This window comes from Tympanuchus pallidicinctus, unplaced genomic scaffold, assembly GCF_026119805.1.
Source record: "Tympanuchus pallidicinctus isolate F22 unplaced genomic scaffold, pur_lepc_1.0 scaffold18, whole genome shotgun sequence".
NCBI classification, from domain to species: domain Eukaryota; kingdom Metazoa; phylum Chordata; class Aves; order Galliformes; family Phasianidae; genus Tympanuchus; species Tympanuchus pallidicinctus.
The window spans coordinates 14,121,739-15,193,976 of record NW_026294699.1 but is presented as its reverse complement, the minus strand read 5'-3'; the positions used below and the strand labels follow the sequence as shown (position 1 = coordinate 15,193,976).

At 40.8% G+C, this 1,072,238-nt stretch overlaps 28 protein-coding genes, 16 long non-coding RNA genes and 1 other non-coding gene across 104 annotated transcripts; 17 read left to right on the top strand and 28 right to left on the bottom strand.

Annotated features, from left to right (window-relative positions):
• Positions 1-2,798: 2,798 nt before the first annotated feature.
• Positions 2,799-8,561, bottom strand: LOC128079318 (rho GTPase-activating protein 32-like). The gene is made up of 10 exons (XM_052680359.1): positions 8,476-8,561; positions 7,816-7,893; positions 6,726-6,807; positions 5,877-6,020; positions 5,496-5,598; positions 5,100-5,232; positions 4,496-4,578; positions 4,014-4,121; positions 3,502-3,647; positions 2,799-3,007 (listed from the first exon to the last, which is right to left on the bottom strand). The coding sequence occupies exons 2-10, from the start codon at positions 7,864-7,866 to the stop codon at positions 2,799-2,801; spliced, it is 1,059 nt and encodes a 352-aa protein (XP_052536319.1). The 5' UTR covers positions 7,867-7,893; positions 8,476-8,561.
• Positions 8,562-10,895: 2,334 nt separating this feature from the next.
• LOC128079165 (uncharacterized) lies at positions 10,896-12,631 on the bottom strand. The gene is made up of 3 exons (XR_008205997.1): positions 12,141-12,631; positions 11,965-12,049; positions 10,896-11,577 (listed from the first exon to the last, which is right to left on the bottom strand). It is a non-coding gene; the product is annotated as an uncharacterized LOC128079165 (long non-coding RNA).
• Positions 12,632-13,451: 820 nt separating this feature from the next.
• Positions 13,452-17,746, bottom strand: LOC128079162 (uncharacterized). The gene is made up of 9 exons (XR_008205993.1): positions 17,702-17,746; positions 16,693-16,815; positions 16,518-16,607; positions 16,257-16,396; positions 15,983-16,077; positions 15,096-15,247; positions 14,767-15,019; positions 14,449-14,612; positions 13,452-13,609 (listed from the first exon to the last, which is right to left on the bottom strand). It is a non-coding gene; the product is annotated as an uncharacterized LOC128079162 (long non-coding RNA).
• Positions 17,747-17,828: 82 nt separating this feature from the next.
• Positions 17,829-20,979, bottom strand: LOC128079163 (uncharacterized). The gene is made up of 5 exons (XR_008205994.1): positions 20,871-20,979; positions 19,139-19,281; positions 18,632-18,802; positions 18,027-18,110; positions 17,829-17,914 (listed from the first exon to the last, which is right to left on the bottom strand). It is a non-coding gene; the product is annotated as an uncharacterized LOC128079163 (long non-coding RNA).
• A 6,198-nt stretch (positions 20,980-27,177) lies between these two features.
• Positions 27,178-79,196, bottom strand: LOC128079161 (rho GTPase-activating protein 32-like). Its single transcript, XM_052680131.1, has 16 exons — positions 79,175-79,196; positions 77,688-77,773; positions 76,948-77,025; positions 76,126-76,248; positions 75,469-75,546; positions 74,596-74,677; positions 73,745-73,888; positions 73,364-73,466; positions 72,967-73,099; positions 72,343-72,425; positions 71,874-71,981; positions 71,360-71,505; positions 70,661-70,865; positions 69,999-70,144; positions 69,493-69,809; positions 27,178-27,387 (listed from the first exon to the last, which is right to left on the bottom strand). Exons 3-16 carry the CDS (start codon positions 76,999-77,001, stop codon positions 27,277-27,279), a joined length of 1,833 nt encoding a protein of 610 aa, XP_052536091.1. The 5' UTR covers positions 77,002-77,025; positions 77,688-77,773; positions 79,175-79,196; the 3' UTR covers positions 27,178-27,276.
• An 815-nt stretch (positions 79,197-80,011) lies between these two features.
• On the bottom strand, positions 80,012-82,094 carry LOC128079164 (uncharacterized). Its single transcript, XR_008205996.1, has 4 exons — positions 81,931-82,094; positions 81,623-81,836; positions 81,222-81,405; positions 80,012-80,336 (listed from the first exon to the last, which is right to left on the bottom strand). It is a non-coding gene; the product is annotated as an uncharacterized LOC128079164 (long non-coding RNA).
• Positions 82,095-90,583: 8,489 nt separating this feature from the next.
• On the top strand, positions 90,584-120,558 carry PDXDC1 (pyridoxal dependent decarboxylase domain containing 1). Of its 8 annotated transcripts, none has more exons than XM_052679499.1 (23): positions 90,584-90,721; positions 98,212-98,285; positions 98,932-98,994; positions 99,623-99,706; positions 100,589-100,735; positions 102,518-102,707; positions 105,170-105,238; positions 105,689-105,767; positions 106,507-106,591; positions 107,431-107,479; positions 107,584-107,685; positions 107,813-107,938; positions 109,483-109,533; positions 111,072-111,135; positions 112,322-112,410; positions 113,072-113,177; positions 114,282-114,453; positions 115,078-115,196; positions 115,717-115,838; positions 116,530-116,622; positions 116,701-116,797; positions 117,677-117,781; positions 118,684-120,558. In XM_052679499.1, exons 2-23 carry the CDS (start codon positions 98,212-98,214, stop codon positions 118,941-118,943), a joined length of 2,346 nt encoding a protein of 781 aa, XP_052535459.1. In that variant the 5' UTR covers positions 90,584-90,721; the 3' UTR covers positions 118,944-120,558. The 8 variants fall into 8 exon arrangements, with proteins under 8 accessions (XP_052535459.1, XP_052535457.1, XP_052535458.1 ...); XM_052679497.1 differs by lacking the exon at positions 90,584-90,721 and adding an exon at positions 90,728-90,859; XM_052679498.1 differs by lacking the exon at positions 90,584-90,721 and adding an exon at positions 90,728-90,859 and having other exon boundaries at positions 98,209-98,285; positions 115,084-115,196.
• Positions 120,559-120,816: 258 nt separating this feature from the next.
• Positions 120,817-128,229, bottom strand: NTAN1 (N-terminal asparagine amidase). Of its 2 annotated transcripts, XM_052679511.1 has the most exons (10): positions 128,026-128,229; positions 126,613-126,715; positions 126,466-126,531; positions 125,734-125,842; positions 124,512-124,585; positions 123,188-123,241; positions 122,367-122,420; positions 121,980-122,077; positions 121,285-121,398; positions 120,817-121,127 (listed from the first exon to the last, which is right to left on the bottom strand). In XM_052679511.1, the coding sequence occupies exons 1-10, from the start codon at positions 128,104-128,106 to the stop codon at positions 120,948-120,950; spliced, it is 933 nt and encodes a 310-aa protein (XP_052535471.1). In that variant the 5' UTR covers positions 128,107-128,229; the 3' UTR covers positions 120,817-120,947. The 2 variants fall into 2 exon arrangements, with proteins under 2 accessions (XP_052535471.1, XP_052535470.1); XM_052679510.1 differs by lacking the exon at positions 126,613-126,715 and having other exon boundaries at positions 128,026-128,149.
• A 33-nt stretch (positions 128,230-128,262) lies between these two features.
• On the bottom strand, positions 128,263-144,018 carry RRN3 (RRN3 homolog, RNA polymerase I transcription factor). 2 transcript variants are annotated; one of them, XM_052679507.1, is made up of 18 exons: positions 143,752-144,018; positions 143,292-143,348; positions 142,162-142,251; positions 141,947-142,076; positions 141,416-141,475; positions 140,030-140,093; positions 139,500-139,569; positions 138,730-138,828; positions 138,227-138,322; positions 137,658-137,793; positions 136,590-136,720; positions 135,480-135,610; positions 134,717-134,901; positions 134,062-134,170; positions 133,480-133,632; positions 132,963-133,050; positions 128,930-129,066; positions 128,263-128,361 (listed from the first exon to the last, which is right to left on the bottom strand). In XM_052679507.1, the coding sequence occupies exons 1-17, from the start codon at positions 143,842-143,844 to the stop codon at positions 128,953-128,955; spliced, it is 1,806 nt and encodes a 601-aa protein (XP_052535467.1). In that variant the 5' UTR covers positions 143,845-144,018; the 3' UTR covers positions 128,263-128,361; positions 128,930-128,952. The 2 variants fall into 2 exon arrangements, with proteins under 2 accessions (XP_052535467.1, XP_052535466.1); XM_052679506.1 differs by lacking the exons at positions 128,263-128,361; positions 128,930-129,066 and adding an exon at positions 129,324-131,696 and having other exon boundaries at positions 143,752-144,017.
• A 3,216-nt stretch (positions 144,019-147,234) lies between these two features.
• Positions 147,235-151,405, bottom strand: LOC128078882 (transmembrane protein 238-like). The gene is made up of 3 exons (XM_052679512.1): positions 151,334-151,405; positions 149,641-150,611; positions 147,235-147,350 (listed from the first exon to the last, which is right to left on the bottom strand). The coding sequence occupies exons 2-3, from the start codon at positions 150,036-150,038 to the stop codon at positions 147,341-147,343; spliced, it is 408 nt and encodes a 135-aa protein (XP_052535472.1). The 5' UTR covers positions 150,039-150,611; positions 151,334-151,405; the 3' UTR covers positions 147,235-147,340.
• On the bottom strand, positions 151,129-158,552 carry RSL1D1 (ribosomal L1 domain containing 1). 2 transcript variants are annotated; one of them, XM_052679508.1, is made up of 9 exons: positions 158,448-158,552; positions 158,241-158,380; positions 157,887-158,025; positions 157,183-157,331; positions 156,942-157,043; positions 156,270-156,363; positions 156,053-156,181; positions 155,100-155,303; positions 151,129-153,393 (listed from the first exon to the last, which is right to left on the bottom strand). In XM_052679508.1, exons 1-9 carry the CDS (start codon positions 158,481-158,483, stop codon positions 153,073-153,075), a joined length of 1,314 nt encoding a protein of 437 aa, XP_052535468.1. In that variant the 5' UTR covers positions 158,484-158,552; the 3' UTR covers positions 151,129-153,072. The 2 variants fall into 2 exon arrangements, with proteins under 2 accessions (XP_052535468.1, XP_052535469.1); XM_052679509.1 differs by having other exon boundaries at positions 155,100-155,300.
• Positions 158,553-164,788: 6,236 nt separating this feature from the next.
• Positions 164,789-188,868, bottom strand: GSPT1 (G1 to S phase transition 1). The gene is made up of 15 exons (XM_052679505.1): positions 188,435-188,868; positions 177,539-177,586; positions 177,148-177,189; positions 176,189-176,416; positions 175,130-175,163; positions 173,569-173,646; positions 171,265-171,445; positions 170,765-170,919; positions 169,759-169,899; positions 168,912-169,005; positions 168,519-168,599; positions 166,787-166,960; positions 166,282-166,371; positions 165,901-166,069; positions 164,789-165,271 (listed from the first exon to the last, which is right to left on the bottom strand). Exons 1-15 carry the CDS (start codon positions 188,727-188,729, stop codon positions 165,219-165,221), a joined length of 1,863 nt encoding a protein of 620 aa, XP_052535465.1. The 5' UTR covers positions 188,730-188,868; the 3' UTR covers positions 164,789-165,218.
• Positions 188,869-197,674: 8,806 nt separating this feature from the next.
• On the top strand, positions 197,675-271,113 carry SNX29 (sorting nexin 29). Of its 5 annotated transcripts, XR_008205895.1 has the most exons (22): positions 197,675-197,795; positions 203,877-203,941; positions 204,697-204,749; positions 205,833-205,957; positions 210,465-210,645; positions 212,483-212,553; positions 213,394-213,642; positions 214,928-215,297; positions 216,130-216,242; positions 218,466-218,547; positions 218,962-219,044; positions 222,040-222,103; positions 223,222-223,350; positions 224,837-224,919; positions 233,233-233,339; positions 236,027-236,143; positions 237,549-237,604; positions 238,902-238,983; positions 245,989-246,129; positions 254,040-254,179; positions 262,280-262,448; positions 265,637-265,753. XR_008205895.1 is itself a non-coding variant. In XM_052679493.1 (21 exons), exons 1-21 carry the CDS (start codon positions 197,789-197,791, stop codon positions 265,764-265,766), a joined length of 2,448 nt encoding a protein of 815 aa, XP_052535453.1. In that variant the 5' UTR covers positions 197,675-197,788; the 3' UTR covers positions 265,767-271,113. The 5 variants fall into 5 exon arrangements, 3 of the variants coding, with proteins under 3 accessions (XP_052535453.1, XP_052535455.1, XP_052535454.1); XM_052679493.1 differs by lacking the exon at positions 262,280-262,448 and having other exon boundaries at positions 265,637-271,113; XR_008205896.1 differs by lacking the exons at positions 254,040-254,179; positions 262,280-262,448; positions 265,637-265,753 and adding an exon at positions 243,209-243,363 and having other exon boundaries at positions 245,989-246,055.
• A 9,661-nt stretch (positions 271,114-280,774) lies between these two features.
• LOC128078871 (uncharacterized) lies at positions 280,775-340,346 on the top strand. 2 transcript variants are annotated; one of them, XR_008205893.1, is made up of 3 exons: positions 280,775-280,842; positions 336,482-336,576; positions 337,327-340,346. It is a non-coding gene; the product is annotated as an uncharacterized LOC128078871 (long non-coding RNA). The 2 variants fall into 2 exon arrangements; XR_008205892.1 differs by lacking the exon at positions 280,775-280,842 and adding an exon at positions 334,262-334,820.
• LOC128078862 (uncharacterized) lies at positions 297,408-427,138 on the bottom strand. Its single transcript, XR_008205882.1, has 2 exons — positions 427,106-427,138; positions 297,408-299,969 (listed from the first exon to the last, which is right to left on the bottom strand). It is a non-coding gene; the product is annotated as an uncharacterized LOC128078862 (long non-coding RNA).
• CPPED1 (calcineurin like phosphoesterase domain containing 1) lies at positions 300,253-333,720 on the bottom strand. 2 transcript variants are annotated; one of them, XM_052679481.1, is made up of 4 exons: positions 333,590-333,720; positions 326,107-326,325; positions 312,444-312,866; positions 300,253-301,979 (listed from the first exon to the last, which is right to left on the bottom strand). In XM_052679481.1, the coding sequence occupies exons 1-4, from the start codon at positions 333,651-333,653 to the stop codon at positions 301,747-301,749; spliced, it is 939 nt and encodes a 312-aa protein (XP_052535441.1). In that variant the 5' UTR covers positions 333,654-333,720; the 3' UTR covers positions 300,253-301,746. The 2 variants fall into 2 exon arrangements, with proteins under 2 accessions (XP_052535441.1, XP_052535442.1); XM_052679482.1 differs by lacking the exon at positions 312,444-312,866.
• Positions 351,131-505,583, top strand: SHISA9 (shisa family member 9). The gene is made up of 4 exons (XM_052679480.1): positions 351,131-351,982; positions 359,336-359,463; positions 488,947-489,102; positions 505,146-505,583. Exons 1-4 carry the CDS (start codon positions 351,381-351,383, stop codon positions 505,514-505,516), a joined length of 1,257 nt encoding a protein of 418 aa, XP_052535440.1. The 5' UTR covers positions 351,131-351,380; the 3' UTR covers positions 505,517-505,583.
• Positions 395,213-396,413, bottom strand: LOC128078870 (uncharacterized). The gene is made up of 2 exons (XR_008205891.1): positions 396,257-396,413; positions 395,213-395,456 (listed from the first exon to the last, which is right to left on the bottom strand). It is a non-coding gene; the product is annotated as an uncharacterized LOC128078870 (long non-coding RNA).
• Positions 396,436-418,688, bottom strand: LOC128078867 (uncharacterized). Its single transcript, XR_008205888.1, has 4 exons — positions 418,601-418,688; positions 402,631-402,721; positions 398,315-398,370; positions 396,436-397,603 (listed from the first exon to the last, which is right to left on the bottom strand). It is a non-coding gene; the product is annotated as an uncharacterized LOC128078867 (long non-coding RNA).
• MRTFB (myocardin related transcription factor B) lies at positions 476,887-786,058 on the top strand. 10 transcript variants are annotated; one of them, XM_052679453.1, is made up of 18 exons: positions 712,950-713,278; positions 714,008-714,060; positions 730,071-730,236; positions 749,309-749,374; positions 753,711-753,766; positions 754,333-754,408; positions 755,375-755,536; positions 755,926-756,110; positions 760,606-760,743; positions 762,183-762,430; positions 763,969-764,122; positions 766,233-767,255; positions 768,723-768,878; positions 771,497-771,655; positions 771,908-772,045; positions 773,956-774,016; positions 774,952-775,167; positions 785,674-786,058. In XM_052679453.1, exons 3-18 carry the CDS (start codon positions 730,083-730,085, stop codon positions 786,018-786,020), a joined length of 3,339 nt encoding a protein of 1,112 aa, XP_052535413.1. In that variant the 5' UTR covers positions 712,950-713,278; positions 714,008-714,060; positions 730,071-730,082; the 3' UTR covers positions 786,021-786,058. The 10 variants fall into 10 exon arrangements, with proteins under 10 accessions (XP_052535407.1, XP_052535409.1, XP_052535403.1 ...); XM_052679447.1 differs by lacking the exons at positions 712,950-713,278; positions 785,674-786,058 and adding an exon at positions 476,887-477,006 and having other exon boundaries at positions 774,952-780,257; XM_052679449.1 differs by lacking the exons at positions 712,950-713,278; positions 785,674-786,058 and adding an exon at positions 712,374-712,486 and having other exon boundaries at positions 755,929-756,110; positions 774,952-780,257.
• Positions 559,871-567,810, bottom strand: LOC128078869 (uncharacterized). Its single transcript, XR_008205890.1, has 3 exons — positions 567,706-567,810; positions 565,456-565,601; positions 559,871-559,967 (listed from the first exon to the last, which is right to left on the bottom strand). It is a non-coding gene; the product is annotated as an uncharacterized LOC128078869 (long non-coding RNA).
• LOC128078866 (uncharacterized) lies at positions 681,972-693,446 on the bottom strand. Its single transcript, XR_008205887.1, has 3 exons — positions 693,188-693,446; positions 689,957-690,063; positions 681,972-682,760 (listed from the first exon to the last, which is right to left on the bottom strand). It is a non-coding gene; the product is annotated as an uncharacterized LOC128078866 (long non-coding RNA).
• On the top strand, positions 693,738-706,730 carry ERCC4 (ERCC excision repair 4, endonuclease catalytic subunit). The gene is made up of 11 exons (XM_052679490.1): positions 693,738-693,947; positions 694,430-694,610; positions 697,077-697,275; positions 698,602-698,809; positions 699,750-699,930; positions 700,255-700,383; positions 700,945-701,055; positions 702,028-702,619; positions 702,836-702,928; positions 703,434-703,546; positions 703,940-706,730. Exons 1-11 carry the CDS (start codon positions 693,774-693,776, stop codon positions 704,671-704,673), a joined length of 2,715 nt encoding a protein of 904 aa, XP_052535450.1. The 5' UTR covers positions 693,738-693,773; the 3' UTR covers positions 704,674-706,730.
• Positions 739,866-785,042, bottom strand: LOC128078861 (uncharacterized). Its single transcript, XR_008205881.1, has 3 exons — positions 784,923-785,042; positions 782,260-782,362; positions 739,866-746,796 (listed from the first exon to the last, which is right to left on the bottom strand). It is a non-coding gene; the product is annotated as an uncharacterized LOC128078861 (long non-coding RNA).
• On the top strand, positions 785,243-785,314 carry TRNAT-CGU (transfer RNA threonine (anticodon CGU)). The gene has a single exon. It is a non-coding gene; the product is annotated as a tRNA-Thr (tRNA).
• A 1,227-nt stretch (positions 786,059-787,285) lies between the features above and the next one.
• LOC128078865 (uncharacterized) lies at positions 787,286-789,297 on the top strand. 2 transcript variants are annotated; one of them, XR_008205885.1, is made up of 2 exons: positions 787,286-787,490; positions 789,056-789,297. It is a non-coding gene; the product is annotated as an uncharacterized LOC128078865 (long non-coding RNA). The 2 variants fall into 2 exon arrangements; XR_008205886.1 differs by lacking the exon at positions 787,286-787,490 and adding an exon at positions 788,119-788,248.
• Positions 789,298-795,900: 6,603 nt separating this feature from the next.
• Positions 795,901-800,035, top strand: LOC128078872 (uncharacterized). The gene is made up of 2 exons (XR_008205894.1): positions 795,901-796,027; positions 796,168-800,035. It is a non-coding gene; the product is annotated as an uncharacterized LOC128078872 (long non-coding RNA).
• On the bottom strand, positions 796,429-811,140 carry LOC128078868 (uncharacterized). The gene is made up of 2 exons (XR_008205889.1): positions 810,724-811,140; positions 796,429-797,484 (listed from the first exon to the last, which is right to left on the bottom strand). It is a non-coding gene; the product is annotated as an uncharacterized LOC128078868 (long non-coding RNA).
• Positions 811,141-812,295: 1,155 nt separating this feature from the next.
• On the bottom strand, positions 812,296-846,442 carry PARN (poly(A)-specific ribonuclease). Of its 4 annotated transcripts, XM_052679472.1 has the most exons (25): positions 846,036-846,095; positions 845,723-845,800; positions 844,862-844,941; positions 844,629-844,703; positions 843,425-843,492; positions 843,249-843,330; positions 841,541-841,601; positions 840,648-840,813; positions 839,993-840,058; positions 839,244-839,282; positions 838,517-838,559; positions 837,779-837,859; positions 836,446-836,502; positions 835,348-835,425; positions 834,250-834,293; positions 833,746-833,788; positions 833,145-833,220; positions 832,189-832,299; positions 832,040-832,109; positions 831,403-831,458; positions 829,087-829,173; positions 825,265-825,339; positions 819,429-819,618; positions 815,053-815,246; positions 812,296-813,240 (listed from the first exon to the last, which is right to left on the bottom strand). In XM_052679472.1, exons 5-25 carry the CDS (start codon positions 843,484-843,486, stop codon positions 813,188-813,190), a joined length of 1,734 nt encoding a protein of 577 aa, XP_052535432.1. In that variant the 5' UTR covers positions 843,487-843,492; positions 844,629-844,703; positions 844,862-844,941; positions 845,723-845,800; positions 846,036-846,095; the 3' UTR covers positions 812,296-813,187. The 4 variants fall into 4 exon arrangements, with proteins under 4 accessions (XP_052535432.1, XP_052535431.1, XP_052535429.1 ...); XM_052679471.1 differs by lacking the exons at positions 844,629-844,703; positions 846,036-846,095 and adding an exon at positions 846,351-846,442; XM_052679469.1 differs by lacking the exon at positions 844,629-844,703 and having other exon boundaries at positions 846,036-846,120.
• A 223-nt stretch (positions 846,443-846,665) lies between these two features.
• On the top strand, positions 846,666-855,414 carry BFAR (bifunctional apoptosis regulator). 6 transcript variants are annotated; one of them, XM_052679477.1, is made up of 8 exons: positions 846,666-846,770; positions 849,840-850,156; positions 850,873-851,074; positions 851,419-851,588; positions 852,234-852,378; positions 852,620-852,790; positions 853,345-853,547; positions 854,296-855,414. In XM_052679477.1, exons 2-8 carry the CDS (start codon positions 849,891-849,893, stop codon positions 854,486-854,488), a joined length of 1,350 nt encoding a protein of 449 aa, XP_052535437.1. In that variant the 5' UTR covers positions 846,666-846,770; positions 849,840-849,890; the 3' UTR covers positions 854,489-855,414. The 6 variants fall into 6 exon arrangements, with proteins under 6 accessions (XP_052535437.1, XP_052535435.1, XP_052535433.1 ...); XM_052679475.1 differs by having other exon boundaries at positions 846,735-846,858; XM_052679473.1 differs by lacking the exon at positions 846,666-846,770 and adding an exon at positions 847,413-848,794.
• A 597-nt stretch (positions 855,415-856,011) lies between these two features.
• On the bottom strand, positions 856,012-874,474 carry PLA2G10 (phospholipase A2 group X). The gene is made up of 5 exons (XM_052679491.1): positions 866,941-874,474; positions 863,684-865,620; positions 859,541-859,706; positions 857,158-857,264; positions 856,012-856,194 (listed from the first exon to the last, which is right to left on the bottom strand). The coding sequence occupies exons 2-5, from the start codon at positions 864,108-864,110 to the stop codon at positions 856,049-856,051; spliced, it is 846 nt and encodes a 281-aa protein (XP_052535451.1). The 5' UTR covers positions 864,111-865,620; positions 866,941-874,474; the 3' UTR covers positions 856,012-856,048.
• Positions 857,247-862,897, top strand: LOC128078863 (uncharacterized). The gene is made up of 3 exons (XR_008205883.1): positions 857,247-858,933; positions 859,232-859,343; positions 859,780-862,897. It is a non-coding gene; the product is annotated as an uncharacterized LOC128078863 (long non-coding RNA).
• A 2,808-nt stretch (positions 874,475-877,282) lies between the features above and the next one.
• ZC3H7A (zinc finger CCCH-type containing 7A) lies at positions 877,283-902,462 on the top strand. Of its 10 annotated transcripts, XM_052679457.1 has the most exons (24): positions 877,301-877,392; positions 881,183-881,306; positions 881,607-881,710; positions 882,758-882,797; positions 883,597-883,794; positions 884,383-884,541; positions 885,647-885,727; positions 885,833-885,871; positions 886,652-886,682; positions 887,170-887,450; positions 889,089-889,296; positions 890,268-890,332; positions 890,614-890,806; positions 892,488-892,649; positions 893,638-893,834; positions 894,062-894,159; positions 895,200-895,381; positions 897,255-897,331; positions 897,870-898,003; positions 898,402-898,507; positions 898,995-899,103; positions 899,668-899,801; positions 900,132-900,295; positions 901,546-902,462. In XM_052679457.1, exons 2-24 carry the CDS (start codon positions 881,211-881,213, stop codon positions 901,733-901,735), a joined length of 3,048 nt encoding a protein of 1,015 aa, XP_052535417.1. In that variant the 5' UTR covers positions 877,301-877,392; positions 881,183-881,210; the 3' UTR covers positions 901,736-902,462. The 10 variants fall into 10 exon arrangements, 9 of the variants coding, with proteins under 9 accessions (XP_052535420.1, XP_052535419.1, XP_052535417.1 ...); XM_052679460.1 differs by lacking the exon at positions 881,183-881,306 and having other exon boundaries at positions 877,283-877,392; positions 881,610-881,710; XM_052679459.1 differs by lacking the exon at positions 881,183-881,306 and having other exon boundaries at positions 877,285-877,392.
• A 590-nt stretch (positions 902,463-903,052) lies between these two features.
• On the top strand, positions 903,053-922,976 carry TXNDC11 (thioredoxin domain containing 11). Of its 4 annotated transcripts, XM_052679465.1 has the most exons (13): positions 903,053-903,238; positions 904,966-905,182; positions 905,767-905,864; positions 908,498-908,627; positions 911,970-912,063; positions 912,512-912,624; positions 914,147-914,347; positions 914,703-915,492; positions 917,100-917,245; positions 918,365-918,474; positions 919,425-919,505; positions 920,668-921,323; positions 922,828-922,976. In XM_052679465.1, exons 1-12 carry the CDS (start codon positions 903,087-903,089, stop codon positions 921,290-921,292), a joined length of 2,757 nt encoding a protein of 918 aa, XP_052535425.1. In that variant the 5' UTR covers positions 903,053-903,086; the 3' UTR covers positions 921,293-921,323; positions 922,828-922,976. The 4 variants fall into 4 exon arrangements, with proteins under 4 accessions (XP_052535425.1, XP_052535424.1, XP_052535427.1 ...); XM_052679464.1 differs by lacking the exon at positions 922,828-922,976 and having other exon boundaries at positions 920,668-921,874; XM_052679467.1 differs by lacking the exons at positions 903,053-903,238; positions 922,828-922,976 and adding an exon at positions 904,022-904,134 and having other exon boundaries at positions 920,668-921,874.
• SNN (stannin) lies at positions 922,123-927,847 on the bottom strand. Its single transcript, XM_052679488.1, has 2 exons — positions 927,706-927,847; positions 922,123-924,028 (listed from the first exon to the last, which is right to left on the bottom strand). Exon 2 carries the CDS (start codon positions 923,949-923,951, stop codon positions 923,688-923,690), a length of 264 nt encoding a protein of 87 aa, XP_052535448.1. The 5' UTR covers positions 923,952-924,028; positions 927,706-927,847; the 3' UTR covers positions 922,123-923,687.
• Positions 927,848-929,018: 1,171 nt separating this feature from the next.
• LITAF (lipopolysaccharide induced TNF factor) lies at positions 929,019-946,721 on the top strand. Of its 5 annotated transcripts, none has more exons than XM_052679483.1 (5): positions 929,030-929,204; positions 943,009-943,141; positions 944,400-944,582; positions 944,961-945,120; positions 945,612-946,721. In XM_052679483.1, the coding sequence occupies exons 3-5, from the start codon at positions 944,402-944,404 to the stop codon at positions 945,718-945,720; spliced, it is 450 nt and encodes a 149-aa protein (XP_052535443.1). In that variant the 5' UTR covers positions 929,030-929,204; positions 943,009-943,141; positions 944,400-944,401; the 3' UTR covers positions 945,721-946,721. The 5 variants fall into 5 exon arrangements, with proteins under 5 accessions (XP_052535447.1, XP_052535443.1, XP_052535444.1 ...); XM_052679484.1 differs by lacking the exon at positions 929,030-929,204 and adding an exon at positions 940,501-940,608; XM_052679486.1 differs by lacking the exon at positions 929,030-929,204 and adding an exon at positions 940,901-941,023.
• Positions 937,150-940,384, bottom strand: LOC128078864 (uncharacterized). The gene is made up of 2 exons (XR_008205884.1): positions 938,096-940,384; positions 937,150-937,902 (listed from the first exon to the last, which is right to left on the bottom strand). It is a non-coding gene; the product is annotated as an uncharacterized LOC128078864 (long non-coding RNA).
• A 10,799-nt stretch (positions 946,722-957,520) lies between the features above and the next one.
• On the bottom strand, positions 957,521-974,284 carry USP42 (ubiquitin specific peptidase 42). Of its 2 annotated transcripts, none has more exons than XM_052680517.1 (17): positions 974,173-974,284; positions 971,490-971,703; positions 970,752-970,955; positions 969,483-969,593; positions 969,225-969,327; positions 969,013-969,080; positions 968,774-968,844; positions 968,172-968,254; positions 966,064-966,175; positions 965,598-965,738; positions 965,310-965,410; positions 964,720-964,858; positions 963,476-964,207; positions 963,012-963,097; positions 960,851-962,335; positions 960,079-960,368; positions 957,521-957,633 (listed from the first exon to the last, which is right to left on the bottom strand). In XM_052680517.1, the coding sequence occupies exons 2-16, from the start codon at positions 971,692-971,694 to the stop codon at positions 960,110-960,112; spliced, it is 3,900 nt and encodes a 1,299-aa protein (XP_052536477.1). In that variant the 5' UTR covers positions 971,695-971,703; positions 974,173-974,284; the 3' UTR covers positions 957,521-957,633; positions 960,079-960,109. The 2 variants fall into 2 exon arrangements, with proteins under 2 accessions (XP_052536477.1, XP_052536476.1); XM_052680516.1 differs by lacking the exon at positions 974,173-974,284 and adding an exon at positions 973,164-974,131.
• An 855-nt stretch (positions 974,285-975,139) lies between these two features.
• Positions 975,140-992,263, top strand: EIF2AK1 (eukaryotic translation initiation factor 2 alpha kinase 1). Of its 4 annotated transcripts, none has more exons than XM_052680523.1 (15): positions 975,140-975,523; positions 975,910-976,068; positions 978,876-979,012; positions 979,703-979,734; positions 980,193-980,292; positions 980,841-980,921; positions 981,368-981,467; positions 982,953-983,004; positions 983,704-984,076; positions 985,066-985,147; positions 985,873-985,979; positions 990,590-990,710; positions 990,797-990,876; positions 991,440-991,673; positions 992,066-992,263. In XM_052680523.1, exons 1-15 carry the CDS (start codon positions 975,427-975,429, stop codon positions 992,186-992,188), a joined length of 1,878 nt encoding a protein of 625 aa, XP_052536483.1. In that variant the 5' UTR covers positions 975,140-975,426; the 3' UTR covers positions 992,189-992,263. The 4 variants fall into 4 exon arrangements, with proteins under 4 accessions (XP_052536483.1, XP_052536482.1, XP_052536484.1 ...); XM_052680522.1 differs by having other exon boundaries at positions 975,141-975,523; positions 985,036-985,147; XM_052680524.1 differs by having other exon boundaries at positions 975,142-975,523; positions 983,992-984,076; positions 985,036-985,147.
• Positions 992,264-992,433: 170 nt separating this feature from the next.
• AIMP2 (aminoacyl tRNA synthetase complex interacting multifunctional protein 2) lies at positions 992,434-994,814 on the bottom strand. Of its 2 annotated transcripts, none has more exons than XM_052680529.1 (4): positions 994,644-994,814; positions 993,940-994,146; positions 993,424-993,655; positions 992,434-992,953 (listed from the first exon to the last, which is right to left on the bottom strand). In XM_052680529.1, exons 1-4 carry the CDS (start codon positions 994,755-994,757, stop codon positions 992,568-992,570), a joined length of 939 nt encoding a protein of 312 aa, XP_052536489.1. In that variant the 5' UTR covers positions 994,758-994,814; the 3' UTR covers positions 992,434-992,567. The 2 variants fall into 2 exon arrangements, with proteins under 2 accessions (XP_052536489.1, XP_052536490.1); XM_052680530.1 differs by having other exon boundaries at positions 993,940-994,142; positions 994,644-994,813.
• Positions 994,815-994,922: 108 nt separating this feature from the next.
• On the top strand, positions 994,923-1,006,168 carry PMS2 (PMS1 homolog 2, mismatch repair system component). Its single transcript, XM_052680518.1, has 15 exons — positions 994,923-995,032; positions 995,198-995,337; positions 995,631-995,717; positions 996,688-996,790; positions 997,427-997,610; positions 998,095-998,262; positions 998,730-998,827; positions 999,552-999,651; positions 999,932-1,000,016; positions 1,000,482-1,000,634; positions 1,001,933-1,002,821; positions 1,003,653-1,003,820; positions 1,004,306-1,004,406; positions 1,005,226-1,005,395; positions 1,005,770-1,006,168. Exons 1-15 carry the CDS (start codon positions 995,013-995,015, stop codon positions 1,005,911-1,005,913), a joined length of 2,610 nt encoding a protein of 869 aa, XP_052536478.1. The 5' UTR covers positions 994,923-995,012; the 3' UTR covers positions 1,005,914-1,006,168.
• Positions 1,006,169-1,006,273: 105 nt separating this feature from the next.
• Positions 1,006,274-1,020,960, top strand: RSPH10B (radial spoke head 10 homolog B). 3 transcript variants are annotated; one of them, XM_052680520.1, is made up of 18 exons: positions 1,006,274-1,007,512; positions 1,008,199-1,008,274; positions 1,008,538-1,008,606; positions 1,008,841-1,009,014; positions 1,009,452-1,009,537; positions 1,010,162-1,010,282; positions 1,011,549-1,011,725; positions 1,012,501-1,012,561; positions 1,013,031-1,013,152; positions 1,013,587-1,013,776; positions 1,014,449-1,014,560; positions 1,015,174-1,015,253; positions 1,015,343-1,015,491; positions 1,016,250-1,016,357; positions 1,017,171-1,017,338; positions 1,018,053-1,018,104; positions 1,019,659-1,019,851; positions 1,020,181-1,020,960. In XM_052680520.1, exons 1-18 carry the CDS (start codon positions 1,007,262-1,007,264, stop codon positions 1,020,386-1,020,388), a joined length of 2,397 nt encoding a protein of 798 aa, XP_052536480.1. In that variant the 5' UTR covers positions 1,006,274-1,007,261; the 3' UTR covers positions 1,020,389-1,020,960. The 3 variants fall into 3 exon arrangements, with proteins under 3 accessions (XP_052536480.1, XP_052536479.1, XP_052536481.1); XM_052680519.1 differs by having other exon boundaries at positions 1,012,420-1,012,561; XM_052680521.1 differs by lacking the exon at positions 1,019,659-1,019,851 and adding an exon at positions 1,019,506-1,019,604 and having other exon boundaries at positions 1,012,420-1,012,561; positions 1,020,181-1,020,391.
• A 42-nt stretch (positions 1,020,961-1,021,002) lies between these two features.
• Positions 1,021,003-1,034,547, bottom strand: CCZ1 (CCZ1 homolog, vacuolar protein trafficking and biogenesis associated). Of its 3 annotated transcripts, XM_052680527.1 has the most exons (15): positions 1,034,300-1,034,504; positions 1,032,661-1,032,758; positions 1,032,439-1,032,532; positions 1,032,265-1,032,339; positions 1,031,850-1,031,897; positions 1,031,258-1,031,341; positions 1,029,150-1,029,325; positions 1,028,667-1,028,748; positions 1,027,553-1,027,614; positions 1,026,744-1,026,855; positions 1,025,796-1,025,829; positions 1,025,327-1,025,444; positions 1,023,654-1,023,812; positions 1,022,490-1,022,617; positions 1,021,003-1,021,354 (listed from the first exon to the last, which is right to left on the bottom strand). In XM_052680527.1, exons 1-15 carry the CDS (start codon positions 1,034,396-1,034,398, stop codon positions 1,021,299-1,021,301), a joined length of 1,425 nt encoding a protein of 474 aa, XP_052536487.1. In that variant the 5' UTR covers positions 1,034,399-1,034,504; the 3' UTR covers positions 1,021,003-1,021,298. The 3 variants fall into 3 exon arrangements, with proteins under 3 accessions (XP_052536487.1, XP_052536486.1, XP_052536488.1); XM_052680526.1 differs by lacking the exon at positions 1,032,661-1,032,758 and having other exon boundaries at positions 1,034,300-1,034,547; XM_052680528.1 differs by lacking the exons at positions 1,031,850-1,031,897; positions 1,032,661-1,032,758 and having other exon boundaries at positions 1,034,300-1,034,547.
• A 3,312-nt stretch (positions 1,034,548-1,037,859) lies between these two features.
• On the bottom strand, positions 1,037,860-1,041,467 carry LOC128079134 (parvalbumin, thymic CPV3). Its single transcript, XM_052680085.1, has 5 exons — positions 1,041,350-1,041,467; positions 1,040,686-1,040,753; positions 1,040,181-1,040,313; positions 1,039,634-1,039,743; positions 1,037,860-1,038,309 (listed from the first exon to the last, which is right to left on the bottom strand). The coding sequence occupies exons 2-5, from the start codon at positions 1,040,744-1,040,746 to the stop codon at positions 1,038,284-1,038,286; spliced, it is 330 nt and encodes a 109-aa protein (XP_052536045.1). The 5' UTR covers positions 1,040,747-1,040,753; positions 1,041,350-1,041,467; the 3' UTR covers positions 1,037,860-1,038,283.
• A 12,128-nt stretch (positions 1,041,468-1,053,595) lies between these two features.
• On the bottom strand, positions 1,053,596-1,056,281 carry LOC128079188 (parvalbumin, thymic). Its single transcript, XM_052680160.1, has 4 exons — positions 1,056,221-1,056,281; positions 1,055,308-1,055,440; positions 1,054,932-1,055,041; positions 1,053,596-1,053,664 (listed from the first exon to the last, which is right to left on the bottom strand). The coding sequence occupies exons 1-4, from the start codon at positions 1,056,279-1,056,281 to the stop codon at positions 1,053,639-1,053,641; spliced, it is 330 nt and encodes a 109-aa protein (XP_052536120.1). The 3' UTR covers positions 1,053,596-1,053,638.
• Positions 1,056,282-1,072,238: the final 15,957 nt, after the last annotated feature.

The window sequence follows — 1,072,238 nt, the reverse complement described above, 5'->3', positions numbered from 1 at the left end:
GGGCAGAGTAGAGGGGAAAGAGCACCTCTCCACCTCCTATCCGTACTCTTTCCCATACACCCCACGATGCCCTCTTGGCCACGAGAGCACAGTGCTGGCTCATGCTCCTCCTACCGCCCACCAGGATCCCCCGATCCCTTTCTCCTACACTGCTCTCCAACAGCTCAGCCCCCAACCTATACTGGTACTCAGGTTGCTCTTGCCCAGATGCAAGACTCCACACCTGCCCTTGTTCTTTCTCATTCCGTTTCTCCCCACCCAACTCTCCAGGTCTCGCTGGAAGGCAGCACAGCCTTTTGCTGTGTCAGCCACTCTGACCAGTTTTGTGTCAGCCGGGAGAAATGAGGGCTTCAACTTGGATCAGCTCCTTCTTTCCATCACTGTTGTTATGCGGCAGGCTGTCAGCTGAACCACAGCCATTTGTGCTTCCTAACAGCTCTCCGTTGGTGGAAGCACACAGCCCAGCATCACTACATGCTCTGGCTCTGCTCGGTTGACAAGAGCACGAATCACCTATAAAAGAATGAACAGGGGTTGGTGTCAAACTCTCCCAGGCTGAATTACAAAAGTGGTTCTTGATCAGGGGAGAACTGAAGGTGTCAGGTATGGGCTGGAAGGCTAGAAGGGCAATCAAGCCCAGTGACAGCATGCATTCTATGTTGCTGGAAAGCAGAGCTTTGGAAGCAGGATTTGCACTCTTACCTGCCAGCACTACGACTTGCATTTCTGCAGGCTCCCTGGCATTGCACTGCAGTTGGTGTTTGCCCACAGAAGATGGTTTTCCCAGGCTGAAACAGGAACACCAACAGCCAGCTGCTGATTCCTTCAAGGAATGGACGCGGCCGGAGGAGAGAGGTGCTAGGGAGCAGCCAAGGCATCACAGTGCATCCAAAAGCCCTGAAAGGCATCACAAAGCCACCGCCAGGAAGCTTGGGGTCACCACGAGCAGAATCCAGGATGCTAGAGATTCTTTGCTACCGTACCAACTGGGACCTGCAGACATCCCAAAGCCAGACAGAATGGGAAATAACCCAGGGCTCTGCTTCGTGCACCCTGCAGCCTCAGCGTTGCCAGCTGAGGTGCCTTGCTGTGTGCAGCATTCATCCCAGTCCTCGTGAATGAAGACTCCACAGGCACTCAAGGCGTTGAGTGAGTATAAGTGCGCTTTTATTATTAAAGGAAAACACAGGAGGGCGTGAGAGGTCCAGGTAAAGATGGAAATCGTCCTCTCTTGGATGGAAAGATCACGTAGAGAGTGGCTCAGAGCTCTCAGAGATGCTGCACGGTGCCTGGGACTGGAGGCCTGATTGTACGCCCCCCTCCAAGAGGCTCTGCTGCTCCTCGCTGATGCTGACCTGCTCCTGCACAGAGGTGTTGCTGTCCGGGCACTCGGACTGTACTTGGGCTGGGCTGCACTGCAAAGGTGCCGGGTCACAGTCCAGGCTGGTGACTGCGGTGCCTGGTGGGCACAGGTCAGCATCTTCAGCACAGCCAGGAGAAATGAGGGCTTCAACTTGGATGAGCACCCTCTCTCCATCACTGTTGTTACGTGCAAGGCTGTCACGTGATCCGCAGCCATTTGTGCTTCCCAAGAGCTCTCCATTGGTGGAAGCACACAGCCCAGCTTCGCTACTTGCTCCAGCTCTTCTGGGTGGACAAGGGCTCAGTTCATCTAGGAAGGATACACAGGGGTTAGCGCCAAACTTTCACAAGCTGAATTACAAAAGGGGTTCTTGATCAGGGGAGAACTAAAGGTGTTAGGTATGGGTTGGAACGCTGGAAGTAGATACAAGCCCACTGACAGCAAGAATTCTATGTTGCTGAAAAGCAAGGCGTTGAAAGCTGGATTTGCACCCTTACCTGCCAGCACTACGATTTCTATTTCTGAGGGCTCCCTGGGATGGTGCTGTGGCTGGCGTTTGGCCCCAGACGATGGTTTCCCCAGGCTGAAGCAGGAACACCAACAGCCAGCTGGTGATTCCTTTATCTTGCTGGGTGGACTGGGTCTGGAGAGAGAAAACAGGGAATGGCGTGAGTCGTGCGTGGCGCAGGGTGAGGGAAGAGCTGCACTGAGCTCGTGCCAACAGTTGCTTGTTCCTAGCACCGCCTGGTTCCTGCTGAAACACAGCTTAGAAACTCGCTCCATTTCAAGCAGTTGAGGATGGTTCCATTCCTATAGCTCAGCCCTGAAGTCTTGCTGGCTAAATTCCCCTCAACTGTGTCAAGCAAGATGCAGAGCATGTGAGGTCCACAGGCTCCACACCTGTACAGGACAGCATCAAAGGGTGGCTTTGATTGAGTAGGCAGGCATAACTGCTGGCTGAGGAATTGCACAGCCATAAAGGAACTTCAAAAGCATCTCTGACTCTGACACTGACAGCTCATCGGCCCATTTCACTGCCATGTCTAGTTTCTAGTGTCAGCAGGTCTGACCAACGGCTCTGCGTAGAGGAGATCCGGAACTGGATTCAGGCACGAGGCTCTGAAATCTGGAAAACCCCAACGTTTCCAGGTAGAGCCAGCACAGGCCAGGGTAGACGTCAGCGTGGCTTTGTGCATCTCGTCACTGCCTGCCCAGCAAGGAAGGAACGGCACCGTTGTGAGGCTAAACTGAGCCCGGCGGGCAACTCAATGTTAGTTGAATCTCACAGTCCAAAGGGAGGGGAGATTCACTGCAACACTTCAGGCACCATTCATTAAATCTAATTTCCACAAGTTTAGGCACTAGAAATAATGGAGACAGAACAAACACAACCCACCCAAACAGTGATGATAGCTGCTGGAAAACAAAGTCCTCTTTACCTTTCAGGTGGAAAGTCGATGACTGTGTGGAATTTCCCCCGTACAGCTGTGGGGCCTTCTTCCACCTCTATGTCACTGCTCTCTGTCACAACGACAGGAGAGCTGCTGTGGCCTCGCCTCCGTGCCTGCGCCTCCTCCAGGCTGAGCAGCTCTGTGGCAGCAGAAGACGCCCGCACAGACTGGGGCCCTGAGAGAGAGCTGTGCCCTGGAAGGGAAAACCACAGGTGAGAGCCAGGATCAAAAAGCGGCAGCACAGCCATCGCAGGTCCGGGGGAGCTGCTGTGTTTTCCTCAGACTTGCTTAACCGAGCCACTGGAAGAAGAGCAGCTCAAAACAACCATGTGCTCAGAGGTGTGTCTATGGCAAAGGACGCAGTCATAATTAAGAGCAGCTCCCTGTATCGAAACAGGCAAACAAAAACCCTAGAAAATGGGGGCAGGGAACTGAGAAAGCTTCGCTGCCACACGTTAATCAAGCTTCACCTGCTTGCAAAACATCATAATGATGGTGACAGTTTTCTCCTTGGCACGTTTGGGCTTGCACATTCTCAGCATCCAGCAACTGGACGCCAGATTCCAATCTAAGCCCAGAAGTCTGCTGTTCCCTCGACAGGAAAAGTGTATTTCAAAGGACTTGGAAAAGGCCTGCGTTTGATCCAGGTGTCTGACCAAGATAAAGCTAATGGAGGAAGACACTCACCTGCTCCATCTGCAATGTCCGATCCGGATGTGGAGCAGAAGAGGACGTCTGTGTGGTTGATGATGAATTCCACCACAGCCGACTGCGTCTGCAGTTCCGTGCAGGCAGCTCTCCCGCTGGCGCAGGCAGACTCGCTCTGCTGTGATCTGTAGAAAAGGCAGGTTTTAGAAGTCATTCAGCCAAGATCGCTTCCCGGGTCTGAATTACTGCAGCCCAAAGCTGTCAAACTGGGCTCCGGAGACTTCCGCAGTGGGCAATCAGTGATGCCACTGAAGAAGTTCTCCTGGCTGATCAAGGACACACCAGTCCCATCTAAACAAGAGAGCAGCAATGCTCAGCTAGAAATTGTGCCCGTGGGGGTTGGAGAACAGTCCAGGCTCCTGCTCTGCTGTCAGCCACTCACTGCACATTTTACAGGAGAAGAGCACATGTGGTGCAGAAGAAGGGAGGACTGCTTTATTCTACTGGAGAACAGATGTAAGCGTTCTGTTGAAACGGAAAAAGAAGTTTACCTTAGGAGGTTTGGAGCCCACACAATGGCTAAGTTCTTAGCGTGCATGTTGGTGACAGAGTTCTTTGCAGCAAGACAGGCCAAGTGTCTCATCAGGAACACCAGGGTCCTGGGAAACAAGAGAGGCAAATGTTCAGCACCAGCCAGCATGCCGTGCTGCCACTCACAAAGCAAACCTCAATTCACACTAGTTGTTATTACTGCTACTGATGCTGAAGATGAAGTAGACCCAACTTGACCAAGTGCCACGCTGCAGCACCCAGCACCAGCACAGCACAGCCACAGCCATCAGCTGCACCAAGCGTGCCCCCGTGCCCAGGACCTGACCCAATAAATTAACCCTGTAAATTAAACCCGTGTAGCCTTCAACCGCTTCAACATACCCAGGCATCGTGTTGCTCACGTGAGACAAAGCCTGGAATCGCACCATTGCCCTCTGAAGTGCAGCAGGGCTGAGCTCAGCAGGCTGAGGGCAGCACTGACCTGTAGTGAGGAGCGGGCAGCTGCTGGATGACGTCCCGCATTCTGACCAGCCGCTCCTCCTCTGTAGTGGCACCAACAGCATCCTGGAAAAGGGCAGAAAGGGATTGAGACACAAATCAGGAGAGATACCTGCCGCAGGGTCGGGAACCATGGGCACAGCGCGCTGCTGGTCAGCACTGAGAAAGATTTTAGGCCTCCCCAGAGGCATCTGGCAAACATAGCGGCACGCAGCTGGTGCCACCAAGGCCAAGGAGTCCAAGCACCGGGCCGGTTTACAGCCTGGTTGGGCAGCTCAGCTCCTCGCAGGGGGCATTCATCTCCAAGTACACTTGGCTATTAATCCCATTCCTGTTCCAGAAATAGCTGGGGAATAGCAAAAAACAAACAAACAAACAACACAGGAATTCTCGCAAGCACTGTGAATATGGAAATAACCACCTCCTGGGGCCACCAGAAGTGGCATCAGCACGATGCAGGATGTGGCAAAGACATGCGAGTAAACCCCATGGGGCTAACAGAAGGGCCTCAGAGCTGGGGCTCTGCTGCAGCCATCTCCCAAGAGGCCCAGCGAAGAGGGAAAGGAAAGGCGTTGCCTCGTGCTTACCGAGAACTTGTCGTACAGCTGGTCGGTCAGCAGGGGGGTCGGGAGCTCCCTGAAGTACATTTTGCAGAGGGAGCTCGCGCTGTGAACGTCGCGGACGGTTAGCTCAGGAACCTGCTCAGACTCAAATTCCTGGCTGCAGAGAAGGACACGAAAGCGGTTGAGAAAGAGGAAAGCAAGTCAAAAGCCACACCCAATGCAATCAAGAATCAGAAGGGCTTCCTGATGTACAGGAGAACACAAACACTCGGCCACCAGCACCACGTCAGCCATGCTGGATGGGATGTTCCCAAAGGAGACCTTTCCTTGTGCTAAGGCATTGCCCGCAGGCCTCTGAACGCCCGCAACAGGGCACGTGCCCCTGCTGGCAGCTGTGTCTGTCAGTCGCAGCACTCTTACCGCAGTCTCTGGACGTTGGACGCCACGCCGGACAGGCGGTATATCCCCTGCACCACGCCATGCTGCTCGATGAACTCGGCGCAGCTCTGGAGGACCTGGGGGACTAAAGAACACGTGCCCGCGGTTACTGGAGCTCCTTAGTCAAGTCCTGCCTCAGGCTGCGCTCCCGTCACATCCCATCCACTAAGCCCAGCCGGGCTTGGCTGAAGCAAATACAAACGTGCTTGTCTCTTGGGAGCATTAGCCTCACTTCATCTTTCAGCCATCAACTCCCATTCCCCGTTTCTCCGCTGCTATCAATCTGCCCCTTGCTAGAAACCATCTCCCTTTCATCTCTAGGTTCTCAAACAGGGAAGCTCTCAGGAATGGGCTGTCCCTTACCATCACGACCAGAGTGGAGAAGATGCTCTCCCAGGTCACGGCCAAACACCCTCTCCTTCTCCACCTCCTGCTCTTTCCGTTGCTTTGGGCGGGCCTTCACCACAGAATGAAGGAAGGTGAGGAGCTTGCCGCGCTTCATTGGCACTGGACAACAAAAGGAAGAAACCAGTTCATCTCAGGTTTGGCTCCGTTGGACGAGGCCGAGCACAACACAATCTACAGAGCACCTCAAAACGGGAAGAACGTGATGAGCAAGTGCGTACCAAAATGGATTTTTCCCATCCCTGGAGGAGTCCAAGGCCAGACTGGATGGGGCCCTGGGCAGCCTGGTCCAGTCCCACATTAAACGTGGAGCTTGGTTGGCAGCCCAGCTTGAGGCAAGGGGGCTTGGAGCTTGATGATCCTCGAGCTGCCTTCCATGCCAAGCCATTCTACAAGGATTCTAGGATTTCCCCAACTCCAGTCATAAAACACAGGAGGACTGGGCCAAATCTCTGCACGTTCTGATGGAGTTGAATGCACTCCTCTTGCTTAGCTTGCTCAACCTGGGCATTAAGGACCCTCTTGAAAAGCCACGTTCTGATCAAGCGTGTCACTAGCACAACCAGACCTCTATCTGTCCACCAGGGACGCTGGCTGTTCTCAGCCTCGTACTGACTTGCCGGAGAACTGCCTTTGCCTTCCCTCATTCTCACTGCCTACAAAACACCAGCCATACGCCCCGTGCTATGCAGGAAGGATTATCAGCACAGAGGATAAGGGGGGAAGGATAAGGGAGGTATTAAACACGGAACACACCCAAAAAAGACTCCATTTTGCTTCCCTGCACCATCAAATGTCTCATCGTACCTGGCTTTGGCACTGAATTGATGAGAGACTCCGGGATTTTTCCGTTAATGAGCTCCACACACTCACCAGGGAAAGATCCAACCTGTAACAAGAGGAAGAAGAGACGTGCAATACTGAAGGCAGCGTTTCTCAGGCCTGAACTGTTCAAACATCACCTTTTCCTCATCACGTGCCTGCCAGATGCTCCGTAAGACAATCCAACCAAAAAATGGCCTGCTTAAAACTAATAATTATTCAAAATTGGCAGGCAAATATGCATAAAACTGTGTATGCAGCGGGGAAAGAACAAGTATGCTATGCACCCCTAAATCTCAAGCGTGCTCGAAGGGAAAGACTTCATACAGAAGCTATATATTATGATAGATTGATGCAGCTAGATCTGAGTTAGCACAGCCTATGAACTTTCTGCTTGCTGACTGAGATCACAGAATCACAGAATTGTAGGCGTTGGAAGGGACCTCCAGAGATCACCGAGTCCAACCCCCCTGCCAAAGCAGGTTCCCTATAGCAGGTCGCACAGGTAGGCATCCAGGCAGGTCTTGAACATCTCCAGAGAAAGAGACTCCACCACCTCCCTGGGCAGCCTGTTCCAGTGCTCCGTCACCCTCACTGTAAAGAAGTTCTTGCGCATATTTGTGCGGAACTTCCTGTGCTGCAGCTGCCATCCCCAGCTCTGAGCTACCCAGCCTTCTGCAGCCAGCAGCAGCAGCAAGCGTGCAGAGGCTCTGTTACCCTGCCTCATCTCAGCTGACAGGCAGCGACTTCCTAAAAGACGCTGACTTCACCTACTGCATGGGTGCAAGCACAAGTGCTCAGAGACACTGAAACACGTGTCCTAGCTGCTGCATTTCCAAAGGTGCGGTTCAGTGGCCGTGACCTGATGCATGTTGTGAGGGCTCTTCTTTCTAAGTTTCCTACAAAGACCAACTTTCAGCTCGGGCCCAAGCCCACAGCAAAAGGGAAAGTCCTCTGACACCAGCACAGGGAAACCATTTTCCATGTGGAGCCATGCTGTGCAGGCAGGGCAGCTCTAAGCTGAGATTCCTGCCTCGACCGAAGTTGCGCTCTCACGTCTGAAGCTTGGGCCTACCTGAAAGCCGTGCTTGCCTCTCCAGCGGGGGCTCAGCTCCTGAGGCGGCATCTCGATGACGCACACGAGGTCTCCCACCTGCAAGAGATTGCAACGTCAATCCCAGCTACAGCACAGCTGGGAGGAAAGCGCAGCTCAAATGACTGCATTCTTCTGCACTGCCCAATATCGTCAAGCTAGAGAGCGATTGCACCAGTGCAGCTCTTAAGGCATTTGCAGTCGTACAACTGAACGTGGAGGTAGAAGAGTCACTCCAATACTACACAACATACAGAATTCAGCTGTTCAGTACCAAATGGTTCTCAAAAGCAGCAGGCTCTTTGCCAAAGGGAGAGCTCCAATTAAACCGCAGGCCTAAGTCAGCCAAACAGAGCCTGAACAGATCTGCACACTCCATACACTGCTCTGCCATTGCTCAGAGACCAGGCTACCACGCTGGGCAGTAGCTCTTGGATCAGAAGATCCAAATGCAAAATAGAGCCATAGTTTAGAGATGGCTGAACTCCTCCCTGCATCCAACCCAGTGCAAGTCTAACCTGGAACCGCATCTGCTGGGCTTCACCACACCAAACACTCTGAAGGTGTCTGAGAATATTCCTGATAGCTTCACATGTTATACTCTTCTGTACAGGACAACAAGGAACGCCCTTAACTGCTTACCTCCAAGGAGAGTTCACCCGGTGCCTGGGCAACGTATCTCTTAATAACGTGGGCAGCAGCAATAGCTGGGATATTAAGAGATGACTCCTCACGGACCAGCCGGGGCTTCCTGTTGTTCTCAGCCTGAAACAGAGAGCACAGGCCATGGTGAGGAGCTGAGGGCAAACGAGGAGGATTTCAGGCTGAGGAGCATGTCAGCAGAGAAAGCTGCAGGAAGTGCACTCCGTCCTTATCATGGGCACACAAGAAGGAACGGCAAGGCTAAGAACATGCCCGCAGCAAGGAAAGAAAGCCTTGAAGGCAGCTTTTCAGTGACACCGATAGAGCCGCAAGGATTCGCTCTCTCTTGAAAAGCAGGAGAACACATCTGCGGCTCACTCTGCTGGCTCAAATCAGGGAACAAAGACCAATCAGAGCTCCACACTCTACCTCCATCCGTGTCATGCCAGGCTCACAGCTGATCTCGCTGCACGCGATGCCCATCACAGCAGGCACGACAAGCTGGAATGAAAAGAAACACGCTCATATTTTCTCTCTTCACACACCACAGTATTGAGAGACTACGGGAGAACTACCCTTGGCTATCCTCTGGCACAGGCGGGTGCTCTAGAAGCAACCACTCTGTTCACTCCGTTCAAATGGGACAGCCCATTAGGCAGCATTTGACCAAGCGGCTGTCCCTCTGCTAGCAGATGGGGACTGGCACAAAGCAGCAGATGCATTCGCCCAGGGCGCTCTGACAGCGCAGCAGCAGGGCAGTGAGAGGAATCATTGCTGCAGGTGCATCTGCTCCCCGGCCACGGCTCCCAGCAGCCCCACCACCGGCACCTGCTGCAGCCCCGCACATCAAGGATTTCCTCTGCTTGCATCTCTGCTGTGCACCCTACAGCTGCCGCGCACACTCCACTGCCCAGGCATGCATGCTTGTGACCTTGGGTCACACTGTGCAGCTCGGCACAAACTGGGCCTAGGACCCTTTGCCTAAGGGATTGCTTTCCTTCAGACCAGCTGGTCACAGCACCACACACAGCATCCTCCACAGGACCGAGCTGCAGGGGAAGGGAAAAAACCCACACGGGACCAGTGTCCCATCAAAGCTGGGTGAGGCTGTGTTACCAAACATGGTGCGACACAGTGCTGGTCAACCACGTGGGGGGACAAAACGTGGCACGTACCTGGCAGGAGATCAGAACAAGGTAGACAATTCCTTGAACTCGCAGCTGATTCTTGTCACTTTGCTCAGGTCTTCCACGAGCGAAAGCTGCACCAAGGGAGCGGGTAGAGGAGAGAGAAGGAACAGGTCTGTGAGCTTCCACAATGCAGCAAAGATAACAAAGGACAAGCCATGGGACAAATGCCATCTTTGTGGATCGCTTGGGAATGCAGGTACTGGCTGAAAGTTACGTCTGACGGACAAGAGTAAGCAGTGTGAGCTGCTAGGAGCTCCACCAGACAGCAGTTTTCAACTGCTCTCTGCCCACCCGTCCATTCCACACCCTGTCTCAGCTTACCTACAAGATGCTGCACAAGACACAAGGGGTGAAAATGAAGGCACTCAGTCGCTGCACAAGGGCAACAAGCGAGCTACTCACGCAGAGCTCAAGCGCTCCAATGAAGGGACGCAGCACGCACTGCTCCTCCCCTCATTCCAGCCTCTTGTGACATCACTAAGGGCCACCAGGCTGCTCCGCCATGACGACAGGGTGGGGAGGCAAGACCATGTCACAGGACCAGAAGATTCCAACACCGCACCCAACATTCTAGAATCAGCGGGCGGTTGGAATTCTACCTCAGCCCAATCCTGCAGAAGCTGCCATGCGGTTGTCATGACCACAGCGCAGGACCCAGCGCTTGCTCCTGTGCAGCCTCGTACGGCTGGCCTCAGGCCGTCCCTCTGCAGGGCCTTCCTGCCCTCGGGCAGATGGACATTGCTTCCCAACAGCGTACCTCGCAGCGCAGGGCCTACGTACAATCCACACTGCAGTCCTATCGATCTGTATCAAGCTATCTATACCCAGACACACAGTCACCACTACCATCTTCTTTCTGAGTCTTGAGGTACACCATTCAGCGGTTTCATTGCCATCAAACAACCCCACTGACGGCACACTGCTGACACAACGTCCTTGCAAACACAGCGGCAACTCCTGGCACCGACAGCTCTGGGTACAACAAGCACAGGGCTCTGCGTTGCTTTGGATGCAGTTGCAGCATGGATCTGAGGGCTTTGTGGAAGGGGATATATTGCAAATGGCACCGACGTTTTCAGACCATTTCTCTTTCGGCATGGTCCCAGCACCTGGCATGCTGATCATCATCCTGAATATACATTTTGTCAAAGTTCTACAACCAATGAAATAGTTCCTTACCAAACGCAATCTGATCACTCTTCTGGCCATATTTAGTTCCAGCTACCGCTTCCTGCGGGTGGCACCAATAGCGCTGCATCACCTATAGCTCTCTGCTCTTACAGTTCTCATGCTGTCTGGGCAGTCCTCGTGGCCTCACAACTCTCTCATGCCACACGTGCCACATTCTGAGGCACAGAAGATATATCGCGCTACTTCAAAACGCCTTTTTTTTTTTTTAATATAATGATACTAGGGATAATCATCTGGAGCTCGAGCATTATAAAAAAATTCCCTTTAGTTCAACCATAAGTCTGTCCCATGGACTCCAGAAGAGCTCTAAGAATACGCAGGGTGGACATGGATGGCAGCTACCATAAGAGTAAGCAATGAAAAATGAGGTTGGGAGCCACGCTGTGTCATTGCATCTGCGGGCAGGGATTTCTCCTTGGACTGAGCAGAGTGCAGATGTCACCTGAGAAAAGAACTTAGGATCATTCAGGAAAAGCAAATGAGTTGAGTAATTAACTGAAGAAACTCACGTTCTAAAGGTACTTAGAAGGAGAGAGTATTTCCCAACAGAATGGGTTTAACTGTCTATTCCCTGTTTTGCTAGACAGGTCTACTCTATGGATGCTTAGACTGACCTGAGAGGGCATGCTTCAGCACACCCCACAATTTCCAGTTTCCACATCGTCCAGGCAGCGCAAGTGCGGTGTACGTCTCCCTTGGCACAGACATCAAGCTTTTCTTCCTGTGCAATCAACTAATTATGACGGGGGAAGGGGACAGTACAGGCCTCACAAGAGAAGAGCCTGGGGGAACGATTTTAGAGCTGGGAGTCAGGCAAATGACTTGGCTCAAGAGCACCTATACCAATGCACGCAGCATGAGCAACAAGCAGGAGGAACTGGAAGCCATTGTGCACCAGGCTAACTACGATCTAGCTGCTGTTACTGAAACATGGTGGGACTGCTCCCATGACTGGCGCGTTGAGATTGATGGCTATAAGCTCTGCAGAAGGGAGAGACAAGGAAGGAAGCCAAAATACTCATCAATACTGAACTTATACTGCAATTCAGGAACCTCACAAGCAACCTGAAAAAAGCGTCTTTATTCACAGAGCTGCTCAGCTCCTTACCTTCAGAAGCTCATCCTCGCCAGCATCAGGAAACTTGTCATGCCGGGAGTCTTTCAGTACCTTGGCGATGAAACGCATCCCGTAACTTCGAAGGAAATAAAAGGCAAGTGAGAATTCCTCACGGATGAACCCACCATTAACTGCTGCAGGATAACGCGGTGACACACCAGACTTACGGGATTTGGTCAGCTGAACAACGATGGCAGACAGGAACTTGTCTGTCACTGCCTTCACATCTCGGATTGAGGCATCCAGGTGCGTCCTCACCTCACCGTGATTAAGAGCTTGTTCAGGTGCAACATCGTACGGCAACTTGCTATTTGGAAAAGTCAGATGTGAAGGTGAGCACTCCTCAGCCTAATATACTTTTGTCAGTGCCAGGCAGAATTTTTGGCTTGACATACAAACAGATCCACGCTCACCTGGCTGCAAAGAGCTGCACGTTCACTTTCGTTAGAATTCTAGCACTGAAAGAGCAAAGGACTTCTCACGTCCTCTGCTGTCCCTGCAGCAGTCGCTGTGAGAACAGGCCCAGCTAACTCTGAACTGTATCTTTCTGTACCACATGCAGACACGCTCTCTACAGTCAAGAAGGTCACCTGCGATACGCAGTAGTACCTCAGGTCGCAAATAAATCAGTGAAAACACAAGCTGCACATTGCAGTGTTAAGATAGTAACTCACGCAGAGTGCTGCGCTGGGACAGTTGTCTTTTACTTCATAGCATTGCTTTTCCACCACTTCCCTTGAAGTGCCTTAAAAACAAAACAAATACAACCAACAACAGAACCCTCAAAATCTGGTGAACATCAAGCACTGGAAGAAACACAGAACTCTGACTGGGGACGGATGGGAGCCCATCAAGACTTTATAGACACAGATTAAAGGGAGGACAGGGACAGATGACGTAGCGGGGGATCTACAGGCCAACCAACCAGGATGACCAGGTGGATGAAACCTTCTCATGGGCAGACAGGAACAGCTGCATGCTGTGATTCTATCAACACGGCCTGTGTTGACAAGGACCACAATGCTCATCTCGTTCCAACCCCCCGCTGCGTGCAGGTTCACCAACCGCCAGCCCAGGCTGCCCAGAGCCACATCCAGCCAGGCCTTGAACGCCTCCAGGGATGGGGCATCCACAGCCTCCTTGGGCAGCCTGCCCGAGTTGTGGGCAGAGATTGGCTTGGTAGAGTAAGAGCTATGGTATCTGTATCTATGAGTTAACACAGAAGAAATGCTTTGGGGCTTTTCTTGGCCTATCTCTTCATGAGATTCACTTCTAATAGGCTCAACACCCCTGTCACAAGATGATCTTTATACCTTTCAGAAGAAAGCCATCTCGAGCTGATGGAAAAAAGCCGGTATCCATTGGACAGATGCATGCAATGAATCCAGGGATGGTTTGGAACGATTAATAGAGCAATGCAAAGCAGCTGAGCAACTTTCAGAAAAAACCGGTAGCAACAGCTTCCATACCCGGCCTCACCATTCTGAGATCCCATCTGGTTCACCCAGCACTTGTAAACATCCACTGGATCCGTTCTGACGTTGAGCGATTCGTCCTCAATTATTTCCTTCACAACTGGGGCCAAGATCTGCCTCAGTGCGTTCTGACCACGGGCACCACGGTTGAAAGAGCGCATCTCAAAAATACAGAGGAAACAAAGGGAGTTCTACACAGGCACAACTATTTTCTTTCAGTATTTCAACAAGTAAGCAATCAGCAACAAAAGCCATTCACAGCATGCCGCTATGGGAAATCCAGCAGCAGAGAATAAAGCATAGACATGCACTTTCCTGAACTACTACTCCAAGAAAAGATAATAATAATTAAACAAACCTTTTAGGCGTTACCTGTTGGAGGGCACATACCATCCTCATACTTAAAAGCATCAAAAAAGGCATGACTGCCTCCAACATTATATGTATTTGCTATTCCTAGCAAGTTGTGAAGCTCCGTATCAGCCAGAAGTCATAAACACCAAACTCCTAAGTGCCAATCAACTCCATTATGCCGACAGACAGCCAGAATCCTTAAGCCTGACAGCCAGTAAAAAACCCAAACCAGACAGCATCTGATTTTCAGCCTCCTCATCAGTTTTGGAAAACAGTGACCTTCGCGTCAGCTTCACTCTGGCCTGTAAAGCCCAAGCTCGCAGTCTGCTCCAAGTCCTTCTTACTAGACAGCAGAGAACTTAGATGGGAATGAATCTTAGGAAAGCACTGCAGCAGATCAAAAATAGTGCCTCCCTGAGCAAGAAAGCATTGGCTAAAGAAAAATGGCTTTAATCCTAAAGAACAAAGGTAATTCCTCCTCCTTCCAGGTTACAGAAAGGACTGACGTGAAACAGCATGAGCAGAAGGCAGGGACAGTTCAGCATTATCAGCTAATGAGCACGGGACATCACACAACAACAGCTGCAATTTTAGCAGCGGCCCAAACTCAGGCAACAGCAAGGCTGTGTCCTATGCTACAACGTACTTGATCTCTTCCTGCAATGCTGTTTGTAACGGCCGCAACAGCAGAGATTCCTCTCTCTGACTGGATGCGTAGTTATGCAGCGTGAAGATGGCTGAATCCATGAACTCCGTGGGTTTGTTTTGAGGCATCTGCAAAAGCAGCTTGGCCAAGTACGTTGGAGTAGTCTAAAACAAGAAGAAAAAGTACTTAGTGCACGTGTATAATCAATGACTATTAAGATGTTGTCATTATGAAATAAACAAGAGAGTTTGACAAAGCAGACTAAGCTAACAAAAGGAGAATAAATAGAAGGCTTACCCCTATCCTGGGCTCACTTACAAAACTCCAGCAGAGCAGATCTCCAGACGAGATCCTTCCCCACTGGTAGCCAGCTCTTAAACAGGTCTAGGAGGGCTGTAGCCTGGCTGCACCCCTTCCAGCAGCACAGCTGCATTGCCTTCACCTGTGCTCCTCTGCCTGACTCACTGCTCGCCTCAGGTGATCAATCAGAGGTTCAGGCCATGACTCAGCAGTTCCCATACAGCACGTGTCCACAAAAGCCAACACCACAAAGACAGACAGCGCCTCAACACTGCAGAGCATAAGCACAGACTGTTCCAATACACGTAAGCATCTACGACAAGAGCAGTGAATGAAAAGCTGCATACCTCAAGTAGAAAAGATGCTGATAGGCTTCCAGCTTTTCCCTCTCCTCTTTGCTCAAAGCTTTCAAACCTCCCTTTTGCTCGTTCAGTATCATCACGTCAGAGAGCTGTTCCTTGTTCTCCTTGCTAAGATTTTTGCTATGAGAAACAACATCCTGCAAAGAACACAGAGGGACAGATTCCACATTTAAATAACACGCAATATGGGAAAAAGCTGCACGATAGCACTTCCTTATGTGTGGATAAGGCAGTCAAGGTACATCAGGAGATCATGAAGTGAAACATTATCTGTTGTAGCAGCGATTTCTGTCTTGTCTCCACGTTCCAGAATTGGTTGAGAACCTACAAGGACTAATTGCTTTGAGCAGGGACTACTGTCAGAGCTGGTAGCGTTCTGAAGATGCTTGAAAATGCCTTTCTTTCTCAACTGTGCTTGAAGCCCCAAGCCCTGCTTCCATTTTGCTGACTCCCTGCCTCCACCGCTCTGATAACGATGATACTTTTTGCTGCCAGCATCAGCCCAAGAGCTGGAGCCTCCTTTGGAACTGAACTTCACTGCTGCCATGGTTCAGATTTTACACAAGGTCAAGCCTAGCGCCACGCTATTCAGGACCAAAGGAAAAGGTGACTGTAACTTCAGCTTGAGTTAAAAAAAGGCACCGCTGTATCAGCAACGTTGTTCTTGTGTGCAATCAATCGTCAGCAAAGTGACAGAGGGGGCTTCCATCAGCCAACCAACACCAAGCAGCCTGAGCACATTTCCTGCTCCAAAATCACCTCCCCCTTCTGATACAGCACACAAAACGTGAGAAGAAATTGAGGTGTGCAAGTCCATGACTCACGTAACCACAAGTGAAGAGACAAACACTTCTCAGAGCCTTCAAGCATACCATCTATTGCTTTCCCTTGGTCCCGAGTGGGTTTTTTTCTGGTGCTTTGTTTTTAAAACACTTGAAGCCTTGATGTTTCTTCTGCAGTTCTCTTTCTAGGGATACATAGTAATAAGTGGAACAGTTAGGAACTTACTGGGAGGAAAACCTGTAACTCTGGGGGAAATACTTCCCACTGAATCTGAGTAAGTGAGATCCAGGCTCAGAAGGTCCTCATGCTAACTGCCATTGGCCTCAATTCACTCTCCTAGTCTCCCAGCACTGCATTTCCTACCTGCAGTGTCATTCTGTTCTTCACTAGCAGTCCAATCTTGAGGTCCATGAGATTGAGGTCATTTTCAAGCTGTTGATTAGATCGGACCAAGGTCACAGCTTCCTCACACAGTTTCATTAGCTCCAGCTCCTCCTGAAAATCTGGGTCCGATCGAGCAAGTGAACCAATTTCCCAACCACAGCCGTGGGTGGGTTTTCAGCATTAACTAAAAACAAGAGACAAAACATCAGAGGACAGGAAACAAATTAATGCATGCGTTACCTCTGTGCAGACAGCATGTCAAGCAGCAGCCAGTCCAGGATCAAATTAACACCAATGGGCTTGAATAACTCCTGACAGCATCCGGAACTTCTGGCATGGAATAAATCAGGACAGAAGTCAACGCTACAGGATGAAGTCAGTATCAGCTTAGGGGAGTCCACCTTGCTGAACTTACCCCAAAGATCAGCGCTCCTATTTCCCAGCAGCAAAAGTACTACCGTGAACCAAGTTTGCACAGAATCACAGAATGTCAGGAATTGGAAGGGACCTCCAAAGAGCACCTCGTCCAATCCCCCTGCTGGGGCAGGATCACCTAGATTAGGGCACACAGGAACATGTCCAGGTAGCTGCTGAATGTCTCCACAGGAGATCCCACAACCTCTTTGGGCAGCCCATCCCAGTGTTCTGTTACCCTTGCCGTGAAGAAGTTTTTCCTCTTATTTATGTGGGACCTCCTATGCTCCAGCTTGCACACACTGCCCCTTGTCCTATCACTGGATGTCACTGAGAAGAGCTTGCCTTCGTCCTCCTCACACTCACTATTCACACATTTATAAACATCAACGAGGTCACTCCTCAGTCTCCTCCAAGCTAAAGAGACCCAGCTTTCTCAGCCTTTCCTCACAGGGAGATGCTCCACTCATCAGGGCAGAGTAGAGGGGAAAGAGCACCTCTCCACCTCCTATCCGTACTCTTCCTCATACACCCCACGATGCCCTCTTGGCCACGAGAGCACAGTGCTGGCTCATGCTCCTCCTACCGCCCACCAGGATCCCCCGATCCCTTTCTCCTACGCTGCTCTCCAACAGCTCAGCCCCCAACCTATACTGGTACTCAGGTTGCTCTTGCCCAGATGCAAGACTCCACACCTGCCCTTGTTCTTTCTCATTCCGTTTCTCCCCACCCAACTCTCCAGGTCTCGCTGGAAGGCAGCACAGCCTTTTACTGTGTCAGCCACTCTGCCCAGTTTTGTGTCATCAGCAAACTTGCTGACAGCGCATTCCACTCCCTCAGCCAGAGGGAATTTTTCCTTCAGCCACCTACCTGCCTACCTATCTACTCTTTGCACCACTTCACCCCAACTGATTTTCATAGCTCTCTTCCTGTTGCAGATCTCACTAACAGTATTTTTCTGCAAATAGAGATTCAAAGCATATTAGCTTTATTCTTTTGGCCACACTTACTGAGGGTTTTGTAGTCTTCTCCTGCTTTGTTTCCTCGGATAAAAGCTTGTACTTGTAGAACGTCAGCCACTTAAACTTGTTAATGGCAGAGTAAAAAAAAAAAAAAGTGTCAGATACTGAATTCATTTCACAATCTCTTATGTGGTCTCTGAAAGATTGCAGGTGATCTCTGTAACGCCTTCTGCCTTGATACATCCTGGCCAGTGACTGAATCTACAGGAAAGAATCCCAAAGCAGGTCAGATAAAAGTCTTCTCCACAAATATTGCCACCAAAAATGTTAACAAAACAAACAAACAAACAAAAGCAAACATAGCATTTGCTACCTTCACTTCTTGGTCCTTGTGTGCTCATCAGTAATCCAAACGGATTTGATATGCCTTCCTCTGTTTATAGCCACGCCACTGGGACTGAAAACACACACAAGAAAAAAGGCGACTTTTCAAAGTGAAGAGCAGTAATTTACTATTTGATGCTTCTTTCTGCTGCTCAGTTTCCACTTCCCTTTGGCTGAATAAAATGTAACACAGACATGCTCATCTTACAAGACATGCCGTAAGAGATATGCAGTGCAGCCTTAACTATTTCTTCCACCACCAGCTGTCGTTGTGAGGGACTTAGCAGCACCCCCCACCAAGGGCAAAACACAGCTAGAGAACAAATGACTAAAACTAAACAACCAAAAGCACCATCCATTGCACAATTCTCAAGGCCATCTTCAAGTCTCCAAACCCACGGACTCATGGGAAGAGGGAGAGAAGTAATTTATACATAGTGATTCCCAGGGAGAAGGAAACGCCTTCCAATACTTTGCAAAACGAAGATAATTGTGCGTGGCAACTGCTTGACTTGAACAAAACCAGTCAGTAAGCGTGCGTGTGGAGAGCGACTGACAAGTACAAGCTTCAGACAGAATCAGGGGATTTCATACCTGCATGCAAGCGATGGCTGGAACTTGCTTCTTCAAAAACCTCATTCTGGAGTTGAATTCCTGACAGACAAGACAGCCTCGACCACAAGCCTGAAGCTTCACCATCAGGTTCTCTTTGGCCAGCCACAACTGCTCTCGCTCGTATGCTGCCGTGACTCCAGATACAGTGCTCTAGATTAGCGTTATGGTAGGAAGAAGAGCCAGGAAGAGAAAAGGGAGATGCAAAAATGACATGTTACACAGCGGCTTCTGTATTCTGCTCAAGAGAAACTTACAAGTTGCTTTTCGGTGAGCAGCAACACCACCGTCTTGTTCTGGTGATCAAGGTGTGCACATTCTCCACAATAGGACAAAGAGGTGCTGACGTGCAAAGTAGACAACGAACAGGGAAATAAGATACAAAGCTTGCTAACATCACTACCGTGGGGAAACATTACTTCTGAAAGTTGCAATAAGGCCTGAAATAGGGGCAACTTCAACTTCAGAGGAAAAGAGCACGTACTTTACCTGCATCTCCTCCCGTGACAGCTGTGTGTCATTCTGCACAAATTCCGTCACTTCATCCCATCCTCCCTCTCTGGTCCTCACGTTATGATAATGATGACAGCCTCCTCTCACCCAGTGTTTCACCTGTTCACTGCCACTGCCTCCTGAAAGCAGAAATGCTGCTATGTTGAAAGCAAACACGTGTCTATCTTCCTCACATACAAATACTACAGGAAGGAAATGCATCGAGAGGGCCCTTCCTCCAAGCAATAGAAGGAATGCCTCAGATTCCAATGAACCACCGCAAGAACTACCTAAGCACAATATATTCTACAAGTGGGGAATATTTCACTGCTACCTTTTTCATTTCCTTCCTACCTTTTTTTTCTTTCCGTTAACAAAGACTTCAGTTTACAAGGCAGCCTCAATTTCCTATAACATGAGATTCTAACAAGATACCCAGAACGCAAGACTGCTCCTCACATTGCTCCCCCTCTGCTTTCCATTCTACAGGCAATCATCTTGAATTTACTGCACTAGCAGGTAGCTATTTGGGGTTCACCTGTGGCCACTTTTCTCCTTTCGACTTCTGCCAACTCTCGCTGGTATGTCTCTGCACACTCTGCAGCGACTCCGTACAGCCCCACATCTGGTGAGCACAAGGCACTCAGGGTAGGGCTGGTATCTCCGTGACCGACTGCTGCATTCACGGCCAGAATGCCTAAGGAAACTTCAACAACAGGAGGAGGCAGGTTACCTGCACAGTCAGGAGCTCAGTGGCTCACAACAGACTTAAGAGAGCAAGGCACTGTGCCAGTGTATACAAATACCTTCCTGTACTTATGCAAAAAAAACTGATTAAAAAAAGACAACTTGGTGTACAACAATATTTTCAGTACAGTGTGCATCTGTGTATGGCACAGTGTCTGACAGCACTTTTCTTTGTGCTCTTAGTCCTACCATGGTGCTGATTTATCGACGGTATTTCTGTACAACCTTTTCTCCATTCACTCAGCTGTACTCTGACAACAGCTGTAGTCCAGGCAGCTTCTTCTTGCAGAGCCCTGCTACAGCAGACAACTGACTCAGAAAGCACCTTTCCAGTGACTGCACCGTTCCTAGCAAGAATAGCAACCTGAACACAGAACAGGTTATCAACAAGAACAAGATGAGGAAAGAGCTAACCCAGGGCTACTCCAGAACTCTGTTGCAAACACAGTACAAAATCAACCACAGGTATCTCACCGAAGCAGTAAACACGAGATACAGTCATTTTCAGCACTGAGCAAATGTCTGTTCACACACACAGAGGTAGAAGGGTATCTGAAGATCTTATTCAGGCTCAAAGAAACAGACTTTAATCCTGCTTTTGACCAAATGTTCTTTGGCACAGTCCACCTGCCAACTGCACTGATTTGTGTTGTTATCTGCACTTAGTGCAAAAAAAAAAATAAAAAGTACTTTGAGAAATACTTCATAGAATTCAGGCAACAGTACAACACAAACGAAAGCTAAGATGCACCACAACTGTGCACATGAACATCCTCTATTGGGCTGACTACCCAACCACAGACAGACACAATGATCTGCTAATGTCAAACACTTGGACAGAGATTCAATAGGTATCTCTGCCTAGGATGTAACCCAGTCACAACACAACTGAAACAACGACATATCCTTCCAAAAAGATTGAAAGAATTGAAGTTTAAAGGCTGTGACATTCATTGCTGAAAGTAACAACTTCTACACCTACCTGAAGCAAACACTTGTATTTTAATTTCCTTTGCATGTGTACATTTCTTGCTCGCATTCTTTCATTTGGTGACAAATATTTGGTTGACAATGGCATTGAACCACGGTATTTGCTACAATGCTTACATCTCTGTGACTCTTCAGTGTCCCTGTTAGCCTTCTGAATCCCATCCTGAGTTTCATCGAGCCAAAGCACAGCTGTTTCATCCTGAGTGTCCTGAAGAGAATATGATGAGGAAAGCATTCGCAGCATGAGGAAAAGAGTGTCACTGGTTGTGCAAAACAAAACCACCACCTCTGAGCAATTGCAGCTTCAAGGGATACAGGAAGCACTGCAGTATCTTTCTAATCAATTTCAACACAAGGCCATAATGGACGTTTGTTACCAGCAGAAGCAACTACAGCATTACCAGGCCAAAACTCTTCTCAGGACAAGGAACTCCCACCAAGAGTTCCAGCAGTGGTATCACTCCAACAGACATCAAGACATCCCAACGCCAAGCAATCTGCACTGCTCAGTCCTAAAGCTGTATCTGCCAATAGGACGTGCCTTTCCAAGGAGCCCAAAAAAGAAAATCACGGAACAATTTAAGATGGAAAGGGACCTCTGAGCTCAGCTGGTACAAACCCCTTGCTCCAGCAGGGACACCGAGAGCACATTATCCAGGACAGACCAGATCCAGATGGCTTCTGAACAACTGCAAAGAAAAGACTCCAGTCCCTCTCTGGTCCACCTCTGCTACTGCTCACTTACCTCCACTGCAAAGTGCTGCCTGACGTTTAGATGGAACCACGAACCCCAGTTTGTACTCAATGCCTCTCGTCCTCAACTGCATCCTCACTTCCAGCTTTCGCATTCACTGAAGAGATTCCCTCCAAGCCCTCTCATCTCTAGACTAAAGAGTCTCCTCACCCTCAGCTTTCCTCTCTGGAGAGGTGCTCCAGTCCCTCAGGCACCTCAGTGGCCCTACGCTGGCCTATCTCCAGTACACTCATGTCTGCTGTCTGGGGGGGCAGGGCAGAACTGGACACAGTACATGAGCAGCCTCACCAGTGCCAAGTGCAAGGATCACCTCTCTACTGAAGCCTTCCAGGCAGCACGAGCACACTGCCCACTCACAGCCACCTGGCTGTCTGCCTACCAGCACTCCTAGCACTTTTCCTGAAAAGCTTTGTTCCGCCGAGGTGGACACAAACAGAGACTAACAGGAGTCCTTTCCCAGTATCAGGCTGCAAGGAGTTGTTCAGGGAAACTTCATGAAGTGGAAATGCACATACAGGAGCAGCAACCAAAAACTGAGGGGGAACTAACACAACAGCAGGCTGCTCTTGTCCCGTCCACAAAGCTTTGCAGATTTCTGTACCAGCAAATCAAAAAGCACTGCATGTACTGCGGGTAAATACAAATGTACAACAGTAAAAGCATCTCTCAAGTCTCTCTTTTAACAGACCATTTGCTGTGGAGTACTGACCATACCGTATCTTACGTTTTGGCTGAAGAAACTCATTAAATAATGTTACACGCAGAAATTGTCCAAGAGACAAGCGTTTAGCAAACCCCAAAATACACATAATGAACAATAGTCCAGCAGCTGCCAAGCACAGCTCCTCCACCCCCACTGTTGCTTCCTGGGGGTTACTATGGAAGGAGATCTGAAGAAGCAATTGCCATCCCTCCAATAATCCCTGATGTGCAAACAGAACACAGGAAACACTGACTTCTGACATGGATTAATAATCACCCTGCACAAAGAGCCACTATATTCCAGCATGAAGAGTTCTGTGGCAAGACTGAAAATTAACATTTCCTTACATACCCTCCACGTTACCACTGCTTTGGATTGAAACCTACATCCCTTTAACAAGTTTTATCTGAATGTCCAAGGAGTCCCATGACCGCTTCAGCAATGTAGAAATTCCTGTTGGGGAAGGGTGGCAGACTTAGAAGAACAAACTCTTGCACTGCCATCTCTACCAGCACAGTCATCAATCCCAGGACTGTCAAAGCCGTCTGATCTTTCCCGTGCATTTACTGTCACAGTCCCCCAGCAGGGACACGCGCTGTCACACACTGCAGGGTTAACACTTCTCTCACTGCTCATCACGTGAGAAATCGCATCGTACGCCAGATCCCCTGCCTTGTGCTGAACTGCAATCCCTCTCAGTCCCAAGCTACACAAGTCACCAGCTAGTAAGCACGTTGACTCAGGACACAACTGTTCTACCCACAGTGCTGGTCTGTACCACGATCTCACCATCTCTGAAATTGCTCATGTTGCAGGGAGGAGCCCTACATTGAGCATATGCCTCAATGAGGTAATTTCACATCAACTGAAGTCACCAATCCAGCCTGGCAGAAGCTTACGTGCACACCAAGAACAACTCCTTATTTCATTCTCACTCAGTAGGAGGAAATGCTTCAGCACAAAATGGGTTCCTGAGGAACATGAACCCTTTCAGGGCCACTGAGGAAGCTGCTCAGTGATCTGCATCACCAGGGCAGTTTTCGGACACTGCCATCGTGAAGGTTTACACTTAGTCAAAAAAAACAAAGCAAACAAACGTACAAAAAAACACCAATGTTGAACACAGTATCATCTCAGTCTCTATGCTAAAATCCCTGCTGGAATTAGAACAATGAGCTCCACAACTGAAAAGATAGTACAAAAAGAAATTAAACACACTTAGGCAACTGAAAGGAAGCATATCTGCTGCTTCTGTGTAAGCATAAGGAAATAAAATAGCATCCCACTCATCTGTTAAAAAGAAAAATCAGTAGCATGTACACCAAAGAATCACAGGGTTGGAAGGGACCTCAAGGATCACGAATCTCCAACCCTCTGCCCGAGGCATTGCATTCCAATCAGTTATTTACCCAACTAGTCCTGCATTACTGTAAACAACCAGACTACACAAGGCCCTCTTTAAAGTAAGACTCATCTTTAAACAAGTTTACCTGTTGTCTGATTATCAGAGGACTGTCTCAACAACTTCTGCCAAGAAGAAGCCTCAAAACTGTCCATGTTTTCCATCGGTAGTTCATCACAACTTTTCCTTCCAGTATCTATGACTGGTCGGGGCAGTACCAGGCATTCTACAGTGTTCTCTACACCCTACAGTGCTTGCACTTGAACACAGCACCAATGGGTAAATAAACATCAAGCAGCACGGAGAACCAGGAAGGCACTTGGAAGGCAACCTCCTAGTTCCTACACCTGCACCATCTCCCTCTTGTCATTTCAACCACCTGTAACCAGATCCCTATCAGCTTTCTTTTCATGTGTTCTAAATTGAACTAATTGCTATTGTACAGCCAGAATTAAACACTGAAAGCTTCTGGAACTTTCTCCACAAGAGAGTTTTGCATGGTGTCAGAAGCACCTGAGTAAAAAAAATCCAGCCACTGTGAGCTACGTTTTATTTGCTATCTGATACCTAGAAACAGCCATTACAAAACAAGCTGAAAGTTCCATAGCTCAAATCAAGTAAGCCTTATGTCAGTAGTCAACAGGTCAGCTAGTTATAACACCTCACGGAGCAACCCAGATTTCTGTCACAGTCCATGGAACAAAATTTAACACAAACTGCCTAGGAAAAGCATTATTGAAGGCAGACACAAGTCCCATGCTGCTCCGCATTTCATCTCATCTGCTGTTATCTCAAGCAGTATTTTTAAGAGCTCGATAGAAGACAGAGCCAGCTGTCAGGATTCTTTTCCATGTTCCAGTAGCCTCAAACTACTTAAAGAACATCCACGATAGTCTGACATAGCCCTGCTATAACCTCATGTCAACACAAACACTGTGCTTTCCCATCCTGCTGATCACACCCCACAGCAACAACAACATCAGCTCGTTCGGTGCAAATAGCTCAGCAAAGGGAATCAACAAACAGAAGAAAACAGCCTTTCCTTCAGGCACTTCAATTAGTCACAGTAATGCAATCAAGTCACAGCATGTTACACCCATTACGGACAGGTGCATCCACCACAGTGCCCAAGACCTGGTTTGCTGAAACTGGACACATTTTTCGAGGGTCTGAAGGCACACGATCCCTTACATCTCTGCTTGGGTGCACCCTTTCAGAAAATAATGCACTGCAGACATACAGTACAAGTAACAACTTCACAATTTCACTTGCAGTCTCCTTTACTTTAGACTCCTCTTTTCCATAACTCAGCAAATCATCTACATACTGAAACAGCTTCACCTCCTCTTCAACCTGAAACTTCTCCAAAACTTTCTCCAGCACTTAATTAGTTAAAACAAAAATAAAATATAAAATATATAACGTATATAAAATAACACATAATAACACAATAGATAATATCTATCATAATATAAACACATAAAATATAATAAATTAGGCGATTCTATGAACCCTTGGGGTAAAGCAATCCACTTCTCTTGCTATTTTTGTCGCAGTTTTGGATCCTCTCGTACAACGGCAAAAAGATCTCGACTCTCTGAGTCTAAAACGCAGGTCTCAAAAGCATCTTTGAGGTCTGTTACACTGAACCATTTGTGTCTGTGTGGGATTTGACTCATTACATTACAGGGCTTAGGAAGCAGGGGGTGTCATTTGAGAACCATTTCATTAATTTCCCTTGGATCTTGTACCAGTCGATAGGTGCCACCTGCTTTCTGTAAAGGCTGTTTTCAATTAAGTTGAAATCATTCTCCCTGTTTCCCTTTTCCAGAAGCACGGATCCACGGATCCCTCCACCCCGTTAGTCACAGAACAGGGCCGAACCAGCCTGTAAATCACTGACGCCTGGGCAACCTATTGTGTTAAAAACTTCCTCCTAATATCAACCTAAACCTCTCCTGTCTCAGTTTAAAACCATTCCCCCTTGTCCTATCACCATCCACCCTCGTAAACAGCCGTTCCCATTCCTGTTTATACACTCCCCTCAAGTACTGGAAGGCTGCAATGAAGTCTCCCGCAGCCTACTCTTCTCCAGGCTGAACAAGCCCACTGCCCTCAACCTCTCCTCACACAGAGCTGCTCCAGCCCTCTGACATCTCAGTGCCTCCTCAGCACCCGCTCCCACAGCTCCACGTCCCTCCTGTGCTGTGGGCCCCAGGCCTGGATGCAGCGCTGCACATGAGGCCTCAAAGGAGCTGAACTGATGGGGACAATCACCTCCCTCTCCCTGCTGGTCACCCCTTTTGCAATGCAGCCCAGAACAGGGGCTTCATTTTTTATAGAAATCTACATATCCACGCCTACAGTCCCCCCACAATGCACTACAGCTTCATATTCCTTCCTCCCTACAGCTCCCAACAGCCCCCAAAAGTCCCCTATGACCCTATGGCCCACCACAGCCCCCTGTCTCCCTATACACCACCCTTAGAGCCCCGTATCTGCCTCTCCCCCCCAACAGCTCCCCATAACCCCTACATCCCCTCACAGGCGCCTACAGCCTCACATCTCGCTGTATCCCTCCCCCGTCGCCTCCCCGCAGCTTCCTAGAGCCCCCACAGCCCCTCTCCCCGCCCCGGCACCGCTCTCCCGCACACCTCCGGCACAGCTGTCCTCAGCACTCGCTTCCGAGCTGCCGCGGCTTCCCTCTCAGTGCCGCCCGGACAGCTCCGGCTGCCGCCGCGGTCTCCTACGGGGCGGCACAGGCGGCTGCAGCGGCGCTCTGCGAGGAGAGCCGCGCCTCCAACAGCCGGCCCCCAACGTTCGCTCCTGTGCACGGCGCCTCAGCCAATAGCAGCCGGCAGCGCTGCCGCGGACCGACGAGAGCCCGGGGGCGGAGCGGCGCTGCTGCGGACCAATGAGAGCCCGGGGGGCGGGGCGGGTGCTGGTCAGGGTGAGCTCCTCGTGCCTCAGCGCGGTGGTGACAGACGTGGAGATGATCTGCATGGCCAGCTTGTAAGTGGGAGCCAGGAGCAACGCAGCTGCAGGAGCAAGGTGCTAGGGAGCAGCCAAGGTGTCAAAATGCATCCAAAAGCCCTGGAAAGCATCACAAAGCCACAGCCAGGAAGCTTGCGAGATATGGTTTAGTGCTAGTGGTGGCAATGGTGATGAGGAGACGGTTGGACTGTATGATCTTATAGGTCGTTTCCAACCTCGTGTGATTCTTGATTCTTGGGATTATAATTAGCCATATCCAGAATGCTAGAGATTGTCAGCTGCCATACCAAATCGTAGGCAGAGCTCTCGCTGCAGACAAAGCAGGAACAAACGAGAAGCTCTGCTGCACGCACTCCACAGCCATCACGTTGCAAGCTGAGGTGCCTTACTGTGTGTTGCATTCATCCCAGTCCTCGTGAATGAAGACTCCACAGGCAGTCAAGGCGTTGAGTGAGTATAAGTGTGCTTTTATTAGTAAAGGAAAAGACAGGAGGGCGTGAGAGGTCCAGGTAAAGATGGGAATCGTCCTCTCTTGGGTGGAAAGCTCATGGACAGAGTGGCTCAGCGCTGTCAGTGTTGATGTCCGGTGCCTGGGACTGGAGGCCTGATTCTAAGCCCCCCTCCAAAAGGCTCTGCTGCTCCTCGCTGATGCTGACCTTCTCCTCAAAGGCGGTGCTGCTGTCGGAGCACTCGGGCTCTGCTTGGGCTGGGCTGCACTGCAGAGGCACCGGGTCACAGTCCAGGCTGGTGCCTGTGGTGTCTGGCAGGCTCAGGTCAGCATCTTCAGCACAGCCGGGAGAAATGAGGGCTTCAACTTGGATGAGCTCCTCGTGTCCATCACTGTTGTTATGCGGCAGGCTGTCAGCTGAACCGCAGCCATTTGTGCTTCCTAACAGCTCTCCATTGGTGGAAGCACACAGCCCAGCATTGCTACTTGCTCTGGCACATCTGGGTTGACAAGAGCTCAAATCACCTATAAAAGAATGAACAGGGGTTGGTGTCCAACTCTCACAAGCTGAATTACAAACGTGGTTCTTGATCAGGGGAGATCTGAAGGTGCTAGGTATGGGCTGGATAGCTAGAAGGAGATACAAGCCCACTGACAGCAAGAATTCGACGTTGCTGAGAAGCAGGGTGTTGAAAGCTGGATTTGCACCCTTACCTGCCAGCACTACAATGTCTGTCTCTGAGGGCTCCCTGGGATGGTGCTGCCGTTGGTCTTTGGCCACAGAGGATGGTTTCCCCAGGCTGAAGCAGGAACAGCAACAGCCAGCTGGTGATTCCTTCATCCTGCCCAATGGACTTGGTCTGGAGAGAGGAAACAGGGAATGGTGTGAGTTGTGCGTGGAACTCCAAAAGCATCTCTGACTCTGACAGCTCATCGGCCCCATCTCACTGCCATGTCTGGTTTCTCGTGCCAGCAGGTCTGACCAACAGCTCTGCTTCCAGGAGAACTGGGATTGGATTCAGGCACGTGGCCCTGAAGTCCGGAAAACCCCAACGTTTCCAGGTACAGCCAGCACAGTCCAGGACAGATGTCAGCGTGGCTTCATGCAGCTCGTGACTGCCTGCCCAGCAAGGAGGGAATGCCAGCCTTGTGTGGCTAAACTCAGCCCGGCGGGCAAGTGAATGTGAGTTCTGTCTCACAGTGCAAAGGGAGTGGAGATTCACTGCAACACTTCAGGCACCATCAGTTTAACTGAGTTTCAGCAAGCTTTTGCTCTAGAAATAATGGGGGGGGAAAACAACACAAAAAGAAACCACAAAAACCCACCCAAACAATGATGAGAAGGTACTGGAAAAGGAAGTCCTCTTTACCTTTCAGACGGAAAGTCGATGATGGTGTGGAATTTGCCCCGTACAGCTTTGGGGCCTTCTTCCACCTCTATGTCCCTGCTCACTATCACAGCAACAGGAGAGCTGCTGTGGCCTCGCCTCCGTGCCTGCGCCTCCTCCAGGCTGAGCAGCTCTGTGGCAGGAGAAGACGCCCGCACAGACTGGGGCCCTGAGAGAGAACTGTGCCCTGGAAGGGAAAACCATAGGTGAGAGCCAGGATCAGAAAGCGGCAGCACAGCCATCGCAGGTCCGGGAGCTGCTGTGTTTCTCTCAGATTTGCTTATCCGAGCCACTGGAAGAAGAGCAGCTCAAAACAACCATGTGCTCAGAGGTGTGTCTATGGCAAAGGATGCAGTCATAATTAGGAGCAGCTCCCTGTATCGAAACAGGCAAACACAATCCCTAGAAAATGGGGGCAGGGAACTGAGAAAGCTTCGCTGCCACACTTTCACCAAGCTTCACCAGATTTCTCCTTGTCACGTTTGGGCTTGCACATTCTCAGCATCCAGCAACTGGACGCCAGATTCCAATCTAAGCCCAGAAGTCTGCTGTCCCCTCGATAGTAAAAGAGGATTTCAAAGGACTTGGAGAAGGCCTGCATTTGATCCAGGTGTCTGAACAAGATGAAGCTAATGGAGGAAGACACTCACCTGCTCCATCTGCGATGTCAGGTCCAGGTGTGGAGCAGAAGAGGACATCTGTGTGGTCGATGATGAATTCCACCACGGCCAACTGCGTCTGCAGTTCCGTGCAGGCAGCTCTCCCGCTGGCGCAGGCAGACTCGCTCTGCTGTGATCTGCAGAAAAGGCAGGTTTTAGAAGTCATTTATCCAAGATCGCTTCCCCGGGTCTGAACTGTTGCAGCCCAAAGCTGTCAAACTGGGCTCCGGAGACTTCCGCAGTAGGCAATCAGTGATGCCACTGAAAAAGTTCTCCTGGCTGATCAAGGACACACCAGTCCCATCTAAACAAGAGAGCAGCAATGCTCAGCTAAAAATTGTGCCCACGTGGGGTGGGAGAACAGTCCAGGCTCCTGCTCTGCTGTCAGCCACTCACTGCACATTTTATAGGAGAAAAGCACATGTGGTGCAGAAGAAGGGAGGATTGCTTTATTCTACTGGAGAACAGATGTAAGCATTCTGTTGAAATGGAAAAAGAAGTTTACCTTAGGAGGTTTGGAGCCCACACAATGGCTAAGTTCTTAGCGTGCATGTTGGTGACAGAGCTGTTCGCAGACAGGCAGGCCAAGTGTCTCATCAGATACGCCAGGGTCCTGGGAAACAAGAGAGGCAAATGTTCAGCACCAGCCAGCATGCCGTGCTGCAACTCACAAAGCAAACCTCAATTCATACTAGTTGTTATTACTGCTACTGATGCTGAAGATGAAGTAGACCCAAACTTGACCAAGTGCCACGCTGCAGCACCCAGCACCAGCACAGCACAGCCACAGCCATCAGCTGCACAAAGCGTGCCCCCGTGCCCAGGACCTGACCCAATAAATTAACCCTGTAAATTAAACCCGTGTAGCCTTCAACCGCTTCAACATACCCAGGCATCGTGTTGCTCACGTGAGACAAAGCCTGGAATCGCACCATTGCCCTCTGAAGTGCAGCAGGGCTGAGCTCAGCAGGCTGAGGGCAGCACTGACCTGTAGTGAGGAGCGGGCAGCTGCTGGATGGTGTCCCGCATTCTGACCAGCCGCTCCTCCTCCGTAGAGGCACCAACAGCATCCTGGAAAAGGGCAGAAAGGGATTGAGACACAAATCAGGAGAGATACCTGCCGCAGGGTCGGGAACCATGGGCACAGCGCGCTGCTGGTCAGCACTGAGAAAGATTTTAGGCCTCCCCAGAGGCATCTGGCAAACATAGCGGCACGCAGCTGGTGCCACCACGGCCAAGGAGTCCAAGCACCGGGCCGGTTTACAGCCTGGTTGGGCAGCTCAGCTCCTCGCAGGGGGCATTCATCTCCAAGTACACTTGGCTATTAATCCCATTCCTGTTCCAGAAAGAATTGGGGAATAGCAAAAAACAAACAACACATGAATTCTCGCAAAGCATTGTGAATATGGAAATAACCACCTCCTGGGGCCAACAGACGTGGCATCAGCATGATGCAGGATGTGGCAAAGACATGCGAGTAAACCCCATGGGCCTAACAGAAGAAGGGCCTCAGAGCTGGGGCACTGCTGCAGCCATCTCCCAAGAGGCCCAGGGAAGAGGGAAAGGAAAGGCGTTGCCTCGTGCTTACCGAGAACTTGTCGTACAGCTGGTCGGTCAGCAGGGGGGTCGGGAGCTCCCTGAAGTACGTTTTGCAGAGGGAGCTCGCGCTGTGAACGTCGCGGACGGTTAGCTCAGGAACCTGCTCAGACTCAAATTCCTGGCTGCAGAGAAGGACACGAAAGCGGTTGAGAAAGAGGAAAGCAAGTCAAAAGCCACACCCAATGCAATCAAGAATCAGAAGGGCTTCCTGATGTACAGGAGAACACAAACACTCGGCCACCAGCACCACGTCAGCCATGCTGGATGGGATGTTCCCAAAGGAGACCTTTCCTTTGTGCTAAGGCATTGCCCGCAGGCCTCTGAACGCCCGCAACAGGGCACGTGCCCCTGCTGGCAGCTGTGTCTGTCAGTCGCAGCACTCTTACCGCAGTCTCTGGACGTTGGATGCCACGCCGGACAGGCGGTATATCCCCTGCACCACGCCATGCTGCTTGATGAACTCGGCGCAGCTCTGGAGGACCTGGGGGACTAAAGAACACGTGCTGGCGGTTACTGGAGCTCCTTAGTCAAGTCCTGCCTCAGGCTGTGCTCCCGTCACATCCCATCCACTAAGCCCAGCCGGGCTTGGCTGAAGCAAATACAAACGTGCTTGTCTCTTGGGAGCATTAGCCTCACTTCATCTTTCAGCCGTCAACTCCCATTCCCCGTTTCTCCACTGGTATCAACCTGCCCCTTGCTACATACCATCTCCCTTTCATCATTAGGTTCTCAAACAGGGAAGCTCTCAGGAATGGGCTGTCCCTTACCATCACGACCAGAGTGGAGAAGATGCTCTCCCAGGTCACGGCCAAACACCCTCTCCTTCTCCACCTCCCGCTCTTTCCGTTGCTTTGGGCGGGCCTTCACCACGGAACGAAGGAAGGTGAGGAGCTTGCCGCGCTTCTTTGGCACTGCACAACAAAAGGAAGAAACCAGTTCATCTCAGGTTTGGCTCCGTTGGACGAGGCCGAGCGCAACACATTCTACAGAGCACCTCAAAACGGGAAGAACGTGATGAGCAAGTGCGTACCAAAATGGATTTTTCCCATCCCTGGAGGAGTCCAAGGCCAGACTGGATGGGGCCCTGGGCAGCCTGGTCCAGTCCCACATTAAACGTGGAGCTTGGTTGGCAGCCCAGCTTGAGGCAAGGGGGCTTGGAGCTTGATGATCCTCGAGCTGCCTTCCATGCCAAGCCATTCTACAAGGATTCTAGGATTTCCCCAACTCCAGTCATAAAACACAGGAGGACTGGGCCAAATCTCTGCACGTTCTGATGGAGTTGAATGCACACCTCTTGCTTAGCTTGCTCAACCTGGGCATTAAGGACCCTCTTGAAAAGCCACGTTCTGATCAAGCGTGTCACTAGCACAACCAGACCTCTATCTGTCCATCAGGTATGCCGGCTGCTCTCAGCCTCGTACTGACTTGCAGGAGAACTGCCTTTGCCTTCCCTCATTCTCACTGCCTACAAAACACCAGCCATACGCCCCGTGCTATGCAGGAAGGATTATCAGCACAGAGGATAAGGGGGGAAGGATAAGGGAGGTATTAAACACGGAACACACCCAAAAAAGACTCCATTTTGCTTCCCTGCACCATCAAATGTCTCATCGTACCTGGCTTTGGCACTGAATTGATGAGAGACTCCGGGATTTTTCCGTTAATGAGCTCCACACACTCACCAGGGAAAGATCCAACCTGCAACAAGAGGAAGAAGAGACGTGCAATACTGAAGGCAGCGTTTCTCCGGCCTGAACTGTTCAAACATCACCTTTTCCTCATCACGTGCCTGCCAGATGCTCCGTAAGACAATCCAACCAAAAAATGGCCTGCTTAAAATTAATAATTATTCCAAATTGGCAGGCAAATATCCATAAAACTGTGTATGGAGCGGGGAAAGGACAAGTATGCTATGCACCCCTAAATCTCAAGCGTGCCCAAAGGGAAAGACTTCATACAGAAGCTATATATTATGATAGATTGATGCAGCTAGATCTGAGTTAGCACAGCCTATGCACTTTCTGCTTGCTGACTGAGATGCATCTGCCATCCCCAGCTCTGAGCTACCCAGCCTTCTGCAGCCAGCAGCAGCAGCAAGCGCGCAGAGGCTCTGTTACCCTGCCTCATCTCAGCTGACAGGCAGCGACTTCCTAAAAGACACTGACTTCACCTTCTGCATGGGTGCAAGCACAAGTGCTCAGAGACACTGAAACACGTGTCCTAGCTGCTGCATTTCCAAAGGTGCGGTTCAGTGGCCGTGACCTGATGCATGTTCTGAGGGCTCTTCTTTCTAAGTTAACTGAGGAGGCAGTTTCCTACAAAGACCAACTTTCAGCTCTGGCCTAAGCCCACAGCAAAAGGGAAAGTCCTCTGACACCAGCACAAGGAAACCATTTTCCATGTGGAGCCACGCTGTGCAGGCAGGGCAGCTCTAAGCTGAGATTCCTGCCTCGACCGAAGTTGCGCTCTCACGTCTGAAGCTTGGGCCTACCTGAAAGCCGTGCTTGCCTCTCCAGCGGGGGCTCAGCTCCTGAGGCGGCATCTCGATGACGCACACGAGGTCTCCCACCTGCAAGAGATTGCAACGTCAATCCCAGCTTCGGCACGGCTGGGAGGAAAGCGCAGCTCAAATGACTGCATTCTTCTGCGCTGCCCAATATCGTCAAGCTTGAGAGCCATTGCACCAGTGCAGCTCTTCAGGCATTTGCAGTCGTACAACTGAACGTGGAAGTAGAAGAGTCACTCCAATACACAACATACAGAATTCAGCTGTTCAGTATGAAATGGTTCTCAGAAGCAGCAGGCTCTTTGCCAAAGGGAGAGCTCCAATTAAACCGCAGGCCTAAGTCAGCCAAACAGAGCCTGAACAGATCTGCACAATCCATACACTGGTCTGCCATTGCTCAGAGACCAGGCTACCACGCTGGGCAGTAGCTCTTGGATCAGAAGATTCCAATGCCAAATAGAGCCATAGTTTAGAGATGGCTGAACTCCTCCCTGCATTCAACCCAGTGCAAGTCTAATCTGGAGCCACATCTTCTGAGCATCACCTCACCAAACATTCGGAAGGTGTCTGAGAATATTCCTGATAGCTTCACATGTTATACTCTTCTGTACAGGACAACAAGGAACGCCCTTAACTGCTTACCTCCAAGGAGAGTTCACCCGGTGCCTGGGCAACGTATCTCTTAATAACGTGGGCAGCAGCAATAGCTGGGATATTAAGAGATGACTCCTCACGGACCAGCCGGGGCTTCCCGTTGTTCTCAGCCTGAAACAGAGAGCACAGGCCATGGTGAGGAGCTGAGGGCAAACGAGGAGGATTTCAGGCTGAGGAGCATGTCAGCAGAGAAAGCTGCAGGAAGTGCACTCCGTCCTTATCATGGGCACACAAGAAGGAACGGCAAGGCTAAGAACATGCCCGCAGCAAGGAAAGAAAGCCTTGAAGGCAGCTTTTCAGTGACACCGATAGAGCCGCAAGGATTCGCTCTCTTGAAAAGCAGGAGAGCACATCTGCAGCTCACTCTGCTGGCTCAAATCAGGGAACAAAGACCAATCAGAGCTCCACACTCTACCTCCATCCGTGTCATGTCAGGCTCACAGCTGATCTCGCTGCACGCGATGCCCATCACAGCAGGCACGACAAGCTGGAATGAAAAGAAACACGCTCATATTTTCTCTCTTCACACACCACACTATTGAGAGACTACCGGAGAACTACCCTGGGCTATCCTCTGGCACAGGCAGGTGCTCTAGAAGCAACCACTCTGTTCACTCCGTTCAAATGGGACAGCCCATTAGGCAGCATTTGACCAAGCGGCTGTCCCTCTGCTAGCAGATGGGGACTGGCACAAAGCAGCAGATGCATTCGCCCAGGGCGCTCTGACAGCGCAGCAGCAGGGCAGTGAGAGGAATCATTGCTGCAGGTGCATTTGCTCCCCGGCCACAGCTCCCACCAGCCTCACCACCGGCACCTGCTGCAGCCCCGCACATCAAGGATTTCCTCTGCTTGCATCTCTGCTGTGCACCCTACAGCTGCCGCGCACACTCACACAGCCCAAGCGTGCGTGCTTGTGACCTTGGGTCACGCTGTGCAGCTCGGCACAAACTGGGCCTAGGATCCTTTGCCTAAGGGATTGCTTTCCTTCAGACCAGCTGGTCACAGCACCACACACAGCATCCTCCACAGGACCGAGCTGCAGGGGAAGGGAAAAAACCCACACGGGACCAGTGTCCCATCAAAGCTGGGTGAGGCTGTGTTACCAAACATGGTGCGACACAGTGCTGGTCAACCACGTGGGGGGACAAAGCATGGCACGTACCTGGCAGGAGATCAGAACAAGGTAGACAATTCCTTGAAATCGCAGCTGTTTCTTGTCACTTTGCTCTGTGCTTCCACGAGAGAAAACTGCACCAAGGGAGCGGGTAGAGGAGGGAGAAGGAACAGGTCTGTGAGCTTCCACAATGTAGCAAAGACAACAAGGGAAAAGCCATGGGACAAATGCCATCTTTGTGGATCGCTTGGGAATGCAGGTACTGGCTGAAAGTTACGTCTGATGGACAAGAGTAAGCAGTACGAGCTGCTAGGAGCTCCACCAGACAGCAGTTTTCAACAGCTCACTGCCCACCCGTCCATCCCACGCTGTCTTAGCTTACCTACAAGATGCTGCACAAGACACAAGGGGTGAAAATGAAGGCACTCAGTCGCTGCACAAGGGCAACAAGCGAGCTACTCACGCAGAGCTCAAGCGCTCCAATGAAGGGACGCAGCACGCACTGCTCCTCCCCTCATTCCAGCCTCTTGTGACATCACTAAGGGCCACCAGGCTGCTCCGCCATGACGACAGGGTGGGGAGGCAAGACCATGTCACAGGACCAGAAGATTCCAACACCCAACACCCAACATTCTAGAATCAGCGGGCCGTTGGAATTCTACCTCAGCCCAATCCTGCACAAGCTGTCATGCGGTTGTCATGACCACAGCGCAGGACCCAGCGCTTGCTGCTGTGCAGCCTCGTACGACTGGCCTCAGGCCGTCCCTCTGCAGGGCCTTCCTGCCCTCGGGCAGATGGACATTGCTTCCCAACAGCGTACCTTGCAGCGCAGGGCCTATGTACAATCCACACTGCAGTCCTATAGATCTGTATCAAGCTATCTATACCCAGACACACAGTCACCACTACCATCTTCTTTCTGAGTCTTGAGGTACACCATTCAGCGGTTTCATTGCCATCAAACAACCCCACTGATGACACACTGCTGACACAACGTCCTTGCAAACACAGCAGCAACTCCTGGCACCGATAGCTCCGGGTACAACAAGCACAGGGCTCTGCGTTGCTTTGGATGCATTGGAGCATGGATCTGAGGGCTTTGTGGAAGGGGGTATATTTAAAATTTCACCGACGTTTTCAAACCATTTCTCTTTCAGCATGGTCCCAGCACCTGGCATGCTGATCATCATCCTGAATATACATTTTGTCAAAGTTCTACAACTAAGGAAATAGTTCCTTACCAAACGCAATCTGATCACTCTTCTGGCCATATTTTGTTCCAGCTACCGCTTCCTGCGGGTGGCACCAATAGCGCTGCATCACCTATAGCTCTCTGCTCTTACAGTTCTCATGCTGTCTGGGCAGTCCTCGTGGCCTCACAACTCTCTCATGCCACACGTGCCACATTCTGAGGCACAGAAGATATATCGCACTACTTCAAAACGCCTTTTTTTTTTTTTTAATATAATGATACTAGGGATAATCATCTGGAGCTAGAGCAATATGAAAAAATTCCCTTTAGTTCAACCATAACTCTTCCCCATGGACTCCAGAAGAGCTCTAAGAATACGCAGGGTGGACATGGATGGCAGCTACCATAAGAGTAAGCAATGAAAAATGAGGTTGGGAGCCATGCTGTGTCATTGCATCTGTGGGCAGGGATTCTCCTTGGATTGAGCAGAGTGCAGATGTCGCCTGAGAAAAGAACTTAGGATCATTCAGGAAAAGCAAATGAGTTGAGTAATTAATTGAAGAAACTCACGTTCTAAAGGTACTTAGAAGGAGAGAGTATTTCCCAACAGAATGGGTTTAACTGTCTATTCCCTGTTTTGCTAGACAGGTCTACTCTATGGATGCTTAGACTGACCTGAGAGGGCATGCTTCAGCACACCCCACAATTTCCAGTTTCCACATCGTCCAGGCAGCGCAAGTGCGGTGTACATCTCCCTTGGCACAGACATCAAGCTTTTCTTCCTGTGCAATCAACTAATTATGACGGGGGAAGGGGACAGTACAGGCCTCACAAGAGAAGAGCCTGCCGGAACATTTTAGAGCTGGGAGTCAGGCAAATGACTCGGTTCAAGTGCACCTATACCAATGCACGCAGCATGAGCAACAAGCAGGAGGAACTGGAAGCCATTGTGCACCAGGCTAACTACGATCTAGCTGCTGTTACTGAAACATGGTGGGACTGCTCCCATGACTGGAGCGTTGAGATTGATGGCTATAAGCTCTGCAGAAGGGATAGACAAGGAAGGAAGCCAGAATATTCATCAACACTGAATTGATCCTGCAATTCAGGAACCTCACAAGCAACCTGAAATAAGCATCTAAAAAAAAAAAAAAAAAAAAAAAAAAAAAAGAAATAAAAGGAAAAAAAAAAAAGGAGAATAAGGTAATCAGTATACCAGCAGCTGTTCTTCTTCAAACCATGGTTCCCAAGCATACTGCAATTGGACAAGCTATAGCTTATCACATCAAAAGCCATCTAGAAGATTCAGTTACTGGTACAGGCCATGTCGGCATTCGCTCACTGTAAGCATCTGCAGGACAAGTCCATGGACCGAATGACCTTGTGCACCCATCCTTCTGTCTCAGCTGCAAGAATAATCCTCACTCCCAGCCATTTCCAGTTTTCTTTCTTACAAAAGATGAAAGATATAAAGAAGCTCTTCATTCAAAAGTTACTTGATTATACAAACAACTAAATTCCAGCCTGCTTTAATCCAAAGTGCCATCTAGTTTGCATACAGAGAAGTAGGGTGCATATAGGAAAGAACGCATGCACACTCTAGTTTTCAATGGCCAGAATATCATAATAAACACATAGAAAAACAGCCTTTACTCTGGAGGCTTGTATGGCAAAGCCAATTGTTTGGACCAGCTCATTAATATACTATAACTAGTTTGTCAATTCCAGCTACGTATTTTATATGCCATTATGATCAATGATTGTGGAAGCCCAAAGGGCAATCTCTCATTTTCAACAGACCTCCTTTTTGACAGAGATGGAATTTATTACATTTAAAATTCATCACTCCTCTTTGTTTGCAACACTGTCCTCTGACAAACTCCTCAACACAATCAGCTCAAGTCTTCTACCTGAATTTCTGGGATGACTGTGACAAGTATTCCTTCACGATGCTCAGATGTGCACTGTCTCCCATGAGCATCTTGCTGGACGCAGCATGCTGCAGCATCTTTGCAACAGAGCCAAGATTTCTTCATTGATCTGCAGTCAGCTGCCCTCCAGCTGAAAGATCCATTAGGTCAAATGCATCCGGTGCAACCATGGCCGGATTCACGTAGCGGTGATAGAGTAAGTTGCCAACAATCTAGGACAAGTTGAGGAGAGAAAAAAACACATGGAAAACCAATGGCACAGACCTCCACTGAGTTTTACTGACACTACTCCGAGTGAGTTCTGACCAATTAATTTCCTGTGAGCTGTGGGCCCCGTTCCAGATGCAGGGTCTACTGCGCTGCCATTAATAAGCACATGCTGTCCCAAAGAATCTTAGTTTCACACTGTCACATAGATACATACACTAAATAAATGCACAACTGTGCATTTAATCCAGAAGTAAGAAACTCAGAAGTACCAAAGATGAACGGTATTTGACATTTCAAAAGAAGTCCAATTCACCAGCTAAGTGAGCAGCAATGAACGCCGAGGCCCCAAAGATAAAGACAGCCCGTTATCCACATGCTCATCCATCTACTTCTAACCCATATTGGACATTTGCCTGCAGTAATTCCCACAACAAAAAGGCATTGGCCCAGCACGCTGACATGCAGCAAAAGTTCCCACGCCACATGCTTCAGTATTTCCTGGTCTTTCACATCAATCTGCGCAGAGCCAAGTCACAGAATCTGGGCTTCTCCTGCTTTACGTGCGATTTGAATGCACAGAAGAGATCCGAGGTGTGAAGAAATGGCAAAAACAGAAAGAAGAAGCTTCGCCATTGCTAAGCTGACCCAGAAATTCACTGCTTTCAGAGAGGCCATGGTTTTGACAGCTGTTTCAGCTCTTGCTCTACTATCCCAGGTGACGGCACACAGTCACAGCAGACAAAACTGTTCACTACCAGTCATAAGAAACACATTTGTGAGAGAAATCATATTGATAATAGTAAAACATGTAGTAGGAAGACAAGAACAGTACACTGTAGGAGTAGTTTTAGGCCCTAATGCATCTACAGGCAGTCACCGCACACAGCTGCAGTTCAGAGTGCGGCATGGGCTGTGACATTGTTTCCACAAGGATTAATAAACACTGCAGCTTTCCACCTACATTTACAGATGGAAAAAATGAATTCACCTGCACAGAAAGAATCAATGCCTCAGAACGGGAAAGCACGGAACCAGAAGAGAGAAGAAAACGGCATTCAGATTGGGAATTACTTCGTAATGAAGCAGAGACAGAAAAGCTTAAAGAGACTGTGGCAAGTAATGTCAAAGCCACTCTTTGTTTTATTAAGAAGAAGAGCACTCACAGACAGAAAGACCTTCAAAATAACAAACGCCAGGACAATCCCAATGAAAGCCACAATGCTGTGCTTATTTGGAAGCATTTACTACTAACATCCTTTTCGTTCTCCAAAGTACGGAAATGTACAACACAAAACTGCCCACACCTCATGAAAAATGACACCATATACTTTGTTGCAGCTACTGTAATGCCCTAGAATATTGTAAGGGAAGTGAGAATAGTAGAATTCTGCACACAGACCTTTTCAACTTGGCACTGTCTCTTTAAAAAAGAGCAACTGACTCAGATAACACCAGCAAAACCAAGGTGCACCATGCAGCAGCAAGAGCATCCCAAAGCCAAGAAACCTAGGGGGCACAATGCCCAAGACATTAAAAGCAAAAGGAAAAGCAATAGGGTGACTTCTTCTGAATGCTGTATTATGTCTCCTTTGACAAACATGTATCCAGCAATCCAAAGCACAGGGCAAAGTACTTTATACCCATAACAACAAATAGCCTGTCTACTTAAACTGCAGCTTTGAATCTTCTCTGCACACGTACACCCAACAAACAACACTGAGATGCATCTGCTGCAGTCAGCGTGGCAGACAATGATTCACAGAGCTGCTCAGCTCCTTACCTTCAGAAGCTCATCCTCGCCAGCATCAGGAAACTTGTCATGCCGGGAGTCTTTCAGTACCTTGGCAATGAAACACATCCCGTAACTTCGAAGGAAATAAAAGGCAAGTGAGAATTCCTCACGGATGAGCCCACTATTAACTGCTGCAGGATAACGCAGTGACACACCAGACTTACGGGATTTGGTCAGCTGAACAACGATGGCAGACAGGAACTTGTCTGTCACTGCCTTCACATCTCGGATTGAGGCATCCAGGTGCATCCTCACCTCACCATGATTAAGAGCTTGTTCAGGTGTAACATCGTACGGCAACTTGCTATTTGGAAAAGTCAGATGTGAAGGTGAGCACTCCTCAGCCTAATATACTTTTGTCAGTGCCAGGCAGAATTTTTGGCTTGACACACAAACAGATCCACGCTCACCTGGCTGCAAAGAGCTGCACGTTCACTTTCGTTAGAATTCTAGCACTGAAAGAGCAAAGGACTTCTCACGTCCTCTGCTGTCCCTGCAGCAGTCGCTGTGAGAACAGGCCCAGCTAACTCTGAACTGTATCTTTCTGTACCACATGCAGACATGCTCTCTACAGTCAAGAAGGTCACCTGCGATACGCAGTAGTACCTCAGGTCACAAATAAATCCGTGAAAACACAAGCTGCACATTGCAGTGTTAAGATAGTAACTCACGCAGAGTGCTGCGCTGGGACAGTTGTCTTTTACTTCATAGCATTGCTTTTCCACCACTTCCCTTGAAGTGCCTTAAAAACAAAACAAATAAAACCAACAACTGAATCCTCAAAATCTGGTCAACATCAAGCACTGGAAGAAACACAGAACTCTGACTGGGGACGGATGGGAGCCCATCAAGACTTTATAGACACAGATTAAAGGGAGGACAGGGACAGATGACGTAGCGGGGGATCTACAGGCCAACCAACCAGGATGACCAGGTGGATGAAACCTTCTCATGGGCAGACAGGAACAGCTGCATGCTGTGATTCTATCAACACGGCCTGTGTTGACAAGGACCACAATGCTCATCTCGTTCCAACCCCCCGCTGCGTGCAGGTTCACCAACCGCCAGCCCAGGCTGCCCAGAGCCACATCCAGCCAGGCCTTGAACGCCTCCAGGGATGGGGCATCCACAGCCTCCTTGGGCAGCCTGCCCGAGTTGTGGGCAGAGATTGGCTTGGTAGAGTAAGAGCTACGGTATCTGTATCTATGAGTTAACACAGAAGAAATGCTTTGGGGCTTTTCTTGGCCTATCTCTTCATGAGATTCACTTCTAATAGGCTCAACACCCCTGTCACAAGATGATCTACTGCGCCCAGTTCTGGGCTCCCCAGTACAAAAAAGACAGGGATCTCTTGGAAAGAGTCCAGCGGAGGGCCACGAAGATGGTGAAGGGCCTGGAGCATCTCTGCTATGAGGAAAGGCTGAGTGAACTGGGTCTGTTCAGCCTTGCGAAAAGAAGACTGAGAGGGGACCTGATCCAGGTCTATAAATATCTAAGGTGTGGGGGGCAGAATGGTGAGGCCAGACTGTTTTCAGTGGTGAGTGGAGACAGGACAAGAGGAAACGGCTGGAAACTGCAGCATAGGAAGTTCTGCACCAATGTGCGAAGGAACTTCTCTACAGTGAGGGTGACGGAGCACTGGAACAGGCTGCCCAGGGAGGTGGTGGAGTCTCCTTCTCTGCAGATGTTCAAGACCTGCCTGGATGCCAACCTGTGCGACCTGGTGTAGGGAACCTGCTTTGGAAGGGGGGTTGGACTCGGTGATCTCTGGAGGTCCCTTCCAACCCCTACGATTCTGTGATCTTTATACCTTTCAGAAGAAAGCCATCTCGAGCTGATGGAAAAAAGCTGGTATCCATTGGACAGATGCATGCAATGAATCCAGGGATGGTTTGGAACGATTAATAGAGCAATGCAAAGCAGCTGAGCAACTTGTAGAAAAAAACAGTAGCAACAGCTTCCATACCCGGCCTCACCATTCTGAGATCCCATCTGGTTAACCCAGCACTTGTAAATATCCACTGGATCCGTTCTGACGTTGAGCGATTCGTCCTCAATTATTTCCTTCACAACTGGGGCCAAGATCTGCCTCAGTGCGTTCTGACCACGGGCACCACGGTTGAAAGAGCGCATCTCAAAAATACAGAGGAAACAAAGGGAGTTCTACACAGGTACAACTATTTTCTTTCAGTATTTCAACAAGTAAGCAATCAGCAACAAAAGCCATCCACAGCATGCCGCTATGGGAAATCCAGCAGCAGAGAATAAAGCATAGACATGCACTTTCCTGAACTACTACTCCAAGAAAAGATAATAATAATTAAACAAACCTTTTAGGCGTTACCTGTTGGAGGGCACATACCATCCTCATACTTAAAAACATCAAAAAAGGCATGACTGCCTCCAACATTATATGTATTTGCTATTCCTAGCAAGTTGTGAAGCTCCGTATCAGCCAGAAGTCATAAACACCAAACTCCTAAGTGACAATCAACTCCATTATGCCGACAGACAGCCAGAATCCTTAAGCCTGACAGCCAGTAAAAAACCCAAACCAGACAGCATCTGATTTTCAGCCTCCTCATCAGTTTTGGAAAACAGTGACCTTCGCGTCAGCTTCACTCTGACCTGTAAAGCCCAAGCTCGCAGTCTGCTCCAAGTCCTTCTTACTAGACAGCAGAGAACTTAGATGGGAATGAATCTTAGGAAAGCACTGCAGCAGATCAAAAACAGTGCCTCCCTGAGCAAGAAAGCATTGGCTAAAGAAAAATGGCTTTAATCCTAAAGAACAAAGGTAATTCCTCCTCCTTCCAGGTTACAGAAAGGACTGACATGAAACAGCATGAGCAGAAAGCAGGGACAGTTCAGCATTATCAGCAAATGAGCATGGGACATCACACAACAACAGCTGCAATTTTAGCAGCGGCCCAAACTCAGGCAACAGCAAGGCTGTGTCCTATGCTACAACGTACTTGATCTCTTCCTGCAATGCTGTTTGCAACAGCGGCAACAGCAGAGATTCCTCTCTCTGACTGGATGCGTAGTTATGCAGCGTGAAGATGGCTGAATCCATGAACTCTGTGGGTTTGTTTTGAGGCATCTGCAAAAGCAGCTTGGCCAAGTACGTTGGAGTAGTCTAAAACAAGAAGAAAAAGTACTTAGTGCACGTGTATAATCAATGACTATTAAGATGTTGTCATTATGAAATAAACAAGAGAGTTTGACAAAGCAGACTAAGCTAACAAAAGGAGAATAAATAGAAGGCTTACCCCTATCCTGGGCTCACTTACAAAACTCCAGCAGAGCAGATCTCCAGACGAGATCCTTCCCCACTGGTAGCCAGCTCTTAAACAGGTCTAGGAGGGCTGTAGCCTGGCTGCACCCCTTCCTGCAGCACAGCTGCATTGCCTTCACCTGTGCTCCTCTGCCTGACTCACTGCTCGCCTCAGGTGATCAATCAGAGGTTCAGGCCATGACTCAGCAGTTCCCATACAGCACGTGTCCACAAAAGCCAACACCACAAAGACAGACAGCGCCTCAACACTGCAGAGCATAAGCACAGACTGTTCCAATACACGTAAGCATCTATGACAAGAGCAGTGAATGAAAAGCTGCATACCTCAAGTAGAAAAGATGCTGATAGGCTTCCAGCTTTTCCCTCTCCTCTTTGCTCAAAGCTTTCAAACCTGCCTTTTGCTCGTTCAGCGTCATCACGTCACAGAGCTGTTCCTTGTTCTCCTTGCTAAGATTTTTGCTATGAGAAACAACATCCTGCAAAGAACACAGAGGGACAGATTCCACATTTAAATAACACGCAATATGGGAAAAAGCTGCACGATAGCACTTCCTTATGTGTGGATAAGGCAGTCAAGGTACATCAGGAGATCATGAAGTGAAACATCATCTGTTATAGCAGCAATTTCTGTCCTGTCCCCACATTCCAGAATTGGTTGAGAACCTACAAGGATTAATTGCTTTGAGCAGGGACTACTGTCAGAGCTGGTAGCGTTCTGAAGATGCTTGAAAATGCCTTTCTTTCTCAACTGTGCTTGAAGCCCCAAGCCCTGCTTCCATTTTGCTGACTCCCTGCCTCCACTGCTCTGATAACGATGATACTTTTTGCTGCCAGCATCAGCCCAAGAGCTGGAGCCTCCTTTGGAACTGAACTTCACTGCTGCCATGGTTCAGATTTTACACAAGGTCAAGCCTAGCGCCACGCTATTCAGGACCAAAGGAAAAGGTGACTGTAACTTCAGCTTGAGTTAAAAAAAGGCACCGCTGTATCAGCAACGTTGTTCTTGTGTGCAATCAATCGTCAGCAAAGTGACAGAGGGGGCTTCCATCAGCCAACCAACACCAAGCAGCCTGAGCACATTTCCTGCTCCAAAATCACCTCCCCCTTCTGATACAGCACACAAAACGTGAGAAGAAATTGAGGTGTGCAAGTCCATGACTCACGTAACCACAAGTGAACAGACAAACAGTTCTCAGAGCCTTCAAGCATACCATCTATTGCTTTCCCCTTGGACCGGAGTGGGTTCTTTTCTGGTGTTTTGTTTTTACAATGCTTCAAGTCTTGATGTTTCTTCTGCAGTTCTCTTTCTAGGGATACATAGTAATAAGTGGAACAGTTAGGAACTTACTGGGAGGAAAACCTGTAACTCGGGGGGAAATACTTCCCACTGCATCTGAGTAAGTGAGATCCAGGCTCCGAAGGTCCTCATGCTAACTGCCATTGGCCTCAATTCACTCTGCTCGTCTCCCAGCACTGCATTTCCTACCTGCAGTGTCATTCTGTTCTTCACTAGCAGTCCAATCTTGAGGTCCATGAGACTGAGGTCATTTTCAAGCTGTTGATTAGATCGGACCAAGGTCACAGCTTCCTCACACAGTTTCATTAGCTCCAGCTCCTCCTGAAAATCTGGGTCCAATCGAGCAAGTGAACCAATTTCCCAACCACAGCCGTAGGTGGGTTTTCAGCATTGAGATTGAGGTCATTTTCAAGCTTTTTTCATAGCTCTCTTTGTGTTGCAGATCTCACTAACAGTATTTTTCTGCAAATAGAGATTCAAAGCATATTAGCTTTATTCTTTTGGCCACACTTACTGAGGGTTTTGTAGTCTTCTCCTGCTTTGTTTCCTCGGATAAAAGCTTGAGCTTTTCTAACGTCATTTATCTAGAATGGGAAAAAAAAAAACAGCCACTTACACTTGTTAAGGGCAGAGTAAAAAAAAAAAGTGTCAGACACTGAATTCATTTCACAACCTCTTATGTGGTCTCTGAAATATTGCAGGTGATCTCTGTAACGCCTTCTGCCTTGATACATCCTGGTCAGTGACGGAATCTACAGGAAAGAATCCCAAAGCAGGTCAGATAAAAGTCTTCTCCACAAATATTGCTACCAAAAATGTTAACAAAAAAAAAATAATAATAATAACATAGCAGTGAACAGTGAAATAATATACAAAGCTTGCTAACATCACTACTGTGGGGAAACATTACTTCTGAAAGTTGCAATAAGGCCTGAAATAGGGGCAACTTCAACTTCAGAGGAAAAGAGCACGTACTTTACCTGCATCTCCTCCCGTGACAGCTGTGTGTCATTCTGCACAAATTCCGTCACTTCATCCCATCCTCCCTCTCTGGTCCTCACGTTATGATAATGATGACAGCCTCCTCTCACCCAGTGTTTCACCTGTTCACTGCCACTGCCTCCTGAAAGCAGAAATGCTGCTATGTTGAAAGCAAACACGTGTCTATCTTCCTCACATACAAATACTACAAGAAGGAAATGCATGGAGAGGGCCCTTCCTCCAAGCAATAGAAGGAATGCCTCAGATTCCAATGAACCACCGCAAGAACTACCTAAGCACAATATATTCTACAAGTGGGGAATATTTCACTGCTACCTTTTTCATTTCCTTCCTACTTTTTTTTCTTTCTGTTAACAAAGACTTCAGTTTACAAGGCAGCCTCAATTTCCTATAACATGAGATTCTAACAAGATACCCAGAACGCAAGACTGCTCCTCACATTGCTCCCCCTCTGCTTTCCATTCTACAGGCAATCATCTTGAATTTACTGCACTAGCAGGTAGCTATTTGGGGTTCACCTGTGGCCATTTTTCTCCTTTCGACTTCTGCCAACTCTCGCTGGTATGTCTCTGCACACTCTGCAGCGACTCCGTACAGCCCCACATCTGGTGAGCACAAGGCACTCAGGGTAGGGCTGGTATCTCCGTGACCGACTGCTTCATTCACGGCCAGAATGCCTAAGGAAACTTCAACAACAGGAGGAGGCAGGTTACCTGCACAGTCAGGAGCTCAGTGGCTCACAACAGACTTAAGAGAGCAAGGCACTGTGCCAGTGTACACAAATACTTTCTTGTATTTATGCACAAAAATACTGTTGTTTTTTTTTTTAATCAACAACTTGGTGTACAACAATCTTTTCAGTACAGTGTGCATCTGTGTATGGCACAGTGGCTGACAACGCTTTTTTTTGTGCTCTTAGTCCTACTATGGGTGCTGATTTATCGACAGTATTTCTCTACAACCTTTTCTCCATTCACTCAGCTGTACTCTGACAACAGCTGTAGTCCAGGCAGCTTCTTCTTGCAGAGCCCTGCTACAGCAGACAACTGACTCAGAAAGCACCTTTCCAGTGACTGCACCGTTCCTAGCAAGAATAGCAACCTGAACACAGAACAGGTTATCAACAAGAACAAGATGAGGAAAGAGCTAACCCAGGGCTACTCCAGAACTCTGTTGCAAACACAGTACAAAATCAACCACAGGTATCTCACCGAAGCAGTAAACATGAGATACAGTCATTTTCAGCACTGAGCAAATGTCTGTTCACACACACAGAGGTAGAAGGGTATCTGAAGATCTTATTCAGGCTCAAAGAAACATACTTTAATCCTGCTTTTGACCAAATGTTCTTTGGCACAGTCCACCTGCCAACTGCACTGATTTGTGTTGTTATCTGCACTTAGTGCAAAAAAAAAAATAAAAAGTACTTTGAGAAATACTTCATAGAATTCAGGCAACAGTACAACACAAATGAAAGCTAAGATGCACCACAGCTGTGCACATGAACATCCTCATGCTTGACTACCCAACCACAGACAGACACAGTGATCTGCTAATGACAAACACTTGGACAGAGATTCAATAGGTATCTCTGCCTAGGATGTAACCCAGTCACAACACAACTGAAACAACGACATATCCTTGCAAAAAGATTTGAAGAATTGAAATTTAAAGGCTGTGACATTCATTGTTGAAAGAAAAAACTTCTACACCTACCTGAAGCAAACATTTGTATTTTAATTTCCTTTGCATGTGTACATTTCTTGCTCGAGCCAAAGCACAGCTGTTTCATCCTGAGTGTCCTGAAGAGAATACGATGAGGAAAGCATTCACAGCATGAGGAAAAGAGCGTCACTGGTTGTGCAAAACAAAACCACCACCTCTGAGCAATTGCAGCTTCAAGGGATACAGGAAGCACTGCAGTATCTTTCTAATCAATTTCAACACAAGGCCATAATGGACATTTGTTACCAGCAGAAGCAACTACAGCATTACCAGGCCAAAACTCTTCTCAGGACAAGGAACTCCCACCAAGAGTTCCAGCAGTGGTATCACTCCAACAGACATCAAGACATCCCAGCGCCAAGCAATCTGCACTGCTCAGTCCTAAAGCTGTATTTGCCAATAGGACGTGCCTTTCCAAGGAGCCCAAAAAAGAAAATCACAGAACAATTTAAGATGGAAAGGGACCTCTGAGCTCAGCTGGTACAAACCCCTTGCTCCAGCAGGGACACCGAGAGCACATTATCCAGGACAGACCAGATCCAGATGGCTTCTGAACAACTGCAAAGAAAAGACTCCAGTCCCTCTCTGGTCAACCTCCGCTACTGCTCACTTACCTCCACTGCAAAGTGCTGCCTGACGTTTAGATGGAACCTCTCGAACTCCAGTTAGTACTCAATGCCTCTCGTCCTCAACTGCATCCTCACTTCCAGCTTTCACATTCACTGAAGAGATTCCCTCCAAGCCCTCTCATCTCTAGACTAAAGAGTCTCCTCACCCTCAGCTTTCCTCTCTGGAGAGGTGCTCCAGTCCCTCAGGCACCTCAGTGGCCCTACGCTGGCCTATCTCCAGTACACTCATGTCTGCTGTCTGGGGGGGCAGGGCAGAACTGGACACAGTACACGAGCAGCCTCACCAGTGCCAAGTGCAAGGATCACCTCTCTGCTGAAGCCTTCCAGGCAGCACGAGCACACTGCCCACTCACAGCCACCTGGCTGTCTGCCTACCAGCACTCCTAGCACTTTTCCTGAAAAGCTTTGTTCCGCTGAGGTGGACACAAACAGAGACTAACAGGAGTCCTTTCCCAGTACCAGGCTGCAAGGAGTTGTTCAGGGAAACTTCATGAAGTGGAAATGCACATACAGGAGCAGCAACCAAAAACTGAGGGGGAACTAACACAACAGCAGGCTGCTCTTGTCCCGTCCACAAAGCTTTGCAGATTTCTGTACCAGCAAATCAAAAAGCACTGCATGTACTGCGGGTAAATACAAATGTACAACAGTAAAAGCATCTCTCAAGTCTCTCTTTTAACAGACCATTTGCTGTGGAGTACTGATCACACAGTATCTTATGTTTTGGCTGAAGAAACTCATTAAATAATGTTACACGCAGAAATTGTCCAAGAGACAAGCGTTTAGCAAACCCCAAAATACACATAATGAACAATAGTCCAGCAGCTGCCAAGCACAGCTCCTCCACCCCCACTGTTGCTTCCTGGGGGTTACTATGGAAGGAGATCTGAAGAAGCAATGGCCATCCCTCCAACAACCCCTGATGTGCAAACAGGACACAGGAAACATTGACTTCTGACACGGATTAATAATCACCCTGCACAAAGAGCCACTATATTCCAGCATGAAGAGTTCTGTGGCAGGACTGACAATTGACATTTCCTTACATACCCTCCACATTACCACTGCTTTGGATTGAAACCTACATCCCTTTAACAAGTTTTATCTGAATGTCCAAGGAGTCCCATGACTGCTTCAGCAATGTAGAAATTCCTGTTGGGAACGGTGGCAGACTTAGAAGAACAAACTCTTGCACTGCCATCTCTACCAGCACAGTCATCAATCCCAGGACTGTCAAAGCTGTCTGATCTTTCCCGTGCATTTACTGTCACAGTCCCCCAGCAGGGACACGCGCTGTCACACACTGCAGGGTTAACACTTCTCTCACTGCTCATCACGTGAGAAATCGCATCGTACGCCAGATCCCCTGCCTTGTGCTGAACTGCAATCCCTCTCAGTCCCAAGCTACACAAGTCACCAGCTAGTAAGCACGTTGACTCAGGACACAACAGTTCTACCCACAGTGCTGGTCTGTACCACGATCTCACCATCGCTGAAATTGCTGCCATGTTGCAGGGAGGAGCCCCACATTGAACATATGCCTCAGTGAGGTAATTTCACGTCAACTGAAGTCACCAATCCAGCCTGGCAGAAGCTTACGTGCACACCAAGAACAACTCCTTATTTCATTCTCACTCAGAAGAAGGAAATGCTTCAGCACAAAATGGGTTCCTGAGGAACAAGAACCCTTTCAGGGCCACTGAGGAAGCTGCTCAGTGATCTTCATCACCAGTGCAGTTTTCGGGCACTGCCATCGTGAAGGTTTACACTTAGTCAAAAAAAACAAAGCAAACAAATGTACAAAAAAACACCAATGTTGAACACAGTATCATCTCAGTCTCTATGCTAAAAACTCTGGACGTACGATTAGCTAGAGCAATCCATCTCCAGCAGTTCATATCTTGAAGCCCATCTCTGTAGTTCACCAAGATTCACGTGTTATGCCTGCATCTCTCTTTCCTTCATACAGACAGATCCAAACTGGCCAGGTAACATCAGCTGATAGCATGCAGCGTTCACCCTTTCATTTCCAGATCTGTTTCCCAGCTTTTCTCCCAACGTCAGGAATGCCCTCAGTACACAGATGCAAAGGCTTCTTGAGAGGTACTTTTAACTACACCCACCTGTGCTTTCTCTCTCTTAGCCCGAAGCAGTGTGCCCTGATAATGCTGACCTACCTGTGGGGTTACACCCTCCAGGTTTGCTGCAGGAACCTGTAAGGCTTGCAGAGTTTTTCTGGTGTCTCCTTCATCCAGCGCCTCGCTGATAAGCCCAACAGCCAAAACTCCTACAGAGAAAGGGATAGAAGAAGAAATACAAGATCCAATCCTTATCCAATCCTTTACCATCATCACGAAACTGTGCTTTGGAAGAAAAGTGCTGTTAGTGCTAAACCAAATACCCGCTGAGAATAGCAACATCTTAATAGCAATCATTTTCTACTAGCAAAGAAAGCAAGACCACTTCTCCACCTTCAAGAAGCCACACATTTTTGGACACAGTAACAAATAAAGGAAAAAGGAGAAAAAAGATCCCTCGGGGAGACCACATGAATGGACACATGAATGAGTTCTTCAACACATAGCTCAAATCCACTAGAAGGGAATTATCAAAACCTCAATGGCCAGGGCTAGTAAGTTACAAGCTTGCAAGAATCCTTCAGAATCAAGCTCTTCACACCAAGCTACAGCTTTGCACAGAACGCCATTCAAAAATACACTGCCTTCACTTCTGAAATACCAGCATTTATTGGATGCATGTACTAGGAGCTGTATTACAACAGATAACAGTGGGTGCTGCCAGGGACAGCGAGGACTACAGCTCAACTAACTGAAAACAGACATAAATAGATAGCTTACAGTTAGCTGAATGTGAACAAAGCCTGAGTCACACATGCCAAACCTACAGCAAATCACAAAGTCATTTGGCTTGGAATGGACACCCAGAGATCGTGTGATGCAACGTATATTGAATATTCAATTATTGCTTGCTGAAAGAAGCAACAGTTCAAATCACAGTTGGAGAGTTTACAACAAAGATCTTTCAGAAGAAAGCGAGGAGCTCAGAGTGGATACAACTTGGGTTAAAACACCCAAAGACTGCAGCTTTTTCTTCTGCACGCAGTAGGAGAATCACAGTGTGGAACGTTTTATAGCAGGCACTGCATTTGGACAGAGCAAAGATTAAGGACAAATACACGCTAGGGACACCACAGGAACCAGGATTGCTAAGAAGACCATACGACTGCTGTAAAAAAGCACCATGTCAAGGACCATTTAACTAACTATGCTTTCTTTAATGACAAGGTCACCTCTGTATTTCACCTAGAAAAGCCCGTTGAGGGCTTTTTGGATTTCAGTCAACTTTTCAGCACCGTTTCTCACAGAATCCTGGACAAAACATCCAACATACAACTAGACAACAATACAATGCAGTGGGTGAATGAGTGGCTGATGGGTCAGGCCCAAAAAGCCACAGTAAACGAGGTCACATCGCTCTGGCAGTCAGTCACTCCAGGGGTTCCCCAGGGCTCTATTTTAGGGCCAGCTTTCTTTAATGTTTTCATAAAGACTTGGATGTAGGACTAGAAGGTGTTACGAGCAAGCTGACTGACAACACTAAACTGGGAGCAACTGCTGAATCTGTGGAGGGTGAAGAGGCCTTGCATAGAGATCCTGAGAAATTAGAGAGCTGAGCAATCACCAACTGCAAGAAATTGAGTACGAGCAAGTGACAGATTCTGCACCTGGGAAAGGGCAACCCTGGCTATACACACAGACTAAGGGGGGAGATGCTGGAGAGCAGCCACGATGAAAGAGATTGGAGGGTCTTGGTTGACAGTAAGTTGAATACGAGTCAACAGTGCTCCCACGTAGCCAGGAGGGCCAACAGTATTCTGGAGTGCATCAAGCACAGCACTACTAGCAGGTCAAGAGAAGGGGACTGTCCCACCCTACTCTGCATTGTTGTGGCCTCATCCTGAGTACGGTGTACAGTTTGGGTGACCCCAGTAGGAAAAGGACATAAAACTATTGGAAAGTGTCCAAAGGATGGCTACAAAGATGGCGTAGGGTCTAGAGGGGAACACATACGAAGAGCAGCTGAAGTCCTCAGTCCAGAGAAGAGACTGAGCGGAAACTTCGTGGTGCTCTACAGCTTCCCGACTAGGGGCAGCAGAGGGGCAGGCACTGATCGCTCCCTGGCGAACAACAACAGAAGCCAAGGGAACAGCCTGGAGATGTGACAGGGGAGATCTGAGTTGGATTTCTGTTTCCAGTGGTCCCGCACTGGAACTGCCTCCCCCAGGGCAGTGGTCACAGCAATGAGCTTGCCAGAGCTCAAGAAGCATTTGGACAATGCTCTCAGACAGACGGTCTGATTTTTAGGCGGTCCAGAGCCGAGCCAGGACTTGGACTCCATGATCCTCGTGAGTCCCTCCCAACTTGGGATGTCCCGTGATTCCACAAAACTTGTTACCTACACCAGTGCACAGAGGCATACTTCAAGAACAGTATGAAGATCTACAGAAAGCCTTCCTTTCACACATTATTCAAAGTTACAGCTGGTAGTGGACCAAGACTACCATTAGAATTCTTTCTGTCCTGCACTCTGTTTTTTAAACGTACACCATTTCACTTCTTCTGTGAAGCGGGGCCATTGAATTGTTTTCTAACCATGGCTTTCAAGAACGTGGTGAAACGTATTCATATCATTCTGAATTGTCCTTATTCTTCCACATCAATTGTCATCACCTCTACATGATGTCTAGCAAAAATCAGCTCTGTGTACATTTTACATATTCACATACCTACTTCTGTTCTCAGTCGTATGCAATCAAACGAGCTTCCAATATACACTTCCATTTATCTCTCACGCTAAGAGAGATTGCAGGCAGGACTCCAATGTTTTTACACAGAAGCATACAGTAAGAAAGCAAACAACAACTCAGTATTGTCCAATTTATGCTTTTTCTCTATTTCTTTCTTGACAGAAAACTTGAAATTCAAAATTTGAAATGTGTCCAAGTAGTAGCAATGAGCTGCAGAGAACACTTAACAAAATCCACTCCAAATGTCAGGACATTCTTCCTCTGCCTCTTCCCTCATTTGGTAGTGCTAGATTTTTTTGTTCTTACTGTTCTCTACTCTACTGTACTAGTGATTTCACAGCCTAACACACACAAATACCTAATGGTAGGCCTTCTATTAAAACATCTAACATTAACTATTACTTGCTTCCATGACTGCTAGCGCGCCAGATCTTTCATCTGAAGTTTCCACATCACCAATAACTAGATGAAATGTGTTTCAGTTGAACTGTTGGGCAGTTCATGTAGAGAATCACAGATCCACCAAAATCACAGGGGTTGGAAGGCACCTCTGGAGATCATGTAGACCAAACCCCTCACTATAAGCAGGCTCACTAACGTAGGTTGCACAGGAAAGCACCCAGGTGTGTTCAGAGTGTCTTTGCACAGTGATGTCTAGGCCATAACAGCATGTTTTGTCTCAGTATCACTTGCATTTCCCTCTCAGTATTATCTTAGCCCAGAGAATGCCTTCCTTTTTTCTGTCCTTCATCTGACAACTCCCCGTCACCCGGGCAGACTACGGTACAGACTGCTTGCTTCCTCCTACAGTGTGCACATACACAGTATGCACACCTTTAGGCATGCTGCTCTCCCCATGAGAGCGGGGGGAAAGTAGGAAAAGAAAGACCTTTCTTACAAAAACACGCACACTACGGTTGACACTACTCCATCTCATGAAGAACAAAGGAAAACACACATAGCAACTTTTGACTCAGGAAAGGGCACAGAGGACAAGCAGTCATTATCCTTGATTAATTAGCCAACAGGGGCAGAAAAAGACTACTCTGTGAAACAACAATATGTTACAGCTCCTCATTAGAAAGCATTCTTGACTTTGAAACCAAGTTTCAGGACAGTAGAAGGGTACATGTCGCTATGGCTTCAGGACTTCCTCAGACACTACATAAGAAGTATCCATGCACAGGGGCACACAAGAAACTGAACACATTTGCACTGGAACAGGTTGCCCAAGGAGGCTGTGGATGCCCCATCCCTGGAGGCACTCGAGGCCATGCTGGATGTGGCTCTGGGCAGCTTGGTCCGGTGGCTGGCGACCTGCACACAGCAGGGGGGCTGAAACTAGACGATCACTACGGTCCTGTTCAACCCAGGCCATTCTATGATTCTATGAAACACTAACAGGTGAAAGAATTCAAAAGGTTCCTACCAAAACTATGCCATACGACGTCAACTCATGTCATTATAAAATTCTCTGTCTTTTACGGTTGATGGTTTGGGTTCTCTGTTGTCTCTATTGTTTCAGGGGTTATAGGAGTGTTACAAGAAACGAGGAGCTGGACTACATGAACTTCCAGGCTTCTGCTGTGATGCCTCACAAATACAAGGCTGCAAAACTAGTGCTTTGGTGCACGCATGCACATGGCGTGCACTTGTTTGGGTCACGTGATCAGAGGAACTGAAGCCACACAGGAAGCCCGTGTCTATGTGGAGATCCAGGAAGCAAGGCAGTCAAGATTCCAGGCTCTGACATCACGTTTAAGCCTCTCTAGGTGATAGCCTTTTCAGGGCAACTCAGCTACACAAGAAGCAGTGGCAAAAGGCAACTATCTCAGGCTATATGAATCAAGCAACAAGATTGTTCATTGGCATGCACCTACTTTTAGTACACCTTATGATCTAGGATCAGTCTAGCACTAATCAAGCAAAACTTACTTTCATGTTCTTCATGCACAGCTAAGTGCACACCATCCACACGGGACTGGATATCATTCCACGTGATAAACTCATTTTCTTCTGCACGCATCTGAGCTTTCAGCTTCATCACATCATCCACACATCTGTCAAAGAACAAAAATCAAAACCAGCAAGTATCACGTCATGAAAAACTGGCCAGGGAACACACAAGACAGCAATGAGAACTAAACACAAAATGGAAGAAGTAACACAAGGGTTAAAACTGACATATACGAAAGAAAGAAGGAATAGGAAAAAGACAAAAGACCGTGAGCAAGGTAGTCAGCTCCAGTGCAAAGCAATCAAGAAAAGCACTGAAACACCACATGACACTTTCAGACAAAAAACACAGGGCAGGAGCTGGCCTGGTGCAATTGAGAACCTCGTAGGGCCACAACATAGCTTTGTTGTGAAACCTTGATAAAGGTCTGAGAGACGGCACTCAGAGCAGATTAGTAAGAAACGGGGAAGGCAAAGACAAGATGCAAGAACTGAGAGAGAATAAATTAATATTGGAGTAAGCAGTGAAAGAACCTGAAGTGTAAGGGGAAGAAAAGAAAACCGAACCTCTTGGGAATGTAAGCAATATCAAAGACGGACAGGAACCTTCAAAACACTCACCTCCGACAGTTCTCATCCTCAGTGTTTGTCAGCCCTGGGACAGCATTGCTCAGTTGTCTCCATACTGCACTCACATCCCCTGAACCCAAAGCCCTGATCATCACAGCCACAGAAGAGAGCATCTCCACAGAAACAGATAATTCTGCATGGCTGAGGTTACCCTGCATACAAAGGGGAATACAGATCAATTACACTTGCTCTGCAAAACTACAGCTAGGGCACCAAGAGATTAAAACAGAATCTCACAGTGCCGAGTAGCTCAAGACTTCAAGATGAAGCATCCCGTCAGAACAGACTAAGCATCAAGGCAGTTCTACCAACACTCAAGACAGGCACGTTTAGTGAAACAGACAAGGCAGATTTGGTGATCCATATCAATTCACAGACATCAGAAGGCATTACTGACACCATGGCTTTGTGGCCATGCTCCTTGTGATAAAGATTGGCAGCAAATGCATAAACCTCTGCTAGCTGGGCCTCTGGCTTCATCATTTCTGCCACAGACTTCTCTGCATCACCCATTCTAATTGCAGTATTAGTTCTGCTCGCTGCTGCCAGCCCTAGCAGTTTGAAGAGGCAGCACATCAAAGAGGCAGCATGACAACAACGGCGGCAGACAGTTGGGCTCCCAGTCATGCAAGCACTTGTACTGCATTCAATAGTAAGAACCTAACCTAAAAAAAACAACCTCATTCCCTTATAGGTTTTCCAATCAGTTATTTACCCAACTAGTCCTGCATTACTGTAAACAACCAGACTACACAAGGCCCTCTTTAAAGTAAGACTCATTTTTAAACCAGTTTACCTGTTGTCTGATTATCAGAGGACTGTCTCAACAACTTCTGCCAAGAAGAAGCCTCAAAACTGTCCATGTTTTCCATCGGTAGTTCATCACAACTTTTCCTTCCAGTATCTATGACTGGTCGGGGCAGTACCAGGCATTCTACAGTGTTCTCTACACCCTACAGTGCTTGCACTTGAACACAGCACCAATGGGTAAATAAACACCAAGCAGCACGGAGAACCAGGAAGGCACTTTGAAGGCAACCTCCTAGTTCCTACACCTGCACCATCTCCCTCTTGTCATTTCAACCACCTGTAACCAGATCCCTATCAGCTTTCTTTTCATGTGTTCTAAATTGAACTAATGGCTATTGTACAGCCAGAATTAAACACTGAAAGCTTCTGGGCAGCAGCCAGCCCACTTCTCAGCACAGCTTTACCAACCACAGAAATCCAGTTGATGCCCGCCGTGCTTTTCTCTCTTCTGAAACACTGCATCGCTGCAAGAAGCAAAGATTAAAATTACAGAACCACAGAACTGGGGTTGCAGGGGACCCCCAGTGATCATTGAGTCCAAGCTCCCTGCAAAATAGACTCCCTACAGCAGGCTGCGCAGGTGAGCGTCCAGGAGGGTCTGGAATATCTCCAGACAAGGAGAAGCCACAGCCTCCCTGGGCAGCCTGTTCCAGTGCTCCATCACCCTTGCTGTGAAGAAGATCCTTTGCATTTTGGTGCAGAACTTCCTGTGCTCCAGTTTGTGGCCATTTCCCCTTCTCCTGTCCCCACAGATCGCTGACAAGAGGTTGGCCGTGTCCTTTGGACTCCCACACTTAACAAATACATAAGCATTAATCAGATCTGCTCTCAGTCTTCTTTCCTCAAGGCTGAACAGACCCAGGTCCCCCAGCCTTTCCATACTGAGGAGATGCTCCAGGCCCTTTATCATCTTCCTGGCCTTCTGTTGGACTCTCTCCAAGAAATCCTTGTCATTTCTGTACCAGGAAGGGAACCCAGAACTGGATGCAGTACTGCAGGTGAGGCCTGACCAGGGCAGAGCAGAGTGGGAAAATCACCTCCCTTGCTCAGCTGGCAGCGCTCCTTTTAAAGCGCCCCAGGATGCCATTGGTCTTCTTGGCCAGCAGGGCACACTGCTGGCTCATGGCCTACCTGTTGTCCACCAGGACCCACAGGTCCTTCTCTGCAGAGCTCCTCTCCAGCCGGTCATGCCCCAGCCTGTACTGATACTTGCGGCCATTCCTTCCCAGGTGCAAGGCTCAACACTTGCTTTTGTTCCACCGCATCTGGTTTGTTTCTGCCCAGCTCCCCAGCCTGAATGGCAGCTCAGGCTTTTGGTGTGCCAACCAAGAGTGAGCACGTTTGTTCTGCCCTGTGCTGGGCTCTCTCTCTCCACCCTGCACATTTGCCTTATTTTGTGCCTGGCTCAATTCAGAACAACCCAAATCTTTATCTTTTCACTCTGCTCTGCAACTTTCTTAGTAGAAGGCAAACAGCTCTTCCACAAGAGGGCTGTAAGTTCAGTAAAGCCAGTACTACATACAGAAAATACTAAAAGCTTCTACTGCAAAAACACAATCTACCTTTCACAACCAGACTCAGCACAAACCCCCGGGAGCACCGCCGCTCACAGCTCTCCAGCCGCACTCTGCGCCGCCGATCACCACCACTGAGCTCAGCCAGTAAACCTGTTCTCAGCCCACCTCATCATCCACTCCTCTATCCCACGCTTTCTCAGCTTCATTACCAGGATGTTGTGGGAGACTGTAACAAAACATTGCTGAAGTCAAGGTAGGCGACATCCACTGCAGTACCTGAAATAGTCCCTCCCACTCAGGCTGAAGCCTTGATCTCTGCCAGGCGCGTATTAGGACCAGTCTCCAACACGGGATGAGTGCACTGGAAATTCCAGAGGTGGAGTTTGAGCCAACGGTCCACATCCCTTAAGGAATAACAGAGCAGCAGACAACCCGAGTACACAGTTCTGAAGAAACTTACCCTTGGTTTCAAGAGCGGGCATCTCACCATTCCCAAGTACAGCAACTCAAAGAGCACTTCGTGTGGTGATACTCCTAAGCCTTTTCTGTGAGTGGTTCATGTTCTGACAAGGGCTACAGGCAAACACTTTGTCCATGGTAATTTGGTCTCTGAAACCAATTTTGACAAGTGCTTCTTCAGCATCTGATTGATTCATTCTACTTTCCCTGAAGAAGGAGGATGCCACAGAGTATGGAGCTCCCACTCTATTTCTAAAGTTCTCATCAGCTTCTGTAGGACTTGTGAAGTAAAGAGGCTTCCCTTACCTGAGTCCATATTCTGCACAATCCCACATCTAGAGATTGTGTCGGAATGTAGAGTCCTCAGTGCAAAAGAGACATGGACCTGTTGGATCACATCAGAGGATGGCCACAAAAAAAAAAAACAGAACCAAGGGATCAAACAGCTCTCCTCCAAAGACAGGCTGAGAGAGCTAGGGCTGTTCAGCCCGGAGAAGCGAAGGCTCTGAGGTGACCTGGTAACAGCCTTTCAGTACCTAAAGGGAGCTAAAGGAAAGAAGAAGGGAAAACTTAGTTTAGATGTAAGGAAAATGTCTTTTTACAGCAAGGGACAAAGGGAAATGGTTTTAAATTGATGGAGGGGAGATTGAGGTTGGATGTCAGGGGGAAGTTCTGTGCTGTGAGAGCGGTGAGGTGCTGGAACAGCTGCCCAGAGAGGCTGTGATGCCCCGTCCATCCCTGGAGGTGTTCAAGGCCAGGTTGGATGGGGCCCTGGGCAGCCTGGGCTGGTGTGAAACAGGGAGGTTGATGGCCCTGCGTGTGGCGGGGGGCTGGAGACTCGTGGGCCTCGAGGTCCCTTCCAACCCGGGACATTCCGTGATTCTGGGAAGTGGAACAGGCTGCCCAGAGAGGCGGTGGATGCCCTGTCCCTTCCAAGGTGAGGCGGGATCAGGCCCTGGGCAGCCCGATCGAGCTGTGGATGTCCCTGTTCCTTGTGGGAAGTCAGACTAGATCATCACAAACAGTCCCTTCTGACTCTAAGGAGTCTATGGCATGATACCTGAAGCAGTGAGGCACGATGGCACAAAGGACATCGATGGCCTGGTGAGCAATCAGGGCAGGCGGGGAAGCCTGCGTGCTCAACAGCACCAGGGAAACTCACCAAGCAGTCCAACCAGGAAGATTCATGTCGGCCACAGAGCCTCTCAGTGCCGGCCCCAGCATTCAGCACACCAGAGGTATTGCTGCATCGCACTGCTGGGTGCCACGGCTGCAGGGGGGCAGGGATGGAAGGAAGAGGGCTGGGGAGGTTGGGTGGCATCCAGACTGGGAAACTGACAGCATCCCCTGAAGGCTGGAATGGAGATATCTGCGGTGATCCAGACACAGCGCTCCAGCAGAGGACGGCCCTTTGTTTCCTATCAATACAAAGCCACATCTGCCAGCACGACTGAAAGAGCCCTGAGAGCCTGGGGGGGTCGGCCACAAGGTGCTCGCAGAGCCGAGCCCTGACACCTGTTGCTTCCAACCAATTCCTAAGGGAGATCTGGGAGTGAACCAGGCCAACCAGGAACTGAATCCTTGTGCTCAGTATTCTCGAGCAGCGCAGAGCGGACGGCGCTGGGTGAGGATGAAGCAAACAACCGCTGGGGCCCGGGGGTTTCCTGGAGCTCAGCTCCCAGCCGCAACCACGCACCTCGCTCTATCGCCAGCCACGGAGCTCATGGGGCTGCAAGGACAAAAGGCAGGGAGCAGGGCGAGCCCTGGGGACCAACCCCCATTGCATCTCCAAGGGAGCTGCCCACAGCCGGCCCAAAACCCACCCGCATACAAGCAATGTGTAAACAAGGGGTTCCTGCCACTCCAGCATCCACCCCACAGATTGCACAGTGCTGCAACCACTAACCAGAGGAGCCCCAGAAACCCTTCGACCCCACTGAGCCGCAAAACAGAAGGAGATCCAACGAGATGCGGAACGGAATTGAAATGCGTGCCCTCAAACAACACTCAGCATGGGTGGAATGAATGTGTGGCACAGGAGGCGCAGAGGGGACACGGGCAGAGGACGCAGGGAGGACGCGAGGACACAGAGGGAACGTGTCATAAAATGGGCTGCGGCAACGTGGGAGCAGACGGAGTGAGTTTGGAGGCCCATGTTGGAGATCCCACAATGAGAATCACGAAAGAGGGAACAGAGACGTCACAAGAAGGTGTTGAGCTTAAAAACAGTTGCAGAGGAACTCTGCAGAACACAGAATCCCTTTACAGAACAGTGCATCAGCTCCAGGCATTTCTGGAGTCGCAACACTCAGTCACCCAACCAGCGTCACCTTGGGGCTGACTGAAGCATTCCCGAAACAGATGAGAGCAAAAGAAAGGAACGTCCATCAGTCCCTCCGTTACCAGTTCAGAGAAAGGCAGAGAACCCCTTGACTGCCCTCAGAGAACAAGTGGAAGGCATCAGAAGCAGAGGCAGAGCTGACAGAGCTACCGTAAACCAGCTGACAATCCCCACAGAAAGGCAGAGACCAAAACCCCAACAGCCATCAAGAAAGAATCGCTGACCTCTTCCCACGAACCAGAGCTCACCCAGCAATCCACAGGAGGCATCTCCAGGAAGAAACCCTGCCTGTGGGGCTGCCAGCCCTTCAATGATATGAGGGAGGGGTGGAGCCAGGCTCAGCCCCATCTGCCCCACGGCTGCATTGCTTCCACCTGTGCAGGCAGGGCTGCACCCCTCACCAGGTGCTCCATCACTGCTTCAGGCTGTGATCTCAAAGTTCCCCTAAAAGCAGGAAGGAAAAAAATCAAGTAAAAAAAAAAAAGTCATGACCGGCGGCCAATTGGGTCTGCCTGTGTGGCAAGGGGAGGTTTATCCACGGACGAGCGAGGACGGTCCACGTACTTTGCTTCCAGTCTGTCCTCCATGGCAATTGGTGACATTTGTAATAAATAGGAGAGCACAGATTTCAGTGCTGATACAGCGAGGTGCTGAGAAGCTGCACGTGCAGCACAAGGGCTGAGATGAGCGGCATCAATGGAGCGAGTGCTGGCTGCCCAGCTGCCAGGCTCAGCTTACGGCTCCCCAGGGAGAAACACACATCATCTCCTCACACAGCAATTAAAGGCCGCTGTGGCATCATTGGAGGGTTTGGTGTCCTCAGGGGGTGACCCTGGCACCTGCCTGTATGGCAGCGTGTGGCCTTTGGGCTCCAACAGCAATCCAAACCCCACAGAAACAGAGAGGGACCCAGAAAGCCCCTCAGTGACCTGGGAGCCACAAGGGCCCCACAGGTGGCACCGCAGGGACCCACAAATGGCACCACGGGTACCCACAAATGCCCCACACGTGGCACTGCAGGGACCCACAAATGACCCACAGCAGCCTGTGACCCACAAGTGACCCACAGGGACCCACAAGTGCCTCGCAAGGGACAAACAACTGAACCACAAGTGCCCCATAAGTCCCCCATAATTGACCCATCAGCGTCCCATAAGTGCCCCACGAGCGTCCTGTCACCAACAAGTGCCCTCCCAGTGCCCCACAAGTGACTCACAAGTGGCACAGCATGGACCCACAAGTGAGACACACGGCCCCAGAAGTGCCCCACAGCAGCCTGGGACTGTCAACTGGCAAAGGGACCAGGAATTGACCCATAAGTACCCCCACAAGTGGGGTAGCAGGGACCCACAAATGACTGATAGCAGCCTGGGCCCCAAAAGTGACACATCAGCACCCCATAAGCGCCGCATAAGCGACCCACAGGTCCCACATCTGCTCCCACGGCTGCCTTGCTTCCATCTGTGCTCACAGGGCTGCACCCTTCACAAGCTGCTCCAGCACTGCTTCACATGCACTCCCCATACAACTCGCCCACCACCCCATTTTGGGGGCACCGACCCCCACCCCGCTGTCACAGCCGTGCGCCGAGGACACCATCACCCCACCGCGCACGGCCATCAGCTCCTCCCAGCACTCCACGCGCCCCACGGGCAGCCCCCAATGCGCCGAACTGCCGCCGCCTACCGCCGAATCCCGGCATCGATCCGGCAGGAAAGTTCTTGCCGTGGTCTCTGCTGCCACCGCGTGGCCAACGCGCGGAACTGCCGCTGCCTGCCGCCGAGTCCCGCCAGTGGCAAAACACATGCGCCCAGAAATGCGGAAGTTCCGATCTAACCGCTCTGCGCAGCTCATCCGCCGCTCTCTATGGTGATCAGTCCTCCGGCTAACAGCGAATATACGCCCGTCACCTTCAAAACAGCAGCTGTCTCGAAAAACCACTACGGCTACGGGCAAGCAGCCGATTCCGGACCGCCGGCTCAGCGATATATTCTCCCCCGCTAGTCTGGGGTGCCCCTCGTCTATTTCCGCCGTTTGATGCCCGAGCCCACCCGGCAATGGAAACGGACCGGTTCGGCTCACAGCTGCCCCTCAGCGCCTCGTGGCATCCAACTCGCTCGCCTCCCGGTGAACCAGCAAACGTCCCCTTCCAACCCTAGCCCTGCACCGTCCCCCAGCCGTTTAAAAGCTCCCGCAGCAGCAGTGCACTGCTGCTCGGAGCGACTCGGAGGGGCTCGGAGCTGCTCGGAAGGACTCGGAGCGGCTTGGAGCTGCTCGGAAGGACTCGGAGCGAGCGGCTCGGAGCTGCTCGGAAAGACTCGGAGCGGCTCGGAACGGCACAAAAGGGGCTCAGAGCGGCACGGAAGCGGCTCGGAGCGACCGGCTCGGAGCTGCTCGGAAGGGCTCGGAACGACTTGGAGGGGCTCGAAGCTGCTTGGAAGGACTCGGAGCGGCACGAAAGCAGCGCGGAGCTTCTCCGAGGTTCTCGGAACGACTCGCAGCGACTCGGAGGGACTCGGAGCGGCGCGAAAGCGGCTCGGAGCGGCTCGGAGCTTTTCCGAGGGGCTCGGAACGACTCGCAGCAGCTCGGAGCTACTCGGAAGGACTCGGAGCAGCTCGGAAGGACTCGGAGCAGCTCGGAGCGGCGCGAAAGCTGCTTGGAGCTTCTCCGAGAGGCTCGGAGCTCCTAGGAGAGGCTCGCAGCGGCTCGGACGGGCTCGGAGCGGCTCGGAGCGGCTCGGAGCTGCTTGGAGCAATTCGCAGCGGCTCGGAGCTGCTCGGAAGGGCTCGGAGAGACTCGCAGAGGCTCGGAGATTCTCGATCGCGTTACCGGTGTGCAGCAGCACCGACACGAGCATGTCTCGGGAAAGCAATACATTTGAGCAAATCCGGGCTCTGTAACGCGCTATATATACGCGCCGGTTTCTGCCACGCGAGGCGCATACACCAGCCGCGGCACGGTAGTACGCATGCGCCAGCTCAGCACCGAACAGCGTATGCGGCTTCTTGGCACAGCACTGCGCATGCGTCGGTTACTGCGTGCAGCCCGCATGCGCCGACTTCATGCAGGCAGAACCCATGGGTCTTCCTGGACATCGCACTGCACATGCGTCAGTTTCCTCACCGCAGAGCGCATGCGCAATTCTCGCTGCAGCGCGCATGAGGCAAGTCCAGACAGGACTCTTTCGTGCAAAATTCACATCTGCTTTTCCATGCGTGTTGTTGGGCACGGATTGGTTACGCGGGGACATAAGAGACCGCGGAAAAAAGTTGGACGCAGTTCCGCATACTGGCCACACGAGGGCAGCGCAGAGAGCGGAAAACACTTCTTTGCAGTTCCGCATATCGGCCACATGAGGGCAGCACAGTAACGGCGGAAAAAACTTCGTTGCAGTTCCTCATATGGGCCACACGAGGGCAGCCCAGAGAGCGGAGAATACTTCGTCACGCTGCACTGCGCATGTGCCAACCTGGTCACTGCACTGCGCGTGCGCCTCCCTTCATGCAGTACGGCGCATGCGCCGCTCTCGCAGCGGCACTGCGCATGCGCTCGTCCAGACGCACGCGCAGTCGATTCGCAGCGCACTGCGCACGCGCCAATCCCGTTGCAGTTCCGCATATCCGCCACATGGGGGCAGCCCAGAGACCGGAAAAAACTTCGTTGCAGTTCCGCATATCGACCACACGGCGGCGGCAGAGACGGCGGAAAACACTTCGCTGCAGTTCCAATTATCGGCCACACGAGGGCAGCCCAGAGAGCGGAAAAACTTCGTTGCAGTTCTGCATGTCGGCCGCACGGGGGCAGAGCAGAGACAGCGGAAAAAACTTCGTTGCAGTTCCTAACACTGGCCACACGAGGGCAGCCCAGAGAGCGGAAAAAAATCGTTGCAGTTCCACATATCGGCCACACGAGGGCGTCAAAGAGCGCGGAAAACACTTCGTTGCAGTTCCGCATATCAGCCACACGAGGGCAGCCCAGAGAGCGGAAAAAACTTCGTTGCAGTTCCCCATACTGGCCACAAGAGGGCAGCCCAGAGAGTGGAAAAAACTTCGTTGCAGTTCCGCATGTCGGCCGCACGGGGGCAGCCCAGAGACCGCGGAAAAATCTTCGTTGCAGTTCCTCATACTGTCCACACGAGGGCAGCCCAGAGAGCGGAGAACACTTCGTTGCTGTTACGCATATCGGCCACACGAGGGCATCCCAGAGCGCGGAAAACATTTCTTTGCAGTTTATCATATCGGCCACACGGGGGCAGTGCAGAGACAGCGAAAAAAACTTCTTTGCAGTTCCACATATCGACCACACGAGAGCAGCGCAGACAGCGGAAAAAATTTCGTTGCAGTTCCGCATATCGGCCACACGAGGGCAGCACTGAGACGGCGGAAAAATCTTCGTTGCAGTTCCGCATATCGGCCACAGGAGGGCAGCCCAGAGAGGGGAAAGCACTTCGTTGCAGTTCCGCATATCGGCCACACGGGGGCAGCGCAGAGAGCAGAAAAAAACTTGGTTGCAGTTCCGCATATCGGCCACACGGCGGCAGCAGAGACCGCGGAGAACACTTCTTTGCAGTTCCGCATATCGGCCACACAGGGGCAGTGCAGACACAGCGGAAAAAACTTCGTTGCAGTTCCGCATACTGGCCACACGGGGGCAGCGCAGAGAGCGGAGAACACTTCGTTGCAGTTCCGCTTATTGGCCACACGAGGGCAGCACGGACCTCGAAATGAAATTCCAATGCGTGAAAACACAGAAAAGAAATTGGGGAGAAGGGAGACGACGAAGAAAACGAGGAAAACTTGGACAAAGCCAGCAAACTTGCGCTCAGTGCTTATGAATATCTGTCTGTAAATAATAATAAATAATAAATAATCCCTGGAAAATTGATGTTGTCATGCTTTTTATTCTATTTTTTTTTTTCATCCAGCATCATCAGAGGTGATGAAAAACCCGGTGTCAATCTGAGAGATGCGTGCAGCAAAGCCAAGCATTTGCTTTTGGCACCGAATCCCAAACCCCACAGAAACAGGGAGGTTGCAGCAAGCGTCCTTCCTGCAGCCACTGCCCTCCTCGAGTCAGAGATCGCTGACGTATTGCAGTCCCCCATTTCTGCTGCGGCACGACGCGGGATTGCTGAAATCGCTGCAGATGGAGAGAAAAGACAGATCATCTCCAGAAAGCACTCCCTGAACAACTTGCCAACGGGCCTGGGGCACCAGCCCCATTCTGGGGGCTCCAGGGGCACCATCACCCCACTGCGCACGGCCATCAACTCCTCCCAGCACTCCACACGCCCCATGGGCAGCCACCAATGAGCGGAACTGCCGCCGCCTGCCGCCGAGTCCTGCCAGTCGCACAATTGCCTCATGCGCCCAGAAATGCGGAAGTGCCGATCTAACCGCTCTGCGCAGCTCATCCGCCGCTCTCTATGGTGATCAGTCCTCCGGCTAACAGCGAATATACGCCCGTCACCTTCAAAATAGCAGCTGTCTCGAAAAACCACTACGGCTACGGGCAAGCAGCCGATTCCGGACCGCCGGCTCAGCGATATATTCTCCCCCGCTAGTCCGGGGTGCCCCTCGTCTATTTCCGCCGTTTGATGCCCGAGCCCACCCGGCAACGGAAACGGACCGGTTTGGCTCACAGCTGCCCCTCAGCGCCTTGTGGCATCCAACTCGCTCGCCTCCCGGTGAACCAGCAAACGTCCCCTTCCAACCCTAGCCCTGCACCGTCCCCCAGCCGTTTAAAAGCCCCCGCAGCAGCAGTGCAACGCTGCTCGGAGCGACTCGGTGGGGCTTGGAGCTGCTCGGAAAGACTCCGAGCGGCTCGGAACTTCTCCGAGGGGCTCGGAGCTGCTCGGGGGGGCTCGGAGCTCCTCGGAGCAGCTTGCAGCTCCTCGGAGGGGCTCGGAGCGGCTCGGTGGGGCTCGGAGCTGTTCGGAAGGACTCGGAGGGGTTCGGAGCGGCACGAAAGCGGCTCGGAGCGAGCGGCTCGGAGCTGCTCGGAAGGGCTCGGAGCTGCTTGGAAGGACTCGGAGCGGCTCGGCACGGCACGAAAGCGGCGCGGAGCTTCTCTGAGGGGCTCGCAGCGGCTCGGAGGGTCTCAGAGTGGCTCGGAGCGGCTTGCAGCTCCTCGGAGGGGCTCGGAACGACTCAGAAGGGCTCGGAGCGACTCGCTGCGGCTCAGAGCGGCTCGCAGCGGCTCGGAACTTCTCCTAGGGGCTTGGAGCTCCTCAGAGGGGCTTGGAACGACTTGGAGGAGCTCGAACCTGCTTGGAAGGACTCGGAGCGGCACAGAAGCATCTCGGAGCTGCTCGGAAGGGCTCAGAGCTGCTTGGTGGGGCTCGGAGCTGCTTGGAAGGACTCGGAGCGGCTCGGCGCAGCACGAAAGCGGCGCGGAGCTTCTCCGAGGGGCTCGGAGCGGCTCGGTGGGGCTCGGAGTTCTTCGGAAGGGCTAGGAACGACTCGCAGCGGCTCAGAGCTGCTCGGAAGGACTCGGAGCGGCGCAAAAGCGGCTCGGAGCTGCTCGGTTAGGCTCAGAGCTCCTCGGAGGGGCTCGGAACGACTCGCAGCGGCTCGGAGCTGCCCGGAAGGACTCGGAGCAGCTCGCAGCAGCGCGAAAGCTGCTCGGAGCGGCTCGGAGCTCCTCGGAGGGGCTCGGAACCACACAGAAAGGCTCGGAGCTGCTCGGAAGGACTGGAGTGGCTCGGAGCGGCAGAAAAGCGGCTCGGAGCTGCATGGAAGGACTCGGAGCCGCACGAAAGCGGCGCGGAGCTTCTCCGAGGGGCTCGGAGCGGCTCGGTGGGGCTCGGAGCTCCTCGGAAGGGCTAGGAACGACTCGCAGCGGCTCGGAGCTACTCGGAAGGACTCGGAGCAGCTCGGAGCGGCGCGAAAGCTGCTCAGAGCGGCTCGGAGCTCCTCGGAGGGGCTCGCAGCGGCTCGGACGGGCTCGGAGCTGCTCGGAGGGGCTCGGAGCGGCTTGCAACTCCTCGGAGGGGCTCGGAACGACTCGGAAAGGCTCGGAGAAGCTCGGAAGGGCTCGGAGCGACTCGCAGCGGCTCACTGCAGCTCGGAGATTCTCGATCGCGTTACCGGTGTGCAGCAGCACCGACACGAGCATGTCTCGGGAAAGCAATACATTTGAGCAAATCCGGGCTCTGTAACGCGCTATATATACGCGCCGGTTTCTGCCACGCAAGGCGCATACACCAGTCGCGGCACGGTAATACGCATGCGCCAGCTCAGCACCGAACAGCGTATGCGGCTTCTTGGCACAGCACTGCGCATGCGTCGGTTACTGCGTGCAGCCCGCATGCGCCGACTTCATGCAGGCAGAACCCATGGGTCTTCCTGGACATCGCACTGCACATGCGTCAGTTTCCTCACCGCAGAGCGCATATGCAATTCTCCTCACCGCAGCGCGCATGCAGAAAGTCCAGACAGGAGTCTTTCGTGCAAAATTCACATCTGCTTTTCCATGCGTGTTGTTGGGCACCGATTGGTTACGCGGGGTCACCAGAGACCGCGGAAAAAAAGCTTCGTTGCAGTTCCGCATATCGGCCACACGAGGGCAGCAGAGAGACGGCGGAAAAAACTTCGCTGCACTTCCGCAAATCGGCCACACGAGGGCAGCACAGAGAGCGGAAAAAAATTCCCTGGGCGTCCAGGCGGTTCTGGAATATCTCCAGACAAGAAGCCACAGCCTCCCTGGGCAGCCTGTTCCAGAGCTGCGCCATCCTCACCGTGAAGAACTCCCTTCTCGTCCACGGGCGGAACTTCCCGTGCTCCACTTTACAGCTATTTCCCCTTGCTTGGGGCCGCGCAGGGCTCCTCTCCCTGTCCCGCACAGCTCTCCCGCACACCTCCGGCGGAGCTGCCCTCAGCACTCGCTCCCGTCGCTCTGCGGCTTCCGCCTCGCTGCTGCCCAGACAGCAACGGCTGCCACTGAGGTCTTCCGTGCCTCCAACAGCCGGCCCCCAACGCCCGCTCCCCCGCACGGCGGCTCAGTCAATCACAGCCGGCGGAGCAACTGCAGATCAAGGAACCCCTGGGGGAGGGGGCAGCGCTACCGCTGACCAATGAGAGACTGGTGGGGGCGGGATAGCGCTGCCGCTGACAAATAAGAGGCAGGCGGGGGCGGGACAGCGCTGCCGCTGACCAATGAGCGGCCGGGTCTGAATGAGCTCGTCCTTCTGCAGCGTGATGGTAACAGGGCTGCAGATGATCTGCGCAGGCAGCTTGGAGGTTGGGAGCCAGGAATGGACGTGGCAGGAGAAGAGAGGTGTTAGGAAGCAGCCAAGGCATCACAGTGCATCAAAAAGCCCTGAAAGGCATCACAAAGCCACCGGCCAGGAAGCTTGGGGTTATCACGAGCAGCATCCAGGACGCTAGAAATTATTTGCTACCATACCAAATGGGAGCTGCAGACACCCCAAAGCCAGACAAAACGGGAACAAACCCCAAGCTCTGCTTCGTGCACCCCTTAGCTTCAGCAGTGCAAGCTGAGGTGCCTCATTGTTTGTTGCATTCATCCCAGTCCTCGTGAATGAAGACTCCACAAGCATTCAAGGCATTGAGTGAGCACAAATATGCTTTTATTATTAAAGGAAAAGACAGGAGGGCGTGAGAGGTCCGGGTAAAGATGGGAATCGTCCTCTCTTGGGTGGAAAGGTCACGGAGAGAGTGGCTCAGAGCTGTCAGAGCCGCTGCACGGTGCCTGGGACTGGAGGCCTGATTCTCAGTCCCCCTCCAAAAGGCACGGCTCCTCCTCGCTGCTGCTGACCTGCTCCTGCACGGAGGTGCTGCTGTCGGGGCACTCAGGCTGTGCTTGGGCTGGGCTGCACTGCAGAGGCACCGGGTCACAGTCCAGGCTGGTGCCTGTGGTGTCTGGCAGGCTCAGGTCAGCATCTTCAGCACAGCCGGGAGAAATGAGGGCTTCAACTTGGATGAGCTCCTTGTGTCCACCACTGTTGTTATGCGGCAGGCTGTCAGCTGAACCGCAGCCATTTGTGCTTCCCAAGAGCTCTCCATTGGTGGAAGCACACAGCCCAGCATCGCTACTTGCTCTGGCACATCTGGGTTGACAAGAGCTCAAATCACCTATAAAAGAATGAACAGGGGTTGGTGTCAAACTCTCACAAGCGGAATTACAAAATTGGTTCTTGATCAGGGGAGATCTGAAGGTGCTAGGTATGGGCTGGATAGCTAGAAGGAGATACAAGCCCACTGACAGCAAGAATTCTACGTTGCTGAGAAGCAGGGTGTTGAAAGCAGGATTTGCACCCTTACCTGCCAGGACTACAACGTCTGTCTCTGAGGGCTCCCTGGGACAGCGCTGCGGTTGGCGTTTGGCCACAGAGGATGGTCTTCCTAGGCTGAAGCAGGAACACCAACAGCCAGCTGGTGATTCCTTCATCCTGCCCAATGGACTTGGTCTGGAGAGAAGAAACAGGGAATGGTGTGAGTTGTGCATGGAACTCCAAAAGCATCTCTGACTCTGACAGCTCATCGGCCCCATCTCACTGCCATGTCTGGTTTCTCGTGCCAGCAGGTCTGACCAACAGCTCTGCTTCCAGGAGAACTGGGATTGGATTCAGGCACGTGGCCCTGAAGTCCGAAAAACCCCAACGTTTCCAGGTATAGCCAGCACAGGCCAGGACAGACGTCAGCGTGGCTTTATGCATCTCGTGACTGCCTGCCCAGCAAGGAGGGAATGCCAGCCCTGTGTGGCTAAACTCAGCCCGGCGGGCAGCTGAATGTGAGTTCAGTCACACAGTGCAAAGGGAGTGGAGATTCACTGCAACACTTCAGGCACCATCAGTTTAACTGAGTTTCAGCAAACTTTGGCACTAGAAATAATGGTAGGGGGGGGGGGGGAAAACACGGAAAGGAACCACAAAAACCCACCCAAACAATGATGATAAGGTACTGGAAAAGGAAGTCCTCTTTACCTTTCAGATGGAAAGTCAATGACTGTGTGGAATTTCCCCCGTACAGCTGTGGGGCCTTCTTCCACCTCTATGTCCCTGCTCTGTGCCACAGTGACAGGAGAGCTGCTGTGGCCTCGCCTCCGTGCCTGCGCCTCCTCCAGGCTGAGCAGCTCTGTGGCAGGAGAAGACGCCCGCACAGACTGGGGCCCTGAGAGAGAACTGTGCCCTGGAAGGGAAAACCACAGGTGAGAGCCAGGATCAGAAAGCGGCAGCACAGCCATCACAGGTCTGGGGGAGCTGCTGTGTTTTCCTCAGACTTGCTTATCCGAGCCACTGGAAGAAGAGCAGCTCAAAACAACCATGTGCTCAGCGGTGTGTCTATGGCAAAGGACGCAGTCATCATTAAGAGCAGCTCACTGTGTGGAAACAGGCAAACAAAAACCCTAGAAAAGGGGCACAGGGAACTGCGAAAGCTTCGCTGCCACACTTTCACCAAGCTTCACCTGCTTGCAAAACATCATAATGACGGTGACAGTTTTCTCCTTGTCACGTTTGGGCTTGCACATTCTCAGCATCCAGCAACTGGACGCCAGATTCCAATCTAAGCCCAGAAGTCTGCTGTCCCCTCGATAGTAAAAGAGGATTTCAAAGGACTTGGAGAAGGCCTGCATTTGATCCAGGTGTCTGACCAAGATAAAGCTAATGGAGGAAGACACTCACCTGCTCCATCTGCGATGTCAGGTCCAGGTGTGGAGCAGAAGAGGACGTCTGTGTGGTTGATGATGAATTCCACCACGGCCAACTGCGTCTGCAGTTCCGTGCAGGCAGCTCTCCCGCTGGCGCAGGCAGACTCGCTCTGCTGTGATCTGCAGAAAAGGCAGGTTTTAGAAGTCATTCAGCCAAGATCGCTTCCCCAGGTCTGAATTACTGCAGCCCAAAGCTGTCAAACTGGGCTCTGGAGACTTCCGCAGTAGGCAATCAGTGATGCCACTGAAGAAGTTCTCCTGGCTGATCAAGGACACACCAGTCCCATCTAAACAAGAGAGCAGCAATGCTCAGCTAGAAATTGTGCCCACGTGGGGTTGGAGAACAGTCCAGGCTCCTGCTCTGCTGTCAGCCACTCACTGCACATTTTATAGGAGAAGAGCACATGTGGTGCAGAAGAAGGGAGGACTGCTATATTTTACTTGAGAACAGATGTAAGCGTTCTGTAGAAATGGAAAAAGAAGTTTACCTTAGGAGGTTTGGAGCCCACACAATGGCTAAGTTCTTCGCATGCATGTTTGTGGTGGAGCAGTGCCCAGCCAGACAGGCCAAGTGTCTCATCAGATACGCCAGGGTCCTGGGAAACAAGAGCGGCAAATGTTCAGCACCAGCCAGCATGCCGTGCTGCGACTCACAAAGCAAACCTCACTTCATGCTAGTTGCTATTATTGCTACTGTCGCTGAAGATGAAGTAGACCCAACTTGACCAAGTGCCACGCTGCAGCACCAAGCCCCAGCACAGCACAGCCGCAGCCATCAGCTGCACCACACATGCCCCTGTGCCCAGGAACTGACCCCACAAATTAACCCCGCATAGCCTTCAACCGCTTCAGCACACCCAGGCATCGTGTTGCTCGCGTGAGACACAGCCTGGAATCGCACCATTGCCCTCTGAAGTGCAGCAGGGCTGAGTTCAGCAGACTGAGGGCAGCACTGACCTGTAGTGAGGAGCGGGCAGCTGCTGGATGGCGTCCTGCATTCTGACCAGCCGCTCCTCCTCTGTAGTGGCACCAACAGCATCCTGGAAAAGGGCAGAAAGGGACTGAGACACAAATCAGGAGAGATACCTGCCGCAGGGTCAGGAACCATGGGGACAGCGCGCTGCTGGTCAACACAGGGACAGATTTTAGGCCTTCCAAGAGGCCTCTGGGGAACACAGCGGCACGCAGCTGGTGCCACTAGGGCGAAGGAGTCCAAGCTCCGGGCCGGTTTACAGCCTGGTTGGGCAGCTCAGCTCCTTGCAGGGGGCATTCATCTCCAAGTATGCTTGGCTATTAATCCCATTCCCGTTCCAGAAAGAGTTGGAGAATAGAAAAAGAAAAAAACAATAAAAAACAAGAAAAAACAACAATGCAGGAATTCTCACAAGCATTATGAATATGGAAATAACCACCTCCGGGGAGGACCAGAAGTGTCATCAGCACGATGCAGGATGTGGCAAAGACATGCGAGTAAACCCCATGGGGCTAACAGAAGAAGGGCCTCAGAGCTGGGGCACTGCTGCAGCCATCTCCCAAGAGGCCCAGCGAAGAGGGAAAGGAAAGGCGTTGCCTCGTGCTTACCAAGAACTTGTCGTACAGCTGGTCGGTCAGCAGGGGGGTCGGGAGCTCCCTGAAGTACATTTTGCAGAGGGAGCTCGCGCTGTGAACGTCGCGGACGGTTAGCTCAGGAACCTGCTCAGACTCAAATTCCTGGCTGCAGAGAAGGACACGAAAGCGGTTGAGAAAGAGGAAAGCAAGTCAAAAGCCACACCCAATGCAATCAAGAATCAGAAGGGCTTCCTGATGTACAGGAGAACACAAACACTCGGCCACCAGCACCACGTCAGCCATGCTGGATGGGATGTTCCCAAAGGAGACCTTTTCTCTGTGCTAAGGCATTGCCCGCAGGCCTCTGAACGCCCGCAACAGGGCACGTGCCCCTGCTGGCAGCTGTGTCTGTCAGTCGCAGCACTCTTACCGCAGTCTCTGGACGTTGGACGCCACGCCGGACAGGCGGTATATCCCCTGCACCACGCCATGCTGCTCGATGAACTCGGCGCAGCTCTGGAGGACCTGGGGGACTAAAGAACACGTGCCCGCGGTTACTGGAGCTCCTTAGTTAAGTCCTGGCTCAGGCTGCGCTCCCGTCACATCCCATCCACTAAACCCAGCCAGGCTTGGCTGAAGCAAATACAAACGTGCTTGTCTCTTGGGAGCATTAGCCTCACTTCATCTTTCAGCCATCAACTCCCATTCCCCGTTTCTCCACTGGTATCAACCTGCCCCTGGCTAGATATCATCTCCCTTTCATCTCTAGGTCCCCAGACAGGGAAGCTCTCAGGAATGGGCTGTCCCTTACCATCACAACCAGAGTGGAGAAGATGCTCTCCCAGGTCACGGCCAAACACCCTCTCCTTCTCCACCTCCCGCTCTTTCCGTTGCTTTGGGCGGGCCTTCACCACGGAACGAAGGAAGGTGAGGAGCTTGCCGCGCTTCTTGGGCACTGCACAACAAAAGGAAGAAACCAGTTCATCTCAGGTTCAGCTCAGTTGGACGAGGCCGAGCACAACACATTCTACAGAGCACGTCAAAACAGGAAGAACATTTCCAACAAGTATACACACAAAAATGGATTTTTCCCCCATCCCTGCTGGAGGAGTCCAAGGCAGGTTGGACGGGGCCCTGGTCAGTGGGGTCTCATCTCACATTAAATGTGGAGCTTGATTGGCAGCCCAGCTTGAGGCAGGGGGTTGGAGCTTGGCGATCCTTGAGCTCCCTTCCATGCCAAGCCATTCTACAAGGATTCTAGGATTTCCCCAACTCCAGTCATAAACACAGGAGGACTGGGCCAAATCTCTGCACGTTCTGATGGAGTTTAATGCACTTTCTTGCTTAGCTTGCTCAACCTGGGCATTAAGGACCCTCTTGAAAAGCCACGTTCTGATCAAGCGTGTCACTAGCACAACCAGACCTCTATCTGTCCACCAGGGACGCTGGCTGTTCTCAGCCTCGTACTGACTTGCAGGAGAACTGCCTTTGCCTTCCCTCATTCTCACTGCCTACAAAACACCAGCCATACGCCCCGTGCTATGCAGGAAGGATTATCAGCACAGAGGATAAGGTGGGAAGGATAAGGGAGGTATTAAACACGGAACACACCCAAAAAAGACTCCATTTTGCTTCCCTGCACCATCAAATGTATCATCGTACCTGGCTTTGGCACTGAATTGATGAGAGACTCCGGGATTTTTCCGTTAATGAGCTCCACACACTCACCAGGGAAAAATCCAACCTGTAACAAGAAGAAGAAGAGAGGTTCAATACTGAAGGCAGCGTTTCTCCAGCCGGAACTGTTCAAACATCACCTTTTCCTCATCACGTGCCTGCCGGAGGCTCCGTAAGACAGTCCAAATAAAAAAATGGCCTGCTTAAAATTAATAATTATTCCAAATTTGCAGGCAAATATCCATGAAACTGCGTATGCAGCAGGGAAAGGACAAGTATGCTATGCACTCCTAAATCTCAACCGTGCCCAAAGGGAAAGAGTTCATACAAAAGCTATATATTATGATAGATTGACGCAGCTAGATCTGAGTTAGCACAGCCTATGCACTTTCTGCTTGCTGACCGAGATGCATCTGCCATCCCCAGCTCTGAGCTACCCAGCCTTCTGCAGCCAGCAGCAGCAGCAAGCGTGCAGAGGCTCTGTCACTCTGCCTCGGCTGACAGGCCGTAACTTCCTTAAAGACACTGACTTCATGCGTGTTCCGCACGAGTACAAACACAGATGCTGAGACACTGAAACACGTGTCCTAGCTGCTGCATTTCCAAAGGTGCGGTTCAGTGGCCGTGACCTGATGCATGTTGTGAGGGCTCTTCTTTCTAAGTTAACTGAGGAGGCAGTTTCCTACAAAGACCAACTTTCAGCTCTGGCCCAAGCCCACAGCAAAAGGGAAAGTCCTCTGACACCAGCACAAGGAAACCATTTTCCATGTGGAGCCACGCTGTGCAGGCAGGGCAGCTCTAAGCTGAGATTCCTGCCTCGACCGAAGTTGCGCTCTCACGTCTGAAGCGTGGGCCTACCTGAAAGCCGTGCTTGCCTCTCCAGCGGGGGCTCAGCTCCTGAGGCGGCATCTCGATGACGCACACGAGGTCTCCCACCTGCAAGAGATTGCAACGTCAATCCCAGCTTCGGCACGGCGGGGAGGAAAGCGCAGCTCAAATGACTGCATTCTTCTGCACTGCCCAATATCGTCAAGCTTGAGAGCCATTGCACCAGTGCAGCTCTTCAGGCATTTGCAGTCGTACAACTGAACGTGGAAGTAGAAGAGTCACTCCAATACACAACATACAGAATTCAGCTGTTCAGCATGAAATGGTTCTCAAAAGCAGCAGGCTCTTTGCCCAAGGGAGAGCTCCAATTAAACCACAGGCCTAAGTCAGCCGAACAGAGCCTGAACAGATCTGCACACTCCATACACTGGTCTGCCATTGCTCAGAGACCAGGCTACCACACCGGGGAGTTGCTCTTGGATCAGAAGATCCAAATGCAAAATAGAGCCATATTTTAGAGATGGCTTAACTCCTCCCTGCATCCAACCCAGTGCAAGTCTGATCTGGAACTGAATCTTCTGGGCTTCACCTCACCAAACATTCTGCAGGTGTCTGAGAATATTCCTGATAGCTTCACATGTTATACTCTTCTGTACACGACAACTAGGAATGCCGTTAACTGCTTACCTCCAAGGAGAGTTCATCCGGTGCCTGGGCAACGTATCTCTTAATAACATGGGCAGCAGCAATTGCTGGGATATTAAGAGATGACTCCTCACGGACCAGCAGGGGCTTCCCGTTGTTCTCAGCCTGAAACAGAGAGCACAGGCCACGGTGAGGAGCTGAGGGCTGCAAGGAGGATTTCAGGGTGAGGAGCACATCGGCAGAGAAAGCTGCAGGAAATGCACTCGGTCCTTATCATAAGCACTTAACAAGAAACTGCAAGTCTAATAACAGCTGTTTCTCTTTCCAGTGCGCAGTGCCAGGCAGTGCAAAGATGCATCTCTCTCTACCCAGACTAAGAGGACAAACTCCACAACCGAGACGGCTCCAGCAGTTTTATAAACTTGCCATGCTTGCACTACTGCCTTCCCAAAGAGGAGCGTAAGAGTCTGCTCACTTCCTGTCACCCATTGCCTGGAGACCTCAGCCGTGGACTGGACATAGCAGCCGGTCCACTGACCCAATCCTTGGCTCATTACAAGTGCCACCTTTCTTGAACTTGCTGAATATGAGAACAGCACTTTGTCTGTGGGTGACAACATCCAGGCAGGACGGGGAAAATGCTTCTGCACATTTACAACACCGGATCTGATTCTGTTGGTACTATGACTTCCACAGCCATCTAGATGCCTGCCGCAAGGACATGAAGCTTTTAAGGCAGCTTTTCAGTGACACTGATAGAGCCACAAGGATTCGTTCTCTCTTGAAAAGCAGGAGAGCACATCTGCAGCTCACTCTGCTGGCTCAAATCAGGGAACAAAGACCAATCAGAGCTTCATACTCTACCTCCATCCGTGCCATGTCAGGCCCACAGCTGATCTCGCTGCACGCGACGCCCATCACAGCAGGCACGACAAGCTGGAATGAAAAGAAACACGCTCATATTTTCTCTGGTCACACACCACGCTATTGAGAGACTTCCTCAGAACTACCCTCAGTTACCCACTGGAATAGGCAGGTGTTCTAGAAACAGCCACTTTGTTCAGTCAAATCAAACGAGACAGCCTACTGGGCAGCATTTGACCAAGCGGCTGTCCCTCTGCTAGCAGATGGGGACTGGCACAAGGCAGCAGGTGCTCAGAGCACTCCGACAGCGCAGCAGCAGGGCAGTGAGAGGAGTCACTGCTGGGGGTGGATCTGCTCCCCAGCCCCCGGCTCCCACCAGCCTCACGTCCAGCGCCGGCCGCAGCCTCGCACATGGATTTCCTCTGCTCACATCTCTGCTGTGCTCCCCACAGCTGCCGGGCACACTCACGCAGCCGAAGCGTGCTTGCTTGTGTCCCTGGGTCATGCTGTGCAGCTCTGCACAAACTGGGGCTTGCACTCTTTGCCTAAGGGATTGGTTTCCTTCAGACCAGCTGGTCACAGCACCACGCACAGCATCCTTCTGAAGGTGGAGCTGGAGGGGAAGTGGAAAAAACCCACACAGGACCAGTGTCCCATCAAAGCTGGGTGAGGCTGTGTTACCAAACATGGTGCGACACAGTGCTGGTCAACCACGTGGGGGGACAAAGCGTGGCACGTACCTGGCAGGAGATCAGAACAAGGTAGACAATTCCTTGAACTCGCAGCTGTTTCTTGTCACTTTGCTCTGTTCTTCCACGAGCGAAAGCTGCACCAAGGGAGCAGGTAGAGGAGAGAGAAGGAACAGGTCTGTGAGCTTGCACAATGGAGCAAAGACGACAAGGAAAAAACCATGGAAAAAATGCCATCTTTGTGGATCGCTTGGGAATACAGGTACTGGGTGAAAGTTACGTCTGATGGACAAGAGTAAGCAATATGACACTACGAGCTCCACCAGCCAGCAGTTCTCAACACCTCACTGCCCACCCCTCTATCCCACGCCCTGTCTCAGCTTACCTACAAGATGCTGCACAAGACACAAGGGGTGAAAATGAAGGCACTCAGTCGCTGCACAAGGGCAACAAGCGAGCTACTCACGCAGAGCTCAAGCGCTCCAATGAAGGGACGCAGCACGCACTGCTCCTCCCCTCATTCCAGCCTCTTGTGACATCACTAAGGGCCACCAGGCTGCTCCGCCATGACGACAGGGTGGGGAGGCAAGACCATGTCACAGGACCAGAAGATTCCAACACCGCACCCAACATTCTAGAATCAGCGGAATTCTACCTCAGCCCAATCCTGCAGAAGCTGCCATGCGGTTGTCATGACCACAGCGCAGGACCCAGCGCTTGCTCCTCTGCAGCCTCGTACAGCTGGCCTCAGGCCATCCCTGGATCTGAGGGCTTTGTGGAAGGGGATATATTTCAAATGGCACCGACGTTTTCAGACCATTTCTCTTTCGGCATGGTCCCAGCACCTGGCATGCTGATCATCATCCTGAATATACATTTTGTCAAAGTTCTACAACCAATGAAATAGTTCCTTACCAAACGCAATCTGATCACTCTTCTGGCCATATTTTGTTCCAGCTACCGCTTCCTGCGGGAGGCACCAATAGCGCTGCATCACCTATAGCTCTCTGCTCTTACAGTTCTCATGCTGTCTGGGCAGTCCTCGTGGCCTCACAACTCTCTCATGCCACACGTGCCACATTCTGAGGCACAGAAGATATATTGCACTACTTCAAACGCCTTTTTTTTTTTTAATATAATGATACTAGGGATAATCATCTGGAGCTAGAGCAATATGAAAAAATTCCCTTTAGTTCAACCATAAGTCTGCCCCATGGACTCCAGAAGAGCTCTAAGAATATGCAGGGTGGACATGGATGGCAGCTGCTATAACAGTAAGCAATGAAAAATGAGGTTGTGAGCCATGCTGTGTCATTGCATCTGCGGGCAGGGATTCTCCGTGGACTGAGCAGAGTGCAGATGTCGCCTGAGAAAAGAACTTAGGATCATTCAGGAAAAGCAAATGAGTTGAGTAATTAATTGAAGAAACTCACGTTCTAAAGGTACTTAGAAGGAGAGAGTATTTCCCAACAGAATGGGTTTAACTGTCCATTCCCTGTTTTGTTAGACAGGTCTACTCTATGGATGCTTAGACTGACCTGAGAGGGCATGCTTCAGCACACCCCACACCACTGCATTAGAGTGTGCTTTTGTGCACACGTGTATCTGGAGACATCACTAAGAATTTAATTGGTCCACCCAATCCTTAAGCAACTCAGTAATTCAAGACACCTAACAAGGATGGAGGCTCACTGGGCCATGGGCAAAGCAGGGAGGACAGAGGCAGGAAGCAGGAAGGAGTTCAACTCCAGCTCTCTCCCACAAAAGACTGGGAGAGCTGAGTCAGCACCACGGGAGGAGTTACGACACAGCTTGGGAGCTTACAGAGACCTGAGATTGCCAAAGGACGGCGCCAGGGTAACTCTCACCAGTCCTGTGCAGGGGTTTCATGGATGCTTGGGATGCTGACTTGCACTGCCTGTGTCACTGGTAGGAAGTCCAGGTGACAAAGGCTCCTACTGTCTGGGTAATGCTTCTATGGTTCCATGATTATGACTGGAAAAAAATTAAAATTTAAAATTTAAAAAAAAAAAAAAAAGCATGCAACGTTATAAAATTTACCTCTCTGCTCTTCTTGTCAGCACGACATCTAAGATGAGCATTACACGTCCCTGCATCTGATTGAAAAGACATCCAAGCCTATGTTCCACACAGCTTCATCTCAGTGCCAAGAAGAAACACACACACAGACGTTTACAAGATTCTTTGCACAGATGAAAAGCATGGGGTGCACGTGTATTCTCTTCAGTAATAAATGGTCATGTAGAATCCAAAGGTAACTTTCCAAGAACTAGATGAAAGAACAATGAAAAGGAAATATGGGATTAACTATTTTCATCTAAAAAAATCCTTGCTAAACCTCTCCGCTTACACCTTACACTGCAAAATGCAGCACATTCTTTTTGTCCACAGGCCCCTCATTTCTCTAACTGGTGTCAGATTCACTCAAAATACATGCACCAGAACGGCCATTCAGTCCTGCTGAGGTAGGAACCCACTGCTGGGATGTCCCCCAGTCCCGTTCCCTGCTATTTCCAGCATCGGGGGGGGGGAAAGGAAGAGCAACTGACTTCACCTACCCAGGCTTCTGCGAGGCCTTCGATACGGCCACACATCACAGGGAAAAGCATGGGGGAGAGCTCTGGTGGCTGCACAAACCAAGGTTGCCCCTACGATGGTGCTTTATAACAACATGCCTTACTGCACATGAGACACGAAAGACAAGGTTAAGGTTAAAAAGACTCCACTCTCCGTGGATGTGGCTGTCTGCACAGACAACAGCTGCCTACTGTCCAGCAGCCTGATGCTCACCCACCAAAGCTCTCACCAGCAGATGCCTTTCATGGAAACATAAAATTAGCAAGGTTGGAAAAGATCTCTAAGATCATCCAGTCCAACCGTCCACCTGCCACCACCATTTCCCACTAAGCCCCTTATGTCCCTCAGGACAACATCTAATGTTTCTTGAACACCTGCAGGGACAGTAACTCTATCACCAACCTGGGCAGCCCGTTCCAGCGTCGGACCACTCCTGTGGAGAAGTGTTTCTTAACATCCAGCCTCAATCTCCCCTTGTGCAACTTGAGGCCGTTCCCCCCAGTCCTATCGCTGCTTACATGGGAGAAGACGATGAGCCCTACCTCGACATGACCTCTCTTCAGCTAACTGTAGAGAGGGATAAGGTCTGCCCTGAGCCTCCTCTTCCCCAGACTAAATAATCCCCATTCCCTCAGCTGCCTCCCCATAACACTTGTGCTCCACACTCCTCACAGCTTCACTGCTCTTCTCTGGACACATTTCAGGGTTCCAATGTCTTTCATGTAGTGAGGGACCCAGAACTGAACACAGCACTCAAGTTGAGGACTCACCAGAGCTGAGCACAGGGGGATGATCACATCCCCGCTCCTGCTGGCTCCAGCCCTTTGCACTGCACTTCCAATCTCAACCATCCCTTCTGCGGTAGCGCTTGCATCCTCACTTAGGGCTGGAGCTCAAGAGCTCAACGCAACAGGAACACAGCGTGCAACTGGAAGATGCATCTCAAAGCTGACAAGAGTCACCTCTCTGACCTTGGGCACAACTCACCAACCGAGAGCCAGGCCTTGCAAACTTGGCTCATCTGAGCACATCAGAGGGGGCTGCACATCAGACCACAAGCATCCATTTCAATTGCAGCTCCATGTAGAGAAGAACAACGATTAACATGCGTGAATGAATTCACTCACAAGCTGCACGAATTTGTTCTTCATTAAAAAACCCACATGGATTCCTAAGCCAAAAAGAGAACAGCAAGAGCTAATAGTGATGGAAGAGGTTCCTGGTCCTAAACCTCATTCTCTTACCCCAATTTTCCTTGCCTCGTACCCTACCCCAATTCCTGGACGATGCCCACGGACTTAAACTCAGACCTCAACTCCATGAGCTGAACATGAACAAATCTACCCCAGAGCAACAGGATGGCAGACACACAGCGGAAGACAACCAACCTGCAGAACCAGCTCCATTGGGGTTGGTCCAGATGTTTGTATGCTCCCTTCCATGGCTCAGGCCAAGCTTGCTGAGCTGCTCCTCCTTTGTGCAGGGGGAGAGCGGCGCGGATGCTATGTGCTGGCTGTGCATAGTGTGCCTTTGACTTGATTTTCCTCTCTCCATCTTCCATTAGCAAACAACATTTCAAACCTTTCCTCGTGAAAAAATCACCTATGTAAAAAAGAATTGGCAATATTGCTTTTGAAGTTTCCTTATTTGTACAATTTGATGTTTTAAAGCAGAAGCTCACCTAGCAATGACCTACCTTAGACAAGCCCAACCTGCAGGGAAAAGTCATTCCTCTGGGTGCAGAGTCTGCAGACACATTTCCAGGTCCAAGTGTCAGCCCACTTCTCAGCACAGCTTTACCAACCACAGAAATCCAGTTGATGCCTGCCATGCTTTTCTCCCTTCTGAAACACTGCATCGCTGCAAGAAGCAAAGATTAAAATTACAGAACCACAGAACTGGGGTTGCAGGGGACCCCCAGTGATCATTGAGTCCAAGCTCCCTGCAAAATGGGCTCCCTACAGCGGGCCGCGCAGGTGGGTGTCCAGGAGGGTCTGGAATATCTCCAGACAAGGAGAAGCCACAGCCTCCCTGGGCAGCCTGTTCCAGCGCTCCATCATCCTCGCCGTGAAGAAGATCCTTTGCATTTTGGTGCAGAACTTCCTGTGCTCCAGTTTGTGGCCATTTCCCCTTCTCCTGTCCCCACAGATCGCTGACAAGAGGTTGGCCGTGTCCTTTGGACTCCCACACTTAACAAATACATAAGCATTAATCAGATCTGCTCTCAGTCTTCTTTCCTCAAGGCTGAACAGACCCAGGTCTCCCAGCCTTTCCACAATGGGGAAATGCTCCAGGCCCTTTATCACTTTCCTGGCCTTCTGTTGGACTCTCTCCAGGAGATCCCTGTCATTTCTGTACAGGGAACCCAGAACTGGATGCAGTACTGCAGGTGAGGCCTGACCAGGGCAGAGCAGAGAGGGGGGATCACCTCCCCTGCTCTGCTGGCCGCGTCATCTCCTCGCACAGCAATTAAAGACCACTGTGATGTTATAGGAGGGTTTGGTGTCCTCAGTGGGTGAACCCAGCACCTGCCTGTATGGCAGCATGTGGCCTTTTGGTTCCAACAGCAATCCAAACCCCAAAGAATCAGGGAGGGACCCAGAGAGCCCCACAGTGACCTGGGAGCCACAAGGGCCCCACAAGTGACACATCAGCACCCCGTGAGTGACAAACAACTGAACTACAAGTGCCCCATAAGTCCCCCATAATTGACCCATCAGCACCCTGTGAGTGACAAACAACTGAACTACAAGTGCCCCATAAGTCCCCCATAATTGACCCATCAGCACCCCATAAGTGCCCCACAAGTGTCCTGTCACCAACAAGTGCCCCCCAGTGCCCCACAAGTGACTCACAAGTGGCACAGCAGGGACCCACAAATGAGACACACGGGCCCAGAAGTGCCCCACAGCAGCCTGGGACTGTTAACTGGCAAAGGGACCAGGAATTGACCCATAATTGGCCCACAAGTGAGGCAGCAGAGACCCACAAAAAACCAACAGCAGCCTGTGCCCCAAAAGTGACACATCAGCACCCCATAAGCGATCCATAAGTGACCCACAGGTCCCACATCTGCTTCCATGGCTGCGTTGTTTCCACCTGTGCTCGCAGGGCTGCACCCCTCAGTTGCTCCAGCATTGCTTCACATGCACTCCCTGTACAACTCGCCTACCATCCCATTTTGGGGGCACCAACCCCCACCCCGCTGTCACAGCCGTGCACCGAGGGCACCATCACCCCACTGCGCACGGCCATCAACTCGTCCCAGGATTCCACGCACCCCACAGGCAGCCCCCAACGCGCGGAACTGCCCCTGCCTGTCGCTGAGTCCCGCAATCAATTCTGCAGCAAAGTTCTTGCCGCGGTCTCTGCTGCCACCGCGTGGCCAATGCGCGGAACTGCAGCTGCCTGCCACCGAGTCCCGCCAGCGGCATAACGCATGCGCCTAGAAATGCGGAAGTGCCGTTCTAACCTCTCTGCGCAGCTAATCCGCCGCTCTCTATGGTGATCAGTCCTCCAGACAACAGCGAACGCGCGCCCGTCACCTTAAAAAGAACATCTGTTTCGAAAAACCACTGCGGGAACAGGCAAGCAGCCGATTCTCGCACCGCGGGCTCAGCGATATTTATAATCCACGATGCCCCTCCTCTATTTCCACCATTTTATGCCCGAGCCCACCCGGGAACAGACCGGTTCGGCTCACAGCTGCCCTTCAGCGCCTCGTGGCATCCAACCTGCTCGCCTGCCCGTTGAACTGGCAAACGTCTCCTTCCGCCCCAGCCCTGCACCATCCCCCGGCCATTTAAAAGCCCTCGCAGCGGCAGTGCAACACCGCTTAGAGCGGCTCGGAGCTTCTCGATCGCGCTACCGATGTGCAGCAGCACCGACACGAGCATGTCTCGAGAAAGCAACACATATGACTAAATCCAGGCACTGTAACGCGCTACATACACGCGCCGGTTTCTGCCCCGCACGGCGCATGCACCAGCTCAGTACCGAGCTACGCATGCGGCTTCTTGGAACAGCACTGCGCATGCGTCTCGCGCAGCGGGCAGCCCGCATGCCCAGATTCCATGACTACAGTACGCATGCGCCTTCTAGACATCGCACTGCGCATGCGCACAAGATGCATGCGCTTTTTCACAGCCCGCTGTGCATGCTTAACCCCCTACCAATACAGCAATGCGCATGCGTTAGCTTTCGATTTCGCAGCGCACATGTGACGATATCATCTCTGCACGGCGCGTGCGCCCCTCTTGATACGGTACTGTGCATGCGCCAGCCTCGCAGCCATTATGTGCATGCACAGTCCTCATCACGCACTGCGCATGGGCGAGCTGCACTTCCGCAGAGTGCATGCGCCTTTTTCGTCATGGCAGTACGCATGCGCCTGTCCGGCCAACAGTGCGCATGCGTCTCTTTCTTCGTCGTTAAGCGCATGCGCCTTTCTCGCAGCAGCGCTGGGCATGTTTTCGCCTCCAATCATCTCTACGCAAGCACCAGCGGTTCGCTTTGCACTGCGCATGGGCAACTCTTGGCACAAAGTGCGCATGCGATTTTTTTTCGGAAATGCACCGCGCATGCGTCAGCTCCCTCGCCGCCGTGCGCATGCGTCAGCTCCCTCGCCGCCGTGCGCATGCGTCAGCTCCCTCGCCGCCGTGCGCATGCGTCAGCTCCCTCGCCGCCGTGCGCATGCGTCAGCTCCCTCGCCGCCGTGCGCATGCGTCAGCTCCCTCGCCGCCGTGCGCATGCGTCAGCTCCCTCGCCGCCGTGCGCATGCGTCAGCTCCCTCGCCGCCGTGCGCATGCGTCAGCTCCCTCGCCGCCGTGCGCATGCGTCAGCTCCCTCGCCGCCGTGCGCATGCGTCAGCTCCCTCGCCGCCGTGCGCATGCGTCAGCTCCCTCGCCGCCGTGCGCATGCGTCAGCTCCCTCGCCGCCGTGCGCATGCGTCAGCTCCCTCGCCGCCGTGCGCATGCGTCAGCTCCCTCGCCGCCGTGCGCATGCGTCAGCTCCCTCGCCGCCGTGCGCATGCGTCAGCTCCCTCGCCGCCGTGCGCATGCGTCAGCTCCCTCGCCGCCGTGCGCATGCGTCAGCTCCCTCGCCGCCGTGCGCATGCGTCAGCTCCCTCGCCGCCGTGCGCATGCGTCAGCTCCCTCGCCGCCGTGCGCATGCGTCAGCTCCCTCGCCGCCGTGCGCATGCGTCAGCTCCCTCGCCGCCGTGCGCATGCGTCAGCTCCCTCGCCGCCGTGCGCATGCGTCAGCTCCCTCGCCGCCGTGCGCATGCGTCAGCTCCCTCGCCGCCGTGCGCATGCGTCAGCTCCCTCGCCGCCGTGCGCATGCGTCAGCTCCCTCGCCGCCGTGCGCATGCGTCAGCTCCCTCGCCGCCGTGCGCATGCGTCAGCTCCCTCGCCGCCGTGCGCATGCGTCAGCTCCCTCGCCGCCGTGCGCATGCGTCAGCTCCCTCGCCGCCGTGCGCATGCGTCAGCTCCCTCGCCGCCGTGCGCATGCGTCAGCTCCCTCGCCGCCGTGCGCATGCGTCAGCTCCCTCGCCGCCGTGCGCATGCGTCAGCTCCCTCGCCGCCGTGCGCATGCGTCAGCTCCCTCGCCGCCGTGCGCATGCGTCAGCTCCCTCGCCGCCGTGCGCATGCGTCAGCTCCCTCGCCGCCGTGCGCATGCGTCAGCTCCCTCGCCGCCGTGCGCATGCGTCAGCTCCCTCGCCGCCGTGCGCATGCGTCAGCTCCCTCGCCGCCGTGCGCATGCGTCAGCTCCCTCGCCGCCGTGCGCATGCGTCAGCTCCCTCGCCGCCGTGCGCATGCGTCAGCTCCCTCGCCGCCGTGCGCATGCGTCAGCTCCCTCGCCGCCGTGCGCATGCGTCAGCTCCCTCGCCGCCGTGCGCATGCGTCAGCTCCCTCGCCGCCGTGCGCATGCGTCAGCTCCCTCGCCGCCGTGCGCATGCGTCAGCTCCCTCGCCGCCGTGCGCATGCGTCAGCTCCCTCGCCGCCGTGCGCATGGGGACTCTTTTTGGTGCAAAATTCGTATCTGTTTTTGCATGCTCGTTGTTGGCCATCGATTCGTTATGCGGGGGCGGCAGAGATCGCGGGAAAAACTTCTTTGCATTTCCGCCTATTGGCCACACGATGACAGCCAAGACCGTGGAATAAATTTTGCTGCAATTTTGCCGATTAGCCACACGGCGGCAGCAGAGACCGCGAAGTGAAATTCGAATGTGTGAAAACACAGAAAATAAATTTGGGGGAAGGGAGACGACGAAGAAAACGAGGAAAACTTCGACAAAGCCACCAAACCTGCGCTCAGTACTTATGAATACCTGTCAATAAATAATAATAAATAATAACTAGAAAATTGATGTTGTCGTGATTTTTATTCTTCTTTTTTTCAGCCAGTGTCCCAGGTGATGAAAAACCCAGAGTCAATCTGACAGATGCGTGCAGCAAAGCAGAACGATCCAAAAGAGACACAGAACATAATTTAAATACGTGCCCTTCAACAATACTCAGCATGGGTGGAATTATTACATAGCACAGGAGACATTGATGGGACATAGGGAGAGGACGCAGAAAGGACACAAAGACACAAGCGGGACACGAGGACACAGAGGGAATGAGGAGGGGGACGCAGAGGGTACATGTCATAAAATGCATTGGGACAATGTGGTAGCAGACAAACCAAGTTTGGAGTCTCAGGTTGGAGATTATGCAATGAGAATCATGGAAGAGGAAACAGAGACTTCACAAGAAGGTATTGAGCTTAAAAAGATTTGCAAAGGAAACCCTAAGAACGCAGAATCCCTTTAAAGAAAGGTGCATTAGCTCCAGGCATTTCCAGAGTTGCACTGCTCAGTCAGCCAACCAGTATTACCTCGGGGCTGATTGAAGCATTCCAGAAACAGGTAAAAGCAAAAGAAAGGAACAAACATCAAATCCACCATTACCAGATCACAGAAAGGCAGACCCCTTTGCTCCCCTCAGAGAACAATTAGAAGACATAATACGCAGAGGCCTAGCAAAGATAGCTATTCTAAGCCAGCATACAATCCCCATAGAAAGGGGGAGAGCAAAACCCTGCAATTAAAATAAAATAAAATAAAATAAAATAAAATAAAATAAAATAAAATAAAATAAAATAAAATAAAATAAAATAAAATAACTTACCTCTTTCCAAGAACCTCAGCTCACCCAACAATCTCCAGGAAGAAACACAGCCTTTGGGGCTGCCAGCCCTTAAAATGATGTGAGGGAGGGGTGGAGCCAGGCTCAGCTCCATCTGGTCCCACGGCTGCATTGCTTCCACCTGTGCTTGCAGGGCTGCACCCCTCACCAGGTGCTCCATCACTGCTTCAGGCTGTGATCTCAAAGTTCCCAGAAAAAAAAAAGTAATGACTGGCAGCCAATTGGGTCTGCCTATCTGGCAAGGGGGGTTTATCAATGGACAAGCTAGGATGATCCACATATTTTGCTTCCAGTCTGTCCTCAATGGCAATTGGTGACATTTCTAATAAATAGGGGAGCACAGATTTCAATACTGATACAGCGAGGTGCTGAGAAGCTGCATGTGCAGCAAAAGGGCTAAGATTACCGGTGTGAATGGAGTGAGTGCTGTCTGCCAAAGTGCCAGGGTCGTCTAACGGCTCTCCTGTGAGAAACGTGTGTCATCTACTCGCACAGCAATTAAAGACCATTGTGAAATTATTGGAGGGTTTGATGTGTATGTTTGGTGGCCCTGCTAGGCAGGGGGGTTGGAACTACATGATCCTTGAGGTCCCTTTCAACCCGGGTGATTCTGTGATTCTGTGATTCTGTGATTGATTCTGTGATGTCCTCAGTGGGTGAACCTGGCACCTGCCTGTATGGCAGTGTGTGGCCTTTTGGCTCAAACACCAATCCCAAACCCAAAGAAACAGGGAGGCTGCAGTGCGTCCTTCATGTAGCCCCTGCGCTCCTCGAGTCAGAGATCGTTGATGTATTGCAGTGCCCCATTTCTGCTGCGGCTCGACGAGAAATTGCTGAAGTCACTGCAGATTTGGAGAAAAGACAAATCATCTCCAGAAAGCACTCCCCGTACAACTTGCCCACATGCATGGGGCACAAGCCCCATTTTGGGGGCAATGACCCCCACCCCACTGTCACAGCCATGCACTGACACCATCACCCCACTGCACATGGCCATCAACTTCTCCCAGGACTCCATGCACCCCAGAGGCATCCCTGTCCCTGTCCTCAACCCCACAATGACATCCACATAGAGTAAAGTGGGGCAGGGGATGTGAGGGGACTTCATGGGACATGAGAGGGCATATGGGGACACAAGGACATGGGAGGACATGGGGTTGATGTGTGGGGTCAGAACTACAGAGGCGAGAGGAGGTGACACGTGAATGTGATACAGGGAGGTGGCAAGCTGTGCCAGGAGTTTGAGCAGCGCTGCAGGGCAGATGAGCAGTGTCAGCCCAACCTGGGGGTGATGGTGACACTCCAGGATGAGGAGCTGCTATTGGTCTTTGAGCACGTAGGAGTTTGTTATCCACACATAATACTGTACTTGTTGATTTTTTTTAAATCAGTGATAGTATGCGGTCTGATCCAATGTCATTGAAAATTGTGGTTTAAGGATCATCAGCTGAGAAAAGCAGCAGAAAAGACAGAATAGCTGTAGAGCAGCCTAAAAAGCAGCAAGAAGCTCTGGGAGGACTGTCAAGTGCCAGATTCTGTATCAAGTGTGTATCTGTGTGCATATGTTGTCATTACCTCCTTGGATCAGGGTCAGGGTTCTTGTCAGTTCTGAGCTCCTGCAGTGGGAAGAGCTCAAGCAACTGGTGCAGTTGCTTCAGACCTGTGGGATGGGGGAGTGCTTGATAAGGACAGCCCTGTGCAGCTCTCAGCTGGACAAACTTGCTCCGTGTGCCCAGACTGTGAGCTGTGCAGCCGTGCCCGGCCCCACTACTCCAGCTCAGAGTCCACTGCCTGCAGCTGCATCTTTGCTTCCTTCCCTCCTGCTCAGAGCCTTGAGGGTGCTCCCACAGTCCCCTGCCCACCCCCAAAATGTCAGAGAAGACAGCTGGCAGCAAGCTGGAGGAATCACAGCACCCTGTTTTCCTTTTGCCTCCTCCGCTGCCACACAGGGCTCCAGCCTGCGAAATGGGAACGGTCGGGGGGAAAGGGAGTGCTGGCAGGAGCGACTGCTGTAGCTGGCCGGGGAGGGTCTGCGTACCCCGTGCCCTTCTGGGCTATGTGTCCAGCAGAAAGACCAGGGAAGGGCAGCTGAGAAGCTGCCTCCATCAGAGGGGGGAACAAGCTGTCCTTTCGTAGAGAATTCCGGGCTCATGTGCACTGTTGCCTGGAGAACTAAGTATGATAAAGATTGATGGATTAGCTGCGCAGAGCGACGAGCACGTATGTAGGTCACTTCCGTCTGGCTACGCGCATGCGCCTTGCTGCCTGCGGCACCAGAGACGACCGCAGTTCCACAGATTGTCCACTCGGCGGCAGCAGAGACCGCGGAAAGAACAACCGATGCTGTTGACGCGGACCCGCAGTGCAGCGCAGTGCAGCGCAGTGCAGCGCAGTGCAGCGCAGTGCAGCGATTGTCGATCCGTTCTCTCGTGATGACATGGGAAGAACACATAGTTAAAAAAGGAAGGGGAGGAAAGAAAAAAAACGATGAAAAACAAGGAAAATAACTCCAGATCCAGGAAGCCTGCGCTAAGTGCTTGTGAATATCAGTAAAAAATGATCAAAAATATTCAAGCACCAAAATCTAACTACCGAGCAAATTTAACGTTAAGGAAATGAAGGCATTATTGCTGTGACGGGGGAAGAGGAGTAATCCGCCGCGCAGCAGCGCCCCGGCCATCGTCCATCGCCCGCCGCTGTGCGCGTCGTGACCTGGGCGATGTGCGCGGCGCGCGACCTTCCTTCCCGGGAAGGCGGCGCGGGCACAAAGCGCGCTGCCGTCACGCCCCGTGGGGCCGTCATGGCCGGCAGAGCCCTCGGCTTATGAAAGGGTTACTGGCAAAGGTGCACTGTGCGAAGAATTTACTGAGATCAACTTGAGCTTTGCCGGTGGATCTGTGATCGCATCGGGACCGTTAACGCTCTTTGCCGGTGAGGACCGGCTGTGGAGCGCTCGGAGTACCGCCCGAAACCCGCGCCGTCCTGGCAGCCAGCAGGCTCAGCACTGCGTGCGGAGCGGCGATAACACCGCCCGGCACAAGGCAGTAACTCAACCAAAAGTTGCTTTCGGGCCGCGCTCAATGCGCCTGCGCCCGAACTTGTCACCGCCCCGGCCCCTCGCCAGGAGAGTTCCACCAGCCGGAGAGGGGGAGAAGCAGAAGCGGTTGCTGAGCTCTCCCCAGTCCGCTGCGCTGCGATGGCAGCGCCGCTGCCTCAGCTCCTCCCCGCCTTGCCGCAGAGGTGGTTTGTGCCGCGCACGGGCGGCCGGCTGCGGGGCGTGCCGGCGCCGTTCCCTAGGTGAGGGCGTTCGTCGTCCCTCCCGCCGTGGCCTCGTCAGCGCTGCCAGCGTGGAGCCGGCCCGTGCTGAGGCGGAAGTTTCCGGTGGGGAGGCGGCGTGCAGCGGTGGCTGCACTGGCTATGGACGCGACTCTGGAGGTCTGTGCGAGCGGCTGCCGAGGCGGGGCCGGGACACCTGCGAGCGGCCGGGCGCTGAGGCGCCGTGGGCCTGCGAGGCGAGCGGCCCAGAGAGGCGAGCGGGCAGCGGCGGTCGCGTCGCTCGATGGGGTGGGGGCCGAGCGGAGAGAGCCGGGGCCGGCGGCTGGCGGGACCTTGATTTTGCGCTCGACGCCTGCTTTGTGTCGAGCGAGCCTGAGGAACTGGAAGCAGCGGCGGAGCCCTGCTGCTGCTGCCCGGCCGTACCCAGTGAACCTCTTTGGGAACGCTTTTCGTCCCTTAAAATAAGATGAACGGTATTTTCTGGGAACGTTAAGCTTCAGCAGGAGAATATTTGACCTCTTTGCTCGCGCTCGCTCTCTTTTTTTTTTTTTTTTCCAATTTTCATTTTATTCTGGAGGTGTTTGCAGCCCCGGGTTTGCTCTCCCGTGTCCAGTGTACAAAACAAATACTCTGTTATAGCATAAGTCACTGACTAAACTTATTATGCTGTAGTTACTGTGAATCGGTGAGAATCTAGCAGTTACCCAGGACTTGTCACTTGTGATGGCTCTTAGTGCACCTGCTGCGCTTCCTCAAAGCGAACGGGTTGCTCGTGTTGTGACTGCTTGTCAGCACCGTTGTTGCTGTCTTTGAGATGGTATTTATTTGAAACAATTTATTTCTTATGCAGTTGAGATCTTATTGTATCCCTTCCCCTTTAGGTCATTTACTGTATTCAGCATGCTTAGTCCTATGTAATCTTTGGAAGCAGCTAGATGTGTGAATAGGATGAGCTGTTGTACAGCGAGTAAAAAGGGAATTTGGAAAGTCTCTTCCTGATGTAGTTAATGAGTTGGTAGCAAACCATTTCGCTATTTTAAATGCAGATGAAAAATGCAATACTTGAGACTTGGTTTTGGCAGGCTTTAAGAACTTCAGATCTTTACTGGCCCTAACAAAAATCTCACTGACTGCTGCTTATTCAGGAAAGCTTAATGAAGTAACATCTAACTGAGCATAGCAGTTTAGGGTATGCTCTTTGTTGCACTTAAGTCCAATTGACTTTAAAGAAATGTTGATGCTTTACTGAAAAACTTCTGAAAAGTTTTGTTGGACTAGGTCACTGTCATTAAATGCTTACATTTCGTAATGAAGCCCATGTTTTGGTTATTTGTATTGTTTATGGTATGCTGTAGTTTGTAAACAGTGACGACTCTGAGAACTAACGTGCTTGATAGTCAGTATACACAAATAAGTGTGTAAACTTGTTGCCATTTGTTTTACCTTTTTTTATCATGGCTTTTTTGTCCTTGGACGATAAAAGCTGTGGTCCTCTGTATAGTAAATATCATAGTGCAATTATTGTCTTTTAGCCACTTAGTGGTTAATACTCAGTTCCACTGGGTGACTGTAAGGGTTGGGCCAGGATGCACCCCTTCCCAGCTCTCATTTAAGGGCTGGCAGTGGAGATGAGGGGATCTCACAGGAGATCCTTATATACCTGAAGACCTTGCAGGCCTTCCACAGGTAAGCAGTTTCTTGCTCTTATTTTTGTAGACCCTGCTGTTTTGTCTGAGTGCATCCTTGTTCGATGTGGCCTGGGACTTCATTGCTCTGCTCTCTTGTTGCACTTTCTATCACATTCCACTCCACAATGCTGCTTTTCTTAAACATGAAAAAAACAGTTAGGGTTTGTCGCTCAGCATGTGATTTCTGACTCCTGTTACTGCATTAATTACCATGGCATCCTGGTAACTTTATGGAAAACCTGAGGCAGCAGATGTGCGTGCAATTGTGCTGCACATTAAGGAAGTGATAAAGTTCAAAAGAACAGATGTCTGTAAGCAGAAGCCTTGTGTTAGTATGGTGCCATTTTCATTCGAGTCATGAAACGCAACTTTTCCAAGGTATTTCTTTACCCGTGGAATAAATACAGTACTCTTATGGGTAAAGAATACTCATTGTTCTTTGAGACTAACTTATAGTTGAGAACAGTATTTATTTTTCAGAAGTAAAACTTTTTCATGGGCAAACGTAATAATGGAAGGGGAAAAGGAGGCACGTTTCTGATGAATACTGTGCTACATCTGAATCTCTTTGCACACATGTATTTATGTAGTCTGTTTAAAAGCATCCCTTTCTGATGTTCCTTTTCTGTGTACAGAAAAGCCAGCAAAAGTTCAAAATAAAAGTTGTGAAACACCGGTGTTCTCATTTTTTAGTTTGTAATTAATGATCAGTTTTATTGCAAACTGGAGTGCTTATCTCCATACTTCCCCTGTTGCCAAGTAACCATGAAATACTAACATCATATCTGAAATACTTTACTGCTCGAAGTACTTAAAAATAATAAATTTGGAGCTGTAGGATACAAAAGCGTAAACACGAATCAGACCTCTGCCAAAATTAACCTTAGTGAATTAGATTAGTACATCTCCAAGGCAGTAAATAGCAACAATCAGAATAGGCTGGTCAGCGTCAGGATTTTGGAAGAATGGGAGGTAGAAGTGCCAGTGGATGCCTCCTTAGGGCTTGAAGTACTGTTGCGTGTTGTAATGCAAATGGCTGAAGGATCACCTTACTGTGATTAGTCAGATCCTGTTGATTCCAGGAAAGGGACTGAGCCCAGAATCTAAGACTTATGTAAACAGTGTCAGTTTCTGAGGTGCTTCTGCAAGTAGTGTCCCAGTTTTTTGTAGTTACTTCCTTGCTTGCTTTTCCAATGCCTTGTCAGCAAAGGAAAAACATACTAAAAAGGTTTTCATATTAATGTATGAAGACAAACTTTCAGCAAATGTGTCGCTTCGTCAGATGTTTGTGTGTTTATCAATCGCTGCTGTCCTTCTGTATTGTTCCTTTTCACTTCATTACAGAATGCTCTCTATCTGATTGAATACTATCTTTTCTCATATCTTTCCTTCCCGCTTTTTCTGTATCTTTTGCTTCTTCTCCATAAGCCAGTAGATGTTTACAGTGTTTTCTCAAACAGTGGTAGTAGTGGATTTTGACAGTGCTGTCTGGATGTGCTCACTAATGGTAGAGATTGGAACTACCAGTGGTACTGGGAATCTACAGAGTATCGGAGCTGAGAGCACTGTTGCATCCTGCTGGGTCACCTAGTCCACTCCTTCTGGGTGCCTAAGGACACAAATTGAAAGCAGTCACACCACTCCCCTGTCATTCAGTTCTGCATGAACTGTAGCCTAAGCAATCACATAAATCATCTCAGACTTGACCAGAAAAAAAAGCAAAAATGCATTTAACACAGTTAATTGGATGAAGAAAAATTTAAGGCTGTGAAAATTTTGCTGTGCTGGGTGGAGGGTTATCTTAGTACTTGGCAGAAGGAACCACAGAGATGAAAACAGTTTTGTTGGGATGATACGCATGAAGGAGAAAACCTTGCAGGAGGTTAAAAAAAAAAAAAATATCTAGTTGAAGCATGTTGGTGAAAGGAAGTGACCTGAGATAGGACTTTAGTGCATCCTGCTTTAGAATTGTATTTACTTTGTTGTCCAGTGGAGTTTTTATTTCTTCCAAGAGGGGTTGTGTACTCACATGGAGAAAAAAGGCATTGAGTAACAGAAGCAGCAGATTATTGTGTAGGCATGCTTTTAATAACTGTAATCAAGAAGCTAGAAAAAAGACATACTTCATCATAAACAAACAAGCAAGGAAAAGCCTTTGAAATGTATAGTTTTTGTCAGGGACAAAAAAATAAATAGTCCTGCATAAACTGAAGCATGGTAAAGAAATCTGAGTTTGCTAGCATAGGAAGTTGACCCGCAGTGTATTACAAGTCACTTAGACATCTGAAAATACATTTAAATGAAAGTTAGCTGTGCAATAAGTGTTACAGAATGCTTATGAGAGCTGAAAATATATGCAGTTATGCTGTGTTAAAACTCTCATTTAGGAAGACAAAAAGACCTTTGAGCTGCCTGAGGTGGAAAGCTTTTAATTAGTTTGACAGCCTGGCAGCAATTACATGCAAGTCAGGTGTAGAATTTCATGTTGTGTAGACAGGTCCTTAGATTCAGAGCATTATGTACAAAATTTTTCCAAGTTTTCTCAGTTTTCAAGTTTTCGGAGTTGCTTTTTGCAGTCTTGTTATTAGGATTACAGTTCATTGTGAAGAAATGAATGATTTGTGCAGCAGGGTGACCATAAAAAATGGTTTTAAAGTTTCTGCTACTGTAGTTAGAAAGATGCACTTTTTTGTTTTCCTTGCATGTATGTATGTTCATCTTCTGCTGTGCTTCAAATCTTATGGCTGTTGGTTTTGAAATTGCCTTTGTAATTCTTACTGCGTTTGAGAGTCATTAGGAAAAGTCTTTATATATAATGCAGCTGTTGTACACTCCTACTGCCTGCCCCAAATGTGTGCATGAATGTGTCCTTCAGAAGGTGATGTTCAAGAGCTTGTCTGTTAGTCTCCTTATAAAAATACAAAAAATACTGTTTCTTGCTGCTTGGAGCTTACATACACATCACCTTATTTACAGACTAAACTGAACTAGTGTGCGACTTTACTATGGCATGCTATTAAAGCGTATCCAGAATTCTTTAACAGAACGGTTTGCTGTTGCAACTTTGCCACACCTGTTTTTCATACTGTTTAAAATAAGCAGATAGTCTGCTGCTATACACGTCCATGCCCTTACTGATGAGAATGGAGGAGGAAGCATATATAACATTCATTACAGAATGGTTAAAGGGTTCTTTTGTGTCCTGTAATTCCAAGGAATGTGAATTGCTGTGTATCCACTTAGCAATTGGAAAAATACAGAAGGAATTTATTTTCCAATCAAGCCCCGATCTGAATTCAAGGACTGTTGATTTCATAGTATTTTATGGAGCCTAGCATAGCTTCTCATTACTTTTTAAACTTTTTAACGTCTTTATTCTGTTAGCTTATTACTGCAGGGGTTTAATGCATGGATAATTAGTGCACGACTGAGCAAGTCACAAGGCAAATGTATGCAGTTCTTAACATCTGCTGTAGTTCCAGCTGAATTTTGGTGTTAGTAACAAACAATAGCAGTGCAAAGGCTCTTTTGTAAGGCTCTAGTTTCAACCTCCCTGCTGTGTGCAGGGTCACCAACCACCAGACCAGGCTGCCCAGAACCATATCCAGTTCTTCTGTCTCTGACAAGTGCTTTAACAAGAATCTGTTACCTGCTTTCAGCATGGGATTCACGATTTCTTTATTTTTGTCCTGTTTTGTGCAGCTAGAGGGCTGCAGCTGCTGAAAGATAAACCTTTTCTGTAGCTTGGAATTTCTTTAGATAACAGCCATTCAGTTTTAACGTGTAGTCTAGTTAAAAAGCCTCTCTCTGATAACATTAACAATTGATTTAAAGTTAGTAGAAGTAGGAAAAAAAATAGGTTTACAAGAGCATTTGGTTTAGCTGGTGTTTGGGAACTACTGAGTCACGGCCTGAACCTCTGATTGATCACCTGAGGCGAGCAGTGAGTCAGGCAGAGGAGCACAGGTGAAGGCAATGCAGCTGTGCTGCCGGAAGGGGTGGAGCCAGGCTGCACCCCTCCAAGACCTGTTTAAGAGCTGGCTGCCAGTGGGGAAGGATCTCTTCTGGAGATCCCTCCTTCTGGTGTTTTGTAGTGAGTCCAGCATAAGGGTAAGCCTTCCTTTTATTCTCTTTTATTATCATAATCTACTTTGCCTAATTCTCTTGTTTATTTTGTGATTGTAACATCTTGATATCCATTGATTATACTGCTGGTTTCCCATCTACTTTGCAAACTATTGTTGTGGAAGTTCAACGGGGAAACCCAAATGAGGAAATGGCAGGGAATGCTGGAAAAACTGCCTTTTTACTTCTAAGTTTGCTAGTGCGGTCTTAAATGATATTTTCTTGCTTTTCATTAAAAAAACAAACAAAAAAAACAAAACCTCTCAAATACTTACTACTGAAGTGTTGAAGTATTTCTTAGTTGAACTGGTAATCTAAATAATAGCATCTACAGCAATAACAAATAGCAAACTGACAGCCTATTCAAGGTTTCCTTTGAATTTACATCTGAATGCTCTGTGATCTAAAATCCGCCTTGGTGATATTTTCCAGTGTTGGCTTTCCTATACAGCTTTTCTAGAAGGTAACTATCTTTTAAAGATAACAGTGTTGAGTTTATTTACTGATTTTGGTCTGTTTTTTGTTTCTCATTGCTTTTTCTTGTTACTAATTCTGCAGAAGGGCTAGAGAGTTTTTGGTTTCATTTGTTGTTTTTATGAGAATCTGTGCACTATGAGAGCTGACTGTCAGGGTGTAGCGTGGCTTCAAAGAATTGAATCAACTGAGAATATGGGAATTTTATTTTTTTTCTTTGGTGTGGAGGCGTGAGTTCTCAGGTGAAGTTAAAGGAGAATTTCTAATTTAGATCTGCTACTGAAAGACTTGTATTTAAGATACAATTCTGTTTTCTGTTCTCTGTAGAAGGGTTTCATGGTATTCCTTAGCACATTTGTTTTTTAATATTGTGGCATGTGAGATTTTGTATTTAAGGGAATAACTGAGGTTTTGTTCATAATGAAGAATGGTTAAGGAAAGAAATCATTCAGTAGGGCTAAAATGGCATGTATTTAGTTTTTGTAGTTAAAACATTATAGCAAGGGCTTACTTGAACGCCTTGTGTTTATTTATTCATTTATTTTTTTCCCCCTCTAGTGCTTGCTCTTTTGTTCCTCATCATAATCCAAAAGAGATAAGTAGAGATTCCAGAGGATTTTTGAAAAAGTTCTTACTCCTTGTAGTGTTACTGTAAAGTGTATCTGTAAAGTTTATCAGGAAAGACTCAAGCTGAATTGTTAGACAGTATGCATTCTTTAATAACAGCCCTGGATGCATGGAGGATGCTCTATTCCTATCAGGCGTACCTTGCACAAAAAGTTAGTTTATATGCATCCAGAGGTCTTCCCAGAGCTACATACGTATTGCACACAAAGAGTCCTGGAACCTCCCATATCTATTCAATGCAAGGTCTGGCAGAATGTCCCTTATCTGTTCAATACGAAGACACTGACCCTTCCTGTTATCTAAACAAACTATAAGGCTGTCCATTAAGGGACTTAACAAGCTGCAGCTTGTATCGGAGACAAAATTTGGATCTGTGGATATTAAGATCCACATTACAATCAATCTCTGTTTTGGGTTAGTTATTTTAGGTTAGTAGTATGCTTTAATTTTCTGTTTTTAATTGTTGAATTTTCTATGTTCTTAATTTTCTATGTTGATACAACATATCATTTCTAAGCAAATATACATTACATGAGTTTGTAATGAGGGTGTTTTGGGAACAGAAGGTAAACAATGTGCTGGTCTTTTCCCTAGCAGATGGTTGACCCTACTCTAGCAGAAATGGGAAAGAATCTGAATGAAGCCATGAGGATGCTAGAAGATAGTCAAAGGTATATACAGAGAATAACAACCACAAAACAATAGTATTTGTGTGCAAGTTCTAATTATAGATGATATTGTTATTAAGCAAGATGGAATTCATTTTTCTAGTATTTTAAGGACATACTGTATTCTGAAGCTTACACTTACAAAAATTGTTTTTCTCAAATAATAGAATTTTTAAAAATCTGCATATATATTGTGCTCGCTCTGTAATATTTAGGGCCAGTCTGTTTTTCATGTATATTAGATGCTTTCCTGTTACTGTGCAAGTAACTTCTAATGTGCTCACATATGAGAGTTCAACGTTTTCTGTTAAAGAGCTCAAGAAGCAAAATGTGGTAGGTCTTTAACTTAGGCTTAGCTAAACTTACTGCGCTGGAATAGTGTGGAGTCTCCTTCTCTGGAGATATTCAAGACCCACCTGTACCCACCCTGTGGGTAACTTGCGTTAGCAGGGGTTTGGTTGGATTGATGATCCACAGAGGTTCCTTCTGCTCCCTGCGAATCTTTGACTCTGTTTCCTTTTTGGTCTCACCTGATTTATTAAACTGTTTTCAGTGAAATAGGTTGCAAACATATGAATATGTATTTTTGTAAGTCAAGGTCAGTTACAAAACACAAAGTAAATACATAGTTTGTTCTTACGTCTTTTAGAAAAGAGGAGGAAAATGTAAAGAAGTATGCACGGAAGGATATTCCTGGACCTCTGCAAGGCAGGTAGGCAACAAGTATTTTTTTGATAATGCTCTATAACCATTATCATAGGTGTAATATATATGACACCTCTGAAGGTTTACCAGTTCAGGTACTGCAACAACTTTTGTGACAGTTTCTATAGTCATGAAGGTAGAAAGGTAACTAGGTAACTGAAGTCACCTGACTGAAGAACAATGGTGCATATAGCTGTGATTAAGGTTAAATGTAGATATACCTGTGCATAGAATAAAGATTCACTAGAACATACAGCTGGTAAACTAATAACTGAGACTAGTAAGATAGAAAAATTTAAAAACAAAAAAAAATCAATTTGGCACATCCATTGGAAAAGATCATATGGAACTTTTGTGCATATGGCAGAAAAGATAATTGCATCTGAAAACTAAGACTTACATTTTTCATATTCTTCGCTCTAGAAAACATTTACTTTAGAAAACACTGCAAAATTTATTGAACTTTTTATGTACATAAACCAAATTTCTTTTGGATTGGAGCTACTGAATTTTTTCTAAAAATGAAAAGCAGTTTGAAATATATGTGTCTTAAATGGCCTCCTTGCAAGACAATGGTGCTAGCTTTGTTGTTTTTAATGTCTGGTGCTTTTTGTTTTCCCTCACTGGTATACCAGTGGCCAGGATATGGTGAGCATACTTCAGTTAGTTCAGAACCTAATGCATGGTGAAGAGGAAGAGGAGTCTTCACAGGCCTATCGGTAAAGCCAATATGAATATTTGTATGAGAAAAATACCTGATATTATGCTATGTGATTATTACAGAACTTACACTTTAAAATGCTTAAATGTGTAACAATGGCATGCAAACGTGACTTTTTAACGGCTACTTAATTACTTTCCATAGTGAAGTAGTATAATGTGCTGTTCTTGGCTTTCTTAAAATTACGAAGCCTTAAATGAGTTAGGGTTATTGTTAAACTGGGTTGTAAAAGGCAATGATTTCTGATTTGACAGCTCACTCAGCTTTTTCCCTTCTGAAAGTTGTATCAAGTCTGAAAGTCTTATGTACCTTTGAATACCAGCAAGCTCTACAGGGAGAGATAGTAATTGTTTTTAAGGTTTCCATTTTCCTGGATAATTGAAATTATGCTGTATATAGAATATTATTTGAAGTTAACAATTTCAAAACAGTTTGGAGAAGAAAAAACACAAAAAACAGAACTAATGAAAACTTGCCTCTAACAATCTTCATAATAAATTTTCTGAGTTTTCTCAGTGTAAGGAGAAAAAGGTATTTGTTTAATGAACATTCAAGCCACAGTGCAGATAAGGTGCTTAGTTCCAGCTGATTACAATAAACCTTCAATTAGCATAAGGATTTTATTTGAATGGGTAAAAAAGATGAGTTGTTTAAAAAAAAGATGAGTTGTTATGAGCAGTTAAGTGAAGCACAAGTGTTGTCTGTACTAGCATTTCACTGTGTTAATGCACAACAGTGGGAGGGTGTCTGGTATATAATGTATTTCTCTCTGATAAATATTTTATGTTAACAAATTCTACCACTACAGCAAAATATACAAACATAGTTTCTATAATATCATAACTAGTATTTAGTTGGCAATGTCTGTTGTGGCTTGCAGACTTCAAAATGTTGGTGAGCAGGGTCACATGGCTCTACTGGGACATAGTTTGGCTGCCTATATATCAGTATTGGACAAGGAAAGACTGAGGAAGCTCACAACAAGGATCCTTTCTGATACTACTCTCTGGCTCTGCAGGCTTTTCAGGTGAGTTTCTTTGAAAAACTTACACATGACTAGGCAGTAGTAATTCTTTAATGCAAATTCTTTGCTTTTTCAGCAAAAGAAGTCTCTGTCCTGACCTTGTAACTAATCTTTGAAAGGTCTTAAAACACAGAATCACAGAATGGCCAGGGTTGAAGAGACCTCAAGGATCATGAATCTCCAACCCCCCTGCCACATGCAGGGCCACCAACCTCCACATTTAATACAAGACCAGGCTGCCCAGGGCCCATCCAACCTGGCCTTCGACACCTCCAGGGACAGGGCATCCACAACCTCTCTGGGCAGCTGTTCCAGTACCTCTCTACTCTCTCTGAGAAGAATTTCCCTCTGACATCCAACCTGAATCTTCCCTTCCTCAAAACCATTTCCCCTTGTCCTGCAGTTATCGACCCTTTCAAAGAGTTGGCTCCCTTCCTGTTTGTAGACTCCCTTTAGGTACTGCAGTGCAATGAGGTCTTCTTTTCTTGAGGCTGAACAAGCCCAGCTTCCTCAGCCTGTCTTCATAGGGTAGGTGCTCCAGTCCTCTCATCATCTTCGTGGCCCTCCTCTGGACCCTCTCCAACAACTCCCTGTCTGGGGGCTCCAGACATGGATGCAGTACTCCAATGGGTCCTCATGAGGGCAGAGTAGAGAGGGACAATCACCTCCTTGTGTCTACTGGCCACGCTCTTTTGATGGAGCCCAGGATACCATTTGCCTTCTGAGCTGCAAGAGCACACTGCTGGCTCGTGTTAAGCTTTTCATCTGTCAAGACCCTCAGGTCCTTCTCCCCAGGGCTGCTCTCAAGGGCAGTGCGTCTCCTTTTTTCAGATGCTCAATGGCAGGAACTAGTTTGTAATATAGTTGCCATAAAAATCCTGTTAAGATGGCTGTATGGCAGTTAAGGACCAAAGTACAGTTGCAGACATAAGTGGTTGATCATTTAGTTGAATTCTTGTTTCTTAAGGCATATGTTTGTGAGGTCTGAGGTACTTTATGCCTTTGAAACATGTATTCAGTAAACTTCTCCTTTACTGTTCCTGGATCTAGTTCGTTTTTCTTGGTGTGGCAGGTAATACTACTAAAACTTAGAATACAATGTGATCTTTGATAAATGCTTGTTTCATCATATGGTGTAAATATAATGTTCCACAAGAGAAGAATATGGAAATCATCTGTGTGGGGTTGTTAGAGTAGGAAGGGACTCGCTGATTAGAAATGCTTTTTTTTTCTTCCTGAAGCAAAAATAAATAAGAATCCCATTTTATCACTCATGATACTGTAGCTTTCAAAAAGTCATGCCAATACTGCTGACAAGTGTTACTGTAGTGTGTTGTGTGTGTAAGAAAAATGGTTTAAAAAAAAAGCATTTGTGAACAAATGCCACTCTTAAATTTTACAATACTACGTATTTACTTGTCCCACCAACAAATGCTAAAGGAAGGATCTCATATGTAAGTTGTTCATTAAATTTACATATCTACTGTTTCCACTGTTGCTGTTTGCTGTGATTGATGACAGTTGAGGGATTGTCCTCAATTGTCTGTGTCTTATCTTCTCGTTATTTTGCTTGTTTCTTAGTAATCTCAGCCTTTCTCAACAAAATTTCAATTTCCTTCTACTGTGCTTTATCCTGCTCAGATGGTAGTTGTACCTTTTGTCTTTTGTGAACTCTGTCACTGATCAGTATTACTTTAATTACTAAACTGGCTATTGGTTTGTGGGTGTTTTGTTGGTTGTTGTTTTTTTTTTTTTTTTTTTTGTCATACTCAATTTTTCTTACAGGTATGAAAATGGGTCAGCTTATTATCATGAAGATGATCGCGAAGGTCTCCTAAAAATCTGCCGACTTGTTATTCACACATGCTATGAAGACTATACAGTAGAAGGATTCAATGTGCTATGTGCTAAGCAGCCTGTTATATACATTAGTTCTGCAGCTAGAACAGGCTTGGGCCAAGCTCTCTGCAATCAGGTAAAGTAAATCAGGTGGGACTCCAAAAAACCTTAGCTATCTTCACACTGCCTATTTGAAATCTAGATTTTAACAAATATATGCAGACTTCCTGCAAGAAACTGGTGCTTTTTATTGTCAGCAGTCTTGTAAATTTGTTGGGACCAGTGAAAGTTTCCTCTAAATCTGTGTGTCTGCCTGGGATGTACACTGGAGCTTCTTCGAGATTTTTTTCCCAGTGCTACTCTGTTGAGTGAATGCATGTTTCCCCAGACAAGCTGAGCAGTTTCTGCAGTTCTCCTGTTTCTTCCATGCATTTGATAGCTATTGTCAGATCGGTATTCCATATGAGATTACTGTCTCATCGCTGTGTTGTCTTTCAATGAACATAATAGGTTTTTGTACTTTTATTAAATTATTGTATATTTCTGAGACTTACTGTCCCAGTTTGAAGAGTTAATGATGCAACACCTCTCTCTCCCCTTGCGAGAAAGAAGAGCAAGGAAGAGGAAGAAATCTGCTTGAGATAGGAGAAACTGATTTATTAAAAGGAACGTGAGATAATACAGAATGATTCGAGATAATAAATTAGTTGAACCAAAAAGTTAACTGACGGGGAGAGAGAAGCTGAGTCTTTATCAGCAGGCCCTCCACGGCTAGCCTTCCAGAAAAGATGAGAGAACTTCCCCCTAATCTGAAATCGGGAGATCGCTTCTCCCAGAGCTGACACTTGTGAAATAGCTGAGGCTGCTAGAAAGCAAGCATGCAGGAAATACAGTCAACATTGTGCTTAAGCATCAGATGGCCTGCCATGTGATGTCATGATAAGGAATACCGGTAAAACCAGGACACTTAACAGTGATTTATGTGCCTGTTAAAAGAGGGTATGAAGAGAGACATTTTGAACAGTCAAGTCTGGTGTCAGAGTTCAATTTTGATTCTAGGAAAAGCATAACTTCAGTAATTTTATGAATTTATTTAATTTTCTCCCATGGTAAAAACAGTAGCAATGTGAAGGAAAGGACAAAGGAGTTTCAGATAAGGCTTTGATGTTAGTGGAATATCTGCAAGCTTGTAGTGTGAGAATATACATTGTGTTAGCATTGCTTTAGTAATTCTGCTTTTCAAACTTATAAAACATAGGCAAAGGTCAACTTCAGTTATGAAAGATGTTGACTGCAGGGAAATAAAGTTGGTACCAAAGAAGGAAGTAGACAAAAATAACTTGAGAATTAAGTGGTAAAGGTTGTTATCTTTTCAAGCAAAATGTTGGTGTAGTTATTGATTGAAATTGATGCAAAAAATGCTGCTAAGAACTGGTATTTTGCAAACCTTTTGCTTCTGAATACAGACCAGAGATTGCTAATAACACTAGTGCCTCATCTCTTGTTGGTATGGTAATGCTTCCTTATCGGGTGATCACTGAACTTATGTGATGCTGTTTAAGCTTAGACTGTGATAAGTGGTGTATGGGGTTGTAACACAATGGGAAGCACAATGACAGCAGAGGAGCAAGGTCCTAGCCAAGCAGCAAGAGGGGAATTGCTCAAATGCAAATTTGAGCTCAAAGGCTGTGGGCAGAGAAATAAAGGAAAGAAGCTGCTTACTTTCAGAAGGCCTCAGGTGTGCAGGGATCTCCAGCAAGATACCCTTGCTTCCAGTGACAACCCTTAAATGAAGTCTGGTCTTACATGCACCTAAGCTCCCCTGGATTGGCCCTGTCTTCCTACCAGGTGCTCAGTCACCACTTCAATCTGTGAGTTAGCTTTTCTGCTACAATTGTAGGGTACACAATTGGAACTTTGATTACAACTGAGTAATTAGACATTAATTCTGTTTCTGTAAAGTGAAAGTATAAGTACAAATTTGTCTGTAACTGTAGTTATCTTAGTTTGCTAGATCTGTACAAAGTGATATGAGTGTGATCGACTAGATTTCAACTGTCATCTTCCAGGTTAAAGATGTATAAGAGACTTTCATTCTTCTTCTGCCACATTAATCATGAAAAGTTATCTGAAATTTACCTCCTTAGCAAAGGAATAACTTCAAACTTAATAATGTGAATTAAGCAGTGTGCTCAAAGTAGGCAGCTTGTTCTTTGCTTTGAAGTGAGGTGTCTGTGAAGTTCCAGTGGAGTTTGGTCCCTCCAGAAAGCAGACATGCAAGGCTGTCCAAGAAATAGAGGCTTGAGTTTAAGCTCTTCTACAGGGCAGAGGTATCTAATTAGAAATGCTACATGCATTTCAAGAACCAAACAGATGTTGACTGTATGGGGCTGTTTGTTTTCAATTCTCCATATGCTTTCTTTCTTCTACTAATAATTTAATCATAAATTTTAGTAAGATCCTTTTCCAGGGTGTAATACCCAGATTTGTATTATAAAGATTATTTTTTGTCACTTAATATGTATGCATCTGCAAACATTTGAAATGATTCTCCTGAAGCATGTCTGAGTTGCTCAATTTCCATCATTTTTATTGCAGCTAGGGTTACCCCTCTCTTGCATGTGCCATGTGCCTTGTAACACTATGTTTGGATCTCAGCATCAAATGGTGAGTTTGTCTTCCCTAAGAACTTTTTTCATTAATAAACTTTTTCCTGACAACTTCATTGATGTTCACTCCATTTTCCAGCCTGTAACTCTACCATAAACCAAATTTTCTAAAATGCCAGCAGCTTGTGTGTTGGCCTTGTAATATGCTGAGTATTTTTTTGATATGTAGTAATACACATTTTAATCCAATATTTCTAGAACACGCATAGTAGAAGGTATGCTTACAAAGTCCACTGTGTACTTATGTTGTATTTTTCACAAAGGCTTTTTTGACCTTTGTTTTTTTAACCTTTTGAGAAGAAACTGCAAGTCACAACAAAGACATTGAGAACGCCTTTCATAACTTTAGTATGTTGTCCTTTTCACTCATAACACACTTTCTAGTTCAGTGAAAACAAATCTGTTGTTTGATACATATACTTATATATCTTTTTCTTATCGGTAATAGGATGTTGCTTTGTTGGACAGATTGATTAAAGATGATGTTGAGTGTGGAAAACTGCCTTTGTTGCTTGTGGCTAATGCTGGTAAGTGCTGTGGACAGACAATAACAAAAAAGGCATGCTATTTCATATATAAAATCCAAAATAAAAGTACATTGTCTTAAATAGTTTAGTGGCTGCATATCAAGAAATATCAGGAAGTATCTTAATGACAATCTGTCCAGAGGGAGTTTTATTTACCTAAATCAAAATTGGATGATACTGCTACAATTCTGTCTATATCAGATGGTGTACTAATATAACTAAAATTCATCTTAATGTGTGCAAATCTTGTCGAGAGTCAATTTCATGTTAGCAAGTACTAATTTTTGATAGATGTGCCATCAACTTTACTTTTAAAATCTGCATTTTTCTCATGTGAATTAAACACAACTGCCCAGAAGGAAATGGCTTACTTGCTTTGGACTTAAACATAAATACACATATCTAAGACATTAATCTTGGCTCCCATTCTTCCAGTTGAAGTCATACCTTGAAAATATTAAATTAAGAAAAAAAACTTTTTGTATAGGTGCCTTGGTAATTTAGTTTTCACAGTATTTCTAACGTGCACTGGCAAACACAGCTAGCATCTTCAATTTTATCCAGAATATCAGTTGTTCATATCACAATTATATGAATATTGTGTGGTTGACTGTTTTAAATATCTTCCTTCCTATTCTTGTTTGTGACTTTTCTGGCAGCAGTACAAGAGGTCTTCTTATGTAGAGTCCTAATTTGCATGCTCATCCTTTGTTGTTGCATTTTTTCCTTTCCAACAAAGGGACGCCAGGTGCTGGGCACACAGATAAACTTGGGCGGCTGAAGGAACTTTGTGAGCAGTATAAAATGTGGCTCCATGTAGAAGGGTATGAAACTTGAGATGTATATTTATAAAACTATATTCATGTAAAAGTCCAATTGATGAACAACACATAGCTTTATGGCTAACCAGCTAGTGGAAGACCAAAAGGCTACCTCTGTTTTTGCCACATTAAGAATTTAACATGGTTGTAATTTTGCCATTGTATGAGATTGTTTTATGTATACAAGAATAATTAATTGGAGTGATTACTTCAGCATAGGTTATGGGCCACTTTTACTCAGAAGGTAATCTTACCTGCCCTTGCTTTGAAGAACTTGAAATGCAAACAGAAGAGAACTTTGAGACAATTAATGGGAGACACTATATAGTGGTTATTGAGAATGAGAAAGGATGTAGAAGTGCCATTACTTCCATGAATGTCAAGAAGGGTGCCACAAGTGCATTATGCAGCATAACTAGGAGAAAGTTTAAACCAAAAGGAAAAGAAGTTGGAAGAACTCAGGCAATGTTCTTGAGCGCTCCAATGTTCTTATATTTTTTGAGCATGGAGTAGAGGTTCGGTTTCTCTCAGTATTTCATTATATAGCATCATATTTGTATGCCTCTGATTCCAAATTGCTGCTGAATTACAGATATAATTTTGGGAGGGATGATTTCCCTGAAGGTTGGCCACATTTTTAGGATGAAACAGATTTTTGTTTTTGGGTTTAAAACCTTGGAATTTCAAATAGCAACACCTACTGCACAATTCATTAAAATTTTAATTTATGTGTAGGAATAAAAATGACCTCCATTTTCACATTAACGTGGCATATTTGAACTGAATGTTAAAACTGTCTTAATACACACTTAATATGTGCTAATACTGCTTTATTTTTCTAGTGTGAATTTGGCAACTTTGGCTTTGGGTTATGTCTCCTCTTCTGTACTGGTATGTTGTACCACATCTAGAAACCTTATAACACTGTAGACTTTAAGTTATGATCTAATCAAAATGCATATAGTTTATATTCTGCCTGTTGTAATAAAATTTAGGCGGCCACAAAATGTGACAGCATGACTCTTACTCTGGGTTCCTGGCTGGGTCTGCCAGCTGTACCTGCAGTGACACTCTACAGACATGAGGATCCTTCTTTGGTACGTTCAGCTTTTCAGTCACCATTCTCAAGATGTTGAGACTTCAGTTGCAATCGCCAGTAATCTGGCAAAAATTGAGTAACTGAAAAATGTTAATCACAGTTTTGTTTTTTTTTTCCTTTTTTAGTCCTTAGCAGCTGGGCTGACATCAAGTCAGCCTGTAGAAAAACTTCGTGCCCTGCCACTGTGGCTCTCTCTGCAGTACTTAGGCCATGATGGGATTGTGGAGAGGATAAAGCATGCTTCACAGCTAGTAAGCAGCAGCTTGTTAATACATTGATTATGGCCACTTGGCTTCTCTGTGTATGGCCTGAAGAATGTTCCTGATTATCCTCATGGTCTGATTTAACAATCAGCTTCCAAGCAGAAACAAAGTTCAATAAGCAGTACAAGTAATGTCCAGACAGCTATCACAGAACACTGTTACACTCAGAAGTGTTTCAATAATAAGATGTTAATACATATTTTTTATCACTGTATTGTAGTGGAATCAGCTAGAACCCTAAACCTAACATATGAATAAGTAATAAAGGAGAATAGCAATGTTCAAGGGAAGGATGTGCTGTTACTTTGTATATTTCATTAGTTTTTACGTGTAAAATTCTTAATCTTTGTTATTCCTAAATTGTAAAACTGTAACCATCTGTCACTCTTCTATATTAAACATTTTGCCTGAAAACTGCTCAGAGAAAGACTTAATTTTCTTTCTCTATTTGGCATGATACCAATTCTTTTCAGTACTTGAAGGGAATGTATAAACAGAACGGGAAACAACTGTTTACGTGGGCTGACAGTGATAGGACAAGGGGGAATGGTTTTAAACTAAGATGAGAGGTTTAGGTTGGATACTAGGAGGAAGTTTTTCACACAGAGGGTGGTGATACACTGGAATGCCCCATCCCTAGAGGCATTCTGGGCAGCCTGATTGCTGGTTGGCCACCCTGCACACAGCTAGAGGGTTGAAATAAATGATCTTGGAGGTCCTTTTCAACCCAGGTCATGCCATGAATTCAAGTAACAGTAAATTTACAAAGCTGAACAAAAAAGAATCTCAACTCATTTCTTCAAACACAATAGCAACTGCACTGTTTTCAAAGTAAGATCATTACTAAAGTAAAACATTATATATATAGTCCAATACAACATGTGTCAGGAAATGCCTTGTTTATATACAAAACATTTGTAGCTTAAAAGTTTTTAAAGAAATTTGAGAGAGGGACTAAAAGGATGTGGAAAGTGGAAAGTTGCTGTAAAGGTTAGTGAAGAAACTACTGGCATGAAAGACCAGAAGGACAAAATATAATTAGTCATTAAATTGTGTTGGGTTTTTTTTTTGTGTTTTTTTTTTTTTTTTTTTTTTTTTTTTTTTTTTTTGTGGCATCTAAGAGTGATCTTAGCTTTTGTACTAGCCTGTTCATAGTCTAAAACCACTGTAAGAATGTCTTTTTTGGTAATGAAAATAATTTAGAAAGCTATTATAAACAGATGCTATTGTAGCAAAACAGTTTTCTTACATCTACATACTGTGCTTTAGTTAGTCAACTGAGTTGTAGTATCCCTAGGATTTTGTCAACGAACACATTAAGATAATGAAAAGCATTTTGTGTTAGTTGTTTTACTAGAGATAGGAAATGTTTTCCTGTTACAACTTAAATTTATAAAGAAGAACTGAATGGATCTCCCACACTTCATTGGCTTTTGTTTGCAAATAGAAATTATGTTGGTGACTATTTAATTTGTCAGAATGATTTTTGTGTCTTGCCCTTATTTTGTTTCCCTTCTGCTGTTCTCTTGTAGAGTCAAAGGTTGCTGGAAAACTTGAAAAACCTGGATTTCATTAAAACTTCGGTACAGTCTGCATTTAATACTTTGGTTGAATAGTTTAGTCTTGACCTATTAAAAGATACAAACAACTTCTGACTCAAAAGAACCTCTGATTGATCACCTGAGGTGAGCCTTGAGCCAGCCAGAGGAGCACAGCTGAAGGCAATGCAGCTGTGCTGCCAGAAGGGGTGCAGCCAGGCTGCACCCCTCCTGGACCTGTTTAAGAGCTGGCTGCCAGAGGGGAAGGATCTCTTCTGGAGATCCCCTCTTTTGGTGTCTTCTGGTGAGCTCAACCCAAGGGTAAGCTCTTCCACTTACTCTCTTTTTGTGATCGTTGTCTGCTTTGCCTTACTCTCTTGATGATATTGCAATTATAACATCTTGATATCTATTGATTATACACAATTATATTGTGACTATAACATCTTGGTTATACAACTATATATATACTTTTTATATATACTATATATATAAAATATGTATACTATTATACTATTTATTTTACTATCTAAAAATACTATTTATATATAAGTAGTAATTACTTTAAAGATGTTTGGAATCTTTTTTGATTAAATTGAAGTATTCAGTGAAATTATGTAGCTCATTTGTGTGTGACCTCAAGATTGTACTTGTTCCTTCATAGTAAACGCTTGCACTCAGTGGCGCTGACATCCAGAAATTGTCTCCAGACTTCAATTTGATTTCTGTTTAAAACACCTTTTTTATCTTCTTGGTAATACATTTATGAAACTGATAATAGGTTTAGTAAATCATTTTTTTTTAAAGCTCATAGATTCTGACTGCATCTTGCCCATGAGATAATGCTGTAAAACCTGGGAAATTACATGTAAAAGTTATCCTAGCTGACAGTCTTGCAACAGAATTTGTTTTGGAAATTACATCTAATGTACTAATTCCAAATTCAGTTTTTCTGAATGTTCTATTTAACACGCTTTTTTTTTTTAGGATCATTCCAAGTGACAATAATCCTTTTATTGCAAAGGTGTTTTTTCTAGGAGTGTTAGTGGCTTTGAGAGTTGAAGTTACTGTGGCACTTGCCCTTTCTGCCTGAATAAACCTTGCATTTGTAGGATTATGCTTTTAGTTGCTTACACAGGTTGCCTAGTGCATCTCTCCTACCCAAAAATGAGAATCAGTTATCTTCTTGTTATTCCTGGTGGAACTTTCTTGATGTCTCACAATGATTCTGGTGTGATTTTGAAGAAAATTTTCTTTAAATATTAATATCTGAGCATACCTGAAGCTAAATCAACATTCTTTACTAAAATACATTTCTTAGTGAATGTGCGTGGTTCTCCTGCTTTATGATGATCAAAGTTTAGTTGTGCATGTTTTAAGTCGTGATTTATTCTCCACTGTCTGTGCTGAAATGCTTACTCGCATTCCTGAAGAGTTAACTTCTATTTCTGAGATAGTATGAACAATGTTACTGCAGTTAGAACAAAATTTTTTGCTTTGCTCAGCAGTCTAAAAAATTCTTCACTGGTAAATGTTTAAAAAAATATATTTGAAAATATATTTAGTATTTTATTTTTGTTAAGGTTGAAGATGAACTGAGTTCACCAGTGGTCGTTTTCAAGTTCTTCCAGAAGCATTTAAATAGAGGTACATGACTTGCTGCTGGATTATTTTGTTTGGTGGTGATCTGTGTTTTTATTTCTTTGGGGTTTTTTTAATAGATAAATTATTAGGTAAGTTATTACTTGGTAGATTATATATAGTTCACTTCTCTTGTCTAACTTATCCTTAAAAAGGTATACCTGTATCTAGTGATAAAACCACACAGCTTTTTTTTTTTTATAGGTTCAGTATTTTCATAGTGAGTAACTTCTACTATCTTGACTGAAATTTGTGCATGATTTTGATCATGAAAGCAGATTGTTAATCATCTCCCATAAACTGCAAGCTGTGTTTGAAGGTACTGATGAAGGAAGATGTTCTAATGGTTTTTGTTGAGGCTTCCCTTTTTCCTTTAAATGTTTAGTGGCTAGTTGCAAGAACTGCATTTCTCTCCTTTACTGCAGTTTTCTGTTGCATAGTTTTAAAAAAAACAGAATACCATTAGGAACAGTCTCTTAAGTACTGTCATGGGTACAGAAGCCACACTAAACGTAGCTCAGGGCAGAGAACATCCTTGGATGTGCTCTCCCAAAAGAGAATTTTTATGTCCTCTTGGCTACAGCAGAGGATGTTGTGCTGTTTGTGGAGGGTGAGGAGATACCTGGTTGGGTGAGGAACTGACTACTAGAAAACTTTACAGTTTTGCTGTGAGTGTTGACTTTAATACTGTGGATTTTTTTGTGATTCACGTGGGGGAAGGTTTTTGCTTTTCATCTACTTAGTGGCATTACTTACAAAAGAAACATTCATTTTGGATCAGTAAAATGACTTATTTTTACATTGATGCATTTTGTTTGAACAGCTTTACATAGGCAGAAGTCACCCACCTGAAATATAAGGATGTAAAATGTTTGGCTGCCTTCTCCATATTTTGTGTGTATTATGGGCTTTTAAATTCTTACTATTATGTTTGTATAGTTTAAAACAAAAATAAATTGTTAAAAATGAATTTTAAAATGTTAAAACTAAACCTTACTGCGTGCTATGACAACTGATTTCTAATATTTTTTGTTTAATAATTCCTCATTAGTCTGCTTCATGTTCAGTACAGAGTTTAGATGTGTTATGTTACCTAGGAAATGTAATCACCTTTTGTCTAAATTTCAGGTTCTTTTTGTTTAGTTAAGAAAATACAAATCCCCTTCTATAATTCTTGTATTTTTGGATTCAGATCAAACACCACATGCTGCACAGACCTCAGCTATTCAGCACCGTGTAATAAGTAATGAAGGACACATTTATGACGCTTTCAATCAGTGGGTAAGAGATTTTAATTCTTCCGGGGGTTCATCAGTAATAATAAAGCTTTTGGTAGATAAGCTTAGTAATTATTCCTGATCTGATGTCCTTAGCAAAATCAGCTGGACATTTTGGATTATGAAGAAAGATTTGCTCTGAAGCAGTTGTTTTCATGCTTTTTTTTTCTTTATCGTGTAATTCTTACTAATGTTATTACTGCATCTTACACATTTGGTAGTGTTTTGTTTTGCTTGGGCGAAAATGTGAAAACTTCAGATTTCTTTTTAGTTGGCAAAGTACTCCATTGAGTACTTGTTAAGTTGTGAGCAGACAGGCTTTTTTTCCTAGCTTTTAGAATTTTTGGGGGGAAACCTGTGCCCACAGAGCTGAGCACATAACTATTCTAGAACAATTACATAATGATCATGGCATACTCAACAATTTTGCAGAAGTTTCAGACTTACAGCTTATGCTGAGTTTTCATCATTTTAAGTATATGTCCAATTTACCTGTTTTTACTGGCAAGGTGAATTTTTTTGGTTTTTTTTTTTTTCTTCTTGTTTTTTACCAGCGGTGATTTTAACAAATACAGAAAACTGTTTAGCAAGTAGTTCTCCTATGCAAAGTCAGTGACTGTGAGGTCATATCTGTACATTCCTTTAACTGTATCTCACCTCTTCAGCTAGGAGAGCAGTTGGCACAGCTTGTTCCTGCCAGTGGGATTGATGTGGTAGAATTGGAAGATGAAGGCACATGTGTGCGTTTCAGCCCATTAATGACTTCTGCAGGTAACATTCACATTACTCAGCCAGTTGTAAACGCTGGAGTTTGCTATAAAATTGTACGTCAGTCTCCTGGTATAAAATCAGATACATTCAAGAAACTTTACAGTATTGTCCGATTATGAGGATTATTTATATTTTCAATAAAGTATACTGGCTTTATCATTTCAGGTGTGCCTCTGTAGTGGGTGCGTTAGACATGGCTCAAATACTGTACGTGTCCTCACTACGTCTGCAAAGACAGATTTTTATGAATTACATTTGTAAACTTGTTAGGAAAAGCAAGGGAGATACACACTTTGTTTCTGAGAGTCATACAAGAAATACAAAGGATAAATCATCCCAGCCTTTCCTTCTCACAGCTGTAAGGAAAAAGATGCTTGATGTTTCTACACAGGTGATTCTGCACTGAAGTGGTGCTTGTGTTCAAAATACAACTAAATAGACTAAATATTTTCTAAACCTCTAGATTATTTTTGTAATTACTGATGTCAGAGAAACAAATCTGTGTTTTGGAAACTGCTGAGGATTTGCTTAAGGTAGCACCAAATACATAGTTTGTTTAGACTTAGCAGCTGCATAGAGTAACGTAAAAGAGAGCATCAGGATCAGATGATGAACAGTAGCTGCTTCTAGCTTTTGTAGGATGGTTTAGGCTATCAGAAAGCGTGACGCTGATGTGAGAGGATCCATAATGTACACAGGGAAACTAGATCTGTAGAATAAAATTGCTTGATGATGCTGAGATTTTTACAGTTTTAAAAGCAAACTACAGGAACTAATTTGTTATCTGTTTAGCTATGTTAAAAGGATTTTTTTCTGATGGAGGCTACTGATGTAATGAAAAAATGTATTGTCCTTTTTAGTGTGTAACATCAGTAATTTTTCTTACTATCTCATCGTTGTGAAATCCTTAGCTCAGATTGTTTCGATTTAATAGTGCATAGATAAATGAAGAAAAGACTTTGGTACATACAGATCAAGGTATCTCAGTACTATCTGAAAATTATGATTGACTTACAGTGGCTTATTTACAGATTATTTGTTTAATTCAGACATCTGTGCGTGTCCATTCACTTTCACTGCATGCTAATACCACAGGCTCTTTAGTTTTAGGAACTGAAATACAAGATGTTGATCAGTTAGTAGACTGCTTAAAAATGAAGATACCAGTATTGACAAGTACACTGCAACTGAGAGAGGAGTTTGAGCAAGAAGTGAGAAGAACAGTAGGCCTGTTGTATATTGAAGATCTCAGCTGGCCAGGATTAGGTATTGTAAGGTATATCTTTCAGTATTTTCTTCCTTATGGGTGGATAGGCAGCGCACTGTTGGAAAGGAAGGAATAAAGTATATCTCTGGTAGTGATTTGGATGTGTGTCGCTTGCGATTATCTGGCTTTGCCCCCACTGAAGTGTTTGCATGCTTTGTTTTCAATTAAACAAGTTTTTTATATTGTTTATTTTAAGAAAAGGTGAATTGCTTTTTATGGCAAATTATAGAAGTATTTTTAATATGGGAGGCAGCATATCGGTCTGTTAAGCAAGAATGTAATATGCAATGCTGCTTAATTATACTAAGCCTAATATACATTCATATCCTTCACTTCCATAGTGAACAGAGCCCTTTGAGTGTCTATTCCAGTCATCTGATACAGTCTACCGGGAAGGATTCTGTAAAATCAAAACACTGGAAGTAATCAATATGTTACCTAGAAATCTGTTGTATTCGATTAAGTTTGCATTGGACAGCCTTCCCCTTGCTCCCAACCCTTAATCTCATAATCTGTAAAGTTGGTTTCAGCTTCTGGTTTGTAAAATACAGAATTTTGTAGAAACAAGCTAGATCAGTGGGGTTTGTTTATGTACTCTAAAGTGAAATTACTATCTCTTGGCTTGATTTGAAGATACAACTATCACAGTGATGGGAAGAATGATGACAATCAAGAAAAAGAATTGGAGAAAATTAACACGGAACTTCTGAAAAAATTAAATGAGCTGGAGTCGGATCTCACTTTTTCTCTGGGTAACTGCACTTAAAAAAAAAAAATAAATAAATCACTATCAACTTCAACGCAAGATGTCTTCCTGGCTGCATTATGATCTTTCAGCAGGTCACATGTACATAGTTCATTAAAATGCAAAATTACACTGCTGTATATGTAGTTAATTTATAACCAACATCTGTAACTGTTCCCCTCGCTCCCTATTACAGTTGATAAATGTTCAGCAGAGCTTGAGCAAGTTGCACTGTTTTCACCAAAATATGTGAAAACTAACCTATGAGCAACTAGACCTAAAAACAGTTTCTTGCCAGAAAGAATGAAAACTGCAGGTGCACCTCTCTGTAAACTTAAGGCTGTCAAGGAATTTTGTATCTAGTGAAACGCAGTGTAACCTGTTGCAGATATTGCACTTAATTACTGAAGTGGGCATGCGTTGTATGCATATATAAGGCTTTCTAGATTTGTAAGTATGGGCATAGAATGTATGGTGGTAACACTTCTCAATATATTACCAACACTTGATTCTCCCAATGCTCACAGGCCCAGAATTTGGAGGACAGAAGAACTGCATTTATATTGGCATGGTAACTGAGGATCTGGATGTGTCGGAGTTAGTTGAAACTATTGCAGCAACAGGCAGAGAAATTGAAGAAAATTCAAGAGTATGTGTTAATAAATCAAAGAGCATTTCAGCATCTTTTGTTTTTGTGTACTACCCTCAGGGCAAGTTTGTGGTGTTTGGTTTTTGGTGGTGGTTTGGGTTTTTTGTTTGTTTTTTTTGTGTGTGTGTGTGTGTGTGTTTGTGTGCACGCATGTTATTTGGTTTTGTTTGTTTGTTTTCAAAACTGTTGTTCAACCCCCTTTTGCAAACAATATCCCCCTGTTACACTGGGTTATTTAGCTTGCTGTGATGACCAAATCATCTTTTCAGTTTTTCATTTTGTTTTTATTAGCATGCAGTCACAAACTGTTGGCATTTTGGAGTAAGTGCCTGTCACCAAGGACTCTGATGTTAAAGCTCATATTATATTAGGCAAATTGGCATTTGTCTTGCACATAACAAAACTGTATCTTTGTTTTTTCATCTTTTGTTTCCCCAGTAAGCTGTTAGGCCTTCGCAGTATCAAATGTGACTTCTGCCCTCTGGGTGTATATATATAGTTTTAAAAATCCTATGGTCGGTCTGTATGGCTTTTAATTTACAGTAGTAATGAAAGAGTTCTCATAAAATGCAGATTTAAATTAGAAAAAAAAATCTGACTGTTCAGTTTACATCCTCAAAGCCTGAATTAAAAATACAATTTCAAATACACATAATGTACATAAGGATGATGTAACTTCTGTTTTCATTAGTTGTTGGAGAACATGACTGAAGTTGTTAGAAAAGGGATACAGGAAGCACAACTTCAGCTTCAGAAAGCAAATGAAGAACGACTTCTTGAAGAGGTAAGGTTATGAAGTTATGTAACAGCTTGTCATGATGTGGTTACCTGGCTCACTGGTCTTTAACTGTGGACTTCACAGGGGCTGTTACGACAAATACCCGTAGTAGGTTCTGTGCTGAACTGGTTTTCTCCATTCCAAGCCTCACCAAAAGGAAGAACATTTAATCTAACAGCAGGTAGGACTCTGTGCATCTGCAGCCATGTTATGCTGTGTTCTAAATGTTTCCAATTTTATACTGAAATAGCAACACTTTCTTGTGCTAATTGAGTGATATAACGCACCCTTGGGATGTAAAGGAACAACATGTTCTTCACTATTTCTGTAACACTTCGATGAGAAAATCTCATCCCTTATATAGTTTACATCTTGTTCTTGTATATTGTATCATGCTAAAAAAAAGCTCTATTAGATACTGGCAAAAAAAAAAAAAAGAGGAACAATTGCTGGCCAGACATGCTATGGAAGTGCCTATTCTTGCAACAAATGCTACATGTATAAATAGATGAGCTAGTGGGGAAGACTTTCTGCTGCACTTGGAATCTTATTCTCAATACATTGTCTTCAAGGTCCTTAGTGAAGAGAACAGTAAGGCTTCCTTGGGAATGCTTACACCATTTATAACAAGATATATTTTCAAAGTGCAGTGATTGATGGCTTGCAGCTGGGGATGTGTCAAGCCTCGAAGAAAAGGGAAAACTGAGTACTGGGTGTCTACCACTGTTGCAAAGTGAGTGTGAGGGGAACTTTATTCATCTCTTTAAGACTCAGCAACTCTGTCCCCAGTTACTCAGAAACCAGCTACAGTCGAGTGGCAGTTTCAGATTAACTGCAGACAGGCAGTTTCAGAAACCTGCACTAAAAACAAGATTGTTACATATATATATATATATTTATATATATAATATATATATATATAAAAGCAAGTTTAATATATAATAATATATGTATATATTATTAAAAAAAAAAACTATATATATATATAAAAAAAAAAACTGACGAAAAGAGAACTTGTCTATATTCAACTTGCAGCTTGCTACTTCCTTTTGACTTGCAGGTTCACTAGAATCCACAGAATCTACATATGTATCAAAAGCCCAAGGTACAGGTACTACCCCACCACCAACTCCAACTTCCAGCCTCACAAAGCAAAGACATTCTGGTAAGTTTCTACTTTGTGATTTTATTCTAAAACTTGTTGAAACACCCTGGCCTCAGCACACATCTGACTTGAGTGACGCTAGAGGACCTGCATGGTTTTCCTTTCTGTTATAATACCTGGAATTAGATCTTAAGTCCTCCCTAAATAATGTAGTTTAAACATAGCACAGAATACTACCACAGTAAATTTTCTAAGACATTCTTCTAGGAATGTAAGATTTTTTTATGCCCCCCAAAGTGTGTGTGAAGTCTTGGGTCCTCCTCTGGAATAGTTGGTGGCAGCCCTGCCTATCTTAGGAGGTTGGAACCAGGTGATCTTTAAGATCCCTTTCAACCCAAGTCATTCTATGAGTACTGAGGGTGAGTTTAAAAAAATAAATAAAAAAATAGTAGGTGTAGTAATTGTGTTTGAAGTTAAAGTGTAAGTAATATGTTATTGTGTATTTGAGCACCTGTCTGTTACTACCTAATACTGTGTTGACAAAGCCATTCTAGAGTGAATAACTATTAAATGCATGGCGTTTTCCTTTTACATATATTAGTAATTAATGTAGATTTGACTCTCAGGGAAGCCATAGTTCTACACCCCTCTTTAACTTCTGGCTGGCTTCTAGCCTGTGATTTTCAGTGAAACTCTACACCTTACAATGACTTTGGAATGGGTTTCTCAGCTGAATTTTAACAATTCTCTGTGTACGCAGGATAAAATAACTGGTGCTTGTTGCCTTGCATATGTACGTGTAAGTGGAAGGAAGTATTTATATGGTTAGGGTACAGATTAGCACCTGAATAAAATCTATTTCTTTGTAGTTGTAAAATTCAGACGCTTTCTTTGAAACTTGCCTTCTGTGTACTACACATCTGATGGCATCACTGGTACTGTACTCTTCAAACACTTTACAGGTCAGAAAATTTTTAAAAAGGGTCTCAGAAATTCTGATGCATTTAATGAGACCAGTTCAGTTGGCCACTGCGATGATCTGGAAAAGCTGGCTCAGAGACCTGCAACTCTATCACCTGGCCAAGAGCAAAGACCACTGGAGACATTAAAAACAGAGCTGCCCAAGGAGGTGCTACAGGCAACAAATAAAGATACCGAGGACATTCAAAGCAGCAAATCACCAAATGACTGCACAAATATAGAACAAGGAAATCAAAGATAAAAACCAGACTCTGGATTTAAGACTGTCTGCATAAATCACATGCCTCAAAGGGCAGGATATTTTAATGATGCATTTAAAATGTGAACAGTGCCACACACTAATACAGTAATATAAGTACTGTAACTTACTAACTGGGATTTTGCACACATAGAAATTTTCCCCAAGCAGGAAAGACTTGTCTTTGTGTACACTCAGTACAGTTGCTTTAATCCTGTACATGTTGGTGTCAACAAAGTTGCAGTGAGATTTATTAACTGCCTGACTGCTTGTAAACATTTGTCAAGAAAATAGGCAGTTACAGTTCCAATAAGATTTCAGGCTTGACAGTAGATACTGACTCAGCAGCCATGTATAAGATTAAGAATACAGCTGCACCCAACAATTGTAAATTGATCTTATGTGTATATTTTTAAGAAACTGCTTTTTTAAAAACATTTTTATATTAAATATTCAGTTTAACCTCTTCAGTAAAGCAGCCTAGTCATGCCAGTTCTACTTCTGCGTTTTTTTTCTTTCAGCACTTTTATGAAGAACATTGCCAAGCAGCAGTGGTGCAGTCAGTGTTAGGGATGGGTGCCTGTGTGTATATATAGCAGTCACTGAATTGAACTTTGTCATCACCTATTTTTTTTCTGTTCAGGTGAGGCCCTGAGTATAAGAGGACTAAAGTTACTGAGTTTTAAGCGGTTCAGAAAGAAATAGTGCCTCTGCATGCCTAAATGGCCTCTCGCTTCTACTACTAAAAAGAATCACCAATACATTTTTTTCCTTTGCATGGCACTGGTAACACATGTAGTATCATTAACTGGACTTTCCTTGTTATGTATTTTTAAAGGTAGTTAGAGCAAAGCTTAAAAAAAAAAAAAAAAACCCACTATATTTGTGCTGATTTCAACACTTACTTTTGAATAACTTTAACTTTCCTAGGGCAGGAGTTGTACAGATTCAATGAAAATATATAGTTTATTTACAGTGCAAGTTCATAGTGTCTAGGACTATGTAACGCACAAGTTAAACTTTGGATACATCAAAAGCTACAGTGTACAGGTCTTCCCCCCCTGCCCTCACATGATTTAGTGCAGTTGCTTTTCTGGAAGTTTCCGGAGCCCCTTGCGGAAGCAACATCTTTTGGAAAGCTTGCTCTGCAGCAAGGTTTTTGGAGAAAATCTTTCAATCCCTACAGAGCTAGACACGCAAGTACTATAGTTTGCTCTGTTTGTTTTTTTGCAAAGGGTGTCAATTTAATGGCTATAATGGGGGTAGATTAACTTTGATCTGAAAAATGAAGGTTTTTTTTTTTTTTAATAGTAACGTCATCTCATTTGACTTTCAGCATCTAAATCCCGTGGGTAGGTTTTGCTCTTGCAGTAACTTATGTAAATTAGAGTGCAATTTTTCTGAAGTGCAAAAACAGTTAAGTTGACTAGTCTTCCTCAGCGATTTCTTTGGTGCAATGAATAAGTTAACAAGAGTAATTTGTGGGGAATGAAGTTATCACCACAATGATTATTTTCTAATGTTTTTATATTTGGAATTGTTAAACCAGTAGTTTTGGTGGAATGAGCTTTGTTCTTCAGCTCTTCTTTGATTGTTTCAATAAAGAATCTTCAAATTATTAGTCTTAAGATATATTTTTGAATGAAGTTCCTGTAGAAGCTGCAGTAGACTTTAAGCATAAGCAACTTTCTTTCACTTTACATAGAAAAAGAGTTTCTCAACTCCATGTTCATATGGTGACTTCTAGCCTCTGGGTTGCAACACTGCCATCTGTCTGTATTATAGCAGTCTGATCAGCACAGATACGCATTGAAACAAAAAACAATTACTTCAAAGTAATTGAGGTTCCTACTTAGTAATGCAGAAGAAACGTTACTTCTGTTGAAATATTTTATTTGAAAAGCATAGGAATCCTACTATCCATGACCCGCACCATGCTTTTACAACACCTTCCTGTTCTTCTGGTACTGCTATGCTTCCCTAAAGTAGCTGGAGTTGGGTTCCAAGTTAGGCCTTGTCAGAACAAACCAGTTCCCACAACCCTTCTTCATTTTTTTTGTATATGCGAGGTTTTCTATCAGGAAACAGGGAATGAGATGGAAATGGATGTGCTTTTAAAAATGTTAACGTAGAACGAATGTGGGAAACAAAGTGGGGTGGCTCAGCCAAAGGCGATGTGGAAAGATTCTGAAAAACAAGATGACAGCAAGAGCTGCTTGAAATTCAGAATACAAAAGCTCTCAATTACTCTCCCTTCTAATACAATTATTTTTCCCCCTCCCCTACTATAGGCAGAGAAGAGCTTTGACAGGCCCTACCCCTTCTGTTCTCAGCTAAAGAGTACCTGTAGAATCTGTTGATCATCTTGTTCTAACCAGAAATCCACATGTGGGAAAGGCCTCCAGAAATAAGGTCCAATGTGTAGTTGTTCAGTCTTTGCATCATAAATGTTTGTCAGCTGCAGTAACACAGAACTGTTTACAGGGAGCCTTAGAAGTTAGACAGCACTTAAACAAATGAAAGAGACAAAGAAATGCTTTAAGCTGGAAAGCATTTGTACTGGTGTAATGCTATAATGTGATGAAAAGTACAGCAATAATAGTGGAGCAGCAAAATCCTAGGCTTCAGCATATGAGAACAAGCACAAATGCTGCAGCAGCAGGTGAAGAAACAAGGGAAGAAAACTGCTTACCTTTGGAATGCCTCAGGTACAACAGGAATCTCCAGATAGATGCCTCTGCCTCCACTGCCAGCCTTACATGAGGGCTGGAAAGGGGGTGGGTCCTGGTTCCACCCTTCCATCACTCAGTGCATTGCATTGCATTGCATTGCATGCACCTGAGCTCCCTGGGCTGCCCTGCCTTCCTACCAGGTGCTCCATCAGTGCTTCAAGCCATGACTCAGCATTTCCACTACAGCTACCAACCTGTTTGGCTTTTTTTCCCCTATATTACGATAACTCATTGCCCCTAAGTGGTCTTACTTTCTAGCAATGATACCTGATTTGGAATTTCATTGCCCACTTTTATTTATACTCACTCTTGCTCCTGTTAAAACATGGGCTGAACGCAAATCCTCATCTGGCCCTTTTTCTGGAAAAGTTGCAGGGAAAATCTCTGCTGTTTTTACATTCACAGCTGGTGAGAAATAGAGTTTAAACTTAAGACACAATTTTAATTCTTACCAAACATTGCTTAAAACAACTATCTCCACAACACTGCTATTGTAGCAGGAATTTTAGAAGCTGCCAATTACTATTCCCTTTGCCCCAGGCCCCATTATCTTAGAACATCTATTTTCTGCCACACCTCCAACAGCACTCTACAACAGGCATTATGTAAACATTAAAGGCAGTGCATTTAGTACTAGAATCTGAAAAGATATCCAGTTGCCAAAAAAAACCCAAACAATTCTATTTTAACTCACCTATTCCGTAAATGATTGGCAAATGAATATCCTTCTCTTCTCTGTCATTTAGTTCTGTAAGAAAGAAAGGTCAAATGTGTAGGGCACCAGACTTTTTTCTGTACAGAATTCACTCAGTTGTGCATTACCAGAGAAGAACTGAGCTAACAGTGCTTAAAAAGACTGAAGGAAAAACAAATGAACAAAATCAACATAGGACAAAGCCTAAAATGAATATGGAAAAGGTGATAAGGTCAACATTAACATGTTGGGGCCTACAGGAGAACTCTCATCTCACTAGGTCCAGCTCTAGTCATTCCATTTTCTGCGCAAGCCAAAATCAGCTTAAAAGTCCCAGGAAAAAAAAGTAAAACTGCTGTGATGTCGATTTTCAAAAATGCAAGTCACCAGTAACATTTAAATACAAAGGTTATATATGACTTGAATACAATACAAAGAAAAGGAAATAATTATTTATGTGACATCACATGTTACAAATTAACTGGAGGAGTCTATGAACAGTCTAACAACCTCAAAGGTCATTATGTTCCTTTCTCAGTTGCCTCTCTAAATACTCAAAGCTATACAGAGGCAGGAAATGGCCTGGTAACATTCACAGGTCCTCCCCAATCTTAACTGAGGGAATCTTTGCTGAGCAGGCTGTCTGACATTAACACACTGTAAATAATAAAATGTAAACATACAAGTCAAGTGGGAGGATGCGTGCCATTATTACAGGACAGATTTAAAAAGGCTATGGATGGAAATATCTGGACTTCGATTTCAGTAGCTAAAATTTCTTCAAAAATAAAACAAAAAAACACAAGAAGACATTTTCTTACCTGATACACAGAAAGTCACTAAATGAACATCATCTGGTTGGAGATCAAACGCTCCTACAGCAAAAACAATAGCAGCAATATATAAGACTGACCGGTGGCAAAGCAGGTGCTGAATATAGACAGGGGGATTATCAGTGCTGCACACTGCAGAATAGATGGGCAGAAGGGACTTAATACACTCTTCATAGACAACACAACAGAACAAAGAGTGTTTTTCAGGTTTGCATCAAACCAACTTTTAGAAAAAGCCACAGCTCCTAAACATACCAGTAATTTACAGAGAGTAGCCATTTAAGATGTCAAAAGCATGTTAAGAAGTTGTGCCACTTGCTCCTTTTACTGACATTGTTTAAAGTAGCTCTGGCATCACATCAACTCTGCTTTAGTTAATTGCACATATTTAAGTACTTTCCTAAATTGTTATATATATATTGAGCAAACCCAGCCTTTCATTGTATGTACTTCAATTCTCCTTTTCCCCATCCCACACTTTTTTTTTTCCCCCTGAAAAGTTCACCTTTTTTCCCATAGTTCTAATAGAAATATAATGTTTTAAATTGTAACTGGATACATGAAAACCATGAAGCTGAAAAAATACGTTAACCAAAACATTTTGTGCTGAGCTCTCATGCAATATGTACCATACGTAACAGGAATCTCATCATAACATGTGAGAGGGCAAGAGGGGCACATCCCACAGGACATCTGCCAGACCAAATTCCTCGTCCCATAGCCGCCTCCCTCAATACATGCCCGTCTCTTCCAAACTCCAGTGAGCTCAATGCCTCTCTACGCTTGGGAAGTGCTTAGCATAAGCCAGGGCACTTGAAACGTCTAAGTTGGTACTTCATGTTTCCCAATTTGTTTGTAAAGTACCATAACCACTTCTCTGTACAGATTTCATGAACAGAAATAACATCTTTCATCAGGCAATTGCAAACAAATTAAGATTTACCTCATCACATTAAAGTGAAAAAGGAATAGTAACTGATCAAGACATTCCCATGTACTGATTTGGACAGTGACAACACCTGGGCAAGATCACACATCAGCTTGTCAGCAGCAGAGCTAGGAATTAGGTCCAGCTGAACAGCACTCCCATTCTACCCCCTGCAATGCATGTCAGGAACAAATGACAATTCCCTGCTCCACACCTGGCCACAGGCAAGCCTCAGAAGTCCAACCCCTCCTCTTCAGCAAGTTTGCAAGTAGAGAAAACACCCTCCAAAATTAATCCCCACTTGTTCCTATTACAAGCAGATTTTACCCAAATCCAGTCAGAACTATTTTTTTCTACATGAGAGTGGAAAAAATGTGAACTTACTAAGAAGCTGATTAGTAAGTTTTTGTGATAACTGCCTATCATCATTGAAACCTCCAACTAGGTGCACTTCCAGCCTAACAGAGATGGAATAACAGGAAACAGCAGTTAAGATGACATCCCAAAGTGAATACCTTTACAAAATAATCTCCAGTCCAAACTACAATGCAATCATTAGAGGAGTCTCACTTGTTAATGGTTGTATGTGTAGCAAACTGTGGTTGGTAATTTTATTTTGAACACTTAGGAATCATTCAAGAAACAGCACAATATTTAAAAAAAAAACGCCTCAGCAAGCATTACACACATGCAATTCTATCGAAACCCAAGGTAACTGTGATGGTCAGTGCCTCAGTTTTGGACATAACTCAGTAACTACCTCTCGGTTCCCAAAAAACAGTGAGCTAAATGTGAAGGAGTTTACTCCCATGGTCTCCAGAACTACTCTAGGCCATACAGCAGCATTCTTCTCCAAGAAGTGTCTATATAAAGACAGGCGTTGTTTGTGAGCTTTTTTGACCAAACAAAAAACAACAACAAAGACAACTAGTGACAATTTTTGGGTTTTGGGCGCAAGGTCTCAGAAACAATAAAAAAGTGAGAGGAAGCATCATCAATCACCTAGCAAGGCCAACATTTATCTTTCAAAACTGGGCAAGGTAGATCATGAGTTCTAGAGACCACATTTTCCAAGTCCATGGAGTTTTTGTTCTTATCAAACTACACAGGCAAAAAATCTCCACACTGAAGAAAAGCCTTGCTAGCCAAAATCTATCTCAGAATTTGTTGCTGTTGTTGTTGTTGTTTTTTCCCCAGTATGGGTCCTTGAAAAATCCCAGACAGATTCTCAGATCCAAAAGGAATTCACAAGACCAACATTTCTCATGGAAAAACAGAACAACTAAAAACAGTTATTTGGAAAGTTTAGTACATCTGAAATAAAAGTTACTGAGAAACAGTAAACACCAAACCACTCAATGGCATTTTTACAAAGCCACTATTCAGAATAGAACCACGCTTTAGATCACTGATAGAAAATACCCACAACATCATCATCAATAAATCAATACAATAGTTATCATTTTCCATACAGCCCCTTATAGAAATATTTCTTGCACGGTTACCTTGTTTGAACCCCATAAAATCAGATAACAGTTCCACAACTTACAAACTGCAGCTGCTCTTGTGAAAAACAGTATGTAACAATTAACAAAGCAAAGCTGACCTTCCATAACCTGTGGTGTTAGAGAAAGATTTTACTGAACTCATGATGAGCGACACCTCCGCTTCTGTGTCTGATCCATCACAGTGTGTCAAGCATGTGGCTCCGCTGCCTGAGGAAGATGTGAGAAGACAGTGACACTGGTGGACATTGTTCACTACCATAATTCAGGTCAACAACAGTCTGCATTATTACTGAATGCAAGAACTACGCCCCACCTACTCATTTCTATTAGTTCAGTAGCCTCTAGCATAAGAGATGGGCTGATGGGCTGACTGCATGAGACAATAACCTCTATGTACGCCCCATTATAAAAATCAGCTGAACAATGACTGGTGCAAACACCTTCCCAGTAAGGACCAAGAAACACCCTTGCTATCAGAAATACAGGAAGCCTTTCCCATAAATTCTACATGTTGTTGTTATTGCCAAACTCTGCTCATCCAGCTGGCTGAACTCTCTGGCATTCACACCCAGCCTGTGAGACGCTGCAAAAGTGGCCACTAAAGCAGATCGAGTTTACGATTTGCTCATTTAGCAAAGTGAACATGGAACTGGTACTGAATACACAAACTCTCTGAATTTATCACAGTTAAAGCACCTTGTAACTTTTTGAGACGTCAGTTTATATAAATGAAATTGCAGCTTATTTCATTAATGCAGCATAAACCAGTGATGATCTGAGCTGTACTAATTTAGAGGTACAGGCTGTGTGCAGAACACCCATTAAGATACCTGTGTGTCGGAGCACAATTAAGTGGCAGGTAGTTGCATCATCCGACCCAAGAATAGACACAGAACCTATTTTAAAGGAGAGAGATTGTGTATGAACTTTGCTGTCGTAATAATTGCTTTAGCAGAAGTGCTTACACTCGTACATACCATCATTAGGGGTGGTCACTGCAAACTCTCTCTGCTGGACATACAGAAGCCCTTTGGGTTCCACAATTTGAGTAGGCTGACTTCTTAGAAGTTTTGCCTTTTCCTAAAGATAAATGATAATAAAGACTACAGAGGCTGAATTCTCAGCCACTTGATAGAAACATCACCTCCAAAAAGCAAAGGTACCCAGGTTAGCAGCAAACATGGCATATTTTGTATTTTGGAGGATTCTGAATTTCTGGTTTTTCATCTTCCTGCCACACATTGGCTAGCTGTTAAATCCCATAATTCCCCACACAGAAAATACTCTTTCCCTGCTTTATAGAAGGTAAATGGAGGAACAACAGGACAGGGCCAAGCTGACATCAGACAATGCCAGAGCAGATCTTGCAATTTTACACAGCACAAAATCATACACTCATTAAGGTTGGAAAAGGCCTCTAAGATCATCCAGTCCAACAGTCCACCTACCACTACCACTGGCCACTAAACCATGTCTCTAAGCACCACATCTACATATTTCTTGAACACCATCTGGGACGGTGACTCCCCAGTCTCCACGCGCAACCCGTTCCCCTAACCAACCACCCTCTCAGGGAATTCTGACCTGACATCCAAAGTGAACCTTCCTGGTGCAACTTGAGGCCATTCCCTCTCATCCTATCACTACCTGACAGAAAATTTCCTTCTTCTCCAAAACGTGAAACTTTCAGCTTTTCATGGCCACAATCCAATATACTTATTAATTACTAGCAAATTGTAGCAATTAATCATCATGCTTAACCGATGGAAAACTGACTTCCTGGGCTCTGACTGCACTGCTGGCTAGCTACTGTGCACATTTCTACACTAGAGCTGAAAAAAAACCAAAACTATTTCACTCAGTTTTTATCAAATCTGCACTAATTTTTTTTTTTTTAATTCCCCCCCCCCCCCCAAGAACTCAGTTTCCACAAAACGGCACTTTCTTATGAAAAACAGCTCTCCAACCAGCTCTGTTAGGCAGTTCCTAACCCACGAGCTGCCGTTCTGATTAAAACGTTTACTGTATTAGAACGAAGTTAACACCTCTCCGATACCGCAATCCCGACGTCCATCCCTAGCCGCCGGTTCACCCCGCGGTTCCTCGGCCCGAGGGCACCGACCGCCCCCGCCGCCCCACGCCAAGTTCTCACCACAGGGCAGCTACCGCCTCCACGATGCGGACACGCTTCCCTTCAGCCACTTCGCGCCTCTTTCACGGGCCGGGGCCGCGCATAGCCGCCCCAGACCTGCTACCTCCGCAGGCCCGCCCAGAGCCGCCGCAGCGCTCACGTCGCTGTCGGGCCGGCCCGCCCTAAGGCGGCCCTCAGCGAGGCGGCCTCGGGGCAAGAGAGCACAGACCCCGCGGCGAGGGCTCGGCCACCTCCTCACCTCCAGGTGCGGGTGGGTGCGGATCACGCCTCCCGTGAGCCGAGTCAGATCAATCCGCTCCCCGTTAATCAGCAGCGGCATCGCGGAGAACGCCCAGGGCGGGAGGCGGCTGCTCCGCGCTTCCTCCCCGGGGCCGCGCTGGGCCAAGTCGGGCGCCGCCGCGCGGAGCGCTGGGAAACCGCGGCAGAAGCCGCTGAGGGCGGGGCGGCGGCAGGAAGCGGCGGTCTGCGCTCGTTCCCGACAGCAGCGGTCCGCTCGTGGTGCTTCTACGGCTCTTAACGCTCTGTAACCCCCCCTCCTCCTTCCCTTGCATAATTATTCAGGAACTGTAAGAAACTGTTGGAAATGTCTACCAGCAGCTCTCCAATTTACAAATAAACCGCCCCCCAGCTCTATGAAGCCTTCACCCAAAACAATTCCAAGTGGGAGAGGACAGCCAGAGCAAAGGGGACTCTCAACAGAGTGAGGAAAACAGACCACACACTCTACTTTTCTAATATCATTTTCACAAAATAAAGTTACAGCAGATACTTTCTTCAAAAGATGCTTCATATTTCACAGGGAACCTCACCAGGTTCAAATCTCAGCAAAATCTCCACCTCTGAAGCAGCACTTACAGAACAGTCCATGCAGCAAATTGCCAGGACCTTCTAGCACTGCTGGTTGCAGCCATGCTAAGGCTAGTAACTCAGAAGAGTCAAGGAAACACTAAGGAGCTCCTGCCTGATTTTTTGTTTTATTTTTTTTTAAACAAGTCCCTTTAGCATACTAAAGTTGACTCTGCCCCTCAGAACAGACATGCCTGCACATTTTTAATGTTACACCTCGTGTCAAAAATCTTTTCCCCTTCCTCCCCCTCTCTCACCCAGTTTTAATATGACACAGAAGCTCCTGCATCACATACCTGATGCTACATCTTGTCAAGTTTTATAGAGCCTCATTTTGTAAGTGACTGTGTTGCTGAGGACACAAAAGCGAAAGAGCAGAAAAACGCAGCTTCCAGAAAGCATTTTCTTTGCCATGGTTGTGAGAAGGGTACTTCTGTGCCAGGAGAGAGACAACTATTTCAGATGGAAATTACTGTTCAGTGCACAAGAACAACAGTAAAGAGAACTAAAATTAAAAACAAAAGCTAAGTTTCAATTTATACAGTGATTAACAGAGCCCACTAACAAATTTTGCAGTATCATCCCTGAAACTACTTTTCAGTCTGCTAGAATAAACATTCTACCTCTGAAGAATATATTCTCCAGAGAATATACTATAGAGAGATCCTCAGTTACACACAAAGCGCAGAATTGGCACTCTTTGCATCAGTCTTTATTGGCTGTGAATAAACGCACTGTCTTGAAAGCCTACAAGCTCAGACTAAAAAAGGGCAGATTAACTGTGTCCCACATGCATTAAATTTTCAACTATATGTTACACAAATAACATTTTTTGCACTGTTTATAATCAAGAAAGAAAATAATAGTGAAAAAATGAAAAATCTATGGAGAAACTCTTTTCTGACATACAAACAATACAATAATAGCAGACATCAATTCCTTTTCACAAGGGATGTGGGGTTTGTTTGTTTATATTTTCAGCATTCACAGAGAAGTTCAAATCCTGAAAATAAATACCTTTTCAGAGTGCTTCACAAGCACCTCAAATAAAACTATCTACAAATCATACTTTCAGCTACTCATTTTCAACACTTCCAACAATCACCACTTCACGTATCAAAACTTTCATAGCTGGAAAAGCTGTGTGTCATCCACACGTTTAAGCAGCAATAACGCTTACCATCTGAATACACTCACCACTACCAAGGGCCTTTATTAAGCACTGTTCTCCAGATAGGACAAGCTCAGAGATGTGTGCAGCAGAACCACTGTCAGAGGGGCTTCCCTATCATGAGATCACAGCATTACTTGAAACCAACTAAAAAAGGTCATCAGGGAACAGTTCACCGGTCATGCTTGACCAATCTGGTAGACTTCTATGATAGAGTGACAGCATCAATGGACAAGGGAAAAGTGACCAATGTAATTTACCTGGACTTGAGCAAGGCCTTTGACACGGTCCCTCACCACATCCTTATCTCCAAATTGGACCACTCGATGGATAAGAAACTGGTTGAAAGGCTGCAGACAAAGGGTGGTAATCAATGGCTCTAAGTCCAGGTGGAGGCTGGTAACGAGTGGCATCCCCCAGGGGTCTGTCTGGGGACCAGTGCTCTTCAACATCTTTATCAATGACATCAACGACAGAATCGAGTGCACCCTCAGCAAATCTGCTGACAACACCAAGCTGAGTGATGTGGTTGACATGGCAGAAGGAAGGGATGCCATTCAGAGGGACCTCAAGAGGCTGGAAAGGTGGGCCCGGGTAAACATGACGAGGTTCAACACAGCAAAGTGCAGAGTTTTGCACTTGGGCCGGAGGAATCCCAGGCATCCATACAGACTGGAAGGAGCGGTCCTTGAGAGCAGCCCTGTGGAGAGGGACCTGGGGATCTTAATAGATGAAAAACTTAACATGAACCAGCAGTGTGCCTTTGCAGCTCAGAAGGCAAATGGTATCCTGGGCTCCATCAAAAGAGGGGTAGCCAGCAGGGATAGAGAGGTGATTGTCCCTGTCTACTCTGCTCTTTTGAGGCCCCATCTGGAATACTGCATCCAAGTGTGGAGCCCCCAGTACAAGAAAGACAGGGAACTCTTGTAGAGGGTCCAGAGGAGGGCCACAAAGACAATCAGGGGATTGGAGCATCTACCTATGAAGACAGGCTGAGGGAGCTGTGCTTGTTCAACCTGGAGAAGAGAAGGCTGCAGGGTGACCTCATTGCAGCCTTTCAATTCCTAAAGGGAGACTACAAAAAGGAGGGGAATCAACTCTTTGAAAGCATCGATAATTGCAGGACAAGGGGAAATGGTTTTGAGGAAGGGAAGATTTAGGTTGGATGTCAGAGGGAAATTCTTCTCAGAGAGAGTAGAGAGGTACTGGAACGGCTGCCCAGAGAGGTTGTGGATGCCCTGTCCCTGGAGGTGTTCAAGGCAGATTGGATGGGGCCCTGGGCAGCCTGGTCTAGTATTGAATGTGGAGGTTGGTGGCCCTGCACGTGGCAGGGGGGTTGGAGATTCATGATCCTTGAGGTCCATTCCAACCCTGTGAATCTATAAATACTGATAATGGATTTCTGGTCACACAAATCAAAAATTAGGAAGATCAGAATTTCACCCAATATGTAAAACTTCATAGAGAAATGTTAATAAACAAAAGTCTTTAAAGGTCAAGAAAAACTATTAAAAAAAAAAAACAACCCAGAAGTCATAAAAACATTTCAATATAAAATTTGTAAAATATTACCCTATTTATTCTCTAGACTTTTCTAGCAGCATTTGAATTTATCTTAATATATCCATAGAAAACTGATGATGAAGCATTTGCCATTTCAGAAAGTCGAGCTAAAGTCTCTTTGCGAGCAAAAAATAGCACGCAATTTTCTCTTCCACTTCTAGTTCTCCAGGTCAGTGTCGATATTGCGCATGACAGTCTGAAGGAGAGCCAGTGCTGCTCACTGGGCTCCGGGTATTTGACTCATAAGAATTTGGAGTAATTTCAACCACACCCTCATTTTGAGGGGTTTCTCCTTTCAAAAAGTCATCATCTTCATCTTCAGGAGTACCCTGCATGAATTGAAAAGGATCAGTGAGAGCAAAAATACATTCCAGGTCTCTATTTGACAGAAGTAAAAACTGCTAAAACCAAAAAGGGTATTTCCAAAATACATTCATCAAATCTCCTATCAAAACACTGGAGTAAAATCAATAAACTTACCAGTTAACAAAAGGCACCTACAAATCTACAACACCATATTTTTCCATGTTATCATAGAAAGGGAAGAAATGAAAAACTTAACGTGAGCCAGCTGTGTGCTCTTGCAGCTTGGAAAGCAAATGGTATCCTGGGCTCTCAGGAGTGGCCTGTAGGGACAGGGAGGTGACTGTCCCTCTCTACTCTGCCCTCATGAGGCCCCAGCTGGAGTACTGCATCCAGGTCTGGGGCCCCCACTACAAGAAAGACAGGGTACTAGAGGAGGGCCACGAAGATCATCAGAGGGTTGGAGCACCTACCCTATGTAGACAGGCTGAGGAAGCTGGGCTTGTTCAACCTGGAGAAGAGAAGGCTGCAGGGTGACCTCATTGCAGCCTTTCAATACCTAAAGGGAGCCTACTAACAGGAGGGGAGTCCACTCTTTGAAAGGGTCGATAAGGCAGGAAAAGGGGAAATGGCTTTAAGTTGGAGGGAAGACTGAGGTTGGTTATCAGGGCCAAGTTCTTTACCAAGAGAGTGGTGAGGTGCAGGAACAGACTGTCCAGAGAGGTTGTGAATGCCCTGTCCCTGGAAGTGTTCAAGGCCAGATTGGATGGGGCCCTAGACAGCCTGGTCTAGTATTAGATATGGAGGTTGATGGCCTCGCATACGGCAGGAGGTTAGAGCTTCATGATCCTTGAGGTCCCTTTCAACTCAAGCCATTCTACACTTCTGTGAAATACACAGTTGACAAAAAGTTGAAAAAGGATAGACATTCTGCAAGAAGGTAAACAGACTTTGTAGAAGCAGTGGAAGAACATGGGATGTGCTACAACTGTCATGATTAGTTAGGACGACAAGAGAATTATATGTACACTCATTGTGAAGCAACTATCTACAAAGCAGATTGATCCCTGTAACAAGACTGCACATACACCACGTGGATGCTCCTAACAGTTGTGTCCGTACACACTCTTCCATAGAGAGGAAAAGTAAGGTTGGATCAATTTTTTAAGTTTTCTATCTGATTCCAGTCACTGTCTATCACGTTTTCTATGCTTATAGTCACTAGCTAACCAATTAAGCAAATGAAAGCAGCTGACAGAGTGGCTACTGAATTGCATTTTGTAACAGATTACCCTTTTAATTGGCTTCTTCAGATTCTCTAAATCTTCAGCACTCAGTTCTTCCCAAAACTGATAAAATGGATCAATGGTCTTCTTTGATCTGAAAGTGGAATTAAAAGACAGTGCGAGTTATTTTATTCAGTAAAATGGATTTGATTTTAACAATCCAATATAAATGGTTGGAATTCTGATAGCCATCTTCAGGATTTCACAAACAACTCTGTCCCTATATAATCTCCAATTAATTCCATGAAAGATTACTCTTTATCAGCTTTGCTGATAAACATAAATTAAAATTGTTTGCTTAAGGAGTTCTGATACAATTAGGTCTTCTAATCCCTAGTTAGACATTTTCAACAACTACACTTGTCTCAAATTCCTTTCCAAATTTTTAAAAGATAATCACAGATTAAGATACGCAACATAAGAAGCACTAAAGTTCAGGTAAGAAAATCAGTTTTGTTTCTTCCAGATTTTAGCTTATTATTTGCTACAAGACAAATATGAACTGTCCATTTATCAACTATACCTTTTGAGCATATAGGGATCAAAGGGGAAGAAACTGTCAAGTGGGTTAGTGCACATCTGCACAAAGTCACCCCCAGTGCCACTCCGAACAACTGGTATGAACTGCCGATTGTTTCTCTCAATAATTGTGTAGCAGAACACCAGCTGGTACTTCCTTTAAAAAATAAGGGAAAGATAAGCATTTCTAGCACAGAGATTGCAAATGTTTCAGAAGACATTCACATACAAAAGTCATTTTTAAATAACATCATTTCTACCTTTCATTTTGGAACTGGTATTAGGTGTTTCCAAGACAGCCACAGGGGATGTACGTTAGAATCTATTCTCTTTCTCTGCACTCCTGCAAGTTTTACTCCAATTAGAACCATACTGGCACCAATACTTGAACAGTGAAACAGTTTTACAGCATTGTAGGATTCAATTGAAACTGAACCAGAAACGAACTTGGGCAAAATTCTGTGTTCTCTTGGATAACAATGAATACTTTGTGTTATATATCTTAAGTTCTAAATAACTGCTGTTATTATACACACACATCTATAAACTGGTATCTAGATGAAAACAAAGTAAACGAAAAAGGTACCTTGTAATGGCAGCAAACAAGTTTACAACAGAAGGTATACATATCTTCAGAGGGTTTAGCTGACACATGACAATGCGCTCAAAATTTAAACTCTGCAGATATGACAGACCTTCAAAATAAGAACAATTATCAAATAAACCTATTATATACAGGTTATACATCATATAAGCTTAGCTTAATTTTTAAGAATTTCCAGTCATCACCATGCACAAGATCAGATAAGCAAATTCTACATCTATTAGAGTAGTGATCTAGCCTACAGCTTGTTGAATAGAAAAGCTATTCCAATTTACGGCAGATTGCCACAGCTGAGAGACCCTTCCAAAGACACTACATTTACATGGGAATTGAGAAGGACAGAGACTTCATGGACTGTTACCAACTGAAGACCACACTAGTTCAACACAGCTGGAATTCAAACATGCTCAGCAAGCAACTGGGGCCAGAAATCTAAGTTAAAGAGTTACCTGCACTGCTTTCAATGCTGAAGAAAAAAAAGATTATTTAGGTTGATAGCTCAGGTATGTAAGCTATCTTACTGCATTTAGAGTACAATGTAAATCTGTCAAATACTTGACTGAATTAACCATCAAAAACAAATCGACAGTAAATCTTGCAAATGAATCCCAACACCTTTCAAACCTGTTATACTCACCTTTCCTTAAGTTTCCATCCAAAAGTTGCTTATGACGGAAAATAAGCGTATAGAATGCTGCCTGACATGCGGAATAAAATGGCCCATGGAGAGCTACATCACAGTAAGCATTAGCCCCTGTATCCTGATTATCAATGTATTTATGCATCCAATTAACCAGCAGATCCAGGCATGCTTTTACTGTGCTATAATGAAGAAAAATAATGCGTAAAAATAGATTCTAAAATGGCATAGAAAAGATGTTGAACAAGTATTCAAAGATCTCAGTCACAAAACTGTAATTAAGAAAATTATCACTAGAAAAAATAGATTCTGTTATGAGCTTTCTTCTTTATATCAGCAAGAAACAAATCAACATATCAGTACTGAAATGCCCAGTGAAAGCACAAGATGCCAGGAGATGAATCCAAGAATGCACACTGCACGGACATGTGCAACAAACAATATAAATGCTGAGCTATAAGCAATGTCCAACAAGTAATTCCAATATCAAATTAAATTTACCATTAAAGTCACTGAGCCCACACCTTTAACAGCATAAAAATACAGAATACATAAATACAAAGATTTTCATCCTTTTGCTGAAATATTTTCAACATGCACAAAAACAGCTGAACACTTGAGTTTCCTGTCTCAGAATCCGTATAAAATACTTAACACAGATCATTAAAAATATACTTCTGAATATCAAATATACTGAGTATCTGTAACTCAGCCCGAAGTCAACATAACCTATCCACGCTCTTATATCAACACAACATACACAACTGGAATAAATTTAGCTCTTGCTAAGAAGCTGCCAATGTAACTCCCAGCAGTTTGCCTGATCACCGAAGGATTATTTGGATCTTGCAGTTTTTTCCAGAGATGGTCTAAAAATGCCTCAGCCAATCCCTGAAATGAAGATATACAGAAAACATGAGTTGTTATAGCAATGACAATAATATATTTCTAATACTCAGTTCCAACAATTTCCACAGTCAAACCTTAGAAGTCTTTAAAAACATTAACAAGGGTAACAGGAAGCAACTGTTAACTGTCTTTGTAACAGAAGGGATAGGGGTTATCCAATGAAAACAGCAGGAAGTTGAACTTTGAGAAATACAGAAAGTGTTTCTTCATTGTAAACAGTTACATTCTGGGACTTGTTGGCACAGGAAGATCACAATATCAAAATCTGTATCACTAAAAAAATTTAAAAAGCAATATGAAATCTTCCCCTTGAATCTGCCCATCACACAATGCTTTGCGATGGAATGTCACTTCTGTTCAGGAAGTTACTGAAATATTGTTAGAGGCTGAGATGCTATTCTGACAATGCTCGCTATACTCAAGTATTCTTTGCAATGCATCTGCTATTCACTGTCAGAGTTCAAGGACAATGCTAAATGGATCTCCAGCTAATCTTATGCCAAAAGTACGGATGCTTTTGTTTTAGAATGTTACAGAAAGAAAAGCATTTTGCCTAAGAGATGGGAAAATGGAGGGTGCTGAACAGTAAATACAAATTCCAAATTGAAGAGCTAACAATGCACTCAGTTTTTGGATGCCAATCAAATTTGCACAAGCACTATGCCTTAGGTTTAAAAGTCCAACTGACTTCTGCAAAAGACCTCTATTATTGCATTCCTTCACAATGGGCTGGTTTTGAGCTGCTTGACATTTATGAACAGCATGGGGAAGGCTGAAAATATAGCAGGATTTGAATAAAGGAATAACAGAAGGGGAGGAGAAAAAGGATACTAATAAATCCTGATGTATAATCTTCAGAAAAACGTACAGTAATAGTAGAACTATAGGGAAAAAAGCAACTAACTTTTGTAGAAAAGCCAAAGTATAAAGACACATCATTTTAAGAACATTTTCTACTCACCAATTTTAAGCTACAGATGTGAAATATGAAATACTGTACATGACAAGAAGCATGGGTTGGTAAAATGAGCTTATCAAAAACAGAAACGAGATCCCGATACAAATCCTTTGTCTTGTTGATATCAAGCTTGCCTACACAGCAACAAAAAGAAAACAAAAATGAGTCATATCAGGTTTTTTCCTGCCCTCATGTTGTGAAAATGGTATTTCTATCTTTCTGAATCAGGAAGAAATATGTTTAAAAAAAAAAACAAAAACCAAAAAAGCCACTGACAAGCTAACTTGTAAGTTTACCTGGCAACTAAAATAAAATGTTTGTATTAAGACCTTCCAGAACTTCAGTTATTCTTCATATAAAATAATGTAAAAAGAAGTAAATCCATGAATGTAAGCATGTGCAATACTGATAGACTGCAAAATTTGAAATAATGTGCTACTTCAGAACAGGCAAAAGAAAACACTAAGAAACAAAACTGCCTCGCTAATATGATAAAGCAATTTTCTAAATATTCTATTCTAAATAAGTCTAACATTCAGCCCCCCTTAGTAAGTGCCAGTGTAAAATTTGTGTTTCTAATAAATAAATAAATAAATAAATCAGGTTTTTCCTTTAGTACAAGTCCTTCACCAATTTCAACTGGTTCTTCTAACCTACTCCTTGTGTTTATGCTGTTCAAAGAATCCACAGTTCTAATTCTCAAAACAGTACAGCAGAAAAAATGATAAAATACTTTGGTTAATTAGAAAGTATTTCTGACCCACAGAGAAGTTTAGTACCACGATGAGAAAAGAAAACTATTTACTCTTATACCCTGACACATTACATTTTGGGTACAGTGCCATATTTATACATTCAAAATGTCTCCAACTGAAGATCAGGCTGTTAATGTCATAAATGAACCTGTGCACCTTCAGACAATAAACACTGGCCAAAGCCAGGAATGTGCTAATAGCAGAACTCTGCCACTAAAGGATAAAGGCTTGCTTTCTCCTGCTGCAATTCAAGAGAATTCCTCTTATGTTTTTCTTATTTGCTAGCAAAACAAATTTATTGTTCCTGTATTCTTACCATCCACATGGCAAATGTCTTTAATATAGGCAAACAGAATGGTCATCAAAATATCCAGTCGCTCTGCAAGTGGATGGGCCATTCTCTCACTACTGGGAGAGACAACTTTGTTTTCTTTTCTTTCCTCATCTTCCTCCTGGAAGATGTCATAAATGATAACTTAATTACAATTATATAGAGAAAAATGAAACTAAATCTGTATGTTCACGGTGAAGTTTTTGTTGTTGTTCTTAAAAGCAGTACCTATACAGTTCAGTCTAAGCAAATTTTTGTAAACTAAGTCAATTACAATTAATAAGCTTTACATACAACTGCTTGTATTTTTTTTGTAGGGAAACTGATGTACTGTACATATTCTGGATATTTATATCATTAAATTCAGCACATGGAAAAGACATTAATCATTTGTCAGCTACTTAGGCTTGAAACTGTTTAATTTTTCCTGTTTACAGAGCAGCATCAACAAAGCAGCAATGTATTATTACACTTCAGTTTCAGAAGCATAAGGTGTAACTAAGAAAATTTTTGCCTCAAAGGTGAAAATTCTACTAAAAAAAAAAATAACCAACCATGTCAAAAAGCCCCTTCTCTGTAGATTTTTCCTCACTATCAGAGTTATTAGCAGCTTCTTCAGCATCTTCAATATCTTGCTGGGGTGTACTAACCTACAAACAAGAAATTAATTTTTATAAGACCATTACAGCAATATGAAACATTCCTGTTTAGAATCATACAATGGTCTGGATTGGAATGGTTCTTTAAGATCAACTAGATCCAAGCCCCCTACTATAGGCAGGGACACCTTCCTCTAGACCAGATTACTCAAAGTCCCTGAGATTTTTACTCCCCAACCCCTCCCAGCCCACGATTCTCTCCTCTATTCCATAAGAAAGTCAAGGGCTGTGAGCAAACTGCTGTGTGCTGCTTAGCTGTCTGCCGTGTTAAACCACAATAGCCCTACACTGATGATCCTGAGTTTGTGAGTACTACTGGAACGTATTTTCGTTAAGCTTAATGCTGAAGAGTATTTTAACACCATTCCTCCTTGAAAGATGATACAGAACAAACTTACATCCAACTTTAATAGCTTTTCAACAATGAGTTCCAGAATCTGAAGCCTTAATGTTGGAAGGTATACTGTAACTCGTAGTAGGTTGTGAACATAACATTCCTGTAACACAAAATTAAGAGATATCTATAAGAATGTTAAGTGAAAGTTTCATTCTCTCAAGGATTTTTACAAAATACATTTCCTAACTTGTCATTTAAAGAAACAGATACAGGTCAAAACTAATTTTTTTCCAAGTATCTCCAACAGAATGACAATTTCCAGCTTGCTTTCCACCACACAGGAGCATCATAACAGAGATGTAATACAACAATGTAGTACCCTACCCCTACTGGATTTCATCTATATCATCCATCTTTCTGTCTGCTTATCAAATTCCTTGTTCTTCCAAAGAATACTTTCCAATTTTTACACTGAGACAGGTATCCTACATTCTCCTTACTATACAACTCGGAGACTTATCGTCAAAGAAGTGCATCTTGTGCACTGATTAAGGAAACAATCGTGGAAAAAGATATGCAATTATCTCATTAAAGAGCTGCATAATGCTTATGCACAGGGAACTTAGGCATGTTTGGACAACCTTTCAACAAACAGGCACACATGGACACGTATGTTTCTATAGGTAAAAAATTCTTGTAAAAACCCAAGATTTTTAAACACCACATTCAAAAATCTGCATCAAATACCACCAAATTGATTGTTACACCGTAGAATGTTTTCCTATATTAAAAAGTGAGTGAACAAATAAATATAATATTCACAGTTCTTACCAGAGTTCTTTCTGATTTATTAATGAAAGGAAATTTTTCCACAAGTATTGGCATAAGAAACTGCAGTGTTCTGCGTGGGGGGGAGAAAAAAAAAATATATATAGGTTGTTATCATGAGAGCAAGCTCCAGCACTATAAAAACAGACTGGAATCAGTTCATTATTTCACAGTAATCTTATTTTAAGATAAATAATTATATATAATATTTTCTATTATTGCACAGATAATAAACTTTTACTGCGGCTTTGTTAAAAGCTACTTCAAGCGTGCTGCTATAAGCAGGACTTTCCTTGTGTTTGCTATTATTATTAACAGGACTCTCAGCTACTGATGTCTATTAACATTTCACAATAGGATATAACATTCTATCAGTTACAGAATGTTACGAAATGTCACACAATTAAATTAAGCACTGTATTTCCAATATGGAGGGGAAAAAAAAAGACCTGTTTACTATCTTTATAACCAAGCTTAATATCTGTATAAGAAAAAAAAAAAAAGCAGTTGAAACCAAAGAATTAAATACTCACGAAGGAACATATTTTGCAACAGTCTGCAATGCTCTGTGACATGTATCAAAATTTTCAGAAAGGTCTAGAGAAAGAAGAAGGTGCTATTATCCATTTGGTTGCAGAAAGCTAACTCAGGAATCAATTAAAACAGTTCATGTCAATTAAACATTTTAAATATCCCCAAGGAGACTGTATTCACTGAGATTTTGTTGTTGGCTTTTTTTTTCCTTTTTTTTTTGGCATTGTTTTTGATTTTAAGTTGAACTGCCCAACTACTAAAGTTACCATGAAAATTCACTCCAAATACAATTCAAGTTATCCCAACAAAGTCTTAATTTGCCACCATCACCAAAGCCAGGTATTGTTGCCATACTACTTACACCGAATGCCTAACTTGGAAACCCAAATTTATACCCCTCCCCCCCCCAAAAAAAAAAAATTAGAAAACATGTGGAAAACTAGATAAAATAAAAAATTATGCCTTATTTGCAAGAGTTAAAACAAAAACACAAATAATTAGGCTTTTCTAGCAATAATGTGGTGAGCTGCCTTTATTTTGGGAGATGGTTTTAAACTGGAAGAGAGCAGATTTAGACTAGCTACTAGGAAGAAATTCTTGACTGTGAGGGTGGTGACACTGGAATAGGCTGCCCAGTGAGGTTGTGAATGCCCTCTTCCTGGAAGCGTTCAAGGCCAGGCTGGACAGGCTTTGAGCAAGCTGGTCTACAGGGAGGGGCCCCTTCCTACAGCAGAGGGTTTGGAACTAGATGATCTTAAAGGTCCCTTCCAACCCAAACTGTTCTATGATTCCATGAATTTTTTTTTCCTTTAAATCCTAACAGTGTCACAAGTGAACACCAGAAGAGTAGTTGTGTCAACCCAAGCTAAAGAGAAATTTATTACAGCATTCAAGATACAAAGACACAGATAGCTAAATATCCTTTAAGAATTCAATTTGTCTAATCAATACACAAATCATTTTCATTATTTATATCAATTGTATTTGAGTTTACTACAAGCAGACAACAACAAAAGGCCTTAAGAATTTCCTAAACAAGCCAGTTTCATTGTGTAAATAAAATGAAAGCAGACCACTCCTCACTATCCTTTGGCTTTGAAACAATCTAGGACTAAGAATGTACTCCCAAATGCTCAGCCTGAATCTTAAAAATACTGCAGCAGCAAATACCAGTATTTTGCAAGTAACAAGGATTGAGTCACAACACCACTGATTCAAATATAAACAAAATTCCTTACTAGGTAGTTTAAGGATGTACTGCTTCCTAAAGTTTTGTATTGACTCCTGTAAAGTAATTTTGCAAAAATAAAGAAACATGCATTATATATTTCTTTAGTAGAAGTATTACAAAAGCATACATAAGCCATATTTTCTTCTATACTCACTTTCTTCATCATCATCAGAATCTGAAATGTCCACATCATCTTCTCTGATGGTTATTCGAGCTACCAAAAATGAGATCATTACTGGAATACTCATGAGGAATTTATGAGGTAACAACTCCAATACTAAATCAAAGTGCACTGGACACCAGTCTTCAGTGTGACTAAAACATCAAAATTATCCACAAGAGTTTCTCTAAGAACAGTCAAAAACATTGCTTTAATCAGAGAACCAGGAGGTTCTTGATCATCTCATATGATCATCATTAGAGCTTCTGTTTTTCAGTAGTAACATTACACAGTTCTTTCCCTTCCTAAACTTCTTCAATAAACAGGCTCCGTTAAGAGTTTTAATAACCCTTTAGACTAGATCTTCTGAAGTCTAGGTACATAAAATGGTCTGTATTGCAATTCAGTCATTCAAGTTAAATTAATCAACAGAAAACAATTAGATTGTGATGTATTATACAGAATTTATATGCAAAATAATTATTTTGATAAACAAGTAAGAATATTAAGAGGAAAGTAACTTACGAGGAACGAACTGGGATACAATCATGCTCAGGCATGGCCTAAGATGGACAGTTTGTGCTGACACCAGATTGCCAAGAAAACCCAGATATTCTTCCACTACCTCTCGGCTTCTTCTCAACCATGGTAGTTTCTGAAAGTAAATAAAGACCAAGGTGTCAAACAGATGTTTTGAGTACTACACTCTTAACCTGCCTATATAATAAATGAGTATTTACCAGCAAAATGCTGACCAGTTGCTCAAAGTCCTTGGTCAGATATGTGACAGAAGATCGAAATTCATGCAGCCAGTTAATGATCTGTGCATCCTTAATATAAGTAGGGAAAAAAATAACAAGCCTATTTTAGTAAACAACAGGACCAAAAACGATAAGATTTTTTTGAATACCAAAGCCCATAGAATCACAAGTCAAAGTTTAAGACACTAAATTGAAATTATTTTCACGCAATCATAGAAGGAATTTCTTGAACTCGCACCCTCACCAATGAAAATTCTTTAACACAACAATACACACTCGCCAACCAGCAGGGAAGTTTAAGTGACAAACTGAGTAAGGTATGCAAACCTCATTAACAAAGAACGTATCTGTGGCACCTAGAACCCTACTTTCCTTTTGTATTTGCTCTTAGTTTAAGCAGAGGAATAGTCAAGTATTGAAGTAAGAACCAATTCCACAGAGAAATTTTTATACTGATTTTGGTCATACTCCCCAGAAGTTCTGCTAAAAAAAATGTATTTTACAGAACACTCTATTTAGAAAGAAAAGGAAATCCATATAACATTATCCTTCCTGCAGCATTCTTCCGACAACTGTGTGACTTAATTAAAAGATAAAAAAAGGAAAAAAAAAATACAAAAACACCGTCGATACCCACAGCTGTAAGAAACAGCCCTGAAACTACTCCTCTAACTGCTAGATACATATGAATCTCAATGCTTAATTAACTAAGTTCTTAGTGAGAGCTGAGGGAGGCAGTAACTCACAACATAAAGGCATTGACAGTCAGCAGTTATGGTTTTATCTACGTTACGGAATCCGTAGAGACAGACCTAGAAAGGTGGCATCTGGAAGAAAAATCTCACCAAAAAGCACAGTTTCTCACTCTAAAGCAAAGTCAGTAAGCATGAGACAGCATTTATTAGGTTTCTGCATACGAGATATGTGTCTGCTCATAAACACACAATAACTACTTTTCATTACTTCTGACCGTTTCTATGAAGCAAAGAAGCAGTTATATGTTAACCAATGCTTAAAGCAAAGGATTTGCTTTTAAGCACCAGAACGGCTTGCGTGGTGACACTCAGACAGCTGAGTGTTAAACCATCGGCCCCATGCCAGCAACTTACCTTTATGTCAGGATCTGACAGCTGATGCTTTAACAGCTCGAAGTCAGTGGTTTCACCCTGGCATGGGAAAGAAAAATAAATTATGCTCATTAAACTTCTAGAAAAAAAAAAAAACATACAAAAAACATACATAAATAAACAAAAAACAAAAAAACCACCATGCTTCATTAATATATCTCAACAACCTAAGAGCATTTAATCACAACGCAAAGAAAGCGAGTGGCAAAGCACGAGAGGCAGCGGCAGCAGAACGCGCCCCCGAGAGGCGGAACAGCCCCCCCGCAGATCTTTGCGTCCCAGCCTCTCCACACAAGCCCGAGCTCGCGAAGAGTTCCCACTGGCACAGCAAAACCACCCGGCACCAGCCCGGAGCCTCCGAGGCGGCAGAGCCAGGTCAGCACGAGCTTTCACCGGGACACGCCGCCGCGCGGACGGCCCTAGCCCCGTGCCGCGCACTCACCCGTTCGTACTTCAGCAGGATGTCCGTCAGCGTACCCCCGAACCGCACTGTCTTCTTGGGCGGGGAACTGATGAACTCGTCCCCCGCCAGCATGGTCACGGCTCCACGCGTGAAGAAAAGCGAAACCGGCTCAGCCCCTCCAGCCCTCGCACTGCACTTCACCTCGTCTCGCGGACGGCGACGTGCTCCGCTAATGGCCCAGGCGGCCCTCCGCGCCACGCTACCACACGGCGCAACCGGCAGAAGGGCGCCCGCGCCCCACCGGAAGCGGGGGACCGCTCCTCCCCTCGCGCCATAGAGAGGCGAGGCTGGAAGGGCGGGAACGTCTCCGGCGGAGGTAGCGCGGGAGGACCGAGGGAGGCGCGGCGCTACGTGCAGAGGCGCGGTTGCTGCTACAACGTAGGGCTTCCTCGGAAAGCGAAGGTCCAGATTTGAGCGCAGTGTCACTCTGGAGCAGTCATTTTACTGAGAGGGGGAAACAAGCAAACAAAATGCTGTGGAACCCTGACGATCCTAACAATGGAGTCACGCTGAAGAAGAGCTGAATGCCATCTGAACAAAACAGAATTTGATCCTGGGAAGCTAGCAGGCACTTGATAGGACCAAGAGATGGTTGCATCTTCCAGAAACTTTTCATCTTTGCCACCGTTCTCCAAACACGCTCAACAAAACACCCATCGACATTCCTGTCTCAGTGCAGGAACAGCTTCTCCTCTCCCACCACTAAGCACTGCATGCATAGATGGAGTCCCATTCCTCAATGCTCTCAAACATATTCAGTTGAAGGATATACCCATAATTCAAAAGGAACTAAAAAAGATGAAAACGTTGATTAACTTTCACAGAACATCCTGGAAAAGTACAAATGAAAACACATATATTCCTTTATAGTTCATAATGTTCAGAGTGCTCTCAACCTTCATCAATTCAGCCAAACACTTCACTGTTCCGTAGCTCACACAGACCAGCTACAGCAACAAAATGACTAATCTCAGCCCTTCTCCAGCTGTAGCATCCGCTGATCCTCTGGGTTGGCCACCTCTGTAACAAGTAGCTCATCCTCAACAATTTTCCTCCCTAGAAAACCCATCAGTCCCATCAGAGATTGTTAGAAAATTCGTTAGTAACTTTCATTTAGTTTCTCCATGGATAAGATGTTCCTATTGAAGGAAAATAAGCCATGCATATAGCACATATCTAAAGAGCCTAACAGCAAGCATTTAACCTTGCTGTGTGCTCATACATTAGAGAGTTACATGATCCTTTAGTAGTCACATCAGGAAGTATTCTTTTAAGCTAGCATTAAGGCTTAGCCAGCTACAAAAGACTGGTGTATAAGCAACAAGAAGCTGAAACTTGGTTACAGGAAACCTTGGCTATATTTGAACAGCCGGAGACTGGCCTTTAGGTCTGAGGGAATCTAGACATAAAGCTGTGTAAAGCATGCAATTACACACACTCCTATGCGTGTGCAAGTTCTTTGCAATCAACAGTGTAAATGTTCCTTGCATGGACTTTGTGCTGCATTGAGCTACAACTGACAAGGACACCAGGAAATTAAGATAACACTAAACATCTGTTAATGTTTAACTGCTAACAATCAAGTTGCCAGCTTCTATTTAGTATTAATCTTTGTTATGCAGAATGCAAACAATAGGCTGCATGACAGAGTAACTATTTTATATTAAAAAAAAAAAATCCCAACAAACTCAAATCATAGCTTATAATGGCACTGCTCCACAGCAAGTACTTTTTACCTCTTTGTTTAGATATACATCATTAGTAACATCATGGTACTCCTCTATGAAGAACACATAATTTTTATTTTTTTTTTTATGTGCCAGCTCCTATATTTAAAATTAAATTGTACATACTATTAATAATTGTAAACATTTGAATCTCATATAATTAGAGCAACACCCTCTGCAGCCAAATGACATTCTAACAACCATCCATCACAGTCACTAAGTATCTGATACTGGATAAAAGATCAATCGTAACGTGCAGTAAATTTAAAGCCCTACTCAGTTTATTTTGATATTTATAACTGCAACACTACATTAGAGAAAACTGTCATCAGAGCTAGTACACAAATGGCTGCACAAATTTTGGGTTAATTTATAACTGCTACTCTACTCACTAGACATTTTATGTCTCAAAACTTAGTTTAACAATTGAAGCTACAGGTTAGTCAGGAAAAATAACTTTTCAGCACAGAGAAATGAAAAATTGCCTTGGAAAAGACATTGAAATCATAATATGTAGGTTTTAGGGAGGAGGGTTTTGTTTGTTTTTTAATCAGACCATTGTAATAAAAATAGTGGTGTCACACACTGCAGTTCTCTAAAAGGAGGATACAGCTCTAACTCCTAACATCTGCATTTAGTAAAGAAATTATAGATTCCCACATCTAGTGTCTATGTGTCAGTCTTACAAAAGACTGAGAGCATTTGGAAAATATTTAAAGAAATAGAATGCATGTAGAAGATAGTCCAGTAACTTTCAAGACAGCATTTAAAGATATTTAACGGGCTCACGAGGAAATGCAGCCACAGTATTCTGAGTAAACTCTCTTGTTAAATCCACCTCTTGTATTCAATAAGGTACAGCATAAAAACAATCATGCATTAAAAGTGCAAGGCCTACCATAAGTGCCAATGGTGGTCTCAAACTCTTTGTGTTAGTGCAGAAACAGAGGAACACAAAAATTTATCACATACATGAGTTTTAGGTATCATTAACTTTAATATTAATCTTTTATACAGGCTTCTTCTAATTTCAATTGCATCTACATATAAATTTGGTAGAATTTTGTAAAGCATCAGAGTGCTTTTTAGTCTACAGTTTTTTTAATGCTTCAGCGTTAGAAAAAGTTATTGTATCATAACTGAATTCAAAAGCCTCCTCTTATCATATTATATTACATGTAACTATGAAGAAAGAATTGGAATGCCAACATCACTATTTTTACTTGTGTACTTATAAAACCTCAAATTCCAAGCTATTCCCAAATAATGATGAAACTTCATAGGAGTCACTGTAAATCTTGTATTTACACTATTAACAACTTCTGCATTCATAACTGCACCAGTAGTTTTACACAGGTATTTTAAAAGCACCCTTACAAATAAAAGTATTGCACTGACATCATATAAAATTCACAGTGAGTTTAACTTCCAGACCTTAGAAAAACAGTGCAAAAGCTTTTCACTGTGCAAGAGCTTTTAATCCAAACATTCCTGGGTCATTATGAAAGGTAATTATGTATAACATGCTGCAGTTATTTTTTCTGTGTATTGGGTTGGTTTCCTTTTTAGTTCTTGCTTCTTGGAAAGTCAATTTTAAGTTTTGAAATGATGAAACAAACAAACAAAAAAACAAATAACAACCAGATGTGATCCAGTCCAACACTGAAATAGGTGCATTTGGCAGAGATATAGGTCTATGCATCCATTTCATATAAAGTCCACTGTGATTGCAGAAATTATTCCACATGAAAGAATCTTACTGCATGGAATACAGATTTCTCCTTCCATGAATTGTAGCAGTTTCACCTCTTTTAGAGGCAATAACTTCAACAGGCTTGTCTTCAGCAGATCCTGAAAATAATACAGTAAGAAATGGTTACTCCAAAGTAGTCTTAAAACAGCCATATAAAACTCTAAATCATGCCTTGAAATCAGTCTTAAAAGTACTTTTCTGCATGTTTAACAGCCAGTTGGATCCCACACATGAAAAAATACAAAAAAAAAAAAAAAACCAAAAAAACACAACAGCTCATCTCCAACAGTGACCAAGTACGGATGTTAAAAGCATAAGATCATAGAATGCAAACATTATCTCCTCAAGATATTATCTCAAATTCCACGTACTGCCCCAGGTTTTGTCCAGATGGAACATAACATCTTCATGTCACTTCTGTTTTCCTTGTAGCTTTTTGAGTTTGTAAATTTTTATCTGTTACTTTACACTACGTCAAACATGCAACAACTCTTTGATACATTCTTTGTCATTGGAGGGGTAATAAATAATTGTTCCTTATGCACATTTTGGTGCCATTTATGACTGTGCAGATGGACTTGAATATTTTATTCTCTGCTTCTCCTTTCAGACTCAAGAACCCTACTCATTATTCAATATAACTCACTTCATACTTTGAGATTTCTCACCCATTTCTACTACATATCTTTTAGAAACAAAATCAAAACAGCATATGGTATTTTGCTTACCTTGAACAAGAAAAAAACAAAACAACACAGCAAAACTAATAATCACAAGAACCAAGTGACAAAAAAATGCTTAAATGAGTTTCTATAAAGAACAAGCTTCCTTATTCAACAACAGCAATTCACTGCACTCCCCCTTAACATCCAGACTTCTTTATACATGTAATTCCAAGTTAATTAATCAGGAAGCTTTTGTAATGGCCAGTATAGTAAGTATAACAATTTGACTTCTTTCCCCTCCATACTTTCATTCTTAAGTAAATGTGATATGCGTACAAACAGACCAGGAATGTTTTCAAGGCTTCAGTGATTGTTCAAATGATGCTTGAAGCTGGATTCTGACATTGCTTCTGCAGACTCAATAGTAGCCATATTCTTCAGATGATTGAGGTTCACAGTGACGAGTAGCTCAGCTATGAATTCTTTATGAGTTTTGAACTATCTGTTGCAACTCTGCCTCCAAGATGCATACCAGCTGGCATTTCACTGTTTTTTTCTCTTCACAACAAAAGGATTATTTTGTGTTGGTAGAACATGAGCTTCCTTCCTCACAGGAGTTCTAGTGGATGCTAGTGCTTTATGGTTATTTGTTACCTCACATTTCAAGTTGTTGTCAGCAGTTCAGCAGCAGTCAGGATCAGTTCAAGACTGCAGCCTTGGTACCCTGCCATATGACAGATCTTCCAAGGTCAACATGCCAAATTCTTCATGCTCACGCATGAATGCAGATTTGTTTCATAGAATCCTTAGAGTTGGAAAGGGACCTTTAAGGGTCATCTCATCCAACTCCCCTGCAATGAACAAGGCTCAAGCTGCAATGCGCAGTTTGATCAAGTTGCCCACCCACTGATCCACCGTCACCTTGAAAGTCTGGGGCATCAACCACAACACTGGACAACCTGTTCCAGTGCCTCACCATCCTACTTTCCTGTAAGAAAAAAGTCTTTTTCCTTACAGCCAACATAAATCTACCATCTTTAAGCTTCAAGCCATTTCCCCCCATTCTATCACCACAGCATAGGATCTGTTCCATGATCTTTCCTAGCACAGAGGTGAGACTGACAGGTCGGTAGTTCCCAGGGTTATTCTTTTTACCCTTTTTAAAAACAGGTGTGACACTGCCTTTTTTCCAGTCATCAGGGTCTTCACCTGATTGTTACAGCTTCTCAAATATCACTGAGAATGGCTTGGCAACTACATCAGCCAATTCCCTCAAGACTCTGTGATGCATCTCAGAGGGACCTATGGACTCACGGATGTCCTTTGTGCTGGTCTGTTTGATTTTGAGACATCTTAGCCTGCTGTAGGGAGCCTGGTTTGCAGGGGAGTTGGACTCAACGATCTCTAGAGGTCCCTTCCAACCCCTGCAATTCTTTGATTCTGTGCGTAAGCAATTTCAGGACACTTTTCCAATTTCCCTTATTGTTAGAATCAACTTTTCCTTTTTTTTTTCCTAACGGACCAATGGAGATTGACATAACAAGTTTTCATTGTTACTTTCCATAAGTTTAGCATGAGGAGAGAAAATTTCCTGCGTCCCCAGACACAAATGACCGATTTTCACCCAAGCCAGCTTTATTGCACGGCTCTCTCCGGCCGCGCCCGCCCCCAGCAGGACGCGCCCCAGCCCGGCCTCCCGCACCGCCCCCCCCCCTCCACTCACCTGTTGCCGTCGGCGGGGCGGCGCGGCAGGCCGCGGGGGCGCTGCAGCTCCAGGTCGGCGGCGCGGCGGGAACGAGACGCTGTGCCGAGAACTGAAGAGAAGCGGAGGCTGAAGCCGTGCACCAAACCCCGCAGTACGCTATCCCCACGGCCCTTGGGCGGTGCCAGCCCCACGTCGTCGCGCAGCTCCTCTGGCGACACCTCTAGGTTGCCCGCGTACCAGAACACCCACCAGATGAGGCTGAGGAAGATGCCGATACCGCCCGCGTAGATTAGTAAGTCGGCGAAGAACACGTCGGCGAACACCCCGGCCAGCAGCACCGCCAAACCCACCGCGTCGAAGGCCAGAGCCAGCCAGAAGGCGGCCACGCAGCGGCCCAGACCTCCGGGGGCTGCCATGGTGGAAGAGCGACGGCGCCGCCGCCTCGAGCCGCTCGCACCTGAAGGGGAAGCCGAGGCCGCGCCCCCTCCGGCCTCACCTGTGCTCGCGGGGCCACGCCCCTCCCTGAACCGCCTGCGTCGCGCCCCGCCGCCGCTGAGGCGAGGGCGCTGCAGACGCCGGGCGTTTCTCCCCGGTTCTGACCGCTCAGCACAGTGTTGGCCCCACGTTCGCGGAGGCCCTTTGCCTAGATCGGGCTTCCGCCCCTTCAGGCCGCTGCCCCTCACCTGCCAAGGACCTCCGTTGCGAGGCCTCCGAGCATCGCTTTGCTTAATGGCAGAGTAGCTGGTGCAGGCATTGGAGAAGATGGTCGGTAGCAGCTGTAAGCGTCTTGGAGTTGAACCTTTCCTGATTGCTGTCGTTTCCTGGTGCAGGTGAGCATGGGTAGCACCTAGATGCGACCCGATGTGAAGGGTTTTGCCTTGGTTAGCCAAACGTGCCGGCACCTCTACCCAGAATGGACATGCTCCAAAGGAGGCTGTTGGGAGGTAGCTGTACCATTCCAGACAGCCCTGTGTGAGTGATTTAGCAGCCTATAGGGCATAGGATATTCACAACAGTTATAAAATGTGACAAAGTCACAGAGTGCACATTTGAGGAGATTGGCTTAGAAGGAGCAGTCAGAACATAGCTTCAGAGTAACAAGCAGGCAACAAGTAGTGAATGCAAGTACAGAGATGAAACTGGTTTGTAAAAGGTGCAACGTTGTGTTATACGTCACCTAGTGAGAGTGAAGGATCTGGTACACATCTTTCCACCTTCTAACACTACAGTACAACTGCATGCAAGTGTAGGCTTTCCTGCACATGCTCCCAGGAGGCTTTTCTAACACTTGCTTAATAGCGTGCAGCCACTAGTAAGCACAAATACCAGATCAGGGGAAATACACACACTTAAGAGCATGAGCAGCTTCTACATGATGCCACTGAGGACTCTTTGTTTCAATCATAGCAGTTTGTTCACTTATCATTGCCTGTGTTACCAACAGTATTCAATAAAAGGTACCCGTAGAAAGACAAGCTGAAATCAAAAGGAAAAAGATTAAACTAGTTACTGTTTACTAGGCCTCAGTTGTTATTTCTTGCAACATCAAACAAAATACACCATATTGAAGTACAATCCAAAGTAAATGAGACAAAAGATGTAATAGAGTTACTACAGTTGTACAATCGATGGATATTAAGATGTTACAATCACAAAATAAACAAGAGTTAGGTGGACTATGATAACAAGAGAGAATAAATGGAAGGCTTACCTTTATGCTGAGTTCACCACAAAACACCAGGAGGGATCTCCAGATGAGATCCTTCCCCACTGGTAGCCTGGCTGCACCCCTTCCAGCAGCACAGCTGCATTGCCTTCACCTGTGCTCCTCTGGCTGACTCACTGCTCGCCTCAGGTGATCAATCAGAGGTTCAGGCCATGACTCAGTAGTTCCCATACAACAGTACTACAGAAATATACACATTTATAGTGAATGAGTTCTAAAAAGTGTACCTAAGTCTCTGTCTTAGGTGAAAGCATGTACCTCTTAACAAGCAACAATACACTGCTACCACTACACCACCTTTAATTCCTTTTAGAAAGTGAAAAATGTATACAAAAATTTGTACTACAAAGAACAAACTGAGTATACTCTCTCTGCTCTTCAAATTTAATATATTTTTAACAATGTAATTGATTATGAAGTCTAGAACTTTCAATGAATAAGTATTTGTTATTTTTGCCATTTTCCCTGGAAAAAAAAAAAAAGTTTTCTTAACAGTTTCTTAACAGAACAGTTGACTAAAGAAGGAACTACAATTATATATATAGGAACACTATTTTTTGTCCCAACCAACAGATAGCGGTCTGATACAGAATGCATTTCCCTAAACAGGGGTTCAATTTCAGTCTAACATCCTCGAAGCAAAGTTAATACTCCATTTAACAGCTAGCAAGTAGCCACAAGGTGAAACGAAAAGACTAAGAACTGAAGTCTACCATATATATAGTTATAGAAACAATAAATGCAAATGCCCTTGCAATATATTTTATAGATATACAGATAACGCCCAAAACATATTTTAAATGGAAAAAATTGAAACAAATCAGTTTACCATTATTCCATTACTGTGCTGTCTAGAAACTTAAAATAGACCAGAGTTCTGTTCCCCTTGATGCACAATTATATTAGAAATTACCTCAGTGATTTTAAGCTTTGAAAAGTGAATATAAGCAATGCAAGGAAATACAGTGGTGACAACAAAGATCATCTTTCAAGTCAAGTACATCCTTGTTGTGTGAAGTTTAGGGAAAAGAAACAGGTTTGTCTTCTTAAATGTGAAGAACAGCATAGAAGAAACCCAAGTAGAACAGAACACTTCAACAGAATATAGGAATTCTAAGAAAGATTGTAAACTGGTAGGAAATAGTAAAGAGAGACAAGGCAGAAGGTTTAAAGAAGATATAGTATTTTAAGAAATTCATGTTTGTAGTTTAAGCAGGTAAGACCATATTAACGAAAATCACAAGCACTGACATCTGCTACATGAATGTGGAGTTTAGTGAAGAAGGAAATCCCTGTGCATGAACTCTAAAACATACAGAGAACGTGGAAGTCAGGTGGGAGGAAAAAGCTCATAAACTGTGGCTGTGCAGTAAGAACAAAAATGTAACTTTGAGCTGTTCTGCAGCTGAACTTAAGCATACAGCTAGACAGCCTTCCAAAATAATGTTGCTCAAATGCAACAAGCTTTAGAAACCAAAAGATTTAAATTGAAAGATACAGCTGATTTTTTTTTTTTTTAAAAAGATGGAAAAGATGTAAGGTAACAAATACAGCTAATTAAAATAATGTGTTTATTCTTCCATTAGAAGGAACTACAAATCAATCATTAAGCCAGTGAGAAAAAGCTCCTAAGATCAGCTTTTCTTAAGAAGGCATGTTACTTTATATTCATGAAAAGACAGCATTGAACAACTACATAAAATGGTACAGCAGGTAGGCAGCATTCACGACAACTGTGGTCTGCACACTTTCTTGGCTGCTTGCTTGGGTGTTTTGGAAGATTTCTTGGCTGACTGCACTTTGTGTGTAGCAAAAGACTTTGCTTCAGGCTTTTTAGGAGTCTTATCCAGCTGTTTTATTTCTTCCTTTTCCGTGCTGATCTGCATGGTTTTTTTTTTTTTTGGTGACATCTGCAAGTCTGCCCGCTCTCCTGTAACTTTCTGTTTCAAAGTTTCTGGAGCAAGAAATTGTTTCTTTCTCTTACCAAGGGTTGCTTTTGTTTTATTGACCAGATTGACACTTCTTTCTGGACTTGGTTCCTCTTTCTGTAATTAAGACATACAGAGAAGGAAAAAAAAAAAAAAAAAAAAAACCAAGCAACATTATGTTTTCAAATAACAAACATTTTTACTGTTATTGAAGAGATTTAAAAGAGCCATTATAAGCAACAAATGCTTTCTATCAATTACACAACTCCTTAGCCCAAATGATTTACAGAATCACAGAATGGCCAGGGTTGGAAGGGACTTCAAGGATCATGAATCTCCAACCTCCCTGCCACATGCAGGGCCACCAACCTCCACATTCAGTACAAGACCAGGCTGCCCAGGGCCCCGTCCAACCTGGCCTTGAACACCTCCAGGGACGGGGCATCCACAACCTCTCTGGGCAGCTGTTCCAGCTCCTCACCACTCTCCCTGACATGCAACCGAAATCTTCCCTTCCTCAAAACCATTTCCCCTTGTCCTGCAGTTATCGATGCTTTCAAAGAGTTGATTCCCCTCCTCTTTGTAGGCTCCCTTTAGGTACTGAAAGGCTGCAATGAGGTCACCCCACAGCCATTTACTTACCTTGCCAGAAGTAGAAGGCAAAACACAGAATTAGATCTGTGTTTATAAAAAAAACCATAAAATATAAAAATAGTTACAAAGCAAATAGATGGAACAGATACAAAGATGTTCACCCTCTTGGCTAACTAAGTCAGTACTCTGCTGGCAGAGCTGAAATCACAGTAAGCTTGCTACATGTCAGGGCTTAGATTTGATAGGCACAGCTCTTATTCAAAATCCAGCCATATCACCGACTGACTGTGCTTTGTGTGTGGATCAGGCAAAGTATTCCCTAGAGATATTCCCAAACGACCCTCATGAAAGAGAGCTGCTTTCACAACAATTCATCCAACTCAGCTTCAGCTGTAAGCATCCCAGGGCTCTGGCAATTGCATCACATGAACTGATGTAGGCCAGCTGCATGACAGCAGCTTGACAAAAACTGATTTATGTTGTTATTTTTATGTTGGGCTGTACATAATCACAGTAGCACAGACATCCGTTCAGACATCTCTGAACAGATACCTATTAAGGCTATGCTCCAATCACAAATATAATTTAACTGAGTTGAATTTAGAAGCCTTACAGTTTTATTCATCCATTGCCTTTCCACTGGGTATTTCTTAGGCACAAGTAATGCAAGTTTGGCTGTTTTGCAAGTATGTTAGCGATGCAGTCCTCATTACCTCCAATATTGACAGCAGTAAATATGTGCAGTTTCACTGCAAGCTGCTCTCAGTGTATATTATGTGATCATTAATGTTGCACATAACTATTCTAGAGTAGGCGTTATTTGTTTTTCAAGTTCTTCACTACAGGTAGGTGACACAATAAATTATTATTATTATTATTATTATTTTTACAAGAAATTTTGAATTAATCAAATAAATTATTGATTTAGTTTTTTAAAGGATCAGGCTCCTATCATTTTTAATATTCCTTCTGACTTCAGACCTGTTAGATAAGCAAAATGGCTGCTATTCAGGAAAAGACAGAAAGAGACAAACACTGGCTTTCTTTACGGGAGGAAATAAAACCAAACAAAGCATCCCTCCCATTAACTGAGCTCTTACTTTCATGTTATTTTTTTAAGAAAATATAGTTCATTTGAAGTATGTTAAAAAAAGTATGGTGAAAAATCATTTACATGGTTTAAAATATTTAGTTTTAATTGGAGTGTTTAATAATAAACTCACAATTACCTTTAGCTGAGCAAGGCCGTTTATTTGCATAGGCACCAGTTGTGGAATTTCTTCATCATCAGCATGTTCCTCTGGATCTTGGACTACTTTTTCCTTTATCCCAAGCTCTTGGGTAGCAGCAGCGCCCTTCTTTTTAGTTGTCACTGTACTTCGTCTTGAATTTGTCTTTTTAGCTGTCTTCTTTGGTTTCTTTTTCTTTTCCTTCTAGAATTAATTTGAAGTACAACTCAGAGAAATCCCCACAACATTTCTAAACATAAAACAATTGTTTTCATATGTCTAAAAGTAACGAAGTCTAGTAACAAATTGAAATGTTTTTCAATTGAACTGGGCTGGTCAACCATAAGTAAAATATGAAAAAAAGATGTGTTACTTTCAGCATAGGGGAAACTCATAAATGATATAACTGTAAAGATTAAAGTTTTCAAGATGTATGTGCTACCAATTTGTTTCAGAAACAGATGTAACAGACAGAACACAAAATAAAGGGATAGCTATTTTTACTTTTTAATGTAGGTGAAGTTCTCCCCACCAATCCTCTGCAAAATAAGATACAAATATCTAAGAGTGGGAATTATTCACATGCCACAATTGACACGGTCTAAATCCATGTATATGTTAATGAATGCAGTTTCAGTAAGTGAATATGAATAAACAAATATGAATTCAAGCAAAAGTTCTGAGAAGTAATCTCAGTTGAGCTGACTAGAAACCAGCTTATTTCCAGCTTGGTTTGTAACCTCCTGGGGGAGTTTCAATGGTTTCTTGCTACTGTGTATTGGAAGCGCCCACAGTCAGGAGTGCCTGACCCCTTTGTAGCCATACTTGCCTTCAATCCACTGATCAGATTTGTAAACCCAGCAAGTTAGATTCATACTGCATAAAAAGAGGCCAAACAACTCGTGGCTCCAGTACAGTTTTATGGAAAGTTTTACATTTTTTTGAATTGTTACCTCTCCTTGCTTTTTATCGACATTCGGCTCTTTATCAAGCTCATCTAAGTTGGATATTCGTGCAGTAAAAATTGGAAGTGATACTGATTTCAGTGTCTTGAGGTGAAGAACTTTCACGTTTTTCCAATTCTGCAAACACAAAACAACATCTATTATGTAAGAACTGTCGTGGCTTCAGCTACGTTGTTCATAATTCGGTGCAATGGATCCGCAGTACCTTGGGTAACTTCTTAGCAATCACCTCAGCTGCTGCAATGATGTTGTCTAGTATCTCATCAGCTTTCATTCCAGTGTGGCCTATACGTGTTGTACTGGAAGTAGGAAAGAGTAATATTTATAGGTGGGCAAGTAAAAACACTAAGTTATTTGTTCTTAAGTATACCCAAAAATGAAAAAAGCCCACTTATCTGCAGCTATCTTGGTCTGCACACAGGATGGCTGACTACTAAAGAATTCTTTTGTCATGAAAGTCACAACAGTTGCACATACTGAGTTTTCTACATTATGAAATGCAATTCTGCCTTATACTGCCGAGATAGGTTTAGGTTTAGATCATTTAGACCCACTATAAATGAAAAAATTCTTGTACAATATTTTGGGAGGAGTTTTTAGCTAATTAAACAGTAATTATTTTTTAGGACCATACATGCTATTTGACAGTGATACTTACCTAGAAATTCCTTACCTATTCAGAAAAAAACCCCCAACTTTATGACTTCTTAGTAAATAGAATTATGATTCTCTTTATACAACTTAAGGTTCAAAAAGACCCATACCTAGAACGATCACCCTTGACCCACTGTTGAAGTTAATGGGTGAAATAACTCAGAATTCCTACAGTTAAGGTATAATAGCTCTTCATGCACAGTATTAAGCTGTTCATACTTACTAACAGCACCCTTTGTTGGTAACTGGTAGTACAGTACCCTGAATATGCTTTTGTAGCTCCTTAGCAAGATTTTTGGCTTTCAAGTTTACAGATAAAGGTGCCCTAAAAAGAAAAAAAGTGAAGGGAATAACAGTTAAAAAACAAAACAAAACATCAAGCAAACTAGCAAACCTTCAGTAGAACAATCAAATCTTTAAAAAAATAATAATTCAAAACAGATAGACAGAATTTTAGGACCAACTTTTTCTTTTCATAGAAGTGTTTTCCTAGATGGGAGGGCAAGAGCCTTCTGATTCGGTCATCAGATAGAAAGAGATCAAATCTGTTCAGGAGGCGACGCTTTGCTTCAAAAGGTTTATACTCTTTTTTGAGAGTTTTGTAGGAGATGACCTACAACAAAAGTAGTTGAAAACACAGCAAACACAGCAGTGAGTACTTCTTATAACTGCACATAATTAACTTGTCTTAACTAACAGTTATACATGTTTTAGAACGTCAAATCAATAGAAAAAAGACACTGGTTTTCAATTTTAAGAATCAGACAACACAGATCCCTTGCACAGTATCACCAAACAGAACTAGAACACACAGCAACATCTAAACTTAGATAAATACAGCAATAGAAAATATTTTCCTGTTTTTTGTGAGTTGTATAAGTGATTCAATCCAGCTGCAAAGGGCTTGAATATTCTGCACTGTAACTAAAAAAGTTCAAATCCAATACTTAACATTTATCTAACAATTACACCTGAATGCTACAGATATAATTTTAAGTTGTTCTGAATAAATTCTGTAATTTGAAAAACGAACAGTTTGAATACTCAGAAAAATCTTCTGCGAGATTAACCCGGAACCACTGAATTTAGAATATTAAGTAGCAGTTTCCCTTTTCACTGGTACAAGAAAAACACAGTGATACTGCACTGCATCATCAATCTCCCTTACCTGGCTAACAGTCGTGATTCCATTCTGGGTTAGAAGTTTCCTATAAAGACTTTCTGTCTGTTCTGCAGACAGATCTGGTTCGTCCTTTGTGAACAAGCACACCTCAGCTGTTTCTGCTCGAATGCCGTGGGGCAGCGGTCTACAATAAGAACACAGACGGAAAGGAGGCAAAAGCGCGTTACAGAACTAGGTCTACACTGCTGCAGGCGGGCAGCGCTCAGAGCCAGCCCGGGAGGGGCCACAATGGGGCCGCGGCGCTCCGACTCTCCAAGCCCACAACCTGCACAGCGCCCCTTCCCTAGGCAAAGGACACGAGAACTCCCGCAGCCTCTGGGCCAAAGGCACGTTTCTTACATTTTGATTACTTGAGCCATGCGTGGGATCTTCCAGACCGTCACCAGGAGGTGCACGCTCTCGTTCTCGTTGAGGAGCACCTCGTCTCCCTTAGCCTTGCTTCTCGCGAAAGCCAGAAGGGCCTCCACCGCTTTCCTCACCTGCAACGACAGTAACAGCTGGAGCGGAGCGGAGCGCAGCGGAGCCTAGTCCGCCACCCCTCAGCACCTGCCCACGCTCCAGCTTCTGCTGCCCCTTCGCCATGGCTCCCCCCGCACACGTGCGGTCACCGCGCCTGCGCGCTGCTTCTTTCCGGGCACGATGCGGCCTGCCCGCCCCTTCCGCAGGCAAAGGCCTTCTGTCGCGTAGGGGCGGGGCGGGTGTGGGGAGGTTCTTTCCGCTGCTGGCCCGAGGCGGGGAGCTGTGCTGCTTCGGACGGAGTACGGAGCGTAATCTTTACTTCAGGCCCCACTGCTGTGTTGCTCTTAGATTGCCTTCCTGGTATATCTTTGAGAGTGGGTGGAACACTTGCTGCTCTCCAGCCCTTGGAACCTTTCTCAATTTCCTTTCACAGCATTAGAAGCTGTTGACCTTGATGGCCCCAGATACCCTCAATTCTAGGTGAGCTTTTCTCCTGTGGCAATGCCTACATGCCTGAGCAACGTTTCTAGGTTCCTTCTTTGCAGCCTGTCCTTGGTTTTATCTGGTTTTACCTGTATTACTGACCTTTTGCTCTGGAATGCAGCTATAAGGTCCCTATTTAGCCAAGCCAATCTCTTGACAGATTTGCTTGTTTGCCAGTGTGAAAGAGTGCTTCCATTACAATTTGAAGGGGTTGTCTTCACAGCTCTGCTGCCAGCCTTTCTGAGCACCTTTGCCTTTCAGAGCTGCCTCTAATGAGACCCCACCTCCTGGTTGCCAAAATCTCCCTCCTAAAGTCCAGGGTCTGTTCTCTGCTACTCATCTTCTTCACACCCCTCAGCATCTCAAATTCCACTCTTTGTCACTGCAGCTGAGGCCACCACTGATTATCACACATAAAACCACTTATCTGTGAACCGTAAAAGTAGAATTACTGCATCTCTGTTCCAGTTTAGAAACGTACTGACTAATTGGAAACAGCTTAGCCGTGAAATGCTTGTGCCACCCAGTGGCTTTTTTTCTTCACGTATCAGCATGATTTTCTACATGCTTAGCGTGCTGGTATACAGAGAAAGGAATTAAAATACCCTACTCAGGAAAATCACCTTTACATAATAATGTTTTCACTCTGCTGGTAGTATTCACAGTGGCTTCGAGGCTTCTCCAGCATTGGTGACAACCTTTGTAGCAGCTTTAGCACGGCTTAGTTGCATCTTCACGGTCTGTAATGTCACAGGCGTAGGGGAAGTAGAAGATTGCACACTATTTGACTTAACGTAAGTTGCTGTAGATAAGTCGTACTGATTGATACTAGTGAAAAAAACCCTTGAAAATGGAAGTTTCACCTTTCTATTGTGTGATTTTTGGACAAGTACCATAAATGGTTGCTGCGTAGTTGTTGTATGAAGTTCTTGAGGAGTACGTAATCAGGCAGACATTAAAACCTTTTTAGCATTGCTAGGGTTTATGTGTACTGTGATGCTGGCAGTGGTGTTTTATAATCTGATAATTATATTACCCTTTCTCCTATCTTTGCACAGGCCTTGCAATTTTTTTAGCTGATGTTTTAATAAAACATCAACATATTTTTGTATGATGTTAAAATAAAACAGAAAAGATAACTCTTTGAAAATAAGCTAGACTGCTGTTGTAAGAGGTGAAAGAAGTGTGTTTGAAGCCTGACTGTACTAAGTCAGTACAGCATTATTAAGATAAAGGGACTGTTATTTTGAATTACTATTATTAATGACTCAAATTAAAAATTCTCACATTTCAGTGTCAACCAAACACATTTTTCCCCACAACTTTTGAAGTTTGATGTGACTGAATTTCAGAAGATACAGTTTAACCAACTTAATAGGACCATTTTCTCTCGAGAGGTGTTTAATATAGTTCACAGAGCTGTCATGGAAAAATAAATTAATCCGTGAATAAGAACAATTTCAGCTTAGTACATGAGTTGCATGCAATGAGTATAAACTATGAGCGGAACGCTTTTAGTTTGGCAAATTCACAGTTATTCAATTTTTAAAGGAAATTAAATATTACTTTTGCATATGTTGTCCCTGCACACCAAACATGCTCTGCTGTAGTGGTCAGTTTAGGTCTCTGCTTACAAATGTGTGTATGTTTCTCTAAGTCATGTCACACTTATGTAAATGTGATGATTTAAAATTACATACTTGCCAGCCATTCCACATTATTACTTAAATGTTGCTAAATGAGACAGTATTTCTATATCACCCTAATTTTATACTTTGTCCTGGCAAAGGGGATGTACAAGCAGCAATTATTTCTGCTGCTAACACATCTTTGAGGTTTAAGATTGGTTCTTCTACTGTGCATTCCCAAAGTTCCAATACCAGACTTGTATTCCTCCAACTTATCAGATGGCAGATGTAAAATTCCTAAATCTCACTTTACAAAGTATACTTCTTGCAACAAAAGCAGCACAAAGAATACAGAAATTAAGAAAAAAAACAACAGAAGAACAAGTACACTTAAAGAGACTTCAAAAGAGGATCCTCCTGCTACTTCTGGAGTTCAAACAGTGTTCTTTAGATTGAGTTCTTCTGCGTAAGCATCTACCTATAATTTAATTAACTGCCAGCTAAATGGGTGCTTACGTGCCAAGTTATTAAAGAACTACTGTTTCAGGAGAACAGAGGCCACTGTCTTCGTGACACAAGCTGTACAGTTTTTTTGGTAAAATCCTTTGCCTATTATCAGTTCTACAGGCTTAACAAATGACAAGAACTCAGTCTCAAGTACATTCTTTTCATCCAAGTTTGTCTATAATCTATTACTTTTCTTATTCAGAAGAATTTTTTGTATCTCTGTAGTTAACTGAAGTGAAATGTAGAAAAATCCAGCTTACGTTGGAAGTTGAGACTTTGACGAAAGCCTGTTATTAGAAGTTACATATATGCACAACAGATTTCACTTTTGTTAACATAAGTTTCCATTTTATATTAAGACTAGACTACTTTCTAGCATTTCTTCAGAGGAAAATAAATATTTTGTTACAGTTGTAGTGTGTTAAAATAAACACAAGGAAATAAACAGGTACACAATATAAAATCTTCAGTAGCAACTCCAGTTTTGTTGGTATATTTTCCTTTAGCAAATCCTCTGTAGGGCATACAAAAACAGCAGAATAAGTAAGAGCCTTTAAGTTTCAGATCAGGAAGAAGACAGTCTTCTGGAGTACATTTCAACTGCTTTAGCATCATCATTTAAACACTCTGCATTAAGAACAAAAAGGCCAGAGTAATACAGAATCAAATACTTGGGACAATGGAAGCAATCTTTTTTCTTAAGTAATATTCATTAATAAACACTTACAAAAACACATTTCTCATAATTAAAAGCTTGTATGGACTGGTACCATAATTGGTCTAAACCAGAGATTCTTCATTGAGCAATCTTTGCTGGGCCTTTATGCCATTAAAAACATTTGTATAAGGGGATAAAGTTCACTATCAGCACGTATCTCCACGGACAAGCTTCTTTAGAGCAGCCATTTTTCTTACAACACTATTAGACCCTCATCAATTGCTTACTGTTTAAGAATACAATTTACTCCCAGAACAAGTGTCTCAGGAAATCAGTACCATCGCGTGTTTGTGTATTAGTTCCCAACTGTCTGCAAAGATGACCAAGGTAACCAGAATGATTTCAGGTAGATGGGTAATGGTTATGCTCATCAACTGATAGCTGTGCTCATCACTCCATTTAGTGTCCTTTACTTCTTGCAAGATACAGAAACAAGTAATTTTTGTGTTGCAAATTAATTAGTACAGCTGCACACTTTAACATTTAATAATTGTTACATATATCAAGGCTTTCATTTAAGGGTCTTAATTTACATTGTTGTCATTTGTTTTTGTAATTTACATCATGGCTGTACATTGAAGCCATATCTATACTATAAACTTTGGCCAATAATCAGGGAAAATAGCTGCAATCCTGATGAGCACCGCACAGAAAGGTGCTGTGGAAATGCAATTGCACTGGGGGAAAAAAAACTAGAATCCTTCCTTCCTTCCTGCAGAAACTCCATCACAGTTTTGCTGGTATAAGTTACAGCCCAGAACCCAGGAATACTCTGCTGGTATCACAGATAATAGCAAAGCTGCAGTGGCAGTAGTCCTAGGGTTGCCTGTAGCTTCAGTCCAATTTTTCTTGTTTGCTTGCTTACTTTTTTTTTTTTTTTTAGCACTGTGGGTGCAGTTCCTGATTTTTCTTTTTCCATCTTCAAAGCAGCATACCAGATTTTGATAAAAGAAAGTGCTCAAAATGGTAGTTAAAAAAAAATTACATTAGGGAAGCAGCAGCTAACAATTATTTCAAGCAAACCTGCACTTTCCCCCTTTCCTCTAGATCTAGCTGAACTCACTAATTGTAAAAAATGAGTCTATAAAATGTGGAATGGAGGTGTAATGAATAAAATCTGAGTCTGTAATTACTCAAATATAATGTACTCTCATATCCTCTATTTAAAATGCAGGCAATTTTTGTACATCTATACATTTTCGTATCATTACGGTATAGAGTGTAAGTACTTTATTCTCAAGTATAAACTTAACACAACGTAGTAAACCTAATTGCAATATGTAAATTCTGTTAATGAACTTGAAAGAATTTGATTTCCCTTCCCGGGTGAGGTGACAGTTAACTGCATTTATGGGAGTGGTAATCAAATGCTGGAGATGCGTTACGGGAATGCTAAGAGACGCTACCTGCTGGCATTTCAACCCACCGGGTCATCTCTCATTTTGCTAATAAATGCTAACTCCTACCTCAGTGTAGTGAAGTTTTACAAATCCTCATTAAGTTTACAGTAAAGAGAAAAATTCCACTGGAGCACCACATAGTCTTGAAATGCATTTGAACAACAACAACAACAACAACAAAATAAAGAGTTCTATCACTTTAGGAATTACATATTCTCCACTAGTAGTAGTAAATTTTAAATTCATGAGCTTGCTTCGAGAAAGAAATACAAGACTTGTAGAAATCTTAACTTTTTCTTATTCTAGATTAATTTATTTTCCTTGGCTTTTAATTTCTTCATTAGTTTAAGAAATAAGGAATTATGGGTTTTGTTAACTTAACAGGGGGGAGAAAAGGTACTTTTAAACTCTGATCTACAAAAAAAAAAAAAAAAAAAGCCCAGAGATTTGCAGACATAATAAAATTTATTTCAATTCCATGCATTACGGTAGCTACAAGTGTACTCATATGAAACTGAAGGACAATAACTTCTTCTGTCCATACAATGTAGCTGTAAGTGAAATGAATGGGAATTCCACAGTTACAAAGAAACAAAACAAAAAACAAACAAACAAAAAAAAAAACCCAAACCAAAAAACCCCAAAAGGGTAAATCTGTTTCAGTTCTGAGTTCTGTAAATTCAGATACAGTCACTTGATTGTGAACTTTTGGGAGAAGGGGTGGCCTTGCCACAATTACACAACTGAAAGTGTTCAAGGCCTTCTGAAGAAGCTCTGAATATTGTTACCTTTTACTACTTCCTACTCATACTCTGGAAAATTAAAAAAAAAAAAAAAAAAGCCTTCATCCTGATCGTTAGAATCAGGATTGCAATTGTAGACAGTCCACCTTAAAAGTGCAGCTAAATAGGGTTTAATTCTGCAGCTCCTTCAAGTTGTACTGAGAGTAAGATTTACGCTGAACCAGTTTCACTTCTCACTTCCCAAGAAAAAGATCACCTGTCCTTACAATGCTTTTTGATATGCAAAAGTTTACAGTCTATGATTGATTCTGACCCTCCTATATTTCAATATGTGCAAACTCTTAGGGATTTAAATAGTCTTTCTCCCTCAGAACTTTCAAACAGCAAGGATTATCCAAGCCCTGTAAATTAAAGACAGGACAAACTGAACAACTTACATAACTGGCACATTTTAATTGACCCAGTTCTCCCACAAAATGCAGCTCTTACAAATATTAGTAGGCACTACTGCCACCAATTTTTGTTTTTGCAGTTTCTCTGATTTACCGGTTGTTGGAATTCTCTGCAGATAAGAATTTTAAAATGCTGGATTTTTATAACGACATTGTGTAGTTCTAGTCTGCAAAATTGACTGTGTCTAATAGTGATGTTAAGTCAACCTAAATTTGCTGAAAATATTAATAAATGTAAAACTAGTGAAAGTGCCACATGAGCACAAATGTTTGTAATTTTAAAGATGCACTGAGCGAAGGAAAGGGGCAAAAGGAATTATCTAATTACAAACTTGGTTGAGTGCCTAATTGCCTCATTTAAAACTGTGCATGTGGGGAGGCTGAGAAGTTTAGAAAAATCCAAGTATCCAAATATCTGGTTACTGGACAGTTAAAAAGCTAATGCAATTGTTTGGATAAAAAACATTATTCAAAAGCAATTCAAATACTGAAAAAGATTTCAAATTGAATAGTTTTTATTAACATGGTAGTTATCTTTGTAACATGTGCACACACACTCGCACACTCTGAATTATCTGCCTTGACAAAAAAAAAGTCTCTATATGTCAGGGGAAATTAAACATTAAAAATCCATTAGAATTTCGTAATTATAGGCAATTATGTCCACATGACTACAAAGCTATTGCCAAATCTTTCCAAGGAAGCAGAATTTGGGAGAAAAAAAAATTTTGGGGGGAAATTCAGTGGCATAGCAGAGCTCTCAATATGAGAAAGCTGACATAATGTGGACCTTTGCTGTGAAATTTGTCTTTGCAAAATATGGGGAGAAGTTAATTAATGGGCAGAAAATAAGAAGGCGGAGTGAAGTAGGCTTCTGCAGAGTCGGTTTTCCTCACAGTATTACGCGGGGGTCATTGAGAAAAATGCTTAGTCCTTCTCTGGAACCAGTTTCAGAACTTTTCCAATTGCAATGGTCTTACCTGAACCAAGGAGACAAACACCACAGTTACATAATTGTGGAAAAAAATACGCGCCATCTCTTACGAGCACAAAAGCTTTCGCCAGAAACACAGGCTGTCCAGCGTACCAGAAATAATATAGATAATAAATTTCTGTGTTGCATGATGAAAGCACCAATATTTTTTAGAAGTACTATAAAAGAGTAAATAGAAATAGTAAAACCTGTTGTTTTCATATTAGAACATACATTACAGATCACGGAAAGTGTGCTCTGTATCCAGTTAAGCAGAACGCAAAGCTGAATCCTTCTGCCAGATCTGTTTATTTCTTTTAAAGATAACAGTTGTATCTTTTTGGTCTCTCAATAGAGATACTATGGTATTTGTATCCTGGGTAGACATTCCAGGATGCATTAGGAGAACAGTGCTCATAGTTCTTCAAATTCAGCCCTTTATCTCAACAGCGTACCTTTCTGTAAACTATTCCTCTAACATAAAACATACTAAATTCTAGCAAGAACTTCAACCAACAATAATTTATATTTACTTTCTGCTGTTACACAGACACAGTAATTTCAACTAGATGTTGGCAATGCTTCATTGTCATGCACAATCTATTTGTAATAACTGTATTTTTGCAGCACTCTTACCCTCATCTCTTAAGGTAAAGCGACCCATCTGAGGGAAATCTTTGAATGTCTCAAGGCAGATGGTTCCTGCTGTCCTTAAACGAGCAATGCATACTTGATCTTGCTTCACAAAGCGAGGCCGTGTCTTACTTTTTTCTCCTGTTTTTTTGTCCACCAAGCAGATTAAGGCCTGTAAAAGAGGAAATAATATTTAGTATTATTAATAGCTGTGAATGCTAAAGCAGTGGTTATTTCTTTGAAGACTTACTGCATAAAATAATCCATCTTCACTGAAGATCTGTGCTAACAGCTACAGCCATTTTTGGAACTTTGTTTCATTAGTCACTCTAGAGAACTCTTCACCCCAGTAAGTACATTGACTGCATTCATATCACAACTTACTGTTATCTCAACTTCTTCGATACAGGTGTGGATGTGCAGCACAGCATTGTAACCTGGGCAGATAATGGATTTGTGCTCAATTATCACTATCTGTAAGAAAAAAAAAAGTTCATTTCTCCTTTTCTTCAACTCATAAGAGAGCATAGAAAAACTAAATAAAGAACTATTAAAATGTAATTCAACACACAAGCATAACATCTTTGTTAGATGAAGACTTGGAGATGACTAAGTTGTTTCTAACTGAAGAATTGTTTTGACAAGATCCTGTTCTCCACGTTATAGGTGTATAAAACTTAACTAAGTTACATTCAAAACAAACAACATTTTTTAAACTCAGACTGATGAGGTCAGAATAGCTTTGTATATTATTGTCAGTTAGTTCAGAGATACAATAACAAATGAGAGGTCTCAAATGAAACTGCTAAAAATTAGGTTTGGTGGAACAGGCAAAATATTTTGATGCTTTTTACCCACTTACACAGCAATCAAATGTTAATTATTCTACCTGGGCATCAAACGTGCGTCCAGAATGACACAGGTTGTTGGAATCACAGAGAATAAATCCTGGCAGGATCTCTTCCTCTTCAATTCCCTTCAGTCTGATCTTTAAATTTTCACCTGGGGCTACTGAATCAGTTTCTACATCATCAGAAAGGATTCCAAGAACTTCCACGTTGTGCTTTAGGCAAAAAAAATGCAGTTTTCTGTTATGAATAGTTTAGTCTGGTACAAAATCACTTCAGTATAACAGGATTTCAATAAATAAACTCATTATCATTTAATTCCATTATATTCAGTTTTGTAAGCTTCAAAAAACAAAACATTTGAGTGATGAGTCATTAGAATTCAAAGCAGTGTATTTATTCAAAAAGATTTTATTTCATATAATTCTATATCATATGTTTAATAGAAAGAAAGCAGATTTCAAAATATATCCACTATGTCTCAAAATAAAATTAGTTCAAAAAATTTACTAAGATATGAGAGGGACAATAGATGCAAACTGCTAACTAAGGAGAATGCAACCTATATTGTTGTGCAGTCATTACATTCCAAATGAAATAGCTTGAATACAAATGTGATCCATGAAATCCTTCAGTATCAGAATTCTACAAGATCTATTTTATCATCTTCTCCAAAAAACAGATTCACGAACGCTCTAAAAAGAAATAAAAACTTATTTCCTTGATCTTCCTATATGCTGTAATGTCTCTTCTAATTTTGTGTGTGTGTGTATATATACACACATATATATATGTATGTGTGTGTGTGCGTGTTACTAGCCAATATAAAACATAGGAGCTTTTTCAGAAAAAGTTCCTGAAGCTTAGGTTAAATACTCATTAACTGCAAAAGCAAGTAATAAAAGAAGAATGTCATTAAAAACACTGGATATTTCCTGAATAAAAATTCTGTAATAGTTTGGTTAAACACATTTAGAATCTCTTATTTTCTCCACTCAACCCCAAAATAACAAGCAGTAGTTTTATAAAAAGCTGTTGTCTGTTAAATGACCTTAAGAAAGCTTAAGTGATCTTAAGTAATCTTACTGAAGCTGACATACTTTGATTAAGAAATACCAGCTTTCAGTTAGCTATAGATGTGTTGTACATTTGAGTATCAAGACATTTTCTAGCAAACTAGCTCAGTGTATAGAACTGGAAAAAGTGCCAGGTTAAACAAGATGACAAATAGTTAAGAGCAAAATTTCCTTTTTGCTTTTTTTGTAAGAAGGGAAGGAAAGGGGAGGGAGGTAAGGTTTGGTAAGGGAAGCAAACACAACCCTTATTTCAGTACACTAGTCTTCTCCATCTCCCAAACTATATTTTCAAATTCTTCATTTTTATATTCTCTTCAGGTCAATGATTTCAAATAACAATTTTACATTAAGTTACAGCAGCCTACCTACATAACCTACTCTTAACTAGAGCCATCCTTAGGTTTTTTGTGGGCCCTCTAATAAACAACACAAAACACTTTAAGTAAACTGTTTGTTTGTAGCACTAGTGATTTAGTTTACAAAAAAAGATACAATGTGAGTTATGAATGCTAAGGAAATGAATGACACACACACATGTATGTGTATATACACCTAGGAACATCAGTTGTTATTTGAGTTCTTAATTCCTCTCAACTGAATAGAAATTGTTCTGATTTAAAGTAGCAAATGAATACATTTAAGAATCAAGCTGTTTTCAGAGTAGAAATATTTTCTAAATATCTAAACCTTACCATACCTTGTTTGGCATCATCACAAGCTGTTGTCCTTTGCAAATTGAGCCTGATTCCAGCTTTCCAAGGACCACAGTGCCCATATCCTTCATGAAAATAAATTGGTACATTAAAAATTCAAAACATTTTTTTCCTCAAAAGTCTGCTTTATAATACTTAGAAAAGTGTAAGTACTTAACCCTATGAAGTTATAAAGCACAGCCAAAACTTGATGTTTTGGAAACTGTTCTCACAAAACATTATAGATTAGGAGTCTTAATGTCAGTGACTTACTTCCCCTCTGTCATTATTCCACAGTTGGAAAGACAAAACAATACCCTCTAGAAAAACAATAGTCAGTTTACTGCTTTCTGAAAATAAACCACTTATCTTTTCAGTACTATCATTTTAATTTGTACCTTATATTTATCCACAATTGGCAGCCTGATTGGTCCATCAGCTGAACGGTTGAAGTTTGGCAAGTTATCCAGATATGGAATAAATGGTAATCCACTAAAAGCAGAAGGCATTAATTTTAATTATACAAGCACCCATCTATTTAAAAAAAATACTCAGAGTGAATAAATGCAGTTTCACAAAGGGAAATATTTTCATATGTTATTGTTGATCACTGTGCCCTCTAATAGATAGCTGTATCCATCATAACATCCCATCATTAGTGTTCACATCACCCAAGCTAACACTTTATACCTAGGAAGTGCACATGGTTATGTAACATTTTAGGTATATTTTACACATTATTCCCTTGACAATCTTGCTCAATACACTTAGTATGTTTTGAATAGTCAAAACCCATCAGATAGTTTCAAATATGATTTTTGTTAATGTTTTAACTGCTATCAAAAATACTGGAAAATATGATGTCTAGTACTCCTCTTTGTGGCTTGTCACTAATAATAATACAGTTTCAAGCAAACTTCATATCAAAACAGTTACTCATCCTAGCAATGTATGCAATCACTGATAGTCTGAAATGGTAGTAAGGCATTTAATTCCACAAAGGCAAAATTTAATACATACTAATACTTTTAGAATCTGCTAACTCCAACCTTTTATGGCTTTCATGTTCAGTTAATTACATGGGCTCTGTGTTCTTCCTGCCATACTCATACTTCCTCAAGTACTTCAGCCAATAATTCCTAAACACAGATATAATATGCCAAGCTATACTTCCAACTTTCACTGTAGCATTTATTCCTATTGAAATGTAACTAATATGCAAGCCATTGAATTTAAGATACATACATGTACCAAGGACAGAATTCAGACTGTTCCTTAAGATTTGCTCCAGTGAGTCCTGAGCAGGGCATGAAATGAATATCTTTCTTGGGATTAAAGCCAACTTTCTTCAAAAATGGAACCAGTTTCTCTTTACATTCCTCGTATCTATTTGAAATGAGCAGTACATCAAAACTTGAATTTTTCAAACATGACATAACAACAAAATCAGCCTTATTTAAATTCTCAGCAGTTATTTTGTAAACAGCAAAACTAATAAATCTCAGTGGGCTAACTGCATTTTCTCCCCAATCTTTCAGTACAACTGAGTAGTGCCTATTTCCCTTATTCCTCTGCTCCATAGAGCACAACTAGTTTTCTCCCACTGACCAATTAATGGATGGATAAACAGCAGCACATACTAGATAAACTTTTAAGCAAGAGGCACAGGGCAAGATACCAGAACAGACAAAGTAGATAGCTACTGAGATCATTCTGCAGGCTTTCATGCTACTGATGTCTTTGTTTCTTCCCATATTCTATATCATTTCACAAGACAATGCTGTTTCAATTATGCTTCTTCCCTTTGGTTTCTGCTGAATTCAGTAACGTCACAAATTCTAGGAAGGTTGGGGCACAACCAAGAGAGAACAATTGGCCTTGCCTTATTCAAGTAGCACACCAGACTGATGTGAGGTTGCATAATCCCTGATAGCTTTCCTCAAAAACTTTCATGATTCTTGACAGCATGACAGGTACTGACAGCTATTCTTACTGCAGGAAGAACTGTAACCCGTCACTACAAAAACATCTCCAGGGAAATGCTGTTCTCACAAACCTAAGCTAGGAGTTTAACAGACACATGGCCAAGCAATCAAGAACTGGCAAATTAAACTACAGAAAGCAAAATTTCCTCTCAAGTTCAGTATAAAGTTTCAAGGTTTCCAGGAAAAAAAAAAAAAAGACAAAATAAGTTAAAAATAGCTTATTTTGATGTCTTTTGATGAAATTTTCATTGTTATGTTAAACTCACCTTTCATTACTCCAGTTTACAGTTGGATCATCCATTTTATTAATAAGAACTATTAAATGTTTTACACCTGCTGTTTTTGCTAACATGGCATGTTCTCTCGTCTGTCCACCTTTTTCAAATCCAGTTTCAAACTCTCCTTTTCTTGCCGAAATAACCTAGTTAAGAGTGCATATTGTAATAATAAGCTCTACAGTTCTCTCAGTAGAACAACAGACAATGGATAATATTACTACCAAAGTTATTTTGGATTAAGGTCAAAATTGATAAAAGCTTGGAAAATATACTGGTATAGCCTGAATATTATCCATCAGTTTCTGCACTAATGTATATAGAAACCACAAAGTAATTATGAACTATTTTAAAAAGCTCTTTAGTTACTCCAAAAGATACTTCAGATTTTTAAATTTTGGCTACTTTAGCCAACCAAATGAGTAAATAAAGTAAGTCAAAAGCATAATTCCACAATACATCCAAAACAGAACAGTCTAATTTGACCTTACCAGCACTGCAAGATCAGCTTGAGAAGCTCCACCAATCATATTTGGAACAAAGCTCTTATGCCCAGGAGCATCTAGAATAGTGAAGTGTTTCTTCTCAGTTTCAAAGTAGGCACGACCTACTTCCACTGTTTTACCTTTGTCACGTTCTTCTTGGTTTGTGTCTAGGGCCCATGAAAGGTACCTACAAAAAACGCATATTGTTTTTATATTAATTTTTACTTAAGTATGAACATTTGGTTATCATAACATTTCTTTTTCCCTTAACAATTCTTAATCACATAAACACTACCAAACTAAAGCATTTTCCAACACCAATAGTGACTTAGAATGCTATTTGAGTTTTACTGCCCAGTGCTAGCTGTCCTGCACATAAACCCGTGCAATTCTGAACAACGGTTTTCAATTCCTAAGTTCTCCAGGTATGATCTAACCTCAAATACTACAGCACTGAGCTTCCCTCAAGTTTGAAAAACAAACTTGTGTGGATCGAACACAAAATCATTCCCTTTTTGAACATAATTAACAGTTCTGATTTGCAAGTATTTTTTTGCTTCAAAATTAAGCAGAAGTTGGCTGAAATAGATGTTGGAGTTAAGTTTAGACAAATGAAGTGAAGAATAAACTGTCAAAAAAAGATTTTTATTTCAAGATTTAAAAATAAAATAAAATAAAAATCGATGAACAGAAGAGAGAGAATCCAAGTAACACTCAATAAGTAGTAATAATTGAACTGGCTTAAAAACAGTTATTTTTAAGTGTTAACTGCAGCTTAGTTTAACTTTTCTATTGTCTTGATGATTTCTAAAGAGATAGTTGCTAACTCAGCTGAGCAGTAATCAAGAGATGGAACTTCAGGGACCATGTAACTCACAGACATTCTGTTCAGCTCAATGGAGTCAGAGGATGCACTTAATACTGGGAATTACAGTTACACAATCACACTCTTCCCTAGGGAGAAGCTTGGTTTTTTGATACTCACTGAAGTCTAGATAGTGAGCTACATAGCAACAGTGCACATGATCTTATGCATTGTAATCATGCTGGTGTAAACCATGGCTGGAAGATTTCAGTCAAGTTACAGGTCAAGTTTTTCTCAGCTTACAGAAGTCAAACAGGAAACCAATGCATGGTAACTGGATAACAAAGCTTCTTTTGCACTTTGGTTTTTAAGAAAGGAAATGTATCTTTGAAATCTGAACTGCACTGAAGGGTATTTATTTTTTAAATCATAAAGTGAAATTGTTCAAATTTCAAGACTCTCAACATGCAAAACAAGATCTCCAGTAACGACAGACGCGCAGTATTTTCTGTTGTATATCAGGATGTACTTTAAGGAATAAAAATAGTGTTCAATTGCTACTCTCTTAAAAAAAAAAAAAAAAAAAAAAAAAGAGAAAATCTGTGTCCAAGTTGGCCATCAATATTTAGAAATGTTCCTAAATACTCATTATCATGGCCAAATTCCAACAGGGGAAATTATGCTTGCTTGATAAAAAAAGTAACACACGTCACCCTTTCTACCCCTCTACCTCCCACATATAATACAGTTAATTCAGGTCAATGCCCACTCCTAGAGAGTTCCACTGCTGTTCTCTTGCTAAGAAAGTTTTTGGCTGCTGCTGTTCCAACTCCCCATTTCCCTATGACAGCTAAAAATGAAAAGGTTCAAAGTAAAATCAATTTTCCAGGAGCTGTTTGACAGAGAACACAGGCTGCCATACATGCTCCAGGTGTGTACACAATACACAAACGAAGAAAAAACACACTACAAACAAGACCCCAGAATCTATACATGACAGCATCGTCTTGCCTGGTAGAAACTTAAGAACACTAGGCCCCATGTGCTCTCTCATTTTTCATACAAATCAGTGTTAATGCCAGAACTATCCAATTGATCTTTTCTCGTATCTTCTACACTGACAATTTTGATCTCAATCTTTTAGGTCCCTCTCTGCTGTTTACAGGTGAAAGACACAAATTGAATAAACACAAGAGATGTTTGAGAAAAGCATCTGCTTTGTATTCCTTTTACCAACTAGGCATGGTTCTAAGATTAAAAAAAAAAAAAAAAAAAAAAAGATAAAAAGGGAAAATAAAAAGCAATAAAACCTGTTTCAATGTGAATTGCACTGTTCAACATAGCCCTGGATAAAGCAGTACTGGAAGAAAACAAGAGGTTCCTCCCCTCCCAATCCAAACCCATTTCAGCAAGAAGCAAGTCCAATAGGAACAGAGATGAAAAAAACTCATTTTCATCACAATGCAAAGAAAACAGGATGCTATTATCTTCAATCAGTTTCATACCAGGTTTCTCTGTTTTTTTCTTTAGCTTCTCTTTCATATTTTTCAAGTGTTCTTTTATCAACCATTCCTGTCAAATACCTAAAGAGGGAGGGAAAAAAAAAAAAGTAATTTTACATAAACAGGAATGTAGTTCCAAATAGTTAGTTATACTATTCCTACAGATTATTTTGAAGAATTGGATCAATCTGATGTGAATAGCAGTGGATTTTTTTCTCCAGAAGAGGCCACACAGTTATTTGTAGGAAGTACACCATCACTGCTTTATGACAGATAAATATCTTTCGTAAGCTTACATGTATAATGCTCTGCAGTAACAAGTCTTGAAAAGAAACTACATCTGATATTTACATATTGGAGATAGGAGAAACTAAGAAAAAGAATGAAGTGAAACATCTCTAAAATTTAAAGGAAAATACTTTTTTGTCTCGTTCTTTCTACACATAGAAAGTAATCTATTATTTTAGCAGAGATCTTTCAGTTACCAAAACAGGTTGATGAGGAGCAGTTTTAAAACATCACAACATTCAGCTTTTTCACTCACATACTTCCAACTTATCTTCTAATAATGGTAATCTGCTTAGTTTACAATGGAAAATCAGCAACAGTAAATAGAACATTAATGACAATCTTGGCATGCAGCCTTTTCCTTCCCAGCCCCCTGTAACAAAGTGATGTTCTATAAAAATGAAAGACCACAGAAAAATTCCTACCAAAAATTCTAACAAAACAAAGCCCAACAAGCCGTTCAGGAGCCCAACACACCAGTAGGAGCATTAAGAACAGAAATTTCCTCGTACATGGAGAGCAGACAACAAAACGCTGATCTGCTCTTGTACGAACTACAAGGTTAAAGGCAGCATGACAGCTCCAACATCCCGACTGTTAAAGCAAAACAAGATGAAAATGCCAAGACAAAGACCTCTCTCTTATGCTGAGAAAATTACTTTAAAATCCTAGGAATACTTCACATCAGCAGGATAGCATTTATTTCTTCATGCACCACATTCCATTTCTTGTTTTTGACAAAACATAAAGATCAAGCTGCACTTATTTACTTATATACCATAAAATACTGCATTTTCTATGCACTATTTTTAAAATAGACTTTTAAAATTACCATTTTAATTTTACATTTTAAATCCAATTAAATCTGATTAAAATAAAATTAAATCCAGTTAAGCTGCCAACGTTAACACAGGGAATAAGCAATTTTTTTTTTTTTAATTCTCATGAAAAGGATGAAGTTAACAAGCACAAATTATTTAAGAAGCATAATGAAAAATAGTCTCATTCTGAAAAAAAAAAAAAAAAAAAAAGCATTGAGGGTCTTTCCCCCATTTAATAATGCATGCTTTTGCAGTTGTTTCCATAAATTGAAACTCTTATGGTTAGATCAGCTGAAATTAAAAACCTTCAAAGACAATAAACAGAGTGATGCTTCATCATAAAAAAATATTAGTCTGCTGATTAACTTCAGAAAGAACATAACTTATTTTACTTAATGCATTATAATTCACAAAACAGAACAGCAAATCTAAAAATTTCATTTGAGTTTCCTTACATTATTTGTCCTCCAATAGTTGACTTGCCAGCATCTTAAACAAAAAAACAAACATATAAATGTTAAGTCATTCACAATTTAAAATAAAATCCTAGGGGAAAAGAGAAAGCAATTATGAACAAACTCAACTAACTTGCTTCCAAAGATACAATTCCTAGATTTAATCCAACTTTATTGAAGCATCTCTGTTTCCCCTTTTTTCCATGAGTTAACTGTCAATTCATTCACAATAAATAAAAAAATAATGCTTTAATACATATCAACATAGCATCATTTGTAACTAATGAAAACTCAACAAAAGGGACCAGCAACAGCATGGGGTAAACTTGCGTATGAAGCTCTTGCAAAACCACTTTCCTTGCTACCCTTCACTCTTCTACTAATTTCTAGAGGCTGCCCTTAAAATAGAGATGTACCTCTGACCACTGCCTCACTTTCGTGCAACTCTGCTCTGAATTTACCTGAGGACTAAGTTACAACACTTAAAGTGCTAAGAGATTCTACATGTAAAAAACATAGAACCCATGATTCAATAGTCCTTTTGTACTTCTGATATCACAAGATTTTTCTGCAGCTTGTTGAAACTATTCAAATGGGATGTTATGCTACAGGTTTCAGGCTTGTATTAAGTTGATCTGTTGTTTATAGTTATATTTTTCAGCAGATAAAAAATTATAATTTCTAAATTCATTAACAATTATTAATAGTAAGAACCTCCTGAGAACATTTATAACAAACAGAAAAGAAGCATCATTTTCTGATTCTGTCCTTTGAGTCACTATCACAGATTTGTAACTTCGGCATTCAGAAGAGCAAGTAGTTGAGAAATCATCAACACAAACGCCACTGTGCCCAAGAGAACTCAGACAACTCCATCCTTGCCAGTCTTCCCCTGAAAGACCTGCTGTAAATTACTTTTTCTAAAACATCCTTATTAGGATGAATGTGCCTATTAACCTCAAGGGAGGATGAACAGCTGTAACAGAAAAACAGAATTAATTTCTAATCTTCCCAGATAATTCACAATACAATACATTACTTCCCATCCTTACAACTTACCGACATGCCCAATGAATACTACATTTACGTGCTCTTTTTTAGGAGCACCTGGTGGTGCTACCACAGATTTCGGTTTTGGTATTTCCTCCTCCTCTTCCATCATTTCCTGAGTGCCTTCTTCTGAAGGTCCTGCATCCACTACTGGACCACTTCCTTGTTCTGCTTCACTTGTTTCTTCTTTATGATCCCATGACTCTTCTGGGGACATCTCTGTCTCTCCATTTTCCACTAAAAATTAACCAAATAAATATACTAAACCAGATCAAGAAACTAAAAGGAATGACTACTGAGAACAGCCCCAAGATGCAATCAAAGATACTGATTATCAAGTCTGATAACATCTTTTTATGTTGAACAGGCAGATGCTCATTTCTGACATAGTTATTACTAGGAGTTTTTGGACAATCTTATATGCTAATATCAGAAAACTGTTTCACAGGCAATTAAAAGATTTCTGTTTTAATAGAGCAAAAATTTTATTGGGGGAAAAATTTTTCTGAAAATCAACATATATTCATGCTGGTCTGAATCCATAGAAAAATATGTTTAGAAAGAAAAAGGGAGGGATAATAGTTTAAGTTTCCTGAAAAGCCATACAAATAAAAGGAGAAAGAGACTATTTTCATGTTCTGATTATTCATATTAGTAACATTTTGCATTAATCGCCATTTTGTACGTTGCATTTCATATATGGAAAATGACTTCTGAATAAAATGTTGCTGCTTTTTCCAGTGTAATCCAACTGCATCTGTCAGTGCATACTTGTGGTCAGTTTGCTAATCTAAGCATAAAGACTTGATGAATATTAGAAAGGACCAAGGCACAAAGGCTCAGTAAAGTACTCTTCAATTTTGTTTGCAATGATTCAGCAAAAAAGAACAACAACAAAACACAACAACAAAACAGTTGTGGTTATTTTATAAACCTATTATAGTGAAATGGAACTACTTTCATCTTACCAACAGATTCTGAAATTTCCATGTTAACAGCAGCATTTGAACCTAGGGGAAAAAAAGGAATCATTAAGTATACATGTTTATCACAACAAAATCAAGAACACAGAATAATAGAGTAAACTAATAAACGTGTAGTTCAGATGCTCGGGCACTTCCCTATGCTATTTAACACAACCTTATTCAGTTTTAAAAGTTCTGCTTCACGCGACCTTTATGGCCTTCAAAAAACCAGTTGGACCTTATGTAATTTGCAGAGGCTGCTCTAACACTAAATAATCACTGAATGAATTTTAGAAAGAGATCATACATACATTAAAAAGTGAGATTCTCTGTAATATTCACATTAAGTCGTATTTAATGGAGCTGTACTGTGTTGTCAGAACATAAAAATTACCTTCACAGGAGGCCGTCTGCTCTTCTGGAGAAGTCTCTACAGGTAAACCTGCATTGAAAAAAAGTTTATCAAAGAACACTGTTGTAACCAATTTCCACACTTTTATACAAAGGACCGTTCTTTCAAAAAGTGTATTTAAAAGACTACTTCCACCCACCACCCAGCAGCATTAAATATAGTCTCCAGGCATGAACATTTCCAAAGAGTGCTCCTTATAAGTTGTAAAAATAATATACCAGTTCAGAAAATAGTTCCTTATCCCTCAAAGATACATTAAAATAAGATCTTACTTTGAAGGAAGCAATTTCTCTATTCACAGTATTATACCCCATCCATCTTTTTTGGAAACACTTGCTGGTTTAACTGTTAGTATCTAACTGATGTTTAGAAACACGAAAACCAGCTTGACCATACCCAACAAAATGTGTTAGCAGTGTCACAGTGTAGGGAAAGGTTCTGCCAGCTTCACCTTATAAACGTACCTACAATACTGTTCTGCCTCCTAAACATTCCTCCTAAGCACTGAGTATAAGACTGAAACAAACCAGATAGAATAAATTATTCAGGTCTTGTGTTGAGTCATTGATGATATATTCATCTGCCTACTAAATTTGCCAGTCTTTGTAAATACTCTACTACAGCCACGTTACCCGGAGGAACTTCTCACCAGGTGTACATATCAAAGCCGGAGGATTTTCTGGATAGATCATCCAAGCTTCTCATGCACTCAATCATGCCACTAAACCATATGCTGAGGTACAGCTAACTATTAAACATACTAAAAGCGATATGCTCACATTAACTACCACCTGATGTTTTGGGACATCATTCCACACCATCAGGAGGCATTCTATAATTATCTCTAAAACCTTAATCTATTCAATTTACTTCTGGTATAAATTCAAAACTCTTTGAAGGAAAGAAAAAAAAATTTTTTTACTTCAGCCACATGCCAAATACCAAATTCATACCCTCTATTTAACTGCACCCGTCAGCTTTCCTTCAGTTACACTATAAAAGCAGAGATCTTATGGCATTACTCACTCTGTATTCATAATGGGATCTACAGTGAAAAAAAAAATCCCTTTAATAGAACAAAAACATGCAGAAAAGGACCTGATTCTAAGCCTCTTTGCTTTAGCACTGTTTGTGCATTTGCTGCAGACTTCTATAAACTGGAGCAATGCTGAAAAGCTGGAAGAGATCCAGATGACAAAGCTTGCAGGCAGGGTGAATGTGGGTCAGAGCACAACACCCCATGAGCAGCAGCAGCAGAAAGGGCACAGCAACATAGAAGAAAGCATTCAGAGCAAGGTTCCCTACACTTCTGTATCATAACATTTCTGACCTACATGCCAGAGTCCCAGTGCCACAGGGTCAAATCATTCTTTTAAAGCTTTGATACAGTAAGTAAAAGCAGAAGAGTAGACTATTTTGAGATTCTTTGCAAGAATTATTATTGCCATTTGAGAACCGGGAAAAATCAAGCGTCCCACTTAAGCATGGTAAGCAGGTGGCACAGAATTTAAATATGAACATAAGGCTAATTTTACAAGTGCAGAATTAGTTTCAATCCAATGCCATTTGAGCAAGCCCCTGTTTTTACTCCCAAAGTTTCTCCACAGTGAAAAACTTGTTACATGACAGTGTTTGTGTACTTGTAGAGAAGATCTACAAGTAGTTTAAAAAGGATGGGAACAGAGTTCATTCTCTTGAGGAGTAGCACTCCAGAAAGCAGGTCCATCTGTTAATTTTCATAATCTAAGCAAACTAGAAAAATGAATACATTTTGTGTATGGATGCCATACAGCACTAACACCACACAGCAGCAGGGACATGACCTATTCTTCATTGCCATAGCCACTGATTAAACTCTGGTCACTTTGATACACAAAGTAGTACATGTTTTACAAGAGGACTCAGACTTACATAAGACATCTACTGCTCCTTCAAGGCAGGAAAGGAATACAAACTGCTCTAAGAGAGTTCATTGTGAAGGAATCAAGTAAAATAGGACTTATCAATTTCAAAAAGAACAGGCACTCAGTGATGAAAAGAAACACCCTTCAGTAATTTCTTTCTTCTGCTAAAGAATTTCAGGTTAAGGCAGGTTATTCTAGGCACTGGCACCTCACAAACAAGATGAGAAAAGAAAAATCTGAGTTTAAAGTTTCTGATTTGTCATTTGCTCTATGTGGAAATGACCAAATGCCCTGAAGTATACTTTAAGACAAATCACTCCCCAAAGAAGGGATGCAGTTCTACTTCTTAAACAGCTGCGTTGCCACACTGCATTCTTCATCTTCGCATCAGCAGTACTGCATCTGTAACTACTGAGGCAAAGAAGCATCTGGGCTGATCAAAAACTGAACTACCCGGCACCTTTTGGCTGCATCTGCTCTCCAAAGCAATTATCAGCCAGTAAATGAGCACTGCAGTTGCCACTACAGAGCAGACACAATGGCTCTCTCAGTAATTCGAGGAAAAACACTTGACCTTTAAGTTCTGAAACAGTCTAAGCAACATTTAGATCATGAGGGAGGGAGCGGACAGCGAATAATTTGGATGTAGCTGAAATAGGCTTACTGCCTAGGAGTCGATGCTGATTTACAGCACGAGCAGACAACAAGCCCCACACAGTCCCTTAGCAAAATGTTTTTGAACAAATTCAGAAGACTGAAGTAACCTTGCTCATTTCCCCTGGGCAGTAAAAGACATTGTAACACAATATCTTTAAAGGTGAGGGAAACCGAGGAAAGTTCCAAGCAGCCCTTTGAACTTACCCCAACCTCTCCAATACACTCAAGCAGATATACAAAGTTTCCAATTTTTGGATTTTCTGGAAGTTAGTGAAGTAACAACTAAGGTTAATACAGTTTGCTACTGTTATAAAAATATTCTATACAGCAAATGGAACACAAAGAAAATCTAACACTTTTTCATGGAGCTTAGCAATTCTCAATTCTCTCCTGTGAGCATAACTCAGGTAGGATTCTCATCACATTAGTTAGATTCAAAATGCAGTTTGTGTGAAAAGTGGCTTCAAAGTCATTACATATCCTAAATGATATGAAATTGTAATGTTAAGTAACGCTTCAAATTCTTGGATTTATGTATGGCTAACAACACTTCAGTTTTATGCAGCACCTTTATACTCCATCCCTCCTCTAACTCTAAATCAGGAACAGCTGCATTTCTTGTTCACCATGTTACAGGAGGTGTGCAGTTTATCTTTAGTCCTCATGAAAGGACTAACTACTAGGGTTCTAATTAAATCAGTGCAGAAAGTAAAAGTGTTGTAGTTATCTACTGGTAGTCCAAAGTTGCATTTATCTATAGGTAGACCATTAGACTTCATGTAATTCACAGTCTAGTCAGAAAAAGGTTTAAAAAAAAAAAAAAGAAAGAAAGAAATAAAGAAGTTTTAACAATATTCACTGAAGCAGTATGCATGATCCCAAAAATGAGTTAAAAATCGCTCTATTTTAATAACAGGATGATTTGTCTCTTTAAGTACAGCTGATGACCTCCAAAAAACAAAACAAAAACAAAAAAACAACCTGTGCTAGAATTCACTTTGCCTACTTAATTTATATTGTATCCTACTACAACAGATGCATTTGTTACGTACTACATCAAGTGGTGTACTTGGAAGCATTTTTGTTGCACAGTAGGTAAAGTTGCACAAGCAAATCCAATAAAGTTGTCATTCAACCTTTGAAAATATTTTTTAAAGCTCTATCTAAACCAGGAAGTGAACAACACTGAGAATTTCTGCTTCCTAATTGCCAGAGCACAAAAACTAATTAATCGGTCTGGAAGGATATGAGGTGCTAAAGGCATGATTTAGAGATGGGACGTGGCAGGTCCAGCTGACATTGGGACTTACTTTGAAGATCCTTTCCGACACAGATGATTCTATGATCATAACTACAGCTCAAATACAGTCCTATAGGCAAATTTACATGCTAAGCAGTAATGAGAGCTCCATCTTTATCTGAACTGGAACATTTACCAGAAGCACAGAATAAACAAATAGCAAATATCTCCACATAAGCAGATACCATTCCGCGGTAACTGGTAAATCCTCAGCAGCAGTTACCTGAGCCACAGTGCAAACACCTTCATAGAATCTGCTACCATGGCTCAAAGCGAAGCTATAACCTGCTTCCACGTATAGCAGAACTCAGACTTCTCTGTTGCAGAGAGAGTTAAGAATCCAGGCTGGTACTTCCAATACAGGGTCAATTAAATGGTTTGTACAACAGAAGGAAGAGTGGAAAAACAAAACAAATGCAGAAAAAAAAAAACCACAAAGAGACAAATTAAGTTTGAAAGAAGTCTTATCCACAAGTCTGAGACTATACAGCAGTTTTGTTGTTGCCTTGGAACTGGAACAACAAGTTCCTTCCCAGGAATTCCTGGAAGGCTAGAGATAAGAAATACACCCACCTTATGAATCCCATCATCTTCCGTACTTGTGATTTGAATACCTGAGTTAGTTCAACACGTATTTACAAAATAGTCATACCACTACGAAAACTTTCATGAATTACATGATGTTTGTTCCCCACTTAAAAAAAAAAAAAAAAAAGGAAAGAATAGTACACCAAAGTAAAACTTAAATGTCCAAATCAAACCTACAGAGCAGAAGAATCAGAATGAAAGAGATTCTTAGTTCTAAAAAAACCAAACAACAAAAAAACCCAAAAGATACTGTAAGCACGAGTTGAGAGCCAAATGAAATGTTTCATATTCAATATTTTAAAATACACAAGATCTCCAAGAGTTCACTATAAGTAATTCAGGCAGTCACTTTCTAAGTTCATTTACATCCAAAATTACTTTCTTCTCTTCTCTGACTTGTCTCATATGTTAAGACCCAGCTTGAGGAAGAGACAGTTTTGTCTAGCTTTTAAAATGAACCAATATATGCGCAGTTTTAATATGACTTTGTAATATTCATTTAAAATATTCATTCATAAAAAAATTTAAAAATACCAGTTGCTTTGTGTTCATAGGATTTTATTACACACTGGCTTAGTAAGACCCACCTTTTTTCCTTCCTCAGTGAGGACACACACCTTAAGTTTATCTTATAAAAAACCAACATGCCTCTTCGCAACTGAATCTAAGAAAGCTTATAGTGATTTTCAAGAAAAACAGTGAAAAATAAGAGTTTCTTTACAGCCAAATGTCTGTGCTGAAATGACATACTCATTTCTCAGACAATCAGGAAAAAAAAAAAATAAATCAAGCTCTCAATTCAACTACTTAACATTTCCCCTCTTTCATAAATATATCTCAAAATCTGTAGGAATAGAATAAAAATCCTGCACACCCCATGGATTTTTACCAAATTAAATTCAGGTCTTAAGATTTATGCATACAAATAGCACATTTCAATATTGAGTCACCTGTCCTAAGCAAACTTTTGTACTGAAATTGTATGAATTCCACCTTCATACAAACCTCTTCATCATACACATCACTGATCAAACACTGTCAGTTTTATTCCTTCACAACAAAACCGCCTTTCCACCTTAGCTTTGGACAACTACATGCATCTCTTGCTTGTATGTGTTGCATCATAAAACTGGAGAAAAACACAAGACTTACTAAAAATCGAACTTCTACTAGAATGCAAAAATTATTCCAAATTATTTCTGTGTGCACTTTGATAAAACAGCTAAGTCTTAAGATAACACGATGCTTTTCAATATGGTAAATCAGTAAGCTAACTCAGGATGCCAGAGACATGGTCAGCAGACCATGCACAGACTCCAGGATAGTTCATCTAATTCACAGCCTGGCTCCTAGCAGTTTGCCTTTTCCTGGAGTCATGCAAAGGCCACAAGCCTGATGAGTTATTCCAACAGGAACAACGCAATGCTGGCTACCTGCCTGCAGACAACCAACACCAGAGTGGCACCCTAACTGCACCACACGCGTACTCTATAGCTGGTGATCTTGCAAGGCAGTGCCAAGACATACAGCCTTTCTCCATGCTGACCACCGTGAAAGAGGCTATGCAGGTCAGCCATCAAGAGTAGCTGATAAAGGACACCAATGCTCTAAACAGTCAAGTGGTAACGTAACTCAAGGTGTTTTTTTTTTTTAATATGTAACTTATACCATGCCTTAGTATTCACATGATAGCGCTAAATTTCATTCATATAAACAGTTAAGGTTACAATTATGAGCTATTTAATAATTACGAGCACTAGTGTCACCAGTTCCCTATATGTGTGGAAATTATCATCATGTAGCTACCTAGAAGTTGTTATGAGTAAGTCACATAAACTTGTAACCCATTTAATGCTAGCTCAGTGAACTATAAGTTTTAGACAAAGAAAAAAAACTTTTAGTCCAACTCCTGCCTCCATACGGGACCTCTCAAAATCAAACCCTTATGTCCGAGAGCACTGTCCAAATGTTCCCTGAGCTATGGCAGCTTTGTGCCAGGAACGCGGCCCCTGTTCCAGCACCTGACCACCTTCTCAGTGGGGAACCTCCTCCCAGAACACAGAATGGGGCAAAGCAAGACATCACCAATTTGGAAGTAATTCCACCCAACTCTGGAAATTACAGGCTTCAGAACAGACGCAGGAGATACTATAGACCCTCTGTTTCTGGTTTAAAGAGGAAAGAAAAAAAATAAATAAAAGAGAAAAGCATGAATGTTCCAGCTAGCTACAAAGTAAATAAAAATGAGAGCAGGAAAAAGCAAAATGATAGATACTACTACCTATACACAGACTGCGAATGCCCAGCAGCTTGAACGTAACTATTTCAAGAGTAAGCTTTGCAAATCAATATTTACAAGTTTGAGGATATTTAGGGCGTGCAACATTCTAAGGGGCATTGAATCTTTAACCAGGTGCCTGCTTTGCTCGAGACAGTAGGTAGGTGCAAGTTGCCTAAATTAGTCATTGCTGAATACGTTCAGGAATCTGCTTGAAGTGTTCAACATAACGTGTTAGAAGAAGCAGTAGCACTAGTGCTACCAAAAGGCTCAATGTTATCCTTCTCTATGCCAGCTGTTACATTATATACCTATTTGCTCCTCTTATTGTTTTATCACTGTCACCTGTTCCTTAGCATAAGCACTACATACTGCACTGAACAATTCAGGTGGGAAGGGACTCTGGGAAATCTTCTAGTTCGGTCATCTGGTTCAAGCAAAATCAGCAGGGAAGAGTAGAAAAACGACGTGTAAAAATTAACAATGTAAAGCCCATGCAAGGGAGCTGCAATAGATTTTACCAGAAACCCCACATACATTCAAGTACTATGACAAAAACATAACCGTAATAATGTAAATTGAGGCTGCATTTGCTGATGTTGCATTTGGATAAACTTTGTTTGGATTTCAGGTATGAATTATTAACACTTCAATGTTCTCAAGAGAAAAAAAAAAAAGTGTTGCAACTGTTCCTTCTTGCCTTAATACAGAAACAAACAAAAATGCAATAGTATTGATTTACAACATTAATAAAATTTACTAAGAATAAGTCACAGAACAGCAAAGCTGCGAGGGGCATCTATGATCAAGAACGTTGAGAGGCATTAGCACAACCATACTGTCATTTTAACTATCATACCTTGCCTTAATTTAGTTGAGCTTGCTAGTCCAGCAGAAGCTTTCCTAAGAGAAGCTTCCCCCTAGAAGCATAATTGGTTCTGGATGTTCTTGACGCGATTCATTGGAAGGCACTCTGTGCTATCTGTCGCAAAGAAAATTTGGAAGCCTCTATTTCACGCTTCTGATGGAACCCCCAGAAAGATTTTGAGCAAATGAGTTTTGACACAACTTGATAAAAGCAGGTCCTCACAAATACAACATTTGAACATATTTTTAAAAATACATTTCTTAGATTCAGAAATTTAAACAATATACTCTTTCTGCTTATAATCAAACAGTAATTCTAAACTGATTCTTAAACTATCTGCAAGCAGAAATTTCATTAGCAGTAAGCACTAGCACACAATTTGCTATCAAAAGAAAGCAGAAAAAAAAACACCATGATTTGGAATGAAGGTATCAGAAGCTTCATAACTTTTAGGAAAGCAGCATTTCACCCCCTGAATGGTTTTCCTCTGAACATCATTTCAGTGCTCTAAACACACTACAGGATTTTTAGATAAATTACTAAAAATATGAGTTACTGTGTGTAAAAAGAAACACTATGACATACAACTGCCAGATAAGTGAAATCAGTTCTGTGGAATTTCTCTATACCCAATGCTAATACTGCACATTGATCTTAATCTACAACACCCTTTGAATTACAGAAGAAAGACGACATCTCAATACAACTCAAAATCTCAGTAAGAGAAAGTTCTAAGGAGAAAAGAGTTACTAAAACTTAGGTTCAGGCCACTTAAGCTGACAAACAATTATCTAGATTCTTCTGAAGAGTTCAGATATGGGTCCTACTTAATTCAAAGAAGTATCTGCACAGTCATCAGTACAGGTAATAAATATTTTCGTACCCCATAGGATAATAGAGAATGTATGTCATGGAACACCTGATTGCCTACAGAAGCAAAAGCAAACTTGATTGCTGAAAAGTAACCTATGATTATACAGTGGTGCTGAATATGTTGTCCCGATTTCTTTCCAGAGCCAGCTCCACCTAGTTCTCCTACTCAGGAAAGTAGTTGTTGTCACTTTATACAAAACACCTGCCAGGACAAGACTGTCAATTACTTTAACTGAGTACATCATAGCTGGGGAAAAAAAAAAAACAAAAAAAACAAACACACCAAATAGAGTCCTCCAGTTAAGAAAAAATAATTTATCTTATTTATTAATGAGAGTAGAAAAGAACAGCAGATTTTTGTCTACTTAACTTCAAGGACACTCAAGTCTAATTATAGAAAAATGAAATTATGAACCCCAAAGAAGATATAGAAGCAAGTCGAATTCAAATCAGGTAGATCACAGCACTATATAGGAAATGTACTCTTCAACTAAGATAAAAAGAAAGGCTATTCTGATCACTCCAGATTAACAACAAGCTTTCAGTAAAGTCACCCTTAGTATCTGGAAAGACAGAAACTTACCATAAGCCCTTTAGATAGCAGAAGAGGGGAGAAAATTAAAGCATGAAGAAATAAATACAATGAACAGGTGAGGAAAAGTAGTTCAAATCCTATTAAAATACTGGAAGTCTTAGGAAAAAAAGCTTTACAGAGTGGCTGAAGGGAAAAAAAAAAAAAAGTTCTCCTAACATTAAAAAACCCCAAAAAGTTTTCAGCCAAAGCACTGATTACAAAGCTAAAAAGACTTAGGTACAAGGTTGGCTAAAAAAACCACAGAAGAAATAAATATTACTTAAAGCTGAATGACATGTTTAGAACAGCCTCGAACTTCCTCCTCTACCTCTACAGTCAGCCTTACACACCAGTGAAACTTAACACACACATTTAATCTCAACAAGATCCAACAGTCCGTCCAAGGCGCTTCTTTGAAGCATGTTTCAGTGCACTGACATACTGTCTGCCCCACATAGAACATAAGCTACATTTCTCAATAAAGATCAGGAATGCTTAACAGCTGTAAAAAAAAAAAAACACCCACAATCAATGTTTTCTCTAAAACAGAAAAGGGGTTAACGTAATGTAAATTTTAAAGGATCATATGTGAAAGTTACAGATTTCAGCTGTCAACATCAGCTGAGTGTAGATCCCAGTAAGTGCCAGACTAACTCACATACTAAATCAGCACACAATGGATAACAAGCCACGATTAACACAAAATCATAATAAACACAGTTTAACAAGTAGCAGCTTTAGTGAAATAAAACTACTGCAATCAATATCTGAAATATGAGCTTATTCCAAACTGTATCAGGAAGGATACAGAAAGATTCTACGGGAGAAAAAAAACAAACAAACAAAAAAAAAAACACAAAAAAAAACACAAAAGAACACAGGAAAGTGTCTCTACCAGGTCACAAACTCCTTAGCTGCAAGTGTGACACTGATATATTGCCACAAAACTAACCAATATGTCTGACTTCTGGAAGAACCTTCAGTTTGGAGCTGGAAATTGAAAAGAAGCTCTCCTTAAATATCCCATATGCAAAGTAAACCTAGTATTAATGCTGCCTGCATGGCCCTTCAAAATTAAAAGCTGGGCAAATTACAAGTCCGTCCACTGACACAGGCCAGACAGGCAAATCTCCATTCCTTCCGAGCTGTTTATCAGCTTCATGTTAGAATAAAGTTAGCTACTTGATGTGATCTTCAGAAAGACATTTAAAATATGCCTGAAACACTGGTGGCAGAAGCAGTGCCATTCCCCCACTAACACTATGCATATCACCACCAAAATCATCAATCACTGTCGCCAAAGGCCGAGGAAAACGACCGCTGTGTGGCCCATTCTCCCCACGGGTGACCCTTCGCAAGTGAAGGCAGGCAGGACGAGGCAAGGGGGGGGCCCCGCGCACAGAGCGCAGCACCGGCACCGGGGCTCTGCCTCCCACAAGGTCGCCTATGCCGTACTACCGGGTCCTGTGAAAGCCTCCCTAAGGCACCACAGGCTTTGGGGACGGGCAAGCGGCCACCACCAACCAACCTACAGCAATGCTATCGCCCCTCCGGACAGACAGAGCCGCGTGACGCCCCTAGCGAAGCCCCTCTCCCGCGCGAGACTTCCCCACCCCCGGGCACTCCGGGCCTAGCGCTGCCTTCTGACCCCCGCCAGGCTGCGAGCCACCTCGCAGGCCAGCGCAGTGCAGCCCGGCTCCCCCACGCTCCGGAGGCCCCGCGCCACCCCCCGGCCCAGCGCAGCCCTTTCCTTCTTCCCCCGCACCGGGCCCGGCAGCCGTCACCCCGCGCTCTTCCAACGTGGCCCCATCCCGGTGCCCACCCCGTCCCACTCACCGTGGGGCGGCGGCAGGCCGGGCGGGGGCGACGGTGGCGGCAGGCCGGGCGCCGGTGCCCCTCTGAGGAAGGACGGCACGAACTCGGCAGCGTGGACATTGGGCACGAAGGGTTTAGCGTTGACGTTCAGTTGCCGGCTGAACGCCGCCCCAAGCAGCTCCTGCTGGGCCTCGGCCTCCGCGGCCGGCGGGGCGGAACCCGGGCTGGCGCCGCTGCCCGTCTCGATGTCCGCCTGATCCCAGCAGTCAGGGGCCGAGTCGCTACTGCTCCCGCTGCCGCTCCCGTTCGCCTCCATTTTGTGGCTGCCCCACAAGCCTCTGCGGCCGTGAAGCGTCTCCCAGCGTCCGAGGTAAGAGAGAAGCCGGCGGCAGCACCGACTCAGCACTCGCTCCGCCGATTCCGCGTGCACTCCGCCGCCCCGACGCGCAGTTTAGTATGGCCTCCCGGGGTTGCCGTACCCCCTTCTTCCGCCCTCCCCGCCCGCCATTTTAGTAGTTTTTAGGTGCCCGAGGCCTCGTCCCACAGTACGGACCAGGAGGGGTGCGGGAACTGCAATGCCCGTCGTGCATTGCGCCAGCACGACCTCCCCGGAAGAGATGGGAAATGTAGTCATCTGCGTCTTCTGTGCACCCAGAAACCACACTTCCCGTCAGTCTTTGCGCTCGCCTTTCGCTCGTGCAGTCTCCGCCTACAGTTTCTGGAGAGGCGAAAGGGGCAGTTGGCGCCAAGGCCTCGGCAGGGCGGGAGGTCCGTATGTGCCCCAGCAGCCCTGGCGCCAGCGTTCTCTCAGGAGGTGCTTGTGGCTGCTCCGCGGAACTCTGGGAAAGGCAGTTCGGAGATGCTCTGGGAAGTAGCAGGCTGCTCTGCTTCCCTTACGCCGCGTGGCGGGCGGTTAGGAGCGGCTCGGGCAGCATTCGCAGGGCGCTATGTTGTAGGGGAGAGCAGCGAGTCATGGGCGCTCCTAGGGGCTGCGTGCAGAGCAGCTGTCGGTCTGGCCGCGCTCTGTTTCTGTCTGAGCTCCGGCCCCACAAAGCTGCCTTCTGCGGCAGGTGAAGGCGCACTTCAGCGACAGGATGCACTAGAAGTTGTGAATCTGACATTCCTATAGCAGACTAATTCAGTGATCTGTCATAAGAAAGCTCCGGTTAGGCTGGATTAGCTGGGAAGTGCCAGGTAATGAGACTTGTGACTGATAAGGTCTGATAAGAAGAACTGCTTTTATACAAAACAAGAAGAAAACCAAACCAGCAACAAAAAAAAGGCACCCTAGAAGGAAGTATCTTTGAAAATGAAGGAAAGGTTCAACAAGGGCAGGCTGCAGACATTTAAAGTACTGAGGCTTAAAACTAAAGTGTGAGAATTTCAATTCAGTGCAAAATCCACTGCAGTTTTGGTTGCAGAATGGCACAAATTCTTCTGAGTGGCATTTATGTAACTTTATCCTGACTGAAGAGCAAGGTGATTTCTGGCTGTACAGCAGCAGCATGTGTGCCTGTGAGATGAAAAATTCTAACCCACAGGTAACACAGGTGTTGATTCACAGCTGTGCTGACATGTCATATCCAGGAACGATGCTGCTGTGCAGGACTGCACTTAGGAAAGCTAAAAATTCCCCATCGATGCTGCAGATAATACTCTTTAAAATAAATAAATAACATCATTCACAATTAGAGACTACACCTCAGCCCAGTGGAAGACTTCAAGCACTACTAGCGTACCATCAACAGGACTGGAGACCCTGTGAAAGGTAGTCTGATTACTCCCTGGTAATTTGTAGTTTTCAGGTGTACATTGCTGGGGCTTCTGTTATTCATTGTGGAGTGTAATTAGAAAGATTTGAAATAGTACATAGTACAATAGTAACATAGGTGAGAGTTTAATAAAACTACAAGCAAGTTTCTGAGCTGCCATTTCAAAAGAGAGCAAACTGGGGAAGATCCATACCAGCGTCTGGTAAAGGATTTTTTTAAGACCCAGTTACTTCATTGCTTTAAAAAAAGATGAAGAAGAAGAATTCACTTCAAGGTGCAGAAATTGAGTTTCTCTTTGTTTTTTTTTTCTTTCTTTTTAGAGAACAACACACAGTTCTATGAAGGGCAGGATGAGAAGCAGGAATGGTATGATTTTCTCAGGAGATTAGAAGAAGCGGTTAAAAGGAAAGTTAGAGAAGTAAGAAATACATTCTACAATTTTATTTTATTTCTTTCCTGCCTGCAAGCCTTTTATTAACTTTTGAAAGCATTGCTCAGCTTTAGCAAATTTCACAAGAGATGAAAGTGAACTAAGTTCCTTTGGTTTTTGTGGAAAGAAAGAGATGGATAAAGGAACAAGATGTACATTTGTAATTTTACTGAAGCTGAGATAGAAATAAAATCCTTTTCTCTAGTGGTAACAACATGTATAGCAAAAAAAGAGGAGCTTATTTGTTACCTCTGTTGAATAAGAGATAAAAAATAGTGAGAACCAAGTGAATTCTGTTGGAAAACAAGCAAAGTGAATTCTGCTGGGAACTAAGCGAAGTGAATTCTGCTGACACAGTGGATTCTTACTGTTTGCTTTTCCCCTTGTTGCGAGCATTTAATAAGTCAATTTTATAGTGACTACAGTGCTGTACTGCAAGCTTGTGTTTTCTCTTTGAGCCTTGATAAATCCTACAAGTCAGGCAAAACTTAACTGGAGGCAGGTAATACTTTTTCAGAGTAATTAAGATTACTAGCACACAGAACATGTAGGCAGCAGTTCTTATGAACACTTTGGAGTTCGTTAAGAACACTTTCTTAATGACAGCTCCCAAAGTACCCAGTTGTGTTATTCACTCTTCCCTTAGCATTTTTTTTTAAAGGAGTGTCACAAATACATTTTAGGCATTGATGTATGTATTACCACTGATTTCAAAGGAAAAGAATTACTTGTGATGTCCAACATCCATTCTTTCCTTGTCTGACACTAGTTCCCTGGGTACTTGCTAGAATATGAGCTATTTGTCTACAGAGTTTCAGAAGACATCAGACGTCCTTCAGAGTGTACAAACCTGTTTTGCAGGCTGTGTCACTCATAGGAATTACGTAAACTCAAACATTACATTTTTAACAGAGCTACTAGTTTGTTTTTCCACTTAGGAACAGCTGATAAGCAAAACAGAACCAAAATGGAATCATGAACATTCTAGTGGCAAAATGTATATCGGAATCTAAATGGTGATTGCTAGTCTCTTTAGGTTTTAAAGCATGTAAAGTATTACAAAATCTTTGCTTGTTTAAATCTCTCTGCATTAAAATGATTAGAGTAAATGTGCTAGCTCTTCATTTAACAAATACTAAAAAAACTTTTCTCAGTGAGAATCATCTATATATATATGTATTCATCATCACATCACAATTGGCTTACATTATCAAAGTGCTGCTCATCCAAGGTTCTTACAAACACTTCATACCCTACAGGTAGACTGAAAAATAAAAACATTTTTGTTGCTAGAAGACTTCACATAGGTTAACAGTTTCAAACAGTTAACTGCTCACCACTAACAGTAAGGCCATAACAGCAGTCAAAGGGGGAAGAAGAGTGTTTTTAGGGTGCTGGCTAAATTGATTCAGTTTACCTTAAGATCAGATCAACTACTGAACTGTTGTAAAATGGGAAAGCAAAGCATTTGGCCGAGAATGGGAGGAGTATGAAAGGAACAAGACCTCCCTTTCTGGTGTGGCTGCAAGCTGAAATGCAACTGACGCACTGTGACGCCATGCCCTGAAACTAAAAAGGTTTTTAAATATGTACATTAGTTATGCACTTAAATGGGCAGCCTGCTATTTAGAATTGCTTTGAAGTAATCTTGAGTCTTTAAAAATAAAGCCAAAGGAACAAGTTATTTACCTAAGAAGAAGAAAAGACAAAATTTGCAAGCTAAATTACTAGTACTGATAGAGGAAGAACATAAGATGCAGTGTTCAGCTTTGGAACTGCCATTGTAGAAACATGGCTGTTTATGTGAAAAGACAGTCTCCAGAGGTATTCTGTAAATTAAATTGAGCATTATTTAAAAGAAGCAAGAGGAGTTAGATGCATCAGTTTTTGTGGAAGATGTGGATTAAGGATGTATCTGAATTCAAACGATACACTCTCCTTGAGGGAAGATGAAGGGAACTGTTGTTGTGCGGACTACTTGACTGGCGTGAAAGGGTCAGTAACGTGTTACAGTGTTTCATCCTGAAAGGGATGGATGCTTCTAGCAAAAACAACAGTGACTGATTGGCAAAGGAAGAAAGAACTTACGTTTGGGTAAGCAGAACAAAAGAAACTAGGATAAGGGTGTACAAGAACAGCTGCTTGCACACAAGCCTTTGCTTTGTGCTTTGTTTCACACTTGCTAATTATTTACGATGTTGTAGTGTATCTAGTCTATAAAAAGAATGAGCCTTCAATAAACATTGCTTTTGTGCCACCAGAGCCTAAGCCCGTCTGTCCCAGGCGTCTTGAGCTGGTCTCCGTCAGGAAGACTGCATCAGATTTTTTTTTCCTCTAAATAACTTTCATGTATTCACTAGGCCTGTCATGGAATTAAAAATACTGAACTATCTTCAGTTTGATTAGGTGCTAGAAACCAGTACTTCAAAACTCTACCAAATTCTCTTTCCAGGTAGTCCCTGGAGATGTAGCTGGGAACTAGAGAAGACAGCCACGTTATGTTTCGGCATTATGACTTTTTCAAGATCTGAGTCTGTCCTAAGTTTTGCTGGTGTTCTTGAAAGGGTTAAATGAGCTACAAATAAGATTTTATGTTTGCACAAGAGCATGTATAATCCAGACTGAGATATCTTGACCTGGAAATGTATTTTCAATGATTAATTTGTTGTAACCCTGCTATTTTTAACAAATGCAGTTTCAGACCTATTACTCTGCCTCTGTTGGACACCCACACGATGGCTGTACTTTGTTTTGTCTTACACAAAGTCTTTCTTTTAAGCTGTTAGACTGGAAGAGCTATAAATAAAATTCTTCTTTGACTTTCTTTTTGTGGCACTGTAGCACCATAAATTCTCTTCCACAGTCCAGTCATAGAATTACTCTAAGCTCACAAATGGGTAAACTCAATGGAATTCAGCAAATTAAATCTTAGGCATTTCATTGTTATTTGGTGAGGAGTACTTCTGATCTGTACTCCTCTTTTCAAAGCCTCTAGAGTTAAAGCCTTTCTTTTGGAATAGTTGAAGCACAAACTGGAGGCCTCACAAAGGCTATAAAATCCTTTGTTTTTACTTTAGAAAGAAAAACAACAACAAAAACAAAACAACAACAAAAAACATAGAACAATCAGTTAAAGTACTGAAGCAGCTGGAAATAAATCTTGTTAAATACAGTCCGGGTCTGTGTTCACCCATTCTTATGCTTTCATCTTATGCTTTTGTTACTTTGTTAGCAACATCATGATTAGGACTTCTATTTCATCAAAATAAATTTGCTTTTGCTGATGAGTTTTTTGGATGTGGAGAATAAACATTATAAACATAATAAGTTAATTAGCATAATATGTTTAGATTCTCTGGAAGCAACAAATTGAAACAGCATGTTTTGGCTCCCCTGAGACATATCTGAGAATCTCAGGGGCTGAGTTGACTGAACAACAATGGTAACTTTTAAGTATCAGTCCTTCAGAAGATTTTCCTCCACTATTTATAAGTTGTGTTGTTCTCGTGCAAATGAAATAATGGAGAAAATTTACAACTTTGATTACCATGAAATTTTCAGGCTTTTACGTTGATGTGTAAGTTTTAAGAAATAGCTAGCATTGAAAGTGGGGCTTATCTAATACAGATACACAAGGCAAGTCCCTAATATCAAAGAGTTCAGCTGCAGCTGATACAGTTTTTCCAGTTTGTTAGTAAAGAATGTTTTTGTGAGACAATGAAAATCCTGATCTTAGTTTTGAAAATATTCATATACTGCGTTAATGCAGGGTGCTTAGAATGTGCTTATTCATACCTTTTCTTATTGCACTGATTATATGACATGAAGAGGTCCAGTTACCATGCCTACTATTGGGCTCCGTAGCATTTCTAGGCTAGATCTCCTGCAATATACAAGAGTTTTATTACACTTGTGTTTCATATAGAAACTTTACATGCTATCTCCTGGGAAGTGGGAATAGAAAATTAGTTCACAATGCGGGATTTTCATATGTTTCCCCCACTCCCCTTCTTAATACTCCAAAATTTCACTTCAGTCTGGTCCTTTCTTGAACCACATGACTCAACAGGAAGGCTTCACCAATTGGCCGCCTGTCAGACTCATACCCTTAACATGACAGCGTTCTAACGAATATTAGTGTGTTCCAACCTTCCTTGCACAATTACTGCTTTACATATTGTCCTTAGTAGTTACATAACTATTTTGGCACGTGTGGAATATCAGACAAATGAAAAGAGCATCTTCCTTCTTCCATTGCTTTTATTTCCTATATACTTAGTCTTTTCTGTAATGATTGCTATTTTAATTACTGTTTTTTAAGGAATATTTCTCCCTTAAGTTTTTCGGTTTTAAATCTTCTTCAGAGACACTAGATCCATCATCATGCTTCAAGGCAGTGGCCTAATTAAAGCGTGCTGTACCGAACAAGAAATATCTACAGGGTTCTTGATTTTGTACCGTGCTGGAAAAAAGTTAAAAAATATTGTGGATAAAGATAGCGTTGTTCTTTGCTGAATGTAAAAGTTAATGAACACAATAAATTGCTTAATAACCTCTTTATTATTTTTTTTTTTATTAACTGTATTTACCCAATTTCTAGAATAGCTTATCTGCTTCCAGCCATAGAGTTAAAGCAAGCAATTAACAAGATGTGGATTTCTGAAAATAACTGTTTCAGATAATTTCAATGCTTTTTCAGAAGATAATTGTTTGCAAGACTGCTGTTCCTTGAAGTTCAGTAATTTTTTTGAAGAAAAACTGATGTGCTTTTTTAATAGGTAAATTCATCTCACAGATCTTCAGGACTGTTGTGCTGAGGCCACTTACAAAGGACTTTTATCTTTGGACTTTTTCAGCAAATATCTTTAGAGAACTAGAGAGGACTGAGACAAAGACTGAAAACTGTAAGTCAGCTAGCTGACTTAGTGGGTGGGGGAAAAAATTACATATACTACCCAGAAGATCTGTGTCAGCACAAAGTGACCAGTCTAAGAGCAACTCTACAGCCAGAAGAATTCCTCCGTGAGTCTTAGCTAATGTTGTTAGTGAAGCGAATGCAACAGCCTTTGCAGAAAACTCTCTTTCTCTTGTTAAGTACTGTGTAATTGAGCCAACAGAATTTCTGAAGTACAGTCAGGCAAAATAGCTTCCAGAAGCATTAGCAGAAGAACCCCAAAGCAGTCTAAACAAAGCCTTGTTGAAATAATTTTTGGTTACATAGACCTTAGGCTAATGGTCTGAGGGATGAATTTCAGTCATCATACATATAATTATTGACATAATAATACTTAATTGAGTATTCTATCCAGAGATTTCATTTTGTTATTTTAATGTTGAAGCTTAAAATAAGTGCTTTTATTTAATTTATTTATGTATTTGTCCCAAAGGGAAAGACAAAATTCCCCTTAATTTTTTCCAGGCAACTAATTCCTGCCGCCTAAGTATTACAATTTGAGCACATGTAATGACGTGAGATTGGCACTGATGGGGATTTCTGGAAGTATTAGGCTTCTCCAGATGTCAAAATAAACCAGCAGTCAAATTTGAGTTCATGGCAGGAAATGCTCTAGCTGGACGTTCAGTGCTTGGTATGCCTACATTCTGCCAAGGAAACATGTAACTCTAGGTCTTACTGTAACAAAATATTATTGTATATAATTACATCTTACAACTTTCCCTGCATCTCATCTTAAAACTTTCATTAAGGCTAGGAGTGTAGTTGAAACATAATGAAACTTGGATCCTTAAAAACTGTATGTCAGATACAGTGTGACATACGTACTAGATTAACATTTTTATAATTACAGACTCCTCTAAGGAGTGGAATGATATTCTCACGGCTAATACTGAAAGCATTGTGCATACAGATGGAATTACACACTCACTTCAAAGTGAAGCATTAACGTATTCAGTGAAAGAATGCACTTGTAGTGACTGGCTTGGTAAAACAGTCTGGCTGTGAAACTCGATTTCTAATAGCAGCTACAGAAGAAGGAGTTGTTGTTCCAGTTACTGCAAAATCTTTTGATTACTGCAGATATATTCTGGGTGCTAGGTGCCTGTATTATTCTGCATAATAATACATCAATTGTCCCAGTAAAGCTATTAATACTTGCAGTCAGTGGGGAAGGCTAGTGCATCTTCCGGTTATACTCAGCCTTGAACAGTCACTGTTACATTATTTCTAATTCTAGTGTGTTTTAGGTCAAGTATTTCTATATTATTTAGAAACACCATTTATTGGAATTTTTAATTTCTGGAAGTCTCTGTGTAGAATGGCTCTTCCAGCGTCCTGAGATTCCATCTGCTTATGTGAGATATTTAAATAAATTTTAAATTATATGTTTCATGATAAAAATCAGATCTTATGCTGAAATTTACTTGAGGCAGACATGAAGTCTACATAGTATCCCCAGTCTTGTAAAGCATAGTTTCAAATAAACCTGTGATGCTTGAATTAAGAATGGTGTGTGTCTTTACTCCCAGTTCAGATAGTATCTCTGGGTCATGCTAAAGCAGGCTGTGGTCCTGTGAAATATCATACATGAGATCACAGTGTGTTTCCTGATGGTGGATAGATTTCATTGAATTGCCAGCCATTTTTTAGAACGTGTTCTATAAAAAATTTGTAGCTGCATTGGTCTGGCCAGACAGAGCCAACAACTCTCAAATAGGCCTACAGCACTACTACAGTCTTTATTATTATCGTACCTAGGAGCCCTTGACAAAAAGACTATGACCTGCTGCAACGTGGTGAATGCACAGCACTGTGTAAGTAGTGAGACAGTGCCGAGAAGTGAATCGCAAAATTTAAGAAAATGACTTCAATACGTTGATAGTGGGGGTTGCACAATTGCCGCACGGTTTCTGAAACACGATCCTCTCCGGGATCACAGCACGCCGTAACGCTCGACATCAGCTCTCCCGCTTTTTGCTGCCGCGCGCGCTGCGACTTCGTGTCCTCAAGCGCTGCCGCCACCTCAGCGGAGGGCGGGAACGCAGCGGCCGCGAGGGCTGAGGAGGCCGTGCGGGGGAGGAGTCAACCGGCGCGGAGCCGTATTTACTTTCCGGGGCGACAGGGCGGCTTTCCGGGGCGGTGCTCGGTCCGGATTGGGGCTGCGCAGGCTGAGGGAGCGCGTCTGGAGGAGGGACGGTGCGAGCCTGGCGGCCGCCATGAGTAGTAAGTATGGGGCTCCTGCGGGGCCCGCTGCGCTGCCCGGGGTCCCTGATGGCTGCCGGGTCCGCGGCGCTCTCTGTGGGCTGAGGTGGCCGCGGGGACCCCCGCCCAGCGAGGCGTGGACCTGCACCGAGGGGCCGAGGCGTCTCTCTCTTCCCCCCCTCTGTGCGGTAGGGCTGGGGGCTGCTAGTAGGCACGAGTATCTGCCGGGCCACGCAGAGCGAGGTGCGGCTCCGTGGAGATGCGGCTCCGTGGAGATGGTGTTGCGCCGCGTTGTGACCCGCCCTCGGCGAGCTCAGGGCGCAAGTGATGCTGATCTCATAGCTTTCCATTGCCTTAGCTGTACAAGGCCACAAAAAATAAATATTCAGAGAAAATAAATGGCCAAGAATAAATTAAACAAACGAAAAACTTATTCACGTACAATTGATGAGACAGATGAGAAACGTGATAGGTAGAAAAACTGGTACCTTAAAGTATTTAAAGTGTATCTGCACCTTCAGTTCTGGGCCCCTCACTACAGAAGGAGGACATCAAGGCCCTGGAGTGTGTCCAGAGAAGGGCAGTGGAGCTGTGGAGGGTCTGGAACTCAAGTCTTATGGGGAGCAGCTGAGGTAGCTGGGATTGTTCAGTCTGGAGGAAACTTGGGAGACATGGCTCTCTGCACCTCCCTGAAAGGAGGTTTTAGTGAGGTGGGTATCAGCCTCTTCTTCCATTTAGCAACAAGGTGACAGGAGGCAATGGATTTAACTAAATTACTATGGGGAGGTTCAGATTGCATATTAAGTAAAGTTTCTTCTTAGAAGGAGTAGTAATGCACTGGAACAGGCTGTGCAGGAGGGTAGTGGAGTCACCATCTCTGGAGGTGTTCAAGAAAAGGGAAGATGTGGCCCTGAGTGACGTGGTGTAGTGGTCGTGGTGGTGATGGTTAATGACTGGACTAGGTGATCTTGGTGATCTCTTCCAACCTTATTGATTCTATTATGTCTGTTTGCCAAACTCAGATGTGACAAGGAAGCCTTGTGTGTGGTGGTATTCACTTCCAGCCCCAGTGTTCCTTACCTGACTTTTGAGTCCCTAAGAGTTGGAGGAATTTGAGCCACTTGACTGGGCCAGCGTGAGTTGTTGGACAGAAGGATCCTGGTAGTCAACAGATATTTTGCTGTAAATATGACAAGATAACTGGCACGTTGTATATCTTGAAGCGCATTTATAAGTGTTTTATTGTTAGTTAGTTAGTTTCTTTTTACTAAAGAAGGTGCACCAAAGATACTTTTCATGGCTCTGTTTAAACAATAATAAATTCAGTAATATATTTATTTATATAACTTTGATAATAGATATCTTTTCCAAACTTGAGTGTTGTAGATTTTTCTTCCATCCTGATTTAAGGTATGGGGAGATTGCTTGCCAAATGTGCTAGGAAAAAAATGGAAGAGCTAACTGGGATAACTAAATGCTGTACTTTTTAGGGTCAGTAGCCATTACTTAAAATGAAACAGAAAATGAAAACATCTGTAGAGATATAAAAGAAAAAAAAAAAGGTTTTGTGGAGAACTGTTAATTGGTGTTGTGAAAAATGCAAGTAACTGTCAAACCTTTCAAACTGTGGGGAAAAAAGAATTTCTCAAATGTTTCAGAGCTTGACACTGTATCGACTAAAACCTAATTCTGAAGTCGTTAGGAGCCTGTTTTCTCATGGAAAGCCTCAGCCCTTCAGTTCAGGCTTCAAGTAGCCTTCTGCAAGTCAGTCTTTGTATAAATCAGAGCAAAGTCTTTCTAAGAGATGCATCTTTGGGAGCTCCATTTGGATTATGTTCTTTGACTCAAAGACAAGGTGGTATCTCTTGTGGTGTAAAGCCTTGTAATGTTGTTACTAAAAGCCTTATTTTATTAATATATATATACATTTAATAATGGATTCAGAATTAAAGAACAAAAAAGTATTAATTGCTTAAAAGTAGTAATGCTTGATGTGACATTAAAGCTACTAATCCAATTGCTTGGCTAATCTACCTGTGTAGCTCATGACCTATGAGTTTTCCATTTTGATTAGATGTCAAGCTAAAAAAAAAAAATACTAATTTTGCTCTTTGTGAAACATCAAAGTTATGAAATACTATGCAGGTTTTTGTGGTGGTGGTTGTGGGTTTTTTTTCTTTCTTTTTTTTTTTTTTTTTTTTTTTCCAGAATAACATAAGTAGAAGAGTTAAGGACAGAGAAATGTCTTTGTTTCCTTTATCTGACAGTAACATAGCATAAGATTTATGGAGGGAATTGTTACATAGGGAGGGAATAACACCATGGTCTGTACTTATCTCCCTACCCAATTTTAGCCCTTAAACTTAAAAGAGCTGCTCCTTGATGTTTGACCTCCTTTCCTGATGGCTACCTCTATATATAACATGTATTTTTAGCTGTAGTGTATTTCTAGTGGATGTGAAGGCAACTTCCTGTAGATTTTAGCTTTACTTAATACTGCTAATTCTACTTGCTAATTACTTACTATTGTTTCATTGGCAGTGTTGAAAAAACTGAGCTTTAAAGGGAAATAACATGAGGATCCTAGATTTATGTACTTGTCAAAAATTAGGCATGTTTTGTGTCAGTTTTATGATAGTTTCAAAGCACGTGAAAATAAGGCTTGTTGAGGATGAGGCAGTAGGGTTGTAGTGTAGTACTACAGGGTAGCGTGCAGATCAGGTCTGGGTTGGCCTCTGAACTGGTACTAGAGCAAGCAAGAGCAATTTCAGCCTGAGATTTTATGTACAGGACTTCAAGAGGTATGTAAGAGAATTCTGATTTTTTGTTTTTTAATCTGTATTTTATAAATGATGAAGACAGCCGTACTTGCAAATAATTTGCTGGAAAGCCTGTTTTCCTTACTTGCGTAATGAATGTCTGCGTTGTGTGCAGATATTTCTGTTAAGAGGGAGGTGCAGTACCTTCCTCTGACCTGAGGGAGACCTGAGGATATTTTGAACTTTCTGACTAAGTAGTTGGAGATGAGAGAAGACTTTGTTTTTGCTCTTTATACTTACGTTTTCACTTTTTTTTTTTTGTCTAGAATTATGTATGAACTTCCTATTTCTATCTTTTTTTCCTGTAGTACTCTAAATATAACACCTTTCCAAGTAATGCTTTTTTTGTTTGCCTTATGTTTTGCATTTGTATGTGTTTTACTGGAGTTGGATTTTTGCTCTCCTTAATCTGTAGGAGGGTGTTTTGGTCACTTTGTAATGCACTTGTTATTTAAACAATATAGAACTGATCACACTTGGTATTTTTTTCTGAATATATGCGTGTCTGCTTAAAGGCTTTATTTAGAAAATCATTAAGACTGCAAAAGAACAGAATCTTTAATAGAGTTGGTAGAGACTCGTTTTTCCCTTCCATCTACCTTGAGTCAGAATTAATTTCTAAAATCTTCAAAAAATTGTTGGCGTACCACATTTTCTAGGCTTATTACAAAGAATAAGAATCTATGCTTTGCTTGAAAAAAAAAAAAAAAATGACATGATTTCTCAATTTCTAAAAAAAAGTCAAACTGTAAAAATTATTTTTGTCTAGAATGAACTTGGTATGTTAAACATGGCAATAGTTGAGTTCTGCAGACTTGCACTTATCAGAAACCCCAGCTGTCCTCAGTATGGATGTTATGTTATGTAGCCTTGTTAATAGTAAAGGTGACTTGAGCTAGTATGGAAATCATTGGTCATAATGATGTGCTGTCATAATTGTTGTTAGTACAAATTTAAGTTCAGTAAGGACAAAATAGACATTAGAGTGCTCTGAATCTGTGTAAACTTAAGGCTGTTTGAGTCTTTTGGAACATTAATTAGCATGCTGATCATTTCGTGTAGGTTTTCTGTATTCTGTGTTCAGATTCTGGTATCTAGTTGCAAACCATTTCCATGTTTTCAAATAGATAAAAGAAGTGTCAGAAGAAGCATCAGTTTAAAAACTAACATGGATTGCAGTTGTAAGACAAACTTAACCCACGTATTTACTATTTCATTTGAAAAGTGTTTTTATGTTGGGAAATTATTAATTGCATGCATTTGTTGTAATGCAATTTAAAACTCAATACCAAGAAAAATGTCTCGTTATGTCTGCTCTCCCATTGAAAGCATAAGGCTGTAGAGGACATGAGTTTGAAGCAGTACGGTGTATCTTCCGTTTTGCTTATGTTTGGCATTGCTGTTTATGGAATCTTGTAGTAAAACTTGAGGTTTAATTGTTTCCCTTGTTTTACAGTTGTCAGATTGATTATAAGCCATTAGATAAGCAGACATGTGTTGCTGTTTTTGTCATTAGATGCTTGATATATCAAGTACAAGTTTGTGAAACTAATCTCTGTTGTAGCACAGTGTAAAGTAGTAAGGTTTATATGAATTAAGCTTTATCTTTGTAATGGTATAATTGTTTGGAAGTTAGAACGCACCTGGTGCCAGGCCTGTCTCTAGTGTCATCTGCTCGGGTTGAGAGTTGTTTACATCTTCAGCTGAGTTTGTGTATGTTATTTGACTAACAGAACCAAACCTCAGACGTCATATGTCTGCACAGTGGGAAGCAATTCAGAATCTTAAGTGTGATTTCTTAAAAATCTCTGTAAGCATTCTGAAGCTTAGGAGCTAGATTTACATGTTTTTCCTATTTTTTAAATTTTGGCATCATGTGCATCACAGACACAGCTTTTTTCATCCCTACTCCCAATCTCCCACATTTAAGATGCTTCCTCCTGCTGGGGAGGGAGTGAACTGCTTTTAATATTGTTCTGAAAATAGGAAATTCTGGGGTTGGCACCTTGCAATGCTGGACGGCAAGAGGAAGGGTCCAGTGTCTTTGATATTCCTCTTTACTGGAGGGCTTCCTGAAGGGAGGTTGTGGTGCAAAAGGGTCTGGCCTCTTCTCTCAGGTAAATAGTAGGACCCGAGGAAATGGCCAGAAGTTGTACCAGAGGAGGTTTAGGTTGGATATTAGGAGAAACTTTTTCTCTCAAAGAGTGGTCAGGCACTGGAATGGCTGCCCAGGGAGGTGGTGGAGTCGCCGTCCCTGGTGGTGTTCGAGAGGCGCCTGAACAAGGAGCTACAAGAGATGGTTTAGTCGCTTGTGGCACTGATAGGAATGGGAGGGTGGTTGGACTAGATGATCTTGCAGGTCATTTCCAACCTTGTGATTCTGTGGCTTAGTATGTGGTAACTGGAGAAGTTCACTCATGCAGAATTTTAATAATTGGCTTTCAGTCTATGCATACGTTAGTTAACTGTTCTTTGGGAGAAAAAGGAGAAAAGAATTAACTACTGGCAGGTCAGAGATGTTTTTTGAGCCTAAGCTCTGAATGAAGAAATATTGGAGGTGATGTAGATTAATTAAACCACAAATTTTGTATATATTCATGTGAGCTTATAAAGCATGTTTAGACAAGCAAAGTACAATGCTACTTGTTGAAATGGTGGAAAAGTTAAAGATTTTCTGGTATAGTAACAAACTGAATTTTATAGGTATTAATCAGGAAGAAGACTATGCTGGCAGTTAAGTGTTAAGGGCTTTTTTTTTAACAACTGTTCAGTAGCAATTCCTCTCTTTCCTGTTTTCTCTTTTCTTGTGCTCTAGTGATATGCTGTGCTGGTAGTTGTCCCCATATGAGAATTTATAGGATTGCAGTTTTGACTGCATCGTACATGTAATTCAACAACAATGGCAAAATCTTTAATTTATTTCAAGCCTTGCAGTATGGCCCCACAGGTAGCTGTGCTAAGACACCAGGAGCTGGCTTTACTGCCTGTACACTGTTACATTGTACTTGGTGCAGCTGCAGTATACCCTGTATCATGAAACCACTCTTATTAAAATAAGAATTTAGATTATTTTTCAAACAGTACTCCTGTATATCAGTGAAAGGTTATCTGAAACATCAAAATGCAGACTTATACTACATCATTTTACTTGGAGAAAATTAATCCATAAATTTAATGGAATAACTGGCATATGAAGAATGTTTTTCAGGGCACCAGTGTTGACCACAATATACTTCTCTTAAAATTTTATTTATTTTCAAATAACGTAACTTTGGATTTTCAGGTTCACAAAACAATGATGTGAAAAGGCAGTTTCTTCTAGAACGGTTACTGGATGCAGTTAAGCAGGTGAGAAATCCAATCAATGTTTCTACAGTATTGTACAATATTCTGTGTCTTCAATACTGACCGGATATGTTATTTCCTTTATTTTGTTTTTATTTTTACCAGACAAAGAAGAAACCTTGTCTTTTGTATAGTACTGCTGAATTTTTGTGTCTGCTAGCAGATGAGTGTTCTGCAGATCTTATTTAAATTTGTTGTGTAGACAAGTTATATTTGTAGTGCTTATATGTCTGAGATAAATTGTTTTCTGTGAGGGCTAAATTGGATAGCATCATACAGTATCAACTTCTTCACGCTGGGGTTTCAGTGAGGGGTAAAAATGGGAATGAGGGAACAGGAAGTTCAGCATGTAGAGTATAATAGATTTGATTCAACTTAAAAGAGCGTGGAAGGTAAAAGAATGCCTTGAAAGTGAGATAATCATATGTTTTATAGAAAATAGTTCTATAAATGTAGCACTGAGCTGAGAGGGAGCATTTTTTTGTTTCTATGGGTATATGTTTAAAACTCAAAAGCAATAATTTTAACTTATTTTTTTCTTCAGATAATGCAGGTATGATGGGTCTAGCCAGAACTGCTAGGGTAGTCTGTTAGTGGAATATGATGCTAAAAGCAATTTTGGTTACAGAGTGTATTTTCTAATAATCCATCTTGTGCTGTTTTCTTTTTGTCATGAGCTTTTATTTCTTAAATGAAAATATTTCAGTGTATTGTGTGTCTTGCTGTAACAAAACATTCTTAAAGTCTCTTTATTGCAGTGTCAAATACGGTTTGGAGGAAGAAAAGAAATTGCTTCAGATTCTGATAGTAGGTAAAGTATTCCGAGAAATCCTTAATGTGCTTAAATTATGCATCATAATTACCTAAAATATAGGGCTCAAAATACTTCATACACTCAAACTCCACTCCCCAAAACAAACAGAAAAACAAAAACAGCAAAATAATGAGCTACTAAAAAAAGCCAAACCAACGTCCAAATAAACACCTGCCCTCTACCATGATGTAGTACAGGTGTTCTGTTTCACAATTAAAAGGAAGAGGAAACTGCATTGATAGATAGGTGTGTCTGTAACGTGTTTGGGTTATTACTGTAATATATTATTTGTGAGAAAATTTTGGAAATGAAGATAGTATGAGAATTTAGATCAAAATCCAATAAAATCCACAGTTCTCAGCATTTTGTTCTCATAGCCTTTTTTTTCATCTTTGAAGTTACAATTTCTTAGAGTTCTGTGTCTAGAAATCCAGCCTTACTGTATTCTGTAGGTTACAGTAGTAATCCTTGTTTTGGCAGACTGAGCTTTAAAACTGCTCTTGTTAGTGTTACTACTTGTATGAAAACTGATTAAATGGATTATTTTTAAAAATATTATCATAAGGAACAACATAGCTGGAATATTGTGCTTATTTTCCAATGCCTAAAGTTTATGGGGGCATTACAATGTTAATTTGTTCTCCTGAACTTGAATTATAATGTACTAATGCAAGCATCAAAATTGTCAACTAATTGTATAGGACAATTTAGTATATTTTCAGAAAATTTATTGCATGTGTAGTATATTTATGAATATATAGTTGCTTTGCATGGAAATTAGGTGATCCAAAGCTGAATTACCGTGGCTAAAAAACACTATAGCAGTTGCAGGTAACTTCATATCGCTAGTTCTACTGAGTGTAATTTGCATTTTAGCTTTAATAGCCATGATGAGACTGGGTTCAGCTATCTTGTACTGTTTTGTGAATAATAAAATTAATTCATCCAGAGAATCTTTCATTGTATGTAAAATAAAAGTTCTCCTGTACATACTCTGCTTAGAGATTTGGAGAAAACCTGCTCTAGAGAAATGTAGTTGATTATTCTTTTCACGTGATTTGCATAAAAATTTTGTTGCAGAGTCACTTGCTTGTGCGCTCAGTTTGAAGCTGTGTTACAGCACGGCCTGAGGAGGAGCCGAGGATTAGCATTAACAGCAGCAGCCATCAAACAGGCAGCAGGTTTCTCTAGTAAAACTGAAACAGGTAACTCATTAATCATAACTATTCTATTAAAAAAAAAAAAAAAGTGTAAGGAAGCAGAATGATTTCAAATAAACGTTTTGGGTGGTGAACCAAGCTGCAGACTGCAGAGTAATTGGAATCTCATTAAGGGGTGAAAGTGGTTATTGCTTTCTTAATCTAGTATTTAACTTTCATACTAAGTTTCTGTAGGAGTTTCGGAACTGGAAAATGTGCACTTCCTATAGTTCCATCCTATATATACGTGTAATTGGCATATATCAATTATAATATAATTGATATAGATAATAATACAATTGATAAGATACTATCATTGGCAAGTTCGTTTCGACATCTGGTAGTAATGGATATTGTGCAGTTGTGCTGTTTATACTCGAGTGGTTTCATTCTTAATGTTGTTTTGTTCTGTTCTTTAACTGCCATTTTCTTTAGCATCAGAACTATTTGACTTCTCAGTACTGATGCCATTTTAAAAGCAGAACTTTTGTTGCTTTTATTGGGCGGTCAGCCAGGACAGTTGTTTTTTATTACTTAAAAAAAAAACAAAACCTTCCTTTATTTTTGTGCCTTCATTTTGAGGCTTACCTTGTTTTTTTTTATCAAAAGTATATACAGATATTCCTCATCACTAATTTTGTAGTGAAATTTGACTTACAATTAATCTTCTATAATTTCTTAACCAGTATCCACATCTTATGATAAAGTGTTTATTTTTGAATTTGAAATATGTAACACATGGTGGTTTTTTTTGTTTGTATTCAATACTCTATGTAACTATATGCTTTAATCTCCAAATATAACTTCCCATTGCACTATGCAATTGCTTTTAATAGGTGTTACCTTAATGCTTTATGCGTAAGTTGTTACAGTGTTGCCTTAAATTTCTGACAGCATCTCCTGTTGATGATAGGGTGAACTGATGGGTGTTTGTGTGCTGACCTTTTTTCTACTAAGTTAGAGCCTCCAGGCTTAGCTTTGAGGAACTAAAGTAGTTATGCTTTTAGAGAAATCTGCATTTATTTTACTTAATAATGGGCAGATTCTAGGTAACAAGTAAAACAATTCAGAGGTTTATAGAATCTTTACAGATTTTCTCATTTATTCTGTATGCTTTTATTCTCTTTTGTATCTCTTCATTTAACTTTTTATTCTCTTTTTATACTCTTTGTTTGTCTTCATAGGTTAAGTTTATGTGAGAATGAATGCTGTAACTGATATCAAAAAGTGGTTGCATTCCATGGAGAATTCACTTTAAAATGTATTAGGGCAGTATTGCTAAAAGATTCTAAATAGTTCAACTTTTCCATTGCCTCTGCCTTATTAAAGATACTGGACTTACTGAAACCTTTCTGCCAGTGATACTCTTTTAGCATTTTTTTTACTGCCCAGATTCTGAGGTTCATAGGCTAATTAAGGTTGGAATTGTCCTCAGGAGGTCTGCAGTCCAGTAAACATCTATGAAGTTAAGTGAGATTGTTTGGAGTGTTATCCATCAGGAAACTAGTATTTCCAATTGTGTAAATCTCAAATCATCTTCTAACTTGATGTGCTCAAATAAGAAACCATTCTTTAATTGACTGAAATTGAAATGCACAATTGCTGAATGATGTGAATTTTTTTCTTTTCTTTGTCTAAGAAGTTGATGAGCTTGGCTTCAAACTGATCTCTGTGCTCTAAATTTTGGACATTGTTGCTCATTGGTGCTGATTAAGGATCCATTGTGCAATGTCATAGCTATTGCAACTGTGATAAAAGAAAAACTACATAGCCTATAGTAAAATTATACAAATTGTTTTTTATGGAAATTAAAATAAATCTTGCATCTAAATAGTATGTATACGATTGCTTGCTATGAAATTTAGCATCAGCTGTTAGGACATGAATTTTCGTTTAATTTTACTTTTGAAAAGAATATGTTCATTTGAAAATGCCACTTGCATCATCTTTTTTCAACAAGGATGTCATGGGAAGACTTTGGGTACATGCCTCTAACTTAATTTCCACTGAATAGATTTTGATTAAAAACTGATTGTCAGAATCCTTGATATCTGTAAATAAATAGGATACCAAGAAACACTAAGTTTTGCTCTTGGCACAAGAGGAAACCTGCTTATTTTTTTCTGTTCCTGTAATAATTTCACTTCCTTATTTTGCGTTGTTCTGACTTTTAGCAAGACAGAAAAATTCTGTTGTTAATATGAAAAAATAAAATCATTAAATCATTGTTCACTTGATACAAATCCAACATTGTATGGTCTACTTTCTTTTTTGTATATGTATTTGACTTTTAATGCAGATCAAATAAGCTGTAGTCAAAGGGATACGACATAGGATGCTTTAACACTCTGATATATGCTGTGGACTTGCTGTTTTATGTGTTGATCTGTCTATTAAGTTCTAGTTTAGCCAAGTATGCCCATAGTTTGCATGCCATGTAGTCCTGGGCAACCTGCTGTAGGTGACTCTGCTTGAGCAGGGTTTTGGGCCAGGTGACGTCCAGAGGCCTCTTCCAAATTCAGTGGTTTTGTGATTGGCAGTTCCATCTTTCCTGTATTTCATTGTTCGCATTGTCTCACTCAGAACAATTCTGAGTTATTCTTGCACAGATATCAAATCTTATTAGCAAAACTTCTAGTAAATGAGTCTAACCTATTTGTTCAGTTTTCAAAAACTATGGCACTGTTGACAGCTTTACTAATCTAATGGCTTTCAGTAGAGATTAATAAATAAAATTGTACCCCCAAATGAGTGCATTTCACCAGAAATCACAACCTGTAGTAAAAACCTCTTCGAAACCTGACTGTGTGCTGATTATTTAGCAGAGAAAAAGGGGAACATCATGGATGACCTCTTCCTGGTACTGCAACTACATTAAAATGATTTAGAAATGTGATAAGGAGTGACAGAATCTGTCCATTTTCTCTTTCGCATGTGAATTTTTTTCAGTGAAATTTTTTTACCTTCCTATACATGTTGTCTTTATGCTGCCTACATTGAGATTATGATCAGAAGTCAGCATGATATTTGAGGTGATAGTGTACAATTCACTCCTACATTAGAATTTTTCCTTTTTTGTTAACATATTAAAGAAAAAGTTGAACAGTGACCTTCATTAAACTGTCAAAAGGAATATGTGCTTGTCTTCCTTGACATATTGATGTTTTGAACTTTTTAAAGAATTCTTGGCTTTCTCATATCTATATCTATCTATATATTTTTTTTCTTAAAGGCCTGTCTACCCTAAATTCAGTTTCTTAGTACATTACTGACAATATAAATTTTCAGCTTTCAAATACTTATGTGAGTGTAAAAAAAAAAAAAAAAAAAAAAAAAAAAGTTTTATCAATGTTTGGAGCAGTGCAAGGGAAGTATTGTTGTGGGAACAGGTGTTGCCTTTTATATTTAACACCTGACTTTATCCTTTGCATGTCTGCAAATTATGGATCAACCCATTCCTTTTTACTTAAATTTTATCATTTCGATTTTATCATTTTGCAGAGAACAGTAAAAAAGAGTTCTAGACGCGTAGCATATTCCCAGATGTGAATCTGTTTCTTGAGTGAAATACTAGTTTAAATACACTTTGCAACTTGAATATGATTATTTTAGAATGGAGGCACAGATCCTTCAATGTGTTTGGTGTCTTCAGTGAAGTGACAAGTTCTAAGTGCTTAAGTGGCCTAAATTCTGTAGAAATAATGTGAGAGTTAACTGGAGAGTTATATGTAGATAGTAAATCATTTACTTTTTTTCAAGTTATAAAACAGTCAGGGAACAATATATAAAATTGCATGGTAAATTTATTTTGTTGGGATTTATTCAATTGGGAATATTGGAGATAATTTACTGTGTGAATCAGTCCTTATTTTGAAATAATATGTAATGAAACTCGCTTTGATAGGAGAAAGTAAAGTATGTGGGTTGCTCATAAAGTAATGCCTCTTGTTGTATGATACTGGCTCAAGGCATTAGAGATGGATGTTGGTGGGATGGCAGCAGAGGCTGAACCTTCCCACTATGTCTTGTTGCTGTGCAACAGATGGTAGCAGAGGGGCAGTGTGACAAACTGGTGTCTGACATGGAGGTGTATATGAAGGGAGAGTGTAGAATTCTATTCTACATATGGGGAAAAATTGCATACATTGACATTCATGGGTATGTGTGAATGTTTCTGTTCACCATACAATGGATGTGAGCATAGTGGGGCAGTGGGTGTTGCATTTCAGCAGTGGTAATGGTGGCATGAAAGGAAAGCAGTGTTCCAGACAGCCATGTACAGCTGCCACAGCATGAAATGAAAAGCATCTCAATTTCCTCATCTGTGTGAATCAGATAACGGTGGTGACTGTTGAAAAACACTGTTTTGAGAATTTGCTTTACCGAACAGTGTTGTTTGCTCTTTGAATCTGTTGTAGTTTTCACTGAGACAGATAGGAGGCATTACTTTCCAAGCTACCAATGTAGATAAAGCAAGAGCTTACTGTGGTGCTTTTATTTTGTTTTTCTGCAGAGCCAGTGTTTTGGTACTATGTGAAAGAATTTCTGAATAAACATGAACTACAGCGCTTTTACTCTCTGAAGACAATTACTACAGATATCGGCAGAGGTCGGGCTTGGTTGCGCTGTGCATTGAATGAACATTCCCTAGAAAGATATGTTCATATGCTACTTGCAGACAAGAATCGGCTTAGGTACTGTATTTGATGTCACTGTAATGCAGGAATTGTGCATATAGTGAGAAATGAAATATTGAGACTGAAAAGTCATCAAAATACCAACAGAAAAACTCCCCAAGAAATACAACTGTAATAACGTATAGTGTTATTTCTAGTCTAGTTTTCCTACTTGACCTCACTTGTGTTTATTTTGTTCATTTTTGAAATTTTCAGTCACTGAGACAGTGGCTTGTGCCCAAATCTGTGTGTGACCTGAAGCTGGCTTCATTTTTGCATGTGAGAATATATGCTTCTGTATTTATTTCCATCCTCTTTCCTGACCCTCTTTCCTGCTCTTTGAGCAGTTGTTCTCTCTGATACCTTAATACTATTATGAAAGAGACTTTGAGTGCCTCCCTCTCTCTAATGAAATCACGTATTTCAGCCTTGATTTTTTTTATTTCGGAGTAGTAGTTGCCTGTAGCCCGCTTGGAGGTGCTTACCCTGTAGTTTACAAGCTCTGCCAGTCAAGCAATGGGTAGCTACTTCTGTAGGTTACTTAGAAATACTTTATGAATTTCCTTTTACAGAATTACCACATGAATGATTTCTTAGGTTTTCACAATACAAAATATACTTTGGATGTGCAAAATATACAAAAATGTTCATTCTTGCCTGAGTCTTACCTTTTCTGTGACACATATTACAATCCTTTTTTTGTCTTCTTTCTAATCTGTGGCATTTATTATTCTAATTGTTGAGCTTGAGCTACTTAGTGAATTCAGCTGAAAAGCTCTATTTCCATTTGCATCAACTAATGAATATACTTTCAGAACTGATCTCTTCAGTAACTTTCAGTCTGTTCCAGCCCTCTGTAGCTTTCTTGCAAGATAGATTTTAAATGAAGTCAAATAGAGACAAAGCAAGATTTACAACAGTTTTCAGATTTTTATTGTCAGAGAGATTTGTGGTTTAGATTACTTGGTTTAGTACTCTGATGCCTGTAACGGTGTATGTGCTGTAGCAAGACTGTCAGCACTCTGAGCACTGTACGTGAACTCTTGTTTCCAAAAATGCTTATTGTAGAATACTTAAGATATGTTATTTAAATTTAAGTGAAATTTCCAGAATCAGTTTACATTCTGGACTGTTATCAGTTTTGAAAACTTAAGTGAATCTATTATGTTATGTAGATTCTGTTCTGTTCTATATTCTATTCTGTTTAATGTAGATTGAGGTCTTTTTTGCTGTTTTTATGTTTTCTTTTAAATCTGAAAGCTGACAGTTGAAACACAGCATCCTGCTACTAAAAAGGACTGGATTTAGAACAACTAATATTTTGTTCACTGTGAAGTTTCTTTTCCTTGCATCAAATTCCTAGTTGACCCTAACAATTTAGGGTAATTGATGTGGTTTCGGGTGTTGAAACAGCCTGTCAAAGTTAGTAAGATATTTAGGTTGTGTTCATGCATTTGTATGCATGCTTTGTAAATGTCCGGTGACCATAAAGTCAACTGTAATTATTTTAAAACTTATGTATGTGGAATAGCAGCAATAGACACTGACAAACAATTGTGATTGCTATTGTAGCATGAACCTCCTTGTCCTAAGTGTTTTTTTCTTACCCGGTAAAAAAGATGTGGAGCTACAACCACTGATAAAATACAATTTCAGTGAATTTCATAGTTTTCAGCTAAGGAAATGCATGTTTATTTATTGTGACTGTTTAGACAATCTAAATATTTCAGATGTTCAGGGTGTTACTGTGGTGTACGTTTGATCTGTTGATGTAGTCGTACTTATTTTTCAGAGTTTTGAAAGCGGAATGTATTGTAAATGTTCAACTCAATATTATTTTTTTTTCGCATCATAGTGTCTTCTATGAAAACTGGTCTTTTATGATGGATGAAGAACGTTCTAGTATGATTCCTACAATGGCAGCTGGTAACACCTCTCTTATATACTACTATTTTGGGGAAAACTGTTACATTTTGAGATGTCATTTCTGTTTCACTTGTAAGGATTTTCTCTGTTAGCTTCTGTGGAGAATATGCATCAGATACACATGCCGGGTAAACGGTAAAGGTCTTATTGCCAGTTTACGTTATGAATTTTCTAAATCCTGGGTCTAGCTTTTCTATAGGTTCCAAAGTGTTTCAGATGGATTTTCAAACCCTTCGCTACTAAGGATAATTCTTTTCTTCCTCTAAAACTATCTTGATTTGAAGAAAAAATGGGTTGCTCTTGACCTGAAAAGAATAATAGAGGTAGGATTTTTTTAGTCAGACCCAGCATGCAGATAAACGTACTGGAAGAAAGAGTAAGACCTGGCTACATATAGCTTAATTTTCTTGAGTGAAGTCTCAGAAGCTGCATATTGTTATTGTATACATCGTTTTTCTGAGGTACACTATCACATGCTTCTCTATGCAAGATAGAATTCACAGGTTTTTATTCATGAAGTATGGGATGCAGCAAATTTTAAAGCTGCAGTGAAGATTTAAAAGACTGTAAATAAACCAGTTCAGCTGCACATTACATACTCAAAAAGTACTGTGAACTGCGTAAGTAAAGATAAATTCAGAACTTGAAAACACTTGAGTAGTATTTTAGAAAGAGTGGATGATATGTGGAAAAGAAACAATTCGTGCATAGAGAATGGCAGGAAAATCTGGGGGAAAAATGTTTTACCTGTCAGCGTTGTTATATACCTAGGTTCTATTTCTGTAACTTATTTGTAAAGTGGGGTTTTGGTCTTACTTTTTTCTCTTCTTTTATCTGTAGGTCTGAACTCCATTCTGTTTGCAATCAACATTGATAATAGAGATTTAAATGGACAAAGCAAATGCACACCCACAGTGTCTGATCTGTTAAAAGAATCAACACAAAATGTAACTTCATTATTGAAAGAATCCACTCAGGGTGTTAGTAGTCTTCTTAGAGAGATAACTGCATCCTCTGCTGTCTCCATTCTTATAAAACCTGATCAAGACACTGATCCGCTTCCTGTTCTCTCAAAGAATGTAAATGCTGGTAAGCATTATTGCTGTACTGATGTAATTCAAAAACTTATATACTGTCATAGAAAAAAAAATCTTAAAAAATGCATGTGCTGTGCGTACAAAACAGTTGAATGTGAAATGTTAGGTGTGGTTCATTCTTCTTTAATTTTGTTTTCAAAACTACAGGTGTGGATAATGGGAAGCTAATAGTTATTTTGGCTTCCTTTTATCAGTGCAAGAGGGAAGCTAGACTGTCGTGTTGGTGCTGTAATTGTGACCTGAATTTCAACTTCTTACTCATAAAATTATGCTTTGAAGTGTCTGATGTAATGATTTTTCACTTTTAGTATGTTTACTTTTGGCATTTCATTAGCCATCTAAACTGTTGTTATATACCAGATTTAAAAAAAAAAAAAAAATTAAGCTTGTAGTCTTCAAACAGCAACTAAATTTATAGTCTAAACTCCTATATGAAAGAGGTAATTACCACAAATGAAAAATTAGTCATTGCTTTTCTTGGACTTTAAGTATGTTATTGGTGTAACCACTTTGCAGGGCACCATCACTGACAAGGGCCTGATATTTTAATGCCTTGTAATTTAAAATTAATAAATTAAAATGTGATATTTATTATACATTAGAGTCTTAAGCAGAGTCTGTAGACTCTTTTGCAGGGTCTGTGGTGATGGAACAGGAAATGGCTTGATCTTCAAAGAGGATAGATTTAGGTTAGGTGTAAGGAAAAAGTCTTTTACTGTGAGGGTGGTGAGGCACTGGAACAGGTTGCCTAGTTTTGTGGCTGATGTTCCATCTCTGGAGACTTTAAAGGCAAGCCTGATCTAGCTGTGCGTGTCCCTGTACATTCCAGGGGAGTTGGACTAAGATAATCTCTAAAAGTCTCTTAAAACTCTAAGGACTCTATGATTGTCAGTTTCAAAAGTAACGAAGGTGTATTTTATTATCTTTATCATCATTATTTCCCAGGGATATTTCATGTTTTTTTTTCCTTTTGTTAGATATGCTCTGAAATACACACTTATTATAAAAGTAGGTGCCTGAGAGGCTTTTTCTCTTGAATTTCATTTTGTTGTTTGTTGAAATATTTTTTTTCCACTTCCAATTGAATACTATTATATATGCACCTCAAAAATAATTCTTGAAATTTGAGTTACTTCGATGTGTATGGAAAGATAATGAAATGCCTAATTAAATGGATTCTTTCTTCTTTTATAAACTCATTCAGTACATGAGTTCTGTTCATGTAATACATCCTTCTTTTCTTTTTTAAAATATGTAAACTTTTATGTTGCTAATAGAATTGAAATATAAGAAAGATCGAAAAAAGAAGAAAAGGGTGACAAATATAATATCATTTGATGAAGAAAATGATGAACTAAATGTGGGAGAAGCCACAAAGACCCCTATTACGGGACAAAGTTCAGAGGAGAGTTTAGATAGATCTTCAGTTTTTATATTACCCTCATCTGAAACCAATCATGGAAAAAATTCTAATGAGAATGAAAGTAACCACTCGTGGAAAAGTAATTCTGTTTTTATGAATGGAGAGTATGAATACCAGAAACTAGATGTGAAAAGTATTGATGATGAAGATGCAGATGAAGATGAACTATGTGGAAAAACATCAGGAAATAAAGGGACAGAAGCGGAAACTGAACCTTCTGAAAAGTAAGTAACTTTATTGAAGAAACCAGTGGTAAATTTTTCTCTTTTTTTCTTCTATTTCATGGTCACTGGCAAATTTGCCTAACTCACAAAAATCCTGGTAGACTTTTTTTTGTTAGTTGTTCTCTGTTTAAACTATTTGGACTAGTTTTGGGATATTTTGCATTTATGTTTCACCTAAAATCAGAATCTTGAGATTTCAGATTTATTCTCCATGACATTCTCAGTTTCCAAAATTTTTGCAAAGCTGCAGTTCTGACTTCTTTGACATTTACTTATTTTTAGTGTGATACCAGCTTTAGTTTGGCTTCACAGAAAACCCATATATTTTAAGCAGAGCCTGCTAGTATCAGAGTTATGTTAACCAAGACAGAGTCATAAAACTGATAGTTCAAAATAATCTGATCTTCGAATCGTGGAGTTATAGAATAGTTTAAGTGACTTTAAAATCATTGAGCTCTGCCTCCTGCCATGGACAGGAGCACCTTCCACTGGACCACCTGTTGCAGTGTCTCATCATCATAATGGACAAGAATTTCTTCCTAATGTCTAATCTAAAACTATCCTCTTTTAGTTTAAAAACTGTTACCCTTTGTTCTGTTGCTACTCCCTGATGAAGAATCCCTCATCTTTTCTGTAAGCCCCTTTTAAGTTCTGGAAGGCTGCTAAAAGAAATTTGTGTGTGTCTTCTGTGAATTTATGTACATCTGAACTAAGAAATAAATTGGCAGGGAGATTGAAATAAAGGTTTTTCATGCAGTCATATCTCTGAAAGAATTATGAGCATTGTGGAAATCTTTGACTATGTAATATTTGCTTTTGTTTTTCTGTATAGGCCTCATGAAATTGTCACATGCAATTCTCAGATATGCAGCTGGACTCCTCTGCAAGTTCTGAATTATGACTCAGATGTCCTGTTTCCTGTCAGTGCTGTTGACTCCCAAACTGGTAAATATTTTAATTGTATGTAATACCAACAAGCTTTGTAAAGAAATTTCTAACATGCAGCAGTGGTAAACAAGCATGGCATTGTACAGACTGAACAAGATGTTCGAATTTTTTTTTCTAGACAGTAACAAAGTTCTTCTCTGTAGTAGTCTTATAGCTCATTTCTAAGCTGGTTAGTTGAAGAGGATTTATCCATGTGAAAATAGACTAGAGATCTACTGTCATTAAGCCGTGGTCTTGTATGCGTGGTGTTTTTCTAATTATTTGAATGGTTGAATAAGAAATGTCCTTATCCAATTGGTAGATGCCAGTGAGCTGGAAGAAGCTAAAAGGTTGTTTGGTAGTTTAATTTGACCTTGAAGATCAGAGAGACTACTAACTATTGAATTACATTCAATAGAAGTTGTTATCTCTGTATAAACAGGATGAGGAGTGATTGGCTAGGAAATAGTTGGAGAAAGTTATGGGAGTTATACGGGTTACAAGTCCATAATGAATTAGCAGTATTGTGCTTCTACGCTGAAAGCACGTTTCACACTGAGATGCTTAAATGAAAGAGTCACTTGTAAGTTTATGCGCTGGTGGCCTCTACGCTTTTGGGTATTGCACTTCAAGAATGGTGTGGTCCATACCTTGAAGAAAGCAATGAGAACGGGTAGAGGTATGGATAACAGCACTCACTACATTTTCAGTATCTGTTCTAGTGTCAAAAAACTTCCTCAGAAATGTATGGAGTTGATATTTGCTAGCTGTTTATAAAACATTGCCTTTGAGTATTTCAGAAACCAATTATCACTTCCCATTGGCATTCAGATAATCTATTTTAACGGTAAAATATTGAATGCTTTTTGGATATCCATCATTTGTTCTGAGATTTTAAAGAGACCGTTAAATAAACAGCTGTGAAAAAGCATGGTTTTCTTCTGTATGTTAAGAGATAAAAATAACATGACTCATAAAATAATGCTCTACTGCCCTCTGCTGTGTTCTAGTATTTGTACCTCTTAAAAGATGCCAGAGGCTCAGAAAAAAAATAGAAAGTGTTTCATTTTTTTCTTGTTTTCCCGTAATATATGTATATATATTTCAAATATATAACAGAGTGTTATTTGCTCAAATGAGTTTTCAGAGTCTGCTGTTATGCCTCAGGGGTGTGTCAGGACATAGGGTATTTCCACATACATAGAAATGAGAGAGCCAGAGTCAAAAATCAGTTTCCTGGAAGGAAAATGGAATATATAGTTAGGAACTTAAAAAAAAACTCACACAAAAAAACCCAAAAACCATAACACTTTCTTCTCCATAGTCATCCTGACACCACTTTTATTTCCTGTCATTTTTATTATTAATAATAATAATAATAATATTTCGGACTTCCTGATTTTTATATTCTACTCTAATTTTTTAGCTTGTGATTTCAGGATTGTTTTACGGTATCTTTGTAAAGCTTACACACTGAGGTGCAAAAACATACATACATTTATTTGTTTGTTTGTTTATTTATTGATGTTTTTCTTAATACATTCCTAGGAGGAGGATGGTGTTGTTTGTTTCCTTTCAAGTGACCCTACCATCGTGGCAGGCCCAATGATGTATATGTTTTGATACTGAAAGTTGTGGATCTGTGGACAGATGTGTATTATCCATGGTTTTCTGAGAAATACCTTATTTCTCATATTTGGTTCATAGGGTGTGTGTACCAAATGTCAAAAAAAAAAAAAAAAAAAAAAAGAGGAAGAGGAAAAAAGTTGACGAAAAGCCATGATACTCTGTTGGGAACATATGAAGGAATGGCACCTTTGCAGGATTTGAGATACTGGGGACTAACTACAAATTCCATTCCTGCTAGTCAGAAAGCAGATTTGTAATGAGTATCAGATGTCAAATGTTAATTAAATTCCTGGGACTTGTAAAAATAAGTTCAATAAAAAATTTCTTCATAACTTTACTGCATTGTTATTGATGTTAAATATCAACATCTATACTATAATAAGTAGTTTTGCTATAGGAAAAATTTTCCAAGCAGATGATTGTGTTACAATCCTACCTGTGTGAGGGGTGAATGTGCAGAAGGCACATTTGGAGAAGGTTTTTAAGCAGTTAAAATTCCTTAGTAAAGTTAAGTTTTATCTGGGTGAAAATGCAATTATTTTCTTTTTGGTTTTGTTTTTATTTTTAAAATACTGTTAACTCAAGAAAGCTTATATATGCATTCTGCTTTAGATAAATTGGAGAATGGAGGGGGGCACGAAGATGTTCTTGATGCAGTAGAACTGTTTCCAAGAAGATCTGATCTTTCCTACAGGTATGTGACAGGACAAATATGTCTTATTAGGAAAAGGAAGACCCACGAAAAAGCTGCTTGCAGCCTATAGATGGCTGCCAGCTTACTATGGTTGTCTAACAGATAGCATTCAGCACTGGAAAACAAACTGTTAGGCTAAGCTTGGAAATGTTTGGAAGGACAAAGTAGGTTTTATGTTGTTCGGGTATCTTAGCCAAGCTTTTTGTGTCTTGTTGATTGTTTTTTGCCTCTGCTCTTAAATCAGATGAAACATATCTTAAACGAGAATTGAACACAAAGCAGTTGAATATGTGTTGTTTTATGTGCATGATTATGTTTTGAATAGTTGATGAGAATTCCAGTTTCTTTTTTTCTTAAGTTTTGGATTCTGGATTTTGTTTACATTTATTGATGACATCGTACTTCTTTAACTAGAGTGGAAGTCAGTCCTCCAGCTCAAGTGAATACTTTAAGCAATATGTTGCCTTCAGCCACTGTGCCCGAATCCATGACAATTAGTAAGTACTTCCTTGATGGATCTAGATTAAAGGAATTAATATTTCAAGTCCTGTAATTCTTGATTTCTATTTTCATTTCAGTAACATCTGTTTATAGAGGATTCATTTCTTATATGCTGGCCACAATGGCTGCTCTAAAATAGTTAATTTGGCAATACAAGGTCCATTGCGGATGCATACATTAGCCTCTCTTTCCACAGAACTGCTATAAGTACCCTAGCTATGGATTGTTAAAAGAATGGTAATGATTTGATCAGTATCCTTAAATTTTCTGCAAGTTGCAAAAGTGCTAATGGTTCTTTCTGATATGATCTTGTTTGGCATGTTTTTTGTAAGGCCTAATAGGGCAAAAAAACAAATCCTGAACTCCTTTTGTACTCAGTATATGGTTTTAATATGGAAAATCTGTGCCAAACATGTATTCATGAAATATGTATTTCATAAATGGAAATTTTATTTATGATTGAGGACTTCTTTTCATTAGTGTTAAGAATTGTGCTCGATGGGATAAAGTAGCCTTGGCTGTAAGAAAGAGACTTGGAGAAGTATTGGCTGTCTATTTACCCCATCTTTAAGCCTTTAAACCTTCACATAAACTTGCAGAATGAAGAATAGTTCTTAAACTGTCCTACTGTCTAAAGACATGCGCAAGAATAGTTTTATTTTTTCTCTCTGTACAGAAAGTTTTGTGACTGAACTGGTGGATATAGCTTTGTTCCTGAAGCTCTGGGCTATGTGTATGTTTTTTTTTTTTTTAAACTGTGTCCAAATTTTAAATGATAACATTTAGGAATACAGAAGTGACACAGGCAACATTCATGTGTGAAATTGATTTAATCAAAATGAATGAACACTATGATATTTTAATGCTGCATTCCAATCTAATGTTGATATGCTAAAGGAGGTGGGCCATGCATTTTTATTGGATTTTGTTTCATGCTTTAGTATAGATCTACTTTGGTGAGATCTAGAAAGCCAAAAAATCCTTTCTTGCAATGTGCTTTTTGAAGTGGGAATCTAGTTTGGGGCTTTGAAGTCACGTAGTGGAAGATGTATATATAGGTGGAATCACTGTTGATAGTTACTGTGATGCTTTGGTCAATGTATACTTATGTTTGTTACTTTTACAGTCTAATCCTTCTTTTCTAACTTGTTTTAGCTGCTTTTTTTTTTTTTTTTTCCCCCCAGTAATAGAGTTTTAATGGGAAACTTCCTGCTTTTATTGCACTTCATTACTTCATTGCTGTTATTGCTTCATAGATACCAGCAGAGGCCACAGTTGGTCTCTTCAGTTGCTTAGACAGTACATACATGTAATTGAGACAACCATCAAATGCGCAGTAGACTTTGAGATTTTCAATTCTTGATATTTAGCAATTTCTAAATGAAATGAACCGTAGTATCAGAAGAAACATAGATGGAACATTAAATTTTTATTCTAGACAAGGTTTTGAGGGAACAAACAGGAGAAGGATGTCAATCTACGAAGCCAGTGGAATTATTTGTAAATAATTATCATTATAATAAAAGTTCAACTGCTTGTTCTTACAAGTTAATACTTTTGTAAGAGCTGTTTCCAAATATGTTGAACACAATACTTTTTTCAAGTTTGTTGCTACTGGATGTGGATCTACCATACAGGAACACCTCCGTGCTATTACAAACCCAGACACTGAGGTTCTTTTTCTGTATTTCAATTAGTGGAAGCCTTATTAAATGGTGAAGCGTATAGCTTGGTTGCATAGAAACTAATTCTAACACAACAGTAAAGAAAAATTGACTGCAGTAGTGCAATGAACAAAGCTGGGAGGTCTCCAGTGACTATGGGTTTTTGTACTTCTTAATTTTGAAAACAAAGCTTGAAATAAGTTGGTTTTTTTTCTTCTGCTTTTCCAGTTTCCTTTCAGATATACTTGAATAGAACTGGCCTTTTTATCACTCCTTTTGATATGCAGGACAGAAAAACAATGCAACAAAACACAGTTATGAGAAACTGTGTATGTATTCAGGTGTTTGCTAGAAGCTGTTCAAATCTTTGAAGGGCTGCTCTATTTTGTGGATTTGTACAAGATCTGAAAGTCAAAATCTCATTTAGATTAGATGATAAAGCCATAATATTTCTTTCTGTAGATTTATAGGAATTAGTAGTAGTACAGCTGTACAGTTAGATTGCAAAATCTTTATGATAACAGCAGGATTCCAAGTGCATGGCTTTGAGCTGACACTTTTCTTTACAGTTCAGAAAAGGTACTCTGGTAACAACATTAAACATAACTCAGAAGAATGCAAGTGAAATACTGACTTGTGTACAGAAAGTTGATTCTTAAGTTATCCCCACACTGAAACAGAAGATCTCCCTTGAAATGGTAGTGCAGCTGAAGATATTTCTTACAAGTTCAAAGAAATTGTCTTAATATTTTTGTCTTGATATTGAAATTAAATTATTTTTGAAGTTATTTATAGGAAGTAAGGTTTCTGTAATAGGAAATAGAATCAGAAATTCTATCATCTTTAAAACAGTAGACTGAACTTGAGAAGAAATGCCATGAGAAAGCGATGATGTCATCTCTACTATGGTCTCGTAGTACTTAGATGACTGTGTCAGGTTTTGTAGCAAAGAAAGTAAGCAGTTTCAAGACAATTAGCAAGTAATAATGTATTTCATTAATACAGTGAAAAGGTGCTGCATTATATCTTAAGATGCCTCATTTGGCTGTGATTAAAACAGCCTCTACTACAGACAAACTTGTGTTTATATTAAAACTAAATAGAGATTGATTTGATTGATACTTCTGGAACTATGTTAAATAATACAGTTTTCAAATGGTTGATGAGATCAAGAGAATTGTTAGGTGCTTTGTTGAGTAGCAAGTGATTTTGACATCATCCTAAGTGTGCTGCTGAAATAGCACCTCCACATAAATGACTGTTAGATCTTAAATGTGCAAAAATTCATTCCCATTCCCCTTCCCCTTTTCCCCATTTTCATTTTTAGATGAACTTCGTCAAGCTATTCTGGCCATGGTGAATAGAAAAGATGAACTGGAAGAACAGAATAGGTAATTTTCCAGTCAAGAAGTGCTATATAATTTCAAAAACTTGTCATTCAGTTTCTTTAATGTAGGATGTCTGTTATATAAAGCTGTATGTAATCTGTCATCTTTATGATGTAAATTTTATTTGAAAGTTAAGCTTAGTACTTCAACATTCAACTGTGGAATCAATATTCAACTGTTCACAGTTTTTTTTCCTTTGAATTCAAATCACATATAGGTATCTTTGGGAGGTTTTGCCAGTTCTAGGTTTTTGAAATCAATATTTATAGGCCAAAGAGTCTTATGATCTTATAAGACTTTCTGAATGAGTTAAAGTTTATATTTATGCAAATATTCGAAGTTGTTGGTTTTTTTTTTTTTCCCCTTCCAGTGCAGAAATGATATAGGACCACTAACAATGTTGCATTGGAAGTGACTTTCATGCATGAATGTCTGTATGTTCTGTTGGGGCAAAATAATTGTGTAAATGTAAAAATAGAATGTTGTTCATTCAACATACTCACAAACCTAATTTACTTAATATATTGAAACGTGGTTAAATAAATGAAAATAAAAATATATTGGAGATGTCCTTTATCACTCTATACCATAATTGCAAACTTCTGCTCCATTCAACTTTAGGTGTTTTGTATGAAGTACCAATATGCTTTGGGTTTCACATAATGTTGATCCTTCTTAGCTCATCAAGGTTTTCACACAGAGGTGCATGACAGTGTCCTGCCTGTCTCCTTCTGTGGCTAAGAAACAAACTTATTTTAGATTATTTCTGGGAAGTAAGAGCTTTCACTGGAGCACAGAAACCAGGTTATAAGTCATTTTCTATTATAGTGAATTTTTGTGTGTGTGGTAGTACGGTAGATATGGTAATAAATTGTGCATGTTTATGGGATTAATACAAATTCAATAATAAGCATTTATAACTTGTTTTGATTGGATACTTTTTCCTTGCAGCTTTTCGTATCTTTATGTAATCAATCTGGATGAATTTTTTACACTGAATAAGGAAATTTTAGGGTGACATGACATTAATGGTATCATTCAAACAATCTACTCTGTGGTTAGTACAGTGTCCTCTAATTAGTAACTGTACAGTTTCCTAACAGATGCTGCTGCCATTCCAGGTCCCTTAGAAATCTGCTTGATGGTGAGATGGAGCATTCTGCAGCACTGAGGCAGGAAATGGACAATTGGAGAAGGAAGATAGCAGAACAGGAAGAGCGACATGCCACGAAAGTCCAAGCCTTGGCACGGTGAGAAACATTAGAACAGTCATAAAAGTAATAGCAACAATTAGAAAGCAATCCTAAAATAGGAATTAGACTAATAGTAAGAAATAAGAGCTGCAAAAATAGTGGCTGGATTGAGTGGTTCAGTAATGAGTCTAGCCAGTGCTGCTAAGGGATCTCAGAAGACAACAGAGGATGAAGTATCTGTGCTGTTTAATTGCAAGGCAAGAAGTATGTAAGTACTCCTTAGAATTTTTATATTCCAAGTAATTTGTACGCTGGGCGTAATTTAAGAAATACTGAAAAAAAGTAATAATACAGAAAAAAAAACCCCAACCTTCAAAGACATATACAATTTAGTACAATCCATTGTTTTCCAGCATTAACAAAATAAACAAAATAAACAAAATAAACAAAATAACAAAATAAACCAGCAACCAACAGTCCTCATTATTAAAACAAAACCAGTATCTTTTTCTCTTATTTTTGTCCTATTAGCAAATTGATGTCATACAGGTAGGCAGATTAATCTTTTTGTCATCTTCCATAATTTACTGTTTTCCTTGATGCTTAATTTTGAAATCAGGTGTGAAAATGTCATAATTGTTTTTAATTATTTATGGCAAAAAGCACGACTTTCTATGACTTTTTTCAACATTATAGTGTAATTTCTTAAAAATTATACGTGTGTGTGTGTGTGTATACATACATACAATATATAGTGCTATTATAAATCAATTATTTACCTTTTCAGATTTGGGGAAAAAAAGAATTTCTGTTGTCCTGTGTTTGTGTTGATTGCTTATGCAATCTAATATATGCTAATTGTCTTTGGGGTTTGTTATATTGGCTTGAGAGCACTGCTATGCATAAATATTAATGTTTTTCAACCTCTCTGGGCAACCTGTTCCAGTGTTCCATTGCCCTTACCTTGAAGAAGTTCTTCCGCATGCATTCATGGAACTTCCGACAGCTCCCTAATTATGGCTAATAATATATAAGCATCAAGGCAGTTAAGTTGATTATTCTTTTGCTTTTGGAAATTGCTAACAATGGCATAATCTGGAAAGCAATGTGATATTTAATTTAATTTTGGATTGCAAATCTTAATTATACTGCACACAACAGCAACTTAAGCATATATATTGGGCCAACATGTATAACAAGGTCCAGCAAACATATTTGCATGTGCAAATAGAGCTCTCTTTCTTAACTAAATTCCCATAAATAAAAGTACACCTTTGTGTGTAAACTGTTCTCAGTTTTCTGTAGTCTGTGTGTTATCTATCTAGAATTTTGTAGTTACTTACAGGTATACTAGAAAACAAATTTGCCTGGTGCTCTGTCTGTTGACATATTATTTAATGTGTAAATGTTTTGGTTTTTTTTTAATCCTGATGACAAGCTAAGTGAAGCTCATTATCACAGCTGGTATATTTGTTTCCTCTGAAATGGTTTTCTATTTTGAGAAAGCACTTATCTTTTCTTATGCTCTTCTTTTTATCAACAGAGAAAATGAAGTGCTAAAAGTGCAACTTAAGAAGTATGTAGGAGCTGTCCAGATGCTCAGAAGAGAAGGTCAAGCAGTGGAAGGTAAGGATTAAAAAAAAAAAAAAAAAAATCTATGCCCACAATTCTGCCATTGAGACAGAATTTATGGGAGACATAATTAATAACCAAATGGTGGAAGTTGCTCCTGGACTTGTATAAAGAACTGCAATGGAAGAATAGGCAGTGAATAGCCACAGGTCTTCTTTATATGCATCTGCATTTTTTTCCTGATTGATCTTGAAATGAACCTTAGTGCATAATGGGCTGCCCAGTACTGCGTGAGTCCAGATCGATAAGCAGCAGGTAAGGGGGCCTACAGGAAAGCTGTGGAGGGACTTTTTATAAGGGCAAATAGTGGCAGGAAGAGGGTAAATGGCTTTAAACTTGAAGAGGGGAAGGACAGGTTGTCCAGTGAGGTTGTGAATGTCCCCTCCCTGGAAGCATTCCAGGTCGTGTTGGATGGGACTTTGAGCAATGTGGTCTAGAGGGAGGTGTCCCTGTCTACAGCAGGGTGGGAAGGGGGAGGACCTAGATGATCTTGAAGATCCCTTTCAACCCAAACAATTCTATGATTGTATAAACCAAATACTTCACTTTTTTTTTGTAAGGTGCATTGACTCTAATAAGCAAGTATTTTATATGAAAGGTAACGAGTCAAGTAATTGACAGTGTTACTTTCTTCTTTTGTGATCACTGGGAACAGAAGAGTCCCTGATAAAGTGACTTGCAGTAGTAATTTTGAGTAATCTTCTGGTAGGACTGCCGTCTACAGATGTTTTGAGAGAGGAAGTAGGTGGCTCTTTAGAAACTGGCAGGTTTTTTTTTTTCCTGTCAGTGTGATGGTCATACAGATGACTATATGAATGAATACTACATAAATCGTGTTCCTAAGGGCTTGTAACCACAGTTGTACTTGAAAAATTCCATTAATCTTTAAAAGGATTGTTGTTTGTAAGAATGAATTTTTACTTCTTACGCTGCTGTAATGCTGTAATGTAGTGGTTTATGTTAATAATTATTCACAAAGAACATCTCTTAAGCTTCTTATAATAGCAGAAATTATCCTTCATTAAATACTGACAATTTGCATGACAAGTCTAGGAAAAAAAAAAGATTAAAATTCCTTGGCTAACTATACTCTGCCTTGTTTAAACTGTGCAAATTAGTGTATGATAAGAATAGAAACTGAGTAGGTTGGTCAGCTTTTCTTGAAGAAGGGAGGTGGAACACTACCAGCATTTCTAAGACTGAATATATGTATGCTTTATGCTCAAAGGATATTTAATCCACCCACAGTAATTGCCTGTAATACTTATCAATAGTGACCAAAATAAATTTGAACTACGTCACTTGTGCATTGTTTATTATAATTTGTCTTACATTCTAAATTTCATACATTTGTTTTTTGTGTAACTGAGTATTTTTTTTCTGCCATTGGTGATTTATGTGAACTTTTTAGTAGTATTGGGGCTTCTAACTCAGAAGAGTACTTGCGCATGTAAATAATGCTTGAGTACTAACATATTTCGAGAAAAAAACACAAATATTAATTGCTGAAGTACAATATAGTCAACACAAGTTCTTCTGCTTTGTGAGAAGTAGCAAACAGTGTGCATGTAATAGTGTGGAGATAGAAAAGTGTTAAGAAACTACTGTAAGAAACAAGTTATTTTTTGCTTTTGTGACCAGAGATGCTGTATTAAGTCAATCATCTGAATAAACAATAGTCTGAACAAAACACAAATATAAACAAAAATCATTAGACTAGTTAGAAATTTAGTGTTATGTTTTATTCAGTGATCATGATCACAGGACTACTGAATCATCTTTGTATCTTTAAAAATTGGTTATACTGAAAAAAACTTACAGTTGGCAAATTGGATCCAAGCTGGAAAGCATCTTCTGGGTCAGGTAAAACTTACTGTCTAATCTGCAGCTTCCTCTTCAAAATATTTGTCTTTTAGCAGTCACAGTTTGAAGTCTTCCAGAAGTTTTTGTTGTTTGCCATCCGATGTGATAAATGTTTTCTGCCGCCACAATTAAATGTTTGAACAAGATTTTATTTGAATATATGGAAACATTTTTACAGCACCAGAATTGCATCTAGAAACTCAGTAAAATGGTAACTCTGAAGCTTAATGGAGGAAGTACTTATGTAAAGCATGTATCTTATAATTACTGTTTCTCAGAGACAGTCAGCCATCTTGAAACTGCACACACTGCTTTGATCTTATATACAGTTTGAGAATCTCTCACTTCAGCTTGGAACAATGCATAAGTCCTTTCTCTTTTGGCAATCTTTCTGTCCCATTTTATTTTATTTTTTTAAGGTTCAGTGGATTTCTTGAACTCTTAGGCCTTATGCTGTACTCAGATTATTGCTGGACAACAGAAGGCATCTTTTAGTTGTTTTCTTCTGCTTTAATCACTCTTCAGTGGACCCTTGTTCCTTAATGAAGAAGTTGATTAACAGGGCTTGTTGATTAGGCTGTGAATATTTATGTAAAAAAAAATGCTGCCAACTAATAACAAAAATGAAACAATTTGCGCTGTCTTAAAGTGAGATGGATTAAAAAACTGCTGTCTAAAAATAGCTAGATAGTAGAGTTTTTATTTGTGAAAGCAGATTTGTTATACTCTCCTTCAAGAACGATGTATGGTAACTATTTCATCCAACATGCTTACCTTGCAATATCTCTTGCGTTAATTCGTCAGCTATTTCCTTTGATAATTAAGAATGTTTGCATTACTAGAAAGTGCTATTTATACTTTCCAATACATACATCAATGTGTAACTTAATTCAAATTTTTTAATTCTAATTATAGTATAATTTTAAGTGCCTATAACACTTGCCTTGTTTTCAATTAGCTAATGTTTAAAGGATAACAGTACATTTGCAAGATCTGTTTTGTTGCTTTGTTCTTACAATGTGACAATTGGTAACAGTAGGATGAAGAAACTTCTGATTTCTCTGCTTTTGTCATTTTAAGTTGTAACTCTTTTCTGTTTCTTATATATTAATCCATATATCATAGATTAAGTTTCTTTACTTTAGCCTCACAGGGAAGTGGAGTTCTATTTGTTTAAACTTAAAACATACTCAGCCATAATCTTTTCTGGAGTGTTAGGAAATTGTGCTCATCAGGGATAATTAAACTGTTTCATACATCTAATTTCAATACGACAGTATGTTATCATAATAACTAATTTCAGTGATGATTTATCTTCTTCCAAATGATATCAGAACTCAAGTCATCTTACATATAGTTTAGAATACTATATGTTTAGAATTCTGTGAAACTATTTTGAAAGGCTCAAAATAGGTTGAGCTTCTACAGTGATTATTATTATTATTATTTTTTTTACTATAAATAAAGAAGAGTCTACGTGGTTATACAATAAATTAGATCAGATGCTATTGATGAAAGCTTTTAATAGTGTATGGAAACTATTGAGTCATAGCCTGAACCACTGATTGATCACCTGGGAAAAGACCCAGTCAGGCCTAGGAGAACAGGTGAAGGCAATTCAGCTTTGCGACTGGAAGGGGTGCAGCCCAGCTTCACCTGTCTTAGATGTCATTTAAGGGCTGACTGCCACTGTGGAAGGATCTCTGCTTGGAGATTTGTTGTGGAGTCCTTTCTGCAAACCTGTAGAGATGGATGTCTTTGGAGATGGGTGAGCACCTTAACTGTTCCTTTGAAGTATTCTCCTATCTGCGCTGGTCCCTTTGCTATTTCACTCATGTGTTGCCCTCCCACCATGTTAATCTTTCTAATTGTAGAGAATAGATTCCTAGAACTAAACAGAAGTCAGCATGATAGCTTCCCTTGAGATGACTTGCTGAATGTTTTCTTTTTAAAAAAAATATGTTTATAAATACAATGTCAAAACTTTAGAACTGTGTCTAGTTCAGAATAGCATACCTGGTATGCTTTCGAATAGCTTTCAAAGTGAGTGAAAATTACTTTAGGCAGAACAGATTGAATATTGATATTTAAGCATTAAATAAATTGTAGTCTTGATTTCTCAGCCATCTAAATGTCTACCACTTTTTAAACCTGCTGAGATATTATAATTCTAGGTTCTGTTTATTTAAGGAGTTCTGTGTTGTTCTCACTTATCCAAACAGACCCTTGAAGCCAATTGACTAACCTTGAAAAGGTTTTGTGAATTGTGGGTATCGGGAGGGAAACCCTGAAATGCTTTAATTGGATTTGTGCTTTTTTTTTTTTTTTTTTGACCTGGTGCAGGGACCTGCTTTGGCAGGGGGTTGGACTCGATGCTCTCTAGAGGTCCCTTCCAACCCCTACATTCTGTGATTCTGTGAAATGATGACAGGAACAATGGGAGTTCCTTACTGCTAGTAATTTGTTTCTGAAGTTTGCTAAAAATGGAAGAAATATGAAAAGATAACTTTTTATCATTTAGTGAATGATATGACAGAATCATGGAAAATTTGGGCACTTAAGAAATTTCAAATTAAAAATTAACTTTAATTTCAAAAAAGGGCACCAATTAAATTGTCTACTAATCTAATTTGGAAGGTGCAGACAGCAGCTTGCAAATAATATTGTGTTTGCAAGAAAACAAGGAATAGCATGGTTTGGAAAGCACAGTCTAATGAAGGAACAAAATTAATCTTGAGTTATGCCATGCCATCTGGTGTCTTTCTTTCTTCATCTATCAAAAGCTGTTCATGTTGTCCGAGTTGTATTTTATGTGAGACCTTCTACTAAGTGTACTTATGCTGCATTAGTGTCAGAAGAACTTTAAAATAAGGAAGTAAAATGAAAAAAATATACTTCTAATAATAATTGTTTCTTAGAAATTCTGGATGTTCTATTTGTATGTTGTGTTTCAGTGTGAGCAAGTGTTATAAACTTTCAGTTAGTTCAAACAGTGAAATGACGTGTGTTACTGTACTGACCAAATACTATCAGTGTGTAGAAATAAGTATATTCTTCCTTTTTGTCACAAAGGAAGGAGAAAAAGCACTGCACACTTTCTTTGTAAGAGGAAAGGCAGAAAGATATGTGTTGACTGTTCAAATCTTATATCTGTTTAGAATGCTAACAGCGAACTTAACAAGATTTGAAATGGCTAGATATTCTTGACTATTTGCTACATGGAGGGTAGAGGGTGCATGATGAATTTAAAATAAAATCTTAGTGAAACTAGTATAGCTTAAGAACAATATATCACTTACTGAGGATCTGTTGGCAAGGTGCCACCATGTCACTAGTGCACCTCTGTGCACCTTGAGAGATGTCCCTACTCCAGAGGAGATTATGGGTGCACAGCCAGCTGCTTGCAAGAACTCTCCAGGGGATTCTCAGACTGCTTGCTGTTTATGGGGTAAGATGATTGACTTAATCCTACAACTCAGAACTGGTTCTGTGGGACCCGGGTGTCTGTTATCAGGTGTCTAAGTGCCAGTAGTGAAACCCTGATTGTTATTGCTGCCAAGGGCAAGATCTTTTGTGCCTCATTTTCTGCATGAGGCCTTGAGCATAAGAACCAGGCTGGTTTGGGGGTGACGGGAGGGCAGACAAGGACTGCACCATTGCACTGTCACGTTTATAGACAATACTAGATGCTGGAACTAGAATATGTTTGTGTGTCTCTTGTCAACTAAACTTACTGTTAAAAATCTAAATCGGTGAAGTATTTATTAATGAGCAGTGCTTGAACAAATGAGTAACATCAGTTTCAATCTGGATTAAAGGGTAACCTGAAAGTAAAGCCAATTTGTAGCTTGTAAAATCAGATACTTATAGAGGACTGCTAGGTTCTTGTATAGTTTTGCATGCTTTACATATAAAAGGTCACCATTTTGTCTGTCTTTAATCTTCTTTAATTAAAAATTAATGACGACATTACCTAGTAACCTTTATGAACCAATAAATACATTTATTGGTAGAAACACTTTCTGAAAGACTCAAGCAATAAACATTGCAATTCTGATCATTAGAAGGTTTTGATTTATTGTTAATAACGTCTGGCTATTAAATAGAAATGAAAATTGAAGTAAACAGTAAAAGAAAATACTGCCTTAAACTTTGAGCTACTTGAAAAATTTCAGGTTAGAGACTTGCAGCTTTCTGTTTCTTTTATTTATTTACTTTTTTAATATCAAAGCATAGAAGTGAAGCATGACTATATGCAAAGCAGTCCAGATACTAAGTAAGGGAATTTGGTAGAACAAGCACGTTAATTGGAGTACTGTGTCCAGGTGTGGAGCTCCCAGTACAAAAAAGACAGTTGTTGGAGAGGATCCAGAGGAGAGCCACGAAGATGATCAGGGCATTGGAACACCTCTATGAAGACAGGCTGAGGGAGCTGGGCTTGTTCAGCCTGGAGAAAAGAAGGCTGTGGGGTGACCTCATTGCAGCCTTTCAGTACCTAAAGGGAGCTTACAAACAAGAGGGGAATCAACTCTTTGAAAGGATTGATAACTGCAGGACAAAGGGAAATGGTTTGAAGTTGAGGGAGGGAAGATTTAGGTTGGATGTCAGTGGGAAATTCTTCACAAGGAGAGTGGTGAGGAGCTGGAACAGCTGCTCAGAGAGGCTGTGGATGCCCCGTCCCTGGAGGTGTTCAAGGCCAGGTTGGACGGGGCCCTGGGCAGCCTGGTCTTGTACTGAATGTGGAGGTTGGTGGCCCTGCATGTTGGGGAGGTTGGAGATTCATGATCCTTGAGGTCCCTTCCAACTCTGGCCATTTTGTGATTCTGTATTTAACAAATTTATCTGTGGAGGAGGTATTCTGTAATGAAACTATCCAATGGGTTCTCTCTGTGCTGGTAGTGGACAAATAAGGAAAGCATAGTATATGATTAATAGTCGCTTACTAGCCTTTGTGACTGTCATCGTTCTCAATAGCCACAAGATTGCAGTTAGTAAATGTTGGTTTGGAGAAACCGTGATAAATTAGAGGCTCTGTTATGAAGTAATGCATGCTTTTCTTTGGTAAAATTGATCTTAGCTTCTTATGCCTTGCTGGTTTTTTTTTTTTTTTTCTGTCTTTGCCTATCATATTAGTTTTCTTGCTGCCTTTGGTTTTTGTTTACTTTGAGTAGAGTAAGCGTAAAAGTAGCTATGATAAAATATGGTATGTCATTGCTGTAGTATCCTGTGGTTTTTTTGCAAGTGAGAGATGTAAAAATGTAAAGGGAATACTGACTGTGCAGAGACAGCTTTCATCAAATTGTGGAAGTCTTATGCAGAATTGTTGCTAAGGAAAGATCTATAATCAAATTTTATGCTGATATGAAATGCTGATCTTAGAAGTTTCTATTCAAAGAACTTCAAGCAAGATTTACAAGAATTAGATCTTGAAGTAGCTTTCAAAACTCACTTCAAATGCAAACTGACTTCTGAATATATACATATTCTTATTTGAAGATAAAGTCATTTTCCAGACGGGACAGTACTGAGATGAATTATGGTGTCTTCTACATACTTTATTGTGATTGTACGTGTAGTCTAGATTTTGGAAAATAATAAAAGCATTTATTAGATCTCTTCTATTGGGACTTACTTAGTTTACATGCACAGACTTGTTTCTTTCTGGAAATTCATGATCTGTGAAGATAAGTTTGAGTTGGAGTTTGTGTAATTTGGAGGAGATTTACTTAGACCTTCAAGTGATCTTCAAATATGTAAGTGGTAGCTAGGAACTGGAATAGAATAAACCAGTTTTCATTTGCTGTGGATGGGAAGTAATGGGCTTAAGTGGCAAGTGGAGCAAGTTTGATTAACTACAAGAAAACCTTTTCTGAAAAGAATACTTGCATTCAAATAAGTTGTGCACAGAAGCATGAAATCTTCTTTATTGAAGGCTTCTAAGAATAAATTAGACAACTAACTGTAAAGAATAAAATAAATACAGCTGATTCTGCTGTATGCAAAGGGATGAAATGTCACGTGAAGGCTGGAAATGTCATTTCTCAGCCCTGTTATCTGTGATTACTATGATGTTGTGCAGAATAGTTCTGTGCAAGTAATATGAAATGATGTTTTGGAACAGTAATTACAAAAAAGAAAAACAAAACATAAGCTTAGTTTTCAAAGGGTACTGGTAGGAGCAGGAGTTGCTACCTATGTAGCTGTAGTCACAAAATAGCCAGATTCTTCTAGCTTTTATTTTTTTCCTGTGAAGATTAGAGAACTTGTCTAACAGTGCATACTAGAAAGTTCCCTGCAGCATTTCATTGTAGTATTTGTAATACTGTTTAACATTACATCCAATTTTGATGCTTCTAAGAACTGTTTCTTTTACAACTGCTACTTTGAAACAGTTTGTATTATGTAATCTAATGTTTTTAATTTGAGGTATCTCTTTGTTTTTAGTTTTGCCAAACATTTGGAGCACTGATGGTGAACTTAATATTCCAGAGCAAAAGCAAGTAGAAAACAATGAGGAACTAGCCAGCTCTTATGAAAGAAAATTGATTGAGGTAAAGTATGCTGCATAACTTCTGAGGGGTAGTAATGATAACATAGCATTTGAAGCTGTAAACGTTTTCTATCTTTAGCTTTTTTCCCCCATTAGTCTAAAATAAAATTTTGTTTTTGTTCTAAAAATTAAAAACTTTATTTTCATACTTCTGTGGTTAACATGCAGGTTTATTAATTCAACTTCAAAGCTAATTTAAAGCAATTCATGTGATTGAAACACTTACAGATATATATTCATATTATTAAAATTGATTGGTATAAGAATGTGACATTGCTTACAATAAAAAAAAAAGCTATATTTGTTTAATTATGTTATTTTTTAGCCTAACAGTGATTTCATGCATCAATTTTGAACTGATTTATTTTACTGCATTAAGAAATACTGCTTTTATGAAGATTTTTAATAAGCAAGTTCCTTAAGGTTATAATTGATGGCAATGAAGTGGTCAGACAGTAGGTTTTGGGCATTGTATAAGCTACAGCACGTTGTTCATAAGCTTCATTGTTTTATGAATTGAACTTTAAAGATTCCCAAGAACATAATGAAATACATATATATATATATTTTTTTTAAGCGTTTGTACAACTTTCTGATTGGATCTTTTCTGATTGTGTTATGGAAATTCTTGATGGAAGCTACCAGTTCAGTTGATGTCATCATGTTGGAAAAAGTTCCTAATACAAGATTCTCTTTTGTAAAGTAACATATAATTCATTAATTGCTTTAAAAAACAAAAAAAAAAAGTAAAAACAAAAAAGAGAGAAAGATTATGGATTCATCTTAGGTTTGAATATAAATGACTTCCCAGGTTGAAGTAATGGAGTTTAATAACCAAATCTCCTATTAAATATTGAACATTTTAATAGAAATAAATCATAGAATGGTTTGGGTTGGAAAGGACCTTTTAAGATCTAGTTCCAACCCCCTGCTATAGGCATGGACCCTTCCCTCTATACCGTGTTGCTCAAAGTCCCATCCAGCCTGGCTTTCGATGCTTCCAGGGCACGAGCATCCACAACATCACTGGACAACCTGTTCCAATGTCACACCACACTCAGAATTTCTTTCGAAAATTTAGTCTGAATCTATCACTCTCAGGTTTAAAGCTGTTTATCCTCATCCTGCTGCTACCTGCCCTTATAAAAAGTCCTTCCCCAGCTTTCCTGTAGGCCCTCTTCAGATACTGGAAGGCCACTATAAGGTCTCCTCAGAGCCTTCTCTTCTCCAGGTTGAAGAGCCCCAGCTCTTTCAGCTTGTCCTTGTGGAGGAGGTGCTCCAGCACTCTGATCATCTCAGTGGCCCACCTCTGGCCCTGCTCCAACATGTCCTTTGTGTGTTGGGGCCCCAGAAATGGGTGCAGTACTCTAGACTGTGTCTCCTGAGAACAGAGAACAGAAGGGCAGAATCACATCCCTCACTCTGCTGGTAGCACTTCATGCAACCCAGGATACGTTTGATTTTCTGGGCTGCAAGTGCACATTGTTGGCTCATCTTGAATCTTTCATCAATCGGCATCTCCAAATCCTTCTTGGGGCTGCTCTCAAGCCATTCTCTTGCCCTACTGGTATTCGTGCTTGGGATTGCCCTGACCCAGGTGCAGGACCTTGCACTTAGCCTTGTTGAACTGGATGAGGTTGGCAAGGGCCCTCTGAATAACATCCTTTTCCTCTAGCACATCAGCTGAACTTTTTGTGAATATTAACATAAATCAGAGAGGAGTTTATTATATTCTTAAGTATTCTTACATTATTTTAAATATTATATTACTTTGTATTAAATATTCTTAAATGCAACACCAGACACTTTGAATTGCAATGAGTGGTTAAGCTAGTTTGAAAATAATTTACCCAGAGTTACTGGAATTATTTTATTGCTTAATCTACATATCCAAAACCAGCTTGGATGCCTTCCTGAGCAACCTGCTGTAGGGAAACCTGATTTAGCAGGGAACTTAATGATCCCAATATGTGTCTTCTAACCCCTGCAATTCTGTTATTCTGTGATCTCAGCCTGGAAAGCCTGAAGTGGAGTGATCTATCTCCAGAAAGAAAAGTATGAACTCTAAAGACATTCAGCAAAAATCCAAGTCACTGTGCTATTGCTGAAGTAGAGGATTGAGGTTTATCCTATTTCACTCTGCTCCTATTAATATTATCCCATAATCCTCTGTATTCTCCTAGTTTTGATGGCTCTTTGAGATGTTGCAAGAGTTGCTGTAACCTGAAAATTATAACGCTTAACTGTATTCTTACCGTAGTCCACTATGTCCACTACCAGGGCCAACCTGTTGCTGTTTTTTGACTTCTCCTCAGTGTAGCTTTTCTTGCTATGCCTTAGGAGTGCTTACCTTGCATTCTATGATTCTGGTCCACGTCAGCATTACCTTTTTATAGAGAATGTAGAAATAATTTACTTACTTGAAAACTTCTAATAGTAGGATTTTCTAAATGGAGTCTTTTTTTCTGTCTTGAAAATAATTCTACGAATTCTTTTTGGCTCATGTTTCCTTTCTGTAAGGCTTACAAGCACCATTGTCCATTCAAGACAAATCCATTGCCAGATATATTAGGTATTGATAGATCATCTCAGAACTGAAGCTTTCATTCAACTTTGTAGTCTAGTAATGCTGATAGGAGTAATTTTTTTCAGTTTAGGACACGTTTATCTCTGGATTATGTTTTTCAGGTGGCCGAAATGCATGGGGAATTGATCGAGTTTAATGAGAGGCTGCACCGTGCTCTAATGGCTAAAGAAGCTCTTGTGTCCCAGATGAGACAGGAGCTAATTGATTTGAGAGGGCCGGTAAGAGTTTGTTTACGAAATAGAGGAATATCATTCTTGACTTAACTCACAACTGTTACTCATGTTGAAGTAAAATCTGTATCGGCTTATCAGAAATAGCAGCTGGTGAAACATCAACCAAGAGTACCTTATTTGGTATTTTTGATACTTTCGTTCTCTTCAGCAGTATTGAATGTAAGGCAGATATGTTCAGACAATAAAATTGCTTGAAGTATTCAAATATAAGGGTTTTAATTTTTTTAACTGAGCTTTGTTTTAAAGGTTGAACAACATGAAATAATTGATAGGTTTCAAAGTATGAGGTCACCTATATCCATAAATCTACGGAGATCAGCAATTGCTGTTCTAAAGTTTTGTAAGGCACCTAGAAGCAATGAAATTGTAGGTGTTATACTCAGTCATTTTTAAAAAATTCTATGAAAACCTGGTATTTCTGTTCTGTTTCTTTAGACATTGCACTTTCCTTTTTTTTCCTCCTTTTATTTTTATCCCTCCCTTTGTATCATGAGCTAAAATCCCTTATTCGAGGTCTGATCCATAAGTAATGCCCATTTTATTATGTTGGCCCACAACAGCAGAGGCAGATGTTAATGAGATGGCAATAGAGGTTGAAACTTGCCATTTGCTGAGGACTAATCATATCGAAGTTTATTACAAACTACAACTTAAAATGAAGTGAAATTCATTCACCTGCCACTAAGGGGGGTGTTGGGGGTCGGCCGGGTAAGGCCCGGGAACAGCGCCCAGTAAGGCCCCAGTAATGCCCCAGGGCACGGCGGGGAGGGCGAAACATGGCTCTGCCTGCCTGCAGCCAGGGATGCCCTGCGGCGCTGTCTGTGGCCTCTGGTCACCTCGCCTTGGGCTGTCCGGTGTTTGCCGAGGGTGTTTTGTCTGTGTGCAGCCATGGTTTTATTCCCGAGTGCCGTGGCGGTGCAGCCTGCGGGCGTTATGGGCTGTCATAGAGCACGTGGAGATAGGATTTGAATGGAGAGCGATCCCATATGAAATTTCAATCAATTAATCAATGGATAGCATCGCTAATTTAGTATTTTTTTCTAATGTATTTTTCTGAAGACAGTGGCTATAATGGCCTCCTAACAGCTGAATTCAACTTGCTCTCAATCTATTATATTTGTCTCTAAGATTCTCAAAAAAAAAAAAAAATAAAATAAAAAAAAAAAATTAAAAATGCCTTCCTTTTACAAAGCCAGATTTGCTCATTCTCAAAGCAGTTATAACATAAAGACCTTGCAAGTGTGATATGTTTAAGCTGCTGTGGCATGATTGTTTCTTAGTAATAGTTTTTATTGGGATTTTCAACTTGAGTGTTGAATTTTAGTTTTCTTATAATATTATATGTAGAAAGCATAATAATCAGCATGTGATTTCTGTTATGTAAATATAGGTCCCTGGAGATTTGAGTCAAACATCTGAAGATCAGAGTCTGTCAGACTTTGAAATGTAAGTTTCTGATATGCATCTTTTGTGCATTTATGGGAAAGAAAAATATGCAAATAAATAATTTATTTCCTTTACTATGTTATTTCAAAAAACTGAATTCTCTGATGTGGTGCTTCATTGTTTAAAAAAAAAAAAAATAAATGTGGAGAGTTGTACAGTCCATGCCCTGGTACAGTGTTTAATGAAGTTAAACAGGAAGTTTAGATTCATGAAGATCTTCTTGAAATGTTCATCCAGTGTCCTAGAACTTAGTATTCTAAAGTAACACCAAGAAGTTACTGTTTTCTATTGTTCTGATTTTGATAGATGGTAGATTTATAGTGTGGTGATCCTTCTTATCTTCTCATCTCATTGCATACAAATAGCACTACAAAAAAAAAAAATACAGTAGGTCATCACCTATCCAAGTGGTGTGATTTTGATGAATGAATCTAGCTTTTTGTGAATGGTGTCGCTGGTGTCTTTATAGTGTAGAAACCTGGAAATTAATTGTGAGGGGAGTGGCTTCTCTGTAATTATCCAATGCTCTTCTGTTTTTTAATGAACTCTTATCTTTGCTGTTGAGTATGCTGTATGGACCAAGATTTTGATCTTGTTGAAATTAATAATCAAATGTTATTGACTACATTGTTTTTTTTTTTTTTTTTAAATAATAAATTTGCTTCCGTTTTTCTTTCCCAGTTATGTTAATTTTGTGGAGCTGCCTTTCTTTCATCTGGGATGGTATTTTTTTCTGTGTAATGATATCTGGTGTGATGCTGGTTTTGGTTCTAGGAGAAAAACAGCATTGATAACACAACACTGTTTATAGTTTCTGCTAAGCAGTGTTACACGAAGCAGAAGGTCCAAGGAGCTGAGAAGTAATGGAATTAGTACAGTTGACTTGAACTGTCCAAAGGATTATTCTATACTATATAATATTATGTAGAAGGAGCTCTGAAGAGGGGGAGAAATTCATCTCTATCTCTTCTACTGCTTTGGGGGCTAGTTGGGCATTGGTTGGGGGATGGTGAGCAATTACTTGTGCATCACTTCTTATTATTCATACATATAGATATAGTCGTAACTATTGTCCTTTTCCTTTTTTCTGTTGTAGAAAATAGTTTTATAGAACCCGTGAGTTCTACTCTTTTTTTTTCTCTGTTCTCTTCCCTGTCTCACTGGGAAGGGGGGGTTAATTAATGACTGTGGTGCTGAGCCACCTGATGGCTTAAACTACAACAGGAACTTTGCAATTTTAATGCCTAAACATGTTTTTCTATTTTCCCTGTTTTAAGTAGTTCTCTTATCTACTCAGATCAAATCGAGCTCTTATTAATGTTTGGATTCCCTCAGTCTTTCTGCGTGGAAAAGCTGCTAATGCATTCCATGTTTATCAAGTAAGTAATTCTTCTTAACATAGATGCTATAGTAAAGTTTCTGACTGAAATGGATCTCAGTGCAATTTTGTTGGAGATAGTCCAAATGACTTGTCTTTTATAAAATCTTAGTTTGTATTTCACACAATATAAATAAGTAAATAAATATCTTTAATGATATTCTGCTTCACTGAAACATAGGACACATTCGTTACTATTTTGCTTAGATGTTTGAAGAATTTTGTTTATTCTTACTGGTAACTTCTTATGAAATGTAGAAGGTCATTCCAAAAGTAATGCCTCCTCTGAGCACAGTAAGCACTATTTGATAAAATCATAGAATCACTCAGGTTGGAAAAGACTTTACAGATCATCAAGTCCAACTGCGATCTAACCATATTACTCTAACTAACAGCCCTCTGCTAAATCATGTCCCTGAGCACCTCCAAATGGATTTTAAGCACTTCCAGGGGTGGTGACTCAAATCCTTAGGTCACCTATTCCACTGCTTAACAACCTTTCTGTGAAGAAGTGTTTCCTAATATCCAACTTCAAACTTACCCTAGCGCTACTTGAGGCCGTTTCCCCTCATCCTGTCACCAGTGAGAAGAGACCGGCCCCGCTCTTGCTGTAGTTACCTTTCAGGTATTGGAAGAGAGCAGCAAGGTCTCCCCTCAGCTTCCTTTTCCCTGGACCAAACAGCCCCAGTTCCTTCAGTTTTTCTGCATCGGCCCTATTCTCCAAGGCCTTCACAAGCCTTGTTGCCCTTCTTTGAACTTGCTCTAGTATCTCCATGTCTTTTCTGTGCCCAAAACTGAACATAATACTTGAGATGAGGCCTCACCAGTGCCAAGTAAAGGGGTAGGATTACTTCCCTAGTCCTGCTCACCACTCCATTCCTGATCCAAGCCAGGATGCCATTAGCCTTCTTGGCCACCTGGGCACACTGCTGGCTCATTCAGCTGACTGTCCATCAGTACACCATCAGTACATAGGGAAAGTTCTCGACTACGGGATGCTGTTTTTCAACATAGTCACCAACATTAGCTATGCATTTTGGTTAGTAATAAGCAAGAGCCTATGTGCTGATCTCATAAAAATCTGTTGCTGTCACCCCTGCTGGAAGGTGCCACCCGTTGCCTCACTGTGCTAACATCCACTGTTTGGTCTCCATAAATGTTTTGAAATCATTAATGAATATCAGTGCAAGCTATTTTTCCATCATGAAGGAATTCAGTTCCATGCCTTTGCTTCATATGCATTACCGTGTCAGATGACATTTTGTCAGACTGCCCTTGTGCTGCCATCTCTTGCATGGCAATAAAATATAATGGGATATTGGCAGGAAGATTCAACCTCTACTGCCATGCCCTCAACATCTGCTTCTGATATTGTGAGACAATGTAATAAAATAGGAGACATTACTTTTGGAGCAGCCCCTGTAGTTTTGTTTGTTTTTTTTTTTTTTTTTGACGATTTGATTGTGCTTGATCGTAAGAAGAAATCTTGAAAGCTTGAGAACATGTGAAATTCATGTGTATTGGAGATATTTGGCATGAAGTTTCTTTATTTTATTGGAAAAAAATATTTCCCAGGATGGAAGAGTTTCCGAGCTTTATCCAAAGCCTCATGGAGTTTGGAAAATACATTCTGCTGCTATGGAGTGGCTTTGAATAGATTTCATCAGTTGCTCATCATTAATGAGTATCATTAATGAAGAACAAAGAATTCTGACTGTTAGAGTGGGCCTCAAACAAGGAAAAAATAAAGCCAATATCATAGCAAGATTCTAAAATACTTGACGTTTTACAATGTCAAAAAGACAATTTTGAGAATTTTCTTATTTCTGCAGTATATTCTTATGATATTGGATATGAAAAAATTGTTTGAAAAATGTACAGATCATTTTTCTGAGTATTCTTTTTGTCTGTTGACAGTGCAAAGATACCAAAGATATGTAACATGAAAAGGTAGAAGCAACTGTGTAAAAAGACATAGGATATCTTTTGTTAGAAGTGAGCAGGAACTAATTATAGAAATAACCTGAAACATCTGTCATTTTTCTTAAAGTTTGCTCTCAGTATCTGTTAAGATCTTTCCTTATGAAGGATATATCAATGGTATTCCTAGCAATTTTTCATCTCTGTATGACTAAGATCATTGTGTGTTAGGCAAATAACTGTTTTCTGACACTAAAGGGAGGGGAGAAAAAAGAGTTTACCAAAAAATAGGCCTACATTCTATTTTTACGTGCCTGTGTGCATCCATTATATATTGAAGTGTAGACATGTGTATGTACACAAATGTGTATCTCACTATGGGCTGGAGCACCTCTCCTATGAGGAAAGGTTGAGGGAACTGGGCTTGTTTAGTTTGGAGAAGAGAAGGCTCCTGAGAGACCTCATTGTGGCCTTCTAGTATTTGAAGGGAGTGTATAAAAAGGAGGAGGAATGGTCGTTTGTGAGGGTGGACAGTGATAGAACAAGGGGGAATGGTTTTGAATTGAGACAGGGAAGGTTTGGGTTAGATATTAGGAGGAAGTTTTTCTATCCAGAGGGTGGTGAGGCACTGGCACAGGTTGCCCAAGGAGGCTGTGGATGCCCCATCCCTGCAGGCATTCAAGGCCAGGCTGGATGTGGCTCTGGGCAGCCTGGGCTGCTGGTTGATGACCTGCACACAGCAGGGGGGATTGGAACTAGACTATCTTTGTGGTCCTTTTCAACCCAAGCCATTCTATGATTCTATGGTGAATACTTAGAGTTGAAGTGGTGACTACATCTAGGTTCAGCTATAAAGTCATGTGCAGGCTGAATATGTATTCTGTATTTTTTAGATATCAAGAAAGCATTAATTTATATAAAGTCAGAATACCTTCAAAAACATCACTATGAATTTATCTGCCAAAACATGTGCTTCTCATACAGGGAATTTAATTCAATGTTGAAATAGTGGAAGAATGTATTCACCAAGCTATCAGTATGAAATGAACAGCTGAGGACTGGGAGTAACAAACAAGATAAATGGCCGAGCTCATTTATGAGAGTCAATGTATTTATAATACAGTTTGTTATTGCTGCTTTATCATTTGTTTCTCCAATGGCAGAAAGTAAAAAACGCAATTACAATTCTTTGTATCAGCTGTGTGAGAAATCTGTTTGCAATACATCATTCTTGGTAGCAGTATTGTAGCATGTTGATATTACTGGGATTGTTTCCAATATATTTTGGAGTTCAAATTTTTCTGAGTTCTTGAGGAACCTTGGGCATAAAAACTGACTGCTAATTGTGGGAAGAAGTTGTCGAATAAATAAAGGAAGCTGAAATGTGCCAATTGGAACAGGTGAAGTTGGAAACTTGTTTTGAGTAAGTGTAAATCTCAGATATACTGTTTATGACTGTACTTAAAGCTATTGGGAACAATGCTTAGCCTGCTTTAAAATTAGATTTTATCTGTAAAGCTCTTTAGTATGGTAGAATCATGGAATCCTTAGAGTCTGGAGGGACCTTTAAAGGTCATCTAGTCCAACTTCCCTGCACTGATCAGGGACACCAAAGCTAGATCAGGTTGCCTAGGGCCTGATCCAGCCTCGCCTTGAAAGTCTCCGGGGATGGGGCATCAACCACAACACTGGGCAGCCTGTTCCAGTGCCTCACCACCCTCACCGTAAAAGACTTTTTCATATTTAACCTAAATCACCATCTTTAAGTTTGAACCCATTTCCCATTGTTCTGTTACCACAGACCCTTCTAAACAGTTTGTCCCCTTCTTTCCTGTAGCTCCCCTTTAGATACTGATTAGGTCTCGGAAATGAAGCTATGCACTCCTATGGCAAGCAATGTTTTGTAATGAATCTCATTAGATGTGGAAATTTAAAGCAGATCTCTGTATTTACAGAGTTGCATCACGTTCCTGTACCAGAAATTAACTGGCAGCATTTAGTGGTTACAAATCTTAAGAATTTAAAGACCTGCTCTAGAAACAGCTACATCTTGTGCTCAGACTGAGTTGAAGGGTACCGTTGTGAGAAGCAGAATAACAAGCACTCACATCTTAGCACTGTCTAGAATTTTCTTTGAAATTAACAAAAGCCATCTACTTGTATCAGTAAGCTGTGGACATTGAAACTGTTAGGTAGTGTATCATTTTAGTGAAAAAGAGCGATCAAATTGGTTGTGCACTTAATTGCATTTATGAGGTTCCCTTAAATTTTTTTCTTTTTTTTTCTGAAATATCACCATTTCACAGTAGTAGGTCAACATCCAGATAACAGCAATAAATAACGATAAAGAAACCTTGGCATTTGTGACATAGAGCTTTTAAAATCAAACAGGCACTTATGGATTTCTTTCCTCTTGCACTGTGAGTAGTCATCTGAAGATGGAGAGTCCTGCTGACAAGAGGTAGCTGTGTGTTATGGAATTCAATTTTGTCATTCTTTAGAGTAACACAAGGAAATTTGCCTGTAAGTGGAGAAGGATATACGTCACATTTTTGGATCAGTATCTAAGAAATCTTGCGGAAGATATCAGTCCATTTGGTAATTGGTGACACAGGGTTAAGGAGTGTGTAAAGGACATCAGAGTGGTGGAGATCCAATATTTTGGCACATGAATGAAATAAAATTTGAAGAAGAAACGGTTTGGATCAGAATTTCATGTTTCTGGAATAAAGGAAGCTTTCACAGGAGGGACGAATTTAAATGTGGGACTCGGTTATTGGCACTTAATGATCACAGGAGAATTTATAAACTGAAAAGTAGAGAAGGCTTTACATATACAGAAGAGCAGATATTTGTGGTGGGAATAGGAACTGAAATAAGGTAGAATTCCTTAAACTAGTAATTAGAGTACAGTAGCAATCTTTCATATCATGAAAGGTGTGGAGAGATTTTTATCTGTTTCAATATATAAATTAGAGCATCTATTGAAATTAGTAGGTTGAACTTAACAAAACGAAACAAAAAAATTCCAACGGTGTTTTTTTCTTCCAACATAACTGGAGAGAAATTTGAGACTTCTTACCTCAGAGTTTGCAAATACTTTAAATTCACGTGGATCTAAAAAATTATTGGGCTAATTAAATTGAAGAAAAATCAAGCAAAACACAGATGTCACTTTTTTGTTTTTATCAGATCTCTTAAGTAGCTCTGTTTTGGAAGATGGAAAACATTTCTGGATACACCTACATGCACCTACACACACAGTGTTTATCTGAAAATGAACACAAAATACTAAAATCTGAGAAATAAATTTCAGAATTCACCAGAGAATTTTCTGAATGGTGTGTTGTGATCAGTATGCCTTGCAGAAGCTGGCCAGCTGAAGAAACTTGGAGATCATAATGTAGGATTAACCAAACATGAGTTGCTGTTGTGATACTATGATAAAGTCTAATGCAGACCTAAAATGGAAATAAATATGATTAGTAAACCTTTCCTTCCAGTACACGCTCATTCTAACTTATTCAGAAGCACAGCCTCTCTATACTTGCTGTGCTTTGTTTTTCTTTGGGCTTGTATCTTGAATATTGCCTTGCCATGTATTAGTGCAAATCAGTATTGTAATTAGTTTTGCACCTGAGCAGAGGGATGTGAATTCAATGAACCATTCCTATCCTTATTATGTTTCAGTAATTCATGGGGATTATTTATTCCTTTTTTGGTTAGAAAGGTGTTTTCTGGTGACTTATGTTCATGACCTGTACAGTTTGATGACCATTTGTTGTGGAAATGCAAGTCATAGCTTGAGCCGGTGATGGTGCACCTGGTGGGAAGGCAGGTCCAGCCCATGGGAGCTCAGGTGCATGCAATGGAATGCACTGAGTGATGGAAGGGTGGAGCCAGGATCCACCCCTTCCCAGGTGGGATCATTTAAGTATTGGCAGTGGTGGTGAGGGGAGCTCTCTGGAGATCCCTGCCTGAGGTTTTCTAAAGGTAACCAGCTTCCTTCTCTTATTTCTGTGCCTGCTGCTGTTTTTGTGAGACTCCTTGCTTGCTGCAGCTTGGGATTTTGCTGCTCTGCTGTCGTTGTTGCACTTTCCATCACTTTATACCATTCTTCTGGTGAATATTTTTTGATAGCCAGATGTTGGTCAGTCAGCCTACTGTTAGAAAATAATTTCTTGTATTCCCAGGGACTAAGACAGAGCCCAGACCAGAATTAAAAAATGTAAGTTTGCATTTATATTTTGCCTCTAGGTGGTGGTCATTAGTTGCAGTTTCGTTTAGTGACGATGCAAGATGGCTACTGCAATAATATTATTTTGTTGTATTTCTCAACTGTGGGATATTGGTATTTGGTAGATACATACTTCACTTCCATGTGAAGTGTACAGCAAATAGAAACAAAACATGCTGAATTCCATTATTACCAGTGGCTGAAACTTAAGATAATGAAACTGATTTTGTGATTCTTAACAAGATTCCAATATTTACGTGGCTACTTGCAAATCTCCCTTATTTGCAGAGTAATAAACATTTTTAAGTTGCACATAATAAGATTAAAGATGAACATGCCCTAATCAGGTAAGGCTGTTATTGCTCATAAGCTTATAAGCTCACCAAAGATTATCATCAATAACCATTCCTCTGATGTTTAAAATCCTTTGCAGCTCAACAGACTTCCTGTTTAATACTGACTGATTCATATGTTTCCTTATGTTTCCTTTTATGTTATGTACTTCAAATGGTCTTTGGGGGGGAGGGGGGTGTCGCAGTACTTGAATGCTGCTCCTCAAGCAGGGAGAAAAACTTTCATGGAGATGAAGCCTAAAAGTGAGGGAGGAGAGCAGTATCTGAAACTACAAGTCTTTATGGGTAAGAAGTGATGCAGTGGAAATGCAGCTTGGGATCTACTCTTCTGGCCAGATGTGCCTGTTGATCTTCATGTATATGTGAGCCAGCATAGTGTTTCATCAAAGACAGAAATCTTAAGAAGAGGAGGAAATGGATTGCAAGTTAAAATAGTTGGAAAATAGCCTAAGAATTAGGGAAAAAAAATATTTTCTTTCATGTCTATGTTTTGCAGGTTTATATAAGAATAAAGGACGATGAATGGAATGTTTATCGAAGATATGCAGAGTTCAGAAGCTTGCATCATAAATTACAGAATAAATACCACCAAGTGAGGACTTTTAACTTTCCACCAAAAAAAGCTATTGGAAATAAGGTAATTAAATTAATTCATAGTATCAGTAAGAGTTCAGAAAGTAACCTTTCCTTCACACATGTAAAAAAAGATGATTATCATTTTCCCTAAGTGCACATTGACTATGAGTCAGAGAATTTCTGAGCAATTTTTAAAACTATACATTATTTTTATGGACAGCATAAGCATTAGAACTGCATTTTTTTTTTTTTGAAGGGAGAAAGGAAGGGAGGAAAGAGAATTTTTATAGTTCTATAACTTCTTGATATGTATTAGACAAGAAGCCAGGATATCAGAGCATGATTATATGTTTTAATGCTAATTTGACAGCATTCTGTCCTTAAACTGGAAAGAATTAAAAGAGTTTCTGATTAAGAAAAAGTAGATGCAAATATTCTGAAGGCTTAATGTCACTTAAAAGCTTGGGCTATTTATCTGTTGTGACTACACCGATGATACAGTAAAAATGTTCATCCTTTTGAAGACCTTAAATGAGAGAAGGTTTTTCCAAAGTACATTATTCAATTCTTGATTACCAAAACTCTAGGATGTTTAATAGTTTTAATATAAGGCAAAAATCTTCAATATACATCCTGAAAGCTGATTTAAGTTGTTAATCTTTACAGTGAATAAATAATCTGAAAACTAAATCTAACTATCACAAGTAAAATACAAGGGGATTAAATCACGCTTATAACTTTAAAACTTCTGTATTAAACCACTGGATGCTGATTCTTTTTTTTTTTTTTTTTTTTAAGCGGTTGCACATTGGCCACCTCGATAAATAAGGAAGGACTTCTTTTAAGCTCTCTTTATACTCTTTCATCCTAATTACTTCACATACTAATTAAATTATTATTTTAGTTACACAATTGATAACTACAGAAGTAACAGTTGAGCAAGTCATTAAAGTTTTTGTATTGCTTTCAATGCATTAGCTTTGGACTAAAATTCTCCCATAGTCATGTAAAAACCCACAATCATTTTCATCATATCAGTTCTTAGAAAAAGTTACTGTTTGCTAGGTGCCATCCATTGCTCTCCTGAAAGAGTGCTATGGTGAGATATTAACCAATTGTGCAAATGGTATTGATTAGTGATTACTTTTCTGGCTACTTGCTGTGAAGAGCATGGAAATCACAAAGTGATGCATTTACATCAGTTCCCCTCAGTTTATCATGGAAGCTTATTTCTATGGTGTTATATACAAAGTATAGGGAAGACCTATAGAAGCTCCTGAATAAACAGTAGACTGACACACACTAAGACTAAGGAGAAAATAGAAATAAAATTTCCCTGCTTGACAGGTGAGCAAAGATAGAAGCCCTAGGGGTAATGCTGTAGGCTGCAGTTTTGTATGTTTTTCTTAATGAACATTTGATTCCTAACCAGTTTACAAATAGATGTAGTGAACATTTATGCTTTTAAATAATAAAATATTTAGATGAGTCTGGATTTTGTTAGCATAACATTACCAATTGAATGTTTCCAGCAGTGGAATTAAGCACAGCACTGAAAACAGATTAGTTCTGGCTTTGTTCTTAAGCTTTCTCTTTTTTGTTGATACATATTTTTTTCCACATTAAACACTTTTTCTCAGTGTGGGCTTTGAGAAGGCTTATCCTTTTGGCTGGATGCAGGCTTGCTTGAAAATGCTGAGTAGCTTACGATTAAGGTTCCAGGCTTACTCTGAAAAGGAATTCTAGCTGTTTTTATGGGGCTAGTGGAATTCCCATGGTTCAAGTACATTTCTACATATCTATTAACGTGCTTGTGCTTGGAGAAGACCTAATCAGCCATGTTATATGTTCTAAGAAAGCATGAGTAAAATCTTAGTATGGCCAGTTAGGTCATGCAGTGATATATAAACTGCTCTCTTACTCAAAATAAGAGTTCTTTCAAAAATTACCATGGGGGGGGGGGGGGGGGGGAGTAGGGAACTGACATTTTTGTGAGGTGTAGATAGAGCTTACACCAGAACAGTGTGACCAAGTAGTCATCTGCAGTGAAGCTGGGCTTTACTGGGCAGCTCTGTGCAATGTGGTAGGAGATGTCCCAGAAATCACGCAATTAGAAATGCTAATGAAAGCGTTGCTGTCAAATTACTTATCGAAAAGGATTGCTTTTTTTCTGGGGTCAGTAAAATGAAGTAGAGTAGAAGGGTAGAGTTGAAAATGAGTCAGCTGTTTTGGTAAGAGAAATCCGGAGTAATGATTACCATCACGTAGAAACTCCAGTGGAAAAAAAGATCTTCCTTGATTTATTCTTCGTATCTTATCCCCTTGAATTCCTGTTTGTTTCATTGAGCAAGAAATGTACAGAAAGTCACTCAGTGGGATAGTCACTTCTGGTAATTCCATGCATTCTGTGCTCATGTTTTGTCTTGCAATGCTAGTTTTTTTCTGCTGTACAGAAATTGGTTTTACAACTAGGATGGAAGTGTAACTTCATAATTTGAAGATGACTTATTTTGGCATAATAGTAATGAGATGATGGGAGTAGATCAGCAATTGATTTAGTTCCTATTCTAGCTCTGATTTTCAGCTTCATTTAGAGGTGTACATCTTGTGAAGAAAAAATGATGTAATTTCTTAAAGGCTGATTAACCAAACTGGTGCGAAATACTAAGGTTCACCAAAAGAATCTTATTTCTGCATGGGGTTTCTATAATAGCACTATTGTTTGGTTTATTTAAGAAAGGATTCTAGATGTGATAATGCAGAGGCTGATACAGTTCTTGTTAAGGTCCTAAGCTGTATTTACTTTTAATTGAGTTGAGTTGAACCCTGAGCTGTGTGTTTTTTTTGTTTTTTGTTTTTTAACCCTTGCACTAACAATAGGTTAGTTAAATAATAACTGGTATTTAGAGCATCAGAAACAGGAGGTTTTATATTGTTTGCAGCAGCAGCAGCAAACCAGAACGTGTTTTGTCTGTCCTTAAATCATGGCAGGTAACCATGGCAATCATACCATTTTCAACAGTTGATGGAAAATGTTTGAATCACCTTAACTGAGCTTCCCACTAACGGTGTAGAGTATCAGTGTTTTGCCATCTGCTACATAATAGCAGTCTATTGAAAGACCACCAGTTGTGTGAAATGATTTGAACTGCAAGCTGGAGTTAACTTGGCCTGTAATGAAGTATTGCAAAACACAGTAACGTTAATTTTGGTATGTCAGGCTCTGCTTCTTGTTTTTAAAGCTTAAAATCTTTTAATGTCTTTTGACAGTCTGTAAGATTTATATTGTATTTTCTTGTTCTTAGAAATTTGTAGTTTGGTACTGGTGTCTTGTGGGCAGAAATTTGGCAAATTTTCAGTCAAAAACAATTTCATAAAATATTGTGGGTGATATAAATTCCAAATTAAACGAGAAGAATGATGTATTTTCCCAGTTGTGCTTTAATGCATCTACAATCTGAAGCAATTTTGTTGTTAAAAGTTAAAGTTAAAGTTGTTAACTGCAATTTTGTGAACTGTTAATGAAAAAATATATACTGTTGAACTGTGGGCTAGGAAATAATTTGGGAGAGTAATTGTACAGAACTCATAGCAGTTTCATTTTTCTGTAAAATATGCCTACAAATCAAGTGTTTATGCTGCTGTGCTAGATCTCATTTAACAATCTGTGTGCATTGTGAGTTTATGTGAACTGATGGTGAATGTGACCAAGATGCATATAGACTTAAGTCAGAATGTCTGTATTTTCTGTATAAATGAGTCACAGCTAGTTGCTGGATGCTGTCATGAGTTGTAATTCAAGTGGCACTGAATATGTGAGGCTTTCTCTTCAGCCAGAACACAGCCTCTGTCTGAAAGGTAGCTCTAAGTCAGATTCAGCATCTCTACAAAGAGCAGTAGTAGCTGTCCATAGAATAGGTGAGCGTGTGAAGAGTTTGTCTGAACTGAAATCTCAGATCTTAAAATCAGAGCTCCTGTCTGCTTTGAACACCCTTTTGCCCCATGTAGTTCTGTGGATTTAAGGATTGGGCTGATCAAGAACAGACTAGGAGATGTTTTATGTGGAACAGTTAAATTTCAAGTTTGGAGGCAACATTCAGTTTACTACCAGACACATTTAGCAGAACTGAAAGGGCCAGTTAGCCTTGCATTTTGGTTTCACAATTAGTCAATTAGTGAGATTGTACCTGTTGCTCGGAAGAAAGTGCTTAAAAATGAATGTTCCCAAAGTGGTTATGGAAGGATCCGCTGTGTTCTACATTGAAATGAAGAAAGCTTAGTATAAAGTAACTTTTTTTTTTTTGGTAATAATTTCAAGTGATATATAATTTGTGTTCTGTAAATAGTTACAGCTCCTGAAGTTAAAGATCTGAATATGTGTGAGGATGGTTCTAGTGCCATTTTTGGTATGTACTTTTAGGGGAAAAAAAAAATTCTGCAGTTACTCAAGTATTTATTTTTATCATCTGTTTTTTGACTCCTGTTAGTGATGTCTTTTTCGAAAATAAGATGTTTGATTCAAGAAGTTCTTTATGCTCCTTGTTAATGAGAAGACCTACTATTTATTCATCCTACTAATTCATTTTCTTCTATATGTTTCTCTTGAATTTCAGATCTTTTTAGTAGTAACTGTACATATTCCTGAGAGCAGCTCTCTTTTTGAACCATGTTAGTAACATTGTCAGTGAGACAATGCCTTCCTTTACGTAGTACTGGGGCATGTATGAACTTTCTGGAAGAAAAAAAAAAGTGTTTAACATTTAATCTGTGAAATGCTGGAGATTTTGCAAGGGTAAATGTGTTTGTAATTTGAAAAAAAACACAAAAGACCTCGTCTCCAGATTACAGGCAGGTCGGGCACGTGCAACTCCATGTATTGAATCTTAGAGAAAGATCCTTGCTGTTTTTTGTGTCGTTGGATATGCATGTTTTGACAGATAAATTTATGTCCAATCGCCAAAGTTGCCACAGAAAGTATTTTTACTTCACTAGTAAGTCCGAAACAGAGTCCTTTTTTTCCGTTTAGTTACTGCTTTAATTTAGTTTCCTTTTTAATTAATTTTAATTTCCTTTAATTATTGCTTGTAAAAATATCCTTTGTTAGTGGGTATATGAAATACTAAATTGTCAATGGTAGATAATTGGGTCCAATGTGTTTTATTTACCAACTGCTTTATTTATGGGCTTGTGACAAGAACTCTTGGTCACTGCTCTAACTGGCAGTAACAATGACAAAGTAATTTCCGAGTAGCCAATCTGCTGGTGTGAAGTCTGTGATGACAAAGTACGGATGTGCAGCTACATCGTTCTGATCCTAGATTACATTGTTTCTGATGAGGAAAGTGGGTCTGGTAAAGCAAGTTGTGGTCCAGATTGCTCAGTGCTTAGTTTGGAGATTAAATTTAGATCAGGCTAAAAGCTTTTTTAACTGTGTTTCAAGGTTGAGTATAGCTCCTGTGTTTTTTTTTTTTTTTTTTCCCTTTCAGTATTTCACATAAAGAAATGGCAGAAAAAAAACCTGTGTTATGGGCTCTGGTTAGATCAACTGTAAATAGCAAAAATGCATTTTCCGAGCATCTTCTGGCAGATTAACTAGAAGACTTTGTGCAGATACTATCTGTACTTAGTGACATGTTTTACATTAAGATGAGCAATGGAAAGTACCTGCATTTGGCATTTTGCTCCTGTGTTTATAACTGAAGTAGTGGTCCAGCCTGCGAGAGGGAATGTACTTGTTTAAATACCTGTGCAGCAAACAGGTGGGATTAAAGAAAGCAGATTCTGCATAAGAACAGATTTTAATGTAATTAAAATGATTTCCCCGCAGATAGTGTTGTTGGGGACTTGTGACCAAAAGGTCCTAATTGAAAAACTGCTAATGATTGTATTACAAATAAATAAAAATCTGGGGGGCTTTGGTAAAACAATATTGAGGGAAGTGATAAAAACAGAATCAAGAAAGTGCAGTGGGGAATGAGGCTGGTTCACTGGAAGGGATCAAACCTGAGGCTGCCTCACTACTGGGTGCAGGCTTGCAAAGTGATGCTCCTCATGTCTCTGTACTACACAGAGCGGGGGAAAGGATTACTCCGTATATAAAATGTTCTCTGGGGCCAAGTATCATTTGGTGTTCCTGTGGCTTTCAGTACCGAAGTTGTTTCACAAAAGCTTTTTTTTGAGATTGATGTGGGACACCCTGTGACATGCTTTGCTGTCTTCTGCCTCATGCAGCTGGCAGTAGCAAATCAGTGTCTTGACTGATGTGTGTGGAGATTGAAATCCTTTGAGTGAAAAGATAACAGGGCAAAGTTGCTCCTTGAGTTAGCCAGAGAACTAGTAGAACAGGAGAAATGAGTATCTTGGTGAAAATTGACTCGATTTATTTATTCCTCACATTCTATTTATTTCTTCTATGTGTCAGCACATGTGAAAATTTGTGCTTTAACGTTTCCCAACAGCTTGTGTAGACTTCTGTTCTGCACTCTTGTCCAGACTTGATTAGTACTGCTGGGCGTGAGCAAGCTGTTGCTCTGTTCTGACCAAGCAGTGATTGTATCAGGTTGAGGGTGCAGGGCTGTGACTGTAGAGTGGGTTGCGGAGGTGTTAACAATTCAGAACTTTTCTACATGAAATATCATTTTCCAAGAGTTTTCAGGCTGCTTTAGTTTTTCATTATTCAGTAAGTCATTTAATACCAGAAATATTTGCTGCATGACCTGTGGGGGATGGGCATGAATGTAGTAAACTTGCTGAAAAAAGTAATGGAACAGATGGAAAAGAAACAGTGAACTGTATAACGTGGTTGTGGTAGTGTTTGTTTGCTTTCATTTTTCTTATTTCTCTACTGATCTCGATTCTTCCGTGTGTTAATAGAACTTGGGAATGTCGAAGAAAAAAGTATATTTGTATGTACTTGAGAATTTTATGAACTTAAAGAAGCACTGTGTAGCATTTTAATGCCTGTAAAATGAACGTCTGCAGCAATTACAATTACAGGCTGTTAAATATTCATCTGCAAACAAAAGTCAAGAGAAAGTGTTGAAGGTGAAAATAACCTTATGCTTTTTTAGAATGTCTTTGTTGCCAATATTTGCAAATATGCTTCAGTTAACATGGTGGATTTTGTGACTCTGAATTTGAAGGTCTACTTTGGGAAATGCCATTCAGAATCTTTCTCATTCTCTCTGTCTCATAAAAATATTACCATGACTGCCGACTTCTAATGAGATACAAGAACAAAATGTTAGTAAGGGTTCTAGAAACTCTGTAGTGATTGTCCTGAATTCAAAGGAGCATCCCTGCTTCGATGATGAATTCGTCTGTTTTTCCAAGGAAGGAGTAATCTTCAAATCCGTATCCCCTGAGTGACTTCATCTTTTTAATATACTGAAATTCTCTGGTGGCATGTCAACTGTATTTACAGTGCTGTATTATTCAGTTGTCTTTTTATTTTTGCAAGAAACACAGAATGGTTTCAATCATATTTCTTACACAAATAATGCAGGCTGAACAGACATCCTACAAAATACTCTTCTTTTGAGAACTGCAGCTAATTGTGATTTTGACTTTGTTTCCAAAGACCTCACTGTGACATTGAAACCAGGTGATCACAATGCCTGCAGCACCTGATGATTTTTGCAGATTTACTATTGGAAAAAGAATTTTGGCTCACAAAAGAGACATTCTGCCAAGGAGAGAAGTCAGTATCAGTGGTTGTTTTTGTGACACGGGTTTTTGCTAGGTTGGATGTGACTGTCTTTATTCAAGTGCAGGGTCGAGGTGTTCTTTCCTTGTTTGCATGTTTTTAGAAATCACCAACATATTTCTTTAAACAGAATGTGCATGGATCATCAAAAGATTAAATTGGGTGCTTATTAGAACAATTATTATTGATGGAATGGAAATGGAACAATGGAATTGAAAATTAAAAGAAATTACTTGCGCCGCTTACATTGTTATTTCTATTTTTAGGATGCAAAATTTGTAGAAGAGCGTCGCAAACAGCTGCAAAATTACCTAAGGAATGTAATGAACAAAGTTATTCAAGTTGTGCCAGAATTTGCAGCCAATCCCAAAAAAGAGACTCTAATTCAGCTGATGCCCTTTTTTGTGTAAGTATCTGTCAAGTATTCAAGAAAATACTTAGCCTTTTTCAGCACAATTTAAAATATACTTCCAACATCTCCCAAATCTTCAAAACAGTGTTACTTATTTTTTCTGATATACAGCATCTGCTCAAATTATAAATGCTTCTGTTATACTTAAGGAATATATGATGTATATGTGAACTTGTCTTTATTTGCAGTTTTGAACAAAATCACTGTGTAAATCTTTCAACATGAAGAATATGCATTGATGCAGATTTTTCAAAAAGTGCGTGTTTTCAGTTTTTTTCTCTTTTGATTTGCTTTTGTGGGTTTTGTGTTTTTGTGTTCAGTTTTGTGGAATGAGGGTGGATCACTGTTAGTGTATTCTTACCAAATTAAAATGTCAAGCTCTTGCATTCTTTCTAGGTGAACTTTGATAGTGTATGTTCTGACTTCACTGGTGTCCAGAAATAACTTAACACGGTCTTGTCTGCTAATAACCTGAAAGCAAACCTTTTGATAATCAGTCACACTGGGATATCATTCATTAAACCTTTGTTTTGCTATAAACATATGATTTACAAATACTGCAAAGAACTATGTAGAGCACTTTTAAAAACTGATATTCATGCAAATTTGCTTTTACAAGTGACGTTAAGTTTTGCTAATAGATTTTCTGTATGCTGTGTGCTAAATCTATTCATAGTAAGGCATTGTAGTAAGTTTGTTCTTCACAAGTCTGTACAGGCTGTGAATGGTTTCAGGTCCAGTTTGGCCCTGTTCCATGACTAATGGGGCATGGAAACCCACGGACCCTCACCCTGGGGGAGGAGGAAGGGTGAAAAGGGGGAGAAAAGGCAGGGAGACGGGCTTGAAAACAAAACAGTGGCAACAAGCTAATGGAGAAAACTAATTTACTAAACATGATATCAGAATGTGCAATAACACAATATGATCCCGTATAATTTAAATTGAAGCTAATAAATTAGATAAAATGAGGGAGAGAGTATCCAAAAGCAAAGTCCCTACTCTTAAAGCTAAGGGCGAGACAGCTAGGGAGCACGCACTGCAGAGACGAGCAGCAGAAGGGGCTGCCTTGTGAATTGTGAGCAGTTTTTCTTTATCTTTCCCTCTGAACAGAAAACGGAAATGGAGCAGTGAAAGGTGCCTGGAAAACATCAAAATCCGCAGAACTGGAGCATTATCTCTTTAACTCCTGGTGTGCTCTACATGATGTTATGATGTGGAATGCTGATAACAAAAAATCATACAACCATGACACAGGCTCTGTGCCTCTGTGGTTAGGCTGGTTTTCAAAATCAAGATCCATTTAGGTTTGAAAACATTTCAGTGAGAGGGAGCATACTTAAATGGAGTGCTTGCATGGTCTTATGCAGAAGAGTTTTAGATTTTCAAGTTTAAGGTTAATTTCAAGAAAGCTGTATTTATTAAAAGATGCATAGGTAAATGGAGGAATGCTAAGTTTTATTTTGTAGCTTTTGTATTTTAAGTTTTATCAGGATCAATTTTAGGAGGCACCTTGAGGTTGTCAGAAATGGCACAATGATGTCTGTAGAGTCAAATATCTCCCCTTCTTATGAACTCACTTTATAGAGTCAAACTGAGGGCTATAAAGATGGAAATGATTTTGAGTGCTTTTAGTCAATGGACCCATATACAGCTTTTTGTTCAGTCATCTTCAGTTTTTCATGCTGGCGCAAATTCAGAATACATTTGCAATTGAATTTTTAACTCAAATTATTTTTCTTCCTGTCCCATTATATTTCATTTTAAGATTATTCTATACAGTTCTGAGATGTAGTGAAATAATTCCTCATCAACTTCATTTAATAATCAGCTGTTTTACATGTGCAGCAGGAAAAAAAATTGATAATGTCTGAATAGAAGTGTAACAGGTACTATTTAAGCTCCTATATTATCTTTTGTTCATTCCACACAAGCAGTAAAGCAGAGTAACATGTTGGTCAAGGCTAGATTTTCCTCCTCAACATGTTCAATTTCGAGGTTTGTAATAAATTATGTTTTTTGTTTTCAAATGTACACAGAGTAGTTTATTGTTAGCTTAGCATTATTGTTAGCTTAGCATTATTGTTAGCTTAGCATTATTGTTAGCTTAGCATTTCAGGGGATCATAAAGATGCTGACAAAATGAGTATTAAAGTAAGATATAAGTGAACAATAATTTAAACCAGAGACTATTAGATTAGGAAATACAATGGCTATTCCTGCCATACCACAGGTTGCATTCAAGGGCACTACCTTTTCTTTTTGGAATTGTTTTTGTCAATTTCATAATTCTCATTGAAGCAGTGAATTATAGCAGGTTCTCGAATATTCCTTCGTATCCTGACATGACAAGAGGATTCTTTTAACAAACGTCTGTGTATTATTTCTCTAGAGATTTTTTTTAAATAATAGAAACAATAATTCAGATAAGAATAGTGCCACTTAGTTGGTCTTATTGCTTTGTCAATGCAAATGTCTGTATTCACATTTTCAAAATTACTTTTGAAATATGCTGCTTATCAGTTAATATTTCATTCAATAGCTTCTCTCCACAGGATATAGTTTATTAATGTAGTTTATTATACAGCAGACACAGGCACTGTTGAAGGATGAACTTAAATCTCTTCACAGAAACATTTGTGGAATAGTATTTTAAATAAGATTTTTGAATACACAGACGCTAATGTCTTCACATATAAAGATCATCAAACTGTGATCTAACCCTGAAGCACTGCAAACAGTGTCAGTGGGATGTAAGGAAATCTTAAATGCAATTTTGAACAAATTGATTTTTCAAAAAATGAGTTGATGATGGGATATCTGTAAAAGCTGTTGCACCTACATGTGGCTTCTAACAGCATAAATGACTGTTCATCTTATAGGTCTTAAACTATTGCCAATGGGCAAGTTTTCACTTGATTGCAATCTTTGAAGTGACAGCCTGCGTTACCAGCTTGGCACTGAGTTCAGTATCGCTTCAGCAAATCTTTTATGTTCTGTAACAGTAAGCATGTACTTTGATAAAGAGGTATATAATTTACTTGAAGAAAATGGGACTAGCATTTGCTTAAGTATGTGAATTTTAATTGGTAAAGCATCTCCTAATACCTGAAACATGGTAATGAAGCTAATTTATTGCCATGTTAATTGATTGATCTACTCATAAAACTATGTAGACACATTATGCAGCATTTATCTTTCAGCAGAACTGTGATGCCAAGCGCTGATGATCGTTGAAGTAAAAATCTCATATCTTTAAAAAAAAAAATAAAAAAATCCATGGCAACACCTTCCATAAATAGATTGAAATTTAACAATCTGAATTTCCCGGGATTTCACAGATTGTGTGAAATAGAACTTTGGTCCTGGCTCTAACGTATTGGAAACTCAAAACTTGAATAGTCACTGAGAAAGTCAGTCAGGTCTTTTTCAGGTAGCATTTTTTGCAAATCTGCTGTGCTTTTCCACATGGTAAGTAACTGTTCTGCATCCTCTTAGTTGGTTCAGACTTAAGGTCTGCAAATTTACTTACTTTTTTTTTTGTTATCTGTGTTGATAAAGTGGCATGATATTCCAAAGTGAAATTAAGAGCAAATAAAATACACTTCTTCCTGTCATGTGATTGCTTTTCATGCTGTTAGATACTTACATGTAAGTTATTCTATATATCGTAGAATTCATGTATGTTTCTTGTAGGCATTGTGTATCAATATGCTTCTATTAACACTGGTTAATATAATTAATGACATATAGAAACCAAATGCAGATTTCTATGTACAAGCAGGTGTTGTTTTCATAGCATGTTAGAGTGCACAGCTCAGCATTTAGGTTCCTGTTTAATTTGAAAACGGTGCAAGAGGAGCAGTTCTGTTAACTGCAGTGACTTTTCTAGCAGGAACTTTGAAGTTTACAGCCTGCAGAAGAGTACTGAAACTGCCTTAAACTAGTAGCTTTCACAAAGTTTGTTTTGGGCGATAGAATAAAAGATATGAAAGACTCAGCAGGTTTTCTGAATGAGATCAATGTGGTTGAAAACTTGAGTCAACAGGGAGCAGAAGCCTATATTACAATAAAGAAAACGTGAAATTAAAGCAAACTGAAATATGAATTAGATAAATGAATTTATTTGAAAGAGGTGAGTTGATGTGTAGGTTTTTAAAGCTGGAGTGAATTGATTTAGATGGGGATCTGTAGGAAGGATTGACTTATGGACAACAGAGGTTTAGGTTTGAATCTGCTAGATAGTATCAACTGAGCACAAGAGTTTGAGAGAAGCAGCAAGCGTAATTATCAGCAAACAAAATAGTTGGGAAAGTATTGGGCAGTAGGGTGTTGTGGCTGTTGATGTGAATTGATAAAGAAAATAAAACTGGAGAATGTGGGGAATAGAGAATGAATGAGTAGAGCTAGAATAACGGAGGTGAGAGAGCTTGAAGCAGGTTGGAATGAATGGAGGGAATGTATGTTAGTAAAAAAGATGACAGTAGGAAAGTATGCGTGTCTTTTGTGCACACAGCAAACAAGCCATTTCATGTAAGTAATGGCAATTTGTTTGTTTTATTTTTTAATTGGAAATGGCTGTGGTAGGTGAAATAACAGCAAAATATGAGGCTTAGGGTAGACACAGAATTTTTACTGTCTGTTATGCAGAAGGTATTTCATCTTTTGTTTGAAAATAAACCCCGGGGGGATAAAGATTCAACTCCACATAGGATGTTGGTATGCAGACGTCTGGTGTAGCAAATATTCTGCACTCGGTTTCAAGAAAACAAAGTATTCTGTAAGGGGTATAAAACCAAGATTACGTTTAGTTACTGTTTCAAAGATGAAAACATTTTGAAGAGAATTTGCTGAGAGATGGAAGTATAAGCTTTATTCCTTTCTCTTTGCGCAGGAAGGGGTAATGAATACTTGAGAAAATGTGGTTTAGAAAAACCTGTTTATACTTCTTGCATTGCAGTCTTCCATTGCTTCTTCATTCTCATTTCTGTGCAACGCTGTCTGTAATGGAAAAATGGATGCATCCATTCAAATAGACAAGGCAAATAATCTTCATGAGGGAGATGTCCTTTTACTTGCATATGTATTTGGCTTTAATCCAGACCATAACCAGTTTGTTTATGCTTAACTTTTCAGAAGGAGGTGGGATATTTCTTTTCCTCATTTTGAAGTCATGTTGAAAAATATTTCAGTTGTCCTTTATGCAAGAGCAGCATGAATTAGCCACAGACCAGCAGTGGAAATTCAAAACATGACGTGGTAGCCTTTTTTCTTGGCTTTGTTGATCTTTCAGCTCTAAACAGGGCCCACTGAATTCGGTTGTATTTCAGATGCTATTTTTATGATGTACCTTATTATATTTTGCTCTGCTGCGATAATAGCAGAATCCATGAATGGTTAGTAGAAGAACTCTGGAACAACTTGGTGTAATTATTGTCCATTTGTGTATATGCTTGTCTATACTTGCATGTCATATCACTTGTCCCCATGGAAATATCAATAATGAAAGTACTTGTTGCTAATTTTTTAAGAACATTCTTGGGAGTGCTTCAGAAGCATCCAAATACCTTTTTTCTGTAGGTATGAATTAGATCAAAATTAGATACAGATCACTTCAAAAAATGTAAAATGACCTGGACTATTGATGTCTATGCAGAAATCACTGTCTCCAGGAGCATACCAGAGTAATTTTTCTTCAGATCTTCATATGATTAATGACACAGTGCCTCAGCAATTGATTATTCTGGGGCACTGTGAAAATTTACTTTCAGATTTAAGTATAATGCAGTCATACTTAAGTGTTCAGTAAAGTTCTTGATATATTGGGAAAAAGAACCCCTAATGTGTGGGTCTGCAGAAATTGCTGTTCCCTGTAGAAAATGTTAGAAATCTGTGCCTCATAAACAGCTTGCATAAAATTGTTAATTTTGCAACTGCGTAATGAGCAGAAGAATCTTTCTTATTAATCCATGTCTCAAATCTCTTTTCTAGAAATTGATTTGAAGCTGTAAGAACTCATAAATTCTTTATAAGAGACTTAATTTATTAGTCTTAATACAGTTTCTGGGTAAGTCATAAATATACTGAACCACTCTGAATGCCTTACTTCTTTTGAAGTCTTTCAGTAGAAGACTTCTAAAGATGAAGACGACAAATCCCAAAGCACTAGCTGTTGAGAATAGCTAGGCATGACCGCATGAAAATTAAATGGGACTGGTTTACATTGTCAGGCAGAGTGAGTATTTTATCATGTTTTCACTTCTACAGCTGAGTCAAATACATCTCAATCCTAAGGACTGGCGAGGCCACACCTCAAGTACTGCATTCAGTTTTTTGGGCTGCTCGCTGCAAGTAAGATATCAAAGTCCTGGAGCGTGTCTAGAGAAGGTCAGCAAAGTTGGTAAAGGATCTGGAGCACCAACATTATTTGAGTGAGCTGAGATTATTCCTTCTGGAGAGGGCTCGGGTGACCTTATCACTCTCTATAGCTACCTGAAGGGAGGCTGTAGTGAGCTTGGGGTTGGCCTTTTCTACTGTGTAAATAGTGGCAGGATAAGAGGGAATGGCCTCAAGTTGCACCAAGGGAGATTCAGGCTGGGTATTAGGAAATACTACTTTTCTGAAGGAGTGGTCAGGTACTGGAATGGACTGCCCAGGGAGGTGGTGGAGTCACTCAGCCTGGAGGTGTTCAAGGAATGTTCAGACATTGCGTAAGGATGTGGATTAGTGAACTATTGGTGATTGGTGGATGTTGCACTGGATGATCTTGTAGGTCTTTACTAACCTTGGTGATTCCATGACTCCAGCAATTTCCTGTGCCCACGTTTCTCAAGGGACAGGGCAGCTGTATGTCTAAAAGGAAGAAATGCTTCATGTAGAGATTTTGTTACTGCAGTCAAGTTGTTATATCACCTATCTAGAGCATAAATAGTCTTTTCGTTGTATCAGCATAGCCTGTTGGTCTTTGGCCACGTACAGTAATGTTGCCAAGGGGAACCATAGGCATGTGCTGTATAGGCATCTTACAAGAAGTCTTTTCTCCTGCTGCTTGCAAAATGAAACTGCTCCAAGATAAAAAATTCTCCATCATCTTGCCCCTTTCTAGTACTAGAACTGATGTTTTTAATTTCTTGGTCAATCCAGACCTAAACTTTAAGGGAGCTGTTGTTCAGTATTTAACCTGACATCTTTGTTGTAGTGGTATCTGCGGAAATTTCAATATCAAGTTGTAGGGGAACAATTTTATCCATGTTTTTTATATCTCTTCTGATAATAGCTGACTATTTAAACTTCCAAACGCAGTCTTTTATATTAGTAAGTGTAGATCATGTTTCTCATTCATAGCTAAACTTAATTTCTGTGAAGTCAGGAATAATGACAAGAACATGCCTCCAATTTGTTTTATGCTTCAGCAACTGGAAAATAGTATTAACCAGATTAGTAGGTGTTACTAAAGTATATAAAATTATTTTAAATCACAATCTTAATCACTGAACAGATGTTACAGCTGATTGTAATTGGCAGAAGGTGCTGAGATATGTTGTACTGGCAGATCAGCATTATTTCTTGTTTGATTAATAAAAATGTCTTTAATATAGTATGGGCACAGAAACATGAATCCCACGAGAAACTGTCAACAGAAACTTACGTGATTTTTCTGCCTGCTAATGCCATTCTTCATGAGGTGCATCAGGTACTACTACAATTGTTCCTGTTTCCAGAGATGTATTTCCATGTGAATAAGCAGCTTGATCCTGAGCTTTACTGTGCTCCCAGGATGCATTTATTACTACTAGAATCTATTCTGATCTCTGACTGGTACAAAAGTAATTCCAATTCCATGCATATTATTTTTATAAGAAACTTCTCTCTCCACCATTATTCAAGAGTTGAAAATGACACGGAAAATACATTTCTTTATGTATTTATGTGATGCCATCTAAGATAATACTGCTGTTCCATGTGCTATGTATGTAAAGAAAAACACAGAAAGCTGGGTTTACATTTTGATGCACGTAGAGTTAAGACATTAATGAAAGGGTCTGAAGAAACTAGAAGCTGATTAAAAAGGCAGTAATTTTAAGCTATTTTCTATAGATGCACCTCAGGCAGAACTTGACACCTAGACAAAATCAATGCAACAGGATTGGTGTGCAAGCAAATGCGAGGCAGATCAATCAGGAATGCTGAAATTCTAAACAATGACCTGGTGGGAAGAAGGAATTGATTCTCAGCTGGTTGCGTTTTTTCTTCAGACTGAGACAAGGTGAGAATGCAGAGAACTTGAGCCTTCAGTACTTGAGCATCCTATGGCTGAACAGGTTCATGCGTGGCGAACAGGTTCTGGCACGACTGCCAATCTCAGCCTACAAAATTAAACCCTGTTAAGACTTTAGTGGTTAAGAAGGTAACAGAACAAAAAGAATTGCATACAGGTACGTTTATTCCTTCCTCCTCAATTCCAAATGCAGATTGGCAAAAATAAATTCAAAACAAGTATTTCATCTTCATTTGTATTTGCCAGAAGTACTGGCAGGAGCATTTTAATTTTAATACTTCTTCCCAAGAGCTCACAGAATGTCAGTCCATTGGTTTGGAAAAAGTGTCTCATGTAGTGCCAGAAACTTGGTTATTTGACCTGTGGCCAGAAAGAGATTGTTAAATCTGTTGACATTGGACGGAAATGGAAGAGTAGTCCTTACTTCCTAGTTTATTCCCATGGGTTCTGGGGGGGTGGTTGTTCGTTCTTTTCCCAAATTTAGTAGTTAAACTTGCTGGTGTTATTTGAAATTCAGCATCTTCATTTCAAAGTAAAAAGCCAGAGCTGAAATGAGCAATAATTAAATGGCAAGTTCTTGCATTGGTTTTTGGAGTAGTGTGGAAGAGAAGGGGCTTAGGATATATATTTACTAACGTATGACTTTTTTTAATACTCCAAACCTTTTTTCACCATCCATCCTCTGTTTCCATGAGAATGTTTCAGGCCAGTAACAGCTGAAATTCATTTTAAGCTTCCGTTTGTCTTTCTGTGTTGGATGCATTGAGGTCGAATTCCTTGGTTATAAGCTGCTTTATTTAAATCTACATGACATAATGATTTGTCTTAAAATTTCCACTGTGGTGATTAAAAGAAAAATAAAATTGCTTATACATTTAAGATAAATCAGCTGTAATTTCCTATTTGATGAATTTACTTTGGAAATACTGTCATTTAAGTTGCAAGAATTACTTGCAATTTTGTTTTTTATTTTACACACATCAGTGTTCATCCTAAGAATGTTATTATCTCAAGTATTCCTGTCAAGACAGACTGGTATAAATGAATATCTCATCCTTTTAGAGGACCTTATTTTTCACTTTTTCACTTTTCGTTTTAATGGTATTTTTTTCTCCAGAGGGGAAAGTCATTTTCCATGTAATTCTGTGGACATGCCAGCAGGAGGAGCTTGAGTATTAAAATGTTCATTCAGAAAAGTCCATCACCAATTTGAAGAAATTGCACGTAACACTGTGCTTTCTTCTGCAATACAAACTGCCATACAGCCATGAAGTAGCTTCTGTTGACCTGACAAAGCTAACGCACTATTGGCAGCGTCCTGTTGGTAAATTAACCTAATTTAGTTTGAGAAAAGCCCGACCAGGCAAAAAAAATTATTCAGTTATAGCAGCTCTTAAATATCAAGGATACATCTACATGTTACAAAATGCGTATGTTAAAAAAAACCCAACCCTCTGAAACTACTCCGTGCTGTACTACGAACACTAGAGAATAAACAGTGCATGGCAGTAGTTTTATAAACAATATAAAAGCACTGAATTATAATATTCGTGTACTAAAAGAATGTTAATGAGCACAGCTGAAATTGAATTCACATGATCAGAGTTCTCTGTAGCAAATTAGAAAGTGGTGTTGAGTTTCAAAATACTGTATCACAGGACCGTGGGGTTGGAAGTCCTATTATCCTTGGCAACCAAAAATTGGTAACATATGCTAAATTTTTAGAGATTTGATTTTTTTGAAAAGAAAATATAGAATTAAAGATCTAGATTGTTAGCCTTGTTATTAAAGGAGGATATGTGCCACAGTTACTTCATGCGTTTTTTTATGTAAATGAATTCCTGGTTGCCTAGGAAGACTCTGTTTCATGAACATAGTGAATTTTAATTCAGAAAAATCATCTACCTTGCTATTTTAACTATTACTTTAGGCTATTCTACAAGGAAAGTTAGAGAAGTGAAATACACTACTATTACAAATCCTTCTTTTTTTCCTGTTAATGTTATCATCTAAATTGGACAATTTTTTTTCCGTACTGGATTACATTGTTATTACTGAAGTAAATAACATTGAATGTGTGCATTGTAGTTCCAAAGCTAATTGCTACCACTGATACAGCTACTCTTATCTCAAGGAAGTATTCTGCCTCTTGCAAGTGGATTTTCCGCTTGACCCTGGGCCTTGTTAATGTCTTTTGCCTTGCCACGATCTCTCCCACGAGGGTGTACAGAGTGCTTGAGTGGAGTCTGCGCGTGCCTATGGCTTTTTCAGGGTTGTCTGAACTGTGAGGACAGTCACTGCAGGAAAAGGGAACACAGGGTAATCTTTTTTTAAAAGATCTGTATTTATTTACAATGGCAAGAACTGCAGAAGATTAGTTCCTCCCTTTTGGACTTACTAACTCAATCTGAGAATAAGTAACTTTTAATTTTAAAAAATTATGAAAATAAACTTGACTTTGTATGCTGTGTAATTTTACAGCCTAGATGAGTTACAAAATGCAAAATTTATGTATTAGTCTGTATGTAAGCAGCGTAATTAAAAACCATCTGAAGTCTTCTAAGAGAATGGCAAAAGTACAATGCTATCCCTTTGTACTGTAGTTTTCCGAGGAGCGTATAGCCTCTGAATATCACCTAGGTAAGCTTGAATTTTATGTTACTGTTTGTTCTTGAGCTTAATGTACTTCTCAGAGTCTTTTTCAAAAAGGCTCATTCATGTAAGGCTGTAGTCTGTTGTGGGTCAGAAGAGATGCAGGAGTTCCCAACAGGGGATGTATTGCTAATGTTCTTCATCGCATAATGATACATCCATCCACAATTAGAGGATTGTTAAGTAGAGTATCATCCAAGCTTATGTCTATTGTGCTTGTACTTCTATCACTTCAAAATGCTTATTCCACCGTTTCCGAACTGCAGCTCAATGCTTTATCTTGTAATTTGCAACCTTCCATAAAGAATTGGAAGTTCTACTAGTTCTCATTACTGAAAGAGCCCATTTGTAAATTGAAGTTGAGATACCTGTAGAAAGAATTTAGTTCTGTGTAGCTGAAGATGTGTGCTGTACTTCTCAGTGATGTGCCAGGCAGTCATAACATCTGCTTTTTTCATGTTCAAAATGATGACAGAATAATTTGCGTATAATTTATTAAAAAACTGCCCTTATTTTCTTCCTAGTGATGTTCCACCTTCTGGAGAAGCAGTGAGCAAAAGCAGTTGCTTGAGAGTGACTACACGCTTCCCAAAACTGTCTCGCAGCCATCAAAGAGAGCCACGAAGTCTGGAACCTCAAAGCGGTGATCTTTGACCCTTTTTCTAATTCTGAATATTGACACTATGTACTTTAAGTTGCTCTGTGATTCCTTCCTAGCTTGTATTTATAATTTAAGCTCCTGAAGAGACTACAGGCTACATCAACTTAAATCCTGAAAAAGACATTCATTACTAAGGGTTGTATCTTGACGAAGTTCTTTAGAAGTCAGTAATCACTTTCTCAGAATGAGGGCTCTTCACCAGGGCTCACCACACTTGTAAGCATTTCCTTTGTTTTGTGAAGCTTCAATGCACATATTCTCCTTTGTTCTATTCAAGCAAATTCCTTCTTTGTGTTGTTGTGTCTTCCTTTGCACATGTTCATTTTTCTGGTTCAGACATGAGTATTATATCACGACAATTTTCCTTGAAAGAACAGCTATGTTTATCACTACTTACTATGTCAGTAAAATGTACTTTAAATGACCTCACTAATTTATAACCTCTTGTAAATAGAAAGACTGGGAAGACTGTTGTGTTTTTGGTTTTGTTTTTTTTTTTTTTTTGTAAATTATTATTGGGTTTTTTAAAAACTTGACAAAGATGACAAGGGAAAAGTGGTACAGGCGGAAAAACAGCTTTTCTATGTTTCTAGCTTGATATTTTCAATAGATTTCATTTGTGGCAAGTAATTCTTTAAAATCAAGTATCATAATTTTTTTTTAGTGAAATTTCAGTCTTGATTTAAGGCTGGGTGCAATATTATTAATTCCTGCAAACCACCACAAAATCAGCATGGTACAAAATGGTGTTTTCAAGTCTTGGGTTATACTTTGTTATTAGCTTGTCACTGTTGCTACAGGGCAGTCCCTCATATTAACTGTGAGTTTGGAATTAATACTCTTCATTCGTAGAACACTTCACGTGGTGATAATTAAGAATTACCTGTAATGAAAGTGCCTGTTATGCCTGTTACCAATCATCTGACACTGAACAGTATTTTGCTATGGTAATACTGTAAGTGTAACTAAAAAAAAAGCAAGAATTATTACAAGTGATGGAAGTTCAAACAAGGATTAACTGGAATCCAGTTCAGTATCATTAGTTGCTCTGCTGTAGGCAGTCAATTGTGTGTTAAGTATTTTCTTCATTAGGTTTAAGCAGTGTACATCCAGATTTTCTGTCAGTTGTATTCTGGTTTTCCTTTGTGTAAGAACATCCTTATTCTCTGAAGTTTTGTTTTTTAATAATGTTAATTTAAATTTGTGTATTTTGTCATTTTAGTATCTATTAATTTTATTCTCACATCAGTAGATACTGAAATCTAATGTTATCCTGCATGAAAAAAAGTCATGTTGATGATTAATAACAGACTCTTTGCATCAGTGCTTTAAGAACAGCAAGTAGTGTCTGTGCGCTGGATCAAAATACAAAATCTGAAAGTGCAGCTTGGAAAATAGCCTTTTTTTTTTTTTTTTAAACTAAAAGATGAATTGCTGTTGGTGTCTTGTCTAACTGAAATATTTATTGAAGAAGGAAGAAAAGCCAGTAGCAAGTCAGCCAAAACCTCTCCAAACTCTTCAGTATGATGCAATGCTGGCAGAGTAAGCTTTGCCTTCATTGGAAGGAAAAGCAGCTGTAATGGTGGTCCCACTCTGAAACAAATCTGAATTCACTTTTCTGAAAACAGAGACTTGGTTAGCACAAATATGACACACATCCACATTAACAATGAATTGCAAGCAAATCTGAAAGAAAGCATGTTTTTAAATCCTGTGTAATTACCTGTTTGTCGTTTGAAGCTGTTTTTGTTTTCAGGAAATAATTCACAAATTAAAGGACTTCTTGTTCCAAAAGTTGCAAATAGTAAGAAAACTCGTTTTGCACAATCCAAATTTAATTTTTTTTCTAGTTGCTAAGGAGGAATTTTTTTCTTGGATCTACATTTGACTCTTAAAACTAGTTCATTTCTTTTTTAGTTCTATGAATTTTTAATGTATGTAGATTACACAAAGATTCTGAACTTGTTTACTGTGTACAGTTTGTTCTTTATTAACTTCACCTGAATTATCTGCTGCTAAGATTACAGCCTGCAAATAGTGTTTGTGATATAAGGTAGTGTAGTGGGTGCATTACGAATCCATTTAAATACTCACCTGTGGCTTATCTGATCTCAAGATAATTGAATTAAGCCTTTCTTCACAAATCAGATTTCCCACCTCACTTGGATACTTCAGGAAGGCAGTACTTGCATGACTGTGAAAAGATGCCTGGGAACATGAATGCTCAAATTTTTATCACCTCAGAACGTTCTAAGATGCTGTCTTTTATAAAATTACAACTCTCTGTCACAAATCCCATTTTTTTGCTTATTCATCAAAATCAGGAATGACAGTTAACGAAGGATGACTTGCTGGCATTAAGGATTCCAATATATTGTTCATGTAAAATAGCTGCAACTGCAGCGAAGATTCTATCAGCTGGGTGATTGTACCAGTTTCTCTTGTGTCACCTAATTCCATGCGTGTAATTGTCATTTCTGTAGCATATAGTTATTGTTTTTTACAAGTCTCATATATTTTTATAATAGCTGAGCGCTCTTAAGTCCTTAGTTCTAGCCTGTGGCTGCTGCACAGTGAGTTGATGGGTTCAGCCGGGTCTTTCTGCCTGCTCTGAACGTCTCTGTCAACACACAATGCAGGACCCAGGCCAGTCTGATCCCAGCGCTTGTTCCTTCAAGCTTTAGCCTACAGTGTGGCATTTAGAAATTTGAAGTATCACTTTCATTTTGTTCTCATTTTATCTTTAGATGTATTCAGTTAGTAGGGCTGCTCATCTGCAACCTTTAGAGTCTATTCAAAATAAAATGGCATTACTTTTTATTGCTGCTTTCCTGTCGCACACAAAAGGAACAGTTTTCTAAGAAAATCAGGGTAGACAAGACTTGGATCTTTAGCAAATGCAATCATCTATCAGTATTAATCTAAATATTGACCATTTTTTTTCAGAATTTCATTTATTTAGAGATTGTGTCACTCTATAGAGAGAATGCAGTATACTGACCTTGCTTTTTCCATTAAATCAAGTTTTTCAATAATAAAAATAAATTCCAAGGTTTAAATGAGGCAACATATTGGTGTAGTTATAAAGTATTACATTGATACATTCATTAAGTCACATTGTTAAAAAATTAATAATCTCAAAGCCAGTTACTTTTTGTTGAAATATATTGTTGATGTGGTAGTTGAAATCAAATTGTATCGTCTTATAGAATGTGCTTGAAGTTTTAAGCCATCGTGACTGAATCAATACAAGTACTTAAAGGACAAAATGGTATTAAAGACCATTGGCTCAAAATTGTGACCTAATTGTGCTAAGGTGTATTTTTGTTAGAAAATGTCTTGTTCTATTTTATAAAACGGTGTGTATATTGGTGTGTCTACATCAGCATGGTAGCTGTTAAATTAATTCATTAGAACCTGCTAGCAAATGGAGTTGAGTGACTCAGAGCAGCAAGCTAATAATAAGCAAGACTCAGTGAGCTCCAAGTGAACTAATGATACTGTTCATCAGGACGTATTTATGATTTAAGAAGATGGTGTTTTGTTAACAGAATCAGTTATTAATATTTTCAGATACGGATGTCATTCTCTTTGTTTCAAAGTGGACAAAAATCACAGTTCTGCTGTAAGTTTCATGCCATTTCAAAGGTACAACCATCACACTCCACAACATCTGTGATGTCAAAACGTTTTTCATCCAGTATCTAGTAATTCTGAGGGCAGATAATCTATACCTGTGGATAGAAATACAGTTATCTGCTTATAATTCCCAAGAGAAATCTGTGGAGCAGTTGCTTAATAAGAATAGAAACTCAAGAAATAAAGGTTTTGTTCTCCTTTTCTGTATGTTGGGGTATTTCAGTCAATGTGTTGTATTACTACCTTGAATATTATTTTGATGGAATATTTAGCCCTTTTACTAGTTTCTTAGTATTATGTACTGAAAGAATCATTTTAATGTATGAAATTACGTATACAAATTATACAAATATCAGCTAACTTGTTTTCTATTTCACATATTGAATGGAAGATGAAAAACTTGCTCTAACGTTGTACATTTATTTCTTGCAGATATCTTACTCTGTATTAACTGTACTTTTATTGTCCAATTATAGATAACATCAGTTGTTTATAAAATCTCTTTTCAAAAGTAAGAAGATACTTCTAATTAATGATAATGGCAAGCTTTTGCTTAATAATTGCATGAATTTATACTAGAAAACACCACTCAATTGTTTAGAGAGGAATGAATTTTCCAAATTTACAAATTGCTGCAAATATCAGGACTTTAAAATATGTATATGTATATCTTTGCTCCATCTAAACAAATATATTGCACTGCCGTGTAGGAGGAATCAGTTTACTTAAGATTTTGAAGCTGATGTCTGTTGTCATTACAGAAGTTACTGTAGCAATTGTTCTCTTCAGCAGTGTCAACAATTTAGGACACTAAAAATTACAGGAATGCAAATTTGATTGAACGTATAAATTCTGAAAGGCTGCATTTTCATTTTTCCTGAAAACTGAGATAAATATCTGGTGTATGGGGACCAAACAGCAGGAAAGTGAAGAAGCTTGACTTCCCTTCTGATTTGGAGGAGAGATCTTAGTGTTCCTGTTGAACTGTAAAAAGGATTGTATTAATTCTAAAGCATATATGTGTACAGCACTCACCTAAGTATTAATAAACTGTAATACTATTTTAACTTGTTATGCTAATGTTTACATTAGAGATTTTTAAGAAAATGTCTATATATATATATATAGTTTTCTAAGTATTTTCTTGCATTTTTTAATATTCTGTGGTAATTTTGTTGTAATTTGGTTGAAATATACTACTTTATCAAGATGAAAATAAAAAATGTCTTTCACATTTGAAGCACAGCATGCTTACATCTTATTTGGCCTTTTCAGCTGTTCTATAAACGCTTCTGTGATCTGTTCATTTTTTCCTCAGAGTTTCTAGAATTATATACTTAGACATCAAACTTTCTGTTGAATTTGTTGAAGCCTTATGTCACCTTATTAGAAGGAGCATTTACTGGCAGAGCAGGGGTTGCCTGTAGATGTCCCTGTTAATTGCAGGGGAGTTGGACTAGATGACCTTTAACTGTCTCTTCTAACTCACATTATTCTGATTCTATTCCCCTGCTCTTTATTTTATTGAGAAATGATGCATTTGGCAATTCACAATGTCAGATGCTTCCATGTCACTTGAAGGCAAGCTGCTGGATTTGGCTGCTTCCTATTCCTGTAGAGGATAGTTTTAAAGTTGTGGTGTATATTTAATCAATTTCCACCTAACAAACAAAGCTGTAATTTAAAAAAACAACAAAACAACATAGTCTTAGTTAATTCTTGTATTCACAAGACAGTTTGCTGATTAATTCAATTAAATTTCAAGACACAATTGCTCCATGGAAATCTAATTAGTTGCACTAAAAAAAAAAAAAGACAAAACACCAAAGTGATGTTTTGACATCCAAATCTTTTTAAAATCTCTGGTAGGGTGTCTTAGTAAGAGCCAGATAAAAAGTGCTTCAGCTGACTGTCACTACTACATTATTTTAAAAAATAATTCTTCGTTCATTTTATTCCCAGTGCTGTTTTGCACACATTCAGTACGCAGTAAATGTTTTTCTCAATGTCTGAGTTCCAGGTCATCAACTCTGCGTAAGATCAGCTTCATAATAATTCCAACTTGCATGTACCAGAGCTGTCACATCCGAGGCCTTTTATGGGGAATTATCATTACGGTAAGATTTCAATGTCATGTCATAGAGCTTTTTGTAAGAAAATTTTAATGGTTGGGATAACACAGAAAGAAAGAGTTAGCCATGGTAATACTAATCTGTATATGTGTGTGCATATATACACACATATAAAATCTGCCTTTGTATTTTTCCAAGAGCTAGTTCATCCATGAATTAAGTCTGTGGTGTGTGTGTGAAGTTCAGTGACAGTTTTAACGTTTCAATTTCTAGTAGGAAACTAATTTATGAATATGAAGGTTCCCAATTTCATGTGTTATGTAAGTTAAGAGTTGGTAACACCTCATATTTTCATCAGAAATATGAATCTTGTCACCACTGATGTACTTAAGCAAGTCTGTTTCTTGACTGTTGTGGTTTTATCATTTTTGATATCGACCTTCCACATCATCACATCATTTAGTGCGCTGGGAGTCCTAGAAGAAATGTAGTGCAGCTCCCGGAAAACTTTGCTCTTCTGTTTCTGTTTTTCTTTTTGCTCCCTGATGGATCAGAGTAAGAACTTCCAGAAGTTTTCAGAAATTCTCTCATTTTTATTTCACTTATTAGCTCCAAGCCTAATTAATTTGTGTTTCTGCTGTTACAATTGGTAAATTAATGTTCCTCCATCTATTTGTTGCTGCTGTTTTATTTTTTTCCTTTCCCTCTTCCCCTTTTTGGGCCAGTGAGCCTGCTGTTCCACTGTCACGGACACAGATAGGTGTAGAGATAACTGTGACACAAAAACATCTGTGTGTTCTTTGTACCATACTCTTTAAACTGCTTAACTATTTGAAGGAGTGTTTTTCAGATGTGAGCATTAGATACACGTTCATACTGTGCAGCATACATTTTTAGCTATTCACTTGGATTTATCTTGAAGCAGCTCAAATTCTCCAGTAGGCTTTTGACAAAATGCAGTTTTGTGCATCCAGTGGTACATGTAGCTTCAAGCAGTTGATAAGATGCAGTCGTGCTTTAATTTCAAACTATATATTGGACATGATTTTTTAAGAGTTAAAAAGAAAAGTATGAATTGGCAAATGATGCATCAGTACCTCTCCAGTAATTTTACTATATCAGAAACCACAATAATTGCATTTCAGAAAAAAAGGAAAACAAAAGAAAGCACACTTACTGATGCGACAAGGAGCAAAAGAAAAAGGAGTCGGGAATTCAGAGTAGGAATATATTAAAAAAAAACCAACAGTACTACAATACTACATCAAACTGCCACCCTGTGTTCCATGATGAGATGCAACAAAGTAAATAATGCATCTTTTAGGCATTCTGTCAAGCCATAGGGCCCTCTGGATATGTCAGTAATTAACAAATAACAGCTGTTGCCAGCTGCTGTACTTAATCAGCATGGGCAAAGTTTTCCTCTCTGCATGACAGAAGCAGAATATGACACTCTGCTTTTCCGTAGTAATTGAAAACTTGTTTGACCACATCACTTCATGCAAAACCCCTGCTGATAAGTAATTAAGGGAAAATATGGACAAGCAGAAACAGCAAAATATAACTGGATTGGCAGTACAGACAGTTTTCACTTATTTTCAGTCAGACATTTTTCCTGACACCTTAATGCTCTAATGTACATACAGGTGCCACTGTCACTGTAGGTGAGCAGTCACTTCAGCTATGCAGAGAGACTAATGATTAGCCAGTATGTCATTTAAAGGTACAGAACGTATAATGTGCACAGTTTGTAGAAAACAGGAAAGCAAAAAATACGTTAACTCATATTTTAGTGCGAAGTTTATGTCAACATAGTACCTGGCTTGGAAGACAAACTCCAGTACAATTCACCTTGATTACCACTGGTAGTAGGAGGTACCTTGAAAAAGGGTAATTTAAGACCCTGAATATGTTTTTGACACAATCAAGCCTCAGAGCTTCTCTCAGTTGCATTAGTGGAAGACGTCAGAAATGGATCTATTTATCCACCCTGTTTCTGAATCCATTCTGCCCTGAGAAAACCACAAAGACACCTTTGCTTCATATTCACTTCCGTGCCAGGCGCCATTCTGTCAGACTGCCCCTCTACTGCGATCTGTCGCACAGCAACAAAAGGCAATGAAATGTTGGTGGGAGGATTTAGCCTATCAGTAGCTGCTTCTGATGTCATGGACCAATGTAATAAATTATGAAGCTTTACTTTTGAAGCAGCCCTTGAATGTTGCTTCTCTGTACCTTTCTGTTCAGTTAAGAAACACAATCGGGTATCTCACTTGAACCATGATCAAGGGTAAGCTTGCTGAGAATTTTCCCTTCAAGCCTGTCTTTACCCATAGCCATCTATGACATCATTTGACCAACAGAGACTCCTTCAGTCTCAGACAAACACGCTGTAAATATCATTCTCTCCTGTTGCTTGTTAGCTCATGAGGGAGCTGCATCTAGACTTCTGCTGCCTTGGCAGTAAGAAGGGTGCTGAAGAGCTGCAATTGTCACTGGAGCCCTGCAGAGATGCTTTTTTGGTTGCTAAATAGGGAGCACATAAAATCTGGAAAATATTGACTGATCTGACAACGTAATTCTATTTAAGAAACAGAAAATGTGCTAGATAATATATGCAGACATCTCTGTCAAGAAGCCTTATGTGGTTTCACGCTCAGTTGTGTGACCACCTTTGGTTACCATAGCAATTCTCTCTTAATTAGAAACTCACCCTCTGCTCGTGGTCTGTTCTTGCTAAAGCATGGAATTCTGCTGCACATATACAGTTTTCATTTATTTATATATTGACTTTGCCAAATCAAGTACTCTGTTTATTTGTCTCAAACACTGATCTCAATTTAAAGTCCTTCAGTATGTCCTTGACCCACTTTTGGTCTGTGTGTAATGAAGTGGTGTTGGAGGCATTAATAACTGAAACATCTGTGTGATCAGTAAGGAGGCAGTTGTCTCACACCCATCTGTGAAAGTATTCTGCTCATCTGTGGTCTTAGGTTAATTCTCTGTGAAATCTTCAGTTTGCATTCAGCTGTGACTTGACTTTAAAATGGTTTCAAAAGAAAGACATCTGCAAGTATTATATAATTTATGATGTGCCTTCTTGAAGAACTGCTGCATGTATTAAGGCCTGCTTCTGAAGCTGAACAACACTTGCTGATGTGAAGTAGAGAATATTTGCTTTCTCCCATCACTTCTGCATGCTTTTACTTATTTTACTTTTAATTGTATTTCTCTTTATCTTAAAGTACGAGATAAAAGCCTTTATTCACCGTATTTTCTCCACTTCTTCTTATTTAGGTGGGGAATTAAGTGAGCATCATGGCATAACTTGGCTGTCTATCAAAGTGAGACCACCACAGGGAGATGAGAACAAGTTCCCTGTAAAGCTTAAGTCAATTCTGATAGTTGGGCATGAGATCAGCACTTGGGATACAAACTTCAGACAAAAGTTCATGGTGCTAGGCACATTCTTGTCATTTTAGGGAGACAGACTGACAGTTCTTGAGACCAGATCAAGAACTGTGGAACAGCAGATCTCTGCAGTTTAAGTGTAGAACTCAAAATACAAATACCTCTTTATATCACAAAACAAAATTCCCAAATGACATGCAAGAACACAGATAATTTATTTTGAGAGAACAGGACCAGAAAAGGACACAGTTCAGAAATTTAATCAGAGAACACTGATAAGGCCAATGTAAGAACATGCTTAAAAGAATAGAATAGAAAAGTAAAGAAGAAAACAATGGATTCTTGAATTACAAGGTCGAGAGAAATTGGTTTTTAACTTTTGATCTGCTTTTTCCAATTACTTTAAATATTCAGGGAATCCAGTTCTTTAACCTGGAGATCCTGGGCTGTAAGAAGTTCAGGATTGCCCTTTGGAACCTTAACATAAGTATGAGATGACTGAGAGGAAAAATACAAAATTTTCAGCTGAAAACGAAAGATTACCACATCTGCTAACTTCCCTTCAGAGCACGAGGTGACAGAGGCCAGCTTTAGTGTTTATGTAATCTCATCAGTTAGGTTTGAGGACAATGCAACGTGGAGCACTTACCAATTACTATGTGCTACAAAGCTCATGCAAATGCTAATACTAATATCTATAATGCTAATAACAGTAGCAAGAGCAATTGTATCTCTTATCATGCAGTATATTACACTTTGTCTCTAGATTCTATCCAATATCCTTTCCCTGTGCCATCCAAAAATCCCTCAACTTTTTAATTTAATGCTTCTCCCTACAGAGATCTGGTACTGAAACTCAGATACAGGATTTTGAGCTGAAATGTAATTGGTACTTTGTTTGATACATGACTGCCATAACAGAAATGCTGTTTATAACATAATCTGTTTGAAAACATTCCTTAAACAGTTAATAAATTGCTCTTATGAAGGACAAATGAATAGAGCAACAGGCACATACCTTTACTTATGATTACTATCATACTACAGTCAATAACAGTTGTTCTCAAGTCAGGTTATTACCTGGAGAAAAACAGCCTATTTTAACCTAATGTCACATATGCAGTCAAAAGCTTAGCTGCACACTAAAGAGAGCAGTTACCTTGTACACAGGTAAGTTTTCTAACATTCCCAATATAAAATAAATGACATGTTATATTGTATCTCTGTTATGCCTAGATTCTTAATTTCCACGAGTCTTGACTTACTGAAATAGAATGAGAGTCAAATTTTAGGGGGTGAAGTCTGAAAGCTGCATAGTGTCCAATAGCCTGTTACAGAGAAGAATGATTATTCAACGTCTCTGCTCCCTATTGGCTCTGACTTTCACATAAGAGACCTAATGCTCTCCTACAGGAACGAATTTTATGGAAAAGATCATGAATAATTTAGGTCGTTCACACCTTCCTCTTTATTCATTAGGAACTTGTATCCCAATTTACCTTCTTTTATTCTAAAGGAAAAAGCAAATTTTCATGGATAGAGAGAGAAGACCTTGGCTTTGACCTCCTGAAAACAGAGATACTTAAGAGTAAGCTTGAACTTTTCAGGAATATTCAATTGGAACGGGAAGTGGGGAAGCCATAGCTGTTTCTCATATGATTTTCTCATTTGTTGATCAGAAGCCTCTTAAGGGAAGATAAGCTGAAGAATAGAAATAAAAGCAAACATCATTATGAGTCTATTCCCTGAAGTATAGAAGTCCTGTAGGTCCTGTAGGCCTTTTTCCTTCTATTTTACTAGCATTTTTAGGTATTAATAATGATTGTTCAGATTTATCTTCATTCTTATGGAAGCAAACCTTTTCCAAACTTATTTCTTTTTTTTAATTTTTATTTTTTGGTAATGGACTTCTGCCTTACAAAGACACATTCAGGCTTCAAATGAAACCTGTGCAAACATTTCTTCCTTCAGGAGGCAGTCTTGAAAAGGTGAAAAGGATTTCCAAGGAATTTCCAAGGATTCTTAGGAATCAGATCATGTTTCAAGTTTAAGCACAGCTCACTTCTTTAAGGTGGTCATTTGCTGCACTGCGTGGCAGTAGACAAGAACAGCATAAAAAAGTAATTCAGTAAGAAAAGTTGTTCATTCAGCAGCCATACTGTTTGAGCACAGTGGCCACTGGAATAAATTAAAGCAATTTACATAGGTACATAAAAGACTAGTATGAGATTCCCATTTGTAAAGTGGTGCAGCACACTACTGAGGATTTTTAGCATGAAAGAAAGGTTATAGAAGCAATTCTGAAACATATAAAGCTGACTGATTGTGTACAATATTCCCCCAAAAGAGCCACCTGAGAAAACAAGGCAACTGCAAGTGCTATTGTAAAAAATATGTGTATTTATTAAAGCAGCATACAAATGGAAGGCCTGTTGAGTACGTAGCTCAATGTTTACAAAAGAGCTCATGATCCAGAATTACTTTCAACCAGTAGAACTATATTTCATTGTCTCCCATTATTCTTGAAGTGATTTTTTTAAGATTTAAGATACACTAAATGCTTCAAAAAAAGATCTTACCCAAGTAGTGAATTCAGATATTATTCAGATTTTGAGCTGTACTTGAAAGCTTTCATAAATGAAGCAAAACGGGCTTTCCTTCAGTGTAAGAAATAAATGTTCTTTCCCAAGAAGAACTATATTTATAAAAATAATAAGTAATTTAAAAAAAAAAAAGAATCAGGAAGTTCTACTCATGTTTCATGCATTTTTGCATTCTCCTTACAAACATATTTAACACAGTAGTAGTTATTGACTGCGATTTCTAAAAATGAGCTCAATGGTTTATTTCTTATTGTAATGGTGAAATCCGCATGTAATGGTTTCTGCCTGAGATTCTTGTATTTTCATACACACAAAAAGGTATTTGGTACTTTTCATATTAAGCAAAGTGGTCTACTTAATCCTGGACATTTTCAGAAATTATAACAGATGCATTCAACATCAACATAAATTCTGTAAGACTCAAACGCTTCACAAACATGTTGAAAAAATGCTAAAAGATACTAGAAAAAGTATGCCTTTTCTAAAAAAAGCTTTTGAAATATTGTGAAATGTGAATCAGATGTGCATTTTCCTCTATGTAAGATTCTGTGCCGTATTAGGAACTCTCTTCATGCCAATGAAGATTTGTTCTATAATTTTTTTTTTTTTTTTTTTGTAAAGCAAATTTTTCTAAAATATTTTAATACAGTAAGTGCTTGGAGAGACAACATCATGTAATTTTTGTATGCAAAGATATGGAGTTTCCATATTTGTCTGGTCAGATCTTAGTTCCACTTGAGCTCCTGATTTTGTACCTCACTAAGACCACGAGGTTCTTAAGGTTGTGGGTTCCCCTCTCCCACAGAGGAAATCACTTAAGCTCAAGCTGAACTTTAAGTTAACGTTTTCTCGTTTTCATCTTTTTTCCATGCATGTTCCTCATCTGAGTTTTAGAATCATTTCAATTTGGGATTATTTATGTGCATCTGCTTCAAGAAGATAACAGAGGATGTTCACCTAGAACCACGCTGATGTGGTTCTAACCCTCCTTCTGTCATACCCATTGAGTAAAATTTGGCCTCAGGTGCAATTTACTCATCTACACAAAGACCAAGGTAAGAGAAGAGAGGTGATAGCTATTATGGTCTTTTTGGAAGTCACAGTAAATAGCAATATATTTGCCTTTTATATTTGAGGTAAACATCAGTCACATACCAAGAACGCAACATCAAGTAAGTGAAAAAGATCCATAGTAGTATTCAGGACAAGAGAAGCACATTTGAATTACAGCTAGTCTGCATAAAAATAGAGAAAAGCAAAACTAGTAGAATTCAATCAGTCTGTTGTGTGAATTAAAATTGCCTTGAGAAAACTGTAACTATAAACAAACTATAATTTAGCAAAATTAATATTCATGTAATCCTGCCATCCTTTACGAAATGCTGAAATTACTATTGTTTGAACAAATAAAATGTTAATCAATATCACACCTGTGAAAATTGTACTACTCCCTACTCCCACAAGATCAGCCAAAGGCAGCACTTAAATCTTAATCATAGAACAAAAAAAGCAAGAGCTCTGAGGGAACCTGGAGTGGTTGCCTAGGCAACAACAACAACAATCTGTGAATGCTGCTGTTAACAAGCAGTCAAGGTTCACACAGGCAGTACAACTTTGCAAAGGGAGAATTCTGAGAATTTGAATCTCTACTGAGAATTCTCACATAACACTTTTTGAAATACGACGTCATTACTAACAGGTGTGTTTCAACCAGCAGCAAAAGCTGCAGCGCTCTAGATAAACTGAGCTAGCCATCACACCTTGCACACAAATTTTGCATTGTAATGAGTGGCTGATTTTATAACCCCATCTTTCACATCCACCAGTAAACAAGTACTGATGAGAGTCTCACATTGATATATTTATTGTAAGTATCAAACCTATTGCACAGAACACGTAAGAAAATATTGGGAGCAGGTGGTAATGTTCCTCTGTTGTAACAGCTGGATGGGATGCGGTACAGACAAAACATAATCAAAACATGTAATTTTTTCTTTAAAAAAAAAAAAAATCACGCACATCATAGTTTTCTGCAGAACAGTTAGGAATATCAGGGAACAGTGACACATTATTACCTTTTTAGCTCAGATGTCCTTGGGTTTTGTTTTAATCAATGAATAGTTTTGCTTGTCAAAGGCAAATTGAAAGCTTGTGAACAAAAACTGAATTTGCAAATTATCTAACTGCAGCATCCAAGAGTCAGAACTGAAGGATGAACTTAACAAGTTACCCAATCGACGTAGCAGAAAGTGTTGTGTGTTTTTTTTTCTTTTCCTCTCCAAGCTGTATACTGTATGCTGGACAGCATTACAGAAATTTGATAAACTGAAATGGTTACTGGCATCTTTCCTATCATCTTTGGCAGTTAGGTATTTCAGATCATGGATATCAGTACCTAAAGGAATCTTTATATTTTGACTCTATAGGCAATGAAGACCTCTGTAATGTCACAGCTGCAGTGAGCGGTCCCTGAGCAGCAGGGACGCATGTTATCTTGGCATGTTATGATAAGGCACAATCAGCCCTGCCAGCCTCCCTCACATGTTTATTGTCATCCTCCTGAGTTTCATCTCTTCCTAGAACGTCTGTCACATTGAGATGGGCATTCAGCAAAACTGAGATCTGAACAAAGCACCAGTCATAGAAATGTACCACCAATTCTACATCTAGATCGAAAACACAAGGCCACAATTTTCAGAGCTCCCACCAGCAGCTGTGCTGAAGAGCCCTGGGCTGTGCTGCCCGGACGCAGGTGGCATTCGGCTGCGTGAAGCTGGGAGCGCTCTCGGGCGGGTGAGCTCCTTCCAGCTCTGCGGGCATCCCAGCTTCCATCAGATGTCTCAGGGAGGCTTACTGCCATTCGCCCACTGTCTTTTCCGAGCAAAATCAAAGTTTTAGGCTTTGTTGATAAGGTTTCCTCCCTCACAAAGCAGCTGCCTCCTTCACAGCAGAGAAATTCTCCTCAGGAAGGTCACGTCTGCTCACAGCTGCCACGCTGGCTGAGGATCAGATTTTGTGCAGAACTTTGTCTTCATCGCTCTAAAACCTTTTCATACTTTCCTCCCGTGAGCTCCTTTTTTTTTTCTAAGAAACTTCTCTAAATTGAAACTGCAGTGATTTTTTTTTCCTCCCTTCACGGTTTACCAGCTTCACTCCGCAGCACACAGCACCATTTTCTGCACCTGACTGCCCCCGTGCGGCCGCTGTAAGAACAAATGGCGCGCGGGCGGGAAGCGCTGCACTGGAGGGGCTTTAGGCGGAGCGGGAAGCGGCGGCGGCGGCGGCGGAGGAGGAGGAGGAGGAGATGGAGATGGTGGGCCGGTGTCTGAGCAGCTCCAGCAAAGGTAATCAGAGCTGCTTCTGAGGCTCCCCACTCGCAGATGTCCTGATGGTACCCACGTTTCTCTCAGAATGGCCTGGTTCTGCCCCGTGGGTGCTTGATTTCCCGTCACAGGTGTTTCCAATGCAGGTGTTGGCTGTGCGTGGCTCTCACTCACCCAGGGGTGCTGTGGAGTTTCTCGAACTGTCTGTCCTTCCAGAAGGTTCCTCAGTACTGTCTTCATATAGGGTGGGCACTTATCTCCTTCTAGTGACTTCTGCTCTGAAGGATGTTAATAGCAATATTGAACTAAGAACAAGGAAAAAAAAACCCACAACTTTTCAGACCCCGCACTTGCGTTACTGTGGGGTGCATCCAGATGGGATATAAAGTTGTGCATGGACAGATGTGTTGGGAGGCAGTGAACTGGTGCTTGTTGGCATGTGGTGCCTCCTGTCCCAGTGTGCTGCCACTGGCCAGGGCAGACAGCTGCAGCTGGTAGTGTTTGGCTGTGGGAAATGTCAGCAGATGTTTAATGCCAGTCGACTCAGTGGGAAATGCCACTGGACTCTTAGTGCTCAATGCTTTATGTTGCTTCCATTGTGCTTGCCTTGCTTCTTTTAAACTTCCTTTACAGACTGAGGGAGGAAGTAGTAATTTAATAGAGGAGCAGGTGCCAAAACTGAAATGTCTTTTGCAAGTACTCATTCAGTTTATAGTACATGTCACTGAGGCAAGTAAAGAAAAAGTCACAAAAAGCCTAAAATATGATAGCGCTGCTTTATCTCAGACCTGCACTTAGGATATAATGATCAGATATTTGAAATACTGTTGCTTTCAACACAAGCACTAGCAAGGTAGGAAGTTTTGGATGAGATCTCCAGTTGTAAACATCTTAGAGCAGCAAAGCTATCCTTTGTGCGTAGTCATGGAAAGCAGGCTGCTCTCACTGTCATCAGCCCATTTGCAAGGGCTTTGTTTCATTTTACAAAAGTCTGTAACAAAATAATTGAATTAATGTTGGTTTTTAAGACAGTTGCTACTAATTTCTAAATACATGTTGCTGCTACTGATAGGGACCATCAGTAAGCTTGAAAACCATGTAAAGCTCTTGACTCTTCAAAACTATGGTAGGAACCTTTGCTCTTTTGCTTTCTATTCGGCACATGAAGACTGGATGCTTTTTTGCCTCTGAGTTCTCCCTTGGTTCTGTATGTCAGCAGCACTCACCTGACAAATAGATCATAGAATCATAGAACGGCCTGGGTTGAAAAGGAGCACAGTGCTCATCCAGTTCCAACCCCCTGCTGTGTGCAGGTCGCCAACCAGCAGCCCAGGCTGCCCAGAGCCGCATCCAGCCTGGCCTTGAATGCCTGCAGGGATGGGGCATCCACAGCCTCCTTGGGCAACCTGTGCCAGTGCCTCACCACCCTCTGGGGGAAAAACTTCCTCGTAAAAAAAGAAAGAAAACCAAAGTTTGTAGCTGTATCTGATGTTTCCAGGCCTCACAAGGTATTCGATTTCTGGTGTGGAACAGAATTCAATTCAATCATTAAAAAATACAACTTTAGATAATAGCCCTTCTTAATTCTTAAGGCTATTACATGTACGTGCTAGCAGACTGCCTATCAGCTATGTTTTCATTTGTCAGTATAACACCCTATCATCCAGGTGAATACAACTGAACTAACTGTACTTCTGATAGAATAGAGAATATCGACTGGAGATGAATGTCTTTCCTGGAATTACATGTGAGAGTGCATTAAGTTTACTGTCTTTTAAAATGAGCCCACATATACTGTGGATAAGGAGAAAGTCAGCAGTAAGGAAAAGAATTCGTAAATATTGTTTCCTAATTATTTACTCTAACTGCTAAATCTCATTGCCATTAAGGTCTCAAATAATACAGGGTATTGTTATTCCTAAATTGTGATAGTGCATTTTTATTCAAGGCTTACATCATTTTGTAATGTATTATGGAAGATGTCATTCCTTTAAGAAATTTTGCTTTGCTGACAGCCTCTCATGCAAAGCTTGCATTATTTACAGTATCCATGTCATGAAAGTAGAAGAGGTTGCATATAAAACACGTCTCTACCTTCCCAATCCTATGCGAGAAAAGTGCTATGTGATGAGAGGAAATTATACGACTATTGAACCACATCATTTTTTGCAAAGCCCTGTAAGCAATTTTCCCCACCATTGTCGTTTTGTTGAATACCTGTTTCTTTGTTGGGAATAAAATATATGTCAGATATAAGCCCATGTATCAAAATGAACACAGTTATTTGCCATCACTTGAATGGAAGAATTTTTCACTGCACTACTATGCCCCTGTTTTCCTTTGCCATCTGCATGATGTCTCTCTATGCTTAGCAGGGAAATGGGTTCACTGTTCCCTTCATCACTAAAATGCGTTTTTCTGGAAAAAAATTTTAATGGGTAGCAAAATATGCCTCTAACAACTGTGTGAGCTCAGAAGATAGGGAGAAACTCCTTCCACTCCAATCTTTCCATTACCTGCATTATTTATATTGAATCTTTTCTCCTTTGAATTGGAAAGGATTGCCTGAATCTGCTAATACGACATATTCTGATGGTTGCAAACAGGGTGAATAAGATTTGACTGAGGAGCACGTGTGTGAAAGGCAGTACAGTCTAGTGCCTATTCTTTAGGCAGACTGCTTTACCATGCAATGAATTTCCAGTCAGTTACTCTTGGTAAGTGTTGTTACAAGTGACCCAGAACTTTTGTTTGTTTGTTTCTGTTCCTTTTTGTAATCAAGCTGGCAGAAATATTTGCTTTGATCAGTCATCTTTCTATTTTCTTCTTCCTTTACCCCCCAGATATACCAGCTTTTATCATTTCCCACAGCTTCATGCGTACAAACACTACAAACAAGTAGTTGGGTGTCTGAGTCATCAGGTACAGTTCCTCAGGGAGCCCTGAAGAGAAGCAGATCCTGATTTTTGCTGCTGTTGCTGTGCTTATGTTAAGAATCCTGTGACGCTGATCTGGTACTCATTCATAGGAAACAAATTCATAGCCAGATGAAGAAGTTCAGGAAAATCAGAATATTTGTAATGGATCTTGTGTGTAAGCTAAACAAGAGATACACACGCCAGTAACTCTGTTGGATTTTAAAGCAAAAGTGGGAAATAAATCCTGTCATTAACAACTACTAAATTTGCATATGTATTATATTATGTCAATTAAGAACAGGACTGTGAACAAACTTAATGTTATAACTGACAAGAGATTTTTTTCTGGCTGCTGCCTTATATAGAATCTTACTGCTGTGGCAATTGCTGGTTAGATGCTTTTCAAATGCTGCATTTTCAAACAGCTTCTTCCAGGGAAGCATCCTCAAAGGCTTCTCTCCAGATTTGATGGCTCCTGTCATGAGAGAAATTACAGGTTTTGCATCTTTTTGTACTCAGTGTACTTTGTATAAGAAAATGTTATCCAAAGTGAGATAACGATGAAAGAAACATTTAATGAATAATCCTTAAAATGTGTATAGACTCTCCCTCTTACGATCTACTATTGGTGAAAATGGCCTTTCAAACTTGTGATGTGTTTATATTCCAGATGTTGTCAATTATTTTCATTGTCAATGAAAAATTATCTAGGAGCATAAAATAAGTCAGTATCAACTCAAAGTAAAGTTTTATATATATATAAAAAAATATATTTATATATAGCAGTTCATCTGTCAAGAAAGTATGAAGTTAAATAAAGCCCAATAAAAGCATACTAATGGAGCTACAACCAGATTGAACATCAATATCATATGGTCATCAGGATCTGGTGTCCTTTAAAGTATTACACCTAATGCTGAGAGTTGTTCCCTGGAGCTTCTGGTATTAAGAAAGTGATAAGAGCCTTTAAACTGACCGAACCCCTTGGCTTGCAGTAATTTTGCAATAGCATTGACCTTACATTGCCCAGGGAACTGGCATTGACTTAAAGAAATCATGTGATGTCCAGGACAGAGGAAGAAAAGGTAATAAATACGAGATTTTCCCAACCTAAGTTGAAATTTACGTGCAGCAAATGGAACAGAATCTGCAAGGATGTATTAGCTACAAATTCAGATATTCCTAGTCTTCCTATTTGTGTTGCTGGGAGAAGCCTTCGAAGTCCATGGATGCATTGGTTAGCCACTCACAGCAGAGAAATTTTCAAAGGCCAGCATCTCAATCCACAGTGTTATACAGTAATTTGCCACATCATCCATATCGTGTGAGGAAAGCAAAGGCTTTTCAAAGCTCACGTTTTGATAGAAATACCAATCTTTTCTTATTATCCTCTTATTGTAATTTTCATATAATGGCCAATAGCCATCTGTCTCAGAGCTTGTTTAACTTACAATGCTGTTGTTTTCTTACAAGAAGAAACCAGTTATCACCTCTTGCATTAATTGATTGTTTTTGGTTCTTAATGTCTCTTGTAGCTCCAAAACATGTGTGCATGATGTTGCCTTCACAGTCATCTTCAGGACCATCATCCTAGCCTGAGGCTCTTGAAAGCAGTGCTGTCATTTACAAGAGCTTAGTGTGTTTGTGTTGCACTCTCCAAACAGACAAATTTTTAGTTAGTACAGAATATTACTGTTGGAGAATGGCTCCGGGAGCAAGGAGGCCATGAGGAGATGTACGAGCACAGCCTATGTGGCAGTGCAGATTGTATATATGGAAAAATACCAGAGGCTAACAGAAGGTCGCAATGTTATTGTGAGCAGCAGGGAGTAGCCCAAGGAGGAGCTTGGTTTGAGGGAGTTGACAAAACCGTAGCACGTAGTTAGATTCTTCTCTGCCTAGAAACGACTGTTGTCCACCAATAGCAAGGCAACACGATAGCTAAAGCCAACTATAAAAACTCTGCGTAATCGTTAATGAGCTGAAGCTGGATCACTCATAGTGAGTCTTGTCGTGCTTCCCGCTCGGGTAGCGATCGCATTACTGTTTTAGCGTACGAGCACGTGAATCCTCCAAAACGAGTTCTCACTTATAACTGGAAAAGAATTCAGAATGAAAGGAATTGTGAACTATGTGATTTTGAAATAACGTGCAGGTCTTTTCCCTGTTGTTTCCTGGATTTTTTAACTTAGAGAAATACAGCGTTTATCCTATGCAGAATTAAAAAACAACTAAAAACAAAAGCAAACTTTTAATATGTGAAACATGCGGCATTCAGTATGACTGATAAGTGCCAGAAAATAAACACAGATCTTAGTAGACAGAGACAAGCCTTTGTAGTTGCAGAGAGAAATCCCTGGAGTGCTGTGCAGGTCTGACTTGCACTGACACTAGGAGGCTGTATTAGCAAATGTAAGTACTAATGTGTATATGGACTACGTCTCTTTTTTGTATCCTGAGGCAAAAATATAGCTGGGAAAGCATTAAAGAATATATTGCCTTATATATAAGTAGCTTATTAATTGTTACAAGAGTTTAATGAGAATAGCAGCAAGAAGATAAGTGATGAGATGCTGAGATTACTCTGAAGGTTTATATAAGCTCTTCAGCTTTGTATATTCATTTGCTGTTTGAATTCCTGGTAGTAAAAGTGAACTCATTGGAATTATGTAGACAGTATTGACTTAGGGATCATTGCTTGTGAAACAGGGTAAAATGGAAAAGACAGAACATGACTTTCAGATTTAAATGTAACAATCTCACAAATTCTATTGAGCCACATATTTTGTCTTTAATGGGATGGTAAATATGTAATACTATGAAATGGAAATACTATGCAATGATGTATTGTGTTCTGGCTTGGCAAGAATAAGTGATTTTAAAATTTTATGTGTATTATGACTTGTACATCAAGTTGGTGCTGCTGCTGTGCTATAGATTCTGTATCTTATAACTTTGTTTGCACAGCAACTAATTATTGTTGAGGTAGTGCTCCTATGTTAGAGTTGGTTATATAGCTCAAGTTCCTTGATTTCTGAGTGCACAGTTTTTCAGTACAAACATTACAGAAGCACTACATCAGAAATAACCTGAGTGTGATGTACAAAAAGAAACATTTCAAAAGGATGTATAGTGTTGCATCATTGGCTAGGAATGTGTTCCTCTTTCAGTAGAAATCTCAGGATACTGTTTGATTAGGCAGGAACAGATTTTGATTAATATTCAGTTGATAAAAATCTTCAAAGGGAAACCAGTTGACAGTATAAGATTATCTTGTAAGTGTCTCTGGAGTTAAGGCTTGAGTAAAACAGCTATGGAATGTTTTATCCATCGTTCTGGGTTTCAGAAATAAGAAGTGGGAGGAAATGCAAAAATACAGTTAATAGTATGTAAAGAGAGTACATGTGTGATACACCTTGACAGAAAATCAAGCAGGTGAGAAATGTTTATTGAGTAAGAAAATTATTGGGCATGAGAGTATCTTTTCTGCTCCTACTAAATTTGACATACTGTGCCTGAATGTTTGCAAGCAAATGTCTCGAGAATGCTGTATTTAAAAAAAAAAAGAATGAGTCGTGTCCCCAGAATCATGATCCATTCAAGTGTTTTAAAGAACATTCTTTTTTAAAAATGTATTTTGGGGGGGTTACGAGCTTACATGTTGCATTCAGAAGACCTTTGCAGGTTGTTTTGGACTAATACTGTGATCAGAAACTTCAAAAGATAGAAGCTGGGATTCATACTGAATTATTACAAAGAAACATGTGAAGGAACAACCCCCCTTTCTCTACCCCAGCAGAACAGCTTTTGGGCAATCCATATAGGTAGGTTTTTGTTTTGTGTTTGTTTGTTTGTTTTTCCTTCTGTAAGTCCTTAGGCTACTGTTGTTTCTTCATGGAATTTATGGTAATTATGGCTGTACAAAGGCTAGAGTAGCTGAAAGCTTTGACTCTGTAGTAAGCGATCCCGTTGAAACAAGAGAAAAGATGATACAATACTCAGTAGCAGGTCTCACGGCTGCAACCTCTTTGTTTGAGAACAGGGACACAGCACTGCAGGCTCTGCTCTTCCCACCTGCACGATGCTGAGTGTAACTGACAAAGAAGGGAAGCCACAGTTGGCAGAGATTGCACTTTTCTACAGCAAACTTGTATCAACCAGAATGCAAGTATTTTCCAAAAAATGTTTGTTTTGTGCCTCTGGGAATGAAAATTACCTGGGGCAGAGTGTCAAGTAACAAGGTCTTGGAACCTCAGCCTTAAAATGGGTAATTACTGGGGAATTCTAACATAATCCTGCACGTGGGCAAACACCCTAAAGAGAAGAGCGCCATTATGCTGTGGCTGATTACTTCTCCTTTGAAAGCCAAACAAATAAGGAACAAATGAACAATTCCTCTCTCCCCCTGAAACAGCCATCAAAAAACCACCAAAAATCTAACAAATACAAGAAATAACAACAAAACTAAACAAATGAACGTTAAAAAAATAGAAAGAAAAAAAAAAAAAAGAAAGAAACCAACCAACAAACAAAAAACCCAACCGAATCAAAACCACCCTAAGCCGTCCAAAAAAGCTCCAGGGCTCCTTCATTTCTCTTTGTTGCGTATGTATGTTTTGTCTAAGAAAAGCATGTTCAGAAAGTCAGCCAGAATTTCTCATGGAGTGCTTAAGGGGTGCCCTTCACGGAGTCTGATTCTAGTGGCAGTGACTGCGAGTGTAGTGAGCAATAAGTGGCTCTGTGCAAAAACCTCATCTTAAAATGCAAAAAGATCTGGCAGCCAAAAAATTTCTTTGTCTGCAAACATCTCCTAGGATGAGAAAATGTTGAGGCAGTTATATCTCTCCTTTTAATGCTTGGATTCACACCTTCTGAAAATGGAGAACCCTGGATATACAGAAGCTTTAATCAGTAGAGCAGACTGGTGTTCTCTTTGAACAAACGACAAGTTTTAATGATATAAATAAAAATAATTTGCTAATCATAGAAGCAATCATAGAATCATAGAATGGCCTGGGTTGCACAGGAGCACAGTGCTCATCCAGCTCCAACCCCTGCTGTGTGCAGGTCGCCAACCAGCAGATGAGGCTGCCCAGAGCCACATCCAGCCTGGCCTTGAATGCCTGCAGGGATGGGGCATCCACAGCCTCCTTGGGCAACCTGTGCCAGTGCCTCACCACCCTCTGGGGGAAAAACTTCCTCCTAATATCCAACCTAGACCTCCCCTGTCTCAGTTGTCTCCCCCTTGTCCTATCACTGTCCAGCCTCACAAACAGCCGTTCCTCTTCCTGTCTATGTGCTCCCTTCAAGCACTGGAAGGCCACGATGAGGTTTCCCCGGAGCCTTCTCTTCTTCAAGCTAAGCAAGCCCAGTTCCCTCAACCTTTCCTCATAGGAGAGGTGCTCCAGCCCTCTGATCATCTTAGTGTCCTCCTCTGGACCCACTCCAAGAGCTACATGACCTTTCTGTGCTGAGAGGTAGATTCTTACTAAATATCCTTGTCTCCGTTTGCTGTATAGGACTCAAAACTTTGTTGTCAAGTGGAACGAAATTATCAGAGTAAAATTTCAGGTCATTGTAGATGTTGGAACTGCTGATATTTTTTTTTTCTCTGACAAAGTGGAACAGTCAGTGGAAATATGATCAGTGGGTGCCAAAATAAGGTTTTATTTTTCGTGAATATTTTATGCTGGGTGTCAGGATGTTACGTGCATATTTCATCCTAAGAACATGTTTGAGCAAGATTTGGACAGATGACCTCCAGATGTCCCTTTCAAAATAGAATTTTCTATGTTTTGATGTTTGATGTATGAAAAAAGTGTGTCAGGATGTATGAAACACCACGCAGAAGTGCATTAGCATTTAGTGCTAGGCAATATTCTGATGCCTCTAGAATACTTCTGATATGTTAGTAAGGAAATATCAGAACTGTGTTCACAGAGGTCCAAACACTACACACAGCAGCCACATTCTTTGATACAGAGATAATTGATTGTAATTGTGTTAGGTTATGCTGACTTTCATTTGCTTGTTAATTCAGCCATTTCAGGAATCAGGGTCTGTCATCATTTATCTTGGACAGGAACCTGCATCTTAGAGCCTGAAATTCTTAAGATTTTTATTTTTCCTGATGAAATTTTGCAAACCAAAAATAACTGGCAAACCTTTAACTTAACTTGAGATGTGTATGCATATTAGTGTTTTACGTAATATGAAGAGCAGCATAACCAGGCACCATGTGACAGTGGTCTAGTTGGTGTGTGAGCATGAAGTCATGTCAGTAAGCTAAGGATACTTTTTTCTCCTCCTGCACATAAATAAATAGAAGTATTATGTATACTTAGCCCTCTAATGTGATTAGTGTGACCACAGGATACCAGAATGTGATACGTTGGATAGAAAGTTTAGCATACTGTATTATGAAATCTTGAACTCACTGTAAAAATAACACATGTATTTGATTTTTATTTTTTTTAAAATTATTGATCTAAAAGTTATCAGGAAAGAGATTATGCAGTGTGGAAGATTATGGAAGCATAATTAGTCTGGTGATCTAGCGTATGTATGTAGAATGTACCATTTATTACAACATGTTTGAAACAAATTAATTTGACTTTATTAATCTTTGTTTTGTATAATTGTTACAGCAAAGAAAGTAATCCAGTTTGATTTTATTGTACAAGCAGCCAAGAAAAGTTGTTGTTATTCTAAAATTGTAGTAGATCAAATCAGTGAGATAATATCTGTGCGGGACCTTGAAATGATATGGTAGCATCATTTTTCTAGAATCCAAAGTAGCCAAATTTCCCAGAAATGTTTAATTTAATTGTAATCATAATTAGTGTTCAAATAGATTAGAATTGAAGTTCCAGATTAACTGCATCCTTAGACAGCTTCTTTTTTCCACATTTAGCTCAGATAACACTATATACTTAGGGTTCTTCTATGTACAACGGGAAAGCTATTTGAAGGCCAGTGATTAGGTTTGTCCTCCTGGATGGTTGCCTAAATTACTTTTTCCTGAGCTCCTGCCCTATAATTGTCAGTCAACTTATGACACTGCTGGTGTTCATCCTCTGTGCAAATGAAAAACTAAAATGCCTGAAGATGAGTATTTGAAAGCAGAAATGTGCAAGTATTTTTTGATACATTTAAATCTTTGTGCCAACACTTGCTGTTGAATGTGCCATCTTTCTGACGCAGATCCATTTTCTTCCCTCTCCTTGCAATATAAAAATAACTGACTTTTAAAGAATTGAAGATACTGTGCTGTGGGATTTAGTAAGCTGTAATCACAAAGTAACTTTCAGTTAGTTACTTTAATTCCTATTCCTTTGCTTTGCATGGCTATTGTAGTTATTGACCATATCAAAAAGCATTAGTTCTCTGATATTCTCCTGGTATTTACAGTAGGCACTGAGCTTGCAGCACCCTTTTAAGTGTGGCAGAGTCTGGCAGCTGTGTTAGAATGTGCAGCTCAGTAACTTAGCTTTTCAGACTATGTACATTGTATACATGTCGTCCTTCACATAGCCTTTTCCCCAGAGAGTTTTGTTTTCACTGAAGCACTTCAGTGTGAGAGCATCACAGCAACCGGTAGGGATAGCAGGCACTCAACTGACTTTGAAAACCTGGTCAGTTATTTACTGGAACAGAATGAAAAAAAGCACAAATGTTTTTCACAGGAGCTTTAAAAATGGTTGTGGAATATTTGGCAAATCTGTTGTTTTTTCTTAAGAAACCCTCTTTTTCCATTGGTCCCCAAAATCATCCACTAGGTAGTCAATGCAGAGTACTAAAAGTGAGGGTGCTGTGTTTGTATGCCTGAGTAATAGTGTGAAAGGCACCAAATTTTTGGCAATTTGACTGGTGAAATTGCTCCACTGTCTTTCCTAGAAATATATATAAATCTTATTTTCTCTCTTCAGCCTTCCTTCATATGGATGGAATTGTGGAGAGACCAAAAGCACATTGGTTATTGGCGCAAAAATAAATGCTTAAAGCTACAGATTCTTATATCCACATTTGTGGTGAAAAATAGGTCCTCTTAAATGGGAGCAAATTGTGCAATTCTTCCATCTGATCAGGGTGTACTCAGCAACAGAGTTGTTAATGTTTCCTGTAGCTTTTAAAATCTATGCCTCATTTTGACTGTGGATTCAGTATTTTGAACAAATGCTTTTCTTCTGCCACTCACTCACTCATACGAAATTCTTTAGTTGTATTATATTACCGAGAGTGGAAGGAGGAAATGTTTACTGAAAATTGTTATCTGCTGGAACTGAATTATCTGATCTGCTTTTCTTGAGACAAACGTTGAAAAGAGCTTCAGAATGATTTTTACAATGTGTGAGCTCACTGAAAAGTTAAAGCAGTACCAGTGTGGAGACTTCCAGCTGGGCCTTTCTGTAAAGATCATGCAAGGACAGCTGATAGAGATGTCTCTGGTACATTGTGCTGGATGGAACCATTTAGAGGCTCCCTGTGTCCTAGAATAGGTTTTAAAAACAGAAGTACAAGAAGGAATTTATCTCATGCTTTCTTCCTCCATTTACTCACTTTTACACATCTCCACAGCTTATAGGAAGATAAAGAGTACTGTGTGTTGTCAGGCAGTTCAGAAGACCAGAGATGCAGTTCACACTAAGCTGTCAATTCTAACAGATGATCATCATGATTTACCCATTGACTAAAGCTGTGGAGTACTCTTGAGGGGCAGGGACCTCTTTTTCTTTCAGAACAAATGTTGTAAACCCGTGAACCAAACTGACCAAGCTGTAGGTTGGGCAGAGGGAAAAACACACATCTGCAGTGTGTTTGATGTCTCAAAGCAGTATTTTGTTGTTTTCTTCTAGGTTTTTTCTTAAGCAGTTTCTTCCACTATAAAGTGAAAAACATGCTGTTCAGAACGAAGTCAAAAGTGTGCGATGGGTGCAGCTCTCAACCTGAAGTGCACTTTCCTGGTTCTTTGTTAATATACAGTGTGATTTATACATGAAGATGAAGGCAAGTTTTAATAATGAATTTACTGAATATGATGTGTTATAGGATCATTTGCAGCTAAGCAGAGACTGTCAGAATTGTTCAACATTCAAAGACTTTTTGCAGTTTACACAAGTTTAAAATGTTTCCCTTTGTACATAAGCTTGTATAGGTTGTGTTTTCTGTGAACTTTTTGGGTTACGAATAATTTTGAAGGATTTTGAAGGATTGAAACTGCTCACTAGTTTTCTCTTGCTATATTTCCTTTAAAATAAGTGCAGGAACCTTAAGAAAAAATTCAAAGACAAAAAGCAGTATGCAGACACAATTAAGAGCAATATCATGATTAGCTAAGGGAATGGTGGTTAAATTTGGATTTCAGTTGATGTTTTCCAGTTTCTGGAAGAGGTTTCTTCGTTCAGATTATATATGTATGTGTGTGTGTAAATTACTATGTATAAATACAAAACATAGTTAAAAGTTATCCTTTTGTCGCTATTCTGTAACTTGCTTAAGATAGTCTTGCTGTTCAACTGTTGCTCTTGATTCTGAGGCAGCCTTTGCTTATTCCACCCATCACTAAATAGATGAAAAGGTCAGAAGTTTGCAAAGGCCAAGGAAGCAATTTGAAAGTCCTGGAATTGCTAGGTTTCACTTAGAACTGGAATATTCTGTTCTTTGAATGGCTACTGCTCTTAATAAAAGCTAACTAGCCAAACATGTATCCTGGATTTTGGCTAATGGTGGTGTCCAGTAGATGTGGTGTTGTCCAGAGACTGGACATTAACTATAGGGTGAAGGGAGTAGTTGTTTTTCTGATGAGTTCTAGGTGAAAATGCTTGAATGAATTAGTTGATATCTCAAAATCCAAACTCTGTTTGAAGGTTGTATTGTCCTCATTCTAAAGTGAATCAATGTTACTCCATATGTAGCACATTACAAAGAACTTATCCAACAGTTTGTTTGACACATATTGTGAAATGTGTTCAGTGACATTTGATAAAGCTTAGTTCAGAGTAATAATGGTCTAATTTACAACTGAGGTACAGAAATTAAACCACTTCCACATATTTTGCTTGATACTAAATTTTAGATATTAAATTTTCCCAGCCGTTTTGCTTCTTTTATGCTGTGCTTAAGGAACAGAGATGATGACAGACACACATTTCTGAATACAACTCTTCCATACAGTTTGATATCAGGTCAAGTAATCAAAATAGGGTATTTTGAAGTATTACTAAAATTTTAATTTCCTCCTTCTTTGATGTCAATTAAAAAGTGGCTAACAATTCAGCACATCAAAATGTTTTTGAATAATGTTTCTCAAGGCTTTTAAAGTCTTAATTTCAGTGAAACTTGATTTTACTTTGCAAGGCTGTAAGAATACTCAAAGATTTTTTTTTTACTAAAAAGCTTTCTTTGATAAATGGTTATTTTTATCAAGACTTCTAAGTGCATTAAATTGCATTAGTCATGTCTTGTCAAGTACTTATCGCTGAAATAGTAGCTTCTCAGGGCTGAGGTGATAAAAAGGTGCAGTGTGCTTGGATGCTCAGTCATATGTTACTGTCATGGTACCTGTTTTCAGGGAAGGTTTAGTCTGTGAGGGAAAAAAAAGTCTGTCAATCTGTCCTTTCTTCTTTCTCTATTATTAAGCCTCCAAATACGGGGATCTGGCTGGACAATTCCACACCCTGTTTCTGGACAGAGACACTAATTTAAAATATTGGTATTGAATCTAAGTTGATGCCATTTATGTCTGAATCCACAAACTGAGAACCTACTGGAAACTCAAGATGTTCCCTCTGTAGTGCTTCAGTGTGCCTTCCTGTATGAGTTCCTATGCACAATGGGAGGCTCTTTTAAGTTCCTTCAATTGGAACACTGAACACAATACATTTTTCTGATAGCCTTAAAGAAATGAGTCAAGGATGAGCATTAACACTGAAGAAACTCAGCTATCTGATTTCCCTAGCAGAGAATTAAGAGGTACTGATGGATGCAGTATGCACTTGCTAGTTCTTTTATTACATTTAAAAGATGTGTATTTCAGGTGTATATTCCTCTTTTACCTTGTCAATTTTTGCTAAAGGAGAGAATTCAAAATGCAGCTTTCCCACCTGGCAAACAGTCATGCATTTTTAAAGAAAACAGATGACTTTGTTTAGATAAACTCTTTCCTGTGGCCTTGTAGAGTATCAGGTGGTTCACGTACAAGGCCAGAGAAGGATGCCTGGTGAATGCAGAAAAATTAAGATGCAGTCTTTATTGTTAGTCATTTAAGTACTCTTAAATTATAATTAGTTTAATTGCAACTATTTTCCCTAAATGCATACAGTAATTTTGACGAGTACATGCTTTGCTGTTCTAATACAGAAACTTCTTTCCATTTTTTTCTGCTAAGGCTCTGTCATAGTTATGAAACAATATCTTCACTATGTTTAAGTCCCCAAGAGGACTGAATCTACACCATGTTCAATTAAACTAGGATTGCTATTCAGCAGATCTTAGTGTAAAAGTGAGATTTCTAAGACCTGAACCTCAGTTGGTGGCTTAAAGTGAAGTGGCTTTCACCTTCTAACATTGTAGGAAACACTCAAATAATGCCCCTGGATCACACATCCTGGAGTTTGCATTGCCAGCTCTCCTTACAACTGAATCTTTGATTAGCAGCAAGTTTGTTTAGGAATAGCATGCCTTTGAATATCATCACAGGGATTGCATAATCAAATTGTATAACAGTATCGTTCCTATGCTTGCAAAACAAAATAACAGCAAAATTTTATCCTAATGAATATATGGATGGAAAGGACCTTAAATAATTTCTTAATCTTTGCAATTAACTCAGACCACATCTACTTACTATTATGTTACCAGTATCTTCACTGATGACCTGGATGATGGGATAGATGGCACCATCAGTAGATTTGCAGATAACACCAAACTGGAAGAAGTGTTGATCTGCATAGGGTAGGAAGGCTTTACAGAGGGGTCTGGATAAGCTGGCTTGGTGGGCTGAGGCCAGTGGTATGAAGTTCCTGAAAACCAAGTGCAGTAGTTCAGGCTTGAAACTGAGTGGCTGGAAAACTGCATGCTGGAGAAGGATTCTGAGAGCTCTAATCAACAGCTGGCTGAACGTGAGCCAGCAGTATGCTCAGATGGCCATGCGGACCAAGGGCATCCTGGCCTGTATCAGAAACAGCGCAGCCAAGAGGAGCGGGGAGGTGATCGTCTTCCTGTACTCAGCTCTGATGTACACAACACCTGTTCTGTGCTGTATTCAGTTCTGGGCCCTTCATGACAAGAAAGTTGTTGAGGCCCTGGAGTGTGTCCAAAGAAAGGCAACAAAGCTATGAAAGGTCGGTCCGGAACACAAGTCTTATGAGGAGCGGCAGAAAGAACTGGGGTTGTTCAGTGTGGAGTTGAGGAGGCTCAGGGGGAGACCTTATCACTCCCTGCAGCTCCTTGAAAGGAGGCTGTAGCAAGGTGGGGGTCAGCCTCTTCTCCCGTATAACCAGCACTAGGATGAGAGGAGAAATGCCAGGGTTGCCAGGGAAAGTTCCTGTTGGATAGAAGGAAGAATTATTCTCAGTGGTGTGTTATTGGAACAGGCTGGTGGAGTCATTGTCTGTGGAGGTGTTCAAGAAAAGGGAAGATGTGGCACTGAGGTTAGTGGTTTAGTGGGCATGGTGGTGATGTGTTGATGGTTGGATTGCCTGATCTTAGAGGTTTTTTCCAGCCTTTATTATTTTATGATTAAAGCAGGTGCCTGTTTCCCTGAGGTCCTGAGATCTTCATTACCCAGACTGTTTTAACAGGGCGTACCTGTGGACTTACAGCTAGCGCAACCAGATTTTTTTCCCAGATTATAATAATAGGACGTATAATAATAGGACAGAGAGAAATGGAGGCATATTCAAAAGCCAGGGAGTAGTTAAATATCTCAAATCTTACCAGGTGTAACTACTTTTTGAAGACAACTAAGGGAAGAATTATTTTCTTAGATGTTTAATAAAAAAAAGGGGGGGAGGAGGGAAGGGGGAAGTGGGGAAAGGGGAAGAAGGAAAACACAAGAAACAGTAGCAATAAATGTAAGCACATAAATTTGTGTTGCTATAATGTTGTTTAAGAGTACAGAAATTTCATGGGTTATATTCTAGTTGCATAGAAAGTTGTGTGTTTATATTTAATTTCTAGGAACCGAAGGGCAAAGCAAAGCAATTAAAATGTTGAAGACTTAAAAATAAATTCCAGAAGCTTCAAGTAAAATACCTTTAGCTGGTTAGTGGTACAATGCATCTTTAATGAGATGCATAATAAATTAGGATTGCATTATTTCTTAGGAGGATAAGGGGAGCAATTAGATGTCGGCACTGATATTAGAGAGCTAAGAAATAATCTAACAGTGTGAGCTGGAAACTTTTATACCACCTAATGTACAGGTAAGAACAGGAGTGAAACAAATAGTTCTGTGAAAGTCCTTTGGGTTAAACATTGTTGTAAGTGAAGTTTTGTCATAGTTCCACCATTTTTTGGATATATTTAGATTCTTCCCTTTGAACTCTCTATCTTTTCAAATCATTGATTTTCTTGAAGTGTTTTTCTAATGCAAGTTGATTTATATCAAAAGTTTAAGCTGTAAAATTTAGAATTAATTTTGAATGAGACACATTGGAAACCACCCCCTGCATTTGTCCACAGCAAACAAAATTCTTTAATAATTAGGCTCAGAAATTCACATTAGGAAAAAAACCAAACTCAGTTAATCTATTGCAACAGTGTACCAAATGATAAGAATAGGAAAAAAATATTAATTTGACAGATCAGTGAATTTATGTTTGTAAATGAATTCAATTTTGTAAATGCATTTAACATCTGTGTTAAATTGCTGTGCAGTGAAAAGGAACGCTGTTTTCTCAGTTGGACTATTTCAAACTGGGTCACAGAAACAAATAGCATTCTCCCTCTTTTTCTCTTGTTCTCTTTTTTACTCGCTTTCTTAAAAACGTAACTACATCAGAAATGCTGAGCCGTGGCCTGAAGCAGTGATGGAGCACCTGGTGGGAAGGCAGGGCAGCCCAGGGAGCTCAGGTGCATGCAATGCAATGCAATGCAATGCACTGAATGATGGAAGGGTGGAACCAGGACCCACCTCTTCCCAGCCCTCATTTAAGGGCTGGCAGTGGAGGAGGTGAGGGGATGTCATTGGAGATCCCTGTGTACCTGAGGTCCTCCAGAGGTCAGAAGTTTTTCTTCCTTTCTTTCTGCGTCTGTGGCTGCAGCCTTTAGGCTTGTTCTCATTTTCTGCAGCCCAGGATTGTGCCACCCTGCTACTATTGCTGTACTTTCCATCACATTATAGCATTACAGTAATTCAAACTAATTATTACTGTGTTGAAACAGTGCACTCTTAAAGAACATACTTTTCATGAAGAAGTTTTCATTTCATACTTCCATTTTAAGCTCTGTTCCTTCCACTGTTTTTTATGATGATGTAAAATTTTTTAAGGAGAATGTAAAAATCTGCAGTCTGAACAAAATATCCTGAAATGTGCTGAGTAAGTACAGCAATCCCTGTTGCTGGAAACTTATTTTTGGTAATAAACCACTTTGCTTTCACTGCAGTAAAATGAAATAAATTGGAATTACGCATTACAGTCATCATATTCCTTAAAAACAGCAACAAACAAGTAATAGTAGGGAGAACAGCAGTCTTTAAACTCATGGGCTGCTTTACTCCAGATGAATTATATTGCTCTGACGATTAAATTTTTGTAAGAAGTCATAACTGCTATCTTGTGAGTCAAAGTAGACATGCCTTAGATCACCCTGTTTTGTTACTGCAATTTGTGCATCCTTAAAAGGGCCCAATGGGATCTGTGGAGTTGGGAGGAGGAAGTCTGCCCTGGTTTGTACACTGTGCATATTATGGCAGTGGGGAGCCTACCTTCAGGCTATATTGACCAGCCTTTATATAGTTGTTAACTGTGAAAATTAGTCATGTTGCATTGCTGTGAATATTCATATTTGACAAATGCTGAAGAGCAGCCACTTGCCAGCAGAGAACAGACTGAAAAGCCTTTGGAGTAGCTAGCGTCCCTTTGGAGCAGGATGGGACAGCTGCCAACTTCCAGCTAAGTGGGAGCCAATGGTTCATGGCAATCTAGACCACTGGCAGGCTAAACCACTCACCTCCTTGGTTCCTGGCTGTGCATTCTGCCATCTACCAATGATGGCAGACATCATATATCAGGTTAGAACTGGAAGAGAAGGAAGTTCTTACAAACTAAAATGTTATTGAATGGGAAATTACCTTTTCACAATTTTTTAATGCAAACTGGTATTTCCACAGGTCAAGAATGTGTATCATAACAGATGATGCTAGGGTTTGTTTGGCAGGCAAGCTTTCTGATAAGTAAAGTATATGTAAATGTTTTCTACTGCTTTCAATGATATCACTGCTCAAATGGCAGTTGCAAAGCAGGATTAATGAGGGCGTTACAGAAAGCAGCTTATTCACAGCACTAACATTAACTGAAACAATGACATGTTAGCCTTCAAAAGTTTGTACAGTGACATACATAGACAGAGGAACTGTGCATTCTTAAATGGTGAAATGCTTGGTTTTCAATGTGCTGTGCATTTGCTTATGATAGATACATCTCTATTTGCTCACAGCAGAATTAAAATTGCTACTAAAAACACACCAGGAAACAAGTTACAGTGGAGAGATAAGAGAGCATTCACTGAAGCAAAGAAGCAAGGTGAGCATGGAACATTCAGTCTTAAATTGAGATGGTAGAAGAGGCTTCACTTCTATCACTGCCCATTCCCACCGTAAAATATCATTTTTCTTTTTATGAGACATCAAGCATTTACTTTCTTTCAAGAAAGATTCAGAAGAAGCATTTTTTTCAGTTTAAACTGGCAAACCAGGATTGTTTCATAATTTAACACAGTATCCCCTATGAAGAAAGGCTAAGTGAACTGGGTCTATTTAGCCTTGAGAAAAGACGACTAGAGGGGATCTAATCCAGGTTTATAAATACCTGAGGTGTGGGGGCCATAGTGGTGAGGCCAGTCTCTTTTCAGTGGTACGTGGAAACAGGACAAGGGGAAACAGACATAAGCTGCAGCATAGGAAGTTCCACATGAATGTGCGCAAGAACTTCTTTAGGTGAGGTGACGGAGCACTGGAACAGGCTGCAGGGAGGTGGGGGAATCTCCTGCTCTGGAGATGTTCAAGACCTGCCTGGATGCCTTCCTGTGCGACCTGCTGTAGGAACTGCTTTGGCAGGGGGTTGGACTCCATGATCTCTGGAGGTCCCTTCCAACCCCTACGATTCTGTGATTCTGTGAATATGAGTTACTTTACATAAATATGATGCGCTCTCACCGTGAAGACCTCTGCCATCTGTAGTTAGTTAAGGCATCCGTATTAATTCTGAAGTAGCTGATTATACTAAGAAAATTAATCTAAAAAACATTTTTCATTTATGCAGGTAAAAAAGCACATTCCAAATAAAAGGAGTACTTGGGATATAAAATCTCTTTTAATTGAACTTCAGATTTGTACTTGAGCAAAATTTTTATGACAGTATGCTATGGAATTTCTTGCAATGAAATGATACTTAAGAAGAGGAAAAATAATTTACAAATATGAATTAAAATGATGCTTATGCAAACATTTCCACTGTATATTAGTACATTATAACCATGAAAATAAAATTAGAGTTCTATAATACCACTACTATTAATGTTTTCGTAGTTTTGGAAAGACTTCCTCCTGAAGTTATGTTGGTAGGACCCATCTCCCAAGCTTCAGATATTCAGTTAAAATTACATTGAATAAACGGCCATACGAAAAAAGCATGTCCTCCATCCAGCTTTACAGTACTGTGCCAGAGCAGGGAGCGTGCTCTGGGCTTGGACTGTCTCAGGTCCCTCTGCTGAACTTTTTCAGCCTTAAAACGTAAATGCCAGACTGAATAGCAAGTCTGTTCTTCCCTCTGCAAGTAATAATCTAGTATCATCTTGTTTTTGAAACCTTTAATAACCTGTGATTACTAAATGTAATCTAGGACTAAATGTTAACAGAACTCGGTGGTTTCAAAGATATAAAATTACACAGATTTTTTAAAATAACTTTTAACTATTAAACTAATAAATTAACTGCTTAACTTCCAGTGAAACTTCTTTCTGGATGTTTAGCTAACTTTAGATTTTCTCTCCCGTTTTCCGCATGTTCCCTTGAAAATGAACCTGTGAAAACATTAAACTAATCAAAAGCAGCTGGAGATCAAAAGCAAAATCATTTTCTTTCTTTTTGATTCAAACATTACCTACGCTTAGGCTGTTATCATGAGATTGTAGCTCATGTTTGGTACTGTCCCCTTGCAGCTACAGCTGTTATACTGGTAAAAGAAAACAGTTCAAAATACTGCAGATATTTTTAAAATCTCATGAGCCCTCTCTCAAATAAAATGTTGTAACTAAAATGTAATGAAATTGAATCTTCAACACAGTATTTCACCTCCTCTACTGTATTTAAATGGAGTCTATTGCTTTCACTGACTTTTTGAGAAAAAAAAGTTTGTATTGTCCAGAGTGTAACTGAGGTGATTGAATTTATTGATTTTTCTTTTTCTAATGTCTTACATATCAAATGAAAATAGTCTTCAGTTGAAGCATTACCTAGAATTACTACTCTCACTCTTGCATATACCTCCTATTTATTTAGAATGTCTTATCCATGAGGAGAGTATAAAATCTCAGAACAGAAAAATGTTTTCAGTGATGTGTTATTTTCCCATATTCCTTGTGGGTCTCATTTTACAAAAAAATACTTCAAGAACTCTTTTTTGTTATTTAGGATGATAACAAATGGAGAGCTGCTCATGGGCAATGTGCACAAGCAAAAATTTGATTTCAAGTTGTGGAAACTTTCTGAAACTCTTTGTGTTCATCTAACAAATATGGCAAAAGATCACATAAACCACTTGAGTTAAAAGGAATTTCACATAGCCTAATTTTCCTTAGCAAGCATATCCATCATCTCGTTCTCCAAGCCTTGGCTGCTCAACTCATCTAAACTGTAATATCTATGAACAATCTTTTCATCTGTGACAAGGACCACTCGAAGTCCATGTTTATCTTCTCCCAGCTGACATCCTATTGCTGATGAGACCACCATTTCCAGTCCTCTGTAGCACCCCCCAGCATTCCTGTGGTAATGTCCTGAAAACACAGCTTTAACGCCTGTTCAAAAAAATAAAAAGCATACATATAGTTAGCATTTGCAGTTTATATATAATATGTGTTTGTACTGAAAGGCACTGCTGAAGTTGTATTACACCACTATTGGGGTTGCAGGAAAAATTTGATAGTAAGCACAGATGTCATGATTACCTGCAGTACTTAGTGGTTCATAAAGCATGAAATGAAAAGGAAACCATTCAGCCAAACTTGCATTTTAAACAAATAATGAGTTAACAGCAATAAATTGTAGCCATAATAAATGAGTAAAAAGAATGATGTTAACACTCCACTAGATTTGTTTAGAGTTACTGGATTCCCACGTCTTCATGCTTACTGCAAGGCATTTGTCATCTTGCTAACCCTTTTGGCTAGAAAGAAGGAATACACCAGAGGAAATTGATTTAATTTAGAAAAAAAAGTAATAAATAACTACCTGAAGAATTATGTCAAGGAAACATAAGCTGAAAGCTATGAACTGTAGCTGTATTTGTTAATTAATATGCAGAAAATTCACTAAAGACATCATAAAGCTATTTACCCAAAGTGTAAGTGGCCCTTTTAAAAAAAAAAAAAAAAAAGTCAAAACAAAAAGCATAGATATTTTTTATTTTCAAAGATATTTAGGTTTTAAATAAAGAAACCTAATGTCCCATTCCATGCTTAACACAAAAGGCAACATGCATTTTGTCCTGATCAAGTGCCAGTGCAGAGAATGAGTTGTTCATGAGTTGTTATAACTGTTAGTGACAAAAAAAATGCTAGGAACAACTGATTTTTGCCTTCAGACAAAGTAAATGCTGGAAGAGATTATAGACAATGTAAAGGCAGAGAGCTGTGACTAGGACCACGGTTATAGCTTTACAAGGAAATCCTCATTTCCTCAACCAGAATGCCTTTCACCTTTTTGCCTGCAGTAGGCTTAGATTCAGTTCACCATCATTAAATGATAGGAAAGTAGGTGAACTTGTCTTAAGACAGTGGGCTACATCTGTCCTTTGCTTTCAGGGGAGATAGACAGTGATTTGAAGACTGATGTAAAATACATAAACTAGGATCAATCTATAGTTAAAAATTAAGCAGCTTGGAAAGCAAAATATAAATTATTCTGCTGTGTGCTTGGTAAAAGCTATGTAGGTTTTCATATTTCAAAAGTCAAACCTTCCTCAGATAGCAAATGACTCAAGATGGAAGTGAGAGTGAAGCAAACTTTACATTGAACAGTGGTGTGTGAAAGTCATTGCCAAATGAAACTAGTCTGTAATCCTGTTTATCAGTACTGATTCCTTTTGTTCTGTAACACCCACTTAGCTGTGTAACAGTTACACTTGTAAGTCAGCATTATAACATGGAGAGCTTGCTCTTGGCTGCAGGAACCTAGCAAAACAGTCAATTTTTTTTTTTCCCCCCTTGAGAGAAATCCAATAAGAATATCTCAGAAAGTAGCAGTGTGACATAATGGGTTCTTTGCAGAGACTGCATGCTTTTATATTGTTTTTAGAATTACAATATAGGGAATTACAACATAAACTGACGCTATGGTCAGTTCACTGAGAGCAAGAGTTGTTTCTCACAAGCTCCATGTTGCAGCGACTATCTAATACAACATCCTTAAGTACTCCAGGCAGAACAAGAGGGTGTTTCCTTCTCATTATGTGCATGTATCCAAGCCTTGGGGCTACACTTGCTTCCCCTCTAGGCCCCCACATTCCTGCCTGAAGCATCAGGCAGTGTGGGCCCAACCCAGAGCTGTTATGGTGGGGTTGAGTATCGTGTCCAGTACAGAAAGCAAAACTGAACTTTGTGGGAACTTTATATATGACATCTTACTTGTTAGACTGAGACTATCTTCCTTTGTTGCAATAATTTTAAGAGTGAGCCAGCTTAGAGATGGCTGTAAAGTATCTATGGATATAGCATTTTCCTGTCCTTCAAGTGCCCAACAAATAATCAGTATCTTTAGTAACATTCTAGACTCTATTCTCAGGCATATAATATCACAGATTTGACAGGATCTTGGTCTTTACCTGTTAAAGGTAAAAAGCTGTGGCTTAGTCTCCAAAGATGGAACATAAGGAGCCAAATGTTTGGCTTGCTTGCATACTACACCAGCTAGATTTGTAAAATATCTTTACTAGTTTCTACTCAGTAACAGTGCTACTATGGTAATAAGTTCATTTTAATATTTTCCACTTTTCCAAACAACTTCAGTCTTTGAAAAACTTAGGAAAAAAAATAACATTCAAAATCATAGCGAGATGCAAATTGCATGTGACACTTTTAGTAAGAGAGAAAAAGCGCTTTGTAAGGGAAATAAGCAATGGAAGCATCAGTGTGTGTGTGTGTAAAGTAACAGCTTTCTACCGTCCATGGAATTTAACTTTCAGCACTAAAAGAAGACCAGAAGTGAAGACTTGTGTCATCATAAGTAAACAAAACTCCAACCTACAGTTTTAGTGTAGTTAGAAGGACTACAAATAAAAAGCAAGGAAACAACTTCAGTTATACTACAAGAAAAAACAAAATCTCCCATTGTGTGAGAATTCAGGAGATTTTTGAGGCACCTATCTTAGGCCATTTAGCCAAAATCAGCAGCAAGCAAAACCAAAGCCAGGCAAAGTTTGGCCCATGAGTCACACAGCTTTTTTCCTTTTCCAACAAATACTGCAGCTTCTCCCGGTTACGATTAGCATCTGCTACCTGCCTGCACCCAATGAAGTATTTGGTAAAGAACTGAAATTGGAGCAATTGATAAATACTGCAAATGTGATTCCTCACCAACAGAGCATCCAGGTGATTTAAATCCAGTGATTTAAAAATTATTTTACCTCCTATTTTACCTCCTGTTGGCTATGTGAGGCAGACTGCCTTAAGCAAGCTGCTGTTTATGGACACTGTTCATTCAAATTCTCTATTTTAGCAGACTTATCATTCAGATGCAAATTCCACTGGATGGGTATTCAAATCTGAAATGCCCTTGTGGATTTGAGGTGCTCTGGACCAGCCTCTGCTAGTATTAGTATTCATCTTAGGTATCACACAGTGAAAACTGCTCCCAGACTTCAGTTTTCAGGTATTCTTTATTTCCAATGTTACAATTCATTCTTGTTATGGCTGTGTTAGAATCTGTTACATCTTGAACAAAGAAACAAACAGGTCACTGCTGTGTATTAATAGAAATCTGACTTTTTTTTTTTTTTTTTTTTTAACTTCAATAGTATTTCTTTGTTCACTCAACTGTATTCCCCTCGCTTTTATTAGTAAGCTTAGGAAAGAAATCTGAACAAATCAATGCAATAATACTGAGATGACAAGCAGGCAATTTACTTTGCTCTTGCTTTTGATCTTAAACATAAAAAGAATCTTAAGATCTGAGCATTCAGATTTAATTTATTCCTTTTAGATGTTTTTCTTAAGTACTACTGACAAGTTGTTAGCAATCTACCTTCGACCCCAGCACACATTCACACACAAAACTCCTGTTTTTCAAACCTTGTGAGAACCTGCTTTAAGGTAAGCTCAGGTCAGCTAAATGCAATCCAGAAGATCTATGAAGGTGCAGTCCCTTCCCAATAAAAAAACAAGCTGCAAACAAACAAAAAAACCCACAAAAACAAGAAGTAGGGAGTGCACTGATTTGTTTTTCATTCCTGACTTCTGAAATAGCAGTTGGAAAAAGTTTTAATATAAAAGCAATAGAAAATAGTAAAAAAAACCTACTGTGTAAATAAATGTCCAGAATGCTTCCCAAGCATTCATTATTTCATTTTTAGGAAATACAAGCTGATTTGAATTTAAAGGTGAGTGGAGACTTTACAGTATCTATTAGTCAAAAGAGCATTATCCATTTCAGCAAGACACTATTCTCACCTAATAGATTATTCATTAAAAGAAAAACATTAAGATCAGAATAAAGTAGATAACTGTGCAGAGAGTGTTAAAAAGAAAACAAAAAAATCCTATGTAATACATCTGTGATCGTCACAGCCTGATGTTGGACTGCATGACAAGTGGGAACAGACTACCAGGGCAAAAAGGTCTGAGCTAACAAAGTCATTTTTGATCAGAACAGGACTGAAAGTCGGGTCATACTCTGGATGGAAAGCATCAGTGCAACACACCACGTCATGCTTTGTCTGCTCTGAAACCATACTTGGATCATGCAAACGTCTAGAAAAAAAAAATATATATATATATATATATATATATATATATATATATATATATATATATATATATATATGAGGTTCAGGCCTGCACATAAAACAATAAGAACCATCTATCTGCAAAAATATTAATCTCTTTGTTAAAAAAAAAAAGAAAAATCTGAAATTCTGGATTTGATTCTGACCACTGTACAGCACCTCTGTCCCCATGTAGCCCAGAGCAGAATATTCGTCTGCAAGCAATGGAGTTCTTCCTGAAATGTTCCCCACCTACTGATACTAAAATATTCAATAAAATCTGAAAGAGAACTAGATGTGCCATTGCCTTTACTTCCAGCAAGAATCAGATGAGGAAAATGGTTCATTGCATTGAAGAAAACTACGTGCTGGATATTGTGCAGAAGGCAGTTTGTTAGCAGGAGAAGCTCAGGTTAATTTAAAGGATTTTATAAGTGCATCTCCTTTCACAATTGTACTTTATCACTCTGATAAACCCTTTTGAAAGCAATTCTGCAACACTAGGGAGAAGAGGTCAGTGTGATTTTGACATAATTGCACTGCCAAGAGAACAAAGGCATTTAGCTGTGTCATGCATAATTCCTAGGAGAAAGAGTATGTCCTGGTTACAGCTTATTGTCTAACTGCAGCACGACAGTTCCAGACTTCCCTCCCTTCCTCGGTACTGCGTGCTCCTGTATTCTGTGGCGTAGATAAATGCTAGGAGGTGGAAGACTGGGCATAATTCAATTTTTTTGCAGAAAGGGAACAGGGCTGTGGCTCTTCTCCTAACAGCATAACAGACAACCTTGACTTTTGCAGTAGCTCCTTTGACCAACATTTCAGTTCAAGGAATAGTTAAATCATTACTGGGTTTTATCAGGCATACACTGGATAGCCCTTCCCTTCCCTGTTAAGGCAGGAGTGAGAGGAGAGAGCACTACTGTAGTACAGGACATACCTGTTTTGAACCGGCAGCTTTGTGTCTGAGTGAGGGGATTGCCATGTAGGCCTTTGAGCAAGGCAGTTTGGGATAACAGGACACTACAACCCGGCAGAAGTGACGGTATGTGCAGGATGCATGTGCTAAACACCCTGGTTTAAAAGACACATGAATAAAATCAAGTGTCATCTTCAGAAGATCTTTCAGAAAGCTTATTTTGTTTTGTCACAAGCATCAAGTTTCCTCCCACAAAGTAGTATTTTCAGTAACAATGATTTGCTCTTTACTGGCAAGATTTCAGGTACCAAGTCAAGCTTCTGGTAGTCTGAGCTCTTAGAGGGGCAGAGGTCAGCATCTTCAAGGAATAAACAAAGTGGAACAATGCGCATGGCAATATAAACGAGATCTGAAGTGACAGCACTGCTCAGTATATGAAAGTTTGTGTAACAGCGGGAAAAAAAGACCTCCAATACAACAATAAGATTCTGCAAAGTGCTCTTCTCCCAGCTTCTTGAAAAACTGGATGCTTGTTAGTTTGACAATTCAAGGAGTACAGGTTGAGTGCCAATTTCAAAGGAAATCTAGATGTGTTGTTAGCAGAGGTACAAATGGGCTAAAACAAGACTGAAAACAATGCTCACATTTACCTTGAAATACTTTTCATGAAGTTACATGCACCAAGAAAACATTTTTTTCCTTATACAACCTGGATATTGGGCTAGAGTTCAGACCTGAAATAGTTAAAATCCCAGGGTGTCTGAACCTAACTTCTGTAACACACTCCCACGGCTTGTTCACAAAACCCCCTGAGTTCAGAAGTTGTTTTCCAACTCTTTTTCCTCACATACAAAAACTATTTTGAAGTAGGTTTCTGTGTCTCATTGTAACTGGCTCAGCCTCAGTTGGAAACCAAACTGCTCAAACCAGCACTACGGACAGTGTAAAAATACAGGAAGAAAATTACCCATATAAAAATAAACCAAAGAAAAGCAAGCACATTTTCCAAATTAGGAGGAGAAAGCCTAGAGTAATCAGCATAGGCAATCAGTAGCATACTTTATTTAGACAGAGCCTTCAATTAAATAAATGCTTTTCTCAGCAAAAGTAAATGAGACTGTAAGAGAAGGCTAAATTAGTGGAATATGAATGACATAATAAATACGTAATGAGTTCAGCACAGACCTTTCTTCTCCTCCAGTGCACTCTATAGAGATTTCTGGGAGAAAAAAAAGTATCTCTGACTGGACAGATGGCCCAAATTATTACCCTTTAAGAGCTGGCTAATGAACAATTTTTAAAATAACTCCAGACCCAAACCAATGTTCACTGCATTTCATTTACAGATTCAAGGCTTCAGTACAGACTGCAGGTGAAATTCAAAGCAAACAAAAGGAGGTATTTCTTCACATAGCACCAGCTGCAAAAGGGTATCTATCTCCTTCCCACAGATTGCTGTGAAAGCTGAGAGTTATCAAAAAGCAACTGAACAAATAAAATCACTAAATAGCACTATGTTGATAACGTGATTTAGTAAGTAACAGAAAAATTGTTGAAGATTGGATGAGTACTTGGAAGAAATTTTAAGCGTTTCTATGCCTTGTACTCTGCCTAAGGACCTGAGAAGGAAAAGCATGAGAGCAGGCAACAAGGACCATCATTCTCATCTAATTACTCTGCTTTTACGTTAGCTATTTAAGTGGCAAAAATCAGTTTAAAGGAGAATTATGCCTATTTAAAAACAATCACTAGCTTCCCTGGTCAAACCGATCATGGGCTGAAGAAAGAATACATATTAGGCACAGCTGAACATATATGAATTTTTCCCCAAATTGCAGGAGCCAGATAGGAGCAGCAGTAGAGTCAAAATGGAAACAAAAACATGGAGAAGCAGTTCTGTAAGGAAATGAAACCAAACTCTCTGAAACACCTGAAACTTATCAGCACTCTTTGGTACCCTTCCAGAGTTTTTACAAGCAGTAAAACAAATCAAAGCAAAGAACTGCTATACCCCAAACTTCGGTAAGAGACTTGGAGTGCGCGCATATATCCACATGCTTCTACGTGTAGATATGAATTTTTAACAGGTAGTATTTCTGGCATATACAACCATTTAATTCACAAGAATAAACTAATCTTGAGCACTTCCCCAGAGCATCAGGCACAAACGGACTTTTCTTTATTCCTTTCCCTTTTTAGACTGCTGAACAATGTGGTTGGTTCAACAGTAGTATCTGTTCTCAGAACAATTCTGCACTCCAAAATGATGTCCTTTCAGCTTCCCAAGAAGAGCACACATTAACCACAGGCACTTTTTGCTGCACCTCTTTTCTCTCCCCTGGGCAAGTGGTGTATATCATTTTTTCAAGCCTCCAGTGCTACAAAACAAATGATAATATTTGGTAGTCTTTGTAATCAAAGTCTCTCTTGTAACATTAAACTGATTTTTATCTCATCGCCTCACAGCCCTCACATCACCCTATCTGTCAGGGAGGTAATACAGCAACAAACAAGATGTGAAACACCAGTCACAGCTCTGTTAACAGGACTGTTCAGTGCTCGGGTAATTCTCAGACTCTGCTCTACAAAGATCCCGATCCCACTCACAGACCTCTATGAGAAGGAAATATTCCATCTGGTAGGTGTGTCAGGGCATAAGCAGCCTTTGTTTTGTAACCCCTCCAGCCTCAAATAGCAACATTATGAAATTATTTTATGTAGCCTTTTAGAAGCTCTGTATTATTCTACCTTCTTCATCAGAGGTGTTCTCTGAATAATACAGAATTGAAATGTAGAATTACGGTTCGCAGCACCACAAGAATCTTAGTAAAAAACATGACATTGTTAGTGATTGTGACCCTAGAAACTTGCAGGAAAACGTCCTTAAACGTGCTTTATCAATTTAAAAAAATCCAGAGCTTGATGCAACTGATGAAAGTGGGAGATAAACATTAACGACAGAATATCCTGGGTTGTAAAAATCTTGCTTGTAAAAATCTGCACCAGTGAAAGTGACTGCCACTGTTGAAACACTCACCTACACCTCCCTGGGCTCACAGCCACTGTGAACATTTATGGATACCGAGCAACTATTGATGGAAGTCACTGGAGGCCCTTTTTTCCACATGGAGGAATTCAGCTCCACCCTTCGCTCCCCCCACGCTTCCATGTCAGGCGCCATTCTGTCCCAGTGCCCCTTTGCTGCCATCTGTCACACAGCAACAACCTGTCATGGAATGTTGGTGGGCAGGTTCAGCCTCTGCTGCCATCCCACCAACAGCTGCCTCTGACATCAGGGCTGATGTAATAAAACAGGAGGCATAACTTTCAGATCAATCCTCATGTTTTGCATAATTAGGGTTTTTACTATGTTGTGTGACTACTAAGGATTATGTACTAAGGATTTTCAGTGTCTCAGCAATGACTCACAGGCAACAGCTCTTTAAAAAATCGTCCGTAGCTCAGCAAAAACACACATACCTTTTTGGTCATAGAAAATGGCTGCAATGGGCTAATTAAACTACACTTGGATGAGATATATGAGAAGGAGTACGTCTGGCACACAGATCAGATTTTCAGCTAGACTAGTACCTGGATTCCTATTTTTTCCCCTACAAAGCACACTTCTTTATAACATCACTATAAAATTCTTAAGAACTGAATATGCATTTCACATAGAAGAGCAGACCTCACCCTCATTCAAAAAATTGTTCACACAACCTTTGACAACTGAGGCTAAACATTTAGTAGTTACAGAAATACATTTTCACAAATGTATTCTCAAACGATAAACTGTGCTCTCAACAGAGTAGATTTTCACTACCTCTGACATCGTTTTTTTCCAGGGACATTACTTGTTATAATGATTTGGAAAAAAATGAGATTATTAAAATTATTTAGACATGCTGATTAGAAATATAGGTTAACTTTGTGTAGTAGTAATACATATTTACAAGTGTCAGATTTTCAATTTGTAAATAATTATCACAAGGACTTGAATTTCTCTTTAAGTACCTCAACTGTTAAGGACACTTCTAATGTGAGAAAGTAATTCAGTACTTTGTACCAGATGTAACCTGTACAGCTAGTCTTTTATCTCTGCTTGCATTGAGGGGATACTTGAACCAAAAACATTCTGCAGTGTCTAGTTATTCTATTCTAACCACTTACATATGATTTGGGCTCAGAATTTAAAACAGTTGTTTCCTGAAGTTGCATACCTCTGAAGCCTCCGTGTAACACCACCATACTTCAAGTATTTGTTATTTCCCAAAAGATCCATTTGGCTTAGTTTATGGAAAGACTGAAATCCTTAGATTGTCCTTTCTTCCCCATCTGTCCCTCTATCTTTCTCTCTGTGCGTGGTGGCTCCATGTTTGAAACGATAAACTTAAAAGTATCAACACAAAGTCTTGATAACTGGGATAGCACCAGGTCTGATCCTGTGTTATTAACAATGGAAATACAACTGACTGATTGGAAACAGGAGGAAATTCATAGCTTGGAAAATTAGACTGGCTCTGGATGAGTTCTGGCTTAACAATTACATGGTAAATTAGGAACAATATCATATGCAATTTCCATTGTTTGGTAATCCAAATAACTTGTTCTTTCATAGATACAGAGAAAATGACACTGATGCAGTGATGACAGGCTGGCAGGAAATCTTGAGGGACTAGCACACTTCAGAAACATGAAAGCAATTAGCAGGAAACAGTGGGAACAATGTGGAGAGGTGACTGCACAGTGTACCTGTCTCCATGGCATTCAAGTTTCATCACACAAAGCTAAGGGATTTGCTACAATGTTCTCATTCAAAGCATGCTCTACCTGCCTTTTATTCCCAGAAATGACCTCTATTAGGAACAGATAAAAAAGAGGGTGGATCATAGCAGAGCAAGACTCTTTAGCACTGAATAAATCTGGATGATGCTATAAAATTGGCTCACTGGGAGAGAAAACAGCCTGCAAGGTAATTCCGAATTCTGTTTCTGTTTTATGAGGGGGGGGGGGGAAGAATCTGTACTTTTGTCATATGGCAATACCTGATCTTCCATTCCTTAAGCAGAAAAAAAAAAAATCAGGTTGTCTAGTATTCACCAGTACTTGCAAAGTGAAATCTGTGCTGCATCTTTTAAAAGTTTCTCACTTATTTTTCTTTCCAAAGTTTTAAACTATTTTGGGTTCTTTTGACAGATGTTAGGGTTTGGTTGATAATTTTGACCTAAGAGGAACAAGTCTTATAAACAGTACCCCAAACTTCTTGAAAACAGTACTATGCAAGTTTTGTTGTTGTTTTCCTGGCACTGTAGCCACTAACAATTGGAAGCAAAAATTCAGAGAAAGGAGAACTCAAGAAATTACCTGCTTTATGGAACTTTTCCATTATCTCATGTCGAACTGATTTTTCCAAGTTGAAATAATCATGGTCTTCATCAGGCTCTCTCAAAAACAGAGGGATGTGCTGAAACACTATTACATGCTTGCATTTATGTTTTCTGGCAGCAGCCAGCTGCCCATTTAGCCATGCGTCCTGAGCTTGCTTTAACTCTGGGCATTTGGAAGAATCAAAGTACAATTGAGAATTCAGCACAAGAAAGAAAACACCTCCTACCCAAAAGCTGAAGTAGTCATCTCCCCAGCTCTTGCAATAATTATCTATTGTTTCTCTTGTTGGAGTATTGCCAATATCATGATTTCCACTGACAAATACCAACGGGATGTCCTGGTCAGTGTTTTTCAGAACGCTCTTTAAATCTTGCTCTTGGTCCTTTCTCCACTGGGTTCCTACAGAAAAGAAAACACCACAAAACCACGTTTTACTGTTCATGCTATCTTCTCCTACCTTCAGTGTTTGCTTTTGTTAATGGAAATACCATATACAGTAAGAAAATATTCAGTATTGGGTTTGTAATGATACAGAATAGGGAATATATCTTCACTTTATATTTTCGCACAGCCCCTTCCGTCCTGTTTTTTTCCCCCCTCCTTTATCAATTACTCAGCCATTCTCTGAAATTTTCATTAAGTAACGCTCTGGAGAGGAACCAACAGATCACACAGCAGTAGATGACCTCGTATTCAATGTTTTGCATGAAAAGCTTTGGCGGGCCAGTTCTTGTCATCTATAGTCTGACAATCTGGAGAAAAATGCAGCCACATTGTATGGTGTGAGTCAGCTTTACACAAGGAAAGAAACAGGTTAAGATGTGGTTTATATTTTATAGTTGCACAAACAAATTCATTCATTTTTTCATTAGAAGAACTACTTTAACAGCAAAAATGGAATTACTGTCTTGTGGTGACTTCTTTATGACAAAACCATTTTCTAATAAGCATGTTTCACAAAAAATAACTGAATTTGTTAACGAAGAAATGAGAGGAATTTTACAGGAACTCTGACATCAGAATTACACATTTGCGTACAAGTCCATGTTCTAGTTTTGTAACTCCATATATGTATTGTACACTGAAATGCAATGCAAGGACTCCTATCAAAAAAATGTACCAGACAAAATGCATTTTTATCCATATTTCTTCAAAATTCTTATTAATTAATGTTGAGAAATACTTACCCTTGGTAGCTGTTTTTAGTAAAGACTTCAATTCCTTTTCTATTTCCAAAAGATACACCTTGTACCTTATTGCTATTACTAGAATTAGTAGAATTTGACACTTAAAAAATTACTGAAAAATATCACATCCATACATCTAAATGTAAAGACAAGTGTGAGATTTAATATGTGTTGTGTTGGTTCAAGGGAAGGGAATCCACAGTGCTCATCTTTAACTTATGAACAGAATATAAAGGTTTCGGAGCAAAATCTCAGTGTAACTTAGAAATACTGGGTATCTGGCGTGTCTTGGAACTAGAGGAAAACAGGTGGGTATGTGGGATTTTTAATGTACAAGGTGGATGGTGAGTTGGGCCATCCTTTCAAAAAATCCTTATTAGTGCTGGAAAACAAAATAACAGGGCAAGTAACATCTTGAGTTACTTGGAGGAGTTGGGTTTAAAAAAAAAAAAAAAAAAGATTAAATCCAGTATTTCTTACTGTCTGTGGGTCAGGGAGCCTGGTGAGAAAGCTGCTTGCCCTCCTTCTCCTCATCTTCCTATGTAAAGAACTGGAAATTTCAGTCTATAAATACAAAAATATATTCTGTGTGGGAGGGAGATGGGGAAAAGATGAAGGGGAAGTCTTAATTAGGAGATGAGTAAACAGATTACACCATGCTAATCCACTTGCTATCACTTTGGGAAATTTAGATAACAGTTTCACAGTATAGAGACATTTATGCATAAGCTGCAGAAATAATCTGTAGAATTGTGTATACATCTTCCCAATGGTGAAATTCAAGCTCCAGAGACTAGTTTTGTTGACAGCAGGGCACTGGTTCCCTCATTTAATGCAATACTATTTCTATAGCAACAGGGAGACACATTCAGTGTTCTACTGCAGAAAAAAGATTGCTCAAAATGGGAAACAAGGTCTTTGTCCAAAGAGTCTAAGAAATCCTACTATGTAAAGATTATTTTAAGACAGTTATATTCCAGCTTGACCTTTCCTTGGTGGAAGGTGAAAACAATTTCAAAATAAGATACCTACAGTGATTAAGGTAGGAAGAAGAAAAGCAGTGTCTCTATTGTCTTTGGGACAAGGCTAACTAATATTTAGTGTCTCCAATGATTATGAAGAACATTTTTATTTGCCAGGTATATTTCTTAAGAGGTTTGGCTGGAAGCAGATTTAAAAAGTAGTTTGGGAAGCATCAGGGTAGATGGAATTTAGATTCATTCCTGTTCCATTTATCCTGACATTATGTGCAGTGACATTTTTAAATCCCAAGCTACACTATGCTGTTTTCACGTTAGGTTCTGTAAATACAGCCTTGCCCTAAGATAAACAATTTAATAAATTAATAGCGCATAAAGGCCAGTTTGGCTCTTAGGAAAAAGAAAAAAGTGAGAGCTGGTACAGTTGCCTACAATTTTCCACAGCTTTCTGGGCTATCGTTTTTGGAAGCTATGTGAGCAGGAGCACAGAGGTGTGCCGCTGCAGAGATGTTGACATCACATCTTCCTCCTGTAGGTTACATCGCTACCTTAACACTTCGAGTGCTCCATCTTGCATTATTAAAGGAGTAAAGGCAACCTGCCTTCGCTCACTGAAAGAGCAGATTTCAAGAAAGAGTGCAATTTTAAAGCATTTGCAGAAGCTGGCTTTAGTCAGCGTAAACACAATTCACAGATTATTCTGCTGAAGAAATAATCCTCTTGCTCTTAATCCACACTGCAGTTTACTTTGGTATTCCAGAGAGGGCCTCTACAGCAAAGTGTTGGATTTAGATATTTTTTTTTAGATGCCCTAGCTATAAAAAGAATTTGAAACAGTTTGCCCCAAACCATAGCACTGCAATGTATGCTGTCTGCAACTGTATCTGAGACAACCCTTCACCTACACTCTCATCATCAGTTTTCTCCCTGAAGTAGTTCAAATTATTCAGTAATTAATAATAGCACCCATTTATCTACTAATCTGAATTAGGGGAGGAGAAGTTATACTGGCATTAGTAGGTGGCACCCCCAGTTGTGCCTTGTGTCAGCACAAGGAAGGGAACCCAAAGTGTTTCCTGGCATCAAGTGGCTGTCAGCCCCTGCCAGACAAACACGTCTGGCTGGAACCGCTGCTGCATCAGTCCAGAATTCCAATTCTGTGTTGTCTTCCAAAAGATGGAAATTCCAATGAGGTAAATGGACTTTTTTTTTTTAAACAATCAAAGTTAGTACCATAAATTCATGGAGAAGATGACTGCCAGCCTGATACAAGGATGCTGCATTCCAGAGAACTTTCTCTCCAGTCATTTACTGAGAAGTCCTTTTCAGTCATCTGCATGGCAAGAGTGTCTACAGCATAGGGTGGAAGTGCCCAGCAAGTGGTGCTTATGCTGTTGCTGCCTCTAAACCTCCTTTCTGGTCTTTTTCTCAGTACAGTGGTTTGCTACAGGAAAAACAACGTGGGTGAACATAACCAAATGTCTAGTAGCAAGTTTAACCTAACATGGCAAAAAGGATTCCTTATTATGACTGAGTACACATGCACATCCCCACTGACTGCCTGCCCTGACCTAAGAACTCTGCCTCTGCAAGGCCTTGCTCAGCTGACAGTCAAGGCAGGCACTGTTAGGGTAAAGTTACCAAGCTGACTACAGCCAATTTACCTATCCCTTGATTACGTAGAGGGAAGATTATTCCAGCTTCTGTCAAGGAACCCTCACCTTCTGGCCTCATGCCATTCTTGTACTTCCTGAATTCCTTTGAGAACTGATCGAGTTCCCAACCAGTATGGCTGAGAATCTTCCCCCAAAGAAGTGGTGCATCAATTGAATCTACCTCTGAAATTGGTGAGCCAGAGATGGCTCCAATGGGGAGAAGTGACGTAAAGTAGGGCAAGAAACCAATGGAGACAAGAGCAAGTGGAGGGCATCATAACCTTCAGATTTAGATTTCTTTTGCCTATGTATATCAGCCATCAGAAGGACCTTGATTTTCCTCTATTTTATCTATTGAGAAGGGAAAATTACTCTCTAAATTACATACGAAGAAAATGCGAAAAATAAAGCATAATCATATCCAGGATTTCTAAATTACTCACTCTCAGTTCTTCATCATTATCATACAAGTGTCCCAAACCTTAGAGGAGTTGCAAATGCATTCTTTTTGAAGGAAAATGCAGATTTTCACATAGAAAAAAACAAGTCAAAAAGAGCATTCTTTAACTCTGAGCTTTAATCCAAGCAGAACCTTAAAAAGAACTAATATGACAACTGCGATCTGGTTAACATCTAACCCAAGAGATGGATTATCAAAGTACAGATTAGATATAAACTGCAGGTTAAAATACTACTCAAAATATCAAACAGAAATATTAACTATATCTTATAAAAGTAAAACACAAAATGTCAGAACACCACCAATGAAGATGGAATTAACAAAAGCATTGGACTCTTTCCTTAGGTAACTTATAATGAAATCAGAACTGCTGTGATATCAAAAGACAGATAATTCTTGATGGAAACAACCGCGTGATCGCTATAAACAAAGGACAGGTCTGCGTACTCTTGGGCCTTGCAGTTCCTCTTTGTACCACTTTGTGCTCTGTTATAAACCCCCCACTGACAAAGATTCAGAAATTGGGATTTAGCTGAAGTGCTGCATGTGCCAGAGCTGAGCACAGCTGCCTCCTCCCCAGCTGTACCAGGCTGATGAGAGCTTTAAAAAAACAAACAAAAAAAAAAGCAAACAGAAAAACTTGCTTTTGTTACTAAACCAAAGAGCCACTTAAAAAAAAGTTGGGGGCAAATAGGTGACATGCTTGCAGTCATTTCTCAAAATTGGAACCATGTTTTAAGTCTTATATCTGTTGATTACCTTTTTAAAAAAAAGAATATCTGTTTGCTTGTAAGCTTGCTACATGGACAAATCAAACATCAGCATTCACGTTCTTCCCTCACCATGAGAGATTTTTTTATTTTTAAGAATTACTGTGTTAGTTAAAATTAAACCTTTTAATGTTATCTCCTTATACACATACTTTCCTCAAGGACAGAAAACTTACTGATCATTTCTTTAAAAAAAAACAGGTTCTGAACAAGTAGTTCAGAAGCAGTAACAGAAGCAGTTCACAGCTAGATTTACTGCTGCAAAATCATTTTTTAAGAAAGACAATAAGCATTACCAGCCACTTTTTCCTTTTTTGGATGCCTTCCTAATTCATTCTAGCTATGAGTGCCGCTCCAAAAGTAACGCCTCCTATTTTGTGATGTCAGCCCACAACATCAGAGGCAGCTGTTGGTGGGATGGCAGCAGAGGCTGAACCTGCCCACCAACATTCCGTGACAGGTTGTTGCTGTGTGACAGATGGCAGCAGAGGGGCACTGGGACAGAATGGCGCCTGACATGGAAGCGTGGGGGGAGCGAAGGGTGGAGCTGAATTCCTCCATGTGGAAAAAAGGGCCCCTGTGGGCATTCATTGATGATTGTGAACATTTATGTAGAGCAAACAGTGGATGGCAGTGCAGTGAGGTAGTGGGTGGTGCATTTTAACAGTAGAGAAGACAAGCCACATTCCAGGTAATGAAGATTTTTACTAACACAGCACGCAGGCTCTTGTTCATCAGCAGTGAAAATGCACAGCTACTAGCAGTAACTATGTTGAAGTATAGTGCTTTGTAGCTCTATCAAATAGTATTACTGTGCTCTTTGTATCCACAGTAGTTTCCATGTTAATAAGTAGGTCTCACCAAAAGTAGTGACTCCCAAGAAGCTGTAACACTACAGTGTGATGGACAATGGGTGGCAAAGTCTTTGGTTGCAGCAAATGAGGACAAACTCAAATGTAGGAGCTGCAGAGATTAAAATAAAATAAAACAAAATAAAATGGAAGAAAAACTGCTTACCTTTAGAATGCCTCAAGTATACAGAGACCTCCAGAGGGATCCCTTTACCTCCACTACCAGCCCTTAAATAAGGTTTGGGAAGAGGTGCATCCTGGCTCCAGTCCTTCTGTCACTCAGTGCATTGCATTGCATTGCATGCACCTGAGCTCCCCTAGGTTGGCCCTGCCTTCCCACCAGGTGCTCCATCACTGCTTCAAGCCATGACTCCGCATTTCTTCTACAGTAGCATTAAGATCTTCTATGGACCTGACATTTCTCTGTATTTTATTCAGTTCACAAATATATAAATGACAGCTTGTGTATTTGCATAGAGATTTCAACCTTGTATTCATAGCACTTCTTGTGCACAAAAGCTACCAGAAGGGCTCCAAATTTCCAACAGCTCTGCTATATGAAGATGGTTCATATCTGATATAACAAAGGACAAGTGCAGTGCTTTGTGATGCTTTTTTTCCTAGAAGGGAAGTCAGGCTGAATCAAGCATGTATCAACTGAAAATTGACAAGTTTGTACACTAGATGTCTTCAGAATGTTTGGTAAAGAGGTGAAAAGATTTTCTGATGCAAACAACTGCACAATTTTAGAAATATATGCTATGAAAGTTAATATCTCCATGACGACCTCAATATCAGTTTTAGTAGATCTAAATCAAAAGACAAGTGGAGCTGCTAGGGAGGCATAAGCTTCAGCTCTTACTGAAGCCAAATATTCACTCATCTTTCCCTGTCAAGCCCAATACTGCTTTTGAAGGAAGAGAAGTTAAAATATTCAGAATAGGGAGGTGCCCTTACTACTGAGAAATAAATGCTTTGATAAGAGCCGTTTACTATGGTACATGCTTTCTCTTTGAAAGATAGAGCTTTCCTAGAGCTACCTTCTAAGTCAGAGGTTTGTAATTATTTGCTGCAGCCAATGCTTTAAAAATTATTATATATACAAATATGAGCTTTGGAAGAAGCTATATTCAGTGGATCAGTGTTTAAGAGAAGCAAAAGGCAGGAATATTCTGAACTGCAGCAGTTGTACACATCTAGGCCCTGGAAAGAGGCTGAAGTTAATAATTCTCTCAGGAGAGGGAATGCCTTAAATCTTTACAGTGATCATAACCAGAAATGAAGCCATACAGCTGTCTTTACAACAGAGCTATCACCTCTGAAGCTCCTCAGCTCTGAAGCTATTTTGCATGTAAATAACTCTCCAGCCTACGTGTCAGAGCTTGTAAGAGGTACTGACTGTACGAAAGCCAGTATGCCCAGCTCATCTCGTGTCCTGATCATCAAATTGTCAAGCAGAAACCAAATGGAGAAATGCTGATTGGAAAATCATGTCCCTTAATTGCTGTCTAAATTTGAACCCAGAATCCCAATATTTGGCACCTGCCCTTGGAAAACTTAGTGTGTATCTTTGCCTCTATTATTATATAAAAATACTGTTTGTATGGAAGACAGGATTGCAGACTGAAGCACATAATTTTGAGGACACATGTAGCTGGCAGTTTTACTTGCTTTTTGCATAAAGCACATAGCATTGCCCAAAACTATAATTAGTCAAATTGAGTTGCTATGCAGTATGGCTTTACTGAGTTTTGGAGTGACAGAGAAGAAAAATGTGCAGGATTTGTGGGGAATAAACATGCACTGGAGATGCACGCAGACTCCCCACACTGTGTGCAGGAGCTTGCTGGCTGGCAAGAAGGTCCTAGAAGCACTGGGGACCCAGGAAGCAGCAGGTAGAGAAAGAGAAGCCAAAAACTCCAGTCCACCCAGCAAGTTTCCATCTAACAAGCTGATAGTGAGACTAGCAGGCCAGGACTGTAGCCCTCCTGTGCCAGTATAAAGTGCACTACTCCTCTGACCACAGAGTGGCAGCCACACCTTCCTATTCTACTGCATCATATTGAATTTTTAGTATTTATTCAATCAAGGATTTGAAATGCCCATCTGCAGACATGTGCATGGAAGAACACGTGTAAAGTATGTTGACAAGTGAGAACAAGGACAGTGTTTATACTACCAAGCAGCCAGTTATTAAAAGAACATGACAAATCTGTCTGATGTTAAGGAAACATTTTAAATAGTAGAAATACAAGAAATTCAGGAGACCTTATATTTGGTCTAGATAAAAAATTCATATTGTGATTATGTGTGTTGCACTAAAATACCATCCTTCCTCACAGACTTCTTTACTACATTATTGCAACCATTTGTAATAATATTGAGTATCTCTGGAAAACTGCAAGGATTCCCCAAACTTTGGGACAGGTTTGTAAGGATTAAATGAAGGTGTACCAATTTCAGGGCCACCGCTGTGGTCCAGAACAGCACAAGGCAGCTCTAATCTGAGCAAATAAAAAAACTCCCTCCCTCCCCCCATGCTCTGCCTTGCACAGCTGGGGGGATACAACACAGGTAATTCGAAAGAGCTAAGACATATAATTAAAAAAGCAGAAAAAGAGACAAAAAGCAGCTGAAATGGGCAACATCACTTAAATATTTTATTATCTTTAAAGTGAATAAAAATCTATGCAAAAACCCCAGCAACAATAGGCCTCAGGAATAAGTGTCCTGATGTGATAATGCTAGAAAGATGGACGACTGCTGCTGAAGCTAATGAGAGAAATGGAAGTATAGGCGCATTAATGAAAAAGGAAGAAGTGCTATCACAATTTATTCTGGCATGTAAGAAGAACAGAGACGACAAAATTCTTATATTGGAATTCAGCTTATTTTAAATACAATGGTTTTGTCTGCTGCTGTCATTTACAAAGACGTCTAGATTGATTAGTTTTTAACACAGGTATATAAAAAATGGAATAGATGGATTACTGAGAGGAAAGACCTTTGTCATAGCAGATGCAAGGGATGTGGGCATTCTCTTCCTCCTTCCAACGTCTCAGCAAAATGAATGAATTCTGAAATAGATGTACTCTGAAGAAAGTACAACACACATGGCTTTTGGCTGCCAGATGCTGTTTTCACAAACATTACCAAGAGCAAAGTTTGCTTTATCAGAAACACATTTGTTTGAGAAATTTGTTATAAAGAACAGTTGAAATCCTTTAATTAAAGCATTTACTAATATAAAACAAGATGGAGAGAAAAAAAGAATCTCACTACCTGGGCTTACTTGATTGAAAAGGCTGGTGTTGGATTATTTAGCAAACAGAGACCTACGTAGGTCTCTGTATTATTATATTATGCCTTCACTTAAAGAAATTAGTACAAGAATTCACACTGTAATTCAAGAGCCATAATATTCAATTATAGTGATTTTTATTTCTTCTAATTAACGTATTCATACAAATGAATTGAAAGGTGTAATCACAAACATCGGTTGCTCCCAATCCATCATCATATTGCTAACAGATCTAGCTTAATCACATTCTACCAGGCTTTTTTGATTACACAAATTATTAGTCAAGTCTCATTTCACTTAGTCTCTGAATGGATACATTTTGTTCATCAGAGCTAAGTGAACTTTGCAGGAGACTTGCTGTTTTACTTGTTCTTTCACCCATATAATTAGAGCAATTTAATGAAAAATAATTAAACACCTGGTCTAAAATTTCATCCCCTGAAGGATTTTGCAGGATAGAACTGGCATCTATCAACTCCCTGAGAAATCGTTACAAAAATGCAGTTTAAACAAGTTCCTCCAAAGGAATTCAGACATATAAAAACAGTACAGTTCTGCACGTTAAACTGAAACTGATATCTGCTGTCCAAGAGCGAGCCTGGGACAACCTCTTAACACACATACAAGATGGGCCAACGAGGTCCCAGCCACTCACAATCACAGAAGTGCTAGGGAGCACGTTAATCCCCGGCAGCCTTGGTTGCAGCAGCCATCAGAGTGGAATTTGTGATCCTGAGGGAAGGAAGGAAGGCAGTTAGCAAATCTGGAGCTTCAGGAGAGCAGACTTGGGCTTGTTCAGTGAATTGGTAGCTGGGATCATGTGGGAGGTAGCTCTGAAAGGCAAGTTTGAGAGAGCTGACAGATTTTCAGAGACAACCTCCTCCTAACAAGGATGGCCCATCCTGAGGGGAAGAAAAAAAAAGTCTAGACTATCAAGAGAGTGACATGGCTAAATGGGGAACTCACATCTGAGTGCTGATGTAAAAAGAACATTAAAAAAAAGATTGAAGCAAAGACAGACTTGAAAGGAAGGACGCTGATAAACTGCCTGGGCATGCAGGGTTCCCGTTGGGAAAAACAAAGTTCAATGAGAGTTGAAACTAGCAAGGGACGCGGCAGGCAACACGAGTTTCTGCAACTACTTTAGCAATGAAACTATAAAAAACAAGTGGAACCACTATTGAGTAAGGCAGTGATTAATGAGAGGTATTCAGTGCTCTTTTTGCCTCTCTTTGCTGTTTTCCCAAGCCTTTGGTCCTTGACTTAAAGAAACAATCAGAAAGAGGAAACAGTTATGTATCTCAAAAAATTTCAGCTCAGAAAAGTCTGCAGGGCCTGACAGGATGCATCCGAGAGTGGCTGGCTAATGTTAGTGCAAAGCACTTCTCTATTATCTTAGAGGGGTTATTCCATATAGATGGATGGACAGCTAGCTGAACTGTTTCACTCAAAACCCATTGGTTAATAGAAGTACAGGAAGGTTTCATAAGCCAAAACAGAAGGTTCCAACTTGATGAGACAAAAAGTGAAATAATTTTCCAGAGTTACAGAAAAATGCACTGAAATAAACACTTCACTCAGTCAATTATATTTTGCAGATTACTATTTTGCCATACTAAGTTATGGTATGTTAACTTAATGTACACGAATGGCTTAAGAAGAAAGACTTTCATTAGCATGCTGGCTAGGTATAACTTAAGTATTGTGTTCAGAGAAATAATTTTTAGTAACAAAGTTGCAGTTTAAGGTATTGCTTAAAACTCTTGATTACATACCAGAACATTAGCATTACCAGGAATAGATATCCTATTCTTGATTACGTAATCAAGATTATGTAGTCAAGAAAAACTTCTGAAAATAATATTCAGAATACAAACTACTTTTAATCACCAGCTAAATACCAAGATACTGGCACTGATTACTTCATTGCTCTAATGACATCTGTAATGGATTCCAAGTGTTGCGCTTGATTGCTTTCCAGCTGATCAGGATTCTGTTCATCACTTCTAGCTGCTGGCATTCTGAGATTTCTTGGAGTTCCTTTGCACAGGCCTCAAACTTGCTTCAGATGGAAAGCTACAGTGCGTGCTTTAAAACAGTTGTTGTAAACATACTCAATTCTCCATGATGAAACATATTAGGAAAGGAATGTTTGGGGTTTTGTGTTTATTTTATTTACAGGCAGTGGTTACAAAGCAATAAAATCCAAAGAACCTGATAGACATCAGCCAACAGATCATAGCATATAACCGAATCTCAGCTGACTGTAGCTTTCTTTAATAAAGTATGCTGCAATAGCAACAATGATACACTGCCATCAGCCCTGACTTTAATGTAGTTTTAATATAGCTGATAAACACAGGTGATTTAAAAGGTAATCTGCGATACTGAATAAGATACATGTAAGCAAAATTCACAGTTGCTAAAATTAAACAAAAGCCTTATGTAATTTTTAATTGTTCCTACTTCCTTTTATTGAACTAAGACAGGATTTATTTTTAGAGAGACTCCTCTGCGGAACAGCATGGAATAACTGAAGTACCATACAAGTACAAACATGCAGTATCAAGGTCCAAACATTGCTGGCTAGAGCAGTGAAATTGTATTTGAGAGGTAATGTGTTTGAGAAATATGACATCTCAAGCACAGTACTAGTACCAGAAAGAGATCTGTGCTATTTGGTAATGGAATATGAGGTCTTTTGGCTCTCTGCTTTTTTTTTTTTTTAATCTGGGCTATCACTGATGCATACTGCATTTTCAAACATGCCCACAAGTGAATAAATTTAGGAAATCATTCCTCCCTGAGTAGGAAGTCACCTTGATTCCTAGAGTTTAGCATGTAATGTGGCAGAAAACTAGAGAAAACAACTGCAGTATTTCCAAGTATTTCAGAAACCATCACTGTGAAGAACTTGGAAAGATTTCATTTTTAACATCAGGAGATTTCCATTTGATTAAAAAAAAAACAACAACAAAACACAGCAAATAAGTTCTTATTTGCCACCAGCTTGGCTTCCTAGCGCCAGTGTCTTGCAACGTCTTATAAATGAACAGCTATTAACAAGTCACCCCAAAGAAACCGTCAGAACAAGAAGTTGTTAAAATGTAGTGAGGGCTGTCTCACTTTGAAACATATTTTCTCAGATTTTTTATTTAACCTTTTTTGTGATCTGAAAGAGTTCCTATTCCAGAGACTGAGAAAAAAAAGTAGGAGAAAATTGTCTGAAAAGCCCATTATTTCACTTGAAAATACACATCCACACAGTTTAAACTATTGTTTCAAATTATTTTAAACACACAGATTCAGATTTACCTCTCTTAAATATTTTTTCTGTCAGCCTTGAAGTATCACATTATATCTCTCTGCCCTTTGGGCAAATAGTGACAGAATGCTGATCCCGAGATGTCTCTATGAAACGCAATGATTCGCTTCTATCTCAGGCTCTCATCAGTTTGGACAGAAAGACAAAGGGCTGACTGCAATGTTGAGTTTATATGGTTACCAGCATAAGACAGAACAAATCATCTGCGCAAAACTACAGCAGTGAAGTAGGATAAGTATTGTTGGTTCAGTTGTGAGAAAGATGTCCAGTACACTCAGATCTTGCTGTGCAGTTAAATGCCAGGAAGCACCATCTCAGGAAGAGTGAAGTATGAAGGACTCCCATTTCTGAAAGCTCTCTTGTTGCATCATTGCACTGTCAAGTGCAGAGCTAAGACTGTCTGCAGCTCGGCTTGTTACCAGGGCTAAGAAATCAAAGATGCTTTGCACAGATCTGCTTTTGAGACCACTTGTCAATTTGCAAGATTACTTCCATTCAGAAAGTATGAGTCTATTTTAAAGTTACAGCTGTGAAATTTTGGAACCCACTTTTCTATATCCTCTATTGTTTTTCCTGTGGCTATACACTCAAAGACACTGATCTGTGCTTCCTACAGCAACATGACAGAATGCTACAGCTTCAATTTGCTGACTTTTAGCATTTTAATAATTTAAATATTGAAGCAGTGGAACTTATTAAGCTTTAGAAAGAGCTTTGCTCACTTTGGTAGCTATAGCTACCTTTCTTTTTACTAAGCATTGTTTTTCCCAATGGCTAGAATCACTGTTTAGCTTATCAAAGCAATTTGTTTAGAATAAAGAATTTTAATATGTCCTCTCAAGATGTTTATTTCAAAGTGCATTTCCTCAGGGCTAGCCCCAAACCCTGATCCTAGCAAACAAACAAACAGCTAACAGAAATGCCCCCCTGAAATTAGAAACACATCAAATAAGATGAACAAATGAGACCGTATCTCAAAAATAATCTAAAAAAAAAAAACAAACTATTTTTTCCAAACACCAAAATAGTAGGCTACCAAATGCTATGAAAGCATATTGTGAAGTAAAGAAAATAGATTTATGATCCACTCCACAGTTTTAATTGCCTTACCTGGCATTCCATGGATAAGATCTCCACACAACACAAAGAACTTGGGTTTAGGGTTTAGTTTGTTAATGGCCTGTACTGCTTGCTCTGTTAATTTGATTTCTTCTCCCCATTCATCATCTCCACTTCCTGTATTGCCAACTGCCCAAGCTTTTATTAGTCCAAATTGAGGATCTGCTCCTTGGATGAAGTAGAAAGGTCCCTTCCATTGGTACTCATCACCTAAAAACATTGAAAGAATTAAAAACTATAAATAAGTAAATATTGGCTTTTCTTTACCTACATAAGTTAAGGCCATATTAAAGAAGTATAGAATTCTTTATTCATTTGTATTGGACAAATATAAAGGCAGAAGTACAAATTTTTCTTCTAATGGGTAGCTGTAGTAAATGAAAGTATATTAATCTAATTTATACACTGGTAATTGCAGACTAATTAGAGGAAAACTATGTAAAGAACTCAGTAAATACTGTTGGGAAATGCAAGATTACAATACAGCAGAAGCATATGACATTACATTTCACTGGATTCTTTCAAGACTCCAATAATTTTGTTTGTTTGTTTTCAGTATTTCAATCATCAAAATGTCATTGACTACATTGATGTAGCTGAACCTGGAAAAAAAAAACCAAACCCAAAACAGTACAGCAAACAGTCTCAAATTATACTATAGGAATACACTTTTATATAATGTCAGTCTTATCAGAAACAGCTCGAGTCGATCCTGGTTTTATTCTCCACTAACAGTACATAAGCAAGCAGCATGCCTATCACATGGGTTTACTTATGGTGTTCTTTTAAGTGGTCTAGAACTGGACCTTCTTACATTGTAAGATGAGTAATATGATTTTGTCAAGGAAGATAAGACAGCAGGGGTTAGAATTCAGCTGCACTGTGGATATGGATGGGTAGGGGTGGAGGAGAAGGAATGTGGGCAACTCCTTGTAGTATGCTGCTGCCTGTTGCTATGGCATCAGATGATTTTGCTAAATGCAAGCTTCTACATTTTAGTTAATGTAACATTTAAGGATCAAAATTACTTATCTGATAAAATTGTTTGCTAATTCATACTGGCATTCCTTGTTATGCATCATAATCCTGTTTTATAGATAGAACTTTCAGATTTTAATTCTGAAATGAACTTTTCCAATTACATAACTTACTTGGAGAAGCAAAATGATCTACCCATGAGTTTTCAGTAGAAGCCTTATGGAACTGCTTCAATGGCACAAAGCAGTTTAGGTTTTTATTGTGTGTTTTGCATGAAAAAAATGATAAATATGACTGTCATAAAAATCAGCTTGTGTGCTGCATCAAAGGCACTGTCTGCACAGAGAAATTATCTTACAGGTTTTATAAGTGGAAAGTTATAAAGACATGACTTAAAAAAGCTGGCATGAGAAATCTTTTACAGCCTATACAAAATAAGGCTGGAAAGAGAAAGTCTGACACAAGACCTTGTTGAGGAGAAGTGCTACAACCTCAAACTCATCAAATAGATGCTTAGGGAAAAAAAAGCTGAGATTCTGAACAAAGCGACCAGACTCTTAACATCTGTCCCTTTGAGACAGTAACTTGGAAGCAAGATCTACTTACTTTGCATTGATGAATCTGAAGCCAATAGCTTTTACAATAGTAAGCTAAATAAATATAAAGGCATTTGTCTATTTATTTTTACAGGAACCACTTTGAAAATAGAAGTAATATTTGTTTTGAAGGATGAGGTTTCACTTTTAGGCATATGGTTTCTCTCCCCTCCTGAGCCCTTGGGGTGGCACAGCAGCTGGTGCAGCTGCAGCAGCCCGGGCAGTGGGATCAGACCTGGAGCCAGGTGATGAGGAGGTGCACCCATAGTGTTTGAGTAGAGAAAAGCAGCAAGCAGGCAGTGTGCTTTCTGGCAGCCTGCAGAGTGGGAACAAAACAAGTTGCAAGGCCAGAGCAGAGGCTATTCTAATATAAGCTTTGTGGATTTTTTCCTCCCCTGCCTTATATCTATGCCAGTACAGTAACTCTGTAGGTTGTAAGCATCTGAATGTTTCCAAGAGTGAGCACAGATGCTCCTGTTTGAGTGGGTGGGTGATGGTGATGGTCATGTGAGGAAGAGAGAGACACACACATAGAAAAGATGAATTTGTAAAGAGAAGTTCAGTACACAGACAGAATCAAGAAGTGGAAGAAAAAAGGAGAAACAGAAGATGCAGGGGTGGAGGTGGAGAAGAGTGGGGAGAAAAGGAAAGAGATAAGAAGTGAAAAGAGAAAAACTGAAAGCGATGCTACAGTCCCATGTGGGAAAGAAAGATAAAAAGGAATAAACTTAAGAAAATGAAGTGGGGGGGAACAGGAGAGATACAGGAATCAGGACGATATAAATAACGTTTACTTAAAGAATTAGTTTAATTAACTGATCTTTGTCAAATAATATACTCATAAGCTCTTTTTGTGGTTTTTTTTTTTGAGAATTCATCAAATAGTTTAAAAAAATTACAGTGACATTGAATACATTTTCTGTACCATTTCCTTATTGCTCAATTACTCCAACTAGAAACCCAATTAAAAAAAATAATCCTACCAGTATTCAAACGAATTTGAAACAGCTTATTTATCATGTGGTATTTATCGATTTAGCTCAGTACATACCAAACTCCCCACAAAGGAACTCCCAGTACAATTCATGCAAACAAAAGAATATATGGACATCCACTTTACTTATCTCTTAAGTGTTTGTTTATCAAGAACATGGTTCATTTACTGTGAAGTACTATGAACAAAAGAAAAACATCATAAAGGAAATTATATTAATACAACAGCAATGGTGACAGCACATTCATCAGTACAGTCAATTGCCATGCAAAAAGTCCACCTTCTGAAACTGTTCTTATGCCTCAGTTTCAATAGCTTCCCACTCTTACTCCACTCCTATGCACGCCAAAGTACAGAGGATCAGTGCAACATATTTTTAGTTGCATAGGCTGAAAAATGATGCCAGCTTCTAATTTTATCTAACGATTAATCCTGCGAAGGGCCAAAGCAGTTGGCAGCAACATGCAGGAGAAAAGCTCAGTGGTGCATTGTGCTCACGAACACAAAGATTCCAACAGCCTAGATGGGACCTGAGTCAAACCTCGCCATTTCCAGAAGAGAACAGCTAACATCTCCATGTGCCTTTATTTCTTCCCCTTTTGCTCTTTGTAATGTCTTCCCTTTTCTTCCCCCTTTCTCCGAGCATCACAAAGGTACATGCTAGAGACACATCATCACAAGCAGACTCATGACAGCCCCACAGTACTGGTGGCATATCCAGTGCTTCCCAGGTGGGATTTTCAACAGCAGTGAGATGTACCTTTGAGGCTGGTTTGTTTTTCCTCTAGACTCTACAACATTTCACAGAAATGAAGCATTTAGGAGAAGTTATTCCTGCCTGCATCTGTAAGTGGACAGAGGAGAATGGATGTAGGCACACAGCTTGTGCTTGTTCAGTATAACAATGGCAGTAACAAATACAAAAAACCAAAGATTAAATACTTTTGTTTTGCTTTTTGCAACTTCTGAAACATTTTATTTTGGAAGATAAGAGGGACTTGGGCCATCTTTCTGTTTTTACATACGAAATGACAGGTTCAGTACATGCTTTCTTGCTCTTAGTTGTCTGTCTATAAAATATGCCCATGATTTTTTTTCAAGATTAGATTGGATTGAAAGAACATCTTCGGTGTTTTAAAAAAAGATCTAAGCAGGAAGCAAAATGTAAATTTTAATTAGTTTATTTATTTATTTATTAAGTGAAGGCAGTATTTGTACATTACAAGCAGAAGAAATGGCAAAAAAATCTTCAGTGCAACTGTTACCTTTAAGACAATTTGTTTTCATTCCTCTCACTTGTGGCATGGCTTAAAAACCAGTAAGGTACTTGCCCCAAACCCTTAATAGTTTCTTGTTCACTATTAAAACATTATCAATAGTTTCAAAAAACACCACTACTACTACTTGGATGTCCAAACAAAAGATTTCAATCTAATTAAGTGTTCATTCCTTTTAGCTGGGTTTTCCTGGAGTACCTGAGAGACTACCACAAGGTAAGACAGTAGAATTCTGCTGACTGACCAAGGGGAAATATTCTCAAATAATTTAAGCAATGCTACTATTTTTAAAATATAAACTTCTAAAACGTCAAGGTAAGAAACGCCCCCTCAAACACAAACAATTTATGTGTACTGAGGGCTATTAGATGCTAAATCCTAGTCATGCCCACCCCCAAATTTAATATATTTATATATATATTTATATTATTACAAACTTACTGCAGAAAATACACTAATTTCTTCATCCCAAGACTATTGGTGTGAAGGGGGATGACTTGCATAATGACAAGGTGAGGTCACAGAAGGTTGCTTAAAGCCCACTCAAGATACGCCTCATTCATATGAGAGTTGGAGACAGTATTAGGAATTAGAATATGCCAGCTGGGAAGCTGCTCTTGATTTGTTCTGACCAGAGGAAAACCTCACTCAAAAATACTGCGTTGAAGAGCTCCAGGGTGGTAGTTTATAATGTGCAGAGATCCATCCTTCACGTGAAAGCAATAAAAAAGAAACCAACTGCAGTTGTATTTATTTTCAAAGGAAAGGGAATTATATATAATTACGAAGCTTTTAAAAAGAGCAGAACTCCTTAAAGGCAGTGTGGAAACTGTTCAAAGACACTATTCCAGAGGTTCAGACCATATGCGCAGCGTCTTCTGAGAACTTGAGAAGACAAAAAGAATCCAGCTTGACTAACCAGTAAGAGTCAAGAACAACTGGAAAGCATATTAAAGCCCTTTTCAGAGGCGTGATGAGAGGGTAGATTGCCAGAATGTCATTTAGACTAAAAAACATGCAAGATGCTCCCAAAGACAAAGACAGGAAACAAAGTTCTACAGCCATGTTCATTGCAGAAGAACCCAAGACCAGAATCCTCCCTTACAGACAGAACATGTTTGACTGGAATCATATCTGACATTATTTATTGTGGTGATTTCACCTTTCTCATCAACTCTGATCTGGTCATGACATCCATTTCCTGTACACCCTACCATGAATTTAGACACTGAAAGATTCTGAGGGCATTAGGAAATGCTCCCTCCTGCATCATGCAGTTGCCCTACAACTCTTTTCTCATACATACTGGATACCATGCAAGAAATACAAATCCTATTTCCTCCACTTAAGAAAAAAAAAATGACTCGACAACAGCTGATGGCACTATCACTAGTTTAATTACTTTAAAAAAGAGCTCGACATATTTCCACAGAAATTCTCTGCATGGCATGGTATTAGCATTAGAGATTTTGGGACAGGTAGCGGAGAAGATGACAGTATTTACCCTAAAATACACTCCTGTATATATTCAGTATAAGACCAATAAAACTAGTAGACAACTGAAGTGTCTTTTCTGCCTATGTGAAATTACAGAGGATATATTTAAAAAAAAAAAAAAAAGACAAAGAATACAGAGGTCTCTTTTCAATAAAGCGAAGAACTGATGTGTTCCTTTATCCAACACTCCAGCAGCTACATGGGTATTTTAGACCTGTTTGAGCTTCTGGTTCATGAGTGATATATGAAGAGTGGATCAGAGCACATCTTGTGTAGGCAGACTGAACAGATGACTATTAGGGGATAGGTGCGAAAACATGGCTTTGCAGAAGAACTTAGAATTAAAAAAAAAAAAAAAAAAAAAAAGGAAAGAAAGAAATTAAGCCCTAAGGGGCGATTCTCAAATTGTGAAGGAAGTACTGTGCCAAGCTAAAGTAGTGCTGGCAAATATTTTGTGTGGTTATCTAACAAAAGGAATAATTCCTGGAGAATGAATGAATGCTAAGACAGAGGGAAACACACAAACTCAACAAAAGAGATCAGATTCAATTGATTTTCATTCTAAATAAGAAGAAACTTTGCCTCAGTTTTGTTAACCCTTGATTATGTTTTTTTAAAACTCTTTATCATTAAAAGGTTGTGTTGAACTTTAGTCTCTAAGAAAGAACTAGTAAAACATTAACACAGAAACACTGTACTCAGGGATGGTAGGTGGATATGATAGCTAACACATCCTAAACAAGCCAACAGTAATTGACAGAAGTCTTAACACAATTTGAAGAACATCAAACAACAAACTTCAAAAGAAAGGGCACTTGGATGACTGATACCTAAATCACATTTTTTCATCCATGTTTAAGGCAGTTTTCAAGAAATACTTGTTACGTTTTTTTGTTAGAGATTTTTACTCTGCCTTTGAACACTCCTTTTATTACAGTGGATGTAACTAAATGGCTTGTCTGTCATCTGTCCCCTCAGTAATTGCCACACATCCTGTTCCAAACCAACCAGAGCACCCACAATTATTAACAGGCTGCCAGAATGACTGAATATGTATACTTCACACGCTCAGAATTATCGTCTTCTTTTTGTTTAGCAACAAGTAAATATTTCCAAACAATAACCAAGAAAATACCACAAAATTGCTGAGATTGAATAGCCCTGCCCACCTCATAAAGACATACCACGTATAATTTATAAAAAACTGCATGGAAACAGAACACCTTCTACGTGTGAAAGTACTAAAGAACCGCTGAAGACGGAGCTTGTTACGTGCCTGAGAAGTCAGAATGCCCATCCTTACAGAATTCTACGAGTAGATGAGAAGCACGTTGTGAATATCCACGTGTATTTGATGGCCCATCCAAATGAGCAGCAGCAGCAGGTGAGAGCCATCTCTGGGCTCGCAGCAGCCTCAATATTTAATTGGCCTAGGGGGAGGTGAGCGTGGAACCACATCTGCTGCCAGCCCAAGTGGGTTACGGTGCTGTCTCAGTGCCAGGCGAGGAACCAGCAGCGGTCCTCCACCTTGAAGGAGGCTGGAGCACCCCGAAGAAACCAGAACCCACTTCTGTTAAGCAAGCAAAGAACAGGCACACAAAGGCGCAAACGTAAAAGCACAATACAACACGTGAGATGAGAGCACGCTGCTGGTGCCAACAGTTTTACAATTTGCGCAGCACAAGTTCAGCAGCACAAATAGAAAAACCACCATTCGTTCTAGATCTGGCGTCAGACGTAGTCGGCCTTTTCCCCGCGGCGCAGCCGCCTCCGCCTCCAGCGCTCAGCAGAGCCCCGGCTGCAGCGCAGCACGGAAACCGCCGCTCACAGCTCGCGGAGCTGCCCGCCGCTGCCCGCCGCTGCCCGCCGCTGCCCGCCGCTGCCCGCCGCTGCCCGCCGCTGCCCGCCGCTGCCCGCCGCTGCCCGCCGCTGCCCGCCGCGCACCTCCGGGCCCCGCTGCATCCCGGACGTCCCCCTCCCCGACGGTGGGCAACCTGCCGCTGCCGCTGCCGCCGCCGCCGCCGCCGCCGCCTCGCTGCTCTCCGCTCCCCGCCGCGGCCCAGCCCGCCTGGCTGCGGGGCAGAGAATAGAACCCGCCGGCACGTGCAGCCCCCCGCTGGAGTTCCGCGTACCTTGGCGGAAAGCGGTCAGAGTCCTTCCCCGAGCTCTCTGGAACACGTCCTCCTCTGCCGCCATAACGCTCGCCGCCGAGAGCCGTCGTCTCGTCCCAGACGGCCGAGAGAGTGGCACCGCCTCCGCCGGGGGCGGCACCTGGGCGCGTGGGAGGATCCCGGGGAGGGGCGGGGGGTCCGGCGGCGCGGGAAGTGAGCGCCGAGGCTTGGCGCCGCCATGTTGGATGGGGGCAGCGGCTCTGGGCGCAAGGCCGGTGCCGCCATGTTGGATGGGGGCAGCGGCTCTGGGCTCAGGGCCTGCTGCGCTCACCGCTGCTGAGGCATTTCGGTGGCAACAAACAGACAAAACCCGCCGAAAACCTGCCTGATTTTCCTGCAAAACTGAAGCCTAAAAGCATCAGGAATTTCCTGATCACCTCGAAGGGATGCTTTTCAGTTGAGGTTTCTACAGTCTTTGTCTCAGTTTTGCTCTAAAAGTTGCTCATAGAATAATTTTCCTGACAGAACGGTCACAACCCCATTCTGCACCTCGTGATATGCAGAGCTCAGTGCTGCTTTGTTCAGCATGTGAAATCTACAGGAGGGCACTGGATTAGGTTGCTGTCACTGCCTGTATGTCCTATGATAGGGTTACTATTCCATGGGGTATTTTCCTGAGTGAAAACTATTTTGGTGCCAGTTTGATTCCAGTTTGTAAACTACTTGATGGTGACTAGATACAAAGCGCTAAAGGAGGTCTTTCTATTAGGAAGCTTGTCAATTCCCCTCTCCTGGGGCAACATTTGGTACATTAAGCAAATATGTTGAAATGCATTTGTCAGTCTCAGGTGCAGACTGTATAAACATCCCAACTCTGCCATAGGAATAGGTGATTATGGTCTAATGCTGGAGCAGCTCCTGCTGAGAGAAGCAATTAGGTGAGTGATCCAAAGAGATTTTTGACCTTTTTTTGTTTCTTTTCAGTTTTTTTCTTGCCTGCTAAATAGGGTTGAGCAGTCGTATAGCAGAATGTAATCTTTCAAGCTGGACAACTTCAACTAAACGCGGGATGGATTTTGCAGTTAAAATGCCATCAAGATCATACGTAGAAGAGTAATGAGAGCATTACTATCTTGTCAAGACAGCTTACTGCAGTTTTGCAGCACAAGGCCATGATTTTGACTGGAACACTTGATTTCCTTTTTCTTAACATGGATGTGTTGTGAAAGGCAATCGTTTTGCTTAAATCAAGGTATGCATGTCTGAAAGCAAGTGAATCAGCCCTGGCAAAGATGTGGATGGTTACAGCCATATGGACTCTAAAAGATTCTAGATTTTACACAAATCTCTGTAATTTCCCACTTTTTTTTTTTTTTCCTAGGCATGTGTAGGGAGTTCTCTTCTACAATTCTGTTGTCAGTGCTGTGTTTGACCTCTTTGCATGGTGGGTCATAGATGAGCCTCGGGATGCTCAGCTCTTTCTAGGTGATGAGTGTGGTGTGCATGTAGAGTGCCTGTACTTCCACCTCTTCAAATGGAATCCTCTGACATTGCATCTGCATGAGTATTGTCTACTGTGATAAAGGTGCCATGAGAAATGTCCATTTTGTAATTTAAACACATTTTCCTCTGATTTTGCAGTCTAAATGCAGAAATGTTTTAATCTGCAGAAATAAAGGAACATTTGCATATAAATGTGAGAACTGAAGATGAAGAGTGTTTGTGCAGGAAGGGCATTTCTGCTCTCTTCTGCTCCCTTTACATGGCCAAATTTGGAGTGAACAGTTTTAAAGCTAGGATCATGGACCAACTGCTACACTCATTTTACTATGACTAAGTGGTGACTACAGATCTACGTTAATTAAATATTTTTGTGGTCTTATTCCAGATGAAGCCTGGATAAAGCAGCTGAATTTTGTCATAGGTCTGGATTTGTTAAATGAAGCATCATTGCTATAATGGCACTGAATAAATAATTTTCAGAATACATATCTGGTCTTATATAGTATAGATTTTAGTATAGTTTAGTATAGTCTTAATAATTTTAAAAACTTAGTGTGAGCATACAGCAGAGAATGTACCATTCTGGAAAAGCAGACAATATGTTGAAAATAAGAAAAAAAGAGAAATGGGGCAGTGAAAAGTTTGTGTAAGGTTTAGCTTAGTAATGATCATGATTAGAACAGGGCAGGTCTGAGGGTCCAGATCTAATACTTACCACAGTACATCTTAGATCGCACTACCAATCCAAACACTTCTTAACTTAGAAGTTCTGAAAGAAAACCCACCAGCTGCAGAAAGTGCCCTTTATTTCCTGTTGCAATTCAAAGTATGATTATATGCACCTCGAGAGGCCAAAATATAGTACCTATTAAATCAGTAATTAGTTTTTTTATTTACTATCTCTAATGACTAATTAGCATGAAAAGCAACATGGTGAATACAGTGGTTGAAAGAAGAAATCCTTTATCTATTCTTAGCAAGTGGTAACAAGATAAATTGGAAAAAGGGAAGAATCCGAAAGGTGAAAAAGGCAAAACGGAGTTGATCCAGACATCGGAATTTAAATTACAAAGCACAAACAGATATGCAGATTTGAAAGTAGACCATTTTAATCTTATACATAGAATAGAATAGAATGACTATGTGCCATCTGGAATGCAGGGAATCCAATGTAGGTTGGAGGTGTAAACAACACACAGCAAATTTTCAGCATCTGTTTTCACTGCTTGATACTATGATTTATATCAGTCCTCAAGTGATAAGTTAGAAAAAATAGGGGAATTAATAAAACCTGTGATATAAAAGGTATCGCATCATTGTGTTTGTTTGGAGACAGTATGGACATAGACAGGCTGAATAAATAAGGCATACAATGTATCAAGTCTATTTTCTGTTTCTCTTTTCTTCCAGTTCCCATAAATACTGTAACAGGAGAGCACTCTTAGTAGATGTTATCTTTTGGAAGGCCTGGCATCTGACACCCTCCTATTTTTCTGCCTCAACAGGTAACAACTGTTTAGTTTTGAAAACTTAAGAGTAGTAGCTTACACTAGCCCATTCTGTTTTCATCCTATTCCATTGCTAAGAATAGAAGACTCCAGTGTGATATGGCAATATAAATACATATACTAAGCAAAACCTAAAACGTTGCAAAATCTGATAAAATATGATAAAACTTATTGTCTGCCCTTTTGATCCTCTGTTTGGAAAAAAAAAAAAAAAAAAAAGAGTAACTAAGTGCTGACTCGGTATTAAAAAGAGTCTTATTAATATTTCACTTTGATACCAAACGGTTTTTCATTTTCAAAGGGTCCACAAAATAATAAAAAAAAAAAGGAAAATGTTTTGCACAAAACAAAAATGTTGGACTGATATTTTCTCACTAGGAAAGGAACAATGATGGCATTGAATTAAGAATTCACAATGTAATTGATTTTTATCTGACTCATTTAGTGTAGGCAGGCTCAATTTGTTCAAGAAACCTGTAATATATTCCTTGAGTCACTGTAACTATGAGAAATATAAAAGTTGATGTAATAAGTTAAACACATTGTTTAACTCAATTTGTTTTGCACACTGATTTCCCATTTCTACAGGGTTTTGTCTAGGTAAGAGTTGGTTTTTTGTAAGATTCTAGTAGATGTTTTACTCATTTTATGTGCTGCCAAATGTTCAGAAGTTCTACTTTATTCCGGGTGCCTCTGATTTTGTATTTCCCTATCTCGATTGCATTTTCATGTACATACTACTTGCAGATCTTGCTGAGTAATTGAGACCTGTGCTGACAGAAAACAGATTTTTGACACAGAGAACTGGGATAATTTTGACACATTACATTTCTGCTCTTGAAGGGTCATGGAAGTTTAAGTTGTGAGTTTGCACTGAAACTGCTAGACACAGAAGAAAAGAAACACAGGAAGTCTGCAGGACTACAGCTAAGTAACAAAATCAAGGCTTTAAGGGAAGTACCCTCCTCCAAAACTATGCAGAAAAGTTGAGATTGACTGCCAGCTCATAATGAACTACCTAAGAACTTCCTGATTTAAACGTTCTCTACATGTGTTAAATTCTGTGTAGTGTATAATTTCTGATGATTGCTGAGATGTGTCCAGTCAATTTAGGGGGAAATTAAGCATATAAATACATACAAAAATACTATTCAGAGTGTATTTTTATCTCCAGAATACTACAAACTTCAGGTATTTATCGTTTAACTTGGTCTGAGAATAAAAATGAAATATTAGTGCTTTTAATTCACATTTAGATCTAAAACTTGGATTTGTTGGATTTCCTTTACTTTTAGGCAAACATGTTTTCCACTAATGAATAAGCAAAAGCAGCAATCTGACAAAAGAAGCACTATTTAGTTTGTGCATGATTTTCAGATTCCTTTCTCCTTTGCTGATGACATTTTATTAGAAAAAAAATAATCTAGATGATCATTAACCACAGTTGCTATTTCTGAAAAAAAAAAAGAAAAAGAAAAAGCAGCAGCAGCAATCTTTCAAGTATTAACATTTATTAAACAGTCAGAGAATTTAGATGTTTCTTCAATTAACCACACAACAAGGATGTTCTTGTTTTACTGTTACACTAGTTAACTCAAAATATACAAGGAGAATCTGTTTGTATTCTTACTCAAACAAAAAGCTAGTTTTAAAGCAGGAAAACAGAATTCATCCTCTTTCTTAAAAAGGGTTTTTTTTTTCTTCTTTGAACATCAACTGCTTAACTTAAATATATTTTTGAGAAACACAGGTGCATCACCAAACTGAACATAAAGAAACAACCTCAGAATGCTCTGAGAAAAAATTGTCATAGTGATCATAAAAAATCTGAGAAAAAGGATCCACAGTCATGCCACTTTGAGAAGTTGTAGCTTCTACAGATTGCAGAGTGAGGTTTAGCTGTCCTCTTTTGTGCAAGTGGAAACTAAGTTATAGATTAAACAGGCAAATAAACCTTCTTGTTGAGTAGCCTTCACTACTGTCCCCTCAACAGATAGGCTTACTAATAATTGCATCAGCATTTGAGAGAATTTTTACTGCCTTGGAGAATTACTTCTGTTCTCTGAAATCTTCACAGAACTCTTACAACTGTGTGTTCCTGTTCGCTCATGTTGTGTACCAGATTTTACATGTGAGATAGATCTTAAAATTGACATTACCATCTGTGATGTCACTTGTATAGCAGTCACTGAATTTCATGAAACAGAATGACTAAGAAGCAGGCATCTATTTTGCCATAGTTTTTTTATCAAATAAAATGTTTTTCCATAATTAAAGGTGGAACTGAACAGAGAAGTATTATGTATAGGAGAAGGTAACACTTCCTATTACAAACCTGTCAGCTTAATTTGTAGGAAATATGACTTCAAAATTAAATAGTACTTGATTGTTTTATATTTCAGATGTGTCTAGCACTTCTGCTCCTCAGAATTTCAAGTCCTTTTGTTCCTATTGTATTAGATAAGCAGAAGTATCCATTTTTCAGTAGTGTTATCTCAGCAATAAATTACATTTTGCATTCCTCTCAGGTTCCTCATCTAAAGATCTATATATTTACTATTATTTTTCAGACCATAGGTAAAAAGAGATAAATATCAAGTCTCAACGTAGGTAGAGGCACACAGAGGCAGGTCTGTGAGGTAAGACATGCCCCACAAAACTTCTATTTGCCTAATTAATAACCGATTAAGACAAGATTGTGCCTTCATCCATGCAAACAAAATGCACCTGTTTTGCACTAACCCTTCACTTCACACACGCTCCTCCTTCACTGTGTTTGTGATGATTTTTTTCAAATTTCTTCCAGCTGTATTTATTCATAACAACTGGCAACACTCTGCGTATTCCCACTGTGACTTTTAAATATTTTACCCTCCAGCACTTTTCAAATATCTTCTACAAATACAACATAGTCCTGTGACTAAGTACAAAATGGCATACTTTATTCCTGATCGAAAAGTGGCTTTTCTGCTCTTTTATACTTTTTATACCTTTTATACCTTTCATACTTACTTGAAAAAATTAGTTTCTGTGAGCCCTTGGACACAGTCTCCTGGAAACAAACAAACAAACAAAGAACTTTCATGAAGCCTAGTAATGTTTGCTTATGAGGCATGGTGGAATCGTTGGATGCTGTTCAGGAAAAAATTACTTAATGCCAATCAGTAGAAGACTGAAGACCATTTGTCTATACGAACACACTCAACAAGCAGAGATGTTACAGACTGCATCTGAGCTTTGATGACACCCATTTGACAAAAGTCTGTCTACAAACCTATGGTCTTAAACCTATGGGGCTTCTTCACAGAGTAAACTATGGGAATGAATGATAAAATGGGAGCATCCTGGAAATAGTGAAGCATGATTAAAGTTTTGTTGAACACAATGGGATGGATTCAACAACTATCACATTTTTTTAAATAATTAACTGTGCTGAATTTTTCATGGAAGAGCACAACATTCATATGGTATAATTACTACACTGTGAAATGCATTTGAATTAGAACAAGATGTCACTGGGTAGGTAGATTCACAGTGTCAGGAAATGTTGTCCTCCCCAGGTTCTAGGAATTATGTGCTTTACATTCTCTTGCAGCACACAGTACAGGCTACTACTAATAATATATCCATAGCTGAACAAAAAGTATGGCAGGATTATTTAAAATGTTTAATTATTCAAATGAAAGAATTAATTGACTGTGCTTTTTTTTTTCTTTCTTTCTTTTTTTTTTCTAGTTCTAAAATATTTCTAAACATTGGAAGAGCTCAGCATGATAGGAAGAGTATAATAAGTATAATAATAAAATAAGTGGAAGCTTAGAACTTTCCTAACAACTGAGACTGTGGCATACACTGTGTACAAGCAGTCATTTGGAGTTACCTACATAAATAAAAGACAGGAGAGATCCCCACAGAGTAATTCAAGTCATTGACCACTGTACATGGTCTGTTCATGCACTTGATGTGCTATAGTACTTAAAGGGCATCTATATCAGAAATAAGAATGAGATGTCTGCTTAGGATCAGGCTTGGATGTGCTGACCTGAAAAAGCATCTGTTACCTTGCTGTCAGCCAGAAATAATGATATCATTAACAGACTAGTAGTAAAATTTCCAGTTTCAGCTTCCAAAGCCAGAAGAAATCTGTGTAGTTCTGGTGTGCTTTGGTCTTGCCTTTCTACTCTTCACCAGGCACACAGGAATGCTTTCTCTTTATATAATAAAAAGAGTGATTTTTTAATATTTTTTTATTTTTATTTTTATACTAAAAACCACTAGAAAATCCATGCTTTTCAAGCTTCTGCCAAGTTGGCTTAATTGGGCTCTTTAGATGAAAAAAACTAGCACGAGGCTACACTAGTAGTCTCAAAGCTCTGATTTTCATGCTTTAGCACTGATTTACTTCTGGATAAACTTTGGTTAATCACATTTCTCCAACTCAAGCAAATAAAGAGCCAAATGCGCCCTGGTTGAAAGGAGTCCTGGCTTAATTTAAGTCCATTAGAATTCCTTTCTCCCAGTATTTACTATTTTATGTAGCTTTTAAAGTGTAATTGTTTTGGAGGCATCCAGGTATGTACACAGGAGAAGTATTTCAGCAGATGAAATCCACTCATAATTAATTTTGCAATGGAAAATGTTTTAGTCAAGTCCTAGTATACTGTCTAACAGATTCATAAACCATGGATACTGACATCTGCTCTGCCTGCAACAGTAATTCCTTCACTTAACTCTTGAGAGTACCTTTGTCTACAGATCAGAGATCATCTTGTGCATAGCCACTTTGTCTTTGACTTGCAGTGACCCTGCCAGCAAGGACAGAAAGTAGTGCAAGATGCAATGGTATTCTTAGGCAGTGCAGCTAGTAAGATTTTGAGAACTTAAGTAATTGTGATTTCTCTTTTAAAAAGAGTTGGGTAAATATCCTGCAAAACATTTTGTGAAATGATGCCATTCCTATTTTTTTCACTTTTCCTTCCTTGGAGATAGACATTTGTAATATTGCTGCATTCTTACAGTATTTATTTCATCTTCTAGATTAAAACAAAACAAAACAAAACAAAAAACCAAAAAAACTCTAAACTGCCACATTTGCATAGATCCCATGTAAGAAGAAAAAGTGCAAGGTAGGAAGACTTTCTCATTGAGCTACTGAACAATAAATCTCACTTGAATAAACATAATAAAGCCTAAAGCCATTCTGGTCAAAACTTGGCTAAGATGATTGAGTAGACAAGATGGGCATATAAAAGGAGAACTCACGTTTATTTATGAACCAGCTAGGGCTTTTGAAAAGTTATTTGGTAAACTGAAGAATCAAGAGAGTAAAGCGACATAGGGATGTTATTTCTGCAAAAATCGTACGCCTCTCACAGTCTAGACTACATCAACAGTGAAGAAAGAGAGCATATGATTTTGCACATTCTGCAACTAAATTCATAAAAACCAACAAGACTCAATGGACAAAATCATAAACATTTGGTGAGCACCTTGATGTGTGGAGGAAGAGGGAGAAGCACCAGCTGGATCATCACTGTGGTACCAGAACACCTTTACAAGCTCTAAGAGTAATCACAATTAAAGGATCACAGAATCATAGGATTGTTTATGTCGGAGGGCCCTCTTAAGCATCATCTAGTCCAAATTCTCTGCAGTAGTACAGGGAAATCTACAGCTAGATCAGCTGGCTCAGAGCATGGTCTATTCTGACCTTGAATGTCTCTAAAGATGGGGCACCAACCACATCTCTGGTCAACCTGTGCCAGTGCCTCTCCACTCTTATCGTAAAAAGCTTCTTCCTTATATCTAATCTAAATCTCTCCTTTTTTCAGTTTAAAACCATTTCCTCTTGTCCTGTTATAACAGTCTCTGCTAAAGAGTCTGTCTCCTTCTTTCACACAGCCTCCCCCTCCCTTTACATACCTGAATGCTGCTATTAGGTTGAACAGCTCCAGATCTCTCAGCCCGTCTCTGTAGGAGAGGTGTTCCATCCCTGAATCAATTTTATTGCCCTCTTCTGGATGTGTTCCAACAGCTCCATGTCTCTCCTGTACTGAGGACTCCAAATCTGGATGCATTGCTCCGGTGAGCCCTCACCTGCACAAAGCAGAAGGGCAGGATCCCCTCCCTCAACCTGCGGGCCGTGCTCCTTTTGTTTTGTTTCACAGAATCACAAGGTTGGAAACGACCTGCAAGATCATCTAGTCCAACCACCCTCCCATTCCTATTAGTTTGATGCATCCCAGGATACAGTTGGCTTTCGGGGCTGTGAGGGCACACTGCTGGCTCAGGCCCAGCTTCCCATCCATCAGTCTTTTTCAGCAGTGCTGCGCTCTGAACTTTCATCCCCCAGCTTGTATTGGCAATGGGAGTTGCCTCGACCCAGGTGCGACACCTTGCACTTGGTTTTGTTGAACCTCATGAGATTCACCTGGGCCCACTGCTCAAGCCTGTCTAGGTCTCTAAGGATGGCATCACCTTCCTCTAGGTTTCTGTTTGTATCTGACAAAGGATTTGTTAATCTCATTATTACTGCTGTGAAATAAGGTGAAAATAATGAAATTTACATTTTACTCTGAAGGAGTTGAGATTTGTAATTGTTCCAGTATCATAGGGAATTAACTCCATGGCTTTATGCCAGCTGCCAAGAAAAAATTATATATGTATGGCACAGAGACGAGTCTTCTCTTGTCCCTGTGGAGTGTAACTGTAATGAAAGGTCGTGAAGTCAGACAAAAGCAGCCTTCATTCTTACACTGGCAAGGTGCACAAACGTTGCTTAGGATAGATGTAGGCAGGAAGGTAGAGACAAAGATTGCTGATTTTCATTGGCTTCCCTAGCAGTGCAAACAGTTACTTTCAGCCTATGTGCTGCAGAGCTGTCCTTATCACTCTGCTGGCAGACCATGCCTCCCCTGGGCTTCAGTGTGCTGATGGACATAGAAACCAGAGCTCTATCTGAATGCATTTTGAGCAGTATATAGCTATCTAAGCTGGTGCTTAAGGGTGCACTGTATGTGAAATACTCCTTAAATATTTCCATATTCCTTCTACATAATATGCATGATAATCTGGCCCTTATCTTTGTTATTTTTGTCTAACATTTTTTGGTGGCTTTTTTTTTTTTTTTTTTAGATCCTTTAATGTTATTTTTTTTCTTTCACTATGAATAATGTGAACCTTATACCAACTTTATAAAGTGATCCCATTGCAACCAAAGGAATTTTATATCCTATTAAAAACACCTCAATGAGAATAAATTTGAGGATCAAATCTTGATCCTCACAGTGAAATCTTCTCATTATGGTAATATTCCTTTTAACACTAATGAGATTTTGTCCTCTGTGTACAGCTATCAATAAGTAATTAATGACAACCACCAGACGTAATACCCCAAATATCTTTTGCAATAAGATGAAAAGACTGAAAACTAGATACAGATTCAGTCTTTGCATGGAGAATCTATTTCTGGTCTTGCTATACAAATGTTTTTTTTAACTTAAGCTAAACATCATGACAGAAACAAGTGAGATAATTTGGTATTGTAAGATCTCTGCTCTTTTTCACTTGTGGTCATTTTGTGTATTAAAATACTTGCAGTGAAAAGTGATCTGGTTATTCAGGCATTGAAATAATCTGTTTCTTCATCATATTCTCAAGGCTCACTTCAATTGTTCTACTTTGCACAGAAATTACATGTGATTTCCTTTTTAAATTTAATATTTCTTTTAAAGAACAATCACTGTATTCACAGGGAGAATTCGTGAAACTATAAAATCATATTTAATATTTCAAGGTGTATATAAATTACATTACTTTAAAGAGGCCAGCTTTCTGTCAGATGTGTGGGAGTGAATGACAGACTAATTCCCACACACCCCCAAGAAAATTGAAAGCTGTCCTTTTACTAAATATTCAGTTACAACTGGCCCTAAATATACACCATTTCCATATTATACAGATGTATAATTATTGCAGCTTCTTTACATTTTACTCCCATGTCACTTGCCTATACAAATATGCAGATGAAACAAACCATTCCGAAAACAGTACTCTGATCTGCCAGCATTTTATATTAAAGTGTTCCACTTTATTTTCATCTCATATTCATGTGCTGGGGAGCAGATATCCTAAATGTGTTATTAAAATTAGATTATATTTATCAGGTTTGACATAATCTGCTATTTTCTATCAGCTGTGTAGAACCAAGGAATATCCTGATTTGGATGAGATCCACAAAGGACCACCCAAAATTCAAACCATGCATCTAAGAGCAGTGTTGGGGTTGTGACCACTGCCCTGGGAGCTTGTTCCAGTGCCAGACCATGTAAGGTGAAGAACCTTTCCCTTATTTGATCTGACCTTCCCCTGACCACTGATATCTGCTCTCATCATCGGCTTATACCGCTTCAAGATTCCCTAATGTTTTCACATTACAGTTAAAATCCTTTAATTTATGCTGATGTCCATCAGCTGTGTGAAAAAAGTTTATTAATTTTGTTTTGTTTTGTTTTTACAGAGCACATTATTTACTTTAAGTAGTTACTTTTCAGTGAACTATTGACATGATGCAAATTGCAAAGAGACTGGATTGGTGTCTTTTCCTTCAAGATATGTAAAACACAATGCCAAGACAGATATTCTAGACAGATACTTGAGGTAATTATAATTGCACTATCTGAGTGCTAAGAAATACCAGTTATGAATCCCACAAACACTAGCAGAATTGTCTCTAGAAAGTAAGCACATGAAACTGCATTTAGTTTCCTACCTTCATGATCTTCATGTCACTATATCTGGTTGATAGATTATGCTGTCTCACTGGCTATCTGCCTGGAGGAAAGAGAAACAATTCCCCTTGGACTGAGCTTCAGTACTTCTCTTTACATTGGCTGTCATGTGGAGTCGAGAACAGACAGTTTTTACCATCTGCCTAAAAGATGGCCTGGAACTTGTATGTGTGTTGGTGCATGTCAACAGTTTTCCCATACATGTGCCTAAATTTAGTCACTGCATTCATTACTGGGCTTTCAAATATGTGACCAGATTTTCAGAAGTACTGACCAATCAGAAATCCGGTGATTTTAATGCAAGCTGTGATTATTCAGAATCTGAACAAAATCACCCAGTGCAGTTTTCATTTTAAGTCAATAGAAAGATGGGTGTTAATTTCGTAGGTACTGGGTTGGACTGTAGTCTTTGGCAACTAGTCTGACACTCTCAGCCAGGCACTTGCTTGGTAATAGTGTGAGTGAGTCTGATAGTCACATAAGACCTGCGGTGTCATGTAATCAAAAAAAGAATCACAGAACTCCGGCTGCCGTTCCTTTATTGTATCCTTTATTTTATCTGTCTTATCATTTATTTGAAAATCTTGGGTGTCATAGCAGTTAACATCCTTTAAAAATGAACCTGTCAGAGAAATTTTCTTTTCCTTCTTCACAAATAGGAGAATTCCTACATCTATCTGTTATTACTACATATACGATCCAGAATACTTCATTTCTTGGGTGGGCATGTTGTTACAGCTATCCATGGATAGTTGTCTTTATAACTAAGGCCTATTATTAGGAAAACACACTGAAAAGGTCTATTGTTCAGTAAGAACTTCTGATTTTCATTTCCTGCCCTAATACACTTTGGAAGACACATAAAATACAAGGTGACTAAATTCCTTATAAATTATGTAATACAGAAACTTTACATTTCTGTGAAGAGAAAGTTACTCACCTCTGAGCTTCACAGCTCACTTTTAGCCCCTGAGAGTCAGTAGTGCTAGAATGGACAGACTATCACTGATTCACTAATTGGACTTCATATACTGGCTTCCAGCCGTAGAAGTTCCAGGCCTGGGGAAAGAACATTTTAGTCTACCTTCTAGACACTGCTATGTAGCCTCTTAGCTGTTCTAATGTATGCCAGAGCCTGACAGTAGAGGATTAAAATTTTTTCTCTGCTCTGTCCTCTTTTTTTGCCTAAGCACAGCTTCTATATACTAAGGCACAGTATACAGCCTATTATACTGCCTTTAACCTTGAAAATTTTTATTGCTATTTTAGTTCTGTTTAGAAAGGCTTTCTTTCTGCCTTGAAAAGTTGAACTCAAGGGAACAAAGGTAGCTTGGTTTTCAGTTGGAAGGCTACAAAAGCAGGTCCACGGTTTTGATCCTCCGTAGCCCTTTTTTCTTTTTTTGGAAACAAGATATAAAGATTTTGCTGTTTAGAGTCTGGAATGATCTGCAGAGCTTTCTTTGCCAGCTGCAGTAATTCTTAGACAGTCAGTCCTTCCAGATGTAAATTCTGTGGCAATCTAATTTAAATCAAGTAGAAACACACTTAGTTCACTAGTACTCGCAATACTGTTACAATTCAAAAACAACATCAATCTTGCCAAAGAGAGAAAATGATTGGCAGCTTTCCCTGGTCAAAATTAGAGGGATAGCTGTGCAACAGGCAAAGCTGAGGGCACAATGCATTTTTCAGCCCCCAGTGGCATTTTGGCACTTTTCCCTGGTGTATACTGAAGACCCTTACAGTATACGCGTTGTCTCTTCTACATTTAAAAGTATTCCATTTGCCTTCTTTATTTATCTTTTTTCTTTGTTTGTTTTCTGGTTTAAACTACTTCCTATGAGTTAAACTGAAGCTACAAGAGCTGTCAGAATTTCATTAAATTCCTTCCAAACATAAATACTGTTAATGTCCCCTTCCCCACCTCAACACATACAATTACTTTGGTTTTGGTTTTACAATAAGATGGTCGAGAAAAATATTTGGTGATAAAGGTAATCACTACATTGTAGAATTGCGATAAACTGTTTTTACTCCTCAATGAGTCATGAAAACAAATCGTGATTTTTCATTCATGAGGCACCTCGTGGCTTAGTAAATTCTCTTGCTGGTGATCCCTTTGCTATGCGCAAGCTGTATTTTGATGACAGTAACTAAAGAAGTACTCAGTATGATGTGTAATGTTTGTAAGATGTTCTAAGTTGCTATGAATTCAAGCAGCCTCCTTGTTAAATACGTTTTGTTGCTTCTTCAACTCGTGTTGGCTAATTTGTATGTCTCATGTTACTCGACAACAGACATATTCTAACATTTAAGTATACTGTTAAAAACTAGTAATTGTAAGTATGCTGCCACTTGGCCTCATGTAATTATCATCTGTTTTGTTTTCCAGCCATAGTACATTTCATGTCTATACATCCAAATATTCCATTGGAGTACAAAATGAATACATAGGAAGCAGACAGGTTAAGACACTGCTTAATTCTAGTTTCCACATGGAACTGCTTATCACAAAGTACTCTTCATATCAATACTGTCTGAGATCAGGCCTGCCTAGCTGCCTTTTCTGACAGATATTCTTAGTTATGGAGAGCCTGTTAATAATGACTGAACTTCATGACATTTCTCTGGAATTAATGATTGACTAGAAGACTCCAGTGGCGCAGTGCTTGGCAGAGGACCATTCTCTCCAGCAGGCAGTCTTTCCCTAGGAAATACTCAGAGGTTGCATGAAGATTAGTATTATTATTTACAAAATGAAATAGTGAATTTTAAGCATGATCATTGCAATTGCTCTGTGTTTTAATTGTTCAGTATTCTTCAGATTAATCTCCACCTCAGTGTTCAGGTTAACATGTGTTCTCTTTCTTAATTTTACTTTTTCAGAATCACTTATTTACATAAAAGCTTGCGAAAATCACTTCTAATATTTCATACAAAACGTAACATACATAATACACACATATCTGTGCAAAGTATGAAGGTGTAATGTGTTTGTTTAATTTCCACTAAGAAATGGCTATACAATGCTATATGCGTCCCCCCAAAAACCTGTTTTCTAGATTAAAATGGAACAAGCAATATTGCCATTGATTCATGTGTGAAAGTCTCATTGAAAATAGAGAAGTATAAGAGGACTAATGTGCTTTGTAGAAGGTCTGTGCCTACAGTTAAGTACTTCACTTAGCTAAGTGGATATGTGCTTGAGTAAAGACATGCTCTGTGGGTTGAAACTTCATGTTCTCAATTGTTCCAGAGGCAAAATACATTAGTTGTGGAATTAAGCTATAGAAAAAATAAGCAATTATTACTTACTTCAATGCAGTGACAAGAGGGATGTCTAGAAAACAGACAGTCCTGATGCTATATTGTGAAATCTTTTGTGTTTCTCAGCTTCATAAAGACAACTGAAATCAAAGTTTATTTACAGTTTTAATTGAAAAAAAAAAAAACTTTAGAAAATCATGCAGTGACCCAATACATGCCCCAGTACTGTACGAAAAGCCTGTTCCTCTCAGTTTTAGTTCTGTTATTTCCGTTGTTACGCTCAATGGTTATATATTTTGATCACATAGATAATTTGACATCTGCACACTAGGAAAGCATTATAACACACTGCAGCAGGCAAAAAAAAAAGGGGGGGGCCTCACAATATAGTCAAGAATAAGTCGAGTTCACCCTTACAATTCTAAGAGATAACGTAGTGAAAATAACTTCACTAATATTACTAACAGGAACATCGTGCATAATTAGAGTAATTTATGATTTATTAGGGTAATAGGATTCATGGGTTCTGAGTTCAATAGGTCTTATGCTGTCACAGGAAACACTTTTTTTTTTCTTCCCTAGTTCTGACCTCCATTTCCTAGGACACGCATTTAGAGTCAGATCCTGATCTGGTGGAACTGTGTCCACCACATGTTAGATTCTAGCCTGAATACTTTGTTGCTGTTGCACAACACCCAAGGAAATCCCCAGGAACTTACCAAACAAGGAATGCATACCATAGCCAGTCAGGATTAATGGCCTACAGAATAAATCATTTTTGATGCTATTATTTCTGCACGTGCATGGCACTAATCATGCAAAATATTTAAGCAGCTTTTCAGCAAACAGGGGAGCTTGTATAATCTTATGTACCTGACAAGACTGGCCTTTAAAAGTCTACAGATACAACAGTATGATTCACTTTCGTGCTGTACCTTCAGCACAAATTGCATCACAAAGTGTTAAATAATAAATAACAGCAGAGTGAAGTATACACAAGAGAGGAATGATATGATTTCAGAGGAGACTTGAAAGGGGATGTTGATGAGGTGGAGGTGTTAAGAATTAAATATTAACAAAAAGGCTGGTTTGGCTGAGACCAATTGTTTTCCTCTGCTGAGGAATAAAGGGGCTTTCTGACCTGCAGGAAGGCTTTCTGCCAACCCGTTTGGTGGAATCATCACATTGTACTTGGAGTCTATTTTTAAGAGAAAGCAAAGGATCGCAATTAGCTAACGACAGCCCTCTCCAGTTCCAAACGTCTGCTTTGTCCTCTGCCTCACCTCTCCGCTCACTACTGCTTCGCAAACCCACACGAACCTGGTCCGAGTTGCTGGGGAGCAGCGGCCACGCAGCCCCTCTCCCCAGCTGAGGCCATCCAGACGTGTCCCTGAGGAGCGGGGGAGCTGCTCCTAACCCGGCCCACACGGCTACATCCCGCCATAACGGCTTGTTTCCTACATTTGGTGGCAGCATAGCATTCAGGATAATACCACTGCTGTTCGTGCAGGTCGCTGCCAAAGCAAACGGTGGGATGACGGAGTCAAGCGGCAAGGAATGGCTAAAAACTCTTTCCCAGAGTCAATGCCGTGTTTGGGGGAAGTTATTTTAATTCAGCGTCTCACGGGCAACCTTACCGCGTCCCCAGAAGCCAGCCCGACCGGCATTGTAACGAGATTTCTAAATAACTGACGTGCAGGGGCAGCTCACGTTTAGCAGCCACACGCACAGCCCCGCCGCAAGCCGCGCAGCACGGGTAACGCGCTACCTGAGGGCAGCGCGCGCCCATGCCCGCGCTTTAGCGGAGACGCGGCCCCGTGCGCGGCGCCCTGCCGGGACCCGCCCGCCCCTCGCAGGTGAGCGAAGCTCCAGCCGCACCGCCAAGCGCGCGCATAGCGGAGCGCTCCTCGCACTCCGGCGCGCACCTGGGCCTGGAGCCCGCGCGCTGCAGGGGGGCGCGAGACCGCAGCCGCGCCGCGCCGCCCCCCGCCCCGTCCGGCCGTTACCCCGGAGCGGCGCGCAGGACGGGGAGAGGAGGCGCTGCCGCGCTTTCGAAGACGCACCTGTGGGGAGCGCCCACCTAAGCGGTTAGTCTCTTATGTAAGGAATCCGCGGCGGGGGACGGGCGCCTTGAGGGGCTGCTGGGCGCGAGTAAAGCCCCGCGGGGGAGGGCTGCGCGGGAACGGGCGGCTCTGCAGAGCGGTGCCCGGGGAAAGGGGCCGCGCTCGGCGTTCGGGCGTCCGCCGGCGCCTCGGTGCCTAGGCTGGGCCGGCGGGGCCGCCTCGCCCTCACGCTCCGCCGCGGGGCAGCCTTCCCCCGCCGGCTGGATGCTGCCCCTCGGCTCGCCGGGCTCCGGGCAGGGGCTCTGCGGGCGCCGGCTGAGGGAGTCGCGCGACGGGCCGCGCCGGGCTCGGCGGGGGAGCGGAAGGCGGGCGCCAGGCGGCGCGAGGCGGCCCCGCTCCGGTCCTTCCCTCCCCTGCGGCGCCCTCGCCCCGGCGCTCCCGCCCCACGCCCCGCTCCCAGCCCGCTCTTCCGCGCTGCCCCGCGCCGCCGCCGCACCTCCGCCCCCCGCACTCCTCCTCCTTCTCCTCCCGCGTGCTCCCTCTCCGCGCTCCCCGCTCCACAAGTGCCGCTCGCTCGGCTCCTCCGGCGCAGGGAGGCGCGAGGCTGCGGCCCGCGCGGGGCCGTCCGTAGCGCTGAAGGCGAACGCGGCTGAGGCGCGCCCGGCCGTTGACCGAGCCCTTTATGTCCAGCTCCCGGCGCGGCGCAGCTTCCAGCAAGTCGAGCGGCGGCGGCGGTGCTGAGCCGGGGCTGAGAGGCGGAATGGAAGGTTTCGTTCGGCTGCTCTTCGGTTACTTGGTGGCGGACTTGCTTACGCTGGTTTGTCGGGCTCAGGAGAAAGCCGGCCAGCAGCTGGGGAGTTTCGTGGTGCTCTCGGGAGGAAACCGCTCCAGCCTTGGGGAACAACCGGACCCCTCCGAGCCACCTCCCACCCCGGACTTCTGCAGGGGCTACTTCGACGTGATGGGGCAGTGGGACCCTCCCTTTAACTGCAGCTCGGGGGAGTTCATCTTCTGCTGCGGCACTTGTGGCTTCAGATTTTGCTGCAAGTTTAAGAAGACAAGGCTGGATCAAAGCACCTGCACGAACTACGAGACGCCGCTGTGGATGAACACTGGGAAGCCTCCTTCCCGCATAGATGACCCTCTGCACGACCCCACCAGGGATAAAACCAACCTCATCGTCTACATTATCTGTGGGGTTGTGGCAGTTATGGTGCTGGTGGGAATCTTCACCAAACTAGGGCTGGAAAAGGCACACAGACCTCAGCGGGAGCACATGTCCAGGTAAGGTTGAGTGTTGCGTGCGGGGTCCCTTCCTCCATCGCTCCTCTCCAAAAAAAAAAAAAAAAAAAAAAAAAAAAGCCCACGAGTTCCTAAACAATATGTCTACCCAGGCAGGCGGGCTTTATTCCCCTGCAAGGTAACTGAGACCAACTTCAGAGAGCAGGGCTTCTATGGTTCCCCAAGCCGAGGTTATCATAGTGCATGCATACTGAAGAAGAATAGAAATTAATAGGGTAGTGTGCACACAGAGCAGTCAGTTTTTATCTGCAGCATTGGACATACTCCCCAGTAATATCCAGCAAGTCTTTCTACGTACACTGTAGTTGAATAGGAAAAGAAAAAATTCTGAAACCAGAAACAGTGAATTATAGAAAGCCTGGTAGGTTCTCTCTTCCAACTGTTTTGAAGCCTGGAAAATGTTTTTATCTTCTCAACTGAAGATGTAAACAAATGTCATCTCGCTCTCCCTTTCCAGCTGCAAAATGGTTTTGGCAGGACCTTCCCTACTCCCCCAGCCTTTGAAAGCGTGTGAGCTATTTGTAAAATATCTGAGCTGTGAAAATGAGCCAGGGTAGAAGGGAAGAGGGAGACAAAAAGGAAATGCTATTGTAGAATTGCTTAATGTTTTTTCAGTTACCGTTGAGAATTTTAACACAGAATATGAAGATCTTGTCATCCATAAATGTGTTATACTCTGTATCCACTGTGTAATGGCTGAGTTACACCGAAGAGAATCTCCCCCACCTAGAGTTAGGCATGCTGTGTGCTGTCTACTCCAGATACAGGCTGCCTAGTGGTGGACAGGCAAGTGGGCAGCTTAGGACAGAGCCCAGTGTCTTAAACAACGTATTCCAAACCAGGATGGTCACAGCAGTTCAAAATCAAGGCATAACACGTGTGCCAAGTTTGCAGTCTATCTGATTTTTTTTATGCTAATCCCAAGCACATGAAAGTAAAGCAGAGGAGGGGGGGGAGGGAAGGCATTAAAAAAAGGGTATCTCTCTGTTAAAGAGCCTAAATTAACTCCAATGTCTTGGGCAACTTTAGAAATGCAGTGCAATTAAAAGGATGCCTTCTACTGGGCATGCAGTGAGGCAGAAAGATTCCCCTTGCCCTGGTGATGATGTAGTTCACAATCTTTAAAGCTTAGATGAAAAGTCTTTGAAATGTAGCTCAAGAAATCAACTCAACACCTGGAGCCGTATCGCGGCAGCTTATCATGGAATGTACAGGAAAAAGCCACCAAAAACTCCTGCAAAGGAATTGTCTGTTCGCTAAGTTATTTGCTATTTATGAACTGGCTGATATGGATACTACTGAGAACAAAACATCACAAATTTTAGTCAACTCAATACTGTGTGTCAGTGGCAATTCTGCAAAGCCAGTTTTCTTTGAGCAAGGTATATTAATCCTTTAGACATTTTGAATATTCTGACTGCAAAACTGAGTCAAAATAAATATAAATAATAACGTGGATCCCACTTTATTTTTTCACTCTGACCCTTAAACTAAGGGGCTGAAGCTTGTTTGTGAAAAGCTGTCATATGCTTCAGTCTATTTCTGTGATGTCTTTGTGCAGGCAATAAGTCAAAGCTTGTAACAAAAAGCAGGACAAAGCAATGGTGTAGCCATCCCTGCTTATACCTGGCTTAAACAGATCCAACTTCTACTAACAGAAATACTTGCTGAAGAAGCTCTTTGTATTTGCTATCTAAAGTACAGGTGTTAAGTATTCTGAAATGATATTCTATCTTCTGATATTCTGGGAAACAGTATTACGAGGGACAAGAAAATATTCTGAGATCCCTGTCATGTGTGCATAAAGATTAGGTTTCTGAAGTGGTTCTTGGAAAGGTCATGTGTTATCCTAATTACTTAACACTGTCTGAGATCTTGTACCTTCCTCGCTGTGAAAACATTCAAATCAGGATTATAGCAACTGGGAAAGTCATGATCACATGGAAAAACAGTCACCCACTCACTGCACATAATAGCTAGTCATCTTCTGATGAAGCAGTACTACAGCTTTTTTTTTTTTTTTCCCTCCCCAAAAGTTCTCACACTCCTATTACAGTTGTGTGGGGTGGGTCTGGTATAGCATTACTTGTAAAAGGAATTGATTTGTAAATCCTTTGGGCAATCTAAAAATCTTTCATTGAGTGAAGAACTGAAGTATTCTTTTATCCTCCCATGCGTGTTTAACTAAAACATTCCATCCTCATTTTACACTACTAATACTCTGAAAAAGAAGTTGCAGTACTTAAGCAATAATTTATCAGTTTAAATAGTTAATAGTACCAGCAATTAAAATAATATCTAGTCTGTATTTGCATTCACCTTCTTTTGTAATACTAATTTCTACAACTAAAAAAAACATGCAGAACAAACCCAAATCAAAACTAGCACCCCTTATGCTTTTTTTCTGTACCAAATCTTATTAATAAGCAAAAATGTAATGCACTGACAGTGTTAGGTAGGCCCATTCAGAAGTGTAAGTGCTATTCCATTTTGGCTGGCAACAAAAAACATGCATACAGAAACTGATTTGATATCTATTTCCTTGCTAAGATTGTATCTTTTCCCTCCCTTACCTACAGGTACAGGAAATAGTGGAATTCTCTCAATTCTTATGAACAAATTCACCTAAGTAAAGGCTAGTAGTGCTTATCAGATAAGGTGATGGATGATGTAAGCTGACTTTTTTATAAGAGCTGATTTTTTTTAAGGGAACAGGATACAACTGGTGTAAATTACGTAATGCCATTTTTCTATTTACTATTTAGAAACACAGAGACCTGCACGGGAGAATAAGAATGTTGACTTGTAAACAGGGAGCAGGTCTGTGCCATACTTAGTAATTCCTTGCATCATTTCATCTTGAGGTCAGTGGATCTGCTGCTGAAGTAAGACACTTGTGTATGTTAGAGCAGAGAAAACTTCTCAGAGTTGGTGAGCTTAGTTTCTATAGCCTTTCATTATATTTTGTTTACTTCTATACCAAAACAAACCACAAACACTATTCATTTCATATGAATTTTCCTGAAATATTTCACAATGAAAGAACAGTGGGGAAATGTAGTTGTACCCACAGCAAAAACAAACAGACAAAAAACCCCACAAGAAAACTTAGTGGACAAGGCTATTTAGCACAAAGAAGTTGCTTACTTTTCTTTTAAGAAAAAATGCCAAATATGAAACTATTGACAATTTCTTTCCTTTGCTTTTAAATAAAACACTCCTACTGTTGGCATGGAACTGTGAATATAGAAGATGAAAGTGGAGAATTAAGTATGGTATTAACTCTGCATCATGTATTTCCCTTTAGACATCATATGATAATGCACTGTTTATATCATTTTCCCTTTTAAATTTGTTAGTTGATATTACAAGGAGATAAATGTTCCCTCAGCTACTGTGTTCAGGAACCAAGCAGCAATAGTAGTGTCCAAGTAGAGCAACTCTTCCTTTACCTAAATGCCTTTCAAAAGAATAAGATGGTGTATGTTATCAGATGTGGCAGAGGGATTGCGTGTGGCAGTATCATGCCTAAAAGGAGAAGAGAAGCAATCTGCCTCCTGAAGCAGACCTCGAAGCCCTGCTGTTTAGGAGGGCAGCGCGTGCTTGCTGCTTAAGACTTGCATCAGTGAGACTTTCAGGCTCTGTAAAATGATGAATTCTTGAAAATGTGTAGAATAAGCAAAACCTTTACTTCTTTTCCATGGAGGAGATCTTTCTGTAAACAAAACTACACCTTTGTCTTCTTCTCTAATCCTCATGGAGAATGTGCAAACAAACCTGGAACTGAACGAACAATATTTACACTCCTACTCCTAGCTCCTGTTGTCTTTTTTTTTGGTTTTTTTTTTTTTTCAAGCAGTGCTTCTGATAGCCAATAGCTGATAGTATGATAGTATGATAGTATGATAGTATAGCTGATTGTATAGCTGATAGCAGCTTTCCGAACATTATGAACCATCTGATCTCTTCTTTTATCCTTCTCAATGTGCTAAGCTCCTAAGTCAAGTCTTCTGTTGATTATTTGGAAGGCATATGCCTAGGGCCAACAATAGTCTGACTTGCCAAAATGCTGAATCCTACATGTGAAATTATTTCCCTTATGGATTTAGACCCAGTTTTGGAGGCAAAATTTAACAACTGACCTTCATGAAATAACTTGTGTTTCAGCTTCTTCAGGCTTATAGCCATAAGGGAAATGCCTGGCTCCACGTGCTTTGTAACATCTGAAAATAGTATTATATACCCAAAGAGAAATCTTATTGCAGAAGAAATCACAGAGTTTTGTGACAGTTGGATAGCTCTGGGCCATGTTTAGGTAATGTTCTTCCACTTCAGTAAAACTGCAGTCAATGTCAGTGTATCAATATGTAGCACTTAGATATCACTATGTTTTACATTTCCTTAAAAAATTATTATGTATAGCAGTGGTGTGAATCAAGTCCCTCCACACATAAGTATCACTTTTTGTATGATGATATTCAGGTGAGAAATGCACAAAGTCTGTTGGCCTATGCAGTATTTTTTGAAGCAAGCATTCATTCAAGAATGCTGCTGTGTACTCTGTATGCACAAAACTCTATATAGGCAAATCCCTAGGAAAAAAAATGCAGGTAACTGCATTGCTTTTGTGCTTCAGTAACATGAGCTGCCACACATTTTTAACTCTCCCTGACATCAGTGGAAGATAAGGACAAGCCTTTTGTTATATGAGCTATTTTGCCCTGGGAAGACTGTATAACTTTGGCTAGTACAGTACAAACATAGGTGCTGTGTCATTCAAAATCATTAAAAATAGAACTTGACGAGAAGTTCCTTTTTCCTTGACGTATTTGCACAGCTAATTCCTTAAAACCTGACTGAAAAAAAAGCCACACTAAAGAGGTAGAAAACTCAGCTGGCATTTTCACAGTCAGTCAGTAGTTAATCTGCTGCCATTTAAAGTCTATAGTTAACAATGTTCAACATCATATTAAGGGCAATGAGGAAGACATTTCAGAAAACCTGTTCTTGCAAGGCTGGGAAATGCTACACTATGTATTACAGGTTCACACAATTTTAAGTCCTGTGATGAAGGAACTTTGGTGCTTCTTTCCCAGAAATGTGTCCATCTGCCTCTGGAAAAAAAATAAATATTGCATGAATCCATAGAATCATAGAATCACAAGGTTGGAAAGGATCTATAAGATCATCGAGTCCAACCGTCTCCTCATCACCACTGCCACCACCAGCACTAACCCACATCACACTGCACGTCGTCCAGGCGCCTCTTGAACACTGCCAGGGACGGCGACTCCACCACCTCCCTGGGCAGCCATTGCAGTGCCTGACCACTCTCTGAGAGAAGAAGTTCTTCCTTATGGCCTACCTAAACCTCCTCTGATACAACTTGCAGCCATTGCCCCGTGTGCTGCTCATTGCCTGGGAGAAGAGGCCAAATCCCTCTTCGCCACAACCTCTCTTCAGGAGGTTGCAGAGTGCAGTGAGGTCTCCCCTGAGCCTCCTCTTCTCCACGCTGAACGATCCCAGCTCCCTCAGCCTCTCCTCATAAGACTTGTGCTCCAGACCCCTCACCAGTTTCGTTGTCCTTCTTTGGACAGGCTCCAGGACCTCAATGTCTTTCCTGTAGTGAGGGGCAATTGACTAGAATTGACTAGATATTGATAGTTTTGGTTCCTGTTATTCTAAACCGTCTTTTGCAATATAGTGCTTTATTTTAGCATCTTTTTCTACATACCTTTGTGAGATCTCTCCTAGTGATTTTTATTTTTCTGCTACATAGGCCAGTTCTGCAATTTCTGCTGTATAAGCATTGCTTCAAATGGAAGCATTGCTCTGATACCATTACAAGTGGAGGCACTGCTCTGATACCATTAATCATTTTGTTACTACCTTCTGACCTTTCACAGCATTTAGAGAATATTCTGTAACATGTTGATCACAACTGTAGCATTTAATAACATGATGCTAGCCCTAAACAGATGGAAACATCAGTACCATTCATCAGCGTGCCTGCAATCTGAGCAAGATTTATCTCAGAATTCCTCTTTGTATCTTAAGTGAAACAGCTATTTAATATTTAAAAGGACGGTGCTCCTTGATCAAGAAATCATCATGCAATGTAGCACAGCGCATGAGCTGGATGATACTTGTAGTGACGTTCACCAGTGAGCATGTTTACATTTATTTATTTGTTTATAAACTTGATGCACTGTCTGGGACACTGTATAATCTGGCAGAAAATTCAAGTAGACACAGTGCTTGGAAGATGCGTTCATTCCCTTCAAAAAGTAGCTGAAGGCATCTAAAAATTAACACCAGTAAGATAAATGGAGGATGCAAATAATGATCAGTGATGTACTGGCTTGCGTGGCACTGATAAGACCCAGTGAGCGTTTCTGATGCCAAGAGGAATGGTTTCTGCAGGTGGGCCGGTTATTTCTGGGGCACAGTGGTTCAGCGGGTGATGCTGTGATGCGCACCCAGGGGCTCATCCTGCTCCTAGTGAAGTCAACGGTGAAACTCCATGGCCCAGAATCAGAGGGGGAGATATTGCCGCGCTGAGATTTTCAGAACTTAAAACGTGTGCGTTCTTACCTACGTGATTCACACTGGGCAGGTTGTTTGACAGGGAACCAGTCATAGAAACTACACAAACATGGGATGAGCCTCTGTGTTACACAAAATTACTGCCTGCAGAAAACCCCCACGACCAGCTTCAGGTTGGGCCTGGCCATCCTGTGAGGACTCCTTCTGCCTGCTCTCTGCTGCTGTAAAGCTTTCATCCTTTTTCCAGCAATGTTACCGTGCCAGCTTTGCTCTGCTGTAATGATGAGGTCACTCTCATAGAAGTGAGAAAAGATGTTTTCAGCTGCCTTTTGAATGGAGAAAACTTAAAAACCTGCTTGTGGATGGTGCTGTGCCTACTGGATTGCTACAAGAAAATCAAAACCTTTCATCTTTGGTAACATTTTTCATTGAAAATGGTGGAGGCCACTGCACTGTGTGGTGCCCTGTGCAGCTGCATGTTTAAGAGTTGACTCTGACAGACCTGCTCAGTTTGACTGCAAAGGCCCTGTCACTGAGCACAGGCAATGGATGAACTCTGCAAGTCTCAAAAAGTGTAAATTGTGTTCTCATAGAGCAAAGACAGCTGAAGAACTGAGTCTTAGTGAAGTCTCATGATGAATTTGAGTTCCTGATTTTTCTGTGAATAGGAACAGTTTCTCCAGTAGACACTATGGTAGACTATCCCAAACAGAAACAACACACCTGGACTGTATTGCAAATAAAGACATTTTGCAACAGGCTTATTCTGAAATTTTGTTTGTTTTTCAGGGCTCTCGCTGATGTGATGCGACCACAAGGTCCTTGTACAACAGATCATATGGAAAGAGATCTCAACATTGTAGTACACGTGCAACATTATGAAAACATGGAGACAAGACCTCCTCCAAATAATTTACGTAAGTTGCTTTATAACTACATTAATATCTGGAATGCTCGCACTAAAATGATTTATTATGAAATGATATTGGTGGATGTCAAATATGAATATGCAGTAACAGGTTCTGGCAACTTAGAAATGATTTATCTCAGAATCAGAAATACCTAGATTTCCTGGTGCAGAAAGTGCAATGCTTACAGAAAACTATTTTGTTGAGAAAAAAAAGAGTTAGTCTTTGTTTTTAACCTTGTTGTCGTGGTTGACTGTTTCGAATCTTTGTCTAACTGATGTTTTTATTAAGCTCATCAACCTATTCCTTATTCTTGCTTTATTTTAATATTAAAAAAAAAATAATAAAAAAAAATGGCTAAGCTTACAGCAAGTTTTAACAAGATGCATCATACACCTGCAACACCCAAAAAGGAAGTGTTCCCATTGGGGTATCACCTAGTGGTCATCTCATTATCATTGTCACTAGTAAAATAGTTAAATACATTGCTACAGAGCATAAAGTTGTACCTAGTTTTCAATTTCCTCTTTTTTTTTTTTTTTCTGTAATGGAAATTTGAGAGGAAAACTATTACGTTTTAAATAATTGTTTTGTATTTGCTATTATTTATTTGTTCAAGATAAAGTAAAACTATACCTTGGAGCTTCAGAGGAAATATGGTGACATTTCAAGGGCTTCTGGAATCCTAGGCACTTTATTTCTCAGTCTTCTGTTATACAGATGCAGATCTTTGTTGTGCTTTGATGTGTCCCATTATGAACAGTTTGACTATAATTTTAATTTGCATATGTTTATATTGTATCCTTCTATATTATATACACACAGAGAAGTTACAGATTATGTGTTTACAATTTCAAGTTCAGTTAAAGAGGATCATTCAGGAAGGAATGGGTCATTAGGCAGTAAATGGCTTTATTTTGTGCTGTAGAGCAATGCCGTGGAGCATTCTGCTGCATGTATACTTTTTCCTGCATTGGTATTTGGGTTCTGAAACATTTAAAGTATAGTCTTATATTTTTCCTTATCTTTCTATAAATGGAGAAAGCAGAAAATTTGCTTATATTTAGATAAAGAATTAGTTTTGTTCAGAGCAGATAGTGCTGTTATTGTGAGATTTTATTGCTCTTCTTTTCGTGTGAACATTGTAAGAACAGGGAGAGAAAGAGAAGGTTCATGTGCTGGGTGCACTTCTGGTGTTTGTTTTGTGGTAAAGGCTGATGGTGATTTCTTACGCGCATGGTTACAGGACAACAGGAGAGAATTAAAGCTGTGACCTCTAATAAAGATTCCACCTATAGCGAAATCTGACATCTAATCTGTCTGCACTACTCAACAGCAAAGTACTTCCTGGGCATGTGCAGCTCTGCACCACTGAAGGGGAAAATACACACATACTGCAGCATTATATCTCTTAATTGCATAGAAGCACAGTTTCTTATGAGGAACTTATGCTTCTCTCCCAATTAAAGGTACTCTAACTGCTTTTTGCTCCTGTGGTTTGAGGAAGATATGCTCTCTTACTCTCTCTCTTTGCTCTGTGTGTTAGTTCTTTGCCAATCTCTTCTGATCCTTCCAGTGACTGTGCTTTCAAGCAGGAAGATGCCAAATGCTAATGGTCAGGTTACAACCCTTAGTTTCTGTCATATATGTATATTTAGAATCTCAGTTAATGAAGAGAGCCAGAAAGTTAATAGATTCCTACTACATTGACTGCATCTGGAATTTTGTAATCTTCATACTGAGGTTTTGCTGAAGAATTTCTATACTACAATATATGGCATACTGCAGTGAGTCTTTAAACTCTAAGTTATTCTATTTTTAATTAAGATTTAAGCCTTTGTTCTATAAACTGTTGCACGTGTCTTTCCACTAAGATGGACATAATCACAACACCAAAGAAGGTAAGTGTAATGGTACCTTAGGAGCTTGACTCATGTACCACATCGATCCCAGAATGCGTCCCTCTAGCACACATTATATATGAAGATCTTGCTTCACTGCAGTTTACCACTTAGAATTCCTACTGGTATGTTGGAGCAATCTTAACACCCCTAGGTGATGAAAAGGAGCCAGTCTCAGGACTGCTTCAGATGCAGCTCAGGCATTTCTGCTATGTATGGAAACCTTGGGGGGGAAAAAAAAAAGCGGTAAAGATGGCAGATGCTTCAGTCTTTAGTCAAATTTATGGGTTAAGTCAGTCAATTTTTTGGCATTCTTTAATTAATGTTGCATACATTTGCTTTGTAGCTTTGGTGTTTTTTTTTTTTGTTGTTTTGTTTTTTTTCCCCCCCCCCCCCACTACGGTGACTGATAAATTCATCAAAAACATGAACTTGTTGAATTGGGCTGCACATCAAACGTGATTAAAGCGTGCTGAGTGCACATGCATCACAGTGCTGGAAAAGGCTTTAGAAAGAAGAATTATTTAGAAATGTTTCCTAAGCCCAATATCTTAGCAATTTGAAATTCTACAGCGGAGTTCTGAGACACTGTAAGAATGCAGGTATTACTTACAGAAACTTTCTCAGTTCAGCATTACCTATTCTAGTGCTGGAAAAGTGACTTCGTGGGGTATTTTTAGAAGTAAATTAGCAAAGCTCAAGTACAGCTTTCACTGAACTTCTATTCCAGATCTTTACTTACACAGAGAAAATGAAGTACTACAAACTTATAGCATCAGACACTTTGGTATATATATTTTAAGTTCTCTTTGCTAAGTTACCACTTTCTACCTACTAGCTATCTCAAAATGAAACATGAAAATTTGATACTAATGTACTTTTCACATTGGTCTGTAGATATGAAGAGGGCAGGAAAATCTCTTAGGCAGTATGTACCATTTCCATATTGCATCTTTCAAAATATTGACAAAATGCTGAAGGCCCAACATTTTAATAATGTTCTAATTTAAATATTCATTTTCTCTACTGCCCTCCTGAAAAAACATCTTGCTGGTGCTGCCAACCCACTCTGGAGGTGTCTCTTCACCCCCTGCAAAGGGATGCTATGTCAAAATGACAAACTTTCCTTGATCTCTGACACTGAAAATGAGTGTGTTTTTGTCTTTGGACTGTTTATCACCAGAGAACAAAGGTTTATAAGAACAGCTATTTGCCAAAAGCAATAGCACAATGGAAGGCCAAAGTAACATTTATTTTCAGCACCTTACAGTCTAAGCAAGTACAGTTTGAGTTTTCTGGAACTCAGAAAAGCCATACCGGGCATCCTGGAAAAACAGATTTTCTTTTCTGTGCCCAGGTAAATCCAGACAACCTCAACATTTATTAGTGAAGGCTGCTTTGTCCTTAGTGGTTGTTAGTTGTCATAATTTTTTCCTGAAAATGTGCTTTATTTAAGGATTACTCTTCCATTATTTTACATCACTTGAACACCTTAGAATGGAACAGTGCTTTGTAAACAAGCAGCAGTTCTCTACCTAGAATTACCACATATTAAATACAATTTAAAAAAAAAAAAAAAAAAGGCATTTGTGAGTTAGATAAAAACGAAACCAAAAGCAAATATTTCTACCAAATTTGAGATTTTGTTCATCTCTATTTAACTTTCACAAATCTTAACAGAGCAACAGCATTCAAGATCTTTTTTTCCTACTCACTGTGTTAGAGGTCAGCAATTTATTAAACTTGGGATTATAAAACCACCGCATCGGGATTTAGGAGCCTTTCTAGCTACATGCTTTTTTCTGGAAGATGATTGCTGGTATTATTTCTGATTCATATTTTATGATGGCAGAAAGAAGCACTTATGTTAGAATTGTCCACAATCACTTTTCCTAATGATCAGAAAAAGCTCAGTTTCTACCACCTTGCACTAAGGTATTTAAAGCATTCATGCAGAATCCAGAGATTGAGCTGACTTTAAAGGGAAGTCAGTTCAAGACTAAGGTGAAACTTTCAAGGCAAAATGCTAGCTTTTAGTCAGCTTGACATATATGGGTTATTTCTTCTTTTTGAATTTAACACAAAGTGTTGCACTATATCAAAATAGCCCATTTTAATACTAGTCCAGGATTTGCTGCATGCACGATTAAAACAACTTTTCCTTGTCTTAAATATATGCAAGGGAATACTGGGTTTGCTGCTGTATTTGGTTGTCAGTTGTTCTGGACGAATGCTCATTACAAATGCTAATGCTGAAAACAAAGCTAAGGTGTTTCTATAACTGATGCCTGATGATAAGATAATTTTATTCTATTTTTTGTTTCTTTATTTGCACTGGACAGTTAGAATATAAAGAGGAGAGTATTTACCAAAGTTCCCACATACTAGAATAACATTCTGTATCACGTGTTCCTGTGCATCTCCCATGGCTATAACATGAAGCTCAATCTGTTTTCCTGTGCAACTGTCACTAATTTGACACTGTGAAAATGCAGTCAGAATTTGCAAGAGTGTTTTTTTTTCCCCCCGGTCTTTTTCACCCTTTGTGAATATACTTTTTTTGTTGTTTAATGCAGTGCTCTTTGGCAAACTAATTAAACTAAAAATTTAAACATAATCTGATATGGACAAGTTTATGGTTCAGTACTGCATTGTCTAGGCATAATTCCTGCTTTTGCTCCCTGGAAATAAGCATCCAGGCTTACTGAGAAACTGGTGAACTACTGTCTTTGAAATGCAAAGCTTTTGGAGTACATAAAATACAAACTAATTTACTTACTTGCCTAGTTATGAAGCAGCAGACAATGTGCAGGTATTACATAATAACAGACTTCTGTTGATAGGGGCTTCAAAACAGTATTGAAAACATTGCTCCAATAACGGATGCAAAACGCAAAGGACTGAGCAAATAACTTCATGCTTTGCCTCACTGCTATCTAGGTTGCTGGATTACAGTAAAATGCTTTTTTAGACCTGATTATATACACAGGTCCAGCCCAAAGGAACTGGACTAATTCTACGTAAGCGTTAATTGACTGTTACCTCCTCACTCAGAAGGACAAAGTACAGGTAGAAAAGCTGACCTCTAGAGACAAGGCTCCAGCCATGTCTTATGAGCAAAGAGATGGAGAGCACCAAGTTTCCAGCCAAAGTACTGTGACCAAAAGAGAAGTGAAGAAGTACTGCTGATGGAGTGTTCTGAGACAGTAAAGAATGAGGTAGAATAAAACGGCCATTAATTGGACAGTATACTTAGTTCACAAGAAACCACAATGCTGTGGGAAAGGAGAGGAACTGTAGTCAATAAGCATGAGGAATTTGTTTCCATCTGAAGCCTTAGTTTTCACTAGTATGCAAAAATTAATTTTACCAATTCATAACCTACCCAGGAAGCACCTTAACACTGTTAAAAAAAGTTATACTTTATAGATAGTTGCTGACCTAAAAGCTAGTAGGCTCAGATTAGCCCTGGAAGAAGACTACTTAGTGTTACATTTTGGACAAGGAAAAATTTGACTTTTAAATTACATACTTTACAAAAGTAATAATCTAAGAAAAATGGTGCAGCATCACCATAACCCATGTAAAAAAAAAAAAAGAAGTAAATATATACATATATTTTTTAAACAGTTTCCGGTTGAGGTTAAAAACAGAACAACCATCTTGAGACCACTATTAAAACAACTTGAAATTAAATTCTGGATACTGACATCAACTGATATTATAGTATCCAGTAGAACTTCAAAGCATTAGCAAATTGATGATAGAATTTGTTATTTTTTAATAGATTTTTAAAAATTAACAATACTACAGCAACGGTGATAAGTATTACAACTTCAAACCTCCCATGCTGGAAACACAATTTCCCATAGAACTTTCCATAGAAATGCATATTTAGATTCATTCCTTTTTCAACCCACTCACTCACTGTTAATGGCAGTGATGTTTAGTCTGTTTTGAATGGTTGTTTAGCCTCATAATTATTAATATTAAAACGTTGGTAATTTACATTTAGATTTTAATTCAGATTCATGATGCTGATTTTTGAGAACCTTCTTGTAACACCAAAGAGTAATTAGATTCCTTTAATATCCAACCTGATAGTGAGAGCTTCTGAGTTTATTTAGGAAAGATAAAACATGAAGTATAAAAAATGAAGTATCTCATTAAGCAGTGACTGTGGTACTTTTCTTTGATTCATTAGGAAAAAAGGATAATTTTGAAGTTGTTAATACATACTACACACAATAGTTTTTCATTTACAGCTACATCCGTCTTCACCTAGGTACATATGTCAGAACATGACTAGTTCCTTGCTTTTGGGATCATCTTGTTGGCTTAATCTAGAAATGAAAAAATAAGCTTAGGCAGTTAAACACAATTGTTGGCACGAACAAGGACTGAGTATGCTGGGTCTATAATCACAGAATCACAGAATTGTAGGGGTTGGAAAGGACCTCCAGAGATCATGGAGTCCAACCCCCTGCCAAAGCAGTTCCTACAGCAGGTCGCACAGGAAGGCATCCAGGCAGGTCTTGAACATCTCCAGAGCAGGAGACTCCACAACCTCCCTGGGCAGCCTGTTCCAGTGCAACTGGATCCAATACAACTTTGAACTTGAAGTTACTGCAGAAGTTCACTGGCTTTCTTCCTTATTCTATAAATATTTCTTGGTTACTATGATTTCATTGGAAAAAAACAATACGAATGTTGTGTACCCCTTCTGCAGTTTTAGTCAATGAGATATGTTTTGAACAACAGTAGGTTCATAAGCTTTGTTCAATTAACCATTTCTATTAGGACTCAACAATGAAGTTTTTGCTGTCTTCATTTATTGTGCAGTAAGATTAATTAGATTACATTACTGTCTTGCATCCTATAATTTAGGTTTAGTGAGCTTTTTATTACAATATGTCAAACTTATCTGAATTAAAGCATTCATCACAGTAATACGTATTTGGGAGAAATACAGTTAATCACTGACATCCTTCAGTGGCAGTAATTAACATGGTTATCAAATTATGAAATATTTTATAATGAATTTTAAAATATTGAACAATTAATTTATAAACCAAAAACAGTCATAGATTCCCAACAATAGAAGAGTACCGCAGTAACAGACTATTACCTAGTTAGTTCTGAGTCACACAACAGCAAACTTGAAATGTGCTTACAAATGATGACACTTATTTTGATGTAATCAGGTGCAGATTCGAGTACTTTGAAATGCTGCCCAATGGCACAGAGATGTATTTTACATCTAGCAGATGAAAAGTTCACTATTTAAATAGTTTGACTTTGGAAAATAGTTATGCTTCTCTTAAGTTTCTCTTGAATCCGCTTTTACTTCTGTACCGTCATCATAAGTATTTAATAAGGGTTTGGTTCCCCAGGAAACTGTTATTAAGTATTGATAAGCCAACACTCATCTGAAAACAAAGGCAATCGTTAGGAAGAATAAGCATCATGCACTGTTTTGGTGCCTTGCCACGTAAGTCTTATTTGTTAAGTGTTATTAGTGAAGTACTCATATAACATCAATTTAGTATCTAAAATGGTATTTTGTTCTTGGACAGGTAAGTTGAATAATACCATTCTCAACACTGCATAATTTCCAGTGCAAAATATTCCCATTTTTAATCTTAGCCATCAGCAAGGTCCATCATCAGCGCTTCGTATCTGTTGTAATCTTTCTTGCAGGAAATCTTGATTTAAAAACTGATACAGTAAAGAATGTCAGAGTAATAGGATTCATGTTTGGAAAACAACAACAACATCATCAACAGTCAAAAAACTAACAAACAAACAAAAAAAACCAAATTAAAAGCACCTTTTGCTTTCACGGTCAGTTTGCCAACATCACACAGACAAACTGCACTGCCTTTTCTGTGCCGAAACAATATTGTTTTCTAACTGCTGGCTTACTGGACCATCTTTCTAAATCTCCTAGCTCCCAGCCTCTTGTTTTGTCTCAAAAATCTTAGATTTATAACAAAAAAAATCATAAAAACAGACACCTATGTATCAATGGATTTGTATCTATGCATTAGGGGCAAGCATAAACTATTCTAAACTGATTTATCCACAGTTGAACAGACACTTTTATGAACGTTTTAAACTTTAACACTGTATTTTAAATTTTGAAATGCTATTGTCAGATTACTTCTCTTCATTTTTTAATGCAGGCACACCAACTTTGCCAACCACAATCAGTACAGTAGTTACAAAACAGAGATGGATAGCATACATTAAAGAGCTTATGAACACACATTCCAGTATTACAAGGTGACTGTGGTATTCAGTGAATATTGGCACAAATTTCAATCTATAGTTTCAATCAAATGATTTTTAGAAGCTTCGTTCCATGTTCTATACTTTATATCATAGTTTTATTTGAAATATGCACATTGACTTTATCTAACAGTAAAAAGACTGAAGTCAGCTAAGGGAACTGAGTGCTTAAGAAATTGCATTGCTGTTGATTTGATAATAGGAACAATAGTTGAAAAAAAATCTCTAGTACTATCACATTATAATCACTCACAGATTATTACAGGGCATGTTCTAGTTTTTTATTTTATATACAAACAATTGTCATCTTCAGTTTTTAGTCAACACATTTGAATAGCTTTTAAGAACTTTTCATTAACATACTTTTGTTTGTAACTGATACATCTAAGAAACATATGTCCACATGCACAATTTAGGGTTATAACTATACTTCTGCATTCACAATGAATTTGTAATATAGTCCAAAATAACCCAGTTATGTTTTACCAGCTAATCCTTACCAAGGAAAGGAAATGCATGTTCAACATACAGCTATTTATGCACACGTGAGCACAAAGGAGAGAGCAGGTGCACAACAAAATCTGTATACCTCATTAGGGTTAGCAATTATTTGTTTACCTGGAAGCATCCACAATCAAGTTCCTCAAATGCAGATACATTATATCCTGAAGAGTTTGCTGTTAACTATGTTATTTTGGCTTTTGTACTCCACAGCAATAGCTGGGGAAAAAAAAAAAAAAAAAAAAAAAAAGAAAAAAAAAGAAAAAAGAAAAAAGAACAAAAAACATACCAGCCTTCTCTGTGTAGCCAGTTACTCTTTCAAGGCTTACCCTGATTATCCCCTATCACAGAATCACTGAAACACCAAGGTTGGAAAAGACCTACAAGATCATCCAGTCCAACCATCCACCTATCACCAATAGTTCTCACTAAACCACATCCATCAACACAACGTCCAAAAGTTCCTTGAACACCTCCAGGGTCAGTGAATCCACCACCTCCCTGGGCAGCCCATTCCACTCTGTAAGAGTGGTCACTTTTGAACTGCTTTACTGTTTTTTTTTTTTTTCTTAAAGTGCTCTTCGTGCATTTCTTATTGCTGCCTCTTCTGCTACCTGTAACAAGCTGAGTTTCCTTAGGAACAAGTAGTATTTGATGATGTTAATTTCCACTGGGTTAGAAAGCATATGGTTGACCATTCTGGACAAAATTTGAAAATACCACAGTACAGAAAAATATTTCAAGTGTCTCTATTAGCATTTTGTCTTAACAGCAGGGCACTGGGGATGAGCTACTTCAGCCATGAATTACTGCAAGCTCATGGACACCCATCTCTGGTCAGAGATGGGTCAAGCACAGCCTTCTCCCAGGGGCATTACAACTCACTTTGGGCTTCATACCTATCTTACTGAGGAGAATCAGAGTTTTGTTATTAATCCAGAATACAAGATATAAAGGGACACAGGGTATTTTTCTTGTATCTTGTGACCAAAAAACTTTCATACAGCTTAGAGGATTCAGTGATCGAGGAGCAAAAATATGTGTTCATTGCAAAGAGTAGTGAAGGCTGGGCAGAGCAAGCAGTGGAAACCAGGAAAGCATCCAGGGAAACCAGGAGGCTGGAAGTGGTTTCCAGGTAGATGCACCTTCCAACTCAGAAGAGGCTGGGAGGCTGCAGATAAGGAAAATGGCCATGCCCTTGGCACAGATAACAACAGAGCCAGCCATTTCTGCTTTTTTTTCCCCATGCTCCTACCCTTCAGCAGCAGAGCTGCTGCATCTGAACAGCCTCTGCCATCTCCAGGATGCAATGCAGGCCTGAAGGCTTTCTGCATGTAGTGAAATCTCAGTGCCTGAGCCTTGGCACAATTTAGGACTGCAGGTGGCAGCTTTCACTTACTGCAGATGTTCTGAAATTTCTCTGGGCACTGTAGAAGCAGAGACCTGTGCACAGTGGGGAACTGTTTCATTCAGGCCTCTCCTCTCATGGAGGAAACAAATGGACTTGTTTGGGAAGGACCATTGGCCAAAAGCAGACTCAATGGCCAGCAAGGTTTGGTCTGTGTAAAACAATGTGGTTCTCGACTCTGCAGCAAATGGAGATGAGTTCTTGAACATTCTCCCATAAAAAGGAATGAGGACTACTGACAGGAATTTTAATCAAGAGCAGAAGGAAACATCATTACTTCCAGCATCAACCAGGAGCTAAACTGGGGAAGGCACTCATAATTTGCGTACCTGGCTCTTTCTTTTATACCCCTGAAGGTTGTACAGGGACAAAGGCTGTGTTAGATGCAGAGCAGTTCCTGCTGGGGACAGGGCTGAGGATCACGAATGGCACTGCTTCCTGAAGAGCTCTGCTCTACCTCATCAGATAACTACCTTCAAACAGATTTTGTATTTATCATAACTCACGTTTTTCATGGCGAAACCTCTCTTCCAATTCAATTAGAACAGTTTCAAGTTTATAGTCATAGCTCTGTAGCTGAATTGCCATTAAATACTTAAACTAACTCCTATAAGGATTTTTAAGCAACATCATTTGCATTTATAATTCATTACTTCTTTGCCATCCCTTTAAAATTACTTTTCTTTTGTTCTTGCTTTTTGTCCTTGCTGTATATCAAAGCACTTAGGAAAAGAGGTAAAATTTCTCTCAAAAATAAATCTTAATAATTAAGATCTTGCTCTTAACAGAAGAGCAAGATCTCTTCTATGGAAAAGATCCATAGAAAAATCAGAAAAATAAGTCAGCTTACAATCTGTAGGGTAAAACATTTGCAGAAGGCTTATTCATAGATGCTTAATTAAAATAAAGATTTCTTTAAGAGCTGTAATGAGCAGAACTCATGCAGGTATCTCCTTACTCTCTAGTATCTGTTCAGGGATTACCTTGAGTCCACAAGTTTGCGCATTAAAGCGCAGAACTAAAATCTCACTTCTGTGTCCAGCTTGTTATTCCTAGTCATCCCAAGCTGTGATTGTGATGGCAGAATCCAGGGGCCGAGCTTGGATGGTGCTTCTAGCAAAAACAGTAACAATTACCAGAAACTCTGGAATCTTGAATATTTAAATTTAAACTGTGCTTCTCTGCAGATGTTCACATTTTAGCAGATATATTATAGAAGACGTATATAAAATTTAACTTTTTTTTTTTTATTAGGAGGCTCTTTCCCTGACTTGTTCCTTATATCAGTAATTTAGCGCACCCACCCAGAAGTTGCATAATGCCAATTCTTTTTCCAGCTGTGACTCTATGTCTTATAGAGGGGTATAAATAACTGTGTGCAAATGGATTAGCTCTATTTCCTCACTGGGTAAGCAATTTATAATAGGAAAAAACAATGCTGAAGGACTCTTTTTAAGTGCACATAAATGACACCCTTTATAACATGATGACCTCGCACTGTGTGGCGTTTTAAAGCCATTGACATTTACTTAAGAAAATCTGGCTAGAAATATTTGGAAGCTACACCTTACTTCCTATGTGACACCTTATCTCTGTTTCTGCAAATATAGTGACATAGATGAAGATCAACCCGGTAATCAGAGAAATGCAGTTAGAGCTATGCATGCAGTTAGAGCTATGCTGGAATCTGGTGATAAACTATCTGTTCCATGCACAGAAATCTTTTTCATTCAGATTTTATAATGATCAGAATTGCTCAAACTTTTTTTCTTTCTTTAAAAAAAAAAAAAAAAAAAAAAAAAGTGGTCTGTGAAAACCTGGTCTCTGTGAATCAGTGTTGTGTTTTGCTGGAACTGTTCCCTGGAGCAACACTAGTGTTCATTCCTCCCCCTTCCTTTTTTTTTTTTTTTTTTTAAGAAAAAAACCACCTCTCATGTAGTCTACAAGACTGCACACGAGCACCTCTTCATCTTAATAACTGATAAGCAGTACCTCAGGTTTCCCTGGCGTTTCTTGATTTTACCTGGACAAAGAGTAATATGCTCTGGCTTTCTACAGAACCATCTGTTCTTATATATTGATCAATCAGCAAACAGCAGAAAACCAAACAACTACAGAGTTGGGGCAAACAGGTTAAAAGTTACTACAGGGAGTACCAGATAGACAAGAAGTGGCATTAGCTGTGTTCTCTTTTAAGAGAAATAAAACTAGAGTTATTTACTGAGAGCAATAAAATGCTGCAGGGCATTGCTAGCATGAAATTTGGCTTCATAAATCAAGTAGGTATTGAGATCCTGCTCTGAGAGCCTGCAACAGTCAAAAAGAGAGATCCAGTCATCAAAAGTTGGGAATACCAACCAACCAAAAAAAAAAAAAAACACCAAAAAACAAGAAAACAAGTATAGAAGGATCTATGGCACAGCCCATGCCTCACCAATCAATTTTCTATCAATCAGGATGATGCACACTTTGTAGGCTCTAAATTAATTGTATAAGAAAGTTTGAAGGGACTGGAGATGTATCCAAGTATCTTACAGTAAACCTAGGCTCAAAACTTGGCAGATGTATTAATTGCCAATTATTTTTGTTTTGACCTTAATGCCGAGTATGCTGAAGCTTCCAAGTAAAAAATCCAGACAACAGTTAATGCAGTTCAAAAGCAGCATTAACCCTTCTTTATGGCTGGCAGTGCTCTTGGGGAAGATGATACTGCACAGTTTCAAGGATGGAAAAATCAGATGTGTTCAGCTGACGAGCACGATTACAGACAGAAGCCCTAATTGCATATTTTTCTGTCTGTATCTCTGTATTTAGAACATTTACTTTCATTGCAGATCTGTAGACTACAGAGTTTGAGATCAATGCACCCTGGAAGTTGGTGAACTAGTAACTTTGGGAACATTTTTCTTAGATAATTACTGACAGGTCTTAACAATTTTGAAGGAATTAACACAAGAGAAATAATTTTGTCTTATTTTTCACCCAAGTAAATTAAAACTAGAACATATGCATGTCATACTCTGAAATCAGATGTGCCTGAATTCTGGCAGCCACTGTGTCATGATCAATACTCTGTCATCTGAAGAATCCCTTTAGAATATTTTCACAGCAACTTGCAGCCACAGATTTCACTAGATATGACCTGCATGAGAAAGCTGCAAGTGGTATCCAGGTTGCTTTCTGTCTTGCAGATTTCATAGCAGTTGCAGCTCCTGTTATTCTCACCAGCTTTCTTTTAAGATAGCAGTGCATTCTTTCTTAGTATGCGGGGTTGAAATGGGCACACATTTTCTCTTGCTTTGAAATAATTCCTGACACCTCATCTGTATAAAAGATGGTGACAGCTTACAGGTGATGAAGAGATGCATTTTACAAAGAAGATGTCAGAAAGCACATGGGGTGAGTTCAATTGAAAGTGCTGAAGAGACTAGTTTTTTGGGGAAAAGGATTCAAAGTTACAGAACTAGGCAATGTGTACCTACATAGCTCACAAAACCTTCAGAGCAGAGTGCAAGCCAGCAGCACAGCCTTTCATTTCTTGGGGAATTCTACCTTGGACCAACCATTTCTTTTTGTAACAACTGTATTTATTTGTAAGTGTTTGGACAACAACCATATTTTAATTTTCTTTTTCTATCTTCTATCAAAAGAGAATAATTTTCTATCAAAAGAGAATAAAACAAAAATGAGCTTGAAAAATCAGCTCATTTTACAATGGTAGTAACAATTCAACGCTTTACTCAAGAGTGATTCAAAAGCAGGCCAGGCAAAAAAAAAAAAACAAACAAAAAAACAAAAAAAACCTTTCTCTCCACCCTGTATCTCAAGAATGACATCATTGTTGCAGCTCAGTCTCTTTCACTTGATCTAATTTTCTCCTAGCAAAGCTTTTCTTGCATGTTTGTGATTCTGCATTTCTGTGCCTGACAGTAGTAATGAGGATATGCCACAGTTAGTGACAAGGCAAGTATTTTTGAAAAATTCTGCCAGAAGAGATGAAATGAAATACCAAATACTTGACATTTTGGAAGTGATCGCTAAACTAGTGAATTTATGTCATGCTCTGCAACTTCAAGAAAAAAAAAAAAAAAAAAAGCACCCAACAGTTATTTAAAGGTAACCATTAATTAAGAAATAAAATAAAATTGTGAAAAGACTTTAAAAAAAAAAAAAGCAAAACAAAAAAAAAGCATGGGAAAAGTAACTTGCTGTTAAAAAGATAAGGATCCATACAGACAATATGGGAAAAGACAGCACGCATTTTTCTCCATTTAAGCACCCACAATAGCTAAAAAAATTGTTAAGCATTTTTAAAATCTTGAAGTTGTGCTATCTGGTAAGAATACCACATTTTAAAAAAAACAAATAATTGTGCTTTCGTACATTCTTTAACAATGAATGTCTGTATATATTCTATAATCAAATTTGATGTTTCTCTTCAGTCCCTATTCAAATTTCCTGAGTTTAGGCTCTTAATGTACAAAGTGCACATAAGATGCCACAGTATTCAACATAATGTTCTCATACACAATATTCTCAGTGCTCCAATGACATGGAGTCAGAAGCATAACTTGAGAGTAATTCAGATCATTTTTCCCTCAGCTGCTTAAGCAACCCTCATTTTCCTATCCCTTCTGAGCATCACTTCTGAATGATTTTGTCCATTTGTTTATATATCTTTATATAAATCTAGTAACAAGAAGTGCCTTCTGAGAGATACATTTTCTAATATTATGCACTATCATGTTACTATCATAAAATTCCCTGAGCTAACTTCTCATTACATATTCTGAAACAGGCAAACGTATTTCAGCAGCAGCTCATCTTTTGCCTGTTACTTACAGTATTTTATAATTATGGAAGTGATTGGAGCTACAGGTACAGAAAGGTCACGAAATTTGTACTTCTTGTCTTAGGAATTAATGCAGATAACATGTAATCTACAGTAGCATACTGATCTTGATTCAGAAGCACTGAAAATCAGGTATTGTCTTTCACTGTCTTTGACAGTCTTTGAATTGAATCCACTGTGTTTTAGATAAATATGTTTGAGATGGGATAGTATAATTTGTATCAGTGTAATACTATAACAATTTCAGAAATATAATACAATAAACACCTCCATTGTTTATGTAATCAACATATTCCCATTTAATAACCCAAGGATGCTTTTAACAATCTTATATCACTTGTGCTAACATTATTACCTATTCTGGGTACACTGAAATGTAATTTAAAACAGCAAGAACAGAGCTCTAGGGATAAGGAAATGCTGATCAAAACCTTAAGGGTTTCTGGAGGTCACAAACACTTTGTCTGTTGGGCTGGGAACTGCTGACTGAGGAGTGCTTCCCACTTCCCCTCCAATTCCTAGTTACTAAAAAAACAAGCAAACAAACAAACAAAAAACCACAAAAGAAAAACAAAACAAAACACGCACCACAAAATAACACTTTGAAAAAGTTAAGGATCAGTACCAATTTGGATCTCCTTTCTGGAAGAGAATGGGAGATATGGCTTTCTAGGATGCATCATATTTAAACGAGACTACTGAAATATTTACAGAAAAGGCTACAATGACTATCCAGGCTACTGTATTAAATCATACTGAATAAATGAGTACACCCGGCAGTGATAGCTCAAAAGTCACATAAAAACCAAGTGCAACAAAGAACTCCTTTTACTGGTATGGATATAGGATCTACAGAAATCATTAGTAAGAGAAACAACCAAAAGGCGTCTATTAAATGGAAAATAGAGCTTTTCACTTCTGGGTCCCCTGTTTAAATACAGGCATAGTACCAGTTCAACAGTGGCTAGTTTGTATATCTGCAGCCTAACTTATCCATCACTAGATTTCTAATCCTTTGAGCATTAAATATTCTAGAAAGAAACGAGCCTGCCAGTGTTCTTAGTGGTGTCAGTAAACTGTTCTCTTAAGCAGACAAGCTTGCTAAAAACAAAGATGAGTATTCATTAGCAAATGTTTAATTTATGAACACATTTGGTCCTAAGGAATGAAAATACAAGTCTCTTAAACACTAGAACGCTAAATTGAATTTTGGGTAGAATTATTACTTTGGGGAGTGAATTCTGGGATAGGCTGAAGAGTAGCTGTCAGGTACAATGGGAGCTGCTGCGCCCTCAGCTCGCTCACTGCTACAACGTATTTAGGGTGTAACATATTTAGACTCAGCGGCGTACCAGAGTTCCCTTACTGTGGGAGAAGGGAAAAGTAGATGGGCAAGACTGTGATCCACCAGCAGCATGCTCACGTTGCTCAGCTTCCATCTTTCATCACCTCTAAACTATAAAATGCAGCACATAGGAGAGCTGCATCTTTATGAACTGGCTTCACAGTTATGAGTAAATGAGTTTTACAGATAGATCTATGACCTATAGTAGAAGTCCTATAACTTTATCCAGCAGTTTCTATCACCAATGTGTGGGCTGTGAAGCCAAACTGCTGACTGACCCTCCTGTACGGAATGTTGTATGTCTGGTTTTTTTTTTTTTTTTTGGATGATGAATGCTTATTTCATTTATCTTTACTTGCTTTGGTATCATACACTAATACAAACCAGAACTGTAAAATATGCTGATAATCCAGAGAGTTCTGTTAATCCCTAAGTACTAATAGGAAAAGGGAAAATACTCATGGAAACAGTGTATATTGAAGATTCTGCTTTCATGTGAATGCAACTAAAGCTATTCTCTGAAGCTAACAGCTCAAGTAACAATATGAGGAAACTCACAGTGTGAGCGTGAAGGAGAGAGAGAGTGTTGTTTGCTCCATGTTCAGTGGGTCTCGTGTAATCAGCTAGCAGTTCCATCTATTTCTTAGCAGACAAAAGTCTACAGTAGGAAATCCTGATTCTCCCCTCTGCTAGCTACACATCTAAAATTCAGCAGTGGGAGTAAAGGCTGAGTTACAAGACACAGGACTACACTTTTAAAGCTAATTTATTTTTTGATTCTATAGACAAATATATGCACATAAATTCCATCGGTTAATTCCTTGAATATCTCCGTGACTGATCAACACCCATGTTTTTCCTGAACTATTCTGAGAATTATTCTGATAGTTCTAGAACTTTGATCTTTTAACAGCATTCACAAACTGATACAGGTTAATAGCATGCTTCTTGAGAGCAAATTAATACTTTACAGTTTTCAGTAGTTACCCTAATTTATAAGTCATAGACAAGAAATAGAAGATACAGTTCTAGTTAATTTTTTAAAAGAAATCAAGATGATTCTCACATACTGCTAGCTTATCTATAGCAAACATAACGTGTACATGGCATATCACAGACAAGTAGTGAATATGTGGTAGCTTGATATGGCACAGGTTTTATTACCAGTAACTTGAGGTGTCCAGTGATTTTTTTGCTTGCATAAATAATGCATTTCAAAAGCCACGTTGATAAAACCTCTGTACACAACCACAATTACAAACTGCTCCTGAAGAACTATTTACAATTGCCAATGCCAAGAAAAAAACCAACAACAACAAACAGTAAATCTCGCTCTGATCATGTATTTTAGCTCCATATTGGCCAAGATAGGAGCCATTTATTATAGCTGTAATGCTTAAATATGGTAGATAGTACAGCAGTAATAGAAAGTATCACAAGCCTTGGCTACAGCAAATAAGAACAAGTCCAAATATAGCAACTATGGATGCAGAAATGAGAGAAGAAAAAGATGCCTACCTTTAGTAGGCCTCAAGCACATAGAAGTTTCCAGTGAGATCCCCTTGCCTTCACTGCCAACCCTTAAATGAGGGCTGGAAGGGATGGGTGGATCCTGGTTCCACCCTTTAATCACTCAGTGCATTGCATTACATGCACCTGAGCTCCCCTGGGCTGGCCCTGCCTTCCCACCTGGTGCTCTATTACTGGCTCAGGCCATGACTTAGCATTTCCACTAAATCCACCTCTTCATGCTATGAACCAATGATCGAGCAGGTTGAAGGTATGCCCTTTCCATTACAGTGATCCTGTATGCTTTGTACAATTTGCCCATTACAGTGTAGACTGACAAAATGTAAGAAATTGATGATCGATTCACAGTCGAGGTTCATCTTCCTTTGTGGGCCAGTACTCCATGGTTCTTCTGGTGGTACATAGTTGCCTGGACCAGGGAAGGTTCAGCTCATGGCAGCACACCTTATACAGACTATGGACAACAATGTCAGGCCCATTCCTGCTGAAGAGCAAGGCTTGGGGTGAGAGGAGGGCCAGGAGTTTGGTGTAAGTGACCAGAAGTTCCCATAATAGGAAAGGCTGCACAATATTTTTTGGGAACTGAAGTGAGCATTGGAGATTGCAGTCCTTGAACAACAAGAGCAGAAAGTTGTCATAGTTGTTCTCGTAACAGCAACCCCAGGTAGTCCTGGAACACATGAGGAGCCATGATGGCTGGCATTCCTTCAGGCTGCTGTACAGCACATTTTGACTAAAGAAAATAGGCTGTAAACCAGGATGTAAACAACAGACTCCCCAGATTTTCCTTTTGTTATGGTCAGCCTGTAATAACAAGCTCTAAATGCTGTGGGAAGTGCTACAGATTTACGAGTCAACAAAGGTAGTAGCAATCTTTTTCAATTGCTATTTTTAATACTTCAGTAAAACAATACAATTTAAAATAATTCTTAATTAGAAAGGCTCTTAGGCTTTTTTCATGTAAGACAACTGCAAGTGGTATTTGTGTTCTTTTTCATGAGACAATATCTGACTCTAGTATTTTCTCTGTCTGGATCTGTTCTAGTCTATCTTTTTTCTGTCTTCCAATCCTCCTTCCAGTGTCTACATGTGATACCTTTGTGCATCTGATATTACTGATCTAATTCAGGATTTATTTTTTTACCCTCCACACTTTCAGGATGGAAAGCATTTTTAACATAGTTGGAGTGAGGGACGTGTGCATAATCCCTGCTCTTATTGCTGTAAATACATACTGTAGGAATGGTTTTAGTAGTGGGCACTGACTGTCTCTAGCTTGATTGAAAGCTGCTATTCTTGATACATCTGTTTTCCTTGACTTCAGTCAACTAGAGATTGGGCCCTTTGAGAATAGATAAAAGCTAAAAAGATTGCAGTGCCAAAACTGTGTGTAGTCAGTAGAGAAAGATGATCATCATTATAATACTCAGCAGTTTGTAAACTCATTAACATTTGCAGAGAACATGCTGTTTTACCTGTGACCTATAGATTCTGGAAAGCTCAGGACAATTGCCGCTCTGAGAAATGGCAAAGATACTGGGGGGAAGTACGATGAAAGCAAGTAGTCCTATTCCATGGCATGTATGGCAATAGTTAACACAAGCCACAGGAGGAATGTCTCCTCCCAAAACTTCTACGTATCTGCACAGAGCTCTTCCTTAAGTAAACGTGTCGCATGGCCAACAGTTCATATGGGAAATTCTGCTGTTTCATATGGGTGCAAGTGCCCCAGTCAGTAGGTGCCAGTGATGCCTATAAAAACAAACTATGCAGTAGTAGGTCAGATTAAGAGAGCAATTAAGCTAGAATGCAAAACTTTTGGTGTAAGGCCGTGTTTACATTATGTTAAGAAAGTCATCCTTCCCATATTCTGAACCACTGATGTCTCTTCAGCTCTTTCTGCAAAGTTAAGTAGAACTAAGCTTTTTGTGGCATAGAGGATGATGAGGGGGCAGTATGCCTTCCATCTGTAGCACACCCACAGGTTTGTTATTGCTCTTCTATTAACGGCATGACAGAATCATTAGCTGTGCAAATTGTTTTCTTATGTAAGAAGAGAGTGTCATACTGTGATGGCTCAGGGGGGAACAGTAGCTCCGGGATCTCTCCTGTATTGGTGTCAGTACTGCCTCTACCTGCCGGGCCCTACTGCTGCTGGCTCACCCTGCCCTCACAAGGCTTCGTAATCACCTAGCTCACACTGTTCTGCCATGAAAATTTAGTGTGTGGCACAAACTGTCTTCTAGCAAATCCTGCACTTTTGTTGCTTTTTCCTATTTAGTTCCAGCTGTCTCAGAACCGACTGGTATTTGCCATACGCCATGCTCTCCTCTGCAACACGCTACAATTACAACAATCCACTGAAGCTCCTTTGAGCATCCCTTTACACAAAAATACATAAAGACAAACAAAACTATTAGAACTACACAAGCTGACCTCTGATTTTCTTTCTTGTTGATTTCCCAATTGCTCAGAAGTACACAAAGGAAATCCATTCACATATTTCAGTGTACTGACAAACGTGCATAGTGCATCTCTGGACAAAAAGAACTTTTACATTGCTTCCTCTTGAAAGATGCAAACGCAGTCCTTTAAAGGTGTGCATCTGTTTCTTTGTCTTTTTTTTCCTCCCTTTTTTTCTTTCAGCAGCCAGGCAACCCTCAAACAAACGGAGCAGTTGCAATGACCACAATCCACAAAGCATATATATCCAGCTTTTCCATAACAATTCTATCTGAATAAAAATGAAATGCTCCATTTCCCTTTTTCTGTCCTTTTTTTTTTCTTTTTTTTTCTTTTTTTCTGTCAAACATTTCTAATGACACTTTTATAGACGTATGTAACTTCTGAACTTCTATTATAACACCATTCATAGCATCACCACTGTCGCCATGGAACACACCAGTGAGAGAGTACCTTCTTTCCGTGCAGCTGTTCTAATAGCAAATTTCAAAAGGATATAGATTTTAATTAATTGGAAAGATTTACTGCAGAACGTTAAATAGAATCATCTGATGGATTAGAAAAAGCCCAGTAAGCCATTCATAACTTATGCCAGGAACCAGACTAATTCAACCTAGAGAGCTGAAGACCTCCTTCTTTGTTCTGCACATTGTCAGGCTACAAGATGAAGCACTATGACAAAAACGGAATTATAAACCTGCAATTCAGATCTTTTGCCACCAACACTGACAATAAGATTGGAAATAGGAATATGCTCAATGACCTTGAAATGAAGTCAAGTATAATCATCCTTCAGAATCAAAAACTCCTTGCCTTGAAAAGTTCTTGAATACTTGATGCTTTTTATATATACATGGTTACTTGATGTTACTATTTGTACTAGCTCTACAGAAAATTAGATCACTAAATATTGTTCTATAATATGTGTATACTTAAATATATGTAAATCCCACTTAAGATTCAAAGATGACTTTAATTAGATTCCAGGGAAGTTACCTCCCATGATCTCAACATGCCATTTTGTATGAGAATTTTCAAACTGTAGAGTAAGGGTATGGCACTTGAAAATTACATCATAATTTGTCTGTCAGGACCAGCCTGACATTGAAATGCTTTTAAAGACAGTCTAATCCATGACAAAATTGTCCTGATGTAGGACTAAGAAAGCATGCTTTCTGGGGTGTGCCAGGACAGTGTCACCATGCTAGAGTAGTAGAGATTGCTGAGACCAAAAGAAGAAAAATAGGAAAAAGGCATTACAGATAGCTAATCACTGCCACTATGCTTCTGCACGCCCTTTCGAAAAGCTAGAATTCTTCCCAGAAGTGTATGCATGGACTGTGAATACAAGGTCATTTTAGGTGTTCTTGATGTTCTTCTTACTAAAGACAATCCATCTCCAACTCTCTCTTTTCCGTGGATTGTCCTTGCTGCAGAAAATACTACTGATAAAATACACAGCAGTGCAATCCAGTCACATCAGCTAGCTGAACAGACCGAGATCTTTAAGTGTCATGTAAGAGTTTAACAGTTTTGTACAGCAGGTGCCATATAAGACAGACAGATGACCTAATGACTTAGAGGAAAAAGTCAGAAAGCTTGACTCAATTCGTAAAGTTTTATAACTGATTTCCTTGGTTCCACCTTTCTCATGGTTTAGTAATTTAAGGTCTTTTATTATTTCTTCCTTGAATATGTGGGTACTGTGGGCACAGTGTCACATACTGTCCCAGTGCTCTAAGTGGATGTGCTACTGCAGCTGGAAATGAGAAAGTAGGAAAATGGCTTTTATAGAGATTTGCTCCATAACCTCACCAAGGACTGTGGCAAGGCTGATCATGAATTTTACTACAATAAATGGTGCCCTCTTGCATTCACTATTAAAAAAAAAGTCTGACACTGAATAAATTGCTACAAAAATGCATACTAAGTTTTCAACAGAAACTCTGGCACTACAAGTCTGTGGTTTCAAGTATGGGAATAAACTATAAGTCAGTTTGTAGTAAGAAACATCTCAAAGACTGGAGAGGGATGGAAGAAGCACATCACCAAGTTCAAGAGATAGCCACAAGTGAGTTAATTTCACGAACTGCTATAATGGAGTTGTTTTGCTGCTACTGTGCAAAAATTATTGAGGTACTTCATTAAAGGCAGATAAATAGCATTTCATTTCTTTTCTGAGGAAGTACAAATAAGAAACTCAGTTACTAAACACAACTTACACCACCGTTTGTCTTTGGGACTCATCCAATAGAGTGCTGAGCAAATACTTTCTTTGCCTTAACTGAATAAAATTCTAATTAGAGTAACTGAGCTTCGATAACTGCTATGTCATTAAACATAAACTGGCTTTAACCTAATTGTGTTTGTACTATACTAAGATTTCCACTAATGAATGTATTAATGTTTATATCTACAAACACCTTTGAAGTTGAACATTAAAATCTATGCTGCTTAATTTGAAATGAAATGTCCTGTGAGCACATGGCAAGACACTACTGGTAATGGTCCTGCAAAGGAATATGATCCACACCCTCACTGTCTGTGACAGACAGCAGGGTAAAGGTGACTGTCAGCTCTTCAGACTTCTGCTCTGGAGGAGGGAGCTCCGTATTGGTTTCTGTGATGCAAAGCAGAGCTTGGTGTGGATTTCTCTAATTTGGGCCGGCCACTATCAATCCTGCAAAACCTATGATGCAGGCTTGCTAAACTGCATGCTGTAATTGTACTTCCTATCCCAAAAGCCAAGAGTGGAATGCGACTTATGTATTTTAGATATTATGAAACAGCATCTCTCTGTAAGTTAGAAAAATAGTACAGCAACTTTCCACCTGAAAAACAGATCTGTCTGTTTGCTCTGGGAATTCAACTTTACAGGCAGATCTTCCTTTTGCACTCTTGGTCTTGCCTCATTTTGTTTCACCTGCTATCAGCAGACAATAATTAACAAATAATCTTCAGAATTTTTTGTGCAGTTGGACTTATAAACGTCAAGTTTGTTTTGCTGTTGTATGTATGTCGCATATCTTACCTCTATTCAATATCCACCATAAAGCACAATACAAAGTGAAAAAAAAAAGTACTAATCCTAACAATCTTATTCACTGGCATTTATGCAGAAGGCAAAACAGGGAGAAATGAAAAAGGAAAAAAAACTTTAAAAATTCACATGAACATATATATGAGCAGCTGCGTGCTATTTTCTCGTCATTGCTGCAGTAGGAAAATGGTGCACGTAATCCTAATAATAATCCTAATATCCTAATAATTTTGAACTGCTGGAAGTCTGAAACTTCATTTGTCAAAAGCATTAGCATATTTCTGATAACTTACACTATTTTGCATGCTATGGAGCAGATCTTGTTTCTGTCCTTAATAATTGCTGGTGTTCAATTCTGAGACAGTATTTCTGTTGAGCCTTCTGAGGTTATCCAAGTTTAAGTCACTGACTGGCAGCAGACTAGTACTGATATTTGGACTTCTAGAAATTTTGAGTCTTTTTACCTAGGCATCTATTTTACATAACAGGCACAGTTTCACTGTAAACCTAGACCAAAAATAACTTCCCATACAAAATGAGCTGTATCTCCACACTATGGGTCAAAGCTGAACTTCTTCAAGGCTCAGTGCTTGCAAGGAGGCCACATAATTGTAACATGCACTTCACCTGCACAGTGTGATTAACCCTCACTACTTCTCAGTTTTGTGTTTTCGGTGGCTTTACAGTGAAGTTTAACTCATTCAAGTCACTGCATGATATGGTGTCCAAATGAAGGGCATCCACTCACCCAGCTCCCGGCGACGAATGACGCATCGTGCTTTAGGCATGCAGGTAGTTCTCCTGGAGATCTCAGGTGAAAGGCAGAGATGGAGACACTGCATAGTGTGTCCGAGGCTCTTACGATATGCTGAGCTCACGGTGCAACTTCAGTGCATGCCCCTGTTTATATTTTAGCATCATGAGACTTACCGTGTGACATCTCCTGCTTGACTGCCAGAGATCTGAAAATCTTGGATGATATAACAAATTACTCTTTTCCTGCTTAGATAATATTTTTCAGCATCTCCAGGGAAACAGTGGTATAGGAGTTCTAAAATCTCCAGGTGGATGTTAACATACAAAGCAGTCCAGCTTTGTATCTGTCTTTGTAACTGTCCAGCTGCTGAGCATTCAAAGAACGATCATTCAGATGTGCTCAGTGGTACAAGTGAATTCTTCATACCCAATGAAAAGTCAGGTGGTCTCCATAGGAAGACTTTTCTAGAATTACGCTGTCCATTCCACTTTGCATAAAAACTTTGCATAACTACATATTATTGACTCTTCTATGTAAATCCAAAACCACGTAAATAAAAGCCATACTGTAGTTGTAGGTTATTTCTGTTTTTTCTATGTGCAGCATCTGTTCTGTAGTGCTGTCTGTCTGCATCAATGCCCAGAAGTTCATTTTCAAATGAGTATCTGCATCTGCAAGTCAGAAACCAAGTGTGGCTTACTTAGTTTGCTGAAGTGCTGTATGGATGTCTCCTTTAGTGATTCTTCATGTGTTCTTCAGGTCTGCAAACAGCACAATCCTTGTTTTTAAAGAAATAACTCATGTATACTACTTCTGGATAAAAATGTAATTTAACTGCAATCTGATGAAAAATATCAAGCCTGCTTCCCTATAGTGTTAAATTTTCACCAGAACGGAGTTTAAGCTGCAATTAAAACAAGCTAAGGGGAAAAAAAAAACCTGTGACAAGCATATTTAATGCAACATAGATGTAATAATTTACAAGTATTTTTTTTTAAATCAGGAACACCTGACAACAGAGGTGAATCTAGTTACTGCTGTTTGTGAATTGGTCACATCAGAGCGAGGGTGCTTCAAATTTAAAAGGTGGAAGACCAAGAGAACAAAGGTAGATGGGATGGGAAATAATACTGTAAAAAGAACTTGAGAGAAGAGAAAGTACAGGAGTTGAAAAGCAGTTTTGGTGCACATCAGCCTTCCCGTTGCATAACATACAAAAACATAGAGAGAAATCTTTTTCTTCTGGAGTGTACAGCTGTCTGGTAGTTAGATAAACAAAAGTCTTCACAAATAAAAACCTGCTGTTTTGAATGAATGGTAGTACAAAAATGAGAAACATGAACGTTCTGTACAATGTTATACAAAGATTAAAGGTGAAAAATATTTTCAAGTTCAACTAATTGTCTTAGGTGAAAATAATCCTGAGCAATACTTTAAATGCCGAATGAAATGATTTGTGACAGAAATTCACTACAAAAGAAAAATTGAAGGAGGCATGTTTCCAGTGCAAGATGCATACAGTTGGCATACTGTAAAATTAGTAAGTATTTAATTACCTTATTCATAACAGACACAGAGGCCTTATGAGGAGCTGCTGAAAGAGCTGGGGTTGTTCAGCCTGGAGGAGGCTCAGGGGAGACCTTATTGCTCTCTATAACTGCCTGAAGGGAGGCTGTAGTGAGCTGGGGGTCGACCTCTTCTCTTGTGTAACAGTGATAGAACTCGAGGGAATGGCTTCAAGCTGCGCCAGGGGAGATTTAGGCTGTACGTTAGGAAACACTGCTTTTCTGAAAGAGTGGTCAGGTGCTGGAATCGGCTGCACAGGGAGGTGGTGGAGTCACTGACCCTGGAGGTGTTCAAGGAACAGAACTGGATGTTGTGTTGAGGGACATGGTTTAGTGAGTACTGTTGGCGATGGGTGGATGGTTGGGTCTTGAAGGTCTTTTCCAACCTTGGTGATTCTGTGATTCTGTGAACATATATGCAGTGAGCTCTGCAGTTTTCAGTCAGTGTCCTACTTGAGTTAATTATTTCAAGCTAAATGTTTCAAAATGTACAGACAGCTTTCACTGTGTGGTTTTCTATAATCAGGCACAGTACATCACCACTTACTCCAATAGCTAAAGCATTGTAGCTGGAATATTTACCCCTTAGGGCTTTGCTTATGCTCACAACTTTTTGCCTATTTGTAAGGGAAGACAAATACACAACTTGTGGGACCTCAGCTCTTACTGAACAGTCATAATTTGATATTGATCAACATTATTGTTATAGGGTTTGACCTCTTTCAGTTTAATGCTTCCAACACCCTTCTATCATCCATATTTTAGGACTATAGCCACTTTTATATATGCACTGCTATTTAGCACTACAAGGTCTGCTAGTATCTCCTTCTGAATCTAATAGGTACAGCATGATGTTATCACCCAACAGCATGAGTTGGTAGACTGACTACTGCAGCTTTTCAGAGTTCAGCTGAAGATAACTCAGGTGGGATTGCAAGCCAGATCTGCTGGTAAAAGTGAAGTTTCATCTGCCCTTTGGGCACTGCTCTTACTGTGTGCACGCCTTTGGGAGGAAATGAGCATAGCAGATTAAAAAGAAAATAAAGTGCCCACCCACAGATTTTCTGCCTTTTATAAAGTGTGTCCATGACTGGTGGACTCAGATGTATTGTTTAGCAAATGTAACTAATTTTTCATATTAGCATTAAAAAGAAAAGCAAATTCAATCCAATTTGAGACATGCTAGAACATGATTTGAAGCAGACTGATCAAAGTCTCTCAGTCCAAATTATGGTATATATAAACTATATAATATGAAATATTTATCTGGTGCTTTCAGACCAAAGAATCATTGCAAGTTTATTTTCATAGACAATAAATGAAAACAGCTTTATGTCGATTTAGGAAAGTTCTTGGATTTGTCAATTAGAACAACTAAATTCCCACTTCTCCAGAACAAGAGCAAGAATCTTCCGAACTACACACTCGGCTGATTTTAATTGAATTCTTTAATATAACCTATTTTTCAGCTTTCTTCTTTCAATACTGAATAAAAAGCATAAATAATTTAATTAAAAAATTAAATTAGGAGTAATCAATTTGTAACAGATTTATGAAAGCACATAATTGCTCTTGCACAATATTGAGAGGCTACACTTCCGTCCATTTAAAAGACAGATTTCCTACATTACTGTAGTGATTCTAGAAATAGTACTTGTTTTACTTCCCTCCTAAATTAACAGAAATGATAGGCCCTGGCATTTTCTCTTCTTATCAACACATAAAGCTATAGGCATACAGCTCTGCCTGTGACTTTCCCTGTGGTAGGTTCTGACTCAAGCATGGGACTTCTTGGTGCACACAGAAGATGCTCTCTATGCTTTAGCCCTTACACTTGCAGCCCATTTTTTGGCTTAGGAATAAACTTTTCTTTTATGATGCTCCTGGGCATTGAATAAAGGCTCCAGTCCTTGCTCTCTAGGACTTTAAGACTTGAAGTTATGTCCCAGTTATATTGTGCTCTTTGTACTCTCCCTGGACAAACCTTGGAGCAGCAAGCATCACCCTACCTGCAATGCAGAACTGCCTGCAACGTGTAGCATAACTTCTCACAAAGAGATCAACAGAACTGAGGTTCAAGTTTCTAAAACACATTTTATGATCCAGTAACTGAGAAACAGAACTCCAGTGTGGCTTGAAATGGTAGAGAAAGTGAGGCAGGCCAATGCAGACAAAACCAGCAACTAAGGAAGTCAAGATTTTTAAGTGCTGACAAGTCCCGTAAACCTATGGCTACGCTAGTAAGCTGGCTTGATATCGAATAGTATGGCAGGGCACACAGCCACACAGCTGTTTTCTGTGTGCTATGCTGCAGCTTAGACAGATGCTCCATTTAATTTACTATTACTGTTTGAGAATCTGAAACATTCACACTTGGAGACAGCACATCATTCATCTCCCATTTTGGAGCAGCTCGTGCTGCTACATTACTCTACCAGCACAAGGGAATTACGTGGCTTTCACTACCCTCTGGGGCTGGCAATCACAGGAAATCACAGAGACATCGTGACTGTGTTAAGCATGTTTCCTCCAACCTGCTCCAGTTCCTGCTCTCCTCCTATCCATTTACTGCACCATGGCTTCTATGAAGGTCAGCCATTCAGTCTGGAGGGCACAGTTTTTTTCCAATTAGGATTTGGCATTTAAATTGCTTTTATTTGTGAGGCAACATTTTTCCTTTTGGTCTCTGAGCATTAGCGATTCAAAACTGTCACAAACAGTAACCAACAAAAAAAATCTTTCTTTTCCTATGTTTCTGCATGCACACACAGTAATTTTTCTTTTCATATTGTTTTCTTGTAAACATACAGGTTGAGGTTACTGGTTCTTTTGTTCAGGCAGTTTTGCAGATCTCTCCATGACATTAGGGGAAAAACAATTCTTTCCAATCAGCAAAACAGAGACAAAAGAGATAATCCAATGCTGCATTAGATTTGCAAGCAGTTTGAAGTCTTATCAGCCTTAAATATCTTTTTTTTTCAAAGACTAGAGAGTTCTCAAAGAAATATATAGAATATTATAAACGAAGTAATAGTTTTAACAGCAAAGACAGCAGAGGCTGTATACCATTTCCTTTCAGATTCTGACAAACATAACTGTAATTATGAGCAAACAGTTCGCTACTGTTATGTCTTTAAAGACAGTAATTGCCTCTACATATCTTGATTAAAAGAAAAGGAATTTTGATACTCATTTATCAATTACATGGAAACACAGGATAACATCAGCTCCAAATTAGGAGTCCAGTTTAAGAGATAAAAATACATTTTCCATCTAAGACCTTTAAAGCAATACAGGTTTAATGATAATACATAAAGAAGAGAGAAGAATCGTGTGGGTAGTAGGGTAAGAGCAAGAAGCAGTCTGAAAACCAGCTGGGTCCTGAAATGAATGATATTCTCTCTTTCCTGACTTCCATCCCCTGCAACATTTTCTTTGAACTTACAAACATCAAAGAGATGAACTTGCAATTTAAAAAGAGGTGGTAGCCAGTACCTGTTCTTAATCTGTCAGAGCAGCCTTACCTCATTCGGGCAGAAGTCCCATTGAGCTCAGATTCAGTGTGAGAAAGACAAGTAGGTACTGTAAGAGCTTTTGCTTATACTAATCATCATAAGGTGTGTGCATGAGTAATTCCTAAAGGCAGGTTTAGAAGCAGCTGAAAATCTTCACTACTGGCAGTGTGAACTTGCCAGCTGTGGACCAGTTCCAGCCAGAAGCTAGGCACTCCATGCGCATCATCTGCTATGGCAAGTTCCTGGTTTACACACACTCTTTCTCTTTTAAATACTTTTAAATAAAATATCAAGCTTTTTTTTTTTTTTTTTTTTTTTTCTTTTGAATGACACCACACTTACAATGAAATAAATGAAAACTAAGCTTGAGGTGGGAGATTTTACCTTCCCCTGTATGATTTTCTGTATTTTCCAATCCCTTTCTAAATGGTCTTACTCTTTTTCACATATTTATTCAAATAATAAAAACCAGCAATAACAGTGCACATCGAGCATTAGCCCACTACCAAGCAGCCAGAATTGTACCTCATAAAGCCACATGTATCTGCTTCCAGGAAAAGATGAATCAGCTAAATAGGGTTCATAAGGGTTCACTTGCTTTTGTTACATCTCTGTTGCTGTTTATAATTCTCGAAGACAAATATGGAGAGGTCTTTCCCCTTTTTCAGGGCTGCGTATTTCAAACACAGTAACTGGAGTTTTAAGTTTTCCATGGTTGCTTTGGTCCCAATGGCCTGACTTGAACACATACTTCATGTTATCCGTGTGTTCAAAGCACTCAATTCAATGTAGACTTAAACAAGAAATCTTTAGCTAAGAAAGACTCATCTGATTTTGCAGAATAAAACAGGTCTTACATCTCTTCTGAGAGACAGAACATTCCTGTTTCTACTTGTAAAAAGAGTGATATTGTAGAAGCAGCCAAGGAAATGAGGATCTGTAACAAAATATACTCTTTTTAAGCAGAAGGTCATTGTTAAGATGACAATACAGTTTCCAGGTCTCTTGTATTAAGTTTTTCAGGTAAAAACAAATCTTCCTTTAGATTTTCCCAGTTTTAAGAAGGGCCATCAAGTTTGTTGTCCGTGCATCAGGGCCTTACATGCATGGTGCAGATATGTAAATGCAGAAGGAGCTGGTGGTTTAAACTCTTTGCTGAGAAGTTATCCTAATGCACTTTTGCATGCTCTTGAGGTAGATCCCATAAACTACTCCAATTCTAAGCTCTGTACATGAAAAAATGCCTTAAAAATACTATAGCACTGCTAGATCTCATGTTACAGTGTTTGAAAGAGATACAAAAGCCGTACTATGAAGAAAAACTTCATTAGTTTTTGTTCTTGTAGGCTCAATACACTGATACAGAGTACACTGTGCAGTTACTGACCTAAGCGTAGGCATTTCCATACCAGTGACACAGGACCTGGAGAAATCAAAACCAGGATGCTGAGACAGGTACTAAATTATCATGTTGCTACTTTATTTCAAGCTCTCCTGACACAGAGGTGTGAACTTAGAGAAGGTAAGTTACCGTGATGGGAACACATGAGAAGAAGAAAAAAATTAAAACTGGGCTACTATAAGCTAAAACCCTTCAAAGCAGTCAGTAAGACTGGGATTCTGAGTAGACTTGAACAGACATGCATTCATCTCATTTGGAAAGACCTGGATGCCAGGATTTAGATGGGATGGATCATGGTTACAGTCTCTGCCATATGAAATCCAATTTGGATCCTAAGAAACTCTGGGATTTAATCAGAAAATGTAATACTAAATCACATCTACAAGTCAAAGCTGGAATTAAAACAAACAGCTTTCACAGATCACCATCTGGTGATCTTCAACACATTTTTGGTCCTCTTATGTCCACCCAGGTTTTAGCCAGCTCTTCGCTTCTTCTGCTGATCCTGGAGTTGTTATTACTTTCAAAATCATTGTTTGTTTTCATCTACAACTAAGTTAAATAGTGACACTCTGCCACAAAATCCCATTATGCTCGTCATAATGTGGATAAGTGGTGAAAGTTCTGCTGGAGACCTCATTCTGGCTTTTGGCTTTTTTTGGTCAGTTGGTGACAGTACGCAACTCTGAGAAAGGCTGTGGGTCTCAAAGGCTTCCAAAACTTTTGTCTCCCTTGGGCAAGGAGATATAGTTTGTCTTAATGGTTCCAGACGGTTTCTAGAGATTAGTATTGCATAGTTACATTGTGTTGATGATCACTGTCAAAGCAGGCAAGCAGTAATTAATTGATTTCATCTGTGTCTACTTCGTGGCAGAAGGTAATTTCTAATGCCCATTCCTAGGAATGGCAGAGGGCATCAGATAGGTCATTGCTACTGGGATACAGGTATGTTCAGAGACTGTCTCTCTTTGTAAACGCTAATACAGAAGATAAGCTATTGTCATGAACTTACTATAGCTTGAAGTCTGAACACTGAATATACAACCAGCTACGCTATAAAATTTTAAGCGTTATTTCATGATAAAATTCACCCAAATACAAAGACTGAAAATAGCGCCTTCTCTCCAGTCCTGGCGGAAACATTAGGTCTTCCTGAGTTTGAAGTAACATACACTTTGTATGCATGAGGATATAAAGAAATATATTTAAGTGGAGTGGATTTAAAATATAATTTTGATTAAAAAACAAACCAAACTAAAAAATGCTAAGATATTATCAGAAACTAGATTATATTGCCATCCAGAAGAACCTCGACAAACTCAGAAAGTGGGCCCATGTGAACCTAATGAGATTCTACATAACAAAGTGCAAGGTTTTGCATTTGGGTTGGAGTAAACCCAGGTATATACACAGACTGGGAGAAGATTCCCTTGAGAGCAGCCCTGCAGAGAAGGACCTGGGGATCCTGGTGGATGAAAAACTTAACGTGAGCAAGCAGCGTGTACTTACAGCTCAGAAAGGAAATGGTATCCTGGGCTCCATCAGGAGAGGGGTGGCCAGCAGGGACAGGGATGCGATCGTCCCCCTCTACTCTGCCCTCATGAGGCCCCATGTGGAGCAGGTCTGGGGCCCTCAGCACAGGAAGGACGTGGAGCTGTTGGAGAGGGTCCAGAGGAGGGCACAGAGGGCTGGAGCAGCTCTGCTACAAAGACAGGCTGAGGGAGTTGGGCTGGGCAGAACAAGCCCAGCCTGGAGAAGAGAAGGAAGTGAGAAGACCTAATTGCAGCCTTACAGTATTTAAAAGGGGATTGTAAACAAGAGAGGAATCAACTTTTTACACAGATAGACAGTGATAGGCCAAGGGGGAATGGTTTTAAGCTCAAGGAGGGAAGGTCTAGATTGGATACTGGGGAAGGTCTTTACACAGAAGGTGGGGTGCTGGAACAGGCTGCCCAGAGAGGCTGGGGGCGCTCCGTCCCTGGAGGTGTTCGAGGAAGGCCAGGCTGGATGGGGCCCTGGGCAGCCTGGTGTAGTGCCAGATCTGGAGGTTGGTGGCGCTACCTGTGGCAGGGGTTGGAACTTGATGATTCTTGGGGTCCCTTCCAACCCAAGCCATTCTATGATTCTAAGATTCTATCATATTAACATCATATTAACACATGGTAATATGTTTCCATAAAAGACTTTTCTTCCAAATCTGCTCACTCGCAGGCTTTTCATGCAATGCCCAGGATTAAATGCACAGCTGATTAACAGCTGTGTTGAAGTCTGGCACCACTTAGAATTCTCCTAGAGAAAAAATAAAAAACCACCTAGTATTTGCCTTAATATTGTGCTTTTTCCCTTCCTTTTGAACATTTGACAAATAAAACACTATTGTGTAGTTTTGGTTGGAAGATCACATCACCTCAGAGGAGAGAGGCACTTTCGATTAAGTCTAAACCTGAATGGGAGAACCTCTGTCAGTGACTTAGGAAATCCTGAATGCAAGGTGCTATAGCGAGTATGCTGCAGTTGTCTTTCATTATAATTTTTGGAATATCTGTTAACTCTGATAGATTATTACAATTACATATTCAAGAAAGAACAATATACCTTTTTTCCCTCACTCTGCCACAATGGTTCCAATATTTAATATAAGTGAGGATTTTTCAGAGTTCAAAATTCAGAAACTGTTCAAAACTTTGTCTCATACGTCACCACACAAGGTCAGAGTTACGATCCCTATCATATAACATTCATGTTCTGGCTGTTTTTTGAATCATTAGAGTTATGTAAGTGTCTTTATAGACATTCTGTGAGAGCTCTCTGAAGTCGTATTTTCAGCAGTTGTTATTTTGGCTGTGGGGATTGGGAATTCCACCCCAGAGTCTTGTTCTTCAAACTGATTTACTTATTAAGGGCAAGATCTGTCCTAACTTATGTGAGATAGTTTCTAAAATACAGAATTACATAGTTTTGATTCATTTCATTGTTTGCTTCCATAGATGCATCTCATGGCATCACAGAAGAAGCATTTGAAGGAGAAATGCAGATTTTTTTTCTCATTAGTCTGGCAAGTGTTTCCTCAAAGAAAAACAACCTGCAGGTTTTAGTACTGAGCACAGTCACTGGCCCCAGCCTGACAGGCAAATTTCTCCTTGTGCAGGTTTGCCATCACTGTTTAAATGAGTCTTTCTGGATACTCTGTACATTTTGAATAGAAGCCTAACCAATTCTGTATGTGGATTCACTTGATCACAAACCTGTTAAGAGCAGCCAGGTGGAAATCCAATACTTGAGCAAAAGACTTATGCAAAAGCCAGCATTCTTTTAGCTCACGCTACTGTTTGCCACTATTCTGCAGTCCATGCATGAAACATGCGAATATAGTATTTCATGGCAGGCCTGGGTACATCTGAAATAAACTCGCAAGTAATCTCTTCTGGTTATGGTGTAGTAACAGCTATCAGATTGAACAGCACCTTGTATATCACCTTTTGTTTAACAGGTGAGTGCTGGATATATAAATACACCACAAATGCATCACAAAGGATCTCTGGTGATTCACAGACAAAATGAGAACATAATATGAGACAGACAGGAGAGGAAACTGCCCTCTTTTTGACAGAACTATTTTGGATTCCACTACTCCAGAGCTGGTCCCAACAGTGTGAGCATGACCAGAGACTGGACTGCTCACTCTGCCTAAAAACCCAGCTCTGCTGAAGCTACTGAGAATTCTGCATCCTTCCTCTCAACATATCTTTTTTTTTTTTAAATAATAAAAAAAGAGCCACGCTTTCAATGAAGGCTTTTGAGGATTATTAATGCACTGTTGATTAAATAAAATTAACATATAGCAAGTTTGTGTTGAGTGCAATAACTCAGGTTTATCAATTTTTATCAAGAATAACAGTTTTTATCTACTTCTGAACCAGCAGGTACCACTCATACATATGATACAAGTGACATATAAGTTTTTGTTAAACACATCACAGAAAAGACAACAGGAATTATTCCATTCTGTCAAACATGCCTAGAACTCATAGAATCGTAGAATCATTTAATGGTTTGGGTTGGAAGGGACCTTAGAAGATTGTATTATTCTAACCACCCTATCATGAGAAAGGAAATCTCCCACTATACCATGATACTCAAAGCCTCGTCCAATCTGGCCTTTAAAACTGTGCAAAGCCAGTTGGACAACTGTAATCCCATTGACATAAGAACTTCCACAAATTAACAAAAAGCCGAATAATTTTTTTCAAGACTATCAAAATATCCTCAATATCCAGTGGCTTTCAACTCATAGAATAATTTATAATTATTACAGAAATAAGCACTTTTTTTCTTATTGCTCTATTTTTTACAATGATTTGTAAAAGGAAGCATCTTTCATTTCATAATCGCACGTAAGTTGATTTAGCGTAAAGCCTTCGTAACATAAGGTAGGTCTAAATGAAAAGATTATGGTACCAGATTGAACAAGAAAGCAACGGAAAGCAGGTGTTTTTTAATAGTAATAATAAAAATCAAATTCCATATTTAATTAGGGATTCTTATGGGTTGCTTCTAATTAATAGCACATTATTATTTGTATGAATTCAAAACCAGTAGAAATATAACATTCTGTCACCTAAAACCATTAAAAACAATTATTAGAATCATTCCTTGCCATTGAATGAACTTTGTAGTTTTGACTGGAGTAATTACTGGAGACAGCAGTGTAGATAACTTAAAGGGCAAACTCCAACCACCAGCAAAAAGTAAAAAAGTTTAATCCAGAATTTCCAAATTGAAAGCAATCTTGGAAGTAATATCAAATCCATAATTTATTTATAACCATTAACATTTTCATTACAAAATTAGAGACATGGATACAGCTATTTTCCTTATTTCTTTTCAACCTTTTTCTCAACCTTTTTTTTCCTGCTTTGCTCATGTTTTACAGCAACTCTCTTGAGACTACAAGAAGTATATCTTTTAAAAACATCCATAAAACCTTATGCCATTATCTGACAGCTGATGCAAATATAGCCAGCTCGTTTAGCATAAGATTTCATCGCTTGTTGAAACAATACTTGGTTGCTCTTGGCTAATATAACTAGTGTCTAGAAATTGCAAGCTCCAAAGACACTTTAAACCATGCAAACAGAAGCAGGCTTTAGAAAGGCAGACATAGTCAGGATCTGACAAAAGCAGACCATCTAAATGCTATGTTTATTTAAATTCTTCACACTCTTTCTTTGACATGAAGAGACAGCATTCACATATCCTCCACAGTTCATCAATCTTACCGGGATGCAATAGCACTTTAATCAGAACTAGTGAAAGTAATGCAGTCCACAGCTAATATTCAGAAGGTGCTTCTCTGCATTTCTGTGCAGAAGGATGCTTAACCAGCAGAGTATTCTTAAAGGATCCCCCAAATAGGAATCCCCAACACTTGCCTAAACAAAAATGCAAAGAATCTTTAATCAAGGAATTCTTTGCTTAAGTAGTTTCATTGTTAAAACAAACAAACTTTGGAAAGTTCCCTGTTACATCCTTACATTTAGCTTGAGAGTTAATTTATAGCTTCAGTGAAATGTGAGAGATGACACAGAGACATCTGTTTACTGAATATCTTGAAATTAAACTAAAATAGAATATGAAAAAGGCTAGTAGAAAACAGAGCATTGGTATAGCTTGACACAACTTCACAGTGTTCTCTGCAGTTAGTAGGTAAACTACTGTATACAAGTTTGGGAAGAATACTGGCAGTAGGTTCTCTGGGTAGGCTTTCATCGTTGTGACTGATCACTAGAAATCACTCTGAGCTGCCAGAGAACAAATTCCACTGACTGTGTGCTCATTGCTTTCTAAAAAAAATCTTTTGGAATTAGATTTTCAGAGTTACACATGATCAGTCGTTGTTTTAATCACTGCTTTGCTGTTCTGTGGTTTCTTAGGCAGTAGATACCGCCCTTTCAACTTTTTAATTTTTAATGCAATTTTAATTCATAATCCAATGATATGTGTTTCTGTCATGCAATTATAATTGCAAACCGAAATTGTCCATACAGCAGATCTAGAATGTTTACATGAAGCAGCCAGCAACACAGGAAGCTCTGAAATGCTTCTTTAGAACAAGTACATTTTAAATATTAGGAGGCTTTAAGTAACACAATAGTAACAATAATTTAGACTTCAAAGAAACAGTAAGCACACAATTCTTGCAGCACTGTACTCCAGTCTGGGTCTTACTTACTGTTTGAAGTACTTCTGCTCGCGTCCTCTCCCTTTGCAGCACATTTCCACTTTGCTCCATTGTTCTTAGGAATGCCAACTGGTTTTGAGCACATCTTGATAACAGTCACTCTTCAAATTATGATTTTCTATGTTAACTGCACATTTTCAGTGTATTAAAAAAATCTAAGAAGAATCTAAATCTAGGTGTAAAACTTGGAATCCACTCAGAATCAAGGACTGTGCTTCAGAATAGGTACCTGCAATTCTAAAAACATGAAAGCAAGATTGAATACAAGAACACCTGTGATCTCTACATAGTATTTCCTATTTAGCAATTTTGTATTGGGTTACCAACTGATTATTACCTGGCAGCTGCAATGCTAACACTCATCAACAAATTTGTCTGTTGGAAAATCACAGAATCACAGAATGGTTTGGGTTAGAGGGAACCTTTAAGATCATCTAGTTCCAACCCCCTGCTAAAGGCGGGGACTCCTCCCTCTAGACCAGCTTGCTCAAAGCCCACCCAGCCTGGCCTTGAATGCTTCCATGGAGGGGCATTCAGAACCTCACTGGGCAACCTATTCCAGTGTCACCACCCTCACAGTCAAGAATTTCTTCCTAATAGCTAGTCTAAATCTACCCCTCATCCAGTTTAAAAGCATTTACCCCTGTCCAGCTGCTACCTGCCCTTATAAAAAGTCCCTTCTCAGCTTTCCTGTAGGCCCCTTTAGGTACTGGAAGGAAAAAATACTGTTGTTCTTTCCCTGTTATCGTGCCACTGATGACAGCCAGAACTTCTATAAGAATTCTATGAAGAAATATTTGTAAGTAATTTTTCTAAGGAGAAGGTCTCTCAGCCTTTCCTTAAGCTGAAAATGCTTAGATTTAAGCTAAAATGCCAAGACCCCACTTCTACAACAGCAGCTGAGGGGACTCTGCCCATAAGAGCCACGCTTCCTCACATCCTATTAATAAGGTTACAGCATATGCTTCCTAAGGGGTTTGACAACTCTCTGATCTGCTTCACCTTAGAGTAAAAGCAGATAATGAACCATGTGCTGATATGGGGATGAGGGATAGAGGAGTTGTGTCAGCACTGTGACTGCTCTGGGTTCCCACTCAAAGAGCCATGCTATGCAAGGGTGGAGGGAGTATTGACCCCATTCCTTAGGCATTCCAATAAACAACTACATTTATTTAACAAACTGTAGATTAACACCAACCTGTAGTTTAATAATTCCATACAAAAACACCGTGATTCATATGAATAAAACATGCATTGACCATGCTCACTTTCCTTGAGCTCTTGCTTTGCATTCTTCCACTGCAGTTGCACTACAGCGCTCCTTAGTACTTAAAAAATCTACAGGGGATAAGAAATAAACACCTATTATTATGCCAAAAAGGCAAAACAGCATAGTAGCAAAAAGTTTTGAGTATCTATTAATTCTCAGAATCTTTGAATTCTCAGTAAAGTAAGTGTGAGCATAATGCAATTTTGATTAAATTAATGCTTACGTACTTCACTGTCTTCCCATTCTAGGTTGGCTAGGATTGGCTGAATCTGATTTAAAACCATGGCCCCAGCTATCTGCTGAGTGGTAGTGGTGAGAAGAGTTCTTTTTTTGCAGTGGGTGTGCAGGTGGGTGCAGGAGTTTTCTCAGTCTATAGCAATCAAGTCAGAAAAGCAGCTAATAAAATCCATCTCTGGCAGGGTATGTTCTTACATTTGTTCTTTCATGCCTAAAGACTGCAATACCTGTGCTGCGGATTTGATTACTGTGAGCCTACATCTGTTAAATGAAAACCCGTGAAATTACTCAGAAAGCTTTTGTAACATGAGAAACAAAGTTTGATTTTTTTTTTTTCATTCACGATCCAAGAAAACAGTTTCTCAGATTCAAGTTACTGCTTTGGCTTTCAAGCATCAAATATAGCCACATTCTTTCTGATATTAGCTGGAGATAATAAATGCAGATGTACTTTTATAGGTATTAGGTTAGGAACTACTTGCCATAGGTAAAATGGTTTACCACAAACTGCAGAGAATTTAACTTGAGTTTAAATTACTCACAGAGGAATCCTCAGGCTCCAATTCTGATTGTCCTTTGTGCTATCTGAGGATTTATTCTAGAAAGTAAATGAAAATTGGTGTCTGCTCATCTTTTTGCTACCAGATACTCTTTATTGTATCCTTCCTCGCTTTTTTGTTTTGTTTTGCTTTGCTTTTTTGCTTTTTTTTTCTTATTTATCTAAGCCAGAAGTTTGAAAAAGCAAAATAAGAAATCTCTTATTTTGTAAACAGGAAGTATAAAATGTTTCTTTTTACCCTCAAAGAATTGACTCTGTCCACTGCAGCAAATCCTTTGAGTGTGGTGTCTTTATCGCTAATATGTACAAAGAACAGTGACAGAAGAAGGAAGAAGGGGAACAAAAAAGCTAACAAGTAGCTGCTGTTGCCCAGAAACAGGCTAACAAGCTACAGAAAGGGAAAATTATTAAAAAGAACACACAAGTCAGATGTTTCAGGCTTTTTTCAGTAAAAAAGCTTGGGCTTTTTTATTTAGGGTGAAAAAAGTTTTAGATAATAAAACAATGATAAAGTTGCCTGGATTCAGGGAGGCTTTTGTCAGTGATTGGTTTTCAGGGGGTTCTCATGTGGAACAGCCAGTGTGGGTGGCTGTTACCCATGGCAGCGAACTGCTGGGGACTGTAAAACAGCCATAGCTTTCCTGCTTCCATTTCCTCTGCCAGAGCTCTGAAAAACACACAGGCCTGCTATGACCACAAATCTGAACATTTTAAGGCTGAGCATTTTAAGGATGCTGCTGACATCCTCCAGTCCTCGGCTGTGCACACCTGCACTGCTGAGCAGCACAGCTTCCCAGGTGCTGGGTGCCAGGCCTTCCCCTTTTCTCCCGTTCCTCGCCAGACAGCTGCATGTTACCTTTATCCTCATCACTGAGGTGGCCACCTTCCCACATCTTTAAGAAGGCTTTGGCTGGCTCTGGTCACACCTCAGTCTTTTTCTGTTTAAGTGCTACCCAAGAGCTAGAAGATGTAGAGTTCTGGGAAACTCTTACTTTGCATTGGTTCTCTCTAATGCAGGCATTTACAAAAAGGCATTAATGGCATCTGATGACTAGAAAAATAACTTATTTCTCTTTACCTTGAAGTTGCCTAATTTCTTGTCCTCTCAGAAATCCTGTATGAAGTGGACCTGCAGATTCTAATTACTAGGGTCTCCTCTAAAAGTCATTGCATGGAAAGCTTCTGATTGCAGAAACTTTTGGATTTGACTGGCCAATAAACATGAGGTTTTAAAAACAGATGTGCTGTGTCCAGCACACAGAATGCCCTTCCCTTCCAAAGGGGGAGGAATAAGGCCATAAGAAGGAGGCGGATAAGTTCAGTTTGAATTCCCACCTGAGAGCTGGCATGCAGACAATCCACTTTACGCCAGTGTGGTGCTCAAAAGGAGGAGTGGGCACCTCATTTAAATCTGCATCATGCTAGTAAAGGAACATGAGCTGGTTTTGAAATTGTTCTCCAGCAGTGTGGAGGAAGACCAGAGACAGGAGTTTGGGATCCGCTTCAGAGCACAGGCCGAAGGAGGAGACATTTACAACACCTTAGAACAGTTCCCAGAAGAGGAGACAGCAGCAGTGGGGCAGGAAGGTCTTAAGGGTATTAACAGCTATATCTATTAAATCAGCCATCCAGCGCAACCATTCCAGTTCCCTTTATGGTACTGACAATATGAAGCAGAAGTATTTCCTCCTGATGTTTTTCCAACAGTAATTTCATTTGAGTTTAAGAGCTAGGAAGTGGGAATGTGTCAGAGGATGGCACTTCTGCATCACATTGGAGCATGGCTGGGTGGACCATCCCTCAGGGTCTTGGGAGGGAAAGAAGAGAATGCTGAAGACATGCAACATTTATGTTTGTATTTTTATTCTTTCCCATATGATGACTCTGTATGTCTCATGGGAACTCCCAAGTGACGAGCCACAAACTCTAGTTGATGTCTGTTTAAAATCAGTTTGCTGTGCTCCTGCAGACTGTCCTTCAAGCAAAGGTAGTGTATACAAAATATGATGTATTTACTGAAAATGTGCCTTTTTCCTTTGAAGCTGCCTGTAATCACATAGCTAGGGAATAGTCTGATATTTAGATTTTCAAGTATATGGTTATGTTTAGTGTGTTTGTCATTTTTTCCCTTTCCTGCTGCACTGCTTGTGGTCATAAATTATGTTACAAAAAGAATGAGGACTGAGAGCGAGTCATAGCAGCCCTGAAACAAGAGGCCAAGAAACTAGTCAGGGACTTTTAGGTGGTGGCCATCTCCTCTGAGCCTCCTAAGAGCGATTTCAGATGGCTCCCTAAAACAGTTGCCACTCAGAATAGAGTCTGGCTATTTCCCATGATGCTGAATGCCCAAAGGGATCTGGTGATGAGTCTAACACATCTTCTTGGGAGAGAGGCTGGCCAGCTGCCACAGCTTCTCCCCTGTGCGGCCAGACTTAGTCTCCTGCTCAAGAGAGCTGGCTTTGAGCCCATGGGATAAATTCTTTGCTTGGATATGGAAGTACAAATTTTGAAAGTCTTAGCTGGTTTCAAAGGAGGTATTCCAGATTTACACCAGTTTTCCTATGGTCAGAAGCCAAACCGAGGTCTAGAGAATAAAAAAAAAAATTTATAAGGTTCCTTTACAAAGCTTTCAAACAGGATTTATCTTCTGGTTAAAAATACATTTCAGTTGACTTCATCCTTGTCAGCTACTGAGCAATATCCCAAAAATGGTATTTTGCAGGATTTCTTTACTTGTAAATGTTTATATATGTGAACAGTACCGTGGAAATAATTTAAACTATAAATTTACTGTCAACTAATTAAAAAAATATTGTTGTTTCACTATTTTTCCGGAAAAATTTTAATAGAGCAGTTCATATTCTTTTAGGGTAGACTATTAATGCAACTCCACAGTTGCAGATATGAGCTCCAAATATTGGCCTCTGGCAACTATGCACTGATGCAATGGGATTCTACTGCTTAGTGTCACTCTATGTTAATTTTTGGGCAATATTTGTTTACAAATTTTGTTTTTCAATACTTTAGTCATTAAGACTAGGGAAGTGTAATTATAAACAATGCTTAAGTATTTTCTTTCATTTCCTGAAGAAAAATCCTTTTTTAAATATAAGCTATTCTGTGCTATAGTTGACATCACCTATGATTCTGTTTGGGACAGTATTTGGGAATCCTGGACATTTCAAAAATATGCTATTGCATGTAAGTGGGTCTGTCCCTAAGGTTGCTTAACACTTCATAAAATCATATTTTCCATTGCTTAAAGCACCGATAAAACTTCAACCATGTGAGCTGCATTTTCTGTGCTTTCTGCTTCAGGCTCCTCTTATTTCTCTACAAAAAGTTTCAGATGGAGCACTTCAGCCTGGTAAAACCATTTAGTTTTGCTCAGTAAAACAAGTGGGGCATGGGCACAGGAAGAGGCAATGGGAATGAAGTCAGAACCAAAGGGAAGGAAACTAATCTGGGATACAGCTACTAGGAAGGGGAAAGACAGTCCAGGGAAAGAGGATGGAGCAAGGAATTATACTGACTGGTAAGGTCTGTGGAAAAGGGAATGACAGAACTGAAATACGTCTTGAAGACTGAGCTGATAGAGACAGAATAGAATTGGATAAGGAATCTGGAAATGTTTCTTGTTGCCCTTCAGAACTGCAATCAGATTCAACTCATGCTGGTCTTTGGCATTCCTAACACCATCCTTTTCCATACTTTCCTGCTCATCAAGACAGACCACTCTCGAGCTTGGAGGAGGTGATCTCTGAAAATGACACAGAAGAGCTGCTGCAGAAGAAAACATCCTGAACATTAAATGCTGTCTCAGGTTATAGTGTGCCATATAGCCTTGCATCTGTCAAAATTTTTTTGCCGTCCTCTCACTAACTGAGGCAATTATAGACAGCATATTTTCACAACTATTCATCTCCTATTTTATGGATGTCTGTCCTGAACTTAGACTGTGATTGACAGAAATGCTGAGCACTATTTATTCCAACTGAGACAAATTGCAATTTGTAATTTGAACATAAAAAGCTGTATTGTTCTAAACACCATGCTGAGAGCATCTTCCAAGTTTGGAGAAACTTCTGACCTTCATCTCTCTGTGCCTCAATGAAATGCCATCCCTTATCTTGCAAGAGTTTGTGAAGTTAAATTAATTAGTCAGTGTGAAGCCCTTAGAGACAGTCGTGAGTGATAGATGAGACAGAAAAGTCTGTGAGATAACTATTCCTCTTCTGAGATGCTTTGAACAGTGACAAACAAATAAGATTAGTGCCACACACAGCATAAAAAGCATACCAGCAGGTGCTCGGCAGGTTTTTGTGAGACTGTTTACCCTCAGCACTGAAAGAGGCAAGTGTCCTTTGTCAGACAATGGCAAACATCAATGCTGCAAGGAAAAATACATTTCATTAATATCATAGAACATATTTTCTATAGAATTACGGTACTGTAATCACTGCAGCTTTCCCAGGTATTTTGTTACATCCCCCTTCACAGAAACAAAGCTTGCTGTAAGCCTAAGTTAGCAGCTTAAAACATGAACACTCTCCCCTGCTATCTTTCATGGAAATCAGATTATTTAGTGCCAGATTTTCAAGTCTGCTCTTTCTAGAAGATGGGGTGTGCATTTATAATTCAACAACTGCCATTCTGACAGCAGAGAAACTTCTCTCCTAACTGCTTCAGATTTAGAATGTATGAACTTTAAAGCCAAGGATATAATCCGTTCGGTGAAAATTTTGCAGTGGTCAAACCCCAGCTGTAGCCATGGAGTTCCCGTGGCTTTACAGCACAGTGAAACTGAAGCAAATGGGATGAGTTGTTGAGCATAAAATTCTGGACCTCTGGCATCTCTCAAAACCACCCAAACCTGTTTCTCCCTCTGACACTCTTCTGTGAGTTCTCTTCACAACTTGACTTCTCTTCAAGTTAGAAATCTGCTTCTGCTTTATCTGTAGCTGGTTTTTTGTGCTGCTTCTCTTTCCTCTGTGCTATTTATTTTGCAGATATGTTTTCCAAGAATAATCACATCTCCTCTCAGCTTTCTTTTGTTGAGCTAAATGAGATAAACTCTTAAACTGCCTCACATAAAATGGACTTCCTGTTCTCTTGGGAATACTCTTTCTCCAATTCCTGCATTTTGAACTCAGTGTTTCAGTAAGGCTGATCAGAACTGTAGTCTAGAGAACACAGTGACACTGGAATTTCCTGATGGCCAGCTGGAAAACACTTTACTGGCACTTGAAACCCTGCACTACCTAGCAAAAGGCATCTGTGGCATACAAGGCTTTACAGATGTCCTAAATTTAACATGCCCACATCTGGTATACCAGCAGAGATGAGTTAGGCTGGGAACACAAACAATATGCTCTGGAAGCTAGAACTGGATCTAAAGTCTTCACTTCAGAGTCACAGCAATTCATTCTTTATTGCAAACAAAACAACGAACAAAACCAAAAAACAACCCAAAAGCCAAAAAGAGAACAAAAACATATCATCTAGAGGAATATTCTGTAATAATTAAAATTCCTCTTAAATTATGATTACTGCCCTGTCAGACTATGAGCAAAACTGTAAAAATGAAATGAGCTTACAAGAAGCCAGTCCCATTTCCACCGAATGCACCAAAGGAGTGAGGATGGGAGAAGTGGCCTTGCTGTGCCTGGGGCAGGAATGCTGCTGCCCAGCCCTCTGGCAGCGCTGGGGAAAATCAGGAGGAGAAGGCGAGTGAGGCGCTGTGCTGAGGGCCGCAGGAGTAACTGCATCCTTCCTGTGCCACTCTGCAGTTGCCATCACAGAAGTTTACACTTTTCCTTGATGTCATTTACCCCACTGAAATCTATTTCTCCAAACTGTGACAACTGTCCATTTTCACACAAGTAAAGAAGACTTTATCCAGCAGAAAAAAAGAAACATTTGCACTTGTGCTCATTCCCCTCTGCCTCTATCTGATAACTGGACCAATTACTTGGTGGTGGGAAAAAGGGAATAAAAATGCAGTACTTGGAGGAATCTGAGCCTGTGCCTTCAACTTTTAAATGTGACAGGATCAAAAATAATTTTTCATTTAATTCAATAAGCATCTGGTTGACATGTCAGGTACTTCGCAGTCTGTAAGACATTGTTAAAAATGTAACCAGCCATGGAGGTTTCAGGAGGAATCAGTATGTGTGGCATGTTCCGGTGGATGACAGAAATAAATCCTTTACATACAATGTCAAAGGCAGAATTCTTCAGCCTACACAGTCACAATGAAAAGCAGGATGATCCTAGGTGAAAAGATATTTTTAAGTCTGTACTACTGTTAAGATTACACAATCACCCATTTGGCTTATGAAAACTGAAGGTACAGAGATGAGAAGGCCAAGGAAAGGACTTCACAGCTTCCCAGTTTATTATGGGCAGCAAAATGTTGTCTGAAAAGGCCGTATAGGTACGAGGACTAAAGAGCGGTGATGTTGTCAGGCCATGGAGAGTATGGGGCATGAAATGCCCTGGACGTGTCTCTTAACAATTGCATGAAAAATACACATCCTTTAAATCCTTTGTGGGGCTATTAACAATTTTTATGAATATTTACAATTTTATTCCTGATAATCTGTTGTGGTTCTTCACAGCTACCTGAACATCCCCCTTGTCGCTGCAGTTCTAATGTTACTATATTCTGAACAAAACCACACCAAAAAAACACGCTGAAAGTAATGCTCTTCTCTCTTAAACATGCTTGGAATTTCACTAGCATGAACATTTTAGAAATCGCAATCTCTTATTACTATCTCTTATTTACACTGGGCTTAGGTACGGAAACGGAAATGAGAAAAGACAAAAATAAATGGCATCATCTTATCTTCAGAGCTGCCCCATGACTCTCCAACCTGCACAGAAGTCAGCTGGGATAGCACAGCCAGCCCGAGCACCTCCACAGCACAGCGCTCACAAACCTTTCATGGGGCAGCTGGGCTCTGTAAGAGGGATGGCCAGCCTAAAGCAAGGCTGTTCCTTAAATGAAGTCAGCTTCAAGCTCGATCAGGAAACTCCAGAAAAACGGTTCCCTGGTAGGCAGGAAGACTGACGTTTGCATGGCGTTAGGGGCCACAGATGAAACAAGCTGCCCCCAGAGGTTAGAAAGGCCTGGAAGCTTTGATGTAGCTGGAGCATGGCTCCTTTGTTTGTAAAAGGCTCCCCTGTGGAGTTTTTGTTTGGGTTGTTATGATCTGTTTAACTCAAAGAGCTGACAAAAAGCACTGGGGAACAAAACCATCTCTTTGAAAGTCTTTTTGCTGCTCAACTGCACTGGCCAGCCCTGCCAATTTTTAGCTATGCTTGCTCTTACTGCTCCAAAGGCTGCTTAAGCAAACAATTAAGCTTTGCTGATCACTTTAGGCACCAGAGTGGCAAAACAGGCGCTTTCTGCATAGCCAAGAATATACTCAGAACAAAAAAGCTTTCTCCCTCCCTCTTTCTCGTGTCTTGTATTAGGCAGCTCAAGGCTTCAGGTTTTAGTAGTCAAGGGCAACCTACCCTCAGCAAGGACTGTACTTCTGGTGTGTGAGAGCCTTGGACTGGGAAACATTCGTGTTAAAGGAGGGTGTTGGTTTACACTCAGTGTTCCTTATGTAAGGCCATCCCATCTGAATACCTGAAACAGTTCTGATTGCTGATCAAGGTTGCTGCATATTCCCCCTGCACAGACAGATTTGGTAAGTGCTGCTCATTATTTCCAAAACAAACCAGAACAGACCTTGCCTCCTGCTCGCTGCATTGGCTGTCTGTCTTCTCCCATGATCCAAATGATGGGCACAACGACTTTCTCATCACCAGCTGCACTCTGTGCATTTAATTCTGAAGCAGCAGCAAAGTCTAAAGGCAGAGAAAATATTGCTGTGTTGTTCCTACTTAACACAGCTTCGCAGTGTAAGATTTGGGTTGTACGTGCAAGCAGAAAACATATTGCTCCAAGGTGTGTGCCACAGTGGGATCATCAAAACTTATTTGATTGAGTGCAAAGATCAGGAAGCTGTTGTGCTGGGTTTGGAGTAACAATGTAGAATTAAGAGATGGTTCAGGAAGTTTAACATGTTGAAAAAAATGTTGCTCTATTCTGAAAAGACTTTTGGGGAATGATCGAAAACCCTGCTCTATCAGAGCACCTGATTTTATATGGAAAATATCTTTAAGAGAAAGAAAGGAAGCCAAACTTGAACAAGCTCATTGTCCACTTTTAAACTTAATGTATAGCAAATTCCATCTCTGACAGATTTTAGACTTCTTTACTTTCTGTCTGGCAGATGTAGATGTCATCACTCCAGCCATGTCTTACGGCCTCACCTTCAAACTCTTCCCTGTTCCACTTCACTCATGTTGCTGTGGGCAGAACACTGATGGACACAGTGTAAGAACGAACATCTACTTTCTTTGGTAGCAGTACCACATTTTTTTCTCTACAAACAGGATCACAAAGAACTGATTGAGAATGAACTTCTATTCTCCAGTCCTCTGCATACATTGACACAAAAGCCTTTAAATTTGTCCCACTGCTCAAGCTCCTGTACTGATTCCAGTTTACAGCATTTTCTCTCTTGACAGTTAAAGGATTTATTTCCACTGCAGAAGACAATGGGTGAAAAGTCACTATATAGGAGTCTTTTTTTGTGAGAAAAAAGGAGTTTTGCTTAATGCAATTATTTTATCCTGCCTTTATCTACCTAAAATGGCAGCACTTTATAGAACATTTGGAGAATGCAGGAGGTGTTTTGTGGGAAGTATTAATGAATAATTCACGAAGGATTAAAAATACTTTCTGATTTTAATTCAGAATCTTTTTATTTTCCCTTGGTTTCCTTCCCTATTTATATTGAATATAAACAAGGAACTTGTTGTAAAATAGATGAATGGGGATGAACTGGAGTGAAATAAGTCAAATAATTCCTAAAATAATTAGATAAATTCTAGACCCTGTATTCATACCTAAGTAAAAATGATTGCTTAGATATCCAGGTCATCCACACACTTTGTCACAGCTGCAAGGAATTTGTAGGTGGTGAAATATCTAAGAATCTGCCCATTTTTGTTGGCCTGAGACACTTGTTGCCTTGAGCTGTAGCTGAACCTTTCGCTGAGACTGAGCTTCTCTTTCAGCTTCAGTCATCAAGTGTTACTATAAAACAGGGCTGTGGAGACTACAGGGAAATGGGTAGGGATGCCAGAACAGATACTACAGCTGGGAATCGAATGTTGTTCTGAATCATTATCTGGAAGATTCTTCAGCTGCAGTCCTGTAGATAAACTGAGAGGAGCACTCACAGTGCAGTTCTTCAGTGTGGATATCCTTAACACACCCTTTCTACAATTATTTTTCCCAACTTACCGGAGCATTTTGAAGATTTCAAAAGACTTTACAGAAAGAAGGTAGCAAGAGAACAGGTAAAACACTGCAGCTCCGTAAAGCCCTGACAAGGAAGATTCCAGTCCATTCTGATTCACGTTTACATGGTACCAAAGTACAAGGAGGATGTTTGAAGGGGTATTTCCAGTGGGGTTTCTCCTCTGGATTTCTGGGGCTAAACCTTTGTGTCTGACTCAGCATGGCCAGCTCTGCGATGAGCCTGCAAACACACCATCCTTTTTCTAACTTTCTTCTGTTAAAAACAAGTTGTAATTGGTCACAGTGTCTTAGTATTTTCATATAAAGTTGAAATCAAAAGAAACATTCTGCTTTTACCTCCAGTTCTTATTTCTCTGGTAACGTGATCTAAGGATCAGAACCTTGACTTCAGATACCTTTCAACCCCTAGATTTCAGAAAGGTTTCAGGGTTCGTATTATTTTTGCTTGTTTTCTTTTTCTCACTATAAATACGATGAGCAAAAGGATGTTGCCATGGAGACATTTCATAACGTAGTTAAAGGCACTTGTTACAGTTATGTGCCACAGAGTCATCCTCATTTATGTCTGAATTATAAAGATGTGCAAAAAATCACCACAAAAATATACACAGTCTATTACCTTTCTCAGATGTTTAAAATTCTCACTTAATTTTCAGATGAAACAAATATTTGGCAGACTGCATTATTTGAGACCTACACAGTTACAACCAGAATGGAGGATAATAGCTCATTAAAACCAATGCACTTTACGCTTACATGAGGTGTCATCACGACCTAAAGTCCAGCTCTGCAGTATGCTGAACTACAAATGAAAATAGCAGAGATCTTGGAATCCAATTTTTCCATGGCTATACCACGTGCTTGTGATAGACCTGTATAAAATTCAATGGATTTGCTTTGTCTGCTTTCCGCCTTCACAAAAGGCAGGGGTTTTCATGAACTACTGAAGTACAGTGCCACAGTGCCTTTTCTCAGGCAATTAGCAGCCTGGCACGTTAGCCAGGTCTGTGCTGCTTTGAAAGCAGCTGAGGTGTTGCTGTCCTCCACCTGACTTTCTCCATGAGCGCTGGAAGCTCACCTGCAGGCCATGTGCCCAGGCCCTGCTGGGGCTGCCCTGTCCCCTCGATGTGCTCAAGCACACGAGTACACAGCAAGTTCTGCTTTTCCTTGAGTTGGAACTTGTAGGCTGTGTGCAAATGCACCACCTGCAAGGTTGAGAAGTCCAGGGACTCATCTGGAACAGATGGGATGGGTGTGAGTGTGGAATTTCTGCAAGAGCTTTTGAGCATTTAAGTCCAAGTCTCCGGCATACCTGCAGCATGTGCATACTGCTGGTTTGTCAGGATGGAGCTGAAGGGCTTCCACCAGAGGGAATGAATTTTAGTTGAAGTCTTTCTAAAACTAGTGCTTTAAGTGGTCATAGTAAGGCTTTCTCACTAGCTCCAGAAGGGAATATAATCAGTCCTGAGCTTATCATTGCTAAAATAAAAATGTGCTGTTCTAAATCCAGTTGGGAAAGAGGAAGCCAAGGTCAAAATAGTACTTTCAGGGCTGAATACAGTTGTAGTATGAAGAGGGCTATGAAATAGCTTTCTTGTCAGGTGACTGGTAATGTGCACCAACCGGTTACTGCAAATGATTAATTGCCTGAAATAAGTCCCCACTTTGAGGTAATGGATCCTATTATGCATCCACGCCAGCTAGTGCAACAGCAGACAATGTCATTCCTTGCGTAGGCTCTTCCACCTTGAATAATGTTTTATGTTGGATTGAGTGAGGGGTCACTGACAACATTCCTTCAACCAGGACTAACTGCTGGCTCCACAGCTGCCTCAGAACACCAGAACACAGGAAAGCCCTGCAGTAGCCACAACCTTTTGCTGCCAGGCTCAGGGACTTCGCGAGCTCTAGGAGAACTGCGGTGATTTGTATAGAATTCATGTGGAAGATGTCTGGTGACCCTCTGTATCAAACAGAAAAACAGGTGTGTGTGCACGAAAACACATCATGTATTGTTGGCCACAGTTCATCTCTTACTACCAAATATTAAACATATTGCAGACTGAGCATGTAGTAACAATCTTCAACTAACATAGCTGAGAGCCAAATGTACAAAAAAATGACACACAAACCCTATTACTTTTCTGAATATACGAATATATCATTAAGAATCCTCAAATATATTTTGAAATATTGTCAGATCATCTGCAGCTTCAGACATAAGTTTTATCGTGTCTTTTTAGTGACAACCGTGGAGTAGCAATCATTTTCACATAGCATTAAAAAGACAAATCCATAGCAAAAGTGCATAATTGTTTGGTGAAAACCTTGCACATAATCCCGGTAAACTGTCCTGAACATTTTCTATCAAAATTTAGCACAGTGAACTCCGAGAAACAAAGGAGGTTCACATTAAATCTTGGCCAAGGTCAAGAGTACTATCTGATTACATACAGAGACCACAACAGAACAGCAACAGCCCTAAAAAATTAAATAAAAAATTTAAGGAGTAAGGAAATATCACGGTTTATAGTTGTGCATGGGATTTGTTGAGTGATGTTTTCAGGTCCAAACACTTTTAGACTTTCCTGGTTATTTGCAGCCTGGGTTCAGTCTGAATACATCCAATTAGTTACACAGTACTGTAGCTAAAACACTAGCAGGCTGGACCACGTCTCTTTAAAGTAACAGGAAAATATTTTTAAAATGCCAACTGAATGCAGAGCTGCTGATTGGAAAGAAGAAGCAAATACAAATGAATAAATAAATTTTAAAAAGGATGAAGCGATAACAGTGTCCACAAAGAAGAAAACTTACTCAGCATGATAGCAGTTCTCAAACATTCAGAACTTTGTATTTCCTTAGAAACATATGTAAGCCATAACATCTCACTCCTAGCTATGCTAAGCTACCTTTGAAGTATTAAACCAAAGACACTTAGAACAGAAATGATTAAAATGGATCTTTAAAGGTGTATTTGTGATATATTTTATCTAAGGCAGTGATTCTCAGGAAGGGTTGCTGTAATTTTTCTCAAAATTTTCAGTGAGAGCCTTTAGAAAGGAACTCTTCCAAAGAGCACAGAGCAGCAGTTCTGCAGTTTGAGGGTCGGTGGAGCCAGCCCTGGAGCCCACATGGCAGCAGGACACTGCGGGCTGAGGCGATGATGGGGCAGAGCACAGCTGGCCCTGCAGCCGTCCCGAAGGTCTGCTCGGTGTGCCGGTGACAAACTGCCTTTTACTCATTTACAAACCACCTTCAAATTATGCCCTCTGACTGCTGAAACCACCGAGGTATAGTCAAATTGAATTACAGGTTAGGATTTAAACAGGCTGTAATTTCAGTCTTCTATTTCCAACTTCCTACATAATCCTCTACATGTACTTGACAATGTGCCTTTGTCAAACTGACTGTGCCCAGCTCCCCAGGAAGAGAAGGCAGGAGAAAACCCCTCAGCCTGCTGCACTGCTGGGCCCTGTGTTCCTCTCCTGCTCCCCTGGAGGACAGCAGTGTGAGACCCTGCCCACCTGCAACAGGTGCTCACGTCTCTTCTTCTTCTGCTGTGCAGGTACAGCAGATGTGTACAGTGGTGTGAAGACAAGAAGTAGCCCAACGGCAATTAGAAGAGCGAGAAGGAATATGTATTCTGCATTGCAAAATGTCAACCATATTTTAAGATTACTGTTGTTTAAAAACTAATAACTTCAAAATAGACTACTGAAATAAGCACATGCATGCATTCACACACACAGGAATAGACACAAAAGAGAAACAGGTTACATATAAGGAATTAAACCACTCCATCTCATGCTAACTTTTTCCAGTTGCATATTCTAAATTGAAAACATGAGACACAGCACATTATATTGGTATTTCTGTGCACACTCACTGTTCCCATTGTGACATACATGTGTTTTTGTACTCATAATTTCTACACTTATGCACTACACACATGCCCTATTTTATTCCATTTTACAAGGGAAAGATCACCATGAAGGCATTTCCCTCTCAAATGCAACAGCAAAGACAAAAACACTACAATCTCAGCAGCCATCCATCTTGTGTTATTCAGCAGAAATGGCAATGCTTTTGAATGCTGCCTGTTCCTTCTCTTTTTTACAATTCTTCTTTCAATTTCCAAGTGCTTTAACAAGTGGGATTGCTGCACGGGTTTGGCGCGGGCCCATCCCGCGTGGTGCAGTGTGTTGCCATGGAGACGCCGTGTGTGGTTGCCATGGGGACGGAGGCGGCTTGGCCGCGCTCTGGCTGACACCTGGGGCAGGGATGCGCATGCAGTGGGCACCCAGAAGCAGATGGGCTTCTTCACGGTGTGCCAGGAGTTCTGCTGAAAATTAAGTCGGTTCTTTGTCTAAAATGAGTCGTGTGCTAGTAGATTAATTTGCAGAACCAACAGAGTTCTGGTTGCAAGGAGACAGGAGGTGTAGGAGATCAACTGACTGGAAGTCATGCGAGGACTCAACACCACTGCAGATTTCTGCACTGCAAGGCTTTCCCAATTCTACCGTATTGACTGAAAGCAGGATTACAGTGGAAGGCTCCAGAAAGAACTGAGCAGTGAGCAAAAAACATCTTGAAAAGCTGGCTGAAAGGCAACAGCACTAGCATGTAGACTGCACTGCAGCAAGACTTTGACACAGAAAGGCTGTGGCACGTCGTCTGCATGCAAGTACCAATGTGTGAGGCAGCAATGCTCTCTCAGAGACTGCTTCCCAAAGTACGCACCAAATATTTAGAGCTTCAAGAAACCTCATCTCACCAGAACAGCTGCACAGAGAATCACACAATGCTTCCCTTGCCCTCAGGTTTCTCTTCTCTGTGAGTAGTTCAATTTCTTCCACTAACTTTTAGTGGATACTAAACTGTGGGTGGATGGTAAACTCTTGCAGAAGACATCACTAAACTAAATGCAATGAGCCTCTGAAATGGCTCAGGACTCCTAATTGCTCTGACAACACTTCTCCTGGTATTAGGATAAGTAATAACAACAGATTGAAAATGCTTTTGAGCAGAGAAAGGAAAAGAAGTAACTGCTCCAAAAGACACAGAAAATGAATGCTGCACTACTACCAGTGTTTCAGCTATGAAAAACATTGTTATTACATAATTTTTCCTTCTTATCCAAACAGACTGTTTCAAACAAGAATCTGCACTGGCTAACAATAATCAATATTCACATTGCCAGCCTCAATCACAGGTGCTCCGAAGTACAGTGGTTAGATAACAATTCTTCCTAAGAGCTGCAGTGAAACTCCATGGAACCATTGCAAGTCATTATCAAACCAGCATTTTGCCAGTCTTCACAAAGCCCACCAAAGCAAGCACTGGCACATCTGCACTCCATTGGAGAAGAATTAGAGATTTTTTAATCCTTGCAAACACCTTCCCCAGTGGAATTTCTGGAACCTTCTTCATCCTATTTTTATCACCTTCACTTTGAACACAACCTGTTCACTAGATGGTTTCCAAAGCACACAGAAAAGGCTGTCCCTGTTTGAGAAGCTTGTAACTGAAGGACCACTTCAGCTTTGGAGACACCAGCACTAGAAAGTTTATAAACAACTTCTTTTTAATGTAATCCAATACAAACTAAGAGTCAAATTAATTTCCTGTAATTAGAAAGCACAGCACTACCACTGTATGTGTTTTTAAGGTTGGAACATTGTCCTTACAGCACCCTTATTTTGACAAGATAGCGCAGCTCTCGGAGCAGCACTGCAGATGTCCTTTGTGCAACGTGACCCAGCCTCAAACTCTCGCACTGCCTTTAGCAATCAACAGTGAAATAAATGTATACACATGACTCAATATCATAACTGTGACTAGCGTGCTAACCTCACTCATTCGTTCTGTCTATCGTAGTTATTTCTAGGGCACCACACTATCTGAATGCCAAAAATTGTCCTTGCCAGGAGCCGAACCCACACACGCTCAATTTCTGAAGGAGTGCAATTTCTGGCACCAGAAAACCACTTCCTTTCAGGGAGCAGACAATTACTGTAAATGGAATAGTGACCTGCATGGTAGCTCCCAATCTGAAGCGGGCTTAACCCAAAATTCAGTAGCACTGTTAAGGTTCTTAGAGCTTATCCACATTTTTCATTTTTTTCTCCCACCCCCAGAACTAGTTTTTCCATTTTTGTATCAGAGATAAGAACCAAAATAGCATGAATACATTTTTCTGGTAGAACTAAAATCAATACAGGAAATCTGAGGAATAGTGGGCTCCGACTTTAAATCTTACATTTAAATTGAGTCATTTTCTTGACATTTTTGAGGTTCTCACCATAATACTTCTTAGCAAATCTGAATTTTAAATTATACTCAGAATCCTAAGTTGTGTTGCTTTGAGTATAGCTGACACAGGAAAACAAAAACCATGCTTAGCAATAAAATAAATGGTACAAATATTCCCCTAACTTCTGCTGCATTCCTATTTTGAAGACAATGGAAAAGAGGGATGGAAAATGGGCAGAGGCTGTGCTCTTATAATTCAAGTATGCTCTACAAACAGCTATGTGTATGTCACTGCAGAGCAAGAGGACTTAGCTTCACAGACCTTGTCCGCTCAAAGATAACTTTTTATGGCAGGGTTAAAATAGTAAAGTTTTTATGCATTATAACATTACTGGAGAAAGGAAACTCGTAGCAGGGGAGCATCTATTTGTTTTCCAGCAGAAATAAAGTGTGCTTCGGGCATTTTTCCTGCTGGGTTCACTATTCAGTCAATCTGTAGCACAGGCACACCTTTTCTAGCTTATGCAAAAGTAAGTGCTGTCCTAATTTTCACATATAGCAATCATTAAGGAGGAGATCTTATGCAAATAAACTGGCATTTCTTATATCCAATGTAGTAATGTCTCTGCTACACATATGGTGTGACTATTTTAAAAATAAAAATACGCATTCTAAGATACAATGAGGGAAAGCTAGTAATTTTGTTCACAATTTAAAAACACTGAGCAACTCTGAATATCCATCTTGGCTGCAGGTTCTTTCTCTAGCCAGCAGAGAGTCCTTAAAGCCTTGATGTGGAACTGAAGGGTTTTTTGGGACAGATATGCTAGAATTCTAGAATGATGGTTTTGAAACCTCCATAAATTTTCACCTGTGTTGCATGTGCATCTCGTTATTTTTTTAACCCTCCACATAAAGTTCAGATGGCACTGTTACAATCAAGTGGCAGCAACAGAAAGATTTATTATGAAATCACAGCTCTTATGTTTTGATGGAATTTTTGAGATTGATTATGGCAATTTTTACTTAATAATGCACAGAAGTAGTCTATGGAATCACAACCTAACTTCAGAGCTTATGATCAGCAACGTGCGAACGTAAGAGGAAAAAAAGAGGTTTTCCATATGCATCTTAATATACTGCCTGACAACAATCTGAAATTAACCTTCCTCAGTCATGAGGAATGCTATGGTATGAAGTGCACACTGCTGCGTTGCCCGTGCTCTGACGCAGCACCTGAGCACAGCGTTGTGTTTGCCCGGCGCTGGGCTGCGTAGGTCAGTGCCTGCGCTGCACGGCTCTGGGAAAGCCTACCCATAAACGCAGCTCACCAGTGCACAGGCTGTTCTTTATTAAAGTTGGCATAAGATCAAGTGCCAGGAAAACTGATGGGGTTACTTGTGCTGGTTTCAGTGGGATTTTCTGTAGGTCCCACGAGGAGAATTGGAATTGTCACAAATATAATTTACCATCATAATTTTTCTACCTTAAGTTGCCTTCTTCTTTAATGGTATGCTATCAAACCCTTAAAATTAAACATAATACTGTCCAATAACATTGAAAAAAAAAACCCAACGAATTAGAAAGAGTAACTGAAGTTAAAAGAGGCAGTTGGAAGTTAATGGGTGAGCCTTCTTCAGGTGGGGCACTGATGCCATGTGGGCTTGAGCTCGTTCCAGGGCCATCCCTGAGGTGTGACCCCAGCTGGCACAACAGGGGAGACCAAAAGGGACAGCACTGGGCCCTGTCACTCTGCACTGACATTCAAATTCATCACATGTGCTTATGAAGGTCTGAATGCATCAACAAACATCACTGTTATATCAAACACTGTATAAAGCAGCTCCAAACCCTCTTATTACAAGAATGAGTGAAATTTCCCTGTATTCTTAAACAGTGTAAAATATTACACTGAATTTTACTTTGCTATGCTCAGTAATGTAAAATATATGAGTTTAAGAACTACTCAGTATTTTTCATATGTGCATACACCGGGATTACCTGGATACTCGAGGAGAGGCAGTTCAGTGACATCAGACAATGATCCCACCAGATTTTCAGGGAAACCTACTGATCAGATGAGGTTGCTCATAAAAATATTCAATTCAATGCAAGAGGCTGAATAGACAGTAGAGTGAAAATCAACAGGACACAATTACAGCATTAAAGAATATACATTATGCACCAGGTCCAATTCTCTTAACCATGATTATAAAGCAATCTGTAAAATAATGAGTAGTAAAGCAGCCAATACTTTTTTCAGCAGGGAAGCAATTGCTCCATGTGGTTCTGAGTGCCTTTCAGCACTTCTGCTCTATATGTTTAGAAATGAATTTTTAAAAACCGTACAGCTTCCTCTGTTCTTCAGCAATGGAGATTTCATGATGAGGACAATCACTGCTGATGGAACAATCTCAGCTATTACTTTGGCTCTTACTTCATAAATAGAAATTCACCAAGATTATTCTCAACTTGCATGTCCATTACAGAAATGCAAAGACAGTTGTTTGACTTTCTAGAATTGTGTTATCAATTTGCCTAAAATCAGTGTAACTGTTGCAGACATTTTAATTACTGATAAACCTGAATCCAAAACAACATGATGCAGGGAGTCACAGAAAGACAGAAAAATGCAAGATGGTCATAGAAGGGTAGAAAGGAAGGTAATGATGCAAATGCTACTGGGAGGTAAAAAAGAAATCCAACACTGCTAAGGAAGATGCTTTCGGAGCTGAATACATACAAGGAGGAATTAGCAACAGTTGCCTTAATTTGTTACTGCATTACTTCGGAGAGAATAGTTTCATACCAATTATGTCACTCTAAAAGCAGGTTTTTTTTCAGAGAACCCATAGAACCCATCATTAGTTATTCTAATTAATATTAGGTTGATTTATATACAGCAAATGACGTAACAGAGTAAAAAGGAAAAAAAATCAAATCCCAAGAAAATCAAACTAAATGAACCTCCCACTGACCAAAGCACAGCTCTGCCCAAGGACAGACTGTCACTCCAGGCAGACAGAAGAGATGGAGCAAAGCTGTGATGCTGCAAGAACTCATCAGAGGCACAGCTTCAAAATGCAGCTGAGATCTGTAGCTGCTAAGAGAGATGCAGGAGGCTGCCAGGGTGTGGGGGGAAATTGAGCCCTTGTTCCTATTCCCTGCATGCTTGGTACTCCTCTGCAGCACACACCGACTGGGCTGGTGCATCTTGCTGCTTTTTCATCCCTGCAGCCTCCTGTATTGAAAAGAGGGACTGGTGTGGCTTCCCTCTTATCTATGGGAGAGGAGAAACCCTCAGCAGAGGGCAGACACTGTGGCTCAGCAGCAGAGAGATCTGCATGCTCCTCCTTGCTTAGATGGGAAGACATGAAGTGAGCACTGCTCTGCTGGCAGAAGGGTACAATTCATGTGGTAGGTTTAGAACAGCAGTAACAAGTGTGTAAGAATGAGGGATTTGTTAACAGGAAAAGTGTTAGAAGGCTGTGATGTCAGCCAACATCTGATCAAACAGTTCCACAAACTGAAATGCCCTGAGCCCAGGGGTGGCAGCCCAGCACTTCTGGACAGCATCCTTTCTAACTTCTGCGCTCTAACAAGGAAATTCTTGATTAGCACAGAAAAATGCAAGATGTAATTTGAGTGTGGCATTTCCGTGCATGCTGACTGTATCAGGTTGCTTTTCTCCCCAGAGCAATGTCACAGTTCTTCCCTCAAATATGCACTCTCCAAAAATAAGCACGAACTCAATGGTTAAGAATTGATGATGATTCCATTAGGAAGTAGCAATATCTGCAAGTCCTTCCTAATTTAAAGACAAATCAATTCTAAGTATATTAGTACTTCTGACACCTTCAAATTCTGAGTTAAATGCTGCACAAATTACAAAATCCTTAATTATTTTAATAAATCTTGTTTACGGGTGACTGTGAAAATCAGTGAAAATGAATTCGCTTAGACTAGTCTGCCTGCAGTGCTGACAAAAATAGAACAAATTTCTTTTTACAACGGTTTGGAAAATGGAGAAAAAAGCAGTAATTGAGTATAATCACAATATGCTAGCAGCACATGTTATTTTCCCACTATTAGAACCTGATATGTTTAAGTTTGAGAAAGAAATTACTTTCACAGGAAAGGTTTTTTTCCTTCCATTTGTTATGGAAAATAAACGTTGGATATAATTTTGGTAACATATTTTACTTTAGTTTAAAAGATTTATGTTTTAAACACTGTTATCTGTCTTATGGTATCAATAGCTAAGACATTTACTGCACTAGTTCATCTGTTGTAATCATTTGTTAATGGCTAGTTACCAAAATAAAGGAAGATTCAGCCCAGTACACTGAGAAGAGCAGCCCTCTGGGCCACGCAAACTAGTTAAAACATTTGATTGTGCCTCTCTGGTACGAATCTAGTAGAAAGGCCAGGATGCCACTGAAGTGTATAAAGAAATGTAGCATGTGGCCATGAGTTGTTAGCAGCGCTCCGAAATGAACAGGTTCCCTAATTGGCTGTTGTATGTTGTCCTTGCTTTTAACTGTCAAGATGCTACAGGAATAATGCTTTCTATGCATTTATATACTATACATTTCTATGCTCTCAGTAAACAGAAAGGATACTTACTCTTCATGGTTTGTAACTGATTCTGAATCTTCGGGGTAGATTTTCTGATCTGGAGCCCACCACGCTCAGTTTCTCACTGCCTGCTGGAACAAAGTTCACCGGTTTGAGCAGTGAGAGCAGTGCAGCAGCACGTTAAATGCTCATCATAAAGCAGAGGAACTGCTTTCCATTTGAACTCATTACTGTTTCTCCCTCTGAAGCCCAGATTAGCTGAAACATGCTGTACATGACATAATACAGAGACAGTAAGAAAAATGTTGGACTACATGTATATCCATAAATGTGGCAACCAAACCCAAGAAAACTAAATTACGTTAGTATATATATATAATTATTCTTTTCAACTTTCTTCCTGACATATGTATTACCAGTGCACTTAGAAACCCAAACGATATCCAAGTTTAAAAAAAAGGGTAGAAAACAGACCTGCCTGGCCAAAACTATAAGCACCACCTCTCCATTAAAAATCCATACAAACCTCAGGGTGCCTCAGGTATGTGTGAGGGCAGGAAACAAAGCCATCTGTTTATACTGACATTCATTAAGAAAATCCCTTTCAAATCTCCAGCTCTCTTTTGGGAGATACGCTTCCTGATTCATGTCTCAGGAAGGAGGATCTCCCAGGAACAGCCTTTGTCATTTCAGTCATGCTGACACTCTTACTGTACAAAGATTTAGAAGGCTGAATCTTTCAATTATTGTCCTCTGGTTTAAACTATTCAATTATTTCAAGTATTGACTTAGCAATTTCTTACTGACCTACTTAGTCCTGAAGCAGATCTGTTGCCAGCACTGCATCTTTATCAGAAGAGCTCCTTTTGAGGGCTCAGTAAGAATGGTTATGAATATAGCTGGTTTCTTTCAAAGTATTTGAAGATTACTTCAGTATACAGGACAGATCCTTTTCTTTCCAATATATGAAAACTGCAGTATCCAATTAATAGCTGACATATTATTGTAGGGCACAGCACATACATGCAACTGATTCCTAATTAATGCACAGCACTATTAACATTATGTTGCCCACGATATATTACAATTCAAAGGCATTTTAAGCACCCTAATTTCTTCTAGGCTTGGCACATCTGTTTTCTTTTGATTCCTGAAACCTGAACCCTGATCTGCAGAAGTGAGGGCTTTGGACATTTCCACCTTCAGGAAGAGGATTTGCATTCAAATGAAACAAAAAGAGGAACAGTCTGTAATTAAGACAGTGCTCAAAGAGATTTGTTGATGAAAACTCCAGAAGCTGATGATATTTTTAAAGGAGTATGTAGCCAAAGAGAGAGTTCACACCTGCCAGAGCCTTTCCAGTTAAGCATCTGGCAGGATGCTGCTGAATGGCCCAACCGCAACCATTGTGATCAGCCAGGCTGACACAGATAGAGGGTGAGTTAGCTTTAGGTCACGTGAGACTAAAAAGACCTGCGCTGACCCGACAGCAGGGCTGTGAGAGCTGCCTCTAGTGTTACTATCACACCGAAAAGCTGGACTCCACCAGGGTGAACAATATCCTAGTATTTATGATAGCAATGATAGATAGCAAGAGAAAGGGAATTCAGGGCACCCTGAAATGAAGAGCACTGTACCAGAAAGTTCTGAAACTCGATGCAAAAAGTCTTTTGGAATGAATAAAACTTCATCTCTGAGGAGAAAACTCCACAAGGTCTCCAGAGGTGGGAGGAACCCTTGAAACAAGCCGAAGTGACCAAGTGGTACCGAAAACTGTTCCCTGAATATGGTATGTAATAAAACATAATTATTAGGACCATACAGTTAATTCTACCAGATCTCTAAGAAGAAGAGACTATTACTCCGAAAATTAAATCTGTCCAGAAAAACTGTGGAGTCACTACGGGGCTGCAGACACACACACACACGGTGCTGTGAAAACACCACTCCAAGCAAAGACTGTGAAATTTAAGGAACAAATAGGAATATGAAACAACAACAAGAGCGTTGATATTTAAGTGCTAATGTTTGATGATATTCTTCTTCCTTTTTTTTCTAAGAGGACTGCTTTCTGCACTACGTAGTATTTTGTCTGTGTGTGTGTCTTTGCTGTAAGTCTGTGACTGCTTTCTATTGCATCAGTTAGAGGCTATTAAGCTGTCATCGTAGAAAGTCAGAGCATTATCTTTTAAATAAGCAATTTTTTAACCATTATTCAGGTATTTTCCTTCTCCTTGCTATCACCAGAAACACAGGATCTTGACAAACACTGATTTCTTGCAGAATGGGCCTGAGAAATTAATATGGCCTGATTAATTTTAATGATACGCTATAAAATTTTTGCAACAGTATTTTTCTGCTATTCATGGATTACATAAGCTTGTTTGACCTTCTAACAGAGTCAGAATTGAAAAGAAATAGATGTTGTCAATTGCTTCTATCTGAAACTTCTGTCATACTGACTGAATTTCATAATGATGACTCCATCTGTGCATTGGGCCAGTGGGCCCTGGCAGATCATACCGTCCAAGTCTACTGAACAAGAATTCGGTATTTTCTTTCCCAGATAAAATCCTTTAGACTTACACAATATCCATCTGTTAGAAGTTAAGACTTTTGAAATCCTGAAAAAATGTAGCAGAAGAGTTTACCAAAGGGACATGAGTCAGGATCTGCACAGCCATTCCGTGGCACATGCAGGTGGGCAAGTCTGTGCCGCACTGATAGGAGCAGGGAAGAGTGCAGCCCGCAGGTTGTAGTCCCAGCTTTATCTTGCTATGAGACAACTAATAAGTAAAAAATACTTATTTTAATAGAAAAATCTGAAGAAATCTATTAAACACTACTTGATAATTGTGAAATGTCAATATCTGAAGAAATCTATTGAACATTATTTGACAACTGTGAAATTGTGAATTGTGATGACGTTCTTGGTCATCGAGCAACATCACTTGGAATAACGCGTGCAGAAAATTTCGTGTTTCAGTTAGATCAGATTCTCCTACAGTTTCCCAGAACAGTATACTACACATTTATGCTTTTTTCCCTCTTCGAGTCTTTGTAAGAAAATATTGCAGTTTTATAAATTACGTTTGCAGTTGGAGAAGATCATCTTTTGCACCTCCTGTATCCGAATTATCCGTTTCCCAAAAAACGGTATTATGGAACTCTGTGAACTGTCTCTAGGATTCTTCACTCAGATTCAGTTACAAGCTCATTTTCTATCTTCCTGTGCTATAAATGCAGATTATGATGTGGCAGTTAGTGTGTTCTCTTGATCCAAACTTTAAAAGTTTTAAATCTAATTTAATTTTTTCTGCTGAAGATGCATTAGCCAAAATAGTATAGACATGTTATTTTGGTAGGACTAAAAAGAATAAAATGTGCAAACAAGTTCCCAGCTTTGTTATTCAACTATCTTTGATTGTACTCTGAATTTCCTTCATTTTATTTTATATAATAACTGATCTACAGAAAACTTGGACTCAGGCAATCACGGGAAAGCTGAAACACCAAAATTCACACTGTCCCCTTCATGCAGGGGGACAGGGATAGGGCTTGTCCTGGCCACTACCCATCTGGGAAAACAACACACACGATATGCTTTTCTTTGAGTGGTGTCTTCATAGAGTGCAGGAGAGGTAAAGAAGATCTGCAGTGGGGTCAACACTCCTACTGCTGAGAACAGGTCGCACTTTAAATGGCTGAAGTTGCCCTCTATCCTGGACACCAGCTAATTACCCTCATTACCAGACTGCTATTTGTCATCTCTATCTACAGCAATCACTTCGTTCATGTTGGAACATGCTGAATACATCAAAATTAAACAAGGCTGTAATTTTTCATCAGAAAGCATTTTCAGTTAGTTGTTATTTGTAAATTACTGTTGGGTAATTTGGATATGGGAGAGTTAAGTTTGTTCACATTTATTAAATGTATGGCAAAGAGAACAGAGAAATTTCTTTGATTATAAAACCATACCTTCTCATACTAGATCTGGCTACCACTGTTAAGAACGTAACTCTGAATGCTTCCTACCGAACAAAAATCTACTTCCATCAAAGTGCAGCAGAAAACACTGAGACAGTTTTTTTCCCTTAAATCCCTTCCTAATGCATGCTTACATTCGAATTATCCCACTCTTCAATTCGTTCAGCAGCTCTCACAGATACTACCCGTTAGTGGATTTATGGTAATCCCATACATTATTAAGAACTCAAGTATTATTCAGCAAATGAGACGTTAAGTATTGTGATGTTTGGAATAACATAGTGCAGCATCTTCGAACACCCAGTCTGATCTTCCATGAAACTTTGTTTTTCCAGTTGATATTGGAGGAAATGTACACAGACATTACCTGCATTTAGTTTGTATGAGGGCAGTGCATATAACAACAGCACAATGGCAATCCATCGACATAAGGTACACATGGATGATTAGGAGCAGCAGCCCTGTCCATCCTGCACTGTGTTATTCAACTCATCAAAGGCATGAAAAGTTCACCCTACAGGCACCTTAAAGTCAACACACCTTCACTTTTATCTCTGTCCCTCCCTCTTGGGAGGCACCTGTAGTTGAATAATACCATTCAGTTTCTTCATGATATCCCATTGTGGAACATTTCTTAAAGATTACGAAGATCTTCTTAGCTAATAACTGAAGTTCTGCTCTCAGGAAGGAAGAAAATTATTTTACTCACAAACCAAGGAGCTAAAGGTAACTTACCAGCTCATGTAAATCAGTTAAACTCCATTAACTTCAGAGGAACTGGATCAAATTAGCCAAGTTGAGGACCAAACCCTTAATTATTTTCTCAGTAATGGACTTTGACCTTCTACCTTAAGAACACCAGGTAGTTGTTAAACAGCAGCTTTTCACAAGCAACTGGGATTTCACTCAGAGGAGCTTAGATATTAAATGCCAATTAAAACATACACTGGGGATTCCACTGTACATGTGAAACTTCCAATGCAACATTCAGACTTTTCCTACTTGCTTAGTTGAAAAGAATTTTTTTCTCTACCTGTATATTTTAAATGGAGTTGCCTCTTCAACCTTACTATTTCTAATTGAAAGCAACAGTTAAAAAGAATTCTGATGTGCAGAGATCCAAGATACTCATCTACAAAGGCAAAAAGTACTTTTACCTAAATTTAAAATAAATTACTGTAGTCTTTTGGCTTTTCAGAATTAAATATCTCCTTCTATTCCTACTTCCTTAACAGAAATGGCAAAAGAATAAGCGATTCTCAAAGGATTATACTTTAGATAGATCTACTAGAAAAGCTCCTTGTGCTACGGCCATGAGTTCCTATGTAGTCCAGCTACATAGTAGTAGCCAGCTGTTCTTCCAAGAGCAGTACAAGTAGGGAATGTACACTAAAAACTAGATAGTGCCACAGTGCATTTTTAAACCAAAGGCATAATTTATGTCACAGAAGCGTAGTGGGCAGTTGTTTCTTTTGCAAAATCTGGGATTTTGTCTCTTTTCCTCTTGTCAAGGTAAAGAAAAAGACTATAAAATGCTCCTTAAAACCAACGGAATCCTTTCAAGATTTATATGGTAAATTCAAGTAGAGTCTGAGGAGATAGAACAAGGGGAAATGGCTTCAAACTTGAAGAGGGTAGATTTAGGTTAAATATAAGGAAAAAGTCTTCCAAAGTAAGGGTAGGGAGGCACTGGAACAGGCTGCCCAGTCATCTGGCTGTTGTCCCATCCTCAGACACTTCCAAGGCAAGGCTGGATCACGCCCTGGGTAAACTGATCTAGCTGTGGTGTCCCTGTGCATTGAAGGGAAGTTGGACCTTTAAAGGTCCCTTCCAATGCTAAGGATTCTGTGATTCTATGATACCAAGCTGATCAGCACGTCTCGCTTGCTTGCTCTCATATTCCTGTCTTTTCTGTGTGTTATTAACTCTGACTTAAGAAGTTGAATAGATACTTCTATTGCAATTGGACACTATCATTCTAAGAAGAAAGGAAAGAACAGGTGCATTCAGGCCTGCATGTGCCTTGTTGTGGACATAAGTATCTGAAAATACATGGGCACAGCAGCCCATGAAATAAATATAGCTCCATAAAACCTTGAATTAAAAAAAAAAAAGGAAAAAAAAGGAAAAAAAAGGAAAAAAAAGTAAATTCTGTTTTCTGAGTTTTAATAAATGTACCTATCATGCTGCCTCTGGTCTTACGTGTACGAAAGCAGTCCCAGTTAGTTATAAATGATCCATACCAGCTCCTGTTACAACACACATCCCTGTGATTCAGCTAAGGCAAAAAGAACAGGCAGCACCAGGCGCTAGACAGCACAGACAGGGTTTGCATCACACTGTCAAGGTCAGCCCCTTTGGGTTCACTTCTGTCGGCTGTGATGCTGTGTCTACATGCGGAAAGATAAGAAGAAAAGCCAAACAGAACTACTGCAATGGAGATGAAAATTTAAGCTCTCTTTGACACAGCCTTCAGTGGATACAGTGTGGCTACTGTAATTCAGAAAGAAAGATGCTTTATTTGACCAAAGAAAAATAGACTTAGTTCAAGGCAGTTTCTTCCTGATGACAGTAATACAGAAAGGCAGATTTAAATAAACGTGTGAGCACTATAGTAAATTAATTGGGTTTAATTTGGCTCATGTCCCTGCCTGGACATGTTTTTAACTTACTTACACCCTGCAGTGAACATGCAGAATGAAAGATCTTTCTAAATCTTCCTATGAACTTCTCAGTCTTTGAATAAGAGGAAGAAGTGGTGGCAATCCCATTCAGTGCCCAGTGATCAGAGCTGTGCTTGGGGGAGTCTGATTTTTAACAAAGGCCTGTAATTTTGTACGTGAAATTCTGCATTGCCTTTTGCACTAACCTAAGTCAACATTTTACCTTTGCAATTAAATGTGAATTTGACCAATAACACAAAGACAGCCCTCAGATCACACAATACAGGAAGTTGCAGGAAAAAAATGCCAAAGTAACTGCAGCATTTCTGCTCTTCTGTGAGCCAGGAATCGTTTACACGAGCACAAACTGCGGGAGGAATCAGCAATAATCTCACACTGCACTTCAGGCCACAGCTTAAGTTCTATCATCTTGGCCACTTAGTGGACTTCCAGCATTTTTAATAAAGCATATCCATGCTGCTTTCTTGCCAATGAGCACATATTTGTGTAGGCACTCAGTAGCACTACCAGGAGACTACAGAAAGCAGCAACAAGACCTCGCAGGAGGCAGAAAGGCCACCTCAGCCCACCCTAGGGAATGGCAGCAAGCAGTGCCACCCAGCTGGAGTGGGGCACCCGTTCCTCCCCAACACACTTGTGTGAAGCCTGAGGAGTTTGGAGAAACCTGCTGCATTTATTCTGTAGTGCTCTAGAAACTGAGATTCATGCTGCAGACCTTTTGCAGGATACTTAAAGATGCAACAATGAAGTGCTGAGTTTTGCTAAACCTCAAAAGAGAAAGTATCCTGTATTTAGGATGGGCTGAGGGTCTGCAGTCTGTTCCCATTCAGGCTGTTTATATACTCACAGAAGAAGAGCAGTGGATGTAGTCTACCTTGATTTCTACAAGGCATTTGATACTGTCCCCCATGACATCCTTATAACAAAGCTGAGGAAGTGTGGGATAGATGAGTGGGCAGTGAGGTGGGTTGAGAACTGGCTGACTGGCAGAGCGCAGAGGGTCATCGTTGGTGGTGCAGAGTCCGGTTGGAGGCCTGCAACCTGCGGTGTCCCCCAGGGGTCTGTGCTGGGTCCGGTCTTGTTCAACACCTTCAGTGACCTTGATGAGGGGATAATGGCCACCCTCTGCAAGTTTGCTGATGATACGAAGTTGGGAGGATTGGCTGACAGCCTGAAGGCTGTGCTGCCATTCAGCAAGACCTGGACAGTCTGGAGAGCTGGGCAGAAAAAAACTGGATGAGGTTTAACAGAAGCAAGTGTAGAGTCTTGCGTCTGGGGAGGAATAATTCCATGCACCAGTAGAGGTTGGGGGATGAGCTGCTGGAGGGGAGCTCTGCGGAGAGGGACCTGGGTGTCCTGCTGGATGACAGGTCAGCCATGAGCCAGCAGTGTGCCCTTGTGGCCAAGAGGGCCAATGGCTTACTGGAGTGCATTAAAAAGAGCGTGGCCAGCAGGTCGAGGGAGGTGATCCTCCCCCTCTACTCTGCCCTGGTGAGGCCTCATCTGGAGCACTGCGTCCAGTTCTGGGCTCCCCAGTACAAAAAAGACAGGGATCTCTTGGAAAGAGTCCAGCGAGGGGCCTGGAGCATCTCTGCTATGAGGAAAGGCTGAGTGAACTGGGTCTGTTCAGCCTTGAGAAAAGAGGATTGAGAGGGGACCTGATTCAGGTCTGTAAGTATCTGAGGTGTGGGGGGCAGAATGGCGAGGCCCGGACTCTTTTCAGTGGTGAGTGGAGACAGGACAAGGGGAAACGGCCGGAAACTGCAGCATAGGAAGTTCTGCACCAATGTGCGAAGGAACTTCTTTACAGTGAGGTGAGGAGCACTGGAACAGGCTGCAGGGAGGTGGGGGAATCTCCTTTTCTGGAGATGTTCAAGACCTGCCTGGATGCCGACCTGTGCAACCTGCTGTAGGAACTGCTTTGGCAGGGGGTTGGACTCGATGAGCTCTGGAGGTCCCTTCCAACCCCTACAATTCTGTGATTCTATGATAAAGAAAACTCCCTTGACCTGCCTGTGTTCTCATTTACATTGATTTGAATGAGAAATAATGCTATTATGACTTTAATGCTTAATTCAGGGCAAGCGTGTGGAATATTACTTTGTTTTATTTCAACAAAAATGTTTAAGGCACATTGGAAGACAGGAGACTGAATCTTAATGTAATACATTACACACTGGGAAGGCAAACCAGAGAGAAAAACAGAAGGAAAGGAAAAAGAGAATGATCCTTGTGGAAGCAAGGTCATTATGTAAGATCAATGCCCATTTGGACGACTCACAAATGCTCCAATGCTCATATTGTAATTCATGTGAGTGGTTTAAGACACTCTAAAATCAATACATGAACATTCTGTTAATGCTTAAATGGATATAAGGAGTGTGCAAGCTATTCTCAAGCATTTGACATGGCAAACAGGCAAAATTGTGCTTCACTAATGCCACCAGGTAGAGGTGGGTGTCTATATACGCGGTCTCTCTTGATTATACTCTGGAAATGATTAAACCTGTCAAAGCTGAGATCAAGGAAAGGCTCAAGACTACATCACCTACTACTGAAGGGTATTAAATCACTGAGTGACGGAGTTCTTGGAATGGTTTGTGTTAACTGCAAGGGAGAGATGCTATCATGTGAAAACTTGGGAGAAAAAGTAAAACTGCAGTGTATTAATTTCCCCTTGTCTACTTCCATTATATACCACAACTGTGGTGTCATGGGTTCTCTTCAGAGAAAGAAAACTCTCAACATGGCAACTTTTAGCAACCTTATCTAAGTACAAAAAAAGCTTTTCTTGTCACATTTCCAGGTCTTTCCATAGAGTTACCAGTACAGCAATGATAACAGCACACACTATATACAACACACCACGCAAGGATAAAGACTTATAACAGCAATTGTATGCTGACAATTTTCAGCTTTTCCTATCCAATCAGGCTGTGACATAGAAGCTCCCCACATTTGTAACAGAGGTACAACCACAATATTTGTAGATATTTGGAACTTAATTTATAGTGTGGATTGCTATAGGTGCTGTTGATTCCTCTTCCAGCAAGCTCTGTGACTCTGTTTCATCGTACACATAAAAAAATATTGAAATAGGACGATCAAAAATGATTTCTTTTTTTTCTCTCTTTTTTTTTTTTTTTAACAGAAAGATAAATATGTTTGCCAGTCAGTACAGAGACCGAATTTAGCTCGGCTGTACCTATACTGATCCACAGAGAAGCCTGACTCAAATTGTAAAGATACTTCTTCTGAAGTTGCACTTCAGACACACTGCATATCGTTCTTAGAATGAAACTGGGACAAGAAAAACAAAGAACTATCAGTTTTGATTAAAATAAAACCAGTTATATTTTTAACTTCTGTGGTTAGTTGTACACTTAATTACCTACCATATTAAAAGAACATCACATGCTATGTGTTTTACTGTGGACTGAAATGCTCTTTTTTAAAGCAGCAATTCAAAACAAAACAAAACAAACAAGAAACAGATTGGTTTCAGCCCATGTCTAAGGGCATATATGCAAGTTAACAGCTGCCCCGAATGAGAAATGCCGTCCATGTGTGTACAGTTGGTATCTGCAAGCGTTTGCAATAGTGAGGGCTTGGAAGTCAATAATGGGGCAGCTTTCTCTGCACATCAGAAAACCCTGCAACAAGATTTGTTGCTGACAGTGCTCTGAATGCAGGTTTTAGTAGATACTGTGATCACTGCTGGAAAGATACAGACATCTGACAGTGAGTTTTGGACCCAAATTTTAAATGCAAATGTGTAAATATGCCAATTCCTTCAAGAAGCACATCTTTTGTACCTCCTGAAGATCTGTATTTTAAGATTACATTCACCTTCAAAAAGCACTGTTCCTTTTGGAGAAAGGCAACTGTGAACATGTTTAGTCTAGTAAAATAGCTGTTAAATACAGCAAGGCTGATTTACTTCTATCATCACTTCTGGCAGTCAATTATATCTCAAAATGTGTGTATTATTACTCAGATCAGGGAATCTTCTACATCCACTTTACTGCACTCTAAAGAGTGGACCTGAGAACTATGCTCTTCCCTTGGGATTTCCTACTGCCTTTCAATTGCAGTCTAATAAATTTTTTAGCTTCATGAAATCTGCTCATTTGAAGAGGCCATAAAAGACCATCATGTTTTTTTATCCTAACCACAGAGCCAATAGGATTTAGCTTTAAATCAAGAGTACTTTTAGTATTCTGAAAGAACAGGATTTTTTTGGTCTGTGATTGTCCACCACACAAGACTTCATCATTCACAAAATGACAAAATGGAAACCAAATACTACAGATTTTCTGTCTTAGATAAACATTTTAAAGTATGACCAGGAGAAAAATCAAAAAAAACAACAGAACACTTTATGCCCAGAAAATCTCCAGATAAAATGTCACAAGCATTTTGTTAAAAAAAGATTTCAGGGTCCTCTAAAAGTAACCATTTAATTACACATGGAGAACAGCACAACACAGAGTGTTGTTCTATCTCTCATGCAAATGGATTGCCAAAAATACCAGATTCCACACAAGGCTAACTGAGAAGCCTTATGATCCTAGTGGAAAGAAAGACATGAAAATGAAATTGCACTGGTGTTTGCATTATGTAGAATCACAGAATGGCCTGGGTTGAAAAAGACCACAATAATCATCTAGTTCCAACCCCTTGCCACAGGCAGGGCCACCAATCTTGAGGTCTGGTACTAGACCAGTCTCTTTTTTTCCAGCCACTGGCTGCTGCCATTCTAGTGTCCTCTGCACCACCAAGGGCTCTGTCCTGCTCACTGCTGTGCATCAGGAACCGAGATGGATCACATTCCAGAATAGTGAGCATCAGCTACAGTTGGAGCCTGATTTGCTGTTATAGAGCTCTACAGCTAATACGTGTTTTCTTACTGCATGACTTCCTTGACTGTACAGCAAATAGCCTACAGTGCTGCTCCTCTTATAAGCACGTAGGTCAAAGAAATTCACAGAATCATAGAATGGCCTGGGTTGAAAAGGAGCACAGTGCTCATCCAGCTCCAACCCCCTGCTGTGTGCTGGGTCGCCAACCAGCAGCCCAGGCTGCCCAGAGCCACATCCAGCCTGGTCTTGAATGCCTGCAGGGATGGGGCATCCACAGCCTCCTTGGCAACCTGTGCCAGTGCCTCACCACCCTCTGGCTGAAAAACTTCCTCCTAATATCCAACCTGAACCTCCCTTGTCTCAGTTCAAAACCATTCCCCCTTGTCCTATCACTGTTGACCCTCGTAAACAGCAGCTTCCCCTCCTTTTTGTATGCTCCCTTCAAATAGTGGCAGGCCACAATCAGGTTTCCCCAGAGCCTTCTCTTCCCCAAGCTAAACAAGCTCAGTTCCCTCAACCTTTCTTCACAGGAGAGCTGCTCCAGCCCTCAGATCATGTTTGGGGCCCTCCTCTGGGGAGACCACTTAAAAAAATAAAATAAAATAAAATAAAAATAAAATAAAAATAAAATAAAATAAAATAAATTGCCAAACTAATGCAAATAATTAAACACTTGTGTTGCAAAAGATTCTCATGAGCACAGAATGGCTGTCAGCAGTGTGCACATATCATGAGTGCTTTCCTATCTCATGAAGCTGCATTCTATTTCTCTCTTCCTTTTGTTACGCTTCTCTTTTCTGTCCCTGGAGGTGTTGAATACAGCTCCACTCCATGGTCAACTTTTATGTGCTCTGTATGCTGCTTCTGCCAGATGATTAATGTTCACATTGTTAAAAGTAAATGCATTTCTCTAGTTCAGATTCTATACAAGGAGGCCATATTTTTAAGGATGGCAGTTCTAGTTATTTGCAGTTACTAAATGCATTCATCTTTATTTTAAAGGACTGAAATTTAATCATGGTGCATGGTGAGGACTGAGAGATTTATTTACTTTGTTAGGGACAATTTATGACAGCCTTATTATGTGAGAGAAAATGACTGCAACTGAAGGTGAATTATTGTGCGCAATTTAACGGCATAACATCTTAAGCACCTGTAAAAATATACGTGGCAGCTTTAAGGTTCTGATAGAAAGAAACAAGTTTAGATAGCCAATCAGCTGAGGAAAGTAATGGAAGTCTCTCTTGAAGCTCAAGCTAAACCTCTTCTTAACTTTAAACCAATTCAAGGAATATTTTTCCTCTTTCTCCATCTCAGATAACATGGAAAGTTTCTACATTTCTAAACATGACTGCAGGAAAGATATATTTTAGGAGAAGTATTTCAAAAGAATCCCATGTCCTTGGTCACTGGAGCAAGCCAGCACTTGGGGACTGCTAAAAAAGAGACATGTGAAGATTATTCCTGAGGCTACCTACTCTATACATCAATGATTAAAGACAGTTCTGTTACCACTTGTTATTGAAAGACTGAATAAAAGAGAAACTCAAAACTGCAATGCAGTGACAGAGCGCTGTATAAAAGGCAAAGTGTGGGTAAGAACCAGTTGAAGCACCAGCACTTCCCAAGAGCAGTATCTGAATCACTGGGGAGCAAGGAAGTGGATTTTCAGCACAGTGACAATCTCCAACAGCTGGAGCAGATCACAGCAGGATGCTGGTGGCCTGTTATGCAATAGAAGAGAAGAATGGTGCAATGCAGGCACTGCCTGGCTGGGACATTCCTAGGGGAAGTTACAGTCACAGGAATTTCACGTTTCTTAGCATCTGCTGATAGAACTTCATGTAGCTTTATGATTAGTTAGGGCCTCAATTAATCAATGAAGTTCTTTATAACTATTATTACCTAGTAAGAGTACTACAACTGCATTTTTGAGTGAGAGCAGGTACTGCAGAAAGTCCAGGATCTTCATTCCTCCCATCTGTAACATCCAGAAGCAATGCCTGTTCTCCTAACGAGCAGACAGCAATCACAGATGCCAAGGACAGCTTGATGCAGTACACTGCACACTCCAAGGAGTAGTACCACCTGCCTTTTCCTTCTTCCAAAGGGATTTTTATAACTTTGTGTCACTCTTAACACAGTACTTTCCTAGCAATCTGCCATGTAAAGAAAGTAGTATGGCATACCCGTTTTTGCTTCTGCTCTGACTTACAGAGGGTGCTTTCAACTGCTGTAAGCCACCAGAAAGGCAAAGATGAGCAAAACTGTTATTGATGCCTTTACTGTTCAATGACTTGGAAAGGACAGCAGAGGGAGTTTTATCATCTCAAAGTGTATTCATGCTGTCTCAGTCCTTCTCGCTGATCCGTGCTTTGTAGACCACCTTTGGTAAGGGTGAAGAAGGTTCGAAGAGAAGATTTTTTTGAAGAAAACAAATATGGAATACGGAAGTAAAAAAAGTGAAGCAATATAATGTATGTGAAGTCTCCAAGTCAAGAGCACAGACTGCATTCTGAATAATGCATTTTGTACAGAAAGTGCTCTGAGTAACTCAGCAGAGATCACAGTGTGTAAATAAGACAGTTAAGCAATTTTACCTCTTAAGCTCTGGTCTACATCAAAATGAGAGTAGTTATTTACAGCTGATACTGAACTCTGATAATATTTATGGAACAACATGTTTAAAAGGGATTGGAAGAAAAATATTTCCTTGTTAAACAGCTGATCAGTCTTGGGTGCAAAGGTAACAACAGACCAAAGTATTCTAACCTAGATAAATAAAATGCATTCACATTCTAGCACCCCACTATCTAAATGGATTAATTACATTTTACAAATCCCAGGGACATAAAATGGGAGCTGCAATCAGCGTGTTTGGAAGCTGTATCATTTTTATCAAGGATACCTAAAATGTTATTTCTGGACTATAAGGGCAGCTTCAGAAGTTGCATCTTGAAGGAATGTGGCTACTTCAGCCAAACAGCAAGTGACTATTAGCAAGTCACAATTTCTGGCCTCTCTGAAATACAAATCTCTTGTGAGTGCAAAGCTGTGACCTGGTGGTAAATACCTTACAATCTTACTGCTAAATGTATTCCTAGCAGAAAAGTAAGCATACAATGATGAGGTCTCGGATATTTATTGATTTGAATAATAGTTGGGTGTATCCTGATGACCTCTTTCAGAGTCCAGTCAAAAGATGAGGGCAATAGCAAAACAAATAGCAAGAAAAACTCACTGAATTCTTGAAGAGACAAAACGTGTCTTCCTCTTACAGTACGTTGAGATGATTTAAAAAATGGTGTGAACATGTAGACATGTGGGGAGATGATTGAGAACTGTGCCAGACATGGGGTTTCCATTTCAGCAGTAAATCAGCATTTATTTTTAGTTAGTTTGGCACTCATACAAAAGTTCTGGTGATTTGAATGGAACAATGCTGTGGAGTAGCTAGAAAACAGCGTGAGCTGATTAATCAATCAGTACGAAGAATCAGCCAATCTTAAAGGCTTAAAAAACACAGCTTGATGTTTCACTGTCACGTTACATGATTGCACTCCAATAGCCATGCACCTTAATATGCCACTTCTGGCGGCCCGTCTTTACTCGGAGAAGATGCAGCTCTGAATAGTTCCTACAGAACATGAAATCATGAAATGAAACTCTGAACTCTCCCTCTTGTAATTTTGATAAGACACTGGATTTTTCCCATTCCAAATTTTCTTTTCTTGTCAAAGCTAACTCACTTCTGGAGATCTTTTGGTTAAAAAATCTTTTTTTCCACCAAATATATTTTGAAGAAAAATTTCCAATGGAGTCTGCAGTGAGGATACCAGAAAGATGTATGAAATTCACAGAAGACCAAGATTGATGTAGAGCACACTACATTTGCAGAAAATGTAAACGAACAGATGTCAGACTTACATTTAATCTTTCCATGATTTCACACAGTGGCAAAGACTAGAAATAAACTGGTACAAACAAACTATCTTGAAACATTAGAGAACACCTGCTTCAAGACTTCCTGAACTGTAATTGTGGTTCTGAGATGACCTAACTTGAAAGCTCAGAACCAGATAGTGGAGTCCTTTTTGTCTTATTCTATCTATCCGAAATAGCCTGTCCATGAGGCCAGAAGGAAGATGACTGCTTCAGCTGGGAAACTGACACTGCTTTCTTCCTGTGGCTGGTGAAGGAGCACAGTGGAAAAAGAGGCATCTCCGCAGTGTTGCTGTGGCCCATGGATTACAGCCTACCTCTAAAGAGATGCTGACAGAGCCTTCCAGTTGTAATAACCACCAGTTTTGCTGGCAGTAGCACTTCACTCAATCCATCTGTTTGTGCTATTATAAACTGCACTGGAATTTAGAAATTTATATTCTCAGTATCAAAAGGGGGCTGATTCCTCTCCCTTTTTTCTTCCAGCTTTTTAATAGATGCAGTAGATTAGTAGATATTTAATAGTCACGTTAATAGCTGTCTTACTGAGAAGTGTTATCATATCTTTTTGTCAAGGAGCAGTACGGGAATTTTCAGTACAGCAATATTTTTGGTGAGGGACACTTACAAAATAATAAAAAAAAAAGTATTCCAATGGAAGCATTTACTTAACCATTCCTTGAGTGGAGGAGGTATTGAGGAGGAAAATCCTTTCAGCCAGCTCACAATTTAAGAAACTTCAAAAGGTAGTCTTTGAAGTTCAGAAAAGACCTTTGAAGTGTCCAAATAAGCAAAATAGAAAAGAGGAAAAAAAAAAAGAAATTAGAGTGTTTAGCACAAAGTATTGAACTTTGTTAAGTGCTTTTTTTTCCAGTTAGAAAATACTGCTATTTTGCATAGTGAAAGAAGAAATTAGGGCTGTTCTGTTGATAAAGACTTTGAATATCATTTGGTAGAACTTCTCAAGCTACCTGGGAGCTACAGACTAACATGTTTCTCCATTAGGAATACACAGACTGGACATAACACTTTCCTCATGAAATGCATCTGACTGTTGGATAGCAATAATCATCCATGTCCTCAGAACGCGATACTGCCCTTGGGACAGAGCGCCTGCTCTCTGCTATCCTGTGTTCCCTTGCTGGCATTTGTTCCGATTGGGGCAGCATCTGCCCTTGGCACAGACTTGGAACTATGAGCTGCATATGGTCATGCTCTGGTAATGATGAAAGCCTGCACTGAGTTCACTCGTTAGCACCCTGCTTAAGTGGGAGGTGTACTCAGAGGTGCATTATGTTCTGCATTTTATTAAATGCATCTTTTCTCTGTTTTGTAAGAGAACAGATTTAGGCTTAAAGACCTTCCTAGACTTTCAAGTAATGAACATAGTGAAGGAGCACTGACAGTATCTGAGATAGAAGCAGTGTATGTTCATGGATACAAAGAAAGCAGGAGCTAACTTCTCCAAGAGTTACGATGGAGACAGCCATTGGGATAAGCCTGATCACAAAGATGCACCACCTGCACTCACATGGCTGGCAAATGCACTGTATGCCCCTGGTACTGCAGGGCTTCACCTTGCCTGGTAGAAGCTATGCTAAATGTGAAGTTTCAAGATCCAGCACTGATATGTTGCCTGCAGTAAACGGAAGATCCCTTGCAGAGGGCAGATACTGCAGCACGCCCTTCTTCCTTGTCTGTTTAGTCATGACGATGTACCATGGGGGAAGAGGCGAAACAATCTTCCTACAAGAAACCTTTAAAAACAGAACGTAATTTACATTGACAGTGTCTGTCTCTAACTCATCGGTAGCTATGAATACATAAGTAGCTGGTGAATTATTTTGAACTGCAAATCTTTCCCAACCTGTTTTTTCTGCCTGCTTGATCAACACACTGAAGTTACGTGTTCAAGCTGCTTTGGGCAACCGCTTATGCAGCTCATAATTCCTCCTCCCTTCTGCAAGACAGGATGACTACATGAGACACACCTTGTGATGAAACTACTTCTATTAACAAAGAGAATGCTTTGACTGATGGTCCTCACATTGTATTGCTGCTGCACCTACACAGCCATGGAATGGAGCTGTCACAAAGCTTGCCGTCTAGGAATATAGAAGAGGAAACAGATGGATTCACAGAGTCCAACATAACAGTGTGACAGTATTTGGTGAAAAGAAAGGGTCATAGCATATCAGCTGCATAATCACTCAAAACTTTCTGTCAACATATGGGAAAAGGCTTCAGGAAGGGATATGAAGGCAGACAACACTGTAGCTCTGTGAGTGCTGTTCAGAAGCATATGCAGATCAGAGTTAATAACAGAACCAAATCTTGTGAAGATCAGGTACACAAAGGTCTAGAAATTGAAGTTGGAAACTAAGATTTCAGAGGATCTAATCATCAGAGGCAAATATTCAGCCCTGACAGCTGAATTAAGGCACAAATCTATTAGGCTGTGCAGCACAGTATGATTGCTTTTAGGCAACAGCCTACCACACAGGTCTTCACTATCACCCACTCTTAGGCATTTAGTCTTAACAAGTTAAAGAAGATGGTAGAACGAAAATACTGATTTTGGTAATGCTGGAGGATTTTTCTATCATTTCAATGTTTTTCCATGTATGTATAACTTTGGAAGAGGTCGTTCCATGAATATTTTTGTCAAAAATAAGCTAGTTTACCAAGTGAATGAGGGATATGGCTATGAATTACATGTGATATAAATTATGTATGTTATATAAATTGAGAGAATTAGAGTCAGAATTTCAGCTAGTGTAAACTGTTCCAGCTTCAGTGACTGCCCACATTATATGCTAATGGAGTATAGGTGACTTCTGACCTGCTGGACCTCACCTGTTGTATTCCAAACGTTTTGGAGGAGCCAGAAGTGGAAACGCACAGCACTTGCATTTGGCCGGTGGCAACAAATGGGTATTCAGATTCTTCCAAGCACTTGGATCACAGACAACACCACCTGAAGGACATGGATGATATGATTTCAGTAACTGCCATCTAATTTCGATCTGTCTCTCTTCATTTAGTTCTTTTTTATTGCATTCCCCTTCCCCTGTCATTCCCATCCCTAGCCTCAGGGAATTTTACACTTCTCTCCTTGGCTGGCCGCCTTTTAGTAAGGGCACGCCTTGTATAACAAGTGGTCCCCTGTCTTTGGGAGCATCTACTTTCCAAATCCAATCGCATCCATTGAACACAAAATAAGAATGCATCCGACAGGATTTGTTATGAAGACAACACATGGTTGGACTGGTGACCAGTTGACTGCCAAATAAATAGTCATTTCTCATGTCATCTAATGAAAAAAATCACATCATCTGTGGAAAAACTAGCCTGTTGAGCCTATTAATCTTAATGTTCTTAAAAAGCTTTGCTTGCAGATGCCTTGATTCTTAGGAAATACCAGATATACCTGTTCATATTATTACTTGGAATATTAAAGTCAAGATTGACTTGGATTTAAATTACTTGCAGTTTCATTGTTGATTTTAAGAACTGCAGTAACAAATTGTGCTATATTTTTTTTGGTCAACCTATACATACTTTCATATATATGTATACAATACATTACAGTTTCACTGAAATTGCATTTCTTTTTATACAGCCAAATTACACAGCTCTGACTGCTCAGTCCCTCCAATTTTCCAGTCAGCTATACCTATTTCTTGATTTTCTGAGCTTGCTGAATCATTGCAATGAATGAGTCATGCTCAGCATTATTGCATTACATTGTCAGATGTGAGAAAATAAAAATAACATCATTTATTATAAACAAAGATTTTAAAATTTATCATATACAAGCAATGATTATCTATTTTCAGTAATATAGCTCTATATCTGAAACCATCACACACAAAAACGACTTCACTGATTAAAATAAGAGAGTTTATACTCTAACCAAATTATTGACACCATTAATCCACCATTTATCATTACTATAGCTTAGAAGCAATTCAGATCCCCTCTATTTTATGGGAAAGTGAAGTTTCAATTTGGCATTCTAGGATATATTTTTACCTGCTTGCACTGATTGTGTGCTTCAGGTCACTCTACCTCTGGGAGGTGGCTGACAGAATGCAGACAAGGAAGAGAAAGTAACTTGCCTACGTGTGTAAAAAGTTTGCAAGAGTATTTTACATAATTGGCATTCCTAAACTATGCCATTTCCTCGAGAAAAAGTCCTTAAGTGAAATTAGTCTAGTACCAGACCTGGAGATCGATGGCCCTGCCTGTGGCAGGGGGTTGGAACTTGATGTCCCTTCCAAACAAGCCGTTCTATGATTCTGTGATTATACAGATCTCAGTATGCACTGGATGGTTTTCCATGCACCTAATTCTTTCCTGTTTTGCTTATTATTGCCTATTACTTTTGGAAATCTTTAAGCTGTTCAGATGAACTTAAACTAGTTCTTTAGTTCGTGTTAGAGTCTGGCTCTTGTACAGTGCAAAAATTCCACTGAAGATATATACACATCCATTTCTAAGAAAAAGGCAAAGGAAAAACACACTGCTTGTCTAGGTCTCATTAAGAAGGTCTTGTGTCTTAGCAAACAGAGATTTGTATTGTAGGAGGAACACTGGCTTACGTGAGACCTACCAGCCCCATCTGTGTTACTCAGCAGAAGTTTCCAGCCATTAACTCCACTCACATGCACAATCTTTGCTCACCCTCTCCACCACACAGGTGTGGGGATGGGACTGCCTGAGACAGACCTCAGCACTTGGCTTCTGAAACCACCTCTCAGGCTGCTCTGCTGTGGTTCTGCTCTCTTGTCATTTAAGTCTGCCACATTTCTCAAGGATGCCTAACACGAGGGATATAAAGGACCAAAGAGATCCTTTAGCAACAAGAAAAAAGGTATCAGATTGGCCAGACTCCTCAGCTTGAGGATTACTGGGGTGCAGGGTGCAGAACTGAACAGATTAAATGTTTCCTTCCTCCACTTGCAGATTCTGTATTTAACTAGGTGACACTTTATTCAGTCTTCACCTGAAAAGTTGAATGAATTGGAAACTCTGGAAAAACATAGAAAGTACAACGTAGGCCTGTATAACAGATTATCTTACATTATAGTCATACCAGCTAGGATAAAGGGCACCTCCTCTTTTCTGCATGCTTAGTTTAGCAACCTCAGTACCATTTTAATGTTTTTGCCTCTAACCTATTCTAAAACAAAAAATATCTCATTAAATGATAATTATCAAAATAAAGATGGTAGTACAAACATGTGTAAGGCAAGCATCCTATGTTTATTACCTCAATCCATACATCTTTATCATGCCTAGATTAGCTTGAGATTTATATTACTAATTCATTCTCATCTTTTCACCATTTGACTTTCAATTGTGCTCTAAACCAGAAGAGTGTTTTAGGCCTCACACTTACAAGAAGCATTTCCAAGAAAGACATTTAGTCACAGTCTTGTGTGCTGCCCAAAGTGACAGTTGTAACAGAAATACTGATATGAGCAAGCTTCTCAGACTTTGACTAATGGCTGACTGCTGACTGCTCAGTTTGTGAAGTCTGAGCTGAGCTACAAACATACAAAAAGCTCTGCAGATATATGAATCAGAGCAAGAGCAATTAGTTTTTAAAAAATCAGAAGCTGTTAAAAATAAAATGTGATATTTTTTGAAGTTAATTGCTCAAAATTATTCGTCTTCAGTCCTTGCCCTGTATTTAATCATGCATAAAACCATACATGCATCAATTTTCTTTGTGAAAATTGGCATTTCTGTCTAGCATCTTGATTTGCACGTGCCAGTTAAGGTTTGCATGCAAAAAGTAGAAAATGGTATGTGAACAGGTCTGGTTACAGCCTGTGACTTAAGCCAGAAATCAATAAAGTCAAACGTAAGACTCGATGAACAGCAGAAAAGTAAATACCAAAATATTCATGAAAAATACAGTAGTAAGAGCGAGGACAAACAAACAAGGAAACCACCTGATGTTTAAGTACAGAATGACAATGAAAATAGGACACCTCATCGGCTGGGACAAAACTGCACCCTTTGCTAGACAGAAAAGCAACGAACCCCTGCCAGATATCTCTAAAAACTTTTCTCTGCAGGCTCGGGAATCTGTTTGCAGAACATAGGCATAACATGAAGTCAGAGTAGTGGAGGGTAAGGCAGACAGAGCAGTGGGTGGGTGGGGCAAGAATAAGCTCAGGAAATTCATCAAAGCTGCAGGTTAGGGACTGCACCCACTGCCAAGCCTCCTGCAGAGCTCTGATGGAAGCAGGAGGCTGAGCACGCACTGGCAGCGCGTCCTTGCTTGAGAAGGCCAGTGGAACCCGGTCCATGTGAACACCCACCAGTGGGCAGAGAAGGATTTTCCTCATTAAATCAGCACTCTTCAGGCCACAGCTAGGCCAGCAGCTGCTGAACGTACAGAATGCTTCCCGTTATGGGAAATAAATCTGTTATTCTGAGAACAAACCACCACCACCAACAAAAAAAAAAAACCACCAAAAAGCTTGAAAGCTGCAAAATATGAAAGTATTATTGGAGATGTGAACATTAGTCCCTCAAGATATTTTCCCACTTCAGCCTCCTCTCCCCTATGTCTCCACAGACTTTCAGATGCTTTATGAAAAGAATGAAAAAAAAAACCACCTTCTAAGTTCCATTTCAGTCTGAAAACTCCTTTCTTTCTCGTTGCCCCAGGATATATTTGATTCCAATAAGCTACATGAAAAATCTCTTTGGTGTCTTCTGATACCCTCTCTGTCCTGACCTATTACTGCATCCTCTTTCAGCATGCTGTGAGAACAGCAATACAGCAAGAGGATATTCAGAGGCACCCTTGTATTCGTGAAGCTGAGATGCAGCTGCAAACCAGCATAGTTCAGATTGCTCCCATTAAGAGTATTTTTGTTTTGTTTATTCATACATGGCTAAGATAGTTAACAAACATCAAATAGTTAACCAGAAAGCAGGCACTGCCCAAGATGATGGCTGTCACGACTGCTGGGCCGCCCCGTGCCCCTCACGGCTCGGTGTCCATCAGCGCTCACCAACGAATGTCAGCAGGGGACATTTTCCCCACATGGGGGAATTCAGCTCCAACCTCTGCTTCATACACTTCCCTGTCGATGCCATTCTGCCAGAGCACCATTTTTTAGAGAAGCAAATTTTGGTTTGGTTCAAATGATTTTCAATGTATCGTTCATTTCTGATCTAAAAGGTCTGAAGTTGGATATAAAACATTTCATCTCTAATAAATGCTTCAAGGTCAAAAGATGAGCAGTAGCAGAAGTAAAACTAAATGCAGGTTTTTCTACACGGACACAAGTTTCAGCATTCATGCACCGCAAAACTGCAGTCTGTGCTTGGATGTAAAGAATTTTTTCTTGAAGTGTAGCCTTTTCATACACTGTGCTAGCTATGGTAAATTTATGACTGAGAACTGCTGATGAGCAGGCAATGTATGCATGACTAGCAGGTCTTCCAGCTTCCTGCATTCTCAGCCCAAGGCCTGCTCAAATTCTTGGTGGGAGTTGCATTTTTTTGGGTTTGTCTGCGCAATACCATCCCTGCAGAGCCTCCTCCTAACTGAAGGAGTTCGTTTCATTGCCTTGCAAACAAATATTTTTTGCTACCATCTACAGTTACCTTGAACACAGATAAGGAAAGCTGGCATAAGAGTGGCATAAGAGTCAGGACAGTCACAGAATGTGCAAGCAGCAAATGCTAAGAATTTAATCACTAACAAGCTTAACTTGGAACATGTAACATTTAAAACTGTTATTTCCTTTCAGTCAAAACAGCACCTTATAAATCATTATGTTTCCATCTAGAGCAGTGTCTCAGGCATACATTCTTCTTCAAGTCTTTTTTCCTCAGTGGCCCATTGACCAGGCTTTTGCTTTCCATGCTCTTTCTAGTCCTTTTCATACTTTTTCCAATTCACTTTGGAGAACACCAAGAAAGCAGTCCCTACTGACAACGATGAAAATATATGAATTTTGAACTATTTTTAACTAATCTCTCAAATCCACAAATATTCCTCCTACTTTTTATAATTTCTTCAGATATAAAATATTAATGGGCATTTATTCACACAGCAACTTTGCTCTGAGCACTTGCTCTGCTCTCAGGTAAGGGATCATAGCACGGAAAAAAGGTTAGTTCTCATTTATTAATTCTGAGGTGATCTAAAAGTTAAAACAAGCACCTTTAAACTCCATACAGACTACGATTGTAGGGTTTAAGATCATCACTAAGCTATAAGCCTATTAAGAAACTGACTTTATCTAGAGTGTTTCCACGCTGTTCCTTCTTTAAATTCACAACTGACTCCCTGTTCCCATGCAACTTAGTTGCTGGCAAGCTCACCCTCATGCTAACTTACTACAGCCTGAGACAGTGAGCTATTTCATCAGTGCTGGATAAGAAAGAGAGCTAAATATTCATTGAAGAGGGCAAAAGGTCGCCCATGGGCACATGCTTCCAGCTGAGCTAATTCAGGTTTCTAAGCAGGAAGCAAAACTCATAAGGCAGGACTACAGCTAGCAGTGTCCAAGGTAGCTCTCTGTAGGACCTGGAGATGATAATGGACCAGGCAGGGCAGACAGCTGTGCATGCTGACAATACGTGAAACCTTCCTACAGAATACTGCACCACTCACAGAGCTCTTCAGAAACACAAATACAATAACATTTTAAAAATCCCTGAATTCAAATGTAAAATCCATATTGGAAGTATTAAAAAAAAAGAAAAAAAGGAACTGTGATGAGTTTAACACAAAGAAAGAGCTGTACATATAATTACACAGCGTGATCACTAAGGAGCTGGAGCATAAGAAAATTAACCTGACCTTTCTTTTTGTCCTATTCTTTCAAGTTCAGTTACCACTAAGAGGCTTCCTGGTTTGAGAGAAATCCCTATTTTGACGTTTTATCCTAGAATGATGTTACTCTTCCAGGAATTTATAGCGTTTCTGTGACATTCTATGATAAAATATTATGGGAAGAAATTAATTTTTAAGACAGAAAATTCCCAAGACTAGTCCCCTTCAAATACTGAGCAACTCCAAATTACAAGCAAGTCAACACTGAGAGGTAGGTACTATGACGAGGTTGTTGATATGGGATTTAGAAGACACATGTTTGATTCACAGCATAGATGCAGATCCCTGCGCGGCTCAGTAGAGATTACCTTGCATATTCAGACTCAGTGCCCCATCTGATGAAGTGAACAACCGCACAAGCAAGTTCAGAAACTCCAGTGAATACAGCACAGTGCTCAGATAAGTGATGATGAGAATCAAGTATTTCACTAGATACTTCAGCATTGATTTGGTAGCATTCCTTTCAAGATAAGTATACAACTATTTCAAAATCTGATCTGGTACAGAGGAGGAGGCACTCAGCTGCTTTGGTAGCAGTCTTTTGTAAGAGCATGTGAAACCTTTATAATGTTGTCTCAGGGTATCAGAAGCTCTGCAGACAGTGCTCCATATAAAAACATGGTACTGTATAAGAGATGAGAATTTTTTTGTAAGCGAAAGCAGCAGCCAGCCTCCAAGATGAGGTGAGAGACCCAGGAATCCACAATAAAACAGACTCAAAAGAGAGAGAGGTAACATCTATTTAGTCTTGAACAAGCGTGAGTTGAGTGAAAATACAATTTCTTACTAAATGTATACTGTGCAGAGCTGAGTGAATGCTTTTCTAGTTTCTAAATGCCAGACTGAAAAGTTACAGCATTTAGAGCAAAAATGCAGATGTTCAGGAAGAACTGGTGAGCTGCTTAATTCAGGGGCAATAAATTAAATCATGCTTATGCAAGAGAGGATATTTAAAGAAGTACTGGTTAAAATAGGACTTGACACACAAAGGGATAAAAGTAACATGGAAATTAAGAAACAATGATGATGGACCCAATGACCTTTGCAGTTTCAGTAATTACAGTTATTATGTTTCTAAGTTATGCAATTCTCTCATGTTTATGGCTTGTATTCTATAAATAGGACCAATAGTGATAAAGTAAATCAGGACTTGAACTATTTCTGGTTCTAAGCTAATAATTAAACAAACATAATTTCCCCAAATCAGCACTCTACATTCTCCCATGTCTGAAAAACAGAATGAGATACAGGCTGCCGAACATTGAGATACTCAGACATGAAGTTGCTACTTTGTGCTATAATCTTCCCATTGTCTGTACATATTTCAGCAGGGGGGTAAACGAGTTGGTGCATTTATTACAGAACATATGGTTGCAAGTGCGAATTTTCAAGGATGAGTTAGGCCTCGAAAACCCAGCGAGCCCCATAGAACAAATCCAAAGTATGAATATCTCAAAAAACATACGCTTTGGAATTGTTTTTCCTTTTTTTTTTTTTTTATATTTTTAACCACTAGGATATACCTCTGTAAAACTTTTGGTACTCTTTTTGTGTAACTCAGGCCTGAATAGAAATGCTGTTTCCCCTCTCCCATGCTCTGGCATAGATGAGTCAACTTCTGGACAAAAGTCAAGACTGCAATACAAGTACAGTGTCAGAAACTGAAGCTTTAGACTTTAGACTTCAGATTCTTAAAGGTATCTGGACACCTGAATATGAAGCCAAAATTCTAGTGCGATTTTCCATCTCTGCAGCGCTTAGATTCTTAGTCTGTCCCCTGATGACATTTTACTCCTACCAGTGATGCTATGACTACAGCATTTAAGGGCACCTGAGGTCAAATAAAGTAGTTTCTCATACAAATGTGTGAAGAGCACCAAGTAGTTCAACAGAAGGTTAAAACCCTAGGAGAAAAATTTGTTTTAATTCTAGTCCAGTCATTTGTTGGAAAAATCCTTTCGGAAAGCCAGCTTTGAGGAGGCTGCCAGTCTCTGTTAACATTTCTGACTTTTGTTGGAGGGCTGCAGGTAAAGAGCAGGACCAATGGCATGCTGCGGGGAAGGACCAAGACAGCAAGGAAAGGCTGGAAAGGGCAGGCATGGGAGGAAGAAATGCAGAGATTACATCTGAAGACAACCCACACTGCGGAGTGCCTCTTCTGCACAGTATGATTTACAGACCCACAGAGTAGAGAGAGCTGAAAACATTTCACTACATCTATTTTCCTCCTAAGTGAACCACTCACTGTTCTTCCTTGACACTGGACAATGAGTTAAAATTAGGATACAGAATCACAGAATGGCCAGGGTTGGAAGGGACCTCAAGGATCATGAATCTCCAACCCCCTGCCACACGCAGGGCCACCAACCTCCACATTCAATACAAGACCAGGCTGCCCAAGGCCCCGTCCAACCTGGCCTTGAACACCTCCAGGGACGGGGCATCCACAGCCTCTCTGGGCAGCTGTTCCAGCTCCTCACCACTCTCTCTGTAAAGAATTTCCCCCGACGTCCAACCTAAATCTCCCCTCCCTCAACTTAAAACCATTTCCCCTTGTCCTGCTGTTGCCTACCCTTTCAAAGAGTTGATTCCCCTCCTGTTTGTAGGCTCCCTTTAGGTACTGAAAGGCTGCCCTGCAGACTTCTTTTCTCCAGGCTGAACAAGCCCAGCTCCCTCAGCCTGTCTTCATAGGCAAGGTGCTTCAGTCCCCTGCTGCCAAACAAGACCTTGTATGAGCAGTCAGAAAATCTGGCCTCTGCTGAGTCACGTGTAACAAACAACCAATTTCTCTTACTACAGAAAGTCTTTTACTATTGTTACATATTCTTCCTTCTACATGAAGCAGTTTTGAAATAGGTGAAACAGGTGCAGTAACTGTTCGCTTCAATGGGAATGAGTAGATGACTGAAAACAGTATGCAGAGCACTATCTACTGAGAGCACTGAAAGTAGACTACCTCATGAGATGACTCAGTAAATCTACTGTGTTTTCAGACCAAGTTCTTATTAAAGTTCCATGTAACAGACAAGATACAAACTCTCACTGAGTAGATCCAAAGGTCTTCCTGAACACAACTAGCAGTGGCTTTATATTTGCTCTTACTAGTTATTTGCAAATGGAGCTTTAGTTCTTACACCAGTTCACAGATCTGATCCCCCCACCATTATCTTTTCTCCCTTCCTATCAGCAAATACAGCACTTAGTAAAAGCACAGCAGGTGCTCTGTACAAACTGGATTAGTAAAGGGAACTGACAGTCCAGAGAACTTCTGTGTTGACAGAGCTTCGTATTAATCACAGGTTTGGGGAACGAGGGCATGTGCATTGAGATGATTCAAGTAATAGAGATAAACCAGAATGAAGACTTCATGTCCTCTCTTTCTATGCAGTTTATAAGCATTTTGACTATTTCCAGACCCTGTGGCACCCATAAAGGAATTTTTTAAGTAGTAAGTTTAAAATGCAAACAGCATGCTGTGTTATTATTGCCATAAATAAATAAAATAAAAAACCATTAATTTCAGTAACAGCTTTCCATTTACAACCAACCATTCTGGAAGTCAGTATTCCAGGACTGACTGCAAGAATGTAGAGTCTGGTGTAGTCATAGAGACTGGTAATTATTCAGTGTTACACATCAAACCTATTTCATCAGGTATTCATCAGAATCTTTTAGGCAATAGAAAGATGTAAAGAGAATCTTTGGGGTAGTGTGAAGCATCAAAAAATGCAATCATGGAAGCATGCAGCTGAAGTATCACAGCTGACTGGGCAGTCAGTCCTACAATAAATCTTACTTGAACACTGGTATGTGCTTCAAAATCCAGAAAGGTCAAATTCACCTAAATGGTGGATCTGCCACAACATAATTCTTTATTTTGTTGGATTTGGTTTTTATATATGGCACAAGGAGTATTTCTTTTGCAGATTTCTAAGAAATCTGTTTTGATAAAAGCTGAATGCAAATTGCATCACAACAGAAATCTATACAGAAATTTCAAGCCAACAGACATAAAACAGCTATGATATTATTCAACTTCTACTGTCACAAGAGATATCATATGATTCATACGATACAGACTGGCTCCTTAGTTCAGCAGTGTTTACACTGCTGACACTTTAAAAGAAGCAGGTTATAAACTTCATACCATAGCATTTCCAAATTGACAGAAGTGATGATTTAAAAGAACTACTACAAATATTACAGCTGTCCAAAGACATTTCAGGTAGTGAAACATTAACATTGGGAGAGCGTTTATCTGCATAGTGCTTGACATTAACTTCTTTTGGCTGAAAAAGTCCCACACAGAACAGACACAGCACAGCCAGCAGGGCGAGGGAGGTGATCCTGCCCCTCTACTCTGTGCTGGGGAGACCTCACCTGGAGTACTGCATCCAGATGTGGAGGGGAAACGGCCTGAAGCTCAAAGAAGGTAGATTTAGGTTAAATACAAGGAAAGCTTTTACAGCGAGGGTGGGGAGGCACTGCTACAGGTTGCCCAGTGATGTGGCTCTTGTCCTGTCTTCACAGACTTCCAAGGCGAGGCTGAATCAGGTCCTGGGCAAACTGATCTGCCTGTGGTGCCCCCGTGCACTGCAGGGGAGTTGGTCTGGGTGCCCTTCAGAGGTCCCTTCCAATTCTAAGGATTCTATCATTTTATGACTCTTGAGATGTTTTTCTGCAATCTGAGAATCAGACTTTCCCAACAGCTCAGTTTCTTTGTACACTTTAGGATAAATTAACTAGAATACTAAGCATTCATTGAGGAAAAAGTAGGCTGATAAGAAAACAAGGCCAGAACCCTACCCCAAAAGACCTTTTAGCCCACTTTAGCAAATGTTAGAGATCTCTTCTTTAATGGAAAAAATATTTATATTGACACTGACACCTTCCCAAGCATCGACTTTTTTTCAACTGATACGGTTTCTCTGAGTAAGGTTTGATTCAGATGCTGCTTTTTATATTCTAGATAAACTGTTCTGTACAGCTGCCATGTGCTCCGTAATGAACATTAGACTCTGATTTGAATATTTCACAAAACAAACAAACAAGCAAACAAAACAAGCACAGTAAATGTCAGCAAAAACACAATTTGTCACGAATGAGATTTTTTTTCAGTTTCATTCTTTTGGGTAGCCCTGACTGCGAAGAGCATGAGAGAAAGAAGAGGCAAGAGTTAAAACAAAGGTAGCAGCACTTCTGAGAACAAAAGGCACAGCTGTGTTTGAGAAAACGAGGGTGCTGTTCAGACACTACTTATGTTTTCCAGCAAAGCGTTATACTGAGCATGAGAAGGCTTATGTCACGTGCACACAGCAGGTACCATCTCACACAACTCACAGGTCACTGGAAAACCCATGAATACACAAGTGTGCTTTGCAATACTGATTCCCTATGTTTTCCTTACTTCAATAGGACTTCTCTGGAATTCCTATCACAGAAATAGATAAAATAACCTGTTGAAGCCTTTGTCTTTAGTAACATATTCTGCTGTTCTCTGAGATTGCATTGGCAGCAGGAGGAAAACAGCTGGGAATGCTCAAAGACTCCTGTGAAATGGATTTCATCAAGATTTCAGAATTGTTTTCCAGAATATTTGCTACCACTCTATACAGTTGTCAGAGAAGAGTGAGGATAGAGCAGAGGTTTGAGAATGCAGGTGTACATAAGGGGTTTAGGAGCAAAAAGAGAAACATTACAATAGCCGTAGCACAGTAGTCCCCATGCAAGAAACAGGTCATTAAAACATATAAACCTTATAAACCTGTACTTTCTGAACCACATGGTCAGATCAGCTCCTTCTCTCTTCCTAGAGCAAGAACTCAGAATCACAGAAGCATAGACTGCCTGAGGCTGGCAGGGACCTCTGGATCCCACTGGCCCAAGCCCTGCCCATTGGGGCCACCCAGAGCAGGGTGCCCAGGCCCACATCCAGGAGGCCTTTGGAGATCTCCAAGGAGGAGACCCCACAGCCTCTGGGCAGCCTGTGCCAGGGCTCCGGCACCCACACAGCGCTGACGCAAGTTTGGCTCCGTTCTCTTTGCACATCCCTGTGAGTAATTATACACACCGATCAGATTCCCTTGAGCTGCCCCATCTCCTTCACAGGAGAGGTGTTTCAATCCCTTTAACACCTTTTGTTGTATCTTTTAAAGGATTTTAATAGTAACCAATAATATTTAGAAAATGACCTGATAATGATTATGCTATTGAAACTCATAAATGGAAAGTATAACCAGGGCTTGTTCTGTACTGCATGCCGACAGACAAACTTTAACTGAAAGTGACTTGAGCTACTTCTGAGTACTGGCAGAAGGAGCTTGCTGACCAGCAACACACGTACTTTTATGCTCTTTGAAGACTAGTTGGTGTTGCCATCACGAATGTTCTCTACCAGAGAAAAGAATCTTTTTCTGGAAGGATGTCAAAAGGCTGCCATGTAATGATGAAGTGTTGAACTGATGGAACTTTTCTTGGAAATTTGCATCATTCAACTATTTATCCAAACAAAGGACAAGTAAATTATTCGCAAAATCTCTGAAAAAGTCAATCTGATCAGAAATCTCAGAATTCTGTTTTTCCTTGGTAAACGACACATTTTAAAATGAGAAGCAAAGCTGTATTTGTCAAAATCTGAATGAGTGACTGCACTTAAAATGTGTGAAAAATGTGAAAATGTGGAGGCAATACAGTTAATGAACCATACAAAAATCACTTGACAGATCTCAGTTACTGCTGTTTCTTCTGAAGAAAAAAAGAGGTGTTGTCAGAACTCATACTCTTGAATAATAGTGGCATTTGTACAGATTTTCCTTTGCATTTCTCAAGCTGCCTTTTATTTTTAAACTTAACTTTACAGAAAAAAATTATCAAATTTCTTGGAATTATATTGAATTAGGTAACATGGAGGAAATCACTGAACAGAGGTTACTTCATGCAGTGTTGTGGACCTCAAGCTATCTTACATGACTTGGATAAATATCTCCAGAACAGCAAGACAAACATCAAACCATCTAAAAGGTTGTGTCAGTTGCCTTTAAAATTAAATACTAGCAAAGGGACTCAATGTATTTCTGGAAAGAACAGTGGAGCAAAACTAGAATGATGCCCAAATTGATTGGGAGCAACAGAGTGAGACAAATAGGAGTGCTCCTTTACAACACTCACTGACGAAACATGAATCTCATCTTTACAAAACTATTTGATACTATACTTAATTTATAACACTTGCATTAGTATCCTCGCTGTACACTGCTCCTATAATGGACAAATGTTACAGTTCAACAATTACACTGATTATTTTTTTCAGGAACAGAAGTGGTTTTGTTGAACTTCATCACAAACAAGCACTAAACTGCATGAATGAAAACGTTCATTAAAACTTCATGGAAACACTGCAAAAAACACAGCAAGCAGCCATAGAAATGTAACACAACAGAGAAACCACGAAGTCCACTAAATGCCAGTCCTGAGGGTTGTATTAGTGATTCACGAAGAGCTGGAGTACAAGCATCACACGAGGATGCTACTTGATACAACTGCCCTCTGGGAGTCTCTGAAGGTATTACAATAGATTTACTGGACCAATACACATTTCACAGTTACACTTATTTAATTTCCCAAGTGAGTCTGAGAAGAACATTCTCGTTTGAATAACAGAGACAACTTGGAGCTCTAAAAGCTTCTAGGAGTCATGCAGCAATTTACCAGGGAGTTAGTTAAAATTTAGAATTTATAGTCAAAACAGTCATGTAGCCATTAACCAGTTTGGAACTGATAGATCATGAAACTGTACTGTATTCTGCTCTGGGTTCAGAACTTTTTCTTTTTTCTTTTAAATAGGAAGCATGTGCACAGGTCCGTTCTTATTCAGATACTTAGAGTCAAATAAAAATTCAGGTTGGAACTATCTCCAGAGATCTCTGGTCTCTGCTCAAAGCAGTTCAACTGCTGCTCCTGTCTAGTCCAACAAGGCCTAAGTTCTGAAACAGACACCCCTCACAGGAAAAACTGAAAAGGCAGAGCTATAACTGTTCCTCAGCCTGGACACCTTGGGTAGCCTTCATTTTCCTAAACACAGGCATCTCCCATCATTTCAGACATCCTGTAGTGTCCTGCTCCTGGCAGAAAGACACAAGGCTTCCAGGAGCCCTTTGCCTTTCCAGAGAGGCTGCTGGAGGCCAGGCAGGAAACCCTCACTGGCAGAAATGGTGTCTCAAATGGCCACATGAGGTTGGAGTCAGGATGGCTACAGACTCACCCACTGAGGAGAATTATGACACATAGTACAGCTGTGCTGAGGCATGTCTTTCCTCTGGATGTTCACAGAGCATGAACCTCATGTTGAACACGGAGAGCCCAATACTTTAAATCCAGGCAAGATAAGCAAGAATCTTACCAGCTGCATAATGGGGGTAAAAGGCATGAACTCACCAATTCCATGGTTACAGCAAGCATCTCAACTACTCACTATGATAGCAGATGAAAAAGCAGAGGGATGAGACAATCCTTCTGTAGCTGTTAGCACCCTGTCTACTGTCCCAAAATGGCTGATGTGCCCACGTCAGCCTGGAACTTCAGTTATCGCAGCTGATTCCACTACAGCAACCCATACCTGTGCATCCTGCACGCTTTGACACTGCTTCAGAGCAATATCGTGAAGATATAGCTTCCAAGTGCTTTTGGCAAGCTGCAGGTTGCTACGGTTTAAATGACAGAAGTATCAGAATTGCGCTCTGAATGTTTATTTATGTGCTCTATTTATAAGGAGAATCTTACTTCAGAGACCTTACAGCAATCTAAAAATAGTTTGTTCTATATATTTATTCTGTGCAACTTATTGCTTATATTCAGTTGAACAGTTTACAAAGGATGACTAATACTGAATAGTTCATACAACAGGAAGTCTCACAGACAACACATTCCCCAATAAAGCTTCACCTGTTAAAAAGCTAAGCAATGAGTATAAACTCACAGATAACAACAAAAAACAAAGCTCTTTCCTGCACCTCTGACCACACTGCCATATCTGAGCAACTGCCGCATTAGCTGAGAACGGGATGCAAAAGTCACAAAGATGGTACACAAATATGAGAAAAGAAAAAGCACAAATCATACTTATCTGATTATCTCATGAGGAACAATTTTACAAGTATATCTATCTCAAGGGAAGCAGATGCATTTTTAAAGCGCTCATCTCTTTGGAGCTGTACTCACAATGATTATTTTTCAGTTTCATGAAAAAAAAAAATTGAGCATTTTAAATTTCAGAGCTTCCGTCATTTTGAAAAAGATTTTCAATCAGCATAGTTCATTTCCTGAATATATTTTCAGGACAGTAAAGCAAACAGAAAGATGCATCACAGCACAGAAGACAGAAGTATCATCATTACAACTTTCCACAATTAACAGTGCGGCTCACATGGGTTTATATGGCTATAGCATTCCATCACATCTGGGAAGACACACTTTGTATTTTAAAGGCACTCCATCCTGGAAATTTCTATGGATATGTCTGGACGGACTTTGACATTTGTTTTTTTACTTTAGTAAACATTCCTGCAGCAAGTCTCACACCAGTCAATACCTTCCTCCAGAAGGGAACGGTCAGTATGCAGTAATTCTCAGTGAACAAGAGACACCTCCTAAGTGTACTTATCTGTTTAGGTGAAGCTGCAAACATTCCGGTGTCTCTTTCAGGATCACATTCAGACTCAACGTCTTTTTAAAACAAAACACCCCTGAGGCCACAAGACCATCAGATAAAACTCCTGCGAGGGGTTCACTTCAATTTTGAAATTAGTGAGTTTATTAAAAACTCTTCCATCTAAACAGTTGTCTGTTTGAGGTTTTCAGTAATTACTGAGTCACATCATGTTAGCTTTTATAAAATGCTTGGGAAGGGACTTTAAAACTTCATTAATCTCCTGGTCCCATCTTGGCATGCTACAGAAATGTCGAAGGGCTGGCAGTCCCCAATGAAGCAGTGAACTCTGAAATTGCAGCAAGTTACTCTCGCTGATCTTGCCCTTCACATTTTGTAACATGCTGGAACACAATCATAAAAACTCAGTTCAATAAACCGCTTTTAATCTAATAAATTATTTCCACTCTAATCCTTAAGGAAATTCAGGATAATACTGATAGAGCAGTTTTCCAGCTCAGAAGAACACCAGTCAAGAGAGAAAGATGAGTTCTTGAGCTCAGGCTCAAAGTTGAAACCAAGCTGCTATCAGAACAGCAGTGAAGAAAACAGGAGGCATTAATCCTGGCATTTCTTCTTATCTCAATTATTTGTTCCTGTTGTCAACACATTGCCTCCGGCACATTTAAGTGGTGCGCATGGAGAAGAACAAGGGTACACAAGGGTACAAAATGAGCAAAATATCCCTTCTCCTTCACCGTGCACATTACAGGAGAATTACAACCAGCAGTTTGTTTGTCTACTGTATGTCTCCTGAACTGCTGGGTAAGGGAGCATTTCCTTTTTTTCCTTTCCTTCCAATTCAAATTTGAGATTCAGACAAGATACAGCCTTATGTTTGCAAATGCATACTGCATAAAAGCTCTGCAGCAGTTAGCAACAAAATATATGTCTTCCTATTTGTAGCACAACGTGTGCTTCCAAGACCTAGCATTTTTACTTTCTTTCATCCACATAAAATGGACATAGTCAACTTTTAGCTTTAGCGAATGATTGATGACCATCAGCAACAAGACAGATTAGCTGCTATTCTCTAAACAGATGTACTTACAAACTCTGTTGACCTTTGATAGGGAAATGGTTTCTCTAAGTGACTTAGAGAACACTTGATATGCTTCTTGTGCTTATCAACACAATAAAGCTCAATTTGCTTCCTAGAATCCAGTCAGCGTCAGTGCAAGTGTCCAGCTGCTAGTTGTGGTCAACGAGCTCAAGCCCATCCTCCCCTTGCTTTGTTACAGTAGCTGGGGAGATGCATTTTGTTGAACCTAAATAGTGGAAAGTTAGTCAAGCACATAATTCTTCCAAACTGCACGGTCACTGTCACAGCAGTAGTGCTGCAGGAAATGCAAAATGGTATCAGGCAAGGGAAGTGCAACAAATATTTTGAAATGCTACTCACCGAGAGTTAGAATGACTGCTGGCAGTAACTGCATTTATATGGAAAACATACACAGATTTCTTTTTTTTTTTTTTCTGCTTAAAGACCCTTTCATTTTCTTAGTAAATGTAGAGTGCTTGTGGCTTTCCAGTAAGCTGAGCAGTTCCCACTAGAATTTGATAATACTGACCTCCAACTCAGATGCCTTTTTCCTGTTCAGTTAGCTGTTATCTTCTGTACTGTCCACTTGAGCCTGCATAATTATTTTTAACATTAAGGAAGGTGAACAGAGAAAGGGACATTGCAGCCTTTGGTACGCTAGGACCAACTGAGATCCTTTGTTACATCTGCTTTATTTTTTTTTCCTGCAGAATTCCTCATTCAATTCTTTAAGCATTACACAGACAAATTACATCTGCAGAGTGAACTTGGAGCTCTTGGCTTCCTGCACTCTTTTGTTTTCCAATTCATCTGTCTCAGAGATCTCTACCAGTGCCCGTCACCATAGTAACTGAGCACGTTTCACCGATTACGTTTGGTGTATTATTTGAAACTTGAGATATAGAAAAAATCTTTATCAAAGATCTGTAGGTGGGTCTCAAAGATGATCAGCATCTGAAAGTCTGTTCTGCAGTGAGTTCAGCCCCCTGTGTGCCATGTCACTTTGCATTTGTCAGCCATGGAATTTACGCAAGCCCAGCAGGCATGGTAAGGTGAGATCTGGAGACACAAATGCTGCAGCAGCTTAACCTGCTGGTGCCTTGAAAGATGAATATCACAGATGAGAAGTGGACTAGGAGGCAGTAGCTGTATCAGAGCACAAAGTGGGCTGTGTACAGAGAAGTATCCTGAGAAGACATCAAGCCCCACTCGCTCTTGGAGACACAGTGGCATCCCGGCAGGAGCAGAGCTGCAAGTGTTAAGAAGTGCACTGCTGTGACTGCCTTCAGAAGGCAGGATTTTTGTGGAAAGCAGCTCCCTGGGAATTACTGCCACTGTTAGTGCTGCCACTGCTGCATTCAGTACAGAAAGGGGTCTTAACCACTATCATACAACATCATCTCCTCTTAACTAACTTGCCTTCCTTACCATAAGCTCACTGTTGCCTCTACTGAAGCTATTCAGAAGTCATTCAGACCTGCTAAAACTGATATGCAGAAAAAAGGCAACAGAATGTGTTGGTGGCCTCAGCACTACAGGTTCAGTTTAGCAAGGTATTTAAGCACATGCTTGATTACACATGTAACTAATGTCACCAGCTTCAGGCAATTCGATGGAAAACGCCACAGGAGAGCCAGTTCCACTACCCATTCCAACCAGTTAAAAGCACGTGTCTGCCGAAAAATCACAGTGTAACAATAGAACAAATACTAATGTGAATGTTAATTGCACAATCAGGCTCTGGGTATGCAAAAGCACTGCAGGGATGAGCAATTACATCTACTCTCACAGGACCCTGATGCTGAACATAGGTGCTGCATTCCCACAACTTGCCAAAAGCTGTAGGAGTGACACAGCTGCTCCTATATTCCAGCTTAACAAAACAGATAATCTCAAGACTATTATTAAAAATTTGAAGTGGATATAAAAGCGATCCTTAATTAATGGGAATGATTCAGTGTGTGCTTCTGTGGAATACCAGTCTATACTTATTTTTGATCCATAAGAAGAAAAATGTCAGGGTTGGGAAGTACATTGCTTAATTCATCTTTTAGGGAATATAATACTTAGAAAAATGAGAAGAGGTTAACAGAAAAGTATATTTCAGTAGGAATGCATGTCAACATTTTCTGGTCAGGCACATGAAGCTCCCCCAGGTATAGCACAATAAGTGCAGGAGAACCAAGCTGATGTGCTTCAAGTCTTTCACTAGAAGAAGGTGATTCCTCGTGAGATATTTTTACCTTTTCTGGAACTCCAGAAATTTTGTATCACAGTAACTGTTTTGATATTTTTAATACCTTTCCTACACAGCCATTTTTCCTGAAGGCAGTATTGTCTGAGCAAAGAAAATGCTTCAAAAGCATTACATGAACTCAGAGAAAAGTACAAAGATTTTCTGCTCATCTATATTTCCCAACTAGTTACACTGAAGTTTTATTTCACAGGAGACAGCACCCACATATCAGCATTTATGTAATTCTATAGGCTAGACTCTGCTTTCATCTGAGTTCCCTATTTCTGTTGCATAAATGGCTCTGGTTGAAAGAAGGTGGATTGAAAGAGACAAATAAGGAGGGAAGCAATGGTAGATGAGTGCAGAATCCCAATTACACCAACTAAAGTAAACTCTGTGACCATTAAACATACGCGTGGAATTTGACAGGAAATTAGTCAATGTAGGCATACACTAACTGTTTTTCAACATAAAATACCTTGAGCAGTTATATATTTTGATCTTTCACATTAGTGAAACAAGCAGATGTTCTAAGCAGCAGATTTTAAGAATCTGTCTCCGGGCAAGAAGGAATTTCAACTGTATATTTGTAAGTCATCCCAACACACAATAAAACAACAAGTCCTGGGTGTCAAATGCTCCTATATGGGCATCCAACATCCAGTTTGTAGTGGTGTGAAGAGTAGGCAAGACTCAGGGTAGTGAATAGTCCCCAGCATGTCCACATAGTGCACACTGCTCAGCAACATATACAGCAAATGCAACACTGGAAGAGTGAAGGCTAAGATGCCTTTTCTGGTGGCAGCAGTAAGAAGGGCTGAAGAGCTTCCACCAATACCCAGGGGAGCCTTCCCTTGGTACCTCTGGCAGGGAATCGAGCCCAAGTTCAGCACGAAACAACACTCAGTTGTTCTCAGCAGATGTGGAGGCTGGACTAGGAAAGGCATGGAACGTGCAGCAGTGAGGTAATGCCATCCCCAGCATAACTAAGGACGGTGCTGATGAAAACCACTGAGGGCTCAGCTACGGCTGCCACTCTCCTCATCCTTCAGTGTGGAACTCCCAGGCTGCTGCACACGGTCCTGACTACTGCCTGTACACTGCCAGGGATGGGGACAGGGAAGAGGTTTAGTGTCAATAGTCAAAGCTGTGCACCCTGATCCTTTTGGTTGCTTTTCGAAATGAGACGTGAGGAACTAGCTGGGGAGCTGCCTGTCCTTTCTTCTGCAAATGGAGAAGAAAGCTAAGCCTCCTCCTTTTTGTTTTCCCTCTATTTCTTGGTATCCAAACTATGGGATGGGCCCGAGGAAAAGGGGTTTAAACTTAAATTGGACCTTACAGCAGAGCCCAATTACAAATGACCATGAAAATGAATGTCTCTGAACACAGCATGCAGGCTTCAGGTACCTGCCTGGGTGCAGTGAGTTCCCAGCAGCAGGAGCTGGTGCTGCACATGTTATGGTGGCACGTGGCATAGATGGCACCCAGCCCCATGCTGTGCAACTGCATCCAGCAGTCATCGAAGCATGTAAATCCAGTTTGTTCACAGACAGTGACTGAGCACAGTCTAGTGCTCAAAAAAATCCTGCAAGTCGGATATTGTATATTTGATGTGAAAATTGAGGAAGAAGTCTTGAATGCTAACAGCACCGTTTTTCCAAATGCAACCAACTGTGAAATATTTTCAGCAATTCAGAACAACAGACATGGAGGTTTACAACATACTTGTATTTTCTTTGCTATTGCTACTTCAGAAGACCTTCTTAAAACTTTAGGTGCAGGGTATTGATTGGACTGAGTTTTACTGCTCAGGAAACACTGATGCTGCCCTTTGATAACTATTCTTTCATGTTCTCTGTGGTGAATCATACGACACAGGTACACCTGGCAGACAAAATGCTGTCACAGGTGGGCTGATGCTTAAATGGAACAAATGCTGATTAAAAAGTCTGGGTGAGTGATTAGATTGAGTTTAAGCTGTTACGCCCATGAAAAGGATTTCAAAAAGATTTCTAAGTCAGAGGGGCTTATCAGTACCCCTGTTAAATCACAGTTTCTAAAGTATAGTCAAATGTAAATGCTGCTCAGCGATCCAGATTTACTCTTCCCTTTCTCTTGGTTGAGTGGAGAATTGGTCCCTTCATTAGGCAGACAAATGATAGGATGGTTAAACTGCTTTGAAGTGATATTTATATTGCCTTGTGTTTCATATGTCTAGACTGCACTAGCCACTCAATCAAGGCTTGACAGCACTGCCAGAGAGAGCACTGCAAAGCAGAGAAGCTAAACAAAATCTAGTACTGTTCACAATTACACCAGAATGAACAGAGTTCACTGAGGTTAGGCTGATTTCCTATGATCTTCGTTATTATATCAACAATCTCATTAAAAAAAAAAAAAGCCAATCTCATTAAATGCAACCATATAAAAGACAAAAACAAACAAACAAAAAAAAAACGATCCTACAAAGGAAAGCATTTTTTACAATGAAAAAGACTCAGCAGAACAAAATAAAACAATAACAATATGAAGGCTCAGTCCTGCAGGTACTTTGTATGTGCACATCTGACAGTGTGCCTTACATAAAGCATCTGTGGGAACACAGGCAGCATCTGCGTGTATTGGGAAACAACAGAGAAAACTATAAAATAACAGAAGTGAAGGACAGAAAGCAGTGAGATCTGCACCTTTCAGCACACGTGCCTTCTGACTTGACTCCTTCCCAAGGGCAAAACCAGGTCCTGAGTTAGTATGTCATCTACAGGTTAACTTTTGCCCACCTGTGGCACGCTGCAGGGGTATGTCACTGATAAAGGTAGGGGTTTGGTTTCTTACACTGAAATGTGACTCATTAGCACAGAGGCAAAAACTGACAGAGGGCTGCTCTGACAAATAAGAGACCAGGGGAGATTAGGAGCACTGGACATAGGCTGTTGGGGCAAGAAGAATTGCAAGAAAATATACTTCAGATGTAAGCAGAATGTTACTTGATCTGTTTTCTTATTTACTGACATGAATTATAACAGAAGTCAAAAGATGAACAGGTGAGAATCTCCAACAATACCAACATCAAAGCATCTGAAAACTCAACCAGAGAACCAGGTAATTATACTCCTTGTGTGACAGCATGTTATATTAAACACACAGTTCTGGGTGAACAAGTGAAAAGAGCTGAGATATGAATACAGTTACAGAAATGCATGAGAAAAATTGCCTCATCTATATTAACTCCTTACTTGCTCAGAAGAGATTTATTTCTCACCAGGCCTAGTTTGGTTTTCGGAACAGGTATAAGCAAACACTTACTTACCAGAAATTGATGTGAAATTGGAACATTTTATTTCAGAAGTTCTGTGTAGGCTGAACAAACTTTTCTGAGTGAGGCTAAGGACGAGTATTAGCATTATTACCAGCTCTGAAGCTTCTGGTTGCTAAGATGCATTGATTTATCTCAGGAAGCACACCGATTATCTGATATATCTTACAGAAGAAATAAGAATGTGAAACAGTCATTCTGAAATTAATAGAATCCTTCCAGTGGAGGAGTTTTGCATTTAGGTGGCATTGGCCCACTGGGAAAATGTCATCCTCAAATGGGAGTCAAAATTAAGTTTGGGGAAATTTGCCATTCATCTCTGGTTCCTACAAAAATACAAGAAACTGGTAATTTGAGTTGATTGTAAGTCTTCTGCTATCACTTATAACTATACTTGGAAATGAACAGCATTTGGGGAGCAGTTTGTACACATTCTGCATCACCACAATGAAATTCGTTGAGCAGATGGAGTCTCTCTGACACTTCAACCTGAACACCCCTGTGAGCGATACGCACACTGCCCTGACTGCCTCTGCCACCACGGAGATCAGTAACAGCCCTCAGTGAAAACCCTCCTCAGAGCTTTGCAGCGGGTGGCATTTCGGTGGCTGAGGCACACCAAGAGAGGGTGCTCATCCAAGTCACTGGCCAGGGACTACCCAGCATCTTACAAGTGAACACCTTCCCTTGACAGAAGATTTGTCAAGCGAGAAACATTTTCAGAATTCAAATCATACAAACATATAAAACGCAGGCTCTTTTTTTGCTGTAAATTTGTGTCGCTGAGCAAATGAGACTAAGGTCCAATGGGCCACGTCTTGCTATTTGACATGCCACAACAGGGCCATTAAGGTTTCCCGCTTGACTTTACTGCTATATTTAACAAACTAAATAGAGAGAATGCTTGACTCAGATCTGAAGAGCACCAGTGGGCTACACACAGGACATCCATGCTAACAAATACAGTTTACTCCCTGCAACAAAACAGGATTTTACATTTCACACGTAATTCTCACTACCACTGTGGTGCACTGTTTTTTCACATAAGGGGATTTAAGTAAATAATTAGGACAAAGTGTCTCATGTATTTTCACCTCCACAGCTTCACCCATCCATTCCTGTATAGAAATCATCAGTAAGTGACTAGGAAGGCTAGGTTGCAAAACTATTATATATTTTTAAGACATGGGCTTTTCACCTTTGCTGGTGGTAGAAAATATTCACCACGATGTAAGACCAGTCAGCTGGGGCACTTCTTGCTTTTATCTCAAGCATTCCCACATCCTTTCACTCAATGACAAAGCAGCAGCCAGACTTAGGCAATTAAGTTACTTTCAAAAGCTCTTAGGTGGTTCAGGAGAAGAGGGGTTTTCCCAAGGAGTGCAGGTGGAGTTGCCTTAGGAACACACATGGACTATGACACAAAGGTGACACAATCCACGTGTTTTTAACATAGGACCCTTCATATGTAGCAAAGACAAACTAGATAGGGAGATGTGTGTTACCTCCTGTCACAAAGAAAACAAATGTAAGATAATTTAGTGAAAGAATAAGGAGAAGGATATTCTTGCAAGTTTTTAAACAGCATGTTCCGAAACAGAATCAAATTGCTATACACTTTAAACCTGATACATTGAAGGACGTTGCCATCTTCCTGTGGTCTGTGAATAAGCACATACATAAAAGCCCAGCTCTTGTTTTTTAAATAAAAAGACACAGCATAGTATCTAACGTTGAGTCTTTACCATACTATGTCAGAAAAACAGAAGGAAAAAAGCACTGAGTTTGAACCTAAAGACAGATTTCCCTTTACAGAACTCTTCTATACATTCTGTCTTCTCATAGTCTGTTCTATCCCTGAAGGATAATGTATCAAACAAAAGTGTAAGAGAGAGAGTAATACCAATAAAGCAAGATGCTCAGTTATTCAAACAGAGTGGCTGTCTCTGTTCAGATACTTGCTTTAATAAATTCTAGGAAATCTCTGATAAACAGATTATATGAAATTCAGTACATACTGTTGCCAAAAGAATATCAAATACTGACATAGAAGAGCAGGTACTGGACAAATTCCAGTGTTTCTGAAATGTATTTTTCCTACAATTGATTCATATTTATTTGCACTTTTAGTTGGCTGTCCCACTTACTTAGACACATGCCAAGCTCCATGAAATGCCTTTCCACCAAGTCTCAATTTATATGCTGAAGTTCACCTCAGTTCAGTGTCCCATCACAGACTCAGTAATACATCCTCATGAAGGTTTTCTCAGCTTGCTGCACCATGCATGCCTGTATCTATCAGCTCTTATTGAAGGAGTGTAAGGGCTATGTACCATCATTGGAGAAAAGGTATTCATATATTTCTTTTCCCACAAAATAAAGACTAATGATTTAAACATACATATACTCTTAGAAACATAAGCCACATTTTTTTCAGCATGTTGTTATGCTTCAGTAGCAACACTGCAAAACTACAAGCAACATGAGAAAATAGGGCTGTTTTCCAGAGAACTTCTCCTTTTTACCCGGGCATGCAATGCAGAACACAGATACAGAGCTCTTTCTTCTTTTAGGTAAGTAGTAGTTAGAATTCCACACTGATCTCAGAATGGTCCATCTAAGAAGAGGATTAATTATCAATAAAGTCAAATTCTAGAAAGAATATAAATTTTACAGAGTATATGTTAATTTAGGGGAGGAGGCTGGTCACACACTGACACGTCAAACCATGTAACCAAAATTATTTCTGATCTTAAATGAAGGAATGCTGGAACACGCCAGCAGAATTCCCAAGAATACATCTTTTTGGTTTGGCTAGGAAAAAGTTATATACAAGCTAATGATAAAAGCTTGAGTCTTTCCCTGTAGCAAGTCTCATAGAACACTTTGCCCATGTAGTCACCAGGCCACCAAGGAAAAATAGTCAATTAGCATACCTTTTTCAGAATCAAGGATGTTGCTTTTCCCCTTACAACACCAGCTTAGAAAACCATCTCTTCTCAAGATACCACCTGAACAGCAACATGCACATGTGACTTCTCTTGGATGGACCAAAGAACTGACACAGAGCTTGCTGAGGCCAATACACGGGAATTAACATATAGCTATATCTAAATCAGAGAATGAACGTGAGAATCCAGAATTTAAAATTCCTTGGGCTGCCACCCAGTGAGAGCCAGCCAAGTAGTGGGAGAATACGTGCCTCAGTGGTCAGCAGGCTCAGGTGGAAAACGGAAATTTCACAGCATTTCATCAATTACAAATATGCTAATCCAAAACTTGCTCTCTAGCACCATGCTTAATGGAAGAAGGAAGTAGAAGTGAACAGAACTATTCCTGGTATTGGAGATGGGAGCATTAGACACTGCTAGCTTAAGAAGAGCCCCACCAACAGCAAGAGTTTAGACAGAAAAGCTTCCTTTTGTGAGCCATTTTGGTAATTGAAAATATTTATTTCCCTATATAATTTCTCACGAGTTTTCTTTCTTTTTTTGTTTTCGAATTTATGCAGTAGGCAATCTCCCCATCTCCTCCAAGCCTCAATTTTTCACTGGTTATCAGCAGAGGAACAGGCAGCGTGACAAATGGTTTTAGAAACAGCTGAGCACAGGGCTGCACTTTCACCTGAACAGCCCTTCCTTTCTGTGAGAAGGAATCCATGCCATCTCTATCTCCAATAAGACAAGTGTCAGCGACAGGGGAGTCAGAGCGCTCACCCAGGATGAAAGCTGATTCAGAACACCCATATCCATATGCTTTCACTGAAAATTAAGATGCACTCTTAACGTAGCTTGCTATCTTTTAACATTAGCAAAGCATAGGTTTTGTGGGGGTACATTTTCAAAGTGAATTGTGCTTATGAATCTCAATTATTAGCTAATGAGATGTGCAATTCCTAAGTACCGCTTCAAAAACGGACCTCATACAGTTTGAATGCATCCTTGTATCTTAGAAATTAGCTGATAGAAAAAAATCAGTACTGTAAGTTTTCTGAGAGAAAGCCTAAATCACCTGTCAGCAATAGGACAGTAGTGGCTGGTATGGGCAGAGAATGACGATAATGCTGCAAAGCTGGAAACTTCCCAGAGTCCTGCTTAATTGCAACAAGACAAGAATCTGACTGACAGAGGACAGTTCTGAAATTAAATAGTTGTACTCAGCTTGCAAAGTATGGCCAGAAAAATTATCAAAGAAAAGAAAGGAAGGAGGGGAGAGAGGAGGAGCAGAGAACAGAGAGAGAGAAAAGGAGAGACAAAGTAGAGGAAGACTGCAAGTAGAACTATCACCGTGGAAATACAGACTTGAAACACATGAGTATTAAGTGGAGATGCATGATCCCATAAAAGACAAGTGAAGGAAGCAGAAATAGAATCAAATAATAAAGTCACATTATTAAATAATGTGACAGTAATTATTTCTTTGCTTATTGGCTAGGTGGGTTTGCATTGTAAATATAATTGTATATACAAATTGAAACATTTTGACTTGGTAATAAATAATAACATCTGAGAGCTGAATTTGGCTGCTCTCATTCAGTGTCTTCTCTTCTGATGTATCGTTGTTAGAATAGCACACCCAAAAAGGTAATAATCACAGGAAAAAGTGAGATGCCTAATGATTAACAGCAGAGATGTAATTACACAATGAGTCTGTTTCTTTAGAGAGACTAAAACCTCACTAGAAACAAAGGTTTTACAAAAGGCCGTTCAAACAAGTTAAATAGCAGTGCTTAAAATGAAATTTCTGAAGTTAAGCATTTGCAGGTGACTCTGTAACATTGGATTGTGCAAAACAGCAAGCAGCTCCTGCTTCTGAACTTCTCTCCTGGAGATCTCCATTTTCTCTGGAGGTTATACTGGATTAGTTTTGCAGCACCATCAGAAGAGATTTGAGGAAGCGAGGATCAAATCTCAGCAGGTTTCAAGCTGTTTTGGCAATGAGGCCTAGACATCTAAAAGAATCTCTCTTGAATCATGGCCTCCTTTGAGATTTTTGGTATGACCATCATCATAGGTCAGTCTCATATGTGTCCCCACTCAACACTGCTCTACAGCACTGCAGCTCTTAGTGAAATAGAGCCGCTAGTCATCATGCCTCCATTAATACACATTACTCCAAGTCAGCCCACACAGCAGAATTAAGTAATGATACATTTTTAAAATGCATGAAAGGAAAAAAAAATAAATAAAGTTGTACTTGTTGTGAATTTGAAGGTGATAAATGCAGTAGACTGAATTTTCCATTTGCTAACTGTTCTGATACACATGATTTACCCTGCAGAACTCACGCACACTTTTCATAAACAAATAACTATCTGTAGGGTTAGCTCTTTCCTAAGGGCTAATCAAGAGTTAAACTACTCTGAAAGGTTATCTTCATAAATTGTAGCTACGGTATGCTATTAAATGTCAGTTACCGGGGTAAGCTGATTCCTACTGAATATTTATTAAGATTAATTTAACGAGGTGCACTGTAGGAATTATTGAACATTTTAAAAATGTTAATTGATACAATTACTAATAAATCATTCTGACAACAAAAAAATCTCTCCCATTCTTCAGTAAGATCATGAAGCTCATTATATTTTGCATATGAAACTATGACTGTTCTGTCAGACACACAATGTTTTTCACACAGGTGTTTTTCAGCTTCTGCACTCAAACAGAATGGTCTCATCGAGGGATGCCAGGTAGCATCAGTGTGTAATTCTGGATCCAGGTAATGCACTGAGCAGCCTCATCCCTCTGGCTGGCTGCCATTTTGTCTGCATGGTGTCCGGTTGCCCTCAAACTATCTATTTCTGTAACAGGGCAGCTCTGAAGGGCTGCAGAAGGAAGTGCCTCTGGAAATAAGTTTGACAAGTAATGACTTAGGAAACTCCATCATCAAAAGATGAAACGTTATTTCCAAAGTCCATTGTCAGAGTAGGTTCTCAGTAACCATTCCATTTACACAGACTACTCAGCCATTTTGTCATCCACAAGCAACCCTCCAACACTTACAACAGCTGTTCAAGAAAATACGTCAGGGAGCTAGTTTTTTCATGTCATCTTATTCTTCCACTATTGCTTTGTTTTTTATTCCATTCTTCATAAGTTGCTGTCATATCTGCTCATCTTTCCTCCCTATTTTCCTTCAAGTTCTATACACAGCATTATCAATGGTGCAGTTGTCTGATTTTTCTGTTGGCCTTCCCTTGAAACACGTTTTCCTAACATTTGCTTCTCTATTAGCCTGCATCCCTGAAAACACCAGCAACATGATTAATCAGCTACTGGTTTCTTTTCTCCTGCTCCCTTCATGGAAACATTTGGAAGGTGATTCTCTGCTGCCCTGGTGACTCCACATCTTGGAGCAGGCAGCTCCGGTTGTTTTTCCTCGGGTAATTCATCATCTTGCTTCTACACACGGCTACTAACAAATCAATCAAGCTCCTACATTTGAATTTAATAGAGGCCTTGGATGGCAGGCTACACTATTTCAGCCTGTATGAAGAAGAGACACGTAAAAAAGACAGAATTATTCCCTCATTTTATTTGAATAGTAGCAACTATTTATTTTAGATTTAGATTGCGTGTAAATCAAGGGATGCTTAATAGAAGTAACATAGTCTCACTGATGTAGAAATACTTAAATTTACCATTAAATTTAGGAAGACAGAGATATAAAAGTTAGTCTTTGGTGAAAGCAGGATGATGATAAACTTGTCAAAGATTAATTGCTTATAAACGTTAGTACAAGTAGCGAAAACGAAGATTATCAGCACATTATAAAAATATGGAAAATAATGCTCTTTTAGGTGGGATGCCACTTGAAGTGGCAATTCTCCCCTGCCCCCGATATCTATTTCTAAGGACCAAAAATATGTTCTCAGACAAACAAAGGACCTTTTTGCTCTTTATGGGCATTCACAAAGCTGCTCGCAGAGCTGCACTTCCCTCTCTCCCGCAGCCATGGAGCTGCTTAGCCAGGCAGGCAGCGAGGCTCAGACGTGCAATGAACCTGAAAAGGACCTGGCAGTCCCTCCTCAGGGGCCTCAGAGAAGAGCTGCTGGGGCACCTCTGCAGCAAGGCCTCGTTATCCTCAATCACGCTGCATGGATTTTTCTGCCATTCTCCTGTTTTTATTCCTTCTAAAGAGAAGTGGAAGAAAGCAACTGCGCAAAATGTAATCTACATCACTTCAACAGTCATAATACTTGCTACTGTTATTCTGACCCTATTAAAATAACTCTCACACTCATGTTCTTGTGTACACTAGTTGAATAAAAAACCCAGCTGGCTTCCTTCCCACTCACCCAATCTTTGCAACATGGAAACAACTTGCTCTTGCAGACTGAGTCACCCCTTTGCACGGCTGTGCCAGGGCATTTCCTCACCAGCGCAGTCCTCAGAGGGCACTGCTGCCATCACCACACTTGTGGTGGGACACAAGGGCCTGAGCAACTCTGGACCATCAGAAGAAGCTGGCAATGCCGTGTGCTCTTCTGGCACATCCAGGCAGACAAATACAGCTGCTTGCAGCACACCCTGCACACAGAGCCCGGCTGCCCCCACATGGGATGCAGCCAGCTGTTAGCCCCAGTGCAGCTGAGAGGTGGCCCACGGGCCTACAAAGAAAAAGCAAGTCCAAAGTGTTGAGAATATTTAAACAGTAAACAAAACTCATTTTCCATACAAGCTATGTGCACAGTCCATTCACAACAGAGAACCTTGCCCACAGCACATCATCTCTGGTGCACTGCTACAATAGGCAGAACAGGGCTGACCTTTGAAGTAGCCAGAGTGAAGCTTTGGAGACTCAGTGGTACGTTCTCTTACAATTACTAGTCTACAAGGTTAGCAGCACACCCCCTATGGCTTCCTGCACAACCTGTGTTATCACTGCACTCAGTCCACAAAAAAGGAGTGGTACATCAGTTCCAGAAAAGTGATGAAGTCTAGTGATCTAATTATGCCTCTAATGAAATTTAGATAGTTTGCATAAGGGAACAGATTCTCTCAGCTACACACACATTGTTTGGAAAAGAACTGATGATAAGTAAAACAAGAAAATTGTGTTTAGAAAGTCAGTTTCTAGTTGAAAATATTCTCCAAGACATCTTTCTTGCTGATGAGCCATTATTTGTTTATAGTAACAATACGGGTCCTGAAGCATCCTCTCACACGTTTTCAAGAACATCTCTTCTGCTGTATTTATTTCTTGAAGCCTGCTCACAGCAGACCTGGCTGCTAAGGCCACATGGTTCCAGCCACTGGCTGCTGCCATTCTAGTGTCCTCTGCACCACCAAGGGCTCTGTCCTGCTTACTGCTGTGCATCAGGAACCGAGATGGATCACATTCCAGAATAGTGAGCATCAGCTACAGTTGGAGCCTGATTTGCTGTTATAGAGCTCTACAGCTAATAAGTGTTTTCTTACTGTATGACTTCCTTGACTGTATAGCAAATAGCCTACAGTGCTGCTCCTCTTATAAGCACATAGGTCAAAGAAATTCACAGAATCATAGAATGGCCTGGGTTGAAAAGGAGCACAGTGCTCATCCAGCTCCAACCCCCTGTTGTGTGCTGGGTCGCCAACCAGCAGCCCAGGCTGCCCAGAGCCACATCCAGCCTGGTCTTGAATGCCTGCAGGGATGGGGCATCCACAGCCTCCTTGGGCAACCTGTGCCAGTGCCTCACCTGCCTCTGGGTGAAAAACTTCTTCTTAATATCCAACCTGAACCTCCCCTGTCTCAGTTCAAAACCATTCCCCCTTGTCCTATCACTATTGACCCTCGTAAACAGCAGCTTCCCCTCCTTTTTGTATGCTCCCTTCAAATGGTGGAAGCCTTTTCTTCTCCAGGCTAAACAAGCCCAGTTCCCTCAACCTTTCCTCACAGCAGAGCTGCTCCAGCCCTCTGCTCGTCTCAGTGCCTCTGGACCCACTCCCAGAGCTCCACGTCCTTCCTGTGCTGGGGCCCCACGCCTGGACGCAGCGCTGCAGATGGGCCTCACAAGAGCCAAGCAGAGGGGGACGATAACCTCCCTCTCCCTGCTGGCCGCCCCTTTTTCATGCAGCCCAGAACACAGCTGGCCTTCCAGGCTGCAGGCGCACACTGCTGCCTCATGTCCAGCTTCTCATCCACTAGGACCCCCAGGTCCTTCTCCGCAGGGCTGCTCTCAAGGAGACCTTCTCCCAGTCTGTATAAACACCTGGGATTGCTCTGGCGCAAGTGCAGCGCCTTGCTCTTGGCCTTGTTGAACCTCATTGGGCTCTCGTGGGTCCACTTCTCCAGCCTGTCCAGGTCCCTGTGGATGGCTTCCTTTCCCTCCAGTGTATCAACTGCACCACTACATTCTTGTCCTTCATGTCTGTATGTATGTATGTGTGCAAGTAAGTAATAAATCCACTTCCTCCTTCATCAACCAACCTGGCACAGCAGGGCTCCTGGAATGGAGACAGTGTCTAGTTTTTAATGTGTAAGTAACAGTAACTGCCAAGATTACCTTGTTATTACCCTCATTATCTTAGTCATGTGCTTTTTTTTTTTTTTTCAGGCAGCCTTTTGTTTGCCAGGAAGTATAAGGGAACATGCATTTAAGAACTAAGGGTGATGGAATAGGAGATCAAGGCTGATCCTTGTAAAAAAGAAACCTTTACTCATGAAACAGACCAGACATAATTATAAACATTTTTCAAACAACTCATTCCTACATAAAGGCTGAAGTAGTAAAGGTCAGCAGAATGGAGAATTATTTCCTATTAAAACTTTGGCTGCTAAAGGATGCTTCTCCAGCGCAATTAGACTGTGCTGCCTTGCTTATATGGTTTTTTTTCCTGCTTATTATTTGCAGGAAGAATACCCTTATGTTCTGCACTTTGCAGTTGTTTTAGCGATGGTAGCTCCAATACTGAGAAATTCTGCATAGATATTACTGCTCAGTAACGAATTCCCCCTGTTGTTTACTAGCAGGGGGAAAAAAAAAAGCAAGCAATTACAACTAAAAGGAATAAAGTAACTGGAGCAGATTATGTTTTGCACTTGGAAAGGTGACGAGATTTCAGAATTCTCTTTACTTCTGGCTTGAAAAGCTACATATTTTGGCACTGTCTGCCAGGGGCCAGTCTAGCACCAAGCTCTGGCTGTCCCACAGCTCGCTGGCTGTGGTGCAGCTGTGGGGCTAGGCAGCGAGTGCCAAGGAGCTGCCAGCTCAGAGCCAAACACTCAGTGCCTCTCTGGTGCACCAGGAGTGCTGCACGGAGCTGAGTTCCCACCCAGCATCTGTGCTGTGGAGCAGAGGGGCTGAAGAGCCAGCCTGGAGTTTTTGCTGCCCATCAGCTCCCTGGGCAGGCAGTTGAGGGCCTCTGCAGATTAGATGACAGAGACTGAGAGAAATTCCAAAACCTGTCCATTTTTCATTAGCTTTTGCTTAAAGCCAAGTTGCCCCTGGGTAATGCTTTGATCTTCACAAATCAGCATTCTCCAGCCAAAGCATTTGTGAACAGCTTTAGCTAAGGCTCCAAATCACAAATTCCATAAGAGCTGAATGCTGGTCTCCATCAGAGTCCTTCAAAAATCCACTCTTTTGAGAGCATCATGTTCTTGGGACTCAGGCCTGATGCTGTTTTCAGGATTACAGCCCAATGGATTTCACATAAAGAACAAGCAAGAGAGAAACAATGGCATTTCATCAAATAGCCTGCTTCTAAAGAGTCAGAAAAAGGCAAAAACATTAAATCTACAGGAATTTGAAATACTTATATTCTTAGGCTTTATTTTATCCTTTCTGAAGAAAGAAAAAAATGCTAAGGTGTTATGCTATTTAAGAGTGGGGAAAAACCATGAATAATAAATATCATTAATGCCACCAGCAATTCGACTTGAACTATCCATATATTTCTGCTTATTTTTCCCCACTCACTGATACAACCACAAGAAAACATTAACTCACATGTGAATCTGATGCATTTTTATATAGTTGGAACTAGTACTCAGTATTTCACTCACATGAGGTCAGTGAGCTCATATTTAGTTGATACATAACACTGTTCTAATTGCATTTTGTTTGGAAATCGGAACAACTGCGCAGGCTACACTGACAGCAGTGCTTCCTGTTTACTTCCATGGAAACCACAACAGAAACAAAGAGTACAACACCACTACTTGATAGCTACAAGACGCTGTTCTTCAACGCAGCTACCACCGTGAGCTATGCATTTTCACAGCAATGAGCAACAGGCTGCACGCTGTGTTCCTACAAATCCACACCAGTGGCAGTAACCTCTGCTGCTGCTGCCACTGCTGAAACATTCACAAGCATTGGTGAGAGTCAGTGGGGGCCATTTTCTCTGCAAGGAGGAATTCAGCTCCACCCTTCGCTCCCCCCACGCTTCCATGTCAGGCGCCATTCTGTCCCAGTGCCCCTCTGCTGCCATCTGTCACACAGCAACAACCTGTCACGGAATGTTGGTGGGCAGGATCAGCCTTTGCTGCCATCCCACCAACAGCTGCCTCTGACATCAGGGCTGACATCACAAGATAGGAGGCATTACTTTTGGAGCAGCCCTCATAATTGGAGACTTATCAACATGGAGCCACAGGCTTCAAGTTTTACTGCCATGCTGCAATCTTTTACAGGGCTCAGTTAGTTTTATGTATTGCTTTGGGAAATAAAAGTAAATTCAGAATTTAAGAAAGCATGGGTTGTATTCCTTTGCATTTTCTCAGAATTATCATCATTCATTACCATTTTTATTTTGGGCTCTTTTTCAAATCAATAAATAAAAATATAAAACAACCATACTCCAAATCAGACTTCTGAGAGGGTGGCTGACCTCCCCAAGCAACAGGGCATTTTACATTACCCTTGCCAGGCTATATGTTTTCATTTCCATGTATGTTTTAAAATCACAGAATCACAGTAGGGGTTGGAAGGGACCTCCAGAGATCATCGAGTCCAACCCCCCCCAAAAATCCTTTTATAGCAGTAAGAATGACACTGACAGCTGTGTTCCATGAAAACTCAGATGTCCCACAGATAAGCCTATACACGAGCATTATGCTCCAGCACAGAAAGCAAACCATCAGGAAAGGGAGCCTGCTCCAGTGGCTGCACCAAGGGCCAAAGCTGCTTTGCATGGCCACAAATCCCACGGGTTTGACTCAGAAAAGCTTATGCTTTTTCTAGAGTAAATACATCAGGCTTTGTTTCTAAAAACAAAGCATCCATAGTTCATTCCAAATTGCTTTCATAAGGCACCATTCTCCTAACATTATCATCAAGGATAAACCATCACAGCAGGAAAAGCAAAATCCAACTTCAGTGTCCATAGTCTTCAACCCAATGTTCTGCTGACAGCACTGGTCTTGTGTGAAACCCATTGTTCTGTCAAAACAGCGGTTTCCTATGAGCCAGGTATGCTCACAGTTACAGCTATGATGTATCAAGACATGCTTAGTTCTACACAGCTCCAAATACAGGAGTGGGTGGTTGTTTGGCTCACATATAACTGGTGCTAATGTATGGCAATTGCAGATATTTTAGATCTTTAGCACATCTCTCAACCTGTTTTGGGAAACAATCACAATAATAACATACAGAATAAATACAATGATTCAGATTATTAACACGTACTGTTACTTACACTTATATGGCTGTCATTTGTACTAATGATGTTGGCACTGATCCTGCTTAATCGAACTTCAGAAATAAGAGCGAACTGAATCTAATCAAAGGAGGATAAGTTTTTTTTTTCCCCAGAGCCTCACGGAAATCTGGGCAACTTCACTGCATAATTAGCATGTGTAGCTGAAGGCTGAACTACAAAGCACCGAATCCTGACATAATGATACTTGTAGGTAGTACTAATGAAACTTGTGAGCTTTTGTTTGTTTGCTTTCTAAACCTACTGCATATAACTGAAAGTATCCACCACTTGGGTTTGACTGAGGGTCTTCATCCAGGTAGCACTTCACACAAGTGCATGAGATAGACAAAAAGCAACTGAGCACCTGAAGCTGTCCCATATGGAAAATAAAATGCCACGGGTGGAAGAAGTGTCCCTCCCTGCCTGCAGCCAGGCAGGATTTCCCAAGAGGGAATTATCACCATGCCCCAAATGGCCGCACTGCCCTGGCTGAGCAGCAGTACAGACTCCCTGCCAGGAACCTGCACTCTGACTCAGCACACTGCCAGGAGCTGAGGCTTTACAGGTTCACATCTAAAATGCAAAAGCACTGCATTTTCTCCTCTCAAGCCCTCCTGTTACCTTGCTATCCACTTGATTACATCAGCGACCCAACGTCACAACTCCCCAGGCAGAGTGGTGCACGAGAGAAAAAACATCAGCAACCTTGCTACTAGCGAAACAATTCACCTGTTACAAAACCACAGCACCTGCTTTCATCTTCACTCCATGTAAAAGCCTCATACTTTAATATCCCAAGGCATTGTGCATATGGCCTACTTGCTAAATCAATGCTTCTTAAAAATGGAAGCTTATTTCACTATTTTTTTCATCAGTTTCAGGCTTAAATGACACTGTCTTCAGTTAAAATCTCTCAAGCCTCCGCTTTAAATACATAGCGACGCTATGCACAAGGATGAATAGGAGCAAGTGCTGTTGTCTACAGAAACCTTGCCACGTTAGTGACAACAGTCAATATTCAAAACAAAAAGATGTTTATGTACATCCGCAAGACAGGGTGCCTGCAACATCACAACTGTCCTCCACCTTTATCATAGGGAAGGTCAAATTCTTTCACCAAACTCAAGGAGACTGATCCATGTAAAATAATAAATCACAGAAATGCTCCCTGTGCCTCTTCTCTGTGAAAAGGAATAGCCACATAACAGAAAAACTATTCTCTTCTTCCTGAATTTCAAGATGAGAGACAGAAAAGCCCTACTACATTTTTCAGCTCTGCCAAAGTGAAGGAGTTTCATAATTGGCAGTTAAGCATCTTCATCTGCCTTCTGGGTCCAAAGTGAAAGATCTGACAATTTATTTCAATAAATGCAATAACCGCTGGCATACAGAGGAAGCACTCTTACAGTATTTGTTCATGGTACAGCTCTCTCCATCTTATTCTGATTGCAGGCAAATCACAGTACTTTGCTGTGGCTTGGAAACACATCCAAGTTTATTTCACTGTAAATATTTAATTAAAACATTAAAAAAATATGGAGGGAATACAGACACACTTCTGGTTTCTAGATTCTGCACAGCTATTATAACATTAACATCCATAACATTCAGGGAACTACATACAGTGTATAAGTATATAATCTTTTTTTTTTTTTTTTTTTTTCCCCAATGTTTTGGTTTTTTCTTTTCCCTGCAAGATTCAGGATTAATGAGCATTTAGCAAACCCAAAATCAGTGAGATGAATTGCTCAAGAAAAAAACAAACAACTAACCAACCAAAAACTGTTCTAACGCCCCATCCTGTGTCTGGGGAAGCATGCTCTCTCTTTATCTGTCGCTTTATCTAAATTTAAGAACAAATAGAACTTAACAAAAGCCGAACTCTGTTAAAGATATTTTTTCTCCTTTTCCTGACATGAATTCCTATAAGCAGTACAGAATCTAACAAAGCATTACTGGTTCTTTGTTAATACTAAGTTCACTCATGATAATACCTAGATTTCCATTCTTCCAGGCCAGCAATTAGCACGTGCCAGCTGCAACAACGTCTGTAAAGACCAATTACTCAAAATGAAAGAGAAACTGCTGTATTGTAACAACTCTCCCTCTGCAAATACAGAAATTGGGAGCAGAAGGATATGAGTATCAGGTTTCCAAAAAGCACACCAGTGGCGATTTAGCTGAACTGTTAATGCTGCCAGGCTTTTACACCACAAGTACAGAAGGCAGTAGCAGCGTAGTCCCAGACTGCAAGGCCACCATTGCTAACTTAAGGTCTTTTTGTCTTCTCCTTGGAAGGGGAGAGAGAGAGAAGCAGATTACTTTACTTTAGCAAAGGGATCACTATGGAATCACCCATGGGTGAAACATGACAGTTTTCTAAGGTAATGGAAATACTACATAGGAGATTAGAACATGATCCCCAAATCCACGATTAAGAGGCCAAAGGGAGGATTAAATTATTGCTATGTGATCTTATCTTTAATTATACTAGAAAGGAACCATTAGGCACAGTAATTCTGGCTGTTTGTATGTAACATAGGAAATTTTTCCTTAAGTAGCACTGATTAAGTTGGAGGCAAATCATAATAAAGGGAAGAGAGCATTTTGAGTTTCTGTGGGAAGTTTGAGTAATCACCCATTAGTGTAAGCAGATATCATTTACAGTAACACACTGTGAGAAGCAATAGTTTTGAAGGACTTAATACATGGACATAGCCTTTGGTCACAGAGCAAGTTTACAGGCATTCAAATACCAGAGCTTCCAGCAAGCTTCCCTTTGGGAAGGGACAGCGCCCTTACCTAGTTGGCAAATTCTTCAAACACCAGGAATAAATAAATAAGACTGTATGGGAAAGTTTTCATAATGTGTAAAATGCTGCAAAAGCTCATTGCTCAGTCAGCCATGCATGGAGCTTCTTGCGCAGGAGCAAAGCCCTCCAGGCAGCGAGCAGCCCTGGAGACAGCCTGACCCACGCACAGATCCCTTTGACTGTGCTGTACCTACGATTTATTCCAGCTCTTCTAGAGGCTGCTCATTTAAGGTCTCCTAAATGAAAGCCCACAGAAAAGCGGGGCCTTGAGTATCTGGCCAGACTTGACACTAGGGCAGAGAAGGTGAGATCTTGGCTTCGAGAAGTTTTAGAGCAAATCGTAACTGAAAGAAGTATAGGAAGGCTGCTGCCAGAGCAGTTCTGCTACCAATGAGAAAAGGACAGCATACAAATTAGATGTGCCTGTGCTTGGAAGGAATCCATAAAGCCTTGTTCTTGGAAGACATTCTGAGAAAGCTAAAGAGGCAGTCTGCAATTCATTAAAAATAATGTATGCAGAGTAATAGGCCATAGCTAGAAATGTCTGAGAACAGAAGCATCGATTTTACTTTTTCTTTTGGGCCTCTACTTCATTTTTAAGAAGAACTGCATTGTGCAAAAGACTAACAGTCCAGATAATATGGAGAAAAAAAATATGGAGACAAAAGAGGTCATATTGAAAAGAGACATATATGTCATCCCCCATAACGCCATTCAGCCTGCCTTCTGATATGTTGCACTTTATGCAAGTAGCACTGGGCAGACACTCAGAATCAGTCCTGGGTGCTGTTCCAATGCCAGAAGGTACCTGAGCTCAACAAAACTGTTAATTAGCATCATTGCTGAATGAATGGTCCCAGCCCTCTTTTCAACACTTTAGAGCAGGTAATTGTGGCTATTAAAGGATCTTACGTTTGATCTCAAGGCACTGTAACAAATTGGTGAAACCCAGCATGCTGCATTCCTGTTAATGGGTGAGGGAAACAGTCCAGGTTTGAGAAGTTCCTCATATTCCTGAAACATCCAGCTTACATCCAGAAGGTAAAGGTATGCAAGATAACTGCTTCTTATTTGGATTTTAAATAAGAAAGCAAAAGAAAATCCTTAAGCCAGAAACATCAGTCTTTAGAACACTGCCATTGAACAATAACACTGCATGAATACAGATACTGGAAAGAACAGTTACGTATCGGACTCAAAATAGTGTCCCAGTGATTTAATGAAAGACAGAGCCAGAGTTCAGGGAACTGTCATGGGATAATAATCATTCCACTCTGTGGCACCAGGGCAAACATGACCCACCTTTGTTTGAAAAAGACTGAGAAATAATTTAAATTTAACAACTCATTTTTATTCAGTGGCTTTTGTGAAAAGGGTTGTTGATCTCAGTCACTTTCCAGTGACAACATTACAAAACACAGCTCTCAAAGAGAAACTAATAACAAGCCTCATCAGGAAGGCCAAAAGGGATGAAGGGGATGAGATGTTCTCAGTAAGGTATGGCACTCAGCATGAGGTTAGGGCACACCGGCAACGAGGAATATAAACAAACACACCAACATGAGCACTGCGGATATAAAAGGTGCCATGACTAATTCATTAGCACCACATTTATAAATTAAACAGAGATGAGGTATCACAGGTATGGAAGACACACTGAATTACTGCTATTCAGTTTCTAAGTACTGGCTATTCAATTTCTAAATACTGGCATAACTACATGAAAGCAGGTGTTCCTAAACATTAGACAGCTCTGGAAATGTTCCGAATTTGCCCAGTTTCACAATCCTTGAAAATCTCTAGTTTCACTTCAGCACTGATCAAAACTGTACCCAAGTAAGATAGCTTTCAAAACATCAGATCTTCATGTTCATACTTCTCAGCTTACAAATTATACAATGCAGCCATTTTAAAGATGAAGAGAGATTAATAAATAGTAATAAAATATAGGCCACAAAAGGAATTGTCTAGGAGCTAAGACAATTACTTCTATTTTTTGTAAATTCTGAATAAAAGCAAATAAACTGTTCAACAAGGCATTTATTGAGGTCACTTTCTTTGTTAATGATTGTAGCAACTGGACCGATCAGTATGATTACAACAAAGGTGTAACAACAGGAGGATCAGCATGATAAAAAGGTGCAATAAGGAAAGGAATGGAAGAAGTTTGCTCACCGGTATCAGAAGATTCGAGGTTTGCAGGGGAAAGCTTCACCAAGGAGGGACGTCCAGGCAGAGATCCCAGCCCAGTGACAGTCACCCTAAAATGAGGTCTAAGAGAGCTGCAGCCAGGCTGCACCCCTTCCAACTGCACAGCTGCATTGCTCCCACCTGTGCTCCCAGAGCTGACCGGGTCCTTTCCCAGGTGATCAATCAGTGGTTCAGGCCGTGACTCAACTGTTACCATACAATGATTCACGCTGGGGATGTTTCTAATCAGAAGAGTTGAAAACCTTTTATTTTCAACTGACTTAAAAGCAATAGATGGGAACATTCATAGAATCATAAGGTCGGGAAAGACCTCCAAGATCTTCCAGTCCAAGTCCACCTACCACTACTATTTCCCCACTAAACCACATCCTGTAACTCAACCTCTAAATGATTCTGGAACATTTCCAGGGATGGTGACTCCACCGCCTCCCTGGGCAGCCTGCTTCAATACCTCACCACTCTTTCTAAGAATAAATATTTCCTAATATCCACCCTAAACCTCCTCTTGTGCAACTTAATGCCATTTTCTCTTGTCCTGTCACTACTTATGCAGAAGAAGAGGCTGAGCCCCACCTCACCACCAACTCCTTTCAGGGAGGTGCAGAGAGCAATAATGTCTCCCAAGTCTCCTCCAGACTGAACAATCCAGGTACCTCAGCTGCTCCCCATAAGACTTGTGTTCCAGCCCCTCCACAGCTCCACTGCCCTTCCCTGGACACACTCCAGGGCCTCGATGTCCTTCTTGTAGTGAGGGGCTCAGAACTGAACACTGTACTCAAGGTACAGCCTCCCCAGAGCTCATCCTTCTCTTTCTCTTCGCATGCTGTAGAAGGGTGACATATGCCTATAAATTTGCCTTCTCAAACCAGAATCCTGGAAGCAAGTACAGTAGAGAAAAGAAAGTGATGAGCAAACTCCTGGTGCGACCATTCTGGACACAGCTGCATCAGGGACGTATCTCATTCCTGCAGCTTCAGGGTTGCTCAGTGCTGCCATTCTCTGGCAGAAACAAAAAAGTATTGTATATACATTTGCTTCCCTGTGTGTTACATAGAAATAGCAGCATAACTGGCTCCTGAAATGCAGCCATGAGAAGGAACAAGGCAAAAGGACAAGTAAAGCTCCTGTACGAGCTTTAATGAGAACAAGTGCCGGGTCCTGCACTTCAGTCACAACAACCCCATACATCACAACAGGCCTGGGGCAGCTTGACTGGAAAGCTCACAGAGAAAAACGATCAGGGGGTGTTCGTTGACAGCCAGCTGAACACGAGCCAGCAGCGTGCTCCGGTAGCCAAGAAAGCCAATGGCACCCTGCCTTATATCAGAAGTAGTGCAGCCAGCAGGATCACCCCCCTGTACTCAGGTCTGGTGAGGGTGCACCTCGGGTGCTGTGCTCAGTTTTGGGCTCCTCACTACAAGAAAGAAATTGAGGCCAGGCAGCTTGTCCATAGGGGGGCAACAGAGCTGTGAAGCACAAGTCTTAAGGGGAGAGGCTGAGGGAATTGAGATTGTTCAGTCTGGAGAAGTCTCACGGGAGGCATTATTGCTCTCTACGACTCCCTGAAAGGAAGCTGTAGCGAGGTGGGGGTTGGCCTCTTCTCCCAGGCAGCTAGTGATAGGATGAGGGGTAGTGGTCTTAAGCTACACCAGAGGAGGTTCAGGTTGGACATTAGGAAAAATTTATTCTCAGAAAGAGTGGTGAGATACTGGAACAGGCTGCCCAGGGAGGTGGTGGAGTCACCATACCAGGCGTTCACAAAAAGGATAGATGTGGGACCAAGGGACATGGTTTAGTGGGCAAAGTGGTAATGGGCTGATGGTTAGATCATCTTAGTCGTCCTTTCCAACTTTAATGACTCTGATACTGTGATACTAAGATGTCCAGGATAGAATGAGGGACCCAGAAGTCTTCCCTGTCTGCCCTTCCAGCATTAGGAGAGAGGAGGTAGGTGAAGGCTGTGCCCTTCTGCACATGCCTGCAAAATGATGGAGAGTGCCGGGCTGGAGTGTGTTGGTGCTTGAAGCCTGTACTGAGGCAGGCTGAGCAACAGACCTTGGATGTGCTGACAGGGAGAAGAGGTTTGCCAGCACCTCTTCACTTCTAGTCTTGCCTTTTTGGCTACAGCCACAATCCTGAAGAGACGGCAGAGCCATCTCCAGCTGAGCTGGCTGCTCCTGAACCCAGCAGGCCATCCCAACAGTGATGCCAGAGGTTGTTTTGGAGCCAGTGCTCTTCTACCTGGCTCAGGGTCCCTGCTTGGTCTGGCAGGGACCTCACTCAGTGCCAGCAACACATCTGGACACTGGGACAGAGCAGGGGATGAGCACAGCTCCAGAGCTAGTTATCTTCACTCTCCAGACATAAAGTAGAGACCAAAGAGTTAGGCTGAATGTATTTTCACAGATTCTGGCATGAGACTGTACAGACAACTGCAGCGAGGATGTCTTCCAGGGAAAGCAGCACTGACAGCTGTAAATGTGAAGAGAAGATACGGCTGAAGATGCCACAGCATCAAGTGTTTATTCTCTGTGCAGACTGTAAGGAGAAGGAGGACATAGAAAACATCTAACCTAAGGCAATGTAGAACAGAAATAACAATAAAGAAGCAAAGGCCCTAAGAAAAACCCAGCAACACAGTACAGAAAGAAATGCAGATTTACCTCTGGCATGGCAGGATGAAACAGGATGATGCATAAGACATTATGCAGCAAGACCCCTGAGACACTAATCCAACAAAATGGTCCCAGCTGTAGCACTTGCAACACTGATAACAACAACATTTATGTACACACACACACAAAGGAAACATTTAGTACACCTATGGCTCACAGCACAAGCATTCACACTAGCTCACATGCTCAGTCTTATGTGACTAATCCATTCTGACTTCCATCCCTGGATAGGTGAAAGCTTTTCTAGCTTTCCCTTCAGCTTTGCACCTTTAAGACTGTTCTTGATAAAGTAACTTGCCTATGACAATGCAGCCTTCTAGGCCTTATTCTCCGAGGGGCAGAGTGACCTGTGCCTCTCCTACTGGAGTTACCTTCAGAACTGCTTTCAGTGAAGTATGGATAAAAATATTTGCATTTTGGAAAAAATTGCTAATGACATGAATAACATCAATCTACATTCAGGCTGCTGAAATCTTTTAAAAGCTATGGAAGTTTGCTTCCTGAACGCACTAGGATTTTCCTGTATTTAAACATACTTCCATCTTTGCTCCTTTAGCACTCCACAAAAGGCTGCTGAAATGCAGAAATAGAAGTAGGTCAGCGTTATGCTGCACGTCAGTGTATGTGCGTGGACATTACTGATGGCAGAAGCTACAGAAGAGGAGGTTCTTAAAATGATAGCAGGGCTCAGACAGCAGCTATCACCACTGCCTTTTAAGTCTAACAGTGAAAAATAAAATGGGAACATTACTGAAATGCTAAAAGGGAAATAACATTCCTGTTGATAAAGGACAGCCCATGTCTTAGTTACTGAAATATTTTTTTTTCCTCTCTTTGCTCCACTCCCTTCAATGTATCTGAATTTTCATTATCAGAAGACAGGATCAAATATTGGGAAAGCAGAGGAAGTCACTTAGCAGGCTTCTGCAGGATCCTTAAGCTAATTTAAAATGTTAAAATTAAATAAATGGCATCTAGTAATATGACGTTCATTTCCTTTCAAAACCACCATTTAAAATAAAATTTAAAATATAGGAGTAAGCCCCTTTCATAATATATACATGCGTGATCATTTGAGGAAGGAATACAGTTAAAAAAAAGAAAAAAGTCAGATATTCCACTTGTAGCTGAAATCTGAAACGTCACCAATAGCTATTCCATTTGAGAGTAATGAGAAAGTTAAAACCAGAGAAAATTAAGACCAGAAGTAACTGGCCTGTGAGCAGTGTCCAGTACACAGCAAGAGTTAGAACCAAGACAATCAGCCACACACTGGTGACAAGGCAGTGATTAAGAAGACCTGTAAATTCTGTAAGTCAACAATGTGTGCCTCTTTTTAAATCATGGAGTTTTCCAAGTATGTTTTCTCTCTGATGAGAATTTCAAGCTCTGTAAACAGGATTGAACTTTCAGACCATCTATCTGCAAGGTATGACGATAACCAATTTCCCATGCTGCACGGTTGGAAGTGATTTACTTGAAAGAAAATGAGTTGGACACTAACCAGATTTCTATTTACCTTTATATACTTAGACTGCTCTGTGTGCATTATTATATTTCAGGTTTCACGTCACAGGCCTAAAGCAAATGAGATGGGATAAAAATAGGAGAGAAGGAAAAGATGTATCAGACTTATCCCCCAAACACAGCATATTCTTTTCCAAAATAAACCATTTGTCTGATCTTCTCTTTTTTTTCCCCTTAAAACTCTCGCATTTGGATAAAACAAAATTATTTAAATAGGAAATAATTTGAATCTAGCAATTATTGAAATAGCACCACAAACACTATTATAAAGCAGCCAGATGTTTAACTATTATTCTATGAAGGTTGCTCCAAAAGTAATGCCTCCTATTTTGTGATGTTAGCCCATGATGTCAGAAGCAGCTGCTGTGGGATGGCAGCAGAGGGTGAACCTTCCCACAGAAGGGAACACCACAGTATTTTGTTCCTGAATTGGGGAGCACGCTGTCTTCCATCTACAGAGACTTGTTTTATTTGCCTTTACTCTTAGGACTACCATCAGGTATGCTGAGGAGACCTTGACTTTTTTGACAGTGACCACTTAAAGCCCCCATTCCCCACCTGACTTTCATTAAACCCAAAACAAGAAGAAGGAAGATCAGATATTATGCTATTTATATATATATGCTGGTTAAACCAGTCTCATGTCACAGTACTCCAGTGCCAATTGGCAATGCCTACAAACTCAGACAATCGCGTGCTTTAGCATGAAATTAATTGCAGAGAGCATGGAGAAAAGGGTGACTGGGGCTTGGACTCAATGATTTCTAGAGGTCCCTTCCACCCCTACAACTCTGTGATTCTGTGAACACTCCATGACATGTTGTTGCTGTCTGGTCCACTGCGCAGGTAGGCTGTGGAAACCCCATCAGAGGCATTTTAAAAATGGAATTCCTCAGAGGAATATTAGATAAAAATGATAGTCTTTTGAAGAGTTAGTCATTATTTCCTATAATGCTACGCAACAGGATAACATGCATCCCACTCAGTAATCAGTAAATTTTGGTCCTCGTCGATCTAAAAGGTAACCAATTACAGCTATTTCTCTAAAACAGGACTTCAGAGTGCACTCTGTGAGTTTTTATTTGCTTAACAGTGACTAACAAAATAAAAATGGTACCAACATTAATAAGACTTGCACATGGGCATCAGGGAAGAAGATATAACAGGATACTGCAGCTTGACGGCTGCACAGTGATGCATTTTTATCTCCAGAGAGACTCAAAGACTGAACTAAATTATTATTATTATTATAAGGAAAAAGCACACTCTTCTCCGCTTCTGGGTCTGATACGTAAGGACAATATATGCCACTGGGATAAATTCAGGTGAGATGCAGACTTCAGTTTCTCAAACCCCACCTTTGCTGGATTATCAGATACTGAAATTAACCCAGAGTGCTGAGCAGCTTCCTCAAATATTCACTTCATCTCCACCTTTAACTCTTCAATTACTTTTGCCAATGAACAATGTGAAGCACCTGCATGCAATTTGCTACCTACAAGCTATAGTGCTTGGGGATCAGTAAGCTACTGCTTACACATAAATAACAAATATGTAATAGACAGTAGCATGTTTGTTTTTAATTTAATTTGTTTTTAATTTTTGCCTAATCCTCCTCTTCTAAACTGTTAATACATTAGGACAGCCAATGAGCAATCTAGCGGAATGCCTCAACTAAGGGAATTTTTAGTATATTCAGCTACATTAGAAGTTAGACTTACTGGTGGTCCACCAGTCATTACGGTAAGAGAACAACAAACATTTAGAAAAACATTTAGAAGAAATACTAAATATTACAATGTCATCTTTCTTCAATAAAAATATGCTTATTGTTGAAATAAAAGTAATTTAAATTAAAGTGATAAACTAGCAAAGTAAAGGAGCTGAGCTGGTTGGTACATCTCAGCAGCCTTTACGAGAAGGTACTGTTTCATTTGCAGAACAACTGATACCTCACGGGAAAGTGTTAGGAACATTTTTCTAGGCAAAAAAAAAAAACCACAAAAAAAACACACACAAAAAAAAAAAACCACCAAAAAACTGCTCTGTAAGTCAAATTTGCTTAATTTATTTTTTCTTAATTTGCATGGCTAAGGATATTTGCAGTGCTTAAAGTGTAGGTAACTGGCGGGTTTAATCAATTTTGCAACTCTGCTACTTGAGGCAAAAGAAGATGAAGAAAATTAGAAACGTGGGTGGGAGAAAGAACACAGCACTACTCCTCATCCTCCCACAGCTTGAGCATTAGAAATTGATATGAAAGCATGGCCCTGGTATCTCACGAGTTCATCTGCTTATTGCTTTCTTAAAGTTTATAATCCTCTGCTTGTGAAGGCACAATGGGTTGCTCTAGAATAATATTAAAATGTCACAAATCTTATCAGATGACTGTAAGTCTCAGGTTGTGAGTAACTGAAGGGAAAGCACACCTTTACAGGATACAAAAATAACCTTCATAAAAAGAGACAGGGTGTCACATAATAAAGGTCTACATGGAAAACCAATCTCAGAATGCAGTGCTTTTGCAATGCAAGAGCTCAGAAAAAGAGTGTGAGTGCCACGGTACAGCACTGAGGACGAGAGAAATGAAAAACAGGGGAATGAGGCTTCCAGCCAGTGATATCCCGCTCCCACTCTCCTTGGATGGAAATAAAACTGCCAACCAATTTCACAGAACTCTGTCCCTACACACTTGGAGTCTGATCAGAAACCAGGAGCCCAAACCTGAAACATAATAAAGTCCCCATCTCCTAAATCAATGTGTTCACAGAAAACGTGGCACCATCACTGGGATGATTTGGTTGCCAGTTCTTGGATTAACTGATACACAGAGATGCAGTTGTCTCTTTTCCCATTTGTAACCTGCCACTGGCATGACATTTTTATATACATAAGTAATTCCACAGATTTAAACATTAAGTGGCACCAGCACATTCAGTAGAAAAGGGGACCTTTCATAGGGACATTATGTATGCTGGACTTAGGTCCCTCGCTGGACTCAGACTGCCACAGCCCTTCTGAATTTCTTTCATGTTTCAACTACTTCAAAATTTGCTATTCAAAGAAAAATATCAAACAGTTACGTAGGTAAGAGTCTGAAGGATGTACACAGAAAAAATAAAGAGATGGGGACCTGTACTGTAAAATCAGTGCTATCCTCATTTGCACTGAAGATAAAAGCACTGAAAATTAAAAGCCCATCTGTTTTCGAGTGTGTGTTGATAGTATTGCCTGCATCTGACAGCAGTACAGCTCTGCACCAGAAGGAAATGGCAGTTTTGCCACTTATAAGCGAGGCAAGTGTATTGTTCAAGTGACAACAGCACTCTGAGTGCGGGGCTTGCCGAAATGTCTCTGCAGCTTACCTCTCCTGGCAGGAGAAAGTCTGCCTCTAAGTTACAGACAGAGGGCAGAACACTGTGGATTTTGTGACCTGGCTCCTTGACCTTCTTTCCTGTGTCTGAACGAGCAAGAGATAAAGGACTAGCTAAAGAGCTAAGAGACATTATGCCATCCCATCTCTTGCCAGTTTTCAACTTAAATCAACAGGCCTTTCTGGGGTCAGTCAGCACATAAACCTGCTGACTCACAAATGCTTGCAGCAGGGGTTACCCTTCACTTCTTTATGCTACACGCTGTCAGCACAGTCCATAACACCATTTTCATAAGGAGTTTAACACCTTTTTGAATCTGACAGTGTAAATGAAGATGTACCTGGGCTCAGCATTTTTCTATTTCAGTGAAAAATACTCTTATCTTCAGAAATCTGCTGGGGATATCCATGTGTGTAACAGTATGCAACCTCTACCACAGGACACAGCAAAAGACCAAAGACTCTAACCATGTAGGAAATGAGTAACAAACATCACTAGACATCAGGAAGCCGTGCGACATTCAATGGCACACAGGAGAATAAAGAGCATAACAAGTAGCATGGGGCTACTCCTACAATTGCTAGATAGGACACACAAAGGCAAAAGACAGTATGTTTGATGACAGGCATTTACACTGTAGACTGTCACTTCTATTAAACAGAAACATTTTTTTGCTGAATGAAATGCCATCCTACTCATCTCAGATCTTTTATGTGATGGTGATTAGACAGGGAAGTTGCCTGTGTTAGAAGAATGTTCTTACGATAAAGTGCAGAGACAGGAAACTGGCCAACATAAAATGCCACAAAAAGTATATGTTGCCTCAGAACTATCATGCTGAGAAAAAATATGACTATTCACATGACTTGTGCATTACTGAGCAGAAAAAAAAGAGCCTGTGTACTATAAGGGACAGAGACAGGGATGACTTGCTGATACAATTATATGCACAGAAACACAACTCTATGTGAAAAACTGAAGGTAGAATTTCATCTCAAAAGCTTCACTGCAAGGCAAGCTCGCAAAGACTGTCAGATGAAGAAAGACTGAAAGGAGCAAAAATATTTACTTTAGAAAAAAAGGAATAATGGAAAAGCAGAAAAAAAAAGTATATAAGGTAATGAATGGTACAGAAGCTGGATTTGGAGGAGCTCTTCTTGCTAAAAGACAAAATCAGTCAAATTGAAAGGCAAAGAAATTAGGACTTGATGATTGCAACAGTTTTCGACCTGAACTTCTACCTGACTGCAAAACCTTTTGCTGTAGAATGTAGCTAATTTACCAAGAGCTGAAATACCATCTTATGACTATGTGGAGAACTGGATCATGAAGATTTACAGCAGTTAAGAAAAAGTGAATTTTAGAAGAATTTGACAGGAGCCTTGTTTTGGGCCGTAGTTTGTACTGCTGTATTTGGGCATTACCTGCACTGCTGCTTTTGGAAGGGATAAACACGCACCTCCCAGAGACTATTACCCTGGGGGCTCGTGCACCTTCTGTCAGACATCTGATACTTGACAGAGAGTGGCTACTGAACTGAACAGGTCAGAAATAATATGTATATATCTACATTTCCACAAACAGTGCATTATCTAATGGTACACAGCCTGACTTTGAGATATCATCTATTGCAGAGCATACCTTTCACTGCTCCTGCATTTATGATCTGGACATTAATAAAAACATCCTTTAAATATACAACTAATGTTAAATCTGAAGGAAGAAGTAAATAATCTAAAGAAAAAGGCAATGAAAATGGTAAGTCAAGAGCTATGAAGAGAGAAGATAAATACAAACTGTTCAGCTATAAGAAAATGCACACACACACAAAAAGGATATGTCAGTGTTTCTGCCCTGGGACAGATAAGGGATGCAAAAGTAAGTACTGAGGTACTGAGCTTCACCCCAGCAGAAGAATCTGTTCCATTAATAGTCTTATTATCCAGAAAGGAGTAAGCCTCTCAAGTGCACATTTAGAGACACAGTTGAGATTTTAAAATCCCACAGCTTTGATAATATCTGGGATTCAGCAGCAAACAGCACCCACACTTTTAATCGGTGAGGCTTTTAGGATTGAGTGTTGACCAATACGAATGCAATGCTGGATGAGCTGGTTTTTACAATGAAGTACAATACACTCAAGAGCAAACAGAAAAATACACATGTTGATACAATGCAGTTTTTGAGAGGATGGGGGCAGGTTTTTCCTGGTAATCTCTAATTGCTCAGGTCTACCCTGTTTTCACAACTGTTATTTTCAGTGTGAGGTAGTTCAGGGCATGTATTTTTGTCTTGAGTATCTGCAAATCTTCAGCTATTGTAATATTTTGCTTTGAGTTCTCCTTTTTTTTTTTCCACCTTGTGTGAGTGGTAGATTGTGTTTCTGCAGTGGAAATTTCCAGTATTTCTGTATGTAATGTAGGATAAGTTGTTTTTCACAAAGACAGCAGTTGAACAGAGACTGGGGTGTTCTGACCTGCACAGAATTGGCACAGGCTTTAGGTAAGGTAATTAGGTAGGGTAGGGGAGAGCCTAGCATACGACAGAACAATTTTTGGAAATACTGTCCTTCTGTTACCATAAAAAGTACAGAACATACCTAGAAACAATAGGCTGGCAGCAGACGTTGTAGGAAATGTAACATAGCAACAGCGTAGGGAAGATTGTGAGCCACAGACACTCAACCAATGAGTGGCAGGAGGACCCAGTGGCTGTGTTGGACCCAGGCTATAATGGAATGGATTTCACTGATTAGGTGAGCAATTCTCCCTTTCAGTAGGGGGTGTGCTACCATTACTGCAGTAATGAATAAGCTGCTCTCCACAGAGATCTTTGCCTGATTAGAAATTTTTGATCTTGAGAGCATTTCTCACACTTATGATCAGTGAAGACTGCAAACATGTATGATTCAGATTTAAGCAGGTGAATATAGCAAGCTACTAAGACTTTCCTTTAGGCCCTGGGAATCAAGCCCAACGAGAATCTCTCATAAGTAGGAATCTTTCTTCAATATGTTCACTGTGCCGTGGTTTGGCCTTTTGCTCAATTTACTTCATGTACTCAGTTGAATGAGTTATTTGAAGAGTGCTTTTTACATGGAGACTTCATCTCATGTAAGCAGCTGGATGCAAATGAGTGGCAACATGTAGTCAGTGCAGCAGTGAAAGCGCGACTGTCATTAATTTGACTGAAATTCTTAATTTAGAAGAGTTCTGGGCTTTTAATCAGAAGTCAAAGACGATCTGGAAATGAAAGACATTTTCTGGCTTTCTCTTAAAGCTCAAAAAGAACCTAATGCAGTTTCCCCAGCACATTTCTGGGATAACTCTCTTCATTACCTTTAGAAAGGTGACTGAAAAGAAGTGGTAAGAGACAGAAGACAGAAAAGCGATCCTGGTTAACTACACCTCATTTACACTACTTTCCCAAATCCTCCACAGTTGCAAGTAACTTTGGCAGTGAGAGCAGAAATCCTGGTGCACACAATTCTTTTATCATAGCGAAATCATGATTTTTCAACAGACTGAACAGTAAGACCTCCCTCAAGGCAACTTCATGGTAGTGTTATCTGCAAAGTGCTGATTTAGATCTACTCAGAACAAAATGGGTGAATGTAGTGGTTAAAGGCTGCCACTCTCCTTATGTTAAAGGTAATGCCTCCATCTTTCAAGTTGCCATTACAGCCATGCCATCACTATTCCTCAAAACCAGAGAGCCATCTGAAGGACAGCTGGTCTGGACAGAGTCGTCAGCTGTATTACGTGTCCAAGCTGAGTTCTGAATTATAAAGGAACTACCACAGAATGGACTGAGCAATGACGGAGCAACAGTTGAGCAATGACTATCGGGCAAGTGATGGCATGAAGCAGTAACTGGCTTCTGGTTTTAGGTATGACTGCTACAGAAAAGTTATCTTTATATGAAACTGTGATACCTACTGCCAAGGAAAAGGGGAAAACATAAGGATGTAGAGTGAGCTTTGAAGAATTTTCCTAACAACAGTCATGAGCCAGAATTGCACATTCAGCACTGTAACCATATCTACAGCACAGAACATAATGCTGTGCAAATAACCAAGATCATCCAGGTATTAAAAGCAGTACAACCATGTATACACAGCAGCCTGCTGGAGTCAATTTAAAGTACCTTGGCTATTTAACTGCACAGAGGAATACTACTGCCCAGTATTAAAGCAATATTGGAATAAATCAGACATTTTGGTTTATACGCTGAAGTTGTAATGTTTGTTTTAGTGTTCAATTGTTTTGAAAACTTTGTAGTTCAAAAATCTCCTTTATACAAAAGTTAGCATGTACTACTACCATCATTCATCACCTTTAGTCATGATATGTGGTCTGAACCACAGATTTGCTGTACGCTAACTTCCACTTTGTAGTAAGTAGTGTTTTCTTGCATTGAATCTCACAACATAACCTGTTTAATCTACAGTGGATAACAATGTTAGAATCTTATGACTGATTTTTTTTTAATGCTTATGTATTTGCTTTATTAATACAGATCCACCACAGATGAATAATGTTATGCCAACATCCCCCCTCCTTCCTCAGATGGCACATCAACACTCATATCCCAGCTTGGGACAGATCACAAACCCATACGAGCAACAGCCCCCAGGCAAAGAGCTTAACAAGTACGCCTCCCTAAAGGCAGTCGGTAAGTCAGTAACATCATGCATGACTTCTGCTATCCCACAGCATGCTGCATTTTCTGCTGTCAGCTGACATTCTGCTTCAGTTAAAAATGAACTCTTGCTCTTTTTGACTGCTTCATTACAGAATTTGTCCATTTTCACATCACGTTAGTTGGAAATGTATAAAAAATGAAAAGGGGATCTACAGTTAGAAAATTGTATATAAGAATTGGTGATCACATGCATATGCCTAAATATTCATAAAAAAACATGACATACCTTCACTATTTTCAGTAAGTTTCACCTACACTGTATGGTGTTCAGCTCCAGTTCTATCTGCCCTCAACATGCCTATGCGCGCACTTCAGTAGGTATTTTCCGCATCTATCAGTACAAATAAGAACAGTATCAGATATGTTGCAGATTTAAGACACCTGCTGAGTACTTGGTAGAGGAGACAAACTTGAATGCTTCAGAAGTAATAGCTTTCACACATTTTCTGCAGAACGTGCATTCACAGATCACCAGATGAACAGGCCTTACAATGCCCAATGATTAGTGTATCACAAGGGTCCTAACAAAGATCCTAGTGTTGGCTTTTCTTCTGCTACTGGTTAATGTTATACAGTATTATTTAATAGAATGAGGAAATGACTTCAAATAAACAGTTATGGAAAGAGGACAATGGTTGATAAACACAGCAACATAACTTTCACCTTAGAAGCATAAATTCCTTGTACTTTTCAGGAGCTGTAAATACTGGCTGCACATCATGCAATTACAGAAAGCCTTTCTCAACTTACATGTTGAGACTCTGATGGACCACAATTAATGAAGAACTTCTCAGACTTAGCTAGCCAAGCTTTTGATTCCAGTGAATTTTCACAGGAAATATAAAAAGTCACTGCACTGTTATCCACACTTATCAGCAGAAAACACTAGAGATGTTTGAACTTATACATTCAGAACTCTTCTCTGGCCTTACACAACCAGTTGGAGACACTCAGTGTTTAACTGCTTCCAGACTTTCAAGGCCAGATTCACCTCATGAGCACCTCTCAAGATCACAAAGCAGTTTTCCCAAGGTCCCAGCCAACCTAGGGCTTGGGATCATGCAGACACCAAGCTGGCCACACCACACATGGCAGAATTCATTCCGGCTTTATAAGACCTCTGAGAGAAAACAGTAACTGGCCCACATCAGGCTCACCATGCAAATATAACCTGATCACAACTCAACTTTTCAACAAGTGAACACAGACTAAGTTCACCGCAGCCTGGTATTCGTGTCAGAGGGCCATGACATTTTTCACATAATGCCATTTAGAGTCAGATTTACTGAATCACGTAGTAGGTTAATGAGCCCATAAATTTACATTTATAGATAGCAGCTAGAGGGTACATTCAGTTGCCACAACAGAAATTTATTAATAAAGGATACGTTCTGTATCTCTTCTTGCATTTGAGGAAAACCACATTCATTTAAGTGCCTCTCAATCTGCACAATCCCATTGTTCAGTTGTAGTCCAGCATGCTTAATTCTCTTTTTTAAGGAGGAGGTGGGTGGCAGCAGAACCGTTCCTATAGGCTTCTGGCAACTGGAGTTGTATTATATTAATATCACCCATCATAATGTGGCCACAACTAGTAAGAAGTTTAGATAACTTTAGATAAGTTTAGATAAGTTTCAGCTTAGATAACTGAAAAAGTGATGTTGTACCATAGGCAGCATTAAATTAACTTCCACATAGTTGCTTTCTTCTGAACTACAGTTGTGCTAAAAATTTGGCTATAAAATTTTTGAAGTGAGCCACTTATGACGGCTCCTATGAAAATTCAGATCATGGAAGTAACACGTCAGAGTACTCTTGGTTCCGGATCCCATTCAGGATCAGCATTAAACTCAGTATCTAAAGCTGAAATGTTCCTGAAAACAAGAGACAGCAGTGCCACTGGTATTAATTTACATCGTGTTACTGAAGGAGAATAACCAATACCTTGGAGGTCAGGCCAAGTTGACTCCTAAGAAGCTATTTATAAGTTACATCCTATACTCCAGGTCGTACAGCTTAGCAGGGTGCAACACAGTGTGTGCATTGCAGAGTGGTTGATTCAGCACAACAGGGGAAAAGAGAGCTGAAAAGGTCAATATGGATGCTTTTTATTCAAGAAGTAAAATGCTTTTATGTGAGCCACTTTAAACTACACACCCAAATCCTTACACTCTCAATATAAGAGAGTATCTTCCTCAATTCGAAGTTATGAATTTACTTGTTGCAGCTTCCAGAATTCCTTAAGTACTGACCGGCAACCACTGGCCAAATTTACCTTTTCCTCTTAGCATCTGCTACCATTTACATCTCTGAATAACAGATGGACATTCTATACTTATTCTATATTCTCACATGAGTGCTTTAAGAGCAACGAGGGAATAGTGAGCTATGATTTATTCGTTGATTTCCTCACTGCAGCAGAATTTCTCACTCCTTCTACCTTAACACATACATCACCAGGGAGCAATTAGCAGAAGGCAGAGAGCCCTTGTAAATGAGACGCAGCAACATGCATTTCCCAAAAGAACAGATAAGAGACCCATCTCCTTGCATCCTTAGCCTACCTCTGATTTGCTTTTGCACTCTGTTAATCCATGAGCTGTCCATTTTTTCAGCTAGAGAATTGTTTTTCACTTGTGCTCAATTTCTCCCATAAGGGAATATCAGAGACTTTATCTGAGGGAAAAGGGTTATCAACCTCTTACTTAAGCCTTAATCTTACTTAAGATTAGACCATCAGAAGTGGTCACTGTTTGGATATTTCAATATTTTGGTCACCTGAGATGACTTGATCCTGTTTCCTTCAGTGCTTTGCAGTATTTGACTATTTGTGTTAAAACTGACAAAAGTGTTCACTTCTGCACAAATTATTCTTATTTCCAGTTCATTAACCATGCTTTTACTCTATGCTTAAATGGTTATTGTTCACTTAAGCAATCCTGACATGCCTAATGCTACAAGTGGATGGAGACCCTGTATATAAACACCCCTATGAAATTCAAACCGCAGGGCATACAACATTAGCTCATCACAAATTCATATAGACCTCATTTGGATATTCATTCCAAAATCATGTACAGTTCAACCTCAAGCTCCATTCTGCTAAACTGTAAGAGCTGGAATCCACCTGGTAGCTTAATAAGAGTTCCTGAGATCTCAGACCAGCCTCAGTGTCCCATGGTATTAATCATACCTGTTTAGTCACACAGCCAGGCTCACCAACAGTTAATTTTCATTCCCAAGTTTCACAGAGCACAAAGTGATCCAATTGTTTTGCAGTCTCTAGCAAAAATAATACCCCAAATCCAACATTTTAAGCTGCACAGGACTGGAAGAAAATATCACTTAGTTGCTGGAGTGATGCATGTAAAAATTGAGAAAATAAATATTTCTGTAACTTATTATGACTTTTTATTTCTTTTATAAACTTCCTTTTTCCTCCCTCTTACCCACATATGCATACACAAACATCTGAGGAACTGACAGGGCATGACTTAATAGGAGATGATCAGTTTAATTTTTTGCCAAAGGAAATGCAATGGACAGAATTCCTACCTGAAATTCTAACTGATAAAACTGTCAGTGATGCTGGGAGCTGTAGTCTCCTGTGGAATTAAATCAGATGTAACTGATTTAATACAGTGAAACTGAAGGAGAATATAATTAGGAGCAGTCTCACCATCACATATCAGAGCATATAGCTCACAGCATTTTTTGAAACTCCACAGTTCTCTGATCCCAAAGGGAAATTAGACAGTGCCCTAGCTCTGCTTGCAGCTGCACAACTCTGACGTTAGATTCTGCAAGTCTGATACTGAAAGAGTAAATATGTACTGTTTAGGTCACTGCTACTATTGTAGCTAGTACTGCAGCTACTAGTACAAGCCAACAGCTCCCTCAAAAAGCTGAAGAACATGAAAAAATTGTCCAGTCTGTTTGCTCTTTACATCTACACATACAAAGGAAATCATTGTAAGTTTAAATTTAAGGTGCTGTCCTTAAGCCATCCTCCTATCTAGAGGGAAATATGGCGATTCCTTCTAAAGCTTCCAATCTTCAGTGTCTACCAAAATGACTGTAACTATGTGCAGATACAGGATATCTTAAGAGAACAGGCATGACTTCACAGCTGCCCCTGAGAAGCTGATAGCCGTCTCACTAGAAGAGATTCTGCATAGGTTGTTCTGCTGTTGTAGGGGCCATTACAGAAAGACAGGGAGAGCTGGAAAGAAACACCATAACTGGAGAAATGACAAGACACAACAGGGAATTGTATACAGATTCACAGAATCTGATGCAGATGATTTTTAGAAAAAGTAGGGTTACAGAATGGTAGGATAAAGTATGCTTGTGTAACTTTACTTTCCCTATTACCAAGCACATTGTTTCACTGACAGGTGAATACTCATGCTCCTTTGGAAGGCTTAAAAAGGAAGAGCTTTCATTTTGGAAAGAGATCTTCAGCTACTAATACTGTACAAAAATGGCTTAAAAAATCTGAGACATGCAAGCAGCTCTCTGGATTTAACACCTCTAAAACAGAGAAGTACAGATCAATGCATCATTTGTCATATCTAGAGGGTTAATGAGTTATTTTTGGTGTCATACACAATGCTAGACTAAACAATCTGCTTGATTCCGCACCAGAGCTATCTCAAGGAAGTATGACATAAAAGTCTGATATCTATCTTCTATCATTATTCACTCAACCAAGTGCAACTAGAAAATTGGAAGCTTTTGGGTATTCCTATGCTAAGGAAGTCTTCCATACTTTAATCCTTGCTTCTCCTTAAAAAGCAGCACCGAATAGCAAGCCTCACTTCACTGCCTCTCAGCTAGCACTGTTTGCTCACCCTTCCATTTCCTGTGAAGGGTGAGTGTCAATGAAGAACGAGTTACTCCACCAGTGGCTTTCTGCTGAGATCCTCCCAAACTTCATATACAGACTGCCATGTACAAGCTTTTTCTTGCTTCTACTAAATGATTCATTTTTCTTTCTCTTACTGGCTTCTGATAATCATAGGCACTCTGACATAATGTTAAAAAACAAACAAGCAATGAAACAACAAAAACCAGTACGAACCATACTTGGGGATTCTTGATCAAAGTATTCCCCTATTTCCTATGAGCACACTCATTCTTACTTCCAGTGAGATAGCCATCTTTTAATGAAAATAAGTATGTTGTTTAAGCAAGCCCTCAGTAACTTGAGCAAGTTCAACCACACTGATGACATACTTTCCCATAGTTTCCCCTATAGAAATAACATTTTACCATAAAATCTACCAGGCCTGGGGAATTCTGCTGTAAGTAATCAGACACAAAAACAGCCATGTCAAAAGGTAACCCTTGAGAGATAAACTGGTCTTAGCAGAAGCAGCACCTCTGCTGCTGAGAGCAAACTGCAAGCAGAACATTTAGAAGAAGCAGTTTCAAAACTAAAAAAAAAGATGCTTTAAACATTTTCATTTCTGTTGTCTCTTTTTTTTTTTTTTTTTTCCCCACCCATGTGGAAGAAACACAGTGTTCCACACAGTGGAGAAAGTCTTTTCTTTTTCTTGTTACCAGCATATATTCTGAAACACTGGGTGTTAAACCCTCACCAATAAAGTCATAAAAACTCAGATTACAGACACCACTCTACAATCTGCTTGTAGTTATGTATCAGGGAGAATTCAAACTCCTCCAATAAAAAATAGCTTGGTTTTCTGGAAACTAGCTGAATTTTAAAATCCCTATTATGTGAGAATTGACCAATTTGAAACAAACAAAAAACCCCACTATTTTTCTCATACCTACTTTTTATGACATATGTAAGTACTGTGAGGACAGCTGACCTACTCAACGTTAGTCACTTAGCTTTTGTAATGTCTTTTGCTACTTTCCAAGTCTTATGCGAACACTGCAATCTTTAGAGTCAACAGCGTAAAAATAATCATCTTTATTTACATCTACTGCGATCACTGATGGCCGCAGGAAGGAAATGAGTAAACCTAAATCAACCTGGCTTATTCAGATCTATTTCCATTAAATTTTTTTACATGTTATAAGAGGACATGAGTGAAGTGAAACCTTACACTCAGGCTATATCATTACATGAAAGTGAACCAATAAAAATCAGAGCTCAGGTCAAGCAAAGATGAAGTCTACGAATGTTAAGCAATTTCAATTACAATCCTTCTTAAACATCCTTCTCGATAATTGTTTTGCTTTGCTGTATAAACATACAGATATGGGAGCATTCTTGTCATTCTGCAACACAAACCTATTATTACAGTGATTAGCTAAGAGTAGAGGTGGATCACAAAGAAAACCAAACCAGTACTTGCAGATAAACTGCACTACTGTGGGATCCCAGCTGTCATCCAGATTTAATCTGCTGTGTGACTTCTGCAGTTCCAGTCCCAAAGTGCACACACCAGTTATGCTGGCTGTTCTCAGCACTCCCATAATGCCAGATGTGCAAAACCCAGGTCACTTAAGATACCATCTTTGCAATGCGCGTTTCAAACATTTTTTCACAAAATGTCACTCAGATGCTGGTTCCCAGTTGCCAAATGATCAGAACTCTACTTTTACTGCTGATCCAAACCCACACACAGATGGTTTTTCAAACAATTATCAGGGACTCACAGAATCTGTCACAAGTTCATCACTATTTTTTAAAATACCTGAAGCACATAGAAGGTGTTTTATGCTCAGTGCATGGCAGTCGGATGTAAATGATCTCAGAGAGTCAATATTAGTTGAATTCTGGGAAAAATCTCAAAGAGAATTTTCTTTAATTAAATTAAAAGCTTGCCTATCTAGAGGCTCTTTGGAGCCACTCTTAATTACTGAATAGTCTTTCATGTTGACAGTATTCAAATAGGCTATAATCTTCACAAAGTTATGACTGCTACCTTTACAGTATTTTTGACAAGAACATCTGTACAGATTTGGCTTGGTAACTACGAGCAGATATGAGGATTACTCGGTTGCAAACTAAGTTTAAATACAGAATTATTATTATTACTATTCATTCCAACTAAATTCAAGAACTCAAGCAAGAGAAAATTCAACAGTCTTCTGCTTTCTACACGGATATATGTCAATGGTAGTCATGTAATGTTCTTCAGAATTACGCATGAATACCAGCTGAGACTAGTAAGGCAACTGACAGAAATGAAGTTTTTAGTAAAAATGAAATATAAATAGCACCAGTTATCTGTCTGCTATTTTGGTTCTGGATAGAATGTTCTAAAGACAGTAAATGAGTTTAATAAAGAAATCACACAGATAAAAGCCATGGAGATCACTGCTTTACTCCTACACATTCACATGGTAATAACAAAGGGCTGGAGGCAGAGGAGGAGGAAGCACAGTAAAATGTTTTGTAATGTGCACAGTTCATTTCTCCAGAAGTCCTCACCCTGCCACCTTATTTGAAGAAGGACAAGAGGAGGAGAAGAGAAGCTGAAAACAAGAATAATCTCTCTGCTCTATTAACTACGGTACTACAGCGTGAATAAAGAACCCCAGATATCAGTCTGTCACATCCTAAAAATAAAATTAAGTGCAATTGGTAATTTTTATATTGAAAATTTTGCAAAACTGTCTAGGCTCTATAAGGTGCCTTCTCTGCAAGGGACCCATTGCAGCGCAGGAGATCAAACTGCAGTGCTGCTTCTCTTTTCCAAAGTGACAACTGCTTGTAACTCCTGGCAAAAAAGGTACAGGTAGGAGCTGAGCACTCTGAAGCCTTGTGTGCGTGCACTATTAAATGCTCAGGGAAGAGAGCTTCATTACTGATTTTTTTTTGACTGTCAGCCACAGATGTTTTTACCCTACATGAAGACAACTGAGGTTCTGCTCAGAACAGGCATTAGTTCTGCTTTGCCTTTGGGTTTGCCCAAGCTGTGTGAAAAGCTTCTGAAACTCTAGTCTAGCTAGGGTTCAATGCAATTGCTAGTGAACCCTATTTCTTTTCAGTTTTCAGTCTGACACACATCTCTGCTTTGACAAAAAGTTCTGAACACCACTGGCAATTATTCATTGGGCTTTCATAACAAAGGAAGGAGAGAAGAAAGGGAGGAGGAAAAACAGAAATGAACGTGTGCAAGTGCAGCTATGGAATTACTTCAGTTTTTTACTACTGCTTAATATTCCACACCTGAAAAGAGTTCCTTCTAGCAAAAATAATTAAAAAGATAACATTTTCTACTGAAACAACTTATGCCATGTCTATTTTTTTAAACTGACTTCAATCCAGAACGATTGCTGAAAACTCTTTAAAATTTATGTTAATCAAATTAAAGTAACTCTGGCAAAAAAAAAAAAAAAAAAAATAGTTATTACATTACTGGGCATTTTTCACTTAACCACTGCAATTCAGAGAGCCTGCAAACCTCACCCTGTAGTTAGAAATAATGGTGTAAATCCAGTATGCTGCCAACTAAAAGACAGAAAAACGTAGTTCTAGTTCAGCACCAAACCCACATATTAATTGCGTACTCTGAGACCCAAACAGGGTTTCTGTGCCCTTATGCAGCTTTCTGCATCACAACTAAGAATATGTGTAGCTAATTCAGACTCCCGATAAAGAGTTATAATCAGAAGCATACTAAAAAGAAATAAAAATGAAATTCAGTGCACAGAAGAACTGCTAGCACTGATGAGAAGAAATTAGACACCTGCTAAGAACACCTATTACAAATAAATGTGGACAGGAATACAACAGCTCTTTCTGTCAATATTAAAAAAGATAAATTGACACCTTAGAGAAAAACAAACATGCATTTTCACACTGCAGAGCACTGTGAATCGCTCTGTGATGTGACCCATATAACACACAGCCCGCAGTCTCCAGGAACTCCCACTTGCTTTGCAGTCCACTCCCAGGAGCAAGGCTGCATGAGGTCTGCCTCAATTCCTGCACTGCAAGAGCACAGCCTGCTCCTGCATGACTGCATTGTTTTTCTGTAAATGCACAACAAAGCGGAGCTCCTGCAACAGTTAGGCAGCCCTGCCCTTAAACAAACAGAAGATCCTCACCAGTCACGAGCAATTTCATAGCACTGTTGCTGTATAAAGGCACTGCTACAAACTTTTGACATAATCAAACTTTTCCTAATTGATTTGCGTGAGAGGCATTAAAAGTTACTCAGTAAAAAGGCAAGCAAGATAATTGAAGAAGTGGAAGAAGCGTTTTAAACGAATCTCCTGAGCGTTAACCTCTGACTTTGGACAGCATTTTTAGAAAGCATCCCAAAGTCTCCTTTACGATAATCAGTTTATGCTGCAGTCATGCTTTATTCAGAAGTTAAGCATGACAGCAAGACTCCTCAGATAGTTCCTATTTCAAAAGGCAAGTACTCTGACCACGTGTAAGGTTTCCAGTAAAACTCTGATGGACAAACATGCCTAAATGAGATAAAATGAAATTAATAGTCCACAGTAGAACTTTTCATATTTATGTGCCACTGTAGATGCTATAAAAGAACATGAGCTTAGTGGCCTTTAGGAAAAAATAATGAAAACTCAGATTTACAGCTGCAGATCACTGGCTCATATTTTCAAAGTAAAACTGAGAGATACACAATTCTCTTAGGCTTCATTTACAACCTTGTCCACTGGTTTAAGCATAGAACTGGCAGTCGTATTTCTTCTCAAGTTTATAATTCACTGCATGATACTGAGAATGCAACTTAACATTTTGGTGCTTGAATTCAAATGCTAAATGACTACAGGTTATGTGTAGCATGGTCTTCATCTGTGTGCATGCAACAGATTTCTGGTCTCCTGAAGACATCTACAATTGTAGCATAAATTTAACATGATGCAACCATCTTTTCTTTCCAAGTTGACTCAATCTATTAATTCCAGTAAATCAGAAAGGTTTTGTTTTTCTTAAACTGATTACATGCAAGTATTCTGCATTACACTGGTTTCTACATTAGGTAAAATGTGTGTGCAAGTACCTGAAATATTTTTTTCAAAAGCAAAACATGGCATCACTGCAGCACTCTGAACTGAACTACAAATACCTCAATTCAAGCCACGTATACAAAGTCCAATTGGAAAAGTTGTTTTGCAGGTCCAGAGAGCAACCTGCTTAATCTTACACAGTAAATAAATGTTTGTAAGAATAAAAAATAAAAATAGACTCAGCAGTGCAGTGCTGCTTGGCACGTAGTCAGAAGACAGGGGTTTCTGCTCATGCACATGAGCTACTCTTACATTCCAGGGAAAAGGAACTCTGTACATGAGGTTCTACACACGATGCCTGGTGCCTGAGGAGTCAATCGAATTCTGCCTCAGCATTCCAGCCAGGCAGCAGCCTTTGCTGCCTGCAGTGGATAAAGAGAACACTGCTGAGACTGGAGGCTCTATTTACCAAGTCTAATTATATTCCTATTCTAAACCATTCCAAATGCATTTCAAAAGCCAGAAATATTCTGGCCTCTTCACCCTTCAGAAACTGTCATAGAAGTTACTGATAGAAGAAATTTTGGGTCTAAATATTTATGTTTCGTGTCTCATATAATGAAAATTGAATTTTATTTCACCGGGAAAACAAATGCAGCCTTGTGTCGGGAGATGGACAAGCTCATTTCAAACAGCATCTGCACAAGAAAAGGCTGCAATGCTAAGTCTTTTTGTGCTTGGCCTCTCCAGGTCACTATAAGGAACAAGCAAATAGATAAGGTGGCAAAGGGAACAAAAAGAGGGATATTACAGAGCTACAAAAAGCAGGTTCTACCAAAACTGTAGTTAATTTAATGTTAGTTCTAAGCATTTTAGTTAGTTCTATGTATTTTCCTCCACCTCTATCACTGTTAGGGAATAAAAATAAATAATCCACAGATATAAAATATTATCATTGTCCTCAGGACTTTCTAAATAAAGCCAAACCAGGGTTAGATATTCTGAGGGAAAGAAAGGAAAATACCAGGACAGAAATCAATCCATTGCAGCCTACAGGCCTACTTCTGTGTTCTCAGAGCTTGATAGAAAAACAGGGAGGGAACAACACAAAAATTATTTCAAATGACTTTTGCCCTTTCTTAGAATTCAGCTGCATTTAAAATTGTTCCATCTTATATACAGCCACTGCAGTGCCCATGGAAGGAGAACAGCTTGTGACCAGCCATGGCATAGCTGTCTCCTCTTGGACACAATGAGACGCACAGATCTTCCATATCGTTATGATGAGAACATTATTATGTCTCCCTGCAACATCTTTACTGTCAGTCCCACTGAACACTCTCATTCAAAAAGGATGTTGTTAATTGATTTACTTGATGGAATACACTTTTCAGTTAATGGATTAGATCAAACTCATACCTGAGTACAGTTCATATGAGCTAGTCTGTTCCCTCACCAAAGAAACAAACTTCAGCTAACACAGAAAAGCTGCTTCTTTGATTTTCACATGAAGCTGTGCAAAAACTCTCACAAAGAGTTGTTTCATAGCACAGAACCTCTGAACATGTTGTTTTTTGATGCCAGCTTAGAAAAGAAATGAAGAAGCGAACACACATTCAGACAACACCAACAGCAAAGGCAGCGTGCTAGTATTTCCCTGGGCAAAATTCTCATGTCTTCCAACAAGAATTCACTATTTTTTTTTGTCTTTCATTGAGTTTTCAGTTTCATTCTTTAGAGAGAAGAAAGTAATGTTCCAATCGCTTCAGGTCACTACACTAAAAGCTAAGCAAAGTCATGGCTGTAGAAGCACTGTCTTGTTATAAACTGTTAAATATTACATACAGATAGCTTTTACTGTTGCACATCTACAAATATGCAGTTAGTGTATTTTAGCTGTTAAATGCTGTAACACTGTAGTCATTTCATTGCTGTCATCTGCTTGCTTTAATTACCTCCAGCCCTATATTTGAAATAGTTTCTCCCTAATACACTCTTGTGTTTCACAAAGCAGTCCCTAAAATATGGTCAGATAGCAAACAACTCTGTGAAACCTATGCTGAGAAACAGAGATCTGTCTGTGTTTTCTGGCTGACAGCAAGCTCTCACTGGAACTTCTTTTTTTCTCCTTGATGTCTTTAGAGCTTCTCTGAGGGCTCAACTCTTCGCAGACTCCCCTCTCTCACTTCAGAGCTTCCTTCCCATACTTAGGTGCACACTTTCAAAAAAGCTATAGGACATAACTGTCTTTCAGGATTCTACAACACCCCCTACGATAGGTGCAAAGATGTGGTCCAAGGATTCTGAGATCAACAAAGGTGACAGATGAGGAAAAGAGTAATTTAAATACTGTTTCAGAATTACCTAAAACATCCTTATTTAGCTTTACTTTCCACAAAGAAGTGCTTGTAATTGCAATGTTTTACAAGAAAGAGAAAGCATCACACTAATGCACGTTTCACATCGTGAGTGCTTACAGGGCCACCTCCATGAGTAATTAACATGGGATGCAGAGTAACATTACACAGCTCTAGGGCCACCTCTCAGCACAGATAATGTACACTCAAATAAACACACTGAGAAATCCTGGCCCTATCACAGCAACAACATTTTCATCCGTGTCATTTAGAGAATAAGCAACTCACTGGTTTATATACTTCCATTACATAATCATGGATTACAGAGAAATATGTGGAACGTCCAAGATTCGTTATGGCTGGTCATCAGAGAAAGAACAAAGCTTGATTCTTCTTGGCAAATTTAGGCAGAACAGTGAAACTTGAATTTAAAAATTACCATCAAAAACCCACTCCTTTTTGGTCTCATTTGCGATAGGCTAAATTCACAGAAATTTTCATAGGCATTCCCAAGACTTCCCTACCACAAGCAGGTCAGTAGCCATCTCCTTTCTAAACCAAAATGAATGCAAACACTAAGGCAGAAGTCTGCATCTGCAGGGTCCCAACCTGAGAAATAACATCAATACTGCAATACTCAAGATCATGCTGAAACAGAGAGCCGTAGCCATTTCCTTTTGGACATCACCGTGTTTACATCAGAGTCAGCCACGTGTGACCCCCCCGCAGATGACAGAGCCATCGTTGTCCTACTGTCACAAGTCAGCGCCATTTCCCTATCCAGCAAGGAGCAGCCCAGCTCCTGCTAGCACAGTCCTCACCCAGATTTACATCCTGAAGAAGCTGTGCTTTTGGCAGAAAAGAATTTAAGATGTATCAGTTTAGAAAGACGAAGGAAGAGAAAGCATCTCTTTAGCCTAATAGGGCACTCAGCTGGGAGGAAGGAGTTCTGCTCCTGATCTTCATGCTGCTTCTGTATTTTCTTGGTTATTCATTTTCTGCACAGCAGGAACAAAAGGCACAGCTCTCCCCCATTCCAAGCACATCCTTTAAAACGCATTTTGGGTTGGAAAACTTCCACATTCCAATTTTTTTTTTTTCCAAGATGAACACTTATAACAGTGACCAAAATTGTGGTTGTGTTACCTTAAGGGAGTAAAAACCCTACAGAAATACTGAAACAGAACATTTGTATAATCAGCTGCCAGGACTGGAGAGATGGAACACTAAGGATAATGCTCTGAATTAGAATCCTTATTTTACCATTGTTCATTTGGCAATTTTGCAATTCTAATTCTTTATTCCTATGGCAAACATGACAGTGATATCTTTAAATCCTATTTTCATGATTTATCTACAGAAGCCAATGCAAAAGGCACTTCTGTGGTGGCCTTTCATCTGAAAACTCCTTATACTCTGAAAATAGCAATTAATCTTCCCGACACTTAACTACGTCTTCCAGAGCATTAACAGCTTATTTTACAGGTGGTGAAGCCAAGGCAGAGGAGCACTGAGTCAAATACTCAAAGTGACATAATAAACCTATCCTGGTACTGCAAAATGTCTCTGCATGGTTGAAGTCCACATAATATTTCTTGGAGATGGTTAAGAAGAAAAACGAACCTCTTGAGATTCACAATTGAGTTGTCATCAGAATACTACATGTTTTTCTTGATACAACACTTGCTACATACATATGCTCAATATTACAAATCTGAATTTTTCCTGGTTTGAAAATTAGGTTTAACAATTTCTGTACCTGCATTAGCACCAGGTTACGTTGGGGCACAACATAGCAGTATTGTAAAACTTGTAATTCCAGTATGCAAAAATCAGAACTTTTTCAAGTCTTGTCAAGGCCCTTCTGCACAATTAACAACTTGGTGTCAGCAATGCTTTTTTTTTTATAATTGCTGCAATCTAATTTTGCTGCATGTGCCCATGTGTAAGTGTGCATGTCCATGCTGAAGTAAATAGGCCAAAGTATGAGATAAAAAGCCCAGCATTCAGTAGTAGCATTTAATTCCCAGGCATACGTACAAAATTCTCGGGCCTTGAAAGCACTGTCTGATCAGGACAGGCACAAGCAGCAGCTCTCCCATGCTATGACTGCCATATAGCATGCATCAGGACTGTCTTCCTTCTGAACAGAACCATTATTCACCTTGTAATTGACCACTGTTTATGTCACACAAATTGCTGCAGCGTAACTAAGATGATAAAAGCACAAACATGAAATTTTACTTTCTAGTTACATGACATTAGATTAGTTTTTAATTTTTCCATGCAAATTAAACAAATTTTAATATGAAACAACAAATATATCTATATTAGGTGGTGGGCATAATTAACTAGGCTGAATTTAAGTTACATAAGCTAGTGTGACTTTTCACATGCAGAAAAGGTCTAAGTCATAGGGTATAGAAAGCTGCACCCCTACCCTGCTGCCTTTATGTGCCTTTGATGTAAACATTCACACAAATAAGCAGTTGTGTGGATAATCACGGTGCATTTCCTGCAACTATTTTTCTGGATAAATGCTTGACAGCAGAAACATTAATGGGAAGTCAGTAATATAAAGTGTGTTTCCTTCCTGTTTTTATTCAACTAATCCATAATACATTTTGTAGCATTCAAAGAATTTTAACCACTTAAATACGACAACCCAAAATCAGAACCGGAAAAAATTCCTTGCAATCACACATCTTGTACTGAAATTAGACTAAACGATTATCCACGTTCTGTGATTTGTTTAAAATAGCAGACACCTGTATGCTTTTTCTGTAGAAAAGCATCCATTCACCAATTAAAAAAGAGACAGATGAAGATAGGTAAAGCATGCAAAGCCTAATTTTAGAGCACAGACAAGAGCAATTTCAGTTCATCTAGGAGGAAACATCTCTTTAATGACAAAATTAAGGATTTAAGATCAAAGCCAGTCATATAGTCATTACACAAAAAAAATGTAATCAGGTGATAAACTGCAACTGCTGCTGGTAATATTCCTTCCCCCTGAGATATAAGAACAAGGAGGATATAGAACTAAAGTCTGATCTTGAAGATTAATTCAGCGATCATGGGAATTTCACCACCTTGTATTAGGATTCAGACCAGAGCTGGAGAAACGTAATTTTTAGTGCCAGAGAAGCCTCCTAGCAATACTCAGGAGAGAGAAAAAGAGGAGTAATATACAAAACCAAGTGCAGGGAATTAAAATTCTTCTCATTATGAAGGCAAGTGCTGAGCTGTATAGACAGAAATGTACAAAACAGAGAACCTTCAAGGCAAACGAAGGGAGCTAGCTGTGGTGCAGCAAAAGTCAAGTCTCAGCTGACAATATCATATACCCAAAGCACAACACTGATGACTAACACACCACTGTTAGTTCATCTATGTGTTTGGCCCTGTATTAAATAAAAATCTAGATTTTGAAGGGAATAAATAAACGTTCCTTATACAAATAAGCTCTTAAAAAAGAAAAAAGATATTAAGTTCCCCTTAAGCTCATGATACTCAGTTTAAAATTTAACTGAGATGCTGGACTGCAACAGTAGGCCTTTAGCTTCCTGAGTATGATTCATATTTCAAAGCAAGGCAAATAAATGCTAGCAGCAACAACAATCAAATCTGAGCAAAAACACACACTGAAGACGTGTTCAGGACATAACAGAGGGCAAAATCATAAACTGCTTAACAATTCTTTTCTGCCCAACTGATTTTCTGTTCCCTCCCCCTTTTAAATCCAAACAGCTGACAAAGTCAACGACGACTTCTACACCAAACGCCGACATCTCGCAGAACTGGCTGCCAAGGGGAGCCTTCCGCTGCACCCGGTGCGCATAGAGGAAGACAGAGCGTACACAATCGACAGCGGCTTAACCAAACAGAACGGGCAGAAATCCAAAATGGCAAAGATACACACACACCCGTTAGGCTACAATTCCCATTACAAGACCTGGGATCCAAACGACCAGTCTCTTAGACGGCAAGCATATGCAAACAAGGGGAAATACAGTATGGGAGACCCAGCATTAAGTGACCCACTGACAACGCGGAGTCAGAATTATTTGGGTCCACAGCCATACTTCATAACCAACAGCAAGACAGAAGTAACTGTTTGAGCTTTTCTTTTCCTTTTTTTTTTTTTTTTTTGTAAAGAAATCCTTTAAAAAACACTCGCAAATATAACACACAACACACTGAACTGAAAGGCAAAAAATAAATTTTAAAACATAAAAAGGAAAAAACAAAACAAAACAAACAATCCACAGTGGAATGAAGAAAGCAAGCAAGGAAGGAAGGAAAGAAAGATGGAAGGAAGCTCCACCTGGACATTCTTGGTATCCAGCTAACTAGACCGAAGAGTGAGTGAATACCATTCAGCAATACACACTGAAGGTTGAATTATAAACTACATTTGTATTTCACAACGGAGCATAAACCCTTGTGACTAAATTTTTTTACTTGAAACTAAAATCCATGATGAGAAGTAGCACAACCTAGAGAAATTTTATGTCTGCTTAAACATTTACTCTATGTACCTGCCTTGAGACAGTGGAAGAAGAGAAAACAATACACTGTAATATATTATTTCAGTGAGGAATTTTGTATAAAATCTATTAACAGTCGATCACTAGGCCCATGAAAAGTCAAGACCAAACATCTTGGTACAACTCAGAACATCAATTATCATACTTTCATCCCATTCTATAGAAAGTGCAAAAAATATTTATACAGTAAGGAAGACTCTTTCATGTGGAATTTATGAAGACTGTTACATTTTAGAGCACATACAATCTTTCCAGCTGACAGTATAGAATTCTGAGGGATAATAACAATCAGCAGAGGATTTTGTTTCAGTTTACTTTGAAATTTTTGGGATCCTTCAAAATAAGAAGAGACACTTCATGCGACACAGACAGCTGCTGGGGGAATAAGGGCATCAAAACATTCCCTCTCAGTCCTCCTGTTTTCAGGCAGATGGTAACAATTCTCACTTGGAAGACAGTCAGGACTTTTTCTTCACCTATATGTTTTGCCTATCTTCAAATGCTTCAGACTGAAAATAAGCGTGGGTGGTGCCTTTACTGTATTACTATTGTTCAATGACAGTCTTGTTTCTTCAAGTGACCCCTTTGTCCCTTTATGCTATTTCCTCATGTTTTGCTAAGGATGACAAGGGCTCTGCCCTGCTCAGCCCCCTCTGTTTGTCCTGAAGGGAAACTGGACTACGTCTCCAAGCAGCAGTTGCAGTCAGGTTGCACTATTTAGTTAGACCCCTCCATTTTCCTAGTTTAAACTTTTGCCCGTTAGTCTGGCATTTTGTATTTGCTTTTAGCCATGGTAGTTCTTTCTTTGTAGTTCAATTAAACGTTACATGGTATATTGTCTCTACTGTTTAGCTCTCTATAGTGGCGTTCCCTCTTGGTGGACTATTTGATGGAAGAGTCTACTGGACTAGCCTCAAACATCAAAGAGGTTTCGGTTTAAACTACTCGACTCGATTTGTGGTCTCAGCTGAGGCTCTGATGAGATGGATGCCTTGTTTATGAGTAAAACCACTCTCTAATTGGTCCCTGGTAGCAGCCTCACAGCACCAGGCCTGTAAGGCTTCTGCAAATCCCCAATAAGGTAAGCAGAACTGGGATGGTAGGCAGCATGTTCAGTTTTTCACTTAAATTCCTGCCCTTCTCCCTGACCTGAATCCTAACTAGCTATCTTACTACAGCTGAATTCTCAGTAGCTGTCAGTTATTCCTGAGATAAGTTGTGGAAGGGTATGCAGGGAGGAGTGAGAACTGTGATGTTGTAAAAAGAATGTGAAGTGGCATTTCTTACTGTACTCAAGTGACTGGCAGCATTTCTTTTTAGCCCAAAGGATGCAAGGGCTATGAATGTGAAATACAGTTAAACAGAAAGACCATTTTTTCTAAGCTATGTTGAGATTGACATGTATTCTGAGAGCATCAGCATCTCTCCATAAGCGTGCTGCTAAACTATATCATCCTCTATTTTAAGACTATCAGAATTGGACAAAACCCAGGGGACAAGTACTTTGCACAAAACCCAGTCTCTCTATTATCTTAATTTTATTCTTTTAATCTCTATTGCCTTCACAACTGGCTTAATTTGACCCTTTATGGAATGTTGCCGTTAATCCATTTGCTTTAGATAACACTTTACAGCTGCACTGTAATTCACAGAGGTTTCGTGTAACTTAAGAATATTTTATGTGGAAATATTTTAGTAACTGTATGTTCTGTAAGGAAACCCGTGTTAATACTTGTTAACTACAGAGTTTATGATACCAATAATACTTCCTACAATAAAGATGTTTGTTTGTTTTTTTAAGAATGTTTATTTGTAAACATATGTATTCACTATATTAATATGAATTTCTTACCTGGCAATAAAACTGATTCTATGTGAATCCAACATGCTGGCTGATTTGTTAGCTTTTGCCATTGGATCAATTTTTGATTATTAACTGAGCTTCTGTATCTTCTCACTGCAGTCAACAGCATTCACCTCAGCAAAAATGAAGGTGTGACTGCCATTGGTAATCTTGTGAACAAGGTTCTTTGGAAAGTACACACATACTGCATATGTTACTTAAGTGCAATGTATGTTACACTCAGGATAACAATACATACAATGCATGCACGCCTTGCAAAGGTCCATTTGACCTATAAACATCCAAGCTCACACACAGCTTGTGCCATTTCATCAAAAAATTAGTTTTGGGGAAAGTAAAAAAGGTAAAGATGCACAGGGCCTGATTTTGTTCCTCATGACTGCATGGGAGTTTTGCAGTAAGCTTCAACTGCATCCCAGGACTAAAACTACCCAGCAAGTACAGATGAAACACTGGTGTATATTGCTTCAATTTTTCTTAGCATGTTCACTACTGAAAAACCTGTATGCAACAACTGTGTACCAAGCCAGCTGGAACAGAATGGTCATTTATGGACTCTCATTACTGTTTATGGCTCATAAACCTGACCACAAACGGAATCTCAGAAAAAGAGTGTTTTGGTAACAACTTCTGTTTACTTTGCTACAATGATGTTGGGTGAGTTTCAGCAGGAAAAACAAGGAATCAGCTTCCTTTCTGCTTTCCTTCCTTAAAATGCCAGAGGGCATTTTCAAATATGTTCAAGTATTCCTCTGTCCACTTCTTTTCATTCCCCTATCATGCTCACTCCACTGCACTGTTTCTCTCCTATATATCATATCCTTCCCACTAAATCATAATAGCCTCTTGGACAAAACAAAAGGCATCTTCTCTGGCTCCACCCTCTGAAAGCTTGCCTCCCTCCACAGACCTGTATCACATTCATTTCTCTATCTTCATTTGCAGCCACTCATTTTAAGTTAGTAAGTTCTCCACTATTTTCTCAATTGTATTCCAGGGCTTATTCTTGCTGTTGCTTGTATGATGCTGATCTTATTCACCTAAGTTTCCTGGGGCGTACCTATTCATTTCTATACAGTTTGCAGTACTTTTGGTAGCTACAGAATTTCACAGTGCTTGGTAGTGAGGTCTCCACTAGTAGCAATGTCTACTCATCTTCAATAAAACCTCACTGAAAATAAGATAAGCACCTATCCCACAGACAACCACAGATCTCACTGACTTCTCACAGCTTCAGCTATCTTTGACTTCCCACATCATCCTCTAAGAAACCACACTGAAATCAGGTTTCTAACCTCTCATTTCTCTGCTCCTCACTCTTCTCAAGCTCAATACCCTGCATGTAATATCAGCTCTCTACATGTTTGTTTTTTCTTCATGCGTAAGCCTGAACCTTTTGTCACCACGAACAAGAACTGCATTGTAAGTAACTTCTGACTTACAATGTTGTAAGTAAGAAATTCAGTATTTCTTCTGTAAGTCTCCCTGATATTAACTCAGTACCTCATTATACCCAATAATGTGTGTCATCAAGAAACGAAGATGTTCCATATACAAAGCTATCAGGTCTCATAACATTCCACACTGTAGCTGCAAATGTTTCTGACTCACTACATTCATGCTTTGTTCTAATTTTATAGAATGATTAATGAGTCTGGAGTACTAAATAAACAACCCTACTCCAAAATTATTGCACAACTAATCTGCAGGACCACTCACAACACTGTCCCAGTTTAGAAGAAGTGAACTACATTCGTACCATATTCCTGTTAGGTTCAGATCGCACTGTCTACTGTCCTACCTGAAGAGATGAAGATGATTCTTCATGTCACACTGCAGTTTCTGCTACAGGTAGTGCACAGAGGAGCAGAGAAGTCTAATCCGATGGCTTAGAATACAAATGCAAGCTTACCTCCAGTATTCACCCATAAGCAATGTTTTCTTGAGAATAGGCTTCACTTATATTTCACAAAGAAGAGATAGAGACTGCACAATGTTAGTTTAACAAAGGCAGTTTGGATTTCACTCACAGGGCACATCTCTTGTTGCACTTGTGTTCTGGTATACTAGACGGCACAAGCAGTTCAGCTGGCTCTCCTGCTACACGTTGTGAAGGACTATGTTTCAGAGCAAAATGGCAGATGAGTGTGACCAATGAGGGGAAATAAATTTGAATGTTTTATGCTAAAACACAAAATCAATTCATGTGAAAAATTTAGCATAATAGCACAGTAATCTCAGCCTATGGACTGGGGGGGGAAGTCAGTAAATGCTATTACAGCCAGAAGCCCAGGGGAAATTTTTCTGTGTAAACATCAATATACAGCTCTAATTTGAAAAGCGGTTGTAAAAAACAATTCTTGGAACTCACACTTTATGTTTTAGAGAATCCCAGACTTGAATTTGCTCAGTCTGCGAGTAAGATATGTCCTTACACCTGCCAAATTCAATCCAGAATACGTGCCTTAAACCAAGACTTTACTCCCCCCATCCAGCTGCACTAATGAAAGTCAGGACCAAATCAGATGTTTATATTCTGAATTTGCAAAAGCTGCCAGCAGACAAAAGGCAGCTGACAAGGCACAGTAGTAAATGCTTCCATAGAAGATGAACCATGAATTATTTTACACATATCACTCAATTCTGCTGGCTTTGTCAGGTTAGCAAAACATAAGAAATATATTTACCACCAGTGCCCACAAATCACACTACTTTACACTGGAAGGAAATCAAACCCAGACCTAGCTCTCAGGCTTTTTTCTATGTCATTATTTGCCAAATAAACATTATCAGAACGGTCTAGGGCTCCCTGAAAAAGGCCTTCTCTATCCTAGGACACCACTCTTCTCGAAAGATATTAATGGTATTGCTTCAAAAGTAAGGTTTTCAATTCATTTTTCATTCTCCAAGTTTGGGCTCCCATATGAGAAGCAGAAGTTGAGAATTCATGCTTACTTGAAGCTGAAATAGGTCTAGAATCTCAGTCTATGAAAGTGCTGCATCACACAAGTGGGAAGAGTGAGCCACTACCCATACCTAAGTGCACGAGGCAACGTCATGTTCCATTCATGCTCCTTCACTGACACATGAAGAGGGTCTTTATATCCATCTTTCTCTGTAGATAACCGGAGGACAATTTCGCATTCCCAAACTGCTATCATTTTATAAAAAAGATACTATTTTTCTAGGTAATTCTTCCAGGTAGAAGAATTATTTGTCTGTTCAGGGCTTTAGCTCTATGCTGTTAAACACATAGCTGCACCTTGTCTGTTTAAGTTAACACTAGCTTCCTTTGCTTAGCCAATTCACTTGCATTTAAATTATGATACATCCCTGCCTGCTAATAGGAGTTGATACTTCACTGTCAGAGTACATCATCCGAACCTGTAAGCCGCGTGTTGTGTGCATCCCTAGAAATAAATAGGGCTGGGAGCACACCAGGCTTTCAGCAGTGACAATATCCAACTGAGAGAGTACGTCAGGCAGTGCTGCTGCACAGTCTGAGGTTCAGCTACAACCAGGACTGAAAAACAGAACTAATCACCAGCCTTCCAAGTGGTCATTGGCAGGATTATTTTGTCAAGGAAACAACTCTTACCAAGCAGCAGGTGCACCAGTGAAGTCAGTAATGTTGACTGAGCACAATGACCTTCTTTTGTTGGTCTCACTTTCACTCTCCAGTAGCTAGGCTCACACTAACATTTTGCTCACAGTCATTATTATGTGAGAGACCTTTGCCAGTCTGAGTACCTGTAATTCCTCAAAGAAACTGGTCCCCAAGAGAAAGAGCACCTTACCTGTGAGTGTTTCATTAAGCAAAGGAAGGAAGTATAAAATATCACTACTGTGGTCTTTCTCTCCACCACCTGCGAAGAGGAACTAGGTTTCACTTTGTCCCTAACAGTTCCTTACGATGTAGGGAGAAAGCTAAAGGAAGCCTGCCTTTCTGTCTAAAGATTTCAAGTTTCCAAGGCAGTGTTAGAATTCAGAAGGGTTTTTTCAGACATGTTCTGCAAGGGTAGTATTGACTGCCAAGCACAGAGACTCCCTGTTGACTCCCTCACACACTTTGACTGAGGAAAATCATGCAACTGAAAGACAGACTGGCACTACATCAGTACTGCCTTTACCACACGCCATATGAATTTCACAGGAATTTTATGATTAATTTACTAGATAAGATGTTATTGTTCACAGACAACAGATGAGTATACAGCTAAATGAGTATTCAGCAGGAAGGCCCTATTTTATCCTTCCCAGATTAACTCATAAGCACAGTTATTTCTACAGTTGCACTTCCATGTTAAGTTGGTCACAGGAAATTTCATTATGTTGAACATTCCAATATGCACTACAAAATCGATCTGCCACTTTAAAATTCTTCATAACAGAAAAGCAGAAGTATTCTTTCTGTGAAGTATTCTTTCTGTGTGAAGTGGCAGTGAACAGGTATAACACAGAGGATGCTACACTTAAATGAAGAGGTGATATTAAATCTCTACCAGCCCCAATCCCATTCCCCACATCTGTAACATTACAGCCATAATTACTGTACAACAACACTTCCTCGTCACAAAGTATTGCCGAGACTGAAGTCAATGCATTTAATCGACTTTAGTGGAAGATGAAGTCAACTTTCCATTACGTTCTACTATATTTGTTCACTTTTCAACAATAACCCTCTAGGATGGGTCACAATTTCTGGAAAGAAGACATGAAAGTGTGTAAATTCTTTATAAAACATTATAGCACTCAGTAGCCTTCAAAATTCTTCTCTACTATCTTATCTGAAAGTGGGAGGAACATTCTGCACCACAGACACCCATACACATATACACGCGTGCGTGAAAAGAAGCAGCAAAAGAGAGACATACACAGAGAAGATAGCAAGGGGTGCCACCTTCAGTTTACACCGTCAGTGTGACAGAACACTAGACATTACTGACATTAACAGAAGCAAGCCTGCATTAATACAGAACCACATGATCATGCAGATTGGACAAGACCCTTATAATCACTGAGTCCAACCAACAGCCTGTAAGCCCACTGCTAACCCAGGTTCCTAAGTGCCACATACACGTCTCTTAGCCACACCTCCAGGAGTGCTGACTGCACCACCTCCCTGGGCAGCCCGCTCTTATTCCTAACCATTCTTTCCACGAAGAAATTATGTGGATATTCAATTTAAACCTCCCCTGGAGCAACTCAGGGCCATGTGTCCTGCCACATCACTTCTCACCTGAGAAAAGAGAGAACCGCCATCTTGCTACAGCCTCATTAGACAAAGGGCACTAATTTCATGAAGAGGTAATATTACCTGGTAATACTTCTCCCTCCTCTCTTCTCCGGATTGACTTTGGGTTTTAATTGGATTTTGTTTCGCTGTTAGATTTAGTTTTTGCCTATGTCAGAATGGCCATAGTCTCATCAATCAACAGAAAACTAAGGAAAAGAGATTATTAAAAGTGCCCACTAGATCAAGGCAAAGGCTACAAAATTGAAGAGGTGACTAAGGCTGAAACAAGGAACATTATATAGAAATGATATTGCTGCCTGCAGAAGTTAAAAACTATGGAGCTTTTATACCATCTGTTAATTTCCCCTTTGCTTGCAGCATAAGGGAACCACACGAGATACACCATAATAAACAGATTTTTTCCTGTTGGAGATCATAAGTCTCCAGAACCTGTGGCATATATGTTCACTTACACTCAAGCTGTTAATATATAAAAGTGAGAAGGGAACCAGTATTTTTATCAATGTGGAATAGCAGCTGAGACAGACAACACAACCTCCGCAGAGGGACACGTCCATATGCTGCACAATAATGAATGCCAAGAAATAAGACAGTATAGGGGCTTCTCCTCGACAGTTCTATTCTGTCATTTTAAATACAGGTAAAAAATCCTCGTCCACGAAGATTCTTCAAAAACTGACATAGCATGGTATCTTAGAAAAAAAAACATCTGCAAAGACCATATACAACATTATTTCCCAGGCCATTTCTGTTACCCTGTTATGATGAACACTATCTCTTGCTAGAGCTGCATTCCAGGCCTTACCACTCATATACTGTATTTTTGATCTTTTCTGTTGCCTAGTAAAGGTTTTTGAATTTGCTGCCAATCCAAGCCCTGAAGCATAGATGGGAATAAAAAGCATTTTATCTCCAAGCATACTATTCCAGATCATAGTTTCTACTAATAATCTGCACAGTCACTCAAGCTGTATGACATGCCTGTTTCCTTATGAAGACTAATTTGCATACATACAGAATCCTAATACGCCTTGTGTATATTCCCATACATGGAGCTTGAAGCCATGGAGCCCTCTGCTCTCATCTGATCTTATTTCCTTTCAGCAAAAGGAAGGAATATTTGCCAGACAGGTGTTTCATAGGTTTCTCATCCAAAATCCCAGCAATGCAAGTAATGGGTGACATACACAAACACTTCTGCTGACATTGGTCCACTGACATTTTAAAAACATGGAGGATTATTATTATTATTTTTTTAAGATATCACATAGTCTGCAGCAAAGGAATCACACTAATTTACATGGCATCATGGAGCTGTTTGCACTACTTGTGCTTTAGAAACAGTCTCTTGCAAAGATCTTACACTGGAATTAGAATTACCTAACAGGCAAGAACTAGCACTGACTGAGATTCCAAGACCTGCCTGATTTACACAAGAAAGTCAGTGATTGCAACAAGGATGCTTGCAGTTTTCAGCTAGACCTCTCCTCCCACAACTCCTTTAGTATCTGCGTTTTGATCACTTATCTCAATGGACTTCAGCATCATCCTATTAGGAGAAGGCAGATGCTCTGATAGTGACAGTGCCATTTAGACCAGAGCACTTGTGAGAACAGGGCAAGTGTGAAGTCAAGGGGGATCAAAACGTTGGCAAAAAAAACTGGCCTCAGAAGCATGGAGATGGGTCTTTTTGTAATAGCTTTGAGTTCACTTCATGGGGGTACATGCATAATTCCAGGAAAGAAAAGAAACTACAATCTCAGCTCAGAAGTAAGAGAAAAAAGAACAGGAAAGACTGAGTGGGAATAGAAGGGGATTTCACATTACATGAAGATCCCACATTTGACTCTCTAGCACCTCTGTGCAGTGCTTCCCAAACCACTTTTCCTTTCTTATCTTGCCTAGATTGGACTACTACAAAATGGGTGCCAACTTCAACATTCAAATAATAGCAACCAAGCAGATGTGAATGTGGTATTGAATAAGATCTTCCAGGAGCTAAGTACAAATGAGTATTTTCAGTTTTAACTCAAAGGACAGAATGGAACAACTTGGGACTGTAAGTGCTCTAAGACGTGACTGAAGTTCAGAGGGTGTACAGCACAAGGACATGAAAAACAGCCAAGGTAGGAAATGAAGGGATAGGAAGCTTTTCTACAAAATGATTTTGGGGTTACTATGTCATAGAGAAGATAAACAGCAGATTTCTTATGATTCCTAGGGTTAGCTGTTAGCTGAAGCACTGTCCAGAAATTTATGAATCAACTCCAGAGATGAGAAACAGCAATGTTTAGAAGACTAGAAATTACAAAGGGAGAAAAAAAAAAAAAAAACAAACAAGGATAGAATAAACCTTTATTACTTCAGGGAACATTTCCTCTTTTTATTTGAGGGACAATTTTGGAGACAAATGATTACATCTACGTGAAGAGGAGCTGAAAAGAGAAAAATAATATACCCTGTTGGAGGCAGGAGGAAAAGTAGTTGACATACGGATGACTTAGTTAAGTAGTAGAAGAAAAATCTATTGAATGGCATGGACTGACAAGCAGTGAAATGGGTTACATACAGAGGCTGTGGAGTTTCCAGCACTGAATGATTTTAAAGAAACATTGAACTGATTCTGTCAAGAATGATTTAGATATCACTGAATTCGTCTTGAAGAAGAAAGATGAACTAGATGATCTTTGAAAGTCCATTACAATTCTAATATCTTTCCTTCGATGCCCACAGCAAAGATGTTCCCATACGAATAGTTTTCTCTCACATTTATTTTACCAGGAAGCAGCAGACCAGCTGTAATTAGTAATATAAGGGTACCAGAGGTTTATCCAAAATTCCTTGTTGTTACACTGCAACTACAAATTGGTGCATAATGTTCTCATGATACGGTATCTAAAAGTGCATACATTCAGGCACACTAAAATGTCTGGAAACAGAGACTCTGGAGACACAGACTGTAACACACTAACTGTGTTATTAGCTATTATTGATACAAACATCTGACAGTAGTTCTTTCATTCCAAGACCCTACCTGGCAGTCAAAGCCTCTAAAAGGCCAAAATCCTAAGCTCTCAAAGGTAACAAGCCTTTTCCAGATGATGCGGTTTCAGAGGTAAGGAAAGAAGCCACTGAGATACAAAACTAGGTTTCCAAAAACCATAGGTTTCAGTCCCACATCTGAAGAGGACTCGCTTACGATGCATCAGTTCCTTTTTGTGGTTTTAGTTTGTTTGTGGTATTATTGGAAAGTGGGGATAATAATAATTAGTCTCTAATTTCACTATAAAGTTCCCTGGGACAAGCAGTCTAGCCGATACCACTTAAGAGAGAAAGGAAAAGAATATATCCTCATTTGCTCCCAATAGAACTCATACACAAACTCTGGTCAGTCCCTGAGAAGCACACACACAGTTAAAACCACAACCAGATAACTTCACTGAGAATTTAGGCAAGGATATCACTGCAACCAAAAGTAGGCCATAAGACAGACAAATGGGCTGTCAGTACTGCCTGCAGTCACTTGCTGGCCTTTGGCACTAAGATGAAACCATAATGTTCTGTAATTACAGATAAAAGAGATTTTACAGAAGAGATCTCCAAAAAACCCAAACATTCTGAGAACAAAAAAAGAGGCCCAGCAACTTGTCTGCATGCTCATTCTTCAGACTGGAGAATAACCATCAAGACAATTTTTTTATTAGCAGCTGTACAGAGCTCAGTTCTAGACTCATGAGTGAAATCACGAACCCCATACAAAAAGAAAAATATGAAAAGAGGAATATTTGAGAATAATATAGCCAGACTGTAACAAAGACAAAACCACAAAACCCTAAAGCTTTGGCACGCAGAAATTACACAAAAACAAGTGCCACAAACAAAAGATACATTTCAATCATAACTGAAAACCTTGAATGGTAAGCCTTGTGCCTTTGGCAGCATGGAGGATGAACTCATCTACAGAACCAAAGACTCCTCTGGGAAACATTATGGGGTTTCAAGAGAAGAACTGAGGAAGCCTTATGCATGTTCACATATGTAATTTAAGAACAGCTTTAAGGTGTATTAGAGGGTATGTTCTCATGTCTCTACATAAAGGTCAAGACATAAAAAATGTGGCGTAGAGTTTTTCTCCCTGTTCTCCTAAGCCAACATCATAATGCATATGATCAATACTCTTAATAATTCCTAGTAATTACTACAGTCACAACTGTTACAACACTGTCAGTGACACGTTAGAAACAAGTAGTCTGGATTTTGTTCGTTGTCCGCATGCAGTCACACAGAGCTCCATGAGCATTAATCCTGCACAGACTTCCTTTCTTGGGCTGCTGTTGCAGCTGTGCTGATTTGTGGGTCACTGGCCCGTGGCTGCAATGTAGGCATCTGTAAAAACCAGTGTGAGATTGAAAGAGAGACGTATTTCCTCTTTTGGGAAACTCCACCAAATGAAGATACTGCCATTACTCGCTACCTAAAAAAGCACTATAAAATGAAGTTGAATTATTTCAAGAGTACAGAAGTGCATGTAAAATGTATAGCTCATAGTCATATAGCACACTTGCATACTTTTTGTTGATGAGGTAGAAAAACAGCTTAAAAATCTAATTGCAAGTATTTGCAAGAGGAAAAAGAAAAAAGACAATCCTTTTTCAGTCAGTTCACCATTAGGTAATGAGAACACTTAAGAAAATCAAATTAGCAGTAGTTGTGATTAGTTTCATTTGATCCCTTCAGAACCTTTTCTAGAAAGTTGAAACAAGATGTACTGAATCCTTTCTAGGACATTCTGTTTCCTCCCAGCATTTTGTTTTCAATGCAAAACACCTTGGCTTAAATAATAGAAACTATAAACTATAGACATGACTGAAAACACTCATCTGAAGAAAAATAATCATGTGTAATCATTAGTGTAGAATTTCACATAAGCTTTGGCCATTAATTTTGTTTTTTAAATTCTGCTGTCAATGATTCTTTGATGTTATTTTGTTTTACAGTTGCTGTTTGTATGAAAACCTTTAAATTTGGTTTTGTAAAACATTGTCAGCTTCTTTTATTCTAATTTGTACAGTTGGGAATCCATCTCCCTATACAGACTGTATGAGAAACTCCTACATACATTTTAAAAAAAAGTACTACTTCTTTTTATTTTGTAGTATTTTATCACTCCTAGGCAACCATACTCCAGAGCTGGCTGCATACAATTTTATACAAAATATCAAAAGCACCTCCACAAGTTATCCTGCTAACTTAGAGATAGATTCTTGTGCTCACTACACTACAGATTTGGTCACTTAACATTTATATATGCAAACGTAAAACAGTTATTCAGTTATTTCACAGGGAAACTGATGATATTTGCTGAGTAATGCTAGCAATCATAATTTAGAGTTTATATGCATAAGCTTGATTCTTGAAGAGAAACAGACTTCTAGAAGAAGCATAAATTGGATTAAAATTTTAAAAATCATTCAAAGTTGTAAACAAAATTAGCAAAATGCTTCACCTCTGATGCCAGCAGAATCAATTTAGAGGTATATATTTCAAGGAAGGGAAGCATCATGCACCAACCTAATTCTTATAGATACTTCCCTACTGACCTCCAGAAGGATTAGCTCACACCTAGTGACATTCACTCCGAGAGGTATTTAAGTGCATGCCTTATATCTGACAGTAATCTGATAGTTAAGGGCAGAGGGTCTGTACTTAAAGCTAAACATGTTCTTAAGCATCTTACAGCACTGAGCTCTAGCTGAGAAAATACCTTTATGAAATGTGGAGCTATTTAAATCAAAAGGAAAGCTTGTGAGCTTGCTGGATTACTTAATCCAGTGCAACAAAACTGCTGTTTCCACGCTGAGCTCTTTCTGGTAGAATTATTTCGTCCAGTATTCACTTCTGTAGCAATGTGCTTGGGTTGGAGTAACTGTTCTAACCTCAGTGAAAAGAAGAAAGTCTTTCTGTAGTCTACCACGTGATACATGATGCTGTATTAACTTTTTATTTACATAAGGATTGAAGTAACACCTACTAGCAAATCCTAGCTTGCACATTCAATTATTTTCATTTCTACACTCTTCAATTCCCTTCTCAGTGGGCACTCTCTTTTCAGCAAATGAAACAGTCATAGGACAATGAAAGATTTGTCAGTGTTAATGGATTATATCTCTTAGAATAAAGATGGCATTCAATGAACATTCTGAAAAGAAAAAATGCAAAGAAAAGGGAGAGCAAGAGTGTGGCTGCAAAACAAGGGGGGGTACACCACAGAGCCTTTGCTGAAACTCTATTTTAACAGCTGTATTTCATACATTTTTTGAACAAAACTGGTTTCTGGTAACAAGGAGCACCATGCACAGCAGAGACTGAAAGGCCTGGGCAATTTGAGGTCCTGGGATCACTTAGGAGACCTTTATAATTTTCCTGATTTGTTAATATATGGTTCCTCCTTGTGTATAATGGTCAATCTTAATGAATTTTTCTTTTCACCAGCAGCCTCTTAATCTAAACAAGCCAATTCTCAAACTGGAAGTACACATACATGCACTTCTCTACGGGGGGAAGTTGTTTTTATAGCATTCATCAGAAGAAACAGTGCTGTAACTGCAGCTAAATGCATCTAAAATGATCCGGCTCTTCGTGCGCTGTAACACCACTGCACAGTATGGTGTACATTGCCTTAAAAATGATTTTTTAAAAGAAATAAAGAAGTTGGAATTTCTTTTTTCTTTGTTCATTTTTATGACTACAGAACAGAAACAAAAGCTACAATCCGATCCCAGTCAGAGCCTCCTCAATTTACATTCATATAAAGGAAACCTGAAATCTCACTTGGTTGTTGTCACTGCTCACTGGTTGTGACTAACAACGCAATTGGCCCATTCTGACAGTCCCCTAAAAATGACTCACAGCTTTCCACCTTGTCTGTGCGTTTTTGTATGCAAGATTCCTCCTGATTTCACTATTTGCTCTGTTTTTCAGAGGAAAGGTTGACTTTAATAAAATATTCTCATAGCCATACATTATCCCTTGCTGAGCTCTTCCCAATTTCTTCTCACCATATTATCTTTTTGTAAGTGACAATGCAGCTTGCCTGCACTCTACAGCTTTGTAAGCACAAGCAGAACATACATCACTGGATGTAACAGCATCTACAGTTTTAATGGAAAGCTGCAACGAAGACAGATATTTCACAAATGTCTAGAAAGATGGATAGCAAGTCAGAAAGAATTTAAGGGAAAAAAATAGACAATATCAATCTCCATAATATAATCTCCTGTCAAGAAATGGACTGTCTTAAACAAGTGTAAACAGCAATATTATTCATGGTTACACCACCATACATTCACTCACCAGATCTGAATGAAGGTCCCATAAGTATAAACGCAGAGACAAAAGACAAAGATAAAAACAGCAGCTGAAACTAGTAACTAGAACACTTAAAGAAAAATGAAGTGAGATACACCTCCTCTTTTTGTGTGAATGGGAACAATTACTAAATCAACAACTAAATCTATAACACCAGCAAAAGTGTACAATGCAGAAATAGGGATAAGTTAAATAAGTTCAAGGCAGAATGGAAATCCACAAGTTTTCCAATTATGTTTGACCAATGCACCTCAGCTTTGACACTCAGTTATTGCCAACGTGACCTTAGGCCCCTTTTAAATACAGTTTTGAACATGCTTCAAACTGTATCAGAAGAACTGGTGATTTTTTAGGAAGATAGATGACTGCAAATCCATATCCCTCTGTGCCAAGGGAAATCTAAAATCTGGGTCACTTGTGCTAAAAAGAATCAAGGAGGCCTGTTACAAGTTCAGTATGCTGATGGTTGGACTGGATGATCTTAGAGGTCTTTTCCAACCGTGGTGATTCTACAATTACTAACATAAAACTGTACTGAGGAACAATAGAGTTTAATCTGTCATTATCAAAGTGCTCACAGAGTCACAGGGATTGGAAGGGACCTTGCAAGATCACCTAGTCCAGTCCTTCTGCAGGGGCAGGAACACCAGCATTAGGTCACACCAAATGCATCCGGGCAGGTTTGGAATGTCTCCAGAGTGACAACTGCAATGCTGCTGTGCCCTGGAGCAACCCCAAGTGACAGCAACGTTCAGCAAGTAATTCCTTAGTTCCAAAAACAAAGCATTAGAATTATGCCTAAAACCTTTCAGAAATTAGCTGTAGAAAATGCCAAAACAGATGATACACCTGAACTACAGTCCTCTGCCACATCAGGACTTTATCCACTACACTCACAAGATAGAAAGAGACCAGCAAAGAAACTGACAGGGGTGGTCAGCAGGGACAGGGAGGTGATTGTCCCCCTCTACTTGGCTCTTATGAGGACCCATCTGGAATACTGTGTCCAGCCTGGAGCCCCCAGTACAAGAAAGACAGGGAGCTGTTGGAGGGGGTCCAGAGGAGAGCCACAAAGATGATCAGGGGACTGGAGTACCTCCCCTATGAAGACAGGCTGAGGGAGCTGGGCTTGTTCAGCCTGGAGAAAAGAAGGCTGCAGGGTGACCTCATTGCAGCCTTTCAGTACCTAAAGGCAGCTTACAAACAGGAGGGGAATCAACTCTTTGAAAGGGTTGATAACTTCAGGACAAAGGGAAATGGTTTGAAGTTGAGGGAGGGAAGATTGAGGTTGGATGTCAGTGGGAAATTCTTTACAGAGAGAGTGGTGAGGAGCTGGAACAGCTGCTCAGAGAGGCTGTGGATGCCCTGTCCCCGGAGGTGTTCAAGGCGATATTGGATGGGGCCCTGGGCAGCCTGGTCTTGTACTGAATGTGGCCCTGCCTGTGGGGGAGGTTGGAGTTTCATGATCCTTCAGGTCCCTTCCAACCCTGGCCATTCTGCGATTCTGTGATGTGAAAATCTGCCCAGAGTGGCTTGAAACAAGACAGCAACCTCCTCTCTTGCCAGGACAGAGTTAGCACAGCAAAAACAAATGAGTCTATCAAGACAGATGGGGCAAGCTACTGTCAGTGAAATAGGAAAAAGACTGTGCCTGTCTTCACTCGAAATGAGCATCTCTTTATGGAGCAGGCAGCTGGAGTCTGGATTGCTCCAGATAAATAGAGGCCGTTTTCCTCTAATATGGATACTGGGACTGTGTTAGCAGCAAACAATATCTACAAAGACTAAGCTGAAAGAGCAGGAAGGAAATTTTCCTCCGTCTCGGGAAAACGATATTAGACACTGCAGCTGTAGCTTTTTTTTCTTAATAAATGGACAAGTGGCACCAGCTTCTGACAAAGTAGTGCTCATGTGGAACCATCTCCATGTGCATGCTCAGCAACTAAGCAAGGGATGCATTTCACAGAGTAAAGCAGCACATGAGCATCTAGACTTCTTCCAACCTTTCTGAAATACAAACAAACTTTGGAAAGTAAAGACTCTAAAAGCTTTAATTTACAGCAGAATGTATCTTAGGCTCAACTTCAAAATTTTATTTTCCAGCTTCTTTTAATTTCTAACTGTTCTGACTACTCATTTGTACAAAAATGTGCACTTACTCTCACTGTACACCATTAACTGTCAAGCACAGAAACAATGGCACAGAAATACTGAAGAAATCTATTTAAAAAATTAAACAGCCTGGAATATGTTTTGCCCTAAACAAATCCTACTATTCTTGTAGATCCCAGCCTGTAGTTTTTCCAGTTGTGATACACAGACATCTAACAGGCTCTGGGCTGCCTCCACAGCCTCAGGGACAGTCGATTGGTTTAAAGCAAGTCTTTCATCAATAGTTTTACATCTGTTATGCACAGGTGCAGGTCTCCTGGTAAATCTAGCCTGCAATTTGAAAAATGAAAATAACAAACCTGATAAATGTATTTCAGTCAAACCGGAGTGAACAACTGTGTAGAGGACATAGTCACTAAAATTACAGAATTGCAGAGGCTAGTGAGAGCTATCACACATCATTGTTTTCATGTAAAACTTAAAAGCTAAAGCATTTTTTACTTGGAAATTGACATGATGCTTTCCCTCTCACGGATAAGGCTCTAAAATGGATCTCCCCCGATGGCAGGAAGCTGAAATTTCCTCCACCTATGATGCTGTTGCAGTAAGTTTTCATTCAGTCATCCCTTGGACAGGACTTTTTGAGAATTGATATGAGCTTAAATTTCAAAGCAAGGTAGCCAGAGCAAGAGAAACAAGCCTGAGGCTAAAAATATTACAGTAACATTGGTTACCTTCCTTAATTTCACTCTTAAGAGCAGAATCAACTGGCTCTTGGAAGAATTTTTTTTCCAAAGAGGCACTGACATAAGCAAAAAGAGAAACAACAATATCCCAGTCAATACAGTGTAAGTTAATGAGCACTACAGAGCTTCAGAATGTCAAACCTGAAACTATTAAGATTTTTGCATTACAAAAAAGAAATAAAATCAATCAAACAAAAACACTTATCTTTAATGTACTTGTTTCTAAGGATCTCAAATGGGTCTGGGAGTTTGGCAGCCATTCTATAGCTGTCAGCCAAGTCATCAGGCATACGATGCTACTTTAATAATGGATAAGTGACAACAGATTTAAAGTCAGCATGTATGTAACCTAGGGACAAGAAGCATTAATTAAATCAGTAAAGGCAGGCAGAAGCCCAAGAGGAAAAGCTGAAAAAGAATTTGGGAAGCACTGATAAGGCATGACTTTCTCTCTCCACAGCATGTGCCTTCAGCAATTCAGCCCCTAAGATGCAAGCAAGCCGTGAAACGAGCTATCAGAACACTTGTCAATCATTGGACAAGTCGTATCATGGTCAAAAGGTACTTCTAAGGCCTGTAGGAACATAATGGAATGAATACATGAAGCAGGATTATCAGTGACTAAGCAACTGCAATTTTGATTACTGCAGCAAAGAGGCTTAAACAGAAGGGGAGAGTGATAATGGATAAGTTAAGGACTATAATTCTTACTTTTTTCATTTCAAAGCCTTTTCTTGTTTCTTGCATTTGCTAATTTTTATGTTATTGGAGACAGCATTATGGGAGAAAGTAGAAAAATTGGTAATTGAAGCTAAGTCAGGTGGTATTCTTATTTTCAAATTCAGGCCTTGGAAAGCTACATAGGCAGACAGAGGGATGCTCTTATCCCTGGAGATGTCTGGCATCTGAGGAAGAAGTGATAGAGAATTAAAAAAGTAGTAAGTTACATGAACAAGAATCTGATTTGTTAAATGAATGCATTCTTGAAAAGATCAACACTGAATGTGCAACACAAAAATCACTCAATTCTTTGGAACTGATATGGAACAAAGGGCTTAGGGCATGGACTATTCTAGTAGTCAAAGATTTGTCTTTAGAAGAGACAATCCTTTAGACTTTTCATATTCAGAACCTGACTGATGATTACAATTTCTTGAAAACTCTTGTATTGCATTCTCTACCCCTTCCATTCTGAATTTAAACTCAATTCTTAGTGAATCTGACGATAATTTAGAATCTGGAGAATATCTGTTACCTTGGCTTTTGAAGATGTGGAGGGAAGTATAATGCACAGATGGGCAATGCATTAGCAGAGCTACAGCAATTGCCTGAACTCCTGGGTAAACTGCAGGTATTTCCTGTCCAGTCCTAACAGCCACCTGAGCACAGGAGGGGCAGCAGCACTGCAGTCTCCTGGAAGGTCAGCACAAGTCCTGCACCTCACTTTTAAGCCTGGAAGGTTTACAAAGGGGTGTAAGTTGCTTTAGAAGATGCTCTCACACTTATTTTTCCTACAGATCTCCTGTGATCTGTGAACAAGGCCTGGTGGAAGAACTACTCAGAATGACCTATTTACCCTACTTGGGTGCATTTTAAATGACAGATGTTTTCCATTCTTTTCTCTACATCTTAACATGAGCCAGAAGAAGGTATTTTTCTCATATAACTCTCAGATTGAAAAAGTTCGATGTGTCAATTATTTATTTCTTGCATTTTGTGCTACCTCTCCCATCAAACAACTCGAACTGAAATTAGCACAAAAAAAGTGTTTGAAAAAGATATTTCAAATTCCTCGTAATGCACAGAAAACCTAGCTGACTCAAGAAATTCACGTAGCTTAGCTTTGATGCAGAGTTTAAGAGAGAAGTTTTCTGATCAGTACAATTCTTTTATTAGTAAAGAATTTACCTAAGAGGAAACTACATCAAAACAATTCCAAGTGCTAATTACATTCCACATATGAAGTTGCTCCACCTTCACAAACACAAATAATGAACAGAGAAACACTGAAAATCATGTGCAAAGGTTCAGTACTCTTACTGTGGAATAATCAATCACCTGGCATGCGATGAACAACCATGGGAATTTCCAAAGTGTAATAATGGGTAGATAAACAAGATAATACAACTTTGCTCGTTCTGCTGCCACGACTTGAAAGCAGTCATTCATTCTGGTGACGACAGTTAGATTGTCTGGCCATCACCACTACTTAAATAGCTATCCTTCCTATTCTCTTTTTTTCCCCCAAATATAGATGTGTTCGAAGACAGAAGAATATAATTAAGGTACAGGAAACAAGATCTAGGTAATAATTTCAAAAGCAAAATGAAGTAGCCTGAGACATTAATGTAATCCCCTTGGAAAACAAAGTCTGCTTATTTCTTGCATTTTGTGCTACCTCTCCCACCAAACAACCCAAAGTGAAATTAGCACAAAAATGGTGCTTGAAAAAGATATTTCAAATTCCTCGTAATGCACAGAAAACCTAGCTGACTCAAGAAATTCACGTAGCTTAGCTTTGATGCAGAGTTCCTCAAGTCAGGAAGAGAGGTGCAAAAGTGTACGAGGTGATGTGTCTGTAACCATGATGTTGTAATCTAAACTTGATTCCTTTCCTAACTCCTACAATTGCAGAATGCACAAACAAATGGGAATAGTTTACGAATAGAATGTTTATCATTAATTATATATCTAGGTTCTCATAGGTTGCAATACAGCTTGTTTTAACATTAGGATTGATTTTGTTATTATTTTATTGCCTAAGCAATGATAACAGGCACATTCAAATCACAAATGTTTGTTGTTTGCTGAGTGTTTAAAAGGAGTATTTTCATGTATTCTGAAATACATGAACAGGTTTTCCTTGTACAACAGTTCTCTCATAACAGAATTGTCTCTGTTTACTTATGCATTTCTTTGGTATCTGATGCAACTCTGAGGAATTTTGCAGCTTAAGACATTACTGCCCCAAATTGTCAACATCAGCCATTCTACAGACATCCCTTTCAACAGCAGTTTAAGAGAAGATGCCAATCTGTCAGCTGAAGAAGTTAAGAAAGAATCACGGACCATCCCAAGTTGAAAGGGACCCATAAGGAATACTGAGTCCAACTCCTGGCTCCACACAGAATCACCTCAAATCAGATCATGTGTATCTGAGAGAGTTTTCCAGATGCTTCTTGAACTCCGGCAACTCAGCACCATTTAATCATCATTTAATCCACCAGCTTCCTGGGGAGTCTGTTCCATGTCCACCACCCTCTCAGTGAGGAACCTTCCTGCACCCAACCTGGCCACCCCCGCAGCACAACTCCCTGCAGCTCCCTCAGGCCCTGATTCTGTCACCAGAGAGCAGAAATCAGTGCTGCTCCTCTGCTCGCTGTGAGAACTGTAGACCATGAGGCCTCCCCTCAGCCTCCGGCGCTTTGGGCAGAACAAACCCATGCATATCCGATGCTCCTCATACACCTTCCCCTCCAGACCCTCTGCCACCTCTGCAGCCCTCCTGTGGACACTCTCCAATAGCCCTTGTTGTACTGCGGCACCCAAAACTGCATACAGTACCCATTCTGGCAGTTCCCTCACAGACATGTTAACCAGTGTCTCAAAAGATGGTGATATAATGCCAGGAAATGCTGCAGCAGCAACAGTGATCAGAAGTTTTGTGCATCCCAAGCATAAATCTTATCACAGCAGAGATTTCATGTGTTTTCGCTTTGCTACAGCAAGATATTGGGACAATTAGTACTCCCGTTGAAGTCAGTGTGACTATACATACACTTCAAATGGTATTTGCCTAAGTATCTGGATGCATTAGGTTTTAATCTCTTATAGAGCTGCATTTTTTAAGCAATTCATGTAAAAAATGCTAGAACATACCAACACAAAGTTCCTCTGGGAGACCGCATTAACTAACACAGTCACATAGCTGACTTGGTCTCTGTTTCTAATGAGGCTTCCTAACTAAACAGATAATAAAAGGATACAAGCCCTGGCACTTCCAGATAAAAAATAATTAGTCTCCAGACAGAAAGCACTATTCTCCTGAGAGCTGACTATGCTGTGACTATGCTGTTGTGATGGCTCACAACAGGTCACTTGTACTTCATGGCAAGTATAGCTGCAGTGGGCTGGCAGATAACATGTCTGAGCTTCTACAGAAGCTCTTGCATTTTGTTTCTTAAAGAAGCACGTATTTAATAAGTGTTCGCGTGTCTTCAACTTTGGACTCATAACTCATTGAAGAGATTAATCTTTGGGGGGTTTCAGACGGCTGGAAGACAGAAGGTTTGTCTACATGCAACTATAAATATCACCCTTCATTAACTTTACACATTTCTCCCCAGGGCAGAAACGTATACAACAACAGTGCTAGCTAAGGAACAAGCTGTAGACAGTCCTGCGATGTCAGCAAAAATCGAACACCAGGACGGGGACCTCTCCCATACACTATTCCCTCCTGCAAGGGAGTATATTCCTGTAGTTGGTACGATACCAATAGTTTCTAAGACATTAATTTGATGTTTATTATCACCCCACAGCCACGGCAGCAATAATTAATTCTGAAGGAAGCAGTGCCTAAGGATCTGTAAAACGACACTGAGATACCGCTCATCTGACATACAGATACATGCTTATATCCAAAATACGGCAATCTGCAATGTACATCAGAAAATGCAGAGCCGATAAATTAAAGCATTCCTAAATTCACCCCAACTTTGAAAGAAGCAAAATGTAAACATACGATAAAAGCACAGATTAGCATGTCTAATTCCACAAAAATTAGAATACATATCAAAATGTAAAATCGTAATGAAAAAAATGAAGAGGGAATATTAATATCAATTATAACTTTAATGCAGAATGACACAAAATTCTAAACCTTGTTTTCAAAATAGTAAATGAGAAGAAAAAAATTCAGTTTCTTCCACGGAAAAGATTGGTAATAAGTAGTTAAGTAATCATACAAAAACTGCTCACAGTTTCTAAAACCCACTAGGCATCTTCCATTATTGCCAGGCACAGGGAATGTTTCTTCCTCCACACCTTACAGAAAGGAAATACACAGAATTCTTTGTTACAAATAGATTACTCCTCTGGCTAAAGACAGAAACTGCAACCTGATACTACCCATTCCTCCCTTCCTAATTAAAGCACCTGCACAACTTCCATTTCTATTAGAGAAAACAGATTTCAGTTTCAAGTTAGAAGTGCAGACATTACACTATTTCTTCACGCAGTATTTTTTTGGCTGTATTTCCATTTCAGTTTACAGGATATTAAAATATTTTCATGTTCTATGATAGGTTGGTCACGAACTGTCTAAAACAATCAGAGATTAAATAATAAGATATTTTTTTTCTTGGATGCTAATGCAGAAGATGTACTGTCTGTAGAAGAGTCATCAGCTTCTGTCCAGAAATAATAAAATATTTTTACTTTGAGAAGTGATCTATGCACTTGTTTCCAGGGTAAAATTGTTTTTCATTTCACACAATTCCAGCCCCCAAATCCCCCACTTATACGAAGCTACCTTGCCTCTGAGATTGCTATCTATAAAACAAGTTGCAAAAGCATCAGTTGTACATACTGTGTTGCCAAGTGCAGGAGAGAAAAGTTTTATACTTCCTCTACTGTTTTCTCCTGTTTTCTATTTACTTCAGTTTTTCCTCTTTGCTCATTGTTTTTAATCAAAATTTTCAACTAAGACACACAGTCAGCAATTCCCATAGTAATGAATCTCTCCGCAACATGCCAAAATTCCTTTTTTTTGTATCACATCAGTTTTCACATTGCTGAGCAGAGCAAACACGTTTGAGCGTTCCCTACTTGACTCCATTAACTGTGCCCTCATTTCATCTCTGTGACAGAGATGATTTTCTTCAGTAGTGTCTGCCATGACGTCATGCTTTGACTTCAGGAGAAAAACACTGTTGATAACACACGGATGTTTTAGCTGGTGCTGAGCAATGCTGCATGGAGGCAAGAACGTTTCAGTTTCTCAGCTTCTTGTACTGCCCAGCCAGTGAGAGGGATAAGAGGGCATGAGAACCCGGGAATGGACAGAACCTAAACTATCCTATCATGGGATATTCCAAAGCACAGGACATCATGCAAAAAAACAAACCAAAAAAAAAAAAAAAAAAAAAAGGAAGAAAAAAAAAAAGAAAAAAACCACTAAAAAAACAGTGAGGAATAGTTCAGGAGAGCATCCACTGCCTGGGAGTTGGATGGGCAACCGTGTCCTGGGTTGCATTAAGAGAAGTTGTTCTGGAAACAACTTTAAAGAGAAAAATGATTACTTTGCTATATAAAACATTTATTTTCTTTTTGACCCACTAAAGGAATAATTCTCGGTGAAGCTCACTTCTACTATTTTTTAATTCGTTCCTAGTAAATATTCCTAAAACAATACATCAGACTCACAGATGGTTTAAAGATAAAAACTAGCTATATTTCATCATTTACATCAACTACAACCAAGGCTTTTATTATGTGCACTGCTCTTCAAAAGGAGCCAATCTGAACAGCAATCTGATAGGCATTTCCTCCAATGCAGCATGGACGTGGCTAGATTTCAAAGCCCAGAAATGTGATAACAGGTCTTCGGCATAAGACCATCTTGGGCCGAGTGTCCCAACACGCCAGCAGTTAACTCTTCAAGAGCCAGTTTAAGGTCACATGGAAGCTGTAAGTGAAACGTATCGCTCACAGTTTAATGTCTATATGGGTGCAGAGGGGCGCCTCGCTGCATTTGGCAACCACCTCAGTAAAAAAGCCAGCAGGATCAAAGCTGCACCTTCAGGCTAAGACCAATGAACTTCTTTCACAGAAGACCTGAATCAAACTTTGATCCAGAAATAAATCATTAAGTCACTGTCTCCCAGTGGCATTGCTGCTCCTCAATTACCACAGATAGATCATAAGATAATTTAGGCTGGAAGGAGCCTTGAGAGGTTATCTAGACTAGTTTCCTACTCAAAGCCTCTACCTGTCCCTCCTTCTGAACTTTTAAAAGCATATACAATAAACACACAAAAATACTTCATTAATATATGTTGTAAATCAATTTAGGGAGATTAAATTCAAGGACATTTTGCTCCAATTCAAGGGAAAAAAAAGAAAAAAGTGGCACTGCAAGCAAAAGAAAACCTGAAATTCAACAAGTATACATGGAGTGTGAAGCATCAGCTTTAAGGCTATACTGGCTTTTCTGTTAGCAGCATAAGTGCACCTAGGAGTTAACACAGAAAATTAAAATGAAATAAATACACTACCTAGTGAACTGACATATGTAGGTAAAGTAACATCTGCTACTTTGTTTATAACAACAGTGTAAAATTTTAGATATGCCAGCATCCATATGCATGTTCTAATGGAAGTTGAAGAATGTGCTTTTATTTGTCCAATAGAAAATGGAAGATTTTCCATATGGCACAGCAGGGTAAAGTCGGATCTCAGTGTACTAGAAAAGAAAGGTAGAATTTTCTTATAGCAAAGAGACAGCCCTTTTCAGAAAGGCTGTTAATTGCTTACTACAAAACAGCAGTTTTAACTGACATGGTTGGGGAACAGAGAAAAAATGTATTTTTGAAGTTGTGACCTACTTTCTATTTCTAAACAAAATTCTAACCGTGGAGTAATTAGTAAATTGCACTATATGAGGATTAACCCTGAGAGACAATGCGACTCAGCTGCTCTCTGTGTCTCTCTCCCCTTGCCAGATAAGCCTAACAAAAAAAAATCCTGGTGTTTTCCAAACCTATTCAGGTCTGCTCCTAGAGAACATTGGGGAAATACCCTAATTCTTCATAAGCATCACCTCCAACTTCACAGAAAGTGCTGGGAGTGAAGAATTCCGATTTATTTGAGTTCACCTTATCAAGCAGAAAGATTCTACGCCAAAGCCTTGTTTTGTTTTTGTTTGTTTGTTTGTTTTTTAAATACAGCAAAAATATGAAGCCTATAGCATGAAAGGTACCCTTGAAAGGAACTACAAATTGATCTAATGCCTGGTGTCTTCTGTAACTATGTAAACTGTTCACAAGTAATTATTTGCTGCAATGGATAACAAGTGTTGAAAGCTTATTACAGTCAGATAAAACATTTAATAAGAAACTACATCTAATCTTCCCTGTTGTTTGTAAAGTTCAACAGTTCATACTGAGAAGTACTTTTAGTTCACTTTTAGTCCACAAAACAGAAAGTTGCTAAAATAATGGAAACAAAACTCTGAAAGCCAATAAAAACGTTTTTCCATCTCACTTGTTTGCATTCTTTTAAGATAAATCCTGCCTCAGAAGACTGCTGACGTGGAGTAATTCGGTTTAAGCAGTTTTCATACTATTTCAGCTGCATTCACCCATGAGACTTCTTGTTCCCCAAAAACAACACACAAAAAAAATCCCATTTTCATCTGACTTCAGGCAGATAATATTTCTTATACTTGTTTTCTATGAGGATTAAAAATTGTGTGTTATTGTCTCTGAACAAATAATCAAGATCCATTTATGGTGACAGCACACAGTAAACACTCCATGATAAACAGAAAAGCAGTGAAAACCGCAGTTAAATAAACAACATTATTAGGAAGAAAAATATGGAAACTGATAAACAGAATTTAACTTGAGAATTGTAATATCAGAAATGTGAGAGTTGCTTGTACAGTGAACTGCTGAGAATAATGACTGATACCATTGTGAAAAATATGAACTTCATAGTAACCCACAGGCAATCCTCAGCTCTTCCTGAAGCTCGTTCTGCAGAGCATCCTACTGGTGAAGCAAGATCTTCACATTTCTCAGTGATCTGTTGCACATTCATTTAGTGGTACAAAAAGAAAATTTCTGCACTCCGGGGGTGATGAATAATGAGAACTATTTTCAGTAAAAGGTTGCTCCCAGAGTCATGCAGCATGGGAGCACCGGTATTCCCATTTACCAAAAGCCACCCTGAAGACTTTTTCTGGAGCGCAAATAGTATGTTGTGCTTACTGCCTGAGTGCTGAAAGCAATGTGCATTAAAGAAGGACCAACACTCTCAATTCCACTTACAGTGTCTCACAGGCAAGATCCCACTTTTGTGTGGAGACATCTCAGCATCAGAGTAAAGTGGTTTTTGCTTAGACAATCGGAGAGAGCAAAGTAGCAGACTGAGCCATGACTGTCAAGATCAATATACAAGCAAGAAACAACTCTTTGTTGGCAAAACTACTGTTTAGGAAGTTTCTCACATCAGCCCTGAATATTATCTGGGATAGGCAATCACCACTCTTCAACCATATTCTCTTTTCTTGGGAGCTTGACCCTCCATTGTTTCTCTGACAGTCTGTTCAAGTCAATAATAAAAATGATCACAAGATCTGTCACTGATATTCTGCTACACTTCAGTTTCTTCAGAAGATGTAGTAATCAGTGGCATTTTCAGTAATACAGAATATAAATCTTTTTTCACTTAAAGATCTCAGACTAACACATATTTTGCATGACTGTCTTCAGCAATATCCAAAAGACTTCAGTGATCCTCAGCTGGCTAGCCACGCATGTATTTTGAAATACATGGCAGAAATACAAAGCTGCTGTTCGGGGTCAGGGGTCTTGCACAAAAACCATCATCAGACTCCCTCCAACGACCATTTCGAAAGAGGAAAAATACCTAATCTCTGCGGTGAGCATTCAAGTTGGTTTCTTCTGAATGACAGGCTGATACTGGAAAGAATTACCCTTGCACAGCTCTCAGGAAACTTGCAAGTACGCACTGGACAGCTGTAATGAATGGCACTGTGTAACAGGTACCGCCTTACAGAAGGCCTACATAATCTGACACTGTGTAACTATAGATCAACACTAAAGTTTATTCCATCACAACAATACTTACGAAATTTTAGGAAATGAGCACGCTGCAAGCAGAACAAAAAATGAAAACAAAACACCCACCAAAAAACTCACACACAACTTGTGTGCACAAACTCCCAGGGAATTAATCTTATTGCTACTGAGAATTACTTTCTTTCATACACCCTAAAAGCCATCAGGGAACTGCTTAAAACAGGGAGCTTCTGTAATGCAGAGTAGTTTTGTTTCCTGCTCTGAATACGTAAACTTTTTTAAAAAGTAGTGAAGGCTTCTGCACGACAGCAACATGAAGAGGTACATCCAAAGTTACGTAGTTCCTGTTGTTCACTCTTAGCTCTGGGCGCCAATTTCAATGATTTCTCTTTTCTTATTTCTCATAATAATTCTCTGAATTATTATGTATTAATTCATTAAGATGATTTAAAGTATTTACCAGATAGAGGTCTTCAAGAGAAAATTTATGAGGGGTCAAGTGAGCAGCATTAGTGCTGTACGAGATTATTCGGTAGACGTAGGACGTGAAAATTTAGGAAAGTGACACACCTTTCTAATTAGAATTGCTAACATTTGACATTTTTATTCCCAAGAAAACTGATTTGTTATAGATCCACTCCATTTTGGGAAAAAACTAAGGCTAGAAATTCTAATTCAAAGGTAGATTTCTCCAAGCACACTGTAGTACAGTTTCTGATCACTTACATAAAACAAGTAGAAATGCACAAACCCTGTATATCTAAAACTGATTAAGCAGCAGTTGTACAGAACAACTGGTCTCCATTCCTCTTCTGATTCTTCACTTTCCACCTGGGACTCTGACAAGCACTTCTTAAGCAGACCATTTAGAACAAAACTAGTAGTTAGAAGAAAACTAACAGGGTTACTACTCAGAGTGATACCAGTGACCAGTACTCGAGCATTTTATCAAAATAAAAAACATGAGATAAGAATTAAGACAGATGACACATATGCCCTTTAAAAGTTTTATACTTGGCCAAACTATCTAAGGGTTGTTGAAGCACAGTGAACAGAGCTGCTTTTACAACTGTGCAAAACCATCATTAAGCACTGATCAGACAGACACAAGAATTTGTTTATCTCAGATATGTAAGTATTTTCCTACACCATGGTTCAGACAGTCAATGCTGTTATTTATGGGGAACATAAACGCTTCTGCAAAACAAACACTGAAAGCAGCTCGTAATGGGCACCAAAGGGACTTCTACTTTCAGCTCTTTGTAACAGCTGCTTGAATAAAGCAGGGTAATTAAATTCCAGCACTCAGAAGGCTGAGATTTACTGACTGTGAAAAGCAGTGATGCCGCAAGTGAAGCAAACAACATAAGCAGCTCCAGCCTAAGGACAATCTCAAAGATACTGACTACCTTCATGAGATATCAGTATACGAAATTCTGCCTGCACTTGATGCTCAGGTGAATCTTATGCTGGGGTGGGTTTAGAGTATGCACAGAGTGGTGGTGGGGGAGGGTGATCTGAAGCATCTGGAACATAACTCAGCTTGAACATAATTTACAGAAAATCTTCAAGGAAACAACACAGCAAGAAAGGTATAGCAAAAAAAAAAAAAAAAAAAAAAGGCAAAAAAAAAAAATCAAACCTAGAAGACAATGATGAAACAGAACTAGAAGAATCTTACAGAATTAGAGGCAAAGAACTAGTCTAGAGGTTCCTTTCACGCTTCCTTTAAATCCAAGTTATTGCTGAATATCCTATTAAGAACAGCTGCACAATAGCTGCTGCTGCACACGCATTTCCTATGTATGTAATCTGGGCAAAAACACTTGCAAAGATAATCCATATATTTATTCCCTTAGCAATTGTTGCCATTTGAAGCTGTTGTTAAGTTACTTTCTGTATTAAGAAGGAAAATTCCCCCATGGTTTCCCAAGGAGAAGAATAGTTTTTGGACTATTTTGGCACACAGAAATTTGCACCTGCTTCGATGCAGGTGAGACTAGCACAAGTAACAGCACCACAACATAGGATGGGATCTGCTCAGACCACGTGCCAATCATACGGCCTAAGCATGCAGCTGATTGAGCTGTACGCTGCATCACTCTGGTTATTTCCAAACCGTTCATTTCTGAAGAGGTGCAGAAAGCTGCTACAAAACTAAAGCTTTCTAGAAAACCTTCCTAGACACCACAAGTATATACGAAAATCTGCTGAAAGCAACTGGAAGATGATGGCAACAACAGAAAAACAAACAACATAGTTTGTGTCATTTTTCACACTGATATTCTGAGATGCCATTTCAGAAGGGTTATCTTGGGCATAAAGACATGTGCTACAGCTTGACATAATTATTTAGGATTACTCAGCCACAAATGTTACCTTTAACTGGTCTGTCAGTTGTTACGCACATTCTGACAATCAATGCTCAAGAAATGAAGTTCAGGAAGACCTGCACATGTATTTTCTAACTATAGTGCTGCATATTCACTATTCAAACACAAATCTAAAGAGCAGCTTTTCAGATTTTTATGCTAGTCAAGGCATGAAAGAGAAGTGACAAATGCTCACTTGTGAAACACTGATCTTTTAGTTTACCCACCTGGGTTTACTATCAGAAACCTGCAAAGGTACCGGGGCTTAGATAAAATGATATGAAGCATTCAGAATCATTATCAATACTTTGCTAACACACTATGATGTCATATAAAAAAAAATACCTCTTGCACATGTTTGTCCTTGTCTATTAATCTAATCTTGGTTTGGATATTTCAAGTTATTTTGAATTCACAAGACTGTAGATGTCACTCATTTAAAAGCATTTTCAGACACTCTTAAGACAAAAATCAAAATTCTGAAGTCTTTTCATTTGGAGAACTGTATCTTTCGTCAGGCTCTGTGATGTCAGAAAGAATTAAGACCAACAGACTGCAAAATCCCTTGCTTTGCTACAAAAACACCGCTGCCCTGCACCTGCCAAGTTATACCCACCCTCTGTGGGTATTTCTTCTGCCCCACTAGCAGGAAGTACAACAGGGAGCCAGCACACTGTGTTCTGTAGCTGTATCTCAGGACATGTAAGACTGCTGAACACCAAATAAAAATTACTGATTTATTCTGCAACAAATTTAAGAAAATTAGAGTGATGTAAATTTATGTAAGAACAAACACTAGGCTACTACTCAAGAATTTTAAATTGATAATATTATTTCCAAGGGCACAGCAAGGAAGCTCTACTGCTTGGAAACAAACGCTAATGCTGCAGTACTCTTGGCTCTGTGAGGTCACCTCAGCTATCACAAAATAGCACACTATGGTCAGTATAGCTGCATCCAATCACATTTCCTAAGCCAGTTTGATGAATTTAAGAACAAGTGCATCAGAGAGAATGACAACAGAAAATCCTAGAAAAATAAATTACATTTACAATCAAGAACCTACTTTTATTGTTCAGACTTAAATACCAAGGATGAGAATTTCAGCGAAGCTTAAAAAAACACACATGTAATCCTAATGCAGTTTGTTGTCCACACTCCTCTTGACTCTAGCTCAGTGCCATGGCCACGTGCAACCTGTTCTGCTCCGAGATCCGCACTGCTGTCCCCAGAATGCTCCTCATATTGCTGGTCTTTCAGCACCGACTATTTAACCAATTACTTCAGTTTTAAGCATTGTAGCTATGCCTAATCACTACGATTAAGAGATAAACATATTGAGAATAGTTCACGTATACTAATTCCTATATTTAAAACGAAGTGAATGAACTTCTATTTTAAGCACATTGGCCCCTAATACACGCTAGAAATGATGCATTAATTATAGTTGCTTTGGATACCTTTCAAAACAAAATAAAACCTGGCTGAAAACATTCCTACTTTACTTCTTTTAAAGCAATGAAAACAAACACCTCATTCAGAAAATACTTCAAATTTTTTTAATAAAGAAGTTTACCAAATTCGAGTATGTCTACACAAATTTTAAGTATCCTAACATGCAAGGACAAATTTTGCTCCAGATTTTAGAACACGCAAACGTTATGTCTGTGTATTGCCTGCTAGCTTGAAACATGGCTTCCCATTAATGTGAAATTTCACCATTTTCTGTATCATAATATTCAATAAACGCAGAACAAAACAAAAACAAAAACACACTAGACAGATGTTCTTAACTGTTGAACTAGATTTGCAAACAGCTTGAGAAAAACCTCTTCAAGTGTAAGTTAAAATAAGAAGGTCCTTCCAGCGAAAGGTTTTAGAAAATAGAATTAAAAAAAAAAAAAAAGACACCCTATGAATTTCAGCTCAGTTTAACAGACATTAAAATGCTTACCTGAGAATCGATTTTGGGCTGCTCCTCCTCGCTATCCACTGCCTGCCACGAGTTTTCTTTAAGAACTTTTCAGTCATAGCAAGTACGAGGTCCTAGTGATACGGAAAAGAAAATATGTTGAGCATTTGATTATTTATGGCAATGAAACCTTATTATATTCTGCTAACATCACTAATAAAAATCAAGATAAAAATATCCCAGAGGACACTCAAAACATGCCATATCAAATAAAATTTAACATAAAAACTATCCTTCTGGTTTCTAAGCATAGAATAATTTCACAACAAAAACTGTTGTGAAATTATTTCAAAGGAGAATGCTAGCACAACAAGCCTAAGCTACCAATGTGCAGAGAACAGAGAATGTAAAACCCACAGATGAAGCAAGATTGAGAAATGTAATACGGATGATAGAGTATCTCTGGGGTTTTCACTGAAAAGGAGCATAAGGAACATACAGAAAAACCGGTTTTATATAACCAATCTAATACCTAGATTAACATCTAGGTATGACAGGACCACTGCATATACTCCTGTATTTTGCAATACTGTTTCATCATACTATGCCCATGAGGTACCTTCCAAATAATACTTATCAGAGAATGAACTAATTAACTGAGGAGAAACTCCTATCACTATAAGTCAATGACTGAATCTGGCACATCACTCTTAATGGTTTTGGAGAACAGGCAACATTTCCAGTTAGTCTGTATTAAGAAGAGATCTGCAGATTCCTAAGGCTAGCAGTACATCCTAGCTAGGAAAAAAAATCCAAACAGAAAAGATACCTCTCCAAACAGTCCTGTTTACAGTGCATCTCAAAGGAGAAAAAAAAGTGCTTCACTAAAAAGCAATCAAGAAATACAGTTTCCTATTCACAGGAGCTAATTATGTTTACTAAAAAAATAAAATAAATCAGAAATGACTTTCAGCAAAATGCAAATATAGCAGAGAGAGATAAATAAAACCCAGCAGCCTTGCTTGGTACAATTTTGCAATCAGAGCTTTCAGAAAGAGCACTGAAAAAGAATAGAGAGAAAGCTGCTTTTCAATAACACAGAAATCATATTACAGCTAGCCAGCCAACAGAAGCAGAAAATGGGTAATGAGAGGAGGGTGATGGAGTCGTAGTGATAAAAGACAAAAAGACTGCAGAAAACACTGATGTAAACAATTATTGGTAAACAACAGATAAAAAACAGCTGAAGGTAATAACTTAGGCTATAAAATGGCTGATAAAGCAGCCCTGCAACAGTCTAATCATCTGCAGTCCCAGGAGTCCCCTTTTTTGTGAAGGGGCAAATTACTCTGTTTTCATAGAGCAGTAAATTTTGTGCATAATTGCGAAGTGATAAATAAGATGCATCCCTCAGGAATGCAGAATATTTACAAGTAACTGAGAAATGGACACTCAAAATGGAATCATAACACAGTTTAAATGGAAGAACTCCCACAGGGAGATTCTTGCAGAGTGGGACTTCCTCATTGTTTGACTCCTCCTGGCATTCAAAACAGCTTCACTTCTATTGGCCCCAGGCTGGTGATTTCTGATTATTTCACTTCACCTAGATGTGAAGAGGGGATGTCACTATGTAACAAAATAAGCCTCCCACAGCTAATTGTGGGTATGCAAACATCAGTAAAGGATTGTCAGATATTTGAGCATTTTAACTTGCATCCACCCCCGAAGGAAAAGGAAGTATCAGATTTTACATATTACCAGCTTCCACTGATACAGCTGACCAAATAAACCCCTCAGAGCCCATCTAAAGAGCACATGAATTTAGATAAAAGAGCATGGCTGAAGCCCAGGAGAAAATGTCACTACAATACTATTAAAAACATTCTCTTATGCATTTGTCTTTACTGCATTTAAGTGAAAGAGAAACTTAAGAACTGCTCTGAAAGTAACGCCTCCTATTTTGTGATGTCAGCCCTGATGTCAGAGGCAGCCGTTGGTGGGATGGCAGCAGAGGCTGAACCTGCCCACCAACATTCCGTGACAGGTTGTTGCTGTGTGACAGATGGCAGCAGAGGGGCACTGGGACAGAATGGCGCCTGACATGGAAGCGTGGGGGGAGCGAAGGGTGGAGCTGAATTCCTCCATCTGGAAAAAATTTTATCCGCTGACATTCACTGATGATTGTGAATACTTACAGAGACAAAAGAGGGGGTTTGAGCTCAGTGCGGCTGCAGGTGGTGCAGTTCAGCAGTGGCAACAACAGCAGTGGGTCACCTCACCTACTGCAGATTTTCATGAACGCGACACACAGGCTCACCGGTGTGAAAACGCGCAGCTAACAGTGGTGAGCGTGCTGAAGAATAGTGTCTTGTAGCTGCAAATTTGCTAAATAGTGCTACTGTGCTCTCTGGATCTGTTGTAGTTTCCACAGAGGTAAATGGGGGGCATTACTTTCAAAATGATCTGCGTATGTGCACAGACAGTGGGCCAATAATAAATTTAACAATGCAGTCTCAGAACGCAAACAGATGACAAATCTGTTGGAAAGATACTGGGCAAAATAAAATGATTGAACATCATTCTTTGTATAATTAATTTGTTATTAACCGACGTTAATTGCACCTTTCCTCTCAAATTTCTGTCAAGCTTTTTTCAATCACAGTTTTTAATTTGCTTGGAGCCTTGTGTAGCAGCAGTCTGTGCAATAACACAGGGCAATGCTTCCCAGAGCTCCCTGCTGTTATGTTCTAAATGACTCCTTTTTGCATAGACTCATCCCTCTTTTTTAGATAGGTGTTAGAAGTAGAGCCTTTACACTGAAAGACTTTTGTCATCTATATATACCAAACAAAAAAACTGAAGCAAGTGTCAAGGAAAAATCAGAATTCAGAGCTTTGAGACAGAATTCTTGTTCTGGCAATAAAGAAAAACATACCTGCACACTGCCATTAACAACAACAACACAAAATAATGCATCCTCTCTGAACATTCAGTACTAAAACTGTCCCAGATTCTGACAAACAACTTGCAATTAAGTGAACAGAAACAGAACAGGAATCCCATCTCTAAACCTCTCTGTTGGGTGCCATATCTGCACACATGTTGATAGGACAGTTCCTTTAACTTTGGTGATTATACTGTAATTGTTTATAATTCTTGCATTCAAAAAGTTGTAGAACAGCAATGTTTAATATGCCTTGGCAAAACATATTAAGCATGGCAGAAGACTCAGAGCTATGCAATGGTTTATCATGGGGAACTTGGCAAAATTCAGCTTGGGTCATCTCAAAACCGAAGCTGACAGTCATTCCCACCATTAGAAAACCCTGCCTTCTACTTCCCTAGCTGCACATACATTCCAAGACAAGCCATACAAAGCACAACTAGGTGACACTAGGTAATTTTTAGGGACTCAGTTATCAATCAGTCAACATGACCAACAACAGTGACAAAAACAAAAAGGCAACACAATACATGTACACTGAGACCTCATTTGAGGGTTTCAAAATCATTCTTACCGCTACATTTCTGATCTGAAAGCTGTATATTATATCAAGATGCTGAACAGTTATGCTTGATGGAAAGAACATGGGGTGGGGGTTAGCTTTAAAGCTACACTAAGCATCACTTAGTTATTAGAAGATTTCTGAAGCACAAGAGCAGCAGAATTTCGTTCTGTTGAATTATTTTGATCAACGGAAAAATCTGGACATGGTATCTACTGTTGTTCTACAAGGAAGAAAATATTTTTCTGCAGCTTGCTGTGTGAAATTTAGTGTTCTTTGTCACCGTGGGGGTTGTGAGCGGGTTTTTTGGTTGTTTTTTTTCCACAAGATGCCTGCCAATTTTGCAGTAGCAGATCTCCTGCAGAAACTGCAAATGGAAAAAGATCTGTAACCTAAGACGCTTTTCTACACTTGTGCGTGTCAGGCTGTGCCTATACAGGAATCAGCTGCAAGAACTCTTGCAACTCAAGTTCCGAAACAATTTGAAAATTGTGCCGATACCAAGTCTGCACCTGCTGCGCTTCACTCTTCGTGTTTTAAGTTACAGAGGTCCCCCAGTGCAAAGGCAGAAACTTACCCCATTTGTGTATCTTTTCAGAAGCTGCCTTATAGTATTTTCATTGTGTACCCATCATTCAATTAGAATTATTTTTCCCTCCCTCTAATTAACCACAATTTACTAGTTCAGTTGAATTTACAGTGTTTTTCACAGGCTCTTGAGAACTGAAGATCTGAATGTTGCTGTTACCAGATATAAGTTGGCCTTAGTTACAGTTGTGGCTTGTTCCATTTTCTGAAATATCAGGGGTACCATTAGGATGAGAGGTACACAACAGCCATTCGAACCGCCTTTGGAGCTGGGTTCTGGCACAATATTTAAATCTCCAATGCATATATACTTACATAAATACATATATATATATATATGCAAGCACATGCTTGTTTTATTAAACTTTTCCACATAGTCAAGCATTTAAAGGCATAATTCAAACTTAGAATTACCAGAGCTAGGTGATAAATAAATCTTGTATTTGTAAAAAACACAGTTTCTTTTTGATGTCTTATATTAACAGCTTTAAAGAGACGTGCAGCAAAACAGGCCACATACAGAACAACTTATCACCAAGCCACATAAGCATTGGGTGCATACACTTTTTACCCTCCTCTAGAACAAGCAGGTTTCTTTCTGATATAATCCTCATGTACCTCTCTTGAGTTTGCATCTTTTTGTACAATACTGTACAAGAGAGTAGCTAAAGCAGAACAATAATGGGACTTGAAATAGTTTAAATCACAGCAGAAATTTTAAGAGTCTGCAGAAGGACCGAATGCCTTTCTTTTGCCATCCGCTCTAAGCGGGGGAAGAGGGGGGCTGACAAATTATACACTATTACATAGTATTTCAATTCTTCTGTATTTGTAATACACTGCTTACAAGATCATTCTTCAACTCCATGTAACTGCCCATGCGGTTACTCACGGCGGAGTGCAGTCCTTCCCAAATGCTGTAATGGAAACTTTCACCTCCTCAGCTGCTTGCAAAGTTTAAAAGTATGCTAATATTTCCCAGGTAATAAGTCAGCAAAAGCATGGTGCTGATTTCTTACAAAAAGTCAACCTAAAACAAACTTCGACATTTATTCTCATCAAGAGTTTCAGAGCAGTTAAAAAGTCAGATTTTAATCAGGAGGATAGTGCTGAGAAGATCGCAGAGTTGCTAAAATAGTTCTTAAAAGCTTTCTGAGGCATAGGTCCAGCATTTAATTTAAGCATTTAATTCCTATTGATCTTAACAGAACTCAGGCACCTCTTTTCCTTCACAAATCTGAGATTTCAACTCTTAAAGCCTTTTACTCACAGTGAAAACACACAGCCTATCACTTGCTAAGCAAGTTCACTCTGGGTCATATTTATGTCAACTCTCACATGGGCAATGCTAGCAACAAGAACAGCAATCATTTTCACATAGCTTGGGGCTTAAAACAAGCTCCCACTTATACAGGAGTAAATTCAGGGTAATTCCATTTACTTCATTTGATTGGATCTGGCCTCTTGTCTCTGACATTGCCTGTGGTAAAAATAAACTGCATAGTGTAGCTTTTTCCCTCCAAAATAAGGCTGCATTTTTAGGAAAATGCTTGCTAAGAAGAATGTAAGTTTTTATGCCGTTAACAGAGATTGCTGGCCTGTCTGTATGGATATTTAAGCCCAAGCAATCCAAATTACTTTCATGAAGTAAGGAGGGAAAGTTCTGCAGGACACAGGGCTCGCTGCAGAATACCCACCCCAATGAACACACTTATTCCCTGCAACCGAAAAAAAAATGAATAAAATAAAGCAAGTCTAAACACTCGACAACTGCAGTTATGTCACTGCAGTCCATGTTGACAAGGGCAGAAAGAGCTGTGCTGAGGCTTAGCGCTCCAATAGTTTAGAGAAAAAATTCCAATATCTAAACATCTTTCCTGACATGATGAATCATTCTTACTTTTCTATTATTGTTATTTGTTCTGACACAACTATTCCCAATGGCAGCATGCCCAGCAGGAACAGGTGTACAGCTGGTCCTGTACCAGGTAACCACTGCCAAAAAAGGAAGCCCATCTTTATCACTTACAAATTACCATCCATCATCTCTTTAGCAGGGATTCAAAGTTGGTGTATCTTTTGTCCTCACTCTTGAGAACTTTGCTTTTTGTAGTATACAAATAATCCACAATAACTTACTTACAGTTCCCTGTGATCATTATTCTTCCTTCTGAAAATTACAGCAACCGGAGTCCTCTGCACCACAGTGCATACTGCGTATGGCAAGAAATCAAAGTCTGTCATCACTGTTGATAGAAGGATAAATATAGTTGAAGTCAGATTAATATTTCCAAGATTACTCATTTCTACTTCAAAAGGAGAAGGAAAGATTATGTTCAAAATGACAGCTACCCATCTGGGACTAAAAAAGTCATCATATGGATGCCTTTTTTCTAATTACAGTTACATTTCTGAACTAAGGGAATTAAAAGTAGAGATCTGCTAATTCAAAAATATACTTCCTCCCTCACTCGGCAGTGCTTTGGTGCTGGTTAGTCAATTAAGTAGAGCATTAGGAGCAAATCGCTTTGCTTTGACTTAAAGTATGAAAAAAACACATTCTTAATCTAATGCATAATAACCTTATATAGTCCTATTAGATGAAATTTCTTATAATATGACTAAAATAATAGGCCAGAAAAATCTTTAAAAACCTTTCAGCTTGATACCTCCCTTAACAGAGGTCATGAGATTTTCTTACATGAATTCCTACCATATCTGTATCTGAACTACAAGGTGCACTCCTGAAAAACATCCCAATTAGATGAAAAAATGTTGCAATAATACAATTATCATCCAAAGTAGATTGCAATAACAGCCATCAATTTACATAAATGATTACGTATGTATTCCTACTGCTGGGCAAGTTAATTTCTTTCTATGACAAGATTGATTTTTGTTGTATTTTGTCTACTGGATTAACTGATTAATCCTCTACCAAACCACTGATGGGGTGTACGTATTTATGGACCACACCAAAAGCCTTTGCTTTGATACGCTGATAGAGTAGGCTTCTCAACCTTGGGAGATGTTTTCTATACTTGAATTTATGTAGGAAAAAAAAAATGCTCCTCTGAATTCTGTAGCATTTTGCTTCCTTCAGGAACTGCAAACACTACACAGTATTCCAGCAGCAATTACAACTGTTTAACTGCCAAGGCTGCACAGCCTTTTCATGCCTGCTTAGCATTTTGCAGCATTTATACGCAGACAGTGCTAACCTTTCTATCATCATGGAAGAAATTAACTTCAACCCATAAAGGCAGCTGATGTGAAGAAAACCGTGTTCTTAACCAATGGGGACAAATGCGCTTTTCTAGAAGGCCGTTCAAAGCATGCAGGCTGTGCTTGTGACCTCTGAAAGAATTTTTTTCTATTTTTTTTTTAATATCATTTTTATTTTTTTAAATCCTCGATGTGACCCTTATTCCATCAAGAAGCTGGCTTAACGTAACATCTTTTCCTCCAGCTATACCACACTATTTAACCATTAGAGCTCCATCCCCCCAACTGCAGCCTTACATCCAATCACACTGTACAAACACCTTAGCAGCTTACACCTCATACGCACTGCGAGATCTGGAAGCTCAGCCACACGTAAAAGCTTTCTGAGCACTGCAGTAGCACCCTGCAATGAAGTATGTCCACTGCCACACAAAACATAACACCCCGCTCCCTACTAGCTTGAGATTTTTCTCTTCTTGTGAAGTGACTTGCTTTAAGGAAGTAAAACTACAACACACATTTAACAGAGTTCTTCAGCTAAGCCAAGCAATTAATACTTTCCTAGAAGAAAGAGCAACCAGATATTAAAAAAAAAAAAAAAAAAAAAAAAAAAAAGCATTGGAGCCTTACAAGGGACGATCTAAAATTCAGCTTCATACTCAGTCTAGCACCAATCCCATAGACACGAACAATACTTCTCAACAAAAACTGCAGATCCAGACAAAGCTCCAAAATCCAAGTGCTCCATGGCAAGCCGGCTGTCTGAGCCCAGGCTGTCTGTCTGAGCCCAGGCTGTCTGTCTGAGCCCAGGCTGTCTGTCTGAGCCCAGGCTGTCTGTCTGAGCCCAGGCTGTCTGTCTGAGCCCAGGCTGTCTGTCTGAGCCCAGCCTGTCGTCTGTCTGAGCCCAGGCTGTCTGTCTGAGCCCAGGCTGTCTGTCTGAGCACAGGCTGTCTGTCTGAGCCCAGGCTGTCTGTCTGAGCACAGGCTGTCTGTCTGAGCCCAGGCTGTCTGTCTGAGCACAGGCTGTCTGTCTGAGCACACGGCTGGTGGCGCACACTGCCCAGCCGGCAGCCATCTTAGCTCTCAAGGCCCCACTGAGGCCATTTTCCTCAGAAACGGCCTTGCCCTCCCCAAGGCCATGAAAGAAAAAAACATAAAATAAAGGTTCTGCTCTATCTCCCTATTAATTCTAGCTTTAACATAGCTCTTTAGTACATCCCCAGCCATTTTAAATGCTTCTAAAAGCAGCCCTTGCAGCTCATCACCATGCACAGTACACAGCTCCCACAGCTCAGCAGCGGACTGGCCTCCTCCAAACGCACCGCCAGACACCAAGACACCTTCCCTGACCTCTTTTCACAGCTCTTAAGAGCCAGGCCGCCATGCCCGGAAGCTGCCTGTTTCCCTCGGGCTCAGCCAGCCTGAGCACAGCCCTCATCCCCTCCAGCTGCTGCTCCTCGCAGTCTTCTAGCAGTTTCTTTGCAGCACTTCCTGTCATTTCCAGCGCCCCTCCCCCCCCTCACGAAACCTCAGAGGTGCAGGAAAAGGAAGGTGTGTGGAGTAACACAGAGCATTTCAGTATCTTGTTCTGAATCTGCTTTGGAATGGAGGTGTGGCACAGAAAGGCTGAGTTTGCCGAGGATGTCTTCTTTTGCACTCAGTTGGAGGACTGTTAGAATGAGCAAAGAAATTCACACGGTGATCCTACTAAAAAAGCACCTTCACTTATTGCTTAATGCTGCTCTCCCCCCTCACATTAGGGGAAAAGGAGGAAGAAAGCCCATAGAATAATTAGAAGAACAACAAAAAAATTTTTTTGTCTCTCTGTTCACAAGGGCAATTGGCATTAATTAAGTTAAGGGACTGGAACGATCAAGCTGTTCATCTGCACAAAATATGAAACACAATGAATCATTAAATCTCCAAAGAAAAAAAGATATATTTGAAAATGAACAATAGCGTGTGCTTATGCTTCCTTAAAATTAGCTTCAGGCTGCTTGTTTGCATCCCACGATAATACCGTGCATGAAATAAAATGAAGTTTCTGTACTGTAAATTTCCTCTAGGAAAGACTTTAAAAGTACTGAACAAAATGAGCAGTGCCAGTAAGAAAATGCATCTGAGGTTCTGCTCTACCTGACCTGTTAGTAATGTAGCAGCTTTCACACACTGAATGGGAAGTGCACTGATTTAAATGAAGAACTTCCTTATGTAGTGAACGTGTAAAGTGAATTTAGGTCCTACTGACAGAATGCTCACTTTCTAATTAGATTTTAGAATGCTTAGAGTTGGAAGGAACCTTAAAGATCATCCTTCCACTAGGCCAAGTTGCCCAAAGCCCCATCCAACCTGGCCTTGAGCACTTCAAGGAATCGGTCATTGACAACTATGCTGGGCCACCTGTTCCAGTGCTTCACCATCCTGCAAGAATTTCTTCCTTGCATCTGATCTAAACCTCTCCTTTTAGTTAGAAGACATCACACCTTGAAATCAAGAGGTTCGTAAAAAGGCACTTAAGGACAAATGCAACAGCACTGTGTATGTGTGGCGTAGGGGGGAGAAGTATATGTGTGCACATAAAATCTTAATCATAGACAAAGCATGCATTCGGATGTGTTGACCCAAATTAAACTAATTAACAGAGATACACCCTATTAGGCATGCAAAACCATTATGATACAGACAGTGCTATTGTATACATCTAACCTAAGGCAAAAATGTTTACAAGAAACAAATGAAATTGATGAAATTGCCCATGTATAACAGAATTCCTGGACTGAATGTTAGAATCCCAGCCAAGATGAAAATCAATATACTTTGTCTGAAAAAATTTAGAGCCAGTCACGAATTCGCGACTTTCATGCTTTGCCTTAGCACAGACTTACAAATAGCAAAGTTGTTTGAATACATAATGAACAACAAACTTATTTTTTTTTCATAAAGCTTTAACTGGTAAGGGTGCCCTACACTGAACTTGCCACTGAAATGGATATCTTAAAAGAATCTTATGTACTGCACTACGCAATGTGCTATGTATCATCCATACGAAGCACCACCTCTAACCTCTAACAGTGGTAATAGGCTTTTCTGATTATTTTTTTTAAAATTAAAATGTGAAGAAAGGGGAAGAGCCTTGCCTGCATAGAAAAGTACTTGTTGCTATAAATAAGATTTTGAAAAGCTTTACAAGTTTTTTTCTCTTCTTTTTCTTAGTATGACATTCTTTCTCTAGGCAATATTCTAAAGTTCTATGATTGTACTAAATAAGGGAATTCTTATATAACATCATATATGTCCACTGTGTTTTACAAGACCTGCAAAGTCACAGATTGGAAAATAATGCACTGTTTTAACAGAATGGCTGAACAACAGGGAGTACCGTCAAGGATTCTGATCTTACTCAATGGAAAGAAAAAGAAAATCAGGGCAAGCTGGCAGCTCAGCAGCTTCATTTACAGTGTGAGGACTGAGCTGGTACTGATTACCAGTGGGTGGCCTAAGACCTGTCTCTTGTGTAGAGCCAACACAAGCAGAGCTGCTGATGAGGTGATAAAGGCTTCAATGCAGCACTGAGGTGGCAATTGTGAACTCCAGCAACCACAGGAAATATCAGGTGTCAGCAAGCATAAGGTGCTTGTAGGAGGGCTGGCAAATGAAGGCCACTCATTAATCTCTTACAGATGAATGATGCCTTTGCTGCATCTTACACAGGTGTTAAGGAGCCAGCTTGTCTTATGTTATTATCCAGAGTACAAAAACCTGCACTGAGAGCAGAAAAGCTGCCACTGGAGGCGCGCTCCCTTGCTTCCCAGTGGAATATGTCTTGATCTTCTCTAGGAGAGCTAGAGGAGAGAAGGGAACTTCACAGAGCGAATCTATTTCTTCTACACAGTAACCTAGAATTTCAGAGTTCAAATAAGTATTCAACCCAGCTTATAAAAAGAATATAACTTCTAGTCTTTACAAGTACTGATTAAGCGTTTAAGAACTGTAAGAGACTTAATAGTGTATTTTATTTTTTCACATGCAGATGTATTATTATGACAATTAACAACAGATTCCTAACTTCAAACCATGACTACACAGGGCAGTTTCTCCAGAGAGTGGATTCCAAACAATCTGCAAACATCCACGGAAGAACAACTTCCAGAATAAGCTATTGTGAAGGCTAAGTCCCGAGATCAGAAAGATGAAAAAAACGTTGGGGAATGTAATGTGCATTATGATAGTTGCTTTCATCTGAACTTTATGACAATGTACACAACACTCAAAAGGTGGCCTCAGTAACGATAGCATTATAATGGAATAGACTTTGAAAAATTCACTGCATAGTGTTACAGCAGGGAACCAAAAATACACAAGAATGCCAGAATTTGATGCCTTCTGTTTTCTTTGTTTTCACCTTTCATTGCCACTAATTTACACAAATGGAAATGCAACTGCATCAGCAAATAATTATCAAATCCTCAGAAGTAATGGTACTTGGATATCTAATCATATATTTAAATTTAAATAAAACCTTTCAGATATACATTTTTTGAGATGCATTCAAAAACCAGCCAAGTTATGAAGTATAAAAAATACATTCAAAATGAATCCTACAATTTATTCTGAAGTAATGTCCACAGTATAAACTATGAATAAAATGCTGTAAGATGCTATGCATTTACATTTACTAAGTTTAGAACATTTGACTGCTGGTGAATTATTGCCAATATTGGATTTGGTGTAAGGTCACATAATAAAGAGCTTTCATAATGCTGCAGCAGTTCTGAATGGCTGGAAAATTTTTATCTAGTGTCCAGTGGCACTGTTATGCTATAAGATGTTTTTACACAGAAAAATAGTCTGGCCTAGAAAAAAAATGATGTTTAATATAGCATTTTGTTACATGTGCTTTAATACATGATCTTTCAAGCTTCCCATGGAAATTTAATCAGTTTTGATGCTCCAAATAAAAGTCTGACTAAACAAGTGCTTGTGCCACTACTCACATGTATTTCATCATGTCACATTACTGTGATTTCTTCTTGCATTTGAGCCCTCTTGAGAAGACAAAAAAAAATGGAGAACATAGGAATTCCCCAATATGTCTTATAGTTCCTATGGAATAAGGAAAAAAACCCCAACCATATACTTTAAGTCAAGAAAGCTGTAGTTTAAAGTCTCTTCTATCTCTTGCTACTACAGTCACTATAGAACAGACCAAGATCAGAAACACAGTAAACAGGAGAGTGAAATGAAAGTGAGTTTGAGGTCAAAAATCCCCTGATTTAAGCAATACAGCAATGCAGAAACAATCAAGGAACCAAGAAGTTGGTGATAAAATTGTTCTCTATGTAGCCATTCGCCTTTTCTCATAAGATATATTTAAATAAAAAATAAAAAATAAAATAAATAAATAAAAAAGCTTTTCTAGCAGATGGAGAGAAAGGACAGGCACGGTACATTCTCTTTTTAAGGAACGTTCTCTTACAAAAGTGGTTTGACAGATAGGCTAAGTTAACTTATCTCACACATTCCTATTGCTTTAGTAAGGGTAACCTATTAGTGCAGGATGATGTAACCTACATGAAAAGAAGTTTAAAACTGAGGAAAGATGAGAGAAGACACAAAATGAAAGAACTGCAGTTTGTGATGTGCAGGTTACCCTGTTATTCCTACCACTTTTGTCCTCCAGCTTCCATAGGTTAGAAGTGAAACATGATCTGAGTATAAGTGTGAATATATTGAAGGAGCCATAGGCAGCAACAGGAGGAGCAATGAAATTGGACAAGTATTTGACGGATACTTCAAAGGGTTTTACTCTAGAGAAGAAAACTGATACATTTTTTATCAAATTCTTTTTTTTCCTTCTGGGGTGCACTTGCTAATAATATTCCTTGAAAAAATATTGTGCCTTCTTTCCCGTGCATTGAGAAAATTCAGGAGAATCCTGAATCACCCATCTTATTTTTATTACTAACTGTAAAAAAGTAAACCAGTATTTCATTCAAAATTCAAATAGAAATCATTATATAAATTATTCTATTTTCTAATTTTCTTTAATAAGTCATTATATAATATTTGGCTGGCTTTGTATCTGCTACCTTTAATACAAGACTAGTTGGAAGACCTCCACTCCAAATCCATGTTCAGAATGCATAGTCACCAGGTTCAAAACAAAAGCAACATGACATTTTCCTCATTATATTTAAATTACATTTATCAGATGAAACTGCCAGGTTGCACAGCTTCACGTTACAGAATTGCAATTAAAATTCTGACCAAAAGGCTTTCCAGATGCATGTCTGCAAATTTCTCCCCATGATGTATGTAGGATTCCAGCAAGGGAGCGCAAAGGCAAATGAAAATGCATTTTCATGAAAAATTCTGGAGCCTTTGCTGCCATAAGCAGAAACTGCTTAACAGGCAGGATCGCAAGACGTATGCATTCAGGTTATGTACTTAGCATGTTAATAGTACAGCTCGTGTCCAAAAATTAAGGACGTGGTGACTGATGACAGTCCTTTTACGGCACCACATGAACTGCTAGATGTGTAACCTCAGAAAACAGGAAAGAGGCGGGCAAAGAACATTCAACAACATCTTGCTGCATTACAACTTGCTCCATACCATGTGGTTGCAAAACTTTAAACTTCTACAACTCTTTATAAAGAGCAACTCAATAATAATGTTGTGAAAACCCCTGTAACTACACTATTTTGATGTGTTTGTCCCAGTATATTGGTGCATGAGGAAACCAATAACTAAAAGTACTTTTCTTTCCACCCCACATGTCATTCTGCGATACCAGGTCTCATCTTCTTCACTCTACTCTCCTCCTGGCACTTTAAATCTCTTGTCTCTTTGGAAAACCCCTTCCTCCTCTTCTTCTAACAGCCTGTGTAGCTGTACAACACCTTCCTTGTTTCTTTTCACATGTTTTTTCTCTGAAACAGCTCTCAAAGAAAAGGGCAAGGTAAATAACCATCATAGATTCAGGGCTCCTCTACAGAGAGGCATGAGAAGTAGAGATACAGAAACATCTGTAATAATGGGACAAATGTGTCCTGGTTGTAGTTCTACTGGAACCTCTAATTTTGAACTAGACCCACAGAATATAAGCTCGAGAAGTAATAATTAAGTGTAAAAAATTAAGGATTTTATGAAATAACAATTATTCAGTAAACGTCATACACAGATTATAACATGGTTCAAATTGCCCTAAAAGGATCTCTTCCAAAATAAATAAAACCTCAGAACTATATTCCCATATCTAGCTCATATCTAGCAAAAATGAAAATCTGACCTCTCTCGTTAGCTTACTAAGTAGCCTTTTCTCATTTGCAGTGTCTCAGGAGCCTATGAAACGTGGAATCATGTTTACTTTCAGAAGCCAACACACAAAACGATTACATGAGCTTAGCCTGATCAGTTAATCTGGTGTTTTGTAGTGTCTTCAGTTTCAAACATTAATAGTTTGATGTTCTGTTCTCCAGCATATATTCACAAAAACTCCCATGAACTTGATGTCCTTACTGATTACCCTAAAGATATTCATACTGCCTAGTTCTGTGATTCTCTTTTCCTCTGTTACTCCTATAAAGCCAGTCTTTGTTGAAGACCACAATCATTTCAATTTTATCCAGCCCCTCCTCTTTCTTTCCCTGAGAGAATCCAAACCACTGACATGTTCACTTCAGAAAATAATAATTCTGATGAAGAAAAGCAGCTTCCAGAATTGTAGGGTACAAAAGTTCTGCTGACATAACATACATCCTTTTCCAAAAGACGCAGGTACAAGTTCAAGGCGACCCACTTACTTCAAGGCACATTTTACCCAGTTGATGGGGCTTCTGTAGTGCAATCACAACATCAACTGTTTATGTAATCAAAACATAACTCTTCAACCCAAGTAATGTGTTATTTTGTGAAACACTAACAAGTGAGCATCATCTGTCCTAAGGGTGAAATAAAGCAAGTGTAAAATTCACACTACATACTCTGGCTGATTTGTACACCTGATCTGGTCTATTATTCTTCACCCAAGTGAATCAATCTGAGATAAGAAATGTATTAACCTTCACCTGTTAAAGCTGTTGCTTAGCTTTGAAGAAAAATGTAATGATAATTTTGTGATGAAGTTGAAATAGGCAAGTTAATAGTATGATTCTAACTATAGCAGGCTCTTACAAAACAGTGCCTTCTAGAAAAGTACTGCTGATGTCTGGGCTAGTTTATTTGAAAACAAGATCAATTGCAAGCTATTTGTAATTACTTGTGCACTGTAAAAAATGAAACAGATTAAACTAAGAAAATGCACTGACTAAATGTCTTCAGTTTCTTCTTTAACAGAAAATTGACAAGCCCCTGAACTTCAAAATAGCTAGGCAAAAATAAAAGAAAAGCAAAAACAGTGATGTAAAAATTTACCTAAAAGAAAGTCACATTATTTCAACACTGCTTTCTATCTTGGAAAGATTTTATTGTGAGTAAATCTGCTTTCTGATTGACAGATTCCTTATATTACATCCAGATCTCTTTTGTGGTCCTCAAATACCCAACTGGAAACAGTGAAAGTGAAAAATATGTCAGTCCTTTCAATATATTAGAAAGTTGAAAATGATGTGGGCAATACTTCCTTTTTTTCCTGACTTGAAGCTTAATTTAGTGCTTATACACTAAAATGACATTTGTCTTTAAAATCTGTACTTCGGGGGAAAAAGAAAGTACAAAACTTACTTTTCACACAGAGAACAATGATGTCAACAGCAAATACACAAGATTTTCAAACCACAGCACTGGAGACTTCTTTGAGAAAAGAAAGCATATATTGAAGGTGATACCTGTATGTTTATCTGACAGCTGAATCTTTCTTGATTCAAGCTTCAATTTTCACAAGTTGGTGTTGTGCTATTTAGTCTTCCTGAGCATCCTGTAAAACTTTTCTGGTTTCCTGGTTCTCACACATTCTCATGTTACTCAGATGACCTGAGCTAAACCATTAAATATACCATTGTAGTTAACAGTTTAATAATATGCTGGTATTTGTTCCTGATCTCGTTCCCATGAAAACAATTCTTCTTTTTATTTGGAAGAGGTCATAAAAATGCAGTATTCAGAAAACATCAACATTATTAAATCAATGCACTTACCTTAAATTCTTGAAATGAGAATCACTGCATGTAAACATGTAAACTCATCTCCAACTTGCCTTCTGATGTAAGAATCTGAGGTGGATGACCTGGAGGCAGCCAGAAGGTGAGAAGTTAGCAGAAACAACAGAATGCTTGGAAAACTCAGTGCAGTTGGGGCAGTACTTACAAATCAGCTTCTTACTTAACTACAGAATCACAGAATCATTAAGGCTGGAAAAGATCTCTAAGATCTGCCCAGGGAGGTCGTGGAGTCTCCTTCTCTGGAGATGTTCAAGACCTGCCTGGACACTTGTGTGACCTGGAGTAGAGAACTGCTTGGCAGGGGGTTGGACTCAGTGATCTCTGGAGGTCCCTTCCAACCTGTATGATTTTGCGATCTAGTCTGACTGTCCACCTACCACTGATATTGGCACTTTAATCCATACCCCTAACTACCACCTCTACCCCTTGCTTAAGCACCCCCAGGGATGGTGACTCCACCACTTCCCCAGGCAACCTGCTCCAAACCACTCGAGCTATTTTTTAATACATATATTTTTACGTGCGTCATGACAAAGCAGTCCTAGATTAATTCAGGATGTCCTTCCTTAGATCAAGTAGAAGCATAGGAACCTAGATGAAATTATATATAACAAAGTATTTATCATCCATTGCTATACTTTTTGATTGTCATACTGTTGTATTTTATAGTGACAAAACAGTTTCATGAATTAGATCAGTAATCTGTGTTTTTTAAAGCAAGGAACTGAAGCCCAAGCTTGTTTACCGAATTGTTCATGTCACTCACACAACTTCTAAGTCCTTACTAGATTCAGAACATTATTTTTATCACTCACAATATAATAAAATTAAAACAGACACTTCTCAACAATCTGTCAGTAGAGTCTGTGACATTCAAATAACATGGAAGTTCCTATCTTAAACATGTTCCTAAAATGCTGGATGAAGTCTTAATACCAGCATTACCAGGAAACATGTCTACAACATCAAATATAACTTTTATCCTCTGTGAATGCTTTGCATAGTCTGATTTCCAGTTTCTGGTCTCCTCCATTAATTTCTCACTGCAATTACATGTATATTTGTGCACCATACAGTTTAGCAAAATTTATTTCTGTTCCCAGCTTTCTTAGGCTAAAGCTAAATCTTCTATGAAAATTAAAGTTTATGAACAAACACTCATCTGGAAAGATTTGGGGTGAACAATTAACCCGAGGGCTTTGCTAGCAATGCATTTCATCATGTTGGAAGACGATTTCTGTTTCTCAAAGACTTTCTCTTCTCTGAACCTGTTCAGCACCAATACCAATCATTTAAAAAGATTCCCAGTCATGTCACAGTCACTAAACGTACAGCCCCACGCTCCTATACAGGTCAAATTCCACCTCTTGTGGCTGTTTTATCTCTACTGCACAAGGAAGAGCCTCTGCTCTTGTACAAGGCTTCTGCTTTTTATTTTTTCAATACATATTATAGATGTGGAACTACAATAAAAGGAAGTTATGACTGGTGAAAAAGCCAGAGACTGAGTGTACAAGATGTCATCAAATGCTTCAGTTAAATTTTTCTTTTTTTACTGGGAAAAAAAATAAACATACTTGGCTGTCTCAAATCTGTTTCATTTCAGAATTTTCATAATTGGAATTTAGTGTTATTCTCTTGCCCCTATTATTCTGCATCCTACAAATAAACTGAAAGCATGATTATTTATGTGGTTTTTCTCAGTTCCAGTCTACTGCATTCGTCACAAGACTTCTCTTAAATTCTTATTCAATAAGCACTCATATTTCTGATTTTACTTACACGAGGTGCACCAGCATACAAGATGTGGCTTATTTTTAAGACAATTTTTCCCACTGACTGTGACTAAACGCTAAAATCAATCAACTCTATCATACGTAATGGCCCACAGCTTTTGTATTTCTGTTTGAAAATGTATCAGGTTGAAATGCTCCACATAGCATTCACTCTTTTCAAACATGACGTGGGAACGAGAATAGTTTGGTACTAATGTTGGCCCAGTAAGAAACCTGTCTTATGCTTGCAGTGTGGAATGCTGAGGCCCTGGAAGAATCTGACAAAAGCAATCCATTTTCCTGTAATTGAGTCTGTTGACAGTATCAGCTTTTGAAGCATCAGACAACACACATCAGTCCTCTGAGCTTTGCTTTTCATATCACAAACCTCTAGTCAACATAAGAAAAAGACATGCAAGATAATAATGAAAGTTTAGAAACTATTCACAAGAATATTGAATGACTTGCAAATACAATATAGTTGGTAACTGAGGGGGAGGTTACCCCAGCTAACAGATTTATGCATCTGCTCCTTTCCATAAAAAATTCACAACGCCTTTATGCCTGAATTTCATTTATACAGCCAAATCCTCCCGAAATGTAATTACTCATTATTGAAAATGATGCTAGTATAGTATATGCAAGTTGACACATTATTTCATTTCCTTTGTTATTAGCAATTGCTATATATCTTAAAGCTATATGCAAAAGTAAAGGACCTCCATTTGCTATAGAAGGTGTAAGCTTTTCCCAAATCAATAACTAAATTATGAAACAAAATAAAAGAGATTCCACATGGCTACATTAAATCCAGATTTCTTTTCTTGCTCCGTGCAAAAACAACTGCCAGCCTTCCTCCATGATTCTGCTATCTGCTTACTGGCACCACACAACGGATTTGCTTTACAAAAAAAACAGTTTCTCAGCTCTTTTAAAAAATTTATCAGACTATTTTCAGAACTTAGAAATCATGGCAAAAAATTATGTCTAATTCTTTTTCTGCTTAAATGAAAATTAAAAATGCTGTAGAAGATTTGTTTAATTTTTTAACTTAGAAACAAAAATCACTACACTTTAAAAAAAATAAAATGCCTGAGTTATTAAGAGTCTGCGAACTGCCTACTGTGCCCAGGAAGTTGTGTTTTCCATTGTGTATGTCTGTGTCAATATAATGACAGCACCATGCTTCAGATCAACTGGATACTAATTACAGATTTACCTGATAGACTGGAATGGCTCCCAAGGAGCTGTTGCACTCTATTTAGCAAATAAGTGATTATCCTAACAGCTACATAAGGACTTGTAATGCTAAATAATCTCATCTGGATACCATTTTGTAATCTTTCTTTTTTTTTTTTTTTTAAGTTCTTATGAACTTGCAGCAATGCCTTGCAAATATGCAGTTGGACTGCTGCAGATACCTGGAGCTGCAGACACCAGGGCTCTCTCTGAACTCAAGAAGTCTGCTTGCAGCCCTTGCAGCTCCCCAGATGACTGATTTTATGCCTCTTTTGGCACTGTGAAATGTAAGAATTTTTCATGTCATGCATTCTTTGAAGTTCTGAAGCATAATATTAAACAAAAAACAATCATTCTTCAAACAAACCACAATTTCATGCCTGTGATAAATTGAGAAGTAAAATGGTTAAGTAGGTTCAAAAAAGGTGAGTGGAAAAAATGAGCATGTGGAATAAAGCCAGCGTGTCTTTAACATACAGATCTGGATTCAAGTAATATAAAGTATTCATTTACTAAAAGTATGAGGATGGGTTGATTGAATAATTGCTTACAGACTGTAAATATTTTCTACTGACTTTTCAAATCATTGAAGCAGTTCAGGCTCAGATAGAACCCACAGAATACATTCTAACCCCTGCTATACAGCATAAGCAATCCCACTGCTTCACTGTGGGAAGGTGTTACTCAATGTAAGCACGGTATCAGGTTCTGAGCTGTAATTATTGTTTACACAAACTTGAAAAGCCTTAGAGAAAGACTAAAGAAGACAATTTTTAATGATCACTCTCCACAGAGGTCATTAATTTGTGTCATGACCTGCTACTTCAAATGTAATCAGTGAAATCTACGGAATGTTTTACAGTCAATATAATTGCCTCTCTAAAAGTAGTAGTAATAATGAGTACACCTACAGTTGAGGCTTGTTAACTCAGTATGGAATATATGCTCCTTTCTTCACTTTAAAGTAGGGAAATTATGCTAAGCCAACATCAAGAAGAATTAAAAACTTGCTTACACTCATTACGTGTTCTGTTTCAAAAGCACAGTAGCATCAATTGATCCCATCTGATCTGGAAAATCAACACTTATAGTTCTGTTACGACTCATCATTCCCTTGCTCTATCACTTAAAACAAAGATGTTTTGCTGTTTTTTCATTGTTCTTGTCTTTCAGGTTTTCAGTTCTGGATAATAAAATGTGAATCACTAAAAACCCTAAATAATTTGTAATCTGAAATTTGTACGCTGAGCAAATAAATGAAAATTAAACTGAAGTAAATCAAAACACACTACAAAATACACATCCATTTATAAATATTGTATACAGATTATACTGTGGACTGATTCTCATCATTTACCTAGGCTGCATCATGTCTTGCTCGCAGGAAAAGTTCAAGATTTGTGTTTAAATTATTTACATTGCATCCAAGCTCATAGCAAAATTCATTGTGTTCTGCTGGATCCATATTACAACACCAGATACTGGAAAGAAAAAGGAAGAAAGCTGATGAACCAAAGAATTTTCATGGACATATGATATTTTTTACTTCTTTCCTGATGTGGTAATCATGGAAAAAAGACATCTGCGAGTGATTATTAGTCTACAGCTTATCATTGCAGAACAGACTTTGAGTTCAGTGTACTTATATCTTGGCCCTTCCTGATGAGATTTATTCGACAGAACTAATTTGAAAGCGAGATAATAATCAATGTCAGTAATTTAAGCACGCTGTTATTTTCTCCAGATACTTCTGGTGCTTGTTGCGCTGATTCTTGGCTTCTGTATTAAAAATGATCAGTAAAATGTACAAATATACAGGGGCATTCATACTGCAGACCAAAGACACGACATTGAAGACAAAAATAAGGTAAGGCCAGATATGTCCATTTCTGCTAGGAAAACTCCTTGATCCCATAGTTGCCCTGTAGCAAGAATGACAGTTCTGCATAGAAATTTCTTTAGAATTATATCTTTTGTATTTATCTTGTGGTTTTATTCATTTATTTCTTATAGGATGTAGGTCTGTGTTGAAATTCAAATTTTAAAGATTCAGATCTTTCTAATTTCCTCACAATCACACCAAAAGCCTTGGCGATAGCTCAAGAAGTGATCAGTAGGATGCTCCAGTTTCTCACCATTGCATGTTGCTTTACACTCAGACATACACACATGCATACTAAAGCCTTACACCTTCCTAACACGAAATAACATTACAGTAACTCTACGATCTGATGGAATGTAAAAGGATTATCCGCTCAATCTATTCACCCAGTGCTTCCACAGATGCTAATTCAAATCAATATCTGTACTTAATAACAAGCTGAAAGATGCATGGCTGTTAAGAACAAGGTAAAAATGTAAAACACTGCGCTTTTGAAGTCTATTTTCAGTAAACAAAAGCTTCTCTGTTTCTGGAGGAAAAAATAAAGTAGAACACATTATATCTTAGTACTGTAAAAGCTTATAAATGGGATTTGCTTAGGAATCCAAGGAAATCAGCCCCTCCTCCTTTAAGCTCATTTGAAAATGCATTATCTTCAGAAGCGCTTACACAGTAAGCTGGAGAGAGGCTGACTGAAAGGATCCCATCAGGATCCCACAACCCTGAGGTCATGTAAATCGTTCCTCGCCAGAGCTTTGAAGTCATGTAGGCAATGTGTTTGCTGCAGAAACGCACGCACACCTCATTGTGCCTGAACGGCTGCACGTGCAGCCAGATGGGGCGTTCTCATTTCTGTCAAGCTGACAAGACTCACAATGGGGGTTTACCACGTACTTCTGTGACCAGAAGCCAAGAAGCCAGGTGCTGCCAACAACAGACCTTCCTGTCTGTTCACCATGCCTGGGTGCTTGCAGATCCTGAGGGAAACGTGAGCAGCAACCGCAGAAAGCCGATGGCACTGGGAGGAACTGCAGCAGGGCTGATGAAGCAGGAGATAAGAGAGCTTTAAATGCGTACCTTTCAGTGTTCTGTTGATAGAAAGTAGAGCTGAGGCTGGCATTTCCACAGTTTTTTACTGCTGGGAAAGGCTGTCCCAAGGACCAGCTGGTTCATATCCATTGAAAACTGGGGAAAAAAGTAAAAGAAAAAATAAATTAAAAAAAGAGGATATGAGCAAGATAAAAATCGTACACGGTGCTTTTTGAGAGATCCTTCTATCTAAACCTCATTTCTAGTGATACGGTTATTATAGATCTTTCCTGACAGCATTCCTTCAGCGTTAGAATTTGAAAAAAGAAACACTGATTTCTTTCCTTGTAACCAAATATACTAAACATAGGTTCTTACTAAGGCACAGCATCATACAGACATAGAGTTGGGCTTTCAAAAGCTGTAGTTTGGAAGAGGCACAGTAGTTACAACCGATACAGTTCTGTTGAAAAAACAGAAGTGTGTGAAACCTCTGAGCAATTCAAATTGATTCTTGTGCTGATGATACCATAAGTAAAGGTTTATGAACATTGATTGAATTTTTTTTATACAGCTCCAAAGCTAACCACTGTTGCTCTTAAAGTCTGAGTAGCTTTTTCTATATATGTGTGGATGAAGAGATGAATTTTTCAATGCACAATCTGCATTTTAGCATTAAAGAAAATAGCTAAAATGTGTATAATACAGTACAGGAACTACATATACTTTCAAAACTGCTGAATTTCATTGAGCATAGAAAGTAATCACTCTTATATTAAAAGTTGAACTCTTCTGCAAAACACTTGATCCCTAATGAAACGAGTTCAATAAATAGATATATCCCATGGCATGCATAAAACAGGGAAGTCAAGCACAAAGAGCCTTCTTTCATGCATCAGTTTTGATTGTCCTACTTTGCTGTGTCAGGAACTACAGCAAGAGCTCAAGTGTTGAAGCTTTTTGATACTATAATAAACCAAACAAAGCCCAGTTGCATATTTTAGGGTTTATTTTATGCCACATCTATACAATGAGCAAAACTGGGAGTTTTCAGCAACCACTGTGAACTGCTTCTAGAGATGATGTTTTCCTCATGGAAGGATTCTCACTAATGTAGAAAAACCATATTTGATAGCCAGCAACCAGGCTGGCCAACAGAATTAGTGCACATTCTGTCAGCATATTTCCTCCCTCCAGCTTTACTTCTCCAATCTTTTTCAATATTGTCAAAATGAGCAATCATTTGTGATTCAGACTCCCAGAAAAGGCAGAAATCAACATATCCCAATGACGGATAAATTATTAATGCAATCCTGCCAATCACACAGAGCTCAGTGCTTTTAAAAATGGAATGAGATCATCTGCTCAGTTCTTTTAAATGAGATTCATCTCTTATTAGGGGGCATTATGTATATGCCTTGCTTTCAGAAAACCATTTTCCTCAAAAAAAGATTATTGCACTGTCTCTTCTTGTGAAATACCATGCAAGCTCTACACTTAGATACCAAATCAATTTTTTGTTTCAGGAAACAATTATATGGAATGGGTATTTTCTTTTGCAGATAGACTGATTCTGTTGAATATGAAAGCTTCTACTGCTTTCTGTTATTCGTATTCAGAACATCTCTGCTTTGAGTTGGCCCTGACTTGTACCACTCTATAAATATACAGTCAGACCCGGTGCCTGTGGCATACCACTTGTTTTGCTGCAATAACTTCAGCAGTTTGTAATAGAAAAATTTGCAAGAGTAACTGTGCAATGCAAAACTACGTACAAAAATACTGTATGATGTTCAAATATAGCTGGGCCATATAGCTGTCTTCTAAAACTTCAAGGCAGCAAATTTTTCTAGTATACAAAAATAATACAATGATATAGTAATAATAATAACAACAATACAGTTGAAGACAGAAGATATTCGAAGGATTTAAGTATAAAGGAGAATTCTGAGGAATCCAGAAGCTGCTCAAGGTTGAGATTTTCGTTGAAGGTTCTCTCTGACAAATGCAGTTCATGTTAGATTTCGGGCTCTGTCCTGCCATGGCCTGGACTGGAGGCGGTGCAGAGTGGCAGACAGGAGACAACTTCACTGTCACATCTCGTGAGAGGGCTGTGAAATTGTCTCTGTACCCCCTGACTCCATATGACATATTCAGATTATTCAGGCATCATACTGCAGTGTCTAGGTGCCATTAAGACAGTGAACACAAAGAACCTGCAACCAAACTCAAGTTGCAAAAGTAGAAAAATGTCGTATTATCCCTATTCCCTTGAGTATGCCGGACTAGCAAGGTGGAATCTGATTTACATTATATTCAGATAGTTTGAGAGATGAAATACTGACATCACAAGGACAAAACACTGATTCAGAGTACACAAGTGTTTTCCATGTAATGAAACTTAAATATTTTCTTAGCAAAAACATTAGTAGAAAACTCTAGCATAGGCATAACTGCCTTATTTTACCTAGGCCAAAAAGGGGCACTCTTTTCAAGGCTCTTGCTCGCCTTCATTAAGCAGCAGATATTTTTATCTGTTGTGTTGATAGAAACAGTGGTCTTCAAAGCTCTTTAAACTGAGCTGCCAAAATACAGCATTGGGATTTTGCTGTTTTATTTTATATATTTCAGCTCTGTATTACAAGTACTGACAATCATCGTATTGAACACATCTTCTATGATATGGAAAGCTGTCTGATTCTTCTGGTCATATGCCATGGTGTCATTTAACAACATGTATTCCCATCTGTGAATTCTCTTTCTGGCATTTGGCTTGCACTTTCTTTCTCTCATCTAGAAGTCTGGCAATAGTTTCTCACTGTTGTTCTGATAGCAGTATGGGTCAAACTCATTCCACTGTGAACGTGCATTTATGCATTTGTACTTGGAGAAAGTGATTGATTGGTATCAGGCAGAAGTGACTTCTGTTAGATTTCCAGCACATTATTCTGTGGCTAATCAGCTCTACTGAAGGTCACTTAAATCTAGCAGACATGACTCTAATGCATAGAGTTACTTGTCTGATGTCTGTTTTGTCACTGATGTGGCTAGAGTGCTCCCAGAAGTTACTAAGAAAAAAAAATGAAATAAAAGTGGACTATGTATCTGAGCAAGTAACAGGAAGCCAAAAAAGTAGCTGTGCTTATATATCTGTGTGGTCTCTGTTTTTAAATATAAAGTTGGTGGATTTGTTCAGTATGAACTAATGAAGGACTGTCTGCCCTTGTCTAATCAGCAAAGATTAATGCAAAATAGTACTTGGGATTTTTTATATATCCCAGGGGAGGTAAAAGACCATTATTAATTATTTAGATGTTTAAACGCTTAACAGTTCTGGAAGACATGCATCATAACCAGTCTTCACCAAAAACATCACAGAGATTTGCATCATGACTTTGCCTTTCAGTCTGAATCAGAACAGTGCTCAAGTGAACACTGCCATGAAGAGCAGACGGAAGATCAGTCTCTCCCAAAAGGAGCTTAAAATTCAGTCATATTGATTTCAAAGATTGGAATTTTTCTTGTATAATTAAAAACCATAAATCCATTCAGTTTTAGATCCAGTATCAAAGACTGCAGCTTGAAATATCCCAAGATTACTTTTCCACTCTGGCTTGTATCCAAGATTGGCCCTAGAATTACTAGATATTTGACAACTAGCAGACTGAAACTTCCAACTCATAGAAATTAAATACATGGTTGGATTCATCAGGTTGTAGACATCTAAGTATAAGGATATTTATTCAACTATAATTTTTGGCAATTTTGCATCCAGTTGCACTGGAACATAGCTTTATTTTACAGATCCAAACAGTCCAGACACAAATTTCTTTAAAAAAAGGTCAATTACTTTGTTGTTGTTTGCGATTGCATTACTCTGATGTTTTAATTACCATGCAAACAAATTTATATTGTGTATTTCCCAGTAGCAGGCAAAACTGTGCTGCCTGCACAGTTCCTCATTCTCCTCATTCATTGGCTTCAGTGATGCTATTTGTTTCAGCAGGATTTGGTTTCAGAAAGCTTGCCTGTCATTTGACAATAAAAGTGAAGCGTGTAACATTCGGCCAAATTCTGTTCATCACATTGAGTTTTACTAGGATCAACAAGACTGTCTAAATTAGTTCAGCGTTACTTCTGGCCGTTACAGAGCGTCTAAAAAAGCAGCCTTCAAAACTACCTCCACAATTTCCCTGATCTTCCTTTCGCTAATGAAATAAAAATGTGTTTGCAATAAATATATCACAAAGTTCCAGAGAATCTTGGCAGGTGAGCCAGTTTCAGGAACTGCAGTACATAGTTATTTTTGTTTTCTCAGTTTTTTTCCCAGTCAGCCTGATTGTTAAAGAGGTGAAATGGATTAATGCTAGTTTCTAGACAGAGAAATAGAATCAAAAATTGAACCTAGACTGCAAAATTCCAGAGCATGTCTCTGACCTAACATCAGCTAACTATCTTTTGTCAACACTACCTTCAAGTCTACTCCCAGCTTGGAGGGTTTTTTGGGAGTCATCAAATCTTTGTTCCACTGAATTCATGATAAGGAGAATCGTAGAGAAATTATTATCCATTATTCTATGGACTCATAATTCAGCAGGTGGCGTTTTTACAGCCTTACACATTTAATATCTGCACACATATGCATTCATGCATGTACACGCACAGAATACCCTCCACAGTTTTATATGGAACTTTCTTGTAATGTGAACAGAGAAGCCATGACGAGCTGCAGCTTTAAGTATTCCTTCTAAGCAAACACGGCACAGAAATGTGGTGAGGAAGATATGGGATTTCAGTAGAGTTGAGAATTCTAAGATCAAGAATCTAGATGTGGTATTAAAAAACACAGCAGTACATCAGTAGAGATATTTTATGGCACTAGAAGCATAGGAGAAATACGAAGCTGAACTTAGGAAGTCAAAGGGACCCATAAAGGAGAAGTAAGGAAAATACCATGGCTGTTACTAAGTGTCTCACAAAGGCAATGATCACCTCTGGAATGTGCATAGCCATGCTATCTTATACAAGTTAGAAAAATGGAGCACTGAACAGGAGAATGTTACATTGCATAAAGCTCTATAAAGGGGCTAAGCAAAACATCACAGTGCTGACTTCATCCCATTAGGAATGTAGGGAAATCATGCCCCCACTCTATTTATCAATTTGCCAGTCCCTGCTTATGCTGTAACAGCAGTTCTGCAGAACTTAATTAACTGGTACCTGTACAGTACTGCAAAGTTAGTATCAAAGGAGCGAAGCAAATGCAAACTTTTTTAATATCAAGAGCTGGTCCTTGGAAAGATAACAAGTTTTGCTGCTCATATAGAAATGGGTTAAGCATCTAAAACAAAGCAATGAATTGACAAGAAACTGAAAACCTATAGTCTTAATTGGGGTCTGTAAGGAAAAAACAAAGAAACAAAGAAAGAAAAAACAAATGAAAAAGTGACCCGTGAAAAACTGTAGCACTGTTCCTCTATGTTGTACTGAGATCCTCTTGGGTGCGACTAAAATACAAAGCAGGAGAAATAGCAAATCCTATAAACAAAATACAAAAGACAGAAAGTCTTTGAACTAGAAAGGCAATACTCTCCACATGCTTAACAGAAAACTCAGAAACCCTTTTATATGGTGTGGTTGTTACCTGTGAATAAGATGCCCCAGAGGACACAAGCTTGCTGTGGAGCAAGTCGGATCCAGCCCTTCAGGATAGTGCCGACATTGCAAGAGGCAGGGAGAGTCCTTTCTGCTCTGATCCTCATGGAGAGTGAGACCATTGCAGGAGAGTATCTAGTAAACGTGTAAGGGGATCTCAACACCTCGTTTCTACAGAAGAAATATACTCTCCCTGTAATACTGTCGCAGCCAGTGACAAGATGGATTTGTAGGCTCCTAGAAAAATATGCTGTTAGGCAGCTACTCCCTGTAACGCAGAATCGCTGTGCCAGGTTCAGATGCAGCCATTAATGACTTTCTGACAAAACTTTGGTTGTAGCTTCAGCAGCAAGCAAACATGCCCTTTCAAATTGCCACTTTATTTTTAACGTCTCCATCTCAAACTACTCGTAGTACGTGCTGCTCTTACATATTTTTTCCTACACATACATTCACATGATCCCAGAAACAACAGCCTGTTCTAACAACATTAGTATAACATCTAATAACCATTGAGCACTTCCAAACCACTTGTCCATCACATATTTTTCCCTTCCTTATAAGAATTCATCAAGCACAGGAGCAGAAGATATTTTTGCAGGCCATGTGTGAGTTTTCAGAACACATCTGAGGATGGTACTAAGGAAGTGTATTACTTAGTTTGACATATTTCATAAGCCTGTCAAGCGGTTTGATCCCCACATTTATATCAGCATCTCCAGAAAGCTTCTTACGTAAGAGATGATAAAGATATTTTAATAGCTCTATGCCTGTTTGTTTCTGAGGTTTCTCTGAGTTTATTGCAAGACCAGAAAAACAGGGGAAAAACCTCCCACAGTGGAGAAAAGCTCTTAGATGGTATGGCAATGCTGCCAACAAAGGATCACCTTGGCAGAGCCTTTTCAAGTGTTTATCTTTGTCATATACTCTGTGTTTTCAGTGTGCACTGTGAGCAATCTCACCTGATATAACTGATATGTTCACTTCCTCATTACCTCTAAACTTAGACAGGGATCTCGGTCCTTGGAGACTGTGTGCTAAACTGCTGCCCTTGAATATTGCACGGAAGAGCCATTTCCATAAAAAACAAATTGTCTATGCTAAAAAATATGTACTGCAAGTACAAAAGTATGAACAAGGAATATCTCAACCTAATATTCAAAGTCTCTGCAGTTCCAATACCTCTACTGCTAAAGCTTTTTTCATGTCTATCAGACAGAAAGACTGCTATTGAGTAATCCCAGGTACCTGTAAGAGCAAACTACAAATCTGTCTCAAGGTGTGTCTTGAAATAAAAGACAATAAAGTTGTAATGAACACTTTTTTAATGTTCCTAATATATTTTAGGACACTTCACATGCATTATCTTGTGGACAAATTATAGTGTCTTACAGGACTCCTGGCCTAGTTGTTTCACACAATCTTTAATAACATTTGCTCCAATAAAACACAGGCCTATGAAGCTCGAATAGTTACAATCATAAAATATTGGCACAGATACACACCAGCCCCTTCAAAATATTCCGATCAGCCCCTCTACATGCAATGTTCAACGTACATGAGCATCAGCAGCATTTTTAAATGACTTGGGTTACCATGAAGGCCTGCAAGTAAGAATCTAATACTTGAAATTGAAAAAAATCACATCCATAGGTTGTACTCACATCTGAAATTAATTAGATTTGGGTTTTAAAGAGAAAGCTCAAAAAACAAATTGTGATTAAAGAGTTTTTAATCACTAGGGCTCTGTAGTGCAGGATGGCCATTAATGATGTACCAGCATGTACTCAGTAGTAGATAAAATGTATATGAAACTATCCATGAACATCCATGGGGGCATTTCCTTCCACACACACAACCTACCTCACACAGCAATGCAGACAGCACTAGATGATCTGTAAAGGTAATAATAACACAGCTTGCAAGTTCTCCTGTTTCAATAAATAAATGAGCTACTTCTAGATCACATCTTCCACTGTCTGTTTTTTCTCTCAATCTATTCTCTTTCTTCTGATCTAGCTCTTGATTTAGTCGTTGGCAATCCTGCCTGCAGCAAATGGATTGGAACTAGATGATTCTCAGATCCCTTCCCAGACAAGCCAGTCCATGATTCTATGTTCATCCCACTTAAGAAAGTACTACCCCCTATTTCCTGTTGGTGAACCGCAGTGAAAAAAGTCTGTGATTAAACTGGAGATGCAGCTCAAAGCTTGGTTCATAATGCAAGGTCCATCCTTACCTGTTTTTTTCTGCTGTAGGGAGGACAGCACGTAGGAGTACCCCACTTCTGAGAAGAACTGCAGAGGGCTGCTCTCATAACATCCTACAGTAAGGTTTTTCCACAGTTCTGCACCGAACATTTTGTGAGCCTTCTGCACCAGGAAGAATTTGCAGTCACCTGCAGTGCATTAACACAGAAATAAAATTATTTCATCTATTCAAAATAGTGGTGATGTCTTAATCCTGCATTTAAACATCACAGTTCAAAGCATCAACTAATTGTAAGTGCAGACTATACAGTTGAATTGCATCACATGTACCCACAACCACACACAAATAATCGAGATGAAAGGAAACAAATGAAAACAGCATATAATTCAGCAGATGGAAGTGGATGTATAGTATAAGCAGCAATACACTTTGGTACAGGTAAGTCCCACTGAAACCAGGGATGCACTTTATAATCAGCACATAGTATAAAACCTACCTGGAGGCAAACTGACAGCATATTACATAGTGTTCAGAGGAAAAATACAGGGGTTGCTGCTGAATTTCTGAGTTGGAGGCTTTATCTATACCAAAGTTGGGATTCAGATGCAATGCTAGAATGAGAACAGAATGTTTTATCCAGTATCCAAACCTCTTTCCAATGAGGTTAATTGAAAAACTCCCATCCATTTAAATGAATTGCAGCAAGATGGATTCTTAGCCTTTGGTTTTGCCATGTTCTGTTAGCTTTCATGTCTATTGCTTACAAATTATTTTCAACCTTATTTCTTTTGCTAGAAGTACTGCATTAATTTGCGGAGGTCCAAAAGAATCCAGCCTGTTTTAACAAGTTTATTATGAATTAGGTCAAATTTCTTTTGGAGGATAAAAAAAGCTGTGTATTTTAAGACATGAAGTAAGCTAAAGAAGTTTATTATTTTTTGCAGAAAACAAGTAGTGGTATAGATTGGTACATCTCTCCTTTGTTCTGGAAAACAGCTCATATCCATTAAAGTCTTTCATGTTGCACTTCAGTAATTATGACCTGCTACCCACACAAGTTTCTAACCAACGCCTGACTTCTGTACGTGCATGAAATATTTCTGAGTCCCAGAAGATTGCTGCAACATTTGGTACAGCCAAACATCTTGCTTAATTCATTATCTACTATTTAAAATTTTGTTAGAATTCCAAGTGTGAAGAATAAAAAAAGTAGGATAAAAAAGTTAACCAATCACCCACTACCATTAACAACATAAATAAATCAGAAAGCCCATATGTTTAAATTCTGGAATCCTAATTACGTGATGAAAAACTCGCATGACAGAAATAGCACAAAGCCAGTTTTAGTCTATCAAAAGCACAATAAGGCCACACTTCCAGTCTGTAACTGACATCGACAGCAATGCCTTTAACAACACGTGTTTAAATGAATACATAGCTTTATCAGTTAGGATAATAAACATCCCCTCCTGATGCTCCTATACACTGTAACATACTCCTGGAAACACAGGTCAGAGATGGACAAAAAGCTCTGTTGTCAAAGGTCCAATCCCAGACCATACTCTCCAATATGCACAGGGAAGCATGACTTACTCCTTTTCCAAGTCTTTACTGAAATAATTAGAAGAAAATTCAGTGTGTGTTACAGAAACAGAATGGCGCAGGTTGGAAGGGATCTCAAGGATCATGAATCTGCAAACCCTCCCTGCCACTGGCAGGACACCAACCTCCACATTTAGTACAAGATGTATTCTAGTATTTTAACACTAGGATTATTTTTCATAGGTCCTTGTACTGCAGGACTCAGGAACAGAACTGACTGAGAGCTGACTTCAGGATTTCAACCTGGAGAGGAGGATGGCATTCTTCATTAGTCAAGTCACCTTTGACAAATCTTTTAAGGTCTGCACAAAGAATCTGATTTTAGTTGCAAGAATATTTAGCAGGTACTGCAGGAATCTAAGAAGTGTCATCTGCAATGACACGCCAAAAGATCTGCTTCAGGTACTTGGAAAACAAGGAAGCTTGTGGGATACATCATCTACCTAGTGGTTACAGCAGAAGTTCCCCCAAATAAATGAGTTGTGGTAGCCAAACAAATAGGCACTTCTGTCAGGTAGTTCTCAGAACACAAAACTACAAAATTTTCTCAGTGGCAAAGTAAGACTGTAATAGTCAACTGATTACACAGCATGGAGATTTCATACGTTGAAAATAGAATCTAGGTTTTGTTGTTATCCAAAAAGGCTGGCTAAAATTATTGACATAGAGTTAATAGTGTCTCAAAGTCGGAAAATGTAGGTTGGAAAAACAAGGAGCCTTTGGGTTAGAAAGCTGCCTTTGAATTCCTAAAATTGCAGTAAGAAGAAATACGTGTGATCAGAAATCAATAAACAAAGCCTATTTGCTTAGGAAGCTATATGTTTCCTATATGGAGGAACATTTAAAATCATTTCTCTGTTCTCTATTACCATTCATAATGGTAAAATCATGAATAAACCTAATGAAAAATATGTTCCATGTAAAGAATAGTAAAGAATCTGCTTGGCTACAGCTTCACTTTTGTTTAACTCTAGAAATATTGCTAATTAAATGTTCCTCTATCTTAAAATATTGCATCTGGTATGATAGCTCTCCTCGTGGCAGTCTAACCACCTTCCACTGATGAAACCTGCAGGAAGGAAAATCAGCTTTATTCTACTTAACAGTATCCCAGCTAGCTGTTACTGACCAGTTACAAATGTATCTGAGTGATGGGAAAAGTATGTAATGCCTTTAAATGTTGCTGGAGGCTACAAAATAGGTCTAAAGCTCAGTGAAAATAGCTCACACAAGTAGCATTCAATCTTTTGAATACTTCCCTGTTCACAACATGTGGCCGCCTCTAGTTATACATCATTTGAGTTTGCAAACTCACAAACACTGTGTACACTGGACGAAAGGTACTTTGTCTTCTGTTCGTATATAATAGGAATCAGCCCAATAGCAAACTCAGATTTCTCTCTCTGCAAACAAGTTCTGTAGACAACAGCCATCCTGACAATGGACAGACCCATTGTAAGAGGTATAATCAGTCTGGTCAAACTTCCTCCACAACGAAGGGAAAGAAACTGCTGATCAGAGAGAGAGAGCAAAGGATGAACATGAATCTGCAGTGCACCCTTGGGGTAAGGACATCTCACTGCACAGTTCACACGAGCGCAGGCAGCAGGTCAAACGAACCAAACACTCCATTTTATTGAGCACGTGGGAGATCTCAGCTGGAGCTAGCTGGGAAGCAGGAGTGCACAGCATCGTGGACAGGGAAGGCAGGACTAGGCTCTGCTCAGAGACTAGCAAAAGGACTAACATGAACAGTGATGAGACACAGCAGTTATGAGACAACCACAACTGGATATACTTAAAGAGAGTGTTCAAAGTGAGGGCGGTCAGCTGTTGGCACACACCTTCGAGGTACTTAAAAATTCTCAGAATGAGACCCAAAGCAACCTGATCAAGCTCTGAAGTTTGCCCTGCTCTAAGCAGATAACCTTCTGAAGTCCCTGTCAATCTGAATTGTTCTGTATTACTAGTTCAGACATAAACATGATCTTTCCACAACACCATAGATAAGAGAATATCCCCTCAGCTTCTAATAAAACAAAACAAACATGGCAGAAAGAACGTACTCTTATCCAATTTGTATCTGTGACTTTCCTGTACAGTAACAAAAGATATCTCCACTATCCTGTGTGCCAGTAAAACTTCATCAGTTTCTCAGTAGTAGACACTGTGAAGGCTAAAAAGGTTGCATTCTAAAATCAGTGATTTTGCAGTGATTCCAAAAGATTTTTTTAAAGGAATTATCTAATAGTTTAGTAAGTATGCAAATAACAATTTCAACTAAGCTGCAAGAGTATAGTCAATCTCTGGTTCACCCGACTTGATTGCTCCTTGACATCCCTGCTGAAGTATAGTTGCTTTCAAAGTCAGCATGTCCTTAGATCATGGCAGCAAGAGAAGGCAATCAACAAGATTCCTCTTTCCAGTAAAGGGAGAGGTGAGGAGCAATATAGAGCCTGCAAACAGCCAGTCTGTGTTCAATCCACGTCCTCAAGAAATCAATGAACACTGGATGGGGGTTCCAAAGTTCCCTTTTGCTAGATATGTTTTTGCTTTATTTCTGTTTCATTCTCATCATGTACAAAAGAATTCAGCGCATCAGCAACTTCAAATCTGAGTCTTTCCAATGGACAGAGCTACTCTTCTTGGAGAAAACATACTGAATGTAATTGAACTCTTCGAATACATACACACAGCTTGGAAATGCAGAAGCGTGCCAGTATAGTTTGCTGAATGTGTGGTCTTACAGTGAAAATCCTGCTGAGATAGCAGCATGACCCAGCATGCTGTCACCAACTTAGGACAGGAAACACAACCTGTGTGAATATTACTGTTCACACCCAGAGAGTAAATAAGCACGTGAAATAATTAAGCAAGGAGAGGAGCAGCAGTTTGACGTGTGAGCATGTTCCTTACTAAGCAGCACAGCCTTAAGTTCTTCTGAATGTCCCGAAGTCCACTTGAATTGAACCGCCCTGACCTGACCGCCCTTGTATGAGTACCTCGGAGTCAAGAAGGAGAATATTATGCATAGCTTGAGAATGCTGTGGAAATGTAACACAACTTGTCTGAACCGCGGATTTTTGAAAGTCAAGAATGCTCCTAACAGACCCTGAATTGGTTTTTGTTTTTTGTTTTTTGTTTTTGCCGTAAGGAATTGTTTTCTTACTCAAGAATAAAGTAACTTAAAATGAAATCACATAGACAGCATCATAAATACTGTATGCAAGTAGGCAAATCAAAAGTTGGCAAACACTTCTTGCTCTGATCACATCCCAGCAGGACTTACCTTTTGACTTTGCAGAGAACAGAAAAATACTAAAGTACTAATCAGATCCATGCATTCATGGCTAAAATAATCCAGAGACTAACCACGTTCTTAACATTGTTTTCCTGCCACTGATATAACTGGTAGAGGCGAGAGGAATTTTGTCAGCTCTAAGTATCTGTGTTACCTTAGGCTAAATCAACACTGATTCAGATCAACAGAAATACATCCACCGCCTTTGCTGGATTTTGAGCACATCTGAATGAAAGCAGAGCCCACACAGCAGCACTTGGGGCCCTGGCACAGCCAACTGCCATGCCAGGCAGGGCCTGCTGCTCCCTGGAAGCCGACCCCAGCTCTGCCTGCCAGCCCAGCCCAGCCTCACTGCCATGGGTGAGCTTGGCTCCTGGTGAGGCTGCCCTGCCTGCAGGAGAGAGAGGCTGTTGTTATCTCGGGCTCCAGCCTTCCAGTTATCACAGCAGTGACTGTAGAAATAGAGGGAATCTCGGCAAGTAAAATATTTAGGAGTGTATTATCCTTCCACATCATGGTTTTGTCCAGTTTAACATGCAATTACGGCAGAAAAAGGATTGGCCGCCTGCATTGGAGAGCCCAACAGGTTAGAGTTAGCAAAGGGGTTTCTCCTCCCAATGGATCGATAACTGCAGTGTGAGGGCCTCACAGAATTAGAACTTAATTGCAAGTTTAAAAAAAAAAAAAAAGCAGAAATTAAGTTTGATTCTGATATTCATAGAAATACAAGAGTGCTACAGTTATGTGCACCAAGCATGAATGTGGTGAAATATTGGTTTATTTTATCACTATCTGTACTCTGGTAACTGGAAAGTAAATACAACGGTGATGCAGCACTTTCCTGTCAGTAAATTAGGGAGCATTATTAAAACAAGTATTAATAAAATAAAATCTGCTAAAAGATTATTTATGCTTGACAGCAACTTCTGCACGTTTCAAGTTTGATGATGATTTTATCACTCAGGCTTTTAGAAATGTCCTACTTAGCTTTATTGAAACTATTAAAAAAAAATGTTTTACACAAAGTTTTTTGTTCCATTTGGGATTACTTCCAACATAGTTGGCAGGTTTCTTTTTTCTTACAGAAAGATGTTTTACTTCCTGGAATTGATAATTGATTTGAGTACTTTAAGAAGGTTTTTAGAAAGGATCTTAGTGGAGTGCTTAACAGAACGTAACTCGTACGTTCCATCATACCTTCTTACTTAACTGTGTTTTCTCATACCAAACAAGATCCTTTGCAGAGCTTGATGCTTAACAGCAAGTCAGCTACAAAGTTTTCATTTGTCCTGACATTATTTTTTGAATCAACAATAAGCTGAGTACCTTGGAAAGCATGTTGGAGGGAGAGATCCACAATCTTGTAGCCAACAGCTCTGCAGGTTTGCTCAGGGAGGACTTCACCTCCTGTTGTAAAGCGTTTCCTCTGGTCACGGGCCCACCAGTTATACTGGGACATAAGAATGAGTTGTCAGTCCTCACCAACATTGCTCCACTTTGAACTGATGGTAAAACATTCACTTCAAGACAGAAATGGGACTCAGGTGTGAGGTAACCAAGTGTCCAGATTGTATTTCCTTCATCCTTTCCGAACAGCCCATTAGACAAGGAAGAACACCAGGCAGGACCCACTCTGCTGCACAAGGGCAATGACCCCATTTGCTGCTCTGGGGCTGTTATTCTGCAGCACCCTATTCCTTGTGCAGACACTGGTTTTACTTGAACAAACGGCACAAACAACCACAGTCTCCCTAAGGAAAGTCAACTCCTCTTTCCCTGAAGCTATTCCTATCTTTTGAGCATCTCTTCCTAGCACCTTATTTTATCTTATCTGCTTTTGGCATCAAGCTAGAACTGTGCTACATAACCAGTGCTTCAACTAGCAAAAACCATTCAGCTGTAATGCTTCAACAAAATTAGACAGAGCTGCTTAATTTTGGGAATTGCTGTTTCCCACATCCAGTTACACAGGTGCTGCACCTCACCTTGCCTCTGCACAGCTCCCATCACCGCAAAGCAGAAAGTGTCACGTGGACTAGTTGGTGTACAGACCCAAATACTGAGACTTCAGCACATCAGAAAAGATTAGATCAAAAGAAGACAACAAGGAATAAACTGACATTTTCCACATAATAAATAGCTTATCATTAGCGTTACAGAAAGTGTTGTGACAAATTTAATTTTGGAACTATTGACAAGAGCCTGGAAGTTAATCTTTAATCATGAATTTTTTAGAGCTACCTTTAAAAAAGAAAGTCTCCACTCTTGCTCTGATTTCATGTTTTGAATTTATTGGCATAAAAGTTAAAATTCCAACCTGATCTTTAATCTTCACCACAGGGCTTTTCACATCCACTTGTGCTGCCACCAGAAGTGAGAATCTACTTAGGCTTCACCTTGACAGAAATTTTACTCAGCTCTCATTTAATTATAGTGATTTGAATACTAACTTTCACATGAAGACGTGATCAAGCATTCACCACTTAGAGGTTACTCACCAGTCTAAGATTAAGTTTTCTTTTCAAACTAGGTTTATTAGCCTTAACCCTAGATCTGCAGGTCACAGCCATGGGACTTAAAACAGTAACACAGTTGCACCCAAGCACTCTGAGCTTAAGATATTTTCCATGATTTCATAACATCTAGCACTAAGTACCCCTCCCATTCATACAGTAATTTAGCAACTCATCTACTTGATACTTTATTCTGCCTCCTCCCCCCATTTTTAACTCCTGAATAAGAGCTGACTAATAATTCCCATAAATTTGTAGGATATGGAAATGCTGTCCACCTCACTATCTTGCTGTAACAGGTCCATAAAAAAGTTAACTTGACCAATGACAGCATGTCATTGTTGGAAACATAATTAAAACTCAGGAATTCTTAGCTATAACAGCATTAATAAAATTGGTTTGTTGGATAATGCCTAAAGCAGAAGAGGAGGAAAGCTCATTTTGGGTCTTGCCAGCTCAACATTTAAGTTAAGCTCAAAACAAATCTGAACTCTAAAAAATAAAAGTATTCTCAGAGCCAACTGAGATTAAGAAATGGTTTAAAGATAACACAACTGCAGAGAATTTAGTTTTTTGAGCACATTTGAAATTAATTGATAGGATCAAATCAGTATTTCTCTGATATTTCAGAAAGCAACATCGACTTACAACATTTTTCCAAAGGCAGAAGAGGCACGTTTAGAAAAAGGTTAGTATCTGGAATGCATTTTCTGGTTTTCAAAAATGGACCACAACCAACAAGAATTCACTCGCTGTAACTTTATAAACCCATAATTCTCTGCCTCTGCACAAAAGCTCAGTGTACCTACTTGATGTAAACTTCAGTATTTACAAGGTTTTACAGGGTCAAAATCAATTGCTTATATTCATGTTCCAACTCATGAAAATCTTAGAAGTCAAAAGCTGCTTTCTTCACACTCTCGGTGTGAAGATGAATCAAGATGAATAACTGCTGGCATTTTGATGGTATCAACATGCACACACTCGTATATAATACCTTCCTCCTCTTCACAAATGTTTTTGGGAACTGTAGTTTTAAATAACCTAGTCTCCAAGGAAAAAAAAAAATATAAGGAGCATAGATACTCAATTGTTTTGCTAAATTTACAGATGTTGATTTGATAATGCAGAGGTCTAATTGTATTGCACTGGGTGCAGTGAAAGAAACCCCTGATTATTCCTTATCTGACTGCCAAGTTCTCAAGGAGTGGACAATGAGAACTATGGCATAATAACCCAAAATATATTCATTTTGCAAATATCAACATCTATTTGCTTGTTAGAGTTTACAGCAGTACTGCATGCTTGACCAAGAGACATCTGCATGCCTGTTCTAAGGGACTGTGCATGAACAAAGTCCCGTCAACTTCCCATGCCCTCAGTGTGTTCTCGTGTGCTAAGGGCATCTCACAAGATGACTGGCAGCTGTTGCTTCGTAAGTCTAACAAGAGTAGTAGATATTTATTCTCTTCCAGCAATACTTTCATTTTCACTTTTCTGATCATTAGAAATATGTATGTCCATAAGACAATGTTGAGATGGCTAAAATAGTTGAAATTAGAAAGCTTACTAGAAGCTCACCTACGCTTATTATTTCATAATACAAGTAAAAGGCACAGGCGATAGAAAACGAACAGGAACAGCAAGCTGTGTTTTAATTTCAGAGCTCACTGGTAGAGAAAGAGTATACCATTAATAAAAATTTTACAAATATAGTGACATGCAAGAAAATTTCAAGTACTATTAATATCTATTACTACATATGTAGGATCAATTAATTTATTCTTATTCTTAAAGATAATACGTCTCATGATCATTTATCTTCTTTAATCCCACCAAAGAGTAGAAATCCTTCATGCAGCAGAAAATTGCTTTTAATTTTTGCCAATTTACAGAATGTAAAGTGTCCCTTGGACAGAAGTAGGCTCCTTCATCACTTCTTTCTTTCAAAAGGAAACATAAGAGTTACTGAAAATGTTTTCTAGTAAATGGCACCACTTCAACACTTCAGTGCAGGGCTGAACAGCTTTCTAAATTTCACTGCACTGTGGTTGTCCTCTCAGTGTAACGCATCAGTTTTGAGCCCGTTGTGACAAAGACTATTTAAGAATGAAAAGAAGCATCACTCACAAACATTCCCCTTCCTGACTTTCTTCAATTCCCCCTCCTTAGCAGTTCTCTTCTTTTGGAATCCCTTTCCAATCACCATCTAGTGGACATAGAGTCAATGATTTTGAGAGGCTGGTAACAGAATATAAACATGGTTTTAAAATCACAAGATTCTTATCTGAGCTTTTAAAACCATAAAGGCCTTTCAAACCTTTACCACTGGTCCTCTCAACTTACTGCAAAGGCACATAAGTCCAGACAACTATGGAATGGTTACCACAGCAGATACAATGAGGACATCAGGGTAGCATCATAATTGCCAGCTCAATGGATGAATCTAAAACTCTGCAGAATGTTTGTCATGGTTTTATCATTTTTGGTTATCAGTATTCCACACCATAACAACATGCAGTGCACTGGGAGTTAAAGAGTTAATGCTCCAGTCCCATGGAAGCAAATCAAAGAACAAATCCTCAAATCAAGTATCTCTGATTCTTGTTAGCTGAAAGTTTCATTACAGGCATCAGGTGAAAGAGTAGAAGTGTAACGGCCTTTAATTCTCTAGAAAAATAGCATCTCTATTCATTAATTTCTAACTTACTGGGGTTCACTGGGAGACAAGAAACAAATTTAGTGAAATATGGATGTTTCAACATTTTTCCTTCCTCACTAAGAAAAAAATTCAATATTTTCAGGCAGAGCATATGAGACTTAGCCTCCTCAAACATCACATCATTCTATTCATCTCTTAATGCGTCTTGCATTGAGTTTTCTCTTACTGCAAATGTTTAACATTATTTACCCTGAAGTCATCCTTGTACATTATAATTCAGTGTACCAAATATTCATTCCTTTTGCCACAAGTAATTTAAAATTTGACTGAAATTTCCAACTGAAATTTATTATCTCATATTTTCCCCCATGGTTCATAAGAAATTATATTTATAGACAATTGGATAATTGCTCCTTTGTATCAGCCCCTAAAATAATATCCAGAGCTTCGTACAACAGCAATTAAAGAAAACATGAGTTCTGACACCAGTCTTATTTTTATAATTGCAAGAGAAAATGTGAAACTCAGATGGGCCTTGTTAGTGCTAACTGCACTCCTACTGACTCCAATTTGTTTTGTTCTATTAATTTATCATCTCACATTTGGAATCATTTTATAGTCTGCTAGGAAAAGGTCTCAGAAGCATAAAGCAGTGAGATAACAGAATGAAGATGCAGCTAACTGTGATATTTCAGAGCAATCTGAGTACTATTTGTGGGTACACTATTATTCTAAATGCAACCCTGCAGATTTTTATGTCTACGGCATATACGACATTGTTTAGTATTACCAGATCTGACAGTGAGTGGCAACAAACAGTGAACCACATCTACGTGAGCTTGCAACCCTAACTACAGTTCTAGCTGGAGAAGACCTTATAATTCGTTCACCTGTAACTGACGTATCTTTGCAGTGATAAGGATGGCTTTCTCAAGTCTGTCCAAGTCAAACCTTGAACAGTTCATGCAGGAAGATAAAAACGTCAGGACCGTACAAAATGGTGTCGGTAATTTCGATTTTATACTTTGCTCGCTTACGAGAATAGAAATATATTTAATGTTAATTCAGAAGCAGCACTGAAGATACACATCACAATGCTTTATTATTTAGACAGAGCCACACTCAACTTCTGGAGACCTTTAGTCTGCTTGACTGATGTCAGGATCCTCAGAATTAATGGCTTTTGTTCCATACCAAAAATGAATATATTGCTTCATGCTTTTCTTATTGTACCTACTCAGAATTCCTGCCAGCTACCAGTAGACAAGGACCAGATGAGACTGTGATATATGGATAGTTCTTTCCTAGATGATAAACAAGCATTAGATAGGAACATGAAGAATGTATATCTACCTGTAATCAGTGAGAACCGCACAGTTTGCATGCTTAATTTCCTTCGTGAATTTCTGCAGCACCAAAAGACACCAAGACTTACAAACTCATTATATCTTACTGCTCAAAGCTATAAAAGGCAACAATGAACCCACAAAGGGAGCTGAACTCATTTTCCAGGGTTTTGCTTTCCAGATAATTGTCATCAGTGGTCATCAACTCACTGAATGACACAAGTCCTCTGAATAAGTAACATCACCTTCCACACAAAACCTGAAGGCTCTGTGATGCTAGAGATACTGCACTGGGAAGACATACCTGTTTTTTAGTTAGATTCCAAGCACAATTCACCAGCCTCTTTGTTACTCTGCAATTGGAACTGCCACGCTCTTTTAGTTTCCTGTTTCATTAGCTACAATTATTTGTTTTTATTTCTCAGCAACGTTATTAACATTTAAGCACAACGGATGTTAAAGTAGGCTGCACGTCTCTGCACAGAGCTAGGCTGAAATATGAATCACGTGTACAGTAATTTGCCTTCATTTTTTGTAGACAACGTTATCAGTCTCCAAACGTAAACATATTCCTGTATTATGATACACAGAGACTCTTAAGACTAGTTTACTTGACAGCAGTCTTTACACTGTTATGAAAATTACTGCATGCATTTTTCACCTCACAATCACAACGGGAGGTTGGGTCTGTGGTAACTGGTTTGAGGAAAGCCAATTCCCCAAAGGTGAAACCTGACAGAAAGCAAAGACCCAGAAAACGTGAGAAATTAAAAATCATTTTTAGCATAAATAAAAAATTCCAAGTTTCTTTGAAGTGCTTAAAAATCAATGCCGGATTTCATTCTATGAAGGAATGCCAGTGAACATAAAGCACAGAGAAACCCAATGCACAATATCAATTAGTACCAGCATCCAGCTTCAGCTCAGGAATACCAAAATGGCTGTGAATACCTTCAAGTGGGACAAAATACTCAGCAGTGCCTGGAAGCAATTAAGACGTGCGAACGAATCCTGTCATGATTTTAGGACATGAGCAAAGTTTTGTCCTTTCATGTCACACAGCTCTCCACTGGCAATCCCTCACTACTAATCATGGGTAAGTTCCCTTCAGATTCTAGGTGACTGGCACAATTGCAATTCACCCTACTCTGAGTGAAGTAAGATGAAGCCCATCTTCACCACGGCATTGCTGTGATCATAAATGGGGCTTGAGTCACTCTGATTGATTGTGGCTGAGCTGGTTATGTCTGGACATGGAACGTTCTTGAAGATCTTTCCCCTAAGCCTCATGGAATTACCTTGGCAATGTTCTCCACTCACAGATCACCTCTAATTATCTAACATACCTATAACCTTTAGAAATAGAAATAATTATATACCAGCTATAATACAGCTGTGGAAAGTTGTAAATAAGGTGTTTATATGGGTATAGGGACATTGCAGATCTTTAGAAAAGTCTGTTATGAAAGACAAGAAAATAAGTCTGTTCCAGTTTGTCAGAATAAGTAATTCAGTTCATGTAGAAATCTTGTTCATCAGTAATTACAGAAGGAGATGAGAGTCTCTCTCAATTAAGATCAGGCAGAAAATGCTTTCGTTTAATGTGTCCTGAGAAGTATCACATCAAAAATAATTAAACAAAGACGTAAAAATTTTCAAATGTCTTAAATATATTACCTCCTTTGAAATTTAGAAAAGCTTCAAAGAAATGTCAAGTTCTGGCATGCTGTGGAAAGAGCACTTGTGTTCAAAAACAACAAGGCCCTTTTCCTTACTTTATATATATATATTTGATTGAGCCACTCTGAAAATAATAATTAAAAAAAAAAAAAAAAGGAATTCAAATTCAGACACTATCTGCTGGCTAACAATTTAGCTCAACAGAAAGAATTATTAGGAATAAGCCTATGACAAAGTCTAGATTTGGAACACGACACAAAGGAGTTTATGTCAGGCCTTTTTGACTGTTAAGTCTTCTCTTCCTGGTTATTTATATTTCCTTTCAACTCCATGCATGTCATACAGCAGTAATACAGTAACATCATCTCTGAGAAAGTTTAGCAACTGTGCCCCCGTGCTAGCAAGTTGGTTTTCATTTCTAAGGTTTTAAAATCTTCTGTGGAAGGCAAGAATGTACTTTTTGCATTCTGCATTATTCTCATGTTTTTACAGTCTCCAACTATACTTTCTGACTCTGGCATCCAGTCTTTAGGGTCCACTCTCACTCATCAACTAATCCATTACACATTTGCTAATCTGTTTTATCCAAAGATCAGTAGAAAGAAGAGGCAGGCATTGATTCCTTTCTGCTACTTCAAAAATATCTTCTTGAAACTTGGTTACACAGCGACATTCTGAGCCATAGCCCCCAGCCTTCCCTATGAATTTTCCAAGTGTTTATATGAATTCATTCTGAATGCAGTCTGTTATTGTACTCACTCAGCGGGTTACTGCATATGATATGGATTGGCAATGCACTGTTGTCAACTCATTTGAAATCAATAAATTATTGTTCACGATGAGTATGCTGTTTTGGACTGAGAGCACAACGAAGCAGGAAGAAAGGCTTAGTAGAAAGCAAATAATAACAGAATAAAAATGGAGAACTATAATAGTCACAGACTGGAGACAAAAGAACAGAAAAGACAGACGCACATTAAAGACAAACATTGATCAAAGACAGAACAGGAACTGCAGCCAAACAAGGATCTGTGATCAAAACCTGATGGAAAGGAGCGTGGTGAGAGATGCAAAAAAAGAGAGAGAAGAAAAGTCCCAGCCTTAGTGCTTTGGGATATCCTCTCTGCTTCTGATTCTCCACCAGTCCGTAATCCAGACATGTTTAAGAAAGATGAATTTACTGACACCCCCTAGGAATAAGTGTTTTGTTTTGCCTGAATATCTTATCATTAACTCTCCCTTTTCCTCTCTGCTGCAAAAATCATCTTCCCAAAATAATTTTCAACTTGCTCTGTACTTACAACAAAACAGATCATGTTTCCATCACACACAAAAAATTCAAGAAAACTCACATATTATCTCTCAAAGGCTGAACAGTATCACCAGATTATTTCTGCATAGCTGTGAGTAAGCAAATCCATTTTGCTGTAAAAGAGGAAATTTTCCACTTTGTCTCAGCAAGTACTTTCCAAACAAAAATAAAATTATCTACTGTTACGGTTTTCGCAGGATTTACCTCTAACCTTTAAACATACTTGATCAAATAATTCTAAGATTAGAATACCCTCAAAATGTTACTCATGAAACAGGTCAGTTAAAGCAGCCACACGGCTCTTCAAATATTTTAGGAAATCTGAAGCACTGCCACAAGACTAATTTTAGTAGCCCAAAACCACTGGATGGAGAAACCACTGGAGTCAGGAGAAACACTGACTTTGTGCAGGTTCACTAAATAACTGCCTGTACCTAAAGAGCTCACAACAAACCATTTTCTTGGGAGGACATCTTGTGGTTGGTATTCCACATTATAGGCAATAAGCCATGTCATAGAACTTGGCTGCAGGGAAGTAACTGGAACATCAGTAGCGTTAAAATCCCTTCTTATGTCAAATGCACTTCTTCTTTCCAGGTTTAGTCCCTGTTCATAAAAACGCAAATGGAATCAGGAGATGCATTTGCAAATAAAAATTATATTGGAATGCCCAGCATTTTTGTGAGATGACTTTTCCCTCTGGTAGCACTAAAAATATTCTGTGATTTGCCGAATATTTTAAACCTTCATTACTGGAATTAATGGCTTGTGTATTAACTATGACATTGGCTTCTACTGGATAAATAAAGAGCTGCTAATACCACACCACTGATGAGTTTTGTGTTTTTTTGCTGAATGTTTGGGAGATGCTACTGCAGCATCTGTTCAAGGGCACGTGCTTCTAGCAGGCATATCTTTCCAAGGTGTTCAGCCAGCCATCCTGTACCATCCTATGAAGATTATCATAGTTTTATAACGCTTCTGGAATAATGCGGACGCAATGCACCGCTAAGTAAATGTTGTTGTCAAATTGGTAGAAAGTGATGCTGCTTTTGCAAACACTTCACAAGCTAAGTTTGCTGCTTTTCATTAGAATGTTACAATGCAAAGCTGCTAGGACAACCTGGAAATTCAGTGGACATAGCAGACAGAACATTTTAAAACTTCAGGCTTCGGCAGCTAGGAAAGAAGAACAGCAAATAATCCATAGAGTCGCTTCCAGCGGGGCTGACTTGGCACTGCTACCGTCTGGACGGCGGCTATGTGAAAGCAAGGTACTTCCCACCTTATTTCAGTACATCTCCAGTCTCTGTACTTGACATCTCTAAGAAGCTTACAGAGCTTAATGTACTTCACAAGAACTTAGAATTCCTTTCCTTTATCCCAAATGCTGTTATGCTGTGTTCTCTACTAATGGCAAACATGAGAATGTTATTACCTCAGACAAATTTGTTCGGATCATTTCTTGATCATAAATGATATCAGAACAGAAAATATTTGCCTTCATAAATCAAAACTTCTGTAACTATCCTAGCGATGGGCAACAGTACATTAGGATCTCAATCCACTAATGAAAGATGAACTAATCAGTTTGTGATTTAATCAGTGCACTCCGTTAATTAGAAATGAAACAGAAATCAAGAGGAAAATGAAATACAAAAATAGCACATACAGGACCAATCCTGCTTCCGTTATTCACTATGGAATTCCCATTTAGATTCAATGGGGCTGGATGCAGGAATGAGGTAAGCAGGATTTGACCTCATATATTATCTCTAATCTAAAATATTCAGATACTCCTGCATGTAGTGCATTTTCATGTATTCTCACCAAGGAGAAAAATAACTCCAAGTCAAAGGAATAACGTTAACATTTTCTGATGGAGTCTAGAATAGTTGTGAAAGTCACTTTTTGGAAATGCCTTCAGTTGGGCTGCCTCATTAATCCCTTTCAGCACAGAACTTGTGTTTCAGTTGTGGATAGTACTCGGGCTCCCGGGTACCTGGAAGCACAACAGTCACTCCACTGCAAATAGTCTGCGTAGACCCAAATTCTGTGTTCCCAGCTCTGGAAAGGATGCCACGCAGAAAGCAATACCATCTTCCATCAAGGCACTGGCCCAGCACCTGAGCAGTTCCAGTCCCCTAGATGCTGCTCGTGGGTAAGTTGCACAGGCTTTCCAGGTTAAATCCCACACTGCACTTTTAACAGTACATCCCTGACAAGGATTATATTAGCAGGTTAACTAACAACAAAGGAATGAAGTTCACATTCATACCTTTAATAATGATTCTACTAACAATGGCTTCACACAACCTTTTTGTGCTTTAACTTAAACCTACTCCATTTCCTCCTTACGTTTTGCTAAAAGAAGCGGTACTCAAAGGGAAAGCAACGCATTTGGGCTTTCCTCAGCTGATGCAGTAGAGACTGCTCCAGATGAAGCAATTTAAACTGCCAGATTTTCCCACAGTAACAGCATTTGCTTTATTTTTCACATGGCTTCAGGATCTGGAGTATTCCACGTTGTTTCACCTTCCTCTCCTCCCCCAGTCCTGCGTGAAATACTGGTTTGCACATCTTGCAACTGGCTCCTGGCTTTAACGTCAAGATCTGTAGGCCTGAGAACATTTTGCTAAACACATCTGGCACCATTTGATCAATTAACATGAAGTAAAGAATGGCAAATCTCTGCAGATAAAATGAATCCCAGCGATAGCCAGCATTTCATCATGCCCTACAGGCCATCAGCTGCCCCTGCATGCAGGGCACACAAGGAAGCATCACTTGCTGGTGGGTCCCCACATCAGTTTCTTAAATCCAGGACATGAGCACACTTTCTCACGATAATAATCCTGTACTGCACACAGCAAATAGTACCACAGAATTGTAATAATAAATAGACAAGGTTGAGCAAAACCCACAAAAACTCCACCTCAAACTCTGTTTTGAAAATGATAATCTGAACTGAGCTTTTCCCATTCTTAATGTAAGTGGCATATACTTAGACATATGTATAAATTAGGTACGTGTGTGTTTATCTTGCCACAAGAATATGTTATGTGCAACTAAACCCTTGGTTATAAATGGTTCATTGGTCTGCAGGTGATGTACCATAAGTAATTGCTCCTGTAGGTAGTAATCATGAGGTGCATCTGCTAGAATTCTAAATTCCTCTGGGATGGCTGGATTTCATTAAAAAGAAGCAATCAAGTAAAAGAGAGTTAAGGAGTAATGGCTTCTTGCTTTTGGTTTTTGTGTTTATTTTCATTTTTATAAGCTAAACAATATTAGAAAATTGCCAATTGGAAATGAATGCCTTTCACTCAAAGACGTACCTTCCTGATGACTGAGCAGCTGTCGAAAAGATGCAGCTGTTTTCAGAACAGCCTCTGGGCCCACGGTATATTCACAGTTAAGGCAAAGACCATGACTTTTTTTCCCCACTCCCACCAAAAATAGATGCAACTCTTGTGCATATAGAAACTGTCTGCACACGTGCAGAGCCACATTCAGTTCCACTTCAGGGACTGAAATAACACTACTATATTGAAATAAAAGCCCAAGAGCAAGTTACTGTTATTACTCAGACAACTTACGGATTCTATTTGGAATTTTAAGCTATGTATTTGTAAGGCCATCAGCTCCCTGAGGGCAAATTTATCTTAGATCCCAGGTGAAAGTGGAAAAGTATGTTTAGGTTTCAATAAAAGACCTACAAACCCTATTTCTTGCAATCCTTTAACTTCTTCTTACCAATATTTTTAGTTTCTAAAATGTCTGTAATGGAAAAAAGCCCCCCTAAAGGAAAAACAAGCAGAATTAATTTCAATTTGATATTTAATAGTGGTACTCCAATTCTTTTCTTGTTTTTCTCAAGAAAAGTGAGTTAAGCAAAAGGCCCAACTCAGCCACTTCAATTTTATTATGTCTCAAATTTAAAAAAATGGGGCAGAAGACTGATGGGTTATTTTGCCATTTAGGACTGCATCAAAATCCTAACAGGGTAATTTAATGCTACTGATTTCAAGAGTTATACTAAACCCAGTTGCTTACAGAACCTATTCCAATTTGGAATAACATTAATCTTACAGTGAGATAACACAGTATTCAGTTCACATTAATGGGAGGTTTTTGAAAAGGAAGAGAAAGTTTCCGAGTGAAAATTGTTTTGTGAGGAGGTAGAACAGTTATATGGTGAAGCATATATAAAGATAAATAACATTTAAATTATCTCAAGTTCAGCAGTTTCAGTGCTGCTCATCTACACTGATTTATCCAGCTATACTAATACAGTAACCACAGCCATCACTGCAACTTATCCCTCTTATCATCAGTTTCTTTGGGAAGAGGATTCTCTAAGGTCCAAATTAAGTTAGCAACCTAGAAGTGATTATCCTAGTCTTTTTGGAAAAAAACTGACAACATTTTCAACACCACAGGGACACTACAGTCCTCTGAAAAAACAGCACGTAGGTTCCAAATCACTTGGGTGCATTTGAAACGTGTAAGACATAAGAATAAAGACTGAGGGAAAAGCAAGAAGTAAATCAGAATGCAGCCAGTGGCTCCCACTGGATTCCTTCTTTAGGAACAAACTGACAACAACTTACAGCTGGTGTTAGCGAATTTTTACTAGTTTTCTAATTTTCCCATCTCAAATTCAAAACCACATTGGATGGGGCCCTGGAGGTTGGTAGCCATGCCTGTGGCAGGGGAGTTGGAACTTGATGATTCTTGGGGTCCTTCCAACTCAAGCCATTCTATGATTCTATGATCTAAAGCAATAAAAAAAGAACCACCTTTTTTTTTTTTTTCCCCTACGGGAAACTGTTTAGTTTTTTCTGTATCTACACACAGGAATACTCACAAATGTAAAAGAGAGAAAGCTAACTTGTGTTTTTAATCTTTAGGCAGACATCAGCCTGCTCTACTGAATCTGTGCACCTCTGCACTCTGCTGACTTTCCTTATTAGCTAAGATTGTTCTTCAGTGTAAACAAATGCTGTTCCATGGTTAATGTAACGTTCATACCAATTCATGATGCATGAACATGGATTTAATATCTTCAAAGTCTGAAAGCATTCAGATTGGATGGATTTAGGTCATCTGTATTAAAAATACACCTACTTCTGCAGAACAGACATTTGAACAACATGCACAGCTGTGTCCTGCAGGATGTTAATTAACATAGCAAAGTCCCATGGAGGAGAAAGTTGCCCAATTATTTAAAAGTAATTTGAATTTAGTGTATTTTCTTTCTTTAGCAGTAACCACTATAAGTTATGTCCAGCAAAATCTGAAACTGTTGTTTGAAGGGGGAATCAATTCTAAAACCATTCCAGCAGTACCGCAGACTCAGGACATTTCTGAAGGAATGGGAGGAGAAAAAATCTTATATGAAAGAGAAAATATTCTCTCTCTGAACTTCAAGCACGAGTGAAATGAAAAAAAAAAAAAGAAAAAAAAAAAAGACATTTAAATTAACTTTTTAAAATGTATAATGTATTTGGAACAGCAGACTTAAAAGCCAGCACTAAGTGATGAAGGGGGTAAGCTGACATTACCTTTTTAGATGTGTAATAGCTTTTGAAATTCAATCTTGGAAGGATCAGAAAGGAAAAACAACAAAACGCAGCAGGAGGGTGGGTCAGTTAAAAATACAAGAGAGCGTTATTGAATCAGCGACGGCATCTTCACACTCTTCCCTTCTTGGAAGCACTCTTTTTTTTTTTTTTTAAATCAGATTAGGGTCATTTCTGACTCTTTCAAGCATAAAGGAGTGTGGTATTTATTTACTAGGTGCATTCATTTCCGACCAATTAGTGATCTGAAGATTAGCTGCCAGCAATTTCTGAAATGGCCAACATTAGGTACATCAGCTCACAGCGTGCTGCAGTTTGCACTGCCCAGAAGAATTTACTCCTCTCAACACAGAGAAGGATTACAGAAGATGTTATGGACAAAACAGCAGAAAGTTATACAGCGCCTCCAAAGAATTTCACCCAAAAACTGATTCTATTATTTTCAACATATATTTTATAAATAGAATATCAAGAAGATTGAAGAGAGCTGAACTGCACTAGAAAGTACCTAAAAAGGCAGTACAGAGGGATTCCAGAAGGGTTTCTGTAGAAATAGCATGGCAACTCTTACAGCTTTTATTCTTTGCATTGTCACATTTCACCTTCTTATGGTGCTCATAGGGAAAGAACGGTGATGCATCCAATAAGAAAACTGCACGTTGGGGAGATGTTACAACAGGACTTAGAAGTTTTTCTTCAGAAAGCAGTCACAATGAAAAACAGCCCCTGAGCCAAAAATACGCAAACTAGGGCATTCAAATGAAATTCTAATCATAAGCTATACTGAAGAAAAGTGGAAGAAATTATGATTTCTCGCAGAAATTCTAGTTCCCAGTTTCAGAAGATATGGGACAATTAAACAGGAGTTGAAGGAAACAAGACTTCTCATTTGAGGCTGATGAAATGCTAATAGGAGCGGTGGAAAACCTCTCTACATTCTTGCAGGTAGGTGGCTACAGGAGAAGTTAAAAAGCTGAGCAGCTGTCAAAGATCAGCTATGACAATCCTCAGGTCAGTAAAAGCATTAAACATGCTGTTAACAATATAATTTCCATTTTGTGTTTCTGATACTTGAAAGGATTCTCAGTAAATCCCTCAAGTGAAGCTGAGGGCTTGGATGTCCTTAACACTGGGACTCTTATGGTGCTGCACATGTCGTGAAAACTCAGGGTACCCAAAGGCTTTCAGCATTCTCCTTCTACAAAAATGGTTAATACAGGCATTGCATCAAAGAAGCGTTTTCCATTAAATCACCCTGTTATTCAACCAGGCAGTGAGTGAAGCACAAACACAAGCGTGCAAGAAGCTGTGCCAAGCATCTTGTACCAACGCGCTTTTCTATTAGCCAGTGTTCCACTGCAGAAAGTCAAAAACCCAGACTTGAAGGGACTTGTGAACTACCAGCTTTCATTCAACACTAGTTAAGTAACTCTCACCTTCATCCAGTTCATATAAAAGCTGCTTTTTCCCTAGAGCTACCTGCATTCAGTGTTCACTAAATACAACAACAGCTTACAACAGAGGTCCATGTAAATACAGGACATTAAATATACAACTTCTGTTAAGAGGATGACCTTCTACCCACAGTCCTCTTGTCACACCATGGTCATCATATTAATCTAGAATGGAAACCTGGCAATATGTTTTCAGAGAAAACTTTTTTCCAGAAATATAATCTCAACTCTTATTTTATTATGCACAAAACTTTTGGTTCTTCTTACATAAAACCCATCACACAATACATGTCAACATACAGTGACTCAGTTAACAGGTAGGTGGAATATGTGACAGGCAAAATTTGTTAATGGAAAACTTAATGAGAGTATCAAAGAAAATATCTATTAGCATTAGGAAGGACTGACATATTTTTTTAAACGGTTACTGAAAAACCAAGCAACATATTTAAATATGAGATGAAGAGTGAAGAAGAGAGCATCAAACGTTCCTTCACCATAGAAACATGCGATGTAACTGGTCTCACAGAGGTTTTACACAAGAATATGGTGGCTGCCTTAAGCTATACCCTGCTACAATGCTTCAGGCTGCTATAAATAAGCTTTGTTAAAGTTCTTGGATTGGAAGATAAAATGAACAGAGAGCTTAATCTTGGGAGAAACCATGGTTAAACATTATAATTACCGAGACCAGCTATTTTAATATTGTGTTAATTTTAATGACCTTATTCATCAAAAGACTAATGAAATGGATGACTAAAGTTAAATGTATTCTGCTTAAACAACAAAGGATTTCAGGGACTCATGGCTCAAGTTTAAAACTCAACACAGAAAGTAATCTGACTCATAACTCACTACTCTCTAATGTTAGAAATCTAGGGAGATACTAAAAATTGTTAAGCAATGTTAGGGAGAGCAAACGATTTAATTAAACTAGTGTGTAATCCTTTTAAGGAATTCAAAGCTAGATCAGTGGGACTATACTGAGAAATGTGATTGGTTTCCTTTACTACCTCTCTTCCCTATTTCGAGTTGTAATACCACTACATCAAAAATTAATCACTTTAATTATCCACACGCCAAATTCCTGTCAAGAATCTCATTATTTCATGTCTAAAGCATTGCAATATCTTGTTCTCCAGTCTGGCTGCAGCTGTTCTGATTGCTGCTGCAAAAACAAGTCACTCACCAGTAAATGGACCATAAGACCCATAGCAACTTGGGAACAGAAGAACTGGCATTTCTGGTTGGAATGACTGTAACTGCACTCTTGGAAGGTCAGTCTGAGTCATTCAGCAACTGTCATTTGTAGTCTTTAGGCTTGAAGAAAGGGTGCTAATCCTTTAACATCCTTTGGATGGAAGGAAGCAGATGACAGGCAGATATACGAGTTGAAAATCAATTTCGAAGGTTCCTGACAAAGAAGATGATGGCAGTACTATGCTAGCTGAATGTCACAGAAGAAAGGATTTAATTTTAAGATTTCATCTACATTACTACAGACCAAACCACAGCATACTGCAAACAAGACACAGGACCAGATAAGCTTACAGGTCCTTGTGAAGTCAGAATATCTCTAGGTGAGACACCAATGGAAGAGAAAGCAACCAACAGAAATATTTCCTTGCGTTCTTATAGTGCATTAAGACATGTCAGTTTTCACCAACTTTTCACACTGATCTTGGTGTTTTCAATGATTCAGTTCCCCTTATAAGCTCTACAAACTATACCTATTCTGCCACACATAGACCCATCACTCCAATTGCCAAACTTGTGGAAGAGCTTCTCAGCATCCTCCTGTGTTGAATCTAAGAGAAATGTGCTTTAGTTAAATGTTCAATGACTGTTTATAAGCATATTTTAAAGTTGTGAGATAACAGAAAACAAGGAAACCCTGCATATCAGTAGGTACTAATAAAGCCTGATGAAGGATGTTTCTAGCCCCAGAACTGGGGCGGAAGGTAAGGAGGGTTTCTGTGATAATTATATGCAATATGGAACTATAGAGATGAAAACACAAGTGGAGGGCACTCTCTTTTTCCATAATTATTGCACTGGATCACAAAATTAAAGTCATCAAGTAGGAAAGATCCTGTACAGATTTCCAGAGATATTGCATGTTCTGACTAATTGTGTCAGCCTGGAGTAGCTGATTAGTGTAATTAATCTAAATTTCTGATTACCCAAAGGAAGAAGATGTTCCTGGATGCAAAGGTGAGATTAAATGATTGAGACTTCAAGAGGCTGACATGCAATAGCAAGTAAATAAGAGAACTTGAGAGTCGTTTGCTTGTCTCTCTGCCTTTTTTTTAAAAAAGGACCAAGGGGAATCAGGATGCAATAAGCCCAGATCTGCACTGAGATTACAATACTGTATGTTGTGGAAGTTTGACTAGCTGCTGACAAAAGATCTCTGCTAGAAACCTGTAATTCAGCACAGCGAACATGTCCCAGTTGTTCTGTCATGTCACTGAAAGTGTATTTTAAAAGCTCCAGATAAGGAGCTAATGGATACATTTACAAATTTTTTCTGACAGTCACCCAGCTGATGAGTACCCAGCACTCCAACTTGTCAGGACAGCTCTGCAAGCGAGGGAGTCAACAGCTACTCCTGATTTAGTGTCTGCAAACTCAGTATGCGTTGGACTCCTGCATTTAGATGCCTTATAAAACATTAAAGAAAACTGGCCCTAAATTTGAACGCCATTACTGTCTGACTACCTACCTCCTCTCACAATGTTCATCCCTCATATTATGTACTTGTCTATCTGTATGCTGTACATCTTGGAAATTCTTAGAGACAGTACTGAAAGGTTTTCTGAAATAAAAAAAAATCGTATCGATTGGCTTCTCTTGGTCAAGTACTTAGGTAACCTTGTCATAAAAGGAAATTAGATTAGTTAAGCAGGACTTTTCCCTTAAAAACCCTTAAGTTGGCTGCAATTTGAGAAAGAAAAGAACATCTACATAAATTCAAATGACAGTGCAAGATTTTTTTAAAGACTACATTTAAATTACTTATCTAAAAAACATTTTAATGAATGCCAATTGGGTGAAAGCTATAGTACTAGAATCCTCACAAGTGGCTATCTTCTGTTTGTTGCCAGAGCTGGTACTGATGATGAAATTTGCCTATTCCTAGCACTGCAGGAGGCTCATCAGCTACAAACTGAAGTTACAATTGTGTTTCTATAAAAGCCACCATGCAGTCACAGCCAAAAAAGCACAGCTTGTCATACTGCACTGTCTCTGAATCACAGTGGAAAAGCTAGATTTCAAGGGCCTTCAAATGCACTACTAACTGTATGACGTTTATGTTCTTACTACCCTGATCCCTTCGAACACAGCATTTTTAATCAAAGGGCGTTTTGCCATTTTTTGCCATCTCTGAAAGTATTTTCAAGTTATCGTGCATGAACTTCCAGATAATGAAAATTAGGTTTCATGCCACTGGAATGAAGAAAAAAGCAAAAAAAGGCACCACATAACAGTTTTGTGCCAATCTGATCAGAGCAAGGAATGTAACTGAAATATAAGTGAAATAAAGCAACAAAAACTTTCCAAAAAGTGCCTTCTCTTTGCCTTGGGGAAAGAAGGACACAGCTTGCAAAAGCATTTTAAGGGCTGTCCGTCCTTGAGCTGGGAGGTCTGTGAGCTTTCAAACACCTGCCTGACTCCCTGCACCCAGTTTGTTTAGTGTGCTGGAAAGGCCATGTTTGGCTTCCTGAGTATTACGCTAAACAAAAGGGCGACAAGTGTGGGCTGGAGGAAGGCTCGCCCTGTCAGCGCTGCCAGGGGCTGGTTCAGCTTTGAAAGGCTCACAACACCGTAGCATTTTACGTATCGAATGGAGTTGCTTTATTTTAGATCCTCAGAAGAGTTTAAATCAGAGGATGATATTTCTCTAGGCCAATTGCTAGCCTTCAAAGCACTGGATTTCTGAACTCAAGCACTATTTTCTTAAGGCTGAGATGTGTACATCTTCGGGTTTATCCAGAGCTCAAGTCCAACAAATTTACTGCTGTCAGTCACGCATGAGCCACACACAGCGCTTGACTTTCACAGGAAATGAACTCTCCTACAATTTCCAAGAAAATCAGGAGGCCAGACTGGGAGTTCACACATACTAACTGCAAAGGGGACACCCTGTGGGGGCTTCCAGTTCACAGTCCAAGCACTGCTTTCTTGGCTCACAACGAGTTCAGGTGCAGGAGACATATTTTCTAAATAGATAATTTCTCAATACTTCTTTTTAGTGAACACCATTATTTATACCATGTATTTGCTGGTCCACAGGAAGAAATTAGGTTGGAAAATGGGATCAGCTAAGATTAGGCAGTGTGGTGGTAATGGGAGAACTGTGCTCTTCATATGAGTTTTACTTTAGTTTCAGTTAACAGTTCACCTTTCTCTTTGCTATGCTGATTAGGCACCAGAGTATTAGAAGAAATATCACACTGCAAGCTGGAAAAGCAATTCCATTTTCAAAAGCTAGAACACTTGAGCTAATTAGAGCGGCACAGATACTTTGATCTGAGATAAATTAATGTTTTGTATGATATTCTCCTCTTAGTTATCTTCTCTCAGTATTGCTGTTGTGTTTCACATAGACACAAAAAAGATGAAACTTTTTTTCTGATCAGCTTGCAGTAAATTTAATAATAGTTTGTTAAGTGTTTGGCTTTATAAGAGTATACTATGGTTTCTTCCTCATGAACACCTTATTTATATCACAACTTATTATAACAGTGCATGGCATACACAGCAGGAGAGCAATAAATGGAATGGGTATTTTATGCTTCATTCCACATTTGTTATTACTTTCTCACTGCAGCAGAGATGGTAGGGATCACAGCTCTGTGATCCTGTGCAGGCAGGATGAATAGTACTAGTGATCATTTGCAGCCAGTCAATACTCATGCTCCAGCTCCTAATTCTATTAGGTTTAGCTGCACATTTTTGTACCCAAGGAAGCCTTTTTGCTGTGTAAGCTCTGGGGCTTCCTCAGCATTCATATGTTGTGCGCTTTAATGTACATGCTCAGTTTTCCAAGCCCTTTCCTTTGCATCATCCTGTCATAAAGGGCAGGGCCTACAGAAGAAGTTATCTAAGAAACGGTGAGGAATTTCTTAGAAAAGAAAAAAAGTAGACAAGGAAAGTAAATGAATCAAACTGTACTCCGAAACAGTCTTTGATTATATTTGACTAATATCATCTTTTCAGGTGCTGAGGAAAAAAAGCACAAGAAAATACACGTAACTGATTATAAATGTAGCAAAAAGGTTCAGAACTGGAAGTTTGATAAATGTTCCTTCTTTCCATTTGCACAGTTAGCCAGCTGTCAGTCTATCACAGCACCTTGGTTCATATTACTGACATTCTCATTTCCATCAATAAATTCTCACTGAATACCAAGAAAAAACAGTCTTAACGTCAATGATATATTATTTGAAACATACAGTAGTTCTGTAATTTGACATTCGCAGACAGTTCATGAGCAGCAATTGTCTCGGGCAGCTGCAAGTAGGTTGCAGTAACGTGAGACAGCGAGGAGGACTAGCAGAGACCCAGCTCCCACCTCTCAACAGATGGTTAAGATTGCCGGTAATTTTGATTCACATTCACCACTGTGTCTAGTAAACTTCAGTTATCCACATTCTATAAAATTTGCAGTACTTCCTCTCACGCTTCCTATCTCTCCATGTTGTCAGAACCATGAACGTTATTTATTTTTCCTTGGCTAGCACTGGGATTGTTGGATTTTCTTTACCTGGCATGCTAATGCATGGAATCACTAGCTCATTCTAGAAGCAAATTTGTAGTAAATAATATGAGAAAAGCTTGTGAATATTAAACCTATTCTTGTTACACATGGGTAGTATTCCTAAAGAACTACAGAAGTATTGGATGTTTACCCACAGCATATTTGGGTTCATATTTCAGCTTCCCACATTCAAAGGTGTCCAGTAGCAGTACTGCAGTCTGTAACCCACACAAACACTACTGTATCTTCCACTCTCTGATCTCTTTCTTGCAACTTTCTGCATGACAGTTCCTCACTGAGAACCACACTGCCTGTTAACCTGAATTCACAGACGCCGTGGACTTCCGGAAGCAGAAGCTCAATTAAAATCCACAATGTTCAGCCTGGTTTCTAACCCTAGAGATTTCAAGCCCTGTGAGCTTGCTATTTTGCTGTAGTTAAACACACTTGACAGGCTGTAACACAGCCTTATTCAGTGGCAGCAGTGGCAGAAGAGCAATGCAAGAATTTGATGCAGAAATAATTTTCTTTCCTTCTGTCAGACACACTAATAATCTCCTTCCAGTTGTGTCACAGCGCTATGGGTTTCCTTTTAAAGCCTACTGTGCCACAACAGTAAAAAACAAAACAAACACACACAGCTCATACGGAGCTCCCCAGGGCAGAACCACTCTTCCCTCTGCCTACAGGAAAGCTGTGAGAGGGACCCAGCAGGGCTCTCTGCACCAGCTAAGGTGTTGGAAATTCAGTTCATGCCCAGAATACGGGAACGTTTATACATCAAAGCAGCTCTCTCTCCAGTTACAAGTAAAAGATAAGCATGATGAAGTAGTACTGAGTCCTTCTGCTCACTTAAAAAGTTATTGTATATAATATACACATGCTACAAATAAGAAAGTGTATATACATACAAAGAGGTATTGCTAATGAATAACACAAAATTGAGCAAAGCCTGTTCTGCACAGGATTTATCACTAGGATTTCTTTGTAACTCATGGCAGGTCAGATGTCCATGCTCAAAATTTAGATGTGCACAGTCAGCTGCACACGCATGGGAGCTCCTTTCGCTGTGTTCATCTCCCTGGTGGATTAACATTGGGATCATAGGAGAAAACGGAAATATAAGAGAGCATTTCAAGCTTTCAGTAGTGTCATGAATAAAATCCTTATCACATTAGGACATACCCACTGATATTTTCCACATAAAATTCACAACTCCATCCTTAAAGACTACTGCAATTTCTAAAATAAATACATGCGCTTGAAACAAGAAAAAAATCCCTTTGGATTAAGATTTCCTAAACATATTTGCTGTTCTGCATTCACTTGCTGACGCCATGCTAAATCAGATGAACAGTCAAATTTTATACATGGTAAGAACGTAACAGAATTCTTCTCCATTTAATTATGTTACTACTGATGGCAGACGCTTGCCCCGGTCCCACTATTCTTCTTTCTCTCTAATATGTTGTCCTTTAGTTGGCCAGTAGCGGCAAAAAGCAAATATCCAGCAAGGTCATTAAAACAAAAAAGAAAAGGTTATACTGCAGAGATAATCCAATTTAAAACATGAGTTGTCCCACACGTAATTAAATGCGTGATGAATGTAACCTGCACCATCAATATAAATGTCAGTGTTCGCCTAGAGGTACTTTCTATGGGGGATGAACATGGAGTGGAGGAATTAAAGACTGCATCTCATTCTGTAGAGTTTGCTTTTCTTTCAGTCACATAGCAGCTCTCCTTGTACATGTTACATGGTAAGCACCAAAACTGAATTTTAAAAGACAGTGCACAGGTCAGATTTGGATTGAGACTCACTTCAACCAATCAAGAATTTCACTTTCATCCTCTTTAAAGAATACATGATTTGCTTCTCAGTAGGAATAGTAATAGATTTACTTGTTTCTTTCAACAGTAAGTGAAATTAGTAAATTATCAGATTGCATACAGAGAAGAAAAGATTTTCACAAAAATACATGTGATGTTAATGAGTAAAGCTCCTGGTCTGTCGTGGTTTTATGAAGGCATTTTGTGACAGAGTGGCTAAGCCCAGTTACTGGATATAGCATACATAGCACTTTTCAGCTGAGGTCACATTCGTTTCCTAAATGATAGGGTTGATAAGTGTAATGAACATCTTGGTAGGTAATACTTGCTTACCAAATGCTAACGTGTTCACTTCCTGCTCCATTTTTCAGACTTCTAATGTCAACAAAAGGGAAAGCAGAACTCGCGTTGAATTCAGGGACACCAGTCCTTTAGCAGGCTGCATTCATCACCTCTCTCACCACACTTTTTCCCCCTAAGATAACACCAGTGGTAGGGAAATTAGGTTGGGGGTCAGGGGGAAATCTTTCACTGAGAGAGTGGTGAGGTGCCGGAGCAGGCTGCCCAGAGAGGCTGCAGATGCTCCATTCCTGGAGGAATTAAATTTTGTCTTCACTTTTCCTGTCTGCTTATTGCAGAGCAACGCACTCGCTACAGCTAGAAGTTATCAGATAATTTCTCCTTGTTCATAACAAATGTATTGCAATTTGACTGTTAATGCAGATCTACCTTTTGACTGGTATTTAATTTATCACAATATTTAGAGACAGAAATACACCACAAGCCATAATTTTATAGTTTCTTAGAAGATTGGCTTTTCATTTGCAATTACCCTGGTGTTTTTCCTTGAAATGATTTGAATGGTTTAAAGTACTCTGGATTTGGTCAAATATTGGCTTTTTAAAATTTTCAACAATTTCTGCTGTAAACATCCATGTAAAGACTCCTCAAATTGCACGCATAATCTTAACTTCCATATCACATGGCAGATAATAGTTCCTTTCTGATCATCAAGAAGCCTTTGCACAGTGGCAGGCTTTTTATTCTTGATTATAATTGCTGAGCATCCACATTTTCCTGATCTTGCACACTGTATTCTTGCACTTTCATCCTATTTCTATCACAGCCTTCAATATTCTCACAGCCTTTTTAATATTCTATTACTTCTCCAAATTGATGTCAGCTTCAAATCTGAGTTACAAGCAAATTAATTAGCACATCTGTACTTGTTATGCCAAGATCACAAGAAAAGTTTATTGGGAATTCTAAATGCATTATTTCAATACTGCATCCTTCACTACAAACCATCATTATATATTGTTTACTCGTTTGTACTGACCTCAAAGTTATTGCAGAGATGAGCACAGATCGTTAGTTCTGCACCTCAATTAATTTTCTATTCAGCACTTTTTTCATGAAATCCAGTCTGAAAAAATTATTTCTCAGTTTTCTCATAAATAATAACAGACAATCACCTGATTTATCACTGACAAAACACAGTATCTCACATTCCAATTTCTTTTATTTTCTGTAAAGAAAAAAAAAAAGCTCTGGAAGCTTACATCTGACTAAGAGTCAGGTCAAGAGCTCACAATGCCTGGCTTGCCTTCCTACACTCTGAAGTCTTCAGAACTTCATTTTTTACTAAAATCCACCCTCTAATATCTCAATTTAGTATGAGTGGACTTTAACCAGGATTTCCTGCCCTATTGTGTTTTCTACACAATTATAGTTCACAGAATCACAGAAACACCAAGGTTGGAAAAGACCTATGAGATCATCCAGTCCAACCATCCACCTATACCAATAGTTGTAGACCTCCATAATGTTTGCATTGATAACTAAAGGGTTGTCTACAATACACTCTCAGATTCAGTGATTGCTTTGTTAAGAAACATGCCACCTATCCTACATCACAATATCCAGACACTAGTAACATGAGTAAATTTTTTTCTTCAACTTGCATTTAGGAAATTAGAGTTTTCAGTAAAGGACAAAACCCCAGCAGAATAAATCTTCCCCCCCCCCCCCCCCAGCTCACTCTATCACATTATAAGGTGCTGTAACTACAGAAGAACTAATGCTATTAAAACACTGTGTCTCTGAGAAGAAAACGATCACATCCCCGAATACTTTTCTGGCGACAAAGATGTTTCGTCACAGCCTACTCCTATAACGATAGAGCAAAACAGAACAGCCTCTGTGCTGGCTCTCTTAGGCGTAACATGACGGGAGCTTGTTATTAGCACTATAAATACTGATTTCAAGAGCACAACACTCTGGTTATGAATATAGGTGCTTTGGGTTTCATTCCTAGCATTTGGAGTCACATATCTGCATCCCCTATCTTGCATTACCCAAGAATAGCAGAGATGAAGAAACGGGTGATTTTTCATTCTAGCCATGCAGAGATGAACAATGCCAGGCAATCAATGCATCTGAGTACTCAGCATCATTTCTCAACACACTAACCACGTTTCCTCCTTTCAAGCATGACTTCCCTCTGAATCCTTGATGGGCACAGCGCAGTTGTGCTGTCAGCTCACAAAACACTCTCATCCCGCAGCACAAAGCTGCTGTGTGCTCTAGAGAACGTAGACGAGCCATTTCTTGTCATTATTAAATGTGGGCTTAGATGGCTGCAGGGAATAAAACTGATAAACACATGACAATAAGGAGGGAATGCTGCTTTCAAATGAAGTATCCTAACATGCACATTATCTTCTAAATAATTTATATGTTTTTATATACTTACGAACAGAGAAATAATTTACAAATAATGAAAGGAATAGATAACAAAATTGAATGTAATGATCATTTTGTCTGGTTTTTTGAATTTTTCTTTCCTCTCCCTTCTCTTGCCTGTTTGCTTGCAGTTTTTGTTTCATTTGTGTTTATTTTCCTCTCCCTAAGAAAGCTATATAATTCAAGCTATATATTTCAAACAACGTTCATAGAACACATCTTAATTTTATTCACCAAAACAGGTTTTGGGCTACACAGAACTATTAATCCTTACAAAGCCATCCTATTTATTACTATTTCTTATTTACTGAGTAAACCTGTCTAGGACAGCAGCTACTAAAGATAATATACAGCTCTTCTCAGAATGCTGCTAAATCACCCTGCTTCTCAGAAGTTTCTCAAATTACCCATGGAATCAGATTCTAAGTAACAGAAGAACTTAACAAATGACAGACTATTGTAACATCATCTGCCCAACCAGCTTTTCAATGTAACACAGGCCCAGAGTACCACAAAGGCTAGAAATTATTTAAACAGTTGGACTGACTCTGTTGGCCTTTTTTCTTTCTTGCTGTATTCCCTAGGAAACATGCTCCATTGGAAACTCAATACGTTACATTTTGTTTCCAGGAATATCTGGAGACTGCGATATTCAGAAGCTAATTCAAACTTTTCCTGATTTTAGAATTCACCATTAAAAGGGCAGAGCATTTTAATAGCAAACAAACAGCATGGTGACCTGTCCCTTAGCCATAACACACACACGAATTAACACACGGGTGCTTAAATGCAGCAGCCTGGAAAGTAAACATTAGGCATAAAAAAGCATAAAGCACCCATTACATTATTACTCATATGTTTGTGTTTGGTTTTTTTTCTTTCAATTTTCAAATAAGGAGAGATTTGTAGTAACTAATGACTGTATTCATATTTATTCTTACCTTTAAGTCATGAAAATAGAAGGATGCATTTTGTTATATCACAAAAAAAGGGGTTTTTTGATGCACAGACATTCCGTTTCAGACCTGAATTTCAGAGCAGTAAAGATAAATCCATCAACTAAACTGAAAAGAAAAACAGGACTTCTGCAGCCTACAAGTTAAACACCTCCTCCTCTCTAATGGCAGAATAAAATGAAAAATAATATTCAGGAATTTAGGCTTTTCTTCAAAAGTTTTTTTGGACTTTGTGCAAACCACAAAACATACTTCTCTTTACAATCTTTTAAAGATGTTTTCATCCCAGTTTAAGCACTTCATTTTATTGCACTGTCCTGAGACATCTCGAGTTGATTCAGTGACGAACTGAACTTCCCCAATTGTGGCTCACTGGTTTATGGGAATACTGATATTAAAAGCTTGCAATTTCAAATATAAATATCAGTTTATCAAGATTTGCAAATGCACAGACTGATAATTTGCGTGACTACTAAAAACATATCATCAGCCTTTAGAAGCCTTCTTCTGCAGGCATTCTCATTGGTGTTTTATGAAAGAAATTTTAATTTCTCAAAGGCTTTAATGGAACCAACCAGACTCTTTTCTTCAAGTTGTGCAAAAGAAACTATTCAGTGAAGACTTATGGGGAAAAGACGGGGCAGGAATTAGAGTCTATTTTAGAATAAGCTCATCTTGAGATCTCAGCAGCGGCCCCTGAAACGCAATCAGTCTTCCTCAAGCTTTGCTGGAAGTACACAGCTACTGGTTGCAGAAATCATTTCCAATCTCTGCCATTTTTGAAAGCACCAAACACAACCTCTTTCGAAAAACCAAGTCTTGAATGTTTGACTTCAGCAGGAAGTTATGATTTAAGTTAATCTTTACCACCATACATTGTTCTTAAGTGAGTGCACCGGTCTGAGACGTGACCGTTTTCTTTCTAGCTCTTTGTAAATTTCAAGTCACAGTTAGAACTGGTGATGCACAGGAAAATATCAAGACTTGTTTTTTTTCTTCTGAAGAGCTTAAGAGCAAAAGTTTCAGCAGACAGATTTACGTCACCACTTGTCTCACTCTCCTATGTCCTTTGTACTCTGACCTACATTAGCAAGCACGTATAAGGCCCTAAATAGGGCAACAAGTTACAAAAGACAGACAATAAATCAAAGCAATCAAAAGCATTTATGCCATTAGAGCAAGAGCACAAAGGCTGCCTGGATTTGAACTGGAAGTTTTCCTACACTGCAACACAACTGCACTCTCAACAGAGAAGCGTTCATCTAGAGCAAGAGAATCCTCTTTCTCAACTCTTCCACCTGAAGTTTGATCAAAATACAAAGCATAGATCATAGACCAGTAATCTAAGATGGAAAATCATATTCTTGTCCCAGGGAAACTATGGAGAGTTGACTATCTTTAAATCCTAAACACAACATCTCTGGGGAGATTAAGAGGTGTAAGCATAAGTAATAAACTGTACTGTTTGATGTATTGCCAGAAGATGCTAAGGTGCTATGATAATCAAGGTTGAAGGGACATGAACAAAATTTGTTCCTGCAAATTAATGTCTTGCTGTCATGCAGCACTTGAGAGACTGGAAAAGAGCTGAAGCCAGAACTAAACAGGGCAACGTGTAATTTTTAAAGATCAGGCCCTAATGTACCCTTTAAGTCTGTACCAGCATTCAAACCAGGCCTTCAGAATAAAACTGAATCTTGTAAAAGGTTGGGTAAATGGCATGTGAATATCACAAGGTCTCCTTCCCATCCCACATTCAAATTGTTTTAAGACCTTGCAATACAACTGCTCTTCTCAGATCCTGGTTTCACATGGAAGAAAACTGAGTATGCAGGTAGTGACTGAGTTCCTTAGCACTGCAGCATATCTCAGCCTTGCTGAGACAGCCAAGGGGAAGGACTGCATTTCACCATGCAGTCATTACCCCTGGAACTGGGGATGCACTGAGTTGCACCAAAGTTAGCAGGACGCAGCAGGAACCCATCAGTGTGCTGGGAATGCAACCTGCATCTCAGGCGGCATTATCTATTCTGTGTCCAAGTGAGGAACAAGATACCCACTGACAAGCACAGATGCACTGCCACTCAACAAATGGTGACACCTTGTATTGCTGAAGACTCCTAGTCCTGTGGGTTGCATTTAGACCTCAAACCAGAAACTCCTATGAGATCAGCTCCCATTCTACAGTGACTGACTTCTGGCAAGTGACTGCAACATTTCTACTACTAATTTAATTTCATTATCAATGAAACTAACTAGTTACCATTTAATCCATTTAGACTCAACAGCCACTACAAAAAATTCTGCTTTGTAGCTTTGCAATACATTCCACTCACTTGAAACAAATCAGTGACTAATTTCTAAATTTCAAGAAGGTGGTATTTTCAACATTAACTTTGCATGAAAACAAAAAATTTTTTAACACTTCAACTGTTTTTTCTGCCCTCTTTTTTTTTTTTTCCTCTCCAGATTTTTTTTTTTTTTTAAGTAGGAAAGGATATTATTCCTCTTTTTTTATTTTTATTTATTTTTTTTAATTCTTCTGCAAATCTATGCCTTTTCTTTCTCTTTCAGTGAAAGCTCCTCAAGTGATCCTTGCTCCAGCTGTACAAAGTATCTGTAAAACATTGACCAACTGGCAGCTTTTATATTGAATTCTAGGTACGACACAACCTGAAGGACATCTGTGAGTTCTCCAAGCAAATACTTAATAATTTACACATTCTCTTGAATCCTTTACCTTGAATATCATCCTGAAACTTTCCCATTTGAAAAGTTGTAGATTTATTCCTTTTCTTGAATTTAAATTATTTTCCCATCTCCTTTTTCTATTTTTTCTCAGAAAATGAAGACACTAAGCATTCTCTCCTTCATTCTTTTCCACTGTGGTGGCAGCAACGTTTGTCTCCACATAATATATTGAGTTAAATTTGAAAGGTGCAAACCTACATACAAAGTTACATGAAATCTACAGATTTGTTGTGTCTGAACTTACACTTTTGTCCCCCAGAAGGGGTTAAAACCTACATTTCCTGTGACATAAAATAGTGTACCATGTCATTATTATTGGAATAGTAAAACGCATGTGTTGTCAGTTCTTCAACAAGCATCTAATGGTTACCTATGAACTTCATATCAAGCTGAAGGAATTTTATGTATCATCCATTTTCCAGCAGCAATAAACCAGCTGTTGTGCATTATTATTTCTATGAATTTTATAATTAATTTTAAATTAGTTGATTAAATAGCGGTATAATTCACTTAGACATTAAGGGCATAATATTTCATTTGGGGTTCCAACTGTTTATGTGGAATTACATTAGCTGGAATTTAGGTCATTACTGTGTGAAAGTCAGTTAATGACAGAAAACAAACATAAGGCTTTGTGTTTGCAAGTCAGGAGACTAATAACATTTTGGAGATGATAATCTTAAGGAAACAAGATTAAGTTGGTATCTATATCCCACCTGATGTTGCTTCTGAAAAACGAAGTAAAAAAATGTTTGTTTTTTCCATTGTCATTCACCTCGAGATGCACTGGTCTTTCTGTACTTTCATACCTTCACAGTACAGGTACTGTAGGTCAGAGTGGTGAGACAATAATTTCACCTCACCAAAAGGGCTGAAACTCGAGTCGATTTCCGAAGTTGTGGGTCTTACTTTACTTCCTCTCTCACCCAACCCCTCTCTCTCTACTCTCCCAAAAAAAGGCAGGGAGGGGTTTCCAAGGTTCTAACGAATTCTCCTTTACACCCACTCTTACTTGGCTGATTAAACAACTGGCAGATTTTCTAGTGACTCAACTCCAGCAGAGAAAAATACATGTTTTTTCAAATAAAGCCAAAAAACACTGATTTAATCTTTAAGAGTGGTTCATGAGCATTTTCTCAAATATTAAACTACTGTATCATTGGCAGCAACGTGCTGTGAAGTACAAACATTCATGACTTTATGATTCTATGAGGCTCACGCCCTTCTACATTTCTTCCTACACGGCCTCACTCTCAGACACTTGTATTTGTATGTGAAAGCATCATGTGTGGAGTGGGCTGTCCCTGCCTAATTTTGTGCTCACACTGATTCATATGTGAGCCTGAAACGTTGTTATTGCTAATAAGAAATTACATAAGAAACTACATCTGTACACACCTTCAACATTGCTGAGATTTATAAGACAGAACAGTAACAGGCTTTGCACACTTTAACAAACTGTTCTGACCAAATGATTAATTTCAAACTCATAGTTGCAATCATCCTCCAGCAGGTAACAAAAGCACCTACAGAGTTTACCTGTTGGTATGTGTCAGAGATGCATCACACCATAAGCTCTCATAGCAAAACCTTATGGAACTGGCCACAGTAACAATCCCAGTGCTGGAGATCCCATTCCCCAGTCCTCACAGCTGGGGGATCACGACTACCTATAGCTTAACTTGTCTGCCTCCGTAAAAAAGGGCAGTTGCATTGCCTTCTGCCTCTGCAGCTCCTGCTTTTACTCAGCACTCATTTCTATCCAGGAAAGTGACTTCTGTCATTCTAAGAAGCAAAGCAAATATTATCCTAATTTTGCATCATCTTTGTCACTACACAAACAGTGGTCCCACTGGATGTGGAAATTCCTGGTGATTACTAAGCTTCACTCATAAGCCACAAGCACATCAAGGGAAGTGCCACTTTATCCACTTGACTGGAGGATTCCAAAATCAGTCTCACCCTGTTTATATTTAAGCTGTCTTATCTTCTGCACTTTGTTTTTCATCTCACTTTTCATCTCAAAATTAGCTCTGGTAGAATTTATGAGTACCTTGAATAGAATCACAGGTGTATTTTGGTTTGACTGCTGGTCTTTCAAATAACTCTGAAGAACTGCACATCATGAAATGAGGAGAAAAAAATATATATATGTTTATATAGATTATCCTGCAGTAGCAGTGAAAGATTTTTTCTTAAACCAGGGAAATACAGAACACTCAGCTGCTCACTTGAGCAAACACAGAGGCATGCACACATGATACTGCAGCCTAGAAAAACATTCAAAGCACAGCTTCACAGTACTGAAGGACAGACCGTTGCCCTCCCCCAGAAGATTCATTTTAACTCTTATTAGAGATGCAAAAGGTACTTAGTGACTCTTGATGTACACCTGAATAGGAGTTGGACATAAGTCAGTACTGTAATACAAAAACTTAAATACAAGTTTATGGGTAACATGAATAAGAGAAACAATAAAGTATGTTTTACAAAATGAAGTGCAAACATTTTCTTTCTATAAACAGGTAGCAGCTAAGAAAGCCTACTGTAAAATAACTCTTCTAAACGCCTAGATCCCTTTTCTTGGGGATGTCCCAAACCTTCCTACTTTAGATATGTATTTACACCGACTTACATGTATGTACATTAATCTGCTACAGACATATGCTATAGGTTACACATGCAGGCAGACTTTATTTATTCAGCCTCACGACTTCAGCTTGTTTGTTCTGAGCTCTAAAATAATGCTGTTTTTGCTGCCTGCTTCTCAGCCAAAGATTAATTTAATTCTTTTCTTGAGCAGACAGAACAATGTCATTTTGGGCATGAAATAGTAAATAGCTTTGAGCCATTTCCAAATTCATCTACGTAATGTGCTAATATACAAAGATATTTATTCCAATTTCCTGAATCAATGATAATGATAAAAGCTATTACTTCTGCAAAGAGTTACGGAGCTTTCATAATGGGGTGTTGTTACCAAATAATTTGTTTGGCAGACCATCCCATACAATTCAAAGAAGAATAAATTTAGTTCTTGAAATAAATGGGGATTATTTCCCATTCTTATGGAAGGCTGTTCATTTTTCTTTCTCTGTATACCACATACGTCTTTTAAAAGTATTCTTTTTTTTTTTTTTTTTGTCAGACACTGTTCTCTTTTCTTTTATCCTCCAGTCAGGGCACTTTACCTTATGGCTTCTCATCATAATCTCATTCAATAGATTGCTGATGCCGAAATGAATTTAAGTTCATGAGAAGCATGCATTCCTCATTCAAACACATCATCTTCCTTGAGGAAAATCTTCCATGCATGTACTTCAGAAGACAAGTCTACCTGCACTTTTTTGTAAATACCTTTAATTTCAATTAGATTATTCTACTGATCATCAATTGCTCTACACAGTACCACGTTACTTAAACAAAACTGCAGCGATGCAACTTGTTGTCTACAGGTCACTTATACATCATCTGAAACTCTGAATGTGTGGTACATCACACCACAGTACCATCTGCTTCCTCATACCCCTTGCAATGGGCAGCAATGCGAGATAGGCATTATCCAAGCAGAACCTCCTACAGAGGAAATTCGTTTAGAAATTATTCTGCTTTTACAGAGGAATTTTCCACATAAAGTAGCAAATAATTAGTTTAATCCTTCCAACTTCTATAAAGGGCTTTAGGTTTTCACAGATTAGACATCAGCAATAGTTTTGTGTCTATTTACAATAGTTCTCCCCTTACACAGGCACTTAAACAGAAAGGAAGAAAACATCCACATGATGTTCAGTCCTGGGCTCCCACACACAGCTCTCACCCCTGCTTCCAGCACCTCAGAACTTCCCTTATTACCAACCCCACTTCCATTCCCAAAGCAACAGCAGATACTGCTGTACAATTAACGAAGGTTTGGCCGGGAGCCTTTCTTCCTTGATAACCAGAACTCCAGCTTTCTACTCCTTCCACAGTTCTCTACCACCAAGCCCCTTCAGATGACAGCCTCACTTGAATGTACACACACGCATTCAAGTGTACTGAAAACCTGACATGTTTTTGTCAAAAATGTTTTGAATTAGCACAACACTTCAACAGATCTAATTATAACTGCTCAGGGTTTTGATTATCATTTTCTTCCAAATACTTACTTCATTATAGGACCAATTTGACTAGCTCTCCATCAGACGACTTGAAATCAGCTATTATTATCTTCCATCTCAGCGATCAAGTTCAAAAAAAAAAAAACACCTCACCAGTGAGTTTCTTGATCATTTGTCAATCCATGGACTTCATTAGAGCCCACCTGCTGTTCCCACAAAAGCATTTGAACCCATAGAAAAGCGTTTTTGCCATACCTCACATTCAAAACCTTCATTTACAGCTTAGGGGTTATTTTGACACTTATTTCTCTTCATTCATTCTCCCAACCCCTGCCACCACCAATAGAATTTAAACATAAATTTCTAAGAACAGACTTTCTACAAGAAGTATGTGTATGTATACAAACAGAATATATTTATATGCCCAAATATGAAAAGCTAAAAATAAAGATAGCGTATGTTTGCCCTACCAAGCAGCAAACCTGCTTCTGAAAAGTTCCTCACAGTACCAGGCAAAGTATCCTTAGCAATACCAAGAGTCACGCAGAAGAAAAAAGGTCACCTCACCTAACTGGTGAAGAGAGTCTCCAGCTGTGGAACGCCCCTTCTAAGGAAGTAGCCTTCATCCAGCAGATGACCTTTTGGAGGCTAGCCCTTAAATGAGCCCCAGAGGAGGGGTAGAACCAGGGTCCACTCCTTCCAGGCAGGTGGGAGGCAAGTGTAAACTGTCTGCACCTGTGCTTCCTGGGCCAGCCATACCCCTTTATCAGGTGCTCAGTCATCAGTTCAGGACATGTCAGTTCCCCTACAGCACACTACAACCAGCTGGTTTTGTTCTAGTGGTCTTAGGGTTTCTAAATACAAGCCAATGGATCTGTCTGATAACAGAAGGGTACTCCAGGGTGGGAATATTAATTTTATGGGGAAAACAATATAGCTGAAATTCAATTAAAAAAAACCAAACAAACAAAAATAAACTTTCACCTTGACAATTAACAGAAAAGATATACTTAAAAATTGTTAGGCATGTTTTGATTTCATGTCTCGTTGCAGGATAGTCAGTACTTTATTTCTTCAGTTAACATCTGCAATTGCAAGCTTGCAGTTACATGCATATTTTGTGTGCTTCTTACTCTGCTCTTAATTAGAATAAAACAGAGAAATAATGCCACAGTGCATTTCGTTCCTGTAAACAGTCTATAAACGAAAGACTGAAGGACTTTATAAAAATGTAGATGAGTAAAGCATACCCAGTTATCTGGGTTTCCAAATGAGAGATGAGTTTAATGATCGCATGGACTGGCAGAAAAAAGAACAACAACAGAAACACTGATGTTTCAAGCAGGACTTGTTTTGAGATGGAGGAGCTCGATCTTTAGTTCTAAAAATGTAATACCATCAGTAATCTGTAGATGTTCACTGTCTTGTAGGATAAAAGCACAGGCACAAAGCAGTCAGAAAAACATACTTACCTAATCTACAGAGAAGGCAGTACTCAACACAAAGGGCTTTGTAGAGGATGCAGACTGAATGGAAAGCAAAGGCTTATTTAAGATTAAACCAGAGGTGCCATCCAAAACAGTCCTGTAAAATACACAGCCTCTTCACCCCCAGGCTCATTTTCCTGGATTTTGCCTTTGTACAAAATGTCCTCAGAGGACCATATGACAGTTTTTCTTCTACGTTTCATTGTTATTTAGCTTTCTCCCATGTCCTTCAAACTCTGCAACCTCTGGCATTGTGACAATGGACTTTTACAGATACAGGAAAAATCTGAAACTATTACAACCCTTCCAGATGCTCTTAAAAGCTATAAAAAAAAAAAAAATTCAAGAGGATGCCTGGCACACGAAACCAACTGAACAGGATGCCCAAACAGCTGATCTTTCAAAACAAATTTCACATACTTAACTGTTCCAACTCTCCTCCTCCCCACTCAGCCGCCCCTGCCAGCTCCTAACTGTACAATGCGGATGGAGTCAGTGTTCTGAGGTCAGTTGCTGTCATGAAACTGGGCAGGCATTAAACGCCCCAGCACAGCTTTTCAAGCAGATATTTGGAGCAAGCCAGATCTTGTCAATGACTGTACCACGCTTTAGTGGAGTAAATCAAATCACGTTTACATTCAATTTCTGCCACAGAGATTAAGGTTTGGAATTAACTTTGTTCCCTTAAGCTCAGGTCCATTTTAATAGTTGGTGCCAATGTGATCTGGGAGTAACCAAATGTAGAAGGGCCAGAATCATAACTGGAAACTCTCGTTCCGAAATCCAATACTTCATATGAGTGAGTGTGCGAGCAAATGTGCGTTTGGTTTTCAGTTATTATTTTTACATTTCAGCTTTCTGCCTTTAAAACATGCCATTGACAAAAATTGTTTTTTTCAAGATTTTATCTTCAAATTTGTTCTAAGAACTAAAAGGCATCACCAACAGTTTGCTGGCTTGTTCTATTATTGCAGGCTTCAGTATGATAGACTGATAGATACCACCTCTATAGCACCAGATAGCTGAACTAAAACAGTGCAACATACCAGTGTGCGTGGCAAGAATCGCCCTCTGTTCTCTAATGGACGCATACTTCTGGAAGTTAGAAATTTTGCCAAGAAGAGAGATTTCTTTTCTGCAAAACAGCTAAATAAAAGTAGTTGTCTCTCATTTTCCTCAGTATTCAAAGCAAGGAAATCTCCCATTTCAATCTATGGTTACAAAGTAGTATTTTTAGGGCTATGTCTTCACAGCGTTGTAACTGGTTTAACTGATATCACAGAAAAGAAGCCCGTATTCTAGAGGAGGTGGGAAAGGATCGGATGAGAAAAATTAAATGTGAACAACCCTTTGTCCTTTACAGTATTTACTCCCAACCAGCCTGTTTTTAAATGAGTGAACTCTATTCATATTTGCGGCAACAAAATAAGAACCAAAGCTACTTCCTGAGTAGCAGTGATTCAACACAAGAGCAGGTGTCAAATCTGCCTACCAGGCTTGGTTGTTAAACTCTGCAGCCAGTACACAGGATGACAGATACTATCTCAAGATCAAAACCTCACCAGGTTCAGTATTGTCCATTCTATACCATCTCTGAACATCTGCCGTGCACAGCTGCAGAGACCAGCCTCTCTTGTGGATAACAAAGGAGCTACACGCATAAGTGTAAAGAGTTCTGTAACATCCACATCAGCCTACACTGGGAATTGGAAGTGGATTAAATGCCTCACAACAAGAAGTTATGAAATTCAACATCCAGATAGAAAAATAATATTATTCAAGGTTAAAGTGCTTTGTATTCCAGACTGAGAAGGCCTGAGCCCTTTTCCAGCCTGATCCATTATAATGCACTATGAAACACCGAAACTTTATGCTGAGTAAGGCTGACTTCGCCCTATCCATTAATATCCACTCTATCCCATTAATAACAGTTTCAGTAAGCACAACTGAGAACATTTCCATATACTTTTCAACCCTGGAGTCACAAACCATTCCAAGCTGTTCCAAACAGGCAAAAGTTACAAGTCTTTCCAGACACAAGGTAAATGATGTGTTTGATAGACACAGACTGAAAATCACCTGTTTCTGGTCAAAGCAGGTATGGGATAATTTTCTGAATATCTAGATTTACTGATGGCAAAAGTGAAGTATGTTCACTGATAACACTTTTATATTAGTACTTAGCATTGCTACTGGATCGCAATTAATGCAAAATTTAATTACTGTTATCATATCATCACAAAAATCTCCTGGCATCTTATTCTTCTTAGGCAAAGTTCTAAAAGCAACTTATTTAAATGGAAGATGGTAACATATCACAAGATCTATGCATCTTATTAATCTGGCTGACAATTTTGTGCTTTGAATTCTGGCCATTAAGAATGGATGCAAGCAGGAATTATTCAGTAATTCCGCAGAAAGCAAAACCAGCCATACAAGAAGGTACAGACGCTACAACAGAACAATAGAATGGCTCGGGTTGGAAGGGACCTCAAAGATGATCCCCGTTAGAACTGAAAGCCCTCTCTCAGGTCACTTCACGGCCTTCTCTTCCCCAGGCTGAACAGCCTCAGCTCTCTCAGCCTGTCCTTGTAGGAGAGGTGATTCCCTGGAATCATTTTTGTGGCCCTTCTCTGGACACGCTCCAACTGTCTCTCCTTACTAAGTCTCTCCTGTAGTAAGGACTCCATATCTTCACTCTAGGTGAAGAGTGCACAGAATAGAGGGCTAGGATCACTTTCCTTGCCCTTTTGCTTTTGATGCAGCTCAGGATACTTTGGCTTTCTTGGCTGCAAGGGCACATTACTGGCTCATGTCCAGCTTACCATCCACCATTATCCCTGGGTCTGTTACAGCAGTGCTGCGCTCTATCCTCTCATCCCCCAGCTTGTATTGGCAGAGGTGGGGGTGGCAGCACTCAACCCAGGTGCAGGATCTTGCATTTGGATTTGTTGAACCTCATGAGATTCACTTGAGCCACTGCTCAATCCTATCTATGCCCTCTGGATGTGTCACAACATCCCGCAGCTTGCTGTCAGATTGTAATCTAGAACAGAATTATATGCAGGCTTTGCAGACTCGATTCCACTTTGTCCGGACTTTTAAGGTGCTTAAACATCCTGTGTTATCTATTAGTGGATATTTACAATGGCACCTCATGACATTATTACGGAAAAATTATATCTTCAAGCAAATACCTACGTAACTGTAGTTTGGGAAGCACAAATATTTGCGCAATGTTCTTATTCAAACATCTTGCGAAATGTGAAACGGCTTTAGTAAAAGTCAGTCAGACAGTAACAGAACAAGCTTTGTTCCTCTATCTCTTATTTTGAAATAATTCTCTTAATACATTGTGAATTATATTTTTACTCATACCATAGTTATTGTTTTGGGAAGATAAGGTGATAAATAATTGCATCATTATCAAGAGAAAATAACAGGGAAAGTGGGCAAAAGAATGTCTCATTTTATCTGCAAAAGGTTCATCAAAAATCTGTAACGACACTAGGCAAGAGGAATAATCTGTATTCTCGCAGATTCTTTGTGCAGAGGCCAGTGAAGCCTTTATCAATTATTGTTGTAGAAAAAATTCAAAGGACTCAGATCTTTTACTAATGAAAAAAACGTCTGCAGTAATACTGTAATAGGAATGTCTGCTAAGATGGCATCGTTAGGATGAAAATACAAGCAGCTTCTAGAATAATGTTCTTGTGTTTACAACTGCAAGTGTTGTAGTCTTGTACTCTAGAAGAATACTCTTGTACCTACGGCACAGTAAGAATATAACTCAATCCATACAGACATCAAGGCAGAGACAGATGTCTGGGAGCGCAATGAAATGAAAGGCCCTTTCATTGGGGTACAAAGAAACTGGTTTTCAGAACACAGATTTGAGAAGACAGAGTCAATTATTTCAAAAGTTTATCAAACAACCTTTCTCACCAAAGGCGCAGACAAACACACCCATTAAACCAATAGGTTTGTCTGGAGCATAATCAGGATGCCAGTTCACTCATCGCCTGAGGAAAAAGTGAACAAGCACCTTTTTGTGTGTGTGTTTACTTTGTGCATGTGATATCGCACTGTTAAAACTGCAGATGTTTTCCACGTAGCCTGCTAATGGAATTTTTTGTATTTTTTTTTTTTTACTTTAACAACCTTACTTTTCTTCAGCATTCCACAAGCAGGAAAGCAGGGCTCCAACATGCAAACACTCTGCAAGACTGAGTGAAATGGAATCCCTTTCTGGTAAAAAAAAAAAAAAAAAATCCATGATCTAAACAGAAAAGACGGGAGCTGGAAGAAAAACCATGACTAGAAGGCTAGGAAATAAGAAATATTTATCTGTGCTATTAATTAGCTTCACGACTCTGTTTTGCTTTTAACTTGCTACTGAGTAATTGTTGCAGTTTTCCTATGAATTAAGCATTTCTAATTTGATTCATCAATGATTACACAGAGAAATAATCTTTTTGCTCAAAATTCACAAAAAACTCAATGGCATGATTCAAAATTTCGAATTCCTATCAAAGGAGAATTCTTGGCTCCAAACAGAGGTCTGGTAGTTTCACATCTATTGGGAAAAAAAGCATCTCTTCATACTCTCAAGCACATATAATTCCCAATCTCAGCAGTATCTGTAGGGTTTGTCTGCTGCTGTGCTTTGGTGTGCTTTTGTCTTGTGAAGACAAAAATCAGCTTTGCAATTCTTCAGGGTTTTGTGGAATCCAGTGTTCCTCCCCTTTGGTTCACACAAAATCCCTTCTGTACCCAGCTAGGTACCTCAGCCAGTGCAGTCTCACAGGCCAACAGTTCTCACCCCCCTCAAATCTGAAGGAATTCTGAACTGGCATTTCACCCACAGTTAACAGTGCAATACGACTCCTTTAGCTTTGCTGTTTCGTTACTGCAGGAATAGACCTGCATGTTGGAGTTCATGTGCTGCACAGCTCTGGCCGGCATCCTGAGGGCCCATCGCCCTGCGCATGAGTGCTCAAGAGCAGGGATAACAGCACTTTCCAAATCACAAGAGAGAAACTTTTTCCTTCAAAGGAACTGGATCCAAGAGCCAAGCCATGACTACATATCCTAAAATTCACATTACTCTTAGATCGGTTTTAAGCTACAGCTCTTCCCTTTATTCACCAAAACTCAAAAACTTCTTAAACGAAATTCCTAGCAAACTGTAGTTAAGTTCCACACACCTCCTACAAGTATAATTACTCTGTGTACATAAAATACACACAGGATACACACAAGAATTATGTATACATACAAAAAGCATTTTGGAATGTCTTAAAGATCCACTGTATTCAAATACCTACTAAAAGCTGTGCATGGGACGAAGCACGGCGAGGCTGCCTGCCAGCTATCACATCTCCTGCCTCGCACTTAACTAGTTTCATTCGCTCCCTTTGTGCACACAGAGCTACCATGTACAATTAGTCTTCCCACATTTCCCCATCTAACAGTAAAATTAAATCCTAAAAGGACTGTGTTATTAGAGCTTGGCATTTGCTGTGATTGCTCTCCTCACAACGGAAGATGCAATCAGAGGAAGAATTTATGTCCTGTAATTCAATGAATGAATGTGCTTCTCCAGTAATTTCTTTAGTAATTACTTGTGCAAAGTATGTGTTTCTGTAATTGAAATTCTACAGTGTACTATCATTTATTAAAATAAATTATTTATTATGGCATTTTCCATCTTCATTTCATTACTTTCCTTCAATACAATGCTTTCATAGTCACATTTTTAATTCATGTTATTGGTCTGGAGATGCTGAAAGTTGCAGTGTAACTTATAAGCATTCAAACAGAAAAGCATGTTATTAAGTGGGAACAGAACAGGAGGAGAGGAGACAAAGCAAGGCACTGATGAGGAGATGCATTTCCCCAGAAATTCCATTACCCACTTTCAGCAAAGCAGTCCGTAAGTAAAGCAGCAAAATATTCTAACATCCACTTCTTTATGTAGTCATTCAACTGTAAAGATCACGTTAATTGACCATAATTGGCATTCCTACCCTCTAACAAGTATTCCTGAGCGGGCCGTAAAAAGAAACACAATATCTTCAGGGAAAAGTTGTAAAGGAAATCCTGAAGCACCCATTTCTTTGTTTATTTCCTCATCAGAGAGAACTGAAGACATATTTATTAGTCATAAAACACTTTTCCTCAGCAAATAATTAGTCACCTACCAAAGGCCTTTTAAAATTGTTTCTGCAAATGAGGCTGGAAGGAAGACAGGAGATTAGACTGCTAATCAGTCTCTTTGTGGAAAAGCTAGATTTTCTAAATCAATGTATTAGGGTATCAACCTGAAATTAAATGCAAAAACTGATGCAAATTCTCAACAGGCAGAACACGATCAAACTTTAACAACAGCCGTGGTGATGAGTGCCTGATGTGCAGACCACTATGCTCCCCCTGCTGCAGAGCCTGCAGCAGACTAGGCAAGCACAACACCAGCAAGCAGTGCAATGGGAAGCAAGGGCTGGTGGCTACTGGGAGGGAGAAATCGGGGAAAGAGATGAAAAGAAGTCAGAAAATAGCTAACTAGTCTGCTGTACTGCCGTACTGCTGTAAGGGGAACAAAACAAAACAAAACAAAACCATCCTGAGGAGAGAGGTGATACCTCCCAGGGCCCTGTGGAAATGCTGGGTGCTGAGCCTTGCAGCAGCAAAGCACAAACTCCGTGATTTGCTCATCTCTCTGCAGTGGAACGGAGGACAGAATCAGAGTGCTAAAGCAAGAAAATCCATGGGTCAAGACAAAGACAGCATAAGAAGTGAAGGAAAAAAGCTATGCCAAAACAGTCAGTCACTCACCACCTCCCACCAGCAGGCCAATACCAGACAGGCTATAAGCAATGGCTCCCTTGGAAGGACTAAGCCTCCACTTACTGACAAGCATGATGTTACAAGACTTTGAACATTCTTTCCGCCAATTCAGACGAGCTGTCCCATGCATGTACCCTCTCCGTGCCTCACCACCTCCCAGCACACTCGCTGTGAGGGGGAGAAAGAGAAACAGAGAAAGCTCTGACACTGTGCAATCATTGGCATCAACTAAAATATCAGTGGGTTAACAACACTGTTCCAGTCAAAAATCCAGAGCATAGCACCATACTTCCCCTGGCCAGGCCCAGCACAGCAGCATCCTGCACTCACCTTGCAGGGCTCCTACTCCTGCCTTCCTCCAGCCTGAGAAAGGCTGCCAAAGAGCCTGGAGAAGGAGAATTTGACTTTACGCAGAGTAGAAATTGAGTTTTGGAATGAGCAATGTTGTGCTTATAAAAAGGAAAGAGTATTTTCACGGTTGTGTTTTCTGCTGTTTCAGCAGTTCAAGGGCATCTGAAAAGACTGCTAAAAGCAGTTGAAACAAAAGAGCATTGCTAGGTTTTAGTGCAAATTTCCTGTGACTTAGGGTGGTAACTCTGAGGCACTAAGTATTTAACAGACTCCATCTATCATGCCTGCATAACAGTTTGAAAACTTCTTTTAAGTAGCACTTCATTACAAATATTTCAGACCTAAGAAAATAAAGATATATTTTTATGAAGAGTCCTCTGATTTTCAGTTTTATATCCCACTGTATCAAACCCTGGCAACTGTGATAAAGTCTTAGCTAAAGAATACTACCTCTTGTGCAGAAAAAAAACCTTCCCAATTTTCAAATGCAAATGACTTCTATAATTGCAAGTGAGTCTCTCATTTTTCCTCTGACATGACCTGCTCTGTGAAAATCAATATCTCATTAACCAAGCCATAAGGTGAAGCAATTCTGGATCAGAATGCACAGTGAGTCTCTCCTTCTTGCTTGTCTGTAATGATACAAATGCAGTGAACCTTCAGTCAGTGGGAGTTTTGCCCATCAACTTAATTTAAAGTTATTTAACAGCACAGTGTGCTTCATTCAGACGAGGCATAAATTTAAATAATCTAAACTGACGATAATGAAGATATCCTGTTCTGCTAGATTATGTCAAAATCATGTGAACTTTCTGCTTTTTCTCAATCACAGCTGGAATAACTTATTTCACAGGTGCTTCCATGGCAAACACTGCCCTAAGCTGCAAGTTTGTCATCTGAAACAAGACTTTACTAGCAAGGTTTTTTAAAGAACAAGAATCAACAGCAGTTATCCTGTGTATTTTGTTTCTTTTTCAAGGAATTTTAAACTTGATATTATCTCCTTATGAGTGAGCTGAATATATGGCAACGGATGCCAGCACTGTTCAGTCACTGTTCTTAATATTTCACAATCAAGATTAATTCAACACATTGAAATAAATTAGCTGTTTTAACAGATGTTGGATCTTCATTCTGCATGTACAGGACCTGGACAGGCTGGAGAAGTGGGCCCACGAGAGCCCAATGAGGTTCAACAAGGCCAAGAGCAAGGCGCTGCACTTGGGCCAGCGCAATCCCGGGTGTTTATACAGACTCTGCTGTGAGGAAAGGTTGAGGGAACTGGGCTTGTTTAGCCTGGAGAAGAGAAGGCTCCAGGGAGACCAGATTGTGGCCTTCCACCATTTGAAGGAAGCATATGAACAGGAGGGGGAGCAGCTGTTTACGAGGGTCAACAGGGATAGAACAAGGGAGAACGGTTTTGAACTGAGACAAGGGAGGTTCAGGTTGGATATTAGGAGGAAGTTTTTCCCCCAGAGGGTGGTGAGGCACTGGCACAGGTTGCCCAAGGAGGCTGTGGATGCCCCATCCCTGCAGGCATTCAAGACCAGGCTGGATGTGGCTCTGGGCAGCCTGGGCTGCTGGTTGGCGACCTGCACACAGCAGGGGTTGGAGCTGGATGAGCACTGTGCTCCTGTGCAACCCAGGCCATTCCAGGATTCTGTGACCAAACATGATGTAGAGTAACAGATGGAAACAACCCTACGCACCATATATTTTCCCACAGAACAAGAGTTAGGTTTCTTAAAGCACTTCTGAATATCACTTCTTCTGTCAAGAGCCACCTTCATTTTCTGCTCTTCAGTAATTTCACTGAGGCAATTCATATTTGAAAGAGTAAGTTGGGGTGTTAGGACTGCATTTGCTCTCCTGTGCATCCCAGTTGTTCACCTAGCATTTTTCCATGTTCACACTTCTCAGTGCTGTCTTACTTTGCAGATAGGATGCTTAATTGCAGAATTAGTATTTTCAGCATGCCCCTTTCACCTTGAGAAGTAACAACGCATAATTAATACAGGAAATTCAGTTATTACAGGATACGTACTCTAAATAGCTTTAGATGATTAAATCAGGACCTAAGGAGAAAACCTCACAAAAATATTTTTTGCTTCAACAAAATCCATAACACTCCTTTTGCCAGTCAAAAGGTGTTACGTATAAAAGCTGAAAGACTATATTAGACAAATTGGGTATTCTGAACCCTCTTTGTGTGGATCACAAAGGTACATGTATGCTTGCTATATGCTAACTTTTCTGTCACAATAACCAAAGGTCACTGAAGCACTAGTGTATTTAGTTAATGTGATTAAGCAAGTACTAACAGTTCACAGAGCAGTCTGTACAAATTATCTTCAGCAGTTGGGTCCAACCAACCATTAAACAAACCAACAGCTTCCTTTTGATTGTTTGTTTGTTCATTCATCAAATTCATATTTAAAAAAGAAACAATTAGTATCTATCATTTACTGGGAATTCATTAGAATATCTGGGATGTTTTTTAATTATCTGGATTTTTATTTCAAATACTTGTTTTCTTAACCTCAAATTATTAAAGTATGTGGAAACAGAAAGGGAATTTAATTAAAAACATAGCAGATTCAGTTTTTCTGAAAACCATTCTAATTTTTTTTTTTTATTTAAGGTTTTTCTGCTGCTAAACTGTCACCCCCTGGATGGAACAGGAAGAGAGCCTGGACCAAGCAGATGGTTGGTTCTACAGTTGGTTTGAGTTCATCTGACAAAAGTCAGCATCATGATGGACTACATGACTGCTGCTTGCCTACAAGCATGCTTGGACTTGATCTTAAGGGTCTTTTCTGATCTGTTAATTCTCTGATTCCACGATCTAATTCAAAGACTTGCTTTGAATCTTCTGTTATTTTGGTCTTCAGGAAGACTTCAGGAACACAGAGAAAATTGAAATTGAAGGTTTCAGTAAATTGGCCAGATAGTTCTCAAACAGAAAATAAGTGAAAAATCAATCCAGACGAAGATAGGTAGATTTCCTGCAATCCATATCATCCTGCAATTCACTCTTTCAAGCTCGGTCAGATATCTCCTGAAATTTCAGATCAGGTCCAAATTATCTAACATCCTACTTCTCCTTCAAAGCACACTGGATCTGTTCCATGCAAATAAACTGCTCTGTGGTCTCTTCTGTACTCCGTTTGGAACAGGAAACCTTTTACTGCATAACAAGGGATCAAAGATGACCCTCTGCATTAATAGTAAAAATGAAATGCTCTTTTTAGAAAGAAAAACAATCTAAGCCTTTCTAAATTTAACTCGCTTCATTTCAGCATAGAGCTTCTGCCTCTATTATAAAGTTCCTTCTTAAATGAACTCTCACTATGCCTTTTAAAAAATAATCAACTCAGTTACCATTTCTCAGAGCTTCATACACTGATTTTTCAAAAAGAATTAGAAGTTTTACCAAAAAAAATCACAAATTCATCAAGGCCATGACAGCAATTGGAAAAAAAAACCTTAATTTTTGAAAATTAACTGATTTATGAAGTAACACATGGAGACATGCAGAAATGCACAGTTACTAAATGAAGCATCACTTGGCCCTAGCTACCTACTTTAGCAAACTTGAGTCTAGTTATCTTCTGGTACTAAGAAATATTGCCTCCAGATAGCCAAGAGTCAAGATCTCAGCATGCATATGGTTGGATTCTTCCCAGTGAGAAGGTATGTCCATGTCACCAGTGCAATTAGGGTCATCCAGCAAGTTTGGAACTTGGAGGCAAAGAATGAGGCTGTGTTTTTTCCAAGCAGTATTTACAAAAGGCTGTGGCTTCTGTTTCACTGGTGGCTGTGTGCTCAGCTGACTGGAAAGTGCTTGGTTCTTTTGTAACGCAAACTGTGTAAACTAACCATGAGAAGCAAACATGCACTTCACATGTCTCGCACCACACTCCTCTCTGATTTGTTATATCCTTCATATAAAATAAGTCTTTGAGTGAAAACACGGATTGCAAAGAAATTATCTGTGTCTGTACCAAATGATAGCATCCATATCGTGAATTAAAACTAAGTTCCAGTGAAAACAAATAATGCAAGAAGAGTCTTTTTCCTCCCTCCGGTGTAATAAAAACAATGTAGAAATATATCAGTGTTTGTAGTCTATTGTTAAAGTGAGATCGCTGTAGCCAAAGAGTAAACTGCCAGTTATCAGAAACATGTTTATCTCCAACTGAAGCACCTAGGATGATGTGTACGTCCAGAGCTGTAACAGCACAAGGACAGGCAATCGGCTGTGACAACCCAGAAGTCTTTACAATTTATTTTAATTCCCATCGCTTTCATCTTTTTAGAAAAAACAGAGAAATGAAATGGAGTGGCACCATATTATTAAACAAAACAGCCATTTAAATCAGCACAAGGTCCTCAAACAGCCTCAGACTTTGACCTGCATAAACGAGAGAAGAATTCACAACATATGTTATGTGGAGAAGTACAAATACTCCTAGCTTTGCTTAAGTCTCTCTGTAGGCTATTCCTGTTTCTATTGCTATTTTAGTTATGAAAGCCTCCATAGCTGGATATCCACAGATGATGGCAACTGAAGGGGAAGGAGAAAGAGGTCAAAACATTATTTTCTTTTCTAGCTGAAAGAACTCTTTTCAGGTAGATGTTGACGCTGAGTAGAAGAGATGATTTCATGTGAATTTCAGGCAAAGCCATACCATATTTTCTACTGCTTGTGAATTCAGGAACAAATGGGACTGTTGCCCAAGTACACAGGGATAGATTAGAATGAAAATTAGCAGTCACCAGTGGCTACCTCTAGCATGCCTCATTAAAACCAAATCCAGATTTCTGTTCCAAATACCACATAATTTAAGTATCTGTCTCTATCTACTGTACAGAAAACAAAGAAACTCTTCTAGTAATGGTTAACAACTGATTATCAAGAGCTACAAAAAAATAAACCAAACATGGCTGTCAAACATTATTTATTCCCTTTTGCAACCTAACCTGTAATTCCAGGTCTGAACCCATTCCAGTTTCAGATCACCTACAACTACTTTACTACTCATCTACATACAGAACACATCTGCCAGCAGTTCTTCTAACCAGGATTTCACTATGTCTTGTTTAAACAATCTTACAATTAAATATCAGTTATTTATATGCCAAAATTATTTGACAATTACTTTACAAAGTACTACATTCAAGAAATTTTTGTTAAGTGGAATATTCCCCTCCTTTTTTTCACTGAAACCTGATGGAAAAAGAGCCTAAAACAGACACTGAGGAGCAGCACGTACTCTCAGCTAACTTCTAGCAGAATTAACACCAATTCTTCATTCTGTGTGCCATCTCCATGAATAACTTATCATGCTTCATAACTATGCAAATCTATTACATCTCATTAGCTTATTTTGAGAACACCATTAATAATAGAAGGTATCATAAAAAATAAATAGAAATAAAATTTATTAAATACCAGTTAAAAATTCGGGTGCAGAGTCCAGTGGGATGTATTTTCTGCTTGGTACCTAAATTTCCATTGATGCTAACAATATTAAATATTAAGTGATCTGAGCAAGCTTGAAAGAAAAAACAGGTAAACTTGAGTAGATTTAAGCACTTCAAGACTCTGGCAAAAGTAAAATAGAAATGGATAGTTGGCCACTTTCAGTTAGTATTTCTTCCATGTCCAGATGTTAATTTTGTGTCCCTGTCTTTCTACATTAAATTTCTACTTATAAATCAATGCAGAACAGTTATTGCATCTGGGTATTCCAGACAAAAAATAATGAGCAGGAGAACAAGAGAAGAATATAAGCATGCTTTACTTAAGATGGCGCCATCCCTGACAGGGGTTTGTTTCTTCTGAGTGGAGACAACACTTTACCTTAATATTATTGTTGCATCTTTGTTTTATACAATCTCTTCTGCTTAACGAAGCAACTGTGTTTCCAGAGTAAATTACACTGGCGATCAGTGGAAAACAACTTTAAGCTACATCAAAATGAAATATTTTGCATACCAGCCTGACTCCTCAGAAATTCCAAGTACTACAGCTTTCTATTAATCATCCAGCTTATTTTATCCTCGCAGAAGAAATCAGAAAGCTCCTCAGAAAGTACATTTTAGCTAAGCACAGTTCATATTTTAATGAGAAAGCAACTTTCTTTCCCTTATGCTACTGATAAGCAACTTCTCAAATATGAAATATTAACAAATTCAAAATGAAAAAGCAACCCACACCAAATGCATGTTGGTGTGACAGCTGCCAACGTGGATAAATGAGCCAACTTGCTCCAGAACGCCGTAAGGAGCTTCATCTACAGTTTATGCACAACAGGCTCGGGTTCTGCTGCACAATTCGGAGCTCAGAGACTATCTGGCCTTCACTGAACCATTTGTTACCCTGCAAAATCGCAGTAAAGAAACCTCACTCCTCATGACCTGCAGAGGCTGCTCTCTTCCTCACTGTTGGCCAACAGTAATTTGTTGTTCTGCACACCATGGCATGACAAGGCGGCAGCAGTTCCTAGGGCACCCGTCACATTCAGGGACTCTTCTTATTGGTTTTAGTATGGTTTTGACAAAGTCTTACAGGGAACGGTGTTCCATATATACAACCCTATCAGGTAATTCAAAATAGAAATTATTCTCTGCTGAATTCCACAAAATGTACACTACATGTACGTTGGATTATTTTTTTAATCACAATCACCCTTTGGATCATTTTCATTTCAGTCTTCTTTCTAATGAATTCACTTCATAACTAACAAAAAACATGTCTGCTTCCTTTACAAAGGAAAAACACAACATCCATTGACTTCATTTTAAAATTACAAATACCAAGCCAAGAAAACTCATGAGTGACTCAGTGTTTTTAAGACCATCAGAACAACACATTTATATTTGTTCTGCAGTCAACAATGTCACATTGTCACAACTACATTCACCAGCTCTGGATGAAATAATACCACATCTGGTGTATTTTAGGTATATTTTAGTCAGCATTTACAAAGAGCTACGTTCAGAAGTCATGCCATCCAGGAAATCAGTATGGATCATTATATTTAGATGGTCACTCAGGAAGTATTTGTCTGAAAAAATAGTGTCACTAGATTGTTTCACCATCAGAGTCTTCTGTGAATTGAAGAGAACAATATATATTTAACAGATATTGGTTGTATGTTTCTAACTGGAAAAGTTCTCTATTAAAAGCAATTGCTTCATGTTTCTGCCTAGGTCTGCCTAAGCAACCGCCTCAGCCAGCTCTTTTAGGACCCTGGGACACATGCCATCCGGCCCCATAGACTTGTATACATTCAGTCTCATGAGACAGCCTCAGACTTGCTCTGCCCCTATAGCAGGGGGGGATTTACTCCCTCAGTTCCCAGCTAGAGGGATGCAAGCTGCAGAGACATGAGAAATGCAAGAATCTTGGCTGCCAGTGAAGACCGAGGCAAAGAACTCTTTCAGTACTTCAGCCTCCTCCATACCTGCAGCAGCCAGTTCTCCTTTCTCATTTACTGAAGGAAGTACTCTGTCTTTGGCCTGTCTCTTCTGGCCAATGCGCCTATACAGTCCTTTTGTTTTAACTCCCCTCACCGACTTCACTTCCATTTGTGCCTTGCCTTCCCCAGTTTCCCCTCTCTGCAAGTCCTGACAGCATCCCTGGATTCCCCCCAGCTGACACACCCTGGCTTCCACCTGGCACAGTGCCTTTCTCCTCCCTCCCTCAGTCTGCCCAGCAGGTCCTTGCCAAGCCATGCCGGTTTCCTGCTGCCCTGCTTATTCTCTTATTCTGCTGCCCTCTCTTATTCCGAGGGACAGAGAGCTCCTGTGCCCTCAGAAAGGCATCCTTAAAGAGCAGCCAGCTTTGCTCTGCTCCTTTGTCTCTAAGGACAGCTTCCCAGGAGATCCCATCCAATAATTCCTTGAACGCTCTGCAGTTTGCTCTCCCAAAGTTCAGGGTCCTGACCCTACTCTTCTCCAGGCTTGCATTCCTTGAGATCACAAACTCAACCACCAGGGCATGGTCACTGCAGCCTAGGCTGCCTCCAATCTTAACACCTACTCGTAGTGGAAAGACTTCTTCACATGTAATTTTAGAAATAAACGCAGCAATCTCCTACTTATCATCATTACTCATTGTTTCACTCTGGCTCTAACAAGTTTGATGCCATTGTTTTGGGCTGTGGGGGGGGGGGGGGGGGGGGGGTCAGTTTTTTGTGGTTTTTTTTTTGGGGGGGGGGTTTGCAAATGCTTTTAAAACATAAATAATTTGATAGTTCTGCTTTACACTCAGCAATATAAAAATCACACTAAATGACATGAAAGCGATAAAACACATTTTCATGTCAACTAGCCATCTGTAGGCTCCTTTTTACTTCTCTACTTTTTTCTAGAAAGATTGTATACTGAGGCATACTGCTAGAAACTCCCTGGCTAATTCTCAGTGCAATTTCCACTGCCTTTTTTTCAACCCACTGATTTTCCCTGTGCTCTCTCTTCCATGCCTGATTTTAAAGGATGCAGTGTGATTTGGAGCAGCTCAGAAACCCATCTTATGACTAGATCAGAGGCAATAGCAGAACCATCAGGATTTCTCATCCTGTTTCCTGTCTGCAAAGTGCCTGTCACAGATTGAATCAGCAAGACTGAATAGATCTTGTAATTGTTTTCTATTACAGAATGCTGTTCAAAAGAAGTCTTCAGCACTCCGAGTAAGACGCACAGCTCGCCTAAGCTGACAGCTAGGAAGTCCAATGCCCAGATGGACACCTCGCCTTCAACTCCACCCACAACGTACTGCTTCCATCAACAAGGATATACCTCCTAATCAATCTCACTATCCAACCAGAATTCCCATCCACGTTATTTTTTTTGCTTCTGACTTTACTGTCAGAATCACAGCCAGTCTCATTATTTCAACATTACTTGGCATTTCATTGAAGTTCCCGAGGCTTAAAGGAGCTGGTTTGCTTGGGAACTGCGCAAGTGAAATTGAACTGATTTGCCCATCACAAGAGATATTACTGCAGAAAGCTTAACGTGGTAGTTATGAAAATCCCATACTACAAGGATGAGGCAGCGCAAATATTGATGGGTAACTTCTGTACTTCTATGACAAATAGAGCGATATTAGCTTTTCATGACAAATTTTGGCAAAAAAAGAAGAAATCTTACTGCTGTGAAAGCAAGCTGAAAGCACACTACATGTGAATACCCACTGTTTTACCAACTAAGACATCCTAATTAGATCTCTCACAAGAGAACAGCAGTAAACTTTTTACAGTGTAGCACCTGACTTAATTTGTTGTTGATATTTTAAATCGAAATGCAAACCATCTACGTACAAGCATAGAGAGCACACAGTATATTTGATAAACCTCCTCCCCACACCCCTAAGAATTATTTACGCTCTGCTCACCCACATATCCAGAACAAAGAAAGTTCAAGAGGTTCACAAGTGCACTGGAGGAGAGAGAACTACCAGGAAGTAAACAGGAATAATTTGCTAGAAGAGAGAAAGCCATTTCTGTACTAACGGAAACAATCCTAAATGCCTGTCAGTGCTGGAAAGGCTGTCAAAACTGTAAACATTACCCTAATCACTGGTGGCTGCAGTTCTGGGAAAGAGTGGCAGGATGTTATTCCACAATTGATGAGGGCACTAGGCAGCATAAAGTTAAGAGCTAGTCAGGCTGAAACACACACATCTACCAAGCATTGCTAAAGCTTATAACAAGGGCAGGAAGAAGAAAGACCTTCACATTTTCTTAAGACCAGTAATTCATTCCAGTGTATTCATGTCCGGTTTATGAGCTTGAGTTACAGTAAGTAAGACTGGAGGCCACAAGGCAAGCTTTTGCTAAAAAATTTTTCTCTGAAAGCTTTCTCTTACTATTTCCCAAAATGACAGTGCTAGCATGCAAGTTACTAATGTTGGTGTTTGGTAGTGCTTGTACACTCTAATCAAATAAGCATCCTTTTCTCCCTTACACTGCTTCAATTATTTCCAAAAGATAAATGTAATATAGGCTTTCCTTAAAAGTGCAAGTTATCTTTGCAATTCCAAAAACAGATATGGCTGGATACTCAGATCTGTGGAACCAGTTTCGCAATAGTAAAAATGTGCACGTGAACCAAAGTCAGAGAGTAATTACCTGCTTAATTTGTGAAGAAAGAATATTTCTTAATTCACTGTTACCATGATAAAACCAGAAGAAAGCTCCAGAGAAGAAGAGAAAGCTCTAAAAGATTTTCTTTGGGGAAAAAAAAAAAAAAAACCAACCTTTGACAATCGCAATCAAGTACTGTTATCTCAATTGCATATTTGCACAAGAGGACATAGACATGTAACTGCAGAAGTTTTTGAAAAAAACTCTAAACAACAAACTGTGTTTATTTCACATGCTTATTGCCCTTTATATTGTTGTATTTATTAAGAAATCATGCTCACTATTCCAGTTCATAGCAAATATCTGCCATGTTACCCATTAGAAGGTGGTCACAGGAATAAACACCCTTTCAGGACACCTGGTTCCAAAGCATGACTTAGTTGCTTATGTTTTTAAAAATACATATTCAAACTACTTTAAATTCAATTTAGTTTTTAAGCAGCGCTACCTTCTCCTTACGTACTCAAATATAAGATCCTGTGTGAGACAAGGGTAAAAGCAAAGCAAACTGCCATCAAACAGAATAGCAGATGTTCAGGAAAACAGAAATCATAGAGTGGCAGAAGGAACAAAAGAGGCAACAATTGGCAAATGATATTCCTCCTTTCTCATTATCCTCCATTTGCTTTCAATTTAAAGTAGCAATTATTCAGCATAATTGGCTGTCCTTTACCTTACTGCTTCTTCAAAGATGGTGCATATCACAATAGCATTGCACTGATTTGCATCAACTGAGAGTTATCTTTCAACCAGCTATCAAAAGAAAAAGCTACTTCTGTTTAGAGAGCTGTTATGTGGCAGCACAAGAGCAAAATGAGTCACTGTCTCTAGCCAGCAACATCATTGTAAGCACCTTCAACTTGTGGAGAGAGGATTCAAGCAAAACAACAATACTGCTCTGTTCAACTCTCTTCTCTCCTGTTACTTTTCACAAGAGCATTAATCTTGTAAAATCACTTACGTGGCTGGGTTACTGTGTGGAGGAAACACACATCCTGCCCAGCCAAACAGGTCAGCTTCCCCCACTGGAAGGCTCCAGAGAGCTCTTAAGATAACATACTGGAAGCATATTGGGTTTTAGTGTTAGCTTTCTTTCTGATTTGCTGGCCAGTAAAGACACTTAAATAGAAGCATTAGTAGAGGAACTATTTCAGTTACTCAATGATACATATTTAATTTATTTGAAAATAAATATGTTCATGAACACAGATAGCCCCTAAGGCTGGAATGAATGGCAAGAGACATTAGTCAGCTACGGTTGCTGATGATCCAGAAAATCCCTCTGAAACTTGTTTAAAACCTTTGACCAATTCCTTTTACTTAACAGCATCACAGGGACTCATCAGATTGTCTTTCCTGGTAAGATTATTTGCCTTTTTAAAGAATAACATTGAAAATATTCAAAGTTTGCTACCTCTGTGCTACCTCGTTCCTCCACAGGCAATTAACAGCTACGGTTACATGCTGTCTTCTTCGGTGCCAGCATTTTCAGAGTCTAACGTTATCTAGTAACAGGAATGAGGTCAGAAAACTAGTTCAGATACATTACTTTGCAGTATATTTTCTTGATCCTTACAACTTCTGATGCTAATTAGCAAAGTACTAATGAACCTCTACCTATACTAAATGGATGCTGCAGTTCCTGAAACAAGCCAATTACAAGCCTAACTCTCTAAGAAAAAAGTGAATTGGATCACAATGTACATCCTAGTTAATGAGAAGTATTTAATGCATTTCTTCTGGAAGAGTGCTCAAGTGGGTCACAACCAAATAATTATATTGACACTTTATGGGGACTGATCTTCAGAGTGCTGATATGCTGGCTTATAACCAACCTGGCTCGTACAGTCAGCTCAGTGCACAGGGCACCGCTCTGTGTTTCATGAGAGGGTTCTGCAAACTGCTGACTGACTGCTAGGGGCTTTGTGTGACTGTATTTGGCACTAGTGAACTCAAAATCAAACTGCAGAAGTCTTCCAGCAATACCAGGTTTTACCTTCATGGAATCACAGTATGGTTTCAGCTGAAAGCTTCCTCTCTAAGTCATCCAGCTAACTCCCAACCAAAGCAAAGCTCACTGCAAAGCTAGCTATGGTTGCTCATTCTCTGAATACCTGCAGGATTCCCACAGTCTGGGCAGTCTGTTTGTAGTGCTTAACTGCTCACATTTCTCTCATGCCTGCTTACCTAGAACGAAGGTTATGCAATTTGCTCTATTATTCTTTGATTGCCTCATAGCATTCTTTCCCAGTATTTACCTCTTTTGCATCAAACGAAATGTCAGAACTACTCTGAAATCTTCAGCTTTTCCACTGGTATTTTAAATACTCCAGTATCAAGCAAATATTGAATGAACCCATCATACACATTTTCTAGTACCTTTCCAGTCGATTAACGGCCATCCTCTAGTTCAATGTAAGTCACTACTCAAACCTGTTTAGTAAACTTAGGGAACATTTTAAAATGTTGGTTATTTCTGTGTCCAGTGCACAGAACCAGCCAGGTGCTTCCCTGTATTATTTCTTACCAATGCCAGCTCAGATAACAGAAGAAATGAAACAAACAAACATACAATGCATTCATGTAATTCTTCGTCTCAAAACATTTGACATCACAGAACTACCTTCACTTGTGGAATTTCCCATGAAAAAATGAAAAGCTGTATTCTCATTTAGAAAATCTTGTGTCATGATTACCAATGGACTTAAAAGATGCCTTGTTGCTTTTCAGAATTACAGTTCAGAAAGATTCAGCACTTACAGTAGGAGAGATGTTCTAAATGCTACTTCTAGCTATAGAATCAGAAGGACAATCTATTAAATAAGCAATATGTGAACATCCTTAAATACGCAGTGACCAAACAGGAATTGTGACGCACAGCGTGGAGTTCTGTTCTCTTCCCTCATCCGCCAAAGACAGTGACTTCCACAAGTCATAAACATTCTGAAAATTAGGTCCCAATAAAGACAACGGATTAACACACCTCAAAATACAGACTTGTTCTGAGGATATGTTGGGTAACATTTATACAACATTCAGATTTTCATAAATCCGAGTTTATATTAATAACAAAACTACAGAAGAAAACATTAGTAAGAGGCAGACCAGGAAAATTCAAACCATAAAGAGATATTTCCATTCAGATATTGAATCATCATATCTACCTTACATTGTCCTGATAAAAAAAAGCCAACATTTCTTTTTCATCGTAGGGAAAAAAAGCTCCTTTCACCCATTATTGAAATGTACTGATCCACACACACGGACAACCACAGTAACCCCAAGGAGATGTGTTCCTATTTCAATCCATTCATGATTTCACTTGCATGATTTCATTAGCATTTATCTGTTCATAATTTCGTTATCTGTTCATACAATTTCATTATATCCAAAATATATCACATCTGATGCAAAACTAAGAATGCTGTCATTTTGTTGGTCCCACAAAAGAGTGCTCATTTTTCCTTCCTCTCTCTTCGCTTGATAATCAGCTTATTAATTGCTGTAAAAAGCAAGAAGCAGTTATTGTGAAAGTCTACAGCTTCAGCAGATATTGACAGTAAAAGATACGTATGGTGCTTGCTTTCACGGTACTTCAAAGCTATATCAGGTGAATTCAAGACCGCTTGTGCCATTTTCAGACATCTCAATGATGCTTTGATTTCGTGAATTCCCCTACGAGAATAATGGAGCCCAAAGCAGGAATTTATTAAAGGACGGAACCGTACCATAGAAAACATAGTCTTGCAGCACTAGGACTTTCATTACTAATCTTAATACCTCAAGATTTCAAAGTCTGACCTGTAAAATTACTATAAAACAATGACTTCCAGCTAGACCATAAGCCTGACAGAAGTTTGTAGCATGAATGAAGTACCATATTAGGTGGAAAATTCCACTAATTAATTCAGTCTTATTTTAATATTCATTATCTCTACAAATGTAGAAAGGCCAATAATTGCCCATTCCACTTGAAGTCTGGAAGCCGTTTCCTACTGAAATATTTTCCTTTTCCTCTGATATATGTAATTAAATTTTATAGCAGTCTCATATATGTATGAGTCCTGGTCACTTTGTCAAAAATCAGCCAGATCCCATTTCAGCCAACAGTGGAGTATCCTCAGGATGCAAAACTCTGCTCAAGTAATGGCTTTAACACGTGACCGAAGCATACAATTAATGTATTTTGGCTGATACTTTCTTATAGCAGACTAACTTTCCTTGAGCTATGGACAAAACTGACTCAGAGAACTTCCTTTCACTATGAGTATTCTCCACAGGACAAATCTCTAGCGAAGGGCCTCTGCAAAAGAAATACAAACATGAATTTATCTTTGCACTTGAAAGGCTGAAGCTCTTTTCCACAAGCACACTGAGGGCATAAAATAAAATCTATTAAGGAAAGTTATGAAATAAGGATCAAGATGATCCTTTACTTTCAATTCTTTTTATGTTCTTCATTAAAAAGAGAAATCTGAAGCATAGAGATATAAAGGCAAGAAAGTCAGGGGAAAAAAAAAAAAAAAAGCACATTGCCCCTCCTGCCAAAACTTTAAGAATTAAGAAAGAGCAGTGTAAACTGACATGTCATGACAAGCAATTGCTTTTCTCTTTCCCATAACATTCACCTTAATTATTCCTCCTGATGTGAGTGAGAAAAAAAAAAGCTGCCAACATCCCTAGCTGATCCATAGTAGGTTTATTGCAGCATAGCCTAGATCAGCAATGGCCAGTCTTTTCCTAATGGGATGAACTCAATTGTTTGCTGGCTTCCCTTCCTCTCCAGTCAATGATGATCAGAACACAGACAGTGCAGCACGCAGCACTTAACGAGGAGATTCAGGGACCTAAAGGGGTTGGCTATGAACAGGTTATGTTGGCGTCAAACCTCTTAGGCAGTGCTTTACAAAAACCTACACCAATCCTGTTCAGCATCCAAGAACTTTCTTTGGGACATTGGTGAGAACTTCAGAAAATTTCCACGATATATCACTATAGATAGAGCAATTAACCAGCAATGGCATGCAAGATTATAACAAGATTAGATTTCAGGAAAGTCCATGATTCATCTGGCTGCTCAGCAATTCACAGGAAGACATCCCATATAATGCCATATGCACAGCACAGTCTGCTCAACTTCCTAAGTGTATGTCGAGTGTGACAGGATAATAGAAGCTTCAGAAGAGAGAATTCTTTGATAAGAGTGGAACTGAACACCTACTGCCTCACATGTAATTAAATTAATAATTAATTTAATAATTTATTAATAATTTGTTAATATTTATTATTATGATTTAAATTAATATTAATATATTAAATTTTAATATAAAATTAAATTTCTACAGCCACTGTATGCATTTCAATGGAGCTTTAAAGTGCTAACGAAAACAGGAGTTCCTACATTTCCCACAGGTTATTTCTCCTGGTTTCCCACAGGTTATTTCTCCTGGTTTCCCACAGGTTATTTCTCCTGGTTTCCCACAGGTTATTTCTCCTGGTTTCCCACAGGTTATTTCTCCTGGTTTCCAGTTTCTTACTTGACTGACTGCAGCAACCACAAGGTTAAAACGTTATTACGAATGAAGAGCACATTATCAGTTCCAGAGTTGCAGTTAATCCAGAGCAAGTCAGAGTAATAACTTGCCTAGATAATTAGATCAATTGTTAAGGTCATTCGATTGAGTAAATGTGAGACAATTCTTTACAAGCACCGTGTAGTACACTTACTGGTAGATGAGGCATGAAAGACTTCTTCACAGCAAATGCATTTCATTCAGTGTATAAAACATTAGCTGAGTACCAAGCCTCTCTTTTCTGACCGCTCTGGGACCAGGATTAGCTTAAAGTAGCAGAGATAACTCCAAAGCAGAGTTAAACACATAATGAGACCTTCCCTCTGCTTCTCTGAGACACTACAGGCATATTCCAGGATTTTGTACACTGAGAACTGCTGGAATTGCTTTCTGGACCGCCACATTGTGCCCAGAAGAATCTGCCTTTCAAGAGAATGCTGACAAGTACAGAGAGAGAGAGATTGTCGTTTTAAAATCCTTCCTTTAACCTATATAAAGATGATGTCATGGTGAGCAATTAGTTTCAGAAGAGGACTAAGTGTTAAAGACAAGGCATCATACAGACTGACTGCAGAGAAAGCAACAGCAGAGGTGCCCTCGGATCACAGAAAGTCGCTTTCCTTTGTACAGTTCTTCAGCCTGGCACACAGCACACTGGGTCACCCCACAGGCTCTCCTGCCTTCTGCATTTCCCCACAGTGCTCCTTCCTCCTGCAGGCATCTCCTACCTGCTCTACTCTCAGCAAGTGTCCAGCAACAGGATACCACAATCAATTCTGTTTGCCAGTTTAAGAACCACAACATAAGAGATCTCATCCTTGATAGAAAGATGGTGGAGAACGACAAGAATGAGATGTTACAGATTAAGAGCATCTCCTCTTAGCCTGAGTTTAATTTAGGAACCTTCAAGTACAGGAAAGTATGTGGGTGGCTACAAGTGCAAACATATGTATATATGTTTGAGAGGAAGTTCAAAACATGACAAGAAGCCCATTCATAATACCCATTTATGTTCAAGAGAGCTCATTTCTATTATTTGACAGAACTGAATAAAAGAAGACCCTTTCTTTCCAGGTGAAAAAGTCTCAGTCATCCCTGGGTAGTGTATTCACATCAGAGAAGACAACACAGACTTACGGCATAAGTATTTAGGACAGGTTTTTTGTCATGTATTTTTCATGAGGTTCTTCATTGGTTTACAAAATAAAACCTAGTACAGTCACATACACGTTTCCTATTCTAATCATGGTGTGATGACTTTTTTCCTGAAAATAATTGTTTTTGCATAAGCAGCATAGAAAAGCAACTCTCTAAAATATGAAAGCATAAAGATAGCCTGATTCAGTCAAGAAGTTGCCTGCAGAAGAATTGCCAAAAACTTTCTCCTACTTTTGCTAAAAAATGACTTGAAGAGAAATTACCATGGGCCTGTATGGAAGAACACAGAAGTAGTTCTTCCCATTCCTAGGCGGAAATCTCTCTTCTAAGAGAAACTATCAAATGTTTCTTCTTTGCAGAGAGGGTGCAGATTTCACAGACCTATGTGGCGACAGTCATTATCATCTTTACCAAATACAAAATGCAGAAATATTCAAAAGTCAATAAAGGAAGCACTTCTACAAAGTTCTGCTATTTGAAATGAAAATATTATTTATTCTCTTCTGATTATTTTGGTAGCATTAATTTTGCCCTACCACATTTCCGCATCTTCCAGCTCAGAGCGTGGTTCCTTGTACTCCTTTCTTCATCACCCAGCTCCAAAAAATCATCTCACACAACAAAAATCATTCCGACTGTCACCCTTTCTTAGAGTAAATTTCACAGCACTGCCAAAAAATACACTTTATAACCTGAAAGCTTCGTGTGCCTAAGACACGTGTGTAAAGAACAGTTAAATCAGGGGACTGAAATAATTACATTAATAAAAACCTTTGTACTGTTGGCATAATTATCTATAAAATAATCTGTTAGACTTGGAAACACATGAAATACAGTGTAATTTTTTAGCTTAAAGCTTTATCATACTAGAACTATGCAAATCAATAATTATCACATTAAATAGGCTCATATTCCAGTTTTCTCAGCAGTAACTTCTCCTTTGGGAGAAAAATATTTTATCAAGATTAAGTAGAAAATGGTTTCTTTCCTGTGAGTATTACTTTGATGCCATGTCAAAACATCTGTTTCGTGTGACTCAATTTTTCATTCCCAAAGACCTGCCTTTCCCACTACTTACACACATACAGAGCCAATAGAATAGTTTGAAGTGATAGACTGCAATTCTTAAATTGTGACCACTACACACCATATAGCAGAAAAGAGGTTGTGTTTTTTTCCTCAGGAAGAAACAGAGACTTGTAGCTTCAGAGTAGTGCACAGTCCTTTCACATAGCAACGTTCATGTAATAGAAAATACAAAAGGTGCACAAACACGGAAAATCTTGGCTTTATTTGTGAAGATTATCAAGATTTGAAGAGTTCATATAACATAAAATGAATGAACATACCATAAGTATCACTACTTTTGGAATCTTGTCTAAGAATGGTTTTATTTTTAAAGATGACTACAAGAGGAGCCAATGAACGTGTGTATTTTCTCAATTTGAGTTTATTTAAGTCTGTTTTGATGTTTCTTGGAAAAGGGAGTGTGGCATGTTCCTTGTCTTACCATGACAAAATCTATAGCTCAGGGTGGAATATATTGCTTCCACACATTTTAATAACTTTAGTGTATGTTTCTGCTGAACATTTCTATAAGCTGTGCAATACTGCTATCCTCATTTCAGAAAGGCATAAAAGGGAAAACAAATTTTATCCAAGTCCATGGAAGACAGGAAAGTGCCATGGTTATCTCTAGATGCACCTGTCTGCGATGGGGGACAGCAGGCCCAGCAGCCCAAAACAGTGGCAGGGGAAGGGACAAATAAAAAAACCCACAACAGTGACCTGAGGAGGAAAGCTAATTTACTAATTATAATAGCAGAAGTACAAGGCAATTGAGATTGAAGCTAAGAAATAAATGAGAGAGTTTCTAAAAACTGAGGCTCTCACTCTGATCCACCAGGGAACAAGGAGAGCTAGGCTGGGGACTTCAGTCAGTTTCAGCTTTCCTACTGGCTGGAAAACAAATAGAACAGCAGTTTTTTGGGAGCTGTAGTACATTTTTCTTCTCTTCTGAGACTCCCAGTGCACCACATGATGTGACTGGAATACTGATGACAAAAATCATAAAACCACAACAGTATGACAACATTAAATTCTAGTGTATGTGAACACTATTTTTGTCAAAGAACCAAATTCAGACTCAATGTTCACAATGCTCTATTCAAATTTTGGTGCTAAGAAAAAGAATTAAGCGTAAAAAAAAAAATCTATGCAGGTCTAGCATACGCTTATATACAAACCTTGGGGCTTTGATTTTAAGTATCAGTTTTCAAGGAACAGAAAACAAATAATTCATAGTTATAAAAAAAATCCTTCACCTTTGTTTCACATATCAGTTTTATCAAAACCCAGGGTTTTACTTTTTATCATTTCTTCAATATTTCCCTCTGTTCTGCACTACTTCTGACATCAGGGAATAAGGCAACAACTAAAACACTGTAGAACAGCATTACAAACTGGCTATTCTACCATGCTGAGATACTTCCAAACCCCAACCTAGCTTTTACGAGGATAGCACAGAAGGTTATTTCCAGCTTCTGTAATACGGGTGTTATGATGAATGGAGATTTTCCTGCATATTCATCAGAAGATTTCTGAGAGAGGAAAATGTTATCTGCTAATTCTGTAGAATCAGAATTGAAATATTAGCAGTCGCTGTTTCTGAACACTGGATTTTAAATAAAAAAAATTAAGGCTTATGCTGAAAAATATATGCATAGATTGATAAATTCCAGAACATAACTGCTCTGCCTACAGCTCAACAAGTAGACTAAACGTGCACAGAGTGGTGGAGCAAGCTTTCTCATACTGCTTTGCCAAATACAACTTCTCCTAAGCCAGACGAGCAAGCCATTCATAAGAGTGGCAGTGATTTACATTTGGTACTCACCTGATCTCAGCCTGGGCTGTGCACCTGCAAGCCAGAACACTATCAAGCACCAGTTACCATCTGCCAGTTGTGTGTTGCCAGTAGTTCATCTTTTAGTAGGGAGGATAAAGACTCAACATAAGAAGTGCTAGCAGGACCAAGGAAGCCAAAAGGAGCTCATTTCTAATGAAGAAAAGCCCTTAAATACTAAGCCTCAGGAGTCTCTCAGGAGCCTCAGAAGAAAAAAATAAAATTAAGTGATGAAGATCTGCTTCACTCAGCACACACACAACAAAACTTCATAAGCACACTGTCCTCTGTTCCAGTAAAACAGCAGCACAGTTTCCACAACTGTAAGTCTCTATTTGGTTTAATAGCTAGAAGAGAGAACCGATAACAAGTTAGGAAAAAGGCAAAAGTGTCAAAACAGTGAGTTTACAAAACTCAAGTTTCATTTTGTTTCTATTTAAGATGCTTAGAAGCACGTACAGCTCTTGCTAAGTAATAACTGACTATTGCAGCAATCAGCAAACTGAAGTTACTCAGAAAAGGAATTTAAAAGAGGAGCTGCTACTCCTACAGAGGAGAGATCAGAGCATTTCCTTTCCTTCTCCCTCACAAAGCATGAGAAGTAAAACAAATGGGAACCTGATAAATAAGTTTATGCCAGATATCATTAAGCAGTGATATCTACTGACCATATACAAAATCACAGACAGAAGTGTGGTAGAAAATACAAGCCATTTTGGTGCACAAGAAGGAAACAAGCAGTGTACAGCTCTGTGCTCAGGGCATAACTCATCCAACAGCTGAGCTGAAATACAAAGTTTTCCCAGTTATTCCAAAAGCTTGCATCGTGGTATTTTTCTGTTCTTCTATCATACTTTCACAAGGCTGGAACAGCTGTGGTCTGAATAGACATGCTTTAAATCAACCGTAATCTGTCTTTAATAGTATACATGACGTAATTTCAATAGCCTTAAGATTAGTAAAAATGAAAAACCTGTCCAGACAGGTGGGAATATGTGGCTGGTCAACCTTCAGCATGAAGCTTAGTCAGTGTCCCCACTACTTATGCTGCAGTTAGCCAAGACATATGCATATAACCAGCAGTAGGTATGGAGAATAAACTGCTGGCTAAAAAGAGTAAATGTAGATGTGAATACAGAAATAGCTAAATACTTCTTAATATCTTTGTTATCTCAACACTTAAAGGCTTATTTGGTAAAACTACACAGGCTGGAGATGCTGCCGATAGGTAATAGTGTAGAAGATGGGAAGTGAGGATAACAAGCCGCAGCATACCCCTTCTCCAAGAAAACTTACAGTAAGTACATATATAAGAAACCAGAGAGCCTGTATTTTGCTTCTCATTTCTATTTTTTACCCTCTCTTTAGAGAGATATTCTTGTCTATGAAGATGATGTCTGAGATAATCTGATTCGCCTTTAAGCTACTGCTTTTCAGACATAAGGGACTCTTAAGAATCCATCATTTTCTACATCTTCTCCTACATTTATTTGCTCTTCCATCTGTAACAGTCAGTAAATGCAGCAGCTGTCTGCAATCCATCTAATCTGAAGCACAGACATTTCACTCCAGAATAAGCAGTGCATGTGTTTTGAAAAATAAGTCATGTAATATTCTACATTATTTAAAAGCTTTCATCATTCTTTGAAGGCTACTGTAAACAGTAGCTGCAGGGGAGTTCATTTAAATATATTCACTTTGAACTGCAAATTGCGTGCGGTAGAAAACAGAATGACACGTGCAATTTTACCTTTTTTCCCCACTAACTGTTGTTTACAAATGTTATAAAATCTATTCCACATTCAAAAGTATTTCAGGTTTTAAGTAGTTAATAATTAGTGTTCACATGAGGCTCGTAACACTTGCAGGGCTTTGAGGGGAAGTAAGAGGCATTCAGAATGCACAAACACCGCCACTTCTGACTGAAATACACAAATTCACAAGAAAGTAGCCCCTGGGATCAGAATCTGTGCCCAATAACACAGCAAGGAGGAAGGCATGGAATATCCCTGGCAGCTCAATGCTCCTGATTTCCTTCTACACTAAAAATATAAGCTTTGGAAAAAGCCAGCAGCAGTTGAGCCAGCCATGCCAGTGAGCTCACATTTGAGCTCCCAAACACATCACAGTCATTTCATCCCTTGCTGTATGCGAGCATTTTGGGAAGCACAATGTGGGATGAGTTTAGCACAAGATGACAACTGTGCACCATCACTGGAGCTCTCTGGTACAGCACAGGAGCAGTAAAACACAAAGAACTCCTGCAATGGATGCTCCACGCACAGCTCAGAAAACATTTACAGAATAAAATAATACTTTCTAATAATAAACTACCTACTAATCTACAATCCAAGGGGGAAAGCAATAATGCTTTACATATCTTACCAACTTCCTGAACTATGATCTTATTGTTAACAGCATCACCACAGCAATAAAGTAAGGTCACCATTCTCAAAACACATTCTAGTGATTTACTAAGATTAATTCCACTTGCTACTGGCAAAAGCACTTCCTGATGTTTCATATGTAAATTTCACCAGCCAGCACATAATAATTGCACATGAAAGTTAAACACTACTCTCCAGTCCTTGGATTAAACAACATGCACCATATACTTACTACTTATTCATACACCACCCTAAAAAGGAAAAGTCACCACGCTACAGCTAAGGAAATATTTTCTTGATGGAAAGATGAGTGGAGAAGAAAAAAAACAAAACTTTTTTCTCCACTTCTCCACAAAGCGAAACAGTCCAACAAAAGCAACCTAATTCCTTGAAAATCTCACATGTGCAATCAAGCAAAGAGTGCACAGGAGCAAGCTGTGGACTTGATAAGCATGCACACTGCATCACACTTTGTGGATGTGTGCTGGGAAACACAGTCCTGAAGCTGCAAACAAGTAGAATTGCATCAATACTGATTTTAACAAACATTCTGGCAACAAGCTCTTCAGAAGTGCCACTGAATCAAAACTCTGTGCAAATAATTAGCTTGTATGCATCAATAATTACACCATTGTGCCAGTTTCTTTTTTTTTTTTTCTTTTTTTTTCCAAACAGAAAGTTCTTCAGCAGAACTGGGTAGACAAATTAACAACTATTAGTGCAATAAACAGCTTTCACTCTAGATCCCAGCCATGGATTATCACATTAAGTTTGGAGCTTTTTGTTTGGTTGGTTGCTTTCAGTAGCGCACTCCTTAATTGACGCACAGAGCAGCAGCAGTAACCCTGAAGATCTGGTATGTTTATTACTTGGCTGCATTGGCACCCTGTCTGCACAGCACAAACAGGGCAGGACCCAGCCTGTCACTACTCCCAGTCCAGCTGCAACCCATTCGTGGCTGTGCCCAAACCCATGCACGGTGCTTATTTGTGTCCAATAAAACAAAGCCAAATAGTCAACATTTTCACCCCCTGTTCTCTGGAGAGCCATACCTCTATTCTTCAGGCAGCAGCCTACAGAATTTGTCTCATATTGAAAGGAAAAGGAAAGAATGTTTTCCTAATAACATCGTACTATTTTTCTTCTTCCAAAATACAGCATTCTCCCAAACATATCTGCCTTTTATTTCCCAATAGCTTTTTCACTCTCTTAAATGTGAAGGAAGCTTGTAAATATGACAGGAGGATCACAAAGTGGCAGAATGTGATGGAGAGCTCAGAGCAGACAAAGAGAGAGCTACATATTCAAATAGAATAACTAATTTGTTTTCCACCCAAGTTGACAGCAGGAAGGTTTTCACTTACTTGTTCAACAGAAGGGGCAGGGGAGAAAGCCACACCATTCCTCGATGTCACCACTGTGAGTGCCAGCATAGCATAAACATGCTGGGCAGGTCCTGAAGTTGAAGCAATTGCAAGCAGCTCACTTGACCCAAAGAGCTGCTTAGAAAAGTCCTGCCTGTGCCCCCTGCAGCACAATTACCATATAAGCAGGTGCGTTTGTATAAACCAGAGACCTACACTAAGAGCATCAGGAAATACTAGGCCGATTTGAAAGTACATCTTTAGCCAACTACAAGAACAGCTAAAATCAGCCAATAATTTCAAGATCCTTGATAAACCAGGCTAAAATACATCTTTCAAAATGTGCCTTTTCAAATCTACCATGCAGAAATAAGAACAAACTTGCTTGTCCAGAGTGTATCATATAAAAACTAATTTGGTAGGTCTTCAAAAGAAAGTCAGGATGGAAGCAGGATGCGTTGCTCAGTTGCCTGCCAGCCTTTCCTGCTTTCTTTTTGTTTTCAAGGTTTTCATTCTGGTGTAGAGCAAGGCTGTTACCAGTCAATTCAGCTGATCCCAGGCACCCATCTGTCTTAGCAGATTTCAGTACAAGTGTTTGCCAGCTGTAGTTACTGAGATAACCTTGAAGCGTGAACTGAGTAAAAGCGATCTGAGTATCGTGACAGCTGCTGTGTATCTGTTGGATCTCAAATAATAATTCTGAGAAACATGACCTGCAGTTATACTTTAAATATCAAAATCATTAATTACGTACATGTGCATCAAAATATGAACAAGGAGACTAAATAACAATCTGAGGAAGATCTGAAATTTGTGCCTTCATTAAAACTTTACACAGCACGCAGAGGTTAGCAGGGCATTTGGGCACAACCTGAAAAGCTGCTGAATTTAAGACATGACACAAAGGAAAAGCATCAACTAAAACGTGTGAGAATATCTACATTTCTATCCTGTGGACTAACTTCTAATGAGCTAATGGTGAATGGACACAGGATCTTGCGCAGCCATGGATATGGTTTCAATCTTTCTTTTGTCTTATTTTCCTCCCCTGGTTTGCTCACTACCTCACAATTTTTCACTCATATTCTTGTTTTTCTCAAATCTGGGAACCATTACCAAGACCAAGAACAAATGCCTCGAGGTGTTAGCAAATGTAATGCAAAGAACATGTATGCTAAACAGTTATTATTTACAAACAGTTATTACTAACATTATAGAGCCATACCAGTAAGTTATACAAGGGCAAATAATGAAGCTTCAACATCTGTAATCTGTAATGATTCATCTTTAGCATTTTGATAATTTTTCATTTCTTGCAAATACTGAATTGCAACCCCTGAGCAAAGTAACTGGAATAACTACTCCTGCCTTCCAATGAGAATTTCTCTCTTTCACGTGCTTCATCATGTCTATAGGAATGATAACATTATTTCATCTAATTTTACTTGTTATATATTTTCTAATCTTACTTGTTACATATTTTCAAAAATGCATTGTTCTATACCACTCCCAGTTCATTTAAAATATTGGCACTATAAGCACAGTGAAGAATTATTAGCAAGTGATCAAAAACCAAAGAAACTCAACTCAGATTATTCAGTTCTACATCTGATTGTTTACACTGTTCAGACAGCATTCCTTTTTGCAGAGCAGAGAATTTCACGGGGCAAAATTAGTGCCAAACAGTAGAAAACTACATTACTTACGAATGAAGACAAAGGCACATTCACAACTGATCAAATACTAACAGTTGCTTGCACTTTTTCCTCTACAATTTGTCTTTCCTCATGAAGGTTCCCCACCACAATTCAATACTAGAAGTCTACAACCCTTTTTTAGCTAAATTTAAGTCATTTTTCATCTTTTCTACTCTGTTTTTGCATGCTCTCTGCCCAGCATACTGTGAAAATACTAGTGCAGTAGATTTTTAACAAGAAACAGACTAGGCAATTCCTAGCAACCTACCCATCCGCCCTGCTTGTTCATTGGGCAGAACAGCAATGACACAAACGAGTTTCTCCCTCTCTATCCCACGTGCCTACAAACGCCTGCCAGTTGTCCCAGGCTTCACAAGGCAGCCTTCGCTGTCACCAGAAGCAGTCTTTGTTTCCAAACAGAAAATGGCCACATAATGTATGCTGTGCTCCCAATGCGACATAGATATTAAAGCCCACACGGATCACCCACTTCACGGACCTTAGCACAGAATCCCACACAGCCATTGCTTTAGCACAGTGAAAAGTGAAATGCAGCTGAAACATACAGACAAGTTCAGAATGAAAGGATCAAGCCTTTCAATAACTAACTACAGCCACAAAGAGCTGAGTGAAGAGTACGTTCAAGACCCTTTGCTTCCAAAATAACTAAAAATGGTATTTTCCTCCTCAATTACCAAACAAAGTAAAGCTATCTGAATGACAACCAGTTGTTTCTGAATTCCTCTGTTGGCCAAATACGTTAACACAGATTTAAAAAAAAAAAAAATCTCTTTAAAGGCTAAGGTGCTGGTTTTCCTTTGTAACCTTCGTAATAATACAGAAACACAAAAAAGTTTTAAAGTGTAAGGACTGCAAGGTCCCATATGTTGACTGGAGGGACTGATCACTGGAGATGTAAAAATTGTGGGCAGACTAATGCAGCATCCTTGGAAAAACCCAGAGCTGATCTCAAGTGCAGAAGAACCAGAAGTATTTGCAAGCTGAATCTCATACACTTAAGATGGAAATACTAAAGCTTCTGCTGAAGCTTTAGTCCATCCTTAGTTATTGCAGTTATTTTCTAATCCCAACACCTGCTCTCCCACAGCCATAGAATCATAGAAGTGCTCAGGTTACGAAAGACCTTAAAGATCATCAAGTCCAATCTCAGTGTAACCATACTCCCCTCCCTCTAAGAGCCCTCTGCCAAATCACAGCCCTGAGCACCACATCCAAATGGATTTTACACACATCCAGGGATGTGACTCAACCACCTTCCTGGGCAGCCCATTGCAGTGCTTAACGACCTTTCTGTAAAGAAGGGTTTCCTGATAACCAACCTAAACTTGCCCTGGAAGTGATGTGGAGCTGATTTTTCAGTGCACAAACAACTTTCCAAAAACGGAATCCAATGACATAAATGATGAGATTGCCAGCTAATCGTTAAAATTTCCAAAACATAAACATCAATCAAGCTCTTATTCCAACCGCAAATTATTTACATGAGGAATGACATCCTCTGCAAGAATTGCCTACGCTTACTTCTCTTAAACATGCATCATCTAGTATATTTGTATTTTCATATCTGCTATCCATTTGGCCTTCATTCTCAGCATCTCCTTTTTAAAGTTTTATTTCTACAACGTACAAGATTGTTCACCCTCAGAACTCAATTAATGACTTAAAAAACAGGAAAGCAATAAAAGTTTCTACTTGAGCACAAACCGGAATGATATTAACTCTTTTAGAGAAACATAAGCCAGATGAACATTAAATTTCTAGAAAGGGAAGCCTCACACAAACATAGTAAAATAGACAACACTGCAAAGCACAGCAAAAAGTTCTGAATTTTTCATTGCAGGGAACAGAGAGTAAACAAGATTTCTCCTACCTATTTGCAATGGATAAGAATATTCATTAAAATTATGAAGAGTAATATCTCATAAACAAGAGATCAAATCAGGATTTTCAGATGAAGTTACAGAAGCCAGATTAACACTTAAAAATAAATAACCACAGCCTGGAAAAGTAGGCTGTAGATGGCAAGAATCTCTGTAAAATAGGAGCTAGCTGGAGGGTCTGAAAAGCTTTTTGTAGAGCTTCCCTGCTTCTGACACTACTCTGCTGCTCTCAGATGCTAATTCTTTGCCTCCTCTGACTTTGATTTCTTGCCAGCATCCTTCAATGCTTCAGCCACTCTCCCCAGCACCAGTGCTCTGAGCTCTCCACAGGCAATGCTATTTTGCTTTCCCATTTCTACTACCTTCTCTGAACTATGTTCTAGGTTATTTCACTGTTTCCCCTCCCCAGATCCAAAAATTCTCTTCCAGTCCAGTGCCCTTTGAGTTCCTGTACCCATTTGTCAACCTCTCTCTTAGCTCCCCTGTTTTCATTTTTGTTTAAACTCCCCCAGTCTTTCTGAATTTCCCCTTACCTGCTCTGTTACCCCACTTTATTCAGGGCTTTCCTCTTCATAATACTACTTCTTCCTGCAGCACTGCATTCTATCACAGCAGGAGCATTCACTTTGGATTCTGCACCCACAATATTGCGATTAGACAATTATTTCTCCCTCCTGTCTCCAGTCTTTTACTTCTCTGCTTATTAATTTTTTCTGCCACATTTATTTGGTTGAGACAAAAAGATGTGAGCAGAAAACTAATCAAACAGATCATACAAGATTAAAAAAAAATGAGGGAAAGATTTTAGAAGAATAAGGAAGAAAACTTCAGTTTGAAAAAAAGGTTGTGTTTTTCATTCATGACACCACGAAAAGAGGCCTGGAACAGATGGTAAAAGACTGTCCTATACAAGTTCTGCATTAAGAAAAGCAGAATATTGACAATCTGACAGATATTTATCTATCTATTCTTAAAAAAGAAGATTTTATAACCTCTGTAGCTAGCCTGTCAAAGTGCTCTACTACTTATACTCATTAAGCTTCCCTAATAATATACAATATATAGATTATTATAATAAGACCTTGACTCTAAATATCACATTGGTTTCAAGTTAAGTTCATCAATTTTGTTGTTGTTTGGCTTTGGATTGTTTCAATTTCATTTTTCCAAAGTTTTACCAGGTTTTGGAAAACTTTACTTCCAATCCACTCAGACCACACGAAGAATAAGAACAGACACATAGGCAGTGGAGTACTGTGTCACTGCCCATCTCTTGATAAACGCCTGCCACTTTGCACTGTTCTTTAGAGAGATCGAGTCTGCTTTTCTCCAGCATGGACCCAGAGGTAACTTCTGGTCCTTGCAGCTTTGGGATAGCATTGCATTGGCTGCAGAGCAACATAAAACCAGGCAATAAGGGATGTTAAGAAACATGCATCCAGCACCAGTGCCTAACCCCATAGCTGCACTGTGGTGCTTCCGTGCTGTTTCCTGTCTGCAGCAGCAGCACCAGCAGCCTGCTTTTTACTGATCCGTCTGCAGACGTCTATGTTCACTGCAGGCAAGTGGACCAGAGGACCTTTAAAGGTCCTTTTCAATTCAAAGGATACTATGATTCTGACTACTTCTGCTTGCCTGATCGTGGTATCAAGCTACAAAGAGCCGCATTATTCTCTCCTCCCCTCTCCTTCAATTTTAATAAACCCACCTCATTTAACTTTTCTTCACAGGTCATCATTTCTGTACTTTTTGCTCTCCAAAATTTGTCAGTATCTTTGACACTGTTGGACATCAGTGTGACTCCCAAAGCTGAACATTATTTCTGCCTCGTTAGCACTAAATAGCACAGAATAATTACCTCCTGTTTCCACATACAACACGCTTGTGGCTTCAGGAAAGAAACAGCCTCAGTCCCTCAAAGCTGGCACACGGTCTGTTTGCAACACACTCCACTCTGGGATCCATGCTGCCGTGTGCTGTAAGGCCAACAAACAGCATGGTGTGTTTGTGCTGGATGTTTTTGCTTCCTTCATAAATTACACTGCATCTCTATGGAATTCTGCAGCATTAATTGTCATTTTGCATACAAGCTGTACATGAGTACGATGGAAGGAAATCAATGAAAGAATTGGTGAGTGAATAAAACTAAATTATTCACAGATCTCACAGTGACTTAAGCCACACAGCACCTTATACATTCAATCATACACTTCTGTGAAGTTCAGAAACTGGTGCAGCTTATAAATAGAAATTCAGAAAATTCTTCTGAAAAGACTTCTAAGAATAACTTATAACTTTGCATACTCAATCTCAAGCACTTGCAGCAACTACTTTCCAGAAGTCTTCAGATTTGAACGTAAGGGATGGGAAGTTAATCATCTGATCTCATCCCAATATTCTCCTCCGTAAGAAGGAATTTAAAAAGGAACAGCCAGTTAACTGAAATAAAAAAATAATTTAGATGAAAGGCAGAGCATGCACAAGCACATTTTTATTGTCTTCAAGCTTCATAAAGATGTGATGCAACATATCCAAAACAAGCTTCCGAGAAAAGAAGCGTATATGAAAGCAGACTGTCAAAGGTAGAACAGAGCCTAGCTGAAGTGATACAGCTCTAATCTGCTTTGAAGTGTCCAAAGCTTGTTTAGGGAGTGAAAATAATTTATAGGATGCCAGCATAGCTAAAGAATCAAAAATTCCACTTTTTTTATAGTAAGTCTATGGCATATTTGGGTGCTTTGCTCTGCCTTGTAACTGTCAAACATGCACGTTTATGAAAGCTGGTGTCAGAACACAGCACAGGCTCTAATCCTTGAACTACTTTGGTCTTTTCTGCCATGAACCTCAAATCTCATTATCATTACTGATGACCCAATACAATTACCGACCAAAAAAAGAGCAGCGTCTCCTGTCTTCATCTAGAAGTATGACATTTAAAGTCAGTAATTAGCAGTTACTAAGCCTGTCTGACAGACTTGTCAGGACTTGTTGCAGAGTTTTGATCTGGATAATGGGGAGATAACAGGACAGAAAGGAAGAAGCAGACAGTACTAGTTATATGGCCCATAAGTAAATTGCAGCACAAACAATGTTTGAAAGTCACTCAGTGGCTCTACCCGAAAAGCTGAGACACAATTAAGTTACACCAACTCAAATCAGCATAAATAACCAACGGGCAATAACCTACTCCAAATGCAACATGATTCCACTGCATGCTAAGCCACACCAAAACATGTTTCTGACAATACCCCCATACTTCTTCCTGCAGGAAATACCTCACACAAGTTATCTGTCTCAGTTCCAAAAGCAGATCTTTAAGTCAAGACTGTCCCTCTCTCGTTTCCCCCTTTTCTGCTAACATGATATACAAGAGCCACTCCAAATTAACGCCTCCTACTTTGTTATGTCAGCCCACAGCATCAGAGGTGATGTCGGTGGCTTTAAAATGAAGAAATTAGAATGTGCAGAACAGAGGTCCATTGATATTTCCAGCGCTGAAGGACAAACAGCAGGAAAAGATGCACAGAATCTCCAGCAGAAGTTTTCAACTCTAGCAAGTGTAGCAATATTTTATTCAAAAATTATCAAATTCCTATTTGTTGATAGCTGATGACCACTATTACTATTAAAATTATTTTAGAGTAAATATGCATTCTTCAAAGCGTGCTCAATAATGGTAAACAAAAAGTCAACTTTACCAGAGTGATTTGTTTGAAGATTTAGTGTAAGTATTACTTTGTCTTTTTAATAAGTGCTCATGTATATGAAACAGATTAATATGAATGTACTTAGAATACTTTGTTACATCTAAAGGTTGTCTTTCAGAATATATTTTTTAATGTGCTGACAAAAATATTCAGTCTTGGCACAATTCATGACTTTCTTTTCAAGGACAATTTAAAACATTCATTTCCTTCTTCATTTCCAGTTTTTTGACTTTCTGAAAAAGCTCTACAGAAAAAAAATGCAAAGTTCATGGATGCTTCTGATGTTTGCGATGCTCAGCTGTGGAAACGGCAATTATTCTTTATGGAAAAAATATACAATGAATAGATAAAATATTCTCACATACACTTCAGAGACGAGCAGAGATTCAGTAATACAAAGGAAGTAGCAATAAAGACTCAATTTGTCAGATGAAGTAAAAATAGCTGTACTGAAACTTAAAAAAAGCAGCGCTAAAAAAAAATCTGACAACTTCTCACACACAACTTAATTGCTCTCAGAATTGGGTGCTGTTTGTTTTTAAATATCTAAATATGGTGACAGAGATCTATTTTTAAAGATCAATTCCTACATCTTCCTGACAGCCCCAGAGATGTTACACACAAAAATTGTGAGACTTTGTCTTCTTCCTCAAGACATCAGAACCCAACTGAAGATCATGCCAGTTTTCCCTTACTTAAGCATCTTCATCTCAGAAGATCCATCTTTTATCCATAGCACAGTCACCATGGCCAGCTGCTACTGTGCTTTTTCTTATTCTACAGCATCGATACCAGGTACTTTTAACACGATTTCCTGAATCACAGTACCTAAAAGTACCAAATATAAAATACATATAAACATATATAAATAAAATGTGTGAGTGCACACAAAGTACTGCGCAGTCTTGTCTTTCAATAACCTTTTTCAAACAGAAGTTTCAGTTACGTTCCGCTGGGTGTACATAAACAAAAAGCCAAAAGAAAACGTATCCTCTAAAAAATGTAACGCTTTATTGAAAATGGTTCCAGAATAACATTCTGAAAGTTACTCACAACTTAGAATCCCTGCCATGGTTTCATGTGAGAGAGAAATTAATTTTTATTTTTATTTTTTCCAGCATCTCTTGTGATGCTGAAAGGGGCCAGAACCAGGACAGCTGATAGGATATTCCATACCATGCGACATCGAGCAAAAAGAAAAAGTGAACTTTGCAAACTGTGGGGAGTTGGCCGGGGGGACAGCTGCCACTTGGGGACTGCTGGACATCAGCCAGTGGGTGGTGAGCAACTGCTTTTTGCATCACCTGTTTTGTATTAATAAAGAGATATACATATGCATATAAATACACACACACCTCTGAAAATAATGCTTCCTGTATGTTTCCTTGGAATCAACAAAAGAACACAACACCACTATTTGACAGAGCACAAGCACAATCTCAGCTGTGAAGCACTGTTTTCCAGCATAGCCACCATGAGCCACGCATCTCTGCCAACAATGAACAGCAGCCTGCATTCCGTGCTCGTACAAACTTGCACCAGCAGAGTCACTGCTGCCCCAGCTGCCATGCACCGGGCTCCTTCACAATGCTGACACCCACTATTCGGTCTTCAGAAACATTCACAAGCATTGGTGAGAGTCAGTGGGGGCCATTTTCTGCACAAGGAGGAATTCAGCTCCACCCTTCGCTCCCCCCACGCTTCCATGTCAGGCGCCATTCTGTCCCAGTGCCCCTTTGCTGCCATCTGTCACACAGCAACAACCTGTCATGGAATGTTGGTGGGCAGGTTCAGCCTCTGCTGCCATCCCACCAACGGCTGCCTCTGACATCAGGGCTGACATTATAAAGCAGGAGGCACCTGGTCCTACACTTTTTCAGAAGTAACTAAAAAAAATGCAACACCAGTTCTCATTGAACAAGTGCCCATATAGCAAAACAACTTCTTGTACAATAACTGATAATTTTACTGACAATCTTGGAGGGGGGAAAAAGGGGAATGGTAGAGGAATGCATGGTGAATTCCAGTGAATTAAGTTCTGTGTTAAATGCTGCCCTAGAATTTATGGAGGTAGAATTGGTACTAACACTTCTCAGTGTTAGTGTGCATGCTACTCAAGTTGTGCATTTCTCTTTTAAAAAAAGATTCTCTTTAAATTCCCATGGTAGCTTGCATGAGCACACGAAGCTCACATTGAATAAAAACCACAATCAGATCAGTACTAATGACTGCAAGAACTACTGTACGGGTGCCATTTCTCACACCCAATTTTCACTCAGTGTACATTAAGAAGTCACTGTCACCTCTCAGCAACAGTGTAATGAATCACCATCAGGATTTAGAGAAAATTTCACAGTGTGGCAATCAAAAGACACTTGAATATTCGCTGAGTATTTAAGAGCTGCAGAAATGTAACCTTTTATAATAGTTGTGAAAACATTTTATCAGTAACGGACAGGGCACTGATGACATTACAAAGCACAGAATGTGTTACTGCTAGGGAATGCGTGCCTCCAAAAACCCAACAAAATAATTCTGAGACTCAGCATTCCTCAGGCAGATATCAATCATACAAGAATCAAAACTGATTATGCCCCACTAACAGTGCTTGAAGTATTAGCACTACCTCTAATGCAACTCAGCATGTAGTCCCTTTACTTCACTGCTCAAAACGTCCAAAATCATTTGGAAATATTCAGAGAATGTAAAAGGAACAATTTTTATCTGATCTGCATGCTAATCTGAAACGCTATGAGGTGCAGGTAGGTAGGCAAAAGCTTTCAAAGTTGACTGTTTGAAAAGCCCAGAACAATCAAAAGGCAGCCATACGGACAAGCAGAGAACCTTAGCCATTCACCTAGCGCATCTCCGCGCCTTCTGACTGCTGGGGCTCTACAGCTGGCACTTACCCACGAGCACAGTTCTGTACTGTAGTGTCTGTATGCACCAACTCAGGAAAGTACAGGAATTACTTCACTGCCAGCCCCCCAGTCACTGTCGTAGCACCACACACACACAGGAAAATCAAGTTCAAAGTGATTCTGGGCAATAAAAGAGCACTCTAATTCAGTTCAGTGTCATAAAGGTCTCCCCTGGGCTCTCATTTTTCTTTTCACTAATATTTTTTTAACTTAGGTTTCACAGAACTGCACATCAGGATAACGAGAAATTTAGTTACAGCATTCTGTCAGGTAAAAACCCTGAGTATGGTTTTGAATCTTTATTATCATTTTTTCTACCACTTCACTTGATGACAAGCTTGTTAGTATAGAGACCCACTGATAGCACAGATGTACCACACAAATCTTACAGCAAGGTCCTGTGGTGACGTGGCAACCTCTGCCATGTTTAAGATCAGCAAAAAGATCCCATCAATGTCCCCAGTGAAATGTGAAGAGAACAAACTCAGACTAGAAAATAAGGTTTCCTACCATAGGGTATTCCCTAGAAAGTAACTTACCTGTGTCTGATTTTGCAAGCACATTCCATGACATTTACCAATTCTTGCTTTTTTTTTCTTTTACTTTTCTATGAATTGTTTATAATTTTATTGTTTTCATCACAGAAGTCCACTTAAAAGCATATTGTCTGGGTACACTGCGTTCAATTAATCACAAAGCTTGCTTTTGTCAAGTAACTGATTCGCCACAGGCCATATTCCCCACATAGTGAGAGGCAACCATGACTATGTACACTAGAATACACTCAGAACTTTGAGAAAAGAAAAACAAATCGTAAGGACAGCAGCAGCTTCTCACTGGTGCTGGGGCTTTGAGCCAGCAGAGCCCAAAGCTGTCACGTTCAGGATGCTGAAGTCTCAGTCTTGTGACTTTTTGCAGGTTTTTCAGTGCCCTCTGTTTTTATGTTCCACCCAAAAGGGGAGCGAAGGAGTGACCAGATTTGTCAATAAAACAGCAGTTAAAGATGTAGGAAATACATGAATTTCACTAGCTAACTGCTGCTCACTGCTGCGGCACATGTCACTCTCACTCCTTGCAGGAGGAACTTTGTTCTCCCTTCACCAAGACTGCAAGCCGACAATACATTTGCAGTGAAATATTTTGTAAATGGAAAACAAACATTTACAAGCAATTTTCTCACAAAGAAGAACAGCAATTGAACTACTTGGGAATTGCTTCTCTTTGTTGGACAGCAATTAATTTTTCTGTCCGGACCCTGCAACTGTAGCTTTCACCATGACAAAAATCATTACACAATAAATGTTTGGGTGACTTCAAAACCTATTATTTCCTTGCCTCCATCGCTACTTAATTCCTCAAGAAAATGCTGCCTGAGACATCTGAACTGAGAGCTACATCACACTGTTAGTCTGGACAATTATTTAAAATACCAATAACAATGCACAAACACCAAAAAACAGACTTCTTTCCCATCCTTTTCTAAAAATATAGCATGCACGTGTGTTTTCAAAGTGCATTCAGTAAGTTACACCTAGAGTTTAAAAGAAATGAGGTTTAGAACTGAAAAATTACATGCCCCACACACTCTTGAGGATGTAAAACACTAAATTCTCATTAAAAATGAATCAGAATCCAGCATTTAGAGCCCTTCCCTCTGAAGATAGGCAACTCTTCACTGAAACATTACAAGCTTTGGTGAAATCATGTACTTCAGAGATTTTGGCTCCCAGCTTTGTGTTCTCATCTTGCTTCTGCAGAATCAGTCAAATACCAAGCACAATTTGAGTACTTTTTGCAAATACAACTCTAAGAACATGAGGATTTATGAGTTGCATGTTTGGGAACTCCACGGTCTCTTCCTTTAAAAAAAAACTCCTGCTTTTAAAAGTTTAATCCTATATAAATGAAGTCGTTACTCTGTAATGCTGGGCTCTAGTGTCAGCTACACGATGAGAAATAAAGGCAAACAAAACAACTAAAATAAAGCTCAGAAAGAGTTAAAAAGGGAAGGATAAGGTAAGAAGCTACAGCCATTATGGGTGCCTATCTATTCCAAAGAGACTGAACTGCTATATTAAGATTTACTAGAGCCACAATTCACATTAAGTTCATACCTAGCATGAATACATCATCCACTACGTAAAACAGAAATGAACACACGTATACATGGCCTGCGTAGTGAGACAAAAGGCGTCATAAAAATCTCCAGTGACACTTCTAATCGTGGACAACCCTCTTAGCATGTACAGTGTGTCATCTCCATAGCTCAGCAGCAGCTTGGCTGTGTCCCAGGCACCCCAGCGTTCTGCCTCACAGCCTCTCCTCAAAAGTAAGAGTGCCAGCCGTGCTGCAGAACAAAAGGAAACACTGCAAGATGAAGTCAGAGATAAACAGCTTTGCTTGGTCTCCCGAAGCTAATATACAAGATATGCTTCCAGCCAAACTCTTTATTTAATGCAAGAAATTCCAGGTTGCTTTACAGCAGCAGCAGTTTCACAGCTGTAGAAAATTAAATTGATCCCATCTCTTAGTGAGCAGCACACATGATTTATGTTGCAATGTAAAGATTAAGTCCCTTTCTTGTTTAATTAGGATTTATCTTGTAAAGCGATTGATAAACCTGTCAACTTACTGCTGTTGATTATACATTTGAAGGACTGGTTGGATAACTTTAACATAATGCTATTTAATTATATTATTATCAAGAATTGGCAGTGATTCAGTCTGAAGTTATTCTAGTGACATGGTAGAAAAAGGACTGGCCTTTTTCTACCCTAACAATTAGGTTAAAGGAAAGAGTACTTTCTTTCCCCCAAAATGGAAGGTAAAAGAACAAACATCCTCTTGAGAGACCCTTGAACTGAAACACCTCTATAGCATTCCTTGCAAGCCCATCTTACATAAACGTTTTATTAAAGTCAAGTAGCATGTTTTCTTACTTTCAGCATTTATATCAAAACTCCAAAATCACCTCTTCAGCTCAGTCCTAGATATTACCTATCAAAATGCTGTTACTCTTGAAACAATTATAGCATTTCTGTCATCTTTATGTAGCACACACGTTTAAGTCATGTTTTCCTGATTTTTCTTTAATGTTTTAAAGCATTGAAGAAACAATAATGCACCAAACCAAAACTTAATTTGAACACTGTACAAAATCACAAATTAAATTAGACTCTCAGCCTAAGTACTCTTTTGAATGGCCTCTCACCCCAGGTTTGACTAATGATATTGCCTCAGAACAAAGCACAGCATCACCAGCCTGCCTGGCAGCTCTTACTGTAACTGCCCACTAGTGGCAGCATCCAAAGAGTTCCAGTAATAATGTTCAACTGAAAAACTTCCTTCTTGGAAAACTTCCATACAGATTGATCAGTAGATACCCTGCTAGCCCCTTGCTATTTCAAGAACCTGAAGAACTCATTACATATTTAAATAACGAAGCTGTCAGTCTTTCCATTAGCATATCACAAAAAGGAAAGCTCCTCTTGAAGGTGCAAGCACTTCACTCCAGCGTAAGTGGACCTTCTACAGACACTCAAATGGGAAATACCCCAATCTTCATGTAAGGGAAAGTTGGTATTTCTTTTCATACCTGGTGTTATCACTGTCAAGCCCCCTCTAAACCGCTTCCTCTCTTCTATAAAGGGCCCCTCATGGCCATTTTCTTTTTCTCCTCCTCAAGTTCCCCCACCACTTCCATATTATTAAGCTGCTAAAACAGTGATGGCAAACAAGCAAAAATCTGCAGCCTTTACATTCCTGGTCAGCTGTCATCTTGAAATGGAACCTTTATCAGCTCAGCATACATAACGTGCCTGGCCAGGACAATGTCTCCTGTTCACTGCCTGACTGAAACTGTCTTTAACAGAGCTACTTTTGCTTTATAGGGAAGCATAAACAGGAACATCTATTGATCTTATGCTCCCCTGTGTATTCTGCTTATTGCTGGGGGCAAATGTTAATCATCTCTCACAGACTTCAGTCAAATGACTTACCCTGCAACGACTGCTTTCAAGTTTTTCTTCATATTCTTCCTAGCATATTCATCTCCTCCATTTTCTGCCTCGGAAAACTTGGAATCACTATCAGGATAGCCCTGGAGCAAAAACGGTGAAATGAAGTTCAAATCCCCCTACTGCAACTGTCTTACAGCCAGCTCAGGCATTTCCTCATTCCCACGCAGGAGTGCTGCACGGACAAGCAGGCTTTAGCTGTCTAAATCTACTTCAATCACAAACCTGCTGCAGAAAACATGGCTCCCAGCCATCACCATCCTCTGCTCCACGACCCTCCTCATCTTGTAGCTACCACCCTACCAATCTACCCTTCCATGACACATCCTACATTTCCCTTCAAGTATTTCCCTTCACACACAGCCATTCTGTGATCTTGTTCTTAACTGCCAAAGTATACAGAAAGTTTATTTTATTATATCAATTATATCAAACTTAGAGTTCATCAAATATAACCCAATTTACACCAATATCTAAATCATTTACAGGACTGGAGGGGTGGGAAGGAATCTCCTGATCATTTAGTCCAACCTCCTGCACTAAAAGCAGGCCTCCTACAGTATGTTGCACAGGAAAGCATCCAGGTGGGCTTTGACTATCTCCAAAGGAGACCACAACCTCTGAACAGTTTGTTCTAGTGCTCTGTCACTCGCAGATTAAAGAAGTGCTTTCTCACATTCATGTGGAACTTCCCATGTTCCAGGTTGTGCCTGTTTCCCCTTGTCCCGAGAGGTGTCAAGAACCTGGCCTCATCCATTTGGAATCTCACTCTACTCTTCTCCAGGCTGAAGAACCCAGGTCTCAGCCTTTCCTCATGAAATGCTCCAGCCCCCTCATTACCTCTGTGGCCCTCTTCCAGAGGCTCTCCAGTAGTTCCCTATCTTTCTTGAACTGTGGCACCATGGTGATCTGCTAGCTCATGGCATACCTGTTGACCACCAGGACATCTAGGTTTGTGCTCAGAGGTCCTTTCCAGTAGGTCAGCCCCTAAAGTGACAAGACTACCTAAACATGAGCTAACCTTTTGCTTAGGAAATTAATAATCTTTCCACTATTTTTATGAAGCTGGTACAAAAATAAATGAATAAATTACAGATATTTGCTTCACAGTCACTTGAAGAGAAAATAACAGGCATTTCTAGCATCACATACAAAGAACAAGGCACAGAAGACAAATGTTCTCGATATGAAACATTCTGCAGTTGTAGCCATTTAAACAAAAATCTGTAGAAGTACGTGTGATGCACAAAGCTTTCAGAGCTCTACTTCTCAAAATGACAGGAAGATACATATAAAAGGTTACTCAAAGCATTCTCCCCCCAAACTGGAAAGATGACACATAAAAGATGTCAGTTAATGATCCTCTCTGTGTTACCTACACAAGTTAAGGCTGCCATCAGCTGACACTGAGGGATTATACTTCACTTCAGAAGGAACTGTACTTGTACTTGCTCAGCTTTGATTTGTTGCTATGGTGGATCCTCTGAGCAGTCATGCAAAGACTTAAAGCCAAGTTTATGGTCTGCAACTGGAGAGTGAGCAACCACATCGCCAGCACCAGCTTCCCTTAGAGCAGGCGTGCTGTAAAGGCAGGGGTTCTGCCACTCCTGGGACTGAGCTACTCACATTTGTCCCCCCGCCCTCTACACTGGCATGGAACATTCAGTACAAAAACTGAATGTTTTTGTACAAGTTTCTGAAAGTACAAAAACTTCCCCCCCACACCAGTACCTCTCAGTAGCTTTAGTAAATCAAATTCATCAATTACAATAGTCATATTATAGTCACTGATTAAAAGTAATATCCATCATTTTTCAAATACATTTGAGACACTGTGATAAATAGGAAGATTTTATTCTTACACTCAGTGGTTACTAACACATGAATAGCAATGTGAAATCTGAAAAATTATTTGGTTTCAAATCTAAGTAAAGAGAAGATCTATACTACCTATATCATCAAACCTTCTACTATCATCTATATCATCTATTCTATTATCTATATCATCAAATCTTCTACTTAGTATCTATCCTGCACATAATTAAGGCTACTAAAGATGCATAACCTTCAATGACAGCCTGTCTCATTCATTATTTGCCTTTGAGGTTCAGCATAGATCACCAAATACTATCTGTCCCTTCGGATGAATGATGAAGTATTTTTTACCCTCATTATCCTCAAAATTTTTTCTGGACAACAATCTGAACATAAAAAGGTCAGAAAAGCAAGAACAATTTCTAAGGTTGTTCAATAAATAAACAAATACATAAATAGAAAGATTGAGATGGGAAAGTGCAGCAAATGTTGCAGTCTTTGCAGTCTGGTTTGACCAGAGAAAACACAAACTTGCCACCTTCCATCAGCTGTGAAATTCTTACTGTTAACCTGAGAGAATGTATGACGGATTGTGAGAACACTGGCTTGTAAGTATACGAGAAGAAAAATCACCTTCTTGTTTAATTGCAAACAGTTCCTTTCCTTTCTCAGTCTAAAACTTACTAGCTTCTAACTAATAAATACAAGTTGTTGTATGCTATTAGAACAGAAACCTGGAGGTATTGTTAGTGAGACTCTGGATGTTAAATACTTAATGCAATTTTCCATAGGTGATTAGAATGAAAAGTAGGTGGTGTATGAACATAAAACAAAAGCAGATGAACATTTGCTAATGAATGATGACTAAAGGTGCTTAATAATGAATTCATGTTAAGTTATAGTCAGGTTAGTAATTGATTCCTTTCATGTTCTTCCTCGAAGACTATTTATCAAATGCAACCTCTCCACACTTCTTGGCAACAGTGCTTCTGGTATAAAGATTTTCTTTCAAGTTGAGCACAGGGAAGCTAATCAGTCGCTTTACAAAAACTCATGGCTAGAATTCCATCTTCAAGTTTTTAATGAATCAAATGCTAACCAGTACGACCTTCACATTGTATGTGCATCACCAGTACGGGAACAAGTTATGAAATCAGCACTCATTTTGCTTCAATACATAACCAAAAATATAAAATTACTCTAGAAATTGTCTATAGATGAAACACGCTTATGCTTAAAACATGGAGGTTATTACAGTAGAATGACGACTACTATAGATTTTGCCCAAGGTGGCTGTGGATGCCCCATCCCTGGAGGCACTCAAGGTCAGGCTGGATGCTCTGGGCAGCCTGGGCTGCTGGTTGGCAACCCTTGCCCCGTCCCTGGAGGTGTTCAAGGCCAGGTTGGATGGGGCCCTGGGCAGCCTGGTCTGGTATTAAATGTGGAGGTTGGTGGCCCTGCATGGTGGCAGGGGTTTTGGATCTTCATGATCCTTGAGGTCCCTTCAACCATGGCCATTCTGCGATTCTGTGTGACCCTGTGCATAGCTGGGGGTTGGAACGAGATGATCACTGTGGTCTTTTCTGACCCAGGCTATTCTACGATTCTGTGATTCTATGATTCAAGCTGCTGCTGAAGTTAAAAAACAACGTGTGTTGCAGTACATCACCAAATTCACGTTATATATATATAAACTTTCAAAAACGTAAGTTCTTTCTTGACAGCATAACTCTTTTTCCCTTTGTAAGGAAATCTTTACTAGTTTTTTTCTTGCATTTATTGGAAAAATAAACAACACCTAAAACCTATTCCCCTTACTATACTGTATTTTGTGTGTGAAAAGAACCAGGCAGTATTTCAAGCCTGGAAGTCCTAAGAGCTGTTACTTTCAAGCAACACCATTTAGAATATAGTATAAGTCAGTAGACTGCAATTTGAGGACTACATTTGTTTTTTGCATGACCCTGGGCAAGTCATACAACAAGAGAGTGACTGACCTGAGTAAAGAGACATGCTGATGTTGTACAGCTTTGGAAAATTGAGCTGGGATACCTGCATGAACTGCCTGGTGCCAGGGACCCAGATTGGCCCATTCAGAGCAGAAATGGAGTTCACAGTGGCCGTGCACAAAGCAACACACAAGACAATCTGAACATGCTCTGAATTGTTGTACGCTTCAGGAGGAAACATCAGCTTTGCACTTCTTTTCGACATGGTTACTAAGACAAGGTCACTCTCAGATTGAATCTATACAGATTTCACCTAACCTTAAGAAGAAGCAACATACATTTAGCAAAAACAATTAAGACAAAGTCAAGAAAATAAGGTTTGACTAGGTTTATCTTTTCCCTTAGCTCTTTCTTCCCTGGGCAAAGGAGAGTTTTATTGAACAGTGAACTCTGGCAGTTAACCTTCATTTCAGGGAGTAATACAGGGGGAAAATCCTATTAGGACAGAATGAGGAAAAGTGAAAAGAGATGGCCTCACATTATCATATACCTGCTTCTGCATAGAAGTAGTCCGGAATTTTTTGGGTTACTCCAAAATGAGGAATGGTTCTAGACAACCTAGCTGACCAAGAATAGCTTGAACTGCTGAAGACCTTTCCCTGTAATCACCTCATACAGGAAATAATCTATTATGGATTAGGTTACATAAACCCTGTTTCCACACAGGCTTCATACACTGCTTCACCTTTCATACCATGATAACAAAGCAAAATTGCTTTCTGTAGTTATCGGAGGAGGACTGACAGAAGCATACAAAACAACAAGGTTGAAATAAACAGCAAAGATCAACCTTGGAGAGTTCAATACGAGCAATGTTCCTAAAACTTAGAATTTGCAGGTATCAGGACTCTAAGATTCAGATTCATCATCAGTTTGATTGCTAACACTTTCTGCCACATTGAACCCTCCAATATAGCATTAGTTTGGAAAAGTTTGTACGCCCTGCTTCTCCATCCCTGGGCTGCTGCTAAACCCTCATCTATTCAGGTGTTCTCCCTAGAGGATGACAGCACAACGTGTTCTCACGTTCTCAAAACTCTGCCTGACCTTTTACTCACAGCCACTACCATGCAGCTGGCCCCAAGTTTGACCCAACCTCTTTGGGTCTCTATTCATCTGACCAAAACACTGTACAAATGCTTGCCTTTAAATTTAATCCCATGAAGATCCACTTGAAAAGCAGTCACATTACGCTACAAGAGCTTTGGCCCTGCTTTTCACCACATCTCTGCTACATGTTGACAAAAACAGTTCATCTGCCTGAGCTTGTTTTTGAAGATTTGCCTGGGTGTTGCAGGCAAGTTACAATGTTAGTAGCACCACACCATCCTGGTGGATAGTAAGATATTAATACATGAGCACTGTAGCAAAAAGTGATATTTAAGTTTCACTGTATTCTCTTTCTCCTCAGGTAGCCTATGAAATGAAAACAAATTTGGTATTATATTTTGTCCTGGGGTACAGAAATAGGGAGCATGTAATCAAAATGCACCAACTTTTCTTTTTAACTGAAGTAAACTGGAATTCTCTGGAGCCTTGAAGTTCATAGAAGGATACAGTTCCAAACTCCTGTAAATTTTAAAATCTATATATTTTCAAATAAGCTCTGCTTTATTACTTCCTGGCTTCCAGTGCAGTTACTGCTCTTGAATATCATTCTTAATATACCTTCAGGCAGAAGTCAGCTGATTCCCCTGAGTTCTTGAGACAAACACCATTTGGGGAATGAGAATAAATAGCTCTGAGAATCTTGAATTATTGAAACGGACTTCTTCCCAGCTTCTGTTTTCCCTCTTCTGCATTTTCTGCTGGTTGGTTAAAGACCCTTCTCACCCTTAGTCCACAAACAGGTCAACGCCTCCTCGTTAGTGCAAACACAGAGAAAGGAGGTGCCACACAAAGACGAGGAATGGCACTGGCCAAACCCCACCTCCCCCCCACAGACTGGGGGACGTGGGACAAGCTGTCACCACCAGAATCCTCCAGGAAAGGGATTCTCAAAACTGCACTGGACCTGTGGAGTACACTTAAAGTCAACCAGGACCACGCATTTCCAAACCCTATCGCAAAACTTAGGATATGTGTGAGGTGGCATTTATTTGTATAAAATCACCACTGAGGAAAAAAAGACTGCAAGAAGTTGGTTAGGGATGTCATTGCTATCAACACAGGTGGAGAGTAAGGGCAACTAGTTAAGTGAAGAGAAGCTCTTTTTTTTCCTCTCATGCAACTCCTTGCACTACTGATTTTCTGTGCTGACAAGGAGGATGAGGCCTTGCCTAAAATAATCATACTGTAGAAGAGCTTGAAAAGAAAACTGACTATAGGTCAGATCCTGAAGAAGATGAGAACAGGAACAAAAGAGCAATGACATTGCTACCATGAAGATCACAGATATTATTTTGCTCATTAATTGCTCGTTACAACTCATTAAAGTAGCTATTGCTTCAAATTGTAGCAGTGCCCCCTGGAGAAAGGAGCATAAAGCAGAACTGTGATTCTGTAAGTGTAAGAAAGAGAAGTATTTTAACAATTTAAACAGTAGTGCTCCATGTTAGGCTTGGTTGAGTCCTTGGTTGGAGGGCACTCGGCAGAATCTTAAGTAACTCTTCAAAACTTTGGTCTTATCAAGCAGAACAGTATAATTCTTTAAAAGGAGAATCTAAAAGCACTTTGCAGACATCAGCGATTCAGGCCTCTGCACAACTTTGGAATTAAAGGAGCATTATCACCTCTCTGACAAGAAGGCATGTTTTCTGAATCATAACTTAGCACTCCTGTTGCTGCTCATTACAAAACTTATTGTTATTCAACCGACAAAAAAAAAAAAAAAAAATTGATCCCAACTTCTCTCACTGGCTTCCAAGCAAACCTGTGCAATACACAAAACTGAACTCCAGGGAAACCGAGGCACAATGAGCACAAGGGATAAGTACCCTCGTAGCAAGGAGCCTTGTGACTGAGGGAGAGGAAGGACACAGGGAATGACTTGGTGACAATAAGTAAACAGCCTCCAGCTGACAGACAAAGGTGTTTAAACAAGACAATAAAGCCAAGAAAGAGAGAAAATATAGAAGTAGTATATTATAACCCAGAATTACTTTATTGCATTATTTTATTGATTCAGTTAATAATTTCCAGCAATGCTGTCATGTATTTAAGGAAAAATTTCTCTATCCTTGAATGTTGTGCAATAACAAGTTGATCCCAGAGCAACACAATGCACGTGCAATCCCTTTCCTTCAGGAAAAACAAACCATTAATAAGCTGATCTCAGACTGCCTCTATCTGCAGTGAATTTAGGCCTTGTTTAAACTAAAAGCAAACTTCAAATAACTTTCAGTCCTGAGAATCTTAAAAACTGAGCAACAGTAACTCAGTGGATTATACAGGATCCTGCCATGTGACAGAGGTGAGCATGAATTACAAACTCACAGAGCACAAACTAAATCATGCAAGTGTAGCTAATAGCCATGGACAAAGCAAGTCACCAACCTTTGAACGGCAAGTCTGCATTTTAAACACACCTGAGAAAAAGTTGGAGAAATACCCAAGTAATTCCTAACACACAAGAAAACGAACATGTTTCTTTTTATCTTCCCTCTGCAGTCCTCCCTCATATATTTTCCTATAAGTTTGAAAGATAAGGTTTTTGTTTGCTTTTGGAGAGGTTTGTTTATTTGGCTGGTTGGTATTTAATCCGTATAAGACCTACATCCTTTTATTGTGGTACCTACATTCATACTGGCACATGTCCTCAGACCTAAGGCTAAACATAGAGCGAAGGAGCACAACACATAGCAGCCTTCAGACTGTAGAGCTTCACATTAGAAGCGACAAAGTAAAATCAGATTACATTCGTGCAGCTTAAGAAAATCTGCATCAAGTGGATCATGTTGTCTTAGATTACCCATCTGTGGACTACAGTTCAGCAATTTGTACACTAGGCAAGTGACAATTCATCACCTCAGTAGGTAATAACCCAAATGCAAGCACAAACATGCAGCGCAGAAGGAGGTTGTCTGAAACCAGAGGGAACAGGCAAATAGCTAGCAGTGTACATCACATGTACCCCAGCCCCCTGCGACAAGCTGTACTTTATCAAAGCAGACAGGTACACCTTAAGGCAGTGGCAAGTACTCATACGATATTTACTAAGTCCTGAAGTTTCCTGGAAACAGTAAAAGCAACACTGAGGCTCAGCATGAAGGGCTGACTTGCAAGCCAAGTTAGTGAACATCAGGAGTAAGCGAGCAATCCTGCATTTTGCTCCTCAAATGATAACGATGGCACATGAAAACCAGTTCATGCAAGGAGGATCCACATAGTTCTCAGAACTTATCCCTTAATTCAAGAATTGCTCAAGTATAGAGCTACCAGGAGCAAGGGGAACACCCCCTCCCCCCCCCCATGGTCACAACAGAGCTGCACATCCTCCCATCCATAGCAGGCTATAGGACACCTCTCCCAACCTCACCCAGCCCTACTCTGGCATATCCAAATTCACTTTTGTTGACTGTAAAATGAAAATGCATCACAGCATTCAAGCAGCCTTTAACAGGTTGCATTCTAGCTTTGGTTTTTGAATTTATCTTCCCTCAATTTCCAGAGTCTGTGCCAGAGCTGCTGAGAGGCATCTAGTTGCTAATGCTGCACATTAACTGTCGCAACGCTTCGGTTTAAGTGGGAAAGGTCTGGAGAATCCTGAAAGCCCAAATCCTTCTATATCAGTGCTGGCAAATCACCTTTAATAGCACCTCATCTGACTATAATTGAAGCCACAATTACTTTCTTTTATATAGAAAATACACTTTGAAGTATCATATCAATTATAAACAATAGCACTTGTACCACATATCTTCATATTATCTTACACTTTTCCTATTAAATCTGGTGAATTTCTGAGATGGACCACACAGCACAGGATTAGGGTCACGTCCTGATCTGAATTTAGAGCACTGACTTCTACAAGAGGCACTTAGATGCTGGTGTAGCGCTACATAGATCCTAAACTCTGAGCATTTGTTGTTGAAGTTATAAAGCTTATAGCAAGTGAACTGAAATGTACAGACATCCACTTTTTGCAGTAGCATTACATAAAAGAGTGAGACCAGCCCAGGGAGGCAGGTGGCCCTCCAACAACTTGGAATTATATTTATAGCCATTACTGCCATGGAGAAAAGTACAAGTGAATCACCAATCACCAGAGAAATTTATAGCAGGAAAACACCTGCCTTCCCACCTGTTTCTTTGAGTTCCTTTGTGCAGCCAAAATGCAAGCTTTGTTTTAAATAGCTATATGTTAAAATCCTCACGTAAGTAACGATGTGTTAAAGAGGAAATAACTGAAAATTGAAGCAGACCCTCAAGTTCTGAAATACACTTTTCTTACCCAAACTTAAGGTTATTTTAAATCCTAACATCCTCGAGTTATTCCACGATTCCATGTGGTTGTTCAAAAATGAAAGAACAAACTTCGGGTGACCTTCACCAGATTTGTTTTTAAGAGGGTAGATCTGTGTAATTTTAGAGTATGAGAAATACTGGTAAATTTGGAATCTACTTCACATGCAATCAAAGGAGAACATACAGGCAGCACAACATAGTCACTACTTTTACTTTCTAATTAATCTCACCACTATCCTGAATTTTATCTTTCCTTAAACCATTAGCTGTTCAACTATAAAAATGACAAAGCTGCCTTTTTTTTTAAATGCAGGGTGCACAGAACAGAAGCTGTATTTGGCATTAATTTGCATTAAGAGATTAGCTCTTCCTGCTTGCGAATTATCTCCTCCATACGCAGAAAGCAGAGAAGGGAAAATATCAAAGGAAAATACATAATCCCATAGCAAGTGCTACAACTGGTCAAACAGCACCCCACATGTAGTTTCTCTAACTGTAAACTCAACAGCATTTACTAACTTTTGTTAAATTGCTCTATGAAGATTGCTGGTAAGCAGAGATCATTCCACACAGTGCAGAGATAAAACTCTAGGGTAAAACAAAGCAGCTGTTTAATGAAGCACAGCAATCCAACATAACATGATTTTATGTCAGGAGCAAGCCTAGGGAAAAAAATAGAATCAGTCAAGGAGTTTCTGGAGGTTAGGCCAAGATTCTGGTCCTAAACACTGCATTACTGGCAGGAAAAAAAAAAAAAAAAAAGGCTTTCTGTATTTGTGGGGTTGGGTTTGTTTGTTGTTTTTTTTCTCCTAATTTCTGCTTCTACCTGAAATACTGCAATTTCAGCAAGCACTTCCCCATTGCACTTCTCACTTGCACTTTACTAGGCCGTGGCTTGCTGACAACTCCAGAGGAAAAACTCCTCCAAATATGTGATTTTTAGTACAATTTAGCTATTTCTACTCTTATGATCTGGACTACACCAGCCTGCTTTAACAAGCTTACAGCAAAATAGCTCAAGGTTACATGGCTCCTCGCACTGCATTAGTTTCAGATTCATTACCAACACGGAGAAGTTAAATACAAGGGATGACTGGGAAATAGTTTCAAATAAAATGCTTTAATGCAATAGAATGAACAGTATTATTTGAATCACAATCTGTTGATAAAATCCTCAAAGAACTCCCCAAAAGACTTCAGGCAAGGACATTTATCCTAGAGCTGATCTTACCCTAAGAGGAGTGATCTGGAATAAGCTACTTGTCCAGGCAATTTACTCTCCAGCACTGTATCCTCTATTTCCAAGGACCATATGCCAGAGCAGTCATCCATACGCTAGAGAGGAAAGGAAATGCCTGCTAGGTTACCTATTCTTCTATTAGGAAGTCTAAGATTCTACCCACTAACATCACAAATCAGTTTGTATTTCTAAAAATTCTTGAAGAGCTTCACCACCAAAGAAAATATGCCAATATGAATAACCTGAGTGACAGCTGACTAATTTGGACACAGTGGTTTCTAATGGACAAAGCAGTGACATTCAGAGACTGACCTTACTGCTTGGATTCTAAGCAATAAAGAATCCTGGAAAAGTTTTTAGTGCTTTCTAACACAGATAAACATTTAAAGCCTCTTCAATTGTAACATTTCAAAGCAAACATCAAGATACCAAAGCTAAGAGGATTAAGAAAAAGAAAACAAAATTAACAATAACACTTTTAAAAATAGTATTCAAAATGATACTGGTTTGTTCTTGAACTTTGTAGTCTTAGGTCTAGTCAAGGAATCTCCATCTGTCTTCTGTAAATCAGAGATTTAGCTCATCATGGCACTGCCCCAGCTTATAGATAGAACATTAGTTCACTCTGGCTATGCATACTTCACACCACAGTGCAAAGTCAGGAGGTTAAAGCAGCTAGTGAAGAATCTAATGTATCTATTTATCATTATACATTAAGTACACAAACAGTATACGCAATACATGTTGTTATTATTACTATTTTTTTTGTATTATTATATATTATTATGCAATGCTCAGAAGTTTTACTTGAAATTAAATTTAGTCTCATGCCCTGGGCTGAATATCCCCATCATAACTGTGATTCAGAGCTGCCCAAGCAGCTAGCCATTGGCTTGGACTCTTGGCTCTCCATTAGGTGTCAAAGAAGAGCTGCTATGCAGCTGGAACAGCATTTCTTTCATTTCTTTCACACTGAATCTAGTACTAGTACACCAAAACTGCTCTGCGAGCCAGCATGCAGCAAGTGCTGGAGAAATTCCAGAAAAAGTGATATTTCACTACTAGGAGAAGGCGTTCCTACCCAACTCACATACAGAGTACTTTTTACTACTAGCTAATCACACTCTCATTTTATCCCATATACATAAACACTTCATATACACAAAAAGTTGTTTGCTCAAAATAAAATATCTACCTTGTATGTAGAATGTTCCATAGCACCTCACTTACTGATTAGGAAATCAATACCTTAAATACTAAGACTTCACATTGCCCTTCCCATGGGCCTTGACGCATCAAACACGAATCAGAAAGATGTTGTGATCACGTCATTTTTCTTTCAGTAACAAATAAGCTCTACACCTTTATTTGCCCTTCTGTATTTCTAATTATGATCTTGTGTTAAGCAATATAGGTATCCCAGTCTAATTTTAAAAAATGTAAAGGCTATTCTCAGTATCCTTTCTGTTTAAATTAAAGGACTAAAGTAGTCGGTGCATAATTTCTTTCCATGATTCTTCAATATTTACTGATCACCAAAGAAATCTATTGTCTGCACTTAGAACAATAATAAATGAATAATGCAGCTCAAAACTTTCTCATGGCATTCCAAGACAGGCAGAACTGAAGAACAGTAATAGTCCTGGATCTGAAGCAGCTTGCTGATTCCTGCTTTTCTTTTTCTCGTTAAAAGAGAAAGATAAAAAGCAAAAACAGGAAACAGCGAGATCCTGAAGCCCCACCACAGAGTTTAGCTGCCCAACTACTACTGAAGCTAAATAAAGGTAATTACTTGCCCAAATACTTTAGCTTCCCAAATTACCACGCATAAGCCTTGAGCTCAACCCCAGCACTTCACTCAGCAAAACAGAACAACTGATCTCGAAGGTCTCATGCACAAAGCCCTCAATAGTCCTTCACCACCCAGCTATGTAATAAAAGCCTTCACATCTCTGTTGTAGATGAGTTACCAGCAGCAGCAGGTTTGGCTTAACTTCTAGGCTTTCATAATTTAAACACACTCAGCCTGCCTGTAAACAATCTACCAGCAATATAAATAAGTGATGGCAGACAGGCTAAGCTTGGTTGAGGCTCCAGGAAAGTGACTGATGAATCGTGCCCCTCAGGTGAAGAGAGGCAGCCAATACAAATGATGCTTTTGAAACATTTGTGTGCTGCTGCTGCTTTGTAAGCTGCAGATTAGTTCAGGAGGAGCTGTCTCACCGTGGACCTGATAGTGGTGACATAATGCAGGAAGAACGATCTTTTTGCACAGGAGGTAATGTCATTTTCTGTCACTGCAGCACTGCTTCAGGATTAAGAAAGTGAATTACAGACAGTACAGCTCAAACAGCAAGAAAATCTAAGGCAATTCATACTCAGTAAGGCATTACAGCTCCCAGCTCCTCAGCAGTTACCAGGGCCCCTGTGCGACTACACAAACGTTCACAGCCTGGAGTACGCACCACTACTGACCTCTGTGTTTTGCTTTGGATAAGCCAATGCCACTTCTCCAACTGGGAAGTAAAACATTACCATTAGATGCTGTTAGATTTATCATCAACTTCCTCTCAGTGTCCAAGAAACACTCCTGGACAGCTGCTAATCCATCTTTCAATTTAAAGGTTGAGTTACTACATCACAGTGTCAGCAAAAAACTGACTTCCACAAATTCACCCATTCCTCATGGAAAGTCTTGAGAATTCTCGCTGTGTTTACTCACAGTGGCTGCTTAAACCCAGGCAAAAACCCTTTGCAGAAGTCACATACCAACTCTGCAACTCAGGGAAAAATGTAAAGCAAGCTCATTTTCAGCCTCATTTGACAGGAACAGTCGTTTAAATGAAGATAGTCAGAATTATCCATGCTTTTAAACCAAACTAAATAAAAGGAATGACACACTGGGAGAGGGAGGCAGCATCATGCTCAAGGTGTTTGGAAGACATTCTAGCAAAATACACTACAACAGCTTGGTTTCAGCTTTCACCAAAATACTCTGGTTTATGACTCAGTTTTTCCCTCCATATGGGCTGCGAGAATGGGGGCAGATCATAGAAAATACAAGTGAAGGAATCTCACAGGAGAAACGCATCATAATCAAGGGGAAAAAAATACTCAAGCTTGGATTCTTGCCTCCATGCAAACATAGTTCATTCTCAACAAGCACAGATTCAGTTGTAGAAACTGCTCTTTTGTTCCTGCCAAACACTCAAACAAAAACTCACTGGGGAAGTTTTTAACTAGCGCTCTCCACACACACACTGCAAAGCATCCATCCCCATTCGCTAAAGACATAAAATGCATTTTGCACAACAGCTGTACTTCTGCCTCAGCTGGTACTGCTGTAACCATTTCCCTGTCCTCTCATAGGAAGGAGAGAGAGTTCACACACACAATGCTAAGACTACTAACATACAATAAAGGAACCAAAGAGACTGAAATCCTTTGTTATCATAAAATCATTCAATTACTACATCCTTACTGAGGGTTTTTTCCAATTTAAAACTGATGATGAGGCGGAGCAAAAATAATGCAACATGCCAGGCTGAATATAACAGGATGCCTCTCACAAAGAGCAGCATGCAGCAAGACCAGCGTGCAGTATCATCAGGAATGAGGACCAGGTGACAAGGCAACCAATCCCCAAGGACATCAAGTTCCAACCCCCTGCCACACTCAGGGCCACTGACCTCCAGGTCTGGTACCAGACCAGGCTGCCCAGGAACCCACCCAACATGGCCTTGAGCACCTCCAGGGACAGAGCATCCACACTCTCTGGGCAGCCATTCCAGCACCTCACCACACACTATGAAGAACTTCCCCCACATGGCAAGTTCAGATAGAGAAGAAACTCTTACAGCATCTGAATGTTGAAAAGAGAAGTGAAAAGAAACTCAGCACTGCATGTTCTGCATAAGGAAGCATTTGTATAGAAGAATGAGAGATGTGATCAAACCTTGTTCAGAACCAAGCTACATCCTGCATCTCAGAGAACTTTAAGTTTAAACAAACAGCGCTACACACACTGAACATAACACACACAGTAGTGTTGGTATTTCCTTAAACACGCACTTATTCCATTGCTTTTTCTTTCTGTTATTGTTTTGGGATTACAACAAACCTGCAGCTAAACTAATTGTGCCACAACTGCTAAGGCTGTGTCAGCACTTTTCTTTGTAAATCTCTTTTTCAGTGGACTTCTACAAAACAAAGTTTTTCAAGGACTGAGACTTGGAACGAAAGACTGCATTATCTTTAGAGACTTTAAAGAACAGATTCAGCTTGGCTTAATGGAAGGGGGGAGAAAAGATTGCTAGTTTGGGATATATAACTTTCCACTGCTGATTTTATACCAGCACCATGTTTATCCTCAATTAATAAAATGTAGAGAAACGCATTTCCTCAATGTGATTTTAGTTCAGTTGAGGAAGAAAAATTTTATGAAAGCCACCTTTCCTAAGTACGATAACTTTCCATATAGTGTACATAATGATTCTTTTTTTTTTTGGACATCAAAATCTACTGCCATATCCAGGTCCTGATCATACCATGCAGTTACAGGAATATCAAATCATCTTCAAATTACCTAACATATTTATCTGAAAAAACAAGATAAATCCCTTGTGGTATGCTTATGTCCCCTCAGTTTCTCTAACTATACTTAGAGACCTTCCCTAATTAGATGTCCACAAAAAAGCGTTGTAAGACAACAAGAAACTGGTATTACCTACAGTAGTGGCCTGGCTCCAGGTGGCAGGAATTCTACTTTAATAAAAGACAGCTCTTTTAAAAGAAAAAAATCACACCTAGATCACCAAAGCCATTTTCTCTAAGCAGTGCTTTGAAAGCAGTTTGCACAATGACTTCCAAAAGTTAATGCTACTTGGAAGTCAAGAGCCCTCAGACTTGAGTGCGAATAATCTTTAAACAGGCAAGATAGAGGGATTGGGCACATGGAGGCTCTTCTCAAAAATCATCACTAGGGCTATAGAAGAGCCAAGATTTCACTCCTAGATTTCATGACCCACCTAATGGCACACAGACAGAAGTAGGCTTACAACCCCTAGAACAGTTTCAGCAAAGGCTCTGCACATTTCTTTCTCCTTGAACAAAATCCCTCGGTGAAAGATTTTCTCCTCATATAATTAGATCAAGCTCTGTCCTTTGACTTTTTTCTTCCATACCTCTTTATTTCATTCCTGTAAGAACACATTTGAGAATTAAGAATAAATACTACAGAGGAACTACTCGAGTAATGCTTCATGTGGAAATGATTTCACAGGGGCAGACAGTACCTGTGCTCCTGAGCAAACAACTGGAGCCTTGCCACACTACATAGGAGATTAATGTTCTTTATGAAGTGGAAAAAGACTCAGATGAGGCAGACACAGTGCTATCAAAAGAAGCCTGCATTATTTTTGCTTCAGGATGTCGTGTCACGTCAGAATCCATAAACCCCTTCCACCTCAAAAGGCACTCAACCTTCACAGTAAGGACACGTGTGCAAGACTTCATTCAAATGAAACTTCTCACACTGCCTCTCTAAAGCATTGCTGGCCCGCCTGGTAGCTCTCCATCCCACTTCATCTCCTTTCGCCATACAGCATCTGCTACTTACACTGAACGAAGTTTAGTCCAGGGAGAGTCTGCTCAGACAAGGTTGGCTCAGCTTCTCAGAAACAGCCTGTCATATTGTAGTCACGTGCATTTTAAAAGGTGCATGGCACACTGTTACTTACAGCTTAAAATAAGAAGATAAATACTCAAGTCAAGCAATAGAATGCAATTCAATCCCCACTTTGCTGTCAGAAATCTCCATTTAATTGACCAGCAATACCAAATTATATATAAAAACAAACCACTTGCTATTGGAGAGAATAAAGTGACAAATTATTATAATTTGAGATTTTCTTCTCATCTTCAGTACCTATAGTGATTCAACCCCATATTAAAGAAGCATTTCTTCTGCAGCATATTCCATTGCAATGGGGAATCCCATAATCAGAAGAACATTATTCATAACAAACGCAGATGAATTTTCAAAATTGTCGTAGTACTGACCCACCAACATCCAGAGACACTTGGTGGATGCTGGAATCTGAGTCCTTAGTCCTCATACAGGAATCCTATTTAGAGCCATCAACATTGGGAACTCATTGAACAAATACTTTTGAGAAATACAGCAAGGATTTCATTTTAAAATAGGAGGAAAAACAAAATCAAAACTGATATTTGAAATACATGTTGTACACACAACAAAGTAGTGAGAGTCTGGCATAACCTGTGCATACGCAGATGTTTTAAGGATAGTTTACATATAGAAGGCCATGATGGACAGGATTCCTAATGACTGCCTACACAGTTTGGGGTTTTTTTGGTTTTGTTTTGGTTTTTTTTGGTTGTTTTTTTGTTTGTTTGTTTAATTATCTACCTCTCCAAGCTTCTCTGAATAGTTGCAGTTTTGTTCTCAAAGTCTGCCCATAGGAGGCTATCCTCAAAAACGAGCCATTTTTATATAACAAAGATGGGAAGGGGGAAGTGCAGCCCTTGTATGGCATATCAGAGGTTGTCAAGGAAAACCATAAACACCAATACGTTCCAAAAACAGATGTTAAATATTGTAAAAACTCACTCCTGGGAAATATGAAACAGTTCACCTCCAAATCAATTTTAATACCACAAATGAAAATGAAGCCTTTGCTTCAGTACCCTGGAGCACAGGATGGGCAGGCAGCCTGGAGCTGAGCATGACCAGGTAGGCACAGGCAGCGTCCTTGCTGACAGAGGGCACAACCCCTCGGTACCCGAGCAAGAGGAGCACAGCTGGTCAGAAATAGCAGCCAGGGCAAGGCACACCCCAGCAACAGTCACCCACCCATACACAATTGCATTCGAGTCTGGAAATAAAGACAGTGTGTCAATATCATGACCAGTGCAATAAGTGACCCAGGGGAGGCAAAAAAAAAAAAAAAAAAAAAAAAAAAAAAAAAAAAAAAAGCTCAAGAAAGTACAACGAGACGGAGGTTAAAAGCAGCTCCCAAGGAAAAGTGAGGTTTTCAGAAGTTCCAGAGTGCTCCATTCACAGCAGTTTGATCCCATGTCACACAGTTATACCACATCAAACCTGGCTTTGAGTAGAGGCAGACAAACCTGCAGGACGGGGGAAGGGCCTGACACCTACTAACTGAGAACAGATGCACTACAAAATCCTGAACTTGGCAGCACCTGGTTATACCCACCAAAGGGTTGACTATTAAACCCACGTACCTAATTCTTAATTAGCTTGAGATTTTGGCTACTGAGAAACTTTGAAGTTCAGCAGCCAAAATGCTTACAGAGTGACAGATAGGTGCAGTAAGGGCTGTGAAGCCACAAGCACTGAGGCTATGGAGACCAAGAAACCCTGATTCCCACAGATACAATTTAAGATATTATCAGAATTTCCAGGTTTTATATGGTGCTTCAAGGACACACATTTACAATGGAGAATGTTCATGTATACATGCATGCACAAATATACATCCCCTACATACACAGGCTATACGGCACACAGTTATCGCTTTCTTCTCTGGCCTTAACTTTTTAACACGGAAGTTCTTCTTGTCTCGTTGCTTGTATTTTTCAGCTATGTGCATAGCAAAATGCTTTGCTGATGCAGGATATCAGTGTGGTATCTTTGTTGCTATCCTGAATATTCATCATTAGCCTGCCATACAACAGGTGCGAGGATTACAAACAGCTCTGAGTCGCGTGTTTGCCCTGCCACTGTCTCTACAGTTAGACACCAAAACACCATTCCTTATATACAGTGGATGTTTATTACTACATATTGTTTTAATTCAGTATCTAATATGCAAAGTTACTCCTCCTAAAGAATACTAAGTCCGCCCTAGCCCAGCTACAATTGAAACTGAAGTTAGAATTGTTCCCCCTCTGCTCTGCTTATGTTGCAAAACAAACAATTCATCCAGGTAATCAAAGTTGGTGCAAGAGGATACTGAAATGGTATTTCACACATTGTCAAGAAGTGAGATACAGATGTTCTCCCTCACAGCTAAATTTGTCAGTTGTGGCAGAGAAAGGGAACACTGTGCCTTCAGATCACTGCTGTGAAGAAGATTTTTCATCATCTTTACATAGTCTCACAAAACTTCACTCACACTAGAGGAATTAATCCTTTCCTAGCTACATTAAAAAGTCACTAACTCAGTGCTATTAAGATTTAAATTGAAGTAATGTTTGTGATCCACCTAAACTACTAAAGGGCAGTGCAGCAAGAAGTTTTAGGCCATTAACAAGCTTGCAGCTACATGTAATAGGAGGATGAGTTTAAATAAAAACCGCTTTCAAGTGGTTAATCAAGGAATGATTAATCACTGCTGTTCTCACCTTCATTTCTGCTCTCTTAGCAAAAGCTGTCAACCTTTTTGCCAACTCTAATGGTGAGTTTCATGCAACTGTACCTGATATTCTTAAAATTCATTAACTAGCAAGGCCACATTTTATTTGAAAGGGCAGGACGGAGTTGCATTTCATTCATTTCCCTAAGGATCTCATTATAAGGTCTCCTCAACATACATGACAGCAAGATCTCCTATATGTCACAAGGAATTGTTTAGATACTGTAGACATTCTTCCAAATCCTTAACACAGAACAGCTTGAGGTGTTCCATGTTTCCAGTAGAAGCCCTTGCTAGCCTCAGCTGGGCACTCAGACACCTGCTGCTCAAGGAAACCAGCAACCACTCACCACCACAAAAACAAAGCTGTAACAAAGTAACTGGACTGCTGCAGAAGCACAAAGGAAAAAAAAACAAAAGGAGAAAGAAGAACATAGTAAAGATCACATAACTCCTAATAAATGAAAAATAAATAAAGATGTTAACTCACTGATCTTGTTTACTCTTCCTTAGCTCCAGTTCTTCTTTTCTCTGCCCCCATGTATCTGGAACCCAGCAGTTTCACTGCAACAAAAATAAGACTAGGATACACAAATACCACCTACTTCCTAAAAGACAGAACTCCTTCCTGTCTTACACCAGCCTAGACGCAGTGGAAAGAAGAAATGGCTCCAACTTAGACATTGCCATTTGCTTTCAGAATGGAGCTACATGCTAGTCATAACAAGATATGAAAAAAGTTTTGCGTAGCAGCACTTCTAGAAGGACAATACAGAGAGTGAATGGGAAAAAAGAAACAGTTCATTTAAACTTGGGAAAATGACCCTCAGAAGTAGATTTTGCCTCAAGTCTGTGCCAGACCTAGAAGCTCAACTGCCACAAAACTGCAGTTTGCCTTCAAAAAACATGCACACAGTGAACACTAAATGCAGCCTTGGAAAGTGACAGAGCAGCTGCCGGGTACTGAGTTGCTACAACAAGGCTTAGATTACCTCTTTGTAGCTCCTGGAGATCTCAGCTTGCTTAGGCTATGCTCTGATTTGTAGGATTTGCCCCCAAAGGCAAATTTAAATTAAAAAAAAAAAAAAAGAGGTGGGGAGAGGAAGGGATAGAAAAAGAAAAAACAAAGAAAAATAAGCTATTTGACTGGCTTCAGAGCTCTTCTAAATTGGATGATACAGGGTGCATCAAGCAATAAAATAGCTTCCATAGCAACACATACTCTCCCTACTTAGTTATTTCTAGGGCATCTGTCAGTGACTCTGCTCCCTGAACACAGTTGCAGGGAGTGAAGGTTGCTTGCTGACTTGTAAACAGCCACCTACGTTATTTCAGAAGTGCATCTGCACTGTTGTCAGAACGTACCTTGAGAAGGCAGGAAGCAGAAAACTGCTGTTCCAAACTGATTATAATACAGATTTGTTTCCCAGCATTTCCCAAATAAAGATTTCAGTATGGTCTACAAGTAGCCAAGAAGACGCCCTGCAACAGCTCAGTGTTACAGGCTAAACTTCCTGAAGCCAGAAATTATACAAGATCACACAGGTTAGCTATACAGAGCACATTTCCATGTCTAAGTGGAAGACAAGTCTCTCCTCATAAGGAAACAATCTTAAATATTTTTAAGTCCTTCCGTCATCTGCTTTTCCTGACTACATGTCAGATGCTCTCAAATATTCAGCTACATCTAAATTATAACAAACAACAGAACTTGAAGTAAAACAAATGCACAAATTCACAAAAACCTGTGCCAATATAATGCTTTAGTTAATATATAGCATTTAGCCTTCAGTTGGATTTTCTTGTGCTAGTCCACGAGTTACACAGTGTAAGTAGCTCTCTTCATTTTCATCACCCTGGAAACACCACTACGCACAGGAAATTGAGTCCCAGGAATATAACTATGGATTTACTGCTTATAATACAGTAAATTTTTAACTTAGAATATTCTACTTCATGTTCTTAAAGAATTTTCCAGGCAAGTGAGAAAAATAATTCTCATTTTCTTTCAATTCTATATCTGAGTATTAGCAATTGACAGTGATTTTGAAGATTATGAGCCCAGAGAGGAAATAAATACAGTCTGGTGGGCACGTACCATTTTCCTCAGCATCAGAGCTCAGGATTCATTTATTGAAAAATAAAAAAAACAAAACAGACTGACCTCGTTTGTGTGAAATGTGATTTTGATACTAAAAATCTGCACCTAATAGGAAAAGTTGCTTATTTTGTTAATGTCTGAAAAACACAGTAGGGAAAAATAAACACCCACTACTAGTGCTACAGAATGCAGCACTTCCAGAAATCAGTAAGAGCTAACACTACTTACCTCACAAAAAACAAACCTGCTGTCCTCCTGCCATTTGGCGTTTTGCTAACATAGGCAGACTGAGGAGCTATACTATAACTTGTTTGGTCTGGGTTTTTTGGTGAACAACACTGCAGAGTCATCAAGCGCATACATCACCCGCACGGTCAGTAGTTGAACTGTTACTGTGCTTTGGTTATTTTGTAGTCCACCACTGCTGACAGCACAGGGCAGTCAGAGCAGAAAGGCAGCTCCCAGGCACCTCTTATCAAAGCTGCAGTCTGCCTTAGTCTCTTCATAGCCCACATTACGTACTGAGGTCAGAAAGCAGCCATTTCTTATTTTTCCCAATAAATAATGAACATTTATTGTTTTGTTTACATGACTGCACACTTGAATTTAATGCATAAGTAGTGGCTAATTGGTTTTGACAGTTGTTTTGTTTTTTTGTTTTACAAAAAAAAAAAAATCTTTAAAAAAAGAAAAGCATACTACAAACAGATCACCCACTTACACTGACATCGATCACCTAGAGGTGCTACCTTCAGCTATTGCCGTATTATTTCACATACACCAGAAGTTACTATTCCAGCAACTTGCGTGCATTCAGCCACCTAAAGTATAACCAAGGCATTGCATTTCTCAACAAATGTACATTTCATTAAATACTTCCATTAAGAATTTTAGGACCGTAGAAAAGCTCTCATGAATGATGGAGAAGTGGTGAACACATTCTACATTCTAAATTGCAGTGCACAAATTAAGCCTGCTCTCATTTAAACATTCATTGAAGGCTCCATTTTATTGAACATTGTCCTCACGAGAGGAGGAAGCATTGTTTCAGCACTCAAAAGACAATGCTATCAGATAAAAGAAATGTCTTTAATAAAGTAACCCATAGCACCTTTCTGTAATCAGTTATCAGTCCAAAGCCAAGATAAAGTGAGTGCAATACACTGATGTAAAGCATCTAACAGAAAAACCTTAAGTGCTGTAGAAAGAATACCTGCACTACTTTATTTCTGCTGAAAGCCACAACTGAAACATACACCTACACAACCATAGACTGCAGCCCCACTGTAAGCTCAGACCAGCACATACAAACAGGAAGCATTTGCTATTCTGTCTGCAGTGAACACTCAGTAGCACCCTCCATATACAACTGCAAAGATTAAACATCAAGGAGCAAAAACAGCAGTGGAGCAGCAAAGCACCAAATGCTGAAACGTACTTTAAACTGTATTTTCACAGCATTGTTTCAGGAACGTTTGTAGCCCACTTTGATTTGGAGACATGATATGAACAGGAACAAAACAGAACAAGTGACAAGATTTAGAGGAGTTTTTTATCAAACAAAGAACAAGTTACATCCATTAATGATTCAGGTCACCTGTACAAAAATGGAAGCAGCAGACAATGTCCATAGCCACAGAATTGTCAAGCAAACAACAAAACTCAGAAAGATCAGCCTTAAAGAAGCTGAAAGAAATTTCATCTTATCAAATAGTAAATATGAAAGTTTTCTTCCTGCAGATAACTGAGATAGAGGAAGGAGCACATCTAGAACTAAAGATATTTTCTTTTGGAAACAAAGCAGGACAGGAAACAATGAAAGGAAGACAGCCATTTTCATCATGCTTTCTCCAAACCAAGTTCTTCTATTATTTTGAGTAAGCTATCCAGAAACAACCAGCACTTCTCAGTGATCTAACAGAAATACCCGAAAGGGCTCTGATGCTCATGAAGTACTCCGCACCCTAAGTAAACACCTAGTTTTTATATTTTGTCCATTTCCAGGCATTATAAAGCTTAACTGCTCCCAGGCACGAACACACTCGGGGGATAACACCATGACTGTATGATGGTACCTCACTGTTCTCAAATGGCACTGAGCACAAAGCATTGCTGCAAAAACGTGGCTACACAACTACAAAGCCCAACTGTCTATGCTGTGACAGCCTGTGATGATTGCACTTTGTGTAATTACAGCTGTTTCAGCTGTAGTTGTACAGACAGCGGAATATTTGTACGTGCCATGTGAGCAGACAGAACCTTCCAGCAAAGTAAAGAAAAACACAATACATAAAAAAAAAATCTTCAGACGATCAACACATTGGAAATTCATTTTACAGAAGAAAACATATAAACAGCAGAGAAGAAAGAAAACTAAAAGGAATCTTTGCCCTATTGTGGAGTATTGGATCTGAATTCTTTTTCATTTTTAATATTCACAGCAAAAAAAGAGAAAAAAAGATCTTAAGACCAAGATGCAGAAGACTAAAAAGTCGATCTGAAATGAGCAGAAGACTTCAGCGCTGATCTAAAAACCAAAGTGTATAATCAATGAATAATGAAGATGTTATAATTATGAAATAAACAAGAGAGTTTGGCTCAGCAGGTTATAATAACAAAAAGAGAATAGATAGAAAGCCTACCTGTGTCCTGGGCTTGCTGTGAAACTCCAAAGGAGGGATCTCCAAAAAGAGACCCTTCCCCACTGGTAGTCAGCTCCTAATTGGGTCTAAAAGAGGTGCAGCCAGGCTCCACCCCTTCCAGCAGCATGGTGAATTGCCTGCACCTGTGCTCCCAGGGCTGACTCAGTGCTCGCCTCAGGTGATCAATCAGAGGTTCAGGCCGTGATTCAGCAGTGCCCATACCCAAAGAAAACCTGCAGTTTCTTGTGCTGCTCTCTAATTTAATACTTCACTACTGCACTGTTATGCTTTGGTGCTATTGAATGATTGGAGATAACAAAAGCAGTCTTTGGTATTCATATCCTGTTGTTACACATTGTAAGAAGAAAGAACATTTCTAGTGATCAGCTGTGTTATAATTAAGGTCTGTGGTCATCAGCTGAAATCAGCAGCAGCTGTGGTCACCAGCAGTTGAAAAGGGAAGAGGTATCAGTTCTGAAAACTATATTATAGGTAAAAAGACAAAACTATGCATAAGCAAAAGAAACCAAATTGAAAAAGATTGCCTCTTCTGCCAAACTTGGAGAGAGATGGGGAAGGGAGCAAGAATGCAGGAACGTTATTTGAAAAATTTAAATGTGTGGGTTTTTTTTATTAACATGATGCAAATCATAAAGATTCAGGTTTCCTATTCTCCCCTCTCTTGACTAAAAAACATAATTGGGGGTGTGTGGAATCAAAATAATTGATCCTGGTTGGTAATATTCTTCAGTTTGACAATAAGCATTTAATGCAAGCAACCATAGTATGCATTTGCTGCTCACTGATACATAAAAGCTCCCAGCAAAACAATAAGTCATAAAGCGTTTAACAGTTTACATTTTTGTCATTTTTTGTTAATGAATAAGACCTACAGCAGTCTCCATTAGGTTGTTACAACACTGTTACAAGTGGCTGCAATGCATTTGTGATGTGGAATTCTGATAACAAAAATCATAAAACCATGATAGTGCTCCACTCTCACTGTCACCACAGCTGAAATGCACCACTCACAGCCTCACTGCACTGACACCACTGTTCAGTCTCCATAAGTGTTCACAAGCACTGATAAGTGTCACTGGGGGCCCTTTTTTCCACATGGAGGAATTCAGCTCCACCCTTCGCTCCCCCCACGCTTCCATGTCAGGCGCCATTCTGTCCCAGTGCCCCTCTGCTGCCATCTGTCACACAGCAACAACCTGTCATGGAATGTTGGTGGGCAGGTTCAGCCTCTGCTGCCATCCCACCAACAGCTACCACTGACATCACAAAATAGAAGGCATTATTTTCAGAGCAGCCCCCATATTCTTTCTTTGTCAGCTTCTAAATACCTCCCAGTTACCACAGGGAACAAAGGATCTCAAATGTCCTCCCATCTGAACTGCAAAACCTATGACTTCTGAGTTGTGCCAGAATTCAAGTTGTGTTAGGATGAGAACTTGAAGATTTACTGAGGGAAGAGGTAGAAACAGTTTCACCAACTGGAAAAAGAGGAAAAAATATTTTTGAACGAGAGCAGCTTCAGAATAGGGTTTAAAGAAAAAGAAGCTGACTTACACGTGTTCTTCAGAATCAGAAGGAAATACACTTGAAAATTATTTCTAGGTATCTTTGGTTTAACTTTTTTTGTCCCCAACAGTCTAATTTCAAACACTTATACGGACACAAATGATGTGAAGAAGTGGTTTGAATATGATTAGAGAGAATGCCCTCAGCATGAGGACGACAGATAAATAAGTTTTATTCAAATTTGGACTTGAATATCCCCAGGCTCAAGGAAACGAGAGGAGAAATGCTCTGTAATGAGCAAAGGAAATTCTACCCACTCAGCCCCAGTCCGTGCGCCCACTCAGGCGCTCCTCGAGGAGCTGCACAGCTCTCCTGCTCACAGCCTCTCACCAGCTCTGCTCCACCTCACTGTCAGAGTGAGATCGCCGTCTCTTCCGCCTTCCCGTTAGCAGCACACAGCAGTCTGGCCAAGCCATCCTACCTACTCCTCTCACATTTCTCACCAACTTCAGTTAGCCCTCTTCACAGACCAAGAGATAACCGGTTACATAAAATAAGGTGAATAAATTCTGTTACCGCATAGTAATTACATAAATTGTACTATAAAACACTTCCAACAGCCACAGGCTTGAAGGAGGATTTTCCGTTGGTGAAAGAAGGTTTTTAAAACCAAAAGCTATGGCAAGGATCTGAATGAAAATCCAAATCCTCAGTGGTTTAATTTTTTTCCTGCAAATGTTTGGAATATTGAAGCAAAAAAAAAAAAATCAAAGAAAAACATTTACATGCTTCAAACATTTTTTAAAAATTAACACTGTCTAATGAGCACTATTTACTATATAATATTTTCACATTATGTAAATATGTGCAAATTCCCCTTGCAGCACGGATGTGGGGACACAATAGAGAAGACTGATCCATCAAAACGCGTATCACAGATCGGAGCAGAGTTACTCGTGTGAAGGCGCTGTGAATCGCCTACAGCAGAAGAGAAAGTACTTTCTTCCAGACAGTGAGCTCTAGAGCGTTCTCCACATGGCACCACTCCCTACGGAATCATCCCAGCAAGGGGAACCAAACTCCACTCATTTTTCCAATGATATTTCCAATGTTATTCTGATTAAATGCAGATCCCATAAAGTTAATGAGAAGTTATGAACAAACAAGCTCCATTTTTTTTCTTTTAAAAGATAGATAATGCAAATACTCCCACGTGGGAGTTCCATTTTCATTAGCGAAGACCTCACTCACCATTTATCTTCTGAACTATTTGAAGATGTGCAGAGGCTGTTGTGAACTGCAGCAGCCAGATCAGAGTCACAAAAGAGCACAGGACAAAGTGTTTGCTGTCTAACAGATGGAGCAATTAACCACACCAGAGAAATGCAGTAAAAGCTAAGCGAGAAGTGCTAGCAGGGAGTATGGTTTGCAAGAGCATTTAATGGGAAACTTGGCCTTTCTGGCCTTTTTTGTATTTGTAAATTGATATTTTACAGTACTTTCTTTCTCTTGCTTCTTATGGCTTCTATTTCTACTACTTCAAATCCTTGTCTTACTGATGCAAACTCAAAAAAATGTGCTTATTTCTGAGCTACTAGGAAATGAAAAGTCCTCAAGGTTCTGAGCAAAAGTTCAAAACAATATTAAATATTTTAATCATTAAGCTCTAAAAATTTAACTCAGTCTCGTGTTAATGTCAATCAAGACCTTGATTTGTTTGACTTGTTTTCCTGGTCTACTGCAGCTCCTGCTAGTTTTAGCCTAGAGTCACGGAGATTAAATGCCCGGGGCACCTAATAAAACTGTTCTAAAATTGTTAACTGAGCAAACGCAATATAAAGATTCACAAAAAGTGTTTTGTGCATGCATTGTTGCAAGCAAGAGGCATAGTCTTAGAATGACTAAATTTACAAAAAAAAAAAAAAAAAAAAAGCAACTGCCTAGAGTACAACCAACAACTTATTTCAACATTTCTTAGCCAAGCAGACAATATTACAAAAATTCAACAACTTTTCAGATCATACCAGATGATCAAATTGGGTTTTCTGTGAAATTATATTCAGAAAAGTGTACTGCAATAGAGGTTATGAAGAACAGTAGCTAGCTTCAATCTGCCTTCTTGAATATGCATCCCTCCTACTACAAGCTGGCAAGTGAACTTTTCTCCCAGTGAACATATTCATGTTTCTCAATTTTCTCAGTGTTTTCTGGTATAGTTCAGTGCACATCAAGATAGGGGACACCAGCAGACAGGGAAAAGGTCATGTTCAGAGGAATTCCAAAGCATCTTGAATTTTGTTACAAACAGTGACAGTTCAGATTCCTGGAACTGGTCCTGCTAATGAGGGGAAAAAGGCAGCATGCAATCCACTTCTTAATTCTCAAAAATGATCTACCATGGCACAAAGGGCTCTCCTTTATCAGAGCAGACAGTACAACAATTGCATCCCTTAAGACAGCATTAGCAGGGAATCAAAAAAGTAGATTTAGGCTCCCAGTGTGAGGCTTCCCAATTGTTTTGGCAGTTTACTACCCAATCCTAATTGCTCCATCTCTACTATTAAGCTTTTGTATAACGTTTAATCATAAATATTTACTACCAGTATCATGTGGTATAACTAACATTTCCCCTTTTTTGCTTTTTTTTTTTTTTTTTTTTAAGAAAATGTTATATTTTCAAAAAGAAGAGACATTATTATGACTGAGAAAAATAACGATTATAGTAAGAAGTAACCAGTTATGTGCTTCTGTTGGCAAAGAACCTAAAACCAACAAAGATACTGACAGATTGACTTTCAAAAACCAGAGGATAAAAGGTATGAAAGAAGACAGTTTGAAATTCAGTCAACTGAAACATCTTTTTTTTTCTTCTCCTTTGCTGGACCAGAATCTCTTTTGGTAAAGATGTATCCAAGTAAAGTACTTTTAATTTTCAGTACTCACTCTCATACTCCTCCTTCTGTTCTATGCAGAGCATTATCACTTCTATTTTTCAATTGGATCTCTGAGGCTAAGCCCTTGTCTTCCCATAAAAACCAAGATAAATACAGACAGGAAGGAGAGAAGATGCAATTAATTCATGTTGAGTGAACAGGAGGCAAACAGGAACTGCTGGAAAGAGATCACCCCCTCAAAGAAGTCATATATTATTTGATGACAATTAATTATACCTTTCAAAACATCTATGTTCCAGCACTCTGAACAGCAGACAAGAGCATTCCATTTCAAAGAAAGCAGAACATAGCAACACTCACTCTGTAAAAGAATACATGAGAGAAAGCACATCTATGAATCACAACAGAAAGCTGCCTAGCCCTGCAGCAGCTTCTTCCAGCCAACTGGATACGTACAGGATAGAGCATGAAGGATTTTTGCATTTACTCAACTAAAAAATTCATGAGCCTGCAATATTAACACGATGCCACGTAGATTCCCAGCGACAGAGCCCTAGCCCAGCCAGGGCATTCCATTTCCAGCTGACATCTCATTACAACTTAATTGTATTTACACATCATTTGAGGCACATTAGGGCTCAATAACTAAGTTGATCAAGTATTCATTGTATGGTAAAATGTATTTCAGAGCTACGTTTTGGGGAAGAAGATGGATTTTATATACCACACGGCTTCTGAACAATTCCTATTAAGCGTATGAACAGAGTAACTTCTAGAAAACCGTGCCGGGGCAGGAAGTGCAGGGGTGAAGCTGTCTGGGCCTGAACCAGCAGAACAGGAACGCTGGAGTTCTCAGGTGGCAAACACACGAGGATACTTGAGGGGGAAGATCTTAGGATGGCTTCTCATCCGTTACTCTGCAAAGTCCATTCCTTGGGGGTCAGTACAAGTGAAAAAGTAGACCTGAGCAAAACTCCTCCTGCTAAAAGAGAAGAATCCAGGGCTCCAGCATGGTACAACATTAAAACTGTGCCAATTTATTTCTTGCTCTATTCTCCCTTTTCCCTCTAATAGTTAACTATTAACCACCCAGAAATTCTTTTAACAACAAGTGATAAGAGATCAGACCTCAATACCCATTGAGCAGAATGTTGTAAATCAAGCATGCTGCTTCTCCAAATATGAGCCCACATTGAATAAAACAGCAAGATGCACATTTCACACAAAAACTTGCTACAAGTTCCGCTAGAGGTGACTTTCAAAAAAAATCACTGATCCTTTGTGTCACAGTATTTATTCTCAAGTAATGCTACTTTTGGAGTAAAAGCGTTTGAGGCATTTCTCTCTTCATTCACAGTGACCAGAGGCATCCATGGGCAGCCTGCTAGGAGCGCAGCAGGAAGTACTCAGATACCTTTTTATTTCAGGTGGAATCTGGGTGCACAGAAAAGTTGTTCCTTTCCATACTAGCCTTGTCCTAAATTGTCAGGGATTACATCTTATTTTGGCTTGCTTTTACTACAGAATAACTGCACTTCACATGATTTCATTCCTCTTGTTTTTCAGGAATAATCAAGGTATTAACATGCTGAAATAGACCAGGGGAGCTGAAATATAACCCCACACAAGCACATGCAGTCACCCTGCTGGATAGCCAATGGCAGACCAAAATTCTGCTGCTGCTGAAACGGTCTCAAGATGATTTCATTGAAAGAAAAAGAGGTTGGTGTTTTCTTGATCAAAAAGTTAATTTTCCAGACAACAAATCCCAAAAGTAAAGAAATTGTGCACCTGAGTCCCATGATATAAATGCATTTCATAATGTATTTATAGGTAAATGAGATAGCTACTTCATTCCAGTTAAATAAAGTGTTATGTTTCAACACACAGTGTTTGCCTTCTTTTAATCATACAGCCTGATAGTTGGCAAGACAGATGCAAAGCAGTAGCGTGGATATTTTTCTTAGCCCAATCACCATTTCTGACATCTCTTCTCCATGAACTTCAAGCTCAGTAGATCAAAAATTCAAACTCAGCTTCAGTTAAGCTCATGGATGCTCCCAAGTTTTTGTGCCAGGGTGCAACAAAACCTGGAGCAACTATTTTGGTGTCTGCTTACTGGATACATAATTACTAGCAATAAGCACATGCATCTTTCCCTCCTTCTCAGATAGCAACCTTTCACACTTTATTATCACTTATTAAAGTCTCCTGCTGGCTTGATTGAAGTGTGTAGGCTGCACTACACTTACCTGCAAATAAAGAAACAAATGAAGGTGCTTTAAGTTACTTCAGAAGCTCTCCCTGTTATTACATGCCTCTTTTTCATATTATGCATTCCACACTTTGCTTTTGTGTTTCAGTTACAATGTTGTTTCTTGGTGACATAAAAGTAAAGCTTGACTATTACTGCCCACCCTTTTCTTTTTGTGCTTTCCCTCACGGGATGCAATTTAACACACATTACTGATGTGAATTCTTCTCAAAATCTTAAATGTATGTCTAAGCCAAGCCGGTTCTTACACTTCCTACCAGTGGATGGAGGAGTTTTCACCCTTTCATACAATTTTGCTACAGAATATACATAATCGTATCTTTCTCTAGAGAGAACACGAAGCTAGTTCTCTATATAGCTGGAGTTCTGCACATAGCCAAAATCCTTCCTACAACTTCTTCAAAAACAAGATTGTTCTTACAAACTAGAAGCTGTTAAGCAGGGAAAACAAAACATCAAGTGGTTCGTTTCATCTCCTATCAATTAAGAATGCATGCATTTGGGATTTCAACCTTACCTAGCACCTGCAATGTTTGACTTCTTTAAAAGAAGTTTGCTTTCCCTGCCTTCAGGGATGCATAATGAAAGAAAAGACAAACCCAATGAGATACAGTAATGTCCAACTCCACAACAGGTTTCACCCACAGACTGCCAATTCAGTACCCACACCATCTCCCTACCCCACCTAACAACGTTATAAAAACATTTGCTTTCTTTAGTTATATTTTAAAGCTATGAGCTGGGTCAGTTCATTATATCAAAAAGCATATCACAGCTTCAGAAGGTGTAAAAACATCGCTGCCATCTGCTACCATCTATCTCCTTCAGCTCTCCTCTTGCCCTAAAATGTTTGCCTCAGGAAAAAAGTTTGTGGACAATCAACATTCTGCTGTTCCATTGCTGGAATTTTATTTTTTCCAAAACTGGCTGGATAAGCGGTCTGAAAGAGAGTCTGCTTTACAACCTGGTTTTTAACCTTCAGGAGGTTCTCCAGTAGTGAATGTCATCAGATATCAGATCATCCTTCTCCATGAACTCAAATGCAAGCGCATAAACCCAAAATGACGACTCTCCAGACTGACTTGCAACACAGTAAATTCTGCACATTAAGTTACTCACATGAATTTCTGAAAGCTTCAATTAAATGCAGGTTTCTGAATTCTGATTGCCTACTTGGAAAACTAGAAAACTCTTTTTTCCCATGCCAGCTACACAAGGAAACAAATCACACAGATGTACTGCCAGCCTGTCAGTTCTCATCCCCTCCTTCATAACTTTTGAATGAATTGGCTAATTTTGATCAAATTTGACAAAAGGACCTGGTCTCAAAGATACCAAGTTCCAAGTTTCCACGAGAACTGACAGATGAGTAGGAAAAAAAGACTGATGTGAGCCTTCTCAGTGAGGAAAATATTGCTGTGTAAGCTCAGCAATTATCTGTAATGCTTGACATACCAGCAAGCTGATCATTGTGCCACACAATCCACTCAGAAACAACCACAGGTCTTCTGCTTCTCACCAGCAAGAAAACAGAGGAATGGGCTGGAGGTACATTTAGGAATCAGTGCAGAAGCTGGGTTTTAGCAATGAGAAGGAAACAAAGAAAGGATCTGCAGCTCGAGTGGACAGAATCGAATTGGGAACCAGCCTTACATTTATCAGCTGTGATCAGATCATTTTTTTAGAGTTTGCAAAGTGTTTATAAACAATAAGCCACTATAATCCAAAGCATTAAAAAAAAAAAAAAAAGATCAGAGAATGTCAGATGCGGCACGATTTAATGATGTTGCAAACAAGTTGCTAGTTAATTCAAGTTCAAGGCCAGCGTTCCAATGCTCTTAAATCTCCCTGCACAACCATGTGCTTTTTAGCTGTGTCTACATCAGTTCTATCAGTAATTGTACAGTTGGCACCTGGGTTGTTAGGGACATATCCCAAATTATTAGCCCCTCAGTAACTGAACCTTTATAGAAGAGATTCTTGGCACATTCTGGAAATACTCTTGTCTTTCCAGGCCTTTGTTTGGGCAACCATCTCAGCCAAGAAAACAATTGGCTCTCAACCCTGTCACTCCAGGCACTCACTTTTAGTTATTTTTCTACTATGGATCCTTGATCTTTTTCAGATACTGCTCTCAAAGACACTGTTCCATTCTGTTGATGAATTACTACATTTACATCTGCTCAGATTAATAAACACTCCAGAACTGAAGGTCCATCTCTGCTACTGAGAATATTTTGTTTGAATTTTCATTCAGGCAATCATATCCCTCCCTCGTGCAGATGTTACAGAGCATAAAAGATAAGAAATCATTCCACAGAAATCTGCATTGCAGTCATCATCAGAGTAAATAAAGGATAACTGACAGGACACAGCACACCAGGCAAATTATTGTGCTCTTCATAGAGAAACGTAATGGATTTCTTTTTCTAAAGATAGTTTCTCTCCTAGATCCAGAGGCTTTTGTATTAAATTCAATATTTTTAGCTCCCAAAAAACCATCCTGAGTTAAATTGCAGCAGCTTATTACCATCAGAGTAAGAAAGCAATGATAGATCACTGTGATTCTTCTGTCCTTGTTACAGGAATCAAAGAATCCTTTACAAACAAACTGACTTGCCTCCAAAAGCAGAAATCACACAGCTCCATCTTGTGGAAAACAGGATTCCCTTTGTTCAAGTCCTACAGATCACTTCTGTCTTTATTATTGTTTTAGTTTTAGATATTTTTATCTACATGTTGTTTTTTTTTCCCAATGCAGATATTTTTCTTTAATGAGTAAATTATACAACTCCATCAAGAACAGGAGCAATCTGCCTAATGTCTTTGTTTATAGTCTTACATTTAATTCTATTTGCCTGTAAGATTTTCCCAAACAGGTTCATACTTTAACAGCTCATCTTCACAAAATCAGGTGCTACTTAATTTCCTGCATGTCCTCCCTGTATTCTGTCTCAATTCATGTAAATCAACACAGAACTTAAATGTCAATGCCAATAAAGTAACCCAAGTCATAACTTTTACCTTAGACAAACAAGATCAAGAAAAATGTCTTTCCAGACATGGTTAAGGATTCTGGAGACAGCTGTGCCATCAATCCTACCCCCCCGCTGTCCTCCCATTGTCCTTCTGGGAAGGGACAGTAAATCCAAAGTAACCACGCCACCATATGTGCTCCACAGATGGAATTATATTACAGACTGTGCTTAGAAACACAAAAGGTCTTCCAACTTCCTTCACCCTTCCTTGATAAGATTGGTGTTACATGGAGAGAGAGCTTTAAAGCCCTCAGAAAAGACAAGTTTATAGTTATCCTTCTTATCCAACTTCTCTGCCAGTTATTGTACTACTTACTACAGAAGGAAAATACCCAATTTAAGATAATGTAGTTAATGCAAACTAAGAGTTTTAGACTGAGAAAGAAACCCAGGAATTTCAAGATTTCTGAACAATAAGGGCTTCTCTTCACAGTGGTGATTACTTACCCTCTGTTGTCTCACTCTACTCTTTTCTCATTGAGGGAGTTTCATGGAAACTAAGAGAAAAGCAAGCATCAAACAAAAAATACTCAAATATTTACTCTGCTGCACATACTCATATCCTCCATAGACCACATTTGGAACAATTATTCAGCAGGCTTTGCTTTCCTATTTTGTTCACTGTTCCATATGCACAGCGACCTTGTCACCACTATCATATTTCTAAGGAACAGCAGAGAAACAGTTCTGACAGAACCCAAATGTTGTGAAATTTTCTACTTAATATCAACAAGTCTCAAACGTAAGTTCATAGCTTGTCTTGGTTCTTATGACTGAAAATAATTGCAACGTAAGGGTTGGTCAAGGTGGAAGTGAAAAATCATAAGGCATTTATATAGTGTTTATACACAGCGTTCTACTTCTTTTCATTTCTCCTGTGTAACATTCATAAGCAAGGTATAATAGAATAGATTTGTCAGAGGTCTACAAACTGAGATTCATCGTGAAAAAGTTCCTTGCTCTGTGGCATGTAACTCATGGTGGAGCCTTTGCAGCTTATTAGGATATACGGAAAAATGCATTGTATTTGGAGAATTCATTTTTCCTAAGTTGCAGTCTAACGCAGTATTTCTCCATCAGATTATCCCAGCCCACATTCACTGATGCTCTCTGAAAAAACAGTGAGTAATATGACTCATGGGACTAGCTGCGATGACTCTGGGAATGTATTTCCCATTAATTTACAATTGAAATGCATAAGTGGTCACAAATGACCACAAACATTCCCTCAAGTCTTATATTTTAATTACAAGGATAAATGATTGCAAGTATTTTCATCTTCCTTTAATTTATTTTAAGTTAATTTCCAGTGTGAGAGCCAGAAGTCCTAAGAGAAGAAGGAACTGTAGACGGGAGCTTTTGCTGATGATGAGAGATACCAGATCTGTAAGAAAAGTGTCCACAATCCACTTGAGAAGTTTGTAATAAGCTCCATTTGAACAGAATGGATTGTCTTTCAGTCACACTTTGTATCCCAAAACAAAGCACACATTTTGACATATGCACGGACAAAAAAACTGTTTCAAATGCAAATATGTGATAACCAAAACCGACTTGGACTGAAGTGCCATTTTGGACTAAAGAATCCTGAATCTACACAGACAGTCTGAATCTACACAGACAGGCAAAGAAATGCAGCAGTGAAGAAGTCGTCTAAAAATTACCAGAGCTCTGTATTTCTAGCAACTTGCCAAGACCTCCAGTGGAAAAAAAAAAAACCAACAGAAGGGCATCTTGATCCGTTCCCCACAAAGCCCCTACTGAGGATGGTCATCAGCACCTCACCGCGCCAAGCTCACCATCCATACGGAGTCATTTTGGCATTCCTCCAGTCTGGTAGAAGTCAAAACAGTCGCTCTCAAGGTATGACTGACAGGAAAAACACCCCATCTCTTCCACTAATATTTTCTTATTGTATGAAATTTCGCGAGTATCAACTTGACTTCTTATTCAATTTTGTAGAGGTTTTTGTTTCTCTAAGAATTATTACTCTGAAACACCAGAAACCAAAATCAGCAAAAAGAGGAACTAAAGGAAAGGATTTGCCAAGGTTCATACACCACCCCACCAGCATCTGTCACTGCTGACAGGTAAGGGCTACTTCTGAACCTAGGTGAACACATTACTTCATCCTCTTTATCCAATCAGTCTTCAAATTGCATTCCAGAATCTGCCAGCAGGGCTGCCAAATAGTGCCAATCATGGCAGGCTTTTCTGTGATCTGGACACCTTTTCAAGAGAAATCGGATGGAGTCTATCAATCTACTTTACATCTGCCCCTAAAGAACTTTTACCAGGAATAGCCAGGTTGAAATAGTAATCCATATATATGAAAAATGCATTCCCCTGCTCTAAAACAAACTGTATTGTGGAATTCACAGTTGAAAAGCCCAAGAGTACTTCAAGTAATTCCAACAAAGTGCCAAGAGAAAAGATAATTTGTTCAACAATGCTACAATTATTTCATTCCTCAAAAGTAAGTGATTAACTATTATGTTAATTTGAATAAATACTAAGAAAGTATTAAAGCAATATTACAAGGGAAATCAACAACATTACAACTAATTATTACAACTCCTACAAAAATACTTCGTAGGAAAACTCTGTGCTGCATACAGTGTTTAGAAAGCAATTATGCAGCAGTTGCTGCTATGATTCTGGCACTTTTAATCAGTTGTGACCCTATGCATGCTCATTATTTCAGTGCATGCCATTAAAATTCAAATTATTTCAAAACAGCATTAGAAATAATTCAGTATTTCCTGTTTTAGTGTGAAACAAATATATATGATTAAATGTTAATAAGGAAGGTCATTCTAGTTCAGAAAAAAAAACAACACATGACAATGTATAGTAAAAACATACCTGAATCTGCTGTCACCATTTCTCTGGTCCTTTTCCAATACACGTGTTTGGATAAGGCACTGAAACTGCCATCCTGAATTCCCTCATAACCTCACCAGGAGCTTTGGCTGCAAGAGATATCAAACATCAGACTGAAGGCTGGGAGAATTCAAAAGCCAAATGCCCAGAAGCCATGGCAGGTAACCAGTTTGAATAGAAAGGCTCTTGTTTTATTATGCACACATATTAATATGATTCTTTGGATCCTGAAGTACTTCAATCATCTTTCAAGGGTTTCAAAAACTTCATAATACATCCCTTTTATAAGATTATGAACTTTTGCAAGTGGGTTCAAGAAGTAGTGTTTCAAAGGCTAAAAGGCAGATGAAGCATATGTTCCAAATCTCTTTGAAAGTATTTTAAAATCAGAGGCTTTGCCAGCACACACCGCCACATCCAAAGCAGAGCTAAAAGGCACTGAGTGCTACTATCTTCTCTTTCTTACTCTTCTCCTCTCTCTCCCTGGCACGGCTACTGTTTTATCAAAAAACAAGTAATAAGTCCTTCAGTTAAATAAAATTAAATTTCGGCTAAAAACAAACAACCCCACACATAATAAAGACTCAGTTACTTTTACATGGTTTACTAAGCAACAATAAGACAACGATAAACACACACAGATGGCGGTTGAGCCTCCTTGGCAGTTTTGTGATGACCCATTCTGAGGTCTCATTTCCTTCATTTGAAGTGTTCTCAATTTACTGTATTTCTACCACAGAAAGCTATTCATAAGTAGTTCAGAATCTCCTTCATGTTTCCCTGCAGCAGTCTGCCTGCTGATCACAACTGCTCCTGTCACTCTCAACACATTTCTGAGTTGCCCTGTTATACTTTTGATACTGAGTTCTTAAATAAAAATAGTGAAAGCAATACACATAAATCCACTGTTCCAAACTTTGATGAACTGGTGTTTCCCTTTAAGGTATGTGATTTTCATAATGAACATCATCCCAAATATCATTGCAGAAGTACGCTGCATATCAAACACTATCCACTTTTCTTTTTTCAGTTACATCCTCTTACAGTCTCATAAAGCAGAAGTCAACAAACACCTGGATTTATTGAAGGTTTACAATAATGAGCTGCAAAGTTGTTTGTATAAATTCCTTTTTTTTTAGAGCCATAAGTAGGTGACTATCTACCACTTCTGCCCATCCATATTCGTGCAATTAGGATTTATTTTTTTTAATTGGCTACATTGTACATCCTCACTTGTTATAGACCCATAGCTCTATTTCAGACCCATGGGAGTATAAACAAATTTGCTTACCAGATATTTGATTTTAAATAAATCAGCTCATTGTAGGAGGAGCAAAATTACACCTCCAGTTAATTTGTAGCCATAGTAGGTACTTTATTTTGAAATTTTTACCTTTTCTTTATGAGAGCCTTCTAAACCACAGCAACCAAACCTCACCCCACGCACCAAGGTCAGGAAGCACCTGCTATCTGCACTGCTGGCAGTCAGAAGCCCAGCCAGGCATGAGCAAAGCACACAGTGCAAGTGTTACACTGCTGTTATCCTGATGACCGGAAGGCAAATAACAACGCTCACATAAACTCATTGCTTTTGTATTCTTTTTTTTTTTTTTTTTTTTTTTTTACTTTTAATGCACTTTTTCCCCCATGAATGTGAAGTGACAGACTGCTAACCTTGTGGATAATTGCGCCGTACGATCATAACATGTTTTAACAGCAATTGTCAGATGTTAATCTGTCACTGTTATATATTGCTACAATAAAGAAATCCCAACTTATTTCATCACTTTAACACCTATAAACTATTGAAGTGGAATATTCTACACAGTCACCACATATGCTACTTCTTTAAGATACACATGTGAAAAGTCTAACTCAAGATTGTTCAGGGCACTTATTTCAAACTATATGTATCTTTACACTTTTCAATTTAGCTTCGCAACTGTGGATATCATTAACAGCTGAAGTTCAATTCTGAGTTCACTTAAGACAAAGTGAAGAAACACAACTGCTGTTCTCATGTGGCACTCACAGCCAGGAGGGGAATCGAGGTGATGCAGTCAGTAATTCCGGGGTCTCACAGTCTGTGCAAAGCTAATCCAGGATGAGAACTGAACTTACCCTTACTAATGTTTCCTATCCATCAGCCCACAGCCAGATCAAATCTTTAATCAGAGCTCATTGTTAACTCAGTAAAATCATGTCACGATTAACTTTCAGAATAGCTTCATTGGGAAAGAATAATTCAGAAATTCAGAAATAAAGTGTTTGAGAAAACTAAAAATTAGTCCCAATATTTTTATTTACACCACTTGATCCCCATTTTAGATATTTTTATGCTTTGCCAAGTATTTGTACTGCATGTTACAAAGAAAATTATTTATAAAATAGTTTGAAATTTTCCTACATTAAAGTAAAATCACCAAGTGGCAGATTTTAAACTAACGCATAGTGGAGTGCATGGTCATTAGCAATGTTCACCCAACCCATAAGGAGCAGAGGAACATGTTAGCGGCTGGGCGCTCCGTTTTTCCTTACCCACATTAAGGAAAAAAAAAAAACCAACTACCTACATGCAGAGCACCAAAGCAAAACACGGCAAGTATTTATGGGATTGCACCAGACGGCTGACTCTAGAAACCTGATAAGGGCACTTTATCAGAAGAACCAGTAAGGCTGGAAAGGACCGCAGGGATCCCTCAGCACCTCCCGGCACGGCTCACAGCCACAGCTCGTCCTACCGCTGCTACCTGCGAGCAGAGGCCACCCGACTCAGCACAGCCTCCTTTCAGGCACTTGTAGGCAGTGAAAGTAGCCTCACCTCCTACAGATCTAACGATCCCCTCCAGAGCCTCGCCGCGTCCTCTCGGGACGCTCCAGTTCTGGACGACGCTCCGCTCGCGGCAGTGCGGGGCGCAGGGCTGAGCGCGGCGCCGAGTGCCACCACCGGGATGGCCTGGGCCTGGTTGGTCACCTGGGCACGCTGCCGGCTCACGTTCAGCAGGAAAACAACCAAGCACTGGGGAACGTAGTGGGAGTTCACAGCCCTTACACGGAACAGAGGTTCGGAGCACGTGGCGCTCGGCAGGCAGGGAGGCGGGCAGGGCCGGCCCACCATCACCCCACTGAGCCTGCAGTGCTTCCTGCCAGAGACCCAGAAAGTTCTGTGTCTTTAACGAAGGTCGGAGACAAGTTTCTCTGTCCTTCACCCACCTGAATTCTGGGGTGCTCCTGAGGAGTTCCCTTAATTTACAGCCGACCGGGAAGCGGCTCTGAAGTCCCTCAGCACTACGGAGCCCTTCCCGAGCCATGCCGAGCGGCCGGGCACGCGCTGAGGTGCGGCTCCGTGCGCGGGAACGCGGGCCGGGCTTCAGTCCGCCTTTGTTGTTTAAGGAACGTAAGTAAGTAGTAACTAAACATAAATAATTCGTATTACAAACTCGAACGACTCCCAGGTCTCACATCTGCAGTCAGTACAGCGACCTCATTGTAAGAGAAAGCAAGGGGCTCGGCTCACCTCACTGGGAGCGCCCGGGTTGGTTTGAGGACAGCTGAGTGCCCGCCCCACCTCATTTTCCACACCGGCGGCTCCTGCCTGGGCAGAGCAGGGCAGGACGCGGGGCACCGGCACCGGCATCGGCACCGGCACCGCCGCTCCGCGTGAGGGGGCCGTGCTCCAGGCGGGAGGACCGCGCGCTCCGCCCGGCAGAGGGCGCCGCCGCGCGCCGCTCGCCTTGCAGCTCCGGGCGCGGGCGCTCGGCTCGCGCGCAGGCGCTGCCGCAACGGTCGCGGGGCGGCGATGGCGGCGCTGCTGGAGCACGAGAGCCAGATCTTCCTGGACCTGTTCCATCAGGACGGGCTCGTGGTCTGCGCCCGCGGGCTCGGCATCGATCGCTTGCTGCTGCGCTTCCTCCGCCTTTACTGCGAGCCCGCCAGCCTGGTGCTGGTGCTGAACACGAGCGCCGCCGAGGAGGTAAGCGCGACTCCGTGCGTTCCGCAGGGAGCAGGGCGGGCCGGAACCGGCAGGGGCTGCGGACTTCGAGCTGAAGTTCGGCGCCGTGGCCGCCCTGCCGTAGCTGCCTTTGGCAGCGGCGCTCCCTTCCCTATTCTTACCGCCTGTAAGGCGGTATTAAAATCGCCCGTGCTCTTCAGAAGAGCTGTAAGTACCGTAATGACGCAGGGGAGAACTGGCTGCCAAAAGTTCCAGAGCGCCGACGTGCCGCGGGTCGCATTTACGGCCCGTGTGTCTGCTACTGCGAATGTGCGGGGCTGTCACCACAAGGCTGGTGCTTAACCGCTACAAGAAACGGAATCACAGCTCTCTGTGGGTAGCATCTCACGCTGCCGTGTTTTCAATTGGTTTGGGGCCGTTTTTCCAAATAAATGGAACGCGTGTAATTGAGATTCTCTTCACATCTGTAATGAAGTTCTGTGTTCTCACCGTGCCTGCTGTAGGAGTACTTCATTGACCAGCTGCGGTCGGATGGAGTTGTGCACCTTCCTCGGCGCGTCACCAACGAGATCCCCAGCAGTGCCCGCTATGAGTTCTACACGCAAGGGGGGGTTCTCTTTGCAACCAGCAGAATCCTCGTGGTCGACTTCCTTACCGACAGAATTCCTGCAAACCTCATCACTGGTGAGAGCTTACTGAAATAAATGGATGACTGTTCTGTTGAAAAATACATAAAGCTTAACTCTGTATAGAGTCCTATTAATGGTGTTCAGGTTAAAGAATTATTTCTTTGAGAAGGCTTAGGTGAAAGGCACAAATATGTAGTTCCTTCCTTTTTTCTTTTAATGGTCGTCACAGAATCACAGGGGCTGGAGGAGATTTCAAGAGATCATGGAGTCCAATCCCCTGCTAAAGCAGATCCTTGCAAGAGGTCACACTTGTTTGCTTTGTTTAATCACACAACACTCACATTCCTTTTAGATAGTGGATAATGCATCCGTATGGATTTTTATATCAGTAACCACTTGGAAAACAATCACTGGTTAAATTGCCATTGATGTAAGAAACAGAAGCATTCACACTGCCTGCATTGCTTCCCAAGTAGAAAAATTGTCTGCGCCTGGTGAAATAGCATCTAGAATACTCTCAGAACACAGCCTGTGATTGAAACTGATTGCTAGTGTGTGTGGTTGATAAGCATGCAGTTTTTTGCTTCAATGAATTCCTCATGACAACTTTTCCCATCAAGTGAAATAACAGTACCTAACTAATGTTCCTCTTGTAACACCTTACATGCTTTCTATTATTAAATAACAATGTTCTAAAGATTTTTAGAAATACCTTGAGACCTCCTGTTGTTGTATAGAACTTGTGCATGCTTGTTTTCCCATATTCTGTTCCCTTTCTTTCCCTGCTTGTCTTTATATCCTTGTGTAAGGTGGAAGCCCTCTTAAAGCCCACAGAGCTAGTAAAACAGATATTAAGAGCCAGGTATACAGGAATATTTCAGTGTTATTGAATGTTAACATTTTAATAATGGCTGAATGTGACTGAGTATTGAATGCTAATGTGTGTGCAAGTTTTTGCTTCAGAAATTCTCATTTAGTCAGTGTATGAGATGTTCTAATCTGTGAAACTTTTTAAACAGTTTTCATGCTACAGCCAGAGGACACCACGTTCTGTTCTGTTATTTCTAGGTTTAAAAAAAAAAGTAAAGTTTTGAGACACCCTACTTTGGGTTCTGTGTGGATGAAAAGAAGAAACACATTAGAGACTTAAAAAATCAAGAGCCTCCTGACCTGAAATGACCTGTGGATGCCCCGTCCCTGGAGGTGTTCAAGGCCAGGTTGGATGAGGCTCTGGGCAGCCTGGTCTAAAATTAAATGTGGAGGTTGGTGGCCCTGCATCTAGCAGGGGGGTTGGAGATTCGTGATCCTTGAGGTCCCTTCCAACCCTGGCCATTCTGTGGCCTAGAGTTGTCGCACTCCCCGTAGTGCCACCAGAGGTCAGTGTGACAGCAGCTTTAGCTGAAACGTGCTTCTGTCAGAAATAATATAATGTTATGTTATATAATTTGATATTATATAATAATATAGTGTTTATTATATTATTATGTTTATTAATGGAAGCTGTAGTCTTGGGTTGCTGTAAGTCTTGGGTTTAACAAGTCTTGGCTGAGTGAAATATAAATCCCAAAAGTGTTTGCCTGAAAGGCTTAAGGCAGTTTCACTATCATTTCATTTCTCTGTGCTAAAATGCATATGATAGTTATTTCCCAATGCTCATAGCCCTAAATAAAGTTGCTGGCATAGCCGTTGAATAGGAAATCCTTTCTGTCCACAATTGTGAATATCAATATCAGAAGGATGGGAAATAGCACAGAAAATGTTTTCAAAAGTTCTTTGAGAATAGTTCAAGTTTTTTGATAATCAAAGAAACATATTCAACAAGTCTATGATTACAGAACTTCTGTAATAAAAGAGTTCAGATATCAAATTTGCTCTGTGGTGATACTGCGTTACATCTTGCATTCAGTCTTCCTCCCTTTGAAAGTCCCAAGTCCAAGTTTTGTTTGAAGAATGAAGCACTGTGGAAGCTACTGAGTCCTGCCACTTGAGCACAGGATTTTTTTGCTAAGGATCATCATTAACCCAGCTCTGTAACTGGGAGGCTCTGTGGTACTGAAAACGAGGAGTTGCGAGGTTTCAGGAGAGGGACTGACTTTTTTATGCGGGCGAGCAGCGATAGGACAAAGGGGAACAGCTTTAAACTGAAAGAGGAGAGATTGTGGTTACATGTCAGCGGGAAGTTTTCAGTCAGAGGGTGGTGAGCTGCTGGCACAGGCTGCCCAAAGAAGCTATGGATCCCCAGCCCTGGAGGTGTTTGAGGCCAGGTGGGATGGGCCCTGGGCAGCCTGAGCTGGTGGAGGGCAGAACTGCCCATGGCCAGGGGGCTGCAGTTTGATGATCTTTGAGGTCATTTCTAACCCAGGCTATTTTATGAACTCCTGTACGTTTGTTTGACATCATTTTAGAAGACTGAAATTGTACTTTAACACAAGCAGAACAGTAAGACAAACTTGAGGAAAATATATAATTTTTTCAGTCTTTCTTTACTATTTTTTAACTTGAACACCATTTATTTTCCCAGGTGTCTTGGTATACAAAGCACATAGAATCATTGAATCTTGTCAGGAATCATTTATACTGCGACTTTATCGCCAAAAAAACAAGGAAGGCTTCATTAAAGCTTTTACAGATAATGCGGTTGCATTTAACACTGGTTTTTGCCAAGTGGAAAGAGTGATGAGAAACCTTTTTGTCAGGAAACTTTACCAAGTTTGGCCAAGGTAAGGTACCTCTTTACTACACTGAACCTAAAATTACTGTGATTGCTACCATGGACTTTTAACAGAATGAATTTTATGTAGTCACACTGCTGATCTGTATTTGTATTCACAAGCTCATTTCACTCATTTATTGGCAGAAGTTGTATTAAAGATGCTAAATTTCTCAAGGTATTTTTGAGAATAGACTCAAGTTAAATCTATAAGAAGCAGAACCTTGCAGTATAACCATCCTTCTAGCCAGTAGAAATCATAGTAGATAGTGATATTTATAATAGTTTAAGAAAAGTGTAATTTGTTGAAGGCCGTCTTGAAGCCATGAAGTAACAGGAATACTGTCTTGCAGTGCTGCCATGCACGGGAGGATTTGTTTCCAATCATGAAGAAGCTCCATGATTATCTCTGTGTTTTATTGGTTTGTGTTTGATCAGTTGTTGGTTGGTTTTTTTTGTAATCTTCCTCTATACGTATGTAATCTACGAGGAAGATTTCTAGATAACTGCTAGAAATTAAGTTGCCAAGCCTGTGGCATGCATTTCAGGAGCAGTAGCGCAGACACAGTTGGTCAGTTCAGCTGATCAGCCATCAGTGCCTTGGGCAGGGGGTGTGCATAACTGCTCCTTCTGTCCAGTATAGAATGTGTTTCACACCATCTCGTGTTCTCATGCTCTGCACTGTAAACTCAGAATTTTAAGTTTTCCTTTTAGCATTACAGAGACATAGAAATGGACATAGCCAGGGTAGGAAAGGTTGAACACAAACTCTGAATTTTCTTCCTTGGCTTCTGAGCTATGGAGAGACCTGAGGGCAGTAGTGTTCTTCTCTGTAGTTTTCTGTTAAAATCAGCTAGCACCCCCATAGCAATGGCTTCATTGTTACAACACAGCCCCTATAGCCAAGGGCCTGCTGCTTATTATTCGAAGCTAAGGATATCACAGTGTTTGCCAGCGGATCCATGTGAGTCCAAAGGGTTTATTACAGTTTATTATTTATTTATTACAGTTTGCTCTTTACGACATCTTTTGTTTTTACTTTAGGATTTGTTACCTGCAGTAATGATGTGGAATCTAGTGCAGTAATTCTCTGGGGATCAGTCACCAGTGCTGTGGGCTCATATGATGAGGATGAAAACAAGTCGTAGTTGGGGAATCGTCAGGTGGTTTATGAGACTATTCATCAAGACTGTAGTCTTTGCCTCTGTAGAGTTATGATTTGCATTTAGCTTGTTTACACTTAAGTCAGTTGTAACTTTTGTTTGTATGAACTTTTTTGAATTATGATGTCAAGCAAAATATTTATGTAAATATTAATAAGCTGTTTTCCTTGTAGATTTCATATAGCAGTGAACTCATTTTTAGAGAAGCATAAACCTGAAGTGGTGGAAATACACGTGTCAATGACCCCTAGTATGCTTGCTATCCAGACCTCAATCCTGGACATTTTGAATGCGTGTCTGAGAGAACTGAAGCGTTACAATCCAGCTCTTGAAGTAGAAGATCTATCTTTAGAAAATGCTCTTGGTAAAGCTTTTGACAAGGTAATCATTTTGATTGTTTTGCTACGTCTTGTAAAGGGATTCCTTTTAAATCCTCAAACAGTTTGGTGTGCAAACAAAAACATTGTCAAATAATGAAATTACCAGCAGTGATGTTACAGTTTGCCAGTAGGATTTTTGGTGAATCGTCCTCATTGTTCTTACTTCGTTTGGCAAGTTCCTACATCAAAAACATTCTGATTGATGCTATAATAATAGAGGTGGGCATGCCGTATTCTCACCTTCTTTCCGTGCCCAATTTTTCTCTTGAATTTCCTACCAGCATTTTCTATTTTCTTTATTAGATGAAGCATGATCTATAACAGACAACACACACATGCATGCAGCTGTTGTATTTTTAACCATCGTATATTTGAATTAACTGTGTGTGTGATGGTGTTACTGGCAGGTCTGCATACTTATGTATACTTTCTGTAGGGTAAAATCATACATTTCAACATTTGCCTATTAACTGTAATCTCATTTTGACACGAAATGTTGTGTACTTTAGAAAATCTGAAGGCATTTCTGCATTGTATTCATCTTATGTTAAAAATTAAATGACATTACAATGACTTCTACTTTACCTGAACAATCTTAAATACTACGGGCAGAGGCCAATGAAATATATATTTATGCATATGTATATAGAATATTAAATATAAATATAGAATATGTATATTACATTTTTTATATATTTGAATACATATATATTAATATTTATAGTACCAAATTTTAAATAGGGGAAAGAAGATATGTACTGAGCACATTAAATTATATATAACTGCTAATTGTTAAACAGCCTAAGTTTTTTGAATTTTTGAATTTTTTATGTTAAAAAAAATCTATATTACTGGTGTTTGGTTTTTTTTTTAAAGGCATTCCTACCTTGATTAGTATAGTAGATATTTGATGTCTTGAACTTTCCAATTTATATTTCTAGACAATTCGTCACTATTTAGATCCTCTTTGGCATCAGCTCGGAGCTAAGACAAAATCTTTGGTCCAGGATTTGAAGATTCTGCGTACTTTGCTACAGTATCTAACTCAGTATGATTGTGTCACTTTCCTTAATCTTCTGGAGTCACTGAAAGCAAGTGAAAAAGCTTTTGGTGAGAATTCAGGTAAGCACTGAATACAAGTTAATGCATGAAGTAGTGAGCTGCTGATTCTTCTAATCAACATTCCCAAACATATGAAGGTACCCAGTTAGGTTTTATATAACTGGCCATAAGGACGTAGGTTTTTATTGACGCATAATGCTTTCATCTGCCCACAGAACTGCTGTTACTTAAGTGTGAGATTTGTATTGTATTTCAGCCTTTTGTTCAGCTAGTAGTTAGTGAGCAGGTAGTGCAGGTTGTGCAGCTAATCCAGATAAGAGACGTGGGCTCTTGGAAAGGTCTGAAGCATGTACATTTCATATGTCATTTTCCTTTTGTCTTTAGGTTGGCTGTTTCTTGACTCCAGTACTTCCATGTTTGTAAATGCTCGAGCCAGAGTTTATCGCATTGCAGATGAGAAAATGAATCAGAAAGGCAAAGTCTCTGAAAACAGAGATGTAAAGAAGGAAAATGGTACTCATCATTCCAATTTTAAATTGGAGAGTGTCACATGATTTTGAACAGTCTGCATATTCTTATTTGTGCTGTGGTTATCAATACATGGGTCTTACACAGCTCTAGACTAAATCAGCGACGTAAGACATCAAGGCACAATCTTTGCTCAAGAAGTATGTAATAAAAGCCAGAAAGATTCTTCTCACCTTACTCGCCTAATCATTAGGAGAGCTTGTATGGGATTGTATTTAATTTGATCTTCTTCATTTCATTTGAAGGGATGAGAAGCTACCATTATTTTAATTTAAAATACATAGATACATATTCAAGAATTTCAGAATTGAAGGACAAGTGAACATTTCAACTTCTTGTTTCATTAAAGCATTTTTCCCTATTTTAAATGTTAATAATTTTAATGAGTATTCTTGAGCCCCACCATTATAACAAGTTGCATATGTAGGCTACTGATTATTGTGCTTGCCAACAGCTATCATGCTATGACATTGAACCATTAATTTAAAGTTATGAAGAGTATTTTGTCTTGTGAGAGCTGCTATGTTCAATTGTGTTTTGTTTCAGAACTGAAAAGGGAATTGGTTCTAGAAAGTAACCCAAAATGGGAAGCTTTGAGAGAGGTATTGAATGAGATTGAAAATGAGAATAAGAACAGTGAAGACCTCGGTGGTCCAGGTGAGAGGATATTGAATTATTTTAATAGTTTTAAATACAGTAATTTGTGAACTTAAGATGAAGTGTTTATGTAGAAGTATTTGGTTGTAAAGCTACTACAAAAACTTTACACATTAAAATGTGACTTTTCCCAGAACAGAATCAAACCAAAAACTGAAGGTGGCCACCAGTGGTTTGTGTTTGTGCTTCCATTTGATGGAACCAGATGACTTCTCTACCACTGTAACCTTGGGCTGGCACCTAATCTCCATAACAATTCCATAGTTGTCTCGCTGTTATCTCTTACCCAGTGTGTTTCTAACTCCTTTTCTGCTTTTCCTGTTACAGGATTTTTTTAATCCCCTTAATTTTCACCAAGTTTTATTTTAGGAAATTGTGAGGATAAAAAAGTGCTCTTTTCTCCCACCCACAGTGTTCTGGCTGTGGATAAGAACTGGCTCTCTCACCTAGTGCTGTAGGAGTTTATCTGAGTCAGCTAGCAGAGAATTGTTATTTAGGGCCCACAGCTGTCAGTAATACTGTGTGAAACATGTATTTTTTAGAATCCGTGACAAAGATGACAGAGGCTGAAAACTAGAGCAGTCCCAATTAAGTGGTCTTATTCTGCATCAAAAAAGAATTTGTTTATTTATTTATTCATTTTACATAAAAGTTGTCTGCTTCAGTATATAGTACCTCTGCTTTCTTTCAAATGATTAAAAGAAAATAATGATTTAGGTGGTGTGAGAATAAGGAATGCTGAACTTCCATTAACCTTCTCTGATCTAGTTTGGTACAAAATGTGGTGTAATTCAGACTTCCTCTAAGTCCACAGCAACTGTGACCACCAAGTGCAAAGGCATTTGGCAGGCATGCTTCTAGGATCATTAAAAATACTTTATTTGCTCGAGATGTCTTGTGGCTGGGTAAAAGGAATTACGGTGTATTACAACATTACAAGATTGCAAATATGATGTTGTTTCTTGACTGCAGGGCAAGTTCTTATTTGTGCCAGTGATGACCGAGCTTGTGCACAGCTCAGGGAATACATAACTGATGGGGCAGAAGCCTTTTTAATGAGACTGTATAATAAAACACTTGGAAAGGATGAGAAAGCTGGAGAAGTGTGGATTAAGGACAGAAAAGTGGTCAAGTCCAAAGGAAATGCCAGACCAGACATGGGACCTCAAGCCAAAAAAGCCAAACTCCCTACTTGTTCAAAACAAAACAAACACAAAAAGCAGCATGACCAAACTATAGTCCAAATGATGGGGAAAACTGAGGAGGAAAACAGAGAGGAGTTGGATGTGGAGGACAACAAGGAATTAAATGGAAGCCAAGAAGGCAGTGTTGAAGAGACCATTCCTGAAGATTTCCCTGTGAACTTACCCTCAGATTCTTACTATGGTATTTTCAAAAACCCACTCACAATTATTCATCCGCTGCAGGGCTGCAGTGATCCCTATGCTCTCACTCGAGTGCTGCATGAAGTAGAGCCAAGATATGTTGTACTGTATGATGCAGAACTAACTTTTGTTCGGCAGCTGGAAATCTACAAGGCAAGCAGACCCGGGAAGCCTCTGAGGCAAGTTGACTCGGTGCCAGTCAAGAACGTAGTTGGTCAAATTTTTATCTTAAAAGAAAAATAAAATCTATTGCACGCTTCTGGCAATCCACTCTGGTTGAACCCCAAAGTTTCAGTAAGAACAGATGATGTTGATAAATGAGGGAAAATGGGATATACATTTTTCAGGCAGTTACTAATCTTAAATGTCATCTTTTTTTCCCTCCAAACCTGTAGGGTTTATTTCCTCATCTATGGAAGCTCAACAGAAGAACAGCGCTATCTCACAGCCCTGAGAAAAGAGAAGGAGGCCTTTGAAAAACTAATTCGGTAACAATTAGTTTAATATCTACATTACTAACTTTTCACATCGTTTCCTTTTGTGCTTGTATTTTAAATGGTGAAGTTTTTAACCATGAGAAGACTTTAAATAAGCTACTCAACACAACTGGTATTTTTACTTAATTGTCTATGAATTTCATATTGGAAACTGTTTTTTTGTCTGCAGCTAACACTCTTGTAAGATATTTCTAAGGTTTTAATAACTTAAGTAGTATTCAGGAACAAAACAATAATTTTCTTTGACGTTGACTTCTCACCAGCTTATACTTCTGGTAATTAGTTCTTTTGTTTCATATGCTCAAAAAAGTTCTAAAAATAAAAAGACACTTGGAAGTGCTAAAAATTGAGAATAAAAGTCTAGAATCTGGATTGCAGGTTTTCAGTTAGCATTCAGCTCTACGTAATTTTGCATCTTGCTGAACAGTATTAATGTATATTAATCTATTGACATTTAACTGCAGTTTTTAGTGATTCTTGGTTTATGAATCCTTAGAGAAAGGGCCAGTATGGTTGTTCCTGAAGAAAGAGAAGGAAGAGATGAGACAAACCTAGACCTAGTAAGAGATGTTAAGCCTGCCTCTGCTTCCACTGACACACGCAAAGCAGGTGAGCAGTTCCCAAAGTTAAGCTGTGAAAAAGACCTGTAGCCTTCTGTGGTTGAACATCATCCAAACGTGTGGGTGGGTGACTGAGGAACACCGATTCTGCAGTCCTGATGGGGAACAAATAGTGTCTGCCCCAGTCCATCTCTCAGTCTTGTCTGTGAAAGAACAATGAATTACGTTTTCCTTTGAAAAGAAACTATAGCTTAATTAGTGTTTTACCATCAAGATGAGGTAACATCTGGACTATTTCTGGACAGCCTGTGGATTATGAGACCAGCATTGCCTGTAGTGAGGTGGAGAGAAATAAAAACAGTGCTTCCATTGTGGAATGCGCTTCAGAGAAGGTAGAGTTGGAGGTCATGAGTACAGGTTAACTATTTGTTTTGCTCTTCAGGTGGACAGGCACAGACATCTGCCCAACAGACTGTAATAGTGGACATGCGGGAATTTCGTAGTGAGCTTCCTTCGCTGATTCATCGTCGTGGCATTGACATTGAGCCTGTTACTTTGGAAGTTGGAGATTACATTTTAACTCCTGATATCTGTGTCGAGCGGAAAAGTATCAGCGATCTCATTGGTTCCTTAAATAATGGAAGATTGTACACGCAGTGCATTTCTATGTCACGTTACTATAAGCGGCCAATTCTTCTGATTGAATTCGATCCTAACAAACCTTTCTCCTTGATTCCACAAGGGTCCCTGCGCCAGGAGATTTCCAGTAGTGATGTTACTTCTAAACTGACCCTTCTCACACTCCATTTCCCCAAGTTACGTATCCTGTGGTGCCCCTCACCCCACGCTACTGCTGAACTGTTTGAAGAGTTAAAACAAAACCGCCCACAGCCTGACGCAGAAACTGCAATGGCGGTCACAGCAGATTCTGAAACTCTTCCTGAGTCAGACAAGTATAACCCTGGTCCTCAGGACTTCCTATTAAAAATGCCAGGTGTTAATGCAAAAAACTGCCACGCCTTAATGAACCATGTGAAAAGCATTGCTGAGCTGGTGACGCTGCCAAAGGACAAACTCTGTGAAATTTTGGGCAATGCTGCCAATGCCACACAACTCTTTGACTTTATTCACATGACCTACAAGGAGGCAATATCTAAAGAAAAAAACAAAAGATGACTAATGGGACTGACCAGCATATGTTGTAGATAAGCTTTTCTTGCAGGGTCCTGTGGCAAGGTACGTGAAATGTTTTAAGAAATGCCCTCTAAAATAAGCAGCTGTTTCCTGCTAATGCTGTTCCATCGGGTTTAATATCTGAGCTAGTTATTACTGAAGGCAGGTTTCATGAGGAAAATTTTTAATCCAGAAATGCAAATGATTGTTATTTCTATAGCACTTTAACAAATTTTATAATAACACTGAATGAACTAAATTCTTCATCAAACCCATTAAAGGTAAATGCTAAGTCTTACCTTTCAAAAGGAAACATCTCTATCAGTATGTCTTCTTAAAGCTAAAAGCTCTTTCACCTCATTTACTTGAAAGTAAAATATAGGTTTACCATTGGGACTATTCTTTTAGGACAGAGGTGTCTTCTCTCATATAATGTGATGGCTTTCTAGGTAAGGCTTTCCAAAAGTATTAATGGTTCTTCCAATATTGTTGTCTTTCCATATCCTATTGCACTTGTATCTTTATGTCTTAAGTAGATCATCTGTCAGTGAATTCAGTAAAGTTGGTGTTACCTAGAAGATATCTTAGCATTTGGTGCAGCATAAAGCAGAGAGGAAATAGGAGTATTTTGATAGTTTATGAATGCTTACGTTGTTAAAAACCACTTGGCTTTGATGTGACAGCATGCAGCAAACTGCAATTGCCAAAAAGATTGATCATTACCAATCTCTCACTACATGCTAATGTATTCACATTAGCTGTTTACAAACTATTACCTGTAAAGACTTGCATGTGTATACTTTAAAATTTTAATGACAGATTTATGTGCTCTCATAATTAAACAAGAAGTTATTAGTTTTCTGTTCGGGCTCAGTAAAGACCATATGTGCAATTTCAGATTTAATGGTTTGCTGTGCATTTGAAATATAAGTTACTAACTTGTTAATTTACAGTCTGAGCGGTGAGATTTTGAAAATGATCATTTTTTTCTGCAGATGCAAATTTCACCAATAAGAAGATCCATAACAAAATTAGAATTCATTAATTTAAAAAATAAATTATTCTAAGCCTACATACCTCTTGCTTCTGATTTCCCTGTACTGAGATCAGAACATTTTTGGTTTTAGTGTGTAGCTAAGGTTAGGATTTCTATTGCTGGACGTGCTGCTTTTTTCACTTGGTATAAAAGTCCTTCCGTGAGGCATTTGGTTGTTCAGAGCAATAAGGCCAGAAATGTTCTGCATAGAGAATGCCTGAACAGTGGTGCTAGGATACCAGAAAGCTGAACGACAAATATAATTGTCCTAGATGTGTGTCCTAAGGAACTTGGCTCAAAAAAGTGGATTTGAACATTTGGAAACACGTACTTCACTAAGATCTGAAACAAACTGGGATTTTTGCTGGTTTTGACAGTTCTGACATGCAGGATTCCACGTCAGCTTTGTCAGTATTTTTTTTCCTTAGGTTTGTGCAAGGTGAAAATAAAGGTTATGTCAAGATGTTGTAATGCCTTTGCTGCATTATATGCTAGATCAAAGTCAGTCATGCAGTGCAATCAAATAATATATGTATATATTATTTAATCAATGTTGTTTTAGCAGAATTTTTGTAACTATTTTCTAGTGTTTTCTATTCAGTGTTTTTCTTTAATATACACTGCAGTTACTGTTGTGTGGCTTTCCTTCTTCTTTCCTTCTTTTGTCTGGATATCTTTACGAGGTTTGGTTACAGTCTAGGTTATAATAATCTCTGAATTCACGTTAGTAGTTTGTCCTTCTGAAGCAATAGCAACTGTTAAGAAAGGTGGGAGATGTCTCACGTCGTGAAACCACCTGAAGTTGAAGTAACAAAGCCAAGGCGTCACACTTCACCTACGTGCAGCCAAAAAAAACATGGGAAAATGAAGAAAATCCTTTGGATGCATTCTCTGACCTTGCCGTGTTCTTTAGCTTTCTTTCACCAAAAGTAATGAATTTTCTGTATCTTGTCATTGCTTGACTCTTAATTTTGTGCTTTTTTATTTAAAAATAAAAGTCAATATGTGAAATCTTTATCTTCTATATGCTTTGTGGATGAGTATGTTACGTTACCAAAGTGCTTGTTTTTGCACTTTGTCCCAGGCTTTGCTAGTTTGGTGTTTCTTCTAGAATAACAACAAAACCACAATCTCCTTGTAACAAAGGCAGCTTCTATTGCCAAAGGTTATTTTGCATAGGCTAGGTTACATCGTAGTTCCTGTGTCTAAGTTATCTGGATACCGTTCCCACTTGTGGTGACAGTTGCAATTCTTAGCTACAAAAGCCAAGGAAGCATCTCACTTGCCCCTGTTGTCTCGGCAGTTCCCGAACCACAGCAAAAAAATCTTCAAAAACAAACATCTTCCAAAAGGCCTTTTCTGTCTTTCTAGTGCCAGCTATATTAACTGCTTTCAAATTTATCTTTGTTGTGGGGGTGTTTGTTTGCTAAAGATAAAAATTGTTAAAAGCTTTAATCCAAAACCTGCATCTTGGATTCTAACCAGACTGGGGGGAGCACTGTCAGTTAGGAAAGACAATTATCACATTTTTTCAAAGGAAATGAACAGGAACTTCTCAGCTTCCTAACTTCCCCAAACCAAGAATAGTTAAGAAGTAATATTTATTAAAAAAATTTCAACCTGGAGTACAAGTAATTTCCTACAGAAAATCAAACCTAGAAAGAAAAGCTACCTTGTGCTCTTAGAAGTCTTGCAAAAAGACATGAAAAGTCAAATCAGGTGATCAGGGTGTGAGAAGTCACAGAGGGGGAATTAAGGCAAGAGTTGGTGAGTGGTGCTCACTGAGACTGAGGTACGAGCTTCATGAACGGCCACATACAGAACCACTTGGGTTGGAAAGGACCCCAGGGATCACCGTGTTCCAATCCCCCTGCCACAGGCAGGCAGCCACCAGATCTGGCACTACACCAGGCTGCCCAGGGCCCCATCCAGCCTGGCCTTCCTCGAACACCTCCAGGGACGGAGCGCCCCCAGCCTCTCTGGGCAGCCTGTTCCAGCACCCCACCTTCTGTGTAAAGAAATTCCCCAGTATCCAATCTAAACCTTCCCTCCTTGAGCTTAAAACCATAACCCCTTGGCCTACCACTGTCTACCCATGTAAAAAGTTGCTTCCCTCTGATCATTTTCAGGACTCTCCTCTGGATTCCCTTCAACAGCTCCACACACATTTAAGCCTTGGTCCATAAGGACAAATACACATTGTGCGCAGCATTATGGGAGAGAGAGCTGAAATCTGAGCTGAAGCTTTCCAGCTGAATCACAGCTGCAGCAGCACAAATATTGCTGATGATAAAACTAGGTTGCACAACTCAACCAGCCACATAGTTCTCATCCCAAGCAGAAAAGGGACATGAAAAGGATGGTGTTTAAAAGATAGGAGGAAGAACATGAATAATTACTTTTCAGGGAGCACAAAACGATGTGACCACCTTCAGATTTCCCCCATTTGTTGCTAAGCAGCATACTTTAGTCACAAGCTCTGACTTACAAAATGAATGGCAGCCTCCCCACATTTTGCTATTTTTACATTTTGAACGGTTCTTCTTCCAAGCTTTCATTATAGCAAACAAAAATGCTTTAACAAAAGAAGATGGCCAAGAGATATTTGAACCCCTGGGGAAAAAGTCTTCATTGCTACCTGGGACGAGCAGGTCATGGACTCCCCAGTCTCCAGCAAGGAATTAAAGAGAACCTTCATCTCCTACTTAACATAATAAGTGCTTCTTGCTTCTCAGGACAGAGCTTTACACAAGACAGAACTCACGTGATGTAAAAGGTGAGAATATCATACAGTTAGTTTTGTAAATTCATCATCAGTTTGCAATTTGCACAAACAAATCCCAAGATTTTTCCTCTGGTGGTGGTGAATTAATTGTATTAATTCTTTCAGTGTGTATCAAGGATGTTTTCCCAGTGAACGGACACACACTTGGTGCTCTGGGCGTCCAAGCAGAAATTAAAATTAAATCAACTCTGTGCAAGAAATTCTCATTTAATTAGCCATAAGCAGCCACAAGTGCTCCAAGACTAAACGCCAAACTTCCACACAGCAGACATCCTCTCGCCAAATGCTTTGGTGCACTAACAGAAATTTCAGCAAATTCTGATTCTCAAAGAGCTGGGGAAGCAATCAATAGGAGTTCAGAATCTTTCATAAACTGTAACCCATTAAGCTCTCCTATTTCTGCAGCTTAAGCACACTGCGTTTGCAACTCGATTAAAGAACAGCAGCGGTCACTTTAAAGTATGAATTTACCATCAGCTCCGTCATCTTTGATACTCAAAAAATGACCAAATTTTGAAGTAAGGTAACGCTGGGAGTCCTGTGGACCATGTGATGTGGAGCAGAAGGTGCTTTCTGAAAAGGAGAACAATGTATTCAGTAGTTTCAGCAGGGCTTTTCCTGTATTTCTAAAGAAAGGACAGAACATTTTTGCAAGGTCTGCTAAACTGGCATCATGGTGACAAACAATACTCCTTCTATCCAGTCCCTTTGCTGGATATCAGTAAAGGAGACAATAAGATGCTTTTCATTGTTTGTTCACATTGGCAAGAAGACTGAACAGAGATTCTGGAGTTCCCTATGGAAATACAGAATCTACTATCAGCTCAAATTTTGGAGAATACAAAGTGCTTAAAATGATTGAAGTGCAGAGAAAAGAGGTATTTGTTAACATATGTCCCAGTTAGAGACCTACCCAAAGAAATGGGAACGAATCCCTTTGGCAGTGAAAATAAGGCAAGCACCTCTGCAGTGCTAATAGAAAGCTTCCCTTGTTTGGACATGATCAAAACTCCTTACAAGCAACTTCTGCAGCCATATCCTGCAATGAACTCTCGGGCTTCACTTGGCTTCCTCTGTGGACTATTTATACTCCCTATATATGCTGGAAAAACAGGAATTACTTTCTGACAAAAATACCTGCAGCAATGAAGAAGCATTATAAAATGCTCTTCTCACTAAATGGATCTTAATAACACATAATTAAAATTCTTACAGGCTAATCATTCAGTAAGCCTTAATTGTGAGACAGAAAACTCATACGCTGTGTACTAGTTGGAATCTGAGCAGGAAAAAGAAAAGAGAGAAGTAGTTCATTGGTGTTCCTGGGTAAGGGCAGATTTACAGAAGTACTCTGAAATGCACTTTTTTTTTATCCCATGCACAGAAATGTGTCTCATGGGCATGAATATATCCACGAAGGCATATTTCCAACACGTTCTACAGTGTATCTAAAGAAGTCTGAACAGATTCAAGATGGTGATTAAAAAAAATAAAGAAAATTTTTACGGTAAGTATAACTCATCTCTGTAAAGAGGTGCAAAGGTATGACACACTTCATCCGAGAGGGTGCTAATTGTGTTGGCAAGGAAACTCGTGAATGAAAGCTCGTCTCTGGGGCTGCATAAGTTTGGCTACAATTTAAGCAAAGTACTTCAGTTATTTGTGTTAGAAGTTTCAAATGCTTGCTAGAGAAGGACACTACAAATGAGCACTGCAATGCCTGCAGATAGGGATGATGAAAAACAAAAAGCATTTCCTGAATATACACACCAACTTCTTTAAAATTATTTGCTAAAATTTACACTAGTATTGCAAATGGGATTCTACTGAGTGCAATTCCTCCCACATGTGTGCGATTCCTTGGGGTAGTTACCAAACACTCACATCAGAAAAACAGAGTAGACGGCACAGTTCTACGACCAACTACTCCACACGTTTGTCGCACTTGTTTCTGCTGCAAGTAAACGTGGAGTTCATTGTTACTCTTAGAGGCAAATGCCAAGCTGTGGGACTGAACTTTCCTGCAGCAAGAAGGAAGTGCCACAAATGTTTGTGCCCAAGACAGGAAAGGTGGTGCTCAAAGTCAAGAGCTATTGTGACGAGTTGGACAATTTCCACTGAGATTGTATGGGAGGTACCATGCTCAAGAAGTTATTTGATTCTTCAAATGTGTCTTCCTTCCCATGCACTGGCTAGTGTCCAAACACCTTCAAGAAATGAGCATCAGTTGTGTTTAATGTGAACTTTTTAATACATCTTTTTTTTCTAATACTTCCTTTTTTCATGTTTTTAGCACTGCACAGTACTGCTTACCATTAGAAGTCAGTAACTGCACAGTATCAACCACATATTTACCATTCTAATAATTAATTACTGATGCTTTAAATGCTTGCATGTGCTGAAATAAATAGAATAATCTAGGCTGCATGCAACAATGGAAAGACTTTGCACGTCTTGCACAAGTACCTGCTTGTTTCTATATATCACGTGTATTATCTGTGATGAGGTAAAGCATTTTTGAACCAATTACGTAACCTCTATTTTTATACACAAGACAGAAATATGGATAAATGCTGCTATCGCCTGAAATCACAGATAATCTTTTTTTTTCCTCTGATTTTGCAATGCAGTCTGAACTTTGTCAACTTCATCTCTCCATAGCAAATGGATTGCTTGTGCTTGTTTTGTGGAGAACAAAAAATATATATTGCCTGCATTGCCAGTTCTAACAGCAGACTCACATCTGAACTGTTTCACTGAGAGGCTGACAGAAGTGAACCTGTACTGAACCACAGGTTTCACCGAGATCTTTTATAGTGCACTGTTGCTCCCAGGTCATCGCTGGTGTAAGTTTGTTTCTGAAATTGGTTAAAATCTGATTAAGTAATAATTAAAATACAATTAAGTAACTGTAATTCAGAGGAACGTGTAAGTTACATGTTCTAGTTTAAAAGCCAAAACAAACCACCCCCCTTCCAACCCACCAATTCAAACAAGCCATGTTTGAAACGTCAGAGCATTCGTCTGCAATGAAGTACATCAGAATGTTTGAAGTTCCTGGACATGAGGAAGTATTACTTTTCAGAAAGGGTGGTCAGGCACTGGAATGGATGCCCAGGGAGGTGGTGGAGTCACCGAGCCTGGGGGTGTTCAAGGAAAGGCTGGATGTTGTGTTAAGGGACATGGTTTAGTGAGAGCTATTGGGAATAGGTGAACGGTTGGACTGGATGAGCTTTTAGGTCTTTTCCAACCTTGGTGATTCTATGATTCTATGATTCTAAGTTGTATGATGTCCTACAACTTTTTAATGTACGTGCGGGTTTTGTTTGAAGGCACCAAAAGCCTCAGCAGAGCCGGGGCCCAAACCGGGCTAGATTCCACGAGGCCTCCGCCAGCCGCAGCCTCTCGGCGAGCAGACAGACAGACAGAGACAGACACACAGACACACACACACCGCCCGACAGCTCAGCTCTCAGCCGCCGGGCTAAAGAGCGCAGAGCGGATCTGGAGCTGCCGAGCGCAGCCCCTCAGGCCCCGCTCTACCGAAGGAGCGCCTGCGCTCCCGCGCGGGCCGCGCTCCCACCGCCTTCCCCGAGAGGCGCCGCTCCCCTCCCGGCCCCGCGCGCAGCTCGGACGTCCCGACTTCTCAACGCTACGGCCGCGGCTCCGCCCGGCTCCCACACGGCGCGGTCCAAAGCCGCGGCCCGGGGCCCGCCCTCACCTCGGACGCCCGACGGAGCGCCGCGGCCTCCCGCCTCGGGGCGGAGCTCCGGAGACGGGCGGGGCGGCGCGCGGAGCTTCGGCCGGGCTCCGTGAGAGGGCGCGCGGCGCACGGAAGCGGCGGCCCCGATCGCCGGCCCTTCCCGCCCCCGCACGCGCGAGGCGGCCGCGCGGCGTCAGCGCGCGCTCCCCGCCCCCGCCCGAGGGCCGACCGCCGGGGCCGGTCTCGGAGCTCGCGAGAGGACGGCGCGTCCGCGGCGGCGTCGGGTGAGCGGGTGAGCGAGGGCGGGAGGGCGCGCGAGGGAGCGAGCGGGGGGCGGGCGGCGCCGCGGCCCTGCCGGGCCTCTCCGCGCCTCAAGCGCCGGATGGCGAGAAGGCCGCGGGCCGGGCGCCGAGGAGAGCGCGAAGAGCGGCGCCGCAGCCCGGCGGGCCGCCCGCTCTCCCGGGCCGGAGCCGTCCTAAAGGGCCGAGGCCCGCGGGCCGGCGCTGGCCACGGGCCCCGAGCGGAGCGCCGTCCTCCCGCCGTTGGAGGGCGGTGTCCCCTCGGCTCGGCTCCTCTGCACCGCTCGGCGCCCGTCCCGCCCCTCCCGCAGGTGGCTTCCCGGCCCTCTGCGTGCCCTGCGGCGGTGCTCCGCGCCCCGGGCCTCCCGTGTGGGACGGATTCGCTCATTTTTAATTCGGTGTAGGACGGAGAAGTGACGGGTGAGGAGCCGGGCGCGGGCCGTGCTTCGGGCTGAAAGACGTCCGCGGGCCCGGCCTTAGCGATAAGCGGGTTAAATGAAAGGCTTTCGTTCTCGGAGCGCTGAGCGATCCGGTGGCCAGTCCGCTCCTGCGGTCTATTCCCGCACCCGTACGGAAGCCCTTGTATTGGGACTAGTCCTAAAATAAGATTTCAAGTTTGCAGGGGAAAGCTACACCAAGGAGGGACGTCCAGGCAGAGATCCCAGCCCAGTGACAGTCACCCTAAAATGAGGTCTAAGAGAGCTGCAGCCAGGCTGCACCCCTTCCAACTGCACAGCTGCATTGCTCCCACCTGTGCTCCCAGAGCTGACCGGGTCCTTTCCCAGGTGATCAATCAGTGGTTCAGGCCGTGACTCAACAGCTCCCATACATCAGCCTTCAGGATAACTGTGATTTCTGAGCTTTCCTAAATATGGTACACAGTAGGTTTTTGCTGTCATTACATGTGTGTATATGCATACATGTGTATGTGCATTCTGTAATGTGCTAATAAATGATAATTGAAGAAATATTTCAATTCTCATAGCGTAAAGCCAAAATATGACTGTTACCGGTTTCCTTTTTCTTTAGAGAGGTTCATTTGTATTGGTATCTGTAGATAAATAAGATATGCTTCTGTCAGTACATGAAGTTATAGTGAATAAATATAACAAGCAGTTGAACTTTGAAGCGTAAAGACATTCCAGCTGTAAAGGATCCTGCAGATAGGACTTGAAGGAGCTAGAACTTGTTTCGTGTATTGCGGTTGGGTTGGAAGGGGTGGGTGGTGCATCTCGACCTCCTTTGCCAGAGGTAACTGGAAAAACAATTAACTGGTGTGTTAGAATTTGAACCACGATGTGAAATGTGCTGAAGAGTGAAATCAGAACACAGTGAAAGTAGTTTGCCTTAATGATTTTTAACACAGGAACTTTAACATAAAAGTGTAAGAGCTGAGAAAGAAAAACTCTGATTATTATGTTTTAAATTTGAGCGAGATGATATATGTAACTTTTAAGACAATCCTTGTGACATCTTTTGTGATCTTTGTTTTTCTTATCTTTTCCATTTATCAGAAATGTGCTGAAAGCAGACACTACAAGAGGACACTGTAAGAGAAGGATCCAAGGTAAGTGCTGCATCTTAAAACTATTGCAATTTCTTTAATACAGGTTTTTTAATTAATGAAACTGTGGTATGAAACTTATGTGGTTGTTTTTTTTTTTTTTCTTAATGAGCCATGTATTATATATTAGTCATTGTTATATATTTTATATATACCACATGTAGGATTATTTTATAATCCTGGTGAAGTTGATGGTTTTTCATATAAAAATGGGGTTTTTTTGTACAAAAATGTTTTTTTCTCGTGCAAAAAAAAGGAATTTGGGGATACGGTTAAGTCATGTATTCTCTTTTTTTGAGGATTGTCATGTTTACAAGTCTTTGCAGGCTCTAAATGTTAGCAGCATTTTGTTTATATTGAACAGCTACTTGGCAGTGACTCAGGTTACTTTACCAGCAGAGCACGTTACAGCACGGCATTTCCAGACTGCTGCCATACCAGCACGTTGGGATTAAATAGGTCCTGTTATAGATGAAGATGGGAAGCTGCCTTCTCACAGGGAGTAACAGAGAACCTTGTGGTAGGATTGTACTTCAGTGTTAAGAAAACTGAACAGCTTAGTAAAATAAGGTGTACAATCAATGAATGTGCAGATGTTATAGTTATGGAATATGCCAGAGAGTTTGGCTCAGCAGGTTATAATAACAAAAAGAGAATAGATAGAAAGCCTACCTGTGTCCTGGACTTGCTGTGAAACTCCAAAGGAGGGATCTCCAAAAAGAAACCCTTCCCCACTGGTAGTCAGCTCCTAACTGGGTCTAAAAGAGGTGCAGCCAGGCTCCACCCCTTCCAGCAGCATGGTGAATTGCCTGCACCTGTGCTCCCAGGGCTGACTCAGTGCTCGCCTCAGGTGATCAATCAGAGGTTCAGGCCATGAATCACGCCTCCTTGATCATTTCTGAGGCCTTTCTAAGATAAAACAGAGCGTTATTTCATCTCTGCTGAAAAAGCCAGACAAATTTTATGGCTAAGAACCACTTAAGAGCCTGCAAGAAGAGCAACAAATACAAAATCTTCTGGATGTGTGCAGAAAATAGTATGAATCTGGAGCATTGATGTATTCCAACAAATCTGCTTGCAGCCTTAGCCAAACTGGAATCTACCACTGGAATATCCCAGCCAGACAGTGGAATGTAGTGAGAATAATTTAGTGCAGTCTGACTTAAAAAGCAAAGATAATTTCCAGAGTTCACTAAGAATTTTTAATTATGGCTCTAGGAGTGTGGTGGTCTGCCTTTATGCTAACTTGCCATTTGTGTAACCACACTGAATGATTGGGTACGTTTGACTTTCCTAGTGTGCAAATGGTATCAAGATACTTCATGGAATCACATTTCTCCCCTGGTCATAAAATGCAGTGAAAGCTACCAATAATGGGTTTGGAAATATTCAGTGTATGATTTCTCTATGCTTCACCTAATCACTTGTGAAAGCCTATTGCTTCATTTGATGGAAGAGAACCCGAGATGTGACTTGGCTGGCTTCTGGAGGGTTTTGAATTGGATGGTGCTATCTCCTGCCTTGCCTGTACTTTTTTTTTTAATTTTTTGGACAAGTTAACTGGCTTCTGAGAGAAATATCTCAGCTGATTTTGTAACCATACTCCTAAGTTTGATGTTTAGTAGAGAAGTCCTCGTCAAACAGAACTCTGATTGGCAGCAGCTGTCTGGACAGAAATATTCACTCTGGACTGGCCATATAAGACAGCCTGTCAATTGTCTGGCGAGGGTGGCAGGTGAGGTACAGTTGGGAAACTGGAGTTACTGGAAGCTTGGACTGCTAACAAATCCAAGTTTTCAGGAAGAGTAATCTCATTTGATAAGCACTTAGCTCTAAAATAATTATTAAATGAATAAATGAAATAATAAAATCAAATTAAAATACTATTTCAGTTTTTGTTGTGTAATTTCAAGTCACTTAATCTTATTTAACTGTTCTATCAGAAGAGAAAAAAAAGTGTAGCATTAGAAATGAATAATTGATGATCTTAGTAAATAGGAAGATACTGAATGAAAATATAGTCATGGTCCATTTGAATATTGTAGAACTACACCAATGGAAATACGGAGGTCACTCCAAAAGTAATACCTCCTAATTATTTCAGTGGAAACTACAGCAGACACGAAGGGCACAACATGACTTGAGAGAGCAAATTCTCAGCTACAAAACACTATTTTTCAACATGGTCACCAGTAGTAGTTATGCTTTTTTTGCCAGTTATAAACAAGACCCTGCATGCCGTGCTCATAAAAACCCGTGTGCCCATCTGAAACATGACTAGTCTTTCACATCACTATTGCCACTGCTGAAATGCACCACCTACTGCCTCACTGTACTAACAGCCACTGTTTGGTTTCCATTAATGTTCACAAGTGCTGATGAAAGTCATTGAGGGCCCTTTTTTCCACATGGAGGAATTCAGCTCCACCCTTCGCTCCCCCCACGCTTCCATGTCAGGCGCCATTCTGTCCCAGTGCCCCTCTGCTGCCATCTGTCACACAGCAGCAACCTGTCATGGAATGTTGGTGGGCAGGTTCAGCCTCTGCTGCCATCCCACCAACAGCTGCCTCTGACATCAGGGCTGACATCACAAAATAGGAGGCATTACTTTCAGAGCAGACCTTGTATTAAATTGTCTCTTTCTAATCACGGTGTAGTAATTTGCAATTCTGCTCCATACTGAGGGTAAATATAAACAGTCCTCTCTTTTTTGTAGTTGCACTGCACTTTGTTCTGTGCTGATTAATAATAATGCTTTCTAAGCATATTAATCACAGAATTGCTCAGGTTGAAAAAGACCGCCGAGGCCATGGAGTCCAACCTCAGTGTAACCATACTCCCCTACCTCTAACAGCCCTCTGCTAAATCACGGCCCTGAGCACCGCATCCAAATGGATTTTACACACATCCAGGGATGGTGACTCAACCACCTTCCTGGGCAGCCCATTGCAGTGCTTAATAACCTTTCTGTAAATAAGTTTTTCCTGATATCCAATCTAAACCTCCCCTGGCACAACTTGAGGGCATTTCCCCTCGTCCTGTCACCAGCCCCGCTCTGCTGCAATCACCTTTCAGGTATTGGAAGAGAGCAATCAGGTCTCCCTTCAGCCTCCTTTTCCCCAGACCAAACAGCCCCAGTTCCTTCAGTCTCTCCTCATAGGCCGCATTCTCCAAGCCCTTCACAGCCTCGTTGCCCCTCTCTGGACCTGCTCCAGCACTTCCGTGTCCTTTCGGCATTGAGGTGCCCAAAACTGAACACAGCACTTGAGATGAGGCCTCACCAGTGCCGAGTACAGGGGAATCATGTTTCATGATAACCAAAATACAGGCTTAGGTAACACAGAACAGCCTGGTACACTATTCTTCTGAAAGCAATGGGAATTGTTCTCATGTATAATTGAAGTGGTGAACTTAATGCTGAGGGCTTTAGGCCCATGGAGGCAAGAACTCGGATAAGTTGCCAGGACTTCTTTTCCAGCATGAAGCTGGGGGCAAGACATTTTCCTTTGTTTCTGTCATGGTAAATACAGTGCTAGGTGTAGTCTGTCTGCAACCCTTGATTCTTACAGGGAATATGTCTGTTACTCTTTTAGCAACATGCCTGAACAACTAGAATTAAGCTTGTTTGCAAATCAACATTTCATCTTTTCATCACGAAATAAACATTTCATCTTTGCATCTGTACATGAGATTTTTCTGTGCTGCATCAAGCATAGTGAGCTTGACTTCCTGACATTGATTCTTGAGCAGTTTTTATCATCTTAGGAGCCTAAATTCCTTAATAGTCACTTTGGAGCAAAAGTTTTTCAAATTTTTCTTTTGTGATAGAGATTGACAGCTGCTGTAAAGTTACACTGAGGCTGTCTGAGCCACCACCACAAAAATCTTCCATATCCTGAATCTCTAAAACAAATTCACATACAGAATATGTTAAACTGTGTTCAGATTATTGTTATTAAATCCAGATGTTAATATAACAGTTGTGCACTTGTGTGATAAGCTGAATCTCTCTGATAGTTTACTCCATATTTTAAGATCTCACATTTGGGTACTTGGCTAAAGCCGCTAATTAAATGTTTGAAAACTGGTTTTAAATCTGGGCATGATGCCAAAGGCAATGGAGAGAGAGGAGTCAGAGTTGAGCTCGTTTTTGATCTTCACACCGAACAGTGAAACACAAATGAACCAAATGTGGGGAAAAAAAAGGCAGGCTCACGTTTTTTCTTCCTTTATCCAAAAGGGAATTTGCAACGTAATCAGCCATGATCTGTCATCATGAAAAAGGTGGGCAGTGGCATTTTTATTGTTGGAAGGCTAGGAAACAGTTGCTGAAAACTTGATTAAAAATTCTAGAGACGTTAAAGTCAGTCTGCCAGACAATCTTACTGTAAATGAAAAAGAGCTCAAGAAAAATTCAAAAGCAGAGAAATTTGTGAAAATAGAGTTCCAGGTGGTATACTCCACTGAAGTCCAGTTCTTGCTCTTAAAGGCTCTTACATCTCACAAAGTGATGACTTTCTCAATATTTCCTATCCGCAGAGAAACACCGACACACAGCCAGGGAGGCACGGGCATTGCTGGCTCTATCCTTTATTTCGCTCCCCTTTCATAGAATATGAAAATGTATTATTTGATGAGGTCCTAATCCTGCAAAGCTTTAAGCATCCATTTATGACATCACACTCATTGCACAAAGTTAAACACATGCTTGATGCTTTTCAGGATTTGGAAACAGATGTTAGTGCAGCTTTAGGAAAGCGATGGCTGTGACTTAGCATAAGCAAGGAAATCTATAAATGTCATTGATGAGTACTCAGGGAGTTATGTCTTACAAAGTGTTCACACTTAAATGTAATCCGTGTGGACGTGCTGTGTCACAGTAATCTCACTTTGTTTTAAAGCATTGTGCAAGTTGTACAGATAGCAGTACTTTTGTATGTAGTGAATTAGCAGCCTTTCTCTATGTATTTGATGTGTGCACGTAAGTCACTTTGTAAGTGTGAAAGCAAAGCAGAATTTGTGCTTTATTTGCTAATCTTTCTTCGGTGATAACACAGTGAAAGAGGGGCTCGCAGTGAGTGTGTTGTGGACATGGAGCTTTCTGAATATGCCAAAATTACTGTACAGAAAATAACAGAATCTTTATAATGACTACATTTCTCTTGAATTGTACCACTTGTGTGTTATATTTTTGACTAATAAATCTCTTTAATTATTTCAGAGCATTTGGGTGTTCATTATGGTATCACGTTACTTGGTAGGAAATACTTCCATAGCTTGTTTTTCAGGGCTCTTTCTTAAAAAAAAAAAAAAAAAAAATCTTAAAAACACATCCATGAGAAAAATAACTTAAACCAGATTATCAAAAGGAATGCCCTCACAGTGTGATACAAGTGATGAATGTGATAACAATGCTTGCTACCATGAAATACTGATAAATTGGCCCAAAAGCAAAGGTGAGCAGGCAACAAGTGGGTTTGGACCTTGCTTTCACTTCTGCAAAAAAGTCCAGTTTTTCTGGAGTTCAGCTGATACATTTAAAGTAAATTCTGAATATAGTTACAACATTACACAACTATGTGACGTTATGGGAATGATTGAAAACTGTTTTGTAGGTTAACGTATCACATGCTGCAATTTCATCAGGGGTTTCTATTCAGCAAAAGGATTTTAATAACCTATTTGTAATGGTAACAGTCACATTGTTTCAGGTAAATAATTAATGAGAAGTCATTACTTACTGTTCAGTCTTAGTTGTTTCTGAATGTGTATGGGTTATTTACATTAATTCTTTGCATCTGTGTCAGTTGAAGCAGCAGTTACACTGTGAGCTGCAGACGCTGTCAGTTTATGAAAGTGAGCAAATGCAGTCAGTTCGTGCAAAATGCAAACCACCCACGTGGCTGCAGGAATTAAAAATCTTCCACTATGAAACAAGCTTCAGAGAATCACTCCACATCTGTAGATGGCTTCAGCCATCTTTCTCTGCTTTTGTGAATAATGCAGTGTAACTGCTGATTTCTCCTGCACTCGGATCAGCGCGGTGCGGCAAGCTGAGCTGTTCTGGCTGCGGCAGATCTGAGTTGAGTGGTTAATGACTCCCTCCTTCCTCTGCCAGATGTTCCACCCTTTCTCAGTTTCACCAGCTTAACCATTTGACTGCTTTCTTACCAGGTCCTGTAAAGCAGGCCTAGTTTTAAGAAGTCATTTGCACAACTGGAAAAACAGGAAGGTGGACTCTGGGAGGTATTGAAATGTTGATGGTAACAACCTACAGCAGTCAGCAGCGCATCTTTCTCTGCACAGAGAAAGTTCTGAGCAGAAGCAAATGCAGGCAACACACAACTAGAAATCTGAAAACGGGGATGGATAAAGCACCGTACAATACATACATTCTTTTTTTTTTTTTTAAAACTAAAGCAGACTGATGAACATTTCTAAATTTACTGTTTCTTAAATATTTTGGGCAGTAGTGGGGCCAGAATGTAGTCCAAAAGAAGTTCTGTAGCAGTAAGAGACTCAACACCTGGATGTTATGGCAGACTGGGAACATCTCTTTGAGGCAACAGTCAAGGGAAGAAAAAATACAATAGGAAAAGTACACAGAGAACATTTGATGGGTGAAGTGAAAGTTGGGATAGATGCAGTAGGAGAAGTGATTTACTGATATGTGGCAGATGGAAAAAACTAGTGAATGTGGGAAGAGGAATTGAGAAGGGAGTATTGAAGCGATCCACAGAAGCAAAGAACTGTGATCTGTTGCCAGAAAAGAAATAATGGAATTAAAATTTGAAGAAAAATCTGGGCTGTCGAAATAATATCTTGATGAATAATACTTAGTGGATATGTTGTTTTGATCAGATTATCGGTAATTTTCTAACAGGGTCTCTAAAAAAAACACAGTATAGTGTAGGGTCTGGGATTTTTTTTGGTGTGTTTTTGCAAAAATACCTTTTAATGGAATTCAAAAGTATGTCTTTGAGGAAGGAGAGGCATTAGATTTTTCAGCTTTTTTTTTTGCTGATTTTTCAATGGTGAAGCACTTGGTGTGTTTTGGTGTTGGTGAATTGCTTCAGCCAGTGTTTAGAAACACTGATGAAAGAACTTCAGTGACTGTTAGATGACAGAAATGTCTGAGCGATCGGAAGGAATACTAAAGTAATTACATTTTTCTTGTGCTGTTGAAGAACAAAATGTCTAATATATACAGATGAAATTTAAATTACTATGTGGGAGAGAAATTACAGCTTGAAATGTTTTCAGACTTAGGAGTTTGTAAGCTGTGTGTTACGCTAGTTCAGGTGTGTTTTTGAAACGCTCAAGAGCTTTTTTTGCATTATGCAGAAGGATATTAGAAAATGATATTTAGAAATGTTTCAGCCTGTGCTGTGAGGGTTTTTCTGGCTGTCCCAGCAGTTCAGACAGGGTCACAGTAAACCAGAAGTAGGATGGTGGAAATCATCTGACCGACCAGTGACTGTCAGTCAGCACAGCTGCCGATGGTGGTTCTAACACAAGCGACCTGTGTCCGGTGACTGCTGTCAGACCTACCTGGTCAATAGCTGGAGTTTGAATTACTTTAACATTTGAAGTAATGTTCCAGCTGTGTTAAGCAGCTCTTACTAAGGGTTATCCCTTTAGTTTCTTAAGAATAAGGCAGTGTTGCACTTCCTATGTTAAAATCCATTAGCAGTATATTCCTTGTAATTTAGAAATACTGTCTTCTTTACTCTGAAGAGCAGTTTACAGACTATCATTTACTCACATCATATGAGTTACATTAATTCCTGAGGTTGTTACTTTCACTGTAAGTTTATAAATATTTTCCATAAGATCTCTGAAAATGATCAGTCTTCACTGCATGAATGAAATAATTTGTTGCAGTCAGGCTTTCTCCATTTTCGGACTGCACCTAGGTGCAGTCTTTGAATACGAGAGGCGTTTTTCTCTGTATTTATTGACTTTCTGTTGAGCAGGTCTTCAGTTTTTAAGTATTTCTGAAGGCCGTTACATTTCTTCCTGTATCAGCTTATTCTTGGATGCTGCCAGTTGTGAATAAGGGGAGGACTCTTCTGTTTCATTTAATATGGAGGGACATGAGAATGGTGATCGTTTTACAAGGAGAAGGTTTAGTGACATTTTTCATTTGAAATTGCAGTTAGAGATAATACTAAAAAATAGTCTTACAAATGCTAAAGCTGTTAAGTTTAGCAATCGATGCCGAACTCTACAGCAAACAGTTCTATAGTTGGTCTCTCCTATTTACTTTTTGTCAAGCAGATTTGTAGAGAATGAAATATTGAAACATACAATAGTTTAACAGATAAGACTTCTTTGAAAGTGGCTTCAGGCAACATAAACTTTCCTGACCTAAAGTTTCTGCACTATTGGACTTCAGCTAATTTCAGTATGGAAAATGGAATTCCAGTTCATGTTAGTCTTGGAATTCATGAGAAATTGTGAGGGCATGGACTGTGGATTACAGCACTGAACTGTTCAGAACGTCGGAGTCTTCAGGCACCCTACTAATAACATACTTCTGGTTATTTCAGAGTATGGATGTTGATCTGGGGGTTAAGTTGGATCTACTTATTATCTTTGTTGTGTACTCATAAAAAAGCAATAAGTGAAATCCCTTCCTGAGGTCTTGCTTTGTTAGCTGGGGTGCTGGTGAGCATCTTAGAAACGTTCTTGATCTGACAAGTAAAAAGATTTTCTTTGCAAAGAGTATTGTTTTATTTTTGAAGCCAAAATGTTCTGTTTGCAGTATATATCTTCACGCTTAATTTCCAGTGTTCAGGAAGTTGGGGATATGTGAGAGCTTTTTGTTCTGCTGTTTATTTTATATCTTAAGCTTAAACATTTGGATGTAAGCATTCTCTTATTGTGCATTGTTACTGTATCTGTGAAAAAAAGTGTAACAGTTCTTGGGAAGATGCTTTGGGGTGTAAATCTCTTATGGATGGTATCATTGCATTCACATTCTGACCTTTTGTCACTACTGTATAAAAAGGCAGGTCACTGCATACTGCATGGGGTGTGAGCAGTACAACTACCATTCAGACACTCGCTGTTTGGCTCACTGTTACTGTTAGCTTCTGGGTCAGGTGACATAATTTGCTCTTTGACTCTGCTGTATCAGATGCAACTTGGAGAAGAAGTGAGTGAAGACTGAGGTGGAAAGAGATTCTCTTTCTGAAGCCATGAACCTAAATGATGAAACCTGGGTGCTCTTTTCCTTTAAGTGGCTTTTTAAAGTTTGCAGTGGACTTGGTAAAGCCCTCGTTAATACTTCTAAGCCAATCAAAGTCATATTTGTCCAGTTCCAATAGCAGCTTTGGCTTAACTGGAGTAAGTAGTGTGAGAACTATATTGACTGTAGAATTCATTTTGACTCTAGGATAATGACGAGCACAGCAGAGAATAATTCAGTGAAAGTGCCGAAATTTTGTGCCACTGCCTCTTTCAGTTGAGAAAGATTGGCATTCATATCCACACAGCCTGCATGCGATGAATCCAGGTACGTGGTGTGCGGAGCTGTGGGTAACCAGAGCAACAGGGAAGTCTTCCAAATCGTCCAGCTGTAGATCGTCAGGCGGTTTGGTCTCATTAAGACGGCGGCACTATAAACATCATCTTAAAACTTCCACCACCTGCTTCAGTGATCTTTGTGGTACTTCTGTTGTTACATCGGGCACCGTAAACAGAATTGTTATAAAATAGATGAAACGTTGAACGTTGAAAAATGTTAATCTAGGTCTCTATTTTATTTCTAGTTAAAAGAAACAACATAGAGAAGATAAAACATTTCTGTGAACTTTGCAAAGCAAAACCAGTCATTTGGGACACGTATATCTTCTGCCATGCTTTTTGCTGGGATTATAGAGTGTTCAATGAGAGAACAGAAAGGAGAATTTTAGATGTTGGCATAAATCATATGAAGAAAGTATGATTAATAGCTGCTGCTTAGGATTTTTAGAGCAGTGAATTTTTAATTTATGCATTATCACTTCCTGAATTTTTCTTTTGTTCCACTAATGGGTTAAACTGTACAAGTTCTAGTTTCAGAAATTAAGAACAAGTTGCCTGTTGCTGTGGGAGCTAATTGAGCGCACTGTTTGCGTTGTTCATATCTGAACGTAGCTGTGCTGGCACAAGTTAGCAGGCAATAAAACCCTGTGAAAAAGAATTTCTAAGCTGTCTTGAGGTTATGAACAGGGACTACTTCACCAGGTACCATCTGCCTGTGTGTGCTGAGCTGCAGTTCAGACATACTCATCCTGATATTTGCAAGGTACCTTAAATTGAAGTTGCTAGTAAGCCTTAATTGTGCTACATTATTTTGAATTCATACCTAATTAGTATTTAATTTATTACTGAACATGAATAGTAATTGAATTTTGTCCTGTAATAGCTAACTGTATTTTTTAGAAGGTTGCATCTTTGACACTCCACATACAATGTTTTGTTAACCCTGTTAATGGTGTCTAGAAATAAAGAGAAGCAAAGTGTTTCTTTTTCAAGACATTTCATTTTACAGAAATCATTCTGTAACGTTCAGTTATGCTCATGAAGGAAGGTAGAAAGTAGCATGTTTTACAGGAAACAGTCCTGCAGTTCCTTCCTCTTTGACCTGAATCCTAATGCTTTCCTTGCTTTGTTCTGTTCAAGGGCTTGGTTTACAGTCACTGAAATAAACAGAATAGCACCTGCAGCTTAGTCATGAATGTGAACATCTTGAAGTAGCAAAGGAAACAAATGAGATCATGGAGAAGTTGTGCCTTTTCTGAAATGCCTTGGGTGTTCCACCAATACTCATTTTTAAAACTGAGCAACATTGCGGCTATTGAAGAAGCCTGAACGTGTTAAAGATCATGGACGAAGTTATTGGTAAAATTTAATTTCTGAACTGTCGGAGCTCCTATTAAAAAGTTTCTAAGATACGACGGCACTAAAATATCTAGCAGTTCTATGATGTGTTAGTATTATTAACTGTTTAACCTTGACTCTGGACTTAAGCTATCAAGTGCCTTAATAATACCAAAATGAACATTTATGCTTTGATTTGTTTAGGCGGTCAACTTCAACACCATTTATGTTTCCCTACCATAGGAAATCATGGACACAAGTGGCTCTAAAGCATTGCATGCTGCTACTTCAGCACATTATCCCAGATAAAAATCATTAATGCTCACTGATCAAACTGAAGTGATGTTTGAAAGTGTACCTGACCTCTGAAAGCTTATTACTGTTCCAGAGATCATTGCCCCCACTGCAGGTTTTTGAGGCATTGACAGGGAGATCCAAGAGCTTCGTGCACAGGACTTGCATAGGCTGGATGTGGTGCTTGAGCTATATTAAGAGCATCTTCTGTAGTGTTTTCTGACACATTACATAATAAATAAATAAACAAATAAAATCTGCAATTCTAGTATTCTTTCCATTGATGATTCTGGTGTTTTACAAACTGATAGTTATATCATTCAAATTTCCTGAGTTTTACAAGTTGAGAAACTGAAACCTATGTGATTTGCCACCATGATACTGTAATAAATTATGTAGTGTAGCATCCCTGATGTCTAATCTGGTGTGACAAGAATTTCATATGACAGTATAGTGAAACTATGGTAAGATCAGCCATTTGACTTGGCCTGTGTGAACACAGGCGATTCTGGAGGTTTTTGTCCAGCAGATTTTGTACGTATCAAACTGGTTAACTGCCTAAGTATGCTACCAATTTCACTGGTTATGCTGAGTAGAATACCAGCTCTGTGTCCCAAGTGGCAGAGAGGTATGCATTTTCCCCTTTCTGAGGTTTTCCTAAGGAAATATCTCTTAGAGATAAAAATGATTTTTAAAAAAAGAAGCATTTGTCTTCAGCAGTTAAGAAAGATAGCAACCACCTACAATCTGTGAGGACACTTACATAAGAGTCATTTACTGCACATTAGTTCTTTCCCAGTACTGGCATACTGCTTCTGAGTAGTTGTCAGACAAATATGAACTGATGCCTTGCTTGCAGCGTTGGTTCATGTTTTGATAATCTACTCTGAAGGTTAAGTAGGAAAATAATTTTGTTCTGTGATTCATTTTATTACTCTTACCTGTTTTGCCTGATTGCGTGTAAAAAAAACCCTCCAAACTTGAAATCCTTTTCAGCAGTTGCAGAGGAGTGGTTTTATTTTAATTACTCCAAATAAAATGGTATTGTATTTAAAAAAACTTTGTAAGTAGGAAGGTTCTTCATACATAAGGGAATGCCAGTTCATACATCTTCCTAACCTTCAGGTGTGTCTGTTTGAAGGAGTGCCAACCTCTGAAGAAATAACCGTTGTTTGTCAAATTAGCTCTGTATAAAATTATGCTTTCTCAGATGACACAGAATTATGTAGAATATTTTCACTTAGAGTAGTAAGATTTCCATTTAACAATATGGATGTTTTAGTGGAGTATTTTTACTGTACATATTTCTTCATATTTGTGTTTGAGTTACATGTCATTGATACGCTTCTGTACCTTGGGCTGCTTAAAATCAAGGGCCACATAGGTAACGGTCAGCAGCTGTAAATGCAGATGGCAAATATGAAGTAATTCTTTGTAATTCTTTAGGACTGAGTAGGTTTTAAAGGGATGAGAAAGGGGAAGCAAATGTGTTTTCTTTAACTGTAATTAAATAGTGCTACAATTGTACTATGGCACACAGAATTCTAAATCAGATCACAGTTTCTCACATTTACACATGATGACTGAATAAAGTATCCAGTGTACAGTGTTTGATTTCAAAGTAAGCGAATGTTTTCTCCTATTATTTGTATTTCAACTGCTGCTCACCAGTCAATTGTATTACAAGTGCTGGAATGTATTTTGGCTTTTGAAAACTGAAGGTAGATGAGAGATGTCCTGCATAACTGATCTGGTTTCACAGTGCAGTAAGTGTTGTTGGCCGTAACTTCCAGCTGATGCCAAACAAGTTGTATGCATCTCCTCTAGCAGCTAAAATGAGCGTGCTGGAAACCAGTGATGGTTTATCACCTCACAGGTAAATCAGTGTACAAAAGGCATTGGTTACATAGCTATCTCTTCCTAGTTCTTTTAAGTTTCATAATTACTTTGTCAGTCAGTAAGGAAAGCCCTACTGCCTAAGACTAACTGCCTAATTGTTAATTTCGTGAAGGTTGTGTTTAGATGTTTTTCTTTTTAGGAAGTTGAACAGCTGATTTTGCCTAAGGTTTTAGTGGAACAAGAATGAAGTGTTAGATGCATTGCTTGTATCTTATTGCAAGTCTGCAATTTGTCTTCTTTTTGCTGTAGTTCAATGTTCTGTTCACTGATTCAGCAGGCACAGATTTTGATGATGTAGGTCATGGATTTTTTTGTATTGATACATCAGACATCTAGGATTAGATGATCCTTTGGGAAAATGGCTGGATGCCTAGCAGCCAATAGGTAAAATGTCTTCCAGCATCCTTTCAGCAGATGATTGAAAGAGGATCTTCTGCATGCAGTAGCTGTGTGTAACAGCCTTACCCAGTTCCGTCAGCCTTCACAGACAGCTTCTTGAGGAAATAGCAGGAATAACTTTCTGGCATCCACTGTGGTGCTTCAGTGTACACTTACCTTGAATGCCGCAGCCTGGTCCCAGTTTTCTTCACAGAGTCCCACTGCTGTGAAGCTCTATGAACAAATAAGTGGATGTCACTGTAAATTCATTTATTTATTTATGAACACATTTATTTTTAGTGGTTAAAATGCCGTACAATTCTTGCAAAGGTTTCTCAAAAAAAAAAATTAAGACAAATAATTTGTTTTGCTGGGAATTGGAAACTTTCAGATTAGGGTTAGAGCTCTGAACTTTGTTTTAGAGGCTTCCTGATAACCTAGCCAATTTGGAGACTGTGTGAAAGCATCGTAACAACTGGGATTTCAGATCTATGGAGAGCAGTACTGCCCTGCGTTACAGCAGAGCAGCAGGACAGAACAGTCACAGGTAGCAGCATGGGACGTTGTTTTTGAAGAGAGGGGATGCCAGGTTTCTGTTGACTTTCAGAACTTAGTGAGACGAGTTGCTAAGCAGCAGGTAGCTGCTCTGAAATGGCAGCTGGGCTGGATGACCTCCACGAGGTCCCTCTGAGTTCAGTTTAGTCAGATTCAAGCTGTTTTTTTGTGTGAGAAATCGTTCTGGTTTGAGTTGCTATGCAGTGCTATGAGTGATGTCATGTAATGTGATTTATAATCGGTACTTGCCTTTCTCTTGGTTGAAGCTGGACAGCTGAGCCACATTTACACACAGTTCTGAAACCGAGATGAACAAATAGACAATGAATTGATTTGCCTCAGTGTTTTAGGACTGGTAAAATTTGAATTGATCTAAATTAAAGCAAGGTATTTTGTTATCTCCTGTGGAAAACAGTTTAGTCAAAAGCTAACATGCAGCTTAATAAATGTGAAACCTTTCATACATGAGCGTGTTTCTGTTAATTTTTATATGGAGTTAAGTTAGTGAGCACAGCTGATGTGGTTGTGGATCTCTTTGAAAAGTGATTCCAAGGTGTAACTCACAGCCAGTAAACTGGGGATAAAATGCTGTGATTACAAGCAGATAAGCAACTAAATTTTCACTTAAATTCTGCTCTGAAAAGAATTGCATGGTTAGTAATGAACTTAATTTGTGTGGGTGAGTGGGAGTTTGAGCAGAGCGTAATGTCAGTAAAACAAATGAGAGCTACGTAAATTGTGCTTCTAGAAGCTAAGAACAAAGAAAAAAATTGTGTAACACTGAGTTAATGTGTCTTAATTTAATGTGAAAGCACCAATTGGTAACTATGGAAAATAACAAAAAATATGCACTTAACCATCATAATTGTTCTACTGAAATATCAATCAAGCAGCGCTGGCTTACGTTTCTTACTTTTAAATTGGTGCTTTCAACAACATGATTCTTCTATCCCTTTCTATATTGTAGGCCATTCTTTGATGGTCACTGAACATTTTTGTCATCTTCAATTTTTTGTAAATGTCAGGTCACACATGAGATGCTCTGGCTGTGGTCACTGAACCACATGTTGTGTGCTGATGGTCACTAAATACACACTGCAGCATGGAAGCATTTATATTCAGCATACCAAAAGTCTGAACTTTAAATATGGGCAACAGCAGTGTTTCCTAAGAAAAAATGATTAAAAATAAAGAAACAATTTAACAATGGGACATTATATTGTTTTATGGTTCTCCATGAATTGTTATTTCATATTGATCATGTTTCCAGGAATCTGAGGGTGAACTGTATTGAAGTCCGTAGTGATTTTATTCAGGTTTCAGTGATAGAAGCTCTGTGAGCTTTGAAGAGCTTGTACCATGTTTCTGTATTCCTCACTGCAAACTAAGTACCATGTGAATGATAGACAGTAAAGAATGAATGGGGATGTTTGCTCCATTCTAGAGAGGACTTTCCAATGAGTGGCTAGTGTGAAACAGAATTAATTTGAAAAATTTCATGGCAACAAACTTTCCGTGTTAGAGATTAACTAATCCTGTGTGGTTCTGTGGCAGTATCAAGTCCTGGATCAATACCAAAGTTGATGATTAATGCTGAGAAAAGTTCTGCAGTGCTTCAAAAAAATTAAACGCTCTTTGTATGTTGCCATACATTCATTCAGTATTTCCTAATAGAAGCTTCTGGAAAATAAAAATGAACATTTGACTGGTGACCCTGTGTCACGGGAGCTTGGGGACATCCATGTTAAGAACTAACAACGTAATTTTTCTGTCAGAGCCAGCAGAGAAACTCTGAACTGTTAAGTTGCTTGTAAATACATTGCTTTAGTGTATTTTTCTTAAAGCTGTGCTGGTTGTGGAAAAGCATTAGATGATGTAAGTATAATTTTAAAGCTGAATCCTCTGTGTCGAGGAACCGACCAAAGCTGGCAGTGATACGTCTACATGAAAGTTTTCTTTCTTTATTAGTTTTATCAGCTTTTGTGTGATTAAAAGATCGCTTGCTTTCCCTCTCTCCAAGGTTTAACACAATGGATCACGTGGGGACAGCGGATGCTGAGGACGACCCTGGATCCCTGCCACGTCTCGCCCCCAGCCCGCACAGCGAAGCAGTGGCACACGAGTTTAAGGAGCTGTCCCTGCAGCCCAGCCAGTGCTTGCCTCCTCTCAACGAGCGCAAGAATGGTGAGTGCAACACGAGCTGTTCTCCCTTTGCTCTGTTGTTTTCCCTGGGAATAATGATCTTTGTTTGCTCTCTTCAAATAACATTGACTGTTCTCACTTGCCTTTCCCAAACCACGTTCTGTGGAATTAAAGTGCCCATAGAGTTTGCTTGTTATGGAATGTGTCTGGAACAGTTTCACCCATCGTGGCAGATGAGAGCCTGACCTTAAAACTCCAACTGGAATACTTTGCTGAGGCACATAAAATGGAGGCAGTATACTTACAAATAATTTGTAAGCAATAGATAATGTACAAGAGAAGTATTAATTACCTGTTCTTGAGAGGAGTTTTATTATTATCAGACTAGAAAAAGGAATAATTCAGAACAGATTTTTCTGCAAAAATAATACTGAGTTGAAGTTTCACATAGTATCCTAGAAAGTTTAATTCACCACATAGTTTGTGGAAGAACAATGAAAGAAAATAAGATTTACATTTCAGAAGCCTTTCCAGTGTCTCTCCGTTGTTGATGTTGGCATGGCAACTGAGAAAAAACGTGCTTCCACTGGTACAATAAGCATTGGGAAAAAATCTGAATCCAAATGTAGACTGCAAATCCAAATGTAAGACTGAATCCAAATGTAGGCTCATCTTTATTGGAAAGAAGGCAGGAACCTTTTGTTTGTGGCGTTTGTTTTCCCAGGCCAGTATCTTAAAATAATAAAGATTTGATTTTTTTAATATTAACTGTCAGTATTGGGAACATTGAAAGTATGTAAATGCAGTATTTGATTTTGAAGGGTTTCTTTAATGAGCATTGATAGCAGTAAGCTATTAATGAATTCAGTTGCAACGGTGTAAGCATTATTACAGAAGAAGGCAGCGATCTGAATATCTCTGCTTTAAAGCAGAAAATATGATGTCCTCTTGCTAGGCTGTGTGTATCTCATGTAGCTGGGGATGTGTCCATGTCACAGCACTCTGTTTCACAAGCACAGCAAGGCTCTGTAATTTCACACAGGAGGCACCAAGCCTCCCATGGTGCTTTGCTTGCATCCCTCAGAACCATACTGAATTCCAAGCCAGAAAAACAAAATGATGGGAAAACGTGGCAGGGGAGAGACATAGGCTTAGCTTTTTTTCCTTCATATGGAATGAATACCACTTTAAACACTTGGGCTTGTGTTCTACAATTGCTTCCTTATTTTTGTCCATTTATGTAGGTCCTGATATAGAAAATACTGTGTTTTCTGGTATATTAATAAACTATTTTAAACTAAGGGAACTGCAACTTATTTATTAGTACTTTGTCTCTATATCCTTAAGAATTTTGTAATGTAGAAAAAAGATATTAACTTTTTGTCATGTAATATTTGATATTAAATGGATAATCTGTATGATTCAGGGATGTACTTTGAATCTGAAGTCAAACTTCACACATCTGAAGGCTGCTACCAACTTCATGTTCATGAAATTAAACAGCAAAAATCCCTTCCGAGATGGCCAACTTCTGAAGTTCTTTTTATAAGTAATCTTGCTGAGTATGTAAAGCGTGCTCATGTAATGTCATTGTTCCATCATTGTTCTGCTTTTATGAATACAGAAAAATTGTCAAACAAGCAATGAAATAAGTTTTGATCCTAAACTTATCCACATTTGCTGTTTAGTACTTCATTTTTAGATCTTCTGTATCAGATGATTGTTTCTTTTCTCAGGCATCCCTCCTGTAACTCAAAAATACTCTTGTACTTTAATAAAGTAGGAAAATAATTTGTAGACAAGTTTTGTATTAACTTCAAATAGAAGCTGTTAGTTATTTATTTTCCAAGGAAATATCAGAAGCAAGAGATTCTAATGCTCAGGGGCTCTGGCTTCTTGGAATAGCAGATTTTCATAAATAAGGGAAAGAGGGGGGGAATTAATAATTTGCAAGATTGCCTTTCCTTCCTCTGTGCCAGTTCTCTACGCCAGTTGGTTTATGAACAGTTACCCTGCATTATTTATCATAATTCCTCTTATTTAGTAAAACAACTTTGTAAGTATCAGGCCTCCCACAAAGGTTTTTATGTCCTCTATGAGGAAATTCAATTGTAGGAAGCTCACATAATGGGCTACGGCCTCACATCATTTAGGTTCTTTTATAAGACTAAGTCATTTTTTGTTTCCAAGGGAGTTTTTAGCAAAAACAAAAAACAACAAAAAAGAATAGCAAAAAGAACTGCAGAAAAGATTGAGAGTTCATATTATTGGAGAACTGTTTTGAGGAATAAAATCTCGCAGACATGGTAAAGAAGCATTTGATGGACACCAATACCATTTTCTACTCTTTGCTACTTTTTGCTATTTCTCATGTTAATTTAATGTCCTGCACAGAGAATACTCTTCCAGTAGTACTTAAATAACTCCCAAGTGTCCTGAAGAGGAGCATCCCGTTATGTTTCCTGCTGTTATGGGAAAGAAAGAGCTGACTGCCTCTGACTTTACACGGACTGGCTGTTGTTCCTGGAAGCAGTGGCCATTCTGCGTTCCTGTTACTCTCCTGAAGCAACAAGAAGAGCTGTGGGCACTGTGATCTTGCTGAGCACCGAAGCTGTTGCTCGCCCATAATTTCAGGATTTAGTCATTTTGGTTAACGGGAAAATATGAGCCTCGTTTTTCTAGAAGTTGTGAAAGTCAAAGTTAAAAAGAGTACAAGTAAAATTTGAATTTAATTTATTGATATTTAAGAAGCTTTAAAAATCAGTATCTAACTTTTTAAAATTAGTATTCTAACTTTTACCAAGACTGGATTTCTTCTGGGGTATTTTAACAAGTCAATATTTTACAAAGTCTAAGTATAAAAGGCTTCCATATACAAAAGTACAGTGGCATTTCATTGAAAAACATGGAATATTTAAGGATTTCTGTTGAATATTTTCATGCAGGAAGCATTATATTTCCTGTGAGCTTCAGTAGTGATTCTTTAAACTTTCTGTTTACTTCTATGAGACGCTTGGATGCAGTCCAGTAGAAGGCTGAATTATTTTAGTATTGTCTGCATAGCGTTCAGCTTTTATAAGCCAGGAGAGAAACTGCATTTCAAATTTGTTGTTAACAGGACAAGTGTGGAAGGCTCATGGTTTGGTTTTATGTGGAATTAATTCACAGCAGGGTAGGAGCAACGAATTTGCAGGCACATGGCAATAGCTGGAGATGTTATACTGAACTCCTTTTTTCTTATGCTTCCCTTCCTTTGCCCCCAGAGATCTCAGTCATACAGCAGATCTGGCATAAGAGTTCAGGTGAGCGCTGCTCAGTATTCTTTGGTGCAAAGTATCATGGCACAAATTAACCTGCGCTGAAAGTGGTGTTCTTTGAGTTGACAAAGGAACACTTAGATGTTCTGGAAACTCTGTTGAAGAGATTGTAACTTCCAGCTGAGGATCAGTGACAAGTAGTTTGAGGGAAACAGCATTTTAAGCTTCTCCACCTAATTACTAGGTGCAGGAGTTTACTCAGTGAATAAAGACTAAAAGGCAATTTATTTGAGGAGTGAGAGAAAGAGAAAAGCAACAAAATATTCTCTCCAATCTTATCCTGTCAAGAAAGTGTGAAACGGAAATACCAACCAGTTACCATTTCATAGTATAATTGCAGGGAAATTAATAGGAATTTTCAAATTGATTTGCAAGATTTAATGGTAGGGCTGAAATACTTCAGCTAAGTCATCTGTAAAGCAAACACTTATTTGGGGTTAGAAATACAAACTGCAGAACAATACCTGAACTTGTCTGCAGTAACTTCTCAGTATCTATTTGTGTGTTGTAACAAAGATGTCCTCTTTCTGGGACATCATCTGGTAGTCTTCTGGACTGTCCCAATTTTAAGGTTTCCCTTTTTCTTTTGACCAGCTGTTTTCAAGCTGTCAGCCATGCACGGTACTGAATTATTAACAAAATGTCTTTGAGTTTCTCATTAGTCTGCATCTGCTTCTGGATAATTAGCAAATACATGCTGTGCATTGATTGTGTAAGCTAATTGCAATGACTTATCATGCCTTTTCTCTGGAGGCCAACTGTTGCTCAGCTTTCTAAAAGCAGCAAAAGCTACCTTTTCATTGGTTCTACTTTTCAAAGACAGTTCTGGTAGACTAACGGCAACCACTGGTGTATAGTCCAGGTCTGTCAGGTGAGCAATCGGACTGCTCACACAAATAAGGTTTGGGAAGCAGACTGTCATAGTCTTAAAAGCTCCTGAAGAATACTTGTTTGTGTACACTTCACCTGTTACTTGAATCTGGAAAGCTTCTCTGTGTCAAGCTGCTGTATGCTTAGGCAGGATGGTGGCTGGGGGAGGAAAAATGTGACACAGATGAGTCTCTTGTTTGGGAGCGAGAGGAAGAAGGTTGATGACTAGGTGTTGTTTAGCTGGATGGCCGTGGAGGAAGAATGACAAAAGTAGAAGGCATCATGGCACAGCTGAAGTACTTGTCAGAACAATATGCTGCTCACACACTGTACCGCACTTTCACAAGCCTGTGTCTGAGAGCCAGGAGGTGGCAAAGAGAGGGAAGGACAGGCTGTCTGCTGCTGACAGCAGGAGGGTGGATGGGGATGATGCTATGTGCTGCCTTCCAACCTGCTATTTCAGAGCCAGAGGGTGGGAATGGATTGCACATGCAGATACCATCAAAAAAAAACAGTACTGCAAGAGCAAAGCTTTCTGCATGCTGCATTAGTTATTTTCCAGCACTGGTAAGCAAGCCATTTTAACTGTTAGAGATGGAGGATCTCACCGTCACAAGCCATGCAGTCCTAGTTGTTTGAAGGTATCCATAGAGGGAGAAGTTCCTTGCTTCTGCATTTTACAGTGCCAGCAGTTCTGGCCCATTTCACCTGGTTCCGTGACTATGCCAGGGCGGAGGGACCTGTGCCCTGGGAAAGGAGGGTAGGGAAAAGACAGGGAGATGGACCTAAAAAGAAAACAGCGGCAACGAGCTAAGGGGGAAAACTAATTTACCAAATATGATACCAGAATGTGAGATAGCACAATACAATACAATGTAATTGGAATTGAGGCTAATGATTGAGGCTACTAGGTTTTGATGGACAGTAAGTTACTGTTGTGCATCCACAGGTGAGAGCTTGGTTACACTCCTGTAATAAAATGTGTGTGCAATTGGATGGATCCCATGCAGGCCATTGACTGTCCTTTACCACTCTGTAGGGCAGCTTCAGCAATTTGTTTCGGTTATAAATCACATTGGATCATGTGTGTGCACATACTCTGTCCTCTGCATTGCTCTTCAGTTTTGCCCCATGTTGCTAATTGACATCTGCTTCTCAGAGCAAGTAAGACTCAGAGAGAAAAAAGAGTTCTGGGGCAGTTAACATTTTTAAGTAGAAGACAAGAATGTAAAACCATATTAGAAGAAGTTAGTCCAAATAAATCAGTGCTGCATGAGAACAATGATATTCAGGAACCAAAGCTTTAAGGTATTCAAGGTTGGATGAGAATGACAGCTTCCTGTGGGACCACTACAGGACTTGGGGGCACGGTAATTACTATGAAGTTCCAAAAAAAAAAATCCAAATGGTGGATGTTGAATTCTGCTAGAGGGGATGCAGGCGGTACTCAGAACTGAATGAAGTCTACATCACACTTAACCTAATTATATGGTTTAGATGAACTTAATGCACCAAGGGTTTGTGTTTTTTTTGACATCTAGAAGAGTCACGTGTGTACTTCTTATCTTATACTTACCTTATACTTCCTACTGTTATCTTCCACTCCTTCATTATGTAGCACTGGTAACACATGTTCTTGACATAGCTTAATGACTTCTAAACAAATTCTTAATCCTCTGTGCACTTAACCGATTTTGAGCTGCAAATTTTATACTAAGGAATCAAGTGAAATTTCACATATTCTCTGTGTGTTCATCCACATCGATTTTTCCCACTTTTTTGAGATCTATTTTTTTTCTCTCCTAACAGTACAGAGTAGGTTACTGTCCATAGAATTAAGAATTTTCTTGAGACAGCTGGGAGAGACAAAAGTAGAGGGAAGAGAGTAGTGGGAAGACTTGAGAACAGCAAATGGAAAACAGTTTGGATTGAAGTAAAAAACTGGAACAGAAAATAAAGTGTACTCTAAAAGATAGAACTAGATAGAGTAATATACAAGTTGTATACGTACACACTATGAGTGTCTGTGTTTAGTATAGCGTATAGGTGGTGTGTGCAGTGTGCTCTGTAGAAGTACACAGAAGCGTAGCGCAAGGTAGAAGTGAAGACTGGCCTCTGCAGAGGTTGTGGAATCCTGCGGCAGTGCCGAAAGCCCTGCTGGGCACAGTGCTGAGCTGCCGGCTCCGGCTGGCCGTGCTGGAGCACGGGCCTTGAACTAAAGGGTCTCAAGATGCCAGCTGTTCTGTGATGGGGCTCTTCTTTAGGTTTTAGTAGTCCGTGGAACATGCAGTGTGAATATTCTATTTCCTAAGAACACACAGAATGTTGTAATTAAAACATAGCTGTTTGTGTTTATTTTTGTGTGTATGTTTTCAGAAATGGCATCAATAGAAAAAGCAAATGTCTCTGTGACCCTAATAAAATTTGAATGTTATCTGTTTGGAGAGAGCAAAATGAGTAGGTGCTGATTTCCCAGTAAATCTGTCTTTGTCATTGGTAGTGCCAGTTCCCACAATCCTAACATTCCCAGGGCATCAGTCAGTGTCTACAAGGAACAATTTGCAAATGTTAAAGCATGTGAAAAGACGTACAGGCCAAAACTCAGAGCTCTCTAGGGACTGTGACCCCTCAGATGGAATATATTTTCACAGGCTACATGAAAGAATTCCAGCAGGGTCATTCCATTTGGTAAACTTCTAAACAAACGTTCTGTCATTTTAGTTTGATTTATAGATTTTCTTTTTAATTATCTGCTTATTGTGAAGAGATTAAGATGAGAGACGTGACCTTTGACGGGCTCAATTTAAGGCATCTGGTATATATGAAGAAATTCTGATACAGGGATTGGCAATTGACTGATTACAGAAGATAGGGAAAGTATGTTTATTTTTAAAGAGATCTCCTGATCAAACTGCCTGACTCTGGCATCTTTTTTCCTGGAATTCCGTGTGGATAACTACATGCATAGCTAGAAATTAATGTTAATTTTAACTTCCAGTGTGTAATTATTAAGAATTGCTAGAATTAAATCCTAGCTGCCTGTGTTATTCTTGAAATGTTAGTGTGTAGTACAGCTGCTATAAGTAGTGTTGTACAAAGAAAACTGGTGATGTACAGTAGTTACTATGTGAGCCCTTTGCAAATCACAGGTGGCATTCTCCTGGTGAATGCCTGAATATTGTCATTTAAAATGATATATTTGTGTGTGTATGTATGTATGTATATATATATGTATGTATGCAGTTGAATGCATATTTTTTGCTTATATACCTTTACATTTTTATTTCTTTAGGTATATATATGGGTAAGGTAGAATGGTAGCATGTCTTTCATTTACGCTGTGAACAGTGCCAGCGTATGTCGTCTCCTGTTTGGCATTCACTGGGAGAAGAGAAGTAGGACATGCAGACTTACAAATTTGAAATGACCTTGAAAAAGCTTGTCTTTTTTTTTATGGCAAGAGCAACTGAGGGAAGTGGTGACCCTAATTTGGATTTTGGTTTTTGTTACCACAGTAGGGTAAGATATTAGCAGTATTACAAAAATTCTCAAATTTTTCATTTGACTTTTTGGAGAAAATAGAAGGAAACATTTGATGTTTTATGACCAAAAGAATGTGAAGACAAAAAGCTCAGTTAGAATCTTAAGGCTGTATTTAAGATGAGCCTAAATTCACCTCTGATGAACGTCGTATGTATGCAAAGCAAAGAACTTACGCACTGGTATTAAAAAAAAAGTCTTGCTTTGTTTCTACCTAACAAAGCAGGATAAAAATCTGTTCTAAGTTGGAATTTTGTAAAAACAAACTGAGAAACCCTCAGTTACAGCTCAAGTTAACACATTTTTTCAGAGAAGTATAACAGGTATTGTTCACATGAATATTTTAGTCTGTGAACTCAGAGCACCATTTTACTGTTTGGAGAAGTCACTGCACAGATGAAGAACTGAGTTATCCTAAGACAGTGTGAAGAACCCAGAAATTTAGAAGTGTCCATAAATGCAGGTTGTGTCTTCCTGCGCCCGGCGGAGGTGAGGCTGCCAGGTGGGGCCACGGGATGGCGGGTTGAGGCGATGAGCCGCGGAGTGGCACGGAGTGATGGCAGCGTGCAGGGAGATCCTAAGGGGCAAAGCCATGTTTCCCTCTTGCATAGTTCTAAAATTCTACAGCAGGCGTCTGTTGTTGCATGTAGACTTGTTCCTACCCGATGCCGTGAGAACAAAACAGTTTTTCTGAGGGGAGATGTCCTTTATAATTTCAGGGTGAAGGATTTAAAATACCAGAGAGGGATGTGGAAAGTTTCTAGAACGACAGGGGATTTAGGCCAAAGGGAAGGGAATGTGCACCTTCTGGAGTTAACTTCGATGTGCAGCAGCTACTTAAAATTGCATATAGCTTATTTCTTCGAAGTACAAAATATATGCAGTAATCTTCTTTTGCCTTATGGCGTGTGGCAGATCATTTGAGGGGGATCCCTTTCCCCAAAACCTTCCTGATTGACACTGAAGCTGATGACTCACCTAAGATGAATGTAAAGTGCTGGAGAGAATGGCAGATCAGGAGCCGTGGGAGGAAACGCTTCTGAAACTGCTGGGGATAACAAGAATTGTAATTAATGCAAAAAGTAAAATAATGGAACGCTCATTTCTCAGATAATGACAACAAGGAGTAGAAGCTCTCCTGTACAGCAAGGAAACGCGTGGAAGCCATGAAATGCTCTTCTCACTTATTTCTGCTAGTTAAAGCCTCTGGAACAGGGCTGGGGCTGGGAATGTTCCTCGACATTTTTTTCAATTGCCAACAGGCAGCTCTGTTGCCTGATGAAAATTAGTAAGTAATGAATGTGCCAGTTGGGCAAAGACAAAGTATCGCTGCTGCCTGCAGCAGTGTGAGGAGCTGTGGGGGAAAGGGGTGGAAAGGGGAGAGTCCTCAGCGGTAGTTTGTCTTAGGTATCAGCAAATGCTGCTCCTTCAGCAACTGCTGGATTTATTTTTAACTGCTTGACTCATTCTTTGTCAGATGATTGACCGTCAAGCTGCATGCTGAAACGCGACTGTGCAGAAGAAGCAAGCAGAGCTAAAGGAGAAGGGGGAGGAGTGGTTTTCTGGGAAAAGAGGCGGGATTTGAGAGTTCGGCTTCACGGGCTCTGTGCTGTCATTTGAGTGAGTTACAGGCTCCAAAGCAGACTGAGCGTCTCACAGGTCAACACAGACAGTGAAGGATGATGGCTGCTTTTGGCTGCAAAGAGATGTGACTGCTCATTTCTTAGGAGAAAGAAACTGAAGCAGTGTTCGGGACAGCAGTGCACTGCTTGGTGACAAATCAATATTTTTTTCCTGTGCTGGATGTTGCCAGTCTAAAGGATTCTCACCATGATCGATAGCTGCAAGAAGCAGCAACAGGGCTTTTCTGAGATTTTACCTGCTGGAGATGTTAAGCCACTGAAGGAGAAGGAATGCCTTGAGGTGAACAGCCAGAGAAGTCTCAAGGAAGGTCAGTCTCTTACTGATTGGGGGACAGAAAATTCAGAAGAACCATGCATTCTAATTTCACAAGTATTTCTGGGGTCATACTGTATGTCAAGGAGTGTCTTTGCACAACAAATTAGGTATTGTTTTCCCTCTAAAAGCTGAATTCAGAATTTAGTTGTTAAATAATGATCATCATAGCTTGACAGAAATTGTACCGTGAAGAAAAATGAGCGATCGCTCTCTTCAGAGTAATATGTAGTTCTGAATTCATGAAGAACTCTGAGATTTTCTGTAAATGTTGCACAAAACCCTCCAAAATGTCACTGAAATGAATATAATGAAATGAATATCATGAAATTTGACACTACTGATAACAAAAACCCACAGACTGTTAGTTCGGTATGTGCATTGCCACTGGTATTGCCAACACTGGTTTCCTCAGCTACTGTCTTTTTCTAAATAGCCTTCTTTTCCCCATTCTTGAATTGGATTACAGCCTGCTTTCCAGATGTCTGCTTTTGAAATTAATTCATATCTCCTTAAACGATTGTTATTACACTGTACATTAAATTAACACAACCCATAAGCATCGGTCTGTAAAATACAAATAGCTTGAGGATATTTGCAGCTTTATTTAAAGCTAACAAATGCTGCTATACAGAATTAATCTCAAGTAGTATTTGCTGGGCTGTGGCTATAGCACTGCTGAGGCATGGAAGCTGTCTCATTCCTTCTAGCAGGAGATATTCTTGTAGCTGGCCTGCATTAAGGGGGACTGGGAAGAGACCGCCTGAGGTCAGCTGGCAGCCCTGCACGCGCACTGAGCTGGTGCATGATAACTTTCCAGGCGCTTTGCAGTTCAAGACTCAGACTCAAACTTCATAATCCATCAGAAACGAGTTCTATTTTGTAGCAGACAGAGCTCCTTCCTCCCTTTTAGAGCACTCAGCCGTGGCTTTTGCTCCATGTATCATTGGGTTCTCTGGTGATACAGAGATTTCTTCTTAGTTCATATGACATGATTTATTTCTTCCTTTCCCCTTCCCATATGAGAAGCCTTTCTCAGAATTTAAATGCTGGCTTTGCTTTTGTGTTTAATTTGGATCTTAATAACATTTGAAATAGCAAAAAGATATAAAGTTTCTTACAGAATTCAGTAACTGGCACTTTTTTTAAACAAGGGAGAAAAGCCACCGTGTTACTTAGAAATAAGTTTGGGCTACAAAAAAATACTGATTTTTATATACCAAAGAGCTTATGGTTTGTTGTGTTTTTTTGTAATACTGCTTCCTTTCCTCCTGATGGAAAGACAGTGCTTGAAGAGAGAAGGCAAACAGTGGCTTCCTTCTCATAGTGTTTGCCTTGAGAACTCAAACAGTCCCACTCGAACCTGAGGGAATACAGGATTCCTTCTTCCAGCATTTCTTCTTTCTAAAGCTTAGCAAAACAAGCCATTTCTTTGTTATGTGTGTAGAACAAATTACTGAAAACATAGTAAATCTGTTATGTAGTGAAGACCTGCTATCTTCACCTTTTCAGTTTATAATATAAATATGTAGTTTAGGTATTTTTCAGATTTTCCCTTTCGTATTCAGATACTTTTCAACACCATGTGTGAACGGTTAAAACCAAAAAAAATTAAAATTTGTTTAGCAATCCACAATGAAGAATGTAGAAATCTGTGTAATTCAGAAGGTGACGTAGCCTTTGCTTCCTAATCTGTTCTGTGTAAGTTTGATAAATCTAAAAATGATAGTTTGCTTATTTCAGGAATAAATTCTATTGGGTGCAGCCTTTTTTTAACTTGCTTCTTTACAGGGAAGAAGAGCTTGGTGGAAACACAAATCCTAATGCTGACTTTAACAGATGAATATTAAAGGCACAGGAAGGTTAGGTTACAGGGATTTTATTTTCTTCGCATAGGCTAATGAGTATTCAATAAAATATAGATTGTGGTATCCTATAGTTACTTATTATCAGTTCTGTGAAAATATTTCTTAGTTTTACACATTTTATCAAAATTGCCTTTGTATGAGCAAAGAACAAAAACTGTTTGTCCCTGGGGCTCACTGTGCAAAGGTAGCTAAGCAGCTTCTTCAGAAATTCCCGAAGCACTGCCATCTCATAGCAAGCGAACAGACAACACATCTAGAAAATTAAGTGAAAAGCCTTGGATGAAATAAGGGCATCTTGTGCATACAGTTAGTAAGAAAGAGTCCACATCAACAGTGCGTATTTTAGGAATATGTTTTGGCCACGTTTGTAAACGAGCAGTGAATTTGGGCAGTTTTGCTTTGTACTCCGGGTTGTTCCAGTACAGAAATTACTGAGCTTGTTCAAGAATGTACAGCTGTGCAGGGAAGTTCTTGAAGGGATTATGAAATTGGTGGAAGAAATGAGGATGGTGCTATCTTTCATGTATTAATCCGAGCTTCAGAGTTACCAGTTGCCTGCCAGTTACCGTAAGGAAACAAAGCTGACCAGGAAAAAATGTTTTTCCTCCCTCTCTCCCCTTAAAGCATAATTAATTTCCTGGGTTCATTGTGCTTTTTTATTTTATTGACTTGTGAGGAACTGCAAACTGGCAAGTCCTAGAAACAGCATACAGGGCAGAACGAGAGAAGCACAGGCACTGCTCAGGTGCTTGCTGGAAATATCTGCATGCTGTCTGGTTAATGAGTTACCAGATTTAGGCAGGAGTGGTTACTTCCCTTCGTCCATGCAGTTAAATCGATACTGCACGAGAGCTGTTTATTTAGCACATTTCCTGCATGTTGAGTACTGGTCAAACTCTGGACTTTTACTGCTCTCCTGCCGTGGCATAAATTCCTGAGGATTCTGCTGGCGTTTATTTAAAAAAATAGTTTTTCTAGATAGTGTATATTTATGTAAGTATATTTTAAGTATTTATATATAGTGCCCCTCATCAGTGGCAGCTTATCGGTATGTTTCTTAAAACACTGATAAGGAAATGCTGAAAAATAGTATACTGTTTGTTATAGTTAATCAAAGGAAGCACTTCAAATGCAGTACACTGATCCTGTGAGGTTATATTACTGTCCTTAACTTTGCCTACCATAAATGCTCTCTGTAATGACAGTGGGATAATTGCATGTCTTACAATTAAACCAACACACTACAGATTTTTCTGGTTCAGTATAGCACTTAAACAGAGAATAAGTGCATGGTAGTGCTATTGTAATATTGTAATAGCACATGCTTGAATACCTTGATAAACCAAGGTCACAGTGTAGTAATTATATGTTATATATTATCTATATGCAATTAGGTGATACATTGGCTATCCAGGAGCTGTAAGAAAACTTGCTATGCAACTCCAGTCACGCCAAAGATTTTCCAAAGCTTTCAAAGAAAGTAAGGCCTAAGGCCACTGCTGCCAAAAAATAGGTGTCATCTCGTTCAGCCTTGTGCTGTTTGCTGCCATCTTCCTTCTCATGCTGGCATTAGTGATTATGCTGTTCTGGATTGAGCTGGATCAGTGAGTTTGTGTCACTGAAGGCTATTTCAGTAATCTTGGATTTCCCAGGTCAGAGTACTGACCTGGAAGGCTACATCTTTGCTGGTGCTGCTGCAAGTGGAGCAGCTGTGGTTGGAGAGAGGAAGAGACCATTACCTCTTCATTGGCATTCTGCAGTCTAAGATCAGATTAAGTTACGAAACCACACTGAAGCCGCTGTCTGTTCTGTTGCAGTGCTGGAGGTTTCTTTTCCTTTAACAAAGCATCCAGCAGTGCATGTATGCACTTCCAGTCTTTCTAAGGCAGTGACTTTGTTGTTGTCCACTGAGCAAGCCCCTACAGTTATGTTATTGTCTACATAGCAAATTGACAGAATGCCATTGCTTCCACCCCAGGTTGCACCAGCCATCTTAAATATACATCCACCTTCCTCATTTTAGGTTAATGTGTAATCTTGTGACCCGGATGATTGGCCTGGGTACACATTTTGTTTGCTGCCTCTGCTGTGCATAGGAAGACTGTGTAGAATGGAGATATTAACTTCCCAAGGGGGCTTGGCTGGAAATTGTCTGTCATCAGTCAATGTATTACGCTCCAGACTTATCACAAAGCAAGTCTGTGGCTGATGGAGAGTTTGAACCCATTAGCCTCTTGACAGTGTGTTTCTGAGCTGATAGTAATAATGGAGGAAATACAAATCTGTTTAAACAAACATTAATAGACAGTATTAAGGAGAGGGCTGTTGCAGATTTAGAATATGTAATTACAGTTCAGATACTTACCGTGTGCAATTTTACAAAATGCTTTTGTTTTTTCAGATTTCATACCCAAGATGGGAGTCTGTGTTGGTGGTTTGTGTTTTTTTTAATTCGAAAGATTTTGAAGGAATCGTAAAAATACAGGTTTTGCTTTTAACGTATACATATATATTCATCCCAGCAGACCTTCCAGTAATTTTAGAGCCTCTGCATGTTCTGACTTGTTTCTAAGCAACGTGTTCCATAGCAATAGGAAAAGATACAGACTGTTCTGTTTCCTACTCGTTTAAGCTTCTCAACTGACACTGTTGTGCTTCATTTTCTTTGTTTTTAATGATCACACTTCACTATCCTTCTGATCCGGCTTTTCTTTTCCTACTTCCAGTATGATAATGTTGCTTCTAGAAACAACTATGTGTACAATATTGCTGCTTAAATCACAGTGCTGTAGGATTTCCCTCCAGAATTTGGAAAAGATGGTTTGAAACAGCCCTCAGTACTCTCTGCTGCCACCATTTATAAGACAGAATGATGGTACACCTGAGTATCTGCTAAAATGAGTATGCATAAGAGACAGTTTTACTTTTCCTGCATTGTGTTGGATATATTCTTAGCAGAAAATTCACATACAAAATAATAGAAAAAAATACATAAAAATCTGCAAGAAAAGGCAAGGGATTTTTTTGTAAAAATAGGTTTTTGTTTTTTAAATGACACTTTGGCCTAGGTGGTGTCAGATTTCTTTAATGATTGATTAATTATTTCTATTTGAAAATTAAACTTATTCAACAGGTCGCATCATCTTCAGGCTGGGGGTCAGGACGACTGTTGATGCATTTTATCTTTAGCCTGCTGAACAAGTTAGAATTAGAATCACTTCCAACAAACCACAGACAGCTAATATTCTCACAGCTTTTTCCTCACCATCCTTCTTTCTTAGGCATGCCATGTAAATGAAAAGAGCACTGCGTCATCCCATTCCTGAGTTTGGACACACAGAAATGAGTAAAGCTAGTTACTGTATTTGCTAACAAACTAGTTACTGTATTTGCTATCGCCATAGATTGTTTGTGAAGGCCACCTGCCATCGGCTAAAACACTCTCCTACTTTACTGCCACCCTGCTGTTCACACACCTGCATTAATCCTGGTGCTGTAATGAGTCATAAATCACTTCTGATGGAGGACTGTATTTTGCAGTGCAGCAGACAGAACTGTCTTCTGCAGCAGTGCCTTCCTGCAACTGGAACGTGCTGTTAACATCTACTGCTCTGTGCATCAGGCCCAGTATGTCAGAGACTGCCTGTGTAAAGCCTGTTTCAAGGGAGGCTGTTTTCAATAGAGGCTTTCTGTGTAATAGATTTTAATTTAAAGGAAACAACCGTGTTTCCAGCACTGTCTGTTTCCATGGCAGCCAACCTAGCAGCCCGCACCGGAGTTCCTACCGCTCTTGGAAATTTCCAAGGCAGAATGCTGGAATGTTGGAGATGGCATTATCCCATTTTTTCTTGCAGTTTTAACACAAGTAGCTCATTTCCACTGGAGGAAGTAGTGGGTTGATTACATAAAGAACTTTTTTTTTTTTTAAATCAGTACATTATTCTTCTTGCTGTCAGCTGAAATAACTGTATGCTGATTAATGAACACCTCAGTGATTCAGTCTGTTGCATTTCTATCCTTGTTAAATGTCAACTATTTGAATACTTTCATAGCACCTTCTCTAAAAAGACAGCACTTCAACTTGAATTGAAAATAACAGGATATAAAATGGTATTAGATGAGGAACCAGTGCTAGAATTACTGCACACAGAACGTGTTCTGGTTTTTTTTCTAGACAAGGAGCAGTGGTGAAAGCTTGCCAGTCATGCAGATAGCATTGTTCCTGCCAGGCAACTATTTATTTTTGGCCTCCTTGCATTCCAGTTCTTGGGATTATAGAGTATTACTTTGAGACACCTTTTCCATAGGATACAAATTACACATTTGTAACAAAGCGAACACAGGATACAAATTACACATTTGTAACAAAGCCAAGGCTAAAAATCACGTGCTCAACTTTGCTAGTAACTGTACTCTAAGTCATTTAATAGCACACTTTATTTTTACTTATTCAGAAAGTAATTGGGGAAAACATGGAAATCGTGGAATCTCTTAGCCTGGTGCTGAAGTGTTAAACTTAATATCATGCACTGACTTGAAAATAAAAAAGAATACAGGCTCCACCAGGTCAGAACAGGAGTCTGACTGGCCTCTGCATGGTTTTTATTCAGAAGCAGTTGGAAGACAGTTCTTTGGAGTGGCAGCGGTGTGAAGGGGACATTCCTGGCAGATAATTTGAAGTGCAAAATGCTTGTGTTTTAGCAACTGCATTTGCTCAGTGGTGTTAACAAAGCCCTTCTTTTGTACATAGATCTTTAAATATAAGAAATAACACTAGTAAAGTTTGCAGTGTATCAACATATTTAAATCTTTGTTAGTTCTGGGCCTTAAATTTGGAGATCCACCTTCTATGATTGTGGATGTTATGTATGTTAACTACCTGATTTTAAAAGCATAAGAGTGAGAAGCAATCAGGCAACAAGCTGCACAGATTCGCCCAGAAAAGAGCAGTCTGTTCAGCACCACGGTGAGTGAGGTGCACCCGGAGGAACTTCGCTTCGAAGCACCTCATTTCTCTTGAATTCTCCCTTCCCTGGATTTCATCATTTTGTCTGGAGATGGTTATTAAAAAAAAAAGAACAAAAAAAAAAAAAGAAAAGAAAAAAAGAGAGATATATAGATAGAGAACAAATAATACAGTGTAATCAATTAGTATAATGCCTCGATAGATTTCAGATTATTTATAATATCTGTCTTCTGGTTTTATCCATCTTCCTGTCTTATTAGATTTACTTTATATGTTACTGACTGCTGCAGAAATCTTTTCCTGAGTGGATTTCTGCTTCTATATATAATCAGTAAAGTCAGTTTTAGATTTATTTAAATTAGATTTAAATTAACCTAAAAACTACTGTATAGTTTCTCCCTGAAATAAATTTGCAATTCTTTGCTAAAATTGCAACTTGAGTTCCATTCTCATATATTTCATTCTTGTCTTTGAATATGATTTCATCACATCTCCCTTATTAAAACCTTTTAATTTAGTTTCCATGAAACCCCATCTTCAATATCTTTCCGATTGATGCAGCTTTCTGTGAGTCCCCATTTCCTTTCCAGCTTTTTGTAAAATAAATTCTTAGTTCCCTTCCTTCATACCCACTACAGGTGCACCTTCAATGTAATGATACAATTCTGTATATCATGTATATCTGCTGAGTTGTAGGGCCAAGTCTCTGTGACTGCAGTGACATAATAAAGGTCCTTCCTGCCGGTATCGTGACACGCAGGCTCTGCACGCTGACTTTTGTCCAGATGGACCTATCCAACTCATGTACCACAGGTTGCCATCTCCTCCTTAGAAACATCTCGGCTTCTTTATTTCCGTCTCCATGTGACTAAAGGCATCTTAAACCCTTCTGTCTTTCCGTGATGTATAAATACTACATTTTTTCCTGGTTTGTTTGCTTTGCAAAAGCAAAAACAATTTCAGCTTTTCATCTCTTAGAACTAGCATACTACTTTTCAATTTGCAGCATCTTCTGTTAGACACTCTATTTTCTTTAGTCACGCAATTTGGAATTAATTTTTGGTAAAGAATTCGTTTAAACTGTTTGGAAAACAAGAGGTAAGATACCTACATACTTAGGTTTATTTTTTGCCGAATAGATTTGCTTTGTCCTCTGCCGTTTCCTTTATCAGTTCCACCAATCACACTCATGGCCAAGCAACATTCATTTCAAGAATTGACAGAAATTCTGTCAACCACAAATACAAATAACACATCCTGGGGTATATGTGATTGCACCATTGATGCTTAGGTGGCGTAGGGCTGTGCTTTTGTTTGCTTGTTTGTTTTCCAGAGGAGTCTCAGCAGTGGCATACACCTGGGGCAAACAACGCATACTTTGGAGAGATACAGAGGAATATAGAGTAGAAGTATTGAAGCAGTTATTTAGCTTGCTTGTGATACCAAACTGCAGTGTGAGGCCTTTCTGATTTTTTTTCCCCCACAAATTTGCCAATGAAAAATGAAAATGCAATAACCATTAAATGCTGAGGTGGTAGGACGTGTTTAGGCTGCCCAGTCCAACCAGGTGACCTAGCAGTAAGCATCTGCGTTAGTGCAGTAGAATGCCAAATGCCAAACAGAAGTTTGCTCCCTTTCATATGAAGATGGAAAAATTTTTGTCTGAGAATCAAGTCAGTGACTGGATCTGGGAAGGCAGCTCTAGGTCTGCTGCTGTTCCATGTTCGCACATGTCTGTTCTTTGTAATTCCTGTGTAACAACACAAATTCTTGTGTAACAATATTGTAAACTCTGAATAGAACTGCTGTGGCACAGCCCTGAAATGTTTGTATTTAAATTCGTGGTGTTTGAGTCACATAAGAAAATAACGTCCTTGTTGTCAGCATTTGCCTCGCTATTCCCGGTAGCAATGCTTAAGCCAGAGGAGTATCCTTCCTGTACTGCAGAACAGGAAATAAGCTGGTTCCTTTTACATTCTGAAAACAATGAAGTTTGTCCTTTGCCTAACTTTTAGAAATTACATCCATTTTGATGTTCTGGACAATGTGTTACTTTGTTTTGCTTCCTTGTGAAATACAATGGAAACAGCATGTCACAATCATACATCCATAATAAACTATTAATGCAAAATTTGAGAATGTAAGTATTACAAATTTAGTGTATTTTTTCTTGACCAAGCATCCTGACCATCGCTCAAATAAAAGATGAAATTTCACATTAGGTTAACAGCTATACACACCTAAGAAATAGTGAAGCACTATGATAAAACAATACAAGCATAAGGGAAAATTAACTATTAAAAAAACTTTTTTTCTGGAGGGGAAGTATGAGTTTTTTATGATACATGTTTGAAGCAGTCCTTTTATCAGATGTGACCAACTAACAGCAAAATCCATTGCAAATAAGGATTTAGATTGCTGCAAATTATGTTCCTAGCAGTTGATCCTTAATGGTGCCTGTCCTAGAGGTTAGTTAGGTCCAAATGTATATAGCAAAAATACTTCTGAAGTTGAATACTTGGCATCTTTGAAAGTTTGTCTTGAACTTTTAAGAGGGATATTATGCTTACATTTGAATGGTTGTGTTCTTTTGTCAGTACTTCAGCTGAGGCTACAACAAAGACGGACACGTGAACAGCTGGTGGACCAGGGCATCATGCCACGTAAGACTTGCTTTAATTCTAGTAATTTTTATTACTATAATGTATTAAGTATGAACTCACATATAAAATAATGAAGATCAGGATTTCTCTAAGATCATTGAAAATAACTATCATTTGAAAGGACCAGTGGAATCCTTATGGTTACCTAAATGAGTGGGAAGTAAATTCATCACGCTTACCTAATGTTACAGTTAAAATAGCCACTGTGATGAAACTGCAAACTAGACAGTGATAGGACAAAGGGAAACAGTTTTAAAGTAAAGAAGGAGAGATTTAGATGGGATGTCAGATGGAAGTTCTTTACAGAGAGAGCGGTGAGGTGCTGGAACAGGCTGCCCAGAGAGGCTGTGAGAGCTCCGTCCCTGGAGATCTTCAAGGCCAGGTTGGATGGGGCCCTGGGCAGCCTGGTCTGGTGCTTGACCTAACTGTTGGCAGCCTGCCTGTGGCAGCGAGATTAGAACTTGATGATCTTTGAGGTCTCTTCCAACCCAAGCCATTCTATGATTCTATGAAATAAATCAAATTTTATAAATGACTGAACACCAATACCAAAGCCAGCAGTATTTTAAGTATTTCAGTATTTTAAGGATAAATGTTGCCAGACCAAACCAAAGGACACGCAGAAATTATAACTAGGGCATCAACAGGCAAGTCTTCTGTGTTAAATCTTGCATGATCATGGCTGTGATGTTACAGGACATGACTTTGGCTAGGCATTGTGCATCAAAAGCTTTTGTGCTTAGCTTCTTCCCATCATTGCATACGAATACATTTCCAGGAATATACGAGGAGGCTTTGTTTATTCTGGGGTTGATTTTATTTTTCAGAAGGCTGCTGGTTTTTTTTACTAGTTGCCAGAAGTTCCTGATCCATTTGTCATATCTGGCAAAGCACCCAAGCTGGTGTAAGAGTTTGGTATTCTTCTCTTCCAGATCGGATTATATACTGGTAGTGAATGCCTTTAGATGCCATCTTTTGAAGTGTTGAGATGCTGCTGATCAGCTGTAGTGCGAAGTGTCTTGCTAAGGCCGCAGTGTCCTCAAGATCATAAATTTATTTATAAATGCATAAGTTTATTTATGCTACCAGGATTCTGTAATGCTGAGCTCCCAACTCTGAGTACCTGCCATCCTTCCTTGAAAGCTGTGCAAGAAGTTAGTAAATCATGAAGTTACTAAATCGTTTTTATCTCTAACTGTTCTACAATTGGAATCTAACTGCAGTTTATAGTGTCTGAACTCCCAGCATTTTATTTTGAAAGCAAGTAATTGACATGCTTTATGCAAATGCGCTTTATTGCCAGAGTCTGTTTCCCTTTATTTGATTGATTATATGAATTTGATTTCAATGTGTTAGAGGTGATGGTTGTTTCAGCAGCACTGTGACACCTGAAATCAATTTAGGAATCACAAGAGGATCCTCCTGAATAAAGGCAGGCAGAAGAGCTGTACCGAGGCTTGTCCTTTCTACCCCCGAATACTTCTCCTGTGGTCTGTCCAGAGATAAATTGTTCAGACAGTTTCACGTGATGATTGTTTCTTTCCTTCTCGCCTGGCTGTTTCACAAGGTTTAAGAACTCCTAGGCCTGTACACTTGCCACAGAGGCTCCTAGTAGAGGCAGTGGATATTCATCTGTCATCAGAGAAGTTATCTCCAGCTCTTCAATGTGAGAAGTCTTGCTTGCTCTTGATACTGTACTTTATGGTATAGCAGGCGTGCACCTTCTCTTGTGACTAGCATAGCAATAGTGCTATCTTTTTTCACTGGGGTGACAAGAAGAATTCAGTTCTGTCAGTGTGCACCATGATAAGGAGCATTGGATTTCAGAGACGTACCAGTTGGATTGGCCTCTTCTTTCTTCCATTTTCAGTTCTGGTAAAAATAGTTTTCACACTCAGTAACCAAGGGGCAGCTGTCCACCAACATACACAAAGTACAGTAAGCTCATTTAGCTCATAAAATTTAACTCATTGTGGAGCTTACCAAAGGAGTGATGACTCCTGAAAAATTCTTCCTGTTGAAAGAAGTACATGAGGCCAGCATCCTGGGAGATCAAAGGAGACTGTAATAATTTCTAGCAATGAGTGGTAAGATCTCTGCTTTAATCAGGACTGTCTAGCTCTGAATGTAGAACGTGCTTGTCTTGTGCATTCCATCACAAAGGAGTACAGGGCTATACTCAGCAGTAGAACAGAGCTATTTTATACCCATCCAGTTTCTTCTGCTCTGATCAGGACAGAGAAATCTACAATTGCTTTGCACCCCAAATAATCCTTGACAAAGGATCAAAAGATTGACAGCCTCTGAAGAAAAGTGGGGACCTTCCTGTTGGTCTTCCTTCAGTTTCATCTAGAGAATTACCAGGCTTTGTTCTCCAGTTAAAAATTCAGTTTACCACTTTCTTAGATTTTCCCCAAGTAACAGCCTCTGCTGTACCTTACAGTTAATAATTAAGTCATAAAAACCTACCAAACTGTATGCCCCTGTTTAAGATCAAGAACTGTGGTGAGACTTGAATCACAGTATGTGGTAGAATACATTAGAAAATAAGTACTTCTGGCTTCCCGCTCTCTTTCATCCTTGATGGTAGTTCTTCTGGTTGCTATTAATTCTGCTTCAAGAGAAGGAGAAATTTATAAATTTATGACTCATTGCAGTTAATGCCCTCCAGACTCTGTCCTAAGATAATGTTGGTGTTGCACTGTAACCAGGAAATAAGCCTGCCAACGTTCTTCTCAATCCCTCCTGTTTTTTAGGGCAGACTATATACTTCACACTCTCAGTGTCAGGACATCTTTCTAAATCTTTCACTGGCCCAGATTCTTTTAGAACTGTTTGTGTTCACCGCTAAGAAATCCAGGGTTTGGGCTTCTGCTCATGGGCTGCCCGCACTTCCAGCTGCCCTGCACTCCCAGCACAGAAGACTCACAATGAGTGACTGACTATTGATGCCATGTTTCACTGACCAGAACGAACCGCTGTTCACATAAAGGACACTGAAATCCTCCACCCAGCTGCAGGGTTTTATTGCTTATTTATTTACTGCTCCCCACGTGCCATAACATACGCTTACCCATTTAGAAAAAGACCATTTGCTGTAACTGATAACTCCCTGCCTCCCCAGCTTTCTCCTTTCCCTCATGTTCTTGCATATACAGCCCTGTGTTGAGAGCAATTCAATACCAGGATGTGCACTCCAACTTTTTTGCTAAGCAGCAAGAAGAGTGAGAGTTTGCCTTCTGTGGACAATATTACTCATAAGTGAGCTTTCTTTGTCTCTGTGGTAGATTTCTGCACTGCAAAGAAGCTGTGGATTTAAATCACAGCCAGGAAGAGTCAAACCTGTAGATGGCTATATCTTGCCTGGAAACATCTCCCCGAAAGTTTTTGAAAGGCAGTACACATGGCTGTCATCAGCAGTGTCTGCTGAAGTGGATTGTGTGTTTGTGACGGAGAAGAGCCATGTGATCCCTGGAGGTCTTTCCCAGCTGTACCATTCCCATGATTTACCTGTCTTTTTTTTTTATGAAGTACAGCTGGGCATTCTGCTGCTCTTGCATGATTTACACACTAAGCAAATAGGGTTTCTAATATTAACGGTCTCCTTGAGTATTGCTTTGAATTGATACATAATGTAGAATCATCCTATTTTCTAATCTGAGCACACGAAGCTTATACAAAATTCTTGAAAAATCAGCATAAATACTTATTAAAGGACAATTCATCTCTTTCTGGTAACAGCAAGGGTACCATAGGTACAGCTGTATACTAATGTAGAATCACAGAATAGAATCATAGAATCACCAAGGTTGGAAAAGAATTCCAAGATCATCCAGTCCAACTGCCGGCCTACCACCAGTATCTCTCAGTAAAGCATGTCCCTCAGTACAGCACCTAAATGTGTCTGGAACACCTGCAGGGACGGTGACTCCACCACCTCCCTGGGCAGCCCATTGCAGACCTGACCGCCCTCGGAGAAGTGAGCGCTCTTTCAGAGAAGTTTAGCGGAATAAATGAAAGTATTTTGGCGTTTTATGTCCTATCTCGTAAATCTTCTGCTGTGGAACAGTTTTAGTTAACAGTCTCTTAGTCCACTTAGTGAAAAGTTAACTGTTATGCAGTGATATCTGCTGAAATCATATATTCCATGTATTCTGTGTTAAGTAGAAATTAAAAGAAACAGAAATTTATACAGTTGGCCTGAGTCAAATGTAAGCCTGGTCAGATGCAAACACTGCCTTAACGTAGTATTAAACAACCAGACACGGATGGTGACTACGGTATTTCTTTTGTTAATCACTTCTTATCTCCTTAACTTTTACTTTTCCCTTCACAGCTTTGAAAAGTCCCGCTGCATTCCACGAGCAGATAAAGAGCCTGGAGCGAGCCAGGGTAAACCACTTTGTGTAAACTTGCCATTAACATCTGACAATGGACAGTCACTTGTATACGATATTGAATTTTCTATTTGAAAAAAAATCTGCCCATTGCAGTAACAATATGGGCTTGTACCTTAAAAGGATCTGTTAGATCTGTTATGTTGGCACCAAATCTAAGGAAGTTTCTTAATCCTTCCTAAATCAAGCACCTATGTGGGATTAACTATGGTCATATTGCAACACATACCCACATAGTCCAAGGAAAAAATACTTGGATTAAATTATTCTTGTGATATATTTCTGTAGCAAATATCTGATCTTACTACTGTAATTTAGCGTGGCACAGAGGGATCAACTCCAGAAACATTCCAAATTTGTTTTGGGAAGATAGAAATTCATTAATACAGCTTGACTGAAAAACAAAAACAAAGCAAAGCAGAACCCTCTCTGGTAGCCCTGTTGTAACAGTGATCTGCTGTTCTGAATGCAACTGCAAATATTCATTTTTGGACATCAGTGCATTACTTGCTGCTTTTTCAAATAAATACCAGTTAATGATAATTCTTCATTTCTTTAAAGACTGAAAATTTTTTGAAGCACAAGATTCGCAGCAGACCGGACCGGTCTGAGCTGGTCAGAATGCACATCCTTGAAGGTAAGTAGGTGCCTTTCAAGCAGAAGGAGCTCTGTTACGCACTCAGCTGTCTAACTGAATTGGGCTTTGATGCGAATTATTTCTAAATGTCTACATGTTTCTCTGTTTCTACAGTGTCTTTAATACATACAGCTGTGGCAATGAAAGTATTCCTAACTGTGCATTTTTTGGCAAGTGCATATTGCTTTTAGTCCCTAATGGTAATTATGCCATGGTGTACATACATATAAGCATTACTTCAATTTCTACTCATTACCGTAAAACAATTGACAGTTCTGGACATTTTTCCTCCCCAAAAGCCCCTACCTATTATAAACTCGACTTCCACCTTGCCGTGTTATTTTGCTTGTTGCTCAGTAGCAGTAACCTGGTTTATGAATGAGTCTGCATTACTGTGATTCATCATAATCTTATCAGCTGCAGAAATTACCAAATAACCATAATCCAAGTCAGTTTAATGTTCTTTAGTTTCTAAACATGCATTTGGTCTGGATAGATAAAGTACCAGAGGGGAGTCTCTGTAATGATAAACCGTCTCCATATTGACAAAATATCTCCAGATTTTTCTGAAATACAATTTTGAAAATTTTCTACTTGAAAAATCAGTTATCAGTTAAATCTTTACCATAGCATACACAGGTAAATATTAAAGCAGCAAATGCTATCTTTAGATTTTAATTGGAATTGGCTGTTTTATATTCTTTGCTTTATTCTTGGACATTATAAAAATGTTTATTAAATTATTATTGCTTTTAAAAAATAGGTTATATGTATTTACTTTACTTTTTAGAAAGCAAAGCGTGAAGGTGGAAAGTATCTTTTCATGTTATCTTAATGCTAGTTTGAGGTTTTCCAAATCATACCTGTATGCTTTTGATGTAAACAGAATGGTTAGATGAGACAATGCTAGTTGTCATGAAATTGGAGAAAGATTGAATAGAATATTTAAATCAACAAATATTTTAGAGACCTTTGCAGAGCCTTCGTTGCAAGCCACTCAGATGAAACTGAAGAGAGCACGCTTGGCAGATGATCTGAATGAGAAGATTGCGCAGAGACCTGGCCCTATGGAGCTGGTAGAAAAAAATATTCTGCCTGTAGATTCCAGTGTTAAAGAGGCAATTATAGGCAAGTAAAAGAACTACAGCATATATCGAGGCTTAAGATTAAAGTTCACCAGAAGAAAACATAGTTTACTTGTTCTTATTCTTTCAGCTTCTGATGCCTAAGTTGTGTCATCATTTAACCGAATATAGTCACCCAGTCTTTGTTCAAAGCCAAGCTAGAAATACACAGACCATAATACTCCATCTGAAAATATGTTTCTTAATAATATCATCTACATGGCTATCGCTGTATCAAAAATGCAGTAAAATACTTAACATAGAATATGTTCAGACTGACCTGAAAAGTGGTCAGTTTCTAGCAGCTACCTAATTCTGCCACCAGTGAGTGTTTAAGTTTAATTTCTATAACTAAAAATAATTGTTTTGCTTGTTCCTTTATAAACATTCTAGCAGTTGGACAACAGAATTACCCTCAAGCTTTAGATGACTATTCATTTGATGAAGACAGCAGTGATGCTTTATCACCAGATCAGCCAGCCAGCCAAGAATCCCAAGGTTCAGCTGCTTCCCCTGGTGAACCAAAAACAAGTGACTCACCATCACCAATAACACCAAATGCTACTACTTCAACACAGGTACAGTTCTAAAACATTGAAGCAAAATCTCCACAGTATATTTTTGGAACTGTAGAAATGGGGCATAGTTCCACATGAATTTAGTATCTTTGCTGTTGCAAAGAGTTGGCTGGAGCTCCACTTTCTGTTAAGAATTATAGACTGGAGTCCTTGCTTGGCTGTTGGTGGTGATGAAATTCCCATAGCCATAGATTCACCACAGTTCATTACAGCCAGTAGAAGAACTGCTGTTTCCCAGGGAGTTGTGTAAAAGGCCACATCCACGGCTTGCTATGGCTGTTACTGATTACTTCATGTCTATCTTCATTCTGGGCAAGGTGTTTAATTTTATCTGGATTTCTGCTCGTTCTTCTATGAATTTTTTTGTTTGGCAGAGAAAGACACAAATTAAAGGCTTCAGAGGAGGAAAAGGCAGCAAAGCTGTTATATGTTTTCTGACAGTGATCTGTTAAACAGTCAGCAAAGTCCACAAACAAGCCACGTTTTTATGCTTGCCCTTCTATTAAGTGTGCTTGTGGAAAATGCTTTTATTTATGCATTGAAACTGCCAGAGGATTTATAGCAAAGCCAGGGCTCTGCATACAGGAACCACACTGCACTTTTTAAAATAAGGCAAACCAAAAGGTAAGACAGAACTGAATATTGAGTTCTTACTTTACAAAGTAATGTAAAATTAAACAGCTGTATATGAGATTAATATTGCCTGGTCTCCCAAGATGTTTCCAATTCTTTTAATGGCCACGGACAACTTGATACTGTCTTTTATTTACCTATTAATGCAGTAATTCAAAAAGTATTGCAAAGTTCATGCTGAAAAAACAATGGCAGACACAGTGTACTGCACATCTGTTCTATTTCATTGTTCACTAACATAAAAATAAGACATTAACTGAGTTTCGTACCAAATGAATGTAATTTGTGCTGAAGAAACTGAAAACAAACCACATGAAATTAGATTCCTAAGACAGAGATTCCAAATGGAGAGCTAAATAAAAATACTCAGAGCAATACATGCCAAAAGCTTTTCAAGTAGGAAGCATAAGATAGAGACATGATTGCGCCAACAAAACGACTGAGCACTCGAAGCTGACTGGAAAGGCCCTTCAAAAGAACTTCAGTCCTCTGCTTATGGATTTGATAATGCCTTACAGCCGCTTCTGTGTACAGACCTAAAATGCAAAGCTGCTCCTCTGCAGAAGAAAACTGATGCTTACTTTATCGTTCCTTAGAAATAAAGAAAATGAGCCAACGTGTCTCTGCAGGCTCTGTCTGGGAAATTGATCCTTCATTCTTCTAATTTCCTCTGACAAATTTTGCATTTTATTGTAACAGAAAGTACAAAGAATATTTTGAAAACAGTGAAGGGCAGCCAGTGTTCTTTTCAAAGCTTCCTCCTCTGCACATTTTCAAGCCTCACAGAAAGTAACATAACTTTGGGAACCTTCAGCTCATGTTCACTGATGACCCAAAACTTGATTTCACCTGATGTATTTGCATCTGGTAAGGATGCAGTGCTTTACCACCACAATTCTGATGGTGCTAAACAGTTAACGTCAGAACAACTATCCTCAAAAAACAGCTGAACTTTGAGTAAGAATTGAATAACAATTTTCATAATATTCACTACAGCTTGTTGACCTGCTAAATGCTTGTTTGCATTTAGAATAAAAGGTTCAGAAATGATATTATCTGTATCTGGAAGTAAAAGTTCTGTTCATATGAAGTAATTCTTACATTACTTTATGAAGTAATCAAGTGAGGAAGCTGAGATCTGTTTAGATTTTTAAACTACAATTTAAAAGCATAACAGGTAAATGACATACGTGGTTAGCTGCCTCATCTGGCACCAGCAGTAAGATCAGCAAGTCTGTAAAAAGTTTTGTGTTTCATATGGTTGAAGTCCTTTGTAGTTCAAGATAACTAAAGTAAGGAAAAAGTTATACACTACGGCAAGGAGATTATTTAACACCACGAGTTTCAAGCAACAGAATTTAAGAGATTGTTTTCTGAAAGACACTGACTTTTCCATTTTAAACTGTTGTGTTCTCTTCGTGCAACTGTTCCTATGACGGCTCGCTTCCTGGGGATGGCTGTGCTGCCTGTTTCTTTTCACCCAGAAGCAATGAATTCCAAACACACTGCACTGTATGTGGAATTCTCTGAGGTTCAGTGACGTGAATTTTGAAATAATGTAAAATCAAACATCCCCACGGTGTGCCTTTAAGAAAGGGGTGCAAATATTCTCAGAAAATAAAAGTTCCTTACAGAGTAAAAACTGCCAGGAGTTTGGCTGAACAAGATCTTGGAAAATATTATTCATCTAAAAAATTGAAAATGAAAAAAAGGATCAAAAACACTACGCAGCTGAAATAGCTTATGAAAGCTAGGTAGCCTATTCACAGCTTTCAGCACAGAAAGAGTGGACATGACAGAGTTGAGCTCAATGCAATTTTATTATGTTAGAAAACGTTCTGGAAATTTCTGGCAGGAATCATGGTGGCGGGAAAATAATAATTTTTAAAAAATCCTAAGTCTTTATGGCATTTGGTACATTTATAGATGAAATGATGCACACAGTGCTTGTAGCAGCAAGGGAACAAACTCAGGAGAGTGCAGGCTACTGAATTATACCTACTCAGTAACATCATAGTGGTTGCAACTCCTTAGCAAATGCTACTGAAGATTCTTTCTTCAAATTATGTGGCTGCGTTAATACTGTGTGCTCATGAAAAAAATAGGTTAGTTTTCCTAGGTTGATGTTTGACCTTCGTGAAAGGCTTTTCTGAGGGCAGTAAGTTGTGGGGTAAGATTTTCTTTGCGTGCACACGATTCTGACCTCACACAGAAAATGTGAAGGCCTCAGTAAATAGCTGTTTTTTCTAAATACGGTGTTTTTCTGTAACTTCAGTCAGCTGCTGCAAGTATAGGTGCAGGGTCAGATTCTAAGGTGACATTATGAATGTTGCTTCAAGAGATCAGTAACAAACAGTGGTAAACCTGAAAATGACTGGTAACCGCATTCCGTTCATTCCTTAGCTATCTTTAACCTCTCTCTCCTTTTATTTAAAATTAGTAAAATCGTATAATTAACAAAATCTCCACTTATTTCCATATAAAAAAACTTCAGGAACTTTTAATATTCTTAAAAACTGTAACTGTGGTTGTAGAAACCTTCATGTATGAAAGCTTGGTAACTGTATCAAGGAAGAAACTGGAGAGGTTTTCCTGTAGTCCTTGCCTTAAAGACAAGATTTCTGTTTTCATTACACTGCTAGGAAGAAAGCTACTCCAGTGAGAGCTGTCAGTTCTTGAAGAATTTTCTAATTGCAGCGTTAAGAACTATGTAGGTTGCTCCAAAAGTAATGCCTCCTACTTATTTCCATGGAAACTACAAACAATATGAAGAGCACAATAGCACAATTAGATAGGACTACAGCTACAGTTTGTCAGTGTAGTCGCCACCATTAGCTACACGTTTTTGCCACGATGAACAAGAGCTCTTCATTTCGTGCTGTGACACTATACATGGCCATCTGGAAAGTGGTTTGTCTTTCACTGCTGAAATGCACCACTGTGCTGACATCCACTGTTTGACCTCCATCAGTATTCAAAAGTGCTGATGAATGTCCGTGGGGGCCCTTTTTTCCACATGGAGGAATTCAGCTCCACCCTTCGCTCCCCCCACGCTTCCATGTCAGGCGCCATTCTGTCCCAGTGCCCCTCTGCTGCCATCTGTCACACAGCAACAACACTGTGGGCCCACATCGTTGTAATGCCAATAGGAGGCATTACTTTTGGAGCAGCTCTCTTATGTTAGAAGTAGTTTTGGTAAAATGCTCCTGACTTGAGTGGATCAGGTTACTTCTGAATGTCCTTCCAACTTTTTCTTTTTTTTAATGGATTTATCAGAATGGATTTATCAGGGTAGCAACTTTGAACCAGAAAAAAAAAATTCATGATACTTTCTTTCTATTTATTTTTTTTTCACGTTTGTTGAAGGGGAAAAGACTTCTGCAAAGCAAGACACAGTGTGAGCGTTATGTGTACAATGCCATTTCTGAGGGCTTCTTTTATGTTTCATAAATACTTCGTGTTTATCTTTCTTTTTACTTGCAAAAAATGTCAACAATACTAATTAAGTAAAGAATTGCTGTAAAAATATACTATTAAAAAATGATATTAAAATCAATTACTGTTTTGTCTTGAGACTAGAAGCAATTTCTGTATGAGTAAAAACAGATTTTTGATACATTTAGATGCAGTAATTAAAATACAAACTGACAAGTCAAGGTAAGAAATCAGTTTCTTAATTGCTATATTTGAAGTCAAAATGTGTGTTTATAGCACACTTGTGTACATGGAAGAGTCCTATTTCTGTTGTTTCTTCTAAAACTGTTTTGTGAACTGTCTTAACTGCTTCACATATTTTTGATTATTCAGATGCTGTGGTTGTTTTTAATGTTTCTTTTTTTTCCTTATATTTTTTTAATACTAGTATCCACCTTTAACCTCTCCAGTTCCTGAATTCCTTAAAACTCCTCCCACAATCGAACACGTTACACGTTCCACTGCTACAGCCACCATGACCACAAGTACTGTGACTGCAGCAAAGCCTGGGCCAACATTAGTAAAGGTAGGTATCTGAAACAGTGGCATCTGAAGTCAGTTCTTAATCTGATTTGTTTTTCTGTGGCTACATTCAGTGCAGGAATACATTAATAATGTTGCAGTATCTGTAACCAACAACAACTGCTTACAGTGTTCAGAACATACTTTGCTGTTGACTGAAGGCTTTGGTACACCGAGCTCAATGTGAACACTTGTAAGGGCTGGCTGATTATTTCAAGAGGTTCTTATGGTGTACTTGAATAAAGTACTGAAGCAGAGTGATGCAGTACATTGTTACTGAATTTTTTTAGAATACATAAAGAAATAATATTAGATTTTTGCAATATGGATTTTCTTTTCTCTACTAAAGAAATTGATTTTCTAATCTAGCTTTATGTGGGAAGTAATTTAATAGGAACGGAGGCAATGCATTCATAATCTACCTACAGCCAAACTAGTGAGCAGCATTCCTCCTTTTTCACAAATATTTTTGTAGCTCGTTTATTGTATGAGAATAAAGCAGTGAAGTTACTGTATCCTTACATTTGAAGATCAGAAAACTGAGTGCACTCAGTTGTCTTCTACACTGCCTTGTCCAGCAGCACGGAAGACTTTTGCAGTACAGTGTGAGAAAAGTTTGTGTTGGAAAACATCTGAAACGTTTCAGCTCTGTAGTGATTTCATATATTTAGACTTCTACCTAACTACATGAAAATAATTTTCAGAGGATGACCTCTAATAGTAAATTTCTAGTATAAAATTTGGCTATATCTAGCAAATTTTGTACCAACTTACCTCACAGAACCTTAATGACAAATTCAGATATTCCCCCCAAACCTGTAGTACTTGTGCATGGCTCAGCACAGGATTTCTGCTTTGATGCTTTCTGTATGACTAGGTAACTGCCTTCAACTTTCCCCTCAAAATAATTTCGAAGATCTTGTAAAGGAAGAGCATTTTACCATATGTACAGATATTGCAGATAAAAGCGGTGCTGAAAGCTCCATTAGAGTAATCCTGGACTTGATAGGATGGTCTGTGATTTTAATCTAGATCTGTGAGTACTTCTGACCTGTAGGTGTTTACAGACGGTGTTTAAGTTATTATCTTTCACATGTATGAAGTGTGACTTTGATCTTCGCTCCTTCAGAAGAATGTCTCTTTATAATGGCAGGTGATGGCTAGCGGAATCCTTTAGCTTCATTTGTGCCACGTACTAACAAAATATTCACAAACTATAATTTCTGATGGCCCCTTTTCGTGCGCAAGTATAAAACAGTTCTAGTATGTTACTTTTTCAAGGACGACGACCAGTCATTTGGAGTGGGATTGCAGGGACAACTGTATTCAGCAGCTCTCTTTGCAGTCAATACACTGATGTGTACTTTATCTTTGTATCTTGCATAACTGCTCATAAATGCAATGTCTTTTATAGCTGTTTCAATGTTTTCCATCCGTAATTAGCAAAGCCACCCAAAGAACCCAAATGATAAGCATCGGAGTAAGAAATGTAAGGAACCTAAACCAAGGGTGAAAAAATTGAAGTATCATCAATATATTCCACCTGATCAGAAAGGTGAGAAGAACGAGCCACAGATGGACTCAAACTATGCTCGTCTGCTACAACAGCAGCAACTGTTTTTGCAGCTGCAGATCCTGAGCCAACAGCAACAACACTACAACTACCAGACAATTCTGCCTGCACCGCTGAAGTATGTGAAGCTTTGTGTTTTCTAAGTGTCTTTTAGGAGCATATATGCATCAGTTGCAGACTTTGTGCCTTAGAAATGTTTTTCAGATGTTAGAGACACATGGAAACTGAGAAAACTTAAATGGCAACATGTGTTAGTGTGGGTATTATTTAACCTCAACAAAGTGATGAGACAGGTCTCAAAATACTTCTGAAGTCTGAAAAGCTTGTAACAAGTCCTATTTACTTTCAGTTTGACATGGAAATAGAATCTTCTACCTGTCAGATGCGTTTTTTCCAATCAGAGGCATATATGAAACTCAAAGCATGTGTATGTGAAAGCAAGAATGTTTTGTCACCATTTGCACTCAAATATAATTGAGGTAGACAGCGCAGAAGAGAAACACGCAGACATCTTTACAGAGACGTGTGCTGTTCTGCTGCTCTGTTCTTTTACACCAGTTCAACTCCTGCCATTTTCAAGTTAAAAAAAAAGTCTTTTTAATTATGTAAAATGGGTATGTTTATACCCTCATCTCTAGTGCTTAGTGAACTCTTCAGCACTTCTAACAGTGAGAAGTGTACTTTGTTTTATAGATAGAGGCAGTCAGAAAAATAAGTCCTTATGAGGGTTGCCTGCAGCGTTCAGCAGAAAGAGGAGCCGGCTGACTGCAGAGTTTCATTCTCACCATCTAAAACCATCATTCTATTCCTAGAGGTGCTTACAGAGTAACGTGCCACAGTCACACAACCCTAAATTGAAGTGGCTTTCAACATTTGTTTTGTTGTCGTTGTTGTTTTTTAATGAGCTTTCACCAAGTTTTCTTTCCTCCACAAATGAGACTAGAAAAGTAAAAGGATACCATCTGTGGTTGTACTTATAATTACCATGTATCCTAACATTTAGACTAGAGCTGTTTCTGCTTGCTTACCCACGCTTCTTATGTTCTGTTTTCTGACATTTCAGAAATGTTTCTTCCTAAATCACTTGAATGAAATAAAGAGCTGATTTATGGTACCTAGTGTAAATGGTGGCATTTTAACATTTTTTAACAATTATTCTGAGATCATGATATGAGATTCTTCTTTATGAGAGTACCACTGACTCAAAGCACGTCATCATCCCTTTGGTCCTTACTGGATGTGGACATTGAACTTGCATGTAGGGTTGATACATAGATTTCACCATTATGGGGTTTTTTTCTGATATCAAACAGGACAGTAATTGACTGCCCCAGTTAATGATTAATTGGTATAAACTATTTCTGCATCTACAATACCCCAAAGGGATGACAATAATAAAAACTGTGAAGCACAAATATGTAAGCTTAATGACAAATAAAATATCAATATAGTATCCTCTGTATGTTTTCTTCTCTGTGCTGTTTTATTAAAAATTATTTTAATGTCACATATATAGTTGTAAAAAATCACTCTTCATTAAGTTTATAGAATCACGGCTTCTTGACTGAAAAGAATATAGAATATATGTATTATGTATTACATGTGTTGTATATTTAGCACTCACATTATTCTCCTCATTTTTCTCATCTCTTGAAGGCCACTGAGTGACAAACAGAATAACGGTGGGAACACACCACTAAGTGCTTTGAACAACAACACACCAACATCAGCTGCAAACGCAACAAGACAGAACAGTAATGTTCCTAGCCGGAAACCAGGACCTCTGCCTTCAAGTTTGGATGACTTGAAGGTAACAAAGAGAGATTTTTCCATTCCTAAACATCAGGAGAGTTCTTAAAATGCAAACAGTTACTATCAAAAATGAGTCTAAATATTCTTTACCAACAAAAAGCGTATTTTTCTTTTAACTGTTTAGTGTAGAGGTGAGGATTTTATACACGGCTCTTCTGGACTTAAAATATTTGTTTTGTCCTCACAAGCATATGTTATAACAGTGACATTTATTTCCTGAAGATTAGAAGAGGAAAAGAATTTCACACATTGTACAAGTACACAGTTTGGTACCTTTTTTAAACTGTGAGGTGTATTCACGTGGAATTTCCACCCTGACAGATTTTAACACTGGAACAGCAATTTCTTCATGATAATTTTAGTATTTCACTGAAGAAGTTTGGTTAAGGAAGAGAAATTATAACGTGCCCTAATAATTACTTATTTAGAGAGGTCTGAAGTCTGCACAGAAATAACACTGCTAAGGAGATTTCATCATCAGCGTTCAGCGCATCATCTGAAAACAAACACTAAATTTCATAAAAGCTACAAACTCTGGTCTAATGTGAATGTATGTCATATGATTCTTCCTTGAGAGGAACATTAACAGGAATTAATACTATCAAGGACCTAATGGAAATGAATCTGAAGAGGCTTATGGGGGTTTAGGTCAAGATACTTGTCAGTAGCAGCAACACAGGAACAAGACTCGAGCACAAGAGTGGGGACATCTAGTGGGCAGCTGATTTGTTTCTCTACCAAGGTGTTGGGTTTTTGATAGGTGAGTGTTTTTTGAACTTGAAAGAGGAAAAGATGTCTTTCTGAAGACAGGATTCTCAGGACAGTAATGTACTTGCATGTGTTAAAGCTAATTATTTCATACAAAATAAGTCTACAAGACACAATTCAAACTACAGCGTTTGAAATAACTTTTTGAAACTTTTAAGTTATGAACTGTCAATTTACTAAGACACTTCAGTTAATATCTGAAGTTTTGCTTTGTAGCAATTAAAGTTCTTCTCTTACTTTTTCTGCATAATGTATTCACACTGATGTGATAACATGAGCTCTACCTGCTGGTGATGTTTTCAACACCGAATCATCTACATTGGTTCTGATAAGAATTAAGAAAAGTGCTGTTGAAAATATTGAAATGTGACACTTGCTTAAGTCTGCCAGCGATACCAGAGGGGAATGGATTGGGGCAAGAGGAAGGGCTAATTATCTTTGTCAGGAGGACAGTTAGTTAGAATTGCTGCAGTTCTTAGAAATTTGCAGTGTGTGTGGATTCCCATGACTTCTTGTCATTAATCGTGAAGACTTACACTTGAAAATTCTACACCAGCAAAGTACCGAAGTACGATTGGATGGTTTGCACATTACCATAAACGCCAATACTGTTCCTTTTTAACTGATAATCTGCAGCACATAATTAATTTACACTCACCACATTTGCACTCTACTTTGTCAGTAAGCATACTGGAAGCTGAGGACACTTTTTTCAGCAAAAATTAGATCGATTTTGACTGCTTATACTTTTTATACTTGTGAAGGAAATCCAAATGGCACATAGCTGTAATTTTTCAATTGATAATTAGAAAAAGAGCCTTCTGTTTTTTGATGTGTCCATTGAACCATCTAAATTACCTGATAAATTTCTGATAAAACACACCTGTCTGTCTTGGTAACATAACAACGAGTTCAGCATGCCAGTAGTCAGAGCTTTTATTTGCACTGTTGCCACATTCTACAGCTTTTCTTCAGAAGATTTTACCCCACAATTGAAACTGTACTTTCAGTTTCAAATTTTTAGTAAGTATGAAAATTAATTGTAACTCCACAATTATTCAGCGGCAGCTGAACACTACAAAGTTTTTGGCCATTTAACCAGTGAAAGTAAGTTGCTGCTAATGGAAAGGTACTCATGGATTCTGCATGCTTGCATGCTCTTAGAACCCAGAGAAGTAAATAACCAGAGAATATGTTGAAAAATATTTTTTCATACTGAAATGTAATGAGGTAAAATATATATTTATTTTTTGTTTCAAATAAAATTATTTATTTCAAAAAAATAATAAATAAGGTGGGTTGTTTTTTTTTGTTTACTATCATACTTTACTTTATCTCAGGTAGCAGAGCTTAAAATGGAGTTGAAGTTGAGAGGATTACCTGTGTCTGGAACAAAAACAGATCTTATTGAGCGTCTGAAACCCTACCAAGATCTCAATAACAACGGAGTCACTACTTGCAGCTCTGCTACAGTCACTACTTCTACTGGAGCCACAGGTAACACAGGGGAAATGGCTGTGGCATTTCCTGTTGCAACACTAAATAAAACAGTGGCTAATACAATATCCAGCTTTCCTCTGGAAAAAACAGCTACTGGACCTGGCTGCAAAGCAATAAATACTGAGAACGTTAGCTCTCCCTTGCCTATATCTCCCTCCCCTTCAGAACAATCTAATCTAAGCACAGATGATACTGGTATGGCAGACACTTTCACAGAAATGATGACCATGGTGTCACCATCTCAGTTCTTAAGTACTTCGCCACTAAGAACAAATACAAGTGATGATAATCAGAATCGGAGCAGTGGAAAAATCTCAAGCATGGAATTTGATGTAGCGGAAAAGGACCGCAAGCTTCAAGAAAAAGAAAAACAGATTGAAGAGCTCAAAAGGAAACTGGAACAAGAGCAGAAACTTGTGGAAGTACTGAAAATGCAACTTGAGGTTGAAAAAAGGGGACAGCAGCAACAGTCTCAGACTTCTGGTAACTCAGCTGCTTTGGAACAGAAGCAATTCAGTGCTGCTGTCAAAGATGAAAATGCTCTTACTGACTGCTCAAGCACAAGTCAATCTGTATCTGTAGCTAGTCATCCTTTAGGACAACCAGTATACACCACTGGACAGAATCCAGTTGCCCAAAAGGCAGTTATCATCAAACAGGAGATACCTGTGGCCAAAGCTGACCCTCAGAGTGCGATTTCTCAATTTTATGTTAATCCACAGAGGCAACCACAAACTGCAGTTGTTGCCCAACCTCAAGCTTTACTGACAACACAAGGAACACAGCTGCTCCTTCCACTATCTATCCAGGGACCGAATTCTGCCACTTCGGTGCAGCTACCAGTTGGAAATATAAAGCTACAGGTATGGATGTTTCCATTTTTCACCATAAAAACACATGTCAATATTTGCTTAACTTAATGTAGATTAACAAATGTATTGCTTATAAGATTAACTGGTAAAAATTAGGCTTGTTTTTGCTTTAGAGAAAAGATCAGAAACTCATTAAGAGCCAACCTGCTTATACCTTCTAGGAGTTGTTTTCTTTGTGATCTTGGAAACAGTTTTGACTTCCCAGACTCTTTCTTGTGAACAGTAGTTGTTTTACTATGTATTCCTTCTGTGCACAGTTGTTTTAGGTATGTAGTATGAAATAACAAATTCCACCCCTGTAGCTCAAAAAAAAACCAACCAGACAAAACAAAACAAAACAAAACAAAAAAACCCAAAACCCACATCAGCCTAAAACCCAGCATTTTATTTCAAGGCATACCTGCTTTAAAAATACATATTCAAACTTCATTGTGTTCTGGTGGCTTATTACATTTAAAAATATGAACACTAGGTTGCAGCACTCCAGAGGAGTTATAAAAAGAAACCATATTTATGCAAATGATATTTCCAGGCTGATAATAAGGTCATATCACTGAATTAATGCAGCATAAAGCAGAATAGGATATAAATGTAGAGTTGCAAGAGAAATCTGACCAGGTTGAATATCGTCTCGATCTGTGGTAGAATCAAACATACACTTCCCAGGGCACTGCTATTGCTTGCTAGCTGGATGAAGTCACCCACCACTCTCATGGTTACAAAGCCAGCAAAGCACTGTTTCAGTTCCAGCGTGTGCTTGATGTTGTGGCATATTATGGGTTTGGGCTTTGGTGCTAGTGTGTGTGCAGTCATATTTAGTAGCCCTTATGAGGACTGCTGTGAGGGGATTGGAGCCTACAATCTGCAGTGTAAGAGCTACGCTGGTAGCTACCCACGCACACAGATCTTTGTCTAAATTGTTCTGGAATCCTGATAGAATTCTGTGAAAACCTCAAGCAGCTTTTTCTGGTATTTCACTTCATTGATACTGCAGGAAGTTTTCTTAACTTCCAACTCAAACTATCTTTTTCTGGGGTTAGATGCAACTTATTAGTGTAAAAACTGCAGTGATATTCTTAAAACAGCTTTTTTTTACATGCTAGAAATCTTATCATGTTGCTACATCAGTTTTGTCTTCAAGGTTGCTAAAATCCAGTTTTTTTCATCTCTTCCTGGTCATGCTCTCTTTATCTTCTGCTATTTTCATTGCTCTCTATTGGGTCCTCTCTAGTTTGTGTTCACCATTCTTAAACTGCGGTGCCAAAATAAACGGCACTGTACAGCTGGAGCCTACCAGTACCAGAGAGAATAAAATTATTCTTTCCTGTTCACAGCTCACACTGATACCTCTTGGAATACATGCTATAGCTATTCTGTGTAACCTATGCAACAGATTTTTACATAGTGTAATTTACTGTGAGATACGAATAATGTAAATATTTTATCTTCATCTTTTAGGCTCAATCACAAGCTGGAATACAGACCCCATCACAAATACCTGCTCCTATTCCTTCCTCTGGCCCGGTCCAGACAGCAGCTAAGACGCATACTCCACAATCAAAACAAAACACCATCACGCAGCATGCACTTGGTCAGACCCAACAAATCAGAAAGGTTTGTGGATAGCAGTGAGCATTAAGAGATGTACTATCATGTATTCTAATTCTAGGCAGCAATTTCACAAGCTTTTGTCATATGTGTCATAATATACAGGTTCTTAACATCTCTGTACATCTTTGTATGGGATAAATGGGCTAGTAACTCATTCTCTTTCCAACATTTTAGTCCGTGCAGGACTATTTTTCAGCTGCAAATAAGCATGGAAGGCTAAAGACTGTTTTTTTTCTTAATGACTCTTATAACACACACTGCATTCTTTCTCATGCCTGGCACAAGTGGTATACCAGCTATTCCAGTCAATTTCTCCTGTTTGTCACCATCTCAAAATCAAAGATTCTTGTAGGCGTTTCTTCTTCAGAGAAAGCTTTTATGTATGGCTACAGATATTCATGCATTCCTGGGAGTTCCTTTCAGTGCCCCCACTTCCCTTGATTCATCCTTACTGATGAAGAAAGCTATAGACTCAAAACTCTGGGAACAGGAGTTCCAAAGAGACAAAACCATACCACACCTTGGGATAATTCTCTTACTGAGGAATGCAAGGAATGATACAGAGATCCTCTTCCTCTGTACACAAAACTGTCAGTTCTGAAATTTCTCATTCCAAAACAGATGTGCATCAGCACTGGATGCAGAACCCAGTCATGTTCACTCAGTGACTGATAACAGCACTAACCACTCACAAGAAAGGGCTTTCTTCTTTGAGCCTCATCCAGGAGCTAAGAGATTGGTTTTGCTTCTTTATCAGTGCTGTGTTCTCTAAGGTTCCAGTGACTTAGGAAAACAAGGTTTTCCAGTTTGCCCCACAGAAAGGATAATTTAGAAATAATTTCAAAATGAAAGGATAATTTTGGTAAGTTAGGTAACTGCCAATCTCTCTCTAGACAGCTCAGCAGTGTAAAGGGAAACATGACCAAATGAGCATCCTCACTCTCCAAATTGCCTGTTCAAGCTGTTTAACTTCATGGGCATCTACTGAAGCCAAAACTGCTGGGATTTGCTATGGGCTAATCTTGTTAATTGGATAGTCCCCATACAGAAATTTTCCAGTCATCCTTAGGCATGTACTCATGCCAGAAGTTTGCAGTTTGCTTCCTTATCTGTCAAGGGGTTCCAGAAATTATGGCAGGAGATAACCTTCACTCTACATGTGGCTGCCCTGGAGCTGAGCAGCCTGCTCTTATCCCAGCTGGTTTTTTCGCACATCTACTACCATCTTTTACATAAGAAAACTGCCAGTGCAATTACATTTCTTTTTTTAACATCAGAATGTAAAACGCTAATGCAGTACAATAGATCAGAACAGCCTTCATGCATTCAGCATTAGTTCTACCTGTCTCCTGTTTGCATTCATGAGCCTTATCTTTCAGCAGGCATATTGAGCCATTACAGCTAGTGAACTGTCAGTAACACTGTTTATTAATGCTTTTTAATGAAGTTAGCCTTCCTAATAATGATAATCTCCATTAATAGTTGTTTTCCAGAACTAGTTTCTCTTAAATCCTTCCAGACTTTCTCAGGGAGCTCAGATTTATATGCAAACCAGCTGATGATTGCATCTACTTTCTGCTACACACTTGAGGTGTCTCTTTGCATACCATCTCACAAATAGCCCTTGTTCTTCAATTCATTCATTATCAAGGAAACGTCTCCACAGCTGTTCAGCTTAGCTGTAGACAGCTGGAAAATACAGCAGTTTTCACACAGATGATCTGTATGGCTAACAAACTGCATTAATCCCTCTCACAGCAGACCACTTACGGTGTTAAAACTCTACTCCACAAACCTTATCCTAGCTTTATCTCTATCCCTTACCTATGATTTTCTCTCACTTTTGTCATTAAGGTATCTGTGTGATGCTGAATTAAAAAGAGCAGCCTTATGCACACAGATTGCCTCATACAAAAGGGCTGGAGGGCACGTCCTGTGGGCAGAGGTGACAGGTGAAACTCATTGGTCTCCGCAACTTCCAGAGGAGGGGAAGTGCAGAGAGAAGCACCGCTCTCCTCTCCCTGTGAACCTGTGATAGAACATGAGGGAACGGCACAGAGTGGCACCTGGGGAGGGTCAGACTGGAGAGAAGGAAAAATGCCCAGGCGTGAGGGTGGTCAGACACTGAGGCAGGTTTCCAAGAGGGAGAGGTGGTCGATGCCCCATGCTGTCAGTGTTCGAGAGGCACTTAGGTAATGCCAGAAATTAGGTCATTTTGTTGACTGCCCACTCGGTAGGGAGATTACACATACTGTATTAAACTCTTCCATACTCTTGAATGTATTTCAGAAAAATTCAATTATACAGTATTGTGCTTCTTGGAAAGTATTTCAGAAAAATTCAATTATACAGTATTGTGCTTCTTGGAAAGTTGCAAGGAAATGTCATATTTATCTGGAGTGAATGAAAGCATGTCAAAGAAACAGTTTCTATCAAAGTGTATTAGCTTTAGTTTTACAGATTAATCCACCAGAGCGAAAAACAGGTACAAGTAACATTCCCTTAACAGGAAATTTAAGCAAGTACTTAAAAAAAAACGCTTTAAACTTTTTAATGTCATTTAGCTAGTTGGAGTAATTTAAACACTGAAATATTAAGACTGATATCTTAAACCTTTACAGGTTTTTCCACCTACCACATCAACTACAGTGTTTTCCTATCAGACTGCACCAGTTACAACACCTTCACAATCTTTTATTAACAAAACATCAAACTCTAACATTCGCAGTGGTAATAATCAGACTCCCTCTGTGCAGAATGGACCTGTTACTCCTAATAAGGTAAGAATAGCCCAACAGTACTCCATAAAGTTCTCTTTTATTTTATTGTTCTTAAATAACAGGTGGCTATATTGCAATTTACTCAAGAAAGAAGTGCATTAGTGTATATTTGTGTGAGAAAAGCTTGATTTTATTCCTCTGGTTGTACTATTGTAAATGCATAGGTTGGTATGACAGAACAAGATAATCTGTGGACCTTAATACATGAAATTGAAATGTGTTGTTTAGTCATTATTTTGTTATTTCACACAGCCTGGCTCCCCATCTCAAGCCCAGTCTTATATTGTTCAGCAGTCGCTCTTCAACAGCACAGCATCCAAGACAAAAGACCCCCCCCGTTATGAAGAGGCCATAAAACAGACCCGCAGTATTCAGACATCTCACCGTGAGGTAGTTATTTGTACTTGTTCAGTCCCTGAAAGACATTCTACACTTTTTAGAACTATAAAAGTCATTGCTTAGAGTAGTTTTTCTTTGGTGTTAAGATTTTCTAATGTACTCCATTAATATTTCCTAAATGCAGGACTCCTCTTGTTCCTTTTGATTAAATTAACAGACACATAACTAGATTCACCAGCTGGTGAAACATACAGGTGGGATAATGCTGCTGTTACTGCTTAACAATAACTGCAGTTGTTTCAGACTGAAAGTGTGTTGATTCTTTCCAAAGTGAGGAAACTTGAGGAAAACGTGTGCATTTATGTGCATATAGGCAAACATATATATACTTGAGCACGCGTTTCTTTGAAAGGAGGCTCTGTTTGGTGAGCTTGGTGATTAATCCAGCAGGCTGTATTGTTCATTTATCATATGTTCTTCATAGTGGAAGGAAGTTGTAAAGAAATCTAATGAACACTTCTAACTTCATTTGTTCTAGAACCATTCCAAAAGAGACAACTCTGACTTAGCATTGAGTGCTGTCTTTGTGGAGGGAAGCACTCAGAAGCACGGGTATCTAACTGCATTTCTTATGTTCTTGGCGTGTCTAAGACATGCTCACAATGAAGGCACCTATGACATCAGACATACTAGAGTGCCATTCCCCCTGGAGAAGCAGGTGTGGCAATCTTAAACAGCAATTAGATGCTTAGGTGCTTTAAGTTCTTTACTATGAGAGCGGTGAGGTGCTGTGGATGCCCCGTCCCTGGAGGTGTTCAAGGCCAGGTTGGATGGGGCCCTGGGCAGCCTGGTCTGGTATTAAATGTGGAGGTTGGTGGCCCTGCCTGTGGCAGGGGGTTGGAGATTCGTGATCCTTGAGGTCCCTTCCAATCCTGGCCATTCTGTGATTCTGTGCTTGCCTTCAGGAAGTTGAATCCCACCCTAATTCTTGAAAAAGATGTTTTGTGTAAACATGGAAACTTTGTTGTATTATTTATCCCCCCACATCTTCCTCTGACTTCTCCATGTATTTCCCTCATCTCAGTGGTTAGAATGTGTCATCAATGTCCAACTAATGGTAAAATAAAATGAAGATATATTGAACATATCAGGTGTTCTGTATATAGGTTTTACTTGTTTTTTTTCTTCCAACAATTGTTAAAGAAACCCAGGGCTCTAAATTGTTTGGGCTTCTCAAGTTCCATTACCCTGGTAATTGAACTAAGCTTGATAAGTGACCACATCACTACCAGCCAGCAGCGCTGTCCCCCCGCTGGCCCTTTTTCAGATCCCACATTTCCTGAAGACAAGCTGCTTTCATTCTGGAGTATAACCAATGTTTTAAAACACAGCTTTGGTTCTGAGACCTTCAAACAAGTCTCTACTTTGCCTAAGCTTGAGAGTGTCTATGGGACTTTGTCTGTCTTTTGCTTAAGGTTCAGGCATTCAGGAGATGAGTGTTTAAAACAGGTAAACAAAGAGTTAATTAACACTTATCTCTCCACTCTTAAAAAGAAAAACATGAATCTACAACCAGTGGAAAAAAATATATGCACACATCTTGTGTGGTGACTATTCACAGGTTGTCTCTGAAAGAAAGCAGGGGGTACAGCCTTGTAGTCCAGCTGCTCTTCCAAGTATTTTCCTGCTGCAGGAGTATAGCTATTTTCCTTATCCCCACTTTTCCATAATCTCTCTCTTTCTTTTCATATTTTTTTCCCAATACTTGGGACTCAAACCAATGGGACAGATTATAGATGTCTCTCCAAACTCTTATTTTCTAGACAGACAATTTCATATGAAGAATTTTAACCCTGATCATAGGTTAGTACCTTGCTACTGTTCAGAGCAGCAAGGATCTCAGTCAGCTTAGGAGTGTAACACTGCGTGAAAAAGAATAACACTTTTCTCATGTATCACAGATTTCCAGCGCACACAGCCAGCAGATGGATGATCTTTTTGACATTCTCATCAAAAGTGGAGGTAAGCCAAGAAGGAGCTGATGTGAGAATTAAAGCTGGTAATAAAAACAACATTGTAATCAAAGAAAGAATTCTTCTAAGGATAGGAAGTATCTAATCTGGATGAAGCTAGTACTTCTGAAGGTATGTGTTAATTACATTTTAGAGAAAACAATCCCCAAAACACAGTCCCTCAGTCGACCAGCTGTGCAACTTCTCTGCTTGTAAATTATCTCTGGTCATGGTCTGTCAGAAACATTGAAACATTCTGCACCTTATCTTATTTTTGGACTCCATTCACATAGAAGAAATTCTGGAATTTATTTGCTGTGTTTCCTTTTACTGTTGCTGTCAGTAATTTACATGGTCCTTCGGACAGACAGAGTAATTTTACATTTTAGAATCAGTTATAAAATTGTCCTAATGGCATTAATTGATCTCACAGACCAGTTCGTCAGGGGTGACATGGGAGTCAGCAGGCATGAACTGAAAATTGCTTCAGGTGCTCTTTCCTCAGGGAGGGAATGTGTTGGTTCCATAGTTATTCTAGTTATATATATATTCTAGTTATGTAAGAGTTATATGATATAAATGAAACTATTTCTAAAACTATAAACTATATGTTAAACTATAAAGACTAAACATATATAAAACTATAAATTATAAATTGTGAAGGAGGTAAAGCTGAGATCTAGAAAACTGTTCCTTTTCATTTTGATAAAATTATTCTTATAACTGGAGTATTATTGAAAGCAGAACTCTGGAATTTAACATTTTTTGTTGTTCACAGACTATCTGACACACTTAGTCTGATGTATGTCTTACTCCATTGAAGTTCATTGTAGGCACATCTTCAGAGTGAGTGGGCAAAAAAGGTACTTGTAAGCCTGAAGACATGTCACTGTCTTTTCTGAATTCGTGTTTGTTGTTTGTTTTGTTTTACTGTTGTTAATGCAGAGATTTCCCTTCCAATAAAGGAAGAACCATCTCCCATTTCTAAAATGAGACCAGTAACAGCCAACATCACTACAATGCCAGTAAATACAGTGATATCCCGCCCACCACCACAGATCCAAATGGCCCCTCCTCCTGTGTCCTTGGAACCAACAACCAGCTTGTCTATAAGTCTGGAAAACCAACTTGAAGCCCTCCTGGATGGAACTTTACCTTCAGGTAATGAAATTCCTCAATTGACAAGCGGTAACGAGGACAGAGAGTCGTTTTCTTTAATTGAAGACCTCCAGAATGATCTGCTTAATCACTCCAGCATTTTAGATCACTCCCATTCACCCATGGAAACGTCTGACCCCCAGTTTACCACTAATAGTTCTTGTCTATCTCTTGACCTTCCTGACACAAATTTAGACAATATGGAATGGCTGGACATTACAATGCCCAGCTCCTCATCTGGACTCACTCCTCTCAACTCTGCTGCCCCCAGCGTGTTCTCCACTGACTTCCTAGACACACAGGACCTACAGTTGCACTGGGATTAAGCTGTAGCCAATAAGAAAATGACCTGGAAATCTCTTTTTACTGTAGAGATCCTATTACACTATTCTGATTGCAGTTAAAATAAATTACAATAGAAATGTCTGTAAGAACAAATGCTTGAAGGTAATTCCTTATTGATGTCCTAGTTTACGACAGTGAATTACTCCATGCTCATGCCATTAATGCAGATCAGGGCTCTCTGAAAGCTGTATTTCACAAGTCAAGAAAGGATGATTGTACTTAGTGTTTCAAAGCACGACAAGGGAAATGCATCCCAAATATATAAGAAGGAAGTTATGTCTCTGATTTTTTAATGCTTACATGAACAACACAGCATGGCTCATCTTAGAGAAGAAAACATAGGAGAGATTTCAACTGTCTGTATTGACACAGCGAGCAAATGTTGTTTGAGGGAGGTTGAGATATCACTGCACTTCATTGTTCCTGTGGATAGCCTGAGCCAGGTTCAAATTGAATTGTGAGGGCAAAGGCAAGTAGAAACACTGGCTGGTTCAGTGAAATTTCATAAATCTAGACTTTTAATTTGTTTGAGTTGTTTTTATATTTTGGTTTTGTGGCTTTTAAAACTCTTCCCCATTCTTTGATCATGAGGGAAGAATTTAACTGCATCCAAAGGGATATTAAGCGTAACTGCAAGAAATCCACTGTAGCTAGGCCAAGTAATACTGAGAACACTGAATTTTCTATTAAATGCTCTGGATTTAATAGCTCGGTTTTAATGTGTATATCAGACAGTTATTTGTATACTCTTTTAAACTTTGTATAGATTATTTTTGTGAACAGAGGGGAACAGTGCTCTGAAGTAATTACAGTAATGAAAATAGTATCTTAATTTGTCATTGAGGATATTTTTAGTTCAGTGAACACAGTATCAAAGCATCTTAGAACATTTTGAGGAAGCAGCAAAGTTTAAATGAGCTGTTATGCTCTATGATCCTGCAAACATCTACGCAGGAGCAGTGCCAGTGCCCCAGCAAAAGGTGTTTGTAGGATCGAGTTGCAGGGGACAATACTGACAGGACAGTGATCACTTCCTGAAAAATACTGTCAGCTCTTGAACAACTCCGTCTGCCACTGCACGACATCAGGGAATCTAAACAGGCTCAGCAGGAATTCCAAACAGTACACACAGAAAATTATAAAAGGCAAACGATCAGGATATACTGTTGTGTGGTGAGGACAGATAGCAGAATTAAACTCTTGCTGCACAATGCAGCACGTGAAAAGTTTTAAAGCCATGAGTTGTTTCTCAGAGCCTGTTATGTACAGTCAGGAAAAGCAAACAACAAAATGCTACAGCATTAAGGAAGATACTCAGAAATTCTACAGTAGTGTTTCCCATGATAGCTGTTAAATGTTGTTATGGAGGAGGCAGGCTGATAAACAAAATTGGAATTTTTCCACATAAGTGTGTTTCTAAATTACAACAAAAGAAAGCAGCCCCTTCTTTCTTGAACAGTGAAAAGGTGATATGTTTTCTAGTCTGAGAACTGATCTTATTTCAGAATTCCTTCCTCCGCCAACCTTCAAAAACAAAATTTGTTGGAACTAAATTAAAAATGGTGTGAAGCTTAAGTAGCAAAACAGAAAGTACCCATTCACCACTTAGCAACTTGAATCATGTTTGAAAATTTAAGGAAATAATCATGTCAATATCAAATCAAATACTCTTGTCATAAAATGTTGTAGAATTATCTGTAAATTCCACGTTTCCAGATATCAAGTGCAGAATTCCATTGGCTTCAGGTGAAATACTGGATTATATTATTGATTTGGGGTTTAAACTGGCATCATATCAGCTATCAGCACTTTAGATCATTATCTACTTTCAGTAGTTTTACAGGTCAGGGTTTACTTAATCTGAAATCAAGAACAGAAGAACTGTCTATCAACATGTTCACAACAGAAGCTGAAAGACTATTCTTTATTCTTTCTTGCTGTGCCTCCTGTACTCGAGCACAACGTCGTGTGTGGACTGTCTGCCTTAAATGTTGATGCTCTACGACTCTTTTAAATAACACTGAGAACATTCAGTTTTTGCATTCCTTTTCATCGTATTACCTTGGGAGCTGATACTCTGAGATACAAAGTGCCCTCAGCTGTTACTGGAACAAGAATTAAGACTCCTGGTCTGACAGGAACAACTTTGAATGGAATTTATGTAGTCCTACAGTACCGTCAGCGTAGTGTGCGCTACATCACACACTGAACCACAAACACGTGGTTACAATTACCCCTTCTGACCCTGCCTTCTGATTAAATAAGAGGCAAGTGAATTAATTGTTAGAGAATAAATTAACCTAGAACGACTGTACTGTCATTTTGATATGCATGTAAATATGCTTAAACTGGCAAAGTCATCTTGCTACAAAACTATCCTCATTGGCAGTGTAGAATGTTAATTACTCCATAGGAATCTATGTGCAGAAATAAAACCAAACAGCTGAGATGTGTTGTCTGCAGTACAGTATGGCTTTCTGCTCTAAAAGTCTATTTGGGGAAAAAAATAAAAAGAAAAAAAAAGTTAAGGGATCACTTTAGTTTTCAAAGTGCAGATATTCTGGTGTGGGGGATGCGTGATTACTTTTTTTGTACATTTGAGGGTTATCTGTATTAAACCTTATATATGATGGATTGCTACAGCCCTTGTACTGAAATGTGATTTAGATTTGCCACCGTTACTTACACAGTTATGGCAGAAATAGATTTTGCTTAGATTTGTGCGTGTGCATGTTTTGCATTGTCATTTTTCTTACACAGATACAACACATCTTAGAGATTTAGTCATGACTGCGCAGACTGCCCAGAACTGAATGTTTCTCATCAGAACAGTTGCAGAGGAAAGCCCTGGCAGTAGATCTGCCAGACAGTGGCTGCAATATGCTGACAGAACATCCTACTACAGCCACGTTACTGAATTCTGACAGAGTAATTAGGAATACCGTGTAAGAGTGTGAAATTCAGAAGCTGGTGTTCACAATTCTAGACACGGAAGGAGCTCAGGTGTTTTACAGGGCTGGTATTAATCAAGAGGAGTCACATCCTGCATGTAGTAACCGGTATTTGTTCATGCACTTGTGGTGCCATGCAGCATTATGTAAGACAAGTAAGTTTACAGGCAAATTTTATTCAGTGTTACAAACAGTTAGCAAGTCATTGTCATAAACTTAGCAGCTGTATCTTTAAAAAAAACATCCGTTTGTTCAGCTGCTCTTTACAGAATTGTAGCTTCTAATCCAGTAATGAGAGCCTTGCAAAACCAGCCCATTAAAAAGCTGAGGCAACATTAGAAGCAATCACAGTTTAATAGAGACATTTCTTTTCAAGGCAACTCTAAATTGACTAGCAGGAGTTATCTTCAAGGAAGCAAATAATCAAAGCAGATGTTTCAATATTAGACTTCCCTGTTACGTAATCTTAAACATTCTGATGCCTGAAAAGCATAGGCACCATAGTTGGAAACCAGGCACAAGCTGCTGAACTGTTCTCAAGGCAGAGAAAATGCAGTCAAAGAATATAATTAACTGGAAGGACATTATGTAATGAAAACACAGTAAAGCTCACTGATGTATACAGTCATTTGGATGGCATCTTCAGTGTATTATAAGTTTAAAGCAAATTACATTAAAACTGGAAAAAAATATTCTTCCACTTATATCTACTGAATATTTTGTTAAATTTTTTTTGTTGTGGCCTATTAAATTGCTTTCTGATGATTTCTAGGCCATAATAGAGGTTTTCTTTTGAGAGAGACATGGAACTGAGTTGCACATAGTATATATGTGGCCAAGAGCATCCTTTAAAATCTGAACCTGAAATAATCTCAAGTATTCCTTCTATTGTGATGAATAACATGCAGAAAAGAGACACCTGTGTCATTCTGTAGTGTCTGAATATATAGACTTTTAGGTTCAGAATGCATAAATATATATGTAGAATTCTAGCCAAAAAAAAAGCTATTCAAGCTCTGAGAGTGAAATCTCAGTAAAAAGCAGGGAATGGTTAACAACTATACAATCACACTATTTTTATAAAAAGTACAGCTCAGATATTCAAAAACAGCCTCAAATAAATTATAGTAATATAAAAATGTAAAAAGGAACCAAAGCATTGCCATTTGTATTGCCAAAGAAGGCACTTTGTACTTTGAAGCACAGGAAAGTAAATCCCCAAAAGAACCACCCATACTTTTTTAAAATTAAGGATGTAGATATTTTCAAAGCAGATTTTGATGTTTAAGAGGACAGATTTGTTTTGTTGATTGAGAAATTTGTATTAGTAGCACAGGCTTTTTTCCAGATATTTCTTCCACAGTGCTGCTTGCAGTAGAAATGACGCTAACCTCGTAGGTGTTGCTCTTCTTATTTTCATAGCCATTACTGTGTCTTAGCATCTCATTTCGTGAAAAGAAGAAGATGGACACCTCTTCCTAGGGCCCTCTTCATTTAAGCACTACTTTACTAAATGCAAATTATGGCAATCAGGGCGTCAGTTTATGTTTTGCCTTTCTATAAGAAACCATGATGCCTTTGTATTTGTTGTTTGCAGTCCTAAAATCAATTCCATACGTTTGAATGCCATATGTTTTGCACATTGTACTGTATATATATTAAGGCATATTGTATTTTTATATGTGTAGTACATTTATCAGATTTTTTGTACATAGTGGCAATATTGTAGCTACTGAGGAAATGTTTGATATTTCAGCATTTTTGCTAAGTGTCTCAAATAAAAAAAAAAGGAAAACAGTTAAATTCTTTGCTTTTACTTATTAAAAATGAGAAATGCATTTAATAACAAGCTAAAATTCTGGATTGTATGAATCAGAAATATTTGGGCAACGTTATCAAGTACCTTTCCTGCAAAAAGGAACAAGAATGATACAAGGGCTTAGACAAACTCCAAAAGAATGGTGGTTTTTCTTCAGAATCAGAGAGAACAGAACATGTTTAACAATGAAGAACTCTTGAACTCCCAACGTTTCGGTTTACTGGGTTTTGTTAGTTTAATTCCTTTGCTTCTATTCTTGTCTCAAGAAATTGAGAACCCTGACATAGGTACTCTGATGTATAGAGACACTGGACTACCTTAGTATCAGCCAGAACAAAAGCATGGTGCAGCATTTTCCTTTGCTTTCAGTAAGGTACTTCTGTCATAAAAAGAGAAGCCGGAGGTACTGCAGGAGTTCTGATCTGTGCAGCAGGCACAGAGGCACATGATGCTCTTCAATAGAACCGAAACAGAGCAGCTTCAGAAGAATTAAAACAATTGCAAACAATTACCTTGCATATGGCTCATGAGCCCTGCAGACCTTACTTCACAACAAGATCTTTTTTCCATTACGTGCAGCTAACGTTCACCATACCCCAAAACTCATCTGCCTCCTGGTTCATTAAAGAACAAGTTGGACAAATCTATCCTATTTATTCTTGATTTTCCTAAGTTCTTTGAAAGTTTTCAAGATGTGCTGGATTGCTGGGTTTCATATTTGCATTTTGTATTCTGCTCAGCTTGTTTTGAAGCAAACACCTGCATGCACTTCTTTGGGAGAAAGAACAACGAGCTGTTCAGTGTGCACAAGATTCTTTCTGTCATGAAGCTGCTTCATTTAAGTACTTACTATGATACTTTCTCACATGGAGGCAACCTCCATGCTTGATCACCAACCATTTCCTCATTAAAATCTGTGCGACGCTGATGACCTCAGAATTTGGAAAAGTGTTACAAAATCAAATTATTATTTAAGTACCCATAAAACTGAACAGTATGCCCTGTAAATTTGCTAAAATACTTTTTCTGTATGGATTTAATCCATTATAAAAGTCTGTAGGCTATATGTGCTATCAACTTACCTTCAGATACCATGCTTCAAACACAAACAGTGGAAAACCAGTGCAGCACTTTTTCACTATGCATTTGTACATTGCAGCATTTATAGTCACAGTGTATCAGTAATATATCTCTCATTGGGTCCCAACTTGCAATTCTGTGTTTTAATAATTTTACACAGACCTAAAAATAAACATGCACTCCTCCCTATGGGAATTGCTGAGTCTCTGCCCTAAGCAATAATTGAGCACCTGGGGAAGGACGCAGCCCTGGGAGCACAGGTGGCAGCAATTCCAAAAACCCGGTTCCAGCCCTCCCTGCCCTCATTAAAGGGCTGGCTGCCACAAGGGAAAGGTTTCTATCTGGAGATCCCTCCTTGTGGAGCGTTTTGTGAGCCCCAGGCCTTGGGACAGGTAAGCAAACCTTTGTTGAACTGGGTGGTGACCAGCAGCCTTTGTTGGTAATTCAGAACTGGTTCTCTGCTCTCACCTCCCCCTACACCCTCCAACTGTGTTCGCATTAACATGATTGGGTAAACACCAAGACGAGGCTGGATAAGGTTGAGATGATGCTGAATGAACTTTTCCACAAGCTATAAACCCTGGCTTTCAATAAAAACTCTACAAGTTAACTATGCTCTAAAAGCAGCTATCATGACATGCATCTTTATAAATGCTATGTACTCCTGCCTATTAGCTAACTGCTTGTTACACAACTGTTGCTAAGGAGTGTTGGATTTCTTAGAACATTTGCACCATCTCAAGTCAGGCTTCTCCTCGATAGCAGAGAAGTCCCTGTTTCTCCACCCCTGCAGTACACTCTGCAGCCCCACTAACAACTTTTTAAAAGAGAATCAAGGTAGCAAACTAGAGGAACACCTATCACCCACAGGGTTTGAGGTCTTTTTTTTCCTCTGCTTACCTCTAAACTACTTGATGATGAAGCTCCAGTCTCCTCTGCAGAACAAGGACTGCTGTTCCATTCTGCCATAGCACCACATCAATTCTGAGTCCCTCCAAGAAACCTGTGTTTAATTAAAAGTGAAGAGTGAATGTTCTCTCATAAAGCTAGGACAAAGTCTCAGCACCACTAACTGATGGCTGAGGAGCACACCAGCAGCCTCACAGCATCTTCACCAATACAGAATTTGTGTAATTGTGTAACTGTATGAATACGTATCTTATCAAGAGTTGGGAGGATTTTTAGGCAGGCCCAGTCTTGTACATTAAAACACAACAAAGACCTCTCCTAAGGCAGCAACAGCTCCAACTCATAAGAATGACACATAGGAAGGAAAAAAAAATGCCAATTTTCTCCTTTTGGCAAAGTCCCATTATCTTTTCAGTGCCAAAGTCTTGAAGACTTTCCTTTAGTAATTTGGGTAGTGTTTTAAAGCAGGTTCTGTCAGAAAAGCACACAACATAATGAAGACTTGGGATAAAGAATGAGGGTTTTTAGAAAGAGTTCAAACAAGGGCAATGACCACTGTAAAATACACTCTCAAAGACTTTTTTCCCTGTTCTAACAAGGTAGCCACAATTAAGGAAACGTGAGATGATGCTCATCACTGATGAGATTCTATATCAAAATGTTCAGAAATGCTGCAACAGCGTATTGAGAGAAACCCTTCCAAATATGTGTTACCACACAAACATGACCAGAAACCATTTCCAGGAGAAGCCTTCCAAAATTAATCAGAATATTCTCTACCGTAAAGATATCACTGACAGCCCAAGTAACTGACAACAGACTGTAGTAAGCAGCCAAGAACCCATCCTTTGCCAAGTAATTTCACCTTAATTCCTCATAGCTATAAACTGGAACACGAAAAATTTAGTCTAAAAAAGAAAAAAAAGTGAGTCAGATAGAAGTCATATAATATGGCAGCACGAGTGAGGAATCAGAAATCTGTGATCTGACAGATCAGAAGTGTGTACAAGTCCTCCCCATTAATCCCTGACGTGAGTGGGTCTGTCTCAGCAATCCCCTTTAAGGTAATTCTGATGACATCTCTAGGATGTCTTTTTCACAGTCCCCTGCCAAAGAGAATGAAGTGCCCAGGGAACCCAGGAGGTGAAGCACCAACGCAGGAACACCACGTCAGTGCTCTGCTCCCAAGGACTCTCTACTCATACAAACAGAGATCTCGCTAGGTTGCTTACAACCTGGCTTGGTCAAGGGTAAGAAATACATGGCCTGCATTTTGCACTAACTCCCCTCATAATTGCCAAGGTGCTCTCAGCAATGCTGTCACTCATTCTAGAATGAGACAGGAGGTGAAATCTATGCCTGTCTGTACATCCTGCCACTGTTGAAAGGCTGCCCACAACGGAGGGGTCCCAGAATAACATTTGGGATCCAGGTTAACCACATCGAGGACCAGTCCAGGCTCAACTCCTGCTTCACCTCTGTTCACCAGATTTCTGACCAGCTTTTCATCCCAGGTAAAAATGCAGCAACAGCACGGGCCATGCCCAAGGTTTTGGAAGCTCTACCATCCTGGCCATCTTTAAAGAAGCCATCTAAAGGAAAGACAGCAGGAACTAACAAATATCTCTTCTTAATCTATGCAGAAGCTCGTTATGATTTCAGCTTGAAGGTCCCATTTCCCTGCACATTTACAGAAGAATTTCAGCATTAGAAGTTGCTTTACAGTTTAATACTATTTCTGATGCCATCTGAATAAATTTTCAAGAATGCAGTGTATCTGATGTAACATACGTGAATTCCAGCTATCATTCAAGTATTCCTCTTGGCTTCCTCCTGCCACGAGATCACAACTCTGTCACAAAGTTAGGAAACACCAATAAATCAAACACAGACGGGAGCTGCTCAGGAACCGTGACAACAAATAGCAACCGGCAAATACAGCACATACAAGAAAATGTTCTAATAAGCCAGGAGACCAGAAACGGCAGACAACAGCCAAACACGATCTCTCCTTCCTCAGTAAAGATCACCGGTCCTGTCACAGAAGCAGCCGGCGCAAGGGCCGAGCGAGACGGACCGCGCTTCTCTCGGCGCAGCCCGGGGCTGCGGGGCGCCACGTGGGGCGAGCAGCAGCAGAGCGGGCGGACAGATAAACTGCAGCCGGAGCTGGGGCTGCTCAGGAACCCGCCGGGGCCGCAAAAACAGCCCGAGGCAGCTCCGGGACGGCCAACCACGGCTCCGTTCGGTTCAGACAAACCTCGCTGCAGGCAGAGCTCGTTCAGACCGCTCCGTCTGCAGAAATACCAGCACGCAGAGCCGTCCCGGAGGCGCTGACGCGTCTCTCGGTAACCAGCCTTTGTTCACGCAGCCGGCGGGCCGCCCCTCGGCACAGCGGCGCGAGGCCACATCGGATCAGCGCCCCGCGCCCCCCTGTCGCCTCAGCGACCCGCCCCGGCTCTTCGCCTCAGCGGCACCGGCCGCCTCAGGGTGGATCCCAGCACCGCGGCATCCCGCCCGGAGCGAAAAGAGCGCAGCTGAGGAACGCGGTTCTCTCCCCCGTCTCGCAGCACCGAGGCTTTACGCAGAACGAGCGCCGGGCGGCGGGACTGTGTTTTTACAACGCGAACGCCGTTGGGCATTTAACGTGTAATTACCGCAGTGTTTGCACTCCCGCTCCGTTTCTGGAAGGACACGCGTTTTCTTCCCGCTTTCTCTTCCTTCTCCCTGAGCTGTTCCTCTGTCCCAGGGAAGACCGCTGCAGTCACGGCTCTAAGCGCACGAGGGCGGCCTCTCAGCGGAGGAACGCCAGGCCGCGCATAGGCGGCACGCGCGCGGCTGGACGGCGCCGCCTGAGGGAGCAACGGCCGCGCGCGCGCCCGACGGCCGCAGGTGCTGACGCGCGCGCACGGCCAGGGCCGCGGAGCAGCGGGAGCGGCGCCAGCGATAGAAAGGCGTCGAGGGCGCCGTTAATGCGGGCGCGGTGGCCAAGTGGTAAGGCGTCGGTCTCGTAAACCGAAGATCACGGGTTCGAACCCCGTCCGTGCCTCGTGCGGGTCCGCGCCGGAAGGGATTTCTGTGGTGGTCCTTTTTAGGGGACGGCGGAACCGCCGAGACGGGACGAACCCGTCAGGATCGCTGCGGGTGGTCGGGCCGGCTGAGCCCGGGGCGCTGCGGGGGGTCGGGGCGCTCCCCGAGCGGCGGTAAGGGCGGCGCGGCTCACGCGCGCCTTCGTCCTCGCAGCGCCGTCTGGAATCGCGGCTGCGCGGCCGTGCGGAGAAACGGGCTGCGCTGCGGGGTTTGGTGTCAGCCCCGCGCTGAGGATGCCGTCGGTACCCGAGCTGCGTTCGGACTTGCCGAAGGGCGGTAACCGTTCATTTTGCCTTTGGCTTTTTTTTCTTTGAGCAGATCTACTGCCAGGAAAACGACCGGACCGTACGAACGACTCCCGTCCGTTGCACCGCCGGTCCCCACGAGGACACAAGGATGCTCCGGGGCGCTCCGCTCTACCCTGGGGAAGGAGGACGGAGAACGGGAAGCGGGAATTTGGGGAGGTTTCAGCACGCGCGGCGAGCGGGATCGCAGCCCGGGCCGCTCCGCGCTGCCGTCTGCCGGCTCGAACGTCTCCAGCCGAGGACACGAAGCGCGGGGCGGCCTCGGGGTTCTCAAAGCGAAACCGGAGAATCCGAGCGGAGGAGCCGCCCCGGCAGCGCTCGGGCTGTGCCGATTCCCCACGGAACCGCACGCGTCCGTAACGGGTTTGATTAAACGAGTTTATCCAATATGAAACAAAGCCGGAGCCCGTTGTTCTTGTTGCATTCGGAACGGGGGCGGAGGGCGCTTTGCCCGTCCCAGTGACACGGAGGAACGACGAGGAGTTCACGTGGCTGAGGGGAATTTAATTACGGGAGGTCCGCCTGTGGGAGTCACACGAATTGAAATCCATTACTCTCCACAAAAGCCAGCTACTGCGTTTTCTGTTTGCCATTCTTGGCTGAATAACGCTTTGTTAGGAAAGCACTGAGATCTTTACAGAATCAGTAGCGTGCAGCGGCACGTTTGCGCATTGCGAGCATTAATTACGCTTCTGCTTCCTATGAAGAGTTGGCGCAGCTTTGTGCTGGCCGCCCCGATGGGAGTAAAGCACTGCTGCGGAGCCCGGCCGGGAGCGGAGCGGTGCCGCTGATCGCCCCTCGGCAAAAGCTGACACGGGACGGCCCGTGAGCGACTCGTGCGCGCGGCCACGGCAGGAAGGCTTGGCGGCGGCGATGCTGGGCGGGCGGGACCGGCCGGCTGGGAGAGCGGCGCTCCGCGGAGCTGCCGTGCCCGTCCGCCCCCGTCCGCCGTGCTTCGTGCGCTGTGTGCGCGGTGCGAACACGGGAAACTCAGCACGGCGACAGACGTCCGTGAACGCGGGTAGAAATGAGGACGGGGGTTACTGATTAGCTCACTGCCCCTATAAAGCTCCTAGATCTGATCGGAGAAAGGCGAGTTACGTGTTTTACCGTTCTTCCTTTTTGAACCATTATCCGATCAAAGAAACACGAAAAGCGCTTTATCGCTCACTTGATTTTTTTTCTCCTGCGCTGGGAGCCCTCTGCAGGAAGCGAAGCTGAATGTCACAAATCTGCCCTTCCTGACGTCTCCCGAATTTCTAGGAATGCCCCTTCCCCGTTACTATATTTGGAGGTAGTTTCTAAGAAAAAAAAGCGGTTTTCAGACGGTCGCGGCCCCGATGCGGGAGGGCGGCGCGGGGCGGCGCAGCTTTTGTGGGAGCAGTGCGGGAAGGAGCGGAGCGGAGCCTTTGTGGCAGCGGGCGGTGCGGCTGCTCCGCTCATTTCCCGGATTTTTTTTTTTCCCCTCCTGCACTTTATTCTTTTTTAAAGGAAAAGGAGCTCAGGAAAAAAAAAAGAAAGAAAGAAAAAGAAAAAAAAAAAGAAAAGAAAAAAAGAAGGAAAACAAAAAGAAACCTGGATTTTTTTTTCTCCGCTTCCCCCCCACTGCCCCCCCCCCCCCCCGATGTGGCCTCTTGTTTGGCTCGTGGCGTGACCGTGATGAAGAAATGTTTCTGGGCGCCTGGCAGGGTGCTCTTTCTATGTCATGAGTCAGGATTTTGCCAACGGAAGGAGTCCGCGCAGCGAGAACCGCGGGCCGCCGCTCTCCGGACCGGGAAGCCGCCAGGGATCCCCGCTCCGCCTCGGGGAGCCGCCGGGCACCGGCACGCGGTGAGTCTCGCCCGCAGCCCGCAGGTGGGGCCGCTCCGCGGCGCCGTGAGCCGCGCTCCGCCGCGGGGTGGGGCCGTTCCGCTCCGTTCCGCTCCACTCCGCTCCTCTCCGCGCGGGGCCGCGCAGCCCCGGCCGCCTCCGTCTCTCCCTCCCCGCCGGCGCCGCTTCCCGCAGCCTCGCGCCCACGTGCCGCAGGCCGTGGGACCGCCGTGCCAGGGGCCGCCGGAGGCCGCAGGGCGCTGCAGTGCGGTGCGGTGCCGAGGGGGCGCGGCCCCGCAGGAGCCACAGGTGTGCGCCCGGCGCGGGGCGGCCATCGCGGCCGTAGGGCGTGCGGGTGAGCTGCTGTCTGCGGCGGCGCTCAGACAAGCCCGGCGACGCAAGGAGAAACGAGTCCCCTACTTCGGCTGCTGACTGTAAACTATAATGCTTTTAAACTCGGTATTTATTTAGAATTACTGTAGGAATTATAAACGGAGGATTTAGAAAATACGTTCCCTTTGTGTGCAGAGCTCTCGTCGTCCCTTAAAGTTCTGGAGGAACGCAGTGCTGAGGGCAGTGCAATGCAGACACAGCTGAGCAGCAGCTGAGCGGCCGCGCTCGGCTCGAGTGAACACTGTGCAGGGCGAGAGTCACTGCTGACACCTCCTGCAACGGTTCCGCTTTAGTTTGTGATGCAAAAGAACAGATAAACACGCTGCTCCTTTGGAAAGATGTAAATAGATACTTTGGGTGCTGACTCTGCAAATCTGCTGCGCTGGGTGAGTTCAGTGTGACTTTATGGGCGCTTACAGAAGGTCCTGCTTAACTAAACAAACAAGTCCTGACGTGTGAATAAGACTGCATAGTATCTGTTAGCAACTCCAGAAAGCAGTGTGTGCGTTGTGACTTGGATACAAGTCTCATTTATCTGTTCACAAATTAGCGACTCATAAGCAGCAATTCTCTCAATTAATTGGGCAAGCTTACAAAGATACCTGACTGACAAATTGAATCTCAGAAGGCTGTGGTTCCAGAGTCGGGGTTTTGGGGGCGAGATGAGCTTATGTTTTATCCAACTGGCCCACAAAGTCCCGCTTTTGGTGGTCACTTTGTTCTGCAAAAGAAACCAATGTGTTCTGGTCTTACAGTGGACACTAAGCTTAGCGCTGAGCTGCTACTGCACACGTAAATACACAGCAGCATTGTAACTCACACATTCCAGCAGCAGCAGAGATCACCTCTGCTCTGCTGCTCATGGAGTTTTTCCTGAAGGCTCTTCAATCGAAGCACATCTTTTTGCACTATTTCAGTGAGGTGTGCTTCACATTTTGTTAAGCAAACAGCTAGATTTGATTTTTTTCAGATACATTTTATCTCGTTCTCCACTGACAATAAAAGAAATGCGCATGTACTCATTCAAGTGCAGTTAACACAGTTATGAAGCGCGTATGACCGTGTAAGTGGCTACTGAATGCTCTGAAAGAACACAGTGAGAGTTCTGTAGGCCTTTCTCACCCAAAATTGTTCATCACCTTCTTTCCCATCGCTATGCCTGTATAATGAGCTCCTGTTTCTCTCATGTACAGTAAAATGGACAGTTTCTACTGTGATGGATGGTGAGGGTGGCCCCAGCACCACTGCTCCTAGAGCGTCCCGCAGTGCCCAGCATCAGCAATGGGACAGCTGGGATCCGTTTGTTTGAAAAGCAAGGAGGAGTTTAGAGAAGATGAAAAGATGGCAGTATGTTTGGAATCAAAATCCATTTTTCTTGAGAAAGAAACTGTCACAAATTATTGAAAAGATAATATTTAGAAAGATCGACTCCAATTATTTATCGCATTCATCATCTGTAAAAAGTTGAAAGCCTTACTAGCCGTTTTCTAAGTAAAATAAATTAAAAACTCATTTTTAGAATGACTTTTCAGCATTGCTAAAAAGCAATAAAGCAATAAATTCAGCAAAGCTTTAAAAAACAGCTTATGTGCAGTGAAGCAGCAGAGGGTTTTCCAGTGTCTTCTGTCTCTTCACTTCACAGAATCATAGAATCACAGAATCACAGGATTGTAGGGGTTGGAAGGGACCTGCAGAGATCATGGAGTCCAACCCCGTGCCAAAGCAGGAATGTTGGACACGTTACTGAAAGCAGCGAGATCAGAACCGGGTGGCATGGCTGGGGGGTTGCTCTGTGCCCTGAGTTCTGAAGCAGGGCCTCGGCATCTGACATTCCCTGACCACAAGTTACCACAGAAGAGTTTTGTGACTGCCCTCCAATACGGCCATTGGGAAGGAGAGGGTGGTGGTGGCCGGAGTTTGGCTCCAAGCCGTTCCTCAGTCCAGGCTGTGAGGTCAGTCATCCTCCCTACGAGGCTGTCTGGAGTTCGTCCAGGGCAGGAAGAGGGCAGCCGTGCTGTGATTGCTGGCCTGTGCCTTGCCCTTCCCTCGCCCTTCTAACTGTACATCAGTTAGCATGCATCAGTTAGGAGCAAGGCCTGCTCCACGCACCGAAAGAGAATCTGTTCAGATGCGTCTCACAGAGGTACCATCACCTTTTTTTGTCATATCTGCTGGTTATGAAGGAAAAAAAGACCCAGTCACATTTTTAAAAATTAAACATTAGAGGAAAAACGTTGCTCTGATGTGGAAGCTGCACCTGTGGTGGAAGAAGTGGCATGAAAACGGTTTTATTACGTGTATAAAGCCGCTTCAGAACGTGCAGCTCGAGAGTACAGCATTCTGGTGAAATGGAGGACTTCAAGTGAGTTTAAGTCACTGCTTGCCCTGTTCTCAGTGCAAATTAGTTAATAATTCATTGCAGTGTAATATGCTTTTTTCCCCAAGAGATGCAAACATTTGGGGAATTTGGTAAAAGCACAGGCATGGCGAAAAGAACAAAGAATTGGCTTTCCTGCCTTTGCTGCAGTCCAGCAGCCGGGCTGCTCCTCGGTGGCCTCTGGGTGCACAGGTGGCCTCTGGTTGTGGATTTCTTTCAGGGCTTTTCTACAAGATGCACAAAGTAAATAAAGACAATAGGAACACAAATAAAAGCACGTCTGTTACCGAGGTACTGCAGGATGTTCCAGGACTGGCCCACGAGGGTCAGTAATAGAATGTAGAATGTAGTGATTTTACAGCTGGGATATTGATTCTGTTGGAACCATCAGTCTGTAGAGTCATCAGAACCTCAGTTTTTACTTTGTTGTTGCTGCTGTCCATGTCGAAGTTTTCTTTTGTAACAAAAGGCCTTTCTGAAAGCAGGCAAGCAGCACGCAGCCCTGGCAGCAAGCGCATGGGTGCTGCTGGAAGCCACAGGAGCTGCATCAACACCAAACCAGGAGCTGCAAGATCACAGTAGTGTTTCTGGATCATGGGGACAGAAACAAAGACCAACTGGATTATACAGCACGGCGTATTAAATAACATATGAGGAATTGGTTGCTGTTGTTTGTTTTTTTCAACAACACTGTATTCTGTATGTTGTGCTCAATGGATCCATTGAGGAATCTGCCCGCTAGGTGGTAGTTAGTGTGTAGTAGTGGTGGCAGTTACTTTAAAAGAGAGGCTTGTCAATTGAATAGGCACAACAGTCCCAGTGTGCTGCTTTGCTATGGAGATTTGTAAAGAAGCAGTATGCAGCCTTGACCAAGAGGGATTCCCCTTTTTGTTTGTACTCTGAGCACACTCTCCATGTATGGGAAACTGCCCACATGACTGTACATAAAACATTTTGAAATGCTTTAAAACAAGACGTAACAGCTGTGTGATTTTATCATGTATCCCCTTCTGCTACAAACCTAACTTTGCACCGTTACTTGAAGCAAATACTTAAAAAACAGATGCAGGTCAACATTCATGTTGATTATTCCGCTTTACTTTGAAATTTTGGCTGGTGAAAGAACAAAAATAGCCCTACAATTCTGTGCAGCTCCTCTTTCTGGCTTTCCAGCACTGTCAGCGTTTCCAAGGGAACTTCATCAGAATTCGCTTTGGCGGATGGACAAAACCATTCAGTGCAGCCCAGGTGTATGGGCAAGGGATTGTTTGGAAAACCACCGTTTTCCTGAAAACTTCTGTTTTACTGAAACCCTGAAGTATTGTTGGAAAAGTGTTTTAACTCAAAAAAAATTGCTTGACAGTTTCATTCTGAATGTTCCACAGCAGTCACCACCTCCTGCATGGCTCTTTACCGCAGGGAAAATGAGGGACTTTTGGGGGCAGGTGTGTTTCCATTACACTATCATAATGCCCCTAAAAATCCTTATTGCTCTTGCAGTATTCTTCTGTGTTGCTGGGCCTGGAGTGAACTACTTGAAGACCTAGCTTCTAAGTACAGCTTCTCTCTAAAAACACTTTAAAAGAGCAACTGATTTTCTTTTATTTACCTTATTTTTGGTTGTGTTTAATGTTGCTTAAAATATAATGGCAAGATATGCCACCAGCTGTTGATAAACAGATGTCATTAAGTCATAAATGCAAGGGACATGCTGATAACTGCACGGTACTCAGCAAAAGGAACACACTTTGGCGTAAGAGCAAGAGCTGCACTCTGTTGGTGCAATGAGCGTGTTTCTAACTTAAGAATCCAGAATGTGTGTCTGAAAACTGTCACAGATTTTGCACAGATTTGAAGGAATTTGTTACAGCAGACCTCGCTCTGAATGTTAACTGCCGGTAGCAGCGCACTTCAGGCTATTTATCAAATAAAAAGATCTGCCCAGTATTTTTAGTTTGATTAAATGCGTGCACCCTCCAGTATTCCAATCACACCCCTCAAAGCCCCAAATAAAGAAATTTCTCGAGTGTTTCTCATTTTTTCAGCAGGAAAATCTCATGGGTTAAGTCGTATCCTGCAGGTCACAAGGGGAGCTTGCTGTTACGACCAGAACCCCAAGCCCTCGATGCTCAGATAGATGCTGCAAGAAGAAAACCACTGTCTCAATTACTGTGAGCTCTGCCACACAATATTGTACTCACAGACTTGCTCAAAACATGCTTACGTATCCATTCCCACATGGAAAAGCATTTCAGATGTGTGTACGGGCAGAAAGCAGCAGAAAAGCTAGACGTATTAATTCTAAATGTGCCTATCACTACCTCAGTGTTTCTGTTTGACTTGTTGATCACAAAGTGATTCCTGGCACCTTCTAATGTGAATGAAAGATGCTGGCTTAAGGCCTGTGCAGCCCTGAAAATGACCAAAATCACTTAGAAAGTATTAGATAACTGAATTATTAAAGTTGTGAATAAAGGGGTTTGATCAGTAAACTTTTAATTTCCAAGTAATGCTCCCAAAGACTCTGCAGCTGTGTTAAAAACGTGTGAGGCTGCACAGATTCTGTCATGTTCTGCAGTATTAAACATCTGCAGAGGGATCACTCCCAGAGCTGTAATTTTTATCACCTTTATATAAAAGAGACTTACTGGAAAAAGACTGGAATTCTAATTACTTTTTAGGAGTCCTCTGGGGGACTGCACTTGTGACAGCACTATATGAGAGCAGTGCGATAGATTTGAGCATTAAAGCTGATATGATTTTGCATTTGCCCTATGTTATATTCTCACATGACACATAAACTGTTAAGAATATCAGAAAAAATGTATTTTTTAACATATGCCATCTTTCATTCAACCGCTTGGAGATGCAGCCTGTAGATTTCAACAGCTGATTCTTACAACCACGCCTACTTAAAGTCAGTCTTTAGACTGTAGCAAAATCAAGATTTCCCCTGAAATGTGCATATTTAAACATGTTTATCACGTTACACCGCTGTCGAGAAAAATATTTCTTTAGAGCTGGAAGCCCTGAGCGTAAATTTAAGGAGGGGAATCAAAATCAGTTTGTGATTTATCCTCAAAGATTCAAATTCAAGTACTTGCTTCAAACTGTGTATCTTAACTGCTTATATGATTTTGATTAGAAATAGCATGTTACAAAAAGCTCAGGACCTGGTACAGCCCCAGAGGAAGGACTGCAGCACCCACCTGCAGACTGCCTGCTGAAACAACTGCGCCTTGCGACCGGCTGCGGACAGGCTGCAGTACAAAGTGCTCTGCCAGTGGTCACTGTGCTGCATGGTTGGTTTTTTAAGTATGAGCAAAGTGAACATTTCCCTTCAACTCTTCAGGATTTTGGTCTCTTTCAACTACAGGAGTCGTTAACAAGGACCAATGGATTCGTCACACTGATCTGAATGCTAGAACAGCAACAAGTAGGCAGTAGTTTTCAAATAGCACTTCCACAGTAGAAAATTTATTAAATGTTTGTTATGTGCCAATAAATGAGTAATACGAGAATACTTTCATTCTTTTACAGAATGGAAGAGCACTACCAGCATTTTAGGTTTTTATAGATGTATTGTTTTTGTGACCACCAGCAGCCTCAAAATAGATAAACAAAAATAGCAGAAAAAGACACAGAGTTGTTAAGTGGACAGCGTGTATAAAGCAGAGCAATCCTCTGGCTTCTGTGTTGAGTCTGACCGTTATTATCTCAGTTACAATAGTGTCTCCACCGTTACCTGTGCTGATTATTGCAACGCTACTCAGAATACAGCAGCAGATCCAGTTCTGCACTGAATTGTGGCACTATCGATTCTGCTTCGGTGGGTGCGGAGGGGACACCCAGCTCCCCAGGGCATGTGGCCACATCAGCGATGGACGCAGAGCTTTAGCACAGGAAGCACTGCTGCACCTGCATCGCACAAGAGCTGTTCAGAAGAGCTAAGGTACGTCATGTAGGCCTGGCACGTGCCAGGGAGGCGCCAAAGGCCTTCAGTGGGACGAGGCGAGGTGAGCTGCTGCACGCACTTGGCTGGGCGCAGCGAGGACTGCAGCAGCAGCTCCCTGCAGAACGCCGATTCCTGCCATGTGGGGCCGCGGCTCAGGGCAAGTCTGCTCTGGCCTTAACCATAATATCTTCCTACACCAGCTTTATTCCTATCTCCTCCTTTGCTGATTACCCTGTTAACAAACAGAAGCTTCCAAGAACTCAAAAAAAAGAACCAAAAAAACCCACAAGGCAGCTGTTTCAAGGCATTCCTGCCAGACAGGAGACAGCCGCGGCTGCGATGTGCTGATAACACACCTTGTGCCAACATCCCACTACGGAATGCATGTGTGAAAAAGCCACACCAATTAGTGAATTCAAGCTTCTTCATTTTCTCCAAAAGCAGGACGCTCAGTGCAGTGCCCTGAAACGCAGATGCTCATACAGTGCAGGGGAGAATGAACGCATGCCCTTGCCAGGACTGTGCAATGCCTGGGCACTGCAGCAAGTGCTCTGTGACCGTGGGGGCTGGAGGGCAGAGCCCAGCATTACTGCTGTTTGGTGGGCCTGGTTATGTGGACTTTTTATCAGAAGCAGCCTGCAAGGAAGCAAGAAATGGAGAGCCACTGCACTGTGTTTCTGCTGGCCTGTCTCCCTAAGAAAACGTCCTTGGTCAGTGTTAATTCTGCACCATATGTAACAATACCTGTAACAGCAAGTTTATCTTATTTTAAAAGTTAACTTTTCCAGTGCAGCATAATAATGGATAGCATTAACATTAGCATGTATCCCAAGGATGAATTCTCACTTCTTTTTATCAACATCACAGCAAAGAGGAAAGAGTAATTCCTGTTTCACCTATGAAACACTGAACACCACTCCCGTTTTTCACACTAGCACATCTAAATGCAGTAGGGGAATGGGCCTTTGCTCTGCCATTCTGCAGAATGCTGACACACGTGTTTGGCATTAGGTGTTAGAAAAACTGGAAAGAAGGAAGAATAATTTGAATATCTTTTGGAACTTTTTTTTACTTCAAGCTGTAACTATTCATTAACAATCTTTACCATTAGAGTTTAGAAAATGTGCTTATTCATGTAGAAAAAGACATGGGAATGAAAAACAGAACAGCACCGGAGTCCCATTAGGCTGCAGACCATTGGCAGGGTCTTCTTGCAGGAGCTTTCAGTTCTGCTGCTTGTTTTGAGTGGGGCAAAAAGATAAACACTTTCTTGTTGCAAACACTGCCATACGTGACAAGTTGATAAGCAGTATCAAGAGTTGTGCCAGAGGTTTATTAGTTCACTGGAACAGCATGGAAATGTGAGGAAAAGTTTTGTGCAGCTGAAAAATGGAAAACCATCAGTCAGTGCCCAAATTGATCTGCGGAAAAAAGACATTTTCTGTCCTCAGTAACCAGAGCTTTCACTGCTGTGGACACTTCATCTGCTGTCCTCAATGAATCTGCCTCCTTTGCACAGCCTACACCACCACGGCTGCGGTACGTGTTTTCAGCTGGTGCAGATACACATACAGGAATATAAATTACAGGAATATAAATACAGGAATATAAATTCTGTACTGATACTCACAAGCGACTATGCCACACACGTGATAAACAGAACTTCACTGGTGACTTCACTAGATGAACAATAAGCATTTTTTCCACGTTTTTGCCTTTTCTACTGAAAATTAGGCACTGTGTATTTGGACATGGCACAGAAGTGCTGCGATGCGTTCTGCTGCACGCCTCCGTCCAGCGCTCCCTCAGATCTTTCCTGCCTGTTTTTGTTCTGTAGGTACACACACCTTGAAACACGCTGTGTTTGCGTTGATACTGTCACTAACTCTGGATTTGAACTAAAATTAGCAAAAAATGTAGAGATCCTGCCTTACATATCCCAAATATCACTTTCCATTATGTTCTCGTAACAGTGCACAGCTGATAGAACAAGAAGAAACACAGAGATGATGCACAGTGATGCATTATGCACAGGGCTGCTGGCAGAAATTTGAGGTGAGCATATTAATTATGAATAATAAAAGCACAAAGAAAAAGCTTCTTCCTGCATCACAGGAGAACTTTTAACCTTCCAACTAAGGGCATTTTTGTGTATCTCACTGAAAAGCTATTTTACAAAATGCTTACTTTTTTTTTTTCCTTACAAAAGTAAAGAAATACTATTTCTGCAATCCTTTTCCCCACCAAGACAGGCTTTTAATCACCACTGGCATTTATAATATGGCAACTCTTATGGCTCTAGAGAAACAACAATCCAAAGGAGAAAAGTGTGACATATTTTGCCTGGAAAACGTTGTTACACTGACAAAGAAATATGAAGAACGTATATTAATATCCTGTCTCACAATATGGGGTAAAAGCAAAAAGAAAACCAGGAGAGAGAGGTGAAATACATACTTCTGCAAGATGGTCAGTAAAAAAGAGGCAAAATAATTATTTGCAAGACTTCAATGATTCCTACATGCCTGAAGGAGGACAAGAATAGGACTTTCTCCAGGATTTGACAATTGCTTGGCTCTGTGGAATGTAGATACCTTTGCCCATTTGTATGAGAACGTGTCCTTTGCTTTGGTTTCCCTCTGAGAGCTCATAAGTGAATACATAGGAAGGCTTTCAGGACTTACCTCCTCCTGTATTTGCACACATACAGGAGATGCACATGCAGGATATGTATCAGAACGAATAAAAAGGTGTCAGCAACTGAGCATTGCTGAGAGCATCATACGAGTATGGATGTTTGGTGAAAATAAACACGCTCCTGTCTGTCTTGAAGGAAATACAGCAGTGGCTTTTTTTTCCATTCTCACCATTCTCAAACACCGAATAGCATTCAGCTACAAGTGAGAAATTGTCTGTGTGCAGGTGCTTGGCTTCATTGAAAACATACACTTTTCTTGGTGGCTGAGCTGTTCACCATATTCACATCAGCCTACTAGAGGCAGCTCTGCCTCGCTTTTTTTCATATACTTGTAATGAGAAGAGATGAGCAGCCTGGCTGCCTACAAAGGTAGCAGTGTTTGTAAAACAACAGAAGAACAGCAGCACTGCAGGGCGCAGGCTGCCATACACTGCTTCTGCTTTCTTACGACAACAATCTTGTAACTTCAGCTTTGTGTTGCAGAAACTGTGGCTGTCCTGGAAGCATCCCATCCTTTTTTCACCAAGGGGGGCAAAAGAAGCGTCCATCTCTAAAGGTCTGCTTCCGCTTCTTACCGAGGCATGGTGCACTGCTGAAATTGAAGACAAATCCTGAAAGATTTAGATTGTAATTTGTGAAACTGTTTAAAGTATTGTGTGGAAACTGACTTTCGTAATGCAATCTGTCTACTTTTTCTCCAAACGTCACAAAAGAGAATTAAAATTTAAGTGCACTGCTATGTTTTGCAGAAGATTAAAAATTACTGTTCTTTGAGCAGATTCTAGCAGCAGTGATGGAAATTGCTTTATGTACTCAATGATTTATACTTCATTGTATAATTTGTTTTATTCCCACTGCAACTCAGCAGGATTACAAAGGCACGTATGAATAAATATGAATTTGAGATGTTGCAACTGAGTGCAGGAGCATAATGATGGTAATTCTTCCCCGCAGACCAGGAAGCTTTAAACATACATTTCCCTCAACAGAACAGTTGGATGTTATCGAAATGACTACTGTGCCTACAAGTGCCCTTTGCAGCATCATTCCCTCACTGATCAAACCATCACTGTTGGCCCAGCACACAAACCAGTGCAAAGTACTGCCCAGAAAGAAGCTTGCTGTTACCTGCCTATGCAGTTCCCACAAAAGCTGCTGCTGAAAATTCTCTCCTATCAGATGTTTCTGCACTGTGAATGCTAAGGAAATGCTAGGGAATTTGACTGCATGATTTTTAAAGAAACCAACAGGATCATCAGATTTACACAATGATTACAGTTCTGCTTGCTAATATTGATCCTCCCTTCAAAGGAAATGAATGCAAAACAAGACTGGAGTTATAATACACCAATAATGTTTTGCTTTTCTGAAAAAGTAATGATAGCTGGTGCTTTTGTATCTATTTCCTTATCATCTCTGAAATATAAGTAGTTAAAACTCCAACATAAGAATAAAGAGGGATGACAGAGGTGGCAAAGCACCTCGATGTGGATCTAAATATAACCAAGGTTGTTTATATCAGTGAGCTCTACCAAAGGATATGTGCTTATGCGGCTTTCTTGGCTGGGGAGTCAGTTTGCAATGCTCCCATGTATTGTATCCTTTATTGTTCGTATTTCAAAGGTCATTTTTGCAAGATTCTAAACCAATAAATCAAAAGCTAAATTATTACCTCAGTAGCAGAAATGGAGAAGCTGTAATATTGAGGTTGACTGAGTCTGTCAAGTAGATGTTTATTATTAGAAGTAGGATTAGATTTCATGTCATCACTCCAAATCTTGTACCCAATCTTCTTGCACTGGCGACCTACCGTAATGTACTGCATGTCAATGTGACCATTCTGAAGTGGTTAATACCCGGGGAGGAGCTATGTCCTGAACTGCCAGGTGAATGACTAAACATTTCCTAAGGCTCACTCAAGACACTGAAGACAAAATATCTGTCGTTGTTTGTCACAGTTCATATTTCTGCTGCTTCTCAGACGTGCTGTGATTCATCTCTGAGGAATACTTCATATACTGTAATTTATTTTTCTATCACGACACTCGCAGTTTGCCAAAACAGCAATTTCCCTTGTGCTGTCTGAGCATTGCTAGCTCTTCAATCAAATGTATTCTGCCTGTTTCCATCCCTGCTCTCTGTCTCAATTATTGTTTTTGTGAAGATAAGAAAACCCCATTTTTACCACTGGAGAGCCAGGCTGCTTAGGTCACAAGATTCTCTTGGCTTAATCCCTGAGCATGAATCACGAACTCTCCCTACGAAGTACTGGCATTCTTCAGATGATCAAGCCAGCTTACAAAGGCTTCCAGAGCTTTCCGCATTAATGATCACCATGTTTAAAGCATCAAAAGCAGGAGCTGATTAAGAATTAAACTGTTTAAAACTGTTTTAAACTTTTCCCATTTCCTCTGTTTCCTACACTTACGTGGCTTCAAAGTGTAAACAGCTGTGATGCAACTCATGTCAAAAGCAGTAATATGAAAAATATGATGAAAAAGATAAATGAGACAAAAATATTTGTGTGAAATACAAGAAACAGAGTTACACTTTCTGCAATACATGGCTCAGAAATAAACTGTATATGCCCATGTGGCTCGAGTTAACAAAAAGCTTTTCTCTCACGTGTAATATCAGAAATGCTGGAGGTAGCCAAACAACCATTCACAGATGATTTACAACCCCTGCTGAAAAAAAAAGTCATGCACTATTGAGACATCACAGTAGATGTCATATAATTCTATAGGCGTTATGTGAAGGTATAGATACAATGAAGACACCCCCCAAAATTATTTCTTGAGATGTGAAAGTGGAAAACAGAATATTCATTCCAGATGCAGAGCACAGAGAATTGCTGAGATAAGACTGGACACTAGTGAGCACATAACCCTGGAAACATGAAGGTCCTGGGCAATTCAAGACAGGTGTTGTATTCCTGCACCACATTCAACTACTAGATCTGATAAAAGGAGACCAAACTTGAGCCCATTCACTTTGGCTACCAATGAGATTTGTGAAACTTTTACCAAAACAGCACTTCTGCATAAAAATGGAGGAAACTATTTGAACAACAGTCCTTTCTTGTATTATTTCCAGATGTGGTGAAAAACATTATTAAGACTAATAAATACATTATACAGTCACGCAAATGTTAAACTGAATTTTTGGGCTATTTGCTGTGACAAGCATTAAGAAAAGTTTAAAGTTCTCCAGTAGCCATGCTGGGCAGCTCTTAACTCTTCTCCTTTTCCTCAGTGACTATTTTTTGCCTTTTCTTAAGGAAGCCTATGGATGTGGAAAAGGCCTGCTTAACAATTCAGACCAAAAAAAAGCAACCAAATGCTAACAGTTTGTGTTCACAAGACAGCAGAATGTCTTACCCTAATAACCATCGCCCTTAATTTTGATTTGCAGACTTCAAAATATGAACGTAAGTATTTCACTTCAGCAGGAGGGCAAAATTAAATCCTAAGGCAAAATATTTATGCTCAGAATACAAGTTCAGCAGTGGTGATGATGCAAGTTTAACATTTAACACGTATCTGTTTAAATTGTTTCATTTCCTTCTATGCTGTTGACGATTTTCATTTAGCTGCCTTTTTCATGATTGGATGATGTCTACCTTTAACTAGAATTCTTACCAAATCTGCCTCACTACCAATCCAAAGAGCAACAGAGTCAATTCTCTGTTCAGGACAAAGATCTCAGCATGTTACTTTTATGTATCAGTAAGAGAAAAAACGATAGAGGAAACGAACCAGGAGAACAGAAAAACAAAATAAGAAGTGAAATCCAAGTTTCTAATGCAAAGATGTAACGCCAATAAGCCGTTCCAAAGAAACCGACGAGCTGCCAGCTTTTCTACCTGTCGCCAGGAAAACATGGCTGTGTTCACTGATGCTATCAATAAACCGGGTGTGTTCTGAAACAACTCTTTCTGAGTGGTGCCAGCTTCTGTGAATGGGGAGGGAGCTTTGCTCCTGTAGAGCACCACTAGGAAGATGGTTCTGGGCAAAAAAGCAGGTATGGGACAAGCTTGGTTAACTCATGTACACAAACTCTGTAAAGAAAAATAAATTAACAGTTGAAAAGAAAAACCTTGTTGCCTACAGATTGGTGCAGGAAGCACAGGACTGTAATTTGCATCTCTGAGAACAGCAATTTGCAGGGCAAAAAGTCTTAATGGCTGTTTTTTAATACCCTATAATAGCAGGTTTGTACTCTTGCCGATTTGTTTTCTTTAGAAAAATAAAAGACTAGTGTTTTGTAATATTTTCTTGCTAGATTTTTAAATAATTGTCATTACAGTTATCCATGCTACTAAAGATATTTGCATATTTGCATAACTATGTCAGTAAAAGGGCAGATCACACTAGCAAACTTCTCCCACATCATATCTTGTTCAGCCCTCAGACACTAAGATTCAGTACAGGCTGTCTATTCTATTTAGCTCCTCAACAGTGCTCTGCTATCTCCTACTTGCTTTTCTGCCAAACTTTCACATTTCATGTTTATAGCAGAAATGCTGAGTCGTGGCCTGAAGCAGTGATGGAGCACCTGGTGGGAAGGAGGGCAGCCCAGGGAGCTCAGGTGCATGCAATGCAATGCAATGCAATGCACTGAGTGATGGAAGGGTGGAACCAGGATCCACCCCTTCCCTGCCCTCACAGGCTGGCAGTGAAGGCAAGGGGATGTCATTGGAGATCCCTGTGTACCTGAGGTCCTCCAAAGGTCAGCAGTTTTTCTTCCTTTGTTTCTGCACCTATAGCTGCAGCCTTTGGACTTGGTCTCATTTTCTGCAGCCCAGGATTGTGTCACCCTGCTACTATTGCTGTACTTTCCATCACATTATTAGCATTACAAGGGTTAAGGAAGAACTGGCTTTACTTCATCAAATCCCAGTTTTGTGCTCCAGCTGGCCGTGCTAAACATGCAGCGGTCCTCTCAGATGTGAGGTCTTACAATCCTTTCTATATCACAAAAGGTCTGGATCACCTCATAAAACTACAAGAGGGACCTTGTTTCCAAGATACTTACTAATTTTCACTAAAGGAAATATGGAATCCCAATAGATGACTCTCAAGTTTTCATTTTACTCTCAGTAGCTCCCTTACTTGTTTTTATGCATCCTAAATAGCTTCCTGTCAAACCACTCGAAGTAAAGACATCGCTGTAAAGACTGAACTACTGCTGTAAGCACCACTCTGCTCATCCTTAGATTCAGAGCTCACCAAATCAATGCTGACCAACTTCCCAGCGACCAACCTTCCCAATGCTGACCAACCTTCCCTTTTCTATAGTAATCTCCGTGGCAGCGCAGTCTTGTTAACACTGGAAATTTCAGATTCATTGCAGTATCTTTGGGACAGAGAGGGGCTTGAGGGGAATTAAAGCTGTTGCATTTCTTTTGGAGCTAAGTGGAGAAACATTCTGTACCAGAAGTATTCTGTGTCACTGTCAAGCAGAGGGCATGACTGTCAGCTGTCGAGTGACTCCAAGCCAGAAAGAGAGCTCAGGCTGTTTGTAAGCTAAATTCTGAAAAGTTATTCACTCTGAACAGAGTTTTCTAATCATAGTATGAGACTTTAAGATGACTACACCCCAAATTTACATGCCAGTATCTAACGTGATGGGAGACACCATGTAGGCTGTGAATTGGTTAAATAGACTGCGTGAAGAGTGAGGAAATGTTATTCAGCTCCTCGTAAAGACTTCTTTTAGTTTTCTCACATTGGAGAATGTGAGCATTGAATAGTGCAGGGGAGTATTTCTGTTCCTGTTGGGTTCTTTTCTACATACAGTAACAGCAGAACACGCAGGCTTCCTGCTGACAGCACACTCTGGAGTGAGCATCTGAAATACCTGGCTTGCATGCTCCACTTTTTTCTTCTGTTTAAGCTTGTTTAGCTAACAAATATCAGGTTGGAGTCATTCACCAGATAGAAAACTCTGCTACTAACCTAACTCCAAAACAAATTTGGAAGCTGGGCCAATCCACTCTTGCTTTCCTAGCTTTATGCTCTCTATTGCGAGTGCAGTGCACAAGTGGCCAGTATCAATATGTCCAGGTGGCAAATTAATGATCATGGCTGCTCTTCCTGACACTGACTGATTAATTCTCATACTTCTGAGCCAAGCTTTGGTTTCTTGACAGTTTGTTTAGCGAGGAACGAGTAGTTCTCTGTTGATACTGATTCATTCCTGATCACTGTTATTTCTCAAGCTGTCAGTTTGGACTCAAATGCAACTCGTCAGATTCTCGCTACTCAGCGGTTTCACTTGCTATAGACTAAAGAGCAAATAAATTATCCATGGTTTTATGTTCCGTTACCTAGTCAACCACTTTCTTGTTAAATAGGCAGAAAAGTAGGGGTTGTAATCTCCAACCAATATGGCAAGATTTTCCACGTTGCACTTAGGATAGTATTTATTTTGAAGTAGTCTGAATATGACAGTGGACATAAATACTAACATTATGTAGTACTCAAGTCCTGGAAATCTTCTGGACCTGAATGTTTCATTACATCCTAAGCTTTGTGGGTTAGTTTAGACAACAGACTGATTTTCTTCAGAGCATGGTGAACTACAGGGTGCAAACCAGCTCCCGAAGCAGCTTATTTTCCTGAAAATCACAAGTGCCTGGGAATCCCCGTACTAAATTCATGAAGGTGTGAAACTCTGCCTGCTGCTCTGAGGTCCAGATAGAAAAAAGTGTCTAAATTACTTTTCTAATATGCAAGCAGTAGATTGCTGAGAAAGACAAGAGCATTCAGTGCTCCACAATGGCTCCAGATTTCTTTGTATTACTGGGAGTAAACATCAGCTCTGGTTTTATGAACAGTAATTCAGTATTTCTCTGTAAGCGTTCCTGATGAAAAACCATGTCTTCATTTTACTGCATTTTTACTTTTCTGACCTTTCCTATCTGGGACAACATATTTGTACTTGGTGAGTGTTCCAAAGACGATGGCTTTATTTCTTTCTCACAATTCTTGTGTGACTAGGAGAAATTCTTTAGGAATGAATAGAAGCTTTTTGGCCTACAAAACTTGTCCTTTTTTGGTTCTGACTTTCTCACATGATGTCATGCAGTTATTTTTCTGAACGATTTCAACGTGTTTGCCTCAACAAGTCTCCTATTTTATTATTATTATTATTATTACACTTCTCATCTTTTTAAAAAGAAAACTCCACTCTTTCATTTTAAAGAACACTGCTGTTTCCCCTCCACCCTCTCTCATTTTGGTTCTCCGTTATATCTGGGAGATGCACGTCAGGAATACGTAAGGTGATACGCACCCCCTATTCTGTAAAAAGCAGTTTTGTGTCTCCTGCTGCAATGTCTGTATTCAGTGCTCTGGCAGTATGAAGCTGTGCAGATAATCAGCAGGCCTTGTGCACTACTTGAGTTGTATCACTTTTCAATCTGTTGTTACCACCATTTCCCTATTCCATTACAATATGATTATGAAAGCATGACTATGATTGATACAGCTGTACTGGTGGGAATTTTAAGAAGTGCTTCCCCAAAAGAAATTACATTTCTGAAAGGCAAAGTACCAAAACAAATGGAATTCTGAAAGAAAGAAGATTTTCTCAGAAGGATTTTTTGTTAAGAAAAATGACAGATAATTCCTTCTGATCTGGCTTCAGAAATGAAAGGGACAAACTCCACATTGCTGAAATTAAATTTTGGATTGCTAAACTGGAATTTGGCAATCTGGAGTTTGGAATGATAATTTCAGATAGCAAACCTGACTTCGATAAGGAGATCATTCATGGCACTGACAACCTTCCTGCCCAGTTTTTTGGTGAAACAAATTTGTTGATCTAATGTTAGTTTTTTGATGCTCAAATAACTCCACAGTATTTCCTGAAAAGCATGAGGACAAGCACTCTGCTTCTGTAAGGACACTTTTTCTGTACTGGGAATATATATGGGAATATATGGAATTGAAATAGCTGTTGTGTGCCTGTTCTGCTGCTTTAGGGTCGGTGCAGCCAGAAACAAGCCCAGCAAGGAGCCCAGAATCCCTTCAGTGACAGTTCTGTGCTGGAGAGACAGATCCTTTCCAAGCAAGCACCGCCTGTACATGGGATGGCTGTTTTGGAAGAAAGAATGTATTTGTAGATGACTTAGTGACTTACTGCAGGTAACTACAGAACTGTGGAGAAGAGCTGGATGAGGAGGAGATGATTCTAGAAATCTCTCCCTAATATCTGCATTCGACTTTGTAATGTTAGTTTAATCTTGTGTCATTTACATAAGTTCAAATCCTTACAAATATTCAAGTGCTAAGACCTTGAAGATAATTTGGTATACAGCTACTTCATTGTAACTCACAGGAGGTTGTTTGAATGTGAAGCTGTTACATAGAAAGTTAATTCAAATTTCAGCAGTTTGCAGAGTCCCATTGACAGATCACGGTCCTTAAACCAACATAAACCGAGAAACAAAAACACGAGCAGTTTTGTAACTCTCGTAATAGCAGCTGGAAAGGCTCAGTATCTGCAAATCCTTTACAGCCGTTAACTGCTACTTACATCAAAGAAAGCCAACCTTTTACACACTGTATTCTTTCCCTACCAGCCACATCTACAGTTTGCGTCCATAATTATTCATGCTATTTCCTAAGAACAAAACAGGAGCAGAAAAAACCCAGTGGTTCAATGCTGAGCATGTGAAATTAAAGTGCTGCCTATTTGTTAAATTTTAACATCCAGAGCTGTGAACTGCCATGACCACGACGCCAGCATTCCATGCGTTCTGTAGCCTTGTTACGGGCCAGGAGCTGCCAGCAGAGGCAGGGCAGATGCATACAGTGAATCCTAACCAGCTTGCCAGGTAATTCACCTACTTGGGCTCTACATCTGTGGTCAAACACTTCAGAAACAGCTGTAATTGTTTAAAGATGTTATTTTTTTTTCTACTTGTTTCTTACTATCCCTAAGTCCAAGCAAGTGAAATGGACAGATGTCCCAAGCCAGGGGAGTTAAGATGAATAACCTTCCAAAACAGTCAGAGATACATAGCTGAATTTCCTGCACCAAAGGTCTACTTTAAAAGTGACCTAAAATGTAGTCACGTTAAGGAGACAGGGCATACCCCAAAGCTCTGTGGGGCAGGTATGCATCCAACCTGGGCAGAGAGTGGCTAGAAGACTAATTAAGCAATGGAATTCCCCAAGATTTTGCTAGTAACAACTAGCATTGACAGATGCTACCAGGAATTATGTCTGAAGGGGTTAAAACTTGGTTAAATAGGTAGATTTTTCACAGAAATAACAAAAAGCACAGGCTCAACAGGAAGGCCAATTTCCTGTCACCACCAAATCTCCATTCCAGGCCTTTAGGTTATTCTCACTATTTCAAAGAAGAAAAAAAAAAAAAAGCCAGACTTTTTTTTTTTTTTTTTTTAAGAAGAATACAGAACACTGGTCTCTGGCTTTATTAAAGATAAACATCAATTCACTACATTTGCACTATGAATACAAAAGGTTTCTGCTCGAAGTTTTTTTTTTTTAATAGTTAATGTATTGTTAACCTAAATCATTCCACAAACCAAGAATTGGTCAAAGATTATCTTCTAGGTTTCATGGTTTCTTAAACAAAGGTATCTTAAAAACTCCAGTGCGAGCAGAAATGGCATTGGCATTCATCGTGCCCTGTGGTTATTTGGCTTTCACGGCCTAACAGGCTTTACTTTCCTTGCTTTGTTGTTTAAAGAATTGCCACCATACTCAGAATCAGCTGAATTGTCCCAGGCCCACCTGGATGTTGGGAGCAGCACCATAATTTCTAGGAATCTTTATTTAGAATATTTAGATGTCTGGACCAACTGCCAACATATGAATCCTGCAATCTAAAGATTCAAATTCATTTCATTCTCAGTAACATTCCTCATATGCAAGAAATATATGACATGTTATACTCAAATGTACGCTGACATAACACTAGAAGGCTTTAAATCAACTCTCAGTGATTTTTATTTCTAATGCTCTTTTGCACATCTCTTGGCATTCTTCACTTTCTGAAACCTGGTCAATCATTTGATGCCTGAGAATTTTTTAGCTGTATGAGTTTTAGCTGATGAGTTCATGTGTCCATCAGTCCGGAAAAATTAAGTACAGCAATTTTGTTTGAAAATTGTCAACTCGAGTGAAAGAGCACTTTGTTGATGGGGCTAAATTAGATTCACGTAAATAATGGCACTTTTTTTAATGTAATAAAGCCTTAGTGTCAGAGTAATAATCTGAGATACATAACTATTACTTCCTCATTACAGATGGAGAAGCTGCAGACAGACAGGTTAAAGTGAGTTGCACAAGGTCACAATTGAGATCCATGGCTAACCTGACAGTGACAGGAGTCAGATTATCTAATGCTGTCTCCTACCAGGAAAAAGAAAAGAGTTATCTGCCTTATAAATAACAGAGCAGCTCAGAAGTGTTTTCCATTTTGCCAACATTGTGAATAAATGCTGGCAGGGTACATGTGTGGAATTTGGCACACAGCCTCTTTCCTTACAATGTATCATTCATCCTCCCTTTTAGCAGTTCATTGCCTGCTCCTTTGAGGTGGCTTATAGGGAAGAAAAACAGAGCAAAATAATACATTCATATTGCACTAATGAAACATACAAGTCGAGAGCACTATTCTCTTCTAACTTTGCAGCAGTACAAATTGTCTACAGCATCAGTCAGGTTAAGGACTACCACCGGTCCACCCCACAGATAGAGGAAAGTCTTGAAATTCTTGTTTTTATCTGTCAGGAGAATGTGAAGCTCTCTGTGATACGATTTTATGAAAAGCTGAAAAAAAAAAAACCCAACATAAATGGAAGTGCCAGAAAAATTACTGGAGCAACACGCTGCATCAAGGGCTGTGGGGCTTCCCCCGTAACGCCATAAATCTCTCCAGGTTCACTGGAATCTGCAGCTAAGTATTAAATTCACGCTCACTAAAAACACAAACGCTAAAAACCCACGTGGGTTTGGGTGGCTGAGCTTCATTCTATGCAATGACCAAACCTTCATAAATCAATGTTCTGAGATATACCCTGGAAGGTTGTATAAATAATAAGTGAAAGTCAGAAGAATTTGATCTGTCAGGAAGAAAGCATGTTTGGACTCTCTGACTTTGATAAAAATTCAGTCTAAACTAAAGAAAATATTAGTTTGATGAGCTCTTACATGAGCTTTGTTACAGCAATATAAAAATGAAAGGAGTTTTTAAATCCAACGTAATTAAGTGTAAGTACCCCAGGGAAAAAAATCCTTCTCTGAGATTGGACTGATTTTTCATAAATAGAAAACCTCACAACATTCCATCACCACTGGGAGAAAAATCAATAAATAATCAAACATGCTTGGCCACGAGATCTCTGCCAATCCCATCATTCAGATCCTCATATGCACTCTGAACTGTGACAATATTCAGAAGACACCACTTGTATTAACGTGTCCCATCCAAAGCTCACGCACATCCTTCCAGTAGCCAAAGACGACTTCTGACCTGTGAGGATGAGATTGTGTTGGAAGAACTAAAAACAATGTGAAGGTACGTAGGGAATCCCTCAAACGCTACTGCATGCTATTACATGTGAGAATATAATCGTAACCTGTGGACATACAGATGAACTACATGAGAAGAAAAAGTCATTATTAACATTTGCTATGAGATACGGGATACACGTATGCAAAAAGAACACAGCTCAAAATGCTTGCAGATTCCCACTAAGTACCATACCACGCACCTCATCGCAGAGAGGAATACAGACAAATCAATCTATGCGGAATTACTGTAGTTTCAGACAAATGATTTCTAGCAGCTTTTTAACTTCCAAGCTAAGGAATCTGTAACGTACAAGGGAAGTGTGCAGCCGCCTGACCTCCCAGGCACACATTTGTAGCTCCCTCAACTCCGTGCTTCAAAACAACTCTTTCAGAGCATGGAAGGTGCGAGGCAGCTGGCACGGAGAGCGAGCTGGATCTAGAGCAGTGCATGAGCTGGCACGGCTGAGCACAGTAAGTGCCAAGCAGATTTACAGTGATTTAAACAGGGCTCGAACTACAGGAAATGGGGAGGGAGGAGGGAGGAGTTTGGAAACCTTGTTTTTGAACATGGTATGGTATTATTTAAACACTATGCTATTACTTTCTTCAAATGAAATATAAGTAAAGAACTCTGTATCTTCAACCTCAGCTATGTGAGCTGTGTATTCTTTAGTTTGGATCCCTGGAATTTTATAAGGGTTCTTAAGTGTCTGCTTTGTTTTTATTGTTAAGCAGATACTGCGTATCTATGATTATGGGTGCTTTCACTTATTTATATTAGCCATTTCTTCCATTCCAGTTTCCAGTATTAATTTCAGTTATCTAACAGCCAGTCAGAGCACGTTAAGATGGATCCACTCACCCAGAGGGATCAGTGGCATAGTTTGGATTTCCTCTTAGGATCATTCATGCCGATTCATTTTCCATAGAAGAAAAGACTGGAATGTGGCAGCACCATATCAGTTGGCCACCTTGCATTGCAACGTTTGAAAACTGTGTCTAATGGTTTTTTATTTCAAGTGTGGATAGAAGTCAGTAACGTTCTTCTAAACAATGGGGTAAGTGCTTATATCCATTAGTTCACGGCATACAGAGCAAGAGCAGCAATGGAAAAAATGCAAAAGCTAATGCAAAAGCTCATTAGCTTTTCTGTATTTACACATCACCACATAAATTTTTTCACCTTTCTGTTTTTCCTAGAGTAGACAATGTGAAGTTTTAATGCAATTTGTGTCTCCATAGACAAAACTGGAAAGCTGTTATGTCATACACAAGTCTAAATATCTAAAAGGCAAATTTAGTTTAGCATTTTTAAAAAAACACAGTTTTCTGAGTGTGAAGTCACTCTGGTAGCACTTATCTTGCTTCAAGCACCAGATGAAGCTCAGCCTCCTGCTGGCTCTGCCCACAGGTTTCTGCCACTTCCCCCGTCAGACCAAAACCATCACGGACTGTTTGCTTTCCAACAGCACCAACACGCCTCGCTTTGGCCTTATTCCTCCTGCCACTATTGGACATCCACTCAAAAGCAGTCATCAAATACATTTAGAGATAGACAGAACAGTTTTGTGGATGTTTTTAGAACAGGCCTTGCAATACAACCAGGCCCACAGAAAACTGTCCGGAATGAGACATTCAGGCATTGAAATGATGCCTCTCTGTTCAAAATCCGGTAACACTGAGCAATTATTTCAATGGAAAAAGCAAGCACAACATGCATGTATAGAAAATTACAGCTGTCTCAAAGAAACACACAACCTGTAAACCTAGTGGGACTGCTTGGGAGGAAAATATTGCTCTTTGTCACAGGCTACAGTGAAAAGATTAATTCTCATTGAAAATGCGAGTAGCTCTAAGTCTGACCACAAGTTTAAACTTCATTCAAATAAACACATTCCAGCCCTCCTGCTTTATTCCCCCATGGAGAGGTTTTCCTTACTTCTCTCACTCAGGTCTATACTCCCAAGTTCTCCTCTTTTAATCACAGAATTTCCTCGTTTTCCCAGTTGAATTTCTGCTTCCACCAACGCCAGCTGCGGGTAACACCCGAGAGCCACACGCTGCCACTCTCACTGCGCCCATCCCCACCGCCTGCAGTGAGGAGCCGCCAGTCCTCGCCTCAGCGCAAGCACAGAGCACCACGGCTCTGCTGCAGCGCCTGCCGTCTGCTGAAGGAAAAGCCTTTCACTTCAGCACGACCATCAGCAAGGTAACAACGGCTATTTTACGCCACTGAAGAGCAGAAAAACAAGCCGTTAAGGCTGCTGGGCACTCACCTCGTCCCTGGCTGCACGCAGCGCTGCTCCTGCGCCCACCGCCCACCGGCGGGGCTGAGGGCGCCCCCACCCTGAGGGAAGATGGAGGCCGGGTGCCCTGAGGCCCCCAGCGCCAAGCGCTGTGCAGGTCTCCTCCTGCCGGAAGTTGTTCTGGCCCCGGTTAGGGCAATTGTGCAGCACACAGAACCAGGTAAAGCCACTGCTGCTTCCTCAAACAGAAAACAAAGGAAGAGCATCAAAATTAAAGGACATCCATGGGGTTTACTCCCCACTTCCCCTGAGGACAAAAAGGAATGAAGAGGGAAAAAAAAAAACCTAAGTAATTCTATCCAAGCATGGTAGATATGCCTGAGTTTACGAGGCCAAAACAGCCTGTCCACACCTCACTGCTGCCCCAGCAGCTCCACACAGACGCCCCGGGTGATGACAGCTTTGTGTTCTGGGAAAAAAAGGTGCAAACTGCAGGCACGTATTTTAAACTTGCATCAGGAAACAAATGTGCATCACATTTAGGAAGCCACATTCCTTCTCTGCTAGAATTAGTGCTTTCATTCATAGTGAGGTGCACAAAAGGTCGTTTCCTCTTTACAACAGCATCTACCCCTGACAACTCTCCACCCAAAATTAGTGCTACTGATATCACAGTCCCAACCCCATCTCATTTTATTAGTGTAAGTAGGTATTATCTGGTAAAATCAAAGGCTACGCAATGACTAGAAAACAGAACAGCGTTATTTTCCTAAGAGGTACTAAGTATAGCTGGAGATAAACAACATCCTGCTCTCCAAAATTCAGAGCGGGAAGAAGACTGGAAATAGTGGATAGAGTAACTTAGAGAAATATACACCCACCCTACTCTTCATACAAAAATAATGATCTGGAAAGGATTTAAGCCTCTATATTGTAATGAAATGAAGACAAGTTCCCATGCTGCTCCATACACTCTGGATCAGAAGAGTTGTGTTGATAATTTCCCGTAGCATCTCTAATAACACTGTCTTCTGTCCCACGTTTCAGTGCAATAATATGATGCTATGGCTGCTACTAAACAAACCAACAATAACAACAACCCTTAGGTGCACTAATTCCAGCAGTACTCCAAGATTAGAAATTAGACATTTCACATTTGAGGGATTTAAATCCTTTTCCCTTTTGCAAAACAAATCTAAGATTCAAGATAGTTCTTGCAATCACTTAAAAAGCCACACATTTCGGCATACCTTCAAGCAGGTTGCTGCACTGTTAAAATGACAATGGTTCACACTGTGATGTAAGTACAATCTGATGCAACTTTCTTAATATTCCACTTTTCCATTGAAACGGTTTTCAACTTGCTGATTTGCAGAACCCTCATTCTTTTTTCCAAGGGAAATGCATAGCAAACCTTTTTCAACAGACTTGGCTTTTCCTCATTACATTTCACAAATATCTTGAAAGTAGTCAGTCCACAGACCTGATACAGACTGAAAACTGTATGAAGACTTAAAAATAATTTTAAAAAATAGTGTTAGGAAGAGCAAAATAAGAGCACAAAAAATATATTTCAGGAGCCAGTACATAAAAGCAAACCACTTCCTAAGAAAATTTCTTTAATTTTCATTTTATGGAAATACATCTTTTGTTTTTATTTCCATGATACAAAAATGTTAAATATCAAACATTTTCTGAAATCTACCAATGCAGATCTTTTTTAAACAAACAGAGGGCTGGTACAGTTAGCAGGTTTGTCACAGGTACCAAAAAACATTTTTAACAAAAACCCCACAAGATGGGGAAGAAGCAGGGAAGAAATAGATAGGGACTTAGGGGTGAAAACAGCAGCAGATGTGAAAACAAAGAAAAAAACTACCTCCCACCATGAAATTCATATTTAAGGAGCACATAAATTATATTTTTGGAAAAGACAGGGTATCTGTAAAGCTGGTATTCAGATGAAGCTGGCTGCACTGGGAATGAAGTAAAGAATGGAAAACTAAAAAATGATTTCCGGATAGTAACAGGTAAAAAGCAATATGTGAAACTGCAGCTCTACCTGTATCAAGAGTTCTGACAGCACTCTGATGTTGCCTGAAAAAATATCTAAAGATTAGGAGATTTGTGGTAACTTCCCTCAAGCACAGGAAACAGTCTAGCACAAAATCATAGACTGCCAGGTCTTTTTGTACATTTCATAGCCAACATGCCAAAGTGGATGACTGAAATACATCTAGTCTTGCTTCTTAAATCTAACATAATTAACAACAGCAAGGATTTCACTTGATCAACAACAAGATCATATACTAGTCAATATACACAGAAGTAAAATTGACAGTGATTGTTCAGTAAACAGTTTAAAATAATTAAACTGGTTTTCAGGACACATACTGATTTGTTAACACCACTTCAGTTAAATAAATTATGGCTTCCAGGAGGTGCATTCTCACAACTGCTTTCAAACAATTCCACTTGTTAAGGCAGTTATTTCCTACCATGTTTCAGGGACTTCAAAAATTTCAGTGGAATTACTTGTGAGGCTTCCTAAAAAGACAGAATCAGAAAGCTCTATATTAATGACTTCAGTATACAAATACTGAAAGGAAAGAAGTCAAGACTATTTTGGTTCTTTCAAAGCATACAAAATCCTATTTTTCTCCTCCAGATACATTATTTACAGTATTCACAGAGAGAACCCAACAAGCTGTTTAAAAGACATCCCCCATCCTTTCTTCTGTTCTACAGGCTGCAATAACTCACAAAACAGTGAAAATATCAGGTGAAACATGATCACCTGTCACCTGTCTGTATTCAGCCAAACACACAATTCCAAGTATTCTGGCAAGAAAAACATGTTGCTGTTGAAGTCAGCAGAAAGAAATGCTTAAATCAGCCCCATGTGAAAAGTCTTCCAAATAAAAGCAAGACAGACAATGTTAAATATGGAACAGAACACTGCATATTCTAATTTATACATCCTAACAGTTTTTAGAAGATAGGAAAAGATCTATAATTTATATTAGAAACACTGTTGATTTTCAAGCACTGCATATTGAGTTCTTAAAAAAAAAAGAAGAAAAAAGAGAAGATCCATAAAATACCTCAGAGAGAATAAAGACTGCACATTTTGACAGTTCTACAGGTCAACTGCCTACTGTTTCTTCTGCTTTTCAAAATCGCACCCTCCTGAAAACGAGTTTCTACAAGCTGCAACAGCTAGCAGTCCATGAAATGTGAATGATCTGCTCATGGACCAGTAAATCTTCAAATAAACATGGGCTTACTCTAAGCATGTGGTGGACTGCAAGAATCGTTACAGACGACTGTGAGCTACTCATCCAAAATGCTAGGAAGGGAGATTAAGCACATTCACTTTTCCTCAGGAAATAAAAGCACAGCTATGTGACTCATAGAAGCCAAGTACTACAAAATCTGAAAGGCCTGCCTAAGATTAAGATCCCAGTGGATGGGCACCAATCTGGCAGCTCACTCCTCTACGGAATTGTCTCAGCCAGTACTTTATCAGATGTTCCAGAGAAGGAAGGATATCAGCATTGTACCAAGCTGTGTGCAGGAGGGGTGGTGTGGGGCAGGCAAGCTGACTGTGAAAGTTTTGGCTTAGTCTTAATGATAGATAACATTCAGACCAGATTGAAAAATAGCACTGGTTCCTGAACTTACAGAACTATCTCCCAAATAACAGTGAATAAGGGATGCAAGTGCAATGTCATCAAGATAGTCTGTGTTAACATTTAGAAGTGTTAATTACAAGCACACATATATTAGCCTTCAGGGCAGTGGGAAGATTTATTAAAATTGGACTCCTTTGCATACAGTAGAGTTTGTTTAATGATACACATCTTGCAGACCAAGCTGCATGCATTCATTCATTCTGAGACTCCTTCTAATCAAGCTTAAGTGAAAAGGTCAACATGAGGGGAGTCTTACAACTGCTGATGGCTTGCTGGACTAACGAGGAGATCCACTATAGAATCCTGCTTCCAGAATTCTTTTACTTTTGTTTATGGTATTTGAAGTTCCTGCATAACCTAAAAAGTCTCATTGAAGAAAAAAGAAGTTTAAAATAGCTAAAAATATTTTACTATATAGAAGAAAGTAAGCCAATAAGAAATCAAATACATCCTGCTTCATTTAGTTTGATGCAATTTTTTTTCAGTTTAAATAACATACAACAAAATAAGTTGTGACAGTGCTTAAAGTCCAGAAAAATTGAGACATAAAAAACAAACAAGCAAAAAACAAACAAAAAACCCTCAACAACAAACTTCAGTTCTGTTCAGGCCTAGGGCAGTTTCAAACAGAACAGAAAATTATGATCAAGAACATTGCTTTTACCTGCCGAAACTTGTTCTCTCTTGATTTTTTTGAACCTTTTGGCTTTTTGAACCTTTTTTGGAACATCTGGAGGTGACTCTGCATAGCAGTTGGTCTCATCTTCTGGAACCCCTTCCTCTTCCAAATTGTCAGAACCAGTTTCTTCCTGAATAGGACTCATACTTCTCTTTCCCGCTACACTGGTACCTGTAAAACTGAAATGTGGAGAAAATACTGTTATCAACAAGTTAAGAATAACTACTAGATGGGTACTAGTTACTATGTATCTATTAAATGCTTAAGAAAGTAGTAATACAAACTGTATAAAGTGCTGAGCCATAACATTACATTATCTTGAAGATGTGACTCAGCTGTAAGAGTCCATAACAGTCATCTAGGATGTTGTGCAAATGAAGGTTTTTATTGTTTGTCATGTAGGTGTCCCAGGCTTAGCTGCTATTCTGCTGAAATCACTTAGCTCAAGTGTAATTAAAGCTGCTCATCTTCATATTGAAGGCTTCCACATGCTAAGTTCATCTCCTCTGTCAAAACTACACGCAGTTTTACAGTATTTCTACTACAGAGAAAACATCATGAACACGCACTTAGAGCTCTGATTCATTCAGGAAACACTGAAGTTATGCTACAGAGATTTTCATTCAACTAGAATGCAATTATGAATAATGAAACAAGATGACTATTCTTTCATTCAATATTCAATTCTTTTATTTCTAAGTTACAGAACAAAACTTTTAAACAAAATCTTTTAAACACAGTTTTAAAAAAAACTTTGTATTTTTTTTCTTTTAGTCACTAATACAAAGAAGCACAGGGTATCAATAAGGTTCAGGTAAGGGAAGTAAGATCTAGCTATACAGTTTTGCCTTTGAAGTGAAGGCCCTTTTTCATCTGAACGTTTTAGAACAGACTCTTTCTGAGATGTCCAAAAGCAGTTAAAAACCATGAAACATGATTATGCTTCATGCTCTTACTTCCACGTTAGGAACACAAACACCATTTCCTCTGATGAATACCTGGCTCTTCCTCCAAACATTCACACACAGAAGGCCTTCTTCAACACAAGTCACCACAACACAGCTACCATCAGCAGAATGACGAAAGCCAAAATGCTGTTTGGAAAGGGAAGGGGGTGGGACAGGAGCAAAGAGCCCTCGTGAAAACAAAGTTTTTAATTCAGAAAATTAAAAATTACAAGGGCTTGCTCCAAAAGTAATGCCTCCTATCTTGTGATGTCAGCCCTGATGTCAGAGGCAGCTGTTGGTGGGATGGCAGCAGAGGCTGAACCTGCCCACCAACATTCCATGACAGGTTGTTGCTGTGTGACAGATGGCAGCAGAGGGGCACTGGGACAGAATGGCGCCTGACATGGAAGCGTGGGGGGAGCGAAGGGTGGAGCTGAATTCCTCCATGTGGAAAAAAGGGCCCCCAGTGACACTTATCAGTGCTTGTGAACACTTATGGAGACTGAACAGTGGTGTCAGTGCAGTAAGAAGGGGTGCTGCATTTCAGCTGTGGTGACAGTGACAGCAGTCACCTCAACTGGTGCAGATTTTCTGGGGGGGGGGCACAGAACATTGAAAAAATCAGGTGAGCATTTTCTCTATCAAATAGCAAGAGTGTGAGCTTTGTGTCTGCTGTCGCTTCCATGGACATAAAAGGAGGCATTACTTCTGGAGCAACCTACTTGCTATTATATTAAAAAAAAATTGAAAAGTTTAAGAACTCTACCTTTGGGAAAGGTATTCTGAAAAATACATAGGGAAGAAAAATCATGACCCATAAATTACAATTCCAGGACTTAGAGATACTCTAAGGGCTCTTAGAAAGAAACTTACTGTAAGGAATAAGTTCAAAACAAAAACTAATTTCAGGCTTCACATTTTTCCTGCAGACAAAAACAGAAAACAAAACTAAAAAAAAAGAAAGCAGACCAGAAAACAGACAGCACGAGGATCCAAATATAGGCAATCAAGTACTGTTGACTTCCTGCTTTCTCCTAAATTATTAGGATTTTTTCTACATTTACTCATTCATTGCATGGAATCTACATGACTACAGATTGTGGATTTGGTTGATGTTTTTTTTTCCCCGTGTGTCCTATTCTTCTTCGACCTAAAATAAGGTTCGAGAAGTACAGCAATGTTATTTATTCACTTAGCAATAGTAGCAAATGAGTATGGCTGTGTATACGAGTCAGAGCACTAGTCAGAGCAAAGTTCAGTTTTCTAATTTTACCAGCTATTTTGGAGCACGTCCACCCGTCTGTCTCAATTTCCTTACTCTGCTGAGAAACAACTGAACAAAGTGGAAAAAAACAAACTACAAGCTATCAGTAATTTTCCAATTCAGAATCCTCATCTTTCTGGATACCTAAAGCATCTAGAGACAGTCTTAGACCAGCCTTCAGAACACACATTTAACAGCAACAATATGATTACAAAAGAAAAAAAAAAGATATTTGAGCAGAGTCCAAACCATTTTTGGGCAGCAAAATAAAGTTTTATTCTTAGTTTTAAAGTAAAATTACTAGCCGAGTTTAGGGAAAAAAAGTAAGGAAAGCCTATCACATATCACCAGTTGGCAAATCTGCTTAGTTAGCACAATGCAGTTTTCCTGTTGGTCACTGAAGATAGCAGGTGTGGGTGTGCATGTCTTCAGCACAGGCAGAGTCCAGCAGCCCTCCCTCCCCAACCTCTCCTTTCTGCTGACCTATCCAAACACCAGCTAGGATGAATGCCACGGGAAGAAGATGGTAAAGGGAAATCTGGAGTTAAGGAAGAATTAATGAACCTTCAATACTGTTCTTCTAAGTTTGCCAATGTAAGGCAGAGGCTTTTCTTGTAAGAAACAACCAACAACTTCACTCCTGAATGAATGTGGCCACCATGGAGAACAGCCATTCTGCAGCTGTGCTCCCTTCGCTGGCAGAAGCTGATGCAGTAAGCTTATTAAGTAATAAATAAATAAAGGGTGCAGTAACACGAAGCTATTATAAGAGATCAGCTGCTAGCTTCATCATAGGAACGAGCACTACACTATATATGGTTCAGATTAATCTGGAAAAATATGCACATATACACACATATAATCATTTATAACACTGTATAAATATGTTTACATGTATCTTTAAAATATTTGTGTTTATGTATCTCTGGAAAGAAAAATGCATCTACAATTACCTTGAGTGAACTGAAAGACCACAAGGTTTGAAGTTACATGTTATACCTAAGCTGGTACAACTGCCAGATCACACTGGAAAGAGGAAGTATTTGCAAGAGACAAGTTGTCAAGAGAACACCATCTATCGAGTGAAAAAGGAGACAAAACTAAGAAAAAACATGCCAAAAGATCTGCATGGAAGGGAATTTGGAAGAGAATCAAGTCACTTTATTTCTGGATTAGTGAGAACTAAAATTTGTAGAACATCAATCACAAAAGAAGTTCAGTCTACAAACAAATTGAAGACTGCTTTCCAGGGTTATCAAAATGTTGATCATCCAAAAATAACATAGCAAGGGTGCTTCTTGGGGAATCTTTCAATACAAGAAAAACAGCTTCAAAATTTTCAAGGACATGAAGTGTTCAGGCAGACAACTCACTGAGCTAAAAGAAAATTAAGGAAACAATTCACTGAAATTTATTCAACAGCTTTCCACGTTACACATTTGTCATCATCCCCTACTAACTTGAAAGACAAAAACAAACCTGTCTTGCAGTCTTACTGCCTTCCAAAGTATTTGTTAAAAGACAGAATTATCTATGGTTCAAACCATAAGCCACCAACACTCACTGTCTGTCTAAAAGCTGCGAGATGCCCAAAATACACATAACAGCATTCAGTAAGGAGAGAGACTTGCTCCACTAGAAATAAAACTAAGACTGGCTATCTTCATTTACCTTCCTGTTCCTGAAACACAAGGATGACTCCATCAGGACTGCCTAAGATGGTAACTTATACCCTTCACTGTGGCAATATCACCATGGAAAACCATCCAAAAAAACTGAAAATCATCTTTACAGTAGCATAAGAAGAGAGCTTTCAAAGCTCCCAAATGCCAGCAGCCATGTAGAGATGTGAAAAAAATGAAACAGGTAACTTTTTTATTTTGATTTTAAGAAACACTGCTGCTCCATCGAGCTCAGAGCTGCGAGCTGGCCTGCTCCCAGTATCACAATATTTCAAGTTTGCCTCATCACCAAATCCCCTCTATTCCTTTATCCATCATCTTGTGACAGGTGCTGTACCACTAATGATTTATATGCAAATTAATAAAACATACATACAGAGAAAAACGCCAGATACGAACTATCTGAAAAGTGCAATGCCTTTGGTGAAAATATAACAAAAACAATGAGTGCACTGCAGAAAGTCTCACCTGTTAACACAGTAGTATCGACTCTGGGAAACGTAAGGTGCACCTTGAGTTTTCAACCGTTTTCTCTCCATCTCCTTCCAACTATCTTCCGTACATTTTCTTTTTGCTCGCTTTTCTTCATGTTTTTTTTCAACATATTCTGCGTATGTCTGGATCCTGTAACTTTCAGCATATCTGCTGGTGTTTACAGCTATGGGAAAGGCAAGAGATATTATAAACCAAACACACAACAACACGCCTTCTGAGATAGCTTAGTTTTAAGAGTAGAAGGCAGCAAACTATTTGTTCCATTCATACAAATGTCTTCTATCTAGTTCCACTGGTAGTGGCAAAACAAATAGCTGTACTCTCCTAAATCCACACTGCATGGTTGAATTACATACTCAAAATACTTCTGAGTGAGACTTCACACAAGAAGGGTTAATTCTTTTAAATTAGAAATCATCAGTTCTTCAGTCATAGTCCTCTTCCAGATTGCTTGTTGGCAAGAAGAGATTTCCTGGATTTTTTCCCTTTTAGTCTCATTACTTAACCCAGCAGGTTTATTTTGCATGTCTGCCAGGAAAAGACGACATTTGCAAAGGCTCTGCCAAAACTCTGTTTGATTGCTGTGAAACATAAGCTTATTTGAGCTGCATTTTTGGTTGCCCAAGATACTGGTGGAAGCAGCTAATTAGAATCCAGCTGCTGCCTCCTATCTTTCTAATGTTCCATCTCCACTTAACTGAAAAAGTGCTGCCAGTTGGAGGTAGAAGAATTAGAATCACCTAGAAAGAAAAAACTGTCACTGCCTTCACTCAGCAACAATTCACCAGTGTTCCTTTGAGTCCCAGCATCTTTGCAGAGCTGCTTTTCATCTGTAAGCCAAGCTCTGGCATAAAGCCATTGCTGGAACAGATGAATCAGCAAATTAAACTGGCTGTCAACTGGTGTCTTCTACTGTTTTTAGCTTAAGTCACTGAAATAAACCGTCATAAATCAGCAAACCCATTTAAATATAAAAAAAAAAAACCCCACATTCCTTTTCATGTATGCAGACAGAGCATTTTAAAATACTGTAATAGTGAAGTGGAGATGAAATCTTTATTTTAGTTGTGTACTTCCAACCACTCTGTAGAAATTTCAGATGTGTGTATCACCTTCTCGTTCTTTATGAAGTGCTGTCATCTCAAAGGCAGGGTATTCTGCACTACCTGCAATGCACACACAAGAGGCAGCATGCTCCCACATCACCGCTCAGAAACGCAGGTTGGCTTTTTTCCTCTTTCAGAGTAGGTCTCCACTCTGCATATTGACTATGCTACTATGAAAGCAGTTACCTATAGTACAAGTCACAGCACGTAGGTGCTGCTGCTGCAAAGTCTTTCAAACTTACGTAAAACTTGGCATCAATATCTTGTGTATCTACTCCCAAGAATAGGTATCTGCAACTGTGACTCACGGCCTGATGAGACTGTTGCACTACTTAAAGGCACATTAAACATACCTCCTTTCACACCCCTTACATTTGTCTGGACTGTGAAGTCAGAGGATCTCTTCATAAGAATATATATATATATATATATACTGAGAATATGTACTGCCCATGAAGTGAGGGTGCAGGCATCGTGAATGAATTACTAATGCTCACTGGAGTTACTGCATACCAGCCAACATTCCTAAGGGTAACATTTGTTTAGTTAAACTCAAGCATGTTTTTACTTGCTAAAATCAAGCACGTAGTTACCATGGATCATCTGATAAACAGCAATTTGTTAAAACACAATAACAATTTCACATTATTTGTTTTGCTATACACTAGGAGCCAGAGTTACGGCTCTTCCATTTAATTTCCTAACAAACCCTGCTTACATTTAAGAAAAAGATAATCCTTATTGAGCATCTCAAAGGTCATTTTTTAAAACCTGTATGAGAATAAATATTTTTGGTCAGACAACTGTTCTTTCTTGAAACAAGACCATTTATTTTTAGCAGCATATTGCATTCCACAAACATATTCACTTTATATGTACGTATATACATATGAGTGGTTCTAAAGAGCTAAACCATACTGTGACCAGCATTGTATGCTCAATTGAGCACATAAAAAGGTATATGCTAAAAATATCTCTCCATGCAAAGCACAACTGAAATGAAACGTGGGCAATTCTAAGGAACAACACAGACAGTTACATCCTGCATGGTCTCTGTAAGTTTTAAAAACATTTTCTCTGATGCTCTGTCAATGCTACCAAACCAAATAGAACTACCTTAACTCTCCAGTGCCAACTGAAGAAAAGCACTGCTTGAATGTCTTGTGAATTCTAACAAAATATATCAAACTAAAGGGAACAGAATTTTTATTTACTTATTTTTAAATCGTAAAGTGAAGATAAATTTTCCTTTGAGAAGCCTGTTGGTAATGTTGGTAAGCAACACCACATGGCTGCATTTCACTGCATGGGTTGCAGCCGAAAAGTCTTGGTAGACAGACATTTTCTCAACTCTATTTACAAAAAAAGCTCTCTACACTTGATAGCAACACACACTAGCAAGATGGATACTTTGTTGAGCTGGATTATTTAGCAAACCACTTGCTAACGCTTGCATTAAAATAAAACTTTATCCTGAAATACTTTTATTCACTTTCAGCAGAATTATCGCACATAAGCCTACTTCTCATCATGTCAAGTAAATATATTCCAATTGTGGCTGAAGGAAGTAGAAAATAATGACTAATTCAGGCACAGATTGCCTGCTTTCTATTTTCCATCGCAGCTGTGCTGCTGCAAATCCTTCTGCCCATGCCAAGGTAAGTACTGCAGCCTTGCACCACCTTCCCCAATAAAGTGACACTTCATTAGCGCGCTCCTAAGATCCTTGTCCTCAAGGAAGCCCAAAGAGGAAAAAACCCCACTGCAAACTGTTATGAAAAATAAAACAGTCAAGAGTTAGCTAGAGCAAGGTACTGAGGTCTCAAGGAAGATCCTCCAGGATAATCCTGCACTGAGGCATCACGAAAGGAGAGTCTGGGTTTGCTCTGAGGTCAGGAGACTATTATTTATTTTAAAATAACTGATAGAAAACACTTCAGCACATAGAAGAGCCTATTTGTTCAAAAACTTATAATGCAGTGCAACTTCGGATCCCAGAATCACCTAGAAACATTCAAATGCCTTGAAGAAGTTAAGAATTTACTCAGTCGACACAATTCCAGAAATATAAAGCCCATTCACTCCCAGAGATCATCAAAATGATTTACTCAGTCTTTTATTCAGTGATAAGGAAAGAAGCCTCAATACAACTAACTTGGAGCACTCAGTACATGCGCTTCAAGAAGTTTCTGACTCTTCAACAACCTGCCTGATGTTTCCTCCCAAGGGAATCCATCAGACTTCCGTGTATGGATCGCTCCTCCTCAGCTGCCCAGACTTTAAACAGGCTGGAAGCTATTGCATTAAAACATACCAAGTGTCAATATTTTGTTAGAGAAATTTTAAGACTCAAGTACAAAACATGCAAGGACAAATCATTGCGTCAGACACCATTTTTCCAATACAAAATAGAAACATTTTGTTATTTAACTCAGTACCTAATTCCACAAGCCACCAACACAGAAGCACTCACGGACAGTGAAGGTCTATTTCCCCGCCTCAGGTAACCCATCTACGAAAGACTGATGCACCTTTTTCCTTTTCTTCCCTTTTTCTGATAGCCTCATGCTGTTTTATTGCCATTCAGCACAACTAAGAACAGCATAAAGGTGAGACTCTTAGTTTCACAGTAGCTAGCATTATTCTTGAAAGTGCTGACAGAAGCCTGAAGCCCCATAGTACTACTCTAATATTTTAAGGAAGTTTTACTCAAATGCACTTATTTACATGTAACACAGCCCCTTTACAAGTCAGATACACTTGCAAAAAACACCTTCTATGTTCCTTTCTTTGCTGCATTGTAACAATTTATTTTTTTTTTAATTCAGAATAAAAACCACCCTGAACTTGTCTCACATTCCTGCAGGTACCACTGGGTGGATCTTGCACTAAGCTTACATCATAACTTTCTTTATAAGTAGAAAATTGAGGTGAAATGCCATTTTAATGCAGGATAGTTGGATTCAAGCATCTCCATGCAAACGTGCAGGCCAGCAAAGCATCAAGCCAGCATCATCACCTCATCTGCCCTGCTGCACGTGCTGGCTAAGTAATTCAGCATTCCAGTTACCAGGAGAAAAAAAAAATCCCTCAACAAAGACCACAGAAATGATGGTATAGTCCACTGAGACTGTCCACACCACAATCTTGTAAGCAGATTGTTATAAAGGATTTTAACTTTCTTAAGTTGCAGTTTAAATACTGAAAGAATTCAAACTATTTAACCTTTGCACCCTGTTTAAATTCCTCAGTAACTAAAACAAAATCTATGACATATTTCAAATAATCCTAAACAAATGAAAAGGCGGTGATGAGAATATTGTTGCAGATAACTGACAGCAAATCTGTCCTCCTAAATCTGCATCACTAATGCTGAAAGCTGTGAAACAGCTGTGCTGTGAATTATGCCACCAGCTCTGCTTTGAGACCAAGACTGGAATGTATCAACCAGCAATTCCGCTTCTTGTTACAGACAAGATTGCCCAGCTGTACAAAGTTCACCACACCTCACTCCCAGCGCTGATGAGCACAGAACGGCTGGTAGAACTAGTGTGCTCAAATTTGTTAACATACAAAAAGAGTAAAACGCACAGAACACTTCATTTCTAGTAAAAGAGGTAAAAGGTCTTTGAGTACCAGCAGACATTGAGAACAGACTGCTCAGGTATGAGAGACTTCTTGGAAAGAAACAGAAAGCACTGCCATTAGATTTCATCTAACAGCTTGTTACCAAATGGGAGAATCCCATTCCTCACTCCTTAGCAAGTCACATGCTCTCACGCCCTCCTTTATGGTGCTTCTGATGATTTCTGAGCAGTTGCTGAGCTGGTTAACCCCACTGAGCCTGCAGCAACTTTTTTCTGGACACAGAATCAGACAGGAAAGCAGTGAGAGCTCACCGTTAGAGCAGGAAAAGAATCACAGAATCAGAGGGGTTGGAAGGACCTGCAGAGATCACTGAGTGCAACCCCCTGCTAAAGCAGGCCCTGCAATAGGTGGCACAGCTCAGCGCCCAGATGGCTCTGGAATATCCCCACAGGAGGAGACTGCCCCACCTCCCTGGGCAGCCTGTGCCAGCGCTCCGTCACCCTCCCCACAAGGAAGTTCTGCATGTCAGGACAGAACCTCCTGTGTCCAAATTTTAGGCCATGGCTCCTCGTCCCGTTGCTGCGCACCGAGAAGAGCCTGGCCTCATCCATTTGCCTCCCACCTCCCTTCAGAGATTGATAAACATTGGCCAGATCCCCTCTCAGTCTTCTTTTCCCCAGGCTGAACAGACCCGTGTTTCTCAGCCTTTCCTCACAGGAGAGATGCTCCAGGCCCTTCATCACCTTCATGGCTCTCCGCTGGATGCTTTCATGTGAGCATTGAATAAAAAGGGATGACAATACCAGAATAATCATGTATAAGAGGCTGTTTCAGGTCAGTGTTCTCAAGCTATAAGTTATGGGTAGGTAGTTCCTTGACCACGGAAACTACTGGGGTCTGGTGGACCCAGCAACAATGAATGAAGAAAATCTCAAAAGCAAAAACTGCTTTTCTGCATAACTGGAAGGTTTACTTCCAATAAATTCAGAGCCATTGCTCACTTCTCTGTGCAACACAGTGGTTTTGTCACTAGAACTGCAGATGCTGCTGGCTTAGAGAATTTTAAAGCAGTTGAAGTCTCATCTTAATTCTGAAGTAATTTCAGAAACACTTACCTATTTGTACTTGGTCTGGCTGGCTCAACGATACAAACGCTGACGTATCATCAATCCATGAAACCTGAATGTTACCTAGAAAAGGCAAAAGAAACGATTGTTTTTATCTTAGGCTCAGTCACACATTTCATCTGCTGTGCCAGATGACAGATAAGAAGATGCTCAATTAAGTGTAACTTCAGCTGAGAATTTTTTATTATTTTTATTTTATTTTATTTTTTTGGCAACAAGACTCCACAGTAAAGGTGAATATTGCATCACCACGTATACCTGAGCCCAGAACCACTTCAGAAAGAGTGACCACTGCATGCTCATCCTGTATACCCTCAGACTCACTTGAGTAAGGAGGAAAAAAAACTATAAGATTTGACTAATGCCTTTCAGACTCCTACAGGATTCTTCTGCCTTTTTGTATTTTTTTCTCCTTCCAATCTTTTAACAAGTTATAATCAGCAGCTTTTCAGCCCTCACTCCATGCACCCTATATATTTTCACAACAAAAATCAAAGTAATTTTGGTATGTAATTTCAATTTTGTACCAAAATAAAGATCATCTCTTGGGGTTTCAAAACCAGTCCATTCTTCAGAACTGCAGCATTTTTTGAAGACAAAGAAAGGATTGGCCCAAATTACCACGCACTGCTCCTTTTCCAAAACAGCTACAAGATAAAAAAAATTCTGGTAGTGTTGTGGCTCACACAAGCAGAGAACTCTAAGTATTGCAACACTAAGTCCTCCAAATCTGGTTTGTGTCACACTTTCATACTATTTCCTGGACACACAATGAAAACCTCATTTTCAGAAATAAGAGGAGGTCAAATACACAAAAACTGTGCACCTCATTTGGAAGTTGTCAAAATGGAAGTGACTGGAATCGAGTTCCTCCATTCATCAAACATACATTCCATTTTCTATGGGAATAGCTTAAAATGTAACACAGGCACAAAAACTGCTTACAAAGGAAAAAACATGTAGGCAAAGATTCCCACCTCAGACACAAGGACTTACTCTGCAGTCTGAAATCCTTTTACATCTCCAGTCCTTAGAAGAGGACTGTCCACACATGTCAGACACTGAAAACTGGTGTGACCTTTTTCAGGCAGACCAGGATATGACATTACATCTACAGTCATATCACCATTTAACCTTCAGACTTTACAGGATTTTAAAAAATGATGCAAACTGACTTAAAATGCACTTCAATTTCATGTGACTTTTACCTGACCCACGAAAGGCACTTAAACTGAAAGATGTACATGTGACCTCTAATTCATGAGTCCCTGAAGTTGTAGGTTGCTAAAAGGCAGGAAAACTGTTTTACTTTGGCTCTGTTTCTTACATTTCCTAATCACTTGCTACCTTCATTTAGCCAAAGAAAAAGAGATTGTAAGTACATTCTACTGTATTACAACAAAGAAAAATGATCACAGTGACATCACCTTAAGATTGCAAAGTTTCTATACACCAACATCAGACAAAAGAAATAGCTGAATCTTTTCTGTGAATAAGAGTCGAAGCATATATTGAATGCAAACAACATTTTCCTGGTGAATAATTGAAAAGGGTTAACAGAGCTTCCACCTTTCTGGCAGGAAGAGAGTGCAAAGAAAGCAAAAACTGCTGAAGGAAACATTGCCGTGAAAAGGGGGAGGAAAGACCAGAAATGTACACAGAAATACAGGATCAGAATAAAATAATTACAATTTGAAAAGGTGCAGCACATGAAGCTGTGATGCCTATGTGAACCTAAGCTACAGAAGAATATTTAGCAAGAAGTTTTTCCTTAAACTGGATTGTTCACATGTGACAGGGTCATTTTTTAAGCTCCACTTCTCTTTAAAAAAACAAGAAAAAAAAAGTTAAGCGAGGATTTTTCAGCAGAGGGAGCCAGGAACAAATGTCAGTGTGTGGAACCTGCAATTGAGTCTCAAAGTTGGATTTAAAAGTCACTTAAAGCTACGTATGTAGTAGCTCGGACTAGCAGAACAAGGTTTAAGCACATGAAGGATCAATTACTTTTATTTCTTTTAAAGTCATTTATGCATCTCCAGATCAGCAAGGTTCCATGAATACACCACTGTTCACTTCCCTCTCAGAGAAGTCTCTCGTGTTCTCACAAACCAGGATGCAGAGGTTTGACTCCACTCATTTGGAAAAAATTCACGTAGCAGGTTTTTACAATACTGTGGTAGTACATGTTTTAATTAAAACCCATTAATTTAAGTGGCTGTGAAAGATATGCACAAAAGCAATGAACTGCAACAGATACTATTTTGAATACCTTCACATCAGTGTTTAAAGAAACAAATGTTTTTAGAGTGCACAGTACTGCGAGCATTTGCTCAGTGAAATTACATTCACTCACGAGACTGTAAAAACATCTTGCAACAACAGGTTTCCACTCGGTCTGCATGCAAACTTCAGCTGCAAGTTTGACATCGCAGTCCCTTCGGCTGTCTCACTGCTTTCATTAGAAACTTCACAGGAGATTACAACTCTAATTCAAGTACTAGGCTAAAACCAAGTCAAAATGATTTTTCTCTAAGGACAGATCAACGTTATTATTTAGCTTGACAATTTATTTAGAATCCAGGTGAAAGTTTACTTTAAAAACACTTTAATTCAATTAGCATTATAAATGGAAACAATTCACATCTGTTGCTGCCACATTTTTGGGGCTTTTGGCAAATCACTGCATCTCACATTGCCTTTCGCTCAATCCTGCTACAGCTGAAAAAGCGTGGGATCCTATAATTCTGGAAGGCATCCTCTGCAGCCTGTTCTGACATGGATTAAGCATTATCCAAAATACCACCAGTTTGTAAATTTAAATCTGAAAGCACACAGCTCTAGAATCTGTAAAAAAACAGATAAATTCCAATTCCAAATTGAATAGTACTTCAGATGTGTAAGCATGACCTCTGGTGGTAGTGATCCCTGCTTCTGTTTCACACCAACGCTGATAAGGAGTTGTTCAAACGTGTGAAGTTATATGGCTGAGTGTTTAAAAGCCTGCAGAAACAATACCCAAGCTGCTCTTACATGGGGTTCTTACCCCTGTGAGTCTAACTGAAGAAAAATCTCAGCAACTTACATTCTAGACTTATCAAATTTGAATATAAAGTTCTATCCTGCTTTATAGTAGCATCACACTGCAATGCAGATCAAGTCAAAAGGAACAGAGATCCTGAACAGGCTACTGAGTCACATTCTAGGTGAAGAGACAGATATTATTACTGAAATACTATTATAGTTATATGACAACAGTTATTACTATAGAGAATCAGAGCAAGCACTGAAGTGACAATATTGAGTATACTGAGGGACTTTCACCCTGTTACTGGTGATTAGACATCCTTAGGGTTCACACTGTAACTCCTTCAATCAAGGGAAGATTCAGGTTTGCCCTGAATCCCTCTGCCACACTACAAACTATGACTTAAGTCACTGACTTCACTCCTGAGGGCTTGATCTGCCTGTCATACCAAGAGCCTTTCCCTTTGGTCACCTTCAGTCTCAATTCTTTACCAGGAGAGGATATGAATATAAAGATGACAGTTCCACAATATTTAACAAGTACCAGGTAACAAAGATTTCTAAAGAGCAGTTCAGCGAGGCAGACATTTTAGACACATCACTACAAAGAAATTCCTAAAGGTATCTTTCAAAAATCACTGATTATGATTTATGTATGATTTACCCATACTAAGCCCAAATTCATAGGTCAAAAATAACAAAGAAAACCAGACGTATTTTCCATTCTCAGAGGAAAAAATTAAAAAACAAAAAAAGACATAAGGAAGACTAGATTATATTACTCACCAAAGGCACTAAAAAGCTGGTAAAGGTCACTAGTCTTCCACTCTTTGGGAAAAGTGACGTGAAGAACATGATCTCGTTTTGGCTGCACTGCAAAATAAGAAGTTATTTATTAGAATAAAAGTTACCACTGGTATCTTTAGCACAACCTTAAAAAAGAAAAAGTTACCTTACATGGTCATATAGCTTTTACTTTTTATTATTATAAAGAGAACAGGCCAAGACCTATGGAACAACACCAGGCATCAGGGAAAACTTATCCACACTTACGCATGAAGTAGATATACAGATGATCTAGTATGATTTTGTATAAGAAACTGAAGCAGCATTACATGCAGCAGGAACTGCCCACAAAATCAATCTGTTTGGGGCTAAGTATAGAAAAATAAAGCAAAAAAGCAGCAGGCTCTTCATGCTCTGGCTCCGGTTTTAGTATGTTCTTAGCAATAATTCAATGATACAATTTTTCTGTCAGTAAAAAAAACCTTAGCCCTGAAACAATGTTCAAAGCAGTTTTCATTCCAGGAACAAGACAGAACACACACTGACAGACTTCCTATTAATAAAGTCATCACCAGAAAAAAATACATACAAAGGCCAACATACAAAAAAAAGGCACCAAAGATGTTTTATATACACTGAAAGATATCTGGATATCTTGACCTCACCCAGTGAGGATCATCTGCACAAAAGAAATCAACGCTGAAGACCACGAAAGTCACTTTCACATAATCAGACTGTTTGTGCAACCAAAGCCCATCATTTCTAGAAAAATGGCTCAAACCAGCTACAACTGAGCAGGATAAACAAGGTGACAAACACTGCAACACTGGGCAGTCAGCTAGTTAGCTGCACTTTTTTTTTTTAAAGCACAGACTCTAAGCATAACTTCCTCCATAGTGCAGCTTTATTCTTTGCATGCTTTGCATGATTTTACTTCTTTGCATAAAGGCCACCTGCAAGCAAAAAAAAATGTCCAAACAACGCTGTCAGCCAACAGCAGTGTTTGAATCTCTGGCTGCTTTATGAACTTCTATTTCTACTCAAAGAGCCACACTATGTGTACATTTTTTTGAAGCTTAGAAGGTATCCTTGGTTCAGATTCTGCTGAAATGCCTGCATCAGTCTGCTCTGCAGAGGGCACTTGCAAATAAAAGAGAGATTTTCAGAGTCTTTTTTGGCAACTCTTCTTGGCAAAGCATCCAAATGATCCTGTAATTTGGCCAGCAAGCAGAAGCAGCATCTTCACAGTTTAGTAGCTTTGGCCTTCTCTCAATGATCCAGAGTATTGCCTCTGCTACCCTTCCACTCAGTATCAAACTGGGGAAATATAATCAAATAACCATTCCACTACATCTGCAGAGCCACTGCTCAGTGATCTGATCACCTCCTGCATTTGAAAATTACATGCATGCCACTACAGTATATATTTACCTCTCCATCTTTCTAGAACTACATTGTTACCATTGAACTAGCACATAACAAAAGGGTCATCTTTCGGTCTGAGGTTTCTAACACCCGTGTGGAAAATGTCTTCAGTGGCTCTTCCAGATGAGCATTGTTTCTCTGTGAAGACATCCTTGTACCTCCAAGATATATAAGACACTACAAAGTTAAACCCTCACCTAGGTCAAAAACTAGGCTGACTTGCAGGACTTTATGCTTTCTTAAGTAGAGGCACCAGTGGTAACACTCATCCAAAGCTTTCTCCTTCATGATATAACATTCCAGAAGAATAAGGCTGTATCAGTAAAACATGCTCTTATATTAGGAAGTTATTATAGCCCCCTGTCTGTAACCTGGAAAAACTTTAAACGTTTAAGTAATATTTCAGATAATGTTTTTCAATTTCTCAAATCACTTCCTAATGTGGCAAAAAAAAAAAAAATCTGATATTTTGGCTGAAGTTAAGGAAAACATGCTACTACATGGCAACTGTGAAGAAAGCAAGCCAGGAGACTTTTGGGACCATTTGCTATTCAGTACTTTGCATCCTGTACTTACTGCCAAGTGGGGGGAGAGGAAGGCATGTGAGTTAGGACACCACCTCTAACAGGTCACCATGCTTAGACTTCACACACAAATATAAGCTACTATCTTCAACCCTCTTACATTCAGTTTAAAGAGTCTAACCTGTCCTAGTCAATCCCCTATATAATTTCAAATAAAAGGGTGAAGTTTTTATCCTTTGATAAACGGCTAATAACCCAAACACAGCCAGAGTCCTGCGTGTAAATGTATGGTAACTAATCTTTACACCTCCTCCTCCAAGAAATTTGTCAGAATGGTAGTAAGAACACAATAAGTAAAGCTACTTACAGTCTGGTCCTTGCAAATTCAGATATGGTATGTCCATTACTCTCATAAGAAATAGCCTGAAGTAAAACAGAAAAATACCAATCATATCTTCATCCCATACAGCCTACTAATCATATGTGGCTCTTATTCCTTAAAACGATCCATTACCCAACAAGTTAATACAACAGCTTTTTGTTATTTAGATTTTAATTTTTCCACATTATTTAAGCATGCTCAATTTCAATTTTATCAGCAATCTTAGTGTACCACACCACAAAGAACGCCCGACCGGTTTTTCTTCAGCTGTGCTACTCCCAAATCTCGCCCTACAAATAATGATAAAATTACAGCCATGTTCCCAACACTGACATTGACAAAGCCATTCGACAAGTCCAGGTTTTGATGGTTTAACAGTCTACGTTTAACTCTCCTAAGTGTCCCTTTACAGGCTAGCAGAAAGTAAATCATTGTCTTCCAAATAAAAGGTATTCACTGTACAAATTTTGGCTTCATTGCATTATTAGTATGAAGAAGAAAGTCTAGCACAAATTGAAGTGCTAAGAAAAATGCTGTTAGCCATTGATTCCGAGGCTAGTGTTACATTTCAAGGTTTCAGAAGGGTTTGGGTTCACATTCTTTGAAGTTTGGCATTACTTACTTGTTAAAAAAAGGTTCGATGAGTTTTGATCTAGCAGACACATGATTTTTTGGAGGACTAAGAAACGAACCTAACAAAGAAAGCAGAAATTCAGTACATAATAAGAAGCTACAGATAGCACTAAGTTCTGAAAAAGACTACATAGATACCTAAAAAGTTAGCCATGGAGATGAAGCACAGTCCAGTAATGTAAGCATCGTATCCCGCCTCATGAAGTTGTTCAGAAGCTGTGTCATAACTTGGAAATCCTTCTGCACTTTCTAAAGAGAAAACATAGTTTGTCAGCATACATCACTCCAGTTACCTGTATGTTGACACACACACACACACTTATTTTGTCACAGAGTATCATTTCTAGTAAGCTTTTACAATTTTCAGAAGTTTTTAACCACGTACATCTTTTAAAGAACAGGTTCCTGGGATAGAAACCCAACCCTATTAGGAAACTATTCATCTCGTCTTTCACATACCTACTCAGCTCTGACAAAATATTAATGCAAAAACAACAGGATTTCCCCATACACCACTCTTTCTTCTGACTGCCTTGCAGCTAAAAGAGCAGTCACTCAGTGCTTAAGTTACTCTTAAATAGATACACTTCCCTTCTATCATAGTCTTACCTTCTGAGCCACCCGCCCAATCTTGAGACAAGCTTACCCTTCTATTAAATATTCTTTCTTTCACCTCAAAGCAAAGAAAGCTCCAGAGGAACTCAACTAATTTGTACAACATGTATAACTAATCACTACTTGCAGAATTTCTTAGTTCTGTTTGCTCAAGTGCCCCTCACAGTATACTGGCTTTGATCTGACAGACAATTATAAGCAGATAAGAGAGTTTTAAACAGTTTCAAATTACTCTCCAAAAATCAAGCTAAAGAACAAATGCCATCATTAGAAAATGACAAAACTGCTGTTCACTGAAACACCTCCATTCTTCTCTTATCTGAAATAAAGTGCAAGGATTCCTACCAACTAAATACAGCTGCACTGTCTAATATTGCCTGATTTTAAAGCTCCTTTCAGCAAAATACTAAATATTAGTATGGAAATCTACATCTCAGGCCAAGAATTAAAAAAAGTCCACTATTTTGATACATCCTTACCAACTTTAGGAGGGCTGAACGGAACCTCTTTCAAGCGCTTTTCCAGTTCTGCAAGGGATGTATTACTAATGATGTCCTGCAAGAAAGGTCAGTGTTAAGTGCCACGGTCACACACATTTCCTCCGGAAACCGAAATCAAACAGAGTAAAATGAATCCTTACTGCTGCCACTTTGTGTCCTGCAAGGGCTTGCACAGGACCTTATTCCAAAACCATTACATCACAGAAGTCCATCCACACAAGTTTTAAAAAGCTAACTTGCCTTGCCCACAACACAGCACCTAAGAGTCACAAGAATTTATCAATACTCTCCAGAGTTCTTGAAGATGTATTATGCCAAAATTATATTCTATTTGAATCTGTTTCCACATATGGGATGCGGGAAAGGCAGCACGCTGAGCAAGGGAAAATATCTGAAATACCAGTCAAAAAGGTTGAACATATTAAGGGCAACTACCGAAGTTAAGGGGACAAGAAAAATCTTTTTTTTTTTTTAAAGAAAAAAGATCATGATAGAACATGTTGTTAGACATTTACCTAAAAAAAATGTTTTGATACACTCTTGTAACTTCAAACCACTCTAAAACACTACATCAATTTACCTTAAAAGGCTGCGTACTTGCCATCAGTTTTGTATCCAATAGCCTAGAAACAAAGTAAGAGTTAAGTGAGTTAGAACAGAAGAACGTCCATTTCACCAAACCCTTAGAAATGCTTGGGTGAATTAGCTGGGAAGCAGCAGTCTCACCCTACTGAAGCATTATTCTCAGATCTCAGAGCAGTCAAAATGCATTGGTTTTGTCCACTGACTAAACAGTAGCAAAAGACATTGTCAGTAGCAAACAGATCTTGTTCCAAATGCAGTGCAGACTCATTTGATGTTTTGTCAAAACACCAATAATTGTGACAAAAAGCAGAGGGCAAAAGTATCATTTTTTGTCAAGAAGAATAGCACAGCTCTTGTGAACAAGACATGTCACATAATATTTTTAAAACTATTTATCTAACTTGCTCACAATTTTACTTCTTGTCACAGCACTACAAAAATAGCATCAGTTTGATAAAAACAGCACTAAAGAAGTTGCAAGTTTGAATTAAAATCTTACCGGGGAAACACACATGACGTTACTTCCTTGAATTCACTTAGGTCCTAAATTAATATTAAACCAGAAAAGAAAAGCCAAATAAGTTAATTGTCAGTCTCAGAATGGTAGGGTACCATTGTAACAATTATCCAGCCAGCTTCTAAAATTACAGGATCACAGAATCAGAAGGGTTGGAAGGACCTGAAGAGATCATTGAGTGCAACCCCCTGCTAAAGCAGGCCCTGCAATAGGTGGCACAGCTCAGCGCCCAGATGGCTCTGGAATATCCCCACAGGAGGAGATGGAAAGGTGACTTCCTAACGGTTTATATAATCCAAGTTTCAGTGCAAGCACAACTCATAACTGCTTGTGTTCCAACACTGTTTGTGTTCCAACACAGTCCAGACAGGTCACAGATGCTTTCTCTCATCTGCCACTCAAGTCTTTCCCATAACATCCACCAGCCCTTGAGGACTGCAAGTGACATAACCACCATGCAGCCCATCCCTTCGAAGGGAGCTTTGGCTTTCTCACACACTGTTTTTAGTGCCAGTACATTACTCAGTCTATCTTAATTGTTAGACTTGCCCCGTGGTGCTCATGAAAGCATGTTCTCTCCAATTACTCAGACATTGCACCTTTTTAACATAATGAGCTTCATCATAAATTTCTGCTATCAAATTTCTTATCATTCTATTAATTTTACTTTATTATATGAAAAGACATTTAACAATTTTGTAAGTAGAGGGGAAAAAGCATTATATATCATCACAGCAACCAACTGTTCCAAGCCAGTCTCTTAACAAATACATAAATTTGTCTGCCGTTATTGAAGCAGATCCTGAAGGAGTCAGATACGACCAGAAAGCACCGTTCAATTCCAACATTCAATTTCAATTTTTGAAAGTGTAGGAGAAGAATTCAACTAAGCTTTCTATATGAGGATTTAAGAAGATAAAGCGGCAGCCAAGAAGCCACAAGTGTTTATTTTAAAATACTTCTCTACAGTTCTTAGTAAAACCATCATATGCTTTCACTCAAAAAAAAGGTTGGAGTTGATGACATAAATGCCTTAATATATGACTTTAATCTCATCTGCACACTGAGAAGATTACTTACATCAGGTAGAGGACAATAGAACTGATGTATAGTATGCATAACATCTAGCAGCATGTTGTGCCCAATAACAAGTTTGCCCTGTGAAAAGTATGTTAGAAGTTAGTCACGCTTCCAGGCACAGATAAATCAATGACAGCATGTGAAAAGCACAGTCCCAGATGTCAGCAGAGAGCAGCCAAGAACAAGCACAAGCCCAACCTGCCTACTTGCTGCTCTCTACCTGCCCACAGACCCTTCCATTCTTTCAGGGCAGTCCCTCCTCTCATTTTTCTGTTCTCAACAACTTAACACAGCCTTCAGCAACATCTTGACATGATCAGAAGATAATATTACTGGAGCTTCTCACAACTTGGTATCCAAATGTAAACTACCCAAGATTAAAGTAACCTGTCAGTTGCTTACCTTTTGATTTACAGCTTTTACAACAAATGACAAAATACTCCCTATGGCTGTAATTAATATACAATAGTTATGGGTGTGACATGGCTTCTCAAGCAGGGAACCTTTTGTGCCAGATGCTGTACAAGGAAGTTTCTTCTCAAAAAAGTGCAAGAAATTTCTGAAATGTTAGCTTTGCTTCATTTGACATGACAACCTTATCCACTACCCCACATCTTAACTTGGTAGAGAAAAAAATATGCATACACATTTCTTTTTTAAACTGCACACTGCCTCAACTACATGAAAATAAACAGGCTGAAGGGCTCAAACTATAGCCTGCTTTAACTATGTAGAAAGAAGAGACCCAGGTGACCTTTTGTGATTAAGACTTTGGCTGCAAGAAAGTTAAACAATCTCTTTGGAACAGAGGAGGAAAAAAAAAGCTCAGAGCTCAGTTTCTAAAGAGAATCCTGTTAAAGCTGTAAGCATTTTCTACTTCTACTTCTACTGTTGACTCTTACAGATAAGTAGGTCCATGACTTTAGCTTACCATTGAAAACAATGACAACATCAACTAGAAAAAAGAAAACACTAAAAAGGGAAGCAACTTCAATGTGTATTTAATCTTCTCTTGCAAAAAAGGTAAGAAAAGAACCTTTGTTGGAACTATTTATTTTTCTTACAGCTAAAAGTACATTAAAAATAATCTCAACTCACAGAATTTGCAATGGCATGAACAACTCTGGAAAATCCTACTGCATCATTCAGTTCTTCCTGTAAGCAAAGATTCTGGCATTAGTGAAATACAAATACAACAATCATCAAAATGGTACCTGCAAACAGAATCACAGAATCGTAGGGGTTGGAAAGGCCTCCAGAGACGATCGAGTCCAACCCCCTGCCAAAGCAGCTCCCTACACCAGGTCTCACAAGTAGGCGTCCAGGCAGGTCTTGAACATCTCCAGAGAAGGAGACTCCACCACTTCCACAACCCAGCGAACATTGAAAATTTTAATCCCAGTTTGGCTCATACCATTCTTCAGACATAAGCAATAAGAGACCACAAAAGAAATGCTGAAGTTTGGGGACACACAGGGCCAAAGCCAGATGCCACTGAGATTACTCTAGTTTTAATACATCTCTGGATCACTGTAATGCTGGACAAGTTGCTACCACTGTGGGCTGACCCCAGCCAGCAGCCAAACACTCGCACTGCCTTTTGCTCACTCCCCTCTCCAAGGGACAAAAAGAAGAAGATAACAAGATAATTAGATAATAATTAGATAATAATAAGATAAACAGAAAATAACAAATAATTAGAAGGAAAGGCAAAAAGACAAGTGAATCAAAATAACAGCAAGTTAAAAAGAAAAGCGTGATCAACACCTCCCACAGTCCAAGTCTTGGTACATCGTGAAACTTTCCTCATGCTCAGTAAGCACAAGTATCAAGTCCCATAAATGCTGAGTGCCTGAATACCACAAATAACTTTGCAGTCAAGTTGTTACTACAGCAGTCATGTGCAGCACCATTCAATCAAGAAGAATCAGATTACTTTAATTGTACAGAACATTAACTCAGACAACTAAAAGCAAGCGAGTTTTGTAACAGAGTACTACTCAAATTGTAAATCCAAATAATGTGAAAACTTGCTTGAGAAATTCTGTAAGGCTTTTTGCAAGGACTATAGTTCTACAGTACTACTAAAGTCAATTGACCTATGTTTCTTCTGACTAGAGCTTGCTTCTCTGATACAGCATATTCATACAAGGAGGAATTCACTGCTCCAGAACACTGGCTAAATATTGTTTAAAGATGGAGCAATGTTAGAATCTTGTGGAGTATTTTGAAATTTTTTCCTATATTGCAAAGCCAAAGTTAATTGAGTAGAATTTGGAGAATCAGTTTCAAGCAACAGCAACAGCTAAGCAAGAAGGAAATACTCCCAAGCCCTATCACATGCAGTTCTGCACAGCTGATTGAAAGCATGGATTCTTCCCCACCCTCTTAAAATCAAACTAAAGAAATGGAACTTACTGCAAATATTTACCTGTTCCTTTGCTTGTTTCTGCTGTTCTCTTCTTTTTCGTTCTTCTTCATCTACCTTACTGATAACAATATATCTCTCCTTCTAAAGTCAAAAGAAGTATTGTTTGAGGAATGACCCCGAGAAGTTCACAAAGACCATTCAAGTTTTTGCAAATTGAATTGTTAAGAAGATTAAGTCATACCTAGCAGCAGTTACTTCGCAACATGACTGTTTCTCTTCTAAGCACCACTTTATCACCCATACACAAAAGTCAGCTTTACAAAGCTATCCACTAAACCTATCTTTTACTAAATACACTTCTTACTTCTAAGAAGGGTTACCAGTATTTCATCATAGCCTGTGGATTTCAAATGTTTTTTGGAGTTGAGATCTGGGCTAAGAAGGGAGGATACATTATATGATGACTGTTGTTTATTACTCCTAAGATCAAGATTTACTTTTCACCAATGGACTTACTTCTCATCAACATTAAATGTCAGATCCACTACACTTTAAAGCGTTCTTTGGCACTTATATTTTTAACTGTTAAATAATATTAAGCCACACATGTATATGTTTATCATTCAAATGTCAGTCAGATTTAAAGATCAGAAACTAGTTAATCAAATTTCAGTTTAAATGTTCCAGATTTGGCACAGGAAAGCTCAGGTTAGACCTAGAAATCAGGGCAGTTGGTGAGACCTGGTACAATTTCCTTCCAACGGGACAAAGCTCCCAGGCAGTAGCACACCTGCTTACCTTCTCTGACTCTAGAGTTTCAACGTGGATACCTTTTGGATACCTACAGAAATGAAAGGCAAGTATCAGCAGTTATTTATTTGGCACTTAGCATATTGAATCCACAGTAGCAATTACGTAACTTCATGTTTCATTATTACTATAAATCTTAGTCTTACATGCAAAAGAACTATAAAAAGTTAACTGTTAAAATACTGGCCAGTCAAATTGGCCTCCTTATGCACCTAGAATATTTTAACAGTTACTAAGATTAAGGTAGTTTCTTATGCAATTTCCCATCCTACTGTTGCAGAGCCCATAACATCTTAGTTAAGCAATACTGAGTAAACTTCCAAGGCACTTCATCACAATCCAGAAGTTACTTTCAAGAAAAGCAAAAGACAAAACATTGGCAAGAAAGTTCTTCCTTACTTGAAGCCACAAGAACTTTGGTGGCTGCAGGCTTTTAACATGTAATTCATTTTAGTATTTATAAACCACCCTTGGAAATATTAATACCAATTCTGCTACCTCTGCTACTTGCTTGTATCACTGCATCACAACCACATTCAATTGCCAAAATACTTCCATATTTTGGCAGAGCCACAGAACACACAACCTTTAGAATATCAGAGAAATCATCACTGAAAAGAATTAATCACTCATTAGCTCTCACCCAGATTTTATTTTGTTTTTAAATCAGAAATACTGAAATCACAGAGTAAAGGCAGCATTATCAGTAACTTACTTCCAGCTCAAGGTCTGGTAAATTAATTTCCTCTGAAACCTAAAACCAAAAGACAATTGTGTTATTAACACTTATCTTATGCATTCTGAACCAGTAATACTCAAATAAAGGCTGCTTCTCTCATCTGTACAAAGACTTTTAAGCTAAGGGCAAAAGTTACTGATACCCAAACCTATAGGCTAGTTACTAAGCTGTGGAAGCATTTACAACATTTTGTACATCCATCCCCAAATCCTCTTCTTAGCAAACACTCCACACTCACCATTACTGAATATCAACACAGCAACACAACTTCACTCACTTCACAATGATTTCTAACTTCGCATAGCTTTTTTTTTTAAATCACAACCATACTCTCCAAACATCTGGATTCCAAAGCTGAATAGACCTTGGGAAGGAGACTGACTAAAGCCAATTTTAACACGCAGCGTCAACAACAAACACTGACAATTTAGATCATGCACTTTGTTAACAGCAAAAGTAGGCTTACGTATGCAAGAAGCTTCGATATGCATAAGACAGATCTTGGCTATACTTAAACGCGAGTACTTAAATACGTATGCTGATGTGATGGCTCAAAGTAGAGCGTGACGCTCATACAGATTACTACACTTTCTCAACATTCAGAGATAGGACAAATAAGTAAAGCAAGAACTGCAAGTCAAAATATCTTTCTTCCTTGTCACTCTCCTAATTCAATAGAGTAAAAAAAAAAAATCATTTTCAGAAGACAATTTCAGAAAACTGACCCTGTACATGGCTCCAGTTCCAAACTTTCATTTTCTTCATTCTTTAAAAATTCTTCTATTTGTTCCCTGGAAGAAAGAGATTAAATAGATTATTTGGTCCTACAGCTTTCAGTTTTTACCAATATGCATATAGCTCTCCCATGAAGAAAACACTATTTAAAAACAAACAACAACACAGCTAGTGAACTAATAAAAATGTCTTCAACATACAAACATGGCACTATTGTTCACATTTTTGTTTCAAAAACATCTGGAGAAAGATGCAATAAAGAAGCACTGAACAATCCCAGTAGCTGAGGGATACGTCTCTTTTTCTACTTAACACCATTAAGTAACGCCAGCCAGATGAAGACTGAATAAAAGTCTTGGGGGACTGTTCCTTCCTGTAATTCTGCTCTGCTTTGGAAAGATTTCTACCAGATTTAAGGACAGCAGTAACATAGAAATCTAATTCCTCCTTGTGCTGATGGACAACTAAAGCGATTTTTACCAAACAAAAACCTCACAATGAATTTTTTCAAACTTCTCCTTCCTTTCACAGAATATTTCATCATAAATAGCAGGAGAGGAATTCTTTTTTATAAGATATGATTTATTGTGATGTTACCATTTGTATAATAGAACTCTAGTTTATTACCAAACAATTTTTACTTACACTATTTTATCAATGAATTTTCTCTGATCTTCAGGAATTGCAACAGGACACTTTGTGGCATTAGGAGAAATATAGGAGAGAGATCCTGCACCATTGGCCTGAGAACGCTTTTCATCATACTGTTCTCTTAACTGTCTTTCCTCTTCCTGATTTAAATATGGAATTCCTGAAAAAGGCATTCAAAAACTCATCATAATTACAGGTACGTTAGGGACATATGATTTAGCAAAGACTTGTTACTAACCAAGTGTTTGCCCACAATACACCTCTGGAGGCTGAACACACATCCCGACCTTTCAGATCTCCTGCTCTAGAGCTCATTCTTAATTTGCAGGTACAAAAGCATTCTTCTACCACACAACAGATGAGCTGGTACCACTAGATTCTTAAGAGCTGTATGCCTCATCTGCATAAAGCACAAGCCTGAGACTGGCAGAAATTCAGATGGCAATCACCAGAATACTGAGCACTTCTCTTCCTCAACACCTGCGCTGCTTTGATAACAGACCGCAGCAGCATCAATTCCAAAGCACAGACACCTTTGCTAAAACGTTTCTAAAAAGGCCTGACAACTGTTCCATTATCCTGCCATGCAATTTGTTACCCTTATCCATGTTTAATCGGTAAAAAAAAACAAAAACCTACCAAGTACTTATCTAAGCATGAATTCTATTAATTTTAATTCCACAGAACAGACCTTTGAAGAGTAATTATCAGCATAATTCTAGAATCAGATACAAATAATTTAGAATTATCCTTAGAGTTTAGTAATTTAGAATTACTCTTAGAGAATTCCATTGTTAAGAGAATAACATCTTAGTTGCCTTCTTCTTTCTGCAGAAAATGAAGATGTCATGAATTTAACGAACAGGGAAAAAAGAAAAACAACTCACCATTGCGAAAAACTTTATTAAAATCAAATCCTTGGTTTGCTAAAAAATCTATGCTTGAACTCTGCAACAAAAGAATATAAGTTTGCAATTGGCAAGAGCATCAGTGTCTCACAAAGACCAATTATTGTTGAAAATTTAAGCTTTTCAGAAATTATGTAAGTTCAGAGCCAGAAGCAAGGAAGTTTGTGAGCCTAAAGAACGCAGATCCACTTTAAACCATGTCACTTTTGTCACTTACTTTCAATTTTCACAAGGCATCCCTAGCCCTAAATGTCTCTCCAAGTTAATGTGACACGTGCTCAGTCTGAAGCTATTTGGTGCATCGATAACAAGCCGGTGAAAATACGCTAGCTTCACCTGGAACTGCTGTGGAAACTTTTGATTGACTTTGTTTCCTGAATCAAGACAGTAAAGCCCAACAAAGAGAATACTGCAGTCTTAGCAGCACAGAGGGTCAGGCTCTCTCCTGCCTTGTATAAGACTACACAACATGGTCTTAACACAGACAGCCCAAAACTTTCTTTAGCACTGCTCAGTGCAGTTAAGCCTAGAATAGTTATCCACAGCTTCAGTTCAAACAGTTGGTTAAGGAGCACTCATGTTCATTTATTAGAGCTTAAAAGTAAAAGTAAACATCCCAGTCTAGGAGACAGGTTAATTCCCGAGTGCTTCTTGATCTGCCTGAGTGCAAAGCACAGCTAGATGAAAAACATGGTAGAGGTATAATTAAAATAAGAACAACAACAAAAGAAATAACTAAATTTCTGAGAGTAAGTCTCAAATCCCAGGAAGAAGAAAACAAAAATGCACATTCAGGACAAGCAGCAAGTCTGGCTGCACGAGAACATCGTCCTCAGCTCCTTGAAGGAACAGGGAGGTTTTCTTTAACTATGTTTTGACATTTGCTTGCTTTGCTTGAACAAAAAATTTGACTAGAAAACAACTTCATATCCTTGAATTAAAATAATCTGAGACTCTACTTCTTTGTATTATCTTTTATTACAATTTTCCTCACTAAATACATATACTGCTTTATCACAAGGAAAAACAAATGTACGGAAAGAAATCTCTGCTGCTGTATCAGGTTGGGTAGAAAGCATCAGCAATTCAGTTAAAAGCAACATTTAAGCAGATTGTATTCTAGGTTTTCCTCAAATATCAATCTCAAAGTGCTAATCTCAAAATTTCTGCTTATATTTATGACTTTTTTCCACATACGCAATAAGAACTGATAAAGATGAAAGAACAAGTGACATGGAGCGAGGAAGGGAAAGAGAAAAACATGGTACAGGAGAACAGACCTGAGAGCAGAAAAATGCTGGCAATAGCCCGGGAAGCAGTGAAACTGAAACAGCAGTTGGGAATAGAGGACCAAATGGGAAAAGCACAGAAACAAGCAGACAGACAAGGAAAAAATTAGAATGATCTTGCCAGATTTGAAACATTAGCTCCAAGATTTTAAAACTAAGTCACAAATATTGTCTTGAAGCTCACTTTTGGGGATTATTCTTAACCAACGTTTTTTACTTCTTATCTAAGAAAACAAAACCAAACCCAGAAACTTGTGCTTATCTGTTTTCTAAGCTGTTAAGGCACCAACCACTTCTCTCTCGATGGTCGTATTGATCTTCCTGAAAACGCTGCTTAGGAATTTTCTGCAGGCATAGCTCAGCCAAGCAAAAAAAATCAAATCTATTTTTCTACTAACCTGACAGACAAACTTGACATCCGGTGAACTTCTGTTAAAGGGTTTTGGAAAAATATAGAAATTAAATGACTTCATAATATACCTGTGAAAAAGATGAGTTGCACATCAATGCAGTTTATCAACATTACTTCATAAATTCCTCAGTGAACAACACAAGGAATAAGAGAATTACATACTTCTCTTCTGTGTGGTCATATTTAAAAGTGCAAAGGCCAAACTGAAAGAGCAAAAAATCCATGGAATGCTGAAAAGGTAAGGAAAACTTTGCATGAGAACGAAAGTGGTATACATTTAAAAACAGCTTCATTTCAGAGTTAACCTAGTCTGCATCTTCACAATCAATACACATTCTGTAATTTTTAGTAAATGGACTAGATCTTTTTATCTACCCTTCATTCCCATTTATCATCTTACTTTTGTTCAACAATCATCTGTAATACACTCTGTATATATTTTGTATCTGTAATACAATCTGTAATAATTTTCATTCCCTGAATACACAAGAACTAAAGGAACTCCCATATCTCCCCAGCTGTTACTCACACCAGGAGGACACACTGCATCTAAAGCAGCTAGCAATTCTTCTCAGTGTTCACTTACATTCCATGTAATGTGGGAACACTTTGTGAGGGACACATGTAGCTTCCAAATACATATAATGACACTAAATAGTCTTCTAATTCACATGGCTAACAGCGATACAAGAGCTAGCATAGCTGCTAGGCACTTTATCATGGTGTCCTCGACTGTTTCACAATCATTGAATTAACACTGGAAAGGTTTTTAACACTGCTGTAAGTGGATAAGAAAATAAAGAAGCCTTCTAGTTGCACTGATTCGCTCATCTGGAGGGCTAAACAGCTCTTTCAAACACAAGGAAAACACAGTTTCTCCACCTCTACTGGAGAGGAACAATAGGAACACCAACCACTATGTCTCTCATACTGTAATACTGCCTGTTAGCAGAATAACAGTGAGCAGTGTTTAGTCCTTGAATGTCTCTTAACAGAATAATAGTAAACAGCCTAAACGCCATGGATGCCATCAGAAAACAGTACTGCTGCCATGCCTAGCACTTTTCTGAGCCCTGCGGATGGGAGCATGACAAGCCAAATCATCACAGCTTTAACCTCACACACGTTGTCTCCCATGGCCATTGGACTGTTTTTTGTATTTTGTGTGTGTGTGTGACGGTGACAGCTGGCACTTTGATTTTTGATCTCACATTCTGATGGAGGAGAGGCTGTTCAGGAAGGACCCTCGTTCTGATGTAGCTTCTCTGTCACTGACTTTCTCTTACCAAGTCCCAGTTTGAACCAAAAATTTTTAACACCCTCAACATTCTCTGACAACAAGTTCAACAGATCTACTACAACTTACACGAAAAATCACACTCCTTGGTTTGCTCTTCCCACAACTTCATCAGGTTTTATACGTCTTTCCCCAATACTTGTGCTAGCAGAAACAATAAAACAAGCAACTCTTTGTCAGCTCACACAGGTAACTCAATTTTACAGGCCTCCAGTTATCATACTGTGCTGCACTGCCTCTTTGCTGAACTAGAGTTCTAACTTTTTGCAACACTTTCATTTCTGTCATGGTGAACGCTTTACCTTTTTAAGTTTCTGATACCGTTCTTCTGGTGTGTCAAAGCCATTGGTTAATGCACTAACAGAAGGCCCATCGCTGATCCCTGAAAAAGCAGAGCTTAGGGTAAGCTTTTGAAAATTAGCCACAGCTAGAAATGCAACAACTAGTAAGACGTCAGTCGAGAGAAGCTTTCAATTGTGTAAAAGCATGAGTCTCAAACATAAAATATGTCCAACTAGAATGTGCGGTTCTAACACTAAAGCCTTGCTTTAAAAGCATGGTTCTCATTCTGTGTGACACAAACACAGTGCTGACATTACAACACAGCAGTGGTTCAAAGTCAAACGAAAAACGTGAGTAGGGCATAGAGATTTGATGAACGACTTAAACATCCGATGCAGCACCAATTAGCAGCCATGCACCCCGAAGCAGCACATCTAACAAACACAGCTCTGCTCACACTCGCTTTGTGGTTGGCTGAATTGACTTCATCCCAGAGCCAGAACATTTACTGCAGGCTCTCTGACGCACAGACCCCCAGGCCTCAGAAATGTCAGAGTTCTTTCGGCTGCCTCTCCCTGTGCAAACACAGGCAGGACCTCCCTTATGTTTCCCAACCTCCTGCGTGCACAACACAGGCACAGCTGCAGCTGAGAATCAACCAACCAAGCGACACCAGAAATCACCGCGGGCGGGAGAAGAACCGCGACCACAACAGACCGTTCTCCGACTCCACGGCACACAGACATGCATTTCCTCGACCAAAGCCCCACCACCGCACACAAGGCACACCAGCAGCCTCTGCCGCTTGTCTAAGCCAAACGCTCGGCCGCGTTCCGTTACCACACGATACGGCCCACAGCTCACAGAGCGCGCGGCCGTACCTGAGAACTCCCCATCAATGGCCAGGAAGTCCGCTTCTTCGACAGCTTCATACACTTTGCTTAGGTTATCCTTAAAATCTGCAGCAAGAGGTAAAAGCACACCTGAGGCGACCGGCCGGGGCCGCCCGCCGCGCTCAGCCCGCGCTCAGCCCTCCTTCCCGCCCGCCGCTCAGGCCGGCCCGCAGGGTGCGGGAGCAGCGCGGCCGCCCGGCATCCCTGAGGCGAAGGCCAGAGCCTGCTGCAGCCCGGGGGGAGGGAGCGGGGTCACCGGGGAACACTGCGCACGGCTCGGAGCCCGCAGCCGGTCACTCACTGCTTCTGATCACCTCCATCCCTCGCCCGCACCAGCCCGCCCGGAGCCCGGCGCGCAACCGCCGCCGCCGAGCGCTTCCGGAACCGGCCCCGCCCCGCCCCGCCCCTCCTCTCCTGCGCGCCCACGTGAGGCCCTGCCATCTTGCCGCGGGCGGAGCCGTTCCTAGAGCGCGGGCTGGAGAGCGCGGCCCAGCCGCTTCTGTGTGAGCGGTGACAGCCGCGCGGCGGCGGACCGTTAGGAGCTGGAAACCGCTGCGTATCGGCGGCAGAGGTCGGCAGCCCTCGAACGACCCGGCCCGGGCGCCGCGCGGAGTACCGGGGAGCGGTCGGTGTGAAGGGAAGGGCGGCGCAGGCGCCTCCGGGAAAGAAGTGGCGGACGTCAGCTGAGGAGGTGCGAGGAGCGCGGCGGGAGAGCACCGCGAGACAGCGAGCGTTCCTCGTCCCGTGCCGATGGAAAGGCGCTGAATGAAGCTCAGATGAACCTCAGAGCCCAGCCCGGCGTCCGTGGCCGTGCTGCGGGACGGAACGGCTGTCCGGGAGACGAGCGCGGAGGATCCCGCGGCAGAAAGGCCGGTCGAAGCACGGCGCCTCAGCTGCTTTCGCTGAAACGCGCTGCGGAACGGCGGGCGGGGTTACGGCTCACACAGCCCGGGAAAGTCCTGTTCCGGCTGAACGAGAGCAAATGCAGCGAGCGCCTGCACGGAGCCGGAGCTGCGGGCCTGGGCGGTGGAGCTGGGTGAGGTTTGGCCTTCTGGCTGCGGGCGGTTCATGCTGCGCATGTCTGCAGCGAATCGCCTGCGGGATTACATGGTGCTCAGTAGGAGGTTAGTTGAAATAGTAGAGTTCTTCTGTTTTGCAGTAACTTGTCTGAAATGTGAAATGCTAACCTTGTTCGCGTAATTTTCAAGAACTGTTTGAAAGTTCTTGAAACTGCAGCCTCTCATTGAAGAGTCGAAACAAAAGTTTTAGAAGTAGCAGTACTTAACCAGTGGTGAATGGGCAAACTGAAGCTTTGAGGTGTGGGTGATCTGCTCGTGGCAGTGCTTGGCTCCCATCCATTGCTGCTCTGGAAGCCGAAGCAGGGCACCAGTGAGCATATGTGTGTCCAGAGGTTGATGGCTGCAGAGACCATGTCAGGTGAGAAAAGAGCCTGAGCTCGTGGTACCTGGCCCGAGGAGAAGCGGTGCTTCCAGGAGATAGCTGCAGAATTGGGCCAAAGGCACAGAGCAGCAGGAAGCCAAGGCTGCAGGATAGCATGTCTGTGTGCTGTGAGGGCAGAGCTGTCTCCATGTGGAGAATAGCCATTCTTTGCTAAGAGCAACTTCTCCCAGTGCACAGGCTGCCACTGCCGAGCTGTGTGTGCTTGGTTTTGTTTGCTGAGAGGATCTGGTTTGGAGAAAAATAAAATTATTGATTATTGGCCATAATCCACATCTGCAATAGTCTCCTCTTAACTGTCTTCCTATAGTTTATTGCAATAAAAAGGAAATGCTATTGGATATTAAAAATAAATTAAGAATTATTAAGAATTCTGATTCAGAAGGTAACATTTACCTAGTGAGTTAAATACCCATTTCTTTTGTATATGCACACTGGAGCAACTCCATTTACAAATACCTAGCTTGTAATCTGAAATCTTTAAATGTCCTATTTTTTTTACATGAGACAAGATTGGCTGCTTTCCAAATTACTCAGTAGCCTTGGGGGAGAGCAGGTCAAATCACTAATTACAGAGTTACATTGTTTTTGTATTATGAACATTTTGTAAACTAAACCCAAAGTCTGAGTTTCCACATCCTCTGTATCAGTCTGCAGCACACTTGTATCAGACCTGTGTACTTTCTGTTACTTTACCAAGCGTCAAAGTGAAGCTAAGTGCAAACAAAAAATAACAATATGCCAAAAACAAGGCTCTAGAGCAAGAGCTAAATATTCTTAGTCCAATTCTTTGTGTGTGCCAAGACGGATGTAGGTGAACTTACTCTGGTCTAGAAGAAGAGCATATTTTCATGCTAGGGTGATTTAAGGGTCTGCTCAGTGGGCATTAACTTCATATGCTTAATGAGGACTGCAAATAGAGTGAGGTGAGGTATGAGCTGGGCACTCCATCTTTGTATGAAATAAAGGCTGGAACTTAGCTGGGACAAAGCCTTGTGCTTTGCATGTGGCAGAGGCTGGGACAGGTTTTGGTCCTCACACCACGCGAACTGCACCCTAAGAACCAAGCCTCTAAGAAAATGTCACGTTATATTGCACAGTAAGAAATCCACCTTGTCAGCACTTTAAAAAACAAACAATCTTCGCTTTGGACAGTAGTCGAAAAGGAATACAGTGAGGGAATGGACACTGATATAAATATGCGTGAGGGTGTGTGTGTATATATGAGCTATCTCAAATGTAGTGGAAGTAGTCTGTGTGAGCCAGCATCCTGGGTACCGCTGCCGTTAAGCCAGCCTCTAAAAGCCTGACGAAGCTCTGCCATCAGGGCTCCAGCCCTCAGCCGGACAGTAACTCGGGCACGGTGGGCGGACGGTCAGAAACGCAGCTCGGTGCTCTCGGAGGGAAGCGAGCGCGTTCAGGAAAACTCAGAATGCAGAGCAGCGCCAGGAAGGTGGCTTTTAAAACGTTGAAAAACAAGGTTAAAGATCGAAAAGGGACGGCCGTGCGCGCGCAGGGCAGCCGCCAGCTCAGCCGGGGCGGCCGTCGGAAGCCGAGCGCGGATCCGAGCCCCGCGCTGCGGGACGAACCCCAGAGGCGCCGGTAAGTGCGGAGCGGTGCGGGGCCGGGGCTCCTCCCGGGGCTGCGGCTCAGGCGGCCGGCTGCGGGGCGCGTCCCGGCGGAGCGGGGAGGAGCAGCCCGGGCGGGAGGGCCGCGCGTCCGCGGGAGCGTTAGCGCCTGTGTCCTCGGGAAGGCGGAAGAACGGTCTCGGGCGCGGAAAGGTTGCCTTTGTTTCTCCTCGTGTAAGCGATGGTTCGCTGGCCGCTCTCGGAAGACCGGCGGTCCGTGCTGCGCTGCGGAGCGGCCCGGCGGGCGGCACTGCGCCTCGGGGCTCTCCTCTCCTCTCTTCTATCCTCCCGCTCTTCTCCCTTCTCTCTCCCCTTTCCCCGCCCGGCTGCCCGCTCTCGTGCCCGCTGGCCTTGCGATAAGCGCGGTGTCCTGCGGCCCGTGCGGCGCGGCCGTTCCGTAACGGCGTCGGCGCCTGCCTTACCGCGGTGATGCGATCGCCTCAGAGCAGAGCCAGAGCGCTAAGAGAACAGGCCGGTATTTTTGGCCGCAGTCGCTCCTTTCTCACCTGCGCGTTTCCCGAGCTGGCAGCGAGGAGCGGGCGCTGCTCGGGGCGGGTTCGGCTCCGCTCGCCCCGTCCCGTACCTGAGCGCACCGCGAGCCGCTGCCGTCCGTACGGTGTGCGGACGTCGGCCTTGCTTTTGTCTTTTGTTCTCTTCTGGTGTTTTCTATTGATGTTGCTTGTGGGTAGTCAGAAGAAGAAGGGCCTCTGAATCGGAGAGCTGGCGGCGCCTTCGGTTTCGCTTTCGCTGCGTTTTTGGTTTCCGTAACGCCAAAGAAGAAAAGGCAAAGAGGCTGAGCCCGCTGCTTTACACCCAGAGCCTCATTCTGAGCGTGGTTTGGGGTGAATGTACTGTTGAAAAAGTGGAATGATGTTTCCCTTAGGAAAAATTTAAGTTAACAAGTTTTAAAACTACAAGAGCAAGAAAATGTGTTACAATGGAAAAAATACACTTCCTGCAATCCTAAACATCTGTAGTAACTTTTTTTTCATACCGAGGCCTCTCCTGTTACTTTACAGAAGCAATGCTGTGCCGGTTTGAAGACCAGCTTGCATAAGGTATAAAAGAAGATGGAAGAAGATGAGAGCTTATGCAGTGAACCCAGCATGGCAGGAGTTACAGCGCGCGCTAAGCCTGAGGTTGGCCGGCAGATATCAGTGAGTGAGTTCCTTTGCCACTGCTGCTACGACATTCTGGTCAATCCCACCACCCTGAACTGTGGGCACAGCTTCTGTAGACATTGCTTAGCCTTGTGGTGGGCGTCCTCCAAGAAGAACGAATGTCCGGAATGCAGAGAAAAATGGGAAGGATTCCCCAGAGTCAACATTCTCCTGAGGTGATTTTAATATACTTTTCTGCTGTTTGTTTGGATTCCTAAACCAAGCAAAACTAACTGTCTGCTTAGGTATTTTAGTATTTTATTCAAGTCTTTATTTTATCTGAAGTCTTTCATGCTACCCCTCCTTTTTTTCTGAAAAAAATGGAAAGCACAGAAGTGAGATGGTGGTTGCTTGTTTGGTTTTTCCCTTCTGACTTTTTAGGGGGTTTGTATTAAGTTAGAATTATCCTTGATAGCAAAGGGACTTTCTATGATAGGAATCTTTTATAGGAAGAAATGTGACCTTATGGCAGAAGAAAGCAAGAAATACCGAACTGCTGTCTGCAGTTACCTACAATCCAGTTCCTGTGGTGCAAGGAAACAGTGACCTTCACTAATAGATTTTTAACAAGTAGGATATAGGATTGATGCTTTTATGTTGTCTCTTGCTTAGCATTTTTGAATAATCAGGACATGCTCATAGCAAACAATTCTAATTTTGCATTAAGGACTTACTTGTTTTTAAATGAGAGATTTTTACTTCCTCTGTATTTAAAACACTATTTTGAAGTAGTTGATTAACTGTACCAAGTGCTAATAAGTAATGTTTTCCTGCTTTCAGAGATGATAGTCTTTGGTACAAGCTGGAAAATATAAATCTTAAAATAAATTCCTTTTCTGAGTGCTAAGGCTCAGTGATGATATTGGTCAGTGACAAGTGTTTCTCCCATTAGGGATGTTATTGAAAGGCTGTTTTCTGATGCCATTGAACAAAGAAAAGAAGATATTCAGCAAAACAGTGATGTAGTGCGCAGCTTAGCAACCTTCCAAAAATATGGGAATGACCAGATTTCTGCGGCTCCAAACACAGGAAGAATTAATCCTCGAGGAAGAGGGTTTTTCTCAGGCGTTCTGACAGCTTTAACTTGTGTAGCAGTAAGTTTCATCTGGATGGTCTTCCATATTTTTGGTTAAGTATCCAATGAAATGTACTTAAAGTCTATGGATGTCAAAACGATTGTCGGTATAGAAGAAACTCCAGCTGAGCTGAGTGAATGCGCTGTGTCAGAGTTGTGTACCAGGAGTACAGTTTCAGTTTACAGCAAATGGAAATTAGACAAATTGGCTAAAAGGTATTTTCTTATAACCTAAATATTGAAGGGTCCTTAGGATGGAAGATTTTGCATGTCAAGCCCCTAATGCATGTTTATCTGTATGATTTAATATATTTGCGTTGCAGGTAAAGAACCTCCTTTGTTTTATTTTTAATTTACATGTAGGTAGTACTACTTGGGTATCACTGGAGTAGCAGAGAACTTGAAGATGATCTTCTTGTCCACAAGCCTGTTGCTAAATGGACTGCTGAAGAAGTGGCGCTTTGGCTGGAGCAGCTGGGCCCTTGGGCCTCTCTTTATAAAGAAAGATTTTTGCTGGAGAAAGTGAATGGAAGGTGAGTGGTCTAATTATCAGGAGCTGCTATCATCTGAGTGAATTGCTGGGTGGCTTTCATTAGGCATGGTGCATTTTGTAATAATCAGACTTTGTTCCATAGTGGGGGGGGGAATATTCTGTTGATGTATCAAGATAAAATATAGGGGAAGTTTTAGTATTTGTAGTTGAAAGCAGTAGTAGATACTTAGCAACCTAACTGAAGTTTTTCTGAGAGCGTATTTAGATACTGACAGTGCAGACTGAAATGGTCCTGAAAATAAAATTCTATTAATGCAATATCCACCCCTCCACTTTTCTTTCCTGTGAAAACATGCATATGCTATACGCATTGTTGCGCTCGACCGAAGAGCTCCAGGTTTGATATCAGGAGACCAGACTAGATCTGTGATGTACTGAAGAACTGTGTTCATTAATAGCCAACAAGCTCATACATTTGCATGCTGAGAGCAGGCAAGAGAGAACTTGAAAAGGATATTTAAAACCCAGCTTCTGAGATGCAGTTGATTCAGAACATGAAAGGTGACCCAAAAGGTGATACCTTCTATCAGTAGCTTATTGTTTCAGTATGTAGTTACTGATTTGTTAGTCATATCTTCTTGGTGGAGAGTCACTGTTTGCTTTCAAAATTCTTCTGCCCTTTTAGGCTCCTTCTAACGCTGACAGAAGAGGATTTCACAAAAGAGCCTTTCAGTATAGAGAACAATAACCATAGAAAAGCAATTACAGCAGAATTGGAATGTGTCAGAGCTTTAGGTGTTAAACCACCACAGAACCTTTGGGAGTACAAGGTAAATTCTCTTAGTCTACCATCTACATTAAGTGACTTTAAGTCATATAATTCAAAGACAACTCTCTTAAAGTCGAAAGGATTGTTAGGGAAGTAGAATTATCTTTGTAAAAATTGCTTAGCTTAATCAACTATTGTATTTGAAAAAATGATCCTTTGAGAAATGACTGTTAGAAAAGTCTAAGAACTGTCATGCACCTTTCATTTCATCTTTTCATTGTTTGCAATTTGATACTTTTCAGGCAGTAAATCCAGGAAAATCACTCTTTCTTTTGTATGCACTCAAGAATTCTCCAAGACTCAGTATGTTGTACTTATATCTGTTTGATTATACTGAAGCTTTCCTACCTTTTATCCACACCATTTGTCCTATGCAAGAAGACCAATATGAAGACGTGGTCACAAAATTATTAGTAAGTGCTCAAATGCTACTTGGTTGAAGCATGTTAAGAATCAGTTGCTTAAAAAAGTGTGATGCAATTATTCATAATGTCATCTCCTTGCAGTGCAACTTCTTAAAAAGAAATCTTAATAGTAACTTGTTGCTTTTACTTTATTATGCAGGACTAGCAGTGTTGTGACCATAACCTGTACTAAGAATTATTTAAGATGTTTAAGGTTTTAAGTCTGTGAAATTTTCTTATTTTCTTAATTTTCTTATTATCATATTTTTTCATCTTTAAAAAAAAAAAAAAAGTTCACATGAGTGTAGAAAGACCTTTCACTGAAAATATCTTCACTGAAAAAATGGGGTGATAACGTCTGTCTGGCTGTCATGTTTTGGCTAATTAATTGAAATTACTGGGTTACGATATTATCTACTGAAATCATAAAAAAGATTAATTACTGCTTTGAATTTACTAAACAAATAAAAAACCAGTAGGAGATCAGTAAAGGAACGGTGGAAATAAGCCAGTATTGTCTATTTAGCAGGAAATTATTTAACACTTTTTATCCTAATTTACAGGACCTTGAAGATCCCACTTGGAAACAGTGGAGAGAATTCATTGTAAAGTATATATTTTTGCCATACCAGTTGGTAGCTGAATTTGCTTGGGACTGGCTGGATGTGCACTACTGGACATCAAGATTTATCATTGTCAATGCCATGCTACTCTCTGTTCTGGAACTATTCTCCTTTTGGAAGCTCTGGTCAAGAAGAGAATTGAAGTAAGTCTTACTGAGCTTGTTGAGGGATGTAGGAAGTACACTATAAACTGGAAAATAGGTCTGTTATGAGGGGCTTACTGAAAATGATAATAAGATGCAAGTCTGAATCTGCACATGTAATACTCGCTTTTGAATATTTTTGTTGCTGTGGATATTTGAAAGGATTTCCTACAGCTGGTTTTACTGATCAGATGTAGTAAATGCAGTGGTTTTATTTAACTGCCTCTTAGCATAACTGGTGTTATCTGGCAGCTGAGAGCTAAATACGTCAGAGCTCAGTCATGGTATGTTCACAGGATAGTTATTGAAGGATATTTAATTGGACAGATATCGCTGCTTTAATGCATTAATATCACTTCATAATTGCTGTGATCTCTTGGTTATAATTCTTTAAAAGTTTTGTGGAGAAATTCTTGCTTTGGCACATATGGAGTTGCTGCTCTTGCCAGCAGGTAGGGGGCAGAGCATCTTCAAAAGAGAACTGGCTGTGTGGAAATCATCTATGGCAAATCTGGAATTCTACCGCATCCAACTGCTGTGCTTTGTGGTCTGAATAAATTGGCATAATGCTTCCTCACATAAAAAGTAATATTAGTGTGTTTTAAGTAAGTTTTTGTGGAGTGAAGAATTCTGTTTTTTATAAGAAACTTGAGTAGGTGTGAAATAATTTGAGGCTAAAACACATACTAGCTTGTCTTAGAATGGTTAAAAGTAAAGCCTCTAAGCCTCTCCCTTTCCTTTTCCACAGGACTATTCCTCACAGAATGTGGAAACATTTTTGGAAAGTCTCAACCCAGGGTCTTTTTGTTGCAGTTTTTTGGCCTGTTATTCCTCAGTTTGTCTGCAATTGTTTGTTTTACTGGGCCTTGTACTTCAACCCAATTATAAACATTGATCTTGTAGTTAAAGAAGTAAGGCGTCTGGAGACACAAGTGCAATGACTGACATCGAACTTTTGAGCTGGTTAGTTTCCAAAAATGCTTACTTCAAAAGAAACTTTGGTTTGTGTTTTTATTTTCCTTTTATAATGTGGCAGTGAAAGTAGATTACATTAACTTAAACATATGAAAAAGCCGTGAGGTAAGTTACTGTTGAACAGCTGATTCCAAGTCTGAGGATGGGCTTTATTACCCCAAATGATTTTTGTAGTTAATAAAAACAAATATATTCCTGATTTAGCCACGTGAAACTTAGTTAAGTTGTATTTTTGATCAAACAGTACTTCTTTGTTCTGTCATAAAATCAGTGTTTTCTGGAAAGCTGTGGTGATGTTTTCAACTTACTGTTCCACACCAGCAGTGTGTTGTGCAGAACTTGAGTTTGCTGAAGGAAAGCTGAAAGGATAGGCTTGATATTGGAAGTACTTTGGTGCTTTCAGCCTGCTTTACGTGTGAAGTTCTGACTGAGAAACGCACAGTGAGGTTGTTCTAAAATTCCCTGCGTAGATGGCAAAGACCAAGCTTTGGCCTATGGAAAATATGGCAATTGCTGTTCACATGTTTTTTTTTTGTTCTGTTCAGATCAGTTAGAATTCATCAACAGCTTCTTTAATGCTCTCTTAAAATCTGTTGCTAATCCTTAAATTCACAATGAGCTCTTAAAAGGATTATTTTGGATAAGTGACCTGACACTGTAATTATGCCTTACTGCAATGAAAGGTGTGTATTTAGGTCTGTGAATGAACACTGAGTGGAGATATGGACTGTTTTGTATAAATGGATTGCCACTGACTGATGTAAGGTTTTTGACCTTTCATTATGTGTTGTGAGGTTTTTTTGGTTTTGCTTTTGCATTTGTATCATGAGTATGAGCTTTAAATTTGCCTACGAATATTTTTTAAAGATTAAAGATATCATTTTAAATCATAGTCCTTCCTGAAGAAGTTTTATTTATTTATTTTATATCAAAGTATTTGACATTACCTTTGACTTGCATTTCTTGTATTTGTTTTGTATTCCTCTCACTACAAATAAGTTGAGGTGGATGAAGATGAACCATTCCTTGCTCTTAAGCTGTTAAAGTTATCGGTTACAGAAAAATGTTTGTCAGTAGTTTTGTTACTGACTTCTCCTTTTCTTAAAATGTCTCCCAAAACTATGGAAACAAGCTGAAGCCATTTTTATGTCCTTGTGAGTTACAAGCTCCTGAACTGTGCAAACTGCTGTTGTGTGAGATCAAACTCTGATGGGAAAGGTAGCCAGCCCAAGCCATTCTGTGATTCAGACAAATCAGTCAATTACACCTTAAACTGATAAATACTAAAGAAGAATTTGAGCTTAGTAAAGAAACGCTTAAACCAAATTACTGAACTTGGTTTTTGTCCATGTATTGTAGAAAGTAAATAAGAAGAGAAGTGTTTACTTTGGCCATTCTAAGGCAGAGGAGTGGCAGGAGGGAAGGACGAGAAAGAGAAAAATCATTTCCTATCACTACTGTGACAAAAGCCATCTTTGCAGATTTCGAGTAAGTACAGAGTTTTCATAGGGGCTGATGTTGTGTATTTAATATCTACACAAAGGTTGAACCTCACCACACATCATATCTGGCCACAGGAGGTACTTGGTATGGTAGGGAGCTTTAGAAAAGCATTTGGCAGCTTCACGATCACATTCACATGCCATTTTTTGACACTTGTCTTCTAGTGATTCTGAAAGAAAACAAAGTAGGTTTGATTCTAGTTTGAAGTAGTAATAATAAAAATACCCAATGAAAGTACAATTACTGCCTCCCACGTTCACCATATGGTGTTCATTACCTTTCATAGAACAGCAGTAATGTTTCATTTTGCTCTTGTAGTCGAAATGCAATAGGAACTGCACTAAGCTTTAGTAATGCACCGCTTTCGTGTATTAGGAATTCTTCCATCTTCAGACTGAGCTCCATGCAAGGACAGCTCAGCAATAGAGGATACATAAGCATGGTTTGCTTCAGCAAAACATCTGTAGTGCCTTTCAAAAGGAACTCTGATAAACAGTTCCTCTTTGGGAAGCGGTGGGTGCCCCTCCTGCATGTCCTTCTGGGGCAGAAATCGGGAAAAACGTTTCCATTTCACGTGCACTTTGATCTGTTACAGGATGTAGCATTAAAAATTGCATATGTGCAATAAAGGATGCAAGAATGCTCCATTTTCAGCTTAAATCCCACCTCCCCTTGCTTACTGCCACTTCCTCTTTACTAGGGAATTCGGTAAGAAATTGAAGGATCGGAGCAATGGAGGAAATTAGCGAGTAGAGGGTCTGTGTGGGGCAGGGTGTGGTGTAACGTGGGCTCCCTCAGACACGGCAGCTGTCTGTAGCTGGAGTGAAAAGGTGGCCAGCGTCATTTCTGTGCTGTGCGTTTGGTCCGGATTTTTAGTGCTACTGAAAGAGTACTGGAAACTTGCAGACTGGAATTCTGGTTGTGTGTCAGCAAGTGGGAATTTAGAAGAGGAAATTGGATTCGGTTGGAGAGCCGTACTTTCTGGAAACACAGCCTGCTCTGGCAAAGAAGTCAGAAATGGAGGGAAGGCAGAGTAAGGATTTTGTGGTTAGTTAATGAATGTCTTTCTGTGAAGTCCCTGAGACAATTGGTACAAGTCAAACTAAACCCACAGCCAGAGCTGTCCACTCACCACACACAGCAGTGTTGTCCTCGCATTCCCAGTGGTAACTTTCTATCTTGGGGTGACAGCCTGCTTGCTCTGCCTTACCGTAGCAGCAGTCGTGGTTAAAGCAGCACCTAGGAATAACAGAAACGGGCTTGCCTTAATGCATGCTGTGGTAATTTACAGCCACGTATCTGGATGGTTTTGAGTGGCACGTTTCTATAGGTGATAGGAATGAAATAATCCATGCAAACAGTTACCTACTCAGGAATCAAAACAAGGTAATTGGTTAGTAGGTATGATGAAGAACATTTTGCCTGTATTATGATTGAAGTGTCTGCTACGTGTTGAACTCATTGAACTTCCCCTGTGTTTTCATCCATGAGAATCTGAAATGTTTTCAGTTTGCAATAAAGTAACTACTTCAGAAGGTAAGCCCTTTCTGCAGCATCTCTCTAGGTGATGATTAAACACCAGCACAGTTTGCCAGATAATAACTGCCTTATTTTTCTTCCAATTGTTGATGTTATTGTAGCAGTTGCTAACAGCGGACCTGTTAGGCCATAGCATATCAGCCCAGATGTCTTACTGCAAACCAGCTGCTCTTTTTGACTCAGTGGAAGAACAGGATGTATCAGTGAGCTCTTTGTATTCAGTCACTCCATTTCCGCCTAAAAGCATCGTATTACTGTAGGCACGTGATGTTTAGGTGGTGTTCAGCTTGCCTGAGGAACTTGTCTGCAATAGAGCTCACAGCACTTTTTCCCACTTGCAATTACTACTTTTTTTTTTCCCCATGCTTATTAAATGATTACCAATCTTCATTTAAACATCCTGCAGTGCTGAACAGTTGACCATCACAATGCCTGTGAAGTAGCTCAGTGCATCCATTCTAGGTAGGAATAAGTCTTCCAAAAAAAAACAATCAAAAATCTGCACTCGGAGCGTTGGTAGCAGGACTAACAGGAATGACCCAGCAACAGGGCTGCTTTTGCCACAGCTTTGTGCCAGTCTTCATGTGGTTACAAAAAATGGTAGTCTACAAAAATATGGCTTAATTTTTTACAATAGCTTTTAAGCCTTTGAAGAATAGAACATGTTTCTGGATTTTTAGATGTTGTCTTGTAAAAGCAATACAGAAAGCAGTTGTCTCCATGTGCACGTTTATAAGTGATAGGGATACATCTAAGAGGCAGTAACTATTATGTGAATAATTTACTTGTTAGCAGATCGCATTCTGAATGTAAGCAGTCCACAGGACAGCTTATAACTTTAAGAAATACTTGGTGAGAGCGTTTGATGCTACGCGTTAATTAGCACTGTTCCTGATCAAATGCAGAAGCAGAGTAAACATGCTCACTTCTACCTTGTTCTTAGTGCCATGTGGCTGCTAAAACCCAGCCACAAATAATGAGCCGTGCTCTGAGAGGAGCCTTCTTGTTACCATGGGACTTTACAGAAGTGAAAATCGGACCTACAAGGCAAGACTGGCAAACTGCAAATGCTCCATCCTTATCTTCAGATATGTAAGTGACCAAGAACAGGGCCTTCTTTTCCTATGTGTTCCAGCCATCAAAGTAGCAGCCTCGAGAATAATAGCATTTTATACCCAAAGGCCTGAAATACGTTGGCAAAGGCTCTAGAGGTGTAAGGTCTGACCACAAAAGCTTCAGATACTGGCTTTCTGTATGTTCTGCTCTAGTGGTAAACATCAGGTGTTTTCCTTCTGATTTACAGTAGTACCTGTCTGCTAAGTGGGAACTTGAGCTGCAGTGTGTGGTGGGGAGGTGCATCACTGTAATGGTAAGCTTGAAAATGTGAACCCTTATGTAACTGTTGTCACCAGGAAATCATCTTCCTGTCAGCTAATGTTCAATTATAAATTAAATTAATGCCAGTCAGTGCAATGAGACCTAGTGCTAAATATGAGGACTGTTTTTCATGCTCATTTTCGTAAGAACTTGTTATTATTTTTACTCAAATGTTATTTTTATCAGATTGAATTTCACACAGTTTTGTGTCTTATTTTGAATACTAATAGAGTGGGCTGAGCAGAACTAAAATAAAAAGATTTTTTCAATGCCTTTTTTTTTTTTAATAGACTGAATGTTTGTGCTTTTAAAACTTCTCCAAGAAGTCTTTAGTTCTTCAGCTCTTGGCCAAGCAGTAACAGCTAGGAAACTATGTTGTACTGTGAGGCCAGTGTTGGCAAGGTAAGAATTTCAGCTGAAGACTCACATAGATCTACACCAATGCCATTTTAATGCTTCACGGTTTCTTAGCACTCTGAACTGTGTTTAAACTCAGTTCCACGTTGATGTTAACTGGGCCTAACTGACAATTCAGACTTCTTGCTTTGGTATTTGCAAGCATTCAGCACTTTGCTACCCAGATAAGAAGTTATGCTTACCAGTCCACTCTGTCCTTGGGCCATCCCCTTCCTCCCAGGCCGCAGTAGCACCCATAGCGTAGGTAGGCAAAAGGAGACCGCCCTGTAGTGCATCTGATGGCTCCAGCTAATTCAAGAATTCCTCTTCGGTTCCTAACGTGGGCTTCCCCCAAAGTGCCTCCATAAACTGTGGAAGAAAAACTGTTTACTTTGTATTGGATGAAATACTCAGACACAGCATTTTCGTTTTTTTCTTCTAGCTATGATAATGAATATCAGGACTTCAGAGACTGTTCTGGAATCTCTGTGGTGCTCTTGTGGATACCTGGTCATGTCTGCTTCCTTTGCAGCTCTGAAGTAACAGGTTTCAGCTCTGGGTAGTAGAAGAGTACCTTTGAGGCATAACCAAACTGTTATCTCTACAACAGCATTGCAAGAGTTACTTTCACACGCAGTGCATTCCTGGCTGAAAAAAAACTTACAGAGCAACTGCAGTGCTACAAATGGAGCAGCTTGCACTCCTGAGTGTTTGGGGAGATTTGGCTGGAGTTGTGTGGTGGCCAAAGGAACTGTGACAGCAGTTGATGGCAAAGCTGGGGCTGCTTGAGTGATGGTTGTAACTGAGGAAACCCCTGAGGGAAGTGAAGAATTTACGGAGTGTAGCAGTTCCTGGGCAGTGGGGAAAGAAGATGCAGGAGGGGTAGAGAACAGGAAGACAAAGGCAAGACTTTGTAAATTCTATTCCTGGTTGCATCAGGGAATTGTTTGCCAACTTTGGAGAAATCCCAATCCCTTATTTAAATCCAGGTAAGGTGGAAGCAGTGAACTGTGTTCTCCCTGGGGAGCTCAAGTGTAATTCCCGGAAGTGTGCCATGTAAGCTAAAGAAAAGGAAACAAACTTGTTCTTGCAGTTTGTTTATATTAGAGCTCCTAGTCATCCAGGTGCAAACCAAGACTGCGCAGTACCAGGTGCTGTGAATATGACTGCAGGAAAGGTCTGTTGCAAGAGCGCTGTGACCTGAGTGTGACGGCAGCAATGAAGGAGACTCCTGGAACCCGCAGAACTACAGAAGCAGCAAGGGTATCAGCATGGTAAGGGTTGCATGAGTGTATAAGCAGCCTAAAACCATTTCCAGAATATTTTATCAGAACTTCTGTGGGATAAAATCCAAAAATTGAAAAGTGGAGTGACATACTTGTGCAATTCCACATAGTTTATGATTAAGATGCATTTTTAAGTTGTTCTGTGACATTTGTTGTTACAGCGGTTGCTCATTTCTTGTCGGGATGGGAATATCCCCGAGGGTTCCATTGTGCATTCCTGAAAAAGCAGCCATGCTTTTACTAGGCCATTTGGGGGTAACTCCTGTTTTTAAGCGTGGAATGGATCTTATTTGTCTGTGAGTTTTCTTTTTTGTCGTGCAAATCGTGTGTGGCTGCATTGGAGACAATACTGTGGCTGAGGAAAAAGGGAGGGAACCAGACTGGGTTTAATTTGTTGGCTTAATGATGTGTACGAGAAATTACAAATGCATTGCTGTGATATGCAGAGGTCACAGGAAATAAGTACAAGCAAGTGTACAAAGATACTCTGCAGCGAGACAGTTTGAGTCTAGACAGTTAGAGCTTTCAAAAAGCTTGCAATATTTAATTCCTGTGATCATCACGTATCTGGAATTGTGACTGCCTTTGCTGAAATTTCAGCTGATGAGATAAAGCTTTAGAGAAGGGTTTTTGGAGGGGAGGGTGAAAGCCAGACCAGCCCCAAAGCCCTGAGGAGGTCTGTCCACGTAAATGGGTGCCAGGCAGCCGCTTTACAAGTGGAGGTCAAAGGGAAAACAAATCCATACCAATCCCAGCATGGCTCTAGGCACTGCTTCTGTCCCCACTGCTGTTTGACAAACTCTGCAGTTGTCTTTGTGATTTTAATAACTAAGTCACGGAGATTAGAGGCTGTGCATGGCTTTCTGAAGAGTGAAATTAAGTAAGTGAAGACAGCCTGAGAGCAAGTAGAGAGAGAACAGGCTGAGAGAAAGTAGCACCAGGTAATCCTTTATGGTTGTGTTGCGCTTGATTTCAAATCTGTAATTTTGTTGCCCACATTGGAGTCCTGCCATTGGAGCTTAAACTTCTGGATTGCTGCCTATGCAGGCCCTTGAGAACTTGGATTGTGCTGTACATTGTGTCATGATTATCATGTCTTTGCAAGATATTTTCTGCCACACCTTCCTATATAATTTTTCCTGGCTTTCTGGCTGCCTACCTTGCAATAATATTTAAAACAAACAAACAAACAGCAGTCCCTTAAATTTCTGTTTGCATGTGGGGGGAAAAAGGCACTTAAGAAGCATAGTCTTTTGTGTTGTGCTGTACTTCCTACACCTTTTTCCCTTTGCAAGGGTCGCAAAGTTTTTCGATACTGTATTTTTATTGAGATACAGAGCTTTACGTGAACTGAGATACACAGCTGCATTAATCATTGGCATCCTGTATAGTCCATGTGGATTTTACAAGAAATTCTAAGCCATGCTATCAAAGGCGGAGGCCACAGAAACATTTTTGATGTCAAGTATATTTAGGATTACCTATAGTGATGTTTTCTTGTAAGGTCATAGTGTTCCAGTAGTTTGGAGGTTGAGAACTAGGAGTGAGCAGTTTTTCTGATGCATCTCCCAGGTCCTGCCAGGAGTGGATGCCCTCAAACTGTATGCGTTACCACTTCTTTTCTTTTTCTGGCTTAGATTTGTCCACTGGTTTCATAAGCCCTCAGGAACGGCCTTTCTCACCTCATCTCTTTGCCCAGACTACTGCCATACACAACTACAGCTTATAGAAATAGCAAACTTCTTTGGACAGATACATTTGCCTGATAGTGCAGCACAAGCATTGAGAAAGAGGTAAATTACCTTTCCCTCCCTGCTCCCTGCCTACGGAACGGGTGAGTGCGAAGCCTGACTCAGAGCCATCAGGCTGAAGGCAGGCCCTCTCTGTAATGATCACTCCAGGCTGCCACAAGCAGTGAAACAGTCTTTCATCGCTTCCCTTGATGTTCTTGCTGAGGTTTGGACCAAGCAAGGATGAAGGCTTGGAGGAGGAACAAAGTGCAGAAAGAATAACAGGGGCACGCTGAGGTCAGGAAGTGGAATTGGGGCAGTGAGTCCAGTGGGACCTTCTGCTGGCCCCATCGTGTGAGCGCCTTCCCTGGTCTTTAATCCTGTGATTGCCCTTCCTTCCTCCCCCCAGCCCCTGCTCAGCTTGTACAGAGGACCTGCTTCAGGAATGAGTGGGACGTGTGAAGAAGTGCAGGAAGACAAAGGAGAATCTCTTTAGGCAGCTGAGTGCTCTTCTGGAAAAGTGGCTTTTATCCTAGCGGTGCAGCAGGAGCCGCGCTCTGCCTGTTGAGCCGCGCTCTGCCTGCGCTCCATGCCTGCGCCCGGTGCTCCTGGGCTGGGGGCCGAGGGGGCGCAGTGAGAGCCGGGCTGTGCCGCGCTCTGTCGTGGGGCAGTGCTAAATAGTGTGGGGTTCTTTCACGACACCGCAGGAACCTAAAATTAGTGGATGCTTTTCTGTGCACTAACTGCTTAGAAAGGAGGGTATATAGCTCCACAGGAGCATGGAAGAAATACGTTCAGTCAGGTTCTGCATTGATGAGTACCTCAGAAAATCTATGAAGAAATGAACTGTAAACTATTACAACTGCTCTCTATTACGGGACACCTATTTAATAAGCAGGAGCCAAAAAATTAAATATTTGCTAAGTGCGTTGTCTGCGAGGGTAAGGCAGGAGGTGGGGGTCCTGTAATTACTGACCCACCCGTACCTTATTCACTGCGCCCGCCTCGCTCTGCGCCGTGCCGCCGCGAGCAGCGCCTACGATGTGTCCCGGCACGGCGCCTCGGCGGGCGAGCAGCCGGCTGCCCTACGTGCGGGCTGCAGTCTGGTTGGAGATCCTGAACTTGAAACATGAAGTTTAAGAGTAAAGGGAAGACGAGTCAAAGGACCTCCAGCGCGGCAGCTCCGTGATGCCCGGCAGCGGACAGGCGGCTCTCCCGGCCGCAGCGGGCCGGCCGCTTCTCGGGAGGGAAGATGCGCCTCGCCGCGTCTCTCCGAGGGCTGCCCGCTCCGCCCCAACCCCCGCCTCAGCTCCCGGGAAGCGGCACTCACCGGCGGCGAGCAGCAGCAGCAGCACCAACGGCAGCGGGGCCGGGCGGCGGGGCTCCATGTGCGGCGCGGCGGGCGGGGACGCGGCTCCGGGCAGCGCTGCAGCGCTCTGGCAGCGGCGTGTAGGTGTGAGCCGGCTATAAAGGGCTGCTGCTCCTGCCCCGGTCGGGTCCCCGCAGCCGGGGCCGCGGACCGCGCTCTGTCCGTCCCGCCAGAAGGGAGGGGCTGCGGCTGCGGCCCGGGAGCTCCGCCGGCGGTAACGCGCCCGATCGCTCCGCTCCGGAGCTGCGGCGCCGGGGCGGTTGATCAGCGCTGGCGGAGCGGGGCTGCGGGGAGAGGAGCGTGGAGCCTCCCAGCCAAGCAGCCTTATCCTGGAGGGATGCTCTGCCGTGGGGCGTTTTTTGTTTTTTTTTTTTTTTTTCCCAGTCATGTCATCTTTTGGTCTTTTTTCCCTTTTTCCCCTTCTAACTCTGCAGTTATATTGAAACAGCAGGATGCCACCTTCCCACCGTTCATTGCCCCTCTCAGTGCACAGTGCCACTTCTATACAACTTCCCTTCACTGTTGTGCTGTGATTTTTTCATCACGCCTTTGATAACTGTGTGGAAACTGCTGCGTTCCATGCCGATGCTCCCCGCAGTCCCAGCCCTCGCTATGCTGGGCCTTCGTTTTGGTGTTGGCTTTCTCTCCTGCGGCACTGGCACCCTTTGGGATGGGAACACCACTGGGGATAAACTCAAAGTTAGAAAGAAAGACAGTGGTTTCTTTCTTTCAATGGGATAAACGAGAACTCGTTCTCAGTCATCTTACAATTGGAAAGCAGCCTGAAGGTTGTTTATTTGTTTGGTTTTGTAGTGAACAGTATTTTCACCAAAGAAATAGAATATTTTTGCATATGCATACTGAAGAATTATTCTTTTGCCTTAAAATAATCTCACTTCTGTTTTAGATATCGTTCCTTTTCCATCAGAAGTAGAAATCATACATGGTCTGATTCCAGAGGACAGGAAGCATGCACAGACTGATCGGGTTTGGTTTTGTTGCGCTGCCGCCGGTCCGCGCTCTGGATGTTTGTGTTGGCACAGAGGAGGCCGGTGGGGAGGCACCGATGTCGGTGTGCCTTCGCGCAGCTGCACGCAGAACGCCAGCACGTCCATGGCAGCCCAGGCAAAGCTGCGCACCGTGCCTGAAGCAGACGCGGTCGCGGAGCGAACCTTGCAGAGCAGAAGGAAGCGCGGCGCCCGGCTGAGAGCTGTGCTGCACGGAGGGATGGCGGGTGGTGGCCCGGGGTGCTGCGCTGTGCTCTGCTGGCAGCTGCCTGCGCGGCCGCTCCTGATGGACGGGACGCGGTGGCCACGTGCTGCCGTGCGTCCAAACCTGCGGTGCTGCCGGCGCCGTGCAGCGCAGCTCCTGCTCTGCTTCCCGTGGGCTCGCGTGTCAGAGAGAGAACGGCCTGTGGCAAACATCGCTGTTGTCGGTGACCTGGAAAAGGTGTTGCTGATGTCACAACAGAAAATCCGTAACTTTGGGATAGAATTGATTTATTTTTGAGATTTTGTCGCTACCGCCATCAAGTGGGTCAAAGCAATTTCCTCATTACTCATGGAGTCACACTGCTAATTGCTGTTGCACTATTTTTGTATTGTCACTTGTACATTATTTGTTTACTGACTCTTCCGGTCAGTAAGTCACACCTATTACAGTGTTCTAATAGCTCTCAACAGCAGTTTAGTGAAACTTCCAGTTGAACAGTGTCCCATCCAGCATGCCATCGGATATGACAGTGAGAACAGTGTCCAAGGGAGCAACGTGGATAGTCTGGTATGTTTGCCCTTCAGGAGACGGGGTGCCATGTGCTGCTGCTGGGTTAGTGCAGCTGACGAGGATTTTTCATCTAAGCTGGCTAATTCTTCTCTAAGTATCACGTGTGCGTTACCCAGCTGCCATGAAAAGCAAACAAACCAACAAACCATTAACGTTGAGGGGAGGTGGCACATGCAGAAATTGTACATAAACAGTTTGAATGGAAACAGAGCCATCCTGTTGGTATTCTGCGGCCCTGAGAAATGCTCTACTACAACAGGAGAGAGGTCGACAGCGTGCTATCAGGGATTCCACAGCTGCTCTTTCTGTAGAGAGCACAGAAACTGATTTCTGCAGAATCTTTGAGGCTATCGGTGGTGATCGTGTCTGTGAGTGCCTTTTCCACTCCTCTGTCATTATATATGCTACCCCACGTGTCATCTTTGAGTTAGAAAAACATTGTTCTCTGGGGGAAGGGCAGTAATCTCAGAATCACTGCTAAGAATCACGTGAGACTGACATGCTCAGACTGCAGCTGCTGTCAGAAGGCAGACGAAGACGCAGTGTGATGCTGTATGAAGAAATGAAATAAGGGATGCAAGTCAGGAGTGCTGTTTCATGTGAATTGTGATCAAAGTTTGGAGGAGAGCATTGCATGAACCCGGGGCAAAAAAATCTCATGATAGGAAACATTTTATTCAAGGAATTGGGTTGCAAGTTAATTGCCATGCTGTACAGCTAAGAAAAAACGCTACAAGCATTTGAAGCTTATGTATGAGACTTCACATTCCCTCTACATTTTTAAATGATATTTAAGTACTGCAAGTGTTATATCCACGCTTTCTGGTGTTCCTTCTTTCTGAAGCACCTGGTGACCTGGTGTAAGCTCTATGTCACAGGTGATGCCTACTTTCTTACTCATGAATTCTCACTTTATGTGAACTGGAGCTGTGTGAGGGTGGGAGAAGCATTTGCTTTTCAAATATCCTCAACCAAGGCTGCGTGCACTCAGTGGCAGTTTTAAGTTGTTTTGAACTCTGAGGAATAGATGAATGTAATTGAGACTTATCATTGTAGGGAACATTCGCAGCGTAAAAATATGGGCAAACTTGTTAAGTGGGCTCAGCAAGTTTACTTTTTTTCAGTGTCTGTGATTCAGTTTCCTTACGTATAGAATGGGAGCTTTAGTCTGCACATGTAGCGAGACAACCGAGTAAAAACGTGTCAGCACAGCCTGGAATAGCATCACTGCGAGTGCCAGTGATTGGCTTCCAGCCAGCAGGAGAAGGCGGCGATTTTGAGCACGGCGCGCAGGTGTGTCTGCGCTGAGCGGTTGCACAGCTGCATTTTTCAGGCAACAGAATTCATTCCGTTAGCACTTCTTATTTAGTAAAAGCAGCTGTTTTAACTGAGAAATCAGAAAGCACTGACCTTGGCCAAGGTTGGCGTGCACGTACCTGTGTGTCCTTACGGACGTACTCATCGCTTAGCTATGATGACCATCTCTGGTGCTGATGATGATTGTAGTATCAGGGCGTGTAGGTATATAAGATAAGTCCTACAAAATCAGGATTCTACTATGTTAAGCATGTTATGATTACTCCGTGTGACATATTTCCTATCTGCTGGATTACTGAACTAAGCAAACTGAACTAAGAACGAACAGTGGAAGAAATTATTTTCCCCATTGTTAGAGATGGAAATGGAAGCGGGGTGATTTGCTTGTGGTCTCACGTGAGAGGTACAGAGCTGGGGAAGCACACTTTGATGTCCAGTGCCCCAACTTAACTCCCAAGTTAGGTTCTAGAACACCAGTTCCTGGAAGAAATCTGGTAAAGAAAAAATGTTCCTCACTGTGAAGGTATCAGAATAATTAAATCCGAAGAGTTCCTTCCCAGCAGCAAGTCAACGGACTGCGTATGATTGCCGTATGTGGCAAATGGTTCTGAGTTGGGTTTTCTCAAACACTGGCAGGGACACAGGTTTGGCCTGCACCCCTTTCTATGTTCCTCCAGGTACCCGATGTCCCAGTAGTGCACAGTCAACCTTTTTACCACCATCTTCACTGAACAAAGTCTCTTCCAGAATTTGTTTGGGAATGTGCAGCCTCTGTTCTCACTTCTTAGAAGTTTGGCTGACTTCTCTTTCACCTACCCCTCCTCTGTTCTTTTTCACACCAATGCTTCCTGTTTACCAATGTTTTCTTCAGCTCGTGTTGTTGGGGATGTTGTTCCATAAGCTGTAAGGGTTATAAGGCATAATTTGGACAGAGAGACTCACGTGAAGGATCAGAAAATGTTCCACTGAACCAGACTGTGATGCTTCTTGGTACCATCTCATAAATCCACTTCTGGCATAGAGAACACAATCCAGTTTCAATTTAAGATTGCACCAGTCTATCCTGGTATCGTACAACCTGGAATGTCTTCGGAAGCTTCTGAGTACAGGAGAGAATTTTGGGAACCATGTCTATAGTGCTGTTGTAGTGAGTCGTGCCCGTTCCGTAGCAATGCTGTGCCAGTGCAGAGCTGCACATAACAGCTGTGTGCTAGAAAGGCTGTTATTACATAAATGTTCTTGAAACTGGCTTACAGTTACAGTGTGTGAAGAGGAGCTAAATGACTCCTACAGCATTCTTTTCTACATCAGGCTTTTTTTTTTTGTTTGGTTTGGTTCTGTTCCAGATTCTGCTCTCTCCTCAACTGTGATGGCTACCAGCACAAAGTCCATCCTGTGCCTTCCATCACCCAGGCAAAGAACAAACTGTAAGTGTGTTCTTGGAGCACCATTCACATATTTATGCAAAACTGTCCTTTTTTACAATATGGAAATATCATCTGTCTTTGAGCAAAGCCACAAATTAGCAGATTGTGGTGAAGGAATCTATAAATAATTTCTGACTTTCTTAGCTCTCGAGTTTTGACACCCATCTGTCTGTTCCAGAGGATTTACTACATGCTGTAAATCAAGTTCTGTGTTACAGCATTTGCTGTAACAGAAGAGACCCAGGCCTGCTTCCCGTGGATCCTAGGGCTGCTTTTGACTTTTCTACCTCAGTAGGAAGAGTTAAAGCAATGCAACTCTTCCATTAGTTTTTGTAAAACAGAAGTTGAAAGCTCTAGCATAACACTGTAAGGATGGTTGACTTGCTTTCTTTTATAGAGGTTACATCAACTTGGGTTCCTGCATTGGCTGCTGTAATGACCAGGATGCTGGGATCAAGTGAACTCTCACCAAGTTTGTGGGCGATAGCAAATTGGGGGGAGTGGCTGATACACTGGAGGGCAGGGCTGCTGCAGATGGCCCTGGTCAGACTGGAAAAATGAGCTGTCAGGACCTCGTGAAGTTCAGACAGAGCCCTGTACAGGGGCTGACACAACCCTGTGTGGGAGGACAGGCTGGGAGCTGTCTAGGGAGCAGCTTGGTAGATTAGCCAGGGGTCACAGTGGACGAGTCAGCTGTGTGGCCTTGCAAGCAAATGTGTCCAGCTGCACACTGGGCTGAGTACAGCCGGTAGGGTTGGAAGAAAATCATGTTTCCCACCTACTTGTCACCCATGAGACTTACATCTGGAACACTGTCCATAGTTTTGGACACATAGAAGACACATGCTTGTCTACTAAAATGAGACCAGTGAAGGCCACCGGAGGGCTCAGGGAGAGAGAAGCTGATGGAGGTGGGTTTGGTTAGCTTTAAAGATGATGACGGCGAGAGGGTTGTAGAGAAGGAGAAGCTTGGAACAACGGGCAAACGGTAATAAGCTGCAACATGGAAAATCTAATAAACAAAACCTATATGTCTACTTACATCTAATAAATACATCTATAGAGGTACATATGTGTACATCTCAGCTGAAGCAACCTGCTCTAACGGGACGTGCCTTGAGCAGAAAGCTGTACTGCAGACATGCAGAAGCTCCTTGCTACTTACAGACATGTTTCTATGAATTCATGATGTGAAAGCAGACAGCTTCAAACTAGCAGTTCCACCTTACCAAGCAAAGAGACTCTTACACCACTTTTAGATTTGCCAGAAGTTTTTTCATGAAATGGCGAAATGATGAAGCAGGAAGGGCAGCATGTCTGTTCTGTTGCAATAAGAAATGCACTGAAAATTAGTTTTGCATGTATCAAGAACTATGCTATGTAAATACAAAAGAGAAATAGTGTTATTTATTATACTATTATATATTATATGTAGTATATTATTTATATTAATTCTATTACTATATAATAAAAATTATATATTATCAGTTATTTATACTGATTTCAAAGAGACCTGGCACTCTCTTTGCCTGCTTTTATTGTTTGCATTGCTTTCCCATCACCAGAAGCAGTGTCCTCTTCATAAAGAGCTGCTTTTCTACCTTTACAATTCACTGTTCTGAAATTCAGTTCCTGTGCATTTGTCCTTGTTGCCCTTACTCAAATATTCTTCCAGTTCTGTTGTATTCTTACTGAGATGGGGGAAAGCTGCAGAACTGCACACAGCAAAGATGAAGGTGGCCTTTAGACTAGAAGAGACTGTGTGGAGTGTATTCCTTCGGGAGGGACGAGATACAAATGCACCTACTGTCACTCTGTGCACCCTCAGAAGAAAGGGAAGCACAAAGAAGCCCTTGTTTGTTCCAGCCTATAGAATCATAAGCCCTTCCCTAGTTGTGGGAAATAAATGTTCTTAAACCTAACCTTCTAATTTTCTACTCCTGTTTGGAGTTCTTTAATGAATGTTTCATTGCTGCACAAGTTATTTCCTCTCTCAGAAAGAAGAAGAGCTAAACCTTTATTAGTTTATGGTCCATGTGCTCCATAGGAAGGATTTGTGAGGAACAGATAATCACTGCTTGTTTCCAAGTCTTATTCAGAAGGGAGGATCAAGGGGAGACGTGCACAAAATATAATTATGTGGCAATTCTAATTCATGTTATTCTGTACAATATCATACTGAGCTGGTTTGTTTGTTTGTTTGTTTGTTTGTTTTTCTCTTTCTGACAGCCACCAAGGAAAATAACTGTATTAAGCAGACTTAAAATGCAAAGCAAAGTTGTCAATTATCTGTAATGATTTCATCTCTGATCCTGAGGAAAGGAGCGCACCTTCCGCTGACCAGAAATAGTTTGAGCATTAAATGACCCCTTTTGTTCATATAAAGAAAAAAATATTGTTAATCATAGCACATATATTACAGTTTTCTATCATTGGCATAATGAGCTGATTACCTCACAACTGGGAGAACTGGAATTAGGTGGGTGCCTTAATGATCAGCCCTTCTGCAGGCTGAAGGAAGAGGAGGAGCTGCAGGAGCCCAAATTTTGTGTTAAATACTGGACTTAGGGGCTGATGTGAGAACACCAAGAAGCATGATCGCTCAGGAAAGGGGCACCATCAGAAAGGTGTGTAGGTTTAAAAACAAGCAGTTCAAATATTGAGACGCAGGACAGCTGAAGCTCCATACAAAATTGCAGCAAGATAGGGAGGACAAACGTCCACTGCCACACTTGCAGTGCATTAAAGTGGGTGAGGGCAGCTTATTCTGCTGATATTTATAATGCTGCATTGTAAGAGACTTTAACAAAGCTGACATGTCTGAAATATATACATATAGAGCAATCTCAGATGGCAGACGTTTCCTTTTAAAATAGCTTCTAACAACGATTTAGCATAATTACACATGCTCTGCATTGAGGTTTGGAAGAATGTTAACTCTCCTGTCAATTGAAAACCTCCTTTTGTATGCAGTCAGTGGGTGGGGTGCCACATTTTAGAGTACCGTTTTCCAGTTTAAAATAAAACCAACAAAACTAAATAACAAACCACCACAAACATGACAAAGAAAAACCAGCCACCTACAGCTTGTTTTGTTTGGGTCTTGGGGGCGTACAAGCTTAAAACTGAAATTTTGTGGAATTATGAGTGGCTAGAAACATAAAAGAGGCTTGATAGCACACAGGAAAAGAGCAGAAAATTAATGTAAACACAGTTAACACAAAGGTATGAGAGAGAAGAGAATGGCAACGCTACCTAAAAGCACTGCCTCAAGACTTCAGCTTTGCTGCTGAGTGCACGCTGCCACAGGCACTGCTGCTGTTGGGAAAGATTCTGCTCCTCCATCAGGGCCATTGTTTGCAACTGTTGATGTGGATTCTCTTCCTTACCACAAAATGAGAACTTTGTGAAATTGAGTAGTTGTGTTAGGTAATTTTATGGGACTCTTAGCACCTCTGAAACTGCATATACTTAGGTGTAATTTGTGTATACCCACGTGCTTATGCCATGGGCTTGCAGCAGAAGCTATTAAGTTGAGCAGTGCTAGCACCATGACTTACACTGGCTTCCCAAAAATCTTGAGCTATGGACCCTTTCAGATGAGTGAAAAAATGAGGCAATGCTATTTTCCCAGGTAGGAATGAAGGGTGAATGCTACAAGTACATTTTATCTGGAGAGTGTGTGTGAATATGCCTGGGGAAGGCAGGGAGACTTACTGCCCTGCTCCCTCAAAAAGCTGTGTTATGAACCCTTTATTTCAATAACAATGTTAAGGAAAAAGGAAAAACATACCATGGCTTTGCTGCCTAGCAATATGAGAACAGAAATAAGCCCAAACAAGCTAGCCAAATGCGCCAGCAAAGTCCATTGTCTTTTGTCATTTTCTGTCCAAAGGTACTTCCCCTGAAAGAATCCAGTGCAGGCTGACCACTCCTTATTTAAAGTTTTATTTCAATTCAGCTGTTTGGAGTACGACTTATTTGCCAAAGCAGCCTTCGCTTTGCTGTTTTAGGTAACAGATTATTAAAACAATTTTGCTTGTCATTATGTTCTCTAACATGAAGTGGAGTGAAATAAATGAACAAGTAAATGCTATTTTTCAGGACTTGGAATGCGTCATTGATGAATCTGAAGTCCTTATATGTATTTTTTTACTCAGCTCGAAAACTCTTTGCCATTTGTACCAGTGCAAACCTGAGTCTTGGATGACTTCTTTGATTTTTTGGAATAATCATGACTGTGAAGATCAGCTGATGAATAACTGCTTATAGAGTTTGCAGGAACTGAGATCCTTGCCTATAGCTCCACATTGCGATGGCTGCATCTGTATGTGAAGGGCCTGAGCTTCCGTTGCAGCACAAGAAAAAAAGTCAGAGATAAATAAGATCCAAACTAATGACTGAGGACTAGCTGTGATTAAGTAAGGCAATGTAGTGTAGCATTTAGCCATTTAGACCTAAGCCTGTCAAGCAGACTGTTCCGAAGTGTTAATAGCTTTCAGGATATGAGAGAGACAGTTTAGAGTATTTGAAGACACTTAACCTACTTAGCTCACCTAGGAAAAGGATAATCTCGTTGGCAGCCTTAATGAGGTTCTACCCAACTGTTGCTTCTACTCTGTGCTGAAAATGTGCAAAGAATTAGACTCTCTTTTTTAGTAACAGAAATGTAGCCAGCAAGAGTCTAGCTTGTGACTGGGAGCTTTTACCTCCCCCATCTTCTTTACGGGCAAATTTCAACTGCATATACAAGCTGTGATAGAAAAGAGATCAATCAGTCTTATCAGTTACATTATAGTTCTCTACTATTAAGCACCTGTTGTTGTAAATCCCTACGTATAAAGCCAAGGAAACAGGCAGGACAATACAGGCAGTGAATGGAACAAAGGCCTCTAGCTTGGATGCACCTGGAGCGTGTGTTACCCGATCAGCGAGGCCCTTCTGGGGAGCTGCACCAACAGCAGCTGCAGGGATGTTCTGTGAGAGCTGAAGGAAGCAATCTGGCATCGTTCAATTGAGCAGCAGAGCAAAAAAGAAAACGATAAAGTTCAGACCTGATGTAAACAGCTGAAGCTCATGATAATGGGTTTGCTCCTTACGTCAGGGATGTAAACATGGATTAGCAAGCAGGTCAGAAAATGGGTGTAATTCTCCTCAGCTCAGTCTCCAGTGTGCCTTTGTAATGTATGAACGAGTAAGGCAATGCTCAGAGAAAGCAGGAAACAGTAAAATAACCAACCAAATTAGGTGGGCCAAGACTGGTACGTTAAAGCTTTTTTAGCCACAATAAATAATAAGAACATAGTATGAAATGTTCAGATGTTTTTTCTTTTAGGAAAACTGCAACAAATAATTATAATAATGTTAACAAGGAAAATTTAAAGCTGCTCAGAAATAAGACACTGACAAATTAATACCTTCAGGATGTGCTTTCCACGTACCCTTGAAATATCTTGATCTCTATATAAGTCTATTTCATTTTTCATTTGGTGAATATTTCCTTGAGCAGTTAAAACATATATTCATGTCTGCCCCAAATTGACTGTTTTTACAGATGTTTAAACAAATCTTTTTTGAAACTTCCTGTTTTAATTATCGAGGAAGAGAGATTGCTTCCCAAAATACACATGGGGTTGGAATAACCCTATATTTGCAAATGACTGCTCATGGAAAGACACAATGTCATTATACCTAAATATGACAGAATCCTGGGTCTGGGAAGGAAGCAAGGACTATTTTCAAAACAGCAAGGCCAAAACATCTGCAGGGAAGGCATTCCGGGAGTTACCTTCATGCATCAGTAAGTTGCTTAGGTCAGAAGCTCCTGGGAGCTGTAATCCCAGTGTCAGAAGGTGTTTGAGAAGGGCTTTGGATGCTGCAGATAAAGCAACGCTCTGAAACAAGCGCGCTTCCACCTATCCAGCACTACCACTGGCAGCGGCGTAATTCTGGTGCTCAGGGGGTTCTGAGCTGATCTACTTTTCAACACTTGAATTACAAAAATGAGCCTGCTATTGCTTTGTTTCCTCTTCTAAGCCATTCTGTGGAATTTAAGATAAGTCCCTTTGCCTGTTTTGTTTTATCAGCTTAGCAGGAAAAAAAATAGAAGTCTGACCCTACTTCTGAAAGCGAGCTGCACCAATGCCTTCATTCCTATTTGCTCTAAGTCCCAATTCTTTATTAGTTCATGACTCTATTTAATCTAAAAAAGGGACTCTGTGATTATTTTGTTAATTAAGCACTCAGTCACAAATTGCAGGTTATTATATTATTCACAAGCCATAGCTTACATTAACAGCAAGGACTGCATCTACCAGTAAGTAAAGCAGCGAAGGGGAGATTCTTCTGGTTTTGTAACTACTGCTCAAAAGTCTACAGTGTTGTCAGGCTGCAGCCTGAGTCCTTGGTCTGAAAAGTGACACAAGGGCTTGGAGGACGCTGCCAGCCACTGCCACAGCAGTAAGGGTACATTCCACCAACTGCATCTCAGAGCACAGTCAGGGTGTTTTTGGAGTGCAGGATTCAGCTCTCTGGCTTAAAGATTTCATGGAATACCTAAGTAATGGCTAGCAACTCCAGTATCCACAGAAATGTCAGCCAGGAAAAAGAAAAATAAATCAAATCACAATTAGTCAGATTCAGCTACCTGAAGCTAATTACATAGACATGATAGAATTACAAAAAGCATCAGGCTGGAAAACATAAATATTACTTAATAACAGTGACAATCGTACTGGGTTTTGATCTTGCTTACAGAGAATGATTCAGGATTACCTGGTTAGGAGGGGAAGAATGCCCATGCTGAGCTTTTGTTCTCAGATTAGCTTCAGTCAACAAACTGCTGCATTGGAACAGCAACCGCTGAGTTCCTTCAGCAGATCTTTCTCCCGTTCCACAGGTGTTCTGACAAGTTCAGCGCCATCCCAGGCTACCACAAGTAACGAACCTGAGTAAGACAGTGTTTAGATTGATCTTTACAAGGTGCCTCGTAAAGTGTTACATGGTTTCTGTTGTTTCCATCACAGCCCCAGATACTGCCATTTCTGCAGCACAAGCTGCTAACTCTCCTTCTCTCTTGCACATTCTTTTTGGATGTCTGTTCCAGTGGAGCGGTGACAATTTCAGGACACTGTTCCAAGTGCATGTCTTTGTTGTCAACTGTTTGCATGACTGTGAGGTGAACCAGATCAGGGAGTTCTTCCATTGAAACGCAGCCACTGTTTTGCCTGTGTGTCAGTTTGTTTCACCACACACCCAGAGAATTTGTGCACCCACAAGAAAGGGGCACCAGAGGTGTTTCCAAGTTCCCTGAAAAGGGCATTTTAATCTCTCTCTCAAACCACAGTAATCAAGTTCCGTTTCTCATCTCAGTATAATTCCACAGCAATTGAATCTGTCAGAAATAATCAGCTTATGTAGGCTGCCATAAATATTATAAATGAAACGTGATCAGTTTCTGTAACAGGAGCAATGATCACCTGTTGGCTCGTGACAGTAGTTGAGGTGTGACTACTAGTCTGCTCTCAGAGCAGTTAGCTACTGAGTCACGTAAATAATTCAAGCAAATGAAGGAAGGTAATTGCATTACCGCTTCCAACCTAATTTATATAAAAGCTAAACGTATTATTTCCACAAAGAATGTATTTTTGTTGGACATTTACAGTGCATTGCTACATTCATTCCCAAGCACGCTGGCAGCAGCACTAACAGGTCCAGCTGTGGCTTGGCTGCTTTACAGGACGGCCCGTGAACAAATCGAGTGGTTCGTTCGGCAATGTCTTTCTAGCACACCGGCTTCGTTCCCTGCGGCTCTGACAGCCCGGCTATTCTCACGTTCCTCTGGCTTTAACTTCACGCCGTGCCACTCGGAGCGCCCGGCGCTGCGGCTCGCAGCGAGCTGTGGTGGCGGTGAGCGCCGGGATCCGGGCAGCAGCGCGGGGCTGAGAGCCAGGAAACGCCTATCGCGGCCGTGCCGCTCGGGACGAGACGCCGCAGCGCCCGCTGTGCTACAGCGCCCAGCGCACCAACAGCTCGGCGCGGGACGGGCGGACCTCACCGCGCAGCGCCGCAAACGCTCCGCCCGTTTCTCCTCCCGCCTTCCTGCAGTCCCGGCGGCGAAATCACCGCCCTGACTTCGCGTCCGCGCTCGCGGGCCTCTCCCGAAGCTCCGCTCCACAGACGCGTACAGAACCGACGGCTCGCTGTCCGGCCGTCGCCTCTCCCGCTCTGGCCGTGGATGCCGGCAGCGCAGCGCGACCTCCCGCCCGCTCACGTTATGCAGGAAAGGTTTCTTAAGAACGTTCTGTCGGGCTCCGGCACGAACGGGAAGAACACGCAACGAGTCCTGGACTTCGCGCCCGTCCCGGACGAGCAACGAACACGCCGCCGGGCCATGCCCAAAAAGGGAGAAAACCGGTGACCGGACAGGCCGCCTCGCCGGGCACCTCCCCGACCCGCGCCCCACAACACACTTCCGGCCTGCCGCCCGCTCAGCTCACGGCGCATGCGCGGTAGCCCCGCGCGGAGGTGAGCATGCGCAGAACAGACCGCGGCTCGCTGTCCCTCACGCAATGACGTTTCCCTCGCGCCGCAGCGGATTGATGACGTCGCTCGGCGCGATGGCTGCCGCGGGTCGTCTCCTTACGTCAGGCTGCTTCCGGGAGAACTGAGGGGAGGCTTAAAAGCCCTTGCGTTGCCCCGCCCAGGGCTCCTATTGCGGGCAGCGGCAGCTGTCACGTCCCGCCCGCGGCGCGGGAGTGTCCGCGCAGCACGGAAAAGGCAGAGGCTCACGCGCCGCGACGACAGCCGGGAGCAGGAGGCGGTGGGAGGCAGCAAAGCTTTCAACCAATCAGTACCAAAAGCTTTCCCCACCACCACCAATCAAAAGTGCAGGTTTCCAAAACAAGAATGCTGAGCCAATGAAAAAGCTCGCGGTGCCGGCGCTCCGGCCAATCGCATCCCGCTGTTCTCTGGGCCGTGTTTGCGGCCTCCCATCAGCAGGGGGCGCGCGCGGCAGCGGCATCGGGGGCGGAGCGGAGGAGGCGCCGCCGTCGTGGTCGTCGTCGTCGCTGTCGTCGCCGCCGCGCGCCAGGCCGCCCGGCTCCGCCTTCCGCGGCGCTGCGCTCCCGCGGGCCCGAGCAGCAGGTAGGGCCGCGCGGCGGGACGGGCCGCTCGCGCTCAGAGGGGGGGTGGCTCGGGTGCGGGGCCTCTCCTCATCCTCCTCTTCTTCCTCCTCCTCCTCCTCTCGCGGCCCATTACGGCGCGGCTGGAGCGCTCCCGCCCCTCTCCGCGCCGCGGGCGCCGTCGTCACCCGCTCCCGGGCCCCGGTGGGCGCCGCGCCCCGCCGCGTCCCCGGTCCCGCCCCTCCCGGCGGAGCGGCCCGGCCCTCCCTTCCCCTGCCGCTTTGGGCGGCGCCGGTCGGTTCCGCTGTTGGAGATGGCGGAGCCGCCGCTCGGCGCGAACAAAGGCGGCTGCGGGAGCCCCCGGCCCGGCGGGAGGCGCTGCGGGCGGGCGCCGTTCGCGTCGGCGCTGCCGACTCGGCCCGGCTGTGCGCGTTTTCCCTCCCGCGGACGGGCTTTGACAACTTCACGGCGCCGAGTGAAGTTTTAAGGCGCCGGGACGGAGGCACGGTTCGTTTCTGGCCGAGCGGACCGAAAGCTCTCCGCCGTTCATTTCCGTGCGCTCTGTCCCGGGGCGGCTCCGCTCGGGCCGTTCGCGCGGCTCTCCGCCCGCCAGAGAGGCACAGGGCGTTTCCGTGTGCTCCGTGCCGTACGGAGGGTCGGTTTAGGATTCCTGTGACCCAGCGAGTGAACTCGGTGGTGCGTGGCGGGATGGTGCGCGTCCAGCTCTTGGAAAGCCGCGTCCGTACGGACGCATCCGTGGTGCTCGGTGGACGCGGAGCGCTGCTGGTGGTTGTGCGGCGCTGGGGGCCGGGCTACAGTGGGCGTCTGTGATCGCTGCGGCCAGTACGGAGCCGTGTCGGGGCCTTTGGTCAGCTGAAGGTCGCGAACTCCCTGCGCTAGCAGCTCTTGTCCCCAAATAACGTTGCGTGTTTTTCCTCTGTTCTCTCTGTGCCTCCCAGTGAGCTCTCTGCACTGCACAGGTCAGGCTCGGCCCTGCCCCGCTCCTTACCCTGCAGACCTCAGCTCTCAGCAGGGGCACCCTCGGGTGAGCTGCAGATGGGTGCTCCACGAGGACACCTCGGCTCTGACAGCAGCAGAACCGTGCTGGTCTTCACGATGTGTGTTCACGTGCTTTGCTGCCACTGTTGAACCGCTCAAGAGTCTTTGAAAAGTGCCACCTGAGACCTAATAGTGGTGATTGCTGGGCTCGAGGTTTTACAGCATGCTCATCCTTTTCAGAAACCCAGCACCTGGGTTCCATCTGCAGAAAGACTGAATCAAAACTTTCTCTGTGTGTTCTGTGTGAATCGGTTAATTAGCATTCCAAAGATCCATTTTGCTTTGCAGGATGGCCCAGCATCTGTTGTGTTCAAATCCCCTTTGCCTAAAAAATTATCCCAGGTGCATGCTATGTATTGTCATGTCTTTTACAGCTTGGCTTGAATGCCTCAGAACTGACAAAGTGTAGAAACAAGAGCACTGTTTTGCCCTGTGCTGGAAGGAAAGCAGGTGACCAGCAAGAGGTGTGAGCAGCTTTGTGTAAGAGAGAAGTGTAGGTTTTTCTGTCTGCCAGAGCTGGTGCAGACTCGCTGTCCTTCCTGCCTGCTGTTGGTCTGGCTGGCTGGTGTCTGTCAGAAGAGGTGATGCTGGCTGTCAGCAGTGAATTTTCCCTTTGCTTCTGCTTTTGTGAGATGCGATTGAATTGAAGCCTGTGGTGAGGGTAAAGTGGTATAAATTGATCTTCAACTTGTTTGATTTCAGCAGCTTTTCTTGCTGTGTCAGATTTATTAAACAGATTTTGAATTCGTCATACAGCAGCAGTTGTAGAAAAATGACTTCTAATGCAACAGTGTGTTTGCCTATAGCCTTAGTTACTGATGAGTTATCTGTTTTTGCTCTGTATTTAGCATCCCATACTTTTTCCTTTGCTTTAGATTGTTCTTTTCACTGAATTGTACAGAGTAAAGCAAGAGTGTAGGCTTTGCTTTTATAGTAATACAAACAATATTTTAACTTGTATATGTATATGTACACATCCACATTTGTTTTAAATTCTGTCTGCTCAGATGAGGGAGAAAATCTATTGCTAAATAGGTGATTTTTGTGAACTCTGAAATTGAGTAACTAAAAGTCAGGATCCTGTTATTTACTTGCTTTGTATGTAACTGAGTCCAACATGGTTCTGGTTGCACAAGATGGTCTAAACAGGAGGTGGATGGGAGAGATGCTGGTGGAGGTGGTGTCTGAGACAGCTGTAAATCTTCTGCAAAATCATCAAATAGAGGGGCAAAATGACTGTATGTTAAGGAAGGATAACTTCTGCCTGAATGTCTTATGGATGAAAATGAGTATGTAGAGAAGAATAGAAAAGTGCTTTGAACAGTAAATGACGCTGCTCGCGTATGTTCATCACTTCGCTAGCGTTCTCTTCTCTGTGGTGCCAGTTTGTAACAGTTCCATCAGCATTATTGCTACAGGAGCCGGATCTGCACATCCTCCAGCGTCAACGTGTGAGTTGCTTTTGCCAGAGGTGATAGATAAAGGCAGTTGTTACGACACCGGACTCGTGTCACCTGAGTTGGTGGAGTGCTGAGATTGCTTACAATTAGCAGAGCAAAGCCGATCTTAGTGCTGGCACAGACCTCGTGGGCAGGTACTGCTGGTGGGTTGTTGTGCAGGGGCTGAAGTGCGTTTCATTTTGCTGCCGCGTTTCTGACGGCGGTGAGTGCCCAGACTGCTGCTGGATTGGGTTTGTGTGAGAACTTCTTACCAGCCTCGTTAGAATCTGAATCCTGAATGTGAAGGAGTGAACAAAACATATTGGGGTGATGATGAATTTCCTTTTTGGCATTTACATTACATTTCTTTTCACCAACAATAGCATGTCTTTAATGTTTCTCTGACATTAAGTCTTTTGTGTATGTACCAGAATCTCCCTGTGTAGTAATAACTTGCAGAAGAAAAGGGGATGCATAAAATCACGTGAAAAGCAGTTACAGGAAAGAATTTGGTTATTTGCTGCCGTGGGAGTGGATTACTGAGCATTATTCCTGCGTGAAGACGTGCTGCTGGAACAGCCCATCACAGTGCTGCTGCTGGGAGCCCTGCAGCCGATGCTCAGTGCTGCTGCTGGGGATCCCCATGTCCTGCTGCTCAGTGCTGCTGCAGCTTGGGGGCCATGTAGGGGCTGGGAGATGCAGGCTTTGGGGGCTTCCCTTCCTCTGCTTGGTGACTAGGAAAATGAGGCAGTTCTTTGTGCTGCACTAAGGTACATGTAGAACAGCACTAACTGGGAGTACGCGTGTTGGAGGCTGCTGAGAAGTGTTTGCAGACGTTGTTCCAAGTCAGTCAGAGAACGGAAGGATCTGATCCAGCAGTTTTCTGCTCAGCTGGGAATGTGTTCAATTCAGTGAGAAGTGTTTCATTTTGTTTTCATTCTTTTCATTTTCCATTGTTGCTGTGAAATAAATTCCTACTTAAACTACTTTTCTTCCAAAAAATACATCTCTCAAGGTCATTATTTTTTATTCAGAGTCTTAGGGTTTTCAGAATAGGACGTTTGTCTTGCTGATCTTTTGGTTAAAATGAAGTCAGTTCTTCTGTTGCAGCGCGGTGCAGCCATAGGCAGCAGCAGAACTGTGCTGCAGGCAGCTTTCTCTTGGGTGTTACACACATCTATTCTGCCTATGTAACTTAAGTGATTGTAAGTCCATTAAATGAATGACATGAAAAAAAATCTCCAATTCAAACTAGTGAGATGATGCTTAAATGTTCGGATGGCGATGTGGAATGAAAGCCATTCGTTTTTACAGATGCAGCAGGTGGTCTCTGCCAGCTGTGATGTCTGCAGGTCTGCCCAGGCAGGATTGGGCTCCTGCTTCCAGGCACCCTTCAGTGCTCAGCCGGCAGCGAGAGACTCGGGAGGTGGCTCTAACGGTAGTTTTCTAATCACCTTGTCTTTTTGTTAATAAATACACTGGGCTTTTGAGGTAATTTCTACTGAATACTGAAATAAATGAAGTACAGAGCTGTTACAGCAGCCCGTGGAAGCTCTGAGGCTCAGCTTGGTTGAGCAGTAACGTGCGCATGCGGCGCGAGCGGCTCGCTTCAGCCCTGCTGCTGTGGTGCAGGGCGGCAGGCAGCAGAAATGGGCTGGGAGGTGCGGAGCAGTGGGGCTGCGGGCATCGGCTGCTGCGGCCAGCACTGCTAACTGCACTGTCTGCTTTCCTTTTTGAGGAGGTGTGTATCCGAAACGTGGATGTTCAGGATAACATGTCCAATGCGTCGGAAGAAAGAAGCACTAGACAACAGGACATTAAGAAAGGACTTCAGTTTATAGAGTATGGTGCTACGTTCTTTTCTTGTGGGTGTACGTGTCTGTGGGTACGGACGGCTCTGAGGAAGTCCCTATAATTTAGTACTGTCAGAGGGCCCTTAGTTCTTCCCAGAGTCCCTGCTTCATTCCCAAACAGAGCAGATGGGGTGGGTGGGTATTCCTCTTCAGCCTTTGGGAAAAATCGGCTCTGACCTTTTGGGTGCCCGGAAATCCCCCTTCCTCTTATGGCCCTCACACCTGAGACGGGCTGTTGCTGACTGCCTGGCTTTGTGCGCTGCTGCCTGGGTGTTTCTGCTCTCTGGAGCTCAAGTTTAACTTGAAAAAGCCTCTTAGCAGTTAATTTGTGCTTGGATCAGTGCCAAGGTTCCCCTAGAAGATCCTGACTAACTTAAGCAGATTCTGAAGTTTCACATTCCTTCACTGTTCTCATAAGGCATTGAAAAAAAACCCTGCGCTTTTAAAACTGATTTAGAATCAGGTTCTTGGTTAACCTGAAAGGGAAGGGAGGGAGTTTCTGGTTTTCTTCCTGAAAGAAGGGAGGTAAATGCCTCTGTTTTCTGCCAGAGAAAATCTGTTAGGTGTCACGTGAAAGAGCTCTTAAAAACCCTTCAGTGTTATGTGTATGACTTAATTAACATTGGTGTGTTCTTTTGACAGGTAATTTGTCACTTTATAGTGCTTATAGAAAGGTGGTGGTTGTCATACAGAAACTGTTCCTACATGCTGGAGAAGAAAAAGGAAATTGTTTTTAAGCAAACAGCACCGAGTTTTTAAACTCAGCATTCAAAATTGTAATACATTTTGAAGAGGAGAGCTGAGACTGGCTATGTAGCTTTAAATGAAAATGATTCATTAGTAATAGCAAAACACTGTTGTTTAATTAAATCTGCTCAGCAGCACTCCTGCCTTGTTCAGTACAGGCTGAAGAACACAGCTGGGTTTAGCCTGCTGCAGCAAGCAAGGCTGCTTCTAAGTAAGAGCCAGTGTTGTCTGCTGTGACTGTCTGGTGAGCGTGTGTTCCATAAGTGCATCTTGTAATTTCTTTTTCTAGATCTACTTTGCCCTACCCAGGGACACAAGAACAATATGAGGTAATAAAATTACTTTTGCATTTCCAGAAGTGTTTCTTCTTTTTTTAATTTTTTTTTTGTATGTTTATTCTTGCTTTCAATCATTATTTAAGGAATAATACAGTATGAATGGTAATTTTAAAATGTCTCAGCATAGAAGCTACATAAACTGTGCTACAGGTATTCAGATATTTGGACAGCTGAAGGTTGCTCAGCAGCTCAGATGAGCTCTGCTGGTGTTAGGGATGAATTTGGGCATTCATTGGATAAAATGACATGCTGTATCTGGTGAAGTTTAGGGTAGTGCAGCAAAGTGAGATAAAGGACTTGAGTCGCACATTCTTGTAACAGATTTTGGTTATGCTATGTGTTACTATTTAGTATAATTTTGGGACTTACATTTTCACACATCCTTCTAGTATTTTTATTCAACAGTAAATTGTATCACTGGACTCAAGAATGCGTTACTTCAGATTGTTGATGTTCACATTTTACATTGGAAAAGTCTTTTGCTTTGCGGAAGCAGCCTTTGTGTGCTGCTGTTTGCTAACAGTGCGGGGAGCACAGATACGTACGCCTTGGATAAGTTCCACACACAAAGCAATGACTGCAAGTCCTTCCTCCTGCTCCATCTGCATATGTTGTGATGCTCAGTATTTGGGAGCGTCTTGGGAAAAAAAACTCTACTGTAGACAAAAAAAAATCATTTCTGTTCCATTTATTTACAAGTATACATTTTCTGTTTGTTTACATATGTATTTGGAAATATGGAAGATACACAACAAATACTGTTGTTCATGAGTGTTTTTCTTTATTACAGCTATTTATACGAGAACTTGTTAGAAATCTTTTTAATGAAGGGAATGATGTGTATCGAGAAGGTGATTGGAGGGGCTCGCTGAATCACTATTCAGAAGCTATAAACATAGCAGATTATGCTAATTCTGAAGAAATCCATGTGTCTGATGATATTTTAGAGAAGCTACATGTAAACAGGATAGCATGTTTTTCAAATATGGTAAGCTTCTATTGAAACAGTATCACTCCTTGAGAATCACCTACTAACACTGTGATGGCATGGAAAGTTTAGCAGTGAAAAGCTGTTGGTGTTGCTTTGTTGGTATTGCTTTGTTTCATCTTTTCACAAGCGTGGTCACCTGGATGTTTATAGTTACCAATACTAGATAAATAGCAGAAGAGCCAGAACTGCAGAATCGTGGAATGGCTTGGGTTGGAAGGGACCCCAGGGACCACAGGGCAGGGCCACCAACCTCCAGAACAGTCATGCCAGGAAGTTGATAGAAGAGTAGTTTAATCTGTTTCTGTTGCTGACTGCTCCTCAGTCTGCCACTTTCTCTGTGCGATAACATGGCTCTGAGAAAGAATTAAATTGTCTTCATCCCTCTTACTGGATTCTATATGAGTGATAGCCAACTTTTTAGTTGCATAGGTCAGTGGCTTAGGGCAGTTCATATGTGTGGTGTACAGGGGCCTTGGTGGATGTTTCATAGTGTTTCAGTACCTGTGTCTAATACAGCTCAAATTCTACATTCCAACTATAAAAATTATTCTGATTAGTTCCTATTTTCTTTTCTCTCCCTCGCAGGGACTGCATGAAAAGGTTTTAGAAGACTGTGAGATAGCATTAAGGTTAAATGAAAATAATTTTAGAGCACTCTATCGGAAAGCAAAAGCACTGAACGAGCTGGGAAGGTATAAGACAGCTTATGATGCTGTAGCAAAATGTTCTCTTGCTGTGCCACAGGTAGGCAAATGATGCATTTGTTTGTAGCTATTTCTACAGAATTAATGCAGAAAATATGCACTTACATCAAGAGCATTACTTTTTTGTTTGTTTTAAATGCAGGTTTTGGTGCATTGTTTTTTTTATTCCTGTTCTTACTGCTTACTTTGAATGTGAAGACTGATAGCAGATCTCAGCAGAGGCAATGAGATCACCTAAAGAAATACATTCCTGTATGGATCAAACGCCATAAGCTGCTGCAATAAACAACAGAACCATTGAATTAGCTGTTGTTTAAGATTCTCTAGACAGAAGTGTATTCTAAAGAGAAAAAGCACCTGTAATTATAAAGTTTAGTATTTGTGCATGTGATTGTGGCGTGTTTGCTCTCCAAGCATTTAGTAATGTAGTTCTCAGCCGTGCTCAATGAGATCCATAGTTGTAGGCTACGTCCGTGTCAGCAGGCAGTGGGTGCTGTAGCAGGACAGGATCTGCAGGCTGCAGTGAGGCTGCTGACAGTCTGATTTCCATGCTTTTTTTGTTTTGGAGCACAGCAGGTGTGCGCCAGCAGCACTTCTGTTTCGTCTAAAACAAGTCTAATTTGGCACTCTGAGCCTGCTCATACTGTAGACTAAAATGCAGAGTGTGAGGATGATTGAGGGGTTCGCCTCAGAAATGCATTCCTGTTTGAATGAGCATGCTGATGGAATCTTCTTTTAAAATGGATAGATAACAGGGCAAAATACTGAGGTGGTTTTTCTTTTTTTTTCCTTTCTCTACCTCATAAATAGTGTAAACGCGTGTGTGTGTGTGTGTGTGTGTGTACACCCCACATCTTCTCTGAACTGCTCTAGTTGTGGAAAATCTTTGTTTTTTATTCAGAGAAGCAGTAGAGCAGGATACTGTCTGTTTTCTGGCTTTTTTTTTTCCCAGACCTTAAAATTATGTTGCTTGAAGATCTGCATTTTTCTGAGTGCAGCTTGCAATCCCATGGTTGTGAGAGCATAGCGTGCATTGAGAGACATCCTGCACATAGAGATCTTGCAGAACAGAGTATTTGAGATGTAAAAAGTTGTCTTTCACTAGATGGTAATCCACGTACATTATGATATTTTATTTCTTTCAGGATGAAAGTGTGATTAAGCTTACTCAAGAACTAGCTCAAAAATTAGGATTAAAAATAAGGAAAGCATATGTAAGAGCAAAGGTAAGATTTGGTTTTAACTCACAAATTGTTACAGTTTTAACAAAGATGTTGAGTTTTTCCCTTGATATCAGTTTTGTAGCTAATGAAGGTGTCTTTTCATTGCAGCCGCCCTCGAATTCTGTTTCTAGTGATATATCATCTCAGGTGAGCTTTGACACGTTGTTAAGCACAAGCTGACTTTAAACTGCAGGGAATAACTCTTTCATCATTTCACCATGATTAAGTGAAAATTTGCACTTGACGTTTTATTTTGGACTTCAGGGTTCTGTTGTTTTCTGTATCCAGCTTTGCAATGTACTTATTGCAGACTGAGATGAGGTGAGATTATCATTCAGGTTATCTCTGTAGAATGAATATGAGCTGGAACTTTAAATCTAGTGCAGTGAATATATTTACTTTTAACATCTTGAGGCAAGGATGTAGCTAATGTGTTTTTTTATTTTATATCATGGAGAGTAATGAAAGTGAAGAATGCTGAGGTGAAATGCCTTTAGATTTACGTTTGCCAAAATTTGACCTTCATTAGTAGCTAAATGGGTGTTTGTCTTCCTACAGCTAATGTGTCTGAGTAGCACCAAGGAAGAGTTCTCCTTTATCTTAAAGACTTTTTCAGATGAAATAGGCAATTTAGCTGTAAAGGAGGACTTGGGATAGAACGAGGAGAACACCGGAACGGCTCACTGCTCTTTTATTTGTCGGTTAGTTACAGGTTTTGAGTGGTACAGCAATTGTATTTCAGTCTGCAGTGGGATGTGTTATCTTAAAAATTATTTCACCCTTAAATCCACTGGACTTCATAACTTAGAAGTTGTATTAAACCTAATTTTGAGGGCTTACATTCTCTGCCTGTAAATATATATGTTTGAAAAATATTAAAGACTCTTGTGCAAAGTACTGAGAGGAGTTGTTTTTTCTCACTTGCAGAATTCTTCTTCTGTAGAAGATATTGAGTTAGGTGAGTCTTGTGTATGTTAGAATACTAATACTAGGAAACTAGATACGTAATATCTCTAGTTGTATTTGTTATGAAAAATTTTTAAAGAAGATTTAACTTGTCATTTGAAAGATCTGTGTCAAAAGTCTGATATCTTTATCTGTGAAACTACACATTCAGGTGCTGAGCCAGTCCTCATCATGATAGGACTGAACTGCTATTAATATAATTGTTTCACTGGCCTGTTCAACTTGAAAGAATGAGGGGAGAACGTGCCAGAGGTTCAGGAGCATATCAAGCCTGTAACTTTTCTTGTCTTTTTAAGTTCGAGCAGTATATGAGCACAGAGAGACGGGTACATATGAGTTGGAAGATATTTAATGTAGTTTTGCTTTACAATTCAAGTTTCTCTATTCTCTCTCTCCTGACACCATCAGGCTAAAGGTTAGGGGAGGCGTTTTTACACTTCTGAATAAAAGTTCCACTCATTCCTGTCTTTCTGTTCCAGATTTATCTGACCAGAAGCAAGATACGGTTTCTTCTGCTTCTTCATCAGCCTTTGTTTCTGAATTGTCTAAAGTGGCATCAGTACCCATATCATCTTTATCTTCTGTTATGTCTCTTCAAGTGGAAAAAGCTTCTTTGCCTTCTGCAACGTTGGCAAACGGAGGAAATGTTTCTTTCTCTATGCCAGAAGCATGTTTGGATTGTGGAGATGGAGATATAATTATTGGTGAAGAACTTGATGAGTTACTTGATTCTGTGCCTGATCCAGATGAAAGCATAATGGTAAAACTTTGTTTGCTTTCTTTTGAGTGAGATCTTGTTTTGTTTGTGAATTAATTTTTATGGTTACATTGAGCTGTAGCTGTGTATGGTCAGATTGATCTGCTCAGACATGTGGGCTTGCAAATGTGGCTGTAAAGATACCAGGACGTGGCAGAGCTCCAGGGAAATGCTATTGGATTTGTGTGCTAGAAGATTTGAGTGAGGTTGCTCGTAGATGGAGACTGCTTTGAAAAACAGTGCTACCAACAGTGCCTCTGTGGGAGAGATATTACTTCCAGGAAATGCCATGAAAAGCGAAGCAGACCATTGAAGTCTGACTGGCGTATATTGTTATAACTGAGGCCTCTGTGAACCTGAAGATGTTTGGTGTGCCCAACTTTGACTGTGCGAAGTCAAGCTCATGCTCACAACTTTGCAGGACAGCAGTACCTGCGCTGCTGTCTCCTCGTGCACCAAGCAGTAGTTCTGCAATCAGAGCTTCGTCCAGACCTGCGTGGCAGATAACTGGAAATGGGCCACTGTGAGGCTAAATATTTGCATATTTGTTAGAAGAGATTATTGGAAAAATTGAGGTTTTTTGAGTGATTCTTCATTACACAGCCTTTCTAGAGTTAGAGCATACAAAGCATGCAGAGCTACTCAACTGACAGTCAAAGTGAAAGTTCTGATTGATGAGCAGCAATGGCTGAACTTAATAGCAAGGTTACTGACTCTGAGCTGTATCTGTGACAGTCATTTGGAGCCCTTAATATCACACTGCTAAATGAGGATGTGGCATGTTGAATTTTTCAATTAGTTGTGATTTTTAATTCTCATGTAGCTATGGATACAGCTGTAAAAAAGATTGATTGCAGAACTGGTTCTGTCTTGAGCTTGATTTATTAAAATAAAAAATGCTTAGGCTTCTTAGTGTATGTTTTATGCATTTCATTTTGTTGTATCTGTTGTGGAAATTTCAGTTGCAATTATTGTTAAATTATAGCAAACTTGCCACAGTAATGGCAAATGCTATCTTTTGAGGTAGATTGAAGCCTCATGTAATATAGAACCTGAATGCACTTGGGGACGAGACATTGCCCACTGTGTGCAGACGGTTTGATCAGCCTCCAGCCAAGGAGGGAGCTTCTTGTGGCAGCAGGTGAGATGTAGGGAAGGAAGCTCCCAAATTCTGTCACGTCCCTGTCAGAGGTGTACGGAAGGATGTGTGGTTTTCCTTTGAGGGAAGAAGGTAAATTGGCTTACACAGACAGTGCTGTCATTTGGTACTGCCCCAGGTTCCATTTCAGTGCTAACTCTTAACTCCTTACTGTTTGAATTATGGTCTCTTTATTTAGAAAAATCTGTGTAGGTTTCTGACTCAAAAAAAGTTCAAAATTTCTTCTTCAGTTCAGCTAACTGAACCTTTAAAATGTTTGATTTATAGATGACTCCTTGCATTAAAGCATTGAGATGTGATTTCTGCAGTTCTCTACAGCACTGTAGTGTATTTGTCGTTGTTTTTCTGTAGGTTTACAAAAACTTATTGAAAACATTCTTAAAAGGAAGAAAGGAAGGCTGTTACAGATTGTACTGAGGTGGTTTCTTTTCCTGTGTGAACTTTTTTTTTCTTTTTTCTTTTTTTAACTTCTTTTTATACAGCAAACTACAGGTGCCAGGGGACCTATTCCTGCAGGAAGTGTGGCTCCCAGTGTGCCCTTCTCTGCTTCTTTGCTGGGGACGTTGCCCGTCAGTACAGGATTTGTTCCTACTCCCTCTCTTTCAGAAATCTTTTCACAGCCTTTGGCTTCTTCACTGGAAAATTTCTGTTCACCATTAAGCACCTTTTCAATCAGTGACCCAAAAAGAGGTAAAAAAGGAGTATTAATATTTAACCTTATGATGTGAGAGAGAGCTAGGAGACAGTCAGACTGACTCCTTGTTTAACAGATTTTTACTGCTACTCAGCAGTGCTTAGCATGTGCAGAAAATATGGTCTGTGCTCACATTTTTAGCTGTGCTGATTATCAGTGTTGGGTGTACACAAGATTTCATAAAGAAAGCTGTTGTTTACTTTGGGTCTGCATAATTTCTTTAAGCTTCTTCTCTTCGTTTCTTTTACGTTTATTGTGGAAGTTACTGGTTTGGGGTGAACAAGGATTAAGTAGGAGCCATGTTAGCTTCAGGGTATGTTATCTATTTTAACAAAGCATAAACCATTGCTGATGATTTGACAATAAACATGAAAAGACCTAAAAACGTGGTTGGTATAACTGCATAGTTTGAAAAGATAGCAATATTACATGTTTGGATTAAAGTGCAGGTGGTTATGTGGTGAAATGGAAAGAAATAGGTGGAGAACTAGAAAAGAAGAAATAAATTTTATCTCTAATCACCAGTGTTACAGAATGTGCTCTTAAGAATGAAGCCAAATTAACAAAATAAAATAAAAAATAGAAGAATCCTCTTATCCCTCTTGCATATCTGTATTTTTGATAAATAAGTTTTGCTTATCTAGCTACCTTTTTTATCCAGTGTTAGCAGTCTCTGTATGTTCCTTCAGCAGATGTCTGCAGAGCTGTTGCTACTGTTAGTCAGGTGGTTGTACTGACAATGATTACCTAGTTATTTTTCAACCAAGATGTTTACAAGGGGGATTTCGCACAATTTGGAAAAAAAAAGAAAAAAAAAGGTGCAGAACTGGGTAGCAAACAACAGCAAGATGTGTTGCTTGTTAAATAACAAACCTCTGATACTGTGATGCCTAATGCTTTTCAGGAGTTATAATTTTGTGAATAGGATGTGTTGGGGAAACTGAAGTAATTGAAACTTTTCTTTTAGACCTTTCAAGTTCAGCTTCTAGAGATGGAACACCAACACTTAGCAGCAATAACTCTCCGTTGTTTGTAAGTATTTAATGTTCTCTTTTCCATCAGCTCAGATGTTGATACATCAAGGGTTTAACGTAGGTCTTAATGAGTGTATCTGAAATCTCTGCATCCACTTTTATGACACGTACTTAAGTTTGTACTTGATTTTTTCCATGCAACTTTTTTAATGCTTTGAATAATAATTTTAATAAGCTTTTCTTTTTTTTTCTTTTTTTTTTTTTTTTGTGAAGAAATGAAATGAGATGTAAAATGTACTTTCTCAAGTAACTCAAGTAAAATGTACTTTCTTCCTACAGATAAATGGCCCTAGTAGTTTGTTTGGGTCTGAAAATTACATGGGAATTTCAGGTCAAACTAGAAATGACTTCTCGAATGTTTTTAGCAGTGCAACTGCTAATATACCTGTATCTTCAGCACTTGCGGGAAGAAACCCACTAGAAGGCACACATGAGCTAAGACAGGCCTGCCAGTTATGTTTTGTTAAAAAAGGTAAGGGGCGCTGGGACCCGACTGGGTTGATTTAAATACAAAACAAAAACATTCTTAAAACACTGTGAAATAAAACAAATACAAGTACTTTTGGCTTCTAAATAGCGTTCAATTCTGACTTGTTCTTAGCAGATGTAGTATGATTGTGTTATTAAGGAACTGGTAGAATGTTTCAACAGCTTTTTATCTTCTTTCTTCTTGTCTCTATCTGTTGTCCTACTAGGTTCTTGATTTCTAAAACCACCACCAGTCACCACACGCTTTCCCCAAGCTGTAGGTCAGCTATGTAAGGACATTCACATTCTGTATTCACTTTCCTCCCAATGCCCAGGGTACTGTGAAGAATGACACCTTTGCTCAAGACTAAAAAAACTTGCAATACCCTCTCTGATTGGCCATGGGGAATTGAACTGCAGTTCAAAGTACCTGGTAACCTTCACATCCCATCTGTTTTATTGTTTTTTTCCAGACTAATTCTAAATCATAATCATGAGGCTTCCAAACCTTAGTAATAATTAACTTCACTGTATTGACTGAAAGGATCCTAACCTGTACTGGGCTTTAATATAACTAATCTTTTAGGCCTGAGCTGCTGCTGTTAAAAAGAGCTGTATTCTAGGAGCAATAGCTTTTATTAAGACTAATCTTAAAAAACAGACATTGTGCTTCAAGTTACAGGTGTCAATATTAAAGTACTCCATAGTAATGGATCTTGTAGAGAATTGCATTGAGGCATTTCGATGATGGCTATTGCAGTTTCAAGAACTTTTTTTAGGTTGAAATTATTCTTACAAGAAAAATCTATGAAGTGATTTGAAACATGCTAAAGGCACAGGAGCTGTAGAACATTGAAAGAAATACTTTGTGTGTTCACTGTCTTCTCTTTTTTATATCAACACATCTATTTCTTCTGTTTCTTTGTTTCTCTGTCAAAGCCTTTAAGAATCTCCTGCTTATATAACCGAAAATTATACTGTTCCATCAACTTGTCCAGGGAAGATGGGCCACGTGCTTGTTTTCATAGTCCCTTCAGTAGCAAAGAGTGAAGTTCACTGGGCGTTGCTAGTCTTCAAACTTAACTCCCGGATGTCTTTCTTTTAGGTGTAATATAATCTTCACTTGAATGTCGTCCTGAAGCGAAAGTATAAGCAAGCAAAGGCACACTTTTCCTTCCCAAACAACAAAGCTTTGGGACTGACATTTGTATTTTGGGCACATGTACTTCTTACCTATTGTTTTTGAGTCTGAACATAGTAGCTGTTTTAATATAATAAAAAATGAAGGTTAAGTGAGCCATTTTCTGATCCTTGGAGTTCACCTGTGTAGACTTCTTGTAAATCGCAAATTAAATTTAAAAATAGTGTTATGGAAAAATATACTTTGGAATTTGACAAAATGTAGTGATTTGTAGCTGTCCCAAAGTACTTACAAGGTTATAATGCAGTACTCCCTCCATGCTGTTATTGCCAAAACTGGTCATTTTGTAAGTATTTAGTTTATTTCTGTTCTGCTCAACATGGCTGCTGATGAGTTGTGGTTCTTCAGACTTGCTGCTGCAATTAAGGATTCCATGCACTGTGTTTGTGTACTTCACTTTTGGGTGTATGTGCCAATCTGTGCTGGGAATTATGAAACTTTGCTGTGGTTTATGTGAATATAAGCCATTTTGTGATTGTTGCAGGTCCTAAATTACTGGATTATGCTTACCACCCTAATTTAGAACATAAATGTAAGAAGGATATTCTAATTGGTAGAATAAAAAATTCTGAAGATAAATCATGGAAAAAAATACGTCCAAGACCAACAAAAACACAATATGTGGGACCATATTATATATGTAAAGGTAGGTGTGTTACAGATGGTGAATGTTTATGTTTGTGCTCGAACTAATATCTCTTAGGTTTATCACGGTGAAGTATTGAATGAGATTTTATATGTGAGAGGAGATGGGGAAGTTACTGGGTTCTGTATATTCTCAGTCATGAGGGAAGCTGTGTTTTGACAATGTGATTATTTGGAAAACATGAGCTGTACTTCTGCTCTTCATCATGAGTAACTTTACTTTTGAGTGGGATATTTTTATATTCTTGCTTCATTTTACTGTATCCCCTTAAGCCATCTCCCTTTTCCTTCTTTTCCTGCGAGTTGTGTATGGATACACAATACAGATAAATGGAGACTGGCAAAGAAGGAGTTCCCTTCTGATCTCTGACATTCCCCTAAAAGTTCTGGTGTGCATACGTGTCTCTGTTTTGGCAAGCCAGCAGGAGAGAGGGAGGACAGATCATGCTCTCTGACTGCAGCAGGTCTGTCAGTGTGCACACCTGCTAATCACAAGTTAGTCTCTGTCAATAAAAAGCATGCTCTGGACTAGGAGGGACTTGCAGGACAGCATTTTCAGCTTCCTGTAGGTTTGCAAAAGAACTGGTCTGACTGTCATGCAGTCTTGGTGGATACTGTTGCCCTCAATGCAGTGTATTCCGAGTGCTGAATATGCAAATCAACAATAGCAAGAAAATATTCTTTTGCAGTATGGACCGCTTATGATGCAAGCAAGATGACTGGTGTGTTAATTAGCAGCTGTATCTGACTGTACTTAAGGAAAGGTTCTTGGTTCTCAGCATTGTTGCCTTAAAATGCAGAAATATAGTTGATGGAGATGTTGAAAAGTTAAAACTCAGAAAGGCTGATGCACAAATCAGTTGAGGTGAGATGAGGTGCTGCTCCTATTGGCTAGACTTCACAACAGATATTGCTTGATAAAGGTTCTAAGATGGACTTACAATAGAAGTTATGTAAAAGCAGCGTCAAATTCAGTGTTACCATTTTAGATGTTGCTGCTGAAGAGGAATGCCGATATCCAGGGCATTGCACGTTTGCCTATTGCCAGGAGGAGATAGACGTGTGGACACTGGAGCGCAAAGGAGCTTTTAGTCGAGAAGCTCTTTTTGGAGGGAATGGAAAGATCAACTTCACCGTGTCACGACTTCTTCAAGAACATCATGGATTCTTTATGTTTCTTTGTGAGGTGCTGCTTTATCTTTAATGATGTAATAAAAATAGGTAATATAGTTATCCTGTAAGAAATGCTTTTGCTCGTGACTGACTTATAAATTTTGAAATGTGTGTTCAGTAATAATCTGACTGGCTTTGAAGTAGAGACTAGCTGAAGTCTATGATAAAATACTTAAGGTGAGGTATACTTTTAAATATATTTAAACAAATACTCTATAATTACTTGTTTTTTTATTCCAGAAATGTTTTGATCATAAACCCAGAATAATAAGCAAAAGGAACAAGGATAATTCATCTTCTTGTTCTCACCCTGCTATGCATGACTTCGAAGATAACAAGTATGTCTGAAATAACCATGCCTTTGAATTTCAAATTAAAAGCAAAGATTGTGGGGCATTCTTGAATATTGATTTTTCATTTCTTCCTTGTTGATGATTTTTTTTCCTTGCTAACTGACTGCAGTGTTTTGACAGTATGGCTAAGACAAGCTTTGAGAGCAAGGATTGCCCTGTGTTACTAAATTGTGAGAGCTGAGTAATTATCAATGCATTCAAAACCAGTGGTATCCATCTTTGTGTTTAGCTCCTACTTCTTTGTGAGCCTGTTAGCAGCTTGTCTGCTTGGTGAGCTGCATTGGTATAATTATTTGTGTGGTGCTGAACTTGCATAGGATTTTATGAATATCTTCTTTCTTCAGTCTAATTTGCTTTTTCTTGAGTTTTAACCCAGTCAGTCAAGTACAGGCTTACCTTAATTACCTGCAGTTAATTACCTGAATTAGACCGTAGGTCTTAATAATTCAGTTCATGCAAAGCAATGTGACAGAAGCCCCTTAAATTATTTTTCGAAAGATAAAAAGATTTCGTAGCAGTATTAGTGGATTTTTTATACTGCATACACTTAAAATTTTATATGACAGAAATGGAAGTAGGAGCATTTTAATTGCTTTATTCATGCTCCACTTCCCTACGTTGAGGAAATACCGCAGCTGTAAGAGTAAAGCTTTTACTGGGACGCATCAACTCTTTATTTAATGATGCTTTAAAAAAAGAGTAAGTTCTTGTGTGAAAATAGAATGTATACTTAAAAGTGAACGTGATACACTTTGCTGCTTCGAAACCAATGATCCAGTTGGATTGGATTCAGTAATGCTGTGTAGAAGATGAAGTTCTTGGCTTTGCGGGAGCGCTGATTTGTAATTGCTTTACTCAGACTAGGAACAATAATTAGGTGCTGCTTCCTTCTGGAAACTGCTGGTTTCAAGTGAGTGTTACAAAGGCAGTTGAGTAAGCCGTGATAACTGCGGGTTATTTTACATCTTTTCCCCACACGTTAAGTCATTTGAAGACATATCTAAGACTGACTCTTCTTTAAATAGGTGCCTTGTCCACATTTTGCGAGAAACTATGGTGAAGTATTCCAAAATTCGCCCTTTCCAAGTTCGGTGTCAACTTGACCTGTGCAGACACGAGGTGCACTATGGCTGCTTAAGAGAGGATAAATGCTTTTATGCTCACAGTCTGGTAGAGCTTAAAGTCTGGATAATGCAAAAAGAAACAGGTATGTTTAACAGAATGCTCTTCATTTTGTTCTGCTGCAGTACCTACCTGGGGAAGGAGCATTGACTTCCAGTCTGCTGAAACCTTTCGTAGCAGCACGTTAGAGAAACAGCTGTGTAAATAGGGTACAAAGTGTTGATAAGTGTACTAGCTATTGAAGGTTAGAAAGGTTTTAATAAGAAAAACTGTCAGAACGGCTTATTATCATCTGATACATCTTTTTCTTGAAATGAAATCTGAAGTCTCTCGTGATTATTAAATCCAAGTCAAACCAGATTTCTTCTTAATTTTAAGCATTAGCAGTTTGGAAGATCTTGATCAAATATCTTCTTCATGGAGCACCGGGGAAAAAAGAAAACAAAACCTTGGTGTATGTTATTTATGCCATTGTTCCAATCCGTCCCCACATGCAAGAACCTTGTTTTCCTTGTAGTTAAACTTAGAATTCTAAGTTTAGCTTAGTGTTGATCTGGTATTCCTATGTAGTAAGCCAGGCAATAAATGCTTCTGTCTCAGTAGTCTATATGTTTAGTCAGTTTTTCTGTTGTTCTTTACACAGGATATTTAGAGTGCTGTTTTGTTTTGCTTTGTTCTTGCTGGGTTTTATTGGCTTCTTTGAAGATAACAGATTTCAGTACTTTATTTCTAGCTGATGTCTTTTGAACTGTATGTCTCTGTACTTATTGTCCTTCCTTGTTCAGAAGTTTAAAACCCTTCATAATCTTCTTAATCAATGAACTGTTGGCAATAAAGGGTTTATGGCCCAGCATAGTCACTGATTTGTTCTACTTTGCTCTGTATGACTACTTTATGTAAGCAGTGCTGGATCATTGTGATGCAGAGGAAGAAGGAAGCTTGGCAGTCCCCATGTAGTGCAATGTCACTGGCATTTTTTCCTCTTTCTGCCAGTGGTTTATTCCTCAGTTTATCTCAATTCTTGTACCAGTGTGATAACAGAAGATGTCACACAGCTGTGACGTCAGAGAGAGATAAGAGGTGACTGTTTCTGTGCAGATTTCCAGTCTGTCTCTCCTGAGCTGATTTAGAAGTCTCTGTGTGAAAATAAAACAGTTATTTTCTGTTCTTAGCTGCCGCCCCTACAAAGTCCAGCATTGCAAATACTTACTCTGTAATCTCTATTTCGAAGTAAGGGTTGGGTTCTCCAGGAAACTTGTTTTGTCACAGAAGAATGTGTTTTATTTTTGGAGGGATGTGTTTGTGTTGCCCTCATACTTCCCTAAAGTCAGTTAGAGCTCTGGATCTTGTTCCGATTCTGGTTCTCTGCTCTCAGCACAAGGCTTCTCTTCAGAGCGTAAGGTGTGGGAAGGAAACAAATCCTACCTCAGGGAAGAAGCATTTTACCAACCCTCAAATCCAAACACAGATAATAGACCCTGTTTGTGTGGAATTGCAGTAATAACTGTTACAGTATGTGAGAACACTGTATAGCTCCAATAGGAACCTTAGCCAAAACAGCTGTAAGAAGGGCCTTCCTGAAACAAAGCTTAATTAGCAGGGCTTGCTTTTTAAAGAGGACAGAGGCAGTCTAGTTTCTGCCAGTTGGTATTGTGTTTTTTTGTGGTGTGTAATAAAATGCAAGCTCTCTAATGAGATGGCAGAGGATATGTTTACAGAAGTTAGTTTGCACAAATGCTCAGAGTTGGACAGTCTGTAATTTAGAAACGTTTGTATTGTCTTTTTAATGTAAGGTTATGTACTACATTTATATTTTGGAGGTGAGATTCTCAATACGCATGTATGTGTATGTACGTACGTAAATAAACGTTTGGGACTTGGGTAGCACAGCAATTTGATCATGTCTGAAATTCTAGATTAGTTGTAAGTGCTCATGAGCTTTTAACTTTCCTTTGAAGGTATTTCACATGACACTATTGTTCAAGAATCAAAGAAATACTGGCAGAACATGGAAGCTAGTGCACACGGGTCACAGGTATTTTCATTTTGCCTTAAAACTGATGCTGTAGCAACTTTGATTCTTTTTTTGGTCTGTGTATAATGTAGTGTATCTTAGAAATTGCTTACTTCTCATGCTCCCTAAACAAACTTTCAGCGTAGCCTTCTGTATTGCACTTATGCTTGAAACGCCTGCTTTTCTTCAGCACAATTCCTTTTTTGCTTTGCTTATTCTGTCATAGGTGAAACAGAAAACTTAAGTACCATTTCAAAGGCATCTGCCACAGGGCAATTAATTATCTTTTCAATATGTTGGACTTCTGTACAGTGATAATATGATGTATCAGCAGCTTCTGGGTTCATATGCCTAAATCAGAAATAAGTTAAAAATGCATTCTTTAAAAAATGTCTAGGTTTGAAATTTCAGGCAAAACTATTACAAGGCATGTAGTGTAACTAGAGCTTATGGACATGTGTCGTGAACTTTTATCATAGGGCATAATTCATAATTATGTGTGGATTTCTTTGCAGATACACAATAACTTTCATTGTTGTTGTTCTTGTTTTTGCATAAGATCCTTGGGAACCAAATGAAATATGGATCACTTAATTTGAAGATGAAGTTTGTTTGTGGTCAGTGCTGGAGGAATGGTCAAGTTAATGAGCCAGACAGAAACAAAAAATACTGCAGTGCAAAGGCAAGACACCCGTAAGTAAGACAGCAGCAAAAATTTTGCCTTTTGTCAGCGGCTTGAAATCTCTTGGAACAGTTTGTGACTTTGTCAAGGAAAGAAGTCATACAAGGAATTTTAAAAAGCACATTGAAGCATAATAGAGTTTCTAGAAAAATTCAGTTAAATCCCAACTAGAAGGATGGAGGCTTTATGAGTAAACATTCATTGTAGTCTTTCCTGGCACTGCTCTGATCTAGTAGCATACCTTTTGTTATCCCAGAGCCATAGAATGGCCTGGCTTGAAAAGGACCGCAGTGATCATCGCCTTTCAACCCCCTGCTGTGTGCAGGGCTGTCAGCCAGCAGACCAGGCTGCCCAGAGCCACATTGGTTACTATTGCTTCTCTTCATTGAACGCATCTGTTTTTCTCTAGGTGGACCAAAGATCGCCGCGTGGTGCTTGTAATGTCTAACGAGCGCAAGAAGTGGATGACCATTCGTCCCCTTCCTGCCAAGAAACAAGTGCCTCTGCAGTTTGATGTACGGTAACCTAAAATAACCTTTTGCGTTAAGAAAACTGAGTAACTGTAAAATACCAGTAACTGGCCTGATTTCATCAGTTCTGCAGAAATTCCCAGGGGAGCTGGTGGAAATATGCCAAGTGTTCCTCCAGAGTTCAGCCTTAACCTGTGAGATTAGTCCTTTTCAGTTCCTGAAGCCCTCTCTCATCAGCAGAAGTTGATCACTTAAAAATGCTTTAACTAAATTCTAATTATTGAAGTGATTATCTTAGAAATCTTCCAAACATCTGTGTGATGTGGTAATCTGATAGAAGGTAAAAAGCAGGCCTGGTGCTTGCAATTAACAGTTTACATTTCAAACTATGTTCATTTTACAAAGCAGGCATGGTTTTGTTTCATGTAATGTAAATGTCTGTCAGGCGAGAGAAAACGTAACTTTAATAAAATCTGCTATCACCATTTTTACTTTATATTCATGGCAAATATATTTTTAATTCATATTCTAGTTGTGCAATCATATTGCTTCAGGCAAGAAATGTCAGTATGATGGAAACTGCTCATTTGCTCACAGTCCTGAGGAGAGAGAGATGTGGACATACATGAAGGAGAACAGCAGTAAGTAAAAGAGTAAAGAGTAAAGCAATGCTGTAAATCTAACTGCTCTGCTCTTCTTTTTTGTTCCTCGATAACTTACTAATCAACTTCCTTTGCTACCTTTTTTTTGTAGTAGGCCTTGAAGGCACTTAATTTATTTGAATGAGCCCTGGCTGAGTATTCAAAAATAGTATTAAATAAAAATAGCTGCATTAAATATTCATGATGTGATGAGTTGTATTTTAATAACAAAGTAGTTTGTATTATATTCTTAAAGTGTTAGAAGTAGCATATCGGTCCATGGAGCAGATTACCAAGTTATCTTTACTTTGTGTGTCTGTTGGAAATACACAATGCTTTGCTTTCCTCTGTGTAGGTAGAAACAGCTCTTGGTGAGTAGCCAGAGATTCGTATTGCTCTTGGTTCTTATCTCTAAACCGTGTAGCTGCCTATAGCATGTGCTGCTTTTTTTCTTATTAAAATAGGTGGGGACTGAATTATGCTTGCAAACTCAGTCATTTATCTAGTATTCTCAGACTTTTGCCTTAATTGCTAATTACTTATTTTAGCTTCTGCTCTCATTAGTTCAAGACTTGGAGCAGTTGTATGACATATGGCTAAAAAGTCAAAAACCAGAAAAAGGAGATGATACAGCTGCTCAGGCAAATAAAGAAAATGGGAAGCAAATTCACATGCCAACTGATTATGCTGAAGTAACAGTAAGTAATCATAGGTGTAAATGTAAGATCGTGCTTTCTTTTTTCCTCCCCAGTCAGTAATGTGCTGTTGTCCTTACTCTCTTGCTGCTCTCTTATCTCATAGCTAGCTGTGCTAAATGCACAATTTAACTGAGACTATGAGGCACTTCTTTTGGATTCTCTAAAGCCAGTGGAAATCATAAACTTCAGGTGTTGTTTAAGTAACTGTATCCAAGCTAAGCAACAATTTGCAGGCTGACAGAAAGAAAACATTTAAAACGCATTAGGAACATGTCTGTGCTTGTAAAATTGAATTCTCAATGCTTTGTTTTCAAACACGCTGTTAAACAGGTGGATTTCCACTGTTGGATGTGTGGGAAGAACTGTAATAGTGAGAAACAGTGGCAGGGTCACATTTCTTCTGAAAAGCATAAAGAGAAGGTTTTCCACACAGAAGATGATCAGAACTGCTGGCAGTATCGCTTTCCAACCGGATGTTTTAGTATTTGTGATAGGTATGTGCTTCCTAAGATTTATGTTGTAAACTGAAAAATTCCACTTCATGGTATAAATAATTAGTGCCATTGCAAGTTTGAGCACAGTGTTCCATTAATTCTTTTCTTGCATGTATCTTTCAACAAGAAGGTAAGTGATTAACAGTATTTGAACATGTGCTGTTAGAAGTTGGAGAGTGACAAGCTTCCTCATTGTGGAACCCAGTGAATGGTTGTGTGATCTTCAGAAAGGGCCACAAGTTTAGAGTAGCAGGGAAAAAAACTTGCTTAAAAAGCACTGTTTGTGAGCTTACTTAGACATCTGCCTTCCATTACCCGTGGAACACAAGAAGAGTTTCTAGTTGGACGGTGTAATCGGAGCTTTAAGGCAGGTAGAAATTTTATTGGCACAGCCTGTTGTTTTTTTTCAGCTTTGGTTGTTTGTTTTGCTGCTTCCTTTAATCCTTAAATGCAGCCTGTTTACCTGACTGAGTAGATTTTGGTAAGCCTGCTGCCATTTATTTGCACTTTTGCAGTTTTATTGGGAGGCTGAAAACTTTGAAATCTGCATTCTGGTGTTAAAAGTTAATTTTGCTCATTCATAAACTTTTTCCATTTGATATGGTGTTAAAGATTTTGAATGTTTCAAATATCTTGAGAGACTGCACAACATACAAAGCAAATTACTTGGTGTGTGCAGGCACTGCATGCTGGTTTATGTGCCCTGTTTAATGCATTTTTAGTAATATTCTGAATTTGGTGTTCGGAACGGTAACAGAGCTCAGATATGCGATATAAAGTGAATGTCAACTGGTATGCTCACCATTTAACAGAAAAATACTAGAACATAATGAATTCCTGAGTCATGCTGAATACTCCAAAACCAAATTTAGTTAGCAAAACAAAATTAATGGAATTTCTAAAACTGGTTGTTCTGCAGCTTAGTGAATTAAATGTGAAGGTCATATCATCAGTTACATTAATACCTCAAGTAATTGAAAGATGTCAAGCGTTAAATAACTCAGTAAGGTGTCACAAAGAACAGTCATCTCTTCTCCTCCACAAATACTTGACAGCTAGGAAATAAGAGTATAATCAAATGCTAAACAGTCTCATCTTATTAAAAATGAAGTATTCTTCCAATTATTTTTATGTCCATAAGAATCTCTTGCATCTGAAAAACATGACGGGGAAAATACCTAGATATAACAGTTGCCATCACAGTGCTGCTGATTAGCTACAGAAACACTGATTAAAGTCTGTCCTGACAGATATATGGCTGGTACTTGCACTGAGGGAAACAACTGTAAATTTGCCCATGGAAATGCTGAACTCCATGAGTGGGAAGAACGAAGACAAGTTTTAAGAATGAAGCTCAGCAAAGCAAGAAAAGACCACCTGATTGCTCCCAGTGATAATGACTTTGGAAAATATAGTTTTTTGTTTAAAGGTTTAGACTAATACTGAGATGACACATACATGTTGCCAGCTGGAAGCATAAACCAGAACAATTGACAATAATCAAAAGCATGTGACAGAAAAGCTGCAGGTTTTCTGCTTTTATTGGCATATATTGTTCCTCCTGAACAGCAAAATATAGTAGATTTAGGGGAATTGAGTGGACCTGTCTGTGCTGTCATGAAGCAGAGCGGTGAATAAAAAAATCTGAAGTATTATGTGCTTTCTCACCTCCTGTTGGACAGAAAGTTAGGGAATAGAAGGGGGAGAGAGGTTGTAATGTCTAGGAAGCCCCCTAGCGTCAGTCCTTCAGCTGAAAAAGTTCACGGTATCAAGGTATTACAAAGCAGAGTGTTACGGGCTAAGAAAATGATGGATGAATATTCTTCAGATCTTGTAATGGAGACGATTTGTTTAAAACAAAGTTTGCTACTTATCTATATGTAGGTTGCTAAAAAGGATTTTCTTATTAAAGATTTTAAACAAAATAACCATTTAACTACAATATATGTTGAATGGGTATTTTTTCTCTATTTGTATGTTTCAATATAATTTACTGAAAAAGGATCGTGGGAGGAAAAACGTATTCATTTTTGAAAATGAAGTAGTTAAAATTGTTTCCTGGTCTTTGCTGTTTAAATGACGATTTTGAAAGATTACACTTGTATGTCAGTATTGTGTATTATTGTATGGACTAATGTTGCCTGTAATAAAGAGAACTTTACACAAAGCTCTTTTCTGCGTGTAGCTTCTTAGGACCGAGATTTTGTAAAAAGTGCTCAATTTGTTTGCCTTTTTTTTTCTCCCTCCTCTCGAGCACTTTTAGTCACCCTTCTTGGCACAAACAATTACAGGAGCTTGAAGAATGATGTTGGCCGCGTGCTGGGTACGTGGTGGAGCCGAAGGTCGGCGGGGCGGACGGGCGCGTGGGGCTGAAAAACACTTCGTGCGCCACAGCCTGCCTGCACCGCGTGCCTTTCTGAACTGTTCTCCTGCTTTACGCTTTCGCTGCTCGATGCACGTGCTCTGTAAACTACTGGAAGTCGTTCCAGACGCAACTAAACGTGAATCCCTTCTTCGGAACGGCGGTGCGAGCCCGGATTGCCGCACGGGCACCGCCGCGTGCAGGAGCTGAGCGCAGCGCACCCGCGCTCCTCCTCAGGGCCGCGGTGCCGCCGGCCGCTCCCGGCCTGCCCTGCGCCTGCCGGGCTCGGCTGGGCTCGGCGCTGCGTGGCGGCGCTGGGTTGGCGGGCGGCGGTCCCGCCCCGGGCGGCTGACGGGCGGGCGGCAAGGAGACGTGTGCGAGCGGGAGCGGCCCGGTGTCCCGCGGCCCTCCCCGCCGCGCCCAGCGGCGATGTCGTTAAGCGGCGGCCCCGGGCCCGGCCCTGCGGACGCCCCGCGGCTGCGGCCTCGCGCCGCCCGGATGGCGCGACGACCCGAGCTGCTGTGCGGGGCCGCCATCGTGCTGGGCTGCGCCTTCCTTGTCGCCCTCAAAGTCACCTGCAGGTAACGGCAGGGGAGCGGCTGGACCGAGCCGCGGGGACCCGGGGCCGGCGGGCGGAACGGGGCCGCGCGGCCTATAGCGGGGCGCCCTCCCGAGCAAGGCCCGGAGCGCCGCTCTGGCCCTGCGCCTTCCCCGCTCTGCGGTCGGGCGCTGAGGAGCGCGTGGCGCGCGGTGCCGTCCCGTGACGATCGCGGCGTCCGAAGCCGGCCGGGCCGGGTCGTGCGGGCGGGGCGGAGGAGACGGCGATCCGAAGCCGCGGGCCTTCACCGGCCGTGCCGGGGAGCGGCTTCTTCCTCCCTTGCGAGCGGCGCTGCGCTGCCGGCCGCTGCGCGCCGAGGGAGAACGGGAGGGGAGCGGCTGCTGCGGGGCTCTGCGGCCCGGGGCGGAGTCCGGGTGCCGTGGCGGAAGCTCGGCTCGACGTGAGCTCCGTTCGCCGCAGGCCGCACCGCACTCGCTGGGAAGGTCGGGGCGCGACGGCACCCGGGGTTTTCCCTGCCCGGGGCCGCGCAGCCGCAGGGCTCCGCCGAGGGCGGTTGTTGGGTGCAGCGGTGCAGCGAGCTGCTGCTTTGTTACCCGGCGGCTCTGGTCGTCAGCTGTTGGGGGTGTTTCTCCTACTTGAGGACAGCCGTGTAGTTTCTAAGTCGTTCCTCTCGCCTGTCGTGTTGACCCGTTTTCTTGCAGTTTAGAGCCAATCTCGTATCCCGTTTTTCGGCCTTAAGCTATTAGGCGCCGTCCGTCTGTCTGCCCACCCACCCAACCCTGGGACCTGCCGCGGGATGGGGCGGCTGTGCTGGCAGGGCTGCCGTTGGGGGAGGCAGAAGTCTGTAACACAGTGCTTTGGGGCAGCCTGTGTGAGAGCACATCCTTTTGTGGGTGCTAGAGCCAATGAATTGTGAAGGTGAGGAGCTGGTCTGTATGTTAAACGCTCTGTGACGGATAACTATCTCTTAGGTACGAATTATTAACTCCCATAACTTCCTGAAAGTGCTGGAAGTGCCACGTTCTGGATCATTGGAGTGCTGGTGTGACAGAAAGCAGTTTCTTGGTGCTGCTGGTCAAAGTCATTTCTCTTAAGAGACTCAATCTGCTGTCATCCCATCTTGTATAGTCTTCAAATCAAGACTCCATTTCTTGACATCTTCTGAAAGGAAACATGCCCTGGGCAATGTCTGTGGTCCCAGCTCTGATCAGTGGTGTTGGTAAAATGAACTGGTACGCGTTCACCTGGTGGTAAATGTCATAGTAAAACAGCTTTTCATAGCAGAGTATAAAATAATAGAAGTATGGAGCACTTTACAGCAGTGTGTAAGTTACAGTAATGATCTCTGTCCATATAAGCATCACAAAGCTGTATGACCAGTGTCTCCTCTCTTATTAGGTGCTGTTACCTAAAGTACAGGTCTTAAAAGAGGATGAGGCCAGGGAAGGAATCCAAAGCAATCACTCTTCCTGCTAATTCTGTGTTCTGAAGCACCCAGCAAGAAGAGTGTGGGCTAATGTACCCATGAGCATGGTGCATGTTACGGCAGCGCGAATTTCGGAAACTTGTTTGAAAGGATGATCTTTAGATTTTCATGGTATTTCTTGAAACTGATAATTTGTGATAATTTGTGTCAATTCTTGCAGTTTTGTCACTGTATGACATTCACTAGCCCTAAGGTAAGGCTTTGGGCATGCTTCTTTAATTACTGCACAGTCTCACTGAGCCCTCTTGATTTCCTTCCCACAGCCGAGCAAAAGATGTAACAATGCCAGCAAAGCTTCCAGTGAATTTTTTCTCCACAAGATCTCCCGTCATCGATCTTTTTCGGGGACAGTTAGACTATGCAGATCACCTTCGTCAGGACTCAGAGGTCGCATTGTATTTCTTCTACGCGCCGTGGTGTGGCCAGTCGGTTGCCGTGAGAGAAGAAATAGAGCATGTGGCCAGCAGATTGTCAGACCAGGTAACTAGAGAAGACAGGAGTCTTACATGTGATCTGATAGAGCTTTGGTCCCCAAAGAGAGGCCAACTCCTGTCATCCCGTGGGAACCACAACGACCTGCATGTCTGTACCATGCAGTGATTGAGCCAGTCGTCTTTAATTTTACATACACAGCACTAGAATGAATGGAGCAAAGCTGTGATGCATGCTCATCTGTGTGTTATTTCTGCTCCTGGATGGGGAGCTCTGCAGCTTTTGTCTGGTAAAGTGTTTCTGGATTTATTGCTGTGCCTTCAGGTAGAAACTACGGGGAGTTTGCCTGCAGTCCTAGGATTTAGATTAGGAAGCTTAAAAACCAGAAGGAAAAGTGACCATAAAATATTGCTGTGCAAAGAAATGACAACAAAAAGATTTTAAACAAAAAAGGGAGGGGTGGGGAGGAAGGAAAGAAAGTGATAGAATTAAGAGGAGCAAGTATGAAATACTGCTTTGAGAAGGTGCTGAAAATAACAGGTGGAATGCATTGGGGGTAAAAAGCAAACGAGATAAAGAAAGTTACAGTAATGTACTTTGCTGTTAGCTGTGAACTTTTATCTGCTTTGCAGGTGCTGTTTGTTGCTATTAATTGCTGGTGGAACCAGGGGAAATGTAGGAAGCAGAAGCATTTCTTTTATTTTCCTGTCATACACTTATACCACCGCAGGTAAGACCTTCGTGTGGAGTCTGTGTCTAGTTGGCACTTTGCAAAGCAGAAGTATTGTATGTGAGTTGCTCCAAAAGTAATGCCTCCTACTTATTTCCATGGAAACTATGGCTGTTGCAAAGAGCACAACAGTGTGTGTGATAGAGCAAGTTCTCAGCTACAAAACTCTTTCTACATCTGCCTCTCACATCATCAGCCAACACAATAAAAAAGGAGGCATTACTTTTGGAGCACCTTCGTAAAAACGTTGTGTTTTCAAAGTTCCTTGTCTACAGTTAAAAGACAGCTGAAAAAGGGTGGATTCTGGGTGAAGCTGACAGTGCTCCTGAGCTACTGAGAAGGGCTGTACCTGTCCATTAAGTGTTGTGCTGCTCAAGTTTTCATCCTTACGGAAAATTGGTATTGCACATGCATCTCCTGGAAGCTCTCTCTCCAGTGAAATGTAAATTATTCAGATTTATGTTTTTATTTTAGTTTCCTCTTTGCTCTGTAGATGGATTCTATTCATTGGTCCCAATTTTTTGGCAGCAGTTGTGTTTAGGAATGGAATTTAGGTGCATGTTGAAATCGAGCAGTGCAGTGAAGACATTCTTCTCAATCTGAATTGTATGCTCCTTTCTTATGCCCCGGATGTTTGAGTAGCACTGTATAGTATTCTGTAGCCTCACTTTTGTTTTTTTAGTGTTTGTATGTATGCATTCTTTTTGTGTGGAGCAGAAAGTAATGCTTTTCCAGTACTGGGTACAGCAGAGCTGGGTACAGCGTAGTTTCTCATTGGCATTTTTGCAGCTCTCCCATTACAGAAGCAGACTGTACTTAGTTTGGGGATTTGTGCTGAGGATGAACAATCCTAATCCTTGTCAGCTGAACTTTGAATGGTACTGGAAGAATTCAAACCCTAATAAAAGCAAACAAAGAAAAAACCCAACAAATACATTTGTGCAGAATCTTACTTGGACATGCATTAAATTAGAATTACTTTATTTTGAAATAACAACACATTAGATGAATACACTTGGGTATTATCAGTAACTGATTGCTGTATCTTTAAACAGAGTTGCAGCAGTGAGATGTAGATTCATGTTGATAACCCTATGAAGCCCTCAGAGGGCAATAACTCCCTCCTGCCTGAGATATCAAACTCCTGGGCATTGTACAGTGCACGTGAGAGGAAGCAGTGTGTGTTGCTGTTAAGGCAAAGACTTATGATATACCAACATAAGATATAGATTAATCCAGGAAGCTCTAAAAAACCATTCCAGAACATTTGCACATAAGTATCTCAGTACAAGCTTGAATTATTTTTTTTTTTTTTTTTTTTTTTCTTTTAGCATGTATATGCATAAGCTATATTACAGAATGCATGATGTTAAATTCTTCAGTGGACTAGTGGGAATGGATTAATCCTTTGTGCTCTTGTTTTTTTATTTCATTTTAGACTGTGATGTCTTGTCCAACCTAAAGATGGTAAATGAGATGTAGGATTTAAAAGAGCAGTGGCCATTGTCATCCTCTGCTCTGCCCTGGTGAGGCCCCACTGTGCCCAGGCCTGGGGCCTCAGAACAGGAGGGATGCAGAGTTGCTGCAGCATGTTCAGAGGAGGCACAGAGGTGCCGAGAGGGTTGGAGCACCTCTCCTGTGAGGAAAGGCTGGGGGAGCTGGGGTTGTTTGGCTTGGAGAAGGGAAGGCTGCGGGGAGACGTCATTGTGACCTTTCAGTACTTGAAGGGAGCTTATAAACAGGAGGTGACTGACACTTTTTACATGGTCTGATAGTGATAGAGCAAGGGGGAATGCCTTTAATCTAAAACAGGGGAGATTTAGGTTAGGTGTTAGGAGGGAACCCCTTACTCAGAGGACGGTGAGGCTGTGACACAGGCTGCCCCATCCCTAGAGGCATTCAGGGCCAGGCTGGATGGGATCCTGGGCCACCTGATCTGGTGTAGGGCAACCTTGCCTGCAGCAGGGGGGCTGGGCTGGGTGATCATCGAGGTTCCCTCCAACCTCAGCCGTTCACTGAACCCAGGGGGGCGGAGGAGGAGGTCTGGCACCGCAGCCCCGCGGCCGCTCTGCTCTCATTGCTGGTTGTGGTGCTGTGGGGAGGAGCTGCAGGTCACCCAGGCTGCCCAGCAGCAGCATGGCAGGGTTGGTCCTGGCTTTACTGAATGATACTTGGAAACATTCATGTGAAGAACCCTTGCATCTTTTCAGTCTCAAGATTTAAAAAGGAAAAGAAAGGGAAAGCAGTAGCAGCTTTTCAGATCTATATTCTGTGGTGTACTTACTTCAAATAGATCAAGCAGAACTATATGGATAGGAACATTTAATTAATTCCTGGCTTTTACCAGCTTCGTTAATGGAACTCAGAAGCTCCGTCCCCACCAACACATCACATCTGCACGCAGGCGCCGTGCTGTCGCTGTGACTTCGGCTGGGGATGCTGTGCTGTGCCTCAGGGATGCTGTAGTGTCAATGTAACGCAGCTCTGCCAGCTGCAGGCACCACGGATGATGAGCACAGAGAGCAGTCCCAAGAGCTGAGCTTGCTGTCTGTAGAACTCCACCTCTGCCACCTCCAGCAGGGACTCTACTGTGAATTTCAGTCTTAATGTTCTATTATTTTTTTTGGTACTAGTTTTGGACCAATTGAATACAAAGGCCCAATGAGTGCTGTTTATATTGAAAAGTTTGTTCGCCGGGTGATGACACCACTACTCTACATCTCGTCTCGATCAAAATTACTAGATTTCCTCTCAAATTATGAGGTACATGTCTCTCTTCTCTAGCTTTTCTGCTGTGGTTCAGAAAGAGTTTTGTTTCACAGTTAAGTTTGATCTGCTCCCAAGTGCTCATTGCTCTCCAGAGTCTTAAAATCAGTGCCCTGTAAATGTGCTTAAATCATAAATACATGAAACGACACATTCATAACTCTGGTTCCCTGTGCAGTGACTGTTATGATTTAATGATGCTGTTAATTTGCATTACTTCAATAGAGGCAAGAATCATAGCTGTTACCTCGCGGGGCAAAAAGAAACACGAACCAGAAAGACAGAAGAAATCTTTTCTCCAAAATCTTGCAGCACCTGAGAAATATGTAATAATTGTTTTAATTTTAAAGGAATATTAAATCTTTCTACTGAGATAAATGCTAAGTAAAAACAAATGTGAAATCACTTGAAATAACTGTTGGCTCCTGACCTCTCTGTGTACTGTTCCTTCATGACCTTAACCCACCGGTGCGCTGCCTCTCTCATTTTCAGTCCTGTGTGCTCAGAGGTGCTGAGGCTGAGAGCAGCGCTGGTGGATTAATTACTTCCGAGTGGGCAGTGTGCATAGAAATCAGAACCATTTCTAATCCCTTTAAAACTGTCAGTTTCTGCAGCACGTGATGGAAAATGCCCATGTCGTACTGCACGCCCGTTCCTGGGGAGCAGCCCTGCGCCGTGTGGGCTGAAGCACAGCGCTGTGCAGGGCTGCAGATCCGAGTGGCTCCTCTTTGGTTTAGCAGTGTGGGTGCTGCAGTACAGGCAGCTCGTGGTGCAGGTGCTGGGCTGGGCTCGACATTCAGAGCTCTGCATTTGTACAGATCCCCAGCATTGTAAGCGGGGGCTGAGAGGCAGGAGTAGTGGGTTCTGTGTCTCTTTCTGGTGCATTCTGCGATTCTGTTGTCCTTTTTCTGCTTCAGTTTTACTGCTCTATGACTTCGTTGTTGTTCTGCTTGCCTCCTTGGAAAACGGTGGTGCTCAGGCTCCAGATTTGGGTCTGGGAGGGCTGTATGGATGGGTGTATGCACTGCAATGCTGCTCATCACCCACAGTTGAGACTGCGTTTTCTGACAGTAATTATTTGGATTTTTTATATATTCATGAAATGATAGCAGGTGCAAAATTAAAATAGGATAAGAGTTAAATTTATTTTTTGAGAGCAAAGGAAAACGTCCCATTTGGAAAACAGAACATAAAGTGTATAGGAAGATCTTAGTGCATCGGGAGAGGAATCTGCAGTTGTGCCATAGCTACAAAGAGGTGGATGTTGGTGCTGTCTGAGCTCCTCTTAGCAAATCTGTGTTCCAAGATTCGGAACTTCCTATCTATACTGAGATCTCCTTTATAAAAGTTGAATCTCTCTCCTGCTGAGCTGCCCCTGTGTTGGTCCAGCTCCCAGAGCTGCTCAGGTTCCATTAGGGGACCCACATAGCTGGCAGGAGAGCAGGACAGTTTGCACAGTGCTCAAGAAGGGATGCAGCACTTTGGCCACTTACTTGCCTTGTGTACCTGCCCCAGTCATGAGGAGGAACTTTTAACTTGCCAGGTCACAAAAAGGACATTGTTCAAACAGGTTGCAGATCAGGCGTAGAGCACAAGGTTCATACATAAAGCATACTTTCTGCTAAACCCACCCAGTTTTCTTATTATTGAAACCTGTAAGAGTCACTCCCAGTGTGCCTGTGATTGCCTTCCGCTGCAGTCAGCACTCGGAGATCTGTAGCCACAGCTGATGGGTAACAGCAGTCAGGGCCTTGTCTGCTCAGTGGCTTTGAACTGCTTTCTAGCTCTGCCCTTCGGCTTCTTGGCACTTCTGCTGTCACTTCTTGCTTTCAGTTGCTGTTTCGTGCCAGTGATGTTATTTAGAAATGGTGCCAGAAATGAGAAGCCGTGTAAGGAGCTGTGTGTGTCTCCTTGCTGGGTTTACTTGGCTGGTTTGTCACTTTCTTAATTTGGTGTTAGGAAGGGAAAATGAAGAGAAGCAATGACTGTCTTTTTTTGGTAACTGTTATCCTTCTTTGAAGAACAAATGCTATTACATTTCCGTATATTTTCACTTCTTTGTTTGTGTTATTATTTTTTTTTTAACAACTGTTATTGTCACTTTTATTGTTGGCAATTTCTTGGAGTGTTTCATTAAAAATCTTTAAGAGGAAGGCTCTTGTGGGTAGCATTCAGTGTCAGGCAGGATAATTCCTGCCTGGATGAACAGCTCACTGGTTGGAATGGGGAACCATCTTATCAGTGAAACATTCTGAGATATTTTCATTAATATCAACAATAGGCAAATCACATATTCATGTTTTGAAACTATACTCATTTTTTATATGTAAAGCTGAAATAATAAAAGCCTCCTTTGAAATCAAATGAAGGTATCTCGTTGGGGAGGTATTTGCCTCACCCGGGACGGTCTGTGGGGCTGGAATCTTTTGTCCCACAGCGATCCCTGTGCTCTTGTTTTGCATTTGGTGCATGCACCGGGATGGTGGAACTGGGAAACAGCACAGAATGACCGAATTGCATCGCTTTCTTTGTCCTGAAGGCCTGCTAAACCAATTGGAATGGTGAATAGAAAGGCAGTGATTAATAATTATGATTTAAAATGAATTGTATTCTGCAAAATTTAAACTCAAAACGTAGGTAATGTTTCGGAGCAGCAGCCTGCAGGCAGCTCCCAGCTGTGCTCGTGGCCTTGCCAGCAGCCCTGCCTATGGATGAGTCTTTTACATTTCACGTTGTCTGATCAGCAATTGAAGATCTTTTCTTACTTGTTTTTCTTTGTTCTGGTGCAGCTGGTCTCGCACGGAGCCCTAAGTGACGCAGCGAAAGAACTTGCAGTGGCTGTAGCTTTAACATGGGGAGGCTGTGGGCTTAGCAGTTCCAGTACTGACTCACAGGATGTGTGATGCACACACAGTTGCTGATTATGTGCAACGTAGTAAATGATTAGAATGTAGTCTGAAAAATTATACTAGATATTCTCATTCTGAAGAAGTCTCATAACAATTATGATTTTTATTATACGGTTGGAACTGACTGATAATTTCTAGGGATATTAATTTTTAGTCATGCCTCTGCAATCCTAGAAGCATCCTTGCATTTTATGTAGCTGTCAAATGACAGCTTTAGAACTGATTCCTGATCAGTCTTTTAATACTAATTCTTTTCTGACAGCATTAAGTGACTGTTCTTCAGCAAACGCTGAAGAACAGCGTTCTTGTTGTCTTTTAAAATTGTTGTCTTTGTTGTCTTTTAAAATGTTACATTTTAGTGTAGGCAAACAGCTTTCATCTCCCACGTAGTTGCAAATCGCTCAGCTAACTGTAATTCTTACTCTTTCAGCCTGGAGTTGTGGGATATTTTGAGTTCAACGCTTCACCGCAGCCTCCCGGTTATTTAACCTTCTTTACGTCAGCTTTACATTCATTAAAGAAAGGTAAAATTCATCTTCAAAATTTCAGGGGTGTCTGAACAATGTACTTGTATGGACTTCAGTAATTCTTTGCAACATTTTGTAATTTGAAAGTGGATCCCTTTTGAGTGTATATTAAGGTTCATCTAATTATGAGACTGTATTTAATTACTGTGCAAAGTTTGCTTACGTGAAAGGTTTATGGCATGTTTTGGGGTCAGCCATCGTGGAATTCCAGTACAGGGCAGCTGCTCTCAGTCATACACAAAGGGGCACTTTCCTCAAAATCCCTCAAGTGTAGCTGCAGTGCATCCATAGCTGGAGGCAGACAGCATTTGACCGCGTTGAATTCCAGAGTGTCTTCAGTTCCAGTGTTGTTGCATTTTACAAATAAGATGTGTATTCTTCTAAGGCTCTCAGGAGAGAAGTTCAGTGTAGAATTCTATTTAAAACTGAACATTTGCCCTTTAAGATTACCTGGGAACAGTGCGCTTCGGAGTGGTCACAGATAAGCTTGTTGCGGAGGAGATCTCGTTGGTGCATTCGGGCAGTGTGTATTTGCACAGACACATCAACACATCTCTTGTGAGTATCATATTGGTGTTGTGGTGACTGAGACAACTGTGCTGCAGTGCAAGCATCACGTGGACAAATATGTAATAAAGGAGTGTTCCACAAAGCAGTAGAACAAGGAGCATCCAAGTAGTATATTTTTGTACGGTAATACACGTTTTCTTTCTGCTAGTCAGCAGCTGCTCTAAATGATCTAAACTTTAAGCAGTGTCTAGACCAGGTGGCCGACAGGGCCTCGGGAGAAGTATCAGACTCAATTCTGTGTCTGGTTTTTGCAAGAGTCAAAGGTATACACTTCTGCTTGTTGGCTTTTTCCCTTGCACGTGTAGGGAAATGAGTGCCAGAGCACAGCAATGTGAAGCTGCACCAGCACTGCTGAAATGCATGCAGTCATAGCTCATCCATCCGTGAGGGAAAATGAATTATTTTCTTGACTGTCTGTAAAACCTGTATTTATCTGAGAATTACTTAGACCTTAATACCTGGACTTTCAGCATATGAAGGTATATAGATACTTCAGCTCAGCTCTTGTCCTACTACTCTGAAGTGTGTGACAGTGGGCTTTGTGTTCACAGCGTATTTGGCCTTCTGGAGTAGATTGACTTAAGTTTTCAGAGGCCCTCGGGTTCATCTTAACAATTTGGGAAAGTCTTTTTAATAATATGGGAAATAGTTTGTCTCCTTCAAAACAAAACCCCAGAAGCCCAAACACCTCGTAAGTGGTCGTACTGAGACTCTCTTCTGATTAAAAGAGCTATTTATATCAATTTAATTGAAAATTTATCTGAACTTTAAACCTGCTGTTCATGGTTTTGGAATACTAAAACTGAAAATACTTTTGGAATTGTTAATGTGTATGGAGTCCTTATCTGTCCACACTGCTAGCGTGAGTGGAAGCTCTGAAGATAAGCTTCCATGCAGTATTTTATTCAACTGACATTAGGGAAAACATGGCTTTTTTCTAAAAATCATTGGTGAATGCATGAGACTGCTGTTGTCTTTGCAGCGATTCAGGATAAACTTACCTTAATTCATGAAAATGATCCTAGAAGCTGTAAGCCAATTTTCAACAATTTTCTTCTGTACTTTCAGTACTAAAAAACAGTATAGCCATTTTAAATGCAGTCTGGTTATTGGGTTCTTAAAATATTGACGTAAGGTGAGTTAATATGTTTAATCAGTAGTGGAAAAAACTGCTCTAGTTTGCTATAAATCAAAACACGTGATGATGTCAACTTAGAAATGGCACTCTTTATAAAGCCTTGGCTGCAAACAGTAAAGATCATAGTGATGTGATGAAAGGAAAAGGAGCTTGCCTGGCAGAAGACTTGCTGCCTGGAAGACTGAATCTTGACATGATCTCATGAGAGGGGGATGGAGGTACGAAGTTCTGAAGCTCTCTGAATAGTTTTCCTAAATTAAAAATGTTTCAGGCATTACTGTAACAAAGCACACTGTAGTTGGGAACTGCGTTCAACAGTGAGCAGTATGTTTTAGTAAGTGAGAGCAAACAACTGTTGTTTCCCTTCTCGAGATCTATCCAAATGACACCATGAACTATACAGCTGAGAATGTGTGCAAGTGGGCTCTGGAAAATCGAGAGCTGCTCATCCGCTGGCTGAGACCACATGGGGGAAAAAGCCTTCTTCTGAACAACGAGCTGAAGAAAGGGCCGGCGCTTCTCGTGTTTGTACCTTACGACCCCTTGGCAGAAATTCAGCCTCTGTTAGACGAAGTAAGTGAAATACCTTCATCTTAAAGGTGAGATGGAAGGGAAGTCTGCTCTTTTCTTTTTCAACCATTGTGTTACTGAACTGTGATAAACAGAGTACAGAGAGGACCTTGAGATCAGTGTCGTGGAATGAAAGTGATTTAAACAGTATTTTTGTATTTAATTCTTGTAGACTGAGATGCTGAGCTTTGTTACAAAGTCACAGCTTCCTGTAATTCTTTCCTAAGGTTGTAGAAGAGTGGTAAACTTTGTAAAATTCCATCAAAAGTTGCAGAGGTTGTTAAACCTGCAACAGATAACTGCTTTTGAGTGAACTACGTGCAGTTAATCTCACTTTGCTTTTCTCTTTTCCTTGTAGATTACCAAAGTGGCCTTGGAATACCACAGCTGTAACAAAAGCCAGGGAGCTGAACCAGAGCTTCAGCACTTAGGGAGCAGTGATTCACCAGCTTCTGATTCCTCTGATCCAGATGCACATATGAAATTGGCAGACACGTTTTTGATAACCAAGTACCCATGCTGTAACACAGTGGTGCTTCCGCAGTGGCACTCGATATCCAGAACTCACAACGTGTGTGAGCTGTGCATTAATCAGACGCTTGGTGTCAAACCAGATAAAGTCAGTGTGCCACGCTGTAACTTCTTTGAGATAGAAACAGCTTTGGACTCTTTCTACCTCCAGGAACACACCTTTTTTCAAGTTGTTTCGAGTAGCATTGAATGCAGCAATTTCCTAAGTTTCTACAGTCCCTTTAGCTATTACACTGCATGTTGCAGAACGGTCGATAGACATTTTTTAAGTTTCATTAGTTCTGAGAAGACCATCTTTCAGACCCCTAAAGTTGCATTTTCTTCCCATGGGAAGAAAGATAATGCTGACATCCAGAATTCTATTCCTCATATTGAGGATAGGAACTGCTTTATTCCTGACCTTCATATTGCTGGCACAAACATTACTGGTCTGAGCTGCAGGACCAACAAAACCTTGAACCTCTATCTGCTGGATTCAAATCTTTTTTGGATATATGCAGAGAGACTAGGAGCATCAAGATCTACTCATCGTAAGGAATTTGCTGCCATTGTTGACCTGAAAGAAGAGCTGCATTATGTCCTTGATCAGAATCAGTCGCTTACAGGATCTACCCTGGGTATGCTATCTGCTATAGAAATGCTTTAAATAATAAAAACAGGTTTGCAAGTAAACTTATGAATGGAAAACTTTACACTGTTCTGAAAAGTGAGACTGTGGTCACCACTGTGAGCCTTAATTTATTCTATTTAATGTATTTAGTAGCTAACTGACTAGTAGAATATTTTTCTAAACGGCATGAGAACCAAAATGCACACAACAAAATGGTTTGCTTTAAGTGAAGTGAACATTGGAGTGTGCAAATGGTGACTGATAACATTGAAGGAAGTGATAAAAACTGATTTGCTTGTGGAAAAAAAAGTAACACTGAACCTCTAACAAATGTGATACTATAAAACACATTTGTGTATTAATGGTACTGCTGGCGTTCAGCTGTTTCCACATACTAAAAGCTGCCGTGCTCCCTTACCAGTGCAGACCAGTCCTTCCTTTGTCCTCTGATCTATACATTGTTTTACTTTTTTTTTCTTTAAAGGTACATGTATTTTTCGTATAGATCTTTGAATTGCTTCTGTTCTGATCTGGCAATACTAAATTGCCAGGGGGAAGAAAAAAGCCAATTGTCTTCAGGGGGAGATGACAACAATCACTGCTCTGGCTTACTGCAGTTCCTGGAGCAGGCTGTGAGCTGCCTGCTGGAGTGCATTTGCTTGCCCTGACAGTGTGCTCAGTCAGCCTGGGGAAAATGCAGAGTCTTTTCATGTTAGCAGAGTCTGCAGATATGGAAGTAAATTCTAGTGAACACAGTATCAAAGTAAATTGTTCCAGAAGGTTTAATCAGTGTAGGTGCTACATCATTACCTTGTATTTGCAGTTTGCCATAGTGTTTAAGTTGCACAAGTAAGTAGGCACAACTGGAGAGCAAAGAGCTGTGTTGAAGTTCCAGCTCCCACCTGCCCTCCATCCCCTCTGCATCTCCCTGCCCCACAGAACGCTCTGGAAAGAAAAAATGATGCTAAAAACAAAAATTGTTGACCACACATGGATGCTCAGGGGGTAATAAAGATCTGGGTGAGAAGATAATAAATTTTCTTCCTGTTTGTGCTCTCAGTGCTTTCTGTGTTAAAATATTTTCTGTTCACAGGATTTCCTAAGTGGGATGAGAGTTGCTGTGCTGAGTTACATTGTCTGAGTTACTTGAGCTTCCAGAAATGTTTTTTTCTACATATGTTGTCAGAATCACTGTGATTTTCTTTCTATTTTATTATTTATTTTGTTGTATTCCTATAGTTGGCCTAACTTCTGATATTTTAAATTAATGGAACAGGTTTGTGTTTAATATCTTCAACAGATTTCTGTTTTTACGTATGGTTCTTAAACATACAGGAGTAGGCAGAGTATTTTTAATTATTCCTTAATAATACATAAGTACTCAAAACCTGGAGATATGGAAGGAAAATAACAATATTGTTATCTGCTGTGGGAATTCCATGAATGTTGAGCAGCAAATACGAAATGAAGTACTGCTCTTGGTATGTCAGAGACAGACTTGTTGATCTGCTTTTTCTGCCTGTGTACGATGTGTCGGTTTTAGTTTCATCTGGGAATGGCAAAGTGCAGCCTGCCAAAATCCAGACGTAAGTTTATGTATCGTTTTTGTTTCAGAGAACTTCATAAAGAATTTCAGCATTCTCTACAGTCCCCTGAAGAGGCATCTCGTGGATGGCACCTCAGTCCGTGTCCCTGCAGAGCGCGTCGTGGCTGAAGTGACCACCAGCACCTTCCATCACATTGTGTTTTCAAGTGAAAAGGTACTCCTTGCTGTAGGAAAAAGCTTCTGCAAGTCGTTGCTCACCTTCTGAGGAAGGATTCTCATTCTTTTTTTAGCCACCTGCGTTGCTTCTTTGTAAAATACAGCAGTCTTTATTCAGAACGCCAGAATATTTGTTTCTTAAAAAAAAAAAAAGCAATCAAGTTTAGTGTAACTTTAAGTGAATCTCCAAAGTGCCTTTTTCCTGGTCAAAGAATGAAAAAGTCCATGCTGTGGATTCCTGCATAGCAGCTTTCTACCATCGTTCAAAGTTCCATTCCTTTTACTTTGCCTGTGCTTTTGAGATGGAAAGAAGTCCTTGACTCTGCCTGCAATCTGCAGCCCCATTTCCCTCCTTCCTCTGCAGCAGCAGCAGCACATGCTGCACACGTGGAATTTGAGGTAATGCTGCCAGGCGTTGTGATGTCTGCCTTTCATAACTTAAAGGACATAAGTACCTTTTGTTTTCTATGTATTAATTGTTGTTTTTAAACTTAAAAAAAAGCACTTGTAAAGCTGACAGAAGTTTTAAACCGAAGATAGGATTTGGCACACAGAAATCTCAAAGGCACAAGCTGTCTATTTGCATGCCATGAAATTGTTTTATGTATGAGGTCATCTTGAAGAGCAGTTAAATCACTTTTTATTCTTTTTAAGAAGTACTCAGGATTAGTGTCTGTTGGCTGTGGGGCTGCAGCAGGTGGGTATACGTGCAGTGCTTGGCTTCAGCATCCCGGCTGCCCTTTGCTAGCCAAAGGCCCAAAGCAGGAGGGCAGACATCTTCCCCAGCACCACCTCCTGGGCTGTACAGTCACTGTTAGACATGTAGGAGTTCAAGGCTGCAGAAGAATCCTAAGAAGTGTAAGAAAGCTTGTTGCATTTTTATTTAGTGAGAACTAAATAATTCTCTTTGTTTTCTCTTTACGGAGAGGAGATGCCTGTGTTAACCTGAGAGACAGAAGGCATCAGTAAATAGCTTGTAATAAAGCGTGTCAACATTAGCGTGCAGTGTATTTTCATATGTTAAGAGTGCTAAATAATTGAGATTTTGTGAAGACTAGCCCTTCTTTAGTGCAGATCAATTACAGTAGGTAATGAGACTCTTCATTTCATTTTACAGAATGTCTTGCTGCTCTATTATGCACAGTGGTGTGGATTCTGTGCTTCACTTAATCATATCTTTATTCAGCTGGCTCGGCTTTTGCCTCCAGATCATTTCACTGTGGCAAGGTAAAAAAAGATTCTAATTTAATCTCTCTAGAATAATGCAAGTTCATTGAGATAATTGGCCTAGAGAATAATTCCTTTTTTTTCTCTCTACAGTCTCGCAGTAGTTGATGTGAATGTCATCTGTTTCATTTTTCTTTGAATCCATTATCTTTCTTTCCTCTGCCTAAATTTGATTCTTTTCAATCTCACTGCAGCGTTTCTGCAGTTCAGTTAAAATGAATTCTCAAATTATTCTTGGAGCACACTGATTTTGGAAAGGGAACCAGTACAGCAGGTGGCAGCAGAAAGGCATTTTTAACTTTCTCTGATCATTTGAAGTGAAGAATTGAATCATACACTGTTGTATTTTAGGAACTGAGAGACATAGGTACGCATTTATACAACATGTGTAGATACGTGTGATGTCTGACAGTTCTTTAACATGGTCAGGGTTTCAGTGCAACCGAAACATTCTTACTGATGTATTCTCACATACATGATTGCTTGCATCTCTGTTCTCATTGTGTCCTTATTTCATTCTGACTGAATTTCCTTAAGGAGCAGCAGGAGATATATGGGCAAAAAATTAAAAGCTACAGCTAGCACTTGTTTATAATTGCTGCTTTTTTGCCCTAGGTAAAATGCTGCTCAAATTACACCCATTCTCTTTCCTGACGTTGAAGTTCTATCATTTGGTCTGTTATTTTTGTTTCAGTGGTGCTGAAACCCACTGTGTGGTTAAAAACATCTGTTGGTTGTTTTTTTTTTCTTTTCTTTCTAATAGAATTGTAACAATTTATAATCAGAAATGACTGAAGAAAGCAAAATAAAGCCATAGCAAGCAATTGAACAGTCGTTTCATTAATTAAACTCATGTTCCTTTCTATGTAGAACTTTAGGGGAAAAAAAATTTGCATTTTCCCTTTTAGTAATCCCTCCAATGACTTTTTGTGTGCATGTTTTCTTAACAGAATTGATACCACTCAAAATGATCTTCCTTGGGAATTTATGACAGATCGGCTCCCGACCATTTTGTTTTTTCCTCAGCAGAGGTAATGCAGTTCTTTCCCCTCGTGTGTTTTGTTTTTTCCTTCACTAAGCTACAATAACTCTGTGATCCGTGCATCTCAGTATAGTGACAGCGTGCGTCTCAAGTGTGAAATGGCAAAAAAGCCCTTTGGATTATGTTAAAGCACTGGCAAAGCAGGGCTGGGAGCAGTAAAACCACTTGTAGGTGGGGCTTCCTCTGGTACCTGTCTGTGTGGTGTTACTCTGTAGTCCCGTGTTTCTTGTTTTTTCACTGATGCTTGTTTTGTCTTGGCCTGTTTTACCAACCATCTCTAGGCTAACTTCATAGTTTTTAGTGAGATTGGGTTTGTAACATTCACAAACGTGGTTTCTTAAGTAGTTTAGCACTGGAACTGTATCTGCAGATTTCTTTCCCACTTTTCCTTTCTAGCATGTTTTAGTTTTGCTACATGTAGGCAATAAATGAAATCAGGCTTTGACAGTATGTGTAGTAGCACTAGATTGTTGTTGCTGTTTTAGATGTAAAGGTGCTTTCTGTGAAGGCTTTGTACAGCTCCCTGTGCATTTGCCATGGGAATGTCTTTGCAGGTTACTCGGCCTGCTCAGTGTTTTCTTCCTCACACTGCTGCTGCTTTGGTTTGGTTTTCACTGCAAATAGCCTTTCAGCTTTTCTGATGTATGCTATGGTTTTGATTAAAATAATAATAATAATAATTTTTAAAAAGGATAATGACATAGTAAAACATTACTGTTGCGTAATGAGTCAATTTTGGCTTAGTGTAGGCTATTTTTTCCAAAATGTCATGAATCATTAAGTTTGGATGTAAGCTGCTTGTCAACTGAGAAACTGCTGCTGCTAATTACAGAATTAACTTGGCTGATCACCAGGACTGCAGGAGAAGAAAAAACACGTTGCCTAGTCTGCCAAAAATAGCTTAATTTGGATGAACACAAACCTTATCTGCCCCAAGTTCTTGAATTATTCATTAAAGCATCTTATCTTTGTGGAATACAGGTGAAACAGTTTATGAAATAGAAATAGCCTGTGCTGTATCTTCATTATACAAGTTTAGGTTTCTTTTAACTGTGTAATTAGCCAAGATACCAATTTTGAGTTGGGCAGCAGATACTTATCACTGGTTCTGTAGCTTTATGCCTTGACACTAAGTTGGTATGTCCTTCCAGGAAGGATCAAAGCGTGAAGTTCCCAGAAGACTTTCCAGTCAGCCTTCCTCATCTTCTTAAATTTATTTTACATCACTCGAGTCTTTCTTCATCAGAGCCCTGCACCAAAGAATGCCTCCATAAAGAGACAGTTTTACAGCAAGGACACATCTCCCACTTGGAGCAAGAAATTCAGAAGTTAAGGTCAGAAATCAGGGCCCTGCATCAAGCCCATGAATCCCTTGAGGCACAGCTTTCTGAAGCTAGAAGAGAAGAACATCGACTACAGCAGCAGAAGCACACACTGGAAAAGCAGCACAAGACTCTGCAGCTCCACAGCCAGCAGTTGCAGGCAACGTACGATCAGAAGAATCGGGAATTGCTAGAAATGGCCGAAAAGCTTCAGGAACTGGCTGACGCATCAGAAAACCTCCTGAAGGAGAATACGTTACTGAGAATCCTGGTGGCATCGAGGGAAGGAAAGCTACAGAGCAAAGACGAACCTAAAGAAGCCCTTCAGTCAGAGCAAACAGTGGCTGATGACAGCAGCGTATTGGTTTCAGCAGCTCTCAGCACAGAGGAGAAAAGGATTGATCGTGTCGATGCCGTAGCGACAGAACACAGTAGTGAAAACAGGACAGAATGATTGCTTACACAAAGTCATGATGCCGTGCTGAGTAGGTATTTATGCAAATTTTATTGAAATCCGCTGTAAATAAAGACTTCTCCCACATGATCTAGAAAAAGAAAATCAAATGGAATATTTTTGTATACTTGAACAACTTATTAGGTACCCCATTCTAAAGTGAAGAGAAGGAGTATGGAAAACTTTCTGCACTTTACTATTGCACTAACTTGCAAACACCTATCCATTTAAAATTAAAGATGCTGATGTTTAGGGGCAGCAGCATAAAGCATCTCTAAGGACCAATTATTTTTACACCAGCTTTCTCTGTAACAGCTGCTAGAAGAAAAGCTAGACCTTTAATGTACACTTCTCCATAAACTTCTGAAATTTGCCCTTTTCATTGCATTGTTTGCAGAATTAAAATGAAATACTTCATCTCTGTGATCAGTGAACTTGAATGGACAAAATACTTTATTCAAGAACTTCAGCACTTTGTATCACTTTTGTATACCAGTTACCTGACTGTCTTGAAATCTGCAAGAGCCATGTGTGAACTGTTATCTAGTGAAACAAAACTAAAGAAAAATCTTACTGAATTAATCCTTTTCTCCTTAATTTCTAGGATTTCTATAATACACAGGTCTAGGAGTATGGGTCTGGCTGCATGTATGCCAGTCTCCTGCCACTGACATCTTAAGAAGCATGTGCCAGGGCAAGGACAGCTCTGTCAGCTGTATTCTAAAAGCAACTGCAGGAGCTTTTCCCTACTGCCAGTATTCTTTTCTGCTTCAAATTCTAGCCTTCAATGAAAGAAACCAAACGTAGCACTAAAAATACAATACAATGTCTTACTCTGGAAGGAAGGGACAAGACTTTATTAACTATGACAATGCCATTATCATTTTGCTAAGCCAGTGTTACTTAGTTATTTCATATGTACAGGGACAAGCAGCAGTAATCACTTCCTGGTCAGCTAGAAAAACAAAAGTTGGATTTGATTGTTTGTAGTATATTTCAAGAAACAAATTGTTACAGTAAATTTTTATCCTATGCAGTTAAGTGTTTGAAATTGAAATTAGGCACAAAGATGCTTGAGAGAGCCTAATAGTTCTAGGGTAGGCAAAAGCAGGTCTTGGTTGCTTAGCTCTGTCCCTCTCCCAAGTATTTGAGTTTAGAACCCCTATTTGACACATCTTGTTGCAGTTTCAGTAGCTGAACTATGGTATAGAGCAGAAAATAAAAAGATCTCCTTACTTGGAAATATTTTCAGTTGCTAGCTTGAAGGCTGCAAACAAACCAGAAATCTTTCACCCTGTCAGCATTATTTCTCATAGAAGAGGCTGAAATGTATCTTGTGGAGTTAAACCGAGTCATTTACAAGATACAGGAACTGAATTCTATACCTGACTGTCTTAGTCTAAAATGCCTTTTTATAACAGGATATTAATATCTTGATTACATATACCCAAGCTGCTAATTACACGAGGTCCTAGGAAAAATTCATTAGTTGCATTTATGCCAGTTTTAATAGGTAAAAACTTGTGCTGTTTCAGCATGCAGAAACACAGAAGAGAAAAAGCCTGCTCTACTGCCACTTCACACCACTGGAAACCTTCTGGACCACCCCGAGGGTTTGGTGACCATCATTAGTTCCCAGGTCAGAACCCATCAAAATGGCAGTTTCCTTGCAGTTGCCATGTGATTAGCAAAATCTGCTCTAGCAATGCTTAACCAATGCCTGGCTGTAACTAAAGGAAGTTATTTCCTTTCGTGAAGCTCCTGTGTTTCTTCCCTCAGCGTATTATTGTAGGCTTACACCTTTTTAAAGAAAGTATTCTACACCAGTCCAGTAAGCCGGTGCTGTTTTGACCTTTTGGCTGTGCACTCAGAAGTTAATAGCAGAAGCAAGCTTTAACCACATGTCTGGTTTGAAAATCGGGATTCCCATCTACAGCTGTGGTTCAGTGTCCCCTCGTGTTATGTGCAGTTGCGTCATGCTATTCTCATATGCTGTGAATGCAAAGCATAAAGCTTCTGGCAGCCTATTTACAGTTCACAGTTGTAAAGTAGTTCACAGTACAGTAGTGGTTCCATCAAAATAGGCTCAGCTGAACATTCAAGTAACAAAAAAATGCTGTTAGTCTCTTTGCACCAAGATATCTTTGCATCCATTGCCAGCAATGGACTTTATGCCAGACGAGTCAGCTCCTGTGTCCTGTGAGTCCTCCTCCTGCGGAGAAATTAGGATCTACAGTTGATGCAGAGAGCAACTTCTCTGTGTGTGCAGTTGCAGACAATGCTTAAACGTCTCATGGAGGTGTTCTGATGCGTAGTGTGCATGTGAACAAGTTCTTCACAGTATAGATTCTGCTGGTTACACACATCGTAGCCACAGTCCACGTGTCGCTCCAAGTTAGCTATGCACATCTGTGCCATTTGGAGTTAGCTTGGCTTTCCTCTCTACGCAGGGTCCTTTAGCAGAGTACTGCACCAGAAGAAAGGGCTCTTTGGTTTCTCCTTCGCCCACGATGCTTTCTTCATCTTCAGACTGGCTGATCCTCTGCAGCCGCAGGTAACACCAGCAGCCCAGAATCAAGGCGCCAAGAGCTGCGATAGCAATCAGAATAACGATAACCGTCACCACTCCCGTGGTGGGGCTGTGATCCATAATAGACATGGTCAGTATTTCAGGTCGTCCAGCTTCTTGAAGACTCTTCTGTCTGCACCGTCAGGCTTCACTGTATTTTCAGACTCCTGCAGGGGAAAAACAGACATTTAATGAGGCTGTGCAGTTCCGTATCTTCAGGAATACCTGCGGCTGGCGCTCTCTGTGTGACTCACTCAAGTCTCCTGCACGAGAATCTTGAAGTGCTGAATGTGCCCATATTTGTTTTAAGGTATTTCTTCACAAACTGCCTTTGAATTTAGAAGTGTTCATAGCAAACTAATGCAAATGAAAGCTAGACTTATTTCAGCTCTTGACCTGCTTCCAAGATGGATAACCTCAAACTGCTAAGGAGTAACAGTTTTTACTGAGAGCTTGAGACAAGATGCAGATGTACCTTCGGATGAAGTAACTCTGAGACATGACAGTCCATTAACAAATTTCAATTGTAACCCAAGTTAAGCAAGCTTTTTACAAACACTGAAGTCATTAGGCACAGTTGAGCAAGCTGACCACATCAAGGCTACACCTAGATTTGCATAGCAAAGTTGTTTTTTCCTCCAGTAATGGAAGCTACACAGTTCTGTGTGGAGAGACTTACGACTCTTCAGTACAAATATTAAATCATAGTGGAGTTGTCAAGTCCATGACAAGGTAGCAAGTCAGCTTCCTTTAGCATGCTTAAAGCAATCTTGCAGAAGTGGCACATTTGACAGCCAGAAATCTAGCACTTGTAGATCTGATATACACTATCTTCCTTATGCTCTATGGGTTCCAGGATTGGTAAAACTTGCAAAAAAAATTGTAACACTAATAGTTTGCTGGAAGCCCATCCATAACATTGGTCTACTGAGAAGGCTTGACTACATGGTGATTAATTGGTTGTTCACTGAGCTGAAGAAAAATAATGCTTCTCGTGCACTTTTCATGAGAAGCCAGAGTTACTGAAGACTCCAATAAAACATTAAGGGGAAGATTATTATTACAAGCTTCCACTCTTCCCTTAGTGGCTTCCAAACAGTAGAGGCAAGGTAGGGTTTAAATTGGTTATGTTCCCAGCCCTGAAGGCAGAGCAGCCAGCAGCTTGCTGTTGAATTGTGCCAGGTATACAACAAATCTGGCAGACCCAGTTTTCCCCAATTAAAAACAAACGATAAAAGTAAGTGTACCACATACCATCAGCAGCAGAGCTGTGTGCCCACTGCAACCAGACAGCTGTACGATTTGTCATCTTTGTTTCGCAGTGTTATGAACTCTGCTTATTCAATCCAGGATGAACAGCTGAGGGTGACTCAGGGTGGCTCTTATGGAGTTCATTTTCACCAACGAACCAGAAGAGCTCCCTTAATACAACAGAGGTGTCGATAGTTGAAGATAAGAACAGAAGCTTGCAGGACTTGTCTTTGAGGTTCTCCTGTGCTTTGGTGTGGCAAAGTACAAGGTGTCATGAGGTGGAAAACTAGGACCTACAGGATGCATGATACCAATTCAACTTCATTAAGCAACTCATAGTCCAATCTGGAGTGTACGTGACCACTGACAGACCCCTCCGAAAGTTTTTCCTTTGCCAAATCCACAGATCTGCACTTTTCAAGTTGCCTGCTTTTTAGTTTCATCAGAAGACTCAGATCTTCTGAATATTTTCGGCTCTGGGACACAGAGGGACACAGCTTCCTCTGGATGTATTACCCAGCAAGTTTCCTTTCTCTATGCATAGATCTGGTCTCATTAATACTGCCAGGAAAATTGGGTTGCATCAAGCAGCTCACTTCTACCCAGGAAATCCCTGCTAGTTTTGCACCACACTATAGTTAATGCAGGAGTTATAGGAGAAAACTAGCCTACATGCCTTTGGAAAAATGACTGCATGGACATTCATCTTTTAAGAAAGAGATGGATAAAATTCAAGGTCATCTTTCTCAAGTTACTTCAACTCTCAGAAGATGCAGTAGCAGTCATTCTTTCTTCATGCATATCTTCTCCTTCATACTCAAGAACTCCAACATACTCAAGGGCACCAGCATCCTTCCTAAGCCAGCTGTTAAGCCCCTGCCCAGCTCTGCAACAGCACAGACTGCCAGCTCCTGGTGAAAGGGACCAAGCAGGCTGGCAGCAGCATTTTATCAGCTGGCTGCTTTGTTTCAAGCAAATGCAGCATTCCAGCACAAACTTCAGTGTCACCATTAAGTCTTGCTGCTGTTTCTCGGGCTTTTAGGTGAATAGCAGCTTTCCTGCTAAAAGCTATTAATTCTGTCTGTGGGGTGGCACATGCACACTAACTACACCAGTAAGAACCTCCAGAGAGCCCTTTGGTGTCTGTGTTGTGTTCTAGATGCAGAGCTCCAGCCTCGTGCTCCACCAGCAATGGATTGAAATTTGCATTGTCTTCAGAGTCCATTTCTCATCTGGGGGAATGCTGCATTCTGTAGATCCCCTTAAACTGACCCCACAGCAGATTACAGCTAGCTTTCTCTCACCTTCTCTAAAGCCCACCAAGCTGATATGCCCACACACATACCAGGAGCAGCACTGACTTCATCTGTCACTTTTACTCCAAGTGATGAGAAGTTAGAAATTGCCAGTCTTCAAAAGAATTACCAGCAACACCTGGTGTACCTGTGTGTGTACTTGGTGGTGCTGCTGGAGCTGTCTCTCTTCCACCCCACTTGCTGTAAGACACATCTGAGTACATTTATTCATTAGTAAGATACATCAGATTAACTGCTGGGAATTGCAAGTAGCCTGCCTTGGTTCTTACAGCATTCTTAGCAATCAAGCAGTGAAAATAGCAGCGCTATGCCATTGCTCCAGAAATAATAGCTTTTTCCTGCCCAGTGCCAGCTTCTGCTCCAGCTTCGTGTGGGAAGAGGTTATTAACCCATTCAGCAGCACCGGATCCAGAAGTGACGCCTCACAGCAGCGCGCAGCTTCCACGGGAGGCGTGATACCGCCTGGCATTTAACCAAGAGCCGCCTTTAAAGCTTTACGCTGCAGTTCACGCTTCGCAGAAGAGAGCAGGGCAGTGTCGCGAGGCTGCCAGCCGCAGGCACGAGACCTCAGCGCGCAGAAGCTGAGCGCGGCAGCGGGGTGCTGTGCGGGGCGCTGTGCGTGCTGCAGCCGCCCGCCACGGGCAGCGATCCGGCGTGATGCCGCGCACAGCTGGACGCGGCCCTGGGCTGCCGGAGCTGTGCCGGCTCGGGAGGCGCTCCGCGGCACGGCGGTGCGGCCCCACGGTCGCGGAGCGGGGCCGGAGCCCGCAGCGTACCGCGCCGTGCCGCCGCTCGGTTCCCATCGCGCTACAAAACTCATAACAGCGCTGTGTCTGCCGATTAAACCTTATTACGCAGACATTCGAAGTAGCTCTTCAGACGCTCGCCGGTTTTCTAAGCGCTCCTTCCAGGCCCGCCGCCCTCCCGCTCCTCGCAGCGCACACCTCCCGGCGCCGCTCCGGCTGCGGCCCGGTTGGGCAAGAAGCGCTACCCTTTCCCCGGCCGCCCCGCAGCCGCACACCCGGCAGGGCAGGCCGGCAGCCCGCAGCGCGCAGCCGGGCCCGGTGGTGCCGCGGAGAGCGGCGAGCCGCAGCGCACAGACACAAAGAGCGGCTCGGCGGCGCCCAGGAGGTCCGGGAACGGCCCCGGAGCGGGGCGGAACCCGCACGTCTCGCCCGCCGCCGCGGGGCTTCGCCCACCGCCGCACCGCCCCACCGCCCCAACGGCCCGGGCCCCGCCGAGACAGCCTGCCCGCCCCGGCCGAGCCCGGCGCTCACCGTCCGTCACAGCTCCGCCGCCCGCTCCGACGCCACCCCGGGCGCGACGGCCGCCAAGCAGCGAGGCCGGGCGGTGTCACGCGGCGGCCAATCCGCACTCGGTGCTCGCGGCCCGGCGGCAGCGGCCGACGGTATGGGCGGGGCGGCGCTGCGCCGCGCTGGGGGAGGGCCGTCCTGCCGGGGTGCTCCGCCCGCAGCCTTCGGTCCCTTCCGGAGCCCCGCGGCCGCCTCCGCCGTGCTGCCCGGCGTCGTTGCCGCTCCGTGCCGAGGTGCGGCCCCAGCAGAGGCGTCTCCTCGTCCCCTCATCGCCCCGCAGCGCTGCGCACCGCAAGGGCTCCGGGACAGCCGTGCCTGCGCTCCCGCCGTGCGGCTCGGCTCAGAGTCTCCTGATGGTTCCGCTGGTGCCGGCTGTTATAGGTGGAGGAGAGCAGTGCCGACCCCGGCTTGTCAGGCTCAGTTACAGGAGGGGGAGGAACGGGCTGCGGCAGAGTTCCGGGCCCGGCCGTTGCCGTGCGGTGCAGCACGCGCCGCTCCTCACTCCGGCGCCCGGCGGCAGCTGCCCGGGGCTGCGGGCGCTGATGCTCAGAGCTGATCGCGCTGAGGCCCCCGTTCGAGCAGAGATGCAGCTGTACAGCGTTCACCCGTTCAAGTAATTCCAGTATTCGCTCATCCAGAACGGTTCGGCTGTCAGCCTTTTCCATTTTAATTCTCTCTGCTTTGTTTTCACGCGTCGATTTGTTTCTACCCTCACAGCCCTTGCAGTTCTCTGGGCCACCGCAGATTCCCCTGGGGAAGTTCTAAGCAGTGCTAGAATATTTTATACAAAAACCGCAAGAGAATTACCTGCATTAAGAAAGCTGCAGATACATTTTTCTACTTTTTAAATCTACACATTAAAAAGAAGGCTCCGAATTCAGTTTCAGGGAAAGCGACCAGCAGAGCACGTTGGTGCGCCCAGCAGGGGGGTGGTGCGGGCACCGACTGTCAGATCCTGCATCCACCGAGAGGCTGCCTGTCCCTGAGCACCAGCACGGGGCCTCTACAGCTGCCTGTGCTCTACTGAACTGTATTTCTCTCAGTACCTGGAAAGTATCGACAACCCAATTGTAAAGGAATCTTGCTGTGTACATACGACTCATGTTAGTGAGAGAGCAGAATTGGTCTGTAGGCAGTTTTGGAGCGACATACAGGTACATAACCTGTCCTGCAGACTGGAACTGAAGCTCTTCTCTCTTACATTTATCTTTGTCACTATCAGTACATTCAAATAGGGAAAAGGTCTCCTTATATATTGTAGGGGAATTGCTGAGTCACTGTCCTAAGCAATAATTGAGCACCTGGGGAAGGACGCAGCCCTGGGAGCACAGGTGGCAGCAATTCCAAAAACCCGGTTCCAGCCCTCCCTGCCCTCATTAAAGGGCTGGCTGCCACAAGGGAAAGGTTTCTATCTGGAGATCCCTCCTTGTGGAGTGTTTGGTGAGCCCCAGGCCTTGGGACAGGTAAGCAAACCTTTGTTGAACTGGGTGGTGACCAGCAGCCTTTGTTGGTAATTCAGAGCTGGTTCTCTGCTCTCACCTTTCCTGATACACATCTGTAGCTTGGTGGCTCTCTTTCTGGTTGTTTGCCCTCCTGTCTAGTCTTCTTGGCACGTTCTGATACTCAATGTGTTATCAGGGGAAGCCCAAACAAATCTTACATTTCTCATTTGTATATTCAAAGCGCATTTTTTACTTGGTAGCATTCAGCATAGGAGTAGCTGTTTGCTCCATGTGTCTTCTTGTGTTCTTGAGCTCAGCTGTAATAGAGCTAGAAATTCATGGTGAGATTGCTTAGGAGCTTGTTTGCATTCTTATGGGGTTTTATCAGCCTGGTTCTGCTTCCTGCAGCAGGTGCTTCCCAGGCCATAATAAGCATGCTGTATGCATCTCAGTGCACCAGTCCTGTGTGCTCACTGTGACATGCTGCCTTGCAGTGGGACATTCCTCTAAGGGAAGCCCAGTGTGATCCTTCCCCAGCGTGCCAAGAGAACAGCAATCCTTACCTCAGCCTTCGTGCCCACTTACATTGCTGTGCTTCGAATGTTTGGAGTCCTCTTGAAAATGATTCCTAAAAGGGTTCAGAATGGAAGTGCTGCTCGTTCCAAAGCACGCCGTGCAGCTGATCCCTGCAAACAGCAACCCAGAGACAATGTTTGCTGCTGTGCTCAGTGATTGGAGCTGCCAGGTGTTAGTGGAGCAGGTAGGGGTGGTTTACAGACCAAGTGGCCTTTGAGTGGTGTGAACAAAGGAGCTGGGGATGGTCTGGAAAACTGACCCCCAAGTGGTCTGTCAGTTCAGGCAGCTCTGCTCACACCTGCGCATCTCCTGGTTGTTCTGCTGGGCAAAGAGCTTTGCTGCTCGGGATCCTGGAGGGCACGATCATGAAACCAAGGTGGGAAGGTTGCATCAGAATGATCAGATCTGAATGCAGTCAGTATTTCCTGTATGATGTGGCTATTTTACCTATTAGTAGCAAGAGGACTTAAATACAGTAGTCTGATTGAAAGTAATTGTTTTAATTGTAACTAAGACCTTCAGATTAATTTGCAGCCTCGGCCTCTAAGAAGAAAAAATCTTGTGTTAGGATTTACGGGACAAACAATTGAAAACAAAGGAGAGGAAACAGCAGAACAGCAAACTGACTTACAGTTAAGCCTTCATCTTAGCTGGGCCTGGCAGCAGTACTGATAGTCTGCTCATACTGCAAAATAGAGTTAATAGTTAACTTTAGGCAGAATTGGGCTTCAGAAAAAGTCGGAGGGTAACCTTCTGAAGAGAAGGAAAAAGAGTCGTCCTTTGCTATGGCTTTGAGACTAAGATGATGGCAACCATGCAGACAGTAACTGGAAGTCTTGGGACGGATCTGATTTGCCTCAGGGGATGCAGTTGCTTTGCAGTGTGTGCTGCCATCAGGAAGGCCATAGTGTACAAAGTGTGAAATAGAGAGCAGGGGATCTTTGCTAGAAAATGTTAAGTTGTGGGGCATCTCCTTCTTTGGGGAGAGAGGTGGGGAGGGGAGGGGGGAGACATCCTCAGCTGTTACAAAGTCAGGGTGATGATGTTTGTTTCTGGGCTCAAAGCTGTGACCTCTGAAAGCATTCCAAGACAACCAAGAGAAGCAGGGCTGTGCTGGCACTGAGCTCACAACACAGCGGTGCTGGAACAGTGCAATCTTTCCTTGGGCCTGAAATAGAAGTGGAAGTAGGTCACTTCTCTTTGTTTGGGTGGATGTGAGCTCACGTGTTTATCCAATCAATGAGCCTTTTATTGAATATTTCCTGAAAATAGGGCCCATGTGAGGTTTGCTCGCAATCAACTGTCAGAAAAAAGATCTGCTGTGTGTGCTGAGGTGCGGCTGTTGGTGAGGAAGCCCGGCTGCAGCTGCCCTGCCGTGTGCTCTGTGCGATGCAGGCTGTCTGCAGTAATGCAGCAGTTAGCAGCGTGCAAAGCACCCTAGGGAAATGCACTGCTGTGTTGGTTCCTGTATTCCTTCTGTGTGTTAGGACTGTCTTCCCACTGAAGTGCTGCCTTTGTAACACTGTCAGGAGATGTGCTGTGTGACTGTGGAACTCGAGCTGTGCACAGTCCGAGTTATTCTGAGCTCCAAAATGCCCTGCTTCCTAACGGCCATCAGCTCTCAGTACATACATGATATTGATCAGCTCTTTGTTGTTATAGTTGTGCTGCAGGAAGCGAAAAATTGTGCTTAGAGGGGGGGAAAAAACACTTAGAAATATTTGCAAAAGAGAGAGTTCAGTCCTAAGTGCTTTATATTTGTTCAATTTTTCCCCTTTGGAATACATCACTGTGTTTGTTTTTAAGCCAATTAAATTTGTTTTGTTAGGCTGCTTGGAGGGAGAATGGAACCAGACTGGGCTTGGAATCCAATATGTATTGAGCTGTGTTGTTCTAATGTGCCTTTTGGTTGTGTTCCATCTACTCTGTACAGACAGTAGGTCAAACTGCAGTAACTCTGCTAATACAGATATTGTGTTACATGGAGCTTCGTGCACTTCAATCAATGTGGAAGACTTTAATTAAACCACTCTGTAATGATTCACTGGTCTCTGGAAATTCATACCATATCAAAGATAAGCTAGTAATACAAAATGCGCATTTCAAACATTCTGGTGGTCTATCTGTCAAGAAAATATTTTTGCATGATGTCTTTTAGGTGATACAATAATTACTTTGCCTTTTTGAAGAAACCTTTAAAGGTCAGCTGCATTTCCTCTTTTCTCTGTGGTCTATGCAGTGCTTAACTCCAAGTGTAGCTGCTTGCACAGCGAAGGCCAGACCCTGAGGATCTTGGGTTACATCTACAATCCTGTAAATGCCAGAATTGGAAGTACTTGGTTGCCAGCTCTTAATGCACCTCTGCTGGCATTTTATCCACCCGTTCTAAAGATTTATTTTGCCTGGATCCGCTCCAAACAAAAGCTTGGTTTTGCAGCAGCAAGTGATGCTACTATTTTCCCATAAAAAGATTCACCTGCATTTTAGGGAGCAGATATACCTAGACTGAATATTTGATGTTATCCATTTGGAAGGAAGACCCTCTGTGTTGATGTACCATGGCTGATCAACCAGTTGTGAAGTATAACTCTTGATCATTTAGGTCAGATCAGAACCACAAATAACAACCTGGGCAAGGGGAAGGAGCAGGTCTGAATTGATGTTAACCAGCCTGTGGCTGGAGGCACTCATTGCTACATTTAAACTTACTGGAGGGCAGAGGGGAGGGAGGGAGAGGAGAGGAAACCAGGCAGTGTCTGCTGCAGGTGTGCTCCTTTGGGCACGGGAGGAGGTGCCCATTCCATGGGAGCCAGGAGAGCCAGTTGGGCTCTGCAGTGTGAAAGAATGAGCTTTGCTGAGAAATGCGTTGCTCGCCGAGCAGACCTTAAAATACTTAGTGAAAATAAACAGGCAAACAACAAAATCCCAAAGCATTTTAAATACAGGTGTGGAGGAGTGAAAGATTGAATTTTCTTCATTCAGGTAGAGAAGAACTTTAAGCCTTTGTGTCCCTTCAGCCTTTCAAGGGCAATGATAATGAAGCTATTTTTATTCCTTTCCCTATCCTCATCCACTGCTCAAAATATCCCAGCCAGCTGAACACGCTCACGTTTTCTGCTTCACAGAACGTGGTGAAGAAGAGGTTGGTCTGCAGAAGGTCTGCCTGGCACTGCTCTGTGCAGGTAGCAGAGCTTTGGCACCAGTAAACACTGGCGGTGGAGTTGCTGCGTTTGCTCTGTTTCTGTTGTGCTACAAACTCTGCGGTCTTTTACAACAAAGTTTGAGAGACGTCTTTGATAAATTGCTGTGTTGTTTCTGCAGACAATAGCATCAGCCCTGCTCTGTTTTCCAGTCAGTGTGTACAGGAGCAAAGCCTTTGTCACTTGCTATTTGTGGCATGGCTAAAGATAATTGAGCCAATTAAACAGCTTGGTAATTTGTTTCTGATGGCCACAGAAGAGCTGCTCAGCATATTGAAGCTTGGTTTTTGAGGTCTAACTTTTCCAGATGCAAAAAGAAAATTAAAAATGAGGTCAGCTCATTGTGGGTAAGGCACTTTGGTGGGTTTTCAGGTCTGTAGGTTTTATACACTTCTCCACTCACAGAATTTTAAACGCATGTTTTAATGGAAGTGAGACCTCTGTTCTTAAGTGGTGCACACAGACCTGCTCTCGTTTGTGTTCTCTCCAAGAGGTCGCAGGGTGGGATGTGGGGCTGTGGCTCCTGGTGCCCACACTGCCCAGAGGGGCTGGGGTTGTGCCCAGGGATGTGCACAGCTTTGTTTGGAGCACCTCTGCAGGGCTGTGAGGGTCGGTCAGAGGCTGTTCTGAGGTACAGCTCAGCTTGCAGCAAAGAGCAGCTCTGCTCCCAGACCTTGGCAGCCTGTGCTCCAAGGGAAGCCGCTCTCAGCTCCCATTGCTCCCAGCACTGAAAAACACTGCGCTTTGGTGTCAGTTTGTTCCACCTTAGCAAATATTTTGCCTCCAAACTGTCACTGCCAGAGCTTTGTTTTTAAGGGATGTGAATGAACCACCTTCAATCTGCTGCGTTGCCACAGGTGTGGGAACTCCTCGCATGCAACAGGAGATGTCCCTGCAGCTCTCAGCCCTGCTGTGTGGGGCAGGGAGGCCGTGTCTGTGACCACCTGTATGCAGCGTTCTGTGTAAGGGCGTGAGGAGCTGTGGGGATGCAGCAGATCGTGTAATGCTAAAAGACTCTGTTGAGTGTTTTTTACTAAGCCATCAAATGTATGATTGCTGATAATAGCTCTGCTGCTTAGCATTGACTCTTTGTAATGCATTTACACCCTCACCATGGGGTGCTCACACAGCCGTCAGTGCCGATTGCTCACAGAGCTTCAGTTGCTTCCCTCAGCCTGTGCCCTCCTCCTCCACAGAAGCTTCAGCTTATCAGCACTGATACCACGTTGTGCAGCACCTGCATGCAACCTGTGCTGTGCCAGTCATCTCCTGCTGGAGAGGAAAGCATCCGTCGCTTGTTCCTCTTTTATCTGCTGACATGAGGAGAAAAATGGGAAGGTAGCAACAAAAATTATTCAGTGTTTGCCTTTAGATAAAATCCTTCTGCTCCTTTTGTCCTTTGAAATGTTCCAGGTTGGGCAAAGCAATTTTCTGAGTAAACTGACTGCAATAATTTAAATTGAATAGTAATTACTTTTTCTATCCTTCCCATATGTCCTTGCTCTCCATGCAAAGAGAGGTTTTCTATCACTGGTGGACCTATCCAAAATCTGATTTTTGGAATCAAGTAGTAAATAATTTGCTCAGAAATCTGTGTGCAAGACAGAAGTAAATAGGCTGTACTAACAAAGCTGTCAAAAGCTGAGCAGTTCTGATGAGTTCAGGGGATTGGTTGTGCACACTTCTATGTTTGTGATGATCTCCCACAGAAGACTGAATTGGAAAAATGAAGATTATTTCACTGCTGACTCAGCAGCCGAGGCCCCAGTGCAGATTTTGTAAGAGCAATAAATGTCCCAAGGTTTAGTAAGGAGGGCAGGGAGGGGTTTGGCCATGTGAGCAGAGCTGGGGGGCTCTGGATCATTTCTGCCTGTTGTACATTTCCAAGGACAGTGTGAGAAATTCTCCAGAATCAAACACACCTTTATCAGAAGAGAAACGTGTTTGGTTCCATCACACAACTGTTGTGTACAGGGAAAACTCCAGATTGCAGGCAAGAATGAAAGTTTAGAAATGATTCCCAATTTAGTGGTGTTTTGCAAAAAAAAATGTTTTTTTTTTTTAATGGATTTTCATAGAGTCAAAATTTCTGCAATCTTGCAGAAGCTCCAAGCTGTTTCTCCAGTTTCCCAACCATGATCTCCACATTCAGTCAGCAGTGCTTGAGTGGGAATCCTGTGGTGTCACTCGAATGATTCCAGTGCTGTGCAGGTTGCTGTAACTGCGCTGACATTCGCTTCCCACAAGTGCTGTGGTAGTAAATGGGGTTCTTGGTTTTGCATGGCTGTTGGAAGGGCACCCAATGTCACAGCAGCCTGTGATCCAGAGCTGCAGCTGAGCGTCGCACAGCGATTTAAAAATAATAATTTAAGCAGTGCATTGAATGAGGCAGCACATAGCAGGGTCAGATCGAGAACTGAATGTGCAGCCACCAAGGGCTGTGGACATGGGGAAACAGAAATTGGAAACTGTCAGCAGCCAATTGCCAATAGAGTTAACATTAAATAGAAACAATTTCATGAAAGTGAAGGTCTGATCAGCAGCTAACTGCACTGTGCAGATTTTCCAGCAGGAATTATGCTACCAGCACTTAGAGCTGCTGGGGAAGGAGGAAGATGGCAGCTCATTGCACATCTGCCATTCCTGGGCAGCCTGGTCTGGTGTTAAATCGGGAGGTTGGTGGCCCTGCATGTAGCAGGGGGTTGGAGATTCATGATCCTTGAAGTCCCTTCCAACCGTGGCCGTTCTGTGATTTTAGGGCCTTTCTGGGGGGGTTCAGCTGCAGGTACGGCCACCTCCACTCTCTCCACTGTGCTGCAGGAGGTGCTGCCACCTCATTAAAGTCTGTGCATGAAAACAGGGATGGAAGTCTTCATTTGTTTGTGAGGTGGAGAGGTGTTATTCCTCAGCTCTTCTTCCTAGGGCTGCATTTTATACAGCTGGGGGAGTGTGCTCAGATAAGAGATTTTGCCCCAGGAGCGGCAGCCCGCAATGTCTCAGGTATGGGAATGAAAGGAGCAAGAGGAATTAAGTTCAGTTTTAGTGTCATGCTGTAATTGCTGGTAGCTGTTGTACATTTCTATTTAGGCAAAAAAAAAAAAAAGAGAGAGAGAGTGATGGGAGTTCTGCCATCCTGGCAGAGCCATGAGAAAACTATCCTTCAGCTCACGGGGAATTTGTATCATCTGGAAAGAATCTGTCTGTAAAAGTGCAATAGTGGCAATAACGACAAGAAAGGAGCATAGATAATACTGAAGATGATCCTGTTGTGCAGCAAGGCCGGTAGGTGTGAGCAACCACAGAGAGCTCTTGTAGCTGGGGAAAACAAATGCCATGCAATTTGGAAAGGATGCAGGAATCTGCTTTAAGAGTAGTGCATGCAGGAAGGAAATAGAAAGGAAGGAAACTGGTGTACTTATCCATTAAAACATTGTCTGTCCTAATGCATCTTTTCTGCTTATAAATGGCATTTCATGCCTTAAAAAGTACTCTAGTTTTTGTATGCATGTATGAGAAATATAATTGCATAAATCATATGTATAGGATATAAAGCTGCTGAGGGGCTTAGAGATGGCTAGGGGTGTTCTAGCTTTAAGGAACAACTGATGCAACTTCCATCCCTGCATACGAGTGATTTTTAAATTGACCTTTTTCCTTTCTTGCCACAAGTCACACTGGTGCATAACGGGCTGTCCGTAATGTTTGCTCGAACCGCCGTCCCATAAAACCAACAAAAGGACGCCCGTGTTCTTTTCTACCCGTCCGCCTCGCCCTGCAGCTGTGAGCTTGGCTTTCCACGGGGTTTGCTGAGGTCGGCTTTAGGGGCCCTGTGCGTGAAGCTCACCCCGTTCGTTCGGTGATGGTAGGGCGCAGTGCAGGAGCTTCGGTGAAGGATTTCAGCTCGGTGCGGCGCTGCGAGGCCAACGCGCGCCATCTCATGGCCGAGGCGTGGTGCGTCTGAATCCTTGGGGCAAACACTTGAAGATCATTCCGTGTGCACGCGTGCGTGGCATGAAATTGGTTGGCAGTGCAGTATGTGAAATAGTACGAGTTAGTGGCTGACTGCAAACAGTCCCTCTTCTGGGACGCTGATTTTGTGATGGCAGTTATTTGGGTTTGCTTTGTGCCCCTGCTTTTGAGGAAGCAGAAATGTTTGCTAGAATATGAACTGCACGCTACCAGGTGTAGTATTAATGTAAAATTCTTTATTATGTTCTTCATAATTAATTTTAAATTATTAAATTTCAATTAATGATGTAGAATTGATGGAAGCAATTCATTAACGTAAGTCAGGACGTTAAAGTCCTCGTATTGGCTTTGGGTGGATTTAGCAGTGCTGTAATTACCCATTCCAGTCCCAGAGGAACGTTTCAGTTTCCAAGTAGCCGTGCTGCTTCTCTGTTTCCTGTAACAAACCCATGAATGTTCCAGCCCTTCCCAGGAACGGCACCCAGCACATTACCAACTGCAGAGAAGGGAACAAATCTTTTCCCTTAGCAGTCATGCTAACCCAGCATGTACAGTGAGGAGGGTGCAAGCTTGGAAGAGAAGGAACATTTTCATCCCCTTGGCTTCCAGTACCAGGAGAAGTGAAAAAGACACTGGAAGAAAATAGGAATTGAGAAATAAGATTTATGCAAGATAACGTGTCTGAGAGCTGACTTGAAGACATCACTTCTCTTATCTGTCACATGAGGGGGCTTCTTGCCTTGTTTCCCTACAGTTCCCATGCTGGTAGAATCACAAAGTCATGAAGTATCTCTTATGAAAGTTTTTGAAGCCAAGGGTGCTTTTGTGGCTCTCCGTTCCTTTTCTCCCTGGGCCATGCACAGAACTTATCTGGGGATATCTGATGTTATTAAAGCCCAAATGTGCACCGCAGAGCAGTGAGCACTGAAGGTACCTGGCTTCATGGCAGCCCTCAAACCCCAGCCCTGAGTTTCCTGGAAGGAAAAGGACGAGATAGGAAGAGATTTAGGTTTACTTAAACAGTTACGTAAATGGTTGGCAAAACAGAGGAGTATTTACATTGGCATTGCACATTAAATAATATTAAAAGGAACTTAGCTCACAGAGGAGCTAAATGAGCTATGATTTTCATAGGAAAGATTTACAATTGGCAGAATCAGTGCTTACCTCTATCAGTTTAATTAAAATTCAGTGTCTGTGTTGTGAGGCAGCCAGCATTGCCCTGGGCAGAAGCTGCTCTTTGATTAAGGCCCGTCTGATGTTATGAGTGCAAGTACTTTGTCTTTTATCAGCACTGATCCCCTCTGGAAGTTCATGCCCTGGGACTTGGAGGGACGCCTTCCCCAGCCCGTGCTTGGAGCAGTGAATGATGTAGGAAGGATTGTTTTGGAGGTTTGGGTTGGTTTGGTTCGTTACTTTGAACTTAAATCTTCCAAAGTATTTCCTGTCTTCAGCACTGCACTTCTAGATGGCACTGTTGCTTTGTTTTTGTTTCCCAACCTTATCAAGCTTACCTGTTCCTACCTTAAAATATTTGTGTTCTGAAAAGCAAACCTATGAATGGCTTAAATGTTAGCTGTTGTGTGGGACAGGATATTGACTGACAATTGCAATTACAAAATGACTGACTGTATTCTTCTTGTATTAAATGTTCATACTGCATTGCCTTGACAAATTCATATATGCAAAATGACCACCAAAAAAAATTGTGTGTGCAACCCTTTTGATTTCCAGGCAGGAAAAAGCTGACTTCTGATTCCCAGCTTCAAGTTGTTACTTTGGTGGAAACTCACTGACGCAAAGGCTGATAAATCATCTATGCAGAGTTCTTTTTTGAGATTAAACTGACATCTGCTGGTGTCCCGTCATAAAATACCTGCAATTAACGTGATGACAAAGCACATACAGTACTGTGTGTACATCCGTGACTCATGGTGCTGTTGTATGACACGGTAGGGTGGAGAAAAGCATTGACAGCCAAATACAGAGCGTGGGGCTGCTGGGCACCTCCCTCCATCAGAAAGGAGACTGGGGGGAGCTCTCACGGGATGCTGCTTTTGAACCTACTTCCATTTTCTGAAATTGCCATGTGGCCTTTCTTCTCTCTCTTTAACAAGGTGTATTTATCATCTTAGAGCACAGCTCATACAGCAGGGGAGCTCAGCAAGATTTGTCTTCATTTCTGGCCTGTTCCCTCCTGCATGGAGCTGGGAGTTGGAGTCTGGTCTTTGAGGGTCCCTTCCAACTCAGGATATTCTGTGACAGCGGGGGAGGACAGCATGAAACAAAACAGAGTAATAATTTTGGGTCCCCACAGAAGGGGAAAAGTTTTAGCAGGAGACAGGCTGTGAGGAGATGTAAGCAACACGTGACACAGAGTAAGAAGGTGTTCAGGTGCAGCTCGTGCCTTCCTTCACCCCAGGAGGTGCGTTCAGTCCTGGCTTCTCTCTGCTGTGGCTTCTCGGCTGCTCACACCCACCTGGCAAAGGAAATCTAGTTCCAAAGAGCACAAAGTTATTCCGATTTTAACACATCTGGGGATCACACATCATGATGTGATCATATGATAAATATCATCATGGGATTTCTTAACAGTGGTGGAAAGTCATTCATCTCTAAGTCACATTTACTTTTGGGTTCAAATGCTAAGAAGTAAGAAGGACTGAATGTAGCCGAATCAAAGCAGAAGTAAACCCATCACACGTTTCTTTCCCTTTCCCCTCCTCTTCTTTCCCAGAATATTCACAGTGCCCTCACACTTCAGCATCTGATGCAAACCTGTGTACAAATACCTGTAGCCAATTCTGTAGATTGCTCTGACTGCAGAGTTCACCTCTTGTCACTTGGATTGCGAACGCCTTTTGTCCTGTCCCTGGCGCTGGGACGACTTGAATTGAAGCTTTCTGTGTGTTTCTTGAGGTGAGGTCCAAGAGAGGATTTATGCTCGAAAATAGAACTTCAGTGGATTTTTAGATACTTTCAGCCAAAAACCTGAACAAAGTCCCTGCTGAGCCCTTCCAGTCCAAAGCAGATTAAAGCTCTCAATGACAAATCTGGCCAACTGGCTCACTTCAGCTACGGCAGGGAAGCAGTGCTCTTTGAATCCCACACTGTGATCTGCCCGGTGATCATTTTCTGCTTTATTTCGTGCGTTCGGTTGGATGGAGAAAGGAGCAACGTGTTGCAAGTTTCCAGAGGCTGAATCCAATGGATTGCCTGTAAGAGCCCTCGTTAAAGTCACTGTGTCTGCTGGGAGGCTTCGATAGTTTGTTTTGTTGCGTGCAGCGTTGGTTGAAGTAACCGGACCTGGTTACAAAGGCGTGCCTTGGAGTTAAGGGGAGCCCCTTCTTCTCCTCGCTCTCAGAAACGCGCGCTCCGCCACTGCTGCTGACAGGGAAGCGGGCGATCGCTGTTTTCAGTTCGGGTGCCCCGAGGCAGAAAGCTGCAGGAGCCGCACGGCGCGGTGCTCGGGTCGGCTCTGCTCTGCTCTGCAGCAGCGGGCGGCACGAGGTGCTGCGCCCCGAGCACCGTCAGAAACGCTTCGTCCGCGCGAGTGCCGGGCCGGGGGTGTCCCGGCTGCCGCGATTCGTCCGAGCAAACGGGGAGGGGAAAGGGACGGGACAAACGCTACGGGGCGGAGGTTCGGGAGAGCGGGGCTGACACGGATCCTCTGTGGGGCGGTAAGGGCCGAGGGCGTCGCCCGGAGTCTCGCTGCGTCGGGTCGGGTCGGGTCGGCTCCGTCCCTTTTTCGGAGAGTTCAGACGACGGACCCGGGCCGGAGCGCAGCGCGGAGCCCCTGCGGAGTCGCCCCGTCCGGCCGTCTCGGCAACCCGTCGGTCGTTCCGCACGACCGAGGCCGGCGGCAGCGACCCCGGGGCGGCGGGGGCCGCGGCCGAGCACCTGCGGGGGGAGCGGAGCGCGTGCGGCGGGCGGCCGGGCTGCAGAGCGGAGACGTCCGGCCGCGGGGAGCCAACGCCGCGCTCTCCTGCCGCGCCTCTGCTGAGAACGGGCTGCTCGGCGCAACCCGCCGCGGCTCTCTGTGCCAAAGAGCCCGTCTGAGAAACGCGCGCCGCTTTCAGCTCTCGGGCGGGGGAGGTAAGGGCTGCGCTCCGTCCTCGGGTGACTCGGGTGTCCGAGCGGGACACGGCTGCCGCTGCCTTTTGTTTCATGCCTGCCGCCTTGTGTTTAATGCCTTTTGTTTAACGCCTTTTGTTTCATGCCTGTCGCTTTTTGTTTAATGCCTTATGTTTCATGCCTGCCGTCTAACCCCGGCGCACCTGAACGCGGTCGCGCTGCGAGCTGCCGGGCTCAGCTGCTGCTCGCAGTGCCGGAAAGCAGCCCGGGCTCTTGCGAGGGGAGAAGAGAAACATAAAGCTTGAAATAGAGAAATAGGGAAGTTCCAGCTTCCCTAAGAGAAAGGGAAAGATGACGATGCACTGATATGGCCGGCCTGGGTTTGGAAATCTGTTCTTTGAGGAAGAAAACTAAGAGGCTCTGCTGCCCGGAGGCTGCACGAAATGGAGGCAAATCTCATCACCAACTTCACGTCCTCACCGAATAACGTTCCTCGAGTGAAAAATCCCGCAGACGCTGAGTGCCAAAGCAATACGAGAGGTTTTGCAGCCTGGATAACGAGGCGGGTCGTTCCCTCCTCTTTCTCCTGATCGCAGGCTTCTTTCGGGGACAGCCGGCCGTGCCGGACGCGCTGTGCTCCGGGGCGGCACTGAGAGCTGAAACCCTTCTTTGAGCTGCTCTGAGGGGACGAAGGCAGCAAAGCGGTGCATGGGGCTGGGCTGCAGTTACTGCGAGAAGAGCCTGTCTTGTAATCCTACAGCTTTTTCGTTCTTGTGTGTGTTCACTTGTTTTATTAATGAACCGCCGCTTCGATAAATGTCAGAGGGACTGATACTCGGTTTTGTTTTTGTACTCTTTGTTGTAATACTTCATAGTTGTCTGTGCTCCAGAATCACTACTTCTTTCCTTAAAAAACAAAGGAGGAGAGGGAGATGAGAGTCACGGCCATCAGTGTGGGGCACTGGTTTCACACTGCTGCATGGGCTTTTAGTTCAGGATTAACCTGGGGGAGAAGGAAAGTGTTTGAATTAACAAAGTGCAAAATTAGCAAAAACTGCTGTGCATTTCTGACCTTTGCTAAATATACAACAGTTCTAGAAGCTTTTCATTCCCTGAAATGTAATGTGGCTTTAGTGCCATCACAGAAGTGTCAAAGTGCTGTGCTGCACTCTCCAATGGGTGGGAGAATATTCTGTTGGTAGAATTTGTTGCTTTGTTGCTTCCTGGTCTCCAGCTAGCATAAGTACCTCATCTAGTGTGCTGGTTTAGCTCCAGCAGCAGTTTGTGAATGCTGTATCCTTACCAGACGTTTTCCTCTGTTTATGCCGACGTTTTCTGCTTTGTTTGTGGAGCAGCAGAGCTCTGAAGTGAGGGATGTACAGAGAAAAGTGCTTTGTGTCCTGCAGGTGTTGTTCTGCCTCAGCGTGTGCTTGTAATGCAGGTGGTTTGAGCTGGGAAAGCGTGAGCAGATTTAGGAGTCCGTTCTCTCAAGGAAGAATCGCAAGCAAAAAGAAAAATCTGGGGGAGGGAGCCGGTGCTTCTGCTGTTTGTTAATCCTTCTCTGGAGCCTGGTGACTCACCTGCCCAATGTTAGTGCAGCTGGGCACAGTGTGCCGATGGCCGCCTTGTGGTGTGCTTGGAACACAGGAGGTTTTATGAAAAGTAGAAAAGTGAAGTGGGATGGGCAGCTGAAACCATTGGTCCTTGTCCTGCTGCATGCATTTCTGGAGGCTTGAAGGGGAAGGGTTGTGAGAGTCAGGGTGCAGAAGCAAGAACTGCTCAGTTCTTCTCCGTACTGGGTGGTTTTTGGATCTGAAACTCCCAGATGTATGTGGAAATTCTTGTGTATCCAAGTGAAGTTCTGGTCCTGCATTTAGTTTGTGCACTGGTCATTCACTGTTTGCGTATCGTGTTTCGTCAGTAAGTTGCACGTATGCAAACCAGTAGGTTGACCTTCTGGCATTGTTTACTTCCTTGTTACGTCTTATCCTTGTTTTTCCTTACAGCCCAGTATTTGCCACCATCTTCCCTTTTGAAGCATTTGGAAGCAGCAATTGAGAGTGGGCTTTAAGAAGACAGAACTTGGGGGCTGTTTCTGCCTCTGCCATCAGCTCTTTTGTGCCTGTTTATTTCAGTCGCGTAAGTTCAGATTATCTTTTAATTAGTGAATTAGTGCCCTTTCATACAATCACAAAATAGCTTGAGTTGGAAGGAACCCATGAAGCATCCAGCTTCTGCTTGGCTCAGTTCCCCTGATTTAAGCCAGCTTTAAGCCATTAGATAGTTTACTGTCTGTCTTCAGCTACTCATCACATGACGTATGTCCTTGCATAAACAGTTGGGTACGGTTTGTGAATTTGTTGGAAATTCATCTCAGTCCCACGTGGGGCCCATTAAACTCAATTTTGTTTTGATCCGATGTTGGTTTGTGATCTTAACTTTTTCTCTCCTTTGCATTCAGGTGTTATACATTGGTTGCTCTTTCCAGGCAGCTGTGTATCAATGGCATTTTAGATGAGAGTATCTGAAACATACCATGATTAAGGGTATAAGCTGCTCTGCACTTATTTGCAGTGAGCAAAATACAAATGGAAACTGTGAAAAGTCTATCAGTGCCTTTTTGGGGTTGCACAGAGAATGTAACACATTGCTGACTCAGGCTGTGAGTCTTGCCTGAAATAAAATGCTGACCATACTTCCTGGAATGTCCCTCTGACGTCTGTTTTCTAATCTTAGGTTAATACTTATTGGGAAAAGGCAATGGTTAGCAAGCCTCTATTCTGTAATAAAGTAATCGTTGATAAAGTTGTGTTTTGCATTGATTGAAACATGGGTAAGCAGCAAAAATGATACATTTACTACTTGATTGAGTTGTAAAAGATTTGAATTGAGCTGGACGTGCTTAGTCGTTTGGGGTTTCTTTTCCCTTCAGTATAAGCACTTGTTTATTTCTAATTGCAGCAAAGATCAGTGTTCTATTTTAATTATTTGTTCTTCACCACAAACGAGGCTCATGTTAGTCAGCAAACACTGTGCAGTCCATCGTATTTCTTGCTTGTGGAGGAGACTGAGCACATCTGAAGTACAGTTCTGGAGAACTGGGAGAAACTGCCAGACAGCTCAGCACAGTAATAAGGGCACAGCATGTCCTGGCTGTGGCATTTTTAGTTTGTGAGGGAAAGATGTATAAAAACTGTGAAGAGATAAAGAGAAGGAAAAAAACAACAATACTATTGACTTCAACTTTTATGTTTTGTCTTTCTGATGGCATTAAAAACAGTTTGTGCTGTGAAACGTGCATTTTGATCTAGTTACTTCCTGCTGTTTGTCCGAAACAAGTTGCTGCTTTCTCTAAATAAGTTCTTCTGTTATGACATTCTTTTCTGTTATGTTCTAGATATGATGTCTGCTCCTAGTGGCTTTCCTGCCCCATCTGCACCACCTTCATATGAAGAGACAGTAGGAATCAATGTGAACTATCCTCATCCCTACCCTGTCCCAGATCCTGGCCTCAGACCAGGTGGGAAGGGAGTGAACCCTCCCCAGTACCCAGAACAGCCCATGCCAACAAGTAGCCCTGGTAAGCCTGAAGCTTGACTGTACCACATTAAAGAGGAGTCAGGTTGTTGTCAGAAGTGCTGTGCAGAAACTGAAGGACTGTGGCTGACGGGTGTTTCCTACCTAACTAGGAAATAAGATCAAGCAAGTCTCACAATACATACAGAGCAAAATGACATAAATTACATGCTTTGCCTTTCTGCAGTTTTTAATACAGACCTATTCTTATATTCTATGTGTTCTGCATTAGGAAACATCATGGTGATTTCTTTGTCACTGTGCATTTCAGTGCTCTGAGCCTCAAGTATTTCAGAACAGCGGCTGATTGCAGTTCAGAGGAAGCTGGTTATCTTTTCTTCCTCATTTACCCACTGAATAAACAAAATGTTTCTTTGTTCAGTTACAGTTCAGACGGTGTATGTGCACCAACCAGTAGTGGTGTTCTATGACCGCCCAGTTCAGATGAGTTGCCCTTCCTGCAACCAGGTGATCGTGACACGTCTCTGCTATGAGCCAGGAGCATTGACTTGGCTGTCATGTGGTGGCCTCTGCCTGCTGGGGTAGGTCGATTCATTTGCACTTCACTTTTTTTCCTCTTGTGTGACCTTTTAGAGCCTTCAGCAGTAGTAAAGCCTTGTAGTCTCAGCTTTGTTGCTTTCTCATTCTGACCCTTGGTGGTTTGAAGAGATGGCGTTGGCTGGAAGCCCTGCAGGGCCTTGCAGCAGGTTGATAACACCTAGCTCTGCAGGCACCTGTGTTCGTCTTAAAGCTTTGTGGCACCAGTTTTACGGATGGCTTTGGTAGGAAAGTTTAAGGAAGTGTTTTTTGTCCTTGACAGAAATGTGGTTTGATGATCTTGTGTATGTTACAAGTGGTAAAGCACTATGGTCAGCGTGCTGATGCCGGATCTAACAGCAGAGGAAAGGCTGCTGGGACCAGGACTTGAGCATTAACAGTTAAACTCCCAGTGCCCCTCATGATGTTATGATGTGGAATACCGAAAACCAAAAATCATAAAACCTTGACAGGCGTTGTGTTTTTTTCCTTGCAGGTGCATAGCTGGCTGTTGCTTAATTCCATTTTGCGTTGATGCTCTGAAAGATGTGGAACACTTCTGTCCGAATTGCAATGCCCATGTTGGTTCTTACAAACGTCTATAGGCAGTGTGTAAGCACTAAGAGTTGGTTGGCACCTCTCTGAGCCCTTACTGAAGCTTAATGGAGGCTTCATAGTTTTTTTTCTGTCCTGTCACTGGAAACCAATAAAAATTGATGTTTGTTGCCAGATTGTTTGAATAAGAATTTGCTAAGAATTGATGATTCTGACTTAGGTCTTTTTAGGGCTCGATGGACTGCTCAGTCCTGCACCAGGTGGTGGCTGCTAATTGTTTGCCCCTTTCTGCCTTATGCAAAACAGGTTGCTGATGTTGGTCCAGTTAATCTTAACTCAATTGTGTTGCACACTCTTTGCTTGCTTTACAGTCTTGGCACAGACCACAAGGAGAATGTCTGTAGAGGACTGCATAGCCTCGTGCTTGGTGTTGATGCTAGTGCAACAGCAAAGTTCACAAACTGGCAGGCAATTGCTTGCCTCTCACGCAGGAGCCCCTCTGACGAAGGAAGCAACTTGGTCCCCAGTGTTATCAGTTGGATACTTTTTTATGAGTACTAAAATTAACTTCAAAACTTTCTGTGAAAGACAATCAAACTTAGAGGCTTCTTCCTTTTTGGAAGCTGCGTTACCAAATGGGCAACTCAGGCTCTTGTGCATCACTGGTGATTGAATGTAGTACCCGAATTTCCTTGCTAATTTTCAGTCTACTTGTATCTTTACCTTGCAGTAGAGTTGCCTACTCAGAAATTATTAATAGATATTTCTTCATTTTTTTCTTTCTTACTGCTGATTTATTAGACTCATTTTCCAAATAAAAGGTAACTTCTGTTCTCAGAAACCTAAGCTGTATGTGATGGTGAACACAAAAATTAAAGTGACACTGAAGGTTGAAGAATTTAAAAAATGGTAGACGTGGTCTGAATATCCTCTGAGTTCATGTGGGTGACAGCTGTGTGGAGCCAGCAGCCAGGTGTTGGGGCAAAGCTGCGATGCTGACGTTGTGTTCATCTCTGTAAAGGCCACAAATAAATATGGATTTAAAAATGCATTTATTGTTTTTTCCTGATGCGCCTCCTACAAATATTTGGTATATGGTAACTTTTCAGAAATCTTTCAGTGCTTCATTTTTGAAATCTCTGAGTTCTGTGGGTCACAGATGCAATGGCTGGGCCTCATTAATTAGTCCTTGTAAATTACTGTTGCTTGTGGGTCAGCTTGCAGATGGTTTAAGATGTGTGTCTGTTCATGTGTCCCTGCAGCTACAGCTGGCAAGGGGCTGATGGAGAGAAAGAGGTGCTTCTTCTGTAGCTTTCTGTTCTGGGTGTGCTCACGTTTCCTGTCGGCTCCCCAGTGATGGGTTTGGTGTTCTCTAAGGCTCTGGGTGGTGCTGCTTTGAAGCTTCTTTGAATTCTCTGACTACGCTGTCACTGATTCTCACATACGCAAATCGTGCCTTACTGTAAAGCCATCTTTTCCCTTGGATTTCACAAAAAATGTTCTTGTCAGTTTACCACCAGAGTAAGACAGGAAGTAAAGAAGCTCCCCCATACGAAGTGCTGGGAAAATCCGAGGTGGGAGTACCATGATTTAGAAGAGCCCTGAACAAAAAAAAACCAAGAGTGGGCTCTTTGGCTTTGTGCACACAGTCAATTGCATCTCTTTAAATTGCTCTTACGGACTGAGAACGAGACATGCCATGCATTGATGCCTGCTCCGTGCAATTAAACATTCTGTGAAAACTTCTGCTACCCCTTCTGTACTTAAATTTCCTTGGGTACAAAGCCTGGGTTTGCATTTTTGTGCATAGGTTTATCTGTGGAAGGCACCGAGGTGACTTGCTTTAAGTTTACTTTAGACAGAGAAATGAAAATGCTTCGTTTGATTGTGTTGAAGTCACTGGTCGTTTTTCAAACTGTTTGCATTTAAAATAAAAACATGCTTTCTTTCTAGAGCTCATTAGTGGAAGATTATAATACTTTGGATGCTTCCAAACATATGAATACTAAAATTGTGTCAAGAAATGTAACTGTGGGTTACATTTTTCAGTGTCTACCTTGAGCCAAGGCTCTGAGAAACTGCAATCTCTGGCTTGCAGCTAAACAGCTCACACACCGAGCTGGGTCTGAAAGTGTCAGAATGGAAATAGGTGTTTGGTCTTATTAAATGCACTTGCTGAAGCACTTCTTAAACTATCCTTGAATAGTACTTTCCTGCAGCAAGCATAATGTGCTTGCACTGTGCAAACAGGCAAGAAAACAAGGAGTGACAAGGAGTGCAGTGGTAATGTAGTGATGCCTCAGTAATACCTGCTGTGAATGCGCCTGCTGCCTCGGTGACAGCAGGACTCAGGAGCTGTGGTGCTGCTCAGTGGCTGCAGTCCTGTGGCCACCTCTCACTCTGCAGCACTGTGTGCTGTCTGGCACCGCGTGGCCTCTCCAGCCAAGGCACGGAGGGCAGAGAACATGGGCAGGGGTGTGTCAGACAGGTGATCTCGCTTTTCCAACCTAAATGATTCTGAGCCAAGGCCAGCAGTGCGTCTTCTGCCCAGGTAAGTGCTTGGAGTGTTGCATGCTCAGGGGCAGTGGGCAGCCTGGAGAAAGAGCAGGAAAGGAGACAGATAATAGAGGTCCTTGGCTCTGGAAGAGATCCCAGCTCTGGCTCCAGGACGACACAGGCACCATGGTAGTTTTGTCTGGGTAAATTGTTAATGACAGCAAGAAGAGTAGTGCTCTGTCTCTTTATGTATTTTCTTGCTGAGATGCAGAAAATGCAGGAAAATGAAAAATGAGGTTGATACGTGTACATCTTTGTTCTGATGCATTTTTATAAAAAATGAAAGTCTAGTTTAATAAGCAATCTGAGTTATGAGCAGCCTTTCCTCTGCTGTCAGATCCGGCATCAGCATGCTGACCAGACATATTCATACCATGATGTGTAAAGATGTGTAAAGAAGGAGCAGAGGCTGCCCGAAACCCTCCAGCCTCCAATGACAAGTTTGGATTAAGCTTTTCTTGGCCCCCTCCTTCCTTAGCCTTCCGGGATGACGTTGCTGTGTTCCACTTGGATGATATTATTACCATTACACTTCTGGTTTTAATCAACAGATCCTGAGCATTCAAATTTAGTTATTTATAATGATGTGTGAGCTAAAGGAAATGGCTTACCATGCAAAGGGGATTAAAAAAAAAAGCACAAAAAACACCCCAAACTGTTAAAGCCATCACCAGTTGGAAGCCTTTCAAGAAGGTGTTATTAGCAAGTTTCAAAGAGCTCCTATTTATTGCACTGTTTTTAAAAGCATTTCTCATCATTTAACCACAAGGGTGTGCTTTTGTTTTGTTTTGTTTTTTACAAAAAAGAAGTTGATGTGTGTGCTCAGACAAGTTAATTGTCTTCTGTTGCTCAGTCATGAAGAATAGATAACGGGACACTTGCAGTTCTCCTAGGAATAAATTTAAGTGCAGGTTCTGTGGTGTCAGGTACTCTAACGTGCAGCTCTAGGGGTTGTATTTCATAGCAAATTCACCACTGCTTCTGCAGTTCTTTTATGCAGTGTGATACACACGATTACCTTCAGGGGGACTTTAAGAGATGTGGCTTTGTGGGCTGAGGACCCTCCTGCAAGAGGTGCCAGATGTTGCAGAATTTATTTCTGTGCTTGTTTCACGAGTGATTTGTTTTCTCAGGCTAAGTCATCAGACCATACATTGTGAAACTTGCTGATTTCAAAGGAAATGCTGCTGCTTTTTTGGTCTGAGAATCTAAAAATCTACTGTCAGTGTGAACAGGTGCCTGTGGGTTGGAGGTACTGAAAGGGGCCTGCACAGGTCCAGGGTAAGTCTGGCATGGGCAGGAGGCTTTCTGGAAGGCCTTTTGCAGGGTTGGCTTTCTTTGTGAGGCTCCTTAGTACTTATATTTTGAAAAGAGAAACCTTTGAAGAAGAAAAGAAGAGCCTTTGAGCTCCAGGGCTTTGTAGTGTTAGCAAGGTGTGAGATGGACAGTGCTGCAGGATTTAAACGCATGGTGTGAGCCATGAGGGATCTGAACGTGGCAACAGAGACTTCACAGAAGCACTGGACAACACCACCAACAAAGCAATTTCCATCTCTTGCTTTTCTAGATGGTGTGATGGCCCTGGGACTGAAGTGTTGTATGTAAACTTGGGTGATTTCTCCGATGGGACGACATCAGTGGGGTGGGTGTCCTGCAGCACAGTGCTGTGGGCCTGGGCAGGGCAGGGCTGGGCGTCCCAGCTGTGGCCTTGTCATGCTGGGAGCAGAGCTGGACGACCAGGCTTAGGGCAGCTGATGGAGCCTTGTAGTGCTGAGTTGAAAACCCCCTGTGATTTCTGCTTGTGAATCCGGCTTGAGGTAAACAACAGCCCATGGTAAACCAGAGGGACTCAGTGGGCTTAGATGTGGCAGAAGATAAATCCTAACTTGACCAAAGCAGATGATTTCAGAAGGCCTTGGTATGCCTATGTAATTGAGTTCTGATGGTGCCTCTGTGGCACAGGTGCTCACTGATCCTGTTATGTGTCAGGGATTCCAGGGGAGGGGAGTGACAAGATCCCAGACCTGGACCGATGAGCACGAAGAGCAGGAGGCAGACAGCGAAGCTCTCTCAAGCAGAGGAAAGTCACTATTAGTTAGGTGAACCATGGAGTCCCTGTCTCTGCTGTGCTGTAAAGGCCTGGCTGCTATCAGAACTGCACTTTAGTCTTTGTGTGTGTTCCTTATCTAAATTTCAGCCATCTCATATTTGGGACTTTGGTTGAAGGGATGGGCTGCTCCCTGCAAGATGTCTCACTTGTTTCCAACAGAAATACTTCTCCTTTAGCCCCAAATTAGCCCAAAAGAGTGTTTTTAATATGTGCTTCTGATGAATCACTGGGGATTAATCCCCAGATACAGACTAGGATCTTGAGAATAGCCCTGTGGAGAAGGACATGGGGGTCCTGGTGGACAAGAAGCTGGACATGAGGCAGCAGTGTGCTCTTGCAACTCGGAAGGCCAATGGTATCCTGAGCTTCATCAGAAGAGGGGTGGCCAGCAGGGACAGGGATGCGATCGTCCCCCTCTACTCTGCCCTCATGAGGCCCCATGTGCAGCAAATCTGGGGCCCTCAGCACAGGAAGGACGTGGAGCTGTTGGAGAGGGTCCAGAGGAGGGCACTGAGATGAGCAGAGGGCTGGAGCAGCTCTGCTACAAAGACAGGCTGAGGGAGAAGGGCTTGTTCAGCTTGGAGAAGAGAAGGCTGCATGGTGACCTCATTGCAGCCTTCCAGTATTTAAAATGGGATTGTAGACAGGAGGGGAAGCAACTTTTTACATGGGTAGACAGTGGTAGGCCAAGGGGTTATGGTTTTAAGCTCAAGGAGGGAAGGTTTAGATTGGATACTGGGGAATTTCTTTACACAGAAGGTGGGGTGCTGGAACAGGCTGCCCAGAGAGGCTGGGGGCGCTCCGTCCCTGGAGGTGTTCGAGGAAGGCCAGGCTGGATGGGGCCCTGGGCAGCCTGGTGTAGTGCCAGATCTGGTGGCTGCCTGCCTGTGGCAGGGGGATTGGAACACGGTGATCCCTGGGGTCCTTTCCAACCCAAGCCATTCTGTGGTTGATGGGCTGTTCTTGTCTTTGTTCTTTTAATTTTGCTATGTGGAGATTGCTCTAAGCATTTGCTATTTGTCATGCCACATACATATGTCACTCTGAAAGTAATGCCTCCTATTTATTTCCATGGAAACAACAACAGATCCAAAGAGCACAATAACAATTTTTGATAGAGCAAATTCTCAGCTACAAACCACTATTTTTCAACATAGTCACCACTGTCAGTTATATCCCTCTGCAGCTGCCCTTGGCAGAGCCCCTCTGGGCTGCTCTTCTACCAGAGGGGGGACCTTTGGGAGGGTGTGAACTGAAGTGGTTTTGCTAACTCCTGGGCTGAGGAGATGATTTTTCTGGCTGTGGGGTTGCATGCCATCTTTCCACAGTTGTGGAAAGAGCTTCTGGGAGTTGAGCAGAACTCCTTTCCTCTGCTAAGATTGATCTCTCTCAATGTGGAATATTTCTGCAATGAAATGCTCCTACTAGCAAAAGCCTGGAGATGCTGTAAATGATGTTATGACTTGGAGGCCTGCAGTAATGGTTGTAGCAGCTTTGTCTTGATTTCTGGTGTAGTGCAGCAGTTGGCTTTACTGAGCTCTGCGGGTGGAACAGGGGCAGGAGAGAGGGCACCCTGCCCGTACTGCAGCTACCTAGCACCCCTCCTTCAGCATGAACAGAGAAATTGATGGAAACAGTGAGACTGTGACCTCAGTTCATTACCTCACCTGCAAATAGCAGGTACAAATCCTGCGCTGGCCTCTCGCTCTGAAACTGTGTGTCCTGTGCTAGTTGTTGGATGAAAGATGGGTGAAAGCGTGGCCAGCCCAGGTGATGCACATGGCAGTCCCTGGTGCCCCGCGGTGCTGTGCCTGCAGCCCCCAGCACTGCCCACTGCCCCCAGCGCTGCTGTGTGCTGAACTGGCTGTGTGAGGCCTCTGTGCAGTGGGAGCCGCACACAGCTCCAGCAAAATGAGTGCGATGTCCAGAAAACCACTTGGTTTTCACTGGGTGCAGAACTGAATCGTATAAACAGATCAGCTTTTATAATACTTCATTATAGCAGTGCATACTGTTTGAAGTTTATTACATACTCGTGTACTAATTCCAGCTTGCTGGAAAGGTGAGGGCTGTTTTAGAGCAAATGCTACAGATTAAGACTAGGCAGTTTCTTTCCTTGTTGGCAAATGTTTCTAGTTAAATGCAGGATGTAGCTGGTGTGAGCCAGTGATGTGTGTGACAAACGCGCTCAGTCATTGTCACAAATGTTCTGTGTTAATCCACTGCAGCATTGGTGTTCTCATGTATCAAACCATCTTGCTTAAGCCTGTGCTTTCTCAAAAGCAAACCACAGCACTGTTTGCTATTGCACAGCCCCAAACTTACCAGGAATACATACAAGTTAATGGCACAAGTGGGTTTTTTTTTCTTTCTTTTTTTTTTTTTTTTTTTTTTCCTCCCTCCCCTCCCTCCCGTAGAGATTAAGATTTAATTTTACAGATGGATTATAACTGCTCTTTTAAGTGCCATTCTTTTAGGGACAACTTAACTGAACAGGCTAAGGAGAGGAAAAACCTTCCACAGCAGAATGGATTCCGTAAAGTACGCTATACGCGTTGATTCGTGAGGAGCTGGAGAATTCCATGCCCTTTGAGACCCACTCCAAGGGAAGGGAAGCCTTTGCTCGTCCTTTATGTGGATCTCAGCCACACGTGTGCAGCAGCACCTATCTCTGCGGGCAGGCACTGAGCCCCGCTGGCAGCAGCGGCGCCGCAGCGGCTCAGCACGGAGCTGCGAGCTGTTGGGGGCGCTGCCTCCACCGCGCCGTGCAGCTCCTGGAGCTCCTGCAGCCCCAGCAGCGCCGAGCACAGCAGGCTGCTGCCATACTCCTGTCAGACACCCAGCCCAGAGCTGCTCATTGGACAGAGACAAGACACCAAACCTCAGAACCAGAGGGCAAAAGAGGAAAGAAAAAGGCAGATACAGGACAGGTGCGTGTTTTCTTTGTCACGTTACTTTATGTAACTTCACATAACTGTTGCCATAGGAACATTATGCAGGGTACACTTATGGTTTGGCTTTATGGTGTTCTCCATGTACCAAAAACTTACTTAAAGTATTTAGTAAAACATAACCTCTCTCCTCCCTTAGTGCTTCACAGAGCAGGAAGCTACTGGTGAGCTTTCGACCTGTTGCCTGTCTTTGGAAGCTTCTAACTTCAAACAAGAAAGACTTCTGCATCCTTGTTTAGGCAGCTGAAGTCCCCATTACTTATCTTCTGTGAGTACAACAACAGCATCTTCTCACTACCACCAAAAGGAAGATCTGATTTCTTGATTATCAAACACACTCGGTAAGCTGTCAATTCACATGACATATTGCAAGTTAAATAATCAAGTAAAAATTCACTTTAACTTTGCTGTATTTATATACTATATAAATTTTACATGCTATATATTTACAGTGGGGCAAGTGCTTTTTATCTTTAAAAAAACAAAGATCATACTTCAGACATCTCTGAACAACACAGCTTGTATAAACCAGACAGATTATTCAGATGAACTGTATTTAATACAGGTTCCCCACTCATCTCCTGATGCAGGACCAGTGAATAATAAGTGCATCACAGTTTGATAGCATTTAATAATAAAAAATAAAATCACAGTATGAATTTGTCTGTAACTAGAAACCTTAGAGACGAAACAAACAACTGAGACGTGAGACGAGTGATGCTGTAAAAACATATGTAATAAAAACATATGGGAGTATATAAACAGTCTGAGAGATACATTCAGCACTGCATATTCTGATCATTATGTTCCGCCCGCTGAAAACCAGAACATATTCTTCAATCTTGAGCGTAAATAAGATGTGAAGTAAATTAGTTTCTAGTGTCAGATGTCATAGAAAACGGACGAAGATCTTGCAGAGCTCTGTAGTTGTTGGAGAGCTTGTGAAATCTTAAATAAGTCTTCAAATAAAATACACAGACTGTCAGTTGCAGATTTTATAATCCTGTGGTTTTCCTGGTTGCTCTTGAACCAGATGTCGAACTTGGAGTAACAATTACATGAATAACACACAATCAACCTGAGTATGTAATTAAGCAGCATTTGAGATGTTCAATTCCAGGGCATTAGTTTCAGTGAGATATTCACATGGAAATTCACAATGTTCAGCAGTTGTAGAAAGTTTCCACTCTTTTGGATTAGAAGTACATTGTAAAAAAGAAAGTCTCAAGTTTAAAAACTAAGAACAAAGTTCTTTCATGGTAAAATTCTTCACAGAAATCCGAAGCACCACTTATGATTAGGTTTTGTTTCCATGGTAATGTTGCCATTTAGATGTTTTGATGGTTAATGTATTTTCATAATGTTGAGTTGTTGGTATAGATGGCTAAAACATCTTGCTCTTGACTGATAGTTAATGTCACAGATGGGAGCATTGGGAGTGCAAAAGTATTGATGGTGAAAAGGTGTTGGTTCTGAATGACACTAAAACTCACTGTGAGGAATGCTGGGATGGCTAACGTGTTGATTGCTAAAAGGTGTTGGTTTGGGTTGATGGCTAAAGTCACTGACGTGAGTGCAGGGACAGCTAAAGTGTTGATGGCTAAAAGGTGTTGGTTCTAATGGTTAAATTCACTGATGGGAGTGTTGGGACAGCTAAAGAGTTGATGCCTAAAAGGTGTTGGATTTGACTTATGGTTATAGTCACTGACGGGAGAACCGGCGTGGTTAAAGTACTGATGGCTAGAAAGTGTAGGCTTTGAGTGACGGTAAAAGTAACTGATGGGAGTGTTGGGATTGCTAAACCTTTGCTAAAAGGTGTTGGTTTGGACTGATGGTTATAGTCACTGGTGGGAGAACTGATATGGCTTAAGTACTGCTGCCTAAAGGGCGTTGGTTTTGATGGTCAGTTAAAGTAACTTATGGGAGCACTGGGTTATAATTGATGGTTAAAATCACCAACGAAAACAGTGGGATGGCTAAAGTACTGATGGCTAGAAGGTGTTAGTTTTGATTGATGTTGAAAGTCAGTGATGGGAGTTTTGGAATGGCTAAAGTATTAATGGCTAAACGGTGTTGCTTTTGATAGATAGTACAAGTCACTGATGGGAGTGTATGGATGTCCAAACTTTACACTGACTAAAAGGTGCTGCTTTTGATAGACGGTTAATGTCACAGATGGGAGAAATAGGATGGCTAAAGAACTGCTGATTAAAAGGTGTTAGATTGGATAGATGGTTATTGTCGCTGATGAGAGGGCTGGCATGGCCGAGGTACTGATGGCTGAAAGGTGTTAATTTGGACTGATGGATAGAGTCATCGATGAGACATTGGGCAGGACTGAAGAACTGAAGGCAAAGAGGTGTTAATTTGGACTGATGGATAGAGAGTCAGTGATCGCAGGGCTGCAATGGCTGAAGTATTGATGACTGAAAGGTGTTGGTTGTGACTGATGTTTACAGTAACTGATGGGAGGGCTGGCAGGGCTGAAGAACTGATGGCTAGAAAGTGTTGGTTGTGACTGATGGTTAAAGTCACTGATGGAAGGGCGGGCATTGCTAAATAATTGCTGTTTAAATGGTGTTCCTTATGAATGATGGTAAATGCCCCTGATGGCCCCTGAGGGCTGGCATGGCTAAAGTATGTTATGCTTTAAGGCGTTTGTTGTGACTGATGGTTAAAGTCACTGATGGGAGGGCTGGCAGGACTGAGGTACTGATGTCTAAAAGGTGTTGGTTGTGACTGAAGGTAAATGTCACTGATGGGAGAGCTGGCATGGCTGATATACTGATGGCTTAAAAATGTTTTTTTTGACTGATGGTTAAAGTCACTGATGGGAGGGATGGTGTTACTAAATAATTGCTGGTTAAATGGTGTTCCTTAGGACTGATGGAAAATGTCACTGATGGGAGGGCTGGCGTGGGTGAAGAACTGATGGCTAAGAAGTGTTGGTTGTGAATGCTGGTTAAAGTCACTGATAGGAGGGCTGGTGTAGCTGAAGAACTGATGTCTAAAAGGTGTTCGTTGTGACTGATGGTAAATGTCACTGATGGGAAGGCTGGCATAGCTGAAGATCTGATGGATAAAAGGTCTTGGTTGTGACTGATGGTCACTGATGGGAAAGCTGGCATGGCTGAAGATCTGATGGCTAAAAGTTGTTGGTTTTGATGGTTAGTTAAAGTCACAGATTGGGAGCACTGGGTTTTAATTGATCATTCAAGTCACTAATGTGAGCCCTGGGATGGTTTAACTATTGAGGGCTAAAAGTTGTTGGTTTTTATTGATGGTTAGTGTCACAGATAGGAACATTGGAATGTCTGAAGTATGGATGGCTAAAAGGTCTTGGTTGTGAGTGATGGTTGAAGTCACTGATTAGAGTGTTGTTACGGCTAGAATATTGATAGCTACATTGTGTGGGCTTTGATGGTTACTGTCACAGCGGTCACTGATGGGACCACTGGGATGGTTACTGTAATGATGCTGAAAGGTTAATGGTTAATGTCACAGATGGCAGCAATGGGATGTCTGAAGTATTGATGGCCAAATGGTGTTGGTTTCCATTGATACTTAATGTCACTCATGGGAGTATTGGGATGGTTAAAGTATTGATGGCTAAATGCTGTTGCTTTTTATTGATAGTTAAAGTCACTGATGGGAATACTGGAATGGCTAAACTTTTGCTGGCTAAAATGTGTAGGTTTTGACTGGTGGTTAAAGTCACTGATCAGAGTACTGTCATGGCTAAATATTGATGACTACAAGGTGCTATTTTTGACTGAGTTCAAGATACTGATGTGAGTGTTGGGATGGCTAAAGTACTGATGGCTAAAAGTTGTGCATTTTAATTGATATTTAATGTCACTGATGGGAGTGTTTGGATTGCTAAAGTATTGATGGCTAAAAGGTGTTGGTTTTGATTGATAGTTAAAGTCACTGATGGGAGCATTGGAATGGCTGAAGTATTGCTGGCTAAAAGGTGTTGGTTTTGATTGATAGGTAAAGTCACTCATAATAATGTTGGAATGTCTAAAGTATTGATGGCTGAAAGGTGTTGGTTTTGACTGATAGGTAAAGTCACTGATGGGAGTGTTGGGATGGCTAAAGTATGATGGCTAAGAAGTGTTGGTTTTGCTTGATAGTTAAAGTCACGGATGGGAGCATTGAGATGTCTAAAGTGTTGATGGCTAAAAAGTGTTGTTTTGGTTGATGGGTAAACTCACTGATTGCAGCGATGAGATGTCTAAAGCAGCCGATTCTGATGATGTGAAGTGTTCGCTTTTGTTGAAAAGTTGTTGGCTTTGACGGTTGTTTTCGTTTGAGTATTGAAGGCTTCAATTAGTAATTTGCATCTGAAAGACAAATAGAGAACATTATTCTCTGCTGTGAGGTTCAAGGTGTAGCTGTCTGACTCGCTGTCCTTATTTCTAAACAGAGAGGTCCCAAATCTGCGTGCAGTTTGATCAACTCTGTGACTGCAGGGCTGATCTGACTGGGGAAGGCTCCTGAGAATCTCTCAGTGAAGTGACTCTATTTCAGTCCTATGCTAGCAACTCTGCTAACTGCACAGAATACTGCGACAACACTTTAACAGCAAAGGGCACGTCTTACCTGTAAGTCAGCTTAGACAGCATCTTTGTTTTATTAATCATCTTGTGGTCAACCTGACCAAATCTCAGCTTCGAAAACAGAAGCTTTCAGAAACTTGCTAGAGGACATATGAATGCAGGAAAATAAGGATTTTAAAACTTGTCCCTTCTGCTTTTTCCTTAAGCCACGAGCTACACCTGGCTCATTTATTCACAGCAATATCAGTCTGGATGAAAGGCACAACCTAACAAGTCCTTCTCAGTCCTTCACTACACTTTCTTAGTCTATTTTTGACTAGTGTAGAAAAACAATTTGCCATCTGTTGGCCAGAGAATTTATTAGAGCCAGAAGAGCATTAGAGGACATCCATTTTTACCTGTGCTGTTGTTCCTGATTGATCAACTAAAACAGAGAAACTTAAAAACTTAAAAATTTAGTACAATTGGGATTCTTTTGAGTTAGTATCATAAGAAGTGTGGTTTTTACAACAGTAATAGTCCTCATTTCTTTTTTTCAGCAAAGGGACAGATATAATATTAAAGCTCACAGTAATGATTGATCAGCCAGCCTTCTCCAAAATATCGTATCCTTAGATTAAAACTTCTGGTTGTCAAAATACAATCATGCTCCTCAACAACTGTACTTCACCTTGGGGAAACTTTTCAGTGCCTGAATCCACCCACTGTGGCAATTTACTTCCCTATCCAAGCAATGCAATTCCTGCAGGTAAAAATCTCTTCTGGAAATCAACTTCTCCAAATATGGAAAGGCAGTTCAATGTAAAGCAGGAAGATTAATTCCTTTGCTTCCTGTACCAGGATAACATTTTCAACACTGGACTATTATCAAAAGGGATTGCCAGGGACTGTTAAGCCATCTGATAATAATGGGTAGGTACAAAATGTCAAAGTTCAAGGTGAAGCTTGCCTTCGATAGCAAGCTATCTTCTTCAGAGATTACATTTGTTACCTGTAAGAGGTAAACACATTTGGACAGGGAGGGAGATTGATTTCAAAAACAGATGCAGTCTTGCCAGTAATGCAGCTAGTATTTTTCAGAGTACTGATATTCTGTACACACAAATACGTGGATTATATATAATACATTAAAAAAAAAAAAGTGAACATTAGAAACTTTACAGCCCTGCTGAATCAGTATGTCTCTATAGTCCTAACTAATTTATCCTATTGTGAGTGCTTATTAAAATATCCGAGTAATTGGGACTGGGATCTCATGTCAGTAGCAGGCATCTATGGTTGTTTTTAAGTAACACACACTATTTAGGAAAAAAATAGTGGAAAATGTTGTCAAATTTGATGTTTAGAGGCTGAATTTGTTACAGTGTGCAATCTTCCTCATCATATAACACCAGAGCTAATTAATTTAAACTATATTATCTACTGGGTGTCCAGGTCAGGATGATGAGAAGAACAGAGTTCAGCATGAGTTAAACCAGGGACTCAGTTTGGTACTCTCTCTGTAGAAAACTAAATACAAACTTGACTTTTTTATACTAAAAATGGGTAACAGCTATTTTGTCAGCCTGTTTCTCTGTATTTTTTAACCCTACACTAACAGCAAAAAGAACTCAACGAGAAGTAAAACAGCAGCAGGAATTTAACATACTTTCCAGGTGTCTCATGGTAAAGGATTCTCTGGAGAGTTAAGAACTGTGAATTCAGTGCGCTTAGAAGGCAGATCTACACCTGAAACAAAACTGTGTCAGTATTACCACCAACTTATGTTACTCTGAATAAGCAGTCAGCACTAGTTCTGTCATACAATAAAGCTGAACATAGCCTTTTATTTAAAGAAATTATTCTGGCAGTCTTTTTTAGGAAGACGGTGTTTCAGCAGTACCAACCTGGAAGTCTCCCTTCTCTTCCAACTACTCTGTCTCCTTATTTTTCCCAGTTAGTTGGACTGAATCTAATATATTTTGCATCTCTCCCTCCTGTTCACCATTTAACCTTCAAATTTAAACCCAAAAGATTTGTTTCTCCATCTCTTTACTTCAAACTTTATTTCCTAGCGATCCTTCAAGCATAGGGGAAAAAAACCAGCTTATTAACCTCTTCCTTCTTAAATATTTCTGCAGACTATATGGACTGTGCATACTACAAAGATTTCAGCAACCGTTTAAAGACTGTTTTAATAACCTCCATGCGAATTAAAAAAAATTCTCTGAACGCCCAGTGGCCCCTTACCTTTAATATTCTCATTGGATGCAATGGAGATCTAGTTCTTGATTTTGCTCCCACAGGAATGCATGCCTTCCTTGTCAGGTTGTCTACTGCCATCATTTCCGTATTGCTCACGTAAACAGTCACCAGGAGAGTGAGATTCTTCCTTCTCCCATGCTTGCTTCTGGAAACGAAGATCCGAGCTTTCCAAGAAGCCTTTCTCCTTCCTGGTGTGTTTCTTCTTTTTCTTTTTTTTCTTATGTTTGCGATTGTCATTGTCAAAGTGGAGCACAGAGGAATCCGAATCATAATGTCTGAAGGAAACATGCAAGTTAAAAATAGAAAAAAGATGTAGCCCTTGATGTATATACGAAATGTTACTTATTTTACCACAGATGATGATTTGCAGCATGTCAGCTATTTTGTGGTACTTTGTGCACTTCTAACTATAGATGCGGCAAACTTAAGCCCTCAGATTGAAGGACAATAGATCCTGGTTTGTAAACAAATCACTAACATTGGCTAGTTCTGGAATATATGCAATTAAAAAAAAACCTGTTTTTAGCTAATTGAGAATGCTAAGCAGATGTGATTCTAACTATGTGGTCCAAATACAGTGTTCTAATACAATTCACCTAAATCTTTCCTAACTTCAATTGATCAACCTAACAACATGGTCCCCAGCCAGATCATGCTATAAAACTAAGTTAGAAACAATGAAAAAGAAGGAAGATACGAGAAACACCCAGAAAAGAATTAGGAAGAAATTGCTGAGTATGCTGGAATCCTTGCTTACTTGTAATCCTTCTCTCGATGTTTATCTTTGGACTTCTTCTTGGCTTTCTTGAATTTTTCCATCTTTTGCTCATCCAAAACCTCTTTTTCTACCTTTCTGCTTTTCCTTTCTGTTTCACTTTCACTACTTTCTGCATATTTTCTTTTCCAGTCATTTCGTTTTTCATTTTTGGGGGAGAAGTCCCCACGATTTAAATGAGTTGATGGAACAGGTGGAAGTATATGTCTTTCATGAGAATACTTTTCAGGTTGCTGCCAGGCTAGTGAACAGTGTTGTGAGTGTGCTCTGTGACTGCTAAAGTGACGTACGTCCTTCTCTCTAGAGAGTGAGTTGTGAGGCCGTCTGCTTTTGTAATGATAATCCTTATGTGGCCTGGTGCAAGCATGACTTGATTTGTCATAATCTTTATTGTAATGGGAGAACTTTCTTTCTCGACTATCTCCTTTTGCATGAAAATAATAGTAATCATTGTAGTGTCTGCATTTTTGCCATCTCCAGGATTCATCTTGATAGTATCTTTCTCTGTTCCAAGTTCTCTCCTCTTTGGAACAGTAATATCTACTCCTATCTTGTTCACGTCCTCTGCTTTGAGATCTGTAATGAGAATATTTCCCTGAGCTTCTGCTGACATCAGGGCTGTTTCTTTCAGTATGGGAAGATCTGTATCTGTTTCCATTCCAATACTCCTGCTTGTGACGACTTTGCTTATTTGTTTCCACACTACGAGAGCACCTCCTTCTGTGGAAATGACCACCCCGTTTGCTCTTTTGCTTCTCCCTCTCTTCTGTATCAGAGTGTTCTTTTTTTCTTCTGTAGTGCCCTTTGTCAGTTGTTTTAGAATCGTGTATCTTTTTACCTTTTTTCTTATGCTTATTTTCTTCATAATTCCTATTAGTCGGCCCCTTGTTTTCTCTAGAAAATTGACTCTCCAAAACTTTATCCAGCTTTGTAACAGAAGAGTCATTAACAGGTGGTACATCTACATGGTTATTAGATATGTCCTTTGTATCTTGGCATTTATCTCCAGTATCTAGACACGGTGGTCCTTTAGAACTACATTCAAAATCAGACTTTATAGAGGAAGCCTGTCCTAATTCCTCTTCAGTCTCAGGAGACACTTCACTATACAAAGGATTTTCTTTTGCAATGAGATCAAGTTCTTCTGATCTTAAAAGTTCGTCTTTGTCACCACTGTCTTCAGGCTCAAAATTTAAAAGGAATTCATCTAAAGTGTCCAAGGATCCTCTCCTAACCTCGTGCTGACCACTGACATTGGGTTGTGCATTATCAGCTTTTGTTACAATACTTTCGGCAACTTCTTCTTTGGCAGAACTAATTTCAGTATCCGATTGAATAAAAAGATCCGCACCGTCATAGTTCAAGACGGAAGGAAGTTTTTGGAGTTCTTCATAGACCAACAGCGCATTCATCATTCCTGTTTCCATAAGACAATTGTTCTCAGAAGATTTCTGAGGTCCAGGGGCACTACACAGAATAAAAACACTTTTGTTGAAAGAGATGAATATTAAAAGTAAAAGTCTGTAGCACAAATCTAAATAAAGCAATCAACCAACAAAAACCTCATGACTACCTGAACCCTCTTTAAGACATCCAATTTAAACACCTGTCTTTTGATTATTACACTCTCCTCAGTTTTCAGAAAAAGTGTTTTTTTTCCATCTTGCTTCTGGTTGTATTGCAACAAGACAAACAAACAAACAAGCCCAATACATCTATCTTCTTCCACGTGCTGATCTGACTACCATCAATAGCCAAAACCGCTCTATCTGCTCTCCCATTCCAACTAGAAAAAACAACAATTGAAACACAGATTTCTCACTGTCCCCCAAATGAGAGAGCAGGTGATGAAAATTTATATTTACATATGCTAGTGCTGTAAAAAAGGAGAAACAGACAACACTTCTACAGACAAGGGTAAAAAATGGAAAAACATTCTATGAAGAAGCAGAAGTCTTCCACGGGGCACCAATGTGCATCAGAGTAATAGGCACTGTGCTGATCACCAGTTCTGCTCGTTACACTAGACATATGGTATAGAATTCTCTCTACTGACTTAAATCTTCCAATTAAAGAATATGTAGGCAGGTAAAACCATGAAAAAGTTGCATAAAACCTTGTAATGAAACTGTTTTCACTTTACCTTATTTCCTCTGACAAGCTGTTCAACTGGCCGTATTTAAAGGAATTTAGCATTTCTCGAGAGGCTGGATACAAAGTTACAGGCATCTGCAATTAAAAGGTAGAAATTAACAGGCAGAAAACAAAAGGTATTTGTAGCAGTATTGCAGACTAGCGTTTTCAGAAATTCTGCATTAAATTTATGCAAGACTGCTTTGAGTTATATGTGCTGGCTGCACTTTACATGCAACACCAACTCACTCCCAAAAATATACTTTATGAAATTTATGAAGTTTTATCCCAACTGTACTTAAGTTGGTACGTTTTAATATCTGCTCAGCTCTGCAAATTCTAATAGGATAATATCACATAGTGCTATGAAGAAATTTGTGTTGTTTTCTCAGTATTTCACATGAATTGGGAACATTATAGCACTTCTGAATACATCATAGGTGAGAAATTCTAGATGGAAAAAGCATAACTTACTGTTTTAAGCACTCCATTGGTTTTAGAAAATAACATTTTTGAAGGTTTAGCAGATGGGACTTGGCAACTGGAATCATCAAGTTTCAGTCCATTTTCTTTAGGTTCATTATCTAAACTATTAGCACCACTTAGTGAATCATTTTTTGGCAGCTCATGCTGGGATCTTTCCTCTTCAGCATTCTGACAGGAAGAATGGCAGTCCTGCAATGTACAGACCTTTTCAAACGACATTCCCTTGGGAGATATTATTTTGTCATTCCTTGTAAGTAAGTCCTCTGATGACTTCTCCTCCTCAGGTTTTCTTAAAAATTCTGTACAATAAAAGACTGCGTTATCAGAGCAGAGTTCAGGAATTCCATTCACCACTGGCTCAGTGAAAATGTCATCCAGAACATCTTGTTCGAAAATATTAGCAGCAGCTAACATTGTAGGTGTATTTGAGGTAGACTCTGCTGCACGATTTGTATCTGTGGATGAAGGAATAGATATAGTCTCATCCTCCTCCAGAGCAAGAAGACAGTCAGGCTCTGACAGTGTATCACGTTCAGGCAATTTGTTATTAAGACTGATAACGAGCGTCTGATCTATTGATGGGTTGATGATTGAAGGCCTGACCATTGTCCAGTTTTCAGCACAAGCTATGGGTGGAGCTGAAGATGGCCTTTTTAAGGTGAGACCTACGGTATTGGGTTCGTCTTTTGAAGGTATCTTTCCATTTAAGCGACTTGAATTCTGTGTTTAAAAAGAAGAGATTGCAAGATGGATAAATGCAAATTCTACAAATTATCTAAACACCTAAAAAGAAAAAAAACCCACCACCCTTCAAATACAAAGGCAAGTCCAATAAATGGTTACTTCCTAGTTTCACTGCATATTGCTTTCAAATGCATGTCACTTCTGAAATCCATTCAAACAACTTAACACTGTAGAAAGCTATTCCCAAATATGCTTATTTTCTCCTTTAAACATACCATGCAAACCGCAAAATAATTGTTCTGGTGATCAGATATAAGACAAATGGATTTCACTGTCTCACCTAAAGTGACACTGATAGGAAAAATATTTTTTTAGTTACTTAAGTATTAGTAGACTATTTAAATAGTAGCATAAGAAAGCTCTGAAGAAAGCTGCACAGGGGAAAGGAAAATAAAACTAAGATGCTGAAAACAAATAAAAATCCCATACTCCACTATCAATTTAGTGCCATTATCTGCTCCCCACCATTCCCTACTCCCCTCAATTACCTTAATCATATTAGGAGGAAGTCGTGGTCCCATGAAGCTGTCCGGCTTACGATTAGTCTCCTTTTGACCGACGAGTGAACTGGGATGAGGCGGCGCTGGTAAGTAAAGAGTACGTTCTCCAAGTGTGAAATCGTAGCACCTTCAGAAAAGAGTAGTGAGCTTAGTTTAGAGTTGGTCTTTCAGCCTGCTCTTGGACTAAATCCTATCCGAAAGTTTTAGAGGAACAGTTCATAGGATACAGAAGTCATGTATGGAAGACTTAAACAAGACTACGAACTAAAAAATAGACAGTGGTTTTCATACGATTCTGTTCAGAGTAATAACTGAGTCTTACACAACTTACCACCTCGCTTTCTCCCTTTTTCTAAATTAGCCAGCTACACATAACAGCTACATAGCAATTTGCAAAGAGTAGCAATTTAAGGCCAAGCAGTGAACACTAAAAAATGACAAGGAGTTTCAAGCTAGGCAGAGTTGAATTATACAAGTAGTATTTTTCTAGAACAGATAGAAAAACACTTGAAAAGAAGAAAAGTGTAAATAACAGGAAAGTAAATATGTTCTGAACACATTTTAATATTTGTTATTACCTGGTATAAAATAGTAAATAAGCTTGCTGAGCAAGGACTGTTTCGATGTTACTTCGCACTACTGCAGAATCATTCATCTGATACCAAAATCCATCAGCAGCCTGCAAATAAAGACAATCTTCAGATAACTGCTTGTTTTCCAAATGAAATCACTAACAGGACACCACAGAACAACATATACACAAACATATAATGAAATCTTCTACTCTAGAAACAATGGTTATCAATAACATTTGAACTGGTTTAGCAGCACAAATTTTACCATGCTAGAATGATGTTGGTATCTACCTTTATGAAGCAGAAGTAGTGTCCTGTCTGAGAACTGGCGCCGCTGTGAACCACAACCGCATATAAGGCATAAATGAGTGGTTCTCCATCTGGTTGAGACATATAAGCTCCAAGGTCAAAATACTCAGGATATTCAACATCCTGAAGAGAGAACAAGAAGATACAAACATTATTTCCAAATTCTTCATTTTGGCTTGGCAAACAAGCCTGGGAACAACATTTCCAAAAAAACAAAGATCAGAATTACAAGGGTTATGTCAAAAGTAATGCCTCCTGTTTTATGATGTCAGCTCATGACATCAGAGGCAGCTGCTGGTAGGAAGGAAACAGAGGGTTGAACCTTCTCACCAACATTCTGTGACATGGTGCTGTGTGACAGATGGCAGCAGAGGGGTACTCTGAATATCTGGCCTTTGGGAAAGTCCAATTCCAAGATGACAAAGCTGTACTACAGCTATAAATGTACCTTGGTCTCCTTCACGCCCGTGAAATCTGCAAATCTTTTCAGTGATAGTGTGAGAATATTGGAAGAACGATGTATTGTAAATCTCTTTGTTGCTGGCACCATCTTCTTGCATCTTAAAAACAAGCACAGACAGCTGGTTAAAAGCATCTTGTTTTTCCACCCAAAACAAACATACAAAATACATAACATTTTTCTTTCATACAAAGCAGATAGGAGGATATAAGAGGACATCTCTACTGAACAAAATAATAAAGGATTTAGAACATTTTCTTCTGATAGCCAAACAAATGTCTGAACAAGTACTTTTGTTACGCCTAAAAGGTAAGGCTTCACAACAGCTCAGAGTGCAGCACGAACACGAATCTATCATTAGGTTACATCACTGGATGGTAAGGCAAGGTACCATTTCTTGTTACACAAAAATGGCTTCTCAGAACTTGTGTCCTGGATAAACTGAAAGTGGAACAAGGGAGCCTCAGCCCTAAGGACTAGTTACAGCAAATAATTTCCAAAATGGATCATCTATTAGCATCAAAAACACAAGAGAAGCACAATCATTCTACAAGAAGGAGATGTCTGACTTATGTCTTTCTGTACAGATGTTGTCTGAAAAGAGACTGAAACTATCTGCAACTCTGGAACACAAGTGTTAATTTTACGTTTGGTACATTGCCCACTCAAAGGCAGGATCTACAGTGCAAGCTGCAAAATACAACCACTAGCACAAAGACTTCCTCGAGAAAAGTACTGTCGATAGCTAATAAAAAGAAAGAATAAAAGTGTCTCTCTTCAAATTGTGCTGTCAAAATACAAGGCAGAGAGTTCAAACGAGAAGAGAATGCCTAAGATCCAAAAAGAATCCCTTCTTCAAAATAAACAAAAAAATCCAAGCATTTTATAGAATTACACAAAAACTGTAATTAGATACAAAGTTTTAAGGCAGTCACCTTTACTAGAAAAAAAAAATCATCGCAGGAATGAAGAGATGTCAACTGCAAAAAAAGGAAGGAATGGGATTGTTTATCAGCAGAGGACCAGGTACTGTACAGTCACAAGGCTGTTCTTTCCAAATTTGCAAAAAGGCTGAGAATCCCAGCTTTGTGTGTGACTCAGCTGCACAGAGCACGTAATGAAGGGCTGTGCAATTCATAGGTGAGGTGCTTGTTACACTTATCTTACTCTTCATCAGACACAATCTGTAAGTTATGAGAATTCTGAATACGAGACATGTTGCTGTCTAGGATCCACAGACTAAGATTAACTTGGGGTTAACTTATTTTAACAACCTATGGGATGCTCTTCATTAAACCTGCCGATTTTCTTACAGTTTTCCAACAACAAAAAGCAGATACTGCATTTTGCACTTGGAAGTGCCAGACAGAAATCCTACAGAAACGAACCTAGCAGACTTTGCTTTTCTGAGTACTTGTTTGAAGAACAACTTGTTTTACCAAAGTATATCGTACAGATGTTCAATTACTTCTCACATACACAGAAATGTTTTTCATATCTTAACTTGATACGCTTTCACCAAGTGAAGGGTAGGTGGAAGGTAGTTCACTTAAGACAGCAGTAGCTCATGTTCTACATATCAAGAACTGCTCAAGGCACTGTATTGTGAGCCAGCTGAGGCTGCTAACATGACTGATCATGGAGCCAGCTCGCATTCACTGAGACTAAGTCTAACTTTGTTTCCCAGGGAATGCTAGGATCTTCAGCAACCTGCTGTTGACTCCTATCCCAAATTACAGTCCATAGCCCTTTGATAAGCAGCAGTGAGCTGAAGCAGTCATCTTTTAAATTCTGGCAATAGGAATATTTGAGCTCAGAACACACATCTAGGAGGCATGACAAGCCACAGAGCAGACAACACTTGAATAAAATAATGTCAGCCAAAGGCTTCACTTCTTTCATTTACAAAATATGTATTATTTTCAAGTTTTTATTATTTCAGTTCATTAATTGTTTAAACAAAATGAAGCAAAGACAACAACAAAGGAGCTGTGTCTCATTATTTCCAAATGAAGTAAAAAAGTAGCTTATGGTCTAAGTCATGCAGTACATTAATCCAGTATCTAATAGAAATATGTAACTAGTAATAATCTTACTTGCTGCACTTATAGCAATTGTCTCCATCCAGCTGTTCGGGTTTCACAAATTGTTCTAGAGCTTCGATAACAGAAGAAATGTGCTGGAGAGATAAGAAAGAAGAGCATTAGTCAAAGGAAATTCAAAATTCCAAAGACTTACTAGTAGTTTATGAGAGAATCTTGCTAACTCATACTTAGGAGATCTAATATGAACCAGCAAGCACTGTGAAGAAAGAAGCAGAAAGAGTATGCTCAGCACATACCTGATTTGAAAGCAATCTTACTTTGAAACAAATAATTCTGCAATACCACAAACAGCATCTGCAGTGTACTTTGTCATCAGTAATGGGGACAATCAGTCTAATAATTACATTCATATTGAGGTAGAACAACAAAGAAGTACAACAGTATCACCATTTGCGTAAATACGGTAGTTATTCTTCCAGCTTAAAGCCAATGCAGATGTGGAGATGGTTTACAATGCTTCCACAGAAGGACAAAGTCCAACCCACTTCCCAGTCACCACTCGGCTCTTGTTTTAACAACATATTTTTTAAATTGAGTGAGATTATTTTAGAAAGTTGCACATGTATTTAAACATCTTGAACAAAAAATCTTACCTGTATATCCAGAGGTATATCAAGGTATGGCTCATATGTATCCGAAACTGCTTTGCAGTTCAAGCACTTTACTGGATTTAAAAACAAACAAACAACAAATGCTTTACAAGCAATATGTGAAAGAGACTAACTGCCCAGTCTCCAACTAATGATACATACTGCTTAAGTCACATTACAAAGTGCTTTACTACAGAAGATAGAGATCAGTTCTGAGGGCAGTAATATTGTTTTTAAAGTACCTCTGGATCTTAGAAATCCTCCAAATATTTGATGAATGATGGTGGTTGCTTGAGAAGATCTGTCTAGTCTGGAAACAAATGATAATCAGACCTCAGAAGATTTGAGATACAGAATGAACTTTTCAAAGAGTTCTATGAAAGCCACGGACAGACTTTCATTTATGACAGTAAATAGAGAACAGAAAGGTGCTAGAGAAGTAATTTATGCTTACATGGGGCAGCCATCCAAACACGCTTCCTGCATAGCATCAACAGTGAAGCGTAAGAACTCGTGCGCATCTTCCTGAGCACCATAGTGGAAATGTTTTGCTATTCCTAATGAATAAAAAGGTTATAATATTTATCTCATATAAAAATGAAAGAAAACTTTATTTCTAAAACCTCTCTTCCAGATAGTAACAGAACGATTTGTAACATCATCTCCAAATATTAAAAGATATCAAAAAAGAAAAACAGCTGAAATCACTTACTTTTAAGTTCATGGACAATAACTACAGGCTTGATGGCATCAAGAGCACAACACAGGACTCGGTTAATGTGAGTTTCCATACTGCACATCATGCAGAAGCCTTGACAATTACCTGCACGGTGAAAGAAGAAAGCATCGCAGTCTAATGAAATATACATAGCTACAAAGAAATAAGTCTTAACTGAGGACACAACATCCATGCTCCATTCTGTTCTTCTAAGATGCCAATATCTCAGCAGTCTTGTGACGTTTTGTTACACAAAACTCTTTATATAGAGTAAAAATATCCACCAAGCCTGTACTAAAATGTATTTTCTGATGAGAAACCTAGAAAACTATTTCAAAGTCACTTTTTTTAAAGGCTGACAGGAATGTCAACTCCAGACATATACATGAGGAGAGAACATAGGACACTGATGATGCAGCATAAAGAGAACATGTGTTATTTTCAGCACACTGCTGTCAGGTGAGCTTCTTGGTAGAGAGCTAAGAATCCTTTGGGAGAAAGGAAAGATGAAAGTAATGTATGCTATAATACTTCTGCCCTCCTTTTTTCAAAGAGATTTTTACTTGAAACAACTTTTACATACAGTAAGAAAACAGTTAAATTTCTAGAAAGAAATACTAAGATAGCAAATTAGAAAGCATACAGGTGCCTTTGTAAATGCACACATATACAGGCATGGTAAGAGTCTCCTAGGCTTAAATAAATTCAAGTATAAAATTCAAAGAAAAGAGTAAATAAAATACAAGACTTTATTTAGGACGAAGTCAGTCTACATTTTAATACATTGAAATTTGTAGTTGAGTTGGTAACAGCCCAGCTCATATTGCTTTCTATAGTGATTTTTTTTGTTGTTTTTGCTGTTGTTTTTCAACTGGTTCAACAATGATCACACCATTTAGTCCAGCATAGCGTATTATGGATTCTAGGCTGTGAAGACTAAGGATCTGTGATGCCAGAACCCTAAATTTTATCACCTGTCTACCAGGAACCCCAGATGCCAAATGAAATGCATTATTTTCCAACGCGTTTCATTATTTACACAAAGCAAGAAATCTTTTTTTTTTCTTTCTTTTTTCTTCCCTCACCGTGCTACATTAAAGGCAAAATCACTCCATATGCTGTTCTGGGCCCACTGTTAATACAATGTTCAAAGCCAACTTTTACAGGTAAAATCAGATAAGTACAATTTCTTCAGAGAATCACTGCTGCTATTTCAACCTCAGAGCTGTCCCACAGATTTCAAACCGTGTTACAAGTACTCACACGACTGGGTATGCTCAAGGGAAAGCATGTAGTTGGCGAGTGGGGGTGTGTAGGTCAAACACTGTAGAATAGAATTAATAAAACACGTATTGCCAAGATTGTAGAGTCCAACTCCAACTCCATTTTGTGTTTGTTGCCAATCCATACAAATCTTCTCAGGTGGAAAAAGAATCCTTTCTGGTGGAGCAATTCCATCATTGATGACTGCAAGAAAGTTGTATTTTAAAACATAAGGGCTTTTGCTCTGTTCAAAAAACAAATATTTAAAAAATAGCATTCTGCAGGAGCATCCACAAGAACCAACAATAATCCAAACCAGAAAGTTTTATTACAGACAGCTTTAATATCACCACTCCAATTTGCTGGTAACACACGGTGGTGATGGGCAATGTAAGAACAAGCAACTATCAGAGAAGACAGCACTACAGAGCACTGTTACCATTCAAAAACTTGTGCATGGCAACAACAAAGCACACTTCTCTTTGCAAAACAAAGACATGGATGAATCTGTGTATTAAAAATTATCCCCATACTTCAGCATAGACTGCAAATATATCAAGACTAGGTTCTGCAACACCGATCCGCTTCAGCTGTCTTTGTCAATTCACTAACTTGAAATCTACTGAAGCCTTTATTCCCAGCAGTCCCATTTCACATCAGTGCAACAAGTAAGAACTGCATTTCCTACTTTTGTTTTGCTTTGAAGAAAATGGAAGCACTATAAAAGACCACACTTACCTAAATCTTCAACGGAAAAAGGTCTAACTTTTTCAGATGATTTACAATAAATAGCACCTCCACGTCCTTCGTTCTCAGAGACCTGGTTTTGGTTTTTTGCAGTGCGTGACTTCATAGTTTTAGTACGGGGTTTCCTGGGTTTACCGGATTGTCTCGATGAGGACTTTTTGGCCTTTGAAGATTTTGGCTTGTTATCTATGGTCATTGTTCATATCTGCAACAGAGACAGAAGTGCTGGTTGACATAAGAATGTCAGTGCTACACAAAGAGAAGAGCAGAAGAAATTCTGTGACTTAATCTCAAAGAAATAGCCTGAAGAATTGAATAGCTAACCACTAATAGCTCATGTAAAGGACTTAAAGAAAACCCCAAACATGCAAAATCAAAATTTCTACCAAAACTCTATGGGTACTACCTTAACTCCTGCACAACTACCAACTGGTGACATTTTCACTTTCAAGGGATTTTAATCTATTACAGTTATGGTGTGTTGATTTTTTTTAATATAAAAACATATATGTCATTCTCTGAGGGATAGTAGTTATTCACCTATTGATGGTGTTTGAGCACCACGACTTTAAAGCCTGCCTGTTTCTGTTTTGTGTGCACAAAAGTAACTGCATTTAGCTGTTACTTTTTTGCTTTCTTTCCAATACTCATTTTCTATCTCACTGTCTACTGTATCAATCAAAAAGGGTTTCTTGCAATTCTACCATAACAGCTTTTAAACACTATTCTATAACAGCTTTTACATAGCGTTCTCACATCATTTAGTGATTCTGAGTCAGTCTGTGAGGGCTGTTGGGTCAGTACCACGAGGTGCGTTTTCCCAGCCAATAGGAGCTATAAGGAGAGGGACATCCATGCCCTGCCATGCTAACATTCAGGAGATACTGCACTCCTGTGAGCTGCATACCTCTGAGCCTCAACACCCAGAGAAATCTTGGGGAAGGAGACTAAGAAAATGCGTGTGCACTTCTTTCTGCCAAAGTTTCTTTGACCCCTCCATGCTTTGGGTATAACTCTGGCAGCACTACTAGTGCTATCTTGCACCTATCACACTCACAACTCCTTCTATAAGCTGAAAAGTTAGATGCTTTTTGGGCTTTCTGTTTCAGTTCCATTTTGTAAAGTTGCATTTCCCTGCTGTAAAACAACAGAGGAATGTAAGCCATAAAAAGGAAATGGCAAAAAGACCCTCAGCCCTCAAGGACAACATCAATAACTGATTTAAAGTCCTTTTTGAAATGCTGCTTAGGTTTCAAGATGACACCACGTTAAAGACGTGTAACTGTGTATATGTAGTAAGGAGCTGAACAATGGGAGGAATTATCACTGTCCGTGGGTAAATGTTTTCTGCAGCACTCACACTAGGTGTAGGGAACCAACCTAGCAGGGACTGAAACCATCAGCCAGTTCCTTATACTGGACTGACTGAGAACAGCGTGAAGTGGCTTCAGATTTATAGCAAAACTTGATTGCTATTCATTAGATTTACAATACGCTGAACAAAGCACAGTAAATTTGAGTCCCACAAATGACAACTTGTGCGCATAGCCTCAAATTATATATTTTTCTCTTTAAATCTTCAGTTAAAAAATCATTTCAAATCCATTCCATATACATTTTTCATTTCAGAGAAAATAATATGCAAAACTAAAAAATTCATTTAACTGAGAATCGAAGGCATCCTTGTCCTATGGGAAGACTAAGGTGGCAGCGCCTGGGATCAGTGACTTTCAGATAAGATCCAGTCTTCAAACTGCAGATACCAGTGACATCTTTTTTTCTGATTGAAAGGGAAAAAGTTTCAACAACATATTTAAAACCTATTTGAGGGACAAGAAACAGAATCAAAATGGCAATGAAAAGGGAAGAACATTATTCCACACAACCCGGGAGCACCGCAATGACCAATGAGGCAAACCTTACATTCCATTTCACTGGGCCGGCCAGGGCTCCATTTTTACATACCAATAGAACACAGTGGCAGGCAGGTACCAGCATCAGAAAGAATACACCAGATACACTTTTTCAAATTACATCGCTGTCTAATTTGATCTCTGACAAAGAAGTATTAAAGCTACAGATATCAGCCGCATTTCCTTTTCCTTTATCCTACAGATACGTACATACGAGTTCTGTTCCTACAACATTCCGAAAATGAATGGACACGGTTTGTGCTTCAGGTGTTATCTCTGCACTTTCGCGTCTGCAGACTTTTCCTCAACACACTGAGAAGGAAATCAGACGTCAGCGGTTCGGGTAAGGCGGCGAAGCGCTGCCCCGTCCCGAGCTCGGCTCCAGCCCCGCACGGCGGAGAGCAGAGCGGCGGCGAGATGCGAGGGGCCGGGCCGGGGATGGGAGCGGGCGAGATCCACCAGCCGCGACGATGCTGCGATCCTAAGTCACCGCTTAAGGCTTTGTGCATGGCACCGAGGGAGCGCTCGCGGCGCGTCTTATTACAAAATTAACAGCGGCCGTACAAAGCGGGACGGACGCACGAAACAAAACCGAGCCGCGGGGTCACGGCCGCTAACGTCCGAGAGGCGACGGCCGCGCGGCCCCTCCGCCCGCCCCCAGCAGCGCCCCACGGCCCGCACCGCCCTGCTCCGCCGGAGTGCCGCCCCAACGCCCGCCCTCCCGGCCCGGCTCCGCTTTTTTTCCCTTCCCGCGTCCGTACCGGCGCTTCGCGGCCCGACGGCGGCAGGAGCGACGAGGGGTTGGCCCCGCGGAGAGACGGTTGACTATGGCAACGGGGCGGGGAAGGCGGGGCCGGGTTCCACGGAGCCGGGGGGGTGGGGAGGCGAGGCGGGCCGGGACCCCCTGTGCGGGCGGCGGCGGCGGCGGCGGCGACGGCGGCGGCGGCGGCGGGGCGTGAGGCTCCGAGCCGGCGGGAACAACGGGGCGCCGCCGAGCGGGATCTGGGCGACGCGAAACCCTCCGGCCGGGGCGGAACGCGGTGCCGGGTCCGCACGTTGGCGGTGGGAAGATAACGGAGCGGCGGGTGGCGGGCGGGACGCGGCGCATAACGGAGGCGGCGGGAGACGGCGAGAGGCAGACGGTTGCGGGGCCGGACGATTGCTGCGCCGCTGCATCGCTGTGCTGGGAGCGGCGCCCCGCCCCGCCCCGCCCCGCCCGGTGGTCCCACCCCCTCCGGCCTCCCGCCGGGCAGCGGGAAAGCGCGGGGTGGGCCGGGCCGAGCCGAGCCGGCGGCTGTCGCCGGGCGCTTCCCCTTCCCGGGCCGGCCCCTCCCCCCGGCCCATTGATTTCCAGGCGGGAGGCGCACGCGGTGCTGCCGTGCCGTGCCGGGCCCGCCGCTTTCCCCGGCCCCATTACCTGGCTCGGCCGCGCTCGACTCGGCGCTGCCGGGTCCCCCTCGCCGCAGCCCCCGCCTCAGCCCAGCCCGCTCCGCCTCCACTTTCAGCCCGTCGGGGAACAATGACGTCCCTCCGCTGGCCTCTTGCATCCGGGGCCCGGCGCCGGCCGGCCGAGCGGGCGGGGGGAGGGAAGGCGGCGGCGGCGGCGGCAGCGGCGGCGGCGGCGGCGGGGGGAGAAGCGAGCTCCTCCGGGTCACTCGGGGACCGGCACCGCCCCTGTGCCGCCGCCGGGAGCCGCTAGGGGGGGCTCGGCGACCCCCGCTCAGAGCCGGGCCTGAGGGCTGCCACCTTCGTAGGGGTGAGGTGGGGCGGCCGCAGGCCGGTTCTCGGGGCGCTTAGCGGCCCCCGGGTCGAGGAGGCGGCGGCCCGCGCTGAGCCGGGCCCTTTGCTGGCTCTGTTTGCCTCCGGCCCCGTTACTCCCCCCCCCCTCCCGATTAACGTTTTTCCGCCCTTTGCTCCAGGAGCGACCGTAAAGCGCCCGCCCAGGCCCTGGGCCCGCCCTGCGCAGAGGCGGGCAGGTGCCGGCGGCGGAGCAGGCCGCGAGCGCAGCGCCGGGCATGTGGCGGGGCCGGGAGGTCGCCCCGAAGGCCGCGACCCGCCGCCGGCCGCCCGCCATTCAATTCCCTGAGGAGAGCCCGGAGCCGCGCTTCGACGGTACGCGGGTCGTCCTCGGGAGGAGCCGCGGGGAGGAAGGGGTGGGAGTGGGGGGGAGTGGGGGGGGGGGGGCTCCTTCTGCGTGGGGAAGGTCGGAGCACCGCGGTGCCGCCGGTGGAGAGGCGGAGCGGGAGCGGCGGCGCCGGGGCTGATGGAGGCCGAAGGCGGCCGCGGGAGCCTCGGCGGTTCGGTTCGCCTGGAGGTGTTTCAAAGCATTAGTCGTGTTTCGGTCTCCGGTGAGCGCCTCGAACTTCTCGCTCGACAGCAGCCGGTGCCTTTCTGCGAGGCCGCTCCGCGCTGAGCTGTGGGAGCGCTGCGGGCTTCGATTCAGTGTGCAGACGGCAACGTAAGGTGAGCTAACTCGGTCTGTGACTTCTCTTCATCAGAGTCGGATGTGCCGGCAGAACTGCGAGTGGCCAATGGGTCGCAGAAGTTTGTGAATTTCACTTCGACCATCCAGAACCAGCTGCTCCTGGTGTCGCTGCTGGAGCACCTGTGCCACATGTACACGCACAACCCCGTGCACTCGAGGTGCTTGTTCCGAAGTTAGTAAGAGCAGTTCTTCCTTACGGCATTACGTGCCCGCGTGTTCGGCATTGCAGAGCTCTGTCAGTGAGAGGCTCCGGGCCTCATCCTGTAGGGTGACAGGAGTAGCTCTCAGGAGAGGATGAAGACTCCAAGTCAGTTTAATTGGTACCGAGAGCCTCTGTTTTCTGAAAAAAATAAATGAATACCACTGCAGTTGTCAGTACAAAGAACAGGCAGTTCTCTTTCAGTTAAGTCACGAGAGTTGTCTCACAGGAAGGGAAGCGAAAGCAAGGTAATTTGCTTGAGGGAGATTGTGCTTTGTGGTGATATTAAACCGGATCTGAAAACACAGATAAAAGAGGGGCTTGTTAGAAATATTTATCAAGAAGTAGCTGTGGCATTGTCTTCTCCACGTCTGCTGAAATTATGTTTTCTGAAGTCAAAGTAAGCGATTTTGGAAGTCCCATGTTTTTCAACAGAGTCCTTTGACATAATTCTAGAGCTTGCGTTCTTAGACGTGAGGTGTTTCTCCTGAAATCTGTTCGTTTTGGTCTGTGGCTTATCTTAGGTATTTTGTTCATTTAAGCATGTATATAATGATCTCAGAAACCATCTTTCATTTTTTTTTCCTTACTATACATGTATATATACATGCTATACATTGTAGAAAATAAAAATAGCCATGTTATGTTGCTTCTGTTTGAAGCATCCTATAGTAACAGGCAACTCACTTTTTCGTTCTTTAAATCTGGTGTAGGTGTTTGTCACCAGGTTTTGCTATATCTTTATATTAAAAAAAAGAACTTGCCAAAACAAAACAAACACAAATAGCTCTTAGGACTGATGAAAAAGAAACTTTCTGTAAGAAGAGGAAGTCACTCTGTGTGGGTAAGGTCAGCCTATGCTGATAGGCCTAATTCACGATTTAAGATGATTTGAGTAAAATATTAAGGCACTGGATTTTTTAACCTGTTAAACCTATATAGGTTAAAATGAAGTAATTTGCAAAGGTTGTGCTGGCTGAGACTTAGATGTTGGACAGAGGGGTTGGATCTTCACTATATAAAAGGAGAATTTACCTTGGAAAGGTAAGACTGCTCTGTACTGTGATGTGTACACACACTTAATTATAAAGACCAACTATGTTTAGAAGTGATTGGACTGGAGAAAGGAACACTGGATTTTTATCCAGTAGGAACATTATACTTGTCTATTTCATTGTATGTTAAATATTATGTAGGGGGAAAAAAGTCACATCTCTACAAAGATACAGGTAAACCTATTCTGCAATCCTTTATCTCTCCGTTCTATAAAGGGCTAAGTTGGCTTTCCTATCGAAGTATAGGCTGCCCTATGTGATAGATCTATCTATCATGTCAGTAATTGAAATAATTTATAAAACATTTCTGGAATTGGGAAGGAAGAGGAAAAACTGTAGGGACGCCAACTTACAGAAGTATTTCACCATTAGCCATATACTTACCTACTTAATGGTAAGTAATCATTAAAAATACCTGGTTGTTTTTTTCAACATTTTAAAGGTAGAGATCAACTTATACTGGTATACATCCATTATGTGTACAGTCAGTAAAATAGCAGTTATGCAAAATTTATAAATAAAGTGTAGGGGGGAGTTGGGAGGCACGGGAACGTGAGGAAAAGAGAAGAACTGAATCATCCCTAAGCTGTCTAGGCTGAACTTAAGAGGCACAAGCACCATTAGGGAGACACTGCTGTCCTGGGCAGACTGAGGTCTGTCTGTGATCTGATAACTGCCAGCTCTGACAGTAAGAAGACTCGAAGTATCCTGGAATTATTAGGGTTTTATTTAAGCCAATAGTAGTTGAGCCCTTATGGTCCCCCCTTATGACCTGAGGGCCTTGGTTAAGGTGTGGTTACTCAAAGGCTCTCTAAGGGGCCTGGGTTTGATGCAGCCTGTGCCCCTTGCTGATGGTGCAGCTGCTCCATTCCCAGTGTGCTTCTGTGGCAGATGATAGTGCTGCATTGGTAGAGTTGAAGCTGGTTTCCAAGTGGTACTGCAGTAATTGTATCTGTTTTGTGATTGTGGTTACTAAGGTCATGTTGGCCTGCGTGGATTTTTCCCCCCACTTTTCTGTTGCATGTAAGTGTCCATAACGCTCGTACTGCAAAATTCCCAGTTCCTTATAGGTTCACTTCAGCGTGCTTTATGTCCACTGAGAGATAGCAGGCTGATTTTGAAGTTTCAGTACCAAAGAAAATTTTGCAAGCAAGTTGAAGATCTTGCAACTCCTCAGTGTTTGCAGTACATTTCCTGTACTGTCTTTACGGTTGCACCCATCTCCAGTATCAGTTCTTTCTGTCACAGCACTGCTTAACCTGGCTGTGCAGTATGCAGCATTGTGGTGTGGGTGATTTCTTTACTACGGTACTTAAATGTGAGCTGATATGGGAATTAGAATAACACTGTAGTGCCTCTTTACTGTATGGGTGTCCTCATGCTTTGAGTTGCTCTTTTCTCTGAGAGAATGTGGTACAAAGGTAAGGAGTGAACAGGTGAATGTTTGAATGATTCACCCGCTGAGATAAGAGAGAGCAGGAAATGCGACGAAATGCATGGCAATTAGCTGCATTATGCAAAGGGATTCCCCCAGAGCAACTCTAGTTTGGGTTTAATTAGCTTTTATCCCTATGGGAAAGGCCATTGTGATAGAAGTGACTGAACATTCAGGTTTTCAGATGCACTCTCTTTCAAATCAAGTTTGCTCATTTCAGAAAACAACTGCTTACATGGTCTTATTGGCAAGCTTTATTTAATGTGACCTTTTTCTGTTCCTTTGTGCAGTACTTCGACAGGCTTTCACGAGAACAGGTTTGCTCTCCCCTTTTGCCTTCTGTGATGAGTTTAGTACTGTAAGACTGCAGCATAATAGAGCCATTACTGAGCTAATGAAAGCAGCTAACCGACAAGTACTTAATGGGGTAAGCTTTGTTAATTTTGTTTGGCAGCATCTGCGTTTAGGGATTAACACGTTGCATCTAAAGAATATTTTGTTTTGGGGTTCTTTTAATACTGGATTGGTTGTTTTCAGTAACTACAAATAGAATTCTAGTTCTGTCTATTTGAGATGGTGTGTTCTGGACCTGTAGGTGCAAATCGATGTTTTTGAAACCAGAAATATTTCATTCTGTATTAAATAGTAGTGTTAAAAAAAATGTTTTTTTCTTTTTAAACATAGGCAAAGTGTTCTAAACATTGCTACTGCTTTTTTTGTCAGCAGGCAGGCATGCATTCTGACTTTTAACTGCTGTGGTTAACTGTACCCTTGTGTTGGGCTTCAGGCTGAGTCAGAGCGGTTTATTCATCTCTCTGCTTGAACTATGCCAGTTAATGCTGTCTTGAGCATGTTTTGGAGCCCTCGTGTTATCCTGTTTGCCAGCAGGGGTTGCTCTGAAGGGCAGCATTCTCTCCAGCAGTGACCTTAGCTGCTCACCGGTAGGGCAGTACTTCAGTTTGCTCTAGAGAATGAATGGCTGTCTGTATCTGTGAACTCGTTTTCTTCTGGGAACGCAGTTCTAGTTTCTGTTTTGATTAAGCTGTTTGTGGTAATGGCATGGTAGACCTATTGCTCTGTGTGGCATGTTTTTATGTTGGATTTTATTGTTTCATAGGAACTTGATAATGGAGATTCTCGTGCAATTGGGTATGTATTCAAAGCATTGAAAAGATACTAAACAACTTCCTCCCTAGAGTTCTGTGTGAATTTAATTCATGTGCCACACCTTGTATTTAATTTCTGAAACACAGAAAAAAGTGGAAATTTCTCGATAGTCTCTCAGAATGGTCTGATGAAATCTCCTTCAGTACGACAGCTGTCATTAATGTGGTCGTAAGGAAAACAAGAGTTACCAGGCATACATTTAAAGAAATCATTTGAATACTTGCATTAATTTGGGATGTGGATTTGAGGCACACAGTGTGCTCTCACCCTAACTGCCTGTGCTATACTGTTGCCTTTCGGTATTCAGTATGGCAATGCCAAGGTATTGGGTTTTTTTCTTCTTTTCATAATATAAACAGTATTTCTGGATTGCCTGTGGCATATATAATAACTTCATTGAAAGTTGTAACTTAGTTTAATGCAGCCTAATTTTTGAATAGGGAAAAAGAAGTTCTCTTGGAAGCACAGACTTCACGATACTTGAATGAATTTGATGAGATTGCAAGATTGGGAAAAGGAGGCTATGGCCAAGTATACAAGGTATTCTTTTCATTTATAGCTTAATGGTTTATAGCTAGTTTTTCTTTGAAGTTTACATTTTCTGCTTAGTCTGCGCACGCCGACGTTCCAGTTGTTGCTTGAAAAGAAGGCAACTTCAATTGGAACACAAACTGTCCATCTGATGTTGAACACTGCTGAACACTTGCAGTGCACGGCCAAGTGCAGGTTCTCCAAGTGGGATAGGCCACATTTAGATGGCAGTTGTGGTCCCTCAGATGTACTGAGAACCTGACTTGTTGGTCATCAGGGCCTATTGGCATTTTTCTGTTGATGAGATAGCTGTAGAGGGGCGTATTTGACAAAGTTTGGATTAGAAGTTTGCGGCCCTGAAAATAAGGCAAAAGTATTGGATCTTCATCCTGGACAGCTAAAGTCTCGTCCTGGTTTAACTTTCTGATAAAAGCAAGAAGTTATCCATATAGAGTGCAGAAATTAATTGATAGAAGATAGTTGTTTCTAAAGGTTTTAATAACTCACTAACTTAGACACTTCAGCAAATAATTTTGTCGTATTGCAATTGTTTTCAGGTCAGAAACAAGTTAGATGGCCAGTTCTATGCTATTAAAAAAATCAATATTAAGAAGGCTACAAGAAGAGATTGCATGAAGGTATTATTTATTTCATTTCCTCCCATCTCTTTTAATTCTCTGTTTGCTCTAACCGATTTCGATTTAAACACTAACTGCATTACTGAATTCTCAAGCCTTCAAGAAGTATTAATTAAAAACAGCATTTACATTTGTTAGTCTGGTTTCCATAGATTTGACCTTATCTGTACCTAATAGAAAAAAGTGACTAAGAGATACTTAAGTACTTTCACTGTGGTATATTAGCTTGATTTTGATTATATTATCCGTATATAAAAATCGTAGTTTGTTCTAAAGCTTCCAAACTTCCTCCATTTTTATAATATTATTTGTTTGATTTTTTTTTTTTTTTTTTAATGTATTTTTCCTCAGGAATTCTTCTTCTTGTTATATTGTGGGTTTACTAAGCAGTCTAACTAAAGAACAGTCATACTGGGTTGTTTGGGATTTTTTTTTTGTCCTCTTAGGTCCTTCGAGAAGTTAAAGTGCTGGCTGGACTGCAGCATCCTCATATTGTGGGCTATCACACTGCTTGGATGGAACAGGTTCAAACAGCTTGCCCAAAAGGAAAGTACAGCATATTGAGCAATTCTTGCTTATCTGTTACTCGGTAACGAATTTGGAAGTATGAAAGCATTAGCTTTTCTTCCGGAAATATTTGGCAAGGATTTTAAAGTTGGCTGAGGTTAAGTAAAATGCAATAAAAAGTTTTAACTCAAAATGTAGTGAGTTAAGAAGGAGAAGAAGAATGCTTGGGGATGAACCACTTCAGCTACTGGAGAACAAGTGATGAATAGGAGTAAAAAACCCACACAAACTAGGAATATTTTGAAATGTCATGGTTGTGGCAAAGTAGGGTAAATCTCCCACTATGCTCCTCTTTCTACTTAGAAAACAGTTCTGAAAACCTGAAAGAACCTAGAAGTACTTCAGAAGGGAAAAAACAATCAAAAGGCAAAAAAAAAAAAAAAAACAACCCTGTCTCTTATTTGGCTTTCTGCAAGACTTTTAAATTTGACAGATAGAGTTCTGCAGTTACAGATAATCTGTTTGTTTGTTGTTGTTGTTGTTTTTTTGTACTGGTTATTATATATATAACGTATATATATATATATATATATATATAATTATATATAAAAGGAGAATTAATCTCCTTTTATGTTCATTTTACACATCCTTTGCCCCCTTCCCCCCTCCCCTTTTTTCCCCTAGTTTCTCTGTTCTCAGCTCTTCCCACACTTTGTCCTTTGGTCCTTTTCAAACCCTAATCTGTTGGTGACTTTTCTTTCTCATTCTCTTCCGGAATGCAGCTAAATCTTTTGATCCTCACTTAGTGGGAGGTTTGCTTATCCTCTGTCTGACCTTATTGTTTTTCATGTCAGTGAATTGATTTCCAGCCTGCTATAAGCACAAAAGAAAATACTTAGTTGGTAGTATAGTAAAATAGACAAGTCTTTTTAAGTCTGTGATATTGAGAATCTTGAAGGATACAACTTCTAAGTGCTAGGAATACCTTACAGGCATTTAATTTTGAAAGTGTAACAAGTAGGTATTGTGGTACTTAATGGTTTTCTGTGGCTTAGAAGACAGTTATTTTGTATTTGCTTCTGAAATGTGTGCTAAAATAAATTTATTTTTCATGTGAGTACACAATTTTATTGAAAATTATTTCAGATATTTTCAAAACAGCAGCAAAGTGATGCAGACGGGGGTGCCTTGTGGAGTTATTTCTTTAGCTGTGTATTATCTTATACTTAAGGCCTTATTTTGAACTGGCTGAGTAATTAAGGATCAAAGCTGGGTGAACATGTAGAGGAACCAAATATAACACTTCCAGAGATTTCTTATAATGTTTAATTTCTTTTAAAGAAAAAGGAAGAACAGATTACTCAGGGTTGTTTCTGAGTCTGAGAAATGGCTTTTGTATTGCAAAGAGAAAGATATTTACAAATAGTGGAGTTCAGGAAGATGCTGTAGCTTAAACATTGCTTTGTAGTACGTATGTGCATGTTTTGTTTCCTGACGTGCCATACCTATCTTCTCATCCAATAGATAAGACAATATTGAAGTTGCAGTCGTTACCCTTGGAACAGGAGAGTGGCAAGTAAGTATAACACACCTCAACGATAACATTTCTTTCTCTTTAATTCAAATGCTTTTATTTTTCTTTAAATAGCGTTAAAAGAGTACAGAATTCGGCACGTGTTGCTTTTTACTTTCTAATTACAACAAGGAAAAAGCATTAGTTATCCTTGTCATTGTTTCTGTTCTGATTGAGTTGAAGAATGTTGCTGGATACCCCTGCCTGCCTTGGATCTCACAATTTCAGGGTGCCTGAGTGTAGTATGGGGTTCAAGTTTGCTTCAAAAGCTTTATGGTATTTGCCAACATTGATTAATACTGCAGAGTCTTTTTAGGGCAATGGGGCCTTCTGTTTCTCAGAAGTGTTGATTAGCCTTTTTGGTAAGGAGGTGGAGTCCAATGAAAAATGTTACAGTGTAATTTCCTAACTGAAAAGGAGAGAATCATCATAGTTCTACCCAGTGAATACTGTGACCTATGGCTGTGTGTGTGTCTGTGAGCTATCTGAGTCAGCTGCCAGAAATCCATGCTCAGGGAGAATATTAAAAGGTTGGAGCCAACACTTGGCAGTTCATGATCCTAAAGTTCTATGTGGGGAAGTAGCTGAACTCTTAACTCTGGAGTACAGTTTGCAATAAAAAATGAAGTTTTCAGAATGGTGTATTGCAAGTGCATGGCATAAAACTCTGCATTTAGATTTCTCTCTCTTTATTCTTTTCAGTGATCACTGTCACATTCAGAGTGTGGAAAGTGGTAGTTCAATTATTTTTGCTGACCTTACTTCACAAGAAGAAAAGTCTGGCGACAGTACATATCTTAGAAATCAGGATAGTGAATTGGTGCAGAATATGGATGTAAGGAATGATTTCACTAACAGCAATAGTAAGGAAATAGGTATGAAACCAAATAGATGTGAATCGCCCGTAGAACTACAAGCAGACTCTGTCAGTAGTGTTGACTGTAGATCAACTGATTTTAAAAATGATTCATCATACGGCCAACCCTGTAGTCTGGATCTAGATGCTAGTGCTGGAAGTGAGTCCTGCACTGAAGAGTGCTCTGGGAATGATGTAGCTCTCTGTGGAGGGTTCGAGGTAAGTGCAGCTCTCCTTAAGTACATCTAGCTGCTGTCTGATTTCATGAAGGCTGCAAAGGAAAATGTGGATGTTGCAGGAATTGTTTATAATGATAAATTTTAAAGGACTTTTATTAGAACCGAAAGTATTGACTCTTATTACTTTGAGTAATTACAAGGAAAACGACCAGAGGAGCAATGTGTACATGGCAAAACTCACATACAGAAAAGTCTCTGTTAGTCATTCGGGGTCCTTTTGATGTGCTTACATGAGTAAAAAGTGCTACTCCTGTGTTTCTGAGAAAGAAAACAAACCAACAGACTTGAACATTTTCAATATTCAGCAACAGCAGCTAGTTTAGATATTGGTGAAAGTGCCTGGGTATGTGATGCTGACCCTGTCCAGCGTGAGATTACATGTGAGAGGGAAGGAATGACCACTCTGCTTACGCCTCTTAAACTCTGTTGGTGTTTTACCCCTGTGGTGTTTTGTACAATGCAGACAGCTCAGGAATGTTTTGAGCCTTTGCTATCAGTTGCAGTTCCCTTGTGAAAGAAATCTCAGGTTTTAAAGGTGTCTGTTTGAGTTGTCCAGATTTTCAAATGAGCACATGCATTGTCTGAGAATGACTTTACATGTTTGAGTAAATACAGTTCCATATCAACAGGTTGACTTTTCTTGTTTTTTATCTGTTTACGCTATTAAGTCAGAATGAACCTCCATGCAGTAATTCTAACTGCTTTTATAGTCTCATTTGAATCTTTAAATATATATAATAAATCTAGCTGGCTGTTCTTTTAGCTTTGGTCTTATAACAATTGCTATCAAAGCCCAAACTAGATAGCAGTAGTACTGTATCTGTTGTCATTTTGGTAACTGAATTTTGGCTTAAGATAAATTTAGTTTCTGTTGCCTTTAAAGAAGATAAGTAAGGTGATGCTGTTCATTACATCAGCAGTACCATGTTTTGCTGTTAGGTGGAGTATCGTTTGATGCTTTATATACAGATGCAACTGTGTGAACTGTCCTTGTGGGACTGGATTGCTGCCCGTAACAGAAGGTGCAGTGAGAAAACAGAGGATGCTGCTGGTAAGATTCATAGCTGTTTTTAAGTTTCCTTGCTATAAAGCAAATAGTGACCTTTTCTCAATTAGAAGTCCATTTGCAGGATGTTTTAATTCAGCAGCTTATAGTATGGATCTTCTTAATTGGATTCTTTATTCCTTTCATCCAATAGCTGCTAGTATTGAACCTTCATATGATAGATGTTGTTAAAAGAGATTCAAGTTCGTGAGTTTCAGACAGCTCTGAAAAAGAATGAATGTATGCCAGAGCTGTACTTGTTACCAACACAGAGCTCTGTATGGGTGATGCTTGCTTGGAGCAGTTTTTAAATGAGAGAATCTGCTCTTTGTCAGAAAGTTGTTTAAGCAGTAGTTATTTTTTTTCTTCGTTCAAAGCAGATTGGCAGAATTCCAGTCAGAGACAAATGGACAGGTAGTGAATGCAGGTACTTCAGATTTGTCATCATTAAATTCATAATCGTACAACTGTGTGGTGGGACTTGGAGAAACCTGCATGCAGATGCAGTGATGTTCCAGGAACCGACCTGCATTCTGAGCTTAGTGACTTCCTAGGGTTTCAAAATACTTTCTTAGGAGAACTGTGGGAAATGCCATCTTTTAAACCGTGCTCGTTCCATTAAATTTTTTTTCCATATCATAAATAAACTGGTTTCAGTGAGACATAGTAACATAAACTTAAATATCTCGTCAAAATTTAGCCAAATAATGTGTATTCTAAATTGCTTCAAGGTCCATACCATCTTGTGGATGTCAGCTGGACAATGAAAATTTTTGAAGAGTTATTAGAAGGAGTGTGCTATATCCACAGCATGGGAGTGATGCATCGAGACATTAAAGTAAGTTTGTTAGGCTATCACTTGAGCCTGAAGAAAACAAGGGTAGCTTCTGTGATGGGAGAAAAAAAAACAGCTTCACAACTTTTGAGGGGATATGGGCTCTTAAATTTAGCTCTGTTGTAGATGAAAAATAAACTCTGGGTGGCCTGGTTGGGTATTAAATGGGGAAGTTGGTGGCCCTGCCTGTGGCATTGGGGTTGGAGATCCACGATTCTTGAGGTCCCTTCCAACCCTGGCCATTCTGTGATATGTTCAAATTATAGTTTTTTTTTTTCTCCTTAAGTTTTCCCTCATTTGCAAATTAATTCCTGTCTTTCAGAATAGTTCTGGTCTCATGTAAGGGACTCAGACTGTAGGTGACTTCGATGAAGGAATTAAAAGTTTATTTTAATTCCTATTAAATGTAGTGAAGATCAGACTTAGAAAAATACACTTTGAATGGATTGCAGTGGATGCTTTTTGTGTGTTCCTTCGTTGTGTTTTTTGTGTGTGTGGCTTATTTTTTTTTTTTTGAACTTTAATCATAAGAGTAGTTTTAACTTACAGGGTAGCTTAAATGTGAGGTGTAGGTTGACTACACCTTGCTTTTTTCCCCCCTCACTCCTGCTTAACCTCGCGTAACCCACTAGCAGTGAAGTGAGTGTGTATTCTGCTCTGCTTCCTTCAGAAGCTTTCTGCACAAAGAGATGGCAGCTCTTTGAGGAGATCAGTGTAAATATTACCTTGGTAATTAAAACTCTGCAAATGAAAATTTGGAGCTGCTTCAGAAAACACAACATTAATCTTCATTCTGGATCAATTTTAATTTCTCTAAGGCTGTTCAGGGTTTACAGTATTTCGGTTTGCTTTCCCATTCAGTGTCATCACAGGCGAGTTTTCCTACATTCTGATAGCTGTATAATGAATTCCATACAGTTGCTGGAAGCCTGGTTTTGAGCCAGTGCTTGCTGTTCTCTCCATATATTCTTCTAACAGTGATCTTGCAGATATCCTCCAGGGACAGTAATTTCTGCGATAATGTTAGAAGGAAGTCCTTCAGCTTTTGGAATTTTGAGAACAGAAGGCCAGTGGGTAGATTTCCTTGATTATCTCTTAACTTCAGTGGATATGAGAATCCCAGCAACTTGTTCAGCAGTGCTCTGTCTTTTAAATGTGATCTCTTTTGAAGAAAAAGGAAGACTGGAGATTGCCCATCTCTTGTTAGACTGTTCATGTCTGCTTTATACTCCAACAGGAGATGGACTATTTCCCTTCTACCCCCTGAGCAGGCCTCGTGCACAGCTGTTCGTCCTTCATGATCCTGGATATTTACATTGGCTCCGTTACTTAATAGTAAAGAGATGCAATCTATGTTGACACCTAAAATTCTGCTTGCTTTGGATGATGCTGCACACACTGCAATGTGGAGGGCAGTTCTGCCGCAAGTTGTAATAGTAGAATTGGTGTTTGCTCCAGATGCAATTAAAGTTGCTGTTGCCTCTGCATTCAGTGACCCTGCAGCTATGTGAAGAGGCATCCAGCCAGATTTGGCTGTGTCCTTTGTGTTGAGACAGTATTCAAAAAGAATGGATGTAGGTGGAAAGTCATCATCAGACTGTTGACTTGAGTGTACCAGGTGGTCACAGTTGCAGTTACTCATTTCAGGCTTTATCTGGTGTTTTACGTTGTGCAAGATAGAGACACTCTTCTGTGTTACTCTGTGAAGCTGGCCGACTTCTCTGAGATTTGCCTCAAGTGGACATCGCAGCTCTGCAGGCACTGGGCAAGTTGAGTAGGAGATGGAGTGCTGTGTAGCCTCTGGTTATTTCTGTAACATAAAACATAGCTTCAAGTTAGTTCATTTTTACTGAGGAAAAAATACTTCTGGACTGGTGGAGTGTAACGCAGTAAGGTCACAAAACAGAGCAAGCTCTGTGGATGGCAATGACCGAAGAGCAGCTGGATCGTTAACTTATTTTTGTTAATCACTGCTCCCATGTGCTTAGCAGGAATGCAACAAATGGTGTTATACTTAATTTCCTCCTGTATTTCTCAGTTTTATAGCATGGAAATGTGTCAATATAGTTTGATTTCAGGTCAGTGAAACTCACAGAAGACTCATAAGCAGGCAGAAGTTCCAGTGGATCTGTGATACAATCTAGCAGTGCTTCTGGATGTGTGGATTACAGTTTGTTATGGGTCAGTTCTGTCATCAGATTTATTGCAAACCAGCAGTATTAAGCAGCTCCTAGGACAAACTTGTCACTTGTGGCTCCATGAACTTGTGACTGATTCTTGCCTCTTTTTCTCTATTTAGATCAGGAAATGTTGTTTTAAAAATTACCATGATAAGTTTTCAGTTTCAGCAGTATAGTCAACAACAAATGAGTCTGAGTCAACAGGTACTGCTTCTGTTTTTGGTTGCTGTTTACACAAATTACAGACTGAGTAGTATTTCCTACTCACTCTTTCCATTCTACGTTTGATGTAATAGATCTGTTTTAAACCTAACAGGTTGTCTTATGTTTTATATTTAGTGATTCCTTGAATCAAAGACATTGCAAATTTTCAACATTCTTGTCAGCTGTTTCTGCACGTCATTCCACTTCTCTTATGTGTTATTCCAACCAGGGATGTTCTGTGTTTCTATAATTGTATTTGAGATGAGAGGCAGTATTGGAGGTGACAGTTCATTAATTTGTACAGGACTGTGTAATGTTTTCTTCTTCATCTCCCCTACCCTCTCCAAAGGGAAAAAAAAAAAAAAAAAAGTTGGTGATGTGCATTTTGCTTCATGAAGCAGCAGTGAGCATCACATTGCTGTTTTTAGGGCTGTTACCACTCTTGAACAGTAAATCAGCTTAGAGATAGTTGTTGTGCGTGTAAAATTGATTTTCCTTTTATTTGCATTGTAATGTTTATTTGCACTGAATTCCTTTTGCCTGTTAAGACTTGCAAGATCCTTTTATGATTCTTGGCATTCAGACCTCATCTTTATTTCTCTGCCAGCAAACTTTATCTCACTGTTCACCCTTTTTCTACATCATTTATGAATACGTTGTTCAGTGAGTTCCTGGCACGGCTCAATAAAACAATTGCTTGTTGATATCCTCCACTGTGAAAGCTTCACTGTGACCATTTGTCCTGATCCTTTCTTTCACGGCTTCAAACAGGTTACTTTCTGTAGGAACCTTTTCTGTTGCCTCACTGCAGCTCAGATCAGTGAGGGTCCTGACATTCTTTCTGAAATTCCTGTTAGTCTGATCCTTCAGAGAAATGTGAGACGTGGAGCCCTGTGCTGTGAGCTGGGAGCCCCCAGGGGCTTCTCCCCAGAGTAACACTTATTTATGCTTGCAGTTCCAGTGGCCTCTTTATGATTTTATGAAGACTTATGAGTCTGATCTTATCAGGAACCACAATCATTTAATGTTTCTTTCTTTCTTTATTTTGAATTTAAAAATAAATAAATACATATCAATAACACATGGAGTGTTACCTGGAGGGAGAGCAGGTCTGTGAGGTGGGGGTCTTTCCAAGCACTCGCTATTTGCTAACAGATGGTAAAGCTTTAACTCCCGCCATTTTCCATCATGATTTCACATAGCTCTTCACAGCACAAACTGTGTCCTCTGCCCTCACAAGGACACAGGGCAAGCACAGGCAGTGGCAGCTCTGCTGGCTGTCTTGCTTACTCTGCTACTGGCAGACAAGGGAGTTACAGTTTTTGTAATGACAATCCGTAATCAGAACTGAAAGGTTTGGTCTCTTTCCTTTGAGCAGTGCCTTTCTTTGTGATGTTTTGGGCTGCCTGATTCTAGAACAGCTGTGAAGTAACTGTGCTATTCTGAAAGTATTGCAAAAGCAGCAAAAGTTTCAAAAACTGAAGAAAGGCTTCTGCTCTGTTTGCTGTGTTGCTAGAGCTGACATTTAGTAGAAGAAAAGTCTGTAAGAAGCAACATTGTTTGCAGTTCTCATTGCACTGCACTAAGTTCAGAAACTGCTGCAGAGTAAGTAAAGAACAGTAATTGGATGTTGTTTTCTTTTAAGTGGCAAGTATTCCTTCGCCCTGCACACATGCTGCTAACGCGTCTCAGCGGTGCTTGTGCAGCTGAAATAAATGGACAACTCGTTCCGTGTTTCTGCAGGCAGTGCTCCACTCAGCAGCCTCAGCAACTGCTTCCATTCCAGCTTTCCAAGAAAAACACTTGGCACTTTGCAGCTGTGCTTGTCGTTTAGAGGACTCCTGTTTTATGTGAGGTCTTGCCCAGTGATCTCGGTACTGATTTCTGCTACTTAGGTCTCACTTGCTGTGCACTCTTGCCTGTTAACATTACTGTTCTGAAAAACTGCCATTTCCTGCTGAGAAATACATTATCTTTTTTTTTTCCCTGTTTTTCTTTTCTTTTTTTTTCCTGCATCCTTCGTAAGTAGTCTTTCTGCCCAAATGGTGGTGAATATTTGAAACACTCTGACTATTTTCTTCTATCTCACTGATGAAAGTATGAAAGAATCATTGTCCTACACATCTGAATGACTGGATGCAACAGGTTTTGAAACAGCTGAATGCAACTTCAGCAATTCATAATCCTTTATATAGATATCTTAATACTTCACACTGTCTTATTTTGTAGCCCAGAAATATATTTTTGCATGGATCAGATCATCAAGTTAAAATAGGAGATTTTGGATTAGCCTGCCAAGACCTCCTTTGGGATGATGCAGACCAGTGGTTTCACACAGGAAGGATAAATGGTAAGAGCAGAAATCTTTGTAGGTTTCAGTGTTTTAAGTTTCTAGCATATTTAAGACATTAATAAGTGTAAACTCATGTTTTAAAGGACTGACACATACCTCAGGTGTGGGGACGTGCCTATATGCTTCCCCAGAACAGCTGCAGGGGTCTGACTACGACTTCAAGGTAGGTTTTGTTTTTTACCCCTCCTCTATGAACACATTTAAATGCTATTATCTGATTAGTGCTGATATTCAGATTGTCCAGGGTAAGACTTTATGTCTACCTGCATAACCTGAAATGTTATGCAGGTAACTATACTGAAACTATATGCTTAATGTTAATAGCATCACTCATCTGAAAAGAAAGTCTGACAGTAAAATGATTCTTGTTTCTGTAAGGCATACGTAGGACATATCATAGGAATAAAGCATAAGCTTCTCAGTGATGTCATTGTTGGTTAATTTTCCAACTTTTTCTTCTTTTTTCCAACAATTTGGTCAATTACTGTTACTCCCATTTTTTGCTGAAACAGACTTCAGCTTTGCCTGCTAAATACAGAAGTTGTGTTTCTGAGATCATTTTGAAGAATCTGTATGGATTTGAATTTGAGTTGCTTCAGTAGTGCCACAGAACTCTTCTTATCCTGAAACTTTGTCATAAGCCTCACTGCAGTATTTGTGAGATGAAATCTGGTTGGTCCTTTGAAGTAGAAATTATCCCAGAACTTTTTCTTCACCCTTTTTCAGTCAGACATGTATAGCTTGGGTGTTATCCTGCTAGAACTCTTCCAGCCATTTGGAACAGAAATGGAAAGAGCAGAAGTTATAACAAATGTAAGGAATGGCCACATTCCTCGTAACTTCTACAAGAAATGGCCTGTTCAAGCCAAGTATGTGAAACTTCTCACCAGTCAGGCATCCACAGAAAGACCAAGTGCTGCTCAGCTTCGTGACAGTGAGCTGTTTCATACCACAGAACACGTAAGTACTGCCAACATCAGCCTTCAGGATAAAAAATATCAAAGCTAAATTGCTTTGTAACAATCTCCTTACCTTTCCTGTCTTGTGCCTATTTTAAAAAATTTAAAGAGAATTGCGTGACTGAGATCTTTATTCCCTGTTAGAATATTTAGGCCACTGTTTCCAGCTCTTCTTTTAAAGGAGAAAAATAGCCAGTAAGTGCAGGTAACTGAAGACTGGACACTTGATTTACAGACGGAGGTTTTTTGTCAGCTCTGCAGTCTTTGTTATCCCTTTCCTTGCCACTAAGATCTGTGCTGTGGAATCTTATCTGTAGTTGACTACAGATGTGCCAATAGACTGATGAGGATTTATCCCTGCCTGTAAATAAATCAGCTGTCTCACATTTCCAGGTTATTTCTAATCTACAGCAAAAGGTGAGAGAGCAAGAAGAAGAAATAGAAAAGCTGAAAGAGAAACTAAGACTGCTTTCCTCTGGACAAGATGAACATATGAAACAAGGTTCTCCAGTTTAAGTACAGGAAGAACACAACTACTGTATGTTAAGTTATAGAAGAACTTTTTTTTTTACATAAAAATAGTTTGGTGCATTTTGATTTTCCTGTCTGTTCTTTAAACAGAAAAGATTCCATGTTAAATTGTACAGAGAAAAAAGATGGAAAAATTCAAAATACAGCTTGTATTTGCATAGGACTGCTTTAGGTAACTAAACAAACGTGTTTCTCATGCAGCAGCTAAAAAGGAAGATCACTTACAAAAGGCAGCTGTAATGTTTTTATTGGTTTTAGAATTCTATCCAACTGCAGAAACTGCTCTCATAAAGGATTCAAACCATGACAGTAGGTGTGGGGTGGGAGTAGGTTAAAATCACCCTGTTTATCTAAAGGTACAGGCTTATTTCAGTAGCTTAATAACAGAGCTGAAAGGTGCTAAGTTCTCACAGGACTTCATCCATTTCTGCACGTTGGCTGGTGCAGCATTTGCACTGCCTGTCTGCTGAAGCACGCACCACGCCACAATATCTGCCACGGTGAGTTCGCTTCCCACCAGCCACGGCGTCTTGCCCAGGGCAGCGTTCATGGATCGCAAGACTGCTCCTTTTTCTTTACTGCTGCCTTCTTTGAGCTGGAAGATGGCTGTGTCAACCCAGCTGTCAATCAGAGTTGAAGTAATGGCATTGTACTTCTGGCCGAAAAGGGAAAAGAGAAATCTAGCAATGTTCCCTTCTCCTTCAATTGGGCACATTGTTTGAATGCTGAACTTCATCTGAGGTTTTGGAACTGAAATCAAGAAGAGAAAAGTGATTACTGTAGAGAAGCTAAATACATTGGTAAGATTTGTTTCTGATGCCATCAGCATTTCTAATGTGAACTTGACAACAGTTTTTCAGTTTTCTTAGTCTGAATACTTAAACTAAAGCAATAACCTGGCATAAAAAAGCTCCCATTGGACTGCAGATTGAAAAATCTCTCAGCCAATCTTTGTAGAATCTGTATCCACAGGATTGCTGGAGATGAGAGTTTCAAATAGCTGCCTTTTAAATGTCATTTGTGTTTTAATAGCAGTAACTCGGTTTTATTTCTCTGTTCCCACCACTGCTCACAGCTATCAAAAGTTCATACTTGCAAGAAGAGCAGAAATGCTACCTGTCCATCGTGTTATCAGCCATTTTACACCAAAGCATCTGTTCTATAGCATGAGTTTCACTTTCTGACCTACTGTATTCCCCTGGAAGATAACTTATTCTTACCATCCTTCCATATTAGAGTGAAGCCCAACTGATACTCATGGCGTGGTTGCTTCTTCATCTGCTCCCCAAAGCATTTCAGGAGTTTTTCTGGCACACTTTTCACTGATGAATGTGTGTGAACGGCTGATAGTATCTTGTAGCGCTCACAGAGCAGGCTGTGCAGTACTAATAAGGACAATGGGGGCACAGAAGGATTTGCATTGATTACGATATCTTTCAGGGCACCGTAATCCTGAATAGAAAGGAAAAAACAGTCAGGTAAGACACTTGCCAGATGTATATAGCCATGCATGTGTTTAAAACTCCAGGGGTAAACAAGTTTTGACACTTAAATCACCGAAAAATTTAAACATCTTCCTTCTTCAACGTTTATGGATATTGCAGTAAATTCTACCAAATCTGTAGTCAAAATTTTGTGAGTTCTGGGGGGCTCCAAGTCTTAACACCCCCCTTCCACCCCTTCTGAGCTGAGGGCAAAGAAACCACCCACCATTGTACGTGCTGAACTCAGCTTACCTTTCCAAGCATCAAGTCTAAATCCGCTCCATTTGTCGTCAGAGGAGAAGACTCATCATTTTGAATGACGTGAGTCACATCGAAGTCAGCATCAGGAGTCTGTACCATCTTTGAGAGCCCATCCACGGCGCTCTTCAGCTCATACAGGCGTTTCAGGATCTCCTCCTGGCGGGATTCAAGGGCTTGAAGCGACGGGTCGACTTCTTCCTAGAGGAGAGAAAGTCCCGTTGGGGTTCACTCAGCTCGGGGGCCACGTAGTGCACAGCTCGCCCGACCCTGAAAGCCTTTAGAGGCGCTACTCGCATCCTCATCCTTCACCGCGGAAAGGCGAGGTCTGTATCTGAGCTGCCTCACGTGCGTGCGGACGAGGTGAGCGCTGAGCTACTCGAGTGTCGGAAACGCTCATGGTTACCCGCCGGCTGCGCCGCGACTCTGCAACCTCCAACGACGTGAGAGGAAAACCTCCAGGCAGCCGCGCCGCCAGCCCGCCCGGGCCCTGCGCAGTACCAGGCCGCTCCGCGCGGAGGGCAGAGCGGGATGCGGAGCGCCGGGAGCGGAGGCAGGCAGGTAGGCGGGCGGAGAACCCGCGGAACGCGATGCGGAGCCGGAACCCGGCGGAAGGGGGGCAACCCAGAGGCCGGGCGCGGCGCCGCGCTTCCGCCGCACGGCAGCCAGGCTTGGGCGTGCCGAGCCCCCGCTCCTACCTGCGGCGTGGCGCAGCGGTGCAGGCTGGACACACGGTACATGCAGGTGGGAAGCTGCTCTGCCGGCAGCGGGCCCGCGGCGCCGTGCAGCGGCTTCACCTTGTACATGGGCATGGCGGCTCCCTGCTCGGCTCCCCTCAGCGCCGCGCGGCGCCGCTCGGCCCGCCTGGCCGCGCCCATTGGGCCAGAGGGAGCGCGTGTCTTTATGGACTCTCCCACCACCCAATGCTCGCTCGTCTCGTTTCCTCGCCTCCTTTCTATTGGCTGGCCCGAGCCAATGAGGTCAGTGACTCGGCAGGGAGAGACGGGCGCTGTTCCGGGCGGGGCGGGGCCAGGCCTGCGGGCGGCCGAGGCGATCGGCGGGAATCAATGGAGGCGGCCGAGCCCTGGTGAGCGGCCCGAGGCAGCCGAGTCCTCCCCGCCCCTCCCGGGAGCGAGCGCGGTCTCCTCGGCTTTTCGCTTCTTCCCCTCCCGGCTCGTGCGGCTCGGGGCGGCCGTGCGGGTTCCCGTGCCGCGCCGCCTCAGCCCGCCTGTCTCCGCCCCTCTTTTGGCAGCTCGGAGCCCGCCGAGGCCATCAGGCGCATCGACCGCGAGTCCGTGCACCGGATCTGCTCGGGGCAGGTGGTGCTGAGCCTGGGCACGGCCGTGAAGGAACTGGTGGAGAACAGCCTGGACGCCGGAGCGACCAGCATCGGTAACGGCCCTCCCGTCGGAGCTTCGCGGCCCCGCGGGCTCTCGGTACCGCTCGCATCTCGGCGCTCTGCACAGGCGCCACAAACGTGGGGCTCGGGGCGGTTCTCGGGACGGAGCCGGGCCTGCCCTGCCCTGCCCTGCCCTGCCCTGCCCTGCCCGCACGCTGGGTGCGGTGGGTGCTGCTTCAGACTTGTCCTGGAGAACGGCCGTCGGCGGGAGTTATTCCAAGTACCGCGCTGATACCCAACGCTGTGTGTTAACAGCTCTGGATGACTTCATTTCTTGTGTTTGTAGATGTAAGACTTAAAGACCACGGGGCGGAGCTGATAGAGGTTTCGGATAATGGAGGTGGAGTGGAAGAGGAAAACTTTGCAGGATTAAGTAAGTTAAACGGCTTTCATAATTTACGTTTAGATGCTTTGGAGGTATATTTTAGGTGAGATAATGACTGCTGCTCTTTACAAATTCGAATGGGCTTCTGAAGTGCTCTTGTTGTATTTGCTGTAGTTCAGAAGCAGGTCTTGGTTTGCTTGTTTGCTTAAGTGGAGCAAAGAGTAGGTGTCATTGTGGAGGAGAATGTCCCAGAAACGTTCATCTAGATTTATTCATGGTGAGTTGTGAGTCACTGCTGAAGGAGCCAGACTTCATGGGAAGTAAACTATAGATAGAGTGCGTGCTGAATGGGAGCCGACTGCGTGCACGTGGCTGCCAAACCTTCCTTCTGCTAGTTTCAGCGGTGCAAAACAGGAGCAGAAGCAGCACTATTTGACAAGTGCAACTGCTTGCTTTCTGCCTTGTTTCTTCCTCCACATCACCATTAGAGACCTCTTTCACCACGAGTTACTGTGTTACTTGTTGTGCTCGCAGTGTTTATCCGGTAGGCAGTGAACTCCTCTGCTGTTCAGCACAGGGAAGGTCCAGGGCTGCAGTTTGTTACCTGGTGATGGGTGCTGGCTGATTGCATAGAATTGAGCCCTCCTCAGGCTGTGGTTGTGGCACAGGATCCCATGCCTGTTTGCTGTATAACATTGCACGGCATGGCCCTGCAGTTCTCCTGCAGAGTAAAATAGATGGCAGAAGCAGCTGACCTGTGCTGCTCTGAGGCACCTTGTGGTGTGTGCCAGTCCTGCTGTATTGATTTCAGGTGGTAATTGTGGCACAGCAGGATGTGTGAGGATTTAAAAGTGAGCTTGTGAAGGGGAAAGGAAAGTCTTGTTTTGTTGCTATTACTCATTGTATGTTGAAAAGTAATTGCAGAAGTCTGCAGAAGTCTATATGGAAAATGTACTCGTGTGGCCTAGTGTCACTGTCACTTGGAAGTGAAATCTATACTCTAAATATCTCTTTCCAGCTCTGAAACATTATACGTCAAAGATACAAGATTTTTCTGATCTAACACACGTTGAAACGTTTGGGTTTCGAGGTGAAGCTCTCAGTTCATTGTGTGCATTAAGGTATTAACATTGCATTCTTGCTAGTAGAAAATTACTTAAAACAACTGAAGCCAACTTTTCAGCTTACTGTTATTGATAAAATGAGGCTGTGGAAACTTGCTGTTACTGAATGTGAGCTCTGTTTTGTGTGAAGTACATTGTGTGACATCCTGAAGTCCTTTCCATCCAGAATCCTTCTGCAATTCTAAGCATCTGATCTGTCCTTTGATGTATGAAACGTAGTGTTACTTCAGTATGCAGTCCTACATACTATTTGCTAGACTGCTATTCATAAAAACTCTATTAAAATTCTTCCAAGGAAGACTGCAGGTTTGAAATAGCACAGCTTTCGAGCAGTTTGCATTAAGATTGTCGTGCTGTTATGTGTTAGTGTGAGGAATGTGGTGTCCAGCAAAACCAGACTTTATCTTTGCGCTTTATATGAGAAGAACGAGAGGGATACAAGTAAAGATGTTTGCATTGTAGGTAGGAAAATAGCATCTGTAAAGCAGTGTAAGTTTTTGGTTGTTAGTGGTGAAAGTTAGCTACAATGAAAAGTACACCAGTAGTATTTTTTATGCCTGATGAGACTGTAAGTAATGATTAAGAAAATACGATGTTCAGTGGGTAATTCTATTGCCTGCTTCCTTCCATCAGTGACGTTAGCATTTCTACTTGCCATAAGTCTGCAAAGCTTGGGACTCGTTTGGTGTTTGATCACAATGGTAAGATCACCCAGAGAGCTCCTCATCCACGGCAGCGAGGAACAACTGTGAGCATACAGCAGTTATTTCACACTTTGCCAGTGCGGCATAAGGAGTTTCAGAGGAACATCAAAAAGGTGAGGCAGCTCAGAAGTTATTGCAGGGCTCTCACAGCCCTCCTCACTCACAGCTCGGTTCTCTGGCGTTGATCAGGACGAGCATGAGTGAGTCTGACTTCGTTTGAGTGAGTCTGGCCCTAACAAAAGTGTTCCCATGTGTTTTCTTCTTTTCTGTTTTGCAATGAATGCATGTGGAGGGGCAGTCTCAAATTTCCGAATGCTGAAAAGAAACAAAATTGCCATCACTTTTGTGTATTTTAACTGGGTGAATGCTACATTTAAAGTATGGCTGAATATCACTCTTGCAAATATGTCATTTGTTTTTAAGTACGTTATTTCTCACACAGTACGTGTAATTGGTTTGTGAGTATTTAAGAAATAAGTGGCACCACTTCTGGACATAAGGAAGTCTGTGTTGTGTGCAAATCTTGCAAGTGTTATCAACACAATGTTGTTTTACAAATATGTTTTGTGTGAGCGCCAGCTTTTTCTGTCTTCATAGGAATATGCAAAAATGGTCCAGATACTGCAAGCATACTGTATTATTTCAGAAGGAGTGCGGATTAATTGCACCAATCAAGTTGGCCAAGGAAAAAAGAGCCCTGTGGTATCCACTGCTGGAGGTCTGAACTTAAAGGAAAACATTGGAGCAGTATTTGGGAAAAAACAGGTATTCTGTTCTACTGACAAAAGGAGCAGTATTGCTAGAAACAGAAGTTTTTAAGACCTTCTTAAATAGAGGGGATGCAGGAAACCTTTAAAAATCATAAAGGGAGGTGGCAGGGGTTGACTCCTTGCACACCCTACAGATGGCAAAACTTGTTTTTTGCCTTTTGGTTTTGCTTAGAACTAGATTAGGTCATACGTAGGTAGCAGGACAGTCACATTTGAGTCAATAATATTGTTCCTCTGTCTATATTTGGTTTAATGTGAAGATCTGTGAAATAACTAAGGCAAATGTGGAGGTTTTCAGCACTCATCAGCTGTGTTATTGTCTTCTGCTGGGCTGGAGTTGGCTGTTGGATGATCTGGCTTGGCTGACTTGAAAAAAAAAATTATCAAATGGATTTTAGGCTAATAAGCAGCAGTGCAATAGAAGAAAAAAATCTACACGTTTCACTTTTTTCTATTTTTCAGTTGCAGAGCCTGATTCCTTTTGTTCAGCTGCCTCCCAATGAAGCTGTTTGTGAAGAATATGGACTCAAATCTACAGACCTCCCAGAAAAGCTTTATAGGTAGTCTGAGAAGAAGAAACCACTGCTGTCAGTGGTGTTTTAAGATAATCCTAAGTCTTAAAAAAAAAAAAGTTAAAAAAGGAAGTGGGGTGGTTAATAGTATTAAAAATAGTTGTGATCAGCATAATAGGTGTTAGTATAGTGTTTGGAAAAGGACATCAACTGATTTTTGAAGGAGTGAGCTCAGGACTGAGGTTCTGTAGTTGGATGAGAGAGGAGCAGGACTGCTGTGCCTTGTGCCCCAGCTCTGTGTTGCTGTGGTCTGCTGCTGAATGTCACCTTGAGTGTTCTGTGAGTCCGTGGTTCATATCTGTATGTCTTCAGTAGTGTTACTGAGAAATGGTGTGAAATGCGTGTAAATCAGTGAATTATGCTTTAAAATGTGCTTTTTTCTTCTCCTCACCGCATGTGAGGCTAACAAATAGGTGCATTGATATCTGGCCGATGCCAGTTCACAGCCGGCCTCTTCTGCTTTCAGAGCAGAAAAGTGGCAAATTCTTTTAAATCAGTCAGCAGCTTTTTCAGTTTTCTGATACCTCTTTGGAGCTCAGCACCAAGCCTTGGTCAGAGAGGAAGCCGGGGGGGAGAACCAGCCAGTGAGGTGTGGAACTGCGTAACGGTGTTTCTCCAAACCCCTATAAATCAGTTGTAACTGCAGTGGTCTGATTGAGAAAAAAAATTAGCTTCCCTCTTCCATTTCTCTTACTGCATTGTTGTTTCACAGTATCACGGGCTTCATTTCTCGCTGTGATCATGGCGTTGGGAGGAGCACAACAGACAGGCAGTTCTTCTTCATCAACCAGCGTCCGTGCGATCCAGCAAAGGCGAGTGGCTGCTTTATTTCTTTTTTTTTCCTAGCAGCAATATTAACTTGCCTGGTGTTTGCTGCAGACCACTTGATTGATAACAGATGCACATCTTTTGTCTTGATGCTGTAAATTCCTTTCTTAAGGTTTTGTCTTCATCAGGTATCTTTGTGTGAATAAAAGCTGAATTGTGTGAGATGAGATTTAGGGCCCTTTTAGCTTTGTGAGCAGTTAAATTACATCCTGGTTTGAGCTGAAAGATAAGAGTATCAGCTTTTACTGTTTTCCACCTCTACAGGTTGTCAAGCTTGTGAATGAAGTTTATCACTTATACAACAAACACCAGTATCCTTTTATTGTCCTTAACATTTGTGTAGATTCTGGTGAGTTATGAATAATTTTTAGTACCTTTTTTGTAAAGGCTAAAATTGAATTGAGGAATAAATTGTAGTTATTTAAAGAGCATCGTTTATTTGGAGAACACTGTAACTTCTGTTCTGTGACTTTCTCCACCCTGATATTTTTGGTCTGCAGTTGGTGAGGGGGAGATGGAGTTCAGCTGTGATTCCAATTTTTCCTTTTTACTTTTTCTCTACTGTGAAGTAATTTCTTAGTGAGAAAAAGGAAATTTGTGTTTAGCTTAAATACAAGAAAACTTACATTGTGCAGAATTAAATCCTGTTTGCTGGGACGTTGGAAAAGTGTAATTTGCAGATACATTGTGAATGTTAACTGCAGTTTTGTGAAATTAGAGGGCAGAACAGCAGGGACTTTGATCTGAGGAAGGAAGGAGTTGGTTGGGCTTTTTTCCCCATGTGTAATGCAGTTGTTTTGCTTTTGATTTTTAGAATGTGTTGACATCAATGTGACTCCAGACAAGAGACAAATTTTGCTTCAGGAAGAAAAGCTTTTATTGGCAATTTTAAAAACTTCTCTGATGGAGATGTTTGGTAGTGATGTTAACAAACTGAATGTCAATCAGAATCTTCTGGACATTGCAGGTAGGACACAAAATGTGAAAATTCTGTGTTAACACATAGTAGAGAATTGAAAAAGTGTTTTAAATACCTGGAGAAGAAGTGGGGAAAATTTTTAGCTTTTAACTGATGTGCCTTTCAGGGCAGCTTTCTTTATGGGATCCTTAGTAATATTTTAATATATCAGCTTTCTTATAATAAAGGAAGACCCTAAGTTACCAATGCAACATTTTTTCCCCATAAAGTTGACTGTTGCATTAGCACAAAATTAATTAATAATGCCTGAAAGCATTTTCTCATTGATACGGGGGAAAGATTTATGTTGCTCTTTTCAGAGGAGGAGAAGGAGGATTTGTCTTTTATGATCCTGCCAATTTTTTCCTTCCTAAAACACAGAAATATCTGAAGTGCTACATCTGATTTTAACTTTAAAAATTAATTTAATTTAACTTTAATTTAATTTTAAAATCCTGAAATTAAATTTTAATTTAAATTTGTATATTTGTGTGTATTCCCATGACAAGTGTCATGGAGCACATCAGAATGCTGAAGAGCTCATGATCTAATGAAAAAGGCTCAGTGAGGATTGTTGGACAGAAGCATCCTTTATTTAAAATCCTCCTGAAAGAATGGTTGAAATCTCATAAACAGAGATTGAAATTTGAGTACAAGTTTCTCTTTGAATTTTCAGCTTGGATTCTTTTATGATAACCTCAGAGATCATTGGTTCCCCTGTCACTGAATAATCTTTCAGGGCACTTTTTCTATGCTAACAGCTTTTCATTCTCACTCTTTTCAGTGTAAACTCTTCTAATTTCCTTTCCGTCTATAGAATCAATTCCAGCCTCAGGCTGCTACTTTTAGGCTTATCTCTGGTAAAAGACACATCAGCCTGACAATTTGAGAGAATGAAATCCTCTTATTACCTGTGAATAACATGCAGTACAAGTATCTGTCATGCCAGCTCCTTAATTCCTTGCCCACACGTTCTTATAGCAGCCGCTGAAGCGGAAGAGTTATTTGCTTTTCATTGTCTTCCTACTAAAAATAGGAGTGCTGACTGGACTGACATGTTGTAGTTTGAAAAGATGCTCCACATTCACCCTCCTTAAGTTTTTTAAACACATCCCTCCTTGCCCACTGGATAGCAATGCATTTCAGCCCCTGCTCAGTCAGCTTAAGGGCACTTTGGAGGAGCTTGCTGCTTTTCTACTTCTCTTCCCTCCCTTCACTATAGCACATCGTTCAGTTTATGTTAAATTAGTTTATAGCTTATAATCTTGACTTTATTTGTTTATTATTTTTAATTCTCATTTTGTTAGGCAACCTGAAGGTCCCTCATGGAGACACAGAAAAGCCCTGGGTAGAAATGTCACATGGCTCCGAGACTGAAAGTCCAAGCAGCGAAGGAAAAAGAGCGATGACTCTTTCCAGGTTAAGGGAGTCGTTCTCTCTGCATCAAAGTGAGAGTTATTTCCAAAGCCCAAAAAAGGTAAAACAGAGACACAGCTCCACTAAACAACTGTCACTTGATACCATTTTGAGTACTGTGAGGACTGGAAAGGCTGTTTTGAGTGAAGATTCTGAGAGTTGTCGTGAGACCAAGTCAAAGATGTCAGTTCCAAGGAGATATTTGAGAGAAGTAGAAGAAAATACAGATTCTGGATTCAGTAGCACTTCTGGATCAGATGCTGGATATGACACTCCAGAGGCTGGGAGCTGTGTCATTGGTGAAACTGTAAATAATCCCGTTGAAGAAGAATTCTGTAGCTCAGAACAGCATCAAAGCGAGTGTCGTAAGACTGATGGACGTGGTGAGAAATCATTGGAAGGTGACATTCAGGTCTCGGGCACTGAACATAAATTAAATGGAGTGAATGACTGGAATAAGCAGAGTAACTTACCTCAAGAAGCCAGTAATTCTTCACCAAGAGTAAAATGTTTTAGAAGTGAGGCAGATGGCTTCAAGGCAGCTGTACATCCTGAAGTGAAGAATACCAGAAACTCTATGCCATGTGTTGATGTACTGGTGGAAGTTAAAAAGAAAACCGTGCCGCTTGAATTCTCTATGAAAGCTTTAGCAGAAAGGGTAAGAAAGATTGTACAGCAACAACAGAAGTGTACAGAAACACAAAATTACAGAAGATTTAGAGCAAAAATTAGTCCTGGAGAAAATAAAGTAGCAGAAGATGAATTAAGAAAAGAGATCAGGTATTTTTCAGCTTCTTAACTTGAATTTGCTAATTAATAACAATAGCTAAGGAGAAAAAATAAAAACTGTCTTGGAGGGTGGGAGAAAGGCTTACATCTACATTCTAATTTTGGAGATGCCTTTTGTCCAACTCATTATGCCATTATATCATCCATTTGGGCAAGCAGTTTTACCTGGCAGTGGTCTGCAGTTGTTGGAACTCAGTGCAAGCAGAATGTGGAAGAAGACACTAAAATGAAGGCCAAAAATATCATAGATGTGGCTCAGCTAAAATTTGCAATCTGCAGTGCAGGCAGAGAAATGTTGCGACAGGTCTGTGACACTTAAGAGATTGCACAGCTTGTATTTCTCCTTCATTAATGTGAAATTTGATGAGATGTGGTGGTGAAAATAAGTTGTCTTCGATGATCACTGGGCAGTAACAGTGTATGATTTGTGAATTTGGGGTATTAAATAAGGTGAAGAAAGTCTTGTCCTTGCAAAAAGTCAAACGTGTCAGCTGGTTTGTTTTAGGAGCATGCTGCTGCCTTTGTTACTGTTTATTTGCACCATCACCATCCTGCACGCTTCTAATTCTCTTCCCATTAGTGGCTATGTTTAAAATGGGTGAACATTGGGCAAATCTTGTCTGAGACATGAATTGTTCTCTGCCAGACGTGGTGCCACCAGTCAGTGCCATGTTCTGCATTCATATCCTGCTTCCATTAGACTTCATGTACACATTTTCCGTGTAAAGTTCTACAGGGGAAAAAAGGAAGTATTGAAGTTTTGTACTGACGTGGTAACTGATGAGGCTTGTCTTGTGATTTGCTTGTATTTCCTATATGCAGTAAAGACATGTTTGCAAAAATGGAAATCATCGGCCAGTTCAATTTAGGGTTTATAATAGCCAAGTTGAATTCTGATCTTTTCATAATTGACCAGCATGCTACTGATGAGAAATACAACTTTGAGATGTTACAACAGCACACGGTTCTTCAAGGCCAGAAGCTGATAGTGTAAGTATTCTCAGTGTTTTAACAATTCTATCACTTTAATTCAATGTTTTAGAACGATATGTATGATCTTCCTTATTTAGGTATTTCACACATTCAAGACATTTACAGCAAGAGTTATTTTTATATTCAGTGTTACAAAGAATCAGTCTTTAGATAAAATTTCCAATAAACTGCAGGTAATTGTAGCTGTGCAGCCAGTGAATGGTCAGTGAGGTTTCACAGCAGGATTAATGTCAGCCTCAATTTGCTGAGTGTGGTTGTGGAGTGAGGAGATTGGAGACGGTTATAGGCACAGGGAATGCTGCCCAGGTAGTTTTACTGTGCTGAGTAATGCTTGGAAACAGTGCTCTGCTCATGGTGTGGTTTGTTGCTGTTAGTTTTTACGAAGCAAGTGAGATGCTTTCCAAGAGAGTCGTGCTTTTGGTGTCAGAACCTTAAGCACTCTGTGTTCCGTACCCACGCAATGCTGCGTTTTTCTCTTTCAGGCCTCAAAACCTTAATTTAACTGCTGTAAATGAAACAGTATTGATTGAAAACCTGGAAATATTCAGAAAAAATGGGTTTGACTTTGTGATAAATGAAAATGGTGAGTTTGTGCCAGAATTATTTTATTCCAATTTGCATACAAAAATCTCTGAGCAGAAAAATTGAAATGATTTATCATTGCATACATCCTTTTTGTGAGGCTTACCATTTTGTAGTCTTCTTATGCTGTTTATGAGAACATTGCAGACTACCTCACTTTAAAAAAGTTGTTGCAGACTTTATAGTCACGATATGGAGTTGTGACAGAATGTGCATCTCCTGGATGTTTTATATTGAAATGTTTTTCCTGTCCTCTTAGACTTGTGGGTCCCAGTTAAGTCCGGGTAAATGGTAAACCTTGTGATTTTAAACTAAGATAGCACTGGTGAAATATCCTGTGGCTTTCCTTACTGCTTCAGCATCGACTCGATGTGTACTGATCTCATGAACTGTGAGCTCCATGCTCCTACAACGCAGGGTAACGCATATTTCAGAGCTTCCTGGGGGAGGATTGTGAAAGCCTTGTGTGCCAGCACTTCTGGCACTTGGGAAGTCACTACAGATTGTTCTGTGTCTTTTGCTTCAAAATCTCAAATTTTTGCCCAAAATGCTATTTATAATCAAGTTTTTACGAAATCTGCTTTTGGAAATTGAAGTATTTGTCATCATGAGTTTTCAAGCAGTTTCTTGTCAATTAGAAGAAGAGAGTCTGCTGGACTGCTTTGGTTAGCTGTATATCTCCTCAAAAGACTAAAGTGAAATGTTGGCACACAGGCAGAAGACATCAATGTATCGAAGTAGTTTCTCTGTTTTTCCTCTTAAGAAAAAGTAATTTCATGTAATATTTTTGTTTCTTCATTAATTATTGCAAATCTTTCAGCTCCTGTTACCCAGAGAGTTAAATTAATATCCTTGCCAACAAGCAAAAACTGGACATTTGGTCCTCAAGACATAGATGAGCTGATCTTCATGTTAAGTGACTGCCCTGGAGTCATGTGTAGACCTTCCAGAGTCAGACAGATGTTTGCTTCTCGAGCTTGCAGGAAATCTGTAAGTACAGCTCAAGCTCGATGTTTGTTTTCAGATAAGAACCGTATTTTCTGTTGTATTACACGTGGCTGTATCTGCATGTATATTGCAGGGGAAGTTTCTTTACTACTAGATTTCAGCAGCTAATATTCTTACTTTCATTCCCTGTCTTTTTCTCTAGTGGGGCTTCAGAAGGATCCTGGCCATTTTATATTCTGGTTCAAGCTAGTGCATTTCTGAACATACTTGTTTTGATCAACTTGCAGGTCTTTTTCCTTCTAATGTCTTGCACAAGACATTATTTGCTGTAGTAGTAGAAGTACCACTGTTATCTGTATGTCAGTTGTCAGTGCGGAGTAAGAAAATACTGTTTTTGTTTTTTACTTTATTTGCAGGTGATGATTGGAACTGCTCTGAATGTGCAGGAGATGAAAAAACTGGTTACTCACATGGGTGAGATTGAGCATCCCTGGAACTGCCCCCACGGAAGGCCTACGATGAGGCACATAGCCAGTCTGGACTTGATCGCAGCTGAGTGACTGTCAGCTTCTCTTCTGTGACGCTTCCCACGGCAGCAGCTCGCTGCTGTCCCAGGCTTTTATCACGGCTGTCTGACTTGGACTGAAATACGTAGCCGGGTTCCACAGTAAGAAGTCATTCAGCAGTCTCGTCCTTCTGATCAACGGTACTGACATAGAATTCGTGTGAATACCAGCTTTCATTGTGGTTTACTTTATGTATTACTCAATTTCGTAGTCAAGGTTTTTAAAATAAATGTCGATGTGTGTATGTGGGGACCCAGAGCGGGCTACCATCGTTCGCTGCAGCTACAGTGATTCTTAAAGCTGATGTTCCCAACTCTGAGAACGGCATCAATCAGGTGTTAAAGCGCGGCTGCTGCCTGGGATCACTTTAAATTAAAGGCAAACCACCCGCAGCTGGAAATGCAGCGGGTTTCTTTCTTAGGCTAAACCTGGGTTTCATTGGTAATTCCTTCAAGCATTAGTATTACGTTTAATGATTATCTTACTGCCGTCTGTGCTTAATGTTCAAACAGAGAAACCATCCGGCATATTGAATTAGCTCTATTGCCATTTACGTTCCCACGTTTTTCACAAAGGGATCCTCCTTTCCAGACGACAAACGGCGAGCAGCCGGCGGGCAGCGACCACAGCCGCGTGCACACGTGCGGCCGGGCTGCCCGCAGGGCCTCTGCCTTCTGCCGCCTTCCGCCGCCTCCCGCGCCGCCGCTCGGCCCACAGCGCGGAGCCGCCCCACGCGGCGCGGCCGTTCGGCGCGAGGACGGCGGCTCGGCTCCGCTCCGCTCTGCTCCGCTCAGCTCTGCGCACGCGCAGCCGTCGCCTCGGTTTCCTGGCGCTGGCGCCGTCCGTGCCGCGCTCCGTTTGATTCCTGTATCGTAAAGCTGCGGTCGCTGATTTGTGGGTGAAAAAAAGTGTGGATTTGTGTGAGCACAGCGGTTCTCGCTGTCCCGGAGCCTTCCTGTGAGCGTTGCCTGGCGGAACGGCCTCGTTTCCGTGGCTGTGGTGGCAGGTTAGGCTGCGTTGAGCCCCGCAGGAGCGGAGCGGTGGCTGTGCGCGCGGCTAAGGCGGCTTGGCCTTCACGCGTCACTGAATCCGGGCCCGAAAATCCTCCCGGGTAGACGGGCAGCTTTGTGTAGCAAAAAGAAACCTGCCGAGTGCTTTGGAGGCTGAGCCCGGGTCTGAGCGCCGCAGAGCGGAGCTCCGAGGACTCGCCGTGATCACGGTGAATGCGGTGAGGGAAGGCGAGGTGCTGTGGGCTGTTTGGTTTTTGCATTGCATAGAGAGGGAGAGCTGTGCGTAAGAAGGCAGTACTCAGAAGGAAAGTAGAGGTTCGGACATCTCAGTTATGGCAAAGGATAAGAAGAGAGATGGCAAGAAGTCAGAGAAGTCTGTCCCTCCCGTCCCTGCACACAGTGCTGCAGCTGAGAGCAGTCCCACAAAGCTGACAGCTCTGCACGCCTCAGCCGACGGAGCGGAAGAAGGGCAAGCAAGTGCAGCAGTGTTGGATAAAGGACCAGAGAAAGCAGTGGAAGCTCCCATCCAAGATGTTCCTCCGTACTACGAGGAGCCCATTCTTGCTCAACTCGTTGTGAAAAGGTATGTTTGGTACAGGCCTGACGGTGAGATTGGGAATTCTTGCTCAGGTATCCCTGATGTACATGCTACGCGTCATAGAAATTCCGCTTAGACTCTTGAATTGTGGCAGTGAGTGAAGTTATTCAGACCCAGTAGCACTGACACTGTTGCAGTGATGCACAGAAATTCTGCTGCCCTGCTTGGATCCTGCAGTGCTGCTGGCACTCACTGCCTGCTGAGAGATTTGTTCTTCAGGATGGGGTAAGGTGCAGGAGGTTTGTGTAGAAAACATGTGCACATCACTTCATTTCCAGTTGTCGCTGCCTTTTAGCATTTAGTCTTTGAATTCCTCATGAATGTCCTGAACTGAGGGAAACAGGTGAATGTCATTTCTTAACTAATCGTTTGGTAGTTCAAGGAAAGTGTATGCAATGCTTCACATACTCACAGGTTGCCTGGTTGTAAGCTAATAAACACAATATGACTTTTTTTTAAAGGGGAAAAAAAATAGATGTCTGAAGCAACACAGTCATGATATAAAATATTACAGGCAAGATGCTGAGAGCTGCAGATGTTGTGTCTTGTGTTGGAAATAGAGCTGCAGCAGGGATCTTTGTGCAGTCCATCAGAGTTATTTTATGTCTGTTGTGGTTTTGGTTTCTTGGCAGTGACCTGGAATGTTCATCTTCAGTTTGTTTTCTTTGCAGCTATGAAGGTGACAAAGTTCGTAGGTTGTATGAGGGTGAAGGTGTTGCGTTTTTTGAGGGAGGAAATATTTATAAGGTGAGTGTATAAATTAATAAATTTTAAAAAATAGTAGGAATCAATCACCTTATCTTTCTAGAATAAAGGCGCAGCTTCTTTTAAAGTAGATGAAGGCTGAGTGCTTGAAATGTGTATGTGTTGGAAGCTCTGATGTTTTCTGGCATTAAAACCTCAATGGAAACTTATTCAGAGTTGCATACGTTAGTTTGGGTTCTTGTAGTCCTTGTGTTAGTTGTGGTAGGAACACATTGGCAAACAATGGCTTTCTGTTCACTTTGTAGGGCATGTTTTCTGAAGGGCTTATGCACGGACAAGGGACTTACACGTGGGCTGATGGAGTGAAGTATGAGGTGAGGTGCAATACACCTTGTGACTGAACACTTTTACAGCCAATTAGAGGCGCAAGTTTGAGTAAAGTTGTGTGAGAGTAATTGGTGCGATACAGTTGGTAAATGCAGAGCTGTGGCAGTGATTTCAGTTGCAAACCTGGGTTCTTGGAGAAAGCTGGTTATATCTTCCTTGCACTGAGGAGGAACAGTGTCACATGCCTCATGTTTTGTAAATGCTGTGATTTAATCTTTTAGGGAACGTTCGTTAAGAATGTGCAGATGGTTAATGGATGCTATATGTGGAACGATGGCAGTATTTATGAAGGCTCAATCAAAAATGGACTCAGGCATGGATTTGGCTTTTTCAGGAGCGGTATCCATCCAGTTTCTTACGTTGGTTACTGGTATAAAGGCAAAAGGCATGGAAAGGTAAATAAAAACACCAAGCAGAACACAGGTTCAGGTGAATATCTTCTAGAAATGCAATTACTTTCCTGCAAAGATTTCACAAAGATGTTTTATGTCACTGCACAGGCTGGCACTGTATAGAGGTGCCTTTGTCATTAGTGCCTTCTCTCTGAGGTCCTAAATGCTAATAGAAACAGTTGAGTTGGGGTCTTGTTTGTAGTAGAGAGGATGAATGGTGTGCCACAAGAGTAACTGCTCTGTGCTGCGGCTTGTCCTTTGGGCTGCTCCAGTTGACCAAGTCAAAACTGATGCCTGCATCCATAGCCACAGAATGATGCTGCTGCCCACAAAGGACAAAGTGATGGTGCCCCACGGCGCCCTTGGGCAGACCAGGTGGCAGCTTTTTGTGCGGATGATGATTTGGTATTGATTTAAATTGACTGTGCTCTTTGTTTCAGGGCACCATTTATTATGACCAGGAACATGTGTCTTGGTACTCAGGTGACTGGGTAGATAACGTCAAAGAAGGATGGGGAATAAGATGGTAAAGAAGATAACACTTTGGTTCTTTTTTTTTCCCATGAAATATCACTATTTCTTTTTCTGTTGTTTGAAAACAGATGCAAATGCTACTATTTCACAGTCATGTATTTTCTGCAGTGAAATAAATAATTGTTTGAAATGTTTGGTGGTAAAACAGATCTTCTCTGTGACTTAAAGTTGTATGTTGATGTATTTATCCTGGTTACTGTTGAAAAGGAAGTATAAACAAAATGAAATAATTCCACCCCAGCTTTGGTAAACCAGAAGTCAACATTTCAAAGCAAATTAATTGAATTGATTTGAATGGATGGAAGTGATTTTGTGATTAAATGAATAATTTGGTCTAATGTTATATAAACTAATAATTCCATTAGTTATGATGAAGGCTCTTCAGAGTGAAAGTTGTTAATATTTTTTCAAAGGTTTGTAAGTTAAAATTGAGTAAACAGTGCACACAGTGAAACTTGTGTGTTCCTGTTGAGCCAAATCAATGCTGCTATTTAACACAAAGAAATGCTAAATTTATTAACATTGAGGTTTTGTGTAAATCCTACTTTTTGTAATACCCACTTAGGAGCTCATTCCTAATGAATCCTAACTCTTCTTACAAATATTTTTTTCCCAGCTATAAGTCTGGAAATGTCTATGAAGGTCACTGGGAGAAAAATGCACGCCATGGAAGGGGAAGAATGAGGTGGCTGACAGCTGGTCAGGAGTACATTGGGCAGTGGGTGCATGGAGTACAGGTATTAATTTCTTCCTTGGAACTTCTCTAGTTGAAAGTGTGTCCTTTAGCCAGTCACAATTCAATAGGTATTGTTGTGCAGTGTTGAGGAGCTTGATGTGATTTTGCTAGCAGAGATTGAGAAGATGTGCTGGTTGTTGTAACTTGATTCTCATGTTAGCAGTGTTCACATTTTTTAAAGGCTTTTAAGTCTTAAAAATCATAATTTAATTCTCTCATAGGAAGTTAAAAGCTTGTTAAGTAAAAATAAAAAATAAAAAAAGATTAAGTTAAGTGTGTGCTGCTTGTTTTATCTTGAGATATGACTTCGCCGTGTGTGGTAATGAGGTGTGTGCCATCCGTGATGTATGCTGCTCCTTCTGGAAGCTTCACGATGTAGGGAGATTTCTGCTCTTTTGTGTTCCTTCCACGTGTTGTTCTGTGGGAAAAAAGAGTAGGAGCTGCTTCCTCTGTCTTTTCACTCTGCACTGAAATGTCCAGCTTCTGGGGCATGGAGGCGCTCTGCAGTGTGGTGCTCCTCAGCTGGCTGCCACAGCGTTAGGGTTGAAAGGATTCGGACTGGAAGGGTGTCTTTAGGAGTCCTTTTGTTAGAGCCTGCTGTGTTGATTTGGATATGTGTTGATTTGGGATGTGTTGATTTGGGATATCCTCTGGAATGTTTCTCCCGTGCATCTTTGTAGAATATATTCTGCATAGAAGGGCAGCGAGGCTGTGAAGGGCTTGGAGAATATGCTGTATGAGGAGCGGCTGAAGGACCTGGGGCTGTGTGGTCTGGGGAAAAGGAGGCTGAGGGGAGACCTGATTGCTCTCTTCCAGTACCTGAAAGGTGATTGCAGTGACAGCAGGGCTGGTCTCTTCTCACTGGTTGAGGGGAAATGGCCCCAAGCTGTGCCGGGGGTGGTTTGGGTTGGATATCAGGAAAAACTTATTTACAGAAAGGTCATTAAGCACTGCAATGGGCTGCCCAGGAAGGTGGTTGAGTCACTGTCCCTGGATGTGTTTAAAACGTGTGTGGAAGTGATGCTCAGGGCTGTGATTTAGCAGAGGGCCGTTAGAGGTAGGGGAGTATGGTCAGGTTGTTGTTGGACTTGAAGATCTTTAAGGTCTTTTTCAACCTGAGCAGTTCTATGGTTCTATTCACAGCTATTTGTTGGGTGCTCTTTATCTGGGAAGTCTATCAGCAGCAACTCTTAGAGATGTCTAGATTGTTCTCATTTGCAAAGGTTTGAGCGTGTAGCATTGCTACTAGGACTTCAATATTTTTCAGCATGGATATGGCACCCACATCTGGTTTCTGAAGAGAATGCCTGCATCTCAGTATCCGCAGAGTAATAAATACGTGGGTGAGTTTGTGAACGGGCAGCGCCACGGCCGAGGGAAGTTCATCTATGCCAGCGGAGCGGTGTACGAGGGCCAGTGGGTTCATAACAAGAAGCATGGCAAGGTGTGTGCTGATAAGCAGTGAGACAAACCTACAGGCAGCACCAGAAAAGACCATTATGGCCTTGTGTAGCGGGTTTCTGCATTCCTGTACCAAAAACTGCTTGCTGTTTGTGTCATGTGTGGAAACTGAACATGAAGCACAGAGAATGCTGAAGGCAGATGGGGCACTTTTCAGGGACCTTCCTGGGCCACCATTTGACTCTGAAGCATGTTATGCATATAATGAAATACATTTTACTGTGAAGATTTTCAGTGCAATGGCTGCACATTGACTTTAGCAACAGCTGCTCAGTACTTCTCCTCCCGTGAGCTAATGAATGTCAAGCTGTCCTTGCACAGAGGGTTTCTGGTATTAGTTGATTATTTTGTTTAAAAAAGCCGAACACACACATCTGTGGGTAGCTTGTTAAACTATTGAGACAGACTGCAGTTTTTCCAAATGGGGGGAGTGTTTTCTCTCAAAATATGTTATAAAATTAAAAGACACATTGACAGTTCTTTAACCTAGCAGTGTGCTTTAGCAGGTGACATCGTAGAAAAGATACGAAAAGTTCTTTGCCTTACTTTATCTCATAGTTGCATTTTAACCAAATGGATAAAAGAAAGATTAACTGAGAGCGTTAGTAGTATTTTTTTCCTAATCTTCTATTACATAGGAGAATTTATATTGAAATTAATCAGTTCAATGTCTGTAGGGCAAGTTTGTCTTCAAGAATGGAAATATTTATGAAGGAGAGTTTAGAGATGATAAGATGGTAGAATATCCTGCTTTTCAGCTGGATGCAGAGAGTGCTCCAAAGCTGGATGCCGTTTGCTGGGGAAGTTGTTCTGGCTCTGGTGAGTAACTGAACGAGTTCTAACAGCTTACCTTTTGTTGCTCATTTTTCTCTCATGTCAGTCTGTTTGTTCCAGAGTTAGACCAATTTCCTTGGGGAATTTTGGTGAGGACAAGTTATTTTAATAGTTAATGCTTATTGCTTCTATTTGTCTTGTTTCTAATGTGTGACACTTGGAGTAATGAGCTCCTACTGCATCTTGTAACAGTTTGGAAACTGTGTTGTCTTGAAATTTAATGGCATATGTAATGCCTGCATATTTTTGGTTAGTGGTTGGATTTGAAGAAAAAAAAAAACCAAAATGCTACATTGTGATGCTTATAGTGTTGGTTATTAAAGAATATTCTGCTCAGTGTATAGGAGGTTATTAATCCCTGAAGTTAGTAAAATAAGATGGAATTGTGTATGTTTTATTTTCCTTGTGTGTATGTATTTAATTTTCTTTTGGTTGTAATTTATTTGTGTGTTAGAGGCCATCAGAATCATTAACAACTCAGAAAATCCTTCTGCTCTGGGATCAGATATTGAATTAGATATATCTTCACTGCTCAACTTGTTGCCAGGGGAAGAGAGACAAGAAGAAGTGAAACAAGTAAGAGCCTTCTGCCTGGTGTATTGAGGTTTTTTTTTTTTTCTCCAGCAAGTTTCTTATTATCTTATTTCTGACTTAAAGATATTAAAGTAAGTCTTTCCATTTGTGAGTTATTCAGAAATCCAAAGGCCCTGGAAACAGGAAGGCACAAAGAATGAATAGATGGTATTGACTCTTCCTGAGCAGCCACTGGGAAACAATACAGAATGTTAGCTTGTTTGGAAGGGCAGTCAGCAGCTGCTTCCAGATACTGCAGGGTTTGTCTGCCACGAAAGATACGTGTTGTGACTTCATCTGAGTAATGCTGTCCTGAGCCCTAGCCAGAAACGTACTCTGGAGTGTGGAGTTTTAAAAATCAGAGCTTTCTGTGCTCCATATGAGCAGATTTCTAATTGCTAGGAGACTGTACTGAAAACATGTCCTGCTTGTTTTAGGTAGAATTTGCTGTGTTGAGACATATTACAAAACTGAGAAGAGTTTACACCTTTTACAGCAGCTTAGGCTGCGATGATTCTCCTGACAACACCTTCCTTATGACCAGGCTCCAGTTTTGGAGATTTCTGAAGGACTGCTGCTTTCATCACTCCAGTCTAACTCTTGCTGAAATGGACCGGATACTGAGTGGTTTGTATTTCCTTTGGTTGGGCCTGGAAATGAGGAACTTTATCAGTGAGGCTCTCCTCTTGTAGTCAAATGGCCTGGAACCAGTCACACTGTGCCTGGGAATCTGCAGGGCTTGTATTAATGCTTTTACAAAAAACACTTGGGGTATAGGTGAGAAAAATGCAAAATCAGAATACCGTTAAAATGGTTCTGAAGAGCTTCTGTTCAAAAGCTGTGGTTGTTCCTGGCCTTGCCATTACAGTTAAATGCAGCTTTAGGAAGTTTGGGAAGGACAAGTTAAAGACAAAGATCTGTAATACTTTTTCCATGCTCTTGACTTGGGTTTGAATGTAGTATATTTTTTCTCTTTTGAGAAAAGCTCATTAGTGAGTCAGCTCTATTTGGACTGCAGGTGGACCTTCATCACAGAGGCACGCAGTGCATCCCCGGTACACAAGGGGTTAACTTCTTAGAGTCTTTAGAAAGAGAGATGATAAGATTAAGCTACAGATCCTCTGCTTCCCTTGCTCTGCTTATCTGAAAGCAATGCTGTGTCTGGTCTGATTCATCCAGGACTGTTTCACAGCAGCTGTTAAGGATGGGGAGGATTGGAAAGTTTTAAGCTCGGTATAGTCATAAGGATTTTAATCTACATGATGGCAATAAAGGGTATTTTTTTTCCAATTTTTTTAGGTGATAAAACACCACTTGAGGAGATACATTCTCCATATGAGACTTTACTGTTTAGAACGTTTTTATCTCACCTTATTCATCTGTCATTTCATATGTATCATGAGGAGCACAAGTAAGTTTCATCTTTCAATGAAATTTATTTCAAAGTCATGTTGGATTCTTTTTTTTTTTTTCTCCTCTCCTTTTGTTCTCCTCTGCAGAAGGCATCTGCTTTTGCACCCTTAATTGTCCATTCTCTGGTATCTGTCCTGATACCAGGCAAAGTATCCCAGTAACTGATTCTGGGCCTGCTATCAAAGTACTCAGCAGCCATATGTCAGTGCTTTGGGAGCTGGTGTATGTACACAGTACATAGCTGCTTATTATTCCATACAAATAGTAGCAGATGTTTTCAAAGAGAAAGGCAGAGTGCTGAATTCAAGGGGGCTTTGATCCTACTACATGAGGGGGCTTTTGAAATTTCTCTTTAATGTACAACATTAATGAAGCAACGTTTTCATATTGAGCATAAATGTGAATCTTCTCTCTTTAATTCTGTGTGAGAGGGTAGCATTCGAGACGGTCTCGAGAAGGACTGTTTTCCAAGAGTCTTGAATTTCAGTGAACTGTCAAGAAAAAAATCTGTTGTAAAATCTTGCAGGATAAATGTACTCAAAAATAAAAGCTTTCCTTGTACGTTTTGTGCAAAAATTAAAAAAAAAAAGTAATTTTTGTTTGAATTGTAGAGGTAAAAGTCCTTACCTGCATAAGTGTTTCATTGAAATGATGTCCAGGAATGTTAATCCCACTGCGTGCCATATTCAGGGTAAGGAAGATAATTTCCTCTTCCATTGTTACCACAGGCATCCTGGTCTTACAGTAACCATTGCTTTTTCCTACTGAATTTTTTTACAGGTCTCTTATTTTCTGAACAGCGTCGTGCTGTTTTTGCCATGAGGTACATTGACAAATGCTGGGAAATACACAGAGCTTTTTGTCATCAGAACACCAGACCTCCGTTTGAACCCACAATGAAGATGAGGCAGTTCCTCTGGATGCTGAATGTAATCTAACTACTTCTTTGTGTGCGACTAGCTGCACTTTGCTCAGCTTATATGGGCATTTTGAGGTTCTGCCTGTGACTTCTGCACACTTGGAAAAGTTTGATAACGCTGCTACAAACTGCCTGACAGATGTTATGGGCACTCTGGCACAGAAGTTTATGCACTTTTTGCAGGATTGCCTTCTGATCATTTCAAATCATCAAATCTCAGGCAAATGTTTGCCTTTTTTTTTTTTTTTTTTTTTAATATAAAACTTATATGCTGAAGTATCATGCTGCTACAAATCAAAGAATGGAACCTTTGGAGTAACGCAGTGAAGAATTTTGATGAGGTTTAAGCTTAATGTACTGCACCTTGGTCTTGAGATTCCTTACTAAAATTCAGCAATCCAAGGCTAGATCCAGAGGCTAGGGAAGAATTCCAATCGATATAACTGGGTTCTGAGTCACTGTCACTTTTAAACCCAAGCCTTTCTTTTTCCTTGAGCTTTCTTTAATAAAGCTATTAGAGGACAAAATTGTAATATTCTGTAATATTACAATTGTAATATTATTATTTATGATCTTTCTTGAGGTTTTTTTTCTTAACATTGTTTCTGAATTATCAGAAGAATTCCCACTGAATTCTGTGGGGCCAGAATTTCAGTCTATCATTAATTATGTTGTGGAAATATCAGTTGAATCCAGTACAAATTTTGACACAGGCTTTAAAGAGAGTTGGGTTAGGTCTGTTAACATATAATCTTTAATCTTACTCAGGATTTCAAACTCCTTGGCAAGCAATTAACTGCTTCAAGACTTGTGGAAATACTTTTCAAAGAGGGTCCCTCCCTACATGACAGCAGCAGTAGCAACCTGGAGCAGGAGGTGTGTATGGGGGGCAAAGTAACAGCACACACAGAAGTCCATTGCCACAGGAACAATTTTTAGGAAGTGTTGCAGCTCCCTGTCTGCTAGAACAGGAAGAAAGTGTCATTTACTGTGAAAAAAAGACTACAATCTTGGTACTGTTTTTATTTTCTGTTGCTTTGTGCCTGTATCTTCTAGTTTAGCTTAGTGTTCCATATTTTGATGATTACTATGCCCGTGTGCTGATCCTACAGATATTACCCTGAAAGAATTGTAACACAGGGGGTGCAATGCCTGGTTAGTGATGTGTGAATTGCCAACTTAATAGATAGCAGCTATAGAAGGTTCTTCAGCTCCCAGCTGGCATGCCAGATCCTTGAGGAATGGCTCTTATGTAGTGACAGTCTATTATAAATGACACAATTGAATTTGTGATTTTTAAACAGTATCTGGTATACACCATGTGTGTTAATAAAGGATTTGCTATGCCCCTGTTACTGGCAGTTTTAGAAGCATCATCCACAATTGAACATTGTAAGTTCTGGCAATGCTGTGTGTTACTGCTCAGAGAGAGAAATTCCTTGTAACTCCAGGTACGACAAAAATCAGTATTATTAAGTGACTTGTAGAAGGCATAAACACAGTGTATCACCTTCTGAATTTTTGGTGCTTTGGCCATTTTTTCTTTCAAAGAAGGAATCTATGAGTAGACATAAGAAGCTAGGGGGGGCTTCACAATTAGTGTCTGAGTTCCTGATTTGCTTAGGCACACGCATCTGTCATGAGATTTTGCAAAGATGAATGAATTGATCACTGTTTGTTTTACTCTAGCTGGTCTTTCTTGAATTTGTTGAAGCTCTTCTTCATTGTGCCTTGGTGCATGTTACCAGTGGTGTGATTAAGGAGCAGGTAGATGATCAGAAAAGTAACTTCAGAACGGAGGGTTTCTCCGAAGGAGCCACAAATGAGACTTGCTACACGCAGTTTTCTCTCTCGCAGGTAATGCTGATGCAGACTGATAAAATATTATTACTTGTCCACTTAAAGAGAGCAAAGTCAGGCCCTGCTAAAGCCCAAACATGGGAATTAAATTCCTGTCTTTGTATAAACTCCTCATTTGAATGAATCCTGTTTTTTGTTTGTTTGTTGCTACCTTAGACTGTAACATCAGTGTTGACATTCCTAACTTGCAGGAACATTTTTGTAGATAATTCTAATTACACACAGGACACTTGCAAGTCTCCTTCTGTTCAACAAGTGGATGGACTGGTGGCAGGGATGCCTCTCCTGCTTTAAGTGGAGTGTCAGAACTGATGTGTAAGAGTGGCCTTAAAGCCATTGCCATGTTCCCAGAGGATACACTGTGCTCTTTTCTTTTTGCTGATTTTTTTAACACTGATTCAGTAGGTTGTAACATGCTGCCTGTGACACTGTGCACCCTGCTGTGGGTGCCAAGGAATTTCAAGTTTTGAAGGGGGCTAGCATTTCACCTAATGTTAAATATAATGTGCTCCTGTGCCTGTATGTATCTATGAGCCTAACAGTGGTGTATTTCTATAGCTAACAAAGCATTTGCTCCTGTAAGAAGCCTTTGCTGGTCTTATTTAGGATATTAGTTGCTGTTTTCTGCATAAAGCAGAACAATGTGATTTCAGTATTGAATTTCAACACAAGACCCAGAATTTATTAACTGAATTTTAAACTTCTTGCCAGGTGCTGAGACCTTGTGAAGACAGAGGGCACAGTCGTCAAGAATTTTTGATGGGTGAGTACTGTAGTTAATCATAAGCATCCATAGGCAGGGGTGGTAGAGGAGATACACTCTTGCTACAGCTTTAAAGGTGATTAAAACAGTAGTTAATAACTGAAACAGTTGGACATATTGTAATTACAGAGGGTAGAGGCATTCTGTTTTGTATTTACCCAAGGGGTTTACCTCTTTGTTTTAGTTTCCTACAGCTGCTACGCTCAGCTGGGCGAGTTTCAGTCTCTGAACTTTGAATGCTTTTTAATTACAAGCTATCACATTCTTCCTTAAGAAAACTAACTTAGAAACTTCTTAAAATTAAATTATTTCTTGTCTGTTCCATGCATTTGGGCATGGGAAGAGGTCGAACTCTGTGCTGCATATCCATTATGGATCTTTTCATTGGCACAGAAGTTTTCCAGCCACCAAGCTAGCTGAATGTCAGTGGCAATTCAGTCTTGTTTATCCTGAAGATCAACATGCAGAATTACAGACTGAGTCATTCCAACTTTTCTGTATTTGCCACACCAGACAGTGTCCTGCCATTCCACACAACTGATGGCAGGCAGTATCAGAGATGTTTGGCCACTGTCCAGTTGGGATAAAGAAAAAGAACAAGATTTCTCTCCAACATCAGAGTTGATAAGTAAAGCAATCCTACTGTGCTAAGACACAAAATCCCCTGTGCTTCTCCTTTAATTGTGACATTTTATTTGTATATTCAGTATCAGTTTGTCACAAGAGGGCAGTGAATGAACATCATTAATTCTGGAGATAAGTTTTTGAAGAAAAATCTTTAAGAAATAATTTAAAAGAAAGAGATTTGATCAGTGAGAATTTTAAGTACTCCTAACTTAAATAACTTTTAGTTTTGAAATGCCACGTCTTATATGTAGGGCATCGATGTTTATCATGTGCTTTCTGGGCATTTCAATTTTGGGCAAATACAAGACTTTACAGCTATTTTTGTCTTCTTTTGCTCAAGTCAGAAACTGGGGCTCTCTGTGTTTGTTAGTGTTACACAGACAGAGAAACTGAATGCATGAATGTAAGTAGACAAGGTGTTCTTTAAGAAGTCATCAGACCTTTCACTCCGATGACTGAAAAATTAGACCTGAAAAAAAAACATTTCATAACCACTGGATGGGCTCTAGGCTGCTTTTCAATAGCTACAGCTGGGTGTATTTTTGTTCTTTCAGTAGTCATTTCCATCCCTTTGCTCCCCTACCTACAGCAGCCATAGATACTGAACTGCCATTAGATTACTGCATAATTAAAACATTTGTCATAGAGTTAAAGAGGAATGCTTATTCTAACTCTGCTCCTGGAGATGAGGAACACAGAAGACCTGCATGAGGGCCATCCCTTTCCACTTGCAGTCATAAGTTTCTCACATTTGTCATCTTGCATTCTATGCAGAAGCAAATGTGCACTGCTTGCAGATGTGGAGAGGAGGAGCATCGGTGCAGCCAGACTCTTCTGCCAGAATTTCAGATGTGAAATATTGTATTCCAAAAGGTATTTGAAATAGAAATATTCTTAACAAATACACATTTAACTTTCATGTTGCAGATGAACTAGAAGCCCAAACTGGAAAAGATAAGGACTTTGATTGGTGGATGTATCAAGTGCAAATCTTTTTTACAAACAAATTGTTTCCAGCCTACCAGCATGAAAAAGTGTTGAAGGCAAAAATAAAAGAAAATCGAATACGGAGTGCTGAGTTAGCTGAGCTGAGGAGGAGGAAGGATGAGGAGATAGCAAAGTGAGTATTTCACCTTTTACTAACAGAATTTCTGAAAATGCAAGATTTGCTTTAATAAAATAGTACAGCACACCACAACCAGCTCATCTGCAGAATGATTACAGGCTGCCTTCAGGTTACAGAAATGTCTTTCGTGGTACTTAATCCCTGCTCTGTGTAAGGGGAGTCAAGTCAAATGTGTTTTTTGTATACTGTAAATTGGACTTGTAGAACTAAGTAGCTGGACTTCTTGCTTCTCAGTTCATACTGTGAGTATAGTTGCAACTGCTTGGCCAGCATGAATGTGTCTCCCTCCCTGCTGTACATAACTTTAAATCTTGTTCACTCAGACTTATTGCTGAAAGAGAAGCAGAAGATGCAAAAAAGCAGAAAGGAGCTGCAGAAGAAGAAATGTCATTGGAGTGCAAGAGTACAGTGTTTAAGGAGTTAGAAGAGCCTGGTGCACAGTCAGCACCCCCTCCAAAGGAAGAGGCTTCTGCTGTACCAGCCCCAGCTGTTACCAAGGTGCCCACAGGAACCAAGAGGAGGAGGAAGTGAATCTTCTGATAAGATCCACTAGACTGACAAGAATGTAAGTGTTCTTTGAAGAGAAAAATACAAACCAAAACCCACACCAAATAACGCTTCCACTGGCATCTGAATCACAAGTGCTATAAAAGTGAGATTTGCTGTTCTGCTGAAACTTCAAGGCTAGCTGTCCTTAAACAAAGAGCCTTGGGAAAAGGAATGTGTGGGCAGTTAAATAAAGTGTAACCCTCTGCAGAAATAAACAAAGTTATTCCTGCAGTCAATGTTAGCTAATTAGTTAAAACTTGTATCAGTGTTAAGGTGATACAGAACTTATGTTCCCTATCGATGGTATTGCTGAAGTAAATGGCTTCATGTTAAATTAGTTTTACATACATGAAGTAAGTCAAGTAAGTATTTTTTGTGGTCCGGTCTGATTGTGTTTGGGGAATACTTGCAGGTAGGAATTTGACAACAAAAGAGCTAAAATTGAAGCAGGACTTGTTAAGAACAGGTCAGGTCAGCCTAGGGCTGGAGCAAGAGAGTTACAAAGACTCAGAGGTGTTTGTAAGCTGTCTGATTTCACAGCGCAGCGTAATGTCCTGCTTGTTCTATGCAAATCAGCAAGAGATCAAAAGATGCCCTTAAAAGTGTAACAATTATTAGCTGTATTTTATTTGCCAGTAAAATATTCACATAACATCAGAATGGAATGGTACAGGTGAATTCAGACTGGTTTTTAATTTGTTTGCACATACATAAACTTCTTTAAAATCTAGAAATTTCATGATCAGTTTACAGATTTTAGTAGAAATTTTGATTCTTACAAAGCAAGTATTGCTTTACTATTGTCCTTATTCCAGTCAATAATATGACTAATAACTTTTCATGTTGAACAAGTGTCTGACATTGACATCTTTATAAATCAGTCCTCTGCAGATCAATCCAAGAAGAAAATATTATTAAATTGTGTCGCACAAAGTTTCTTCACTTCTTCTGTAAAACAAACAAAGAAAAACCCCACATTTAAAAAAATAACATTTTAAAGGGACCTATGTAAGAAGCAGGGCTAGCATCAAGTAGAGTATAATTAAATAGACAAAAACAAACAACCACAAACAAGATTCTGCTGTAGACATTTTTTGTTGCTGTTTTCAGTAAGAGAAAGCTGAGTCAAGTCAGAAATTTCAGTCTGTCTGAAAGAGGAGCTGTAAGTGGCAGAAGTGTAAATGAGGAGGAGTTGGCTGGACCATCTGTCTTGTCAAACCTCTACACTGCCACAGCAGAATACCTGGCTTCCACACAAGGAAGGATATCATAAGATATACTTTTCAGAGGAAGGAGGGATTGCTGGAGTCTGTTACAATAAATCAGGTCAGCAGAGCTTTTTGCAGTTTGGCAGACAGTGGTGCAGGGGTAGCAGTACTTCCTGGATTTATAAGGCACACAAAGAAACACGTGCTGTTCCTGCACTACAGATTTGATCCTGAAGAACAACAGCCAGATAAGTCATGCCACCAGCTTCTCTTCCTAAAATTTAGATTTTGTTTTTCTTTCTAAGACGAAAGCATAAACTAATTAATTCTTTCCCATCATCCCTGTGAGAGTACTGCCTCTTATTAAAACACACAGTCCCAAAATTGCCATGCTTGTCCTACTCAAACTACTCCTCTTAAAAATGAATCTGTTTAAAAGCTTACTGCCACTTCCTGCTGATTTGCCCTTTAAGAGTAAATCACTCTTTAAATAGCATTAAAAATAGACAATAACTGAATGAATACCAATGACAGGAGAGACGTGATGTGTAAATAACCTACTAATGGATCACTGACAAAAGTCAGATATAGCAGTTTTCAACTAATACACTTCATTAATTGTTCCTCAGCTTCACAGGGTACTTCTCTATTTCCAAGGAGGAAGAATAACTGCTTAGATATTTGGCAGGCATGCTTAAATGATGCTGCTATTTTTCTGTAGCTGATGGAAGGCAGACTAAAACCTTACAGCTGTCCTTGTCCTGCCTGTTGTAGATCACTGTCTCGAGGTTTTTGGATCAGATGGATTTTATTATTTTTCCACAGACAGATATTTTAGTAGTAACTACTTGAAGGTAATAAAAACCAACCCTTACCGTTAACTTCAATCAGGTTTGCATTTTTTTGATTCAAAATAACATACAATTCTCGCTGGTCAGACTTTTTCCCAACTACCCAGTAATCACTCATTGCCTTCACAATAATTTCCTCATCTTCATCAACTCTGAAAGAAGTTGCAGAAGGTAAAGGTGATGGCAAACTGCTTTTCAACAATTTTCAGTACAAATGATTACAAATAATGTCCTGATTTGTTGTGTCTGTGTAGTATCAGAGTACTAACTTGATAATTCAATAATTCATCAATCCAAGATGAAAACTTCACAAATAAGCTGTGCAGAATGATTTAGTCACTGAAGGACACAGATCTTAATTTTCTGCTGCTCTGAAGAAAACGTCTGTCTTCCAGGAAGCCCAGGAACACTTCAAACATTGTTTTGTTACCATGACCAGAGTACAGGTGGATATGCTGTGTGCAAGTAGTTCTCTCACATCAAGTTGTTAAACCTACAACTCAACCATGCTGAAGAACTAGGTCTGTTACACGAGGCTGTCACAAACCCAGGACTTCTGTAGCATGCAATTTTTTGATTTAAAGGAAAATGAAAAACTGAAGTTGGACAATTGCTAGTTCCTAGATAGAACTACAGGCATCACAGTCATTCTGTAGTGAAAGGAACGTCTCTTCACCATGAAATAGGTAAGAAGATACAACTTACAGAAAGCTAGTTACATTTTCTAGGAGCAGTACTGTAATAACTGCAAGGTTTGTATTCCATCTATTGCCCAGTCCCTAAAAGCAGCCAGCTGTTTCAGAGGAGCATGTGATACGATAGGCTGAAGCAGGTTTCCCTGTTCTTTATTCTACTTAGCCTGAAATTAGCCAGACCTGTGTGCAGAAGCAGTAGATAAAGCTTCAGGTTTCTTACAGTTTCTCTAAAGCTTCAACGAGATGAGATTTGCTAATATAGCACAGAGGCCCTGGTCCTTTACCTAAATTCTTTTTTTCTAAAGAACAAGAACAGTTTATGTATGACACACCACCTCTATCCACCACAAAATATACAGGACCAGCACAATAAAGTCTATCATGCAAAGCTATGAAAGTCATCCAGGTCAAAAAGGCACGGAAGCTTCACAAATGAAAAAAAAAAATTAATTGACAGAAGGACTTAAAAGAGTATTTCATAGTTGAACATTACCTAGAGAAGTCACTGTTGATGTCACCCAGAATCTTCATGAGGTCAGGATGTACAGATGCAAGTGATACACTGGGTGTTTTCCTCATGTGAATGGTACTCTTCTCTGCAAGGTTCATGTGATTGAAGTAGATGAACTTAAACTGAGGCTCCTTCTCAGCCCTAGGAAGATTCAGGAAAAGCAAGTGACTTGCAAATACTGCCACGGCACCTAAACAGGACTCAGAGAGAACAGCTGTCAGCCAGCCAGGGTAAAACTGAGACATCCTGAAATTATTTTCACAGTAAAGACAGCAAGTAAGACTTGTGGCAAAATCAAACTTCATTTCAACACTTAAATGAGAAAATAAAATGAAACAAATCAGTTTTTCCTCTTCTTGGGCTACTTGGACACACTGCAGTCTGACAGCCTGGTTCCATGTACAGCAATATTTTGTTCCATGTACAGCAACTTTCTTACAGGCTGCTTTTTCTCCACTGTTTTGTTTCCTTGCCACGTCAGCTTAGATTGGTTTTTAAACAGAAGCTTAGTCTTTAAACTGTCGAATTGGGAATCTTCTACTCACCTAATTTTTCTACCATAAAAAGAAAGAACTCTGCCTTGATCAGTGCAAATAAATATTCCATCATCAGTGGTGTGGCCAGGTGAGACTATTTTCAAACTCCTGCTTTCGTTATTCTTTTCCATTTCCTCTTTTATTACAGTAATATAACATCTGTCACTTACAGCTTCTGTAGGAGCCATAAGAAACTTAAATGGGCAAAAACTGGCTATGGCAAGTGGTACTACAAGCCATGTATTATTCAGCACGAAGGAGATACCCCGCTGACACCAGTCACCTTAGCAAACAACTAGATACACTTTCTCTCTGTCACTCCAATGAATTAGTTTCAAGAAACTGTATTGTGTTTTCAGGACATCATGGCATTAAACTTTAAAAAAGTTAAAGCAGCCAAAGCCAGCACCAGGTAACATAAAAAGACCCCCACGTAGTCTGGGAAAGCAGAAGTCAAATGAAATCAAGGTAAGAAAGGAGGTGGGCACAGAGCCAGCAGCGCTTTCTTTTCTGTAAGAAACTCAATGTTGTAATTGCCCAGGGCCATCTGTGAACTTCAAGAGATTCAGTCTTGCTCAAGAAAAGTTGGGAAGTACAAACTGAAGTTAAGGTTTTCCAGGAACTGCTGCTTTTCTACTTCAGCACACAGGGAGATGGATGGTAAAAATGCAGACTTAAGTTTTTTATCTTCTAGATTTATCAGCTAGTTTCATGTTCACATATGAAAGAAGCACTTGTAACTGAATAATCAGTTAACAGCTTGGGAATGAGGCAGCAGAATCTTAATTGATTAAGATTGTTAAGAATTATTATCTTAATGTTTACATGATTTTTTTGCAGCAGCTCTGCATGTAGAGGAAGAAGGTTTCAGCTACACAATGAACATTTATTCCTGTAGAAATAATGTGCATGTTATTACATCAGGAAGACTTGAATGTGCAACAACAAGGACTTTATAAATGCTTAAGATACAGAAGGATAGATAAACATTTAAGATACACAGCTAACCCAGTGCTGTCAACATTTAGGAACAGGTTGCTATTATATAAGCAGTCCAATAAGCCTAGTTTTTAACCAACTAATACAGGACTACGACAGAAGCAGAAATGTGGTACAAACCCTGATATTCTCTTGTTGATGTTGTATTGCTCACATATGTCTGAGGCTAACACAGTGAGCTGAGGCCCAACAATGCTGTCCAGTTTACGGCAAAACTCCAGTGTGGGTGGAATTGATGCTAAGATGGTAAAGAAAAGGGAGAAGTGAGATTCTCTTCCAACTGTAGACAGGGTACAGTTTCTGTAGTTGCTTTCCTTAGACATCATTGGAAGCCCTAGGACCAATTTATCTTTTAATTATACTCACGCACTGTGCAAATCATCTGTAAATTAACTTTAAGCAACACTTAGTCATTTTATTGTGTAAACTGAATTACCAGTGGAGCAAAATGAAAAGATCGATAAAAAGCACTCAGGAAGTAGAAACTCACATAAGAAATTAACTTGAGTGTTTTTCAAGAGTAAAACAAGTTTTATGCACTTTGGATTAACTGTGTTTCACTTTAGAAATGACACCTGCAGGTGCTTACCATCAATCATAAAGCAGACAGCTGCACTCATGGCCTGGAACAAAAAGGAAAGTTAAAAACATTTACAGCAGGTTACTGCAGCCACCTCAAAGAAATGGCAGTGCTTCAGGGACGCATTGGTCAGCCAGATTTTAAAAAATTACTGGTTACTACAACTTCACCCAGTTTAAAGGTACCCATCGTGCAATCAGCCCTAACACAGGAGAGTTACAGTCTTAAACCCTGCGTATGGGAACCGTTGAGTCCTGGCCTGCACCACTGATGGAGCACCTGGGGAAAGGACCGGTGGGGTCTGGGAGCACAGCTGAAGGCAATTCACCAGTGGGACAGGAAGAGGTCAGCCTGCCTGCAGCTCTCTCAGACCTCATTGCAGGGCTGACTGGCCCTGGGGAAGGATTTCTTCCTGGAGATCCCTCCTTGGTGAAGCTTTCCCTGTGAACCTCGAACCTTCTGATACAGGTGAGCGATCTTCTTCCATTCCTTGCCTTATAGCATCTTTCTATTGTGTCAATCCTTTTGTCACTACACCTCTGGTGTAATGCCTTTCCCATCATACTGATCTGTCCAACTGCTATACCCTGTAAACTGCACTGAGAGTTAAATAGGAGAAATGCAAGATGTATTAATAAATGCATTTTATGCAAGGACATATATCTGCTAGGAACTTCTCCCCACCAATTAACACAATATAAAGATAAGTATGAAATCACAAGGTTGAAGACTGATATTTTGTTTTGATAAAATGTTATTTTAGGAAGGTACAGAAGAGAGGAAAAGAGGATTCAGGTTTTAAAGCTTCTTGCTCAAAATTCCAAACAGTTTTGTCTCTTTAGTCTGGTCCTATCAATTCATGTCTGTATGCAATTCACAAGTATTTCATATCACTGGCTTCTTCATTGTATATAGATTCTTAGCTTTGATGAGTAATTGCAGAGAAAAATGCAATACCTTATAAACAATTAGATGAAGTTCTTCATATGTGTCATCAGTGTTAACAAATATTTTGGGGAATCTGCATTTTGCTTCTGGATCGTTAAGATTTAAGGGTCCTGTAAGAAACCTATAAAATAATTTAACAGTTAGATGTGATGCATTCCTGTATTTCAGTTTTTCTAATTTAACAGATGTTTGTGAAGTTAGCAACTACTTGCATCTTTGAATGGATCTGAAGACAGTGAGTACTGAGCTATCCAGAGAAGCACAGAGCCCTATTTCACTGCTACTGGGAAAGCCTGCATCCTTCGCTTTCCACCAGTAGCTTTAGGTAGAACAGTGATGTACTACAGAAACTTAACTTTGAGGGGAAGGCCAGGAGAGCTCGTGCCATTGCTTCAGTCCCTATAGAATACAGTATATCAGACAAAAGGAACTACAGTATTAAAAGAAAGCTGGTGCAAATCCACAGTTATTCAGATCTTGCCCAGTTGCTTACATGCCCTCCGTGACACGCTGAGTTCAGTATCATTAGAAACATGCACCTCTGTCTCAAGTGCCTGACTGAAAGGAGGTGTCTGGAGTGCTGCCAGAACTCTTCATGCAGTACATTAAGAACAGTGGAGAAGAAAAGGCTTAATTACTGTGACTGCATACTACTTTTTTTTCTTTCTTTTTTTTTTTCATCCAGAGGTTAGGTTTCACTCAGCACTGACTGCTGTGCGGCCTGTGGAATAAACTTCATGTGGAGATAAATTCCTTCCTCTCAAACATTTTGCCCTCGAGGGAAACAGCAGTAGATGGAGACAGTAATTAAGAGCTACCTTCCATAATGTTGTAGATTTCCTGGCATTTCAGCCCGTATTGGAGAATCTCTTCCTGCTAACTGAAGCAAAAAGGAACAAGAAAAAACAGTTTAGAGGTATTTCCTGCTAATGTGTTGTGGACTGTCTTCAAATCATACCAAAACAAACCATTTGCAGAAAAATAGCAGTTGGCTAAGGTGCAAGAGTTGCTGACAGGGCATTCAGACTTTGCACTTATTAATTTTTAAATGTACTTTATAGAGCTCTGCCAGGAAGGGAGGGATAGGAAGGGCAGCTAACTCCTTGTGGTTTGAATGGCATTTCACACTGAAACAAACACCATAAGTCCAATGTTTTCTTCTTGAAAAGCTTGCTAAAAGCCACAGAAGCTTGCTTTTCAGTTATAGGAGGTGAAGAGGTTCTGCCTATAAGGCTGGAAGACTTTAAAAATTCACTTCAAGCAGTTTGAAACTTCAATTCACCAAGCCCTGAGCTGCTAGACAAAGACTCAGAGGTCAATTAGGAGTTCCTAAGATACTGTATGTCAAAATTGCTGTATTTGATCAACAATGCATTAACTACAAAACAACACACTCAATTACCTTAAAAAACCTTACAGGTGTTAATGTGCAATAACACTCCATGTCTCTGGTAGACCCAAACGTGTTTTTAAATCATTTCATTTTAAAATGATACTTGCATCAAAATGCTCATTTCTTATGATAACAGAAGCATGTGAGAAGAGCAGTAAGACATATCTCAGTCCCACTTTCTGTTAGTTCTAAGATTCAGTTCTACTTCAGCAGCTTGTAGACTTTATTGAGGATGTTGGCTGTGAATACCCAGCATCCTCTTTGAAGTTTGAGCAGGTCTCCACTGGTGCTACAAGCAGTCATTAGGTATCAGCATTTAGGAAAGCCCCTGTCAGTATTCAAAGTATCAGCATAATTCTGATGTACTGTAATTGATAGGTGCAGACATTACTGACTTCAGTTGAGTGTCCCAAAAGCAACAATTCTCAGATATTCCTAAACTGAAATTTAAGGTGAGGAAGGGAGAAGAGATGCTTCTCTTTTATATTTTAGACTTCAGTGCTACAGGGTACACAAAAAATAAATCCAGTGTATCGTACCTCAGGCTCCATGTGTCTTGGGAACAGAGATGTTGTGAGATACTTGTACAGAATTCTCATATCGTCTTGTTCCAGTCCACTCCTAAAGCACAGGGAGATGGAAAAATGCAAATTGTTTGTCATGTGGTTCCCAGGTCACATTTTCCCCTAATCACAACCCAGGCAGCAGAACAGAACTGGGGTGGGTAGCAACATTTCAGTGTCTGGGTAGATTAAGTCTCAAAATATTCATTTTATTTAAAATGTTATTTCCTAAATTCAAAACATCCCCAAGTTTGCTGTAAAATAGAGTCATTTCTGTCTGCTACTAAACCATATTCAGTGTCATAATTATGTAAGTTAAGCACAGAGTAGAGTTGTTCTCTTCTGTGAAACTTGAAAAAACAAAATGCTTAGCTGGAAGTGAAGCACAGTGCCTGAGCAGCTTTGCCATGCCAGTAAGTACCCCCCAGGTCCCACAGAATAAGTTAGTGAAGTACCTACCAGATCAGCTGATCATTGTAGAGAAATGCAGTATATTTGACTATGTTTAGGCTTTCTTCCATCCTATTGATAAATGACTGAATTTTCAAGTAAGTCATTTTATCCAGTGGAAAGAAGCTGATTCCACAAAATACATCCAGCAGATCACAAGACTGTAAGTGCAGTGTCTGCAAGTACTAAGAGAATAATTGCATTGTTTTTGAGAATTCAGGAAGCTTCCAATGTGTCGATTTAAATGACTAATTTGAATCGAATCCCCTGTAATCTAAGCTAAGGACCCCAAAAAACTTTCAGTTCTGCTTATGCAAAGATTTTCTTTATGTGTCAACACGATTCCAAGTCTCAGCTTACTAATATTTCATTAGCTGGCTTTTAAGGCCAGTTCAAGATCCTTTGAGAGGATAAGAAAGCACAGCCTTTCATACCAGTGTTCCATTTCAGAAGTTACTGTAAAAATGAACAGATTAGCTTGTGCCATGCAAAGGAGATTATTTTCTTTCCTGATAGTGCATTTAAAATCTCTGGGTAAAGCTTACAATCTGCCCAGCATCCTGGTGTGTGCAAGATAAGTTAGCCCATGGCTCCCTCTGCAGTCATTTCACATTACCAAAAAAATCACCTTGCTACTCGGAGCAGCACATATTGCCATGATAACAGAGCAGTAGGAAAACATCAACAGAAATCAGATTCATATGCACAGGACAGAATAGCAAAAGTTATTTCTTATATCAAGTGATTACAGACATCTTTGCCTATCTGGTATAAAAAAAAAAGCTGCATTTAACCAACCACAGACATACAGCACTGCTCAGATCAATCTGTCCATCTTAGCAGAACAGTTCTCTTAAAGTTCATGCATTTCTAAATCAGATGAGAACACTTTTGTTCACACTTACATATCCCACAGTACATGCAGATAGCATGACAAGTTTTTGTCACAGTTGAAATCTCATTTTCTTTCAGTTTGATGGCATGCTTGGTCTGCATTGAGTGTTTGGCCAATTAATTCAATAGGCTCACAGCAGAACATCTGCATGAAAGTTCTTTCTAAGCATTTCTTATTCCCCAGGAGAAGGAGAAATATTTTTTCCCTTGGGCTTCTTGGTTACACAAATCTCAGTGCCTACTCTTTTATCTTCAGTAGGAACTTAAAAAGGAAAATAATATTTTTAGATTAAAATCTATTGCTTCTCTTCTTGCCATGCTCTATTTTTTAATTTAGTCTAGAAAATGTAGAAGGTTTATCCAATGTCAAGGTTTATCCTAGGCCTTACTTTAGTCTTACAAAAAAAACCCAAAGATGCAGACAGACAAAACTCCAAGACAAAACAACAACCCACACAGAGAACAATTTTTAAATACCAGTTTAAAATGACTACTCTCTACCTTTATGAGAGCTGTCAATAGTCAGATGTCTGTGATGCTCAGACACTGCTGACAGCAGTCCTCAGCTTCCTTCTGTGCAACAGACACACGGATGCCACCTTCTAAACTCAGCCTGATGAAACTTTTCACGTTGGAAGTCTTGCTAGATGTGACTATTTGGAAGTCACATGAATAATATTTGATTGACTTCCTGCTCAGAAATAGGTTTTGCTTTCCATCTTTTCGCTCAAGTGTTTGCTTTTCAAAGTTGAAGCTGAATACTGAAGACAAGTTATAAACAAGGCTTATTTTCCAAAACCTTATCAGGTATCACTGATACCACAAAGGAAAACAAATTAGTGAAGTATCACCACTACCCATTACTTCACAGTACTGTGGGACCTGAATGTCTGTGCACGTAGGCTGTAGAATTGCTATCTCCAGATATTTTCAAGAGCCAGGTTGGATGGGGCCGTGGGCAATCTGTTCTAGTATCACATCTGGAGGTTGGTGGCCCTGCCTGTGGCTTGGAACTTGATGATTCTTGGGGTCCCTTCCAACCCAAGCCCTTCTATGATTCTATCTTAGTAGCAAGCAGGAAGTATTTGGAAAAAGTGAGTAAGCAGACTTGGTGTTGTTGCTGCATCTCTCCTGCGGTGCTTGCATTACAAAATCACTGAAGCCACGCAGGGAAGATGTTGGATTTTATTCCCAGTGAACAATCACACTCTGTGTGTTCTTACCCGATGGAAGAATTTCTCTAGTCTCTCCTTTAAAACTTTTACACCTCCATCTTCCATTGCTTTCAGAAACGTGCCATTGAAAAGCTAGTGGTTAAAAGAAGTCAGTCAGTTGTGTAGGTGCTTTAATTTCTTGCATCTCAACAGTAAAGCTCATCTTCCTCACTATTTCAATGCTGCATAGATACAAATGTACCCTTTTATTGGGAAAGTCTTTCTGATTTGCAGTCTAGATATATATAGTAGCAGAGTCAGAATTAAAGTATTCTCTATTAGTAGTAAAGTTACTTATCTGTGTTGCTTAAGCACCTTATTTTCTAAAAGCCATATTGATGGCCTTTATTCAGTACTGAATACTGAATAACCATAGATAGTATCTAATACCATCAACATCAAGTGGACTTGACAGAAACAAGAGGGCTCTTATTTCTACAGTAAGCTAATGAACCAATGCTGGCAACTGCAGCAGTTGACTTTTTTCCTCCACCACCACAGTAACAGCTTCAGGAAGAGAGCAGCCAGCAACAGTGAGCTTGCACATCCAGATGGTATCATGAGGGTTTCCTCCACTGCCCAGAAGAGTTATTAACCCTACCTTGTACATGCTGTAGCACTGCTGCAGGACTGAACTATAAACCTTGTCCTGGAGAAAACAGAGCAAGGCATTAGAGCAAGCAGAGGTAGTATTTCGAATATTTTGGCTGAGCTGCACATAAATGTTTTCAAAGAGCAGGCATGTGCACAGATCAGTGCTGTGAATGCACACAGCATTTCCAGTCAGCATACAGAAATTACTTTATACCTCTAAGCTATGAAAGTGAGTCACCTCACATTTAGGATGAAAAGCATTATTAACTCACACATCTTGTCAGTTACAAATACTGTATTTCCTGAAGGCCAATGGTTAATCTTATCAAGAAGAAAACAACGTGGGTACTTCTGATGGTACTTTAAAATGCAATATAACTGATGAAAAATGGGAAGAGGAAAGAAAAAGAGTTCAGTATTACCAGCAATTCTTCTTCCTGGTATTCATAAACTGGCTTTCCATCTTTGTGTTTTTCTATTATGGGATTTCGTACAACCTAGAAAATGGAGCAGGCTGGCATTAGACAATGCAGAATGCATTGAGAACATTCTGATACAACGTTTTAGAAATATGCATATATCATGTGCATAAGTACCATGACCATCCAGAAGTTCTCTTCAGGTTCATGGAAAAACTGCCTGTTCTTCTGTGTATGCAGGGATTTTGCAGGTTTTGTTGGACTAAAGGTCCTGGAAAGAAAGCACGTATGTAGATATAGGTACTTATGTATGCATGCAAAAAGAAAACCTGCATGATTGGGAAGTTTAAAACATACTGTTTGCACTACTACAACAAGCCACACAGTCAGACTTTATACCTTGTGAATTGCACTATAGCTTCACATAGTCCCACATTTCTAATTTTTTCATTCTTTTCTACTTCATTTGGGTGATAGAAGAGAATCTTCTTCTCTTCCTAAAATTTGAAATAAGAAGGAAATCAAAATACATTTTAACAGAATCAAGGTTAAAAAATATGCAGCTCACAGTTTGATTGCTTTTTAGTCCTAATCTCTTAATCTTTTAGGCAGAATTATATCTCGTACCTAAACAAACTTCCACAGTAACAAATGAAAGGCATAATTAAGCACACTTAAATAGTCAGCCCAAGACATTTCAAGAAGGTTTATAAATTCCAAGGCTATTTGAATCATAGGACTTAACCACAGCCAGTTCAAAGCAAGGCTAGTTTCAAAGCCAGATCAAAGCATGGCCAGCTTCAGAGCTAGCTCCAACTGCCCAGGGCCAGTCAAGTTCTGAACATCTTCAAGGCTGGAGGTTCCACAGCCTTTCTGGGATCTGTTCTGGTGTTTGATCGTTTCAATGTGAATAATTTCTTCTGGCTCATCAGAAGTTCCCTTGCTGCAACTTCTTCTATTGCCTCCCATTGTTTCCCTGTGCATCTTCAAGAACCTGGCTCTGTTCTCTCTATAACCACCTCTGAGCCAGGAGAAATCAGCTATCGATCTCCTTCCAACGTGCCGTTCTTCAGGCTGCACGGTCTCAGTTCTCTGGGGTTCTCCTTGTATATCACACACTGCAGCCCCCTGACCAACCCGGTGCCCCTTCATCTTCCAGTTTGTCAATATTTTTCCTACTCTGGGAAGTCCCAAAGGACCTCCATGCTCACAAACAGGGTAAGCAATCGCTTTGTCTGGCTGCCAATACACTCTCACAGCACAGGACGCCGTCCATTTGCACAAGAGCACACTGCTGATTCATATGCGACCTGCTGCTCACTGGGACTCCCTGGTCCCATTCTGCAAAGCTCCTTTCCAACTAGGCAGCCCCCGGCCTGTTGTGCTGCACGACGCAGCTCTGCCCCACTTGTAGCTCTCTGCATTTGCCTTTGCTGACCTTTGGGAGGTTTCTGCTCGCCCAAACCCCCGCCTTGCTGAGCGTCCCTCTGAGCAGCTCCCTCAGTTCTGGGATTTGGTGAGGAAGCATTCAGCCTCATTACTGGGTCATAAATAAATACACAGTGCGTGAGGGTGCAGCCTTGTGCCAAAACACTTCTGAAAGTGAAGACAGTCACATGAGCTCTGCAATTTTATCACCTAAAAACTTAATTGCTTACTAAAATTAAAGGTGACAGTAGCATGAAAACGCTGCTGGCAATAACTTGGACTATGCCAAGTTTTCTAGTAAGTTACAGCGCGATGGATAAAGTTATCATCCCTGACACAGCACCAACAGCTCAGCCCTCGGCCGCAGTATTTCACTGGCTGCCCTGAGACGGCCCCGGCTGCCGTCCCCCCCGGAGCGGACACAGAACGGAGCCGCGCTGCCCCCGCCGCCTTTGTTCGCGGGGCTCCGCGGGGCGAGGCGCCAACCCGGTGGGTACGCATTGCCGGACGGCTTCGGAGCCGGGCGATCGAGCCCAGCCGCCTCGGGACCCTCTGCGGAGACGGGCCGAGCCGCTCCTCTCCCCCTCGGCTCTCCCCACCCCTCCGGTACCTCTCCCTCTTTGGGCCCCAGCTTGGGGTTGTAGATAAAGAAACTGAGCAGGGTCGGAGCGAGCTGCTTCTCCTGGCCGCCGCCCGCCGCCGTCGCCATCCCGAACCGGAAGCGAGCGCGCCTGTGGCCGGCCGCCGCCACAAACCATCGGGGAGCAGCCCGCGGCCCTCCGCCGGCACCGGCCGGGAGCACTTCCGCCTTCCTCCCTCCTCCCCGGAAGCGCACGGCGCCATCCCGGAAGTGCTCCCGGGCCCGGGTCTCTCTCCACAGCGCTCCCAGCGGCGGGGCGGGGCTCCGTCGCTTCGTGTTTTCCTGTGAACTTCCAGACCCAAAGGAAATTCGGTGCGAATTTGGAAGTAGAGCCAGCTAGGTAAGAGTGCGTCCTGCACAGGTATGCGGCTGGGAACCTGCAGGAATCAGTGACGCGTTGATGAAATGAATTCCTGTGTGGGGCAAAAGACGTAACGTGCCACGTGGTCTCGTAGGGAAGGTGTGGCAGGAAGCGCTCTCACATCGTGCCGGGCTGAGTGTGAAACAAACGGGCATTTTTGCCACGTGTTCGTTTTCCGCGGTTGTCACCGCTTGTCGCCATCCCGCCTTCACACGTCCTTTAACGCCGTCCCACCGCGCGGCGTCCTACGGCGGGCGGCAACAAACGGAGGGGCGGCGCGGGGCGGCGAGCTGCCGGCCTCACGCGAGGTGGAGCACGCGAAGCAGCACGAGCCCGGCTCGAGCCCGGTGCGCGCGTGCAGCCCGAAGCCGCGGTGCAGAGCTCAGCGCCGCCGGGCCGCGGCGTGATGCGGGCGGGGCGGCAGCAGCGGCGCCGTGCGGGCGGTAGTGGCCGCGGGTTCGGGGCTGTGCTGTGCTGTGCTGTGCTGTGCTGTGCTGTGCTGTGCTGTGCTGTGCTGTGCTGTGCTATGCTGTGCTGTGCTGTGCTGTGCTATGCTATGCTGTGCTATGCTGTGCTGTGCTGTGCTGGGGTTGCCTTTGGGCGCGCTCAGCTCTTGGCGGAGCGGAGCTGCTGCCCGTGGACAGGAGGACCGAGTGCTGTCATACACGAAATGTCCGGGCTGTGTGCGGGCGGTGGCTGCCCTTACTGTAAGCTCTGACGGCACTCTGGTGTTCTGAGCCGAGCATCCCTCGGAAAGGAATGGATGCACCTGTAGCGATTGCTAAAATACAGCGCTGCTCACTGCAATCCCAGCTGCGACGTGATACTGGTCTCTGTGTGGGTATTTGTGGTAATCTACAAAGAGTATGTGATAATAGATTCAATTAATTTAAATTATTACATCTCTAATGAACAAATTAACAGGGCAGGAGGAAACTTCAATTGAGGTTCCAGTTTCATGCCATCTTCTTAATTGTACGTGCAGTAACACCACACCTTCACATTTGCAAAGTGGCATCGAATCACCCTGAGTTTGAAATGTGATTCCCAGCCCATGATGATGTAAAATTAAACTGCTGCATAAGTACATGGATGTTTGGCAGAGAACAACCCTGGCATCAAGAGACAAATACTTAAGAACTTTATTACTGCTTTCCAATTATTACTAAAAAAAAAAAAAGAACATGTAGCCATACTCTGTTGAGCCTGTTTGTAGGTACTGTTCTGAGCATTTCCATCAGCTGCATAGTAGCAGACTTAACAAAAAGATACAGTATAAATCACTGTGGGTATTGGAGCTGACAGCTGTGAATAAGTACAGCTGACAGCTCAAATAGCAGCTCCATTGGCAGTATGTGGTCTAAATGTGTTAACAAATGTGTAGACTCAGCAGTTTGGGATTAGTTTAGCAAATAAATTACAAAACAGCGCTGTGATCCAGCAAAAAGCACAATGCTGCGTATCCCTGTGCTGTGCCCCTTGTTAATACTGCAGCTCTGTGTGGGGATCCTGCCTCTTCCCAAGAGAGTCATTCATCTCCCCCACATTTGTTCTTAGTGCGATGTCAAGGAATGCGAGCAGCTGTTGGAGCATCACAGTGAGTGGAGATGGTTTAATAATGGTTGTGTGTGTTTTGCAGACTCAGAGGTTTCATAGTGGAAGGCAGTAACTTTGTACTGGCTCTGGCTGTGGTTAAGAATACAGTCACTGAATAGCAATACAAATGTACTTTCATGTGGAACTCGAGATTATGAATGTTTTGCTTTATTTCTTGTGTTTAACAGGAGTGCCCAGCACTTGCTAGTAGCCCAGATCTGTAGTATGCATGAAAGAAAAGCTGGGAAGACAGGATGAGGAAAAGGCTAGACAGGTAATAGGATGTCAGCTCTGAAGATGAATTACAGCAGTGCATCAGTTATTTCCCTCTTTTCTCTTGATTGATCCTAAGTTTTGTAGGTCAGAAGTCTTACAGGAACCTTTCATGCAGGGAACTGCCAAATGTTCTGCTTTCTGGAAAATGAGTGCTAATTTCACTGATCAATCTGTTTTGGATCAGGGCACTGTGTGAATCTGCTGTCCACCTTCTGTTTAGCAGCCTGCCCCAGCAAGGTGTTGCATCTCAGAGGAGGATAACAGAGCTGTCCTTTGCCCATGTGTTTCTTTGTCTAGGTCTGCAGTGCGAGGGCTGAGATGTTGTACAGAGAGTACAGAACAACAGCGACTGGAAAAAAATTATTTGGCATGCATTTTCCTGCTTAATGTAATCTGGTTAGTCAAGGTCAGGACATTTAATCGTCAGTGAAACGGAGAGTGGTTTGTTTGTTGCCTACATGTGAACTAGTCCAAGACTCTTCTGTCATCAGACTGATTGCATTGCCAAGAACAAACTTTATTTCTTGTGAATCTCCTGTGACATCCATCTTGTGCTAGGAGAACCTCCGTGGGTCAGATCCTTACCTTGTGCCTTTAAGGCCTCCATACTCTAGTGAGTTATGCCGAGTGAGAATGTTTCTTAAGAAATATATTTCTTAATCTTAAGAGATATTGTTCAAATTCAGTGTTATTTTTTTAATCAGTTTACATCAGTGTTACTTTTGCACAATAATAGCAAAAACGTCACGATCATATTAAATTTTCAGGTGTCTTGGATATCCCAGTGTACAAAGAACTAAATTAAACTGAATTAAAATGTTCTGAAATGAGAGAAAAATTCTATTTGTAACCATCAGGTGTTTGGAATGGTAGAGCAATATGTACGTGTGTAGAGCAGCAGACAATTCTTGGCCAGTTCTGCAGTACTTGGCTCCCTAACGAGTAATGGCAGAGGAGAAGGCATTAGGATGAATCAGTGTAGAGTCTGTTTGTGGTTCTGTCTGGTGTCTTCATGCTAAGAAAAGGAGAAATTTGGTGTACCTCAGTGCTTTTGCTTCAATAATGAGCACAGCTGAGCCCAAGATGAATTTCTCAACTACTGTTATGTTATGCACGTAAGATACAAGTTGGGAGGGGGAAGAGGGCCTGGTGTATTTGCTGAAGATCCGATAACCAAGTCCTGTTTAGTGTTTTTTTTCCTGCACTTTCGCTAGTATTTGTAGAGCCTTTGGAGATGAAAACAAAGCAGTCAATTCTGAGTGTTGTCGTTTGCAGGAAAGGGAGAAATGCATCAAAACTGCAGCAATGCTGAAGCATTCCAGCTTAATCCAGGGAGCTCATTGTTGACAGAACGCCCACTGGCGTCAATCACAGCCATATATGAGGCTCTGATGAGATCAAGGTCTTTGAGAGATTATCACTTTTCATGTAAGAATCGAAACGTTTCAGTTTAGTGGTCAGAAAAACAGACACGAGCACAGTAGGTGATTAAATTTTATTGGGTATTTTTAAGGGAAATTTCTGGGAAAGCAGAATTTAGAACAGAGTTGGTCCACACGATGAAAAAAAAAATAAAAAATCAGTGTTTCATTATGTTTCTAATGCAGTGAGTAAATAACAGCCACTAGCAAGAGAAATGCAGAAGGGACTGCTGATTTTCAGGGTTTGCAGTTTCTCTCCAGATTCATCCCAATTCTGTCCTATTCGGTCATTCTGAACCTTTAAGACTGCACCATTTCCTGAAATTCTGTGGGGAAAAAAAAGAATATTTACAATAGAAATACTAAAATAAACTAATTGGGAATAAAAGATTAATGGCTTATCGAGAGATTTAGAATAGAGATGAATGGAAAACAATGTCTTGGTTTGTGATCAGAAGGAAAGAAATATACAAAAGAAACATTTCCTAAATTTCCTGTTAGGCAAATAAATGTAGTTAAGGAACAGATGAAAAGACAGTGGTTTGTTGACAGTTATGTTATAGGGAGTAACGAAGTGTTCGGGGTGGTTTTAGTCCTGTGCTCAATAATGATTTGGAGCAAAAATAAAGCAATGGCTAACGTAGAATTTGAGTAAGAAGTGAAAACCTTAATCAGGAGTTCTAAAAGTCAGTCTCTGCGTCTTATTACTGTTTGTAGTGCTTAAGCAGCTGACAAGGGGACATTATTTGGAAGGTCTTTTCATTGGCTTCTGTGCATTGAGTATCTGATCAGTCCTGTCCCAGAAAGGCTCTGTTAAGATACAGATTGCTTCATAAATCACGTGTGTTTATTCTGGCGCGTTTCCTAAGGAGCTGTATTCAATTCCTTGCCAAGAAGGAAGCAGCAGCTCCCAGCTCCTGGTGCAGGCCGTGGTTCCTCTGCTGTGCCCTAATACCTCTCCTGGAGGGGCAGCTTGCTTCCCACATGGCCTGTTTGGTGAGCCTGTTTGGTAATCCACGAAGTGTGGATTTAGGAGATGGGGAGGTTTCTGTGCCGAGCAGCCATTCATCTGCACAGCATTTCCTTGGAGTGGGTGCAGTGAGCTGCTTCCTAAAGGAGCCGTTCCTCATCTGATGGGTGATTTCCATCGGCATGCACAGAGCCTCTGGGGCAGGGACACTCAGTTATTCTGTTCTCCTTACACAAAACTGAAGGTGAATGCAATGCAGTGAGCTCCTGTGCGCTGCGGGCAGCACTTCTGTGGGGGACACTGCTGGAGGTGAGCGGATGGTGGTGCTGCTGGTTCTTTGCCCTGGTGTGTGCTGCTACGTGTGATGCTCCTGCTGCTGTACTTCGGAGTAGGTGGGAGGAGAAACAGAGATCAGTTCCTTTTAAGCAGCTGGGAATTTATAGCGAGTGGCAATGAGAAGGATCCTTAGGGCAGCCAGGTGTTGCTTTTGTTGTTTTTTTTTTACTAGCTCGTGCATAAGGAGTTACAGAGATGAACCTGTACTATCAGGGACTGTTTCTGACACAGGTCAGTATTGGAGGGCTTTAAGCAAAGTCACTCAAGGAATCTTAATGAACCACCAACTATAAGGGAATTGCAAATAACTTAGAAGCTTCTTCTGTTTATATAGAATTTAATACCTTCAGCCCCAATCTTGCCATCCCCGTCATGGTCTGCAGCTGCCAGGAAAGTCTTGGTTTCAGAGGCAGTTAGCACTCTTGCTCCAGACTCAAACCTCTGAAGGAAATACCTGGGAGGAAAGCACCCTTTGTTATGATTGTCACGTAACCCTGTTTTTGCTGGCTGTATGACAAAAAGCTAAAAGGTAAAAAGGCAACTATCTGTAAACAAAGATTTGCCATGGTAGCCAAGTCCTCCAAACGCTACTTTGTTTGATGAGCTACATCTTCCCCGTGTGCAGTTCTGTTCTGTGAGTCCAGACCTGCTGCACTGGATTCTGCTGCTACCAGAGACCAGCCCCAGGAGGTTAAGGAGAAGGGTGAGCATCTCTTGCTTTGCTCTTTAGCTATGGAGGTTATCTACTCAAATGCACCGCTGACAATCTGCTGAGGGTTTTACCAATGTTTAGCATAACCTGAGGCATCCCTTTACAGAAAAGTTTTAGAAAGAAAGAAGTGCTGATTTTTGGATAGTCTCTTACTAGTCAAGGTAACAGAAAATCCTTACTTGAGCTCATCTTCCTCAATAAAGCCACTTTGATCGTTGTCGAGAATCCGGAAGATCTCCTTGAGCTGGCTACTACTCTTTTTAGACATCCCACTGATCTGAAAGAATTTTTTGGGGCTAAAGGAATCTGGAGCTGAAAATAAATTAATAAATACATTAACCCCAGACCTCTGTGTTCACTGTCCCTAGATGGTCTGAGGATGCTGCTTCATTACAGTTTAATTGTTCCAAACATGAACAGTATGTAAAGGCTGACAGGAGATGGCTGTTACATCCTGCACAGCTCCCTGCTGCACACCAAGGGAAGCCACGTGGGGATGGGATACAGACTCAGACCACCCCCAATGTAAAGATCTCCTGAACAAATACATACTGTGGCAGCTATAGGAGAGACTACAGAAGTCTGATTATGTGTGTGCTTGTTCAGTATTCCTTTGGGGCTGAATTAGACTTGCAACGTGTTGCAGAAAATAGTACATTTTTATCAAGTTAATTGTTTTCTCACCTTGGCAGTCCCGCAGAGCAGCAGCAATATCAGAAGGGCTTAGAATGTCTGTGAGGCTCATTTTAAACCTGTTAAAAAGTGTATTGCAATAACATTAGAAATGCAAATGCACATTAGAACCATTTTTTCTGTGGTTTAAGCAATGTATGACTAACAAGACTTCCAAGGGCAGACGAGTCCAATCGATCAGTCTGAAATTGCTGCTGTTACTCAGTAAATTAGAAGATTTAGTACAGTGCTTCTTTACAAATAGCAATGCTGGAATAATGCTTTTTAATGAGATGGATTACAGAAATAATGTTGTGAGTCGACGATCAATCTCTCAACCAATTTTGTATCTACTACTTGCATGCTGCTGAAGTACATCCTGTTCTTTAACTCAGTATTACCATCAGTCTAATAGGCAGTCTTACTGGAATGCAAGGCATTGGATGATACCAGTAACAACATAGGCAGTGGGAAAAATAAGCCAAGAAGGTTTTTTTGTCTTCTCCCCCAACAGCTCTGAAGTATAAAAAGAAATCAGATACTTATCTATGAGAGGTCCGTCCGCACAGAATGCCAGGAGTTCAGCTCAGAATCTTACAACGATGGTTATTGTACTTACTACCAGTGCAGCTCTGCACATCAATTTCATTTAATTCATCTCAAGTCACCTGCTCACCTTTATGGTTTTCTCAGCTAGGCCAAGGAAAAATAGCTGAGGAGATACCAGGCAAAGTAGTCTTGTTGGCTCTGGCTGTCACTCTGACTTATAAAGGATTCAAAAGGTGACAATAACCAGTACTTGGGTTACTGCTTCATGGATCAAATGTTTGATTTGAGACCTAGCTCAAGTTTCTTCCTTAACTAATTAAACTTCTCTTCCTATTTATATCCTAAGATAACGCCGACAAGAACAGTGTTTTTAATAAATCCACTCGTGCTTAATTAAGTACAACTCTGCCATCAAAACATAGCCTTTCAGGCCCCAGGCGTGCTAAAGATTTTCAGTTAACCCCTGGACCTTGGGGCTGCTCACTGCAAGAAGACTCCAGCAGTCAAACCTCTGTGGAAAGAAACTAGTTTGGTTTCCTTAAGCCTGTTCATCCTTTGGAGGGTGGGGATGAGAGATCCCAGGTGACAATTTGCCATTCTAACAATGATAACTTGTCAGTATGGAGGAGGAAACCGGTGTAGTTTAGGGGGATCTGTCTCCTGTAAGCTTCATTTCCTGACCATGTTCTGCACTGCTCTACCCAGGCAGGGACAGAACAGAAGCCCATGCTTCCGTGGGCAGCAGAGCTCAGCAACTCGGTCATCTCCTTGTCTCTGTTCCTTGGAAGGCTACGTATAACCAGATGGCCTACTTAATAATTTATTTTGAATATTTTAAATTACACAGAATCAGTAACAGACTTACTTGGAATTGCAGGAATCATCTATTGGAGATAGATATACGTGCAGTTTGCAACGTGCACTCACTCTATTTCCCTACTCAGAAATTGAAGTTGCAGGTGTGTAGTAGTGGATTTTTTTTGTTCACGTGTATTCCCTAATTTTAGAGGAAAAACATTAAAGCTGGGAACAGTGGGTATTTCCTTCTCAGACTGTAGTCATTCTCATCCTGGCACGTACGTTTTGGCATTCCATCATGAGTCGATACAGGATTTCATAGAAGATTTTCACGGCCATTCCCTTTGACATATTTTACTGCCAAGATGTTTCTCCAGGGCAGTTTACATAAAATCTCTACTGGCTCCCTTGATGTTAGTGTGAGCACTTGCTGCTCTTGGTCCCAGTAGTAGCAGCCTTCCTTTATTTTTGTTTGCTTTGTGTAAACGTTTGACTTGCCTTAATACACTGATTATTACAAGCTAAAGAAAAAATGATGTAGAGGAAAATAATGAAATCAAGGTGAGCTCAGGCTCAAAATACCTCTGCAGCTTGTTCAGGCACTGTGCTAAAATCTGAGTGCCAGGTGCTCTAAGAGCAGCACCTTGTTAGCTCACCTGCTCTGCCTGGCATGCGGGGCTCTGTGCTGTTTTGCATTCTCAATATGAATTGTGAAATCCTATTCACTGTATTAATTGCAATGCATGTTGTATTGAAATATGATGTGGAATAGCAATGAGCAAATTGCTACAGTATGTTCACTGTTATTGCTTGTGAAGGGATCTTTTAATGTTTGAAATTCAATGCTGACAACAAGACATGCTTATCTTGTCTGAAAGATGATTTACAGAAGCCTAAAACAGCTGAACTTCAGAATCAAGTTGATGTCACTGTATATCGATACAGGTTGCACTCTAGGGTTACCAGCGTTTATTTACTTATTAATGACACCGCATCTGAAGTGCAGGTTTCCCTCTGCTACGATTAGAATGAAATCATCAGGAATGAGCATAGTGTGCAGAGGGATATTTCAAGCAAATAACCCATTGCCCAGCTCCACTGCCTGCCTCGTTCCCCGGCTGCAGGGCATGTGTTACGTTGGGTGATTGAGTCCCTGTGAGGTTCAGAAACAGATTTGTGGAAGAAAATTTGTGAAAGATAATATGCAGGCAAGATAATGCTGTGGAAAAAATGCTGCTTATTCTACAAGAGGAGCTGCTAGATATCAAGCAGTTAACAACCATGCAAAATCTGATAAAAAAAATCCGAGTACTGTTTCCAGGAATGATTAACATTTGTTCCTACAAAGAAAAATAATTAATTTGCTGCTCTTTTGTTTGCTTTTGCTCTTCTAAGAACTTCTGAAGGCACTATTGAGTTGTTCTTCCTAACATTTATGTACTTGCACAGCTTTACTTCTCTTTTTTTCCCTCTCTGGGTATCATAGTTTGTAGTACTACAGGACTATTAAAGCCCTTCTGTTTGTTTCCTTCCTTCAGAGCTGAACTCCTGGCAGTGCAGGTGTTGAATAGAGTCTTCATATCAATAAGCTCTTGCTAGGAATCTTCTACTTTCTGCTTTGAAATAAATTTGTTTTCAGTGAGTTAAAAACAATACATGTATTTTTCTTTTTCCAAGTCAAGTCCAGTTAACTAATAAGCAGTGGAACTTTGTGTTTTAGTAAATCATTGGCAGGCTTGGAGCTAGCCTTGTAGTCTTTCTGTCCTGTTTGGTTTGAAGTACAGAGCATTAATTGGCAGTGGCAAGCAACCAAAGAGATGACTTACAGCAGATGCAAAGGAAACATCAGCAGTTGTCTCAGGTGAGATCAGAGGAGAGGTGTCAACCTGAGAGCAACTACAGACGTGTAAAGAGATGCTGTAGCAGCTCTTCTAAAGCCCATACAGTTCTATCTGGCAGCCCTGGTAATGTTAGGGCTAGAAGAATTGTGCTGTGATCCTGGATAACAGATTCTGCCTTTGTAATGAGCTTGGAAGTAACTAGGACAGCCTGTGTGATTGATCATTAATGCTGTTGTCTCAGTGGTGATGGCAGAGGATCTTAGTGTGAATATTGCAGGAATCATTGAAGCCTCCAGCTCCATTTGAGGTATGCACTTCAGTTGTATAGAAAAAATTACAGAATCCAATCTGAATGCTTGCTTGTGCCATAGTCATCACCATATTTCATGTAAAGGTCTAAGATAATGGCGTTTTTGTTGCACAGTGTTACAACAAGGATTGAAATCCAGGCCTCAGAAGCCTGAGTGACAAAGCTTTCCTTCCCGAGGCACAGGATGTGTCCAGCAGCACTGCAGGGCTGAGCAAAGACAGGCATTCTCATGGGTTGGGAGCAGCATCTCGTGTTCAAGTCCCATCCTCACCATTCTGTGTAAATGAGATTGGTTCATATTTGAAAGCAATAGCGGAACAGATTAACGTAGCTGGCTAATAACATATCAAACTCATAGAGACTTTTCTTATCAGTACTTTCCCCCGTAGAAAGCAGTCCTGGAAGATCTGTGACGCTGCTATGTATGCTGTGTGTTTGTCTTCAGGTAGGCTTGCAAGTGCACCTGTGTCTCAGTAATATGGTTTTTCACTCTGACTCTAAACACAGTTGCCCAAGCTGTTTCTGACTTCTGTCAGCACAGTAGGAAATTTCAGATGGACTGATCTTAGGAAGTGTAAATTGTTCAAATTTTCTGTGTATTTGCAGAATAACTGTGCCCTAAGCTTCACGGCTGTGAAAGAACCCGGGTGCTGCCTTTTGTGGTGTGTAACAGATATGCACAGAGGTACTGTTCTGTTACCTGAGGCCTTACATGTGGCTGTATTTCACTGTGACCTGCAGAATACGAAGCCGCAGTAATAAAATAATGTAAGTGGAGTAAATGGTATTGAAGCGTTTCCAGTGATTTCTGTTTATCACCTGTCCTCAGTGATGTCAGTGGGATTTCTGCCATTAATTTATTGCATTAGAAAGGTGCACAACCTTTAATAATGTATAAAGTAAGAAATACCCTATAAATTAATGGTATAGTAAATAATCATCTAATGTCACTTGTTTAACAGACATGGCCTTCTGAAGAATGGAGAAGCAGGTGTCTGGATTCTGCAAGGCACTTAAAATGTGTGCATAAAGCATGTAAAGAGATCAGACAGACAGAGGGCAGTCATGTGTTTAAGGGCTGGTGGAGAGAGTTGGGTGAAACGTTTGCTGAACATGGGACAATCTCAGTCCAAACAACTTATGAGTCTGGAGAGCTGTGCTCACGTGAAGGGACCTGCTTGGATGTGTGCAGGTGGTCACGCAGTGCTCCTTCTATTGTGGCTTCACAGGCACAGCCCAAAGAGCTTTCCTGAAGCAGAAGATAGAAGAAGACTTTTGACAGTGAGTGAAAGAAAGAGGACGAGTGTGTGTTCTGGTAGACAGAAACTGTGTTTTCTCCACTGATCTGCTTAGTGGTAATGCTGAAAGGAGGAAAGGTCTAAAGCCCTAATGAGCCAGAGTGATCACTGAAGCTGATATCAGACCTAGACTGTCATTAATTTTTCAATGTCCCTAATGGAATGGTAAGTGGTGAAATGGTCATAGATTTGTGTAGAGCTGGCACAATAGTCAGCGTGGAAGTAAGTGTGGTTAAATGAAGGAGATGCCTGATAACTCGAAAGTTATCTGAGCTGTCTGTGCCTTTCTCTGTGTCAGCCGTTCATCTTGGTGCAATGCCTGAGGATCTCCAGGTGAGCCGCATTATTGGCCGAACATATAAAACGTATCGGAGAAGTGCGGTGTTATCTGACATCAGTGATAGCCTTTGGCCTTGCAGTCACACTGCAGGTATTATTCCTCAGTTCCCTATGTATACTGCTCTCCTGAGATGACACTGAAATTGTAAATGTGAGTGTGCTTAATGGACGACTCCTTTTTCACCGTTCAGGAAAACTGTACAAAATGAGGGCCTGCTTCTTTCATTGGAGCTAATGGAGAAATATATTTTGGCTAATGCATAAGGCAAATTTTTCAGTATTCTTTAAAGCCATGTAGCTTTTAATTTTCTGCAAAGTGATAATCTCCTTGGCCTTGTTTTGAAGTTTTCTTGCTTCCCTGTAATGCCTTATCTTAAATGTGCAATGCATAAGTACCGTTGTAGCATTGGCAGATAATTTTGATATGAATATTTTTGATCTGCAAATACTGGAACATCTTAAATAGCACCAAGAAAAGCCACACGAGGCAGTCACACTGATTTTTACAAGATTAATGCCCACAGAAAGACTTTTCAAGAGCTCCACCTCTTTGTCCTTTCCAAATCATAAGAAACAAACAATTATTTCAATTATATATTTATTTTTAAGGATTATTATTATTATTATTATTATTTTGCATGATTGAGAGATACAGCATCTCTGTTCTGGCTCTGCGTGCAGCCCTTCATGACCCCTACTGGAAGAGAGGGGTGCTGGGCCCTTGGCTCCTGCCCCTGCGCAGCTCTTTCTCCTTTGTTTCTCTGAGCCATGGTGTGTAGCTTGCTCAGTACAGCTAGTGTGCTGGATGTGGATAGGAAAGGGCTTTGCACCTGGGATTTGCTGCTGCAGGGGTTTTGGTGTCCTCAGTGGATCTACCAGAAAGGTATTTATCCTCCAGGTGCAAACCAGCACCGCAGACCTTCCTTCTGACCTCCCCCATCCTGCTCCCAAGTTCTGAGGCACAGGAACCTCTCCTTTGGGAAAGGAAAAAATTAGCATTCTGTGTTCAGGGATAATTTAACCTGGGAAAGTTGAGTTATAAACAGAAGTGGACAGATGGGATACTAGAAATATTCCGACTTGAATGAATTGGAACAGAATGCTGCTTTAACTTCTTGTAAGTGGAACAACAGTGCCATCGGGTGGACGGGGACGTGAGCTGTTCCAGGGAGGATTTTGAATGTAGTTCCAGTTCAGTAATCTGGATTCATCTTGATCCATTTAATCTGGAGTTGCTGAACACTCAAGGAATATTTTTTTGTCAAGAGGCCGAGTTGAAGTTACAAATAAATGCATTTATTTTTGAATAAATTATTTTTATAAATGATTTTAAAATGCATTTATTGATACAGGTTCTTGAATGTTTGTGTGGCTGATCACAATTTGCCTGTAGATGGCATCAGAGACACGTGCAGCTACAAAACGTTTCCTTTCGTTTTAGGGTGAGAGGAAACGTCATGAAAACAGCTGCACAGGTAGGTGTGCATTCACAAGCAAGGGACAGAAAAGAGGGGAACAGGTATTTAAAAGAAAAAGTGTCTAATCCACAAAATCAACCAAAAGACTGAAATAACAACAAAAAAAGAAAACGTGGAGATGCTTCCAGGGACCTTCCTTTAGTGATAAAGAGGCAGAACAGAGTTCAGCTACCTAGCAAAACCAGGCTTTGCTGTGTATATTTGTGTGCTGGCTAAATATTGCAGTCTGTCAGGGAGATCCCTGCAAACACAGATCGGTTTGTTGTGGAATCTCAGGAGTTAGGGAGGAAGTTGTCTGGGAAATACCAGGAGATATTTGTCTGGGTGTGATGAAGCCAGCATGATTCCTTCCTTCTGAGTTGGGTGTTTGTCTATTTTTAATTGGACACAAATTCCCCTTTCAGCCGTAGGTCAGTAATGTCTTTGCAGCCCCAGAGGAAGCCATTGGCTGGGAGTAACTGCTTATGGTAACTGATGTGGTAATCTGAAATTCTTTTCTGCAGCTTGATAATCAGAAGCTCTGATTTTCTTGCTTTCTTGAGTGTCAGATGTGCTGATGAGCAAATCTAAAGCTCTGGAGCAGCCATATCGCAACCGAAAGACAGTTTTTCCATACTGAAAGTGTTCCAGAAAGTCTGTGCCTCTGTAATGTTATCTGTGTGTGCTTGCAATCGAAAGTTGAGTGGAAATTCAGAGTTCCAGAAAACATGAAAACATGAACACTTCAAATTAGTTCAGATTCCACAGCACCCACTTCTTAAAATGTTTTAAAATACGCACACAACTAAATATGAAAATGCTAAGTACGTAGAATCATAGATGTCACTACATGATGTTTTGATGTGGAATACTGAAATCCAAAAACAAAAAAACAAAAACAAAAACATAAAACCATGACATTCCACCCCTTATTCTACATCGTTACATCATGCTTGAAATATATATACATATATACAAACAAACAAAAAATGATTAAAATGCACACATGGCAATATGCATATACATAGAATTAGTAACTGCACTCCCCCAGCATCAAGTTTCCTTGTGGTACACATTGGACATCCCCATTCTTCTGCATTACCCACCAAGTGGATCCTGGTCCCTGGGCAAAAACTGTACCACGGAGAGGTTTGCCCTTTCCAGAAGCTGGAAGAACCCAAACTGCCTTTCCTAACATGTTCTTTACATGTACAACAGGGACTTTATCTCCCTCTACGGTATGTAGGGAACTGGATTGGTTAGGACCATCACGATTGATAGATCCTCTGGTATTGACCAACCAGGTGGCTTCTGCCAAATGCTTCTCCCAGTGCTTAAATGTCCCACCACCCAGTGCTTTTAGCATCGTTTTTAACAATCCATTGTATCGTTCAATTTTACCAGAGGCTGGTGCATGGTAGGGGATATGGTAAATCCACTCGATGCCATGATCTTTGGCCCAAGTATTTACAAGAGAATTTTTGAAATGAGTCCCATTATCTGACTCAACCCTTTCTGGGGTGCCATGTCGCCACAGGACTTGTTTCTCAAGCCCTAATATGGTGTTTTGGGCGGTAGCATGGGGTACTGCATATGTTTCCAGCCACCCAGTGGTTGCCTCCACCATAGTAAGCACATAATGCTTACCATTGCGAAATCGTGGCAAGGTGATATAATCAACCTGCCATGCCTCCCCATATTTGTACTTTTGCCATCGCCCTTCCTCCCACAGAGGTTTCATTCATCGCCCTTCCTCCCACAGAGGTTTCATCCTCTTGGCTTGTTTGATGATGGCACATGTTTCATAGTTATGAATAACCTGTGCAGTGGCATCCATAGTTAAGTCCACCCCTCGGTCTCTGGCCCATTTGTATGTTGCATCTCTCCCTTGATGACCTGAGGTCTCATGGACCCACTGAGCCAGAAATAATTCACCCTTGTTCTGCCAGTCCAGGTCTATTTGAGCCACCTCAATTCTGGCAGCTCGGTCTGCCTGATGGTTATTTTGCTGTTCTTCAGTAGCCCGACTCTTGGGCACATGAGCATCTACATGGCGCACCTTTACAACTATAGTCTTTGTTCGGGCAGCAATGTCTTTCCACAGTTCAGCAGCCCAAATAGGTTTACCCCTTCTTTGCCAGTTATTTTGCTCCCACTGATGTAACCACCCCCATAAAGCATTTGCTACCATCCACGAGTCAGTGTAAAGATAGAGCAAAATAACCATCAGGTAGACTCCGAATCCGGAGCGGCGGAGACGGACGCCGCGAGGCGCCCAGTGCGGTAACGCAAGCGATCCCGGAGAAGCCGGCGGGAGCCCCGGGGAGAGTTCTCTTTTCTTTGTGAAGGGCCGGGTTCGCCCCGAGAGAGGGGCCCGCGCCTTGAATTTGTCTCCATCAGTGCCCTTAGGTAGTTATATATGAATGCAATTCCACAACACACAGGTGTGAGATGGATTATTGGCCAGTAGGTTGTGAGTAACACCATTGCTTTAAATCCTTTACCCAGCACCCCCACGATAACGAGTGGGTTCATCACTGGTGCTTGCTAAAAAGGGGTTAATGAATTGAAGCCAACAAGAGGAGGGAAAAAAAAAAAAAAAGGCACTACCCAGACTAAGTAGTGCTCAAGGTTTACAAATATCCCAGAACACTGGCAGTACACTTAATCGTTCAAGGTCAGGTTTTCCAGCACAGAAACTTGAACTACTGATAATGCTCCCTAACGAAGCTCTCTAAGAGCAGAGAGAAAAAAAGATCTGTTCTAAAAGCTAAAAAGCAGCGTGCCCCACTTTGGGTGCCAAAATTCTGTCACGGAGTTGACCAGATCAATCTATGTCCATGACAGAGGCGACAGGCCTCTGTCCTCCCCCCCCAACCCAGTCCCACAAAAAATGGAAAGGAAGGAAGGGAGGAAAAGAGCAGCAGCAACAATCTATGGAGGAAAACTTATTTTATGATAATATCAGAATACAAAATAACACAATATATACAATTTAATTGAAATTGAGATTAATAAATCAGACAAGATGAGAGAGAGAGAGAGTTCCCGGGACCGAGTCAAACCTGAAAAGCTTGGAACGGCCAGGAAAGCACCTCCAGCACCCACTGCCAGGCAGCAAGAGAGCGCCCTCCCCACCTGGAAGGGCCAGATCCCGTGACTGCTGTAACGTACAGGGATAGGTAGCTGGGATTGGGGAGTGACACTTTAATGCCCCGTACACTACATGATGTTTTGATGTGGAATACTGAAATCCAAAAACAAAAAACAAAAACAAAAACATAAAACCATGACAGTAACCCATTCCAGGAAATGAATCCAGGCTTGGCCCCTTCTGCTCACACTGTTTGTGTGAAGAGCTCCAGGCGTCTCTGATGGTGCTGCATCAAAGATTTTCCACATGGGCTGGCTGCAAACTCAAAGGAGAAACTTTACCGCCCGTGAGCAATGAATGTTCTGACATCCCCTTGCCCTTTCTGTGCTCTCTTACTCCTCTTGTTAGAAAATGAATGCCAGATTTTGAACAGTTGGAGAGCTGAAATTGAATCCAAAGTTTACAAATGGCTCTAGACTGGGATTTTCCAGAGGAGCAGTGGAGTGGTAAAATTGCTGGAGTTCTCTGACAACATGAAGATAGTAGGGGGCCAATTTCCACTAAATATGAGATGATTTTATCTTTGCAGGATCATTCTGTTCTTTTATCCTTTCTTTACCAGAACAAAACAAGATTTGATTTAAAAGAGGTGATGGATTCAGTGGCTGGAGCAACAGGTTGGGTTTGGGGTATTGGGTTCCAAACCCTGACCATTTCCTTCTATGAGCTTGTGTAAGAAACAAATTTCTTTGTATTGTTTTCCCACTTAAACAGATTGCAGCAAGTCTTCATTTCACAAGAGGTATTGGAAGGATTAAAGATTATACTGCTCCTACAGGTAATGAGAGCACAGAGTGTGCAGACGTGTCCTACAACTCACAGTCCGTGGGCTCAGCAGGACTCAGATCTGCTGCTCACATTTTAAACTGATCTTCAGTTGTCTTACATAAAACATGCAAACAACACTTCTTTTATGCTAGAAATTAAGAAGCAGCATTATTCTGGATGGGATGGAATTGCTCTGGAAGCTGAGAACAGGTGACCAGTGCGATGCACAGGGTGTTGTTGAGTGATTTCAGATTTGATGTAGTATATACAGTTTAAAGTAGAAGATTGGATTTTAAGTGTGTATTCATCCGTGCTTTATTTTTGTACTTTATTCATGAATGCTCAGTGTAGAGGATTGAATCCTTACTTACCAGATTGATCAGAGAGGTTACAGAGCCTCCGTGCCTGCAGGTACTCAAACCCATCCTAGAGCAGCATGCTGTAAGTTGGCCTTCTGGGCAGGGGGTGAACCACAGACCACAGAACCAGAGGTCCCTTCTGGCACAGATTACTTTGTGACCCTGTGCCTCTGTGGTGGTAACATTGTGGTATCACCGTTTGCCTCCTTACTACTTCAGGTGGCATCCTCAGAGACATCCAGCAAGCAAAGGTTTTCTCTAGTGCTATTGCAGCGTGTTGTATTTCTTGCATTCCACATGAAAAAATTCAGGTGTGCAAGAAATAAAATGTCAGGCTTGTTACTTATATATCGTGTTCACTCTCTGCTTGTGAATTAGTGAGGTGAGGTTTTAGTGGTTAGCAGTGTGAAGAGCTGAAATCTGTATTATATCTGTATACTGCTGCAGCTCTGGATTGCTCTGCATTTCTTCAGCGTTCAGGAAAATGAGGAAAAGGAACCAACAGAGTGTCATCATTATGCAAAATATTTCAGTGCTGTAATTAACAGCAGCTATAATTTAAGCCCAGATTTAACATCAAAGGCTTCGGGGATAGAATTAGAATTCATATTCATTATGATTCTGCCAAGGCTTCAGTGAGTCTGATTGCTGGAATTCCTCTTTTGCAATAACAGCCTTACATCTGATGAACAGCTTTCTTACATGCCTGGGCTGGGTGAGCTGTGCTCGCCTCATTTAATCACGTCGCAATTCATGGAAATGCCAACGCTGAGTGTTACATAAAGCTCCAGAAGGCTTTGTTTCTGCTCTTCTTCGAAACAGCTGCCAAATTATGTTTCAATTATCACCCAGTTTCAGCAGGGAGAATTAAAATGACAGGCTACTGAGCTGGAACCAAGTCATGGTAGATGGGAAAAGTCCCGACTCAATGTTAGTGGGGAAATGTGCAGCGCTCAGCCAGAAATATGTAACATCTGTGGAGCGTACTGAGCTCTGCCTTACACCATAAATATTGTTTGCCTTGTCCATTAATGAAGGCAGTGCCATCAGTGGCATTAAACCCGATGGGACCCTCATCAAAGGAAAGATTAGCTCTTGGTGGTTTTCATACTTGAGTAAATCGTTGATGTTATGGGTTATGTTGGGTGATCCTTCATGGTAACAAATGAAAGAACTGAATGATGGCCATTATTTAGCCCCATAAAACAGACTGAATTTCTTCTGCTTCCCTTTAAGATCATCAAGCAGCAAGACTGGCTGGTGTTTCACCTGAAGCACCGACATTCACAGATGTGGTAAGGTCTTATTGGGTAGCAGTTATTAAGGGATAATCAGCAACATGCTTCTGACGAACAGAAAAACCTCCAGGCCCGTGGCCCATTGTCAGGGTCTGTGACTTGGGCCGGTGTCAGAGATGGGATTAGAACCTTCTCCTCTATCTCACAGCTGCCTTGGGTTTCATGAAAGATAAATCTTCTTGAAGGAGAGTTACATTTTAGGCCATAAACACTTTCTGATGATAGATGCTGCAACCTAATACTTCATTTTGTAAAATACCCACAAATTTATTCCATGCTCTCTGCTGTGTGTCAGCTTCTCTTACATTTTTTTTCTTAGAGTCTCAGATCTGGGACTGAATATAAATTATTTTTAGCTCTCTTGTTAGCATTGCTTTTCCTAAAGGATCAGAGAATTAAGCAGAAATAAAACCCAACAAAATCAGGGCACTTATGTCTTAAGAGAGATCGTGTTGTTTAAAATCATTAAAACTGTGCGTGGCAAGTCAGCATGTTAAACATGAGGATGGAAATCCTGAACAAAACTGAAAGAACAGCATTTTTTTTCTCCCATCTATCTTCTAGCCACAATTTCAATATTATGAGTAGCTGAAAATCACGAAGTGCCTTCTTTACAATGGAAACATCTGTACATGGAGAGATTTCTCAGCAGTGCTTTGAATGAACTTGACGTATGGGGAATCGCTGATGCCTGAAACAATATAAAAATGTACAAACACATGCAGAGTGCGAAGTGCTTGTTGGACGAGGTAATTGGAAGAGTCAGTCCAAGGCTGCCTTTGGTCTAACGCTGTTTATGCCTTCACCAGGGACTGGAATTCTGTCAAGAAAGAAAATGAGAAAGGCAGGGAATAAAATGAGGTGACAGTGCTTATAACATCTTTAGAAAAGATAGATAAAAATGTCCTAATCTCCTAGCTATGGAGGGCTCCTTGTGCTATTATAACACCGCAGAGCCACTGCTAAATTGAGATTCTGGGGGCGTAGCAGATTTTTCACTCCTTCAAAAGAGTTGGTGCAGAGAGAAGCGCGTCTGTGAATTCATGTTTGTAGGAAATCCTGAGCTAAAGGTAAGCTGTCTTGAGCCCATTACAAACTCTGATAATAGCTAGCAGAGAATTGGCTCAGACCTGCAGCTTTCAATATATTTCCAGTAGTTTTTAAAAATCATTATTCAGAAGCAAAAAATATTAGTAATGATGTAATTTCAGAATGGGAAATTCAATAGTTAAGAGCTAAGACCGGCATAATATAATGTCCTATTTGGGGTTCATAAACAGAAGCTGCAAAAGCTGCTGCAAAAGCAAATTCCTCCAACAGGGTATCTCTCTCCTCCCAAACTCTGGCTAAGATTAGCATGTGTGTCTGCTGGAGCTATTGCCACCTGTCCTAGTTCGGCTGAGACAGCCCTGTTTTCAGTGACTTCATCTCTGATACACGATGCATAATGTCCTATTTTCTTCTGCTGCAATTTCCAGAAGAAATACCCTGGCCAGTTCACATCATTCTGTGGGAGTTTCTGAAGGAATTTGATGTAGTTTCTCATAGAGGGACTGTCCAGTGAAATCTGCCAACATCAGACAGTGCTGCAGCACACTCCATGCTGCTGTACAGCAGTTCTGGCCCTTAGAAGCGATACTGGCCCTGCTTTACGTACAGGGTTACCCCCTCAGTAATGCTGAGAGGGGTCAATAATGTTCATGTAGGTGGAAATTGTTAAAAGTGAAAGTGTCCCATGACCAAAAGCACAGAGCAAAATGAAAATTCAGAGTGAGTAAGCATTCAGAATGTTCTGAAAATGCAGCACTCTGAGCCTGTCCCTGCATCAGGTGAGTGCAGAAATTAACCCCAATGCTGTTGTTATTAGCTGAGAGAATGGGGTCTACATTGGGCCTAAATCTGCTCTTGCTACAACAGAGACTACATAGAAACAAGGCAATGAAAAAAAGGAGTATTTGTCAGTATGAAAAACGTGACAGGAAGTACTGGGCTAAATGAGCAGGGTGTGCTCTCCCCTGGACCGGCCAAGTGTAACTAAATGCGTGCATTTTTAAGCCTGACTTTGATGAAGTTTCCAGCAGCCTTACCTTCTACTCCGATTTTGCCATCACCATCAGTGTCACCTGCAGCCAGGAAAGCCTTGGTCTCCGCAGAGGTGAGCACTCTGGCACTCGAAGAGAAGTTCTTCAGAAACAGCCTGGAATTGAGCAGGGCAGAGCGCTGTGCTTACTCTGCTTTTCTGCAGTGACCTCAGCATATTATGTCTCTGGTTTTCGAACTTAAGCCCACGCCAAAAGAAAAAGTAACTCTAGTTTGTAACATCTGGTGAGATCCACACAAATTCAAGGAAAGGCAAAGCATTGCATTGAGTTTTAAAAATAACATCAAGTTTTTTTCTGGGACGCCACGGATGTTCAAAGGCTTCCACTGTTCAAAGACATGCAGCAGCTGAGCAATACTTACTGAAGCTCTTCTTCTTCGATGAAGCCGCTCTTGTCCTGATCAAGGATTCCAAAAACTTTCTTTATCTGATCAGGAGTTTTGCTGGATAAGCCAACCGTGGAGAAGAACGACTTATAATTGAAGGAATCCGCAGCTGGAAGAGACAAAAACCTCTTACATGCTTTCCTTTCAAGTTGCTGCTACCGCACGCGCGCCTGGTTGACAACATCAGCCTGCTCCTTTTTCTCCTGTTCCCCAACGCAGCTGAGATGATTCGGTGGATACTTTCCCTGCTCAATCACTCTGTGCCTGTGCTCATATGTCCTATCATCCAGTTTGGAATTCTCTGCTACAGCGCACACCGTGCTAAATCAGGGCTCTAGCTATCCGTGTCACATGCAATTAATTATAAGTGTTTAGAGGGTGCTGCTGTGCCCTACTAACAAGTCCTGTAGTTCTTGTTTTACATTCACTTAGTCCTTACTTTGGTGAAGAATTTGGTAGAAGATAAAGCAGTGTTCAGCCTTGAAGTTGCTCACAGGGCATTGGGAACTGGCATGATCCTGCTTGGGGGGAATTCTGAGAGAAGCAAGGCTGCTCATTGCTTCACAAGTAAGGGGGGATTCTGGGCGCTGCAGCTCGTTGTGGCATTCTGCAGGACAAGGCTAACCACTGAAATCCATGTCTTCAGCAGGTTTAGGAATTGAGAGCCAGCCTTGTGCTAAGTGAAACTGTGGCTCTTACTGCCACTCTGTTTCAGGTAACGTTACCCACCAAATAACCACTTGTAAGACTTTCTGAATTCAAGAAGCTATACTGCAACGTAGCTACAAAGAGATCTCACCGGGAAGGAATGTAAGGGGAAAATGATAGGCGCCATCTTAAGACATAAAAATGATATGCATCTTCTGGCTGGAGAGAGATCGTTCCTTACCCTGGCAGCTGGAGAGAGCAGATTCAATATCTTTAGCAGAAAGGATGTCAGTGATGGCCATTGTTGAACTGCAAAATAAGTTAAATGTGAGCTACTTAGTCATTAAAATGACTTCTCTATCTTTTCATGGCTCTATTTGAATTTGCTGCAGTGACAGTATGTGATAGGGGAGACATTATTCATCTAATTGCAAGGGGAGCATACTGAAGCAGATGTCTGCAGCAGGTGCTTCCACTTAAAGCTGGGTAATGAGGGAGGAATTCTGTGTGAGGGAATGTGGGGCTTCAGGAAGATCTGATGGCTGCGTTGTGCTGGGGGAGCAAATCAAAGGTGTATGGAACCACAAAACCTCGTGAATTTGGTGTGGGTTTTCCCAGAGGTAGGTTACTAGTCAATTAAAATCAGCATATATTTACTGCACGCATAAAAAGATAGGGCCAAGTATGTCCTCTAGAGCTATATCTGGAATAAATTTAATTAGAATAAAAAAAACCCGGTATTATTATCAATAAATGTATCTTAACAGGAATGAAAGTAATGGTGTAGAATAAATAAGAATCATTTCACTTGTTACAAGGAAATCTAAACCTGAAGAGTTATTTCTACTTCTGCTTTGCTGTACCCAATAAATGTAACAGTGCTGTAAATGTGGTCTGCTGGGGCACAGACCACTTTTCACGGTGTTTTTCTAAAAAAGGTTCCAAATTATGCCATGATTTTGCCATTTGATTTGTTTTGTTTTGAGTTGGTGGCGATGGGTGATAAGCCAGGTTTGTATCCGAGTTTCAGCAGGTCAGAGTGCTGATGTGATTTGAGCAGAGCTTTTGAGGCTTAATACTCATTCCTAATAAAAACACGGAGGCATTTTCTTCTGATACAGCAGCATTTTACAAGAGATACTCTTTGTTTCTGTCAGCCACCAACAGCTGCACTGGTTCGTTTGCCAAAGCAGTATATATTGCTTAAGTGAATGCTACAAGGCCCAGATTGCCTCGCAGTGTAAATGCAGCATTGATGAACTTCCACTCTCACAGCACACACCAGCGCAGACTGGTTGCAATTTAGGACTTGCAGCATTACTGTGAGGTAACTTGATGTTAATGAAAGAAGAGGAATTGAGACATAGAAAAGTTATTCTTGAAAACCACCAGAAATCCCTTGACACGAATCCCAAACCGTCTTCAGCAATGTGCTGTGAGGATGGGAAGGAGTGCCAGTCAGAAGGAGACCAAATGCTGGTAACCGTTTATGAGGGACTTTGATTTGGGATCTACAGAGCAGTAGAAGCTTTCTCCAAAATATGAAGTGGTGCCTCCCCCTGTTTGTTGTCGGCAGAGCTGTTGTCAGTCTCTGAATATCTCACAAGATGTAAGGAGGCAGTGGGACAAATCCATGCTGGTGGCAGTGAGTGTTTCTCAGGCTAAGACAGCTCAGTTACTTCTGTTTTGCTAGCAGTTGTTTTTGCCCAGCGGCTTCCTGTGCAGAATGTTTTTCTCTCTGAGCACTGGGCAAGGTGATCTGGAGCTCTGCCATTCACCTCTCTGCACGGACGGCATTAAAAACGTGGGGAAAAGTTTAAAGAAAAAAATCTGAAAACTGCAGCATGGTCTTAATTTCTGTGAAGGGCACCGTTCTGTCTTTCCCCATCCTGTGATCTGAATGGTGATTCTGTTCTATGAAATTCTGTGAAGGTATGGCATACTGGAAGCTGATATTAGAATATATATTTTAGTTAAATCGGTGCTTTCCATTTTGGGAGCGTTTTTGTTTAATTTTTTGAAAGCAGAGGATCTAAGCAGCTTACCTTTGTGGTCTTCTTGGCTGGATAAGGAAGCAGTCTGGCTGGGAGGAGAGCACTCGCTGTGTGTCTCCACCAGAGCTGAGCTTGCATATATATACTTTAAGTTGTATACCATATACAGATTTTAGATTTCAGCGTCACGAAGGGGGAATGGTGTCAAATGAACTTGCCTAACTAATCATCTTGCACTATTTTTATCTCAAGAGAATACATATGATATTTGCAAACGAAACAAGATAAGTGGCCAGATACGCGAAAAGGACGGAGTCGTATTAAATTTCTTCTGATTTAAGCAGAAAATACCAACTTCTCCATATGATGTAGGACTGAAGGCAAAAAACCTGTCTGATACGCTTGGTCTGAGGAGTCGGATGAAATGAAGCAGGGCTAGCTTCAGGAGAGATGCCTTTAATGAATGTTTGGATGTGATGACTTGTTATCTGCAGACATGACATGTGATAAAGTTTAATCGCTGGTGTGCTAAACCAAAAAAAATTTTAAATGTCCAGTTCAAATATTGTCGTGTAGCAAAAGGAAAAACTAATAGTTGTACTGTCTTCAGAATGCCTGGTTTGTTGTTGTCTTGAAAAAAAAAAACCCTGCAGTGAATTTGTTGCTACAGGAGGTAAAATAATATTATGTCAATCCATGGGAACAGTTGGCTGGGGGAAGTACTTTGTCTGGTATGTTTCCAGGGAAAATCTTAGAATCCTGTGAGGTTCTGACATCCTGTTTGGTCGTGTCTGTATGAAGCAAAGGGGCTGTGATCTACCCAGCTGTCTCTGAGACAAAAGCTGCTGAGCTCTGCGTGACAGAGCTTCTCTTTTAGAATAGGGAGAAATGCTGATAGTAGCAGGGAGCAAAATGTGAGCAGTGTCTGCAGTTTTGTAACCTACCTTCTGATCTCCCTTAGGTAACTGATTAAGGTATCTTTTTTGTTGTGGCTTTTCCTTTTTTTTCCCTCCTTAATGCTGTTTCCAAGTGTTCCTTTGTGCTTGCACAGAAGCGAGTTGGTCATGTCAGTCTTGTTTCATGGACTGCACAGAGTAACTGGGTGAGGAGTCAGGCTCACATCTCATCTGGGGGTTCAGGCAGAAGAGTGAAGGACAACAAGCCGTGTGGATGGCAGCACGAGGTGGCACTGCGGCCGGGGTGAGGGATGGCAGAGCAAGGTGTCACAGCTTGAGGTGGTGGCACAGCAAGGTGTGACAGCACAGCCTGTCGTAACATCAGAGAGACTATCAAAGCATCTTTTTTTTGCAGAAGCTTTTCCCTGTAAGATGAAAGGCAAGCCTAACCCAGCTCTGAGGACAGCCACCAACATTCGCTGACTGAGGCACAGGGGGTTTCTGTGAGACCTCAGGCCATCCAGCACAGACAGCAGCTGGTGGCAGACTGACACAAGACGATGGCACAAGCGTGTGCAGAGGGGGCATTGGTTCACCTACTGCATGTAAACAGCGGAAATTATTGCAACAAGGTTTTCTAGAAGAATCTGTTTTTGTCCTCTATCAAAACGATTCAGCTGCAGAGATCGTTCTTACGAGAGGAGGAACCTTTGGCTGAGGGTGGCTGTGGGGGGCGGTCAGTTTTCTGAATGGGTTATTGACCACCTGGCGCTGACAAATTTCAGGAAGAATTTGATAGATATTTAATCCCGGCTCTTGTTGCCCCTGGTGACATCTGGCAGAAGGGATACAAATATCGCTGCCCCTCAAACTGTTCTAAGAAATGACTTATTCTACATGGGAAGAAAATTCCTCACCCTTGTGCACACGCCACCCTTTTCTCCCCCTCCAAATAGGAAAATTGCCCACATAGTGCCAACAACTGATGTGCAGTAAGGAGGGCGTCCAACATAAAAATTGATGGCATGATATGACCTAATGAAGCTAAGTTAAGAGGAAGGCCAAGTTCTGCTGAAACTCTTGGACTGCAGGAGTCTACAGGGGAATTTGGGCTCTGGTGTCTGTTTCAGAGAATGCATTTGATTTTAGATGCAATGGCTTCTCATTTTGCCTAGAGCTAATTCCACATATGTTAACCCCTCGCCCCCACTCTTCCCTTTAAAAATAGCATTGATTGCTGTTATTTCCCTTAATGCCTGTGGACTCTTGCCATTAGTTTGAACTTCTGTATGTGCATCACATAAGGATGCAATCTTTAAAAGTGTGCTTTGTTTTCTAAGAGGCTGTGAGAACATGATTCCTTTTGTTCTCTAAATTTCAAGGATGAAGTTTGAACGTTACGTGATTTATGGCTCTGGTCTGCTTAGCTGCACTCAGACTAGGTGAATTTTTGAGCCCCTTTAGCAGTGAGATTGGAGGCACTACAGAGCCAGAACATGTGCACTGGCTGAAACGCACCAAGATATGTAACTCTATTTACAACCGGCCTCCAACAAACGTTTTGCTTGCAAGCTCTATGTTAGACATTGCAAAAACATCTGTCTGGTCATTTCTACTTTCAGAAGTTAAATACTGTTAGTGATTTTCCAGCTGCCATCCAACTTGGCAGGGAAAGGGTCTGGGTAACCATTAAAACGTAAGGAAAAATATCCCTTTCAGATTATCAGGTTTCCACTAAAAGCAGTTTTAAGCCCTGTGACTCGAGTATTTCAATTCACTCAAGTCTCATTGGCTTCTACTGGATTCTGTAATGGAATGCTCTTCTCTTGTTTTATTTTTTCCATTTTTACCCTCAACCCCTCCAACACCTGAAGTTACATCTCCATGTTGAGGAGCTGTAGGTCATCCATGATTGTTCTGTATTGCTTCTCTTATTATTCTTTGAGTGTTGAAGGAAATAATGTGTACAACAGAATAATAGAATATAGTAAGCAGTTGTGAATGTCCATTTTAATTTAAATAAATCTGATTTGCTGCCTTTATATATGCTCGTGATGGTTTTCCCTGGAAGCCGATGATATGGATATCCAAGGTTAGCAGTGGAGGAAAAGCAGTCACCTCATATCATGCATTTAACCTGTTCTATGCAAAGAATGATGTGTGGATAGTGAAAGGCCACTATCCGTTCAGCCTGTCATTTGCTTTGGGAACATGTGAGATGAAAGCAACGAATGTAATTTAGTGTAATTGCATTAGTGCATCACGCTCCTGTCATTCTAGGCACGTTACTGCTGGAGTGGCACGTTGCTTCAATGAACATCTGTGGACACCTCAGAACGACCCCTGCTCGTCTGCTGTGGGGGCGTGGAGGCTGTACCTGGGAAACATACCAAATAATGCATTTGTGTTATTTTTGCAGAGTTTAGTAGCTACAAAAAATACATTTCCATTTAACTTTCTTTCTAAAAATAGGGATGCGGAAAGAAAAAGGTTTTTCTGAAGAAGGAAATTCACATAGAATGGCTCCTGAGATGACAGACTCCTGAGTCTATTACATCTGATGGAATCATTCCTAAATGGACAAAATAGCTCAAAATAGCTCAATAGTAGCTTAAAAACTGCATGCAGCAAGCACCAGAAAGCGTGTAAGATAAATACTGTTCTGCTTTAATTCTGAAGCAATCCACACGTAGAATAATTGTGGGTTTTGAGGAGAAAATAAAATCTGTTCTGTCAAAGCAATCTGCTCTGGCTATGCTGGAAGCAAAGACACGTATGGAAGCAGTTGCTGTGTTTGGTATCTGTTCTGCTGCACTCTGCTCTTGTGTGATGGTCTTCAGCTCTCAGGCGTGATGGCCCTGAAGAGGCCCCTGTGGCAGGGATTGCTGCTGGTCTGTGTTTTGCACTGTGTGTCCATAATGATTGATAGGCACTGTAAATAGGCAGCAGGTTATCAGATATTGCCTATGTCTGAGCTGTCTGCATATTCTGAGCAGTCCATCCCTACTTTCTTGTCTGTTACTTACAAACTGTGATACTGTGTATCCCAACACAAACTGACAACCCTGGTAGTTATGTAGTTCAAGTAGCATGAGCTAAAGGCTGGGCTGTTATTCACGCACATACTGGGCAACTGGGGCTGCTCCGAAAGTAATGCCTCCTATTTTGTGATTCAGCCCACAACATCAGAGGCTGAACCTGCCCACCAACATTCCGTGACAGGTTGTTGCCGTGTGACAGATGGCAGCAGAGGGGCTGCTGTGCCGTTGGGAATTGTCCCAACGTGGAGTTCAGGCCTCCAGGGCGCACACCCAGACCCAGGAACTCAGAAGCATTCCTTCATCCCTCGTTAGACATTGCCAACAAACAGCAAAGCACCGAGAATAATTAGAATGAGAGCTATAGAAAAGTAAGCTCAATTAATATGATAGTTGGTACTAGAGACATAATGGCATCAGATAGGAAAGCATTAGGTCTTTACAAACAATAATTCATTGATGTCTGACAGCTAAGTGTGGTTTAATCAAATGGTGCATCAATAAAGCAATCCCAGTGTTCAAATATTTAGAGGATCAGTGGGATGCGAAGACAGAAGAGGGCTTTGTTCTTCCCAGACAGGGCTGCATTTGTGCTGTAGCTCCTGGATAACACCAGTCTGCTAATTCCCTTCTAACATCTTCATTTGGATGTACTATTCAGCAATCTCTGGATGTCAAACTCGGGAGGGTGAGCGCAGGAGGAGTTTTGCTGACTCTCAAGCCCTCCATATCTGCCTGTCCTTTTCTGAGTAGAGGTGGATCAAAGCAGGTGTTAAGTGAAATATATGCTCACGTACTTTGCTGAATTTGAGAAGTAAGGCGAAATTTTTGCACGCATAGTGTATGTATATCCTGTGCAAATATACAAAGGTGAGCTGGGCTGTTGAAACTGTAGCTCTGGGCAGAATTTGGCACTTAAACTTTGTGCTTTAATGTCAATTACTTCTGTGCAAAATGTAATGTTTCTGAAATTTGATTCTTGTGTGCAACATGAAGCCTTTCCTGAGCAGTGTTGTGAAGCTGTTATCTCAGAATGCCATGGTAAGGTGATTCCAGAATACCAAATCTCTGCTTCTTTCTGAGAGATACAGCTGTATAAAGCTTTACTTAACAACCATGTTGAAAAATGTGTGCTAATCAGCACGTAACTTTATAATTGATGGTGTCATCAACAGTGAAGACAGTTGTTTAAATTATGAATGCTTCTTGTTATAAATGATGGAATTTTTTTGCATAGGAATTGAAGTGTATGCATTATTAGAACTGGTAGAAGAATTCACATCATGCTTTGGAGAAAAAGACAAAATTAAACATGAGTTAAAGTTCATGAATGTAACCAAGCATGTTTTTCTATTAAGTATGTAGTCATTGCAAAACAGGCAGAGGAGCATCCACTGAATAATATTTGGAAGTTTTTCTAAGCCTTATTGGAGTTGGTTGAATTGAAACACTTGTAAGCAATTACATCAGTGCCTTTATGGAAGCAGGAGGCTGAACGCAGCATCTTCAGCTTTTTCAACCTGCTCTTTGAGCAGAGAAGGTCCAAAGAGCTTCCTGATGAGCAGTGACTGATGGATCGTGGGGGAGTAACTTCTGTGTAGGGCTGACCAGCCGAGCCTGAACACTGTCTGTAGTCAGGTCTGTCTGCAGCAGAACCTCCTGTTTAGACCTCAGGAGTGCAGCTGGCATGTAGCTAAATGCTGCAAAAGAGACAAAAACACGGGGACTCACCTGCTGCTGGCACAGCCGGCAGGTTGCCTTCTGAAAGGAGGATTTTTGGGGGGTGAGTGGAATGAGATTGCACACAGTCTTAAACATAGAGCTCATGGGCTGATAATTGAGCATCTTTCCGTTATGCCTTGCATCCTACTGCCGGTTCTTCAGCAAGCCCCTGGAGTTTTCCGAGGAAAACTGTGTGAACAGCATCAAGTGCAAAAATATCAAGACAACTATTAGAGAAGCAAAAGCAACCAGAGCATGGAAAATAAAACCCCCGTCTTTAGAAGACAAAATGTTTCTGCTCCCCTTCCACGTCTGATTTTATGCTGTTCCGTTGGGGAAAACATTCACCAACCTCCTGAAGAATGCAGCCTGGAGCATCCCCTGCCTGCGGGGTGAGGCCGCGGCTGTGGCATTCCCTCGTGCTCTCAGCTGTGGCCATAAGGCCGGGCAGCTGGCTGTGGGCAGCGCCATCGCAGCGTGGCCTGGCTCAGCTGTGCAGGGGCCTCCAGAAGGACAAATGGCCCCTGCTCTCTTCTGAGATGCTGTCTTGTTACGTATAACTGAAGGGAGTTTGTTTTTTTTCTTGTTTATATAAAGTAGTGAGACCTATCAGAATAGAGCAGTGGTTTGTTTCCCTGTGTGCTGGGTACTTCACAGTGCAGGCAGCCCTGCGGCAGCTTTGCAGCCTACAGGCAGTACAAGTAGGAGTGCGCAGCCCGGCGTGCCTTGTGGAACATGGGCTTGATGTATGAACTGAGCTGATGGAGTTACTGAACTGGTGGTGTTCAGGGAATGCTGAACACATGTGGAGCAGATGGAAGAGATTAAAAAAGCATAGAATTGGAGATGAGAAATGTTGCCACAATTGCAGTGGCAAATGTGAGATTTGCAGATGCATATATCTCTTTCCTGACTGTTTTGAAGGGTGCTAGGGTAAAAATAGGAACATAAGAAAATTATTGTTAACTCCAATTAGAATGAAATTAGTTTGACTCAAACAATGCTTTTCAAAACAGTGTTTATTTCCCTGCATTCCACCCTACTAAAAGCAAACCAGCGTATTTAACTCCACCACTTAATTTTGCACCATTTTTAGTTGTCTGATGAATTTGATAATACAGCTTGTCCTCTACTGTTCCAGCTACCAAGGAAATTCCAGTTGGGATCTGCAGGATCAGATATCCTGGATCTCATCTGACCCCAAATCCCCACCATGGTTTTAGCACCATTCTTAGGGGAACCATGCAGACGCCGTGGCTACAACTCTTGTTTACCTGATAGCAGAGTCCTCTCTGACTTCTCCTGCTGATTGCTCCCTGCAGGCTGCTTTCAGTTTTTCTCCTTTGTGCTGGTCAGGAAGGTTTGGAACTAAATAAACTGAAATGCTTTCTTTAAACGCAGCTGGTTTTTCATTGTTTCAGCAGATCTGTTTCAGCAGACCTGAAGCACAGGCAAAAACGTATTTCTCTTCTACTCAAACAGGTAAAAATGTGACAAGCTGAGGAGAGGCAACATTTTCTGATGGCAACTGTAGCACATCTGTGCACGAGCACTGCACGGGCAGCATAGGCAAAGTGGCTGCTTTTGTCTTTGTATTGAGACTGCTGGAGTTCAGTTTTCAGAAGAGCTGTGTGTTGGATGCTGGTCTGGAAATCAGTCTGGAAACACCGCAGTGAAAATGGTGGTACTCTGAAAATCCCAGGCAAGGAGACTCTGCCAACCCAAAAACCAGGCCCACTCCCCCAGCAAATGTAATGCAACGCCTGTATTTAGTCTGCCTCTAAGAATGTGCAATTAATACTCTCACATCCATTTCTTTGGGTTGTATGTGACAGGAATTTCCCCCTTGTGGTAGCAGCTATTTCTGTTCTGAGGAACGCAGAGCACTTTCCAGATCTTTCTGAAGTACTTTGCATCATCTGACATCTCTGCAGGCAGTGGTTGCTCAGTGCTGAATTTGATGGCAAACTGCAGCTGTGAAGTTGCAGGAAACAAGAAAACTTCTCTTTTAAAGTTGGTAAGACCTGGGAAGGATTTTGCCCTGTGCAGAAAGGGGCAAACCTTTCTCTGGGTTTGTGGTGCTGTGTCAGACCTTCCTTTGTCATCTTTTGTGCTTATGGCTTTCTAGGGGACATTCTGAGTGTTGTACTTTATAGAACTGACAGTAACCAAAATGTAGCCTGCATTAATGAGTCCCTTTTACTGAAATAATTCTTGTGGGCAAATAAATGTACTTCAGTTCTCCCTGCACCTCTCCCTAGGTACCCCCTGCAGCATCCCCATGTGCAGCCCTTTGTGCCTGGTGAGAGCTGAACGTAGCTCTCATCTCATAGAGGATGCTGCTGTCATTTCTGTATTGGCCAGGAAACAAAAGGAGTTGCAGGGCAGTAACTTCCCCTTCTGGGAATAAATGCAAGACAGAGCCTACATGGCGTTCCTCAGTCTAAGGCAAGGAAATCCCTTTGCTTTTTAAAGGGAGTAAGATTCCATCTTCCGAGGAGAGTAATCAGTTATAGGGACAAATGTGGTATTTATAAATGCCTACCATACACAGACTTCCTGCTGACTTCATTGCCAACAGAATCTGGACTGCAGGCCCCAAAACAAATGTTTCCCTTTAAAACTGTGGTATAATTAGCATCAGGAAGCTGCCTAATGGCTGGTTCTGATAGCTGTAGAAGCTGAGGATTGTTAGTATGAACTGGGTATTTATTTATTTCTCCACTGTTTTAATTTAAAATTAAGTAGTGTCCTTGTTTTCACCATGCTCTATAAATATTTCATCCTGTAGTGCAGCACAGTTAAAACCCTTGTGTTATCATTACTACTGGAGCCTTTGTGAACTATGACAAGACAAATGGACATTTCTGTTATGTTATGTTATGACACAGTTATCATCAAGCACGTTCTTTAGAGTATAGGCTGTAATCTTGATTTCTCTTTTCATTCCAAACACAAACATTTCATGATAAGGCCAAAGAAAGATGATAATTTTCAGCGTAAGGAGGAAACAGACACACAGCATCGATTGTGGGATCCCCAGGAATGCAGCAGGTTGGTGCTGGGGCAGCTCACTGAGCTCCGTTAGCAGTAAGGATCTGTCTGTTAGGGAGAGCAGCAGGCACAGGGCTGGATTCTTCTGCAGTTTCTATAGCCCTACTGCTGAGGAGCTTCTCTATACTTAAATCATTCTCACTTCTCAGAGAGACGTGCACACGTCTCACGACGGGGTTCTGATGATGAGTTCTAATTCTGACTTGGACACTGAGCCTGCCTGTAGCCCCAGACAGTCATTTATTGTGTGCCTGGTGTCATCACTTCCACGAGAAATTTGCCACACGTGCATTGAAGTGGCAGGCCTTGTCCCAGAGAGGTCGAAGCAAGTTGTGATATGGCCTCAATGGATGTTGAGTAGATTCTTGTGCTGTGAGCTGTTCTGTTACAATACAGGTGAGTCTAGGAATCGGTCTTACTCAGAGTAATTCAGCAACAGCATTGTTCCTGTATGTTAAGAATCCTTGAGAGTAAAACATGGCTGATCTCTTTCATGACTTAAAAAGGGAGATTTATGGCCTTGCTAATTATCTGTAATCAATTCTGAAGATGAAAAGTGCATCAAATACAGGTTCTTTTATTTTCATTTTTCTTGTAAATTCTTTGTTCTGGTCAAAGCAGAATTTGGGTTAAATTAGTTCCTTACTATATTGACAGAGTTTCTATTGGATGTCAGTTAAACTTCTGCCTGAATTAGGGTTGATTTGGTCTGTGTATGAGTTTTGCCTCTTATCAAGATGATAGGCCTCCCTCCTCATCCAACACACAAGATGATGATAAATGGCAAAATAATGAATATAGAACAGTAATGACTGGTGTTTTTTCTATACTTCATTTTGTGCTGAACAGTTCATCTTGGATTGAGGAGTGAAACAAATATTGTTATGGAGAGCAAAGAAACAGTGCAAACGTATTTTTATATTTCTAATTTTGTCTTTGGGTGTTGAGTTGCCCTGGGTTGAGTTGCATAATGATAAGTAAAGCAACTGGACACAATCCAGTGCCAAGTGATGCATGAAACCAGCACTTTTCCCCCCTAGCGTGTGAAAATTTGTATCAGCAAGAAACAGAGTCTAATTTGTACGTAGTTGGAGATCTGCCTGCATTTTGATACCTCCATTCTTCTCAAAATTCTTCAGTGCAGACACAAGATCCCCAGCTTAGGGGAGCTAAGAGGTGACATGCTGACGCTGGGTGCACTAACCCTGCATCTTCACCACCTCCTGTGTACTCGTGTGACCTCAGAAGCGGTGAGCAGAGAGGAGCCGTGCTCAAGGCTGTGGTTAAAGCTGTACTTAAAGTGGTTGTTCTGCAGCGTGACAGCACAGTGCTGTGCTTTGTAAATCCACACTGCAGCCGGGGTTGGATCTGATGATCCGGGGTTGGATTTGCTAGCACCTTGTCACAAACCCAGTAAGCTCAGCTCCTTACTGCTGGTATTGGAGTGTGTGGCTGCGTGGAGTGGCCTGGCTTGTCATGCTCTTCAGTCACTTGTGCAGGAGATGAGCCAAGGTGCTCTCTTCTGAAAGAACAGGCCTGCTGTGGCACTTCTGCTGCAAGTCAGCTAAGTCAGTCATTACATTCTTCATAAATGTAAATGCTTACAGTAGAGATTTTATTTTTCAAATGTCTTTCATTCAAGACACGTGTCAACGTATTACTTTTGTTTTTAAACTGACCCTCCAGCATCAGATAGGAAGTAATCAGACGGAGAATGTTTCCTCTATTTTGTTTTTATTCCTAAAAGTGAAAAACTGAGACTTTCTATTCTTGGCAGTTGCCCATCAGCTACTTCTAGAAAGCACAGCGTAACAATTTTGTGTGTGAGAGAGAAAGGTTCTACAGCACAGTTCCTTTTTTTGTCTCGTTCAGAATCAGCATTGTCTGGGAGGTAACCATTGCACAGGGATTTGGAGCAGATCAGGAATAAATGTCAATCAACGAGATCAGTTTCAGGACTGGGCATTTCTAGCTGATGTCATAGATTAAGCCATCGTAAAAATGTGGCTGAAGATCATGCAGGCTTTTTTCTGTTGCTCAATCTGAATTCTGCGCTTTTTTGTCATCATCTCCTTTAAAATAAGGCACAAAAAGAAATAACTCTGCAGCTGATTTATCTCACTTTGGTACGTGAAGATTTGGTACCTAATTGCAATTTAAACTGTTTCCATTCTCCCCAAACTGAAACTAGCAAGGGAAGAGCAAACACATCTGTCTGCTGTGATAAATCCTGCTGTCTGTTGAATGCGCAGCAAGCCTTTGTGAGAATGCTGGGACTTATTAATTAACTGCATTGGTTGGTTTGATTAACAAGGGGAAACTGACCAACTGGCAAATGATTGTGGGTATGGATGCGCATTTCTGTGATCTCTGAAAGTTGCTTAAAGACTCAGAACTTGTTCCCAAGTGACCAAAGCATCAGGGTGGGAACTGAAGTCCTCAAGCTTTTTGTAGCATGTGTGGCACCTCTCTTTAGGATGAGGTGTAAATTAATGTACTCTGTTGCAGCAGCAAACTGTGGAGCATTCTGCTCTTCAAGCGGTCAGAGGAATGCTGTGTTGGTTGATCGTTGCTGGAGCAGCAGAGGTATCAAGCTGGCGATTAACTGGTCTAACTAAAACTGACAAGGAAGGATAAATACTGTTTCCTCCAGGGCAGCTGAAGCATTCAGCAATGGCTTAAAGCTGTTCCACCAGGGCCGATGGGCACAGCGCCAGAGGAGGCTTTGTAATGGCTCTGCTGTTGCTGTGATGCTCCTGGAAGGTGATATGGAGCAATGGCAGTGGATTTTTATATTATCCCAAGCGTGCACCTTGCACGCCTTACACTTCCTAGCTATGTAAACAGGCAACCACCAGGGAAGTGGTCTTTGCGAAGGATGTGGCCACTGTGTGTGAATTCATTGGATTCTACACCCACTTGACAGCCAGGCCTTGCAGATTAGAGTATTTTTGGAGTCTTCTGTGATCGTGGAGCGGGCAGGATTTGCCCTAAGAGAAAACGTAATAACAGGATGAAAGAGTGGATTGTATTGTTTCAAGGTTGGTCCAGAAAGAATAGAGGGGGTAATGCAGTAATCAAAGCTGGGTGCGTGAAAAAAGAAGCGGTTCTTATGCACACACAGTTTTGATTTAGCTGGCGTTGCCCCCAGGTGAGCCACAGCCGCAGCGGCCGCACAGCGCCGTGTGCCGGAGCCCGGCTGCCGCCCCGCCCGGACGAGGCTGAGCAGCGCCACCTGGCGGCGTGGCTGAGCGCTCCGTGGGGCTCCCGCTGTTGGCTTCTGCAGTGTTTGTGCGAGCTGTATTGATAAGGCAAAGCCTTAAATATATGTAAAAAATCAACGCTAATAATCATATCTTATGAAAAGAAAGCTACTTCTATTACACTGCTGAGTTAGCTGAATACGAGGATTTATTGAAGGGCCACTAAATCCTGCCCTGCAGTGCAAATCAGTGTAGCAGCCTGGGCAGACTCTGTGAAGCCTCATGCGACAGCTGATAGCAGCAGCAGAGAGCTTGGGAAGGACACAGCCAGGTGTGCTCAAACCACATAAACAGGCTGCTGTTACCGACACTATTCCTGCAGTGTCTGATAGGTCTGAGGCACCTGAAGGCATGCAGTGAGGGTTGTGGGTGGCTGGGCGATTTACAGTGGGATAAGAGCTGTTTTGATATGGGAACAAACAGAGCAAACAATTGCTTTCCTTCCTGTTGAGAACCTGTTATGTAACTATCGTGGCTTTCTGAAAGTAGAGTGGCAAGGCCATGGCTTTAGAGAAAAGGATTTCTGCATCCTTCAGAAATTCAGAGGATCACTTTTGGAAGGGACAGAATCTGTGTCCTTGAATTTACATCGTGTCACAGTGTGAGTTCTTTATCACACAGCATGCCTTGATAAAACAAGAACCAACCAAGTTTAGATCATGGACTGGAGAGCTAATGCTAAATAGAATGGTTAGAGGGCAAAGGGTATTTGAAAAGAATTTAATATGTAATCCAACTTTCCCAAGCCCTCTGTTGCAGTCTGACTGTGTAGGCTCCTTGCCTTTGTGCTCTGTAAAAGATTAGGCCAAAATGTGAACTGCTTGAATAGTTAGAAACTTTTTCTCTGGTTTTCAGCCTACAGACACTGCTGATCAGATTGCAGCAGGCTGATCTCATGTTCACGTTAACCTTTAACAGGGCTCTTTTTCGTTGCTGCTTATCCCAAAATCTGCTCATAAAGGATATATGCATTGTTTTTCTGCTGTCCTGCTGATCAAACTGCTCTTTTTCTCTCCCCCTCAGACTGATACTCCATTTCTGTACTTGTCCTAGCAGCCAATCTGCGCTGATTCCAGTTCATCTTTTTTCAGTGTTGGCTGGAACTGTATAAATATTTCACACAAAATCTTACCTTGCCTGGTGTAAAAGCACCAATAATTCCTTCTCTGCTAAAAATCTCACCTAACCCATCTTCGTGTCGTCTTTTTCCACTGCTGTGCCATGTTGGCAGCTCTGGTTCCCTGACAGTTTCTCTCACTCAAATGACACTCTGATCTCTTTACTTCTCTGATTTTTCCAGCTGGTGAATCCCAGGAACATGACTTTGCAGTTCACATTATTGAATTTCTATCACTACAGTCAAGAAGGTCATCTCATTCCAACGCCATGATCTGGCGCTCCTCGCTATGGGCAGTACCTCCAGCTCTGCTTCATGTGCACATTTTTTGAGGCTGGGCCTGGTTGTTCCTGGGTAACGGAGACGGAGCTCCCATGGCACGGCTCCCGAGACTCAGTCCTGAGGAGATCCATCGGGAAATGTGCTCCGTTCTTACAGTTCTCTTTTCGTTGTAACCTCTTTCTTTGTTCACGTTGCTTTTGGTATGAATCCCTATCGCTTCTACTTTCAATGATGTGGAACACTGTCTCAAATGAACTGTTCCAAATGCAATAGACTGACTTTGCTGTGTTATTCAGTTCTAAACAGATGATTGACTAGTTCAAAATATTCCAGCTTTAGTCTGACATTCCCCACGTTGCTAAACCACGTATTTTTCCTTACATTCTGTTTCCCTCACTGCAATTAATCATGCTTTCTTTTAGCATTTGCTCTAACACACATTATTATACTGAATTTTCAATGATACTTAATAGAATTCAAACATATTTACTGTACTCAAGCCCTAAGTAAATTTTACTTTACATGTACACAAAACTTGCTGCATTACATGCATAGACCAGCTCACTCAGTATTCTGGGGAAACAATTATATGGATTCCTTGATGTTTTTCCCATTAAGGAATGGTTTTGTTTCTCTTAGGGTACTGTTATTTCTGTTGTCCTACTGCTGTTGCCTTTGTATATCATTCCCATCTGTCATCAGCCTTAAGCAAATCGAATCAAAGATCCTCCTTGCTCACTCTGATGCAACACCAGCTCCTGTTAGTTAATGCATTATTGAAGAAATTCATCTTTCACAGTACTCGTGTCTTTGGTGGAGCTTTAACATCACTGGTGACATTCATTTTCTGCTTTATGTCCAGGAAATTAAAGTCTTCAATTAAAAAAGGAATT

Coding starts and splice junctions, on each gene's coding strand:
- LOC128079318 (XM_052680359.1), bottom strand. CDS start 7,866: ATGCCGCCTCAGGAGCTGAGCCCCCGCTGGAGAGGCAAGCACGGCTTT. Junction 5,599..5,876: donor TCTCCACTCTGGTCGTGATG/GTAAGGGACAGC, acceptor CGTGTTCTTTAG/TCCCCCAGGTCCTCCAGAGC. Junction 3,648..4,013: donor TGGGCTCCAAACCTCCTAAG/GTAAACTTCTTT, acceptor CCTTTTCTACAG/ATCACAGCAGAGCGAGTCTG.
- LOC128079161 (XM_052680131.1), bottom strand. CDS start 77,001: ATGGGCGTCGCGTGCAGCGAGATCAGCTGTGGGCCTGACATGGCACGG. Junction 72,426..72,966: donor AGCTGTACGACAAGTTCTTG/GTAAGCACGAGG, acceptor GCCCTTTTCCAG/GATGCTGTTGGTGCCACTAC. Junction 69,810..69,998: donor AGACGTTGTAGTCCTGGCAG/GTAAGGGTGCAA, acceptor ATTCTTTTATAG/GTGATTTGAGCTCTTGTCAA.
- PDXDC1 (XM_052679496.1), top strand. Junction 102,708..105,169: donor GCCAAGCTCTCTGCAATCAG/GTAAAGTAAATC, acceptor TTTTTATTGCAG/CTAGGGTTACCCCTCTCTTG. Junction 117,782..118,683: donor CACAAAGCAAAGACATTCTG/GTAAGTTTCTAC, acceptor AACACTTTACAG/GTCAGAAAATTTTTAAAAAG.
- NTAN1 (XM_052679511.1), bottom strand. CDS start 128,106: ATGCCGCTGCTGATTAACGGGGAGCGGATTGATCTGACTCGGCTCACG. Junction 121,399..121,979: donor ATGTTTTAACAGGAGCAAGA/GTGAGTATAAAT, acceptor GTGTTACTGCAG/CTGACAAACATTTATGATGC. Junction 121,128..121,284: donor ATGATCAACAGATTCTACAG/GTACTCTTTAGC, acceptor CTTGTTTTTCAG/AATCTTTCCACATCGCCTTT.
- RRN3 (XM_052679506.1), bottom strand. CDS start 143,844: ATGCTGGCGGGGGACGAGTTCATCAGTTCCCCGCCCAAGAAGACAGTG. Junction 138,829..139,499: donor ATAAATCAGAAAGAACTCTG/GTAAGAACTGTG, acceptor TTTGTGTTACAG/GAATGTTATGTTCACAACCT. Junction 131,697..132,962: donor TGAAGAAGCCAATTAAAAGG/GTAATCTGTTAC, acceptor CAATTCATGCAG/GGTACTCCTGAAGATGAAGA.
- LOC128078882 (XM_052679512.1), bottom strand. CDS start 150,038: ATGGCAGCCCCCGGAGGTCTGGGCCGCTGCGTGGCCGCCTTCTGGCTG.
- RSL1D1 (XM_052679508.1), bottom strand. CDS start 158,483: ATGGCGAAGGGGCAGCAGAAGCTGGAGCGTGGGCAG. Junction 158,381..158,447: donor AGAAGCTGGAGCGTGGGCAG/GTGCTGAGGGGT, acceptor CTGTCGTTGCAG/GTGAGGAAAGCGGTGGAGGC. Junction 156,182..156,269: donor TTGCTAAGAAGTTACCCAAG/GTACTGCGGATC, acceptor TTGTGTTTGCAG/AATTGGAAAAACGTGAAAGT.
- GSPT1 (XM_052679505.1), bottom strand. CDS start 188,729: ATGGAGGCGAACGGGAGCGGCAGCGGGAGCAGTAGCGACTCGGCCCCT. Junction 177,190..177,538: donor GCAGACGGCCTCCTGTGAAG/GTAATTTTTATG, acceptor TTTTTCCCCTAG/GTTCAAATGCTGCTGTTAAC. Junction 168,600..168,911: donor CAATTGTGGATAAATATAAG/GTACAAATTAAA, acceptor ATTTTCATGAAG/GATATGGGCACTGTGGTCCT.
- SNX29 (XM_052679493.1), top strand. Junction 216,243..218,465: donor TGCTGTTGACTCCCAAACTG/GTAAATATTTTA, acceptor ATTCTGCTTTAG/ATAAATTGGAGAATGGAGGG. Junction 219,045..222,039: donor GCCCGAATCCATGACAATTA/GTAAGTACTTCC, acceptor TTTCATTTTTAG/ATGAACTTCGTCAAGCTATT.
- CPPED1 (XM_052679481.1), bottom strand. CDS start 333,653: ATGGCGGCAGAGGAGGACGTGTTCCAGAGAGCTCGGGGAAGGACTCTG. Junction 312,867..326,106: donor TCTTATCCATGGAATGCCAG/GTAAGGCAATTA, acceptor TCTTTTCTGTAG/GAACCCAGTGGAGAAAGGAC. Junction 301,980..312,443: donor GGAAAAGTTCCATAAAGCAG/GTAATTTCTTGA, acceptor TTTTTTGAACAG/GCGTTAAAGCTGTGTTTTCA.
- SHISA9 (XM_052679480.1), top strand. CDS start 351,381: ATGTCCAGCTCCCGGCGCGGCGCAGCTTCCAGCAAGTCGAGCGGCGGC. Junction 351,983..359,335: donor CAGCGGGAGCACATGTCCAG/GTAAGGTTGAGT, acceptor TTTGTTTTTCAG/GGCTCTCGCTGATGTGATGC. Junction 359,464..488,946: donor ACCTCCTCCAAATAATTTAC/GTAAGTTGCTTT, acceptor TTATTAATACAG/ATCCACCACAGATGAATAAT.
- ERCC4 (XM_052679490.1), top strand. CDS start 693,774: ATGGCGGCGCTGCTGGAGCACGAGAGCCAGATCTTCCTGGACCTGTTC. Junction 698,810..699,749: donor TTGGTAAAGCTTTTGACAAG/GTAATCATTTTG, acceptor TTATATTTCTAG/ACAATTCGTCACTATTTAGA. Junction 702,620..702,835: donor AGACCCGGGAAGCCTCTGAG/GCAAGTTGACTC, acceptor CCAAACCTGTAG/GGTTTATTTCCTCATCTATG.
- MRTFB (XM_052679453.1), top strand. CDS start 730,083: ATGGATCACGTGGGGACAGCGGATGCTGAGGACGACCCTGGATCCCTG. Junction 755,537..755,925: donor TGTTAAAGAGGCAATTATAG/GCAAGTAAAAGA, acceptor TAAACATTCTAG/CAGTTGGACAACAGAATTAC. Junction 762,431..763,968: donor ATTCTGCCTGCACCGCTGAA/GTATGTGAAGCT, acceptor CATCTCTTGAAG/GCCACTGAGTGACAAACAGA.
- PARN (XM_052679469.1), bottom strand. Junction 831,459..832,039: donor ATCGAACCTTTTTTTAACAA/GTAAGTAATGCC, acceptor GTTTTACTTCAG/GCTATTTCTTATGAGAGTAA. Junction 825,340..829,086: donor CCAGCTTTTTAGTGCCTTTG/GTGAGTAATATA, acceptor TGCCTTTTCTAG/GTAACATTCAGGTTTCATGG.
- BFAR (XM_052679477.1), top strand. CDS start 849,891: ATGGAAGAAGATGAGAGCTTATGCAGTGAACCCAGCATGGCAGGAGTT. Junction 850,157..850,872: donor AGAGTCAACATTCTCCTGAG/GTGATTTTAATA, acceptor TTCTCCCATTAG/GGATGTTATTGAAAGGCTGT. Junction 851,075..851,418: donor CAGCTTTAACTTGTGTAGCA/GTAAGTTTCATC, acceptor ATTTACATGTAG/GTAGTACTACTTGGGTATCA.
- PLA2G10 (XM_052679491.1), bottom strand. CDS start 864,110: ATGACTGGGAAAAAAAAAAAAAAAAACAAAAAACGCCCCACGGCAGAG. Junction 857,265..859,540: donor CCCAAGGACAGAGTGGACTG/GTAAGCATAACT, acceptor TGTTATTCCTAG/GTGCTGCTTTAACCACGACT. Junction 856,195..857,157: donor GGACAACACTGCTGTGTGTG/GTGAGTGGACAG, acceptor GTTTTCTTTCAG/AATCACTAGAAGACAAGTGT.
- ZC3H7A (XM_052679454.1), top strand. CDS start 881,139: ATGTTCGGATGGCGATGTGGAATGAAAGCCATTCGTTTTTACAGATGC. Junction 887,451..889,088: donor ATCCAGATGAAAGCATAATG/GTAAAACTTTGT, acceptor CTTTTTATACAG/CAAACTACAGGTGCCAGGGG. Junction 899,802..900,131: donor CTGATTATGCTGAAGTAACA/GTAAGTAATCAT, acceptor GCTGTTAAACAG/GTGGATTTCCACTGTTGGAT.
- TXNDC11 (XM_052679465.1), top strand. CDS start 903,087: ATGTCGTTAAGCGGCGGCCCCGGGCCCGGCCCTGCGGACGCCCCGCGG. Junction 905,183..905,766: donor CCAGCAGATTGTCAGACCAG/GTAACTAGAGAA, acceptor TCTGCTTTGCAG/GTGCTGTTTGTTGCTATTAA. Junction 912,064..912,511: donor TTTACATTCATTAAAGAAAG/GTAAAATTCATC, acceptor TTGCCCTTTAAG/ATTACCTGGGAACAGTGCGC.
- SNN (XM_052679488.1), bottom strand. CDS start 923,951: ATGTCTATTATGGATCACAGCCCCACCACGGGAGTGGTGACGGTTATC.
- LITAF (XM_052679487.1), top strand. CDS start 944,402: ATGATGTCTGCTCCTAGTGGCTTTCCTGCCCCATCTGCACCACCTTCA. Junction 944,583..944,960: donor CATGCCAACAAGTAGCCCTG/GTAAGCCTGAAG, acceptor TTCTTTGTTCAG/TTACAGTTCAGACGGTGTAT. Junction 945,121..945,611: donor GGTGGCCTCTGCCTGCTGGG/GTAGGTCGATTC, acceptor TTTTCCTTGCAG/GTGCATAGCTGGCTGTTGCT.
- USP42 (XM_052680517.1), bottom strand. CDS start 971,694: ATGACCATAGATAACAAGCCAAAATCTTCAAAGGCCAAAAAGTCCTCA. Junction 968,845..969,012: donor AGGATTTCTAAGATCCAGAG/GTACTTTAAAAA, acceptor TTTTAAATCCAG/TAAAGTGCTTGAACTGCAAA. Junction 962,336..963,011: donor AGCTTGTCAGAGGAAATAAG/GTAAAGTGAAAA, acceptor TATTCTGTGTAG/TGCCCCTGGACCTCAGAAAT.
- EIF2AK1 (XM_052680522.1), top strand. CDS start 975,427: ATGTGGCGGGGCCGGGAGGTCGCCCCGAAGGCCGCGACCCGCCGCCGG. Junction 979,735..980,192: donor GGAGATTCTCGTGCAATTGG/GTATGTATTCAA, acceptor ATTTTTGAATAG/GGAAAAAGAAGTTCTCTTGG. Junction 985,148..985,872: donor GAAAACAGAGGATGCTGCTG/GTAAGATTCATA, acceptor AATTGCTTCAAG/GTCCATACCATCTTGTGGAT.
- AIMP2 (XM_052680529.1), bottom strand. CDS start 994,757: ATGCCCATGTACAAGGTGAAGCCGCTGCACGGCGCCGCGGGCCCGCTG. Junction 994,147..994,643: donor ACCGCTGCGCCACGCCGCAG/GTAGGAGCGGGG, acceptor TCTCTCCTCTAG/GAAGAAGTCGACCCGTCGCT. Junction 992,954..993,423: donor CACTCTAATATGGAAGGATG/GTAAGAATAAGT, acceptor TCTTGATTTCAG/TTCCAAAACCTCAGATGAAG.
- PMS2 (XM_052680518.1), top strand. CDS start 995,013: ATGGAGGCGGCCGAGCCCTG. Junction 1,003,821..1,004,305: donor CAAGGCCAGAAGCTGATAGT/GTAAGTATTCTC, acceptor TTTCTCTTTCAG/GCCTCAAAACCTTAATTTAA. Junction 1,004,407..1,005,225: donor CTTTGTGATAAATGAAAATG/GTGAGTTTGTGC, acceptor CAAATCTTTCAG/CTCCTGTTACCCAGAGAGTT.
- RSPH10B (XM_052680519.1), top strand. CDS start 1,007,262: ATGGCAAAGGATAAGAAGAGAGATGGCAAGAAGTCAGAGAAGTCTGTC. Junction 1,010,283..1,011,548: donor AGTGGGTGCATGGAGTACAG/GTATTAATTTCT, acceptor AATATTTTTCAG/CATGGATATGGCACCCACAT. Junction 1,015,492..1,016,249: donor AGTTCCTCTGGATGCTGAAT/GTAATCTAACTA, acceptor AATCTTACTCAG/GATTTCAAACTCCTTGGCAA.
- CCZ1 (XM_052680526.1), bottom strand. CDS start 1,034,532: ATGGCGCCGTGCGCTTCCGGGGAGGAGGGAGGAAGGCGGAAGTGCTCC. Junction 1,025,830..1,026,743: donor TTCATCTAATTGTTTATAAG/GTATTGCATTTT, acceptor TTTTTGTTCCAG/GCCATGAGTGCAGCTGTCTG. Junction 1,023,813..1,025,326: donor ATCAACAAGAGAATATCAGG/GTTTGTACCACA, acceptor GAATCTTCCTAG/GGCTGAGAAGGAGCCTCAGT.
- LOC128079134 (XM_052680085.1), bottom strand. CDS start 1,040,746: ATGAGCCTCACAGACATTCTAAGCCCTTCTGATATTGCTGCTGCTCTG. Junction 1,040,314..1,040,685: donor TGCTCTGCGGGACTGCCAAG/GTGAGAAAACAA, acceptor ATTTATTTTCAG/CTCCAGATTCCTTTAGCCCC. Junction 1,038,310..1,039,633: donor TGGCAAGATTGGGGCTGAAG/GTATTAAATTCT, acceptor TTTTCCCCACAG/AATTTCAGGAAATGGTGCAG.
- LOC128079188 (XM_052680160.1), bottom strand. CDS start 1,056,281: ATGGCCATCACTGACATCCTTTCTGCTAAAGATATTGAATCTGCTCTC. Junction 1,055,042..1,055,307: donor ATCGAAGAAGAAGAGCTTCA/GTAAGTATTGCT, acceptor GCTCAATTCCAG/GCTGTTTCTGAAGAACTTCT. Junction 1,053,665..1,054,931: donor TGGCAAAATCGGAGTAGAAG/GTAAGGCTGCTG, acceptor CTTTCTTGACAG/AATTCCAGTCCCTGGTGAAG.